The sequence below is a fragment of the Pan troglodytes genome, chromosome 11, assembly GCF_028858775.2.
Source record: "Pan troglodytes isolate AG18354 chromosome 11, NHGRI_mPanTro3-v2.0_pri, whole genome shotgun sequence".
Taxonomy (NCBI): domain Eukaryota; kingdom Metazoa; phylum Chordata; class Mammalia; order Primates; family Hominidae; genus Pan; species Pan troglodytes.
Window position 1 is genome coordinate 37,722,744 of NC_072409.2, and position 1,153,433 is coordinate 38,876,176.

General features: G+C 39.7%; 12 protein-coding genes, 2 long non-coding RNA genes and 4 pseudogenes across 60 annotated transcripts; 9 read left to right on the forward strand and 9 right to left on the reverse strand.

Moving 5' to 3' along the window:
- Window positions 1-108,720: 108,720 nt before the first annotated feature.
- CAVIN4 (caveolae associated protein 4) lies at window positions 108,721-121,491 on the reverse strand. Its single transcript, XM_520155.7, has 3 exons — window positions 121,415-121,491; window positions 119,819-120,275; window positions 108,721-112,618 (listed from the first exon to the last, which is right to left on the reverse strand). The coding sequence occupies exons 2-3, from the start codon at window positions 120,224-120,226 to the stop codon at window positions 111,932-111,934; spliced, it is 1,095 nt and encodes a 364-aa protein (XP_520155.1). The 5' UTR covers window positions 120,227-120,275; window positions 121,415-121,491; the 3' UTR covers window positions 108,721-111,931.
- Window positions 120,734-227,951, reverse strand: TMEFF1 (transmembrane protein with EGF like and two follistatin like domains 1). The gene is made up of 10 exons (XM_001134837.5): window positions 227,353-227,951; window positions 202,265-202,374; window positions 191,990-192,119; window positions 187,788-187,814; window positions 184,362-184,458; window positions 150,429-150,577; window positions 148,162-148,227; window positions 136,806-136,929; window positions 125,688-125,846; window positions 120,734-121,854 (listed from the first exon to the last, which is right to left on the reverse strand). Exons 1-10 carry the CDS (start codon window positions 227,552-227,554, stop codon window positions 121,770-121,772), a joined length of 1,149 nt encoding a protein of 382 aa, XP_001134837.1. The 5' UTR covers window positions 227,555-227,951; the 3' UTR covers window positions 120,734-121,769.
- On the forward strand, window positions 227,661-230,053 carry LOC134807645 (uncharacterized). Of its 2 annotated transcripts, none has more exons than XR_010148617.1 (3): window positions 227,661-227,747; window positions 228,592-228,722; window positions 229,931-230,053. It is a non-coding gene; the product is annotated as an uncharacterized LOC134807645 (long non-coding RNA). The 2 variants fall into 2 exon arrangements; XR_010148616.1 differs by lacking the exon at window positions 227,661-227,747 and adding an exon at window positions 227,959-228,296.
- Window positions 230,054-251,451: 21,398 nt separating this feature from the next.
- Window positions 251,452-276,036, reverse strand: MSANTD3 (Myb/SANT DNA binding domain containing 3). 5 transcript variants are annotated; one of them, XM_063787626.1, is made up of 5 exons: window positions 275,791-275,934; window positions 273,523-273,679; window positions 260,831-261,281; window positions 257,953-258,021; window positions 252,499-252,627 (listed from the first exon to the last, which is right to left on the reverse strand). In XM_063787626.1, the coding sequence occupies exons 3-4, from the start codon at window positions 261,246-261,248 to the stop codon at window positions 257,960-257,962; spliced, it is 480 nt and encodes a 159-aa protein (XP_063643696.1). In that variant the 5' UTR covers window positions 261,249-261,281; window positions 273,523-273,679; window positions 275,791-275,934; the 3' UTR covers window positions 252,499-252,627; window positions 257,953-257,959. The 5 variants fall into 5 exon arrangements, with proteins under 5 accessions (XP_063643695.1, XP_054514888.1, XP_003312252.1 ...); XM_063787625.1 differs by lacking the exon at window positions 273,523-273,679 and having other exon boundaries at window positions 251,452-252,627; window positions 275,791-276,036; XM_054658913.2 differs by lacking the exon at window positions 257,953-258,021 and having other exon boundaries at window positions 251,452-252,627; window positions 275,791-275,924.
- Window positions 276,037-306,914: 30,878 nt separating this feature from the next.
- LOC134807728 (major facilitator superfamily domain-containing 14C-like) lies at window positions 306,915-439,403 on the reverse strand. 12 transcript variants are annotated; one of them, XR_010148892.1, is made up of 6 exons: window positions 334,976-335,484; window positions 330,774-330,958; window positions 312,704-312,990; window positions 311,823-311,950; window positions 310,251-310,348; window positions 306,915-308,563 (listed from the first exon to the last, which is right to left on the reverse strand). XR_010148892.1 is itself a non-coding variant. In XM_063788451.1 (6 exons), the coding sequence occupies exons 1-6, from the start codon at window positions 438,896-438,898 to the stop codon at window positions 359,527-359,529; spliced, it is 558 nt and encodes a 185-aa protein (XP_063644521.1). In that variant the 5' UTR covers window positions 438,899-439,403; the 3' UTR covers window positions 359,455-359,526. The 12 variants fall into 12 exon arrangements, 6 of the variants coding, with proteins under 6 accessions (XP_063644526.1, XP_063644525.1, XP_063644522.1 ...); XR_010148887.1 differs by lacking the exons at window positions 306,915-308,563; window positions 310,251-310,348; window positions 311,823-311,950; ... (1 more) ...; window positions 330,774-330,958; window positions 334,976-335,484 and adding exons at window positions 344,077-344,204; window positions 353,274-353,423; window positions 361,133-361,260; ... (1 more) ...; window positions 384,421-384,516; window positions 438,358-438,587; XM_063788451.1 differs by lacking the exons at window positions 306,915-308,563; window positions 310,251-310,348; window positions 311,823-311,950; ... (1 more) ...; window positions 330,774-330,958; window positions 334,976-335,484 and adding exons at window positions 359,455-359,671; window positions 361,133-361,260; window positions 370,395-370,457; ... (1 more) ...; window positions 438,358-438,456; window positions 438,872-439,403.
- Window positions 322,173-322,565, forward strand: LOC743312 (prothymosin alpha-like). Its single transcript, XM_054658912.2, has one exon. It carries the CDS (start codon window positions 322,192-322,194, stop codon window positions 322,522-322,524), a length of 333 nt encoding a protein of 110 aa, XP_054514887.1. The 5' UTR covers window positions 322,173-322,191; the 3' UTR covers window positions 322,525-322,565.
- On the forward strand, window positions 331,039-335,332 carry LOC129136004 (proline-rich nuclear receptor coactivator 2-like; annotated as a pseudogene).
- LOC112204398 (NUT family member 2G-like) lies at window positions 339,116-350,072 on the forward strand. Its single transcript, XM_024345798.3, has 7 exons — window positions 339,116-339,336; window positions 342,003-342,699; window positions 345,617-345,745; window positions 346,714-346,853; window positions 347,353-348,008; window positions 348,487-348,603; window positions 348,966-350,072. Exons 1-7 carry the CDS (start codon window positions 339,321-339,323, stop codon window positions 349,749-349,751), a joined length of 2,541 nt encoding a protein of 846 aa, XP_024201566.3. The 5' UTR covers window positions 339,116-339,320; the 3' UTR covers window positions 349,752-350,072.
- On the forward strand, window positions 364,239-367,023 carry LOC100612189 (threonylcarbamoyl-AMP synthase-like; annotated as a pseudogene).
- Window positions 439,404-439,458: 55 nt separating the features above from the next.
- On the forward strand, window positions 439,459-490,376 carry TEX10 (testis expressed 10). 4 transcript variants are annotated; one of them, XM_054657780.2, is made up of 15 exons: window positions 439,476-439,681; window positions 443,088-443,273; window positions 445,045-445,757; window positions 446,140-446,383; window positions 452,100-452,212; window positions 462,304-462,542; window positions 463,198-463,333; window positions 464,511-464,686; window positions 466,002-466,179; window positions 470,702-470,790; window positions 472,081-472,214; window positions 482,089-482,169; window positions 483,787-483,968; window positions 488,628-488,838; window positions 490,158-490,376. In XM_054657780.2, the coding sequence occupies exons 2-15, from the start codon at window positions 443,094-443,096 to the stop codon at window positions 490,269-490,271; spliced, it is 2,790 nt and encodes a 929-aa protein (XP_054513755.1). In that variant the 5' UTR covers window positions 439,476-439,681; window positions 443,088-443,093; the 3' UTR covers window positions 490,272-490,376.
- Window positions 490,377-491,449: 1,073 nt separating this feature from the next.
- On the reverse strand, window positions 491,450-692,937 carry INVS (inversin). Of its 23 annotated transcripts, none has more exons than XM_063788443.1 (19): window positions 692,757-692,892; window positions 687,787-687,916; window positions 665,855-666,021; window positions 576,924-577,011; window positions 569,404-569,549; window positions 566,153-566,326; window positions 562,564-562,731; window positions 552,150-552,330; window positions 549,712-549,821; window positions 545,604-545,775; window positions 539,985-540,140; window positions 539,285-539,514; window positions 527,503-527,609; window positions 519,328-519,540; window positions 507,793-508,076; window positions 499,360-500,077; window positions 495,263-495,492; window positions 494,398-494,472; window positions 491,627-491,882 (listed from the first exon to the last, which is right to left on the reverse strand). In XM_063788443.1, the coding sequence occupies exons 6-19, from the start codon at window positions 566,309-566,311 to the stop codon at window positions 491,776-491,778; spliced, it is 2,910 nt and encodes a 969-aa protein (XP_063644513.1). In that variant the 5' UTR covers window positions 566,312-566,326; window positions 569,404-569,549; window positions 576,924-577,011; window positions 665,855-666,021; window positions 687,787-687,916; window positions 692,757-692,892; the 3' UTR covers window positions 491,627-491,775. The 23 variants fall into 23 exon arrangements, 22 of the variants coding, with proteins under 22 accessions (XP_063644513.1, XP_063644512.1, XP_063644515.1 ...); XM_063788442.1 differs by lacking the exon at window positions 569,404-569,549 and adding an exon at window positions 577,372-577,576; XM_063788445.1 differs by lacking the exon at window positions 569,404-569,549 and adding an exon at window positions 575,605-575,696 and having other exon boundaries at window positions 692,757-692,871.
- NANOGP5 (Nanog homeobox pseudogene 5) lies at window positions 616,170-617,346 on the reverse strand (annotated as a pseudogene).
- LOC464617 (small ribosomal subunit protein uS5-like) lies at window positions 674,757-675,675 on the forward strand (annotated as a pseudogene).
- A 36-nt stretch (window positions 692,938-692,973) lies between the features above and the next one.
- Window positions 692,974-810,956, forward strand: ERP44 (endoplasmic reticulum protein 44). The gene is made up of 12 exons (XM_003312200.4): window positions 692,974-693,389; window positions 732,357-732,429; window positions 734,673-734,712; window positions 741,009-741,124; window positions 771,279-771,463; window positions 772,774-772,889; window positions 775,195-775,252; window positions 777,069-777,185; window positions 785,829-785,940; window positions 786,870-787,011; window positions 808,329-808,431; window positions 810,379-810,956. Exons 1-12 carry the CDS (start codon window positions 693,333-693,335, stop codon window positions 810,478-810,480), a joined length of 1,221 nt encoding a protein of 406 aa, XP_003312248.1. The 5' UTR covers window positions 692,974-693,332; the 3' UTR covers window positions 810,481-810,956.
- Window positions 810,957-818,636: 7,680 nt separating this feature from the next.
- Window positions 818,637-886,551, reverse strand: STX17 (syntaxin 17). 3 transcript variants are annotated; one of them, XM_054658910.2, is made up of 9 exons: window positions 886,485-886,537; window positions 882,005-882,126; window positions 877,800-877,984; window positions 864,344-864,409; window positions 841,882-842,107; window positions 833,129-833,244; window positions 833,006-833,056; window positions 825,423-825,509; window positions 818,637-824,728 (listed from the first exon to the last, which is right to left on the reverse strand). In XM_054658910.2, exons 3-9 carry the CDS (start codon window positions 877,920-877,922, stop codon window positions 824,489-824,491), a joined length of 909 nt encoding a protein of 302 aa, XP_054514885.1. In that variant the 5' UTR covers window positions 877,923-877,984; window positions 882,005-882,126; window positions 886,485-886,537; the 3' UTR covers window positions 818,637-824,488. The 3 variants fall into 3 exon arrangements, with proteins under 3 accessions (XP_054514885.1, XP_528364.2, XP_009455271.1); XM_528364.8 differs by lacking the exon at window positions 882,005-882,126 and having other exon boundaries at window positions 886,485-886,551; XM_009456996.5 differs by lacking the exons at window positions 882,005-882,126; window positions 886,485-886,537 and adding an exon at window positions 886,121-886,475.
- LOC104007963 (uncharacterized) lies at window positions 884,867-945,490 on the forward strand. Its single transcript, XM_063787336.1, has 5 exons — window positions 884,867-884,920; window positions 885,953-886,637; window positions 898,179-898,304; window positions 911,207-911,338; window positions 943,806-945,490. The coding sequence occupies exons 1-4, from the start codon at window positions 884,867-884,869 to the stop codon at window positions 911,266-911,268; spliced, it is 927 nt and encodes a 308-aa protein (XP_063643406.1). The 3' UTR covers window positions 911,269-911,338; window positions 943,806-945,490.
- On the reverse strand, window positions 928,747-972,000 carry NR4A3 (nuclear receptor subfamily 4 group A member 3). Of its 4 annotated transcripts, none has more exons than XM_003951483.6 (8): window positions 971,399-972,000; window positions 967,983-968,156; window positions 964,795-965,747; window positions 960,969-961,098; window positions 960,333-960,505; window positions 948,951-949,150; window positions 946,181-946,359; window positions 928,747-932,030 (listed from the first exon to the last, which is right to left on the reverse strand). In XM_003951483.6, exons 3-8 carry the CDS (start codon window positions 965,743-965,745, stop codon window positions 931,783-931,785), a joined length of 1,881 nt encoding a protein of 626 aa, XP_003951532.1. In that variant the 5' UTR covers window positions 965,746-965,747; window positions 967,983-968,156; window positions 971,399-972,000; the 3' UTR covers window positions 928,747-931,782. The 4 variants fall into 4 exon arrangements, with proteins under 4 accessions (XP_003951532.1, XP_063644520.1, XP_063644519.1 ...); XM_063788450.1 differs by lacking the exon at window positions 971,399-972,000 and adding an exon at window positions 969,765-969,972; XM_063788449.1 differs by lacking the exon at window positions 971,399-972,000 and adding an exon at window positions 969,151-969,383.
- A 136,273-nt stretch (window positions 972,001-1,108,273) lies between these two features.
- LOC107976740 (uncharacterized) lies at window positions 1,108,274-1,127,970 on the reverse strand. The gene is made up of 3 exons (XR_001720930.2): window positions 1,127,883-1,127,970; window positions 1,126,546-1,126,662; window positions 1,108,274-1,108,516 (listed from the first exon to the last, which is right to left on the reverse strand). It is a non-coding gene; the product is annotated as an uncharacterized LOC107976740 (long non-coding RNA).
- Window positions 1,127,971-1,153,433: the final 25,463 nt, after the last annotated feature.

A 1,153,433-nucleotide genomic window follows, 5' to 3' on the forward strand; every position in this document is an offset into this window, starting at 1 on the left:
ACAACATAACAACAAGACAGAGGGATGATAAGTGTCCGGGAAGGAGGGAGGTCTCCCATCTATTATGAGATGCTTTAATGTGGAGGAAAGGGAGAGTCACCTTGATAAATAATAGATATCCCTAAATCTCAGCCTCTCCACTCCAAGCCTGTGCCATCTACTGACCAATCAAGATACATAATACCCTGCACACCACACTCCCTTTTCTCCTTATTTCTGCTATCTACTTCCCACTCCTGCTGATGGCATGATGTATGTAAGACTCTCCTCTGTCTACAACAGTGAATCCTTTGGCAAAGAAGCCAACATAGCTATTTGTATAGTTGTCTCTTGAGGTAAATAGAAACTGGGAATTGAGAGCAGCTTCTTTCAGAAAAGCCAAGAGCAGATCCACGTAGTCTCCACACCTTCGTTTGGACCGTGACCCCTGAAGCAGACCAATGAGCCCAGGGTGTCCACGTGTGAGAGCAAAGCCTTTCCTCTCTCCCAACAGGGATGCTTTAGGTACCCAGCCAGTACAGGAGCGATCCACCAAGCCAGAGAAAATGTTCAGCCTCCGTCTCGGTCACATAGGAGGATAACACTGACATTTCAGTGTATACTTTTGTCTGGTTGAACAAACCGCTTTCTTCTAGAAAATAAGGCTAGGTAAGATGTTTGTATTTATTTATGTATTTATTTTTGAGACGGATGTAGCTCTGTCGCCCAGGCTGAAGTGCAGTGGCGTGATCTCAGCTCACTGCAAGCTCCGTCTCCCGGGTTCACACCATTCTCCTGCCTCCGCCTCCCGAGTAGCTGGGACTACTGGCGCCCGCCACCACGCCCGGAGAATTGTTTTTGTATTTTTAGTAGAGACGGGGTTTCACCGTGTTAGCCAGGATGGTCTCAATCTCCTGACCTCGTGATCCGCCCGCCTCGACCTCCCAAAGTGCTGGGATTATAGGCGTGAGCCACCGCGCCCGGCAAGATATTTTTATTTTTAGAAATCCTTAAGGGATAAAATCCATCCAGGCAGCCTAGAGAGGGTAATCCATAAATCAGACATCAGAGCTAAGATTTCATTGCACAGTAACTGTGAGTGGGGAGAGAAGCTTGGCAAGGATTCACTTGCCCCCTACATGGTCTCAGACTAGAATATCACTGGAGCTGAGACCGGCTTCTAGGCAGACCTAATGAAGGTTGCCTTCTGCCTCCGCAGACAAGAAGTCCAACAGGAAGTAATATACATGTTTCTATAGCACCTTCCTGATCTGCAGTTTTTAAAATAAAGCGAGGGCTCTTTTTTACTAATTGTATACCATTGTATAAATGTTGGTCTTTATTATTATGTGGAATAAATGCAATAAAATTGAGAAGGAAAATGTGCCAAAGGTTTATTGCATGCTATGAAGAAGATTGAACCTGGATTCAGAAGGCCTGGGCTCTCCCGCTGCTGTATACAACCAAGTCCTCAGCTGACTCGCATGGGCTCTCAGTTTCTCTGTAAACCAGGGTGATTGGAGGGGTGGCAAATTGGCAGCTCCTGGGCTGAACGTTCAATGCTTCTCAAAAAGTTGAATTTAATCACCTTTAAATGGGACACCTGCTCTCCAGATGGCCAGGGTCCTGTCACCTTTTTGTCTCATATCCGGTTTTCCTTCACACATTTACGATACCAGCCTAGCCCTGAAAGCGTCTGAGCTTGAACTTAGAGAATCTCGAGGATCTTTCCCAGTCTTTAAAAAAAAAAAATTCACGATGTTTTGACACAGGATATCAACCACTAATGCTCCCTCTTTCCCTCACTACTTGGATGTCTCAGCTTGAGCTGCATTTTGAAAATGAAGAAAGAGATAAAGACAGCCTAGCAGGAGGAAGGAAAGGCATTTGTTAAGATATGACACTGGGCAGCGCCACCCCACATTCCAGAACTTCAAGCAGTTGGGCCTGACTAGAGAGAAGGGTGTAGGAAGTGAGGTAAGGGGAATAGAAAAACTGAGGCAAATACTGAAAGGAATTGTGATTTAACTGGAAGTCCTGAACTTTGTCCTGAAAGCTGGAGAGAGATGGGAGAGCAGGGAGGGCATTGAGGGCTTTTAATCTGTTAAATTTCTGTTTTAAGACCATCATTTTGAAGGCTGCTTGGAGGATAGGCAAATATCTTCCCCACCAGCAAAAAGTACTTTCCCCAGCTGTAAAATGATGGGCATAGATCAAAGGTTCACAGTACCGTTGCGTATAAGAATTGCATGAGAAGCTTGTAACAGTGCTGATAACCTAGCCTTACACCAAGAGATTTTTATTTAATTGGGTGGGGAGTGTGGGGGGCGGAAGGGGTGGGTAAGGGTACTTATTAAAGTGTGAGACCCTTAAGGACACTTCTTGCTCTGAAATTCTATCAACTATGTCAAGGGAGGTCCCCATCATTCAAATTGAAGAATGACGAGGAGCCATTTCCTTTGCATCTTCAAACCCCAAAATCTGAAGCAAGGTTTAGAAAGATGTCCCAACAGTTTACATCACTCTTCTTTAAATTAGCTGTTTTTCTTGGTCATATCCAATTACTCCCTGAAAAAAAAAAAAGAATTATTTCATAGTATGATTTCAGACTTCTATTTTAGAATTTCACACTGTCAAATCATTTTGATGTGAAAAAATACCAGCACCTCCCAAATAAATGGAAAACAATTATAAAATAAGCAAAACCTATTCACAACCAATAAAAGATTGTTTGAAATCAGTAAATGAGCATATATATCAATCCTTAGTCTGTGTAACATTTTCCAGAATGAGTCATTCCAGGCTTGTGGGCGAATAGGCTCCCTGCTCATTTTCTGCTTCTATCTTCTCCTAGTCAGAACCTGAGAGTGTTTACTTGCTTGCTTTTTTTTTTTAAGTTAATATTTATGGGGTAATTCGCATAGGCCAGGCATTGGGCCAAGAGCTTTACAAACAAGTATCTATCACCACTGTATTAATAAGGAAACTGAAGGGAGGACAAATAACTCAAGGACACAGAGCTAGTAAGAAGCAGTGCTGGAATTTGAATCTGCAATCATGTGCCCTAAGTCCATGGGCTTCATTCACCATGACCCCACACTGTTTCACCCCTCCTCCACAGCTCTCTAATTTTACCTTGTCTCCTACCCTGACCTGCGGAGCCAGATTCCACTCTGAGTTCACTGAAGGTATATGCAGAGGTAGATTAAGGCTACACACACCCCTGAGACCATTTGGTCCCCGCTGTTGGGTGTAAGTTTGCTGTCGATAGGGCGCCCTCTGCTGTTTAAACAATGTAGAGGTGTGTTAAATATAGAGGGCCATGAAGATTTACTTCTTAGGAGGAAACCAATTTTTTTTAGATACTTTTTTTCTTGTATCTTCATAACAACTCTGAAAAATAGGACTTATATTAATTTCACAAATAAGCATCTTCAGATCAGGGAGCTAGATTTAAATCCACATCTATTTGACCTTAAAGTCCAGGTCTTTTTTTTTTTTTTAATTATTATACTTTAAGTTCTGGGGTACACGTGCAGAACGTCCAGGTTTGTTACATAGGTATACATGTGCCATGGTGGTTTGCTGCACCCATCAACCCATCATCTACATTAGGTATTTCTCTTAATGCTATCCCTCCCCTAGCCCCCTATCCCCGACAGGCCCTGGTGTGTGATGTTCCCTTCCCTGTGTCCATGTGTTTTCATTGCTCAGCTCCCACCTATGAGTGAGAACATGTGGTGTTTGGTTTTCTGTTCCTGTGTTAGTTTGCTGAGAATGACAGAGGAAACCAATTCTTGAGATAAATGCATCCCTTATAAACAAACAACTGTACCTCCCCATCATAAAGAAAGCACTCCTGCTCCACAGATCAATCCAAAAAGGGCTTCAATCCAAAAAAGCCAGAGACATCAGTCTCATCTTTCAAGATTGATTATATCCATATTCAAGCCATGGAGTCATTATAGTGGTCCTGAAATTAGTCTCTGCCCCTCCTGTTAGATGCTACGTTCCTGTGTTTGCACTGTTCACCCTGAACTGACGCTTTAACCTTTATAACCATTGAAAGTGTGATTATGAGAAGAGGGAATGCCTCCCACCTTAGGCATCATAATAATTCTGAGCTTGCTGCTAAGAGTGCACAGTGCTGGATGCTTTTTTTCTTTACCCAGAAATTATAAAACATTTAGGGACTCCTGGGGCACGTTAATCATAAAATATTCAGCAACATCTGTGGCATATTATTTACTGACATGCTAGACCCAGAAAATATGGTGCCTGTATCGCATCACGTGAACGGTTACGCTGAGACTGGAGGTGTTATTTTATGGTCCTTTGCTTCCAGGCTACCTCTCTCTCTCACGTGGTCTTTCTCCCCAGCACCTTACAGGCATGGGGCTACCAGTACAAGCTTAAGAATAGGTTTGTGCTCAGAGTCTCCTGGAGCAAAGTAATTTCTAACAAAGGCAGTCTAGTCATGCTGGGATGGGGTTATATCCATCTCCTTAGGAACTGCACAGGTGAGTCACAGCGGCAAGGGAAGAACAGGCAAGGTCACAGCTGAGGTGGGAATTGTCTGCAGGATTGTGAGACCAACTCCTCCCTCACTGGATCCTGTGCATGCAATCAACACACATGCATGCACACACAGACACTCACACACACAGAAGCTTCCAGCTGCTTTGCCCAGAAACTGACAGAATTCCTAGAAAGGATAGCAGACCAAAAATCAAGACACATGACTTATGTTAGGCAGTCAATAATCAACACCTTCTCTGTGCCAGGCTGTGTGCCAAGCTCAGCCACCATATGATTCTAGTGCCCTGTGATCCTCTGTGTTCTTATATGGAGTGGACTTCAGGGTGGAGGAGACAAGAAAGTCACTTGGAGAGCTGCTGGGAACTACACACCCTCCTGGCACTGAATTCTGGCAAACAACTGCCCTCTGCAGCCCAGGCTCATCCCACTCCCAATTCCATGCTTATTTTGAAAAAGTCCCTCACTGGATATGGCTCCTCCCCTTCAAGAACCATGAGCTTAGATCCTTTATAAGTAAAGTGGCCACATATCTGGTTTGTCCAGAACAGTCCCAATTTATGCCTGATATCCTGGCTATTTTATTAATAACACTCACTTTCACTCTCTAAAGTGCGTCAGGTTGGGATATAAATTATATAGTCATCCAATATAAGAATCCTTCCAGATATAGTGTGACTTTAACACACCCTCACAAAGATGCCAGGGCATCAGAATCTTCCCTCTTCCTCCAAAGAAATTGTCCCAACTATTTTGAGAATCCCAATTGGGATGTCTTATAAATGTCTCAACCTTCACGTGGCAGCTTCCATTCTTCCTCTACTCCTGCTCTGTTTCCCCCAGAGTCTCCAGGAAAACCTGCAGGAATGAAGACCCCTTGCCACAGCCTCTGCCTCTCCCACCACTGAGGGTTTCACCCATGGAGGCCTCCACTGAGGCCTGGCATAACAGCACCTTCACTGCCCCCAGTTCCGCATATTGAAGGGGGAGAGTCCCACGTACCTCCTGTGCCACATTCAGGCAGGAGGCTGAGGAAGCAAAGCTCACTCAGGCCCCCAGTGACCCCAGGGGTCTTCCTTGCATAACATCTAGTCTCACTGCTCATTTCTCATTTTACAGAGACCACAAAATCATGAACCTTTCAGCCAGACCTAAATTGCTGGTGTGCTTTTGTTTTTGCTTTTTACATTGAGCCAATGTTTTAGAATTAGATTTTACATGAAATCAATGATGTGCTGAAGAACCACTCGCAAGAGCTAAGGGTTACATTTTCAAGAATTTTGTGAGTGGCTGTTATACATAGCTGCCATTAAAACTTAAGTTATATAAACGTACATCTAAATAAATTCTATTAAAACAAAGGCAACAATTAGGTTGTGGTGATGATTGTGCAAGTTGGTAAACATACTAAAATTTTTAGAATGCAAAGGGTGAATTTTGTGGTATACAAATTATATCTCAATAAAGCTGGGTTTGATTGTTCATTTGTTTGTTTGTTTGAGACAGGTTTTCACTCTGTCACCCAGGCTGGAGTGCAGTGGCACAATCATAGCTCACTGCAACCTCGACCTCTCAGGCTCAAGCGATCCTCCCACCTCAGCCTCCAGAGTAGCTGGGACTACAGGTGCTGGGATGACAGGCATGAGCCACCACACCCAGCCTAAAGCTATTAAAAAATAAAATTTTGTAAAGGTAATAAATATTCAAAATTTATCACTTGCTAATTATTTTATTACAATTTACTGTGGCCTATGTTCTTGTAGTAATTTATACCTATTGTATCTGTAGAGTGAAAATGCTATCTAATGGAATGCCATTGCACATCTCTTATAATTCCACATAACATCCTTTGGTGGCTTGAACTAAGCCATGTGATGAGGGTATTGACACCACAGAAATAGGCAAACATTACAAATAAGGTATTGGTTCATTGTTTGTTGATTGTCTAGACTTAAGAAAGTAAGGGAGAAAATGCTAATAATGCAGATTAAACTTAAAACTGTGTTATGCCTGTAGTCTTTACATTGTGAATAGCATAAAAAATAGACAAAATATTCTTCCAGTATCTGAAAACTATTATCTAGTTCAGAAAAGAAGTAACTCATCTCCCTGATAAACAAGTATAGTTATAATATTAATGTTGGTTGATACTTTCATGAACCATAACAAAACAACAAAACTGAAACGACGAAGATATGTTAGAACTTCACTAATAATCAAGCTTTTATTCATAGTCTGGTTATGTGACCCTGTTGTTGGTGGTAGAATTATAAAACCTGATAATGGATTTAGTAAGAAATAGCAAGTCACACAGTATTTTAAATTTTATGAGTATTTTCAAATTGTATGCTACAATGCATTCTTTATATCAGTAAAATTTATAATACATATTGCATATATGCACACACACACATACACACACATTTTGTTATTGAACACTTCCCAGCACACCATTGTCTAAAGTCCTCATTTAAAAGCTTCTCTTGAAAAACTGAATCTGATATTATTGCCTATCTGCCCACCTAGTAGCTGAAGCTGAGGATCACCTTGTCTTCCACCTCATTAAATAGATAAGATGCCTTATCCCCCTTTAGACAGGCATGCAGTCTCTAGTTCATGCACAGTGCCCACCACTGCCTACTGTTTTGCACTCTGCTTCTCATGTTTTTATTATCTTCCTGACTCTTGTAGGTTTCTGAGTTTAAACCCCTTCTCATAGGCTCTCTCCTTGACATTCAGACACAAGTCTTTAAAATGCTGATCAGAGCATTGAAAACTGAAACAGACACAATACCGACCTCCTGTGGTAGACTGACTCATGGTCCCACAGATGTCCACATCCTAAACCCCAGAATCTATTACCTTACATGGTTCAAAGGATTTTGCAACTGTGATTAAGCTAAGGACCTTAAAATGGAGAGATTACCCTAGATTATCCAGGTGGGTTTGGTGTAATCACAAGGGTCCTCCTCAGAGGGAAGTGAGAGGATCAGAGTCAGAAGAGGGAGGTGGAGAGACAGAAGCAGTGGCTGGAGTGATGTGCTTTGAAGACGGAGAAGGCACCATGATCCAAGGAACGCAGTTGGCTCCCAGAAATAGAGGAGCGCAAAGAAACGCTCTCCTCTTGAGCCTCCAGAAGGAAGGTGGCCTTCCTGATCCTTTGATTTTTAGCCCTCTGACTAAAAATTTCAGACTTCTGACTTCCAGAATTGTAAGATAATAAATGTGTGTTGTTTTGAGCCATGAAGTCTGTGGTAATTTGTTATAGCAGCCATAGGAAATTACTGTACTTTCCATTCCCTAACGCATATTCTTCCTAACACATATTCTTCCCTAACACATATTCTCCCTCTGCCCAAACTCTCTTCTCTCTTTCTAACCAGTCATGTCTCCACCTAATGTTTTGTAACCAGGCTCTTCAGACCAAGAGCAGCGTTTTTGCTTAAAATATTGACTTCAATTCTGTGATGGGGGATCAAGCAAGAACAGGCAGGGAATCCACATTTTGCAATGGGCTCCCGTCCCTCCATCTTATTGTTACCTCTAGTACTGCTCAGCATTCTCTTTGTTCCCCCTCAGAGTGAAAGGGGTAGTGGTGTAACCACAGCAGCCTGTGGTTAAATAAACCCAGACTTCCTTCCAACCTGTCAGTACCTCAACCTGCCTCTGACTATCCCACTTCTGACTCTTTTTGCCCCCCGCCCCTGCCATTTTCATTCTCTGCCTCCCCTCCTACTTTGACTTTCTAGGCCAACTGATCTTTTGGCTCTGGATCTTCTGGCTTTGTTTTTTCTAAACTCCATCTAGCATGCTCCTTCCTGCTGTGATGTTTCCACAAACTGGTAACTCACAAATAAAACTTTCCTTGGTCCAAGCCTGGAACACCTCCCCATTTCAAGGAAACTAACCTTAATCCCTAGCACCTTCTCAGCTCAGCTAGAAAGAATTCAAGATCATGAAAATTAAGTGTTCTTGGAATATATCCTCTTTATTCACGGAAGTATTTGAGAATTCAAATTCATATCATATTCTCCTGTAATAATATTTTAAATCACAGTGGACCACCTCAGTCCATTAAACACATCACTTACATCCCTCGCCTGTAATATACATAAGCTATAGAATTCCCCTGCCTTCAGAGTCACAGAGTAAAGAGGAAGAGATTGTTGAGCTCCAGGTCAAATGTGAGCAAAATTCTGAAGTGAGTTTGTAGCAGGACAAGCCGCAGACAAAACCCCCCCGACACCGAGTTAAAGAAGGAAGCAGTTTATTAGGCCAGGAGCATCGGCAAGACTCCTGTCTCAAGAGCCGAGCTCCCTGAGTGAGCAATTCCTGTCCCTTAAAAGGGCTCACAACTCTAAGGGGGTCTGCTTGAGAGGGTTGTGATCGATTGAGCAAGCAGGGGGTATGTGACTGGAGGCTGCAGGCACCGGTAATTAGATCGGAACAGAACAGGACATGGATTTTCACAGTGCTTTTCTATACAATGTCTGTAATCTATAGATAACATAACCGATTAGGTCAGAGGTCGATCTTTAACTACCAGGCCCAGGGTGTGGGGCCGGGCTGTCTGCTTGTGGATTTCATTTCTGCCTTTTAGTTTTTACTTCTTCTTTCTTTGGAGGCAGAAATTGGGCATAAGACAATATGAGGGGTGGTCTCCTCCCTTAAGTTAAGTTGTATGGTTTCTCTTAGTCTCCTTTCTCTATCTGCCTTCATACTTAACTAAATCAAAAACTCCCTATCACCCCAAATACCAGTTGAACTGTAGACTGCACTGACCAATTTGGTAGCCACCATTCACACGTGGCACTTGAAATGTAGCTACAATTGAGATGTCAGTGTAAAATACCAGATTTCGAAGACTTAATACAAAAAAGAACATAAAATATCTCATTAGTACTTTGAACATTAATTAGATGTTTAAATGATAATATTCTAGATATATTGAGTTAAAGTATATTACTCAAATTAACTTCACCTGTTTTTATTTTTTTATTGTGACTGCTTGAAAATTTAAACTGGTATCTGTGGCTCACATTGTATTTCCTTCCTTCCTTCCTTCCTTCCTTCCTTCTTTCCTTCCCTCCTTCCTTTCTTTTTTTTTTTTTTTTTTTTTTTTTTGAGACAGAGTCTCACTCTGTTGCCCAGGATGGAGTGCAGTGGCATGATCTTGGCTCACTGCAACCTCCACCTCCCGGATTCAAGTGATTCTCCTGCCTCAGCCCCCCAAGTAGCTGGGACTACAGGCGCATGCCACCGTACCTGGCTAATTTTTGTATTTTTAGTAGAGACAGGGTTTCGCCATGTTAGCCAGGCTGGTCTGGAACTCCTGATCTCATATGATCCACTCACCTCGGCCTCCCAGAGTGCTGGGATTACAAGCCTAAGCCTGTAATCTACTGGAGAATATTGCTCTATACCCTTCTATTCAACCTGAGCATCACCTGGGAGCTGTTAAATGCAGAATTTCAGGTCCTATCCCAGGCCTACCAAACTAAATTCTGCAATTTGACAAGATCCCCAAGTGACGCATACGTACATTAAAATTTGAAAAGCACAGTTCTGGGATCAGGAAACTTTTTCTTTCAAGGGACAGAGAATACACATTTTAGGCCTTGAAGGTCATATGGTCTAGGTCACAACTACTGAACCCTGTCATTGTAATATATACAAATGAATGGGTGTGATCATGTTCCCGTTAAACTTCATTTACAAAAATAGGCCCCATACTTTTCCCATCCCTGGGCTAGACCAGTGGTTTCTTGAACTTTAGCATTCGCTACCATCACCTGGGGAGCTTATTTAAAACACTGCTTGCTGGACCCCACCTTCAGAGCTTCTGTCCGACTCAGTAGGTTTGGGGAAGGATCTGGGAGTCTACATTTGGGCAAGTCTCCAGATGACACTTATCCCTCTGGACCCGGGGCACGCTTTGAGAACTATTACTCTAGCATAATAGTTTTTTACTCTGGCTGTACCCTAGAATCATCTAGCAGTCCTTTTAAAAACAGTGATGCCTAGATCTCACCCCAAACCAATCAAGTCAATCTCTAACGGTGGTCCTCAGTGGCACTGGCATGTTGTAAAAACTCCCCCAGGTGACTTTAGTGTGCAGCCAGGCACCTGCCCATTACAAAATTACCAACTACTCCCTAAATGAGCGGTGAAGGTGCTAGGAAAACAGAAACATTAATCAATAAGTTACAGTTATCTGCGAAAGACCTATTGCGACTTAACACACCAAAGACATAAGTATTTTACAAAGAGATTTCTTCTTACTGTTCCCAAATTGATGGAATGGACAGTATGACTAAGCACAGTTTTTAAACTTTCAGATTGCTTGGGGATATACTTTTAAGTGAGCAGAGAGAAACATGGGCTATCATGATTTTCTTACCTACACTAGTTCTGTTTTTGATTTCACAAATAATCAACAACAGCAAATACTATGGTCTAGTTCTGACCTTGCTGATAAACTAGCTGTGTGACCTTGGATAAGTCACTTAGGCCTGTGCTTCCTTGACTATAAAATGAGGGGGCTGACTCTGTCCCTTCCAGCTCTAAGTGTCTTTGCTTTATGATACATATTTTGTGAATCATGAATTTTCAAAAAACATTGTGAGTTTTTTTTCTCTTTTGCAGAAGCAGTGGGAACTGTGTCAATAGGATCAAGGCAAGAGCAAAGGTAATTGCTTATGTAGCGATATCCTGTATGTGAATTTTGTTTATGTGGCATCTCACCACTGTGCAGCTTGCCAGCTTTATGGACCACTCTGTGAAATCAGAATCATGGCCAAGGCCAACATCAGGTACGTAAGACATCAGCTACTGTGCCAAGGTCTCAGCTACCTTGGAGAGTGACATTGCAGGGTGGGGAGGAGGGAGTAAATAATCTTTTTTTTGGGGGGGAGATGGAGTCTTGCTCTGTTGCCCAGGCTAGAGTACAGTGGCACAATCTTGGCTCACTGCCACCCTCATGCCCCTAGTTCAAGCAATTCCCCTGCCCCAGACTCCCAAGTAGCTGGGATTACAGGCACAGGCCACCAGGCCTGGCTAATTCTTTTCATATCTTTAGTAGAGACAGGGTTTCACCATGTTGGCCAGACTGGTCTCAAACTCCTGACCTCAGGCAATCCACCCACCTCGGCCCCCCAAAGTTCTGGGATTACAAGCATGACCCACCGCGCCCGGCCAATAATCTTAAGCATGTACATATATATAAAACAGACTCTTGGGAAAGAGGTTTTATCTATGGACTAAAGAAAAATAGACCCAAGAGAAGTCAACAGAGATGCCCTAGCAGGAAATGGCAACTGCTACGTATACTTGAGAAGGGAATAGGGCCACCAAGAGAACCAGAGGAAAATAGCTTAAAGGGAAAAAGGGTAAGTAGACATAATTGGCTTCCTGTATCTATATTTTAGGCCTGACTTGAAAATAGTCCAAACGTCCTTTGAAAAAACAGTAAATTTACAGTAATAAGATCAGTTCTGATTCTTTGAGAACCCCTAAAGCACAAAGGGGCCTCTATTACCTCTATTACTAGACAGACAGACTGGACTCTAGGAGTTATAATTTCTACATAAGGTTTTAAGGAAGGCAGTTTTTTCTTTTTTTTTTTTTCAGATGGAGTCTCGCTCTGTTGCCCAGGCTGGAGTGCAGTGACATGATCTCGGCTAACTGCAAGCTCCAGCCTCCCGGGTTCACGCCATTCTCCTGCCTCAGCCTCCCGGGTAGCTGGGAGTACAGGTGCCCGCTAATTTCCACGTTCCACACCCAGCTAATTTTTTGTATTTTTAGTAGAGACGGGGTTTCACCGTGTTAGCCAGGATGGTCTCGATCTCCTGACCTCGTGATCCATCCATCTCAGCCTCCCAAAGTGCTGGGATTACACTGCACCCGGCCTAAGGAAGGCAGTTTTTTCAACTTCACTAATATTCTTTCTACTGAATAGTATTTTTCTTATACTGCCATGGGAATAGGTATCCAGTTTTTTTATTTTTTTACTACTCTAAATAATCTCAATTTAACAATAAATTAATAAAATTGATTTTGTGAAAAGCAAGTTGAATGATTGGCAGCAGTCTACAAATTCTATCTTTTATCAGTAATGGATGTCAATCAGTGTAGGGTGAGCCAACCTCCTTCTCTCCTTGAGGTCCTGCCCAGATTCATAAAATAGAAGCTTCCACCAACACATCCACCCTCCTGAGAAACTTCCATTAGCAATTCTACCCTCTTGGTCTTCTGGAAGAGAAGAGGAACCACTTATCTGATTGTTGAGATTGGGGCCAAAAATGTACAGCTCATACATAATCTCTGGCTGAGTCTAGAGAACCAATATGAAATTCTAAAAACTGAAGAGTTATAGAATTGGGCTGAATATTACAAAGCATTCCTGTTACTCAGCAGGAAGGAAATTTGAAAAGGATATAAATGTGACAATTATTGAAGAAAACAGTAGCAGTCCATGTTTATACTCCAATAAAGTGTATATTTGTATTTGCATTTCTTTTTCATCTGAAATGCGATAATCTGTTACACATTAGTCTCCAACTTGCTTTTTTCCCTTAATAATGTGTCATTGGAATCCCCCCAGGTCAATATATGTAAATCTGATTCACTCTTTTTAATATTGGTGCAACAATTTGTACTGAGGAATAGATGAATTATTCTAATTCATCTATTCCCCTATCAATGTTCATTCGCGTTGTTTTCAGTTTTTTTTCTTCTTGCCACTATAAAACAACAAATAGGCATTGTTTCTCATCCATCCTTACATACTTGTGTTTTTTCTCATAACATAGATTCCCAAATTACAAGGTCAAACGACGTGACATATTTTAAACCTTGTCAGATGTTGCCAGATGCTTTCCCAAAAGGTTGTAGCAATTCACATTTCAACCAGCAGTGTATTAACTACCCATTTTCCCTTTTCACTAATAGTGTTTCTAAAGATTCCCATTTTTACCATACTAATGGCTTAATTTTTATTTCCCTGAGTACTACTGAAATAAAGCATCTTTTTATGAGTTTACTGGCTACTTGCATTCTTCTTTTTGTGACTTTTTGGTGTATACACTTTGCCCATTTTTTTCTATTAGGTTATCTGCCTTATTCATATCCATTTATTAGAAGTCGTCATTTATTAGAGTTGTTAAATTTTGCCTTTCATAGGTGTTGAAATATTGTTTTCTTTTTGTCTTCGATCTCTTGCTTTTGTTTATGTTATATTTAACCTTACATATTTTTAAGCTTTTTGAAGTTTAATATATCTATCTCTTATTGCAGCACAGATTCTTATCTTGCTTAGGAAGTTTTCCCCACCCAAGGTTGTGAAAATATGCTCCTAAATTTTATTATTTTATCTTTCTACATTGAAATCTTTATCAGAAACATTTTTATTGAGGTAAAATTCACAGACACAGAAATGCATAGCTCTTAAGGGTAAAATTCAATGAGCTTGGACAAATGTGTACAACCACATAACCAAAACCTGTTGAGCTAGAAGACAATTCTATCACTCCAGAGAACTTTCATATGCCCTCTTGTAGTCAATCTGCAGCCGTCATTGGCAACTACTGCTCTGATTTCTATCACATACATTAGTTTTCCCTGTTATTGAACTTCATATTAATGAAATCACACAGTGGGAACTCTTTTGTGTCTCACTTCTTTCAATCAATATATGTTTTTGAGGGTTTTTTCCCATATTATTGCCAACCTGTATTCCATTGTATCGATATACAAGGGTTTGCTTACTCAGTCTCCTGTTGATGGCCATTTGTGTTGTTTCCAGTTTGGGGCTCTTACGAAGAAAACTTCCATGAACATTCATATACACATCTTTGTGTGAACAGACTGGATATATGTTTTCATGTCTCCCTGGGGAAATACCTAGGAGTGGATTTGCAAAGTCTTAGGGTAGGCAAACGTTTAGAAAGTGCCAAAACTTTTTCCAAAATGCCTGCACCATTTGTTATGTCTGCAAGCAAAATATGAGAGCTTCCTGCTGCCTCACATCCTCACCAACATTGGGTGCTGTCTTTTAAATTTCAGCCATTTTAGTAAATTTGAAGTGGCTTCTTACTGTGACTTAAATTTATAGTTATTTAATACTGTAATTAATCATGTTTTGCCCCTTTTCATGTCCTTAGTGCCACTTAAATGGGGTTGTCTTTTATTGTTGAGTTGTAGGAGTTCTTTATATGTAAATACATGTTCTTTATATTTATTTCATATATATGTATTGTGATATATGATATATTCCTTCCATCTCTGGCTTGTCTTTTCATTTTGTTAACAATGTCTTTTTATGAGAAGATATTTAAGTTTCAGTAAAGCCGAATTTGTATATTTTTTTCATTTATGGTTAGTGCTTTTCATAAGAAATCTTTGTGTATACCAAGTTTACTAACATACTGTTTCCTTCTAGACACTTTATAATTTTACCTTTTAAACGTAGGTCAATCATTTATCTTCAATTAAGTTTTGTTTATAGAGTTAGGTAAGTGTTAAAATTCATTTTTTTTTCCCATGTTTATTCAGTTATTCCAGCACCAGTTGCTGGAAAAAAAAAAATCCTTTCCCCATTGAATACACGTGGTGCTTTTTTCAAAACTCAATTAATTGTGGCCGAGTGTAGTGGCTCACACCTGTAATCCCAACTCTTTGTGGGGCCGAGGCAGGGGGATTTCTTGAGTCCAGGAGTTCAAGACCAGCCTGGGCAATATAGTGAGACGCCATCTCTAAAAATTTTTTTAATCAAGTGATGGTATATGTGGGTCTACATCTAGATGTCCTATGCTGCTCCATTCATTAATCTATTTATCTACTTGTTCTTATGCCAATACTACAGCTTAATTATCATGGCTTTATAGTACATCTGTAAATCAGAATTTTTTTTCATTATTCTAGGTCCTTTGCCTTAAATGTGAATTTCAGAATCAACAGGCCAATTTCTAGCCCCCTCAAAAAAAGGGCTCTGAAATTTTTATTGGGATTATATTCACTCTATAAATAAATTCTGGAAAAATTGACATTTAATAATATTGAGTCTTCCAATATACGAAATGGGTGTATTTCTTCATTTATTTAGGTCCTCTTTAATTTTTCTCAGCAATGCTTTATAATTTTCAGTACATAGGTTTTACACAACTTTTGTTAAATTTATTTTTATTTATATCATATTTTAGGCTATTACAAATAGAATTGCTTATAAAACTTACTTGCATCTAGTATAAAATGCAATTTTGTATATTGATCTTTTACTCTGTTACCTTGCTAAGTTCAATTATCAGCTTTAATAGTTGCTTTGTGGATTTCTATATGCCTAGTCATGTTGTCTGCAAATGAAGATTATTTTACTTCTCTTTTTTTTGTCTTTTTTGCCTTTTATTTCTTTTACTTGACCTTCTGCACCGGCTAGGGGCTAGGATTTCAGGAAAATGTAGAATAAAACTAAAAAGGGTGAAAGTTATTAGGTATAAACATATTTCAGAATGTTAGATATTGCTGATTAACCAACATTTTATCTTTTCTTTTTTTTTTTTTTTTTTTTTTTTGAGATGGAGTATCGCTCTGTCGCCCAGGCTGGAGTGCAATGGCACGGTCTCGGCTCACTGCAACCTCTGCCTCCTGGGTTCAAGCAATTCTCCTGCCTCAGCCTCCCAAGTAGCTGGGACTTCAGTCACGTGCCACCACACATGGCTAATTTTTGTATTTTTAGTAGGGACGAAGTTTCACTATGTTGGCCAGGCTGGTCTTGAACTCCTGACCTCATCATCCACCCACCTCAGCTTCCCAAAGTGCTGGGATTACAGGCATGAGCCACCACCCCTAGCCATTTTATCTTTTCTAATGTCCCTCTTTATCTCTGTACCTAGTAACGGAGCTACAAAGTATGTGAAACAGATAGAAACAAAGGGTGAAATAGTTAAATGCTCAATGTGATAAAGACCATCTATTTAAAAAATACAGTTAACTAAATGATGAAATAATATTTGAAAAAAGGTAAGGTCTTCCAGTTACATTCATCATGTCTGAATGTACAAATTGTGAAAAGTGTTTTTCAATGTGATTTTAGTTGACAGATTCTAGATTTATTTTCACAGACCTGTAATTCACAAATGAAGAAATTAAAATTGTGAATAACCTACTTTAAAAAGTTAAACCTGTCAGTAATCAAAGAAATGTAGATTAAAATGGTAATAAGAAAATTCCAAATTCTAGTTAAGGTGCTTCTTCTGCAGGCTTCAGTAGATCCCTATACTTCCTCTAGTATAGAGATAACCACTGTAAATTGAAATTGTCTGTATATTGTCTTGTCTCCTTCTAGAGGAAATCTTTGTGAGGGCAGGGTTAGTTCAATAAGAACACAAAGATAAAAAATAATTAGAATGCCTAGAATTGTCAAAGACAAAAGGAATTAGGCACTCTTATATACACTGCTGGTGGAGGCATAAATTGATAACGCCTTTCTCCAGAGCAATTTGGCACAGTATCAAGCTCCTTAAAATATGCATAAACTTTGACCTGGCAATTTAATTTCAAGGAATTTATTCTAAGGAAATAACTCATGTGCCCAAAGATTTCTACATAAAAATAAGTATAAGATATAGGTAATCTGAGTGTCCAAAACTGGGAAATAAGTAAAATAAATTATGATATTTAAAATGGAATAGTATAATAGAATTTTATGCAGCTATTAAAATTTGGTTCATAAATGCTTTACCATTCTTTACAGATATGTTTGTAATACAGTAAGTGAAAAAGAAGTATAAAATACCAAATATCATTTGAATACATTTTTTCAAAAAAAAACATAGCTATAGCTGGGGGTAGTGGCACACACCTGTAGTCCCAGCTATTCAGGAGGCTGAGGTGAGAGGATCACTTGAGCCCAGAAGTTCAAGAACAACCTGAGCAACAAGCAACATAATGAGACCTTGTCTTTAACTTAAAAAAAAAAAAAAGTAGCTCAGATGAAGTACAAAAAATCACAGAGATCCATCAAAATGCTCTATTCTTAAGAGCAGTTTGCCTTATACCCATTCATTCTTTTATCCTCTATAAAACTGGGGATTGGGATTATAGGTAATGTTATTTTACTTATCTATATTTCCTTTTTTCTCTACTATTAGTGAATATTGCTTTTGGCACTAGGGGAAAAAAAACACAATTTTATAAGAAAAAATGGGGGCCTTCAAACCCAGTATGTATTTCGGTCATATGTTTCCACCCAATCAGCTTCAAAACAGCTGTCTTTCAGTTAATTGCTACTTCTCTTCCTCGCCCTCTTTTCCCTGGTACAGATATCATGTGGATTCATGGGAGGTTTACAATTACTCATCCTCTCCTTAGCACATCTATTCTTTTGATCACAGCTCTGGAAGGTGTGTGTCATGTGGGTAACAACAGAGAAGTGAAGAAGTAGCTCATCAATGTCACCACAGAGTCAAATAGAAAATAAAAGACTAAGCTGAGAACAAGGATCATTTGTGGCAGGTATATCCAGGATTTCAGCTTTCATGTAGAGAAGAAATCAAGGGAAAATTGTAATTTCATTTATTGTCCATGTGTGAGAATAAAGAGAACTTGTCTCCTTCCCAATTCCCAACTCCCTCTCACCCCGTAAAATTTGTGCCATTATTTTATATGTTTGCTTTGCTTATGCAGATAATAAAAGGTACATGTTTCTTGCTCTGTTTTCCTCATTATATAAAATTATATAACGTCATTAATGTAATTTTAGCCCTAACAACTGACCACATTTGACCATTGCCTGGAACCACAAGCTTCTTTTAAACCTTGAGCTAAAAAGCACAATTTATTAGAATCTGATAGTCTCTTCTAAAGTTAGTTATTCTGTTGGGAAAGGGATTGTTTGTGCCAAGCTCCCATTCATTCTTTTGTCCTCTGCAGGACTGTAGGACATTGAAACTAGAAAAGGTCTTAGATAATAATAGCTATCACTTAAAGTGCTCGTTAAATAACAGGCACTATCCTAACAGCCATGCATACACATTAATACATTTAATTCTTACAACTCTAAGGTAGGTTTTACTACTCATTACAAAGATCAAGGAACTGAGGTACAGACAAGCTAGGTTAAATTGTTTAATGTGACACAAGAAGTATCCCAGGATTGGAACAGAGGTTATATGCCACTGAAGTCCCCTCAGTTTCCATGCTCTACTGCCTTGCTGTCATCATCTGTATATCTGGTCCTCTTAGAGAACACCAACTATAATTCCCATTGTAGAAAAATCAGAAAGCAGACTGCAAAAGTAATACATCATTCATGCATATGTCTTTTTATTTATGGTGTTTATTTATGATTTTTATTCTTTATGTGCAAAATCGTCCTCCATTTTCTTATGGCTTTTGCCTGTTGTGCCATCCTTAGATTTTCACACTTTCAGATGATATAAATGTAGGTAAGTATAGATATAAATTTAGATATAGACACCTACATCTAGGCCAGTTCTTCTATATTTATTTACTTGTTCTATACCCAATTTACTTCAGGTCTTTTTAAACATTTATATCTGCATTCAGGTGGAATTTATTTTAGGTAAAACTTTTTCCTAAACAGTTTCCTCTGCTGTCTAGCATGACTAACGATATATTTCTTTCTTCCTTCCCACTTATTTTAAGTGTGATCTTTATCACATGGATCTATTGAGGACTCTGCCTTCAATTTCATTAATACGTCCATCATTAGTCCGTTAACACACATTTTTCCATATTCTGATTTGTAACACATTGTAATATGTTACCGGACAAAACCCCTCTAAATTACTGTTCTTTTAGAAAGTGTTTCATTTGATATAATTTCTCTTTCAAAAATGTGGTGTGCCTTCCTATTCATCTTAGTACTGGGAGTCCTAGCCAGAGCAATCAGGTACGAGGAAGAAATAAAAGGCACCCAAATAGAAAGAGAGGAAGTCAAACTACCTCTGTTTACAGACTATGTGATTTATACCTAGACAACCCCATAGTCTCTGCCCAAAACTACTTCATCTGATAAACACCTTCAGCAAAGTTTCAGAATACAATATCAATGTACAAAAATCAGTAGCATTTTTATACACCAACATGCAAGCTGAGTGCCAATCATGAATGCAATCCCATTTGCAATAGCCACAAAAAGAGTAAAATATCTAGGAATACAACTAACCAGGAAGGTGAAAGATCTCTACAACAAGAATTAAAAACATTGCTCAAAGAAATCAGAGATGACACAAACAACTGGAAAAACTCATGGATAGGAAAAATCAATTTACTATACTCCAAGGCTGCAGTAACCAAAACAGCATGAGGCTGGTACAAAGACGGACATATAAACCAATGGAACAGAACAGAGAGCCAAGAAATGATGCTGCACACATACCACCATCTGATTTTCAACAAAGTCAGTGAAAACAAGCAACAGAGAAAGGATTCCCTATTCAATAAATAGTGCTGGGATAACTGGCTAGCCATATGCAGAAGACTGAAACTGCACTCTTTTACACTATATACAAAACTCAACTTGATGGATTAAAGACTAAAATGTAAAACCTAAAACTATAAAAACTCCAAAAGATAACCTAGGAAACACCATTCTGGACATAGGCCCTGGCAAAGATTTTATGACGAAGACACCAAAAGCAACTGCAACAAAAACAAAATTGACAAATGAGACTTAAACTAAAGAGTTTCTGCACGGCAAAAGAAATTGTCAACAGAATAAACAGACAACCTACAGAAATATTTGTGAACTATGCATCTGACAAAGGTCTAACATCCAGAATTTCTAAGAAACTTAAACAAATTTACAAGCAAAAAATAACCCCATTAAAAAGTAAGCAAAGGACATGAACAGACAGTTTACAAAAGAAGATATACATGTGGCCAACGATCATATGAAAAAATGCTCAGCATCACTAATCATTACAAAAATGCAAATCAAAATCACAATGAAATACTATCTCACACCATCAGAATGGCTGTTCTTTTTTAAAAGTCAAAAATAATAGATGCTGGTGAGGTTGCAGAGAAAAGGGAACACTTAAGCACTGCTGATGAGAATGTAAATTATTTCAGCCATTGTTGAAAGCAGTGTGGAGATTTCTCAAAGAACTTAAAACAGAATTATGATTTGACCCAGCAATCCCATTATTGGGTATATACCCAAAGGAACATAAATTGTTGTACCATTAAGACACATGCACCCGCACATTCATCGCAACACAACTCACAATAGCAAAGACATGGAATCAACCTAAATGCCCATCAATAGTAGACTGTGCCAGGCACAGTGGCTCATGCCTATAACCCCAGCACTTTGGGAGGCCAAGGCAGCAGGATCACTTGAGCCCAGGAGTTTGAGACCAGCATAGACAACTTGCCCAGTTTATGAATTCTGGCCAATTTCTGCCTGAATCACACTTACCAACCTACAGTTGAAGTGTAGGTTTCCATCCTGGCTTCTAGCAGTCAGCTCTACAATTCTGAGGAGAAGAGTTCTTTCCCCTATGTCTGGGTCTCTGACATACTGAACCAAACCAATGAATTAAAAATCACATCCCCCATCACACACTACAACAAACATCTATCATCCCGTCTCCTCCCCTAACCATAATGCTTTACCTATTGGATACTACAATAGTGGCGCTGGTGGAGAACAGCTACCATGTCTGGAACACTGCTACATTCTGAATCTTGGCATCACCCCAAAATTCATGCTGGAATCTAATAACGTATAGTATTAAGAAGTGGGACTTTCGGGAAAGCGATTTAGTCATGAGGGCAGTGCCCTTATAAAAGAGGTTAAAGGGAGCTGCATTGTCCCTTCCACCACGTGAGGACAGCAAAGGCACCATTTTTAAAGCAGAGCAAACCTTGACCAGACAGTGAGGCTACTGGTAACTCGATCTTGGACTTCCCAGCCTCCAAAACAATAAGAAATTTCTGTTGTTTAATAAATGACCCAGTCTGTGGTATTTTGTTACAGCAGCCCAAATAGACTGAGACAAACACCTACTATAGGCCAACTTTATGTAGGACACTTTCTACTTCGAATCCATATAATAACTCTGTAAGAGAGACAATATTATATACATATTAGAGATGAAGAAACTGAAGCTCAGAAAGAATAAGTCACTTTCCCAAAGTTTCTCATTTATTAAGCAGAAGAAGTAAGATTCTAACCTAGATCCATCTGTTCATTTGTTCCTCTGTAATGGGCAACATGCCTCCTGCCAGCACCCACCTCCTTCTTCCAACTCTGTTGTTTTCCAGTAACCTTTAGTATAAACAATTATAATAAGATAGGGGAGTAGATACTTTTGTCATCTTAAAAAATCATTGTGCAGAAGAAATATGAGACCCAGGGTCCCTAAGATGGCACATATGGCAAGGAAGAGGAATCAGAGTATGCTGTGTTTTTGTTTTTGTTTTTCAAATACCTATTTCATATGGTAAAGCATGGGTGTGCCAGAAAAGGAAATGAGGAGGTGTTTCTAAATCCCCCTTCTGTCAGTTAGCTTTCTTTCTTTTATCTTCTTAGGTGGTATAATACTTTTAAGATTTTCTTTTGCGCCTCCGTACACATATTCATGCAAACTTGGGGAAGGCTATGTCAGAGGTTGCTAACCTAATACAACTTTAAACATTGCAACATTCTATAATTAGGCCCAATGAAAGCCAGTGACATATATAATGCACACTGACTTTATCATCCTTCCTCTACACCACACATGAACCTATTCCACACAGATTATGGAAACTCTAACCTGGGAATTCACAGATGTCAAATGGGAAAAGTTGGCTGCAATCACTCGGCCACAATTTTTAAAATACCCCTTGCATTCATTTGAGGTTAATTAAGAGGATGAGTTTTGTCATAAGGCCAAATGCCTCCTCTAACTAGAAGAAATAATCATTCAGAGCATGTCATTAAAGGCGACAGCAAAGACTTAATGTCACTCCATTCTTTTTATATTTGCTGGTTGTAATTGTCTTTATGTGGGCTTTTTATAATGCTTGGATCAAATAATTTATAGAAAAATAAAATAACTAGTATCCATGTTCAGCATCCCTGTTCAGGTGTAAATGTGTTCCAAAGATATTTTTCCTAGAAAAAAATACTAACTCTATAAAAGAATGCTAAAATAGCAGAATATAATCTGCGTTGTAAATTAGCAGTTTATACTAGTAAATGATGAAAATTATTCACTAAAGAGCTAGATACAATTGAAAAAAATACATTTTACTTCTTCCAAGTGTAACCTGGGAAAGAAGATGCTCTTAAAAATGTTTGACTTGGTTCTTCAATAACTGAAGCACACTGTTTAGTTCTAGGGGTCATAAAATCTGTCATTATTGCTGCTGGTATTAGGAATCTTGCATTTGCAACTACAAGTTACTAAAAATATTGAAGGAAATAGTACAGGGTTACAACAGATGCTCAGAGCTGAAATCCTATGCCCAGAAACTGCTGTTGCTTTTGAAATCACCCTTGTCGCTGAGTCAGTTGTTCACGTGCATGTCTGCCAAGGCGCAATGATCATTTTGAGCCAAATTTGGCAGGTGTTGTCTTCATATTCCACAGTGAGGAGAGAATCTCTCTAAAAATATCTTTCTTCCTTATTCACACAGGCACCATATTATTCTGAGAAGGAATGCATCACTACCAACAATAGGGTGTGTATGTATTTTTGTTTATTTCTTGTACCATTCCCTTTTCCAAAAAAAAAAGATTTGTGTTTACACCATATTTTTGGACGGAGCACCTAAATGCATCTGATATGTGAATCACAGTATTCAACAGATGTTGAAGGAATTAATGATTCAGCAAGGCAACTCAGGCTCTCTTTCCCAGGAATTATATTGCAAAATTCTCAATGCCTGAAGCAATTGGCTTATTTTCAAGTACCAGTATGTTTTTTGTATAATTCCTATTTATTTTCATAATGCTCATCCTTATCTAGATATTTGATGGTAGTTTATGGAAGCACAACTTTGCCAACACAGCTCTGTCCTGCTCACAAAGACCTTCGCCTGTACATATCTCCCTAGGATCCTTCTCACTAACTTTGCTCAAACCTTGCCCTCCGCCTCAGTTGACCTCCTTATCATTTTGCAACAATCCACATCATTTAAGTCCCAGCTCGAAATGTGTCTCTTGTGAGAATCTTTCCCCAGGACCTGCCGCCCCTTTCCATCTGTTTTCACCCCTCAGCACATATACACTAGGTCTGTGCTAGACACCCTAGTATTTCTAATCTCCTTTCTTTATAGTTGTTTTCAAACTGCTTATGGTGCACATATATTTTATAGCTCCTTAATTATGAATGCCTTCAGGAAAGCACCTGTTCTATGTTTTGGACACACTCCCACTTCCCCATAGGGTCAATTTTCCTATGTTGTGTATAGTAAAAACTCAGTGAAGGCATCACCATTCAGAGAACACACTTCACAATTTTTCAGCCAAAGCTCAAAGCAGTTTTTTCTTCTTAGCCATCTTTGGGCAATTTATACAAGCCTCTGAGTCTCTATCTTTTATATCTGGCACTTCATTATTACACATTTTTCACTTTGGCAATATATGCCAAATGCTGATCTTCTATAAGGATGTCCTAACAGGACCTAGCAAGTAAGCAAGTAATTTTATGTCAAAGTGTGTGTGTGTGTGTGTGTGTGTGTTTTCTTTCTATGCCCAGAGCTTCTTTCCACTTGTCCAAAAATAGACTCTTCAAGGAAAAGATGTAGCTTCATAAAATCATCTTTACTCTAGGAGCAAAATAGGCCTCCTTTGATCTTTATTATTATACAGGGTAGAAAATCAACCTCTGTCCTGCTCCAAGTTCTCAAACGATAATATTAAAAGAACTTGGTAAGAGCTTTGTAAGGTAAAGTGCTCAGATTTTTTTTCTAATGTCTGAGAAGCCACAAGAGTGTTGTAAGTAGAGAGGGGCTTTCTGAAAGATCACCCGGGCTGCAGGGGGGAGAACAGATGGTGGGAGAAGATGAGGATTTCAGAAGGAGGCCATAGAGTAGTCCACATGAGGATGGCTTGGACAATCATGCCTTAAAATATAATAGCTTTATATGTTTTTTAAAAAATAGAATATATGCTCAATGCAAAAAGTTTAAATAATACAGGAAACATTCACTCCTGCTTCCTGGCAAAGCACTACTTGGGTGGGAATCTCCAAGCTTCGGTGGCATCATGGGCCTTCTTACACTTCTGTGTGTACTGATCCTTTTGGCTAGAATTGCCTTCCAGATTCATCAAAACTCCCTTCTCTCCCTGGTAAATTCATACACATCCTACAATTAGTCCAAGTTCCTTCAAAGCTGTCCCTGTATGTCTTCCCCTTGCCCTCTATCTTTCCCTAACCAGACAGAACCACTGCCTCCTCCACCTCCTATAGATCTTCACTCACGCCTCTGAAAGCACTCCTCCTATAATTTGCTGTCTATGAGTCTCTCTCTTCCACTGAATTGTAAGTTCTAGGACGGTAGGGGCCAAATTTTCTTTATCTTTACATCATGAGCATAAATGCCAGGGCACAGTTTGCAGCCTACCCTCACAGCAGGAGAAGATATAGCATCTCTGTTATTATAAGGAGAGGTAGCATAATATGGTAGTTTAACTCTGGAGCCAGATTTCCTGGGCTCCAGCCTGGCTCTGCCTTTACCAGTTGTGACTTTGGACAAGTTAAGTAACCTCTCCATGCTTCAGGTTTCTCATCTGTAAAATGGAGGTAATAATAGTACCCATCTCATTGTGTGATATTATGACAATTTAATAAGGTAGGATTTTTAAAGATCTTGGGAGAGTACCTGGCACTAAATAAATGTTTTAAAATATTTAAAAAGTAACTATGATTCAGACTACATCTACATCACACCATTCAAAGGAGAAGAACAGACAGCTCACATTGAAACTCTTGAGTCTGCTTTTTCCTTCCAATAGTTTTTACCAGGTATTTGTCCAGTTGGTGCATATGGACAGCTAATATAGTTCCCTGTGCTAAAAACAAATTTGGTAAGTGGAATTGATTTTAAAGACCACTGAGTTTAAGCTTCTCATTTAATGGGTAAGAAAACCAAGATGAAGTGGTTTTCTGAGGGTACAGGGATCATTCATGACAGTGTTTCTCTTGCCAACCCAGTGTTCTTTCTACACATTCTCAGGCAATACCAGAAAGCGTGAGCATTGTTAAAATTATTTGGAAGAAAAAGTCAGCAAAACTTGTGCGAGCACAGGGCCGAGACTGATTAAGCAGCTGCTCTTATGCAAAACAGACCTCATTATTTTTTAACCAAAGTTGGATTCCACTCCTTCTTGTGAACTATTGTGCCCTTCTCCTTGGATAAAAATTACCATGAGTTTTAGAAAACGCCTCAAATTGCCTAATGAGTGGCGGGAAGAATTACAGAATGTAAAATTGCCTTTGTGTCATCTGGGGAGAATTTCTTCAATGCTGTGCTTCCAATGGGAAAGGACAGATGATTGTTCATATTACAACAAACATGGGGATGCCATGGAACAGAATGCAAAATATGCATGCCTTTGTTTTGCATTAAAAGAGACACTGCAAAGAAATTTCTCACTTTTGAGGAGGATGCTTCAGGCAATACCTCTGCCCTCTGGAGATTAAGTTCACACCTCCTCCCCTAAATGTACTTCAATAGCACATTTTAAGATTCAGTGAAACAGTATAACAAGTTATTTACTGGGGATATGCACAAAATGCCGGAAAATATGTAAGTACTTAAGTCTGCCTGAAGACCTATGGGAGGCTTCCCAGGTGTTGGTGCCTCCCTAAATAACTGTAATTAGGCCATTATACTTTAAACACACAGAATTACTAACATTTTTTACTTATTCTAGTTAAAGCCACATTTTACCCAGAATTTATTTCTTTAACTAACATTTTTATAGCACCTGCTATTCAACAGGCAGTGTTCTCAACAAGCACCTCTTTAAGCACTACTCACATGTATTCTTTACTTTAAATTGGCTGCTGGCATTATAAATAACTGCTTTCAAGCAAGGAAATTATTTCTGATGCAAATATTTTGTTCTGGTTATATCCAAAATCTGCTCCTCCATACCATTACCAAATTCTACGGCTATCAGATCAACATACTTAGGCAATAAAGATGTGTCAAAAGGAAGAATGCAAGCTCATGCACTCAACAAATATGTACTGAAAATCCACTGTGTCCTAGAGCTTTTGCTACACATTGGGGTTACAAAGGCAAATAAAACACTGTTCTTCACCTCCAGGAGGGGACAGTTGTAGTGGATGACAGTTGCTTCATCAACCCTGTTTTCCCTCCTTTTCTTCTGTTAACATAACCTCTATGGGGCTGTAAGTCATGTGGCCTCAACTTTACCCCCAAAGTGCTCTTCTGTCTATACACAGTGATTGGTTTCAGAGATGAGCATGTGACCCAAGTAAGGTGAATCAGAGATCTGATTTAGGGAACTGAAATACACACAGGGCAAGAAGCTTTATGTCCTTTTTACAATCCCAGGCACTGAAGACCATCCATGCATGTAAACTTGGCGCAGCTGGTAACCACTTTGTGAGGAGAGAGCCTGCCTGCCAAGGAAGGAAAACAGGAAATGGGAAAGGCTGTACTAATTTACATTATCACCAACAGTGTGTAAGTGTTCCCTTTTCCCCACATTCTCACCAATGTTTGTTGTCTTTTGTCTTTTTTTATAATATCCATTCTAACTAGAATGAGGTGATTTCTCTTGGATTTGATTTGCATTTCCCTAATGATTAGTAATGTTGAGCATTTTTTAATATGCCTGTTGGCCATTTGTATGTCTTCTCTTAAGAAATGTATATTAAGGTCTTTTGCTTATTTTTTTCATTTTTCATTTTTAATTTTGTGGGTACATTGTAGGTATGATACAGGAGCAAAAAAGAAATTAGTTAGGCAGTTAGTAAGCAAAAAAGAAATTATTTAGGCAGTTAGTAAGGGTAAGAGAGTCCTCAGGAAGGCTTCCCTTGTAACAAAAAAGCAGCCCCAAATCATTTCTTTTCTGACAAAGAGCAGCCTGTAAAATCGAGCTGCAGACATAAATAAGCAAGCTGGAAGCTTGCATAGGTAAATGCTGGCAGCTGTGCCAATAGGAAAAGGCTACCTGGGGGGCATGCATGTTCAACATGGAGGTTTCCTCTTCCCTTTTCTTTGTGGCCACGTGTGCAGTAAAAAGGCTGCGCTGGCCATGTAGAAACCTTCTGCATAATAAAAGATTAGGGTGGGGTGGACAGCTTCTTCCTGAACTATGCAAACAGCACACCTGGTCTAACCAATCTCTTGGGACCTATGTAACTCAGACACCGCCCCGTCAAGCTCGTCTATAAAACCCCGTGCATTTCACCACAGAAATGGAAGATCGACTTGGGAGCCACTCTCTCTCTGCAAGAGAGCTAGTCTCTTTTCTCTTTCTTTCTCCTATTAAATCTCTGATCTTTAACTCACTTCTTGTGTGTCCCCGTCCTCAATTTCCCTGGCATAAGATGATGAACCTCGGGTATTTACCCCAGACAATGATGCCACTTCAGGTATATATGTTTATGGGGTACATGGGATATTTTGATACAGGCATGTGTAATAATGTGTAATAATCACATCAGGGTAAGTTAGGTATAAATCACCTCAACCATTTATCCTTTGTATTATAAACCATCCAATTATACTCTTTTAGTAATCTTTAAATGTACAATTAAATTATTATTAACTATAGTCACCCTATTGGGCTATCAAATACTAGATCTTATGGATTTTTTCCATTTTTTGTACCCATTAACCATCCCACATCCCGCCTACCTCCCCACACACACACTCTACATTTCCTAACCTCTGGTAACTACAATTCTACTCCATGAGTTCCAGTGTTTTCATTTTTGGCTCCCACAGATAAGTGAGAACATGTGAAGTTTGTCTTTCTGTGCCTGGCTTATTTCACTTAACATAATATCCTCCAGTTGCATCCATGTTGTTGCCAATCACAGGATCTCATTCTTTTTTATGAATAGTACTTCATTGTGTATGTGTACCACATTGTCTTTATCCAGTCATCTGTTGATGGGCACTTGGGTGGTTTCCAAATCTTGGCTATTGTGAATAGTGCTGCAATAAACATGAGAGTGCAGATATCTCTCCAAAATACTAATTTCCTTTCTTTTGAGGTATATAGCTAGCAGTGGGATTGCTGGATTACCTGATAGCTCAATTTTTAGTTTTTTGAGGAACCTCAAAACTGTTCTCCATAGTAATTGTACTAATTTACATTACCACCAACAGTGTAAGAGGGTTCCCTTTTTTCCACATCCTTGCCAGCATTTATTGCCTGTCTTTAGGATAAATGTCATTTTAACTGGGGTGAGAAGATATCTCATGGTAATTTTGATTTGCATCTCTCTATTGATCAATGATGTTGATCATCTTTTCATATAACTGTTTGCCATTTGTATGTGCCCATTTTTTAATTGAATTATGGGTTCTTTGTTTTTTTCTTTTTTAGGGGTTGTGGTGGGGTTTTTTTTGCTATTGAGCTGTTTGAGCTCCTTATACTATTTATTAACCCCTTATCAGGTGTATAGTTTGTAAGTATTTTCTCCAATTTTGTAGATTGTCTCTTTATTTGTTGTTTCCTTTGCTGTGCAGCAGCTTTTTAGTTTGATGTAATCCCATTTGTCTATTTTTGCTTTGGTTGCCTGTGCTGTTGAGGTCTTATCCAAAAACTCATTGCCTAGTCCAATGTGAGGAGGCATTTTCCTAATGTTTTCTAACAGTAGTTTTATAGTTTGGGGTCTTACATTTAAGTCTTTGATTCATTTTGAGTTGATTTTTGTATATGGTGAAAGGGAGGGGTCCAGTGTTATTCTTCTGCAGGTGGATATCCAATTTTCCCAGTGCCATTTATTGAAGAGACTAGGTGTTCTTGACACTGTGACAGGATCCTTGGGGTGTTGCTTCACCAGCTGGAAACCTTTGTGGCTGGTGACACCTTTGCTCGAGTTTTGCTCAGGCCCACTAGGCTTGTTCCACCCACTCGGCCTGGCAGGTGCACCTGGCTCATGCTACCAGCCCGGATCCCACACCTGCCAAGGGTGACCCAGGCACAGAGTGGTAAGGGGTGCATGAGTGAGTGAGCACAGGGTCCAGCCACTGTGCACAGCCAGGCATGCCAGCTGTGGTGGGGCAGGCAGCTCCAGGCACCAGCATGGATGCCAGCTCCCTGTGAGGCTGCGGCTGGACCAGGCGTATGGCAAGCAGCTTCCACAGCTGGCACCAGGGAATGCAGTGGCACCTGGATGCTTAGAGATACCACGAATTGTGGAGTCCCAAAGTGGGTGTCATGGCTCTGGCTTGGGGAGCTCCTAGGTCTGAGATCCCCGAAGTGCCACAGCTCTTCTCTCCTTCTCTCCTCTCCTTCTCATCACCCACAATGTACTGAGCAAGGGGCATGTTTCAGCCGTGTTTGTATTATAGTTCTTTCAACCCCACCATTCAGGGGTCCCCAAGTTCTTATCCTGTGTCAAGGAAGAATGAGGTATGTGGACAAGTGGAGAGCGAGCAAGGTGAAGAGGTGCTTTATTGAGCAACAGAACAGTTCAGAGGAGACCCTCAGTGTGTAGCTCCTCTCCGCGGGCAGGTCATCCCATCATGTGCTCAGCTCTCAGAGAGAGAAGACCCACAGTGGGTAGCTCCTCTCCTCACACAGGTCATCCCTACATCTGCTCAGCTCTCAGCAGAGAGGAGAACCACAGTGGGAAGCTCCTCTCCTCACACAGGTCATCTCTACATCTGCTCAGCTCTCAGCAGAGAGAAGACGCACAGTGGGTAGCTCCTCTCCTCACACAGGTCATCCCTACATCTGCTCAGCTCTCAGCAGAGAGGAGAACCACAGTGGGTAGCTCCTCTCCTCACACAGGTCATCTCTACATCTGCTCAGCTCTCAGCAGAGAGAAGACGCACAGTGGGTAGCTCCTCCCCTCACACAGGTCATCTCTACATCTGCTCAGCTCTCAGCAGAGAGAAGACGCACAGTGGGTAGCTCCTCTCCTCACACAGGTCATCCCTACATCTGCTCAGCTCTCAGCAGAGAGGAGAACCACAGTGGGTAGCTCCTCTCCTCACACAGGTCATCCCTACATCTGCTCAGCTCTCAGCAGAGAGAAGACCCACAGTGGGTAGCTCCTCTCCTCGGGGAGGTCGACCTCACGTCTGCTCAGCTCTCAGCAGAGAGAAGACCCACGGTGGGTAGCTCCTCTCCTCAGGGAGGTCGACCTCACGTCTGCTCAGCTCTCAGCAGAGCAGAGACCCACAGTGGGTAGCTCCTCCCTGCAGACAGGTCATCCCAATATCTTCCCAAATCTGGCTGAATCTAGGGTTTTGGGGGGCTTCAGAGGGGAGGAAGTACATGCTGATTGGTCCAGAGGAAGCCATGGGTGGGCCCAGAAAAAGCACCACAAGTTCTCACTCTTGTCCATGGAACTGGCAGCCTGGCCCCCAGGCTTCAAGCCAACCCAGGCCTGAAGATAGGGCTGCACTGGGGACCCACCTCTTTCTACTCAGGAGCCTGTCTGCCTCCTGCCACCATCAACCTGCCATCCATGAAACCCAGGCTGTTCATGCTGAGGGGTGCCTGCAGGCCCATGCCAAGCTGCCCTCCTTGGCCTCCCCTTGGCCTCCCTCCTGTGCTCTTTGGCCCCACTTTGGCCTCCCTCCTGTGCTCTTTGGCACCCAAAGTCTGGAGGGAGCCAAGGCAACAGGGCATTGGTGTGTCAGCACTTCCCCGAGCACACGCACACTTGGCTGGGTGGCAACAGTACCCAGGCTTGGCCTCAACATTGCTCCGAAATCAGAGTGGGCACCAAGAGCAAGGGCTCCTGGCAGCAGGAGCAAGTATTTCCAACCTGCAGGAACAAGAAGGATTCCTGAGCCCCCAAGAGTGCAGGAATGCCTACTTAGACAGGGGTGGGGCTTCTGCCTGTTCTCAGCTCCTATTGGATCCACACAGCACACAGCCCCAGTCACATCTCCCCTGCCGCAGCTGGCATCTTTGCAGCAGCTGCTCCAGACTGGCCACTGCTGCCATCAATACCTTTGTCAAAAATTGGTTGTCTGTAAATGTGTGGATTTATTTCTGGGCTCTGTATACCATTCAATTGGTCTATGTGTCTGTTTTTATGCCAGTACCATGTTGTTTGTGTTACTATAGCTTTGTATTAGATTTTTAAGTCAGGTAGTGTGATGCCTCCAGCTTTGTTTTTGTTGTTGTTGTTGTTGTTTGCCAGAAATTGCTTTTATTTCACTATTTATGGCCTTCTGTGTTCTTTATGAATTTTAGTATTTTTTTTCAATTTCTTTAGAGAATGTCATCGGTATTTTGATAGGGATTGCATTGAATCTATAGACTGCTTTGGGTAGTATGGACATTTTAACAATATTAATTCTCCCAATCCATGAATACGAAATATCTTTTCATTTATTTGTGTCCTCTTTCATTTCTTTCATCAATGATTTATAGTTCCAGTGTAGAGATTTTTCACTCCCTTGGCTAAATATTTATTCCTAAGTATCTTTTTCGTAGCTATTGCAAATGAAATTGTTTTCTGGATTTTCTTTTCAGATAGTTCACTATTAGTGTATAGAAATGCTACTGATTTTTGTACATTGATTTTGTATTCTCCAACTTTACTGAATTTATTAGTTCTAACAGTTTTTTGGTGGAAACTTTAGGGTTTTCTAGATATAAGATTGTGTCTTCTGCAAACAGGGACAATTTGACTTTCTTCTTTCCAATTTCAATGTCTGTTATTTCTTTGTCTTGTTTAATTGCTCTTGCTGGGACTTTCGGTACCATGTGTTTTTACCAGGAAGGGATGTTGAACTTTGTTAAATGCTTTTTCTGCATCTATTAAAATGATCATATGGCCTTTGTCCTTGTTTCTGTTATTGTGATGTATCACATTTATTGATTTGAATGTAAATTGGTATGACCATTATAGAAAACAGTAAGGAGATTCCTCAAAAAATCAAAAATGGAACTATCATATGATTCAGGAATCCCACTACTGAGTGAATATCCGAAGGATATAAAATCAGTATGTTGAAGAGATATCTGCACTCTCATGTTTATTGCAGCACTATACACAATAGCCAAGACATAGAATCAACCTAACAGTCCAACAACAGATTAATGAATGAAGAAAGTATGATATATATACATGATGGAATACTATTCACTCATAAAAAAGAATGCAATCCTGTCATTTGTGACAACATGGATGAACTTGGAGGTCATGACATTAAGTGAAATAAGCCAGGCACAGAAAGACATATATTACATGTTCTCACTCATATGCAGAATCTAAAAAAGTTGATCTCATAGAAGTAGTGAATAGAAGAGTGGTTACCAGAGACTGGGGATGGTGGGGGAAGGTGGGAATAGGGAGAAGATAGTTAATAGGTACAAAATTACAATTAGAAAGGAAGAATACATCCTGGTATCCTATTGCATGGTAAGGTGACTAGAGTCAACAATAAAGTATTGTATATCTCAAAATAGCTAGAAGAATTATGTTACAACCACAAAGAAATGATAAATATTTGAGGTAATGAATATACTAATTGCTCTTAATCATTACACAATATATACACATATTGAAACATCATACCCATAAATCTATAAAATTAGTATGTCAATTAAAAATAAAAAGAAATGGAAAGGGGAGATAGTAATTTGATGGCATCGTCTGAATCCCTGGGTTTATTCTTGAAGATAGCTCCTCTCTGCCTTTTACTAAACCAATTCTCCTTCTGGCTTAGGCCAGTTTGAGTTGTTTCCTGTTGTTAATAGAGCCATTGGTTTCCACAGTGATATTTTCTAAAAATATGATAGTTCTACAATCAGAAAACATGAGTAGTAATTCAAAGGGCAGCCCATAAGTCACTACGTAAAAATTGCCATTTCAACTCAATTCATTGAAAGCTTGATGCTCCTGATGGTGGACTAATGGTGTCAGACAGAGTGGAAGCAATAGTTATTAGTTACATCCATCCCTATCTTGAGCTTCGAGTTCCTAATCTCCCTCCATTGACCACACCCTGCCTTGCTCTCATTAGAGTTTCACTGGAAGGTCTGGAGTCCTGTCTCTGGGCCTCCTTCCAGTGACTGGGGGCTTCAGACCCACAGACAGAATGACAAGTCTGCTTGCTTGGGTGGACTTGGGGCTTATCCCCAAAACCTTTCTGGACTCATTTCCTCAACTCCACCCCATGCTGAGCCCTCCAGCTCCCTCAGCCCAGCCTCCTAGTGCTAACCAAGTGTTACAGATTACTAAAGTCCCTGGATCCCACTGCTACTCCCCGCTCTGAGTTTGCCCCTCAAAGCCAGGGACAGATACCAGGCCCTGTCTCATTCTAGTGCCAAACTAATTCCTGAAAATAGTACATTTTATCCCCCCTCCGCTCCACAAACCCACCCCCCCAAAAAAAACAAGTGAATCAAAATTAAAACAATGTTAACTATAAAATAAATATTATAAGAACTCTTAAAATTTCAAAATAAGAGGCTTAATTCTCCCTATTAAAAATAGGAAAAGATCAGTTAAATAGGAGGAATCAATTTAAGAAATTTATTGTGCAACATGGTAACTATAGTTAATAATATATTTTATGCTTGAAAAATGCTAAGAGAATGAATTAAAGTGTTCTCACCAAAAAATAATAATAACTTTGTGAGGTAATAATACATATGTTAACTAGCAAGATTTAGTCATTACACAATGTATATATACTTTAATACAACAAGCTGTACATGGTGTGAATGCATACGATTTTACCTGTCAATTTTTTTATTTAAAATAAATAAGGAGGGCCAGGTGCAGTGGCTCATGCCTATAATCCCAGCATTTTGGGAGGCCAAGGCGGGTGGATCACAAGGTCAGGAGTTCGAGACCAGCCTGGCCAACATGGCGAAACCCTGTCTCTATTAAAAAATACAAAAAATTAGCCAGGCGTGGTCCCACGTGCCTGTAATCCCAGCCACTCGGGAGGCTAAGGCAGGAGAATAGCTTGAACCTGGAAGGTGGAGGTTGCAGGGAGCCAAGATCGCACCACTACACTCCAGCCTGGGCAACAAGAGCAAAACTCCATCTCAAAAAAAAATAATAAATAAATAAATAAATAAGGAAAGAGATTTCCCTCCTCTCCTTTTTCTTACAGCATTTTCTTTAGAAACCTTAAAATTGTAAGCATATTCTCCTCTCTTTGAAATGTATATAAACCTTTGCCAAAATTAGATAGGTCTTTTGTCGGCTTTATGACCCAGAAAGTCTTCCTCAAAGCCTTGGGAACCATTTCTCTGAAATGCAAACATCAAGGGAGATAGTGCCCCTATCTCCCAGTTTCTGTGGAAGGGTAGGAGCCTAACTTAGGTAGGCACAATCCTCCAAGTTGCAAAACTACCTCCTGTCATAAAGATATGAGAGGTTTGTTTTTCCTCTGGATAAAGCCAATTAGCTAACACAGATGGTCACCTCAATTACCAGGTAAAGTTAGAACAAAGGATGTGTGACAAATAGTGCTGTCAAGTCTTCTTACCTGAGGACTAGTTATTATTTATCTTGAGAACACATCTGGAATAGGTTGTATCTGCTTGGCTATAGAAAGGGGTGTGATTTCTTTCCATCTTTGCAATCTCTTGAGGGATTGCCTGTGATGCACATCACATTTGGGTTTAATGCTTTTTCAGTAATAAAACTGTTGTCTTTCTCTTCTTTTGTGGAAAAGATTTCTTGAGCTGGAAAATTTTGTTTTTAATTATATTTGCCGAACAGTGTTTGGGCATAAAGAAATCCCACAAAATTCTGGGTCTAAATAAGAATACATGGACCCAGGGAGGGGAACATCATATACCAGGGCCTGTTGGGGGATGGGGGGCAAGGGAAGGAAGAGCATTAGGACAAATACCTAATGCATGCAGGGCTTAAAACCTAGATGATGGGTTGATAGGTGCAGCAAACCACCATGGCACATGTATACCTATGTAACAAACCTGCATGTTTTGCACATATATCCCAGAACTTAAAGTATAATAATAAAAAAAAAATCTGGGTCTACACATCATGACCATTGAGATGCTTTCCTCCAATTTTTAGATACTATCCTTCCCTTAAGAAAATTTTTTGCTCCAGTTTTGCAAGTGCCATAAACACACGCTTAGTCTGCCTATTGAATAACCGAGCCCCGATTCTTCCCCATTACCTTGTAAGAAAGCTCACCTGGCCTCTGGTAAAATATGATAAGGCACTAACAACTAAGCTAGTTGCAGATATGAATCACCCATGGGTTCACCTTCAAAAACTCACACATGCAGTCTAGTCAAAAGAAAAACAAAACCAGCATGGCCTCTTTTGGGGAGATGATTCCTGCTTTCCTGCCTTTTTCCTTTTGACAAATGTGGTGTGTTGCTAGGAGCCATTTTCATAAATGTTTCATTCTCCCTCCTCCAGGCACAGTATTGCCAGAGCATGAATTATGACCAGCTTGGCCAACGAGTGTCTTTCCAGGAGCACATCCTTTCTAATTTGCTGTCACGGTAGTGCCTCCAGTGGCACAGACTGGGTAGAAAGAGCTCAGTGTCAGAAAATACCAGCAGCTTCTGCATCTGCTGATCAATCCATTGCTTGAGAGCTTACCAGGCAATTTATTTATAATCTTTTCTCAAAGTCAAGATGAACACAGTTTTCTTTCCTTCCTGCTTGGTAGAAAACATAAGGAAATCCTGCTGCAACTGACTTCTCCCACTTACAGTTCCCTTTTCAAGCTCTATTTCCCTTATGCCACATTCAAAGAAAAATTATTGTTCATCCTTTTTGAAAATGGCATACAACTTCCCTGGCTGCTGAATGATAATATTCATAATTGTTGCCTATCAGGAGAATTCATTTGTGGGTATTTCCTATTGCAGCTGTAACCACAGCACTGGAGGGGACAAGCGAGGGAAAAGAACATGATGCAGCCCCAAACGCATGCCCTCTGACAGCCTCATTCATCTCACCGAGGATCCCTCTCCCTTACACCTTCCTACTTTGTACCATAAAACTGTCCACAGAAAACACTTAAATTATTGAAAAGTCTTCACAAAATATTGCCATAGTACTTAGAAAAGTAGAAATTACTGATGTGGAAAAATTGATCCATCTTTTAAAGGAAACCCTCATTATGAGGTGAAGCAAAATGCATTAACCCTGAGAGTACTGCACTTTGGAGTATTCTGCTCTCCTCTGATATGGTTGGGCTGTGTCTCCACCAAATTCTCATCTTGAATTGTAGCTCCCATAATTCCCACATGTTGTGGGAGGGACCTGGTGGGAGATAATTTAATCATAGGGGTGGGTCTTTCCCATGCTACTCTCATGACAGTGAATAAGTCTCATGAGATCTGATGGTTTTATAAAGGGGAGTTTCCCTACACAAGTTCTCTTCTCTTGTCTGCCACCATGTAAGACGTGCCTTTCACATTCCGCCATGATTGTGAGGCCTCCCCAGCCACATGGAACTGTAAGTCTATTAAACCTCTTTTGTAAAGTACCCAGTCTTGGGTATGCCTGTATCAGCAGCGTGAAAATGGACTAATACATCCTCCTTGGGACCCTAGCTCAGCTCAGGCATGGTTCCTTTACCCACCCAGCCACTCAGCTCAAAACCTTTCTCTTCCTAACTTCCCTCCATCCCATCACCAAAACTGTCACATTTTACCTCCTAAATATGTATTAAATGTGGCCTCTCATCCCTAACCCCACTGTCAATGCCTTGATTCAAATAACTGTTCTTTCTTTACAACAGTTCTCTCATCGTTTTCAAAGCAGGGTTCCCAGATCAGTAATGTGGGCATCCCCTGAGAACATTTTAGAAAAGCAAATTCTCAGGCCCCACCCCAAACCTACTAGATTGGAAATTCTGGAGTAGCCCCAGCAATCTGTATTTTAAAGCTCTCTGGGAGGTTCTGTATGTAGTAGTTGGAGGACTTCTACTTTATTACAATAGCCCTCTAATGAATCTCCCTGCTTACTGTCTTGCCTCGTTCCCCTTGCATCTTTGCTGAATGAGATTCCTAAATTCAAATATTGCTTATGTCAATTCTCCAGCCTAAAATCCTTTAGTGCTTCCCTCTAGATAAGATACTGACTTCCTCTAACAGTATGTAATGCCTTCCCTAATCAATAACTTTCCTCCCCTTCTGGTGTTGTCTCACCCCCTCCAAGTACCCTGTGATTCACCTATACCAGACAGCCCTCCTGAATGTGCTTCTCAAAGTACATGCTGTCACCTTAGCTGTGGAAGACATGGAGAGGACAGAGAAGGTTTCACAGAGGCAGAGTTCTTTGTCTGAGTCCAAAAATAAGGATATGGAAGCCAAGCCAGATAGGTCCTGATGGGTACAGAGGTCACTGAGGCTCTACTGTGCCCATAGGCACATGTTGTAAGGCTCAGTGACATCTAAGTTCTAGAACTTAGCATCTAGTAGAGGCCTATGTCAGCAGATACTCCACTGTGTGGGGCAGGAGGCCTGGCATCAATGGCTCAATTCAGTCTACGGCTTTCATCCACAACATTTGTCAGTGATCCCCATGTGACAGTAAGAAATAAAGATAAAAAATATATTTTGGTAGACCTATTGAGTGACTAGGAACTACTATGAACCAAAATATGCAGTTATTTTTCAGGTGATTTATTAAGTAGTAATCAAGGCTGAGAAATGGGAAATAACATTAATAGTTTGTCAACAGGAGACAGTGCTGGTTACATGACCTTGGGTAAATGAATAACCTCTCTGTGCCTCAGTTTTCTCATTTGTAAAATGGGGTTTGTAATAGTACTTACCTTGTGGAAGTGCGGTGACTAGGAAATGAGATTTTGAAAGAAGGGTACTTAGCAAAGCTTGACACATAGTAAGCACTCAACAAATGTAATCACTATAATTACCAACATTGTAATCCCTCATATTCTAAGAGCCTGTCAATGCCACACAGTATGCATTTGGGGAGAAGGCAACAAATGGGACAGAACACGTCCTGGAAATCATAAAAGCATAACAAGATTCAGGCTGCTCATAGTAAGTCTTTGCATTTGTCCCACTTTTATTCATTCCAAATAGGTCTGCTGGAGGTCCTCATTGATGACATTACCCAAGTCCAAAAGAATTTGTTTCAGGAATTTGAGAAGATGACAGGAAAGAACTTTCTCCAAGCTTTGTACAACTTACCCAAGAATCTCAGCTATAGAGATGGAGACAGAGATGAGAATATTATCTGGTAAGATTCAGCTCAAAAAATAAAACTTCATGTATAAAGTTATCTTGATTGCTTGGTTTCCTTTTGACCAACAAAAATATCACTGAGTTTTGATAATTTCCACACCTCGTAGGTTGAGTTGTAACTACCTGACAAAACTGGAGGAACTACAAGAGAAAAAGATGCTATTCTCATTTCTACAGTCTGTCTTTAAGTTCTTCTAATGCTTGACACAGGTGCCTAGGTGTTGATAAGCTGGTTACAGCACAATCAAAATCAAAGAAAATTATTCCTATGCTTTTCTGACAGTTTATCTTCAGAACAAATCCTAGTGGCAGTTAGTCACAGTGAGAATTTAAGTTTTCTCCCAAGCTTTCTAAGTTTACACCATTCACTTTAGAATGTATGTTTCATTTTGGAATCTATGATTTTTGTGACTGAGAGACCCTAGGTAGTGGAAACTGAACAGACACCACTAATACATATAAGTGGGGCTATTAACAAGAGAACTCATGATTGTTTTTAGTGAGAATTACAGGAGCTATTACTATAATGAAAGGAGTGACCTGGACGTAACTCTACCCTTGTCATCTCAGTAACTGCTTAGGGGTCTTTTGTAATTTGCAAATGTTTATCATGAATTTCCATCTGGCCCAATTGGGTCAAATAACACATTTGGCATCTCAGTAGAATTTACATTGCCATAAACAAAAAAATTACTTGGTTATAGCTGAAGGGGTCTGGTTTTGAATGAAGGGGTTTCTTTTTTTTTTTTCTTTTTCTGAGATGGAGTCTTGCTCTGTTGCCCATGCTGGAGTGCAGTGGCGCAATTTCGGCTCACTGCAAGCTCCGCCTCCTGGGTTCACACCATTCTCCTGTCTCAGCCTCCCAAGTAGCTGGGACTGCAGGCACCTGCCACCATGCCTAGCTAATTTTTTTGTATTTTTAGTAGAGATGGGGTTTCACCGTGTTAGCCAGGGTGGTCTCGATCTCCTGACCTCATGATCCACCCGCCTCGGCCTCCCAAAGTGCTGGGATTACAGATGTGAGCCACTGCAGCAAGCCTGAATGAAGGGGTTTCTAACACACTTGCACAACTTCTCTGCCTCCATGGTAATAACATTTAAGAATGCCAAATCTGTTCTCGATGCCATGTTAAATACTTTTATCGATTCTCTCTTTTAGTCTTTTTAAATAAATTTTATTGTGTATCTTTGAGGTTTACAACATGATGTTACAGGATATATATAGATAGTAAAATGGTTACTGCATTCATCTGTTTTCATGCTGCTGATAAAGACATACCCAAGACTGAGAAGAAAATGAGATTTAATTGGACTTACAGTTCCACATGGCTAGGGAGACCTCAGAATCATGGCAGGAGGCAAATGGGACTTCTTACATGTGGGCAGCAAGAGAAAAATGAGAAAGAAGCAAAAGCAGAAACCCCTGATAAACTCATCAGATCTCGTGAGACTTATTCACTATCATCACAATAGCATGGGAAAGACTGGCCCCCATGATTCAATTACCTCCCCCATGGGTCCTTTCCACAACACGTGGGAATTCTGGGAGATACAATTCAAGTTGAGATTTGGGTGGGGGCACAGCCAAACCATATTATTCCACCCCTGGCCCCTCTAAATCTCACGTCCTCACATTTCAAAACCAATCGTGCCTTCCCAACAGTCTTCCAAAGTCTTAACTCATTTCAGCACTAACTCAAAAGTCTAGAGTCCAAAGTCTCATCTGAGACAAGGCAAGTCCCTTCCACCTATGAACCTACAAAATCAAAAGCAAGCTAGTTACTTCCTTGATACAATGAAAATTGGATAAATACAGCCTTTCCAAATGGGAGGAAACTGGCCAAAATAAAGGGGTTACAGGGCCCATGCAAGTCTAAAACCCAGCAGGGCAGTCAAATTTTAAAGCTCCAAAATGATCTCCTTTGACTCCAGGTCTCACATCTAGGTGACACTCATGCAAGAGGTGGATTCTCATAGTCTTGTTCAGGTCTGCCCCTGTGACTTTGCAGGGTACAGCCTCCCTCTCAGCTGCTTTCATGGGCTGGTATTGAGGGTCTGTGGCTTTTCCAGGCACCTGGTGCAAGCTGTTGGTAGATCTATCATTCTAGGGTCTGGAGTATGGTGGTCCTCCTCTCACGGCTCCACTAGGCAGTGCCCCAGTAGGGACTCTGTGTAAGGGCTCCAACCCCACATTTTGCTTCTGCACTGCCCTAGCAGAGGTTCTCCATGAGGGCCCTGCCCCTGCAGCAAACTTCTGCCTGGGCATCCAGGCATTTCCATATATCTTCTGAAATCTAGGTGGAGATTCCCAAACCTCAATTCTTGACTTCTGTGTACCCACAGGCTCAAAACCACATGGAAGCTGCCAATGTTTGGGGCTTCCACCCTCTGAAGCCACAGCCCAAGCTCTACATTGGCCCCTTTCAGCCACAGCTGGAGTGGCTGGGATGCAGGGCACCAAGTCCCTAGGCTGTACACAGCATGGAGAACCTGGGCACAGCCCACAGAACCACTTTTTCCTCCTGGGCCTCTGGGCCTGTGATGGGATGGGCTGCTGTAGAGTTCTCTGACATGGCCTGGAGACATTTTCCCACATGGTCCTTGGGAATTAACATTAGGCTTCTTGCTACTTATGCAAATTTCTGCAGCTAGCTTGAATTTCTCCTCAAAAAATGGGTTTTTCTTTTCTACTGCATCATCAGGCTACAAATGTTCTGAACTTTTATGCTTTGTTTCTCTTTTAAAATTGAATGCTTTTAACAGCACCCAAGTCACCTTTTGAATGCTTTACTGCTTAGAAATTTCTTCTACCAGATACCCTAAATCATCTGTCTCAAGTTCAAGTTTCCACAAATCTCTAGGGGAGGGGCAAAACACCACCAGTCTCTCTACTAAAACATAACAAGAGTCACCTTTGCTCCAGTTCCCAACAAGTTCCTCATTCACATCTGAGACCACCTCAGCCTGGATCTTATTTTTCATATTACTATCAGCATTTTTGTCAAAGCCACTCAACAAGTCTCTAGGAGGTTCCAAACATTTCCACATTTTCTTGTCTTCTTCTGAGCCCTCCAAACTGTTCCAGCCCCTGCATGTTACCCATTTCCAAAGTTGCATCCATATTTTCAGGTGTCTTTTCAGCAATGCCCCACTCTACTGATACCAATTTACTTTATTAGTCCATTTTCATGCTGCTGATAAAGACATACCTGAAACTGGGAACAAAAAAAGATTTAATTGGATTTACAGTTCCACATGGCTGGGGAGGCCTCCCAATCATGGTGGGAGGAAAAAGGCAGTTCTTGCATGGGGGCAGCAAGAGAAAAAAGGAAGAAGAAAGTGCAGAAACCCCTGAAAAACCCATCAGATCTCATAAGACTTATTCACTATCACCACAATAGCATGGGAAAGGTCAGCTCCCATGATTCAATTACCTCCCCCTAGGTCCTTCCCACAGCATGTGGGAATTCTGGAAGATACAATTCAAATTGAGATTTGGGTGGGGACACAGCCAAACCATATCAGTTACTATAGTGAAATCAATTAACGTATCTATTGGCAAGCCTAAAAGGAGGCTATATTAACATTATAGACAAGGAAAGTGATGTTTAGAGAGTTTTAACCTACCCAAGGTCCAACAGCTGGTCAGTGTGGGGCAACAACAGTCAGAACAGGCAGTCTGCCTCATGGAGCCCATGCTTAATCACAGGGCTTTGCCGCTGCCATATTATCTCTGAAAGCCTGGGTTTCTGAGAAGTTCCTTGAATATCACTGTTAGCTGATCATCTGTCTCCCATTTTTTTAGTTGCTAATAAAAAGTCAGAATCAAACTGAGGGAAAAGTCCAGTTAGCACATGGAGGATGGCTCAGCTCAGGTTAGTCAGAGACAGACCTATACCCCTGCTCCTTTCCTTAACTGCCATGTGAGCATAGTCAGCAATCTTACCTCTGAGAGCCCCAGTTTCCTTATCTAGAAAACAGTACAATAATATCTGCTTAGGGTCATTGTCAGGAAAAAAATCAGATTAATTAATGTATGTTGTCTTGTCAGTAGACTGATGGTGCTGTGTTTGATGAAAAGACACCAGCCTTAAATAGTAAGGATAAGAATGTTCATAAAAAATGTTCTGGTGTTGTGCCTGCACACCCACACTGGAAAGCCATGTAAAATATGCAACTGTGAGTTGTGGCCAAAGTTTGAAAATCACTGCTCTAATCCTTTCTCCCTCCCAACCCTTATATCTGAGATCTTTGGGGTCCCTTTCCACAATTTGCTGTTCCTCTCACAATGAGAAATAGAATCACCTTTTCCTCAGTATTTGAACTTCCTAGCACAGCCATTAGTTTAGGGTATAGAGTGAATGTTTGTGTCCCTCCAAAAACTCATAGGTTGAACTCCTAACCCTCAATGTGATGGTATTAGGAGGTGGGGCCTTCAGGAAGTAATGAGGTCATGAGGGCAGAATTAGGATTAGTGCCCATATAAAAGGAACCCCAGAAAGCTCTCTTGCCCATTCTGTTGTGTCAGGATACAGAAAGAACATGAGTGTCTAAAAACCAGAAAGTAAGCCCTCACCCAACACCGAATCTAGGACTTCCCAGCCTCCAGGAACACAAGAAATAAATTTCTATTGTTTGTAAGCCACCCAGTCTAAGATAGTTTGTTATAGCAGTACGAACTAAGACAAGAATATATTCATCACAATAAAGGTCTTCATTATGGGCCCTTTCTGGTTTGAGAAAAAGAAGCAGTAATTTTTTAACTTCAAAGTGTCCTAAACGAAGTGGCAGAAATTTAAAGTCAGATTCTCAAATGCTGCCCACAGGCATCTCTGAACATAGAAGAAATCCCAACACAGTTAGCAAACCATGTGGTTTGCTCACAACTCTGAGTATCCAAAAAAATTTCCTAAATGAGTGTGGCTGATGATTGGGACCAATTTCCTGGTCTTGTGTCTTTGTTTGCCTTCCCTGGTGTATATTCCATTCTCCTAAACCCTTTTCACTTATTCCTGTACTTCCTCAAATCCTTCTATTCTTCCTTCTAGCCAAATAACGAATTGGGATGCAAAATGCTAATTTATCATTATTCATTGTGTATTTTAATGACAATTACACAAAACCAACATCCTTCAGTCAATTTGAATTAGCCCAACTCTTCGGTAATTGAGTGGTCGTCAAAACAGTAGTTTTGGTAACAATTGTTTCCACTCTCTGTCTGCCATTAATCCGTCATCAGTGGCATTAAGCTGGCGTTGAATTTCCCAAGTTCAAGTAGTGCATCTACATGTAGTGACTTATGGGGCTGTCCTTTGATTTGCTAATCATGCAGACTGACAGTAGAACTGCCATACATTCAGAAAGCCTCCTCATGGAAGCAAATGGATCTATTAACAACCTGAAACACTGATGCAGTCATTCAGAGCCAATAGTGCCATTATGTACACAAAACAAGGTGAATGGTACAGCATATGAAGCCAAGCAGAAACGCTTCCAATACATGGTGAAAAAGATACCTGATTTACTGCAAATGCAAGGGACAATTGTCATTCTATGATATATAGTTATTTTTCTTCACTCATGTTAGCTGAGGTTTTTTTTTTTTTACTTTTACCATAATAATTATTATGGACAGATTCATTTGGGGTAAGAAATGGTCTTTCAGAAAACCACTGGGGGATTGCAGCAGAGCCCAATGTATGGGAGCAGATGTGCATTATGAAGCAATATGCAGCATAATGAGAAAAGCATTCTTCCCTATCCTATTAATTGTTGGCACCACCTAATAATCAAGAACTGCTGACCCCTCCCACCCTCCAACTCACAGATATTTGTGTATTGTAATGCATGATGGCCCAAACACAAGGTCAACTCTCTGTAATGTTAAGAGCCAGCATTTCAGTAACGCTAATCTAAACTCTACCTGTTCTCTCTGCATTGCCTATAACACAGTTTGTCAATAATACATAAGTACCTTCTAATTGTGAATGGTTGGGTAAATGACATAATGCAATTGACTACTGTGCAGAAATTTTAACTGATAATTATGAAGCTGAATTTAAAATACGGAAAATGCTACAGATATGAGGTTAAATAATAAAAGCAGAATGCAAAAGTGTCAGAATACTAAGATTACAGTTATATAAAAATGCACTTGGATATAGAGAAGAGAAGAAAAAGGCAAGCTGCTGTATTGATGAGGATGACAAGCAATTTCTTTTGTCTTTTGAAAATATCCTTTAATGTTCCTAGGTTATTCTTATAATAAAAGTTATTTTTAAGATTAAGCCCACCTCTTATGAAAAAGTTAGTTACCCCTTACCATAAAATCCACACAATAAAACCTGCATGTGATAAATGCTGAAACATTTTTTTTTTCAGATTCAAAAATAGTGCTGGAATCTGCCAAGGAATTGGCTCACATTATTCAATGTCAGGCACATTTACACTCATATGTATTAGTAATCCCTTTGGTTGACTTTTCCTTGTAGTTGTCATGGCAACCGTTTCCACTGCCATTAGTACCTCTAGGGCCCAGCCTTGTTCACATATTTTTAGGCTGTTTCTCTTCTAACATAGCAATTAATACTTATGGCATATCTGTATCTGAAGCCCTGGTGGCGGTGATCCATTGTTTCCCTTGGAACTGCTGAGTGTTTGGTTTGCTTCCTTTCTGCTTTGCAGGTACTTCTGTTTCTTTTTGGCGGTTCTTTTCATTAAATATTACAAGCCTCTTTACAGTTTCTAATTATCAGGTTGGTGCAAAAGTAATTGTGGTTTTTGCCATTGAAAGTAATGGCAAGCCGGGTGTGGTGGCTCCTGCCTGTAATCCAAGCACTTTGGGAGGCGGAGGCGGGCGGATCACCTGAGGTCAGGAGTTCGAGACCAGACTGGCCAGCATGGTGAAACCCCATCTCTACTAAAAATATAAAAAATTAGCTGGGCGTGGTGGCGCATGCCTGTAGTCCTAGATACTCAAGAGGCTGAGCATGAGAATCGCTTGAACCTGGGAGGCGGAGGTTGCAATGAGCCAAGATCATGTCACTGCACTCCAGCCTGGGCGACAGAGCAAGACTCTGTCTCCAAAAAAAAAAAAAAGAAAAGAAAAGAAAAGAAAGAAAGTAATGGTAATGGCAAAAACTGCAATTACTTTTGCACCAACCTAATACATACTATTTGCATTATTGAAAGTTTTTTTTACACATACTTTATGTTTCCCTATCAAATGACCTTCTCTCCATTATCAATAAAATAGCACATTTCCATAAAGCTAACTTTAGATCACTACCACAGAAGAGAAGCAAAATACTTTAGGAAAAAAGCAAAACTTTGGAGTGGTTCTAGACTAATAATCACATGATTATATAGTCTGAATTGGCATACCTCCATTCACAAGAAGTTCACAAAAGCAGAAGATATCCCCTTGCATTTTCTGACAAATGGAGTCATCTAATAGTCCTTTCTAATGAAGATATTGCCACTAATGGCTGCCTTTTTTCACTTGTCAAATTAATTTTTTAATAGTAATTAGTGCCCAGTACGGTGAGGTTGCTGTGAGATGGGCTTATTCTTACACTGCTGAATAGAGAATCAGTGTCCATCAACCTTTAGTTAAGCAATGATTCCTATAAAAGCTTTATCAATGTTTACTCCCTTCGGCTCTGCAATTCTTGCAGGAATCTTTTCTAAGGAAAAAGTCTAAAATGTAGAAAAAATTATGTATATTATTGACTGTCAAGTAATTTATAATTTTTAAAAATGAGAGCCATCTAAACATCTAACAACAGAAAAAAATACACGATACACCCACGAGGTAAAATAATATGTAAATAACACATCTATAATGGCATAGCAAGTACAAATGATATAATGATAATAATTGTAAAATGTTAATTTAAAGAAACAGATGTGGTTATTATGTGATTATAACTGTGCAAAAAGAATAAATTAAACCATAAGCCCCAAAAGAACAGGAACTGTGTTTGTCTTATCTACCTTGTAAGAGAGAAAAAAATAATTTTCTCCTCTACCCTTTCTGGGTTATTAGTTAGAATGGACTCATGTAACAAAAACAGGTTAACAAGAGGGGGTAAAAACAGTTTATTAACATGTATATTTCATATATACATGGGAAATACCCAGGAGATGGGTAATTCTCCAAGAAGTGGCTTTGAATTCCAGCTCATAGGGTATATTTAACAGAAAACAGTAAATTTTTAGAAAAGTGCCAAGACAAAGTAAAAGAACTTAGAGTCTCTAGGGGTGGTAAATTTGGGGAAGGCAAATAAATGGCAGATAAAGGCTAGTTAGTAAAGTTTGTTCTATAGATTCCTCTGACCATCTCCAGGATATTAAACATCAAAAGTTGTTTTCAGTGACTAAACTTTGTCCTTCCTGGTAGAGAGGGGAAGACAATTTTGTCTTTATAAGTCTATGTACTGCTTCTAGGAAAATAGGGAGAAAGCAGAGAGTTTTTCTCATACCTGCTTATCCTCTATTGCCTTCAGCTCAAAATAATCCTTGTGCCAGTGTGGCACATTTTGGGACGGCATATACTGATCTCTTATAACCTTGTATCTATATAATCTACCAAAATATCCGTACATTTTTGTTGTATCAAATGAAATGAATGGATGGACAGATAAATATGTGTAGCAAAAAGAATGTAAGGTAATACATCAAATTTTTTAAATAGTTATTTTCAGAGATGATAATTTTGATGTTTTCTAAATTGTTCTTTACTTATGTTTCCATCTTACTAACTTTTAAAGACTTTTTGGAGGAATTAAATTAATCCTAAGCTTCTTACTCTCCTGTGGAGACAATACATATCTACACCCTCTATAGAACTCTTCAAATAATCGGGGTCAGTTCCAGTGATCAAACAGGTTTCATATGGCATGCATTCTTAATCCCAATTCCATACAGGGCTTTATCTACTTCATTCTGTAGAACCAAATGCTTTTAAAGTACATGGAAAAGCAACATAAACTCTAGAATTCTGTATACATATAAGAATTCTGTACAATATAATTAAGTTTATTATTTTATAAATTGTCTTCCCAATATATGAATCAGATCACTTCCACCTTCAAAAATCTTCCTGCCTAATGAATAAAATTCAACTCCTCAGTCTCATCCAAGGCCTTCCAAAACCTTGTTCCAAAGATTATCTCCAATTTCCTGTCCCATCATCGTATTACCCAAAGCCTCATCAGATTACTTTCCATTTACTCTGTATACCATGCAATGCCTTGCCTTCCTACCCATGCTCACACTGTACCCTTTGCTTGAAAGGCTGTTTTTCCCTTCCCTCTTGACAAAATCCTTCAACACCAGCTCAAATACCACCTTCTCAAGGCCATGAATATATGGTCAGTGATGAAAATCAGTCTGTAGAATGCTTAAAATTAAAGCCCTTTTCCATTTCCAAATACTTAGGAATTTAATGTCTGCTATCAAATCAATCAAAAATGAAAGTGTCTCCTATTCATTAGCCTTCTAATTAGAATCTACCGTGAGCAAGTCTTATTAATGATAGACAGCCTTTTTACCTGGCAGAGATTCACTCAACTCCATTGTGACAGAGGTGTGTGCACATGCTCGCATGCATGCATGTGTAACATGGGGGTTTAGGTTCAGAGTGAATGTAGCCATCACTCTGCTGCAGCATGTGTGCATGTGTAGGGGATGAGGAAGAGCATTTCATACTAACTAAAATTTTCTGGGATTGTGGAACCATTCCCTAACTTTTTTTTAAGAGCTCCAAAATTGAAGGTTGTAGTAAGAGAGAAGAGAGTAGTAATTTTCTAGTCTGATAGATGGGCCAAGAATAGCATGCAAAGGAAAAAAATTAATTTCAAAGGATATTAGTTTCCTTCTTTTAAAGCATACTTGGAAAATCCACAAAAAGATGACATTTTTAAATGTTTCCCTTTTATAATGGCTGCCTGATACTAGTCTTTACCCTGCCAATGAGCACACGAGGGAGATAAAACCACCAACCCAGAAAAACACCAACTGTCAGAAGAGACTGACACATGGCAACCCCAGTTAATTCAGACACAGAAACGCCTTCACTGAAGCACCATGCTCTTGTCTCTCCTTCTTCCTGTGGGTGACACCTCAATGCTTCCAAACCATTTTCTCTTGCCATGCAATTGTCTTTCTGCAGTGTTTTAGAATATCTAGAATATTTTCATTATTATATGTGTTCATATTTTCATACCCATCAATAAAAGCCATAACACCCCCTCTCCATTTGTACAAAAATTCACTCCAACCAATTATTTTCCAATAAAAGCAGTGTGCACATTTCCTCATTTTGTATTTCCCTAATTCCCTCAATAAGCTGTAAGAGAATTATACCTATAGTTCATCTCCCAATGCCTTTTCTCACTGATTCATTGGAGGACTGCTAGTTCATGCTATTTCCAGGCTCCAGGTAATTGATTGATGCTTATTAGTTTTACTCCATCTCTCTGGAAGATTGAACAAAAAGAAATGTGGTTAAATCACATCCGATTCTGGATATTAGCCCTTTGTCAAATGGGTAGATTGTAAAAATTTTCTCCCATTGTGTATGTTGCCTGTTCACTCTGATGGTAGTTTCTTTTGCTGTGCAGAAGCTCTTTAGTTTAATTAGATCCCATATGTCTATTTCGGCTTTTGTTGCCATTGCTTTTGGTGTTTTGGACATGAAGTCCTTGCCCATGCCTATGCCCTGAATGGTATTGCCTAGGTTTTCTTCTAGGGTTTTTATGGTTTTTGGTCTAACATTTAAGTCTTTAATCCATCTTGAATTGATTTTTGTATAAGGTGTAAGGAAGGGATCCAGTTTCAGCTTTCTACTTATGGCTAGCCAGTTTTTCCAGCACCATTTATTAAATACGGAATCCTTTCCCCATTGCTTGTTTTTGTCAGGTTTGTCAAAGATCAGATGGTTGTAGATGCGTGGTATTATTTCCAAGGGCTCTGTTCTGTTCCATTGGTGTATATCTCTGTTTTGGTACAAGTACCATGCTGTTTTGGTTACTGTAGCCTTGTAGTATAGTTTGAAGTCAGGTAGAGTGATGCCTCCAGCTTTGTTCTTTTGGCTTAGGATTGTCTTGGCGATGTAGGCTCTTTTTTGGTTCCATAAGAACTTTAAAGTAGTTTTTTCCAATTCTGTGAAGAAAGTCATTGGTAGCTTGATGGGGATGGCATTGAATCTATAAATTACCGTGGGCAGTATGGCCATTTTCACAATATTGATTCTTCCTATCCATGAGCATGGAATGTTCTTCCTTTTTTTGTGTCCTCCTTTATTTCGCTGAGCAGTGGTTTGTAGTTCTACTTGAGGAGGTCCCTCACGTCCCTTGTAAGTTGGATTCCTAGGTATTTTATTCTCTTTGAAGCAATTGTGAATGGGAGTTCACTCATGATTTGACTCTCTGTTTGTCTGTTATTGGTGTATAGGAATGCTTGTGATTTTTGCACATTGATTTTGTCTCCTGAGACTTTGCTGAAGTTGCTTATCAGCTTCAGGAGATTTTGGGCTGAGACAATGGGGTTTTCTAAATATACAATCATGTCATCTGCAAACAGGGATAATTTGACTTCCTCTTTTCCTAATTGAATATCCTTTATTTCTTTCTCTTGGCTGATTGCCCTGGCCAGAACTTCCAACACTATGTCGAATAGGAGTGGTGAGAGAGGGCATCCCTGTCTTGTGCCAGTTTTCAAAGGGAATGCTTCCAGTTTTTGCCCATTCAGTATGATATTGGCTGTGGGTTTGTCATAAATAGCTCTTATTACTTTGAGATATGTCCCATCAATACCTAGTTTATTGAGAGTTTTTAGCATGAAGTGCTGTTGAATTTTGTCAAAGGCCTTTTCTGCATCTATTGAGATAATCATGTGGTTTTTGTCTTTGGTTCTGTTTATATGATGGATTATGTTTATTGATTTGTGTATGTTGAACCAGCCTTGCATCCCAGGGATGAATCCTACTTGATCATGATGCATAAGCTTTTTGACGTGCTGCTGGATTTGGTTTGCCAGTATTTTATTGAGGATTTTTGCATCGATGTTCTTCAGGGATATTGGTCTAAAATTCTCTTTTTTTGTTGTTGTGTCTCTGACAGACTTTGGTATCAGGATGATGTTGGCCTCATAAAATGAATTAGGGAGGATTCCCTCTTTTTCTATTGATTGGAATAGTTTCAGAAGGCATGGTATCAGCTCCTCTTTGTACCTCGGGTATAATTCGGCTGTGAATCCATCTGGTCCTGGACTTTTTTTGGTTGGTAGGCTAATAATTATTGCCTCAATTTCAGAACCTGTTATTGGTCTATTCAGGGATTCAACTTCTTCCTGGTTTAGTCTTGGGAGGGTGTATGTGTCCAGGAATTTATCCATTTCTTCTAGATTTTCTAGTTTATTTGCATAGAGGTGTTTACAGTATTCTCTGATGGTAATTTGTATTTCTGTGGGATCGGTGGTGATATCCCCTTTATCATTTTTTATTGCCTCTATTTGATTCTTCTCTCTTTTCTTCTTTATTAGTCTTGCTAGCGGTCTATCAATTTTGTTGCTCTTTTCAAAAAACCAGCTCCTGGATTCACTGCTTTTTTGAAGGGTTTTTTGTGTCTCTATCTCCTTCAGTTCTGCTCTGATCTTAGTTATTTCTTGCCTTCTGCTAGCTTTTGAATGTGTTTGCTCTTGCTTCTCTAGTTCTTTTAATTGTGATGTTAGGGTGTCAATTTTAGATCTCTCCTGCTTTCTCTTGTGGGCATTTAGTGCTATACATTTCCCTCTACACATGATTTGCAAGAAAAAAATCAAACAACCCTATTAAAAAGTGGGTGAAGGATATGAACAGACACTTCTCAAAAGAAGACATTTATGCAGCCAAAAGACATACGAAAAAATGCTCATCATCACTGGCCATCAGAGAAATGCAAATTAAAGCCACAATGAGATACCATCTCACACCAGTTAGAATGGCGATCATTAAAAAGTCAGGAAACAACAGGTGCTGGAGAGGATGTGGAGAAATAGGAACACTTTTACACTGTTGGTGGAACTGTAAACTAGTTCAACCATTGGGGAAGACAGTGTGGCAATTCCTCAAGGATCTAGAACTAGAAACACCATTTGACCCAGCCATCCCATTACTGGGCATATACCCACAGGATTATATATCATGCTGCTATAAAGACACATGCACACGTATGTTTATTGCAGCACTATTCACAATAGCAAAGACTTGGAACCAACCCAAATGTCCACCAATGATAGACTGGATTAAGAAAACGTGGCACATATATACCATGGAATACTATGCAGCCATAAAAAAGGATGAGTTCATGTCCTTTGTAGGGACATGGATGAAGCTGGAAACCATCATTCTCAGCAAACTATCGCAAGGGCAGAAAACCAAACACCACATGTTCTCACTCATAGGTGGGAATTCAACAATGAGAACACATGGACACAGGGTGGGGAACATCACACACTGGGGCCTGTGAGGGGTGGGGGGAGAGGGGAGGGATAGCATTAGGAGATATACCTAATGTAAATGACGAGTTAATGGGTGCAGCACACCAACATGGCACATGTATACATATGTAACAAACCTGCATGTTGTGCACATGTACCCTAGAACTTAAAGTAAAATTTAAAAAAATAAAATCACAACTTAGAGGAAATTCTGAGACAGAGAAAAAGCTTCTTGAGTGTATAAATCAAATATTACTATGGTTTCTATAAAGGTTATAGAACACCAGTCATCATAGTTCTTTACAAAAGAGTTAACTCTATTTTTAAAGCCCCAACTTCGTTGGGAGAAGTGATCTTGAATGAAAGACCTCTTGATCCTTTCCCTTCACAATAATATTATGGTTGACAATATTAAAGCAGCAGAACTGGCTAACTGCTTGCCCAATATCCATTCTTCCTTCATCCTACCTAACAAGTTCTTCCCATGCTACTAGAGATGGCCATGAAACCTGGCCAATAAGATGTAAGTGAGGCGACTGGGAGGAGCTTCTGAGAATGCTTTTCAAAAAAGCAGCAGACACAGCTGGCATGCTCCTTTTACCCTCTGCCGTTTGCTCTTTGTCTTTGCCCATTATTCTGACTGAAAGGAAAACTCAAAGCCTAGAAATACAGCCACTGTCTTGTGACTGTAAGGAAGCCACACACTAAACAGCAAAGGAGGAAGACAGAAGGCACCTTGAGTCAGTGCTCCAGCCATGAATGGCCTCTTCTAGACTTATTGTTACAGGAGAAAATTAAACCCTTTCCTTGTTTAAACTACTTTAATAGGGGTTTTCATTATTTACAGCCAAACTCAAAGCTAACTGACACAGTTACATTCTGCCCTCCCTCCCATTACAACAGATGTGGTGTCCCAACTCCTACCGAATGCCAGTTATTCCACTTGGAATCTGGATTTCCTTCTCCTTACCTTCCCAAGAAATTCCCTTCTCTCTCCTACATCTTCAGTTTCTCCCTCTCTACTTCACCATTACCATTAGCACAAGCATGCTTTAGTGACTACTGTCTTGAAAGAAAGAAACCAATACAGAGAGAGGGAGAGGGGAAGTGAGGGAAGGAGAAAGGAAAGGAGAAAGGGAGGGACAGAGGGAGTGAGGAAGGAAGGTAGAAAGGAAGGAAGGAAGGGAGGGAGGGAGGGAGGGAGGGAGGGAGGGAGGAAGGGAGGAAGGAAGGGAGGGAGGGAGGGAGGGATGTCTTGATCCTATATCTCCTTCTAGCTACCACTTCATTTCTTGAAGTTTTCCTGAAGTTGCTATTCCACCTCCTCAATTCCCATTCTCACCTTGAGCCACTTCTCAGCCTCCATTTAGACCACTCAAATGAGACCACTTGTGCCAAGTCACTCAAGATCTCCTTATGGCCAAATCCAAGCTCTTTTGTCAGCTTTTGCTTGACCGTCCAGCAGCACTGGCCATCAGCAGCAGATCACTCCCTGGTTCTTAAAACTGGCTACCTTTGGCTTCTGTGGCACCATGTACTCCTGGTTTTCCTCCTCTCTCACTGGCCCCTCCTTCTCCTTTGCTGGATGCTTCTCTGTTCAGCCTTCTAGGAACTCTCCAGGAATCAGTCTTGGGTCTTGTCATAGACAAAATAATGGCCCCTAGAGTTGTTCACCTCCTGATCCCCAGAATATGTAAATATTTTACTTTACATGGCAAAAGGGACTTTGTGGGTATAATTAAGGAGATGGGGAAATAACCCTGGATTATCCAGGTGGACCCAATGAAATCACAATCATCTTTATGATTGTGAGGGAAACAGGAGAGTCAGAGTCACAAAAAAGATGTGACAATGGAAACAGAGGTGAGAATGATGTACTTTAAATATGGAGGAAGGGGCCACAAGCCAATGAATGCAGGTAGCCTCAAAAAGTGAGAAGAAGGATACTGCCTTAGTGTGTCCAGATGAAGCCCAGCCCTGCCAACATCTTGATTTCGGCCCAGTAAAACACATTTGGGACTTCTGACATCCAGAGCTATAAAATAATACATTTGTGTTGTCTTAAGCTACTAAATTTGTTACAGCAGCATTAGGACACTACTACAGGTCCAAATTTCTTCTTTTTTTTCTTTTTTTTCTTTTTTTGAGACAGAGTCTCACTCTGTTGCCCAAGATGGAGTGCAGTGGTGTGATCTCAGCTCACTGCAACCTCCACCTCCCAGGCTCAAGCGATTCTTCTGCCTCAGCCTCCCGAGTAGCTGGGAATAAAGGCATGCACCACCATGCCCGGCTAATTTTTGTGTTTTTAGTGGAGACAGGGTTTCACCATGTTGGCCAGGCTGGTCTCAAACTCCTGACCTCATGTGATCCGCCCACCTCAGCCTCCCAAAGTGCTGGGATTACAGGTGTAAGCCACCACTCCCAGCCTCCAATTCCTTCTTTATCTATACATTCTTCCTAAGGGAACTCACGATGTTCTATAGCTTTTTTAAAAAACTGTATTCTAAGATGACCAAATTGATCTCAGTAATTCTGACCTGTCCCCCAGGATTCCAGATTCATATATCCAAATTACTACTTATGAGCCAAAAAAAAAGTAGCAACCCCTTTACAAAATGCAGATTTACCTGAATCTATTTTTGTTTGAATGTGTTGCCTTTTGAGTTCATCTACATCTTCCTGTACTCCTTATGTGTGATAAGGCAGCATCTGATGAAAATGAGGGTCCAGAGCAGGCCACCATCCACTTCATTCATTCATTCTTTCATCCAAACATGGTTATTGACCTAACCTAGAATGTACCAGTTCCCATCCCAGTCCCAAAAATGGATAAGGCATGTTCCATCTTATGTGTTGAATAAATATCCTAAACTCCACACAGCCAAATGGGAACGCCTGATTTCACCACCTCATCCCACACACCAGCACCTCCTCACAAAAAAAAAAAAAAAAAAAAACACTTTGCTTCTTCCCCAGCCTTCTCTATCTCTGGAAACTGCACCATCAGCCAACCAGGTGCTCCTATCAAAAACCTAAGAACTTACTTGCATTCATTCCTTTTTTCCTCAGTCCACACATCCAGCCTATGCGCAAATCCTTTCAATTCTACCTTCAGAACACATCCCAAGTGCATTTGCATTTCTCCATCTCCATTGCTTCCTCTGCAGTCCAAGCTACCACCATTTCTCACATGGAATATTGCAACTAACTTTAAGAATCTATTTCCCACACAGCAGCTAGAAGTACATTTTTTAAAATGCAAATTAGGCCATGTCATGCCCCTACTTAAAACCCATCAATGGCTTCCCATTGCACTTAGAATGAAAGTCAACCTCCTTATGCCAGCTTTCAGAGACTTTCCTGCATCCTCCCAACTCTCTATCCTTGTCTTGTACCTGGCTTGCCTTGCACCAGCTACACTGGCCTTTTGAACATGTCAGTCTCTATTTTGCATCAGGACATTTCCACTAACTTTCCTCTCCACCTAAATTGCTCTTCCCCTGATTTTCTTTCTCAACCTTTAGGTCTCATTTCAAATGTCACCATCTCAGGGAGGCTTTCTTGACCACTCTATATAAAATAGCTATCCAATTATTCCCCAAACTATCTCCCTTAATTCATTGTATAATATATATTCTTATTTGATATTTTTCCTAGTAGTTTATTCTGCTTCCCCCCAGAAGAATGTAAAAGTCATGACAGCAGGGGTCTTGTCTTCTTTACTGCTATATGCCCAGGTTTTTTTTAAATTTCCTGGCGCATAGTAGGTAGTCAACAAGTATTTGCTGTATGAGCAAAATTTTTGCCCAGGACCTGTCATTACAGTTAGGAGCCACCTTCAACTAGTCATTGTTACCAGATGTCTTCACTGTCACTACATGTAACAAGTACCACTATATTTTATTTCCCTGCTTGCTTTTTCTGTCACCTCTACTGGATGTGAAATTCTTGAAAACAGAGATTATAATACTAGTGCAGGGAGTGACTGGTACATTTCAGGTGGTCAGTCACCATAGTTGAATGAATAAATGAATGAATCAATCAGTTAATGACTCCATGAGTCAATGAATAAATGATGAATGAGTAAAAGGGAACAGTCTCTTGCTTTGTCACTGTATCCTCACTGTATCCTCAGATGCTACCTCACTACACATGAGGGACACATAAAGATACAAACTAAGTTAACTGGTAGCAAATTCAGACAAAAACAGGCTTTGTTAAGTCTTCATTCTGTAAGGGGGCTGCTTATATGACTCTACTTTTCCACTCTGGCCAGTCCAATAGTCAGGGCAGGGCCACCTGTAGTAGATATCAATGTAGAATAACACCCTAAGGATTTTCTGCTTAGGAACACTATAAAGAGTATAAAAGGATTTGTGGGGAATTCTTAAAACTTCATTTTGTAATGAGAATAAGATACAGTTCACTAAATATACTAATATACTAAAAGTCATAAAATTTTAGAATGGATTCTGATAATAGTCTCCTTTCACTATGGAACTAATAATAAAATAATTGCATTAGCATATGTATAGCTAACATTATGGAGAATTTACTAGGTTCCAAAACTTTGCTAAGAGCTTCACATGAGGTGTGTTATATCATTATTCTCATTTTATAGATAACATAACTGAGTTTTAAAAAGACAAGTTCACATAGGTGTTACTTGGCGGATCCAGGATATAAACCTGTTGATCTGACTCTTGAGCCCACAAGCTTAACAAGTGCACTCACCTGAATTAACCAGCAGGGCCAGGGACTGGCCAGACTTTTTCAAGTGGTTCTCTCTGGACCCTCTCCTGAATGGTTTAGTATATGTGGTACCCATCCCAGCTGGCCTGTTCCCTGCTGGGATGTCTAGATGTCTTATGTTTATTCCAGGGCTCTTATTATGAGGACTTGAGTCTCTCCTTATTCAAAGAGCTGATTTTGTCATATCCTAAATCCCTACACATCTGGCTTTGCTTCCCTCTAATGGGTCCTGGGTAATGCTGCTTGACGTAGAGTTCCCTGGCTCTCCATGCTGGGCTCTCTTGGCCCCAGTTTATCCGCTACTCTGTAGCTGAGCTCTGGCAGCAGGATAAGCTTATTTCAAAGACCCTGTGATATGAAGAGTGCATATCCACTTTCAATGGAAAGTTAAAATGACTCCCTCATTGGAGAGAAATATAGAGGGAAAAGCATTTCCTTTGAAACACCCTCTATTAATCCAACATAAAATGTTTAATTACTTCACACCCAATTTTGTGTAAGTTATTCTAGAATACTATAATAGGATACGGGTCTTTTTAATCACATTTGGTAGATTCTTAATTGAAACCCTACGGTAAACTAAATCATCAGGTACTTTCGTTTCTTAATCATTTCAACCCTGTAGCTCAGAACAAGAGCATAGTCATACTTTTTCCCTCAGATAATACTCCCCTGGAACAGACAGTAATACATTTTTTTGCTTTGGCATTTGGCCATTTACCACAATGGAGGTGAGGATGACAGTAATAAAAGACTGAAATGTGCAGTTCTGCTAGCTTTTTTTCCTACGAAAAATTAAAAAGCACATGTCCTCTATGTCATGTGCCTTTGCTTTGGGTTCACACAACTACTGGGATATTCAAAAGAACCACAGAGAATTATTGCTGAACTGGAAAGGGAAATTCACCTAGATAAGTCATAGCTATCAGTCATATTTTTAAACAGATATAAGCATATTTTTAAATGACAAATAAAATGGCATATGAATAAGGAATACGCTGAAAAGCTAGAAAAACACATCTACATTCAAACCACTACAACCTCCTGCCTCAATAAATGCAGAAGGTAAACTTCTAAAGAGAGGCCATGTCACTTTAAGAAAATTGAGGCCCTAGGCATACTAGAAACACAGCCAATCACAATTATCCAAAATAATTCATGTCTATGTTTCCTAGTGCACAAGACATTCCTTATACCCAAAAAGAAATATTAGGGCTTGGTGGTGTGGCAGCTTCTCACAGCTGTCAGAAACCCATTCCTTATCAGTCCAGGAGGAGTGTAATTAAAGACAATAGCCAGAGCAGCTGTATTGGAGAAACAAGTCATTTGTCTTCCCCCGCCCCCACCCCTTCTGTTCACATAGTTAATCTGAACATAGCATCAGCTCCATCGGCAAGGCTTCTTCAAAAGGCAGAATAATAGAAAACATCTATCTGTCTCCCATTGTGGATTATGAAGGTTAAAGAAATACTTTGTCTTATCTTGCTATTACATTATATAAAATGCAAATAATTTAGGTCTAGAAGTTCAAACACTCCTGAGAATAAGGCAGGTTTTGAAGCACGAAAAAAAAATAATCTTTAGGAACAGAGAGAATCTAGGGAAAAATGGCTTATGCTCAGTGGTGTTCTAGAAAATGTTTAACAACAGGCTCTCCAGAGGTAAAGTCCTGATTTGTAACATTTTTCCAATTTCTGTGGCATAAATACTCCCACCGTGGCTGATTGCAAGCTACACATGTGGCATCACTGAACACAGAGAATCTTAACAGCAGATTAGGTGAGAAGAGATGCACAGTAAGATGCCATTATAGAGTATTTCCACTACACAGAAACAAGAGATGGAAATAATCTCAAGGACATAGTAGTGGAATGTGGTAAAAACAACCAGGAAGTAGTGAATTTTGAATATTTGTTACTTTTGTTTGTAATATAATTTATTGAAATGTTATGTAATTCAATTTTTAATAATGGCTATGTTCAATTACCACCTTGCAGAATTCCTGAAAACAATCATATCTCACAAGCCCGTGCAAACTGGCTGCAGCCCACCACTCTCTATACTCTGGCTGCCCTGTTACTAGAATAAATAGCCCTCTTGTTATAACAGGTGAAAAAAATGCATAACAACAATATTCATTTTTATCAACAGTGGAACTCAATTACTTCTTTAACAATTTTCCCAAAACCTATATTTGCAGAATGATCTCCCTGAAGCTAGAAAGAGAGTAATTTAGGAATATCTTTATGCATTGTTACTAAAACAATGAAAACACAGGCTTTTTACATAATTGGTTGTGTTGCAAACGTACTGTATTTTGCAATCCTTTCTTCTTCATGTGCATGCAACTAGATGCCAATAGGAAATTTTGTCTGAAGCACTGAGATAATAAATTTCAAGTGAGGCACAAGGCTACACCACAAACTGGCAAAACGGGTGATTTTAAAAAACAGTTTTACATCTGGGAAGACGGAGTTGACATATTTTTTCCTATCTCTCCCACTAAGCACAACTAAAAACCCTGGAAATTATATCTAAAACAACCAAAAGATTCTGGAGAGAAGACAGGCCAGCTAGGGAATAACATGGGCGAGTCCGCTTCTTTCCTTTTTGCTGCATACATCCCAGACTAGCAGCTGGAGGAGTTGGCAACCCAGAAACACCAACGAGTGCAGACTAAAAAGGCCCCCAACAGCCTACATTTCTATCCAAAGGACCTTATGATGATGCAACTGTTCTGTATCTTGACTGGATTGATGTCCATTTCCTAGCTGTGAGATTGCACTATAGTTTTGTGAGAGGTTACCACTGGAGGGAAACTGGGTAAAGGGTAGAAGGGATGTATCTCTACTATTTCTTACAAATGCATGTGAATCTACAACCAACTCCAGATAAAAAGTTTAATTTAAAAACAACTGTGGGCGGGGGTCACTTCCAAGATGGCTGAATAGGAACAGCTCCAGTCTATAGTTCCCAGAGAGATCGAAACAGAACAGGTGATTTCTGTATTTCCAACTGAGGAAAATGGTTCATCTCATTAGGACCAGTTGGACAGTGGGTGCAGCCCATGGAGGGCAAGCCGAAGCAGGGTGGGGTGTCGCCTTACCTGGGAAGTGCAAGGGGTCAGGGAATTTCCCTTTCCTAGCCAAGGGAAGCCATGAGTGACTGTACCTGGAGAAACAGTACACTCCTGCCCAAACACCACACTTTTCCCACAGTCTTCGCAACCAGCAGACCACAGGATTCCCTCCCATGCCTGGTTCAGCAGGTCCCACACCCACGGAGCCTTGCTCGCTGCTAGCGCAGCAGTCTGAGATTGACCTGGGATGCTGGAGTTTGGCAGGGGGAGGGGCATCCGCCATTGCTGAGGCTTGACTAGGCGGCTCTATGCTCACAGTGTAAACAAAGCAGCAGGGAAGCTCAAACTGGGTGGAGCCCGCCACAGCTCAGCAAGGCCTACTGCCTTTCTAGATTCCCCCTCTAGGGGCAGGGCATATCTGAACAAAAGGTAGCAGAGAGCTTCTGCAGACTTAAACGTCCCTGCCTGACAGCTCTGAAGAGAGCAGTGGTCTTCCCAGCACGGTGTTCGAGCTCCGATAACGGACAGACTGCCTCCTCAAGTGGTTCCCTGACCCCCGTGTAGCCTGACTGGGAGACACCTCCCAGTAGGGGCCAACAGACATCTCGTACAGGTGGGTACCCCTCTGGAACAAAGCTTCCAGAGGAAGGATCAGGCAGCAATATTTGCTCTTCTGCAGCCTCCTCTGGTGATACCCAGGAAAACAGAGTCTGGAGTGGACCTCCAGCAAACTCCAACAGACCTGCAGCTGAGGGGCCTGTCTGTTAGAAGGAAGACTAACAAACAGAAAGGAATAGTATCAACATCAACAAAAAGGACATCCACACCAAAACCCCATCCATAGGTCACCAACATCAAAGACCAAAGGTAGACAAAACCACAAAGATGGGGAGAAACTAGAGTAGAAAGGCTGAAAATTCCAAAAACCAGAACACCTCTTCTCCTCCAAACAAACACAGCTCCTTGTCAGCAAGGGAACAAAACTGGATGAGGAATGAGTTTGACAAGTTGACAGAAGTAGGCTTCAGAAGGTCAGTAATAACAAACTTCTCCAAACTAAAGGAGTGTGTTCTAACCCATCACATGGAAGCTAAAAACCTTGAAAAAAGGTTAGATGAATGGCTAACTAGAATAACCCATGTAGAGAAAAGCTTAAACGACCTTATGGAGCTAAAAACCGTAGTACGAGAACTTTGTGAAGCATATACAAGCTTCAATAGCTGATTCGATCAAGCGGAAGAAAGGATGTCAGTGATTGAAGATCAAATTAATGAAATAAAGTGAAAAGGCAAGATTAGAGAAAAAAGAGTGAAAATAAATGAACAAAGCCTCCAGGAAATATGGGACTATGTGAAAAGACCAAATCTACATTTGATTGGTGTACCTGAAAGTGATGAGGAGAATGGAACCAAGTTAGAAAATACTTTTCAGGATATTATCCAGGAGAACTTCCCCAACCTAGCAAGGCAGGCCAACATTCAAATTCAGGAAACACAGAGAACACCACAAAGATACTCCTCAAGAAGAGCAACCCCAAGACACATAATTGTCAGATTCACCAAGGTTGAAATGAAGGAAAAAATGTTAAGGACAGCCAGAGAGAAAGGTTCGGCTACCCACAAAGGGAAGCCCATCAGACTAATAACAGATCTCTTGGCAGAAACCCTACAAGCCAGAAGACAGTGGGGGCCAACAGGCACATATACACCATGGAATACTATGCAGCCATAAAAACTGATGAGTTCATGTCCTTTGTAGGGACATGGATGAAATTGGAAATCATCATTCTCAGTAAACAATCTCAAGGACAAAAAACCAAACACCACATGTTCTCACTCATAGGTGGCAATTGAACAATGAGAACACATGGACACAGGAAGGGGAATATCACACTCTGGGGACTGTTGTGGGGTGGGGGGAGAGGGGAGGGATAGCATTAGGAGATATACCTAATGCTAAATGACGAGTTAATGGGTGCAGCACACCAGCATGTCACATGTATACATATGTAACTAACCTGCACATTGTGCACATGTACCCTAAAACTTAAAGTATAATACTAATAAAATAAAAAAAAACAGTCAATGTTCTTAAGGAAAAGAATTTTCAATGCAGAATTTCATATCCAGTCACACTAAGCTTCATAAGTGAAGGAGGAATAAAATCCTTTACAGACAAGCAAATGCTGAGAGATTTTGTCACCACCAGGCCTGCCTTACAAGAGCTCCTGAAGGAAGCACTAAACATGGAAAGGAACAACCAGTACCAGCCACTGCAAAAACATGCAAATTGTAAAGACCATCGACACTATGAAGAACCTGCATCAATTAATGGGCAAAATAACCAGCTAGCATCATAATGACAGGATCAAATTCACACATAACAATATTAACCTTAAATGTAAATGGGTTAAATGCCCCAATTAAAAGACCCAGACTGGCAAATTAGACAGAGTCAAGACCCATGGGTGTGCTGTATTTAGGAGACCCATCTCACATGCGAAGACACACATAGGCTCAAAATAAAGGGATGGAGGAAGACCTACCAAAAATGAAAAGCAAAAAAAAGCAGGGGTTGCAATCCTGGTCTCTGATAAAACAGACTTTAAACCAACAAAGATCAAAAGAGACAAAGAAGGGCATTACATAATGGTAAAGGGATCAGTGCAACAAGAAGAGCTAACTATTCTAAATATACATGCACCCAATACAGGAGCACCCAGATTCATAAAGCAAGTTCTTAGAGACCTACAAAGAGACTTAGACTCCCACACAATAATAATGGGAGACTTTAACACCCCACTGTCAGTATTAGATCAACAAGACAGAAAATTAACAAGGATATCCAAGACTTGAACTCAGCTCTGGACCAAGCCGACCTAATAGACATCTGTAGAACTCTCCACCCCAAATTAACAGAATATACATTCTTCTCAGCACCACATCGCACTTATTCCAAAACTGACCACATAATTGGAAGTAAAACACTCCTCAGCAAATGTAAAAGAACAGAAATCACAACAAACTGTCTCTCAGACCACAGGGCAATAAAATTAGAACTCAGGATTAAGAAACTCACTCAAAACCGCACAACTATATGGAAACTGAACAACCTGCTCCTGAATGACTACTGGGTAAATCACAAAATGAAGGCAGAAATAAAGATGTCTTTGAAACCAATGAGAACAAAGACAGCCTATCAGAATCTCTGGGACACATTTAAAGCAGTATGTAGAGGGAAATTTATAGCACTTAATGCCCACAAGAGAAAGCAGGAAAGATCTAAAATCGACACCCTAACGTCACAGTTAAAAGAACTAGCAAAGCAAGAGCAAACAAATTCAAAAGCTAGCAGAAGACAAGAAATGACTAAGATCAGAGGAGAACTGAAGGAGACAGAAACACAAAAACCCTTCAAAAAAATCAATGAATCCAGGAGCTGGTTTTTTGAAAAGATGAACAAAATTGATAGACCGCTAGCAAGACTAATAAAGAAGAAAAGAGAAGAATCAAATAGATGCAATAAAAAATGATAAAGGGGATATCACCACCGATCCCACAGAAATACAAACTACCATCAGAGAATGCTATAAACACTGCTATGCAAATAAACTAGAAAATCTAGAAGAAATGGATAAATTCCTAGACACATACACCCTCCCAAGACTAAACCAGGAAGAAGTTGAATCTCTGAGTAGACCAATAACAGATTCTGAAATTGAGACACTAATTAATAGCCTACCAACCAAAAAAAAAGGTCCAGGACCAGACAGATTCACAGCCAAATTCTACCAGAGGTACAAAGAGGAGCTGGTACCATTCCTTCTGAAACTATTCCAATCAATAGAAAAAGAGGGAATCCTCCCTAACTCATTTTATGAGGACAGCATCAGCCTGATACCAAAGCCTGGCAGAGACACAACAAAAAAAGAGAATTTGAAGCCAATAGTTCAAGACCAGCCTGGCAAACATGGTGAAACCCCATCTGTACTAAAAATACAAAATTAGCCAGGCATGGTGGCATGCACCTGTAACCACTGGTATTAGGGAGGCCGAGACAGAATTGCTTGGACCCAGGAGGTGGAGGTTGCAGTGCCACCTGAGACAAGATCGCATCACTGCACTCCAGCCTGGGCAACAGAGTGAGACAAAGAAAGAAGGGAAGGGGAGGAGGAAGGGAAAGGGGAAGAGAAGGCAAGGGAAGGGAAGGCAAGGGAAGGGAAGGGAGGAAGGAGAGTAAGAGAGAAAGAGAAAAAGAGAGAGAGAGACAATTGTGCATGTTTCCTACTCCCTCAGCTACATCAGGATATGAAAGGGTTAGAAGTCACAGATTAGGAGATTTGGGAGAAAGCTGTTGGAATATAACAAGAGGCCTAACTCCTCTCCCAAGATGGTAAACTAGAGGATGTCTTCCCCATCCCCACAAATCAAAATAGACAGGCTTTAAGAAGACCACTTGGAAAGCTTGCTATTTGGCCTTTAGAGATGGGGACACATAGACTAACTTACACCTGAAAAATCTAGAATAAAAACAAGGTATTACCATACTATAGTAATTTTCTACTACCCCTTGTATTTGAGTACAAAATTTAAAAGTATGTTAAGATGCTTTAAAAAAAAAAGTGGTGTAGAAAATTGTACTTTATTGTATCAGTGACAAGATCTTATATGCAGAAAGCATTCAAAAATATTTCCAGAAGCTAAACACAGCGGCTCACACCTGTAGTCCCAGTACTTTGGGAAGCCAAAGTAGAAGGATCACTTGAGGCCAGGAGTTTGAGACCAGCCTGGGCAACAAAGCAAGACTCCATCTCTACAAAATAAAAAATAAAAAAATTAGCCAGGCATAGTGGTATGTGACTATAGTCCCAGCTACTCAGAAGGATGAGGCAGGAGGATTGCTCGAGACCAGGAGTTGTAGGCTGCAGCGAGCTATGATCATGCCACTGCACTCCAGCCTGGGTGACGCAGTGAGACTCCATCTCTTTTAAAAAAAATTATATATTTTTTTTGAAAGAACAAACCACTCTGGATCTTTCTAAAACCTCTTATTTGAAAGTTAACTGTCTAAAAAAGGCATCTCCATCATTTACTCATTTAACAAATATTAATTAATATGCCAATGGACCTATCGTAGTCTTCACCTATAAGGAACCTTAGAGTTCTATCTACCTGTATTGGTTACATCAAACAGTCAACATCTAAGTCATAATAATAATAGCTAACACTTATTAAGCAACCATTGGGTGCCAAAAATTTGACATACATTACTTCACTTAATCCTTCAACAATCCTATAAGGGAGATGCTGTTATTATCCACATTTTATAGACGAGAAAAGCTGAGGCTTGTAGAGAGATTAATAACCTTTCTGAGGCCACTCTGCTGGTAAACTGTAGAGCCAGAATTAAAAATTATCTCATCTGATTCCAGAACTCACTCTTATCCTTATCATAGTCACACACAAATTTCAAAGCACACAGGCTCAGGCATGTAGCAAAGGTAACAACATAAAGCCAATAAGGACAGGAACCAGACTGAGATCCAGAGTTCCTTATTCACTTGGACATAAAATAAGGGCTGGGGGTAAGGAACCTGCTGCGGAAACTGGCCTCAAGGAAGACACATCCAAGGTCTGGACTGAAGCAAGTTTTTATTCCAAGGTTCACAAAATAGGGAGTCTCAGGCTGCTTCTTCCCATGGCCCCATCTGAACAGGCTCAGGAGCTGGAACAGTCCTGAGCTTTAGGAGTTCAGATGTAGGGAGCTGAGGGAGACAGAGTGAAACTCTGTCTCTGAACAACAACAACAACAAAAAAAAAAATGAAAACAAAAGACAAGTTCAGAGGAAGACATGCTGTGTTGAAAGCATAAGAAGCTAAGGTGAAAGGGTTGAGGGTATGAGCTTCTGAATGGTACTTTTAAGTTGTTAAGTAAATAGATGATCAGTGCCAAAAAAAAAAAATCAAGGACATTTCTGAACACTTGTTAGCAAATGCAACTTCTTGTAAATAAAAGGTCTTTGCAAAAATGCAGACTAAATGGGATGTTGTAAAATTCTTATATCTAAATAGAATATGTTATACAACCTTGAAAATCCCATTTTAACTGTTCTTGCAACAGTTTGCCATCTATAAAAGTTCTACCCAGAACAATTAAGAGAAAAAAACTGTACACATTCTTTAATAATGCTCTTGAGTATTATGGAAAAAATATGATGTAATTATCAAACTATCAGATTATTGCCTGAGGCTGATTAATCTCAGAACACCAGACAAGACGTTAAGGAAGCCATGGCCAAGTGTCAATTGTTGTGAAAGTTATTCAGGGTCATTGTGTTTCATGGCTTCCACCTGACCCCTCCCCTCAGCAAGACAAGGAGATGAAGCAAGACAGAGGGAGGAAATAGCCCTACTGATAGCAGAGGAATGACATTGCCTTTATATATAAAGAAAACATATTATTAGGTCATGACTGACATTAAATAGGCAATTTACTCAAATGACAGTACCATTTCGTTCTCTGTAATTTGATGTAGTTGTTTTTTAAATAGCACCCTGAACAGATATATGTTTCCTATTTACACTGAAAAACACAGCAAGTTCTCTTTCCACCAGTATGGCTCTTCTGAAGGATGAGGAATGAGAAGGTGAAGTCATTGGGAAACCACCCAGACCCCCGGCCTTAACAGCACTCTGCTTCCATCTGCCCTCTTTGCCTCTGTGAGCCCATTTTGCCCGACGTCAGAGCTTTTACTGCTTTCCTTTCTATTTTAGAGTTACTATCACCTGGACTGTTTCTCCTGGAACCTTTCCCTGTCTCCCTGGTCCTCACCCTTCCCTTCAATGTGATATCTCAAAGTATGCACAAGGTGCATTTTTTTAGGGTGTTGCTGTTCATCACTATGAGAAAACAGGAGTTCACCAAAGTAACAAATACATATAAACTACAAACTGGTAAGACTCCCTTGGCTGGGCGCGGTCATTCACGCCTATAATCCTAGCACTCTGGGAGGCCAAGGCGGGTGGATCACAAGGTCAGGTGTTTGAGACCAGCCTAACCAACACAGTGAAACCCCCGTCTCTACTAAAAATACAAAAATTGGGCATGGTAGTGCACGCCTGTAGTATCAGCTACTAAGGAGGCTGAGGCAGGAGAATCGCTTGAACCCAGGAGGCGGAGGTTGCAGTGAGCCAAGATCGTGCCACTGCACTCCAGCCTGGACGACAGAGCAAGACTCTCTCTCAAAAAAAAAAAAAAAAAAAAAAAACTCCATGCGGTCCCCTAGTAATTGTACTTTTGGTAGAGCACAGTTCTTGGTATAGAGAAGACTCAATATATGTTTGCAGAAAGAAAAAAAATGCACTACCATTTAGTAGATTATTGTACACATGTATCTCTAAAAAGTAAGACTCAAACTATCTTAAAAAAAGAGAGGGAAAAGGTGGGGAGGAGGCTCTTTGCATATTTATATGAAATGATCTGCAAGATACATTATGAGAAAACTAAATGTAGAACAGATAGAGTTTGTGTACAGAAGGGAGAAATATATACCTAAATGTATTTACTTGTAAATATTTAAAATACTCCTAGAAAGATATGCTAGAAGCAGTCAATACAGATTGTCTCCGTGGAAGAGAATTGGGCGGCTGGGGGATCCATGGCAAAAGGATTTCTCCCTATAGTTCCTTTTATATCTTTTGAAGTTTTATTCTTTTCTCTCTCAGCCCCTTTACCTGTGAATGTATTCACTACTCAATAGATTAAAATGACAGATTTTAACGTAAGGAATCTAAAGAGAAAACGAGTGGCTAGGGTTCTAGGACCTCTAGTGAAGTTTCCAGAGCTGGAGCTCCATATAAGTTCTTTACCAGAGCCTTTCATGAAAATAAAATTCACCGCATAACTTAGAGTCGCCACATTTTCAAAGGAGTGGATATGTGACCTAGATTAATCCCTGTGTTTTTTCATAATACTGATATTTTAAATGTAACAAGAATTATTAGCAATGTTTTCAGAGAAGACTCTCTTCTAGTTTACTAAGGCCTGAAACTCTTTATTTCCAAGAACAGACACATTTTTTTTTCCTATTTTCACCTACTTAATATTACCTAGCTACCAAAAATCTTGGGATTCTTCCATTTTTAAGGGCAATATTCAATTAAAATTTGGCTTCCCCTTTTATTGTCAAGAATTTGATTAAGATACCTGTAAGTATAGTGATGTTAATGTGAATCTAATAATTTGTCTTTTCTAAAAGTTTATCAGAGATATCATCAAAGGATTCCAAGTCATCAGTCTAGTATCATTCAGGATCAAAACCAACACCATTAATGACACAAAGGCATTGTTCTGGGGAGAAAACTACATCTGAAGATTGATAAATGGATTTCAAACAAAGAAGAGCAGAAAATAATCCATACAAACTGAAATAAAGCTTTTAAAGGCAGGCAAAACCAAATGTAATATTCTGAAGCAAAATGCACCTTATGTCTTTTGTAATTTGAAAGAGAAACATCTGTAGAAAGATGCCATATACATTTAGTGATGTTAATATCTTAACCATTTATCTGACATTTTAACTATATACCTTTAGGATAGAACCAAAATCTATAAACCCCAATCTTTTTAATTCTAGGTAAAGAATGATAAGATACTTGACCAGAATTATAAACATGGTATTAGAAAAAAAATACAGGAAGGCTATTTTTTCTCAAAGTACATCATTAAAATTCAATGCTATGAACACACACTTAACATGCACACTGTTATATCTGTATATAAAATAAAGGCACAGACCAGAAAATAAAAAAGGTAAGTTTACATAAGGAGATTATAGGTGATGCTTTGGTTTATATATTAATATCTTTTTTATTATTATAATAATATTTTAAAACAATTACAAATCAATGCTGCTACTAGCATCCTAATTTACATACAGATGTTAATGTCCTATATATTTTCATTTTAATAAACATTTCAGCATAATTCATGCACTTTTCAGAAAACATATCTCATAAGGGAGTAAAAATGAAAACAAAAGCTTCCATGGTACTACAAAAATTCTAAATTCCTTGAGCCGTCTGTTTATGCGTATTTCTACGACTAGCAAAAAAAATGGAGTTCTGCTTCTAGCAATGGATGATGCATACTTTTAGAATAACCCTCCTGTGGAGAACAACTATAAGCTGTTTTAAAATATATACTTGAAATATATGTTGGCCTCAAACAACTACAAAGACAGTGAGAAGTTGTGGGGCCAAGGACTAGGAGATAAGGGAAACCAGGAGAGGTAATTCCAGAATTTACAGCACGTTTCCCCTCAAGGCAAATTGCCAATTCTGAAAATGAAAATAACAAATGGGAGACAAGAAAGTGAGCACAATTTTCTTCATTTTCACAGGACTCAGAGAACATTTGAGTTCAAGGCTTCCCAAAGAGAAGGGTCTCCAGCAAATACCCTACACTTTCAGTAAGGTTCTTAAAGGTTGCCCCCAAAGAATAAGGGTGAACTAGAAACAAACTAACCTACCCAAGGACTGAAGCCCAGATTTGAGTCCTCTCAATTCTGAAAGAATTAAGCTGACCTGTCTAGACAAGCTCTAGAAAGAGCTAAAGGAAATCTTCCCTGGAGAAAGAAAACAATACCCAGAACCTCAATTTTTCTCTAAAATTCTTTATAAAAATATCTGGCACTCAATCAGAAAAAGGTTGGGGGGAAGAGCAGGTAAAAAGATAAGATTTATGTAAAAATCAAGAAAAAACACAATAGAAACAAACTCACAAGAGATTTAAATATTGAAATATCAAAGACAGACAAACTATTATTATGTTCAATCAATTAAATGAGAGGATAGAGAATTTCAGCAGAGAACTGGAAAGCAGAAAATAAATGAAAATTCTAGAAAGTCTAGAAGTGAAAAATAAACATTGTAAATTGACAGTACAATAGATAGATTTAACAGATTGCATACAACTAAAGGAATAATTACTGAAGTAGAACATCGGAAGAAAATATACAGGCTGAAGCATGGAAAATCAAAATAATGAAAAAATACAGCAAAGAACATAAAAAACACAGGAGATATGATGAAATGGTCTAAGAAGAAGAGGGGAGAGTAAAGCAGAAGCAAAATTTGAAGACATAATGGCAAAAATTTTCCCAAAAAAATGATAAAACCACCAAGTGCTACAAACTCTAAGATGAATAAATATAAAGAAAATGGTACTGAGCACATCATGGTCAAACTGCTGAAAAACAAAGACAAAAGGAAAACCTTAAAATCAGCCAGAAGAAAAGCAATACATTACATGTAAAACCATAAAACCATCGGCCGGGCGCGGGGGCTCACGCCTGTAATCCCAGCACTCTCGGAGGCTGAGGCAGGCGGATCACGAGGTCAGGAGATCGAGACCATCCTGGCTAACACAGTGAAACCCCGTCTCGACTAAAAATACAAAAAATTAGCTGAGCATAGTGGCAGATGCCTGTAGTCCCAGCTACTCGGGGGCTCAGGCAGGAGAATGGCATGAACCCGGGAGGCGGAGCTTGCAGTGAGCTGAGATTGGGCCACAGTACTCCAGCCTGGGCAACAGAGCGAGACTCTGTCTCCAGAAATAAATAAATAAATAAATAAATAAATAAATAAATAAATAAAACCGTCAACTGATTTCCCAAAAGTGGTGGAGGAAGGCAGGGGAGGCAGGGAGGAGAAGACGATAAAATAGTGTCTTCAATTTGCTAAAAGAAAATAATTCTGAATACAGAATTCTATAACCACCAAAAATCCATTTGAAATTTAAGGTAAAATACACTTAATGCAAAAACTACAAAAATTTGTAATCAGCACAGATACACTAGTGGACATATAAAAAGGGAAAGGAAAATAATCCCAGAAAGCAGCTTTGAGATACAGGACAGAATACAGAATGATGGGAAGGGTAAAGTACGTCAGTATATCAGGTGAATGTTAACTACAAAATAATAGTAATAATGTCACATGGAGTTTAAAACATGTCATTATATGGAATCAACCTAAATGCCCATCAACTGTTGCCTGGATATAAAAAATGTGGTACATATACACACATGGAATACTATGCAGCCATAAAAAAGAATAAGGTCATGTCCTTTCCAGTAACATAGATGGAGCTGGAGGCCATTTATTCTAAGTGAACTAACACAGGAAGTGAAAACCAATTACTACATGTACTCACATATCAAATACATATGGACACAAAAAAGGGAAGAATAGACACTGAGGCCTGCTTCTGGGTACAGGGTAGGAAGAGGGAGAGGATTGAAAAACTACCTATCAGGTACTATGATTATTACCTGGATGATGAAATAATCTGTACACCAACCCCCTATGATATACAACTTACCTACATAACAGACCTGTAGATGTACCCCTGAACTTAAAATAAAAATTAAAAAATAAAATATATCATTAAAATCCTTGACATTAATAATATATGAGGCAGGCAGGGGCTGCTCTACCATCTCTGCTTTATCCAAAACTAAAAAAAGAAACAATACATAAAATACTTGTATAAATCAAAAAAGAATGTTAATATATCAAGTTTAATCCCTAAAAGAGTGGTAAAAGAAGAGAGGAAATGGAATAAAAACTGATTAACCAAAAAGAAGGCAAGAAAGGGAGAAAAAAGAGGATAGACTAGTATGACAAGTATGTATTAAAATGGTAGGTTTAAACTCAAATATATAAATAATACATTGAATGTAAATAAATGTATAATTAAAAGAAAACATTGTCAGACTGGATTAAAAATAAATAACTCAATTATGTAAAAGATACACCATAAGTAAATGATGTTGAGAGTGAAAGGATAGAAAAACTGCATATGCCAGGCAAACACTAACCAAAAGAAAGCTGGTGAATCCTCAGTAATATAAGGCAAAGCAGACTTTAAGGCAAGAAGCATTACTGAAAAAAAGAGGGACATTTAATGTGATAAAAAATTTAAAGGGAAAACATAATAATATCTAAATTTGTTTGAATCTAAGAATGTTACCTAAAAATATATGAAGCAAAGACTCTGGCAGAAATAAAAGAAATACAGAAATCCATACCATGATTGGTGATTTTAACACATCCTTTTCAGTAATTGACAGAAAATGCAAATAAAACATCAGTAAGGCTACAGATTTGAACAAGAATAACAAACTACCTAATGGACAGATATAGAACAGTGTGCCCAACTAGTGTCAAATATACTTCTTTTCAAATACCACCGAACATTTACTAAATTGTGCAAAATCTGAGCCAAAAATCAAGTTTCAGCAAGTTTCCAAAGATTTAAATAATACAGATTATGTCTTAATTAACCACATAAAATTAAGCTAATAACACCAAAAAGGCACAGTAGCTCATGCCTATAATCCCAACATTTTTGGAGGCCAAGGCAGGAGGATCACTTGAGCCCAGGAGTCTGAAAGCAGCCTGGGAAGCATGAAGAAACCTTGTCACTACAAAAAATTTAAAAAATTAGCCAGGCATAGTGACACGTGTCTGTGGTCCCAGCTACTTGGGAGGCTGAGGCAGGAGGATCGCTTGAGCCCGGGAGGTGGAGGCTGCAGTGAGCTGTGTTTGTGCCACTGCACTCCAGCCTGGGCAACAGAGTGAGCCCCTGTCTCAAAAATAAAAATAAAATAAAATAAAAAGATAACTTTAAAATCCTCATATGTGTAGAAATTAATCAATACCCTTCTAGATAGCCCATGGGTCAAAGACGATGATGAAACTAAGAGATATCTGAAGTGGCAATAATTTTTTTTTAAAAAACTACATATCCATATTTGCAGAAGAAGAACTAAAGCCACATTTAGAAGGACATTTATGGCCTTAAATGTATATATTAGAAAAATTAGGAAGGCTAAAAATTAGTGATCTCTGCACCCTAATCTTAAGAAGTTGGAAAGAGAAAAGGATGTCAAATTAATCCCAAAGTAGAAGCATGGAAATATTAAAGATAACATTAGAAATTAAATAAAAAATCATATGAGAAGATGAACAAAGCAAAAAGTTGGTTCTCTGAAAGCCCTAGTAATAAAATTAACAGGCCGGGCGCGGTGGCTCAAGCCTGTAATCCCAGCACTTTGGGAGGATGAGGTGGGTGGATCACCAGGTCAGGAGTTGAAGACCAACCTGGCCAAGATGATGAAACCCGGTCTCTACTAAAAATACAAAAAAATTAGCTGGCCGTGGTGGCAGGCACTTGTAATCCCAGCCACTTGGGAGGCTGAGGCAGAGAATTGCTTGAACCCAGGAGGCAGAGGTTGCAGTGACCCAAGATCGCACCACTGCACTCCAGCCGGGGCAACAGAGCAAGACTCCATCTCAACAAATAAATAAATAATAAATAAATAAATTAAATTAAATTAACAAATACCTATAAAGACCAAGAAAAAAGAAAAAACAGGGAAAAAAAAGAACATCAACTATGGCTCCTAGAAACATTCAAATATAATGAGGATATTATTAACAACTTTATGCCAATAAATTTGAAATGATAAATGAAATGGACTAATTCCTGGAAAAACATAACTTAGGAAAAGTATGGGCAGGACAGAAAATCTGAATAGTCTTATATCTAATAGATATTAAAGGTAGCCTAATTTTTAATAGCAATATGTTATAAACATTTCCTTATGTCATTAAATGTAGTTCTTCAGTGATAAAGGACATTTATAGTAGTAAGATTGAGGTTTCATTTAAGTTTTGCTCATTCTTAACTATGTGACATCTGATAAATTACATAACCTTTTTATGCCACAATTTTTAAAATACTGACCTCATAAATGAGATAGCACATCATATACTTAGTATATTGCCTTGTATGTAGTAAATGTTTGATAAGGATAGCTATGAGTACGTTTAATGACTTCATGGTAGCCTATTTTCTCCTCTTATAAATGCTACAAGAAAATCCTTATTTATACACCTTTACACATATCCTTATTTCTTCAGGATAAAATCCCAGTAATAAAACTGATGCCTCAAAAGAGATTCATAATACATAGGGCCCAATTTTGCTTCAGAAAAGCTGAATCAGCTTATACTTCCACAAACAGAATGAAAATGCTCATTTTCCTACACCCATACCCAACTAGATATTATCTTTTTTTGACAATTTATTGGGACAATGTGGCAGATTCATATTTTATTTATTTTTTCACTCATTTATTATTTAGTAAGTATGGCATTTATTAGATCTACTGGTATCTGTAGCAGTCCTTTCATAAATTGCCTTTTTATATCTTTTACCAGAAGAGATGAAAGTAAATCTGGTGCAAATCACAAGGCCCAGTGGTCAAGGAGTCCCAAAGCAAATCCCATCTGAAGATTTTTTAGCCAGTCTTCCCTTTCTGGGGACCCAAAAATTGTTTGCACATGGGCCTTCTTCTCCCATCCATTTTTCTCCTAAGATACTTTTAACTTTGAATGTTGATTTATAAGAGCTCTTTATAGGGCCTCAAGCAACCCTCCTGCCTGGCCTCCCAAAGTGCTGGGCTCTTCATAGGGCTGTTGGTTGTTTTAAATCCACTTATGCTGGTGTTCATTTACTTTCATTCTTATTTAATAATAAAAATATGAAGTCCAGATGAGATTGGGCATGCTTGCAAACTATACATCTGATGAAGGACTAATATCCAGAATCTACAACAAACTCAAATAAATCAGCAAGAAAAAGCAAACAATCCCATCAAAAAGTGGGCTAAGGACATGAATCAACAATTCTCAAAAGAAGATACATAAATGGCCAACAAACATATGAAAAAATGCTTAACATCACTAATGATCAGGGAAATGCAAATCAAGACCACAATGTGATAACACCTTACTCCTGCAAGAATGGCCATAATCAAAAAATCAAAATTAACAGATGTTGGTATGGATGTGGTGAAAAGGGAACACTTTTATATTGTTGGTGAGAATGTAAACTGGTACAGCCACTATGGGAAACAATGCAGAGATTCCTTAAAGAACTAGAAGTAGATCTTCCATTTGATCCAGCAATCTCACTCCTAGGTATCTACCCAGAGGAAAGGAAGTCATTATACAAAAAAAGATACTTGCACATACATGTTTATAACAGCACAGTTTTGCAATTGCAAAAATATGCAACCAGCCCAAATGTCCATCAATCAATGAGTGAATTTTTTGTTAATGTGGGGTATGTGTATATACATATATATACACACACACACACACACACACATGCATATATATACACATATATATATACACACACACATATACATACACACATACACACACATAATGGAATACTACTCAGCCATAAAAAGCAATGAAATAATGGCATTTGCAGCAGTCTGGATGGAACTGGAGACCACTATTTTAAGTGAAGTAACTCAGGAATGGAAAACCAAACACGCTTTCACTCATAAGTGGAAGCTAAGCTATGAGGATGCAAGGGTGTAAGAATAATATAATGGGCTCTGGGGACTCAGGGTAAAGGGTTGGGGGGTGAGGAATAAAAGACTACACATTGGGTACAGTGTAGCTGCTCAGGTGATGGGTACACCAAAATCTCATAAATCACCACTAATAAAGAACTTATTCCTATAACCAAACACCACCTGTTCCCCAAAAATCTATTAAAATAAAAATAAAGTATGAAGGCCTTGGATTTATCTGTGGTTGCAGTTTTGATCACATGCTATAAGTTCTTTATTTATTTGTCTGTTTTTGTAGAGATGGGGGTCTTGCTATGTTATGCAGGCTGGTCTTGAACCCCTGGCCTCAAGCAACCCTCGTCCCTGGCTTCCCAAAGTGCTGGGGTTACAGGTATGAGCCACTGTGCCCAGCTGTTTAAGGGTTTTTGTAGGGCGTTTTCTCATTATCATTATTTTCTAAATTTTTGCATCTGCAATATTTTTTCATCATATCTGAATTTAGCACATAAATATGTGTATATAAGAAAAAAATCAGGACAACACAATTACTAACTCATCTATAGGGTTTTGATTATTATAGAATATTAAGCAAAGCACATAAAGACCATACTAAAAGGATATTTTGGACTAGAGTAGGGTTTTTGTCTGTTTGTTTTTTCAATTCAAAAGTTGAAGAAAACATATGGGAACAGGGAGAGTATGTAAGTTCTAAAGGGCAAAAATTATACATATTTACTTTTAAAAGTTATATGCAGTTGAAATTATACTGTATGTATTATCAAATAATGTTCATTTTTATTTTATCAAATATTTCAACATACCAGATGTAATCTATAATGCTTAGGCTTAGAAAATGAGACAATTCCAATGCCAGGCCATGGACAGGCACCAGCTGCAGCTGGGTCTTTACTGATCTCAAGTGAAAAACACGGCATCACAACAAACTTCCCTGGGGTCTGTTTTATTGGGATTAGAAATTACTTCTCCTATTAACAATGTATGTAGCATTGTTTATATTGTAGCGTTGACATTTTAGAAATTGTTGACATTTCCAAAAGAGCCATCTGATATGAGATTTTGAAATTATTTGAACTGAGGATAACCCGTGGCTTCTTGTCAAATTAAGCTCTTGTTGAATGCCTAGAGAGCAAGGATGAAGTGGAAGCCCAGAACAGGCCTGTAGGAATGCAAAATTGAATGAGTTGATGCTGAGGCACTGACAGAGCCAAGATCTTCACTAAAACTTTTACATTGCACCTTTTCAGAAGAAAGCTACATGTAAAATCTGTGCCATGTAAGAGAAAAATTGTAATTACAAAATTAATAGTTAATACCCTCTCACATGAGTAGGTATATAATGATGTCAGAGGGATCCAATTGTGCCTCATCCAATGAGGTACAGTAAAAAGGGCTACAAGAGTTAGAAAAAGCAAAGTAACAAAACACAGGCAAAATATGCTAGTGCAAGAGGGATATTGATTTTAGCTTCCTTTTTGGCACAAGTGACCCTGTCCCCTTTAAAGCATAACTATAAGAACCTGAGGCGCTGGGTTTTTTTAGACGCCACAGGCGTAGAGGATTCCTTGATCTCAGTATTTCCCAAACTGACTTAACAATGGCCTGAGAAACACTTTTTGGAATATATTTTGTAAAAGAGTATTGACCTGTATACAATATATTGCCAAGTAGCGGAACACTATGTATAAGATATTAACAATTAGGTCATTATGTATTTTATATAGACCTTATATATAAAATATAAATATATGTAAAATATATTTATATAGTATATATTTTATCATTATATATACATATACAGTCAATCCTCATTATTCATGGATTCCATATTGGTGAAATTACCTATTTGCTACAGTTTACTTGTAACCCCAAAATAACACTCAAGGCACTTTCCCAATCATTCTTGGACATATGCAGAGCAGCAAAACATCTGAGACCCCCATACTCATGTTCAGAGCTGAGGTCAAAGGTCAAACGAGGCAATATTCCGCCTTCTTGTTTCAGCTCTCATATTGTAAACCCATGTCCTGTCCTTTTCACATTTTATTTAGTGCCACATTTTTCTGCATTTTGTTGGTGATGTCACTGTTTAAAATGGCCCAAGCATAACACTGAGGTGCTATCTAGTGCTCTGAAGGAGAAGGCTATGATTTGCCTTACAGAGAAAATGTGTGTTAGATAAGCTTCCATCAGGCCTGAGCTATGGTGCTATTGGCCATGAGTTCAATGTTAATAAATCAAAATACATTAAACAGCGTCTTTATACAGGACACACATAAAACAAGGTTTTATATTGACTAATTGACAAAAATGTTGTGACCAGAAGTTCACAGGAGCCTAACCTTGTATTTCTTCTAGTAGCAATGGCTCAGTATTCACTAATTCCATGTTTGTAGCAACTTTATAAACTATTACCACTGTGAATAATAAGAATGGATGATATACACAAATGAGTCAAAAAAACTTTAGGAACTTTAATTTCTTAAGCTGGAGAAATTAGCCTGAATAAGAGCCACCTCTGGAAGACATTCATTTTTTCAATCAATAAATATGTATTGAGTTCTTACTCTGTGCTGGGTATAACAGTCTAACCCAAGCTTGTCCTACCCACAGCCCATGGGCTGCATGTGGCCCAGGACGGCTTTGAATGTGGTCCAACACAAATTCATAAACTGCCTTAAAACATTATGAGATTTTTGCTGGATTGCTGGCAAGATGGACAAATAGAAACAACTCTGGTCTGCAGCTCCCTGTGAGATCAACACAGAAGGCAGGTGATTTCTGCATTTCCAACTGAGGTACTCAGTTCTTCTCATTGGGAATGGTTGGACAGTGGGTATAGCCCAAAGAAGGCAACCCAAACCAGGGTGGGGTATTGCCTCACACAGGAAGTGCTAGGGGTTGGGAAACTCCCTCTTCTAGCCAAGGGAAGCCATTAGGGGCTGTACCGTGCACTTTGGCCCAGATACTGTGCTTTTCCCATGGTCTTTGCAACCCACAGACCAGGAGATTCCCTCCGGTGCCTAGACCACCAGGGGCCTGGGTTTCAAGCACAAAACTGGGCAGCCGTTTGGGCAGACACCAAGATAGCTGCAGGAGTTTTTTTTCATACCCCAGTGGCACCTGGAACACCAGTGAGACAGAGCCGTTCACTCCCCTGGAAAGGGGGCTGAAGCCAGGGAGCCAAGTGGTCTGACTCAGTGGGTCCCACTCCCACAGAGCCCGGCAAGCCAAGTTCCACTGGCTTGAAATTCTCGCTGCCAGCACAGTGGTCTGAGCTCAACCTGGAATGCTTGAGCTTGGTGGGGGGAGGGACATCCGCCACTGCCCAGGCTTGAGTAGGGTTTTACCCTCACGGTGTAAAGAAAGCCACTAGGAAGTTCAAACTGGGCGGAGCCCACTGCAGCTCAGCAAGGCAGCTGCAGCCAGACTGCCTCTCTAGACTCCCTCCTCTCTGGGAAAGGCATCTCTGAAAAAAAAGGCACCAGCTCAGTCAGGGACTTATAGATAAAACCCCCATCTCCCTGGGACAGAGCACCTGGGGGAAGGGGCAGCTTTGGGCCCAGCTTCAGCAGACTTAAACGTCCCAGCCTGATGGCTCTGAAGAGAGCAGCAGATCTCCCAGCACAGCTTTTGAACTCTAATAAGGGATAATCTGCCCTCTCAAGTGGGTCCCTGACCCCTGTGTATCCTGACTGGAAGATACCTCCCAGTAGGGGCCGACAGACACCTCATACAGGAGAGCTCTGGCTGGCATCTGCAGGTGTCCCTCTGGGATGAAGCTTCCAGAGGAAGGAACAGGCAGCAATCTTTGCTGTTCTGCAGCCTCTGCCGGTGATACCCAGGCAAATAGGGTCTGGAGTGGACCTCCAGTAAACTCCAGCAGACCTACAGCAGAGGGGCCTGTTAGAAGGAAAACTAACAAACAGAAAGGAGTAGTAGCAACATCAACAAAAAGGATGTCCACTCAGAGATCACTTCTGAAGGTCACCGACTTCAAAGACCAAAGGTAGATAAATCCACAAAGATGGGGAAAAACCAGTGCAAAAAGACTGAAAAATCCGAAAATTAGAACGCCTCTTCTCCTCCAAAGGAACACAACTCCTCGCCAGCAAGAGAACAAAACTGGACAGAGAATGAGTTTGAAAATTGACAGTAGGCTTCAGAAGGTGGGTAATAACAAACTCCTCCAAGCTAAAGGAGCATGTTCTAACCCAATGCAAGGAAGCTAAAAACCTTGAAAAAAGGTTAGACAAATTGCTAACTGCCATTTTAGAGAAGAACATAAATGACCTGATGGAGCTGAAAAACACAGCACGAGAACTTCATGAAGCATACACAGGTATCAATAGCTGAATCGATCAAGCAGAAGAAAGGATATCAGAGACTGAAGATCAACTCAATGAAATAAAGTGAGAAGACAAGATTAGAGAAAAAAAGAGTGAAAATAAATTAACAAAGCCTCCAAGAAATGTGGGACTATGTGAAAAACCCAAATCTACATTTGATTGGTGTACCTACAAGTGACACAGGGAACAGAACCAAGCTGGAAAACACTCTTCAGGATATTATCCAGGAGAACTTCACCAACCTAGCAAGACAGACCAACATTCAAATTCAGGAAATACGGATAACACCACAAAGATACTCCTCAAGAAGAGCAACCCCAAGACACATAATAGTCATATTCACCAAGGTTGAAATGCAGGAAAAAATGTTAAAGGCAGCCAGAGAAAGGTCAGGCTACCCGCAAAGGGAAGCCCATCAGACTAACAGCAGATCTCTTGGCAGAAACCCTACAAGCCAGAAAAGAGCGGGGGACAATAGTCAACATTCTTAAAAAAAAATAATTTTCAACCCAGAATTTTATATCCAGCCAAACTAAGCTTCATAAGCAAAGGAGAAATAAAATCCTTTACAGACAAGGAAATGCTGAGAGATTTTGTCACCACCAGCCACCAGACCTGCTTTACAAGAGCTCCTAAAGGAAGTACTAAACATGGAAAGGAACATCTGGTACCAGCCACTGCAAAAACATGCCAAAGTGTAAAGATCATTGATGCTATGAAGAAACTGTCTCAACTAATGAGCAAAATAACCAGCTAGCATCATAATGGCAGGATCAAATTCACACATAACAATATTAACCTTAAATGTAAACGGTCTAAATGCCCCAATTAAAATGCCCCCAGACTGGAAAATTGGACAAAGCGTCAAGACCCATTGGTGTGCTGTATTCAGGAGACCCATCTCATGTGCAAAGACACACATAGGGTCAAAATAAAGGGATGGAGGAATATTTACCAAGCAAATGGAAAGCAAAAGAAAAGCAGGGGTTGCAATCCTAGTCTCTGATAAAATGGACTTTAAACCAACAAAGATAAAAAGAGACAAAGAAGGGCATTACATAATGGTAAAACGATCAATGCAACAAGAAGAGCTAACTATCCTAAATATATATGCACCCAATACAAGAGCACCCAGATTCATAAAGCGAGTTCTTAGAGACACACAAAGAGACTTAGACAACCATACAATAATAGTGTGAGACTTTAACACCCCACTGTCAATATTAGATCAATGAGAAAGAAAATTAACAAGAATATCCAGGACTTGAACTCAGCTCTGGACCAAGCAGACCTAATAGACATCTACAGAACTCTCCACCCCAACATTCCATGCTCATGGATAGGAAGAATTTATACTGTGAAAATGGCCATATTGCCCAAAGTAATTTATATATTCAATGCTATCCCCATCAAGTTACCATTGACTTTCTTCACAGAATTGGGAAGAAACTGCTTTAAATTCCACATGGAACCAAAAAAGAGCCCACATAGCCAAGACAATCCTAAGCCAAAAGAACAAAGCTGGAGGCATCACGCAACCTGACTTCAAACTATACTACAAAGCTACAGTAACCAAAACAGCATGGTACTGCTACCAAAACAAATCTATAGACCAATGGAACAGAACAGAGGCCTCAGAAATAATGCCACACATCTACAACCATCTGATCTTTGACAAAGCTGACAAAAACAAGCAATAGGGAAAAGATTCCCTATTTAATAGAAAACTGGCTAGCCATATGCAGAAAGCTGAAACTGGATCCCTTCCTTACACCTTATAAAAAAATTAACTCAAGATGGATTAAAGACTTAAATGTAAGATCTAAAACCATAAAAACCCTAGAAGAAAACCTAGGCAATACAATTCAGGACATAGGCATGGGCAAAGACTTCATGACTAAAACACCAAAAGCAATGGTGACAAAAGCCAAAATTGATAAATGGGATCTAATTAAACTAAAGAGCTTCTGCACAGCAAAAGAAACTATCATCAGAGTGAACAAGCAACCTACACAATGGGAGAAAATTTTTGCAATCCATCCATCTGACAAAGGACTAACATTCAGAATCTACAAAGAACTTAAAAAAATTTACAAGAAAAAAACAAACAACTCCATCAAAAAGTGGGTAAAGGATATGGACAGATACTTCCCAAAAGAAGACATTTATGCAGCCAACAAACATATGAAAAAAAGTTCATCATCACTGGTCATTAGAGAAATGCAAATCAAAACCACAATGAGATACCATCTCATGCCAGTTAGAAAGGTGATCATTAAAAAGTCAGGAAACAACAGATGCTGGAGAGGATGTGGAGAAATAGGAACACTTTTACACTGTTGGTGGGACTGTAAATTAGTTCAACCATTGTAGAAGACAGTGTGATGATTCCTCAAGGATCTAGAACTAGAAATACCATTTGACCCAGCGATCCCATTACTGGGTATATACTCAAAGGATTATAAATCATTCTACTATAAAGACACATGCACATGTATGTTTATTGCAGCACTGTTCCCAATAGCAAAGACTTGAAACCAACCCAAATGCCCGTCAATGATAGACTGGATAAAGAAAATGTGGCACATATACACCATAGAATACTATGCAGCCATAAAAATCGATGAGTTCATGTCCTTTGCAGAGACATGGATGATGCTGGAAACCATCATTCTCAGCAAACAAACACAAGAACAGAAAAACAAACACCACATGTTCTCACTCATAAGTGGGAGTTGAACAGTGAGAACACATTGACACAGGGAGAACATCACACACGGGGGCCTGTCACAGGGCTGGGGGTCTAGGGGAGGGATAGCATTAGGAGAAATACCTAATGTACATGATGGGTTGATGGGTGCAGCAAACCACCATGGCACGTGTATACCAATGTAGCAAACCTGCATGTTCTGCACATGTACCCCAGAACTTAAAGTCTAATTTAAAAAAGTTAAAAAAAAAAACATTATGAGTTTTTTTTGCAATTTTTTTTAGCTCATCAGCTATTGTTAGTGTTCACGTATTTTATTGTGGCCCAAGACAATTCTTCTTCCTCCAATGTGGCCTGGGGAAGCCAAAAGATTGGATACCTCTACTTCACCATTTTAGCAAATATATACACTGTCCTGACTTTCTGAAAGATTGTGGTCTAGCCAGCAGGGCCACCATTTCCATATATTATATAATGCAACACCTGAGTGGAGAGCACAGACTTAACCAAATAATCCCATTGGTGAATTAATTATTGCAAGCTTGATAAATGCTTGGAAAGAGAAGAACATGGTTCTCTAAGAAGTCACCCTGCTTAGATGGAAGGTGGGAGGTGGGCTGGATAATCCAATGAGAAGATTGAGTGAAAGGAGCATGACATTCCGTAGAAACTGAGAGAAGACCATCAGGCCCAAAGCAAAAGGAAAGAAAAATAATCCAAACTAAAGCTGGAGAGACAGCAGGGGGTAAACCTTATAATCCAAGCTTTATAAGCCAAGCTAAGAAATTTTGGTTTTATTCCAAGTACAATGAGAAACCACTAATAAGTGTTGATTAGATTATTTACCTTATACAATCACTGTAGCTACGGCATTACTGGAAGGCAGAGGAGGTGGTCAGAATCAACGTGGGGAGAACAGCTAAACTATCACAACCTCCCTCAAGTGTCTCTTAAGTAAAAATATAGCCTAACAAATACATAAACATAAATGTACAGAGCAGAGCTGACCTTACACAGAGGGAAGAATGATGAGAAAAATCAGCATGGCCATAATCAAGAGTTTTATAGCCCTTGTTCTAAAAATTATAAACCATGGGAATACTGTGATGACTTCTTTTTATAAATATATATCTGAATTTACTTTCAAATGCATACTTAACCTTCTTTACTGTGGTTTCCCTTGCTTTCAAAAGTTATATTTGAGTCTCCCTTCAAATGTCATTATTCCCCCATTTTCACAAAATCTGCTTTATGAAAGCAAACCACTTTTTGAATGTATAAGTATTCTTATGAATACAATGATTTCCCTCATCTGTGAATCCCAAAGCAATTTCTGGAAAGGATAGAGGTGGCAGGGAATTTTTAGTTATAACCATGAATTAAAGGTAATCTATATAACTCACGATTTAAGACATCTAGCTTTTGCTGTGGATGCTCCCCTTTTTTCCTGTATCAGACATATTAATAAATGGTAAAAGTTGTATTTCAGAGGAGGAAGTGAGAAAAGACAGGGAAAGGAGCATTGAACAGGAGAAGAAGGAAAAAGAGAAGAACACTCCTTTCCACGTGACCTTGTTTGGATCCTGATTTGGCCTTGTTTGGATCCTGAATTGTAAACAGACCTTCTTAAGACAAGCAGGGAAATTTGAATATGGACTGGTGGAATTGTACGATCTTGAGACATTTTGTTGGGTGTTATAATGCCATGGTAGTATGTAAAAATATATTTAAGGCCAAGTATGGTGGCTCACACCTGTAATCCCAGCACTTTGGGAGGTCAAGGAAAGAGGATCACTTGAAGCCAGGAGTTCAAGACCAGCTTGGGAAACACAGCAAAAAAAAAAAATAATTAGCTGGGTGTGGTTGTGTGCCTGTAGTTCTAGCTACTTGGGAGGCTGAGGCAGGAGGATCACTTGAGCCCAGGAGGTCAAGACTGCAGAGAACCATGATCATGCCACTGTACTCCAGCCTGCATGATAGAGTGAGACCCTGTCTCTATGAAAACAAGAGAAAAAAAATTATTTAAAAGTTTTAAATAGAGATGCAGATTCAAGCATCATGTGTAAACTAACATGATATCTAGGATTTGCTTCCTAATACTCCAGAAAAGGGATAAGATAAATAAAAGGTGATTGGCAAAACGCTGGTAATTATTGAGGATGAGTAGTAGGACATAGTGATTCATTATACAGTCATATGTCACTTAACAACTGGGATGCATTCTAAGAAATTCATTGTTGGGTGATTTTGTGGTCATGTGAATATCATAAAGTGAACTTAACACAAATCTAGATGTATAGCCTACTGTACACCTAGGCTATATGGTATAGTCTATTGCTCCTAGGCTACAAACCTGTACAGCATATTACTGTACAGAATACTGTGGCAATTATAACATGATGGTATTTGTATATCTAAAAATATCTAAATAGAAAAGTACAGTAAGAATACAGAATTAGGCCAGGTGCAGTGGTTCATGCCTGTAATCCTAGCACTTTGGGAGGCCAAGGTGGTCAGATGACCTGAGCTCAGGTTCAAGACCAGCCTGGGCAACATGGTGAAACCCCATCTCTACTAAAATACAAAAAAAATTAACTGGGCATGGTGGCATGCGCCTGTAGTCCCAGCTACTCAGGAAGCTGAGGTAGGAGAATTGTTTGAACCCAGGAAGCAGATGTTGCAGTGAGTCAAGATTACGCCATTGCACTCCAGCCTGAGTGACAGAGCGAGACTCTGTCTCCATAAAAAAAAAAAAAAAAAAGGAATACAGAATTATACTCTTATACGACCACCGTTAAATATACAGTTCATCATTGACCAAAACATCATTATGCAATTATGCAATACATGGCTGTACTTGTTCTTTAGTTTTATACGTGCTTAAAAACTGAGGCAAAAGGAGGCAGAAGCCAAATTGCAGTGGGCTGAAGAGTGACAGGAAAAATACTTTTATGTTTTGCTATCTCAACTTCTTCAATGCATCTTTATGAAATGCTAAGCTTTGTTGTGACTGGGATTTGGGAAATTAAGACAGTGAATTGTGTTCATGGTTGGGAGGGTGATCTGGTTTTGCTGTGTCCCCACCCAAATCTCATCTTGAATATAGCTCTCATAATTCCCAGGGTTGTAGGAGGAACTTGGTGGGAGATAATTGAATCATGAGGGTGGTTTCCCCCATACCGTTCTTGCAGGAGTGAATAAGTCTCACAAGATCTGATGTTTTTATAAGGAGTTTCCCCTTACATTTGGCTCTTTCTCTCTCTTGCCTGCCGCCATGTAAGACATGCCTTTCACCTTCTGTCATGACTGCGAGGCCTCCCCAGCCATGTGGAACTGTGAGTCCACTAAACCTCTTTTTCTTTATAAATTACCTAATCTCAGGTATGTCTTTATCAGCAGTGTGAAAACAGACTAATACAGAGAAGATATTGGTGCAGCCTCATTTTTAGGGAGACAGTGGTCTAGGAACCCCAGGAGGTGGCCAATAGCACAGGACACAGCAGTTGCTGGTAGAACATTGAGCACCAGCCAGGAGTCCTGCCATGCTGAAGGTGGAGACAAAGGTGATAAGATGGATTTGTGGAAGTTGTTACAATTCCTTTAAAGTCCCAGATATGACTGGGGAGGTGAACGTGATCAATGATGCACTTACAGTGTTCAGCAAACTGAGTGCACAGACTCAAAAAGCAGGCTTGAAAGGGGAAGGCATGCCCTGGGGCTGGACAAACCAGGAGCCAAGAAATTAGATATACACAAACAGATAAAAGCTAACACGTACAAAGCACTCATCTTGAGTCATGCGCTGTTCTAAACTCTTCACATATATTCATTTATTCCTCTGTGAGTAGATACTATTCTATTTGACAAGTACAGAAACTGAGGAACAAAGAGATTCTGTAGCTTGCCTACTTTGGCAAATTCTAACCCAAGTATTCTGACTTCAAACTCCTGCTTTTGACCTGTATTCTATACTATTCTTTACCCCAAACACACACACACCCTTAGGAATAACAACCAGATAGACACTCAGTAATATGTTTGTGGGTGAATATTTTTTTCTTTATGTTTGTCCATTTTTTAGGTTTTATGAGTTAAACATATTATTTACATCTTTATTTTTAAATCCATAAATATATGTTTTAAATGAGGCCTTTCCTTGTTATAAATTCTCAAAATATTAATGTGAGATTTTGCCTCAATTAAATGAAAGTAAAAGTCCTTTCTGGAAGCATTTTTGATTTATGCTCTTGAAAGGATGTTCCCTAAGAATAGGAAAGTACTATGAGATAGAAAATGTGACTATGAACATGGAAGAGCCCCAGGAAAATGCTCCTGTGTGGTCAGAGACCTCTTGACACTACAACAGAGAGATGGGATTAACACAGTGGGGTGAATTGCAAAAATGGCCAAAAATGTTTCCACCCTAGTATATATGCTCCCTTGCAATGGGACTTTGCAGGAAGGGAAGGACCTCAGAAAGGGAAATAAAAGCCATCCAAAATACTTGCTACATCTCTGTTTTACTTTGAACCAGCACTGATCCAGGTAGATAACCATATATTAGAAGGGCAGATTTGCTGTGGGAAATAAAAGATTAAGAAACGTCACACAGAGAGCTGCAAAGCTCCTAGTGGGACCACTAAGGATCAATGTCCGCTCATTTCCTCTCTTTCCAATAAGACTTTCTTAGGTTTCAAATGTCAGGGAAGTCAATTTCATCTTCATACTATTTTCCCATTGTTCATATTGCCATGGAGAACTGAGCATGACCACTGGATAAAGATAACATTTTTATTTCTTTAGTGTCATTCCCTGTGAGGATGTTTCTGAACTATGCAAATTTTAAATGTTACATGTTTAACAATATGTGGGGAAGCATATAGGGTTTTTTTAAGTTATAAATAAACTATGGAAAGTGTATGCAGTACTGTTGAAACAGAATAGCCCTTATGAATTACATTATTCAGAGTCCCTCTATCCTCCATCACTCCTATGGTCACACCATAGTCATCTCCTGAAGCAACAGTCACTGAGTTAGACCATAGCTTCCTAATCTTCTGACCTCATCAGAACTTCCAGTCCATTGGCCCATCCACTTTTTCCCAGCCATCAGCCCATCCTGGCTTCCTGCTCACCCTGTGCAATTCACATGCCAAGAGCTATCATTTCCATATTTCTTTCAATTTCTCACATTTCCCTGGCTAAACTCTAGTGCTGGATATGTCCAATCACCCACCTGCCCCATGCACATACCTGAGCTTCTGATCATATTTGAGAAAAATCCCCAAAGGCTTCTCTAGTCAGCTTGCTCTGCACTACCACTACTGTGATGGCTAATTTTACGTGTCAACTATACCTCGAAAGCTGGTAAAGCATTATTTCTGGGTGTGTCTGTGAAGGTGTTTCCAGAGGAGACTGGCATATGCATCTGTGAACTGAGTGGGGTTAGATCCACCCTCAATGTGAGTAGGCACCATCCAATCGACTGAGGGCCCAGATAGAACAAAAAGACAGAGGAAAGGCAGATTCACTTTTTCTCCGGGACATTCTTTTTCTCCTGCCTTTGGACATCAGAACTCCAGGTCCTCTGGCCTTGGGCCTCCAGGACCTGCACCAGCATTCCTCCTACCACCAACACCACCACCACCACATTCTCAGGCCTTCAGCTTCATACCAAGTCATACTACCATTGGCTTCCTTGGTTCTGAGGCTTTCAGACTTGGACTGAGCCATGCTACCTTTCCATTCCTGGGTTCCAGCTTGCAGGCAGCCTACTGTGGGACTTTCCAGCCTCCATAATCATGTGAGCCAATTCCCCTAATAAATCTCCTATCAGATATCTATATATCTATACAGCCAGCCTCAGTATGCACCAGTTATGAATCTGTGGATTCAACCAAATGCAGACCAAAAATATAGTATTCAGATTGAAAATATAGTATTTGCAGGATGCAGAACCCATGGATAGAGAGGGTTGACTTTTTGTATCTATAGGTTCAGCAAGGCCAAGTGCGGGACTTGAGCATCCATGGATTTCAGTAGCCATGGAGGTGGGGAGTCCTGAAACTAATTCCCTGCAGATATCAAAGGATAACTGTATATTTATACTGATATAGATATGAATATATAAATATATATCCTATGGGTTCTGACTCTCTGAAGAACCCTGACGATACAACTACTTAAACCTTAAACGTTTTTCTACTTTCTTCAAACATCTAATCTCCCCTTTAACCTCCTCACTCCCAGCAGATAATCTCACCTCTTACTTACCACAGAGAAAAAACACTATCGAATGAAAACTCCATCAACTTTCCTTTCCTCCTTCCCTCCTGTTATGATTAGGAGTACTCTTCTGTCTAAAAACTATCCCTCTCACCTACGTTCTGGATCCCATTCCCCCATCATCTCAGGGTCTTCTAGCTAGTAAATAACAGCTCACCCTCACTCCAACCTCACTTCCCATCTCTCTCTGTTCTACTGACTCCTTCAGGTCAGCATTTGAGCAGATCCAAGGCTTTCTTTAAAGTGATAGTTAATTGCATGTGTCAACTTGACTGAGCTAAGGGATGCCCAGATAGCTGGTTAAATATTACTTCTGGATGTTTCTGTGAGGGTGTTTTCGAAGAGACTGGCATTTGAACTGGTAAAGAAGATCACTCTCCCTAATTTTGGTGGCATTAGAGAGCATGAAGAGAATAAAAAGGCAGGTGAATTTGCTCCCTCACTGCTTGAGCTGAGACATCCATTTTCTCCAGTCCTCAGACATCGGCGCTCCTGATTCTAATGTCTTCAGACATCAGCACCTGATTCTCAGGCCTTAGAACTCAGACCAAGACTTGTACCATCAGCCCCCTGGTTATCAGACCTTCAAACTCATACTGGGCTTTATATCATTGGCTCACCTGGTTCTCAGGGCTTTGGGCTTGGACTGGAACTTACACCGGCAGCTTTCTTGGGCCTCCAGCTTGCCAGTGACAGATACTGGGATTTCTCAGCCTTCATAATCACAAGAGCCAAAACCTCATAATAAATCTTTTTCTCTGTATCTATATATCTAGGAGAACCCTAATATATCTTTCATCATATATATATATATATATATATATATATGTAACATCCAATCAAGTAGAACATACATGTAACATCCAATCAAACAAGCATCCAAATCAAGTAACCCACCCCCATCCTCTGATCCTTAATAAAAACCAATGGAATATATACATAATCTCCATTCATGCCCCATCTACCCTCTCCTCTTTTCCATCCTTCACAGTTAAACATCTCCAGAGAGTTACATACCTTAACAATCTATTCATCACCATCCACTCTTTCCAATCTGGATTCTACTCTTACCAGTTCCCTATAACAGCTGTAACTAAGATCAACAATGATCACCATGTCAAAATCCAGTTAGAATGGAAAACTAGAAAAATATCCTGAAGGAGATTAAATTGATCACCTTGTCATGATTGTCCATCTTCCCTTAGAAAAAACTGTAAATATAGAAATTATAGAAACTGTCACCTTATCACAAAAACTCTATCCAAAAATAGCTTGCAGTCACATTTATGGAGTAACAACAAAAATTTAGCAAAGCTAAGTACTAAAAGTAGATCTTAAGAAAATTTTGTAATACATACAGCTTGCCAAGGAAAACCACAGAGTTGTACTTGTTTTAATATTTTTCTTTAATAACTTTCACATGGTAAAAATGCCTGCTTGTTCAATAACTAAAACAAAAGGTATACAAAGAAAACAATCATCCAAATCAAGTAGCCTGCCCCCATCCTCTGATCCTTAATAAAAACCAGTGGAATATTCTTCCACATCTTCCTCCCAGTCACAAAAACATACACAAGCATGTAAATACATACATAGGGGTTTGGCTTGTTTGCTGGTTAGCTATTTGGTCAGTGCGGTTGGGTGGTTGGTTGCTTGGTTTTCTTCAGTATACTTTATTTTCTAGAATAGTTTTAGGTACACAGAGAAACTGAGCAGAAAGTACGCAGAGTGCTCTCATATGCTCTCTTCCTCCCACCCCAACATCACTTCCCCCACTATCAGCGTCCAGCACCAGAGCGGCCCATTTGTTATCATCAATGAACCTACATGGACACATCATTATCACCCAATGTCCATAGTTTATATTAGGGCTCACTCTTGGTATTATACATTCTATGGGTTTTGACATACATAATATCATATCCACAGTTATAGTATGGTACAGAATCATTTCTTGACCCTAAAAATCCTCTGTGCTCTGCTTCTTCATCCCCCCTGCCTCCTAAATGCTGGCAATCACTGATCTTTTTACTTTCTCTATAGTTTTCCTTTCCAAAATGTCCTACAGTTGGAATTATACGGTATGTAGCCTTTTCAGATTGACTTCTTTAATAAGCCTTTAAGATTCTTCCATGTCTTTTCATAGTTTGGTAACTTACTTCCTTGTACGATTAGGAGGACTCTACTGTCTAAAAACAATGGAATAATATTCCATTGTCTGGATGTATCACAGTTTGTCAGTTCACCTAGGAAGGACATCTTGATTACTTCCAAGTTTTGACAAATATGGATAAGGATGAGAGCTATATACAACCATCTGCTGGTTTTGTGTGAACCTAGGTTTTCAACTCATTTGGAAATACCAAGGAATGCAACTGCTGTCAGGTATGATAACAGTATCCCAGCTGTCTTCCAAAGTGGCTGTACCATTTTGCATTTCCACCAGCTATGAATGAGAGTTCCTGTTGCCCCATGTAAGTTTGTTTTTATAGAAATAAAATAATTCTACACACATTACTCTACATCTTCCTTTTTTTTTTTTTAACATAAATCATGGATATCCCATAAACCACTGATAAAGACTACATTCTTTTGTCTTAATAATTTTGTGCATATATATTTTACATATATGTATGCTTTTATACATCTGTATGATTTTATATATATATAAGATAGCATACATATTTTCAAATTCTAGCTCCTTCATTTTACTGTGAGCAAGTTAAAATCTCAATGTCTTCATTTTCTCATCTCTACAATAAAGATAATTTGGTGAAGGTTTATTGAGTTAAGATATATAATATGTTTATAATTATACCAGATATACTAAACACTAATGTTATTATTGTAGGAAAAAGGTTATTAAAGACATTGAAATGAGCCAAAGAAATTACTAAGTGTCTGTCTAGCACACCCTTCCAGGTTATATTAACCTTTCATCATCTTTGAGCTATTTTACAACTCTGTAAGTTGTAGAAAATAGAAAACAATGTAAATTATTTCTGTTCATAAAAATGTAAATTAATTTTCTCTAGAACATCATTGATTTTTCCCTCATAGATAGATCTGTTTTACATCTATTTGTAAATTCATTCCAGTATTCTTTATTTTCCTATATAATGTGTGGTTCTTTTAATTTCCCTTTGAACCAACTGTAACATTTTAACTGCCTCCTTCATTAATTAATAAGTTAAATAAACTCTTTATACATGTTCATTTTATATCTGTATGAAAGTCATGATTTTATATATTTTAATTGCCCTTCAACATTATTATTATAGTGGGTTTTTTTTCAAGGAATGGTTGTGAATCAAAATGTTACACCCACTTTTTTATATGTACAAAAGCAAAGATACTCTCATAAAGGCAAGTGTGCAGAAAATGTGTGAAATATATAACACAAATACCTTCATTGTTTAAAGTGCTTGAAGAAATCAGCATGCTGAAGCATAAATCAACATTAAGAACCCTGCAACAACCAAGAACTGGAGTTAAACACTAAAATCCCATAAATATGTATCATGTAAATAATTACAGCTATACGTTACAAATAAAAGGAAAAAAGGTTCTGAAATAACATATAATATTTTAAAAATACATTTAACTACAATATATGTCTCTAAAACCCTTCCATGCCCAATCCTTTGGTAGATAGGAAATCTGATTGCATAATTACTTTGGACTATAAGAAAGAGATTCCCCCACATGCCTGAAAAACTTTCTACAAAAAAGGCACCATTAAGGGGAGGATAGACAGCCTGCCTGCTTTTTTCTCACAAATATTCATGAGCACAGAATTCTCCTTCTGGCAGCTTCTTTCTGCAGACCTTGCCGGGGAACAGACCCTCTTGTTGAACCATAGCAATCATCTGCCTAAACTAAGGGGACCTAACAGGGTCCAGCTAATCTCTTATCTGTGTATGCTCAAAGATAATTGGCTTGATTCTGATTTGCCTGTTTTTATAAGAACACTAAGAAATGGTAAGGAATATCCATTACCTCCTCAAAATGTTTGGCAGGAAGAGGTTCTGAATAAAGTGGATTTAAAGTGGATTATGTAAAATTTGCAAAATGAATTAACCTGATTCCGACTCAGCAATGTCTGAGTACTTACAAATTCATAAATAAGCACACCATCCACGCCAAGAATACTTTTTGAATGAAAGGTAAATAGCTATAGAAGTACAGGGCCTTTGATCAGTATCTTGACAAATGAAGTACTGTAGTCCCCCCCTTATCTGCAAGGGATGCATTCCAAGATCCCCTGTGGATGCCAGAAATCGTGAATAGTACTGAACCCTATATATACTATCTTTTTTCCTATACATACAATAGAGTTTAATTCACAAATTATGCACTGTAAGAGATTAAAAACAATAATATAGTAGAACAATTATAACAATATACTGTAATAGACCAGGCACGGTGGCTCATGCCTGTAATCCAGCATTTTGGGAGGCCAAGATTACTTGAGGATGGATTACTTGAGGCAAGGAGTTCGAGACCAGCATGGCCAACATGGCAAAACCCCATCTGTACTAAAAATACAAAAATTAGCCAGCCGTGATGGTGCACACCTGTAATTCTAGCAACTCAGAGGCTGAGGCACAAGAAATCGCTTGAACCCAGGAGGTGGAGGTTGCGGTAAGCCGAGATTGTGCCACTACACTCCAGCTTGGGTAACAAAGCAAGATTCTGTCTCAAAATAAATATATATATGTGTGTGTGTGTGTGTACATACTGTAATAAAAGTTATGTGGATATGGCCTCTCTCTAAATATCTTATTGTACTATACTCACCCTTCTTGTGTTGATGTGAAATGATAAAATGCCTACATGATGAAATGAAGTAAGGAAGCAGGACAGCGTGAGATTTCATCATGCTACTAGCACAGTGCTCAACTTAAAACTTATGAATTGTTTATTTCTGGAATTTTCCATTTAATATTTTTGTACTGTGGTTGACCACAGGTAACTGAAACTGCAGAAGGCAAAACTACAGATAAGGTGGGAATACTGTAATTAGTATAACAGTGACTTACTGGTCCCGCTGTGGGAAAGTATGCTAAGAAACTATAAGGAATTCACATCATATAGGCCCATTTTTTCCCACTTAAAAGAGAAAAAGATATAGCACACTTGAATATTTAATTCCTGAAATGAATTTATAAATATAATTCTGATTTATATTTCCATTTCTAAGAAACCTTAAGAATCTATATCATTCTACCCAGAACGTTTGCTTCCCAGAAGGAAATCAAGTCTTTCCCCAAAAGGGTCAAATCACTATTTTTCATGAAAAGTCAGTTAAATGCTAACCAGATATTAAGGCTTCTAAAAAGTTTATATCCATCTAGACCAGAAGTTCCCAAACTTTGTCTTTATAGGGTCAGATATTATTTTTGGCTTTGCAGAACATATGGTCTCTGTCGTAATGTTAGAGGCATTTGAACCAGAGCAACTCCATCTTGAATAGGGGCTGGGTAAAATGAGGCTGGGACTCGCTGGGCTGCATTCCCAGGAACTTAGGTATTCCTAGCCTCCAGAAGCTTATGGTTAAGGGAACAAATTGGTAACATCTACTAAACAGACCTAGACTCAGGAATGTCCTGATATCCCAATATCTTGAGAACAGAAGCATTCGTAATTTTGCTTTAAAGATAATAATATCAATTGCTGCAAAATATAGTAATTAAGAAAATTAATCCTTTATCACAAACTGTATTAGTCCATCTTCACATTGCTGATAAAGACATGCCTCAGACTGAGCAATTTATAAAAGAAAGAGGTTTAATGGACTTACAGTTCCACATGGCTGGGGAGGCCTCACAATCGTGGCGGAAGGCAAGGAGGAAAAGTCACATCTTATGTGGATGGTAGCAAGCAAAAACAGAGCTTGTGCAGAGAAACTCCCATTTTCAAAACCATCAGATTTTGTGAGACCCATTCACTATCACAAGAACAGCATGGGAAAGATCTGCCCCATGATTCAATTACCTCACCAGATCCCTCCCACAACATTTGGGAATTCAAGGTGAGATTTGGGTGGGGACACAGAAAAACCATATCACAAACCCTTGTAGTAGAATGCCTCTCCCCATAATATAAACAAGAAGTGTACCTAGTTGGGTGCATCCCTCCTCTTGCTTTCGGGAATGCCCTGCTCTGCCTATGGAGTAGCCATTCTTTATTCCTTTACTTTTTTAATGAACTTGCTTTCACTTTACTCTATGGACCCGACTGGAATTCTTTCCTGCACGAGATCCAAGAATCCTCTCTTGGGGCCTGGATTGGGACCCCTTTCTGGTAACAATAACTATTCATAGTTGTGCAAAAGACTTAAGATATGCCAACAAATGGGCATGGCTGTGTGCCGATTAAACTTCATTCACAAAAGCAGGTAGAGAGAGAAATTTAGCCCTAGGGCCATTGTTTGCTGACCTCTTTCTCTAGGCCTTTCTTTTAGAACTCACAGTTCAAAAACTGTGTGTGACACAAAGTGTCACAAAGTGACAAAACAAAGTGTGAGACAAAGAGCAGTGAATATTATATTCCCTATGTGTCCCTATTTTCAGAGCACAGGGTTCTTGTGCTTTCCCTAAAACTGTTTCCTAAATCATGCAGTAGCCTCTCAAGCAAGCAGAAGAGAAGCTGTCTTGCTTGACAGTATTCCATACAGTTCCTCTGGGTCAGTGAAGAAGTGAAGATGCAGAGGATGTTTTCAGAGAAGTCTTCTGTATTAAGTGACTCAATCACACTCACTTCAAAGAGATCTCCCGACTCAAAGGCATTTTAACCTGAAGTGCCACTTCTTTCTCAAAGGATATCAAGTACCAGAGTAGCTTAGCCTGCCATCTTGTGGCAAATTGGAATATGGACAGGAAAATCACTGGACCAAGACTGGAACAAGCTGGAATACCTGCTTTGTAACAGGCTCTTTGTAACATATGCTAGACACAGGGGCTCTACAGGGAGGCAAGAAAGCAATAGTCCCTTGCCCTCAGGGAGCTTACAACTGTAGAAGAAAAGATAGATATTAATCCGAAAAATTACATGAACTTATATAAAATTACAGCTGTGAAAAATGGTCTGAAGGAGCTGTCCATCATGCTTGGAAAGTGGATAAAGTGGATTCAGCCTAGGCAGGAAAGGTGGAGAAGACATCCCTGAGAATAAGACGATTCAACTGAGGTCTGAGATGAGTAGGGATTTGCCAGGTGAACAAGTGAGAGAAGATGATTCCAGAGAGAGAAGCAGTAACTGTAAAAACCATGTGGTGGAGAAAAGCTAGGGGGCACTCTGGTATGAGATAAGGCCAGGAGGTAAAGAGGGGCCAGATGGTGCAGGGCCTCAGAAGGCATGAAAGGAGGTGTTTTTTATTTATCCCATAATCAGAGTGAACCTATAAAACAGTTTATGCAAGGCAGAGTGACAGAATCAGGTTTACATTTCAAAAAAGATCACACCCTGTATCAGTCAGGGTCCAATCAGGAAACAGAAACTATGCAGCAATTTGAACGGGAAAAATTTAACATCAAAGATTATTAGCTTTTTAACAGGAAATTGGAGTCACAAGGGATGGTCTGTGGGAAATAAAGAAAACTGGAGACGAGAGAGAGAAAGAATTACAAGCATAGCCGATACAAGGAACTGCCACTAACCAAGGAGGAGCCTCCTACTGAGATCGGGAGCTTGTTGGAGACGCCATGGCCGTGGCTTACTGGACAACACAGAAGTCTCAGTGGTGGAACTTACTGAAAAATGCACCCTCTAGGGTACCAGGGAAAGCCATTCAAAAGGAGGTAACTCTCCAGAGACACTCCATAATGAAACTGCCCAAGAGCATGCCACAGGAAGCTTCTGGCCACTGGGTGCTGCTGGCCATGATGCACTACAGGAGCTGGGCTTAGGAGCCTGGCACCTGTGAAGCTGCCCACAGGAGGTGGGCCCTGGGAAATCTATGCACACTGCAGGAGGCTGCAGAGAGCCAGAGAGCCATACAGCCCAACTAGGAGAGAAAACTCCTTCCTCCTCCAGTGTCTCTCCAGTGCCCTCTGCTGACAAAGCTTAGCAACATGCCAGGTGGCAAAGGAAACATATTTAAAGGACCCAGCCAGAGAAGGCAATGCAGAGTGGATTTGAAACTGAGGGGCCATAAATTGATAACCAGTAAACATTGGCCTCTTATATGGAGAGCTTTCTAGAAGAAGAGTAAAAGTGGATGCAAATAAACCACTTAGGAGGTGCTTAAGTAGCCCAGGAGAGGGAAGAAAAGGAGATAATAACCTATAGGTTCTGGAGCAAATACATGAGCAAGTTCCCAATGGATTATGGGAAGGACACCAAATAGCATGGCTTATGTCCCTGTGCTCACTGACCTTGCAGAAGAGCTGCCTCGAAAAGTATGGCTAAGAGACCAAGGAGAGTCAGCTGTCATACACGGGTCGTAAGACAAGAGATTGGCAGCACCAGCTGTGTGGAGTCCATTCTTTGTATACAAAAGGCAAAGGAGTAGTGTTGCTCCCAAGAGACAGACTTGCCAGGCTTAACAAGAACATCAGTTCCAACAAAAGCCACACCCAATCCATGCAAACAAACACTGTCAAAGCCAGGCCCACAAGGGCAGGCCTTTGGATCTAAAAAATTACTAGACAACAGCGAGCATGGCTTGTGACAAGGCCTTTTGGCTGACAGCCAGCAATCCTGGCCTTTTGGGGCTTCATACAGGCCTTCGAACTACCTGCTATCTCAAGAAAATGGGTGGAGGGGAGTCCAGATGAGGAGATGAAATGTCACAGCACGTCTCTGAGTCATCTCTCACGTCTCCCAAACATTAAATCGCCAAGTGGCAGAACCTGAGTTCCTACTGAGAAGCCAGGGTTAACATAAATTTATCAACAACTATAACTTACTAAACACAAAAATAAGCGTTTAGAATGGCTTCCTCTAGGCAGTGGAACCGTGGCTGGAGACAGAAGTAGGGCAAATGACTATTGACGATTGCTTTTTAAATAAACCCTTTGGCATGGTTTAATTTTTTTTAAGACTTCACTGAAGGTGGAGAGTTTACAATTGGATAGAGAAAGTTGTTATATGATTTTGATATTGGACTGGAATTTTCATAACTCAAATAAGATTACTTTGGGTCTAAAAGTAACTAGAAGAATTTTTATTATCTGAGAGTGACCAAAGAAGTTGTAAGAATATGCCCAAGATGGTCAGTGGGAAAAGAACAGTTTCCCTCTCCTGATACTCCTCTGAATTCAGCTCTCTCAATATAATGGCCCACATAGGAAGTGTGCTGAGAAAGAATCGCTTAGAATTGAGTTCTGCTGGTTGGTGGAACCAGGATTTCGACAAATCTGAATGTAGGGGTAGTCGTGGTTTCTAAGAGTTGAGTAAGCTCTTTTGTTCCCTGAAAGTGTTGCTTGCTTGTAGGTTGGTTTGCATAATGCTGCAGTACCAAACTAAAATTCTTCTCATTTGGAAGTGTGAATCCATATCTCAAAATCAGTAGTGAAACAGACCATCCTGGTGGATTTGCAAAGCAGGACTTGGCTAAAACCTTGAATTCATTATCTGTCCATAAAGAAGATATGAGGTCAAAGAATAGAGATGGGAAGAGAGGTCAAGTGAGGATCCTTTGGAGAGATCTGCTGAACCCCCAACCAAAGGAGGTGGTGTGAGGGGCCTGCTTCTAACCTCAAGCTTACCAAAGAGGGCCTCTGAGGGACCACTCAGGGAGCTTGCAGTCCAAGGGATGCAGTGCACTGCTGTTTGATTCCCATCCAAGAAATCTGGAGGCACAATGGTGCCTTTCAGGTGTGGCAAATTCTCAAGGCTGATTTTTTTTTTGAAAGGGCTTGTGGAGCCCTTTCAAAGTTTCCTCAAGCAATGCCTACCCTCCAGCGGACTCCTGACGACAACCCCCTCAACTTACGCATCTGACAGTGAGGCCCCAATCCCCTTCTGCTGAGCTCTCACCTTCGAGAGGAATTGTCTTAAGGAGAATTTTTTCCCAAGTAGCCAACTCCCTACCACTGACCCGCTTGGCCCAGGAAAAACTCAGTCATCATTGCCCTCTTGTCATCATATGGACAATTTGTTCCTAAGTCTAATTCAACCAACGAGACAGAAACTGCAAAGCTTAAACAGCTCAGTCGCCAGCCATAAATAAAACAGTGCCAGGAGAGAATAATTTTTCAACTATAAGGAGACCAAGACAAGGGAATAATTTACATTTCTGGTTTGTGTGAGTGGAGCTGCAAAAATAGCCCATCATATGTACATCACTATATTTTAACAAATTTCCTATTGGTAGACGGCTAGACTGCGACAGGAATTAACAGGAATTCCTACAAAACAAACCGGACTCAAGCCAGGCGCTGAACCTGGATGCTGACGGAGACGGGAAGAGAACACCCGCCCCGCAGACCTCGGCGCCTGCGCCGGCTCTGCACCGGCTCTCCGCGGCGCGCATGCGTTACGCCATTAGCGCTTTTCATATGGCTCCTCCCCGGCCCCGGCGCGCTTACTGCGGGAAATGCAAAATTCCCTCCTCCTGCCTGCGGAGCCAGTTTCAAGAGAGCGAGCGGTGGGTTCTGGAACCACCCTGTCCTGCCGGAAGCGTACGCTCCCCCGCCTACCTGGGGACTGGGCGGGGCTCCAGGGAGAGAGACCAGGCCTCCGCAGCAACACCAGCTCCGGCCAGGTGCGTGGTATTCGAGAGTAGATTTGTTGTGAGGGTTAAAGTACTTAAAGTTCTTTGCCTTAAAGAGCATAATAAATTGTGGCTGTTGTTACCTGCTTCCGTCACTTCTGGCGCCTGAGATTTGGTTCTTCCTCTCCAGGATTAATTTTGTTTGCTCAGTCATCTTCCACCTGCTCAAGAATTTTAACCAGTTGCCACACCTGCGGCCTTCGCTTTATCCCTTCTTGGCTGGGCCTTCTCCTTCAGCCCATCTCCCTCATCATTTACAAATACCCTCCTGTTTTCTGTGCTCTGTCCCTACCTACCTCTCCTGTCCCCATCTCATGAGCGTTATCAAAGGTTATCACATTTGTCCCTTCTCCTCCCACCCCATCTACCCAACTCACTGGAATCTGGCTGCTTCTACCCACTCCACTCAAACTGTTCTCAGCAAGGTCCTCAGCGACCTTGTCATGCACCCCAATGAACACTTTTCCATGCTGCTCTCTCTGCAGCTCCTGACACATCTATCTGAAACTGCTGCAAATCCCTCTGTCATCCACAATGCTCACACTCCCGGTTTTCCAAACTCTCTGATCACTATATTTGCCAGAAGTGTGTCTTCCTTCCCCTGCCCATTTCTGTTGGCTCCCACACACATGCTTCCTGATTTGTTGTTTTTTTTCACACTCCACACTTTTATGGGGTGAAGATCTCCTTAATGCCATTGTTTTTGCCTTGCTGATGACTCCCAAATCTGTACCTCTAGTCTAGATCTTTCCTCTGAGCTTCAAACTCCTGGCTATCCCACAGGCACCTCAGACTTAGCACCCCCAAAACGTATCTTTTCCAGCAAACCTGCTTCAACTTCTGTACACTTTCTTCTTTGTCCCTCTTCTCACTGGATAACATCATGTGCTGTCTCAAGCCAGAAATCCAGGAGCCACCTTAGACTCCTCCCTCTCCATCATGCCCAGCTGTGGGCTGGCTTCCCTAGGAAACAGACTCAGAGATATTGTAGGTGGCTTATTGAGTGATGCTCTCATGAACAGCACCTGTGAGGGCTGAAGGATGAAGGACAGAGACAGGAGTTGAACACTTAGTGAGGTTTAAAGCGGGGCCTCAGCCAATGCTATGGCAAGCTCTGGACCCAGAAAGGTCCTTCAGAGCTGTTCCACGCTGAAGCCAGAAGCCACACACATATCCCTCAGTCAACCCGTCACTCAATGTGGGCTGCTCTCAGGAGGGGGCATGACCTTGGGTGAGGTGGCTCTCTCTGCTGAGGGCAATTCCTGGAGACAGACTTGGGCGACAGCCATCAGCCGTCAAAACTCCCAGCATCTGGAGGGATGAGTGCCAAGTCTTAGAGGGAATCTGATTGTCACCATAGAACCCACTACATCCCTCATACTCGGTCACCAAGTGTTTTACCTATTTCTACATTTTAACTTTCAAATAAAATCCCTCCCTTTTCAGACTACTCTATCTGAGGCACCATGGCAGGGACAGAGCAATGGGCTGAGCAGACACGGTGCCAGTGCTCAAGAGGCTTACAATCTAGCTGAGTGAATAACCACCTAAATATATATTTTTAAACTACAATAAGTGTTCTTATTGTGTAACAGGGGAGGCTTTCCCTGTCAGGGAGTGACGTAGAGGCAGGGAAAGCTTTCCTGAAGAAGTATCATTTTCAATGGAATCCGAAAGATGAATAGAAGTTAACTAGGTGTATTCTTAGTTGGTTGGGAGGGGAGTGGGAAGAGTGTGGACAGGCAAATGGAATTGCCTATGCAAAGGTCCTGAGACAGGTGGGATAAGGCATTGGAGGACCTGAGAGGCCAGTCTCTGGAATGCAGAAACTGAGGAGGAAGAATAAGAGATGAGGATGAAGTTAGGCACGCAGGAGCCAGATCCTGCAGAGCTCATATTTGAGCCTTTTTTTCCTAAAAGTTATGAAAGCCACCGGATGATTGTGATCTCTGTGTAGTAAAAATGCTATGTCTTAGTTAAGCAGAATATGCAACTGCCCACAATCAAAGTTGATAAAATGGATTATATACATCTACAAAATGGTTTCAAGCTAAATTCTGTTAATGTTAAATGCTAGGGGCAAAAAAAAAAAAAATGTAATGCAGATACCATTATTACAATAGCCTCCTTCTCTATCTCTAGAGGCTACTTGTAGTCCCTCTAAACAATAACACCTATTTTTGACGGCTTACTAAATGCTAAGTTTGCTAAGTGCTTTCCATAAAATATCTGGCTTAATATAACACCTTTAGGTGGGTACTATTTAGAAACTGGGTTCAGATAATATAATTTGCCCAAGTTCTCACAGTCAGTAAATGGCAGACACAAAGCCAATTTTCCAGTTATAAAGCTAAAGCTCTTGATTGCTACATTGAAATACCCCACCTAAGCTTTTGGAAACACTCAACTTCACAACTTTCAGTATCTCCATGCTGCCTTGAACTTCATTCCACCATGCCCTTCGCAGTAGACTCCCTTTGTAAATCAATGCCAACCTGACGCAAGCACAGGTTTGGAATACACACACCCTTAAACACCATACAACAAACCACAGCTACCTTTTGAGGGCCACCACTAGAACCAGGACACTTTCTCCTGGCTCATCCCACCTGATACTTTTTCTCCTCCTTACCAACCCATGATTTTGATGCTCTAATCTCTGGCAGCTGAACCCAGTTCTAATTAATACATGCTAATATATGCTAGATAAATGTAAATTTACCTGAATAAGAGCCAAAGAAAAACAGAGGCAAATCCACTATAGTATTCTACTAATCATCCAGTTTGTCATTTTCTATGTTAAACCTCCCCCTCTATTCTTAATCAACAGTGGATAGGTTCCAAACTGCCTGTGCATAAACAATTATGACAATATCCACTAGATGTCAGCCTTGAGCTGCAGTGAGGCTTGGGGAGCGGACATAGAATGGAAAACTCTTGGGAGTTTGGGTGATTTCCTTTGCAGTGTAAACTAAGGCAGGAACTGTAGTTAGCTTTTTGTATGAACACAATGGCTGGGTTTTTTCAATGAGTATAAATACAATAAATTGGATCATGTCGTTCTTATTAACACGTTCCCATGGGTCCCCTTCTTATTCAGAGTAAAACCCAAAGTCCTTAGAACAGCCTGTGACACCCCACTGCTCCCACACTTCCCACCTCACCCATTTCAACCACACTGTCTCCTGAACACAACTGAAACTTTTCCTAGAAACACCTGAATGATTGACTATCAGATTCAAAACATTCTGGTCACCTTACCAGAGGCCTTCCCAGACACCCTTTCTAAAATAGTGGCAGCCTGCACCACCCCCACTCATAATGCCCTGCCCCCTTACCTGACTTCTTCTTCACAGCACTTATCACCACCTAACATAACTATATTTGCTAGTTACTAGTCTTTCTCTGGAATCTCTGAAAGCAAGGGCTCTGTTCACTACTTTACTCCCAGAAGAGTGCCAGGCTTACATGAGGTGCTCAAAAAAATACTCATCAAATAAATGATCCTAATTCAAAGATATTCAGAGAAGAGGCCATAGTTCAAAGAGGCATTCATTTGTTTTCATTCAGTAGATACTTATTAAATACCTATTATCTTATTAATGAGAAACACAGTAAGTCCTTTGCACTTACAGAATCTCAGAGAGAATGCACACACAATTTTAAAAGGCTTTACAAAGAGAGAGATATTTGGGCCAGGTGTGGTGGTTCATGACTGTAATCCCAGCACTTTGGGAGGCCAAGGAGGGAGGATTGCTTGAGCTCAGGAATGTGAGACCAGCCTGGGCAACATAGTGGACCTCATCTCTATTAAAAATAAAGAAAAAAAAATAGCCAGGCATGGTGGGCATGTGCTTGTGGTCCCAGTGGTCCCAGCTACTTGGGAGGCTGAGGTGGGAGGATCACTTGAGCCTAGGAGATGGAAGCTGTAGTGAGCTATGATTGCACCATTGCAATCCAGCCTGGGCAACAGAGCAAGCCCCGCCTCAAAAAAAAAAAAAAAAAAAAAAAAAAAAAAAAGCCGGGCACGGTAGCTCATGCCTGTAATCCCAGCACTTTGGAAGGCCAAGGAGGGCGGATTACGAGGTCAGGAGATCGAGACCATCCTGGCTAACACGGTGAAACCCTGTCTCTACTAAAAATACAAAAAAATTAGCTGGGCATGGTGGCGGGCACCTGTAGTCCCAGCTACTCGGGAGGCTGAGGCAGGAGAATGGCATGACCCCGGGAGGCGGAGCTTGCAGTGAGCCAAGATTGCGCCACTGCACTCCAGCCTGGGCGACAGAGTGAGACTCTCAGAAAAATAAAAAATAAACAAATAAATAAATAAATAATAAAAATAAGGGAAGAGAGGTGAATACAACAATATGGCTGCCCACTATGAAAAACTGTGAAACAACAGAAACACGATGCATGCAGCATTTCTCTCTAGGCACTTCATTTACTACTCTGCCTCCAAATACAAGATTGTTCATTCAATTATTAGAACTTCCAGATGGAAATGTTTCTGGAATAGAAGCCTTTCTTTGTGATTAACCCGATTCCCTTCTCCTGCATTTAAACCCATTTTCTTTTGCATTTTATATTGCTTTGTCCTCAATGACAACAAAGGCCACAGGTTACCCTTCTCCAGATTCCTCCTCGTGCACAATTTACAGTGTTCTTGCCTTTGACCTTTAATTCACAGTTGAGAATTTTTTTTTTTTTTTTGCCAAAACTCATAATTCAGTTTCATGATTTCCATATACATTTTCCCCATTCCTATACCTCAAGCCCCTGGAAAAATCTAATAATCGTCATCCTTTCTACACAAAATTTTGAGACAAAGTCAGGAAAAATAATCCACCATATGCACATGACTTGGTCTCATCAAGCCACAGGAGTAAATCACAGGCTTCCTTGGACCCGGCCCAGTGCAGGCTTCTCCAGCTCCTCTACCTTGAGAGGGGCTGGCATTCTGGAGAACAAAGAGGGTGGAAGGGTGCTTTAGCAGATTATCGCTGGAAAAGATGATTTAAAAAAAAATAGGCAACTAGCAAATCTTAAGTGATTTTACCCTCCAATAAAGGTTTGTCTGAAATGCTGATGATTTCCTTTTATGTAAGATGTATGAGTTTCAAGCAGAGAATATGTTGGTGCATTTTCCTAATAAATCTACAACTTACGATTTATTGAGATATGTTCTCTCCTGTTAAAGAATACATAGTCCTATTTCTTGGCAGCTGACAGCATATGAATGTTTCCCTCTGAAATCTTCTCTATTGCTTTCAACTAGAAAGGAACACATCCCATGCATAATTCTGTTAATTTATTTCTTCTCCTTATGGAAACTGTCCAAACAAATGTGGCCACTTGAAAGGTGCTAATACAATTAAAGTGATACACTCATTTCAATGATTTTATTTTACCCTAAAACAACATATTTACATAACCAGGGTTTGTTAAGAATTTAAAGCCTGTTCAGATAAAAAGCCTAGTTAGACCCTAGTAAGTTATGAATATTGGCCCATGACATTATTAGGAGACCTTGGCTGCCTTATAATACTAAGCAAACTTCAGCCAGGAGTAACACCTCAATGGATTCACAGTAACAAACTGAGCCAAACTCTTCAGACTGGGGTGCTCATTGTAGTTCTAAATTTCAGCTTAGAACAATATGTAATGTTCCTCTTAAAGTGATTCTGTCAGGGGCTGGAAACCAGAATGAGGATAGAGACTGTTTGCCCTTTCAAAGTTAATGACAGTCACAGACTGATCGGCAGAATATAATTTTTGAAATAAGAGCCCAAGAACAATTGTTCAGAAGAATATTTTAGAAGTTTGACAAATAAAAGATCTTTATCCACTCCTTTGCAACTGCATGAAAACTCACAATTGCATTTACCTATACTTCAACAAATGTGTTATCCAGCCTTCATCTCTGGGCTGGGATCTGTAATATCCAACTTGCCTACCTTCCACTTGGTCCTCACTTAGTCCCCGCTGAAGATACACATACCTCAATTCAGTGTGTCCACAACAGGCCTCAGAAGCACTACAGGCTGAGTATCCTGTAACTGAATGCTTGGGAACAAGTATTTGGGAGAAATGTTTCAGGTATTTTTTTGGATTTTAAAATCTGGCATTATACAGGTTGAGCATTTCCTTAAAGTGTCTTGTCCGCACTCAAGAAGTTTTGGATTTAGGAGCATTTCAGTTTTCGGATTTTTGGATTAGGGATGCTCAACATGGAGAAGCTAGGTTCGGTGGGCTCTGTTTAACTCTGCATAGTAGGCCTGAGAAGTGTAAACGAGGCTGTGGCTTCAAACTGGACCCCATGTTCTGACCCAGAGGCCCTGGCCTCTCAACCTCCCCTCTCCTTGCTACCTGCTCACTTGAGTTGGAGGTGACCACAGAGAGAAGGCACTCCATCCCCACTGCTCTCCCTGGCTGAGGATGTAAGCCAGCCTGCAGGCTTCACTGCTAGCTGAGAAAATGGACTCTGCTCCTGCTCTGTAAACCTTGCTTACCTGCCACCACATCAGAGCATGCAGGTCCCAGGGAGGGCCTAAGCCACATTCGCCAGCTGAATTTACTAAATGCCCTACTTTGGGGGGATTTATTGAACACATGCTCAGGCTGTAATAAAGGTGTTCTCCATTTTCCTGACAATCCTTGTATGAACTCTCCATAAGCCAGAAACTTGGAGGGGAAGAATGGGTTGCATCAAACCCACCTTGAACCCCTGATACATTTTTGATGCCATGACTCATATCTAATATGACAGACATGGAGGGATTAAATTTGAAAACAAGTACCCGCAATGAGATCAAGGCTCTTGCTGCCACCATGGCAGCTGACTGGAGAAGCTACATGAACCTGGGCAATTCGCCCTGACCTATGCAGCTGGTCACAGCAACTGTTATTGTGATGTCAGATGGAATAAAGCACAGCTTTGTCTGGAATCCTCAGGTGCCCAACAAAAAATGAGATTAGAAAATGATAATGTATTCTAAGAATCAGAAGTGCCTTTCTTTGGACCACACAAACAGAAACAAACAGAAATCTGGCCTTGAGCAAAGACACAGATGGGAAAGCAGCTTTCACAATAGCCTTAGATCTGCAAGGCAGTTCTGCTTCCCAAGGACTTTCGCATCTTGGTGGAGATGGCAAGGCACCTGCTACAGCCAGAAAAGGGTCCCTTCAAAGGAGGCTTCTTCAAGCATAGGTAGGAGCCACAATGGCTGGAATGGGCAGACCTCTAGTGGGGGAGCTTCTGGAGTATGGGCATAGTTCCCCTTTGTTCCTCAGCCACACTGAGGGATGAGTAACGAAGGCTGTCAGAGGAGAGACAGAAGCATCAGGAGAGCGCTGTCTTAGAACAGTCTTATATTTCCTGTCCCAGTAACTGGCACCACTTGCGACTTACCCAACTCAGAAACCTGGCAGTCATTTGTTCTCCTCTTGACAACCCGCAGTCAAGCTGACCCCTCCATAGCTCAGTTACTGCTTTACGTCAGGTACTCCTCTTACCTGGAAAAATTCAAGGCCCCTACCAACTGGTCCGTCTGCCTCTGGTCTGTTAATGGGACATCCTTTAAAATCTCTCAATGGCTCTCTATGGCCTTTGACATAAATCTCAGAACACCCTCATACAATCTCTCTAGCTGCATCTTGCCTTGAATTCTATTCTTGACTCAAATGGCCTTCAAATGCCAAGTTAAGCAACACTTTCTCTAATTTTCCCTGACAGCATTTCCCCAGATTGTGAGATATTTTTCCTCTATGTTCCCCTATCATCCTTTCTGAAATCTGAACATGATGTGTCTATCTCCTCCACCAAGAGAAAAGTTCCTTAAGCATAGGGACCACATCTTTCATCTCTGGATTCATAATACAGATGGCTAGCATATGGGAAGCTCTCCAAGTGCTGGTGACCCAGAGATGAGTAAAATGCAGTCCCTGACCTTAAGAAGCACAGTCTAGTCTAGAAGACGGTTACACAAATAAACTGCAATACAGTGCAAGTGCTAGGGCAGATGCATAACCAAAATACTCTATAAACAGCTTCCATCTCCGCAGTTCCATCATCTGATACATAGCATTAGTCACACTGCTGAATTTTTGCTTGTCTCCCAGAACTGTGAGCCTGAGATATGAGATAGGAAAGGGTGGGGAAGAAGAAACTTCCATTCATCTTTGAATCCTCAGTGCCTCACACAGAATCTGTGTGTGTGTATATAATATACATATATATATATATGGAGTAATTAGTCCTGCCCTTCCTAGGGGATGAAGGGACCAGGGAAAGCTAAAATTAGGGAATTGACATTCTCAGTGAACTTGAAGGGCATCTCTCAGAATGAAAGGGAAAAGTGGTTCCAAGACATACAGCATGGGCAAAGGCATCAAGTGGCAGAGCATTTGGGGAGGGCCTTTTGACAAAAGTGGTTGATTTTAGGAAGATGCCCAAAGTAAATTCGAACTGTGAGGATATTCTGCCACTCCAGTCTACCCTCTTAGGGATCCTTGGATGTCCTAAGAGATGCACAGTGAAGTGGTTATCCTAGATCTCCTAGCCACTGCTTATGAAATACAGTGACGGATTCTGACCTGGGAAGGACAACTACAAATCCTGAGACAACATAATTCAGAGGTGGCCACAAGAACAACACACAAAATTTAGCATGAAGCTTTTTCATTTTTTATTCACTACAGACCAGGGACTACCATGCCCCAAATTCAAACAGAATTGAGGATGAGACCATAATGGTCATTCCGCCGATTTGGGAATCATGATCTATAATTTTCTTAGCAGGGTTCAATAAAAGAAGCTATAGTAAACATGTCTCAGAAGAAAAATGAGCCCAATGATTTCATGTAATGGAACTGCACAGTTAACAATGGTTCTGTGGAATATTTTACATAACATGACTCATGCTTTTTGGCTGATAGAATCACAATGAACTGCAGGTCTTGGTCTAAACCAAACCCTTTAATGTGCATAGAAGGCAAAGAATGAAATCAAAATGTTTTGTATTTTTATCTCGATTTGTATTTTTAATTTATGGAGGCTTCGGGGAATTCACACACACACACACACACACACACGCACACACCACAAGTACACTTTCAGCAAGCTGAATGTACTTTTCTTTTTTGAGAAGGAGTCTTGCTCTGTTGCCCAGGCTGAAGTGCAGTGGCGTGACCTCGGCTCGCTGCGACCTCCACCTCTCGGGTTCAAGTGATTCTCCTGCCTCAGCCTCCCAAGTAGCTGGGATTACAGATGCACATCACCACGCCCAGCTAATTTTTGTATTTTTAGTAGAGACAGGGTTTCACCATGTTGGCCAGGCTGGTTTTGAACTTAAGTGATCCGCCCGACTTGGCCTCCCATAGTGCTGGGATTACAGGCATGCACTACCACACCCGGCCTTGAATTTTCATGTACTTTGTTGTTTGCCCTGCTTCTCTAATCTGTAAGCTACAATCAGGCTATCACCCACTCAGAGGAAAGACCTGGATCATCGCGTGCTGGAGACAGACTTGCACCCCACTACTCTATCCTGTCTACTCTGCAGAAGAGCCTGAGTGGCTCCATGCCCTCTGGTGTCTATAGATGCTACACTGTTCTGTCTTAGAGCAAGGAATCTTGCCAATGGTTTTATTTGAATACACTGTTTAAAATCTGGTATGTATAATTTCTAAAATACACATGAATAGGTAAAATAATTTGTCCCTGTTATCTGAAACTTTAAAAATAGGAACACTGACTAGAATATTCCTTATGTCAAATGGGACGTGTGACTTTGCAGCCCATTATTTTTATACCAAGAAAATTAAGTTAAAGGAATAATAAATTATGAATGGTAGCATTTGGAATGTCCCAAATATGGGAAGAAATGTAGAGAAACAGAGCAACATGGAGGGAAAATCCTAGTACCAAGAAAGCAGTACAAGTTTACAATAAACCTCCAGGGACATGAAACTGTTTAGTGTTTTGGGGTTGCACAAAGTCTACCATGATGAAGAGCTGACCAGGTTATAACTCCTTCCTCATCAAAATTCAAATACAGCTATATGTGAAATGTTCCATAAAATGTCAAGTCTGGTCATATATGAATCAGTAAGCAAACTGACTTTACAAAAATTCCATGACAGTAATGTTTGCAGAAAAATATTTCAGGCCAACTGATATTTATTCTGCATAGGGCTAGAAAAAAGAAAAAGCTTGTAACTTCTTTACATTCACTGTTTGCATTATTAGTAAAAATATTTATAGGACACTAACATCAAATGTAATAACGTTTTCTTAAATTCAAATTTATTATGGTTCTTAAGAAAATATGTGATTAGGCACCCAAGATCTTTCCAAAATGTCATAAAAACATTTTAAAATTATTCATTCGAAAGTGTTATCCAATGTTGTATACACTTTAGTTTTCAATATAAAAAGGTAACAATATAAACGATATATGATTTTATGTATTCATGCAGGGTGAAGAGGAAATGATGCTGAATCAGACTCCCAAACCCAAACATCTGAGTAACTGAGTCAAATATTTTAAAGCCGATTTATGTATGCCTGTGTGTATATGTGTACACTTATTATTTTAACTACCATATGATTATCCAAAAACTGATCTGAAAGTGAGAAAAAAAGTGGGATAGCTGATCGTTGTCCCAACTCTTCAAATTCAACAATTTCTTCATTTCTTCTATATTACAACACCATGCTACATTAAACATCCTTCAAGTACAGAATCAGTACTACCATTTCTTTCTTTTCTTTTTTTCTTTTTTTTTGAGACAGAGTATTGCTCTGTCACCCAGGCTTGAGTGCAGTGGCACAATCTCAGCTCACTGCAACCTCCGCCTCCTGGGTTCAAGCAATTCTCCTGTCTCAGCCTCCTGAGTAGCTGGGACAGGTGCATGCCACCACGCCCAGCTAATTTTTGTATTTTCAGTAGAGTCAGGGTTTCGCCATGTTGGTCAGGCTGGTTGTGAACTTCTGACCTCAGGTGATTCACCCACTTCGGCCTCGCAAAGTGCTGGGATTACTCCCCATGAGCCACCACACCCGGCCCATTTCTTTCTTTCTTTAGCAACAATAGACATTGTTCTACTTCCTGGATTCCACGATCTAAAGCTAAAAGATAAGGGGAATCTGGCTTCCTCCCAAAGCAGCTATGATGAACTCCTATCAACACTGTTTTGGACAGCTGGACCCTGAAGGGTACACTCAGGAAAACAGGAATATTTGTGGTCATTTCCAAACCCAATGCATCAGGGCCGACTTTAGAAACATAGTCACAATTTTATGCCTCATACTGCCTAAACAAATGTAGTGCTATAGTCCACCAAAGATCTTAATCAAAAGGAAATTAGACAGGGTCTGGCCGGGGAACATTTTGAGACCCAACTAAAACCCAAGATTTAGTTAGTCTGATGAAAAAGTGGTCACCCAAACATTTACTTATTTTTCACTCTTGATTCTGTGAAAAGGCTTCTGAAGACCAGCTTTAGTTTCTCTCCAACCTAGGACCTTATTGATTGGTGCTGAGGGCTTTTTCAGAAGGTGTAACTCTTTCAATTCTGTTTTGGAGGAACTGGTGAGGCTTGTTTTCTCTGGGTGTGCTTCTTGTTCCCCCAGAATGTGTACCATTTCCTTTGATCATCACAACAGTCCTCTGAGGCGGGCAGCAGAGGCCAACCCTCTCCATTTTTACTGATGAGAATAAGCAGATGACTTGCCCAGGGTTTTCTTATAAGTAAAGCTATGATACTAGAGCCAAATGCTCAAGTCCAAAACTTCAATTTTTTAATGTGAAAGCATCAAAAAAGGGGTGTGACTGCTAATTTACTAACACATCTGTTGATCTGAACATCTGGACGATATAACCCACACGAGTTATTCCCCTTTGAGGCTGGCCACAATATTAATCCTAACCAATATTTAGAGTTCTCTTGCAAATGATGGCCGCAAAGTTGCCCTTACCAAACACGTAACTGGCCCAACCTAGGAAACTATTTTTCTGGTGGACAAGAGAAAGGAACTAAAAAATCCACAGCTGCCGTGAGAAAGAGTGACAATAATATTTATATTATCTTCAAGATTTTAAATATAAGAAAAAAACATACATTTATGTTTTCCTACATGGCACAGAAATGTAGATGACTACACTATTCAAACTAAAACTGCATGATTAGGAGATTCATATTTAGGATATACTTAATTCCTCTTTACGATGAGTGCTTTAAATCTAACAAAAGAGATTCATCATCCTCTACTTTCACCTGAGATTTAAAAGTAACTTTTAAAGGCTCGGGGGTGGGGATTTCCCTTCCTTCATGGGGAGGATACACCGACCTGGCTGCCTCGTGTTCTGGTTCACTGAGCTCATCAGAGTAGAGCTCACTGATGGGGCCCAGAGACTCGCTCCTGGCAATGATGTCCACGCCCATCTCCCTGGCACATTCCTCACCTTCAGCCACTGTTCGGTCCTTACCTTTCCTGAGGCTGCGCATCTTAAAAGCTTCCTTTGAGGGAGCTGCATTAGAAATAGATTTTTTAAACCTCTCCCCTGACTGTCTCAGCCTCTCCCCTGACTGTCTCAGCCTCTCTCCTGACTGCCTTAGCCTCTCTCTCCTCTCCGGGGTCACTATTCTAGTTCTAATTCTGTTCACTTTCTTGTCAAGATTCTGCCGTGTCTTCTGCATGTTTTCTTTGGAAAATGCCTTCTTGATATTATCAATGCGCTCCTTGCCTGACTTCCTAAGCCTGGCAGATCTGCTTTCTTCAATATAATATTCTTCATCCGAAGACAGATCTACTGGGGGATCAAAGACATCATCATCATCCTCTTCTTGGTTCTCAGTTAGGTTTCTGTCTTTAACAACAGACAGGGATGTCGGACACCGAAACTTCTCCTGAAGGAGAGAAAAAACAAAGCATATTAGTGCTTCCTTTGCACTATAGAGCAGCTCTTTTACCTTCCGGCCATGCCTTGTAAATCTCCATGGGCTGTTTATCCTCTGCCCGCTCCTTAAATGTTACCATTTCTTAGGGTTTCTCTTACCTTGGCCCTTTCCTCTTCTTCATCTCCCAGGCTTACCCTGGGCAACCTTAACCACTCCATTTTTCAGATCCAATTGTAAGTAAACTCACATGTATTTTATCTTCACTTTCCTTCTCTCCTAAGATGAAGACACATGCGTGAATGATGGGCAGACTGCTCCACAGTTTGAGGTTACACAGTCATCTTGAACTTAGCAAGTCTCAAAATCAAGGCCCATCCACCATCCTCTCCATTTCTACTTCTTTCCCTGTACCTCTCAGCACTAACACCTATCCAGGTGCCACATAAGATAGAAACTCCTGAATCATAATCCAAAATATTTCCTCTCCTTCTCATTCCATATCCAACCAGCCACCAAGCTTTGTTGATAATACTGCCTAACAACTTGTCTGTTCCCTCCTCCTTCTTCATTCCCTCTACCAATGTCTTGATTCTGGCCCTTGTCGTCTCACTCCTGAACTTGCGCAATGCCTCCTCACTGATCCTTCTACCTCCAGAACATCAACTAAGTATTTTCTGAGAATATTACTAAAGCATAGCTTTGATCACATCTTTTCTCTGCTTTAAACTTTGGAGAGCTCACCAATACTCAACGAAGAGTTCAAATTCTTCAGTATGATTAGAAGGCTCCTCAGCTTTAGCTAAACCTACTTTCCCACTCTTCCAGCCCAGAAACATACAATCACTCTCAATTCCTCAAGCACAAGATGTTTTCATCCCTCTACGCCTACGTATATGTGATTTCTGGTATCTTCTTCTTTTCATAAAGACGGGGTCTCACTATATTACTCAGGCTGGACTCGAACTCCAAGACTCAAGGAATCCCCCTGCTTCAGTCTCCCAAGTAGCTGGGACTACAGGCACATGCTACCATACCCAGAAGTTTCTGACGTCTTAGGTCCCCTTTCACCTCTTTTTGGCTTTGTAAATGAAATCTTTCTTCAATAATCAATTCAAGTGTCCCCAACTTCCTCAAGTGGCTAACTCTATCTCAAATTTACACATACATACCTCTGTTTATAACATTTAGCACAGTTTGAATTGAAGCTTTACTCAAAAATATGTGTCTCCCAGAGGTCTTCTCCAGATTCCTTGAAAGCAGAGATCATGTGTCTTATTTATGTTTTATGCCCAGCATCTATCAGTGTCTTGCACATAGTAGGCATACTCAATAAATGATTATTGGATCAAACAGGTGTATACCTTCCTTCAACAAAGTTATTAAGCAACACCACAAACCAGTAAATTTTCTGGTTCTAGAAACTGTGAAGCTTCTTTGAAGACAAAAGAGTGAAAGAGCTTATATTCTCGGAGAGGGACAAACAATTAAAATCTATATAGCATGTTAGATGGCAAGATATACACTAAGGTGAGAACTAAAGCAGGGAAGGGGAATATGCAGCGACAAAGAAGGTGCTGTTTGAACTACAGTGGTCAGAAAGGCCTCATTCATTCGGTGACATCTAAGCCTAGACCTGAAGGCTGCATATAGATCTGGGAAGAACAGAGAAACAGTGGGGAGGGCTGTGTGGTGACAGCAGAGTGATGAAAGGGCAAGAAGGGGAGGCAAGAGGGTAAGAGAGATAGCAGGTGGTCCAGGTCATGCAATGCTCTGTATCCAATGGTGAGGTCTGAGCATAAGAGGAAGCCTTCTAAAAGCCTTGCAGGAAGCCGGGTGCAGTGGCTCACACCTGTAATCCCAACACTCTGGAAGGCCGAGGCAGGGGGATCACCTGAGGTCAGAGGTTCGAGACCAGCCTGGCCAACATGGCAAAATAGTCTCTACTAAAAATACAAAAATTAGCCAGGTGTGGTGGGACATGCCTGTAATCCCATCTACTCGGGAGGCTGAGGCAAGAGAATCACTTGAACCCGGGAGGTGGAGGTTGCAGTGAGCTGAGACTGTGCCACTGCCCTTCAGCCTGGGCAACAGAGCAAGACTCTGTCTAAAAAAATGAATGAATGAATGAATGAATGAATAAATGGCTTGCAGGAGAGTAGTGCCAGGATTTGACCCACATTATAAAAGCATCACTCTGTTGAAAACAGGGTGTAGGGGCAAGAAAAGAAGCAGGGAGAACAGGTGGAGAACACTGAGGCAAGGGAGCACTGGGTAAGGGTGCTGACAGGGTGGGGGTGAGAAGCAGTCTGATTCGGAGCTGCTTTGAAGGTAGGAGCCAACAAGATTTGACGCTAGATTTGGATGTGGAGTGCCAGAGTGTCAAGAACGATCCTCAAGTACAGGGCCTGAGCAGATGAAAGATAGATCTGCCATTAATTGAGATGGGGGAGACAGCAGGAGGAAGAGACTGGAGGGGAAGGATGGGATCTGAACACGCTGTCTTGGAGACACCCACTAGCCATGCAGGCAGAGGCACTGAGCAGGCAGCTGAGTAGATGAGTCTGGAATTCAGAAGAGAGGGCTGGGCTAGACACCCAAATTTAGGAGTCATTGATGTAAAGATGGAATTAAAGTCATGAGACCAGATGAAAGAGATCACCAAGAAACTGAGTGAATGGGTCTATGCTCTGTTTTACTCAGAACTCCTTGGCACCAAGGTGTGTTTCAGAATTCAGAATATTTCAGACTTTGGAAATAATATGATTTATTACATAACATTCCCAGCAAGATCTTGGAAGAAACATTTCTGTGGCAAAAAAAAAATATGAATATTCACACTAAGTTGGGATAAAAGCTAGAAATAGCCTCCTACTATTTTAGGTCAGGTTTTTCCACTGAATAATTTCAGGTCAAGTTAGGTCTTGCTGTCAAATATGTTATTAAAAAATATTTTAAAGAATTTTTGAATATGGGTGTTACAGAGCATGGATTTTGGACTGGTAGAAGGAAGAAATGAGAAAAGAAAAAAAAAGGACAGATATCAGCCAGTGAGGCAGGGGGAACTCCCAAAGAGAGGAGTAACCCCAGAAATCAAGAGGAAAGAAGTTTCAAGGAGAAAGGGAGGGGCTGGGTGCGGTGGCTCATGCCTATAATCCCAACATTTTGGGAGACTGAGGTAGGAGGATCACTTGAGGCCAAGACCAGCCCAGGCAACAAAGTGAGACCTCCACGAAAATTTTAAAGTGTAGCCAGGCAAGGTGATGCGCACCTGTAGTCCCTACTACTTGGAAGGCTGAAGAAGGAAGATGGCTTGCCCCCAGCAGTTGGAGGCTGCAGTGAGCTATGATTGCACCGTAGAACTCTAGCCTGGGCAACAGACCAAGACCCTGTCTCTTTAAAAGAGAGAGAGAGAGAGAGAGAGAGAAAGAGGTCCAATCGTGTCAAATGTGTCAAAAGAATAAGGATGAGAATTGGATTTGGGACATGACACACACTGGAAACCTTGAGAGCCAGCCCAACCACAGCAGCTAGAGGAACCCAACTGAATAGGGAGCATTTCTCAAACTAAATAGACAAAAGTTGAAAAATCATGAGATTTTTAACTGAACAACGAGTTAAAATTTCTAAAAGAAACTGTGCCCCCACGTGAGATCCAGATTAAATCTATTCAATCAAAAAATATATAAATATATACAAAACACATTTATGCATATTCCAAAACCTATCAGCCTGATAGTCAAGAAGATATCCCTGGAACCTTATTTCTTTGGATACTTATTTAAAATTAAATTCTTTGGCTATAGGATTAGAGAGTCTAGGAGCTAAAAAAGGCAGGGGTGGGCGTCTCATAGCTCTCTGATGAATCAGTTTGAAGCAGTGAAATTATTCCTCTCCTTTCCTGACACCTGCTGCAGGGAGTAGCTTCAGCAACACAATGTGGGTTGGCATGGCCTGAGAAGGTATAATTAGAAAACGAAAGAGCCAAAAGTTAATTACTGTTAGGTAGGGGAAAAAACACAATCTTGCTGTGAAGAAATCAGATATAGCTTAGCCCAGGAATCACATACCCTCCTTTAAGTACACAACAAATAATATAAAATCAGGCTTTAAAGTAAAACAAAACAGGAGTAGAGTCAGAAAAAAGTACTTGTTAACGTAGACCTATTAGTTGCAACTCCAATGAGACAGCGATATCATGAGCTAATGGTGAATAGACTGTTATAATAACTGAAGATTGTAGATGTTGAATTATAGTTGACTTCCAAATATAATTGTATCTTTTAATATAAAACTCCAGGTAAAAAGACCATTTTTGTAACAGAATGAATACTGTGCTTCAGAGTACTGTGGGCTGGATTGAACATCAAACTAATATAGCTATGGGATGTGAGGGCGATTGGCTGCAACATCTGTTAACCCACTGATTGCCAGGGTTGATTCAGCTGATCTGGCTGGGCTAAGTGGGTGTCCCCTTCCTCCCTCACCGCTCCATGTGCGTCCCTCTTGAAGCCGCACGCTTGGTCGAAGAGGATGACCATCCACGATAGAGGAGGACCAGTCTTTGGTCAAGGGTATACAAGCAGCTGCACTCCTCTGCTAGAACTTCCAAACAAGCTCTCAAAGTAATATAGCTAGGGAAATTTTGAATATACAAAAGTCTGAGGCTTATTAGTGAAGATATAGTATGTTCGAAGAGAAATAATAAATGTATAAGAAATAGCAGGTAATTTTTACTATGGCTGAATTGCTTGGTTTCAAGTTAATTTTAGTAGAAGGGGCAATCTCAATATAACCATTTATATACCTTAACTATGATGATGAATTATAACTAATTTTAACTGCTAAGAATAACCATGTGACCATGTATACAGCGTTCTAACATCTAATGCATCTTTGAATCAGAGTTCTATGTCCATTATTCTTTTCTCTACGAGCTGTCCCATTATAAATGATAGCAATTACTTTTTGACGAACTGCTGCTACTCTGAACAACTTAATTATGCAGAATCTTCATGGCATTATTTCTTACAAAGAAGAGATGTGCCCTAAACTAGCACCCCTCAGTTGCTTTAAATAACTACAAGGGATCAAAGAAAGGAACAATTAGCAGTAAGTTACAGGGACTAAACAGATGAATACAGAAACATCTTAAAGTTTAAAGAAGAGTTATGTCAATCAACAGAGTCAATGGAAACTTTTCAGAAACTTCTTTGCTCTTGCTTTTGTAAATCTTAATTGGCACTTAGTCCACTGCTTTGCACAAAAGTTCTGAGCAGTTGTGAATGCCAAATATGTTTCCTGGCCATGCGCCCATGCCAGTGGAGGGTAAGATATACCCACAATTCTGAACATCTTCAGAAGGCAAATCAAAGAATGGATACTACATTTCCCACTACATATACTAACACTGGAACTGGCCTCTGAAAATCAGGTGACTGATTTTTTTTCAATTTTTCAATTTTTTTTCTTAAGACAGGGTCTCACTATCACCCAGGCTGGAGTGCAGTGGCACAATCATGGCTCACTGTAGCCTCAACCTCCCCACAGGTGACCCTCCCACCTCAGCCTCCTGAGTAGCAGGGAACACAGGCACGCGACGACACACCTAGTTAACTTTTCTATTTTTGTAGAGACAGGGTTTTGCCACATTGCCCAGGCTTTTTTTTTTTTTTCCAAATTTTTAAGCCTATAGAAGGACTTCCAGGGACATGAAAGGAAAGGGAAATGATAAAAAACTTCAAATAGCATAGTCTGCCCTATCTACCTTTGAAATAAGCAACTCTTCACTCTCCTATTACTTTTCCTAAATAACCTACAGGCTCTTAAAAACAGACCTAAAATACCACTCTACCATCCCAGTGTAACCTTATCAGTCAACAGAGGGCTATGGAGAATTGCCTAATGTGTAAAGAATGCCACGGGGAGTTATGGGCCACATCCCTAGTGTTTTACAAATTATCCTCTACATAATCCAACTGTGTTCCTATTTCATTTAGTTTATATTCTTCTAGTTTTTTTCCTATGTACATAAGTATTCATTTTTAAAATACAGGTGTCATTTTAAAAAATAACACTTTATATGCATCAGTGAACATTCCTACACACATTCCTGATTTTATGCATAGAACAAATTCTTTGACATAAATTTTGGGGCCAAAAAGTTTGTGAATTTTTAAATTTCTTAATACATACTACCAAATCTGCCTTTCAAAAATGTTTTATCAATTAATATTTCTACCAACAGAATGTGAAAGTGTTTTTTCCCAATCCTTAAATTAACCTCTGGGTATAGGTTTTAATAACTGCCAACATTTAAATAGGTGAAAGTAGAATTTTATTCTTATTTGTGTTTTGTAAACTGCCTGATAATGACAGTTTCCCACTTTTCTACTGTGAAGGAATGTTCAATTTTTTTCCTTTTAACTGTAAGAGTTTTAAAAATATACCATAGATATTATGCATTTGCCATAAATATGTTCCTATTTCCAAAAATATGAGTGCCAAGCGCAGAATAATATGGGAACTTAGCTCAATACACAATGCCACACACAAAATATTATATTAAATCACTTAAGTAAAAAGACTTTGTAATCAAACATAGGAAACTACTTATGTGACTCATATATTTGTATTACTATAATAATAAGAAAAATAATTGCCTCATTGTTCATTGGAAAATCACTATCATTGTGATCTATATGTAAAAATTCCAGTACACAAATCACATTCTGAAAAGTTTATATCTACTGTTTAGGCCTTTCCAGGCTCTCCATATAAGCAGAAAAAAACACTGCTACTGGTTGTCAGTTTCTTCTTTTAGAGAACAAAGAAGTGTTTTAAACTAGAGGCTTCTGAGTCTTCTTCTAGTTCTAACATTTTCAAAGTCTATGAGAGGGCACCATGCTAATAAGGCTAATATGCTGAAAGGGCCTTACCAATATTAAGTTTCAAAGGCAAGAAATAGCCTAAGCTATGAGCCACAGTTCATATTACATGAAATGGTTGAGAAGCTCAAAATACCGAAATGATAGATAGTACTTTGGTTAACAGAGAAATGGTTTTATCCTGAGATTGCTGCTAATACAGAACTCCATTGTATTAATATATACAATAGTTAAGATGTGACACTGGAAACCTCTGATATGACTTTTGGCAATTAAAAGATGCAAGAGATTAGAACAAGCAAGCTGAACACAAGTGCAAGCTTACCTGGAATATTACCACGCGGAATTTGTTTTTCTTCATTATTTCCTCTTGCTTGACTTCAACTTTTTTAACATGAATTTGTTGCTTCTCCACCCGGGCTTTCACATCTTTAATGTGAGCACTAACTTTTCGGGTTTTCTCAAACAACTTGTTAATGATATGCCCTGTATTGCTATGCGACTGTGAAAGCTTCAACAGGTCAATCTGGACGGATTTTATGGCATTTTCCATTTCCCTGTGTCTGTCTTCTATTCTCTTCTGGCTTGCCTGCACACTGTCCACGATGGAGGCTACTTTGTCCAGCACAGTCACAATGGTAAGAGCAGCGTCTTGGTCTTCATCTTCTGTAACACTCGACAGGCGATTCTGGTGGATTTTATCAGCATTTGAAGCAGACCCATTATGTTCCATTTTATTTATTTCTCAGCGTAAGATGTCCTAACCACAATCAATTCTGGCACTTGGAGAAAAAAGTCAGCTTGATAACAGGCAACAGGGTTGTTTAAAGAGTTGGAAACCCCACCCCTGGAGAATGGTCAAGTATTTATAACTACAAATACCCATATGTGACTGTTCTGCAATCTGAACCCTTGCAAAGCACCGGGGACTGTTCCAAACATGTTTGCTGACTGACTAAGGGACTCAAATAAGACTGTGTGGGTAGAAGAGGAAAGCTTTTTTAAAAAGTTCACTGAAGCCACCATGTAACTAATATTAAACCTAGAAGCCAAATGATCAAAAAAGCAAACTCCAAATGTTGGGTAAAGCTTTTGCCTTTAGATAATTTCAATCAGTATTTGTAACAGTAAAGGGGAATTCTGAACCGAAATCTGCTTTTTCTACTAATTTCACATATTAAATATACTGAAACACCAATATCAAAAAATTTAGTAAATAAACACACCAAAACAGAGGCCATATAGTGAAAACATTATATTATAACATGCTTTTCCAAACAAAATATTAAAATTAATAATTTTTAACATATTCTTTAAATTCTACATGCATAGTTTCGAATATCTAAACTACATGTTAAACAGCTGAATACATTCTACTCACACTTCAGATCTTTAAACACCAACAATCTATGAATATTAATCTATTACTACAGGACAAATTTGGATATAGGTCTTGGATAAATTTTAAGCTCACTTTAAGAGCACCAATCATTAACAATCATTTTTGTATTTTATTCACAAACACTGATACGATTTGTTTATTTATGTTAAAACAAATATTTTCTTTAAAAATGAATGTGTATTAAAGTAGTTTAACTGGTAGAGTAGGCTTTATTCCAATCTGTTTGTTAAACAGCCTATTTTCACAATATCTATATCTACTTTTCATTGATCTGTTCCATCATTACTAACATACTTGTTCAAATTATTAGAACTATTTTTTCAAAGGGAGGAATAATCAATTTCCCCAGTCCATATATCTTATAAATATTTTACACCTAATACACACAGCTTTACAGTTCATGCGATAGGCAGTGTCTAAAAAATCAGTTACTAAATCTCAAAAACATTTAAATATCTATTTAAACACAGTGTCTTCTAGATTTTTTTTGTAAGAAAAGTAATCTGTAAACATCTTTACCTTTAGTTCATGCTTGGTCATTTTCTGTGGTCATTGTGGAAGAAGTGGATATGACTTTATAACCATTTGTGAAGTAGTCCATCTTTGCAAAAATATTACATTCCATGGGTAAAGAACAAGTCTTAGAATTACCATGTGGTACAAATTTGTGAAAGCAATTTCTGTATTTAAAAACATAAAACAAAGACTACTAAACAGTCCAAAACTGTTGTAGCTGAATATTCTAAATACGAGCCAACAGTACTACACTAAAAATGTCCAAAAATAAGGCCTCTGAAATAAATATTTCCATTCTTTAAAAAAAGACACAATAAATGTACATCACATGGTCAGTGTACATATAAAAGTCATCAGTTTAAACCATTCTGGATGATGTATCTGAAGTAAAATGACCTAGGTTTTGCTTCTGTCGACGTCCTCTATTGTTTTTGGGGCATTTTCTGTTGCATTAAAAAAAGAAAGAGAGAAAAATATTGTTTTGATAATTTTGTTCAGGATATTTCAAATGTTTCCAAAGTAATACACATTTTGCACATAAAGCCACATTGCAAGCAATTACATGAAAGGGAAATGAGATGGTATCTGTTGCAAGACAAGATGAAGATGAACACAATTCAGACTGCTACCTCCTCTACAAACCTGGAAGTTGAGAGGATTAGATATGTAATATAGGTACTGGCACAAGCAAAACTCATTACCAGTGTCTATGCTACTATGTATGCATCCCTGACAGATATCCCACCCTTCCTCCAGCCTAGAAACTCCCTAGTCACAGTGACTGATAACATGAAACCCCTGACAGGAGAAAGGACTCTGGCCTATGTACTTTCCCTGTGCATTATGAGAAGACAGCTCTAAAATGACAAGAAGAGCTTAGATGAAGGGAAAAATCAGGAAGAAGTGTGCTTATTAACCTCAGCTATGAATACATAGGAATGTCTACTGATTTTAGATAATGACTCAAAAGAAGCTGTCCACACCCTCCTGGGGCAAACCACAGAAGCCCATAAGGAACTGCCACACTGAGGATGAGGGACATTCTTTAACTCTGCTCTCATTTTATCACATTTCTCAACAGCAGTACAAATCTCACTGTGTTGGAACTGCTCTTGTGCCTGCACACTAGATTGCAAACACAAGATGCTGTGCTATGCAATGTGGAATAAGGGGGCTGAGATGAATTCTGGGCTCTGCTAATAACTAACTGTGCAACCTCAATTCTCCTATATGTAAAAAATAAATTAGGAGTTGGACTAGCTTCCAAAATCTCTGCCAGCAAGAAATTTACAACCTAATGCAAAGAAAGTCTTGTAACAATGAGTACTCCTCATTTCGTTCGATTTCAAAGAGTACAGCTTTGCCTTGACTTAAAAGTGTTGACAATACTTCCATTTTGTATATGGTTTTACCTCACTAATCCTCATTTTAAAAGTATGAGGTAGACAGAGTTGGAATCATCTCCACTTCATAAATGAGAAAACTAGCTGACAGATCAAGCAACCCTCTTTTACTGTCACTAACTCACCATGACCTTGGAAAAGTTCCAATTTCCTAGTGCCGTGGTTTTTAAATCTATAAAATCAGGGCATTTAGTTAAGGTGATGTTCAAGGTTCCTGACAATCTGTCATTCTATGAGTCTGAAAATATGAAAGGCGATTCCAAGAAGAAAAGAAGAAAAATTGACTCATGCAGTCTTGATAAACAGGTCAGTGGGAACATCCTTTTAAAGAAGATTCCTCCCATGTGACAGCCGCCACGGTATATGTCAACAGCTGTCTCATAATGGACTGTGTGGGAGAGATACTTAAAAACTCAATGGAAATAAATCCAAGTACATAAATGTTCTAAATCCAAGATAGCAAGACATTCTAGGGGAGGAAATACCATAATAAAAAGACAGGCCTCCAGGAGAAATCTGTGATAAATTCGGTGAGATGACTCTTCAATCGTAGAGACAGTGGGCAGTAAAGACACTGTGACATAGTTAGAAATATACTGTGATGTCTAAGTGGCTGTGAGGGCAACAAGGAGGGATCTGGAGTATAAACTACAGGGTACCTACTTCAAAACTGCCTGCCAGGTAATTTTAATTGAGTAGTTGAGCATTATAGCACTGGAAGAGTTGGGTAAAAGACTGTTGTAAGGGGGCTTTCCTAGCTCTAGGACCTTAGACCGAGGTACTTCTTATCTCAGGGCTTCAGTTTCCCAACTTCTCTAAATGAAGGGGTTGAACTCAGAATTGTTTCTCATTGACTCTGACATCCTTTGATCCTCTTAAAAATGGCACTATCTGGCTGGGCACAATCCCAGCACTTTGCGAGACCGAGGCAGGTGGATCACTTGAGCCTAGGAGTTGAAGACCAGCCACGGCAACATGGCCAAACCCAGTCTCTACAAAAAAAAAATACAAAAATTAGCAAGGCATGGTGGCGCATGCCTGTAGTCTCAGCTACTCGGGAGGTTGAGATAAGCCCAGGAGGTGGAGGTTGCAATGATCCAAGATCATGCCACTGCACTCCAGCCTGAATGACAGAGTGAGACCCTATCTCAAGTAAAGGCACTATCTCCAGGCCTCAAACATCTTCCTTACTTTACCTTAATTTTCCTTCTGCCTTCCAAATCATTCATTACCTCACTCCTATTTAACTCTAATAATGACTTAAATGGTCTTCCCCCTACCTCATATGTTCACTACTCCAGTGAATTTTTCAGATGACTCATTAATACTCTGAAAAATATGGTTTATACCAAGTCCTTCCCCTGCTCAAAAACCCTAAACTGCTACAAAATCAAGTTTGAACCCTGCTCCCATGCAATGGTCATACTGGGCAAATATGTTTCCCAAGATGACTCAACATGGAATCTTTCAGTGTAAAGAATGAATGGGAATCAAACTGAATCCAAATCCAGACAATTCCACTTACTAGTCGGATGACCACAGGCAAATTACTTAACCTCTGAGTCTATATTAAATGGCTACAGCCAGTCATGCTGTTAAATGTGTTTTCCCTATCTTCTCTTTCTGTTATCATTATTTGTTACATGATTATGTCCCTACTTTGATCTACCGTCCAATTTTATATTCAGTAGTCTTGCCTAAGGGCAGATCATCTGTTCTGTGAAATAAAGCTCACTGACTTTCATGCCTAGGTGTTATGAAAAATATCTGTTACTTGGAGAACCTTTTTTTTTTTTATCATTTCTAGATTTATCATTTCAGCTCCAGATGGCTGAGACTACTGAAGGTCTGGCTTCTATCCAGACCTTGGATAGAAGGGCCACAAATCCATTATGGCCTGCCAATATCTGTATTTGATATGCTTCAACCCTCTGCCCAGAATAATGCAGGGAAGTGGAGAAATGATGCTTATGAGACTTCTGAACTGAAGCTTAAAGAAAGAGGTAAGCAGGAAGAAAAGCATTAGACTGGGAAGCACAAAGACAACACGAACTTGCTGGATTTACTCTGACTTTTCTCAGTCCCAGTTCAGTCTGACTTATGTATTTCTACTCAGTTTAGAAAAGACCCATTTTATGCCACTGCACTCCAAATAAGTCACTTAATTTATAACAAATAATTTTATTTATAATACAGAATTTTAAAGCTTATTACTTATCGCTGCAATCCTGAAAATGAAGTAATGCTAACACCATGATATCACAATAAAACTATCTTCAGCCTCTGATTTCTTCCTTTCTTACTATACTAACTGTGAGTAAAGTACATTCTTAGGGCATAGAACCCCTTGCAGTTGTGCAGGGCTTAAAAATCTTCTGCATGGATCTTCTATGCATGTGCAGATCATTCTAGAAATTCTGAGCCAGTCAGGGTGGTTCACGCCTATAGTCTCAGCTACTCTGGAGGACCACTTGAGCCCAGGAATTCGAGACTGCAGTGAGCTCTAATTGCTGCTGCACTCCTGCCTGGGCAACAGAGTGAGGCCCTGTCTCTTAAAAAAAAAAAAAGATTGCTACTAACATTATTTTCCCAGAATACAGTGTTCAAAGACTGTATACAGTTCTCAGATCCCTAAATTCCTTTATCTCATTGACTATTCTCACTCCCTCTCTGCTTGTCGCCCAGATATACCTGTAAGACTGGGAATTAGTCCCTGCCCGTATCCTAAAGAAGAAGGATAGGGAGAGACCACTGAAAACCTCAGGGAACTGATCATAAGATTTTTCCTAATAGACTGGTGGCCTCAAAGCATCTATAAATAAACAGTTGCCTGCCTCTAATTTAAAGTTGATATTTCTTACATCATTACCTACCTTGTTATGCACATTACAATTGCTACTATGATGGCAATCTGTACAGCTCCAATAATTGCTGCAATAAGAACATGAGTGAGCTTTTGCCTACTTGGCACTACATAGAGAATACTAAAGTCTGTCTTTTCACAGTGCTGTCCAGTGTAGCCAGATTCACATCTGAAAAGGAAAAATATATATATTCCTATGAAAATTACAAATTTTGATACTCCCAAGCTTTTACATTAAAAAATACAAAATAGTAATAAAATTTAAACAGGAATAGGATATCATGCACTTTCCTACCATCTGGGGGAAAAATGTCATTTGTATATTTCCCTACTGTCTTTTTGATATGCCTACATGGTGCTTCTTTCACCTAAGTTATATCACATTAATTTTAAAGTTGCTGAATATTGTTAATGTATATCTTTTTTGTTATTGTTGCTTTTGCTTTTGGTGTCATATCTAAGAAATTATTGCCTAATCTAAAGCCACAAAGATTTACTCCTTTTTTTCACTTTTTAAATTAAATTTGCTTAAAAATTGACAAATAAAATTACGTGTATTTATCATGTACAACAGGGATCCCCCCCAACTCCCGGGCCATGGACAGATATTGGTCCATGGCCTGTTAGGAACCAGGCCACACAGCAGGAGGTGAGTGGTGGGCAAGTAAGCAAAGCTTCTTTGTATTTACAGCTACTCCCCATCACTCACATTACCACCGAAGCTCCGCCTCCTGTCAGATCAGCACTGGCATTAGATTCTCATAGGAGCGCAAACCCTAATGTGAACTGCGCACACAAGGGATCTAGGCTGAGTGCTCCTTATGTGAATCTAATGCCTAAGGATCTGTCACCGTCCCCCATCACCCCCAGATGGGACTGTCTAATTGCAGGAAAAACAAGCTCAGAGCTCCCACCGATTCTACATTATGGTGAGTTGTATAATTATTTCATTAAGTATTACCATGTAATAATAATAGAAATAAAGTGCACAATAAATGTAATGCACCTGAATCATCCCCAAACCATCACCCCCACCCCCAATCCCCAGTCCATGGAAAAACTGTCTTGTACGAAACTAGTCCCTGGCAACAAAAAGATTGGGGACCGCTGATGCACAACATATTTGGAAATGTATAGACATTGTGGAATGGCTAAATCAAGCTAATTAACATATGCATTACCTCATATAGTTATCATGTCTGTGGTGAGAACACTTAAAATCTACTCTCTTAGCATTTTTTTCAAAATAGATACATATAATTTCAAAACAGAAATATAATACTCCATCCAGTGACTATAATATAGCTAGCATATCTATTCCCAGTTCTAAGACATGTCAGTTATTTTCAATTTTTCACAATTATAAATTAGATGTGGTAAACATCTTGGTGAATATGCGCTTTTCTATATTTAGTGTTATTCCTTAGGGCTAAGTACCTGAAAATTAGACTATTGAAAAAATAGGTATAAACATTTACCGTCCTCTGAACATAGCACCAAATTATATTCAAGACACTTTGCAGTGTATAAAATATAAACAAGTAAGATGCAAGGGGAAGATGAAAATAAGTTATTAATGACAGAAACAATGTCAAGCAGTCAAGGAGGTAAGCTGTAGGTGCTAATCTTAGAAATTATCTGAATTCCAATTAAAAGTAGATAAAAAGACAACTGCATCAGCTGATGATAATTTGACAGGGAGAAATATTTAAGACACTTAACAGACAATTTACATTTTTAAGCTGACAGCAGTGAAATGTATAAATTAGCCAGCCTTCAGTGAGAACTGATTAATAAAACATTTGAAGTATAAAAATAGTATTTATGAATGTCCCACAACTCATTAAGAAAAGAATTTGAGGCAGCTTATCACAAAGCACACTAAAACAACAAAAAAGAAATGTGGGAGGAGGGAAACAGGGAAATCCAAGGGTGCTGCAAGTCTACCAATCCAGTCCCTGAGGTTCCTAGACACTTCCCGGTACATTTCACATTGGGCTCTACGCTTCCCAGCAAACAAAAAAAACGAGCAGTGGGCAGGTATGTGGATCATGGAAGAGAATGGAGAGCCTAGAAATAAACCCATACATCTATGGTCAATTGGTTTTGACAAGGGTGCTAAGATAACTCAATGGGGAAAGAACTGTCTCTTCAACAAATGGTGCTAACTGGATATCCACACGCGAAAGGATGAAGATAGACCTCTTCCTCGTGTCATACACAAAAATTGCCTCAAAATGGATCGCAGATCTAAATGTAAGAGCTAAAACTATAAAACTCTGAAGAAAAAAACATAAGATACAGTTATTATGGAAAACCGTATGGAAGTTCCTCAAAAAATTAAAAATAAAACTACCATATGATCCAGCAATCTCATTACTGGGTATATAACTAAAGGAAATAAAATCAGCATATTGAAAAAATATCTGCACTACTACGTTTATTGCAGCATTATTCACAATAGCTAAGATATGGATTTAATCTAAGTGTCCATTAACAAATAAATGGATAAAATAATGAGGTATATATACAAAATGGAATACTATTCAGCCATAAAAAAGAAGGAAATCCTATCGTTTGCATGGATGATCCCCCAGAACATTATATTAAGTGAAATAAGCCAAGCATAGAAAGATAAATACTGAGTGATCCCACTCATATGTGGAACCTAAAAAAGTTGATCTCATAGAAATAGAGAGTAGAATAGTGGTTACCAGGGACTGGTGTGGTAGGAGGTGGTTTGAGGACATGTTGGTCAGGGGATACTAAATTTCAGTTAGATGGGAGGAATAAGTTCAAGAAATGTAGTGTACAACATGGTGACTATAGTTAACAATGCAGTGTATTCTTGGAAAATGCTGAGGATTTTAAGTGTTCTCACCACAAAAGTGGTAACAATGTGAGGTAACGCATATGTTAATCAGCTTGATCGGACATTTCACAATGTATATATATTTCCAAACATGATGTACATAATATGTATACATAATTTTGTCAATTTTTAAATAAATTTAATTTTTAGAAGAGAATAAAACATAGGAGTAAATCTTTGTGACCTTAGATTAGGCAACAGTTTCTTAGATATGACACCAAAAAGCAAAAGCAACAACAACAAAAAAGATAAATAGCACTAAATCAAAATTAAAATCTTTTGTACTTAAGGACATTATCAAGAAAGTGAAAAGACAATCCACAAAATGGAAAAAAAAAGTAAGTTCCATATATCTGATAAGGGACTTATATCTAGAATATATAAATAACTAATACAACTCAATAATAGCCAAAAAATAAAATAAAAGAGCAAAGGATGTGTACTGACATTTCTCCAGAGAAGATATACAAATAGCCAATAAGCACATGAAAAGATGCTCAACATCATTAGCCATCATGGAAATAAAAATCAAAGCCACTGTATATGCCAGTTTTTACAGTTACTACGATAGCCTAAATCAAAAAGTCAGATAATTACAAGTGTTGTCAAAGGTACTGTAGGGTGTGTAAAATGGTGCAGCCACTTTGGAAAACGGTCTGGCAGTTCCTCAAAATGTTAAACACTGGGTTACCATTTGGCCCAGCAATTCTACCACTAAGCTTTACCCAAGTGAGATTAAAACACGTTCACACAAAAACTTGCAAATGATCATTCAGAGCAGCATTTTTCATAATAACCATAAAGTGGAAAGAACCTAAATTTTCATCGACTGATGATGAGTAGATTAAAAACATGTGGTGTTATCCATACAATGGAATAGTATTCAGCCACAAAAAGGAATGAAGTACTGATATGTGTTATGACATGGATGAACCTGGAAAATATTACGCTAAGTGAAAAAAGCTAGACACAGGAGACCCCATACTATATAGTTCAATTTACATGACCTATCCAGAATAGGTAAGTCTACAGAGATAGAAAATAAATTAGCGGATGCCTAGAGCTAGAGAGCATGAGGGGATTTGGGAGTAAAAGCTAAAGGGTATGAGGTGTCCTCTTGAGGAGATGAAAATGTACTAAAATTGATTGTGGTGATGGTTGCACAACTCTGTGCATATATTAAACACCAATGGAGAAGGAAGGAAGGAAGGAAGAGAGGGAGGGAAGGAAGGAGGGAGGGAGGACAGTTGACACAAAATACAATCTCCATAAAATAAAATCAAACAAGTCATTCAAAAGAAGCACAGTTATTACTGTTATGAAACTTAAGGGAACTTAATCTCACTGGTCCTCATTTAAAGAGGGCACCTTCTAACATAAAGAACATTATCCTCAACAACACAGCTGCAGTAAATTCAATGATATAATGAAGTCTCATGGGATTTTTTAAATAATGTCCTTCATGGTAGGCTAATGGCCAATAGTCAAAGCTCAGTAAAATAAAAACAGTTCCATAAGGAGCTGTAACAATGTCCTAGATATGCAGCTCTCTAATGGTTTGGCTTAAGCCAAAGATTAAAATCAGAGTATCAAAAAGAACCAATAGGCCATATAGCATCCCTGCAGTTCTCCCTGGATATCATTTTCTCCAACTGACTTTTGGTTATACTATCTGATATGGTTTGGCTGTGCCCTACCCCAATCCCATCTTGAATAGTAACTCCCACAACTCCCATGTGTCGTGGGAGGAACCCAGTGGGAGGTGATTGAATTATGGGGGCAGGTCTTTCCTGCACTGTTCTTGTGACAGTAAATGAGTCTCACGAGATCTGATGGTTTTAAAAACTGGAGTTTTGCTGCACAGGCCCTCTCTTTACTGGCTGCCATCCAGATAAGATGTGACTTGCTCCTCTTTGCCTTCCCCCATGATTGTGAGGCCTCCCCAGCCACGTGGAACTGTAAGTCCAATTAAACCCTTTATTTTGTAAATTGCCCAGTCTTGGGTATGTCTTTATTAGCAGTGAAAACAGACTAATACACTCTCCTAATACCTAGAGTACTAACTTCTAGGTTATTACTTCTTCTGTTACTGATTAAAGGCAGATCCAGGGATTCAGTCCTCCACTTTCTATTTTCATCCCAAAACACCTTCCACAGGCAATCCCATTCACTCCCACTGTCTCACGTGTGAATTCATTCACACATCCATTTACCACAATTATTGAGCACCTACTGTGGTGAGCATTTGGGATGTATCAGTGAACAGAACAGATAAAGATCCCTGGCCTGCTTACCAGCTACCGGGAGAAGAGTGTCAATAAACAAAGTAAGTGAATTAAATGGTTATGTTAGAAGGTGATATGCACTACAGGGGATGTGGGGTGTGAGGTGTTAAGGGAAACTGCGAACACCAGGTATGAGCCAGGAAAGTTGCAGGATGGGAGGGTTGCAATTTTAAATAAGGCAATCCGGGTAGGTTAAGAAGGTAACACGTGAGTAAAGACTTGAAGGAGGTGAGGAACCTGCCATGCAAACAATTGGAGGACGGCATACCAGGCAAAGGAAGAGCCAGTGCAAGTCCCCTAAAGTGGGAGCATCCACGCATGCATGGCATGCCCAAGAACAGCAAGTGTGGCTGCAGAAGAGGGGGTGAGGGAGAGGAGAGCCAGACAGAGAGGTGAAGAGACAAAACTGTGTAGGGCCTTCTGCACTTAGTGAGATGAAGGAACCACTGGAAGGATTTTAGCAGAGGAATGATATGAACTGACTTTTATTTTAAAAGGTTCACTCTGCACTTTGGGAGGCCAAGGCGGGTGGATCACCTGAGGTCAGGAGTTCGAGACCAGCCTGTGCAACATGATGAAACTGTCTACAAAAAAATGCAAAAATCAGCCTGGCCAATGTGCTGAAACCCTCTCTCTACTAAAAATACAAAAAATAGCCGGGTGTGGTGGTGCACGCCTGTAATCCCAGCTATTCAGAAGGCTGAGGCATGAGAATCATTTGAACCCAGGAGGTGGAGGCTGCAGTGACCTGAAATCACACCACTGCACTCCAGCCTGGGCAACAGAGTGAGACCTTGTCTCAAAAAAAAGAAAAAAGAAAAAAGGGGGGGGCCCTCACTGTCTGCTGTTTTGATTATGGACTGTAGAATACAATCATGGAAGCTACTGCAAAAATCCCAGGAAAACATTGGCCTGCACTAGGAATAGCACTGGCAATGGTGAGAAGTAACCAAATTCTGGAGATATTCTGAAACAGAATTCCCAGCTGATTGGATACGAAAGAGAAGTCAGAGATACATCAGAGGGTGTTTTGTCTGAGCAACTGAAAAGATGGAGTTGGAATCAACTGAGATGAAGAAGGTGTCAGGTAAAGCAGGTTTAGGGAGGGAGAGCAGATCAGGAGATCAGCTTTGGTCCTGTTGAGATTGAGGTGTCAGACATCCATGTGGAAATGTAAAGGAGGCATATGGATCTACGAGTTTCAAATTCAGTAGAGAAGTCTGGGATTTATGTAAATTAGGAGTTATTAGCATATGTCATGGGAAGCCCTGAGACTGGACAGAATCTGTAAGGGAAGAGGACTGGGACTGAACCCAGGTACACTACTACATTGAGAGGTCAAGGAGCCAAGTGGGAAGCAGCCAAGAAAACTGGAACATCCAGCGAAGTAGGAAAAAAACAAGAGACAGTATAATTCTTGACACCAAGTGAAGAATGCATATCACACAGGAGGGGGTGAACAACTGTGTCAAATGCACTGATCATTCAAAAGTAATTTGAGACTAAGTACTGACCACTGAATTTAGAAATGAGAACAGTCTCAGTGGAGTGTTAGGGACAAAAGTTTGTTGGGGTGAGTTCAAGAGAAATGGGAAGTGAGGAACTGGAGATAGACTTTAGACAACTCTTTTGAGTTCTATGAAGGAAAGGAAACAAACAGGACAGTAACTGGTGGGAATGAGAATGAGGAGTTTTTTTCCAAGATGGAATAAATAAAAGTTTATCAATATATATGAGATATATTGATATCAAGTTCTATGATACAGAGAAACAGGGAGAGGCTTGCTGGTAGGTGATAGTGAAAGTGTGCAAGTTCTCATATTGCTTCCATTTTCTCAGTGAACTTGGAAAGAAGATCAACAGGCAAGAGTGAGGATGAGAGAGGAGGTACTGCTAATCTGAGGAGAGAGGAGAAGGTACAAAGAAATCGTACAGGAGAGGAGGAGAATGTATAAACTGCAGGTGTAGAATGACTGCCAGGGCAGCATAAAGAGCCCACCTTGAGACCGATCGGTATGTCAGTGAGACGAGTTAACCGGTGGTGTGCTTTTCACCGACAGCCATGATCAACTGCATGTATAGGTATGCAGTGGGTGGAGAGCTGGGAGGAACCAGGACTACAGTTTTGGCAAGTGAGTATGAAGAAGCAATAGAGGAATGTGGGATTCAAATGCAAAGGGAACTACAATGACTGGCCACGGAATTTACACTAACGAGGGGAAGAGAATATCCAGGGAGGGACACTGAAAAGGTGATAGGATCAATAAATGGGAGGGCTAGTGGGATAGAAGAATTGCTAGGTAGAAAGTAAAATGGATATTCTAGAGAGGGAATGATTCTCAAATGTATGTCTTCAATCACATCTCTCTCATCAGTTCCAAAACTAAAATATATCCAGCAGCCCACTAGACATCTGTAAGCAGATATCCCACAGGCATCTTAGACCAAGCACGTCAAACTGAATATATCATTTCCCCTCAAACCTTCTCCCTCTTCCCAATGCATTTCCCACTCAATCCTGTGTTAGCCAGAAAGCCAGGAGACTCTCCTGACTCTTAATCCCACTAACCTCCACCAATCCCCAGGTTCTCGTGCTCATATCCAACCTAACAGGTCGGTCACCAACATCTGTGAGTTCAACCACCTAATGATCTCTCTGCAATCCATTTATTTTCTCAGCCTCACAACTCCTTTATACTTAATTCAGGCCCTTACTTCTTACTAAGTCTCCTAAATTTTCTAATCTACTTTCCACAATGTCACCAGAGTGGCTTTCAGATTTGATCTCATCGTTGCTACTTAAAATCCTCTAATCGTGTCTCACTGCCTTTAAAATAAAAGCCAAGCTCCTGGGATGGCCCAAATGTTCCTGTGAGACCTGACCTTTCCTCCAACAATGTCCCCCACCCATCTTCAGGCTGATGTGCCTTTTCTGAAGTCCCAAATCGCCTCATGTATAGCTGTGTATGATAGCATTTTCCATATTATAATTACTTATTTGTCGGTCTCTTCCACCAGGTTGTATGCTTTTTAAAGGCAAGATCCCTGGATCTCTGTCATAGTTGAATTTCACACCCCAATATCAGGGAGAATTTGGCATTAATAAGTCAATCGACCAATCAATCAATCAAAAAACAAATCAGGCCAGGTGCGGTGGCTCACACCTGTAATCCCAGCACTTTGGGAGGCTGAGGCAGGTGGATCACCTGAGGTCAGGAGTTCGAGACTAGCCTGGCCAACATGGCAAAACCCTGTCTCTACTAAAAATAGAAAAATTAGCCAGGCATGGTGGCACACGCCTGTAATCCCAGCTACTTGGGAGGCTGAGGCAGGAGAATCGCTTGAACCTGGGAGGTGGAGGTTGCAGTGAGCCGAGATTGCGCCATTGCACTCCAGTCTGGGTGACAGATCAAGACTCCATCTCAAAACAAAAACAAAAACAAAAACAAAACGAAAAATCAATGGTACCATAATACTAGAAGATTTTAACCTAACAATAGGACTGTGGCTAAAGGCTGTTTATCCTTGCCTGTTTACTGCTATGCAAACACACCTACCTACTAGCAGAAGTGCACATGATATCATGGCCTGATTCCTATAGACACTGCACAGACTCAGACAAAAGAAAAACATCAACTGCTTTTAAGGAGTTATAATTGTGCAGAAAAGGGATTCTTTAGCATTTAAGATATTCCTCTTAAAAATTTATCATCATCACATGTCGTTCAAAAAATATTTCCTGAGTACCTACTGGGCTAGGTCCTATACTAGGCACAGGGAAAATAGTGGTTAACAAAACAAAGAGCCCCTGACTAACGGGCTTAGAGTCTAATAATATCAACTGCTATTCACTAAGTACATACTACATACCAGGTATCAGGCTAAGCACTTTACATATATTATCTCACTTAATTTTAACAACATGAGATAGGTACTATTACTATTCTACTTTAAGAAAGATGAAAATGAGGCTTAGATATTTTACGTAACTTCCAAAGAACACACAGCCAATAATTGGCCAGGTCAGTGTATCCAATTTCAAAGCCTTTAACCTGTACACCATTCAATCCTCTTACTTTCAGATAGTAAAATACTAGAAAATGACCTTGTATCACATCATTATCAGAATATGATCCTCTCTCTCATCCTTCATTTAAGTATCTTGAAAGACGCACCATCCTAAGAGGACAAGATCCAAACTTCTATCAAGCTATCCATGCCACTGCAGGACAAACATGAAGAGCCCACTATAAGATTTAGTTTAAAAACTGGCCTGGGCCAGGAGCAGTGGCTCACACCTGTAATCCTAGCACTTTGGGAGTCTGAGGCACGCAGATTTAATGAGCTAAGGAGTTCAAGACCAGCCTGGGCAACACAGCAAAACCCTGTCTCTACTAAAAATGCAAAAAATTAGGCTGGGCATGGTGGCTCACACCTGCAATCCCAGCACTTTGGGAGGCCAAGGCGGGCGGATCATGAGGTCAAGAGATCAAGACCATCCTGGCCAACATAGTGAAACCCCGTCTCTACTAAAAATACAAAAATTAGCTGGGCATGGTGGCGTATGCCTGTAGTGCTAGCTACTCAGGAGGCTGAGGCAAAAGAATCACTTGAACCCAGGAGGCGGAGGTTGCAGTGAGCCGAGATCGCACCACTGCACTCCAGCCTGGTGACAGAGCGAGACTCCATCTCAAAAAAAAAAAAAATTAGCCAAGCATGGTGGCACATGCCTGCAGTCCCAGCTACTCAGGAGGCTGAGGCAGGAGAATCGCTTGAACCTGGGAAGCCGAGGTTGCAGTGAGCCAAGATCGCACCACTGCACTCCAGTCTGGGCGACAGAGCAAGACTCTATCTCAAAAAAAAAAAAAACAAACCTGGCCTGTTACCATTCGTACAGCTAGATTTTTTAAATGTTCACAAAAAAAAGAAGAGAAGGCTAGCTCCTTCAAAGACAAGGAGAACTTTCAATCAGGAAAAAGCAAATGTCTTAAAGAACTATTCAACCATTAACAGTTTACAGTGTTTTGTTTTGTTTCTTGTTTTTTTAAGCAGGAGAAAGGCAGGTGAAAAAAATCAGGAGCAGGGAGCTAAAGAAGTAGAAGGACCCAAGAGACTGGATTTCCAATTCTTTCCTCTTATTTTTTTGGAAAGAAAGATTCACTGGCTTCTAGGTGGACCGAACAAAAGAAAAGTATAGTATTTCTCCACGTTTCGATGTTTTGACTAAGAAAGGAATAAAAGGATCTGGTCAAACTCCAGGAGGCAAGGGTGAGCAAAATGATAGCAATGTCCCCTTGTCTATAGAAACATCACCTGGCTAACTAGACCAACATCAAGCAGATGATGAGCTTCTAGCAGCAGCAGCAAAAAGGTGTATCTGCAGACAGGCAAGAGCAGCAAAAAACACTAAGATCATTAGGTAGGGTATCGCAAAGTCTGAGACTTAGTTTTTTCCCAGCTCTATTTCTAACTTGCTGTTGACCTTGAACAAGTTACATAACCTCTCTGGAATCAGGGATTTGAGGATTTACGCCCTTTCCATTTTCATCTCTCAATTCACACCTGGTTCTTCGTCCCCATCCCCTTATTTTTAGAAATCTATTTTAGCACATATTTTATTTGAGTTACATGTTCTCTGTTCTTAATACAGTCTTTAGTCCCTCAGCCACCTTGTGACAGATTGCCTAAAAACCAAAATAGTGTTGGAATGTGGCACATTTATTTTTTATATTAAAAATGTATAGTATTATATTTAAAATGTTAAGCCCTAAAAAAAAAATCGATTTTTGCTTTCTGCATATTACTTGCCAGTTTTTTTTTCCAAATGATGCTGCTGATTTGTTTTTTACTTGTCTACTGCAAATAAACACTACTTTCTGGTAATATTTAGTCTACATTTCATTCCCTTCTATAGAGCAACAACCATTGATGAAAAAAAATGCTCACCACTGATCTGGAAGCACTGACTTACCTACAAGAAGCCTTCTGAGTAGAATAGATGAATTCACATTTTCCATGGATGCAGTAACCATTGAGGTTTTCAGGGCAAGGCATGTGGTTTCCAATATAAACATCTTCTCTTTGATCACTAGCATCTTAAAAGAACATAAACCAGATCGTTCAACAATGAAACGCAAGCTGAAAAATAAGGACTTTTCAAATGTTCTGAAACAGCAAATGAATTCACCCACTGTCAACCACCTACTGGCAATTTGAAAAGAAAATTTATCAGATAAGGGGTTAGATAAGATCCAGGGTCTCTTCTAATTCCTATTATGCCATAAACACAGCAGGTAAACTGGTTAGATTCAAAGCTTTTAAAAATATTTGCAGAATGTGACCGCTAGGAGTTACTGTTGTTTAAAAACAATCTGGCAAAGAAAACTAAACACCTTTGCTAAAGAAACAAATGCTCTAAAAGAAAGTTCACCTCTGTGACAGACAGATGGTGTACATAGAATTGGCTTTTGGGGAATGAACTTAATCATTTATTTCAGGGCTATGAAATTGAGGCCAAAGAACACTGAATGACAGAGAGCAAATTAAGGGACTCTGAAATTTTAGGGTTAAAGGTTTATTTTTGGAATGAAAATTATCAAGCACATTGATTTTTTTCCCAAGTGAAAATAGCTTTGCTGCTCTTTTCATATAGTTTTTCTTAGTATATGGTCATTATTTTAAAAATTCAAGTAATACAGAGGTTAAAAAAGAAATTCAAAATAACCTGAGATTTCACTCTCCAAAAATAAAACACTGTCAACATGTTGACGAACATCTGCTCAGACTTAAGTATAATGATTTGAACTGAACTGAAGTGAAGAAAATGAAGAGAGTCAGGAAGGAGAGATGGAACGGGTCAGGAAAGATGAAAACATAGGAACTTGGTCTTCAAAATCAGATTCATTCACTCATTCATTCTCTGTATATACATCACACACTCACATATGCACACACACATACACAAATAAATTTGGGAATGGATTTTTGTACTTTTTTTGGTATATGCACCAATACATTAATCCTAAGCTCAAAGGACCCAGAATTCCGCAATATTTACAGGCCTGTCCATGTGCAGGAAAAATCCCCAGGCTTCCTGCCATTTCTATCTTACACAGTTCTAGCTAACAGATTCTGTGCACTACAGCCATACCTGCAGCATACTACCCTCTTAAACCTGAGACTTCATAACTATAAATTCAGAATAATAGGACCTATACTTCATGCAGTTTTGAGAGGACTAAAGGAGATAACAAATGCATGTACAATACCACCAAAACAACCAGCTATTTATATAGCACATCATGTAACATCACAGGGCCTATCTCCCCAAAATACAAATAAAAGGTATTAATAAAATTTTTTAATGTTAATGGAAACAAATTAAAAAGGAATGAAATAGTGAGTTATATGTATGTGTACAGAGAAGATCAAGAGGAAGATCAAGGGAGAAGTGAGAATAGAGGTGCCAAGTGTAAAAAAACCCTGAGAACCAAAAATGCGGATTTTCTGAGGATCAAAATTTACATATAGACAGAAAAAAACCTTAATGATTATTAAGGTCAGTGACAGTGGAACTAAAGCAGAGAGAAATCAGACCAAAATGATATTATTTTTCCTCAAAGTGTATATATTTACATTGTGCTAATTTAATTTATGCCTAGAAAGAGAACAGACCTAAAAGTCAGGGAACCTAACATATAAATTCTCAATTTAAAAAATGTCTTTACTGCTTTGTCACCTCATTCAAATCACTTCTTCTCTCTGAGGGAACTGAATGAGACCAGCACTACCCAACATAGGTATAGTACAAGACACATATGTAATTTTATATTTTCTAGTAGCCCAGATTTTAAAAAGTAAATAGAAACAAGTAAATTAATTTTAATCATATATTTTAATCCAATATAGCCAATAAATATCATTTTCACATACTACCAATATTAAAAATTGAGATTTTTTACTTTTTAAAATAAGTCTCCAAATTCTGATATTTTACACCCACAAAAGATCTAAATTCTGACTAGCCACATTTCAAGTGCTCAATAGCCACACGAGCCTAGTAGCTATCATAATGGAAACTGCAAAACAGATCACTAATTTATCATCTACTGATCACCTTGTATATGCTGGGTACTCTGTTAGGTGCTGGGAATACAAAAATGAAAACATATTCTGTCATCAAAGGGCTTATAAGGTCTCCTCCAGCTCCCATACTATAATTCTGCCATGGCAAAAGAAATCAAGCTCTCTTTTGGGCTGCTATGATCCTGAGCACTTACTCCTCTATTATAACACTCACAATACCGCCTGTTTTATTGCTATTTGGGTTTTTTAAGTCAGCCTCTACCATAAGACTGTGAGCTCCTTAATAATCTAGCTGCTTGTGTTATTCGTTTCTGTATAACTCCTAACATTTAGAATGTAGTACATATAATGGCTAAGCACACAGCTCTAGAGTCAGACTGCCTAGGTTTGAATCCTGGTTACAACACTCTCTAGCTGTGTGACCCAAAGGCAGTTACTTAACTATTTCTGGCCCTCAGTTTCTTAATCTGAGAAATGAAGATGACAGTGATGTCTACTTCTTGTAGGGTTGTTTTGAGGCCTAAATGAGATAATATATTTAGTGTATTAAGTATGTAAGTGTGTACAGAACTTAGAAAAATGCCTGGCAAACAATAAGTACTTAATAAATAAGTATCACCAAGTATTGTTCCGTGCTCAACAAATGTTTGTTAAATGAATAAATTCTAATTTTCTCCTGGTAAAGGGAGAAAAAACAGTTATAAATTGTATCTTTGTTGTTTTCCATTGACAAAATTATTATCCAATAAAGGTTTCCATCTTGAATTCCTTAGTGAACTGGGCTGTCTGCAGTAGTCCTATCCTGTGTTTCCTAACAGAGGTCAAAATTTAATTATCACATCTTTTATTTATTAATACTTGTGATCCAAGCAGAAGACTTTCCTGAAGTAATTTAGCTTTGATGAGAAATAGTTTATCAGAAGCCAAATAACTGAGATCAAATATACTTTTCTTGCTACAGTTTCAAACTAAAAATGCCACTCTACATTCCCAATCAGGCCATAAGTGAATTGAGGAAAGTGGTCATCTCCCATAGCATTTCTCAGAACATGGTCATGAAAGGGTATAACAATGGGACTATAGAGAATAACATTATGCACCAACATATGATAATAAAGTCCTATAAGGATAAAGTCCTAGTAATAGGACGGTGCAGGTCTGTAGAGGCTGTGGTAATGTACTAATCTACCATAAGAAGTTCTTTAAACAGCAAGGAATTTCAAGAATAATGCAGAGCTGAAAGCTATAAGAGAACTCAGCTAGGTGAAAGCAGTCAGAGGAAGTTAACCAAATTAAAAACAAGGTTTTGAGAAATTAATAGGAAAAGTATGGCACCAATAAACATATACTGAATGAATTAATGAAAGAATGTGGTATCAAGCTGTAGGCAAAGTGAGGCTATATAAAACATGAACATGTCTAATAAGGCTTTGAATCCTGTGCCAACGTCCGAATTCACAGAGTCTAATATTCCGCTCAATGCCAACTTTATTCATCCCATTAAACGTACATACTATTTCTGGACATAGCTACATGCTCAGCTAAGCTACAGAGGATATTAAAAAAAAAAAAAAAGCATGCATGGTCCTTGCCCTCAAGAAGCTCATAGTCAATTTAGAAAATCAGCATATACACATGAAAAGCTGAATAACACAAGGGGAAGGGGTCCCATGTGGCAGTTTACAATTAAACGGCAAAAGATGGTTTTATAACACTAGGTGCTATGGAAGTTCAAATTGAAAGGAGAATTCACTGTAGGCTAAAGGATTTATTGATAGGGTAGGACTTAAGTTACGACTCAGAGCATAAATAGATTTAGACAGAGGAATGGTGGAAGGCAAAGGGAAGGTATAATACACATGGCATTCTCAAGAATAAACAGTAGCAACCTAGGTAGAGTGATACATTCAGACTGGGGAAGGGTATATGTCAAAGTTGGAAAAGTAGGCTAAAACTAGATTATGGAAAAATTTGAATTCTAGGTGAGACATGTTTTCTTCATCGTATGGACAAGGAAGACACTAAAGGCCTTTTGAAGAGCAGCACAGGGAAAGCCGGGTTTTACATGAAAATTAGTTGAGAGTAGTTGCCTAGAGCTGGTGGTTAAGCGAATGGGGAGTGACTGACTAATAATGGGTGTGGAGGTTCTTTTAGGGGTGCAGAAAATGTTCTAAAATTAGATTATGATTAACACTTTTACAACTCTGTAAACATACTAAAAACCACTGAACTGCACACTTGAAACAGATGAACTTAATGGCATGTAAATGGAATCTCAATAAAGATATTAAAATAATTAATTGGATACCAGCATACAAGATAATGGGGCAGGGGAACTAGGAAGACCATATATATATATCAGGTGACCAATTAAAAGGTTAGTACATAATCCATTAACTGGGAATGGGGTGCACACCTGTAAGCCGAGCTACTCAGGAGGCTGAGGCACAAGAATCGCTTGAACCCAGGAGGTGGAAGGTTGCAGTGAGCTGAGATCGCACCACTGCACTCCAGCCTAGGTGACAGAGCGAGACTGTGTCTCAAAAAAATAAAGAAGGTTAGTACATAATCCAAACTTGTGGCAACAAGAAGCTAAGCTAAATCTCAGCAATAGGAGTAGATACTAGACACACAGAAAAAATAAAAATGGTTTGAAGATGTTTTGGAAAGTGAATGAGCTCAGAAACTCAGATCTGGAAGGGTCCTTGGAGGCCATCTGGTTTGATAAAGGAATCTCTTTAGTTTTATAACTCTCAGAGCCTACGTCTACTTGAACACTTCCAGAACTCATAATACAGTTTATTCTAATACCATCAGATTTTCTTTATGTTGAATGAAACCTCGCTTCAACTTGGTGTAGACTTCCCCACATCTGTTTACCCTCTCCCCTCTATTAACGAATCTTTTATTTTTAAGCTCAGATTTCCCCAGTCCCACCCCTATTCAAACAATTTACAACTATCTTGAAGAGTGGTACCCAGCACTAACCCCGCACATTTAAGAGTTTAGTAGAACCAAACTGTCCTCTTTATTGAAGATGCTTGTAATACAGAATTATGTAAAAATGACTCCAAATGTGAGCTTAATGATGGGGGTTCCGAAGAGAAAATGTAGTAAGCTGAGATCAAGTTTAGATCTCCAGTCATTCAAAAAGTATTTTTTAAGCATCTATTACGTTCCAGGCACTATGGTAGTTCCAGAAGTTTGAAGCAATGACAAAACAAACAAGTAAGTACAAGGACCCACCAGGCAACTGAATATGTGAAACCAGTGCTTGAAAAAAGATCCAGGCTCGAGAACAAGTGTTAAGGTTCACCAAAGTAATAGCTCAGAGGGGATTAAATATCTGAAGGTAATTAAGAAAGCAAGGAAGCAGAAAAGAATTCTAGAATCATGGTACAAAGGGAAGGAGCAGCACTTAGGGTCAGAAAGGCTGAATTCCAGTCGCTGTTCTGCCATTCTATATGGGCAAAACTCCTGCAGCTTCAGTTTCTTCATCTGCAAAATGAGGGTAAACTTGGTTGTTATGAGGACTAAATAACATAAATATGTGAAAGCACCTGGCACATAGTAGGGCACTCAATTAATAACTATTAAATGAAAGAATATCCTACTGATGTCACTTATGAACCATAATATTAAATAACAAGACAGATAACTAACTCACCAATGGTGAGACTGTTGAGCACAGCCAGGTTACTGAACATGAAACTAGGAAACAAAAGTATTAAAAATAACCATAATAACACTGATAATGAACTCAGTAACATAGTGTTTAATATTCATAGTGATCTTAGGTAGTAGATATTACTGTCCCTAATTACAGATGTGATCAGTGAGGTTCACAGAAATCAACACGCACAGCTATTAGATATAGACCAAGTCTGACTCCAGAGAGCAAGCTCTTAACCATTACAGTATTATTTCTCCAAGCTATCCTAGGAGATGTGTAGGAAACAGATAAAAAGCAGAATGGCCAAGCACCTGCTCTCCAGGCCAAGTAAATTAGCCAACTTCAAAAAGGAAAGATAAAAAGCCTCAAAAGATGTAACATAACATGGTTTCAGAAACAACAGCAGAGATGTCACCTGCACACAGTAAGAACTGCGCACAGAATGATCCTGCCTAAACAAGCCCTTAGCCAAGTGGTGACAGGCTCCAAGAACAACAACTGCAACTGCTAGTCTCTGAACAATGTGTGTGTGTGTGTGTGTGTGTGTGTGTGTGTGTGTGTGTGTGTGTGTGTACAATATAAAAAGTATACTTGGTCACCAAATGGCTCCTTTCACCCACAGAGGCATTCAGAAACAAATCCACCACCAGCTGCAGTGTTTTCAAATACAAAGGATAGTTGTGGTTCTAAGGGATGATGTTATGAAAAAACCCAGTACCAGATGGCTTATCTGCAAAGGCTTGTTCCACTGGCTATCTGTCCTGGTCCAACAGTGTACAACCAAAATAAAGCATGAGGAGTTGCTATTAGCAATGGAGACATGTACCTGGAAGGTAAACCACTGAGGCCACAACTATATCAACACTGCATCAGTAACCCTAGGGCTCATTATTTCTATAAATCTCTACAGTTAAAAAATTCAAAATATTCTGTCTTGCTTCCCCTATACTACCCTGCATCCCCCCAGCCTTCACCACTAACATATCCCTCCACACATCCTTCCCTAACCACCATCTGCTTGGACTCCATTAAGGAATTATCTTCCACTATATAAACTCCTACCCACACTCCAATGCCTCCCACTCTCCCAATTCTAAACCTCACTGTCCTCCACACCAGCCCTGATTCCTCCTTTCCTAGCCTGCCCACTGTGCCCAGAGAAACACCTTTTCTAACATGAATAGGTTCATCTACCTCAACTACTCCCTTAGAAAATACTCCTTTCATCTTCCTGATGTACCAAGACCACATTACTTCCTAGATTCCCTTCCTTCCCTTTTCCCCTGATGTGCTCGCCACTGTCACTTCCAGCCCAGCATTCCACTCTCAGCTCCCCAGCACCTTCCTCTCTTAGGAGCCTGCTAATCATCCTCTGTATGACTCTCCACCAAGCTCCATGACATTCTCTGATTTCCTTCATTGATCTTAGCGCTTGGCTCACAGTCTTTCCTTTTGATGAGGCATATTTGTCAAAATCGTTTTTAAAAGGACATATCAAAAGAGCTGGACTGAAATATCTAAACAGTCACCAGTAATGGAAATGATATCAATATCTCGCTATCTCAGGTATCCCTGGCCAGCTGCAGGAGGAGAGACTAATGAGGCTCAAGGATGAGACCAAAGATGGGGTGGGGGTTGGGACAAGGTGGAGCTCAGGAACAAAGTGAGAATGTCTTCATAATAATAAAAAGGGTGGTATAGTTAGATTATAGGCTGTATGAGCATAACTTTGAATCAAAATGGTCACATTAACATGTCATATACCACAGAGAAACTTCCTGTGCAGGTGGAAATGGTATCAATTATAAGATGTAGTATATGTGAAGTATATTCATTGGTCAAGATTTGTGCATTTCAGTGCTATAAATTACACCTTTAAAAACCATAAAATGAGAATAATGATAATCACACGGGTGGAAGTATACAGACAAAGAATGACAATGCTGACAGCTGCTGAAGGTGGGTACTGGGTATATGAGGTTTATTATACTATTCTGTTTACATATCATAGATACATGTTTTCTAAATGTCACATACCCATCTCCCATACAACTCATCCTCAATCATATCCTTTATGACTTCAACATCTACAACAGAGCTTCTAACACCCCAATTTCAATATTTACCACAGGTTTTCCAACAGCCCAAGAAAAGCTCTAATTCAGCAGCTATTCTAGACATACAAATGCTCCATTTCACAAGCACTCTTCTCTAAGAGCTAAGTTTTAAAAGACATTTCTTACTGAGCACTATCTTCCAATCTTTCCAGCTTCTTGCTGGTGCTGTGCTCCTGCTTTTCATTTTGTAGCCTCCATCCCCAGATCACTGCCTTACCTACCCAATCTTGGCTGTGTGTTGCAGACGTGGATATTTACTAAGGGCCTCCTATAAATGCTGTGAGAACAGAAAAAATAAATAAATAAAAGTAAATGAGGTAAAAATAAACACAATAAAAATAGAGTTACCTTTTAACCTCTATTTCCTATGAGAACACTTTTACAATTTGGGTTTCGTCTTTCATCCTTCATGGAAGAAACTTGGTCCAAGATTGTCAATGATCCCCTTGCCTTCAAATTCAAGCATAGTTTAGTCCTTGTCTTCTCATACCTTTCTGTAGTTTTTTAAGCTATTGGCCATCCTTTCCCTTGTAGCTTCTGTGTACTCTTCTTGATTTTCTTCCTCTCAGTCCTCTTTCTGCTTCATCCCAAGTTGGGCCTTCTCTCCCTTCTAAATAATAGTGCATCCAACAGAACTTTCTTCAACTCTGAAAATGTTCTATATCTGTGCTGTCCCATATGGTAGTCACTGGTCATATCTGGCTATTGAACATCTGAAATAGGGCTAGAATGCTTTTTTTTTTTTTTTTCCAAAACAGTGTCTTGCTTTGTCGCCCAGGCTTAAGTGTAGTGGTGCGATCTCAGTTGACTGCAGCCTCAACCTCCTGGGCTCTAGCCATTCTCCCACGTCAGCCTCCCAAGCAGCTGCGACCACATCGCGTACCACCACCACGGGTTAATTTTGTTTAGAGACAAGGTCTCACCATGTTGTCCAAGCTGATTTCATTTTAATTTAAATTTAAATAGCTACATGTGGCCAGTAGCTATTATAACAGACAATACTCTCTCTCATTCATTCTTGTGGCTTCAGTTATCACCTCTATATCCAAAGACTGACTTACAAATTTATACTGAACAAAGTGACCTGGATGAGTTCCACAAGCACCTCAAACTCTAAAATACAATCAATCATCTCCACCATCAACTCCTCCCTTACTTTATTCCAAACACCTTTACCTACCTAATATCCTTAGTTCTGTGAACAGAATTCATCATCTAAGTCATCTGAGCTTGAAGACTTAAGTCATTTTTAACTCTCTATCTCTCATATCTAAGATGTCTATTCCTTTTGACTTTACCTGATATCCCTGCCTCCATTCCAATGTATACAATATGCACAATATTCCTGCCAGGTATCATTCTTTCAAATGGTTAACTTTGTAGCCTTGCTTTTTTCAAATATATTAATGATTCCCCACTGCCCACAAATAAGTCTAAATTCCCTAGAGTAGCATAGCATTCAACACTCTACACAATCTGGCCCCAAGCTGTCTTTCTAGTCTTGCCTTCTACTTCTACCTCTTAAGCCTCCTATTCTCCAGCCCAAAGGATTCCTTACCTTTCTCCAACACATCCTGTCATAACACTGTGTGCATATCTATGCTCGTGCTCTCCTATCCTCCTTAGATATCCTTCTGACTCCTGTTCGTCCTTCATGGTTCACTCAAGTTCCACTTCTTCCATGACATTTCACAGATTCCCACTGTTCCCCACCAAAAATTAATCTCGACTTTTCTGAATTCCCATTGCACTTTTAAACTGTACTACACTTATAGCAATAATCAATTTCTACTTTGTTAGAAGTTGGTTATCTGCGTTTACTACATCACAAGAACTTTAAAGATGCATATATTTTAGATATCTTTCTAACTACAAACAGTAAAATGACCAGTATAAATTAGGTACATAATAAATTATATCTACTAACTATGATAATTTCATTTAAATTAGAGATCAATTCTTATGTGTAAAACATTTTCAGTATCTCAAAAGTGGCCTAGGCTCTAAATTATCCATTATCAATGGCACACAAGTGCTTCAGAACACACAATTCCCCAAACTGCCCTAAGTATGAGCTTCCAAATACTGAAAAATGGCCTTCCTATTCTAGTCAAGTACTATCAATATAGTGAATAAAACTGAAGCTGACCTATTTTGTCTCCTACGAGAATACAGGAAATTTTCTATTTTAAATACAGCATTTTGTTTCAACATAGGAGACATATTTCAGCAGCTCATGGGTTATAACTAACTCAGGTTTCATATGATTCAAGTAAGAGAAGTAACAAATTACTCAATGATAACAGCTACCATTTGTTGAACACTTACAAGTATATCCGATACTGTTCAAAGCACTTAACATATATTATCTCATTTAGTTTTTATGAAACTCTATGAAACAGGTACTATTATCACTCCCATTTTACATATTGTTTAGAAATTAGGTATAAAAGATAGATCACATATCTTTTAATGGTGCAACCAAACAAATGGATAGATGATGCACTTGTAATTCAGCAATTATATAGAGGTCCTGGCCTAGAAGGCCAAAGATATAGACCTGTTTCAGTTAACCAGATACAACCTCATTGATCCTCAATCTTCCCATTGGTCCTTACCTATCAAAGAGCAGTTATAAGAATCAAACAAAATAATGGATGTGAAAACAAGCAAAAAGAGCAGTGGCCTTGAAGTCAAGGGACCTGGAATCCAGCCTCTGCTCCAACCTTTACTACATGAGACCTTGTGTAAATAAAACCTACTGCTTCTTTGAGCCACATCCACTCTTTAGACAAGCACAGAGTACCTACTTATGTACCAGATATTCGGCTAGGGTTAGGGATACAGAGTGAACATGACAGACAGGTTCTCCTCTCCTCACAGAACTCATAGCCTAGAGGAGGTTACAGATGAATAAAAAGGCAGTTATAATAGAGTGGGCTAAGTGTTCAGAGAGGGGAGTATACAGGAAAGGCATCTAATATAGACTTCAGAGTCAAGGGATATTTCCCAAAATAAAATGACTTCCAAGCTAAGATTAAAAGGATAAGAAGGAATTAATCAGGAAAGGAAATAAAGAGTTTCAGGCAAAGGAACAAGGTTCAAAGACCTGGGCATCGGGCAAGTGTTAACAGGAGATTCTAGAGGAGTAAAGAGGATTTTTATAAAACATATTGAGAGATCTTTCTGTATAACTTCTTACAAGTGCATGTACATCTAAAATTATCTCAATACAGACTTTAATCAAAGAAAGCACATATGAGAGTACCTTATAAAATGAGATGAACTTCAGCTGTTTCTGTTACTATTAATACTAATAATTAACTGTGTTAGGTATATTACTATAGAGAGCAAAGTTAGAGGTGTTGTTATAATGGAAACAGAACTAATAAGGACAGCTAGTGACCGTATTTCCATAGCTGGCCAAAATTTGGAGATGCATGATTCAGTACCTTTCACATCTGGTCGATATTGTAGTCCATCATCTTTCTTTCCCAACAAACTAGTGTCATCTGTATCTGTAAGAGAAGACGGTTTTCAAATTAAAATATATACAATGGTTAAGTCATATCATGATACTCCCAATAATTCCAAATTATTCCAAGTTCTTCTTAACCTCTGCCCCCTTATCCTGCTCATGTTGTCTACCATTCTCTAAATCAATTATGTCATTTCTGTCTTAGGCCTCTAGGCATCCTAGGTATAAGTGCTCTTTGCATGATGAATAGCCAATTTCATCTATACTTCAGCTCCAATGTCGCCTCCTTTAAAAACTCTTTCCTATGCAAACTAAAACAACACCTACTCTGAGAAGAAAGGGTTAACCCTTTCTTTCTCTAAAAGACAACTGCCTCAAGATTTACCTTCTCCTACCACTGTTACCCTGGAAATATCAGATTAAGATAAATGGGGAATCTCCGCTGTGTTATGAAACACTTACTATAAAAAATGACCCCTGATTTGAGAACTGCACCTGGACTGGGAAGACTATAAATGAGCCATAACCACGTGTTTAGAAGCACAAGCTTCCCAGTACTAGTGGAGGAGGCAAACAAAAGACATAGTTAGGTTTGTGAATGAAAAATTACAGAGGGGACTAAGACAAAACTTAAGGCCCAATCACTCTAAAGGATGCATTTCAATTAAACTCTCAAACTTGACTGATATGGTTTGGTTCTGTGTCCCTGCCCAAATGCCGTGTCTAATTGTAATCCCCAACGTTGGAAAAGGGGCCTTGTGGAAGGTGACTGGATCATGGGGGGCAGATTTCCCTCTCGCTGTTCTCATAATAGTGAGTGAGTTCTCACAAGACCTAGTTGTTTACAAAAGTGCATGACACCTCCCTTTGTTCTCTCTTCCTCCTTTTCCGGCCATGTAAGATGTGCCTGCTTCCTCTTTGCCATCCACCATGATTGTGTTTCCTGAGGCCCTCAGCCATGCTTCCTGTATAGCCTGTGGAACTGTAAGCCAATTATACCTCTTTTCTTTATAAATTACCCAGTCTCAGGTAATTCTTTCTAGCAACGTGAGGATGAACTAATACACTGACCAGGTGCTCTGAACTTGAAATTCCAAAGAGTAGAGTATCATTCAAATATGCATCTTTTCCTCAGAGAACATAGTCCTTCTCTAAGCTAGTCTTCCCACTCAAGCTCTAAATGCCACCCCACTGGGGTGGGGGGACCATACTTCTTCAAGATCAAGGCTAAGTGGGACATCTACCCAGAAGGGGTCCCTGTCAGTAAATGGTGTCCTCTATCATGCCCACACTCAACTCCTACCTAAAAATTGTCTGATGAGCTTCCTGGCTATTCTTTGGTAGTTTAGACCAGAGGTACTGCAATCAATTGTGTAGTGTGTCACAAATAATTTGTTACCAATACAATGTACCAAATTTTGGCTTACAACCTTTTCCCTTTAGCTCAGATAAAAACATAATATCCCTTTAATAAGTCTAAAAAGGGAGGAAGAAGGGAACCAGTAAGCAAGAAAGATGTACAATCCTAGTCCATGAGAGTGTGCCTGGCCCACATATGTGACTGAGGAAATAATCCATCTTCCCAACTCATCTGAATATTACTGGGGAAAGAAAATTGGGAACTCTGGCTTTAGAGACTGAATATTTCTAGTAGGGGTGGAAAACAAAAACTCTTTCTTATATGGTATCATGGTTTCTAAGCTATAACAAAAAGCAAGAAGGGTGAAAAGAATTTTAAGCTAAAGGCAATAATTTTTCCTTACATTCTCTAACTTCACACCAAAATCTGTATCATACATAATATGTACAGGGAAAATGATACAGATAATGGAAAAACAAAGTAAACTATTATGCTCTATAAAAAGAGGTTTAACAAATATATGGCAATAACATAGTTTTACTGAAATTAAAATAAGTTATCTAACTCTTAAATAGCTATAATCATTCCAAATTTGAGATGATATTAGAACTATAAATAATAATTATAATTCCATGTTAGGATCAGCTAGCAACCAAGAACCAACTAAATAAAAAACCAAGAAGCATGGTTTATGTCTTGAGAAGATGAAAATAATGAAAAAAAACTAAATTAGTAATAAAAAATCTGAAATATAAAGTAATAAAAAAAAAAACTTCGAGGTTTTCTCATTTTACAAATTTGAAACACTACCAAATGTACAAATAAGATTACATTTATACAATAATAAAGATGGGTCTCTGAATAAATAAAATGGATTTTACCTGTGCAATGACCAAGATGCCTTATATCAATTTGTTCTTGCTTTATACAAGATGCTTCTCGAACAAAACAGGGATTGTTATAGGAACTCCCATCAGAAGCACACACAGGATTAAAACTGTATCCACTGCAATCTATATTACATACACAGCTGTTGGAAAAGACAAAAATTACCTATATTTTACAACAAAAATATTTCACAATGCTGCAACAGCAAAAAAGACCAATTCTTTCTTCTGCTTTCTGTAACAGAAGTCAATATATTGTTTTAAGTCACTGATGAAAGCTTAAGCAAAGTAAATACCTAAAAAAATTTTAGGTGAGGATTTAGAGATAATTTCATCAAGATATTATGAATCCAGTGGTTTCTCTGGAATTTTCATATCTAGATAAAGTAATCAGGAGATGTCAAATATCAATGACATTAATTAAATAGCAAAATGGCACAGTGTAAAGGACACAGAATTATGAGTCAATAGTCACAAATCTAAATTCTACCCCTAGTTATTACCAGATTTGTATCCAAATTCTTCCTCTAAGTCTTAGTTTACTGATCAGTAAAATGGAGGTAATAATAATGGCCAGGCATGATGGCTCATGACTGTAATCCCAACACTTCGGGAGGCCAAGGTAGGAGAATCACTTGAGCCCAGGAGTTTGAGACCAGCCTAGGAAACAAAGCAAGACCCCATCTCTACAAAAAATAAAAAACTTAGCCAGGCACAGTGGTGTGTACCTGTGGTCTCCACTACTTGGAAGGCTGAGGCAGGAGAATCACTTAAGCCCAGGAGGTTGAGGCCACAGAGAGCCATAATTGCAGCACTGTACTCCAGCCTGGGGGACAGAGTGAGACCCTGTCTTAAATAAATAAATAACCTACCTTGCCAAATAACTGGGAAGGTTAAAAAATATAGGGCGGCTCGGGTGGCTGCGCTGGGAGGCGGCGATGAGAGGCTCGCACGCCTCCAGCCCGGCCCCGGCCCCCCGCGACGGAGAGCCGAGCAGCCCCGGCTCTGGGCTACGGACTATGGGCGAGTAGCTCTGACCACCCGGCGAAGCATGCCGCCTGCCTTGGCCTCCCAAGGTGCCGAGATTGCAGCCTCTGCCGGGCCGCCACCCCATCTGGGAAGTGAGGAGCGTCTCTGCCTGGCCGCCCATCGTCTGGGACGTGAGGAGCCCCTCTGCCTGCCTACCCAGTCTGGAAAGTGAGGAGCGTCTCTGCCCGGCCGCCATCCCATCTGGGAGGTGGGGAGCGCCTCTTCCCGGCCGCCATCCCATCTGGGAAGTGAGGAGCGTCTCTGCCCAGCCGCCCATCGTCTGAGATGTGGGGAGCGCCTCTGCCCCGCCGCCCCATCTGGGAAGTGAGGAGCGCCTCTACCCGGCCGCGACCCCGTCTGGGAGGTGAGGAGCGTCTCTGCCCAGCCGCCCCGTCTGAGAAGTGAGGAGACCCTCCGCCTGGCAACCGCCCCATATGAGAAGTGAGGAGCCCCTCCGCCCAGCAGCCACCCCGTCTGGGAAGTGAGGAGCGTCTCTGCCCGGCAGCCACCCCATCCAGGAGGGAGGTGGGGGTCAGCCCCCACCAGGCCAGCCGCCCCGTCCGGGAGGGAGGTGGGGGGTCAGCCCCCCGCCCGGCCAGCCGCCCCGTCCAGGAGGGAGGTGGGGGGGTCAGCCCCCCACCCGGCCAGCCGCCCCGTCCGGGAGGGAGGTGGGGGGGTCAGCCCCCCGCCTGGCCAGCCACCCCGTCTGGGAGGGAGGTGGGGGGGGTCAGCCCCCTGCCTGGCCAGCTGCCCCGTCTGGGAGGTGAGGGGCGCCTCTGCCTGGCCGCCCCTACTGGGAAGTGAGGAGCCCCTCTGCCCAGCCAGCCGCCCCGTCCGGGAAGGAGGTGGGGGGGTTCAGCCCCCCGCCCGGCCAGCCACCCCGTCCGGGAGGGAGGTGGGGGGGTCAGCCCCCTGCCAGGCCAGCCGCCCCGACCGGGAGGGAGGTGGGGGGGTCAGCCCCCCGCCCGGCCAGCCGCCCCGTCCGGGAGGTGAGGGGCGCCTCTGCCCGGCCGCCCCTACTGGGAAGTGAGGAGCCCCTCTGCCCGGCCAGCCCCCCCGTCCGGGAAGGAGGTGGGGGGGTCAGCCCCCCGCCCCGCCAGCCGCCCCATCCAGGAGGGAGGTGGGGGGGTCAGCCCCCCGCCCGGCCGGCCGCCCCATCCGGGAGGTGAGGGGCGCCTCTGCCCGGCCGCCCCTACTGGGAAGTGAGGAGCCCCTCTGCCCGGCCAGCCGCCCCGTCTGGGAGGGAGGTGGGGGCGTCAGCCCCCCGCCAGGCCAACCGCCCCGACCGGGAGGGAGGTGTGGGGGTCAGCCCCCTGCCCGGCCGGCCGCCCCGTCCGGGAGGTGAGGGGCGCCTCTGCCTGGCCGCCCCTACTGGGAAGTGAGGAGCCCCTCTGCCCGGCCAGCCGCCCCGTCCGGGAGGGAGGTGGGGGGGTCAGCCCCCCTGCCCGGCCAGCCGCCCCGTCCGGGAGGTGAGGGGCGCCTCTGCCCGGCCGTCCCTACTGGGAAGTGAGGAGCCCCTCTGCCCGGCCAGCCGCCTGGTCCGGGAAGGAGGTGGGGGGGTCAGCCCCCCGCCAGGCCAGCCGCCCCATCCGGGAGGGAGGTGGGGGGGTCAGCCCCCCGCCCGGCCAGCCGCCCCGTCCGGGAGGTGAGGGGCGCCTCTGCCTGGCCGCCCCTACTGGGAAGTGAGGAGCCCCTCTGCCCGGCCAGCCGCCCCGTCCGGGAGGGAGGTGGGGGGGTCAGCTCCCCTGCCCGGCCAGCCGCCCCGTCCGGGAGGTGAGGGGCGCCTCTGCCCGGCCGTCCCTACTGGGAAGTGAGGAGCCCCTCTGCCCGGCCAGCCACCCGGTCCGGGAAGGAGGTGGGGGGGTCAGCCCCCCGCCAGGCCAGCCGCCCCATCCGGGAGGGAGGTGGAGGGGTCAGCCCCCCGCCCGGCCAGCCGCCCGGTCCGGGAGGTGAGGGGCGCCTCTGCCCGGCCGCCCCTACTGGGAAGTGAGGAGCCCCTCTGCCTGGCCAGCCGCCCCGTCTGGGAGGGAGGTGGGGGGTCAGCCCCCCGCCCGGCCAGCCGCCCGGTCCGGGAGATGAGGGGCGCCTCTGCCCGGCCGCCCCTACTGGGAAGTGAGGAGCCCCTCTGCCCGGCCACCGCCCCATCTGGGAGGTGTACCCGGCAGCTCATTGGGAATGGGCCATGATGACAATGGCGGTTTTGTGGAATAGAAGCGGGGGAAAGGCGGGGAAGGGATTGAGAGATCGGATGGTTGCCATGTCTGTGTAGAGGGAGGTAGACACGGGAGACTTTTCATTTTGTTCTGTACTAGGAAAAATTCTTCTGCCTTGTGATCCTGTTGATCGGTGACCTTACCCCCAACTCTGTGCTCTCTGAAACATGTGCTGTGTCCACTCAGGGTTAAATGGATTAAGGGTGGTGCAAGATGTGCTTTGTTATACAGATGCTTGAAGGCAGCATGCTCGTTAAGAGTCATCACCACTCCCTAATCTCAAATACCCAGGGACACAAACACTACGGAAGGCCGCAGGGTCCTCTGCATAGGAAAACCAGAGACCTTTGTTCACTTGTTTATCTGCTGACCCTCCCTCCACTATTGTCCTATGACCCTGCCAAATCCCTCTCTGTGAGAAACACCCAAGAATGATCAATAAAAATAAATAAATTTAAAAATATATATATATAATAGACATGAAATATGTAAAATGGAAACCCTCAAAAGTGTTTTCTAGCTACATGTCTACCTGTGTAATTGAGTATCCACTGAACACTGAGTGTTGTACTACAGAGAAGGCAAAAGAAGTCCAAAGCAAGATTACTCCCCTCAAGAATAGTAAAATCTAGTTAGGAATAGAGAAACAAAAATAAAAATACAGAGACTCTCCTGTTTATAGCAACACAGAGGACTAGGAACCTTTACTAACCTTCCTGATAAAAACAACAAAAAACACTGGACAAACATTTTAAAACATTCTCTTAAATACATTCACAAGTTGGTAAGAAAGTCAGGAATATTTAGGACAGAAGTTATAAGTACACAGGCACAGAGAAAGGTCAATTGAGCTCTCTAAAGCTGATTTTCACTTTGAAGGCATTTGCCAAACTGGGTAAATTCAATTACCAATTTTTTGGCTTTGCAGGCCTGATGTGGTTTGGCTGTGTCCTTACCCAAATCTCATCTTGAATAGTAACTCCCACAATTCCCGTGTGTCGTGGGAGGAACCTGGTGGGGGGGGCGATTGAATTATGGGGGAAGGTCTTTCCTGTGCTGTTCTCGTGATAGTAAATGAGTGTCATGAGATCTGATGGTTTTTAAAATGGGAGTTTCTCTGCACAAGCACTCTTTTTGCCTGCTGCCATCCACGTAAGATGTGACTTGCTCCTCCTTGCCTTCCACCATGATTGTGAGGCCTCCCCAGCCACGTGGGTCTGGGGAACTGTGAGTCCAGTTAAACCTCTTTCTTTTGCCCAGTCTCGGGTATATCTTTATCAGCAGTGTGAAAACAGATTAATACAATAAACTGGTACCAGTATAGTGGGGTGCTGCCAAAAAGATACTTGAAAATGTGGAAGTGACTTTGGAATTGGGTAACAGGCACGAGTTGGAACAGTTTGGAGGGCTCAGAAGAAGACAGGAAAATGTGGGAAAGTTTGGAACTTCCTAGAGACTGGTTGAATGGCTTTGACCAAAATGCTGATAGTGGCACAAACAATAAAATCCAGGCTGAGGTGATCACAGATGGAAATGAGGAACCTGTTGGGAACTGGAGCAAAGTGACTCTTGTTATGTTTTAGCAAAGAGATTGGTGGCATTTTGCCCCTGCCCTAGAGATCTGTAGAACTTTGAACTTGAGAGAGATGATTTAGGGTACCCAGTGAAAGAAATATCTAAGCAGCAAAGCATTCAAGAGGTGACTTGGGTGCTATTAAAGGCATTCAGTTTTATAAGGGAAGCAAAGCACAAAAGTTCAGAAAATTTGTAGCCTGACAATGTGATAGAAAAGAAAATCCCATTTTTCGAGAAGAAATTCAAGCTAGCTGCAGAAATTTGCATAAGTTACAAGCAGTCAAATGTTAATCCCCAAAACAATGGGGAAAATGTCTCCAGGGCATGTCAGAGGTCTTCATGGCAGCCCCTCCCATTGTAGGAGGAAAACATGGTTTCCTGGATAGGGCCCAGGATCCCCGTGCTCTGTGCAGCCTAGGGACTTGGTGCCCTGCATCTCAGCTGCTCCAGCCATGGCTGAAAGGGACCAATGTAGAGCTTGGGCTGTGGCTTCAGAGGGTACAAGCCCCAAGCCTTGGCAGCTTCCACATGGTATTAAGCCTGCAGGTACAGAGAAGTCAAGAAATGGGGTTTGGGAACCTCCACCTAGATTTCAGAGGATGTATGGAAATGCCTGGATGCCCAGGCAGAAGTTTGCTGCAGGGGTGGGGCCCTCATGGAGAACCTCTGCTAGGGCAACATGGAAGGGAAATGTGGCGTCAGAGCCGCCACACAGAGTCTCTACTGAGGCGTCGCCTAGTGAAGCTGTGAGGAGAGGGCCACCTCCAGACCCCAGAATGACAGATCTACTGACAGCTCGCACTGTGCATCTGGAAAAGCCACAGACACTCAATGCCAGCCCATGAAAGCAGCCAAGACGGAGGCTGTACCCTGCAGAGCCACCTGTACCCTGCAGAGCCACAAAGGTGGAGCTGCCCAAGACCATGGGAACCCACCTTTTGCATCGGCATGACCCAGATACAAGATGTGGAGTCAAAGGAGATCATTTTAGAGCTTTAAGATTTGACTGCCCTGCATGGGGCCTATAGGCCCTTTGTTTTGGCCAATTTCTGCCACTTGGAATGGCTGTACTTACCCAATGCCTGTACTCCCTTTGTATCCAGGAAGTAACTAACTTGTTTTTGATTTTACAGGCTTATAGGCAGAAAGGACTTGCCTTGTCTCAGATGAGATGTTGGACTGTGGACTTTTGAGTTAATGCTGAAATGAGTTAAGACTTTGGGTGACTGGTGAGAAGGCATGATTGGTTTTGAAATGTGAGAACATGAGATTTGGGAGGGGCAAGCAGGGGAATGATATGGTTTGGCTGTGTCCCCACCCAAATCTCATCTTAAACTGTAACTCCCACAATTCCCACGTCGTGGGAGGAACCCGGTAAGAGGTGACTGAATTATGGGGGTGGGTCTTTCTTGTGCTGCTCTCATGATAGTGAATGAGTCTCACAAGATCTGATGGTTTCAAAAATAGGAGTTCCTCTGCACAAGCTCTCTCTTTGCCTGCCGCCATCCATGTAAGATGTGACTTGGTCCTCTTTGCCTTCTGCCATGATTGTGAGGCCTCCCCAGCCACATGGAACTGTGAATCCAATTAAACCCTTTCTTTTGCAAATTGCCCAGTGTCTAGTATGTCTTTATCAGTAGTGTGAAAACAGACCAACACAAGGCCTCTGGGAACAGGAGACAAATAACACTGATCCACCTAAGGTGGCCTCTGGGAACATGAGACAAAGAACACTGACCCACCTAAGGTAGGGAGTCTGGAGACCCTAAAAAAAGTTATATATATATATATCTCAGCATGAAGGTAAACTGGAAATGAGCTGTCGTATTCCAAAGGGACTATTTAAAAAATTTAAAAGGTTGCACTGACCCATAACTTTGAAAAACAAAAAGAAAACCAGCTCCCCTGAGAATTCAAAGCCACAAGCCAGCCCTCACACAGATAATTACAACTTAAAATACTACTTGGTTGTTTTGAAAAATCTCAAACCCAGAATTAATTTTAAGGGGTCAAGGACTAGAAGAGGCTCTAGGCCAAGCTTGTCCAACCCACAGCGCAAGATGGCTTTGAATGCAGCCCAACACAAATTAATAAACTTTCTTAAAACATTATGAGATTTGTGTGTGTGTGTGTGTGTGTGTGTGTGTGTGTGTGTGTGTGTTTACTTCATCAGCTATGTTAGTGTTAGTTTATTTTATATGCAGCCCAAGACAATTATTCTTCTTCCAATGTGGCCCAGGGAAGTCAAATGATTGGACACACCCCTGCTGCAGGCAAATGACAGAAGCAGATGCAATCTTCTCTGGAGAAACTCAATTTCATCCTAGACCTAAATGATTTTCCACAGATACAATTCTGAGAAAAATATGCAGCTCAGCCCACAGAGACACATTCAGTCACATACCCACAACAAAGAAATAAAACACCATGAGGAGAACAAATCGATTTTTAAAAGAACCAAACAGAACTTCCAGAAATAAACAATATATTACTAGATATAAGAAATGCAATGGGCAGATTTAACAGCTGATTAGAGAAGCTAAAGGAGAATTAGTGAATTAGAAGACAGGTCAGAGGAAATTAACCAGACCACAGTAGAGAGTCTAAGACATGGTGCATATTTAAAAAAGAGACACGGGCTGGGTGCGGTGGCTCACCCTTATAATCCCAGCACTTTGGGAGGCCAAGGTGGGCGAATCACCTGAGGTCAGGAGTTTGTGACCAGCCTGACCAACATGGAGACACCCTGTCTCTACTAAAAATACAAAAATTAGCCAGGCATGGTGGCACATGCCTGTAATCCCAGCTACTCGGGAGGCTGAGGCAGGAGAATCACTTGAAGCCAGGAGGCGGAGGTTGCGCTGAGCCAAGATCACACCACTGCACTCCAGCCTAGGCAACAAGAGTGAAATGCTGTCTCAAAAAAAAAAAAAAAAAAAAAAAAAAGAGAGAGAGAGAGATGGAAGAGTCAGAAGATCTAACAAAAATCTCATTAGCATTCCAGGAGTTAAGAAAATGAGGCAGGAAAATATTCTCAGCAACTTCTCTTCAAACTTTCTAAAACTAAAAAAGATACTCATCTAAATATCCAAGAAGCCCAATGAATCCCAAACAGGATTACTAAAAACGGATCCACATACTGAAATATCATAGTGGAATTTTATAATGAGAAAAAGAATATTTTAAAAGCAGCCAGAAAGAAGAGAAAGATTACCTTCAGCGAAGTAAGAATAAGAGGGAAACTGACTTTTCAAAAGCAATACTGAAGCCAAATTGTTTATAGCTAAAAGCAAAATAGTACCTGCTATGTGCTAAGGTAGAACATAATTCTATTTAAGACAAATCTTTTGAGAATAAGGGTAAAATAAAAGTAACTTGGAAGGAGTAAAAAGTTACAAAATTTGTCACCTGCTGACTGTCAGTAAAGGAAATTCTAAAGGCAATAGAAAAATGATCCTTTAAGGAAAGTCTTGAGATGCAAATACGAATGAAGAACAAAGGTCTAAATACATGGGTAATATAAGAACAACAGTGCTCTGTGTGGTTAAATTTTTTTAAGCTGGAAATTAAAATACATGATGATAACAATAGCACACAAGTTTGGAGGAATTGAAATTCAAGTGTTTAAGGAGAACAGTGACATTAAGGAAATTTAGATTGTGATAAGCTGAATACGCATGTTAAAATTGCTGAGGTTACCATTACAAGAAGGAAAATCCATAACTTCAAAACTACTAGAGAAAAAAAAATCCAAAAAAGGCAAGAAAGGAAAAAGAAAAAGGAAAAGCAAGACAAAAGTATAAAATAAAAAAATATATATCAGTATTCACAATATATTTAAGTTGACCACATTTTCCAATTAAATAACAAAGGTAGTTGGCTGGATAAAAATACAAAAGCCAGCTATATGTTGCTTGTAAGATACATGTTAAAATGATGACACCAAAAGTTCAAAATAATAGGAGAGTGAAAGAGATACATCACCCTGGGTATAGAAGAAACCTCGTATGGTTATATTTAATATCAGATATAAAAGATTTTAGGTCAAAAAGGATTATAGGAATTAAAGAAAATCCCTTCATAATAATAAAAATATTTTTTTCAGCAGGATAATATAATTCTAAACATTTTAAGATAGTCTCAAAATCTATAAAGTGAAAACTGATATAACCACAATAAGAAATTGCCAAATCCGGCCAGGCGTGGTGGCTCACACCTGTAATCAATCTCAGCACTCTGGGAGGCTGAGGCAGGCAGATCACGAGGTGAGGAGTTTGAGACCCACCTGGCCAACGTAGTGAAACCCATCTCTACTAAAAACACAAAAAATTAGTTGGGTGTAGTGGCAGGCACCTGTAATCCCAGCTACTTGGGAAGCTGAGGCAGGAGAATCACTCGAACTTGGGAGGCAGAAGTTGCGGTGAGCCAAGATAGCGCCACTGCACTCCAGCCTGGGCAACAGTGTAAGACTCCATCTCAAAAAAGAAAAAGAAAGAAAGAAAGAAAGAAAAAAAAACGAAATTGCCAAATCCACCATGATAGGTTTTAACACACCTCTCTCAGCAACTCATATACCAAGCAGAAAAAATATCAGCAAAACTGAAATCTTAACAGGTAAGGTGACTTGATGCTGGGATTTGCTTTAAATACTTCCCAAAAAAAGGTAAGGATGGAAGAAAAGATGTAACAGAATTAGACTTTTGAAGATGAATAAATGGGTAGGGGTCCATCATTTTTCTCCTTTTCTGTTTGATGATTTCCTTAATTCATAATGAATTGAAGACCTAAATGTGAAAGTCAAAAACTATAAAGATTTAGGAGATCAAACATAAGACTGAGGAATTTGAAATAAACAATGCCCCATAAAGAGAATAAGAAGACAAGTTACAAACAAAAAGATAAACATAGCCCACATAATCAACAAATAAGTAGTATCCAGAATACATAAATACAAATCAATTTTTTAAATAATATATGTGATCAATGGGAAAGGGGAGCAAAATAATAAATAGAAATAAAAGAGGAAACATATAAGAACAACATATGCGAAAAGATATTCAACCTCATTAAGAATCAGAAAACTTAAAATTAAAATCACAATGAGATACCATCCACACTCACGAAATTGGCAAAAGTCGAAAACAAGGACAAAACCCAAGTACTGGCAAGGATGATGAGCTAAGGGAATTCTCATCCTCTGCTGGTAGTGAGAGGTGACAACGTGCTAGCAGCCCTTGCTCGCTCTCAGCACCTCCTTGGCCTCGACATCCGCTCTGGCCCTGCTTGAGGAGCCCTTCAGTCTGCCACTGCACTGTGGGGGCCCCTCTCTGGGGCTGGCCAAGGCCGGAGCCGGCTCCCTCTGCTAGCGGGGAGGTGGGGAGGGGGAGGCACGGGTGGGCACTTGGCAAGGCCGGCTGGTGCCTGCTGGGCTTCATCAGGGAACAAGCTCCCTCTGGGCTGCCGGAGTGCCCAGGCTAGGTGCCGCAAGGTCCCGAGGCAAGTGCCATTGAGAGGTGAAGCCGGCTGGGCTTCTAGGTCGGGTGGGGACTTGGAGAACTTTTCTGTCTAGCTAAAGGATTGTAAACACACCAATCAACACTCTGTGTCTAGCTAGAGGTTTGTAAACGCACCAATCAGTGCTCTGTGTCTAGCTAATCTGGTGGGGACTTGGAGAACTTTTGTGTCTAGCTAAAGATTGAGTGGGGACTTGGAGAACTTTTATGTCCAGCTAAAGGATTGTAAATGTGCCAATCAGCGCTCTGTGTCTAGCTAATGGGGTAGGGGACTTGGAGAACTTTTCTGTCTAGCTAAAGGTTTGTAAACGCACCAATCAGCACTCTGTGTCTAGCTAGAGGTTTGTAAATGCACCAATCAGCACTCTGTCTAGCTAAAGGTTTGTAAACACACCCATCAGCGCTCTGTGTGTAGCTAACTGGGTAGGAGACTTGGAGAACTTTTCTGTCTAGCTAAAGGTTTGCAAATGCAGCAATCAGCACTCTGTCAAAACGGACCAATCAGTGCTATGTAAAATGGACCAATCAGCCCCCTGTAAAACGGACCAATCAGCTTTCTGTAAAATGGACCAATCTGCAGGATGTGGGTGGGGTCAGATAAGGGAATAAAAGCAGGCTGCCCAAGCCAGCAGTGGCAACCCGCTCAGGTACCCTTCCACGCTGTGGAAGCTTTGTTCTTTCGCTCTTCGCAATAAATCTTGCTGCTGCTCACTCTTTGGGTCCGCGCCACCTTTATGAGCTGTAACACTCACCGCGAAGGTCTGCAGCTTCACTCCTGAAGCCAGCAAGACCACAAACCCACCAGAAGGAACGAACAACTCCAGACGCGCTGCCTTTAAGAGCTGTAACACTCATCGCAAAGGTCTGCAGCTTCACTCCTGAAGACAGCAAGACTACGAACCCACCAGAAGGAAGAAACTCCAGACACAGCTGAACATCTGAAGGAACAAACTCCGGACATACCATCTTTAAGAACCGTAACACTCATCGCGAGGGTCCGCAGCTTCATTCCTGAAGTTGGCGAGACCAAAAACCCACCAATTCCGGACACAGTAGGAAAGCTTACTGGGACAGCAACTTTGGGAAACAGGCATTCTGACGAAAAACTAGACTTGCACACGCCCAACAACTTCACAACAAGGCAAGGCCCTTGAAAATCTCCTACACACAGGCCAGGCTCAAAGGTTCATGCCTGTAATCCCAGCACTTTGGGAGGATGAGGCAGGCAGATCACTTGAGATCAGAAGTTCAAGACCAGCCTGGCCAACATGGCGAAACCCTGTCTCTACTAAAATACAAAAATTAGCCGGGCATGGTGGTAGGCACCTGTAATCCCAGTTACTCAGGAGGCTGTGAAGCATGAAAATCACCTAAACCTGGGAGGTGGAGGTTGCGATGAGCTGAGATTGAGCCAGTGCACTCCAGCCTGGGCGACAGAGCAAAACTCTGTCTAAAAAAAAAAAAAAAAAAAAGAATATCTCCTACTCGTGTATACCAGAAAATGTGAAAGAATATTCACAGCAGTATTATTCATGAAAACAAAAGACTGGAATAATCCAAACGTTGAAAGTAAAATGGACTGTAAAAGAATGTGGTACAGGCAAACAATCAAATTCAACAAGCAGTAAAACTGAATTAACTACAGCTATGTGCATCAACATAAATGAATCTCAAAAACATAATGCTGTGCACGAGAAAATCAAGAAGAATGCATATAGCATGATTCCATTTATACAAAATACAAAAGCAATCAAAAGCCAGATTATAGATCATTAAGGGACCTATCATATGTGATAAACTATAAAGAAAGGAAGGGAATAATTTCTGCAAAATGCAGTATAGCATGTGGGTGAGAGAAAGATGCAATTAGAGAGAGACATGGGAGGCCCTGAAGTACAGTCTGCCTTCCATATCCTCAGGGCCGACTGCAGGGCTTTGAGCATCCTGAGATTTTGGTATTTGAGGGGAGTATCAGAACGAATTCCCCCCAAATACTGACAGACGACTGTACTGCTAAAATTCTGTTTCTGGCCGGGCGCAGAGGCTCACGCCTGTAATCCCAACACTTTGGGAGGCCGAGGCGGGTGGATCACAAGGTCAAGAGATGGAGACCATCCTGGCCAACATGGTGAAACCCCATCTCTACTAAAACTACAAAAACAAAATTAGCCGGGCGTGGTGGCAGGCACCTGTAGTCCCAGCTACTCGGGAGGCTGAGACAGGAGAATCACTTGAACCCAGGAGGCGGAGGTTGCAGTGAACTGATACTGCGCCACTGCACTCCAGCCTGGCAACATGAGAGTCTGTCTCAAAAAAAAAAAATTCTGTTTCTTGCCTTGGGAGGTAGATTCACAAAAGCTCATTTCATTTTTGCGCATTCAATCAAATGTGTATATTTTAGTTTTCATACACTTTTGAATATATTTTATAATTTAAAAATTAAGGAAACAGAAGAAAATTTTAGTTCATAAGAATATTCACTAAAGTCAAAAAATATATATTGTACCAAAAATTTAATTTCTGGAAAACAAGAGGTGAAAGAACCAAAGAAAATAAAGTTAGCCAATCACAGAAGGTGAGTTCAGGTAAAAGTTGTGGATAAGGGAGGGGCGCAGACAAATGCAGAGAACAACAATCTACTGTGCGTGGGTGAAAAAATGTGCACAAACATTTAGTCATAATATCTCTGTATCTAAACAAATATTGAAAGAATGCCATGCTGAAAAGGACTTTAGAAAGCCATCTATTCTGATCTTCCACTCAGTGCAGGGCTCCTCTCAGCAGTATTTGTGACCTTATTGTTACATTGCCCCTGCCAGAGCATCTGTAGCAATAGACAGCTTACTATCTCACCAAGGCAGTACATCTCATGGGTGAGTGGTTATTACCTGGGCTGAGCCCCAAACATGCATCCTAATTAATTTCCACCCATTGACTAACTCTGGCCTCTGAATCTACATGTAATAAGCCCAAAATATCATTTAAAGATTCAAAGATAATCATTATATTGAATATAAGTTTTCACCTGAAGTTAATTCAATGATTCATTTGTTATATCATCCTCATCACCCTCCAAATTCAGTATCTCATAATATGAGGCCAAGAACAAAACAAGGACTACAGTACAGAGAAGCTATTACCTTAACTGTTCTGGACACTATGCTTACATAAACACAGGCAGGATTGCATTAACTTTTCTGATAACCACATCAAACTTTAGACACATACTCAACTTCTTAAATATACTCAACTCTGTAGGTATGGCCTGCAAAACATGTCACCACTATTGTCTGAAACCCAGGGTTAGGACTTCACATTTATCTCTATCAAATTTTAGATTATCTATCTCAGCATGCTGAAATCTTTTAGACTCTATCATGTAACATCTCTTCAGACTGACATATTCATAATGTTGACAAGTCATCAATAAATGCACTGACTAGAACAAAATAAACATAGCCATGTGTCATATTCTAAGAAACCTACCTTAATGTTTCTAGAAAAATGAATCCATTACTGAACACCTTTTAAGGAAAGTTGTTAACCAGCTAGAATTGCAACTATCATCTGACCTGACTTCCTATGTCATGTATACCAAGCCAGATTGATGATTATCTTGCTTAGATTCATATACATTACAGTTAAGGCTCAGCCCTGGTACCACAATCTTATCACACTACCAAAAAAGAAAAAGAGGTTAGATTTAGCATGCTCTTACTAACAATCTCAGCATGTGCTCAGAAATAAAGTTAATAATCAACAGAAGACTTAAAAGAAATGTAATCCTAAAAGGTCAGAGGCTCAAAGATCATGGCTTGCCCATTACCAAAATTAGTGACAATGCTTTTTATATTAAACAAATGTACAAAAACTTTTCCCATTAGTTAAACAAAACTTGAGGTATTAAATTAATTGTGAACCTCCCTGCTCAATTTTCCAAGGAAAGGCCATATTTCTCTTCATTTTTTTTTTGTTCCCAGTTCCTCTTCCTCAAGGCTCAGCATAAAGGAGAAAAAATCATGCAATAACCACTTTCATTTAAAAAATTTTTTGAGCCCTACAATATGAGGCAAGGTCTGCATAAAAACTTCCAAGATATTATCCCTAGAAATGGGCTTTCAAAGATTTAACCTATTTTTTTCTACTAAAGAACAGTATTTCAGATTCTCTCAATAGGGTCTTGATATACACATACCATTAGTTTTACTTTTGAAATAAATGACACGCTTCTAGCACTAATAAACATAGCCTGATCTATATACACACTGCTACATTTGAGAGAGCCCATGCTCGTTTCCACAGAAGATATTGTTTTTTAATATATCAAAATAAAAGAAGGTTGTTAAAATACCCTCCAAATTCCAAATTACTATATTAAATATCAAATCTAAATATATATTTGTCTTTAAAGGAGTAATATAATAAAAACAACATTTGAGAATGATTATTCTCATGGCTACAGGTAAGCTGCAGTGAAATAATGTGAAAAAGAGTAGCAGAATAGAGGGGGTCAAATCAGGCAAAGGAGAAGAGAAAATTAATTTCAAAGAGCAATCTGGTAAAGTTAACAGATTTTCTTCTTTGTGGTTGTTAGTTTAGTTTAGTTTTGTTTTTTGAGATACGGTCTCACTCTGTCGTTCAGGCTGGAGTGCAGTGGCACAATCTCAGCTCACTGCAACCTCCGCCTCCCAGGTCCAAGCCTGCCTCAGCCTCCCAAGTAGCTAAGATTACAGGCACATGCCATCATGCCTGGCTAATTTTTGTATTTTTGGTAGAGGCAGGGTTTCGCCATGTTGGCCAGGCTGGTCTCCAACTCCTGACCCCAAGTGATTCCCCCACCTCGGCCTCCCAAAGTGCTGGGATTACAGGTGTGAGCCACCACATTCAGCCCCGTTAGATTTTCTGGTACATTCCTATTAGTAAAGGAAAATGAGAGAAAGGTAATAAAAGGGATGATCCAAAAAAGGGAAGGGCTTCTTTCCTTTCAATATGCCCCCAAGGAATGGGAAACATTTTTAAATGATATGAATTAAGTAATTAAGGAAAGGGATAAAACAAAGCCTTCACTAAGCATAACAGATGTCTTGATTCATGGAGAACACAGGTGGAAAACACAAAGGTGAAGAAAATGAAGAAGTAATGAAAAATAAAAGGAATTAAGAAACAACAAGGGGGAAAAAACTACAGCTCAACCTGGAATAAAGGCACTATTTGCTGTCATTTTACCATATATTAAAAATATATATATAGATGGATGGTTTAAAGTAGGGATCAATCCTGGCAATTACAGAAGTGGGTCAGTCCAGACCAATGTCTGTTTTTGCACACCCAGAAGCTAAAAATGGTTTTCACATTTCTAAAAGGTTAGGTATGGTGAAGACCACATGTGGCCTGCTAAGCCTGATATATTTACCATCTAGCCCTTTACAAAAAAATTTTGCCCACCCTGACCTAAAGGATAAAAGTGGGCAAAACTGGGATGGCAGTTAAATAGAAATGGTGGTTAATGGAAGAAAATGACAGCAACATAGCAAAATACCATACCAGTCCAATAAGAAACAAGTAATCACTTGTTTAACAAGTGGCATTGTTTATAGTGGGTATTGCAGCCCAACCAGGAAATGCCTTGATCAAATGTATGAAAAAGACAGTGCTCCTTAGTGGGATGGTACCACTGCATCTAAGACTAACAACAGTGAAAACAATCACTACTGTTTTCAATGGCATACAAAGAAAGAAGATTAAATTACCATTTCAAGTAAAGTCCAGCTCAGTGAAACAATGAGCGAAGGAGGAAAATATTAGACTCCAGAGGCCACGGATACTACTGATTATAGTGATTACAGCTGTTTGCAGACTGCCAAGCGTAGCAGAGGTCAGGATGCCCAAAGCACAGAAGCGTGCACTCAAATGAATAGAAATCACTCTTTAATAAATATGCTGAATTTGAAACATTTAACTACATTTACTCTGCACCTACTGTGTGGGTATAGTCACATTTGCCTCATCTAACCCTGACAATTCTAAATTATTAATACAGAAACTGAATATGAAGGAAATCTAAAAGCCCCCGATCAAAAAACCAGTGAGGGGCTGAGACCAGTGTTTTCTCTATTCATTACAGCTGTTATACCAAATAAATATCTAAGCATGGAAAGTACCACATGAAAAGGCATTTTTCATGTTTATCATAAAATTTTTCATGAAACTCTACTACATCCACTTCTAACACTCCCACTTTTCTTTCTAACACACTAGGGACACTCCTGCCTCAGGCTTTCCCTCTTCCCGAAACACTTCCCCACACAGCCTCCTGGTTCCATCCCTCACCTCAAAGTTTTTTCTCAAAAGAATAGATAAAGGCCGGGAGTGGTGGCTCACGCCTGTAATCCCAGCACTTTAGGAGGTCGAGGTGGGTGGATCATGAGGTCAGGAGATCAAGACCATCCTGGCCAGCATGGTGAAACCTCATCTCTACTAAAAATACAAACATTAGCTGGGCATGGTGGTGCACGCCTGTAATCCCAGCTACTCGGGAGGCTGAGGCAGGAGAATCGCTTCAACCCAGGAGGCGGAGGTTGCAGTGAAACAAGATCGCACCACTGCACTCCAGCCTGGCGACTGAGCGAGACTCTGTCTCAAAAAATAAATAAATAAAATAAAAAGATAAAAAATAAAACTAAGCATCCATTTAAAAAGTTAGAAAATGAACAACAGAAAAAAAAGCCAATAAAAACAAAAAGAAGGAAAATATATAACAACAGAAATTTAAAAGTTACAACAGAGGTTAGTAAAACCAAAAGTTAGTTCTTTGAAAAGACTTTCAAATTGATAACGCAAGCTTTTCTGCAGGCTTTTTCCTGACAGAGAAAAAGATAAAAAGCAATATCAGTAATGAAACAGACTAAAACTTCAACAGGGATTATGATTTAAAAGATAATAAAAGATTATTGTAAACAACATTATGCCAGCAAGTTTGAAACTCTAGGTGAAATGAGCAACTTTTTAAAAATTCTATCAAGTTCTAACAAAAAAGGAAATAGAACCTTAAGGGTACACTAATCATTAAAGAAACTAAATCAGGTGTTCTTTAAAAGTCCCTTAAAGATAGCATCGGATCCAGGCATTTTTATTATTATACTTTAAGTTCTAGGGTACATGTGCACATTGTGCAGGTTAGTTGCATATGTATACATGTGCCATGCTGGTGCGCTGCACCCACTAAATCGTCATCTAGCATTAGGTATATCTCCCAATGCTATCCCTCCCCACTCCCCCCACCCCACAACAGTCCCCAGAGTGTGATATTCCCCTTCCTGTGTCCATGTGATCTCATTGTTCAATTCCCACCTATGAGTGAGAATATGCAGTGTTTTGTTTTTTGTTCTTGCGGTAGTTTACTGACAATGATGATTTCCAATTTCATCGATGTCCCTACAAAGGACATGAACTCATCATTTTTTATGGTTGCATAGTATTCCATGGTGTATATATGCCACATTTTCTTAATCCAGTCTATCACTGTTGGACATTTGGGTTGGTTCCAAGTCTTTGCAATTGTGAATAATGCCACAATAAACATACGTGTGCATGTGTCTTTATAGCAGCATGATTTATAGTCCTTTGGGTATATACCCAGTAATGGGATAGCTGGGTCAAATGGTATTTCCAGTTCTAGATCCCTGAGGAATCGCCACACTGACTTCCACAATGGTTGAACTAGTTTACAGTCCCACCAACAGTGTAAAAGTGTTCCTATTTCTCCACATCCTCTCCAGCACCTGTTGTTTCCTGACTTTTTAATGATTGCCATTCTAACTGGTGTGAGATGGTATCTCATTGTGGTTTTGATTTGCATTTCTCTGATGGCCAGTGATGATGAGCATTTTTTCATGTGTTTTTTGGCTGCATAAATGTCTTCTTTTGAGAAGTGTCTGTTCATGTCCTTTGCCCACTTTTTGATGGGGTTGTTTTTTTCTTGTAAATTTGTTTGAGTTCATTGTAGATTCTGGATATTAGCCCTTTGTCAGATGAGTAGGTTGTGAAAATTTTCTCCCATTTTGTAGGTTGCCTGTTCACTGTGATAGTAGTTTCTTTTGCTGTGCAGAAGCTCTTTAGTTTAATTAGATCCCATTTGTCAATTTTGGCTTTTGTTGCCATTGCTTTTGGTGTTTTAGACATGAAGTCCTTGCCCATGCCTATGTCCTGAATGGTAATGCCTAGGTTTTCTTCTAGGGTTTTTATGGTTTTAGGTCTAATGTTTAAGTCTTTAATCCATCTTGAATTGATTTTTGTAAAAGGTGTAAGGAAGGGATCCAGTTTCAGCTTTCTACATATGGCTAGCCAGTTTTCCCAGCACCATTTATTAAATAGGGAATCCTTTCCCGATTGCTTGTTTTTCTCAGGTTTGTCAAAGATCAGATAGTTGTAGATATGCGGCATTATTTCTGAGGGCTCTGTTCTGTTCCATTGATCTATCTCTCTGTTTTGGTACCAGTACCATGCTGTTTTGGTTACTGTAGCCTTGTAGTATAGTTTGAAGTCAGGTAGTGTGATGCCTCCAGCTTTGTTCTTTTGGCTTAGGATTGACTTGGCAATGCGGGCTCTTTTTTGGTTCCATATGAATTTTAAAGTAGTTTTTTCCAGTTCTGTGAAGAAAGGCATTGGTAGCTTGATGGGGATGGCATTGAATCTGTACATTACCTTGGGCAGTATGGCCATTTTCACGATATTGATTCTTCCTACCCATGAGCATGGAATGTTCTTCCATTTGTTTGTATCCTCTTTTATTTTATTGAGCAGTGGTTTGTAGTTCTCCTTGAAGAGGTCGTTCACATCCCTTGTAAGTTGGATTCCTAGGTATTTTATTCTCTTTGAAGCAATTGTGAATGGGAGTGCACTCATGATTTGGCTCTCTGTTTGTCTGTTGTTGGTGTATAAGAATGCTTGTGATTTTTGTACATTGATTTTGTATCCTGAGACTTTGCTGAAGTTGTTTATCAGCTTAAGGAGATTTTGGGCTGAGACAATGGGGTTTTCTAGATATACAATCATGTCGTCTGCAAACAGGGACAATTTGACTTCCTCTTTTCCTAATTGAATACCCTTTATTTTCTTCTCCTGCCTAATTGCCCTGGCCAGAACTTCCAATACTATGTTGAATAGGAGTGGTGAGAGAGGGCATCCCTGTCTTGTGCCCGTTTTCAAAGGGAATGCTTCCAGTTTTTGCCCATTCAGTATGATATTGGCTGTGGGTTTGTCATAGATAGCTCTTATTATTTTGAAATATGTCCCATCAATAACTAATTTATTGAGAGTTTTTAGCATGAAGGGTTGTTGAATTTTGTCAAAGGCTTTTTCTGCATCTATTGAGATAATCATGTGGTTTTTGTCTTTGGCTCTGTTTATATGCTGGATTACATTTATTGATTTGCATATATTGAACCAGCCTTGCATCCCAGGGATGAAGCCCACTTGATCATGGTGGATAAGCTTTTTGATGTGCTGCTGGATTCGTTTTGCCAGTATTTTATTGAGGATTTTTGCATCAATGTTCATCAAGGATATTGGTCTAAAATTCTCTTTTTTTGTTGTGTCTCTGCCAGGCTTTGGTATCAGAATCATGCTGGCCTCATAAAAAGAGTTAGGGAGGGTTCCCTCTTTTTCTATTGATTGGAATAGTTTCAGAAGGAATGGTACCAGTTCATCCTTGTACCTCTGGTAGAATTCGGCTGTGAATCCATCTGGTCCTGGACTCTTTTTGCTTGGTAAGCTATTGATTATTGCCACAATTTCAGATCCTGTTATTGGTCTATTCAGAGATTCAACTTCTTCCTGATTTAGTCTTGGGAGGGTGTATGTGTCAAGGAATTTATCCATTTCTTCTAGATTTTCTAGTTTATTTGCGTAGAGGTGTTTGTAGTATTCTCTGATAGTAGTTTATATTTCTGTGGGATCGGTGGTGATATCCCCTTTATCATTTTTTATTGCGTCTATTTGATTCTTCTCTCTTTTTTTCTTTGTTAGTCTTGCTAGCGGTCTATCAATTTTGTTGATCCTTTCAAAAAACCAGCTCCTGGATTCATTAATTTTTTGAAGGGTTTTTTGTGTCTCTATTTCCTTCAGTTCTGCTCTGATCTTAGTTATTTCTTGCCTTCTGCTAGCTTTTGAATGTGTTTGCTCTTGCTTTTCTAGTTCTTTTAATTGTGATGTTAGGGTGTCAATTTTGGATCTTTCCTGCTTTCTCTTGTGGGCATTTAGTGCTATAAATTTCCCTCTACACACTGCTTTGAATGCGTCCCAGAGATTCTGGTATGTTGTGTCTTTGTTCTCATTGGTTTCAAAGAACATCTTTATTTCTGCCTTCATTTCGTTATGTACCCAGTAGTCATTCAGGAGCATGTTGTTCAGTTTCCATGTAGTTGAGCGGTTTTGAGTGAGATTCTTAATCCTGAGTTCTAGTTTGATTGCACTGTGGTCTGAGAGATAGTTTGTTATAATTTCTGTTCTTTTACATTTGCTGAGGAGAGCTTTACTTCCAAGTATGTGGTCAATTTTGGAATAGGTGTGGTGTGGGGCTGAAAAAAATGTATATTCTGTTGATTTGGGGTGGAGAGTTCTGTAGATGTCTATTAGGTCCGCTTGGTGCAGAGCTGAGTTCAATTCCTGGGTATCCTTGTTGACTTTCTGTCTCGTTGATCTGTCTACTATTGACAGTGGGGTGTTAAAGTCTCCCATTATTAATGTGTGGGAGTCTAAGTCTCTCTGTAGGTCACTCAGGACTTGCTTTATGAATCTGGGTGCTCCTGTATTGGGTGCATATATATTTAGGATAGTTAGCTCTTCTTGTTGAATTGATCCCTTTACCATTATGTAATGGCCTTCTTTGTCTCTTTTGATCTTTGTTGGTTTAAAGTCTGTTTTATCAGAGACTAGGATTGCAACCCCTGCCTTTTTTTGTTTTCCATTTGCTTGGTAGATCTTCCTCCATCCTTTTATTTTGAGCCTATGTGTGTCTCTGCACGTGAGATGGGTTTCCTGAATACAGCACACTGATGAGTCTTGACTCTTTATCCAATTTGCCAGTCTGTGTCTTTTAATTGGAGCATTTAGTCCATTTACATTTAAAGTTAATATTGTTATGTGTGAATTTGATCCTGTCATTATGATGTTAGCTGGTTATTTTGCTCGTTAGTTGATGCAGTTTCCTCCTAGTCTTGATGGTCTTTACATTTTGGCATGATTTTGCAGCGGCTGGTACCGGTTGTTCCTTTCCATGTTTAGTGCTTCCTTCAGGAGCTCTTTTAGGGCAGGCCTGGTGGTGACAAAATCTCTCAGCATTTGCTTGTCTGTAAAGGATTTTATTTCTCCTTCACTTATGAAGCTTAGTTTGGCTGGATATGAAATTCTGGGTTGAAAATTCTTTTCTTTAAGAATGTTGAATATTGGCCCCCACTCTCTTCTGGCTTGTAGGGTTTCTGCCGAGAGATCCGCTGTTAGTCTGATGGGCTTCCCTTTGTGGGTAACCCGACCTTTCTCTCTGGCTGCCCTTAACATTTTTTCCTTCATTTCAACTTTGGTGAATCTGACAATTATGTGTCTTGGAGTTGCTCTTCTCGAGGAGTATCTTTGTGGCATTCTCTGTATTTCCTGAATCTGAACCTTGGCCTGCCTTGCTAGATTGGGGAAGTTCTCCTGGATAATATCCTGCAGAGTGTTTTCCAACTTGGTTCCATTCTCCCCATCACTTTCAGGTACACCAATCAGACGTAGATTTGGTCTTTTCACATAGTCCCATATTTCTTGCAGGCTTTGCTCATTTATTTTTATTCTTTTTTCTCTAAACTTCCCTTCTCGCTTCATTTCATTCATTTCATCTTCCATCACTGATACCCTTTCTTCCAGTTGATCGCATCGGCTCCTGAGGCTTCTGCATTCTTCACGTAGTTCTCGAGCCTTGGTTTTCAGCTCCATCAGCTCCTTTAAGCACTTCTCTGTATTGGTTATTCTAGTTATACATTCTTCTAAATTGTTTTCAAAGTTTTCAACTTCTTTGCCTTTGGTTTGAATGTCCTCCCGTAGCTCAGAGTAATTTGATCGTCTGAAGCCTTCTTCTCTCAGCTCGTCAAAGTCATTCTCCATCCAGCTTTGTTCCGTTGCTGGTGAGGAACTGCGTTCCTTTGGAGGAGGAGAGGCACTCTGCTTTTTAGAGTTTCCAGTTTTTCTGTTCTGTTTTTTCCCCATCTTTGTGGTTTTATCTACTTTTGGTCTTTGATGATGGTGATGTACAGATGGGTTTTTGGTGTGGATGTCCTTTCTGTTTGTTAGTTTTCCTTCTAACAGACAGGACCCTCAGCTGCAGGTCTGTTGGAATACCCTGCCGTGTGAGGTGTCAGTGTGCCCCTGCTGGGGGGTACCTCCCAGTTAGGCTGCTCGGGGGTCAGGTGTCAGGGAGCCACTTGAGGAGGCAGTCTGCCCGTTCTCAGATCTCCAGCTGTGTGCTGGGAGAACCACTGCTCTCTTCAAAGCTGTCAGACGGGGACATTTAAGTCTGCAGAGGTTACTGCTGTCTTTTTGTTTGTCTGTGCCCTGCCCCCAGAGGTGGAGCCTACAGAGGCAGGCAGGCCTCCTTGAGCTGTGGTGGGCTCCACCCAGTTCGAGCTTCCAGGCTGCTTTGTTTACCTAAGCAAGCCTAGGCAATGGCGGGCGCCCCTCCCCCAGCCTCGCTGCCGCCTTGCAGTTTGATCTCAGACTGCTGTGCTAGCCATCAGCGAGACTATATGGGTGTAGGACCCTCCGAGCCAGGTGCAGGATATAATCTCGTGGTGTGCCGTTTTTTAAGCCCGTCGGAAAAGCGCAGTATTCGGGTGGGAGTGACCCGATTTTCCAGGTGCCGTCTGTCACCCCTTTCTTTGACTCGGAAAGGGAAATCCCTGACCCCTTGCGCTTCCCGAGTGAGGCAATGCCTCACCCTGCTTCGGCTCGCGCACGGTGCGCGCACCCACTGACCTGTGCCCACTGTCTGGCACTCCCTAGTGAGATGAACCCGGTACCTCAGATGGAAATGCAGAAATCACCGTCTTCTGTGTGGCTCACGCTGGGAGCTGTAGACCGGAGCTGTTCCTATTCGGCCATCTTGGCTCCTCCCCTCCGGATCCAGGCATTTTTTAAAAAGACAATTCATGAACACATCCATTCCAATCTTTCAAAGTAGGTAATTTTTTTTTTTTTTTTTAAGACAGAGTTTCACTCTGTCGCCCAGGCTGGAGTGCAGTGGCGTGATTTTGGCTCACTGCAACCTCCGCCTCTCGGGTTTGAGAGATTCTTGTGTCTCAGCCTCCAGAGTAGCTGGAATTACAGTTATGTGCCACCACGCCCGGCTAATTTTTTTTTCCCTTTTTTTTTTTTTTTTTTTTTTTTGTATTTTTAGCAGAGACAGGGTTTCACCGTGTTGCCCAGGCTGGTCTTGAACTCCTGATCTCAGGTGATCTGCCCACCTCGGTCTCCCAAAGCATTGACAGGCATCTGCACCATGCCTGGCCAAAAGTAGATAATTTCACTCTTACACAAAGTCATCCAGAGACTAGAAAAAAACACTCCCTAACTCATTTTAAAAGGCCACATAACATTAAAAACTAAACAAAAGAACAATTATAACTCATTGACTACAAATGAATAAAAGAAAAATCCATGAGTCCTGAATGATTGATAGAAAAGAAAATCTCACTCTTTCAATAGATAGAATACCAACTAATAACGTATAGGTACCAAAACAGACTGCAATCATAAAATAAAAGTAAAGTGCTCTAAAAATGAGTACTCTGAAAACAAAAATGAGCTCCTGGAAATTAAAAATTGCAGCAGAAATGAAAAACTCATAAAGTTGAAGAAATTTCTCAAAAAGTACAGCAAAAAAAATTTAAAACAGAAAACAGGGGAAAAAAAGATAAAATGAGACTAGTCCAGGATGTCAACATTCACGTAACAGGAGTACCAAAAATAGAAAAAAGAGGAAGGGAAATCATCAAATAACTAAAGAAAATTTTTCAAAATGGAAGTCAGTAAGTATCTAGGAAAGGGCATAACATTGTGAGATATCACTACACTGGAGACCAAAAGAAGACTCTACATGCTTCAAGAGAGAAAAAAAATCATATACAAAAGATCAAGAATTAGAATGGCTTTAGACTTCAACAGCAACACTGGAAGCTAGAAGACAACAAAGCAACACTTTCTTAATTCTCAGGGAAATTTGTCTCACAGCTCGAATTATGCACTTGCAAAGTTCTAAATAAAATATTAGGTGTGGAATAAAAATACCTAAACACTTCAAACAAGGTCTCAAAAGTTTTTAAAATCTTACGCCTTTTCATAAGAAGCTGCTAAAAGAAGTAATAAAAGAGGAGAGTAAAACCAAGAAGTTAGAAGCAAAAATAGAAGAAATACAGTACCCTATATAGGAGGGAGAGACAAAGGAATTTCTAGGAAGATCCTAGTGGTATAATAATAAGTATTCATGGTCTTTGTTCCCAGTTCCTGGTATAGAGTTCCCTTGACATATCTTGAGTGATAGGAGAGTTCTTATATTCTAGTGAGATGACTCATCGGGTGAGGGGGCAGGGAGTTAATGTCACCAGAAAAACCAACCACAGTGATTAGAGGGTTAGAACTTCTGCCTCCCAGCCCCACCCCAATTCTTCTACCTCTGGGAAGGGGAGAGGGGTTGGATGTTAAGTTCAATCACCAATGACCAATGAGTTAACCAGTCACGATTACATAATAAAACTTCAGTTTAAAAACTCAGAATAAGGGGGGTTCGGGAGCTTCCGGTGAGGGAGCACATCTCGGTGGTGCACTTGACTCCATGGGGACAGACGCTCCTGCACTCAGGACCCTTCTGGACCTTGCTTTATGTACTTCTTCATCTGGCTGATCATTTGTATCCTTTACAAATAATAAGTATAGTGCTTTCCTGAGTTCTGTGTTTTAGCAAATTAGCTAGGGCATGGAAACTCCAAAATTTATGGTCATGTGGGCAGAAGTGGGGGTAGCCTGGGGACCTCATTTGCAGCTGGTTATAAAGTGGGGGCAGTCTTATGGGACTGAGTCCTTAACCGTGGGTCTGCGCTAACTCCAAGTAGTTACTGTCAGAATTTAATTGAATTGTTGGACATCTAGGTAGTGTCAGAGAGTTGGAAAATCGATTGTTGTTGGAAAAGACACCACACTGAAGGGAGATCCTGGGATGACAGCTATATACAAGGTGTAGAGGGCAATCAGTCCACAATGAAATAGTTTAACTCTATAGACAGCTGTGTGGATGGCCATCATTACTAAGATGCCTAGTGCTACCGTACCCAACTTTCAGTCAGAAGATAGACTGCCCAGGTAAGCCTGGCCCAGATTCTTGTCTGCAGTTGGCTTGTCTTGACCATAAGATAATGAAGTTCCTCATCACACACCGGGGCCTGCCAGGGGTGGGGGTCTGGGGGAGGGATAGCATTAGGAGAAATACCTAATGTAAATGACAAGTTGATGGGTGCAGCAAACCATCATGGCACATGCACTATGTAACAAATCTGCACGTTGTGCACATGTGCCCCAGAACTTAAAGTATAATAAAAAAAAATAAATGAAGATAATGAAGTTCCTGCTCTCCCCTCCATGTCCTGCTGCAAGAACAACTCAACCCACTCAGTTAATTGACATACTCCTGACAGCTGAAGATGAGCTATGGGGAGATTATAAGTAAACAACACAGAGCAGAGCAGTCCATTCTGATCACATTTCTACCAGTGATCCATACATTAGAATCCTATCAGATGCCTCAACTATAGTGAGCCGACGTTCTCCATGACCCTGTGACTCCAATACTCATGGCTTTGTCCACTGACTTCCCCAAAAGGGAACCTTGTAAACTCTCTGAGGAGCTGAAAACCAGACCCTGCCACAGAGGCTGTTCAAAGTGTCTTCCGTAAGCCTTCCTCTCTAAGTGGGCACTATTGCCCTTTCCTTCCATGGCTAGGTTAACACAAGGTACTGGAAATAATAGCAGTATTCTATTTTGTACCCTAGGTGTTAGGTACATAGGTAGTTTTTAATAGGTATTCCTTAAATTGCACATGTATGTTTAAACACTTTTGTATACAGTATACATTTTACAATAAAGATTTTAAATAAGGTACAGAACTATGGGTATAGTGTGATGCCATTAGTGTTTTTTTTTTTTAAATAAAAGAATATATGTACATATTTGCTTGCACATACATAAAATACCCCAGGAGATTAAACAAGAAACAGATCACAGTGACTGTCTCTAGTGAAGACAACTGAGTGACTGGGAACAGGGGTGGAAGTGAGACCTTTCACTCTAGAGCCTTTTTAAGCTTTTGAATTGGCAGCACTAAATTTCAAAGGCATGAATGCATATATACATACATAAATGAATGCATAAATTCAATACCTTCTATGATTTAGCACTATAATTTTGGCAAATCACAACTCCAAGTCTTTAAAACAGGGATAATACCTCAAAACACTGCTGACAGGATCAAATAAGATTTTGTAAAAAGCCCTTTGAAATCTATCAAATACTGTGCACATCTGAATGGTATTATTACTGAAAAACATCCACACTTTCGCTTCCTTTTTTCTTAACCCTATATAGAAAGTACCATTTCTTCTCAATATAGTAAGTTTATTTAGCAGTTAGGAAAACATTGGCTTAAACTAATTCATGTCAAGTTACTGAGATTTAACAAACACCTAATAAAGCCTGCAACAAATTCAACGCTAGTCTTTTTCACACATATTAAATCCTCACAACCACCCTGTAAGCAGCTCTAAGTGAATAATAAAGGCCTAGTGTTGATTGCCACTAATTCAACAAAGGCCTATAAAAGGATCCATCCTAAGATACCCAACCTTATAGGCAGTTTACCCAAGACAAAAATCAGCAAGACAAAGTCCCTGCCCTCAGGAAGCTCACAGTCTACTTAGTGCTATGCAGAGGTTGCTTTTTCAAGACCAAGGAGGAACACAGAATATGGTCACATAGGAACTGTGGGAGAACGCAAGGTAGGCTTATAAGAAGAGGTGGTGAATCTGACCTAAGTCACACGGCATCTAAGGCTAGAAGGAGGAATAGGAGTTAAAACAAGCTGATAAACAGGAATGGGACTCCAGGCACAGGGAATAACAGGGGCAAAGTGGGTAAGAAAGTGTTCAATAATAACAGTGCATTCAGAAAATTGCAAGAGATTATGGGGAGACGGAGTTTTGCATTTTAAAGGCAAAACTCTCTTACTGGCAACTGTCAAAGGACTTTAAGAAGGTATTTCTGGGCTGGGCGTGGTAGCCCACGCCTGTAATCCCAGCACTTTGGGAAGCTGAGGCGGGCGAATCACGAAGTCAGGAGATCAAGACCATCCTGGTTAACACGGTGAAACCCCGTCTCTACTAAAAAAAAAATACAAAAAATTAGCTGGTGTGGTGGCGGGCGCCTGTGGTCCCAGCTATTCGAGAGGCTGAGGCAGGAGAATGGCGTGAACCCCAGAGGCGGAGCTTGCAGTGAGCCGAGATCATGCCACTGCACTCCAGCCTGGGCGACAGAGCAAGACTTGGTCTCAAAAAGATATTTCTGGAAGGCCAGGTGCAGTGGCTCAGGCCTGTAATCCCAGCACTTTGGGAGGCCGAGGCAGGTGGATCATGAGATCAGGAGTTCAAGACCAGCCTGGCCAAGATGGTGAAACCCCATCTCCACTAAAAATACAAAAATTAGCCAGGCGTGGTGGCAGGTACCTGTAATCCCAGCTCCTTGGGAGGCTGAGGCAGAGAACTGCTTGAACCCGGGAGGCGGAAGTTGCAGTGAGCCAAGATTGTGCCACTCCACTCCGGCCTGGGCGACAGAGTGAGACTCCGTCTCAAAAAAAAAAAAGAAGATATTTCTGGATAAAGGAACCTGTCATTACTAACATCCAGATTATACTTCGGATAAAATAATGCTTAATAATGTTTGTGTTTTAAAAAACAACACAAAATTATTTTTCCATTATAATCTAAGGGGCTACAGTAGCGACTTACTAAACCTAAAAATAGTTTTAAAATATCCAGAATAAGGCAGTGCTAAATGACAAAAATTACTGCCATCTCTGATTAGGAGGAAATAAAAACAGAAGGATAGAAAAGGTACTTCTTCAGTTCTTGTTTTAAAAAGTACATGAAGCTTCCAGAAAGGAGGATATATTGCAGGACACAAATGTGTAGCATTACTCTGTTTACACAAGAGAAAAGATATCACTGCACCTTCTGAGGGAGAGACTCGTCATATTGTAGTACTGACCAGAAATCTGCATCAAAACAGAAAATGGTACCACAAATGACTAAGATGTCCAGCAGGTGAATTAAACTGGTTATCCATGTTGTCTGCCACACCCTGCACCTGTATGATTCTCTGAGCAACTCTGAGATATTTATATCACTCGGGGGGATAAATGGAAACAGCATCTCTAAAAAGGAGACTGACATAAAAAAGGCAGAAGAGCAGGGGCTATTTCCATAAAGTGCATTGCAGACAAAGTTCAAAAGGAATAACTGGAGGATTTTTATAACTCACCTGTATTGGCATTAGGCCTGATGATTCTACAGACTCCTCACACCATTCCTGGGCAGGGATTTAGGTCGGGTATATAAAAGGTACTGAAGTGAAGGAGTCCTATGATTATGTGTCCCCACTATCCAGAGAAGCAGCTGATGGCTATCTTACAGCAATAACTTCGGCCTTGGACAGATTAGAAATACTGTTTAGAAAGTGAGGGGGTGTGGTACTAAGAATATGTGGTTTAAGAAATACAAGTTGCTGTAAAGGAAGGCTGTTTTCAAGTTTTAAGACCCAGTAGGAAGTCTATGCACTGTTTCACAGTGGTCACAGTGAAATACTGAAACCCACTTATGTGGGGAGTCATATTTCTTGGAGCCTCAACCACCTACACCTCTAGGTATAAATTTGAAAGGTAAGCATTAACGAACATAACTGTCACAAACCCAAGCAAAGCCCACGATGCCATCAAAGAAATGCAGTGAGTTTCAGGAAGGAAGGGTGAGGGGGAAGCCTCTTAGAAGCAAAAATAATTTAAATTATAAATGAATTAAAATAGCCATTGAGCAGACAAGACAGATAAAATACATACAATGAATAAAGTTCACGCACTTCACTCAGAAGAACCTATACACTCTTATTTTACATTTAGAACTTATTCTTACTTTAGATACAGTTTCTGCGAGTGTTTGTTTCCTATTCCAGGGAAGCAGAGAAGCAAATTAAAAATTGAGGGCATCTACAGTCAAACTCATTGCTGAGGCACACTGACAGCACCTAGAAGCAGCAGCTAACAGCCTTACAAGAGAGAAGAAAACATTTTTAAAAAACAGATATAGAACCCAAAACGCAAAGCTAAATGAAGCCTTAAGTGCAGCAGTGAAACAACCACACATCATGGGCCTCTACATGTGCGTGCACAACACAATAGACTGATTCCTTGTCATGAGACCTATGTTCTGGTTCTCCATTCAGCCTTTCTGAACTCACCTTCACCTATAAAAATCAGGATAATACTTCCTTGCTCTACTACCAAACAGAACTGCTCAGAATAGCTTAAAAATATATTATGTGTAAAAAATGCTCTGAAAACTGTAATATACTACATATGTAATTGTAAGAGTATGTTAAACATGTTCTGTATATTCTGTTTAAGAAGGCAAAGAAGTATGTAATGTATTTAAATCAATTTCTATTTAAATGGCTAAATTTAAAAAAAGCACTTCTCTTAATAGCAGAAAATTAACTTACACGGTATCACTTATCCCCTCACCAAAATGCCAGATTTTTTTAACAACCATTAGCAAGAGAAAGAATTTTTAAAAGCAAGAGAAAGATTTTAGCTGCTCTTTGCAAATCAGATAGGTTGGATAACATTTCTTCTGACAGGAAAGACATTTCAAATTGAGAAAAGACAAAGTACGTTTGATTTTCTGGGTTGTTTGTTCATTTGTTTTTGGAGACAGGGTCTTGCTGTGTCACCCAGGCTGGAGCACAGTGGCGCAATCATGGCTCACTGCAGCCTAGATCTCCCAGGCTCAAGCAATCCTCCTGCCTTGGCCTTCTAAAGATTCTGAGATTACAGGTGTAAGCCACCACAGCTGGCCTACAATAAAATTTTAAATGAATACTTACACCTAAAAAAATACATGCAGTAAACATCTATTATAGTTTACTATAGAGCAATACTTTTCAAACTGTAGGTCATAATCACTAGTGGATTATGAAGTCAATTTAGTGGTTCACTGCCAGTATTTTATAAGAAAGTAGGATAGAAAATATTAGAGTACATTGCATTTAATAAAGGTAAGTACTATTCCACAGAATTTTGTTTGACTTAATATTTATTAGTACCATGTGTATATAAACAGGAGTGCTGGATAACAATGCAAATGTATTTTTTACATGAAGTGTAGTCAAAAAAGACTGAAAGTCACTGGTAAGAAATTCAATAAATAGGCATTTGATTTCTAGATGCCAGCTAAGAACTAACAGAATTTAAAAGCAGCTAGTACTCAGAGTGACCAAGACTTAATACACAAGTAAAGAAATCACAGCTGGGACCAGGCTGATGAAGAGGGCAGTGTTTTTGTTAAAAAAAAAAAAAAAAAAAAAAAAAAAAAGTCACTGGGCAGCAGTCCTCAAAGTAGGAAAAAGAAGATAACATTCCTTCCGGGAATTTTTTCTTTAAAGGAAAATTAGAAAGAGGCAGATGGTAAGAAAAGCACTGTACTATTAATTAGAAGAATATACCCACATCAAACCCTCTGACTTTAGTCCTCGATGATTTCATCTTTGAAGTGAGATGATCAGACTAGAAGATAAATTTTTATTTATTTATTTATTTATTTATTTATTTATTTATTTATTCTTTTGAGATGGAGTCTCACTCCATCGCCAGGCTGGAGTACAGTGGCACAATCTTGGCTCACTGAAACCTCTGCCTACCAGGTTCAAGCAATTCTCCTGCCTCAGCCTCCTGAGTAGCTGGGACTACACGTGCATGCCACCACGCCCAGCTAATTTTTGTATTTTTATTAGAGACGGGTTTTCATCATGTTGGTCAGGATGGTCTTGATCTCTTGACCTCATGCTCTGCCCGCCAAAGTGCTGAGATTGAGATTACAGGCATGAGCCACTGCGCCCTGCCTGAAGATAAATATTAAGATCCTACCTTAATACTCTGATTCCAATGCAGTTCATAATAATTAAGTCATAACAGAACTACTTGAATTAAACTGAGCTTTTGTTCTTAATAACTAAAAGTTTATCTTTTAATAAGAAAATTATGTAACATCTTAATAAATAATAGGTTTTTATATAAAAATCAAGACTTAATGGCTAATGTCATATTTCTGCAGCTTTCCATTTTCCAGACCTAAACGGCCCAGCTGGATAGGTAAAAATTACCTTTAGATACATCACTATTCACCTGGTTAGCAACCATGAAAAACACATGGAAGGTGCCTTGAGGGAGTTACATAACCACCATATAACTTTCTTGGTACCATGGCCCATTTAAAAGTTAAAAAAAATTAACCATGAGATACATTTACACTGTTAAAACAACTACAATCAGTAACAAGTGCTTTACAGACTAAAAGATTAGATATTACCAACATTTCCTTTTGTCTCTTTCCATAGAAGGATCAAACACTTTAGCTTAATCACTTTTTTCTAGATAAAGATACCAACTGCTTCCTTCGTATTTTCCTCTTGTTGCATCAATTTCCTTGCCTGACGTTGGCTGCTTGTCACTGTCTATGTGCTCCTTAGCCTGCTGGTAAGAGCCTGTATGCTCCTTACTATTGGTAAGCCCTTCCATGGTCTATGTCCACTTCCTTATGCTTAGAGCTGGTATCTGCAACAATAGTGGTGGCAAGCTCTCAGATAAATAGACACACAAAAAATTAATTTAGTAAACACAACAGAGTTGCTCTGATTGGGAATAGGCTACATATTACACTATGAGGAGGTGTTTACATAAAGATATGTATTTTATCATGTAGATGTCTAGAACTCCCAGCCTCAAGCAATCCTCCCACCTAAGCCTCCCAAAGCACTAGGATTACAGACATGAGCCATTGCACCCAGCCTATTATGCAGATGTCACATCTGGAGCCACTTCTGAGACTAGATGGAATATGTTTCAATTCTAAGCAAAAGACCTCCATCTTTTTAAATTTAGGCATGAAAAATGATAATAGAAAAATGTATAAAATAGGGATGAATAGAAGCACTGCGAAAGGAATAAAAACAGACCAATTGATCAAGCCAGTCAATCACTGACAGCTATTTTGACTCTGAACACTAATACAGAAGAGTACTAAGGAAAAATACTGACACATATACCTATATTAAGGTGTTTCATCATGCCATATCATTAGTACAAAATAAAAGGAAGAAACAGCATAATATCTATTATCAGTTCTCTCTGTAAGTCCATATTGCTCATCATTTCTCTATTGTTCTATAGGCCAGTATCTGCTTTGGAAAACATGTTCTTCCAAATCAAACCACTCTGAATGAAATGAATGGACATGGGTCAATCTATGTGACCAATATGCAGAAACAGTAAATTCAGGTTTTGTTGAGTTCATTTATTATTGAACTTACTTGTCTTTTGCCAGTTCTCACCCACTTTGAAATATGCACCAAATAAATTAATACAATTTTACCAAGTGCCATCCAAATAGCTGATTTTGTACATAATACTGAAAATTGAGTGTTCTTAATTTGCAAAACTAACTTTGGACATTAATGCTAATTAGATCATATTATTACTGTTCAGTGAAAGGCTCGAATATGCAGTTACGGGCTGAATAAATACGGAACTGGAAAATACACACCAAAAATATGTACAAGTAAGGAAGAAAGCACAAATATCTTATAGAAATAAATGTTTTAAAATAGATACTAAGTGGAAACTGAGGAAGTGAAGAAGATCCATTTATGCTCCCAGGTCCTAAAGTCAACATTAAAGCTTTTAGAATCAAATATGCAAAAAGCCAGCACCACAGGAAAATGAAAGAAGAATGATATTGGAAATAAATAAGACTACTGATGAAAGGAAAAATCAAACATGACTGTTGATAAATGTCTGCAGCCTTACTGTTCTAAAAAAGAACACCATTTCTTACAGGGAATGAATGGGAAATGGGACAGACAGTGCTGTCAGCTACAAAACCTACCTTAATGAAGGCTGAACATGAGTGAGAAAAGCACTTGGTATAAAATACATAAAACTATCGGGAGGAAGAAAAGCATAGATAAAACCAGAAAACTATAAATGGATTATCATTCTAAAATTATAACACTTAAACTGATTTAAATAGCCATAGTATTATATCAATTTAAAAGTCAATAGACTAGCATTAAACAAAAAAAAAAATTTGAAAACACACAAAAGATACAGAACCAGGTAAATGATACCTTTCCACAATATAATCATACTGATGATTAATCTCTAAATAACTTTGTCCCTTCCCCTCAACCAACTCACCCAACATTTTCTGCATCTTCATCACACTCAGCTTTATATTTGCAGGGTCCACACTTGGAGTGTTTTCTGTGAACTTCTGCCCCTGACCCTTCCTCTTCTGTTTAAAAAGAAAAATCAAATTTACAACCAAAAGTTGGGATCCTTTCCAGATATGCTTCATGTTTTCAGCAGTCATTATCCTGTTTCTGAGGAAAATGTACCTGAGCTCTTGAAAACAGTCACTTCCAAAATCTACCAATGCTTGAAGTTCAAAAATGTTGCCAGTACTGAGTACAACATATTTTGTGAGGAAAAGAAGTTTTGGTGCTGAAAAATGATCCCTTAAACTATGTAGGCAGAACAACACAGTAGGTTTGATAATGAATTGCTTCTTTAAAAAAAATTACCATATAACACTGAATAAGGGAGAAAGAAAAGAGACAGGAGCAATACATTTAAGTACTGTGATTACCCTCCTGTTGCAATCAGCCTGTGCAAAGCTGGTCAGCAGATAAGCGCCTGACCACAAAAGAATGTAACTCTCACCTTTTCCTCACATCAGTTTCATACTTGTCTTTCTAACTACATAAAAACTAATTTCAGAGTTAAAAAAAAATACTTATCTCCAAATTTTAAAATGGAAAAGGGTCTCTTTATAAAGGACTTTTCTTCTTTTTCTACTTGGTCACTTAGCACAGCCAAAAATATGCAGATACAAAAGTATGCAGGTCTCTTATGATCCAACGCAAAAGAAAAAAAAAAAAAAAAAACACTAAATACCTCCAGCCCCAAACTCAGCTCACATCCCACACTGAAAGGGCCTTACACTTTGTGAGTCTCAACTAGAGTGGATCATATCCTGATAATCTCAAACTGGCCAGGGAGATCAGTTCTGAAATCAACTTAAGGATTTCAGTTCATTCAAGGGATTTCCCTCGAATTTGGTTTGAAAAAGAGTACTATTCAGGGAGTGTCTTTTTGTTTGTTTGTTTGTTTGTTTTTCAGACGGAGTCTCAGGCTGGAATGCAGTGGCGCAATCTCAGCCTGGATGAATCTCAGCCTGGAGAATCACTTGAACCTCTGCCTCCTGGGTTCAAGTGATTCTCCTGCCTCAGCCTCCTGAGTAGCCGGGATTACAGGTGCACACCACCATGCCCAGCTAATTTTTGTATTTTTAGTAGAGACGGGGTTTCACTATGTTGGCCAGGCTGGTCTTGAACTCCTGACCTTGTGATCCGCCCACCTCAGTCTCCCAAAACGCTGGGATTACAGGCGTGAGCCACCACACCCGGCCTCAGGGGGTGTCTTATAATAAAGATAGTGTTAAAAAAGGTACACAAATCTGCCATGCCTGTTTGGTAATGCTTCCGAACTTCTAATTTTTGGTGTCTGCCTGTCCTTAAATAGAAATATTCCCCTAAACTCTCATGAATACTCCCAAACAGATACCAGGGATTATCATCCTAAGTAATTCTGAGGCCCCAAAACATCATAATATTCAGAAATACTACAGTTACCATGAGCTCACTAAGGTCTGTATATTAACTGGGGCAAACCACTTAGCCCTTCTAACTCATGCTCTCAAAAAAAAATTGTTTAAAAATGGTCAACCTACATCCTCAGGGGCAAGATATCCAGCATTTTTTGTTTTGTTTTGTTTGAGACAGGGTGCAATGGCGTGATCACCACTCGCTGCAGCCTCAACCTCCTGGGCTCAAGCAATCCTCCCGCTTTAGCCTCCAAAGTAGCTGAGACTACATACCACCACACCTGGCTTTTTAAAATTTTTTTATTTTTTTATTTTTTGAGAAGGGGTCTCGCTCTGTCCCCCAGGCTGGAGTGCAGTGGTGCAATCTCAGCTCACTGCAACCTCTGTCTCCTGGGTTCAAGCAATTCTCCTACCACAGCCTCCTGAGTAGCTGGGATTACAGGCGCCCACCACCACGCCTGGCTAATTTTTGCATTTTTAGTAGAGACGGGGTTTCACCACATTTGGCCAGGCTGGTCTCAAACTCCTGACCTCAGGTGATCCGCCCACCTCGGCCTCCCAAAGTGCTGGGATTACAGGCATGAGCCACTGTGCCCGGCCTTTTTTTTTTTTTTTTTTAGGGGGGTAGAGACAGGGTCTCACTATGTTGCCCAGGCTGGTTTCAAACTCCTGGGCTCAAGTGATCCTCCCATCTCAGCTTCCCAAAGTTCTGGGATTTTAGGCATGAGCCACTGTGACCAGCCCAATATTGTATTATATAAGCAAATCTTGAGATCAACTCTCACTTCTTTAATATAGGAACAATGACAATGACAGTTTCCTAACTGAATACCTGACCACAGGGGCTAGACTACATGATCGCCTAAAATCTGTTCCAGCTCTAAGATCTGGAATTTATTATCTGATCCTTCATACCTGATTATAAAGCTTCTGCTTGAACATGTCCATCTACTTCAAATTCTATTGTTTGAAAGCTTTAATCACTTTTTTTTTTTTTTTAGCTGAAACTATCATCCTTGAATTTCTCCTCAGGACAGTTCTCCTATTCTCCAGGAGACCTTCAAAGTCCCTTCCAACTCTGAAATTTTAAGATTCTATGAAATGTAGACATATGGAGTGAGGTTTCAGGCAGTTTTGAAAGGATCATAACTGCAGTTTCCATTTGCATTAAGTGTGAATTGTACTGAAGTGGGTGTTCTTTGGTGTACCCCATAATATCTCAAACATTATTTGGTATACAGTACATACTCATTAAGAATTATAGCCTCATTAGACTATGATACAGATTAGTCAATCTCAATTCTGATCATTTAAACTCCATTATATGCTATTACCAAATATTAATCTTTTAAACAACAGAAATAATTCATATATTTGTAAAATAAAATCAAAAACATAGATAGGAAATTGTTAAAGGTTTAAATTAAACTCTAAATTCCACGAGAGTTGTTGGGCAAGTCTTCCTTTTTCTAAGCACAACTCCCTCTGGAGTTTTTAACCCTGTACCATGAAAATTCCTGATGAGCAAAAACTTGAAAGCAAGGTATGGGAAAGAGTTACAAATACTCTGGTCCAAGCTAAAATCACTTGTGGGGATGATGCAACCTCAATTTAACAGAAACATCTTCCCCTTAGTATGACAATAAACTTCCAGAGAAAAATGCAAGAAACAAGAATGCCTAGAGCTGAGAGGGAGAGTTGGGTTAGGAGTGATGGCTAAGGAGTGCATGGTTTCTTTTTGAGGTAATTAAAATGTTCTAAGAGTGACTGTGGTGATGAATATATAACTCTGAATATACTAATGAATATATAACCGAATTTACTAAAAGTCACTGAATTGTACACTTCAAGTGGCAAATTATATGGTATGTGAATTATATCTCAAAGCTGATTTTTTAAAAAGAGAAAGAAAGAAAGAAAGAAAAGCAAATATCCTTTAAGAGGTACTTGAAACTTACCTCCTTCTCCAGATCCAGATCCATTATCTGAGAAGAAAAACAAAGAATGAATATGAACATTTTTCCCGGAAATTTCATCTTATCAAATAATAAAATTTCCTATCAAAAATAAAACTGTGATATCCATTCTCAAAGAGTCCTTTTCTCATATTTTTGATATCTTATTTATTCTTACATACTTATTTCATGCTGCTCTTAAAATATAAATTGCTTAGATACATAATCATCTATATTTCATACATCTTTGTATCCCATTAAGGACATACCCAGATGCTTTGCACAGAGTAAAGACAATAAATACTGTAAAGTAAAAGGCTAAATATAAATAATTAATTTTAATCCACTCATTTAAAAGATAAGAGAAAATTTTAGTTTTTGTTAAAGCTTGAGAGAAATAATGAATAAGCTGCTTTTATTAGAAAGGCAGGAAAAGAGCTTTGGGTCTTACTACAAAAAAAAAAATCTTCTTAAGGAAATCTGCGGATAAAGACCAAAAGCCAAAAGGTAAGAAAAGCCCCAAGGTTTAGGAAGCAAGGAACCAAAGGCTTGAGGTTTTCATGTTACTAATAAAATTAACTTCCTCTAGGAAATCCAATCCGAAGGACTTACCTGACTTGTCGCTAGTGAAATTAAAAAGAGCCTTCATCAAAGTTACCAGAAAGAAGCCAGTCTCAAGTACAATTAATGTAAAATATTTATTCTATAATCCTAAAGGAACCAACATATTAGCACAGAACATGTTGAAAAGAGGGTAATGATGTAAAATCATCAGCACAGAGTCATTTTAAAAAGCAGAGAGAGCAAGTGAGGAATTTGATGCTTTATCTAGCACTTGCCAGGGGAGAGGATACCCTGGATCCTAAAGAACCCATGCTAGCTCTCCAAATTGTCCTCTAGAGCAGAAAACAACACTCAGAACAATATTGTTCCCTTCCCTTCAAGCTCCTTCGGACAATAATCAAATTCCCAGATACCGCAGAAACAGGAGGAATTAGAAAAATATATATTGTATGCAGTACCCATTGTAAAATCTTCATGGGATTTTATGGAAAGTCTTAAATTATGTTCAATTTTGATTAATCAACCACAAAATGACATTTTCTCTGAGTAAATAAGGAGGAAATGAAAGAGTGATGGAACAGAAAAAAAGAGAGCGAGGGAGGAAACTCAAAATTGTTTTTATGACCAAACTCTTCTTAGGAAAACACCCCTTTATTACTTCGATTCCACATACAATGATTGGTTACATATTATGTGCCAGGCACCATGGTAAATGCGAGGAATAAAATGATAAATAAGACATATTCCCAGTACACGAGATACTACTCCCAATCTTTTTTTCAAACCATGTCTAATTTTAATAAATATAAAAATCTCATACCTTCATCATTTAGAATCCTTAAATAAATTAAATACTGTGGCTACTCTGATAACAAGGTAGAATTCTCCCTGTATGTTATGTTTTGTAAATGGTACGCATTTCCCCAACCTACACGATTCCATCCCACCCTGAGATTATGATACATATCCCTAGGTAAGACAGTACCTCCCCACTGAGAAAGCACTGATTTGGCTGGAGGTACTTATGTCAGATGAATGAAATACAATATGGTATATGTATAGAAATACACCCAAGGTATAAACAAACTCTGCCAGGAGATGTCACAGAAGGAAGATTTCACAGAGGAGAAAAGGCTTAAGACCAACCTTAAGCATAAGAAAAAGAGTTTTCAAATAAGGAAAAGAGAATAGTATTTCTAGTTCAAGGAATAGGATCCACAAAAGACCAAATAACATAAAACACTGCCCACTCAGAAAATAAAATCAATATAGCAGCTTATAACTTCACTCATTCAATCCTTATTTAACAACCCCAGGAGATAATATCCACTTAACAAGTTAAGGAATTGGGGCTCAGAGAGGCTTAGTGATTTGTCCAAGGTCACACAGTAAATAAGGGTTGGAGTTAGGTTAAGGCGAGGTCTTGTAACCCTAGCACAGTGCTCCCAATCTACCACTTTGCTGCCTAATGTTTAACATTAGGTGTTAACACTTGCTGTCTTAAACATATGATCCTCATAAGTGAAGCATAATTTGAAACTGGAAAGAACCTCCATATTCCTCTTTAATTTCTAGATCATTTTGTGAAACACAATGTACTTAAAGAAGTATATAAGAACCATACCAAATCATAGTCTACTAGACTAAAAACATAATAATTTCTCCAAGCATGTGATTATTTTAGTGTGTATAGAAAGAATTTGGCCTTACTACAGGAGAGGTCTGGTCTTTTCCCTCTGCTTCCGGAAGGTAACCTACGTCATACCTGATAGGAGGATATTTGTAAGGGAGGGTGCTGACCACACTGGAACTTAGTGTTGGGGGTTGGGCCACGTCTAAGTCTTAGGGTGGGGGCTGGTTACACGAGAAAGACCAATCATGAAGAGTAGAGTAGGGGCTACAGGTCACAGTATTAGTGGACCCAGAGTCTTCAATTAACCACACAACCAACTCATCAAATTATACTTACATAATGAGCCCCAATAAAAACTATGAATATCAGGGTACAATGGCTCACACCTGTAATCCCAGCACTTTGGGAGGCCAAGGCAGGCAAATTGCTTGAGCTCACAAGTTCAAGACCAGCCTGGGCAACATGGCAAAACCCTGTCCCTACAAAAAATACAAAAAAAAAATGAGCCTGGCATGTTGGCATGTGTCTGTAGTCCCAGCTACTCAGGAGACGGAGGTGGGAGGATCCCTTGAGCCTGGGAGGTCAAGGCTGCAGTGAGTCATGATCGTGCCACTGCACTCCAGCCTGAGGAACAGAGTGAGGTGCAGTCTCATAAAGAAAAAACTATGAATACTGATGCTCAGGCAAGCTTTCCTGGCTGGCAATACTCCATGTGCACTGCCACATACTGTAACTAGGAGGAGTTAACTCTGTCCATGCCTCCACTGGGAAAGAAAAATCAGCAACTCCATGTTTGGAACCTTCCCAGAATCTTCTGGGCATCTCTTTCTTTGGTTGATTTTAACATGTAACTTCTCCCTTCATAACCATGCATATAACAGCTGTCAGTGAGTCTGTTAGCCCTTCTAACAAATTACTGAGCCTAGGGTTAGCTGGGGAACCTCTTGATCTCAGCTGGTGTCAGAAGTGAGAACAGCCTTGGAGACTGTCCCCTTTGACTTTGTAGTTGACCCTAAAATTGTCACATTTAGTAAAATGGAGAATTTCTGAACACTGTAATATATAGGGAAAGAAAGGAAGTGGAAATCCCGTAAGAATGGCCTTCACCTTTACCACTAACCTCGATATAATAATTCAAGTTACCTCACCGGCATCTCTATCCCCAAACATTAATACAAACACAAGAAAATAACATTAATAGTTCCCCAAATCAACCACTACCAATTCTGGAAGGAAAAAAAAGATGAAGTAAATACAAACAGCATGGGATGAACAGGTGGCAGAGAAAAAACTTGGAAAGCAACAATCTGTGATACTGCTAATGACTTTCTACAGAAATTCCTCACCTTTTTTTTTTTTTTTTTTTTCTGAGATGGAGTCTTGCTCTGTCGCCCAGGCTGGAGCACAGTGGTGCGATCTTGGCTCACTGCAAGCTCCACCTCCTGGGTTCACGCCATTCTCCTGCCTCAGCCTCCCGAGTAGCTGGGACTGCAGGTGCCCGCCACCACACCCGGCTAATTTTTTGTATTTTTTAGTAGAGACGGGGTTTCACTGTGTTAGCCAGGATGGTCTCAATCTCCTGACCTCGTGATCTGCCCGCCTCGGCCTCCCAAAGTGCTGGGATTATAGGCGTGAGCCACCGCACCCGACCTTCCTCACCTGTTTTTAAAAAATCATCAAGACAGATCCCCTATCATTCCCCACCTCAAAGCTCATTCTGTCTAATGTTCAAATCATAAGGCAAAGGACATGAAAAGAAAGTAAGTCCCTATAAAAAGAGTGTTAAGCCTTAACAATGTAGTAAGGAGTAACATAAGTCTATACAAGACCACCTGGGGTTAAAAAGCAACAACCTGAAATGAGGGCAAAAAAGATGTCCCCTACTCCCCGCAACAACCACCACCAATCCACGCAGCAGTTGTGGAAATATACCTCTGACTCAAAACCCCCTTTTAGAAATGATTCCACCATATTTTCCAAAATTTATTCAGAAGAATATCATACATACCAGAGTAGCATGGTCCTCTTGCTACTACTGTTATCTCTTTCTGGTGCTTACAAGCAGCCCTTCTGAGAAAGCATTCATTTTGATAAGTGTCCCCATTTGATCCACAGACAGGAATATAATTTGTATGGCACTGCAAAAGCAACAAAAATAAATTCTCAGAACTAGGCATGAATATTAATAGTTTATTTCACATTCATGAATGCAATACCATAGCATTATGACATACTTCGCTACTGAATAGTCTGGGTTTTTTTTTTTTTTTGGCTTAAAAAGAATTATGCTACTTCTTCATACCTTTTCTCACATTCATAAGGAAAATAACTACCAACTATCCATAAAAATGAGAATGAAAATCTCTATCTACTTCATTTGCTTGCTATGAAAAACCACCGAGGTAATAAGAGGAAATTATTGACAATGTAAAGAGTGCTACTTATGTAATAGCATTTTATTATTATCAAAATTCATTTATTCATTCAAACCTAATCATAAAAATAGAAAAAAATCATTATTCAAAACATCTAGTAGGCAAAGTCCCAAGGTAAATGGTACAGAAGACACAAAGAAATATAGGATGATCTCTGTTCTTGGAAACCTTACAATCTTGTCAGAGAGTCATACGAGTAGGAAAAAAAACCAATACTGCAAAGCTAGATCATGTACCAAATCAGTAAGCATGTGATGCCTAATACCTATTATTGTAAGCTGAAGTATTCAAGAAAAGCATCCTCAGAGAAAGTGGAATATGAACTGAGCCCTGAAAGATGAGTAGAAATAAGACAGGTGAAGAAGAAAAAAGGTAATACAGGTTTGAGAAATGACACTGGACCTGTATGTAGGAAAACTTGAAAACATCTACATGTCAGAAATATCATAAATGACTAAAGTTTTAAAATCTGGGGAAAATGTTATAACAATATGATACAAGTTATTATTACTTAAAAAATAGATCATACAAATTAATAAAAACGGGACTAAAGACAGACATGAAGTGTTTACAGAAAAATTACAAATGGCCAGTTAATGCATAAAATATTATTGATCTTCACTAGCAATCAGAGTTGTCCACTAAGATGAGATGCTATTTCCAACTTATAAAATTGGCTATTAAAAAATTCAATTAGGTGGACATCCCACTACACCAGTTTTGGTCATCTAAATTGGTTCTACTTTGGGGTAACATAATTAAAGAATATGTTTCAAGAATCCTAAAAAAAGGAATACAGCTTTTGATCCAGAATTACACATTTAGAAATCAATGTGACAGAAACTTGTAGACAAACATTTATTACAGCCATTTCCAACAGAAATTTATAATATCAATAACCTAAAAATCTTAATATCTAACAAGACAATGTTTAATTGAAGTATAACTGTTCAAGAAATTAATATTGCAGTCATTAAGAATTACCTTTTGAACTTAAACAATCCAACAAGTAAAAGGCAAATAATTCCATTAAAAATAGGGTAAAGGACATGAACAGACACTTCTCAAAAGAAGACATACAAGTGACCAATAAACATGAAAAAATGCTCAACATCACTAATCACCAGAGAAATGCAAATCAAAACCACAAGAAAACACCATCTCACAAGAGTCAAAATGGCTATTATTAAAAAGTCAAAATAACAGATGCTGGTGGGACTGCAAAGAAAAGGGAATGCTACACAGGTGGGAATGTAAATTAGCTCAGCCACTGTGGAAAGCAGTTTGGAGATTTCTCAAAGAACTTAAAACAGAACTACCATTCAACTCAGCAATCTCATTACTGGGTATGTACCCAAAGGAAAATCAATCATTCTACCAAAAAGACACATGCACCCATATGTTCATCACAGCACTATTCACAATAACAAAGACATGGAATCAATCTAGGTGCCCAACAATGGTGAATTTGATAAAGAACATGTGGTATATACACACCAAGGAATACTACACAACCATAAAAAAGAATGAAATAATGTCCTCTGCAGCAACATGGATGCAGCTGGAGGCCAATATCCTAACTGAGGAACAGAAAACCAAATACCCCATGCTCTCATTAGTGTTAGGTAAACATTGGATACACATGGACATAAAGATGGGAACAATAGACACTGGACACTACTACAGTGGGGAGAGAGGGAGAAAGGCAAGCACTGAAAAACTACCTATTAGGTACTATGCTCACTACCTGGGTGGCAGGATCAGCAATAAACCCATCTACCTACACATGTAGCCCTTGAAACTAAAATAAAAGCTGAAGTTTAAAAATAGTAATTGTAAAAAAGAATTACCTTTAAAAAAATATATTGTGTGACAAGAAAAGCTAACAAAGTTAGGCAAAAAGCACATATATAATTTCTGGAAATTCTGTACTTTTTTTTTTTTTTTTTTTTTTGAGATGGAGTCTCGCTCTGTCGCCTAGGCTGGAGAGCAGTGGCATGGTCTCGGCTCACTGGAAGCTCCACCTCCTGGGTTCATGCCATTCTCCTGCCTCAGCCTCCCGAGTAGCTGGGACTACAGGCGCCCGCCACCACGCCCGGCTAATCTTTTTTGTATTTTTAGTAGAGACGGGGTTTCACTGTGTTAGCCAGGATGGTCTTGATCTCCTGACCCTGTGATCCGCCCGCCTCGGCCTCCCAAAGTGCTGGGATTACAGGCGTAAGCCACTGCACCTGGCCTGAATTCTGTACTATTTTTAAACGTATTATGTATTCCACAAAGCTAACTGTAAATGTTTTAAATAATATGATAATATAAAATAAAATATAGCAAGAAAATAAAGTATATTTATAGCCCATTTAGAAAAAAATGAATACATGTAAAATAAGTCCTGGAATAAAATGTCAACAAATTTTTCACATTACCTGTCTTCATGGTTTCCTAGTTCCCTATTTAAGATTTTCCATATTTCTCTATTTTTCTTCAATGAGCAAGACTTACTTTTATCATTTATCTACTTTTAAAAAGTGATCAGATTTACTTTATGAAGCATACATCTGGCATGCTACCACAGGTCAAGCACTGGTAAAAACAACTTCTAGTAAAATATTTTATAACCTAGCCAACTTTGCTATACATTCAGTATCAGCAGAATCTTACACCAACTTTTCTTAAAATTATATTTTTATTTTAGGAAGCCTCCCTATTATATGTATTCCTCCAGTTTTTCATGGATCACATTCCTTTCTTCTCTTTCCCTAAAATTTACACAATACCTAGTATGATGACTACATAAGTCAATGTTACTTTGTAATTATACAATACTCAATTAGCCAAGGAAACTACTATGAGCTCCAAGATATCAAGTGCTAAATCTATGAACTTTCCAATCCCACTTCATTCCTCAACAAATGCTTACTTTCTAACGTAGTGTTGTGTTCACAAAGGTGCCAATATCGCCCCCTAGGGGTGGCTGTCCCTGTGGAGGCATTTTTGGTTGTCACATTGACAGACGGACATTACTGTCATTTACCAGATAGATTCCAAGGATGCCTGAAGTACTGCAAAGGAAAGGACAGTTCCATACAACAAAAGCAAGTACCACACAACTTCTGAATGTCTCTCTGGCTATTCATGTAGGAATTTTGACAAGACTTTCCTTAATACTACAAATCAGTCTGATCTGTTATAACTTATCCTAATATTGGTTTTTATTCTAGCATCTACTAGACATCTACATTTTTGTTTCATGTACTCCTGGTATGAAATTGCTTTTAGTTGTTTTTTTTGTTTTTGTTTTTGTTTTTGAGACAGGGTCTAGCTCTGTCGCCAGGTTGGAGTGCAGTGGTGCAATCTAGGCTCACTGCTATCTCCACCTCCCGGGTTCATGCAATTCTCCTGCCTCAGCCTCCCAAGTAGCTGGGATTACAGGCACACACCACCATGCCCAGCCAATTTTGTATTTTTAGTAGAGACGGGGTTTCACCATGTTGGCCAGGATGGTCTTGAACTCCTGACCTCGTGATCCGCCCACCTCGGCCTCCCAAAGTGCTGGGATTACAGGCATGAGCCACCGCGCCCGACCTGCTTTTAATTTTTTTAATCCAAACATTTATCATAAGCAGACATAAACATCTGATGACTGTATTTTCTTCTATGGTAATCATACCTAAGCATTTACATTCTGAAATATTTATTTTATTATAAATTACTTTTATTTCTCCTTTACATTGCAATCATGCATTAAATTCACTTCTTTAATCATGTGTTTATGTAGGTTAATTTATCCGTGAATTTCTTCTAAGGATAGTAAAGAAACTGAATATTAAAATGAAGCATTAATTCTGATAGGGCTGAGAATCTTCACATTTATTCAACAGTTTTTATCCAGTAAGCATTAGTCTACAACTTTAAGTGTCCTAACTTAAATATCATAAACCATGTGAAGCACATGGTTGAATGCTTAGAGCTAAGGCTATAAAGCCAAAAATGTTTGAATTCAAATCCTGGGCCCACCAACCATGTGACTATGGGCTAGCACCATCACCATGTTCAATGGTGTACAATGGTGATTATAATACTACCTACCTAACAAAGTTGTTATGAAGATTAAATAAGATAATCTACCTTTGGCATTTCTATCTGACCATGGTACATTCTCAATAAACATTAGCTATTTTGCTATTGCTAGTATCATTTCTCAGTCTTAAGTGTTTGCCAACAGTCACTAATAAGTGGAAGAGCCACAATTCCTCCCATATGATGTATTTTAACCACTACACACTCAAGTTAAGTCAGTGGTGTATTGCCATCTGTCACTTGGTGATACTGAGCAGAGGACTTAATGTCTCTGAAATTCACCCTCAAGCATATACCTAGGAGTGAGTGTGAGATGGGAGAAGTAGACCTGCTGTTGGTCATTCTCAGTTTCCATGGGTCTCTCCTGGAAGCCTCTAATTACGCTAATGGACAAATTATGGGATTTGGACAATTTTAACAACATGCGATTTCTGACTTATGCACTGATGTTGGATTCTAAGTCTAACCTAAAGTCTGCTCCTCTATATTGCCACCCTTGTTGGGAGGAAGAACTCTCCCCTGTACCTTTTCTTTAGCTAGAAGAATGTGATGATGTTGCCAGCTATTTTAAGTAGTTTAGAAAGATGATGCAGTGTACGACTCTGGAACTGCATCCATTCAAGCATTTATTGTGTACCTACTGTGTGTCAGGAACTATGCTGAATACAGCAAGTAGAAAATAATAACAAGGTTGTGATGATTAATTTTATGTGTCAACTTGACTGGGCCCCATGGTGCCCAGATTAAACATCATTTCTGGGTTTATCTGTGAAGGAATTTCTAGATGAGATTAATATTTGCATCAGTGGATCAAGTAAAGCAGACTGCCCTCCCCAGTGTGAGTGGGCACTATTCAATCCACTGAAGAACTGAACAGAATTCTTCTCTCCTTCTGCTTGACCACTTAAGCTAGGACATCAATCTTCTCCTGGTGCCCAGGCCTTCAGTCTCAGATAGGGACTTGTACCACTGGCTTTCCTGGGCTAGTATACAGATGACGGACTGTAGGACTTCTCAGCCTCCATAATCAAATGAGCTAATTCCTTATTGCTCGCTCGCTCTCACATTCGTGTGTGTGTGTGTGTGTGTGTTTCTGTTTCTCTGGAGAACTGTGACTAATAAAGGGTCTAATAAGAGGGCATGGCACCTAGCGAGAGCAGACATTGATAAATACAGGAAGAAAGACACATAGTTCAGAGAACGCCAGAACAAAGACGAAGAAAGAAAACACGAAAAAAAGTCATAGACTGTACTCTATACAAAGTTTTCAGGGAAAGATGCAGTATTAATCATTTTTCTATATACCAAATTAACAAAAGTGGCTTTGTTTATATGTGTGGCAAGATAATAGCTCTTATTAGCAGACTGAAAAAAAAAACAATTTGAATTTTTATTTAAAATCCTATTATCTGTTAAAATGTATTTAAATAATGTCCCAGAAAGCTTCTATTTAGCACTAAAAGCATGCTGAATCATAAGCAAGTTTTTAAAATGAATTGAAAGATACTGCTAAAGCATCCAGCAGAGAAGGGTTTAATGGGCATGTCAGGTCATTATTTTTAAGCTGGCAATAACCTAAGTCTACCCTGAACAGATTTATAATCTTATAAAGGAAGGCAGAATGGTCAAAGGAAGGTTCACTCGGTAGCAAGATCAAACTATACTGTAAGCCCTGAGGCAGTTTGCTCCTACAAGGCAAGGAACCAGTCTTTAAACATCTTTACATCCTCAGCATCTAGTCTCATACCCAGCACAAGTAAGCACTGGATAAATGTCTAATGGTGTCAACTCCCAACATATTTGCCTTCCCTGCTTTGCCACACGGTAAAAATGCAAGGAATTCAGACAGATCATGGAAGGATTTTCTAGCTCTTCAAGTATATTTTTTAAAATGTCAAAAAGGCTATTTCTTTATAATCTTAGAGTTTCAGGGAAATACTTTTCTCAAAAAATGAAGAAAAGCAGGGCTGGGCATAGCAGCTCATACCCGTAATCCCAGCACTTTGGGACGCCAAGGTGGGAAGACTGCTTGAGCCCAGGAGTTCAAGACCAGTCTGGGCAACCTAGAGGTCTTGGCTCTACAAAAAAAAAAATTTTTAATCAGCCAGGTGTGGTGATGCACACCTGCTGTCCCAGCTACTCAGGAGGCTGGGGTGGGAAGATCATTTGAGTCCAGGAGGTCAAGGCTACAGTGAGCTATGATTGTGTCACTGCACTCCCACCTAGGCAACAGAGTGAGACCCCGTCTCAAACAAAAAAAAAGACAGATAAATATAAGGTGAAAATCTGAAATTTCTTTGTGTCTAAAATATAAACAAAATGAAAATGAAACTAAGATATACAATTATTTTTGTCAATTAAAAATACATAGTGTTAGAAAAACAAAAAAATGAAATTAGGATAACTTCTTTAAAATATAGAGTTCTTTGGAATCTATTGTTCCTGGAGAGGAACAATCTCCAAGATAAATACTATTAAATGATTTAATATTTAAAAGGGGAATTAAACAAATTTATATACACACAAAATACTTCTAGAAGGAAATGCAAGAAGTAACAGATGTTGCCTCTGAGAAGAGTTGACAGTCTGGAGTGGAAGCTTTTTTTGCTACATATCTTCTTACATTGTTCAAGTTGTTTACTATGGGCATACATTACTCTTTTTAAAAATAAATCAAAGTAGCCAGGCGCGGCAGCTCATGCCTGTAATCCCAGCACTTTGGGAGGCCAAGGCAGGCAGTTCACGAGGTCAAGAGTTCGAGACCATCCTGGCCAACATGGTGAAACCCCGTCTCTACTAAAAACACAAAAATTAGCTGGGTGTGGTGGCGTGCACCTGTAGTCCCAGCTACTAGGGAAGCTGAGGCAGGAGAATCGTTTGAACCCGGGAGGCGGAGTTTGCAGTGAGCCACGATCGCACCACTGCACTCCAGCCTGGCAACAGAGCGAGGCTCCATCTCAAAAAATAATAATAAATAAATAAAAATAAATAAATAAATCAAAGCAGCAGGTTCTCTTGAGAGTTTATGAGTTAATGAATATCAAATGCTCAGCATAGTAAGCAATATATATATATTCCAATATTGTATTGTACAGAGTATATATATATATGCATACACATATGCCTTTATAAATCAACATGAGGGAAAAAGAAAATACCCCAGAAACTAGACACAGAATATGAAATATTAACTCACAAAAAAAAATGGTAACAAATACACGGCACATTTTCAATTTCTCTAGTAATCAAATGCAAATAAAAATTGTTTTGCCTTTCAGATTTGTAAATTTAAAAGGACCAACAAAATCCACTACCAAAAGGTTGAGGGGAAACAGGACATCTGATATGAGGTTACTGGTGATAATGTTAATCTGCACATGAGCATCCACTGGCCCAACAATTCCACCTCAAGGAATTTAACCTAAGGAAACACAGCAGCTGAAGAGGAGAACAGCCCCGGTCTTCCCCACACAGGGTGACTAAATCTTCAACAACAAAACCCACCACCTTTCTTTTAACGAACCAGATAACAGACTTGAGGACAATCACAGCCACTAAAAAGTGAGAGGGAAATCTCGGAAAGGAGAGAGTTCGAGGGGAGTCCCAGTTTCCGAGGGGAGTCCCAGTTTCCGCGTATAAACTCAGAGCACGTTTCTGGCAGACCCCTAAACCACACATGGGGCAGACTCCAAGTAGCCCCAGTGAGGCTAAAAGAAATGAATTGATACTTGTGTTGCTGCCCACCACAAGTAAGGCAGAATCTGCAGTTTGAATTCAGCCAACTGTTTCAAAAATAACAATAATCTTCAAAGGAACATAACAAAACTCACACACTCTAAAACATATGATTCACAATGTATAGGATAAATTCAAAGTTACTCTAATGTGAAGAAACAGGAAAATATGGTCCACTCTCACATGAGAAAACAATCAACAGAGGCAATATCTGAGGATGTCCTAGATATGGACATTAGCAGACATATTTTAAAGCGGCAATAACATCTACTCTCAAGGAAAATATGCTTACAGTGAATGAAAAGAGGAAATCCCAGCAGATAAACAGAAACTGTAAATTCTAAACATAAAAAATCTACAATTAAAAACTCACTGGATGGGAAGAATGGAGATGACAGAAGAAAGGATTAGTGAACCTGAAGACAGATCAATAAAAATTATCTAATGTAAAGAATAGGAAAAAATTTGGGAAAAAAAATGAACAGAGTATCAGGGACCTTGAGACAGTATCAAAAGGTCTAACACATCATGGAAGTCCCAGATTACAAGAAATAATAAACAGAAAAAAAATTTTAAGAAATAATGACAAAATATTTCTTAAACTGAGTAACAAATAGATTTCAGAAGTTCTGCCAACCCCAAGCATGATATAAGTTCAAGGAAAACCACACCACAGTACTTAATAGTCAAAAACAGTAAGGAAAAAATCTTGAAAGCAGTCAGAGAAAAATGACACATTAGGTTCAGGGGGAAAACAGTTCAAATTATCACCGACTTCTCATTTCATTCTGGGTAAAGTCACCTTCCATGCTATGCAGAGCTCTATGGAAAGGTGCTCTTGGCAAAGAAATGATGTCTCCAGCCAACAGGCAGCAGGGATCTGAAGCCAGCCAAAAGCTACCTAAGAAAGCCTGGCAGAAGGTGGCTGATATGAAAATGCCCAAGAGAAACCCTCCTATCATTCTATGTCATTGAATGTAAAGCCCCTTTCAACCATGAAGAAACTGGCTGGACAACAGTATACCTACATACCCTTCCTCCTTTACCTAAACTCTCCACTTCTTTCAATTAAAATAAACCACCTGATGGTTTACAGTTTTCAAAGATGCTTCATATGCAAGCTTTCTTTCCAATTTTGATTCTCATTTACAGTATCATAAGTAAGGGTAGGAAACGTGCCTTCACTTTTCAGATAGAATACTGATGCCAAGAAAATTACCTGAGCTCATACAGAAATTTGCCTGAGGTCACAGGGTTACCAGAAATACTAACTTTCCTATGCTTTCGTTCCTGATTTCTGTACCCTTTCTTCCCCTCAAAACCCAAATGGTGGGTAGGTTTAGAATAAAATTGTGAGTGGAAAAAAAATTCTAGTTCCTTTTTCGCCTCATATCAAATCAACCATCAGAGACCATCTTGTAAGAAACATTCTGAAGTCTGATTACCATTTAACCACAGAAAATAAAAAGAGAGAATTAAATATAACATATTTCCCTTGTTTTACTTTTTTAGACAACAGAATCACAACTAAAAGAGCATCTGAAAAGCAAAAATATTTACACTCTTAGTTTGAGGTTCCACTTGCTATTCGAGCTCTAACCTTGACTTACCCCGAGTCTCCAAGTCAGTCAAGTTCTGTGGCCTGAAGAGATGAGACAGCAACAAATAAGAATGGAAGAGAAAGAGACAGACTAGAAAGAGAAGAAAAGGAAAAAGATGCCAACATTTAAAATAAGAGACTCTAGTTCAACCTGTACCTCTTTCCTTTCAGTGACAATTATACCTTACATTTAAATAGATATTTGACATTTTTTCAAAGAATTGTCACATCTATTATTGTCAATCTGTTCTCTCAATTCCATGCAAGCAGCATGGAAGGCACAAATAACAGGGCATCATCTGACAAAAAAGAACTGAGGGGCTGTGACCCCAATTTCTTTATGGGGTTCAAGGTGTTTTAGGTTTTTTAATTTGAAGAATTTAGAATTATAAAATACAAAGAATATAAAACTCCAAAATAGGCTGGGTTTCCTCACCTGAAATTGGCATGCACATTTCAAACCATCTCCATCTTCTTTACAGACTCCTCCATATTTACATGATGACTCATCACAAACTCTTACGTCAGACTCCCTCACATTTAATTCTGCAAAAGAAAAAAATTGTTTGACATATATATTTGGCTTTTTATTACGTGTGTGTGCGTGTGCGTGTGTGTGTGTGTGTGTATGAAAAAGTCCTTAAAATGTATTGAGCCCCCCCATTCAGAAGTGTAATAAGACATAACTATACAAAAAGAAATTCTGTAAGACACAAAATGCTCAGTATTCCCCAAACAGAATCCTGCATAGTAATGAGCCTAAAAGTAACTCAAAATAGAACTCAAAATTTCAGGACTTAACATAATTTCCAAAGGTAAATCTGTGGAATTTTTCTATTTTGCCTTCTAAGGCCTTAAGGTAGCAATCTTACTATTTCTTATTTAACATTTTAGGTTATTTTTCTAGTAAGTTACTTTTAAGGCTAATGAGAATTAACAGTAATATTAATTAAATGAGATAAAAATTATCTTAATTATTTTGGTATGCAGAATAAATTTTGGGTGATCATTATTCATTCTAGACAAACTATTTTAACTACAAAAGAACAGTGAATCTGAATTTCATACAATAAATAATATGGAGCATTTGTGTACACAGAATTAAAGAGATTCAAAATCTTACTAGACTTAAAACTTTAAATGGACTGAATTAAGTTGACTCTACCAAAGCAAGCAGAGCCAATCAACAATACCAGAATTCTGTGGTCATATTGCTCCTGCTCCAACATTAAGCACCAAATTAAGCTTCAAGGTTAGTGCTTGAAGCTGCCAATCAGTGAAAGTGGGTGAAAATCACTACAATGCAATTTTCATACACTTTGTATGGGGAATGAGAGCTTACAAAAACAAATGCACTTAGGCAAACAATAAACAAATGACTGTTTAAAAAAAAAAAAAAAAAAAAAACCATCCCAGTGTAGTGGTGAATACATGAGTCTGGGAGCAGAGAGAGTCCTAGATTAACTCCTGATTCTGCTGCTCAAAAGCTAAGACTCTCTGGGAAAAGAGCAAGGACTCCTGTATCTCTAGATCATGATGAGGTCCCGGCAAAGAGATCTAAGGGAGCATTTCTCCAGTTATCCCCATTCCTGGTTGTTTTCTATTTCTAGATTTCAAAGCAGGACTCAGTAAACTAAGTCAAGAGAATTCTATGTCCGGTGACAACTGTCCTAGTGACATTTCATTACCTCTCTCTACCCCATTTGTTCCCACTGCTCTGCAGTGGTGTCTTGGGTCTCCTACTCCCAGCTCACCCTCCGAGGAGCTGGCAATCAAGTACCTGAATCCCTAAGGAGTTGACAGTCAACAGTACTTACTTGAGTAGTCACTGTCAACTAAGTACTGCACAAGGGCAAGATCACATCTAGGTGGGTTACAAAAAAATTACCTTTCTTAAATGATTTCTGGGTTACAAAAAATTATTTTCCTTAAATGATCTCAGGTGCACAGAACTGGATTAAAGCTCAAGCACTCACCAAAAAAAAAAAAAAAAAAAAAAAAAAGACATGAGTGGAAACTTAAAGCAAGAGAAAGCTAACACAAGCATTTTGTTATTCTTACTGTTTCGCAAACTATTCCAGGTAGAGAAGGCCATCTTTTCATTCCTCATCACCCTGGCTGTGGAAGCTTTATGTCCTTAGTTCTCCTTACCTCCCCATTTTTGCTGTCTCTTCCCTTTCCCCCTTGACCATTTGCTTTAGCTCTTGAGGCTCAACCCTAGGTATAGGGATTTTCCCCCTGTCTACCCACACTTCTGCTAGGAACTTGGACAAGGTCTGGTTCCAATTACTATCAAATACACATCTTCAGACAAAAGGAATAATAAAGAACTGCCCTGTAAAAGAGGGTAAGAATGTACAATATCTGCTCAACTAAGAGCTTAATCAAGTTTAGGGGCTACAGAAATAAGAACTGCACAATTTGACTAATGAAATACAGTGCATTTGTCTTTTCTCCTTTCTCTGTAGGCTTAAAGTTCACACTGGGTTTTATTACAATCAGACATAAAAAACAAGAATAAGTAAAGTTTTTATTTTGTCTGCGAGGCAAGATAATGCTCTGAGTTATGATTTGCTACTTTGAGACTCTTGAATTGTAATGTTTTACCTGTTGTACTTTACAGGTACAGTGGATTGCAAGCTAGAACCTAAACCATCCCTGCCACCAGGAGTCACATTTGGTAACCCCAAGGAATGTTTGTATGAGGGACTACAGAATACTTTAGGGGAATAATCATCCCTGCTAATGTGAGGCAGAAAAGCTTGGTCCCACTGGCTGGGCCTGGTGGCTCACGCCTGTAATCCCAGCACTTTGGGAGGCTGAGCCAGGTGGATCACCTGAGGTCAGGAGTTCAAGACCAGCTTGGCCAACATAATGAAACCTCATTTCTACTAAAAATACAAAAATTAGCTGGGCATGGCGGTACATGCCTGTAATCCCAGCTACTTGGGAGGCTGAGGTGGGAGGATCGCTTGAACCCAGGAGGAGGAGGCTGCAGTGAGGAGATCGTGCCACTGCACTCCAGCCTGAGTGAAAGAGCAAGACTCTGTCTCAAAAAAAAGAACTTGGCATAAACACAGCCTTGAACAAGAGAAGTGATCCCGAGCATAGTCCCTTCTAAAGACTTGGTTTGCTCCTCCAGCCCAGCCCCAAGAAGTCGTAACCGAGACAGAGGAGCTACAACAAAGAAACTAAAGAATGATTTTCACTAAAAACGAAGTGACAAGCTCTGCTTTGATGCTCACACAAGACATAATACATGGGGAGAAAGGAGCTGGGACACATCAACAGTCCCTGAATATCAGCAATGTATCTAGCAGGACAGCATAAGACCAAGGAGATGGTAGTGTCGGGCAAAGAGGTAGACCTCTGATATCTGACAGGAGGTACCAACGTGCAACTGCAGAGGCAGCAAACAGCACAGGAAGAAAAAGACAGGTGTCATGTAGCAGTGGAATGCATTAGTGGGCACACATCAAACACAATTTGGTGACTCCCGGAATAAATCTTGGAGGGAGGCATTTATGAGGGTGCTAGAGGTCCTATATCATTAATAGGTAAGGGTAAAAGTCATGAAATTCTGATTACTCTGGTTATTAGTCATATTTTATTTTATGCATATCTTGCTATCAAATCCATGCTAGTTTCATGTGTGTTCATGCATAAATGTGATTAGTTTATCATCAGAAAGCCATTACTAAGCACCTACTAGGTACTTAAAACTATGCTAAGAATTTTGGACACACAGGAAAAAAATGTAACGGGATGATCTTGCTAATATATGCAACAATTAGTGATGAATTCAATACAGCCTATAATTAAGGGGCTAAATGCGTCATACAGTCTATGACTGCTGTAGGAGTTCAAGAGACAGGGGACAAAACTGGATTTGAGGCATAGGGTGCAGTGTCAGAAAAAACAAGACTTGTATTGACCTTGAAAAATACATAAGGCTTTTTTATCATAATAAAGCTAATACAGGATCATTATAAAGAATTTGGAAAAGATGTTTTAAATATAGAATGTTCTAATTGCCCACAACATATGAGTAATAGTAAAGGACAGAAAAGAAAAGAGAATGTTTTTATCTAGGAAAACAATGTAAGTTAAAGTAGAGAGAAAGTAATTTCATAGTACACACAAACAATATTAATATCAGTGGTTCCAAAACCATGTTCCTCAGGAACACTGGTGTCCTGGACTAGGGTGTGCCTTCATTAAAATCAAATATGAAATTTTCTCATTTGCAAACGAAAAAAAAATCAACAAAAAAACTTCTCATTTTTAAGGGGTTTTTTTCATTTATGTTTCTTAAACCTTCAATATCTGAGATTATTTCAGATTTGTTGCTGGCTATCAACTAACATCAGATGATTTCAGATATTTTGCTGGCTAGCAGCAAAAGTATGTTCAACAAATAGGTAAGGAATACTAATACAAATATTCCAACAATGTTTCATGAGAACACAGGTCAGGTCATGAATGTCACAAGCTCATGAATGGACATTTCAAATTGTTTTGTAGTTGCAGCAGTCACTGCTAATTGCCTACCTTGGATCTATTCTCCCCTTCTTACTTAGTAAGAGAACTCCAATTTTGTTCAGGGAAACAAAGTACCCAACTAAATAACCTACACATTTCTTGGCCTCCCTCGCTCTGTGTTCATATGTAGGCACTGTCCCTTCCTCCTTCATTCTTCCTCTGTTTTTTTCCTTGACTGGAGAGCAAACCTGTTGCCTAAAGTTGCAGCAGCCAAAAGATGACAGAGCAGAAAGACCAGGAGCAAGACAGTAAGATGGAGGAATCATGAAATCACCATACCGCCTGTGGATTTCCTCTTTCCAGACTTACCATTATAGAAAATAATGTATATAAATGAATACATTTTTTAAAAAGCCCTTATCATATAAGCCACCACTGGTCACACCACTGATACATGCAAACGTAATTCCAATAGAATGATTGTGTGTAAATTTAATAAGATAAATATTTCTAAGCAATGGTCTTAAAAAATTTTGTGCTACATCAGAGACCACATGATAAAACTTATCAAGAGAATCATGACTTGCTGGTGCTCTGACACCTTTTTTTTTTTTTTTTTTTTTTTTTTTGAGACAAGGTCTCACTCTGTTTCCCAGGCTGGAGTGCAGTGGTGTGAACACGGCTCACTGCAACCTCTGCCTCCTGGGCTCAAGCGATTATCCCACCTCAGCTTCCCAAATAGCTGGGCCTCAGCCTTCTGAGTAGCTGGGGGAACACAGGTGTGGACCACCATGCCCAGCTAATTTTTGTATTTTTTGTAGAGACGGGGTTCACCATGTTGCCCAGGCTGATCTTGAATTCTTGGGCTCAAGCCATCTGCCCACCTCAGCCTCCCAAAGTGCTAGGATTACAGGCATGAGCCACCACACCCAGCTGATTTCTAACAAATTTGAGAACAGAATCACTGCCTTAGCTTAAACCCAATACAGAAGGAATCTATTTTGGGATCATCTTCTGAATGTTCTTTGTTTTCAAGTATTCTGTACAGTACCAGGCATCAAGAGGACATTCTACTACCTGTCAATGATTATGATGATTACCCACCTGCCTTCCTGAAACCAAAATGGAAATTCAGTAAAATGGATGAGCCATTACTAAGGCCCTCAAAAATGAATTCTCCAAATAGAAATGTTTTACACAAAGAAGTACTCACAAGAGTTGCTCAGAACAAAATATTTTGCTCTTGTTGCAAATCTGCCCCACAATTCTCAAAATGTAAAACTTGTCTCGAGAATTTCATTAACATTTCAAAGCTCAGAAACAATACACACTAGTGGGAGAAACTCTGCTTTCTATGAACCTGAGCTGCCCAAATTCCCAACTTCTGGCAGCAACAACTAGGTTCAGGCTCTGATTCAAAATGAGATCCAGCAGCCTTCCAGAATGATACGACTTTTCTACCACCCTTCCGTTAAAAAAAAAAGGTAGTTTTGGGGATCTTATGAGTTAGCTAACACTCACGGAGAGCCAAAAGGAAATAAACTTCATTAGATGTTACAACAGAATTCAGGGTTTCTCAGTCTGGGCACTATTGACATTTGGAACCAGATAATTCTTTGTTGTAGGGAATATCCTGTACACTGGAGGTTGTTTAGCAACAGTCCTGGCCTCTGCCCACTAGATGCCAGTAGGACCACACCAGCTCTGACAACCAAAATTGTCTCCAGACATAAGCAACCACATCCTGTGGAGGGGAGAGGGGGGAAGGGGGCAAAACTGTCCCCAGTTGAAAACTACAGTAAAGGGAAAGCAAACACTTTACATCTAATTCTCTGACACAATCACTACAAGGAAAATTAGTCAAATAATCGGCAATCTCAAAAGATCTCAACATACTGCCACAGCTATTCTCCATTTCAATAGAGGGACCTAAATATATTGATTCCAAGTTTATGTTAAATCCCCCACCTTTAATAGTACCTTAACCTCCAGCAGGCCTCACTTCCTCCTTCTTCCTATAGCAACTCTTCTTCTTCAAGGTCAAAGCAACCTCAGATCCAGTGGCTTTTTTCTTAAGTCCTCCAATCCTTTTCTTGACCCTTCTAGAGCAGGTGACACTTCTGGCCTCCCCTTGTAACCAAACAGTCTTCATTATCCCCGCAATTTTCTGACCTCTTTTCATTTACCCACTCCTTTTTCCTTCTCCTACTGCCCAGTCCGTGTCAATAACACTCTTAGAACTTATCTCCAACTTAATCAACTCTCCAGATTAACCAAAGTGTGGCATTCTCTATAAAACCTACAGAGCAATGCCTATGGCACAATGAATTCTCAAGGCTACTAGGCCCTCTCTAGAACATCCATGAGCACTTTAGCTCCAACCAAGGTAGCTGTTCTTGTGCTTCAAGAGTCAGTTACCCAGCCTATGTAGTTGTTACTACAATTATGTGATTTCAACATTTCATATGAGTGAAAATAAATTACTTCTATGAAAACTAAATTCAAAGACTTGAATAAGGTGAGCTACTTTTTAAAAAAAACCTACAGTTGCATTTAGAATTCTGCATCCACAAGTCTTTAGCTTCGTTTTTAAAGGGATTAAAACTGGAATTTGTTATCAATGCATTATACAAGTGGTTTGTTCAAGAAAGAGGAGGCCAGGTGCGGTGGCTCACGTCTGCAATCCCAGCACTTTGGGAGGCCAAGGCGGGCAGATCATGAGGTCAAGAGTTCAAGACCAGCCTGGCCAACGTGATGAAACCCTGTCTCTACTAAAAATACAAAAATTAGCTGGGCGTGGTGGCACGAGCCTGTAATCCCAGCTACTTGGGAGGCTGAGGCAGGAGAATTGCTTGAACTGCGACCCAGGAGGCAGAGGTAGCAGTGAGTAAGATCGTGCCACTGCACTCCAGCCTGGGCTACAGAGCGAGACTCTGTCTCAAAAAAAAAAAAGAAACTATTCTCAAAGAAAAATTATGGGCCCTCTTTCAAAATATTTAATAAATATGTATATGTTAAAATAAAATGTTACATGCACTTATGAACCATTTTTGTGACTCCCTACTTTAAATAACTTTCTCAATTAACCAAATAACTACCAGATTCTTATGGGACCAAGACAAAAGGATCCCTACTGTATAGTAAATGTTCTGCCTTCAACCATCCCATGTGTCATCTCATTTTGTTCATTCTCTGGCAGTATTCACATTCACACCCACCACTTCGAGTCTTCAAACCTGGTTTTCCCAACCATATTAAAGCCATGTCATCTGTTTTTGCTAGTGCTATTTCCAGTCTTCAGAGCATTGCTGGGGAAAGTCCTATAAATTAATGTTCCCTAAGGCCTTATTAACATGTGGAAAACTTTAATTCATCTCTACTGGATTCTGTATTGACTCCCCACAGAGTATGTTCAAACTTTTCACCTTGTCCTTTAAAAAAATTTGTCATGAGTTTATACTGACTGTCTAGATGTTAGTAGTATTTGGAGAAATCTGCCCTTTTTCAGAAAAGCAAACCAATCCAATCTGACAGGACCCTGCTGGATGGTTTCACTCCCAGAACAAGGCCAGTTCGTTCTTGAACATGTACCCAACTGCCTACAAAACAATTCCACGATCTCTATACTGAAAATAGCAGAAACATTTAAAATATTTAAACATTTGAAATATTGCACACCAGGAAATGGTGTGGTACAACTATGGAATATTATAAAGCTATTTAAAGATGTATATTATATAATATGGAAATAAGCTTATGAATGTTAAAGTGAAAATGCAGACCACAAAACTATATACACAGACTATGATTTTATATGAAAAACCTGCCAGGCACTGTGATGCAGGCCTGTAGTCCCAGCTACTTTGGAGGCTGAAGCAGAAAGACCAGGAGTTGAAGATCAGCTGGGACAATATAGTGAAACCCATTTCAAACACACACATACACACATACACACATACACACACACCATACATATAAGATAATCCAGCCAGGAATAAACAAAACCGGTAACAGTAACCTGTTACAGCAGTTGAACAATGAGTGATTTCTCCCCTTTTCAAGTTTCTATATTGGTTATTATTTAATGGGGAAAAAAAAAAACCTCAATCTGATTTCAAAGACAACCCCAGAGACAGTTTGCTATATCACAGATGAAGCATAAGTTTAGATATCAGGAAGGGCCAAGTTCACGTGGTAGTTCTCCTTTTAGAATAATACTTTCCCTTGATATTGTAATGATTAGATAATGTATTCAAAAGCAATCGCACCTAGAACAAGTAGTTATACAACAAATATTCACTTTTTTTCTTTTCCCAGATATGACTTCAACTCCCAACCAATCTGAGGGGCACCTCTAATGACACAAATCACTGAAAACACATTTCAGGGTATAAAATCAAGCAATAGATTTAGCAAATGTTGACTTCAAGTCCCAGGAAATCAGAAGAATTAGAAATTAAATCCTCTTCAACTTGTTTACTAATCATATTAGTTATCTTCTAGTATAAAGATATGAGGAGGAAAAAGAAACTTTACCTAATATTTTATGATACAAAACCAAAAGCAGTTTACATTAATATTAAAAAGCATCAACTGGAGAGATGGCTAAAACTTCTCTAAGCTATACTTAACGAAAGAAATTTCACATATGCCACACAATTGTCTGACTCCAATATTTTTCATTCCATTTTGCATACTACTGCCAACTACCCTTTGTTAAACCACATTGCTCCTGTCAATCCTCCACCCCCACTCCTGCAATCTTCCCCCGCTGCCTACTTTAATTCTAAATGCCTGTATCAGGACTCTCCAGGCAAGGTGACAGGGAGAACAACTACTGCAAGATCAGATGGAAGAAAAGGCCTGGGTACAGAGTTGAGTGTTTAAGTCTCCCAGGGTCTTTCCAGGCCTCGCCAATCCTAGCCAAAGATCTCAGAGCTGTGACACTCTCTTCCTCACGGATGTTTCTGATCTCTGGGGTTCTGACACTAGCTTGGCAAACCATAAACTGAATCTGTTATGGTGCGGTTATTAAAATTAATGATGAAAAATCTCTACATTTCCTGACATGACACATTTAAAGTCAGGCTTTTTAAAATGTATGTAACACAAACTTTTTTTAATGCCTATTTTAAAAATCTGGAAGGTATACCCACCAAAATAGGAACCACAGTTATCTCTCGGTAGAATTTAAGCCTTCTTCATTATTCTGTATTTTTCTGAATTGAGTTTTACAACAAACTTGTATTACTTTTAAAATCAAATAAAACAATTATATGCTACAGTATATAAGAACCTTGAAAATTATGTAGGCAGGGTGCAGTGCCTCACGCCTGTAATCTTGGGAGGCCAAGGCAGGAGGATTGCTTGAGCCCAGGAGTTTGAGATCAGTCTGGGCAACATGGTGAAACCCCCATGCAAAAATTTGCCAGGTGTGGTGGCACATGCCTGTAGTCTCAGCTACTGGGGGACTGACATAGGAGAATCACGAGCCGGAGGTCAAGGCTGCAGTGAGCCATGATTGCACCACCACACTCCAGCCTGGGAACAGAGATCTTATCTCCAAAAAAAAGAAAAAGGAAAAGAAAATATTATGTTAAAAGAAATAACTCAGGCACAAAAGGCTACACATTGTATTATTCCATTTATATGAAATATCCAAAATAAATAAATCCACAGAGAAAGTCTCTATGTGGTTACCAGGGGATGGGGGTGAGTAGTAGTGGGACTGACTGTTAACAGGTAGAAACTTTCTGGGGTGATAGAAATGTTCTATAATTAGATGGTAGATAGTGATGATCACTGCACAATATAGTAAATGTACGAAAACCACTGAATTGTATACTTTAACATGCTGAATTTTACATTATGAAAATTATCTCAAAAAAATAGAAATAATTTTTAAATCATATAAATCATGCTGCTTAAACTTTGGAAAAATTGAAATAAAAAATTAAAAACAGGCATTATAATATGTTTTTTAAGAGGGACACCCTGGCATCAGACCACCTTGTCCAGCATCCCAGCCCTACCACTTATCACAGCTGTGTGAGCTTAGTAATTTACCACCTGTGCCTCCATTTCTTCAACTACAAAATGGGGACAATAACAGCACCTATCTCAAAATTCTGATGGAGGACTAAAGATATGGAAAGCACTTAGAGCAAAATAATAATACACATAATAAGTAATCTATTAAGTGTAAGCTACTATTGTTTTTTATTAGCACCAGTTCTGGAGAAGGTATAGAAAAATGAGCACTCAAACCAACTGTGGAAGTACATAGTGGCACAACCTCTCATGTGTCCATATGCATTGCCATTTTAATTGTCTTTATCCTTTTACCCAACATTTCCAGGAAACTGTAACAGATATAAAAGAAAAACATACAAAAACTATGTCCAAGATTGTTAACGTCAGCACTTTCTGTAAAACCAAAGTAGAAAACAATCTAAATGTCTATCTTTTGGGAATTAAATTATTGACATAATACTACACAGACTTTGGTAGAAACACATGTAGTGATATGAAAAGACAACTAAGACCTATTGTGAAAAAAAAACACATTGTAAAACTATACATACAGTTATAATCCCATTATTTTGAAACATATACCTGTTTACATATATAAGATTTTGCAGGTATACTCAATACATTTCCTTCATTAAACTATTTTTTAAATCAATAATTAATCTAAACACAAGAACAATGTCCTCTGGTTCTATTTCTAACCACTATCCCTTAGTGTCTGCAACACTAAGTAGAATAGGAGGTAGCCAGAACCCAGAGAAATCACCCACAAAGACGAAAATCTACACAGCAACTTGCATACTGGCACTGAAAAACCTGGTATTAATGATTTTAAAAGATAATTTTTTAAAGACTTCACAAAATTCTGGTGCATTAGAAAGAGTTCCAGACTTGGGGTTCCAATTATTTGATTAAGTAAAAGTAACTATATGATCTTGACCAAGTGCTAAATCTGAGAATCCCAGTTTCCTAGAATTAAAAAAAAAAAGGAGCATAATAATCCCTTATAGGATTCCAATGGTTATAAGAGATCCTTATAAAAGAACACTGCAAACTATGAAGAAAACTGACTGTTACTCTGGCTGAAACCACCAAAAACAAACTTAAAAAGACACTACCATAACCAGAAACCCTGACAAATTTTGTTGTAAAACATTGAATAATTTTTTTTAAACTAGGTCTAAATAAATGGGAATTAGGATGTGCTTATGGTATAACTTGAAGTAAACAATGGTAAACACAAGTGTACCACCTAGAAAACACCTCAAACCACTTTAGAGAGAGAAGGAGGCTGGGCACAGTGGCTTAAGCCTGCAATCCCAGCACTTTGGGAAACCAAGGCAGGCAGATCACCTGAGGCCAGGGATTTGAGACCAGCCTAGCAAACATGGTGAAACCCCATCTGTACTAAAAATACAAAAGAAAATTAGCCAGGTATGGTGGTGGGCAGCTGTAATTCCAGCTACTCAGGTGGCTGAGGCACAAGAATTGCTTGAACCCAGGAGGTATAGGTTGCAGTGAGCCAAGATAGTGATACTGTACTCCAACCTGGGTGACAGAGTGAGACCCTGTCTCAAAAAATACTAATAAATAAAAATTAAAAATTTTTTTAAAAAGAAAACAAAGAGAAAGAAGAAAAAAAGCTATAGAAAATGAATACAGGACACTAAAAGATTGAGCTGACTTGTGAACAATAAAGAATCTAAATATATCAACTGGGCTATAAACAACAGAATTGATACAGCAACATCAGCAGTTTAGTTTCACGTGCAAAACAATATTAAATGAAAGCTGACAAGGCAAAAATAAACTGAACTTAAAAATTCCTAGCCAGGCACAGTGGTTCATGCCTGTACTTTGAGAGGCTGAGGCGGGAGTATCACTTGAGCCCAGGAGTTCGAGACCAGCCTGGGCAACATAGAGAGACTCCGTAACTACAAAAGATAATTTTTAAAAATTAGCTGGATATGGTGGCACACGCCTGTGGTCTCAGCTACTCAGGAGGCTGAGGTAGGAGGATCAATTGAGCCTGGAAGGTCAAGGCTGCAGTAAGCCATCATGCCACTGCACGCCAGCTTCGACAACAGAGAGAGACATTGTCTCAAAAAATAAAAATAAAACATCCCCAAAGGAGATCTGACCTCTGAACAACAGTGGCTCCAGCATAAACAGAAAATGCAAAGCAAAACAACATGAATATTTTTTTAAAAGTTCAGGCCGGGTGCTGTGGCTCACGCCTGTAATCCCAGCACTTTGGGAGCCCGAGGCGGACCAATTATCTGAGGTCAGGGGTTCAAGACCAGCCTGGCCAATATGGTGAAACCCCATCTTTACTAAAAATACAAAATTAGCTGGGCATGTTGGCACGCGCCGGTAATCCCAGCTACTCAGGAGGCTGAGGCAGGAGAATTACTTGAACCTGGGATGCAGAGGTTGTAGTAAGCCGAGATCATGTCATTGCACTCCAGCCTGGGCAAAAAGAGCAAAACTCAAGTTCAAAAATTTTCTGATGAAAAATGAAATAATTTAGCATAAACACTGAGATTAAAGAAGAGAATGGCAATTATCCCAGATTTCCTCTTCATATTTTTCCATATTCCTCAAATTTTCTACACAGATTATATACTGCTTTTATAACAAAGAAAAAAAGGTGTGGGTTTTTTCCCTTTTTTAATCCATGGAAAAGACAGACTCGGAATATTTGCAAAAAAAAAAAAAAAGAGAGAGAGAGAAATTGAGCTGTGGTTGAAAATATAATAACCTGCCAAAGTTTTTAAAGGTACAAGAATATGTTAAGAACTTTAGAACCTTAAATGACTTCTGAAAAAATGACAAGGCTGCTGAGCCATGGAAAATACATGATACTTTTTTAAAAATTAATGAATTTGAATAGTAGCAAAGGAATTACAATAAATTAAGTTACCTAATAAACTAAAAGCATATACGGAGAGAATTTTCAGATTTAAGTATAGAATTTCCAAGTACATGAGAAGTATGCCAAGCCCCTAAATGCTCAAGAAGCTAATAATAGAATTATACGAATAAAGAAAATAGTTAAGACAATGTTTCTAACAATGTTAAAAATGAAGGGGGATAAATAGGTTGAAGTTATCTCCCAATCCAGCTTAAAAGAAATTGAGAATTTAAATTCCATTAAAGAAACCACATATATAGGGAAAATGAAGGATAACAAATAGGAACTTAAATGAAGATGGTTGGTTATAACAAAGAAGACAATAACAAAGGTTGGTGAGGATGTGGAAAATGGAATGTTCACACATAGCTGATGAAAATGTGAAATGCTGCAACCATTTACAATAGTTTGGCAAATCCTCAAATGTTAAACATAGAGTTTTACATAGACAGCAGTTTGGCAAATCTTCAAAATGTTAAACATGGAGTGACCACGTGACCCAGGAATTCCACTCCTAGGTGGAATACATACACCCAAGAAATATGAAACCATGTATTTACACAAAAACTTGTACATGAATATCCAAGGTGGCATTATTCATAATAGTCAAAAAGTGAAAACAAAAAAATGTCTATCAATAGATGAATGGATACTGAATGGATAAACAAAATGTGGTATTATCGAGACAATGAAATATTATTCAGTCAAAAAAAAGGAATGAAATTCTGATACATCCTACAACATGGATTAACCTTAAAAACATCATGCTAAGTGAAAGAAGCCAATTATAAAAGGTCATATTGTATGATTCCATTTATATGAAATGTCCAGAATAGACAAATCTACAGCAAAAGATAGTAAATCATGGCCAGGGTTGGTGGCTCATGCCTGTAATCCCAACATTTTAGGAGGCCGAGGCAGGCAGATCACTTGAGGTCAGGAGTTTGAGACCAGCCTGGCCAACACAGTGAAACTCCGTCTCTACTAAAAATACAAAATTAGCCAGGCGCAGTGACAGGCACCTGAATCTCATGCTGAGGTATGAGAATCTCTTGAACCGGGGAGGCGGAGGTTGCAGGGCGCCAAGATCACACCACTGTCCTCTAGCCTGGAGGATAGAGACTGTTTCAAAAAAAAAAAAAGTACGTCAGTGGTTGCCTAGGGCTGGATGAGGAGAGGTGGGGATTGGGGAGTGACTGCTAAAGAATGTAAAGTTCCTTGGCCAGGCACGGCGGCTCACGCCTGTAATCCCAACACTTTGGGAGGCCGAGGCAGGCGGATCACCTGAGGTCAGGAGTTCAAGACCAGCCTGGACAACATAGTAAAACCCCGCCTCTACTAAAAATAAAAAAATTAGGCGGGCATGGTGGCGGGCGCTTGTAATCCCAGCTATTCAAGAGCCTGAGGCAGGGAGAATTGCTTGAACCCAGGAGGCAGAGGTTGCGGTGAGCCAAGATCGCACCATTGCACTCCAGCCTGGGCAACAGAGAGAGACTCCATCTCAAAAAAAAAAAAAAATGTAAAGTTCCTTTTGGAGGAGATGAAAATGTTCCACAACCTTGTGACTATAGTCGAAAACACTGGATTGTGCAATTTAGAAAAAAGATGATGATGGAGGGTAGCACAGATATCAATTACTTAATTTAATGTAAATGAGTTGAATGCCACTGAAAGCAGAATGATCTATAACTTTATTTGAAGACAAATCCCAACACCTAAAAACTAAAATATAAACACAAATCCAGAAAAGGTTGGGTCCTATGATAACTTCAAGACATACTTGAAATCTACTCTATACAAAGGTAAAAAGTACAACAAATTATGATACAAAATAATGTTCAATGTATATGTCCTACATACAATAACAAAAATATAAGAAAAACTGAAAAACTGTGAAAAATAAACCTATCATTATAAGTGGAAGTTTTACTATTTAATTAAGAGGAGATGACAAAACAAAAAATTTAAAGTATGGAACTAAAACATAAACTAACCTTCTCCCTTTGATAGGGGCCAACTTGACAGAGCCAAGTTCAGGGAAAAAAAAAAAAAAAAGACAGACAGACAGACGATAGAGAGAGAAAGAGTAGATATACAAAGAGAGACTTAAAGCAAATGTGGTAAAATCTTAATTGGGGAATCTGGGTATACTATTACAACATTTTTCTAAGTTTGAAATTACATGAAAATAAAGTAAACTTAAGTAAAAATAATAGTTAATATAACATGGAGACTGAGAAGTCAAGGAAATAACTCTTCTGGATAGAAGAATCTTTCACAAAATTTGTTTTCATACAAAGATACACCTTGTTTGTTTGTTTGTTTTTTGAGATGTTGTTTCTCTCTTGTTGCCCAGGCTGGAGTGCAACGGTGCGATCTCGGCTCACTGCAACCTCCACCTCCCAGGTTCAAGCGATTCTCCTGCCTCAGCCTCCTGAGTAGCTGGGATTACAGGCATGTGCCACCATGCCCGGCTAATTTTTGTATTTTTAATAGAGACGAGTTTTCGTCATGTTGGCCAGGCTGGTCTCCAACTCCTGACCTCAGGTGATCCACCCGCCTCGGGCTCCCAAAGTGCTGGGATCACAGGCATGAGCCACCACGCCTGGACGCACCCAGTTTTAATATGAAAACCCAGAGATTCCATATGACACATTCTTAGACCATAACGCAAAATCATGAAAAAACCCATCTGTGACATATATAAATTCATGTGTTTCACAACAATGAGAGAAATTTTATCATAAATGACAATGGAGTTAAAGAAACATAATGATCTATATCCACCTAAAGAATTTACAAAGAGACAAAAGGGAAAGTTTAAGGGATAAAATTAAGAAAAAAAAATAGACATAAAAACATCAGAGAGTGATTCAAGGACAATGGTATAATCAGAGATAGCAGGGTAGGTTTCAAATACAAAGGAGGAAGTGGATTCAAGGAAAGAGTTAAAAAGAAGAAAAATACAGTGGAAGTTACAAGGAGTACAGGCAGGAGAGGAGTTCAGACCAAAACACCTAGGTACTGGAGAAATAAGGTCTCCCATCCAAACATGTAATTGTGAATAACAGGAATGAGGGAATGTACACCAATTTGACTCTCCTCCAAACAGGCTCTCCATCTCAAATTAAGTGTATCACAACTCACCCCACCATCTATAGCAGAAGATCCAGAAGTTTAGGCAGAAAAAGATCAATAAAAGAGGCTGGCTGGTTGAGGACTCAGCAAAGTAAAGAGCTCATGCCTCACTAGACAGCACTGACTGATTTTTGCAATGTGGAAATAAAAGCCCAATGCTGACAGTACCTCCAAGTTTAGAAGAGAATGCAGGCCAGAGTGGTGGCTCACGCCTGTAATCCCAGCACTTTGGGAGGCCGAGGCGGGCAGATTACTTGAGGTCAGGAGTTTAAGACCAGCCTGGCCAATATGGTGAAAACCCGTCTCTACTAAAAATTCAAAAATTAGCCAGGCGTGGTGGCGTGCACCTGTAATCCCAGCTACTCTGGAGGTTGAGGCAGGAGAATCGCTTGAACCTGGGAGGCGGAGGTTGCAGTGAGCAAAGATCAAGCCGCTGCACTCCAGCCTGGGCAACAGAGCAAGATACTGTCTCCAAAAAAAAAAAAAAAAGAAAGAAAGAAAGAAAGAAAAGAAAAGAAGAAGAAGAAGAGTCGGCAGAAAAATAGATTGCCAAGTGAAACCTCCAGATTTTTAATGGCTAACAACCAATGTAACTTTTTTAAAAAACTGTGCAGGCTAGGCTGGGCGCAGTGGCTCACGCCTGTAATTCCAGCACTTTGGGAGGCCGAGGCAGGCAGATCACAAGGAGACCGAGACCATCCTAGCCAACATGGTGAAACCCCGTCTTTACTAAAAATACAAAAATTAGCTGGGCGTAGTGGTATGCGCCTGCAGTACCAGCAACTCAGGAGGCTAAGGCAGGAGAATCGCTTGAACCTGGGAGGCGGAGGTTGCAGTGAGCTGAGATCATGCCACTGCACTCCAGCCTGGTGACAGAGCTAGATTCCGTCTCAAAAAACAACAACAATTAAAAAAAAAAAAAAAAAACCTGTGCAGGCTAAACAAGTCCTCTCAATTCTTCCCATTTCTACCGTTACCTTTCATCGTACCGCCAGGCTCTTCCCTTCTCCATTCCATCTTCACCAATTTCAGACTTTGTTTTCTAAAACCATAATGTCACTCAAACCCTTTAAAAGCTTCTTGATGTCTTTGAACCAAATGCCAAAACTTCAGACGGGCCTTGAGGACCTTAATGTGGTGGCATAATCTCCTGCCTTAATCCCCGCAATTTAGTATTTCGAAAAGACTCCCTTCTCTTTTCCACCTTTGTGCCTTTCCTAAAGCTATTCCTTCAGCCTAGAATACCCTTCCTAAGAGGTATTCTATGTTCATTCATCTATGTTCAGCTTCTATGTTCATTCAGCCATTAATCTATTCCACAAATAAATATGTAATGGGAACCTAACTTCGTACCAGACACCAATCTGGGCACTGTCAATACAGTGGTAAACAAAACAGATAAAAATCTCTGCCTTCATAGAGCTACATACAGAGACAGAAAACAAGTAAAACGTATAGTATGTCACACAGGAAAAGGTGTCCTAGAGCAAGAAAAAGCACGAAGGAAGATTAGGATGTGAGAGAGACACCGTGGATGGAAGGTTGAGAAGGCTGTAATTTAAGGCACCACTGAAGGTGACATTAGAGCAAACAACTGTAGGAACTGGGACAAGACGATTCCAAGCCAAAGGAACATCAACAGCAAAGGCCTCAGGCAAAAGTGCGTCTGTTGTTTCCAGGTGATATTCTACTCTCCCCATACAGCCCAGCTTGAGTGCCACTTACTCCAGGAAACCAGTTTTGATTCCCACAAATCAGAATTATACATTCCCATGACACCACATCTGTATCTTCCTCAGGGCACCTTGTACAGTGGAAATCCTCTTTTCAAACATATACAAGAGTGATCATTGATCTATTAACCAAAAAAGTCAGTTAAGGCAGAAACCATTTAAAATGATATCTATTTTAGCCATTTTAGTCTTAAATACGTAATTATACATTCATTTCCCAATGTAGCACCAAGACCTTTTTTTTGAGTGTAAGTCTGCCAAACACAGTTCCCCACTTCCTTAGATAAATCACACCCATAATCCATTAGATCTACAATGTCCATTTTCCTTTCCTCTAAGTAGAACAGGGGCTTAAAAATACTTGCAGTGTTTTCTGGGAAATCCTTCCAAAAGTTTACAGGGTTTCTCCACTCTGTTTCAGTTGTCTTGACCATAATTTAATTCGTTCAGAGGCAATTCTTTCAGCTTCTTGTCTTTATCAAGTCTTTTCAAAGCATTTCATAAAAACAACTTTTTGTATTCATATTTCATCGATTTGAGTAATATTTATTAAATTATACTCATAATTACCACTGGTATAAATAAGTTTGAAAACAAATACAACTGACTCTTGCTTAGTAAGCAGAAAAATCAAATGACAAACAAGAGCCAACTTAGCATTTGAGCATCTCTGTGCTTGCTGTGGGAACTGATTAGTACGATTTACTAAGGGAATGATTACTCCAAGATGTCAAAATCAAGCCCAGCAAAGGATCTGAATAGACATTTCTCCAAAGAAGATATACAGATAGCCAATACATTCATTAAAAGATGCTTAATATCAATAGCCATTAGGAAAATACAAATAAAAACGACATTGATACATAACTTCACACCCACTAGGATGGCCAAAATCAAACAGACAGACAATAACAAGTGTTGGAGAAGATGCTGGAGAAATTAGGATCTTCAAACATTGCTGGTAGAAATGTAAAATGGTGCAGCCACTTTGGAAAACCGTTTGGTAATTCCTCAAAATGTGAAACACAGAGTTACCATATGACCAAGCAATTCCACTCCTAGATACATACACAACAGAACTGAAAACATGTGTCCACAAAAAAGTTGTCCATGAATGTTACAGCAGCATTATTCATAACAGCCAAAAAGTGAAAACAACTCAAATATCCATCAGTAGAGAAATGGATATGCAAAATGTGGTTTATCCATACAATGGAATATTATTTGGCCATAAAAAGGAATGAAGTTCTGATACACACTACAACATGGATGCACATTGAAAACATTATGCTAAGGGAAAGAAGCCAGACACAAAAGAACACATCTCATATGATCCCATTTGCATGCATATCTAGAATAGGCAAATCCATAGAGAGTAGATTAGTAGTAACCAGGGACTGGGGAGGCAAGGAATGTGGAATGACTATTAATAGCTATGAGGTTTCTTTTGGGGGTGATGAAAATTTTCTGGAATTAGAGAGTGGTGACAGTTGTACAATTTTGTGAATATATATAAATCCACTTAACTGTACCCCTTTTAAAAAATCCTATCTTGTTCGTGCTCAATAAATGCTTATTGATGGGGACTGCTGTGGGGAAGCAAGCCCAGATGTGGTAAACAGAAACTTCCACTGTATATATCTGTAAGAGGCTAACCACCTCTATAAGATTATAAGGCCCTTGAAAGCAGGGAAGCCTTCTCATATATTTCCCTTAACATCCAGTATATTAGATTACACTACGCAGTATTCAATCAAGGTTTGCTAAATTAATTATTATCCATCCACATTTTACACAACAGGGATCTAGAAGATAAAAGCCCTGCCCGAGATTCCCCATTAATTAGAAAAACTCACTTTTATTCCCGAGAATCCTGAATTGCCACAAATAAGGCACTTCTCATAATCTGACATTTATATCGTCCATTAATACCATTCCTACCACCATATAATAATCCAGAGGACCCACTTCTAGTTAAAACCCATTTCAAATTCTCTACCTTATATCTATCACGAAATGCCACTTACTGGTCTCTCAGTATGTTCTTCTACCTCTTTAACCATATTCCCTAAGGTAGAAATGCCCCACATGGTTAGTCTCATTTGTTCTTCTCAAATATCCCAGAGCCAAAAAGGACCATCATCATCTTCATTTCACAAATGAAAAACAAAGTCAGTCAGTCTAAGGTTACCTGGTCTCCTAAATTCAAGTTTATCTTTCTTCACATATGTCATGTATTTCCAAGCTTTTTTTCTCTTTGGATAACTGGGAACTTTCTGTTAAGTTAGCTTTAAAAAAAAATAAGCATAAATAAAAAAGATATAAAATCGAAGTTTTTCTTTTAATCTCAATAAGTCTAAAGTCCAGAATAAGTGGAGAACTGGGGCAAGAGGACAACAAAAGAAGTCTTGTTCCAGCCTGGGCATCATGGCGAAGCCCTGTCTCTACTAAAAACACAAAAAATTAGCCGAGTGTGGTGGCACGCACCTGTAGTCCGAACTACTCAGGAGGCTGAGTATCACCTGAGCCCAAGAAGTTGAGGCTGCAGTAAGCTGAGATTGCGTCACTACACGCCAGCCTGGGCGACAGGAATGAGACCCTGCCTCAAACAAACAAACAAACAAACAAAAAAGTCTTGTTGAGAACAAGAAGAGATAAACCAAAGGCCCATTGCTTAGGGAAGATGCAATATCAAGAGACAACAGGGCCAATTCCCTATGCTTCATCTTCATCAAGAAGCATGATCTTCAAGCTAGGGAGGTCAGAAATCTGATAAAAGGAAACCAGCTTCTAAGGTAAGTGGCATGGGTAGGGGACAGTAACAGAATACAGAGCTAGTTCAAAAGAATATGCTTTCTGATCCAAATAACTCACACTCCATGATGCTGAAAAAACTTTTACATCTGCCTTAAAAACTACCACAAATTATCTAAGCTACCTTGACAAGGTGCCAGAAGACCAGAAATTAAATAAATAGAAATAAACACATGCTCAAATTTCAAAAAAGGAGAAATGCAGGCCGGGCGCAGTGGTTCATGCCTGTAATCCTAGCACTTTGGAAGGCCGAGGTAGGCGGATTGCCTGAGCTCAGGAGTTCGAGACCAGAATGGGCAACACAGTGAAACCCCATATCTACTAAAATACAAACAATTAGCCGGGCGTGGTGGTGTGCGCCTGTAGTCCCAGCTACTCGGGAGGCTTGAGGCAGGAGAACTGCTTGAACCTGGAAGGCAGAGGTTACAGTGAGCTGAGATCATGCCACTGTACTCCAGCTTGGGCGACAGAGCAAGACTCCATCTCAAAAAAAAAAAAAAAAAAAAAAGGCGGAATGCAGATCCAGAAAAACATCTGTGGGTAAACCTGCTATGTAACTGCTGAAAAATTCTAAAATGGATAAATAAGTTTTCGAATACAGTAAAATGAGAAAGCCACCATCAGCTCTTTATTAAGGCAGGCTATACAACATGTGCTTTTTATTTAACAGGATTACTAAAATGGAAAAAGGGAGGATGACAGGATGATATATATACAGAACAATCTAACAAGACAATCTGAAAGAATCTTTTAAATAATAGGCTGGTGAACAAAATGCGAAAATGTTGAACAGCAGAAGCTCGAAAATCTGTTAAATTCAACTAACAGGATGCATAGCTAGTTGAACATCTGGTTGACTAACGTAACAACATCAACCAAGTTGGTAGAAAGTCTCCAGTAATATGTCGCAGGGTTCCATCCTTTTTCACAATCTAGACAACTTCTATTAATTTAATGAAGCCATAGAACTACTCTTCACATTTGCAAGTGAAAAAAACCTGTGAGTGACCCAACACGCACAGCCTGACCGAATCAGCTCCAGAAAGCTCACAGTAGGCTGAAATGATGGTCCAAAACCAAAAATGAATATCTACAGGGAATCGAGGGCTGTATTTAGTTTTAAAACTGAAATAGGCCGGGCGCGGTGGCTCACGCCTGTAATCCCAGCACTTTGGGAGGCCGAGGCTGGCAGATCACGAGGTCAGGAGATCGAGACCATCCTGGCTAACACGATGAAACCCCGTCTCTACTAAAAATACAAAAAATTAGCCGGGCATGGTGGCGGGTGCCTGTAGTCCCAGCTACTGGGGAGGCTGAGGCAGGAGAATGGCGCGAACCCGGGAGGCGGAGCTTGCTGTGAGCAGAGATCGCACCACTGCACTCCAGCCTGGGTGACAGAGCGAGACTCCGTCTCAAAAAAAAAAAAAAAAAAAAAAAAAAAAAACGAAATAGGCCAGGCACATTGGCTCACACCTGTAATCTCAACACTTTGGGAGGCCGAGGCGGGCGGATCACCTGAGGTCAGGAGTTCAAGATCAGCCTGGCCAACATTGTGAAACCCCATCCCTACTAAAAATACAAATTAGCCCGGCATGGTGGTGGGCACCTGTAGTCCCAGCTACTCCGGAGGCTGAGGCAGGAGAATCACCTGAACCCAGGAGCCAGAGGCTGCAGTCAGCCAGGATTGCGCCACTGCACTCTAGCCTGGGTGACAAAGTGAGACTCCATCTCAAAAAAAAAAAACATGACAGAGTAAACTTCAGTTTGTGGGGGGATACCTAGATAATAAAAGCTATTAAACAAACTGTGCACAATTTCGAGCTGCATTAACAGATGTGCGTGTCCAGACTGTATTACTATGGTTCTCAAACTTACCAACTAAAAAAAATTTTTTTCCATATGAATCGTTCCCAAATCTTCATCCTAAAAAGTTACAATAAGAATCTACAAGTATCATTTAGTTAAAACTCTAGCTTTAGACCCAGTTATTCAAGTATATCTTACTGCTAGAAAACATTTTATTTGATCAGCTTAATTTATTGACATTTATATCAGTGATGAATACGCTTGAAAGAAGACTCAGATATTACTAAATCCAAGTCTCTTTTTTAAAAGGAATGGAAACTAAGAGAAATTAAGTAACTTGCCACAAATTACACAGCTGCTTAACAAGGACCATGACCCCTAGATCAGTCCCCTTTTTCCCACACTGCGTGTCACCCACCCCTCCTCTTCAATGCATAGTACCCCAGGGTGACTAACTGAGCCCCAGGCTTCACACGCACACACACCACACAAAAACACAGGTTCACTTCTCGGGCCCTGGGACTTTCCTGCCCATACCCGAGGTCACTCCAAGCCCCTACATTCCATCTTAGAACCCAAAGCACACACACACACACACACACACACACACACACACAGTCGCTCTGCATCACCAACCCACATCCTCAAGGGTATCCATCCCTCTATTTCTTTTATTTCCTTTCTTAAAACTTGAACTATGCAAGTTAGAAAGTACACACAAAAACATCCCATCAAGACACACTATATTTTGCTAAGAACGAATTAGCTTAGCAAGAACAAATACCCGCGACACATTAGCTGGAAAAATATTGACATGGTGCGATCACTTACAAGTTTGATAATTAATATTTGTTACATAAAAAGGCACTCTAATATACAACTGGTTTTTATTCTTAAAGTATGATTATGATTATGTAGTAAAGCATTACCCCATATCCCGTTCAACATCAGAAAAATAACAGAAAAGTTTTTTCACGGATGGAAATGCTTTTAATGGACATGCCATTGTTTACTGTGCTCAAAACTGCCATTCCCCTCATAAAACATTACCATATGAAAATTATTAAAAGATTTAAGGCCTTCAAACCTAAATAGCGGGCCAAAGGCTTGCTTCATTTAGGGTAGCATAAGCATCTGCGCTGAGACTCTCTTGCTCCTTCCTCACTCTTCCAGAAATAATGCCCCTTCAAGAGCCCAAAAGTATAAAGGTTGTCCGGCAGATTCCCAGTGGCCTTATGTTCCTCCCTCCTCCCCCTACTCCGCCTTGGTTTAAAGAAGACAAGAGAAGGCTCCAGAATTGATAAAAGGGCAAGTTAGCAAGGATGTGGCTTATGATCACTAGCATCTGCTAGGCCAGCTCCAAGAAGACCCTCCACTCAAAAAATGAGACCGGAATGCCTGTCTTTGCCCCAGGGCCATAATCCTTGTGCGCCTCTGGGACCCCTTTAGAAATGAAGAGGAACTTTACTGCTGGGACCCTCCTCCCCAGTGTTATCCACTAAAGCCTCAGCAAGCTCTTTGTTCCCAACAGCTGTGGGGGGGCAAGCGGCCTTGGAGAGAGGGGAGAGGTCACTCCCTTGCTCCCCGCTGCTGCCAGTATCCAGGCCCTCCCGCAAAACACACACACACACAGGCACGACATCTTCCCTGGGACCCAATTCTCTCTTTCCACACTTTAATAACCCAGGGTTACACCTTGCTACACAAGGGCATTCCCTGAGACCTGATTTCCTCTTTCTACATCCAAACCCTACACAGGATGATGACTCCCAAGCCTCCTCCCCTTTGAAAAGACATAAATGGGGTTCGCTATAGGGCACCCATCCTTCCTCTTCAATGCATACCCCAGGGTGACTAACTGAGCCCCAGGCTTCACACACAACACACAAAAACACAGGGTCACTTCCTGGGCCCTGGGACTTTCCCCGCTCATATCCACAGACCCGAGGTCACTCTAAGCCCCCCTATCCCATCTCAGAACCCAAAGCACACACACGCGCGCGCGCGCGCGCACACACACACACACAGTCACTCTGCATCGCCAAACCGCGTCCTCAAGACAACCCGTTCCCTTTATCCACACGACCCCCACCCCCGAGACCCCAGTGCCTTAAGGAAGAATCTCCCCAGCACATCAGCACATGGTCACTCCCCTGCCCTCACCCCGCCCAGCCCCCTCGCCGTCTCCCACCCACCGCACTCTGCACACACACACACAGATCCCTGCCTGGGGCCGCCCTCCCTCCCCTCAGCCTTCACAACACAAACACGCGCTCCCGCGAGCACACCCACGACCACACCGGGAGCCCCTGCCGGCCGCTCAGCCGCGCCGGCCCCGGCCCCGGCCCCACCGCCTCCCCACACGCCGGGCCGCCCTCGCCCAGCCACTCGACACACTCGGACGCACCCACGGCCACTCCCATCCCCAGCGCCGGTCCCAAAGCCACACCGCACGCTCGCGCCCTGCCCTCCGCCCTCGCTCACCCTCGGGCCCACCCCTGGGACCCCCACGACGGGGTCTTTCCCAGCCCGGCCGACCGCAGGGACCACGAGGGAGGCGGCAACGGAGGGGTGGGAAGACCTAGGGCCGGCTCCGACCGGTCCTACCTGAGCAGTTGATGCTCTTGCCTTTGCCGCCGGGACAGTCCCCGCCGCTGCCGCTGCCGCCGCCACCACCCGGGGGCTGGTTGGACGCGCGGCTCCCGGGCAGAGAGAAGGCGAAGAGCAGAAGCACCGACGTGTAGCAGCAGAAGGCGAGCGGAGGCGCGGCAGGCAGCCGGAGCGGCGCCTCAGCGGCCGCGGCGCCCATGACTGGTGCCCCTGGACGGCGGGAAGCGCAGGGAGCCGCAGGCCGGGGGCATCCAGCCGCGCGCCCAGAGCCCCGCCGCTGCCTCGGTGCCTCCTAGCAGCCGCGCCGCTGAGCCGGGGAGCAGCCCGTCAGCATCCCCGCCCCACCCGCAGCGCCCGCCAGGCCCGGGCCCGCGGCGCTCGGGACGGAGTCGGTGGGTCCGGGCGCGTGCGAGGGTCGCGGGCGCGCAAGGGTGCGCGCGAGGGTGCGAGCCGGCGTGGGGGACACCGCGGCGAGGGGAGCGGGCGGGCGCGCGCGCGGCGGGCGGGGGTCGCGGGCCGGAGGCAGGCCCAGCCTCTTGCTCGCCTCCTCGCCTTCCCTTTGTGTCCGTGGCCGTTGCCACCGCGTCACAAAGACCCCGGCCCGCCCGGTGAGGGGCGCGTGACGGAGCCGCCGGCGGGAGGGGTGGCTGCGACCCCGCCCCGCGCACACCCCCAGCTCCCGCGCCCACAGCTCCGCCCCCGGCCGCGGCCGGCGCCGCCTCCAGGGGAGCTATTGTTCCTGCGACAGGGCAGGGGCGCGGGGGCCGGGGTTGGGGCCACCCCTCGGGGGTAGGCTGCACCGTAACAGACTTGTTTGCCGCCCTTTGTGAGCTGTTTTTGAAGCGTTTCCTTCGCCCAGCAGCAGGGCTGGGAATGAGGGCAGGTGGTCTGTCATATATCTATAATAGTTTTTAGGTGGAAGAAACTGAGTCACGGAAGAGGTAAAGGTGACTTGTCCAAGGTTGCATACCAAGAAATGGGCAGGACCAGGATGGGAGCCCAAGTTCTGACTCTAGCCATGCAGTTCTCAGAGATGTTGGGTGAATGGTTAGATTTCTAGGTTCCTCATCCCCACCTCATTCCCGTAGACTCACATACAACTGAGTGAAAATAGTTTTACAAAAGTCTGTGTTGCCCTCTCCCCCTAACAAAAGCTGAGATTCAGAGAGGATTTTCTAATATACAAGGCCTGGTGAAAGCTCTTTATGTGCATTCTCTTCAATTATTTTTTTACAGGCCTCGGAGGGAGTTTTCATTCTTATCTCCATTCTACAGATGAGGAAGTAGGGACCCAGAGAGGCAAGGTGATCTGACTCCCAGTCCAGTGCTCTTCCTACCACATCCTGCTAGGTGATACCTAGACATAGGTACTAAGATCATGGACTGAATTGTGTGAAAGTCCTCTGCCTTTTTCATTCTATTATATTGCATCCCACCCCAGAAGGAATTTTAAGTCTCATTGAAAAACTGATCAATTTGATTCATAAAATTAAGAAATGTGTGAAAAGCCACCACAAGCAAAGCCATATTAGGAAAAATGTCTTCAGTGCAAATATGAGACAATATACTTAATATAAAGTTATATGTCAAGAAGAAAAAGTTGACATAATAGAAAAATAGGAAGCTTGACTCTTATTCACAAAAAGTACAGACAATAAATACATGAAAACAGATTTGAACCCACTAGTAATAAAAGATTAAAACCACAAAACTCTGGCCAGGGGCAGTGGCTCACACCTGTAATCCCAGCACTTTTAGAGGCCGAGGTGGGCGGATCACCTGAGGGCAGGAGTTCGAAACCAACCTGGCTAACATGGTGAAACCCCGTTTCTACTAAAAATAGAAAAAATTAGCCGGGCATGGTGGCGCGCACCTGTAACGCCTATAATCCCAGCTACTCAGGAGGCTGAGGCAGGAGAATCGCTTGAACCCGGGAGGTAGAGGTTGCAGTGAGCAGAGATTGCACTATTTCACTCCAGCTTGGGCAACAAGAGCAAAACTCCATCACACACACACACGCACACACAATTATTTTCCCTTTGGATGATTAACAAGAGTTAAAAGAATTGGCAGACTGAGCACTACTAATTTATACATTTTAGGAGGGCAATTTGACTATGTATCAAAAAACCTTTAAAATATGTTTACTCTTTAATCTAGTAATTCCATTTATTGGAATTTATCTAAAGGATAACTGGATAAGCACACAAAAATGTATACATTAGGATGTTCATCACAGCCTTTATAACTTAAATGTCCATCAGTGGGGACGAAAGTACGGTACCTCTTAGTACAATGGAGTATTATGCAGCTTTAACAATGATGATAATTAGGTTAGCGTTTACTGACGTGGAAAAATTAGGATACTGATGAGTAATAGGAAAACCCTATTTTTCTAGAATATATATAATGTGTACACACCCATAGGAGAAAAAAGTGAAGAACACTATACAGCAATATATTAACAGTGGTTATGTCTGAAAGACCAGCTTATGAGTAATAATTACCTATAATTACCTGTTCTTTATATTTTTCTCTGTGATCTGAATTTTTATCTTTTTTTTTTTTCTAACAGGGTCTCACTTCATCACCCAGGCATGATCACAAGACTCTGTCTCAAAGAAAAAAAAAAAACGATTTTAAATTGTACTTTCATCATACTTTTTATACAAATAAATTCACATTTTTTAACATTTTATTAAGACTCGCCTGACACGTCTAAACTGTTAGTGGCATGCCAAATGTTACAACTAAAACTGAACTTCTGGCTTTTCTGAATATTGTGGGATCTCAGGTTCCTAACTGCTAAGCCACAGCTAAGGCTTTTTCCCAGAACTTCAGCAGCTTCTCTGCTAAGCTTGACCTCTTCCATGCTTCATTCCTGACCTGTGTCTTGGCTCTCCAAGCCCCAGTATTCTGCCTTGAATTTTCATTTCACTGCTCACCATAGCCCAGGCAGAAATACTAAGAGAAGTCAACCATTAAATAAAAAGCAAAAAATCGGCGGGAGTGGGTGGTTCACATTTGTAATCTCAGCACTTTCTGAGGCCGAGGCAGGAGGATTGCTTGAAGCCAGGAGTTCGAGACCAGACTGAACAACATAGTGAGACCTTGTCTCTACAAAAAAAAAAAAAAAAATTTAATTAGCCAGTGTGGTGGTGTGCACCTGTAGTCTTAGATATTCAGGAGGCTGAGGTGAGAGGATCACTTGCACCCAGGAGTTCAAGGTTACAAGTGAGCTATGATCATGCCACTGTACCACCTGGGCACTGGGCAACAGAGCAAGTAAAAAAAAAATCCTGGGGCCATAAGTCACAAATTAATTTACATCTGCATCTTTCCCCAAATCAGCTAAAACAAATTCAATACAGATTTCTTGAAAAGAACTCTGCTTCAGAAACAGAATTTGTCTGACTTTGATCATATAATCTCAGAGAGGGAAAAGGTTGTTAGAGGTGAATTAATGTAACACCCATGACATGCCTTAATACTGGTGACCCCAAAATATCAGATAGCAAAAGGCTGTGGGACTCACTACCTAAATACCACCCAGTGAATTTTAACAGAATGTAGATTTCTGAACAGTACTCCAAACATTCTAGGTGATGCCCAAGTATCTCTTATTTATTTTAAAGTTGTCTAGATAATTCAGATGCACTGTCAAGTATGGAAAACCCTGACCCTGATCAGTCAGCTATTGCTCCCTAACAAACCACCATAAAATCTCAGCAGCATGCCACAAGGAGCATTCATTTCTCATAGGTTTAGAGGTTGACTGGGGGTTGGCTGGTTGATCTAGGCTAGGCTTGGGTGGATGGCTTTGCTTCAAGATACAGGTTCAGCTGGGTTTGGCTCCTATGTGCTGGTTGAGCTCTGGTTCACTATTCCAGTATTCATTCTGGGGATGGGACCCAGGAAGAACTCTTGTCACGGAGATGGCAGTGGTACAAGGGGGCACACCCAACTGTGCTAGCACTTTTTACACACTGCTTGTATATGTCTGCTAAAATCTCACTGGCTAAGATCAGTCCTATAGCCGAGCTCAAAGACAAGGGATAGGGAAGTTTATTCTCCTTATGGAGGTAAGTGAGAGGGAGTAAATAGGAAGTGAATATTTTAAAACAAAAATCTATCAGAGATCTTATATTGAACATCATTAGTTATGCTCTACCAGAATGTTTTCAGTTCCAAGTAACAGAAAACCCCAATCCAAGTTAAGGTAAACAAAAAGGGATTTATTGGCTCAGGTTTTTAAAAAAAAATGCCAGAGGTAGTGCCCTCTCTTATGAGTTGATTTCTGTTCTCAATTAAGCTTCACTCATGGAAAACATTGCATTCCTTCAAGAAACCCTTATGAGCATTTGCTGCACACCAGAGTAGCCTCTGTGGGCAAGAGATCCTGCCCTCACTGTGTGGGAGAGAAGGAGACACTTGAAAATTAACAACTACAACTCAGTGTGATAAATACTAAATATAAATGGAGTGAGGGTGGGGTAGATGTAAATGGCAAATCCCATCCCATACTCCCAGCCCTGCCAATATCCTGGCTTTCCTAGACCTCCTGCTGGAGGGTCCAGCTGCATAATGAAGTCCTGATAAACAGTAATGAGACACTTTGGGACTGACAAATTGGCCCCAGTAGGAGAGAGTCACAGTGCTTGACCCAGAAACAGGGGAAAGCAATGATTTATGGTGCAGCACTGGCAAAGCCTGGGGTTAATCTCTGATCCAATTTGTGAAACTGGACCCCAATTTCTAGATAGGGGGGTCTTTGTAAAATTGATGTTATTTATTCATTCAACAAATTTGTGCTGAAGGTCTACTCCTAGTGCCTGGGAATATACAATGGTAAGTACAGCAGACCTGGTCCCTGTCCTTAGGAAGTTTACAGTCAAATATTAATCAAACAGTTATACAAATAAAATTAAAATTGCAATATTGTTAACAAATGCTATGAAAGAGAAGGTCAGAGAGGTTTCCCTAAAGGAGTGATGCTTGTGCTAAGATCAGAAGGAGGAGTAGAAGTTAACCAGGTGAAGAGGGAGTGCTCCAGGCAGAGGGAACACTCCTCTGAGAGTAAGAGCATCTGAATGCCAGCCAGTTTAGTAAGAACCTAAAAAAACAAGGTCGGCTGGGCACGGTGGCTCACGCCTGTAATCCCAGCACTTTGGGAGGCCGAGGTGGGCGGATCACTTCAGGTCAGGAGTTCGAGACCAGCCTGGCCAACGTGGTGAAACCCCATCTCTACTAAAATTACAAAAAATTAGCCAGGCATGGTGGCAGGCGCCTGTAATCCCAGCTACTCGGGAGGCTGAGGCAGGAGAATCGCTTGTACCCGAGAGGCAGAGGTTGCAGTGAGCCAAGACCGCACCACTGCACTCCAGCCTGGGCAACAAGAGCGAAACTCCGTCTCCAAAAAAAAAAAAAAAAAAAAAGGCCAACTTATTTAGGACTTCATTTATTGATTCAACAAATATTTACTGAGCACCCACTATGATCTAGGCACTGTCCTAGATACAGAGAAACAGCAGTGAACAAAACAAAGTCTCCGATTCTCACAGAGCTTATGGTCTAATAGGGGAGACCTGATGATAATAATAATAATAATGTCAGTGGGAGAGAATAATTTTTGGGTTGAGCCATGATAATAATACACCAAGGACCTGCTATGGCCCAGGTATGCCTATGTCCCAGGCACTTCGCATTTGTTGTCATTAATCTTCCCGCCCACCTTTTTGGTAAGTATTATTTCCATTTTATAGATGAAAAAACAAAGCATCAGGTCAAGTACCCAAGGCCACAAGGTGAAGAAGTTGGAGTCACCAGGTTCATTCTGACTGTAAAGCCTCACCACATCACTAGCAGGAGAAGATGGAGAAGCATCATCATCTGACACATGATGAAGCAAAAAATTGGCATTATCAAGACTGCAGGCACCAGAATCTTCACAAGCCATCCTGACCATCTTGCAAGAGTGTCAGGAGATTTCACTGGGTTTCTTGTGATTATATTCAGAGATTCTTGTGATGACATTGGTGGGGACTTCAGTTGGAATCACTGTTATTCTTATCCACTTCCCCTGAATGGTCCTCAGTTACATAGACAAGGTAGAAGCCAAGAAGGCAAGGGTTACAGAATAAAAGTGCTATGGGAATGCAGAAAGATATCCTAACTCTGCCTGAAGGAGAACAGGCTTCATCACTATAATTGTCACTTCTCACCCAAACAGTCCCTGTGAGTGGGTAGAGAAACTGAGGAGGCATCTCTGGGTTTTTACTGCAGGTCTTCTTGTCATTCAGTTGTTCAGCATTGCTCTGAATACAGAAGTAAGATTTTTCTTGATCTTTCAGCAAATGGAAATTTTCAGCCGCAATCCAAAAATTTCTCCAAGGGTTTTAGTTCATAAAGGAGTGTGCCAAAGAAATAGCTTCTCTGAGAAAGACAATCACATGTAAATGGAAGTAGGAGGTATAGCATAGTAATTAAGAGTGTAGGCTCTGGAACCAAACCATCTGGGTTTGCATCTTAGCTCTACTGTTTGTTAGCAATATGACCTTGGCCAAATTATTTAACTTCTTGGGGCCTCAGTTTGATAATCTGTAACACAGAGATAAAATTTTTATCTGCTTCATAAGGTTGTTGTAAGAATAAAATGGGTTCATAGATGTGAAGTGCTTAGAACCATGCTTATTACATCATAAGTACTCAGTAAATCATTAACTAGAAGTAGGAGTCACATAGTAACCACGTGATAAATGTTAGTTATTGTTAGTGGCAGTTGTCATTAACTGTACTTATATACCAGACTAAGAGCTCCACATGTATTATCTAATACAACCAAAAACCTAGTCTTTTTGTGTTTTTTTGTTTTTTGTTTTTTATTTTTTTAGAGACAGGGTCACACTCTGTCACTCGGGCTAGAGTGCAGTGATGCGATCATAGCTCACTGTAACCTTGAACCCTGGGCTCAAGCAATCCTCCACCCTCAGCCTCTTGAATAGCTATGACTATAGGTGTGCACCATCATGCCTGGCTGATTTTTTTATTTTTTTTAAGAGATGAGGGTCTCACTATGTTGCCCAGGCTGGTTTTGAACACTTCGCCTCAAGTGATCCTCCCATCTCAGCCTTCCAGAGTGCTAGGATTACAGGTGTAAGCCACTATGCCTGGCCTGAGAAGGTACTACTATTATCTTAATTGTATAGATGAGAAAGCTGGGGTTTGGTGAGGTTAGGTAATTTGCCCAAGGTTACTCAGTTAATGGGCAACAAGGCTGGGGCCAGGTCTGTCTAGCTCCAAAGCCTACACTTTGAATCCAAAGCCTATACTTTGAGTCAAAACCCAGAAGGTTAAAGTCAACAGTGAAAAGAGCTCATCTGGGCTGGCTGGGTACTAGAGAGGCCTGCAGGACAGCAGCCTGGTAATTGGCAGAGGTAACTAAGCTGCTGGGAGGAAAATTTCTGACAAAAAGCCAGGTGGGTCAAAAGGAAGGACAAGATGTTTCAGCCAAGAGCCTGGGAACTTGAGAATGGCATCCACTGAGCCAAGAATCATGAAAGAGAGATAAAGCAAGGAGCTAGGTACCTGGAGGAATTACAGTGAGTCAAATGGAACTAAATAATTACATTTTACCACTGTGTGTGTTTAAGTATGTCAGCTTTCCTCTGTATGTATACATATGTATTGACCATATGTCATTTGCCTGTGTGTACATATGTAATGACTGTATCAGCTTGCCTCTGTACATATGCATAAGTGCCAAGCATATGTCATTTTACTCTGTGTACATATGTAAGGAGTGAGTATATATCAGGTTGCCTCTGTGAGTGTGTGTATGCATGCATATTGGAGTATGACAGCTGGGCCCTGTGTTTGTACATGCACATTTACATGTGTGTATCCATGCATCCATTACTGTATTTATCAACTCATCTGTATATGTACATGTGAACTTGAATCAACAGACTTTTAATTATTCTCCCTTCATCCCAGTTAAAAATTATTCCCTAAAGTCTAATGGCCTGGGGGTTCAGCATAAGGGTCAATATTATTGGATTCAGTCCTTAGTCTAGTTTCCTAATTGAGGGAGATGTAAAAGTAAAACAGCAAGACTGCATTCTGAAGCTATTTCTCTCAGCACAGAACAATAGTAATAATACATAAGGCAGCTTTGGTAGTGGTGACTTCAACAACGATGAGAACAGGGGTCAGGGCAGGACATGAATCTTGGTAACAATACCCCCATTCACCCAGCATTCATCCAACAATATTTAGAGATTGCCCATTATCTCCTAAGCAACCATGTTAGGCAGTGAGGATGCAAAGGTGAACAAGATAAACACCATCCCTGTCCTATAGTCTAACAGAGAAGTCAAACTTCAAATGTAAAGCCTTTTGCGAATGATTGTGAATGTATCAGACTCCTACCACAGCAGGCAATGGGGGTATCAAGGAAAGCTTCCCAGAAGTAGTGATATTTAAGCTGAGGCGGGAAGACTGATGAGTTAGAAAGGGGTAGAGAGGGAACAGTATTCTATGAAAAAAAATCAACGTGTAAAAATGGAATAAAGGGTATGGCAAGTTCAAGAAATAGAGAAAAGGCAACCGTGGATGAAGTCTGGAGAGTGAATGACAGAGAATGAAGTTGGGGACTTTAGGAAGCAAGGGGCAGATCATGTGGACTTTTTAAGCTAGAATAAAGGGTAGGGTGCGGTGGCTCATGCCTGTAATCCCAGCACTTCGGGAGGCCAAGGCGGGCAGATCACAAGAGATTGAGACCATTCTGGCTAACACAGTGAAACCCTGTCTCTACTAAAAATACAAAAAAATTAGCCGGGCGTGGTGGCATGCACCTGTAATCCCAGCTACTCGGGAGGCTGAGGCAGGAGAATCACTTGACCCGGGATGTGGAGGTTGCAGTGAGCCAAGATCGCATCACTGCACTCCAGCCTGGGCAACAGAGCAAAACTCTGTCTCAAAAAAATAAATTAATTAATTTAATAAAATAAGCTAGAATAAGGATTCAGACTTGATTTCAAAATTATAAGCAGGGAATAACCTGCTCAGATTTGTGTTTGTAAAAGGTCACTTGGTTAAATGGGTGAACTGTAAGTTATGTTAATTACATCTTATCAAAGCTGTTACAAATCATTTGGGTTGCAGTGTGCATAATGGATTGGAAAGGCAAAATATATGCAGGGAAACCATGAGGGGGCTATCACCATGGTCCACGTGAGTGAGGATGGTGGCTCGGACTAGGGAAGATGGAGACAAGTAAATTAATTGAATTTAGGAAGTAAAATCAGCAGAACTTGGTAACTGACTAGATGTGGGAGATGAGGAAGAAAAAATGTCAAGCAAGGGTTAATTCCAAATTCAGTGGCATTTACTAAAATGGAAACTCTGGACAAAAAGCAGGTTTGGAGAGAAAATGATGAGTTTAGTTAGTTTTAGGCACACTGAATTTGAAGGGCCAGTGAGGCATCTGGATGGAGGTGTCCAGTAGCAGTTGAATTTATAAGCCTGGTGCTCAGAAGAGAGATTTATACTTGACATATAAAGGTGGAAGGCATCAGAAGGTAAATTAATTGAAGTCATGAAAGTGAGTGTGATGATTTAATGAGATTTTATAAAATGAAAGAAGAGGACTAGGCTGAAGCTGAGGAACACTGATAGAAGTAACTAACTGTGACAGAACTGTCAGGAAATTCAGAAGGAACCCAGGAAAGAGCACTGTCATAGTAACCAAGAAGCAAAAGTGTTTCAAAAAGCAGGACATGGTCAACTGGTCAAATGCTGCTGATAGGTAAAGCAAAATGAGTCCAATGGATACAGTCACTTATAAGTCATCAGTGATCTTAGTAAAGCCATTTGGTAAAGTGGTAGGAGCAGAATCCAGAAAAGAGTTTATTGAAACTTAGTAATAAGTAGGAAGTAGAGGCCAGGCGCAGTGGCTCACACCTGTAATCCCAGCACTTTGGGAAGCCAAGGCAGATGAATCACTTGAGGTCAGGAGTTCGAGACTAGCCTGGCCAACATGGTGAAACCTCATCTCTACTAAAAATACAAAAATTAGCTGGGCATGGTGGCGGGCACCTGTAATCCCAGCTATTTGGGAGGCTGAGGCAGGAGAATCGCTTGAACCCAGGAGGTAGAAGTTGCAGTGAGCCGGGATCATACCACTGCACTCCAGGCTGGGCAACAAGAGGGAAACTCCGTCTCAAAAAAAAAAAGAAATAGGAAGTAGAGACAGAATGTTTAGACAGCTCAGCTGTTAAGGGAAGAAGAGAAAGCTAAAGGTGACTGTGGGTAAAGAAAGTACTTTTTAAGATAAGACTATAAAATATTTAAATGATTATGATAAAAATCCATTAAGGGGGCAAGAGGAGACTTGAACATAACAACACAGGAGAAAGGATAATCAGTTGCATAAGACTTTTTCTTTGAGACAGAGTCTCGCCCTGTCACCCAGGCTGGAGTGCAATGGCACGATCTTGGCTCACTGCAATCTCTGCCTCCCAGGTTCAAATGATTATTTTGCCTCAGCCTCCAGAGTAGCTGGGATTACAGGCGTCCGCCACCACGCCCAGCTAACTTTTGTATCTTTAGTAGAAAGGGGGTTTCACCATGTTGGCCAGGCTGGTTTCGAATTCCTGACCTCATGATCCACCCGCCTCAGCCTCCCAAAGTGCTAGGATTACAGGCGTGAGCCCTGCCTGAGATTCTTGAGAAAATAGGAAGGAGTGGCATTCAGAGCACAGATAGAAGAAATGGCTATTAAAAGAAGACACTTTCTTCTTTGTAACAAGAAGGAAGGTAGAAAGAATGGGGGCTGTTGCAGGTGGTTTGTAGTTAGGATTTTGAGTTATTGAGGAAATTCCCGGATCACAGCTTCTATGTTCTCCCAGCAGAGCTTAGGAGAGATGGATAGCACCAGAGGCAGACACCAGAGAGGCAACCTAGAGCCGTGATGCTTAGGAGGAGGAAGGAAGTTTTCTCTCTGGTGGGTGTTTCTTGGCACAGGGAAAAACTATCCCCTCTCCTCCCCACCCCAGCAAAGGAGTTCTAAGGGAGACAATCTCTTAAGAAACATGTGGCGAAGTGGAGCCTTTGCTTTCTGAGTAGCCAGCATGACTTGAGGTAACCTAAATTCAGATTTTCTCAAACCCAACATACCTTCTTTCCATATGAATGCTGACAAATGGTCAAGACTGAGTTAATCACCACTTTGCAATCTTCAACAAGATAATGGAATCAGATAAGGATCATCAATGTATGCCAAAACCGTTGGGTGAAAGGTTACAAGGAGACAATATTCATGGTCTTAAAGCATCACCCTACAGACAACTTATTAGCTATGAGTGAAAGTAACTTTGGCCAGGAGCAGTGGCTCACGCCTGTAATCCCAGCACTTTGGGAGGCCGAGGCAGGCAGATTACTTGAGGTCAGGAGTTTGAGATCAGCCTGGCTGACATGGTGAAACCCTGTCTCTACTAAAAATACAAAAATTAGCCGGGCATGGTGGCGCAGGCCTGTAATCCCAGCTACTCGGGAGGCTGAGGCAGGAGAATCGCTTGAACCCAGGAGGCAGAGGTTGCAGTGAGCCGAGATCGCGCCACTGCACTCCAGCCTGGGCGACAAAGTGGGACTCCGTCTCAAAACAACAACAACAACAGCAAAGAACAGGGGGTGTTTCAAATCCATAACCTTGTGTTTGAAATGAATGAAATATAATTCAAACAGGTTATTTAAAAAAAAAAAAGAAAAAGAAAGAAAGTAACTTTATAATGGAGAGATCTGACTGCTACCGCCTCCACCAGGTGATCAAATTTAGGGACAATTTGCCATTATGTGCCTCCTAAAATGATGCAATCAGAGGTTCGTGACATTTATCTGCATGATACCCTTGCTGACAAGGTTGAACCTGAATCTAATCACGAGGAAGTACCCAAATAAATTCAGAATGTGAGGGTACTTTACAAGTCCTGGACTTGAAAATAAATTTAATGTCACGAAAAACAAAAGATAAGGAGAGAGGTTCGTTCTAGATTATTTAGACTAAAGAGACAAAACAACCAAATGCAGTAAACCTTAATCGGATCCGAAAAAATAAACAGCAATAAAAGATATTAAGATAACTGCAGAAATTTGAGTATAGACTATTAGACGATACTGAATTAATGTTAATTGTCTTAGGTGTGATGATGGGATGATGGGATTATTCTCTTCTAAGAGAATTTTCTTATTTTTGGTAGATACATGCTGAAATATTTAGGGATGAAGTGTCATGATGTCTGTAACTTCCTTTCAAATGGTTAAAAGAGAGGAAAACGAACTATTAACAATTGATAAATGTAGGTAAAGGGTTTTAAAAATATTTAAAAAAAAAAACCTCAGTGCAAACTATTTCTTAATTACTTCACCAAACTTTTCTTCGCCATGACCTTGGATAACTTTGTGCTTATAAGCATAAACTGTGCTGCTTGATGTGCTAAATTAGATTGAAATCTTTAAAAGCATCATAGCAAGAAAATTGCTCTGCAAAGCTTTTTAGACATAAAAGAACTTCTAATTTGTGTGGGAGTATAAGTAAAGATATGGTAAAGTGGTAGAGCAAGCCACAAAATAATAAGAATGCTTTCCTGGGAGTCAGAAACCCTTTGAGTCTAGCACTTAAGACTAGAGATGTCATTCTCCTCATTTGCAGAGCAGGGCTAATGGTATCAGCTTCATCAGCCTGCTGTACAGGTACAGGAAAAACAGGATGTGAAAAGGATTTATAAACTGGAAATGGGTATGCAAGTGAAGGGGTTTATAATTATGATGACATGTTGATGTCCTATTAGCAGTGGTTCTCAAACATCATATACGTAACAAGCAAATGGGCAGCTTGTTACAAGTGTACATTCCAATCCCACCTCAGAGATCCCGATTCAGTAGGTCCAGGATGGGGCCCGGAATTTGCTCTGTGAAAGCACCCCAGATTCTCTGGTGCAAGTGATCTGAAAGCCACATTTAGACAACTGCCTTGGAGGAGGTTAGAGTGATCTAAATTCTTGCTATACATCAGTTAGTCCATGGCCAGCAATATCACCATCACCTGGGAGCTTGTTAGGAATGCAAAATTCACCCCATCACAGATTTACTAAATCAAAATCTGCATTTTAATGAGATATCCAGGTGATTCATATGCATACTAACATTGCAGAAACACTAATCTAAATGGCAAACCTGATTGATGATCTCTTTTTTGCCTTGGTCACTGGTTCTCAGCTTGCTATCAGACAGAATTGGGGTTGCCATCTTAAGCTGGTTGCTGACACTTAAAACCTCACTTAGCTCTTCTCTCTGCTTTTTTTGCTTCAGGCTCCTCAGTCTCCTGGCAGATCTTTGATGAACATAACCACCCAATCAGCGTGCTGAATTTCTCCCATGTCATAAACAGACCAATCAAAGCCTACTGACTTGGAATCTAAATCTAGTTAAGCTATTTACTAGCTATGTGATTTCCTTTTCTTTCTTGTGGTGAAACATAACACAAAATTTACCATTTTAACCACTTTTAAGTGTACAATTCAGTGGCATTAAGTACATTCACATTATTGTGCAACCATCACCACTATCCATTTCCAGAACTTTTGGTATATAATTTTGAACAAGTCACTTTAACCTCTCCAGGCTTCACTTCCTCCTCTATAAAATATGAATATTATTACTTACATCTGCAGACTATTTATGGAATTAAATGAAATAATACATAAATATGCCTAAAGCCCACCAGAAGGTGTTCAATAAATGCTGACTTCCTTCCATTTGAAGTAGTTTTTCACATAGCCCTTGTTTTACAATAGAAATCATCTACCATAATCAATTGATTAGAATTTTTAAAGGACATACAAAAATCTACATATTCTGGGCACATGATTGCCTTAGAATGGGGAAATTTATAAAATAGAAGTGGTCTATAATCTATAGAACTGGGCAGTTTGAAATAAACAGCAGTCAATTACATTTTGTTGGGAAAATTACATTTGCAGCAGCAACAACCTTTTTGTTCCCATTGTAGAGAAATTCTTCTATTACCTATATTTAGATTGCATTTATAAACAGCTTAAGTATAATACAATAATCAATAACATTCATGAATGGTGCTTTCAACCTTGGGGGCTGATCCACCTGCATGTAGTATTTGAATTCCATTTATGTACACATTATCTGTTAAGGAGAAGGTAAAATTGATAACTTGGGTTACATGCAGTAAATTGAAAAAGTTAGTTTAATTTCAGAATTAGACTAATTAGAACATGAATTTAGAGATCCTCTTCTCCAACACCCTTATCTCACAAACAAAGAAATTAGTATCCAGAGAGACCCAGTAACTTGCCCACAACACTGGAACCAGAGCCCAGATTCTAGGATTATGCCCTGTTGTTCACTTGACCTTGAAGAACGGCTAACATTTCAGCAGCATAGGTGATGGGAAGGGATTGCAGAGAAGCTAAGAGAACTCCAGGTAGAGGGATCAACAGAAGAAATTTCACAGAGTCTGGCTCTGAAACTGAGAGACTAATGATTGTGTTCAAGGAGTGTCAGAGTAAGGAGGCTGGAAGGCAACTGAAGATGAGGCTTTGTGATGGGAGAAGAGATAGTCTTAGACTCTTGTAACACAAAAGATCAGAATAGAGGGTTAGAGGTTTTGGGGGTTTGTTTTTGTGGAATTTTGTGGGGTTTGAGTTTACAATTTTCAAGGCTCTTCCAAATTTGTATTCTCATGAGATCATAGCAATCATGAGAAAGTAGGTATTTTGCTGATGATGGTCTTTACTCAGGAGGTCACATCTTTGCAAAGCTAAGATTTGAAGTCAGATGCTGAATACAAAGGCTGTGTATTATAATTCTTTTTTATTAATATTTTTAAATTTTTTTTTTGAAGACAGAATCTCACAATGTTACCCAGACTGGCCTCGAACTATTGGGCTCAAGTGATCCTCCCACCTTCGCCTTCCTAAGTGCTGGGATTACAGGGATGAGCCACCGCACCCAGGTGTATTGTCATTCTTTTCTTTTTTTTTTTTTTTTTTGAGATGGAGTCTTGCTCTGTCGCACAGGCTGGAGTGCAGTGGCACGATCTAGGATCACTGAAACCTCTGCCTCCCAGGTTCAAGACATTCTCCTACCTCAGCCTCCTGAGGTAGGAGTACACCACCACACCCAGCTAATTTTTGTATTTTTAGTAGAGACAGGGTTTCGCCATGTTGGCCAGGCTCGTCTCAAGCTCCTGACCTCAAGTGATCAACCTGCCTTGGCTTCCCAAAGTGCTGGGATTACAGGCGTGAGCCACCACCCCTGGTCTGTATTGTCATTCTTAAAAGCATGAACTCTGAAGCCAGACCACTTAGGTTCAAATCTCTCCATCCCCATGTAGAAGCCATATGACCTTGAAAAAAATAATAATGGCTAAAATATATAATGTTTATTATATACCAGGCAGTATTCTGAATACATATGTCACTCACTTAATCCAACACCCCTATGAAGGGTATTCTATTATTATCACCATTTTAAAGCCTCCCCCACTAAATGAAAAACAAATTTAGAGGAAGGAAAGCAGTAATGAAGAAGTGTCTTAGTAGAAAATGAGGAATGAGGACGCATTTGTTCCCTGGGTTCCCCATTCCTTGATTTATAATATAATCTCAACTCCTTGGTATCCCCCTAGTTTTCTTCCCACTTGTGATTCTGTGGTAGATTAGATTATTGTTCCTCCTCTCCTCACCTTCTTAGGAGGAGTCTACTTCCCTCCTACTGACTTAGAGCTTCATGCTTTGGCCAAGGAGATGTTAGCAGATATAACACTGAATCATAAAATATTCTTCTACAGTTGCGCTTGCCCTTTTGTACTTCTGTCCTGAGAAGAGGTTCCCCCGGATAGCTCCTGCCCCTTCAGCCTGGAAATAAAGGTGACCACATGAGACATTTGCCCCAGCCATACCCCAGATTTCTCAATGCCTGAGTGACTGGGGCAACTGGCTCCAGTCCCACAGAATGTTGAAGACCAACCAGCCCCTTCCAAGAAACTCTTTGGAGACTCATAGTTAAGAATCTAAATCTATATGCACAGCACCAGCCTCTGAATTTCCTTTTTGGTTATGCTGGAAGCTGAACCAGATGATGGGACAGAAAAAGAACTAGAGCCTTACCTTCCACTGCTACTTAGAGTATTTTCCCCATAGCAAGTAGTCTTTAGATTTAAAAAAAACAAATTTTTTTTTTTTTGAGACAGTGTCTCACTCTTGTTACCCAGGCTGGAGTGCAATGGTGTGATCTATGCTCACTGCAACCTCCGCTCACTGCAACCTCCGCCTCCCGGGTTCAAGTGATTCTCCTTCCTCAGGCTCCTGAGTAGCTGGGATTACAGGCATGCGCCACCATACTTGGCTAATTTTTGTATTTTTAGTAGAGACAGGGTTTCACTATGTTGGCCAGGCTGGTCTCGAACTCCTGACCTCGTGATCCACGCGCCTCAGCCTCCCAAAGTGCTGGGATTACATCCACCCGCCTCAGCCTCCCAAAGTGCTGGGATTACAGGTGTGAGCCACTGCACCCAGCCAGAAAAAAAAAAATCTCTTAACAGGATTTTGAATTTTCCCCCCAAAAAACCCATAGAAAAGAAAACAGAGCCCTCTCCCCTCTCCCCTCTTTCCACGCTCTCCCTCTGATGCCGAGCCAAAGCTGGACGGTACTGCTGCCATCTCAGCTCACTGCAACCTCCCTGCCTGATTCTCCTGCCTCAGCCTGCCGAGTGCCTGCGATTGCAGGCGCGCGCCGCCACGCCTGACTGGTTTTCGTATTTTTTTGGTGGAGACGGGGTTTCGATGTGTCGGCCGGGCTGGTCTCCAGCTCCTAACCGCGAGTGATCTGCCAGCCTCGGCCTCCCGAGGTGCCGGGATTGCAGATGGAGTCTCGTTAACTCAGTGCTCAATGGCGCCCAGGCTGGAGTGCAGTGGCGTGAACTCGGCTCGCTACAACCACCTCCCAGCCGCCTGCCTTGGCCTCCCTAAGTGCCGAGATTGCAGCCTCTGCCTGGCAGCCACCCCGTCTGGGAAGTGAGGAGCGTTTCCGCCTGACCGCCCATCGTCTGGGATGTGAGGAGCCCCTCTGCCTGGCTGCCCAGTCTGGAAAGTGAGGAGCGTCTCTGCCCGGCCGCCATCCCATCTAGGAAGTGAGGAGTGCCTCTTCCCGGCCGCCATCACATCTGGGAAGTGAGGAGCGTCTCTGCCCGGCCGCCCATCGTCTGAGATGTGGGGAGCACCTCTGCCCTGCCGCCCCGTCCGGGATGTGAGGAGCGTCTCTGCCCGGCCGCCCCATCTGAGAAGTGAGGAGACCCTCTGCCTGGCAACCGCCCCGTCTGAGAAGTGAGGAGCCCCTCTGCCCGGCAGCCACCCCGTCTGAGAAGTGAGGAGCGTCCTCCCTCCTCGTCCGGGAGGGAGGTGGGGGGGTCAGCCCCCCGCCTGGCCAGCCACCCTGTCCGGGAGGTGAGGGGCGCCTCTGCCCGGCCGCCCCTACTGGGAAGTAAGGAGCCCCTCTGCCCGGCCAGCCGCCCCGTCCGGGAGGGAGGTGGGGGGGTCAGCCCCCCGCCCGGCCAGCCGCCCCGTCCGGGAGGGAGGTGGGGGGGGTCAGCCCCCGGCCTGGCCAGCCGCCCCGTCCTGGAGGGAGGTGGGGGTATCAGCCCCCCGCCCGGCCAGCTGCCCTGTCCGGGAGGTGAGGGGCGCCTCTGCCCGGCCGCCCCTACTGGGAAGTGAGGAGCCCCTCTGCCCGGCCAGCCGCCCTGTCCGGGAGGGAGGTGGGGGGGTCAGCCCCCGCCCGGCCAGCCGCCCCGTCCGGGAGGGAGGTGGGGGGGTCAGCCCCCCGCCCGGCCAGCCGCCCCGTCCGGGAGGGAGGTGGGGGGGGTCAGCCCCCCGCCTGGCCAGCCGCCCCGTCCTGGAGGGAGGTGGGGGTATCAGCCCCCCGCCCGGCCAGCTGCCCTGTCCGGGAGGTGAGGGGCGCCTCTGCCCGGCCGCCCCTACTGGGAAGTGAGGAGCCCCTCTGCCCGGCCAGCCGCCCTGTCCGGGAGGGAGGTGGGGGGGGTCAGCCCCCCGCCCGGCCAGCCGCCCCGTCCGGGAGGTGAGGGGCGCTTCTGCCCGGCCGCCCCTACTGGGAAGTGAGGAGCTCCTCTGCCCGGCCACCACCCCATCTGGGAGGTGTACTCAACAGCTCATTGAGAACGGGCCATGAAGACAATGGCGGTTTTGTGGAATAGAAAGGGGGGAAAGGTGGGGAAAAGACTGAGAAATCGGATGGTTGCCGTGTCTGCGTAGAAAGAGGTAGACATGGGAGACTTTTCATTTTGTTCTGTACTAAGAAAAATTCTTCTGCCTTGGGATCCTGTTGATCTGTGACCTTACCCCCAACCCTGTGCTCTCTGAAACATGTGCTGTGTCCACTCAGGGTTGAATGGATTAAGGGCGGTGCAAGATGTGCTTTGTTAAACAGATGCTTGAAGGCAGCATGTTCATTAAGAGTCATCACCACTCCCTAATTTCAAGTACCCAGGGACACAAACACTGCGGAAGGCCGCAGGGTCCTCTGCCTAGGAAAACCAGAGAACTTTGTTCACTTGTTTATCTGCTGACCTTCCCTCCACTATTGTCCTGTGACCCTGCCAAATCCCCCTCAGCGAGAAACACCCAAGAATGATCAATAAAAAATAAAAATAAATAAATAAAAATAAAAAATAAATAAATAAAAAGAAAACAGACCAGAGCCAACTTAAATCTCTTAGCAGTCACCAGGAGCTAAGAAAGAGAACCCATATTCCATTTCCCTATCTCATGGACTGACTGTCAGCCCTTTAGTGAGCATGCATGGTTAGTCTTTTCCCCCAAAACTGGCTGTGCTGTAAGGGCATTTTAGAAGTGGAACTGCAGATCCTCTCATTTGGAAGTAACAAGATCACATTCTGTCCATTCCAATCAGTACTTACAGTGAGAGAACTTTCATATACAATCTGGACATCTGGATAATGCAGAAACCAAGTTTTCCACCTAATGATGATAAACTTCACTGTTAGATTAATAATCAGCTTGCAAACCCAACAGTTATATTGGGTAATAGAGGTTCAATAGATGTGTTCTTTTAAATCTTCCATAAATCACTTCTATAAATTGAATCTCATACTAAATGCACCAAAAGCCTATTTAAAGAAATGCCATGTTGAAATTTTTCATAAAGAAAATAATCTGAAAGTAGAGCCTGAGATGAAGTTAAAAAAGAAAGAAAGGAAACAATCACACTCTTGTATTTGTAATGGAAGTTTTGTACACTGGGTGTTCCTAAACCATGGTACACCTGGGCTACTTCCCCTACAGGGCAGCCTCTCTACAGGAGGGCACCCACATCCCAAACACAACAATTCAATGCTTTATATCATTCTTTATTTTAAAAGTGCTTTACCAACATATACTAATCTTCACAACATTCAAGGGAGGTAGATAAGTATTACACCACTTTCACAGATGGAGAAACTGAGGCAGAGATTAGTAAGTTGTATTGAGGGGCATAATATACGGCACAATTAGGAAAAGAATTTGTTGCAGTCATGGATCACTGAAGACCTTTCTCATGATTTCTGAGTCCCATCAACACAAAAAGCAGCAGATGCAGCATGGAAGCAGGTCATCACTAGTTTGGCTAGTCTAAGGTTAAACATTACCTTGTTGATACCAGATGTTGAATATGCTGTCCTTTGGCAAGCATCCCCCTCACACGCATTCTTACATGCTTCCACCTCTAAACGGGAGAGGGGAAGCTGTTGTGAGTGCAGCAGGAGGGGGTGGAGAAACAGCGCTGGGAAGGAAGATGACAGAAGAGAAAACATGAACTGATATAAAAGCGAGGGCAAGGACAAACAAGAGGACCCCCTGGGAACCAGTCCAACAGAAAGGAAAGCCACAGCAGAAAAGAAGTATCATTTGAAAAGCTCAGACATCCAGAAATGCTACTCAAAGTGTAATTCTTAGCAATGACATTCAAAGCCACTCCTCCTGGCTTTGCCAAATATAATCATCAGGTCCTTCTGACATTCCCAGGAGGCAGAATCATTCCTTTCCCTGGTCCAGTCCCAGTGCTGATGTAATTGACCTGACACTGCAGAGACTGTTGACAACTCAAATGTACCCTCCCACCATGCCACCTCTCTTCCTCTGCACATGTAGTCTCTTCAAAACAAAGCAAAACAATGCATTTAATATTCTCCCTGCAAAAATCCTAAGACATTTCTGGAGATTTTGATGCATAATAATGTAGGATTCCATGCATGAATTTTTATAAAAGGGGCACGATGTGTATTAACAGCCCCTCTCAGCGAATGCTTGTTTATACAACATGGAACATTTTTTAAAATTGTGGATACCAACTGTCTAGAGAAAAATTGGAGCGCAAGGGAAAGAAATAACTTCTCTTGATCTTTCTAGTGGGAAGCAAATATAAGAGATGGTGACTGACATCCCACCAGCTGCAATGGAGGTACTGATGGCAGACGAAGCACCAAATGAGTAGGTGAACAAGGACCCAGCAGGGAGGGTCTAAGTCAGATGAACAGGTGGAAGCAGCAGCCCAGAGAGCTGGAGAGGCAGAAGTCAGGGAAAAGACATAGTAGCCAAAGAGGAAATGCATGGAGGTGTTGGTGTTTGAGGTCTAGGCCTTCCTAGGACAGGTTGGAGCCCGAAATACATCCTTTCTTCCTTTATTTCAATCAGCAGCATCATTCTTTCAGACATGTAGCTTTAAAATCTTATCCCTTCTCTCCAACAAACAAGGTCAACTGCCAAGCCTTACCGATTCCACTTTGGCAATGCCCTTCACACTGATCTCCCTCGTGGGTTTGTTTGTTTGTTTGTTTGTTTGGAGACGGAGTTTCACTCTTGTTACCCAGGCTGGAGTGCAATGGTGTGATCCTGGCTCACTACAACCTCCACCTCCTGGGTTCAAGCGATTCTCTTGCCTCAGCCTCCCAAGTAGCTAGGATTACAGGCGCCTGCCACCACGTCTGGCTATCTTTTTGTATTTTTAGTATAGACAGGGTTTCACCATGTTGGCCAGGCTGGTCGCGAACTCCTGACCTCAGGTGATCCACCCGCCTTGGCCTCCCAATGTGCTGGGATTACAGGCGTGAGCCACCGTACCCGGCTGTCTCTCTTGTTTTTACTGCAACCTCTTCTGGGTCCTGCTATCATCTCATCCTAACCAGGGACAAACCCTCCTACGTATCCCCTACTCCAGTCTTCTCTCCACTCAGTTCTTTCTTCTACTCTTCTTCCTGGAGTACAGTTCTGATCACATTACTGCCCAAACTCAGAAATTCCCCATGCTGTCACTCCCTCTCAATTATGTGTCTCATTATCTTGAATCTTCAACAGGACCTTGCATCTAGTGAAGTTCCTCTGGTTTCCCAATCTCCACCTGCCAAAATGCCGACTCTGAAGACTTAGCTCCAGTGCCATCTCGTCCATGAAGACTTCCTTCATGCTTCTTAGCTCTCTGCTGAGGTACAAGTGCACTTTGAAGACATGCACTGATCAAGCGCATGATAGCTGTGTACAACCCTTATACTCCCTACTGGGCTGTGTCCGTAATTTGCCAAGGTGGGAGATGATGAACTGTGTCTTAATATTTACCTGTCTATCCCCTACACCACCTACCAAGAAATGGTTATTGCATTTCTACCTCGGGTAAGAAACTGCTCAAAAGTGAAACGAATTGTGATATACTTGCTCACAAATGGAGACACTGAAACAAGTACCCTGTAATGTGATCTGACTCTCAGGATAAAACCAATCCATGATAGAGCTCAAGGAATGGGACAAGGGCAGGCAGTTTGGACTACATATTTTGGAGTCAAGAAATCTGGGATTGAGGTTCTGCTTTGCCATTCGCTAGCTATCTGCTTGACACCAGGTGGTTCTTCTTTGAGCATCATTTCCTTCTTTCTGCATGGCCTCATGGGATTAAGAATAAAATGAGACACAGTTGTGAATGCTACATCAGTGATTCTCAATCCCAATTATGCATCATAATCCCCTGTAAAGCTTCTGAAAAATATACAGGACAAGGCCCCAGCCCAGGTAAATTGAATCAGAATCCTGTGGAAGTGGGACGCAGTGGGACTAATCATTTATAAAATGCTGTTTCTAATGCATAGCCAAGGTTGGAAGCTACTGTTATAAACTCATAAGTACCATTAACAGTAGAGCAAGGTGCTTTAGGCTGCTGGTTTAATTATCCTTTATATGTAAAGTTAGGAATCAGTTCAATGCTTTTATAGTTCCATTAAAATACACTACTGTGTGCAAGCATTTTTTGTATTCTTCTGCATTGTTGCATGGTTAAGTTCTGAAAGAATAATATCTAGCACCACTGTATGTAAAGATGTACCTAAGCCAAATTTTTGAGAAATAAAAACTTCATAGAGTCCTCTGAAACCTTGCTATTCAGAAGTGTGGTGACCAGACAAACAGAACTGGCATAAACCAGGAACTTGTAAGAAATGTAGAATCTCAGACCCCACTCCGTACTCTCTATATTAACGAGGTTCTTAGATGTGTCAATAGGTGAAGCAAAGGCAATCTTTGCTCAGTTCACATGTATGTTTAGGGTCTGCCATTCCCTGTCCTAATTCTAAAAGGGTAGGAGGGCATGAATCATCAGATTCTCTCTTCCACAAACCACTGAAGATTGGGACTTTATCCTGATGCTTCTTTCTCTAAAAGGGTCCATTTGGTAAAAACTAAATTAAGAACATAAATCCTTACAAAAGGATCTTTTCTTTCAAAGAAGACTAGTCTTCACAGGCTTTCTTCAAATAACCAGTTCCTCTAAGACACTGAAAATATAATTCAGTGTTTAAAATAAATTCATACCTGTTTTGTGTGCTGTGCATAAATAGCAAGTATATGTGTACCTTACCAAACTTATGGTCCCCAGCCCCCAAATTCCAAAATTATGCAGGAGGGAAGGTTAGCCATTGCAGTAAACAATTTCTCCCTATTGACCCATGCTTTCCAGCTGATTATGATGTGGGCAGTACTCATCCAAGGCTATACAGACCAGCCGGGCACGGTGGCTCATGCCTGTAATCCAGCACTTTGGGAGGCCGAGGCGGGTGGATCACGAGGTCAGGAGATTGTGACCATCCTGGCTAACACGGTGAAACCCTGTCTCTCCTAAAAAATAGAAAAAATTAGCCAGGCATGGTGGTGGGCACCTGTAGTCCCAGCTACTCGGGAGGCTGAGGCAGGAGAATGGCGTGAACCTGGGAGGTGGAGCTTGCAGTGAGCCAAGATGGTGCCACTGTACTCCAGCCTAGGCGAAAGAGTGATACTCTGTCTCAAAAAAAAAAAAAAAAAAAAAAAAGACTATACAGACCACACCATAGCCAAGAAGTTGTAACAGACTTGGAACGTCATCTAGCCCAACTCCCTTGTTCTGTGGACAGGAAACACCACACCAAGGGTTAAAAGGAGTTACCCACATTCATACGGCAACTTGACGGAGAGTTGAGCTTAGAATTCAGGCCCTGACTCCAAGGCCTATACCACTTATGTGGACTCTGCCACATATACTCCTCCTTCCCCACCACATGGCCTTGAACTCTCACTGTCAGAAACTGCTGATCTGCCTTGGCACTTAAGTGTCACTTTGCTGCTTCCAGCTACTGCTGTCCCCAACACCCGGGGCTGTTTTTAACAAGAGGCTACAGGAGAAGCTATACTGCAGCTCAGTCAAAATATCCATTTATCAATCCATATTTCCGAATATGTTGGTAATGGATCCTCAAAAGGCCCAATGCTAATTATGTAATGCCAGCTACAAAGCATTACTACTGGCTAGCACCATGAGCATGGCGAGGGAAGGGCCTTTCCTTTGGTAGCTAAAGACTAAAAGCAAGGGCAACCATCAACTCAGTAGTACAAAGCTGGGAGGAAACTAGAGAGAGAAGAGAAAAACTGGAGCACAGCTGGGAAGGCAGCACCTTTAAAAAACATACACAGTGTGACTATAAAATTGCAAGTCTTTTTTTTTTTTAATAAAACCAACATAACAGAATGTAGAAATCTAAACGAACATTTCTCCCTCAAAGTAGTTACATCCTTAGCTCCAACAAAACTACTATTGTTGGAGACTTATTTAGAACTCCTGTTTGAGGAAAGGCCTTAAAAGGTGGTTTATGAGCCACATTAGAAAATACCCTTCTAAACTTTGGGCTGTTTAAAAACAGAAAATCCATACTCAGAGGATGACACCGAGAAAATTAAAAAGGTGCTGCAGCTCTCACGGAGGTTCCCTAAAGACCTCTAGCAAGTTCTGAGCAACAGCATCACCATTGGAGAAACGTGTAGCCTCCCAGGACAGCCACTTTCCATGGGACGGCATTCATTTGGATAGAAAAGTTCTGCTGTCTGTTTAAAAAGAAAAAAGAAAAAAAAAAATCAGCCACACTCCTTTATAGTCACACTTGCATTTGATTAAAAAAAAAACAACAACAACAACACTCACACGTGGTTCTTGTATGAATTCTAATTAAGAGACATTATATTCAGAATTATAGCACTCATAGTGATAATTTTCAGAAGACTATAACAGCTTCTTTGCCACTTAAGGGGTACAGAGGGTGCAGCTGTTTACCTGAATGAATTCTTAAATAAGTGACTACTACCACTCTAATTTTCCTAGTTGTAGCTCTGTTACAGGTTACTGACCACCAAGTCCATGTTCCAGACATTCTTTGCCAACACAGATTAATTACAAGAGAGCCACCCCCAAAGTCTTAGGGCGAATTGGGAAAGGGCCGGTTAAATGAGGAAACAGGCCATTCCTTGGTAAAAGTTTGTAGTTTTCTTTCCCAATACATCTTCTTTTTATTGAGAACTTCCATTTTTATCCTGTGTTCCTCCTCTGCCATCTCACACTCTCGCTCTATCTGCTGGATTTTGGCCACATGCACCTCATTCATTTGTATCAGTTGCAGTTGTAAGATGGACATTTGTTGATGGTGTTCTTCCTCATGCATCTTTTTTAAAGCACCTTCCTGAGAGGTTTTGCTCCTGTAGTTTTTATTGGCTGTTATTCTGACAGCTGAACACGAGGGTTCAGGTTGAGAGGTCCCCTCACATACTGGAAAATGTATGAACTCTTTCTCATCATCGCACAGTTCTCTATTTGAAACAGCAAATGATTCTGAAAAACAGTAGCAGAAAACATATGTTCAAAGATTTTACAGGCAGAGAAAAAAAAAACCAATCCTATTTCAAATGACAGGGTCCTTCATTACAGGATGTATCTAAAATCATGTCTGCTTTGGCCTTCATGTCTACAGGGACCCTAGCCACACCTGACTTTTTAAAAACCCACAAATCAAAAGCAATTTTTTCTTAAGAAATAATGATAAGGGGTTTTGTTAGGTTATTTCTAGAACTTCAAAGTATGGGATCCGTGGTCAGAAACCATTTTTATCAAGAATCAGAGACCTTTTTATGCTGATATTCTAAACTGAAATATGCCCAACTCTGATGAGCGTAGGACCACAATGCAAGGCCAGTGTGGATCTTCAAATTAAGTTCTCTATCAGTCTGATCATGCTTTGCCAACTTCTCATTCAGCTATGAACATGTATATGTAATCTTTGCAAGAGTGCTATTGCTGTTTCCGGGTCACAGGTGTTAGCCCTTACCCTGGAGAGCCATCTTGTAAATGCTGTTCCTTGAAAGATAAGTCTACATTCCCTGGCTTAACTCCCTCACATACGTTTTCTCTTTACTCTCCAGCACTGCCATTTGGGGAGTTTTCAATGTCCCTCTTATTTAACCTGTCCCTGGTACTTGACTATCCTTGAAATTTCTTTCCTCCATTAGCTTCTGAACCATGACTCTCCTAATTTCTAAGCTGCCTTCCCCTCTGATTGCTCCTTCTCAAGTCTTCTTGATTTACAGAGACTCTTGCTCTACTCACCTGTTACCTTTTCATATTCTCCTGGGGGTTCCCATCTGTGGCTCTGTTCTTAATCTGCCCTAAGTAAACTCATAACCTGATTCCGACCTTCCTTTCTTTCTTGTCTGACTCTTCCAAATGCCCTGTTCACCCTTCAGTCCTACCACAAGCTACTCACATCCTTTATAAGGTCATGCTTTTTTTCATAATTCTGTTTCACTGTTCCCTCTGCTTAAAGTTAGGCTATCTGTCCCTCCACTTACTGTAGTCTCGCTTTTTTAACCTCCCCCCAACTCCTACTCATTCAAAACCAATGCCGCTTGCTCTGTGAAACCTCAGGTCTCTCCTTTATATGTGTACTCTTCTGTTACAGCACTTAACACACACTAGTATTGTTTTGGCACCATGACATTCTCTTTTTTTAATCCTTGGGCACTAATTCCTTTGTTTGGTACACAATGGATGCCTAGTAAATGTTTATTGGCTGAACCCTTGAATATAAAGGAAAGAGTATATGGATGCAAAAGGATACCACGTTTGGTAGGTGCTATGTTCGCCCTGCTTTTTTTATTAGAGCAGTAACGTCAGTGTCAATTAGGGAGTTGCAATAAGGAAACCACTAACTCCACTAACCCATGGAGTCTTGTAGCTGTGACTCTAAGGCTTTCTTGAGAAGCTTTACATTTCCAATAACGAACATCTTCTCCTTGGAGAAAAACAATGCCAATTTATTAACATAGTTGATTACATTATTACGTCCACTCCATTATTCTGGAAGATGAGATGCTGGGAATGTTCATGGGTACTGGGGGAAACCTAACTCATAATACCCTGTTAATAAAAGGAAAATGGCTACTGTTTAATTATTCCACTCCAAGAGGTAAAGTAACAACCATAACTAGTCCCTAATTATGATTAAAGAAAAGGTAAAAATCTTACTTCTGGAAGAGAAGTTTAAAAAAAAAGAAAAAGTACTTCGGTGCCATCCAGAAATAATGAAAATGTCTCTTGGAAATCTTTCCTGGAGACAGCTCTGGCCTCAAAGACAGCTCTTCCTTCATGCTCCCACTGCCTCCTGGGCCTACCTCTGGCAGAACACTTGTTAAAACTGGCAGTTTACCTCCCTTTCAAGTCTCTAAGTACCCTGAAGACAGAGATTGCTTCTACTCATCCTCATGGAGAACCCAGCACAGGGCCTGGTATAGTGCTGGGCATGTAAGAAATGTGTATGGGGTGAATTACGTGCAGTGGGTCACATCCCTCCCAACACGCCCAACCATGGAGAAGGAACAGTGCTCTGTGTGGGTAACCAAGGCACAGGACAAAGGAATGGGAGAGGGTTAACACTGAGAACAGGGCCCTCAGGTGTGAGTTTCAACTGCAAAGAGCATTACCTCACCTGTTTCCTTTCTAGTTTTGGATCTGAAAATGTCTTCTTTGAAGACTGGACACATTAGACATTTTGTGGTACTTCTAGTCTCTTTTCTCTTTGATTTCATTCCAGGGGATAGTTCTGGATACTCCTCTGAGTCCTTAAAGTTCATCCCCTCACAATGCTGCTGTCTCGCCCAATTTCTTTAATTTCTTCTTCTTCTTTTTTTTTTTTTTTTTTTTTGAGATGGGGTCTCATTCTGTCACCCAGGCTGGAGGGCAGTGGCGTGATCTCAGCTCACTGCCATCTCTGGCTCCCAGACTCAAGTGACCCTCCCACTTCAGCCTCCAACTAGCTGGGACTACAGGCATACACCACCAAGCCTGGTTAATTTTTTGTATTTTTGGTAGAGACAGGGTTTCACCATGTTGCCCAGGCTGGTCTCAAACTCCTGAGTTCAAGCAATCAGCCCACCTTGGCCTCCCAGAATACTGAGATTACAGGCGTGAGCCACTGCGCCGGCCTCTTCCAATTTCTAAAGGCTCACTTTCATCTCAACAATTCCAGGCTTTAGAGACCTGATGATGATATGGTGATGACGATGATGATGATAGCACCTACTGTTTTTTGAGCAGCTAACCAGGTCCTAGGCTAGTGCTTTATAGCATTACCTCATCTAATCCTTACCCTATGAGGGAGGTATTATTATAGAAAACCAAATACAATATCCAAGGTCACATGACTAGTTGAAAGAACCAGGATTCTAATCTAAGTCTGTATGACTCCAAAATCCAAACTCAACCACTACAATAATCAGCCTCCCACTCTTCCACTTGCTCAGCTGATCACTTGCATATCTTAAAATGTAGCCTCCAAATTGTATCCACTAAAAAACCATCTCTTATTAAGAATATGGGCGTGTATCCTGCATTTTGATCTCTAAATTTCTAGAGCTGTGAACATAAAAATACAGTATGTTTGCGTCCGGGAGCAGAAAAATGACTCTTCTTTAAAACTACTCTTTTTAGTTTAAGTGTGTGCTAACATCCAAATTTTAAAGGAAAAAAAAGCCAGGCCTCTTAAGAAGACTCTGGCAGAAAACAGGGCTTTAAACTAGAGAGGCTCAATGGTATAGTTAATTAACTTTCACACACATATTAGCTCCAATGAATAGCAACTACTGTTCAGATGGGAAGAATCTTGTCTTAATTGGAAAAAGACTAGCCTAGGAATGGCACTGTGCTGCAAATACACACCATGTAATCTCTCTCAGAGGTAAAAACAAAGCCACCTGAAGGAGAAAACAACTCAATCTTATGCAAAAAGGGTAGGAAATCCCAACAGCTTTCCTGGGACCAGGAAAGCCAAGGGGCTTTTCTTTCACTTGGACAACTGGAGTAAGTTTAATATCAGCAGGAAAAGCCTACTATGACAGCAAAAGGAGGGGAAGGAAACTGTAAACAGGCCAAACCCCAGATACAGGAAATAGGGCTGACTGGGAAAGGGGATAAATAAGATGTGTGGATGCATGCTATGGAGTATATATAACACATTAAAAGAAAGAAACTAGACTTACACACTGCAGTGGGAATTGATCTTTTTTTTTTTTTTTTTAGACGAAGTCTGGCTCTGTCACCCAGTCTGGAGTGCAGTGGTGCAATATTGGCTCACTGCAATCTCTGCCTCCGGGGTTCAAGCAATTCTCCCGTCTCAGCCTCCCAAGTAGCTGGGATTACAGGTGTGCGCCACCAGGCCCAGCTAATTTTTGTAGTTTTAGTAAAGATAGGAGTTTTGCCATGTTGGCCAGGATGGTCTTGAACTCCTGACCTCAGGTGATCGGTCTGCCTTGGCCTCCCAAAGTGCTAGGATTACAGGTGTGAACCACTGTGCCCGGCCTAGGAATTGATCTTAAAAACAGTATTCTAAGTGAAAAAAGAGAGAAAATGGTATCCCTAGCACAAATTTAAATCTACATAAATTTAAAATAGATGCACACAAAACACATGTAAAAGGATATGCAAGCACGTTAGAATGATTCAGATGCAGGAGAAGAGAATGAAAGAATGGAATAAAAATAGAACAAACACGTAACTAACAAAAGAAAGGCTTTTCACAGACCAGTGAGGCTGGGGTGCCATGACTGGAAAGTGTAACTCAGCCCTCTGGTACCAGAGATCTCACCCCCAAAGATTAGCATTGAACAGTAATAATAATGGCATTTATTAAGAAATGTTCACAGTTATCAAGTATCACTTTAGAGCACAGAATGTGAAATTAAATATAAATTATCCTAAGACATCTAGGTGCTACACCAAAGCTTAGTTTTCTTAAATGTATTTGACCTTTGGTCATCCTAGCCTCCCAGCCACTCCTAGCGAATTTTATTGGCTCCCTTAGTTGGTTCTGTACACAGTTGCCCTCAAAATAATGGAAGATAAGTGTCAAAGCCAAATTATCACACATCATAAAATCTGCAGGGTGTAAATTGTTTTAATATATTTAAGGAGGAAATACTGGGGTTTTTTGGCAAATATTAATATATTCCTAAGTGTTATACTTAAATTTTAAGACTAGTGTGTTCGAATGCAGATGGACATTTTCAGAAAGTTGTTGACAAAGCTAAGTATATCCAAGGGACAGTGATCAAGATGACACAGTTGAAACTATCTCATACCAAAAAGTAGTTGCAGGGAGGCCTCTAGTGGAATACTATTAGAGTCCATCCTGTTTAACAGTTTTATCATAAATTCCAATAAATTTCTGAGTACCTAATTCTGTAACAGGTACCCTGTAAGGTGTTGGAACAGTATTGTCCAACAGAAATACAATATAAGCTATTTATATAATTTTAAATATCCTCAGAGCAACATTAGAAAAATTAAAAAAGGTGAAATTTTATTTTGGTAATATATTTTTTAATCCGACATATCTAAAATATTATTGTTTCAACATGTAACAATATAAAAATTATTTAATGAGTTTTTTTACATTTTTAGGTACTAAGTCTTCAAAATGTGGTGTGCACAATTATAGCACATCCTAATGTGGTCTACCCACATTTCAAGTGCTTATGAGCCTCATGTGGCTTGTGACAACTGTATTAGACAGCGCAGTGTTAGAAATAGAAAGATCACACACACACATTCCTTATGTCAAATACACAAGATGTAATGAGGGCCATAACTCTATAGCAGATTTTCCACCTTTTTCCTACCAAGTCCCAGAAAGGATGATTGACAATTCCAGGCTTCTTTTTCTTTCTTGAAAGAAAACTGAAATGCAAAATGAGTGAAATGAACTCAAAGTTGTTTTACTTATAGAAAGAGTACCAGTACCCTACCTACTAGTATTAACAGATTACCTTTGGACACACTTCCCAAATGACAAAGCACCAAGGTTCTCCACCACCCTCCAGATGGGACCTGGACACAGGAGCAAGGAGCATTTGGCTATGCTTTAATAATCACCAGCAAAAAGGGAAGTCCCCAGTGTCATCTATGTACAAACATCCAATTTAAAATAAATCAATTTATACTTGAGTCACTATTAAATGTTACTATAAGGAAAACACTGAGAATGTACCTTTATTCCCTTCTTGCTGAAAATTTATAAATTATGTTTATGAGTAAATGAATTACATCATTTCTTCCAAAGAGAAAGAGAAAAAAATCTGTGGGATGAACTTCCCTAGATCCCACCCCAGAATTTGAAAATGGGGAAACAAGACTGTCCAGGCCCCCTAAGAATAACCCTATGTATTCAATACACAATAATCTAGATCACAGGTTTGCAAAATGAACAGAAGGCAGCTCACACCAGCATGGTCCTCAGCAATATCTCCCAGGGAACATAAGCAATGTAAAGAGCAGCCCTGCTGATCCATTCCTTCCCTCCCCCAGCACACTCCTCCACAACCTCACAGAAGCTGAATGGCTCTGAAGCCAGCAAGATGGAGAGGAACAGAGTAACTGGCTAAAGCTATAAACATCTCCAAAACAAGGACACCATTAATTAGCAGTGGGGGCCCATGCACTACAGAAGCAGCAATGAGGAGTGATAAGAGAGAGAGCTGACAGAGCCCCCATAAACTGTCTGCTAGGAGGTACCCTGGCTTGGGAACTCAGGGATCAAAACTCAGACACAACGTTCCCACACTGGAAATCGATGCATGAGGTTCCCACACTGGAAATCGATGCATGAGGTTCATAACATAAACCACTATGGTTACGCAACTGGCTTCCTGGACTTAACCTTGGTCAAATGATCAGTAAGCAAACTTTTGATCATAATTTGCTTCTCCAGGATCGTCTGCCTACAGGACAGAAAAAAAGGTGCTAATCAAAAACATGTATTTGATTCACTTGGCAATTATCTTTTCCACTCTACACAGATAACATTCCTGGCTTTAGACTGCTTCTTGTTACTTTTAATTAACAGGAGCCAGTCCCTCAGAGCTCAGTCTACTCTGGAGGCACTGACAATTGAATTTCCCATTCTGCAAGCTGAGAACCAGATTTTCCTGGGGAAGCGCTTGCTGGGTCCTTGAAGCACCTTATGAACAACCCTCTGTCCCCCACGAGGAAACATCCTCTGCTTCAATGTCTGTCTTCTGCAAACTGCAATTAATTTTTATATAAACTGGCCACTTCCTGTCTGAAAAGAAGCAGGAATTTCTGGAAATTTATCTATGTGCATTTCCACCCTCCCCTTGCCTAGAGACATTTCAATAGCCCCTAAATTCCAACCTTTTGAAGCTATGACACACTATCATTGCATCCTTCATTATATGACAGTGTTTTTTTCCCTAAGAATTATGTATGACATATTTTTCTCTTTTTAATGGAAGTATATTAAACTTAAAGTTAATTTCTTTTGGAGCTTTTCAAGATCCCTGGGGTGCCACAAACCAAAACTGTGGATCACAATAGTATAATGGCAAAAAATGCTGGTTTTTAATCTGGGTGAATGCTAAAACAGGCGTTTATCATATTATTCTTTGCACTTTTTTTAAAGTTTGAAATAGTTCTTTTTTTTTTTTTTGAGACGGAGTTTTGCTCTTGTTGCCTAGGCTGGCGTGCAGTGGTGCTATCTTGGCTCACCACAACCTCTGCCTCCCGAGTTCAAGCGATTCTCCTGCCTCAGCCTCCCAAGTAGCTGGGATTACAGGCATGCACCACCACACCCGGCTAATTTTGTATTTTTAGTAGAGACGGGGTTTCTCCATGTTGGTCAGGCTGGTCTCAAACTCCCAACCTCGGGTGATCCGCCCGCCTCAGCCTCCCAAAGTGCTAGGATTACAGGCATGAGCCACAGAACCCAGCCGGTTGACTCTTTTAATATGGCCTTTTGAGTGACCTACTGCAATGCTTTGCAAATAGTAAGGACCTCCAAAAATATTTTTTGAAAAAAGTGAAATTGAGTGGATGAATACAAATCTTCATACAATTCTCTTTAACATATTTGAGACAGGCTGACAGGCAACTGCAGCACCTCACTAATAAGAACTCCATTAATCCAGTCCCTTATTTTTCTTTATGTTTAAGTAATAATAAAGTCTCCAAGAGAGCTAGCACAATGATGTAAACAAGTACTTTTGTTTTTATATATTACTTTTTTTTTTTTTTTTTTTGAGACAGGGTCTCACTCCGTCACCCAGGCTGGAGTGCAGTGGCGCAATAACAGCTCACTGCAGCTTCCACCTCCTGGGCTCAAGTTATCCTCCAGCCTCAGCCTCCCAAGTAGCTGGAACTACAGGTGCATGCTACCATGCCCAGCTAATTTTTTCTATTTTTTGTAGAAACAGGGGTCTCACTTTGTTGCCCAGGGTGGTCTCAAATTCCTGAGCTCAAGCCATCCTCCCGCCTCAGCCTCCCAAAGTGCTGGGATTACAGGCATGAGCCACCACGCCCACTTCTATGAGACTTTGAATGTCCTATATAATCCTGAGATCTTGAATTAGGAAAATTGGATTTGATACAAAAGTTTCATTTTTAGAAGTTCCCTCAAAGTGGAGGGTTTTAAAATTAAAATGTCAAACAGATACCCAGTGAGAGCGTGCACACTGGCATCAGGAACGGATACCTTGGGCTGAGGCGTCGGGGTGGTATTCGGGCTCCTCCTCCGGGGGGCTCTGCAGGAAGTAGAGCTGCTCCGGCAGCATGCTGGCGATCTTCTCCTTCCCTAGGACGTGGGTACTCAGGAGAGGGCTGACGCTCCTTTTCACTTTCTCTCTCCTTTCATGGGCCATAATTTTTTTGGTCCGAGCCTTGATGTTCTCCCAGCACTTCTTCAGCTGTTTGAAATCCCGCAGGGACACGCTGGGCTGAGAGTTGTATTCGTGGGCCAGCGCCTGCCAGGTACGCTGCTTAAGGGCAATAGTTCGCGCATCACTTTTCTTACATTCCAGCACATATTTATACTTTTCTACTAAAGCCAGCAGGATGCTCTTTTCCAATTCTGAGAAGTATTTGGCAGGCTTTATAATTTCGTTGTTTTGCATTTTCCACTGTATTTCTCCTGGCCGCTAGCTATCCTGTAAAAGGAAGTTTGAAGCAATGATTACCAACTCCAGCAAAAACAATGCCTATAAATCACTGAAGCTTAATTCCTGACTTGATTCCCTTGTCTGAAATACAGTACTTTCTTTTCCATTAATGTTGAATTATGATATTCAGGACTCTGGAGAATATTTAGAAATGTACTAGGAATGGGGTTTTATTTCAAAGTGGATTGTTGTGGCTATACTGTGACTATCTGGTATATAACAGCAAAAAAAGAAAAGTTGAACTTTTTTTTTTTAAAACGGAGTCTCGCTCTTGTCACCCAGGCTGGAGTGCAGTGGCACGACCTGAGCTCACTGCAACCTCCACCTCCCGGGTTCAGGCAATTCTCCTGCCTCAGCCTCCTGAGTAGCTGGGATTACAGGTGCCTGTCACCACGCCCGGCTAATTTTTTTTTTGTAGTTTTGGTAGAGACAGGGTTTCACCATGTTGGCCAGGCTGGTCTCGAACTACTGACCTCAAGTGATCTGCCTGCCTCGGCCTCCCAAAGTGCTGGGATTACAGGCGTGAGCCACCGCGCCCAGCCTAGACTCTGATTTGTTAATTGATTTTTCTTTAATATTAGGGAACTGATTATTCCCCCAAATCATGTTAGCCAGTTTTAGAACTAAACAGCTTTCCAAAACTTTTGTCACAGCTGAGGACAAAAGAAGCCACCGTGTACTCAAATATAAAATATGACGTGGGAGGCTGAGGCAGGCGGACCACGAGGTCAGGAGTTCCAGACCAGCCTGACCAGCATGGTGAAACCCCATCTCTACTAAAAATACAAAAATTAGCTGGGCGTGGTGGCGTGCGCCTGTAATCCCAGCTAGTCAGGAGGCTGAGGCAGGAGAACCACTTGAACCCGGGAGGTGGAGGTTGCAGTGAGCCAAGATCGTGCCACTGCAATCCAGCCTGGGTGACAGAGTGAGACTCCATCTCAAAAAAAAAAAAAAAAAAAAAAGATGTACAGCCGGGCACAGTGGCTCACACCTGTAATCCCAGCACTTTGGGAGGCTGAGGTAGGTAAATTGCTTGAGCCCAGGAGTTCGAGACTAGCATGGGCAACAAGGCAAAACCGTGTCTCTAAAAAAAAAAAAAAAAAAAAAAAAAAAAAAAAAAGGGAAGAAAAAGAAGAAAAAAAAAATTAGCCAGGTGTGGTGGCATGCACCTGTAATCCCAGCTACTTGGGAGGCTGAGGTAGGAGGACTGCTTGAGCCCAGGAGGTCGAGGCTACAGTGAGCCATGTTTGCACCACCGCACTCCAGCCTGGATGACAAAGGAGACACTGTCTCAAAAAAAAAAAAAAAAAAATTTGACGTTTTCATCACTCTGTGGCATGTACCTGGAGCAATGGCAACCTCAGTTTTTTCATCCTTAAAATGAGGGGTTGGAGTCTGTGATCCTTCAGGTATGAGGGCTGCTTTTTAAAATCCTAAGTAAACAATGTATGTAATTTCAGATGTGAAAGGGCCTAGGCACTTAAGAGACTGAGTCCAGTGTCCCTCTTTACATTCCTCAAGTCTCTTTCCAGCTGAGAGAAGAAAGGGTCAGAAAGGTGAAGTGGATTGCACAAGATCACAAAGATAGTGACATGGAAAGTCCAGAGCTTGGACTGCCCTAGGAGTCTGGTATTCTTAGAATCATTCCACAGCTGTTTCTCGGCCTCTTGCCTTGGGTCACTCCAAATGATTCAACCATGATTCCCATAAGTCACTTTGTCATCCTCTACAGTGCCGGGTCAGCATGTTTCACACAACAGGTGCTTAGTGAATGTCTTCTTCCAGTGAAGTGTATGAAACCTATGTGTGTTTTAGGACTGCACGCTATTCCCATATCTTTCAATCACAGAAAGCTTCCTATAAAATTAACCTCTCAAATATGTTACGGCAAAAATGTAGCTAAGCAACACTGACTGCGGCAATAAAGTAAGCATTATCGTTCCCCTTGTTGGGAAGGGCCTACGTATTCCCAGTCCTTCTTACATTCTCCAAGCCTCTGATTTCTCAGAGTAACAGGCATGCATCAAGATACTGATGAGGCAGTCCATTTAAAACTGACCAATCATGTCAAAAAATTAGGAACTGGGCAGGCGTAATGGCTCACACCTGTAATCCCAGGACTTTGGGAGGCTGAGGCGGGCGGATCACGAGGTCAGGAGATGGAGACCATCCTGGCTAACACAGTGAAACCCCGTCTCTACTAAAATTACAAAAAAAAAAAAAATTAGCTGGGAGTGGTGGCAGACGCCTGTAGTCCCAGCTATTCGGGAGGCTGAGGCAGGAGAATTGCTTGACCCCGGGGGGCGGAGCTTGCAGTGAGCCGAGATCGCGCCACTGCACTCCAGCCTGGATGACAGAGCAAGACTCTGTCTCGAAAAAAAAATTAAAAAAAAAAAATTAGGAACCAACTTGAAAAGAGCCCCACAAGCCAAAAATGGAATAATTTGAAATCAAAGGTCATATGTACACAAGGATTCATTATTTTCTCAACCTTTGTTATGTTTTAAAATTCCATAATAAAAAATTAGGCAGGGGAGGCTGTGACTTTTAAGTTTACAGTACACTAATTTTGAATCACACTATTTCAAGCCGGCTACTCACGCACTATGCCTGGGAAGGGGTTTCTGTAGTTGTGAATGGCTGAAATCTGTTTGACTGAGGCTGGAGAGGACTGGGCCAGATCAGACACCCTTCAAATTGACGCCAAGGAGTGTGCTCTTTACATGAGGGTGACAGAACCTGATCACGGTCTCTCACTACGCACTGCCTCATCCTAAAAGTTGTTATTAATAGAATGAAGTACGAGGGTAATCCATGTCTCCAAATACCAGGTACCCTGCTCTACATTCATACTGGACACATCAGGTATCAGACACTGGGAGGTTCGGACACATGTCAAAGGTGGTTTGGCCCTCAGATCCTGAGCAAAGCTAAATGAGCGGACATTTATCTTTGGGGATGTGTCCCTATAATGCTAAATTCCCATGCTTCTGTTTTGATCATGTTGCTCTAATATCCATACAATGATACCCAATCCAGGCTCCTTCTTCCTCAAAGGTCCCAAATTAATTTTTTACCTTCACCCATACTTTTATTCCCTATGAATCAATGTTCCCCAAACTGAAATTTATTAACATACACCCTGTACAATATCTCTCTTCTGTATTATCTCTATCTGCCAAGATGTCTATGTCCAGCTTAACTTTCTGTAGTTTTTGTTAGGAAATCAATAGGTACACTGCCTGTTCTTAAATTACACAGCTTACACAGCAGATTCTGATCCAATTCCCTAACCTCAATGTCTCTGCTCCAGATATCAATATGCCAACTTTCCCCACTTCTAAGAATTGCTGCTGTAAGGATTAAGAACTCTGATTCACAAATGAAAAAAGGATTACTCCCCATTTTGTTGTTATATGTAATGCTATTTTACATATACATTATATGTGTGTGTACACACACACACACACACACATTCTAAATAAATCTCTTTTTTCTATTTTAGTTCTTCAAGATAAATTCCTAGGACTTCTCCACCAAAAGATAAAAACACTTAAGACTTATGTTATATCCCCAACTTGTCCTTGTAAAATGTTGCACCAATTACATTTCTATTAACAGCACATGAGCATGTCCATTTCCCTATTTTGTTTTTTTATTCTGTGCCAACTGTGGAAGTAAAAAATGTCACTTCATTGATTAATGATATATGAATTTCAGCTCTGAGGTAAGTAAGCCACACTCTGAACAAAGGTCCTGTGATCCTTGGTGGGACTGAAATTACATGGAATTAATTCCAAGCAATGTAATTCTTCCTCAAGATGTGTGCAGTACCTCTAGCTGCCACTAGGTGGTGGTGGACTTGTGGGGAGTCTAAATTTCACAAAGGTTCTTGCCCTACATGTGGCCAGTTGAGTCTCAGAGTAATAATAATGATAGCAATAATATAATAGCAGATAACTTGTATTGAGCCCTTACTGTAGGCGTAACAAATGTTTAATATGCACAATATCATTTAACCCTCCCAAAAATAGCCTCTGAGAGCACAGTTTGTTATACTTCAATGTTTTCTGTTAAAAATACATATACATATGCATGTATATATATATTTACATATATAAAGTACCAGAAGAAATTATACAACTGCTCTTAAAAGCAAATGCGCAGAATTACCAACACCTGGGGACCATTAATAGCCTATTAACTAAACTGTTATTTAATCACTAGCTAAGTAAATCCAAAGTTACCAATTTACTTTGCTTAATTTTGTAGAACAGCAGGCCTCACTGGGCCTTGCGGTTGCATTCTGCCTGGCTATAAAGGGATTCTGATACAAGGCAATGTACCCCAAAGGTTCCTTATGGATTTTCAACAGCCTTGTGAAATAGGCTGTTTATCTCCCTTAACCAATTACCATTCCCATTTCCCAGATAAGAAAACTGTGGCTCAGTAACTTACTCTGGTCACAAAATAGTAAGTGGTCTGACTTACTCCAATGCTCATGCTCCTCTCTGCTCTGCTTAGCTCTCTTGTTTCAGACCTAGTGATAGCCTCTATTCCCCTCCTCAAAGTATGGGCATTAACACTCTAATCATCAGCCGGAAAAGGGCCCAGGGTAGGGCAATTTAGGTGGAGTGTGTCTCCATCTGTTGGCTCTTCCCCCACTCATTTCCCTCCCTCCATCACCTCCTCTCGATTTCAAACTTAGGGCCCATAATCCTCCCACGTGTACCTTCCTCAATCTAACCAGAGCTCTGAAATAATTTCTGCCCTTGATCCAGTAAGACTGTATGTTTGGGCCAGGCATGGTGGTTCACACCTGTAATCCCAGCACTTTGGGAGGCCGAGGCAGGTGGATCACCTGAGGTCAGGAGTTCAAGACCAGCCTGGCCAATAAGGTGAAACCTCATCTCTACTAAAAATAAAAAAATTAGCCAGGCGTGGTAGCAGGTGCCTGTAATCCCAGCTACTCAGGAGGCTGAGGCAGGAGAATCACTTGAACCTGGGAGGCGGAGGTTGCAGTGAGCCAAAGTCGAGCCACTGCACTCCAGCCTGGGCAACAGAGTGAGACTCTGTCTCAAAAAGACTGTATGTTTGAAAGGTAACTGTGGAGATCTTTTGGAGCTTTAACATGGTCCATGCCTCCGGGGAATGCTGGCATTCCGCTTGAGCACAAAAACAAATACTTCCCAAAGAGGTCTCTCCAGCAAAGCTTATTAATGCTTATTAATAGAAACTTTGAGGCTAGAAAGGATACTCTTGTTTAAAACTATTCATCAATTGTCCATAATTGTTTATAAATGACAACATAAAAAGCGTTCCCTGCCGCATCAACTTTTATTAGGGATAGACTGGACTTCCCTGTCCCCAATTCTGCTCAGGAGCCATTATCTCTTGTGTCTGCTGTTCTGCTAGACAGTATATGATCCATTCTTATGCATGGTTGTAGGGCAACAAGCAGCCCAGTGACCCTCACAAAGTAGGCGCTCAGTAAACATTTCATAAATGCAGATATTTTGATATAGGCATAAAACAGCCCACCATGCACACAGCATCATACATGACAAAACAGTACACTAAAGGCTGCATTAGCTGGGTATGGTGGTGTGCCTGTAGTCCCAGCTCCTTGGGAGGCTGAGGCAGGGTGATCACTTGGGCCAAGGAGTTAGAGGCTACAGTGAGCTATGATTGTGCCTGTGAACAGTCACCCCACTTCAGCCTGGACAACACAGTGAGACCCCATCTCTTAATGAAAAAAAGCTGCATTAAAGTAGAAATGGTCAAATAAAATAGCAAAATCCAAATGCAATGGAAGTTCCCCTTGGGCTAGGCAAAGACCCATAGATAGGCCTAAATAAAAAGGCACAATTCCAACACCCATAGAAGAAGAAGAAGGAAACAATTAGCACAATTTCCAAAACACTAACATTGACTAAACCACCAGAATACTGTAATGCATACATTTACTATCCAACTTAAAACAAAAATTCATCTGTTTATGGACTAAATGTCTGTGTCCTCCCAAGATCCATATGTTGAAGCCCTAATTCCCTAGTGGTTGTATTTGGGGACTGGGCATCTGAGGAAGCAATTAAGGTTAAATAAGGACATAAGTATGGGGCCCTGGTCCAGTGGGGTTAGTGCCTTGATAAGTAGAGACACCAGGAAGCTGGCGTGCCCTGCTACCCTCAATGGCTTACAAAGAGGAGGTCATGTAAGAACACAGCAAGATGGCACACAGCAAGATGGCCACCACCTACAAGCCAACAGAAGAGATCTCAGGATGAAATCTAACTTGCCAACACCTTGATCTTGGCCTTCTCAGCCTCTAGAACTGCAAGAATCCAATTTCTGTTGTTTCAACCACACAATCTGTGGTATTTTATTATGGTAGCCTGAGAAGACTAATATACCATCTAGTGATTTTTAAGTCCACCAAGGGTGAAACTAAGTCCTAAAGTTTGAGCAAAGACAGAGAAACTTGTCAAGATTTCACATCTCTTGCTCTTTGTGGAAAGGGGAGTTCTTTGAAGTTAATACTCAGAATGGGTACCATGACTGAAGAGCTATGGCACTGGAAAATCAGACTTCAGGACATTAATAGACTGCTGATCTTAAAGTGAGGTGAAATGAACCAAGACACTGGATGCAGAAAAGCCGGGCTCAAATCCTGACTTTACCCCTCACCCAACCGTGTGACTTTGGGCAAGTCAATCAACCTCTAATGCTTCATCTGTGAAATGGAGTTACTCCCCCGCTATCCCGGCCCTGCCTCATTCCCTCTGCGCAAAAGTCCTGCAACGTGAATAAAGAAACACAGACTACAGCTTCAATCAATTTTAGTTCTTTCTACTCTTCCCACCCATATTAAACTGCTTCCAAAAGTAAAATAGTACTGTGTGTGTGCGTGTGTGTGTGTGTGTGTGTGTATATATAACAAGTTATTGGCTCTTTATTTCATACACACACAATTCAACAAATATGTAATGAACTCCTGCCAAAGGCTCAGCACTGTTCTAGAGTATGTGGGAGATACAAGGACAGGCTGAACCCTCCAGCCTAGAAAGAGCGCTGACATGCACAAACTGACAACTAAAATGAGAGGCACGCTGAAACAGACACCAGAAGAGAGGACAAAGCACCTTGAGCATGAAGAAGAGGGAAGAGGTTCACTTGCATTCTTCATGAACAAGAGGACATTTGAGCTAGATCTTTAAGAATGTATAGGATATGAATGGAGAGAGTTGAAGAAGATCATCAGATAAATAATTGATAAGAGAAGGCCTGGACTCTGAGTGGGGACAGTGTTATTGGAAAGGAGGAAGTATACACCAAAGACTGTTTCTTTCTTTTTTGAGAGACAGAGTCTAGCTCTGTCGCCCAGGCTGGAGTAGAGTGGCGTGATCTCGGCTCACTGCAACCTCCGCCTCCTGGGTTCAAACAATTCTCCTGCTTCAGCTTCCCAAGTAGCTAGGATTACAGGCACCCATCACCACACTCAGCTGATTTTTGTACTTTTAGAAAAGATGGGGTTTCACTCTATGTTGGCCAGGCTGATCTCAAACTCCTGACCTCAGGTGATCAGCCTGCCTCAGCCTCCCAGTGTTGGGATTAGGATTACAGGTGTGAGCCACCACACCCAGCCAAAGACTGTCTCAAAGGAAGAAATGAGCAGGATGTATATGTGTCCACAGTAGGGTAGGGGATCAACAGAAAGCAGAGGCAGGTAGGATATATGAGGATTAACCAAACACCTACTTTGTGCAGGCATCAGAGAGAATGGTATTCCTTAAGATCAAGGAGATCACAGACCTATGAGGACATCAGAGTCCCATGAAGACATAATGCACATGTATTGTGGGATAGGCTGGTGACGAGACAGTGTGATAAGCACAGTGACAGAGATGAGCCTAGGGACATACTCCAAAACTGGGGGGATCTAGAACAGGAACCTTAATTCCTCCTTGAATAGACTGAAATTACATTAGCTTGAGAACAAAGCAGGGCCACAACTCGGGAGGTAAAGACTTAACATATTCAGAAGTGGTGGGTGAACTGAAGGACACGTGGCAGCCCTCCCTACAAGCAAGGCCTGGAAAGTAATGGGCAATCCGTTTGCTCTAAAGAAAGGCTGTCTCCTACCCTAGTATCTTGCCTGTCTCCTGACTCAACATCTCAAAAATAACCTTTGTTTTAAACTACAAAGGACCTTGGCCAGGTGTGGTGATCACCATCTGTAATCCCAGAACTTTGGGAGGCTAAGGCAGGAGGATTGCTTGAGCCCAGGGGTTCAAGACCAGCCTAGGCAACAATGGGAGAACTCCATTGCTATAAAAATTAAAATTAAAAGTACTAGCCAGGCAAGGTGGCATGTGCCTATAGCCCCAGCTACTAGGGCGGCTAAGACAGGAGGATCCCTTGAGCCCAGGAGATTGAGGTTGCAGTGAGATATGATCATGCCACTGCATGCCAGCCAGGGTGACAGAGCAAGACCCTGTCTCCAAGAAAAAAAAGGTAGTATAATATAGAGGTTAAGGACATGGGCTTGGACCCATGGCCTCAAATCCCAACCCTACCACTGCTTCTGAGAGTGGAGCTTTAGAAAAAGAAAAAATATAAATAAATTTAAAGAAGGACCTCAATCTAATCCTCTTACTTTACAGTTGAGGAAACTGAGGCTCAGAGCAAAACAGGGCTTCCCATGTCCCTAGTAACAGAGAAGAGTCTGAAATCAAGGCTTCATCATTTGCTTTCCAACCCCTCTCCCACTTCAGAACCCCCTCACCATCAAGATGCCCTTTTTGCTAGGTACTCTCAAGCCTCCCCGACTGTACCATTTGAAAACTCCAGGGCACTGCTCTCAACTCTGTCATTCATTTTGTGACATTTGTCTTGGCACGTCTTCTTTACTTGCTGTCAATTCCTCGTCTCTAAATTATAAAGCTCAAGGGGGTATTCTCTAAAGTCCTATCCAGTACTGGTCATCCATGTTGGCACTGCCATTAAAATGGTTTTTCTGCAATCTAATTTCCACAGTTCACTGCCAAAGACACATAGTTGGTATTTTCTGATTATTTATGAGACTGGTGGAGCTACTGGCCAATGAAAGAGAGCATTACAGCAGAATGAAGTGATCTCAGCACTTTAGATGACCTTGTTATTTTGCTTAAGGCCTTTAAACAGGTTTAACTGTGCAAGTTAAGCAGTTCCAGGTGAAATGGCAAAAGCAGGTGATCTGATCTGTTCACTACGGCTCCTTGAAGAGTGCCTGGTGTACATCAAGCACTCAATAAATATTTGTGGAATTAGCTGCCATAACCAACCTGCTTTCCATTTGCATTTTTTAACTGATTATTGCTAGATGTTTTATTATTTTAAATTTCTCCTCTTACAAAGGATTTATCATAAAACAATCGTTTCCTTCTTGCGAATATCATTACAGTTCAAAGAAGGTAGAAATGGCAATGTTTTAAGAGCCTCACAACCACTATGATGCCTTCAGGATTTCATTTTATCCAGAGGTGAGAGTAATTGGACAGTACTCTTACCTGCCTGCACATGTACATACCTGTGTGCCCAGGATGGCCACTCACCCAAGCTCTCTCTGCCTCTCTACCTTCTTTCTTTCCTTTTCGAGAGCTTTCCAGTCAAGCCTAGCACCGAACTTGCTTTCTCTAATGCATTCCCTCTCTACCACTTTTCCACCCACTCCAGGCAGCCATGTAACTTGGAAGTGTTTATTTTCATCATCTGCGCCTGAGTGTGACTGTGTGCATGCAGAACCAGCCTTGTGTTGAAAGCCAGGGCTCCCCCACTTTCCCATCCTCACAGTCCCCTCTATAAACCAGATGAGAGTTCTTAAAGTCCTAACCCCGTCCTTCCCCTTCCCCACACTCCATCTTAAACCATCCCCACCCACGACTTCCCTGAAATGCCTTTGGAATCATTATTAAGGTATCTTCCACAGAAAGCAGTGTTGAAAAACAGAAGGTCCCCTTCTGTAGGTGTTCCCACTCCAGCCTCCTTCTCGTCTACTGAATACACTCTCCTCCACTCCCACCACTTCAGCTACAACCATCGGCTCTCAAATCTTCTCTAGGACAAGGGTACCAAGTATTTACCTCTTGCAGCACTCAGAATTACTCTGCACTGAGATCTATCCATATCCTGAAGGCTCTCCCTATCTGACGGTGAGCTCCGAGGCATGGAACTACATTTTATTTGTATCTTCAGCACATAGTAGATTCACAGTAAGTGTTTGTTTTAAAAAAAAGTTGGGAGTGGGGACGCAGGCACAGTGGCTCACACCTGTAATCCCAGCACTTTGGAAGGCAGTGGGGGGAGTACTGCTTGATGCCAGAAGTTTGAGACCAGCCTGGGCAACACAGTGATACTCCATCTCTAAAAATAAAAATTAAAAAATTAGCCAGGCATGAGCATCTGTAATCCCAGCTACTTGGGAGGCTGAAGTGGGAGGACCACCTGAGCCCAGGAATCTGAGGTTGCAGTGAACAATGATTGCACCACTACACTCCAACCTAGGTGAAAGAGTAAAACGCTGTCTCCTTAAAAAAAAAAAAAAAAAAAAAAAAAAAAAAAAAAAGGCCAGGCATGGTGGCTCACGCCTGTAATCCCAGCACTTTGGGAGGCCGAGGTGGGAGGAGCACCTGAGGTCGGGAGTTCGAGACCAGCCTGACCAACATGGAAAAGCCCCGTCTCTACTAAAAATACAAAATTAGCCAGGTATCATGGTGCATGCCTGTAATCCCAGCTATTCAGGAGGCTGAGGCAGGAGAATTGCTTGAACCCGGGAGGTGGAAGTTGCGGTGAGCCGAGATTGCGCCGTTGCACTCCAGCCTGGGCAACAAGAGCAAAACTCCGTCTCAAAAACAAAAAGAAAGAAGAAAAAAAGAAAAAGAATAAAGTGGCAGTGATGGAAGAACCTCTCTTCCAAGCCTCAACCTCTCTCCTTAGCATCAAACACATTTCCAATTATCTATCAGCCACCTCTGTGCCCCACCATGGGTACCTCAGAAAACTCCAATTCTCCATAGCCAAAAACAAACTAATTATTCCCCATACACCAAAATCTCCTGATTTCTGATGATGTCAGCCACATCAACTTGGCTTCCCAAAGCAGAAATGTAATCTTCAATCACATGCAACTAATTAACAAGACCTATGGTACATTTTACCCAAACATCTGTTCCCTCCTCTCCCATTCTCACTGCCCATGTCTGTGGACAGAGCTAATCTCTAAAATGGTCTCCCAAACTTCCATACCCTCTTCCACACAACTACAGGGATCTTCCTAAAACACAGTGATCAAGCCACAGGCCTCCTTGTAAACCTCAGACGTCTCTCCCACTGCCTAAACGATAAAAGTCCCAACTCTTCACATGGCATTCATGGCCTTTCCGGATCTGGTCCTGATTATAGCACCCCCACCAGCCCCTCATTCTCTCCATGTATTTTCAACCTAACCAGACCAAACTCAACATGCGGCTTCCTTTGGCTGGAATCCTTTACCCCAAGGCCACCAAGGGCCCATTTTCAATCTCTTTGTTTTTTTTTTTTGACACAGAGTCTCACTCCCAAAGTGCCGGCATTACAAGCGTGAGCCACCGCGCCCGGCCCATTTTCAATCTTCAAAGCCCAACTCTCATGCAATTTTTGTTAAGCCTTCCTCAATTAATACCCAGTCTGTTATGTTTATTTTCTTTATAACGGCTTCCTTCTAAAATGGGTTTGAAGCAGCTTACAAATTACACACACACTGCAACTAGATTTTTTTTTTTTTTTTTTTTTTTGAGAGAGAGAGGAGAGACTAGCAGGGCAAAGATAAGACAAAGGTAAAAGAGATCAAAGTTAGGTGGTAAAGGAGCATTCAAAACCTGTGTCATAGCTGGGCACGGTGGCTCACGCCTATAATCCCAATACCTTGGGAGGCCAAGGTGGGCAGATCACCTGAGGTCAGGAGTTTGAGACCAGCCTGGCCAACATGGTGAAACCCCACCTCTACTAAAACTACAAAAATTAGCTGGGCGTGGTGGTGGGTGCCTGTAATCTCAGCTACTTGGGAGGCTGAGACAAGAGAATCGCTTGAACCCAAGAGGTGGAGACTGCAGTGAGCCGAGATCATGCCACTGCACTCCAGCCTGGGCAACAGAGCGAGACTGTCCCCCCCCAAAAAAAAACAAAAACCTGTGTCATAAGGTCTCATACTCACCTTGTTAGATATAGATTGGCCCTGAGTTCCCACTGGCTCAGAATGAGTTACTCTTCTATGAGCTCACTGACAGTTGTACATGACTGTACTGTAGCACTTCCCATATTTTTTGCAATTTGCTCTTTGCGTCCATCTCCCACACTGGACTGGGAAATTCCTAGGGGAATACATAATTTCTGACTCATCGCTGTATCCCCAGGATGTAACATATGACTCAGCACACGACTGGTGCTCAGCAGACATTTGTTGAATGAATGTTATCACGGACAGGGAATACGGTACTAGTGCTTGTTGAACTGCACGCCAGATATGTGAAAAAACATTATTTTATCCTCACAAAAAATGTACAAAGCTAAGAAATGGCAGAGCTAGGATTCAAACCCCAAACTGTCTATCTCTCCAAAGCAATTGCTCTTCCAACTATGCATGATGTTCCCTACCTTCACCATCGCTACGTACCCACCTACTCTCTGCTTCAATGCCTGGTTAAAAACAAAATAAACCACCCTTCTCCCAGACGTCTTTCCTACTCACTCAGAACAGGAGTGCCTGAGTCCAGCCCTTGATCTTCCACAATACGTTAACAAATCATCGCCAACTGGGAGAGGAAAGGGTGCCCCCTTGGTAGCTGAGAACTGAACAGCCTGTTGGGTATTCTGCAGATGGTGGGGTGAAGTCCTCAGCTCCTTCTTCTCCTGCCTTTCCCCACAGGTGCAGTGCCTGGGCCCTTCCTGCCTCTCTTCCTTCTTCAGGATCCAAAGCCTTTTTAGTTCTCCCCATTCTAAACCCAAAATAATCTCCTCAGGCCCATTACTTCTCTAACCCAGTGAATGGTGTTGAAAATGCACTCTTCCATTATATCAGTGAGACCTTTGTATTTTAAGCATCTCATCAACCATTAGGGCTGGCAAGCATCCCCATGCCCTGAAACACAAGAATTTTGTGAGAAGGGATAATGGCATTTTAGGAGGCCCAATCACCTGACCCTCCATCAATCTGAATATTTTTGGCGGCCTGGGAGTAAAAAGAGACAACCTATAACATCCCTCCCCACCCCCTGCCCCAGCAGCCTTTGTCCCCTAGCCCGGGTCTCTACGGGAGGGATGAAATCTGGCCCAGCAATGCTGCAGGGGAGGGATGGTGAACCCTGGTGCCTTCCTCTACATCTTCCTCCAGGACTTCAGAATCCTTCTTCTCCCCCTTGTCCAACCCATGTCTCTCTCTGGCCCCGGACTCCCACAGCCATCCTCAATCCTAACTCAGAAACTATGTTTTTTAATTAGTATTCAGCAATTTCCTTGGAATACAATCATCTGCTCTGACATGCTGAAAGGCACACTCTCTGGCCCTGATATTATCCTACCTCCAGTTTTAAATGTATGACAAATATATCCCTGCATCCTATAACTACTCTCCTCGATACTGCAGGAACGTCTGTAATGTTAAATGTTATCACGCCTAAGAAATACCCAACCTCCTGAATCGGAATAGGGAGACTAAATTCTTCACTGTTTCGTACTCCTAAATAAAGATTATTCATGCAATTTACAGTAACTACCTCACAGCGCCAGGGTGATGATTCAATGATAATTCATGCCAACTGTTTAGTACCTAGGGCCTGGTACATACAGAGTGCTCAAAATTTAGCTGTTATCATTTACATACATTATCTTTCACAATAGTACCTGAGGGTAGATATTATACCACGCCCCCCCGACCCCCGCCTCTAATTTACAGAAACAGTAGCCCCGGCTCGGAGTAAAGGAGCTTTCCCAAGGTCAGTCGAGCAAGGATGTGATGCTCGGCCTTCATCCTGCAAGTGAGGGATCCCTCCCGTTACACTCTGGACGGGCGGGGCACTGGAGGTCTTAAAGGAGACAAGTATGGAAAAGCGCCGAGCACAGTGATCAGCACACAGTGGTGACGCCGGGATGGGAAGACCGCGGTACTGCAGGTCACCTGGATTCCCCCTGAGCAGCTCCCCGAGCCCTGGAGTCCAAAGCCCACCCCGCTCCCAGCCATGGGCGCGCCACTGAGTACCCCGGAGGCCCGCGCCCCGGGGCTTTGTAGGCAGCAGGCCGGCCCTACTCACCGAGTCCCATCGCGGCGCGCAGAGGCGGCCGCCCGGCGCCCAGCCTGCAAGGCCGGGGTCGCGGCGGCTCGGCCCGAAACCCTCCATGCCGGCCCCCGGCCCCCTCTACGCCCGGCCCGCGCCCCCTACCCCCGCCCCCGCCCGGCTACGGCCCGCCCGGAAGGGGAGCCTCCTACCTGCAGCGGCGGCGCGGCAGCCGCGGCGACCGGGGGAGGGGCCGGCGAGGCGCGAGCGCGGGCGGCCTGGGCTCCTCTCGCAAGCAGGGCGGCCGGGAGGGCCGCGGGCTCCCGAGCGCCGGGCGGCGGCGGCGGCGCGCCCCCGGCCGGCCAGGCCCCGCCGCGCGCGCCGCGGCCACAAAGCCCGGACGCCGCCGCCCCCTCGCGGACCGCCCGCCGCCTGCCGGTCCGTCGGCGCCGCCGAGGAGGGCGGGAGCGCGGCCCCGCGCCAGTCCCCACTTCCCCGAGCTGCGGCCGCCGGCCTCCAGGGGACTGGGGCGGGGCGCGGGGTGCCCCCCCGCCCACCTGCCCGTCCGCACCGACCCCGCTCCTGACATCCTCGGGCTGACGTCCTCGTGCTGATTTAGTTGCCTTTTTTCCCCACCTTTGCAGAGGAGCTCCTGAAGCGGCCCGAAAAACTGTTTTATTTCTATGAACAACAAAAGAATACATTTGTCACACGGGATTTGGCGGCCATGAACACGAGTTAGTTCAGTCCAGGTCCCCCGACTGAAATAGGCCCTTTTCTTTTAGGACTCCTTGATACTTGGGACAGCGAATCCCCCTATGCTGAGTTTATCAGAACTTCTGTTAATTTGCGGAACGTGCCTCCCCCAGGACAGCGACTGTGCTCACTGGAGCCCAGGACCTGTCTCGGACACTGTGCTGACTCATTTGGAATTAATGCGTGTGTAAATGCATGCACAACAGCTCAAACTGTCGGGACAAGCCACCCTTTGCTCCTCCTGCAAACAGAGTGGCTGGATGTTTCTTTTGCCCTGGATCCATTGGGAAGACTCCAACCCCAGAGAAAGGCAGAGAAGGCTTTTTAACTTTTTTTTTTTTTTTGAGGTGAAATTCGCATAACATAAACCACTTAAAAGCGAACGATTTGGTGGCATTTATTACATTCATAATGTTGAGCAACCACTTCTATCTAGTTCTGAAACATTCATACTCCATTAAGCAGTAATTCCCCAGTCCCTCCTTCCTCCAGACCCTGGCAACGACTCAGCTATTTTCTATCTCTGTGAGTTTACTTTTTTCTGGGTATTTCATATAAATGCAACCATACAATATGCGGCCTTTTGTGTCGTTTCTTTGACTTAGCCTGTATTTAAGATTCATCCATGTTGAGGCGTGGATCAGTACTTCGTTCCTTTTTATGGCTGATTAATATCCCATTGTATGTGTATATTATAATTTGTTTATTCATTCATCCCTTGATAGATATTTGGGTTATTTCCACCTTTTGGCTATTGTGAATAGTGCTGCTCTGAACATGCCTGTACACATATTTGAGTACCTGTTCCCAGTTCTTTTGGATACATACCTAGGAGTGGACTTTCTGGGTCATAGGGTAATTCTATGTTTAACTTTTCCAGGAACTGCCAAAAAGTTTTCCACAGTAGCTGAATGAATCATTTTACATTCCCATCACCAATGTTTGAGGGTTCCAAGTTTCCACAACCTTGTCAACACTTGCAATTTTCCGTTTTTGTGTTTTAATTCCTTGAACATTTTTGAGACTATTGCTTGCCCTCCCAACTCCCACTATCCATAGCCCTAAAATAAAAACTGATCTAGGTTTTCACTATGTACAAAGAATCACGCAACCCTTTCTTTCTTCCCTCAAAAAACAATCCAGGGCAGAAGCACCAATAAAAATAAAGACCCTAAACTAAGAGCTATACTGGTCCTCATTCTTTTTCTTTTCTTTTTTTTTTGAGACAGAGTCTGCTGGAGTGCAATGGTGCAATCTTGGCTCACTGCAACCTCCGCCTCCCGGGTTCAAGCAATTCTCCTGCCTCAGCCTCCCAAGTAGCTGGGACTATAGGCATGTGCCACCACTCCTGGATAATTTTTGTAATTTTAGTAGAGACAGGATTTCGCCATGTTGGCCAGGCTGGTCTCGAACTCCTGACCTCAAGTGATCTGCCCACCTCAGTCTCCCAAAGTGCTGGGATTACAGGCATCTCATTCATTATTTTAACAATAATTTGTCTGATGTCCAGGAGGCCTTGAAATTGTCCAGAGAGCCTGGAAACTAAAATTATGCCAGGGGAGTTGCTACAATGTGCTAGCAAACAAACTATGATACCACACCGAAAGCCAAGGCTGTACATCATTTACACTTGTTTTCCACTTAGTGCCATATTATAAGTCCATGAAGATTCCCTTCTTAAATGCAGATACGGTCAAGGGAAAACTATTGGGGTGTGACATTAGAAGGTCAATTCAGATTGGAAATTTGATTGATAAAGTGATACAGTGTGGAAAAAGCACTAGATAAACGTGAACTAAGTTAAGCTCCTGAATCTCAGTTTTCTCATTTCATTTTTTTCTTTTTTTTTTTTTTTTTTGAGACGGAGTCTCGCTTTGTCACCCAGGCTGGAGTGCAGTGGTGGCGCAATCTCGGCTCACTGCAAGCTCCACCTCCCAGGTTCACGCCATTCTCCTGCCTCAGCCTCCCGAGTAGCTGGGACTACAGGCGCCTGCCACCACGCCTGGCTAATTTTTTTTGTATTTTTAGTAGAGACGGGGTTTCACCATGTTAGCCAGTATGGTCTCGATCTCCTGACCTCGTGATCCGCCCGCCTCTGCCTCCCAAAGTGCTGGGATTACAGGCATGAGCCACCATGCCCGGCCAGTTTTCTCATTTCTAAGATGGGAATATGATGCCTACCTGGCTGGGTAGGTAAAAGCTTCTAGTCTTAACTTCAGCAAATGATCAGTGTTATTTTATTGATTTAAATAATGAAGATTGTGGCTCATGCCTGTAATCCCAGCATTTTGGGAGGCTGGAGCACGTGGATCGCTTGAGCCCAGGAGTTCAAGACCAGCCTGAGCAACGTGGCAAAACCCCATCTCTACCAAAAATACAAAAATTAGCCAGTCTCATAACCTGGTCTCAAAATAAATAAACAGATAAAATTTTAAAAATAAAAAAATTAATGCTGTAATAAATAAATAACGGTGATTGACATGAGCCACATGTAGGTGTGCTGCTAAGGAGACGTGGGAAACTCATATTTAGTCATGTGTCTCTCCTCAAATAAAGAGAGCAGACTATCTTACAAACTAATGGGGCAGGGTAACTACTCAGGCCTGCAATATGGTGACTGCCTTCCCAGCTCTCTCCTTGATCCCTGACTTAGTTCTGCATGCTACCTTGGACAACTGACTTCTTTTTCTTTTTTTTTTTTTTTTACTTTGGATCACTTACATCAAATTAAATAGGTTTCTTGAAAACACAGAGAAAACACTCAATAAATGTGAGCTATTTTATCAATAATAAAGCTATTACAGTTTCTTTGTAGAAAGTGTTAACAGAAGGGCAGCGTCTACACAGAGTCTAGGAAAAGAAAACCATAAAGAACTCATCCATGTGACTTGTCCCTTTTTCAAATGCTGGAGGGTCCCTTCAGGAGATCCATTCCTGTGATGGAGATGAGTGATGCATTGCGCTCCACAGGTTGCTGAGAATAGCTATACATATTGTATCTTTTTTGCTAGGATCCAGGCTCACCAAGCAGTCTTGATATAGTAGTTGATTTCAACGACATCTTTTTTTTTTTTTTCCTTTTTTATTCCTTTTAGAGACAGGGTCTTGCTCTGTCACCCAGGCCAGAGTGCAGGTTATGATCATAGCTCACTGCAGCCTCAAATTCCTGGGCTCAAGCGATCCTCCCACCTCAGCCTCCCTAGTAGCTGACACTACAGGAGCATACCACCATGCCCAACTCATTTTTTAAATTTTTATTTTTGTAGAAAGGGGGTTTTTCTTTGTTGTCCAGGCTGGTCTTGAACTCCTAAGCTTCAAGCAATCCTCCTACCTCAGGCTTTCAAAGTGCTGAAATTACAGGCATGAGCCACTGCACCCAGCCTGGTTTCAACAAAATTTTCTTTTCTTTTCTTTCTTTTTTTTTTTTTCTCAAGACGGATCTTGCTCTGTCGCCCAGGCTGGAGTGCAGTGGTGCCATCTCGGCTCACTGCAAGCTCCTCCTCCCGGGTTCACGCCAATTTCCTGCCTCAGCCTCCCAAGTAGCTGGGACTACAGGCACCCGCCACCACGCCTGGCTAATTTTTTGTATTTTTAGTAGAGCTGGGGTTTCACCGTGTTAGCCAGGATGGTCTCAATCTTCTGACCTTGTGATCCACCTGCCTCGGCCTCCCAAAGTGCTGGGATTACAGGTGTGAGCCACCGCGCCCGGCGAACTGGATAATCTTTGATCTGTGCTGACTCCACCAAGGTACAGTTATCCTGTTAGGTAATCTCTGACTGCCAATCTGCCTCTTTGCAGATTTCTCGTAAATGCAACATCAAACAACAGCCAAGCAGAAGGATAGCTTTTAGGAAGCTTCAAGAAATAGCAGTGATGCCCTATATGATCTTACCAATGCACACATAAAGTTGATTTTCTATCTCAACATCCCCTTCCATAAAATGGAAACTGTTCTTCAGATTGCCAGATATATTCAAATATCTTTTATAATAAATGGGTATTGAGAGAAATAGAAATACCTCAACCTGAAGAATCCAGCTGTCCAGGGAGCAAATGAGGGGAGGAGCTTGGAGCGCTGAATAAGAGGCTACAGGTAGAACTGTTGAGAAGCCCAAAAGCCAGAGTTGAAAAGCAACCTAGAAAAGTGGCGGGTCAGGAAGTCGTGGGGGACAGAGTCAGAATGAAAACCAGGCTGCATGAAAATTCCAGGACTCGTGCATTTCAAATGTCTACACCCCATCTTTTCCTGAGGCCCACTTTGTTGATTTTAAAATGGCTAGACTTGCAAGGTACTGGCCACTGGACTTGCTGGTGCCACAACAATTTGATGTTGAGGTGGTTTTGGTGAACATATTCCAAGCCCATAATACATGGATTTTGAAATTTTTGTTTGTTTTTCTTTTTTCTTTCTTTCTTTTTTTTTTTTTTTTTTTTTTTTTTTTTTTTTTGAGATAGAGTCTTGCTCTGTCACCAGGCTAGAGTGCAGTGGTGTGATCTTGGCTCACTGCAACCTCCACCTCCCGCGTTCAAGAGATTCTCCTGCCTCAGCCTCCCAAGTAGCTGGGATTACAGGCACGTGCCACCATGCCCAGCAAATTTTTGTATTTGTAGTAGAGATGGGGTTTCACCATCTTAGCCAGGCTGGTCTCAAACTCCTAACCTTGTGATCCACCTGCCTCAGCCTCCCAAAGTGCTGGGATTACAGACGTGAGCCACTGCGCTCGGCCTCTGAAGCTTTTACTACTTGTTTTTGGAGTACCTGATTACTCTAAATAATTGATACCTAGGTGTATAGTTACTTATTGCTATACGGCAAATTACTCTAATATTTAGAGGCTTAAATCAACCAACATTTATTATCTCACAGTCTCTGAAGATCAGGAAGTAGCTTAACTAAACAGTTCTGCCTTGAGGTCTCTCCTAAGGTAGTCAGCAATATGTCACCTGGGGGAAGAGTCATTTGAAGTCTTGCCTGGGGTTGGAGAATAGACTTCCAAGGTGGCTCATACACACACACAGTTGTCAAGTTAGTGCTGGTTTTTGGTAAGAGGGCTCAGTTGCTCTCCATCTATGTCTGCTGCTGAATTAGAAACTTGAGTGAAAAGATGAGGGTAGTAGCGACTAATGTTGAAACAGCTGTTAGGGATTGAAAGCAAACTCTTTGTTTTTCAGATGTCAATCCTCTTTGTGAGCTTCCCCATACACTGTTTGAATAACCTCACAAAAGGGTGACTGTCTTTCCCCATAGCAAAGTATTCATAGACATATTTTAAAACCTCCACACCAGACGCAGCAGCTTTGTACTACGTCAGGTTAGCTAAGCTAACTTGGTACTGTTTCCCAGAATTCTGTTCCTTGTATAGTTCTGGCTTAGCCATGGACCTAAGAGACATTCTGGGTTAGATTTGGAAGGTGGAGATTTGGAAGCTGGAGACATGTCTTTTACACTCTGAAGGTCTTCCTGGGCAATAGGCGGTGGGACATCATGTCATGATCACGGGCTAACCTTATGCCATGGGGCAGCACTGGGTCCTGCAGCTCCTTTAGCTTCCCTGAGTTCTGACCCACAATGAAAGCATGAGCATCAAGGTTAGAGTTGGTGAGAGACAGAGGCAGGGTCTAGTGTTCGTTGTGGGCCACAGTTTGTCCTCACAGGTTTTAGTTTGTCCTTGACCTTGTCCATATTCAGTTTCCTTCCCGTCTGTCAATCTGGCTGACCTACAGCGACTTCAGGCTCAGCATTAGACTCAGAGGCAACAGCAGCCTGCACAGACTGCCACCACTGCTGCTGCAAACCTATGTTACTTTCTATAAAGCTGCTTGAAATTGTTCTTTATTTCTAGAGCCGGTCTGCCACTAAGAGGCTGTGAAACCTTGAGGAAGAGGATTGATGTCTGAAAAACAAAGAGTTTGGTTTTGATCCCTAACAGCTGTTTCAACATCAGTTGCTACTACCCTCATCTTTTCACTCAAATTTCTAATTCAGCCATTGTACTTCTCAGTGTCTTTTCTAGAAAAAGACTTGCCTGTGATTACCAACAGCCATGTTCATGGCAGCTTTGATTATGGACAATATAGAAGGCAGGAGGTAGGGAGAGAGAAAAGAGGGAGGGAGGGAAAGAGAGAAAGAAAGCAAGAAAGAGAGAGAGAGAAACATTGAAAAGAACTTAAAAGTTCATCAATAGGGAAATGCATCAATAAACTATGGTATTTCATAGGACTGATAAAGCATTGTATTGATGTGCATTTTTGTTTGATGATTTTTGGTTTGGTTTGGTTTTGGCAAGCCATTTTGACTCCACAGTTTTAAAACTGGTAAACATTTTAGACCTGGGCACATTCCCACACAAGGAAATTTTGGACTTTTATTTATTTATTTATTAGAGACAGGGTATCACTCTGTCACCCAGGCTGGAGTACAGTGGCACATAGCATGATCATAGCTCACTGAAGCCTCAAACTCTTAGGCTCAAGCCTCTCGAGTAGCTGGGACTGCAGAAGAGTACTGCTGAGCTCAGCTAATTAAAAAAAATTTTTTTTTAGAGATGGGGTCTTGCTATGTTGCCCAGGCTCATATCAAACTCTTGGCCTCAAGCAATCCTCCTACCTTGGCCTCCCAATCTTCCTGCCTTGGCCTCTCAAAGTGTTGGTATTACTGGCATAAGCCACCATGCCCAACAAACGAAGGACATTATAATTTAACCTATTGTTCTTAACTCTACCACAAAATGAGCAGTTAGTATGTATAGACAAAGCTAAAAAAGCAAGACACCAATGGAAGATGACAAGATGATGTTACTCTTCTGTAGCATCTGAAAGGATTTGCTTACAGTGTTTTCATAAGTTAAGAATTAAATATAAACTGTCAGTATTGTGTCCAATTTATAATAAATATTTCTGTAGAAAGAATTAATACAAAATAAAATTGACAATGGCTAAAACTGCACATGGTAAACGTGCAATTTGATAAGTTGATTCTAAAATTTATCTCCAAGAGAAAATGTTCAAGAATAGTGAAGACATTTTGCAAAAGATTCAAGATGGCACTCATTCTATCAGATAGTATCCTACAAACTTATAGAAATTAAATCTGCCTGTCTCTAAACAGGATTAGACAATTAAACTCAAAGAATAAAATAGAACCCTGAAAAGACTCTTGGACATGTAGAAATATCATACATTTAGACCGTAGAGGAAAAGATTGATTAGTCCACAAATGGAGTTGAGATAATTAATTACCTGTTTACAGAGAAATAACATTCCTACTCCGCATCACATAAAAAGAAAGATTCCAGATGCATTTTAAAGCTACATGTAAAAAACATTAGCTAGGTATTAAAATAAAATAGAGCACTTCTTTGTGTTATCAGAAAAGGAAATACAAAAAGCAGATCCTTGAATAATGTGTCTTTCAACATCGTTTTCTTCTAATTTTGATGAGAAAAAAATTGGTTTTCTATGTTGTTTTGCTTAAAGTTGCAGTTTACAAGAGCCTATTGACAATGTTAAGTGAGGACTTACTGTACTTTCTTATGTAAAATACGACAAGCAAAGTCATACAGAACAAGATTCATAAATATAACTATGTAAAAAATCATTTCTATACACATAGTGCCCAGATATTGATTTCTAATAGCATTCTCCAATAAAAGGGACCAGGATTCTTTGAAAAAATGGCTGATTCGAGAACTAGGGTAGGAAATATACAAGATAAGCATTGTGCATTTTTTAAAGTTAGAAAGTAAGGAAGAGCTGGCCGGACACGGTGGCTCATGCCTGTAATCCCAGCACTTTGGGAGGCCAAGGCGGGCGGATCACCTAAGGTCAGGAGTTTGAGACCAGCCTGGCCAACATGGTGAAACCCCATCTCTACTAAAAATACAAAAATTAGCCGGGCGTGGTGGCAGGCGCCTGTAATCCCAGCTACTTGGGAGGCTGAGGCAGGAGAATTGCTTGAACCCGGGAGGCAGAGGTTGCAGTGAGCGGAGATCACACCACTGCACTCCAGCCTGGGGGACAAGAGAGAGACTTCGTCTCAAAAAAACAAACAAAAAAAGAAAGGAAGGAAGAGCTAAAATATGTACACAATTTTGGAGATGTGTTGAAGGGACACAGGAATTAATTGAAGGTGATCCCAATGGCCAAAACTAGAACAATTTGAGCAACAAAAGAAGGTAGCATTGAATTTTTTTTTTTTTTTTTTTTTGAGACGGAGTTTCACTCTGGTTGCCCAGGCTGGAATGCAGTGATGCGATTTCGGCTCACTGCCACCTCCGCCTCCCGGGTTCAAGCAATTGTCCTGCCTCAGCCTCCCAAGTAGCTGGTATTAAAGGTGCCTGCCACCACGCCCAGCTAATTTTTTTATTTTTAGCGGAGACGGAGTTTCACTGTGTTGGTCAGGCTAGTCTGCAACTCCTGACCTCATGATCCACCTGCCTCAGCCTCCCAAAGTGCTGGGATTACAAGCATGAGACACCATGCCTGGCTGAAGTAGCACTGAATCCTTAATGTAACTCAAAGTATACAATAAATAACCATGAGCCCATACTGTACAAACAAATGATTGAATAAACACATTAATTAAATTAATAGGGAAGAGTAGGCAACTCTTCTATGCAGAAGAATTCCAAATAATATGTGAAGATACTCCATCCTTAAGGTGGTGGAGCATAAATTCCCACCCCTTAAGTATGGATTGTGCAGTGACTGCCTTTCAAAGGGTACAGTATAGAAAAGGGGGAAAAAAGAAGAGTAACTTTACCATGGAGAAACCTGACAAACGCTATTTCAGCCAGATGAACAAGGTTAATATCACTAGTGACAAGTCATGTTAACAATCTGTACCCTTGAAATGGTATGATCAGAGTTACCTCTTCAGGTTTCCGCCCCCAAACCCAAACTCCAGTCCAATGATTAGAAAAACACCAAACAAATCCCAACTGAGGAACGTTCTACAAAATACCTAATTAGTACTCCTGAAAACATCAAGGCTATCAAAAACAATAAAAGTCTGAGAAATTTTCACAACCAAGAGGGGTATAGAAGACATGATGATTACATTTAATGTGCTATTTCGAATGGGACTGTCCAACAGAAAAAGGACATTAGGCAAAAATGAAGAAAATCTGAATAAAATATGGGCTTTAGTTAATAATAATGTATCAATATTTGTTCATTGATTGTGACAAAGATACCATTCTAATGTAAGATATTAACAATAGAGAAACTAGGTGTGGGATATATAGGAGTACTCTGTTCTATCTTCACAGTTTTTCTGTAAATCTAAAACTACACAAAAATAAAAAGTTGATTTTTAAAAATTGGCTTCTATGTTATAGACACCCTTAACAACACTAAAAGACAAAATCAAAACAATGATGTACTATTTTCAGATACCAGATTGACCAAAATGTAAAACTGGTTGGAAAAAATGGGTTCTTTCATGGAAGTGTAAATCGATAGGAGCTTTTTAAAGGGCAGTTGCTCTCAGAATGTTAAAATGTGTATTCCTAGGTATCTAGAGAACGACTACTTTCACATATGGAAAAAAGGGCATGCACAAGGGTTTCCTAAAGCGTCATTAAACCTAACTTCTATCAAAAAGGAAATGATTAAATAAGCTATGGAATAGTCATATTTAGAACACCGTATTTCGGCCGGGCGCAGTGGCTCACGCCTGTAATCCCAGCATTTTGGGAGGCAGAGGCGGGCGGATCACGAGGTCAGGAGATCGAGACCATCCTGGCTAACACGGTGAAACCCTGTCTCTACTAAAAATACAAAAAATTAGCCGGGCGTAGTGGCGGGCGCCTGTAGTCCCAGCCACTCAGGAGGCTGAGAGAGGAGAATGGCGTGAACTCGGGAGGCGGAGCTGGCAGTGAGCCGAGATCGCGCCACTGCACTCCAGCCTGGGCCACAGAGCGAGACTCGGTCTCAAAAAAAAAAAAAAAAGAACACTGTATTTCATTAACTCGAGGATGTGACCCGCTATAGCCTTCGTTATTTCACACATCATTAAGAAAGAAAAATGATCCTAATTAAGCTATGACACAAAGCTTTCTCGCCATTTATAATTTTTATTTTATACTTATTGAAAAAGCTAATTAAGGCTTAAGACATCTTTAGTTCCATATTATCCTTATGCATAAATTAAAAGGATTCATGAAATAAATTGATTACCATATAGCTAAATCCTCTTCTCAGAGTCTGAACCTTCTGTAAAATGTTTAGACTCAGAATCATCAATATGCCAGGCTGCTAACCTCCATTCTGCAAGTTTTGATGCATACCCAGCAGGCAATGACAACCACATCACTATTGCTGCCTAGCTAGCTGACAGCAACTGTAAGATGCATACCAATCTGAGAGATCATAAAATGTGAATAAAAAAGTGTGTCTTAGAAACAAGAGTATTTTGCAGCAGCTAAAGGAACTGAGGAATTCTAATTCATATTGCTAAGAAAAAATAGCAAGTTGCAAAAAATAATATGCAGTATAAGCACATTTATGGAAAAAAGCAAAATAAACCTCTATGTTTGTGGGACATTCCCTGAAAATTTGGCTACTCAAATTTTCTTCCTTCTTCTTCTTCTTCTTTTTTTTTTTTTTTTTTTGATACAAAGCCTCTCTCTGTCTCCCAGGTTGGAGTGCAGTGGCGCGATGTCGGCTCACTGCAACCTCCGCCTCCCGGGTTCAAGCGATTCTCCTGCCTCAGCCGCCGGAGCAGCTGGGACCACAAGCTCGCACCACCATGCCCGGCTAATTTTTTTGTATTTTTAATGGAGATGGGGTTTCACTATATTGGCTAAGCTGGTCTCAAACTCCTGACCTCAGGTGATCCGCCCACTTTGGCCTCCCAAAGTGCTGGGATTACAGGCATGAGCCACCACATCCGGCCTCAAATTTTCTGTACTTGAAAATTCTATACTTTAGATACTTGAAATTACCTTTCAAGTATCTATAGAATGGCATGATAAGGGGGACCTCACAGCTCCCCTTTATTGTGCCATTCTATACTTTAGACACTTGAAAAGTAACTTTCCCAGACTCCTGTTGAGAGGTCACTTGATAAAATTCCTGTCAATGAGTAGCAGGCGGGCATTCCCTTAGGCTCCTTTTCTTGAATGAAAATATAAAACTTCACAAGAAGATGACTTTTGGCTTTTCTTATCTAGTACATGCACACAATTCCTCGAGAAGCAGCAATCATCTTATGACCACAAGGACAAAAGTCACACGCTGGGAGTGGTAAACTGAAAGATAGAAGGACCCTAAGCGCCTGAGGGCATTGTTGAGCTGAGCTGCCATGCACTCCCGCTGTGCGCTGCCTGCTCCTGGGCTTCTTTCCTCTCCTTTTCTTTATGTGGTAAAATATACATAAAATTTACCATTTTAACCATTTTTTGGTTTTGTTTTGGTTTTGAGGCAGAGTCTTGCTCTGTCGCCCAGGCTGGAGTGCAGTGGCGCGATCTCGGCTGACTGCAACCTCTGCCTTCGGCGTTCAAGCGATTCTCTTGCCTCAGCCTCCTGAGTAGCTGGGATTACAGGTGCGCGCCACCACGCCCAGCTAATTTTTGTATTTTTAGTAGAGACGGGGTTCCACCACGTTGGTCAGGCTGGTTTCGAACTCCTGACCTCGTGATCCACCCGCCTCGGCCTCCCAAAGTGCTGGGATTACAGGCGTGAGCCACCGCGCCCGGCCCATTTTAACCATTTTTAAGTGTACAGTTCAGTGGCATTAAGTGCATTCACATGGCTGTGCAACCATTTTCACCATCCATCCAGACGTTTTCATCATCCTCAACTCTGCACCTGTTAAACACTAACTCCTCATTTCTGCCCTACCTTCAGCCTCAGGTAACCATTATTCTATTCATCTGTCTTTGTGTATAATATTTGACTATTCCAGATACTTCATGTAACTGGTATCATACAACATGTGTTCTTTTGTGTATGTTTTTTTTCACTTAGCATAGTGTCTTCAAGGTTTGTCCATGTTGTAACTTGCATCAGAATTTCACTCTTTTTAAAGGCTGAATAAGGTTCTGTATATACCACATTTTGTTTATCATTTATACGGGGACATTTGATTTGTTTCCCCCGGGCTTTTGTTTGTTTGTTTTGTTTTTTCAGGGTTTTACTCTGTTGCCCAGGCTGGAGGGCAGTGGCGCGATCACGGCTCGCTGCAGCCTCAACCTCCCAGGCTCAAGCGATCCTCCAACCTCATGATAATGGTTATAATAGCACTTGCCATTTACTGGGCTTTTTCTGCGTACCAGGCACTGCGCTAAGCCCTTGATACATACGACGTCATTTAATCTTCACAAAATCCCTGTGATGCACACAACTACAATCAACTACATTTGATACAGGTAGCGATTGAAACTTGGACAGATAACTTGCCCAAGGCCACACACAGTCACACCAGACACTGGAATCTGGATCTGTCTCACTGCAAAGCAGCAATTCTTGACCACTAAAGTAATTGGAAAAAAAAAAAAAAAAGCAAAATCAATAGACTCGATGTGAGCAGTAAAAGACGCATCGTGTGTAAACTAAGGTCAGTCTCTGACGGGTTCTCTTTGAGTACCCCCGGGACACCCACTAAACGGCCCCAAGAGCACTAACCCCACAGAACCCTAGAGGTTTTCCTGCTCCTATCCCATCCACGTTTTCCTCGTCACTGCAGTCTAAGCTTCGCGAGCTCCTCCCCTTCTTCGCCACTGGCTCCTCCTACGCAAGCGCACTGTGACCCGGAACTTGACTACCGTTCCGCGTGTCTCCCAGAGCTGCGGCGCTGGAGCTGAGGGAGCGCGCAGAGCGGGGCGGTTGGGCGGGGCCTCTGTGTAAGCTGCGGGGCTTCGCGGGCTTTGGGTTGGGGAATGAATGGCGTGGACCGTACTTGTCAAATGGAAGGAGTCGCAAAAATTTCGATTGCACAAGTGTTTCATCCATCCCTCCATTTACTCCAGAAGTCTGTACAGTGTCAATGACTGCTGTGTGCTGGCACCCACCTGGCACAACGACTGTGCTCCCTGCGTACCCGCACTTGATAGATACAGCAGTTCGTGAAGGAAATGGGGACTAGGGGATGTGAAAGATGTTCCTGGAACCTCCCTCCTTGCTCACAGCCCCCATTTCCCTATCCCCTCACCCCACCACCAAAATTCATATAGGAGATGTCGGTATCTAGCAGGAATGGCACCAGGTTGTCTCTAGGGTTACCATTCCATGCTCCTCTGTTATCCAGAGGACCCGTACTTACCCCATGCGCATTCATCTGAGGGTCATGTAATGGCCTTTTTTAGTGTCAATGTCCTCCTAAGACTGTATGATCTAGGATGGTAGAGACAAGGTCTTGCTCACAGTTGAGTCCCCTCACAGTTGAATACCCAGATCCTAACGCAGAGTTTGGCCCAGGTAAGATTCAGATTTACCTCAATATAAGAAACACAAATGAGCAGCTACTCTGTACAGTGGGCTATGTGATACATAGCATACAAAAATAGGCTAAGTCCGCTTTCTAGGAGCTCACAGTCTAGGAGGGTTGGAACGCTTTTCATAAGATAAGGTGAGGAAAGGGGGCACTCAACAAAGGAGCAAATAGCTAGGGATGGGGACTGTCGAAGGCAGACCATTGATCCTTACGCTGGTCCCCAGGGACAGAGAAAGAGAAAAGGGAGTTGGGGAGGGAGGGGAAGAAAAGAAGAAAAGTAGTAATTTTGTTTTGCTTGCTTATTTGTATATTTGTGCCAAACTATTTTTTTTCTATTATGTTTTCTCAAAAGTTGAATATTTTCTCACATCTGCAGCAACCTGGGCCATTATTGCATAAATTCCTCTTTCCTCAATGTCTGCTTCATGTCAGTCCTCTATCCTCTCTCTCCCAGTTCTTCCTCCTGACACCTACCACTCCTCTGATTGCTTAACAAGTGTTAAATTGTAGAAATGGTTTCTGTTCTCATTGTTCAGCTTCACAACCACTTTATTTCTAGAACATATGGTCTTTAACTCATTAAGAAATAGCCGAACTGACCGGGTGCGGTGGCTCACGCCTGTAATTCTGGCACTTTGGGAGGCCGAGTCGGGCGGATCACGAGGTCAGGAGATCGAGACCATCCTAGCTAACACGGTGAAACCCTGTTTCACAGGCTAAAATACAAAAAATTAGCCGGGCGTGGTGGCGGGCGCCTGTAGTCCCAGCTACTCGGGAGGCTGAGACAGGAGAATGGCGTGAACCTGGGAGGCAGAATTTGCAGTGAGCCGAGATCACGCCACTGCACTCCAGCCTGGGTGACAGAGCAAGACTCTGTCTGAAAAAAAAAAAAGAAAAAAAGAAAAAAAAAGAAATAGCCAACTGTCTATCTATATACACTATTTTATAATTTCCCAATTCCAAAAAGCTTTTCATTTATCCAGTTTTTTGTTTTTGCTTTTTTTTTTTTTTTTTTTTTTTTTGAGACAGAGTCTTGCTCTGTTGCCCAGTGCAGTGGCATGATCTCAGCTCACTGCAACCTCCACCTCCCGGGTTCAAGCGATTCTCCTGCCTCAGCCTCCTGAGTAGCTGGGATTACAGGCACGTGCCACCACACCCAGCTGATTTTTGTATTTTTAGTAGAAATGGGGTTTCACCATGTTGGCCAAGCTGGTCTCAAACTCCTGACCTTAGATGATCCACCTGCCTTGGTCTCCCAAAGTGCTGGGATTACAGGCATGAGCCACCGTGTCCGGCTCCATCCATCCAGTTTTATAAGCAAGCATAGTAATCTGGTAGATTTATTTGACACTATCCCCACCCTTACATTCTCATATCCAATATATTATCAAGTTTTGTCAATGTTATGTCCCGCACATTTCTCAAACCTGTCTGTGTCACACCATCTCTACCAGCACCTTAATCCAAACTTTTACCTGGATTAATACTATACTCACCTCAATTTCATTTTTGTTTGTCTGCCAATCCATTCTCCCCAGAGCAGAATAATAATATTCTTAATATGCAAATCTAATCTGCCATTTGATCCTAACACCTGTCAATGATTTACTTTCATTTCAAGGTTAAAGACCAAAATCCTTAGTGGGACCTACAATATTGCCCTGCCAAAATCTTCACTCTATTTTACTTTGTTCTATCCACTTTGTCTTTCTGTCTTACCCACTGGCCTTCTTTCAGTTCCTTAAAAACACCCTTCTACCACAGGGACTTTGCACATACTATTCCCCCTACTTCATGTATTATTTTCCTTGTTCTTCATATTCTTAGCAACTACACATCCTCTAGGTCTCAGATTTAACATCACTTCTTAAGAGAAACTATCTCTGACTCCCAGATCAAGTCATTACAAAGATGAATTCTGCCAAGTAAGCGTGATCAAAGTAAAAGTGTGTGTTCAGAACTCCATTTGCTCCTCCTGGTGCACTCTTCACGTTTCTCTGCCATGCCTTGTGGCTAAGCAGGCTGATTTGTGTGGACTACACCAACATCTCCCTGGCCTCCCTGGCCCTCAGAGCAAATGAGGGTGTCAAGGTGTTTATCCCCTGCACCTCCAAGCTGGGTCGCTGCAGGCTGGCTACTCCCTCAACCAAGTGCCAGCTACAGCTTTTGTCAGGCAGCTGTCTCCATGGAGGTTTCTTTGTCTCCAAGTTCTAGGAACTGCTGCCTCCTCTCGCTCCTCCAAGCTAAGGGGTACCATCAACAGTGCTATCACATACTACATTACTACTTCTGGTTCCCCTAATCCCTGCCCACTCCTTTGTAAATAGTTCTTGTATTTAACACTTTTCAAATTACCCTCTTGCTGTTTGCCATCTGTTTCCTCTGGGGACCCTGACTGCGACATTGCCCTGGGGAATTTTTGGTGTAACTAAAGTTTACATCATTGGTGTCAAAACTTTTATTTATGGCCAACCAAAAGGATTATCTAGTCCTTTATATTTATAAAATGGAATACTATATGGTTACTGAAAAAGCATGTTTTTGAAAATAGAAACAGGATAGAAATATGTTGAATTTGGTCTCAATTTTATTTTAAAAAATCTTAACTAATATTTGTCTCTATTCAACAGATATGCTTCAAAATGTTAATAGTTGCTTTCAGAGTGACAGGATTACTTTTTCGTGTATGATTTTCTCTATTTTCCTGGTTTTCTGCAATAATATTACATTTTTATGATAATAATAAAGATATATAATATATATACATACACGTTATTTTAAGACATTTTTAATTGATCCAATTATTCAAGTTATAACATCCATTAATTAATTAAAGTATAAATTAAACAAGACAATGAAAGTATATTGCCTAGGACACTACTTGCACAAGGTGGACACTCAATGTTTCGATAACAATTTATCATGACAAATAAATGTTTTCCAAACTTCTCAGCTTTATTAAACAAAATACAGAGAACACAAATTAGACTTTTCTGGATGACTTGGGAATATTAATTATTATATTGTACTTTAATAGGATGCTCTGAGCTCATTTAATTCAATTCTTTCATTTAACATACCAAAAAAAATCTGTAAAATAGAATCATCCCCAGAGAGGTTAAGTGACTTCCCTGAGGTCATATACAGCTAATTAGTGCTCTCAGCTCATTTTTTTCTCTCTAAAGACTTCCTCCAAGATCTGCTTCCTTTCCTCCAGAGAAATACTTCTTTTCCTATATTTGTCACTACGTGCAACTTATTTAATTCTATTGCAAACTTTTTTTTGAGTAATTAACCCTATTTCTAACTCTGTAATACTACATTATGTATTTTTTCTTTCTCTCTCCTTGTCTCAGTTCTATTTTGATTCTGGAAATAGATGTTATCAAGTGAAATGAATACTAATAATAGATAACAGTGAAAGAAAATAAAATAGATTCAGAATAAACTTAGATTTAAGAATGAGTTGCTGCAACTATCTGAGGCTGGTGACGCAGTTGGTAAAAAGAATTTACCAAGGCAGGCTGGGCATCATGGCTCACTCCCGTAATCCCAGCACTTTGGGAGGCCGAGGTGGGCAGATCAGTTGAGCTCAGGAGTTTGAAACCAGCCTGGCCAACATGGTGAAACCCCATCTCTACTAAAAATACAAAAATTAGCTGGGTGTGGTGGCACATGCTGGAATTATACCAGCTATTTGGGAAGCTGAGGAGGGAGGATCGCTTGAACCAGGGAGGCAGTGGTTGTAGTGAGCCAAGATCATGCCAGTGTACTCTAGCCTGGGTGACACAGTGAGACCCAATCTAAAAAAAAAAAAATGCATTGCAAGAAGGCAATGGGCAGATCAGCAAGAGAGGAGCTGACTGCAAAGAGACAGAGGCTTGCTTGGGTTTTATAGGATGATGCTTGTGCTGGAGAGGGATATGTGCAGTACTGATAATGGCTAGGTTGCAGTGAACTAACTTGCATTTTTCTATCAGCTGAGGGACTGGTGATAGCTGGGTGCAGGAAGATTGTGAGCTATTTGCGCAGGGGGGCTATGTGTCCTGGACCATGAAGAAAGGGAGACTCACAGCTTATCTGCTTTTTCTTTTTGCTTTCCCCTGCTCCCACCAGCCTGACTCCCTTTCTCTAATTAGGACTCCACATGAATGCCATCAACTTTTAGAGCCAATTAACATGCCTTGTACTCCCCTTCAGAAATCACACAAATGCCTACCATCACCTTTCTCCACCTCTGTATACTAACAGTACTTTGGTGAGGTGTAATTTATGTATTAAAAATGAATACATTTAAGTGTAAAGCTTGATGAATTTTGACAAATATATACACTTGTGCAACCATCATCCAGATCAAGGTAAAGAAATTTCCTTAACTTCGGGAAATTCCAGTATGTCTCCTTCCTGTCATCTTCCCCCCAGACCCCACGAGACACACCACTATTCTGATTTCTATCACCATAGCTTGGTTTTGTCTGTTCTTGACCTTCTTATAAGGAATCATGCAATGAGTACTCTTTCATTCCGTGTATGAGCTGTTCATTTCTTTATATTGCCATATAGTATTCTACTGTGTGAATACACCTCAATTTATTTATCTGTTCTTCTGTCAATAGACACTTGGGTTATTTCCAGTGTGGGCTATTATGAATAAAGCTATTATAAACATTCCTGCACAAGTCTTTTTTGGACATACAGTAAACTTTCTTAAAACAGGAGGGTTTTTTTGCTTTTTTGTTTTTTTAGCTCATCAGCTATTGTTATTGTATTTTATATATGGCCCAAGACAATTCTTCTTCTTCCAATGTGGCCCAGGGAAACCAAAAGATGGGACACCCCTGGATATGCCTAGGAGTAGAATTCCTCCATCATGAGGTAAGTCATGTTTCACTTTTTAAGAAACTACCAAACAGTGGCTGGGCGCGGTAGCTCACGCCTGTAATCCCAGCACTTTGGGAGGCCGAGGCAGGCGGATCATGAGGTCAGGAGATAGAGACCGTCCTGGCTAACACAGTGAAACCCGTCTCTACTAAAAATACAAAAAATTAGCTGGGCGTGGTGGCGGGTGCCTGCAGTCCCAGCTACTCTGGAGGCTGTGGCAGGAGAATGGCATGAACCCGGGAGGCAGAGCTGGCAATGAGCAGAGACCGTGCCACTGCACTCCAGCCTGGGCGACAGAGCGAGACTCAGTCTCAAAAAAAAAAAAAAAAAAAGAAACCACCAAACGGTTTTCCAAAATGGTTGTTTTATTTTACACTCTTTCCCATTACCCCACATCCTCACCAATACTTAGAATTACCAGTCTTCTAAATTTTAGCAATTTTGATGAATATGTGTTAGTCTCTCATTATGATTTTAATTTGTTGAGCAACTTTTCATACATTTAGCAGATATCTATTTTGTGTGTGAAATATCTGTTCATTTTGCCCATTTAAACACTTGGGTTGTTTGTCTTTTTATTATTGATTTGTAAGAGTTCTTTAGATATTCTGTTTACCTGTTCTTCATCTTTTCCAGTCTGTAGGTTGCTGTTTCACTTCTTTAAAGTGTCATTTAATAAACGAAATTTTTAAATTTTTATGAAGTCCAATTTATTGACTGTTTTTTTTTTTTGTCCAGTTAGTGAATTGTGTTATAGGAAACAGTTATCTGCCCCAGCATGGTGGCTCACGCCTGTAATTCCAGCACTTTGGGAGGCTGAGGCGAGTAGATCACTTGAAGCCAGGTGTTCAAGACCAGCCTGGGCAACATGGTGAAACCCTGTCTCTATCAAAAATACAAAAATTAGCTGGGCATGGTGGTGGATGCCTGTAGTCCCAGCTACTTGGGAGGCTGAGGTGGGAGGATTGCTTGAGCCCAGGAAGTGGAGGTCTTGGTGAGCTGTGTTCACACCACTGCACTCCAGCCTGGGTAACAGAGCATGACCCCAACAATCCCCCAAAAAAGAGTAGTCCAGAGACTTTTGCAAAGAATGAATGGATGGGGTTTGCTTTATCAGATATTAAAATATTGTATAAAGAGGCCAGGTGCAGTGGCTCATGCCTGTAATCCCAGTACTTTGGGACGCTGAGGCAGGTGGATCACTTAAGGTCAGGAGCTCGAGACCAACCTGCCCAACATGGTGAAACCCCATCTCTACTAAAAAAATAAGAAAATTAGCCAGGTATGGTGGCAGGTGCTTGTAATCCCAGCTACTCCAGAGGCTGAGGCAGGAGAATTGCTTGAACCTGGGAGGCAGAGGTTGCAGTGAGCCGAGATCATGCCACTGCCCTCCAGCCTGGGCGACAGAGTGAAACTCCATCTCAAAAAAACAAAAAAAATACGTATATATAAGGATAAGTAATTTTAAATGTATGTTACTCCAGAGAAATGGAAATTTTTAGCAAAGAAACAGAATAGAGTTCAAATATAAACAGATACTTCTAAGCACATGGGCAAGGATGTACAAGCCCATAAATGATATTGAAACAACTATTTATTCATTGGGAAAAGAAATCAAATACTTACCTTACATTAAGGCAAAAATAAATTCCAGATGGAGCTTAACATTAAGAAATCATACCAGTATTAAAAGCAGAAATGAAAATTGTTTATAATCTTAATGAATATCTTATGCAAATGCAAAATAATGGGAAATTAACTGTAAGAATTGTCTTCTGCCTGAGATAATAGGCAAAAATACATGAGAAGCAATTTAAAACAAATGAGATAACATTTTTCAGGATCAGATTAGGAAAAATTTATTAATAAAAAACATGCTTTGTGTCACTTAATGGATACCCTGATACATTATTAGTGCACATTTATATTGATATAATCTTTTTGAAGGACAGTAGTTAGATTTTAAATGTGCAATCCTTTCAATTTAGAAATTCCACACCTATATACATATATATATTCTAGAGACACAGATGTACACAAAGAGGCATGTATGAGGGAGTTCACTAGAACATTAATTTTGATAAATGGTGTTTAAAAGTCATAAAGTAGGCCAGGCATGGTTGCTCACTCCTGTAATCTCAGCACTTTGAGAGACCAAGGTGGGAGGATTGCTTGAACCCAGGAGTTCCAGACCAGCCTGGGCAATATGGTAAGGCTCCATCTCTATTTTTTTTTAAAAAAAGTAATAAACACACTGTATAATACTGTATTTCATTGACTCTAATGTGACATCAATTGTAAGACCCACCATTATTTTGTATACCAATAAGAAAAAAAAATGCTGCCAATTGAACTGTGGCACAATACTTTATTATGTAGAATATATATTTATATTTAATGAAAGAGATCTTTGAGACTTATTTAACCTAGATTTATAAGTCACATATCACTTTCTTTTGCACTCACAAAATGTAAAATATAAAGGAAATAAATGAGTTAAGGTATTTTTAAAACAACTTCACAGGCAAGGTGCAGTGGCTTACACCTGTAATCCCAGCACTTTGGGAGGCTGAGGCCAGTGGATTGCCTGAACTCAGGAGTTTGAGACCAACCTGCGCAACATGGTGAAACCCTGTCTCTACAAAAAATACAAAAAATTAGCCGGGCATGGGCACACACCTGTGGTCCCAGCTACTCAGGAGGCTGAGGTGGGAGGATCACCTGAGCCCAGGAGGCAGAGGTTGCAGTGAGCCAAGATCTCGCCACTGCACCCCAGACCAGGCAACAGAGCAAGATCCTATCTCAAAAACAAAAAACAAAAAACTTCACATTAGGTCAGCAAGTCTGACTCTTCTGAATCCCTTTTGAGTCAGAGTCATCAATGATGTGCTTTTTCCCCATGAAGTTGTCCCGTGTGCCATCCAAAGTATTGGTGATACAGCATTTGTTTAAAAAATGTTCCTCTTTTTCAGTTTCTGTTGGATTTTCTAGCAAACTGACACCCATTCTCAGGTTTTGATGCACATATAAAGTCTGTGATAAGAGATTGTATTAATTCATTCTCACATTACTGTAGAGAAATACCAAAATACCTGAAAATGGGTAATTTATGAAGAAAAGAGGTTTAATTGACTCATGATTCCTCAGGCTGTACTGGAAGCATGGCGGCATCTGCCTCAGGAAACTTACAATCATGGCACAAGGCAAAGAGGGAGCCAGCATTTTACATGGCTGGAGCAGGAGGAAGAAGAAGAGGGTGGAGGTGCTACACACTGTTAAACGACCAAATCTCACGATAACTCACACACTCACTATCACCAGAATAGCATCGAGGGGTGGTGCTAAACCATTCATGAGAAACTGCATCCATGATCCAATCACCTCCTACCAGGCCCCACATCCAACACTGGGGATTACAACTGAACGTGAGATTTGAGATTTGGGTGGGGACATAGATCCAAACCATATCAGAGGTTTTCACGTTAAGATATGAAAAATTGTATGTTAAAAATTGATGAAATATATGTGTTATACAGAAATATCTCTTCTAGTACATATTAAATGAAAATAGCAATTTGCATAGAATACGTACAATATGATTCCAGTTGTGAAAGAAAAAACTAAAGAGTTTCAGTGGCAGACACTCTAGGTTGACCCCCCAGAGCAATTTATAATCCTCTCTTCTTTTTAACTTCTAATAGCTTTATTGAGATGTAATTTGGGTACCATGCAGTTCATCCATTTTAACTGTATAATTCAATGATTTTTAGTACATGTATTCTATTGTGCAACCGTCACCATAATCCAGTTTAAAAGCACTTCCATCCCCATAGGTGGTTAGAGAAAGTGCCAGGAAGTGATCAGGGTTCTGGCTAAGACTGCAGAATAGCCTTGGGCTTGTGGAATGGCTGGGAACAGTTTCTGTGTTGAAGGAATGGCATAAAGCTTCAATTCCATACAGATTTACCTTCATTTTATCATTCAGGAAATCTGCATTATTGTTTAAAATGTGCAGGCTCCCACCAAGCAATTCCCTTTGGCCCTACATTTAAAAGTATAGTAGGGACAGCATTACAATGCACTGCAGTGAGTACAACAACAGAGGAAAATGCTGGTAGGGATCAGGGTGGGGATGGGAGGTGGGGAAGGGGATTATAGAATGAGGTGGTGTAGGTGACGGTCCAAAAATGCACTTACCAGGGAAATGGCACTCAGGGCAGACTCTAAGTCATGCATGTCCTTTGAGCCTACAAATTTTTATGTGATCTCCTGCACTGTGTTCCACCCCATTCTGTACTAAACCCATCAGCTCTTAAAATGTATTGTTAACTGCCAGTTTGGTTGTTGGTAATCTCCATTAGACTGCAAGCTCACTGAGGGCACAGACTGAATCTTGCCCGTAATTAAATCCCTAGCTCCAACACAATTCCTGGCACAGAGTAGGGCCCATCTCCATAAAAATAGGATGAATCACTCTACCCTTTGTGCTAAGGATTGCATAATGTCTACTGTATAAAGATGAATGAGACCTCAGTCCTAGCTTCTTGGATCTTTCTCCCTAGTGGGAGTAGAAGGCAGATTCCCCAAAATAAAGTAAGTTGAGAAAAGGAGCACTAAACAGAGGGGCAGATAACCAGGGATGGGCCTGCAAAAGATAAAACTGTTAATCCCCCTACTAGGCCCTAGGAGTATCACTGCTGTCCCAAAGTAATTATGCTCAGGATATACAGGAAATGTAAGAAAGTGGTAGCCTCTGCCTTAGGATGCCCATAATCTAAGAAAAACAAAACTGTGGTATGGAAGGTATGGTTGCTAAAGCCTAATCAGCTAAAGGCTATGGTCAGATTATTCATTCACTTCAGTGAGGGAGAGGACCCCAGAGGAACCTGGAACTTCACTCAACAAGAGGGAGAAGGCAGCATCTTTTGTAAGGTTGTAGTTACATGGAAAATCCTGAGGAGGTCTAAGGGAAGGGGGGGTCAGTTTGGGATTGGCTGCTGTTTCTGAGACAATATTAGGAGAAAGGGGATAAACTAGGGATTGGGGCCAGGTGTGATCGCTCATTCCTGTAATCCCAACACTCTGGTAGGCTGAGGCAGGAGGATAGCTTGAGTCAGGATTTCAAGGCTGCAGGGAGCCAGGATTATGCCACTGCACACCAGTCTGGGTAACAAAGCAAAACACTGTTTAAAAAAAAAATCCTAGGAATTGACTGCTTCTGTTGGTGAGATATCCTGGCCAGTCACAGAGAGAACACTGCAAAATCACCAAACATGGAGAGGTAGGACCAAACAATGGAAAACAGCAACAGCAACAAGAAACTTCCCAAAAAATGAGCCTGCAAACCAAAAACCAAAGTACAAATCCACTCCTGAGAAAATGGATGATAGAGCAAACTAAAATATTTAATATTCTCAAAGGAATGAAGAAAAAAATCAATAAAAGAAAACAAAATATCCCATGTGTGGTGGCTCACACCTGTAATCCCAGCATTTTGGGAGGCTGAAGCAGGAGGATCACTTGAGCCCAGGAGTTTGAGACCAGCCTGGACAACATGGTGAGACCTTGTCTCTATGAAAAATACAAAAATTAGCTGGGCATTGGGTGCTTGCCTGTAGTCCCAGCTACTTGGGAGGCTGAGGTGAGAGAATTGCTTGTACCTAGGAGGTCAAGGTTGTAGAAAGCCATGTTAATGCCACTGCACTCCAGCCTGGAACAGAGAGAGACACCATCTCAAAAAAAAAAAAAAGAGAGAGAGAGAGAAAATGAAATAAACAAAACTACTGGAACTGAAAACTACAGTGAAATAAAATCTCAAAAAAATGATAAATACTGATGAATTCATTGACAGCAACCACAAAAAAAAGATTCTTTAAAAAATATTAAAAAAGCAGTTAAGAAACACAGAGAGTAATTTGAGACATTTCAAAATATATTTAATAGTGAATAACGTGTACATTATGTGAATTATACCTCAATAAAGCTGTTTTTAAAATATCTATTATCTATCTATCTATCTATCTACCTATCTATCTCTCATCTGTCTGTGAGTTCCAGAAGAGAATAAAGGGAATGATGGAAAAGTGATACTGAAGAAACAGCAGCTGATCATTTTGAAAACTGAATAAAGTCCAGGTTCTCTGAAAGAAAGCTCTAGATACAGTCTAGTGAATCTGCAAAATAAATGAGAAACTATTAAAAACTATAACACAGAAGGAGAGAATTCATGGATTGGAAGTCCTTCTTTATCTATCCCCTTAATCTCATGTCCTGCTCCACAAATCACTAGTAAAAGTTTGGTGTGTGGGTGCACATATATAACTATATATTTATGCAAATATATTATGCAATTGCTATGCATGTGTTTTTGCTTTGTTTGAATTGATAAAAGGATCATACAATATAACTTCTGTGCAATGTTCTCTTTTCATACAGCAATAAACCATGGGGATCTTTAGGACTCTGTAAGAATCTGTTTTTTTATTGTAACATTTTCCTTTTTTTAAAATGCTATTTAAAAATAATATTTAATTTTTTTCAATGTCAGAGAAAAATAAAGAGAAACTCATAATCTCATTGTCCAGATACCACTTGTTGATATTTTTTAAATAATAAAAGAAATAAACATTCATAGCTAGGAAACTTTTTTACAGTTTAGAAAAACATAAAAATTTTAAAGATAACGTGATTTTTTTCAGACCTCTGCTTATTTACTTATTATTCCAGGCCTGTTTATACATTTATTAACATATGTTATTTATATGGATTTTTCTTTTGTTTTAAAAAGTTTTTTAAAGTTTTAAAACAAAAGGAATCATTATAACATTGTTTCTCATGTTGACTTTTACCTTAGTAATATAGCTTGGAGATCTTTCCATATTAGCCCATTTAAAACCATAGTGTTCTTTGCTTTTTAATGGATCCATAATATTTCATAACATGCAATACCCCATATGTAACTACAACCATTTACTATATAGGAGATACATTGTGTATAACCACAACCATTGATATCCTCTGTGGTTCCTTTAATATTTCTCTAAAAGCAAATTTTAACTTGTTTCCAGTGTTTTGCTCTATAAGCAGTACTCACACTAAACATCCTTGATCATATACCTCTGAACCTCTGTGAAGTTTTCTGTTGGACAGATTTCTAGATTTGGAATTTCTGAGTAAAGGCACATGGGCACTTCAAATTTTGATTACCACTTCCCCCTGCAATTTCCAATCCAGTTTCCCTCTCAAAAACCTGCACCAGTTTACCCTTCTAACAGTGTATCTGAGTGCTTTTTTTCTCTATCTTTCATCAATACTGGGTGTTAGCAATTTTTAAAATGTTTGCAGCAAGGTGCGGTGGCTCATGCCTGTAATTCCAGCACTATGGGAGGCCGAGGTGGGTGGCTCTCTTGAGCTCAGGACTTCGAGACCAGCCTGGGCAACATGGCAAAAACCTATCTCTACAAAAAATACAAAAATTATCTGCACATGCCTGTAGTCCCAGCTACTTGGGAGACTGAGGTGGGAGGATAACTTGAGCCTGGGAGGTGGAGGCTGCAGTGAGCTGAGATTGCACCACTGCACTCCAGCCTAGGGGACAGAGTCAGACTCTGTCTCAAAAAAAAAAAAAAAAAAAAAAAGTTTTCCTGCATCATGGATAACTAAAAGTGATATTTTATTATTTTAAATTACATTTTTCTACTTAGTGGCAAGAAGGATATTTCATAAATTTGAATCTGAATTTTTCTTCAAGCCCAATTTTTTGGAGGTTAGTTTTTGAATGCATGATGTGTGTGTGTGTGTCTGTGTGTGTTTAATAGTCTAATACTTGTCTTTTATCTATCATTATATATATTTTTTATCATACCAAAGCTTGAAATTTTTATAAAATCTAATGGTTAATGGATTTGGGGTTTAGTAATTTGCTTGTAAAGCCCCCAAAATATCATTTTATATTTTCTTTCTACAGTTTTTTTTTAACATTTGGATGTTAGGTTGGAATATAGATAAAATTTTTATATCCAAACCCATAGCTAATCATCTCAACACCATCTATTGCATCATATTTTCCTTCACTGACTTGAAATGTCACATTCATCATGCACTACATATACATATATTTGTATATCTATGCATGCCATATGTGGAGATCTCAGGTTTCCTCCTGCAAGGAGAGTAATTACCAACGGCTCCACTTCTTGCACTCTGAAATCCATCATTGTTTTCACTCTAAGGCCTTACTTCTCATGGGCTGCCCCCACTCAGTGATTGAGCACTGAAGAGACAGAAAGCAAGACTTTCCTGGAAGACAAAGAATTCCTCTGACAGGTGACTTTTGCTGAAAACTTGGATGCTATGCTATGTAGACTGGACCTTATTCTCCAGTCAGTGGAGACCCATTAAAGAGCAGACTGACAGCAAATTGAGACCCACTTCCACTGTCAGCGTGCATAACAGATGTCTATAGTACAATTTTCATGATCATAACCATCAGCAAACACTTGTTAGGAACCTGCTATGCATATAAGACTCAGATCCAAGTTTCAGAATATTTACATTCTTTTCCAGGATGATAGGAAATGTTGGAGATAAATGTGATGTAAATGGAAGATTAGAAGCATAGAAAGTAAATGTCACTGGTGGGGTTGGTGGCTCACGCCTGTAATCCCAGCACTTTGGGAGGCTGAGGTGGGTGGATCACCTGAGGTCAGGAGTTCGAGACCAGCTTGGCCAACATGGTGAAACCCCATCTCTACTAAAAATACAAACATTAGCTGGGTTAGTGCACGGCTGTAATCCCAGCTACTAGGGAAGCTGAGACAGAAGAATTGCTTGAACCCAGGGGGTGGAGGTTTCAGTGAGCTGAGATCGCGCCATTGCACTCCAGCCTGAGCGACACAGCGAGACTCAGTCGGAAAAAAAAAAAAAAAAAAAAGAAAGAAAGAAAAAGAAAATAAATGTCACCAACTTCAAAGAGAAAGAAAACACTATTTGCTGGAGTAGCAGAGGAAGGCTTTCTTGAAGAACTAAAGTTTGAACATGAACCTGAAGGATAGGTAGCTCTTAGATGTGGCACAGAAGGTGAGAGGTATTCTAGGCAAAGGGGTTAGCAAAGAGGAACATCATATTATGACACTAAAGAAAGGATTAGTAAGAAATGAGTTCATTGAATAGGTGAATTAAAACCAAATAATATTATTTTTTAGACAGCTGGGACTCATAAAGTTTTTTTGTAGAAAACGCTGACTTCTACAAAACAGTGTTTATTTTTTGTTTATTTATTTATTTATTTATTTTTATTTATTTATTTTGTTGAGACAGAGTCTCACTTTGTCGCCCAGGCTGGAGTGCAGTGGCGCCATCTCGGCTCACTGCAAGCTCCGCCTCCCAGGTTCACGCCATTCTCCAGCCTCAGCCTCCCAAGTAGCTGGGACTACAGGTGCCCGCCACCATGTCTGGCTAATTTTTTTGTATTTTTAGTAGAAACGGGGTTTCACTGTGTTAGCCAAGACGGTCTCGATCTCCTGACCTCGTGATATATACATATATATATATTCAGCCTTTGATATCTGCGGGTTCTGCATCCTCAGAGTCAATCAACCTCAGATTAAAAATATTTAAAAATAAATAAATAAAAACAATACAACAATAAAAAAGTAAATTTTAAAACAATACAGTATACAACTATTTACATAGCTTTATCTTCTATGAGGTATTATAAATAACTTAGAGATGATTTAAAGTACACAGGATGATGCTAGTAGATTATATGCAAATATTTTGTATGAGGGATTTAAGCATCTAAGGATTTTGGTATCTGCAAGGCCTGAAACCAATTCCCAAGGATATCAAGGAACAATAATATAATATAATTTGTATTTACCCTTATGTGAGCAGAAGTGATGTGCACCTCCTCCGGCAGATCTTGCCCATAAAAATGTCCCTCTAGTGATTCTTCATATTATTTGTCCTTCCAACATCTTGATACAGAGGAGCTCAAAGGCCATATTTTATGTGGCTTTTCTGGTTGATTGTTGCTAGTGTATAGAATAATTACTACTTCAAATAGGTTATATGTGTACATGGACAAAATTTCAAACAATATTAAAGGACACTGTAGTCAGCACTATTCATGCCCGTCCAGATCCTCTTTACCAGGCCAGTACACACATTCCTAGGTGCTAAATGTTGTCCTCTAATGATATAGGAGTTAAGAAGAAATTATTTAGGCACATAGTGAGGGTAAGGAAGTCCTCCGTAAGGTTTTCTTTTTAATGAAAAGCAGCCCCAAAGTCATTTTCTTTTCTAACAAACAGCAGTCTGTAAAATTGAGCAGCAGACATAGACAAGCAAGCTGGAAGCTTGCATGGGTGAATGCTGGCAGTTGTGCCCATAGAAAAAGGCTACCTGGGACTAGGCATGTTCAAAATGGTGGCTCCATGTTCCCTTCTCTTTGCCAGCCACGTGTACAGTAAGGAGCAGACAACATGGTGTCCGGCCAAATGGAAGGCCCATTTGCATAATAAGATGAGGGTGGAGTGGCCAGCCTTCCCCAAGCACTGTGTAAATGTCACACCTGGTCTAACCAATCTGTGGGCCCTATGTAAATCAGACACCACCTCCTCAAGCCTGTCTATAAAATCTGGTGCACCCTGCCATGGGCCAGAATTCCCATTGGGGGATCCCTCTCTCTCGCAAAAGAGAGAGCTGTTCTCCTTTCTCTTTCCTTTGCCAATTAAACCTCCACTCCTAAAGTCACTCCTTGTGTGTCCATGTCCTTAATCTTGGTGTGAGATGACAAATCTCAGGTATTTACTCCAGACAATGACACCGCTTCACTAAAGACATAAAGCTACACCCTCCTTTAGAGATTTGCTCTGGCCAAACTTACCCCTCACCCCAAGAGGGCACTCACTGCCAGTGATTCACCCAACGTAGGGGTAGAAAGGCCAGCTAGTTTGTCTCAAGTAGAAACCAACTCTTTGTGGCAATTTGTGCTCCTGCTTTTACAGTATGACCAGGTTGAAGTAACACTCTGAGACAATATCCTTGCTTAGCAACTTCTACTTTATTCAGTTTTCCTTACTCCCTGTCTCCTGAAAGCATTTCCTCAATAAACCACATGCATGCTATTTCCTGTCTCAGGCGGTACTTCTACAGAATTTGACCTAAACCTTTACATTGTGAAATGGGATTGTCAGTAAGGGAAGTAAAAGTAACTCTTCCCAACTTGCAATGTCTCCCTAAGAGACATTACAAAAAGAAAGGGAAAAGACTGACACCTTCATATATGCTATACGAAACTGCACATTTTAGTGTACTGCTAGACATAGTGTGCAGACTTCCTCTTGCATGCCAACTGTTGACTATTATATGTTGTGCTGAGAAGGATTCTGAGACCCAGCCTGGGCTCAGTGAGCAAGAGTGCTGATGGAGACGGGATACTTGCTTCAGGCAGGAGATAGAGGTGTGCAGGAGGAGGTGTAGTGAAGGATAATTTCAGCATAATTTTGCTGTTGAAACAAACCTTTCTATTTTCTTAACATTTCAGGCATATTTTTGGTGCCAAACACAAGGTGGTAAATTCCTCAGTAACTCAATTTCAAAACAACTGTGGATGTGACATTTCCAAGGCACTACACTGTAGTGGTTAAGAACAGAATTCCATCCCAGGCCACAGGCTCAAAGTTAAATGGCCTGGGTTGGAATTCTGGCTCCTCCATTTACAAACTATATGACCTTGAACAAGTTACTTAATCTCAATTTCTAGGTCCATAAAACTACAATAGTAGTATAAAGGTTCACTATAGAATTTTTATAAGAATGAAATAAGTTGATTCATGTAAAGGTAGAACAGTGCTTGGTACATGTTAATTATTTGATGACTGTAAGCTTTTATCATTTTCATTTAATGATTTCACAATAGTAGAGTCTTGGCCAATGAGTGATTATTCCTTACTTAAAAAGTTTATTTATCATCACATAACTGGTTATTCATGTTAATTTAAGAAAAAGTCCTTTGTACTGTAGAATTATAAGTTTTAGGTGATGAAATACAACTACTTAAACTTTTAAGTGAATATTTAATAAGGCTGGTGATTGACCTGATTATCCGTGATTCATCAGGTTACGGTTTGGGGGACTTAATTCCTTCTGGCAATTACAAATGCTAATCACCTTAGGGAAGACAGTAAAAGAGGAAATCAAACTGAGAGATTTAAAATTAGAGGTTGAAACTCTTGGAAATATTGATTAGAAGAAATAACTTTTTTTTTTTTTTAGTATTTATTGATCATTCTTGGGTGTTTCTCGGCAAGGGGGATGTGGCAGGGTCATAGGATAATAGTGGAGAGAAGGTCAGCAGATAAACACGTGAACAAAGGTCTCTGGTTTTCCTAGGCAGAGGTCCCTGCGGCCTTCTGCAGTGTTTGTGTCCCTGGGTACTTGAGATTAGGGAGTGGTGATGACTCTTAAGGAGCATGCTGCCTTCAAGCATCTGTTTAACAAAGCACATCTTGCACCACCCTTAATCCATTTAACCCTGAGTTGACACAGCACATGTTTCAGAGAGCACGGGGTTGGGGGTAAGGTTATAGATTAACAGCATCCCAAGGCAGAAGAATTTTTCTTAGTACAGAACAAAATGGAGTCTCCTATGTCTACTTCTTTCTACACAGACACAGTAACAATCTGATCTCTCTTTCTTTTCCCCACATTTCCCCCTTTATTTTTCAACAAAACCACCATCGTCATCATGGCCCGTTCTCGATGGTCGCTGTCTCTTCGGAGCTGTTGGGTACACCTCCCAGATGGGGCGGCCAGGCAGAGGCACTCCTCACTTCCCAGATGGGGCAGCCGGGCAGAGGTGCTCCTCACATCCCAGACAATGGGCGGCCGGGCAGAGACGCTCCTCACCTCCCAGACGAAGGGCGGCTGGGCAGAGGTGCTCCTCACTTCCCAGACGGGGCAGCTGGGCAGAGGTGTTCCTCACATCCCAGATGATGAGCAGCCGGGCAGAGATGCTCCTCACCTCCCAGACGGGGCGGCCGGGCAGAGGCGCTCCCCACCTCCCAGATGGGGAGGCCAGGCAGAGGCGCTCCTCACATCCCAGATGGGGCGGCCGGGCAGAGGCACTCCCCACTTCCCAGATGCGGTGGCGGCCGGGCAGAGGCGCTCCTCACTTCCCAGATGGGGCAGCCGGGCAGAGGCATTCCTCACTTCCCAGATGGCGTGGCAGCCGGGAAGAGGCGCTCCTCACATCCCAGACGGGGCGGCCGGGCAGAGGTGCTCCTCACTTCCCAGACGATGGGCGGGTGGGCAGGGGCGCTCCTCACTTCCCATACTGGGCAGCCGGGCAGAGGCGCTCCTCACCTCCCATACAGGGTGGCCGGGCAGAGATGCTCCTCACCTCCCAGACGGGGTGGCCGGGCAGAGGCGCTCCTCACTTCCCAGATGGGGCGGCCGGGCAAAGGTGCTCCTCACATCCTAGATGATGGGCGGCCAGGCAGAGACGCTGCTCACTTCCTAGACGGGGTGGCGGGTGGGCAGAGGCTGTAATCTTAGCACTTTGGGAGGCCAAGGCAGGCGGCTGGGAGGTGGAGGTTGTAGCAAGCCGAGATCACGCCACTGCACTCCAGCCTGGGCAACATTGAGCATTGAGTGAGCGAGACTCCGTCTGCAATCCCAGCACCTCGGGAGGCCGAGGTGGGCAGATCACCTGAGGCCAGGAGCTGGAGATCAGCCCGGTCAACACGGTGAAACCCCGTCTCCACCAAAAATACAAAAACCAGTCAGGAGTGGCGGCGCATGCCTGGAATGTCAGGCCGAGGCAGGAGAATCACCAGAACCTGAGGCAGGGAGGTTGCAGCGAGCTGAGATCATGGCAGTACAGTCCAGGCTTGGCAAGAGAGGGAGACTGGAGGGAGAGGGAGGGGGAGGGGGATGGGGAGGGGGAGGGAGAGATAACTTTTTAATGGAAGTTCTTTTTCACCTTTGAAAGTCATTTCCAATGTTGATTTACTTATTTCACTATTTTTGATGCCAGTTGAACAACATCTACTCATCAAAAAGTATTTTTTAAATGCTTTCATATCTGGTATTGGTATGATTGCTTTGTGAATAGCAAAAGCATGTAATTTAAGGATAGATATACACTATTTTGTGGACATGTTTGCACAGTGTGCAAGCTACTTGAAATAATGGTAACAAAGTTAGGTTAACGGGGTTTCTACATGAAAAATTAAATTTTATGGTTCCCAAGAGAAACCAGAAAGAATTTGGACTGCTGCTGTCTTAGACATGTGCTAATGTGGCTGTTATTAGTCTGAGGTAGAAGATACTGAGGTACTGGATGAATGGTTTGCATTTAGCAGTGATTGTTTTCAAGCTATGTTTAAAATTTCATTATGGGCCAGGCGCGGTGGCTCACGTCTGTAATCCCAGCACTTTGGGAGGCCAAGGCGGGTGGATCACAAGGTCAGGAGATCGAGACCATCCTGGCTAACACAGTGAAACCCCGTCTCTACTAAAAATACAAAAAAATTAGCCGGGTGTGGTGGCGGGCGCCTGTAGTCCCAGCTACTCGGGAGGCTGAGGCAGGAGAATGGCGTGAACCCGGGAGGTGGAGCTTGCAGTGAGCCGAGATGGTGCCACTGCACTCCAGTCTTGGCGACAGAGCAAGACTCCGTCTCAAAAAAAAAAAAAATCCATTATGGTGAATATTTAATTGTAACAAAAAATAGGCTACATTTGCATTAGCCTACCCTAGATGATACCTAATTGGCACACAAATTCCATAGGAAGGCAATATTCCTACTCATTAACTTTCTTTATTTCTTTTTTTCTTTGAGACAGAGTCTCACTTTGTCGCCCAGGCTGGAGTGCAGTGGCGCGATCTAAGCTCACTGCAGCCTCTGCCTCCCAGGCTCAAGCAATCCTCCCACCTTAGCTTCCCCAGTAGCTGGGACTACAGGTGCGCACCAAGACGCCTGGCTAATTTTTGTAGTTTTTTTTCTTTTTTTTGGTTAGAGATGGGGTTTTGCCATGTTGGCCAGACTGGTCTCAAACTCCTGACCTCAGGTGATTTGTCCATCTTGGCCTCCCAATGCGCTGGGATTACAGACATGAGCCACCACGCCTGGCCTCCTACTCATTAACTTTCTACAAGAATCCTGTGATGAAATAATTACACAAATTTCAAGTAAGAGTTTATAGAACCATACACATAAAAGGTAACCATGTGAGATGATGAATATGTTAATTTGCTTGATTGTAGTATTCATTTCACTATGTATGTATGTTTCAAAATTACATGATACACCTTAAATATATACAACTTAAAAAAGTTAATAGATAAATATATTGTGCTAGGGGTCAGTGTGGGTTCAGAAAAACAGTCACAGAAAAATCTAGTTGTATAACGTATTTTAAAAATATTTTGGGGGCAGGGCGTGGTGACTCATGCCTGTAATACCAGCACTTTGGGAGGCCAAGGTGGGGGATCACTTGAGCCCAGGAGTTTTGACACCAGCCTTGGCAACATAGCAAAACCCTATCTGTACACATAAAAAATAAAAAACTTACCCAGGCACGGTGGCACGTACCTATAGTCCCAGCTACTCAGGAGGCTGAGGTAAGAGGATTGCTTGAGCCCAGGAGGTATAAGTTGCAGTGAGCTATGATCATGCCACTGTACTCCAGCCTGGGCAATAGAGTGAGATTCTGTTTCAATATGCATTTCTGCTATAATCATTATTATTTTCACATGTACCATAATTGACTTTAAAAGGAATATAAGTACATTCTACCTTAACGAAAGATAGTCTAAATGGTCTCATATATTGGTTGTGTTAGTTATAACAATATCTGTAAAGTTGTAAGTAGCTAAATATCATAAAATTGATGAGCAAATTTAATTTCACTTAATAAACATATAATAAATAGATATATTTTCCTATACCAAACAAGGAAACAAGCATTATAATAGAAAGGTTAAGCATTATGTAACAAACAACCCTTGATATTAAAGTAGACTCTCACACAGTTTGGCACAAAGTAAGCTCTTGGCAAATGTCAATTTCCTTCCTCTTCTCTCCTCTATATTAATATATTGACTTTCTCTTATTAAATGTGATATATTTTTGGTTTCTCTAAAGAAACAAAATTTCAGAAGCATTGATCACACATATGATTACCACCCAGTCTCCCAACTCTCCTGGATGATGTAGGCTGAAGGGAACACAATTTAACGCCTAGGAAGGATGGGAAAGTGAACTATGGTGTAATAGGTACAGGCAATTGTCTCAACCAAGCCTCAGACAAATTGCAGGCAGATCAGGGATTTAAACCTTTCTTCATAATGTAATCTTACTATTTCAAACTACAGATGCTCCTTGACTTATGATGGAGTTACATCCCAATAAACTAATTGTAAATTGAAAACATCATAAGTTGAAAATATGTTTAATATACCTAACATACCAAACATTATAGCTTAACCTAGCCTACGTTAAACGTGCTCAGAAAACTTTCAGCACAGTATTCAATAAATTGCATAAGATTGCCAAAGTCAAATAAAATAGAGAGACTAATTTTAAAATGTTTTATTTGGGACACAAGAATTGCAATTCAGGGCATAAATACCGGCATGGTGGTTTTGGGTATGTATGAAGAACAAAGGGAAGGTTGGAGGTTTTAAAAAAGGAGAAATGTTATGTATTACTTTGAAAGAAAATTCATAGGCACTAATAAAGTTTTGAGGAGCTGACAGGTTCTGATTGGTGAGTGACAGCAGTGGGTAAAAGAAGTCTAGAGTCAAGTAGGTTGTTTCCTACTGGAGGTTTACTGGAGGTAAACCATTCAGGCTTTAGCATTTGAAAGTGTGAGGCTAGACACCACCTGTTCATGCAGATTCAGGAAAACATTAGCAGTTCAACCACCAGGTCTCTTGGGAAGCTGAGTTCAGGCATATCCCCTTCCACCTGGCGGACAGGGAACCAACTGTTCATAGGCAGGCAACACAAAAAGTGTTCTCAGGTCATTTATTGGACAATCCTGCTTGTTCTCCAAAGTCCACTCCTTCACTTACAGAAAGTTCTGCATGTTTTTTTCCATCAGAGGAAATAACCTATTCATGTCTGAAATAGGAAGAGAGAGATGCTCATTTGCCTTCCTACCTCCCACCCACTTCCTGGGTTGGATATGGTCATGTCAAGTTAATTGGCATCTGTTCTCCTTCACAAGGATGAGCCACACTGTTGGTCAGTCACATTCTGCCTAGTTGAAGCCATGAGAGTGAAAGTGTCTAGATAAAAAAAGGAGAATGCATTTAAGGACAGGACCTTGAGGAGCCCCTATGTTTAGAAGGGCATGGAATAAGAATAAGCTGATGGAAAAAAACAACAACACAGAAAGAATGGAAGGTATTAGAGCCAGCATGTAAAAAGCTACAGGGTGGGTGGGGTGATCAACAGTGTCGTATGCTATAGAGAGGAGACAACTATAAAGACCAAGAAAAGGCCAGATTGGATTTGCTGGTTTTAGGCCTCTAATAAATTTGGAAAGAGAAGTTTTAGTTAACCGGTGGGAATAAAGTCTCCTTGCAGAAAATCTTGTAGTAAGCTACAGAAGTGTCAAGATTTTAAGAAATTTGAAGGTAAAGTAGTCATGTTGAGTGTATTTTATAAATTTGTTCATATCTTTTCTTCTCCTACCCCCACCAATCCCATCACAGGTTTTCATCATCTTTCTTTTTTTTGAGACGGAGTCTCACTCTGTCACCCAGGCTGGAATGCAATGGCGTGATCTTGGCTCACTGCAACCTCCACCTCCTGGGTTCAAGTGATTCTCCTGCCTCAGCCTCCCAAGTAGTGGGACTACAGGCACACACAACCATGCCCAACTAATCTTTTATATTTTTAGTAGAGACGGGTTTCATCATATTGGTCAGGCTGGTCTCGAACTCCTGACCTCAGGTGATCCACCCACCTCAGCCTTCCAAAGTGCTGGGATTACAGGCGTGAGCCACTGTGCCTGGCCAGTATTCATCATCTCTTACCTGGTTTATTAAAATAGTCCTGTTTCTAGTGTCACTCTCTGACTCCCACCCCATGTTAATAACGGTGGCTATGTTGATAGAAAAAATAAACCTCCAAAAGTCAGCATCTTAAAGAACAATAAATTCATTTCTCATCTCATCCAGAGTAAGTTTCTAGGTCAGCAGGTGGCTTTTCTCCATGTAATGATTCACAGATCCAAACTCCTTCCATCTTAGGCCTTTGTCATTTGCAAGGGCATTCGTCTCATTTGCATGATTGAGGCAGGGTCACCATTGCCAAAATTCAGCTGGTGGAAAGGGAAAACAGGAAAAGGGTCAGCCTGGTCTTAAGGTGCTGGTGTGGAAGTGGTGTGCATCACTTCCATCACTTCCATCTTACATTCCGTTGGCTAGAACATGCTCACATGGCCACACCCAACTTAAGAGGACGCTGGGAAATGTCAGCTAGCTATATGCTCAGGAAGGAAAGGAGGCTGCATTTGGATAGACATCTCTCAGTCTCTGCCATCCTCTCTGGGCCTTATTCATCCTCCACACTGCTGAAAAACTAGCTACCTGATCATGTCATTTCCCTGTTAAAAAAAGAACAAAATTCAGTGGTTTCTATAACTGAACAACAAACAATTATTGAGCATCTACTGTGTGCTGAACACTGTAGATACAATGGAAACAAAAAGAAAGATTCTGCATTTGTCCACTTGAAGCTTATAGAGGAGCTGGAATTCTGGGAATCATATGTAATTCCTCATTGTCTCTCACCCCTATACCCAAGCCATCATAAAGACCTGTGAATTTTCCTTTCATTCACAGTACTACTCTGGACCGGGCACGGTGGCTCACGCCTGTAATCCCAGCAATTTGGGAAGCAGAGGCGGGTGGATCACCTGAGGTTAGGAGTTCGAGACCAGCCTGGCCAACATGGAAAAACCCCATCTCTACTAAAAATTAAAAATCAGCTGCATGTGGTGGCACGCACCTGTAATCCCAGCTACTCAGGAGGCTGAGGTAGCAGCATCACTTGAACCCGGGAGGCAGAGGTTGCTGTGAGCTAAGATCACACCACTGCACTCCAGCCGGGAGACAGAGCGAGACTTCATCTCAAAAAAAAAAAAAAAAAAAAAAAAAAAAGTACTACTCTGTACCCCTCCTCCCTGTTCCCCCCAAGTGTGGCCACCCTAGATATTTCTTTAAAATCCTAAATTGCATAGCTTTTACATAACCAGAAGTTTAGAAGATGTTATCAAATAACCCATGAATGTGCAGTGTGTGGGGGGAAATGGAGCATTTAAACTAGTTTGTTGGTATTATCTATTTTTATATTTATTCTCATTCAGCTCCTGCTTGAAGCTGTGTGGGAAACCTTTTCTGTAAATGCTATCTGATCCCTTTTCTTTCATGTAGTGGCTAAGTTCATTATCTGTGCTTGGTGGTCCATGAGATTTCCCTCTTTATCCTCAAAACAAACTCCCTGTAGCTTCAGTTGCTTGAATGGCTTTCTACTCCTAGTCACCAATATATCCCTCAGTAAAACAGTAATTTTATTTTTGAAAAGCATATTTAACATCTAATGTGGGCATCGTATAGTATTACATATTTTGGGGTGCCCATAGCATCCTTCGTGGAAAATGCTTTGGCAGTGGCTGGTGCCTGGTTTGGAAAAGAGCAAGATATCTGTATTATTTCCCTATTGCTGGTGTAACAAGATATCACAAACATAGTGGCTTAAAGCAATACCCATTTATTCTCTCACAGTTGTGTAGGTCACAAGTCTGAAACTATGTTAAAAAGTTTGCTTAAGTACATAATAATAATAAATTCCAATTAACATGATTTGTTCTAGTTATGAGATTGATTTGCAAACTCAGTCTGCAGTAAGGAAGACAAGATAGCATTGTAAGTGAAAAGACCCCAAACCCAGCAATATCACTTACTAGTTGTGTGGCCTTGATTAAGTTACTTAACCTCTCTTAGCCATGTATCATATATTGCTGTATAATAATAATGCCTAAATCATAGAATCATTATAAGAATATATGAAAGTACATGTAGCAAAGTATATGTAAAAACTGTTGGCATAAACTAAATGATCAATAAACACTAAATAAGTAAATTTAAACATAAATGAGATGGGCCGGGCGCGGTGGCTCATGCCTGTAATCCCAGCACTTTGGGAGGCCGAGGCGGGTGGATCACCTGAGGTCAGGAGTTTGAGACCAGCCTGGCCAACACAGTGAAACCCCATCTCTATTATAAATACAAAAAAGTAGCCGGGTGTGGTGATGCATGCCTGTAGTCCCAGCTACTCGGGAGGCTGAGGCAGGAGAATCACTTGAACCCAGGAGGCAGAGGTAGCCATGAGCCGAGATCACGCCACTGCACTCCAGCCCAGGCAACAGTGTGAGATTCTGTCTCAAAAAAAAAAAAAATTAATTTTGCCTATTTGTTAAATTCACATAAATGGAAAAATAAAGTATGTATTCTTTAGTATGTGGCTTCTTTTGATCAAAATCATGTCTGTGATATTTTTCCACATTGTTGTGTGTTTCAGTTGTTCATTCTTTTATATTGCTGAGTAGTATTCCATTGTGTGAACATACCACGATTGGTTGATTAGTTTTCCTGTTGATGAACATTTGGGTTGTTTCTGGTTATGAACAAAGATGCTATGAACACTTCTGAACAGAACTTGTAAATTTAATTTTTTATTTATCTTGGGTAAATGCCTAGTAGTGGATTGCTGGATCATATGGTAAGTGTAAGCTGAACTTGATTAGAAACTGAAGAACAGCTTTCAAAAGTGTACATACCATTTTATAGTCATAACTATAAAACGTAAGCAAAATATAAGACTATCAGAGTTCCTGTTACTCTTCCTCCTCGCTACAATTTGGTGTCATATTACATGACAGAGGCTGTGCCTAATAATTCTCTCTCTTTTTCTCTCCCATGTCATCCTCACCAGGACTCAATAAAATAGGCATTAGTGTCACCCAAATTTTATAGATGAGAAAATGAAAGTACAGAAATAAGAAATAATTTGCCCAAGATCACACAACTTTCAAATTGTGATGCAGGGAATTTTATCTGGTAGCCTTCCTCCAGTACTGCTTTTGTTACAGGAAAGGGGTACCAATCCAGACCCCACCAGAGGGTTCTTGGATTTCATGCAAGAAAGAATTCATGGCAAGTCCATACAGTAAAGTGAAAGCAAGTTTATTACAAAAGTAAAGGAATAAAAGAATGGTTACTGCAGAGACAGAGCAGCCCCGAGAGCTGCTGATTGCCGATTTTAATAGTTTTTCTTGATGATATGTGAAACAAGGGGTCAGTTATTCATGCCTCCCCTGTTTAGACCATATAGGGTAACTTCCTGACATTGCCATGGCATTTATAAACTGTCATGGCGCTGGTGGGAGTATAGCAGTGAGGACGACCAGAGGTCACTCTCATCACCATCTTGGTTTTGGTGGGTTTGGGCTAGCTTCTTTACTGCAACTGTTTTATCAGCAAGGTCTTTATGACCTGTATTTTGTGCTGACCTCCCATCTCATCCTGTGACTTAGAATGCCTTAACTGTCTGGGAATAGAGCCCAGTAGGTTTTAGCCTCATTTTACCCTGCTGCTAATTAAGATGGAGTTGCTCTGGTTCAAACACCTCTGAGACACTTTCATTCATTACACATTACCTCTTCAGGTAGAGCTTTTACTTACAGAGATAGTTATAATATATATTGTAACTATAGTATATATATATTACATAATCTAGTTACTTCACCCTACTGAACAAATGAAAATAATTGCCCTAAATAGATAATTTTATTAATTTGGCACTTGTGCCCTTTGCTCTTCCTAAATTTCCTGGTTATTTTTCAGAGCTTTGGATGCTTAGGTGTATATTTCCAACCTGGGTCATGGATGATTCCAAAGGAGAAAGGATAATTGAAGAACAGCTCTTGCACAGGGTACGGTAACAGTACTCTTAGGTCTTCTCTCAACTTCAAACAACTGGTTTACTGCTTGCCTTAGTCCATTTTCTATTACTTATAACAAAATACCTGAAAGCGGGTAATCTATAAGAAATGAAATGTATTTCTTACTGGTCTGGAGCCTTGGAAGTCGAAGCAGGAAGGGAAACATCTGGTGAAAGCCTTCTTGCTGGGAGACTCTCTGAAGAGTCCTGAGGCAAAGCAAGGTATTATATGGGGAGGGCGCTGAGTGTGTTAACATGCTAGCCCAGGTCTCTCTTCTTCTTCTTATAAAGCCTATTAATCTATTAACTCATTAATCTGTAACCACCCAATGGGTTCATTTTGCCCACTGCCCAGAAAGAGCTGACTTATCAAGACACGGGAATTGCAATAGAGAAAAAGTTTAATTGACATAAAACTGGCTGAATGGGGACCAGAGTTTATTATCACTCCAATCAGCCTCCCCCAAAATTCAGAGGCTAGGGTTTTTCAAGAATAGTTTGGTGGGCCAGGGAATGGGTACTGCTGACTGGTTGAGGATGCAATCACTGGGTTGTGGAAAATGGTCCTTGTGTATGTGGAATCTTCTTCTGGGTGAGGCCACAGGACCATTGCTGGGTCTGGGTGGAGCCATTGACCAGAAATGCAAAAACCTGAAAAGATACCTCCAAAGGGCAGTCTTAGGTTCTACAATAGTGATGTTATCTGCAGGAGTAATTGGGGAAGTTGCAAACCTTGTGACCTCCTGAATAATGGCTGTTAATTTTTTACATCTACAACTTAGCAGAATTCAGGCTCCTCTCATCCTCCTAACCTGGTGGTCTTTCATTAGTTTCACAAAGGCAGTTTGGTTTTGGGGAATAGTTATTATCACTGAAACTATAAACTGTCTCCCAAAGTTAGCTTGGCCCAAGCCCAGGAATAATTGAGGGCAGTTTGGAAGCTAAAGAGAAGATGGGGATTGGTTAGATCAGATCTCTTTTACTATCATAATTTTCTCACTGTTATAATTTTTGCAAAGGCAGTTTCAAATTCATTTATCTATGAATGAATTCATCCATTCATGAGGGTAGAGCCTTCATGATCCAGTCACCTCTTAAAGGGCCCACCTCTCAATAATGCCACATTGGGGATTAAGTTTCGACATGAGTTTTGGAGGGGACATTCAAACCATAGCACTGCTAAAAAGAAAATAGCTACTATATAAAGGAAGTATCTGTGAACTATTTACTACAGAAAAGTTAGCTTACTTATTCTGTAACTATTAGCCCTTGTAATCATATTTCATACAAAAGAGTAAGGGGTATAGAAAGAGAAAAAAAAAGTTTGAATTTTTTTTTCTGGCTTCAGATCACAACTGATATAAATGTGCATGTACTTGTGAGTGTGTGAATGTGTGTATAAGTATGTTTATGTGTATATATATATGGTAGATATATACTAAATTATATACTATATAATTTACTATATACTATATAGTAATATATATACTAAATTATATACTATATAATTTACTATATACTATATTTTTACTAAACTGGTTTTTTTTTTTTGAGATGGAGTTTTTTGCTCTCGTTGCCCAGGCTAGAGTGCAGTGGCACAATCTTGGCTCACCACAACCTCCGCCTCCCGGGTTCAAGCAATTCTCCTGCCTCAGCCTCCCAAGTGGCTGGGATTACAGGCATGTGCCACCACACCTGGCTAATTTTGTTATTTTTAGTAGAGATGGGGTTTCTCCTGTTGGTCAGGCTGGTCTCAAACTCCCCACCTCAGGTGATCTGCCCACCCCAGCTTCCCAAAGTCCTGGGATTATAGGCGTGAGCCACTGCGCCCAGCCTATATTTACTAAACTTGAAAATATATAATATATGCTATATATTATATACTATCTATAGCATAGATATATTTATATACTAAATATATAAATATATCTATGCTATAGATAGTATATAATATATAGTACATATATATTTCATATATAAATATATTTATACTATATACATAATATATATATTTTACTATATATATTTATTATGTCATTAAATTATTAAATGTTATTGAAAAGTGGGCGTTTCATAAATGTACATTGAGGAAAGAATAAATAAGTTTATCCAGGTGACTCTAAGCAAATCCAGAATGTCTCTGCATTTCTCTTCTTGGACTTAAGTTACTTAGAAGAAAAATTCTAGAGGACTGAACTAAATAAAAACGGAAAGAAACTAGAATATGTGACCCCAAAACATGCCTCTTTGACACCAATATTTTTGAGCTAAAGGCAATTAAGCAAACAGAGGAAGAGCTCTTTCTATCCTCCCAGCTTTTCTACCTAAAAACAGGATATACATTCTCCTTCACTGGAAATAACTCATATCAGCTTAGAGATAGCACCAAAGGAATCTTCAAACAAACTTAATAATGACCCATTACCTACCATTCATTTCCCCATATATTTACCTCCCCATAGTTTCCTGCCTTTGGAAGCCTAAACCTGATTTCCTTTGTCTTGTCACTTCTCTTGAATTTTTTTTTTTTATTAAAACATATATATGCCAGAATTCTAAACCACTGCTTTGAGTCACCTTCTGATTATGTTTCCCCTGCGTGATGTACACTGCAGGTGTTAATAAACTTGCTTGTTTTCTCTTGATAATCTGTCCAATTGCAAACTTATGATGTTGAGGATAAATTATATTTCCTCCTTGACATGATCATCTCTAATCTCTGGATGAAGAACTTGCTTAAGGCTCTAGATGTGACACCTCTGGGGTCAGTGCCAATGACTTAGGGAAGATTTGCCCTATATCCTGAGTCTTACAGGCCTTGGCAGCGAAGACTTAGATGCATAGATGAGTATTTTCTCTAGACCAAGGGCATGATTGCTATATTTTCCAAATCCAAATTTAGGACTTATAACCTGAAAAGGAACTTCAGGTTACAAGTTATATTGTAAATAATTCTAAATAATTGCAATTCTTTTTTTTTTTTTTTGAGACGGAGTCTCATTCTGTCGCCCAGGCTGGAGTGCAGTGGCGCAATCTCGGCTCGCTGCAAGCTCTGCCTTCTGGGTTCATGCTATTCTCCTGCCTCAGCCTCCCGAGTAGCTGGGACTACAGGCACCCGCCACCATGCCTGGCTAATTTTTTGTATTTTTAGTAGAGACAGGGTTTCACTGTGTTAGCCAGGATGGTCTCGCTCTCCTGACCTTGTGATCCGCCCACCTTGGCCTCCCAAAGTGTTGGGATTACAGGCTATTTGTTTATTCATTACAAGGCATAAAAAATATGGCCCAGGCGGATCACCTGAGGTCACGAGTTCAAGACCAGCTTGGCCAACATGGTGAAACCTCGTCTCTACTAAAAATACAAAAAAATAAGCCAGGCATGATAGCGAGTGCCTGTAATCCTAGCTACTCGGGAGGTTGAGGTGGGAGAATCGCTTGAACTCGGGAGGCGGAGGTTGCAGTGAGCCGAGATCGCGTCACTGCACTCCAGCCTGGGTGACAGAGCGAGACTCTGTCTCAAAAAAAAATGTATATCTATATCTATATGCCCCAGGAAATGTCCTTAGTCTCTTGTGAGTCTACTTGTATTAAAAAAATTATATTATGGAAAATTCCACACACAAAAATAGAGAATGAACCCCCACATTCCTATCCTCCAGCTTTGACAATTATTAGCTTGTGGACAAACGTGTTTTATCTCTACTCCACTGTTAAGGACTGAATGTTTGTGTCTCCCCCAGATTCACATGTGGAAGCTCTAACCCCCAATGTGACAGTATTAGGAGGTAGGATTACAGCACTTGAGTGCCCAGGCACTCAATAAATTTTTGACAAAGGAATGAAGATATAACTTTCTTCACCCATTGCAGCCTAAAATGCAAGAGAAGCTCTGGGATATTAAAATGAGAAACAGTCTTGGAAAAAAATTAATTTGAGCACACAGAATATTTTCCAGTGTGCACTACAAAAAACATGTAGTCAAAAATATCCATAGAAGTGTTGCTTAGAATGGGGCAAAAGCCCAAGGGAAAACCCACCCTCACAGGGTTAATGAGAATTACAAGCCAGGCTTTAGGCTTGTATTGTAGTCAGGCATCAACCAGCATGCACTGGTGTGCTCTGACTCATTTCCCTGCAGCTGCTAACTAATCGAGGGTCATGCAGCACACTGACCACCTGCTCCCCCATTGCTCCCATAGATAGAATCTGACACTGGACCTTTTTACCCAAGAATTGCTTAAGGTGTTTTTCAGATCCTGAATTCCAGCAGAATGGCTGATGCCAACCGTCTGAAAACCCCTACCAAGAAAACGACTCAGCATCTCCTGGTCCCATCACTTCACTCCCCACTTCTCAACCAGTCAGCAATCCCCATACTTTAGCCCATCACCTGTCCAGACCCCTTAAAATCCCCATCCCCAAACCTCTCAGGGAGGCAGATTTGAAGTTTCCTCTCGTCTTGTCTTCTCGTTCGGCTGCCCTACAGTTATTCAACTCTTTCTCTGCTGCAATCTCCACTGTTCTGGTGCATTGGTTTGTTACCATGCAACAGGCAATCGAACCTGGTGGTCCTATAGCCACATTAAAGTGAAACTGAGAAATAAATAAATAAATGTGAAACAGAGAGGTGTGACTTAGAAATTGTACACATTGGGTGTCACAACTTCCCTATACTTTGTGTTTTCATACTGACCTTGTTCACACTAATAAAGTGCCAACCTTGACTGACTGATTGTGATTCTGATGATGAGGAGGAAGAGGAGGAGAATAGGGATATGGTAAGAAGATTTTAAACCATTCTCTTTTCTCATCTTCCAAGTATTTACAAGTGGCTCAATTTTTCCAAGTATTCCTTTCTTTCTACAGAACTTCCATTAAAATAAAAAACAATTCTAAATCAAGCCTTCTGGACAAGAATTAATGGTTCTCCCTAATATATCCCAAATCGGTGTGTCACCTGGGCAAGTCACCTCTCTCCCAGATTCTTATTTGTCCTACACGTAACTGGGGTTTTGCAACAGATGTTACTCTTCCTTCTCCTTTCCAGGTCTGTTAGAAACTTTATTAGGAAAGCCTGAAAGTAAAATCTGTACTGTTTACATCCAGATAAATGTTTATACTGACTAAATAATTTCCTCAAATCTGGTCACCTTTCTATGGGAAAATTCCTCATCTTAACAGTGTTTCATGCATAAAGTCATTTGGCCTCTTAACTGCATTGTTGGATATTTTTAAGACCAAAAGCTTGCTAAACCCAAAACAGCGAAAGCATTCAGTTGAAAATAAAGTGAAAAGCCACATATGTCTTAGAGGGAGAAAACAGTGCTAATGATTTTAGGCCTTAATAGTTTCAAGATCCCGACTGGCTGCTCTGAAAAGCCATCTTTGCATTGTTCCTTGTCCAGCTCCTTGCTCGCCGCGGCTGCCTCCGCCGCAGACTCTGGCAGCTTTATCGCCGGAGTCCGTGAACTCTCGTTTTCTTTTTAATCCCCTGCATCAGATCACCGGCGTGCCCCACCATGTCAGATGCAGCTGTAGACACCAGCTCTGAAATCATTGCCAAGGACTTAAAGGAGAAGAAGGAAGTTGTGAAAGCGGCGGAAAATGGAAGAGACGCCCCTGCTAACGGGAATGCTAATGAGGAAAATGGGGAGCAGGAGGCTGACAATGAGGTAGATGAAGAAGGGGAAGAAAGTGGGGAGGAAGAGGAGGAGGAAAAAGAAGGTGATGGTGAGGAAGAGGATGGAGACGAAGACGAGGAAGCTGAGTCTGCTACAGGCAAGCGGGCAGCTGAAGATGATGAGGATGATGATGTCGATACCAAGAAGCAGAAGACCGACAAGGATGACTAGACAGCAAAAAAGGAAAAGTTAAACTAAAAAAAAAAGGCCGCCATGACCCGTTCACCCTCCATTTCCTGTCTCAGAATCTAAACGTAGTCACCTTCCAGTATTGAGGCCCGCCCCCCCACCATGGGCAGTGCCACCCACAGATGACACACACTCTCCACCACCCACCCTAAACCGTAAGAATTTGCAACAGGGGAGGAAAAAAGAACCAAAACTTCCAAGACCCTGCTTTTTTTCTTTTTTTCTTTTTTCTTTTTTTTGAGGCAGAGTCTTGCTCTGTAACCCAGGCTGGAGTGCAGTGGTGCGATCTCGGCTCACTGCAAGTTCCTCCTCCCGGGTTCATGCCATTCTCCTGCCTCAGCCTCCCGAGTAGCTGGGACTACAGGCGCCCGCCACGACACCCGGCTGATTTTTTGTATTTTTAGCAGAGATGGGGTTTCACAGTGTTAGCCAGGATGGTCTCGATCTCCTGACCTCGTGACCCACCCACCTCGGCCTCCCAAAGTGCTGGGATTACAGGCGTGAGCCATCGCGCCCGGCCTGCTTTTTTTCTTAAAAGTACTTTAAAAAAAGAAATTTGCTTGTATTTTTAATTTACATTTTATATTTTTGTACATATTGTTAGGGTCAGCCACCTTTAATGATCTCGGATGACCAAACCAGCCTTCGGACCGTTCTCCGTCCTACTTCTGACTTTACTTGTGGTGTGACCATGTTCATTATAATCTCAAAGGAGAAAAAAAAAAAACTTGTAAAAAAAGAGCCAGGCGCGGTGGCTCACGCCTGTAATCCCAGCACTTTGGGAGGCTGAGGCGGGCGGATCACGAGGTCAGGAGATGGAGACCATCCTGGCTAACACGGTGAAACCCCATCTATACTAAAAACACAAAAACTTAGCTGGGCGCGGTGGCGGGCGCCTGTAGTCCCAGCTACTCGGGAGGCTGAGGCAGGAGAATGGCGTGAACCAGGGAGGCGGAGCTTGCAGTGAGCCGAGATCGCGCCACTGCACTCCGGCCTGGGCAACAGAGCAAGACTCTGTCTCAAAAAAAAAAAAAAAGATTGTTTTTCTGTTGTCGTTTTTGCTTTTCTTACAAGTTTTTGTTTTTGTTTTTGTTTTGTTTTGTTTTTGAGAGTTAAGTCTCGCTCTTTCTCCCAGGCGGGAGTGCAGTGGCGCGCTCTCGGCTCACTGCAAGCTCTGCCTCCCGGGTTCAAGCCATTATCCTGCCTCAGCCTCCCCAGTAGCTGGGACTACAGGCGCCCGCCACTACACCCGGTTAATTTTTTGTATTTTTAGTAGAGACGGGGTTTCACCGTGTTAGCGAGGATGGTCTCGATCTCCTGACCTCGTGATCCGCCCACCTCAGCCTCCCAAAGTGCTGGGATTACAGGTGTGACCCACCACGCCCAGCCCTGAAAAACAATCTTATTCCCACCATTGCAGTAACTTTTTTGTGTATGTACTTAGCTGTACTATAAGTAGTTGGTTTATATGATTTGGTTAAAAAGGCCGGCTGGCATGGCGGCTCACGCCTGTAATCCCAGCACTTTGAGAGGCCGAGGCGGGCAGATCATCTGAGGTTGGGAGTTCAAGACCAGCCTGACCAACATGGAGAAACCCTATCACTACTAAAAATACAAAAAATCAGCCGGGCGTGGTGGCTCATGCCTGTAATCCCAGCTACTGGAGAGGCTGAGGCAGGAGAATCGCTTGAACCCGGGAGTCGGAGGTTGTGGTGAGCCAGGATCCGCCATCGCACTGCAGCTTGGGCAAGAGTGAAACTCCGTCTCGAAAAAAAAAAAAAAAAAAAAACTAACTAAAAAACAGGCCAGGCGCAGCGGCTCACACCTGTAATCTCAGGCCTCTTTTTTTTCTGGGAGGCTGAGACGGGCAGATCATGAGGTCGGGAGTTCGAGACCAGCCTGGCCAACATGGCGAAACCCCATCTCTACTAAAAATACAAAAAATTGGCTGGGTGTAGTGGCGGGCGCCTGTAATCCCAGCTACTCGGGAGGCGGACATTGCAGTGAGCCGAGATCGTGCCACTGCACTCCAGCCCGGGCGACAGAGTGAGTTTCCATCTCAAAAACAAAAAGGCCAGAGATAAAAGGCTTCTTTTTTTTCCTTTTTTTTTTTGAGACGGAGTCTCGCTCTGTTGCCCAGGCTGGAGTGCAGTGGCACGATCTTGGCTCACTGCAACCTCCACTTCCCGGGTTCAAGAGATTCTCCTGCCTCAGCCTCCGGAGTAGCTGGAATTACAGGCGTATGCCATCACGCCCGGCTAATTTTTGTATTTTTAGTAGAGACAGGGTTTCACCATGTTGGCCAGGCTGGTCTCAAACTCCTGACCTCATGATCTGCCCACCTCAGCCTCCCAATGTGCTGGGGTTACAGGCGTGAGCCACTGCGCCCGGCCTTTTTTTCCCCTTTTTTTGTTTATAAAGTTGCTGGGGGTTTTTTTGGCCTGTTTGATATATGCGTGAAACAATGTTGTCCAACAATAAACAGGAATTTTATTTTGCTGAGTTGTTCTTTAAAAAATAGTTGCAATATACCAGAGAGAAAAGTAATAAACAAGTAGGCTTTCAAAAATATCAAGGTTATTGGTATTTAAAATCAAACTATGGCTAGGCACGGTGGCTCACACCTGTAATCCCAGCTCTCTTGGGAGGCTGAGGAGGGAGGATCACTTCAGGCCAGAAGTTCGAGACCAGCCTGGCCAACATGGTGAAACCCCGTCTCTACTAAAAATACAAAAATTAGCCAGGTGTGGTGGTGCACATCTGTAATCCCAGCTACTTGGGAGGCTGAGGCAGGAGAACCACTTGAACCTGGGAGGCGGAGGTTGCAGTGAGCCGAGATCACACCACTGCACTACAGTCTGGGTGACAGAGTGAGACTCCATTTCAAAAAATTTTAAAAATAAAATCAAACCATTAGAGTAGTTCAGACCTTCCCCTAACACTTGCAGGGCCCAGACTAAGAATGCAAAAGAAGGCCCAAATATCCTATATCCAGGTATTTAAGTTGCAAATCGAATTAAACTGTCAGAGAAAACATGCTCTATCTTCCTAGCTTGACAAATGCGCCCTTCTAAAACATTAAACTTTTTTTTTTGGCGGGGGGTTGGAGGGGACAGAGACTTGCTCTGATGATGCCCAAGCTGGAGTGCAGTGGCATGATCTTGGCTCACTGCAACCTCCACCCCCCCAATTCAAGCAATTCTCCTGCCTCAGCCTCCCAAGTAGCAGGATTACAGGCATGGGCCACCACACCTAGCTAATTTTTGTAATTTTTTAGTAGAGACAGGGTTTCACCATTTTGACCAGACTGGTGTCAGACTCGCAACCTCAGGTGATCTGCCCACCTCAGCTTCCCAAAGTGCGGGGATTACAGAACATTAAACTTTTAAAATTGGTTTAAAGCTCTATTTCTCCTAAGGTAAAAAAATGGAGCTAGTGCGATGGTGTGCACCTATAAACTCAGCTACCCAAGAGGCTGAGGCAGAAGGATTGCTTGGCTCAAGAGTTTGAGACCAGCCTGGGCAACACAGCGAGACCTTGTCTCAAAAAAAAAAAAAAAAAAGGCAAAATGTCAAGATAATTGAGTGTGATTATGGTTGAATGTGTCTGGATGCTCTGATGATAAGCTGGTGATTAGGGGATGAGTAATAAAATAAAATACATATTGCATGATTATTATTTTTTTGGGCCTTCACTTATGTTATTTTATTTTCCAAGATGGAGTCTCACGCTGTCACCCAGGCTGGAGTGCAGTGGCGCGATCTCGGCTCACTGCAACCTCCGCCTCCTGGGTTCAGGCAATTCTCCTGCCTCAGTCTCCTGAGTATCTGGGATTACAGGCATGCACCACCATGCCAGGCTAATTTTTGTATTTTTAGTAGAGACGGGGTTTCACCATGTTGGCCAGGCTGGTGTCCAACTCCTGACCTCATGATCTGCCCGCCTTGGCCTCCCAAGGTGCTGGGATTACAGGCGTGAGCCACCGCGCCCGGCCCACTTATGTTATTATAATTGAAATCGGCACATAATTTATGCTCTACTGACGGTATAGATGCTTGTTACATCTAGTCCTACATACATACAAATGTAAGAATAGCATGCATCATTGAGTGTTAGAAAATGTTTCTCAGGTGCTATACGCAACTGTGGTGAATACCAAAGTGATTTAAGTACCTCAGGAATCAGAATTGGAATGTGAAAAGAACATGAATGCTCAGCATACCAATATTTCAATTAGGCAAGAGCTAATTGCTTTCATGCTAACCACATGTAAGGATTTGGCAGGCAATTATGTTTTTTTCTTTCTTAAGTGCTTCCTCCTCTGGAATCCTTCCTCTAATTGGAACAGTATCTGCTTTGACATCAGTGGCATACAACCCACAAACTCTCATGACCTTTGTACGCAGGCGCCTTGTGTGTTGGGAGCATAGGTCAAGAGATATCCCTTGGTGAGCAGTGTTGCACATAAGCGTTGGTGTTTAGGGCTTTAGGTCATGCTGTGCCAGCACAGGGCATGGGGTCCTGAGAGACGAAAGCACCATTTGCCGGTAACAAAGCAACATAGGTATTGGGGTGCATAAAATGTGTTGGGGTGCCAGGGTTCACAGCAGGGTCCCTCTTGCCTGGGTCTAAAGGAGATATTGCTGCACTTCATAAACAAAACATTTGTACTAATTATGCCAAGAAAATTCTTTGTTCAACCTGATTCTACCCCTTTTAGGTATCCAATATAATAAATTACAACTCCATAGTATTAAATTAATGTCTTCTTAAAGTAGAATCATAAGAACAGTAGAGAAATATAGTAATAAGGGAAACAATAAATTGGGGTCCTGTTCACTAGCAAATCGTGCCTGTTCTTTGTTGAAAATGTGAAAATTAAGGTAAATAGCATTATTTTCTAAAGCATGTACACAGGGTAGAGCTGTTGTAATTGTGTTTTTGTTTTTTTGCATTTCAAAAACTCTCCTAGGCCGGGCGCGGTGGCTCATACCTGTAATCCCAGCACTCTGGGAGGCCAAGGCGGGCAGATCACCTGAGGTCAAGAGTTCGAGACCAGCCTGGCCAACATGGTGAAACCCCGTCTCTACTAAAAATCACCCATTTTCCCTAGTTCATTCAACAGTGGGATTCCTGTGGACTTATGTTTTCTAGTTTTGTGGGGGAAAATCAGAACTACTTTCCCAGAGGAAGTGAAAGTTAAGCTGAGACTTAAGGAGGTGGCATTCAGCCAGGTGAAGGGCAGTAATCCAGGTAAAGTATCGAACCATATATCCCCCCAATTCTCAGTAGTGCTCAGGGGACATTCCCATTAGTGATGATTCATGTGGCAGTGAGCAGGAGAAGCAGCTGACTACCACGTAGGACAACTGCTGTTTTACTCCTAGCTATCTCTCTTGCCCAAGCAGTAGTATACAAGTGGGCATGTCATATATTAAAAAATATATATTCAATATATGCAAATATGTATCATATATTATTTATATTATATATATCTATAGGTATCCATCTATCTATCTAGGAAACAACATAAGAAATGTAAGAGCTGGTCCCTTGCATTGGAGAAGTTTATACAGCAGTGAAGGATATAAACAGGAGAATCAGACTTAGGGAAAGTGAATAAGGAAAAAACATCACGAAATGCCAGGTGAGTGAGTGACCTGCATCATACTTGCACTTAAAGCTTCGTCTCTTCACTCCCTGAACAACCAGTGAAACAGAAAGCAAGGATAGGGGAACTGGCTAACAGCTGGTTTTAATGTCTTGTCCCAAGAACTCCTTTCTGGCCTGGCACAATGGCTCACACCTGTAATTCCAGCACTTTGGAGGCTAAGGCGGGCGGATCACTTGAGGCCAGGAGTTTGAGACCAGTCTGGCCAACATGGTGAACCCTGTCTCCACAAAAAATACAAAAATTAGCCAGGCATGATGGCGCACACCTGTAGTCCCAACTACTCAGGAGGCTAAGGCATAAGAATCGCTTGAACCTGGAAGGCGGATTTGCAGTGAGCTGAGATTGTGCCACTGTACTCCAGCCTGGATGACAGAGTAAGAGTCTGTCTCTGGGAAAAAAAAAAGAAGTTCTTTCTGATATCCGGAACCCCTTCCGTCAAAAAGAAAAACACCACCAAAAGAAACCAGTCACCCCATTACAGTGTGCAGGTAAAGAGCACTGAGTTAGACTTCTTCCTCCAAGGGCTGGTCCCAAGCTGCAACCTGGACACTCCTATAGCTAGATGCCTGTGGTGTGCAGCGGCTCCCCAGCCCGAGGCCTTTGCGGAGGCTGGGCTCATCCCACTCACCTAGACCTGGTGAAGGGGGAAGGGAGGAGGACCAAAGGTGTGGGGCAAGGGAGGGTGAGGAGAAAGAAGGAAGACAGAGACTACAGCACTCCATGGTCAATGGCATAAAAGAGGGCCGGCTACCTGTTGTCAGGGCCACTATCACAACCTCCTGCTACTCCCATGCATGGGAGGGGCAGGGCTGGGCCTGGGTGCTACCTGGGAGGGGCATCCATCCATAATCTGGATCCAGGCCCCACCTGTGCCCCTTCCCTTCTGGAACTCCCACCCTCACCTGCTTCTCTCTGCTGGGTTCAGTCTTTCCGTCGGGGAAACCTGTGGCACTGTTTGTCTAGGTAAAATCAGGGCCCCGGCTTTATTCTGGGAAGCTCTGAATAATAATTACTAGGGAGAAGAGGGAGGAAGCAACGCGGTAAGTCAAGAAAGGACTGGGCGCTGATGAGGTCCCCGCCACTGTGTTGTCACTGAGCTGTTGTGGTGCTGCTGTCAGCGCACCCGGGCCCACCCAAACCTTTCCATTTCTTACCTACATTTGGTCTCATTCATTCGCATCTAGAAATGTATTCAAATGAAAAACAATCCAGGATATATGCATATGTTAATTTTCAGGGATGTTTAGCAAGGCTATTTGTGGTAGAAAAATTGGAAGCTACATAAATAACTAACAATAGGCGACTGATTCTAAATCATGGAAATTCGTTTAGTAAAATTTTTTTTTTTTTTTTTTTGAGACAGAGTCTAGCTCTGTGACCTGGGCTGGAGTGCAGTGGTGCAATCTCGGCTCACTGCAACCTCTGCCTCCCGGGTTCAAGTGATTCTCCTACCTTAGCCTCCCAAGTAGCTGGGATTACAGGCGCCCACCACCACGCCCAGCTATTTTTTGTATTTTTAGTAGAGACGGAGTTTCACTGTGTTGGCCAGGCTGGTCTCAAACTCCTGACCTCATGATCCACCCGCCTCAGCCTCCCAAAGTGCTGGGATCACAAGCATGAGCCACCGTGCCCAACCAGAATTTTTTTTTTAGACAGGGTCTCACTCTTTGCCCAGAATGCAGCACAGTGGCATGATCATGACTCACTACAGTCTCCAATTCCTGGAATCAACCAATCCTCCTGCCTCAGCTTCCTGAGTAGCTGGGATTACAGATTCATACTACCACCCTTGGCTAATTTGTGTGTGTGTGTGTGTGTGTGTGTGTGTGTGTGTGTGTGTGTGTGGAGATGGGGGTCTGTGTTGCCCAGGCTGGTCTTGAACTCCTGGGCTGAAGCCACCCTTGCGCCTCGGTCTCCTGAAGTGCTGGGATTGTAGGTATGGGCCACCACACCCAGCCTTTTGGTAGAATTTATTGCGCACATTTAAAGTCATTTTATGGGAGAATATTTATGATTGACAGAAAATGCTCACTATAGGCCAGGTGCAGTGGCTCATGCTTATAATCCCAGCACTTTGGGAGGCCGAGGCAGGTGGATCACTTGAGTCAGGAGTTCAACGCCAGCCTGGCCAACATGGTGAAAGCCTGTCTGTACTAAAGATACAAAAATTAGCTGGGCGAGGTGGCCTGTGCCTGTAGTCCCAGCTACTTGGGAAGCTTGGGAAGCTGAGGGGGGAGAATTACTTCAACTCCGGAGGCGGAGGTTGCAGTCAGCTGGGATCATACCACTGCACTCCAGCTGGGCAACAGAGGGAGGCTCCATCTCAAAAAAAAAAAAAAGCCCACTATATATTGAGTAAGGAGAAAGCAGTTTACAAAACAGGTTTTGGCAGGCTTCAGAGAAAACAGGGAGACATAATATGGATGGGCAGAGACAGGAAAGTGGTATCTCTAGGTAGCTGGCTGCTAGGAATAAATTTTATGCCGTGTTATTTTTGCAAAGATAAGAGACAAAAGGATATGTTTTAAATTGCGGGGGTGGTCAGCAGTTCACTCACCGGTGCTTGTGGGCTTTGTTCCCTCCCTGGAAAGGGACGGAGAATTCCACATCCAGAGGGAGCCCTGCCGTCCATGGTTCTGAGCTTGAAGTCACTAGGACTTCTTTCAAACTTGTGTGCCGAGGAGACTCCGATGTTGGCCTCAGTTCCCAGGCTGAACTCAGCAGCTCAGCCCATGAAAACTTCTGTATTGAGACAAAGGAAAGGATCTGTCAGAAAGCAACACCTATTGTCCTGAACTTGACATTAAGAAAGAGGACAAGTGATAAAGAAACTGAAGACAAGTGGTAGAGAGAGGTGTAACATTCCAGCCCCTCAACCTAGAAATGTTAGTAGAATCAACAACAGCTTAATAGACCAAGAGTCAGAATCCCCCAATGAAGATTCTTCATAAGAAAAAAGAAAGAAGACAGGGATATAACTCATCAGCAGCTGCAGGGCAGGCCATGCAAGACGGGGGAAAGAACAAAAATTTTCCAAAAAATCAAAATTGGAACTCTGAACTTTTCAGGTCCCAGCTTACTTTTTAAATCTCAAGCTAATCAGAACTTTGCCAGGGCCAAATGTAGTGAACCTCCATCACCAAGTGTTCTTCCCAAACCACCAAGCTGTTTCCTTTAATTCTTCCGATAAGGCAATAATGACATTTTAACTTAAAACCTTACTTAAAGTACAGGTACAAAATAAGATAAAGTACTAATGTTTACATTTAGCTATGTTTACAGATAGTTGTCAACTGGTCTAAAACAAATACACCAAGGGATTAATGTATTAGTGTAGAACTGTTAATTAGTATAAAAAATAAAATTGACTTCATCTCATTTGTTTTATGTGTTGGGTGCACTGTGATGTAATGATAGCATCAGTGCAACTTGAAGTAACTAAATTAATAATTGTGCTAACTATTAAGGGTTCTCAAATGAGTTGTTGTTTTTTTTTTTTTTTTTTTTGAGACAGAGTCTTGCTCTGTCACCCAGGCAGAAGTGCGGTGGTGCAATCTTGGCTCACTGCAACCTCTGCCTCCTGGGTTCAGGCGATTCTCCTGCCTCAGCCTCCTGAGTCGCTGGGATTAAAGGCGTGCACCACTACGCCCAGCTAATTTTTATATTTTTTGTAGAGACGGGGTTTCACCATGTTGGCCAGACTGGTCTCAAACTCCTGACCTCAAGTGATCCGCCTGCCTTGGCCTCCCAGAGTGCTGACATCACAGGCATGCGCCACTACACCCAGCCTCAAATGAGTAACTTTTAAGTGAAACCATTCAAGTTTAGATTTGGGGACTAGCAAGGGCATCAACTTTTTCTATTGAATGTTGGGGGAAAAAGTAATATAAGATTATTATTCATGGATAATAGATTGCTGAAAGGAATCAGATTGTAAACATCTAGCTAAGACACAGGATTAAGAAGTAGGTAAACTTCTGAAAGTTCAGTATACTAGAAGCACTCAAACCAGTAATATGCCAACAACCTGATGCACTGCCAAAAGAAAATGTGAAGTTTTCCTAATAGTTGCATTTTAGTAAATTGTACAGTGGTGAAACTGGAAAGGGCACTTGGGGTTTATTAGAACGAGGCAGAGTATACCCCAATGTCCCTTTCTCTAAATGCAGTGGATAGGTGTCTGCCAACAAATACACCAAAACCTTTTTTTTTTTTTTTTGAGATGGAGTCTCCCTCTGTCCTCCAGGCTGGAGTGCAGGGGCATGATCTCTGCTCTCTGCAAGCTCTGCCTCCCGGGTTCATGCCATTCTCCTGCCTCAGCCTCCCGAGTAGCTGGGACTACAGGCGCCCACCACCATGCCCAGCTAATTTTTTGTATTTTTAGTAGAGACGGGGTTTCACCACGTTAGCCAGGATGGTTTCGATCTCCTGACCTCATGATCCACCTGCCTCGGCCTCCCAAAATGCTGGGATTACAGGCGTGAGCCACCGCGCCCAGCCCAAAACCATTAAAAAAAAATAAAACATCATTTAACGGTCACTTAATAGCTTTCAAAATACATTTTTATGGCTGGGCACGGTGGCTCACGCCTGTAATCCCAGCACTTTGGGAGGCCGAGGCAGGCGGATCATGAGGTCAAGAGATCGAGACCATCCTGGATAACACGGTGAAACCTCGTCTCTACTAAAAAAATCCAAAAAAATAGCCGGGCCTGGTGGCAGGTGCCAGTAGTCCCAGCTACTCAGGAGGCTGAAGCAGGAGAATGGCGTGAACCCAGGAGGCGGAGTTTGCAGTGAGCCGAGATCGCGCCACTGCACTCCAGCCTGGGCGACAGAGCAAGACTCCGTCTCAAAAAAAAAAAAAAAAAAAAAATTATAACTTGGGGGAAGTGTAAACCACACTAACCACATGACAAAAGACATTATGAAGAAACACATCTTACTGCTCACCGGTAGCACAGGTCATTGTTCCTTAGGAACCGGTCCGCCATATTCTCCACTCGCACAAACCAGCTGGGCACTGCTTTGTAAACGAGGGGAGTGTCTCTCACATCGCCAAGTACTAACCAATAACCGTATCACATACCTCTAATACATATAAATTCAATTCTCTCACTCTCCTGTATAAACACAGAACCCCATCTCTCTATCAGAGACACATATACTACATTCCCAGAATATATAACCCTAATAACCACTTACTGAAAAATACAAGCACAAAGCTCCACAAAACATTCATCCAAACTGCCATGCCCTTGAACACACACACACACTCAATACTCATGGAGTTCCCTACATGCCCTAAATATACCTGCGATTAACTAACACGCCACAAATATGCAAACATGCCACCTCATATCCCCAAATACACATCCAGTCCCACAATACCTGCACATATGTAATCACACCTCTAAATGCTCACACAGAAATAACTCCTCCATTTTCCAAGACACGGAATCATACAAAGTCCACGTCACAACTGCACACATTCATTCTACCAGTCCCCCAGTAGTCATGGATCTGCCCTCACACATTGAAATGGCCATACACAACCCCTGAAAATCGTGAAAAGAAACACACACAATGATGCAACATATCCTAAGCACACAAATGGTCTTCCTACATTCCCCAAATATGTAAACCACAGTGTACATCCACAAAAATAGACACAAGCACTTTCTCTATTATTGCCCACATGCACAACAAGATAATTCTTCCAGATCTGCCAAACATTAGACAAATACAAATCCCTAACATTCATTTCAGAAAACTTATGGAAAATACATCTTCACAACCCAAATCACAAATATCGAACCCCAATTCTTCTTATATACACATATTACACCTCATATCCTCCAAATATAAACACTCACACCTACACACTCTCACAAAAGCAGTTATGAATAGTTATGAATGACCTTCTTTACTTTTCTTTTTTCTTTTTTTTTTTTTTTTGAGATGGAGTCTCGCTCCTACCTTGAAGTGCAGTGGCATGATCTCCTCTCACTGCAGCCTCCGCCTCCCGGGTTCAAGCAATTCTCCTGCCTCAGCCTCCCGAGTAGCTGGGACTACAAGTGCATGCCACCATGCCTGGCTAATTTTTGTATTTTTAGTACAGATGGCGTTTCGCCAAGTTGGCCAGGCTGGTCTTGAACTCCTGACCTGAAGTGATCCGCCCACCTCAGCCTCCCAAAGTGCTGGGATTACAGGCATGAGCCACCATGCCCAGCCCAATTATGACCTTCTTTAATCTGCAATCTCCACACAGACACCACCAACCCACACAGGTGAATACATATTAGATTCTCATCAATTAAATACGCAACAAATTCCAAACTAAGCATTCATATAAACACATTTTCACATACACACAGCCACCCCCACAAATCTCACACCCCCCAAAATGCAAAACAAATCTTTCTCACATTCTCAAGTACACACACTGACCAACTGCCCAAGACGCACACGTGTGTGCAGTAAATTTTAGATATAATACATGTGTAGTCTACAATTTACAAATAATAATATACACTACTTTTTATTTAAATTCCGCATAAGTAAGCGATTCTCATAGAAGCTTTTCTTGACTTTGGCCACACTCTTGCTTCCACAACCAACTTGTGGAACAAGTTGTGAACAGACTATGAGTAAAGGCCTGTTCTTCCACTTTGCAGCTGCTCGTATCATTGACAAACGAGCGTATTAGAGCATGCATGCTGGCTGATCATTCTGATTAAGGCAACAAGCTTCACAACTCACTCAATGAGGTCATCCGTGAGAACTTCACTGATTTTACGAGGACAGGAGCTACTTCTTTGCTGAAATGCATCACGGTTTCAACTGCTGAGGTTTTCCTCAACCTTTTGCATTGTTTGGAATGTGAGCAGCACGGCCGAGACAAACTTTGGGGTTCCCACTGCATTGTTAAACCTCCCCCTTCACTTCAAGGCCAGGCGAGCAAGGGAAAGGAGCACGGCCTGGGCGTCCCGCAGGGCCCCGCTAAGGACCGCTCCCGCCTTGAGCGCAGCCACAGGCCCTCTCTGGCCACAAGGATGGGGTCGCCCCGCAGACACTGGTGACCAGCGGAAGCATGACCAGGAGGCGATTACCTTCTAATCACAAATAACTTTATTTTTAGGTAACACCACGGAGGACGCCATGAGAGCTAAGGCCGTTGGGTAACCGCCCTTTCCGCTCGCGCTGCGTCGTCTCCCTGCCCCGAACCACCGGCAACCGATGCTGGGAGCGGTTGAGGGCGGCGGCTGCGCGCTGGAACCCCGCCCGCCTCGAGGCTTCTGCGCAGGCGCGCGGGGCAGGCCTGGAGCCCGCCCTGGGAGGGCCCCGCAGGAGATGGGGAAATGGAGGGACGCTGGACCTGGGCGCTTCCTGGGGCCAGGTGACGCCTTCTCCTTGGAGCCTCCAAGACCGTCCCTCCTAGAAACGAGAGAGTCTGACCGGGCGCGGTGGCTCACGCCTGTAATCCCAGCACTTTTGGAGGCCGAGGCGGGTAGATCACCTGAGGTCGGGGGTTCGAGACCAGCCTGGCCAATATGGTGCAATCCCGTCTCTACCAAAAATACAAAAATTAGCCAGGCGTGGTGGCGTGCACTTGTAGTCCCAGTTACTTGGGAGGCTGAGGCAGAATTGCTTGAACCCAGGAGGCGGAGGCTGCAGTGAGAGGAGATCACACCACTGCACTTCAAGGTGGGAGCAAGACTCCATCTCAAAAAAAAAAAAAAAAAACTAGTACAGAAGCAACTCACTGACTTGAGTTTGTAGTAGCTTCAGAACAAACTTTCATCATCAGATCCTTTCTGCTCATTTGCAGGATTCCTACCGTCTGTCTCCACGTGATGACACTGAAGAGCCTTCACGTCTATGACGGCCTAGGGCCTCAAGTGCAGAGACTGAGAGCTCTGCCAGACACAGCATGGAGCCGCCATTCCTCTACTGTTCAGTGATTGGGTGGAAGAGCATCTGTCCTCTGAACAGGGGATCCAAGCCCTGAGATGATGTTTCTCAGCAGTCAGTGTGGCCCAGGACTTTCTGTGGGCATGCTCAGAGAGCAGGGGCCAGAGGACTTTTAGCCACCACCTTCTATGGCCAGTCTTCACAAATTACCTTTGGCTAATTTGATTGTCTCTCCTCCTGGGGTCTAGGACTTCAAACACATACAGAAGTGATTGCAGAATTGAAACAAGACACTTCCACAATATACTTTTTGTATCAGTGGCTCAGAAAAAGACTCATTCAAATCCTGTATCAAAGCCATGTGTGAGCATCTTGAAAAAGCATTGACTGACTAACTTGACAAGGGAGGAAGCAAACAAGAATTCTGCCCTTCTTCAGTGCCTGCGTGTGATATTTTGCCTCAACATCCCTCTTATATGAAGTTACTGATTGAAAATCATTTAAGTTTTTGCCCCGTGATAAAAGATCGAGTCCTCAGAAAGATCTCCAAAGCATTTACTGTTTGTTTGGTTTGGTTTTGGTAAGTTTACCATGATTTTGCTTGAATTGCTCTCCGTTGATCTTCTCAGCTAAGATCGAGGTAGAGTTGCACAGCAGAAGAGGGCTGCATGTAAGGAGGCAGCTCTGTCTCGGAGGACAAAAGGCCTGGGAGCATCCAGACAGGCAGTCACTGTGTGGAGGTCACTCCCCTCCCAGTGGCCACTGTGGAGGCATTTCATAGAAATGCTCGCTGGACCATTCAGTTTTAGAGTTGGGACAAAACCGAGAACTCATGAGGATATTGGACAGGAGTTAGGAAATGACTTTTTCACACAACCCAGGCGAGGAGGGGAGAACCCTGGGCTTGAGACTTGCAATCCACTGCCTGCCCCTGCAGTGTGGCCCCTGTTACGTTTTCTGCAACTCTGCCTTCTTGAGTCCAAATGTCTTCGAAAGGGGCAAATGCTTCTTAAGTGCCAACAGGGTGTGTTTCAGTGAATGTTCACAGTGTGCACTGGTCCGGCTGAAGGCCTCTTCCCTTCCCCAACACCCACCCATCAGTGCAAAAGACTGCTGCCCAGCAGGGAGTGACATCTGTGTCTCAGATTTTCTTGCTGTGCTCTGAGTACTCACTCCTCATCTCCTTTGACCAGTTTCCTAACACTCCCCTTGTTCACAACACAGAACATGAGTGCTCTTTCCTGTCATTTTGACGCTGATAAACAGCAATTCTCTGTGTGAAAATGAGACTGAAGATTTTTTTAAAGACAGGCTACAATAATTCCCATGCTGAGAACCACATGTGATGACACTTGTGATGAAGATGAGGACAGCAATGAGCTGAGAGACTCCAGCCAGGATTCACACATGCGAGGGGATGCATGAGAATGGGGATGGGACATTGGTGGTTAGCATCCTTGCTTGTCTCAGAATGGATGTGGGTTGTGGATTTCTAACTCCTGGAGAAACCAGAGTTCTAGGAATTGTAAGCCACTTTATGTTAGGAAAGAAAAAGACGGTGTTCTGCTCTCCTGTCCCTTAAAACTGTGCGTACTGCCACTAAACCTGGAAGCTGAGAACGGTATAATGGCTACTCCTGACTTCCTTTCATCAAATCAGCCTGCTATTGTTTTCTGCAATGGTTGTGGTGCAGAATCTTTTTGTGGTGCAGCCAAGATTCACACTTGAGTCTCCTTACTGCAAGTTCGCACTCTCACAGTGGAGAGTTAACAATAATTGCCTAATATATTACACTTTTTTGGGAAGAGTTACCAGATAAAGTGCAAGATCCCAGTGAAATGTGAATAGCACAGATAAAGGACAGTTTTTTTTTGTAAAAGTGTACTCTAAATGTCATATGGATCATAATTATAGTAAAAACTAATTCACTGTTTATCTTCAATTCAAATTCCACTTGGTATTCTTTATTCATACTTGCTAAATCTGGCCACTATGTTCTTTCATGTATTTTTAATTTTAAAAAACAGTCCAACATCTCATTCTAGCAATTTACCTACAGAAATAAAGAGAGGAACCACATTACTGGGACAAATACAGTCACTGCAAATATCAGAAGAATTCTAGAACATATTAATATATTAATTTTTACCCCCAAAAAACTGAAAATATTTTTAGACAGCAAAAATAGCTTCATTATGCTTTTGATTGCATAATATATCTCTGGAAAGATGAAAAAGAATCAGATAACACCTATTTCCTCCAGGAAAGACAATGTGGTGGCCAGAGAAAAGAGGTGGGAGGAAGGCTGGTCATTGCCTATTCCACTGTGCACAATTTGAATTTGGAACCATGCAAAAGTATTGCTTAGTTAAGTTAAAATCATGTAAAAGATACAAAATAAACATTTAACACCAGCACAATATGCTGGGAAACAAAATGAAAGGATTTCTGGTCTCGGTGCTGTAGGTCACATAGCCACTCTTTCCTGGACCGAGTCTTCCTAAGAAAGGGGACGGGAAGTAAGGCTGGCCTACTGGTGTGGACAGATTCCAGCAACATACATGACCTGGGGGCACAAAGACTGCTTCCTAAACAATGATGAGCACACAGCCACCTAATAGCCTGGATCAGCTGAGGCCATTCTGATTTCAAACACTCAGTCCCCTTGCCTTCCTAAGAACCCCTGTGTTTCTCAGACTGAAAACGTGTTCTGAATTTTGTTAAGTAAGTGTGGCCCCTGTTGAAATTCATCAAGAGTGGGAAAGAGCCAAAGTGGGAAGAAGCATGGGTTGATTGGCACAAAAGTAGGTCTGTTGATAAAGAATGGAAGTAAAGGGGACATCAGGTAGAAGCTTTTGCTGTGAGTCAGAAGGACAATTTAAAAGTTGCCTAAAGAGGCGCACACTGTCTGTGTTGCTGCCGTCCAGTTGGAAGGGAACCTCAGGTTCTTGCCTACTGGCCAGAGCCCTTCACAGAATGTCCCCCACCCCCGCCAAGCCCGGCTGCCCACTGCCCCTCCCCCTCTGCAGAATGTCTGGGGTCCTGTGTTCCAAACCTGTTTATATGCAAATTATCCCTGCTCCACTTGGACTCAGGAGGATCTGCTGAGTCAGGTCACTCTCTGGGTCCTGCCCTTGACTTTTTTCATTGCGGAAGCTGCCAGACAGTGGTGGTCAGTGCCCAGCCTGAGGGGATGGCTTCAAATGGAGGTGAGCCTGTAGGGATGGGGCATTATCCGAGTCTGCCTTGCCTCAACTCCTTGGGAATTCAAATTTGAACTGTCCCTGGGGACAGCTTATAGAGCTGATATTGAGGGAGGGAGCACTGGATGTCCCCAAGGACATCACACCTGGGGATGGCCATGGCACCCTGAGTCTGTGGTTAGGGAGGAGGGCTCCATAGAGGCGGACCAAGATGCCTGGGGGAATACACCGTGTAGTGGAAAGGATGGAGAGGATGAGTTGATCCTTTCTAGAGGGGAACAGGTCACGTCATTGTGTTTATAGGGAGTGGTGGGATCGTGTTGTGCTGGTGGCCCAGGGAGAATGATGGGCAAGCCTGAGCCCTGTGCCATGTCTTCAGGCACCTGGAAGGTGCCCTTCCATAGCGTTTAGAGGGATTTGGACTGGAGTTTTCTAGTTCTTAGAGAGGAGTGGGGAGAAGTGGTCTCAGCCAGAAAACTGTTGGGTGGGTTGGCTGTGACAGAGCATGTAGTGACAGCCTCTGGGTGGGCAAGGCTGGGGGCCACTGTAACTGCCACAGCCCAGAGCCTCTCAGCTTCCTCCCCAGAGATGGCTTCTCCGTCAGTTCAGGTAGCTGTTGGCTTTGATTTAACAGGGGTGGGGGCAGAATGGGGAAGTTCAGGCAACACAGGGCCTGGGTTTCCTGAGTTGTTCTGAATTGTTTGCCCTTTGGTGGAAGCTCAGGTCTTCAGACCCACTTCCTCTCGTCAGCTAGCTCATGGCCCGTCCTCTGTACTTTGTGTTACTGTGGAGGTGAAGAATTTGCTCCTGTTCCATTTATACTACCTCATGAATGGGCGACAGGTGTGGATTCTTGCTGGTTCTCAGTGGAAGGGTCTGAAAAGGCTGGTTTCCTTTTCAGTAGAGGAAGGAGAGTAGCACACAAATAGGAAGACAGTCCTATTATTATTATTATTCAAATGAGGATGTGTGTCCTGACTGATGAGGTGCATGTGCTGTATCCCTTATTCCCCTTGACTAGAGACTGCATGAGGTCCTAGTGAACAGGGATGAGTTCCAGACAACTTTGCCTCACCTGGCCTGTGGCCCAAGGACCCCTGGTTCTTCGTTGGTCCCTACGTTCAGTTACTGGGAGCTCAAAGGAGAAGGACCAGAGATGGGCTCCCTGTCCCACTATTTAGTGTAACATGACTAGCAGCTGTGAAAATCCCTGGCCGGGCGCGGTGGCTCACGCCTGTAATCCCAGCACTTTGGGAGACCAAGACATGTGGATCACGAGGTCAGGAGTTCAAGACCAGCCTGACCAATATGGTGAAACCCCGTCTCTACTAAAAATACAAAAATTAGCTGGGCATGGTGGCGGGCGCCTGTAATCCCAGCTACTCAGGAGGCTGAGGCAGAAGTGCTTGAACCTGGGAGGCAGAGGTTGCAGTGAGCTGAGATCGCACCACTGCACTCCAGCCTGGGTGACAGAGCGAGACTCCGTCTCAAAAAAAAAAAAAAGAAAAAAAAGAAAATCCCTAGACACCTCCCCTGATAGCCCTGCTGCTCACCATTTGCTGGCTGTGTTCTAGTCATGTGCAGCTGTTGCTGGCTACACAATGACAATATCTCAGGGGACTCCACCACTGCTTCTCAGATCTGCTCCCTGGGAACTGAGCTTCCTGAGTGGCAGCTGGGACCACTGAGCACTGAGGAATGGGTGGCCTGAATCTGACCCCTATTTAACACTTGTGTGGGTGGTGCCAGGACAATCACTTGCATGCTGGGCATGATGTGTTATGGGTTATCTTCAGGGTTCCTAGGGCGCTGGCTTGGGCAAGTTTCCATCCAGTGCTTTTTTTTTTTTTTTTTTTTTTTTTTGAGACGGAGTCTCGCTCTGTCACCCGGGCTGGAATGAAGTGGCACGATCTCGGCTCACTGCAGCCTCTGCCTCCTCGGTTCAAGCAATTCTCCTGTCTCAGCCTCCTGAGTAGCTGGGATTACAGGCACGCACCATCAGCTAATTTTTGTATTTTAGTAGAGACGGGGTTTCACCACGTTGGCCAGACTGGTCTTCAACTCCTGACCTCAGGTGATCCACCCGCCTGGGCCTCCCAAAGTGCTGGGATGACAGGCATGAACCAGCACGCCCGGCCTATCCAGTGGTTTTCTTTTGTTGTGTTGAGCTAGGAAAGAAAGGGGTTTACAAGAGCTTCAGGGAAAGGAAGACTGAAGAGGAGATGGGGCCATAATATTCGGAAACTTCTGGTTTCCTGTCGGCCTTCTGAATGCCGAGCACTGCCCTGGGGTAGGCCCCTCACCTGCTGCTGAGCACACTGAGAGCCACCAAGCCACCGAGAGACTCATCCCTGACCCATGGCTTGGGAGATGCCTGTGAGGCTGGTGCAGTCTGCCAGGGACACCCGAGGGAGACCCTCAGAGACAGCAAAGGCTTGGCTGTTTCTTCTTGGCAGACAAGGGTCAGGGAGTCTTGGTGACTGGCGCCAGGCTCTCTAGTGGAGCGACTCTGCCGTGGAGGAACAGAGCATCTGATGCACACTCAGGGACACTTGCAACCTGCAGAGTTTCCCTGTCACATGCCCTCAGCTGTTGGGACTCCCCTGATTCCCCAGTGACTAGTGTGGACCTGGAGACCCCAGCTCATTCACCTCTTTCCTTTGTCTCCACAGCATACCCAGTGCTGGGACCCGGCGTGACCGTGAACCCTGGCACCTCCCTGTCTGTGTTCACGGCTCTGCCCTTTGCCACACCCGCTCCCAGCCCAGCACACAGGCCGCCCTTCGTGACTGCAGTGGTTCCTCCAGCCGGCCCTCTGGTGCCCTCTGCCTTCCCCAGCACCCATCTAGTGGCAGGACAGGATGGCCGCGGCCCAAGTGGGGCCGGGGCTTCCAACGTCTTTGTCCAGATGAGGACAGAAGTGGGGCCTGTGAAGCCCCCTCAGGCACAGACCTTGATTCTAACTCAGGCCCCCCTCGTCTGGCAGGCTCCAGGCACCCTCTGTGGAGGTGTCATGTGTCCACCTCCCCTACTCCTGGCAGCTGCTCCTGGGGTGCCCATTACATCTGCCCAGGTGGTTGGGGGCACCCAGGCCTGTGAGGGAGGCTGGTCCCATGGACTTCCTCTTCCACCACCACCACCGGCTGCCCAGGTGGCCCCCATCGTGTCCCCAGGGAACGCTGGGCCATGGCCACAAGGGGCTCATGGAGAGGGCAGCCTGGCTCCCTCCCAGGCCAAGGCCCCGCCGGACGACTCCTGTAAACCCAAGAGTGTCTATGAGAACTTCCGACTCTGGCAGCACTACAAGCCCCTGGCCCGGAGGCACCTTCCCCAGAGTCCTGACACTGAAGCGCTTTCCTGCTTCCTCATGTGAGTGTCCTCGGGGCGCCAGAGCTTGTCCTGCAGCTCACTCATAAAGAGGCTGCTGGATGGACAGGAGGTCACACTGTTCAGGGGAGCTTGCAGGGTGCTTGTGAGGGTGATGGGTTGTGCTATGGGAAGGTACATTTTCAGCAACATTAATCTGGCTGCGGCTCAGGACAGACTGTCAGGGGCCTCATGTCAACTGCCTGTCACTGTCCCGTGAGTCCAGCCAATCCTTAATTTTTTTTTTTTTTTATTTTTTTGAGATGGACTTTCACTCTTGTTGCCCAGGCTGGAGTGCAATGGCGTGATCTCAGCTCATCACAACCTCTGCCTCCCGGGTTCAAGTGATTCTGCTGCCTCAGCTTCCTGAGTAGTTGGGATTACAGGCATGTGCCACCATGCCAGGCTAATTTTGTATTCGTAGAGATAGGGTTTCTCCATGTTGGTCAGGCTGGTCTTGAACTCCCGACCTCAGGTGATCTGCCCGCCTCAGCCTCTCAAAGTGCTGAGATTACAGGCATGAGCCATCATGCCCTGCCCCAATACTTACTTTCTTTTCTTTTCTTTTCTTTTTTTTTTTTTTTTTGAGATGGAATCTCACTCTGTCGCCCAGGGTGGAGAGCAGTGGCGCAATCTCGGCTCACTGCAAGCTCTACCTCCCAGGTTCACATCATTCTCCTGCCTCAGGCTCCCGAGTAGCTGGGACTACAGGTGCCCGCCACCATGCCCGGCTAATTTTTTTGTATTTTTAGTAGAGACGGGGTTTCACCATGTTAGCCAGGATGCTCTCAATCTCCTGCCCTGGTGATTCTCCCGCCTCGGCCTCCCAAAGTGCTGCGATTGCAGGCATGAGCCACTGTGCCCGGCTTTTACTTTCAATAATTTTCACAACCATGTTTACAGAAGACCCAGGTCAGAGAGGGTTCTTGGTGTGACGTGAGCCACGGTTTGGGTTTAGGTCTTTTTTGTTTGTTTGTTTGAGATGGAGTCTCGCACTGTCACCCAGGCTGGAGTGCAATGGTGCGATCTTGGCTCACCGCAACCTCTGCCTCCTGGGTTCAAGCGATTCTCCTGCCTCAGCCTCCCAAGTACCTGGGATTACAGGCGCCCGCCACCATGCCCGGCTAATTTTTTTGTATTTTTTAGTAGAGACGGGGTTTCACTATGTTAAGCAGGCTGGTCTTGAACTCCTGGCCTTGTGATCCACCCGCCTCAGCCTCCCAAAGTGCTGGGATTGCAGACGTGAGCCACCGCACCCACCCTGGGTTTAGGTCTTTGAGTGTACACCCCAGTGCCTTCCCTCGAACTGAGTGTCAATGGCCAGGGGCACATCACATGGGGCTGGGGGGAGGAGCTGCAGGGCCCAGCAGAAACCTGGCACACACCCATACTCTTCTGCCGCGGTCCAGTTAGCACAGCGGTGGTGGAGCCTGCACAGGGGGATGGTCTTGGGACCCGCACTAGGGTCGATGCTGGGCAGGTATTTGCATCTTCACCGTCAATCCCCCCTAGAAAAAAGGACAATGGTGCTTCATTCAGAGGATGGCAAAGAGATGACTTGAGCTCACATATGACATACGTAGCACAGTGCCTGGCACATACTATGACACATTACATGACAGCAATTATGATTACTGTCCCCATTACTACCATTATCAGGACTAGGCCATCTAGGAGAGTGCTCCCCAAAGCCACGGGCTCCAGTGATAGCTCTGAGTGCACCACGAGCCCAGCAGCCCAGAGCCGTGGACTGTGGTGACTGTGAGGCAGCAACATCAGCATCTGGGAGAGTTTGTGGTTTCATTCCCAGTCCCTGCCTCTCTCCACCCCGCGGCACCTCTGTGACCCTGTGTTTCCCGCTGATGAGCAAACAGGAGCTTGAGCATATCCACCGTGCAACACACTGGCCGTTCCCCTAGGGGAGTCCCCTGCCTGGGGTGTAGGTGAAGGCGGCCCCATCTTCCTCCCCAACAGTCTCGCTGCCCCCACACCCTGGAACTGGTTGCATCCCCCCTTGGAGTGGAGTCCCGGTGCACTGGGGACCCTGATTCTTGGAGTGTAGCCGCCCCGGGCTCACAGGCCTTTGCCTTGGCTCCTGTGGGAATGTGGGAAGCTGTGCCTGGCTGCTTGCAGTGGCTTGGACACCGCTCTGCTTTGGTTCTGGACGTGTGCTCCTGCTCCTCAAGCTCCAGGACCCTGAGGCTGTGTCCCCAGGGGCTGCCTTGCTCCAGAGTCCCCAGGAAGCTGGTTAAATGCTCAGTCCTGTGGCCCAGGAACCTGCACTTTAACCCTCGCTCCCAGGTCATTCTGTGTGCATGGTGTCTCAGTCAGCTCAGGCTCTGCCGTAACGAATCCCATAGACTGGGTGCTTTATCAAGACACATTCATGTCTCCCAGTTCCAGAGGCCAGAAGTCCCAGATCAAGGTGACAGCGGATTGGGTGTCTGGTCAGGGCCCTCTTCCTGGCTGGAGAGAGCTGCCTCTGGCTGTGTGCTCTTGTGGCTGAGAGCAAGGGCCCTGGTGTCTCCTCCTGCCCTTATCAGAGCTCGGATTCCATGACTGGGACCCACGCTCATGACCTGCTCTAACCCTGATTGCCTCCAAATACTGACACACTGGCACTGAGGGCTTCAGCACAGGAATGTTGGGGACACACATGTTCCACCCATAGCACTGAGTTCACTTGTCAACATCATAACACCGAGGACTTGAGGGGCAGTCGGAGAGGCCACTCAGTGGCTTCTGTTGATGTTGGATCTTGGGGGTGTGTCCTGGAGGCTGAGGAGCCCACATGGGGGAGAACAGGACAGGGACAGATGGCAGGACAGGTGTGGGGAGGACAGGAGCCAGGTGTTGGGACCAGGTGGGCTCGGGATGGAGGGTGGGCTTACAGACTGGGACTGACTGCACTGGTTTACAGCCCAGTTCTCCGATCCCTGGCCCGGCGGAAGCCCACCATGACGCTGGAGGAGGGACTGTGGCGGGCCATGCGGGAATGGCAGCACACGAGCAACTTTGACCGGAAGATCTTCTACGAGATGGCGGAAAAGTGAGTCTGGGGTCCTGGGGGCAGGGCCCGTGTGGCGGGGTGAGAGTGAATGACAGAGGCCCGGTGGCCGTGGTGGCTTCTCAGCGTGGAGCATGAGGAGGGTGTGGACAAACACAGGATGCCCTGGGCCCCTGGCTCCCTCAGGAAGCTGCTCCTGCCACCTAGAGTGCTCTGGGGTCTCTGTCCTGCCCTCTTGGGAAGCACCCCCTGCCTGGCCTGGGGCCAACCGCTGCCTTGACACTGAGGGTCATGGCGGGAGCAGCCAGCATCGCAGCCCAAAGGGGGTCTCCTCCAGCTGTGGGGATGGGGAGAAGGGGCGCTAGTGACTAAAGACAGAGTGGGGGGCAGGCTCCTCACAGCAGTGGCCAGAAGTCGGTTTTCTCCCATCCCAGCCTGGCCAGGGAGTTGGGTCAGGGGAGACCTGTACCTGGGACACCATGAGACCCCTCTCTGGCCTGACTGCCTTTGCTCCTGGGCAGAACCGTCCATGAAGACAGACAGACAGCAGCCTCAGGGGAAACGGGCCCTGTCCTCTGGGCTCAGCTTTTGCTTCCTCCTGACCAGGGGTCTCCCGGGCCTCGTGTCCCTGGGTTATCCTTCAGGGGCCCACAGTCCCAGCCTCAGGACTCCTGCATCTGGGCATCATCCCTGACGCCTTCTGCCATCAACCCCACCCCCGGCCAGCTGATACCTGGAGGAGGGGTTCCCGGGACCCTCCTGGACCTTGTGGTCCTGACTTGAGTCAGGAAGCCCCATTGATGCCATGGGCTCTGCAGGGGCCGGGTGAGGGAGGGTGAGCCCAGAACTCTGGGAGCAGCTCCCTCCTGGGACTGGGGGATGGGTCCCAGTGAGGGCCTGGACAGCCCGCCGGAGGCACTCCCTCCCATCCCTGCCCTCGGCTGCTGCCTGGTCCTGGGGGGAGGGGGCCTGGACCCTCTCAGCACAGCCTGGGCCTCCTTCACCCCCAGGTTCCTGGAGTTTGAGGCTGAGGAGGAGATGCAGATTCAGAAATCGCAGTGGATGAAGGGGCCCCAGGGCCTGCCTCCTCCAGCCCCGCCGAGGCTTGAACCTCGAGGACCCCCTGCCCCTGAGGTGGTCAAGCAGCCAGGTACAGCTTCCCACATTCCCACAGGAGCCATGGCAAAGGCCAAAGGGGCCAAGGGAGGCCACTGTCCCCACACCCCATGCTTCCCTTCAAGAGGGGGATTTGCTCCCTCCAACAGGACAGCTTCCGGGAGTGTATGTTGGGTATTGACCAGGTCAATACCTATTTCATGGGTGGCCTGTGATCACGAAGCAGGGTATTGACTCGGTCAAGTTTCCTACTTACTCTCTCCCCTTGCCTGTCCAAAACTCCACATATGCTCTGCCCAGGAAGCAGGGATGAGCGGGGAGAGTACACGGCATATCGGTGGCTCCAAACTTCCTCCCAAGCGATGCTGTCTCAGATGTGCCCCTCCTGCGGCGTCTCCTCCGGGGCGCTGTGGTTCAGGTGGTCCTGACCCAGCTGGGACCCACTTCACATCCCCAAGCCCTGCCCTCCCCTGTGTGGTGCAGGCAGGAGGAGCGGCCCTCACCACACCCATCCTCCTCCCTCTCTGCCTCAGTGTACCTTCCCAGCAAGGATGGCCCCAAGGCCCCGACTGCCTGCCTGCCACCACCCAGGCCCCAGAGGCCAGCGGAGACCAAGGCCCACCTGACACCACCCAGGCCCCAGAGGCCAGCGGAGACCAAGGCCCACCTGCCACCACCCAGGCCCCAGAGGCCAGCAGAGACCAAGGCCCACCTGCCACCACCCAGGCCCCAGAGGCCAGCGGAGACCAAGGCCCACCTGCCACCACCCAGGCCCCAGAGGCCAGCGGAGACCAAGGCCCACCTGCCACCACCCAGGCCCCAGAGGCCAGCGGAGACCAAGGCCCACCTGCCACCACCCAGGCCCCAGAGGCCAGCGGAGACCAAGGCCCACCTGCCACCACCCAGGCCCCAGAGGCCAGCGGAGACCAAGGCCCACCTGCCACCACCCAGGCCCCAGAGGCCAGCAGAGACCAAGGTCCCTGAGGAGATCCCCCCTGAAGTGGTGCAGGAGTATGTGGACATCATGGAGGAGCTGCTGGGGTCTCACCCTGGGGACACAGGGGAGCCTGAGGGACAACGGGAAAAGGGCAAAGTGGAGCAGCCGCAGGAAGAGGACGGGATGACCTCAGACCCGGGCCTCCTGAGCTACATTGACAAGCTGTGTTCCCAGGAAGACTTTGTCACCAAGGTGGGCTTGCCTGGAGTGCTGTGGTCTGTAGGATTCCAGGGGGTGGCATTTCCAGGTCCTTGGAATTAAGCTCTGTTCCTTAGCTACTCAGTAGTATGTGTATTTCCATGGATTTGAGTGTCTGTGTATGTGACTGTGTGTGTCTGTGTGTTGCTGTGTGTTTGTGTCTGTGATTTGTTACTGTGTCTTTGTGTGTCTGTGTGGGTGTGAGTGTGGAGTGTGTATGTTACCTGTGTCTGTCTTTTCCTGTGTTGTACATGGGTCTGTGTGTCTGTGTGTGGTTTGTGTGTCTCTGTCTGTATGTGTGTATGCTACGAGGTCTGTGGTCTGTGCGTGTAGCTGGTGGTCGCCATGATATGAAACAGCCCCAGGAGGGTGGGAATGGGGCCCTCCCCACTTTCTGCATCTCCTCCGGGTGTCCTTGGCTCCAGGTTACTCCCTCCCCAGGAAGTTCACACCTTCTTCCTTCTGTTTCCAGGTGGAGGCCGTCATTCACCCCCGATTCCTGGAAGAATTGCTTTCCCCAGATCCACAGATGGATTTCTTGGCCCTAAGCCAGGAGCTGGAGCAGGAGGAAGGACTCACCCTTGACCAGGTAGAGCAGCGGAGGGAGGGGAACCCAGGTACTCCAGGGGCAGGAGGGACCCGGCACACAAGGCCCACCCAATTGTCTAAGCCCACCCTGCTGGGGATGCTCAGCTTCTTGGGGAGCCACTCCGGGGTGGGAAGATGCAGGTTCAGAGGGAGTAGGATGGAGAGGAGCCAGGGAGGGGAGTCAGGATGCAAGCTGCAGTGAGGCCCAACGGGATGCCCGGCAGATCCACACCCTCTCTCTTTGACACGAAGCCCAGCTGCCTCAGGCTTCCCTGCCTCCCACCCAAGTGCCCTGGTCTCCACCATTCTGGGCCCTGCTCACACCTGGGGCAGCGCCAGTAAGTGCCCCCTTTCCTTCCGCAGCTAGTGGAGAAGCGCCTCCTGTCCTCGAAGGAGAAACGGTGTGGGAGGGCAGCCCCTCGACATGGCATGGCCCGGTTGGACTCAAGTCCTTCTAAGTTTGCAGCTGGCCAAGGAGCAGCGAGAGAGGTCCCTGACCCCCAACAAAGGGTCAGCGTGGAAACCTCCCCACCCCAGACGGCTGCCCAGGACCCTCAGGGACAGGGCAGAGTGTGCACTGGCATGGCCAGGTCCGAAGACCCTGCTGTGCTTTTGGGATGTCAGGATTCCCCCAGGCTGAAGGCTGTCTGGCCAACCTCTCCTCCCCAGGACCACAGACCCACCTTCCCCAGCCTGGGGACCAAGGACGCCTTGGGTGTCCCTGGAGAGTCTCCTGTCAAGGAGTCACACGGGCTGGCTAAGGGGTCAAGTGAGGAGACGGAACTCCCTGGCATGGTCTATGTCGTGGGTTCCCACCACAGGCTGAGGCCCTGGAGGCTGTCCCAGAGCCCTGTCCCTTCCTCGGGCCTTCTCAGCCCAGGAGGGCGAGGACCCCAGGGAGCTCTTCAGTCTCCATCTGCTCAGAAAAGAGGCCTCAGCCCAGCACCCTCTCCCGCCAGTAAGTCCAAGAAGCGACCTCTCTTTGGAAGCCCATCCCCTGCTGAAAAGACACCGCACCCAGGGCCTGGGCTCAGGGTCTCTGGGGAGCAATCCCTGGCTTGGGGGCTGGGTGGCCCCTCACAGTCTCAAAAGAGAAAGGGTGACCCCTTGGCCTCCAGGAGGAAGAAGAAGCGGCATTGTAGCCAGTAGGGGCCACCACGGGGCAGACTCTCTGATGCCAGTCCCCAAAAGTGGGGCTCTGAAGTCTCGGACCCTCATGGCACCCGGTGCCCCAAAGCAAAGGCTGCTTCTCCTCCAGTGCTGATCTTGCTGGGCCTTAGCTTTGGAGGGTAGGGGAAGGAGGGGAGGGAGGGGAGGGAGAAGGTGGCTGAACGGGGAGGGCAGGAAGGGGGGAGGGTAGGGGAGGGAGAGGGTGGCTGAATGGGGAGGGCGAGAAGGGAGGGCCTGGGGGGTGGGAAGCAGTGCCTTGGGGGCCTTCTGTGTAAATGTGAATAAATGTAGTTGTTTTGGAAAATGCTCTCAGGGCTGCTGCCTCTGCCCTTGGCGCTGTGCTGCTCTGTGGAGGGTGTCTGTGAGGCCTCAGGGCTGAGGAACTGGGAGAGGCCAGGCACTGGGAACCCACAGGGGCTGGCCCCACTCTTTCCTCCTGGTATAGGGGGCCCCTTCAGATGCTCCGGGGACTGACAGATGCTGAGGAAGCCCTGATCCCTCCCACCACCCACTCACAAGGCCCCGCCTGCTTTAGGGAGGCTTCTCGGGGCCTCCCATCATTATCAGTATCCCTGGAAAATCCTGGGTTGGAGAGAGCTGGCTGGCTTTTGTTCTGCTCGGTGGGAGCTGAGGAGAAGGCAGCTGCCTGCAACATGGACATGGGGAGAGGCGGCCGCTCCTGCTTAACCCTCATCAGGAAGAGCACGGGCACTGGGCTGAGGGGAGACGTTGAGGTGACCGTCCACATGGGTGTGTTTGGGATATGACGAGGGGCGCAGAGCAGGGGAAGTCCCTCTGCCTGTTTCTAGGCAGGAGAGAGTCTTGTCCAACTGGTTGAAGCAGATGCTCCTTGCTGTGGCCACAAGGAATGGCTTCAGGGGCCCTCAGGGTCTTGCATGGAGCCCCCCCACAGCTATGATTCCCTTCCCATATGATGACTGAACTCGTGTGGAATTGATGTAGACACAGATTTACATTGGCATCTAAAACAGTTCCCTCCCAACACACCATCACCAACGGGAACAAGCATGACCAGCCTGCCAGGCGCAAGGTGGGTGTGTCTGCTGGTCCCAGGGCCAGGGGAAGCTGGGGCCCAGGCCGAGAGGGGCCGAGGCTCAGTCGCCCTTCTGCCAGGCACAGACCCCAAGGGCAGAGCAGGGGCTGCCTGGGATGCGGCACTGGCTGTCTGGGAAGTGCCCTGAGAGTCGGGGGCCAGGTGTTCACTGAAGGGAGACTTCTGGAGTCTATGAGTGAGATGAGGACTGCATCAGGAGAGGGACTGAGGCTGGGGAGGATACTCTGCTTTTTCCCAGGTTGTCCTGTCCTCCCCATCTCTGCTGAACTCCCCTCACCCCATGTGGCCGACCTCTGCCCCCTTACCCCTAACCCACCTCTCAGAATCTCAGATCCCAGCATGGACAGGACCCAGCACCTGCCCTGGTTCCCTCCTGGCCAACACCTTCTTCTCCACAGTCTGAGTTCTGATTCCTCCTCAGGGCCCTTGTTGGCTCAGGACCACTGTGACTGCCAGAGCACTGGTCCCAGCACTGCCTGCATGCAGAGCTGTGGTCATGGTGCTGGGAGTTGGCCCAGCAGCAGAAGCTGATGGGGCAAAGCTCTCTGGTATATGGCGGCCTGGTCCCTCTGCCAAGTGACAAAGGGAGCCATGTTTGGGTTCTCTCTGGTCCCATCTGCCCACAGAACACAGCAGTCAGCCAGACAGATGCCTCTCTGCCCCATCCCTTCTGCTCCATGTGGGCAGTGTCGGAGGCCTGCCACCCGCTTTCGCCTTTGGGAAGGAGAGTTTATCTCGGCAGGGCTTCCCCAGCTGAGGGCACAACAGGCCCTTGGGGAAAATGTGGGGAGTGAAGAGTCACTGGTGGGTGATGTGGGCAGCTCCCGTGACTCCTCTACATTCAGGGCCATCCTCAGGAGACAAGGTAACACCTCCCCTTTGCAGGGTTTAGGAATGTTAAGTGAGCCATGTTTGAAGGGAATGTGGTCCATACTCTGGCGTGTGTGTGGGTGCTCAGCCAACTTCCTCACCTAAGTGTGAAAGTGATACCTTGGTTTAGTGACACCTCGGGGCTTCTGCTGGTTTACCCCACTAGCTGTTTCCTGCCCCACTGTCCCTGTCCTTGTTTTGGCTGAGCCATTTCCAAGAGGCAGAACCTATGCTTCCTTCACCTCTGTGTCCTGCCTGAGCCCTACAGCCTGCCCCTAAATAGGCACAGTGGGGCTGACTGGGGGGCTCTGATGGACTTAACATGTGTCCCCCCTGCCCAGTTCCTGTGGTGAAGCCCTAACTCCTAACATGATGGTATTTGGAGATGGGGCCTTTGGGAGTTACTCAGGGTTAGAAGAGAACATGAGGATGGGGCCCTTATGATGGGATTAGGGCCATGGTAAGAAGCAGAGATCCCAGCACTCTCTCTCTCTCCCTGACATGAGGACACAGTGAGAAGGCAGCCATTTGCAAGCCAGGAAGAGAGCCCTCACCAGAACCTCACCTTGCTGTGACCCTAACGTCGGACTTCCAGCCTCCAGACTGACAAATACATTTTGCTTCTTAATACGCACCGCCCCTCGACCCACCAAGTCTAGGACACTTTGTCCTAGCAGCCCTATGTGACTAGGACAAGGTCCATCATCTCAGGAACTTCCTTCCTGACTGGTATCTGGAAACTGTATCAGAGCCATGGGAAAGAATGAAGAAAGGCTCGGCTCTTTACGACTCTCAGCACACCTCCATGCCAAGTGCAGTGTATCACACGTGAACCAGGACTGCTGTGGGACACAGTGCAAGGGAATCTGTAAACACCCATGACATCGTCATATTCACACTTGGGGAAGCCAAGCAGCTTGCTCACAGCAGGTGCTGGGGGTATGCTGAGGCTCTCGGTGGGTTTGGCCTCCCTGCTCACGCAGCCAGGTCACTCTCTGGGAGCCAGTGCAGTTGGGGCGGCCCCGGGCAGGTTTGCCTCCAGAAACCACTCCCTTCACCACTGGACGACAGATCCCTGAAGAAGCCATGGCCTCCTGAGAAACTCCATCTGACAATGTGAGCAAGGCCGGCCCCCGTTAGTAAACAGGCAGTGCTTTCTGACAGCTACCAGGATGGACTTGCTCCAGGTGGCTGCCCTTTTGTAGCTGCACTTTGATTCTAACTTCAGCATCCCATGATGTCCTTCAGGTCTTGGTGCCCTGGGCAATGTTAGTGAGAGTCACCTGGTTTGGGGGATCTGGGCCAGGCTGCCCCCTCCTGGCCAATCGGCTGATACCCGGCCAGGGCTGCCAGAGTCATTGTCACTGAGTCCCTGACCATTACTGGGTGCAGACTCTCAACAGTGGCCCCCACCCTGGCACATTCCCTGTGAGGGAGCTGATACGCTGGGTTTTACTGAATTCTGAGTTATGATGTCATTGAGCATGCTTTGTCTGCACACTTGTGCCCTTTGAGCTCATTTTAGGCAAATGTATCCGGACTAAGGTTGTATTTACCGATGGTTCATTTTCCGTCCTCATCTCAGTCCTCGGAAGGATGAATTCCACCTCTCATGCCATGGTCCTTCCTCAGAATTTCCTTTGTCTTAGTTCATTCCAAAGATCACGTTGTAGGGACGTTTATCATGTATACGGTATTTGCATAAACTGTATGAGCGATTAAAAGATATTCTCTGACATTAAACACAAACAACATAGAAATCTCACGGGTGATGATAGGATCACAAGATTCCTAATCAATGTAAGTGGATGGTTACTCAAGGTAAATCCCTTCAACCCCTTGCCCTTCATTAGAATAGACAGAAACTGACTGTATACAGGCTTTACTCCTTTATAGTGTGCCAAAATAAAACCCCAAAGCACAAATCACACGAACCAAGTCATGCCACTGGGACCATCGTGTGTCATCTGAGCTAGCTGGGCCATGCCAACTCCTACTCCATCTTCTGCTTTTCCCTGCATTCCTCACGAATGGGAGCTTCTGTGTGAGCATTCATAAGACATCCTGCATTCACGTCCACTGATGTGTTTTCTTTTTTAAAAAACTATGCACATTTTATTAGGAATGTTTCAACCACATAGAAAACATATAATAGAAACCAATATAGACACCACATAGACGTGGGCCATGTTAACATTCTACCGTTTGCTCATTTTTTAAATAAAACCTTTATGAAGACATTCACATAGCATGCTTTCACTCATTGAAATTGTACAATTTGGGTTTTTCATAGAATTTGCAACCATCACCACATTAAATATATTTATAGAATTTGCAACCATCACTGCATTAAGTCTACTTATAGAATTTGCAAGCATCATCACTATAAACTTTAGAACATTTTTATCACCTCAAAAAGAAAACCCCTAGGCTGGGTGCAGTGGCTCATGCCTGTAATCCCAACACTTTGGGAGGCCGAGGTGAGTGAATAACTTGAGGTGCAGAGTTCGAGACCAGCCTGGCCAACATGGTGAAACCCCGCCTCTACTAAAAATACAAAAATCAGCTGGGCATGGTGGCACACATGTGATCCCAGCTACATGAGAGGCTGAAGCAGGAGAATCGCTTGAACCGGAGAGGCAGAGGTTGCAGTGAGCCGAGATTGTGCCGCTGCACTCCAGCCTGGGTGACAGAGTGAGACTCCATCTCAAAAAATGAAGAAGAAAAAAAAACCCTTGTCCTTTAGCTATCACCCCCCCGCCCCCCACCGATCTACATCCTAGGCCTACATAACCACGAACTGACTTTCTATATAGCTTTACATGCTCTGGACTTGCATATGAATGGAATCATACAATATATGTCTTTCACACCTGTCTTATTTTACTTTAAATATTTCCAAGGTTCATCCATGTTTTTAGCATCTATCATTACATCAAACCTTTTTATTGCTGAATAATATTCCATTGGTGGATATCCTGAAACTTATTCATTCATCAGGTGATGAACATTTGGGTTGTTTTCACTTTTTGGCTAATGTGAATTATATATATATGTAATATATATATAATTACATATATATTATATATAATTATATATATTATATATAATATATTATATATGTTATATATATTATATATAATATATTATATATGTTATATATTACATATATTATATATAAAATATATAAAATAAAGAAAAAGAAAAAATATATATTATATATAAAATAAAAAGAAAATATATATTTTATTTATATAGATATATTTTTAAATCCTTTACAGGATATAATTTGCAGAAATAGTCTCCCATTCCATGGGTTGTCCTTTCTTTTTTTCTTTTTGAGACAGAGTCTTGCTCTGTTGCCCAGGCTGGAGTGCAGTGGTGCGATCTCGGCTCACTGCAAGCCCCACCTCCCGGGTTCACGCCATTCTCCTGCCTCAGCCTCTCGAGTAGCTGGGACTACAGGCGCCTGCCACCACACCTGGCTAATTTTTTTTTTGTATTTTTAGTAGGGACAGGGTTTCACCATGTTAGCCAGGATGGTCTTGATCTCCTGACCTCGTGATCCACCTGTCTCAGCCTCCCAAAGTGCTGAGATTACAGGCGTGAGCCACTGTGCCCAGCCTCTTTTTTTTTTTGAGACAGAGTTTCACTCCTTTGCCCAGGCTGGAGTGCAGTGGCATGATCTCGGCTTACTGCAACCTCTGCCTTTGGTTTCAAGGATTCTCCTGCCTCAGCCTCCCCAGTAGCTGGGATTACAGGCATGTGTCACCACGCCCGGCTAATTTTTGTATTTTTAATAGAGACAGGGTTTTGCCATGTTGGCCAGGCTGGTCTCGAACTCCTGAAATCGTGATCCGCCTGCCTCGGCCTCCCAAAGTTCTGGGATTACAGGCCTGAGCCACCACACCTGGCCATCATCTACTTTCTTGACAGTATTCTTTGAAGCACAAAACTTTTTTACTTTGGATGACGTCCAATTTATCTATGTGTTCTTTTGTTACTTGTGCTTTTGGTGTCATATTTAAGAAATCATGAACTAGTGTTAGGTCATGAAGATTTATTCCTATGCTGCTGCTTTTTAAAAAAATCATTTAAAACATTTTAAAGTATACAGTTTAGTAATGTTAAGTATGTTTACATCATTGTGAATATACTTAACACGTTAAGTATATTCTTACTTCTTAATCTTTAGAAATTTTTCATCTTCCAAAACTAAAGTTCTGTACATATTAAACACTAATCCCACCACCACCACTCCCACTCCCAGCTCTTGGCAACCACTACTGTGATTTTGACTACTTTAAATACTTCATATGAAAAAAAAAAATCTGTCTTTTTGTGATTGGCTTATTTCACTTAGCATAATGTTCTTGAGGTTCACCCATGTTCTATCTAGCATGTGACATGGTTTCCTTCTTTCTGAAGGCTGCTTAGTCTTTATATATATTTACACAAATACACATATATACACCATATTTTATCCTTTCATCCACCAAAGTCATTTGGATTGCTTTTATCTCTTGGCTATTGTGAATAATGCTGCAATAAACATGGGTGTGCAAATATCTTTTTGAGCTCCTGCCTTTAATTCTTTAGGTTATATACTGAGAAGTAAGATTGTTGAATAGTATGGTAATTCTATTTTTCATTTTTAAACAACCTTCATACTATTTTTCATCACTGGGCACAGAGTCTCAAGAGTGGCCACCACCCTAGCACACCCCCTGTGAGGGACCTGATGAGCTGTTTTACTGAATTCTGAGTTATGATGTCATCAAGGATACTTTGTGCACACAACTGTGCCCTTTGAACTTATGTTAGGCAAATGTATTGAGACTGAGGCTGTCCTAATGCTGGTTCATTTCTCATCTTCATCCCAGTCCTCTGAAGGACCAATTCCATCTCTCCTGCCATAGTCCTTCCTTCTAATGTTCTTTGAAATGTATTACTTCATTCCAAAGATCACGACTAGGGACTTGTATTGGATGGATCTGTAGAAGTGTATTTGGGATTAAAAGACATTCTGTGACAGCAAATACAACAGACAAATGCCCAAGATGAATACAGGATCAGTAAGTTCCTAAAACCAATCCTAAAGGGATTGCTCATGGTAAATTTATCGTCTCTTCCAATCTGTTCATGTGAACATGTTCAAATACAGATTCGCTCATTAATGCACAGAAGGAGTCTTGAACGAGTTATGTTACAAGCCAGCTTATACCATGGGATCCTGCATGGGTCATTAGAACCAGCTAGGTGATACCAGGGCATTCTCCATCCTTCTATCCCACTGCCCTTTAATGAACACTAATGCTGGCTTTGTTGGATCCCTGTGTGCTGGCCTAGAAAGTAATGAGCACTGAGGACTCAGAAAATTCCCACTATTTCTGTCTCTGTGAGCTTCTCCAGTGGCCTGAGGGCCATATTTTCAGGGTATTTTTTACTTGCCACTCTACAAGTGCAAAAGACTGACAACCACTACATAAAGTTAATATTTGAAAAGTTTGCTCCAATGATACTTGAACAACCTATACAATGTAACTAAACAAGTGTAATTGAATTTTAATCTAATGTGTCTATAGTATAAGCTTTAATTACATAAAAATGGGAAGGAAAGGAAAGTTCTCAAACATTTGGAAATTGAAGTGCATTCTTCTAAATAGCTCATGAGTTATAATCTTGGGGGAAATTAAAAATAATAAAGACCTAAATATAAATAAAACATATAAAACGTGGTAAGATACAGATAAAGCATTGTGAAGAGGGAAATAATCAGCGTTAGAAGCATATATTAGAAAAGAAGAAAAGTCTCACATCAATAATTTAAGCATTCACCTAAAGAAACCAGAAAAAGAGCAAAATAAAATCAGAGCACGCAGAGGACAGGAAATAATAGGTAAAAGACGAAATCAATAAAAGTGAAAAGAGAAAATCAATACAATTTAATTTTTTTTTTTTTTTTGAGATGGAGTCTCACCATGCCTAGGCTGGAGTGCAATGGTGTGATCTTGGCTCACTGCAACCTCCGCTTCCTGGGTTCAAGCCATTCTCCTGCCACAGGTAGCTGGGACTACAGGTGCACGCCACCACACCCGGCTAATTTTTGGATTTTTAGAAGAGATGAGGTTTCACCATGTTGGCCAGGCTGGTCTCAAACTTCTGACCTCAAGCGATCCGCCTGCTTTGGCCTCCCAGAGTGCTGGGATTACAGGCTTGAGCTACCGCACCTGGCTTAAAATTGTTTTTTAATACAATCAGTAAAATTCATAATCTTCTGATGCTAAAATAATAGAGTAGATTCAAGTTAAGAACGCCAGCAATGTGCAGTGGCTCACGCCTGTAATCCCAGCATTTTGGGAGGCCGAGGCGGGTGGATCACGAGGTCAGGAGATCGAAACCATCCTGGCTGACATGGTGAAACCCCGTTTCTACTAGAAATACAAAAAAATTAGCCGGACGTGGTAGTGGGCTCCTATAGTCCCAGCTACTCGGGAGGCTGAGGCAGGAGAATGGCATGAACCCAGGAGGCTGAGCTTGCAGTGAGCAGAGATCGCGCCACTGCACTCCAGCCTGGGCAACAGAGTGCGACTCCGTCTCAAAAAAAAAAAAAAACAAAAAACAAAAAAATGATGCCAGCAATGAAAGAGGAGATATAACCACAGATCCCGTAGTCATTTAAGAGATAATAAAATAACATACTAACAACTATATGCACACTCATATTAAAAAATATTAAAAACTAACATGGGCCTGGCACGGTGGCTCACGCCTGTAATCCCAGCACTTTGGGAGGCCGAGGTGGGTGGATCACTTGAGGTCGGGAGTTCGAGACCAGCCTGACCAACATGGAGAAACCGTCCCTACTAAAAATACAACATTAGCTGGGTGTGGTGGTGCATGCCTGTAATCCCAACTAATCGGGAGACTGAGGCAGGAGAATCGCTTGAACCCGGGAGGCGGAGGTTGCAGTGAGCTGAGATTGCGCCATTGCACTCCAGCCAGACTATGACTATAGTCCTAGCTACTTGGGAGGCTGAGGTGGGAAAATGGCTACAGCCCAGGAGGTAGAGGCTGCAGTGAGCCATGATTGTTCCACTGCTCTCCAGCCTTGGTAACAGAGCAAGACCCTACCCTGTCAAAAAAAAAAAAAAAAAAAGTTATTTACATATCTTAAAATTATCTTCCTAAAACCTTTGTTCTTTTTTTTTTTTTTTTTTTTTTGAAACAAACACTCTCTCTGTCACCCAGGCTGTAATGCAGTGGTGTGATCTCAGCTCACTGCAACCTCCGCCTCCTGGGGTCAAGCAATTCTCCTGCCTCAGCCTCCTGAGTAGCTGGGATTACAGGCATGTGCCACTACGTCTGGCTAATTTTTGTATTTTTAGTAGTGACAGAGTTTCACCGTGTTAGCCAGAATGGTCTCGATCTCCTGACCTTGTGATCCGCCGTCTTGGCCTCCCAAAGTGCTGGGATTACAGGTGTGAGCCACCGCGACCGGCCTTCTTCATTCTTTTCACGGTTATATTTGACTCCATCATGTGTTATTCAGTCCATTTCCTATGCTTGAATGTCCAAGCAACTTCCAATATTTTGCAACTATAAATAATGCTGACAAGTAATCATGTGCACCTGTAATTCGTATCACTGGAGGTGACTCTTTTTTCCTTCTTGAGATGGAGTTTCGCTGTTGTTGCCCAGGCTGGAGTGCAATGGCATGATCTCGGCTCACCGCAGCCTCCGCCTCCTGGGTTCAGGACCTCAGCATCCCGAGTAGCTGGGATTACAGGCATGTGACACCACGCCCGGCTAATTTTGTATTTTTAGTAGAGATGGGGTTTCTCCATGTTCGTCAGGCTGGTCTTGAACTGCCGACCTCGCGTTGGCCTCCCAAAGTGCTGGGATTACAGGCATGAGCCACAGCTCCCGGCCCAGTTTCCCTTTGTTGCCCAGGCTGGAATGTAGTGGCATGATCTCAGCTCACTGCAACCTCTGCCTCCCAGGTTCAAGCAATTCTCGTACCTCAGCCTCCTGAGTAGCTGGGAATACAGGCAACCGCCACCACACCTGGCTCATTTTTTGTATTTTAGTAGAGACAGGGTTTCACTATGTTGCCCAGGCTGGTCTCGAACTCCTGAGCTCAGGCAATCCGCCCATCTGGGCCTGCCAAAGTGCTAGGATTACAGACGTGGGCCACTGCATGCGGCCTGGAGGTGACTCTTAAGGGATAAATTCTTATTTATCCCTGCGCTTGCTTGCTGTGTCAACAGGTATGTGTATATATAATTTAATTAAATACTGCCAACTTCCCTCTATAGGACTTAAAACATTTTGCATTCCCACCAACAATGTATGAAAATGCCTGTTTCTCCACAGTCTTATCCGTAGAGAGTACGGTTAAGCTTTTAAGTTTTTGACAATCTGATGGGTGAGAAATGGTATCTCAGTGTAGTTGTAATTTACGTTTCTCTTACCATGAGTGAAGTTGAACGAACATCTTTTCATATGTTTATACATCTTTTGGTAAAGAGTCTGTGCATGACTTTTGCCCACTTTTCTATAGGATTTCTAATCTTTTCCCATCAATTTTTAAAACATTTACAAAGTAAGGATTAACCCCCTTTTTTTCTTTTTTTTTGGAGATGGAGTTTCACTCTTGTTGCCCAGGCTGGAGTGCAATGGCGCGACCTGAGCTCACTGCAACCTCTGCCTCCCTGGTTCAAGCAATTCTCCTGCCTTGGACTCCCGAGTAGCTGGGATTACAGATGTGGACCACCACACCTGGCTGATTTTCGTATTTTTTGTAGAGATAGGGTTTCACCATGTTTGTCAGGCAAGTCTCAAATTCCTGACCTCAGGTGATCCGCCCTCCTCAGCCTCCCAAAGTGCTGGGATTACAGGCGTGAGCCACCATGCCCGGCCTCAGGATTAACCCTTTATCAGTGAAGTATGGTGATTTACATGTTGATAAAGATTTTTTATAGTCATTTGTCTTTTGATGTTACGGTACACTTTGTCCATGTAAACGTTTTTTGGTATTTGTAGACATTATTTATTAATCCTTTACTGGCTCTGGATTTAGAATTAGAAAGCCTCTCCCTATACCAGGTTAAAGATTATTTCATCCAAGTTTTCTTCTAGCATGTTTCTAGTATCTAGCATGTTTCTTCTAGCAATGTGAAAAAATAAAATTTCTTCACCTAAGTAACTTATCTCAGACTTAATTCTAGAATGTCTTCACTACCCTATAAAATGGATATAATGACAACTGTCCAAACTGGTTTTCAGTATTACCAGAGAGATCAAATGAAAACACAAGCACAACTGCTTTGTAATAGTTAAGAAGTGCTCTGCAAACATAATTTACATGTGACTCAAAACAAGCAGTCAGGAGGTGAAGGGCCAAGTCACTCACCATGGGCTGATCCTCATCAGTGGGATTGGGAAGCAGGTAAAGAATACAGTGCCGAGGAGAAAGGGCTTCCTCCCCCACACATCAGACAGGGCACCAATGAGTGGGGCACTCAAAAAAGAGAGCAGGCCCTGGAGAGGAAACCAAAGCAAAGGTTAGTTTTATAATCTGATCCCTCAATTACCTGTAATTCATATTTTCTAAATGCATTAACTCTAATTCATTGTACTGCCCCCAAAACAGAATAATACTTTGAAACATTAAATACAAACTACAACTAAAAAAATAAAATTAGGCCTGGCTTGGTGGCTTATGCCTGTAATCCCAGCACTTTGGAAGGCCGAGGCGGGTGGATCACTTGAGGTCAGGAGTTCAAGACCAGTCTGGCCAACATGGTGAAACCTCGTCTCTACTAAAAATACAAAATTACAAAAAATTAGCCGGGTGTGGTGGCAGACGCCTGTAATCCCAGCTACTCAGGAGGCTGAGGCAGGAGAATCACTTGAACCCGAGAGGCAGAGGCTGCAGTGAACCAAGATCACGCCTTTGTACTCTAGGCTGGGCAACAAGAGCAAAACTGTTGTCTAATTAAAATAAAATCTAAAATAAAATTATAACCAAAAATGTAAATGTTCTATCAGAAAGGGAAGGAAGAAGTAAAAAAGCTTGTTTTCCAGAAGAAATTAGAAAAGAGCGATGACATGATATATATATATACCCACATTTGACCCTTAAGATGAACACACACCAAGCATACGGGAAGAAGCTAGAAATTTGAATCACTTTAATAAATATATATGGCATATCAATTCTGCACAAAACTGCATTAACTGGTACAATGACACCCAAATGAATGTACACCATATACTATCCCCAGGGCCTCACAGGGATAAAGAAGAGGAGTGTACATATGCTTAATGATCAAAAGAAAACTAGATTCTTTGTCAACTTTGTCAATCAAAGTAAAGTTCTCTCTGCCTGATGAGTTTAGGAAGAAGGAGATAATCCAACCTGAACAACAACTACAGTTGAAACTAAGGGGAAGAGAGCCTGACATAGATAACACCACACAGAAGCAAAGGAAGTCAAGGAACTCACATTCACTGCTTGCCCACTATTTGCCAGTCACTCTGTTGGCTGGCCACCTTCATTTCAATGCTACAGATAAGCAGCAGGGTGGGGAGAGCAGGGATGGACAAGAGTAGAAAAATGCTGATGAATAATGAAATAGGTGATGAGTACACAGGTATTCATCACACTATTCTTTTGTGTATCTGAATTTTCATGATACATCTTAAAAATTCCTCAGCACATCACATAAATAGGACACTCCAAAACCCGGCTCCTGACACACATCCTCTGCTGTGGCTGCATGCGATACTTCCAGTTTTCTGGACATACAATGTTCCTGCGTGCCAACAGGCCTTTGCATGCACATCCATCCCACACTTGGAGCCTGGAAACTGCTAGTGATTCTTCCCAACCCTGGGAGAGAAGCACCTCCTCCTCTATCTAGTCTCTTAGCTCTTCTATTATAATTTCAGCACTCCATTAAATCACTTGTTATTTGTCTACCTTCTCTACTGGATTCAAAATTGAGATTAAGGTCAGAAGGATGACATTTCTTCTTATCTCTGTACCCGTGGTGCCTATCACAGGTCCTGGTAAACACTGGTTTTCAAATACGTTTGGTGAATTGAATAGAACTTTTCAGAGAAAATCAACTTACAGAAGTCTCCAAGTTCACATAATTGGAAAGAAAAAGGAACAGATTCCAATCCCCTATCAGCCACCAACTGATTAACCCAGGACAGCAGACATAGGTAAACTGATAAGAGGAGGGACTCAAAGTGAAGCAGCTTCGTTGTCTGGGGAAATACCTGCAGTTCATCATCTTGCACCAAGAAGATTAAGGACATGGGCACACATGGGTGGGTGAAGGAGGGGAAAGTTTAATAGGCAAATGAAAGAAGAGAGCTTCCTCGTACAAAAGAAGGATTATTATTAATACTTTATATAAAAGAAGCTGTGGGTAAGTTTAGCTTCAGGCATAGCTAGACGGACACAGGGAAGGAGTTGTTCATATGGTGTCATCTGGGTTCTCTCACCAATTCTTAGTAAGGTGTCTCAATGTAGTAAGCAGGACAGTTTTTGCAATCCTAGGCTTACTACAAGTTAAGTAACCCCAGTAGACTGAGAAAATCACAATACCTCTAGCAGAAAATTCCTCTGGAGAAATATCACTGACCTAGTTTGGATCATTTGCCCATTGTCCATGCAACTAGTTTAAATCTCTACACAGCCAACCCTCTGTATATGGAGGCTCCATATCTGTAGATTCATCCAATCATGGATGAAAAATATTTGGAAGAAAACAATTAAAAATAAGAACACAACAATAAAAAATACAAATTAAAAAATACAGTTTAACAACTATTTACACAGTATTAGGTATTATAAGTCATCTAGAGATGAATTAAGAGTATAAGAAGACTGAGAATGAGTGGCCTAACAGGTAGAAAGAAAACTATGCTAGGTCAAGTGAAGAAAGCAAGTAAAGAAAGCCTTTTAAGAATGAAAAAGGGGCCAGGCATGGTGGCTCACGCCTGTAATCCCAGCACACTGGGAGGTTGAGGCTGGCGGATCACCTGAGGTCAGAAGTTCAAGACCAGCCTGGCCATGGTGAAACCCCGTCTCTACTAAAAATACAAAATTAGCCGGGCATGGTGGTGCGCACCTCTAATCCCAGCTACTCGGGAGGCTAAGGCAGGAGAATCGCTTGAACCCAGGAGGCGGAGGTTGCAGTGAGCCGAGATCGTGCCATTGCTCTCCAGCCTGGGCAACAAGAGCAAAACTCCATCTCAAAAAAAAAAAAAAAAAGGAAAAAGGTTCGGAATAATTCTGGTGGAAAAGTGAGTGTGGAAGTCTACTTGCAATGAATGTAAGATAGCATGGCAAAGAAAGAAATGGGGTAGCAGCCTGAGGAGAAAAGGAAAAGAGGTTTTGTTTTTAGATTGGAGAACTAGAATGCTTGTATGCTGGTAGGAATAATTTAGAGTGAAAATTTAAAATACTGGGGAAAAAAGGCATAACTGCTGAATTCTTGAGAATGGATGAGATATGTGAAGAAGCTGGCTTTAGCAAGGAACAAGGACAGTTCATCCTTAGAAACAGCAGAGGAAGTAGAGTATATGAGAACAGATACATGTAGGTGGATAGTAGATGTGGTGATGGGAGACTGAAATTTCTCTTTGCATTGCTTCTATTTATTTAGTGACACAGTTAAGGTCATTAGATGGTGGAAAAGGTATTGCCTACAGACAGAGTAGCTGGAGGATTAAATTTTCAAGCGCTGGGGTTTAGCCAACCAAGTGTGACAGAGTAAAAAGAGGGCACGCTTTATATGCAAAGCAGTAATTATAATGATTGACCACAGAATTTAAGCCAAGAAAGATGAAAGTGAGGATACAGGGGTAGGGGTGACAGTGAAAGGCAGGTAGGATGGGTTTTCAGTGCTGATATACTGAGCTGTAGTAAAAAATAGAGTAAGCTAGAATGGTAAGGAGGTAGTGGTTGAATACTAGGATATATAGAGAAACAATATGTATAATGGTTAGAGTTTGGATGCTGGAAGCAATACTTTTTGGGATAAAATTCTGGTTTGAGCAATTGCAGCTGTGAAACAATGGGCAAATTATCTTTCTCTCTCAATTTACTTACCTATGAAAGGGAATAATGAGTACCTATCCCTTAGAAAGTTTGCCATTATTAATACTGTGTAATGGTTAGAGTTATTATAAGTGAATGGCTAACAGGGTGGAGTGAAATAGATCAAGGAACTGAAAGACCACTATTATTGGAAGGATAATCTGTGTGGATATTGAAACCACCAAGAAATAAGACAGGTCTTTGCCGGACACAGTGGCTCATGCCTGTAATCCCAGCACTTTGGGAGGCCGAGGCGGGAGGATCACGAGGTCAAGAGTTTGAGACCAGCCTGGCCAACATGGTGAAACCCCGTCTCTACTAAAAATACAAAAATTAGCCAGGTGTGGTGGTGTGTGCCTGTAATCTCAGCTACTTGGGAGTCTGAGGCAGGAGAATCACTTGAACCCGGACAGAGGGGAGTTGCAGCAAGCTGAGATCGCACCACTGCACCCCAGCCTAGGCGACAGGGTGGGACTCCGTCTCAAAAAAAAAAAAAGACAAGTCTTGAATATTGCTAAAATTTCCTATTCAGCCACTGGTAGGATTATATTGTTGCACATTAGTGGTAAACACAAATTACCTAAATTTGGTCATAATAGTTGTTAAAAACAAAATTTTTAAAGTATTGATTTTAAAACTATTTAAGTTTAATGTAGAATATTTTTTGCTAAATTTAAAATTTTACCCTAATTGTTATTTCACAATTTTTTCTTTTATATTTGTAGAATATACTTCAACAACAGCAACAAAAGGTTTCTCAACAATCTAGAATTGTTCAGAGTGAGACTGAAAAGTTGTATTAGCAGTTCATAAAGGTCTGTTGTATGTGGCAACACAATACATTGTTATAAAGCATAATGTATTTATGGAAGTAGAAGGTAGTTCTTTCCAAGTTTATGAGAAAAAACATTTCAGATTTTTAACTACTTTCCATTTTGAATTCATTGTTTCTTTCCAAGTTTATGAGAAAAAACATTTCAGATTTTTAACTACTTTCCATTCTGAATTCGTTGTTTCTGATGTAAGTAATAAATGTATTTTTACTTTAGGATTCTAATGGTTTTGTGAGGATTATTCCAAACAAAAGAGTGGCAAATTGGGAATTTTATTTAGAAATGTACTTATGCATAAACTCTGTATGCTACTAATACTTTAGTCATAGTTCTCTGTTTTAACTGGAAACAGAAAGTCTGTAAATCATGTCCAGGTTGTGTTTCACTTGTTTATGTATCCAGTGTTTGTTAAATAATAAAAAGTACCCAAATGGGAGGATGTCTCTGGCACACCCAGCTAATTTTGCATTTTTAGTAAAGACAGGGTTTCTCGATGTTGGTCAGGCTGGTCTCAAACTCCCAACCTCAGGTGATCCGCCCACCTCGGCCTCCCAAAGTGCTGGGATTACAGGCATGAGCCACCGTGCCCGACTTACCCTGACTTTTTTTTTACGCAATGTGTCCTTCTGAACACTGTAGACCAAGCCCCAGAAGCTGCACCTGTGGGAAAGGCTGTATTTGTTATCTGTAGTCAGTCCAGGGGGATCCGAGGGCCACAGTGGCTGCCAGTGTGGGACAGAGCGAGGGGGCAAGCCCAGAGTGTTCAGCCATGGCTGAGCTGCACACCAGCACCATGGTAGCCATCCCACCAATATGCCACATGGCCTGGCCTGCCCAGCAAGCTGCTCAGTGGCCCTGCGCATTGTGTACCGTCTCAAGGGCTGCAGGAAGGCCAAGTTACTGGCTGTATGAGAGTAGTACCCCAGGAGCTCCTGAAAGACCTAGTGCCAGGACCAGTGTCCCTGGTGATGGAACGTTCAGAGGAGCTCAACAACGACCTAAACCCCTTTACTCCTCTTACAAGGTATCCGGATTCCAGATTATGCCTTTATGCAAGACTTGGCCAAGATGTATGAGCATCCTCTTGCTCTCACTAGTGCTGACCTCAGCTCCCAGGACAGTTCTCTGAATGCCATGGAGTTATAAGACCTCTGGCCTCAGTTGTCCTTGGTCAATGATGGGGGACAAACTAGGGATAGCCAGATCCCTGAGTGTTACCTTGGCTCAACTGTGGTTGACTCATCTGTGCATAGAAAGTTTGGCATCATTCATCCAGGCTGTGTCCTGGAAAGTACTACAGCCTTCCTTCAACAGAGGTATGGGTTGCACCCCTCATGTGCATCCTACTTGTGAAACTCAGGAAGCAGGAAGGCCCATGGCCTGGTGCTGGACACTCTGTGTCCGTCCACTGATAATTGCCAAGCCCTCATTTGCAGAAGCCACTGGAGCTCCTGCAGTAGTCTGACTTTTTTTTCTTTTTTCTGAGACGGAGTTTCGTTCTTGTTGCCCAGGCTGGAGTGCAATGGCACGATCTCGGCTCACTGCAACCTCCGTCTCCCAGGTTCAAGCAATTCTCCTGCCTCAGCCTCCCAAGTAGCTGGGGTTACAGGCATGCACCACCACAACCGGCTAATTTTGCATTTTTAGTAGAGACAGGGTTTCTCCATGTTGGTCAGGCTGGTCTCAAACTCCCAACCTCAGGTGATCAGCCCACCTTGGCCTCCCAAAGTGCTGGGATTACAGGCGTGAGCCACCGTGTCTGACCTAGCCTGACTTTTTTTTATGCAATGTGTCTTTCTGAACACTGTAGACCAATTCCCAGAAGCTGCACCTGTGGGAAAGGCTATATTTAATATTTGTGGTCTCATATATCAGCCAAAAGCTGAATGGAGAGATTAACAACATTCCTAGGTGGCATTATTCTAATAAGTTTATTTTTTTAATTGAAAAGTAATTTAAATAGCAGATTTAGAATCTAATGAGAGCCTCCTCTCTGCTGGGTGGTAGCATTCAAAATGGTTCAGACCAGCTACAAGTGCCAATGCTGTTTAAAAAGTCTCAGGTGACCAAAGGCATGGGTTGGCCTCCTGAAGCTGGAACCAGGTGGAGCCACGGGCCAAACACTCTCTCCTCTGAACCAGTGGAGCTAGTGGTGTCAAATACTGTAATTGCTGGTGGGGAGAGCAGTCATTTTGATCTAACGCTGGGACGTCGGCTCAGTTGGTGGGGGTGGTCCAAATTAAAGAATATTGAGAAATAAATCTCCACTATCCTTTTCAGCCAGGGACTTTTTTCTTATTTATTCATAAATTAAGTTGTAGTTATACCTGTAACACTTTTATCTAAGTCCAGTGTTCTCAGTAGCCTTTGGTCTATTTATGTGTACTAAGTGTTCAACATAATTACTGCTGGGCATTTGAACTTGGCTTTTCTTTAGTAAAAAGACATACAGCTATAAAAAAAAAGTACCCAAATGATAAAAAATAAATAAAATGCCGTTTTACATATAAATATCCTCAAATTATTTTTGAAAACAGGCAAATAATAAATATTATTTATTAATATTTAACATTATTTATTATATGAATGTTTTTTAAGAGCTATGAAAATAACGAACTACAATGGCTAAATTCAGCACATTACTAGGGCATAATTTTTTTTTTTTTTTTGAGACGGAGTCTCGCTCTGTCGCCCAGGCTGGAGTGCAGTGGCGCAATCTCAGCTCACTGCAACCTCCATCTCCCAGGTTCAAGTGATTCTCTTTCCTCAGCCTCCCCAGTAGCTGGGACTACAGGGGCCCGCCACCACGCACAGCTAATTTTTTGTATTTTTGGTAGAGATGGGGTTTCACCATGTTAAGCCAGGATGGTCTCCATCTCCTGATCTCATGATCCGCCTGCCTTGGCCTCCCAAAGTGCTGGGATTACAGGCGTGAGCCACCGCGTGCAGCCTTGGGAATAATTTTAAGTATGTTGTTCAGTACAACGTATAATTATGCATAGATTGACATTATCTAAACTGGAAAGCACAAATTAGACCCTATACTCATATGCTTTACTATAAGAGACTAAAAAATACTATTATACTTTAAACCCCTATTTAACTCTTTTCCTATTTAGAAAAAACAAGTGCAGCTCACTGCCAGCATTCATATGATTTTACATACACACACTCTTTGAGGCTGAAGCAAATATGATTGATTTTTCAATGTGAAAATAAAATATAAAAAGTGTTCTTGGAGTTATTTCTAAACAGAACTAACATCAGAATCACCTGAATCATCAGAATTGTCTATTTCAAAAAAGTGGATTCATCAAATGAATCTTCAGCCGGTAACTGTTCGAGAACAATGTTAACATCACAGGTAGAAGTGCTGCGTTTTCTAGGATTTGACATTTTCAGTGATAGAGTGTTACTATAGTTTGTAACTGGAAACACCACTACTAAAAACAGAATACAGGCCAGGTGCAGTGGCTCATGCCTGTGATTGCAAGACTGTGGGAGGCCAAGGCGGGCAGATCACTTGAGGTCAGCAGTTCGAGACCAGCCTGGCCAACATGGTGAAACCCCATCTCTACTAAAATTACAAAAATTAGCTGAGCGTAGTGGTGGGCACCTGAAATCCCAGCTACTCAGAAAACTAAGGCAGGAGAATCGCTCGAACCCGGGAGGTGGAGGTTGCAGTAGGCTGAGATTGCACCATTGCACTCCAGCCTGGGCAACAGAGCGAGACTCCATCTCAAAAAAAAAAAAATTATTTAAAAGAATGAGGAACAGTCAGGCGCGGTGGTTCACGCCTGTTATCCCAGCACTTTGGGAGGCCAAGGCAGGCAGATCACGAGGTCAAGAGATCGAGACCATCCTGACCAACATGGTGAAATCCTGTCTCTACTAAAAATAGAAAAATCAACTGGGCGTGGTGGTGCATGCCTGTAGTCCCAGCTACTCGGGAGGCTGAGGCAGGAGAATTGCTTGAACCCGGGAGGCGGATGCTGCAGTGAGCCGAGATTTCACCACACTGCACTCCAGCCTGGTGAAAGAGCGAGACTCCATCTCAAAAAAAATAAAAAAAATAAAAAATGAGGAAAAAGAATGCTATCAATAGAATGATGTCTTTTGTTTCCAAAGTCTATATACTAAAGCAATGCAAAAATAATAATAAAAGCAACATGTTTTGTGGCAAAGTTATCTTGGAGTAAATGCAGCACCGCTGGTGAGTATTCTCGGTGCAAACAGGAAAACGGTTTAAAGCCGTTTTTATATATATCATATTAAAATCGACATAATGAATTAAGACTAATTAAATCAAGTGGCTGAGTTATTACAAAGCCATGGCCAGTGTTACCAGCTTGGCTTCCTTCTTCCTCAGATATACTTCTTTTTAGTATACCTAAAAAGAAGATGGTAGCAATTGCCCACTTCATTCTGTTGATAGGCAGAGAAGTTAAAAGTTACATAATAATTAAGCCCTTTTGTGTACACAATAATAAAAATGAAGTTAGGCCTATAGAGTATTCACACTGCTATTTGCCAGTAAACCATTCTATGCCTTGTGTATTTGTGTTGTATTTTAAAGTGACTTTTAATAACCCAGCTAAAAATTTAGATTTCAGTCTCCAGAACAAATAGTATTTGTTTCCCAAAGTCCCACTAAAACTTCCAGAGTTAAACTACCAAGGATTCCTGACTGGTTCATTACAAACCACATAAAAATTCTTTCTTACCTTTACACCTTGAATGAGACCATTCATGAGGAATGTGTGTTGAGAAAATGTTTCATGTAGAACCTACAAAAAGCAAACAAACATCAAGACAAATTCAAATTTAAGTTAAAGGAAAAATTTTCTGCCTCTCTTAATGGCATGCTACATAAATGAGCCCTGCAATCAAAAATTATAAAATATCAATAAAATCAAAACAAATAAATAAACAAACTGTGGTACATCCAGACTATCACTAAAAAGAAATGAGCTACCAAGCCACTAAAAAACATGGAGGAACCTCAAATGCACACAGTTAAGTGAAACAAACCAATCTGAAAAGGCTACATATTGTATTGTATAATTCCAAGTATATGACATTCTGGAAAAGGTAAAACTATGGAAACGATAAGAAGATCAGTGGTGGCCAGAGACTGTGAAGGAGGGAGGGATGAATAGGCAGAGCACAGGGGATTTTTAGGGCAATGAAAATGCTTTGTATGATACTATGATGGTGGATACATGCATTATATATTTATCAAAACTCAGCATATACAATACCAAGAGTGAAACCTAAACTACAGAATTTGGGTGATAACAGTATGTCAATGTAAGTTCATCAAATAAAACAAATGTACCCCTTTAGAAAGGAATGTCCATAGTAAAAAAATAAAAAGTGGGGGGTATGCATATGTAGGGGAAGGGATACAGGGGAAATCTCTGTACCTTCCTCTCAATTTTGCTGTGAACCTTAAATGACTCTTTAAAAAATTAAGTCTTTAAAAAACGGAAATTAAAATCTACTCACAAATTATTTCCAACCTTTCCTCTAACAACATTATTTTTAAGGTTTAGAAAAAGTTTGTCATCTCAGCTACTGACTTTTGAACTCTACTTGCCTGTACTGAAGAAAAAGAAAAGCAAATGAAGGACACCAAATATTTCAAGTGAAATACCAAAGTTATAAGAAAAAATCTTCCAAAAATAATAAATGTAAGTCACAGAGATACAGAAATTTTCTTTAAAGAATATAAAAACTAGAACTGTTGAATAACTTGATTTGTCACATGCATCACAAAAACATGGTAAAATGCAAAACAAAAACATATTTTTAAAAAATGCTTATCGGATCATGTCAACTTTTTTTTTTTTTTGGAGATGGAGTCTCACTCTGTCGCCCAGGCTGGAGTGCAGTGGTGCAATCTCAGCTCACCGCAACCCCCGCCTCTCAGGTTCAAGCGATTCTCCTGCCTCATCCTCCCGAGTAGCTGGGACTACAGGAACCTGCCACCACGCCCAGCTAATTTTTGTATTTTTGGTAGAGGTGGAGTTTCACCATATTGGTCAGGCTGGTCTTGAACTCCTGACCTTGTGATCCATCCACCTTGGCCTCCCAAAGTGTTGGGATTACAGGCGTGAGCCACCGCTCCCAGCCTGATCATGTCCATTATTAACCCATTGTCTCTCAGTCCCACATTCTCCCTTCTATACTCTATCAGATCAGAGATAAGAGACTATCGACATTCCTCTGACTCCCTTTCCCCACAGGCTTCCTCTTAGTTTCTTTCAGTGGGAAATACAGGGTGGAGTGAGTGCTGGTCAACACTGCACCAACACCTCCAGGGTTCTCTCATGCTGTCAAAGGAGCAGCAGTGCTGATCCTTCCCTGCCCCCACCTCAAACCTCACCCTCTCGACTTCAGACCACTGCTAGAATTCTACATGGAAAATGATGCAAACCTGCATTCCCTTTGTACAGGTGATGCAGTTTAGGAATAAGAGATCATCATTTTAATTTGGCAAAACCGTATCTATGGATGAATGACAAAATACATACTTAATGAGTTGCACACTAAATAGATCTCATGTAATTTCTGACCATATGGGCCCATTTCTGAGCAATCAAGCTACCATGCAGGCAATTCCTCTAAAAATGTTCAATCCATGCTTTTAAAAACTTTTCTACTGTTTTCTACCCACCCTCCCCCAAAAAAGGAAACAGTGAAATCTTACTAAAGAAAAAAGTAAAACAAGTCAATAATCATTTTAAAAGGCTAACCTTCATAAAATAAAGCAGTTGTAAATAAAACAGATATATTCTACTCAGGCTTATGATAAAGTTTAAAAACCAAAATAAAGTATGTAAATAATTTAGCTACAAAAGGCAACAAATGTTATCAGAATAAAGTAAACCTAATAATAAAAGGTGTATTAAATAGAGAAGATCAAAGCTTTCATTTTTAACATCTCTGTATGAAAAAAAACTCAAGCTTAGCCAGGCACAGTGGCATACACCTGTAATCCTAGCTACTGAGGAAGCTGAAGTGAGAAGATTGCCTTGAGCCCGGAAGATCAAGTCTGCAGTGAGCTATGATTGCACCACTGCACTCTAGCCTGGGCAACAGAGCAAGACCTTGTATCTATCTATCTATCTATCTATCTATCTAAATAAATAAATAAAAATAACTCAAGGAAAATAACCCCTTTAAGTATTCTTGAGAAGGACTACAGTAAACATAAAATAAAATGGCGTTTTCCTGAAAAAAATAGGAAACATTTTACAAGAAAAAAAATGACACTTGCTTATCACTTTTAAAACAATAACTATAAAGTTTTAAGAAATGAACTGTCTTCCAGTACAACAAAGCTTAGAAATATCTACATGTAATAAACATACACAGAGCTGTGTTTCTCCACTTCCACAGATATAACAGAAAAAACATGAAATTAAATTTACAGCATTCCTAGAAAGCCAAGAATCATAAGGCGCTTCTGGATGATACAGAACAGATGAGAAAAGACTGACAACAAAAAAAGGGCTGAAGAAAAGTAGCACTTGAAGGTGAAATAGAAGACCTTGAAGAAGTTCATTTTCCAGAACCCAGAAAGAAACCTCCCAAATCAGAGGAGTAGGAAAAAATAGCCATAAATGAAAGGGTACTAAAAGGTCACAAAGTAAGCTCCCTGGTGTCTTCCTCTCAAAGCTGCTGACCTACAGATATGGCACCAGGATAACAATCACAAGCATAGTTCTCTGAAAACTGTGGGACTTCTAAGTGGGATACTTGCAGGATTGAATGGAATGAGATTCAAAAAGGATGGTGCCCCAGATCTCTTATGGCTGCCAAAAGTGCACAAAGTCCTATGACCACATAATCCTATAGAGTACTTCAGTACTCTAGAATATCCACACTTTCACAGAGCAAGAGTGCCTATAACCAGTCCCTGCATTAAATTTTAGGGAATAAGGCTTTCCACCTGGGCTGAAGAACTACACTCTAGTAACCACAGGTATCTAGACTACAGGTGGAAAACTGGCTACAGCCTGACTGTAAACTTGAAACAGCCTTTGCAAAATTATGACTGAGACAGTGAAAGATCTAACTTAACTGACTCCATCTTACTTCTAACCTCCAAGCTGTCCTTGTTCATTCCTGGGCATAGCATGAACTTTGGGAGAAACTTAGTTTATAGTTTTTTAAAACAAAGACAATAATAGCCCTTTCCCAAAGCAGACCTCCTTCTTGCCTGGAGACTAGACTGCCTTTGTAGGACCAACATCAGCCACAAGATTAGAAATTATGGTTTACGAATCAGGTAGCTAGAGGCTACAGGATTCTGACCCTCCCCAGACTGCTCCTAATATCACTGCTTGAGATATTTTGCAGACCCTGCACTTAATGGATCAGCTGGCACCACCCAGATCGATAAACTGGCTCATCTGATCTTGTGGCCCCAACTCAAGAACTGACTCAACTCAAGAAGACAGCTTCAACACCCCATGATTTCATCCATGACCAATTCTGTAGTGTGGCTCATTTTCCTCAAGATTGCCTTAGTCTAAGCTTTTTTTATGTCTCCATATATTTTATAATCAGCTCTTCAATAGCCACAAAATAACTTGCGAAGAATTTTGATTATGATTGCATTGACCACAGAATAATTGGGAAAGAACAGACATACTGTCTTTTTGTTGTTGTTTGATTCAAAGTCTCACTCTGTCACCAGGCTCAGGTGCAGTGGCACGATCTCGGCTCACCACAACCTCCACCTCCCGGGTTCAAGCGATTCTCCTGCCTCAGCCTCCCGAGTAGCTGGGATTACAGGAGTGCGTCACCATGCCTGGTTAATTTAGTAGAGATGGGGTTTCGCCGAGGTTGATCTTGAACAAAATAGGGAAACAGATGTCATTAGACAAATACCACAGTAAAAACTGTTGCAGACAAGCATTTATGGATGCTAAAATTAGTAGGACAACAGAAAAGGAACAAGATATCTGGACAGTCTCAAAGTATTTCTCCACAACATACTCACTTGAGACCAGGAGTTCAAGACCAGCCTCGCTGAAACCCCATATTTATTATTAAAAAAAAAAAAAAGCCAGTTGTGGTGGCACACGCCTGTAGTCCCAGCTACTCAGGAGGTCGGGGCAGGAGAATCACTTGAAACCAGGAGGCAGAGGTTGCAGTGAGCTGAGATCTAGCCACTGCACCCCAGCCTGGGCAACAGAGTGAGACTCTCAATCAAAGAATAAAAAAAAAAAAAAAAGCAGAAAACAATATGTCCATTCTTCCACAATCAATCTATAGTCAATGCAATCATAATCAAAATTCTTAGCAGATTATTTTGTGGGTATTGAAGAGCTGATTATAAAATATATATATACAGACATAAAAAAGGCTTAGACCAAGGCAATCTTGAGGAAAATGAACCACACTAAGGAATTTATACAAGATATTATGGCTGGGCACAGTGGCTCACACCTGCAATCCCAGCACTTTGGGAAACTGAGGCAGGCAGATAACCTGAGGTCAGGAGTTCGAGACCAGCCTGGCCAACATGGTGAAACCCAGTATCTACTAAAAATACAAAAATTAGCCAGGCATGGTGGTGCATGCCTGTTATTCCAGCTACTCAGGAGGCTAAAGGAGGAGAATCACTTGAACCCAGAAGGCGGAGGTTGCAGTGAGCTGAGATCGCACCACTGCACTCCAGCCTGGGTGATAGAGTGAGACTCCATTGCTCCCCCCCGGCCAAAAAAAACATATTACTATAGAAGTTAACACAGGATGGTGTTGGCACACGGAAATATAGCTCAACAGAATACTAAAAAATTTAGAAACAAACCCATATATGGACGGTTGTCTCATTTATGACAAAGGTGACACAGTACAGTGGGGAAAGAAGAATTTTTTCAATAAATGATGCTGGTTCAACTATATATTCTTCTGCAACCAAAGTGAATACTGACCCCCTACCAAACACAGTGATCTTTTTGGATGATAGGACTACATGAGAACAATAAACCAATTAAGGTTTGTGGTAGAAAAAGTTGTCTTAAACAGGATTTTTTAAAAACACTAACCATAAGCAAAAATAAATTCAACTACATAAAAACTTAAATTCAATTAAAATTAGTGTCATCCAAAGGCATTAAGAGAACAGAAAGGTCCTGACATTGAAGAATTCAGGTGAAGATGCCGCCATTCTTGAACTCTGAAAGCCAAACTAGAATCTTCAGAGCAGCCTCAGTCTTAAAATTCAAGCTTCTTTTTCCTACTTTTTATTTCAGTGATATTTAGGACACTCTATATTTCATAAAAGTTATGATCTAACTGCCTCTATAAGCCCAAGTATAAAAATCCTTACCACCTAGCAAGAGACCCACAGAACTAGTCAGTAGTAAGACTGAGGTCACATATTGGAAAAAATATACTAGACCAGGGTTATACGCAGGGACCATCCAGCAATAGAGATGTTGCTGGCAAGTAACCATAGTGGTGGGTGACCACTAGCGAAAAGGGCTGAAGAGACCTCAGAAGGTTATCCGGGTTATCTGGGTAGACCTGTGTCTTTTTCCATGCCCGAGGGTCACGACGTCACTATGCAGGGCACACGTGGCTTGGTTTAAAAAGGTCACCTTAATCTTAGCAAATGTAATAAATCATTTTTTAGATCCTGAAATTTATAATAAAAATACTTTACCTACCCTGAAAAAAAAAAAAAGAGAGAGAACAGAAAGGCAATCCCAGGCTGGGCATTCTGGCTCACATCTGTAATCCCAGCACTTTGGGAAGTCAAGGCAGGCAGATCACTTGAGGTCAGGAGTTCAAGATCAGCCTGCCCAACATGGTGAAACCCCATCTCTACTAAAAATACAAAAATTAGCCAGGCTTGGTGGCACGTGCCTGATTCCAAACTACTTGGGAGGCTGAGGCAGGGGAACTGCTTGAACCCGGGAGGCAGAGGTTGCAGTGAACCCATATTGCACCACTGCACACTCCAGCCTAGGCAACAAGAGCAAGACTCCATCTCGGAAAAAAAAAAAAAAAAAAAGGAAGAAAGACAATCCAAGAATAGGGAAAAGATATCAATAATAAGTATATGTGTGTGTATAGAGACAAACGTACACATGAAAAAAATTGTACCTAGAATATATAAAGAACTCCTACAAATAAGAAAAAGGAACACAACCCAATTTTTTAAAAACTGATGAAACACATGAACTGACACTTAACAAAAAGATATTCACATGGCCAATAAATATATGTTATACGTAAAGGGGGTTAACTTCATTGGTCGTTAGGAATATGCAAATTAAGACCATAATGTACCTACCAGAATTCAAATTGCTGGTGAAGACATGGAGTCTGCCTGGCTGAAGAGTAAATTGTTCACCCACTCTGGAAAACTTTTAGCACTACATAGTGATGCTGAACACAACCATGCAATTTTACTCCCAGATATATACTCCAAGAAACACGTATACATGTTCACCAAAAGATATATACAAGAAATATTACAACAGCAATATTTGTAATAGGCAAAAACCGGAAACCCAAATGTCCAACACCAGAATGGATTTGTGTCAATAGACTCCAGGACCATCTCTAAGTTCAGCAATTTGCTAAGAGGATTCCAGGACTCTGAAACTGTTATACTTACAGTTTATTACAGCAAAAGGACACAAAGCAAAATCAGCAAAGGCAAAAGGGACATCAGGCAAAGTCTGGAGGAAGCCAGGTGCATGCTTCTAAGAGTCCTCTCCCAGTGGAGTCACACATAAAGCATTTAATCCCTCCAGCAATAAACTGTAACAATGGCCAGGCACAGTGGCTCAAGCACTTTGGGAGTCCGAAGCGGGTGAATCACTTGAGGCCAGGAGTTTGAGACCAGTCTGGCCAACATGGCGAAACCCCATCTCTACTAAAAATACAAAAACTAGCCGGGACTCGGGAGGCTGAGGCAGGAGAATCACTTGAACCCAGGAGGCGGAGCTGCTGTGAGCTGAGATAGCGCAACTGCACTCCAGCCTGGGCAACAGAGCCAGGCTCTGTCTCGGAGGAAAAGAAAAGAAAAAGAGAAACTATAACAACATTATGTGAAGTGTTGTCTGCTATGGAAGCTCACAAAAGCCTAGGAGTCCAGGGTTTTTCTTGGCGGGTGATCTTCAAGGCACACAATGAATGACCAGCTACCAAAGCTCTCCAGTTCACGAGAAGGAAAGGTGTTCACCATAAATAATGCTGTTTGCACAAACTGGAACAGTCAAGTTCAAAGATTCAATCACACAAAACGCAAAATATTCCAAGAGCTCAATTCTGGCCTGTCAAGGAACAGTCACAGAAAATGGTCCTCTTGGGAACATGAAAGACTTGAGCAACTTGGGCCTGCTGAATTAATCCTTTCCTGCCCAAGATAACAGAAAATCATATGTGGTTATGTAAGAACACACTATACAACAATGAAATGTTGCTACATACAACATGGATTACTCTCATAAACGTACTAAGCCAAAAAAGCCAGACAACAAAGAGTATACATTGTATGATTCCACTTATATAATATTAAACACACAAACACAAAGGCCAAACTGTCATATTAGAAATGTGACAAGGACAGAAATTACTTAGGATTGTTTCTGGGAGTGTGGTATAGTACTGGATATATAAGTGTACTTACTGCATAAAAATTCATCAAGCTGTGTATTTATAATTTGTACATCTTTCTGTACACATTATACTTCCATTAAAAGCTTACACAAAAAGGTATCTGGTTCCTATTTTATTTTAGCCATGAGGAAACTTTAGGAAAATATATCATTCTATAGAATCATATTTTCCTCAGATCAAACTCCTAACACAGCTCAAAATCCTATAATTTTATATTGCGAGGGTAGGAGAACAGCTTTCCTATTTTCTGGTTTTTAGGACAATCAGGGAAATACAGAAATTGAAAAGTGCATAAAGTATTGAGATATCAGCTAATCCACTGGTTTTTCTAACTATATTACTCAGAAACATTATAGGAACCCTCTAATGGTTTGATTTGAATTTCTTTCATTTATTTATTTTTTAATTTTAACTTTAATTTTTTTGAGACAGAGTCTCACTCTGCTGCCCAGGCTGGAGTACAATGGCATGATCTCGGCTCACCACAATCACTGCCTCCTGGGTTCAAGCGATTCTCCTTTCTCAGCCTCCCAAGTAGCTGGGACTACAGGCGCATGCCACCATGCCTGGCTACTTTTTATATCTTTAGTAGAGATGGGGATTCACTATGTTGGCCAGGCTAATCTCGAACTCCTGACCTCGTGATCTGCCCACCTCAGCCTCCCAAAGTGCTGAGATTACAGGCGTGAGCCACCATGCCTGGCCTTGAATTAAAAAAAAAAAAAAAAAAAGTATTATAAACCCAATATCTACAAGAAAAAAAAATTGTCAGACTTCTCACATTTGACATGACAGTATAAAAAGATTAACAAATTATCTTTCAGTACAGCTGTATAAACCTATTTCAGTGCTCTGGAATTCAACCAAAGGCATAAAACAAACTGGGAGCATTTATTTATTAAGTTACTGAACTTCAGGCAGAAATGGTGGTTTTCAGTTTTGAGCTGCTACCAGACTCCTGCCCCTCCCCCAACCCCAGCTCTGTGGGTATTAGTTTAAGCAGGGCATGCTGCTGCCTGAGAGGACTCATTGGATTTGGAGTGTTGTCAAGTTAACGGGGCAAACACGGAAGACTAGTGGCAGACTGGTGGATTAGGCCAGGGATATAACAGGTAGTTGTAGGAGGTGAGACAGCCACAAGAGGCTTGAAAAGCTCTCCCCAAATTGGTTGACTCTAGACGATACACACACATATAAGAGACTGGAACACACTCAAGCCACTCATACATCCTTGGCCATCAGAAGCTGCACATACAGATATTTCAAGAGAATCTGGCAGAGAGCAAAAGCCAGGGAAGAATTGAAAATGGCCTGAAGTAAGAATGCACTTCCAGCTCACATACAGATCCATTAGTAGAGAGCTGAAAGTTTACTGGCTCGAGGTGTTTAACTATAATCTCTTACCAATCTGACTGATCCCTAAATAATGGAGACAGAGAACCCAAGGAAGCCAAGCTTAAAAATAAAAATAAAAATAAAAATAAAAACTGAAAAGAGACATCAGCAGCTGCATACTGTAGAGACTTCACAGATTTAGTCCAAGCAAGTTACTAAACAAGCAAAACAAAAACAACCTTCAAGGTGAGAAAAAAATCAAAATCCATGGCCAAGTGTAGTGGCACATGCCTGTAATCCCAATGCTTTGGGAAGCTGAGGTGAGAAGACTGTCTGAGGCGAGGAGGAGTTCAAGACCAGCCTGGACAACATAGCAAGACCCCATCCCTAAAATAAAAACAAAAGGCTGGGTGCAGTGGCTCACGCCAGTAATCCCAGCACTTTGGGAGGCTGAGGCGGGCGGATCACGAGGTCAGGAGATCGAGACCATCCTGGCTAACACGGTGAAACCCTGTCTCTACTAAAAATACAAAAAAAAAAAAAAAAAAAAAAAGAGCCAGGCATGGTGGCAGGTGCCTATAATCCCAGCTACTCGGGAGGCTGAGGCAGGAGAATCGCTCGAATCTAGGAGGCGGAAGTTGCAGCGAGCCAAGATCGCACCACTGCACTCCAGCCTGGGCAACAGAGAGAGACTGTCTCAAAAAAAAAAAAAGAAAAAGAAAAAAGAGTTAAAGCTTTAGCCAAGCGTGGTGGTGCACAACTGTAGTCTTAGCTACTCAGGAGGCTGAAGCAGGACAATTGCTTGAGCCCAGAAGTTTGAGGTTGCAGTGAGCTATTATTGTGCCACTATATTTCAGCCTAGGCAACAGGGCAAGACCCTGTCTCTTAAAAAAAAAAATCCAAAATTGCAAAACTATATTATCTAAATATACAGGTTTTAACAAAAAATGATTGCAATATGCAAAGAAACAAGAACATATAACTCACTCAGGTAAAAAAGGGAGTCAACAGGAGGAGTCTCTGAGTGTTCCCAGATGTTGAATATTGCAGATGAAAACTTCAAAGCAGATACTATAAATATGTTCAAAGAACTAAACGAACCCATGTTTAAAGAATTAGAAGAGACCAGGTGTGGTGGCTCACACCTGTAATCCCAGCACTTTTGGAGACTGAGGCAAGAGGACTGCCTGAGCCCAGGAGTTTGAGACCAGCCTAGACAACATAGTGAGACCCCACTCGTAAAAAAAAAAAAAAAAAAAAAAGAATTAAAGGAAAGTATGGGCCAGGTGTGGTGGCTTACGCCTATAATCTCAGCACTTTGGGAGGCCAGCCGAGGCAGGCAGATCACTTGAGGTCAGGAGTTCGAGACCAGCCTGGCCAATATGGTGAAACCCTGTCTCTACTAAAAATACAAAAATTAGTCGGACGTGGTGGCACACACCTATAGTCCCAGCTACTCGGGAGGCTGAGAATCGCCTGAAACCAGGAGGTGGAGGTTGCAGTGAGCCGAGATCATGCCACTGCACTCCAGCCTGAGTGACAGAGAAAGACTGCGTCTCCAAAAAAAAAAAAAAGTATGTGAATCACTCAGTGAATACGAAATTTCAAATAGAATATAAAAATTATAAAAAAGAAATGTGGAAATGCTGCAGTTAAAAATTTGGTAATCAAAATCAACAATCCACTAAAGTGACAACACAGACAATTTAAGATGAACAAAGAAAGAAACAGTAACCTTGAAGACAAATAAATAGAAATTATTCAAACAAAAGCATAGAAAACAATTGGCAAAAAAATAAAAATAAAAATAAATAAACAGCTCCTCAGAGATGTATGAGACATTATCAAGTGTAAAACACTTACCTATGACCAGGCACGGTGGCTCATGCCTGTAATCCCAGCACTCTGGGAGGCTGAGGCGGGCGGATCAGGAGGTCAGGAGTTCGAGACCAGCCTGGCCAACATGGTGAAACCCCCCCGTCTCTACTAAAAATACAAAAATTAGCCGGGCGTGGTGGCACACGCCTGTAATTCCAGCTACTCGGGAGACTGAGGCAGGAGAATTGCTTGAACCCAGGAGGCGGAGGATGCAGGGAGCTGAGATCACGCCACTGAACTCTAGCCTGGGTGACAGAGCAAGACTCTGTCGGGGGGCTGGGGTGGGAACTTACCTATAAGGAGAGTCTCAAAAGGAGTAAAGGGACAGTAAAAATATTTGAAGAAATAATGGTCAAAAACTTCCCAAACGTGATGAAAAGCATTAATATACAGAAACAAGAAGCTCAACAAACCCCAAGTAAAATAAACAAAAAAGACATTCACACCTACACACATTATAGCATAGTCAAACTATCACAGAGTTGGGTTCGTTTGTTTGTTTGTTTGTTTGTTTTTGAGAAAGAGTTTTGCACTCGTTGCCCAGGCTGGAGTGCAATGACACGATCTTGGCTCACTGCAACCTCCATCCCCCAGGTTCAAGCAATTCTCCTGCCTCAGCCTTCCGAGTAGCTGGGATTACAGGCGTGCACCACCACGCCCAGTTAATTTTGTATTTTTAGTACAGATGGGGTTTCACCATGTTGGTCAGGGTGGTCTCGAACTCCCATCCTCAAGCGATCCACCTGCCTCAGCCTCCCAAAGTGCTGGGATTACAGGCGTGAGCCTCCGCGCCCAGCCTAAAGTTTCACTTTTAAAAGATGAAATGAGTTTTAGAGATGGATGGTGGTGACAGATACCCAACATAATGAAATGTATCTAATACTACTGAACTGTATACTTCAAAACAGTGAAAATGGTAAGTTTATTATGTGTATTTTACCATAATTTTTTTAAATGGGAAAAAAAGTGATTTGGTTTATCTATATTCATATTAAAAATGTGTCCTGAACAAACACATGTATTTGTTCAAAGAATATATTTATTAAGCACCGACTATATCCCAGGCAGCACTATGCAAACAGTGAGGAAAATTAGAATCTCATGAAACTCAAAATGGGACTAATTATCCTCATTAACTAATAACTAATAACCTACTATAGGTTTCCTACTATGAAGGAAAAACTAGTGCAATAAGAAAAAAAGGATTAAGGATGCAGGCAATTTTTAAGTCCTGTGTTCCACCCAAGTTATAATTTTAATGAATAAAACTGTATTTTTTTTTTTTTTGAGATGGAGTTTTGCTTTGGTTGTCCAGGCTGGAATGCAATGGCACGATCTCAGCTCACTGCAACCTCCACCTTCTGGGTTCAAGCAATTCTCCTGCCTCAGAATCCTGAGTAGCTGGGATTACAGGCATGCGCCACCATGCCCAGCTAATTTTGTATTTTTAGTAGAGACAGGGTTTCTCCATGTTGGTCAGGCTGGTCTCGAACTCCCGACCTCAGGTGATCCACCAGCCTTGGCCTCCAAAAGTGCTGGGATTACAGGCGTGAGCCACTGCACCAGGCCTCAAACTGTATTTTAACTGTGCCAGAAGAATTAAAAACTTTAAAAGGTTCACAGCAATGTCTTATGTAAGGCTAACGGGCTAACAGCCACCCTCTAAAGTTCTCTGCTGTCTAAACCTTATTTAAGAACAAAGATTATCCGTACCCAGAGGGATTCTTTAGTAAGGCAAAATGATGATTAGGAAGAGTTAAGCTCCAATTTTTTTTTTTTAATTTTTGTTTTTTAAGAGATGGGGTCTTGCTATGTTGCCCAGGCTAGACTTGAACTCCTGAGCTCAAGCAATCCTCCTGCCTCAGCTTACTGAATAGCTGGGCCTAAAGGCATATGCTACTGTACCCGGCCCATCAATAATTTTTAAAGAATAATTAAGACAACTGAAACTTAACTCCAGTTTAAAATATTTTATTAAAATTAAGTGTTAAATAGTTGTAAGCCACCTAATATCTGCCCCCGCCATCTTTTCTTTGGCATCTCTCTTCCTTCTAACCACATCATAGATGAAACGTACAAGTTCTTGCTAAGATATTCAATACCACCTCTGAAGAAATGGCTATAGATAAGCTACGAAAAACTGAAATTTAGACATTCCTACAATTATTACTCATTGTTACAAAGTACTCACCAATCTGCTATTTACTATGTTCTTAAGTCAAAGACCATTAACATCCTCCTAAAGAAGTTACAGACTTCAACAATGCTCTGCAATTTCCTGTAGGACAGGACCCTATGAGTCCATGGCCTGTTATGAACCCAGCCACACAGAGCAGCAGGCGAGCGAGCATTACCACCTGAGTTCTGCCTCCTGTCAGATCAGCAGCGGCATTAGATTCTCATAGGGGTGCAAACCCTACTCTGAACTGCGCATGTGAGGGGTCTAAGTTGCGCTCATTATGAGAATCTAACTAATAATGCCTGATGGTCTGAGGTGGAACAGTTTCATCCTGAAACCATCCCCCAACCAACCCAATTCTGTGGAAACATTGTCTTCCACGAAACCAGTCCCTAGTGCTAAAAAAGTTTGGGAGTTGCTGCTGTAGAGTATCTTAAAGATCTTCCTAAACATATACAGTTCATTTGTATAACAGCACCCCCAAGTTTACTTCAATAGGAGTGCAGTGCTACCCAGGAATATTTAAAGAGGTGTTTTGTGTTACATGTGGTTCAGAAACCACAATGGAAAAAAAACAATGAAACAAGCTGTTTTAAATCACTATCAAGAGCTACTCCCAAACACGTATCTAGACATACACAGTGATATATGCCTAAGAACTTATCTCTTTCTCTTACAAAACACAAACCCAGTTCAGCAATACTTACAGTCAACACTGGAGTTGTCAACAGGCCCCACGCAAAGAATTCAAGGAAGATGACAATAGCAGCATGGTACACACTTGGTCGGCCAAAGCCTTGTAGCTAAAAAAGAAAGTTATTATGAAAATTAGCAAAGAAATATAAGAAATCTATTATCTTAAAATGGTATAGAAAAAAATGTATAAAAATGTGTAAAAAAATGTAGGGCCTACCTCTGTCATTTAAAATAAAACTTCATTCTGTGTTATCCTTGATGCCTTCACTTTCCCTAATAAGGGAAGATGCTAAGATTATAGACTTTCGGTTGGGCGCGGTGGCTCAAGCTTGTAATCTCAGCACTTTGGGAGGCCAAGGCGGGCAGATCACAAGGTCAGGAGTTCAAGACCAGCATGGTTAACATAGTGAAACCCCACCTCTACTAAAAAATACAAAAATTAGCCAGGCATGGTGGCGGGCTACTTGGTCCCAGCTACTCGGGAGGCTTGAACCCCGGTGCCGGAGCTTGCAGTGAGCTGAAATCCCGCCACTGCACTCCAACCTGGGTGACATAGCAAGACTCTATCTTGAAAGAAAAAAAGATTATAGACTTTTGATCTATCCCATCGACGCAAATCACTGGAGCTTTAGTAGAAAATCAACTGGATCTTCAAGAAACTAAGTTTCCAAGATCTGACTGCTCTGTCCCTTACGAATTACGTGTTCCTTAGCAACTTAACTTCTCTAGGGCTGAAGTTTCTTTACCTACATAATAAGAGAGATGGGTATGGGTATCACATGCTCAAAGGCCTGAGGGGCAGCTCGGATGACTTTAAATCAGTATGGAATATCTTGAGATATCCCAATTCTAGAGATGTTTAGAAGCAGAGGATGAAAAGTGTGCAATAATGTCTTTGCACGCTCTTATTTATCATCTCTCCCACAGATTACTGCAATGACCTGTTAACCCTGCCTTGACTCGTTTTCCCTGTCCCCTCCAAACTTGTGGTGACATTACACTCAGAGTGAACTTTTTAAAAATACAAATCTTATTCCATCACTCCTGTGGAAAACTGCGAAAACAAGGAACTGCAAAAACAAAGAGCTACAAATTGCTCTCATTCCTGTACACACACATTTTCACAATATGACTTTGCTGCCAATTCCATCAAAAGGTTCAATCTGTTTCTCCATGTCTCTAGATCAAAGCTGGTTTGACAACTTCCTCTAACCAACAGTCAGGTGAAGACAAAACATGGATTTCTGAACCTAGATTGCCAAAGATCAAGACTACCACAAGGAGAAATATCTTCCTGCCACAGGCATATGAGAGGATAAGAAACTCTCCCTATCAAGGCCTCACAGACAAACCAGTTAACAGCCATCACCAACTGTCAGACATAGGAGCAAGGCCATCTTAGACGACCCAATTACAATCAGGCCTGCAGGTGACTGCAGAAGCATGAGACACACCGAGAGAAATCAGTGAAGAACTCTCGCTGAGTTCCACTCAAACCCCTAACCCAAAGAATAGTAATAAATTGTTGTTGTTTTAAGCCATTAAGTATAAGGGTTGTTTCTTAATTAGCTTTTTTTTTTTTTTTGAGATGAAGTCTCGCTTTGCTGCCCAGGCTGGAGTGCAGTGGCGTGATCTCAGCTTACTGCAAAGTGCTGGGATTACAGGTATGAGCCCCCATACCCGGCCCACATTCTTTTTAATAGCTAACTACTCAGTATCTCATTGTATGAATGTGCCATAATTTTAACCAATCGAATATTGATAGGAGTACATGGAATTTTCACTTATTTAAAACTGCTGCAATTAACTTTTTAAATTTTGGAATATTAAACCTACAGAAAAGTTGCAAAAACCAAGAGTTCCTGTATATCCTTCACCCAGCTTCCCCAAATGTTAAAATCTTCTATAACCATGGTATAATTATCTAAACCAGGAAATTAGCATTGCTACAAAACTTTAATCTACATATCTTATTTGAATTTTGCCATTTTTCCCATTTTCTTTTTCTGGTTCAGAATCTAATCAAAGATTTAACACTGCATTTAGTTCTCACATTTCTTTAGGCTCTTCCAATCTAAGTCAGTTCCCAAGACTTTTATTTTTTTACTTTCATGATCTTGATACTTTCAGGGAATACTAGTATACTCTTCACCAATAATTTTATAGAGTGTCCCTCAATTTGAATTAATCTAATATTCTCTCATGATTAGATTGAGGTTATACATTTTATTTTATAAAAATATGTCACATCTCATAAAATTCACCATTTTCAAGTGCACACAAGTCAGCAGTTTTTGGAATATTCACAAGATTATACAACCATCACCACTATCTAACTCCAGAACATGTTTATCACCCCCTAAAAGAAGCCCTACACCTATTAGGAGACATTCTTCATTTCCTTCTCCCCCTACTTCCCCTCAGAACCACTAATCTACTTTCTGTCTCTATGGATTTGCCTATTCTGGGATCATACATAAATAGAATCCGTAAATGGAATCACACAACATGCAGCCTTTTGTGTCTAGCTTCTTCCAATCAGCATATTTTCAAGGTTCATCCATGTTGTAGCATGTGTCAGTATTTCATTCAATTTTATAGCTAAATGATATTCCACTGCATCAATATACTGCATTTTGTTTATCCATTCATCAGTTCATAGACACTTGGGTTGTTTCCATCTTTGGCTATTATGAATAATGCTGCTATAAACATTGATGTACAAGTTTTTGTATGAACATGTTTCCAGTTCCCTTGGCTATACACATAAGGGTGAAAATGGTGGGACTATTAATATCCTTTTATTAGCATTCTAGGATAAATTTCTAGAAGTGAAGTTGCAGGGCCAAAGAATATACACATTCTAATTTAGAATCCAATTATAATTTTAAAGTTTCACTAATTAGGAGTCAAAAAAATACTTCATCTTATGTCACCTAATCAACTATCTCTAACATATAAAAAGCTTCTAAAAATGTTAAGAAAAAGACTAACAGCCCAATAAAAAGATTGGCAAGAAATATGAACCAGTTCACTGAAATCAAATGTCCCTTAGTAGCCTCACTTGTATTAAGAAACATGCAAAATTAAGCTAAATTCAAACACAAGTTCTCAGTATCAGACATTAAAAATTCAAAAATTCAAACGTTTGTAAACTATTGATGAAGCAACTGAAAAGAAACACAAACTGCAAATAGGAATGAAAAATGGTACACCACTATGCAAGAAAATTCAGCAACATCTAGACAAATTACATATTTACCCTTTGAAGCAACAATTCTACTTTATCCCTAAACTATGAGGTGCCATATGCACAAAGCTAAAACACTGTAACAGCAAAAATTAACTCTGGGCCAGGGGAAGTGGCTCACACCTATAATCACAGCACTTTGGGAGGCTGAGGCAGGCGGATCACTTGAGGTCAGGAGTTCATGACAAGCCTGGCCATCATGGTGAAACCCCATCTCTACTAAAAATACAAAAATTAGCAAGGCTTGGTGGCAGGTGCCTGTAATCCCAGCTACTAGGGAGGCTGAGGTAGGAGAATGGCTTGAACCTGGGAGGAGGAGGTTGCAGTGAGCCAAGATCACGCCATTGCACTCCAGCCTGGGCAACAAGCACGAAACTCTGTCTCAAAAAAAAAAACATCGGCTAACGAATGAAGAAAGGAATAATTAACTTAGAATCCTGCCACTTCACAGCCTTACTGAAATAGTGAATCTAGGCCATGACCATTAATGGCCACTGAAATCACTGGGTAAAAGCTGACAAGGTACAAGGGAATAATCAAACTGATAACACCTGAAACCTGATCAATCATAACATCACAGACAGAGATCATTTGCCACATGATGTAATACAACAAAAAAATACCACCACTTAAGAAGTATTCTTTGAAAAAACAAAGTGAAACAAAAAACCTGGATTCAATGCAGTCAAGACATAAACCAGTATACAGAAAACGCAGGTAAAACAAGATTGGCCTTGTTGCAGTAGGGTGATGAATATGGGGAGGTATTCCTAATAATATGTAAAGGTAACCACAAAAAAAGCTTTAAACAGATTGCTAAAAAGAAAAGAACTTACAGTCTCATTAACAATTTAAAAAAAGAACAACTTACAGTCTCCTTAACAATTCTGGAGGATACCTGTCCTGCCATATCCTAAGACTGCATAATAATTTTTTAATTTTTTTCCAGGTGTGGTGGCTCATGCCTGTAATCCCAGCACTTTGGGAGGCCGAGGCAGGCATTTCAGGACCAGCCTGGCCAACATGGCAAAACCCCATCTCTACTAAAAATACAAAAATTAGCCAGGCGTGACGGCAAGTGCCTGTAATCCTAGCTGCTCAGGAGGCTGAGGCAGGAGAACCCAGGAGGCGGAGGCTGCAGTGAGCCAAGATCACACCACTGCACTCCAGCCTGGGGGGACAGAGTGAGACTCCATCTCAAATAATAATAATTTTAAAATTTTTGCTAATTTGATTTTTTTAATGGTTATCTAATTTTATTTTGTATTTCCCTTACTCCCAATGAAGCTGAGCTTCTTTCCTATGATTAGGAATTTGCATTTCTTTTTCTGTGAACTGCCTATTCATCTTCTGTCAATTTTTTATTGGTGACTTTAATCTTTCATATTGATTTATAGGACCCCTTTAGAATCAATATTAAAAACATTTATACAATGCAACATCAAATTATCATTCTCAGCCAGGAGTGGTGGTGTGCACCTGTAGTCCCAGCTATTTGGAAGGATCACCTGAGCCTAGGAGTTCAAGTCCAGCCTGGGCAACACAGAAAGAACCCCATCTCTTAGGGGGGAAAAAAAATAGGCCCAGTGCAGTAGCTCATGCCAGTAATCCTGGCACTCTGTGAGGCTCAGGCAGCAGGTGGGAGATTTACTTGAGGTTAGGAGTTCAAGACCAGTATAGACAACACAGTGAGACTCGATCTCTCCAAAAAATTTAAAAATTAACCAGGCATGGTGACATGTGTCTGTAGTACCACCTCCTCAGGAGACTGAGGCAGGAAGATCGCTGGAGCGCAGGAGTTTAAGGCTACAATGAGCTATGACTGCACCACTGCACTCTAGCCTGGGCCACAAAGTGAGACTCCAGTCTCGTTTAGGAAAAAAAAAAAGCCATCGTCCTCACCTACCGGCATCAATACTCTCTAAAAATAAAAGGCACAAATACACAAATCAACAATAGCTGGAGACTTCAATACCCATTTTCAGTAACTGATAGAACAATTAGAAGATCAGCAAGAAATAGAAGACTTCAGTAACACTGTACACTAACTAAACCTAACAGACATTTATTGAACACTCTTCCCAACAAGATATAAATCCTCAGGTGCACATGAGAAGACTGTAAAACAAGTTTGAATAAATTTAAAAGGAGTTAATTTATACAAACTATGTTCTTGACCACACAGAATGAAATTAGACATCATTAACTTAAGAAAATTTGGAAAATTCATGAATATTAAAATATTTAAACATACTCCTAAATAACAGATAAAAGAAATCACAAGGAAAGTTACAAAACTTTCATTTGAACAAAAATGAAAATGTAACACACCAGTTGAATGCAGCTTAAAGCAGCACTTAACAGGAAGTGTACAGCTGTAGATGTGTGGTTATAAAAGATCTCAAATCAATAATTTAACTTTCCACCGTAAGAAACTAGAAGAGAGCAAACTAAACTCAAAGCAAGGAAAGAAAGATCAGAGCAGATACAAACGTGATACAGAATAGAAAAGCAATACAGAAAAATCGACAAAATCAGGCCGGGTGCAGTGTGAGCCTAGCACTTTGGGGGGTCAAGGCGGGCAGAACACTTGAACCCAGGAGTTAAGACTAGCTTGGGCAACATGGTGAAACCCTGTCTCTACTAAAAATACAAAAAAGAAAAAGTTTACCCAAGCATGGTGACACATACACCTATAGTCCCAGCTATTTGGGAGGCTGCAGTGGGAGAATTGCCTGAGTCCAGGAAGTTGAGGGTGCAATAAGCCATCATCATACCACTGTACTCCAGTCTGGGAGAAGGGAGTGAAACCTTGCCTTAAAAAAAAAAAAAAAAAAAAAAAAAAAAAAAAAAAAAAAAAAAAGAAGGCCGGGCGCAGTGGCCTGTAATCCCAGCACTTTGGGAGGCTGAGGCAGGTGGATCACGAGGTCACGAGGTCGAGACCATCCTGGCTAACAGGGTAAAACCCCATCTCTACTAAAAATTAAAAATAAAAAAAATTAGCCAGGCGTGGTGGCAGATGCCTGTAGTCCCAGCTACTTGGGAGGCTGAGGCAGGAGAATCGCTTGAACCCAGGAGGCAGGGGAGCTTGCAGTGAGCAGAGATCTTGCCACTGCAATCCAGCCTGGGTGACAGAGCGAGACTCCGTCTCAAAAAAAAAAAAAAAAAAAAACAGAAAAAGGAAAGGGAAGAGAAAATCAACAAAACCAAAATTGATTTAATGAAAATATCAAACTAATGGACAAACCAAGAAAACAGAAGACCTGAATTACTAATACCAGAAATGAAACAGAAGATAATAATGGTCAACCTTACAGAAACAGGATTATAAGGGAGTCTCATAGACAATTAGCCAACAAACTGGATAAATGAAACAAAATGGACAAACTCCTAGAAACACATAACCTACTAAAAATGAATCATGAAGAAACAGAAAATATAAATAGACCTATAACTAGTAAGGAAACTGAATCAGTAATCAAAAACCTCCCAGAATTCCAGCAGAGTTAAAGAATTAAACCTCTTCCCAAGACATGAAGAGGAGAGAGCACTTTCTAACTCACTCTCTGAAGCCAGCATTACAGTAGTTGCCCCCTTATCCAAGGGGGATACATTCCAAGATCCCTAGTGGATGCCTCGAAAAGTACCAAACCCTATACAGCTGTTCCTCGACTTACAAAGGGGTTACGTCTCAATAAACCGACTGTAAGTTGAAAATATACTAACTTGAAAGTCGCTTTAGACTTATGATATATTCAACCTACGATGGGCTTATCCAGACAACCCAATCATAAGTAGAGGTGCATACTCAATGCATATTGCTTTTGCATGAAGGTAAAGTTGAAAAATCGTAAGTCCAACCATCAAATTTGGGACCATCTGTATATACTGTTTTTTCCTACACACACCTATGATTGAGTTTAATTTTTAATTAGGCACAGTCCTCTTGTGCTTTTGGTCATTATTAAATAAAATAAGGGCTACTTGAACACAAGCACTGTGATACTGCAGTCCATCCGATAACTGATGGCTGACTGACTGACAGATGGGCAGCATATAGAGTGTAAATGCTGGACGAAGGAATGGAGCAAGATGGCAAAATATTTCATCACACTACTCAGAATGTGACGTGTAACTTAAAACTTACGAATTTTTATTTCTGGAATTTTCCATTTAGGATTATCAAACCTCAGCCCACTTCGGGTAACTGAAACCATGGAAAGCAAAACCACAGAGAGCAAAATCACAGATCAGGGAGTACTGCCATACTCTAAAAAAGCCAGACAAAGACACTACAAGAAAACTATAGAGCCAGGCACAGTGGCTCATGCCTGTAATCCCAGCACTTTGGGAGTCCAAGGCGGGTGGATCACAAGGTCAAGAGTTCGACACCAGCCTGGCCAACATAGTGAAACCACGCCTCTTCCAAGAATACAAAAATTAGCTGGGCATGGTAGTGCGTGCCTGTAATCTCAGCTACTCAGGTGACGGAGGCCAGAAAATTGCTTGAATCTGGGAGGCGGAGGTTGCAGTGAGCTGAGATCATGCCACTGCACTCTAGCCTGGGTGACAGAGCAAGACTCCATCTCAAAAAAAAAAAAAGAAAAGAAAACTACAGACCAATTTTCCTTATGCACATTGATGCAAAAATCCTTAACAAAATATTAGCAAACCAAATTCAACAGTTTATTAAGCAGTTTATTATGGTTATACACCATAACCAAGGACTTATTCTAAGAATGTAATAACAGTTCACCTATGAAAACCAATCAATGTAATACAACACATTAAAATAAAGAGGAAAAACCCACATAATCATCTTAATTGATGCAGTAAAAGCATCTGACAAAATTCAACACACTTTCATAATAAAAACACTTAGAAAGCTAAGAAAAGAATAAAATTATCTCAAATAATAAAGGCCAAACATGAAAAACCCATACTTCACATCATATTCAATGGGGAAAGGCTGGAAAAAGGCTGGAAACTTTTCCTCTAAGATCAGAAACAAGACAAAGATGCACACTTTCCCCACTTCTATTCAGTATAATACAATACTGGAAATTCTAGCCAGAGTAATACAGCAAGAAAAAGAAAGAAAAGGCATCCAAACTGGAAATGAAGAAGTAAAATTATCTCTGTTTGCTGATGACAAGATCTCATAAGACCCTAAAAATTCCACACACAAAAAACCTGTTACAACTAATAAATGAATTTAACAAAGTTACAAGATACAAAATCAACATTAAAAATCAGCTGCATTTCTATACACTAAAGATTAACAATGTTAAAATGAAACTTAAAAAATTCAAATTGGGCTGAGTGCAGTGGCTCACACCTGTAATCCTAATGTTTTGGGAGGCCAAGGCAGGAAGACAGCATGAGCTCAGGAATTTGAGGCCCTCCCAGGCGACATAGTGAGACTTTGTCTCTACTAATAATCAAAAAACGGCTGGGCACAGTGGCTCACTCCTGTAATCCCAGCATTTTGGGAAGCCGAGGCAGGCAGATCATGTGAGGTTGGGAGTTTGAGGTCAGCCTGACCAACATGGTGAAAACCTGTCTCTACTAACAATACAAAATTAGCTGGGTGTGGTGGTGCCTGCCTGTAATCCCAGCTACATGGGAGTCTGAGGCAGAAGAATCGCTTGAACCTGGGAGGCGGGGGTTGTGGTGAGCCGAGATTGTGCCACTGCACTCCAGCCTGCAACGACAGTGAAACTGTGTTTCAAAAAATAATAATAATCAAAAAACTTAGCCAGACGTGCTGGCGCACACCTGTGGTCCCATCTACTCAGGAGGCTGAGGTGGGAGGATCACTTGAAACTGGGAGTTCAAGTTTGCAGTGAGCTATGATCACCCCACTACACTCCAGCCTGGGCAAGAGTGACACCCAGCCTCAAAAAATAAAAAATAAATAAAAATAAAAATTCAAGTTGCAATAGCATCATAAAGAATAAGATACTTAGGAATAAATTTAACCAAGAAGGTGAATGACCTCTATGCTTAAAACTGTAAGACACTGCTGAAAGAAATTAAAGAAGGTATAAATAAACATAAAGACATCCCATGTTCATGGATTTAAAGACTTAATATAGTTAAGGTATCACTGTTACCAAAAGTGATCTGCAGATTCAATGCCAGTCCTATCAAAATCCCAATGATGCTTTTTGCAAGAAGAGAAAACTCCATCCTAAAATGTATATAGAATCTTAAGGGACCCCCAATAGCCAAAACAATCTTGAAAAACAAAAAAAATTATCTCACAATTTCTGAATTCAGAACTTACAATAAACATATGGCAATCAAAACAGTGTGGTTCTGGCATAAAAACAGTCATGTAGACCAACAGAATAAAAAGCCCAAGTGGGCATGGTGGTGTGTGCCTGTATTTCTACCCACTGAGGAAGCTTAGACAGGAGAATCACTTGAGCCCAGGAGTTCAAGTCCAGTCTGGGCAACATGGCAAAGCCCAGTCTTTTTTTTTTTTTTTTTGAGACGGAGTCTCACTCTGTCGCCCAGGCTGGAGTGCAGTGGCGTGATTTCCGCTCACTGCAAGCGTGGTCCACCTCCCGGGTTCATGCCATTCTCCTGCCTCAGCCTCCCGAGTATCTGGAACTACAGGCGCCCGCCACCATGCCCGGCTAATTTTTTGTATTTTTAGTAGAGACGGGGTTTCACCATGTTAGCCAGGATAGTCTCGATCTCCTGACCTCGTGATCTGCCCACCTCAGCCTTCCAAAGTGCTGGGATTACAGGCATGAGCCACTGCGCCCGGCCTAGTCTTTTAAAAAAATAAATTAAAAGCCTGGAAATAAAAAGCCCAGAAGTAAATACATATATGTCACAAATGATAATGCAACAAGGGTACCAAGGCCATTTAATAAGAAAGGAAGGACAGTCTTTCAGCAAATGGTGATGGAAAAACTGGATATCCACATTAAAAAGAATGAAGTTGGATCGCTACCCTAAACCATATATAAAAGTTAATTCAAAATGGACCAAAAATCTAAACATAAAAGCAAAACCTATGAAACCCTTAGAAGAAAACATGGAGGAAAGCTTCCTGGTATTGGATTTGACAATGACTTCTTGGATATGGCACCAAAAGAACAGCCAACAAAAGAAAAAATACATAAAAATCAAACTTCATCAAAATGAAAAACCTTCATATATCAAAGGATACTATCAAGACAGTGAAAAGGCAATCTACAGAATGGCACAAAATACATGCAAATCACATATCTGATAAGAGATTAATACCTAGAATATATAATAAACTTTTTCAACTCACAGACAAAATAACAACTCAATTAAAAACAGGCAAGGAAACTGAATAGACCTCTCTAAAAGAGATACACAAATGGCCAAGAAGCACATGAAAAGATACACATAGGCCGGGCGCGGTGGCTCATGTATGTATGTAACCCCAGCACTTTGGAAGGCTGAGGCAGACAGATCACTTGAGATCAGGAATTTGAAACCACCCTGGCCAACATGGTGAAACCCTGTCTCTAGTAAAAATACAAAAAAATACAAAAATTAGCCAGGCATGGTGGCGCATGCCGGTGTTCCTAGCTACTCTGGGGGCTGAAGCAGGAGAACTTAGGCAGGATTGCACCACTGCACTCCTGCCTAAGAGACAGACCAAAAATCTGTCCCCCAAAAAAACAAAAAAGAGAAAGAAAAAAGAAAAGATACACATCACTTATCATTAGGGAAATGCAAATCAAAACCATGAGGTATCACCACATACTCATTAGGATGGCTACTGTCTTAATCTGTTTGGTGCTGCTGTAACAGGATACTTGAGACTGGGTAGTTTATAAATAACAGACATTTATTTTCTCACAGTTTTGGAGGCAGGGAAGTCCAAAACAAGGTATTAGCATCTGGGGTGGACAGTCTTACAGCATCCTCACAAAGCAGAAGGTGGAAGGGCAAAAGCGGGTGAGCCCTCTCCCACAAGCCCTTTTTAATAGCAGCATTAATCCATTGATAATGGTGTAGCCCTCATGACATAAACCCTTCCCAAAAGGCGCCACCTCCCAATTACTCCTGCACTGGGAATTAAGTTCCCAACACATGAATTTTGGGAGACACATTCAGACTACAGTAGCTGTGATTTTTTTCTTAAATAAGAAAATAAGTGCTGGCAAGGACATGAAGAAATTAGAAGCCCCGCACACTGTTGGTAGGAATGTAAAATGGTGCAGCCCCTATGGAAAACGGTTTGGCAGGTACTCAAAAAATTAAAAATAGAATTACTCCATGACCCAGCAATTCCACTTTTGGCTATCTATTCAAAAGAAACAACAGCAGGGACTTGAACAGATTTTTATATACCCAAATTCACAGAATTCTCTCACAACAGCCAAACCGTAGAAGCAACCCAAGTGTTCAACTTATGAATGTTTAAACAAAATATGGTACATGTATACAATGGAATATCATTCAACCTTAAAAAAAAAAAAGGAAACTGACTGTCACAACATGGATGAACATTAAGGACGTTGTAGTAAGTGAAATAAGCCAGTCACGGCTGGTAACGGTGGCTCATGCCTGTAATCCCAGCACTTTGGGAGGCCGAGGTGGGTGGATCACCTTAAGTCAGGAGTTTGAGACCAGCGTGGCTAACATGGTGCAAACCCGTCTCTACTAAAATACAAAAAAATTAGCCAGGCGTGGTGGCGGGCGCCTGTAATCCCAGCTACTTGGGAGGCTGAGGCAAGAGAATCACTTGAACCTGGCAGGCGGAGGTTGCAGTGAGCCGAGATCGCGCCACTGCACTCCAGCCTGGGCAACAAGAGTGAAATGGAAATGGAAAGGAAAAGAAAGGAGCCAGTCACAAAAAATCAAATATGGCATAATTTCACTTATATGAGGTACCCACAGTAATTAAATTCATAGACAGTAAGTAGAATAGTGACTACCAGGGGCTAGGGAGTTATTGCTTAATGGGCACAGAGTTCAGTTTGGGATGATGAAAAAATTCTAGAGACAGACAGTGGTAATGAGTACACAACAATGTGAATGTACTTAATGCTACTGAACTGAAACTTTAAAAACTATGTTATGCATATAAACTAAAATAAAAATAAGTAACTCAAACTACATCATGCATTAAAAATAAAATGCAAAACTATTAGCTTCTAGAGGATTATTAGGAGAAAATATAAGTGAACTTGGTCACATGGTTTCAAGATGAGTCTGTAGGTACAAGACTAAAGTCATGCCACATGCAAGAAAAAGTTGATATATTGGACTTCACTAAAATCAAAAACCTCTGCTCTGCAAAAGACACTGGTAAGTGAATGAAAAGATAAGCCACAGATTGGAAGAAAGTATCTGCAACAATCTTATCTGATAAAGAACTTAAGAACATAGAAAGCGCCCTTACAAGTCACTAATACAACAACCCAATTAAAAAATGGGCAAATGATCTGAGAAAAGGGAGAGATGGAGAGTGACAGTTAATGGATAGATATAGGGACTCTTTTTGGGGAGATGAAAATGTTCTAGAATTAGATAGTGATAGTTCTACAACACCGTGAATATATATTAAAAAACCAAACTGTATACTTTTAAAATGATGAACTGTATGGTACGTGAATGTATCTCAATTTTTAAAATGCAATAGAGAGAAAAGAGAGCAGAGATTCTTTTTCTGCCTCTGGAATACTTTAACTGTATGTGAAGCCTAGAACTGTCAGAGGCGTGTGAACCAGAGCGACTCCATCTTGAATAGGAGCTGGGTAAATGAGACTGAAACCTACTGGGCTGTATTCCCAGACAGTTAAGGAATTCTAACTCAAAGGATGAAGATAGGGAGGACAAGATACAGGTCATAAAGACCTTGCTGATAAAGCAGGTTACAGTAAAGAAGCTGGCTAAAACCCACCAAAAACAAGACAGAAATGAGAGTGATCTCTGGTCATCGTCACTGCTATACTCCCACCAGTGCCATGACAGTTTACAAATGTCATGGCAACGACAGGAAGTTACCCTATAGGTCTAAAAAGGGGAGGCATGAATAATCCACCCCTTGTTTAGCATATAATCAAGAAATAGCCATAAAAATGGGCACCAGCAGCCCTCAGGGCTGCTCTGTCTATGGAGTAGCCATTCTTTTGTTCCTCTACTTTCCTAATAAACTTGCTTTCACTTTAGGGACTTGCCCTGAATTCTTTCTTGTTCGAGGTCTATCCAGGAATCCTCTCTTGGAGTCTGGATTGGGACCCCTTTCCTGTAACTGAACTATGGCAGCCATCTTGAGACCATGAGAGCCAGACAAATCAACACACTGAAGATGGAAAGAACCTGGTCCTTGACGCAAAATCAAGGACCAATCCTGGAACTGTCTTTCCATCAGATTTCTTGTTAAATGAGGTAATAAATCCCGATCGTCAACAAGAAAAAGGGGGAGGGGTGACAGGACCGCAACAGTCTCCTCAAAGATGATATACAGATGGCAAATATGCCTATAAAAAGATGTTCATTGCCGGGCGCAGTGGCTCACGCCTGTAATCCCAGGACTTTGGGAGGCCCAGGTCTTGATCACCTGAGGTCAGGAGTTCAAGACCAGCCTGGCCAACACGGTGAAACCCCATCTCTACTAAAAATACAAAAAAATTTGCTGGTTGTGGTGGCGGACGCCTGTAATCCCAGCTACTTGGGAGGCTGAGGCAGGAGAAAATGCTTGAAATCGGAAGGCGGAGGTTGCAGTGAGCCAAGATCACGCCACTGCACTCCACCCTGGGTGACAGAGTGAGACTCTGTTTCAAAAACAACAACAAAAAAATTAGCCTGTGTTTGAGGGTCCTCTTTTCTATTGCAGTTGACCCCACATGAAAGAGCAAAACTCCGTCTCAAAAAAAAAAAAAAAAAAAAAAAAAAGGAAAAGAAAAGATGTTCATTATGTGTCACTGTCATTTTAAAATGCAAATTAAAACAACAAGATTGTTAGAAGGATGGATCTGAAATGCATATTGCTAAATGAAAGAAGCAAGTCTGAAAGGCTACAAACTGTAAGATACCATTTAAAGGGCATTCTGGAAAAAGCAAAACTATAGATAGTACCAGATCAGTGGTAGCTGGAGTTGGAGGGTAGGGTTAAATGGATGAAGCAGAGGACACTTTCAGGTAGTAAAATTGTTCTGTATGATATTTTAATGATAGGTAAACAGCACCACGCATTTTTCAAAACCAGCAGAACTTCAGAGAACAAGAGTGAGCCTCAGTACATGTTAACTTTTAGAAAACATTTCAGAGGTGGAGAATCCCAGGATGGAATGCAGAATGTAGCAAAAGAATCTAATTGCAGTACAAACACATGAAACAACCTCACTAAAGGGGGTATGGGGAAAGGCAGTGATCCAAGTAACTCTGGGAAATAGTGGAGTCTTTTTTTTTTTTTTTTCATTTGGAAGCTGGAATTTTATCATAAGCAACAAATATTATCAGTTTTTTTTTTCCCCTTAAGACTGGAGGCAAAAAAAGTTGCGCATAAATGAAACTGGCTCAATTTCCCCATAGAAATTATGTGTACAGGTCTTTGAATAAACATAGAAAGTGACCCTTCCAGTTTTAAAACCTAAAACTTATATTTGTCTCCAATGAGTTCTTTCCTCAGGCAACGCACTGAAACTCACCAAATCACCATTTGACAATGAGACCCCAGACACCTCTTTCCCCTCATAGGTTAGGACTGCTTCCTTATCCTTTTCCTAATTGCTGTTTTCCTCACACATAGTTACATTCCTTTTTTCGGTACATAAACTCCCCAGTTTTAGTTGGTCGAGGAGGCAGATTCAAAACTGATCTCCCATTCTCTTCAGTAGGCAACACCTAAATAAAAAGGCAAAATTTTTCTCTGGCCGGGCGCAGTGGCTCTGGGTGTAATCCCAGAACTTTGGGAGGCCTAGACGGGCGGATCACTTGAGGTCATGAGTTTGAGACCAGCCTGGCCAACATGGGGAAACCCCCCATCTCTACTAAAAATACAAAATTAGCCAGGCGTGGTGGCACACGCCTGTAATCCCAGCTACTCGGGAGGCTGAGGCAGGAGAATCGCATGAACCCAGGAGGCAGAGGTTGTAGTGAGCCGAGATCGCACCATTGCACTCCAGCCTGGGCAACAAAAGCGAAACTCCATCTCAAAAAAAAAAAAAAAGGCTTTTTCCCTGGCAATACTCAACTCAGTGATTGGCTTTCTGTGTGGCGAGAAACAGGACCTAGATTGACCACCTGGCATTTCTGTAACTTAAACACTGTTATGCTATAGTTGAAAGTTGTACCCCATGGAAATAAAGATTAACAATTCTGGAACCATGTATGCTGTGATTGACCAATTAAATAAACTGGATGGCAGATGGTGGGAGCCAGGTTTCTCACTGCTGGAGTGGAAGGTTACAAATAAACAAGAGAAGGAAGCAAGAATGATCCATGTAATCATGGATTAGAGTTGGGCACATCATTATGAACTCATTTTTAACTTCATATAGATACAGATGGTCACAAATGGAAATACTTACAAATGTGTGTATTATATACACCTGTTTCCTCACTCTATCAGCTGAAAGAGCCTGAAAGAAACTACACCCTAGAAACTCAACAGCAATAAGCAATAAGCATATCTAGTGTGACACATCTTGGTTTCAAATGCCATTCTCAAATAAAAGAAACCAGGGCTCCTTGGAGAAACAGCTAATTCTGGGACTAGAGTGGGAAATATGTAAGAGGAGCGTGGAGTATCTTGTAATCCCAGAATATAAGCATGGCAGGCCAGGTCTCACTAACTCAGGCCCCCAAAACAACTGTTTCTGTACAGACTGAGTAGTTAAGTTAAATGTTAAAAGCTGAAAGAGCCGGCCAGGCACAATGGCTCACATCTGTAATCCTAGCCACTCTGGGAGGCCAAGGTGGGTGGATCACTTGAAGTCAGGAGTTCGAAACCAGCCTGGCCAAAATGGTGAAACCCCATCTCTACTAAAAATACAAAAATATTAGCTGGGTGTGGTGGCAGGTGCCTGTAATCCCAGCTACTTTGGAGGCTGAGGCAGGAAAATCGCTTGAACGCAGGAGGCGGAGGTTGCAGTGAGCCAAGACTGCCCCACTGCACTCCAGCCTCAGTGACAGAGCAGAGCAAGACTCCATCTCGGAGGGCGCGACGGAGGGGAGGGGAAGAGCCAGTACCCTTATGCAAAGGCTGGAATTTAACAAAAGCCCACCAAGAGTTTTGCCTAGGCCTTTCCTGGGCCTTAAAGCATGACAAAATAATGAAGGAATTCTTAAGGCCCATTTAGGATTAAACAAGTTTTACTGTGGGTCTAAAGAAACTTCCCAGGCCTCCACAAACAAGTTTATTGGGGTGTGAAGGAACTCCCAAACCTCCGTGATTTAGCAGGAGACAAGATAACGGTAATCACTCCAGCACCTAGACCCATTTAGATTAAGTAAATTTACTGAGGCTCCAGAGGAAGGTCTTCAAGACTCAGACCTTAGTTATGGACCAAAAGAAGTTAATCATTAAGATGAATGCACACTTACAGGTAGACATATAACTTAGAAGGTATATAAGCTACGGAAACTTTGTAATATTGAGTTGGCCTGGTGATAATTTCCAGGTATTCTCCCTGTAACCCATTGCAGAAATAAAAACTTTCTTCCTCCCCAGTTCATCTGCATCTCATTATTGGGCCTTAAGAAGTAGCAGCCCAACTCTCAGTTTGGTCCGGGAACATAAGTGTTTTAAAAAAAAACAAAGATAGAGTTATATATGTCAAAGCACTCCCAATGGCCAAAGCTAGAACAATTTGAACAAGAAAATAAAGCAATATTGGATTTGGGGATAATCCAAAGTACAAAATAAATATCTATGAGTTCATACTGATAAAATGATTAAATAGAAAAGAACAAGCAAATCTCCCATGCAGAGGAATTCCAAATAATTTATGCAGACACTCTGCCCCCAAGTAGGTGGAATATAACTACTCATTCTGAAAGTGTGGGCTGCACATAGTGACTTCCTTCCAAAGTGTACAGTATAGAAACGGGTAAAAGAGCAACTTTACAGTGGAGAAATCTGATAAACAGTATCTCAGCCAGGTGATCAAGGTTAACATCAACAGTGGCACATACTGTTGATATGATATAATGAAAATGGTACTTCATCTCTATGGGCTTCTTCCCAAACACCTGTAATTCCACTCTAATCATGAGAAAAACATCAAGATTAATCTCAATTGAGAGACATTCTACAAAACACCTGATGAGTCCTCCTCAAGACTGTCCATGACATCAGAAACAAGGAGCGCCTAGGAAACTGTCACAGTCCACAGGAGCCCAAGAAGACACAACAACTAAATGTAATGTAGTAGCATGAGATACTGGAACAGAAAAAGAGCATTCAGTAAAATACAAGAAATCTCAGTAAAGTATGTATGGACTTTAGGGGTTTTTTCTTTGGCAGTGGATTTTTTTTTTCTTTTTTTTTCCAAACACTCTCCCAAGTAGCTGGGACTACAGGCACACACCACCACGCCTGGTAATTTTTGCTTGTTTGAAGAGCGATGCCCAAGCTGGTCTTGAACTCCTGGTCTCAAGTGATCCTCTGGCCTCACCGCCTCACCGTCCCAAAGTAGTGGGATTACAGGTGTGAGCCACCATGCCTGGCTGCTTTTAGCTGATAATAGTGCATGGACATTGGCTCATTAATTTTGACAAATGTACCATGCCAATGTAAAATGTTAATAATAAGGGAATATGGGTATGGAGTATAGGAAAACTCTATGCTATCTGCAATTTTTCTGTGGATATAAAACTATTCTATAAAAAAGTTTTATTTTAAAAAATAAATGGACAAGAATATAAAAACATCCTGAAGGAGAAAAAGAAAGGGACAGAGGAAAAATTAGTACTATTAAATGTTAGAGGCCGGGCACGGTGGCTCACGCCTATAATCCCAGCACTTTGAGAGGCCGAGGCAGGTGGATCACCTGAGGTCAGGAGTTGAAAACCAGCCTGACCAACATGGAGAAACCCCATCTCTACTAAAAATACAAAATTAGCTGGGCGTGGTGGCGCATGCCTGTAATCCTGGCTACTTGGGAGTCTGAGGCAGGAGAACTGCTTGAACCCAGGAGGCAGAGGTTGTGGTAAGACGAGTTCCTGCCAGTGCACTCCAGCCTGGGCAAGAAGAGCGAAACTCCGTCTCAAAAAAGAAAAAAAATACATTAGAGCAGGGGTTAGCTAACTACAGCCCACAGTCCAAATCTAGTCCACTGCTTATTTTTTATAAAGTTTCACTGATATTTAGCAATGCTCATTCATTTACATATTGTCTGTCTATGGCTGCTTTTGTGCTATACTGGCATAGCTGAGTAACATATGGCCAAAAAAACCCTATAACATTTATTACCAGGTCCTTTACAAAAAAAGTTTGCCAACCCCACCCCACTTTGTTTTCATTTTACTTTAATTTTTTGGAGACAGAGTCTCCCCATCTGTTGCCCAGGCTGGAGTGCAATGGTGCAATCTCACCTCACTGCAACCTCCGCCTCCCAGGTTCAAGACATTTTCATGCCTCAGCCTTCCCAGTAGCTGAAACTACAGGTGCGTGCCACCACAGCTGGCTAATTTTTGTATTTTAGTAGAGATGGGGTTTCAGTATTTTGCCTAGGCTGGTCTCAAACTCCTGAGCTCAGGCAATCCGTCTGCCTCGGCCTCCCAAAATGCTAGGATTACAGGTGTGAGCCACTGCGCCTGGCGCCAACTCCACTTTGAATAAATAGAACCCAATGCAGAGTTCACAAATACCAATTATATGGGTATATCACAAATATACCCATATAATTTATTATCTGAGCAGCTGCTGATATCCCATGACTTGCCTGAGCAGAGGCAGGTACTTCACTGCCATATCCCTATAGCTTCTTTTCCATTTAGCACACATCCTCCTCCTATAATACACAACTCTTTCAAAGACAGGCTCTAGTAATATTTCTCTAAACGTATCCTGAACTCAGAGATAACAGACATTTGTTGTGGCAGAAAAGGCTGGCTTCCTACACTGCCCACTCCTCAGCTACTCAGGAGGCTGAGGAGGATCGCTTGCTAACATCTTCTCAGTTTTGTTCATGTTCCATTAACTGCATGCTTAAGCTGACCACGGTCACCATCTTGAGACTGCAGGCCAGAGAGCTCACTAGGTCCTGGAGATGAATCTAATTCAACCATAATAATTCCATGATTTAAGACAGGAATGAGCTACATGGCCCAACTGTGGTCAATGAGATATAAGGGAAGACATGTGGGAGGGCTTGTGAACGGTTTTTCACTCTCTAAGGGACGCATAACAAAACAGTTTACTTCCAATTTGGGGGCATTGCTGTGTAATGATATGCTACAGTTGCTCAGTCATCTTGAGACCACAAGGGGTCAATCCTGAAGATCAAAAGCCAGCACACTGGGAAGAGCAAATAAGAATATAATGAGTCCAGGTCCTCAGCAATATCATTAAGCTGCTGTGCTAAGCACTCTATTCCTGGAGTTCTTATGTGCAATAATAAATCCCTTTATTATCAAATACATCATGTATAGGCATTTTGCACAATGCTAACTTATTTAAAATGAAATATTCAAGTTTTATTTTTATGAGCAAGTTAAGAAATCAAGAATATAACTGTCTAAACTGTTGACTCTACTGTACTTCTAAACAACAAAAAAAATTATTCTAAAATATATTCAAATTGAAAACTAGTGCTCCCTAATTTGAACATACTGCCACAAGGCCAAGCATGGTGGTTCATCCCCGTAATCCCAGCACTTTGGGAGGCTGAGGCGGGTGGATTACTTGAGGTCAGGAATTCAAGACCAGCCTGGCCAACATGGTGAAACCCCCTCTCTACTAAAAATATAAAAATTAGCCAGGTGTGGTGGTGCACGCCTGTAGTCCCAGCTACTCGGGAGGCTGAGGCAGCAGAATCACCTGAACCCGGGAGGTGGAAGTTGCAGTGAGCCAAGATCACGCCACTGCACTCCAGCCTAGGCGACAGAGCAAGGCACCGTCTCAAAAAAAAAACAAAAAAAGTACTGCCACAAGACTCATAGTCATTTCTGTATTAGTAGTGAAGACATATATAAAAAAGTATGTTTCACTGTAAGCTGCCAATATCTTCATAATTCACATATTTGCTATTTTTTGCCTATATCACTTATAGCTATCTGGTTAGTAAAATGTTCCATCTAAAAAATTACTTATCTGGGCCAGGCACAGTGGCTCACACCTGTAATCCCAGCACTTTGGGAGGCAAAGGAGCTCAGGACTTCAAGACCAGCCTTGGAAATGTAGTAAAACCCCATCTCTACTAAAAATACAAAAATTAGCTGGGCCTGGTGGCACATGCCTGTGGTCCCAGCTATTCAGGAGGCTGAGGTGAGAGGAACACTTGAGCCTGGGAGGTGGAGACTTCAGTGAGCCGAAATCCTGCCACCACATGCTAACCTGGGTGACAGAGTGAGACTTCATCTTGAAAAAAAAAAATTCTTTATCTGAAAGTTTTTACATAAACATAAGGATGTAGAAGATGAACCATTTTAAAAACCAAACAAATGACTATATACTTGAAGACTTTGCAATTTCTCCCCTTACCAATAATATTGGAATACAAGCAGAAAAAAGAATTTTACTGGTTATCTCTCCAGATAAAATAACTTTTCTATAAAAATTATAAAAATTTTCTCAGCACTGTATTAAATGGTTGAATAAATGGCATGCCTATCTCATTGGACAGACCAAGCAGCATTCATTAAATATTTACAAAATAACTGCTTTTCACAACTTTTCAAACAATTTATTAACCATCACCCAAATTAATGCAAACTAAGAGGCCAAGAACTGTTTTTGTAAATATTCTTATCTCTACCAAGATTTTTTTTTATTTTTTTGTGGGTACATAGTAGGTGTATATGTCCAACATTCTTTAAGAGTGAAAATACTCAACTCCAAACGATTCATTCACTCAACAAACATTTGTTAACCTTGACTATACCAGCTAGGTGTTGGGGACAATGGTGAGAAACAGGATACGGTCCTTGCTCTCATTTCACGGAATGTAAAATTATAAATGGAAATATATGCTCTGAAGGAAAAGGACAGAGGTTATTGAGTATATTACAAAGACCCCTGAGCAATATCTGGGCAAAAAGTATAATTATCCTATAACAGCAGCAACAATAGCAGCAACAGATATTATGCGGGGCCCTAATCAAAGCACATTATATATACATACCTTCATTTTATCCTCACTACAACCTTTGAGATAGCAACTATTATTATCCCGATTTCATAGATGACAAACTCAGATGCAGAGAATTTAAGCAATTAAATTGTCTTTGAAAATTAATCAATTGGTGTTTAGCTTATCCATCTGTCTGTTATGATTTTAACTGGCAAATCCAGTCTCCCCAAAGTCTAATTATATATGGATATTAGAGGCTCTTTTCATCTCAGGCTCTTTTGGTGGCAAGGAACAGAGACTCATCCAAACTTGCCACAGGAGAAGGCTGTTTATTGAATCTTAGGTGTTGAAAGATAGGAACCCAAATTGAGAAGGACTTCAAGGAACTTAAAAGCCACTGAGGGCCTCGTGCAGTGGCTCATGCCTGTAATCCTCACATTTTGGGAGGCGGAGGCAGGTGGATCTCTTGAGCCCAGGAGTTTGAGACCAGACTGGGCAATGTAACAAAATCCTGTCTTTACAAAAAATACAAAAATTAGCCAGGTGTGGTGGGAGGCTGAGGTGGGAGAATCATCTGAGCTCAGGGAGGTAGTGACTGCATTGAGCTGTGATTGTGCCACAGTACTTCAGCCTGGGCCACAGAAAGAGGCCCTTTTTCAAAAAGAAAAAAAAGCCACTGGGAACCGATTTTCCTCTGTCTCTCATTTGAAATTAGTGTGTCTTTCTATGTCTCTGCCTCTCCAACTTTCTTTTTCTCTCAGTATTTTCTTTTTTTTAGACGGAGTCTGGCTCTTTTGCCCAGGCTGGAGTGCAGTGGCGCGGTCTTGGCTCACTGCAACCGCCGCCTCCTGGGTTCCAGCCATTCTCCTGCCTCAGCCTCCCAAGTAGCTGGGACTATAGGCAAGTGCCACCATACCCGGATAATTGTTGTATTTTTAGTAGAGACGGGATTTCTCCACGTTGATCAGGCTGGTCTCAAACTCCTGACCTCAGGTGATCCACCTGCCTTGGCCTCCCAAAGTGCTGGGATTACAGGCGTGAGCCACCACACCCAGCTGTCTCTCAGTCTTTTTGTATGGTTACACCACTCTCCCTCTGTTTACTGATGCTGTGCTTGGTCATCATAGACACCACAGCCCAAGGTCAACAAGGAAACCTCCTCCTTGTCTCTTGGTTCATATTTACCCAGACAAAACCTATGGGCTCAATCCATTGTTTCAAGCCAGGACACAAGACGGCAATCTATGAATTGACTAGTTTCGGATTAGAAGTCCACTTCCGATCCAATCAGCTGTTATGAGATGGAGGCGCAGTATCACCCGGTACAAAAATAGCCACCTGGCACAAGCAAGGGCTGTAAGTGAGCGTATTCACCAGAAGTTGGCATGGGTAGGTAGCTACACTGAAATCATTCTATTAATATGACCATATTTTCTGAGCCAAAAATTAGGATAAGTAGTATAAAATGTATTTGGGATCCACTCTCTGATGGTAGAGGCAGTCTGGATGATGCAGTTCAGGTGCTAAAATATTGCAACTTCTCAAGTATTTTGATAGCTAATGAGAATAATGAAACAAGATCTTTGAAATTGAGACTTTCCTGGAAAATTTGTCACTATAAAATAGTAGGTGACCTGCCAGGTGCAGTGGCTTATGCCTGTAATCCCAGCACTTTGGGAGGCCAAGGTGGGTGGATCATTTGAGGTCAGGAGTTCAAGACCAGAGTGGCAAACATGGTGAAACCTTGTCTCTACTAAAAATGCAAAAATTAGCCGGGCATGGTACTGCGTGTCTGTAGTCCCAGATACTCAGGAGGCTGAGGCAGGAGAATTGCTTGAACCCAGGAGGCAGAGGTTGCAGTGAGTCAAGATCACGTCACTGCACTCCAGCTGGGCTACAGAGCAAGACTGCGTCTCAAAAAAAAAAAAAAAAAAAAAGTAAGTGATCTTATAAAGTAGAGTACCTACATCACAGAATTGTTGAGAGGATTAAATGAATTTATATATGTAAATCAATTTGATGGTTTCTATATAAATATTAACTATTATCATCACATATTGAAGAACTGGATAATCTGTTTGTTTGTTTGTTTGTTTGTTTGTTTGTTTGTTTGTTTTGAGACGGAGTCTTGCTCTGTCGCCCAGGCTGGAGTGCAGTGGTGCCATCTCGGCTCACTGCAAGCTCCTCCTCCTGGGTTCACGCCATTCTCCTGCCTCAGCCTCCCAAGTAGCTGGGACTACAGGCACCCGCCACCACGCCCGGCTAATTTTTTGTATTTTTAGTAGAGCTGGGGTTTCACCGTGTTAGCCAGGATGGTCTCAATCTTCTGACCTTGTGATCCACCTGCCTCGGCCTCCCAAAGTGCTGGGATTACAGGTGTGAGCCACCACGCCCGTCGAACTGGATAATCTTTGATCTGTGCTGACTCCACCAAGGTACAGTTATCCTGTTAGGTAATCTCTGACTGCCAATCTGCCTCTTTGCAGATTTCTCGTAAATGCAACATCAAACAACAGCCAAGCAGAAGGATAGCTTTTAGGAAGCTTCAAGAAATAGCAGTGATGCCCTTTATGATCTTACCAATGCACACATAAAGTTGATTTTCTATCTCAACATCCCCTTCCATAAAATGGAAACTGTTCTTCAGATTGCCAGATATATTCAAATATCTTTTATAATAAATGGGTATTGAGAGAAATAGAAATACCTCAACCTGCAGAATCCAGCTGTCCAGGGAGCAAATGAGGGGAGGAGCTTGGAGCGCTGAATAAGAGGCTACAGGTAGAACTGTTGAGAAGCCCAAAAGCCAGAGTTGAAAAGCAACCTAGAAAAGTGGCGGGTCAGGAAGTCGTGGGGGACAGAGTCAGAATGAAATCCAGGCTGCATGAAAATTCCAGGACTCGTGCATTTCAAATGTCTACACCCCATCTTTTCCTGAGGCCCACTTTGTTGATTTTAAAATGGCTAGACTTGCAAGGTACTGGCCACTGGACTTGCTGGTGCCACAACAATTTGATGTTGAGGTGGTTTTGGTGAACATATTCCAAGCCCACAATACATGGATTTTGAAATTTTTGTTTGTTTTTCTTTTTTCTTTCTTTCTTTCTTTTTTTTTTTTTTTTTTTTTGAGATAGAGTCTTGCTCTGTCACCAGGCTAGAGTGCAGTGGTGTGATCTTGGCTCACTGCAACCTCCACCTCCCGTGTTCAAGAGATTCTCCTGCCTCAGCCTCCCAAGTAGCTGGGATTACAGGCACGTGCCACCATGCCCAGCAAATTTTTGTATTTGTAGTAGAGATGGGGTTTCACCATCTTAGCCAGGCTTGTCTCAAACTCCTAACCTTGTGATCCACCTGCCTCAGCCTCCCAAAGTGCTGGGATTACAGACGTGAGCCACTGCGCTCGGCCTCTGAAGCTTTTACTACTTGTTTTTGGAGTACTTGATTACTCTAAATAATTGATACCTAGGTGTATAGTTACTTATTGCTATACGGCAAATTACTCTAATATTTAGAGGCTTAAATCAACCAACATTTATTATCTCACAGTCTCTGAAGATCAGGAAGTAGCTTAACTAAACAGTTCTGCCTTGAGGTCTCTTCTAAGGTAGTCAGCAATATGTCACCTGGGGGAAGAGTCATTTGAAGTCTTGCCTGGGGTTGGAGAATAGACTTCCAAGGTGGCTCATACACACACACAGTTGTCAAGTTAGTGCTGGTTTTTGGTAAGAGGGCTCAGTTGCTCTCCATCTATGTCTGTTGCTGAATTAGAAACTTGAGTGAAAAGATGAGGGTAGTAGCGACTAATGTTGAAACAGCTGTTAGGGATTGAAAGCAAACTCTTTGTTTTTCAGATGTCAATCCTCTTTGTGAGCTTCCCCATACACTGTTTGAATAACCTCACAAAAGGGTGACTGTCTTTCCCCATAGCAAAGTATTCATAGACATATTTTAAAACCTCCACACCAGACGCTGCAGCTTTGTACTACGTCAGGTTAGCTAAGCTAATTTGGTACTGTTTCCCAGAATTCTGTTCCTTGTATAGTTCTGGCTTAGCCATGGACCTAAGAGACATACTGGGTTAGATTTGGAAGGTGGAGATTTGGAAGCTGGAGACATGTCTTTTACACTCTGAAGGTCTTCCTGGGCAATAGGCGGTGGGACATCATGTCATGATCACTGGCTAACCTTATGCCATGGGGCAGCACTGGGTCCTGCAGCTCCTTTAGCTTCCCTGAGTTCTGACCCACAATGAAAGCATGAGCATCAAGGTTAGAGTTGGTGAGAGACAGAGGCAGGGTCTAGTGTTCGTTGTGGGCCACAGTTTGTCCTCACAGGTTTTAGTTTGTCCTTGACCTTGTCCATATTCAGTTTCCTTCCCGTCTGTCAATCTGGCTGACCTACAGCGACTTGGTGGTCCATGAGATTTCCCTCTTTATCCTCAAAACAAACTCCCTGTAGCTTCAGTTGCTTGAATGGCTTTCTACTCCTAGTCACCAATATATCCCTCAGTAAAACAGTAATTTTATTTTTGAAAAGCATATTTAACATCTAATGTGGGCATTGTATAGTATTACATATTTTGGGGTGCCCATAGCATCCTTCGTGGAAAATGCTTTGGCAGTGGCTGGTGCCTGGTTTGGAAAAGAGCAAGATATCTGTATTATTTCCCTATTGCTGGTGTAACAAGATATCACAAACATAGTGGCTTAAAGCAATACCCATTTATTCTCTCACAGTTGTGTAGAGAATATGAAACTATGTTAAAAAGTTTGCTTAAGTACATAATAATAATAAACTCCAATTAACATGATTTGTTCTAGTTATGAGATTGATTTGCAAACTCAGTCTGCAGTAAGGAAGACAAGATAGCATTGTAAGTGAAAAGACCCCAAACCCAGCAATATCACTTACTAGTTGTGTGGCCTTGATTAAGTTACTTAACCTCTCTTAGCCATGTATCATATATTGCTGTATAATAATAATGCCTAAATCATAGAATCATTATAAGAATATATGAAAGTACATGTAGCAAAGTATACGTAAAAACGGTTGGCATAAACTAAATGATCAATAAACACTAAATAAGTAAATTTAAACATAAATGAGATGGGCCGGGCGCGGTGGCTCATGCCTGTAATCCCAGCACTTTGGGAGGCCGAGGCGGGTGGATCACCTGAGGTCAGGAGTTTGAGACCAGCCTGGCCAACACAGTGAAACCCCATCTCTATTATAAATACAAAAAAGTAGCCGGGCGTGGTGATGCATGCCTGTAGTCCCAGCTACTCGGGAGGCTGAGGCAGGAGAATCACTTGAACCCGGGAGGCAGAGGTAGCCATGAGCCGAGATCACGCCACTGCACTCCAGCCCAGGCAACAGTGTGAGATTCTGTCTCAAAAAAAAAAAAAAATTAATTTTGCCTATTTGTTAAATTCACATAAATGGAAAAATAAAGTATGTATTCTTTAGTATGTGGCTTCTTTTGATCAAAATCATGTCTGTGATATTTTTCCACATTGTTGTGTGTTTCAGTTGTTCATTCTTTTATATTGCTGAGTAGTATTCCATTGTGTGAACATACCACGATTGGTTGATTAGTTTTCCTGTTGATGAACATTTGGGTTGTTTCTGGTTATGAACAAAGATGCTATGAACACTTCTGAACAGAACTTGTAAATTTAATTTTTTATTTATCTTGGGTAAATGCCTAGTAGTGGATTGCTGGATCATATGGTAAGTGTAAGCTGAACTTGATTAGAAACTGAAGAACAGCTTTCAAAAGTGTACATACCATTTTATAGTCATAACTATAAAACGTAAGCAAAATATAAGACTATCAGAGTTCCTGTTACTCTTCCTCCTCGCTACAATTTGGTGTCATATTACATGACAGAGGCTGTGCCTAATAATTCTCTCTCTTTTTCTCTCCCATGTCATCCTCACCAGGACTCAATAAAATAGGCATTAGTGTCACCCAAATTTTATAGATGAGAAAATGAAAGTACAGAAATAAGAAATAATTTGCCCAAGATCACACAACTTTCAAATTGTGATGCAGGGAATTTTATCTGGTAGCCTTCCTCCAGTACTGCTTTTGTTACAGGAAAGGGGTACCAATCCAGACCCCACCAGAGGGTTCTTGGATTTCATGCAAGAAAGAATTCATGGCAAGTCCATACAGTAAAGTGAAAGCAAGTTTATTACGAAAGTAAAGGAATAAAAGAATGGTTACTGCAGAGACAGAGCAGCCCCGAGAGCTGCTGATTGCCGATTTTAATAGTTTTTCTTGATGATATGTGAAACAAGGGGCCAGTTATTCATGCCTCCACTGTTTAGCCCATATAGGGTAACTTCCTGACATTGCCATGGCATTTGTAAGCTGTCATGGCGCTGGTGGGAGTATAGCAGTGAGGACGACCAGAGGTCACTCTCGTCACCATCTTGGTTTTGGTGGGTTTGGGCTAGCTTCTTTACTGCAACTGTTTTATCAGCAAGGTCTTTATGACCTGTATTTTGTGCTGACCTCCCATCTCATCCTGTGACTTAGAATGCCTTAACTGTCTGGGAATAGATTCCAGTAGGTTTTAGCCTCATTTTACCCTGCTGCTAATTAAGATGGAGTTGCTCTGGTTCAAACACCTCTGAGACACTTTCATTCATTACACATTACCTCTTCAGGTAGAGCTTTTACTTACAGAGATAGTTATAATATATATTGTAACTATAGTATATATATATTACATAATCTAGTTACTTCACCCTACTGTACAAATGAAAATAATTGCCCTAAATAGATAATTTTATTAATTTGGCACTTGTGCCCTTTGCTCTTCCTAAATTTCCTGGTTATTTTTCAGAGCTTTGGATGCTTAGGTGTATATTTCCAACCTGGGTCATGGATGATTCCAAAGGAGAAAGGATAATTGAAGAACAGCTCTTGCACAGGGTACGGTAACAGTACTCTTAGGTCTTCTCTCAACTTCAAACATCTGGTTTACTGCTTGCCTTAGTCCATTTTCTATTACTTATAACAAAATACCTGAAAGCGGGTAATCTATAAGAAATGAAATGTATTTCTTACTGGTCTGGAGCCTTGGAAGTCGAAGCAGGAAGGGAAACATCTGGTGAAAGCCTTCTTGCTGGGAGACTCTCTGAAGAGTCCTGAGGCAAAGCAAGGTATTATATGGGGAGGGGGCTGAGTGTGTTAACATGCTAGCCCAGGTCTCTCTTCTTCTTCTTATAAAGCCTATTAATCTATTAACTCATTAATCTGTAACCACCCAATGGGTTCATTTTGCCCACTGCCCAGAAAGAGCTGACTTATCAAGACACGGGAATTGCAATAGAGAAAAAGTTTAATTGACATAAAACTGGCTGAATGGGGACCAGAGTTTATTATCACTCCAATCAGCCTCCCCCAAAATTCAGAGGCTAGGGTTTTTCAAGAATAGTTTGGTGGGCCAGGGAATGGGTACTGCTGACTGGTTGAGGATGCAATCACTGGGTTGTGGAAAATGGTCCTTGTGTATGTGGAATCTTCTTCTGGGTGAGGCCACAGGACCATTGCTGGGTCTGGGTGGAGCCATTGACCAGAAATGCAAAAACCTGAAAAGATATCTCCAAAGGGCAGTCTTAGGTTCTACAATAGTGATGTTATCTGCAGGAGTAATTGGGGAAGTTGCAAATCTTGTGACCTCCTGAATAATGGCTGTTAATTGTTTACATCTACAACTTAGCAGAATTCAGGCTCCTCTCATCCTCCTAACCTGGTGGTCTTTCATTAGTTTCACAAAGGCAGTTTGGTTTTGGGGAATAGTTATTATCACTGAAACTATAAACTGTCTCCCAAAGTTAGCTTGGCCCAAGCCCAGGAATAATTGAGGGCAGTTTGGAAGCTAAAGAGAAGATGGGGGTTGGTTAGATCAGATCTCTTTTACTATCATAATTTTCTCACTGTTATAATTTTTGCAAAGGCAGTTTCAAATTCATTTATCTATGAATGAATTCATCCATTCATGAGGGTAGAGCCTTCATGATCCAGTCACCTCTTAAAGGGCCCACCTCTCAATAATGCCACATTGGGGATTAAGTTTCGACATGAGTTTTGGAGGGGACATTCAAACCATAGCACTGCTAAAAAGAAAATAGCTACTATATAAAGGAAGTATCTGTGAACTATTTACTACAGAAAAGTTAGCTTACTTATTCTGTAACTATTAGCCCTTGTAATCATATTTCATACAAAAGAGTAAGGGGTATAGAAAGAGAAAAAAAAAGTTTGAATTTTTTTTTCTGGCTTCAGATCACAACTGATATAAATGTGCATGTACTTGTGAGTGTGTGAATGTGTGTATAAGTATGTTTATGTGTGTATATATGGTAGATATATACTAAATTATATACTATATAATTTACTATATACTATATAGTAATATATATACAAAATTATATACTATATAATTTACTATATACTATATAGTAATATATATACTAAATTATATACTATATAATTTACTATATACTATATTTTTACTAAACTGGTTTTTTTTTTTTTGAGATGGAGTTTTTTGCTCTCGTTGCCCAGGCTAGAGTGCAGTGGCGCAATCTTGGCTCACCACAACCTCCGCCTCCCGGGTTCAAGCAATTCTCCTGCCTCAGCCTCCCAAGTGGCTGGGATTACAGGCATGTGCCACCACACCTGGCTAATTTTGTTATTTTTAGTAGAGACGGGGTTTCTCCTGTTGGTCAGGCTGGTCTCAAACTCCCCACCTCAGGTGATCTGCCCACCCCAGCTTCCCAAAGTCCTGGGATTATAGGCGTGAGCCACTGCGCCCAGCCTATATTTACTAAACTTAAAAATATATAATATATGCTATATATTATATACTATATATAGCATAGATATATTTATATACTAAATATATAAATATATATTTATATATATTTATATACTAAATATATAAATATATCTATGCTATATATAGTATATAATATATAGTACATATATATTTCATATATAAATATATTTATACTATATACATAATATATATTTTACTATATATATTTATTATGTCATTAAATTATTAAATGTTATTGAAAAGTGGGCGTTTCATAAATGTACATTGAGGAAAGAATAAATAAGTTTATCCAGGTGACTCTAAGCAAATCCAGAATGTCTCTGCATTTCTCTTCTTGGACTTAAGTTACTTAGAAGAAAAATTCTAGAGGACTGAACTAAATAAAAACGGAAAGAAACTAGAATATGTGACCCCAAAACATGCCTCTTTGACACCAATATTTTTGAGCTAAAGGCAATTAAGCAAACAGAGGAAGAGCTCTTTCTATCCTCCCAGCTTTTCTACCTAAAAACAGGATATACATTCTCCTTCACTGGAAATAACTCATATCAGCTTAGAGATAGCACCAAAGGAATCTTCAAACAAACTTAATAATGACCCATTACCTACCATTCATTTCCCCATATATTTACCTCCCCATAGTTTCCTGCCTTTGGAAGCCTAAACCTGATTTCCTTTGTCTTGTCACTTCTCTTGAATTTTTTTTTTTTTATTAAAACATATATATGCCAGAATTCTAAACTACTGCTTTGAGTCACCATCTGATTATGTTTCCCCTGCGTGATGTACACTGCAGGTGTTAATAAACTTGCTTGTTTTCTCTTGATAATCTGTCCAATTGCAAACTTATGATGTTGAGGATAAATTATATTTCCTCCTTGACATGATCATCTCTAATCTCTGGATGAAGAACTTGCTTAAGGCTCTAGATGTGACACCTCTGGGGTCAGTGCCAATGACTTAGGGAAGATTTGCCTATATCCTGAGTCTTACAGGCCTTGGCAGCGAAGACTTAGATGCATAGATGAGTATTTTCTCTAGACCAAGGGCATGATTGCTATATTTTCCAAATCCAAATTTAGGACTTATAACCTGAAAAGGAACTTCAGGTTACAAGTTATATTGTAAATAATTCTAAATAATTGCAATTCTTTTTTTTTTTTTGAGACGGAGTCTCATTCTGTCGCCCAGGCTGGAGTGCAGTGGCGCAATCTCGGCTCACTGCAAGCTCTGCCTTCTGGGTTCATGCTATTCTCCTGCCTCAGCCTCCCGAGTAGCTGGGACTACAGGCACCCGCCACCATGCCTGGCTAATTTTTTGTATTTTTAGTAGAGACAGGGTTTCACTGTGTTAGCCAGGATGGTCTCGCTCTCCTGACCTTGTGATCTGCCCACCTTGGCCTCCCAAAGTGTTGGGATTACAGGCTATTTGTTTATTCATTACAAGGCATAAAAAATATGGCCCAGGCGGATCACCTGAGGTCACGAGTTCAAGACCAGCTTGGCCAACATGGTGAAACCTCGTCTCTACTAAAAATACAAAAAAATAAGCCAGGCATGATAGCGAGTGCCTGTAATCCTAGCTACTCGGGGGGCTGAGGTGGGAGAATCACTTGAACTCGGGAGGCGGAGGTTGCAGTGAGCCGAGATCGCGTCACTGCACTCCAGCCTGGGTGACAGAGCGAGACTCTGTCTCAAAAAAAAAATGTATATCTATATCTATATGCCCCAGGAAATGTCCTTAGTCTCTTGTGAGTCTACTTGTATTAAAAAAATTATATTATGGAAAATTCCACACACAAAAATAGAGAATGAACCCCCACATTCCTATCCTCCAGCTTTGACAATTATTAGCTTGTGGACAAACGTGTTTTATCTCTTCTCCACTGTTAAGGACTGAATGTTTGTGTCTCCCCCAGATTCACATGTGGAAGCTCTAACCCCCAATGTGACAGTATTAGGAGGTGGGGCCTTTGGGATGTGACTGGGTTTAGCTGAGGTCTTGATGGTGAGGCCTTCATGATGAGATCAATGTCCTTTTAAGAAGAGGAGGAGACTAGAGTTCTCTCTCTCTCTCTCTCTGTCTCTCTCTCTCTCTCTGTCTCTCTCTCTCTCTCTCTGTGTGTGTGTGTGTGTGTGTGTGTGTGTGTGTGTGTGTGTGCACGCGCCATGTGAGGATACAGCAAGGAGCCTGTCCGTAAACTGGAAGAGGGCCCTCACAACACACGAAATCTTCTGGCACCTTGATCTTTCACTTCCCATTCTCCAGAGCTGTGAGAAACTAAATGTTTGTTGTTTGAGTCACCCAGTCTATGGAACTTTGTTATAGCAGCCTGAAATGACTAAAAACCCCTCCCAGTCCCCTTCCGCTCAGGGATATTTGAAGCACATTTCAAACCATCACTTCATATTATTATTTCATCCACAAATATTTCAGTATGTAAGTCTAAAAGATAGGAACTCTTCTTTAAAAAATGATTACCTTTATCATTATCCATGATTTCTTAATATTATCAAATCTCCAGTGTTCATATTTCCCAGGTTTACATATAGACAAAGACTCTCTTTTTGACTAAAACTTCAGTCAGTCTCCTGAGTCTTTTCTGACTAGGCCTAAACTTGGGCTTCCCTCTCTGTCTGTGTAGAAGCCAGTTGGAGCAAGAATCCTACAGTCAGTTCAGTGAAAATTCCTCAACCTTGGTATGTGACCACTCTTGATATATTACCACCCTGGTCTGCCTTCAGCAATAATCCTGTAAAGTCTGTTTAGCCAGAAACTTCTTATCCTTGCTGTTTCTTCTTAGTAATTTTCCATCCACTGACCCCACCCTGATCTTTGGTTATAAATCCCCACTTGTCCTTGCTGCAGTCAGAGTCAAGTGTAATCTCTCTCCTCCAATGCAAGACCTTGCTGCAGTGGACCCTATACCTATCACCATGGTCACCCCTGAATAAAGTCTGCCTTAACATCTTTAATAAGTGTCATGGGCTGGGCACGGTGGCTCACGCCTGTAATCCCAGCACTTTGGGAGGCCAAGGCGGGCAGATCATGACATCAGGAGATCAAGACCATCCTGGCTAACAGGGTGAAACCCTGTCTCTACTAAAAATACAAAAATTTGGTTGGGGGTGATGGCACATGCTTGTATTCCTAGCTACTTGGGAGGCTGAGGCAGGAGAATTGCTTGAACCCTGGAGACGGAGCTTGTAGTGAGCTGAGTTTGCGCCACTGCACTCCAGCCTGGGTGACAAAGCGAGACTCTGTCTCAAAAAAAAAAAAAAAGTGTCATGAGTAATTTTTTCTGTATAAATATATATATTTACAGTTTCTTTATTTGAATCAGGATTCTTAGAAAGTCCATACATTATATTAATAATTCACTGATATATCACTTGAGAGTCTCTTCATCTGTTGCTTCCTACTCAATCTCTTTTTATTCCTTCAAAATGACTTTTTAACAGAAATCAGGTTGTCTTGTTGAGTTTCCTACATCCAGATTTTACTGACTGCTTTGCTACAGTGTAGTTTAATATGCTCCCCTGCCCTTAATTTCCATAAATTGGTAGTTAGATCTCGGCTTGATTAGATTCAGTTTTGATTTTTATTTTTTGGTGGGGGGGGCAAGACTTTTTAAAAAGTATTTTGTGTTCATAATGTGTTCATATTTAAAATTATTTTGTGTTCATAATGTCTGCTTGACTCTTTGTGATTTAAAAAGCTATTGATGGTCATTGCCCAGATCCATTTGGTTTACTAAGGGTTGCAAAGTGGTGATGTTTTAATTCTATCATTCCCTCTTCATGTATTAGCTGGAATATTTCTACAAAAAGCAAATTGCCCTTATTAACTTTTTCCACTGAAGATTTCCCCATATCTTTAACTATACTTTTAAAATACTGTTTTTAAAAGTTGTAGGCCAGGCGCAGTGGCTCACACTTGTAATTGCATGCCTTTGGAAGGCCCAGGTGGGAGGATTGCTTGAGTCCAGAAGTTCAAGACCAGGCTGGGCAACAGAGTGAGACCTGTCTCTACAAAAAATAAAAAATAAAATTAGTGGAGTGTGGTGGCATGTACCTGTAAAGTACCAACTACTTGGGAGGCTGAAGTAGGAGGATCACTTGAGCCTGAGAGGTCAAGGCTGCAGTGAGCCATGATCATACCACTGTACTCCAGCCTGGAGTACAGAGTGAGATGGTCTCAAAAAAAAAGTTGTAGTGTTTTCTTTCTTAAGTATGTACCATATTTTATATACCCATACCCTAACTGCTAGAGATATATAATGTTTCTGATTTTTCACTCTGTAAACATTGATGGGATCAACATTTTTATATATTTCTTATATATAAATCTTTATTTAGATATCTGGTTATTCAATTAGAATAGAATCCTAGCAGTGGAAGTCCAAAGGATAAACAGTTTTGTAGCTTCTTACTAAATATTAAAATGTTTCTTCCTGAAAAGTGCCAGTTGACTCCCTCTACCAATGAGAGTTCCTGTTTCCCTAAATCCTTACCATTCTCACATGTTTAATGTGTTTGTGTTCCATGTTTTATGTGAACTGTAAATGGTAACAAGTGAATTAGGAATGTATCTACTATACAGTGAGAAAATTTAAGGTTTGATATTTTATTTTATAGAATACAGAGAAATAACACAAAGCAATTGCTCACATATGAGAAAATAAAAATTAATCTGTAGAATTTCAAAGCCATAAAGAACTATTGAGCTACTTGGTAGGTCTCATGTTTATTCATCTATTGTTCTCAGGAACTAATGGTTATTATAGTGTGTGTGTATGTGTGTGTGACTTATTTTTCTAAAAATTTTGAAGTAATGTTTTTAAAATGTAAATTTCAGACTATAACTGTAATATGCTAATAGCAAAATACTGCTCTGAGGAAAAGCATTTTAGAAATAATGCTCCAGGCTCGCAATTGTCATTTTGTAATTTAAAAGTTTTCTTTAGTTGAGTATAATAAGGAAGGTTATTGTATTAGTTCATTTTCACACTGCTATAAAGATACTACTTGACACTAATTTATAAACAATTTATAAACAAATTTATAAACAAAGGAGGTTCCATTGACTCACAGTTCCACGTGGCTGGGGAGGACTCAGGAAACTTACAATCACTGTGGAAGGGGAAGCAGGCACCTTCTTCACAAGGTGGCAGGAGGGAATGTGAGTGTGCGAAGGAGGAACTGTCAAACACTTATTAAATCATCAGATCTCATGAGAACTTAGTCACTATCATGAAAACAGCAAGGGGGAAAACACCCCGCGATGATCCAATCACTTCTCTCCCTCGACACATGGGGATTACAATTCAAGATGAGATTTGGGTGGGGACACAGAGCTAAACCATATCAGTTTTCCTATTTCTTTGCTGGAAAATTTAGGAGTTTTGAGATCTGGATCAGAATCTTACTTTACAGATTAATACATATGTAGGTCTCTGTGCCTTACTTTCCTCAGGACTGAAATTCAGCTGGGAGGCCCTAGGACAGCTATTTCGGTAGCTTAAAGCTGGCCTCAGTGCTTATTGTTGCTGGGCCACACTAGCTGTTAAATCTTTTGAGTATCATCCTTCTGATATGAATATCATCCTTCTGATATGAATATCAACCTGTAGTTTGCAGCTTCTTACTTTTGTTGTGGGTTCAAGGATGCCTATCTAAATCCTAATAAAGTCTGTGTAGGATCTGGAAGGTAGCAATTTAACCTCTGATGATTACATGACTTTTACAAAAAGAGCTGTAAAAGGATGTGCTTCCTTACTTAAGCGGTCTATTTGCTTTTTAGCTTTTCAGAAGAGATAACTGGGAAGTTTACTACTTAAGATGAGTCTTCTACAGAGTTTTGTAATGGGACTTATGGGTTTACTATTGTCTCAAGTTCTGGGAAATGACAAAATATGCATTTAAATATCAATTCTTGAGCTGGGTGCAGTGGCTCATGCCTGTAATCCCAGCACTTTGGAAAGCCGAGGCGGGTGGATCACCTAAGGTCAGGAGTTCAAGACCAGCCTGGCCAACATGATGAAACCCCATCTCTACTAAAAATACAAAATTACTTGGGTGTGGTGGCACATGCCTGTAGTCTCAGCTATTCAGGAGGCTGAGACATGAGAATTGCTTGAACCTAGGAGGCAGAGGCTGCACTTAGCCGAGATTGAGCCACTGCACTCCAGCCTGTGCGAGACAGAGTGAGACTCCATCTCAAAAATAAATAAATAAATAAAATAAAAATAAAAATAAATTCTCGTTGTAAAAAACTGGTGAAATCCAAATAAGATCTGTACCTGAATTAATAGTATTGTACCAACTGCAATTTTCTGGTTTTGACAATATACTATTGATAGAGGCAAGAGGCAGACAAATGCCTAGGCAGATAAAAAAGGGTCTCTGGAGAATCTCTGACCTGCTGCACAAATGTTTACACCAGATATTTTTGTGCAGATAAGGGAACCTGCACAGGGTCTTGTCAGGGCATGCCTGCAATGGACTGGAGGATTGGGGTGGAGCCACCAGGAGTTCACACCTTACGCAGGGGAGCAGACTGTCCTCTTCAACTTATGTGTGGCAGCCTGGTATTCAATCTATGAGGTTGGAGCCTGCTGGCACGACCTTCTCTTTTTGCTGACAGCTTTCTTTTCACTTAAAAAATTCCGCCCTCCTCACCCTTCAATGTGTCTGCATGCCTAATTTTTCCTGGTCATGAGACAAGAAACCTGATTTAGCTGAACTAAGGAGCAAAAAATCCTGCTCACTATGGTTTTGTAACATATTAGGAAAAGCTGGATGAAGAGTACAAGGGAACTTGCTGTACTATTTTTGCAAATTCTTGTGACTCAAACTGTTTAATAATATAATATTTAAAAAACAACAACCAATGCTTGACATGAAGGTGTTAAATATTATTTTCTTTTACATTTCGTTAACCAGACATTTATTTATTTACTTATTTATTTATTTATTTTTTTTGAGACAGAGTCTCACTCTGTTGCCCAGGCTGGAGTGCAGTGGTGTAATCTCAGCTCACTGCAACCTCTATCTCCCGGGTTCAAGCAATCCTCATGCCTCAGCCTCCCGAGTAGCTGGGATTACAGGCAGGCACCACCACACCTGGCTAATTTTTGTATTTTTAGTAGAGACAGTGTTTCACCATGTTGGCCAGGCTGGTCTCAAAATCCTGACCTCAAGTGATCCACCCACCTTGGCCTCCCAAAGTTCTGGGATTACAGGCATGAGCCACCGTGCCCAGCCTGTTAACCAGACTTTTAATCATCTCTTTATGGTATTTACATGTTCCTCTTTCTTTCCTTCTGATCCTTCCAGGTCACTAATAACTTTCTGACCTGTTATTTTTCACATTTTTCTCTATGTTTATATAATAGCCTACAAATAAATAAATACATATATGGATGTTTACATTTTCATTTATTTCATAATAATGTGACTAAATTGTAAATACTTTCCTGCAGATTGTTTTTCTTACTTGAAAATACATTGTGAAAAATCTCTTCAATTTACTTGGTATGAATGGAATTCTGTCCTTTTAATGGCTTCGTTGTAGTCAATGAATCACACAGCTTATTCAACCATTCCCCTACTAATTGGTGTTTATTTCCTTCACAATGTTTTGCTATTCAAATATTTTTATACTAAATATTTTAGAAATGTATATTTTGGACTGATGCTTTTATATCTGTTGGATAAATTCTCAGGGATTTATCTGTGGGATTACTAGATTGAAATAATATGATTTAAACATTTTTAAAGGTATTTTCAGACTTCTTTCCTAAATGGCTTCACTATTTCACATTTTCAGCAGTGAAATAGAGCATACTTTTTCCTGCATCCCTACCACTAGTAGGTGTTATATCTAATCCATGCTTTGTGTGTTCATAGAAGTTATATTTCACTAACATATTAATTTATGTTTCCCTAACAAACAGTGAGATCCAGCAGGCTTGCAATGTTTATTATCCTTTGGATTTTTTGTAAATTGTTATTCATAACTTTTGTCCTTTTTCTACTAGATTGTTTTAGCCATTTTCTTGATAATTTGCAAGAGCTCCTAATATATTACACATATTAATTATGTATCTTTCATATGTATTGCTAGTATTTCCTCTATTTTTTGCCTTTTGTCTATGTTTATGATATCTTTTGCTATACCACCTTTAATTTTTTAATGTTGTGAAATATGTCTATATTTTTCTTTACCGTCTTCTTAGTTTCCTTTTTTTAGAGTCTTTCCAACTCCCAAATTACACATGCATTATGTAATTTTTCTGATGCTTTTGTTATTTTATTTAGTTGTTTTATATTCATATAGAGCTAATGTACTGATTATTAAGCTATCATCATTCAGCTTCAAATCCACCCTTCCGTATTCTGCTTTGTGATGTGGGTCTGGGACTCTGCAAACCACATTTCTGCTTTGCCAGCTGGTTCCCTGCTAAGCCCTGCCAGTGGGAGGCAGGAGACGGAGACTGGGTGGATAAAGGAAGAATACAGGGCTTGATCTTTTTTGTCTTTTCTTTGTTCCTGTCAGCATCACTTGAGCAAAGAATCTTCACACAGTAGTAACTTGGTTCTAGGGTGGCAGTGGGTTTCAGTTTGTGGTTTTTCCAATTCTTGCAGAAACATCCTCATTGCACTCCCTTAGAAATGCCAGCCAATGGGCACCCCACCTGTCCATGCTTTCAGCGATCTGACTTCCAGTTCAATGAGCCCCATCTCCAACCTTCTAAGTTTTGTTTTTTTTTTTCTGAGATGGAATTTTGCTCTGTCGCCCAGGCTGGAGTGCAGTGGCGCAATCTTGGCTCACTGCAAGCTCCACCTCCTGGGTTCACACCATTCTTCTGCCTCAGCCTCCCGAGTAGCTGGGACTACAGGTACCCACCACCGCACCCGGCTAATTTTTTGTATTTTTAGTAGAGATAGGGTACCAACCTTCTAAATTTTAATAATCCCCACTCCTTCCCTTTGTTCTCCCAGTCCTATGGGTAGTAGCTGCTTTCTACATTTTCCCTGTGATATCTCAGTGTCCTCTTTCTGCCTTTTTATTCCCTGAGTTCCTAGTTAACAATTCTTTATATTAAATCCTCTCTGTTAAAATAGCTGGTATGGTTTCTGCTTCCTGCCTGGGCCTTGAGTGTTACTGTTCAATTTGTCAGTCTTTTCCTTTAGGATTTTTGCATGTTGCGACATGCTTTTGATGTTGGGAATTTCACAGATGGCAGTTTTTTTTCTCTTTAAATGGCTAATTAATTGTCCCAACAGCATTTATTGTCTACTTCATCTTTCCCTACTGATTTTAAAATATGTTTTGATATATAGAACTTCAAAATTTTTGTATAGTCGAACTTATCAATTCATCCTTTATGATTTTTTTTTGTTTTGGTGTTACTGATAAAAAGGATAAGTTCAGTCCCATTTCTCTGTGTCATGTCCTTTCTTACCTTCCACCATGAAATGACCTTTGCTACATGTTGGCACCATGCTCTTGGACTTCCCAGCCTCAAGAACTGTGAGCCAAGTAAACTTCTGTTCATTACAAATTACCCAGTGTATGATAGTCTGTTATAGCAGCAGACAGTGAACTAAGACACACTGGAGTTCAGACAATAATCATGCCTGTTTTCTTTCCGTGTTCTTGTACTACATTATACTGCCTCACTTAGCATAGTAGTTTTCAACATTTTAAAAATTGAGATTCACTGTAAGAATATATTTTGTGGCCAGGCGCAGTGGCTCATGCCTGTAATCCCAGCACTTTGGGAGGCCAAGGCGGGCAGATCACCTGAGGTCAGGAGTTCGAGACCAGCCTGGTCAACATGGTGAAACCCTGTCTCTACTAAAAATACAAAAATTAACTGGGTGTGGTGGCACGTGCCTGTAATCCCAGATACTTGGGAGGCTGAGGCAGGAGAATTGCTTGAACCCGGGAGGCCAAGGTTGCAGTGAGCCGAGATTGCACCGTTGCACTCCAGCCTGGGCAATAGAGCAAGACTCCGTCACACACAAAAAAGGAATATGTTCTGCTCTGTCAATGAGTATACATATATGTTTCTATAAAATTGAAACAAAAATTTCACAAAATAATATTTGTGGCAGAGATTTTTACTACTTACAACTTCCAAGAAACCTCCTTAAATGGAGGTTTCAATTTTCCTTTTCCTTTCCTTTCTTTTACTTGCTGACTGAAATGTGGGCATGATGGCTTGAGCTAGAATTGCCATTTTGAAGCATGAGATGACCTTGAGAATGGAACAAGAAAGAAGCAGTCTGAGTGAGGACTTCCTGGAATGGAGCCACTTGATGCTTAGTCTGCCTACATTTGAAGTTTAACATGAAAAATCAATTCGTTGTTTTGTGTTTTACTGTTACTCCCAGCCAAGTTAATGCTTACAAATACATTTTCTGTAGCGTTTATGCCAATTTACACTTCTGCCAATAATGTATGAGCACTATTTCTCCACAGCTTCACTACAGGTATGTTGTCAAACTTTTGGATTTTGATAATCTTGAAAGTAAGAAAAAATATCTTTTAATTTGCATTTCTCTTATTATGAGTCAGGTTAAACAGCTTTTAGTATGTGGAAGGGTCATTCATTATATTTCTTTTTCTGTTGTTTGAAGTAACTTTAGATGGATTAAATTTAACAGAGTTTAATCGGCAAATAATAATTTGTGAATTGGGGAGCCCCTTGAACCAGAATAGGTTAAGAGAGACTCCAATGCTGCCACATGGCCTGAAAGGATTTATGGACAGAAAAAGGAAAGCAACGTACAGAAATAGAAATGAGGTACAAAAACAGCCGGATTGGTTACAGCTTGGCATTTGACTTATTTGAATACTAAACAGTTGGCTATTTATGAGTGGATAAAATATGGCTTCTGTGATTGGCTGAGACTTGGCTACTTGTTACAAAAGTCGGTTTCAGTCTGTTTACATGTCCAGTTAGGTTACGGTTCAATATGTACAGAAAAACCTTTAGGCTGAACTTAGAAGGAAGCAGTTTCCGACTAAATTTAATTTAACAATTGCCACCTCTTGGTCAACCTCTTCACCTCTTAGTCAACTTCTCAATTTTGAGAGGTTGACCAAATTTTTAGGCATTGATGTCACTCTGTCCCCATTGTGATGTTCTTATTTGGTCTCAAATCCCTCTGAGAGACAGTAGAACAGTGGGCTTTGTAAGATGAGAACATGGACTTCAGCTTCAGGTTACTTTTTTTTTTTTTTTGAGACAGAGTCTCATTCTGTCACCCAGGCTGGAGTGCAGTAGCACGATCTTGGCTCAATGCAACCTCCACCTCCTGGATTCAAGCAATTCTCCTGCCTCAGCCTCCTGAGTAGCTGGGATTACAGGCACCCACCACTATGCCCAGCTAATTTTCATAGTCTTAGTAGAGACAGGGTTTTGCCATATTGGCCAGACTGGTCTTGAACTCCTGACCTCAGGTGATCCACCTGCCTTAGTCTCCCAAAGTGCTGGGATTATAGGAGTGAGACACTGCACATGGCCACTTTTTTTTTTAATAAGGGTTATAGCAGAGGGGACCTCCTCGTGCTGGAATCTCTTGTTTTCAGGAGAAAACAAAACCTACTCTATGTTAGGATCTATTTGTTTCCTTAAAGTTTTAGTTTAATTCTGTTGTATTTAGTATGAGTGACTTCATTTTGGCTTGGCCTGATCTGTTGGCGCCTAGTGTATGAGCTCAGTCCTAAACAATGGCCTCCCATAATTTTGTTAAAATATTTCCCCCTTGTGGTCAGGTTCTCACTTAGGTAAGACCAAAATTTAGGGCCACTCTCAGTTACCATCATTTTGGGTTTCTGGCTTCAGCATGTCATTCACACGTTATGGCAACTTCACGATCATACTTTTTTTTGAGTTTTTGTCATCCTAGTCAGAGAGGGGCTGATATGGTTTGGCTGTGTCCCCGCTCAACTCTCACCTTGAATTGTATTAATCCCCATGTGTCAAGGGTGGGGCCAGGTGGAGATAACTGAATCATGGGGGCAGTTTCTCCCATATTGTTCTTGTGGTAGTGAATAAGTCTCATGAGAGCTGATGGTTTTATAACTGGGAGATCCCCTGTACAAGCTCTCTTGCCTGCTTGTAAGATGAGAATTTGCTCCTCATTAGCCTTCTGCCATGCTTTTGAGATCTCCCCAGCCATATGAAACTGCGAGTCAATTAAAACTCTTTCATTTATAAATTACCCAATCTCATGTATTTCTTCATAGCAGTGTGAGAACGAACTAATACAGGGTCCATTTGACATTCTATGCATGGCTGTAAGAGAATTTAAAGAAGTCTGTTGTGCAACCATGGACTTTGTAATAGAATTTGCTATAAGGTCTATTATGAGGAATAAATGTTTAATTACTGAATCATTTACTCCAAATCATGTAAAAAGAGACCTAGCAAATGATGTCCATCCAAAAGAGTGAAGGCCTCCTGCCAATGTTCTCTTTAACCTATGATACAAGCTAAGAGGAGTGGACCAATATTTTGTTTTTTGATTCATTATGAAGCAACAAATGTATATTAAAATTTTTCACACATGTTGGTCCTTTATCTTTTATCAATGCATAATGTTGTCCATGTATAAGTTTATAAGGTTGCTTAAAAAATCCTCTACAAATAAAAGTACACTCCAGAAATGCACATAAGAGACTCATTTTCTGGTTTTATTGTGGGTTTTTCTTTTGAGACAGGGTTTTGCTCTGTTGCCCAGGCTGGAGTGCAGTGGTGTGATTATAGCACACTGCAGCCTCAAACTCCTGAGCTCAAGTGATCATCTTGCTTCAGCCTGCTAAGTAGCTGGGACTATTGGTGCATGCCACCAAGTCTAGCAAATTATTTTTATATATTTGGAGTAGGGGGTCAACCCATAATTTGACCACAAACAGTGTCTCACTGTGTTGCCCAGTCTGGTCTTGAACTCCTGGCCTCAAGCAATCTTCCTGCCTTGGCCTCCTAAGGCACTGGGATTACTGACATGAGCCACTGACCCCAGCCTAGTTTTATTGTTCATAGAGGTGTGAGCAAGGAAAAAACTGACAGGTAAGAGCTTCATGATAGTAGAGAAGACTTGATCATTAATCTGTCATCTTGCAAAAGTTGTCCACATCTAGGATGTCGTCTGTTTCTGAGGAGAAACTTTGCTGGTTAGTGTAGGAGTTCAGTCAGGGTGGTGGGAGAAATTGTAAAATAGACACAAACCTTCTTGGAAGGCTGGAAGGTTTTGCAAAAGCCTCAGGATAGTGTTATGGCTGAAAGCAGCCTAATCCTCTTACCTTGAGTTAATAGCTGAGAGGAGGTACAAAGGAATGTAAAGGAGTTTATCTAAAGAGCTTGTTTACTCATGTGGTGCTGACCTTTGATCATTTGTAGGACTGCTCTCTCCTGGGAGAGTGACCATCTTAATTATCCACAAGTGTGTTAACTCAAAGCCTTTGTCATTAAACTGTACTAAATAAACGTGAACTTCGAGAATTATCAAGGCCGACACTGTGGACTCAGGCAGCAGAGCCCCTTAGCTGTGCTGACGGGCAAAATATCTGTGTCAGTGTACGTCTTTTATCTGTCACTGGGTCAGGGTCTGTGGGTTGGACCTGGAAGGTTAGCTTTGCCTTAAGATGTCTAATGGGCGTATAGTTCCCAGAGTGGGAAGGGGCCTTTCTGAGTTGTGAGATTACAAACCCAAGTTTCAAGGTTCCAAAGTTTTGCTGCAGTGTGAGTGGCAAGGGCAGTCTTTCTCTGATCATTTCCAAAAGACCTAATCTCTGGGTTTTAGATCCATGAAGGGTTAGATTGCCCTCAGTCCGTGGACCACAAAAAGCTTTCTTTATCTAGTGAAAATACACTTGGGCATTGTGTTAGGTTGTTCTTGTGTTGCTATAAAGGAAAGGAATACCTGAAACTGGGTAATTTATAAAGAAAAGAGATTTAATTGACTCATGGTTCCTGCAGGGTGAGCAGGAAGTGTGGTGCCACCATCAGCTTCTGGTGAGGGCCTCAGGAATCTTACAGTCATGGTGACAGGCAAAGGCAGAGCAGACACATCACATGGCAAGAGTGGGGGCAAGCAGGGGTGTTGTCACACACTTTTAAACAATCAGATATTGCATGAACTCACTTATCACCAAAGGGCTGGTGCAGAACCATTCATGAGAGATCCACCTCTATGATTCAAACACCTTCTACCAGGCCCATCTCTAACTGGGAATTACATTTTAACATGAGATTTGGAGGAGAAACATATCCAAACCATATTAGGCATAATGCATTTGCATTAATCCATTTGCATTACTATAACAGAATACCTGAGACTAGGTAATTTTTAAAGAAAGGTAGTTTAATTGGCTCTTGGTTCTACAGGCTGTACAAACATGATGCCAACATCTACTTGGCTTCTGGTGAGGACCTCGGGAAACTTATAGTTGTGGAAGGCAAAGTGGGAAGCCAGGGTATTACACGGCAACAGAGGGAGTAAGGGAGAACAAGGTGAGAGGGAGGTCCCAGACTTTCAAACAATCAGATTGCATGTGAACTAACTGAGCAAGAACTCACTTATCACCAAGGAGATTGTGCTAAACCATTCATGAGGGATCCGCCCCCATGATCCAATCACCTTTCACCAGGCCCCACCTCTAACATTGGGAATCATATTTCGATATGAGATTTGGAGGGTACAAATATCCAAACACATGCGCATTAAAACCTTGTAGCATTTAGTTATGTCAGAATTTAGAAACAAGATATTTGAAGTTTTATTATTAGAAGCATAGGCCAGTGACTATTGTGTAAGAGGTCAACTTATGTTTTCACTGGAAGTAGATCTGATTGCCATTAAACTCTAATATCTTTGACCAAGGCAATCTAGTCAACTCAGTTAGCTTTGTCTAATGTTACTGTATCTGTAACACCTTATTTAACTATCTTACAACTTGTCCAGTGAAACAAGTATCTTTTTTGCTGGAGATTTCTTCAGGAACAACCCAGGAGGGAAACAAATTTTTAAAATAACCTTTTATCTATTGTTATAACATCAGCGCCCTTGCACGGGAAATCTTTTATAAAAATAACTAGAAAAGATGCCTTGAAAATGAAAAGTGAGTGAAATTCCTCTATAACTGTTTAAATGGCCCATCAGGTAGAAAACATGTACCTGAGATTCTGATTGTCTTTCCAGGATTATGAATTTAAGAAACCAAACATTGGTCATAAACAATTTTAGCAATTTAGAATAGTCACCATGCCAATGTGTATTCTTTTCTTTCTTTCTTTTTTTTTTTTTTTGAGACAGAGTCCCACTATGTTGCCCAGGCTGGAGTGCAGTGGCACGATCTTCGCTTACTGCAACCTCACCTCCCAGGTTCAAGCAATTCTCCTGCCTCAGCCTCCTGAGTAGCTGGGATTGCAGGTGTGTGCCACCACACCCAGCTAATTTTTGTATTTTTAGTAGAGACGAGGTTTCACCATGTTGGTCAGGCTGGTCTTGAACTCCTGACCTCGTGATCCGCCTGCATCAGCCTCCCAAAGTGTTGGGATTACAGGCGTGAGCCACCGGGCCGGGCTGTCAATATATATTCTATTTGCATATTTGCATCATCTTATTTCTTCCTTAAGAGTCATGGAATGCACAGCTTTTAATAATGAAAGCTTTAAATACTCAGGAATAACTAGGCAGCCATCTAGGTTCTGAGTCTATGCTTAACATTGGATTTACATCTTCTTAAATTCTATTTTTGCTTTTCTAGTTCAGGTGCCTACCATTGTTTATTAGATGGGTTATCATATGTAATGTGATGTGGATCATGGAGTTCATTCAAATTGCATATCTAAACAATTTCAGTGCCAGCTTCTTTAGCATGAAAATCTGGCAAAGTATTTTTTTGGTATTCAACTAATTTTTGTCCTGGTTGGGTTATCAGTTTTATAAACCAGTCTGTCTCTTTCTTAAGAGTTTTAGGAAATTCTTACCCAGTCCAAATGATATGGTTCTAAAGTCATCAGAAACCTGTATTTAAGCAAGTTTTGTCAGGGTCCTTTTTATCTTTTCCATGAACTTCTTTGAAGACACAATACACTAGAATTTTACTTGCTTTTGAAAAGTTTTTAGAAACTGTTTCAGAATTAAGTAATCAACTGTGGAAATGACTTCAAATGGTTGTAAAGACACAACTGACAAGGAAATTTGGTTATTTCTGTGGCCTACAATAATTTAACATAATAACTATAATTATGACTGATAACATATCAAGACATATCAGAATGTTAGGAATCTCATATAATTTTGGAACATATATTAATAACATATCTATTAAAATATAATTTGAAGAAGGTTAAACTTTATTCTTCATTTCACAATACTTTTCATATAATTTAACATATCAAACCATTTATCTCTCTTTTGGATGTTGTAAGAGCCCTCTGTAGTATCTCAAAGTTAGTTGCAGGTCAAAAAGACTGAATTTTGAATTCAAAATTTGATTTTGAGAAACATCAAATAGGTCAAAGGTTTAAAACAATCCAAATAGGATCATAGGTTACTGTAAAATAACAGTCATTCATTTAGCCAAAATGATAAAAGGTTTTTTTTATTTTATTATTTTTATTTTTTGGGGGACGGAGTCTCGCTGTCGCCCAGGCTGGAGTGCAGTGGAGCAATCTCAGCTCACTGCAAGCTCTGCCTCCTGGGTTCACGCCATTCTCCTGCCTCAGCCTCCCGAGTAGCTGGGACTACAGGTGCCCGCCACCATGCCCGGCCAATTTTTTTGTATTTTTAGTACAGACAGGGTTTCACCATATTAGCCAGGATGGTCTCAATCTCCTGACCTCGAGAACCACCCACCTTGGCCTCCCAACGTGCTGGGATCACAGGCATGAGCCACTGCACCTGGCCAATAAAAGGTTTTAAAAAGCAAAAACTTTATTCTTTGAGAGGGTACTGAGTTTTCCAAACAATTTACAGATCTAAGAAACAGCATAAGACAGAATCTTTCTCTCTTTTTCTCTTCTTGTCTTTTTTTGTCATTTACTCATAAGGTGAACAAAAATTTTTACTATCTATTAATACTACATGAAAATTTTTGTTTAAAAGAGAAAGCCATATTTTACTTTTGTATTTGTGTATTATAAATACTAAAGTTAATTTTACTAAAACCTTATAAACCAAATTATCTAATCTCAGTCATCTTTTGACTACACAAGATTTTTATAAACCTTTTATAACATATTGCAATGAATTGTTTTCACTTTTTATATTTAGCTTTATCATATCTTTTAAATTTTTTTTAATTTGAAATAATCTTTAAGTAACTATTAAGTGAGATGAAATTATCTTTTTCTCAATAAACATACATTTTTATGTCTCTTATTTCAATAGCTTTAGGGGTACAAGTGGTTTTGGGGTACATGGATGAATTGTACAGTGGTGAAGTCTGGGCTTTTGTAGTACCCATCATCCAAGGCCATTTTCATGTTTTTACAAAGTTTTTCACTAAAAGCCCATCTATCTTTTCCTTTATTATTATTATTATTTTTTTGAGACAAAGTCTTGCTGTGTCACCCAGGCTGGAGGGTAGTGGCATGATCATGGTTCACTGTAACCTTAACCTTCTAGGCTCAAGCGATCCTCCCACCTCAGCCTCTGGAATAGCTGGGACTACAGGCACATGCCACCACACCTGGCTAATTTTTGAATTTTTTGTAGAGACAGGGTTTTGCCATGTTGCTCAGGCTGGTCTTGAATTTCTGGGCTCAAGCAATCCTCCCACTTCAGCCTCCCAAAGTGCTGGGATTACAGGCATGAGCCACCACGCCCAGCCCTTGCTTTTCCTTATACACTCTGTATATAGAATTAGTATACTCTTAGTAACCTTAATTTCTTTTATTTTTTCCTTCCAACTTTTCTCATTTCAGAGGGTACACGTTCAGGTTTGTTACATGGGTAAATTGCATGTCGCTGGGGTTTGGTGTAGAAATCATTTTGTCACCCAGGTAGTGAGCATGATGCCCAGTAGGTAGTTTTCCAATCTCCCACCCTCCACCCTCTAGTAAACCCCAGTGTCTATTGTTCCCCTTTTTGTATCCACGTGTACTCAATGTTTATCTCCCACTTATAAGTGAGTACGTGCAGGATTCAGTTTTCTGTTCCTGCATTAATTTGCTTATGATAATGGTCTCCAGCTGCATCCATGTTGCTGTAAAGGATATGATTTCATTCTTTTTACTGGCTGCATAGTATTTCTTCATGTATATATACCACATTTTCTTTATTCAATCCACTGTCGATGGGCATCTAGATTGATTCCATGCCTTTGCTATTGTGAATAGTACTGTGATGAACATATGTGTGTATGTATCATTTTGGTAGAATGATTCATTTCCCTTCGGGTATATACCCAGTGATGGGATTGCTAGGTTGAATGGTAGTTCTGTTTTAAGTTCTTTGAGATATCTGCAAACTGCTTTCCGTAGTGGCTGAACTAATTTACATTCCCACCCGTAATTTATAAGCACTCTCTTTTTTCCACAACCTCACCAGCATCTGTTATTTTTTTTACTTTGTAGTAGCCATTCTGACTGATGTGAGATGTGATCTCATTGCAGTTTTGATTTGCATTTCTCTAATGATTATTGATGTTGGCCATGTGTATGTCTTCTGTTGAGAAGTGCTTATCTTAGTAACCCTAACTTCTAGTGAAAACTTAGGAAGTTTGAGCTGTTTTATATCAGTGTTTATAGATGAAAACATTTTATAATTTTTAGAAAGATTTGTTTTCTCACATTTTTGTTTACCAGTTATAAATATATTTAGCTTTTAAATACCATAAGATGTCAAAGTACATAAATTTAAATTTATGTTTAATAATTACTGTTCAATATTTTAAGTGACTTAGAAGTGACTCAGCCATTTTATGATTATCTATTACTTTACTTAACAAGGATTTTAAGATTTTTAATTACTCAAACTATGACACAGGTATCTTCGCTAACGTCTTTCCTCGGTCTTAAGTAGGCATGTGGTACTTAGAAGGGCTATGAAAGGCAGGGCCCATCTGGTTCCTGAACTTACATACCAGGGGTAGGCTCAGGATAGAAGATAACTGTGAAGACAATGCCTGGAGGATCCAACCCCTTCTAACATAGCCAGGGGGCAAAACTGGAACAGGTAGGAAGTGGTTATAATGGGCTTGACTGCCTTATAACTGATGGTCAAGTTGCTAAGAACATGTCCCCAACCCTTACCACAGCTACCTGTCCCAACAAAAGAATCCAGAGATTCAAAAGCAAAACCAAAAGCTTACAGACAAACCAATAAGTATCAAAAATTAAAGAAGCCACGTTATGACCTTAAAACATGTAGTAGACACATTATAAACCTGTCTGATGAATATATCCAGGAAAAAAATGTCTGAATTATATTTAACTGACAATTCTGAAGTCATTATTATTTTATTTTACCAACTATTTTAAAACTAGCTTCATTTCCCAAATATTATCACATACATGTAACACATATTGAGTTATAGAAATATAGACACATAGACACAGCAGGTCTTAGAGCTTTCATCAGGAATTCTCATTTGCCAGCTTTCAAAAATAAAGCAAAATTTAGACAGATTAAATTTAACAAAGTTAAACAAAAAACAATTCACAGCTCCCCAAATCAAAACAGGTTGAGAGAGACTGGCACTGCTGCATGGTCCAAACAATTTTATAGAAAAAAAGGTGACATACAAAAAACAAAAATAAAATACAAAAACAGCTGGGATTACAGTGTGAGCCACCGTGCCTGGCCCCTTTCTGAATTCTTTTATTGTTTATAGTAAGTTTTCAGTTGATTTTTTTTTTTGATATACAATTATATCTGCAAATGGAGATAATTTAACTTCCTCATTTCTAATCCTTTTGTCTTAGACTGATTTTGTGGTGTAATGGTCTTTGCACTCCTGGCCTTGCTGGTCTTTTCCTTCCTGTCTTTTTTCTAAGCCTGAACTGGTAGCCTCCCTGGCCATTCTCTGTGTTATTCAATATACTTTCAATAAATTCCTTTTCACTTAATGTCAGAACTGGTTTTCTGTTACTTTATCTAAGAAGCCCAACTAAATGTTGATTTTGCACATATAGTGCAAATAATGCCCAATGATGCATTATCAGTAGTGATACCTGTTGCCATTTATTGAGGGGCTATTGAGACTGTGTGCCAAGTCATTTGTATATATAATGCCAATCAATTCCTAGACAATGTGACCCTGGTTATAGTATCACGTTTGAACTCATCATTTCAGCTTCTTCAAAGAGACTGCTTTTTGTGTTAGTAGTAGCTCTAAAATGTAAGGTAAGAGCCAGTTTAATATGTATATGCTTTTGTTTGCTTTGAAATTATAAAGTCAATTTTTATTAGGTTAACAACGTTTCAGGTTTTTTTTTAAAGCAGTGATACTTTATTCCCAAAGCAAATGCTGGAAGCCCAGTATGAAACACATTTTAAAGGAAAGCTGCAAAGGTTGGGTAGATTACGTAGAAGGAAGTTACTTAACCTAGAGTATCGTGATGTGTCTGAGCATAGACAAAAAGGACAAAGAGTTTGGATGATGAAATACAGACATTTCTGGACACAGATCTTGGTGGCTCTTATGGGTTGAATTGTGTCTCCAAAAAGATATATTGAAGTTCTACCCCCTAGTACCTCAGGTGACTTTATTTGGAAATAAGGTCTTTAGAGAAGTGATCAAGTTAAAATGAGGTAATTAGGGCAGCCCCTATGACTGGGGTTCTTATAAAAGGAGTAAATTTGAACACAGACAGATATACACAAGGGAAGACAATGTGAAGACACAGAAGGACTGTCTACAAGGAATGTCTAAAGCTACCAGAAGCTAGGAGAGACATGTGGAACAGAATCTTCCTCAGAATCCTCAGAAGGAACCAATCCTGCTGATACCTTGATTTCAGATTCCATGGTCTCCAGAACTGAGATCCAGAAATTTCTGTTATTTAAGCTACCCAGTTTGTGGTACTTTGTTATGGCTGCGGAAACTAAACACAGCACCTATGTCGCCAACTGGACAGAGTTTTGGAATTGGAGTGTCCTACACGTTCCAGAATGTATGTTCGTTGTAAATAATGTTTTTCTGGCATGGGTGAAGGACCTTGATTAATTACATGCTTGTTATTTATCAAAGATCTCTTCAAGCTCGGGAAGTGATCAATCCTTACAATTGTTGAGTTCATCACTTAAGAGTTGGAAAAAGCCTATCTTCAAGTACAAACTTTTTATGTCCTAAACCAGAGACAGTAAACTGGCAACTGGCAATAAGTATTTTGTTTGGCCTACACAGTGTTTCGAAAATAGGGGGGAAAATGTACTTGCCAATATTTAAAGAGCAGATTTCTTATAAACATTTCTGGATGTTATGGTTTAAATGTCCCCTCCAAAACTCATTTTGAAATTTAATTGCCACTCTAACAGTATTGAGAAGCCGGACCTTTAAGAGGTGATTAGGTTATGAGGGCTCTGCCCTCATGAATAGATAATTGTTATTGTGGGAGTGGGTTAGTTATCCTGGGTGTGAGCTCTTGACAAATAGGATGAATTCAACCTGATTTGTTCTCTCTGTCTCTAGAGCTCACTTCTGCCTTCTACCCTTCTGTCATGGTATGGATGACCCTCACCAGATGCTGATGCCACACTCTAGGACTTCTCAGCTGCAGAAGCATTAGCCAAATAGTCTTCTGTTCATTGTAAACTACCCAGTCTGTGGTATTCTGTTATAGCAGCAGAAAATGGACTTAAACACTGGATTTCCGGTGTGCTTGAAAAATGAGAAGATTTGCATTTCCTCATGACAACAGTTGACTGTTGCTGAAGATCTGCTGCTTCCTTTAGTCAGGCCAGGAGTACTTCTGTCAGCTACATAGCCACCAGACCCACTTAATGGGCTGAGTCTATAAACCCTGTCCTGCAGTGAAGTAGGGAAACAATAAGAGCTAGCGTTTGCTCAGCACCACTATGTAGCAGGTGTTTCCTAGACATTTATTCAACAAATATTTATTGAGGGCCTACTAGGTGCCAGACACTGCTCTAGCTACTTGGAATATACCAGGGAATAAAACAAACGACCCATGTAAAACTTACATATTAGTGGTGGATGAAGGACAGAATCAAATAATCATTATGATAAATAAGTAAATTACATGGTATATTAGAAGGCGATATGTTCTTTTTTATTTTATTTTATTTTATTATTATTATACTTTAAGTTTTAGGGTACATGTGCACAATGTGCAGGTTAGTTACATATGTATACATGTGCCATGCTGGTGTGCTGCACCCATTAACTCGTCATTTAGCATTAGGTATATCTCCTAAAGCTATCCCTCCCCCCTCCCCCCACCCCACAACAGTCCCCAGAGTGTGATGTTCCCAGAAGGTGATATGTTCTAAAAGGAAATTGCAAGTCCTGGGAGAAGGTAATTTGTTATTTTAAATGAGGTGGTCAGGGTAGGGCTCCCTGAGAAGATATTTGAGTGGACTCAGGGGAGGAGAGGGAGTTAGCCACATGGACTTATTGGGGAAGAGTGTTTCAGGCAGACAGAAAAGCTAAAGGAAAGGTCCAAAAGCAGGAGTGTGTCACTGGTGTTTGAGGAAGGCAAAGAAGCAAGTGTGACTGGAGCAGAGTAAAAAAGGGGAGAGTGGAAGGAGGAGTGCTCAGATGGTAAGAGACTGTGTCAGAATATGGAAGAGCTTGAGAACTGATATGGTTTGGATATTTGTCCCTGCTCAAATCTCATGTTGAGTTGTAATCCTCAATGCTGGAGGTGGGGCCTGGTGGGACATGCTTGGGTCGTGGGGGTGGATCCCTCATGGCTTGGTGCTTGTTTAGTGATAGTGAGTTCTCATCAGATTTGGCTGTTTAAAAATGTGTGGCACCTCTCTCTCTGTCTCTTTTCTTTTGCTCTCTCTCTTGCTCCTGCTTTCAACACGTGACATGCCTGTTCCCCCTTCACCTACTATGATTGAAAGCTCCCTGAGACTTCACCAAAAGCAAGCAGATGCCAAAATAATGCTTCCTGTAAAGCCAGCAAAACCATGAGCCAATTAAACCTCTTTTCTTTATAAATTACCCAGTCTCAGGTATTTCTTTATAAATTACCCAGTCTCAGGTATTTCTTTATAGCCATGCAAGAACAGCCTAAGGGAAGGCCCTAGAAAGGACTCTGGCTTTTACTCGAAGTGAAATAGGGAGCCATTAAAGGGTTTTGAGCCAAAGAGTGATCTGATCTAACCTAGATCTTAAAATAATCACACAGCTGCTCTGCTGATACCAGACTGTAGGGGGAAGAGGGACAATAAGGGAAGCAGGAAGATGTGTTTGCAGGCTTTTTGCAGTGATCAAGAAGCGGCTTGGACCAGAATGGTAGCAGGGGAGGTGTGTTAACTGGTGAAAGTTAGGATGTCTTTAAAGGTAGAGTCAATCTCCAGATGGATTAGATGTGAGGTGTGAAACAAAGAGGCCAAACCAAAAACCCAAAGGTTTCTGCTTGAGTAACTGCAAGGATAGACTTACTATTTGAGATGAATAAGCTGTAGGAAGAGTAGATTTCAAGGGGAAAATCATCAGTAGCTCTGTTTTGGACAAGTTGACCTTGAGATGTATACTGGATATCTGAAGGAAACATTGAAAAAACTGTTGGATACAAGTTTGGAGTTCCAGGGACATGTCTGGTTGGCAATAAATCTTTCCTCTTCTGATCTAGTCTCATAGCTTTAAATAGAATATAATGCCACATAATGCCAATGACTCCCAAATATTTATGGTTATGGTCGATTCCAGGCAGATTGTGGTGATGTAGCCATATTGCCAGCAAAGGGAGGTCAGGGTTTCTAGCGCTGCCTCTTTATCTCCGATTATGGAACAGGCATGGTTTTAGTTCCAGTGCTTGGGTCTCCCTGGATTTAGACATCATTCCTTTGAATTCCCACCCAATATAATGAGGGTCAATATCTTCGCCAGCTTTACTAAGTCTTAATTATCTGGTGAGGTGTAGACACAAATTTGAATCAAGGTCTGAAGCCCTTACCTGGGGCTCTTTCTTCCATGCCATCATGCCAGTCTTTGTGAAGACATTTTTCAAAGGCTCATTCTTCTTACCTCTTTTCTAGGAATTTTAGTTTATTTCTTTACTTAACTTCAGAAATTAATTTCTCACTTCATTTTAGTAGCAGGAATGTTAGTGCTGAGAAACTGAGATGTTAGGGAGAATCCTTGACCAAGACTTCCAGGCTCTAGATACTAGGTGTGTCTTGCTCTAATTAAGGAAATCTTATCTGCTCCATCTTAGCCCAGTTTAACGTCCCCAGGAATTCCATCTTCTGCAGTCCTAAACTTTTCCCTTTTTCAATTCAGTGCAACTTATACTCTTCTCTGAAAGTGGCTCCAGGTCTGAAGAACTGTGGTCTGGGAGGAATAGAAAAGCATGCTCAGCTATAACCAGGCCCACATCCCCTAAGTTGCCTGCCCACCAAGTTACGGGCCGGACTTATGCGCCACGCTTTGTCCGGGGACCTCGCGCTGTCCTCCCTCCGGTTCCCACAGAGCAGGGGGCTTCCGGCGGGGTACCCTCCTCTGTGGGCGGGGCCTACCGCTCCCGCTCCCGCCTCCCCGGTTGCGCGCGGCTGCGGGCTGCGATCACGTGAGCACAGCAGGGAGGGGGAGGGGCCCTGATTTCCGGGCGGCGGAAGGAGACGCGGCCGCGTGAGGACGAGGCTATTTGAAAACACGCTCCGGGAGCTAGAGCCTGAGGCCGGCGGCGCACGCTGTTGCCCCGTGGGCTTCTGCTCCCTCGCTTGTCTCCTCGGGCTCCTCGCCCCGGCCGCGGCCGGGTCCTCAGGTAAGCGGCCGTCGCCAGTCGGGCCGGGTCCTCCCGGGGCGCGGGACAGAGCGTGGTGGGGCCGTCGCCCCCCGATCCGCGGCCCAAGCGGGCAGGGTCGGCCGTGCACGATGTGCGTCCCCCGGGTCTGGGCCGCGGCGTCCCTCCGAGCTGGGCCTGGGTGTGCGGCCGGCACTGCGGGGGCGGGACCCCCTAGGGCGTTTGCGGAGCTTCAGGTGACTGGGCGGGTTCGCCCGGTTTCGGGTCCGAGAGAGTTTTAGGCCGGAGTGTGTGAATCGGGCCCCACTTCCCCGACTCTGGTCCTGGCCGGCGTCCCTTGGAGTAGGAGGAACGATGGTTTCCTAAAACCCACGGTGTGTTCGCCTCTGGGATGGATGCAGGACCGAATACGGAGTGGGGATGAGCTGGCGTCCCCTGTTCCGTCTTCTGGTCGCCCAGGCGGGAGAGTTAAGCGAGCGGAAGGGGACTACCAGTTTTCTGGGGTCGCCCCTGCCTGGGCCATTTGCTTTTTGGGAAGTCTGTCGCCTCTGGTTGGCCCCTCAGTGGAGTTTGGAGGAACTCATGAGTTTAAGGGTTTGGGGAGGAAATTATCAAAGGCCGAGTGCAGTACGATCGTTCTCTCTGATTTTTTTTGGAAAAGAAGGTGGAAATGAGGAAGGGTAAGAAGGTGGCAGGCAAACTATTTATAGTTGGAATTTAGTTCGATTGAAATCCTAAAAACGCTAGGATCTGCCTTTTGTTGGAATTAGCAGAAAAGACCTACAGTAGGAATGTGTGACATTCAGCTTTGAAACTATTGGGGATCGCAAACCTAAGGACTAGTGATGTGAGCTCCTCCTCTGAGACTGGCGTTCCTACCTTTTGCTAAAAAACGGCTACTGTAAAAGTGGCTTAGTGGGACTTTTTGATTTGCTGTGTTATGAAAATCTTTGTTATAAGTTAAAGTCAATTACTAGTAGAACTTTGAGAGTTCTTCGCATAAAAATGCTTTGTATCCCGTAATAATATTACTAGGTTTGAAAAGTCAAGGAAGGTCAATCAGCCTTCTTAATTTTCCTAACAGAGAAAGCAGTAATGTGACTAATACAAAGCGATAGATAATATGGCATAAAGTTGACAGTAGACTGTTGAAGATCTATCAGGTGGTTAATGGCTAAATAGAACCCACAGGAGTGGAGGAGGAAGGGAGTTAATTTTTCTGAATGTCCTGTACCATTTACTTTCGTGTCTGGTACCAGCTAGTAATAAAATTGTAGGAAAAGCTCACAAAGTGTGCTTGCTTAATTAATGAAAACCATTTTTGTATTAAAAGAGGCCAGGTGAGTATCATGGCCTTCTTTTTAGGCCTTATTCCCTCCCACCCACCCACCGACCCCCAGCTTTTTTTTTTTTTTTTTTTTTTTTTTTTTTTTAAAGACTAAGGTAACTAGAGGTGTGGGTGAGATGAAAATTTGGTAATAGGGACAAATGAAATAAGCCAAACTGTTTTGCCACGAAGACTTCCAGTCTTCAGGTTAATTCTGGTATGTTAAAGGTGGTTTTGCAGAGCTCAGTTCTGTGAATGAATCCCTTTTCAACTTCTTGATAAAGGCGTGACTTCCAAACTTTTCTGAGGTACATTGTTAAAATGGGTTTAGTTCCACCTACCTTGCATGGTTCTGTGCAGATTGTATACTGAGGTACACAATGCATCTAGTACCGGGCTTGGTATGTCCTGATCCTGAGACTTGAGGGACACGCACATGTTTATGCTTTGAGCATACTTATTTAACTATGTACCAGGCACAGTTCTGAGTGTTTTACAATTGTGTATGATTATCCCTATTTTGTAGATAGAAATTGGGACAGTGTACAGCTGGAAGGTGTCAGAGTTTGGATAAAAGCCTAATCAATCTGGTTGTAGAATTGGTTCTTAACCTGTGGGAAATCCTACCTCATGGCGATCTAATATAACCCTGTAATTAAGTAAATTTGGATATATTGTCATAGCTGATTGGCTTCTGAATTTCTTGAACTTGAGCTGTTCAGTATTGCACTGGCCATTTTATTACCATTGTAATAAAGGAAACTTTCGTTTTACCCATTTTTTTATACCCTCATGTGTAGCATTGTCACTTTTTATGGCCAGGCACAGGATAATTATGATAAACCAGGAGATTAGCAGAAGTTTTATATATTCCAGAGGTACTTACCCTATTCAAGTGGTGTACAGTATTGTTCTCGGGTGTGGAAAAGGCTTCAAGAAGAATTTAGCTGGTTCCAGGTAGAAGAGGCTATTGTTTTAGATAGAGATTAGCTTGTGGGAAGATAAAGCTGGAGAGGATGGATGGGGCCACATTAGGAAAGACCTCATGTGTCCTGCTAAGGAGGTTTTACTGTGTACGAGGAATAGAACAGCTGAGAACTCTTGAGTCTTGGTCATGAGATCTGTGTTCAGAGAGAGCTCTTTCGTAAAGGGCCAGTGGACTAGAGAGTAGACACTAGATAGTAGGCAGGAGTACCAGTGGGGAAGGTATTGAATGGTAGAAATAAAGGACTTCTTGAAAGTAGTGGCCTGGAAATGGGTAAGAGACACAGATCAAAGATTTCATGTGTAAGTACAAGGTTTGGAATGTGGTATAGAGGGGGAGGAAGTACAAGATGGCATGGTGTTATGCCTGAGTTATTTATTATAATAGTGGCTTAGCTGGTCTTTGTTCCTTATCCCCCTATTACATTATATTTCTTTTTATGCTGCTTTTTATCCTTTTTGGGGACCAAGGGGGAATACTGTTTTCTGTTTAGTCTGAGGTTTATTCACTTTTGCTGTGCTGGGTTTATCCCCTACACCTGATCTTTACCTTGTTTTCCTTGCTCTTGAAAGGCCTATTATTCTCCTTGCTGTGTATTTGAATATTACCCATTTTTCAAATGCTCAGCTTAGGTTCATATATCTTTTTCTAACGGTTATAGGCTGCATTAAAGAATAACATTGGTTTTCCAACTTTGTTTGGTATTGCTAGAGAAGTTCCTCCGAGGCTCTTACGAAGGCCAGGAGCACACCAGCAGATACAAGTTATATCTCTAGGAAGTCTGTGCTGCTCTCCTACACTCGAACAAAGGAAAACAAAAAAAAACACATTTCAGAAGGTTTCCCTTTAGCATATAGCTTGACAAAAGGTTCTGTGACCCAAAAAACTTTGCAAAACCGTGGCAAGACTGTTGCCTTGTTACAGTATTTTATCACTAAACTGAGTTTTTAATAGTTCTTAACAGCATTTTTTAATATTTTGATCTTTCAGCATAATCAGATTCTTGATTACGATTGAAATAAATGTTACAGTAGTATGTGTTGGAAAGTGCCTTTTTTCATCATTTATTCTTGTCTCTATCCATTGCTTTTAATTAATTCTTTTCATTATAGTAGTCGAGAATGACTAAAAAAAGAAAACGCCAAGATGATTTTCAAAAAGTAAAATTGAAAGTTGGTAAAAAGAAGCCCAAGTTACAAAATGCTACTCCTACAAACTTTAAAACAAAGACTATACATCTGCCTGAGCAACTCAAAGAGGATGGAACACTTCCAACAAACAATAGAAAACTTAACATAAAGGTAAATCATAAATCATGTTTTGACAAAATAAGATTTTCTTTGGAATCATGTAGAATGTTATATTTTTGTGAAAATTTGTCTAAACTCTTAGAGTAAATAGTTTGCCTAGGGTCGTAGGGTTTATTGATGTTTGGAGTTTATCTTTTACCCAAAGATCTCTCATGCAGCTGTGTCTTTCCGCTTCCTCCAGAAACGTTTGCTAAACTAAATGCACGGTTGTTTCTCCCTGGTATATTTATTTGATGATTTAATTTTTTTTTTTTTTTTTTGAGACAGGTCTCACTCTTACACCATGTTGAGCACAATGGGGTGCTATCATGGCTCACTGCAGCCAGGACCTTCTGGGCTCAAGTGATCCTCCTACTTCAGCCTCCCAAGTAGCTGGGGCTGCAGGCGAGCGTCACCATGCCTGGCTAATTTATTTTTTTGTAGAGGCAAGGTTGCAATATGTTGCCCAGGCTGGTCTCAAACTCTTGGATGCAAGCAATCCTCCAGCCAAGGCCTCCTGAGGTGCTGGGATTGTAGGCGTGAACCACGGCACCTGGCTGTATCTGGAAATAATTCTTACATGTTTTTGATGTGTCAAATTTTTGATGAACAGTTTTCTAGCTGTTTTTTAGCGAATTAAGATACAATCCTGTCATTCATTTTTGAACCCATACAGCACATAGTTTATTATAGGTTTGTAGTAAATACTTGAAGTCAATTGAAGTTTGAGAAGTGTTGCTTAAGAATCTAACAGCTTTATGGAGATATAATTTACACATAATTAAAATCTCTCATTTAAAGAATACAATTCATTGGTTTTGGTATATTTACAGAGTTATGCTACTATCACCTTAATCTAATTTTAGAACGTTTTTATCACTCCAAGAAGAAAACTTGTACCCATTAGGAATCACTTCTCATTTCTTCCAGCCCTAGGCAATCACTAATCTACCTCTGATATCTATAGATTTGCTTATTCTAGAAAGTGCATATAAATGAAATCATATAATACATGGCCTTTTGTTACTGGCCTTTTACTTAGCACAGTGTTTTGGAGGTTCCTCCAGGTTGTATGTAGCTTGTAGCGTATATCAGAACAGTGGTACATTCCTTTGTATTGTCGAATTGTATTTCATTGCATGATTAGGTCACATTTTGTTGATCACTCAGCAGTTGATGAACATTTAGTTTGTTTCTGGTTTTTGGCTCTTATGAATAATGCTGTTATGAATATTTGTGTGTAGGTCTTTGTGAGGATATACATTTTTCGAGTTTTGCTTTTTAAGCTCTGAAGTTTAAATAATACTAAAGAGTTATTTAAAGTTTTTTTTTCCCAAAGGTTACATAAATTATTCCACAGATAAAATTGTCAAGTAGTATACTCTGAATAAAACACAAACACCCTGTGAAAGCCCATTTGAAACAGGCAGAAAGGGCCTGTCAAGAGTATATATATACACCTTCCATGATGTTTGGTACCTAGTAGGTTTTCAATAAATGATGGTGTGATTGCTGTCACTTTATATCATAGAGCGCCTAAGCCTGCATGTAGGTTAATGTAAAGAGAGAAAATTCCAACTGAAAATTATGCAATGTTTTTATTCAGCTGAAAGTATTTTTCTGTTTCTGATCCTAACAAAAGCTAAATAACATTTAAAAAGTACTTATTGAAGCAGTTTCCCCAAGGAGTGTCAGTTTACTAGTGTAGTGTTAGTTAGCATGTTTATGTGAAATTGATACATGTATATAAGTATACATCTAAAATTTGTATTTTTATTTATAGGATTTGCTGTCACAGATGCATCACTACAATGCTGGGGTTAAACAAAGTGCTCTTCTTGGACTTAAAGACCTTTTGTCTCAATACCCATTTATAATTGATGCACACCTTTCAAACATATTAAGTGAAGTGACTGCTGTGTTTACAGATAAAGATGCTAATGTACGATTAGCAGCAGTTCAACTTCTTCAATTCCTGGCCCCCAAAATACGAGCTGAACAAATTTCTCCATTTTTTCCTTTGGTAAGTGCCCATCTCTCTAGTGCCATGACTCACATTACTGAAGGAATTCAGGAGGACTCTTTAAAAGTTTTGGACATTCTGCTGGAACAGTACCCAGCTCTAATTACTGGCCGTAGCAGCATATTGCTTAAGAATTTTGTAGAACTTATTTCTCATCAGCAGCTGTCCAAAGGACTGATAAATAGAGACAGATCCCAGTCCTGGATACTTTCTGTAAATCCTAATCGGAGACTCACTTCTCAGCAATGGAGGCTGAAAGTCTTAGTGAGACTCAGTAAATTCCTTCAGGCCTTGGCAGATGGATCCAGTAGGTTGAGAGAAAGTGAAGGACTTCAGGAACAGAAAGAAAATCCCCATGCCACTAGCAACTCCATTTTTATCAACTGGAAGGAACATGCCAACGACCAGCAACACATCCAGGTTTATGAAAATGGGGGTTCCCAGCCAAATGTCAGTTCACAGTTCAGGCTACGGTAAGAAGGATTTCAGTTATGTCCACACAGTTTTCCTGTATTGAATTATAACTGCTAACCATTGATGACTGTTGGTGGGAAGACATGCAGTTGTCTTTCATAATTTTCATATAGTTACTCATGATTTGATTTTATTTACTGATGGGAAGAGTTATTTGTATGTTAATTTATTAATTTATAGCAAAGCCTTTGAGAAATAAAACTTGATAATATCTTTTGGCTTTGTCATCTTAGAATTTCATTTTTCTTACTAGTTTTGATTGATGTAATTATCAGTTCATGGTGCTTCATTTTACTAGTACTTTATATTTAAGATTTAAATTAGCAAGGGATAATAAACATTTTTTAATCACTTAATTTTTTTCTTTCTCACCCTTATTAGGTATCTGGTTGGAGGACTGAGTGGTGTGGATGAAGGCCTGTCATCTACTGAAAACCTGAAAGGATTTATTGAGATAATAATTCCATTGCTAATTGAATGCTGGGTTGAAGCTGTACCTCCACAACTAGCTACTCCTGTTGGGAATGGTATAGAACGAGAACCTCTACAGGTTATGCAGCAAGTTCTTAATATTATTTCCCTTCTGTGGAAACTCTCTAAACAACAGGATGAAACCCATAAATTGGTGAGAACTAATGGTTCTTTATTTTCTTAGTATTTATAGCCTTTTATCATAAATGGCAAGATTCGAAATCAGCTCATTACTACTAATTGGTTATATATTTTTCTGAAGAGTACCCTGGGTTTAACTGTAAACTTGTTTGTTTTGCACAAAACTACAAATTAGTTTTCTGAAGTTATTATCTGTGAATATATATATATATTTAAGTGAAATGCGTAACTCATGCTTGGTTCCATTAGTTTTTTACTAGCTATAATTCATAGTAGTGTTACAGTGTATTGTTTATGGCAGATTGATTGTGTAGGAACATTCTAGTTTCTGAAGGTCTCTTACAAGGTTTAAAAAGTTGCTTATTAAGTAGTCTCTTTCAGTTTATTCCACGTTGCCAGGTTTAGTAGAAAGGGACAAAACTGAAGATCTCATGATCAGACTTGAATTGTTTTAAGTGTTGTGCTATAGTGAATGTAGTGCATAGTGTATGCTACACTTTCCCTTTGCAACCAAGGAGGAACAAACTGCAAGATTAAGTTGGTGCTAAATCAATACAGTAACACACTTGAAAAGGGTAGCTACAGAAGCAAGACTTCAAAGCTAGAAGCATCTGGTTTTCAGAAGAATTGCTGTAAGGACTTTTGATAAGGCAGGTGTGAATCCTTCAAGTTTATATAAAACTGAGAAGGTAGTTTTCTTGTTTTTGTTTTATTTTTATTTCAAGTTGAAGTTTAGAATGAGTCAGTATGCTGCATAAGACGGGATAAATTAAGTAGTATTTGATAGTCTTGAAAAGCATTATAGAGTTGTAGTAAGGTGTATATTTTAAGAGCGTGTTCTATTGCTGTTAACCCATCATCTGTAGGAATGTTTTGTCAATTGCTTTTTCAAATAAGATGGCATTTTATTGATTACGGTTTTGAGACTTTGTTTTACGATTCATTGCATACATTGGCAAAAAATTAATAATAGGGCTATAATGTAAGATTTTGAGAAAGCAAAGCTTGTTTCTCATATGGCAGTTAATTTGTGATGTAGGCTAGAGACAGTAAGAATGTATATAGCTCCTTTAAAAAAAGTATATAGTACTTACAGTCTTGATCTATGATCATCTGAAAGGTTCAGATAGAAAATAAAAGTAATGCTAAAGTCCTTAAGATGTCCTATAAAAAAGAAAAAGTAATATTCAACATGGACTTTGAGTGCTAGTTTTTTCTTTTCTTTTTGTTTTTGAGACATAGTTTCGCTCTTGTCGCCTAGGCTGGAGTACAGTGGCACAATCTTGGCTCACTGAGACCTCCACCTCCTGGGTTCAAGCAATTCTCCTGCCTCAGCCTCTTGAGTAGCTAGGCTTACAGGTGCCCGCCACCATGCGTGGCTAATTTTTTGTATTTTTAGTAGAGATGGGGTTTTACCATGTTGGGCAGGCTGGTTTTGAACTCCTGACCTCAGGTGATCCACCCGCCTCGGCCTCCCAAAGTGTTGGGTTACAGGCGCGAGCCACCACGCCTGGCCTAGTTTTTTCATTTTTAGAGAGCCAAGAAGTAAAAATTCCAAGCTTCTTTGGTGTTTGATTACATATAAGCACTAGTAAACTTTTGTTACTGCTTTGTTAGTAGCATTTGTATTTAGATAGACTAGTAGGACCAAAATTCAAAATCTGAAAATTTATTAATTACGCTAGTTTTGGGTCATCTTATCTGGATAATACTAACAAAGGATCTAAATACTGCTTTAATTTTATGGATATTTAAAATAGTATGCTTTAGAACTATTTTGTGCTATTATAACATGACTAGGCTTATTAGCAGCTCATTAACATATAATGGTAAGTTTAAAAGACTGCGTAGACTGTTGAAGATCAGAATACAAATTGAGATACTGTATAAAGCTGAAATAAATAAATTCAGATAGGAATAATATTTAAAAACATCCACTGGTAGAATGCTCTAATTCACCTTGGCAGATTTGTAATAACTTGATAAGAATCATTATTTATTTATTTATTTTTTAAAAAGGAACCATTATCTTAGAGACAGAGTATAAAAATGTACATCATTGGTACAATCTATACAAAATGATAGATTGTTAGTAGCATTCTATACAAAATGACATTAAAATGCACATTCTGGTCTTGAACTTCTGGCCTTAAATATCTTTGCACCTTGGCCTCCCAAAGTGTTGAGATTACAGGCATGAGCCTCTTTGCCTGGCCACAGTCTAATCTTTAGGAGGAACCAAATAGCATTGCTTGGCATTGATGTCAGATCACACACCACAAGCTGAATTGTAACTCTTTTTCTCTCAGAAACTGTATAGATTTTTCTATTGGTAAATTGGTGTCTCGGTTAGATATAGTCTTAGGACTACTGACTGTTTGCTTTTACATGTTGGTGCTGCAGCTTAATGCATTTAGTTTGCTAGTATTTACAAAAAGTCAAGAAATTTCACTTGTATTCAAGTAGTTTTTTGTTTTTTTTTTAACTTTTTAGTAATTTGAAGCTTTGATCCTTACTTTGAAAAGAAGTCTCAGGGTACATTAAGTCTTATATGCAGTGGCTGAATAGTCAGATTCTGTAATAATCAACTGAAGTTGTTTATTTCTGAAATACTGTGTGTATCTTTTTTTTTTCTGTTCATATAAACAGCCATTTATTCCAGCACTATTTGTTGAAAAGATTGTTGTTTTACATTTGATTACCTTGGCACTATTTTTCTTTTCTTTCTTTCTTTTTTTTTTTTTGCATTCCCTTACCTATCTTTTTTATTTTAAAGTCAGACCTTCAGAAGGAATACAATAAGCACTTGCCTACCCCCATCTAGTTGCAGCAATTTCTAACATTTTGTGCACATGTTGAACTACTACTGTACGTATTCTTAATAGTTAGCTAGCTATATCCTTGATATAGCTAGTTTTTATTTATTTATTTTTTATTTTTTTTGGAGACAGAGTCTCACTCAGTCGCCCAGGCTGGAGTGCAGTGGCGCGATCTTGGCTCACTGCAAGCTCCACTTCCCGAGTTCACGCCATTCTCCTGCCTCAGCCTCCCAAGTATCTGGGACTACAGGCGCCTGCCACTATGCCCGGCTAATTTTTTTTGTATTTTTAGTAGAGACGGAGTTTCACCGTGTCAGCCAGGATGGTCTCGATCTCCTGACCTCGTGATCCACCCGTCTCAGCCTCCCAAAGTGCTGGGATTACAGGCATGAGCTAACGCGCCCGGCCGATATAGCTAGTTTTTAAAATGAAATTACAGTTTAACATTAGCTTTTTGATTTACTGTGGTTTTTAGGGTTCTGTATTAGTAGTGTCAGGGTCAGTATTATGTTAAAAAAATTGTGTCTTAGCTTTGCATTTAATGCTTGACTTGCTTGCTACTTTTTCTCTACGTATGTGTCTCATTGCTTTTATCCTTTTGCTGTGAGGGTTAGAGTTTGTAACCAAACACTAATGCAGTCATACTTTATAAGGCATTTATTCAAAGCTTTATTGGGCATCAATAAATAATGGCTACTTAAATTAATTAAAATTTAAAATTCAATTCCTCAGTAACCCTAGCCACATTTCAAGTGCTCAACAGCTACATGTGGGTAGTGGTTACTATATTGGACAGTGCAGATAGATATAGAACAGTTTGATCATTACAGAAAGGTCTTTTGAATAGTACTATTCTAGACTCTGGGGCTACAGAGATAAACATGGTTGATAAGGTGCTTGCCCTCATGGTATGTACCTTCTGGTGGGATCTATAGACAGTAAACAAATATATAATGTCAGTACTAGGAAGAAAGATGAAAGTAAAATGAGGTATAAAGAGCATGGGCAGGAACAGTGAGGGGGAGCTATTTTAGATAGGTTGTCAAATGCTCTCTGAGAATAAGATATCTGAATGTCATTGAAGTGAAGGAGCAAGTCTTGTCAACATCTGTGGGAAGAACATTCAGGCATAGGAAACAGCAAGTACAATGGCTTTGAGGTGAGAACAGGCTTCGCATATTTGAAGAATGGCAGGAAGGCCTGTGCAAATGAGGTACTGGGAGAATGGTAGAAGATGGGGGCGAAGAAGAGTGATAGTGGCCAGATCATGTATGTGGGACTCTGTGGTCCCTGGTAAGGAGTTTGGATTTTAACCTGAGTGTGGTGAAAAGACCACTGGAGGGTTTTGAGCAGAGGAGTGGCATGATCTGCATTATATTTATTTAACTTTAATATGCTGAATTTATAAAAATAGAACACTAGTGAACTCCCAGGTGCTCACAGTCTAACTCTAGCAACCATCATCTCTTGGATGACCAGTCCTGTCCTACATGTATATACATTTCGTTTCCTTTCCCCCTTCCTGTATCATTTTGAAACACGATTTATGTTTTAAAAGATCACCCTGGCTGCTGTGTGGGGAATTGACTTTTGGAGGATAAGAGGAGAAACAGGCAGACTGGTTAGGAGGCTATTGCAGTAATCCAAATAAAAGATGATGGTGGCCGGGTATCTAGTGGTTGAAATGATGAGAACTAGCTGGATCTAGGTAAAGCCAGCCAGACTGTTGGTATGTATAATGAAGGAAAGAGGAGTCAAGGATGATGCCAGTGTTACATCGCCCAAATGAGAAAGAAAGTCATTTGGCAGGGAGAATTTGGTTTTATTCATGTTAAGTTTTAAGATGCTTGTCAGAAGTTGAAGAGGAAGTGTCAAGTATGTATTTGTATATAAAATCTGGAGCTCAGGCAGAAATGATTCAAGTATTATTACTGGGCAGATCCAAACGTTTAGAAGTCAGGAAGAAGAGAACCCAGTAAAGATACTGAGGAGGAACAATAATTGAGCTGTAAGGCCGGGTGCAGTGGCTCATGCCCGTAATCCCAGCACTTTGGGAGGCCAAGGTAGGTGGATCACTTGAGGTCAGCAGTTGAAGACCAGCCGGGTCAACATGGTGACACCCAGCTCTACTAAAAATACAAAAATTAGCCGAGCGTGGTAGTGGGCACCTGTAATCCCAGCTACTCAGGAGATTGAGGCATGAGAATCGCTTGAATCTGGGAGGCAGAGGTTGCAGTGAGCTGAGATAGTGCCACTGTACTCCGACCTGGGCGACAGAGCGAGACTTCATCTCAAAAAAAAAAAAACCAAATTGAGCTGTAGGGTGACCAGCTGTTTTAGCACCTCAAGTCCCACATCTAGGAAACTTCTCAGTCTCTGACAAAATGGGATGGTTGGTTACCTTGGATAAGAGGAAATAAAGAATATTCTAATTTGGAATTAGAAAGACAGTGTTTCCATAGGAGGGAAATGATAAATTCACCAATACTACTGAAGCATTTTAAGTAAATGCATTGCTTTGTGAAATTGTTAAATAATGGAATTGCTGGAGAATAGAGTTATGGTGTAGACAGAACATCAGGGAGAAAGACTTTCTTGTATATTTCATAAACATTGCATTAGTAGTCCAAATTCAGAATTTTCTTAAGTCTCAGATACTTTCACTTTTTCTCTCTTAAGCAGCAGACAGAATGCAAGTAAATAGTTATTAAGCACCAAAAGGATCTATAGATGAAAAGTGGGTGCTTTAACAGTTAATTCTGATTTTTAAATTTATTTACATATTATATTACTGGTAGAAAGTGAATTATGATGGGACATTTATTTGACAAGTTGTCATTTCTCTTCAAGTTTTATTGCTTATTTTACATTTTTTCTTGTAGATTTTTCTAATCTTTGCTATTTCAATAGGAGTCATGGCTTCGAAAGAACTACCTTATTGATTTTAAACACCATTTTATGAGTCGTTTTCCATATGTCTTAAAAGAAATAACCAAGCACAAAAGGAAAGAGCCAAATAAAAGGTATTATGATTCTTTTTCACTATATAACCTTGAAAAGCTGTTTAACCTGAAATTATCAGGAAGTAATTAACCTTAATATGGAACTTTCTACACTGCTGTGTATTTATGTCTAGATTTTGTGAAAATAAAAGTAGTAATATGGCTGATTTTTGGACAAGTGAGTTTGAACCTTGGGATTAACATTTTATTTTTATTTTCTAGTCTGTAAAATGGTTTTTTTGTGCTAGATGAATGTATCAGCTTGTGTAAATACGAATTTAATAAAAATTGCCAAGGTGTATGGTTTATTTGGGTGAGGCACTGTGTGATTATTGAACCTCTTAAGCAAGAGAATATCTTGATGATCATCTAGTTCCACTCTCATTTATACATGAGGAACCTGGTATTGAAACTAATATCAGTATCCCGAAGGAAGGAGGGTAATTGGAGAAAAATCAGAAATAAAAGGTAATTGATTAGAAGGTGAAAGTTAAAAAAAAAAATAAGCCTAGAAATTATTTAAAATGTCTACCTCAAGTAAGAGCAGATAAATGTGAGAACAAGTTATGTAATAAAATTTGACAAGCAGGTACAAGCTAAAATACTAATACTGTAGTTCCCGTAAATGAGCATACACTTGCAAGGGATCTTAAAATCTGTCAAAGGCTCTTTTATCAAAGGGAATACATTAGCTAGAGAATCATTGAGGTTTTTTGAGCAGGGTTCAGAGAATATGCTTGGAAGCAATACAGCTATTTCAGGCATAAGAGTTTTTCATTCATGCACTAAATATTTGTTTTGGTTGCTTACTGTGAACAGGGTAGAACAAAGTATTGTGATAGAGAGGATCAGATTTTTTAAGCCTTGTACCTTGCCCTCCTAAGCAGTTTTATAAATATATATAAATATAAATATATAAATATATAAAAATGTATATTATATATAATATATAAATATATAAATATGTGTGTGTGTATATATATATATATATATATATATTTTTTTTTTTTTTTTTTTTTTGAGATGGAGTCTCACTCTTGTTTCCCAGGCTGTGGCACCATCTCAGCTTACTGCAACCTCTGCCTCCTGGGTTCAAGTGATCCTGCTGCCTCAGCCTCCCAAGTAGCTGGGATTACAAGTGTTCACCACCATGCCTGATTAATTTTTGTATTTTTAGTAGAGACAGGGTTTCACCATATTGGCCAGGCTGGTCTTGAACTCCTGACCTCAAGTGATCTGCCCACCTCAGCCTCCCAAAGTGCTGTAATTATAGGCATGAGCCACTGTACCCAGCCTTAAGCAATTATATTCTGAATCATAAAAGAATGTGTCAGGGTCCAGTCATGAAACAGAAACTGCGACAGTGATTTTTTTTTGAGACAGAGTCTCACTCTGTTGCCCAGGCTGGAGTGCAATGGCGTAATCTTGGCTCACTGCAACCTCCATCTCCCAGGTTCAAGCGATTCTCCTGCTTCAGCCTCCTGAGTAGCTGGGATTATAGGCATGCACCACCACGCCTGGCTAATTTTTGTATTTTTAGTAGAGATGGGGTTTCTTTCACCATATTAGCCAGGATGGTCTCAAACTCCTTACCTCGTGACCCACTACCTTGGCCTCCCAAAGTGCTGAGATTACAGGTGTGAGCTACCGTGCCTGGCCGACAGTGATTTTTTTAACAAGAGATTTTAATGTAAATAATTGTTAACTAGGTATACAAAGGAAGTTAGGTATTATGGAGGTACCAACTGCAAGAAGCAGATACTACTTGTAGAACTGGGAGAACAAAGAAGGGAAGAAGCTTGGAGGAAGGGAGCCAAAACTCTAACCTCTCAGAAGGGTATGCTCCTCAGGCAGGTACTGATACCTTGAGCTGAGAGCAAGAACCCCATAGGGCTGGGGCCCAGTACTCTGAAAAGCAGGTGCTGGCTGGCTGGTGCTGACGTTTCTTAGAGGCATGATGATTCTGGTTCTGTGTCAGAAAAACTACAAACTGGAGTCTGCTATGGCTACTATAATGAACTGCAAATGACCTGAAGAAGAGCTGCTGATCAACACTGGCAGCAATAGGAAACAAAAACAAAACTAGCAAGCAAACAGAAGAGTGTCCCGTCTTCCTCTTACAGCTTTCTAGGCCCTTTGTACCACCCCTTTATTGGCAGAGTCTAATAAGCCATCTACAAAGGAAAAAATGTGGGTCGCAGAGTCCCAACCCCAGGGTCACAAAGCAGAGTATAGAGGGCGACTTTGAAGCTGAGAAACAGTAGCTCTGTAACTAACATTTACATGTGTAAATTTACATATGTAACACAAAGCAGTATAAAAGTATCATTAGAACTATACAACTAAGTGCTATAAGAATTCATAGGAAGAGACAGATAACTGCTTATTAGGATAAACAGACAAAGCTAAATTGAAGAGTAATATTTGAACTGGGTATGAACGTGGATATGGTTTCAGGAGGCAGAAATGCAAGGGATGAGACTATTGTAACTAGAGGAGATAGCATACAAGAAAGCTACAGGATTAGGAAATGGATGGAGAGCGTGGATCTGGGTCCAGTCTGATTTCTGCTCTTCACTGGCCTTGATGTGGAAGCCGTTTCTTGACTCAGGAGTTCATCTTTCAGATCCTTTTGGCATTGAAGACTTTTGGTTCAGTCAGAACTGTTTTAGGGAGCTTCTGGAGTTGAGGGGACAGAATCAAAGAGACACTTCATTGAGCAAGATGTTAGACTTTTTCCCCCATACAATTTTCTTATTAGAGTTTTTCTTCTGGGATTCATAGGTAAGCTTCAGAAAATCCATGAACTCTCGAAGTATTGATGGAGAATTATATGTATGTGTATTTTTTCGAATAAGGCATTCCATGTATAATTTTCATCAAAATGTGATTAAATTGTGGTTTAGATGTTTAGGATTTAGTAGACTTCAGTGTAAATAAATTATTGAAAAATGTATCAGCATATCATCATTCAAGAAATTTATTGGACTCTTATGTGCAAGGCACTTATTGTACTAGTTGCTGAGCATTTCATGGTAAAGGAAATAGGTAGAGTACCAGCTCTCATGGAGTACGGTCTAATGAAAAAGACATTTATTTCACTTGATTCTTTAATCAGTGACTGATTGTGATAGATATAGTGAAGGAAGAGCTTAGGTTAATACAGGAGTATGTAACAAGGAGTTGGTCCTGATCTTTCATGAGGGGAGGACCATCTTAGAGAAGGCTGCCCTGATGGAAGTGACAGCGTGCTGAGATATAAATGGGAAAAAAGAAAAGGAATTAACTTTATGAGGAGGTTGAGATGATGAAATTGAGGGATTTTTAGCAAAGATGGATTGCCAGTGTGACCTACTTTTCAAAAGATTCCCCCCTCATGATTGATTTTTGGGGAGCCTACAGGCTACTCTTAAGTAAATGCATTAAATACTTAGCAAATAGCCTGTGAACAGCAGCACAAATCACAGTTAGGGAAGTCAACAGTGGTCTAGGCCAATGGTCCCCAACCATTTTGCTATGAGGGACTAGTTTCATGGAAAACAATGTTTCCATGGACCTGAGGTGGGAGGTTTGGTTTTTGGGATGATTCAAGTGCATTACATTTATTGTGCGCTTTATTTCTATTATTACATTGTAATACGTAATGAAACAGTTTTACAGTTTACCATAATGTAGAATCAGTGGGAGCCCTGAGCTTGTTTTCCTGCAACTAGACAGTCTTATCTGGGGGTGATGGGAGACAGTGACAGATCTTCAGGTGTTAGATTCTCACAAGGAGCATGCAACGTAGATCCCTCGCATGCACAGTTCACAATAGGGTTCATGCTCCTATGAAAATTGAATGCCACTACTGATATGACAGGAGGCAGAGCTCAGGCAGTAATGTGAGCAATGGGGAGCAGCTGTAAATACAGAACAATCTTCATTTGCCTGCCGCTCACCTCCTGCTGTGTGGCCTGGTTCCTAACTGGCCGCGGACTGGTGCCAGTCTATGGCCAGGGGTTGGGGACCCCTAATCTAGGCCAATGTTGTTTGCACTTCTTATTCAGATACCCCCAGTGTATTTTTATTTTTTGTTTATTTATTTATTCATTTTTTTGAGGTGGAGTTTCATTCTTGTTGCCCAGGCTGGAGTGCAGTGGCACTATCTTGGCTCACTGCAACCTCCACCTCCTGAGTTCAAGCAATTCTTCTGCCTCAGCCTCCCAAGTAGCTGGGATTATAGGCATGCGCCACTATGCCCGGCTAATTTTTTGTATCTAGTAGAGACGGGGTTTCACCATGTTGGTCAGGCTGGTCTCGAACTCCTGACCTCGGGCGAGCCACTGTGCCCAGCCTGTATTTTTAACCTGATACCTACATTTTAAAATCTCAGGTTGAAATACAGAGTTAAAAATGATATAATTTATTTTTATTGGGGTAAAATATATATAACATTAACCATTTAAACCACTTTTTAAGTGTACAGTTCAGTGGCATTAAGTACTTTCACAATATTGTGTGATCATCACCATCTATCTCAAAAAAAAAGAGGACATGCTTTGCATTTTTCATTGTTTTGACATTTGCACTAATGATACGAAAGCAATGGTGGGTAAAACTGTTAGTATCTTAGGCTGAATTAAGGCAGTGGCACCAAACTATACTAGTAGACATGTATTCTTTACCACCATACACTCACAGTTTAAAAAAAAACAAGCCAGTTTCACTTAAGAAGGTCCTGAATAAGCAGTAAACATAAGTAATTGTATTAAGTCATGACCCTTGTCCGGGTGTGGTGGCTCACACCTGTAATCCCAGCACTTTTGGGAGGCTGAGGCAGCGGACCATGAGGTCAGGAGACCTAGACCATCCTGGCTAACACGGTGAAACCCATCTCTACCAAAAATACAAAAAATTAGCTGGGCATGGTGGCGGGTGCCTGTAGTCCCAGATACTCAGGAGGCTGAGGCAGGAAAATTGCTTGATCCCTGAAGATGAAGGTTGCAGTGAGCCGAGATCACACCACTGCCCTCCAGCCTGGGCGACAGAGCGAGACTTCTCCAAAAAGAAAAAAAAAGTCTTGACCCTTGAGAACGCATATTTTTAATATTCTGTGTGATGAATGGGAAGTGTACATAAAACATTTCTGCTGCATATCAAAGAACTATGATTGTCTCAAGGAAATAGCCCTGTGGGAATTTCTTACTTGTATTTTCCTGGAATGGACTAGATTTTAACTTGAAAAAAAATGACTGACAAACTGTGGTTATTCAGATTTGGGTGTTTGGCACATGTTTTCACAAAAATGAACAAAGTGACTGGCCAGGCGCGGTGACTCACGCCTGTAATCCCAGCACTTTGGGAGGCAAAGGTGGGCAGATCACCTGGGGTCAAGGGTTCGAGACTGGCCTGGCCAACATGGCGAAACCCTGTCTTTACTAAAAATACAAAAATCAGCCAAGTGTGGTCGCGCACAACTGTAACCCCTGATACTTGGGAGCCTGAGGTGGGAGAATCACTTGAAGCCCAGAGGTGGAGGTTGCAGTGAGCCAAGATAGTGCCACTGTACTCTGGCCTGGGTGACAGAGTGAGACTCTGTCTCAGGAAAAAAAAAAAAAAAAAAGAACAAAATGAGCCTATCAGTTCCAGGAAAACAAATGGCATTTGTTGCCAATGATAAAATTTGAGCTTTCAAGCAAAAATTGATACTTCAGTAAACTTCTGTCTACCACTGTGAATTCTGTCCTTAGATTTACTACCTTTTTGCTCTTCATGTTTTTCATGTATCTCAGTCCTCCCTGGGATCATTTAGAGTCTTCTTTAGTTCGTTTTTTTCTCCCCCCATAAAAATGTATTTCTCTCGCATTTCTGAAGAATGTTTTAGCAGGGTTAATATTATAGATTCGGCAGTTATTTTCTTTGAGCACACTGACAATAATATTTTACTGTGTCCTGGTTTCTATTGTTAAGAAGTCAGCTATGAGTCTTAACTGTTGATACTTTAAGAGTTATCTGTGTTTTTTTTTTCCCCCTAAAGTTTTTCTTCTTGTCTTTCATTTTCTGCAGTTTCACAATGATGTATCCAGGTGTGGTTTTCTTTTCTGTTTATTCTGCTTGGGATTTAGTGGATATCTGAGATCTTGAATCTTGAATGAAATGTCTTTTCATCGCTTCTGAAAAACGTATTATCTTTTAAACATTTGCCAATTTCTCTTCTTCCCTTTCAAGACCAATTTAATGCATGTTACATCTACTTACTGAATCCTCCACCTATTTTTTAATCTTTTATCTCTTCCAGTTTTTAATTCTTTAGTTGTATTCAGTTGTAGTCAAACATAAGTCCATTGAATTTTCATTTTTTATTTTTCAATTCTAGAATTCTTTCCAGTTGTTCTATCACCGTTCATTGGAAAGACTGTACTTTATCCATTAAATTTCCTTTGCTCATTTGTCAAAGTTCAGTTGACTATTTTCATGGGTCCGTTTTGGGACTGTGTTCCATTAATTTATGTATGTTTATTGTTTCACCAATACCATCTTATCTTGCTTATTGTAGCTTTATTGGGAGTCTTGAAAATGGGGAGTGTGAGTCTTCCAGCTTTGTTTTGCTTTAGTGTATTTTTTTGTTGTGTTTTTTTTTTTTTTTTTTTTTTTTTTATGATGGGGTCTTCTTATGTTGTCCAGGCTGATTTTGAACTGGGCTCAAGGGATCCTCCCGCCTTACCCTCCCAAAGTGTTGGGATTACAGGCATGAGCCACCATGCCCAGCTTGTTTTGCTTTAGTCTTATGTTTGGTATTCTGGGTCTTTGACCTTTCCATATAGACTTCAGAATCATTTTGTCAACAATTACAAAATAGCTTGCTAGAAATTTGATTTGGATTGTGTTGAATCTATCTATAGATTAGTTTAGGAAGAATTATTCCTTAAACTGCTAGAATGATGCAGAACTAGGATTCAGGTTTATCTTGACTTATTTTTACTTTCCTGGGAGAGAAACCTTTAAGGGCCAAGCTTAAGGTAGGGATGTTGTCCGGGCACAGTGGCTCACACCTGTAATCCCAGCCCTTTTGGAGGCCGAGGCGGGTGGATCACTTGAGGTCAGGAGTTACAGACCAGCCTGGACAACATGGTGAAGCCCCATCTCTACTAAAAATACAAAATTAGCTGGGTGTGGTGGCATGTTCCTGTAATCCCAGCTACCCGGGAGGCCGAGGTGGGAGGATCGTGCCACTGCACTCCAGCCTGGGTGACAGAGCAACACTCTGTCTCAAAAACAAAAAACAAAAAAACAAAAAACAGGTAGGAATGTCTTGGTAGGCCCTAGGCTTTGACTTTTGACTTTCTTTTCTTGTGGGGCCACTAAAAGGTTGCCTTAGTTTTGCAGCTTTTTTCTTTGGAACTGGCAGTAGCCCTCAGGACTAAACCTTGAGTGCTGGAATCTTGCACTTCTAGTTATTTTCAGCAATTTTTTTTTTTTTTTTTTGAGATGGAGTTTCGCTTTGTCACCCAGGCCGGAGTGCAGTGGCATGATCTCGGCTCACTGCAAGCTCCACCTCCCGGGTTCACGCTATTCTCCTGGCTCAGCCTCCTGAGTAGCTGGGACTACAGGTGCCTGCCACTGCGCCCGGCTAATTTTTTATATTTTTAGTAGAGGTGGGGTTTCACCGTGTTAGCCATGATGGTCTCGATCTCCTGACCTCGTGATCCGCCCACCTCGGCCTCCCAGAGTGTTGGGATTACAGGCGTGAGCCACTGCGCCCGGCCTGTTTTCAGCAATATTATAATTACCTATACTACCTTTACTGGAAGTTAAAGTTTCATCAGAGATCTGCCTTCCTCCTAGAATTGTTGGTTGGTATATTTAGTCTTTGAAATTTCTGTATATGTTATTGGAGGAGCAGAAGGAACTCTCCCAAGTTTGCAGATGTCCATTGAGACTTTCCGGATTGTAATAGATTATGCTGCCTGAGATAAACTTAGGGTAAATTTTCCAAAGTTCTACCTGTGGGGAAGAAATGTTGCAAGTCTATCCCAGTGTTTACTGTCTCTTTTCTTAATGATAGGATTCTTAATTTTCATCTGAATGTATCACTACACAAAATAAAAAACAGATTTCCCAGCTTTCTTTGCAGCTAGGAGCAGTCATATGGGTAATTTCTATTAAATAGCTCAGACTTCTTCCAGTGTCAGACTTGTACATTGAATTATCTGTTGGCCATCTCCGTCTGGATTTGATTATGATACTTTAGGCTCAACATATCCAACGTAGAATTAATTTCTAGATCTCTCTGCCCCTTTTTCTTCATCATCTCTGAATTTAGTCACTACTGTTAGAACCCTTAATGATTACTCCTCCTGTCTCCACCATCTTCAGACTCACATATTTGTATATATTTAAGCATATTTCAAATCTGGCTAATTTTTCTTCTTTGTAAATGCTCTCCTTCTCCCAGTTCATACCAGTATTGACCCTGGTTCTTGGACTTGCCATCTCTTGTCTGGAGTGCTGCTTCTTTGTTTATAGGCTGTAACTCATTGTCCCTTTCGTATCCACACAATCATGTCTCTGAAAGAAGCTTGCAACCATGTTATTCCCTTGCTTACACAATTAATTTTGATGTCTTTAGCCTCTGGCTCTTTGTAACCTGGTTTCATTTTACCTTTCCAGGCTCATTTGTCGTTCCGGGTCTTACATTTGATACTTGATAATGCCAGATTTCTTTTATTTCCCTTCTCATGTATTTGTGGTTCCTCACTACTGTGCCCTTGCTCAAGACTAACTAGGATTAATCTTTTCCTTTAAAATTGATTGGCTTGAGGTATTTATGGCTTTAGTCAAATTTACATGTTTCTTTTCTGTTTTTTAGTGATAGGGTCTCTCTTTGTTGCCCAGGTTGGAGTGCAGTTGTGTGATCATAGCTCACTGTAACCTCAAACTCCTGGGCTTAAGTGATGCTCCTGCCTTGGCCTCCTGAGTAGCTAGGACTACAGGCACTTGCCAGCAGGCCTGGCTTATTTTATTTTTATTTATTTATTTTTTTGAGATGGAGTTTCACTCCTGTTGCCCAGGTTGGAGTGCAATGGCGCAATCTTGGCTCACTGCAAACTCCGCCTCTTGGGTTCAAGTGATTCTCCTGCCTCAGCCTCCCAAGTAGCTGGGATTACAGGCATGTGCCACCACACCCGGCTAATTTTTTTTTTGTATTTAGTAGAGACAGAGTTTAACCATGTTGGTCAGGGTGGTCTTGAACTCCTGACCTCAGGTGATCCACCTGCCTCGGCTTCTCAAAGTGCTGGGATTATGGGCGTGAGCTCCCATGCCTGGCCTTAATTTTACTTTCATTTTTTGTAGAGATGGGGTCTCGCTGTGTTTTCCAGGCTAGTCTCCAACTCTTGGCCTCAAGCAGTCTTCCCAGTTCATCCTCCCAAAACACTGGGATTACAGGCATGGGCCACCACACCCAGCCAGCTTTTATGTTTTTCTAAACATGAAAGAAAGAAGCTCTGCTGTTGAATATACCACAGTCTGAAATGAGTATGTTCTAAGTTGCAAATTTTGTTTTTATTAAAATATTTTATTTTAGATTTTTTGAAATTGTGTTTTGTTTGGCTAGAGTGAATAAACTGATATTAATATGTGAATTATAAAATTGTTTCAAATCAGTGCTTACCGGGGTATGTCTCCTTATTTCACATGTGAGAAAGTTATGGCCAGGAAAGACTAGTGATTCTTTTAAGTCAGATGATTAGTTAAAAGCAGAGCCAAGATCTACTGTGATTTCCATCCAAATATAAGTATCTGCCTTAAATCAGGTGTGTCAGGGTTTTTAAGTCTTATTTTTCAAGTTCCCAGGCAATATTATAAGGGCATTTACATTTTGTGTGAATAGCACCTTGAGTAATGAATTGAGCTGTATACACTCTGTACCTTCTTAACAACTCTGATTCCATAATGAAATGGTTTATTTATAGAACTGTGGCCTAAGTCTTGCCTATGCACCTATCTTCTTGGCCATCTATTAATTCTAGAAGGGAATTTTTTAAAACTCCATTGATTATTTTAAGTATTCTAATGAAGCAGGCATGGTAGACGTAATGCTTTATAGATGTGTGTGTCTTTGTTTCTAGCATCAAGCATTGCACAGTTCTCTCCAATAACATAGATCATCTCTTACTGAATTTAACACTGTCTGATATCATGGTCTCCCTGGCAAATGCGTCAACTTTGCAGAAGGATTGCAGTTGGATAGAAATGATAAGGAAATTTGTAACAGAGACCCTTGAAGATGGCTCTAGGCTAAATAGTAAGCAACTGAACAGATTGCTGGGAGTATCCTGGAGGTTAATGCAAATACAGCCAAACAGAGGTAGGTGATGCTACTTTGCCCTTATTTAAGAGTGGAGCTCTTACATGTGCTATCTTAAGGTCTAGCTTTGAAATGATGGCTTGTAAACATTCCATGTAGTCAGGCTAATTGTATTCAAGCCATAAAAGGTAGCTACTGTCTACTTGAACACTGAAATTGTTTATGGCTCAGAATATCTCTAAGTGGGTAGGTCCATTCTGAAGCAGATTGATAAAGATTTCTACCCTCTTCTGATCTAGTTTGGCTAGAACTTGAGAACTTTTTCCCTTGATTGATATGGCATGAATCTTCCCTGTCTCTTTACCTTTTTTCTAACTTGAGGTTAAGTTATATTAAGTCAGTTTTAGAGTGACTTACTAATTCTTTGATTTTAAAACAAAATTTTCCTATTTGGTTCCCATCTAAATCGCCTTTCTAATATTCTGGTTTTTGTCATTCCTAGGTTTGTTGTTAAGAAAATTTATACTGTAACTACTGATTGGTTTGACTTTTTTATTAGGCCATTGCTATAGGACTTCAATGGTAGTTGTCAATTTGTGGCTAAAATTGGCTTTGCCATAGGAAGAAAGTAAAGTACTTCGGTGCATTCAGAGGAATTTGGGGGCTGTTAAACATTTTTTGATTCATATGCAAGTTGTTTTCTTTCTGTTTGTAGAGGACACAGAGACTCTTATTAAGGCAGTTTATACATTATATCAGCAGAGGGGCCTTATCCTTCCAGTTCGGACTTTGTTATTGAAGTTTTTCAGTAAAATCTATCAGACAGAAGAACTGAGATCTTGTAGATTCAGGTAAAATCTTGTTATTTTTCCTTTCTTTTTTCTCTTGCTGAGTTTTTCTGTAGTCTAAGTATTTAAATAATTTTAGAGAGATTAAATCTTTGGAGAAGTTCATTCTTTTTAATCCTACTTGTTTGCATTTAAGAAATGGTATAAAATTTTAAAAGATGCATACGTAATAGTGCCAGTAAACTTTATACCCATATCTGAACAGATAAAAGACTGCTTAGGCATGCATTTCTCCCTGTCCACTTATAGCTAAGGGACAGTTGGAACAACCTCAGCCCTTTCTCTTCCCCTCCCATAAAAATTACGGAGGTTGAATCTCTAGCCATTAGTGACATATTGAGGCATATGGGATAAGAGTGAGGGCAATAGAAGATGAGAAAGTTTCTGGCTTAGTTTAGTGCAATCAGAGAGAGACAACAAAAGAGTGGACTAAGGAATTTTTCAATAAGGTGAGTTTGAGGTTTATTTGGCATAGTCAGAAATGTTTGAGAGGAAGATACAGATTTGGGATACCTCAACATATATAGGTAGTTGTTGTAACGTATTCTGGTATTTACTTTAAGCCAAGTTACTTTACATAATCTCAGTAATCTTCATACTGCTACTGTGAGGTGGATACTGTTAGCTTCCATTTTACAGAAGGAAGCAGAAAATAAATAAATTGGTGAGTATTATGTAGCTAATGTATAGCAGAGCTGAGACTTAAGTTCAGGTCTATCTTGACAGCAAAGTCCATGATAGAATCACCAACCTTTCAGGAGACCTAGTGAAAATGTTCACTGTTATTCAAGACATTTACACTCCAGCAAGTATTCTAAAGAAATAAAAATAGTACAAGTTTGAAGCTATTTTGTATGGGAGCAACTTATGGTGAATGTGTACATTTGTTAATATAGTATAATAACACCGATTAGGATAAATAGTTAAGTGTCTTTATCCTTCAAAATAAAAATACAATTTAGATACTGCCCCAGTTAACATTAATTTAGTGGGTAAAGCCTTGGAAAATGATGCTGGCATCTTGTAGGTTCTCAAATGTTTAAATGAATAAATGTGGTATTATTGATACATAATTAGTCACTTTGTGATATATTTAAGTTAAAAAAAAATTTTTTTTTTGTTTAAATTTATTTCCCTTGTCTTTGAGTATTACATTTTATTCTTCTTTGGCCTTTCTAAGATATCGTAGTAAAGTGTTATCCCGTTGGCTGGCTGGCTTACCGTTGCAACTTGCTCATCTTGGCTCCCGAAATCCTGAGCTCTCTACACAGCTTATCGATATCATTCATACCGCTGCAGCACGAGCAAATAAAGAATTACTAAAAAGTTTACAAGCTACTGCCCTCCGAATTTATGGTAAGAGTTCATTTGTTTAATGGTGTGGGTAGTCATTGATCCACCCTGATATACAAAAGAAGTTTTTAAGGGGAGCTCTGTAGTTTTGCCTTTCCCTTAGTCTGAATTAGTAATACCATGGTTAAATTGCCAAAACAAAACATCAGACAGTAAATTCATTTTCAATATTTATTAGAATATAGAAGGTTAATGATTGTTGATGCTTATTGCATTCTTAAATTGTCTTTCAAACCACTTGCTATTCATAAATTCAAAACTAATCTGATACTTAAAAATTCCTTTGAAGCTCTGATGGCAAGACATATCTTTATTACTTATTTAATCATAGTGAATATCTCGTATGACTTTCATATATTCTTTGTTCATCTAGGACTGACTTAACTAATATTTTAAGCAAAATTATTAAAACATAACTGGGATGTATGTATGCATATAATTATTTATTGAAATATAATTCACATACTATAAAATTCACCATTTTACAACGTACAGTTCAATGAATTTTTAAAAATATATTCCTAAGGTTGTGCAACTATCACCACTGTCTAATTCTAAAACATTTTTATCACCCCAGAAAGAAACTTGTACTGATTGGAAGTTCATCCTTATTCCTTTCTTCCCCCAGCCCCTGGAAATCACTCATCTACTTTCTGTCTATATGGATTTGCCTATCATGGATATTTTGGAATTACATAACATAGGGCCTTTTGTGTCTGGCTTGTTTCACTTAGCATAATATTTTCAAGATTTGTCTGTGTTGTAACAAGTATCAATACTTTATTCCTTTTTATTGTTGAGTAGTATTTTGTTGTATGGATATGTCACTGGTATTTATCCATTTGTCTGGTGATGAACATTTGAGTGGTTTCCACCTTTTGTGGGTTGTAGTTTTAAATATGTATTTTTCAATATTGGTCATATATCTGTAGGTATATATATATATATACACACAGCAAAGAAAGTCTTTTGCTTTAAGTCAGGTTGATGTAATTGTCACTGTTTAGCAAAATTGCTTGTTTACTTTACATTCAATCTCTTTTCCTTATTACCCCCCTGAAAGTTTTTATTTCTAACAAGACACTTGTATATTAAATCTTTAAATTATGTTTGGTGTTTTATTTTATGCAGTAGCTTAACAAGCCATACATATGTGTTTTATGATATTAATATAATTATGCTTTTATGTAATTGATATTCATAAAATTCAGCATAAAATGTTAGCCCATAATTCAATGGAAGTCATTGATCTGCTTTATTAATCTCTGGTTTGCATGTCTTTTATAGTTGTTTTTAATATGTCTATCCACCTCACTAGATCCACAAGAAGGTGCTGTGGTGGTTCTCCCTGCAGACTCTCAGCAGCGTTTGGTTCAGCTTGTATATTTCCTACCCAGTCTGCCTGCTGATTTGCTTTCTCGGTTAAGTCGTTGCTGTATTATGGGAAGACTCAGTTCAAGTTTGGCTGCCATGCTTATCGGGATACTGCACATGAGGTAGCATGCTCAAGTGAGCTGTATTTTAAGTGTATAATCTTTTTCCCCTTTTACTGGTAATTTGTGAATTATGGAAGCCTTTTGAAGTCGCATACACTACTTTCATTTACTCTTAATGCAACAATTAAAACTGTATCACTAGGTAGAGTACACAAGAGTAAGACTGTTTCAAGTTACTTGTTTAATGACTTTTGTAGATAGCTTGGAATAAGGGTTGAAATAGAATTATCAAAAGTGTGTGTAGTAAGGGATTTATTGGTAGGTGATGGTGTCGTACTTCAAACCTTTGTTGTTATGGAATTGCAGTATAGACCTTTTCTTCAGAGAGCTCAGAATTTAATGTAGCTGGTGAATTAAACAAGCTTGTGTACTGAGACCAGGAATCACTTGTAATCTCTCACTTTTTTTTTTCCTGGTGGTATAATAAACATAACATAAAATTTACCATTTTAACCTTTCTTGAAAAGTTTTGCCAGGCGTAGTGGCTCATGCCTGTAATCCCAGCATTTTGGGAGGCCGAGGTGGGCAGATCACGAGGTCAGGAGTTCAAGACCAGCCTGGCCAGCATGGTGAAACCCCATCTCTGCTATAAATACAAAAATTAGCTGGGCATGATGGTGCATGCCTATAGTCCCAGCTACTCAGGAGGCTGAGGCAGGAGAATTGCTTGAACCCGGGAGGTGGAGGTTGCAGTGAGTCAAGATGGCACCACTGCACTCCAGTCTGGGCGACAGAGTGAGACTCTGTCTCAAAAAAAAGAAAGTTTTAATATTTCAAGAGACAAGTTCTCACTCTGTTGCCCAGATTAGAGTGCAAGTGGCATGATCATAGCTCACTGCAGCTTTGAACTCTTGGGCTCAGGAGATCCTCCCTCCTTGGCCTCCGAAGTAGCTAGCACTACATGCCATTTTCCATAGCGGCTGTGCCATTTTACTCTGAAACTCTGAAAGGTTTTATGTTGCTCATGTTGGAAGTATCCTCATGTATATATCTTCAGTCATAGTATTTTAGTATTCAGCAGTATTACTGGTTGTGGGTAGGGTCTGATGTGGTTTTAGGCAGAAATAGAAATCTAGGCTGTAGTTGAAAACTTTTCTTGTATAGATCCCCTATCTCAGGTAGGTAAGAGTAGCTTACTCTTAATAGACTTTCTTCATACCAGTATAGGACAGATATTTGACTCTGGTCACTGGAAGTGTGCTTCATAACTGACAATAAACTTGCCTTTTACCAAAACAGAGAAAAACATATAAATAAAATATTGTTTGTATTTAAAAATTTTAGGTTTATTTCTTCCTTGTATATGCACATTAGAGGGGCCTGGACATATTTTTTAAGAATTTTAAATATTGATTAGTTTCCCATGTTTTTTTCTTTTTAGATATTAAAAAACTGCACTTTGTTTTGTGTAAGCAAAATGCTAGGCCTTTTAAAAGTTAAATTTTTAAAAAATTTTTTCCGTAACTTAAGAGCTTGTTTTTTATTTGACTTCCAGTAGAGGGCACTCTGTTCCTCAGATATAACTTACATTCAGTTCCGTTAAATCACCCCTTGAATGTTTCTTGAAATTGATTCTCCTTGGAAGATGCATTTAATGTCTTCATCAACATCTGTTCACTTATGTTTAATAACTTTTGTCAAGGATTTTTTAAAAATCTTGCGGTTTTTTTGCTTTTTTTGTGGCGATGAGTGGCGAGAATTGGGAAAATATATTAATTTTACAAATACTGATAACACAGACTCATATTTAAATGATTGTCATTGTAGTTAAAAGTCTACCAAATTAAATTTTGCTTTTTAGTATTTGTACAGAGTCCATTAGTAGACTTCTCTCTATGTAGGTATATTATTCCCATCTAAAGTAGTCCCTTTTTAAAAAGAATACAAAATTAGGACTTTTCAGCCTTCTTGAGCCCATAGCACCATCATTTTATCACTTTTCATAGGGTCATAATAAGACTAGCCGGGCGCAGTGGCTCATACCTGTAAATCCCAGCACTATGAGAGGCTGAGGCAGGCAGATCACTTGAGGTCAGGAGTTTGAGACCAGCCTGGCCAACGTGGTGAAACCCCATCTCTATTAAAAATACAAAAATTAGCTGGGCATGGCGGCTCATGCATGTAACCCCAGCTACTCAGGAGGCTGAGGCAGGAGAATTCCTTGAACCCAGGAGGCGGAGGTTGTAGTGAGCTGAGATCGTGCCGCTGCACTCTACCCTGGGTGACAGAAGGAGACTCCATCTTTTAAAAAAAAGACTGACGGTTAGTTCATTCAGACATATGTTGGGTTACTTCATATCTTTAGTTTTTTATTCAAAATAGCTCCTCTTCTTGACCATGACTATAAAATAGTCAACTTTTAAATTATTTCCCACTTATACTCTTACAATGTTGCTTCTCAGTCCTATGCATCCTGTACACTGTTGCGAGATTGATTTTTCTGCAATACTCCTTTACTCATTTCTGATTTTTATCTTATCACACTAATTGGTCTGTGAGATCAAGTTTAGCTCAATTTTTGTAGTTCTGATACCTTGCTGTCTCTATTAAAGCATTTGTCTAATGGCAGGACATGTACCACCTAAGCAAGGATTCCATGTGTTAAAAACCCATCAGCTAGAAATCATTCATGTTTATTTTCTCTCGGCTTTTAAAAAATGTGTTTAGAATTGCTCTCTCTACCTTTTTACCAACCAGTTATAGTTTTTTTACAATCTGATGTTTTCCTCATACCATTCTACTTGTGGTGTTTCATAATAATATCCAGTGGCCTTTTCTCAGTTCTTACCCCTCTACCCCAGTTTATTTATAGCCAGATTGGGGGAACAGAAAGCATAAATACAGAAAGATGCTCCGTGGTGTTAGATAAAATCTCTGAGGAAGGAGAAATTGGCTTGCACCAAGAAGTTTGGCTTGGGTTTTAAATAGGGTGAACATATGACCTGGTCTGCCAGGAACAGTTCCATTTTACTCCTTTTGGCCCAGCATAATCAGCGCCAGCACCCCCTTTTACTCACAGAAGTGTTCAGGCTTGGAAAGTATATATGGTTTTCATAGTTTTAAAGACAGTATGATATATTGCTTGTCATTTATCACTTTTCACAGGGTCAGAATTTTAAATAGGCTGTTAAATAAATTTGCTGCCCCTTTTGGCCACTGGATGGCACAATTGCTTCCTGTTTTCATTGAGGTCAAGAAGATAATAGTTTGTTTTTCAACCACTATTTTGTACTTCTTTGTGTTGAGCATCTGTGCTTTTTATAACCCCCTTAGCATGTGCTATTGTCCCCATAGACCTTTGCTTATCACCTGGGAATGACACTCAAGAAGAGTGTTTTCATTATTTTATGCCTGTCCCCTCCTTAAGAATATTAATAAGGCTGGGTGCAGTGGCTCACACCTGTAATCCCAGAACTCTGGGAGACCGAGGCGGGTGGATCACCTGAGGTCAAGGGTTTGAGACCAGCCTGGTCAACATGGTGAAACCCCATCTCTACTAAAAATACAAAAATTAGCTGGGTGTGTTGGTGCACGTCTATAATCCCAGCTACTCAGGAGGCTGAAGCAGGAGAATCGTTTGAACCCAGGAGGTGGAGGTTGCAGTGAGCTGAGATCATGCCATTGCACTCCAGCCTGGGCAACAAGAGAAACTCCATCGCCCCCCAAAATATATATATAAATAAATATAAATGCAATTATTATAACAGTAAAAAAATTACTAAGTACTTATAGGTGAATTAGAAGTTCCTAATTTTGTTTGATATTTATTCAGTTGTCTGTGATAAAAATTTTTAGTATCAGTTTGTCTGATTATTCTCAGCCTTTTTGCAATACCCATGATTGACATCTGTTTTCTTCCTAGCCTTACCTTGAAGGGAATTTTTAAAGGAGACACTAGAAACTGATCTCATAGGAGGAACCAAATAATCCTCATTTAATGGGAAGCTGCTTTACATTTAGCTATTCCTTTTGAGTCCTCTGCCAATACCTTAGCTGCACTATTGTGAAATAGACCTAGTTACAACTTTACTAAGAATAAGAACACATAGTTGCCTTATAGTGGCTTTAAAGATAAGTTTTCTTTGCCTAATTAAGATACTTTTGCTTAGTTATGTAGGAAGCTGAAGCTTGTTTAAACATAACTCATTTGCTGAGGGTAAGACTATAAAAATCAAATAGTAAATACATAGCAGCTGAACCTACTACTGAAAAGCAAAACTTCATCTTGGCTCCTTAGAGTCTGATTTTCAGATGGGATGGAAATTTTCTGTTGTACTATATATGTTGATCAAGTATGCTTTTTAATGAAAGTTTGTATTAATATGTTTGAATTTCAAACTTTCATACTAGGGTACTTGAGCCCTTGGATATGAAATTAATACAAGGCATACTATGGGTTTTATTTTAAGCTACTAAATCAAACTTGTTTTCAGTAAAGAACAATGGTTATATACTGTGCTACCTTTGACAAGTCTGTCAAGTTGGTCACTTCTGGTAATAGTTCTCCCTTTGTTTTTTATAGATCATCATTTTCTGGGTGGAAGTATTCAGCTAAAGACTGGTTGATGAGTGATGTAGACTATTTCAGCTTCTTATTTTCCACACTTACAGGTAACCACATTCACTTGCCAGATTAAAAAAGAAAAAACCTAATATGAATCACAGTTCTCCTTCTAAGATTTGCCATTTTATCAGTTTGGTTCAGTTTTGAAGATGATAAATATTCTATCTTGGAGTGATTTTTGTGATTAGTAACTGGAAATCGAAAGAATATTTCTAACCTACATACACTGTTAGGCTTCTGAGGCAGGAGGATGGATGATTTGTCTTTGAATCTCTTATAGTATGAGTATCAAAACCCTGAGCATTATTTGAATGTCACGTTATTGTATTTTTAAGTTTGATGTACTACTACTATTATTTTAAATGTATTATTTGAATATTTTCATTTTATACTTGGATAATGATAGGATTCTTTGAAATTTTCTGAAGACTTGAAATTAGGAGAGTTAATATAGTGTCAGGATCCAAAAAGAACTTGACAGATCCAATACTATGCTGAATCTAGCAAGATAAATACTTCAGAAGATAAATGTAAGCTCCTATATGTTTACTGTATATTTATGAATGTATACATTTGAGGTGGGAGAGGCTGTGTGTTTTAATAGTAGTTGTCAGAAAGTTTTTAGTGATTTTAGAAAGCTCATTGGAAGTCAGTACTATGACATGGCTATCAAACTAGATGATGCCTCTTTAGGTCGTGCTTACAGAAGTATAGTGATTTGAACATCAAGGTAGATAGGGTTGGGCCACATCAGTGGTATTCTGATCATTTTGAGAACTATCTTTCAGGAGTGACTTTGGCAGCTTGTTTGTGTAGGTTAGGCCAAGTGTAAATAGAGGTGGTAAGGGGAACTAGAAATTGTTGAATGAACTATACATGTATTGTCAAAGTAAAAACACCTAGGGGAATGGAGTAGTTTTGAAACATTTGAAGGTCTATTATCTAAGAACCTAAAGCATTTGATATATATGTAGGAGTATATTACTGCTTTTACTTGCTCATTTGCTTTTTTAAACCTACCATTAATTGGAAAGATTATGCCTTTCACTCTAAGTAAAATTGTCAAAACCCTAGTAGAAGTGGTAAAACCTGTTTCTTGCTATATTATAGATTGGGTCTGATCACATCTTTTATATAATTATATGAATTTAACTGTCTTCATTGCTAGCATTTTATTTTTTAAAATATAGCATGAAATGCAGAAGCTCAGAGAAAACAAGGTAGCTTAAAGAATGTTCACTTGAAGGCATATGTCATCTCTGTTTTTTAAGAAAGTCACTGTTTTTTTTTTTTTTTTTTTTTTTTTTTAAATTGGCTTTCTTTGTTACCTGAATTAGGGTTTTCGAAAGAGGAGTTGACTTGGCTTCAGAGCCTTCGAGGAGTTCCTCATGTCATCCAGACACAGCTTTCCCCTGTGCTTCTCTACCTTACAGATTTGGATCAATTTTTACACCACTGGGATGTAACAGAGGTAATAGTTCATTTAAAAAGAAACTAATAATTATTAAAATTCAGTTCATCAACCAGCAATAGTTACTATATATGAGTTGCCTTGTGTGAGATCTTTTCAAAGATACTTGTTTAAAGTGCTTATAATCTTGGATGGGAGAAGTACGTTTGAAAAGGGAAACATTCTTTATAAATTATGCCACTAGAACAGAACAAATCAGCAATTTGAATGATAGATCCATCTTTTTAAAAGAGGAAAGCATTATGAAAGAGTAAGAATTTGAGGTTTTGAAGGATAAGACTTAAGTAAGAGTTGGTATCCTTGAAGGTGACTTTTTAAATGGTAGATTATTCACCAGTTCCTTTGGTTTTAAGAATTACTATGTAACTTATTAAAATTAAATTTAAAACCCAAATTCTTTAAGTTTTGAAGTTTGGTTTACAAGTCTTATTTTTTATTTTATTTTATTTTATTTTTTTGAGACAGAGTTTTGCTCTTGTTGCCCAGGTTAGAGTGCAATGGTGCAATCTCTGCTCGCTGCAACCTCCACCTCCCAGGTTTAAGTGATTCTCCTGCCTCAGCCTCCCAAGTAGCTGGGATTACAGGCAGGCGCCACTGCACCTGGCTAATTTTTTGTATTTTTAGTAGAGACGGGGTTTCACTATGTTGGCCAGGCTGGTCTCGAACTCCTGACCTTAGGTGATCCACCAGCCTCAGCCTCCCAAAGTGCTGGGATTACAGGCGTGAGCCACCACACCCAGCCTACAAGTCTTATTTTTTAAGTGAATTTAAACATTTAAAAGAGGACTTTGATTTAATTTTATTCCTTTTACAAACCTAATTTTTTTATTTTCTTAAATAACCATAATAGTATTTGTCCAATACTTCAGTTTTCTGACAAACCTTCACAAATAATTGAAGTAAATCTTAGAGATATTTAATAAATTAAAGATATAAATATGGGAAATCTTATGTTTTAGTACTACTTAATGAAACTTGAAATTAAAACCACAAGTCTAAATTAATTAACTACTGACTTTAAAAAGTTTTTTGTTACTGTTTTGGGGTTTGGTTTGGTGTTTTTTGTTTTTTTGAGATGGAGTCTCGCTTTTGTCGCCCAGGCTGGAGTGCATTGGTGCTGTCTCGGCTCACTGCAACCTCCGTCTCCCGGGTTTAAGCGATTCTCCTGCCTTAGCCTCCTGAGTAGCTGGGATTACAGGCGCCCGCCACTACTCCTGGCTAATTTTTTTGTATTTTTAGTAGAGATGGTTTTGCCATGTTGGTCAGGCTGGTCTTGAATTCCTAACCTCAGGTGATCCTCCCATCTTGGCTTCCCAAAGTGCTGAGATTACAGGTGTGAGCCACTGCTCCCAGCCTGGTGTCTTCTTTTTAAGAGATCTTGCTATTTTGCCCAGGCTGGCCTTGAATTCCTGGGCTCAAGTGATCCTCCTGCCTCAGCCTTCTGAGTAGCTGGGGCTGTAGGCATATGGCATCATGCCCAGCTGCTGACATGTTTTAAATTGGAATTATAAGGCTGATCTTTTGCCCTAATAGGCAAAATTGTCTTAAATGTTACAAATACTTATACTAAATACACAAACGGTATCACAAACATTAATACTAAAGATTTGTTTCATTTCTAAGTTTTTAAGTTTATTTTTATTCTTTTGTGTGTGCATGTAAATTTAGGGGTACAAATGCAGTTTTGTTACATGCATAAGACTATACAATGGTGAATCAGGTATCTGAGAGTATCACCCAACAACGTACACTGTACCCATTAAGTAATCTCCTATCATTCACCCCACTCCCACCCATTCACCTTTTTGAGTCTCTATTGTCTGTCATTTCACACTCTATGTCCATGAGTAGACATTATTTTTAGCTCCCACTTACAAGCAAGAATATGCGCCATTTGTCTGTGTCTGACTTGTTTCACTTAAGATAATGGCCTTCCGTTATATCCATATTGCTGCAGAAGGCATGATTTTATTCTTTTCTATGGCTAAATAGTATTTCATTGTGTGTAAATATCACATTTTCTTTATCCACGCATACGTTGGTGAACATTTAGGTCAATTCCATATATTTGCTATTGTGAATTGTGAATAGTCCTGCAATAAACATAGGTATCTTTTTGATGTAATTATTTCTTTTCCTTTGGGTACATACTTGGTAGTGGGAGTGCTGGATCGAGCGGTAGTTCTATTTTCAGTTATTTGAGAAATCTTTATACTGATTTCCACAGAGGTTGTACTAATTGACATTCTCACCAACAGTGTGTAAGTTCTGCATCCTCACCAATATCTGTTTTTTTTTTTGTCTTCTTAATAGCCATTCTGACTGGTATGAGATGATATCTTTTTGTGGTTTTAATTTGTATTTCTCTGATGATTAATGTGTTGAACATTTTTTCATGTGTGCCTTTTTGGCCAATTTGTCATCTTGAAAAATACCCATTCATATCCTTTTGTCTACTTTTTAACGGGGTTATTTGATTTTTTGTTGTTGCTTGAGTTCCTTGTATTGTAAATTTTTGGTATTAGTCTCCTGTTGGATGCATGGTTTGCCTATATTTTCTCCCATTCTGCAGGTTTTCTGTTTGCTTAGGTAGTTATTTTTCTGTGTAGAAATTTTTTAGTGTAATGAAGTCCTATTTGTCTATTGTTGTTTTTGTTGCTTGTGCTTTTGGGCTCTTAGTCATGAATTATTTGTCTAGATCAATGTCCAGAAGAGTTTTCTGTAGATTCTTAGTATTTTTATAGTTTCATGTCCTACATTTAAGTGTTTAATCCATCTCGAGTTGATTTTTGTATATTGTAAGAGAGATCCAGTTTCATTTTTCTGCATGACATTCCAATTTTCTCAGCACCATTTATTGTAAAAGTTGTCCTATCTCCAGTGTAGTTCTTGTTGACTTTGTCAAAGCTGAGTTGGTTATAAATATGTGCTGTTATTTTTGGTTCTCTATTCTGTTCCCTTGATCCATGCATCTGTTTTTATAGCAGTACCATGTTGTTGTGTTTACTACAGCCTTGTAGGTAATGTAAAGTATCACAGGGAATGTGATACTTCCAGCTTGCTCTTTTTGCTTAGTATTGCTTTGGCTATTCAGACTCTTGTTTTGGTTCCATATTATTTTTAGGATGGTTTTTTTCTAATTTTGTGAAAAATGATATTGGTATTTTGACAGCCGTTTCATTTAATCTGAAGATTAATTTGGTTAGTGTTGTCATTTTAACGATGTCAGTCTTTCTATCTGAACATTGAATGTTTTTCCATTTGTTTGTGTCGTCTACATTTTCTTTCATCAGTGTTTTCTAGTTCTCTTTGTAGAGCTCTTTTACCTCCTTGGTTAAATATATTCCTAGGTTTTTTTTTTTTAGCTATTATAAGTGGGATTGCCTTCTTGATTTTGTTTTCAACTAGTTATTGGTATATAGAAATGTACTGATTTTTGTATGTTGATCTTACATCTTGAATTCATTTCTAGATATAAGATCATACCATCTAGTTGGATATGGTGGCATGCACCTGTAGTACTAGCTACTTGGAAGGTTGGGGCAGTAGGATAGCTGGAACCCAGGAGTTTGAGGATGCAGTGAAATATGACTGTGCCACTGCACTCCAGTTGGGGCAACAGAGCGAGACTCCATCTCTTAAAAAATAATCATATCAGCAAACAGGGATAATTCAGCTTCCTCTTTTCCAATTTGGATGTCTTTTGTTTTTTTTCTCTTGCCTGATTGCTCTGGCTAGGACGTCCCGTACTATGTTGAATAGGATGATGAAAGTGGGCATCCTTGTCTTGTTCCATTTCTTACAAGAAATCTTTCCAACTTTTCTTCATTCAGTGTGATGTTGGCTGTGGGTTTGTCCTATATGGATGGCCTTTATTATTTTGAGGCATGTTTCTTCTATGCCTAGTTTGTTGAGGGTTTTTATCATGAAGGGATGCTGAATTTTATCAAATGCATTTTTTGTGTCTTTTGAAATGATCATATGGTTTTTGTCCTTAATTCTGTTTATGTGATGTATTACATTTATTGATTTGTGTATACTGAACCATTCTTGCACCCCTGAGATAGAAACCTGCATCATGGTATATTATCTTTGATGTGCTTTTAGAGTTGATTTGCAAGTATCTTCTGGAGGAATTTTGTGTCTGTGTTCATAAGGGAATAAAAGAATGAACAAAGCCTTCAGGACATTTGGGACTTATGTAAAGTGACTAAGCTTATGAATTATTGGTATTCCCAAGGGGAAGAAAGATTTAAAGTTTAGAAAACCTAGCCAACAAAGTAATTGATGAAAACTTTCCAAGCCTACCAGGAGATTTAGACATCCAGATACAGAAGGCCTAGCAGTCCTCGGGAGAATACATTGCAGAAAGGACTTCATCGTGACATATTATAATCAGACTGTCTAAAGTCAAAATGAAAGAGAGAATTCTAAAATCAGCAAGAGAATAGTGTCTAGTCATTTATAAAGAAAATCCCGTCAGACTAACAGCAGACTTTTTTAGCAGAAACCTTACAGGCCAAAAGAGAATGGGATGGCATAATCAAAGTGCTGAAAGGAAAAAACAAAAAAACCCTGAAAGCCAAAAAGTACTTTATTGGCTGAAAGTTGGGATTAGAGAGGTGGTAAAAGATACTCATACAAACAAACCACAAGTGAGCAGGAGTAGCTATACTTTTACAGGTAAAACAGACTTCAAATCAAAAACAGGCTTAAAAAATACAGAGAAAATCATTATGTAATGATGAACGGATCAATTCAGCAAGAGGATATAACAATTCTAAATATATATGCACCCAACACCACTAAGTATATATGCACCCAACACCAGAGCATCCAGATTCCAAAGTATTACTAGACCTAAAGGAAGAAATACATAGCAATACAATAATAGTGGGGTGCTTTAACACCCCAGTCTCAGCATTACATCATTGAGAAAGAAAATACAAAGAAACATCAGACTTAAGTTGAACTTTAGACTAAGTGGACCTTACAGACATTTATAGAACATTCTACTCAACAAACTGCAGAATATACATTCTTCTCATCATCACATAGAACTACCTATCTCCCAGATAGACCATATGGTAGGTCACAACAGGTCCCAACAAATTTTAAAAAATCAAAATCATACCAAGTATATCTCCTCAGACCACAGTGGAATAAAATAAGAAATCAGTACTAAGAGGAACTTTACAAATGATGCAGATACATCGTTTTGCATTAATGTATTGCAAAATTAAACAACATACACCTGAACGATGACGTGCTCTTGAGCAATCATTGAGTCACTGAAGAAATTAAAATAGAAATTCAAAACATTTTAGAAACAATTGAAAATGGAAACAAATCATGCTAAAACCCATGAGATACAGGAAAAGCAGTGCTGAGAGGGAACTTCATAGCATTAAATGTCTACATCAAAAAAGGAGAAAGATTACTAATCAGCAACCTAACGTTGCACTTCAGGGAACTAGAAAAGTAAGAACAAACCAAGCCCAAAATTAGCAGAAGACAAGAAATAACAAAGATTAGAGCAGAACTAAATGAAATAGAGATCAAAAAACAATACAAAGGGTCAACAAAATGCAAAGTTGGTTCTTCAAAATGATAAGATTGATAGCCAGTAGCTAGACTAAGGAAGAATAGTGAAGATCCAAATAGACAAAAAAAGAAATGAAAAGGAGACATAACAACTGATACCACAGAGACTGTTACAAACAACTATACACCTACAAACTGGAAAACCTAGAGGAAATGGATAAATTCCTGGAAACATGCAACTCCCCAAGGTTGAACCAGGATGAAACAGAAAATCTGAACAGACCAATAATGAGTAGTGTGGTTAAATTGGTAATAAAAAAATCTCCAGGCCAGGCGCAGTGGCTCATGCCTGCAATCCCAGCATTTTGGGAGGCTGAGGTGGGAGGATCACGAAGTCAGGAGTTCAAGACCAGCCTGAGCAATATAGTGAAACCCTGTCTCTACTAAATATACAAAAGTTACCCAGGTGTGGTGGCATGCATCTGTAGTCCCCCCTACCCGGGAGGCTTAGGCAGGAGAATTGCTTGAAGCCAGGAGGTGGAGGTTGCAGTGAGCCTAGACAGTGCCACTGCACTCCAGCGTGGGTGACAGAGCGAGACTCTGTCTCAAAAAAAAAAAAAGAAAAATCTCCAAAGAACGAAAAGCCCAGAACCAGATGGATTCACAGCTGAATTCTGCCAAATGTACAAAGAAGAGCTAATACTCATTCTCCTGAAGTTGTTTCCAAAAATCAAGGAGGGAAGAGGGAATTCTCCTTAATTCATTCTGTGACACCAGTATCACGTGATACCAAAACCATACAGGGACACGCTGAGAAAAGAAGGCTACGTACCTATGTGTGTGTCTCTTTTTTTTTTTTTTTTTGGAAACACAGTTTCACTCTGTCGCCCAAGCCGGAGTGCAGTGGCACAGTCTCAGGTCACTGCCAACCTCTGCCTCCTGGGTTCAAGCGATTCTCTTGCCTCAGCCTCTTGAGTAGCTGGGATTACAGGTATGCATCACCACACCTGCTTTTGTATTTTTAGTAGAGACGGGGTTTCACCATGTAGGCCAGGCTGGTCTTGAACTCCTGACCTCAAGTGATCTGCCTGCCTTGGCCTCCCAAAGTGCTGGAATTACAGGCGTGACCCACTGTGCCCGACCCTATTCTTTATTTCTTAAATTTCTTTCTTTTTTTTTTTTTTTTTTTTTTGACCAAGTTTCACTCTTGTTGCCCAGGCTGGCGTGCAATGACACGATCTCTGCTCACTGCAACCTCTGCCTCCCGGTTTCAAGCGATTCTCCTGCCTTAGCCTCCCGAGTAGCTGGGATTACAGGCGCTTGCCACCATGCCCGGCTAATTTTTGTATATTTAGTAGAGACAGGGTTTCACCATGTTGACCAGGCTGGTCTTGAACTTCTGACCTCAGGTGATCCACCTGCCTTGGTCTCCCAAAGTGCTGGGGTTACAGGCATGAGCCACCATGCCCGGCCACTATTTCTTAATGTTGAAAGGTGCTTGTCCAGTGAGAATGCAAAATTATGTCATCCTAAGTAATTTTGATTTCATTTTTTCATGAAGTAATATTCTCTCCTGGCTAATTTTATTTTTTGTTAGCCAGTTTTGACAGTGTTGTCAACAGGGTAGTCTCTAGGTTCAAGTTACAACCTAATCTTTTGTTGCTGTTGTTGGTATACCAATGAATTTATTTACTTGATAAATTCATTTTATTTTGAATTACCTTCATGTTCTTCCTATCTCTAGGGACTATATCTTTTATAGATATTTAACTTATTTCTCTCATGGCTTTGTTTGACTCTGGTCACAATGCTAGGGTCATGCCAATGACATCCTCTTTTTATTACCCATAGTGCCTGGTACTGTGTTTACTTATGGGTCTTGAAATCTTACGTTTATTTTAGGTTTTCAGCTTGCTTTTATCTCTCAGGGTCTGTATGGTGACTTGTAAATTCTCAGGGAAAGCTCAGCTTCTATACGGTTATGGTAGCACCTGTAACTTTCTTGGTATGATACTTGGGGAGAGTTCAGGTAGTCTCCTATTTGTGAAAGAGGAGATTATATTAGAGTAGTTATGGCAGACCAGTTTTCTGCAAAAAACAGTGAAGAATGGTATTTAGAAACCAACATGTGGAATTTAGGTGTGCTTATTGCTGTTGGGTGTTGCTTCTCCCATATCTTCTTATTGGACATAAAGTAGTCATTCAACATCACAGAGTTTATTCTAGTTATATCCTGTTTCTTTTTTGTACCTGCTTTCTCTGATAGAAACCTGGCTCCAGTTATACTTAATATATTTACTTGATCAGCTTCTCTGTCTATAATTAGTCTTCCTTTGCTGCCACCCCTCTCATCTCACTCCACTTGGGCTCTGGTTCTTTCGGGCTGTCTACTCTGGGCCATCTCAGCACTCCCACCAAATCCAGTGCCAAAGTTTACCTAGTTTGGCTCCAGCCATTGGCTTTAGAACTGAATTGTTTAGGGCAGCAAGGGGAGGCAGAAGGGAAGTGATGAAGTGGTCATTATTGAATGTGCACTTTTCAAATGTGGTTTGGATTAATAAAAATATTCACCATGTTTGTTTTGGAGTTAGGAAGATGGCCTTGGAAATGAGTTTTTTCTCATTGTTACTTAATGGTATAAAAGAAGTTACCAAGTAAAATATCTGGGTAATATCTACAAGATATTTTACAGAGAAATAATGTATAGATCTGTTGATTCCCCCCCCCACACACACTCTCAAATCTGTAAATAACAAGTATAAAAAGTCTTGATTTTTCAGGGCTAGATGACAGCTCTCTTGAACTTAACTGACTGATCTCTTCCTAGAGTGATATTCATCCTTCTACCATTCTTTTTTTTTCATGTGATGTTTTTACATATTTCATTTTTGGTAGTATACTGTATCAGATTCTGGAGTTTGTGCTGTGACTGATATCTGTGAAGGACTTAGTACTGTTCTTGACTCTTCTTGTTTTTCTGAGAACTTAGGAAATTAAAAATACTAGGGGTTTTACTTCTAACTCTCTACTTTTTGTGCAGATTTCTTTTTTACCTTTAGAGAAGGCAGTGTTATGATTAAATTGAACAGGATATTTGTATTTTCTGGGTCATAAATATTTTTCTGTGATACATTTCTCTATCAGGTGGGCAAAAAAAAGCTTTTGTTAGCCCTTTGTTCATATCACTCAGATCTTTCTGTCATAGCACTCAATAGAAATACAGTATGCCCTCACTTAATATCCTCAGTAGGTTCTTTAGGAAACAGAAATGACATACACGGCAGGTCCTTGAATAACACTTATTTTTTGGAGACAGTGTCTCACTCTGTCATCCAGGCTACAGTGCAGTGTCACCATTATGGCTTACTGCAGTGCAGCCTCAACCTCCTGGGCTCAGGCGATCCTCCTGTCCCAACCTCCTGAGTAGCTGGTACCACAAGCATGTGCTACCACATCTGGCCAACTTTTTTTTTTTTTCTAGATGAGGTACCACTATGTTGCTCAGGCTGGTTTCAAACTCCTGGGCTTGAGCAGTCCTCCCACCTTGGCCTCCCAAAGTACTAGAATTACAGTCATGAGCCACCAGGCCTGGCTGAAAAACGTTTCTTAATAATGTTGATTGGGGGGAAAAAATGATTGCATTATACATTGTTTTGCTTAAAGTCATAGTTTCCGAGAACCTGCTGAAGTTGTTAAGTAGAGGACTTACTGTGTGGTCTCCATGTTGGTAGATTGTAAGCCACTTGAGGGGTATGAGAAAGAAGAGAAGGTTTCTCATTCTTTTATTCCTGTGCATGGCATCTAATAGGGGCTAGCTCAATATTCAACATATGATTAGTAGATGAATTATTTGGAAAATTAGGCCATATATAAGGTCTATTTGTTTGATCTTTGACATTTGCATCTTCAAAGTAATTTGTTATGTGTTTCCTATTAATATGTAGAGCAAGTAAGTATTAAAAGAATCTATTGCTGGGCACAGTGGCTCACACCTGTGATCTTAGCACTTTGGGAGTCTTGAGGTAGGTGGGTTGCTTGAATCCAGGAGTTTAAGACAAGCCTGGGCAAAATGGTGGAACCCCATCTCTACTAAGAATACAAAAATTAGCCAGGCGTGGTGGTGTGCACCTGTAGTCCCAGCTACTGGGGAGGCTGAGGCCAGAGGATTGCTTGAGCCAGGTCACGGGGGTTGCGGTGAGCTGAGACTGCATCACTGCACTCCAGCCTGGGCGACAGAGTGAAACTCTGTCTCAAAAAAAAGAATCTGTTGAACTTGTTTCTGACCTAAAATGTTCTGATTTTGGTTAGTGGTTTTCTCCTTTTCTGACAGGCAGTTTTTCACAGTTTATTGGTTATTCCTGCCCGAAGTCAGAACTTTGACATCCTGCAAAGTGCCATCAGTAAGCATTTGGTAAGTATCCTTAAACTTTTTCTCTTAAGAACGAACACAGGATGCATTGGTTAGAATAGAGTTTTCCACAGCCCCAGAAAGAGCATGTCTGGAATTCTAAGATTAATGATATCATAGTCTCTTGCAGCATGATGCATTGGCAAGAACTGAGGAATCTTGGTATTTTTCCTGGCTGTTATTAATTTACTTCTGAGTGACCTTGGGAAAAGTCTCTTCTTAGGACCTCACTTTTCTAAATCAGTGAAATAAGGGACCTGAAAATTAAACTTCACATCCTTTCCAACTTCTGTAATTCACGTGTGCTTGGCCTCATTGTATTGAGAATTCAACATCTAGACTGAAGTCTGGGTTCCACCTAGAAGGTTTGGGGTCCAAAGTAGGCACATCATCTAACCCGGCACAAGGTGTGGTCACTGGCAGCTGTAGACTCCACCCTGAGACTGACCTGTTATTTGATATTGGATGTCTCATTTCCATTGGTATTAAATTCACTTTAGATATACCTCTGTAGTTGCTTTTAACTTTCTCCAGTGTTTATACTCTTATCTTTGGCTTTTTATTGTAATGTGTTATAGTACAAAGCAGGGCTCCCAAATTATATCTTTGAGAAACACACTTGTTTGGATAAAATATAGGCACATCCAGACTCCTTTTTCTCTTAAAATGTTACTTCCCTTGAGTTGGAAGAGAGTACTGCTTTGAATTCCTAGTACTTTCTCCCTGCTGTCAAACTTCCAGTCCTTATCCCTGTGCCATCAACAATGCCCACTTTTTTTTCCCTACCTCCACTCCAGAGAATTAGACTCTCCGTTGACTACATTCATTATTCTAGTAAAAGATCAATATGCCAGTCAGTCTTGGCCACTATTTTCACACAGCTTGTGGAGGAGGTTAAGACATCAGAGTTTGCAGACTTTGTAAAATCATTACCCAACAGTAGTCTCCAGGAGATTGAAACCATGTGTGCATACAGTTACAAGTTAGACTCTACCTTAATGACAATGCATACAGTACATTCTAGATGAATTAGCAAACTCTAATGACCCTTCCTGGGTTTCCTGGCAGTGAAACAGTCAAATGTTAACTATAGTAATATCTTTTACTGACTCCGGTAGAGGTATGTTTATTCATGTCTGAATGACTAAATCAAAGTGCAGAGGAAGGCTAATTTTGAAATGAACTATTTATACATTTAATTACCTGGCATATGAGTGGTGCCACATGCAAGTTTTCCAGCCTGAATAATTTAAAAATTTTTAAGTATGATTGTTGGTATTCAGATTTTCTTTGAGTGCATGAAATAATCCCTTTAAATAGTTATTTCTAACCAGCAATAGACATTTTATAGAACATTTAGAAGATTCTGTCATGAAGGGGAGGCAGTGGATTGGGTTAATAGCACTTCTTGCGTTTGCATGTTTTCAAAGTCATTTAATTTAGGGATTAAATTCTCAAAGGAAAACAGGACCTTAAGGTGTGGCAGGTGGCATATGTTAGGTATATATTGGTTTTCAGTAGAAATGACGTAAAGTTAATCGTGAATTAACAGGTTTTGGTTTTATGTGGAGGAGCGGGTCTGTTATGAAGAGGTGATTAATCTCGTTTTTCTCTGCTTAGGTTGGGTTGACTGTAATTCCTGACAGCACGGCTGGCTGTGTTTTTGGTGTTATCTGTAAGCTCCTGGATCATACTTGTGTAGTTAGTGAGACTCTACTGCCATTTCTGGCTTCTTGTTGCTACAGTCTTCTTTATTTTCTGCTCACTATAGAGAAAGGGGAAGCAGAACATCTAAGAAAGAGGTAATTATTTTTTATTCTTCAACCTTAATTTTCCTCCTGTTCCTCCTCCCCCAACCAAATAATAAAATAGACAGTTAAAGATAATTAGGTTATACAAATACTTAAATTCTGTTTCAGAGACTTTGTGTCAGCCTAGCTAGCTTTTTCTTTGTTCCTTCATGAATCCCCTTTGTGTTGTAGTGAAAATTTTTAGTTTTTTGTTCTTTCCCCTTTAAGTTACAAATTTGAAAACTTAGATGGCATTATAAAATTTCTTGAGAGGTTTCTTTTATTAACATTGCTATAAGTCTAGCAAGAAAAATAATTCTACCCTTAGGAGGATGGGCTATTAGTACCAACCTTTGTATTTTGTTTTGAGCTTCATTAGAGCTAGCCAGAGTGGGAATTTTAAAATCTTGGATTTAAGGAAATTCTTCTAAGATGCTAGTGCTTTTAATTAGTACTTTTGCTCGTATATAAAATATTCAGGCTAGAGCTTTTAGCATAGTTGGGAAGATTTTGCTTTAATTTTAAAAAGTATTTTATGCTTGTGTTCTTATTTGTGTGCCCATTAAAAGTTCATTGTAGAAGGTTTTAAAACCTGCTAACAGGTTGGCAAATATTCTGTCACCTGCTGTTAATGTTTTGATATGTGCCTTTTTGGTCTTTTTTGAACTTTTAAATGACATGAAAATACATATACTGAATGTATAAAAAAAAATTACGTAGTTTAAAAGGTAATTATAAACTGAACCTCCATTTAACCAACCCCAGGTTCGGATATAGAATATCATCAGCACATATACTGTTAATGTACCCTGCACAGTTAAATGTCTTCTACGTACCCCTCTGCCCCAGATCACTTGGTGTTGATCAACTTCATTACCTTAAAAAAAAAATGGTTTTATGTGCATTTGTGAACAGTATCAGGTTTGTTTTGCATATTTGTGGATTTTTTTGTAATGGGAATTATACTGCATGTATTTTTTGTGATTTGATTCTCTCAGCATTGCTTTTGAGATTGATTGAAGTTGACTCATTCAGCTGTATTTCATTCGTTTTTATTTCTCCATACTAGGGTTCAGCAAAGTTCTTTCTATAAAGGGTTAGTTAGTAAATATTTTAGGTTTTGCAGACCATTAGGTCTCTGTCATGGCTACTCAACACTACCACGGTAGTGTGAAAGCATCAATAGATAATATGTAAATAAATGAGTATAATTGTGTTCCAGTAAAACTATTTACAAATACTTACCATGGGCTGGATTTGGCCTGTGGCCATAGTTTGCTCAGTCTGCTCTATAGTATTCTGTTACATGCATGTACCATAACTTAGCCATTTTATTGTCAGCATTCAAATTTTTTCCAGTAAGAGTATGTGCATAGAAAAAAATTGTGTATTTCACTTTAAATATACTATAAAATTTATGCATAACATAAATTCGACGATAGTTTTCTTATACATCATCAAACATTAGGTCTGACAGGTCAAGAAAAGGCTTTATAAGTAGCAAGGAACTTCTCAGGGTTCTAGAGATTTTATAAGATCCCCACTTAATGAAATGTGTGTGTATTGCTATTTGTTATTTCCTGTCACTTGAAGTATGGCCCCTAAAACAACTTCATGCAAAGTTTCAAAGATCTATTGTAGTTTCTTATAGAGAAACATCCTTTGACTTCATGTGGCTGGAATGAACAAAATTAAGTGTGTGTAATACTTGTTTGCCTGTTTAAAATGCCCAGTTGTAGGGGTATTCTATACTGGGTACTGGAAAGGTTAACATTACTAGGATATTAGGCACAGTTGGCAGCCGAAGTCTTAGGTACCTAAAATTCCCATTTGGGCTATTTCTTCCCCACTGGAGAAGGTGTTTATAAGATTACAAAATGATGAAAGTGCTAGTCAAATTACTGGGGAGCCTTTGATTTCACAAGTGCTGGCCAGAAAGTTAGGTTTGACCGAGTTGAGTTGTTTAGTACTGTCTGCTGTGCCTCGAAGATACTGTTCTATTGTCTCCTTGCCTCAGTGTTAACTAATGAAAAAATCTGCTGTTAGTCTGAGCCCTCTTAGTTTGTAGGTAGTGATCTTACAGGTAGTAATCTATATTTTTACTGTTTTCTCTTTATCTTCAGTGTGTTGCAGATCAGGATGTGTCCTAGTGTAGATTTGTTATTTATCCTGCCCGAGACATAGTGTGCTTCTGTAATGTGAAGATTCAGTTTTTTTTCTTCAAGTCTGGAAAGTTGTTATTAATTTTTAACCATCTTCCCCCATTGTTTCTATTTTCTTCTAAAAACTCCTTTTAAACATAGGGAGCTTTTTATTCTGTCTTCATCTCTTAAAAATCTTTCAATTTGCTAATTCTTTTACTTAATCCTCCTACTGAGATTTTATTTCATCAACTTTTGTTTTCTTTTGGATTTGTTTCTATTTTGGATTTTTATTTGGTATTTTGTCATTTTCGCGTGTTCTTGGTTTATTGGTGTTTCTTTAAAGTTCTTGTTAGTTCCATTAGCTCCTTTTTCCTGCGGTGTTGGCATTCTCCCTTATTTTAGGGAGCAAGTTGAACAGACTTGTATATTTTGGGCTGCATACCTTTTCCCTAAGTGTGTCTTTTGTGGGAGTTCTGTGGAGGTTTATAGAGACTTCCCTGTAGGATAGTTTGACATTGGCATTTTCCTGGCTTCCCATTCTGTGCAAGGAGCATAGTTCAAACTCCCTGCCTTCCATACCTGGGTTCTGAAGCCTCAGCTTCCAGTACTGTTGACTGTTGAAAATCCTAGCCCTAAAATCCCACATACAGTTTTTATGACTGTTGGATATCTTTATATGAATTTCATTATAGTTTCTTTCACCTAGAGGTTTTACCCATCTGGCCTTGAGCTTGGCGGTCTTTTTTTTTAAAGGTCTGTGGTTATTTGAAATCCACTCAAATTAAGAAAAGTAGAAAATGAAAATATTTGATTATTACAGGAGTAACTTGTAAAACCCAAGGGCTAGGAATTAGAAATTTAGCAAGAGACAAAGCAGCTTACTCTACGTTTCTTCTAGTTTGTGTAGTCTATATCTCTGTGCCTTTGCATTAGCTATGTCTGCAGTCTGGCTTTCTCTTTTCTCCTTGCACGTGACTGTCCCAGCTGGGCTCTGCATAAGAGTATCTATTTGGCCTAGAATGGATTCACTATTCACCATAGATGGAATTACCATATGTGCAGTCAGGGAAATTGGTTATATAGTGAAGGGGCTGCTCCCTCTAGACCTGGAGGTAGTCAGGTTCTCTTAGAAAGATTTAGGAACTAGGAGGATTATACACTCCTGGTAAAGAAGCTGCAAAAAGGTCAGAGCCTTTCATAGTCAGTGGACTCTAGGTCCATGTGAATATTGCACCATCTAATTAACGCTTGGAGAATGTGGTTAGGCTAGCTGCAAGGTCACCTGTCTCTACCATAAACATTTTGTTCCATAAAGATACCGAGAGAATGATGTTCTTGATTTGGCTCTTAGCCTAAATGTTAGTGAAAAACACCATGTTTATTGAAATGTGGATAGTTTCTCTTGTTCTTAAGTTTAATTAGGGCCCACTTGTCATTTTTTTGTTTGTTTTTGCAATTGCTTTTGAGGACTTAGTAATGAATTCTTAATCTATCTTGAGTTAATTTTTTTTTTTGAGACGGAGTCTCATTCTTTTGCCAGGCTGGAGTGCAGTGGTGTGATCTCGGCTCACTGCAACCTCCACCTCCCGGATTCAAGCAATTCTCCTGCCTCAGCCTCCCGAGTAGCTGGGACTGCAGGCGCGTGCCACCATGCCTGGCTAATTTTGTATCTGTAGTAGAGATGGGGTTTCTCCATGTTGGCCAGGATGGTCTTGATTTCTTGACTTCGTGATCCACCTGCCTCAGCCTCCCAAAGTGCTGGGATTACAGGCGTGAGCCACCGCGCCTGGCCGAGTTAATTTTTTGTATGTGATGAAAGATAGGGATCCATTTTTATTCTTCTACAGAAGGATAGCCAATTGTCCCAGCACCATTTATTGAATAGGGAATCCTTGCCCTGTTGCTTGTTTTTGTCACCTTAGTTGAAGATGAGATAGTTGTAGGTATGTGGCTTTATTTCTGGGTTCTCTTTTCTGTTCCATTGGTTTATCTGTCTGTTGTTTTCTATCATTACCATGCTGTTTTGGCTACTGTAGCCTTGTAGTGTACTGTGAAGTCAGGTTGTTTTTGCTTAGGATTGCTTTGGCCATTCTGGCTTTTTTGGTTCCATGTGAATTTTAGAATATTTTTTTCAATTGTGTGAAGAATGATGTTGGTAGTTTGATAGGAATACAGTTGAATCTGTAGGTTGCTTTGAGCAGTGTGGCCATTTTAACGATACTGATTATTCCAATTCATGAGCATGGAATGTTTTTCCATTTATCTGTGTCATCTGTGATTTCTCTCAGCAGTGTTCTGTAGTTTTTCTTGTAGAGATCTTTCACCTCCTTGGTTAGATGTATTCCTAGGTATTTCGTGTGTGTGTGTGGCTATTGTAAATGAGATTGCGTTCTTGATTTGGCTCTCAGTTTAAATGTTATTGGAAAACATGTTTCTTAAAAGGACATTTCACTTTGGGGGAATATAGAAGGGGGGCTTTTCCTGTGGGCATTTGCTCACTGACTCATTTCTGTCTCTGTTATTGTAGGGACAAGCTGTGGGGGGTCTGTGTCTCCATCCTGGCTCTCTTGCCTCGAGTCCTCAGGTTGATGCTGCAGAGCCTGAGGGTGAACAGAGTTGGGCCTGAGGAGCTGCCTGTTGTGGGCCAGCTGCTTCGACTGCTGCTTCAGCATGCACCCCTCAGGACTCATATGTTGACCAATGCGATCTTGGTGCAGCAGATCATCAAGAATATCACGGTAAGAAGCATGGTACCGGAGGCTTTGCAATATTAGCATAAGAATGCATTTATGACGGGGGCATGGGGGAGAGTGTGTTTTGAGGGAGGAAAGGGATCCCATACATTGAGTCCAGGAATTAATCCCAATATGGTAGTTTCTCAGGGTCTCCCGTGCTGTCCAGCACCTGACTGTGACTTAATGGGGGGGGGGGGGTGTCTGTGATTCCAGAATTAGTAATAAAAGTCTTAAAATAATCAAACTCAATGAAGGTGACAAAGCTTAGTTTAGTTTGAAAAGGTAAGGGCATCAGAGTCATTCCTACCTAGACTGTGATACAGACTCTATTAATGAACTGTGACAGCTTGGCAAGTTTTTTTCTTTCTTTCTTACCTATCCAAGCTTGTTTTCCTACCTGTAAAAATGGGAATAATGCCAACTTTATTGTGTTTTGGTGATCATTAAAGGAGATAACCCAAGTAAAGTTTGTAGTATACCTGACATTTGTTAAGTGCTCCATAAATGTTGTCATTAAGGAAATTATTTAGCAGGAATAAACTTCAGGCCAATTTCTAGTCACTTAGTTCACTCTAAAGTAAGAAAATCAGAAGTTGCAGACTTCAGCTTTGTCTAATGGTTGGCTCTCTGCCTTCAGCTGTGTCTGGCTGGGACAGCTCTGTTGTTTAGGATTCCTTTGGTGATTTTAGTTTGGGCGGGGGTTAAAAAAGTGTCTTGTATAGTTTGATTTGCAGATTATCCCTTGAGATTCGTAGTGATACTTTGAAGTAATAGTGCTTTTACATGCATATAACACAGGTGCTCATTAGTATTTTTTCAGTAGCCTTTGTAGGGGTAATGGAAGTGGCAGTGGAATAATTCAGAAATAGTGAAGGGAAGAAAATCAAGAGCTTGGATTATTCCCAGACTGGAGAATCAGCCCGTCTTTGTAAAGAAGAGATTGACAGAAATTGTTGGTTGGCCCTGTAGAGTTATTCTCAGTTGGCATTGGGGTAAAGATCATGAGACACTAGAATGGCAAGAGGGAGAGGCAAGGGTGAAGGGATGGTTGGTGGTGAAATTTCATTAGTCTCTAGCATGTGCAGGAGGGAACAGACTCAACAAGAAACCATTAGCATTTGAGGATATAACTAGGAATTTTCACTGCCTGTGGTAATGCCCAATTAATAGTTCCCTGTTTCCTGGAAGACTTCCTATGGTAATTTACAGATGGGGATACAGTTGCCAAAGCTCTGGGAAATTGTGTTTGGGTGTGAAAAATACTGTCAGGTAGCATAGTGATTTGGGTGCAGTTCTCAGATTACTCTTGTTTTTCTCTCCAGACATTGAAGAGTGGAAGTGTTCAGGAACAGTGGCTCACAGACTTACATTACTGCTTCAACGTGTATATCACTGGGCATCCCCAAGGGCCCAGCGCACTGGCTACAGTGTATTGAAGAGGCCATGGTACCTCCTGTTTGAAGTTGTTTATTCACATCTATCTTATTTGAAGAAAGACTGATGTACTAGATCTTTGTCATTAAAGCTGAACTTTTAAAGAAGTTTACGAACCTTCTTTGCACTGATATAGGAAAATAATGTTTGGGCGTTCCTATTGATGTGTAGGCTGGCTTCCTGGACTAGCACACGATACATGGTCACAGGCGGTTGTGCATTGTGCATTTCATAGGAGCTAAATATTTACAAAATAGAGAGTGATACTGTGGTACCTTCTGTTATATACCAAGAAACTGGCTAAATCTTTGTAATCCCATCCAGGCAGACCTCCTTCTTTGTGTTTTTGTGATCACAAAAACAATGAATATAATAATTAGTAAACTAAAAACCAAGGTAATTAAGTGAACACTTCATTGCCTATCTATCTCTTACCGTTAGCACAGAAGTGGCACTGATCTGAAGAAAATGAAAGCAACCCCCAAAATACCTGTGAGTAAAATATATCACTGTTTATGCCTACTGTCAATATTCTCACAGCAGCTTTCCCCTTAAACAATGTGAAAGAGCCCATCATCACTGGATTTTATTTAAACCAGGTGTTCTTAGAATGCTAGGATGTGTGCCGTTTCATTCTTCCCTGCCAACAGGAATGGCATTTTAAGAAGATTGCTCACTTCTGCAAGTTGGTCAGAAAATACAAGTAGAACGTTGACGCCTGAGTTAGCACCTTGCTGCATGAACAGTCTGGTCTGTAAACCCTACCTGACAGAATCCCTGATACTGTAATACGGCTGTTGGTATTCAGCACTGAGAAAGCCATTCAGAGAAGACGTGGCGGCAACTTGTGGCCTTGAGAGGCTAACGTAGGAACTGTAAAATGTAAGGAATCACCAGAATGTATCTATGGTCTTTTGGACAATTTCTAAATGAAAACAGTGGGCCATGATTCTGATCTAAAATTTAAACCTGATTAATTTTGAAGTAATAGTGGGACGTGATGTGTGTATGTGTGTGTGTGTGTGTGTGTGTGTGTGTGAGATAAGTTTGTTGCATTAGATTCCAGGAAAGTAGTGAGAGGAAGGCTGCTATGGGACAGGCTTCCTATCTCATTTAGGTTCATGTCTTGAAACAAGAAGCCAGTACCAGCTAGCTGGCAGAAATCCCAACCCAGCAGCCGTAGTTTTCCTTAGATTTTGCTGTTAATTATGAATTCTCATTTCCAACTGTACAGACTGAGGTGAAAGCAGACACTCGGGCACTTTGCACAGACATAGTCTATGCAGGTCCTTTCAGTGCAGGCTGTGTTGATTGACAAAACAATGCTGTGTAAGAGCAGAAAGGAAACATTCTGACATTTTCTTTCAGTTAACACATTTTTAGGTGAATCAGCCTTCAGGTACGGATATTAAAGTTTTCCCAAGGTGTAAAAGATTATCAGCAGAAAATCTGAACTCTGCACTAGCTATGCCAGCTCCCCCGAACACAGTCTTCCTCCATAGGCAGTCAAGGTTTTGTTTTGTTTTTTGGCTGAGTAGCTGATTGCAGGTTATAAGAAAAGTTCTTTGATCTTCCACTGTTCTCAAGGAGATGTATACACTGTAGGTTGCTCACTGTTAAAAACAAATACCAGATAGATATTAAGGTTATTAATTTTAAGGCTGAAGGGAATAGTTCATTGGTGTTGAGGAAGAAGGATTTCGGTTTAGGCTATCCCTGGGATGATGGGCCAGTTTACTGTAGAGGCAGGATGACTTAATATAATAGCTTTATATTTCCTGCAGTCTCAAGATATGGGACATCTCTTCAAGGGAGACTTGATTAAGAGAGAGCAGGCACTTGGGGAGCTGGTACCAGAACCTCGGTCTTCAGTCTGCCTGAAATAACAAATAGATTCTCTCTCTGTGTCTCTCACATAACACATTACATAAACAGGTAACACATCTTTTAACTCTCCTATTACACTTTGAATAGTTGTTCTAGAAAATAAATAGGTTTGTTAGAAAATATTCAGATCCTCATGAATGATAAGCTGATGGGAATATCAAAATGGATTTTTGAGGCCTTTTTATGACTTTGAATTAACAAATGTATAGGATGCCACAGTCAGAAAACATTAGTGATATACTTTGACAAATGATACTGAGGCCCCATATGAGAAACCTTGCTGAAGACATTGCTATATTTTGCTTCTAACTTTTTATGGAGCATATAAGCAAATACATTAAAGGTTTAGTAGTTTTTAAAAGTAACAAACATATGTCTCAATTTTTCTCTTGGTTTTATAACTTCCACAAAATTATTTTAATGTGAACTATTGTTTTTGGCTGTCTTCACTGTATCTTGAATGGAGTTATCATCTGTGTACCCCTCTGCAGGTGAGCAAGAATAAATGGATTTGTACAGGGGGTACCAATACTAATAATCACAGTTATTCCATTCACTGGAATGGAACTTTAAAGGGAGTTCTTTTCTTTTATTGTTAAAGAGATAGGCCCAGGTGTGTGTTTGTGTGTGTCAATAAAAGGCTCTGCTGAGATTCTTGGTGGGTGGTTTGCAAGGCTGTGTGTGTGTGTGTGTGTGTGTGTGTGAATAAAAGGCTCTGCTGAGATTCTTGGTGGGTGGTTTGCAAGGCTGGGTGTAGAAGACTGACATGAGCAGGGATTGATTTGCTGCCTCCCAAATACATGTGGAGAAACAGCCCAAAGAGGCTGGCATTTTGCTATATCCACCTTTCTGCTTCTTCCTTTTTAAGTGGTAAAGGCACTACTAAAACCTCGGGGGTGGGGGGTTCTCCAAGTTGGAGGGTGAGAGCAATAATATTCATTAACTGGTTAATGCTTAATGTGGGTGGGCTTGAGCATAACAAAACTGTGTGTTCTCCTAAATTTGGGGTTAGGAAAAGATCATTTTATCCTTGTCTGATTTTAAACCAGTCAAAAATATGTGTAGGACAAGTAAGTTGCTTGTTCATATGAAGTCCTAAGAAATCATTAAGTATTGATTTGAATTTATTTACTCTGTCCCTTCTGAGTCTCTTAACTAAAAAACTTATATGCTGCTAAACACCATTTTAAAAGATTTCTGGTAGTCTTGGATTTGTTTTTCTCTTAAGACTGAAAAATGATCCAGTTATCTAATTTATGCTAGTATTTGATTGTCTAAATGCCACTTCTCTGGTAGTGATATCTGACAATTCTGTTTTTGAAATGATTCTTTAATTTGCTCAGGTATAATGAAAGGGGTTTTTTTGTTTGTTTGTTTTTAAACAGACTGTAGGCCTTGATTGCTTTGAAAGTTTCTAACTACCCCATCCACCACTCCCTGATCAGCCTGTCTGTATTACATGAGTTGTCCAACACTTATTAAAGATTTGGCAGTAATTACTCTGTCCCCCACCTCCAGGTTTTTGCCCCCCATCAAAAAACTAAATGAATATTAAAGTTCATGCTGACAGTCATTGTTCACCTTCCCAGCTGCACTCTGTTCCTCCAGGATGACTGTGTGGATCGAGGAGGCAGGGGGGAGCGTGTTGCCATAGCCACCTATGAGAAACACTGGACCTGGCATTAGCTGCTGACAGCAATGAACTTATCACCCATATTTAATGCTGGTGTGAATGAGGGGGCCCTAAGTAAAACACTCTTGTCTTGGCGGCTGAAAAGAAAGTTCCCTGAGCTTCTCCTGTATGAGGGAAAGCACGCACAGCTGAGCCTGGGCTGTACATGCTCTCAGTGTTCTCTTCATGGTGTTCTTCCCATCTTGGAGAAGGAAATAGGGGATCATAATGTGACACCAAAATGGAACAAGGATTCCCAAGGTATTCCTTTGAAGAGTGACAGTATTTTCATTTATTTCCTTTGTGTGAAAAAATGTGTAAAAGTGATCAATAATAGCTACCATTTATTTCTGTTGGAGTTAATGTTAACAATAATAGCTTTTAGTTGTGAAAATAATTTGCCTCTTAGGGAGACAGATGTTGGCTACAGTAATAATCCCATGAAATCAAATGACCATTGGAAAACCCTGGCCATCTCTGTTCTAATGTCTTCTGTCTTTGGGGATGAAACAAAGGAAAATGCTTCCCCATGTTCTTCCCCACCATCTGCTTTGCAGTGGCTGCCTTACCTGAGTTGAGACGCAGCACAGAAGAGGCTTTTACAGATCTTGTAGGATGATGTATTTTCCCTTCGTGAGAACAACCTGAAATGAACCAACAACTGTTACTTTTCTTTGGCCAGGGATACGTTTGGCCTGACCAACTTCTGAATTCCTTATTGTGGTAAAGGCTTGAGCTTGCAGGTGTGTGTCAAGATAAGTTAGGTATGGTGTGGAAACATGTAGGCCCAGGGTAAAGTCCTGAGATTTTGCTAAATGAATGTTAAAGTTCATGCTGTAGGAGATCTTTCTAAAGGTGCCCTTGCTTATCTTTTTTTTCTCTTGAGCCAGCAAGGCTTCTTGAACTCTACTGGGTCTATTTGGATGGGCTCTTTGCAGAGCTGAAAATGTTTCAATTTACAGCAGTTAATCTGCTGAACAAATATTTACTATAGTGCATGGGTGTTGAGCATTCTCATAGTGGGCAACCCTATAACATCTTAGCATAGGAAAAGTCAAAGTGATACAGGCAGAGTCTAGCTAAGTCTTGAATGCTCCAAATGGGTAATGCAAGGAGGAGACTCAAGCAGGGGTCTGGAGAGGTTTAAACAGTAAAGCTTGAGGGCACTCTGGGCTGAGATGCTAGAATGCCTCACGAAACCAAACAATTCTGACGCAGTATCGCTGGGAGGCAGGAATGAAATGGTGCTTGAGAAATATTAGGTTGGTGCAAAATTAATTGCAGTTTTGACCATTTTTAATAATACAATTAATTTTGCACCAACCTAATTTATCTGAATGGAAGTTTACCCAATGTAATTAAATTCTACTTCAGATTCTGATGTGGCACTGTGGGGGTACTTGTGAACTACAAAGTAGGCAGAAGGACAGTTACCATAGATTTGCTTAAGCACTGAGTGCTTGGTGGACTTTGTGCCTGAGGTGCCCTTGGATGGACTCTTGGGGGCCTTGCTTACTGCAGTGGTTTGGGGGAATTTTAGTTCCAGTTCCTTCCTCCAAACCTGGAGGAGCAATGCTGTAGACTCTTGCCTCCATCTGTCCACATCTCCAGCTCCAAGCTGCTTCATATGCCGAAGGTGGGACAGGTGCTTCCTGAGCTGGTAGCTGGTTGGGTCAGAGGAGAGGAGAGGCTTTAAGATCACAGTACTGAGAAAACTAAATTTCTTTAAGGTTTCTAGAAGCTATAGTAGTATTTGCTGAATTCCTGGTAGGTTCATTCAAGCTCCCATTCCTAATTTTGGCGGCAGCATGTTGAATGTGGAATTCTTTTTCCATTATCAAACACCTCCTGAACTAGGATTCAATCATGATTCCTTGCCTTCAAGGAGCTCACAGACTAGTGGAACAGGCTGCTGTGTAAAGAGGTACGTGTGGCATGAGAGTACTGTGCAAGAGCAAGGAGCTGGTTGTGCAAACAGATGCAGGACTGACTGATGATTTGGTAAGGTTTCACAAGGTTAATATTTGTGCTGGATTTTAAAAGATGAATAGGAGCTTACCAGGCAGAGAAGGGCATTCTACGTAGCAGAACTGGCATCAGCAGAGATAGAGGCATTTGTGCCAGAAAGTCAGTAACACAATGTGGAAGCACTGTGTATTTGGTGACGAAAGGGGGCTTTAGAGTGGTAAAGGTATGAGCTGCATCTTACTAAAATAAGTCTGTTGGAGGTGGGTTTGGAGTGGGTGAGGAATGGGGATGATGGCTATATTTACATCTAGGATTTATTTGATGTTTTCAGTCCCACATGCACTCCCAAACTTACTGAGCACAACTACTATTTTGAGGCCTCCAAAGGAAAGCTGCAGCAATGTTTATTATCTGTATCTGTCATTATTCCTAGTGAGCCTATAGGTAGCTGCAGAGAGCAACAGGCTTCATGTCTGATTTTACAGTGATCCCATTTGGGCTGCACCAAATGGGAAGTAATCTTTTTCCTAAGTCTGCTAAAAGCTCCTTGCAGCGCTTGGTGCAGCCCCTCCCTCCTTCCCCAAAGGCTGATTTCAGTCAGCCTACACTACTCTTCCTTCTTTCCTGGAGGGCAACACCATGGCATCCCTCTACTAGAATACGTACCACATTTCCAAAAAGCCAAGTCTAGAGAAAAGTATGGCACTACCGCGCTATAATTCAGTTTCTCCTGTTTGAAATGCTGTCTTCCATACCTTCTGCTCTTGTGGGCACAGAACTTGGGGGGAAGCCCAGGTAGTGGCTGAAGCTGTTAATGGTGTCAGCCCTCAGTGGGCCCAGCAGCACCTTTCCTGCTCAGCTTGTCCAGGATCCTGTTTCAATCTTTAAAATAGTCATCTTACTTGGTTATTAAACTGACAATTTTAAGATCAAGTTTCATTTTCTCAGGACCCAAGGTTCATTTTGCCCACTTCTTCCCTGCCTGTTTTCCAGCTCCTTTTCTCCATCCTCCACCTGTCCCCTATAACCACAGCCTGCACTGAACACTTACGTGTCCAGCCCTGACCCCTGCCCCAGCCCTCACTGCTTAGGTTTGCTATCAGATACACTTGCAGGACAGCGCTTCAGGCTCCTGTATTTACAATAGAAAATGTAGTTAAAATATAATAGAATCAATAAAAGTGTGTTTACTGTCACCAGACTTGGCTTTCTGCAATGTGCAACAATCCCAGAAGTCCTTTGGGCCTCAGAATTGCACAATGGCACATCCAGAGGGGGCCTGTGTAGTTACCTACACAGCTGGGCATGTTAGACCATAAGCCCACTGTTCTTGGGGGAATGACTGAAGGCTCATTTGCTACTCTGGTCACTTACTGACAGGACCTGTCAGCTTCTGACTCTTCAAAGGAGTCAGACAGTTGGAGAAGGAGACATTTCAGGTAGGGAGCAGCTGTGGGGTCTGGCGTGGTAAACCTTGCTGGCTTGTTTAGATCCTAGATTTCAGCCAGAATACTTAAAAAGTTCATCTGGATGGTAGCCAGTGCATGTCCCACAGAGTGCAATGGCCATTTCCACCTGTGGCTTTCGAGGCCGACTGTCTTGGCTCAAAGCCAGCCCTGGCACTTGCTCTGTAATGTTGGTGAGTTGATGAACCTCTCTGTGCTTCAGTTTCCTCATCTGTGTAACGGGGATAAGAACAATACCTACCTTGCAGGGTTATCGGTGACGATTACATGCACAGGTAAAACTAGTTTGAACAGTGGCACAAGTGTCCAATAAATACTACTAGTATGTTAACAATTGGTAGTAGTAACATCACCCTTCTCCTGGTTACCCTGATGTATGTGACACCAACCAGGCAGCCTTCTCCAGCCTATTTTCAGGCAAAGTGCATGGGGCCCACCTCCACCTCCCTTAGCTTGACCACAGCAAAAACTAACTTCACTAATAATGTAAGGGAAAGGCCCTTGGATTTGAGTCAGCCAGAGGTTCAATTGCTGGATCTGCACCAAAAGGACAAGTCAATTTTTCCTCTCGTCTGAAAAATGGGGATACTGCTCCCTGTCATGATGGCTTCCTGGTGTGGTTGGGAGTTCACGTGGGGTCAGGCATGAGAGGACTTTGTTAATGGCCAAGAGCTGAAACAGACATAGGGAGAACACATTGCAAAGCCTGTGCAAGCACAAACCAGATCACCTGGCTCTGGGTTAGGCAGTCTCTGGTATGATACGAATGGAGGCCTCTCCCTGGACCTCCTGGGAATCTATCTAGTTTTCTCCCTGCCAATGTTAAGGAGAGAACGTCTTCCTTTTTCTCCTGACGGGAACCTCGATATCTCATAGCACCTGTGCCGCATTATTTCCTTGCCTTGTCTCCCTCCCCAACCGTCTTCCTCTCCCCAGTGATGGCGGCGACATAACTTCCACCTATTTCTTTTCTTGAGACAGGGTCTCACTCTGTCGCCCAGGCTGGAGTTCTGTGGCATGGTGATGGCTCACTGTGGCCTTGACCTCCTGGGCTCAAGCGATCCTCCTGCCTCAGCCTCACAAATAGCTAGGACTACAGGCATGTGCCACCATGCGTAGGTAATTGTTGTACTTTTTGTAGAGACGGAGTTTGGCCATGTTTCCTGGGGTGGTCTCGTCTCATAACCCTGGGTTCAAGTGATCCTCCCTCCTCGGCCTCCCAAAGTGCTGGGGTTACAGGTATAAGCCACTCTGCCCGGCCAACTCCCACCTATTGGTGATGGGTCCAGCTTCTCTCTGGACATTCATCACTGTAAGGCCTAATTTAGATTTAGGCTGTAGTGAGGCTTTCAGGATGAAAGAGATTATGAGACGTGAACATTTGTAGCAATAAGACCCCTCAAGTCCTCCCATAATCATCCCCTAGCGGCATTTGTCTCTACTATATTGGGAGTCTGTTTCAGGCTTTTAGGACAGCCTTCACCCCCACTCCCAGTGCCTACTATGTATTTTGAGCTTGGTAGATGCTCAGACAGGTTTACATAATACAGTTTAGTCACTCAATCTATTATATCCAGACCCTGGTTTAGGTGTTTGGAGTATGACTAGTTCCTGGGTAGTAAAGACATAAGAATAAAAATAAAGTATCTCCTATGTGTAGTAATTTAGAATTAATGAAGCGTGCATTATCTCATTCCAGCAACCTGTCATATTAACAGGACATGTGCAACAATTATTAAATCCTGTTTTACAGATGACGAAGCAGAGGGTCGGGGGGCCATGTGATTTGCCCAAAGTCACATAACCTGTTAGAGCTTACCTGAACCTCACATTTCATGGTTACAAACCCAGGGCTTTTTCCTTTACCCCATGCTGTCCTGAGCACTTTCCCATCTTTCTAGGCAAAAACATCTTCCAAATGGTTTATACAATGTAAATTACTAGGATCTGGTGTGAATTTCATGGGTAGGCTCTATAAAATTGGCCTTACCATGCCACCACATGGAACTCACTGGGAAAACATCAAAGAGCACAGATGTCATGTTGAGAATATCAGTAACAAAGAACCACAGATGCAGCAGCACCCCATTTTCCTACCTTCGCCAGGCGCGCTGGATGACTGCTGCTGCCTTGTTCTTTTTGCGAAACAGCTCTTTCCTCCTTCGTTCTCTCTGAATTATCTGCAGTCGGAGCTCTACGGGGAGAAGGTCAATATTCACACTCTGCCCAGAGAGGGGACCAGGTGCTGGATCAGTCTCCTTAGATACCTGAAAGTCCTTGGACAGGGTAGATGTCTCCAGCCTCCTAGCTCCTGACCTCAACTCCTCTGTGCTCTGTGGCAAATCTGAATAGAGCCCTCCTGTGAGCTTGGCTTGTGTCACTTTGTTTCTTGGTGTACGATGGTGGGGAGGATTCTGCCCAGCATGGACCGCCTCCCCCCGGGCACTGCCAGGGCGGCTAGAACCAGCCGGGGAGCACCTTCCTCCTTTGAGCTCTTGAGTGCGCCTTTTCTGGGGGGCACATTTGGCCTTGGGTTCTGTGTCATGCCGCCTGCTGGGCTTCCAGTGGCTATCGTGCGGTGGAAGGCTTGCAGCTGCCCGCCTGGAGTCCTCTCCTTTCTCATCAGGCCCAGCCACCCTGATACAGGAGGGCTGCTTCACGAAGCCTTTCCCCTTTGCACACTGCTCATTGCCAGCTGTCTCACCTCTGGACTTCTCAACAGAGCGAACTCCTGGATGCCTGCTTCCATCACTGCCTTCATTGGGTCTGAAGTGGACACAAGCAGATTGGCCTTTAGAATGTTCTCTGGCTGTTTCTTGGGGAAACAAAGAAAAAATATTGTCCAAAACTTGCAGAGTAGGATAATTTTCCTAATATGTTCACATAAAATATTCAGACTTAGCCTATATCATCACCATAATAGTGGCAGTTACAGAATAGGAAAAAAACGGTTTAACTTCTATTTCCAGCAATATGGTAGGTTAGATAACCTGAAGCCCTTCTCGCCTTAACGAAAATATAGTGGATATCCTTTGGAAAGCACTGTCATGCCTTTAAGAAAATAAAGGAACTCTGGAGGCCAAAAACAAAGAGAAAATTGAAAATCAAAGCAATTAAGTATGTGAGCTGATCCAGTGACTGTCTAGGCAGGTAATGGTGGTGGAGTGGGCAACAGATGGTCTTATTAAATATCTGGCTGTGCTTTAACATCTACATAAGAACAGAAAATGAGGCCTTGCAGGAAGAAAGTTAACTGGAACCAAGACTCTACATGAAGCCAGCACTCTTGAAGGGATATACCTTTTGGAAATAATCCAGATTTTAAAATCTGCTCTCCAGCACTTAGAGATGAAGTTTGTTTCAGCCCAGGTTCTGGATGGGGTAAGGAGTCTCCCATAAGAATTTAAAACCAAAGTCGTCTTCCTTACATGGGCTTGGTATTCATTTATTCTCAATCCATAGGAGACATTACTATAAAAACTGGTCTTAGGATGGAGATATCCCAGGATGCCTCACAGAAGCAAACACAATATTGCTTTAGTGTGACATGCCCTCAACTCAGGCTGCACAACGGAGTCCTCTGAAAATGACTTCACAATCCAAAATCACAAAATGCATGAGGAAACAATGTACCATAAGCAACAGTTAACACAATAGCAAGATCAGAGCTCTCAAAACGTTAGCACACACACGTTGATTAAACACACAAAAGAAGTTTAAAATACGAGAAAAGGATAGATTTGAAAAACAAATACAACATCTAAACTGAAAAATATGCCAGGCACGCTGGCTCATGCCTGTAATCCCAGCACTTTGGGAGGCCGAGGCGGGAATCATGAGGTCAGGAGTTTGAGACCAGCCTGACCACCATGGTGAAACCTCGTCTCTACTAAAAATACGAAAATTAGCTGGGCATGGTGGCGCACGCCTGTAGTCCCAGCTACTTGGGAGGCTGAGGCAGGAGAATCGCTTGAACTCGGGAGGCAGAGGTTGCAGTGAGCTGAGACTGCACCACTGCACTCCAGCCTGGGTGACAGCGAGACTCCGTCTGAAAAAAAAAAAAATTCTTAATAAAACAGGCACATAGATTATCCAGATAATGTGTTTTCAGAAACAGACTTTAAAATAACTGTTCTGGCTGGGTGCAGTGGGCCCAGCACCTTGGGAGGCTGAGGCAAGAGGATTGCTTGAGCCAAGTCTGAGACAAGCCTGGACAACATAGTGAGACCCCATTTCTAAAAATAAAACAAAAAAACAATTATCCAGACATGGTAGTGCACGCCTGTAGTCCCAGCTACTCAGAAGGCTGAGGTGAAAGGTCGCTTGAGGCTGGGAGGTTGAGGGTGCAGTGAGCTGTTTGTGCCACTGCACTCCAGCCTGAGCAACAGAGTGAGACTATGTCTCAATAATGTAAAATAAAATACTCTTAAGTGCAAAAGAGCTATCTAAACTATACTACTCTTCATGTAAGAAAGAAAGGGATGGGCTGGGTGTGATGGCTCACGCCTGTAATCCCAGCACTTTGGGAGGCCGAGGTGGGCAGATCACCTGAGGTTGGGAGTTCGAGACCAGCCTGACCGATGTGGAGAAACCCTGTCTCTATTAAAAATACAAAAAAATTAGCTGGGCATGGTGGTGCATGCCTGTAATCCCAGCTACTCCGGAGGCTGAGGCAGGAGAATCACTTGAACCTGGGAGGCAGAGGTTGCGGTGAGCCAAGATTGCGCCACTGCACTCCAGCCTAGGCGACAAGAGCGAAACTGTCTCAAAGAAAGAAAGAAAGGGATATAAGAAAATATACCTATATCTGCTCATTTGTGCAAAAGAAATGTAGAAAACATAAAGCAAAAACTAAAGAAATTGATTACCTGCAGGAGTTGAGTGGGAAAGAGGTGGAAAGAAAAGAGAAATGGGAGCTGGATAGTAGAGATGAAGAGGGAGTGAGAGACGCTTCTCTGGCTCCACCTTTTTGTATAGCTCTGACTCTTAGAGCTGTTACAATGTTTCACATATATGCAACCACCACCCCACCGGGCCAAAAAAAAAACTAAAACTACAAGATACCACTACACACCTATTAGAATGGCAAAAATCCAAAACAGTGACCAAATGCTGGTGGGGATGTGGAGCAATAAGAACTTTCATTCATTGCTGGTAGGAATGCAAAATGGTACATCCACTTTGGAAGACAGTTTGGCAGTTTCTTACAAAACTAAACATATTCTTACATAAGATCCAGCAATCACACTCCTTTATATTTACTCAAATAAGTTGAAAACTTATGTCCATACAAGCTGCACAGGGATGTTATAGTAGCTTTATTCATAACGGCCAAAACATGGAAGCAACCAAGATGTTTCTTCAGTAGGTGAATGGATAAACTGGGTGACATGCAGTTTCTGCCTTCTCTCAAGAGTACTGCTCTGAGAACAATATATGTAAGGAAGATAGTCTAACCTACTGGAGAACAAAAGGCCATATAAAGGAGAATAGAGACAGCCAACAGCCACCACCAATTGCCAGATATATGAAGGCGGCCATCTTGGCCACATCTTGTGCAAATTCTATCAACCTCATGAATGAGCCCAGGTGATCGAGAAGAGGAACTGCCCAGGTAGCCCATGGGACTGTGAGAAATAATAAACTTCTGTTGTTTTAAGCCACTTAGTTTTGGGAGTGTTTTATGATGCCACAAGAGATAACCAACACAGATATTTATATCTATAAAAGAGAGGTACTGTCTTAAAATACAAAACCCAGGGTATTGACTTTGGACTGGTTGGTGAGCAGAAGCTGGGAAGGCAATGAAGAGACTGCTGGTGAAGGCTCGAAGAGCAGAAAAGAAATTGCTGTTGGAATCTAGAGAGAAGTGAACCTTGTTATTCAGTGGCAGAATTAACTGGCAAAATTGTCACTTGCAGTAACATAGAAGATAGAAAATATACCTAATGGAGCTGTAGATACAGTTCAGGAAGTTTCCAGGTGGAATGTAGAACAAAATGTCAACTGCTTTTTAAGCTACATATGACAAAGTATGGGGAGAAAACAAATAAAATGAAGGAAAAACTGCTCCGTTTGTAAGCAAAATTTAGAGATAATGTAAAGATCCCGGGATGTGCTGGGTTAGAAAATAAAACTATTTTAACATTTTTATTCTTTCCAACCAGCAAAAGAGTCTCATAGGCCTCAGCATAAAGATCAAATCAGGGCGGACACAATGACTAACACTTATAAAATCCCAGCCCTTTGGGAGGCCAAGGCAGGTGGTTTGCTCGAGTCCAGGAGTTTGAGACCAGCCTGGGCAACATGATGAAATCTCATCTCTACAAAAAAGAAATGCAAAAAATTAGCCAGGCATGGTAGCGCACACCTATGGTCCTAGCTACCCGGGAGGCTGAGATGGGGGGATCACTTGAACCTGGGAGGCAGAGGTTGCAGTGAGCTGTGCTTGAACCACTGCACTCCAGCCTGGGTGACAGGGTGAGACCCTGTCTTAAAAAAAAAAAAAAGTATGGTTGTACAACCCTTTATTAAGACTCAAAAATATTTAAGGTGGTACATAATAGGCCCTCTCAGCTCGACAAAAAAATTTCTAAGAATCTCAAGGGCATTTTCCCACAGAAATCTAAGCCACTCAAATTAGAGCAAAGCTTGTTTGAAAAATAATGGATGTGGCTTTTGAAATATGAAATGAATCCAATCAGATTCGCAGGAAACCCATGAAGTTTTTGAGATAATCGCATTATTGAGAGTACCACAAGCTTGAACTGGTGACATAGTTCAAATCAAAAAGAAGCCTCTGGGGCCCCAGTATCCTATAGTCAGGAGATAGGCTGAGAAAGCTACTCAGCTGCAAACATGGGCATTTCTTAGGAAAAGGAAGGACTTCTCAGAGAGCAGAGCCAAGAATTCAGGTAGCAGAGCCAAGAGACATGGAGAACAATGGAATAGGAAGCCACCAGGAGTAATATGAGACCCTAATCAAGGAATATTTACCTCAGAGTAGGGGCCCTGGTAAAATGTGACCAGCTGGTTTTCAGAATTGCTACGGACTAATGGCTGCTATACGCCTCCTATTCCACCCTCTTTTGTCTACTGTGGTTATTCTGTTCCTGTCTTACCACTGTTTGTTGGGTGTGGGGGCTGTTGATAATGTATCTTTTTGGCTGATTGGTCTCTGAATCAGAAAGAGTCCCAGCTGGTGAACCTGAACCACATCTAGTTCATGTCTTAAAATCCTAGACTTCAAGTGTGATGAGATAATCAGGATGAGATTTTGGGGTACTGAGATAGGGATGTATTAGTCCGTTCCTACACTGCTATAAAGAACTACCTGAGACTGGGTAATTTATAAAGAAAAGAGGTTTAATCGACTCACAGTTCCACAGGCCTAACAGGAAGCACAACTGGGAGGCCTCAGGAAACCTACAATCGTGGTGGAAGGCAAAAGGGAAGCAAGCACCTTCTTCACATGGTAGCAGGAGAGAGCATGAGCGAGCGGGGAAGTGCCACACACATTTAAACCATGAGATCTTGTAAGAACTCACTATCATGATCCAATTACCTCCCACCAAGTCCCTCCCCGAACACTGGGAATTTGGGTGGGGACACAGAGCCAATCCATATCAAGGGGTAAGAATATCTTGCATGTGGGAGGACTGTGAATAATCTGTGACCAAATAGGAACTATGACAGATTGTTTAATAGCCAAAAATTCCTCCCATCTTAGTATGCACAAAGGTGGAATCTATTTCTCGACATCATTTGGTCTGGGATGGTCTCGTAACTTGCTTTGATCAATATAATGTGTGCAAATTCTAGAGCCTATTTCTCAAGAGGTCTTGTGGCTTTTATCTTCGCTTTCTGAAAATGCTGTCCTGAGACCACAATGTAAGGAAGCCAGTCTAGTCTACTGGAGGATGAAAACCACATAAACCAGAGTCAAGGAATCCCATCTGATAGCCAGCATCAATTGCTAGACATTTAAGTGACTATATCTTAGACATGGAATTCCACTGACTCTCCACCTGAATGCAGACACATGAGTGAGACCAGATGAAGCCCGTAAACAAACTTCCCAACCAAAATAGAATCATAAAAATTAAATTGTCATTGTTCAAAGTCACTTTGTTTTTGTGTGGTTTGTTATACAGCAGTAGATAATGGAAGCAACCCTAGTCTTACAGATCTTGCAGTTTGGTGGAAAAAATGACAAGTAAACCAGTAATAACAGTAAAAAGTGATGATCTTTATAAGAGGGAAGTATAGGAGAAGTATGGAAGCAATAGCAGGAAACTATAGCCTCCTTTAGTGGGGAGATATTGGTTGAACAGAAGAAGAAACATTATCCCTGATAACTAAAAAATAAGGTAGAGGGAGTGGCATCTGCAAAGGCCCCAAGCTAAGAAAGAACTCAAGGAAGTTCAACATGGCTGTCACATTATGGGAGCTTAATTAAAGCTGGTTGGATGAATAAATGAATGAATATGTACCAAAGCATCATGAGTATATAATCCTTAAGGATTACACTGTAAAGTGGATTATGGAATTATATTCCAGAAATGTTTATATTCATTTTAGATATATATATTTTTTGAGACAGAGTCTCACTGTCACCCAGGCTGGAGTGCAGTGACGCAATCTCGGTTCACTGCAACTTCCGCCTCTCAAGTTCAAGCAATTCTTGTGATTCAGCCTCCTGAGTTGCATGCACCACGATGCCTGGCTAATTTGTATATTTTTAGTAGAGATGGAGTTTCGCCAAGTTGGCCAGGCTGGTCTTGAACTCCTGGCCTCAAGTAATCCACCTGCCCCAGCCTCCCAAAGTGTTGGGATTACAGGTGTGAGTCACTGCACCCGGCCTGTAGTCATTTTATGTATACTTTTCTGTAGTTGTTCTTGGCTAGATTAATGAGTGGCTCAATAATAATAGTTACTGAAAACCTGTGATGAGTTATGGGCTATAACAAGTACACTACATGAATTATTTCTATCCATAGCTACCTTGTGGTGTAGAAAGTATACCCTCACTTTATAGCTAAGGAAGTTAAGGTTCAAAGAAACAGATTGAACTGTCCAAGCCCTGAATTCAGTAATCATGAAGTTCCAGAGCCCCTTTCTGAGAAAGTCCATAAGGTCAGGGCTATTTTCATAATAATACGAAGACATTATTTGCCTTTTTCACTGTGTTGGCATTTGCACTTAGATTTTGGGAAAGCTCCTACCATTCTCTAACTTATAAGAGTAGCTCTGTGTGTTTAAATTGCTTCGTGCAAACAATAGGGTTGGTGCTGCACACCTTTCCTTCTGGGAGTCTGGAATTTTGGCATATGCTAGGCAGAGGGTATCTATGTGACTGACTCCAGATAAAAATCCTGGAGTCCTAGGTTCATGTGAGCTTTCTTTGTCAACAAAAGGTTGTCTGACTGGTTGTTACAATTTATTGCAGAAGGAATTAAACGTGTTGTGTGTGACTCCACTGGGAGAGAGCCGTTGGAAGCTCGTGCCTAATTTCCTCTGGACATTGCTCCATACACCTTTTCTCTTTGCTCATTTTGCTTTGTGTCCCTTTGTTATAATAAATCCTAACTGGGAGTACAACTATATGCTCAGTCAACCTAGTAAATCCTCCAACCTCACCAAACCTGGTGGTAGTCTTGGGGATGGGGATCATGGGGATCCCTGACACACAAGTAAACTCTAAATAGGATAAACTGCAAAAAGCCATGCCAAGACACATCATATTAAACTTCTGAAAGCTAATGATAAATTTTAAGATCTTGAAAGCAGCCAGAGAGAAATGACATATTACCTAGGACTGTTACTGAGAAACACCAATTTGAATGACAGTGGATTTCTCATCTGAAACCATGGAAGCCAAAAGGAAATGGCACAATATTTTTCAAGTGCTAAAAGAAAAGAACTGCCAACCCTGAATTCTATATCTGGCTTAATGATTCTTCAGGAATCAAATAAAAACATTCTCAGACAAAGGAAAACTGAAAGAATTTGTTGCTAGCAGACATACCCTTAAAGATTGGCCATAGAAAGCTCTTCATACAGAAAGGAAATGATACAAGAATCTTAGAGCATCAGGAAGGAAGAAGAAACAACAGAAGAGCAGAAATACAGGCGGGCGCATAAAATGTTATTTCCTTTGTGAGTTTTATAAATTGTATTTCATGATTGAAACAAAATTTATAACACCATCCGATACCTAAGCAATGAAACGTAAAAGTGGACAAGGTGAATGGAAGTGAGGTTTTCACACTTCACTCTAAAAAAGAAAAGAAAACAAAAAACCATAAATCAATCAAGATAGAATTTTAAAAAATGCTGAAGTAACCTATAGGAAGGGAAAAAAAAGAAAAAGAACTGAGAACCAGAGGAAACAAGTAGAACACAAATCATAAAGTGGCGGTCCTAGGTGCTAATATAACAATTATCTTAAGTGTAATTGGTCTAAATACACCAATCAAAAAAGCCCACAGTCCATGGGCCGGCAGAAGATGACAAAGGCAATACACCTACCATTTGGCCTTCTGGAGTTTGTTCCCTGCAAATCTGAGGAAACATGCTGCTCCTTCTGGAGGGCTCCGCCTAGAGACCCTCCTGGAGATCCTCTGCTGTCTCTTGGCTCAGGGCCTTGGGCCACGTTGCCAGCAGGAGGCTGCTTGCTGGGGGCCCGGCTCTGCCTGCTGGGCACATCCTGGGTGCTGGGCAGACAGGGAAGGGCCTGGGGTCTGCAGGAATCTGGGCTCTGCCTTCCTTTTTGCTGTTCTGCCTCTTTTCGTTTGTTTTCTTCCTCTCGCTTTCTGGAAGCAAAGCCAAAGAAGAAGATGAAAAAATTTAAAGAGTATCACCTCCTCAAGTCTCTGTGTGAGTTTAAATTTTAAGAGGAGCTACTACATCACAGGAGATATTTGGAAATTTGCATTTTCCAAGAGCAGTCTTTTCTCCAGATAAAATAAAAACCATCTCTTTTACACCAGGCCTTATAGCCCAAAAGATGATGGAGCAGAAAAGTTTATAGATCAGTCTTTGTGCTGCTGAGACACATGACAGATAACCAGGCAACTTTTCTGTGTGAAACATAACACACTCCCAACGGTGTATATGCCCCAAGCTTATGTGTGATCCCTGGAGCTACCTGTAACTCCACCAATTTTTCTCCTGTTTCAGAAAGCACACCAGAATGCTACCGAGAATGACAGTCAAAGGGATAACCTTGAATCTGCTCTATTCATTTAAAATAGCCCATCAAACCTTAATGATCATATAAAAAGTCACTTGCAAAGTACCTTGCCAGAGATTAAAACACACCTGTGAGTTGCAAATGCTGCCGTTGACAGCTCTAGCTAATGAGTCAGATCCACTCATTTTACAGATGAGACCCAGAAGGTAGGGTGATTTTCAAAAAGTCACACATAAGTAGCTGGTGGCAAAGCTGGAACCCTTGGGTAGCAAGAGAACAGAGAAGGGCTGGGGAGCAGGGGCCCGTCTAAAGATGAGTAGCTGGGCGAGGCAGGTGGGTCTGAGGTGGCTCAGAAAGGTAGCCCAGGCCCCTAACTCAAGGCAAAGGGGCCGAGTTAGGGGCAGGATTTGTTTGACCATTGCTGTTAACTTGTAGGGATTCCCAAGGGAAAGACAGGAGGAAAAACACTTAATTTCTGAGTCTCTCTCTGCTGGGCACTGAAGATACAGAAATGACAACCACAGATTTCAGGTCCTCTCCTGAGGAATCTTCTACCCAGAAGGGGACAGCCAGGAAAACAAAGACCTAATATATGATAGAAGAAATGTTATATTTTGTATTTATTTATCTTTTTAAAGACACGGTCTTTTACCTAGGCTAGAGTGCACTGTGCAGTGGTACCTTCTTAGCTCACCGCAGCCTTGAACTCCCAGGCTCAAGCGATCCTCCCACCTCAGCCTCCCGAGTAGCATGCCCCACCACACCTGGATAATTTTTAAATTTTTTGTCGAGATGGGGAGGGGGGGTCTCACTTTGTTGCCCAGGCTGGTTTTGAACTACTGGCCTCAAGCTATCCCCCAGCTTTAGCCTCCCAAAGGGTTGGGATTACAGGCGTGAGCCACCGCGCCCGGCTGAAAAGGACTTTAGTTCTGTGCTCCTCACACTTTATTGGGCTGAATCACCTGGTGTCTTGGTAATTATGGATTCCGACTTAGGCTAGGGAGAACTCAAGATTCTGCATTTCTAGCAAGCACCCAGGTGATCCAGGTGTTGCTGGCCCTCTGGCCACACCTTGAGTAGCCAGGCTTAAGAGCACAGGAAAGTCTAATATGGACTGTTCACTATACCACTAGATGGAATGAAACATACAATATGAAATGTGATTCTCCACAATGACACCAATTTTTTGTAAGGCCCACCTTGCTCACACATGAGCATGCCTTCTTTATAGGCAACCTGACAAATTGCAGAGCTAAGGATCAGACACAGAAGCATGAGACAAGGCAGAGACCCTAAGCCTCCAAGCAGTCATAGAATCCAGACTGCTATGGACTATGGCATTTGAAGCAAAGCTTATTTAGATCTCAAGCGACAGGAAAGCCCCAGCTGACATACATCTGGGTTACATTTTGATTTACAACCTTGTCAACTTGTTAAATTCCCCTTCTGAAACTCTTTCTTCCTGTATGGAGTAGCCCCTGATCTGGGGTCCAAGCTTGCTTATATAATAGTTTTCTACTGAGTCCCATTACCGAGAACATGGCCAGATGGGTCGTGCTAACTCCTGTACAGCTCTAATGTTTTTATTTGACTCTGGTTTTGTGACATCTTTGCCACCTGCTAATGACTGTGGTCTACAGGCCAGCTGGACAGCCTGTCATCTCGGAGCCTGAGATTCATACGGATGCGAGCAGGTGCCATTTCAGTGTGATCTCTCTGGGACAAGGCTGCTTTTCAGAAGAAGGTGGAAGCATCTGGGTGGCTGAAGTGCTGCTAATAGATTTAATAGCCTTGCTCCAGGAAGGCAGAGGAAGTGCTGAGCTTTTTATCAGCACTGATGAGCAGGGCTGTTTTAAGAGAATGATATTGGCTCTTTAGACAGACACATGTGGGTGGCTGTCTGGGTTGGCACCTATATGGATCTCACTGCCATTAAGGGGGACTCTGAGGTGATAAATTAGACTTTGTTATTTGAGCAGTCTCCTCTTTCTTTTTAGGAAACCAAACAGCTCTCTTGTTCAATTCCAAGAAGCCTCTCTGTAGCCAGCCCCGGGGCAAACCTTATCACTGCAAAACTTTCTGGGCCTTCAACAAAGGCAGCCACATGAGGAACAGGGGATCCAGCCTTTTAAAGTGATCAAGACATCCAGAAAGCAAGAGGGCTTTGGCTTCTGGAGATTGCTTTGGAGGGGGGATACCAGGGGGGTGATTTTTCATTTTGGTAGAACTAAGTAAGCAGAATTAGGAGACAGAATGCAATCATCTGAATGAATAATTAGCCCCTGGTCTTACAAATATAATTAATGTTTTTTAAATTGATGCATTTTGCATTAAAAAAATCTTCTAGGTGGCACATGGCCCACAATTGTGAAGTTCTTCAGACCAGTGGTTCTTTGATGTAATAGCAGTGATCACTGAGAAAAAACGGAGTGGGATTAAAACTGGAAATTATGCATAACTTGTATCCTATTTTATCTATATTGCTGCCTTAAAACTAAAGCAGCAGCAGCAATAACAACAACACACACAATTCAGCTTCTGAGAGTTGAACGTGACCCCACATGTATGTGTCTCCCTGGGGAAAAGGTCCAGAACCATTGCTCATAGTGTAAGAGTTTGAAGAAACCAGTTTATTGAGGGTGACACCCTCATTTGGTAGATAAGAAAACAGGCAGAGAGGTAAGTGACTTACCCAAGGCTGCATGGTAAACTACAGACAGAGCCAAGATAGAACGCAGCTGCTTTATCTCCTGGTAAAATTCATCCCCATGACAGAATTGTTTTTAAAAATTTCACCTAATCTTCTTCCATTATTTAAAAAATTAATTGGGTCATACAAAGAAGCTGGGGATGCCACTTCAAACTAACCATTAGCAGCATTTAAAAATGAGCTTTCTTTTTTATTTTTATTTTTAGAAACAGGGTCTCACTCTGTCACCTAGGCTGGAATGCAGTGGTGCAATCATAGCTCATTGTAACCTTGAACTTTTAGGCTAATTTTTAAAAAAAATTTTTGTAGAGACAAGGTCTCCCTATGTTGCCCAGGCTTGTCTTCAACTCCTGGCCTCAAGTGATCCTCCCACCTCAGCCTCTCAAAGGGCTGGGATTACAGGTGTGAGCCACCACACTCAGCCATAACTAGCTTTCGACGTAGTGTTTAGTCCTTAGCTCTTAGATTCAATAATTGTCCTGAAATTTAAATGTTTTTTTCTTAAGTTATGATGAAATGTCAAAGATCTTTAATCATTAAGGTGTGCTATGTTATAAAGATCTATTTTACTTGTAAAGTTTAGAAAAAAAATCAGAAAAAGATTATTCTAGTTGATATGAAAAATTAAAAAAAGTTCTATGACACAGCAAGCAACATTTCTGCAGGAAAATTATTAACATGGCAGAATATTAGTGGATAAACTAGTCCCACCTTTCACTCTCTTTTTTTTTTCCTACTATGTGAAGAGAAATTGGCTAGATGACAGCTTCTAATGGGCTTCCAATTTAGTCTGGTTTGTACTGTCTCTTTTAGAGCAATTTTGCAGCTCTTCAGAGGCTTACAGGATAAGAAAGTGAGAAAGTCAACTGGGGATCAAATCTTTGACAACATCTGTTTCAGGTCCTGTGCTCCACAGGGTGAAGAGGAGTTTCCAGACTATCAGCTGATGGGACTGGGGCTGTCTACCCAGGGAAGAAAAGATTTACAAGACACAACGCTGCTTCACATTGCTGGAGGGCTATTGTGGGGCAGAGATATTCCCCCAAAGCCCCCTAAAACCAAATCTAAGACCCACAGATAGAAATTTTTACAAATCACTAGCCTGGATGAAAATTTAGCAAGAAAAGGGCTAAAAAGAAGGTGAGTGATCAGAAATTTTAACAAATTTTAACAAAAGCTGATCAAGGGCAGTAACTTAAATGACTTGAACGTATGATGGTTTCAGCATCTCAGGAGTGGATGTATTTGTTTGCACAATATGGCAAACCCTCAACTCTGGCCCTGCACAGTTGGAGTTATGGAAGTTGATATTTTTTCTACCCCACTATGTGCCTTCTAAATACTGCAACCCACAAGAGAGTTCTATTTGCCCACTTTTGACACGAAGAAATTAATTCTACCAGACACTGCAGAAACAGGCAGGCTCTTTCCCATCCCATGAATATTCAGGTTTCCATTGCCATGAATACAAGACCTAGTGAGGTCTGAGAGATGTGATTAAAATGCTTCCACAGAAAAGAGAAGTCTAGTTAGTGTGTCCTGTCGTACTGATTTAACCCAGCTTTGCCTAAATGCTGCCATTCTAGTTAATTGTCCTGGTGTAGGCTAGGGACCAATCAATATTTGTAACTTTCTCAAGGATTTAGGAGAATATTGGTGTGCTCTGTTCTGTTAGTTTTGAGGGTAATAGGAAGAGTGTTATTGAATTATATTATAGAATTGATAATGGTGGCTTGGCACCACTCTCTTAACAACGAATGGGATCAACAGTGGCATAATTGAATGACACAGATGGTTATTCAATCAGATGGTTGCTAGCATCTGGGGACAGCCTCTAGTATGGGCTTGGCTGGTAGAAGGATTCCCTTGAACCAAGTAATGGTAGGTAGCTTGGCCTTGAGACTTAGATTCATGTGCCATCTCTCGTCCTTACTAGCTGTGTGACTTCAGGCAGGCTAACCTTTGTGTGCCCATCTCCACATTTATGAAATGAGATTAAGGACAGCTGTCATGTCTACTTTTTAATATTTATCTATATTTGTAATATCTAAAATCCACATTATTCAATCCGGCTTCCATTTCTTACGGGTATGTTTTTGGTTCCTAGAGACAAATTAACATCAACTATTTGGCTAAACTTCCTTATATCTTCTAAGCAAGAAACAGGGTATTTACCTGCATTTGTTCTTCCCAATATTCTCTAAATCTGGCAGGGATAAGACTTGTAAACAGTTTGAGTCTAAGAAGTTTACAGAATCATGGTTTCATGTTCAAGTACGGACAGCGGTGAGCCCCTTTGCTCTTTCTTTTTAAAATCAGAACACAGACTGTTATAATCTGTCAAATGATAATTTTCTCATGACCAATATTCAGGGAGTTGGAAAACAAAATGAATATGTAAGTGTCAAAGAGCATTGTGAGGATGAGTGGTATATAATGTGTTTGCTGCCTTGAGCAAGGCAAACAAGTTAAAGTTCTACACTTACAGAGAGTCACGTATAAGAACTGAAAGAGACCTAAGAGAGTATTTGGTCTAACCCTTCCGTTTGACAGATGGGGAAACTAAGGCCTACAGTGATCAATGGCTTATGTAAGGTTTTAGACCCTTTGTAGGGGAATTTACTGAACATTTATTTATTGAATGCTTACTATATACCAAACATTCTAAGGTACTAGAGATGTGGAGGTACATAACACACAGTCCCTGTTCTCAAGAAACTGACAATCGAGTCGGGGAATCAGATCCATACACTCCTGCCAACAGTGAGTTCTAGATGTGATGAGTGCTAAAGGAGAAGTAACTATATAGGGCTATGGGAGGATGTGGGAGACACTCACTAATTAAACAGGGGGAGAAAAAGGCTGCATATGAAGAATGAGAGAGGAATAAACTGAGAGGTTATTTCAGGCAGAGGGAGAAGTATGCATGAGCAGAGACTCAGAAGAGATCTCAGAGACCAGCTCCTCACATAAATTTTTTTTTTTTTTTTTTTTTTTCTGAGACAGGGTCTCTCTCTCTGTCTTCCAGGCTGGAGTGCAATAGTGTGATGTAGCTCACTGCAGCCTTAACCTCCCTGGCTCAAGTGATCTTCCCACCTCCCTAGTAGCTGGGACTACAGGTTTAAGCCACTACACACTGGCTAGTTTTAAAATTTTTTTGTAGAGACGGGGTCTCACTATGTCTTGAACTGCTGGGCTGGTCTCAAAACTCCTGGGCTCAAGCGATCCTCTTGCCTTGGCCTCCTAAAGTGCCGTGATTATAGGCATCTTCACATAATTTTAAAAATTCCTTATATACGATCATGGAGAGATGATAATTCCACTTCTGTTGGATCATTTCCAGTGAGAGAAAAATATTACCTCAGGAGACAAAAAAGATTTAGCTCTAACCTTTTCAGTTGGTGTTGCATGGTGTCTAGGGGTTTGTCAGATTTTTATCTCTTCATTGTCACTGAATAACAGGCATAGAAATAGTTGATCTTTAACTCCCTCTCAAGGGAATAAGAAAATGTCGTGTGTCTTAGGACCTTTGACTTACAGAATGTTAGAGCTGGGAGGGACGTCAGAGATCATTTAGTCCAGTGGTTTTTGTCTTTTTGTGTGTGACTCATGGACCCCCTTTGGAGAATGTGATAAAAAAAAATCTATAGATCCTCTCCCACGAAATGCATATGTGCTCCTGACACACAAAATGCTGTGTACAATTTCAGGTACCCATGGATCCCTGAAGCCCATCTTGAATTAAGAAAACCTCTTTCCATTTTACTGATGAAAATCTGAGGCTCAGAGAAGTGGAATGGCATGAAATAGAACTATGGTAGTAATTCCCCATGGGCCAGATGACTTTGTGAGCAGATGAGTCAGACACATGGGCCAACCATTAACAATCTGGTGATGTTCACGGGAGCATTGACTAATTACCAAGTGAAAAGGAGATGAGCAGTAGCAATGGAAGTGTTATGAGCAGTTTTTTAAAAATCTGAAAGTTGGTTTATGAAAAAGGATTTAGATTTTTCTCTTTGGCTTCCAGGGGTAGCTTCAAGACCAAAGGGTAGAAAAGAACTTTTGCTAGACAGAGCCCTCCACTAATGGAATATGCTATCTTGAGAGGTACAGGACTTCTTGCACTTGACTTTTTGGGGACACAGAACAACCTCTCGTAGAAGGGACTTAAGCATCACAAGAGTTTGAACTGGGTGACCAAAACTGGACGTGACGATGAAACTCTTAGAAACATAATCACATATACTAGCCAGGAAGGAGCTCAGGTCTCCCAGTAAGTGAAGTGAAGAAAGTTCAGGATGGCTGAGACATCAGGTGGGAGGGTGGTGGTAGTGGAGAGAAATGAGACTTAGAAATGTAAGTGGAAGTGAAAGAAATGTTGAAGGATCTTACAGAGCACCATGGCTGGTATTTAAGAATGAGGGGGCTGGGCGTGGTGGCTCATGCTTGTAATCCCAGCTCTTTGCGAGGCTGAGGTGGGTGGGTTGAGGTCAGGAGTTTGACACCAGCCTAGCCAACATGGTGAAACCCCATCTCTACTAAAAATACAAAAATTAGCTGGTCGTGGTGGCACACACCTGTAATCTCAGCTACTTGGGAGGCTAAGGCAGGAGAATGGCTTGAACCCAGGAGGTGGAGGTTGCAGTGAGCTGAGATCGAGCCACTGCACTCCAGCCTGGATGACAGAAAGACTCTGTCTCAAAAAAAAAAAAAAAAAAAAAAGAAGAAGAAGAACGAGGGTTTGTATAGAGTGGTGGTGGCACAGAAGAATGAAAGCAAAAGGCTGTCAAAGGGGGAATGCATACAATCAATGGTAGCAGCACTAGCAAGCACATAAAAAGGCCAGAAGAGAGACAGACTGTGGTGATGGGCTGCTTCCATTTGCATGTCGGTGTGTTGCAGAGTCTGAAGTTATAGTGAAAACAGGACATGCAAATGGAAACGTCCAATGATCTAAAGTGTTGGCAAGTGACAAAAGCATAGCAGAAATGCCCAGTAGGCAACTGAAAATATGAGATTAGAGTTCCAGGAGGTCAGGATGTGAGACAGATTAGGGGGCTATCTACAGAGATGAATTAATTTAAAATTTAAGAGTAGATACATTTTCAATGGAAACAAGTATAGCATGAGCAGAAGTCTAAAAAGTTTGCCTTCAAGGCTGACTGCAGTGTGGAGATGGAATAATTTAAAAGATGTGAGAAGGGAGAATCAGAGAGTTACAGGAGATCTGAGATTTGAGTGAAATAAGAACCTGGCAAAAAGGGAGCTTCAGGGAAGAAGGGTGATCAACATAAATATGGTTTTATTTTAGTGTACACTCAACCGTGTGCTTTGGCAGGTAAATTATAGTAATGTTCATTTTGGCAACAACATAGGCAGTGCAGTGTGAATTATAAAGTGCTTTTAAATTGATTATAGATATTCCTTAAATAGCATTTTCTAACATTACCTGTCTTAGTAAATATCGCTATAACTTTTTCTCTCCCGGTTTCTCTTTCAGTAAATTAGAAATCACTTTACTTAAGTTTAATAAGTGCCTTTCACATCCTTATTTTGAGGAAGATGATTTCTGCCATCCTAACATAATAAACTGGGAAAGGTACACCGAGGTGACATGCTGTGCCTGGGCCAGCTTAGTCAATGAGGCAGCAGCAGCAAGGACTAAGTTTAGCATCCTGATGTTTGTTTCTTCAAGCAAGAATTAAACGCAAAATTAAACACTGACTCAGATTTTAAGAAATAACTTTTGAGAAATAGAACAAATGAAATCAGTTTCTCCACCACTTAAGTATATCTCTTAGAGATCTACAGCCTCCCTTTAGGGGACATACAAAGTCAGTTGTGTTGCCTTTGTTGAGTCCCACCTTATATTCAAGTAGGTATGACTACAAATTTTGAAAATAGATTGTCACACAATAAACTGGAGTTTATGGAAACATCAGTAGAAGGAAATACAACATTCCATCCCTTTACAGAGATCATTTACTTGCAACTCAGGATAATTTGTCATGTGTATTATCTACTTATGCTTGCCACTCACATGCAGAGAACTTTTATAAGAAGGCTGGAAAAAGAGGGGTGTAGAGGCTTTTAGGTTGATACTGGATTCTTTGGCAAAAGTGAAAGGAAGAGGGCATCATTAAGAGAAGAGTACAACATAGTATTTCCTCGGATGCCATCTACTTCAGTAGCTTTAGAGTCACAGAAAATGGCATGTTTCTCTATTTACTGAAGGCTGACATGATGATTAGCATTCCAGTACATAGTGGTATTTAACTTCTCATTAAAATGACTTATCTTGCCTCTTATTATTACTTTTAATGATTATTTAGTACACTTATGCTTCCCCCTTGTGGGTAAGATGTAGGATTTAAGAGTTAGAAGAACTCAAGATTTAGAAACATTCGAGATACAGCCAGGAAGTTATCTTTCAAGAATCTGCCCAGGCTGGGCACAGTGGCTCATGCCTGTAGTCCCAGCATTTTGGGACGCCAAGGTGGGCAGATCACTTGAGGTCAGGAGTTCGAGACCAGCCTGGCCAACATGGCAAAACCTCATCTCTACTAAAAGTACAAAAATTAGCTGGGTGTGGTGGCACAAGCCTGTAATCTCAGCTACTTGGGAGGCTGAGTCATAAGAATCGCTTGAACCCGGGAGGTGGAGGCTGCAGTGAGTGGCGATCACGCCACTGTACTCCAGCCTGAGTGACAGCGAGAGACTGTCTCAAAAAAAAGAATCTGCCTGTCCACATCTTTATCATCAGAGTTTTTGGTATCTGTATTTGCTAATGTGATGCACTGCTGCTATTTGAAATACTTCTACCCAACATATCTATCGAAGAAAAGGCAAACCTAAGTATGATCTAAAATCAATCTTTTTTTTTTTCTTTTTTTAGACAGAGTCTGACTCTATTGCCCAGGCTGGAGTGCAGTGGTGCCATCTGGGCTCACTGCAACCTCTGCTTCCCAGGTTCAGACAATTCTCCTGCCTCAGCCTCCCGAGTAGCTGGCATTACAGGCGCTAACCACCACGCCCAGCTAATTTTTGTATTTTTAGTAGAGATGGTGTTTCACCATTTTGGCCAGTCTGGTCTTGAACTCCTGACCTCAAGTGATCCACCTGCCTTGGCCTCCCAAAGTGCTGGGATTACAGGTGTGAGCCACCGCACCCAGCTTTAAAATCAATCATTTATGTTAAATAATCAGAATGTGCAATAGGCACAGACAGCTATTTTGTATCATCGTCCAAAAAAAATGCGAAGTCCTTGAGGCAGGGGGGATTTTGTTTTTTTAGTTGCCATTTTCTCTCTGGGCTCTAGCCAAGCATTTTGTCTGTATAGTAAGAATTCAATCAATATTTCTTGAGTAAATTACTTTATTTAGTACAGATGTGTTAAGAAATGGGTGAAGGAAAGCTGGGTGCGGTGGCTTATGCCTGTAATCCCAGCACTTTGGGAGGATGAGGTGGGTGGATCATTTGAGGTCAGGAGTTCAAGACCAGCCTGGCCAACATGGTGAAACCCCATCTCTACTAAAAATACAAAAATTACCCGGGTGTGGTGGCGCGCGCCTGTAGTCCCAGCTACTTGGGAGGCCAAGGCAGGAGAATTGCTTGAACCTGGGAGGTGGAGGTTGCGGTGAGCCGAGGTTGTGCCACTGCATTCCAGCCTGGGCGGCAAGTGAGACTCCATCTCAAAAAAAAAAAAAAGAACTGGGTGGAAAAAAAAACCAAGTTGTTTGCTTTAATCAAATTAAAACCAGACTTAGACTGGTCTAGTGAAAGTAGGCTAGATATTGGCATGTTTCTTTTGGAAAGAGAGGAAGGGTAAGAGGAGCAGTTATTTCTTTACAGCTTATTCTAGGAAGCAATCCCATCCCCAACTCCCTCCCATGGGTGGGAGTGGTTTGTCCCTGGGCTGAAACATTGGGACTAGTCTAGAGGAATCACTACCCAGCAGAGGTTAGGCCTCTGTCCTTCACTGCAGCCTCGGTTCCAGAAGACGGAGTGCTGAGAAGAGGGAAGATGACCGGTTGCAGGGACCAACAGTAATTCAGATTCTCATCTGTTTCCCTCTCCTGGCCACCCCAGCACCCCCCACACCCCCACTTCCACCCTGATTCTGGGTGGCGAAAACGCAATCTGCATAGCTCATACTTACTTGGCAGCAGCATCTTTTCTCAACTGTTCATGCTTCATGAGGAGATTTTTCCTGTCTCGGAAGGCTTTTCTGACCTTGTACCCTTTGTAGACAGCTTGGATTTTGAAGGCGGCGATGTCTTGTATGGCTGCGATGGACAGGGCACCGTGCTCCAACATGAACTGGATCACTTCATGGCGCTCACCAAGCAAAGCATAATCAAGGGGTGTGTATCTGAAGTGGGAGGAAGATTTCTTTTTTTTTTAATTTTAGAATGTAATTTAAGGCACAGTTAAACTGAAAATATTATTATGCAGCAGAAGGAAACTTCATTCTAAGATGTGGAATATTCCCCAGGCAAAGCCACCTTCTCTATAACAGGGCTATTCTTTTTTTCTCCGAGGGGCACAAAACAAGGTTGACTATGACTGTGGGTCAGGTGCTTTGTGCTGCTAACCATGTCAGTTCCTGAGTTTTACTCCCTGGCAAACAAATAGGGGCCTATTGGAAAGACATGATCACTTCTCTTCTTTCCCATGTGCCAAATAATTCCCTGCCCCTATCTAAAAAGGTAGTGAAAATATTGTGAGATTTGTAAATTTGAGCCCATGATTACTGACAGTTAATGCTTATGAAGTAAAAAACAGAACTCCAAAAGGAGAAATTCAGTATATGATAAGAATGGCCCTTTAAATTTCTGCAGAAAAGATGGATTACTAAATAAATAGTGATGGGACAACCAGGTAGCCATCTGGGGAAAAAAAAGAGATTCTTATAACCACATTTTATACCAAAATAAATTCTGGATAGAGCAAAGATCTAAATATTTTTAAAAAACCATGAAAGTACCAGAAGAAACCAGGAAGATTAAAAAATGATGTTGGAAGTCTTTTCTAAAAAAAGGATACAAAATTCAGAAACCATAAAAGGGCTGGGCGCAGAGGCTCACGCCTGTAATCCCAGCACTTTGGGAGGCCGAGGTGGGCAGATCACTTGAGGTTAGGAGTTCGAGACAGCCTAGCCAACAAGGTGAAACCCTGTTTCTACTAAAAATACAAAAATTAGCCAGGCATGGTGGCACATACCTGTAGTCCCAGCTACTCAGAAGGCTAAGGCAGGAGAATTGCTTGAACCCAGGAGGTGGAGGCAGCAGTGAGCTGAGATCATGCCACTGCACTCCAGCCTGGGCGACAGAGTGAGACACCGTCTCCAAAAAAAAAAAAAAAATTTCGGAAACCATAAAAGAAGATTGACAAATCTGACTACATAAAAATAACAAAATTTTACAGAGTAAAAAAGACATCAAAGACAAAGATAACAGTTCCCAGAAGAGTACTAATAGCTCTTAACACATAAAAATGTTGAACCTCACTCATTTAAGAGAAATATGAATTAGACTAACATGAGAGAGTACCTTTCAATGATGATCAGATTTGCAAAAATCAGAAAAGTTAGTAACACACTGCACTAGCAAGGATAGAGAGAGTCAGGCTCTTTCATATACTACTTTAACTTCTAGGGAGGATGATTTGGCAATATTTATCAAAATTATTCATGTATATATGCCATTTGACATAGCCGTTTCACTCTTGGGAATTTATCTTATAGATCTGCTCTCATGTGAAATGCTTTATGTACAAGGCTACTCATAGAAGTACAGCTAGTCATAGCAAAAGAATAGAAACAACCTCAATGTCTATCAACAGAGGACTGCTTAAACAATGCACAGGCCATCCATATAATGAAGATATCTGTATATGCAGTCATTACTGCTGTATATGAATAAATAAGAAACAATCTCCAGGATGTCAAATGAAGACAAAGAAAAAAGCAAGAAACAGGAGTTATTATGGCATGTTCCATTTGTATAAAAAATATATCCCTGTATGTTTATCTATGAAAAATGTATTTTCAGAAGTTTTCCAAGAAACTGCTAACAGTGATGCCTCTGGGGGAGGAAAACTAGCTGTCTCAGAGGCAGGGGTAGGAGGAACATTGAGTCTTCAGTGAACATCCTTTTAAATTTTGTACAGTGTATATACAACACTGTTTTGATAAATACATTATTTAGAAATGATGAATATTATTGTCATATTGTTGTATATTTGAATCTCAAATGGCAACTTTCTAGGTGTGCTGTTTTCGGCACATTCTTTTTTTTTTTTTTTTTTTTGAGATAGGGTCTCACTCTGTTGCCCAGGCTGGAGTGTAGTGGCGCAAACACAGCTTACTGCAGCCTCGACCCCTCCTGGGCTCAAGTAGTCCTCCTGCCTCAGCCCCCCAAGTAGCTGGGACCACGGGCATGTACCACCAAGGCTGGCTAATTTTTTTTTTTTTTTTTTTTTTGAGATGGAGTTTTGCTCTTATTGCCCAGGCTGGAGTGCAATGACGCGATCTCAGCTCACTGCAATCTCCGCCTCCCAGGTTCAAGCAATTCTCCCATCTCAGCCTCCCGAGTAGCTGGGATTACAGGCACACGCCATCACACCCGGCTAATTTTTTTTGTATTTTTAGTAGAGACGGGGTTTCATCATATTGGTCAGGCTGGTCTCGAACTCCTGACCTCAGGTGATCCGACCACCTTGGCCTCCCAAAGTGCTGGGATTACAGGCATGAGCCATTGCACCCGGCCAGTTTTTGTATTTTTTGTAGAGATGGGATTTCGCCATGTTCTCCAGGCTGGTCTCGAACTCCTGAGCTCAAGCAATCCTTCTGCCTTGGCCTACCAAAGTGTTGGAATTATAGGTGTGAGCCACTGCACCCAGCCTATTCTTTTAAAAAAAATTTCTTCTTAAATTTTGGAAACATAAAAAATTGGGTAAATATACAGAGGAAAATAGCTATCATCCATATTCCCACCCTGAGAATTAACCACTGTTCATATCTGGGAGATACAATTTCCTTTTTTAAACAAAAATTACTACTTTGTCAAAATGATATAGATTTTATGAACTCAAAACACTGCAAAAAAAAAAAAAAAAGAAGTAAAAAAAATCCCCCAAATTCTACCATCCAACAATGGTAACGATGACTATCACTTTTTAAACAACTTACTTTACATCTCTAAGCCTCAGTTTTCCTCATCTGTTAAACAATGTAATACGTTGCAGACTTGGCATGAGGAGAAAATGGAAAAATAAGTGTAAAGAGGAGAGCAATGTTCCTGGTCCAAAGGAAACAGTTAATAAATGTCAGCTCTGATTGTTATTATTACAGGACATTCACTGCTGTATGGCTTGCAATACCACAGCTGCTTATCAAAAATATTATCTCCATAGGACCCAAACTAGTATCTATGACCATCCCATGACCACCACTGATGCTGATTCCTCTCAGGATGACTCTGACCAGCCCAAACCCATAAAAGTTCTTAGGAAAAAACATCAGATGATTTATGAGGCAGAAAAAAGGATGATTATATGGATGCATGACTAGACATAGAAAATCATCTGATTATAGAAAAAAAATTATTTATCTTCAAAACTTACCTAACAGTCACAGTTAAGACATAAAAGGAAGAGGTTTTTCACTTTAGGAGTATTTTGATCACTTTAGTAAGGAAACTGAGTTTGAGAAGAAACCCCAAACACTGAAATTAAGGAACCTCTATTTTAGGACAGCTTCATTTGCCACTTACTGTTCAGGGACCAGAAGGCTGTAAGTAGAGAGGCATCTACATAAACTTTAAAACATTATTTATAAGTGGATAACATTTTTTAAATTCAGGAGAATTAAAAAAAATGTTGCTACAAGTTCTAAAATGCCTTTCTTGACTGTACTTTCTCTAATGGAAAAAATTATCATAGAGTCATTAAACCATGCAATAGTAGAGCTAAGTTGAATTTTAGAGGTCATTTAGTTCAATACCTTCATTTTATAAATGGATGAACAGCTCCAGAGAGGTTAAGCAACTTACCAAAGGTTATGTAAATTGTTTCTGTAGAATGCAGACTAGAACTAAGATAACATGTCTCCCAGTTCAGTAACCTTCCACAACACATATATCAATTACTTAGTATGTTTCCTATAGAATAAAACTGTTTCTTAAATCAATGTGCAAACAACATACGTATTTGGTAAGTTTGATCATTTTTTTCTATAATTATTAATAGGTAGTATCCTTCACATAATATATAAGCAGGATTAACAAAATTTAGTTTATAAAATGTAGGGCCCAAATTATTCCTTTACCTACAAATATTACAAAAGGAAATAACATGTAGCTTAATATACCCTAAAGAATGCTGATCTGGGAGTCAGGGGACCTGTGTGACCCTGGGCATTCTCTTAACTTCTCTGGGCTTTTGTTTCCTCATTTGTAAAGAGAAGAACTAGACTTGTTAGGCTGCTTTTGGATTGAAAATTATATCTTAAATATTTTTATGTAAAAAAATATATTTTTATTATGAAAAATTTTAAGCATAAAAAAGGTAGAGAGAATAACATAATAAACACTTATACACTCAATACCTAAATTTAACAATTTTTTGCTACATTTGCTTCATCTAGACCCTTCCTTTTTATTTTTGCTAGAGTATTTTATAGCTAATCTCGGAACTCCTATCATTTTGTCAGAGGTATTGGAACCAGAGGACTCCATCTTGAGTGAGGGCTATGAAAATGAGGCTGAGGCTTGCTGGGCTGCATTCCCAGAAAGGTATTCCTAGCCTCTAGATGTTTACCGTTAAGGGAACAGACTGATGTTTACTAAACATACCCAGACTTGAGAGAGTCCTAATATCCCGATATCTGGAGAACAAAGGCATTCCTAATTTTGCTTTGAAGATAATAATATTGATTCTTGAAAAATGTAGTAATTAAGAAAATGAATCCTTTATCACAAACCCTTGTAGCACAGCACATCTCCCCATAATCTTTTTTTTAATCCTGTATATAAACAAGTATTGTACTTAGGGTGGATACGTTCCTCTCTTACTTTCGGGAACGCCCTACTCTGTCTATGGAGTAGCTGTACTTTCACCACTTTACTTTCTTAATAAACTTGCTTTTGCTTTGCACTGCGGACTCACCCTGAATTGTTTCTTGCGAGAGAGCCAAGAACCCTCTCTTGGGGTCGGGATCGGGACCACTTTCCTGTAACATCTTCATCTCTATGTGTTTAAGTATTCATCGGTAAATAATATGGGCATACCCACAATGTCATTATACTAACAAAATTAACAGGAATTCCTTAGTAAAATCTAAGGACCACTTCATAATCAAATTTACCCAATTTTCTCAAAAAATATATTTTTGTAATTGGTTTATTCAAATTAGGATTCTCAATTTTTTATTCAGAGACACAATCCAAATATCTAGCATCATTTTAAGATTGAAGTCTATACCCAGTATTTAAAACAAGTGTGATCATAAAACACATTGTGATTATTACTACTGAATCTTTTTTCATCCCAAATTCAATTTAGAAAAATTCAAATGCTGTGAATATTCCCATCAGTGTTGGGGTGAGTGTGTCAGATAGTTATTGACTGAAAGTCAGCAGAAGTTGGCAAAAATTATGTCTATACGTTGTTCATCAACTGACTAGTGTCAATGTATGAGAAGTAAAAATTAGCACTACACTGATGGTAACCAACCAAGAAACAATGTGGATATAAACAACAGACAAGATACAATTGGACCTGCCATGTGGGAATGGTCTGATGGGATGAGTAGAATGCCTAAACTGGAATGTCAATAAACGTAAAAGGCAGTGCCAAGTTCTGACATTTGTACATCAAGGTACATTGCTGATGAAACATTAACAAAGACTGAGTTATTGCCACTGTCTCTTTTTATCTATAGTTTGGCAAGTAAAGTTAGGAGGATTTTTCCTTTGGTCTTTTGGTCTGTAATTAACATATGTTTATTCTGGGAGGCAGTAAACACCTTAATTCATGCAGTTACTTAGGTCTCATATTCAAGGTTTAGCATATAAATGGAAATTGAGTTAAAAAATTTCATTGTTTCCTTAAAAATATAGCAGTCAGGCGGTAAATGCTGTTACACAGAATAAATTTTTATAGAAACAAAACAAGTCATCACTAAGTCTAAGAATTCTTAAAGTTTTTTTTTTTTTTTTTTTTTTTTTTTAGAGTTTCAAAGGGAGACATCTTCAGCTCTCCCTCTAATGAGGGAAGTTTCTGAAAGAAGTGGTAAAAGGGTTGGTTCTAGAAAACAGGAACATGTTTCCTCTGAGATGGACCTAGAGAAGTCCTTTCTCAATAAAGTTTCCCACCAACTAATAGAAAGAATGGGTGGTGGCTAAGAGGATGGGAATGGTATTATAGCAGGAGCCATTTTAGTTAGAGCATCCATGAAACATGAAAACTAACACAAAGACCTAGGTCAGAGGGACTGTCAGAGGCATGTGAACTCCATCTTAAAGAGGATCTCGTAAAATGAGGCTGAAAGCTGTTGGGCTGCATTCCCAGAAGGTTAAGGCATTCTAAGGCATAGGATGAAATAGGAGGTCAGCACAAAATACAGGTCATAAAGACCTTGCTGATAAAACAGGTTGCAGTAAAGAAGCTGGCCAAAACCCACCAAAACCAAGATGGAGACGAGAGTGACCTCTGGTTGTCCTCACTGCTACACTCCCACCAGCGCTGTGACATTTTACAAATGCCATAGCAAAGTTGGGAAGTTACCCTATAAGGTCTGAAAAGGGGAGGCATGGATAATCCACCCCTTGGTTAGCATATCATCAAAAAATAACCATAAGAAAACGGGTAACCAGCAGCCCTCAAGGCTGCTTTGTCTCTGGAGTAGCCATTCTTTTATTCCTTTCCTTTCTTAATAAACTTGCTTTCACTTTGCACTGCAAACTTGCCCTGAATTCTTTCTTGTGCAAGATCCAAGAACCCTCTGATGGGGTCTGGATCGGGACCCCTTTCCTGTAACAGGACCTCAGGTATGGAAGTGTGATCACAAACTCAGTTGTTACCTACAAATTATAAGAATCTTCCTAGATCTAACACCACCAAGAATCGCTATTCCTTAGACTTCACATTCTGTTTGTTCCTTTTTTTTTTTTTTTTTTTTTAGGCAGAGTCTTACTCTGTTGCAGAGGCTGGAGTGCAGTGGCATGATCTCGGGCTCACTGCAACCTCCGCCTCCTGGGTTCAAGCAATTCTCCTGCTTCAGCCTCCTGAGTAGTTGGGATTACAGGCATGTACCACCATGCCCGGCTAATTTTTTTATATTTTTAGTAGAGATGGGGTTTCACCATGTTGGCCAGGCTGGTTTCGAACTCCTGACCTCAGGTGATCTGCTCGCCTTGGCCTCCCAAAGTGTTGGGATTACAGGCGTGAGCCACCGCACCTGGCCTGTTTGGTCCTTTTTATTGGGCCTGGATTCTTGGTCAATAACCCTAATATAATTCTCCAGACCTTACATTATTCATGCAATCTGCATTTAGATTAAACCCTGAACTTTCATCTTAGCTTCTCCTTATGTTTTCATGCTACATGGTGGCATCTCTTTGTCTACTGACTGATAATATCCTCTTCATCAAGAGAAATCTCTGGAATATATAACACATTCCGCTGGCCTAAATGTACTCCTGGGCCCAGTCAATCAGGATTTCACTGACGTTATGTTAGCCAGAAGTCAGAAGCAGGACTAAAATTTTCTCATCTGCAAAATACGTGCTTGCCCTAGGCAATAGATGAAATTCTGAAGAGCTATAAGATCCCATGATTCTAAATCAACATTGCATGAAAGTTTTGCTCTTCTATTCTGGCTCAGTATTTCTTAGTGTAATGTTTTATTATGAGTATAGTTATTATTTCTGAACAATATCTAACCTTGAGATTTAAAAAATCTGGTAGAAAGGATGTATGATAAAGAGCACTTTTTTAAAAAAAAAGTCAACAACTTGGCTGGGCATGGTAGCTCACGCCTATAATCCCAGCACTTTGGGAGGCCGAGGTGGGTGGATCACAAGGTGAGGAGTTCGAGACCAGCCTGGCTAACATGGTGAAACCCCATCTCTACTAAAAATACAAAAAAAATTGGCCAGGCGTGATCGTGCATGCCTGTAATCCCAGGTACTTAGGAGGCTGAAGGAGAAGAATTGCTTGAACCCAGGAGGCGAAGGTTGCAGTGAGCCAAGATCGTGCCACTGCAACCCAACCTGAGTGACAGGGCGAGAAGCCATCTCAAAAAAAAAAAAAAAAGTCAACAACAACTTACCTCTCTTCATTGTTTTCCATCTGATTAGGGAAAGCAGCAAAGTCTAGCAGTAATTTAATGGCATCAAGGTATCCATTGTTGCAGGACCAATGCAAAGCTGTTCTTCCCTATAAGCATAAACAAAAATCAAGTACATCTGGAGTAAGTATTTTTGGATATGTGGTTATTTATGCTAATTCAAAATTAATATAAGCAATCATTTTTCCAAATTGCTTATTTACAAAAAGGGAAAATATTAAATATACAGTGGAGAAAGCAAATGATATTTGATCCAAGAGCTCATAATTAACACTATTTTTTTTTTTTTTTTTTGAAACGGAGTTTTGCTCTCGTCGCTCAGGCTGGAGTGCAATGGTGAGATCTCAGCTCACTGCAACCTCCACCTCCCAGGTGCAAGCAATTCTCCTGCCTCAGCCTCCCAAGTAGCTGGGATTACAGGTGCCCGCTGCCATGCCCAGCTAATTTTTGTATTTTTAGTAGAGACGGGGTTTTGTCATGTTAACCAGGCTGGTCTCAAACTCCTGACCTCAGGTGATCCACCTGCCTCAGCCTCCCAAAGTGCTGGGATTACAGGCGTGAGCCAACACGCCTGGCCAATTAAGGCTGTGATAAGGGGCATCATATATCTCCAGAGGTAATACCCTTAGAAGGATTCATATTACTTATGTAATATTCCAACCAAAAATGTGAAACCTGAATCTAATTATTAGGGAACATAAGACTAACACAAATTGAGTCAAATTCTATAAAATAAATGGCTTGTATTCTTTAAAAAGTTCAATGTCATGAAAGATAAAGAAGAGATGAAGCATTGCTAGACATAAAGAGGGACACTTCATAGTGTTAAAGGAGTCAAAAAGGAAGATATCACAATGCTAAACTTGTGTGCATCTAATAACAAAGCTTCCAAATATACAAGGGAAAAATCGACAAAATTAAAAAGGAAGATAGTCAAGTCCATAGTCATAGTGGGATTTTAACTTATCTTTTAAAAACAACTGATAGAGCAGACAAAAGAGCAGTAAAGATATATAAGACCTAAACAACAGACTTTGAAAAATGGGCCCTAAGTGATATATATATAAATAAAGAACACTGCATCCAACAAGGACAGAGTTAGTGCTCTTTTCACATGTACATAGAACATTTCCCAAAATCAATCATATGCTGGGCCATAAAGTTCCAAAAAAAATAATGCACTCCCTCACAAAGATGTCCATATCCTAGTGCCTGGTACCTGTGAATATGTTATGTTACATGAGAAGGAAGAATTAAGGTTGTAGATGGAATTAAGATTGCTAATCAGCTGAACTTGAGATGGGAAGATTATCCTGGATTATCTGGGTAGGCCTGATCTAATCACAAGGGTCCTTATAAGGGAAACAGGGAGTCAGGAGGGTGAGTGTAAGAATTATACAGATAAGTGATACAGAGAAAGGCTCAACCAGCCAATGTGGCTTTGAAGATGGAGGAATGGGGTCATCAGCCAAGGAATGTGGGCAGCCTTGAGAAACTAAAAAATTAAAAAAATGGATCCTCTCCTAGATCCACCAAAAGAAAAGCAGTCCTGGTGACACCTTGATTTTTAACCCAGTAAGGCCCAGTTTGAATTTCTGACATCTAGAATGGTAAGATAATAAATCTGTGTTGTTCTAAGCCACTAAACCTGTGGTAATTTGTTACAGCAGCAATAAATAACTAATATAATCAATTTAAAAAATGAGAAAACACTCAACTGACTGAAAATTAAACAGTACACTTCTAAATAATCTATGTGTCAGAGAATAAACCAAAATAGAAATTAGGAAATAGAAATTAGAAGTTAGAAAATAAAAAAGACAGGAGCAAGACCAATGAAATAGTAAACAAACTCAAAATACAGGCCAGTTGCGGTGGCTCATGCCTGTAATCCTAGCACTTTCGGAGGCTGAGGCAGGTAGATCGCTTGAGCTCAGGAGTTCAAGAACAGCCGTGGGCAACATGGTGAAACCCCTTCTCTACTAAAAATACAAAAAATTTAGCCAGGTGTGGTGGTGTGCACCTGTAGTCCCAGTTACTCAAGAGGCTGAGGTGGGATGATCACCCGAGCCTGGGAAGGTTGAGGTTACAATGAGCCATGATCATGCCACTGCACTCCAGCCTGGGTGGCAGAGTGAGATACTGTCTTAAGAAACAAACAAACAAACAAGCAAACAAAAAAACCCAAAATCTCAAAATATAGAAAATCCACAAAGACAGAAATAAGTCCTTTGAGGAGATGAATATCAAGTTTTTTTTTGTTTTTGTTTTGTTTTTTTAGTGCTCCAGGTAAGGAATAAAGAAAATTTTTAAAAAAGAAAGAGAAAACACACATTACCAACATATGAAATAAACAAGAGGAACTCACTACAGGTCCTACAGGCATAACAAAGATAAGGGAATATGTGTGTGACAAAATTTATGCAAATACATTTGACATTTTGAATAAAATGAATAAATTCCTTAAAAAGTACAACTTACCAAGCTGAAAGAAAAATAATTAGAAAATCTGAATAATTAATGGAATTGAATTGGTTATTTAAAACTTTTACACAAAGAAAACCCCAACACCAGATAACTTCAAGAGGAAATTCTTCCAAACATTTAAGGAAGAAGTAATACCAATTTTATTCTCCAAGAGAATAAAAACAAGGGACTATTTTTTAACTTTTTTTTTTTGACAAGGTTAGCCTTACCTTGCTACCAAAACCTTGCAACTATAATACAAGAAAGGAAAATTATAGGCCAATCTCTCTCATAAACATAGATGCAAAAATCTTAAAGTATTAGCAGGTAAAATACATCAGTATATAAAAGTACATAATATATGTGGGGCTTACTCCAGAAATGCAAGGGTTGTTTAACATCTAAAAAAAAAATCAGTCAATGTAATTTGCCATATTAACAGAAAAGAGGAAAAAAAAATCTTGTTGATAAATGCATAAATAGTATTTGACAAAAACCCAACTATGATTTAAAAAACTCCTGGCAAGTGGGAATATAAGGAAATCTATAGCAACATCTTACTCAATGGTAAAATGTTGAAAGCTTGCCATCTGAGAAACCAGAATTAATTAAGGATGCCAATTATCACCAATTCTATTCAAGATTGTATTGAAGGTTCTAATTCAATATGGCACAGCAAAGAAATGAAAAGTATAAAGATTGGAAATGAAGAAATAAAAATGTTATTATTCACAGATAGCATGCATGATTGCTTACGTAGACAATCCAAAGCAATACACATAGCAGCTAATAGAACTGGAAAGATGCTTAATATTCTACTTATGTAAAAAACTGGCAACTTGGTAAAACATTAAAAGTACTACAAATTATAAAAGATGCATTCCTCCCAGGCGCGGTGGCTCATGCCTGTAATCCCAGCACTTTGGGAGGCTAAGGCAGGCGGATCACAAGATCAGGAGATCGAGACCATCCTGGCTAACATGTTGAATCCCGTCTCTACTAAAAATACAAAATTAGCTAGAAATGGTGGCAGGTACCTGTAGTCCCAGCTACTTGGAAGGCTAAACAAGAAGAATGGCGTGAACCCGGGAGGTGGAGCTTGCAGTGAGCTGAGACTGGGCCAGTGCACTCCAGCCTGGGTGACAGAGTGAGACTCTGTCTCAAAAAAAAAAAAAAAAAAAAAAAGATGCATTCCTAGTATCATAAAGACATGGACCATATTTTACATACTTTTCTTTATGTTACTTTTACATAAGTAACAATCTTGATAAATACTTGTTCAATGAGTTCATAGGGACTTGAGTTAATAGGGACAGCTAATTTTCTGACTTGGGAAACATAATTAACATGCAAATATTTTTAAAGAGTTAAAATAATTTAATTAGCAAAAAAGTTAATACTGGCTAAACTGAGAGAAATTAATACTATGCAACTGGGGAAAGTAAAGATTAACCTGAATCTTTTAGAAATCAGTTTGGCAGTATATATGCGAGCCTAATCATATTAATAAACGATTGGTTGCTTTGATTTGATAATCTCACTTAGGGGGAATTATTCTAATGCGATAATCCCAAAGGAAAAAAGTTAAATGCACAAAGATAATTACTGAAACATTACCTATAATAGTGAAAAAGTGACCAGCAATAGGAAGTTACTTATTTAACCTATATTTGGGTTAAGAGCATAGTTTGGATATTAAATCTCCCCCCAAGCTTCCCCCACTGTTGTTATCTTAGGCTAACTACTTAAACTACATGAGCTTCAATTTCCTCATCTGTAAAATGAGAATAATAATAGTAACTACTTTATAAGATTATTGTAAGGATTGAATAAGCTATTAAACATAAAGTTCTTGGAACCTTGGAATTTTAAGCATTCATGATAATTAAAAAGATTATATATCACATGAGAAAACGGTGACAATTTTAAGTAAACAAAATGTGGTTAGAAAATCATGTAATAGGCAGGCACGGTGGCTCACACCTGTAATCCCAGCACTTTGGGAGGCCAAGGTGGGTGGATCACGAGGTTAGGAGTTCGAGACCGGACTGACCAACATGGTGAAATCCTGTGTCTACTAAAAACATTATAAAAATTAGCCAGATGTGGTGGTGCATGCCTGTAATCCCAGCTACTCGGGAGGCTGAGGCAGAAGAATCGCTTGAAACTGGGAGGTGGAGGTTGCAGTAAGCTGAGGTTGTGCCACTGCACTCCAGCCTGGGTGAAAGAATGAGACTCTTGTCTCAAAAAAAAAAAAAAAAAAAAAAGAAAAGAAAATGTAATAGGTCGGACATGGTGGCTCACATCTGTAATCCTAGCACTTTGGGAGGCTGAGGTAGGCAGATCACAAGGTCAGGAATTTGAGACCAGCCTGGCCAACATGGTGAAACCCCATCTCTACTAAAAATACAACAATTAGCTGGGCATGGTGGTGTGCGCCTGTAATCCCAGCTACTCAGGAGGCTGAGGCAGAAGAATCACTTGCACCCAGGAGGCAGAAGTTGCAATGGGCGGAGATGGTGCCACTGCACTCCAGCCTGGGTGACGAAGCGAGACTCCATCTCAACAAACAAAAAAAGAAAAGAAAAGAAAATCATGTAATAGGGTCAGGTGTGGTGGCTCATGCCTGTAATCCCAGCATTTAGGGAGGCCGAGGCGGGCAGATCACCTGAGATCAGGAGTTCGAGACCAGCCTGGCCAATGTGACGAAACCCCGTCTCTACTAAAAATACAAAAATTAGCCAGGCATGGTGGTGGATGCCTGAGAGGCCAAGTACCCTCTCAGCTACTCAGGAGGCTGAGGCAAGAGAATCGCTTGAACCCGGGAGGTGGAGGTTGCAGTGAGCCAAGATTGCGCCACTGCAATGGGAGGAAAAAAAAAAAAAAAAGGCCCCAGTTCCAAGATGGCCGAACAGGAACAGCTCCAGTCTACAGCTCTCAGCATGAGTGACGAAGAAGACGGGTGATTTCTGCATTTCCAACTGAGGTACCGGGTTCATCTCACTGGGGCTTGTTGGACAGTGGGTGTGGCCCATGGAGTGTGAGCCAAAGAAGGGTGGGGCATCACCTCACCCAGAAAGCGCAAGGGGTCGGGGAATTCCCTTTTTCTAGCCGAGGGAAGCCGTGACAGATGGTACCTGGAAAATTGGGACACTCCCACCCTAATACTGCGCTTTTTCCAATGGTCTTAGCAAACGGCACACCAGGAGATTATATCCCACACCTGGCTCAGAGGGTCCCACGCCCACGGACACTCACTCACTGCTAGCACAGCAGTCTGAGATCGAACTGCAAGGCAGCAGCGAGGCTGGGGGAGGGGCGTCCGCCATTGCTGAGGCTTGAGTAGGTAAACAAAGCGGCTGGCCAGGAAGCTCGAACTGGGTGGAGCCCACCACAGCTCAAGGAGGCCCACCTGCCTTTGTAGACTCCACCTCTGGGGGCAGGACATAGCTGAACAAAAGGCAGCAGAAACTTCTGCAGACTTAAACGACCCTGTCTGACAGCTTTGAAGAGAGTAGTGGTTCTCCCAGCATGGAGTTTGAGATCTGAGAACGGACAGACTACCTCCTCAAGTGGGTCCCTGACCCCCAATAGCCTAACGGGGAGACACCTCCCAGTAGGGGCCGACTGACACCTCATACAGCCGGTTGCCCCTCTGAGACGAAGCTTCCAGAGGAAGGATCAGGCGGCAACATTTGCCTTTCTGCAATATTTGCTGTTCTGCAGCCTCCGCTGGTGATACCCAGGCAAACATGGTCTGGAGTGGACCTCCAGCAAACTCCAACAGACCTGCAGCTAAGGGTCCTGAGTGTTAGGAGGAAAACTAACAAACAGAAAGGACATCCACACCAAAACCCCATCTGTATGTCACCATCATCAAAGACCAAAGACAGATAAAGCCACAAAGACGGGGAGAAACCAGAGTAGAAAAGCTGAAAATTCTAAAAATCAGAGTGCCTCTTCTCCTTCAAAGGAACACAGCTCCTCGCTAGCAACACAACAAAGCTGGATGGAGAATGACTTTGACAAGTCAACAGAAGTAGGCTTCAGACAATCGGTAATTACAAACTTCTCCGAGCTAAAGGAGCACGTTCGAACCCATTGCAAAGAAGATAAAAACCTTGGAAAAAGATTAGACGAATGGCTAACTAGAATAAAAAGCATAGAGACGACCTTAAATGACCTGATGGAGCTGAAAACCATGGCACAAGAACTACATGAGGCATGCACAAGCTTCAGTAGCCAATTCTATCAAGTGGAAGAAAGGGTATCAGTGATTGAAGATCAAATGAAGGAAATGAAGTGAGAAGTTTAGAGAAAAAAGAGTAAAAAGAAATGAACAAAGCCTCCAAGAAATATGGGTCTATGTGAAAAGACCAAATCTACATCTGATTGGTGTACCTGAAAGTGACGGGAAGAATGGAACCAAGTTGGAAAACACTGTTCAGGATATTATCCAGGAGAACTTCCCCAACCTTGAAAGGCAGGCCAACATTCAAATTCAGGAAATACAGAGAATGCCACAAAGATACTCCTCGAGAAGAGAAACTCCAAGACACATAATTGTCAGATTCACCAAAGTTGAAATGAAGGAAAAAATGTTAAGGGCAGCCAGAGAGATAGGTCGGGTTACCCACAAAGCGAAGCCCATCAGACTAACAGCGGATCTCTTGGCAGAAACTCTACAAGCCAGAAGAGAGTGGGGGCCGATATTCAACATTCTTAAAGAAAAGAATTGTCAACCCAGAACTTCATATCCGGCCAAACTAAGCTTCATAAGTGAAGGAGAAATAAAATCCTTTACAGACAAGCAAATGCTGAGAGATTTTGTTAGCACCAGGCCTGCCTGACAAGAGTTCCTGAAGGAAGCAGTAAACATGGAAAGGAACAACTGGTACTAGCCACTACAAAAGCATGCCAAATTGTAAAGACCATCAATGCTAAGAAGAAACTGCATCAACTAAAGAGCAAAATAACCAGGTAACATCATAATGACAGGATCAAATTCACACATAACAATATTAACCTTAAATGTAAATGGGCTAAATGCTCCAATTAAAAGACACAGACTGGCAAATTGGATACAGTCAAGACCCATCAGTGTGCTGTATTCAGGAAACCCATCTCATGTGCAGAGACACACATAGGCTCAAAATAAAGGGATGGAGGAAGATCTGCCAAGCAAATGGAAAACAAAAAAAGGCAGGGGTTGCAATCCTAGTCTCTGATAAAACAGACTTTAAACCAACAAAGATCAAAAGAGACAAAGAAGGCCATTATATAATGGTAAAGGGATCAATTCAACAAGAAGAGCTAACTATCCTAAATATATATGCACCCAATACAGGAGCACCCAGATTCATAAAGCAAGTTCTTAGAGACCTATAAAGAGATTTAGACTCCCACACAATAATCATGGGAGGCTTTAACACCCCACTGTCAACATTAGACAGATCAACGAGACTGAAAGTTAACAAGGACATCCAGGACTTGAACTCAGCTCTGCACCAAGCGGACCTAATAGACATCTACAGAACTCTCCACCCCAAATCAACAGAATATACATTCTTCTCAGTACCACATTGCACTTATTCCAAAATTGACAACATAGTAAAGCACTCCTCAGCAAATGTAAAAGAACAGAAATTACAACAAACTGTCTCTCAGACCACAGTGTAATCAAATTAGAACTCAGGATTAAGAAACTCACTCAAAACCGCACAACTACATGGAAACTGAACAACCTGCTCCTGAATGACTACTGAGTACATAACAAAATGAAGGCAGAAATAAAGATGTTCTTTGAAACCAATGAGAACAAAGACACAACACACCAGAATCTCTGGGACACATTTAAAACACTGTGTAAAGGGAAATTTATAGCACTAAATGCCCACAAGAGAAAGCAGGAAAGATCTAAAATTGACACCCTAGCATCACAATTAAAAGAACTAGAGAAGCAAGAGCAACCACATTCAAAAGCTAGCAGAAGGCAAGAAATAACTAAGATCAGAGCAGAAATGAAGGAGATAGAGACACAAAAACCCCTTCAAAAAATCAATGAATCCAGGAGCTGGTTTTTTTAAAAGATCAACAAAACTGATAGACCACTAGCAAGACTAATAAAGAAGAAAAGAGAGAAGAATCAAATAGATGCAATAAAAAATGATAAAGGGAATATCACCACCAATCCCACAAAAACACAAACTACCATCAGAGAATACTATAAACACTTCTATGCAAATAAACTAGAAAATCTAGAAGAAATGGAAAAATTCCTGGACACACATACCCTCCCAAGACTAAACCAGGAAGAAGTTGAATCCCTGAATAGACCAATAACAGGCTCCGAAATTGAGACAACAATTAATAGCATACCAACCAAAAAATGTCCAGGACCAGATGGATTCACAGCCAAATTCTCCCAGAGGTACAAAGAGGAGCTGGTACCATTCCTTCTGAAACTATTCCAATCAATAGAAACAGAGGGAATCCTCCCTAAATCATTTTATGAGGCCAGCATCATCCTGATACCAAAGCCTGGCAGAGACACAACAAAAAAAGAGAATTTTAGACCAATATCCCTGATGAACATTGATGCAAAAATTTTCAATAAAACACTGGCAAACCAAATCCAGCAGCACATCAAAAAGCTTATCCACCATGATCAAGTGGGCTTCATCCCTGGGATGCAAGGCTGGTTCAACATACACAAATCAATAAATGTAATCCATCATATAGACAGAATCAAAGACAAAAACCACATGATTATCTCAACAGATGCAGAAAAGGCCTTTGACAAAATCCAACAGCCCTTCCTGCTAAAAACTCTCAATAAACTAGGTATTGATGGGACGTATCTCAAAATAATAAGAGCTATTTATGACAAACCCACAGCCAATATCATACTGAATGGGCAAAAACTGGAAGCATTCCCTTTGAAAACTGGCACAAGACAGGGATGCCCTCTCTCACCACTCCTATTCAACACAGTGTTGGAAGTTCTGGCCAGGGCAATCAGGCAGAAGAAAGAAATAAAGGTATTCAATTAGGAAAAGAGGAAGTCAAATTGTCCGTTTGCGGATGACATGATTGTATATTTAGAAAACCCCATTGTCTCAGCCGAAAATCTCCTTAAGCTGATAGGCAACTTCAGCAAAGTCTCAGGATACAAAATCAATGTACAAAAATCACAAGCATTCCTATATGCCAACAGACAAACAGAGAGTCAAATCATGAGTGAACTCCCATTCGCAATGTCTTCAAAGAGAATAAAATACCTAGGAATCCAGCTTACAAGGGATGTGAAGGACCTCTTCAAGGAGAACTACAAACCACTGCTCAATGAAATAAAAGAGGACACAAACAAATGGAAGAACATTCCATGCTCATGGATAGGAAGAATCAATATCGTGAAAATGGCCATATTGCCCAACATAATTTATAGATTCAATGCCATCCCCATCAAGCTACCAATGACTTTCTTCACAGAATTGGAAAAAACTACTTTAAAGTTCACATGGAACCAAAAAAGAGCCCGCATTGCCAAGACAATCCTAAGCCAAAAGAACAAAGCTGGAAGCATCACACTACCTGACTTCAAACTGTACTACAAGGCTACAGTAACCAAAACAGCATGGTACTGGCACCTAAACAGAGATATACACCAATGGAACAGAACAGAGCCCTCAGAAATAATACCACACATCTACAATCATCTGATTTTTGACAAACCTGACAAAAACAAGCAATGGGGAAAGGATTCCCTATTTAATAAACAGTGCTGGGAAAACTGGCTAGCCACATGTAGAAAGCTGAAACTGGATCCCTTCCTTATACCTTGTATAAAAATTAATTCAAGATGGATTAAAGACTTAAATATTAGACCTAAAACCATAAAAACCCTAGAAGAAAACCTAGGCAATACCATTCAGGACATAGGCATGGGCAAGGACTTCATGATTAAAACACCAAAAGCAATGGCAACAAAAGCCAAAATTGACAAATGGGATCTAATTAAACTAAAGAGCTTCTGCACAGCAAAAGAAACTACCATCAGAGTGAACAGGCAACCTTCAAACTGGAGAAAATTTTTACAATCTACCCATCTGACAAAGGGCTAATATCCAGAATCCACAAAGAACTTAAACAAATTTACAAGAAAAAAATCAAACAACCCCATCAAAAAGTGGGCGAAGGACATGAACAGACACTTCTCAAAAGAAGACATTTATACAGCCAACAGACACATGAAAAAATGCTCATTATCACTGGCCATCAGAGAAATGCAAATCAAAACCACAATGAGATACCATCTCATACCAGTTAGAATGGCGATCATTAAAAAGTCAGGAAACAACAGGTGCTGGAGAGGATGTGGAGAAATAGGAACACTTTTACACTGTTGGTGGGACTGTAAACTAGTTCAACCATTGTGGAAGACAGTGTGGTGGCTCCTAAAGGATCTAGAACTAGAAATACCATTTGACCCAGCCATCCCATTACTGGGCATATACCCAAAGGATTATAAATCATGCTGCTATAAAGACACATGCACACGTATGTTTATTGCGGCACTATTCACAATAGCAAAGACTTGGAACCAACCCAAATGTACATCAATGATAGACTGGATTAAGAAAATACAGCATATATACACCATGGAATACTATGCAGCCACAAAAAAAAGATGAGTTCATGTCCTTTGTAGGGACATGGATGAAGCTGGAAACCATCATTCTCAGCAAACTATCGCAAGGACAGAAAACCAAATACCGCATGTTCTCACTCATAGGTGGGAACTGAACAATGAGAACACTTGGACATAGGGTGGGGAACATCACACACCAGGGGCTGGTGTGGGATGGGGGAAGCAGGGAGGGATAGCATTAGGAGATATTCCTAATATAAATGATGAGTTAATGGGTGCAGCACACCAACATGGCACATATATACATATGTAACAAACTTGCACGTTGTGCACATGTACCCTAGAACTTAAAGTATAATTAAAAAAAAAGAAAATCATATATTTATTTTTATAGATGCATACATGTGTATGCCATGTAATCTTTTATAAAAGTTATAAAATTATTCCCAGCCTATATTATAACTATGTTAAATTATATATATAGAAAAAGACTGGAAGAGAACATGGACAAATAATAGTCATGATTAACAGATGGATTTGTGGGTGATCTCTTCATCTTGTAAACTGTTGTTTTACTTATGTTTACAACAAAGAAGAAATACTCTAAATTCTTTGGAGCAAACAATATAGAAAAGACAGAATTTCTACCTCTTTGTCTTGAATGTTAGGGTCTGCATTATTTTCCATGAGAACTGCCATGCAGTTGATATAGCCTCCATATGCTGCACACTGCAAAGGGGTTCTTCCTGCATAATCCTGGACATTTGGATTGATCTTATTTTCTATTAATATCTGGCAAACATCAGCATTTCCTCCCAGTGCTGCCCAATGTAGAAGAGAATGTCCATCTTGGTCAACTAGATCTACCCTTGCTCCACCTGGAAAGGCACAAATATAATGAGAATGTCTAATATAAACAGCTTTTATTAAAATGAGTAGAAGTAGAAAAAACACAATTGTTCCTTAAATGCATTTATTAAAATGAATAGAAGAAAAACAATAACAATTGTTCCTTTAATGCTTTATTCTTATGGAAATGCTTCTACATACATTGTCTACATCAGATTTTTACAATAAGCTTGTAAATTGGACTGGCTAGGAATCAGTCCCCCTTTATATAAAATAAAAGTGAAGATCAGGCAGGTGAAATTACTTTTCCTGTATCAAGCAACTCCCAACAAGTGGAGCTAGGAGTAGAACTTGAGGTTCCTCATGCCATGTTGTGTGATCATCCCTTCATCCTTGTACTTGTGCAGCTTTCTGCTAAGGAAAGTTTTATCTTAAACAGAGTATGCAAGAATTCCTACCTGTTAAGAGAGACTTATTAGGAGTACTCTTATTAGCCCACCTTTAATGAGTGTCTGAATCACATCTTTGTGTCCCATCTCACAGGCTCGGAAAAGTGGAGTATGTTTCATAACATCAGTAGCATCTACTTGAGCATTATTTTCCAGTAATAACTTCACGGTGCTGACATGGCCAGAAAGAGCAGCAGCATGCAAAGCTAAAAGGGAACCAAAAGAAAGTGATGAACTAGTCAATAACAACTTCACCTTTTAAATTATTATATGTCTTTTCCTCTCTTGATTTCCCCATCATTTTGAATAAATGCAATCTCCATTTTAAGGATTCACTAATTTATTTTTTGCTTTTTTAGATTCTGCCTTCCTTCCTATTCACATGTATTACTCACACTTTCTCCTTTCCTTCTACCTTTCTCTTCTTGCTATTTTCTTCCTTTCCATCCTGTTGGTCTGAAATGGTATCCTCTTCTCAGCTACTAGTTTTCTCTTTTCAGCTATTAGTTTTCTCTTTTTCTCTTTAAGAGAGCAAGAAAACAATAACAAAGAGGAATGATTTAAATGATGTACACAATTCTGCCCAACAACCCACTCAATAAGCATATGCCCCTAAGGGGTCATGTGACTGGAGACATCAATCTACTGTTCCTTCCATTGGTTACATGCACTGTTCCTTCAGTTGGCTGAAGTACCCCAGTGGTACTGAAAGCACGCACATCTTGCTGCATTGAGTGCATTTTTAATACAATATCAGCTACAAGCCAGCTACTTCCCCAGGGCTCAATTTAAGAAACAGCGAGGTGGCACATGTCTATAGTCCCAGCTACCTGGGAGGCTGAGGCAGGAGGACTGCTTGAACCCAATAGGTCTAGACCAGTCTGGAGAAAATAGAAAGACCTCATCTCAAAAAAAGAAAAGAAAAGAAACAGGAATTTGCTTCACTGGAGAAAAACTGAGATGGAATATGGCCTCCTCTCTTGTGCTGTCCAGAGGTTTTAAAGAGTAATTTTGATTAAATGTGTTTCATGTACACTGACTCCTCTCTATGTTACTCCACTGTAATGCTTGGCTTATGCCATCCCTCTATAGGTTTGAATTAGCCACAATAACACTTTAGAGGCCTGGGCCAGTTCTAAGTATTATGGCTCTATAAGGCCTAGAACAGTGTCTCTTTCATAAAGGGTGATCCACAGAGCAAACCTGGATGCAGATTTTTGGGCTGGGTAGTATTATAATGCTGGGTGTTTAGCAAAGAATACAATAGATAAGGTTACATTCTAGGAAGGGAAGCAAAACAAAACAAAAACAAAACAAAACAAAACAAAAACAAAACAATTCCCCATCAATAAAGTTATTATATAGTGATAATTGGTATAATTAAAGTAATAAAAACTATTTTGATATGTAGAATCACTGAGGGACTACTTTTGATTGGTGGTTATGAGCTGACATTTAAGTTGAGACCCGAACCATGAAAAAGAGCGTATTTTGAGCAAAGGGAAGAGTTAGTACAGGACAGGAACGACTGTGTATGTTTAAGGAAGGAAGGGTAGTTGCAGCACAGTAAGTGATAGTGGAGTAAGTCAGAAACGTAGAAAAGGCCAGATCACAAATGGTCCTATCAGTCAGTGATGGAAGACATTTGAAGGGCTTTATATAGTGGAGTGATATTATCTGATTTATGCTTTAAACAGATCACTCTAGCTCTTCTGAGGAGAAAGTATTTGTAGTAGATTAGAATATAAGCAGGGAGACCAGTAAAGATTTTCGCAGTAGACTGAGTGAAAAATGATGGTGGTCTGATTAGGGTGGTGGCAATGGAGATGAAGAGAAACAGAATGATTTAGAACACATTTTGGAGGTGGAGTCAACAGGACTTGCTACGGGATTTGACATAGAATCTTTGTCCATATAGCCTGGGAATCTGAATTTAAACAAACACCTCTAGTAATTCTTATGCCATTCTTGAATTTGGGAACCACTGACCTAAATGACTGAATGTTAGTTTGACCTAGACAAGATTCAGACAGGCGTGAGTAACTTCAAATATCTGAAGTGCTATAACATGAAAGACAGCACAGGGTAGAACATTCACATTTACAGATGAAAGGATATGACTCTAGAATTTTTTTCAAAACAATCAGAAGTAGAGGAAATGAATCGTGGTTAAATAAAACAAGATTAGCCATGTATTGATAATTGTTGAAGCTGGGTGAGAGCTATATTGAGTTCACTGGACAACTGTCTACTTTTGAATGTGTTTGAAGATTTCCATAATATAAAGTTATATTTTAAAAAAATTAAGTTTCTATATAAACTTACAGCACTTTTCAAAGAGGGAGTAACAATAGCTAAATTCAAGGTTATTTTTATTTTGTTTTTTGAGATGGAGTCTCACTCTGTCATCCAGGCTGGAGTGCAGTGGTTCAATCTCAGGTCACTGCAACCTCCACCTCCCAGGTTCAAACTATTCTTCTGCCTCAGCCTCCCAAATAGCTGGGATTATAGGCGTGTACCACCACACCCAGCTCATTTTTATAATGTTAGCAGAGATGGGGTTTCACCACGTTGACCAGACTGGTCTCAAACTCCTGACCTCAGGTGATCCACCTGCCACGGCCTCCCAAAGTGCTGGGATTACAGGCGTGAGCTACCACGCTCGGCCTAAGGTTATTTTTAAATAAAGTAAATTCAGGCCAGGCGCGGTGGCTCATGCCTGTAATCCCAGCACTTTGGGAGGCCGAGGTGGGTGGATCATTTGAGGTCAGATGTTCAAGACCAGCCTGGCCAACATGGTGAAACCCCGCCTCTACAAAAAATACAAAACTTAGCCAGCATAGTGGTGGGCACCTGTAGTCCCAGCTACTAGGGAGGCTGAGACAGAAGAATCACTTGAACCCGGGAGGTGGAGGTTGCAGTGAGCTGAGATCATGTCACTGCACTCCAGCCTGGGCAAGAGAGTGAGACTCTGTCTCAAATAAATAAATAAATAAAAATAAATTCAAATAGTCATAAATGGGGAATTTCCTTTAATATGATCATTAATTTTATCTTTTACTTAATTGAAATTTTATTTTTTTAAAAAATTTGACATTGATATTATCTATAGAGTATATTTCATACTTGATGCCACACCACAGAATTGTAGCATTTCAGAATTAGAAGTCACCTTAAAACTAAATCTAGCCCAGGGTTTTCCAAACCATGTTCTTCAGAACAACAGCTTTCTATAGAGGTACCTGAAATACTTAGCTGAGGGAATAGACAGTCGAGTGGGTAATGCTCCACTTCTGATTTAGTCAGAACCACTCAACCCTTACTTGCTTTATATGTTAGGTGTTTTATAAATTTTCATTTGGGGGAAAAGGGTTCTTATGCTCTTCAAATGTGAAATCACTGAAATATCACAGATATTATATGATGCTTTCATCTGCCTTATGATATTCTCAGCACTTTGGGAAGCTGAGGTGGGAGGATCGCTTGAGCCCAGGAGTTTGAGACCAGCCTGGGCAACATAGTGAGATCCCATCTTATTATTACTATTATTATTATTTTTTAACTTTTTTTTTCTAAAAAAAGAAAATGAGACAAAAGCAAGAGCAGGACGCAAACAGAAAGATGTAATCCCTTGTCCATCTTCCAGCCTTCCAGTCTCCCTCCAATGCTCTCTATTGGTGGACTCTAAAAGAGCACCTGTGGCAAAGGGGAAATGTGATTTACAGAGCCCCAGGCCCAGCATTGCAAAAAAGGACAAAAGGATCAACACAAAGCTGAGAGACAATAGCTTAATCACTGGTAAAACCATAATGCCATTATCACGCCTAAAAAATACTAATAGAAATTCTATAATGTTCAATAATATTGACATTTTCCTGATGGCTTTAACATTTTTTATAGTTTATTTATTTAAGTCAGGATCTAAATAATGTCCATACATTGCTATTGGTAAGACCTCTTTTTAATGGGAAGGAAAAAAAAAACCCTGTAGAGGGATGACGGAGAGGAACTCACTTTCACAGAAAAGAAAGGTCAGGAAGGCATCTCTGACATAATAAAATCCCCATTGAAGAAAGAAACCAGCAAATTAATGAATCTGAGAAGAATTTATGTCTGAACTTCAACCATGGTGCATATGAGATACTTTTGGTCAAAGAGTGCAAGTATCCTTGCCCATGCCTTATTCAAATACCTGAAAAAGTTAAACTAAAATCAAAGCTAGTGATAAAGTGGAAGAATATATAATGGAAATCTGACAAAAAATTAAATGTTCAGATCATTTATAAAGTCAATATCCTATGTGTCCGCACTATGCCCCTTAAGAAATTTAAGATCTGCTGGCCGGGCACGGTGGCTCACACCTGTAACCCCAGTACTTTGGGAGGCCGAGGCAGGTGGATTGCTTGAGCTCAGAAGTTCGAGACCAGCCTGGGCAACATGGTGAAACCCCGTCTCTACTAAAATACAAAAAGAAAAAAAAATTAGCTAGGCGTGGTGGCGTCCACCTGTAGTCCCAGCTACTTGGGAGGCTGAGGCAGGAGACTTGCTTGAACCTAGGAGGCAGAGGTTGCAGTGAGCCAAGATCATGCCACTGCACTCCAGCCTGGGTGACAGAGTGAGACTCCGTCTCAAAAAGAAGAAAAAGAAATTTAAGATCTGCTGTAAGGCTTTCATAGAGAAATACTTTTGAAAGTTAAAGTCTTTATTGTAAAATTGAATTGTCTTCTTAAAATATTTTTTTTGAGGCTGTGGTTGTCTCGGTATAGGGAGGGAGATTTGAAGTAAAGCAACTCCCCTCCCTTCTCTCTCCCTACTGTTGCATCAGTAGTTTTGGTGGCCAAGAAAAATCTTATTCAGGATAACAGTAGATGCAAATGGCTCTAGCATGTTTCTACAAATAAAAAAAATAACATGGAGAAGCCCATCACTGATTTTTTATTCTATTCAGTGTTATTGTGGTGGTATGTGATTTCTCCTTCTGTTTCTGAGTTGTAAGTACGATACAGTACACAAGGAAGAGACCTCCAAGTTGACACTGAGGCAGAAAAACTTTGCCTTTCATTAACCAACACATAGGTAAAGGCCTCTTCTATTAGAGAAAGAAATTAAAAGAAGTATCTAGTAAGAGTTTTTCAAGCAAGGTTGATTTGAAGCTTTGAAGCATCTAGAGCCATGGGAGGTTATCTCTAAAAACGGGAGATTCAGGATGTGGTAATGCTATTCAAAACTGAGAAAAGAGCACAGTAAAGGAGACTGGTGAGAATACACTTAGATGTGTGCATTCCTTAAATAAAATTCTAAATTTTTGAAAATATAATTAATGACTACTAAATATGGATAGTTTTAAAGTATAGGTTGTTTTTTTTTTTTTTACAAAAAGATAAATGATCAGAAGAGTCCCCATAATCATGTCTAAGGAGCAACCAGGGTTTTAAACCAAATGCAACCATTCATTTGGTAGAAACATGCTAATCTTTGCCATAATACTTGGAAGAAATAAAACCTTTGGAGTGACATCCTGGCAAACCCAAACTTAAAACTGAAGACCAAAGTCAAACAATATTAGATTAGGAACAATGATTTCAAGTTGCTATTTTACAAATTTTATAGCAACATCTACACTTTGGAACCTAAATGAAAGCAAATTGAATGTGTCCACCAGTTCTCACCTGTACCTCCATATTTGTCAGCCATGTTAATATCTATGTCCGATTTTAAGCTCAGCATAGTTCTAAGGACATCATCACTGCCTTTGCCAGCTGCCCACATAAAGGATGTTCTTCCTTCCAGGTCTGAATCATCTTTCACTGAAGGATGTTTTAAAAACACTTTAACCGTTTCCTGTAAGAAAACTTGATTTAAAAAATGGAGACAAAACAGTAGTATTTTCTGTGGTAATAAAGTCATATAATAATATGTGAATTCCATTAAGAAGCAAAGCATTTTCCCCTTGCTTTTGAATCAAATTAAATTATCTTTTTATTAATGACAGAACTACAATTTCCATCGAAGATAACAATCCTCTGTCCTTACAAATTAGTTGTAGTGTCCGTAACACTTCATAAACATAACCTAACTCTCCCATTCAACATCCTCAAAATGGAAAATAATCATCTTCAATCAAGCTTGGAAACTTTATAGGTCATCGTTTGAGTGAGAGTTAGAAAACTCAGAAGTATTCAGTGTTTTATTTATTAATGACCAAAATTTAAATCTTTCTTTCTGCTTTGTTCTCTTTTCTTCTCCATCCTTTTTCTTTCTTTCTTTCTTTCCTTCTTTTCTTTTTTCTTTTTTTTTTTTTTGAGAGGGAGTCTTACTCTGTTGCCCAGGTTGGAGTGCAGTGGTGCAATCTCGGCTCACTGCAACCTCTGCCTCCCAGGTTCAAGTGATTCTCCTGCCTCAGCCTCCCAAGTAGCTGAGTGTCACCACACCCGGCTAATTTTTGTATTATTAGTAGAGATGGGGTTTTACCATGTTGGCAAAGCTGGTCTTGAACTCCTGACCTCAAGTGATCCATCCATCTTGGCCTCCCAAAGTGCTGGAATTACAGGCATGAGCCACTGTACCTGGCCCATAAAATACATGTTTTCTTGGACATTTTACATGAGATCCATCTATTCAGGCATGCCTCCAGAGAAGGTTCTGCATTCTCTCACTGTGTTTTTTGTTTGTTTGCTTTTGCCTTAAATCCAGAACAAACTGGAACTATGTGATTAGTTACTAAACATTTTTGAAATGGTTAATGCATTTATTGAATACTGATTGATGGTTACTGAGAAATGCAGTGCTGAATTCATTAAAACAAATATTTATTCAGCAATTCCTTTATTACTGAATTGTCCTTCTTCTATGGAATCATACAAAAATTAGGACTGGGCCGGGTGCAGTGGCTCACGCCTGTAATCCCAGCACTTTGGGAGGCTGAGGTGGGTGGATCACAAGGTCAGGAGATTGACAGCATCCTGGCCAACATGGTGAAACCCCGTCTCTACTAAAATATAAAAAAAATTAGCCAGGTATGGTGGCACATGCCTGTAGTCCCAGCTACTCGGGAGGTTGAGGCAGGGGAATTGATTGAACCCGGGAGACGGAGGTTGCAGTGAGCCGAGATTGCATCATTGCACTCCAGCCTGGGCAACAGAGTGAGACTCCATCTCAAACAAAAACAAAAACAAAACAAAAACAAAAACAAAAAATTAGGACCCTTGACAATTCTATTAGTGCCTGACAATTTTAATGGGGGTTAATATTCCAGCATTTTAAATTGCCTCTTTATTCTGAACTCAGACTCACATAAACTTTAGAAAGATCATAGAAACTTTTGATTGAATGGAGGTAAAAGAGTTTCAGACAAAAAGTGCTGGAGGCTGTGATCTGATCAAAAATGTATAAAATGTTGACTCTCAGTATTTTATAGAAAGAAGAATTCAAGGGCTCATCTAATCCAGTTCCTTATTTTACAGATGAAGAAATGTAGGTTCCAAGGTCATATAAATATTGGTGGCAGATAAAGGAAGAATCCAGGGTTAAATCACAGCACTCCTTCCACAGCATCACACACTGCTTTCTACTTTTAAGACTATTTGTTGAGTTACTGAGGTAAAAGTTTGTGATTTTTTGCTTTGTTTTCTTTTACTAATTTGCAAACATTTCTTTGCTGAGTATGTTTTTACTTAATGATGAATGTTTACAGGGCTCTGTGTGTGTAGGGGAATGTGTCTGCATTTTTCAAGGAACGAGTTGTAATTTCTTGTCAGTTAATAGAGGACAAGGAGATCAAGGGACTTGAAACTGAGCTTATATAATTTGTATAATTATTAAAAATCAACTCTGGAATTGACAGATTATCCAACAAAATATTTCTTTGAATACAATTATTATATTATTATATTATTGAGTCATTATAAAGAATAATGTTCTACCATTCTTTCTTGTTTCCATTAGCACACCTATTTAATTATTGGTGTCTGTATATATATATTAAATTTGGAGTCTAAATTTTGGGTTCAAGACCATGAGCAAGTCATTTAATCTCATGGAACCTTGTTTTGTTTTGTTTTGTTTTCTGTAAACAGGGGATAACATGACTTATCTAATAGCCTTGTGTTGATTTATGGGTTAAGCTGTGATTTCCATAGATTGACTAGACTGGGTCCGGTTAATTTCCTATCTATTTGTAATAAGAAAAAGCTTCTCCTAAAATACTGCTTTGTTAGGTGATAATAGATAATGATTTGTCAAAACTCTAGGTGGTAAATTGAATAAGTTATTAGGAATACAAGAAGCAAGGATTATAGGAATAGTTGTTCTGGATACCAGAGTAGGAAGTGTGTGAAGATAAGATATTTTAGAGATCTGAGTATTTAATAGAGCATTTGGAGAGGTCACAAAGATGAAATTATACTATGCTTGATGATAGTATTATTTATTTATTTATTTATTTTTGAGATGAAGTCTTGCTCTGTCGCCCAGGCTGGAGTGCAGTGGCGCTATCCTGGCTCATTGCAACCTCCGCCTCCTAGGTTCAAGTGATTCTTCTGCCTCAGCTTCCCAAGTAGCTGAGACTACAGGTGCCAGCCACCTCGCCCGGCTAATTTTTGTATTTTTAGTAGAAACGGGGTTTCCACCATGTTGGCCAGGCTGTTCTCGAACTCCAGACCTTAGGTGATCTGCCCATCTCTGCCTCCCAAAGTGCTGGGATTACAGGTGTGAGCTACTGTGTCCGGCCTGATAGTATTATTATAATTTGATGAAACGAAGGGTTTCACTATGCATACCCATGTAGAAGGCAGCAAAATCTGTTTTAACATGTGCATCCTTGGATGAATCTGGTTCTTGATGGCCATTATACTCAGGAAGCTGAAGTAGCCTAGACACTATCATGTTGCGGGGTGGACTGGGGACATAATGGATGAGAAAGTGGAGGGGAAGAACTATGAATACTATTCAGTATTTTTGGAAATAATTCGTTTTTGCATTCTCAGACGTATAATATACATAATTATCAACACTAGTAGTAATGAGAGCACATTCTATTTCTTGAGTACCTGCTCTATGCTAAGGTATACAGCAGGCACTTGTCATAAATTTTCTCTAATCTTTACAACAATCCTGGAAGAAAAGGTATAATTATCCTCATCTTACATATGAAGAAACTAAGATTAAGAAACTTGTGTAAGGTAATACAGTTTAGCAAACTGCACAGACGATTCTAGCCGAGATTGTTCTAGTTCCAAAGCCTTGCCACACTGCTTTAAGGACAATTACACGTGGCTGAACACTAAGATGTTCTTAGTGCTATAAAAGTAATATAAAGATGAAGTATTCTTACAGTAAAGTAAAATGTTATGCTTAACATTAAAATAAAATCTGTATAAAACTTCAGATGTGACTAACAACTTAAAAAAACCTCAGACTATCACTTGCATCACAGAGTGAACAGCATGAACCATTGTTAAAAGATAATTGCTACATAAAAACAGACAAATGAGTCTAAGTAAATCTGGGCAAAGCTGAATAAGATCAGGGATTGTATCAATGTCAATTTCCTGTTTATGATATTGTATTGGATGTTATCATTAGAGTGAATTAGGTGTAGGAGTGCAAAAAGCTTATTGGAAAAATAAATAAATAAATAAATAAATAAAAACAGAGTGAACTAGGTGAAGGGTACATGCAATCTTGTTGTATTATTTCCTACAACTACATATGAATCTACAATTATATAAAAATAACAATTTTCACTAAGAAAAAAGAGCATTGTCTTGTTTTACTTACAGCAAAGTTACTCTGAGCAGCATAGTGCAAAGGTGTGGCTCCTTGGCTGTCAGATGGGATAGTTCCAGACTTATTTCTTTCTAAAAGAAGATGGACAATCTGTGCATGGCCTGAGAAAAGACACAAAAAGGTAATTATCACTTATAAAGCATGTTAATTAATTTATAATCTATTTAAATGAAAAAGATAAGAAAAATCACTAACATAATACAGCATTCACAACGGTTTCTGAACAGCAGCCCCCAATGCAGCCTCTTCTAACTTCTCACTAACATATTAATATGAGGTAGAACAGAATGAAAACTTACTAAAAACTTAATGCTTCCATCAGGTAGGAATGAATTAAGTATAATTGCCAGGCTGAGAAAAAACTATATTAGGTATCACCTCATTGCATTCCCTGGCTTCACTTTATAAAGCTGCCTAAAGCAAAGGAGGGGAAGGTGTTTTAGAGCCAAGCCCTCTTAGCCTTCACTGCTCCTACTCTCAAGGTTCCATTGCCCAACCAAACAGAACTGCATAACTGTTCTCTTCTATTCAGGTGGACAAACTATAACACAACCTCTTCTATCTCTGAGGCTTCCCATCCCTATATTCTCCTTTCCACAATCTTTTATTATATTTATATTTTATAACATCTAGGCAGTGATTTCAAATCTCAGAAAACAAGTGGGCAGGCATGATAAGGCAGCGATGAAGACAATGTAGTGCATTCTGGAGGATGTGATCTCCACAAGTGAAGAGCTGTAGAAAATATTAAAAAATGAATAAACCTGGTAGTAGCATACATAGGAAACCTGAAATTTCATACACTCTATTGCTTTCAGATATTGGAGAATGAAGAAGATGCCCCATTAGCAGAGCAAGGATATACTGCATAAAAGCCAAGCAGAGGAAAGTAATTTGAGTGGAAATTGTGTTCATCTATCTGCTCTCCAGAGGTGGTCTAAGATGGAGTTCTCCATAACACAAATGTGGGATTAAAGACAATCTTTGCCACATAGTTACTCTGAACACATATCATTTTGTATGAGAAATAAAGGGAAAAATTCAGTAAGGACTACAAAAAAACATACTATAGGAAAGTGAAAAAGAAACACTGTCAGGAAGATAAGCAGCATACCTCTGAAAATGATCTACAGAAGGATCCAGAGGAAAATTTCAGGAAACTGGTATCCTCGACTTAGTGCAAAAAGAGTGGCTTCTATGAAACAGAAACAGAGTATTCTAAGAAGAAAACAGAGTGAAATGAAAAAGTAATGGAAGGAAGTTAAAAGGAAATGAAATGAGATAAAAAGAAATATAGGTAAGACAAGGAAATAAAAATATAACCCAAAATACAATCTATATAGGAGGCAGAAAGAAAGCAAAACTTATAGAACAAAAAGTCAATTTAGTTACATGGAGACAAATTTGCCAAGTAAGCCCAGAATCCAGAAGAAAAATAAAAAGGGATGTAAGATGAAATCTGAATAATAATTCTAAATCTGGCGATAAAAGTGAGTGCACATATAAACATCATTTTAAAAAAAGATAATGTGTAATTTAAAAACTAAGATCAAGATTATAATAATTAGGGGGAAATCTCAGATTACATTAACAAGTACTAAAAGAGTGATGAGTATCTGTGCTAAATTTTTTGTCTTAAATAGGTGGGAATCAATAGATGCATTTTTGCTCTTGACTCTGATTCAGGCTTTAAAAAGTTTTTGATAAATTTAAAAGTAGCCACTCCTAAACCCTCCTAAAACATTAGGCAATTCAAAATCAAATAACAACATCAAATCTAATCCATATACCGAAGAGCAGAAAGCAAAGGAAACAGGAAACAAAACAAAACAAAACGTTAAACTGAAAACACTAAGAATAGAAAGATAGCAGGAAAAAAAAAGACCTGATTATTTATCTTATAACAATGACTATTAATGGGTAAAACTCCTTCATTGAAAGAGAAAGACTCTCAGATTGACTCCACACACAAAAAACCCCAACATACACATAAAACATACACATATATACACTCTCTCATCTATAAAAGTGATCTTCAAAAAGGTTAAGTAAAAGGCATTTCAGGAAAATATAAAGAAAAAAACTCAAATATCATAGTATTAGCACAAACATAAAATTAAAGCCCTCCTCCCCAAAAATATAGGCGCTGAATGTGAAAAGAGGTTTATGTTACATTCACATGTTGTCACTAAATGTGAGTTACTTTTATAACAAAAATTTAAAGTGAAGATATGATGTTGAAATTAAAACTAATATTTAACATAAAATAAATTTATATTACTATAATTTAGTTTATAAAACAATGCAACATATCAGTTAGAAATCAAAATAATTAACTAGGAGTTGGGAGTAAACAGTGGAAGGGAAGGCACAGAAATATTCCTATACTTATGCAGTTCCTTCTACTGTTGATCCTTTGAGTCACGTACCTAATAAAGCTGCCCAGTGCAGTGGGGTTCGAAATAAGTTATCATAAGACGTTATATTGCAGCTTTCATATGAGGTCAAGACATCAACCACGGTCACATTCCCATCAGCAACTGCAAAGTGAAGAGGAGTTCGACCCTCGTAGTCTTGCCAGTTCAGTAAAGACTCTGTTGGAGCAGCATCCTGATTTGAAGGAACCAGAGACTTCAGACATACATGGAATCCTCAATAAATTACATTTGGTGTAAGTATTTTTTTCTTTATTTCTTTTTTAGAGACAGGGTCTTGTTCTGTCACCCAGGTTGGAGTACAGTGGCATGATCACAGCTCACTGCAGCCTCAAACTCCTGGGCTCAAGCAATCCTGCCTCAGCTTCCCAAGTAGCTGGGACTACAGGCACACCCCACCACACCTGGCTAATTTTTGCGTTTTTTGTAGAGATGGGGTTTTGCCATGTTTCTCAGGCTGGTCTTGAATTCCTAGGCTCAAGCAATTCTCCTACCTCAGCCTCCCAAAATGCTGGGATTATGGTGTGAGTCACTGTGCCCAGCCTGGCACAGGAATTAACTGAGGAATTTTCGAAATAAGACCTCTACATTATCTCTCAGCACAAGTGATAAATCATGGAAAAGGTACAAAGTCTAAATCTTTAAAAAATTATTTTCATATTTAATTATAAAAAGTACAGAAAATAATATAACCATTACATACTGATTATCTAGATTAAAAAGGTGTCAACATTTTGCCAGATATGCTTTTGTTTCTGTTATCATTCAACTAAAGATGTATGTTTTTATACTTTTGTATATATGTATGTATCCATAAACAATATATAAATTTTGTATGTGTGTTTTCAAATGTTTACATTATGGCAACGGACATGTATCCTTTGGCAATTCTTTCTCTCAACACTATACCTTGGATATCTATGTTGGTAATAGTTCAATTATTGAGGTGGTTGAATAAACCACAATATAGTTATCTATTTTCCTACTGAGGAACATTTAGGCTATTCCCATTTTTTTTCACTATTACAGACAATGCTGCAATTAATGTTTCATTTACATATCCCTTGTAGCACATGTGTGAGATTTTTCCATAGGCTAGACAGCTAGAAGGGGAACTGCTGGGGTGAAGGATATCTTCAAACAGGTATTATCACATCACTCTCCAAATGGTCTTACCAATTAACACTCTCATGACAATATGTAAAAGTTTTTATTTCCCTACATGCTGGCAGAAATTAATCATTTGGTATTATCAAGCTTACTGCATTTTTCCCTTATGGTTATGAAAGACATTTCACTGCTATTTTAACTTGTAGTTCATTTATGAATGGGGTTGAGATTTTTTAATCATGTGTTTATTAGTGAGTTCACAATGTTAATTAATTTTTCTACTGGATCTTTATAGCAAGCATTATCAAAATTACCAGGCAGATTTGAAAAAGAACCAAATAGAACTTTTAGAAGTGAAAAATGTAATCACAAAGATTAACAGTTCAATGGATAGGGTAAACAACAGGTTGGACTTATTTGAAGAAAAACTTAGTAAACTGGAAGACAGATCTGATGTCATTACCTAGGACGCAACAGAAAGAGACAAGGAGATGAGAATATAAAAGAGAAGTTAAAAGACATGGAGGATTAGATAAAAAGCCTTAAAAGATATATAACTGGAGACCCTAAAGGCAAGAGTAAAGGGAATGAAGGAGAGGTGATATTTAAAGATAACAGCTATATATGTTTGGCAGAACTGAGATGCAATAATCAGAATGTATACCAAACAGGATTTTTTAAAAAGGCCACACCTAGACACACTGTAGTAAAACTGTAGAATGCCAAACAAAGAGCAAAATGTAAAAGCAGCCTGAGAGAAAAGATACATCATGTATAAAGGAATGACAGACCAATAACAGACTCCTTAAGAGCAATAATAAAAGGCAGAAAGTAGCAAAATAATATGCTGAAAGAGCTGAGAAAAATAGATTCCTAGGACTGTGTACACAGGATAATCATTTTTTTTTCAAGAGGCATACATTCTTAACAATTAAAAAGGAGAGTTGGCTGGGGGTGGTGGCTCATGCCTGTAATCCCAGCACTTTGGGAGGCTGACGTAGGTGGATCACTTGAGGCCAAGAGTTCAAAACCAGTCTGGCCAACATGGTGAAACCCCGTCTCTACTAAAAATATAAAAATTAGCTGTGCGTGGTGGCATGTGCCTGTAGTCCCAGCTACTCAGGAGGATGAAGCAGGAGAATCACTTGAACCCAGGATGCAGAGGTTGCAGTGAGCTGAGATCACATCACTGCACTCCAGCCTGGGAGACAGCCCAAGGCTCTGTCCCAAAAAAACTAAAAACAAACAAACAAAAAACCAGAGAGAGTTGACCACCGAAAGATCTATACTAAAGGGAGTCAAGAGGACAACTCAGCAAGATGGCCAAATAGGAACAGCTCTGGTCTGCAGCTCCCAGTGAGACCAATGCAGAAGGTGAGTGATTTCTGCATTTCCAACTGAGGTGCCCAGTTCATCTCATTGGGACTGGTTAGACAGTGGGTGCAGCCCACAGACGGTGAGCAGAAGCAGGGTAGGGCATCGCCTCACCTGGGAAACACAAAGGATCAGGGAACTCCCTCCCCTAGTCAGGGGAAGCCGTGATGCACAGTGCCAGCAGGGACGGTATCTGGCCCAGATACTACACTTTTTTCACGGTTTTTAGAACCTTCAGACTAGGAGATTCCCTAGGGTGCCTACAGCACCAGGGCCCTAGGTTTCAAGCACAAAACTGGGTGGCCGTTTGGGCAGACACTGAGCTAGCTTCAGGAGTTCTTTTTTGTACCCCAGTGGCACCTGGAACCCCAGGGAAACAAAACCGTTCACTCCACTGGAAAGGGGGCTGAAGCCAGGGAGCCAAGTGGTTTTGCTCAGTGGGTCCCACCTCCCTGGAGCCCAGAAAGCTAAGATCCACTAGCTTGAAATTCTCGCTGCCAGCATAGCAGTCTGAAGTCAACCTGGGATGCCTGGGCGTGGTGGGGGGAGGGGTGTCACCATTACTGAGGCTTGAGTAGGCGGTTTTCCCCTCACAGTGTAAACAAAGCCTCCAAGAAGTTTGAACTGAGCGGAGCCCACCACAGCGCAGCAAAGCCGCTATAGCCAGACTGCCTTTCTAGATTCTTCCTCTCTGGGCAGGGCATCTCTGAAAGAAAGGCAGCAGTTCCTGTCAGGGGCTTATAGATAAAACTCCCATCTCCCTAGGACAGAGCACCTGGGGAAGGAGTGGCTGTGGGCACAGCTTCAGCAGACTTAAATATTCCTGCCTGCCAGCTCTGAAGAAAGCAGCAGATCTCCCAACAGAGTGCTTGAGCTCTGCTAAGGGAAAGACTGCCTCCCCAAGTGGGTCCCTGACTCCTGTGCCTCCTCACTGGGAGACACCTCCCAGCAGGGGTCGGCAGACACCTCATACAGGAGAGCCCCGGCTGGAATCTAGCAGGTGCCCATCTGGGACAAAGCATCCAGAGGAAAGAATAGGCAGCAATCTTTACTGTTCCGTAGCCTCTGCTGGTGATACCCACACAAACAGGGTCTGAAGTGGACTTCCAGCAAACTCCAGCAGACCCCTAGAAGAGAGGCCTGACTGTTAGAAGGAAAACTAACAAACAGAAAGCAATAATATCAACATCAACAAAAAGGACACCCACACAAAAATCCCATCCAAAGGTCATCAGCATCAAAGATCAAAGGTAGATAAATCCATGAAGATGAGGGAAAACCTGTGCAAAAATGCTGAAAATTCCAAAAACCAGAATGCCTCTTCTCCTCCAAAAGATCATAAGTCCTTGCCAGCAAAGGAACAAAAATGGACAGAGAATGAGTTTGATGAATTGACAGAAGAAGACTTCAGAAGGTGGGTAATAAAATCCTCCAAGCTAAAGGAGCATGTTCTAACCCAATGCAAGGAAGCTAAGAACCTTGATAAAAGATTACAGGAACTGCTAACTAGAATAACCAGTTTATAGAAGAACATAAATGACCTGATGGAGCTAAAAAACACAGCACAAGAACTTCGTGAAGCATACACAAGTATCAACAGCCGGATCGATCAAGTGGAGGAAAGGATATCAGAGACTGAAGATCAACTTAATGAAATAAAGCATGAAGGCAAGGTTAGAGAAAAAATAATGAAAAGGAATGAACAAAGCCTCCAAGAAATATGGGACTATTTCCCAAACCTATGCTGGTGTACCTGAAAGTGATGAGGAGAATGGAACCAAGTTGGAAAACACACTTCAGGATATTATCCAGGAGAACTTCCCTAATCTAGCAAGACAGGCCAATATTCAAATTCAGGAAATACAGAGAACACCATTAAGATGCTCCTCAAGAAGAGCAACCCCAAGACACATAATCATCAGATTCACCAAGGTTCAAATGAAGAAAAAAATGTTAAGGGGCACCAGACAGAAAGATCAGGTTACCCTTAAAGGGAAACCCATCAGACTAACAGCAGATCTCTCTGCAGAAACCCTACAAGCCAGAAGAGAGTGGGGGCCAATATTCAACATTCTTAAAGAAAAGAATTTTCAACTCAGAATTTCATATCCAGCCAAACTAAGCTTCATAAGTGAAGGAGAAATAAAATCCTTTACAGATAAGCAAATGCTGAGGGATTTTTGTCACCACCAGGCCTGCCTTACAAGAGTTCCTGCAGGAACCACTAAATATGGGAAGGAAAAACTGGTACCAGCCACTGCAAAGAGATACCAATATATAAAGACCAACCATACTATGAAGAAACTATCAACTAATGTATAAAATAACCAGCTAGCATCATGATAACAGGATCAAATTCACACATAACAATATTAACCATAAATGTAAATGGGCTAAATGCCCCAATTAAAAGACAAAGGCTGGCAAATTGGATAAAGAGTCAAGACCCACCAGCATGCTGAATTCAAGAGACCCATCTCATGTGCAAAGACACACACAGGCTCAAAATAAACGGATGGAGGAAGATTTACCAAGCAAATGGAAAGAAAAAAAAAAAAGCAGGGGTTGCAATCCTAGTCTCTGATAAAACAGACTTTAAACCAACAAAGATCAAAAAAGACAAAGAAGGGAATTCCTTAAAGTTAAAGGGATCAATGTAACAAGAAGAGCGAACTATCCTAAATATATATGCACCCAATACAGGAGCACCCAGATTCATAAAGCAAGTTCTTTGAGACCTACAAAGAGACTTACACTCCCACACAATAATAGTGGGATACTTTAACACCCCACTGTCAATATTAGATGGATCAACGCAACAGAAAATTAAGAAGGATATTCAGGACTTGAACTCAGCTATGGATCAAGTGGACCTAATAAACATCTACAGAACTCTCCACCCCAAATCAACAGAATATATATTCTTCTCAGTACCACATAGAACTTATTCTAAAATTGACCACGTAATTGGAAGTAAAACCTCCTCAGCAAATGTAAAAGAATGGAAATCATAACAGACAGTCTCTTAGACCACAGTGCAATCAAATTAGAACTCAGGATTAAGAAACTCACTCAAAACCGCACAACTACATGGAAACTGAACAACCTGCTCCTGAATGACTACTGAGCAAATAATGAAATGAAAGCAGAAATAAATAAGTTCTTTGAAACCAATGAGAACAAAGACACAACGTACCAGAATCTGTGGGACACAGCTAAAGCAGTGGTTAGAGGGAAATTTACAGCACTAAATGCCCACAGGACAAAGTAGGAAAGATCTAAAATTGACACCCTAACATCACAATTAAAACAAGTAGAGAATCAAGAGCAAACAAATTAAAAACCTAACAGAAAGCAAGAGATAACTAAGATCAGAGCAGTACTGAAGGAGACAGAAACACGAGAAATCCTTCAAAAAAATCAGTGAATCCAGGAGCTGGTTTTTTGAAAAGACTAACAAAATAGACCACTAGCCAGACTAATAAAGAAGAAAACAGAGAATTAAATAGACACAATAAAAAATGATATAGGGGATATCACCACTGACCCCACAGAAATACAAACTACCATCAGAGAATACTATAAACACTTCCATGCAAATAAACTGGAAAATCTACAAGAAATGGATAGATTCCTGGACACATACACCCTCCCAGGACTAAACCAGGAAGAAGTCGAATCCCTGAATAGACCAATAACAAGTTCTGAAATTGAGGCAGTAATTAATAGCCTACCAACCAATAAAAGTCCAGGACCAGATGGATTCACAGCCGAATTCTACCAGAGGTACAAAGAGGAGCTGGTACCATTCCTTCTGAAACTATTCCAAACAATAGAAAAAGAGGGAATCCTCCCTAACTCATTTTATGAGGCCAGCATCATCCTGACACCAAAACCTAGCAGAGACACAAGAAAAATAGAAAATTGTAGGCCAACATCCCTGATGAACATCAATGCGAAAATCCTCAATAAAATACTGGTAAACCGAAACCAGCAGCACATCAAAAAGCTTATCTACCACGATCAAGTCAGCTTCATCCCTGGGATGCAAGGCTGATTCAACATATGCAAATCAATAAATGTAATCCATCACATAAACAGAACCAATGACAAAAACCACATGATTATCTCAATAGATGCAGAAAAGGCCTTCGATAACATTCAACACCGCTTCATGCTAAAACCACTCAATAAATTAGGTATTGATGGAACATATCTAAAAATAATAAGAGCAATTTATGGCAAACCCACAGCCAATATCATAATGAATTGGCAAAAGCTGGAAGCATTCCCTTTTAAAACTGGCACAAGACAAGGATACCCTCTCTCACCACTCCTATTCAACATAGTATTGGAAGTCTGGCCAGGGCAATCAGGTAAGAGAAAGAAATAAAAGGTATTCAAACAGGAAGAGAGGAAGTCAAATTGTCTCTGTTTGCAGATGACATGATTGTGTATTTAGATAACCCCATCGTCTCAGCCCAGAAACTCCTTAGGCTGATAAGCAGCTTCAGCAAAGTCTCAGGATACAAAATCAATGTGCAAAACTCCCAAGCATTCCTATACACCAAAAACAGAAAAACAAAGAGCAAATCATGAGTGAACTCCCATTCACAATTGCTACAAAGAGAAATAAAATACCTAGGAATACAACTTACAAGGGATGTGAAGGACTTCTTCACATTGTAGTTCCCTGAAGGAGAACTATAAACCACTGTTCAAGGACATAAGAGAGGACACAAACAAATGGAAAAACATTCCACACTCATGGACAGGGAGAATCAATATCATGAAAATGGCCATACTGCCCAAAGTAATATATAAATTCAATGCTATTTCCATCAAGCTACCATTGACTTTCTTCACATAATTAGAAAAAAACTACTTTAAATTTCCTATGGAACAAAAAAAGAGCCTGTATAGCCAAGACAATCCTAAGCAAAAAGAAGAAAGCTGGAGGTATCAAGCTACCTGACTTCAAACTATAATACAAGGCTACAGTAAACAAAACAGCATGGTACTTGTACCAAAACAGATATATAGACCAATGGAACAGAACAGAGGCCTCAGAAATAATGCCACACATCTACAACCATCTGATCTATGACAAAGCTGACAAAAACAAGCAATGGGGAAAGGATTCCCTATTTCCTAAATGTTTGGAAAACTGGCTGGCCATATGCAGAAAGCTGAAACTGGACCCCTTCCTTACATCTTATACAAAAAATTAACTCAAGATGGATTAAAGACTTAAACGTAAGACCTAAAATCATAAAAATGCTAGAAGAAAACCTAGGTGATACCATTCAGGACATAGGCATGGGCAAAGACTTCATGACTAAAACACCAAAAGCAATGGCAACAAAAGCCAAAATGGACAAATGGGATCTAATGAAACTAAAGAGCTTTGGCACAGCAAAAGAAACTATCATCAGCGTGAACAGGCAACCTACAGAATGGGAGAAAATATTTTGCAATCTATCCATCTGACAAAGGGCTAATATCCAGAATCTACAAGGAACTTAAACAAATTTAAAAGAAAAAAAAAACTCATTAAAAAGTGGGCAAAGGATACGAACAGACACTTCTCAAAAGAAGACATTTATGTGGCCAAAAAACATATGAAAAAAAGCTCATCATCACTGGTCATTAGAGAAATGAAAATCAAAACCACAATGAGATACCACCATCTTATGCCAGTTAGAATGGCGATCATTAAAAAGTCAGGAAACAACAGATGCTGGAGAAGATGTGGAGAAATAGTAATGCTTTTACACTGTTGGTGGAGTGTAAATTAGTACAACCATTGTGGAAGACAGTGTGGTGATTCTCAAGGATCTAGGACCAGAAATACCATTTGACCCAGGAATCCTATTACTGGGTATATATCCAGAGGATTATAAATCATTCTACTATAAAGACACAAGCACACATATGTTTATTGCAGTATTATTTACAATAGCAAAGTCATGGAACCAACCCAAATGCCCATCAATGATAGACTGGATAAAGAAAATGTGGCACATATACACCATGGAATACTATGCAGCCATAAAAAGAATGAGTTCATGTTCTTTGCAGGGAGATGGATGAAGCTGGAAACCATCATTCTCCAAAAATTAACACAAGAACAGAAAACCAAACACCACATGTTCTCATAAGTGGGAGTTGAACAATGAGAACACATGGACACAGGGAGGGGAACATCACACAGTGGGGCCTGTTGGGGGGTGGGGGGCAAGGGGAGGGATAGCATTAGGAGAAATACCTAATGTAGATGACAGGTTGATGGGTGCAGCAAACCACCATGGCACATGTATACCTATGTAACAAACCTGAACGTTTTGCACCTGTATCCCAGAACTTATAGTATAATAATAAAAAAAAATCTAAGAACTATATTTCAGGATGTAAAATAATAACTTTAGAAGGAAAATTTGAGATACAAAAAAAATGCAGAGCTAAGCATTGCATATACAAAATAATACTTTTAGTATCAGAGGTTGTAAAAAACGATTAAAAATAATACTTTAAAGTCTAATTTGTGTGTTAAAAAGAAATATGACTAACTATTGGACTATCATAGCATGTAAATTAGAAGCTGGGACAGAGGGATTAGAAAACCTCAAAGAATCTACTGATAAATATTCGAAACAAATAAGGAGTTTAGCGAATTAGTTAGATATGTAATCAATGATCAAAAATATCAACTGCATTCCTATACGCCTATAACAACCAGTTAAATATATATCCTAGATATGTTCAAAAATATCAATGTAGCACTGTTTGTAAATAACAAAAAACTGGAAACAAAGTATCTGTCAATAACAGAATGAATACTGTGTGGCTTATTCATAAGATGGAATCCTATATAGCAGTAAGAATTAATATATCATGGCTACATGCAGCAACATAGATAAAATCACCAGTGGTCGGACATGTTGGCTCACGCCTGTAATCCCAGCACTTTGGGAGGCTGAGGCAGGTAGATCACGAGGTCAAGAGGTCGAGACCATCCTTGCCAACATGGTGAAACCCGGTCTCTACTAAAAATACGGAAATTAGCCAGGCACGGTGGCGCACGCCTGCAGTCCCAGCTACCTGGGACGCTGAGGCAGGAGAATTGCTTAAACCTGGGAGGTGGAGGCTGCAGTAAGCCGAGATCATGCCACTGTACTACAGTCTGGGTGACAGAGCAAGACTCTGTCTCAAAAAAAAAATAAAATAAAATAAACAGCATAAGGTTGAGCGAGAAAGAATAGGGCACTGCAAAAAAACAAAACAAAACAAAAACAAAAACATGCAATATAATTCCTTGTATATCAAATTCAAAACCTTTAAAAACTGAGCAATATATTGTTTAAGGATACAAATAAATGTGGTAATGGAAATCAGGGGAATGATAACACAAGATTGAAGACAGTTGTTGCCTCTGTGAAAGGAGAGAATAGAATGAGACTGAGAGGTACTCCACTCAGAGGACTTCAAAGGTAATGGTAATATACTTTTTCTTAAACTTGATATTGAGTATATGAGTATTTGTTGTTTCATTATTATTATTTATACTTTACATGTATTTTACTGATACTTATATCTATTCACTGTTTAATAAAAACAAGTATGAAACAAAGTAAGGAAATAAATATAAATTCAGGATTCAGGGAAGTAGTTGCTGGGGTACAGGAATGAGCACGGCATAGGGGGAATGAATGCGTTTAAAAACTGGGACATAGGAAACCTCTATGTGGTCTTAAATAGTGGTACTGAAATGTTCTACTTCTTGGGGGATGAGTCCATATGTCTGTTGTATTCTTTTGCTTAATAATTTGCTTGTATGTCAAATATACACTTTTGTATATATTAAATAATTCATAATAAAAAAAATTTCAAGGCCATTCAGGTCTAGCAGTACCATTCAACTCACCAGAATGCATCTCACTGTGTGAACAGCACTTGGATCTTTATGGTTGGCTGCCCAGTGAAGCGGGATCTTGCCTTCAACATCAGGAATCCCAATGTTAGAATCATGCTTGATGAGCAGCTTCACATGCTCAGGGTTATTGTAGTAGGCACTCCAATGCAGAGCTGTTTGCTGCAAAATCGAGAGGTTCTCGAAATAACAACAGTAACAACTAACTTTCCCCAATCTTTTATTGTGGGACAGGCACTGTTATAAGAGTTTTATACAGTAGTTGCCCTGTATCTTTGTTTGCACTTTTCATGATTTCAGGTCTCTGTGTTCAACCGAAGTCTAAAAATATTAAATAGAACATTCCAGAAATAAACAATTCATAAGTTTTAAATTGTGTGCCATTCTAAATAACATGTTGAAATAGTGCTTCATCCCACCCCATCCTACCTGGGACACAAATCCTTCCTTTGTTCAGCATATCCCCACTGTAGACATTCCCTGCCAGTTAGTCACCTAGCAGCCAACTCAGTTATCCCATTCATTGTCACAATATTAGATTCACAGTGCTTGTGTTCAAGTCATCCTTCTTTTACTTAATGGCCCCAAAGCTCAAAATTATTGATACTGGTGATTCAGATATGCCAAAGAGCAGCTATGAAGTGTTTCCTTTAAGTGAAAAGGTGAAAGCTCTCAACTTAATAAGAAAAAATTGTTTGTTGAGTTTGCTAAGCTCTACCGTAAGAACAATTCTATCTGTGAAACTGTAAAGAAGGAAGAAGAAACTCATGCTGGTTTTGCTGTTGCATACCAAACTGCAAAAATTATGGCCATAGTGCCTGATAAGTGCTTAGTTAAGACGGAAAAAGTACTAAATTTGTGGGTAGAAGATATGAACAGAAATGTGTTCCTATTGACGGGAATTGGGTTTGACACTATCCGCAGTTTCAAGTGTCCATTGGAGGTGTTGGAATATATTTCCTTTGAACAAGGGAGACTATTGTCTATTTAATTGCATGCAGTCATCTTACTATCTCTGGGAGACAAGCATGTTTTTAAATTTGCATGTGATTGATGAGGAAACAGCACACGGAACCTAAGTAATCTGCTCTGGGACACAAAGGAAGTAAGTGGCTGAACTGAGATTTTAACCCAGGCAGTCTGACTCCAGAATCTGACCTCTTAGGCATGACAGTTATTTAGTTCATCCGGTACTGATAACACTGAGAAAGAGAAAGCGGCCCAGTCATTTATAAATAATCATCAACAAAGTAAGTGATGATCTTGATAATGCACATCTGGTTATCACCAAGGACCTTAAGAACTCGATAGGATGTTTCGAATTTTAATATCTATAAAAAAATCCATGCATAGGAAATTCATGCATCTGGAACCCATTCCATGTATCAGTAGACAAATTTTAATTTAACTATAATTTTAGAGGATAAATTATTAGACCCAGTTATTGATGAAAAGATACATTTTGAAAATACAGCAGCACTTGCTTTAGTCAACCTAAATAACAGAGTCTCTCTAAAAGAAAATAATGTTTGGCTGGGCGCAGTGGCTCATGCCTGTAATCCCGGCACTTTGGGAGATCGAGGCGGGTGGATCACTTGAGGTCAGGAGTTCGAGACCAGCCTGGTCAACATGGTGAAACCCCATCTCTACTAAAAATACAAAAATTAGTTGGGCCTGGTGGCGCATGCCTGTAATCCCAGCTACTTGGGAGGCTGAAGCATGAGAATCGCTTGAACCTGGGAGGTGGAGGTTTCAGTGAGCCAAGATCACACCACTGCACGCCAGCCTGGGCGATAGAGTGAGACTCTGTCTCAAAAAAAAAAAAAAAAGAAAGAAAGAAAATAATGTTTATTTGGTATCTGGTAGTAGGGCATTGCTAATGTGTACTCAAGTAAAGGAAGACAAAAGTTTTTAAAAGAAAAATGAGCAGGATTACGTAATTGTTTTCAAATGATGATCCTTGGCTACAAAGATCGATAACAAAGATAATGCCAGTGCAAGGTTGGACAGGCAGTTGCTGGGCAAATGTCTTTGAAGAAGTAATTTTTGTGTAAGGTTATGATGGCCTTTGTGCGAGGCTGTGGTTTTTGCACAGTCTGTGATTTTTTTTTTTTATTATCAGGCTTACAAGCACAAGAATCCTCTCTTCATGGCCTTCCCTGGCTCTGTCAGGTTTTGTTGTTGTTGTTTTAAACAGAAACAACTCCATTTTGATTTTGACAATGTTCACACTTTATTTCAGATAAAAGTTGAAAATGATCATCTTGAACTTGTTGAAGTTGCTTTAAAATCTCTTCTGCTGTTCTCGTCAACATAATTCTATAAGACTGGCTTCCCTATTAGGATAATTATTAAGAAAAAATGTAAGAACTCTTTAAATATGTATTAGCCCTCGTGAGTAGCATTGTCAGCAATCCAATCTACAATTAGATAATTTAATGAGCAGGAACCAAGCTCATCTGTCACATTAAAAACTTTAGAAACTGACATACATGGTATTCCTTCAAGGTGTACCTATAGGCATTTAATATGAACACTCACTATTTAACTTATTACTTTTGCTTACTAACAACTGCAGATTTTTAAAAAGCCACAAGTATAATAGCACTTACTAATTACCTATAACCACATCTTCAATAAACAACACGTAATTCCTTTCTTTTCCTATGTTATACTTGTTCTGATTCTATTTACTGAAATGTAATACTATGCTGAACCTAACAGTAATCCTATTACCCTTTTTCCATACATACAAAAATTGAGGCACAGAGGAGTTAAGCAATTTGCTCAAGGACACAGAACAAGTTAAGTAGTGGATTCTGGGTTGAAACCCAGGAAGGCTGATACCAAAGCGTAGGCCACTAAACCACTAAGCATTTAGGACATTGCCATAGGCATTTGGCCATCATGAGTCTAACCACCTATAGTAACTATTATGACTCCCTGTCAAATATTGGGTTTTGGAGTTAAGACAGGACTGACTTTTTTTTTTTTTTTTTTTTTTTTTTGAGACAGTCTCACTCTGTCACCCAGGCTGGAGTTCAGTGGCACTATCTGGGCTCACTGAAACCTCTGCCTCCCAGTTTCAAGCGATTCTCATGCCTCAGCTTCCTGAGTAGCTGGGATTACAAGCGCATGCCAACATGCCCGGCTAATTTTTGTAGTTTTAGTAGAGATGAGGTTTCACTATGTTGGCCAGGCCAGTCTTGAACCCCTGACCTCAGCTGATCCACTTGCCTCGGCCTCCCAAAGTGCTGGGATTACAGGCATGAGCCAATGCGCACGGCCGACAGGACTAGATTTGAATTCTAGTTCTGCCACTTGCATCTTGGGCAAACTTTTAATCTTCCTGAGCTTCAGTTTTTCCATCTGTAAAAAGATGATACTACCTAACACACATGGTTGCTGAGAGGATAAAATGACAGAATTTAAGTGAAATACTTCCCTGAGATGTATGGAGATTTGGAATTGTTCTACCATGTATATATGTGGTAATTCAGGCCTTCTTCCTTGAAATTTCACATCATAAAAGGAAGCATTTGCTTTCTGGTCTTATTAGTCTTTGATTTTGAGTATCCATTACCTTGTTTTTATCCTGTGTATCCACTTCTCCTGGTGCCATAAACTTCAGCAGAAGTGCCAAACACTTAGGGCTCCTGTGCCGGGTGGTCAAGTGCAAAGGAGTCATCTCTTCCAGATCCTTTTGCATCCAGTTTGCTCTGCGTGTAAGTAAGAGTTTCATGAAACGATAATTTCCCTAAATAAAAAACAAGAGATGATAAGAAAAAAATGTACTATGGGGTCAAAATTTTTTTTAATTTTAAAATGTTTTAAGTATGTTAATTATTCTCCTAGAGTAATAACATTCAGAGAAATTAATAAGGAAAAATGCTTGTAATTCCACTATACTGAGATATCAATTGTTTTATTTTTTCATGTTTCCTTCCAAGAACTTTCTACATGAATATAATTTACATAGTGGCTGGCCAATATTTTATTGCAAATAAAAGCAACATGTTTTATTTAACCAGTCTATTATTGTTAGATATCTAGAATGTTTCTAATATTTTCTTTTGTAGAAAATGCTTCACTGTACATCTTTTTTCACATTTTTTTTCTTAATTTTTTCACAAGAATAAATTATCAGGAACCAAATTGTTGGGTCAAAGACGTTTGCACATTTTACAGTGTTTGGTGTATTTTCCAAATTGCTATCTAACAGCAGCAATGTGTAGGTGTATTAGTTTCAGCACATTTTGACCAACATAGTACCTATTATTTATACTCAAAGTGTAATAATGCGAAATAAGCAGAGATGTTAAATCCCAATTTACAGGTGAGGAAACTGAGATTCAAAGTAGTTAAATGTCTTGTTCAGGACCTCTGGTTAATAAGGTATGGATGATTAGTTTTCTTAAAGAAAGCTATTTATGGGTACAACTAAGGTAGAGGCAGCTTATTCAAAGTTTGGATCCCAGGGCCGGGCGTGGTGGCTCACATCTGCAACCCCAGCACTTTGGGAGGCTGAGGCGGGTGGATCACGAGGTCAGGAGATTGAGACCATCCTGGCCAACAGGGTGAAACCCCATCTCTACGAAAAATTAGCCGGGCGTGGTGGTGGGCGCCTGTAGTCCCAGTTACTCGGGAGGCTGAGGCAGCAGAATGGCGTGAACCTGGGAGGCGGAGCTTGCAGTGAGCCGAGATCGTGCCACTGCACTCCAGGCTGGGCGACAGAGTGAGACTCCGTCTCAAAAAAAAAAAAACAAAAAAACCAAGTTTGGATCCCAGACTCAAACGGTCACCTAAATGCCAACTCAGAAGTCATGGTAGGCCCACCCACTTGCAGGCGGTACTCTCCAAGTCAGTTAAATCCTCCAGTCTGGTAGAATCAACCCACCTCAAGAAAGAAGCAGGCCGGGTGCGGTGGCTCATGCCTGTAATCCCAGCACTTTGGGAGGCTGAGGTGGGGGGATCACGAGGTCAGGAGTTCTAGACCAGCCTGGCCAACATGGTGAAACCCCGTCTCTACTAAAAATACAAAAATTAGCCAGATGTGGTGGCAGGCGCCTGTAATCCCAGCTACTCGGGAGGCTGAGGCAGAGACTTGCTTGAACCCGGGAGGCAGAGGTTGCAGTGAGCAGAGATCGCACCACTGCACTCTAACCTGGGTGACAGAGCCGGACTCCACTTCAAAAAAAAAAGAGAAAGAAGCTTAGTTACAAGGGCCACAGCAAGAGTGTTAATGAGCCAGGCCAACCATTACATAGTAAGTCTGTGTAACATGGGAGCTTTGAACGAAATAAGACTCTAAAAATTGTTCTTCCGGGCTCTTTTCTCAGATCTATTTCCTCATTTTTACTTCCAGTTGGAGGTTTCTATGTGCTTGGTACCTCAGATATTTCAAGGTCAGTGTGACCAAACAGTATTGCCTGATCAGGTTCTCAGCCTACTTCGTGCCTATTTATCTCTCCCTATTCAGAGGATAATGGCAGGCAGGATTATTTGTCCATTTGTCATCCTTAACCTTGTTAGAAGTGGGCCCTTTTAGCATGATAATGCATTGATGTTCTCCTATGAGGGACTATCAATATTAGTAAGGAATACATTTTTTAATCAAGCAGACCACCTACTGTGAAGAATGTGCAGCTCTACAGCAAGCTTGTCCAAACCGCGGCACCCGGCTTGCACGTGGCCCAGGATGGCTTTGAATGTGGCCCAACAAAATTCTTAAACTTTCTTAAAACATTATGAGATTTTTTTGCCTGTTTTTTTTTTGTTTTGTTTTTTTTGCTCATCAGTTATTGTTAGTGCTATTTTATGTATGGCCGAAGACAATTCTTCTTCTTCCAGTGTGGCCCAGGGAAGCCAAAAGATTGGACATCCCTGCTGTAAGGCAAGGTTACTAGAGTGACAGTGAGGTGCAGAAGGACGAATGAGAACTAACTGCTTGCCCACAGGGGCAGAGATAGGATTGACTCAGTCCACCACAGGGGCAGAGATAAGAGAAGATAAGAAAGACCATGGCTAGGAAAGAGGATCTGTAGACTGTCTATATTAGATGGGAAGACTTGGAATAGGTGGAAAAGCCAACGGACTCTGCTGGATATTTCCTCTCAGAGAGGTTTCGCTTGAGGACCCTAAATAGAACTTACTTGTTATTCTTTATTCTAGTACCTATTCATTTCTTTCATAGTACTTTTCTCAGTTTGCAATTACATATATATTTGTTTGTTTCTCTTCAGTGTGAGCTCCCTCACAAACTGTAAGCTCCATGAAAGCAGAGACCATGTTTTATTGATCCCTGTGCTCAGCATAGTTCCTGGCACAGAATAGGTGCCTAATAAATATTACTTGAAGAAATGAGTAAATAAGAAGAAATGAAATATCTTCTAGAGGTTTTTGTTTTCATTTAAAAATTCTTATTTACAAGCCTGGGAGTGGTGGCTCATGCCTGTAATTCTAGCACTTTGGGTGGCCGAGACGGGCAGATCACTTGAGGTCAGGAGTTCGAGACCAGGCTGGCCAATATAGTGAAACTCTGTGTCTACTAAAAATACAAAAAAAATCAGCCGGGCGTGGCGGTGCAAGCCTGTGGTTCCAGCTACTCGGGAGGGTGAGGCATGAAAATCCTTGAACCCAGGAAGCGGAGGCTCCAGTAAGCTGAGATTGCACCACTGCACTCCAGCCTGGGTGACACAGTGAGACTCTGTCTCAAAAAAAAATTAAAAATAAATAAATAAATAAATGATAAAAATTCTTATTTACAGTTGCTATATTAGATCATAACAGTTAAGAATCTTAATTCTCAAATACCTGGTATTTGGTTATTCTTACTTTTTAATGTTTCATTTTTCTGAGCTTCATTAATAGTGTACATCATTTATCTGGACTTGTCATTTCATTTGATGTCAGTTCTTGAGAAGGAAGATGCTAAAATTTCCTCAAGAGGGCACCCTGCTCTAAATTTCTTGCCATCTTTTCTTTGGGAAAAAAAAAAAAAAAAAAAGTTTGCCCAGGAAAAACAAATCTGTATGACACTTCATACCGAAAAATAAAGTTTGACCTTTCTGAACATAACACTTCAAATATTACAGAATAATTCATCATGACCTTTAAAGATATTCAATCAGACAGTCATTTTGATTGGAAATTAGAGGAAAAGGGAAGGAGAAGAAGGAAACTAGTATATGTTGGTGGGGGTAACTACTGAGCTATAGACACAGTGCTTGGCATATTTACACTTTACATTATTCTGAGGACTCTACCCTCACAAGACACAGTGCAACTCAGTAATGATATCTACTCATTCATTCATTCAACAAATATTCATTGAGCCTTGTTATGAAGCAGGTAACAGTACAATGCTCGTACTTTGTTTTACGTATTACAAAGCTCTTTGACATAATTTCATCTTTGTTTCTCACAGAAGTATCATCAAACATTTTCACAGATTAAATAAATTATCCTCCTGTGCCTCTATTTTCTCATATATAAAACAGGGGTAATAATGGTACCTGAAGTTATTATGCATATGAAATGAGAAAAATGATATTTATAAAAGTTCTTAGAACAGTGAACAAAGCAAATGCTCAGTAGATGTTTGCTATTATTATAAATAGTTTTCCAGTGTGTAGTATTCAACAAAACATGGATGGTCAGGTAGAACCAAGAATGGCCCAAGATAAAGGGCATGCAGACAGAAAGATCTGATTGTAATATACACAGTTCAGCTAGTGATTAAGAACCAAGATTAGGAAAAGGTAAAAGTAAAAATAGTTAGAATGTTATAAATAGAGTAGTCCCCCTTTATCTCCTGGGGATACATTCCAAGATCCCCAGTGAATATCTGAAACTGCAGATAGCACCAAACCCTCTATATATACTATTTTTTTCATATACACACATATCTATGGTAAAGTTTAATTTATAAATTAGGCACAGTAAAAGATTAACAATAACTAATAATAAAATAGAACAATTATAATAATATAGTGTATGAAAAGTTATGTGAATGTGGTCTCTCTCTCTCAAAATACCTTAGTATTTTTAGATCATGGTTGACCATAGTAAATGAAATCACAGAAAGCAAAACCGTGGATAATGGGGAATTACAGTAGTGGTTTGTCTGATTTTTTTTTTTCACTGAGAAAGATGTCTATATTCTGCCTACAGATAATGATGATATAGGACCAACAAAGGCATAGATAATAGGAATTTAGCAGGTACCTTGGGGAGGAGTCAGCTATTTGATAAGGCCAGCATCTCCTATTTCAAATGACAGAGACCCATCAGATATTATCTATGAAGGCTGGACTAGAAACAATATAATTTACTTGGACCAAGGCCAACCTGTTTGTTCTCCTAAACAAGCAACTGGCTGGGCACAGTGGCTCACACCTGTAATCCTAGCACTTTGGGAGGCCGGAGTGGGAGGATCACTTCAGCCCAGGAGGTCAAAACTGCAGTAAGCCATGATTGTGCCCCTGCACCCCGGCCTGGGTATCAGAGAAGACCCTGTCTCAAAAAAAAAAAAAAAAAATTGTCCATTGTATGCAAATTCAATCTTTGGGAATGAGCAGAAGGGACAGAGAACTTTAAGTGCTAAAATCAGGAGAATATTTCTAGTATCAATGGAACAGAGGAAGATACTAGTTTGAGGCAGTAAGCTAATTTGACAACCCTCTGAAGGTTGTGTGACCCTTCGGACCCATGTTATAGGCTACTTTGCTTCCTGTAAAACCTTCTCATTACAGAAAGTCTAAATACTTCCTCGGTATTTCTTGAACTGAGGAGTTCTTATGTTTTTGAGAATATTCTTACAATGCAAATACTTTTTGGAGGATTTGGAAGTTAATCTTTTTTTTTTTTTTTGGGGGACAGTCTTGCTCTGTTGCCCAGCTAGAGTGTAGTAGCACAATCTCAGCTCACTGCAACCTCTGCCTTCAGGGTTCAAGCAATTCTCCTGCCCTAGCTTCCTGAATAGCTGAGATTACAGGTGCCTGCCACCAAGCCTGGTAAATCAGGTTTCGCCATGTTGGCCAGGCTGGTCTCAAACTCCTGACCTCAGGTGATCCGCCTGCCTCAGCCTCCCAAAGTGCTGGGATTACAGGCGTGAGCCACTGTGCCTGGCCTGGAAGTTAATCATTTAGTATAACCTGTTAGAGCTATACAGAAACTGATCCTGTTTGGAGGACGGTTTGTTTTAGGGTCTGCTTTTATAATTTTGGAGTGGGTAGGAAATAGTATAAGAGCGAAGGAGATAATAGATCAAAAGAGGATATATACTTAAGAAAACTCTGATGGTAGGTAAGCAGAAGTAAGGGAGCTGAAGTTACAGGAAGGTCTTGATTTAGTCATTTAAAAGGACATTACTCTGCTATGATCGGGTCCATCATGCTTCTGAAATGTGAAAACATTTCCCAATATCTCTGAAACAGTGAATAAATTTTTTTTCGTTTTTCATTAGGTGGTCATAATTTTCCCCTAAATCTTCCTGTAATTAACACCAAGAGCTTCTTTCATCTGTCACATAAAGATTATGACACTTAGATTTTCTCCAAATGTATGAAAAGGGTGAAAGAGAATTAAAAGTTCTCTGACCCAGAGAACAGCACTTGAAATGAATCTGGGAAACAAATTAGGTCAAAATGTGATTTTTAACTTTATATTTGTGTCTGTCCAGTTCTCTTAAGATGAACTCCTTTTTTTTAAAAAAAAGCATATAGCTATTTAATGGTAATAACAATGATATGGAGATTTTGAGAAAAATACTTTGATATTTTGCTTTGGATTTTTCATTTTTTAAGTAATAAAACCTAACAGATAAAGTTAATACTTCCTTTGTGTCCCCAATTCCATTACCTTCTCTCCCTCTTTGGAGACTACTATCCTGAATTGGGTGTTTATCATTCCAATGAATGTTTTTATGCTTCTATTTCATACAAACATATATATATATATCCATAAACGACATAGTATTGTTTTACATGTTTTCAATCTTTGTACAAATGGTCTTGCATGAATCGTGTCATTTTTTACTCAAAGCAGTATTTTTCAGATTTATTCAAGTTGCCTGGGTTCATACATTTTCACTGGAATAAGTACGCTGTCATATGAAAATAATATATTTATTCTTCTCTAGAGGGATATTTAGCATGTTTCTCATTTTTCAAGATTACCCAATATTGTAATGAATATTCTCATACATATCTCCTGGTAAGTACATAAGAATTTCTGAAACTTCTGGTTTGAGATTGCTCTCTAAAATAGCTACTCCAAGTTAACATTCATAACAGTAATGTATGAGTTCCTGTTTCTCCACATCCTCACCACACTGGGTTTTGTCAGACTTGCTAATTTTTGCCAATCTGACGGTTACAGTTTTTTGTTTTGTTTTTTAATAGAAGGGGTCTTGCTATAGCTTGCCCAGGCTGGACTCAACTCCTGGGCTCAAGTGATCCTACCACCTCAGCCTCTCAAGTAGTTGGGGCTACAGGCGTGTACCACTGTGCCTGGCCTACAGCTGTGTTTTAATGTGCATTTCCCGAATTGAGGTGGAACGTTTTTATATGTTTGTTGGATATTTGTTTCTTTTGTAAATAGCCTTCTTGTGTTGTAACTCATTTCTGAACTTGGCTATTTGTTTTTTTTTCTTACTGATCTATAGGAGTTCTTTATGTATTCTGGATACTAATTCTTGGTTGGTTTTGCAAATATCTTCTCTGTGTGGCTTATTTTTTTGCTTTATTTATGCTCTCCCACTAGGAATGAATTCGTAATCTGAATAATATTGTTTGCTTTGTTAGCATTAGATTTCTTCAAATATTTTGAAATTTCTGTCTGCAGGTTCATTTTTGCTTTTCATTTGTTTGCTTTGTTTTCGTTTTTTCTCCTTGTTGACCCATAGAGCGTCTTCCACCCAGCTCCTAGTCCATTATAACAATCTGCTCCTACACAGATCTCCTGGAGCCCTGTCTTCAGTGATATTAGGGATGTCACAATTATTAACAGTGAGCTAGTGAGTAGCTTCCTGACCTGAGGCTTGGATGGTATCCTGCTTCTGCCATTTCTCTAGATAAACAGCTTCCTATAAAGCTGTAGCCTCATAGTGAGGCAAAGAATATTCCAAAATTCTAAGAATTTTCTTGCCTTTTGCACAAATATGACCACCTTTCAATCAGTGAAAAGGAAGGAGGCATCTTCCTGAACCCTATTCTGAAATCATATTTTACAGGATTGCTGTTTGTTCCCAGTAAGTGCCTTTATGATTAACTTATAGATAATTGGCAGCTGATCCTCAAAATATTCTGGATCCTACCTTTACATTTTTTTCCCAAAATGGCTACCATATTTTCTATATCTGTCTCCCTGGGGCCTTTGCTATTTGCTTCCTCTTCAGCTGAGACAATTACTTTAACAGACTTCAACGCCCAAGACTTGACTAAAACTGCCTACAGCGGCCCTTCTCCCCACTGGAGTACTGAAGAGGCCAGATGTTTTCCCAAAACCAATACTTTGGGACCTACATGTTTTCCAATTAATCTCTTTGCATTCTTGTTCTGTGTCCCCAGTGCTTATATTTTCTGTCACTGTACTTGGAGAGAAAAACAATTGCTCACTATATATATATAAATGTTCACTATATCTTTTTTGTTCATTTACAAATTGGTATATAATTTTGGCCTAGAAAGATAACTATATTTATAATAGCACACACAAATGTAAAGTAGGTACTCTGTCATAGTTCATTTTAAATCCTAAATATATTATATACCCAAAATACATTACTTAAAATTGAAATGGAAAAATAGAAACATGATTTATTAATTATAATGATAGCTATATAATTATGTATTTATAAACTCTCAAGGCATTTACTGTATTAATTTGTAAAAAGAATTACTATCCCTAGGAAGTATATAGGTCGCAAATATCAGTAATTTCATTATATCAAACTTTTCTGTAGTGGTTGCAGACACAAATGAGTTTTGGAAATACCACAATAGTGTTGGGAGAGGCAATCTGCCCTGGGCCTTGAATGTCCCTGAATGTACTTACTGGGTATGCCAAGAATGCAAAAGCTTGACTCCACTTTACTGGGACCATTTTCCAGAGTGGGGTTTGCAGTGAGCAATCTTGAGTGACGAGGTAATGTCACCCACCAGGGCAAAGAACAAGCAGGCTTGCTTACTACTCTATTTACTAAAAGCTGGAGATTCCCAAAATCTAGCACTCTTCAGATGTCATGCAAACCCACTGTGTGCTGGGCCCACCTGAGTCCTCTATATTGCCCCCATAATCCTTGGAGGGGAGGGAAACTGATGCAAACAAATAAGTACTCCTAGCTCCTAGCTATGCCATTAGTAATGACGCTTTTCGTCTCTGATGGGAGTCTTGTGTCTTCTGCCAGCATCTGCAGCTAACTTATTACCTTGTAAATAGGGTTAATTAAATGCCAGAACTGACAAGACAGTAAAAGATGATAGGATACTGACAGAGACACAGTTTTCCTTTCTTTCTTCCTTTTATTTTTTTGAGACAGAGTCTCACTCTGTCACCCAGGCTGGAGTGCAGTGGCGCGATCTTGGCTTACTGCAACCTCTGCCTCCCGGGTTCAAGCAATTCTTGTGCCTCAGCCTCCCAAGTAGCTGGGATTATAGGTGTGTGCCCCCATGCCTGGCTAATTTTTATATTTTTGGTAGAGACGGGGTTTCACCATGTTGGCCAGGCTGGTCACAAACTCCTGACCTCAAGTGATCTACTCATCTCGGCCTCTCAAAGTTCTGGGATTACAGGCATGAGCCACTGCACCCAGCTGGAGAGACATAGTTTTCTTGAAGAGTAAGGACAAGAACCCTAGAGGCCCATTCTCAGGTATCCTCAGGTTCAAGGGTGAGAAGACCCCCTAAGATCATGCCCAGGTGGTGGGCAAGGTTAAGGGGCGAGTGACCCCAATATTCTCTCTGTTAATGAGTCTGAATGGTGAGAAATGGGATTAAAGCAAGCCACCCAAATAGTGCCTTTGTTTTTGCTCACCTTCCTCTGGGCAGGCAAAAGAAGGAATGGTACATGACCACGGGGGCAGCAAGCTGAAAGACCATGTGGTTGAGGCTGCTGGGCCAAGAAATCTCCAAAACAGAAATAAATGGAGAGAACAATGAAGATTTTGCTATTTGACATGGATCTTTAGGTGGATTGAAAACATTAGAAGTTCATTTGGTTGAGACATGAGTGAGCAGGTGCTCAAAAGTGAATGTGAATGCAAAACCTTGCCTAATAGGACAGAGTCAACTGTTCTATGTATCTGATTCCTGCTTTAGCCTGATTTATTTGACATTGAGGACAAAGCACTGGGTATACAGGTGGCCACTGTCTGAAGCAAAGCTGCTGGCTTAATGGTCCCTTAAATGCCTTGGCCTGGTTTGCTGATGCTTTGGCTAAGTTAAAACCCGATGGTGTCCAGTAGGGGGCAGTAGCTGTCCAACCTCAATGACAGCTCCAGGAGACTGAGTGGTAATGACCAGTTAGCCCAATGGGCTGAAATGAAAAGCCATCACCCTTACCTTAGGCAATACTCCCAAAGACTAGCCGTATTTTTACTGATTCTTGGTCTGCTAACAGTACTGTAGTCACCTGGTCTGCCACTTGGAAGACTACAGTTGGTAAATTAAAGATATTCCTGTTTGGGGCCACAAACTACAAACAAATTGTGGCTGCCAATCAGACACTTTGGGTCACTCACATAGATACCCACAGTAACAGTAAGGGCCTGCTCTCTGATAAGACCGACTGAAATCAAGTCGCTGAACAAGTCTGTATTGCCTGGTCACTGGGATTTGCCACTAGGATCCATCACTGCACTAGATAAGGCAATGAACCCACCACAATAGACTGGGTACAAAGTAAAAGGTATGTTTTTCATGCAGAAGATACCACTGCATACCAGACTTATGTATCTTGCCCAGTTGGCCTCCTTTTCTTGTGGTGAAGGAGTCCACATTACATGGAGGATTGCCCTTGCCCCTTCCCAGCAGGGACCTCTGTCACCTCCTCTTGGGCTCACCTCGTGCCTTTCCACCATAGACATTTTTCAGGTTATGGTGTTGCTGCTCCACCATATGGAGTTGCTGCTCCAATCTGATTAGCCTATTCAAGCTATAGCACTGAGGACCATGTTTTGGGGTTCCTAGACCTTCTATAGTCTGACCATGATATGCCTAACAATGAGCCAATAGTTAGGTACTTAATGGACAGTCCACGCTTCCTACCATCCTCAGGTATCTGGAATTGTTGAGAGCTTGGAATGGCCTTCTTGAAAATCAACTCAAAAATGTTTCTGGCTCCACCTCTCTTACCTCCTCCTGGTCCACACTCCTGTATGAAGCAGTTTGCTTACTAACTGTGGCCACCTTCAGAAAGGGTTCATTTCATCCTTGTAGCCTCCTGGGAAATAATCAGGACAAAAGGAGTGGGGGATTATATACATCTGTTTTGAAAATTTGGGATTCTGCCTGGCCCAACCCTGGTTATCTTGCTTCTTTCTTTTTCCCAAAAGCAATCTCAGGATGGTTTGTTTCATATATCCCTCGGGTGGCAGCCAGCCAAAAGGGGGCTTAGAGATTCAAGCTTAATTTGGGTTTACCCACCTGGATTCATTTTGTTCAACTGATAAGGTCCCAGATCATAAATATCCATAATGACCATCTGATTGAGTGCCCTGCTCACTGAGTCATTCTATAGTGGTCCATATAGGCCAAAATGGAAGACATAATAGGTTTCTAAATTTGTCCCATATGTACTTACCCTTCTATAAGCTACAGGCACAAGTAGGGGATGACTGGAGAAAAGGCGAAGTTATATCTACTGGAATGGGACACATTAACTATGTGGCCAAAGAAGGAAAGCAACAACTTCAGCCCCTAGGAAGGGAACACATGAGACCTCAGGAAGTACAGGGATGGGGAGGACAATTAATACTTTCTTTGTCCTCTGGATCCGCAAGTTCATCCTGGCAAAACAAATATATAGTTAGCTACCTGAATCAAACAGCAGCTGAGGCCAGCCATCTGACCTGCGTCTGTTTTATCTCTGACCATGTGCTTGCTATGAGACAGAAAAATTCACATGGGCATTGGTGGTTCTTAATTCTTTTGCTGTGCTTGATACCATCAATGACAGCTCCTGAATGTGGACCCCGTTGTATACATGGAAGCAGAGGGACTGGCACAACCTTATTTTAATCTGATGTACACAAATCCATATGCTTCTTCTGACATGTGAGCAGCTTTGGATTATGCCATGCATGGCAACTGAAGTAACAACTACTTAGTGATACTGCCCATGTGGCTTAGACAAATCAATGTAATGGTTGATCCAAGTTTAATGACAAATCCTGAAATAAAGTGACTCTTTATTTCAGCCTCTTTAGGCTACATGTTTGTATGTAGGAAAGAGTAGGCCATGGTGTATTCCACCTTTGAGTTTGGGGGTTGCTTTTTGGCCCCTGTAATCTAGCGCCTCCTGTAACTATCTGCAATGAGGCCAAAGATTAGCATGTCAGTCTAAACTCCCTTGCATGGGTCAAAATAGATAACAGACCAGACTTAGATTACATCCTAGCTGTATAAAGTAAGATCTACTTTCTCCTCTGGGGCTTATTTACAGTTGATTTAGTCCAAGATACTGAGGGACATAGTTGATACCAATATTACAGGATGTTTTTATCCTGCTACTTGGAGTCTTGTTAAGTAAGTGCTGTATGAGACAAATTAAAGCGATGGTCCTAGTCTCTCTTGGTAAGATTAATAAAAGTAGCTGATGTAGTGGCATACTCATGTCAAGACAATGCTGGGCTGAGGGATGGGTTGTTGGAAGAGTCAATCTACCATGGGCCTGAAGCATTCCTAAACGTTCTTACTGGGTATGCCAAGAATGCAAAGTCTTGGCCACTCTTTACTTAGGTAATTTTTCAGGGTTGTGTTTGCAACAAGCAACTGGAGAGATGAGGTAATGTCTTCCTCTGGGCTTACTAAGTGCTTACTATAAAAGTGGTAGATTCCTGAAGTTCGGTGTTCCTCAGTTGTGATGAAAACCCACTGTGTGCAGCCTCTGCAACTTCCACATGTTCTCTGGGGGCAAGGGAAGCATAGAGGTGGTGCTCATTCTTTTTGCTGTGTTGTGAGTAGTAAACTACTTTGTCTCTGACTCCGGAGTCTCGTATCTATTGTTAGCATCCATGAAACAGTAACAGACTAACTTCTTAGCTTATATTTAGGGTAAAATCTCATCTCAAACTCCGCAAATAATTCAATATCATTGTAATATGAAATGCATTGTAACGGCCAGGAATGGTGGCTCATGCCTGTATCCCAGCACTTTGGGAGGCCAAGATGGGCAGATCACTCGAGCCCAGGAGTTAGAAACCAGCCTGAGCCACATAGTGAGACCCTTTCTCTAATTAAAAAAAAAGAAAAAAGAAAAGAAATGCACTGTAAGAGGAAGTGAAAAGTAAGATCAGAGAGGTGAGCAGGGGTTATAAAATGGATAGTCTAATATGTTATGATAAGGAGCCTAAAGTTGATCATATTGGTAAAAAGGAGTGCTACAGACTGAATATATGTCCCCCCAACCCCCAAACCCCCCCAATTCATGTGTTGAAATTCTAACACCAATGTCTTGGTATTAGGATATGGGACATTTGGAAGATGATTACATCACGAGGGTGGAGCTCATAAATGGGATTAGTACCCCTAAAAAGAGACCTCAGAGAGCTCTTTCACTCCCTTCTGTCATGTGAGGATACAGCAAGAAGACAGCCATCTATGAACCAGGAAGCAGGCCCTCACCAGACACAGAATCTGCTGGTGCCTTGATCTTGGACTCTCTAGTCTCCAGAACTGTGAGAAATAAATGTCTGTTGTTCCAGCCATCCAGTCTAAAGTATTTTTGTTATAGAAGGCCAAGCAAACTAAGACAGGAAAAAGGGAAGATTTAGGAAGGAAATGACATGACTGGATTTGCGTTTTTAGAAAAGACACTGGAGGTTATGTGAAGCACTGATTTGAGGGGAACAAATCTTTAGGCAAGCAGAGCAGTAAGGGGGTTATTACAGCAACCCACAATAGAAATGTTGAGAGCTAAATGGAAATAAGGGAAGAGATCAGTGAAATACATAAGAAGATTCCTGAATGGCTACCAGATAGAGGGTGTTACCAACAACTGAAGAGATGGGAGAAAAAAATAGCGTTAGGGATAAAAATTTTTGAGCTCTGTTTTTTTTTTCTAAAGTGGAGTTTGAGGCACCTGAAGTGAATCTATGCAGAGAGGTCTAGCAAAAAGAAAAGGTTGTTGGGGAGGGGCAGATACATATAGACCTGAAGATTAGAAGAGATGGCTAGATTCAAGATATAGATTTATGAGGCATCTATATTAATAGTTGTCTCAACTGTTTTCTCAGAAGACATTAATTTTCTGACATAAATCAAAGAATATAAATTGGAAATATGAATCTCTACACCCTTCTTGAAATATAAACATAATATAAATATCCACATAAATGGCTCAGTACAATGCAATCATGAGTTAGCTACCAGTGCCATATAAAATGTAGAGCAGAAATGGATTCGAAAGGAGAATGCCTTCTTGTATGCTTAGATAATTTTCTTATTTCAGTTGATTTAGATGTCTGTTTGTACTCTGGTTGCTTAGTCTTTAAAGTGATTTTATAGGGAAGCAAACAGTTACAGCAATCAACTCATGAAAGACATAAATTCACTGAGCTACAGAAATAAAATGAAATCTGCATTGCTTTTTCCACTGACCGACATTCTTCCTCTTTACTTAAACTTCTGATTGTCAAGGCTTAATTCTGTGTTTTGTTGCTAAAATTTCTAAGTACTTAACAAATATGATGAGAACCACATCACTAACCTGCCATCTTAAGCAAATCTTTAAAAATATATTTTTTAGTTATTTGACAATTCTGTAAGCAAAGGCTAAGAATGTGCTCCAAAGACAGAATAGGAGCTTTATTTGCTATTTTCCAAGTTTAAGATGTTCATCCATCTGGCAGAGCAGCTAGACAATACATCAGCCAAGAACATCTCTCTGGCTTGAAATAGTTCTGGCTCTCTAAGAGGATTTGACTGAGGGAAAGGCAACATCTTTAGTTGCTCTAAGGCTGAACTCTTCTAATATTTCCCCCCAATGCCTTCTCCAAGCCTTGGCTCCATCCACTAACTTGGTTTCCATAGGAATAGACAGAGCTATCAAGTGGCACGGAGTCAAACAGCACAAATGAGAGAAGGAGAAAATGTTACTGTCAAAAAAAGGCTTTTCTCTATGAGAGGAAATTATGGAAAGGTATTCTTGACTCTGAGGCTTCCTTATCCAATGCCAGATTTTTCATGTGCTCTTCCTAATATAGCCTATTTTATTTAGATTATTATGAAAATTAATGCCTTCATTGGAGAGCCTTTTATATATAGGAAACTAACCAAAAATAAATATTGAAAAAAGTTATAAAATGCTGGGATGCTTATTTCCACAAGGATAATTCTGTTGTGCTTGTGAGGTACTCTGATTTATTTAGAGTGGTGCTTTAAATTGGTACAACCTTTTAGGATGATTATAAAGTATATTTGGTTTCTCACAGTTGGTATTTTATTTAAGGACAACATTTTTTTTTTTGTCTTAAACTCTAGCAAAAGAAGTTCTCAAACTCTAGCATGCATCAAGATCGTCTGGAGGGCTTGAAAACACATAGGCCCTCCCGCAGAGTTTGTCATTCACTGGTGTAGGGGCCAAGAATCTGCATTTTGTAGCAAGTTTCTGGGAAGTGCTGCTGCTGCTGGTCTAGAATCCTAAACTTTGAGAACCACTGTTGAAACAAAGAACCTAATCTAGGAGTTCTCAATCCTTAGGAGCTTAAAAAAAAAGTCTGTTCCCATCCTAGATCAACAAAATCAGAATTTCTGGGACTTTGGAATTAATATTTCTTAAATTTTCGGTAGGTGATTCAAAAATGCAACCGGGATTGAGAAGCACTGACCTAATTAAACCATTCATTCAACATTCAATGGTTATTTTTGATGTAATTACTCTGTATCAGACTCCATGCTAAGAGTTGGGGAAGCTTTATACAGATGTACGCTTGTATGCAATGCAAAATTATAAGCAAGGAAGGGTAAATGCATAAAAAGGATACAAAAACAGAACACAAAGACAGGATAGATGATGTACTTAAAAGTCATTCCTTGTGACTTCCCCAAGATGTCCTTGTGAAGAGGGGAAGGGGTTAGAACAGAATGACTTCATGAAAGAGATGGCAGTTGAACAGGATCTTAACTTAGGATTACTAACACTTTGACACTCCTCAATGTCTCCATCTTGTTCCTGCTCCCAATTTCTTTGATATGGAGGGCAATAAGTATTTTCTGAATTTTATGTAAAGTGCTATATAAAGACAGCTTCAAATCTTACTCCCACCCCTTCCAATCAATTTGTCCCCATAAGCTCCTCCTATATGCATATTCTGAAGCCAACATTAGTAAGTTGTGTATATCATGTCTCTTGGATCCACTTATTACATGCTCCAATAACCCCCACACTATCCCTCCCTTTGACCGTAATAGAAAGTGAAACCATATGCAATGCTATTCACTGCTGTCATACAATGAGATCAGTTCTATGATAGAGGTAAGGACACACGGTAATAAGAACTCTGTAGAGGGGCACCTAACCCAGCCTTGAGGGGTCAGTAGAAGCTTATTGGAGAAAACAGTGCCTGAGCTGCATGTTGAAAGTATATGCAATTAAGCCAGCTTAAAGTAGGAAGGAAGCTGAATGTGCGACGGCATTGTGTGTGGAGGATGAAAAAGAGGTGACTAGAATGAAAGCTTTAAAAACACAGTATGTCTGAGGATAGAGTAGAACTGGAGACACAGGACACTGAAGCTCAAAAGATAAGCAAGAACTCGATGACGAAAAGTGCAGGGTCAAGGAGTTTGGGCTTTTCCTTTCAGTCTTCTAAAGTAGTACTAAAGGATTTTTTTTTTTTTTTTTTTTGAGATGGAGTCTCGTTCTGTTGCCCAGGCTGGAGTGCAGTGGCGTGATCTCGGCTCACTGCAAGCTCTGCCTTCCAGGTTCATGCCATTCTTCTGCCTCAGCCTCCTGAGTAGCTGGGACTACAGGCGCCCACGACCACGCCCGGCTAATTTTTTGTATTTTTAGTAGAGACAGGGTTTCACTGTGTTAGCCAGGATGGTCTCGATCTCCTGATCTTGTGATCCTCCCGCCTTGGCCTCCCAAAGTGCTGGGATTACAGGCATGAGCCACTGCACCCGGCCAGTACTGAAGGATTTAAGTAAGGGAGGGACATGAGAGAGGTCTCAGCCAGAACACTCCCACACCCAAAGGCAAATCACTGAATTTTTCCTAGCCTCTGTTTCCTCCCACATGAAAAATAAGGAGGGTGGATTATGATCTAAAGCCCACCCAGCTTAATGTCCTTTGACTCTATGATTCTAATTCTAAAAGGCAGAAGACCCGCTCCCTATAGCTACTTCAAAACTAAATGTTTTTTATTCTAACTGACTCAACAATGACTTAATTTCTAATAATTTTTATTTTCCTTAACCACAGGGTAACAGTTTTTACATCCATTTCCTTTTTCCCAATACTGCACAAGTAATTCATTTTCCTAGCATATTGATGTTCGCTTTAGGGGATACAAAAATGCTACTCCATGGGGAGGCAGTATGGTGTAATAAAATGAGAATGGATTTTGGAACCAGTCAGATCTGGGCACTTCATTGGCTATATTATTAATAACTGTGAGCAAGTTACTTCTCAAAGCCTCAGATTTCCCACTGGTAAAAAAGAAAAAAAAGTGACCAGTGCACAGCGAGTACTCAACAAATATTGGTTTCTTTCTCAGATACCATCATTGCTCTCCTCTCATCATAAAAGTAGTATCTGTAAACAAAACAGCTTTCATTTGCTCCTAATGTTCTCATTGTTTGATGTCCATGATAATCTGTGTAGCCTGTTCTTCTTACTGACCCTGACCAGCCTTCTCAGTGACACTGCAAGCAAAGTTATTAAAACATCATATTTTAATATTAAACTCAGAAGCTAAATGCAACAAATTTTGTTTAACTCCTGGTTCCTTTGAAGCACCCCAAGTCTTGTAGGCTCCATCTTTAGTTTTCCAACAATGTACCTTAGTTTTATTGATCCTAGCATGCAGTTTAGAAAAATCAATTCACCTACTCTGCGAAGATGTGTGCCTTTGGGGGAACTGTTTCAAACAACTGATTGAATCCATCTGTTGCCTTCTCTACTTCAGTTCCACACTATGTATGGGATTTCTTAGACGGTGGGAAAAGACAAATATACAGACAAATGTGTAAGTAAATTCGATTATACTAAAAAACCTTTAATGAACCTCATTCAGACCATGCATTAAAGGGTTTAATCAAATGCTGACCATAACTAGTAATCTGACTTAGTAACTATTATCGATTTTCAAAATGGTAGCCTAAATCCTCACAGTGGTGAGTGCTTGAATTCAAAATTGTATCTTCTAGTTTCAAATTTAGGCATCTTTAAAAAATTATATCAAAACATACCTCCATCTGCAAGTCAATCCCTGAACTCTATACTGCTCCTCATCTGTCTGCCACCATTTTAGACCTTTTTATTTGAAACTAAGAGAAGCAACCGAGTTGAGAAAGCATAATGCTACAGCTTGGTGGCTGAACTGAGGAATAAACATTTGCAGATTAAAGACTATTTTAGTTGTGTCAATCTGTAATTTATGCCAGGGTAGATGTCCTGTTTATTATAGCTATGTTTTAACTCTAATCTAACTATTCTTCCAAGTGCAAGCACACTACAATTCTGAAATCAATATTTTAGTATCTCCCTCAAGCCCTTTGTGGACCAAATGGAAATAAACAAACATAAATTTTAGAAACACATTCAAAAATTAGAAATTTTATGCTTTACATATATTGAAAATTTTGAAAAACTATTAAAAATTGGGAAAACAAAGTAAGAAAAAAGGTTACCAACAATTTTATTACCCTAAGCCTAACACAAGCTCTGCTAGCATTTCTGTGAAAACTCTTCTAATCCTTTTTAGTTTTTTTGTTTAAAAAGAGAGAGGATTTGCATAGTTTTCATCAAAGTATACATCTAACTGTATATCTTAAATAAGCAGTGGTTTTAAAAATAACTTGTGCAGCTGTGCACAGTGGGTCACACCTATAATCCCAGCACTTTGGGAGAATGAGGCAGGTGAATCACCTGAGGTCAGGAGTTTGAGATTAGCCTGGCCAACACGACGAAACCCCATCTCTACTAAAAAAACAAAAATTAGCAGGCATGGTGGTGCACGCCTGTATTCCCAGCTACTTGGGAGGCTGAGTCATGAGAATCGCTTGAATCCAGGAGGCAGCAGTTGCAGTGAGCCAAGATAGTGCCACTGCATTCCAGCCTGGGTGACAGAGTGAGACTCTGCCTGAAAAATAAATAAATAAACAAAAAATTAAAAATGAATGAATAAATAACTTTCATGTGGCAGCCATCATCATAACAACCAACTCAGGTGTGAGTGGTCAAACGATGCTAACAATAGAGTGGGTTGGAGGGGTTCCAGGATATTTATATAGTTTCAAATTAGCTCCCACAAGATACTTATTATTTATAGTTACAATGGAAAAAATAGTGACGTCACAGCAGAGGAACCTGGCAGGAGCTGCTTTATTCAAGTGAATAGTCCAAAATTAACACCATTACTGGGACAAATTGATGACACATGCTTCCTGATATGAGGCACTGAGAGGAATACAACATCACTCCTGTGGTATTCTTACCAAAAGTGCATAATCTGAATCTAATTATAAGGAAATATCAGACAAATTAAAAAGGAAGGCTACTGTACAATTTAACTGGCCTGTATACTTACAACATGTGAATATCATGAAGTACACACATACATACACAAAAGACTGAAAAACTGTTGCAGATTAATGAAGACTAAAAAGACATAAATGATTGAATGGAGTGCCTGATCCTGGATTTTTTTTTTTTTAAATAGATGACATTGTTGGGACAATGGGCAAAATCTAAGTAAGATTTTTGGATGAGATAATATTATTTATGTTAACTGCCTGATTGTGGTAATTGAGCTGTGGCTATGTAAGAGAATGTCCTTGTTTTTAGAAACTATGCACTGAAATTTAGGGGCAAAGGAGTATCACACCTGCAACTTACTCCAAATGATTCAGAAGGCAATATCTACACATTCCCATATATCAAGGCAAAGTAGAGAGAAGGATAAGGCACACGTGTCAAAATGTGCACATTTGAGGAATTTGAGAGTATATGAAAATTATTTGTACTGTTCTTGAAAATTTTCTGTAAATTTGAGATTATATCAAAACAAAGTTAGAAAAAAAGAAAAAAACTTAAAATTTTTGTTATAAAAGTAATAACATGTCCATTAAAGGAATTTCAAAAATAAAGTATAAAGAAGAAAACAGTGATCAGCCTGCACCTCTTAAACCTGAGGTAATCGCAGTTTACATTTTTACATACTCTTTTCCTCTTGTCTACAAGGAGTTGTTTCTTATCCTCAGATTATATTTAAATTTCAAAATGCTCCCTACTCATGCCTTACTTAATATTCACAGTATTCTTGTTGTGAAAACCAGAAGTATTCTCACTACTTAGATGAGGAAATAGACATTCAAAAAGATTAAACTATGGGTTTACTTTTAAAAGATTATCTGTTTATATCCTATAATAGAAAAAAAGTCACTAAATAGCTGGTTGAGCATGATTCACAAACTGTCTAAGATCTAGTTTCCTGTAAAATGAGAAGTTAGTAGTAGATGATTTCTAGGATTCCTTCTAACATTAAAATGCTACAATTCTAACATGTTCTATCATCACAATTTTCTTTTGTATAGAGAATTTGTAGTGCCTAGCACAGTGCCTCATTTATAGTAGGCACTACATAAACATTTTTTGAATAAATAAATGCCTTACAAATTGTAAAATGGATAGTTATAGAGATTATCAAGATTGAATACTATATGTGAGTGGTTTGTAAAGTATAATTTATAATTATAATTAATTATAATTATTATTGATGATTTGGAATAGAAAATATAAAACAAATTGCTCATTATTCTAGAGATTAAAGTTAAGACAATAGCTAAAATATGTCACCTTTTTGTAGGAATCTAAGACATTTACTATGAAGTTTATTTCTATATTACTCTTGTTTCAAGTATAATTCACCTTCTTCTCATCAATAACCAATTTGACTGTTTACAGACAGATGGAGAGACGAATGACAAATTAGTACTCCCCAGGTTTGTGGCATGGACATAAAAAGTGAATGTATTTTTCAAATACATTTTATAGCCATAGCCTTGCAAGTAGAAGACATCTTATCTAGTTTACTATTGATCCAAATGACAAGGCTGAGCATCAGATTAAGGATATGTCAGAAACCTGAGAAAGGCTACCAACAGATGCAGCAGGATGGCAGCTTCTTTCAAAATGATCTATTAAGGCTACTGTGTTTACAAAGGCAGTTGAGAAAACAGCACAATATACTAGGTCACCAGCAGAGTGGCCATAAAAACTTCTGATACTAATGTGAACCCCCCATACACCAATCATGATACATGTTTATTTTCAGCAATAAAAACTATGCACAGACTTTTGCAGATAAACAAAAGATACGTGACTTTTTTTTCACCCCACATCCGTTTCCTATTGTCACAGTGTCTTCAACGAAAGGAAGCATTCCTAAGAGATGACATCTGTTGTGAGATAATGGGAGATACTATATAATTTAAGCTGACTGTCAACCGGAAAGGTCAAGCGCAATTCAAGAATTTCATTTTAAGATATTTTCTTTGGTGATATTAAAATATGACATAGCTAAGTAGGTAATGACCAAAAAATATCATGCCAAAATGGAGTCCTTAAAAACAGAAATTCTGAGGTATTTCTTATATATATAGTACAATATTTTATATAAAAAAGAAACATTATTTTTGGTATAACATGCTAAGCATACTTAAAAAAAGTAGCAAAACAACAACAACAACAAAAGAAACCTGTTCAGAGGTGGGAAAATCTTTTTTTTTGTGATCACCTTGGGATTAGCACATCTTTATGGAAGATCCATTACTTTCTAGACTAGAATGAATTGAAGAATTTTGTGAGAATCATGGGAGTAGAAAAAGCTTCAGAAAATTCCCCTTTCAGATGCCTTTGCACATACTTGAACTGTTTTTTCAAAACCCAGAGTGCTCTGAACAATATCAAGAGACCAATATTTGACACTGTTAAAAACTAAAGAGATAGATAACTGTGGTCTAAGTCGATTTAAAACATCAGCCAACTATTCAACTTCTTTAGTTTGCCTTTTAAACCAGCATATGATGCTTTTTTAATAGCAATTATAAAATGTTTTTATCATCAGCTTAAATAGCAGTGAATAGAAGTGAACTGCATTATCCTTATTAAATGCTATAGGTCTAACTTGTCAGGACAGCTGGGTTTTAGTCCTGGCTCTAACTAGTTATCTAAACATAAATATATCATTCAATTTACCAAACAATTATTTAGTGCCTTCTTTGTGTAAGGCATTGTTTTTAATTGTGATGAATAAAACAACTTTCTGGGCCTCAGTTTCCTCAACTGTGAAATGAGGAAATTCATTTAAGTTATAAACTAGTATTTTATTTACCAAAGTGTTTTACAGATCACTGTTTCCTTAAATGCTGTTAGTTTATGCTGGAAAAAAAAAGCATTGGGATCAAATGATTATGAGAAATTTTGGACTTAAAAAATTAATGGGTTTCTTCACTGTGCAACTTCTCAGAGCTTCTAGAATGCTTATACATGCTAAATTTTCAAGGAGAAACATGCAGTAGTTCCTACACTTATCTGACCATGGGACCCATTTTTTTACACAACATTACATGTGAATATTACTTTAAGAAAGAAGATTTGGGGCTGGGCGTGCCCAGCACTTTGGGAGGCTGAGGCGGGCGGATCACCTGAGGTCAGGAGTTCGAGACCAATCTGGCCAACATGGTAAAAACCTGTCTCTACTAAAAATACAAAAATTAGCCACGCATGGTGGTGCATGCCTGTAATCCCAGCTACTTGGAAGGCTGAGGCAGGAGAATCGCTTGAACTGGGGAGGCAGAGTTTACAGTGAGCCTAGATCATGCCACTGCACTCCAGCCTAGATGATAGAGTGAGACTCTGTTTCAAAAAAAAAAAAAAGGAAGCTTTGGGAAATGCTGCAGTAAATGTTTTTCAAGGTTCATTTTAGCTTTTATAATTTGTATTTCTTTTTATAAGAAACACAGAGCTGTTAAATACCTAGCCTGGATAAAATAAACTTGAGAAAAAAATGTTCACAAAGCCGAAGAAAAAGTTACCCGAGACTACAGTTATTAACAACAAGAAGTCGAGCTACTGAGTAATAGGCAATATAAAAGATTGAGAATGAGTAACAGTAAATGGGGCAGGAAAACAAAATTACAGGGTATGTTTGAAGCAAGCATTTAAAAAAAAATCAAGAGTTCTTTCAAGCTACTTTATCAAAAGTAACTGGTATGTGCTTTACAATGGCTCACCAAATACTATAGATGCTAAACATCAAATGTATGTTGGACTTTATGTTTTGTACCTTAGGAGATATAATTTGCTGAGAGCTATGGTGAAATATCTATGTTATTGCCTCCAACATGCCTTGCACTCATCCTCTACAAGCCCATCACATTACTTTCATGCCTACCACTAACTCAAATTCCCTATCACATCCTTAACTCTTTTCTGCCAATGGATAAGAGATATTGCTCTGGTTAGAATCAGGTGGCAGTAAACAGGGCTGTAAAGCTCAAAGCTTCCAAGTGCAGTCATGCACATCTGGGGAGGATTTCTGATAGCCCACAATAAATCTAGTTAGTCTAAGGAGACTAAATTTATGAATGAGACTGCTTAGTAATAGAGCCAAGTTCAAGAATGAGCCTGCTGACCTAATAGTGGAATATTCAGTGGAAAGAACAAAACTTTGGAGGTGCAGCAACTTCTTTAATTCTGAAGGCCCCCAAAATAAGTAAGCAATGTCTATGAATGCTACTGTGTGACATGGAAGGTTAAAGCGATAGACAAGTGATATGTGGAAAGAAAGGAGAGGGAAGAGAGAAAGAAAAAAAGGAAGTGGAAAAGAAAAAGAGATGAAAACATTTAGGATTTGATAGGAAATAAAGAAATTTGTATAACAGGAAACTCTATCATTCTCTTCTGTAATCAGTTTCCTCAATGTTTCTAAAAAATGCCATGGCCATTTCTGCCTTTTAATCTTTGCTCACTCTATTCCCTCTGCCTGAAGTTCTCTCTGGGTTCTCATTCTATGTCAAAAGTTGACCATATCTTTAAGACCCACCTGAAATTTCAATTCCTCCATGTATTAGGCAGGTTCAATACAGGAAACAGAAGCCATTTAGGTATTTTAGGCAGGAAAGATTTTAATACAGGGAATTATGTACTTATAAAGTAAGTGGAAGGACTCTAGCTAGGCTTAAGGAATGACTCCCTGAATGATGTAAAGTCACCATTGTGACTACGGTATTAAGTTCAGTGCACATCTGCAGATGCATCAGGAAGTCAAAATAAAAAAAAAACTATTGTAATAACTGCTTTTCAACACCCAGTCAGAAGAATAATGGAAACTGAAATGTTCTATAAAAGCACCCCCTAATGACTGTACCCGCCTCTGAATATGAGAAGCACTATGGCCAGACTTGCTTGTATGGGACACTCAGCATACTAACACTGGCTTGTAAGATTATGCCCTCTTTAAGTATATGCGCCCATTCTCCTTATCTTGGGTGTAAGGCCCTTGCAGCTAGAACCATAGTGCATGTCTCTAGTCTCTTACTCTTCTGATTAAACCTAACTCAATTCCTTTGGATAGCTGTTTAAAGTATACATAAATTGTTAATTATAAACAGGTAATGCCTGCTTTTGCCGACTATACCTTTCCAGTTTAGTGTAAAGGAGTGCTAGCCCAACACTTCCAAGGTAATTCTGGCTTCCAGTCTTATATCTTGTTGTGGGATGAAATATTTAAAACCTTTTGTGGAAATTTATGTCTATAATTAGCAAGTGGTTGAGATTCTTTTATCTTTGCAGATGGAAAGGAGAATGATAACTGGGGTTGGGGAGCAGATGGACACATTTCTGATATCTCTGAAATCATTCTCAAAACTTGACCTAAGTGGTTTGCTTTCTCCTTGTACTTGTTTGGAAGCAATTGTCCATCATGTTTCTGCATATCTGGTAATTTGGACTATCTTTTCAAAGACGTCTGCATAACTAGTTGCTTTGGAAGCTAGAAATGGTACCTCCCTTCAGGTTAGAGGACAGATTTGTTTGCTAACCAGGATAATAAAGATAATGTTTCATTTGGTGGCAAAGGATAGGCAGGTTTGCTCACAGCCTTGATGTAAGATTGGAGGTTTTTAAAGTTCAAGTTTCCTCAGGTGTGACACTGACCCTCTGCCTTTGCAGCATCTACGTGGACCTGCCTCCATACCACCCTTATGGGACTTGGGGGCAAGGAGAACCAATGCAGACATGAAGCTCATGCTACCTGCTGTGCCATAAGCAATAAACTGTCTAAATCAATTTGGACTTATGGTCTTTTTAACAGCTGAATCTATGTGGCAAGCCAGCCTAGCAGCTGCAGTAGCTTGACTGCTTGACAGTATTGTCTTTTAGGAAAGTGCTCATTGACTATTTGTTACATGAGTAAATGAGTGAATGAAATCTGGCCGCAGTGTGAAGAATGGTTTAAAGAGGGGAAAGACTTGAATCAGGAAGATTGGTAGGCTACTTCAGCTGGTTAGACATTAGATGTGGTAAATAAGATTAAAATGATGGAATAAAAGAGATGGGTAAAAGAGCCAAAAAGGGGAAGCCCCATATATGCATATAGACTCCCTTAAAATCCTTGGCTGATCCCTGAATTGACAATGTATGGGAGACTCCAAGATGTCTGCAGAAACCCACAAAAGGAAAGTTGAAAAGCTGATCAGAGATTTCAGCTACTACCCAAGGCATAGGGGTAGAATTTGGAGTTTGAGTTCCACTTAGTTAGAGGTCTTAGTACATATTTCAGACTTCCCATTGAAATCTCAGAAGGGCCATGCCTTAAAAGTATAGACTATGTACCAGGACTGTGGACCTGGTCTAATAGATTCAACTAGACTAAGGGAAAAACCGAGACACTCAACAAGTTCAGTGTAATTAGTCAGCTTTAACTTTTACAAAACAAAAAGTCAACATTCTTTAGAGGAAGATAACAGAATCAAGAGTCCCTACAAGGTATCATCCACAATTCTGAGTATACTATAAAAAATTACTCCATATGCAAACAAACAGAAAAACAGGACTCAATTTCAAGAGAAAAAAACAAAATAAAGATATCTTAAGATAACCCAGATGTTGGAATTAGCACACAAGGAATTTACAATAGCTTTATAAATATGGTCAAAGACTTAACAGAAAAAGATGGTCATAATTACCAAACAAATGAGGGAATCTCAGCAGAGAAAAATTACATAAAAAGAAACAATTGGAAGTTCCAGAATTGGAAAGTACTATATCTGAAATGTAAAAATCATAGCATGGACTTAATAGTAGACTAAAAAATAGAAGAACAAGCCAATAAATTTCAGTTTAGATCAACAGAAATAATTAAATTTGAAGACAAGGAAAAAATGTTTCAAAAATCAATAGAACCTCAATGACCTGTAGGACAATATAGAGAAGTCTAATGTTATGTGTAATTGGTGTCCCAGAAGAAGAGAGAATGGAACAGATAACAGTATTTGAGAAATGATTTAAATTTGGTAAAAATATCAACTTTTATATCCAAGAATCTCGGTGAATCCAAAGCATGGTTAATATAAAGAAAACTACCTCTATGCACATGACAGGGAAACTATTGAAAACCAAAGCTAAAAAAGAAAACACTGAAAGAAGTCAGAAAAACAACCACCACCATTATACACATAGGAACAACAGGGATGATGGTGTACTTCTCATCGGAACCGATGGCTACCAGAAAACAATAAAATGATATAGTTAAGTTTTCTGAGGCATAGTATAATATTCCAATGCGGTAAGTGAAAGATGCATACTGTAAACCCTAAAGCAACCTCTTAAAAATAATACATAGGTATAGGTAAAGAGCCAATTGAAGAACTAAAATGAAAAATTAAAAATTTGATTAATGCAAAAGAGAAAAAGAAAACAGATTGAAAGGAGCAATAACAGATGGCTCAAAATAAAAATAATAAGATGAAAAACTTAAAATCAACCATATCAAGAATTCATTAAATGTAAATGGACTAATGTTTCAATTAAAATGCAGATATTGTCAGACTAGATAAAAAAGAAAGTCTATAAGAGATGTTTATGTTGTCTACAAGAGATACACTTTAAATATAAAGACACAGATAGGTTGAAAGCAATAATAGAAAAACATTTGCCTGAAATGAGTGATAAGAAAGTTGGAGTGGCTACATTAGTAGCAGATAAAGTAAACAATAAGACATTTACATAGTTTCAAAGTACTGTCCCTCAAAATATTTATTGATTATAAAGATAAAAAGCCTACAAGTACCTTAATTAAGTGAGCAAGTGAATGTAATTAGTGATGAAAAACACCAAAATTTTGTGACACATAATAGGATTCAATAGGAAGAACACAGCATTACTCCTATGATGTCTCTGCCAATGTGGACAACACAAATCTAATCATGAGAAGATACCTAACAAACCCAAATTGAGGGACATTATATAAAATATGTAGCCAGGGCCAGGCATGGTGGCTCACGCCTGTAATCCCAGCACTTTGGGAGGCTGAGGCAGGCGGATCATGAGTTCAGGAGATTGAGACCATCCTGGCCAACATGGTGAAACCCTGTCTCTATTAAAAATACAAAAATTAGCTAGGCGTGGTGGTGCATGCCCGTAGTCCCAGCTACTCGGGAGGCTGAGGCAGAAGAATTGCTTGAACCCCAGAGATGGAGGTTGCGGTGAGCCAAGATCATGCCACTGCACTCCAGCCTGGCGACAGAGCAAGAGTCTGTCTCCAAAAAAAAAATGCCAGGCGACGGTGGCTCACATCTTCATGTCTGTAATCCCAGTACTTTGGGAGGCTGAGGAGGGCGGATCACCTGAAGTCAGGAGTTCGAGACCAGCCTGACCAACATGGAGAAACCCCGTCTCTACTAAAAATACAAAATTAGCGGGACCTGGTGGTGGTGCATGCCTGTAATCCCAGCTACTTTGGAGGCAGGAGAATCGCTTGAACTCAGGAGACAGAGGTTGCGGTGAGCCAAGATCGCACCGTTGCACTCCAGCCTGCACAAGAAGAGTGAAACTGTCTCCAAAAAAAAAAAAAAATTCTAGCCCTCAATCTTCAAATGTGTCAACACCATTAAAGTTGAGGAAAGATTAAGAAACTTTTCTAGATTGAAGGACACTAAATAGGTTTGACAAAGGCAATGTGTGATTCTGAACTTAATACCTAAGGATATTATTGGGATAATAATAGGGTCTGAGGATAATATTGTATAAATTTTAATTATCTGATTTTGACAGTGATATAGATATAGACATAGATTTTTGTCCACGGTTTCTGGCTCTTGACTCCCACAGACCTAGTTACAGTCTTTTGTTAAAATGTTGGGTGCTTTAGGCCTCAGAAACAGGCCTCAGAAAACAATCTCTCTCTCTGACCTTCTGCTTTCCTTTCACCTGATCCTTTTTCTCCCCAAGGCAGGCCCTTAGAAACTAAAAATATACTCTACTCTTCCTCTGCCTCTGGCCATAAAGAAATTCTCTGACCTACCTTGTCTGACTGTAGGTTACAAGACCTCTGTTTCAAATCAAAAGAGCTTTGCCCCATACCCTGGAGGAAGGAATGCTGCAGAGAGGCCAAGATGAATCTGAACAGACAGGCCTTAATGGGTTTTCCCCTTAATCTATTACAATTAGATCACACCTTTTTGGCCCAATCACATTTCTACATGGTTGCTAATCATGCCTATCCAATGAAGTCTCCATAAAAGGCCCAAAAGGATGGGGTACAGGATAGCTGAATATGTGGAGGCTTATAGGAAGGTGAACAAGAAATTCATCCATATGCTGGGAGGGTGGTGCACCCCACTCCACAGAGACAGAAGCTCCTGTGCTTGGGACCCTTCTATACCTTGCATTATGCAGCTTATCTTTTCTTTTTTCTATTTTATTTATTTATTTTGATAGTCGGGGTTTTGCAATGTTGCCCAGGCTGGTCTTGAACTCCTGGGATCAAAGGATCCTCTCGCCTCAACCTCCCAAAGTGCTGGGATTGTAGGCATGAGCTATGGTACCCAGACCATGTATCTCTTCAACCAGCTGTTTATTTGTATCTTTTAATATATCCTTTGTAATAAACTAGTAAACATGTTTCCCTGAGTTATGTGAGCCACTCTAGCAAAGTAATTGAAACTAGACAGGGAGTTGTAGGAACCCCAACTTGAAGCCGGTTTGGTCAGAAGTTCAGGGGGCCTTGACTTGTAACTGGTGTCTGAAGCATGAGGCAGTCTGGACACTGAGACTTCAATCTGTGGGATCTGATACCATCTCTGGGTAGATAGTGTTAGAATTGAATTAGGGGATATCCAGCTGGGTGTCTGCTACAGAACTGACTGCTTGCTTGCTGGTGGAGAGGTCTCCATATATTTGGTCACTGAAGTCTTCTGTGTTGATTTTGTGTTGAGTGAGAGAGCAGAAAAAAACCCAAACATGTGGAGTGTGTTTTCTCCCCTCAGAATTTCAAACTTGAAGAAAATGCAACATAGCAAAACTTGTGAGTTGCAGCTAAAGCAGTAGTTAGGAAAATTTGACAGGCTTAAATAATTATATGTATTTAAGAAAACTATGTATACAATTAGGTAATTATAAATAATATATTTATATATTATATATAATATTTTATAATAATTTTATCATAATAATGATTATATAAAATCATTGACCTAAGATTCCAGCATAAGAAGCTAGAAAAAGATTGAGATAGAACAGCGACCCCTTTCAGGGACCTGCTGGGGCCCCCTCAGCATGGAAATAAAGGAACCATTTTGAGTCCCTTCAAGGGAAAGTCCAGGCACCCAGCTAGCCTTGAAAAGTAAATGAGCAACCTGATAAGCAAGAAGGTAGTAAAAACAGTTTCCGAAGCAAGCCACAGTCACAAGGTATTCTGATGTCCCATGGAAACTAAAAGATAACATCTTAACATATGTTCTTGAGTTGTTTATCAGAAACTCCCACCAGACAAAAAATGCCAACAGCTATCACACAGGCCTCAGATAAAGGAGAATTGAGGACTGAATTCTGACCATCACTTTTTGTTCTAAATTTCTTCCTGAGGGGCCTTGGAGAAATCATTGAAAAAGACAGCATACTAAAATGGAGGTAAGAAGAAATAAAATCTGAAAAGTCTAAATCTATAAAAGAAAGTAGGTTTGTTGCCAAAACACCTTCCTACCAAATCGAAAAGAAAAAACTCCAGCAAGACTAGATGGTTTCACTGGTAAATTCTACAAAAAAGTTAAGAAATAAATAATTCCAATCTTACCAGTCTTACTCAACTTTATAAATAATAGAAGAAGATAAGACAGTTTCCCAGCTTATTTTATGAAGTCTGCAAATCCTGATAGGAAAACCTGACAAAGACATTATAAGAAGAAAAAAAAACAACTAAACTATAGACCAATATTCCTTTTAACACTGTTGCAAAAATCCTTAATGTATTAGCAAATTAAATTGAGCAATACATAAAAAGTAGGACTTAATCCCAGAAGTGCAAGGTTGGTTTCACATTTTAAAATCAATTGATGTGGCCAGGTGTGGTGGCTCACGCCTGTAATCCCAGCACTTTGGGAGGCCAAGGAGGGCAGATCACTTGAGGTTAGGAGTTCGAGACTAGCCTGGCCAACATGGTGGAATGCTGTATCTACTAAAAATACAAAAATTAGCCAGGTGTGGTGGCGCGCAGCTGTAGTCCCAACTACTCAGGAGGCTGAGGCAGGAGAATTGCTTGAACCTGGAAGGTGGAGGTTGCAGTGAGCTGAGATCACATCACTGCACTCCAGCTTGAGCAACAAAGCGAGACTCCCGTCTCAAAAAAAAAAAATCAATTGATGTGTTGCGTGTGGTGGGGTGTGTGCCTGTAGTCCCAGCTACTCGGGAGGCTGAGGTGGGAGGATTGCTTGAGCCTAGGAGTTCAAGTGTAGCCTGGGCAACACAGTGAGACTCCATCTCTATATATTTTTTTAAACAATTGATATAATGAGCAAAATAAATAAAGAACAACAACTATATGATAATTCCAATAGATGTAGAAAAGGCATTTGACAATATTCAACACCAACTCTTGGTTTAAATTCTCAGCGAACTAGAATCAAAAGAAAGTTTCCTCAATCAGTGTATCATTTATCAGTTTTTTGCCTCTCAGCTCCAAATCAGCTTCTTTACCCTGTTTTGTGAGACTAGACCCTGTGAAAATTTCTCCTTTGCAGTTGCCACAATATTTGACTTTATCTGTAGCTGGTGCAGCAGGGACACTGCAAATAATAGCAGAGGAAGGGGCTCTTCACACTGGTTCCAATGTGCTCTTTTTGCTCCTATGATGCAGATGTCGGAGGTCTATAGGAGACTCAGTGGGTCTCACACTCCAGTAAGTTTCACCACTACCCCAGTGGGCAACTTTCTGCTCATCAGCCCCAGCTCTCTAGCTCTGGCCCTTGGCATTCCAGTGAACTTCACCAACCAGGGGCACAGCCACACTCATTCCTACCAGGCCTGAATCGCAGCTTCTAAGTTTGCTCCTCCCTTGGATACTCTCCCTAAGCCTCAGAGGTAGTAGCTTCCCCCTACATTTGTTATTCCTGTATTCTTTAGCTCAAGGACATCTTTTAAAAATTGAAGTTAATTTCATGTTTAGTGGTGAAATACTACATGCTTTCTTCCTAAGATCAGAAATAAGGCAAGGATGTCTACTCTAATCACTTCTATTTAAATTTGTAATGGAGGTGTTAGCCAGTTAAATAAGGCTGAAAAAAAGAAAAGAAGGAAGAAAGGAAAGAAGGGAGGAAAGAAGGGCATAAAGATTTGAAAAAAAAAAACCCCTCATTTTAATTTATATATAAGACGATTGTTTATGTAGGAGCCTAAAAAATCTATGAAACGACTAATAGAATGAATGAAGAACTTTAGCAAGTTTGCAGAAACAAGATCAATGCAAAAAGATCAAAGACCTACAAATGACAAGCACACGAAAAGATCTCAGCATCATTTGTCATTAGAGAAATGCAAATTAATACCACTACAAACCTAAATGGAATAAATGGCTTTATTTAGAATGGCTCAAATGAAAAAGACTGACTATACAAAGTATCCTCATAAGAAAGTGAGGGTATGGAGGAAATAGAACTTTCATTCACTATCAGTGGGAAAGTAAAATAGTACAAGCACTTTGGAAAACTGTTCACCATTTTCTTAAAAGTTAAACGTACACCTGCTATATGACCCAGCCATTACATTTATAATGATTTGCCCAAGAGAAATGAAAGCATATGCTTACAGATGAATGTTCTTACCATCTTCATTAGTAATAGCCCAAAACAGAAAACAACCCAAATGTTCACCAACAGGCAAATGGTTAAACAATCTGTAGTGTATCCAAGGCTAGGTGCTGTGGCTTACGCCTGTAAACTTGAAACTTTTACCTTGTTCATGCCTGCAATCCCAGCACTTTAGGAGGCTGAGTCAGGAGGATCACTTGAGACCAGGAGCTTGAGAACAATTTGTAATATATCCATACAATAGAATAATACTGAACAATGATAATATATAAATCATTGGTATATGCAATAATAACATGAATGAATTTCAAAATAATTATACTGAGTGAAAGAAGCTAGGCAAAAAGAATAGTTTTATATGATTTCACTTACATAAAATTCTTGAAAATGCAAATCAATCTGTTTTGACAGAAAACAGATCACTGGTTGCTTGGGGAGGGAGGGTGGAGGCAGAGAGTGGTTTGAAGAAAGGATAACAAATGGTCATGAGGAAACTTTTGAAGATGTGTAAATATGGTACAACTTATCAAATTACACATCTGAGATATATGTAATTTGTTACATATCAATTACATTCAAGAAAATACTAAATACGCAGAAGGAATAGTGGGGATGGTGGCACAACGCTGTGAATGTGCTTAATGCCACTGAATAGTATACTCAAAAATGGTTAAAATGGCAAATTTCATGTTATGTATATTTTTGCAAAATTTTTATAAAGAATCTGTGCAAAAGAGATTTAAAAAATCAATCAAAATATATTGCTGACTGGGCGCAATGACTGATGCATGTAATCCCAGCACTTTGGGCAGCCAAGGTGGGAGAACTGTTCATGGCCAGCAGTATAAGACCAGCCTGGGCAACATAGCGACACCCCATCTCTAAAAAAAAATTTAAAAAATTAGCTGGGTATGGTGGCACATGCCTGTAGTCCCAGCTACTCGGGAGGCTGAGGTGGGAGGAATGCTTAACTCAGGAGTTCAAGGCTGCAGTGAGCTATGCTTCTACCACTGCACTTCAGTGTGGGTGACAGAGTAAAATCCTGTATCAGAAAAAAAAAAAAAAAAGACATTGGTATCATAGGTAATCTAATCTGAAATCTTATTTAAAAACTTTGGTTAGTGTCTTATTGTAGTAGCATCTAAAAATAATACAGAAAAATATGGGTAAAGGACTTGAGCACACAACTTCACAAAAGAAAATATATAAACTATTATTAAGCATATGAAAAGTACTCAACTTCATCAGTCATTAGGTAAATGCAAATTAAAACAAAAATGAGAAACACACTAGAAATGCTCAAAGTAAAAGGACTGACAAAACGAAATATTGCCCAAGATATATGGCATCTGAAACTCTCACATACTGTGTTGTTGGTCAGAGTGTAAAGTGGTAGCAACATTTTGGAAAACCATTAGGCAGTATCTACTAAAGCAAAAAATATGCAGGCACTATTAAAGATCATTGCACTTTTAGATATTTATTTGATGAGTACAAATGTCCACAAAAAGACTTGTACAAGAATGTTAATTTTTTCAGTTTATTCATAAGATTCTCTCATAATAGCTAAAGACTGTAACCAACCCAAATGTCCATCATCACATGAATGTATAAACAAATTATGATATATTTGTGCAATAGAATATAATTCAGCAGCAGAGAAAGAATAAGCTATGATATGTGCAACAATATGGATAAATCTCAAAAATATAGAGTGAAAGATCCTAGACACAGAAGAATATATACTGCATTATTCCATTTACACACACACACACACACACACACACACACACTCTTTTTTCCCCAAGATGGTGGACTGAAAGCATTGTTAGCATGCCTCCCCTACTTGGAAAGACAAAAGAGTGTGTAGAGAGTCATACTGTGAACTTTTGTTCAAGAAGCAACATAGGAACTTGACAGGAAAACTGACAGAAATCACAGACCCTCTGAAAGAAATGGTGGGCTGCGGTCTACCCTGTGAGCCAGATGGAAAACTTAAGACAGCAAACCTGCTCACACACCAAGCACCTTGCTACTACAAACAGCATCTGAGAAAGCCATCAGACAAAGATTCTCTATAACCAAGGAACTCAGAGTCTTCACACCGGAAATCATCAAGAGCCAAATTGGGCTATAATAAACTGTAAACATTAAAGTTACATCCTTAAGGGGGAATAAAAAAATTAAAAAACACAGTTGAATGAAAAATAAATTCAAAAATACTAGAAGAAATAGTCTACCCAAGTGAGAAGGAACCAGAAAAATAATTCTGACAATATGACAAAACAGGGTTCTACAGTACCCACAAAAGATCACACTAACTCTCCAGCAATGGATCCAAACCAAGATGAAATCTTTGAAATACCAGATAAAGAACCCAAAAGGTTGATTGTTAAGCTACTCAAGGAGATGCAAGAGAAAGGTGAAAACCAACATAGTGAAGTTAAAAAAATAATTCAGGATATGAGTGATAAATTTTCTAGAGATGGATATTTTAAAGAAAAACCAATCAGAACTTTTGAAAATGAAAGACACATTTAGAGAATTAAAAAATGCACAGGAAAGTTTTAACAATAGACTAGAACTAGTAGAAGAAAAATTTCAGAGCTTGGAGACAAAGCTTTTGAATTAACCCAATCAGACAAGAGTAAAGAAAATACAATTAAAAGAAATGAATAAAGTCTCCAAAACATATGGGATTATGTAAAATTGCCAAACCAAAGAATCACTAGTGTTCCTGAGGGAGAAGACAAACAAAAAATTTGGAAAACTTATCTGAGGGAATAATTAAGGAGAACTTCCCTGACCTTGCTAGAGATTTAGATAATCAAACACGAGAAACTGAAAGAACTCCTGGGAGATTCATTACAAAAAGGATATCACCAGCTGGACCCAGTAGCTAATGCCTGTAATACCACTTCGGGAGGCCGAGGTGGGAGGACTACTTGAGACCAGGAGTTTGAGACCAGCTTGGGCAACATAGAGAGAACCCATCTCTATAAAAAATTAAAAAATTAGCCTGATGTGGTGGCATATGCCTATAGTCCCAGCTACTCAGGAGGCTAAGGTGGGAGGATTGCTTGAGCCCAGGAGGTCAAGGCTGCAGTGAGCCATGATCATGCCACTGCATTCCAGCCTGGGTAACAGAGTGAGACTCTGTCTCAGAAGAAAAAAAAAAAGAAAACAAAAAGGACATCACCAAGGCATATAATTATCAGGGTATCTAAAATCAACATGAAGGAAAGAATTCTAAGAACAGTAAGACAAAAGCATCAGGTAACCTATAAAGGAAAACTTATTAGACCAACAACAGCCTTCTCAGCAGAAACTTTACAAGCCAGAAAGGATTAGGGTCCTATCTTTAGCCTCCTTCAACAGAATAATTGTCAGCCAAGAATTTTGTATCCAGCAAAACTAAGTTTCATAAATGAAGGAGAAAAAAAGTTTTTTTTCGGATGAGCAAATACTGAGAGAATTTGTCACTACTAGACCAGCTCTACAAGAAATACTAAAAGGAGCTCTAAATCTTGAAACAAAAGGTCAATATGCACCAGAATAGAACATCTTGAAAGCATAAAACTCAGAGCCTATAAAACAATAACACATGAAGAAAACAAAGTAGGTTAACAGTCAACAATGATGACTGAAATAGTACTTCACATCTCAATATTAACGTTAAATGTAAATGGTCTATATCCTCCACTGACAGAATGGTTGAAAAATTACAAACCAAATATTTGCTGTATTCAAGAGACTCACTTAACATGTAGAGATTCTTACAGACTCAAGGTAAAGGGTGGAAACAGATATTCCAAGCAAATGGAAACCAAAAGCAGGCAAGAGTAGCTATTCTGATGTTAACAAAACAGACTTTAAAGCAACAATGGTTAAAAGAAAAAAAGACAAAGAAAGTCATTATATAGTGATAAAAGGATCAATCCAACAAGAAGATATTACAATCCTAAATATATATGCACCTAACTCTGGAGCTCCCAGAGTTGGACAGAAACACAATAATAGTGGGGGACTTCAACACTCCACTGACAGCACTAGACAGATCATCCAGGCAGAAAGTCAACAAAGAAACACAGGACTTAAACTGCACTCTACAACAAATGGACCTAACCAATACAGAAAATTCTACCCCAGAACTATAGAATATACATACTTTGCTGGGCACAGTGGCTCACGCCTGTAATCCTAGCACTTTGGGAGGGTGAGGCAGGCAGATTGCTTGAAACCAGGAGTTCAAGACCAACCTGGCCGACATGGCAAGACCCGCGTCTATTAAAAAAAAACAACAAATAAATAAATAAAAGAAAAAAGAATACACATACTTCTTATCAGCACATGGAACATTCTCCAAGATAGAACACATGATAGGCAACAAAGTAAGTCTCACTAAATTTTTAAAATTCAAAATCATATCAAAGATAATCAAGTATCAATAAGGTAAACAAGTATCTTTTCAGACCATAGTGGAGAAAAACTAGAAATCAACTCCAAAAGGACCTCTCAGAATTATACAAGTAATGAAAATTAAACAATTTTCTCCTGAATTATTTTTGAGTTAACAATGAAATCAAGATGGAAATTTAAAAATTCTTTGAAATGAATAATAGTGACACAGTTATTAAAACCTCCGAGATACAGCAAAAGCAGTAGTAAGAGGAAAGTTTTTAGCACTAAATGCCTAAATCAAAAAGTCTGAAAGATCACAAATTGACAACCTATTGTCACACTTCAAGGAAGTAAAGAAACAAGAACAAACAAAAACCCAAACTAGCAAAAGAAAAGAAATAACAAAGATCAGAGCAGAATCAAATGAAATTGAAACAAACAAACATAAACAATATAAAAGAACCAATGAAACAAAAACCTGTGTTTTTGACAAGGTAAACAAGATTGATAGACCATTAGCTATATTAACCAAAAAAAAAAAAAAAGAAGATGCAAATGAGTTCCATTAGAAATGAACATGGAGACACTACAGCGATATCTGTAACACAGAAATACAAAAAGACATCACAGATATACAAAAGATCATTTGAGACTACTGTGAACACCTCTATGCACACAAAGTAGGAAATCTAGAGGAAATGGATAAATTCCTGGAAATACACAGCCCCCCATCTTCAATTAGGAAGAAACAGAAATCCTGAACAAACCAATAACAAGCAGTGAGATTGACTCAGTAATTTTAAAAATTGCCAACAACAACAACAAAAAACGCCCAAGGTCAGATGGATTCACAGCCGAATTCTACCAGATATTCAAAGAAAAATTGGTATCAATATTACTGAAACTATTCCAAAAGATTGAGAAAGAGGTAATCCTCCCTAACTCATTCTACGAAGCCAGTATCACCCTGATACCAAGACCAGGAAAGGATCTAACGGACAAAAAAAAAAAAAAAAGAAAAACTACAGACCAATAGCCCTGATGAACACGGATGCAAAAACCCTCAGCAAAATACCAGCAAACTGAATCCAACAGCATATCAAAAAGATAATTCACCCTGGGTTTCATCCAGGGCTGCAGGGATGCTTTAACATTTGCAAGTCAATAAGTACGATTCATCACATAAATGGAATTAAAAATAAAAACCATACAATCATCTCAATAGACACAGAAAAAGCATTCAATAAAATCTAGCATTTCTTTATAAAAAAACCCTCAACACATTATTATTTTGAGGTATGTTCTGTCTAAGTATAGAAGGAAGCCACATATGACAAACCCACAACCAATACCTTAATGAATGGGGAAAATTAGAAAGCATTCCCTGGAAGAACCGGAACAAGACAAGGATGCCCACTTTCATCATTTCTATTCAGCATAGTACTGGAAGTCCTAACCAGAGCAATCAGCACGAGAAAGAAAGAAAGGACATCCAAATTGGAAATGAGAAGGTCAAACTATCTCTCTTTGCCAATGATATGATTGTACACCTACAAAACCCTAAAGACTCCTCCAAAAGAATCCTAGATTTGATAAATGAATCCAATTAAGTCTCAGGTTACAAAATCAATGTACACAAATTAGTAGCACTGCTATACACCAACAGTGACCATGCAGAGCATCAAATCATGAACTAAATCCCTTTTGAAATAGCTGCAAAACACCACCACCACCAAAACAAAACAAAAAACTGGGAATATACTTAACCAGAAAGATGAAAGATCTCTACAAGATGAACTATAAAACACTGCTGAAAGAAATCATAGATGAGGCTGGATGCAGTGGCTCACGCCTATAATCCCAGCACTTTGGGAGGCTGTGCATCACCTGAGCTCAGGAGTTTGAGACCAGCCTGGCCAACATGGTGAAACCTCATCCGTACTAAAAATACAAAAATTAGCTGGGTGTGGTGGCACACATCTGTAATCCCAGCTACTCAGGAGGCTGAGGCAGGAGAATCGCTTGAACCTGGGAGGCGGAGGTTGTGGTGAGCTGAGATCACGCCACTGCCCTCCAGCCTGGGTGACAGAGTGAGACTTTGTCTCAAAAAAAAAAAAAAAAAAAAAAAAGAAATCATAGATGACACAAACAAATGGAAACACATCCCATGCTCATTGACTGGAAGCATCAGTATTGTAAAAATGACCATACTGCCCAAAGCAATCTACAGATTCAATGTAATTCTGATAAAAATACCAACATCATTTTTCACAGAATAAGTAACAATCCTAAAATTCATATAGAACCAAAAAAGAGTCTGGACAGCCAAAGCAATCCTCAGCAAAAAGAACAAATCTGGAGGCATCACAATTACCTGCCTTCAAATTATATTACAAGGCTATAGTAATTAAAACAACATGGTACTGGTATAAAAATAGATGTATAGACCAATGGAACAGAATAGAGAACCCAGAAATAAAGTCAAATACTTACAACTGATCTTTGACAAAGCATACAAAAACATAAATTGGGGAAAAAACACCCTATTCAATAAAAGATGCTGGGAAAACTGGATATGCACATGTAGAAAAAAGAAACTGGATCCCTATCTCTCACCATATACAAAAATCAACTCAAGATGGATGAATGACTGAAATCTAAGACCTGAAACCATAAAAATTCTTGAAGAAAACCTAGGGAAAACTCTTCCAGACAATAGTCTAGGCAAAAATTTATGACTAAGACCCCCCAAAGCAAATTTAACAAAAACAAAAATAAATGAGACCTAATAAAAATAAAAAGCTTCTGCTCAGTGAAAAAAATAATTTTCAGAGTAAACAGACAACCCACAAAATGGAAGAACATATTTCTAAGCTATGCATCTGACAAAGAATTAATAACCAGAATCCACAAGAAACTCAAATCAGCAAGGAAAAAACCCAAATAATCCCATTAAAAAGTAAGCAAATGACATGAATAGACATCTCAAAAAAGATATACAAATGGCCAACATCTGGAAAAAATGCTAAACATCACTAATCATCAGAAAATGCAAATTAAAACCACAATGAGATAATATCACCATAGCCCAGCCAGAACAGCCATTATTAAACAGTCAAAAAACAAGAGATGTTGGCATGAATGGGGTGAAAGGGGAACACTTTATATGCTGCTGGCAGGAATGTAAATTAGTACAACCTGGCTGGGCTCGGTTGGTCATTCATGCCTGTAATCCCAGCACTTTGGGAGGCCGAGGTGGGTGGATCATGAGGTCAGGAGTTCAAAATCAGCCTGGCCAAGATGGTGAAACCCCGTCTCTACTAAAAATACAAAAAAATTTAGCCAGGCGTGGTGGTGGGTGCCTGTAATCCCAGCTACTGAGGGGGCTGAGGCAGAGAATTGTTTAAAACCCGGGAGGTGAAGGATGCAGTGAGCTGAGATTGTGCTACTGCACTCCAGCCTGGGTGACGGAGTGAAACTCCATCTCAAAGAAAAAAAAAATTAGTACAACCTGTATGGAAAACAACGTGAAGATTTCTCAAGGAACTAAAAGTAGATCTACCATTTGACCCATTTGAACCAGCAATTCTACTACTGGGTATTTACCCAGAGGAAAGTAAGTCATTAAAAAGACATCTGCATGCATATGTATATTGCAGCACAATTCACAGTTGCAAAGATATGGAATCAACCTAAGTGCCCGTCAACTGATGAGCAGATGAAGAAAATGTGGAACATATATATAATGGCATACTACTCAGCCATAAAAAGGAAGAAATAATGTCCTTGTAGCAACTTGGATGGAGGAGGCCATTATTCTAAGTGAAGCAACTCAGGAATGGAACATCAAATACTGTATGTTCTCACTTATAAGTGGAAGCTAAGCTATGGTTATGCAAAGGCATACAGAGTGATATAATGTACTTTGGGGACTCAGAAAGGGGAAGGGTGAGAGTGGGCAGAGGAATAAAAAGCTACATATTGGGTACAACATACACTATTCAGGTGATGGGTGCACAAAAATCTTAGACTTCACCACTACACAATTCATCCATGTAACCAAAAACTACTTGCACTATAAAAGCTACTAAAATGAATATATATATATATATATTTCTATGCATATACAAAATGAAGTGTTTCTCTTGTAGACAGCAAAAAAAATTCTATTTATAAAAACTTCAAGAACAGGTAAAACTAATCTTTTGCGTTAAAAATCATAATGGTGTTAACCATGGAGGTGGTGACTGGTTGAAAGTGGGGAAAAAAGGAACTTTCTGGTGTTGCCTAAATGTTTTATGTCCTGACTGTGGTGGTGGTGATGTGAGTAGGTACATTTATTACACATATCTAATTGTATATTTTTCTGTACATTCTTGTATGCACATTTTAACTCAATAATAATAATTATTAAAAAATATTATTGGAACAAATATAAAGATGACAGTATAAAGTTTACATTTTTGCAATCTAAGTTCATTTTAAAAAGTAAATCTATTATCAACATTATTTCATAAAAAAGTGTAAGCCCTCAAAAAGGAAATAAAGGACTGTCCTTCCTGAAAGGACAGCTGGTAGCTTTTCACCAACATCTATTTACATCTTTCGTGCCTGAGGAAAATCATTAATAACTGACAATCAATAAATCTATGGCATGCATTACACAGAATTGCCCAGGTAAGAAATAGCTTTATAGCAAAGGATCACAAATTAATTGTAACTTGAGTATCTACTCCTATCATTTTCCATTTGTGGCAAATATTCAAAATCACTGTTTTTTCCTGCATGCAATGTCTTTAAGAATTATGGCATCTCCCTTCCAATGACCTCTTAAATAGGCCTCTTATTGAATCTCTGCTTGGGATGCTCTGAAAGATCTCTTTGAGTGCTCCCCTTACTTTCCCCCACATGCATTTTTTTGTATACCATGTAGCCTATATACGAAGTCATATTATTCTAAATATGTCTTTCCAATGTAGCAAAAGGCCACCAAACTATTTTCAAGAACTGTAGTAACAGGAAGTCAGACTTATTACATACAGACTATAGGTGCACAGACATGCACAAACCTATATGTTAAATACTACACAAACCTATATATGTTAAATACTACAATGATCTTTTCTTCATTTTTTTACAAAATGGTGAGGACTTTGTCATCAACAAGAAGCAAGTGGTCTATGGATTCACAGGAACTAATGCTTTTCAGTGAGGTAAAACAGTGCTCTGGTGATCTGCATGGTTTTCCAGCAACATATACTCTCTGTTACATGCAACATATACTTCTCTCTTATACAACTACATCCAATAACTTTCATTTAGCACTGCTAGAAACATTCCCAACACTGGCATTTTAAACATATTAGAATCAGGTGAGGAGCTTTTAAAAAGCATTACTGTCTGGTTTCTACCTCAGACCAATTGAATTAGAATCTTGGGAAGTGAAACTCAAGCAATTTTTAAGAATTCCTTTAAAATTTTTTCTCTTGAATTAAAAAAAGCGATACTTCATTGCATTATTATTTTAGTATTTCCTCCAAGTATTATAGTTCATATCCATAACTTTACAAAGTCTATTTAGAGTTAATGTTGTATCACTTTATACAAAATGCAAGACCCTTGCAATTGTATAGTTGCATTATCCCCACCCCATACTTTATGCTGTAGATATCATATATATGTATTATACCTATATTTACTATAAATTCCATAATAGTTTTATAATTTTTGCTTTAAATAGCAATATTAATTTTAAAGAAATTAAGAAAAAATAATTGTTTATCTTTAGCTACCTATTTATCTTTTCTGGTGCTTTTTTTTTTTTTTTTTTCCCTGAAACAGAGTTTCACTCTGTTGCCCAGGCTGGAGTGCAGTGGCGCAATCTCGGCTCACTGCAACCTCTGCCTCCTGGACTCAAGCAATTCTCATGCCTCAGCCTCCCGAGTAGCTGGGACTACAGGCGCATCACCACACCCAGCTAATGTTTTGTATTTTAGTAGAGACGAGGTTTCACCATGTTGCCCAGGGCAGTCTTGAAATGCTGAGCTCAGGTGATCTGCCCTCCTCAGCCTCCCAAAGTGCTGGGATTACAGGCGCAAGCCACTGTGCCCGACCATTATTTCTTTTAATATAGGTTTGTTTGGGATAAATTATCTTAGTTTTGTTTGTCCTTATTTCAGTTTTATTCTGGAAAGATAGTTTTACCAGATACAGAATTCTAGATTGACAGTTTTTCCTTTCAGCATTTTAAAGCGATTATTTTACTGTCTGCATGTGCCTATTGATACTGAAGAGTATGTTGTCACCTGTATTCATGCTTTACTATATTGGATCATGTCTTTTCTTTTTTTAATTATACTTTAAGTTTTGAGATACATGTGCAGAACGTGCAGGTTGGTTACATAGGTATACACGTGCCATGGTTTGTTGCACCCATCAACCTGTCATCTACGTTAGGTATTTCTCCTAATGCTATGCCTCCTCTTACCCCTCATCCCCTGGCAGGCCCCAGTATGTGATGTTCCCCTCCCTGTATCCATGTGTTCTCATTGTTCAACTCCAATTTATGAGTGAGAACATGAGGTGTTTGGTTTTCTGTTCCTGTGTTAGTTTGCTGAGAATGATGGTTTCCAGTTTAATCCATGTCCCTGGAAAGGACATGAACTCATCCTTTTTATGGCTGCATAGTATTCCATGGTGTATATGTGCAACATTTTCTTTATCCAGTCTATCACTGATGGGCATTTGGGTTGGTTCCAAGTCTTATTGTGAATAGTGCTGCAATAAACATATGTGTGCATGTGTCTTTATCGTAGAATGATTTATAATCCTTTGGGCATATATCCAGTAATGGGATTACTGGGTTAAATAGTATTTCTGGTTCTAGATCCTTGAGGAATCGCCACACTGTCTTCACAAAGGTTGAACTAATTTACACTCCACCAACAGTGTAAAAGCATTCCTATTTCTCCACATCCTCTCCAGCACCTGTTGTTTCCTGACTTTTTAATGATCGCCATTCTAACTGGCATGAGATGGTGGTATCTCATTGTGGTTTTAATTTGCATTTCTCTAATGACTAGTGATGATGAGCTTTTTTTCATGTGTTTGTTGGCCGCAATAATGTCGTCTTTTGAAGACAGTGTCTGTTTTTTGAGACGCGTCTGTTTATATACTTTGCCCACTTTTTGATGGGGTTGTTTTTTTCTTGTAAGTTTAAGTTCTTTGTACATTCTGGATATTAGCCCTTTGTCAGATGGATAGATTGCAAACATTTTCTCCCATTCTATAGGTTGCCTGTTCACTCTGCTGATAGTGTCTTTTGCTGTGCCAAAGCTCTTTAGTTTAATTAGATCCCACTTGTCAATTTTGGCTTTTGTTGCCATTGCTTTTGGTGTTTTAGTCATGAAATCTTTGCCCATGCCTCTGTCCTGAATGGTATTGTCTAGGTTTTCTTCTAGCATTTTTATGGTTTTAGGTCTTACGTTTAAGTCTTTAATCCATCTTGAGTTAATTTTTGTATAAGGTGTAAGGAAGGGGTCCAGTTTCAGTTTTCTGCATATGGCTAGCCATTTTCCCAACACCATTTATTAAATAGGGAATCCTTTCCCCATTGCTTGTTTTTGTCAGGTTTGTCAAAGATTAGATGGTTGTAGATGTGTTGGGTTATTTCTGAGGCCTCTATTCTGTTCCATTGGTCTATATCTCTGTTTTGGTACCAGAATCATGCTGTTTTGGTTACTGTAGCCTTGTAGTATAGTTCGAAGTCAGGTAGCATGATGTCTCCAGCTTTGTTCTTTTTGCTTAGGATTGTCTTGGCTATATGGGCTCTTTTTTGGTTCCATACGAAATTTAAAGTAGTTTTTTCTAATTCTGTGAAGAAAGTCAATGGTAGCTTGATGGGGATAGCACTGAATCTATAAATTGCTTTGGGCAGTATGGCCATTTTCATCATATTGATTCTTCCTATCTATGAGTATGGAATGTTTTTCTATTTGTTTGTGTCATCTCTTATTTCTTTGAGCAATGTTTTATAGCTCTCCTTGAAGAGGTCTTTCACATCACTTGATAGTTGTATTCCTAGGTATTTTATTCTCTTTGTAGCAATTGTGAATAGGAGTTCACTCATGATTTAGCTGTTTGTCTATTATTGGTGTATAGGAATGCTTGGGAGTTTTGCACATTGATTTTGTATCCCGGGACTTTGCTGAAGTTGCTTATCAGCTTAAGGAGATTTTGGGTTGAGATGATGGGATTTTCTAAATATACAATCATGTCATCTGCAAACAGAAACAATTTGGCTTCCTCTCTTCCTATTTGAATACCCTTTATTTCTTTCTTTTGCCTGATTGCCCTGGCCAGAACTTCCAATACAGGAGTGGTGAGAGAGGGCATCCTTGTCATGTGCCAGTTTTCAAAGGGAATGCTTCCAGTTTTTGCCCATTCAGTATGACATTGGCTGTGGGTTTGTCATAAGTAGGTCTTATTATTTTGAGATACATTCCATCAATACCTAGTTTTTTGAGAGTTTTTAGCATGAAGGGGTGTTGAATTTTATTGAAGGCCTTTTCTGCATCTATTGAGATAATCATGTGGTTTTGTCATTGGTTCTGTTTATGTGATGGATTATGTTTATTGATTTGTGTATGTTGAACCAGCCTTGCATCCCAGGGGTGAAGCTGACTTGATCATGGTGGATAAGCTTTTTGATGTGCTGCTGGATTCAGTTAGCCAGTATTTTATTGAGGATTTTCACATCAATATTCATCAGGGATATTGGCCTGAAATTTTCTTTTTTTGTTGTGTCTCTGCCAGGTTTTGGTGTCAGGATGATGCTGGCCTCATAAAATGAGGTAGGGAGGAGTCCCTCTTTTTCTATTGATTGGAATGGTTTCAGAAGGAATGGTACCAGCTCCTTTCTGTACCTCTGGTAGAATTCAACTGTGAATCTGTCTGGTCCTGGGTTTTTGGAGGTTGCTAGGCTATTAATTACTGCCTCAATTTCAGAACTTGTTACTGGTCTATTCAGGGATTCGACTTCTTCCTGGTTTAGTCTTAGGAGGGTGTATGTGTCCAGGAATTTACCAATTTCTTCTAGATTTTCTAGTTTATTTGTGTAGAGGTGTTTCTGGTATTCTCTGATGGTAGTCTGTATTTCTGTGGGATCAGTGGTTATATCCCCTTTATCATTTTTTATTGTGTCTATTTTATTCTTTTCTCTTTTCTTCTTTATTAGTCTGGGTGGTGGTCTACCTGTTGTTAATCTTTTAAAAAAAACCAGCTCCTGGATTCTTGATTTTTTGAAGGGTTTTTCGTGTCTCTATCTCCTTTAGTTCTGCTCTGATCTTAGTTATTTCTTGTCTTCTGAATTTGTTTGCTCTTGCTTCTCTAGTTCTTTTAATTGTGATGTTAGGATGTCGATTTTAGATCTTTCCCACTTTCTCCTGTGGGCATTTAGTGCTATAAATTTCCCTCTAAACACTGCTTTAGCTGTGTCCCAGAGATTCTAGTACGTTGTGTCTTTGCTCTTATTGGTTTCAAGGAACTTATTTATTTCTACCTTAATTTCATTATTTACCCAGTAGTCATTCAGGAGCAGGTTGTTCAGTTTCCATGTAGTTGTGTGGTTCTGAGTGAGTTTCTTAATCCTGAGTTCCAATTTGATTACACTGTGGTCTGAGAGACTGTTACGATTTCCATTCTTTTGCATTTGCTGAGGAGTGTTTTACTTCCAATTATGTGGTCAATTTTAGAATAAGTGCAATGTGGTACTGAGAAGAATGTATATTCTGTTGATATGGGGTGGAGAGTTCTGTAGATGTTTATTAGGTCTCCTTGGTCCAGAGCTGAGTTCAAGTCCTGAATATTCTTGTTATTTTCTGTTGCATTGATCTTTCTAATATTGACAGTGGGGTGTTAAAGTCTCCTATTATTATTGTGTGGGAGCCTAAGTCTCTTTGTAGGTCTCTGAGAACTTGCTTTATGAATCTGGGTGGTTCTGTATTGGGTGCATATATATTTAGGATATTTAGCTCTTCTTGTTGCATTGATTCCTTTACCATTATGTAATGCCCTTGTTTGTCTTTTTTGATCTTTGTTGGTTTAAAGCCTGTTTTATCAGAGACTAGGATTGCAACCCCTGCTTTTTTTTTTTTTTTTTTTTGCTTTCCATTTGCTTGGTAAATATTCCTCCATCCCTTTATTTTCAGCCTGTGTGTGTCTTTGCACGTGAGATGGGTCTCCTGAATTACAGCACACCAATGGGTCTTGACTCTTTATCCAATTTGCCAGTCTGTGTCTTTTAATTGGGGCATTTAGACCATTTACATTTAAGGTTAATATTGTTATCTGTGAATTTGATCCTGTCATTGTGATGCTACCTGGTTATTTTGCCTATTCGTTGATGCAGTTTCTTCACAGTGTCGATGGTCTTTACAATTTGGTATGTTTTTGCAGTGGCTGCAACCAGTTTTTCCTTTCCATAGTTAGTGGCTCCTTCAGGAACTCTTGTAAGCCACACCTGGTGGTGACAAAATCTCTCTGCATTTGCTTCTCTGTAAAGGATTTTATTTCTCCTTCGCTTATGAAGCTTAGTTTGGCTGGATATGAAATTCTGTGTTGAAAATTCTTTTCTTTAAGAATGTTGAATATTGACCCTCACTCTCTTCTGGCTTGTAGGGTTTCTGTAGAGAGATCCACCGTTAGTCTGATGGGCTTCCCTTTGTGGGTAACCTGACCTTTCTCTCTGGCTGCCCTTAACATTTTTCCCTTCATTTCACTCTTGGTGAATCTGACGATTATGTTTCTTGGAGTTCCTCTTCTTGAGGAGTATCCTAGTGGTGTTCTCAGTATTTCCTGAATTTGAATGTTGGTCTCTTGCTAGGTGGGGAAAGTTCTCCCGGATAATATCCTGAAGAGTGTTTTCCAACTTGGTTCCATTCTCCCCGTCACTTTCAGGTACACCAATCAAACATAGATTTGGTCTTTTCACATAGTCCTATATTTCTTGGAGTCTTTGTGCATTCCTTTTCATTCTTTTTTTCTCTAATCTTGTCTTCACACTTTATTTCATTAAGTTGATCTTCAGTCTCTGATATTCTTTCTTCGATTTGATTGATTCAGCTATTGATACTTGTGTGTGCTTCACAAAGTTCTCCTGCTGTGTTTTTTAGCTCCATCAGGTTATTTATGTTCTTCTCTAAACTGGTTATTCTAGTTAGCAATTCCTCTAACCTTTTTTCAAGGTTCTTAGCTTTCTTGCATTGGGTTAGAACATGCTCCTTTACAGAAAAAGCTCAGAGGAGTTTATTATTGCCCACCTTCTGAAGCCTACTTCTGTCAATTCATCAAACTCATTCTCTGTCCAGTTTTGTTCCCTTGCTGGTGAGGAGTTGTGATCCTTTGCAGAAGAAGAGGTATTCTGGTTTTTGGAATTTTCAGGCTTTTTGCATTGGTTTTTCCTCATCTTCATGGATTTATCTACCTTTGGTCTTCTATGTTGGTGACCTTTGGATGGGGTTTCAGTGTGCACATCCTTTTTGTTGAAGTTGATGTTATTCTTTTATTTTTGTTAGTTTTCCTTCTAATAGTCAGGCCCCTATTCTACAGGTTTGCTGGAGTTTGATGAAAGTCCACTCCAGACCCTGTTTGCCTAGGTATCTGCAGCAAAGACTGCAGAACAGCAAAGATTGCTGCCTGTTCCTTCCTCTGGAAGCTTCGTTCCAGAGGGGCACCTGCCAGATGCAAGCCAGAGCTGTCCTGTATGAGGTGTCTGTCGGCCCCTGCTGGGAGGTGTCTCCCTGTCAGGAGGCACCGGAATCAGGGACCCACTTGAAGAGGCAGTCTTTCCCTTAGCAGAGCTCGAGCGCTGTGTTGGGAGATCTGCTGCTCTCTTCAGAGCCAGCAGGCAGGAACATTTAAGTCTGCTGAAGATGCATCCACAGCTGCCCCTTCCCTCAGGTGCTCTGTCCCAGGCAGATGGGAGTTTTATCTATAAGCCCCTGACTGGGGCTTCTGCCTTTCTTTCAGAGATGCCCTGCCCAGAGAGGAGGAATCTAGAGAGGCAGTCTGGCTGCAGTAGCTTTGCTGAATTGTGGTGAGCTCCACCCAGTTTGAACTTCCTGGTGGCTTTGTTTACACTGTGAGGGGAAAACTGCCTACTGAAGCCTCAGTAATGGGGGACGCCCCTCCCCCCACCAAGCTAGAGTGTCCCAGGTCGACTTCAGACTGCTGTGCTGGCAGCGAGAATTTCGAGTCAGTGGATCTTAGCTTGCTGGGCTCCGTGGGAGTTGGATCTGCTGAGCTAGACCACTTGGCTCCCTGTCTTCAGCCCCCTTTCCAGGGGAGAGAATGGTGCTCTCTCGCTGACATTCCCAGGCACCACTGGGGTATGAAGAAAAACTCCCACAGGTAGCTTGGTGTCTGCCCAAATGGCCGCCTGGTTTTTTGCTTGAAACCCGGGGCCCTGGTGGTGTAGGCACCCAAGGGAATCTCCTGATCTGTGGGTTGCAAAGATTGTGGGAAAAGCGTAGTATCTGGACCGGAATGCACCGTTGCTCATGGCACAGTGCCTCACGGTTTCCCTTGGTTAGGGCACCATCATGTCTTTTTCTTTGGCTGCTTTTTTTTTTTTAAAGGTGATATGGTTGTTTTATTCATTTGTACTTAAACCAGGCAAACTAGTACTGATGTCATTGTGATGTAGCAAATACAAGACCGCTGTCTATAAATATTAGCATAACCAACCAATTAGGGGCTATAGTAAAACACAGAGCCAAAGGGGCTGATGAAATCAATGAAGTATGTTACAGCTTAATCCTTCACCTTAATAATTGGGTTTTTAACAGTAAGTAAGGCCAGGCACGGTGGCTCATGGTGTAATCCTAGCACTTTGGGAGGCTGAGGCGGGCGGATAACAAGGTCAGGAGTTCAAGACCAGTCTGGCCAACATAGTGAAACCCAGTGTCTATTAAAAATACAACAAAATAGCTGGGTGTGGTGGTATGTGCCTGTAAATCCTAGCTACTTGGGAGGCTGAGGCAGGAGAATCGCATCAACCCAGAAGGTGGAGGCTGCAGTGAGCTGAGATCGCGCCACTGCACTCTAGCCCAGGCAGCAGTGCGAGACTCCGTCTCTAAATAAATAAATAAAAATAAAAATAAGCAAAGCCTCCCAGTCTCAGAAAATGGGACTATACCTTCACCACATCAATTTGTACTTTTACTTCCTATTCTTGAGGCTAGGTTCTAAATCCTAAAGATATTCAAACTAGTATTATATCTACTTATCTATAGCCAGAGACAGCTTCTATCATGTTGTCCTTAGCAGCCAAGGTTATTAAAACCTTTTTTCTCCAGAAAGATCCCATAGGAAAAAAAGAAAACTCTCTGATTTGGCTCCAATCATACCCCACCCTCCACAAAATCGACTTGATAGGCATAAAGGAAACAAAGATATGAAGGCAGAACATGCAGCTTCCAAACAAGTAAAATCCTATGAGGGAGGCAGGAGGGGAGAGGAAGGATTCAGCCAGTGCCCAGACTGAAATTGAGTAATATCAATTTCACTCATCTTTACATATCTTCAGGCTGCATGTTCTTGGAATAGTTTAGGAATAAATCTATGGTTTGTGGAGTACTAAAATACCTAGTGGTCTGCCGTATTCCATTGTAGCTTTCTTCAGCAGTTTCCAAGGCAGCCTCCAAGTCACTGAGAGAAGAATTTTGCTGGAACCGCATGCAGGACTTGCAGAGATTCCTCTCCACAGCTATATAGAAGGGATTGTTCCAGGCCTGATTGTTCCAGGATTGGGTGCACCAGGTCTGAGTGTTCAGGAATGGCTGTTCTAGGACTGGATGTTCCAGGTCTGGTTGCCCCAGGCTGAACTGCTACAGGTCTGGTTGCTCCGCATTGAAAGGTTCCCAGACATGTTCGCCAAGCATCCTTGGAGGCAGGAAGAATAGAGGCTGGGGTAGGTAGGTGCTCAGGCCTTTGGAGTCACACCATTGCTATTCTTTGGGCAGCTGTTTTTCTGCCACCTCTTATATTTTATTCTCTGGTCCTGGAACCAAGTCTTAACCTGTTTGTAGCTAAGATTCAGGATGCTGTAAAGTTCTTGCATCTGCTGGAGGCTGAGGTATTTCTGTCTCTGAAATCTATCACTGAGTTCACACAGCTGGGTGGAAGAGAACACAGTTCTGGTCATCTGTTTCTTGACCAGGACTTTGTCTTCCTTTTTTGCGGTGCTCTTCTCTGCAGAAGTGAGTTGTCTGCCTTTGGGACTCGTGAAAGAATTAGAGCTGTCCAGACTCTGTGTGAGGCATCTCAGCAGAAGATATATGCAAGGATGGATAGTTTGTTTTGGGCCCACAAATCACAGACATTGGCAAAGAGTCTTTACAGTTGGATGCTTCAGAGCAAGGCAGGTTTTGGGGACAAGCTGGATGCACACTCATGTTATTATTGAAAAAGGGGAGGAAAAAATTTAAGAGCTGGACTGTAAAAAAGGCTAAGGCTTTAAGACTGTTTTTCTGGAAGATGTCAGAGGAATATGAGCTCCAGAAGTGAAAGTATGAAGAAGTTGGGATGAAGTGAGTTCTCCCACAGTAACAGAAGGCAACCAGCTCAGTTCAGCCCTTTGGCTACTTTTAAGAGTTTCTCTTCATCTTTGGTTTTCAGTAATTTGATTATGGTATTTTCAGGTGAGATTTTCTTTTTTTCGGAGACAGCATCTCACTCTGTCGCCCAGGCTGGAGTGCAGTGGCATGATTCTGGCTCACTGCAACCTCCTCCTCCTGGGTTCAAGCGATTCTCCTGCCTCAGCCTCCCGAGTAGCTGGGATTACAGGCACGCACCACCATGCCCAGCTAATTTTGTATTTTTAGTAGAGACGGGGTTTCACCATGTTAGCCAGGCTGATCTCCAACTCCTGACCTCAGGTGGTCTGCCTGCCTCAGCCTCCCAAAGTGCAGGATTACAGGCATGAGCTACCATGCCTGGCCAAGATTTTCTTTGTATTTATCTTATTGGAGTTCATTACGTTTCTTGAATATTTAAATGTATGTCTTTCACCAAGTTTGGGCAATTTTTGGCCATCATTTTCTTAATTATTTTTCTGCCCCATTCTCTCTCTCCTATCTTTGTAATTACAAACAGTTTGGTCTTTCAATATTGTCCTACAAATCACTGAGACTCACTTTTTTCTTAGTATATTCGCTTCTTTTTTTTTTTTAAAGATTGGTTAATTTCTATTGATCTATCTTTAAGTTCACTGACTCTTCATCTCCAATCTGCTGATAAGCCCTTCTAGTGAATCTTTAGATATTGTAGTTTTCAGTTCTAGAATTTCCATTAGTTCTTTTTATAGAGTTTCTATTTTTCTGCAAGACATCCTATCTGTTTATTCATTACGAACATATTTTTCTTTGCATCCTTAAGCAGAGTTAAAAGACCTGCTTTAAATTCCTTGTCTGCTCATTAAAATCTGGAACAACAAAGATAGTTGTTCTCCATTGTTAGTTTTTCTCATGAGTATGGAACACAGTTTACTGTTTGTCCTCATGTCTAGCAATATTTGAGAATATCTTAGACACTGAAAATGATGTGTTGTAAAGATTCTGGATTCTGTTATGTTATGCTGAAGACTATTCATTTTTTGTTTTAGCAGGCAGATACCTTGGCTGAACCCAAACTCTAAATTATGTTTTTCCTGCATAGGCAGGCAGTAGCTAAATCGCTGATGAGTTATTTTAGCCTTAGCTTGGCTGCCTGAATTTTTCCCCATCTATGTTTAGGTTAGGGGTTAGTCAGAGATTTTGGCAGTTTATATGTAGAGGTTAGGCCTTCCCTTATATGAATTTCTCTGTTCTGGAAAATCTCTTCTGTTTTTCATTTTTCTTCTTTTTTGAGATGAAGTCTCACTCTGTCACCCAGGCTGGAGTGCAAGGGCACGATCTTAGCTCACCGCAACCTCTGCCTCCCAGGTTCAAGCAATTCTCCTGTCTCAGCCTCCTGAGTAGCTGGGATTATAGGCATGCACCACCATGCCTGGCTAATTTTTTGTATTTTTAGTAGAGACGGGGTTTCACCATGTTGGCCAGGCTAGTCTCGAACTCCCTACCTCAAGTGATCCACCTGCCTTGGCCTCCCAAAGTGCTGGGATTACAGGTGTGAGCCACTGCACCCAGCCTGAAACATCTCTTCTGACTTACAGCCATTGCCCCAAATGCTGTCCTTTGATTCTTCAAAAAGTAAGAATGCAGATTTCTACTCAGTTTTCATCCTCTTTGAAGAACTGAGTAGGCCCTGTTATAAAAGTGGAAACTCACCCAGTGCTATCCTTCTTACGGTCTTCCAAGGGCTGATTACAATGCAATTTCTGCCTACTTGGTCACTCTTCAATTCCTCCAGATAGTTGTTTTTATATTTTGTTCAGAGTTTATAAATGTTATCTACTGGAGGGCTGATCCAATAGGAGCTACTACATCATTTTCAAAAGCCATTGCTACTTTAAAAGGCTTTCTAGATGGTTGAGTACTGCTGTATCAATCTTGATGATGTGAGAAGTACTTAGGCCATTTCAATCATCTTCATCCTTCTAACTAAGTTATTCTAAGACAATGGTAGCCCTGCACTGACCACTAAGAAAGCACACACCTTGAGCCATCCATCCAACTATTATAACCTGGGACTTGGTATCTAGTGATTTCAAATCTAGTGATTATCACTGGGCTTTCATATTTTCCCCCATGCAGCCAATTCACTCTATTGAACTAATAATCTGACTCACTGGGTGGAATAGCCACTCAATCTTAAGCTCTATTCTTGCTGGTGATTGGAACCCTCCTACTCTTGGACAGAATTTCAAGTTGACCACTGCCTACCTGTAGTGGACTCACAAGTATTATCTGACTCTCTATCTACTTGTTTTTAAATCTTGTGCTAACAATAGCTGCCCTTGATTACAGGTAAACTATAATCTTTGTGCAGCTCAATGTCCCCTCCTGCTGAACCTCTGTAACCAGCTTCTCTTAGAGCTTTCCTTGTCCAAGTAGATGAGACCAGTACCAAGCTTCTGTCCTTTCTTGCTGAGTTAAATGCTATATCTCATTAATAGATTCCAAAGTTGGAAAAATAAAAGATTTCAGAGAAGTAGTAGTATTTTTAAACATCTTTGCAAAACTGAAAAATAGAAAACAAAATGATCCAAGGATGTTAGATATTAAACTGTATCCAGAACGAATTCTGACTCCACAAGAATTCATTGTTTCATTCCTTGAAGGTATTTATTTAGCACCTATTTTGTGCAAGGCATTGTAGGAAGATATAAAGATAAATTTGATAGGATTCTGTATTCTAGAAGCTCATAGAATAACAGGGGTAAATTTGTTCATGAATAATTATGGGATAATAAGGGCTAAGATTCATAAGTAAGGGTCCAATGTTATTCTTAGAACTGTTACCTAAGTGTTTTGGTTGACATTTCTTAATTTTAACTTCAATCTGCTTGAATACATTTTTTTTTTTACATGCTCAAGGGCCTTATCATTTTGTGATCTAAGTCAGGACTCTTTAGACTATGTGTCCCTTAACATAATCAAAGGTTTTACAGAGTCCTTTCAAATCTATTAATTTATTTAACTCCTGTAAGAACCTAAGTATTGCCACAAATTTAAAAAATAGGAAACAGAAGTCCAGAGTATTTAAACTTAAAACTTGCCTAAAATCACCCTGTTAGAAAGAAGCAGAGCCTAAGTCATGAATCTAGGTCTTCTGATTTATATCAGTCCAATGCTTTTGCCAATGTTATACTTGATATACATCAGAGAAAAGAAAGAGATGCATGGAGAAAATCATAAAGAAGGTAAAATGTACCAATTTTGTCAAGAGGTATGAGGAAGTAGGAAAGGTATATGAATTTGGTGATCAGAAGGGCAGTGGTGAGTTAGTTGCAAATCCCTTTCATTTAGTCCAATTTAATCAATATTCAAGTTTTAAATCTAACTCTTCAGTAAATATTCAAATTTATTTATTGTCCTCCATGTAGGACAGACACTTCATGGTCTGATCCCACTTTACTTATCCAATATCATCTCTCCATGTTTTCTACCTCATAGTCAATAATACATACATATTGAGCTATAGTCATATGTTGCTTAACAATGGGAATATGTTCTGCAAAATGTATCATTAGGTGATTTTGTCATAGTGTGAACATCATAGTATACACAAACCTAGATGTTATAACTTATTACACACCTAGGCTATATGGTATAGCCCGTTGCTCCTAGACTACAAACCTGTACAGTATATTACTATATTGAATACTCTAGGTAAATATAACACAATGGTAAGTATTCATGTGTCTAAACATATCTAAACATAGAAAAAGTACAGTAAAAATATTCTATGAAAGATAAAAAATAGGCTGGGTGTGACGGCTCATGGGACCACCATTGTGTATGTGGTCTGAAGTTAAACAAAATGTCATTATGTGGCATGTGACTGTACATATTCTTTCCCTCCTTGAGAATACTCCAAGGGAATGGAGGGAATACTCCTTGGGAATGGGCTTCCTATCTCTTTTCTCCTCTCCACTTAGCATAGTTGCTATCTATTGAAGGAAGCCATTCTTCACCACAACACCCCAGGATGGCTTAGATGCCCCTCTTACATTTTCCTATGATATACCTAGGCTTACTCCTTTCCTAGCATTTAACACAGGAATACTATATTTTCATTACCCATTTAGCTTGTCTGTTGTCCCCATTAAACTATGAACTTCTCTGAGGGCAGGATAGTCCCTGTCATGGTTGTATTTCCATAACTTAGCACAGTGGCTTTTGCACAAATATTTGTTGAGTGAATAATAAGGATTATAAGGAGTTACAAAGCAACAAAATATTCTCATCTAACCTCAAGAGCAACAATTTTGTTTATAGGTCATAGAAAGTAGGTTCTGATCAAAACCCCAAACACAAACCTATTTAAACCTATTTAAACTTTGAACTTCTTTTGCAAGGATATCAAATCTGATCTTACCATTTCCTTTTTTATTTTATTTTTTTTTGAGACAGAATCTTGCTCTGTCACCCAAGCTGGAGGGCAGTGGTGTGATTACAGCTTGCTGCAGCCTCAACCTCCTAGGCTCAAGCAATCCTCCCTCTCAGCCTCCCAAGTAGCTGGGACCACAGCTGTGAACCAACATGACTGCTAATTTAAATTTTTTTTTTTTTTTGTACAGACAGGGTCTCACTATGTTGCTGAGGCTGGTCTCAAACTCCTGGGCTCAACTGATCCTCTGGCCTTGGTCTCCCAGAGTGCTGGGATTATAGATGTGAGCCATTGTGTTTGGCTGACCTTACCATTTCCTATGAGTAATTCTGCTTAAGTGTAAATGTACTCACAACTATACTTCCACAGATAGAGCTCTAGAAGAACTGCATGAAATCTGAGAAATTTCTGTAATCACAAATAAATGTTTGAAATTTTAAATATTTCTAGTTTAGATCAAGCAAAGCAAGTTCTTTAGATAACCATAATTCTAAATTCTTAGTCAGTAGTATTGAGAATTTTGCTGACCTTCACTGTGGATTACACAAGTGAGTAAAATCATAGAATTTTCAAACCAGCACTGATCAGGAAGAACTTAATGAAACATTTGTAATGGTAATAAATAGTATGGACCTCAGGGTTTGAAGGGCCCAATGAGATAACCAGGTTCATCCATCTAGTGTCTTTTGTACACACATTTAGTTCTTCTGGAGTATTTTTTGAAGTTATTTCAAATTGGTTAGCTGGGCTTTGAATGACTATAGAAAAGGGACCATGGGTTTATAGAAATGGACTAAGTATATAATCCATAAGTTAGAAATGCCTATTCACATACTCTTGGCATTACTGTCAACTCACCTTTATTCAGGGCTTTCATAAAGATATACTGTATAGAGGATGCTTACAAATGCTCTTAGTACCTACCACATTGTAAAAACATTTTTTAAAATTATACGTGCTTTTGGACAACAGCAATGCACTGAATTTAATTTGTACATAGAGAATGGACTCATAAAGAAGTTTATACTTTTTTTATAAAATTGTGTTTAACATTTATCATTATTAAATTTGCTCAATTTCTATGAAATTTAGTGGAATTTAAAGTCATTTACTTGGCCTTGCAGAGGTAGTATTAAGAGCTCCATAGATTAGAGAACGAGCTAACTGATTTTTCTCAAATACCTTCTCCATTCATACTCCAAATGATGGCATTATACCATAAATGTAAAGGAGTACAGCGTAAGTATGTAGGGATATACAAAAACATTTTGGGACTGAGTTGGACATGATACCATTGATATCACTTAAATGCAATCCTGTCACTTGCTAAGGAAGAAAAAATTAGGCATTCCTTTGAAGAAGTAATTTAGCCAATGCATAATTCTTCATTTTTTGGATTAGTTAAGGTTGGAATAAATGAAAGATTTTGTTTTATAGGAAACCACATTTCTAAATGACCAGGGGAGAAAAATAACTGTCACATATCCATACTTCATTATTAACTAATCTATCAGTTTAATGTCTCACTTATTTTTTCTATTAATAGTATTAAAAATGCTTATCACTTGTTAATTCTGACAATGAGATGACAACTTATGCAATTTCTCTCATAAAGTTTCATTTTTCACCTCCATTCAAGTGGTTTATCTTCTGGCATCAGCAAAGACAAAAGAACCAACCTGGATTTGTATAGCGTTATATGTGAATGTGTGTGTATATTACACATCCAACCTTAAAAATGTCATTTAAAGTTCCATAGATTTATTATCTAAAGGGATATTTAATTAAGTTTAAAAGGAAGCATATGTTAGCTGAATCAACTTCAGGAGCTATTCCTTTGTATAAAGGGCTTTCACATGCCTTTCTCCTCAGTTCTGAAAGCACAAGGTTCCTTATTCCCTTCACCATGAATAAGGCCGATATTTGACAGCTTCACAAGGCTGACAGGGTTACCCAACAGCCCACCCTCCCTATTCTCAATCCAATTAGACCTCTAATCCTCCAGATGAAAGGCCCAACTGCTCACGTTCCTCATGACAACGACAGCTATTGATTATTTGTCACTGCAGCTAACACCTTCCCTGTCGAGGCTGCTCTGACAGAAGCAAACCTACCAAATTAGACAGCACTTTATCTGCCCTGGAGGCCAAATGGCACAACAAGTAAAGGCTAATAAATGGTATAAAAATGAACAAATCATAACATTATGACAGGCTGATTGTTGCCAGCAGCCTCCCAGCTCAAGCTTGATGTTCTGTTAGTCTGGCTCCTTCTCTTTCCCCTCTGCTCTAGCTCCAACTTTGACTGAATTAAAGGCCAGAACAATTAAGGCATTTGACCAGCAAAGATAAGCCAATTGAAGTATCACCAAGGGATAAAAATGTCAATAACTGACTGCCATTTGTCAATACAAACATTCTGGAGATGCAAATGCTCCGGCCTCTGCTCTCCACTAGGCTGCACTGACTCACTTTCCAGCAAGAGTCAGCTCAAATGGACAGTCTGTGGCTATTTAACCAGAAGAAAAAAAAATAAAGAAAAGAGAAAGAAATATCTAGTCCCAAGAGAGGAAATATTCTATGAAGTACAAGCAGGAGTCGCTGGGGTGGGGAGGAAGGATTGTATGAGAAAAAGAAAGATAGCAAAACAGGATTATTCTTCCTTTAAAAATATTCTAATATTAGACAACTGGAATCTCATAGTATGTTTTTTGCCCACAATATATGCATCATGTAAGAAATCGTGGATCACCTGGGAGAATTATTAAAGCTATAACTTTAGAAGTACACTCATTCATTCAACAAATATTTTTTGAGCACCAACTACTAGTTCTAGGCAATGGGGATAAATTAGTGAATAAACAGACCAAAAATAAAACCCCAACTTCAGGGAGTTTATATTATAGTGGGGCAAAAGACAATAAGCAAGATAAATAAATAAAATATATAGTATTTTAGATAGTGTTAAGTGCTAAGAAAAGACATAAAGCAGAGTAGGGAGAATACAATGTGTGAGGTGAGGCGGGTATTAGATAGGATTGCCAGAAAAGGGTTCACTGAGACAGTGACTTGAATAAGAAACTAATGAAAGCAAGGGAGTTCAACACAGAGATTTCTACTGGAACAGCATTCCTAGGAGAGGGAAGAACAAATGCAAAAACCTGTGGTGAGAGCTTGACTCACCTACTAGAGGAACAGCACTGAGGTCAGAGTGGTGTATGTGGAGGAAATATGTGGAAGATTAGAAATAAGGTCATACAAACAACAGAATTCAGAACATGAAATAAAAGGCTTGATAGATCACAGGAAATACTTAGTCTTTTACTCTGAGATGGAAAATCTTTTTTTTTTTGAGATAGAGTCTCCCTCTGCCACCCAGGCTGGAGTGCAGTGATCTTGGCTCCTGCAAACTCCAACTCCCAGGTTCAAGTGATTCTTGTACCCCAGCCTCTGGTGTAGCTGGGACTACAGGCACACACCACTGTATCTGGGTAAATTTTGTATTTTTAGTAGAGATGGGGTTTCGCCATGTTGGCCAGGCTGGTCTTGAACTCCTAACCTCAAGTGATCTGCCTGCCTTGGTTTCCCAAAGTGCTGGTGTAAGCCACTGCGCTCAACTGGAAAATCCTTTAAAGGGTCTGGAGCAGACGACTGACATGCTTTGACTTAAGTTTTAAAGGATCATTCTGGTTGATATGTTGGGCATAGACTGCAGGGGGCAAGAGCAGAAACCAGGAGACCAGTTAGGACACTATTATAATTATCCAAGCAAGGTTACTACAATAATCTAACCCAACATGATGGTGGCTAGGACCAAAGTGGTGGTAAAGGGAATGTTGAGAAAAGTGGTTGCATTCTGGATAAATCTAGGTTTGTAGATAAATCAACAAATCAAATTTGTTAATAGACACCAGTATCATACAGGTGAACAGGACTTTGTATAAAAATATTAATAGGTGCTCAGTGTGTGTTAGTTGAATTGAATTCTCTACATGGCAGTTCTGCTAAAAATGCTACGCCTTGCAGCAAGGGATCTGTGGCTTTTTTTTTTTTCTTAGACAAGGTCTCATTCTCTTGCCCAGGCTAGAGTACAGTGGTGGGAGCACGGCTCCCAGCAGCCCTGACCTCCCAGGCTCAAGTGGTCCTTCCACCTCAGCTTCTTGAGTAGCTGGGACTACAGGCATGTACCACCATGCCTAGCTAGTTTTTGTTTTGTTTTGTTGTTGTTTGTAGAGATGGGGTCTTGCTATGTTGCCAGGGCTGGTCTTGAACTCCTGGGCTCAACCCCTCATCCTGCCTAGGCTTCCCAAAGGAGCTCTGGCTAAACACAAATTTTCTAAAGATGACTTTAAGCACAGACTTTAGAGTCAAACAGATACATATTTGAACCCTGGTTCTGCCATTTAATGACAAATTACTCAAGCTCTTGCGTCTCAGGTTTTTCATCTAGACAATGTGATATTCTATCATTCTTGACTGGGTGAGCAAAAGGAGTAGAGATGTAAGAAGAGGTTAAGTTTAAAACCTTTTAGCCCAGAATTAGAATAGGAAGTGATGAAATATTTTTATTGCTTAAAAAAATCCGCAAGCTCTGTCCACTATAAAAGCCTAGAAACAATCACCAACCTGGTAGCAGTGAGCACCCTAGATCCTAGATTGTGTTCTCCAAATACTTTTTCCTACTAAAAGTAAAGCTATTGGAGAAATAGCTGATTCCAGGTCTAAAACAAAAAATATAGAAATGAATCTGGAATATTTGGACATAGCAGATAGCAAGTAAGCTATCAAATACTAGGCTCATGTCAAATGAATCAAGAAGTCTACTTGACAGGCCTCCCACAGGCCAAAAATAGAGTAATTTGAATACTAATTAAGGATAATAACTTCAATGGATTGATATAGTAAATATGTTAAAATGATACTAAAAAATTCTAGGCCTTGTTCATAATGATATTAAAAATGAAAAAAATTAATGGATTATCCTAGGAGGATGCCAGGAAACCAATTCATTATTTTGAAAATTGGTAAATAAAGAGGGAGAATCAAGCATTCATCCTTCCTTTCCTATATGAACTGTACCATTGAGTAATCTAATAGTAGATACGGGGAAGTTTCTCTTTAATGAATTATTCCAGCTAATAACTGTAGGATAGATGGTAGAATTAAAGTATCAGCATTTTGCAACTCCTAATGAACAATGGGCTCTAGGCACTGAGCACCACTAATTGTTAACATCATAAAAACAGACACAGTGAAACATTATGTCCCTCCTAAGAATGAATGTACCATAATAATAAAACAGTTTGCCAAAAATTGAACTGTAATTCTAACAAAAAAAATGATAAATGCTTGAGGTGATAAATACCCCACTTACCCTGATATGACTATGACACATTGTATGCCTGTATCAAAACATTACAAGTACCCCATAAATACATATACCTACTAAATACCCATAAAAATGAGAAATTTAAAAAAGAAAAAAAATTGAACAATAATCAGATCAAGTCTTTAGATCCAACAGCTAATTTACAGGAAATACATAGGACTGAGGAATAGGTTTATCACACCTGAAGGGAGAATCATCTTACTGAGGCAATCAGTCTAGACTAAGACATCAAGTTAGGGCAGGGGTTAAGCCACAATAGCCAAAAAGTTGTAAAAAAAGAAAAAGAAAAAGCCAAAAGAAACAAAGAGAGATGGAGGGTGAAACTATAGATTAAAAAAGACTTGACATATCAGCCAATCACAATATATAGCTCTTATTTGGAATCCAATTCAAACATGTGTAAATAAACAAAAACATTTATGACATTTATGAGACAATGGTAATTGGAACATCAATTGGCCATTTTATGATACTATGATATTAAGTGATTCTTGTTACATTTTTTGAAAAGTACTATCATGATTATATTTTAAAAGGTCATTTCCTCTTAGAAATACATATTGATATAATGATATCACTGCAATATCTGAGATTTGCTTTAACATGGGAAGGGGAGAAGTTAATGAAGGAATACAGGAAATAAGATTAGCATGACCTGGTAATTACTGAAGCTGAGTGATGATACATGGAGGGTCATTTTACTATTCTATTTTTGAATATGTTTGAAGTTCTCCTTAAGAAAACATTTTAAAAAATGAGGCTTAAAAAAAAACTTAGTGTCAAAGTCATTGACTCTTCCTTTCACATCTATAATTTGCAGAAAATTCAAGATATATTTAATATTGGCTACAACACGGTGACTAGAGTTAATAACAATGTATTATGTGCTTGAAAATTGCTAAGAGAGTAGGTTTTAAGTGTTGACACCATGTATAAATATGAGGTAGTTATATATAATTAACATATGTACTACCTCATAATTAATTTAGTCAATCCAGAATGTATACACATTTCAAAACATCATGTTGTACACATAAATATATACAATTTTTGTCAATTAAAATAAACAAATTAGAAAAAAATAAAATTGGACTTCTAACCACCTCTGCCACTACCATTCTGGTCCAAGCCAACATCAACTCTCAGCTTCCTAATTAGTCTCTCTTCTGCTTTCATCCTTTGACAGTCTATCCTCAACACAGCAGTTAGAATGAACCTTTCAAAATATAAGCTAGATCATATTTTCTGTGCTCAAACACTTCAATAACCATACCCTCTTGTGCAGCATAAAAGTAGAATCATTAAATAGCATACAGGCCTTCTGTGATCTCTGAACTCATGCTTACTTGACTAGAGCCACAGTGGCCTCCTTGCTAACTGTTTCTTGTAAATACAAAGCACGTGCCCATTTCTGGACCTTGCACTTGGCATATTCTCTCCCAGAAAGGTTTGTTCCTTCATAATCTTTAAGTATTTGCTTAAATATTACTTTCTTAAGTGAGGTCTACCCTGATCACCCTATTTATATTTGCAAATCCCTACACTCCCTATCACCCTCACCTGTCTTATTTTTTTTCCATAGCATGTATCCCCATCTGATATAATATATACTTTAAAAATGTATTCGCTTGTTTATTGGTTTGTTTCCCACCAACAAAATGTAAGATCCTTGAAGTCAGGGATTTTTGTTTTGTTTTGTTCACTGCTATATCCCACATATATAGAGCAGTATCTTATGATTAGTAGATGCTCAATAAATATCTTGTTATTAAATGAATTCTTTCAATTTTCAGATCATTGCTTTTTAAATTCTGAATTCAGAGACTAGATGATTGCTTTTTATCACTACACTTCTCAATTAAGTTTGTGGGGTAACAACATGTGAGGTGGTGCCCGTGTTTGTTATTGGAACAGCTAAGTGATTTGACTGTTTCCTCATTTGGGAGCATTTGGGAGGAAATATGCACATTTGCTTAAAAAAAAAAAATAGAAAGAACATCAAGTTAGGGTAAAAGTTAGGGTCACCCCAGTGGCAAGAAAGAGTCTGTAGAGCTGGTTTTCTTGTAGCCTAGAGCTAAAGGGCAATGCCACTAGATGGAATTCCATGAAGGTGACCTACAGCCTATGGCCATTGCTTTTGAAAGTAGTTAGGTTCACAAGGCTCTGTAAGTGTCCAAAAGACATTGTGGCTGACACCATGGATTGCCTGGCTAATATATATGCCCATCCTCTTCTAGGCTTCTAGGCCAACAGAACCCTGATATTGGTTGGTCTCCTTTTAAGTAGATATGTCCTTCAGAGAAGGCTGGGTCCTTGCCAAACTCAGAAGGTGACTTTTTTTTTTTTTGAGATGGAGTCTTGCTCTGTCACCCAGGCTGGAGTGCAGTGGCATGATCTCGGCTCACTGCAACCTCCGTCTCCCAGGTTCAAACAATTCTCTGCCTCAGCCTCCTGAGTAGCTGGGATTACTGGCGCCCGCCAAGGTGACTTTGAATGACATAGCAATCAGGAAGTTTTCATTTTCCTTGCCAAGGGATAGGATTAGGCCTGGGAATCAAAGGAATGGAAAGAGCATCTGCCACAGGGCTTCTGAGAAGATTTTCCATGTTCAAAAGATAAACAAGATACGGGTATTTGATTTTTCTGCTTCTAGATATTGTGGTCTATATGCAATGCCCGAAATTTAGGCAGCCACCTTGAAATTAACTCCAAGGAAAGCTAGCTTAAGAGTATAAGCCAACATCCTGATTACAGCAGAGAATAAAGATTTAAAAACCCAGGTCCTTGCTAATATCATTGAGCCACTGAGTTAATCAACCCTGGATATTACCTCTTGTTATGTAAGACTGCTTGATGTGTAAAATAATAGATGTGCTTGTCATCTAAGCCACTTTTATGTTATTCGTATTAACAGAAAATGTGTATTAATGATACAAATTTCCATGATGGACCCAAATGACTATAGAGCCACCCAAGCAAATATGAAATATTTCAGGAAAGGAAATCAGTTAGAGCATAGACTGCATTTCTGAACTCTAGTTGATTGTGCTACCAGCCCGTTACTTATTATTATACCATTTAGTCTATTATTTCCGGCTCCTTTTTGTGGCCTACATGGTGCTTCATGTCAGTTCCCAGCCTCTTCTTCCAGGCTCTATCTTCTGTGTGAGATGCTCCTTGCAGGAAGTCTAACTGTTTATTACTCTGGAGGTTTTAGTTTGAAGTTTTTTTAGTTGACAAACAATGAATGGGATTGATAATTATCTTCTGGGGTCCTTGTGACCTTCCAATTTTCCCAGTTGAAGTTCTCTATCTGTAGGGTATGCTCTCCTTCCTTCAGTTTTGGGGCTTACCTTGACTCTAATCAAGGCAAGATTTAAGTCTAACTCATTAGTGAGATTAGCAAGAGTTAAATCAACCTAAGCGAAGCCTGACCAGATAATGTAATTCAGTTTTCTGTCTTGCTCCTGCAATCCAATCCTAACCTTGTGCCCCAAGGTCTAGAAAATTGATGTTTATCCACCCACCCATCCACCCACCCATCCATCCATCCATCCATCCATCCATCCATCCATCCATCCATCCAGCTGGCCAGCCACTCAACAGCATTATGGTCTTAGTCACTGGGGCTCCAATTATGTTCTTTGTAAACTAACTTCAAAACCTTCCTAACACCCAAATTTCCTCAATTTCCTACCTTTCGTGAGTTCTCCTAAGGAATGAATTATAAGGCCCACTTCTGGCAGACTGACAAAATTAAAGTAGATCATATTCAAATTCTTTTGGAGCACAACACTCAATTTATGAGTTTTTTTTGTTTTTTTGTTTTTTTTTTTTTTGAGATGGAAGTCTTGCTCTGTCGTCCAGGCTGGGCTGGAGTGCAGTGGTGCGATCTCGTCTCCTGAGTTTAAGCGATTATCTTGCCTCAGTCTCCCGAATAGCTGGGATTACAGGTGCCCACCACCACACCCAGCTAATTTTTGTATTTTTGGTACAGATAGAGTTTCACCATGTTGGCCAGACTGGTCTGAAACTCCTTATTGCAGGTGATCCGCCCAACTCGGCCTCCCAAAGTGCTGGGATTACAGGCGTGCTGGGATTACACCATGCCCAGCCAATTTATGAAATTTTTGTCATAAGAAGACAACTGCCTAGACTAAATGGTAGTAAAGGGAATGGGAAGAAAACAATAAATGTGGGATGATTGACAAACAAGATCAACAGAGCTTTTTTTTTTTTTTTTTTTTTGAGACAGAGTCTCACTCTGTCACCCAGGCTGGAGTGTAGTGGTGTGATCTCAGCTCACTGCAACCTCCGCCTCCCGGGTTCAAGTGATTCTCCTGCCTCAGCCTCCTGAGTAGCTGGGATTACAGGTGCCCACCACCATGCCCGGCTAATTTTGATCAGCCTTTGATGTGTCTTGGGACTGAGGAAGACAGAAGGAGTCAAAGATTAGGGTAATATTTTGAGCCCAAATTACTGAGGAATAATACTTTTCTTCGTAACAATGGGGAAATTAACAAAGGAAGCTATGTTTTAGGTTACAGTGGGATATTTAAATGTAAATTATGGAGGGAGATAACTGAACTAAATTTAGGAAAGAGAACACAACTATAAATTCAGACTTGCAAGTCAGCCTTATGGAAGTGAAGTAGAACAACTGAGTTATGAGGAGAATGTATAAATGCAGGAAGGGACTCTATTGACTAATAAATGTGTTTCATAATCTGCACATAAATGATGAGACTAAAAAGGTAATCTGCTATGCTGTTTGGGAAGACAGTCAATTAGACATCCAGGATTTCTTGTTATTATATATCACTCTGTATTCAAAATATAGATGCATTCCATTTGAACCCTGAGGGCTACCTCATAGGGTTGTATGAGGTGTACAAATGGTGCAATGCATAACCTCTGTAGTTATCTAGCAGTCCTGTCTCAGCAGCTGACTGTGCTAAATGGTGAGCTCTTTAAAACCAATGAAGAATGTCTTCCTCACCACAAGAATCCTCCACGCATAGAGAGTGGAACAGAATATGCCCTCAGAATATGCTTGCTGAATGAGCTCCCAGAAGGGCATTGTTTCAAGGTTCTCTTCATAGTCTTCATTTGGAAGTAGAAAGGCTTCATAAGATACATCAGAGCAAAGCCTGATGCTGCTCTGTTCATAATTTTACAGCAATCATTTGTACTTCCAGAGGCTACCCTGGTTAGAAATCATGAAGTGGGTTCCTCCCACAATACTGAGGACACATAGTTTGGGGAGATGGTCCAGGGCAGCATTTTCATTACGGTCAAGTGTGATGACAACTTCCTAGAACATCCATTCTGACAACAGCAGAATCATCAGAGTCGATTCATTAGAAGGGGATTTTGATGAATAAACCTTTAGCTACACTTTCTGAGAAGTCTCCAGAGTTATGAAGCAAAAAAATTAATTCCAACTACTCAAGCAGAGACACCCGGTAATTTCATAGTTATTAGTATAACTCAGATATAACATTTTAATAGGAGGCATCCTCCGTGATGAAGATATTTTAAATTAGTAGAAGAGAGGTGCTACAAACACCAGAGAAAACTGCCTTCTATTATAGTTTAGTCTGTATTTTTTATGTATTTGTGTTAGTGTGTTCTAGCAAATAGGAGGTAATTGGTTATGGAATTCCTATCTATAATAAAGCAATGTTCCAGGAATAGCTTTGTGTCTACCTGGTGTTATTAGTCCAAAGATTAAAAATGCTGGATATAATTTTCTCTGAAAAAAGTTAAAAACCTATTAACATAAAAAGATGTAGCTAGTAGAGCCACTCAGAGCCATTGACTATCTGTATGTCATTTACTTGGTTATCTCTGCAGAATATACTATTTATCTCCAAGCCTTTGAAAATTAATTCTGATTTTTCAATATCTAGTTCAAATTCTCTCTCCTTCATGAAACCTTCCCTAAAACTTCTCATTGAATATTCCCTTCCTCTATCTTTCCATACCATTTTGTTTGTATTCTTCTCTAGCACATATGCATTCTACCTTATACTTGAATTCTTTGTAGATTGTCTTAGTCCATTTGTATTTTTATAAAGGAATACCTGAGGCTGGGCAATTTATTTAAAAAACAGGTTTATTTGGCTTATGGTTCTGCAGGCTCTACTAAATGCATGGTGCCAGTATCTGCTTCTAATAAGGACCTCAGGAAGCTTCTAATCATGGGGGATGGTGAAGGAGCAGCAGCTATGTCACATGGTAGACAGCAGGCAAGAGAGAGAGAGGGAGAGAGAGAATGGGGAAGGATGCCAGGCTCTTCTAAACAACCAGCTATCACATGAACTAATAGAGCGAGAATTCACTCATTACCTCTGGCACCAAGCCATTCATGAGAGATCTGCCCCCATGACCCAAACACCTCCCATTAGGCCCCTCTTCCAATCACTGGGGATCAAATTTCAACGCGAGATTTGGAGGGGACAAATATTCAAACTATAGCATAAATACAGCTCATCTACTCCATCAGAGTTAACTTTGCTCACCTTTGTATTCCCCATAGTATTTAGTCCAGAGCATGGACTAGATGATAATTATAATAGTTAATATTCACTGGGCACTATTTTGGTGCCAGGAACTGAGCTAAGTAAGAAGTTTGTGGGCACCAGTTCATTTCATTCTCATAGGAATGTGGTAATATAGGTATCATTATTATTCTCATTTTCAGATGAGGAAACTCAGAATTAAAGAGATAAATGTCACAGAGCTAATAAATAAATGAGCAGGGACTAGAATCAATATAGGTCCAACTCCAAGAACAATTCTCTACTCTTTATTCAATATACTTAGAGAACTGAAGTGTAATAAAAACTCTGCTGTCATTGAAAGTTATAAATGAAAATATAAAGATTTTTTTCTGGAGTGCTAAAGCTTTTTGCATTACCAATCAAATCAATATTTTAAGAATGGAATGCAATATTTATGCTACAGAAAAGAGATAATAGAATTCCCCTGATCAGCTAAAATATATCCTATGAGGTCTTCACTAAACATGAGAATATAAACAAGATAGATCTACTAAGAGGAAAGAAAAACTATCATTCTTTACAAATAGGAAACTTCCCAAATAAAAGCAATACAGATGGCAGAATAATAAAAACTGGAATGAAAAATTGGATATGCTATGCCCTTATTGAGTGACAAATGTTCTGTGATATACACCACATTAAGAAATACTAAGAGATATGAAAATAAATTTAACAAATGGGTGGTGAGAACAAGTAAGCTTCTTCTGCATTAGAAACATTTAAAAGGAGACCATAAAAGTGTCAGAAAAGGTAGCATTTTGTTGTAGGAGATAATGAAAAATGATTTGGGAAATGAAGGAAAACAGGATTTAGTCTCCTCTTTGAAGCCAAAGATCTGAAACTCAGTTAAATTTCAAAGAAAATAAAACATGTAAGGAAGTGCAGGAATTGCAAGGAATTGTCACCATTGAAGGGTGGCAGAAAAGTCTGGCTCAAAATAAAATTTAGAATTTTTAAAAAGTCTGTTTTTGAACTTTTTTCAGACTAAAATAATGCATGCCTCTTGTGAAAATGTTTTCCTATAATTTAAACCATGAGTTTTCTCATAATACCACTATAAGACATTTCTGCTATTTCTTGGCCGGGCACGGTGGCTCACGCTGTAATCCCAGCACTTTGGGAGGCCAAGGCGGGCGGATCACGAGGCCAGGAGATCGAGACCATCCTGGCTAACACGGTGAAACCCCATCTCTACTAAAAATACAAAAAAAATTAGCCAGGCGTGGTGGCAGGCGCCTGTAGTCCCAGCTACTTGGGAGGCTGAGGCAGGAGAATGGCGTGAACCCAGGAGGCGGAGCTTGCAGTGAGCCGAGATTGCGCCACTGCACTCCAGCCTGGGCAACAGTGTGAGACTCTGCCTCAAAAAAAAAAAGAAAGAAAAAAAAGAAATTTCTATATTTCTTTAAATTTTTGCAATCTATATGATACATATGTATAACTGTGGTTATTTTAAAAATTATTTATTTATAAAAACAGGTTTCTACTATACATATTCTTCTGCAGCTAGCTTTTTTTTCAGTTAACAGTATACCCTGGAGATCTTTCCATGATAGTACATATAGATTAATTTTTTAAAGTGGCTAAAAAGTATTCCACTGTATGAAAAATAGATTATATTTAACAATGAATAATTTACCTGTATTTTGCCATTATAAACAATGATGAATGAATATCCCTATATATATATGTGTGTGTGTATATATATATGTATATATACATATATATATGTATATATACATATATATTAGTTTGAGTGGTTTATAAGGTCCATTTCTAGTCACAGAATCTAGAGTCAAGGAACATGTAAACTTTTACTGCTTTTTTCTTCCTTTTTATCTGGTTTAAAAATCTTAATACTATCTGAAGCACAAAAGAGCATATATTAGAAGAAAAAGAGGCAACAAGGAAACATACATATATGAAACATATGAAGGGTAAACCAGAAATCAATATAGTTGATTGTCCTCAAAAGACAGGGAAAATGAGACAGACAGGACATGGAAGTGACTGAAACTTGTAAACCTATCTTTTCATGTAGTTTCAACTTTTGAAAAAGTTAAATCAATAAGGATGGGAAGGAGGGGAAGTTAAACTGAAACACATAAAAACAACTGTATTTTAAATACACTAGCACCTTGGGAGGCTGAGGCAGGCAGATCACTTGAGGTCAGGAGTTAGAGACCACTTTGGGCAACATGGCAAAACCCCATCTCTACCAAAAATACAAAAAAAATAGCCAGGTGCAGTGACTCATGCTTTTAAACCCAGCTACTTGGGAGGCTTAGGCTGGAGAATTGCTTGAACCCAGGAGACAGAGGTAGCAGTGAGCCGAGACCGCACCACTGCACTCCAGACTGAGAGACAGAGTGAGACCCTGTCTCAAAAAAAAAAAAAAAAAAAAAGTATTCCTAACTCATGGAGTTTTAACATGTTTGTTTCCATTGAAGCAACTGTATTTTTGCTACTCAAATTGTCCATCTTTGGAAGCTCCTTTAACACGGCTTCTGTGGCCCCTTGACATGACTCCAGTAGGCTTTGTTAGATACCTTGCCATCCAGCATGACCAGATGAGCCAGGCTCATTTCATATATTACTTGTCCCAGTTTCTAAGCAGCCACTTCTCTAAGGAGTTCTGTTTCCTTTTAGTGGTATTGAGAGACACAATCTGGGTGATGGAGGTGATCCTTCATGGGGTTACTCATTACTTCTAGGCTTTTTCAGTAGCTAGTGCTATGAAATTCAGAAATATAAATTTTTAGCAGACACATATATCAATAGTTTATATTTGTATACTTCTTATTGAAAATCTTGGTTACTAATGAAATTGACATATTCACTTGCTTCATCTTACCTTTATATAGTGATCCACTTATTTGTGTTGTGTCAAGATAACAGTAACAGTATTATTACTAACAGTATGTTTACTGAACACATTTTAGGATTTCTTTGTAGCTGTCTTTGTCCTTAGGATGTTTCCTACCAGGACTGCAGAGTCAAATTTAGTATGTTTTAAAGTCACTTGGGCTGGGCCCAGTGGCTGACGCCTATAATCCCAGCACTTTGGGAGGCCAAGGTGGGTGGATCACTTGAGGTCAGGAGTTTGAGACCAGCCTGGCCAACATGGTAAAACCCCATCTCTACTAAAAATACAAAAAATTAGCTGGGCATGGTGGTGCGTGCCTGTAATCCCAGCTACTAGGGAGGTGCAGGCAGGAGAATCACTTGATCCTGGAAGGTGGAGGTTGCAGTGAGCCAAGATTGTACCACTACACTCCACCCTGGGTGACAGAGCGAGACTCCATCTCAAAATACAAAAAATAAAAATAATAAATAATAAATTCACTTGAATAATTCTCTCTGCAGTTAAGCTACCAACTTAATACACAGGTGTCTTTGTTTTATTTGGCTATCAATCTTTAAGGACTGCTCATTTTCTTTTTTTTTTTTTTTGAGATGGAGTCTCACTCTGTTGCCCAGGCTGGAGTGCAATGGCACTATCTCGGCTCTCTGCAACCTCTGCCTCCCGGGTTCAAGCGATTCTTGTGCCTCAGCCTCCCGAGTAGCTAGGATTACTGTGCCACCAGGCCTGGCTGCTAATTTTTATATTTTTAGTAGAGATGGGGTTTCACCATGTTGGCCAGGCTGGTCTTGAACTCCTGACCTCAAGTGATCCGCCCACCTTGACCTCCCAAAGTGCTGGGATTACAGGCGTGAGCCACTGCATCCAGCCTGTAGACACTTAAACTTTATAATTATGGAAATAATTTATGAAGTTCCAAAATCAAAACTATAGAACAAGATATACTCAGATAAGACTAGCTTCGATCCCTGTGTCCTCTACATTATCTCCTTCTCCCTTTAGGTAAGAGTCTTCATTCATTTTTCATTTACTCTTCTATCTTTTAAAAATATAAGAAAATATTTTTCTCCTCTTTCCTGGAAAAAAGGTTACACATGCTCTTTAGCACCTTACTTTTTTCTCTTAACAATAAACCTGGAGGTCAATTCATAGTTATATATAAAATAGAGAATATCATACACAATATTCTGCGCTTGCTTTTTTCATTCCAGATCATTTTATAATGTTATATAAAAACATTTCTCATTACTTCTTACAGATGCATAGCATTCCATTGTGTGAATATACTCTTCTTTATGTAGCCAGCTCTCTAAAAGTACATTTGCAGGCAGGGCACGGTGGACACACCTGTAATCCCAGCACTTTGGGAGGCTGAAGAGGGCAGATGGCTTGAGCCCAAGCTTGAGACTAGTGTGGGCAACTTGGTGAAAACCCATCTCTACAAAAAAAAAAAAAAAAAAAAAAAAAATTGTCGGTTGTGGTGGCACACACCTATAATCCCAGCTACTCAGGAGCCTGAGGTGGGATGATTCACTAAGCCCAAAAATGTCGAGATTGCAGTGAGCCATGATTGTGCCACTGCACTCCAGTCTGGGTAACAGAGTGAGATCCTGTCTCAAAAACAAAAACAACAAAAAAAGTGCATTTGCTTTCAAGCTTTCTCTACTACAAATAATGCTGCAATTAAATAACCTTGTGTATACATTTCTTATTTTTACCACATATGTATAGAATAGATTCCCAGAAGTGAGAGATCAAAGGTAAATGCATATTCTGGTTAATTTTGCTGGATATTGTTATGTTTCCCTCCATAAGTGTTGTACCAATGCTATGGTTTGAATGTCCCTCCAAAATTCATGTTGAAATTTAATCATCGTTATGACAGTATCGAGGTGGGATCCCTAACAGGTGATTAGGCCATTGGGGCTCTGCCCTTATGAATGGATTACTGCTGTTTTCATGGGAGTAGGTTCCTGATAAAAGTGAGTTTGGTCCCCTTTTTCCCTCACTTGTTCTTGCCCTCTTTTGTCCTTCTGCTTTCCACTGTGGAATGACACAGCTTGAAGTCCCTCAGCAGATGCCGATAACTTGATATTGGACTTCCCAGTCTCCAGAATTGGGAGAAATAAATTTCCTTCCTTATAAATTACCCAGTCTGTGGTATTCTGTTATTGCAACACAAAACAGGCTAAGGAAACCATTTCCATTTCCTTCAGGGATATGTGAATGCTCATTTCCCTACAGTTTTGCCATCAGAACATGTTGTCAAACTTTTGGAGTTTTGCCAATCTGAGACATGAAGCATGTTATCTCTTTGTGATTTTAATTTGTATTTCTTTTATGATGAACAATATTGAGCATATTTTCATATATTGAAGGGCCATTTCCTTTTCTGTGAACTATCTAGATATACTCTTGCTCATTTTTACAGGATCATTGGTCTTTTTCTTCTCCACCTTATATATGAGGAGTATTAAACCTTTGATAATGATATAATTTGCAAATATTGTTTCCAATTTGTCTTTTTTTTTTAACTTTGCTTGCCACATTTTCTGGAAGGAAAAAGTCTTTCTTATCACTATGTAGCCATATTTATTAGTCTTTTTCCTATCACTTCTATATTTTGACTTGCAGATAGAAAGTTTTCCTTACACCGAGATTCTTCACTGCAAACCTTCTTGGTATGTTTAACATTTTACAATATGTGTAAGCATTACAATCCAATTAAATAACAATTTAAAGCATGCACCTGTGTGCACCTGTACACACACACACACACACACACACAATTAGTTAACAATCTGTACAACACTGAAATAACCAAAGTTACATACATGAAGTTTACAGTCATTACTTCAAAGTACAGTCTAATATTTCAGCCCAAATTCCTTAAAAGAAAATGGCTTGAAAAGAGATGACTGACAAAGTGACAGGAAAGACTTGAATAAAAGGACCCAAACCATATCTTCTGAAATCTGTAATTGTTTAAGATAAACTATGAGTATACGTCTAATAAATTGCCTGAAAATGAGTAGTTATATTGGTGAAATGTTAATTTTACTATTATAAAATCTGAAAGACCACATATTTAGACAAAGGTTGAATTTAAAATACTTTGAGATATAGTGTAATGCCTGATACATATTAAATACTAAAAATTTATCTGTTGAACAAATGAATGAATGAATAAATGAATGACATACCCATCAGAATTGGAACGGTGAGCAAGTGGATTCTGATAGATTATACAAAATTTTTCAAGAGGCTGAGTTAATACTGATGACATAATTTAGATGAGTATAATAAATGAATAAAACAACTTTTTAAATTAGTGAAGTTTATTTTAGTACTAGTGTTTCAATGATCAAGGTTTTCTATAAGCAGGATCTATTTTAATATCAAAGATTAGGATGAGAATCTTGGTGACTCATAAGTGGGAGAGATGACAACTATACTGAATGGCCGACTCAAGAATCAAGAGGACCTGGGTAGGTTACATGATGAACCCAATTCAATTCAGCAAGCATTGATTGAGTGTCGTTAAGTACTACTAGATATTGGAAATAAAAAAGATGACTAAGACACTCTTACATATTAAGATGTTCATCATCTGTGGAGAAATAAAATATGTAAACAAATAAATATATTTCAGTGTAAAAGGTGGTATAACAGTGGTTGAGTACACAAGGTACTGGAGGAACAAAGGATACAATGGTCAATTTTACCTAAGTATGTCTGGGAAAGTTCAAAATATGGATACAATAAGATGCTGCCTTTGGGTCCAACAACCACGGCCATATTAATATAGGATGTAGTTTAGGCAGTTGTAAGTATAAAGCAGATTTAGAGTTTTTATTTGAAAAATCTTAAATATGAATCAGCTGTATTTTGTTGCTAAAATGTCAACAGTTATAGTCATGTAACACTCTGAGCTCATCAGACTGGCATTGTATTCTGTTGTAGGTATCACATTTTCAAGGGAATTTAGACAAATATGTGCATATCTGGTGAAAATGATCAGGATGAGAAGGAAACTTGAAAGCATATTATATGAGGAATGGGTGAAGGAATAGATAGTACTAAAACTGGAGGAAAATGTCTTCACTTGGCCAGAATGATTCTTTTATAAATACATAAGTCAGACCATGTCACGCCTTTCCTCAAACCCTCCTCATCTCATTCAGAGTGAAAACATATTCTTGACAATGGCCTATAAGGCCCTACAGGATCAGGCCAACATTCTTTCTCTTTCTTCATCTCTTAGCGCTTTCCTTTTGCTCATTCATTATAAGGTATATACATATTTATTATTATTTTTTTAGACAGGGTCTCACTCTGTTGTCCAGGCTGGAATGCAGTGGTGTGATTATGGCTTACTGCAGCCTCAACCTCCTGGACTCAAGTGATACTCCCATCTCAGCCTCCTGAGTGGCTAGGACCACAGGCATGCACCACCATGCCTGGCGAATTTTTAAAAATTTTTTTGTAGAGATGGAGTCTCCCTATGTTGACCAGGCTGGTCTCAAACTCTTGGGCTCAAGTGACCCTCCCGCCTTGGTCTCCCAAAGTGCTGGGATTAAAGGCATGAAGACTAATTTATACTAATTTTCTTGTTATTTTGCAAAAATTCTAGGCATGCTCCCATCTGAAGGCCTTTGTTCTGACTGTTTCTTCTGCCTGGAATGAATGCTCTTCCCTCAGGTGTTCACATGGCTAAAGTTCTCACCTCCTTTAAGTCTTGCTTCACATGTCACCATCTCACTGAATACTATTTTGATTGCTTAATTTAAAATTACAACCTGTCCTCCCCAGCCATCCCCTCCCTGGTTCTCTTAATCCCCCTCACTTTGGCATTTTAGTTATCATCTGTTGTCACATTTGTAAATGATCATTTGCACCTTGTGAAAGCTTAACAGCTAAAGGAGGTACAAAGAGACCTCTTTTATTGGTCCTATGATTGGTCATAGGAAAAATGTCGTGCCCAAGTGTTGACAATATTCACACTATAGAAATAATAATCATCCTGATTCCCTCTCATCCTTTTATGAGTCATAAACTATGGGTAGGAGAAAAAACAAGAAGAGGAAATTACATAAACAAATAATGGCCCTATGACATAAGGTAATTAGAAAATTAATGCTCAAATTTTCTTTAGAATTGATGTTATATACAAAATTAATTTTTAAACGGTTAAATGAAAGTAAATGGATTTGAAGTCCCTTTTTACCAGCCATAAAAATATTTGCTGGCCCTGTGCCCAGAGTTTAAAAGAAACCAGCATGAGTCTAATGAAAAACAAGCTGTAGGTTTCATGGAAATTCAATATATACTCTTTCTTTTCCTTTTAGTTTTTGATTGGTTTCCATGGGAATCTAGGCTTGTGAGATCTCTGATCTATTCATGGAAAGCAGATGCTTGTATTTTCATGACTTGGTAAAAATGGGAGTCAGAGAAGAGATGAAGATGATTAGAAAATGAAGATGATTGTAGGAAACATAATCATATTTAAAACAAAATTCCACAGCCATGTAGATTTTAAAACAAAATCTTCAAGGCTGCTCTACTATGTTTGAGAGGTATAATAAAGAAAAAACAGTGTATTTAAAGAAAGAAGCTTTGGGTTCAAATCCTGAATCTGACCTATGAGAAAGAAACCCTTCAGTACTTCTTTGGAGGTTTGACAGGAAAACTGGATCTGGGAATTACTCATGGCCAGAAGAACAAGAAGTCTGAGAAAGTAAGCTTTAGGAAAGTATGTAAATTTTCTCCCAGTGCAGCAGTATCAGGAACACTAAGATGAGAATCAGAAAATCAGGATAATTTGTCACTCTGCAAGTGACAAGGTGACCTTGAAGAACTTTTTCAAATTATAGTTCAGTTTATGTATACAGAAAACACATAATATACAACTATTCCAACTGCTATGAAGCTACTATGAAGCTAAATGAAGTTTTTTTTCATACTAGAAACATGATAGAAAAATTCAAAGTGGCGATTTCAATCAAGATGTGTTGACATGTTATTCCTAGTGACTATACATTTTACCCATGTAAATAGAAGTACATAAACTATAATCAAAGTGTTAAAGGACAGACAGGTTTTTATTTCAACTCGTTTTGATTGGAATACTAATTTGAAAGTAACTAATAAGATCCTAAATATTTGAAAGCACCTTCTAAACTGGAAAATGAGAGGATAGGTTTAGAGATAGTTTCTACATATGGAAGAACACAAACAATGCTGGTTTAAAAACTCCAGAAGTTGGAATAAAATGAAGCAAGACTCTTTAGGACTTTCTCACTGCTTGGAGAAAGTAGCCTAGCTAGCATTGAAGTCAACTGCAAGAGCTGCCTAACATCACCATCTCAATCCAGAGGTTTCTTAAGATTCTAGGACATAAGAGTTTCAAATACTAAGATTTCCCTACATTTCTAAGTAATGTGGGCATCACAAATGTCTTTTGGTGCCTTCTTTTGGAAGCATACCAACAGTCAAAAACTCATAAACTATCACTACTTGCTTACTCTTCAGATACCCATTCGGTACATAGCTTGTGGTAGAATGGGCACTTATTAAATTGTTTTAAAATGGACTAATGAGTGGATACAGCCACAGAGATGCCTAGTAGTATCCACTGAAAATGTTTAACTAACTAAAGCAAAAGGTATGAGTAATGGCACAAAACCCATTTTTTTTTTTTCGCTACAATGAACATGTCTTACCTATATAACAAAAAGAGTTGAAGAAAAACAATGACAATATTTGATACATGGCAGTCTGTTACCTTCAGACAAGATTATGGGAGTTCTACTGTCACTTTAACAATATTAGTTCATTTACATAACACAGTCAAATCCCAGATCTAAAGTTGTTTTCATACATATGTTGCACCATGTAAGTCACTAAGATAAAAAATGACTTTTCTTGACATGGATGGAATGTGCATGTGTTGGTTTTATAGAAAGACTGAAGTAGAGGTCGAGCATATATAAAGAATGGATGTGATTTACAATATATATTCTTCATTTAAAATGTTTTTGTAGCTTTAAATAACAGCTTTAATTAAAATCTTTTCATTTTAATGTGTTAAACATAAAATCTAATTCTTCTACTGCCTCTTCTCCTGTGCTAATATTTTACTTATGCTTCAGCTGTTTAAATGTTGCTGCACAGTTTAATTACTTTTCTTTGCACTAGAGTAATTTGTCTGGTGCTTGTTGCCTATGGCATTATATCCTTTGTAAACTTGAAGTTACCTTATGTCTATCTCTTTCCCTTGGAATTTTCTGCCATTTCCCAGTCTTGCTCAAACATGTCTATTTCTATTAACCTTTTTGCTGCCATCATTTTTAAAATAATTTACTTTTACCTTAAAATTTTTGCATAAAATGCATCCAGATGGTTCAAAAAATAATATAAAGAGGTACATAATAAAAGCTTTCTCCTACTTCTGCTCTGGTCTGCATCATTCCTTCCTCTACCCTCACTCTGGATAAATTATTTTATTAGTTTCTTATATGTCTTTAGAAAGTTTCTATATTCTTAACCTTTTTGGTTTTTTGTTTATTTCTGTTTTTTTTAGAGACACGGTCTCACTCTGTTGTCCAGGCTAGAGGGTAGTGGCACAATCATAGCTCACTACAGCCTCAAACTCCTGGACTCAAGTTGATTCTCCAGACTTAACCTCCTGAGAAGCTGGGATTACAGGTGCACGTTGCCATGGCCGGCTAAATTTTTTTTTTTTTTTTTTTTTTTGTAGAGACAGGGTCTTGCTTTGTTGCCCAGACTGGTCTCAAACTTCTGGCTTCAAGCAATCCCCCTGTTTTGGCCTCCCAAATTACTGGGATTACAGGTGTAAGCCATGACACCTGGCCTTGTTTATTTTTTTAATTTTCTTAGCAATTTATAGTCTTAATTTTACATACTCTTATTTTTAACCCATCTCTTATTCACTTAATAATACATCTTGAAGGTATTTTCATTTTAATAGACACCATCGTCATTCTTTTCACAGTTCCCTAGTTTTCCATTGTATAAATGTACCATATTTTTTAAACCAGATTCCTTTTGATGGGCATTTGGGTTGCTTCCAACCTTGTTTTTGTAAATATTGCTGCCATAAAAAACCTTCTATATATATCATTTTTCACTTGTGCAGGCTTATTTTTAGGATAAATTACCAGAAATGGAATTGCCTGGTCAAAGGGTATATGCATTTGCAATTTAGATAACTATCCCAGGAGCAGAGTATGAAAAAACTTATTTATCCACAGCCTCACCAACACAATGAGGCAATAGGTGAGAAAAAATATTTTAGCATAGTTTTAATTTGCATGACTTTTATACGTATATTTGAACATATTTTCATATGCTTGAGGGTCATTTGAATTTCTTTTAATGTAAACTGACCGCTGATTTTTCTCTAGGTTGCTTATCAATTCCAAGGAGCAATTCATATTTGCCCTCTGTTGTAAGTGAAGATGTATTTCCCAGGTTGTCTTTGACTTTATGTTTGTGGTTCAAGAAAGTCATTTTACAGAAGACTGAGTATGTAGAGGGCCTATAGAGGTCTACAGAAGACTAAGCATATAAAACTAAGCATATAGTTGTGTTTTGCCCAATGTTATACAGTTTGTGGCAGAGTTAAGTCTATAATTGAATTAACATGTGATTAGACAGAAGAGGTAAAGGGGAAAGAAGAGAATGATAACAATTCAACACATTAATTTAATAAATCCATTCAACCAACATATATTTAGCACCTACTACATGCCATGCAGTTTTTAAACTCCAGTGACTAAAAGAATACAGTACCATAAATTGATGAAGGACAATCAAATGAAGGAATTGAAAACAGGTACTCAAACAAGTATATGTACACCTACGTTGACGGAAGCACTATTCACAATAGTGGAAACAGCACTTGGATGAAGGAATAAATAAATTGCGGTATATACACACAACAGAAAATATTATTCATCCATAAGTTAGCTATATATTGTCAACTAGAAGCTTATTCTAATATACTACCTCTGTTATTTTCTCTTTCCTTTCTAAATCACTTAATTTCACCTAACAAACTGTCTTTTAAACTCTAGACTCATTTTAAAAATTTAATAATTAAATATAGTGTCACTGGTTTTATAAAAGAAAATATTATTCAACCATAAAAATGAATGAAGTACTGATACATGCGACAGCTTGGATGAACCTCAAAAACATTATCCTAAGTGAAAAAAAGCCAGACACAAAGTGTCAGGCCTCTGAGCCCAAGCTAAGCCATCATATCTCCTGTGACTTGCACGTACACATCCAGATGGCCGGTTCCTGCCTTAACTGATGACATTCCACCACAAAAGAAATGAAAATGGCCTATTCTTGCCTTAACTGATGACATTATCTTGTGAAATTCCCTCTCCTGGCTCATTCTGGCTCAAAAGCTCCCCTACTGAGCACCTTGTGACCCCCACTCCTGCCCGCCAGAGAACAACCTCCCTTTGACTGTAATTTTCCTTTACCTACCCAAATCTTACAAAACGGCCCCACCCCATCTTCCTTCACTGACTCTCTTTTCAGACTCAGCCCGCCTGCACCCAGGTGAAATAAACAGCCTTGCTGCTCACACAAAGCCTGCTTGTTGGTCTCTTTACACAGATACGCATGAAATTTGGTGCCGTGACTCGGATCGGGGGACCTCCCTTGGGAGATCAATCCCCTGTCCTCCTGCTCTTTGCTCCGTGAAAAAGATCCACCTATGACCTCGGGTCCTCAGACCCACCAGCCCAAGGAACATCTCACCAATTTTAAATCAGGTAAGCCGCCTCTTCTTAATCTCTTCTCCAACCTCTCTCACTATCCCTCAACCACTTTCTCCTTTCAATCTTGGTACCACCCTTCAATCTCTCCCTTCTCTTGAGTTCAGTTCCTTTCCTTTTCTGGTAGAGACAGGAGACGCGTTTTATCCGTGGACCCAAAACTCCGGCGCTGGTCACGGACTAGGGAAGACAGTCTTCCCTTGGTGTTTAATCACGTGGGGATGCCTGCCTGATTACTCACCCACGTTTCAGAGGTGTCTGACCACACGGGGACGCCTGCCTTGGTCCTTCACCCTTAGCAGCAAGTACTGCTTTTCTGGGGGGCAAGAACCTCCCAACTCCTTCTCTCTGTGTCTCTACCCCTTCTCTGCTTTTTCAGGGGGGCAAGAACCCCCCAACCCCTTCTCCTTCACCCTTAGTGGCAAGTACCACTTTTCTAGGGGGCAAGAACCCCCTGATCCCTTATTTCCATGCCCCAACCTCTTATCTCTGTGCCCCGATCCCTTAATTCCATGCCCTGACCTCTTATCTTTGCACCCCAATCCCTTATTTCTGTGCCCTGACCTCTTATCTCTGTGCCCCAAACCCTTATTTCCATGCCCTGACTTCTTATCTCTGCACCCCATCCCTTATTTCCACGCCCCAACCTCTTATCTCTGCACCCTGATCCCTTATTTCTGTGCCCTGACCTCTTATCTCTGCATCCCAACCCCTTATATCTCCATGCCCCAACCCCTTTCCTGCTTTTCTGGAAGGTAAGAACCCCCAAACCCCTTCCCTCCATGTCTCTACTCTGTTCTCTGGGCTTGCTTCCTTCACTATGGGCAACCTTCCACCCTCCATTCCTCCTTCTTCTCCCTTAGCCTGTGTTCTCAATAACTTAAAACCTCTTCAACTCACACCTGACCTAAAACCTAAACAACTTATTTTCTTCTACAATGCCGCTTGACCCCAATACAAACTCGACAGTGGTTCCAAATAGCCAGAAAACGGCACTTTCGATTTTTCCATCCTACAAGATCTAGATAATTCTTGGTGTAAAATAGGCAAATGGTCTGAGGTGCCTGACGTCCAGGCATTCTTCTACACGTTGTTCCCTCCCTAGTCTCTGTTCCCAATGTGATTCCTCCCCAATCCTCCTTCTTTCCCTCCTGGCTGTCCCCTCAGTCCCAACCCCAAGCGTCGCTGAGTCTTTCCAGTCTTCCTTTTCTGCAGACCCATCTGACCTTTCCCCTCCTCCCCAGGCTGCTTGTCGCCAGGCCGAGCTAAGTCCCAATTCTTCCTCAGCCTCAGCTCCTCCACCCTGTAATCCTTCTATCACCTCCCCTCCTCACACCCAGTCCGGCTTACAGTTTCGTTCCGCGACTAGCCCTCCCCTACCTGCCCAGCAATTTCCTCTTAGAAAAGTGGCTGGAGCTAAAGGCATAGTCAAGGTTAATGCTCCTTTTTCTTTATCCGACCTCTCCCAAATCAGTTAGCCTTTAGGCTCTTTTTCATCAAATATGAAAAACCCAGCCCAGTTCATGGCTCGTTTGGCAGCAACCCTGAGACGCTTTACAGCCCTAGACCCTAAAAGGTCAAAAGGCCATCTTATTCTCAATATACATTTGATTACCCAGTCAGCTCCTGACTTTAAATAAAGCTCCAAAAATTAAATTCCGGCCCTGAAACCCCACAACAGGACTTAATTAACCTCGCCTTCAAGGTGTACAATAATAGAAAAAAGTTGCAATTCCTTGCCTCCACTGTGAGACATATCCCAGCCACATCACCAGCACACAAGAACTTCCAAACACCTGAACCGCAGCAGCCAGGAGTTCCTCCAGAACCTCCTCCCCGAGAAGCTTGCTACACGTGCCGGACATCTGGCCACCGGGACAAGGAATGCCCGCAGCCCAGGATTCCTCCTAAGCCGTGTCCCATCTGTGTAGGACCCCACTGAAAATCAGACTGTTCAACTCACCTGGCAGCCACTCCCAGAGCCCCTGGAACTCTGGCCCAAGGCTCTCTGACTGACTCCTTCCCAGATCTTCTCGGCTTAGCGGCTGAAGACTGACACTGCCCGATCGCCTCGGAAGCCCCCTAAACCATCACGGACGCCGAGCTTCAGGTAACTCTCACAGTGGAAGGTAAGTCCGTCCCCTTCTTAATCAATATGGAAGCTACCCACTCCACATTACCTTCTTTTCAAGGGCCTGTTTCCCTTGCCTCCATAACTGTTGCAGGTACTGACGGCCAGGCTTCTAAACCTCTTAAAACTCCCCAACTCTGGTGCCAACTTAGACAATACTCTTTTAAGCACTCCTTTTTAGTTATCCCCACCTGCCCAGTTCCCTTATTAGGCCGAGACACTTTAACTAAATTATCTGCTTCCCTGACTATTCCTGGGCTACAGCCACACCTCATCGCTGCCTTTTCCCCCAGTTCAAAGCCTCCTTCACATCCTCCCCTTGTATCTCCCCATCTTAACCCACAAGTATAAGACACCCCTACTCCCTCCTTAGTGACCGATCCTGCACCCCTTACCATCCCATTAAAACCTAATCACCCTTACCCTGCTCAATGTCAATATCCCATCCCACAGCACGCTTCAAAAGGATTAAAGCCTGCTGTTACTCGCCTGCTACAGCATGGCCTTTTAAAGCCTATAAACTCCCCTTACAATTCCCCCATTTTACCTGTCCTAAAACCAGACAAGGCTTACAGGTTAGTTCAGGATCTGCGCCTTATCAACCAAATTGTTTTGCCTATCTACCCCGCGGTGCCAAACCCATATACTCTCCTATCCTCAATACCTCCCTCCACAACCCATTATTCTGTTCTAGATCTCAAACATGCTTTCTTTGCTATTCCTTTGCACCCTTCATCCCAGCCTCTCTTCGCTTTCACTTGTACTGACCCTGACACCCATCAGGCTCAGCAAATTACTTAGGCTGTACTGCTGCAAGGCTTCACAGACAGCCCCCATTACTTCAGTCAAGCCCAAATTTCTTCCTCATCTGTTACCTATCTCAGCATAATTCTCATAAAAACACACGTGCTCTCCCTGATGATCGTCTCCGGCTAATCTCCCAAACCCCAATCCCTTCTACAAAACAACAACTCCTTTCCTTCCTAGGCATGGTTAGTAAGGTCAGAATTCTTACACAAGAGCTGGGACCACGTCCTATAGCCTTTCTGTCCAAACAACTGGACCTTACTGTTTTAACCCAACCCTCACGTCTGCATGCAGCGGCTGCCGCTGCCTTAATACTTTTAAAGGCCCTAAAAATCACAAAGTATGCTCAACTGACTCTCTACAGTTCTCATAACTTCCAAAATCTATTTTCTTCCTCATACCTGATGCATATACTTTCTGCTCCCTGGCTCCTTCAGCTATATTCACTCTTTGTTGAGTCTCCCACAATTACCATTGTTCCTGGCACGGACTTCAACCCGGCCTCCCACATTATTCTGGATACCACACCTGACCCTCATGACTGTATCTCTCTGATCCACCTGACATTCACCCCATTTCCCCGTATTTCCTTCTTTCCTGTTCCTCACCCTAATCACATTTGGTTTATTGATGGCAGTTCCACCAGGCCTAATTGCCACTCCCCAGCAAAGGCAGGCTATGCTATAGTATCTTCCACATCTATCATTGAGGCTACCGCTCTGCCCCCCTCCACTACCTCTCAGCAAGCCGAACTAGTTGCCTTAACCCAAGCCCTCACTCTTGCAAAAGGACTATGCGTCAATATTTATATTGACTCTAAATATGCCTTTCATATCGTGCACCACCATGCAAGAAGTTTCCTCACTAAACAAGGGTCCTCTATCATTAATCCCTCTTTAATAAAAACGCTTCTCAACGCCGCTTAACTTCCAAAGGAAGCTAGAGTCATTCACTGCAAGGGGCATCAAAAGGCATCAGATCCCATTGCTCTAGGCGACACTTACACTGATTAGGTGGCTAGACAAGCAGCTAGCATTCCAACTTCTGTCCCTCACAGCCAGTTTTTCTCCTTCACGTCAGTCACTCCCACCTACTCCCCCACTGAGACTTCCACCTATCAATCTCTTCCCACAGAAGGCAAATGGTTCTTAGATCAAGGAAAATATCTTCTTCCAGCCTCACAGGCCCATTCTATTCTGTCGTCATTTCATAACCTCTTCCATGTAGGTTACAAGCCGCTAGCCCGTCTCTTAGAACCTCTCATTTCCTTTCCATCCTGGAAATCTATCCTCAAAGAAATCACTTCTCAGTGTTCCATTTGCTATTCTACTACCCCTCAGGGATTGTTCAGGCCTCCTCCCTTTCCTACATATCAAGCTCGGAGATTTGCCCCTGCCCAGGACTGGCAAATTGACTTTAGTCACGTGCCCCGAGTCAGAAAACTAAAATACCTCTTAGTCTAGGTAGACGCTTTCACTGGATGGGTAGAGGCCTTTCCTACAGGGTCTGAGAAGGCCACCGCAGTCATTTTTTCCCTTCTGTTAGACATAATTCCTCGGTTTGGCCTTCCCACCTCTATACATTCTGATAGCAGACCGGCCTTTATTAGTCAAATCAGCCAAGCATTTTTTCAGGCTCTTGGTATTCAGTGAAACCTTTATTTCCCTTACGGTCCTCAGTCTTCAGGAAAGGTAGAATGGACTAACGGTCTTTTAAAAACACACCTCACCAAGCTCAGCCACCAACTTAAAAAGGACTAGACAATACTTTTACCACTTTCCCTTCTCAGAATTCAGGCCTGTCCTCAGAATGCTACAAGGTACAGCTCATTTAAGCTCCTGTATAGATGCTCCTTTTTATTAGGCCCCAGTATCATTCCAAGACCAACTTGGACTGTGCCCCAAAAAACTTGTCATCCCTACTATCTTCTGTCTAATCATACTCCTATTCACTGTTCTCAACTACTCACACATGTCCTGCTCTTGTTTACACTGCTGGTTTACACTGTTTCTCCAAGCCATCACAGCTGATATCTCCTGGTGCTATCCCCAAACTACCACTCTTAACTCTTGAAGTAAATAAATAATCTTTGCTGGCAGGACTATGCTGAACCTCCTTAGGCACTCTCTAATTAAATGTCCTAGGTCCTCCCAATTCTTAGTCCTTTAATACCTGTTTTTCTCCTTCTCTTATTCCATTTAGTTTTTCAATTCATACAAAACCGTATCTAGGCCATCACCAATAATTCTAAATGACAAACGTTTCTCCTAACAGTCCCACAATATCACCCCTTACCACAAAATCTTCCTTCAGCTTAATCTCTCCCATTCTAGGTTCCCACGCCGCCCCTAATTCCGCTTGAAGCAGCCCTAAGAAACATCGCCCATTATCTCTCCGTACCATCCCCCAAAATTTTCGCCGTCCCAACACTTCACCACTATTTTGTTTTATTTTTCTTATTAATATAAGAAGACAGGAATGTCAGGCCTCTGAGCCCAAGCTAAGCCATCATATCTCCTGTGACTTGCACGTACACATCCAGATGGCCGGTTCCGGCCTTAACTGATGACATTCCACCACAAAAGAAATGAAAATGGCCTATTCTTGCCTTAACTGATGACATTATCTTGTGAAATTCCTTCTCCTGGCTCATCCTGGCTCAAAAGCTCCCCTACTGAGCACCTTGTGACCCCCACTCCTGCCCGCCAGAGAACAACCCCCCTTTGACTGTAATTTTCCTTTACCTACCCAAATCTTATAAAACGGCTCCACCCCATCTTCCTTCACTGACTCTCTTTTCAGACTCAGCCCGCCTGCACCCAGGTGAAATAAATAGCCTTGTTGCTCACACAAAGCCTGTTTGGTGGTCTCTTTACACAGACGTGCATGAAACAAAGTTCATATATGATTCCTTTTTACATGAAATATCTATAAATCCATAGAAACAGAATGCATACTGGTGGTTGCCAGGGGCTAGGGAGAGAGGGCAATGGAGACAAACTGTTTAATGGATAAGTGGTTTTACTTTAGAGTGATGGAAATGCTTTGGAACTAGATAGAGGTAGTGGTTGCACAACATAACGAATGTACAAAATTTCTCTGAATTGCTCACTTTAAAATGGTTATTTTGTCTGGGTGCGGTGGCTCATGCCTGTAATCCTAACATTTTGGTGGGCCAAGGCGGGCTGATAGCTTGAGCTCAGGAGTTTGAGACCAGCCCGGGCAATAAGGCGAAACCCCTGTCTCTATAAAAAATACAAAAATTAGCTGGGCGTAGTGGTACGTGCCTATAGTCCCAGCTACTTGGGGGCTGAGGCAGGAGGATCACTTGAACCCAGGAGGTTGAAGCTGCAGTGAGCCCTGATCACACCACTGCACTCCAGCCTGGGTGACAAAGTGAGACTCTATCTCCCCCCACAAAAAAAGGGTTAATTTTATGCTATGTGTATTTCACCTCAATAAATTGTTTTTAAAAATCAGATGACGGGACTGATTACAGGTAAAAAGGTAAGGTCTTGTTTCAGATATGCTGAAATTGAGATTTTGGGAAGATATCCAGGTAGAGATTTCTAGAAGATAGCTGGAAATATAAGTCTGGAATAAGGGGAGAGGCTAGGGCTAGAGACAAATATTTGAGGGAAAATAGCCGAAACTTATAGAAGTAGATGAGACCTCTGAAAGGTAGAATATATAGAAAGACTTTTATCTTGGGGCAGAAATGGGAGTTAAAGGAAAGGAGTTAATAAAGAAAACAATGAACTATCAAAGGAGTAGCACAAAAATAAGTTACTGCAGTATCAAAGTCCAGAGAAAATTCTGAAATGAACAAGTGGTCAATATATCAACGAATCAGAGAAACACAGAAGTACGAGAACTGAGAAAAGAGTAAGCCTAGGTAAATTAGGTCACATTGTGCATCATGAAAACAACAACAACAAATAAGTCATTTCTGTACCCTATAATATAAAACAAAGAAGCGCAAAATATGTTTGTAAAAGAAATCTCTCCCTACATGCTTTCATCTGTTTTGATTAAATAATGTTTCGACAAGGAAAACCATCAATAAGGCCGGGCGCGGTGGCTCACACCTGTAATCCCAGCACTTTGGGAGGCTGAGGCAGGTGGATTGCTTGAGGTCAGGAGTTCAAGACCAGCCTGACCAACATGGTGAAACCCCATCTCTACTGAAAATACAAAAATTATCCAGGCATGGTGGCAGGCCCCTGTGATCCCTGTTACTTCGGAGACTGAGGCAGGAGAATCGCTTGAACCCAGGAGGCAGACGTTGCAGTGAGCCGAGATCGCGCTGCTGCACTCCAGCCTGGGTGACAGAGCGAGACTCTCTCTTGAAAGGAAAAAAAAAAAAAAAAAGGAAACCATCAATAAAAATAATTTAAAAACAAAAGTCGAAATCAATAAAATTTCAAGGTTAAAGACTCTTTATCAAAAGTGCCTATATGCAACTCTTTTGATTTAAATAAGACAGATTTGTTTGAGCAAATGACAGAGCCGGAAAGGGTAGAAGCTGGGTACAGAAACATTAATGGTTGAAGTATATGATAATGTTTCTTCAACTCAAATCTAATGTTTCCAATTAAAGAATAAAAAGATGTTGCTCTGAGGGTTAACTGTATAAGGATATATATATATATATAATTTTTTTTGAGACGGAATTTCGCTCTTGTCGCCCTAGCTGGAGTGCAATGGCACGATCTCGGCTCACTGCAACTTCTACCCACTGGGTTCAAGCGATTCTCCTGCCTCAGCCTCCCGAGTAGCTGGGATTACAGGCACGTGCCACCACGCCCAGCTAATTTTTGTATTTTTAGTAGAGATGGGGTTTCACCACATTGGCCAGGCTGGTCTCGAACTCCTCACCTCAGGTGATCCACCTGCCTCAGCCTCCCAAAGTATTGGGATTACAGACATGAGCCACCATGACTGGCTGAGGAGTTACATATATTTTAAAAAGAAAGTTAAAGTCACTAGATGGCTATACCTACTTGCTGTTATTCTCAATTAAAGTTACTTATAAATAAAGCACTTTATACACATATATTATTACGTTGACTCTCAGTCTTTTAAAGTTTAACTCTTTTTAAAGTTAAAAAACAGCAAAAAAATCCTACAAAAAATTCAGTAGAACCTTAATGTTTAAATTTAGTATTTGTTGGTTCATTGAAAAAATATGAGAATTGAATTCAGCTACAATTTTAAATGAAATGCCATTTTCTTAATCACATCAATTAATCACATGAACTTCTAAATACAATTGGAAAAAGTACCTATATTTGCAAAAGAGATTATTTATATGGTTTTCAGATGTTTCATACTCATATATATTTGTAAACACTATGTATAACTTTGCTGCCTTTCAGGGTCTTTGGCATACACATCAATCAGTATTTCAATGTATTTTCATACTTACAATCTTATGATGTAAGTATGTTAGAAATATTATCTCCATTTTACAGAGGCTTAGAGAGTTAAACTACCTGCTCAAGGTCACAATCTAGTGAGTACCAAATGTCTTTGAATTATGACTCGAATATAGATCTTATAAATTCTGATACCAGATACCATTTCTTTTTCATTATGCTATATTCACTCTGCAGAGCACCAGAAAATAACAAGGTCCTTGTTATGCAGTGAAAAAACAAGTTATCATTAAACACTAGCTTTCTCACTTCCTCTGTTCCTGAAGCCCAAGTTTAGGAGTTTAATGGAACCAAGGGTGTTAGGGTCTGGGGAGGTGTGAGAGGAGCAGCAGTGGTCCCCTATATTCCTAAGGTTTCCTTTCCTATCCAGTCTCCCCTGCTTTAGGGACAAAACATCTCCCTCTAATCAAAAGAAAACCTAGAGCTCCTTGTTTTCCCATGTGTAAAATAAGAATAATTTCCAAGGCCCTTCCAGTTTTCATATTTTATAATTGATTGTCAAGAATATTCAGATACATTCTAAGTTCATAGCATACTCATTCATTGAACAAACTTTCCTACTGTGTATCTAAACTTTCCAACTGTCTGTCCTTTTTTTTTGAGAAGGAGTCTCCCTCTGCTGACCAGGCTGGAGTACAGTGGCGCGATCACGGCTCACTGCAACCACTGCTTCCTGAGTTCAAGTGATTCTCCTGCCTCAGCCTCCCGCACAGCTGGGATTACAGGCGCGTGTCACTACACCTGGCTAATTTTTGTATTTTTATTAGAGATGGGGTTTCACCATGTTGGCCAGGCTGGTCTTGAACTTCTGACTTCAGGTGATCTGCCCACCTCAGCCTCCCAAAGCACTGGGATTACATGCGTGAGCTACTGTGCCCAGACCCGACTGTCCTTTCTGTTCCCATCTCCCCAGCGACTTTGATCCATCAATAATCCATTCTTTCTCCTAAATTTTTGATGTCTCCTTTTCCTTAACATTTAAACGTGTTCAAATATCTCTCATCTATTAGATTACAAGAGACTTAAAAGACTTATCAACCAAATACAATGTATAGACCTTGTTTAGGTCCTGATTTCAATAAATCAACTGTAAAAAAATGTTTGAGATATAATCAGGAAAATTTGAACACTGATTAGGTATTTAATAATATTACAGAATTATCACTAATTTCTTTTTGGTACAGTGATATTGTGGGGATATATGAATTATATATATACTGAATATATACTGAAATATTTATGGATGAAATAATAGAATATATAATAAAACAGTTTGAAGTCTACAGAAACAAGTTTATGAATTAATATTTATTGAAAGTGGGTGACGGTTATACTGGGAGAGATTATTATTTATTAAAAATTTTCCCACCACAATTTCTTCTGTCCATACTTTTCCTGATCAATAACGCCATTAATCAATCACTCATACTGTCTCCATATCCTCATTTCCTGTTTACTCAACAGTGATATATATCTAGCTTGTGTGTCCACTAAATACCATTGCTCTTGCTAAGGTCACTTTCTAAACTGAAAAATCCAGTGGAAGCCTTTTAATTCTTATCATATTTATATCCATCCATTTATTGAGTCATTTAGTGGAAAAGGAACTATTCAAATCTTAGCATCATAGTAAAAAAGATGAAACAAATGGATCCTCTTCTGCTTGAAACCTGTCCCTCTGGCTCCATAACACCACTCTGATCTAGTTCTTCTCCTATCTTGTACTGTCTCCTTTGTAAGTTTATTTTCTGTAAATAAACCTTAAATATTGGTGTTTTCTATTTCTAGTCCTCTTCCCATCTATAAACCATACCTGAGCCCTTCAACTACTTCTATAGTTTCTATATGTATACTAATAACTCCAGCCAAGACCTCACTTTGGAGATACAAACTATCACAATTCATACTAGTCATTACCACCGAAGCCTAAAATTCCATTTTTCACAACTGAACTCGATAACTTCCTCTCAAAATTGTACCTGGACTAGTATATCCTACCTCTATGAGTCATGTCATCAAGAGCTAGGAATACCAGTCAAAAGAGTCCCCAGTAAAACAGGATAGGTATCTAGAGGTTATGGAGCCAATAGCATTGAAAATGCAGCAAAGACAAATGGTATAAGCAGAATAGAGTAGTGATTCTCAAAGTATGTTGCCTACATCATCACCATTACCTGGGAGCTTGTTAGATAAGCAAATTCTCTGGCCCCACACCAGCCTTGCTGAATTAAAAACACTGGTGGTGGGGCCCAGACGTCTATGTTTTAACAAGTTCTCCAAGTGATTCTGCTGCATGTTCATCTGAGAACCCCTGGATAAGAGCATAGACACAGGGCTTTCATATAGCTCCTGAGGCTAAGGATGGGGGAAATTTGACCTGAGTGCTTAACAGTCTAGGTCAGGAACCATTCTTGGTTCTGTCCTCCCTTACCTTCCCTACAAATAATGTCTACCAAGTTCTGAACATTTTATCATTTTTAAAATAATACTTTAAAAATTGAGAATATAACATATACAGTAAAGTGCATAAATCTTAAGCATACAGACTGGTACCTTTTAATGTAACCAACACACACACCGATCCAGAACATTTTCAGCACCCCTGAAAGCTTATTCATATTCTTCTCAGTCTATTACCCATCTTTTAGGTAACCACAAATCTGATTTGACTCACCATAGATTAGTTTTTCTTGTTCCTGAGGTTGATATGAACAGCAAATAAATTTTTTATAAGTGTCTGACTTGTTCCACTCAACATAATGTCTATGAAATTCACTTATGTGGTTGAACGTGTCAGCAGTTCATTCATGCAGTGTTCCATTGTAGGAATACATCACAATTTAGCTACTCATTCACCTGTTGGTACCTATTTGGGTTGTCTGCACTATTAAGAATATTTCCTTTTATAAAGAAGTTACACAAATGACCAAAAAACATGAAAAAATGCTCAACATCACTAATGATCAGGGAAATGCAAATCAAAACCACAATGCAATACCACCTTACTCCTGTAAGAATGGCCATAATCAAAGAATAAAAAAACAGTAGATGTTGGCATGGATGGGGCGTTCAGGGAACACTTCTACACTGCTGGTGGGAATGTAAACTAGTTCAGCCGCTATGGAAAACTGTGGAGATTCCTTAAGGAACTAAAAGTAGAACTACAATTTGATCCGGCAATCCCATTACTCGGTATCTACCCAGAGGAAAAGAAGTCATTATACGAAAAAGATACTTGCTCACACATGTTTATAGCAGCACAATTCACAATAGCAAAATTGTGGAACCAACCCAAATGCCCATCAATCAACGAGTGGATAAAGAAACTCTGGTGTATAGATATACACAATGGAATACTACTCAGCCTTAAAAAGGAATGAATTAACAGCATTTGCAATGACCTGGATGAGATTAGAGACTATTATTCTAAGTAAAGTAACTCAGGAATGGAAAACCAAACATCATATGTTCTCACTGATATGTGGGAGCTAAGCTATGAGGATGCAAAGGCCTAAGAATGATACAGTGGACTTTGGGGACTTGGGGGGAAGAGTGGAATGGGGGCAAGGGATAAAAGACGACAAATATGGTGCGGCATATACTGCTCGGGTGATGGGTGTACCAGGTTCTCACAAATCTCCACTAGAGAACTTACTCATGTAACCAAATACCACTTTTACCCCCAATAACTTACGGAAAAATAGAAGTTAAAAAAAGGAATGTTTGCTTTTCTAAATAAAACTATCATGTAATTCTCATACATGTCTTCTAGTAGAAAGAGGCACTTATTTTTCTTAGGTATTACCGGGGCTGGGAGCATGAATTGAGATGAGGGATGTGTGTATATGTGTGTGTGTGTGTGTGTGTGTGTGTGTGTGTGTGTAGCTTTGGCAGATATAGTCAGATAGTTTGCGAGAGTGAATGTACCAATATACATTCTCAACAAAAATGTTGGGGAGCTCCAGTTGCTCCATATCTTCACCATCAATCAATATTGATTGCCAGACTTTTTTACTTTATACATTCCACTGGTCATGTAGTAGTATCTCATTGGAGTTTTAATTTGCTTCTAATTAGTAATGATGTTGTGTACCATCTCATGTGTCTTTTAGGCATCTGGATATAATCTTTTATGAAATAGGGCTACATGTTTCAACATGAAGAAGTTTCAAATACATAATATTAAGTTGAAAAAGCAAGTTGGTAAATGTCACACAGTATAATACCATTAATTTAAAGATGCAAAATAATATGGTTTACCCATAATAGTGTATGTGCACATGTACACACACACACACACACATACACACACACACACACATACATAAAGTAAAGGTAGAAACATATGCATGGGAATTGAAACCAACAAAATCAAGACAGACTGAGGAGACAGGGAAAGAAGGGTTTTGGAAGATAAATGGAAGACCTCAAGTGAATCTATAGTTTTGTTTAAAAATTCTGAAGCGAAAATAAGAAATACTGAGTTTGATCTCTTCGAGGTATTAGGTACCTAATGTTTTCTCAGTTCTCCATTGTTTTTTGTTTGTTTTTGTTTTTTTGAGATAGAGTCTCACTCTGTTGCCCAGGCTGGAGTGCAGTGGTGCAATATCCGCTCACTGCAACTTCCGCCTCCCAGGTTCAAGCGATTCTCCTGCCTCAGCCTCCTGAGTAGCTGGGATTACAGGCACGCACCATCACGCCCAGCTAAGTTTTGTATTTTTAGTAGAGATGGGGTTTCACCATGTTGGCCAGGCTGGTCTCAAATTCCTGACCTCAGGTGATCTTCCTGCCTCATCCTCCCAAATTGCTGAGATTACAGGCGTGAGCCATGGCACCAGGCCCTGTTCTTTCTTATCTCTATGCTTAAGATAATTAAAAAAAAAAAAAATTCCAGGCATATGCAAAGGCAAAGAGAATGTGAGTACAGTAATTTTTAAAGAGAAGAGATGTAAAAGGAGTAGAGTTCAGTTTCCTCATCCAAGGACAAATTGGACAAGAAGATCCCAAAGAGCCTTTCTATCTCTGACATCTACTGATCTCTAAACAGTAATTTGATGTTTGCACCTACATTGTAGTGTGACTAATAGCAATAATATTGATAATGTAGTCCTTGAGAATAAATTTCTCCAACAAACAGAATGCTTTATATCTAAGGACTCATCATCCCTACATAGAAGATAGGATGTATTATTCCATTTTATAGATGAAGAAACTGAGGCATACAAGAGTGTTGTTTATTGAGAAATTAAGCTCACAGAAAATCTTAAAAAATCCTGATTGCAAAATTGTAAGGGCAGGGAGTGGATAGTGAAAAGGAATAAATATAATTATTCATTTAAATTTCAACAGTCTTGAAGGCCATGCCCTTCATATTAAATCTATTTGATATTCACATTTACTGATTCATTCATTCATTCATGTATTCCTTAAATAAATTACTGTCTTTATTAAGTGGCAGAAGCTATGCTAGGACTGTAACTATGAAATCAAATAAGACATGGTCACTGCCTTCAAATAGCTTTACTGGGCGTGAGACCTAGATAAACAAAATCTCCAATAAACTGTGGTGATGAGTTATGGTAGAGCTATATATGTACTGAGGGGGAATACAGAGCTGAAGGGGACTGGGGCGTGGATTGTTTGTTGTGTTTGTGTGTGCATCTGCAAAATAAGAAAACCTAATAGTGTTACCTGGTATAAGTGTTCCTGAAAAGTTTCAGAGGTATTCTTTCTCCTTTTTGTAAATCAGTAACATGGAAACAGCGTATCTTGAAAACTGAAAATAAACATTCAATTTTCATAAATGAACTGAGAATTGTTTATGAATTTAAAAAAAGGACAATGCGGCCGCAACCAGAAGGTTCTTTAATTTTTGTGTTTACCGTGATATAATTTGTCAAAGTGGGTAGTCTTAAGCTTCTTGAAGCCAAATAAATAACCTCCTGGAAGATTAAACATGCATAACTATTAACATATAGTAATATTTCTAAAGCTTTTTTATCCTTATTAACAAATGTATCAGTAGAAGTCAGAGAAATAGTAGCCTCCCTGGAGCAAAACATTTCTAACAATTAGATATCTTTTGTGAGAAGCCCAGAAAAGGTATGACCAATTGCTTTCTTGGATTAAACTGATGGTTCTAAATGAAAAACAAATTAGGTGCAGATGTTCAGTATATTGAGATTAATTTTATTCTCATGGGTACCATTTCTTCAGTTTCTTGGACTAACAGTAATTTGTTTCCAGAGAAGTGAACATGTGCCAAAATAACTAAGCCAAGCAGCACAGTTCAATAAGTTTTTCCACAAACGTATATATTTTTAAAGTAGATAAATGTTTCCAATAAACAAAAGGTCTCGTATTTGTATTAGTAATGACTTTCTATAAAAGTAAAATAAAATTCATTCAACCAAGACATGTCAGAACCTACTAGATTCAGAGAGATTCAAAAACAAACAAAAAGAGCTACTTGCCTGGAGCTCCAGCCTAGTAGAAAAGAGACAAGTAAGCAATAATTACAATATAAGGTAATGGGGCTCTAATAGAGATGTGAACAAAATGCTTTGGGAATATGAGCTTTTCCCACTAATGAACCCAAGAAAAGATAACATAATACAGTTCACTATCACACACACACAAAAACTAGAAACATAATAAATAATGTATGAGAATGTTTGGTCTTCTCATGTCAATAATAACAATGACTATTATGGCTATAGATATTTTATAAAACACTTATGTATTACAAGGTAGATCAATCAGCTTTAATTATCATTTAATATCTTCATCCATGATCTTTGTAAGCAACTTAAGAGCAGGAATCATGTTGTTCACCTTTGTGTTCCACGGCCTAACATGATGCCTGTTACATAATAGTTTTAACACATGTTGAATGAATGAAGGTATACACATATACATGAGTGTTCATGATTACATAAATAGCACACTTCTGCATTCATGGATACCAGAATTAAGTGGGACAGACAATACTTGGAAAGGATATTTGATATCCAATATATCAGAAGGTTCACTAAACAAAGGGAAATGAAGTTTAATAGGGATGGGTACTGAGAGCATCCATCTATAAGTTAACATACGTAATTCATTTTTTTCATATTCTCTCTAGTTGTATAATCATGATTACATAGTAGATATTCAACAAACGCTTGTTGAATGAACACTTCTACCTCCATAATGTATCTCTTAAACCCAATTCCTCTCTATTGGCCTGAACTATAATAGCAATCTATGTATCTCCACTCTTTCTCTTCCAAAGTAGCTTTAGTTGCCATATTAGTCCCCCTAAAATACACTGATCATGTAACTTTTATTTTCAAATTTCCCAAAGGCTCCCTAGTATTCAGGATCCCTCATTTAAAAAAACAGAAATGCATAGGGAGTTCATAGTACAAAAGCCTGGAACTGACACAGAGCAGATACTAAATGGCCAAAAATTAATGAACTAGGTTGTGTTGGGAAAATTAGTTATCCATATGCTTTAAAATGAGAATGGATCCCCATACAAAAATCAATGTGTTACATATTAAGAGATTTAAACATAAAAGAAAATATAGGATAATTTAATCTCTACTCAGCTGTCTAGTCTCCCAGCTGTTGTTTAATACTAGGTTTCTTAGAGCACCACCCTATACAAGCACAGTTTAGGAATCTGTTAAAAACTTGTGAGGAATTTGTATCCAGATTCTTGCATTCTTTCTCTGCAATTCCCTCCTCTCCAGGATTTTGACCTTCAAGTTCCAGCCACTATTATCTCCAAACTCTGCCTCAGTTTCTTCAGCCTGGTAAGGCTGCTGCTTCCTGTTAGGGTTGTATTCTTTTGCATTCCAATTTGGAAAATGTCATAAAGGAAAAGGCCAGGATGAATGTGGTACTCACTTTACGTGTTTCTCTTCTTTGAATGATTGTAGTCTCTTAGATCCTGCCTGTGCTGATTGTTCTCAATGCCTTCAAACAATGTATATAGTATTTTATTCAGTTTTTACAGATTTTTTTGACAGGCAAATTAGTTTAAAATAAGCCATTATGGCCAGAATTGATGCCTAGTTATGAAAGTGTCTTGTTGGTTTCTCATTTTTCTGATTCCTTGTTTTTTTTAAAAATTTTTTTATGTATTTACATTTTTTTTTGAGGCAGGGTCTCACTCCAGTCCCCCAGGCTGAAATACAGTGGTATGATCTCTCCTCACTGCAGACTTCCCGGGCTCAAGCGACCCTTCCACCTCAGCCTCCCAAGTAGCTGGGAGTACACGTGCTCACGACCATGCCCAACTAATTTGTGTGTGTGTATGTGTGTGTGTTTTTAGTAGAGACAAGGTTTCGTCATGTTGCCCAGGCTGGTCTCAAACTCCTGGCCTCAAGTGATCCACCCACCTTGGCCTCCCAAAGTCCTAAGATTACAGGTGTGAGCCACTGCACCCTGCCAGATTCCTTCTTTTAATTATAATATTAAATAAAATATATATTTTTTGAGACAGGGTCTCACTTTGTTGTTCAGGCTGGTCTCAAACTCCAGGGCTCAAGCAATCCTTCCGCCTCAGCCTCCCAAGGAGCTAGGACTACAGGTGTGGGCCACTACACCCAGCTAATTTTTTTTGTTTTAAATAAATAGAGTCTCTCTATGTTGCCCTGGCTGGTCTCAAACTCCTGGCCTCAAGAGAGCCTCTTGCCTGGCCTTTCTAAAGTGCTAAAATTACAGGTGTGAGCCACTGTGCTTGGCTGATTTCTTCTTTCATATCTTTAAGCATTCCATCAGTGGTTATTTTATATTGTTTCTCTAATGATGCCAATCCCTGATGTTTTTCATAGACTAAATCTGTTTGTTGTTTCTGCTGACTCTCATTCATAGTAGATTGTTCCCTTATGAGTTTGGTGATCTTTCATTGTCAGTTCACGTTTGGTTTATTTAATATGGGAAAATCTTGGAAGTTTAAGGTGAAGATGTTTTCTCTAAAGAGAATTTGTGCTTGTGTCTCTTTGGGGGCAAGGAGTATTACAGCCCTGGGACATATTATCTCCAACTATTATTTGAAAATTATTTGTAGATCATTTACTATCTTATTCCTGACTGGTGTATACTATCTTTCATTTCTGAATGCTGGTGCTTTGTATAAAGCACAAACGAACTAACACAGTACCCAGATTTAATTGGACACAGGAGAATACTAAAGAATTATTACTATCCTTTTCTGGGAATTCGGATCCATTACTGCTTTTGGCAAGCATGTAAAAACAAACAGCAACACGGAGTAAGGAAGGAAATGCATAATTATCAGATACTTGAAAGAACATGAAATCTGTTATGAAACCAACTATGTAAATACCAGCATATAAATCATAGTTCTATCTATTCTTCGATACTATGAAAAACTTATAATTAAAAAATCAAAGTAGAAACAAAAAACAAAAGAAAACAATGCATGGTATCTGATGAAAAGATTACAGCTAACATGTCTGGTTGTACATTCCCCTTCTTTCAACCATCTTTGTCATATAATACTTCTACAGGATGTTATACTGTTGGATCATCAACTGGAATCCTCACTTGCTCCACATAATCTACTTGATGTTAAGCTAGGTTCCTTCACTCTACATTTTTGAAGCTGAGTTTTACACCTAAATCAATCATAATGAAAAATCTAAAGGGTATCAAAGTCTTAATTTTGCGGCTTTTCCCAATCTGAACTATTTGCTTTTTTGTGATAACAAGTTAAATGGAGTTACCTTTCTCGAGTGAATAATTTCATTAGCTGACAAGCCTAAGTGAAAGGTTATAAATACCCGAGAAGTAGTTAAAACTGAGATTGAAAATGAGGGAGATTTTTTAAAAAATTACTATAATAAAAACCAAATTCAAGAGAAGTAACTTTGAAAATAACCTGACAGACCTAACTGAGAAGCGCATATAACTAGCATATTCAGTAGTATAACTTAATGTCAGCCTTTTTTTATGCATTCAACTAATGAAAGGTATTTTTCTAACCCCTTAATTAATTAGCTATATCTGGTTCACATTTTTAAATAGAAAATAACTCTAATAGTTCCCGCTGGATCTAACTCATTTTAATTGCTTTTTATTCAAAAAATACAGAAATCTAAAATAACAAAAAGAAAAATACCAGGCACTGGAAATCTATTTTATGGACCAAAATTTTATAGAAGAAAAATAGTTTTTAGGTGAATAAGTCTTTAACTAAATGTAGAAGCTTCCTATTTTATCTGTTTGATGGGTTTAATCTTAAAAATCTGAGCTCTTAATAATACATTTAAAAATGTGAAATCATTAATATTGGCAACATAGTTTTAGATTTTAAAAAGTTGAAAATACATTCAGAAAATAAATTTATTTTATGCTTCTTAATGCCACATATTTCAAGCGACATTTCAACCTTTTAAATTAAATTTAATTAATTCATTAATTTAGAGACAGGGTCTTGCCCTGTCACTCAGGATGGAGTACAGTGATGTGAACTCAGTTCACTACAGCCTCAACCTCCCAGGCTCAAGTGATCCTCCCGCCTGAGCCCCACAAGTAGCTGGGACTGCAAGTGTGCGCCACCATGCCCAGCTAATTTTTTAATTTTTTGTAGAGATGGGGTCTCACTATGTTGCCCAGGCTGGGATTTCAACTTTTTATAGTAAAAGTAATACTCATTAAGGAAAAAATTTTAAACAGTGAAAAGTAAAAAAATTCCATATATATTCCCCAAATTTAAACCCAACCACTATTAATATCTTTGAGTATTTCTTTTTGGTCTTTATTTTTTCCCTATACATAGATTGGTAACATTGTTTCATCACATTGTATATATAAATTTGATCACTTTTTTCCCAATAAACTTTAAATCACAGAATAAATTCTACTGTTTGAGGAACCTGAAATGCAGCCGCTGATAGTTATCTGTGCTTTTACTCTCTGCAGCTTAAAGACAGCTTTTAGAGAAAATATATAAAACCTATGAGTCATGCATTTGAGACTTCTTTATTATCTGTCCATTGCATAGTTCCACTAATCAACTAGCAGACATCACACAAAACATTTACTCTTCAAGGAAATTTTACTTCTCACCTTCTGGGCTGCAAGATGGAGGGCTGTTCTCTGGCTATGGTCAGTTTTATTCACATCTGCTCCTGCCTTCAGAAGAGCATCTGCACAATCCAATCTGTCAGCCAACACGCAATACATAAGTGGTGTTCTCCCAAATTGATCTTCTTTGTCTTTAAGAGCAGAGTTTCCTATAAGGATAAGAAACAGATAGTGATATTTGATAATTGTTATTACTAATATAAGTAGGAACTATATTCGCTGTTTATTATCAAACATTGTGCTAAATGCATTAAGTATATCATCTTATTTTTACTTGTCCTAAGAAGTAGATATTACCATTGTCATATTATAGGAAACTGAGGCTCAAAGAAGTTAAGTAACCAGTCTATGTTCACACTGAAAGTAGGTGGGGCTAGAATTTAAACTGATGACTCAATCATATTATGCTGAACTAACATTTTGAGATACAGAGCTACTTATGTTCCTCCCTCACTCACTCTTGTCTTTTGAAACAAATATTTAATTAATGCCAATTGTACACTAGGCATTGTGGTATGTTTTATGAGTGATACAAAAATGAATTACAGGCTGGGTGCGGTGGCTCATGCCTGTAATCCCAGCACTCTGGGAGGCCAAGGTGAGCAGATCACCTGAGGTCAGAAGTTCAAGACTGGCCTGACCAACATGGTGAAACCCAGTCTCTGCTAAAAATACAAAAATTAGCCAGGCGTGGTGGCGGGCGCCTGTAATCCCAGCTACTTGGGAGGTTGAGGCAGGAGAATTGCTTAAACCCAGGAGGCGGAGGTTGTAGTGAACCAAGATTGTGCCATTGCACTCCAGCCTGGACAACGAGAGTAAAACTCCATCTCAAAAAAAAAAAAAAAAAAAAAAAAATCACAGTTGATTTCCCTTTCTAGACAAGATGACAAGATAGAGCAAGTACATAGCATCCTCATCCTCCTGCTAATTACAACTAAAATCCCCAGGGCAAAAGGCAAAATAAATGACAGGCAGAGAAGGGAAGGCATCTTGGACTAGGAACTTTGGAACTTGAGAGACAACCTGGTGGTAAGTTCCCTGAAGCGTTTTCTGTTTGCTTGTTTGCTTTTGCCTCCCATTATGGGCTACAGTAGCCTATAATCCAGAAACACCAAGGTGCACAGATGCCAAAGTTCTCAAGAGAAGTCTACTCTCTCTAGTAAAAAGACTGGGAGGCAGGTAACTCTGCCGAGTGAACCATTTGACTATGCTCTACTCAAAACACATACAATAAAAGAAACTAATCTTTTCCCCACTGGACACTATAGAGACCGTTGGGAGGAGCCCTGTCAAACTATCAATGCCCCGAATTAAGCAAAGGATAGCAATGAGGTGGTATTTTACCCCTTTCCAATTAGAGAGTAGGAGATAGGAATATGGAGAGGACAAAGTTGGAGGAAGTAATTCTTTAAATTGGTACAAAAAGTCAGGACACTTTTGAGCAGCCCGTGTGTGAAACTGGTCAGAATCAAGATAGCAAAAGCTCTGAGAATTGAACTATAGTTAGATCATTGCCTTGGTTCTAAATGGGCCTGAGCAGCCCAGAGGTGGGGCAAACCAGAAGAGCCCTGCAAGATCTCTGAAAACTAACTTGAAATTTGAACCACAAAATTGAAAGAGAATGTTCATTCTAAACCTTGACAGATTGTCCGTTTACTAAAGTAAGATATTTACATAGGATCCAGAGTCTCATAATACAGAAAATGTCAAAGATATAATCCAAAATTATGAAACAACTCAAAAGTTTGGAAAATATTAATTTAAACAAGAAAAGATAATCAACAGGCACTGACACTGTGATGACACAGATATATTAGAATTATATGACAAGAATTTTAAAACAACTCTCATAAAAATGCTCCAACAATCAACTATGAACACTCATGAAACAAATAGAACATCAGGAATGAAAAAAGAGAAGCAGAATGTAAATATGTGAGAAACATAATAGACTGTTTTTAACCTCTTTAGTTTTTTTTTTTTTTTTTAATGAGGGTCTCACTGTGTTGCCCAGGCTGGTCTTGAACTCCTGGGCTAAAGCAATCCTCCCTGCCTCAGCCTCCTGAGTAGCTGGGGCTACAGTGCATGCCTGGCTTATCCTCCTTAATTTTTAGAGTTATGTTTCGATGATTGAAAGCAAAGATAACCTTGCTGTATGATGTGGTTCTCAGTTTATGTAGAGGTGATTTTTAAGATAACTATATCAAAAAGAAGGGTAAAGGGACCTAATTAGTGATAAGGCTTCTATGTTGTACTCAAAGTGGAAAATACAGACTGTGATAAAATAAGTATACATATTCTAATACCTAGAACAATCATACACACACACACACACACACACACACACACACTCAGAAACAAATAAAAAACCTCCAATGAAAACAAACTATACAAAGAGATTTATTTAAAAACACAACATAGACCCAGCAGGGTGGCTCACGCCTATAATCCCAACATTTTGGGAGGCTGAGGTGGGCGGATCACTTGAGGCCTAGAGTTCAAGACCAGCCTGGCCAACATGGCAAAAACCCGTCTCTACTAAAAATACAAAAATTAGCCGGGTGTGGTGGTGGCACATGCCTGTAATACCAGCTACTTGGGAGGCTGAGGCATGAGAATCACTTAAACCCAGGAGGTGGAGGTTGCAGTGAGCTGAGATTGCACCACTGCACTCCAGCCTGGGTAACAGAACAAAAACCACAATATAAGATACCACTTCACATACACTAGGATGATTATAATAAAAAATATACATAATAACAAGTATTAATGAGAATATGGAGAAATCAAAATCCTCATATACTACTGGTGGGAATCTAAAATGGTAGAGTCACTTTGGAAAATATTCTGGAAGTTCCTCAAAACATTAAGTAACCATTTGACCCAGCAATTTCAATCCCAAGTATGTACCCAAGAGAAACGAAGACATATGTCCACACAAAAACTGGTACACAAATATCCATTGCAGTATTATTCATGAGAGCCAAAAGGTGGAAATAATGCAAGTATCCATAAGCTATTCATCAACTGACGAATGGTTAAACAAAATGTTGTATAGCTCTACAGTGGAATATTACTCAGCAAAAGGAATGAAGGTCTAGTATATGCTCAACATGGATGAACCTTGAAAACATTATGCTAAGCAAAAGAAGCCAGTCAAAAAATACCACATATTATATAATTATATTTATGCGAAATATCTGGCACTGGCATATCTATAGAGACAGAAAGTAGATGAGTAGTTGCCTAGGACTAGGGGTTGGGCACAAATTTGAAGAGTAACAGCCAAAGGGTGAAGGGTTTCTCTGTGGGATAATGAAAGTGTTCTAATATCATTTGTGGTGACGTTTGTCCAACACTGAATATACAAAATCACTCAATTGTATACTTTAAATTTTGAATTGTATGGTATGTGAATTATATCTTAATAAAGCATTACAAAAAGCTCTACCATATATAAATTAAAATGGAATACTAAAAATATTGAAGAAATGGAAAGGAGGACAGGAATGAAAAATAGAAGGAACATGCAGTGTTCTACACAATAAATTGGAAATCTTAAGTCTTAACATTCATAATTACATTAAATGTAAATGATGTAAATACATCAATAAAAAGGCTGAGATATAAAAGAAGACTCGATTAGGCCGGGCGCGGTGGCTCATGCCTGTAATCCCAGCACTTTTGGAGGCCAAGGCGGGCGAATCATGAGGTCAGGAGATCGAGACCATCCTGGCTAACATGGTGAAACCCCGTCTCTACTAAAAAACAGAAAAAATTAGCTGGGTGTGGTGGCAGGTGCCTGTAGTCCCAGCCACCTTGGAGGCTGAGGCAGGAGAATGGCGTGAACCCGGGAGACGGAGCTTGCAGTAAGCCGAAATCGTGCCACTGCACTCCAGCCTGGGCAACAGAGCGAGACTCTGTCTCAAAAAAAAAAAAAAAAAAAAAAAAAAGAAACTCACTTAAAATACAATAATGTAGGAGGTTAAAAGTAAAAGAATTAGCAAAACTATAATAAATACTAATGAAATGAAAGCTGGAGTTAAGTATATTAATATCTAATAAGGTAAACTTTAGAGAAAAGACAATTACCAGAAACAAATAGACATATTATATAACAATAAAAGGGTCAATTCACCAAGAATACATAAAATTCCTAAATGTATACATACTAAATCACAGAGCTTCAAGATACAGGCAGCAAAAACTGATAGAATAGAAAAAAACACTTGAAAACACAATTATAATTGGTAACTTCAACACTCTTCTCTCAATAATTGCTGGAACCACTAAAATGAAAATCAGCAAGGACACAGAAGAACTGAACACAAAAATAAAGCAACAGGATCCAACTGGTATTTATTTAACACTTCATCTAATGACAGCCAGAAATTCAATCTTTCAAAACACCCATGGGACCTTGACCAAAATATACAATATACTGGGTCATGAATGAATACTAACAGATTTAAAGAAGTGAAGTCATACAAAGTGTATTATCAGATGACAGTGTAATTAAACTAGAAATCAATAACAGAATAATAACAAGAAATAACAAAATATTTAAGATAATCCATGGGTTAAAGAGAAAATCTCAAGGGAAATTAAAAAGCATAATTAAATGAATAAAAACATATTGTTGTAAGGTTCTTGCACCACACATGAGGGAAGCTTAGAAGGAAATATATAGTAATGAATGCTTTTAATTAGAATAGAAGAATAGTTTCAAATCAATTATCTATGCTTCTACCTTAGAACACTAAAACAGAAGAGCAAATTTAACCCAAAACAAGCAGAAGGAAGTACATAAGAAAAATAAGAACAGAGAGCAATTACATTAAAATCAGAAAAAAATAGAGAAAATCAATGAAGCTAAAAGTTGTTTCTTGGAAAATTAAATTAATAAATCTCTAATCAGATTGATCATTAAAAACAGAGCAGACACAAATCCCCAGTATCAAGAATGACATCACTACAAAGCCTGCAGATATTAAAAGGCAAATAAGAGAATGTCATATGCTATAAACTCACAATTTAAGTGAAATGGATAAATTCCTTGGAAGATATACTCCTTCAAAGTCCACTTAAGATATAGATACTCTCAACAGTACTTGTGGTAGGATAATTCTAAGATGGCATCGAAGACTTCCAGCCCCTGGTATACATGCCCCGTATGATCCCCTCCTCTTGAGTGTGGGCAGGACTATGATGTCACTCCCATGATTAGATTTTGTTATGTGGCAAATATGAAGGGATTTTGCAAATGTAATTAAGTCTCTTAATCATTTAACTTCAAGTTAATCAAGAGAGATTAGTTTGGGTTGCTTTCACCTAATCAGGTGAGTCTTTCAAAAGAGTGTCTAGAGGTCCGAGGTAGAAATTGTAGAGATTTGAAGCAGCAGAGACACTTTCCTGCTGGCCTTGGAGAAGCAAACTGCAATGAATTTTAAAATTGTTCAAAAAAAACTGTAGTCAACTCGTTCATCACTATTTGTTGGAGTTTAGGTTTTCAGGCTCTTTCTGGGCTACATAGTTCTTTCCAGGGTACCTTGTAGCAATTTGAGAGTTCAGCAACACATTCTGCTGGGACTAAAGATCCAGAAGGAGCTTAGAGCTATGACTAGACCATTGATTGACTCATCACATATGTGCACCTTGACCCCAAAGTCTTCACAAATGCTCACCAAAGAAAGATTCCCAGGATGATTCAGAGGCCTCTCATAACTTCTGCTCCAAAACGTTAATAAAGAACCTTGATAACTTGATTCTCCACCCAGGTACCAAATTCCCTTCCCCTCCACCAGAAGGTTCACCCCAACAACAAGATAGAAAAGCAAAGACCTTCCAGGACATCAGAGATGGTTTGCCTTACAGGAGGAGAGGAAAAAGGACATCGTTATTTGTGGAAAGAAGGATGGTAAAACTGAGATACCTGTTACTCAACAGATTTTTCTCAGCTTAAACGAAAGCTAACAAATATTGGGCCTAAGAGGGTTCAGAATGAATCAAGAATTGAACCATTCAAATGTGGCTGCAGTTTCTACATGTATCATAGATGGGATCCTTCTGAGAATGCTAGAATAGGAAATTATGACAATGAGGTGATTTAGTCATAAACTTTATTCTTGTACTTTTCTTTCTTGCTGGCAAATTTATGCAGCAGTCTATGCTAGGATAGACTGTATACCAATAATAACCTAACATGAGTGATGTCTTTTTCTTCTTGTATCTTTTCCTTCTTACCTTGATAGCAGTAATTAATAAGGAATCTGTGTAAGTTTGAATGTATTTGAATAACTCGAATATACTTCAGCTCTACTTTTTAATTTGAACCCAAAGCAGCACCAATAAGTCTGAATTATTCTCATGTGCTGGTATTACAGGCATAAGCCACCACACAGGGCTCCCATATGTTTTAGAACCTAAGTCAGTGAGATGAATCCCAACATCTGGAATTTGAAGCACGGTAACTTGTGGGGAAAGAATGAAAAGAAAACATTGAGAAGTTTGATTAGAGCATAACTAATTAGATTTTCTGGTTTTTAAAAATTTGAATTATATTAAAAGGAAATTCCAACATGCTATTTTTCCAATTTTCAGTAACAAATAAATGTGCATATAGAGAAACAATAAGGTTGACATATTAAGTACCTTTAAAAAAGTGAATTCTGGACCAGGTGCAGCGGCTCACGCCTGTAATCCCAACACTTTGGGAGGCCGAGGTGGGCAGATCACCAGATCAGGAGATTGAGACATCCTGGCTAACATGGTGAAACCCCATCGCTGCTAAAAAATACAAAAAAATCAGCCAGGTGTGGTGGCGGGCGCCTGTAGTCCCAGCTACTCGGGAGCCTGAGGCAGGAGAATGGCATGAACCCGGGAGGCAGAGCTTGCAGTGAAGCTGAGATTGCACCACTGCACTCGAGCCTGGGTGACAGAGTGAGACTCTGTCTCAAAAAAAAGAATTCTGCCAATGTGCAGTGGGGAGAGAATCCTAAATCTCAGATGAGACCTTAGCCCTGGCTGACGCCTTGACTGCAGTCTTGTGACACCACGAGCAAAAGCCTCAGCTTGAGCAGTGTCTAGATTCCTGACATACAGAAACTGTGAAGTAATAAATGTTTGTTGTTTGTAAGCTAAGTTTGTGTTAATTTGTTACACAGCAATAAAAACCTAATATAGTACTTTATTAAAAAATTAAATTCATAATTAATCCCCACTATAAGGTACTACTAAGAATAATTTGTTAAAAACTTCCCAGAGCAATCTTTGTAGAAATGAATGTGCAGTTTTAAAATTGTTATGGAAAGGCAAAAGAAGTAGAAGAATAAAAAGTTTTTGAAAAAAAGAACAAAGTTGAAGAACTCACATTGTATGATATCAAGGCATATTGTAAACCCACAGTAATGAAGAGAATGTGGTAGTGGCAAAGAAATAGACTTATAGACCAATAGAACAGATTTGAGAGTATGTAAATAGACACACACAGACATGATTAACTGACTCTGACAAAGATGCAAAGGCAAACCAATAGATAATCTTTTAAATAAATGGTGCTGGAAAGACCAGGCATGGTGGCTCATGCCTGTAATCCGAGCACTTTGGGAAGCCAAGGTGGGTGGATCACCTGAGGTCAGGAGTTCGAGACCAGCCTGGTCAACATGGTGAAACCCCATCTCTACTAAAAGTACAGAAATTAGCCAGGTGTGGTGGTGGGCACCTGTAATTCTAGCTACTCAGGAGACTGAGGCAGGAGAATCGCTTGAACCTGGGAGGCAGAGGTTGCAGTGAGCCGAGATCATGCCACCGCACTCCAGCCTGGGCAACAGGAGTGAATAATAATAATAATAATAATAATAATAATAATAAATGGTGCTGGAAAAATTTGGCATTCATATACAAAAACAAAAACATATACAAAAACAAAAATAAACCCAAAGCTTTCAACCTATATTTTGTATGTTAGTCAGTTCAAGCTGCTATAACAAAGTACCATAGACTGGGAGGCTTATAAAAAACAAAAATTGGGGCTGGGTGTGGTGGCTCATGCCTGTAATCCCAGCACTTTGAGAGGCTGAGGCGGGCGGATCACTTAAGGCCAGGAGTTCGAGACCAGTCTGGCCAACATGGTGAAACCCCGTTTCTACTAAAAATACAAAAATTAGCAAGGTGTGGTGGCGGGCGTCTGTAATCCCAGCTACTCAGGAGGTTGAGGCAAGAGAATCGCTTGAACCCGGGAGGTGGAGGTTGCAGTGAGCTGAGATATTGCCACTGCACTCCAGCCTGGGCAACAAAGTGAGACTCTGTCTCAACAACAACAACAACAACAAAAATTGGCTAGGAATGGTGACTCCTGCCTGTAATCCCAGCACTTTGGGAGGTTGAGGCAGGAGGATCACGTGAGGCCAGGGGTTCAAGACCAGCATGGCCAACATAGCAAGACCCCATATCTAAAAAAAAAAAAAGAAAAAAAAAAGAAAAAATCTGTCTTGGTGGTATGCACCTGTGCCTAGCAGTTCTGGAGGCTAGAAGTCTGAGATCAGGATGCCAGCATGATCAGGTTCTGGTGAGGCCTCTCTTCTGAGTTGCAGACTGCTGACTTCTGATATCCTCACATGAAAAAGAGGGCTTGAGAGCTTTCTGGGGTTCCTTTTATAAGGGTGTTAATTCCATTCACGAGGGCTAAACCCTCATGACTTAAATTATCTCCCAAAGACCCCGCCTCCTAATATCATCACATTGAGGGTTAGGGTTTCAAACATATGAATTTTGGAGGAATACAAATATTCAGTCCATAATAGCACCATATATAAAAATTACCTCAAAACGTATCATAAACTTAAATCTAAAACCTATAACTGCTTCTTCTCCGAGAAAACACCAAATGGCTGATAACGCCGGTGCAGCGGGAGGTGGGCGGGGGGGGGCGGGGGGCGAGGGGCCGGAGGCCCTGGTGGCCCTGGGATGGGGAACCGCGGTGGCTTCCGCGGAGGTTTCCGCAGTGGCATCCGGGGCCGGGGTCGCGGCCGTGGACGGGGCCCGGGCTGAGGCCGTGGAGCTCGAGAAGGCAAGGCCGAGGATAAGGAGTGCATGCCCGTCACCAAGCTGGGCCGCTTGGTCAAGGACATGAAGATCAAGTCCCTGGAGGAAATCTATCTCTTCTCCCTGCCCATTAATGAATCTGAGATCATTGACTTTTTCCTGGGGGCCTCTCTCAAGGACGAGATTTTGAAGGTTACGCCGGTGCAGAAGCAGACCCGTGCTGGCCAGAGCACCAGGTTCAAAGCGTTTGTTGCTATCGGGGACTACAACGGCCACGTCGGTCTGGGTGTTAAGTGCTCCAAGGAAGTGGCCACCACCATCCGTAAGGCCATCATCCTGGCCAAGCTCTCCATTGTCCCCGTGCACAGAGGCTACTGGGGGAACAAGATCGGCAAACCCCACACCGTCCCTTGCAAGGTGACAGGCCGCTGCGGCTCTGTGCTGTTGCGCCTCATCCCTGCACCCAGGGGCACTGGCATCGTCTCGGCGCCTGTGCCCAAGAAGCTGCTCATGATGGCTGGTATTGATGACTGCTACACCTCAGCCCGGGGCTGCAATGCCACCCTGGGCAACTTCGCCAAGGCCACCTTTGATGCCATCTCTAAGACCTACAGCTACCTGACCCCCGACCTCTGGAAGGAGATTGTATTTACCAAGTCTCCCTGTCAGGAATTCACTGACCAACTCGTCAAGACCCACACCAGAGTCTCCGTGCAGCGGACCCAGGCTCCAGCTGTGGCTACAACATAGGGTTTTATACAAGAAAAATAAAGTGAATAAAGCCTGTTAAAAAATAAATAAATAAATAAAACCTATAACTATATAAAACTTTTAGAAGCAATTGAAGGTGAAAATCTTCCTGATTTTGTGTTAGGCAGAGATTTCTTAGATATGATACAGAAGAATAATCCATAAAAATTAATAAATTAGATTTCATCCAAATAAAGAAATTGTGTTTGAAAACACAATTAAGAAAAATTTTTAAAAAGCCACAAATTAGGAGGAAATATTTGCAAAACACATATTTGATAAGGCCTTTTATTCCAGAATAAATAAAAACTTTTACAATAGAATAATAAGATGGATAATGAAACTTAGGCTGGGTGCAGTGCTCACACCTGTAATTCCAGCACCTTGGGAGGCAGAGGCGGGTAGATTGCTTGAGTCTAGGAGTTTGAGACCAGCCTAGGCAACATGGCAAAACCCCATCTCTACTAAAAATATAAAAATTAGCCAGGTGCAGTGGCTGGACTCATGTCTGTAATCCCAGCTACTTAGGAGGCTGAGGCATGAGAATCACTTAAACCCGGGAGGTGGAGGTTGCAGGGAGCCAAGATTGCACCACTGCACTCCAGCTTAGGTGACAGAGTATGACCCTGTCTCAAAAAAAAAAAAAAAAAAAAAGAAAGAAAAGAAATTAAAAGCCAACAGACACATGAAAAAATGCTCATCACCACTGGCCATCAGAGAAATGCAAATCAAAACCACAATGAGATATCATCTCACACCAGTTAGAATGGCGATCATTAAAAAGTCAGGAAACAACAGGTGCTGGAGAGGATGTGGAGAAATAGGAACACTTTTACACTGTTGGTAGGACTGTAAACTAGTTCAACCATTGTGGAAGACAGTGAGGCGATTCCTCAGGGATCTAGAACTAGAAATACCATTTGACCCAGCCATCCCATTACTGGGTATATACCCAAAGGAGTATAAATCATGCTGCTATAAAGACACATGCACATGTATGTTTACTGTGGCACTACTCACAATAGCAAAGACTTGGAACCAACCCAAATGTCCAATAATGACAGACTGGATTAAGAAAATGTGGCACATATACACCATGGAATACTATGCAGCCATAAAAAATGATGAGTTCATGTCCTTTGTAGGGACATGGATGAAGCTGGAAACCATCATTCTCAGCAAAGACAAAAAACCAAATACTGCATGTTCTCACTCATAGGTGGGAACTGAACAATGAGAACACTTGGACACAGGAAGGGGAACATCACACACTGGGGCCTGTTGTGGGGTGGGGGGACGGGGGAGGGATAGCATTAGGAGATATACCTAATGTAAATGACGAGTTAATGGGTGCAGCAAACCAACACGGCACATGTATACATATGTAACAAACCTGCACATTGTGCACATGTACCCTAGAACTTAAAGTATAATAAAAAATATATATATATAATAAAAATAAAATAAAAAAAGAGAAATTAAACGGTGGCCAAAAGGTTTTAATAGACATTTCACTAAATAAGCATATGAAAAGACTCTCAACATCATTAACACACAGGGAAATGTAAACTTAACCTATAATGCGATACCACTGCACATCTATTAGAATGGCTAAAATGAAAACAATCAAAAGCAAACTTCACAATACCAAATGCTGTTAAGGATGTAGAACCTAGTCGTAGAACTATTAACAGAATTCTCAGCCATTGTTGGTAGAAATGCAAAATGGTATAGCTACTATTAAAACTGTAGCCTAATAATTATGGCCTAATAATTTCTCACTTAAGTGTTTACTCAGGAGAAATAAAAGCATGAAAGTTTAAGTTAATATAAAAACTTGTATGTGAATATTTACGGCAGCATTATTCATAATTGCTAAACACTGGAAACATCCCAATTGTCCTTAAACTGGAAAATGAGAAAATAATCTGCAGTACATCCATAAAATGGAATATAGCTCACTAATAAAAAGGAATGAACTACTGATCCACTCAACAACATGGAAAATTCTCAAATGCCTTATGTCAAGTGAAAGAAATCCACTTCACCAGGCACAGTGGCTCACGCCCATAATCCCAGCACTTTGGGAGGCTGATGGGGGGAAGATCCCTTGAAGCCTGGAGTTTGAGACCAGCCTGGGCAACATGGCGAAACCCCATCTCTACAAAACACACACACACACTTAGCTGGGCATGGTGGAACATGCCTGTAGTCCCAGCTACTCAGGAGGCTGAGGTGGGAGGATCACTTGAGCCTCGGAGGTTGAGGCTGCAGTGAGTCATGATTGTACCACTGCACTTCAGCCTGGGAGACAAAGTGAGACTCTGTCTCAAAAAAAAAAAAAAAAGAAAGAAATCTGCCTCAAAGGGTATATATATCATGTGACACATTGGCATAGGATTGTGGAAAAGTTAAAACTATAGAGACAGAAAACAGACCAGTGGTTACCAGGGACTGGAATATGTGGAATGTGGGGAGAAACTGGCTATAAAAGGACACAGTTCTAACATTTTGGGGCATGATAGAATTGTTCTATATCTTGATGGTCATGGTGATGACATGATTATATATTTGTCAAAATTAAATAACTGTATACGAACAAGGGTGAAATTTACTGTATTATATACCTCAATAAATTTTAGTTAAAAACAATAACTACAAAAGAGGCCATGGCTACAGCTATGTACTGTAAGTGAAAAAAATGTTGCCACTTTTGTTACAGATAATCATCAAGTATTCATCTCTTACTAGCTGAGGGTAATTACATCTGGGTTGAACAAGAGGGAAGCCAGTTACTTCTAAGGTATCTTGGCCTGAACTGTGCTAATGGAGGAAGTGAGTAGACAAAATGAAAGTGTTTTCTTTGGAAAATAGAATGCTAGAAATGTCAATGGGTACAGTTAGATATAAGGAATAAGTTTTGGTGTTCTATTGCACAGTAGGGTGACCATAGTTAACAATACTGTATTGCATATTTCAAAATAGCTAGAATTTTGAATGCTCTCACCACAGAGAAATGATAAATGTTTGAGTTAATGCATATGCTAAATATCATCATTTGATCATTACACAATGTATACATGTATTATAACATCACACTCCACCCCCATAAACACATACAATTAGTATGTATCAATTAAAACTAAAACAAACAAACAAACAAACAAACAAAAAAGACACCAGATAAATGCCTGGGTTGTTTTGGGCATGAAACTAAGCTACTGTTTTAGTTTGCAGTACTTCAACATATATTTTAATCTTGGATACGCTGGAACCCAGAAAGACTTCCTAGCTTTTCAGCAATTTACTTCACTGGTAAAAAGCAAGAAAGGTCATTGCTCTGGAAATTTGAAAGAGCCTTACAGATGTATTCAGGTTGTGTGTAACTCCTAGAGGAGGCAGATATTCTTTTTCAGAACTTTTTTGAAGATGGAGGCAAATTTTGCATTGGATTCAACACATATACTAACAGAAGCCCTTATGCACAAGACTCTGTGTAGTACAACAGTATATTCTTTGTACTAGAGCCTTCAATATCTAATCTAGAAGATTCCAAAGATTCTATCACTGTATTTATAGATAAAGATTTATTTAAACTGAAACTCATTAACAGAACTAAAATGTAGTACAAGAGCATGTTCCTTTTATCAGTTTGAGTCCTTCTGGAGTCAGTGATACTTATAGAGAATATGCCATAATGAGACTAGTCTCTAGTTGTCTTTCATGATTAAAGGGCAGTCTCTACTGGCATCTTGTTAGGTTAAGCAAAGATAGTAGTAGCTAGTATTAGCAAGATAACAGTAATTCATTTACACTTTCTGCCTAGAGAGACATTCCTCCTTAGAAGCTTTAGTAAAGGAGAGGATTAGGAACTATGGTCACAAGAGTAAGTGCTGAGAAACAGAGGCCATCTCACATTCTGGGATAATCCTAACTCGAGCTTATCCAACCTGTGGCCTGTGGGCCACATGTAGCCCAGGAAGGCTTTTAATGCTGCCCAACACAAATTTATAATTTTTCTTAAAACATTATGAGATTTTTTTTTTGCGATTTTTTTTTTTTTTTAGCTCATCAGCTATTGTTAGTGTTAGTGTATTTTATGTGTAGCCCAAGACAATTCTTCTTCCAATACCCAGGAAAGCCAAAAGCTTGAACACCCCTGTCCTAATTGATTAGGCTCCTCAGGGTCAAAGCAGAGTCAGCATCATGGGGTTAATAGGCAACTCACCTTCAAGGACACAGAACTTTAGGTCAATCCTGTCCTCTTCCTAAGTCTTATATAAGATACAGGGAAACTTCAAGCCTTCTCTTTGTTCCCTGACATACATTGTTTCTTTGTAACCGATATATATATTTCCCAGAAGAGAAGATGTTATTGGATTATGTCACCACAATCCAATATTTTGTGCCTATAAGGCAAAATTTGTCTATTTGAGGAAATTGAAAGTATATATCCCCTGGCTGGGCGTGGTGGCTCATGCCTGTAATCCCAGCACTTTGGGAGGCTGAGGCGGGTGGATCACCTGAGGTCAGGAGTTCGAGACCAGTCTGGCCAACATGGCAAAACCCTGTCTCTACTAAAAATACAAAAATTAGCTGAGCATGGTGGCATGTACCTGTAGTCCCAGGTACTCGGGAGGCTGAAGCAGGAGAATCACTTGAACCCGGAAGGCAGAGATTGCACCACTGCACTCCAGCCTGGGTGACAGAGTGAGACTCTGTCTCAAAAAAAGAAAGAAAGAAAGAAAGTATATATCCCCTAAATGATTAGAAAAAGCAGCATTCAACCTCACTTAGGTCCTGTCTTGAGTAGCTCTAGGAGGACAGTGGCTTCATGGCTAGTTTCTGAATAATGAGGGTACCATTAGGTTCTGGGCTTCCTGGCCAGTAACTGAGCGAGGTCTGTGCCTTTATCTATCCACCCTACTCTCTTCCTTAGTTTCCTCACTTATAACATTCAGCTAATACTTGTCCAATCTACACCGTAACTTGTTTGATGATCCAATAAAACAATGTATTGTTTGGAAATATTTGGTAATTGTAACATGTTGTACAAACGTAGAGCTTATGATGTAAACTAATATTCACTGGATGGCAGTGCATTTAAATTTGCATTCCTGTCAGGAACAGTTAATATAGAAAGCAGCTGGCTACTGTGCTGTGTTGTGCTAATTATTCTGGCAACTGTGGAGATGGCCTCTAATCCATGACCAATTGGTGCTTGCTCAACTGTGGCTGGCATTCTGCCTGTGCTCTGTCTCAACACAGTCCAGAAAGCTGAGCTGGAAGCATGACTGGAAAGCCACTGCTCTACCGCATTCAGTTATTTTAAGGCTTGTGGAAGCATAAGAGTACGTATGGTTAATGGGCTGGTATGTGCAGAAACCAGAGCGCCAACTCTAGCAGTTAGAGGAAATGACTCTCACTTGCAGTTATAGTTGTGCTAGTCCGCACAATAGCTACAGCAACACAATGCCCAATACAAGTAACAAGAGTAGTCTCTATTTGTATCTTATTTGCTTGTTCTAAAATGTTATATTTGCATGGCATCCAAGATGTATTTATTTCATCTGATTTCACCCACTTCTTACTTTACATATTTTATACTGTTACAATCTTGGGAAGGCATTTTGCTGTCATTAAAAAATCTCTGCTTATTGTTATAGAGTGACAACATGGGAACAATGGAAAGAACATAGGATTCATCATCAGATAATTTGGTTTGAGGCTCAACTTTGCCAGTTATTAACTGTGCAACTAAATTTCTCAACTTCTGAGTCTCAGTGTCCTAACATGCAAAATGAGAATAATAGTAACATGAGACATACTGTATTTTGAGAGGACTTGAGATTTTATAAAATATTTCTATAACTTATCATTTGTGCAGGTATGTTAAAATATCATTTTCACTCACTGCTATTTCAAAATTATCATAGCTGTAAGACTTGCCCCTACACCTTGCTATTTAATACATTCATAAAAAATTATGGCAGAATATTGTTATGTCTCAACTTAAAAATATTTGATATTTCAATATAACTGGTTTCCTTTGTAATCCTCTATATTGCATTTCAGCTCTTAAAAATATACATATTTTTTTTTCTGAGGAGTCCAGAAGCTTACCAGATTGCCAGAAGGGCCCATAGCACAAAAATGTTAAGAAAAATCCCATCTAGATAATCATTCATTTCATCATGCAAGGTTCACACCTAATCGGTTCTTTCTTTCTTATCTTTCTCATTCCTATTTATTTATACATATGAAAGTGCACGTGTGTACAAAAATATCTACCCATACATTGAGGTCCCATACTTTAGCAGTTAAAAGAATGGACTCTGGAATCAGACTTCTTGGCTTTAATCTCAGTTCTGATACTTCTTAGACAAGTTACTTAACCTCTCTGCATCTCAATTTCCTTATTTAAAAATGAGGGTAATACTAATACCCCAAACTCTTCATATTATTTCACTGTTAAATTAAGTTAATGAGTTGCCAAACAATACAGTGGCTGGCACATAAAACATAACTTTATAAATGTTAGCTAATTTTATTACTATTGTTAGTATGGATGCATAAACATTTAAGTATATTTATAAACACATTTGCATGTAGGCAAGCATTTTAAAAACATTTAATGACTCTAGCTTTTAAGGTAGGGATTGAGGTAAGGGAAGAAGTAACCTGAAATAGTACCTCTACTCTGTCATTTATGAGGCTCACTTCCGTATCTAAATACTGTGTCAGAAGATGTTAAAAACAAGTAGAGGAGGCTGGGCGCAGTGGCTCAGGCTTGTAATCCCAGCACTTCGGGAGGCCGAGGTGGGCGGATCACTTGAGGTCGGGAGTTCGAGACCAGCCTGACCAACATGGAGAAATCCCGTCTCTACTAAAAATACAACAAATTAGCCGGGCATGGTGGCACATGCCTGTAATCCCAGTTACTTGGGAGGCTGAGGCAGGAGAATCACTTGAACCAGGGAGGCAGAGGTTGTGGTGAGCCGAGATCGCGCCATTGCACTCCAGCCTGGGCAACAAGAGTGAAACTCCATCTCAAAAATAAATAAATAAATAAACAAGTAGAGGAAATGATTTAGAGAGATTATGCTGCTCAGAACATGGACAGTGAAACAAAAGTTGTAGTAGAATCAGAATGGTGCTTCCTGGTCACGATACCACTGCAAACGACCTCAAATATTATTGGCAGTAATGACAACATTGATCATTACACACCATGCATATTTACAAATTATTTTGTTTAGTTTTCACAAAAAACCCACAATATTAATCTTTGTTGCATTTAGTGCTCTTTCATATTGAGACATCTGAAGCTATGAAAAACTTGATTATTTTAGTCTAAGCTGATATAACAATAACAGTAATAGGATATTAACTTATTGTCTACTATGTGTCAAGTACCACGCTAGATATTTTACTGTCATTATTTCATTTAACTCTCACACAAGTGAAATATTATAATCTATAGTTTACGGATGAGGAAACTGAGGCTTAAAAATTAAATGGCTTAGCCAAGATATTACTACTAATAAATAACAGTTAGAACTTAAAACTCAGGTTTATCTGACTCTAAAATCTATACTTTTTTCTACCAATACTACACTGTATAGTATTAAAATGAATCTACTAAATTCTGTTCTCAATTACATTTCTAGTATTCATTCAAATTATTTGAGTTTGGTGTTAAGAGAAAAAGCTAAATATCTATAAATGAGAACCATAGCATATTAAGATTTTACTATGTATGTTTATATTTTAAGGCTCAGAAGTAAGCCCTAATACATCTGAATCTAGAAGCAGTAAGTTATGGTAAAACATTAATCCACTGTATTAGGTTAAACACTAAGAATTGCTACCGAAATGATGTTTCATTCAGAGAAGGCCTCTCCAGTCCTCCTCCAGGACAATGGGCAGCACAGAAAGTGTTCGATTTAATTCGTTGTGTATGTAGAAAGAGACACTCATCTGTTTCCATGGAGTCAAACACATCACTGACATACTTCTCCATGGAAACAAAGAGGGGAAAACAGAAAATGCTAAAGTGAATGAATTCACTGAGCAGTTGGTGAACAAGGATTCAAGAAAAAAAATTCATCTGTAGTACTATGTCACTAGTTTAGAAAAGAGAAATAGCATATATTTAGAGATCATCAAATACGTGATACATAAAAAGATGTTTAAAATACATTGAAATTACCATCTGGCATTCATATGCATAGAAAAAAAATTACATTGAAATTTAAGATGAAACAGTTATTATTTTTGTACAAATATACAAATGCTGGAAAATACTCTAGAGCAAAGATACACAGAAAACATAATGGCACAATTCTTAAAAGATGAGGAGTGGCACCCTCAGTCAGTAATTAATAAGAAGTTCCTCAGACAAGATGATAGAAAACAGAAAAACAATTTATAAATAAGTTTATTAGCTACATACTGGCTTCACATCATGATTGCTTTTTGGTTTTTAAGGATTTTCTCTTTGGGGATTTTCAAGGTTTCAAGTTTTAATAACAACACATTAATTAATCTGTATGACTGAGCCATAAAAATATAAGTGTTTTTAATTTACAACATACTGCACTTTTTTCTTTGAAGGTTATATTTTTAATTAAAGCATTAATGAATTCATTTTACTTGGTACTTTTTCTTGATACGTCCTGACTTAAAATTTTTTTTTCTCATGGAATTTAGTCCCAATCTGCTCCTCAATTCAATTTAATTCAACTCAATTCATTTTTAGTCCTGGCCCTCAAGATGATTATAGACTACTTGGGAGAAAAGATACTTAAAGAATGATTAAAATATTTATTCATTCCTTCAACAAATATATTTCTTTTGTGCCTACTATGTGCCAAGTACTGTGCTGGATTTTGTGGATTTAGTGATGAATTAAACAGACCCAGACTACTTTCATGAAGGCCACTAGCTTATGGAGGAGAGAGATGTTAAAATATTCATACACATAAATATACAGTGATAATCTGAAACAAGTTCTATGAAGAAAAACTACAGAGGGCCAAGAGGGAATACAATGAACAGATTTCATTGAGACTGGATGGTTAGCAGGCCTCTTTGAAGAAGTGACCTTAAAATTGAAATCTCAAGGATGACTAAGAGTTATTCAGACAGAGAATAGGGAGAACAGCGTTTCAGGCAAAAGCCCTGAGATGAAAAAGGGCTTGGCAGGTGTGAGACACTGAAAGAAGGCAAGTTTTACCACATGAGGTAAAACGTGAGGATGGACAGGTAAAGAGATACAAGTAACCTGTCAAATTTTATTCCAAGTATAATGGGAATAATGAAAGAATTTTGAGCAGGAAAATGACAAAAATGTAATATACATACATTTTTTAGTTCAAGTGAACATGGAACATTTAGCAAAAAGTCAAAAATGGCAAAATTAACTAAAGTGTTTAAGGATGTATATGTAGGTGGTAAAACCACAATGTAATGATTATTATAAAAGTCAAGATAGCCTATTCCTCTAGTGGGGAGAGAAGGATGCATTAGGGGCTTCTGGGGTTACTGACAATGTGCTGTTCCTTAACCTAGGTGGTTTAAGTGGATGTTTGCTTTATGTTTATTTGTTAAATTGTACATATAAGTTGTATGCACTTCTCTATATGTATGCTTCAAAATAAGAAAGTATATTTTGTTTTAATAAAAGAGTGAATTAAGGTAAATAAGTGTGGACAATGGGTACAGCTGGCCCAAGAATCTTGGTTTTGGTGACAGACAGCAATATTTGCCCCCCATTCATTCTTTCATTCTTCTTTTCAGAAATTGAGCACCGTGAGTTTTAGCTGGGCATGATACCATCCAGGGCAAGACTTTTTTTTTCACCTTCTTTTGTTCTAGGTATGGCTTTGTGGTCTAAGTCTAGTCTACCTCCTTACTGACAAATTGCTTTCCCTGTGCTCTCTCTTCCTCCTTCCTGCTGACTGGGCTATGACTATAATGAACGTATCTGCCTTTGACCCAGAAATAGAAGCATCATGTTGAGAATGGAAGAACCAAGGCCTGGCAGCATACCTAAATGGTTTTGTGAAATGGAGATATCTATCTAACCTAGACTGCCCACATAACTGTGTACTATTACACAGCTGGGTTCAACTGCTTAGTAGTTGCCAGGAAGATAGGTTTGGTCCATCTAGAGTTGGGATTGCAATATTATGAGAATGAAATATACTTCCATCTTATTCAAGTCATGGTTGTAGCAGTTTAGCCTGTGCGCTAATGCAGTCGTGAGGGAAAGTTGAAAATGGCAATACCTAAAGGGAGATGAAGAAACAGAGATGGGATTTTTAAATAATGGAAACAATGAAGCATGTTTAAGTGTTGATGGAAAGAATTTAGCATAGAAGAAAGGTTGAAGATATAGTAATCAGAGGGGGAAAAAAAGAAGCAATATCCCTGAGAAGACAGGAGGGGATGGAACACAGAGCATGTGTGGAAGAACTGGCCTTTAACAGAAAGATGGATCTTTGCTCTGTTTTAGCAGGAAGATGAAGAGAGAAGATGGGTACAGATCGAGGTAGATTTGTAGATACCATACTGAAAGATGAGGGAGTTCCTACTTAATGTCTTCATTTCCTCTAGTAAGCCTACTGCATTAAAGAGAATGAAAGGAGGGGGAACTGGCAGTCACAGGATTCAGTAGAGTGAGAGGTATGAAACATTCATTACAGAAAAAATGTGGTATGATGAGTAGTAAGTACTGAGTGCCTATTTGAAGTGGGTAATCATGAATTTGGGGTGCTATCAATCTTTCAGCTGGATTCAACTGCTTAGCAAGATAGGTTTGGTACATCCAGAGTTGAGAATGCAACAGTCAAGTGCAACAGAAGGCAAAAAAAAAAAAAAAAAAAAAAAAAAAAAGGGAATTTTTCCAAGAGAAGGATTTTAATAACAGACATAGAATCAAGGCTGAGTAGTGAGGAAGGAAAAGACAGAAGGAAAACTGATGGTCAAAACTAGAGAAGCTAGTGGATTGGAGGTCTCAGTGAGCATGGAAAATTATTGTTTGTCATCAGTAAGTGCGGTGAAAGTAAGAGTTTTAGTTGAATGGTAGAATGTTTGAGTGATTTGGAGGTGGTGGAAAATGTCAAGTTCCAGTGAATGTAGATAGCTGAGGTAAAGTAAGGATAAGCAGAGGAAGAGAAATCTTCACAGAGTGTGAGATAAAATAGTTTTGTCTTTAAAGATAAGTAGGAGTTTGTTTAGCACAGAAGAAGGTTAACAGAGTAGCAGATAGAAAAAAGGTGGGGAAACAGAACATATGGAGAAAGTGAGACAAAATTCATGGCTTATTGGGAAATAGAAGTAACCTCTAGCTTAGCCAGAGGTTACGGTACACCAGTAGAAGTTCCTGGAGAAACTGCAAATGTAGGGTAAAAACAAAGTCTGAAGGAACAGGTATGAAAGTTCAAGTAATTTGGACTTTATTTTGTAGCCCAAGTTGTCAATCATGATGTCATCAGACACTGGTGTGAATAAAGACTACAAATAATATATTTTTATTTTATTCTCTTTGGGATTTGCAACTTGTGAATATCTGTATTTGTGATAGAAAGATGGATCTTTGCTCTGCTTTAGCAGGAAGCTAAGGTTCTAGAAAATTCTTAGCTATTCTTTGTTCTCTTTATTCTCTCCTCTAGAACTCCTACGTTGGACCTCTCTATATATCACTTATATATGCAAATCACAGGGGGAACATTGAATCAATTTTAAATCATTAAAAATTAAATCATTTGTAAACTTTAATACTTTGGGTATATATTAAATGTTAAAAGATTATCCACTGTTTCATTCGAGATCTGTTAACATAAAGATGAATTCATTCCCTTAGTACCTTAGAATATCTATCTAGATTTAGTGTTAAATACATAGAAATTTCTCAAGTACTTTTCACCTAATCCTAACCCATATTTTTAAGTTTTAGGACTTAATTCCTTTCTTGTTCATGTGTTGGAAGAAAATATAAATAATAACATATTTCCATTAAAATGTATGAGTACATTGCAAATTAAAACTAATGTTAACAAACTTCCTCAGGACAAACAGTTGCTTTTAAAGTTTCTGTACTTAAGGGGACTGCTTACCTACGATGAGCCTCTGTAGAGCACCCTTATCTCCATTAACGGCAGCAGCATGGACTTGTGATGCTAATGATGAACCAGCAAACAGCAGGTTCTCTGACTTGTTCATAGTCTTCTTAGCAACCAGAGCAACCTGAAACAATGATTCAGACAATGAGCGCATGCAGCAAACATTTCTGAAACCTGTCTCATCAGTTCCAAGTGGGTATTTTATAAATATGGCTTACTAGAAATACTTGACTAGGATTAGAAAAATCTATAGTCCTGGCTGGGTGCAGTGGTACATATCTGTAATACTAGCAGTTTGGAAGGCCAACGCAGGAGGATTGCTTGAGGCCAGAAGTTTGAGAGCAGCCTGGGCAAGATAGTGAGGCTGTCTATCTTAGTGAGACCTGTCTCAAAAGAAAAAAAGCTACAGTCCTAGTCCTGGAATTGGCATTAGGTGGCAAATTAGGTGACCTTTGTACAAGTTGCTCATCTGCTCATCTGTAAAATGAGAGGGTAGGTGCTTCTAGGACTCTTCTTAGGGACTATCTGAGGAAAAAACAAAGACAATATTTAACATTAGGCACAGGGCTCAGGGTTACAGTGACACAAGCAATATGATGCCACATAATCTATGTTAATACAAGTAATATGATGCCACATAATATTAAACATTAGAATTGATATTGCTAATAAAAGTGAGCCCGATCCACAAAAAGAGTATAACATAAACTCAATTGTGAAGTCAGAATTAGCTGGATTTAAGCACTAAATAAACTTAAAAAAATTAATTAGGGCTGGGCATGGTGACTCATGCCTGTAATCCCAGCACTTTGTGAGGCCAAGACAGGAGAATTTCTTGAGCCCAGGAGTTTGAGACCAGCCTGGGCAATATAGTGAGAGCTCATTTCTACAAATCCCATCCCCTCCCCTCCCTTCCCCTCGTCTCCCCTCCCCTCCCCTCGCCTCTCCTTTCCTCCCCTCCTCTCCCCCTGCTTTCCTCCCTTCTTGTCTTTTCGAGACAGGGTCTTGCTCTGTCACCCAGGCTAGAGTGCAGTGGTGCGATGTCAGCTCATTGCAGCCTCTGCCTCCAGGGCTCAAGCAAGTCTCCTGCCTCAGCCTCCTCAGTAGCTGGGATTATAGGCACCTGCCACCACGCCCGGCTAAGTTTTGTATTTTTTAGTAGCGATGGGGTTTCACCATGTTGGCCAGGCTGGTCTCAAACTCCTGATCTCAAGTGATCTGCCCACCTTGGCATCCCAAAGTGCTGGGATTACAGGCATAAGCCACCATGCCCTGCCTACCAAAAGTTTTTAAAAATTAGCTGAGCATGGTGGCATGCACTGTAATCCTAGCTACTCGGGAGGCTGAGGTGGGAGTTTCACTTGAACCTGAGAAACAGAGTTTGCAGTGAGCTGAGATCACACCATTGCACGCCAGACTGGGCAACAGGTTGAGACCCTGACTCAGAAAAAAATAAAAAAATTAGTTAAGGCCGGGTGTGATGGCTCACGCCTGTAATCCCAGCACTTTGGGAGGGCAAGGCGGGCAGATCACCTGAGGTCAGGAGTTCGAGACCAGCGTGGCCAACATGGCGAAACTGTGTCTCTACTAAAAATACAAAAATTAGCTGGGCGTGGTGGTGCGTGGCCATAATCCCAACTATTCAGGAGGCTGAGGCAGGAGAATTGCTTGAACCTGGGAGGTGGAGGTTGCAGTGAGCTGAGATCGCACCACTGCACTCCAGCCTGGGCAACAGAGCAAGACTCCATCTGAAAAAAAAAAATTAGTTAAAAAACTATTTTTAAAGAGACGGGATCTTGCTACGTTACCTAGGCTGGAGGGCAGTGGCTATTCATAGGCGCAATCCCACTACGATCAGCATAGGAGTTTTGACCTGGACCAGTTCATTCCTTCTTAGGCAGCCTGGTGGTCTTCCACTCCTGGGAGATCACCATATTGATGCCAAACTTAAAGTGGACACCCGAATGGCATAGCACACTACAGCCTGAAACTCCTGAGTTAAGCGATCCTCCCTCCTCAGCCACCTGAATAGCTGGGACTTCAGGCATGTGCCATCACACCTGGCTAAATACTAAATTAAAAGGTATCTAGTTCTTGCCCTCATTCCCACAAAAAGTGAAATTTTTATTTGTTCTCTCCTCGGTCCACCAGGAAAATATACCTAGATAGAGGTCTTAACCATAAGATCTTACTTGGAACATCGTATCACTAAAACGAACCATATTTCAATAAGGACAATTTTGTTCTGACCGGTAGTCTCATGGAGCTTGTAAGAACCTTTTAAAAACATATGACAGGAGTTTGAGAGACCAGCCTGACCAATATGGTGAAACCCTGTCCCTACTAAAAACACAAAAATTAGCTGGGCTGTGGTGGCACACACCTGTAATCCTAGCTACTCAGGAGGCTGAGGTGGGAGAATTGCTTGAATTTGGGAGGTGGATGGAGGTTGCAGTGAGCCAAGATCATGCCACTGCACTCCAGCCTGGGCAACAGAGGGAGACCCTGTCTCAAAAAAAAAATAAAATAAAAAATAAGTATCAGCCGCATAGGAAGATAGTGAGATCCCTATCACAAGAGTGTTTAAGAAAGCAGAGGCTGGAGAAATGCAGCAAGAATTCAAACACCTGATGGGAAGGAAAGATGAATAGTTGCATCAGTGATCTTAAACATCCTTCCTAAACCCTTAAGCTGCTTTATCAAAGTTCCAAGGCTGAATGCCTACAAGGACCAGAGAGGTAACAACTGTTAGAAACGTAGGGAGTCACAGAATCACGGTAAACTCAAGCATATGTACTTATCTAAAGGGAGCAGCTGTTAATCAGCTCCAGTTAATTGCTGCCATGAGGGTAGGCAAGTCCTTTTCTGATTTCACCAAAAAGCAGGTCACGCCAATCGCTGTTACTCCTGGGGATCTGAGAGTTTTCTAAGATAAATTTATAACGGATGAGCTGGTATTTGTCTTGTCATCGACAAGGATTATTGGTTCAAATTCTGCCCTTGAGAGAACATATTAATACTTTCTTAATTATGGTAAAGCACAGCTCCTTACGTCTTTATTTTGCTGACAATTTGAGTTAAGGACTGGCAGAAAATATGGAGGAAGAGGGTGTTGTGAGACACTTCAGTCATGTCTGAGTCTAACAGTCATGTCAGAAGAACTACTGTCATATCCAGGATTATATTAAGGTTATTTGAGAGAAGCTACAAAATAGAGGTGGAGGTGAAAACATGGGAGGGGAGTAACTGCACTTGGGTTCTAGGCCCAGTTGTATTTATAATCAGCAGTGTGTCCTCAGGCTACGTCAGCTTTCTAGGTTTCTGTAAAATGCAAAAAATAATAAGGGTAGACCATGTTCACATTCGTTCATTCAACAAGCTGAGTGACAACTATGTGCTAGGCACTGTTCTAAACTCTAAGACCTGTCATTTTTCATTCTAAGTGATCAGAGTTTTAGGCACATCAGAACCACAAAAAAAGTTCTTTATACCCTTTGAAAAATACACTAAAAATGTGATCTCTGTTTTATATATATGTGTGTGTGTGTATATATTATACATATATAATATATATTATATATACACATATATTATATATTATATATAATATATATATTATATGTATATATAATATATATATTATATACACTATATAATATATAATATATATTATATACACTATATAATATATAATATATATTATATACACTATATAATATATAATATATATTATATACACATATATAATATATATTATATATATTATATATACATATAATATATATAATATATATTATATATATATACTTTTTACTTCATAATTGTTAGCACTTAGCACAGTAACAGGTATATAGCCAGTACTCAGTAGATGTTTGTTGGATGAAAGGTCACAGGCTGAGTGCTAAGTCCAAAAAGTGAGCAGGATCAAAGTTTAATTTCTTGAATAATGAATTCATACTTACAAGTCTCTGCTCTTTTAAAATTTCCCATTTCAACTATCTTTGGGCTCTGTCAGGGGCGTGGACAAGAGATAGGAGCACTAGTCTAGGAGTTAGGCAGCCTTGGTAAGAGTATTGGCTCTGCCACTGTCTAATTTTGTCACCCTGAGAAAGCCATTATGCAGGGCTCTTTTTTTTCCTTAAGAAAAAATGTATTTTTTGCCCCTTTAAGAAAATAAATCATTTTTTATAGAAAAAAGTCAAAACCACTTTGATAAAGTGCTATAAAATGCAAAGGTGCCTAATTATACAACAAGCCCGTGTAATACAACAAGCCCGTGTAATAAATGCTCTAATAATTATAACCGTACAAAACTAGAGGTACTGCAGTCACACTCATAGGAAGAGTAATTCTGATTAGGACTAAAGGGTTGGTTGTTCGGGAAGTTCTCAGAGATGGTGACATTTAAGATAGCATTCCAGAGAGAGAACGGGTAAGGCCATTCCAGGCAGCAGGAAAGCTGAAGCAAAGGCGGGAGCAGGGGGAACCACAAAAGCACAGTGTGCCTCCTGGGTACTAAGCAGAGATCGCGTGGGCTCCTGGACCTCGCTGAGTGTTTGCAGAAGAAGCCGCAGAGCTACCTGGGGCCAAGTTAGGATCCTCGACTGCTTTGCTAGGGAATTTCGTAATTATACTGGAGGAGCGATCCACGCCTTAGCAGCAATCACTCACACAGTTTTCCAGTTTACGACGTGCTATCCCATCCCGTACCACATCTACTCCTTACAGGAGCCCTCAGAGACAATCAGGGATAAGTCATTGACTCATTCAACTGAGGCCCCGAGTGGTGGCTCTGACTTTATAATGCAGGAATTAGAGCAGAAAGAAGAGGCAGCGGGCGAGGAGGCCAATGATGGAGGCTCAGGCCACAGCCTAGGCCAGGAAGGCCGTGAGTCTGCAGCAGGGTCCAAGGCGGTGCGGACCGAATGATCCGAGCCTCCCCAGCCAGGCCCCCTCCTACTCACCCTCGCCTCCTCCAGGACTGACGTCCCGGGGGCGGCTCCAGGAGGCGCAACCCGGACCGGGCCGCCCCTCCTGCCGGGCCGGTACACTATACCCAGCCAGGTCAGACCCCACGGCGCTGAAGCTAGCCGAGCCCCTCAAAAGGCCGCCCGAGGCTTTCGGCCGCACAGCCTTCTGGGAATTGTAGTTCCCATCCTCTGAAGCACCGCGTACACCCGCCCTCCGCCCTTCTATCCCACAGGACCCCGCGCGTAGAGGACTCAGTGGACCGGGGCCGAGAGCCCAATGGGAAAGGAAGTTCTAGATGACGGACGACGTGCGGGGTGAGGCTAGTGCAGGACTACATTTCCCGAAGTGCACCGAGGTGGGCAGGACCCGGAAGTGAGGGTGTGAGAGGCCTCTCTGGAAGTTGTCCCGGGTGTTCGCCGCTGGAGCCCGGGTCGAGAGGACGAGGTGCCGCTGCCTGGAGAATCCTCCGCTGCCGTCGGCTCCCGGAGCCCAGCCCTTTCCTAACCCAACCCAACCTAGCCCAGTCCCAGCCGCCAGCGCCTGTCCCTGCCACGGACCCCAGCGTTACCATGCATCCTGCCGTCTTCCTATCCTTACCCGACCTCAGATGCTCCCTTCTGCTCCTGGTGAGTGAGGGAATGACAGACCCATCGACAGACGCACGAACGGCCTCCGGCCCTCGCCCAGGGGGAACACTGCTACTCCTGCCCCTGCTTTTCCGTTTTTTCCTCCAGTGTTTTGGAGTGTACCCTCCCCCGCTGCCTTCATTCTCGCCTGTCGGCTTCCAGGCGCGGAGTCCCCGAGGCCTGAGAAACCAGGGTCGGGGGAGAATGGGAGAATTAGCCCTGAGGGACTGATACGTAGTCACGGCGTAGGAGCTTCCCCTTCTCCCCGAAGTCCGGGGGTTTCAGTTTCGAGGGCCAGTGGACCTGGTGGTAGCTTGAATCGGAAAAGACCAAGCATAGACCTAGCGTTCCTTCCCACCCTCTCCATTTGGGAAGAGTGTGAGGTCGACAGGTGCTGGGGTTGTGTGAATCTCACTGTGTCAAGATCCCTGAAGCGGTGCCCGGGTTGGCAGATCCCTCTGTTGTGGCTTGATGCGATTGGTTGGGAACCCGGAACTGGAGACTGGTTTGGATTCCACTGGGAGAATAGAGTTTGAAGGGTGGAAGGTGTGGTTACCTGACAATCTCAGCTCAAGGCCTCCCTCAAATCTTATTGCAACGTATTTCCCCATGGAAGCAGATTTCTTCTTCATTGCGCCTTATTTGAATATGCATTCATTCCTAACTGCCTAACCTGCTCAGCATCATCCCATCTTAAAAGAATCTTTCCCTAGTCCCTCTTGCTCCAGAGTACGTCTTGAGTGTGCAGACTAATTGATCCAGGCTTCAGGTCAAATTGAGACAAAAGCGAAGGACTAAACACGTATGGCAAAATGGCTTATATTTAATTGGGCTGTTAATTATAATGTAATATTTGAAAGTACCTTAATTGTAGTAGATTTTTAGAAATTCAGATTTAAACATTAAGAACTACTTTCTTTACAATTTAAGAAACGATTTAGTGACGCATATGAAGTCACACAGCTAGTTACAGGCAGAGCTGGGATTAGAAACAAGTCTCTTGACTTCCAGTGCTTATTCCGCCATATCCCATTAAATGTTTAATATTTGTGTTTGAAATAGTTCTTTCTTTTCTTTTGTCACTTGGACCTTTTCGGAAAAAGCACTGTAAAAAACTAAATGGCATGTCAAAGTACTTTTGAGAACAAAAAGTTGTGTATAAACATTGTAATATTAAATGATAGAGTGTCTTATTGCCACTTCTTATAAGTATACAATAGTGAATGACTTCTGTATCGAGGAAAATATTCTGTATAGTGTTGTTTCTTGGTGATTTCATTATACACTGTGATACATTTTTCCTTCTAGAAGTGTTAGAATAATACCATTATTAGAGACCACTCTCTCCTTAAGAAGACTGGATACTAATCTTATCCACAAAATGGCTTGAGTTATGAATTGTGTGCACTTTTAGGAAATCAAAAAAAAAGGACAAAAATCTTAAGACATTGGAAAGAAAAGTTGAGACACTGAACAGGCAAACTATATCAGATGCACTTTCCTCAAATGGTATGGTTTGGTTGTAAAGCTAAGTTATGAAGAAGAAATAATTTATTTTGGAATAACTCATGTTTTTTATAGAAAAACCTAATCTTGTTAAATATGAGTTTTTTCCCAAATAGAATCTAGATTTAACTAAAATCTAAGCATTTTGTATAATTAACTTTCTAAGCAAATGTAAAGGCATAAAAATCTGGAAAATATGTTAGAGAATACCTGTAGATATGAAAAGGCTGAAAAATAAAGCCCCAGAAAAGGTTTAAACTAGAATTACAAGTCAAACTAGATTTAATTGGAATACAGTGTTTACCTAGTTTTAATACTCATATGCTAGTTAGCAAATATTTATAAAACATCTATCCTGTCTAATCGCAACTTTGAGTTGCTTACTTAACTGGTAATTCTCTCCTACCGATGGAACCTACTTACTCAGTATTCTCGCTGTCTAATAATTTGTCCTCTTTGTTCCCCGGTGTACTTTTTTCCTACTCCTCCAACTTTCTCTCTCAGACCTCAAGTTTATTCCTTCTTACATACAGATAAAGAAAAGCCAAGTTCCCATTTAGCTGAGGTCATCATTTTTTCCTTAAATGGCCTCCTCTAAAAAGCTGTATATTCTCTTACTATGATAATTTTCTTCAGGCACTTTGTACCTCAACCCTAAAGAACTAGACCTGTTCAAATTTAGTGGTGTTCATATAAGATAACAGTTGAAACATAATCCCAAACTTCTGGAGGCAAGTAGCTATCTTTTCCCTGATCTCAAAGCATTTTGGAATATATCACTCTGCCACAAAGCCTTTCTGGATGGGTAACTAAACACAAAAGCTCAATGTGATAACTTTTTTTCCTGAGCTTTTATATGTATATATATCTTTTATATATATATTTATTTGCGTCTATATAGATTTTTATTTACATATATTTAGATAGATTTAATTAGCCCTTTTCTGCTTATCTTCCTATCTAAGGTGGGTTTATTCAGGGTTTTCCGCTGGGAAAATGATCAGTAAGGGGGCTAGAAATCTTGCCTGTTTTTCCTGCATTGGTTGTGTACAAGTTTTGAAAAGGTGAGATAAGAGAAATAAGACTAAATTGGAAAGAAGTTGTCTCATGCACCCTAAGTAACCTCTTCTGTAGTTCAGATTTGTAGCACTGCAGTCCATTTGTTTTATTGAAGATGTGTTCTCATTAATCTCTTGATAAGTATGTTTATAGATCATAATTGTTACTAGTCGTAATTGTCCCGCACGTGAACACTTAAGGGTTTTGCCATTGTTGTTCTCGGTTTGTTCAATATGTATAGGTAGCCAAGAAAAGTTTGCTTAGTTTAGGTAGCTATGTAAATTTGAGAGCTAAGTAAACATTTATTTAATTGTTACAAGTACCTTAAAAATAAGCACAGTAGAATTCAGAGATGTCAGTTTTATCCTTTAATGTTAATAATATATGCAGATTCCAGTCTTCAGGAAGAGTACTTTTGGAGGCATGCAGTTTGATTAATACCTAGGTGAGGTTTTATTTATTTTGTTGATTTAACTTACCCTAGATCAATAGTTTACAAAGCCTGGCTGCTCATTAGAATCATCTGTGGCAGTTTTAATAAAATGATATCGGGGCCCAATACCAGGTCAGTTATATCTGTGAGCCCCAGAAATTAGTTTTAAAAAAAAATTTCCCAGGTGACATACTAAAGTATGTCCCTCTAAAAGGTAAGAATTAAACAAAACCACAATACCATTATCACATCTGGAAAAATTGACAGAAATTCCTTCATATCATCAAATATCTGGTCAGTGTTTGGGTTTTCCTGATTGTTTCCCTTTTTTAAAAAAAAAATAAACAGCATTGTTCAAAGCAAGGGCTATATAAAGTCCATCTATTCCAATTGGTTCATATGTCACTTATAAAACTTTTTAAATCCCTAGGTTCTCTCTCCATCTCATCATTTTTCTTATAATTTGTTTAGGAAACTGATCCTCTGTCCTGTAGCATTTGCCACATTCTGGATATTGCTGATTGCATCCTTGTGGGGTTTTATGTTTCTCTGTTCCTTGTGTTTCCTGTACATTTGTAATTCAATTTATGTGGTCCTAACCACCAGCTGCATATATATTGTTAGGTTCATTTGTTTCATTTATCTTTCAATTTTTAGTTTTTAAAAATTTACCTTTTATTTTATAATTATATAAAATCTCTTCCAAAACTAAATCTATAAAGCTAACTATATTTGGATAAGTCTAATTTGTTTGTCTCTTTTACTGTCTTATCTCCCTCTTAATAAAATAGCACTTTCTTTTTTTTTTTTTTTTCTTGAGGCAGAGTCTAGGTCTGTCACCCAGGCTAGAGTGCAGAGGAGTGATCACAGCTCACTGCAGCCTCAACCTCTGAGGCTGAAGCAATCCTTTCACCTCAGCCTCCTGAGTAGCTGGGACTCTGGGACTACAGGTGTGTGCTACCACACCTGGCTAATTTTTTTTAGTTTTTGTAGAGACAAGGGTCTCACTATATTACCCAGGCTGGTCTTGAACTCCTGGCTCAACTGATCTGCCTGCCTTCCAAAGTGTTAGGATTATAGGAATGAGCCACTGTGCCAGACCTAGGAAAATTTTTTTTTAATTTTTTTTTTTGAGTTGGAGTCTCACTGTGTTGCCCAGGCTGCAGTGCAGTGGCACCATCTTGACTCATTGCAACCTCTGTCTCCTGGGTTCAAGTGATTCTCCTGCCTCAGCCTCCCCATTAGCTGGGATTACAGGCGCTTGCCACTGTGCCTGGCTAATTTTTATATTTTTAGTAGAGATGGGGTTTCACCATGTTGGCCAGGCTGGTCTCAAACTCCTGACCTGAGGTGATCTGCCCGCCTTGGCCGTCCAAAGTGCTGGGATTACAGGCATGAGCCACCACGCCCGGCCTGGAATACTTTTTTAAAAACTTTTTCAATTTTATGTTCCTTTCTTCCTTTTTTTTTTTTAAAGGTACAAGCTATTTGTATTTATTTTGGCATATATTTGTTTCTCCCTCCACTTGGATTAAATTGTAGCTTATTAGTCACACTTTTCCCCCACCTTTTTTTTAACTTAAAATTTTATTCTAGAGATGCGGATAGAAATTTTGCCTATTTCTTTTTAACTGCTTATGCTTCACTGGATAGATACCAGTTCACTGTTGTTACCATTCTTTTGCTGTTACAGATAGCTCTGCAAACAATAGCTTGTGCTTATGTAATTTTGATAGTGTATCTTTGAGATAGATTTCTGTACTTGCAGTTGCTAGGGCAAAAGGTAAATGTATATGTAGCTTTGTAGGTATTGCTGTATATTTGAAATTACTCTCCGTATAGGGGTTGTGCCATTTTATGACCTCACCAACAATGTAATAGTTTCCCTGTAGCCTTGATTAAAAAGGTATAATGTCAAATTATTGGGTATTTGTCAGTCTGATGGGTGAGAAATGGTATCTCAATGTATTTTAATTTGCCTGTCTTTAATATGAGTGTGATCAAGCTTCTTAGGTGTAAAAGTCATTTCCATTTCTTTTTGTGTGAACTGTCTTCCTGTCTAGCCTGGTTTTCTGTAGAATTGTTGGTCTTCTATTTCTAGACTATATAGACACAGACACACACAGAGTTCTTTCCCCCCCCGCCCCCTCCCAGACAGGGTCTTGCTGTGTAGCCCAGGCTGGAGTGCAGTGGCCTGATCTTGGCTCACTGTAGCCTCAACCTCCCAGGTCACGTGATGCTCCCACCTTAGCCTCCCAAGTAGCTGGGACTACAGGCACAAGCCACCACACCCAGCTAATTTTTGTATTTTTAGTAGAGATAGGCTTTTGCCATGTTGCCCAGGCTAGTCTCGAACTCCTGGGCTCAAGCGATCCACCCGCTTTGGCCTCCCAAAGTTCTGGTATTATAGGCCTGAGCCACTGTGCCCAGCCCACACAGAGTTCTTAACCCTTTATATCCTTAGTTGATTCTGTGATGATGCTCACAGGGTTGAGAAGCACTGGAATATACAGCCATATGTGAATTCAGTCATATGTCTGATAGGTTAAAATTTGTAAAAACCCTTGGAGATGTTTAATTGCTTACAGTTATTGAAAACTTTTTCTAAACTGTATACTGTGATTTTTAATAGCATTATAGAAGCTCAACCTTTAAATGCACTGTAGCTTACTTCATTATTTGTTAAGACATTTTGGTTACTGGTTATTTCAAGTTTTTCACAGTTATAAAAAATGTACAAAAGGTATGCATACAATGATGTTCTCTGCAAATGTTCAGATACATTCTCAGGTTACTTTTCTAGAATTATATTTTTTGAGTTATATGGTGTGTCTTATATTTAGAATTTCTGATATGTTGTACTAAATTGCCCTACTGAAAATTTGTACCAATGTGTATTCCTAACAGTGTGTGACTATGCCCACTTCCTCACACTCTCATCAATAGTGGGTGTTTTTGTAATCTGTGCCAATTTACTAGACCAAAAATGGTATCACAATTTAAATTTACATTTCTTTGATTAAAACCAAAGTTGAATTTTTTTCATATTTATTGATAATTTTTTTGTGTGTGTGCATGTTTGTATTATGGGTTCTTGTTATGTGTCTTCTTTTCAGAAAATGGCTTACTCTTCTTCCAGTAATTCAGAATGAATGTACTCACAAGATAGAGTTTATGAACAGCGGAAGGTATTATTCTTTTGCCTCTTCATTAGTCTCCATTCAAAAGGCAGTGTAATGCAAAAGTAGATGTCATGGCATCTATGTAAGTTCCAACTCTTCCATTTACTTAACCATCATAACCTTGGTTAAATTACTTGTTTTTCTTGTCTATAACGTAAGCACATGGATTTGATGATTCAGTGATTCTTTGTGTAGTCTATCTTATTTTCAAGATAGACTACAAAAGGGTATTCCTTTAGCTCCTACTGATTATAGACTTATTATTTGATTGGGTAGTTCCTTTAAAAATCTGCTAGCTTGTCAGCATGTTGCACATGTGTATGGGGCATGCTTAGCATGCTTTTGTCACAGCTTATCTGGTATTGACTCTTGCTGTACTCTATTTCTTCTAACCAAGAAGATTAAAAACAGTTTGAGTTTTTGCAACATTTATTGATTTTTAGCCTAACTTTGATTCCATAGAGAGGAACTCATCTATGGCCCAGGCTGCAGAAACTTAATCTGTATCTTTGTTATTATTTTTCTTTTCTGCCTATCATTTGAAAGTCTGTTTGCAATCTACTATGGAGGAGAAAAAGATCATTGAGATGAATATCATGCCTTCAAGAAATTAGTAATTCAGATGAGGAGAGAAGATATATATATAAATAATTAGACTACCAAAAGGAAAGTAATGGATGCCAAAGGTGTTTGTAGAAGTGGGTTATAGATCCTGCTACTCAGAAGTGTGGTTGTGAGCCCAGGCATCAGCATCATATGAGACCTTTTAGATCACCTCACCTCAGACCTACTGAATCAGAACCTGCACTTTAAGAACTTATACCCAGATGATTCATATGCACATAAAAGTTCGAGAAATACTGCCATGGATGTTTGGAAGAAACAAATTATTTCTCAGTGGAGGAATCAGAGTAGTCTTGGAAAAAGATGAATTTGAATATTGCCTTGAATAGTTAAATGGATCAACTTATTTTCAGTCCTGAATGGAATGAAGAAAAAGGGCTGTGCCTCTCAATAACATAGTAAATCTTTTCTATCAATTGAATACTTGTTTTTTATTGTTTTATTTTTAAGAAATCTTGTTGTCTGGTTGGCTGACGTGGCCAAATGTCAGAATTGGCCCTAAAGAAGCTGGCAAACCCTTTGGCCAACTTCATTAAAACAGTTTGTTATCAACTTAGCAAAAAATAAAAATCATGATCTTTAGTGGATTCTAACTAGCCTTCAGATTAGTCCATTCAAGAGGGGAGAGGAATAAAATGCCACTTTGGAGAAGTCCCTTCTGTAATGCTGTGGGTCTTGGTTCTGTCCTTGCAAAGACTGAAATCGAATTCTAACTGCTTTGGGAATCCTTGGTGATATTGTGGTCACCACATTCATCTCTGCAATTCCTACAAACCTGAGATTTCATCATTATGTAGAACTTTGAGCATTATATTGGACTCTAATTTTAAGTCACCTGAATTTGTAGACACGAACATTGCTAATATAGTAGAGAAAAGCAACAAAAAAGCAGAAGAAACCCATCTCAGAAAAACATTGTAGTAGTATTTGAGCTAAAGAAAACCATAGGCTGAATAGTAGAATACCAGTACTTTTTCCATTTCTTCCTTATTATAGTCTAGTAGTGGGACCTTTGGTGAATGGATTTAAGAGATTTTAGAAAAAGGTTGGTAGGTCGTGTTTGACATCCTTCTGGGAAAAATAAATTTTTAAAAATAAAAAAGAGGTCATTAGGAATATAGATTATGAATGCATCTACAAAATAAAATGTTAGAGTTAAAATTTCTTGTCCTATAGACAGTACGCACTCATATTTACAAGCCTGCTCTTTAGCTGTTTTGTTGTATATATATATATTTTTTTGAAACAGAGTCTCACTCCATTGCCCAGGCTGGAATGCAATGGCGTGATCTCGGCTCACTGCAGCCTCCACCTCCTGGGTTCTAGTGATTCTCCTGCCTCAGCCTCCCAGGTAGCTGGGATTACAGGTGCCTGCCACCATGCCCGGCTAATTTTTGTGTTTTTAGTAGAGACGGGGTTTCACCATGTTGGCCAGACTGGTCTCAAACTCCTGACCTCAGGTGATCCACCTACCTCAGCCTCCCAAAGTGTTAGGATTACAGCTGTGAGCCACTGTGCCAGGCCTGTTTTGTTGTATTTGAAGTTTTAAATAATGTAGGGGGAAATGCCAGCTTTTAAAAATTACCAACACATCATTGAAGTCTATCTCTTTGCTTATAGAACAGCTGCAAGTGTAAGATAATGTATTGTCATTTGGCGTTACCTTGAGAGAAGAAACCTGCACATCTTCAGTTCCTTTGACTTATTACTGGAGTTCTGGCCCAAGTACAGTAAAATGTCAGCTAGCCAGTGATAAGCTTACACTTCTGTAATGATTTTACCTCTGAAAGGGCTGAGAATAAAGAATAGCTACTTTTTTTTTCTTTTTTTGCTAGTCAAAATAATTTCTTAGAAAACAGCTACTCAAATGGACTCATTCCTCAAACTTTCTAAATAGCAGGAATTTTTACTGTAGGAGTGGATATTATTTCCTCACAGGAAGTCTTGTAGTGTGCTAACAACAAAAGTATTACGATGTTGTAAAATACTTAGTTCTTTGTTAGTTTAACCTTTGAATGAAATGAACAGTTTCAGAGACCCTAATTTTGCTTTAGAGTTACAGTAGTCCCCTCTTATCCACAGGAGGTAATGTTCCAAGATGCTCAGTGTCTGCCTGAAATTGTGGATTATACCGAACCCTATATATACTATGTTTTTTCTTATACATATATACCTATGATAAAGTTTCCTTTATAAATTAGGCACAGTAAGAGATCAACAATAGTAACTAATAATAAAATATACTGTTCACAGTTTCTTTATAGAAGATTTATTCTTAATCTAGATCTTAGCCACCTCAGCATGTGATTTATTTTCTTTCCATTTAAAGTCAAGAGCTTTCATCTTTTCACTTAAGGAAGCGCTTTATGGCTTCTCTTTGGCATATCTTTTTTTTTTTTTTTTTTGAGGTGGAGTCTCACTCTGTCACCCAGGCTGGAGTGCGGTGGCGTGATATTGGTTCACTGCAACCTCTGCCTCCTGGGTTCAAGCGATTCTTCTAACTCAGCCTCCTGAGTAGCTGGGATTACAGGCACTCACCACTACACCCAGCTAATTTTTGTATTTTTAGTAGATTTGGGGTTTTGCCATGCTGGGTTGGCTGGTCTCGAACTCCTGACCTAAGGTGATCCGCCTGCCTTGGCCCTCCAAAGTGCTGGGATTACAGGCATGAGCCACCACGCCTGGCCTCTCTTTGGCATATCTTAATTGCCAGCATCACTACTCTTGTGCTTTGGAGCCATTATTAAGTAAAGTATGGGTTTCTTGAACACAAGTATTGTGATTCCAATACCACTACAGTTGATAAGGGGCGGGTTATGTCTGCAGTGGGAATATGCTGGACAAAAGGATGATTCACATCCCACCTAATTTGAAGCAAGATGGTATGAGACTTCGTCACACTACTTAGAACTGCATGCAATTTAAAACTTATAAAGTGTTTATTTCTGGAATTTTCCATTTAATGTTTTCAGATCATGGTTGGATAAAGGGGACTAATATAAAGACTGTGCTACATTTTTAAAGCATGTATCTTATTTGTTTCAGAAATCATCCAGTTTGTTTATTTGTACCTGTACTCTGGTTTTAAGATATCTTCTGGAATATTCGAAGTATTTCTTTCCCTTAATGATTGCTTGAATGTATATAGACTAAAGAGAAAACTTTTAGAAGAATGTTTAGTTTAGGGATCAGGTATTTGGGCCCAAATCTTGGATCTGCTACTCACCACCCTTCTTTCTTCTTAACATCTCTATTTTACTATTAACTTCTGAGGAATAATACTGGTATTATGTCTGACTCCTAAGTGGTGGTGTTATTCCATGCTACTATTATGATTTTATGAAACAAAAAGTGGTGAAAGCTATCCCCTTTTCTCATTCTTAGATCTCAGTTTGTTGTACAATGCCTTATTATAGAGTAAATGCTTAATAACAATTTAAGTACTGTGGAAAAAGAAAAGGTAGGGCTTACGTGAGAAGGATCAGGATTGTATTAGGGGAGTTGTAGTTTGTAAGCATCACTGGACAGGTGAGCCTTGAAGCAAGTGAGGGAGTTAGTCATTTGGATTTCCTGGAAGAAGAGCCTTCCAGGCAGAGCCATTAGTCAGTGCAAAGCCCCTAATGTGGGAGTGTCCCAGGCATATTCAAGAAATAGCAAGGAGAGCAGCGTGATTGTCATATAGTGAATAAGATACAGCATATTAGAAGATGAAGTCATTTAGCTAAAACATATTTTGCAAAAGTGTACTTGCCCTTACTATGTATGTTGTTTACTGATAATTGTTTTTCTTTTTCTATTCTGTGCTTTATTTTATTTTTTTAAAATTGCTGATCTGACTCAGTAGGGAAGAACTTCCTAACTGGATGGCTGATATTATTGATCTCTTCAGCCTTGCCCCATTTGCCTCTGTTGGGAGTAGCCTTTGTTGTTTCGATTCTCTCTCTGTTACAGGAGGGGTCCCAACTTGCAGTGTGAAAAATACTGTTGTAGTAACTTAAAATGTTAAACCAAAAGATTTCCTGACGTGTTTTTTGATTCCCGAAAGTGATAACACTTTCATGGTACAGAAAAGCATAATGAAGAAAAAAATGCGTACACTAACCACTGATAACATTTTAGTGTATTTCCTTTCGGTTTTATTCTGTGCATATGCGTATGGATTTTTAATAGTAATGTGTATATTTTGAACAATATAAGATTGGGCTCTTTTTGTTTAATCCTGATGTAGGGTGGTAGACTTCTGGTTCATAGAAATATAGAAAGAAAAGATACCACATGCGTAGATGTATTCTACCACTTGGAAATAACTCCTAGCTTGACCATGTAACTTCAAAAAGTTATTTAACCTTTCTGAGTTTCCATTTTCTCACATATCAGATAGCGATAAAGACCTCTCCTGCTTAGTTCTGGGGCAGCTAATGAGACTGAATGTGTCTGTAGTGCATTATAAGAAACTAAACTCTCCTGGTTTTTGCCACATAATAGGTGTTCAATAAATGTTAAGATGAGGGACTGAGTGAATGAATGAATGACTAAATAGATACCCTTTTTTTGAAACTTTCAAGTTGTCTGTCCAATGGTATTAAAATTGTGTGCACTGATGTAATGAGTTCACTTGACCAGCTTCCGGCCCCTGTGGTCTGTGGTCTTCTTATCCTAATAATTACATTGTCATTATGCCAACAAAAACAGCTTAAAAATGTGACTGTTAAGTGAATAAGTTATCAGCTTAGCTCTGTTTTATAACTGTATTTTAATTAGTGTTATACATAAATTTGTTATATTATTTTGAAAAAAGCTTATGGAGGGAGTTGTGTTTTGTCGTATAGTCCATTGGTTTTAGAATTAAAGGAGATTAGGGTTTGAATTCTGTTCTGCCATTAATTTGGACACGTCACTTAGCTTATTTGAATCTTATTCATTTAATAAATATTCTCCCTTTTACTGTATGCCAGAGACTGCAAAGTTTTTTTTTATTTATAAAATAGGGATAATGTAATTCCTACTTCACGTTCAGAGTTGCTATGATGATTTAAAGAGATAATATACATGTTTGTAAACTGTTGATAGAAGATACTGTTAGATTAAAATATTTGTGGATGCTTCAAACATGTGTTTGTTGTGTGGATTCTTTCCCCAGAAGGCTAGGTGTGCAATGTATTTCCCTTTCAGGGAGAGTTGATCAATTATGGAAGTAGTTCTATGGTCTGGATTTCTGGGGTAACTGAGAGTACTAGAAGGTAGAGTGACTTTGAAGCTGGAAAGACCTGCTTCATTCCTAGCTCCCTCTCTTTTTAGCTGTTGTGATAGTAGGCAAATTTCTTTATCTTTTTGAGTATCAGTTTTTCTAAAAGTGGGAATAATAATTCTGCAAGATTGTGAGATTGAGATATAATGTATGTAAAGGACATTGTATGATGTCTGGCATGTAGGAGATACTTGTTTGTAAAGTAATAGTAGAGAAGGAAATGTTGTTAAGTGAATGGAGTCGTTGTGAAATGGAGAAAGCACCTTAGAAAAGGATAGTGCTTGTGCTGACCATCCTTCTGTGATTGTTATCTTTTGACTCTCTGAAATGAGTAAATGGGTGAGGCTTTTAATTTTAAAAGTCAAGTCTAGATATTAGTGGTTTCTTAAAGTATTTGTTAACTTGTCTCTTTCCTTTGGTAAGTTATGACATAGCCTTATCAAAATAGTGACAACTATAATTATGATTGATAGAAATAAAAATCTAACTTGATATGCATTTCAGCTTTTAATACAAAAGCAAATAAATTCCTGTAAGTGGTATAAATGAAAGTGAGGAAACATGCGTTATGCCCTGCTGTTTGAAAGGTATCATTTGCACTACATAGAAAAACATCGTTTCTATTACCTTGAACATTCAAAATCATTCAAAAAAGATTATCTCTGACTGTTGTAATTGACTAGGTATATGGAAAATGATGACAAATCTTTAGAAAAATATAATCTTTCTCTAGTTGAATTTAGTAAGGAAAGAGTAGATTATACTGCAGATTTCTCATTACTGAAAATATGAAAAAATAAAAATTCTGTTTAAGTGTGGAAGATTTTTTGTTTTGTTTTTGAGACAGAGTTTCGCTCTTGTTGCCCAGGCTAGAGTGCAATGGCATGATCTTGGCTCACTGCAACTTCTGCCTCCCAGGTTCAAGCAGTTCTCCTACCTCAGCCTCCCAAGTAGCTGAGATTACAGGCATGTGCCACCATGTCCAGCTAATTTTGTATTTTTAGTAGAGACGAGGTTTCACCATGTTGGCCAGGCTGGTCTCGAACTCCTGATCTCAGGTGATCCACCTGCCTCGGCCTCCCAAAGTGCTGGGATTACAGGCGTGAGCCACTGCACCCAGCCAGTGTGGAAGATTTCAAATTGGTAGTTATGCAGTTTCATTTGCTCCTGTAACCTTAACTTACGTACACCATAGTTATCATAGTTCTGTGGTCTGGAATATTGCTTCCATGGGGGTATAGTTTTTTTACACAAAAGCATATGTAGTATTTACTACTTTTAGTAAGTTTTGGCCCTTAAGCTAAATCTGTTTATAGACTTGATGAAATTGGGGATTTAACAAATCTATTTAAGTTTAGATACTGTAATGAAGGTATTTGGTGAGAACCTGTTGGCAGATAAGATTGATTATGATGGATATTTTAATTTGAGATAAAGAAAACTTCATTATATGGTCTTGCTTTTCTGATCTCATTAATAGTTACACATATACCTACCATTGGAAAGATGGAGAGTTGGTTAAAAGAGGAGGGTAAATTGTATTTTCCATTCTACAATGATAAGTAAAATTATAAAGACTTCCTTGATACACACTAGTTATTGTCTTGAATAAAAAAGTGTTTTAAAATATATAATAACCGAGCCCTCAGTAAATTTTAATAGCTTTTAATTCTGAGAAGTATCCAATATCCTGTAGCAAAATAATCAGAGAGTTCTGTTTTTCTTCTTCATTTGTACCATGAGGCAAGATAAACCACCTGGCTAGTATGACTGAAGTAGTTAATTGTGGTAAGGCTGTTGTGTTTGTTGCCTTAGCTTTTTGTGGTTGATGCCTTTCTTAGCTTACTTTATTTGGGGAATACCCCTTTCTACAGTAGTATCTAGTGTCTCTGGATTATCTTTAGCTCTTACTTCTAATGCAAAACGGATTGTGGTATTTAAGGAAATAAGCAGGGAGCTTTATCCATAGTTCCGTATGATACGATTTTCGGAGAGTCTGTCACTTATTTTTGAATATTACTTTGAAGTATTAGTTAATAAATATTCTGGAATATTGTAAAAATAGGATAAAAGATGTTTTCTTGGTATCTTTAAATGCACTTTTATTCAGGTTGTTTAAATGGTTTTTAGTTTAAAGAAGCAACAAGGGTGTCTTCAGGGCACAATTTCTTTTAAGAGAAATATGAACTCTTGTATTATTATCAGTTTATTAACCCATTGTCAGGTAATGAAGTAATTCATATCAGTCAGATATTTTAGGTAATTAAAACCAATACCATTAAAGCAAAACAAGTTTGGTTGGAAATCGTTTAAAAGTATACACAGTCATCCTCTTTATGTTTAGGTTCTGAAATGGTGTTTGTTAATGCCCTTGTGCATAAGTCCAGAGTGGCACATTGTACAAGGGATGGCTAATTTTATCTGTTGGTGACAGGCAGAGTCAATGTGGTTTTGCTTGATTTGCATCTGTGAAAACTTTTAAGTTTGTAGTTAGAAAGATTATAAATAGAAGAGCCTGTTGTCTGACATACTGGAGGCTATCATACATGATTTAACTTTTTAAGTGACTGTGATGTATTCCCTAGGTTGGAGTAGCTTCCTGATTACAAATTATAATATCCTTTGGTAAGTCTTCTGTAAGACTCTGAGAGCATTTCCTACTGTTAACTACCTCATTCTTCCCTGTTAGGCTATTTTCTCTGGTTCTTTTATGCTCCAGTAGTTCCATCTGTCTGTCCGTCTGTCTTTCCCTCTGTATCTGACTGTTTTCTCTTGCTTTTTCACGGGGTGGAAAAGGGAAAAATATCTACATTTAAGGGACAGAAGACCGTAAGGAGATAAATGTGGATACTCTCTAATGTACTATCTTAGAGCTTTTCTCCCGTCCTATTGCATCTTGATATCCAATCATTTTAATTCATATCCACTATTCAATTTCACTTTTGCATCTCTATAGATCGGAGTAGCTAGGAGCCTGTTAGTGCTTTTATTAGTGCCTTGGGCAGTTTTACTTTCTTGATGCATTAGTCCTGGGTGTAAAAGGTAGTCAAACACGATTTCCAAATTTCCCATGCTAATTGGTAGAAGGTGTCTCATCTTCTGACAGCTATTTTCCCATTGACTGGAGCAAGGCATGTACTAGTGAAATTGAAGTAGATCTGTGACTGCACAGAAATTCTTTTCTCTCAAATAGTCTTCCCTTTCAGTTCTCAGTCACCTAGGTTTGAAGTCTTACACTTTTTGACTCATTGTACTTTCAACCCTTCTCATGGCTTTTTATTTTTTGCTGTAGCTGTTATCAACCCCCCTATCTGGCTTTCAGTGGTCTATTTTATATACACCTTGCTTTTTTCCTTTAATAATGTATTTTGGAGGTCTTTCCATTAGTACATAGAGAATGTCCTTATTTTTATTTTCATAGTGGCATAGAATTCCATTGTATTGATGCATTGTAATTTATCCACTATCTAGTTGATGAATATTCAGGTTGTTTCCAATCTTTTGCTATTACAAATAATATTACAGTGAATAGCATTATATGTTCATCATCTTTGTTCACCTTTTTTTTAATTGGGATGTTGTCTTTTCCTTACCCATTTCCAGAGCTTTTTATAATTTAGGGAAATTCTTTTTATGTTTTCTCAGTTTCTTTTCTCTTTCTTTTGTTTATTCATTCTTTCTATTATTTGTTATATGGTTTTTTTGTGTAATAAGTGTGCTTGTGTTTGTGGTTTCATCAATCTTTTATGGCTTTGGGTTATGATTCATAATTAGAAATTCCTTCTCCATTCCAAGATTTGAAAGTAATTCTCATGTATTTTCTTTGGCTACTTTTGTGGTTTCATTGGAAATATGTAAATCTTTATATTTATTTGAAATATATTCTCATGAGGATTTAGAGCATGCTTTTTAATATACAGTTAACCCCTTGAACAATATAGGTTTGAACTGCATGGATCTACTTATACGTGGATTTTTTTTTTTTTTTTTTCCTACAGTAGGCCCTCCATATCTGGCAAGTTTCATGTCCACAGCCAAATGCAGATCTAAAATACTGTATTCATAGAATGCGAAGCCTGAGGATGTGGAGGACCAATTTTTTGTACCTATGGGTTCCACAGGGCTAATTGTGGGTCCTGAGCATGCATGGATTTTGGTGGAGTGTCCTGGTACCAATCTCCTGTAGGTACCCAGGGACGACTGTATATGTTTTTTCAGGTGGCTGCCTGTTGTTCCAAACCAGTTTATTGAAGTGCCTGTCTTTTCTCTCTGACTTGAGGTGTATAGCATGTCTTTATTTGGGGTTATTAGTGGACTTTATCTTCAATTCCTTTTTTCTGCATATATATATATATATATATTATTTTTTATATTTCACTCTAAGTTCTGGGATACATGTGCTGAATGTGCAGGTTTGTTACATAGGTATACATGTGCCATGGTGGTTTTCTGCTTATATTTTAGAATGGGCTTTTTTGGTTTAAAAAAACATTTTGGTATTTTATTCATTACATTGCATGTATATTTTAACTGAGGGAGGCTTGACTGCTCTATGATGTTTCCTGTTCATGAAGGTGGTGTATATTTCTACAAGCTCAAGTGTCCTTTTATGTCCTTTGGGATAATTTAAAAGTTTTTTTGCTTTTTTACATTTTTTTGTTTATTCCTAGATATTTGGTTCCTTTTTTGTTGCATTACAAATAGGCTTTTTTCCTCTTCTATTATATACTCTAGTTGTTTTGTGTGTGTGTATGTTATTAATTTTGTATATTAATCTTATACTCTGATACACAGTCTCTAACTGTGGTGTTATTTTAGTTAATTTGTTTTTGGTTGTCATGTATGCAGTTATGTGATTTGCAGTGAGTGGCAATTTTATCTCCTCCTTTCTCATTTTTATACCTACAACGTTTTTCCTAATTGCTTTGTCTTGTACTTCCAAAAATGTTAAATGAATGTTAAATAATGGTGTTCTTAATGACATTCCTGTCTTGTTCTAAATTTAGTAATAATGCCTTTAGTATTTCCCCAATAGACGTGATTATGGCTTTGGGCTGAGACAGATGTATATTTTTTCTGTTAAGTGACTAGCATTTTAAATCAGGAATGCTGTTGGACTTTGTCAAATACCTTTTTAGCATCTATTGAGATGATTATATCAGATTTAACATTAATAAATCTCACTTAGGTCATTTTTATTAATATTTATGGGTTTTTTTACTTGATCTGTCATTGAAATGAGAGAAGTAAATTAAAATTTATGTTACAGATTCATTTCTCTTTCTACTTGTATCTCCCATAATTTCTGCTTTACAGATGTTGCCGCTGTAAAGCTATATGCTAAATAGCTATATGCTGCTATTTCGCATATAGATGTTTACAACTATTACACTGTCATTGTAAATTGTGCTGTTAGCTTTTGAAAGAGCCCTTTTCTTTTTGTCTTATTAAATGCTTTTTGGCCCCATTCCACTTTGTTTAGTAACTAAAGATGGGTATCCCCCAGCTTTTCCATTATTTGCATTTGCTAGTATTATTTTATTTATTTTTTAATTTCCAACCTGTTGGAATTACTATCTTTTATAGGTATATCTCTTGTTTTCAGAATAGAGTTGGGTTTTACTCTGTGACCTACTATGAAAACTTTTAATAGATCAGTTAAACCTTTTATAATTACTGATATAAATTCTTTTATAATTACTGATATAGATGTATTTAGTCTTGATTTTCATATTTTTTTTCAGTTTTTCTAAATATATTTTACTATGCAATCTAGGTTTTTTGTTTATTTTGAAAAGTAGTTCTTTTCATATATAGGAAGCTTTTTTTCTTATATTGGTAATCACTATAATTAAATCTTATATTCCTCAATGTGTGTCATTCTACATACTGGCAGGATATTCATCTTTATTAAGATGCTGTATTATGTTAGTTTCCTATACCCACGTTTGCAAGGCAGCTCATTGGAGGATCAACTCCATAGCTCTTTACAGTCTTGCCCCAACCTAACCTTCCATCTTTATCTTCCAATGAGGCACTACATGAACTTCCATAGCCAGGATTCACTACTCTCTTCATCCATAGAAACTACTCATTGATCCAACCCATGCAGTGCTCCCTGCCTTTTTTTGGCCCTGTCTGTAAATTTTCTCTGTAATGCTTTCTATTAGCCTTACAGTATATGCATCATACATATTATGTACTTTTTATACTAGATCATTAAAATCTCCCTAAGTGAATTGTAGGCCCTTGCAGGACAGAATGTATCTTGAATTTCCTTCAGGCCTTAGCTGGTGCAGTGCTTTCATCTTCATAGGTTCTCATCTGAGGACTGCCATGAGCTTGTGGAAGAGTAGGTAGATATGTTCTTGATGAGCTGTATATGATAGAATTTTCATCAATTTGTAGAAGAGAAAGGTGAGCAGATGTTCAGTCCTAAAGGTGAGCAGATGTTCAGTCCTGTAAGGAAAACCTTCTAGCGGCATTACTTTACAATGGATTGGGTTTTCCTGTAAGCTCTCTGTCATAGCAAGCGTTCAATTGTAGGGTAAATGGCCATTCTGCCAGGGATGCTGTTAAGGAGAAAGAGAATTGAAAGGGAAAGAGTATTCTAAAAGTAGGTAAACTAGGGCTCGCTTCATCTTTGTAATTCTGAATACCTATGATTTTGACCTAAATAAAGCAGAAACCATAGAGGATTTATTTATTTAATATGGGGATCGATGAATTGACAAGGATAATATGATAGGAAATTAAACAATAATACACTTACTTTATATATAACTGAATAATCTTTGAAGTTTATGATTCTGTTTTTTTTTTTGTTTTGTTTTTTTTGAAGACAGCACTCACTCTGTCACCCAGGCTAGAGTGCAGTGCTGCAGTCATAGTACCATGTAACCTAGAACTCCTGGGCTCCAATGATTTTCCTGCCTCAGCCTCCCAAGAAGCTAGGACTACAGGCATACACCACTATGCCCAGTTAATTTTTTATGTTTACAGTGAGAGAGGGGTCTTGCCATGCTGACTAGGCTGGTCTCTAACTCCTGGCCTCAAGATCCTCCTGCCTCTGCAGTGCTGGGATTATAGGCATGAGCCACTGCGCCTGGCCTGATTCTATTTTCCAGTGCTCTTTTTACATCTCATGATATAAACAAAATTAAAAATTATAATATATATTTTTATGGCTTTCATGTTTGATCATTTCTTAGACTACTGAAAGAGTCGTGTTAAGAAGAGGGTCAGCCAGGCGTGGTGGCAGTGAACAATATGTTTGTATTAGGGTTCTCTAGAAAAGCAGAACTAATAGGGTGTGTGTGTGTGTGTGTGTGTGTGTGTGTGTGTAAAGGGGAGTTTATTAAGGAGCATTAACTCACACAATCACAAGGTTCCACAATAGGCTGTCTGCAAGCTGAGGAGCAAGGAGAGCCAGTCTGAGTGCCAAAGCTGAAGTACTTGGAGTCTGATGTTTGAGGACAGGAAGCATCCAGCACTGGAGAAGGATGTAGGCTGGGAAGCTAAACCAGTCTAGCTTTTTCACATTTTTCTGCCTGCTTTATGTCCTGGCCATGCTGGCAGCTGATTAAATAGTGCCCACCCAGATTAAGGGTGGGTCTGCCTTTCCCAGCCCACTGACTCAGATGTTAATCTCCTTTGGCAACACCATCACAGACATACCCAAGATTAATACTTTGCATCCTTCAAGCCAATCAAGTTGACACTCAGTGTTAACCATCACAAGTCCACCCCTTATCAACTTGAACCCATATATATCTCCTGAGATCATACATAATCTTTAAATAAAGACAATGATAAAGTCATAATTATGCCTAACATAATACAACTATCCTTTGCACAACCGGAAAGGCACCAATCCCCAACCCAAATACTACTACATAAAGTTAACATACTTAAATGCTGATATGAAGTCAATAAATCTCATGTCACATGATAAAGGAAATAAAATGAAGATATTTTTCTTTACTTTTTTTTTTCTTTTTTTGTTTTTTGAGATGAAGTCTTGCTCGTCGCCCAGGCTGGAGTGCAATGGCATGATCTTGGCTCACTGCAGCCTCCGCTTCCTGGGTTCAAAGGATTCTCCTGCCTCAGCCTCCCAAGTAGCTGGGATCACAGGCGCCTGCTACCACGCCCAGCTAATTTTTGTATTTTTAGTAGAGACAGGGTTTCCCTATGTTGGCCAGGCTGGTCTCAAACTCCCAACCTCAGGCAATCCACCTGCCACTGCCTCCCAAAGTGCTGGGATTACAGGCATGAGCTGCTGCACCCGGACTTTTTTTTTTTTTTTTGATGGAGTCTTGCTCTCTCACCCAGGCTGGAGTGCAGAGGTGCAATCTCAGTTCACTGCAACCTCCACCTCCCAGGTTTGAGTCATTCTCCTGCCTCACCCTCCTGAGTAGCTGGGATTACAGTTGCCCACCACCACGCCCGGCTAATTTTTGTATTTTTGGTAGAGAGAGGGTTTCACCACGTTGGCCAGGCTGGTCTTGAACTCCTGACTTCAGATGATCTGCCCACCTCAGCCTCCCACTGGAATTACAGGCATGAGCCACCGCACCTGGCCTGAAGATATTTTCTTAGTACAAGTGTATACATGCACAAACGTTTTTAACAAAAGGAGGAAATACTCATGACAATTACAGTCCTCATTTCTGCAGCTGGCCACATGGTCGTAACTGGTATTGATGACTGCCTTGTTCTACCCATGCTGTATTTCCTTTGCCTTCAGCAAGCACCTCAGCAGGTCGTGGTTTTTTTTCCTGGTGGTTGTGTTTTTTTTCCCGGTGGAGTGACCCAAACCTTCATTCCTGAAGTGTCTGGGCCATTTGTAGTTCTGCCTGGATTGGGCTGTTGTGGTTAATCACAAGGCATAGTAATACTAAGAGACACCCTAACAGATCTCCTGTATTCCATGTATACTCTTCCTTACCTCTGTTATGGAGTAGTAGACTGATTGCATCTTCATAGTCTGGGTCAGTCACCCCAGCCAACACTGTACCTCCCTTCTTAGCCTGTTGGCTTAAAGGTAGGAGGAGTCCAAAGTGTCCAGCTGGCAACCTGAACTTCCAGTTTAATGGAATTGTTGTTGTGTCATTCCTCCCTCTGGAACTAAGACATCTAGGCCAGCAGAACGTAATGTTGTGGGAACACAAAGCAAAAATTTTGCTAGTGGATCACTAGGGGTGATGGTGAGTGGTGCCACTTCCACCCCTTGATTACTGGATCCATGAATCCTGGCTATGGGAGAAATAGTACCATATATTGGATGTTGATTCAGAGCATACATGGCCTTCTGGAGAACTTTGCCCAAGCCCTGCAAAGTATTGTCACCTAGTTGGCGTTGTAATTGTGACTTCAAAAGGCGATTCCATCGTTCTGTCAATCCAGCTGCTTCAGGATGATGGAGAACATGGTAACACCAATGAATTTCATGAACATGAGTCCACTGCCACACTTCTTTAGTTGTAAAGTGAGCGTCTTTGTCAGAGGCAATGCTGTGTGGAATACCCTGACAGTGGATAAGGCATGCCTGGAGTCCACGGATGGTAGTCTTGGCAGAAGCATTGTGTGCAGGTTAGGCAAACCCATATCTGGAGTAAGTGTCTATTCCAGTGAGGACAAACCTCTGCCCTTTCCATGATAGAAGAGGTACAGTATAATCAACCTGCCACCAGGTAGCTGGCTGATCACCCTGAGGAAGGGTGCCTTATTGAGGGCTCAGTGTTGGTCTCTGCTGCTGGCAAACTGGGCACTCAGCAGTGGCCAAAGCCAGGTCAGCCTTGGTGAGTGGAAGTCCATGTTGCTGAGCCCATGGGTAACCTCCATCCCTGCCACCATGGCCACTTTGTTCATGGGGCCCATTGGGCGATGACAGGGGTGGCTGGGGAAAGAGGCTTAGTGGTGTCTACAGAATGGATCATCCTATCCACTTGGTTATTAAAATCCTCCTCTGCCGAAGTCACCCGTTGGTGAGCACTCACATGGGATACAAATATCTTCACAATTTTTGACCACTCAGAGTTCATCCGCATACCTCTTCCCCCAATTTTTTTGTCACCAATTTTCCAAGTCACTGACCATCCCCATTGGCTACAGCCCATGAATCAGTATATAATCACATATCTAGCCATTTCTCCTTCCATGCAAAGTGCACAGCCAGGTACACTGCTTGAAGTTTTGCCCACTGGGAAGATTTCCCTTCTCCGCTGTCCTTTACGGATATCCTAGAAAAGGGCTGTGGTGCTGCAGCTGTCCACTTTTGGGTGGTGCCTGCATATCATGCAGAAGCATCTGTGAACCAGGCCCTAGTCTTCTCTTCCTCTGTCAACTGATCATAGGGAACTCCCCATGAGGCCATTGGTGCAGGTTGGGGAAGAGAAGGCAGGGTGGCAGGAGTGGAGACCATGGGCATTTGAGCCACTTCCTCATGTAACTTATTTGTGCCTTCAGGACCTGCTTGAGCCCGATCGTGTATGTATCACTTCCATTTGCTGATGGAATGCTGCTGTGCATGACCCACTTTATGGCTAGATGGGTCAGAAAGCACCCAGTTCATGATAGGCAGTTCTGGTCTCATGGTGACTTGAAGACCTATAGTCAAACATTCAGTTTCCACCAAAGCTCACTAACAGGCCAAGAGCTGTCTCTCAAAAGGAGAGTAGTTATCTGCAGAAGATGGCAGGGCCTTTCTCCAAAATCCTAGAGGCCTCCACTGTGATTCACCTATAGGGGCCTGACAAAGGCTGCAGACAGCATCCCTATCTGCCACTGAGACCTCAAGCACCATTGGATCTGCTGGGTTATATGGCCCAAGTGGCAGAACAGCTTGCACAGCAGCCTGGACCTGTTGCAGAGCCGTCTTCTGTTCTTGACTCCACTCAAAACTGGCAACCTTTTGAGTCACTCGATAAATGGGCTGGAGTAATACACCCAAAAGAGGAATATGTTGGCCTCCAAAATCCAAATAGGCCCACTAGGTGTTGTGCCTGTTTCTTGGTTGTAGGAGGGGCCAAATGCAGCAACTTATCCTTTACCTTAGAAGGAATATCTCAACAGGCCCCACACCACTGGAACCCTAGAAATTTTACTGAGTTAGAACGTCCCTAAATTTAAGTCAGATTTATTTCTCATCCTCTGGCATGCAAATGTCTCACCAAGAAGTCCCGTGTGTCTGCTACTTCTTGCTCTCTGGATCCAGTTAACATAATGTCATCAATGTGATGGACCAGTGTGATATCTTGTGGAAGTGAAAAGCAATCAGGGTCTCTCCGAATAAGATTATGACACAGAGCTGGAGAGTTGATATCCCCCCAAGGTAGGACAGTAAAGGTATATTGCTGGCCTTGCCAGCTGAAGGCAAATAGCTTCTGGTGGGCCTTATGGAAAGGAATGGAGAAAAAAGCATTTGTCAAATCAGTGGCTGCATACCGGGTACCGGGAGATGTGTTAATTTGTTCAAGTAATGAAACCACATCTGGTACAGCTGCTGCAGTTGGAGTTACCACTTGGTTAAGCTTACGATAATCCTCTGTCATTCTCCAAGATCCATCTGTCTTCTGCACAGGCCAGATAGGAGAGTAGAATGGGGATGTGCTGGGAATCACCACCCCTGCGTCTTTCAAGTCCTTGATGGTGACACTAATCTCTGCAGTCCCTCCAAGGATGCGATATTGTTTTTGACTTACCATTTTTCTAGGTAGAGGCAGCTCTAATGGCTTCCATTTGGCTTTTCCCACCATCATCGCCCTTACCCTACCAGTCAGGGAGCCAATGTGGGGGTTCTGCCAGCTGCTAAGTGTGTCTCTGCCAATTAGGCATTCTGGCACCTGGAAAATGACCACAGGATGAGTCCGGGGACCCACTGGACCCTCTGTAAGTCAGACCTGAGCTAAAAGTCCATTAACTACCTGACCTCCATAAGCCCCTACTTTAACTGGAGGACCACGATGACATTTTGGGTCCCCTGGAATCAACATCAGCTCAGATCCAGTGTCCAGTAGTCCCCAAAATGTCTGATTATTTCCCTTTCTCCAATGCACAGTTACCCTGGTAAAAGGCCAGAGGTCTCCTTGGGGAAGGATGGGACAAAGATTCACTGCATAAATTGTTGGTAGTGTAGTGGGGTCCTTCCTCAAGGGGACTCAGCCTCCCCTTCATTCAAGGGGTTCTGGGTCTATAAACTGGCTCAAGTCTGGAAATTGATCGAGGGGCCATGATTCTCGGTTTATAATTCAAATTAGTCTTTTGTCCATTCGACCTACAAGTTTTTTCCTTATATAAATTAAGTAGGAATGCAGTAGGCTTCCTATCAATTTCACTCCTAGGAACACCGTGATTAATTAGCCAATGCTAGAGCTCTACATGAGTCAGAATATTCTGAATAGTGTTATTCAGTGTGATAACCCAGCAGTCTTGAACGTTTTTGGCACCAGGCAGTGGTTTTGTGGAAGACTGATGGGGGTGGAGAGGATAGTTTCAGGATGAAACTGCGGACTAGTACTGGTCTGTAGCCTTGGGTTTGGGGACTCCTGTGATAACCCACTTTGGACATTTGGCTCTAGTGAAATTTACCTTTTCAGAAAGATTAATCCCCAAAAGTCTTAGCTTTGTAATGATGGAGTGTGTTGAAAAGCATGGATCATGGCTTTTTAAGGGATTTCCAAAGGAGATTTTCTCTCCGAAATATTTTGAACAGTATTGTTTGAATAAGTGTATAATAGTCTTTAGAGCAGTATTTTTGGAACTGCAAACTGGGATACATTAATTGGTTGTATTGGGCTTACATTCAACATTAATTAAAAGGATAGGAATAGAAAATACTACTGTGCATTGAATGTAGTAAGGATAGGTAGTTTTGAGAAACTTTTATTTGTGTTTCTGTTTCCTGGACTGCAGTGTAAAGTGTATTTCTTGCTGTGGATCATGGTCATAAAAAGTTTGAAAAGCCTCTGCTGTTAGATGATAACACACATTTGGATATTCACTTCTTAGAGGTTAGTATATGTAGTCTCACCTATGTAGAATGTAATTGAAAATTTCTGTTGCTGTGTATTTGTCAAAAATGTGAGAATGATTTCTTGTGAAACAGTTTTTAGTCCAGTAATGATTTTAATGTTTATCTTCAATGGAAGACAAATTCCACTGAAAGAAGGTGTCTCCACATCTCTGCTGAATCTTAGAACATCAGAATCAAAAGCAGCCTTAGATTATTAGTTCAGCTTATTTATGGACAAATAGAACTCTGAGGTCAGGAGGTAGAGAAATGCATGCCTAAGGTTACACTGTGAGTGGTAGAGCTGGTACCAAAACCTAGGTCTCTTGACTCCCAACTCATAGACTGCAGAAGGTCAATTGTAGTTTAATCATAATCTCAACTAATTCTATGTAACAGTTATAAAAACAAGCTTTTATGGGAGTTCATATTCAGAAGAAAACAATGACCAATTGTTTAGTTTTTTTTAAAAAAAACTTGATCATGCATTACTTTTAAAATTCTCTTTGGCTATAGAAAGTGAAATTCTTAATTTGAATTATGTAAGCTTATACTCTCTTTGAAACCGTACTTGGGAAGTTTTGAGTTTGTTACAGGGTACTTATTTTTAAATCATCTGCCTCTTGACTGAAATGAACTGTTACCAGATCCAAATCACCACTTAAAATTGCTTGAAATGTTTGTCAACTGCTTCATTAAAGCCCAAAGGGAGCATATATTCAGTGGGCAATTTTGAAGAGTCAGCATGAAGTTCAAACATTAGGAAATTAAGGACATCCTATACCTCATTATTTTAATTAATACATGTTATAAAAATCTAAAATTCAGAAGGATTCAAGGTTTGAAGGTTGTGGATGACTCAGGGACTTGGAAGATTGCCCTTCTTACCTCTAAGGTTGATTGACTGCCTCAAAACTCCAGAAGATAGAGAGTTAGAGAACTTTTTGTAATCCCAGCACTTCGAGAGGCAGAGGTGGGCAGATCACCTGAGGTCAGGAGTTTGAGACCAGCCTGGCCAACATGGTGAAACCTCGTCTCTACTAAAAACAAAAAATTAGCCAGATGTGGTGGCACACACTTGTAATCCCAGCTACTCAGGAGGCTGAGGCAGGAGAATCGCTTGAACCGGGGAGGCGAAGGTTGCAGTGAGCCAAGATCGCTCCATTGCACTCCAGCTTGGACAACAAGAGCAAAACTCTATCTCAAAAGAAGAAAAGGGAGAGTTAGAGAACTTTTTTGTTTTTTAGTTCTGTTTTTTAGAAAAATGAGTTCTCTTCCTTTGTCCCTGCTTGTTGGTCTTTTCTCTCTACCTCCCAAATGGTTTTGAGGATTAAAGTAAACAGTATATTCCTAATTGTGCCAATGCTTACTTCTTCTTTCTGTACCTCCATCTCACAGCAAGTACAAAAGTGAGGACAGACATGAGCAAAGGAGATAGATTCCTAAATTCAGATTTCCTTTTAACACACCAAGGTCATTCTCTGATTAGCTTTTTGGTAAAAGTGCTTAGAAAGCTGAACTACTACGTGGTAGTAATGAAGATCAACCTTAGTGACCCTTAATATATAAGAAAGCTTTGAGACTGTCACTGGGGGTATTTTAGACTAAATGAAAGATAAATCTGTTTGCTTTACAAAGCTAATTCAAACAGTATGTGGCAGATGGGACAGCATTAAAGATTCTTCTAATGATCATTAATTAGGATAGGCACCTCAAGAAGTATATGGCCTCTCAAGGACTACTTCTCATTGATATTTAGAATTAATTTGGTTAGAAGTAACAATGTAATTTTTAAAACACAGTGGTTTATTTTTTTTCTGGAGACAGAGTTTCACTCTTGTTGCCCAGGCTAGAGTGCAATGGCGTGATCTCAGCTCACAGCAACTTCCACCTCCCGGGTTAAAGTGATTCTCCTGCTTCAGCATCCCAAGTAGCTGGGATTACAGGCATCCGCAACCATGCCCGGCTAATTTTTTATATTTTTAGTAGAGACAGGGTTTCACCATGTTGGCCAGGTTGCTCTCAAACTCCTGACCTCATGTGATTCCCCTGCCTCAGCCTCCCAAAGTGCTGGGATTACAGGCGTGAGCTACTGTGCCTGGCCAAAAAATACAGATCTTTAAAGTCAGTAGTGGATTAATACTTTGGATATATATAGTAATGGAATCATTAGGGGATTTGGTAATAAAAACATTTTTACCCAAGAATACGTACAGTACTCTACTTAAGAATAAGAAACTAGGAAGTCTGAGAGTGATTCTGGAACTAAGTGACTGTGGAAAATAAGTAAGCCAAGGTTTCACTGAAGACAGTTTTTCCTTAAAGGCCATTTACTCACCCAAAAACAGTCAGGGCCACATGTTTAGTAATGAAATAAAGGCATTCTTTGACACATAGGAGATATTTTCCTCATACTTTGGAGTGTAGAAATGTGTGTGCCAATAGCAACAGCTAGTAAAAGGGCTAAAGAATGTTATATGTTAGCTGGATGTGGTGGCACATGCCTGTAGTCCCAGCTACTTGGGAGGCTGAGGTGGGAGGATTGCTAGAGCCCAGGAGGGTGGAGGTCGCAGTGAGCCGAGATCATGCCACTGCACTCCAGCCTAGGTGACAGAACAAGACCTTGTCTCAAAAAAAAAAAAAAAAAAAAAAAACATATAATTTAGGAGATACTACAATCTGTTGAGTATAAACTTTGAAAAATTGTGTAAAAGTCAAGTGAAAACATTGGTATTTCCAAAGTTTAGTATACCAATACTATAGCTCACCTGCTATAGTATATTGCCTGAGTTTCTGAGTTTCTGTCCCTGTCTCACTTCTCTGTTCCTCCTTTATCTCCCAAATACTTGACTCCTTGTGCTTAACTCCTTGTCTCAGAGTCTACTTCTGGGGGGAGGCCAAATGAAGATAGGCTATCATTGTTTTCTGTAAAATTTCCTGTCATCCGATATGGCAGCTTGCATCCTCATGGTGTCATTTTACAAGATGTTCCTCTATAGCCAATGTTTCTTATACACCAGTTTCTTGGGCTTGATTAAATTGAGATCATGTTCAAATTGGTTGTTGTTAAGAATATTTACAAGTGGTGCTTTCTGTTTCGTATTGCATCCCATCAAGAAGCAGAATACTTGGTTGTCCCACTTTTAGTGATGTTAAAAGATTGTTCAGTAACAGTGTGGATACATTCATTCTGCACTAAAATTAATTCAAAGCTTCATGAAAACCCAGGCAAAAACAGAGTACTGACATACAAGTAATCTCATGGTTTAATGCCCAGCAGTTATCTTCTTTAGAGAATATATAATGACTTTGCAGGAACTATGGATGACTTTTAAATTAAAATATTTGAATGAGAGAACCTTCTTTCTCTCTTTTATTTTTAATGTGAAAATGAAGTTTGTAAGATTAATGTAACCATGTACAAATTATGTTTTTCACAGTGTCTAGCATGTTGACACTGTGATGACTCAGTGAAACATTTGTGGAAGGAGTGAGTGAACAAAAGATGTATGTACCAACATGTATGTAGATTCTCTTAAGGTAACTTTCTCTCATCAAGTTTCCTGGGTAAGAATTACAGTGCAGCACAAAGTAGAATGGTCACAATTCTCATCTTGACTTTTCTTCCAATTCCCATGCTTTGTTAGTACTGCCATTGCTAGAAGTTTGAGTTTTAGAAGAGCAAAATGTGGTGATTTTAAGAGAATAATTTTTTTCCGCACATTGAGAAGTTCACCCCCAGCTCTGAAAAACTTTTTATAACAAAAATATACTCTTTGAAGGTCAGAGAAAAATACATTGTCTGTTCTAGGTAAATTAGTTAATCTCATTTTTAAATACGCTGAAGAACGAAACACAGATAACATTAGTTTTTAATGGAAATTCATGCATGATCAAATAACTAAAATTCAAGAAAAAGTATGAATTGCAACAAATTTTGTTTCTTTTTATTTGTCCATGATTGTTTTTACTGGCAGAATTAGAGATTAAGGATTTGTATTATCTATATTTGAACTTTTTGGGGGTATGGAATTTGTTTTCTCAAACATTTCTGCACCATATTTTGACTTATTTAACGAAGAAATCTTATAATTCTTTTTTTTTTATTTGAACTGGGTAATTCATACTATTAGAAATAAATATATCTATTTTGAGATGGAGTCTCACTCTGTCACCCAGGCTGGAGTGCACTGGCTCAATCTCAGCTCACTGCAACCTCCATTTCCTGGGTTCAAGTGATTTTCCTGCCTCAGCTTTCCAAGTAGGGAGAGACAGCCTTAGTAAATATCTTTGTACCTATATAATTATTAATGTCTGAAAGTAGTTTTGTAGAGTATTCTAAGAAATGGATTTGCACAGTAAGTAGAGCAGGCGCTTACAAATATATATACAGTACATATAAATGCTTCGTTTCTTTTTTCTTTTTTTTGGTTGGTTGTTTGGTTTTTTTTTTTTTTTTTTTTTAATTGATCATTCTTGGGTGTTTCTCGCAGAGGGGGATTTGGCAGGGTCATAGGACAATAATGGAGGGAGGGTCAGCAGATAAACAAGTGAACAAAGGTCTCTGGTTTTCCTAGGCAGAGGACCCTGCGGCCTTCTGCAGTGTTTGTGTCCCTGGGTACATGAGATTAGGGAGTGGTGATGACTCTTAAGGAGCATGCTGCCTTCAAGCATCTGTTTAACAAAGCACATCTTCCACCGCCCTTAATCCATTTAACCCTGAGTGGACACAGCACATGTTTCAGAGAGCACAGGGTTGGGGGTAAGGTCACAGATCCACAGGATCCCACCGCAGAAGAATTTTTCTTAGTACAGAACAAAATGAAAAGACTCCCATGTCTACTTCTTTCTACACAGACACGGCAACCATCCGATTTCTCAATCTTTTCCCCACCTTTCCCCCCTTTCTATTCCACAAAACCGCCATTGTCATCATGGCCCGTTCTCAATGAGCTGTTGGGTACACCTCCCAGGAGGGGTGGTGGCTGGGCAGAGGGGCTCCTCACTTCCCAGTAGGGGCGGCCGGGCAGAGGCGCCCCTCACCTCCTGGATGGGGCGGCTGGCCGGGCCGGGGGCTGACCCCCCACCTCCCTCCCGGACGGGGCGGCTGGCCGGGCGGGGGGCTGACCCCCCCACCTCCCTCCCGGACGGGGCGGCTGGCCGGGCGGGGGGCTGACCCCCCCACCTCCCTCCCGGACGGGGCGGCTGGCCGGGCAGAGGGGCTCCTCACTTCCCAGTAGGGGTGGCCGGGCAGAGGCGCCCCTCACCTCCCAGACGGGGCGGCTGGCCGGGCGGGGGGTTGACTCCCCCACCTCCCTCCTGGATGGGGTGGCTGGCCGGGCGGGGGGCTGACCCCCCCACCTCCCTCCCGGACGGGGCAGCTGGCCGGGCGGGGGGCTGACCCCCCCACCTCCCTCCCGGATGGGGCGGCTGGCCGGGCGGGGCGCTGACCCCCCCACCTCCCTCCCGGACAGGGCGGCTGGCCGGGCAGAGGGGCTCCTCACTTCCCAGTAGGGGTGGCCGGGCAGAGGCGCCCCTCACCTCCTGTACGGGGCGGCTGGCCGGGTGCGGGGCTGACCCCCCCCACCTCCCTCCCGGACAGGGCGGCTGGCCGGGCGGGGGGCTGACTCCCCCACCTCCCTCCCGGACGGGGCGGCTGGCCGGGCGGGGGGCTGACCCCCCCACCTCCCTCCCGGACGGGGCGGCTGGCCTGGCAGGGGCTGACCCCCACCTCCCTCCCGGACGGGGTGGCTGCCAGGCGGAGACGCTCCTCACTTCCCAGACGGAGTGGTTGCCGGGCGGAGGGGCTCCTCAATTCTCAGGCGGGGTGGCTGCCGGGCGGAGGGGCTCCTCACTTCTCAGACAGGGTGGTTGCCGGGCAGAGAGTCTCCTCACTTCTCAGACGGGGCGGCTGGGCAGAGACGCTCCTCACCTCCCAGACGGGGCGGCGGGGCAGAGACGCTCCCCACATCTCAGACGATGGGCGGCCGGGCAGAGACGCTCCTCACTTCCCAGATGGGATGGCGGCCGGGAAGAGGCGCTCCTCACTTCCTAGATGGGATGGCGGCCAGGCAGAGATGCTCCTCACTTTCCAGACTGGGCAGCCAGGCAGAGGGGCTCCTCAACTCCCAGACGATGGGCGGCCAGGCAGAGACGCTCCTCACTTCCCAGACAGGGTGGCGGCCGGGCAGAGGCTGCAATCTCAGCACTTTGGGAGGCCAAGGCAGGTGGCTGGGAGGTGGAGGTTGTGGCGAGCCGAGATCACGCCACTGCACTCCAGCCTGGGCACCATTGAGCACTGAGTGAACCAGACTCTGTCTGCAATCCCGGCACCTCGGGAGGCCGAGGCTGGCGGATCACTCGCGGTTAGGAGCTGGAGACCAGCCCGGCCAACACAGCGAAACCCCGTCTCCACCAAAAAAATACGAAAACCAGTCAGGCGCGGCGGCGCGCGCCTGCAATCGCAGGCACTTGGCAGGCTGAGGCAGGAGAATCAGGCAGGGAGGTTGCAGTGAGCCGAGATGGCAGCAGTACAGTCCAGCTTCGGCTCGGCATCAGAGGGAGACCGTGGAAAGAGAGGGAGAGGGAGACCGTGGGGAGAGGGAGAGGGAGCCATGGAAAGAGAGGGAGAGGGAGAGGGAGCCATGGAAAGAGAGGGAGAGGGAGACCGTGGGGAGAGGGAGAGGGAGAGGGAGAGGGAGAGGGGTTGTTTGGTTTTTTTAGAGACAGGCTCTCACTCTGTCCAGAAATCTTATTATTCTTCTAGTGTTTCTTTATAAATGCAGATTGGTTCTCACATGACCAAGATGGGTTGCACTGATGCTATAGGAAGGTTGTACTACTGAACAATTTAAGGGTTAAAGTGGCTTCCCAGTGTTATTTTATACTTAGTCCTATTTTTCCCCTCTCTTTGAACTTCTAGTTCATTATAGTGCTTCTGGGAATGTGAATAGTGTGAGATGTGCCTTGATTGATACCCAACTTCAAGGCCCTTATAGTTCCTGTCAGCCTCAGCTTCCTTTCTCCAGGGACATTTCAACATCTCCTGCTCCTTGAAGCCAACTGGAAACCTTTATACTTCTCTTATCTGCCAGCTTAATGCGAAACTGAAAGCAAGAGTGGACTGATTGGAGTCAGGGAAGTGGTCCCCAGGGAGGAGAAGCAGCCTAGGTCTCAGGGCATTGGGACTTCAGATGGTAGGCTGACTTGTCAATCTAGATTAGAAATGGAAGATAACTGTTGCCTGGTACATTGCTTGTTTTTTGCTATAGGAGAGACATAGTTTGTAAAGAAAGGGCTCTGAGAATCTCCCAACAGAAAGGCAAGTCAATGAAAGATTTAGCAAAAATACACTAAGCTATTACAGCAGAATGCCTAGCAGATGTACTGCCAACTGAGAACAGTAATGCCACAGGGAAAGAAACATCCCTTATTGAAGCTTCTATTTTATGACAGTGATTTCATTCAGAAATATCTGTTTAAGCTATTTTTTTTGAGCAGAAGACAGTATACTTTAAAAAATTAACATCTATGTACATCTCTGATAGGTTACAGATTCATTCTACATTTTTCTAAAAGCACAGCAATTTGCATGTCAATGCATTGTCACAGATGAGTCTTACTTGTACTTGTGTTCATATTTGAGGATCAAAAACATTGTACAGAGTTTAAAATGAATTTACACACTTGCTCCTAGAGTAAAAAAAATTGCTTTCCAAAACAGTATTCCTGAACTTTAGTGTGCATAGGAATCAACTGGGCATCTTACTGAAGTGGAGCTTCTCATTCAGTGGGTCTGGAGTGGGACCTAGTATTCTCTATTTCTCACAAGCTCCTAGGTGATACCAGTGTGGCAGTTTCAGAGACCACACTTTAAATATCAAGGTTTTAAGATATTGAGCTTTAAATAAACAAACTCACAAGAAATACTTCTTGTTTTCTAAACTCATTTACTAAGATATTCTAAGAAAACACTTGACGCCTAGCTAATGCGTCTATGAATTAGAAATCTTATTAACAGGAGTAATGTTTGATAACCTCTTTTACCTGATGTTTTATTAGCCTCTAGTCCTGAAAGTCTCAAATCATTTATTTTCATGACTGAATTAAAAACCTTAAATTATAGCACTGTACAAGAAGTGTTGAATTTTTATCCACTAATGTAATATAACTCTTCTTCTGTTTTGTGGTAATTTATGGATGATTTGCTTTATTCCACCACGCAGCTTTATTAGGGTATAATTGACAAAAATTGTGTATATTTATGATGTACAATGAGATATTTTGATATATGTATACATTGTTAAATGATTACATGAAGCTAATTACCATATCTGTCACCTCACATACTTTTTTTTTTTGTTGTGAGAATATTATAGACTCTCTTAGGAATTTTCAAGTATATAGTACAGTCACGCATGGCATGATGACGGGGATATGTTCTGAGAAATGTGTCATCAGGCAATTTTGTCATTGTGCAAACGTCATAGAATATACTTACACAAACCTAGATGGTATAGCCTACTACACATCTGGGCTATATGGAATAGCCTATTACTCTTAGGCTACTTGTATAGTATGTTAATGTACTGAATATTGTAGGTAATTGTAATACAATGGTATTTGTGTATCTAAACGTAGAAAAGACACAGTAAAAATATAGTATAAAAGATAAAAAGTTATACACATGTATAGGGCACTTAACATGAATGAAACTTGCAGGACTGGAAGTTGCTCTGGGTGAGTCAGTGAGTGATGAGTGAATGAGAAGGCCTAGGTTATTACTGTACCTTACTGTAGCCTTTATAAACACAGTAAACGTATGCAATACTAAACGTATTTTAAAATATCTTTTTTCTTTAATACTAAATTAACTAGCTTACTGTAACTTTTTAACTGTATAAACGTTTGACTCTTTTGTTATAATATGGAGGTTAAAATACCAACACGTTACATAGCTGTACAAAAACATCTTTCTTTATAACCTCATTCTGTTTGCTTTTTTAATTAAAATATTTTTTTCTTTTTAGCTTTTTTGTTGAAAACCAAGACAAAAATACACACATTAGCCTAGACCTACACAGGGTCAGGATTATCAAGACATCAAGAGGCTCCAGGAATTTTTCAGCTTCATTATAATCTTATGGGACCACTGTCATATATGTAGCCTCTCATTAACCAAAACATTTTTATGCAGTGTGACTGTATGTGCTGAAGTGTCTGGAAATCGTACCAAAGAACAGCTGGGGGGAACCAACTGTTAAGTAGTGATGTAGAGGGGTTTCTGCAATAGGTGGGAAGATCCTTTGTGAGATTCCTTCTAAGTCTGTGGATCATCACCAAGTGGTGTGCTTTTTGCTATTATATAATTAAAACCAAATTATAGTAGACTTTATTTTTATTTGATAACCTCAGTTTCCTCAAACATGTTAAAATGTTTGTTCGCAATTTCAATTTCTGGACCTTTTCCTCCTACTTCTCATATCCAATATCGTCTCTCTAAATTCTTAGTGTGTTAACATCATCTACCTATTCATCCATCTAATCATTCATTTAGTACATATTTGAATGTTTCTTGTGTACAAACAGGGTACAGTGATCTGTGGGATACAAAATTGAATAAGGTGGTCTCTACTTTCAAGGTACTCCCCGTCTGTTGGAGGAAGTAAGACACCAGCGCAAATAACTAATTTAAGGATAGAATTAATTTGTTTCTTAAAGACAGAATAATATGTTAACACCCTATAGAAAGTGCTCTTGGTGTTCAGAGCAGGGAGAGATATAAATTTTTAATAACCATCTAATGGAAGAAAACATTCTTTCCTTGCTGAAGAAGCTCCTGCTATTGAAAGCTAGCCTTTCACTTTTATGTCTTTTAAATGAATTTGGGTATGGTATTTGCCATTTTACTGGTATGCCTTTTTATATGAGATCCCATCACTAGGCTGAAATGTTGTAATAGTTGGTACAGTAAATGCATGGAGGAGTTATCTAATGAATTATGAGAGATGATTAAAGATGCCACTCTGCTCTGCTTTCTTGGCAAGAAAATGAGCTAATAAACTGGAGAGAATGACCAAGTTGTAAAATACTTCCTAAGTTCATATCTGTATATTTGTATATGTTGTCTAAATATTTCATCATTAGAGACTATATTCTTCATGACTATTAAGATCTATGAAAATTTCCATATAAGTTTTTATTTTGTTTTTAACGTAAATTTAAAAGTTTTATTCAAGTCTAAATTGAAAACAAAAATTAATGATCCCTATCAAAAGCTTTATGGTCTGGAGTCATACTTTATTTTACTTAAGCACTATAGCATTTGACACATGAAGATGTTTTCCCGGGAGAATCTTGTTGCTGCCCAGGGCTGACAGGAAAAAAAACAATTTGTCCGACTAGTGGAGCTTACTAACAGTTCAAATAAACAACTCGTCTTTCCCTTCATACTGCATATTAATAGAAATGTTAATGATAAGCTAACAGGAAACTGCCTCCTTTACACCCTACAGGGAGCAGAGATTACTGGGTCAGAGAGTTTTCTTGCTTTGGGCCCTCTTAACAAACACAACTGTTAGCAAAATACCAATCTTATCACTTGCATATTTATTAGCACAGTATTTTTAAAGTAATAGTTATCTATTTAATACAGCCAAATTGATCATTGCCTCATTTTTGCCATTACTTAGCATGTAAATATTTTTGCCATGTAAGTATTTCAAGGTAAAATCAATTTCCCTCTCTCTCTTTTTTTTTTTTTTTTTTTTTGACAGAGACAGGGTCCTGTTCTGTCATCCAGGCTGGAGTGCAGTGGCACAATCATAGCTCACTGCAAACTCGAACTTCTGGGTTCAAGTGATCCAGTGGCCTCAGCCTCCCCAGTAGCTAGGACTACAGGCATGTGCCACCATGCCTGGCTAATTTTTTAAGTTTTTTGTAGAGACAGGGTCTTGCTATGTTGCCTAGGCTGGTCTTAAACTTCTGGCCTCAAGGGGTCCTCCTGCCTTGGCCTCCCAAAGTGCTGGGATTAATAGGCATGAGTCACTGTGCCCAGCTAGTAAAAAGCTATTAACTTTAGATTTTAAACATATATTCTCTCTACATATTTTGATAGATGATAATTAACTCTTCAAAAATATTTCAGAATAACCAAAAGAGTGGATTTGGAGTGTTCCCAACACAAAGAAATGATAGATGTTTGAGTGATGGCTATCCCACTTACCCAGATTTGAGGTAGCACACACCATGCCGTATGCATTTGTGCCCTCAGTACCTAGTAGACACTGTAAATATTATTGAATTATTTAATGACTTGACTTCAATAATGCCAACTTCATTGTTCTATGATAATATTTTTCTGCCTTCTTAAGTTTTTCTTTAGCACACAGGTGTAAAATCTTGCTATTACCAATATTATTGGGTTCCACAGTTATCTAGAACTGGTCAGATACTTATGAAGCCAGGATCTGTTATTAAGACATTGATAATGTAGAGTAGAAAAGATTTCTTACCCATCTCTAGGTTCATATCTGAGACTCCTGTAATAAAAGGTAGATTAACAAGAGAAAAGCATACAAATTTATTTAATATAAGTTTTACATGACATGGGAGCCTTCAGAAATTACAACCCAAAGAAGTGGGAAAAACTTTATTTTTATTCATAGGTTGATGTACAGACATACGACTGGACAAAGGGGGTATGATCTAATAGTAATAAACTGGGGAAACTGTTAGTTTAGATTCTTCTTGGTATCTCTGTGTCCGCAGAGATTGGGATATTCCTTTTCTCAGGGTCTAGAGGATACGTCTCTTAGCGAGGTCTTAAGACCTACTTTAGAGTAATGTCAGAGAATTATTTTATGACCTGTTTTAGGGAAGAAGGGCAGGAGAAGGTCAGGGAGACCTTTTTGCTTCTGCTATTTCCTCAAATGCCAATGTGCCATATTTTGGAGTAATGTGTTCTAAACCCCATCAATAGTAACTAATGACTAATGAGGGAAGTCTGATCTTTCTAGTTAATGTTTGAGGCACTGAAAATAATGAAATTAGTTTTATAAGTCAAATATTTGGAGATTTGCAATTATTTAGCCTACTTTTAGGAGAGTATAATTTATTGGTTGCTAACAGACATGATAGTTATTGGCTACACCGTTAATGGTAATTTAAAAATAAGACTTAGTGTTATCCTTAGGCCTTTCCTAAGAACAGAATAAATATATATATATTTATATATATTTCTAGAAATATATATATTTATATATATTTCTATAAATATATATATATTTCTAGAAATATATATATTTATATATATTTCTATAAATATATATATATTTCTAGAAATATATATATTTCTATAAATATATACGTTTCTATAAATGTATACGTTTCTATAAATGTATACGTTTCTATAAATATATACGTTTCTATAAATATATACGTTTCTAGAAATATATATGTTTCTAGAAATATATACGTTTCTAGAAATATATACGTTTCTAGAAATATATACGTTTCTAGAAATATATACATTTCTATAAATATATACGTTTCTATAAATATATACATTTCTATAAATATATATTTATATATATTTTATAAATATTTATATATATATATTTATTTATATATTTTGAGACGGAGTCTTGCTCTGTTGCCCAGGCTGGAGTGCAGTGGTGCAATCTCAGCTCACTGCAACCTCCACCTCCTGGGTTCAAGTGATTCTCCTGCCTCAGCCTCCCGAGCAGCTGGGACTACGGGCACCCGCCACCATGCCCAGCTAATTTTTGTATTTTTAGTAGAGACAGGGTTTCACCATGTTGGCCAGGATGGTCTCGATCTTTTGACCTCATTGTGATCTGCCCGCCTTGGCCTCTCAAAGTGCTGGGATTACAGGCATGAGCCACCATGCCCAGCCCAGAAATATTTTTAAAAATTAGTTGGGCTTATGTATATACTAGCATCATTGTATCTCTTTATAGCATTTAGATTGAATTGTTGGTGAATTATAAAAGTTTTGAGTCTGTCATAAGTGCTGAAGTATTCAGGAAATGGATGGGCAAAGGAATAGTCTTCAGCACTTTGATCAGAGCCTGACATTAGTTGTCATTCAGTAAAAAGCAATGATTTAGTAAGTGAATTTCCATACACAAACTCTATTTCAAACAAAAAACTCTTTAGGCAGCAAACACCAAGTCATTAAAGTTGGAAACTAAAAATAAAATACACTAAATTTTACTTTTTAAAATAAGTAAACATTTGCTAGTTTAGTTTAAAATTTTATATTTTCTTTGTTTTGTAGATGGGAGGCTAAGATTTTCTTTGATAAACTTGAACTTTGGATTTCAGGTTCATTAAAGTGCAAAAACATTCTTATTTTCTTTTTAATAGCCTCTCATGTAACACATTGTTGTCACCAATAAGTGAAAATTATACCAGAAGGGCTTTTGGTTTACAACTTGCAAAAGTCTTTCTTGCATTCTTCATTATTTTCTTCTGTCTTAGAAACATGGCAGGATAGAATCAGCAGACTTAGCTTTGGTTTTTATGTTTATACTTTAAACACTGATAATCTCACAAATTTTTTCTTGTGGTGCTATAAAGTTCTTGAAAGTGTTAATTTGAAAAGATATGTATATTCCCAGTTTTCCTAATTCCTTAGAAGCTATTTTGTATATTTGCAAGTATAGAAAGTTTTATTTGACCAATTTCTAGGTTTGAGAAGCTAATATTTCTCCTATTTCATTTATCTAGTAAAAGATTAGACTAGATAATAAAGATTCAATTCAATTGATGTATAATTTTCTAAGGAACAAGTGGAATCACACATTTATTTTTAGACTTTTCGCTTTTACGTATTTGTCTTTTGTGGACACATTTATTAATTTCTCATTTTTTAAATTTTCAGGTAACTTGGGTTTTTACTCCTGTAACAACTGAAATAACAAGTCTTGATACAGAGAATATAGATGAAATTTTAAGTAAGTACCTCAATATTTTTAAAGTGTACTCTTTCTTCTCTATAGAGAGTTAGTTTATATATACAAAAAAAAAAAAAACCAATAAAATCTCAGTTAGCTAGCACAGATGAAGAGCTGGCATTCTGATTAATTCCATGACTTTCTGAATTATCAAAGCACTTTTGGTTACTTTTAGTCTTTTTTATTTATTTAACTTGATATAGATACCATTCTTAACAATTCACGAAATGTTTTGATAAGCCTACTTAGAGACCAATAGTTCTCACTGTGCAGAACTAAATGTTAATGACCTTAGGACACAGCCTAGACTTTTTTTTCTTTTTTCCCTTTAATTAGATCACCTATTCTGATCTCTTTTATTGTTATTGGTCCAGTTAAGCTCAGTACTTTTTTTATTTTTTATTTTAGAGAAAGGGTCTTGCTTTGTCACCCAGACTGGAGTGCAGTGGCATGATAATATTATAGCTCACTTCAGCCTTGACCACCTCCTGGGCTCAAGCAATCCTCTTTCCTCAACCTTCCAAGTTAGCTAGGACTACAGGTGTGCTCCACTGCACGTAGCTAATTTTAAATTTTTCTTGTAGAGACATGGTCTTGCTATGTTGCCCAGGCTGGTCTTGAATTCCTGACCTCAAGCAGTCCTCTCATCTTGGCCTCCCAAAGTGCTGGGTTTACAGGCATGAACCACCACATTTGGCCTAATAAGTTTTTTACTGAATGGTTTGTTTGCTGACAATGTGGTTGTGGATATAATTAACTTGAGAGAAACCATTTCTTGTTTTTTAAAAATAGTAAAGGAAAGGTGAAGATGTGGTTGATAGAAAATCGTAACTTAGGAGCTTTAAGAAAATGTACAGTGTGCATAAATGATTTCTTTTTTTAATCCTCCATCTGACACATATAATAGAGGCAAAAGGAGTTACAACATTCATTGAGTGTAATATATTATGTTCCTGGAACTTTAAATGCTAAAAGTCTATTCCTGTCTTATGGAGTCTCTTTAGAGGAGTGGTTCCATAAACTTTAGCATGTATCAGAACCACCTGGAACACTTATTAATATCTATACTGCTAGGAAACTGCTAGACCCCTACCTAAAGATTTGCATTTCTTAAGGATTTACATTTCTGTGAGTTCCCAGGTGATGTTGGTGTTTCTGGTCCAGGAACCACAGTTTGTGAACCACTGCTTTAGAGCGAATAAGCAAGTATATAAAAAGTAACTTGAAGGTAAAAAGGGAAGAAAGGAATTGAAACTCACATGTCATTCTCACTTCTGTCATCTTTCAAATTCTAGAATATCTTTGTGTTTTATTTTCATGAGTGCTTGAGGACTTTACGTTTCTCTGAATTAGGGATAGGCAAAAAGCACTACATCTTTCTCATGTCTTTACATCTTGATATGCAAATGATGCTGTTATTTTTGTAGGGGGGAATAACTTAAATGGATAGGAATTAAAAAACTGGCGTCTTGTGCAACACTATTAGTTGTAGATTACTTGTTGCAACTAGGTGGTATATGTGAGGTTTAAAAATAACTTAGTTATACAGGTCTTTTCTGTGATGTGGGATTTTATTTGCAGAACTAATTCTCAGTTATTCATGAATATGGAAGATCAAAAAATAAAATACAGATCATTCCACTTTACTTTTTATGATAGTAGCTTACTTGCCTTATCTGGACTTTATTTCACATTTGCTTTAAATTCATTTAAGATGCAACGAAGGAAGCCCGGTGTGATGGCTCATGCCTGTAATCCCAGCACTTTGGAAGGTTAAGGTGGGAAGTTGCTTGAGGCCAGGAGTTCGAGACCAGCCTGGGCAATATAACCAGATCCTGTCTCTACAAAAAAATACAAAAATTAGCCAGGTGTGGTGGTGTTTGCCTGTAGTCCTAGCTACTTGGGAGGGTGAAGTGGGAGGATCACGTCAACCCAGGAGTTTGAGGCTGCACTGGGTTTTGATCATGTCACTGCACTCTAGCCTGGGCAACAGAGTGAGACCCAGTCTCCATAAAATAAAAGATACAGTGAACTTATAAAGATAAAGCATACAGAGAAAAGAGACAAAGTTTCCCATAAATTATATAAGCTGTCCATGACTCTAGGTTTCTGAGTGAGAGATAATAGTTACTGTGTTTTTTTAAGTGGACCCTTATATTGGACAAAGATCATAATGAAACTGTACCTTTAATTATGTCAAAATTATTACAAATATCTTATTTGGTTTTGTCTTTCAATTTCAGACAATGCTGATGTTGCTTTAGTAAATTTTTATGCTGACTGGTAAGTAATCTTATTGTTTGGGTTTGGGTTTGTTTTTACTTGCTAAAGGTTAATTTTTCTTTGCTAGAAAGGGGAAGGGAAGGCTTTTTCTATTTCAAGACAGTATTCCGTACATAAAGTCAATTAAGTTTCATCCACAAGGGAAGTAGTTTAATTTGGTAAGGATTTCTGTTTTAAGAAAGAAATAGAGCTGATTCTGTTATCTTATATCTTAAAACAAGTAACATATAACTCAAATATGACTCTCTCCACCCCCGACTCAAAGGGAACACATATTGCAATTCCGTATTTGTCCTGACTGTGGAAGAAGGGTAGTGTTTATAAGTCATGATTTGGCTATGTCAAGTTTAGAAGGAAAAATAATGTTGACGTTTTTAAATTTATAGAATCTGCTGCCTCTGTCTTTTGTGTTTATACAGTACCCTATGTACCACTTTCTTTTTCTTACTAAATGTTTTGTCTTTTCTTGTTTGTGCCCTAGCAAACAAACTTTGAGGGCAGAGATAATGGCATACTCAGTATTCCCAGCATCTAGAACAACATGGTATATAGTAGATGTTACAGAATATGGCATGGAGATAGGAAGAAGGGAGATTCAGCTGGAAAGATTCTGAAACACAAGGGAGATTTAGCTGGAAAGATTCAGCATAGTCTTTATCCCTAGACACTCTGTATCTTATCTGACCCTTTAAGGCTTACCACCTACTAGCTGTCACTACCGTACTCCAGGCCACAGTCCTGTCATTTACTTAAAATTCATGCTACAGTCTCCTCATTTCTTTTCTGTGCCTCTAGTCTTACGTATCTCCATTCTGTTCTCTACAATGTAAGCCAGAGTTATCTTTCTTACAGTGTAAATAAGATTAGTTTATACCCCTTCTTAAAGCCCTTAAAATGTTTACATTACCTTTGGGTTAAAGTTTAAATCCTTTACTTTGACCCAGAAGGCCCCTTATGAACTGGTCTCTTATTCCCTCTGTAGCTGCTATGTCTGGCCTCTCTCCACTTCCACATTCTGCTCCAATTATACTAAACTTCTTTCAATTCCTATAAAATTCTGTATTTCATCACTGGACTGTGAGGCATGATATTTCCCCTGCCTGGATGGATCATTCTTCTGTCGCCCACTTCTTTACTTAGTTAAGTTCTAATCTTTCAAGTCTTAGATTAGATGCCATTTTCTTCAGGTTATCTTCCTGGATCAATACACCTACCCCTACTCTTGACTCTGATTAGGAGCCCTTCTGTTATTTCCGGTAACACCCATACTTACCCAATCATAACACTTGTAGGCTATAATCCTAGTTGGTGACTCTCTGCTACATTGTTTGCTCTGTGAGAATACATACCATAGTTTTATTTTCAACTTTAATCCCCAAGCACTTTGCTTAAAATGTGGCTGATAAGTACATAATGTCTACTGAATGAATGTATATATGGTATGATTATTTAAAGAACTTTAGTAAAAAGTTGAAGATACACAGAGAAAATGCTGTTTATAAAATATGTCTCAAAGGTAGCATTTTTCAAAGTAAATTAGGGTTGTCAAGATGTATTAATAGCCAAAAAATTTGGTAGAAGATTATGTAGTCCAATCTGCACAGCAAAAGAAACTACCATCAGAGTGAACAGGCAACCTACAACATGGGAGAAAATTTTCGCAACCTACTCATCTGACAAAGGGCTAATATCCAGAATCTACAATGAACTCAAACAAATTTACAAGAAAAAAACAAACAACCCCATCAAAAAGTGGGCGAAGGACATGAACAGACACTTCTCAAAAGAAGACATTTATGCAGCCAAAAAACACATGAAAAAATGCTCATCATCACTGGCCATCAGAGAAATGCAAATCAAAACCACTATGAGATATCATCTCACACCAGTTAGAATGGCAATCATTAAAAAGTCAGGAAACCACAGGTGCTGGAGAGGATGTGGAGAAATAGGAACACTTTTACACTGTTGGTGGGACTGTAAACTAGTTCAACCATTGTGGAAGTCAGTGTGGCGATTCCTCAGGGATCTAGAACTAGAAATACCATTTGACCCAGCCATCCCATTACTGGGTATATACCCAAATGACTATAAATCATGCTGCTATAAAGACACATGCACACGTATGTTTATTGCGGCATTATTCACAATAGCAAAGACTTGGAACCAACCCAAATGTCCAACAATGATAGACTGGATTAAGAAAATGTGGCACATATACACCATGGAATACTATGCAGCCATAAAAAATGATGAGTTCATGTCCTTTGTAGGGACATGGATGAAATTGGAAATCATCATTCTCAGTAAACTATCGCAAGAACGAGAAACCAAACACCGCATATTCTCACTCATAGGTGGGAATTGAACAGTGAGATCACATGGACACATGAAGGGGAATATCACACTCTGGGGACTGTGGTGGGGTGGGGGCAGGGGGGAGGGATAGCATTGGGAGATATACCTAAGGCTAGATGACGAGTTAGTGGGTGCAGCGCACCAGCATGGCACATGTATACATATGTAACTAACCTGCACAATGTGCACATGTACCCTAAAACTTAAAGTATAATAAAAAAAAAAAAGAAAAAATAAAAATAAAAATAAAATAAAATAAGAAAACTGAGATCCAGGGGATTGAAGTACTTTCCCAAGGTTACCCAACTAGATGATGTCTGAAGAAAAACTAGAACGACTTTCTCCTGACTGAGAGATTTTGTGTGTTGCAAGAAAGAGTAATAGAATGTGCTGCTGATCTTTTGAAAAAACTGAATTGGAAACATGGACTGAGTTATTTGGGAAAACATTACCTAAAGAATACCTTAAGTTGTTGATGAATTAATACTCTTTTATATGGCTGAAAAAGCTTGGGTAATTGGCTGTAAGACATAGACTTAATACTATGTGGCCTCAAAGTCTAGACTCTGAGTTCATTCTGGAAGTTATGGATGTGGCACAGTTTAATAATTCTGTAATAGAGGTGCTTAAAAATACTGCAGCTCCTTGAGTAATACTGTAGTAGGTGGTTAATAATGCTGTTTTGTGCCAGACTATTTTTTTAAAATTACCTAATATTTATGGGAACATAGTAGGTATATATATTTATGGGGCACATGAGATATTTTGATAGAGGTGTACACAGTAGGATAATCACATGGCTGGGCACAGTGGCTCACGCCTGTAATCCCAGCACTTTGGAAGGCCGAGGCGGGCAGGTCACCTGAGGTCAGGAGTTCCAGACTAGCCTGACGAACATGGTGAAACCCCGTCTTTACTAAAAATACAAAAAATTAGCCGGACGTGGCGGGCACCTGTAATCCCAGCTACTTGGGAGGCTGAGGCAGGAGAATTGCTTGAAGCCAGCAGGCGGAGGTTGCGGTGAGCTGAGATCACACTGTTGCACTCCAGCCTGAGTGACAGAGCGAGACTCCGTCTCAAACAAAAACAAAAACAAACAAAAAAACACACATCAGGGTAAATGGAGTATTCATCAATTCAAGGATTCATCATTTTTGTTACAAACATTCCAGTTTTACTCTTTTAGTTATTTAAAAATGTACAATACATTTCTGTTTAGTCATCCTACTAGATCTTACTCATTCTAACTATATTTTTGTACTTATTAACCATCCCCATCCAGACTCTTTACATAGGTTTTTTTTTAATGCTCAGAACTACTCTGTAGGTAGGTATTATAATTTCCTTTTAGGTTGAGGAATTGAGGCTCAGAAAGGTCATATGGCTAGTAAGTGGTGGAACTGGGATTTAAATTCAGGTATGCCTAACTGCAAAGCTTATTTTTTTCTCTAACTAGATCATATTAGTAAGTGCCCTCAAAATATCTCTGCAAAGACTTATCTATTTGGTAGGTTTGTTAAGGATTGATTTAAGCACTAGATTGAAGATTAGGTTTAGATGACCCTTAGGCCCTTTTAATAGATCCATTGCTTTTGTGATGTTCCTTTTATAAATGTAACATTCCCATGTGTATGGATACACATGTATGAAGGTACAGTAATTATGGAATTGAACTTTTATTTCATTTTCCCTTTTCATCTTTTGGTACAGGTTGAGTATCCCTTATCTGAAATACTTGAGACCAGAAGTGTTTCAGTTTTTGGATTTTTTCAGATTTGGTAATGTTTGCCTTATACTTACTGGTTCAACATCCCTAACCCCAAAAATACGAAATCCAAAATGCTTCAATGTGCATTTCCTTTGAGCATCTTGTCAGTGCTCAAACAGTTTTAGATTTTGAAGCATTTTGAATTTTTAGATTAGGGGCATTCAACCTGTATTAAGACAGGTCCTATTTTAAACATGAACCATGCTTAAATACTTAATGAGTGGCAAACTGGACAATCTAGAGAAAAGAAGCCCTTGATGTGTTTTTTTACGTCGCCCTTAAGCCATAAAGAGGCTTGCCCGCTCTTTCTTCACTAGGTCAGATCTAAATTTTTCAAGAAACCATTAATCAGCCCCTACTCCTTGCCTCCCTTGCCCTCCAGCTACCTTATTTTCAGCAAACTGTAAGAACCCACAAACCTGCGGTCCTAGCCGCTCCAGTTCCTCCATTCTATCAATTTATTCATTTAATACATATATTGAATGTTTATTAGAATACATAGTCAAATAAGACACGGTCCATGATGTCCACAGACCCCATCCTCTTATCCCTGATGGGAGAGATTTAAGAATGCTAAAAGAGGAAAGAGCCACTTGAAAGCAAGAGATTGAAGATACAGATGTGTCTCCTTGATATATTCTAGGACATCTCCTTAGGAAGTCAGGTGAGTGGGCTAGAAGAGATATATATATATACAAGAAGAAATAGGGAGGAAGTATAATGTTTGCATCCTTTCACAGGCTTTCCAATATTTTTATTGTATTAAAGCTAATATGTATGAACTAATTACATGTGGATTAAACTGTTCACTGACATCATTTAAGTAAATTTGGTGGAAAAGGGCTCTGGAAGCAACAGTAGCAATTGTAGTTTGTTTACATATTCTTAATACTTCTTCCATAAGAGAATGGCCATTCTAACCCAGCTGGTTGCTAATTCTGATTCTTCCCCTTCTTATTGGGTCCCTTTAATTACCTAGAACATAGTCATCCATGACATGATGTTTAGGTCAATGACAGAAGTCCCATATATAATACCGTATTTTTACTGTAACTTTTCTGTGTTTAGATACCTGCTATTGTGTTACAGTTGCCTACAGTATTTAGTATATTAACATGTGGTACAGGTTTGTAGCCTAGGAGCAGTAGGAGGCTGTATACCCTATAGTGTAGGTGCATGCTAGGCTATACCGTCTAGGTTTGTGTAAGTATACTTTATGATGTTCACGTAATGAAGAAATCGCCTAATGGTGTATTTCTGAGTGTATCCCTGTCGTTAAACACCACATGACTGTATTTGTGAAATGTTTGGCTTGATTAAGGGACAGTTAGAAGTAACAAGTTTGTAGAATATTGTGGGGGTTTGTGCCTTGTGTTTAAAGTAAAAGAAAAAAGAAAATATAGACAGGAAGTCTTGGTTAGGAATTTAAGATATTTGCTTCTGGACTTACTGTATTTAGTATGTTTACAGATATAAAAGCCCATTTTATCAAGGGGTAAATTTTGAGGGGAAATAGTTAATTATATACCATATATTCTTTTAATATAACTTATTTATTTAGTGTGTTAACTTGCCTGTGAGATTTGATAGAACTAGCCAGGTGGAGAGGTCTAATATTTGCAATACAGTTAAAATATTTTACACAATAGTCTAAAATTTTATTATTTTGAGGTGGGAGGATTGCTTGAGCCCTGGAGGTGGAGGGTGCAGTGAGCTCAGATTGTGCCCCTGCCCTCCAACTTGGGCAACAGAATAAGACCCTGTCTCAAAAAAAATTAAAAATAAATAAAATAGAGAAAGCTAATTTTTCATAAATGTTCAAGCCTCAGTAGTTACAAATCCTAATAGTACTTTGTAGAGGGCTTATTTCAGACTTGTTTTATGACCTCTGCAAGAGATCCTTAGCTGTGTGCTCCATAATACTGGCAATTGTCTTAAGATGAATAAAACCAAAATCTATTATACATTCTTAGAATTGGTATACAGTCTTTGAACTTAAAATTGTCTTCATCTCCATTGAATGACGTCAGGGTCCATGATTAAATTAAGTGTGTGATTATCTCGCATAGTCGTTTATTATGCCTATATCAAATGTCAGTGGGCAATAACGGAAATAAGATTTTATTACTTCTGCTTTTCATTTCTAATTGGCATCCTTCTCTGTGTATAGGTGTCGTTTCAGTCAGATGTTGCATCCAATTTTTGAGGAAGCTTCCGATGTCATTAAGGAAGAATTTCCAAATGAAAATCAAGTAGTGTTTGCCAGAGTTGATTGTGATCAGCACTGTAAGTACCTCAATAGGAAGTCTAGAAGAAACTGTCCCATCCCAAACACAGGCACACATACACATTTTTTCTTTTCTTTTCTTTTCTTTTTTTTTTCCTTTTCTTTTTTTTTTAAATGCTCTGCTTTTAAGTGGAGAACAAACCGAAAAGGTTCTAGTGACCTTAGTTAAATTGTTACTATTTAATTTTTATGTACTTAGAACACTACTTTCCATTTTGCTTGTGTGAAGGTTTTTTTGTTGTTATTTTAAAAATTACAGTAGGTCAAGCGTAGGGAACAAAACTAGCAGTGTTTTCTACCAAAGCAAATACCAAAATCAGTAAATAAGATTGAAATGTAGTATTAGAAGAAAAAATGGATTTCTGTTAGTTTTAGAATCATGTGAAAATACCATTTATAGTCATTTCAAATAAGATAGTCTCAGATTTTTGTGTGTTTCTGTTTTTGAAAAGATTCTGTTTTGAAAAGATTCTGGTTTAGACTATTTTTGAGTCTAATTAGCTGTAGCAACTGATTATAATTATTAAGAGTGTTAAGAAACTTAGCTTAGGCTCTTAAAATCCAACCTCTTGCATTTTGCTTGTCCTGGTGGAGCATTCTCTATAAAATCCTCATGGTTTTTCGTATACATGACGGATTTGTCTAACTTGAACTAGTGATCTTGCTAGTGGTGTTTCCTCCTGTGTGTTCCCATTATACTTGAACTTTCCTCTCTCATCGTGCTAAACTCATTGTATTTGGTAGTTCTGGTTCATTGTGTCTTAGTTGTCTTATCAGCTGCATTGTCTGTTCATCAAGGCAGGAATTTTTTTTTCTTTCTTTTTTTAATGCTCACTTTTAAGAGGAGACCAAACCACTTATTAATCTCTGTGTCTCAAGCATCTGACAGTTTCTGGGAGACAGAGACTGCTCACGAAAAGCTATTGCATTGAGTTATTTGTAAGTTGGTGTGAATACAGAACTGTCTCCCATTCTTCAAGTTTTCTATTTTTTTATACTTAACCTACTGATTAAAATTAGTATGTGTGTACACACACCTAACTTTTCATTTTACTGATGAGGAAATGGATATGAAGTGGCTTAATCAATGTTACATAGCTCAGTGTCTGGTAAAGCCCGAATTTGAATCCTGATTTTCTGACCAAATGCCTTCATTTGCTCTTTTCTTTTCAAACATTTTGGGGAGTTATTGGTATAGCTTTGCACTAGGCAGCAAGGCATTTTCCAATAGTAAATCATTTCACAGTCTTCTGAGCCCCACCCCATATTTCTGTCTGCTGAAATTCATAACTAGATAGGGTGAAGGGAGCAATAAAAGGTTGTCAGTACAGACATGGGCTACATTTTCACACTGCTTTCCAGATCTTTTCTCCGACCTTTCGCTGACAGAGAACATGTTTTTGGTGTGGGTTCTCATTTCAAATCTTTCTATTCTTTATGTATTTAATTAGATGTTACAGTGCAGATAAGACTTCCTACTTTTACTGAATTTGAACCATAAAATTGGAAATTATGCTCTAAAGCTTACATTCATTGGGAAGAAAATTTAATACTTATATCCTTGAACCATAAATATCATTTATTCCATCTTTTAAACAGATAACTTTTGAAGAAAATCTGACATCATTGCTAGTAAGCTTTCTTTTTATGGGAGCAAATAGCACAGTTCAGATGCTTTTCAATCCACCAGCAAGTTATCTGAGGTATTATGCATATTTTGAGGTATTATGCATCTCTCTGAATATTTTTTCTCTTCTATGTAATTCTTTTAAAGAAATGATTGTTATGAAACCCTTATTGATTAATGTATTTACATTTTCCACAGTCTCTTTAGAGATTGTAAGACAAACTGTAGTTTTGTTAACCTCTTATGTGCCAATTAGATTGTAGAGGTTTTGGACTGGAAGAACCTTAAGAATTCTGTGTTCTAAAGAGAAATGCCTTTTAGGCAGATTATTCTGTGGTCGAATTTTTTTTTTTCCTAACCATTTAAACAACTTTAATTTATATACTGATATACGTATCAGTGCTTTGAAAAATAGATTGTTCAATCCTAAAGCAGTTTTTAAAAGAGATTTATTGAGGTATAATTGACATATGTTACACAAATTTAAATTTTATAATTTTATAGGTTTTGATACATGTGTGTATCCATGAAACCATCACCACAATCAAGATATTGAGCATAGCTGTCATCCTCCAAAATTTTCCTTGTACCCCTCTGTGGTCCCTGTCTGTCCCTTCTATACCTCATCTTCATCATCCTTAAGGACCATCTACTTTCCGTCACTGGAGATTAGTTTGCATTTTCTAGAATTTTATATAAGTGAATCATACAGTATGAGGTTTTTTTTGTCTGGGTTTTTTTTTTTTTCTGGACTTACTATGTTTATTTTGAGATTGTTTCATGTTGCATATATTATTTCTTATTATTTAGTGGCATTCTATTGTGTGGCTATATACCACAATTTGTTTATCTGTTCACTTCCTGACAGACATTTGGGTTGTTTCGACTTGCTGGCTATTACAAGTAAAGCTGTTATGAACATTCAGATATAAATCTTTATACAAATAAGGATTACAAATAAAGCTGTTATAAACATTCAGATATAAATCTTTATACATATGTTTTCATTTTCCCTGAGCAAATACCTAGATGTGAAATGCTAGGTCATATGGTAGGTCCATGTTTAACTTTTTAAGAAACTGCCAAACTATTTTCCAAAGTATTTGTTCTATTTTATATATCCACTAATAGTACATGAGAGTTCCAGTTGTTCCATATTCTTGTCAAAACTTGGAGTGGATAGTCTATTTAATTTTACATATTCCAATATGTGTGAAGTGGTGTCTCCTTGTGGTTTAATTTGCATTTTTCTAATAATTAATGATGTTGAGAATATTCTTACATGTTTATATACATTCATGTATCTGTGATGATGTGTCTGTTCAAATATTACACATTTTTTATTGGATTGTTTATTTTCTTATTGAAATTTGTTTATTTATTTGTTTGTGACAGGGTCTCACTGTCTCGCCCAGGCTGTAGTGCAGTGGCACAATCTTGGCTCACTGCAGTCTCGGACCTTCCAGGCCCCAGTGACCTTTCCACCACAGCCCCCCAAGTAGCATGTGCCACCACACCCAGCTAATTTAAAAAAATATTTTTAGAGACAGGTCTCCTTATGTTGCCCAGGCTGGTCTCAAACTCCTGGGCTAAAGTGATTGTTCCGCTTCGGCTTCTGAAAGTGCTGGGATTACAAGCATGAGCCACTGTGCCCTGCCCTCTGAGTTTTGAGAGTTCTTTATATATTGTGAATACAAGTCTTTTTTCACATATGTAATTTGCAAATATTTTCGCCCATTCTACCCTTGTATTTTTTTTTAAAAATTGTAACATATACATAAAATTACTATCTTACCATTTTAAATTGTACAATTTAATACTGTTAAATGTATTCACATTGTTGTGCAACCAGTCTCCAGTTCTTCATCTTGCAAAACTGAAGCTCTACACCCGTTAAACAACAGCTTCCCATTGCCCATTCTCCCCAGCCCCTGGCAACCACTTTTCTACCTTCTTTTTCTACAAATGCGATTACTCTGGGTACTCCACATAAGTGGAATCATACAGTATCTGTCTTTTTGTGACTGGCATATTTCACTTAGCATAATGTCCGCAAGGCTCATTCGTGTTGTAGCATGCGTCAGAATTTCCCTACTTTTTAAGGCTGAATAATATTTCGTGGTATGTATATACCACGATTTGTTTATCATCCATCAAGAACACGGGTTGATTCTGCCCCTTGGCTATTGTGAATAATGGTGCTATGAACATGAGTGTACTAATATCTCTTTGAGACCTTTAAAGAAAGTTCCCAGTTTTTTAAAAATATATATCCAGCAGTGGAATTGCTAGATCATATGGTAGTTTTTAATTTTTTGAAGAAACATCATACCATCTTTCATAGCAGCTGTATCATTTTACATTTTCATTAGGAGTACCTAAGGGTTGCAGTTTCTCCACACCCTCACCTGCACTCTTATTTTCTCTTTGTTGTTGTTTTTATTTTTTTTTAATTTTATTATTATTATACTTTAAGTTTTAGGGTACATGTGCACAACGTGCAGGTTTGTTAACATATGTATACATGTGCCATGTTGGTGTGCTGCACCCATTAACTCGTCATTTAGCATTAGGTATATCTCCTAATGCTATCCCTCCCCCCTCCACCCAGCCAACTCCTGGGCTCAAGGGATCCTCCCACTCAGTCTCCTGAGTAGCTGGGACTACGGTGTGTGTGACTCTGTGGGCTCTATTTTCTGTTTTTGTTCGTTTGTTTGTTTATAGCAGCCATACTAATGGGTGTGAGATGGTATCTCATTGTGGTGTTGGTTTGCATTTCCCTAATAATTAGTGATGTTCAGTATTTTTTCACATGCTTATTGGTCATTTGTATATCTTCTTTGGAGAAATATTTATTCAACTCCTCTGCCCATTTTAAAATCAGGTTATTTGGGTTTTTGTTGTTGATGTTGAGTTGTAGGAGTTCTTTGTATATTCTAGATATTCACCCCTCATATATATGATTTGCAAATAAATTCTCCTGTTCTGTAGGTTGCCTTTTCACTCTGTTAATTGTGTCCTTTGAGTCATAGAAATTTTTGATAGTAGTGTGGTCTATCTTATGTATTTTTACATTGGTTGACTGTGCTTTAGATGTTATATCCAAGATATAATTGCAATCTAATGTCATGAAGCTTTACTCTCCTATGTTTTCTTCTAAGAGTTTTAGAGTGTTTAGAGAGTTTACGAGTGTTAGGTCTTATATTCAGGTCTTTCATTTATTTTGAGTTAATTTTTGTGTATGGAACAAGGTAAGGGCCCAACTTTATTATTTTGCATGTGTACTTCTAGGTTTTCCAGCATCATTTATTGAAGAGACTGTTCTTTCCCCATTGAATGGCCTTGGCATCCTCATCAAAAATCATTTTACTATATATTTGAGGGGTTATTTCTGGACTCTGTACCATGGTCTGTATGTCTGTTTTATGCCAGTTCCACACTTTTTGATTACTGTAGTCTTGCAGTATGTTTTGAAATCAGGAAGTATGAGACCTCCAACTTGAGTGTCTTTTGAAGAGAAGATGTTCTTAATGTTGGTGCAGTCTTACTGTCAGTTTTTAAAATGGATTATAGTTTTGATGTTGTATCTAAGAAGTCTTTGCCTCACACAGGATCACAAAGATTTTCTGCTATGTTTTCTTTTATAAATGTGGTAGTATGAAGGTTTATACTTATGTCTGTGATCCATTTGGAATTAATTTTTACATGTGGCATAGTGTATGAATTGGAGTTCAATTGTTTGCATATGGTTCTGGCATTATTTGTTGAAAAGACTATCCTTTCTTCACTGTCATTGCATCTTTGCTGAAATAAACTGACACTGTATGTGTGGGTCTATTTCTGTTCTGTCTCTTCTATACTGTTGATCTGTTTGTGCTTATACCAGTACTTCGTAGATTACTATAGCTTATAAAGAGTTTTGAAGTCTGGTCAGGTAAAGCTTTCAACTTTGTACTTTTTTTTCAGAGTTGTTTGGCAGTTCTGGTTGATTTAGATTTCCATTTAACTTTTAGAATCAGCTTGCTAATTTTTAATGACAACATAAAAGGCGACTGGGATTTTAACTGGGGTTACTTTGAATCCTCAGGGCAATTTGTGGGAAATTGTTATTTTAATGATACTGATTCTTCAAATCCATGAAGATTGTATATCTCTCCATTTATTTAGGCATTTTCAGTTTCTTCCAGCAATGCTTTGTGGTTTTTCAGCCTACATGTCTTGGATAGCTTTATCAGATTTATTCCTAAGTATTTCTTATTTTTTTGATGCTATTGTAAATGATACTTTAAGAATAAACTTTATTTCTGGAATAATTGTAGATCATATGTAGATTATAGTTGCAAAAATAATACAGAGAATTCCCTTATATTCCTTATCTATTTTGCCCTAACATCAACATCTTATATTACTATGGCACATTTGGATTTTATTTGGATTTTATCCCTCTTCCACTTAATATCTTTTTGTTGTTGTTGTTGTTCTAGAGTATCACTTTTAGGCATAATGTCTTCCTGGTTACCTTTGATCTATTTGTTTCTCAGTCTTCATTTTTTACAACCTTGACAGTTTTGAGTAATATTCTTTAAGAATTTTGTAGAATGTCCTTCATTTTGGGCTTGCCTGGTATTTTTTTTTTCTCATGTTTTGGTCATCTTTTGTGATATCTCTCAGTAAGTATTTCTTATTTTGGGGTGCTGTTATAAATGGCATTGATTGTTAAATTTTAATTTTTAGTTTTTTTGTTGCTAGTTTATAGAAATAAGATTGATTTTTTATATTGACCCTATATACTAAAACTTATTAGCTCCAATAAGTTTTATAAATACAGTCCATAGATTTTCTACTTAGACAATTAGGTTTTTTTTGCAAATTAAAAGCTTTAATTCTTGTGGTCTGTATTTCCTTACAGTATTCTTTCCAACCAAGTGTACCTACTTGTTGCTTTAGGATTAGTTTTTGTTAGGCAGAAGATCTGTAAGAAGCTTCTTAGCAAGGACAGAAGGTGGCCTCAGAATCAAGATATCATCATGCCCACGTATGTCTTGTTTGTATCAATCACCTGTCTGGTATTATGTTAGCCTACTCTGTCCTGCCCTTGAGTACTTTAGTCTGTCTGCCTTGCTTCCAACTCACTGCTTCACTGAGACCTTTTATCCAAAGTCACAGTATTATTTCTTGGAAAAGTTCCTGTAAAAAGTTTCTAGTCAAATTGCCTGGGAAAAAACCCTACTACTTATTGAGTGCTTACTTGATTTTAGACATGTTCTTTCGGATATTTTAGTTATCTTTACCACGACACATTACACCTCTAGTTAAGTAGTATTATTCATTTAACAACAAAAAAATGTATGCCTACCTTATGTAATGCTATGTAGAAGGTTCTATAGCTACAGCAATGAACCAAACACACCCAGAAAGGCAAGAGAGTACAATACACAATCGCAAATTGTGATATCTATTCTGACGGGAAGGTATTGAATGCTACAAAATGATGAGTCTGACTTAGTCTGCAGGGATAGGGAAGACGTTTTCGAGGAAATGATTAAAAAAAGTGAAGGAAGAGTAGGAATTTTCAAGTGAAGTAGTGGAAGAAGAGTGTTTTAGATGGAAGTAGCTGTAGATGTGAAGTTTCTGAGGTAGGAGAGAGCACTGACCTTTCAGAGAGTTGGACTGTGTTACCATTTTACTGATGAAGAGGCTGAAAGATACAGAGAGGCTAAGTTATTTCCCAAGGTTGCATAGTAAATGGAGGGAGCCAGACTGGAACCCAGGACGATACAGCTTTTATCAGTTAACTATGCTATTTGAAAGTCAAAATAAAGTAATTTAAATTGAATTCCCCATAGAAATGGAGAATTCGCCCATTTCTGAATAAAAACAACTTAAAATGTCCTATTACAGATTATAAAATAGTCTGTTTAAATACTCTATAATGGGTCATTATATAAATAAAAATGCAATTGCAATTTTTTGGTAAGTTTGAAATTTTACAAATTTTTAGAAACTTGGTATTTTAAAAGTCCTGAACCTGTAGTTTGTCATTGATTAAGGAAAAAGCTAGAAGCGCCTTACTTCCTTGGAGTTTTTGAAAAAGTATGTGTAAGAAGCTAGAAATCTGCAGTATACAGAGTATTGTGATATTGTTAATTGTAATTTGCTTATTTTCACTGTAATAAATGACCTTCAACACAATTATTGAATTTTTAAAAACTTTCTTTGAATAGGCTTTTGCCAGCATTTTGAGGAATGCTTAGAGTTGAGCTACTTGATGGCTTCTAGAAACTGACCCACAGTTCTCTGTGTGGTTGTCCTGAGTTTTTCATTTTCATTCATTTAAGAATTTCGTTTAATATGTTCATACTGTTCTGTCCATTAAAAAAAAAGAATTTCATTTAATATTCTAGCCTGTGGAAACAACTAGTAGTAGCAGCAGCAGCAGTGATGTTAATAATGACAATAATAATGATAAAATGGCTCTGTGAGAGTAGAGACCTTATGTTTTTACCCTTCTATTCCTAGCACTGGAATGGTATCTAGCACATAGTAGGTGTTCAGTTGTAATTGTTGAACAGATGGATAGATAAATGAATAGTAAACAGTACCAGCACTTATGAACTGTTTTGTAGGCACTACAGTTATCATTATTTTCCAAAAATGAAATAAATACTGCCATAGTTTATACCCAGTCTAACTCATCATTGGTTGTAAGGCAAAATTTTATGTACAAAAGAAAAAATGAACTACAACACAAAGCTTTCTTATCAGTTATATTTTTAATTCATATGTGATAAACATTTATGAGATACAGAGTAATATTTGAATACATGTATATAATGTTTAATGGTTACATCAGGACAATCCTCTCTTCTGGTACTCAAAAATATACAATAAATTATTATTAACTACAGTCACCCTACAGTGCTGTAGAACAACACTAGAACTTATTTCTCCTGTCTAGAGGTAATTTATTTTTATCTAACTTTTGTAGATACATAGTAGGGTGTATATTTTTATGGATTACAAGAATTTTTTTTTTTCTGTTTGAGACAGAGTCTTGCTCTGTCTCCCAGGCTGGAGTACAGTGGCGCGTTCTCAGCTCACTGCAACCTCTGCCTCCAGTGGTCAAGCGATTCTTGTGCCTCAGCCACTTGAGTAGCTGGGATTACAGGTGTGCGCCACCACGGCCAGCTAATTTTTGTAGATTTAGTAGAGACAGGGTCTCACCATGTTGGCCAGGCTGGTCTCGAACTCCTGACCTCAAGTGATCCACCCGCCTCAGCCTCCCAAAGTTCTGGGACTACAGGCGTGAGCCACTGTGCCAGGCCAAAAGATATTTTGAAGTCCGTAGTAGTCACATCAGGGTATCCATGACTTCAAGCATTTATCCTTTGTCTTTAAAACGATTGAGATCGAATCATACGGTTTAAGTTATTTTTAAAAGTACAATTAAATTAGTTTTTACTATAGTCACCCTGTTGTGCTAGCAAATACTATGTCTTATTTATCCTTTTTTTTTTTTTTTTTTTTTTTTTTGAGACGGAGTCTCGCTCTGTTGCCCAGGCTGGAGTGCAGTGGCGCTATCTCGGCTCACTGCAAGCTCCACCTCCTAGGTTCAGGCCATTCTCCTGCCTCAGCCTCCTGAGTAGCTGGGACTACAGGTGCCCGCCACCATGCCTGGCTAATTTTTTGTATTTTTAGTAGAGACTGGGTTTCACCATGTTAGCCAGGATGGTCTCGATTTCCTGACCTCATGATTCGCCCGCTTCGGCCTCCCAAAGTGCTGGGATTACAGGCATGAGCCACTGCGCCCGGCCTATTGATTCTTTCAAACTACTTTTTTGTACCCATTCACCATCCCTCCCTGACCCTCGACTACCCTTTCCACCCTCTGGTAACCATCCTTCTATGCTCTATCTCCATGAGTTCAGTTGTTTTAAGTTTTAGCTCCCACAGTTAAGTGAGAACATGCAATGTTTTCCTGTGCCTGGCTTATTTCACTTAACCTAGTAACCTCCAGTTCCATCCATGTTGTTGCAAGTGACAGGATCTCATTCTTTTTTTTATGGATTAGTAATACTCCATTATGTGTATGTACCACATTTTCTCTATCCATTTGTTTGTCAATGGACACTTAGGTTGCTTCCAAATCTAGCCTGTTCTGAATAGTGCTGCAATGAACATGGGAGTGCAAATGTCTCTTGCATATACTGATTTCCTTTCCTTTGGGTGTATACCTAGCATTGGGATCATTGGATCATATGGTCGTTCTATTTTTACTTTTTTTGAGTCACCTCCAAACTGTTCTCCATAGCGATTGTACTAATATACATTCCTACCAACAGTGCAAGAGGGTTCTCTTTTCACCTTATACTCGTCAGCATTTGATTGCCTGTCTTTTGAATGAAAGCTATATTAACTGGGGTGAGATAGTATCTCATTGTAGTTTTGATTTGCATTTCTTTGACGATCAGTGATGTTGTGCACGTTTTTATATACCTGTTTCCCATTTGTATGTTTTCATTTGAGAAATGTCTATTCAAATATTTTGCTCATTATTTAATCAGATTATTACATTTTTGAGTATAGAGTTGTTTGAGTTCCCTATATATTTTCATTATTAATCCCTTGTCAGATGGATAGTTGGCAAATATTTCCTCCAGTTATGTGGGTTGTCTTTTCACTTTGTTGATTGTTTCCTTTGCTGTGCAAAAGCTTTTTAACTTGATGTGATCCTATTTGTCCATTTATTTACTTTGGTTGCCTGTGCCTATCGGAGATTGCTCAAGAAGTCTTTGCCCACTCCAGTGTCCTGGAGAGTTTCCCCAATGTTTTCTTGTAGTAGTTTCATAGTTTGAAGTCTGAGATTTAAGTCGTTAATCCATTTTGATTTGATTTTTTGTGTATGGCAAGAGATAGGGGTCTAGTTTCATTCTTCTGCATATGGATATCCAGTTCTTCCAGTACCATTTATTGAAGAGACTGTCCTTTCCCCAGTGTGTGTTCTTGGAACCTTTGTCAAAAATGTGTTCACTGTAGATATATGGATTTATTTCTGGATTTTCTGTTGCACTGATATATCTGTCTGTTTTTTATTTGTTTATTGTTGTTGTTGTTGTTGTTTTGAGTCGGAATCTTGCTCTGTCGCGGGGCTGGAGTGCAGTGGCGCAATCTCGGCTCACTGCAACCTCCCCCTCCCAGGTTCAAGTGATTCTTCTGCCTCAGCCTCCCAAGTAACTGGGACTACAGGCACGTGCCACCATACCCAACTAATTAGTGTATTTTTGGTAGAGATGGGGTTTCACCATGTTGGCCAGGATGGTCTCGATCTCTTGTTCTCGTGATCCGCCAGCCTCAGCCTCCCAAAGTGTTGAGATTACAGGTGTGAGCCACTGCGCCTGGCCTGTGTCTGTTCTTTATGCCAGTATCATGCTGTTTTGGTTATAGGTTGGTGCAAAAGTAATTGCAATTTTTGCCCTTTTTTTTTTATGGCAAAAAACCGCAATTACTTTTGTGCCAACCTAATACTATACCTCTGTAGTATAATTTGAAGTCAGGTGATGGGATTCCTCCAGTTTTGTTCTTTTTGCTTAAGAAAACTTTGGCTATTCTGCGTCTTTTGTGGTTCCATATAAACTTTAGGATTGTTTTTCTATTTCTGTGAAGAATGTCATTGGTATTTTGATAGGGATTGCATTGAATAGGTAGATTGCTTTTGGTAGTAATAACATTTTCACAATATTGATTCTTCCAATCCATAAACATAGAATTTCTTTCCTTTTTTTGTCCCTTTCAGTTTCTTCCATTGATGTTTTATAATTATCATTGTAGAGATCTTTCATTTCTTTGGTTAATTCCTAGGTATTTTATTTTATTTGTAGCTATTGTAAATGGGATTACATTTTTATTTCTTTTTTAGATTGTTCACTGTTAGCATATAAAAATGCTACTGATTTTTGTAAGTTGATTTTGTATCTTGCAACTTTATTGAATTTATCAGTTCTTATAGTTTTTTAGTGGTCTTTAGGTTTTTCAAAATATAAGATCATATTATTTACAAACAAGGATATTTTGACTTTTTCCTTTCTAATTTGGATTCCCTTTATATCTTTCTCTCATCTGACTGCTCTAGCTACGACTTCCAGTACTATGTTGAATAATAGTGACAGTGGGCATCCTTGTATTCCAAATCTTAGAGGAAAGGCTTTCAGTTTTTCCCCATTCAGTATGATACTAGCTGTGGGTCTATTGTACATGGTCTTCATTAAGTTGAGATATGTTCCTTCTCTGCATAGTTTCTTGGGGGTGTTTATCATGAAGGAATGTTGAATTTTATCAAATGCTTTTTCAGCATCAATTGAAATAATCATACGTTTTTTATCCTTCATTTTCTTGATATAATGTATCACATTGATTGATCTGCATATGTTGAACCATCATCCTTACATCCCAGAGATAAATCTCACTTGGTCATGATTAATGATCTTTCTAATGTACTGTTGAATTTGGTTTGCTGGTATTTTGTGGAGGATTTTTGCATCAATATTTATTGGCCTGTAGTTTTCCTTGTGTGGATGTGCCTTTATCTGATTTTAGTGTCAGGATAATACTGTTCTCATAGAATAAGTCTGGAAGTATTCCCTCCTCCTTTGTTTTTTGGAATAGTTTGAGTAGGATTGGTATCAGTTCTTCCTTAAATGTTTGGGAGGATTCAGCAATGAAACCATCAGGTCCTGGGCTTTTTTTTTGCCAGAAGCTTTCTTATTATGGCTTCGATCTCATTATTTGTTATTGGTCGGTTCAGGTTTTGGATTTCTTCATGGCTCAATCTTGGTAGGTTGTATGTGTCTAGGAATGTGTCAGTTTCTTCTAGATTTTCCAATTTATTGGCAAATAGTTGCACACAGTAGCTGCTAATGATCCTTAGAATTTCTGTGGTATCAGTTGTGATGTCTCCTTTTTCATTTCTGATGTTATTTATTTAGGTCTTCGGTCTTTTTTTCATAGTCTGGCTAAAGGTTTGTCAATTTTGTAAAACTTACCAAAAAACCAACTTTTTGTTACCTGTGCTTTTGTATTGTCTTTTTCAATTCAATTTCATTTATTTCTGCCCTGATCTTTATTATTTCTTTTCTTCTACTAATTTTGGGTTTGGTTTGATCTTGCTTTTCTAATTCTTTAAGAGGTATCATTAGGTTATTTATTGGAAGTTTTTTCTTATTTTTTGATGTAGCCATAAACTTCTCTCTTAGTTCTACTTTTGCTGAATCCCATAGGTTTTGGTATGTTGTATTTCCATTATTATTTGTTTCAATAAAATTTTCAATTTCCTTCTTAATTTCTTCATTGACCACTGGTCATTCAGGAGCATATTAATTTCCATGTAATTGTATAATTTCTAAGATTTCTCTTGTTATCCATTTCTAGTTTTATTCCATTGTCATCAGAGGAGATGCTTGAGATAATTTCAGTTTTTTTGAACGTTTTAAGACTTGTTTTGTAACCTAACATGTGGTCTGTCCTTGAGAATGAGCTTTGTGATGAGGAAAAGAATGTGTATTCAGCAGCCATTGGATGAAATGTTCTGTAAATATCTGTTAGGTCCATTTGGTTTATAGTGCAGGTTAACTGTGATGTTTCCTTGTTGATTTTCTGCCTGGAAGATCTGTCCAAGACTGAAAGTAGGGTATTTAAGTCTCCAGCTATTATTGTGTTGGGGTCTCTCTTTAGCTATAATAGTACTTGCTTTATATATCTGGATGTTCCAGTGTTGGGTGCATATATATTTACATTGTATTACATGCATTACATATGTATATGCATTGTATTTACGTTTGTTATATCCTCTTGCTGAATTGACCCGTTTGTCATTATATGTGACCTTCTTTGTCTCTTCTTATAGTTTTTGTCTTGAAATCTATTTTGTCTGATATAAGTATAGTGATCTTGCTCTTTTTTGGTTTCCATTGGCATGGAATATCTTTTTCCATTTCTTTATTTTCAGTCTATGTATGTCTTTAGAGGTAGAGTGTGTTTTTTGTAAGCAACAGATCTTTGGGTCTTGTTTTTTTTAAAATCCATTACACCAGTCTGTGTCTTTTGATTGAAGAGTCTAGTTCATTTATATTCAGTGTTATTATTGATAAGTAAAGGCATACACCTTCCATTTTGTTATTTCTTTTCTCATTGTTTTGTGGTCTTCTCTTCCTTCTTTCCTTCCTTGCTGTCTTCCTTTTAGTGAAGGTGATTTTCTCTGGTGATATGATTTCATTTCTTTTTATTTTTTATTTATCAGTTGTATGTTTGATTTGAGGTTACCATGTGGCTTCCAGATACTATCTTATAACTCATTATTTTAAGCTGATAACACTGCATAAACAAACAAATGAACAAGCAAAAAGAGAACTAATAAAAACTGTACACTTTAACTTCATCTCCCTGCTTTTTAACTTTTTGTTGTTTCTGTTTATATCTCTATGTACTTTTTGTCTTGAAAAGTTGTTGTGGTTATTATTTTTTGATTGGTCCCTAATTTAGTCTTTTTACTTAAAAGTAGTTGACACACCGCAATTAGTGTTATAATATTTTCTGTTTGTCTGTGTACTTTCTATTTTCTGTGACTTTAGTACATTCAGATGATTTCTTATTATTAACGTCTTTTTCTTTCTCATTAATATACTCACGTTAACGTTTCTTGTAGGACACATCCGATGTTGATGAAATCCCTCAGGTTTTGTTTGTGTGGGAAAGTCTTTATTTCTCTTTCATATTTGAAGGATGTTTTTGCCACTATTCTGGGATAAAAGTCTTTTTCCTTCAGCAGTTTGAATATATCATGCTACCCTCTTCTGGCACGTAAGGTTTCCACTGAAAAGTCTGCTGCCAGACCTATTGGAGCTCCATTTTATGTTATTTCTTTCTTTTCTCTTGCTGCTGGTTATTCAGGCCAAAGGGCTCTTCAGTAAGCAGGTGATGAATCCTGTCGAGTGGGTCCTTCTTTTCAAAGCAGCAGGTTCCCTTCCAGCCCAGGATGTATCTAGAAATGTCATCCAGGAGCTAGGGCCTGGAAAGGGTGCTTCACGACTGTCTGGTGCCCTGTCTTGCTGTGACTGAGCTGGTATCCCAGATGTGAGACAAAGTCCTCTCCACTCTTCCCTCTCCTCTCCTTGAGCAGAAGGAAGGGGTCTCTTTTGGAGTGGTGAGCTATGCAGTCTGGGGTTAATGGAGGGGTGATGCCAGCAGCCCCTTAAGTCACCCTGGCTGGTGTCTCAGTAGGTCATATATCCGCCCGCCATGTCCATTGGCTCTGAGTCCAGTTCAGCCCTAAGACTTGCCGAGAAGTTGCAATTCTTGTGGCCTACACTGCCTTTCAAGTTTATTTAGGGGCCCAGAGCACTGTGGCACAAGGTGGTAATGTTTGCCAGAACTCAAGTTCTGACTGCTGAGATGGGTGATTTTCCTCTGGCTTGGGCTAGTTTAAATACTCCCTCCATGTGTGGGCGTCAGCTGAGTTCTGTTCAATTTTGCTTTCTGCTATAACAGGGAAGCCCTGAGTTCAAGGCAATGTCTCACAATTGCTGTGCTCTCCTTCTCCCAATCACTGTTTATTATACTGTGCAGCTGCTGCCAGGGGATGAGTGAGGGGTGGTGTTGGTGATTCAAGACAGTTTTTTCTACCTTCTCACTGCCTCTTTCAGTGAAACGAAGTTAAAACTAGGTAGTGTGAGTGTTCACCTGATTTTTGGTTCTTATGAAGGTGCTTGTTTTGTGTAGATAGTTGTTAAATTGGTGTCTTTGCAGGAGGGACAATTGGTGGAGCTTTCTGTTTCACCATCTTGCTCCGCCTCTCTCTAGAGGTAATTTTTTTTAATCTGTTAAGCAATCTCTCCCTATCCTCCCCTCCCCTCTACCCCTCCCACCCTCTAATAACCACAGTTCTACTCTCTACTTATATGAGCTCAACTCTCTTAGCTCCGACATATGAATGAGAACATGCAGTATTTATTTTTCTGTGCCTGGCTTATTTCACTTAACATAATGTCCTCTAGTTCCATTTATGTTGCCATGAATGACAGGATTTCATCCTTTTTTGTTCATTTTCAACTTTTATTTTAGAATCGGGGGTAATGGGGGTATATGTGCAGGATTATTACAGAGGCATATTGCGGTGTTTTGAGATTTGGGGTATAACTGCACCTGTCAACCTGCTGTGAGCAGAGTACCCAATAGGTAGCTTTTTAGTCCTTGCCCCACTTGCTTTTGCCTCTCTCTAGTAGTCCACAGTGTCTATTGTTCACATCTTTATGTCCATGTATACCTAATGTTTTGCTCCCATTTAAAAGTGAGAACATGCAGTATTTTGTTTTCTGTTTCTGTGTTAGTTCACTTAGGATAATGGCCTCCAGCTGCATCCAGGTTGCTGCAAAGGACATGATTTCATTCTTATATATGTGGCTGCATAGTGTACCATGGCATATATGTACCACATTTTCTTTTTCAGTCTGCCATTGATGGGCACCTGCAGAGGACATGATTTTGTTGATTTTTATGGCTGCATAGTAATCAGTTGTGTATATGTACCACATTTTCTTTATCCAGTCCACTGTTGATGGATACCTAGGTTGGTTCTGTGGTTTTGCTATTGTGAATAGTGCTGCGAGGAACATATGCATGCATGTGTCCTTTTGGTAGGACAATTTATTTTCCTTTGGGTATATCCCCAGTAATGGGATTGCTGGGTTGAATGGCAGTTCAACTCTTAGTTCTTTGTGAAATCTCCACACTGCTCTCCACAGTTGGAGTAGTTTACTTTCCCATCAACAGTTGTTTAAGTGCCTCATTTTCTCTTCAGCCTTGCCATCATCTGTTCTTTTTTGACTTTTTAACAAAAGCTATTCTGACTGGCATGGGGTGGTATCTCATTGTGGTTTTGATTTGCATTTCTTTGATGATTAGTGATAATAAGCATTTTTTCATACGTTTGTTGGCTGCTTGTATGTCGTCTTTTGAAAAGTGTTCACATCCTTTGTCCACTTTTTGTTTTTTTATTTACTTTTTGTTTTTATTTTTATTCTTATTTTTTTAAGACAGAGTTTCGGTCTTGTTGCCCAGGCTGGAGTGCAATGGCACAATCTTGGCTCACTGCAGCCTCTGCCTACCGGGTTCAAGCGATTCTCCTGCCTCAGCCTCCTAAATAGCTGGGATTACAGGCACATGCCACCATGCCCGGCTAATTTTGTATTTTTAGTAGAGATGGCGTTTCACCATGTTGCCTAGGCTGGTCTTGAACACCTGACCTCAGGTGATCCATCCACCTTGGCCTCCCAAAGTGCTGGATTACAGGCCTTTGCCTACTTTTTAATGGGGTTATTCGTGTTTTGTTTATTGATTTAATAAGTTTCTTATAGATTCTAGATATTAGACCTTTGTTGAGTGCATCATTTGCAAATATTTTCTTCCATACTGGTAGGTTGTTTGTTTGCTTCCTTGGTAGTTTTTCTTGCAGTTCAGAGGCTCTTTAGTTTAATTAGGTCCCACTTACCAGTTTTTGTTTTTGTTACAGTTGCTTTTGGTGTCTTAGCCATAAATTTTTTGCCAAGGCCAATGTTGAGAAAGGTATTTCCTAGGTTTTCTTATAGGATTTTTATAGTCTGATGTCGTATGTTTAAGTCTTTAATCTGTCTTGACTTAAGTTTTGTATATGATGATATGTAGAGGTCCAGTTTCATTCTTTTGCATATGGATAGCCAGTTATTCCAATACCATTTATTGAATAGAGAGTCTTCTTCCATTGCTTATTTTTGTTGATTTTGTAGAAGATCAGGTGGTTGTAAGTGTGTGGCTTTATTTCTGAGTTCTCTATTCTGTTCCTTTATTCTATGTGTCTGTTTTTGTACTAGTATCATACTGTTCTGGTTATCATAGCCTTGTAGTATAGTTTGAAGTCCAGTAATATGATGCCTCTGGCTTTGTTCTTTCTGCCTAGGTTTGCTTTGGCTATTGAGGCTCTTTTTTGGTTCTGTATGAATTTACAATAGTTTTTTCTAATTCTGTGGAAATGAATTGATATCATTAAAATGGCCATACTGCCCAAAACAATTTACAGATTAATACTATTCCTGTCTTTCTCTTTTTGACTGGCTGGGTTGTATTCCTTTTTCTTTTTCTTTGTTTTTTGTTTTTTTTAATTAAGTGAAAGCAAATTAATTAGGAAAGCAAGGGAATAAAAGAAATGGCTGCTGCATAGGCAGAGCAGCCGCAAGGGCTGCTGGCTGGCTATTTTTATGGTTACTTCTTTATTATATGCTAAACAAAGGGTGGATTATTTGAGTTTTCTAGGAAAGTGGTGGGCAATTCCTGGAACTTCCTGCCCTTTTTAGATCATGTAAGGTAACTTCCTGACATTGCCGTGTCATTTGTAAACTGTCATGGTGCTGCTGGGAGTGTTTTGTTTTTTAGCATGATAATGCATTATATTAATAATTATCATAATGAGCACTGAGGATGACCAGAGTTCACTTTCATTGTCATCTTGGTTTTGTTGGGTTTTGGCCAGCTTCTTTACTGCAAACTGCAAGGTTTTTGTGATCTGTATCTTGTGCCAACCTCCTATCTCATCCTATGACTTAGAATGCCTAACCTCCTGAGAATGCAGCTCAGTAAGCCTCAGCGTTATTTTACCCAACCCCTATTCAACATGGAGTCACTCTGGTTTGAACGCCTCTGACAGAGTTGACCTGGTTGAGTGGCCTCTGGCATATTTTCCCTCTCTCTTTTACAAGGGAACCCTTAATCCTAAGGATTGTAGAGGGACAAAGATCCATATTCTGTAACTTGAGCCTGAATAGGGGCAATGATATTCCTGCCTACCTATTAGAGTCTCTTGTATTCAGGGTAGAGAGGAGCTGAGTCAGAAAGCATTGGTATGTCGAGGGCCATTCATAACTCTGAGTTCTAATAAAAGTTGATATCCATCCCTCTTGCTTCTGAGTACCAGCCAGAGATGACTGGTTGATTCACAGGAATAAGCAGAGTCAGTCTCAATCGCAGAAAAAAACTCAAAAACAACTGATGAGACAGGTGTACCATAGTTCTCTCTCCAGTCCTCATTTTTACTAAAGATAAATCATGGTAAGACTGCTTTGCTTTATTATACTTGGCCTGGTTATTTGTATAAAGTGCAGCAAGAATAATTATTTTTCACACAGGCTTTCTTAATTGGCTTGAATGGGATTTTCTTTCATAGAAGGAATCTCAGGTTAGACTTTTTTAAAAAGTTGAGCCCAGCCATGGGTTTGTATCCTCAAATACCTGTGAGTTTAGTAAATTCCTTTCCTCTTGAGGTCCCAAGATAACTTGGGGCTCCTTGGCCTATCAGAAAGTGACATTCTTTACTTACCATAGGTCAGAAACCATGTACAGGGACTGTGTAGACAAGGTGTAAGGCCAGTTTTCCCAAGGGGCTTTTATTGGCTCTACAAGTCAACGGTGATTCCTTAAAGGAAAGCACACCATTCTAGTCAAAGCCTTGGTAAAATAACAAATTTTTCCAATTGTGTCATGATGCAAAAGAAAACATTCTTATTGCACTTATGCAAATAATTGTATTGCCATAAGTTAAGAATACTTACAAATGGTTTCCAAATTCTGGAGAAATCAGGTAGAAACAAATATGCTCCAAATTTTGTTCACAGGAGTATACTTTACTTAATTATTAAAAGCTGTTAATAGCTCAAAAGAAGAGTTTCCTTGATTCTTAAAAACTAAACAAAGGATCAGCAACATTTTAAGCAAAAAGTCAAAAAAGATTATTTTTGTCCTCTATTAGTTAGGTCCATGTGGTTAATACCTGTCTTGCTTAATAGTCACGAACATTTCAGCTCTCCATGAGTCCTGAATGCTTTTTCCTCTAAAGTCAGAATCTCCAAAGATCAGAAACCTGCATTCAAGAATACCTGTTAGAGTTCTAGAGTTGATTATAAAACCACCTTCTGAAGAGGATCAATACAAGACAACATTGTCTGTGGATGACAAAAAGTCTTAGGACAGCCACTGTTAAAACCACAATTGACAAGTTAATTTGCTTACTTCTGTGCCATACAACAATTTTACATATCAATTATAATTATTAATAACATAGACTAAGTCAGTTCAGAGTAATAGGAGTTTCTTATAATTTTAGAACACATACCAGTAACATATTTATACAAATACGGCCCAAAGAAAGCCAAATACCATCTCATATTTGGCAATGCTTCTTATATGATTTTCATACCAAATAAGCCAAATATGTCATTTTTTGACTTTAGGGGACCTAATATCTAAAAGATTAATTAGGTCAGAAAAGACATAATTTATAACTTGATTTAAGCACTTATTAGTTTTAAGCCAATAGATGCTTTTTTTACACCACACACAACATATATAAATACACAGAAGATCTAGTAGTTGTAAGATTTTTTACTTCCCAGTTTTTTAATTGGATTACTGGCTTCAGGGTGGAGCCCTGGAGGAACAGGGCCAGGAAAGCGTGCAGTTTCTACAGCCTAATAAGCGGGCATAGCTGGAATGCAAAATAGATCCCCCAAATTAAGGGTCCCATTTTTATACCAGATCCTAGATCCCAAAAAAAAGAGGGAGCCAGCCCATCTCCCATGGGAGTCTTATCTCTCAGTGGGGTGTGAGGACATTTTCATACCTTCTAGGGGGCCAAGAGCATGCTTCTCTAATCCAAAAGTGCAGAGTCAAGTATTAAACTATAACTGCCATTAAGCATGCCCAAAAATACATTTCTTACCTAGTTCTGTCATAATTCAAAGTAGTTTCTGATACCTTCCAAAGTCAAAAACGTCAGATAACATAATGCAAAACAGAACAGAGCCTTAGATTTTGAGAGGAATCTTAGCTATTTCTAATTTCTAGGGTTTCATGAGGAAAACAGAGGTTTTTCCCAAAACAGGGTCTGTCGTGCCTCCTCTGTTTTTCCCAGGGAATCCCAGACTGTTAGAGCTTGAATATCTGCTTTTAATTAAGCTAACTTTTAACCATAGCACTCTTAAAAAAAAACCAGTTCTTTTAAATTTCTTATTATCTGACTTTAGCCAGGCCAAATGACCAGTATTTCTGGGTTTTGAACTTTACCAAAGGTAACCTCCAAGGTGCTCAGAGAAAGGAAAATTCAAGATGGTTCGTGGAGAGGTAGGGAGTCAACAAATGATAAAGGTCTTACAGATATCAAACCAGAAAGGACTTATTCCCTAAGCCAGGAATTGAACCCTCAACCTGTGCCACCATTGTGAAAAGACAAAGCCTTAGCTACTAAGCTACAGCATTGGACAGTTTCTATTGCTCTTCCCTGAAGGAGGCTAGAGCAGTCAGTTTTGAGCTTGCAAAGGCTTTTAATGGCTTAAGATAATTTTTTGAGCAAACTGTGACATGGACCCCAAAACTCCTGTTCCCTGGATGGCAGAGACCAACAGAAAGTACTGACCCATTCTTACAAGGTCAAGCTCCCAAAGACATAGAACAAAATGAGAAGGAAACTTCAGCATTTTTTTTTCAGGTACTTGCAGCAAAGTCTGTAATTAACCAGTTTTCCAGGCTGGCTTGAACCTGGGCTTATGGGATCCTAAGCCCGTGCTCTGTCCATAAAGGTATTCTTCTTTATGACAGAGCAATGTAGAAAGACAAAGTTGCAGCACAAAGTACACCAGATTCGCTACAATAGCCACTCTGCTTAGTATGCAATATGGAATTGGCAAGGTTCAAACTTGCCCTCAGATGGGCCCTGTCATCTTTAATCCAACCTCTGCCGTCATGTGGTCTCAGGGCACAGAGGATAGGAAAGGGAGAAAAGCATTCATTGCCTGCAGCAAGGTGGGGAAGGCAAGGTGCTCAGGGAGGCCAGAGAAAGACCTACTTATTGCAGTGACAATCAAAAGTTCAGGCGGTCACTTGTCAGTTGCAAAGGGGTTTTCCAACAGTCTCACCAGCTTTCAAGTTTCCCCTTTTGGGGAGAAAAAAGGCTCTCCATGTCCAGTGATCCTGTACATGCCTAATCCTGTCACCCACAGCTGTCAGCGAAGAGTACAAGGCAGATTAATCCAAAGAGAATAGTGGTTAACACACCATAATGCCAAATCCATTCATAGCTGAGAGGAACTTTACTGAGGGGGGCCTCTAACTCCCTAAATTTTAGGAAGTATTCTAACCATCCTAAGCTGGGCCTTGAACCCAAGTTCCACCAGATGTCCTTGCCTTTTATTAAGAGGGGCCTTTAACCCACTCTTTTTTAGGAGACACTCTAACTCCCCTCAGTTGGGCCTCTAACCCAATCCCATCCTTTACCTGGATACCCCACTACTTACCCAGAGTTGGCCATTTGGTGCTGCAGTCTGTTTCCTTTTGGGTTGGGGGTTTCCTCAATATCGTCCCTCCATGGTTCACCAGGAGGATATTACCAGAAAGGAGTCCTGATCCAGACCCCTAGAGAAGATTCTTGGATCTCAAGAAAGAATTTGATGTGAATCCATAGAGTAAAGTGAAAGCAAGTTTATTAGGAAAGTAAGGGAATAAAAGAATGGCTACTCCATAGGCAGAGCAGCCCTGAGTTGTATTTTATTGTGTATATGTACCACATTTTCTTTTTTCTTTATTTTTGAGACTGAGTCTCGCTCTGTTGCCAGGCTGGAGTGCAGTGGCACGATCTTGGCTTACTGCAACCTCTGCCTTCTGGGTTCAAGTGATTCTCCCACCTCAGCCTCCTGAGTAGCTGGAACTACAGGTGCGCACCACCACGCCCGGCTAATTTTTGTATTTTTAGTAGAGGCGGGGTTTTGCCATGTTGGCCAGGATGGTCTCAATCTCTTGACCTCATGATCTGCCCGCCTCGGTCTCCCAAAGTGCTGGGATTACAGGCATGAGCCACCGCACCCGGCCCCACATTTTCTTTATCCATTCATCTGTTGATGGCCACTTAGGTTGATTTCATATTTTGACTATTGTAAATAGTGCTGCAGTAAACACGGTGGCGCAGATATGTCCTTGCTATACTGATTTCCTTTTCTTTGGATAAATACACAGTAATGGAATTGCTAGATCATGTGGTAGTTCTATTTTTAGGTTTTGAGGAACCTCCATTTTGTCTTCCATAGTGGCTGTGCTACGTTACTGTCTCATCAACAACATGTGAATGTTTCCCTTTCTCCAAATCCTCTACAGTATTAATTATTTTCACATTTTTGTTAATAGCCATTCTAACTGGGGTGAAATGATATCTCATTGTGGTTTCGATTTGTATGTAACCACATGATTAGTGAAACTGACAATTTTTTTTCACATGCTTTTTGGCCATTTGTATGTCTTTTGAGAAATGTTTGTTGAGATGCCATGTCCTTTTTAAAATAGGATTTTGTTGTCGTTGTTGTTGCTTGTATATTCTGGATGTTAATCCCTTATCAGATGATTAGTTTACAGATATTTCCACTAATTCTCAGTTTGCCTCTTCACTCTGTTGAGTGTTTCCCTTGCCCTACAGAAGCTTTTTAGTTTGATAAAATCCCATTTGTCTATTTTTGCTTTTTTTTTGCCTGTGCATTTAAAGCAGTATCCATAAAAATCTTTGCGCAGACCAATGTGCTAAAGCATTTCCCCTATGTTTTCTTCTACTGGTTTTATAGTTTCGGGTCTTAGATTTATGTCTTTAATCCATTTTGAGTTGATTTTTGTTTATGGTGAGAGATAGGGGCACTTAGAATTTTTTTATACCTATTGTGAAAACTATTTTAGACTCAGAAATAGATTTTAAAAATTCTGTCATTATTGTCTGTGCCTTAAAAGGAAAATAAATTTGTTCAAGTTATTCTGAAACTAGAGTCTGACTCTTGTGCATCATTTCTCAACTGAGTCGAGTTTTTTGTTTTTGTTTTTGTTTTTTTACACAGTATTGGCCTCCATGCCATTAAGAGTATTGGTAATGCTCTACTCTCTCTAGGAATTTCTTCCAAGCTGCTAAAACCCATTCTGCAAGTATTGATGCTATCACTTTACTATTTGACTAACCTCAGAGTTTATTTTTTCTGAATTGAAATATATCTCTGCTAGTTAAGCAACTTTTCTTCAAAGTTACCAAAATATAAGCCAAAATGTTAATAGTGGTTTTCTCCAGTGGTGGTTGGAAGTGGTTCTTGTTTTCTTCTTTATAACTGCTTTCCAAAATTTTGAAACACACATAGACACACGTGTACACATGCATGTACATATGCACACAATTAAAACATGGCCTTGCTTCAACTTGCTTCACATCTTATCTTCTGCAGTCTTATTTGGGGAATTCAGGAGCGTAATTCATTATTCTCCTTGGTGGTCATGCTTGCTGCCTTGAATCTAGAAAGTCCCATCAGTCAGCCCCTGGTGGGACCAGGTTCTCTGCTGACCTCCAGTGGCCTTAGGCTGTATGGCACTAAGCAAGAGGCGTTCATATGCCTGCTGGTCAGTGCAGAACAGACCCACACTTGTGTTTTTAGGAAAGTACTTTGTAATTGTCCTTGATTAGGTAGCACATGCACCCATATACCTGAGTTACTCTTACCTGTCTTCCAGTGCAACTCGAACCTTACTTATTGGAAATTGAGAAGCTTTTTATAGGAACTATATATAAATATCATAATAAGAACAAGAAAATATGAAGTGAAGACTTTATGTGCATAGAACAGAATTTGGATGAGCAGTTAAGCCTGAGTTCTGAGTGAACTTCTAGGCTTTGCTTATTAGTTCTCTGTTGAGGTATTTTGTTTTGTTTTTTGGGGATGTTTGTCTTTTTGGTGTTTTTTTGTTTGTTTTGAGGGGTGCAGTTTGGGAATGAGAAGAAGTACATAGGCAGCAGTGGTCCTTCTCCTGGAACCAGAAGAACAATAAGACTTTCCTGTTGAAATGATCTGCCTCTTTGTATTTTCTGCCATGGATAACCATTGCAGGGAGAGACGTTGCTGAAATGAGTATGAGGCAATTTCCCCATTTGGAACCCTGCTGGGTATTAGTGAGGCAGGCAGGCAGGACCCATCAAGGAAAAGTAAGTGACCATTGGAGCAAAAATACATGCTAATTTTCCAATCAGTGAGCTGTTAACCTTCTGGGATTTATAATTCCTCTGACATCCATTTTAACATTTGATCTATCCAGTTAATTTAAAAAACCCATTTATTATACCCCTTAAGTCATTTTTTGTTATATTGTCAAAGTGTCACATTCTAATTATCTTAAAATCACTTTTGGCCAAAGCTTGTAAAATAAAAAAAAAGCATTATGTCTGAGATTACTAATCAATGTAATTTTAAGGTTTTTGCTTCTTAATAATTAAACGCCACTGCATTATGCAGCATACCTGCTGCCAGGATGTTGTTTGAGAATGAAGCAAATGAATATCTAATCCCATAATAGTTTTCAAATATTTTAAATCTTTTTCTCTCTGTAACCAGAATTTTAAAGCAACCTAAAGATTGTAATGTTTGTTAATAGACTCTTGTGATTTTTGCCACAACTATTACAGTAGCTTCCTTACTAGTCTCCCTGGTTCTCTACTACTTCCAGGTGAATTTTTTGAAAGCCCAGCTCTACAGCTCAGTGGCTGCTTATCACAACACTGGATAAAATTCAAACTCCATCAGCTTAGTGCTTAAGACCCTCTAGAGTCCGTCTCTAACCTTATTTATTCTACTCCTGGTTTATGCATACTTGCTGTTAGCACACTACTTTCTCATTGCGCCCCCTAATTCATCAAGTTTAGAAAGTTGAAAGCATTATATTGTCTCCTATAGTGCATCTTGCTGTCCATTTTCATACTGATACTTAGGACACAGATGGAAAATATATGTTTTCTATTAGACTAGTTTCTTTGCTTCTGAGTCCATCTCATATCCTCTCTGCCAGATCCTTTGGGTATTAAAAAGTCTTAGGGTATTAAAAAAGATTACTTGGCTTCTTGTTGACAAAGTAGGCACCAGCTAGGCTAGTTTACCTTTATTAACATTGAATATTGGACCTAAATGAAACCTACTAGGAATATTTTACTTTCACAGGGTTTCATATTATTGAATTTTAGTTTAAAACATTTTTATTATTATTGATTTTTTGCCAGTATGAAAGACAAAATGTTATCTGGGAGTTTTAATTTGTAACTTTCTGATTACAACTGAACATATGTAATAGTTTATTGGTAATCTGTGTTTCTTTCATAAACTGATAGCTTTAACTCACTTATCTTTTTGGTAGTCTTTTTTTAGTTCATTCTTTTTATATTCTGAATATTAATCAGTTGTCTCTAGTACATGTCACAAGTACCTTTCTTCCTGTCTGTCTTAAAAATTCATGTTTTTCTTTTAATGTCTAGATGCTTCCTAATCTTTGTGGCTTCAAAATCTGGCAAATGTCTTGGCTGCATGTGGTCTTGATACAGGGTTGCAGGTCCTTTCCAAAGTAGACGTTGTCTCCTAAGTACCAGGAGGCCATAGGAGATTTTTCATCTTTGTGACCCAACTCCCCAGGTTTGTATATCACCCCAGCACTCAGCAGATGTCCTCTGGAGACATTTCTCTTGCCTATGCAGGTATAATTCTCAGCCCTAAATCTGCAACTGCAGACTTAATTTCCAAAACAAATTACACAGGAAACCTATAATAAAGAAAATGGCTAGTGATCTTTGCTTACCTTAGGAATGGTTCTTCCCTTCCTGGAATGTCAGTTCCTTTAGTCTTCATTGTTTTCATGATTTCTGGTATCTTAAAAATATGATACAAAGTTTTTTCTAGTTGTTGCAGTAGGACCAACACATTTTTGCTACCCACTACACCCTGCTTGAAAATGGAAATCCATTTGTAGATTCCCTTTTGGATTTTCTGTGAACTCAATAAAAACATCTGCAAGTAATGACATTTCTTCCTTTACAGTCTTTTATTATTATTATTATTTTGACCAAGAACTCCAAATCAGTATTATATAGAAGTGATAGCAGGCATCTTTTTTCTTTTTTGATCTCAGCATGAAAGCTGTTAGTATATCACCATTTCAGTTGTTTGTTATATCAGCTTTTAGTATATCACCAGTCAGTTGTTTATTTAAATATCCTTTTTTTCAATTAAGGAAGTTCTCTTCCTAGTTTGCTAAGAGTGTTTAAGCATGAATGAATATAGATTTTTATCAAATGTTTTTCTGCTTTTGAGAGATAACAAAATTTGTCTCTTTCATTCTGTCAGTGTCGTGATGTACATTAATTGGTTTTCAAATATTTATCTAAACTGAAGTGCTAGACTAAATCCAGCTTTATTGTGATGTATTATCCTTTGTATGTAGTGCTAAGTTTGTTAATATTTCTATTCAAGTTTTGCATCTATATTCTTGAGTAAGATTAACAAATACTTTTTTTTTCTCATAATTTTCTTGTCAGGATTCCCGTGAAGATTACGTTGACCTCAAAAACTAGTTGGGAAGTGTTCCCTGTTTTTGTATTCTCTGGAATAGTTTGTGTAAAATTGCCATTATTGGCTCCTTAAATGTTTGGTAGAATTTACTGGTGAAGATGTGTGGGAATGGAGTTTTCTTTGTGGAAAGGCTTTGAATTAGATTTGGGTTCTTTAATAATTGTAGGATTATTTTTTGAGATGGGGTCTTGCTATGTTTCCCAGTCTAGTCTTGAACTCCTGGGCTTGAGCAAACCTCCTGCCTCAATCTTACCATAGCCGGGGCTATGGGCATGTGTCACTGTACCTGGCAATAATTTTAGGACCATTTATATCTTCTGTTTCTTCTAGTGTCAGTTTTGATTAGTTATATTTTCATGGGAATTATGTGAATCATCAAACTTATTGGAATTAACTTACTGATAATAGCTATCAGTGGAAGGAGCTTAGAAGTATATTTTTTGAAAGAGAACAACATGAGGTCATACCAGTACTTCCAATTCAAATTATAGGGTTTTTACTTAATTACTCAGGTTTATATATGTTTTCCTTATGCTGAAAATCTTGATTCTTAATGGCATTAGCATGATTACTCATGTGCTTTATCTGTAATATATGTGTATGTATTTAATTTCAAAATAACAATGACAGTATTAAATTGTTTTAAAATTTCATTTTGTTTTAATGTTAAACATTTCCATGGTTCCAAAGTCAAAACTATAAAACCAAAGTATAGTCAGGGCATTCATCCCTGACCTCTCCATTTTCTCCCATTGGTGTTTTTTTTTTGTGGGTAGAGGAGAGACAACTATATAAGCAAACATATATAGACATGTAAATATGTGTGCATGCATGTATATACATATGTATTTATATTTCTTCCCCAAGTTTCTTCTCCCTATTTCTTACACAAAATATTTGACCTGTACACACTCTTCTGCATCTGGCTTTTTTTTTTTTTTTTAACTTGTCTTGAAGATTGCTCCTTAGCAGCAAACAGAGATCTTTTTTATTTCTTTATATTACAGCCTAGTACTTCATTATATGGGTACCATACTTTATTCAGCCAGTCTCCTATTGATGGACATTTGGAGAAATAGTAACTTTGTTGTTGTTGTTGTTGTTGTTGTTGTTGTTGTTGTTGTTGTTGAGTCAGGGTTTCACTCTGTCACCCAGTCTGGAGTGCACTGGCACGATCTTGGTTCATTGCAGCCTCCTCCTCCCAGGTTCAAGAGATTCTCGTGCCTCAGCCACCAGATAGCTGGGATTACAGGCATGTGCCACCATGCCTGGTTAATTTTTGTATTTTTAGTAGAGACAAGGTCTTGCCATGTTGGCCAGGCTGGTCTCAAACTCCTGACCTCAAGTGATCCACCCGCCTCAGCCTCCCAAACTGCTGGGATTACAGGCATGAGCCCCTGGGCCTGGCCAAAATAGTAACTTTTAAAAAGGCATTTTCCATTCTCAAGACTGCAACACTGTAGTGTAGGCCATTAGAACTATTTGATCTAATTTTTTAAAACTTTTTATTTATACATCATGCAAAAATTCATTTTATGGCTAGGCACAGTGGTTCACAACTGTAATCCCAGCTTTGGGAGGCTGAGGCGGGAGGATTGCTTGAGCTCAGGAGTTCAAGACTGACCTGGGCAACATAGTGAGACCTCATCTCTACAAAAAATAATTAAAAATTAAAAAAATTTAAGATTAGCCAGGCATGGTGGCACACACCTGTTGTCCCAGCTACTCTGGAGGCTGAAGTGGGAGAATTGCTTACGTCTAGGAAGTTAAGGCCGCGGTGAGCTGTGATCGTGCCACTGTACTTCAGCCTGGTTGACAGAGCAAGACCCTGTCTTCAAAAAAAAAAAGAAATCAAAGTTTCTTTTTTTTTTTATGATTTCTCAGGTTATTTATCATTGTAAGTAAGATAAGCTCAAGTCTTTGTGGCTTTTGCTTTATTACAGGTGTCTCTATTTTATTTAAAAGCCTTCTACTTGTTTATGGTACCACTCTCTCATTTCTCAATTTGTAGTACCAATTTAATCTCATTAAATCCTTGCTCAGGTAATAGGACCCATCATCTTTATAGCACCCCAAAGACATAGTCTCTCCTTGTAATTTATCAGGTTGAAAACGGACATATAGTTGATATGTATCTATTATGCATCTGCTTCAAGGAAGTACCGGCTCCTAAAGCAGACAGATTATTGTCTATGTTAATTATGTATAAATTAAAATGTCTTCAGATTTCTGTGATTTGATGAATAAAGCATTCTTCTCAATCTTAGTATGACCAGTTGTTCCCGTTGTTTATTCATATTTGTCTTCTGTTTAAAGAATTTTAGTAATCATGATTTCTACTTTATAAATCCACATGGAATTTGCCAAAGTGCTATATAATCTTAGTTACTTCGTTTGCCAAAGTGTTATATAATCTTTTCCTCCAGCCCCTCTTCTGAGAGCTCATATTCCATTTTAACCTCTAATATATTTTTAGTATTTTTGATTGCCTATGCTAGAGAGAATAAAGTACAACCTCGACTAAACAAAATATTGTAAGTACTTTTGCCTCTTCCTGGACCATGCAAAGACTTTAGAATATTTAACATAACTTACCTCCTGCTTACCTCCCCTCCCCAGCTTATATGCTGCTGTCAGGTATTTTAATGTCTGTCGAACCCCATAAGGCATTATTGCTGTTTTTTATAGTCATTATTCATGTGCCATGCTTACTGTGGCGTCTGTTGTATTATTTAATTTGATACTTAAGACAATCTTATGTGGTAGAAATGATTATCCTTATATAATAGATGAGAACTAAGGCATGGAGAGTTTATGCAGTTTACCAGTTCACATGGCCAGTAAGTCGCAAATTAGGATTTAAACCCAGTCCAGAACCTGGTCTCTTAAATAATGTAAACTCAAGTCCTGATTATTATTATTTTTTTTTCTCTCACTGAAAAACAATGACTTGAACCAAAAAGTTCTCACTAAGCAATTGTAAGATTTTTGACCATTAGGCAAACAGGCTTGCCCTGACTACATATGAGGGTAAATAATTTTTTTTCATTCTTTTAGCTGACATAGCCCAGAGATACAGGATAAGCAAATACCCAACCCTCAAATTGTTTCGTAATGGGATGATGATGAAGAGAGAATACAGGGGTCAGCGATCAGTGAAAGCATTGGCAGATTACATCAGGCAACAAAAAAGTGACCCCATTCAAGAAATTCGGGACTTAGCAGAAATCACCACTCTTGATGTAAGTTGTAACTTTTGCTAGATTAAACAAACATTCCCTGATTAATGTAAACAAATTCTAATGCAAACAAAAAATCTGGACATTCTCCTATAGTCTATTGCAGTGGATTTGACATACGTATACTTAATGAGTTGAATTTTTTTGAATTAATCTCAAGGCAAATGCTTATGTTATACTGAACTTCTGGATAAAAGATATAGCATGCAGTAAAGCTGTACTAATTTGAATTAATTGAGCACAAAGGAAAGCCTCAATTATAAAGAAATGGAAGTTAAAAGTCAAGTATATGCAGCCAGAGCTTCTGTATTTTTCTTGTGGAGAGCTTCAGGGTGTCTGCTCTAATTACTCTTGTATGAGCTCTTTTTATGAGTTTTAATGTCCTCTTAAATAGCCTCTTCTTAATAATAAGTTTAGCACACCCCTTTCTTTGTACACTAGGTAGTGTTTTAAAGATAACAAACAACAAAAGCAAAAACAATTGAGTTTGGGCTTTATCACAATCACCAATCATCACTGTCAGGTTTGAGATTTGATTTTACCCTACTTGCAAGCTAAGCTAACCAATTACCATTTCATGGATTCTTTTAGAAGACACAAGACTGCTGGGTCAGAGACAAAGGACTTTATTGCTCACATCACAGCAAGTAGTGTGAGCATGTTTGCATTTGTTTCCTTGCCCTCCAAATCCTATGGAGGCAATACAGAGGGCTCCCCAGATGGATACCTGCACATGCACTGGGTTATGTCACAGGAAAGGGACACTGGGCTTGGGGAACTCACTATTTCAGAGCAAGCAGTAACCCTGCTATTTGTCCTGGCTAGAGGCATTACCTCGTATTTCAGTGTTGCTCGCTACAAGCACAACTCTGAGAAATGGCCTGGATAAAGGATAGTCAGGGTCTTGCATTTTTTGGTGTACCCAGTAAGATGGGTAGGAGTGTGAGAGAGCCATGGAGGAGTCTCTCCAACAGTCACAAGTTATGATTGATACATTGTTTTAACACATTTTAGAATTAGTCCCCTTACTTAGGAAAAGATTGTCACTGATCAAATAGTTATCTATTTCTTAAGAATTTTGAATGCTGGAAGGAAATGTTTATGATTATATTTATTATAGTTAAGATTGTTTTCAACCCAATGTAATCTTTAATAGTTTTGGACTAGGTGTTAAAAACTAAATATGCATTTATAGTCATACTTCATTTGAACAATAACTGGACTTGTTTAGGTACTAAGATAACGGGTAAATGAAATAACATGTTTATAAAACTATGTATGTTTGCAAAATAATTGCATACTTTATTTTACAGCGCAGCAAAAGAAATATCATTGGATATTTTGAGCAAAAGGACTCGGACAACTATAGAGTTTTTGAACGAGTAGCGAATATTTTGCATGATGACTGTGCCTTTCTTTCTGCATTTGGGTAAGTATCTTATTTAAAAGTGTGTTAGTGGGTTAGTTGGCTGCCATGTTAAATTGCTGTTGTATTTGGTCATTTCCTGAAGATGATCTCTTCAAAAATGATCTCAATCCTTTTAAAATCACTAAACAGTCTTTATACCTGTCTCTGAATTCTTTTTAAGGTTTTAAAAGTCTGTTTTTCTTTCTGTAGTATTATCTATTTCAGAATGTGGGCAAGAGGGAAAAAATGGACAAGTTAACAATTAACTAATTCATGCTTTTATTCAACTCATTTACTAACTCTTACCCTATGTCAGACAAAATGCTAATCTGTGGGGTAACCACAGTGAAACAACACACTGTCTTTCTTGTTAAGAAGCATGAGTTTTATCGTCTTCATTCATCTCCATCTCTCCACCACCTTTTTTTATAGATCTTCCCTGTCTCAGGGGAACAATTCTTTCTAAGGCTAACCTCTTCACTGGTGTCCTTGTAACTGGTGTCCTTTCAAACTCCTCTGGGGCTTTGATCCATCAGTTGTTCCTGCTTGTGTTTTCAACCTGACCCTTTTCAAGAACTGCTTTCCTTTTCTGAAAACACGCTTCTTTCTTTCCTGACCTGCCTCTTCTCTTAAGCTATAATTTCACCTTTCTTTTTCTTTTTATTTTTTTCAAAGGATTAGTTTATGCCTGGCTACCTTGATTTTCTTAAATTCTAACCAGTAAAAAACTTAACCTTTTGGAAGCTAACTTTCACCTCCATTGCTCTAATGAAACTTGTCTCTACACAGTCACAAAATAACTTCTTAATTACCAAATCGAGTGGCCTTTTAAACATCTTACTCCTCTTCAATTCCTCTGAAGGGTGTGATGTTCAACTACCTTTTTCTTTTTTTGCTGTGTCAACACTTACATTGAATCCCCCTGGTTTGCTCCCTACCTGTCTGAATTCTGTGACTTTATCTCCCTTTTTTTTTTCTTTTTCTCAAGATGGAATCATTTTTGTGGTTCTGTTCTTGACCCTCTCTCCTCATTGGAGGTTATCTCAACCATCCTTTGACTTCCATGCAGTATTATTTCTCTTTTCATTGGCTCATGACTATTAGGCTTAACTGTAGTAGCTATCTTGAATGGAGCCTGGATGTCTGGCACAATATATCCTCTCCATTTTTTGACCTTTATTGTTTGTCCTTGCTTTAATGCTTTTGTGAGATTTTGTTTGTATGTTTTGTTGTGCGCATTATCAGTTTTTTTGTTTTTTAAGTGATTGAGGTCGCACCATGTTGCCCAGGATGGTCTTGAACTCCTGGCCTCAAGTGATCCTCCCACGTCTGCCTCCAAAAGTGCCGGGATTATAGGCATGAGCCACTGTGCCCAACCCATATTCATTAAATGCTGCAAGCACAGTTCTGCAGCAGAGCCTGAATCTGGAAGTGCTTCTCCCAGATGTCATCTCATCAGGAAGTCCTTGCCTGATAACTTTATATAAAGTAGCACTACCATTATTTAATTTGTCATTCTTTACTTATTCCACTTATTTTCTTCATAGCATTTTTTTGTAACCACCAAAGATAAATATGTCTACTTGTTAGTCTGTCTCTACTCACCAAAATGTAAACTCCATGAGAGAGAGAGTTTTGATAGTTTTGTTCACTCCCGTTTATCCAATGCCAAGACCATAGCTGGTACAAAGGAAGCACATAGTAAATAGTTATTGAATTAATTAATTAATGGAACACATTTTTTTCTGTTCCCACTGTTATCAATCTAGGTTAGCACCCCTTGCCTCTATCTCCTGGACTACTCTAGTTAGAAACTAGAGATAAATCAGTGTTCAATTAATCTAAAAATTGATTACAAAAATAATTTGTTGTAGTACTCTACAAATGTTTATTAAGCAACTTCTATGTGCCAGATACTGTACTAGGTTCAGGAAACAACAATGGACAAATAAACAAAAAATTACTTATTTATGGAACTATATTTTAGTGATGTGGGTTATTTCGTTTTTGTTTTTTTTTAATTAGTCCATTTGACCAAACCAATGACCTTGATCCCTAGTTGCCAGAAAACAGTCTGGGGTCAAAAACAACCTTTTAGTGCTAAAACTCCCAATCTAAACTTACACAAAACACAAAAACAACTAACTAAAATTTTCCTTTAAAAAGTCTGCCTCATATTAAACGTTTTCTTTAAATGTATGCTTTTCTTGGTATTGCATAGTCTTATAATAGGGAAGATGATAGATAAGTATGTATTTCAAGTCTGTAATTCCTACATTGCAAAATTCTGTCATTCAGGTTTATTACTATTTCTCCCTTCCCATAGGGATGTTTCAAAACCGGAAAGATATAGTGGCGACAACATAATCTACAAACCACCAGGGGTAAGTTGCTATTTCTTAATGTTGTATGATAAGATATAATTTAAATACATGCATAAGATGTAGTTTTATATGTGTTAATGTTCATAGACTAATAGAACTTTAGAATTGAAAGGAAGTTTGAAGCATCATCTTGTGCTGATCTAAACCCTTCAAAATGAAGATGGGACCACAGAAGCCTAAAGTCACACAGGCATTAGAGTAGCAGAGCTGGCATTAGAGTAGCAGAGCTGGCATTAGAGTAGCAGAGCTGGCATTAGGGATCTCCTGACTCTCAGGCCTTTTCTATCTCTCTGGCATTCAGTCTGGGAGCCAGATTTTTAAAATGCTCCAGTTGTCTGTGATTGTCACTTCTACCCGTATTGTACTAGCCAAACTCCCAAATCTTCTGGGGTATAAATTTACTTGGTACCTGCCAAATAATAAGGAGCAGCTAGGTTGTTTTTAACCTGTGGGGTAAGAAGTTTTAAGTAGCTGCTTAGGCCCTACCAGGTGATGGTAGCCATAACTAAGAGACAAAAATCATAGCACGTGTTATCCCAAATTCACCAAGCGTCTGCCATTGCAATTTTTTTTACATACAAAAAAAATGGAAATTTATGGATATTTTTTCAATTTATAGTTTTCATTTTAATGTTGTTTACAGTGTTTTGACACTGAGATTTTTAATTTTTATGCAGTCAGATAAATGAATTTCTTGCTTTTAGAAAGTTCATATTCTATTTTGAATTCACATAGGTGTTTGCTTATATTTTTTGCAAGTGCATTTCTTTGAGTAGCTTACTTAGTATCATCATCTCTAGATTATCAGAATCCAGTACCTATCTCTCAGTGGTAGTGTGGTTGTTCAGAGCATGGGCTCTGGTGGTATCAGACTGGGTTTGAATGTCAAATGTGCCACCTTCTTAGTATGTTACTCTGGGAAAGTTTCTTCGCTTCCCTGCGCTTCAGTTTCTTAATTAGTAAAAACGGGATGATAAAAACAGTACTTGCTTTATTGGGATGTTGGGAAGATTAAATGAATCAACACATATAAAATGTTCACAACCATGCCTAGACCCAGTAAGTTTACTGATTAATATTAGCTATTATTTTTATCATCATTTTAGACACTTCATAGATAATTGATTTTGAGTTAATGTAGAAACAGATATGTAGGTAATAAAAGAAATAGTCGTGCCTTACATCCATATAGCATCTTGTATGTTTCAAGCCTTTTTCACTATCCATATTTTCTTCTAAAAGAAGAATTTCTAAAATTTTCAGCTCTTAGGAATAGCTAAATTAATTCATTTGGAGAATTCTTTTCACAATGCCTTCCTGCCTTTGGTGAAGATACTGATAAAGAGTTAATTGACCTAAATCCAAGAAAAAGCAATAGGCTTGGGTGTCACAGGTTAGATTATTAGCTCCCTGGTAATCACAGAATTATTTGCTTTTTGCCACCCATGGCCCTCTTTCTTGGAAGTTCCATGATCTATGTTTCTTTTGTATTACCAGTAGATTTTCTGGGTTCATGGATGGATATAAGAATGTACTTTTTAGCCTGGGCAACATAACAAGACCCCATCTCTGCATAAAATAAAATAATTAGCTTGGCGTGGTGGCATGTACCTGTAGTCCCAGCTACTCTGGAGGCTGAGGTAAGAGAATTGCTTGAGCCCAGGAGGTCAAGGCTGCAGTGAGCCGTGATCATGTCACTGTACTCCAGCCTGGGTGACAGAGTGAGACCTTGCTTTAAAAAATATAAAGAAAAAAAATAAGAATATACTTTTGCCAGCACAGGTTAGATTTAATTTTTTTTTCTGTTTTGTAATAGCATTCTGCTCCGGATATGGTGTACTTGGGAGCTATGACAAATTTTGATGTGACTTACAATTGGATTCAAGATAAATGTGTTCCTCTTGTCCGAGAAATAACATTTGAAAATGGAGAGGTATGGGCTTTCTACTGTGCATTGTTACTTTAAATTCAAATGTCTGAAACCACAAGCTTCCTCCACCAGTCTTACTATGTTAACAGAGTTATCAGTTGTAAGAATCATATAGTGAACATAACTATATCATAGCTGTTTCTGTAATATACACCAGTGATTCTTCACCTTTGCTATCCCAGAACCCCTCTGTTACATTTCCAGTAATAGTAGTAGTTCACTACAGCCTTGAAAATGAGTTTGAAAATGCCTTTCAGGTGATTCTGATACCCATCTGTTGGTTGAGGATCCCTGTTTAGGTGGATGTCCTTTAGAACAAGGGTCCCCATCCCCTGGGCCGCAGACCTGTATCAGTCCATGGCCTGCTAGGAAGAGGGCTGCCCAGCGAGAGAGCATTACGGCCTGAGCTCTGCCTCCTGTCAGATCAGTGGCAGCATTAGATTGTCATACGAATGGGAACCCTGTTGTGAACTGTGCATGTGAGGGATCTAGGGTGCATTCTCCTTATGAGAATCTAACTAATGCCTGATGATCTGAGGTGGAACAGTTTCATCCCGAAATCATATCCCCCACCCTGATCAGTGGAAAAATTGTCTTCCATGAAACCAGTCCCTGGTGCCAAAAAGGTTGGGGACTGCTGCTTTAGGAGCAATGCTTTGCAGATTTTAGTTACAATTATTTCTATACAATGAATAATCCTTTGCCACTAGAAGATTTTTCTGTTTTTTGTAAAGCAGTTAATGTTGTCTTTTCCATTATAAATAATGAAAGCAGGTAGCAGTGATAGGTAACCGACCTCAGTCATCCCATGCATCTGAAATCAAGCCCATCGAAATTCTTACAACTCCCACCAAAATAAAACTTAAAAACCTAAGAGGCTGGAGGAACAAGTACAAAGAGTTATGTCTGTAAGGACCTCTCTCCTTTCTTTACTTTATGTAAGACATATCTTTCATTCCAGGTCTTTTGTTTTTAAAACCAATGGCCTAAGAATGCAAGTTTTTAAAAACTTTGTATTAGGTACAGTTTTTAAAAACTTTGTGTATGCATATACACTTCAAAGAATTGTAAGTGTATAAATCACAGTTTGAATATCTGGTCCCCCAAAATTATCACAGAGTAAACACACCCATATAATCACTACTTAGAGTGGTATGGACCAAATATTTGTGTGTCCTAATATTCATATGTTGAAATCCTAATCCCCAATGTGATAGTATTAGGGAATGAATCGTCCATTCATGAGATGGAGTCCTCATGAATGGGATTAGTGACCTCATAAAAGAGACCTCAGAGAGTTATGTAGCTCTCTTTCTGCCATGTGAGGATACAATGAGAAGTAGGCAGTCTGCAGCCTAGAAGACAGCTCTCACTAGAACTGACCATGCTGGCACCCTGATTTGGGATTTCCAGCCTCCAGAATGATGAGAAATGAATTTCTGTTAATTTGTAAGCCACCCAGTTTATGGTACTTTAATATAGCAGCCCAAACTAAGAGAGAGGGTGGACAATTTTTTTCAACAAAGGGTCAGATAGTAAGTATGTTAGCCTTTGCAGTTCATATAATCTCTGTGGCAGCTACTCAGCTTTGCAGTTGTAGCACAAAAGTAACCTTAGACAATACGTAAACAAATGAGCGTGGCTGTGTTTCAATAAAGCTCTTTCTGGACAAATAATTTTCACATGCTGTGAAATATTAAATTTTTTTCCCAATTATTTAAAAATGTAAAGACCAGGGCCTTGTGCCATGGTTCATGCCTGTAATCCCAGCACTTTGGGAGGCCAAGGTGGGTGGGTCACCTGAGGTCGGGAGTTCGAGACCAGCCTGGCTAACTAACATGGTGAAACCCCCGTCTCTACTAAAAATGCAAAATTAGCCAGGCGTGGTGGCAGGCGCCTGTAATCCCAGCTACTCGGGAGGCTGAGGCAGGAGAATCACTTGAATCCAGGAGGCAGAGGTTGCAGTGAGCCAGGATCCACCACTGCACTCCAGCCTGGGCGACAGAGTGAGACCCCGTCCCTCCAAAAAAGAAAAAAAAAAACCAAAAAACAACTAAAGACCAATTTTAGCTTGTGGACCTAACAGAATCAGGCAGCAAGTCAGATTTGACCCATGGCTATAATTTGCCAATCCCTGAGCTAAGTCCAGAAATAAAGTATTTCCAAACCCCTTGTCTTCCTTCTCAGTTATTACCCCCATTTACCATCTTCATAATCACCATACTTATTTTCAATAGGACTATAGGAAGCTTTTCCTGTTTTTGAACCTAAAATGGAATCATGTCTTTTGTGTCTGGCTTCTTTCACTCAACTTTATATTTATGGAGTTCATTCATATTGCATGAAGCTGTAGTTCATTCATTTTCATGCTGAATATAATTCCCTATATAAATATAACACAATATATCCATTCTACTATTGGTGGACATTTAGACTGCTTCCAGATTTTGACTACCGTGAATAATGCTGCTATGAACATTCTTATCTATGTCTTTGGTGAATATATGCACAGATTTCTACGGATATATATACCTATGAATAGAATTGCTGAGTCATAGGGCATATATACATTCAATTTTAGTGGATACCAGTTTTTCCAAAGTGTTTTAGCAGTTTACATTCCTACCAGTAGTATATCAAAGTTCACACTGCTCCACGTCCTTACCCACATTTGATACCAGCTATTTACATTTTTAATCTATTTTGGTGTATGTGTAGTAGAGTCTCATTGTGGTTTTAATTTATATTTCCCTGATGATCAGTGGGATTGAGCACTATCAGTTGCCTTTTCCGGAAAGACAGATGGTCGTAGAAGAAAAGCAGCTTCAAATGCCATGCTTAATGTTCTGGGTTTCCTTCTATTCCAGTCTTGGCCCATAATTCTTTGTTTTTTTTTTCACTCTTGGATGCTTTCAAAAAGTGTTTTATTATTATTATTATTATTACTCTGGTTTTTCTAATTTTCCCAGTAGTAAGATTAGTCCAGATTACATCCATTATTACTCCAGAATGCAATTTTTAGCACTATAGCTTAACCTAATTGTAATACAACAAAACCTGGAGTTCTTAAGAAAGAGTATAATTTCAGATTTGATGTCTTCTGTTACTAAGGTGTATGTATATTGTTAAGTGCTTTCAGATTTGGAGATAATATATGTGAATTCTCCAAGATTCCCTGAATCTTTCCAGAGGCTTCCAGCTCTTAGATCTTACTATCTCTTTCTCCCTTTCTTGGGGAAGAGAGAGCAACACTTAACTTTTGGGACTGACCATTGTGAGCAAACCAGAATGCTCTTTGCCCCCTCTTTGTCTTGAGAATGCATTCTTGGGGTATTTTTGATCTGCGTCCATTGCCATTTCCAACACTTAGACTGGGATATATAAGGCAAAAAGAAAACCCAAGGAACTGAGTACCATTTCTTGGATCCTTAAGTCCTTAGCCAGTCTGCTTTCTTTTATTTGCTTCTCAGGGCCTTATGTTTGTTTATATAATGTCCAGGATTTTTAGCTGAACTTCCTGGGAGAAATAGAGACAAGTGTCTACTTCATCTTTCTGGAAGCAGAAGTCTATGCCAACAGCATTTAAAAACTCTTTAAAAGACTTTTTCTTACCTGATTTAAACGTTGCCTTTGCATTTTAGTACATAAAAATAAGTTAGTATTTTTATGTCAGCATGGTACATTTTTGGTGTACCTTTTCCACCATAAAATAATATTTAATTCTTATTAAGCTTGTAGCAATTTCAAATCAAATGTATGAATGTTTGTATGAGATTCTCTGGGTGTGTCTGCTTGGACAGATCATTGCAAACCTAAATCATCTTACATTGGCTCTTTGCTGAGTGTTTCATAGAAAGAGGATTAGTGCTGCCAGGATCCAGTTTAACATGTCAGAATACCCCACTGGGACATCCTACTTGTTTATAATAGCTATTTCTCAAATCAAGGTTCTAAAAATGGCTTCTCATGAAATGTGATTAATATATTTTTAAGCCTGCAAGCTTAAATATCATAAACTTATCAGGCTCTATTGCACTAGATATGCAATAGATATTGCAATAGATATGCAAATTCATTGCATATCTTAATGCAATGCCATATTTTAAAATATTTTGGAATTTTGAATTATAGAAGACTTTTGAGTGAAAATTCTAACACAAGCCTTTTCTTGGAAAGTCTCTTTTTTTTGGTTTGAAGAAGTTGCTTTACCAAATTTTCTAGTTTCTTTTGTTCCTGAGATTCTTTGGTTCTACTTCCTTTTCCCCAGTTTTTTAGAATTTCGGGGAGTATTTCTAATTTGAAAATCTGAAATGCTCCAAAATCCAAAATTTTTTGAGCACCTACATGACACTCTTGGAACATTTCAGAGTTTTAGATTAGGGATGCTGAAGCGGTAAGAATAATGCAAATATTTCAAAATCCAAAACACTTCTGATCCCAAGCATTTTGAATAAGAGATACTCAACCTTTATTTCTATATGACAGCTTGGCATTTTAAGTCCATTCTTAGTGACCAGAGTATTTTTTTATTCAGTAATGTTCTGTTGCTTTTTTCAGTGTTATTTTTGAACCTGCTTCTCAAAGTAGTATTTCCCTGGATTCTGAGTAATTCATATTGTTAAGATGCATCTTGAGTCATTGTAGTTGTTTTGTATGTAGTTTTTTGAGATGGTTTGAATAAATATGCTCAGATTGGGTGTCTTTCTATCTTTAATTATGTGTCATTACCCCCCATGACACACTGGATGCTCAGGTACAGGAGTTCAAATGTTTGGACCAAATAGTGGCTTTCAAACCATTTTTCATTGTAAGGCAAAGTAAGACATTTTCACTAGTATATACATAATTCTCATTTTTCATTGAATAATACCCTTCTATGTGCAGTGCACTCAATTTTATATTCTCTTGTTTTCTTTTTAATACTGGATATATAGATTGGACATAGCACGCATAATCTTGTCTTGCCTCCATCTCTTTCCTATCATTAATAACTTTTTAAGGTAGATAAGACATTTCACAGAATTCAAAATACTGCTCCTACAATTTGAGTGTTTGGCCACAAGGTGTCAGTGGTGTGTCATAGTTTTATAGTACCAGAAGCCTAGAAGAGATTGGGATTTAAGCTCCCTCTGCTTTTTAATGCACATTCATACTTATTTTTTTTTAACTTAGAATTTATTAATAGAATAGTTAAGTACAAGCAATTGTAAAGCAGACTGTTTGAAGTCCTTTATATCAAACTTTAAGGAAGTAAACATTTAAAAAATATTTCTTTATATTTGAATTGTTAGTCTTTTCCATTTTGATCTTAAACTTGGTTTTGAAAGAGAGGGTGGATTAGACTTTTTCTGCTAACAGTTTATATAAAAATGAATCTCCTGGCTTTCTTTTTTTTGCTTTTCTCTTTTTTTTTTTTTTTTTTTTTGAGATGGAGTTTCGCTCTTGTCGCTCAGGCTGGAGTGCAATGGTGCGATCTCGGCTCACTGTAACCTCCGCCCCCCAGGTTCAAGGGATTCTCCTGCCTCAGCCTCCTGAGTAGCTGGGATTACAGGCGCCCACCACCACGCCCAACTAGTATTTGTAATTTTAGTAGAGACAGGGTTTCACCATGTTGGTCAGTCTGGTCTCGAACTCTGACCTCAGGTGACCCACCCGCCTCAGACTCCCAAAGTGCTGGGATTACAGGTGTGAGCCACCGTGCCCAGCCTGTCCCTGGTTTTCTTACTTCTGTAGGCCTCAGGTATGTTTAGTTGGATTACTTAACAATTTTTAAAAAATTTGCATTCACTCATTTAGTCCTCAGAGGCCCAGGAAAATTTAAGAATTTGTCATGACTATTTGCCTGCTGTGGTAGTTCTTGCAGGGGTAGTTTTTAAAACCAGATTTAAAGGTATAGACCTGGAAAATCTTAAACAGTGAAACGGCATCTCCCTTCCCCGTGGTTGTTGGCACATCTAATAATTCTTGAGATTTATTATGTTGTAAGCAACCATTTAACCATTTAACCAACCATTAAATCATTTAATCTGTGGGGAAAGATCTGTTTCCTGTAAATCTGGTTGTCTTGATATTCTTCTCCTTAATCTTTTAACATTTGTTTGGTAAAGAATATGCTTGTATGGACATAGTAAACTTGGAAGCCTAAGCAGCATGAATTACCACCTATTTAGCAACATTTGTTTATTTATTGATATATGTTGATTGTGAGGAAAAGAGAAATGAAATAAGATTGTCTTCAAGGGGTTTTCAGTTTAATATTTCATATGTACAGATAACGTAACACAAAGTCATGCCCCGTGCCACATGAGGGGCACTGATAAAATGCTCTTGGAGTTTAGAAAAAAGAATTTTCCGTTGATAAAATGCTCTTGGAGTTTAGAAAAAAGAATTTTCCTTTGACAGGGATGGAGTGGAATGAGAGATGACTTTAGAGAAGCGGCATTACGTCCTGAAAAGAAAAGTGCTAAGAGAGAAGCAGAAGTACTAAAGAAAATGGGAAAATAGGAGAAGGAGGTTAGAGAGGAGGGGACTAAGCATTAGTTTTGAGTATTTAAGGTACTTGTTTAGAATTTGAAATGGAGATATTAAGCAGGCAGATGGAAACCTAGGCTTGGATTTTGTACTGGAGCTGGGCTTGTAGACACAGATAAGCGATCAGTTAGAAGTAGTGATCAAAACTGTTGAACTACATGAACTTGTCAGGCTAGAGCAGAGAAGTCCAAAGACAGTCATTGAGACCAGCATCAGTTAATGGATGGGGGAAGAAAAAATGTGAGTCCAAGAGATAAAAGATGAGGAAGAAAAAAATCAGCTTACTAAAAGATTAATGTGATGCCAGGGGGTGGGGAGAGGGGAGATGGGAATCACTACTAATGGGTATGTGGTTTCTTTTTGAAGTGATAAAAAATATTCTGGGGCTGGGCGCAGTGGCTCATGCCTGTAATCCCAGCACTTTGGGAGGCCGAGGGGGATGGATCATGAGGTCAGGAGATTGAGACCATCCTGGCCAACATGGTGAAACCCCATCTCCACTAAATATACAAAAAAATTAGCTGGGAATGGTGATGTGCACCTGTTGTCCCAGCTACTCAGGAGGCTGAGACAGGAGAATCGTTTGAACACGGGAGGCAGAGGTTCCAGTGAGCCAAGATTGCACTAGTGCACTCCAGCTTGGGCTACAGAGTGAGACTCCGTCTCAAAAAAAAAAAAAAAAAAAAAAGCTCTGGAATTAGTGGTGATGTTTGCACAACCTTGTGAATATAATTAAAACCACAAAATTGTACACTTAAAAATGATGGGCTGGGTGTGTTGCCTCATACCTGTAATTCCAGCACTTTGGGAGGCTGAGGCAGGCAGATTGCTTGAGCCCAGGAGTTTGGGACCAACCTGAGCAACATGGCGAAATCCCATCTCTACAAAAAATAACAAAAATGAGCTGGGCATGGTCGTGCATGTTTGTAGTCCTCACTATTTGGGAGGCTGAGGTGAGAGGATCACCTGAGCCTGGGGAGGTCAAGGCTGTACTCCAGCCTGGGCGACACAGTGAGACCCTGTCTCCAAAAAAACAATGGTGAAATTTATGGTATGCTAATTGTATCTCAGTTTTTTAAAAAAATAAATGTAACAAGAGGCTTAATAATTGATCTTATATACAAGTGAAACAGGCTTAAATATGGAGATGAGAGCCAGAAGAAAACTTTTAATCCTGTAAAATAGGTCCCAGTTTGTTTTTTAAAAAATAAACGACATTTGTACTTTCTGGTGAGGTAGTTCCTAGATTTATGGAGAGATCCTCAAAAGGATAGTTGATGAAAATAATTTTGTTATGAGACCCTTTCTGGACTTTTTCTGATGAGTCAGAACTTAGCATTTGTTGGGGAGAATAAATGATTAAATCTGTCTACGTATCACATTTTATTTAATCATGTCTACCCATTGTATTATTCTCCAATTACAACAATAAAAATTTTAATAGCACTTTATAATTTTCAAGGTGCTTTTCTGTGTGTATAAAGAGGTATATAAAAATATATAGGGGTAGGTATTTATTAATAATGTTAATTGTATATTGGTTGAGAATTAGTTAAATAATGGAGGTTTTGTTTTTTACCCTGGATAAAACACTTCAGCTTTGGGTAAGTTTTATATGTAAGTGTAATGGTTTTTGCAACCTTAGAATATAAAAAAATACAAAAAATTTTGCAAATCAGATTTATTTATTGCTGATATACTGTTTTTCACTGTTACTTATGAAGACTGAAAATACTAATCATGTTTACCCCACTCTAAAATTAACACCTTGGTAAAGAACCAGCATAGTTCACCTCTATATGTCATGAATTCAACAGCCTAACCCTGAAGCCTCATATCCCATACTGGCTAACAGACAGTGGGGGCAGATCAGTTTCTGCAGCAAAGCAGGGCATGTGGGTCCTCTGACTGTCTGGGTACTTGAGGTGGGGAGGGGAGTGAATTCAGTCTTCTGTTCAGGCTAATGTTTATTCACACCACTGGGCCTTTTTTTTTCCCCCGGGATATTGCAACTATTGCATTACATGGGTTGGGTTCAAAATTGTTCCTACCTAGAAAATAGCTACAACTGAATGGAGAAGCCTGATAATTCTCATTGAATGCTTCTCTCTACAGGAATTGACAGAAGAAGGACTGCCTTTTCTCATACTCTTTCACATGAAAGAAGATACAGAAAGTTTAGAAATATTCCAGAATGAAGTAGCTCGGCAATTAATAAGTGAAAAAGGTAGACAGATTAAGGTGTTTATTTTCATCATTTCTTTCTCTCTTTTTTTTTTTTTCCCTTTCATCATCTCCCCTCCCATTACTGTCAAATCACATAAACATATTTGGGTTAAAAACTTATTTTAACACATTCAAATGTGATGGTAAGGAGGCATTAGTAGAGAGATAATATGAGGTAGTGTTTTTTTGTTTGTTTGTTTTCTAACCATTACTATTTTGGAGAGAAAAATCAAAGTGCATGAAAAGCAGGGTCATGAATGAGCACTAGTTCTGGGCACTTTTCTTCATTGCTTGTGTGACCCCTTTTCCAATGGACATTCCCAGAGATGTTGCTGAGAGAGCTTACACAGTCTGATTAACATTTATTAAAATGAAAGAAAGTTGAGTAGTTGTCTGTGGATTTCTCCAAAGCATTTAATGGAATTTGAGGTGTCACCAGCTTTTCCTCTGTAGTTAGGGAAGAAAGTCAAACAAAATAAACTGAAGGTACTCTATAGAGCTGCCCATTTTAGTCACATACTATCTTGCAGGTTGAATTCGACTAAAAATCAACCAGTATGATTGGAATAGGCTGGAATGAAAATGGTCCCATGAGAATGGCTCATATATCAACTTGAACTTCCTGCCTAGAACCTGATAATCTGCAAAGTAAATGATTGCCCATTTAAGGAAAGTAAAAAATTCATTATAGCCTTCAAATTTGCGCTAAGTCAATATGATTTCTAAAGAAGTTATACTCTGTGCCCTAAGAACTAAAAGCCTACCTATTTTAAGTGTTAGATATTTAGGTTTTAGTTTTTCTGATCTATATTACTCTTAAGAATGTTGGGTGCTTTTTTTTTAGTATGTCACTTTTTGTGAGCTTGCAATCTTACAAAAATATTTTCAAGAAAATTTGAATTTACCTCTCAAAATTCTTTTTTCTTAAAGGTACAATAAACTTTTTACATGCCGATTGTGACAAATTTAGACATCCTCTTCTGCACATACAGAAAACTCCAGCAGATTGTCCTGTAATCGCTATTGACAGCTTTAGGCATATGTATGTGTTTGGAGACTTCAAAGATGTATTGTGAGTATTCATTTTGTTTTTTAAAAATTACTGATATGTTTTTCAAAAATGAACTGAAAATAGTTGTTTGAATATTTTAAATAATCCTATGTTGGAACAGTAAGACTTTGTTAACTGGATGGGAGAGGTTTGGGTGACTGCTGCTTTTTTTCACTATAGAGTGTGGTATAATTATGAACATTATGATATGGCCTTGTAGAAATACCAACATTAAGTGATTAGAATTGATAATGAATGCTTGGATGATTAGTGATTAATGCTTGGGAATCAATCTCTCAAAGAAAATTTTTGTCTTGTGAGAAATTAGCTCTTCATTGAGTTTGGTCTTTACCAAGCACATTGAGAAAAATAGCTTATAACCTTAGGCCAGGGTAAAGGAAATTGGTAATATTGCTGTTCATTCGTGACTGCACATAGCAAGAACATTAGTAGTATTTATGAATCTTGCTATTACTAGGCGTTTCTAATGGCATATAGCTATGAACTGTTCCAAGAATAGGTAAGCTTTCTGACTCAATTCTCAGATATTTATAGTATTAATATATGTACAAGCCTTGTAGCTACTACAGATACTGAATTTTTATCAGCTTTGTGAGGTGTTAAATACAGTGGTTAAAAATGTAGATGTTTCTTATATGAAAAGTTTAAGCAATACAGGTATTCAAATTAGACATTTTATTTTGAAAATTCATTTAAATGCCATTTTTATCTCAAAAGATTAAATTACACAGAGGATGATTTGTAGTCCTATGGCAGAATGAATTACCCCACTGAGTTCTAAATATTTCAGTGGAGATGTGGTTGTTTGGTAGAAGATTCCCAATCCTAAAATTACCTAGGAAGCCTAGATTTGAGTCCAGCCTTGGGAAAGTCACTTACCTCCTCTGTTCTTGTTTCTTCGTATATAAAAAATGGTTAATGATACCACCTACCTAATGGGATTGTTATAAAAACTAATGAGAAATAATGATTATGTTATAAACCATAAAGTAGTGAGAAATCTTAGTTGTTCTTACTTTATCTATGCTCAGAAAGATACCATTCAAGCTATCAATTCATTAAATATTTTGCTATCTCTTCTGTATGACAGACATTGTGCTAAGAACCAAGGGTTTTTACTGAGACTGGGTCCCTGCCCTCAAATAATTCATAACCAAGTAGAGGAAAGGGACAACCAGGTTAACAGGCAATTGTGTTTTATTAAGGGATAAGTGCTCTGACAGAGATCAACAGAGTAGTACCTGATCCAGGATTTCTGGCGATATTGATGCCCAAGGTAGGTATAAAGTTTTGTAGAAGTTTATCCCGACGTGAGAAGGAGATGGGGCTTAGAGAAAGGTGACATTGGCAAGAACAAGTTCAAGGGCTGTTGGTGAATATAAATGGAAAGGTGAATGCTGAGGGATGAGGTCAAGAGAACTAACACATGAAAGTCCTTACATGCTGTGTTAAGGAATTTTGACTTTATCCTGAAAACCATGAAGAGCCAATGAAAGGTTTTAATCAGGGAGTGACATAATCAGATTGTTTTTTAAAGATTACTCTGGCTGCAATTTGGAAAATAGATTAGAGGGGGTCAAAATAAAATCTAGGAGACTGTTCAGTAATCTAGTCAAGAGTTGATTATGAAAGTTAATCTCAATGGACATCAGCAAGATGACAGAAAAGGACTTTCCATGTTCGTCTCCACACAGAAACATCAAGTTGAACATACATCCATGCAGAAAAATACCTTCACAAGAGCTAAGGAAACCAGGTCAGAGATAATAGTACCTGAGAGTAGTAAAGAAATGATGCATTGAAGAGGCTAAAAAGGACAGTTTTATGCTACTTGCACCACCCCTCCCCCAACCCCAGGCAGCACAGTATGGAGAGAGATACCCTTCATGTGGGGAAAGGAGAAGGAAGTTAGCACTGAACTTTTCCTCAGACCCTAACACTTGGCTTGTCCTGGTAAAACCCAGTGCCAGAAAGGCTTCTGTGGCCCCAGACTCCAGGCTGGTACCCATGGACTGAGCATTTAGTCCCACCCTGGTGCCAGGCGAGATCTCCAAGCCCCAGGCTGGATTCCAAAGCTGCAGGCCCGAGGCCTGCCCAGCAGACTCAGTCTCTGGACCTATTCCAGCACCAGGCCAAACCCAGTGGCTTCAGGCTCCAGACCAGCTGCCCATAGCCCTGATCATGAGGCTAGCACTCACAGACCCAGGGTTCAGGCTTATCCTAGTAGACTCCAGTGATGGACCAGCCTCCATGGACCCAAGTTCTAGGACTACACTTGTGGATCCAGGTTTCAGACTGGCCCCTAAAGCCCCAGGACCCAGGCTAGACTTTGCAGACCTGACCCCCAGGCCAGCACCTGCACACTCAGCCACCAGGCCAACACAAGTGGACCCAGGCTCTAGCCAGACTCCTAAGCCCTAGGCTTTCAGCCAGCCTCAGTGGCTTCAGATACCAGGCCAGCAACCATGATCCTACACTCCAGACAAGCTGCCATAGATCGTGATTCCACACCTGCCCCAGCACTAGGTCAGCTGCAGGTTCCAAGGACCCAAGATCTAGGTTTGCTCCAGTAGACAGAGAGTCCAAGTTCACCCTAGTAGGCCCTGGTTCTAGGCCAGTCTCCATGGACGGAAGCTCCAGGACTACCTCTGCAGACCCAGGCTCCAGGCCAGCCCCTGTGGACTCTTGACCCAGGCCCACTCCCACAGACTCAGCCTATCCCAGTGGACCCAGGCACCAGGCTCATCCCAGTGCCTGGCTGGCCCCTGCAGACTCAGGCTCAAGGCCTACCCCAGTGCCAGGTCAGCTCTAGTGGACCCAGGCTTCAGACCCACCCTCTTAGATGCAGGCCCATTCCACAGAACCAGACAACAGGTCCACTCCTGTGGACCCAAGTTTCAGGCTTAACTCCATGGACCCAGGCACCAAGCTCACCCACCTGCTGACCCAGGCACCAGGCCAGCCAGTGTGAAGACTCTTAAGAGCAAGCCAACCTATGGACCATACCAGGCAGCTGGACTAGAATCCCTGAATTGACTGACTAGTGAAGGGCTTTCCCAGACAAAGCCAGTCAAAGACTAGAGTAAGTCTCTACATCTTCAAATGCCCAGACATCAATGTAAGGCAACAAGAAATGAAAAACCAAGGAGACATAAACATAACATCACCAAAAGAGCACAATAATCTCCCAGAAGCTGACCCAAAGAAATGGAGATGTATGAACTGCCTGACAAAGAATTCAAAATAATTGTTTTAAAAAGTAACATCCATGAACTTCAAGAAAATACTGAGAAACAATTCAATGAAATCAGGAAAGCAAGTTACCAAAATGAGAAGTTTACCAGAGAGATTGAAATTATATATTTCTTAAAAATTAAACAAATTCTAGAGCTGAAAAACACAATGAATGAAAAGAAAATGTAATAGCATCACCAACAGAATTGAACAATTAGAAGAAAGAATTTAAACCTGAATATACAGGTTATTTTAAAACATACAGAAGAAAAAAAGAATGAAGAAAGTTTATGGAATTAATGGGACAGCACCAAAAGAGTAAATATTCACGTTATAGGAGTAAATGAAGGAGAAAGGAGAAATAAAGAGGTAGAAAGCTTATTTAAAATAAAAAAAGCTTTGCAAATCTGAGGAAAGTTATAAGTATCTAGGTACAGGAAAGTCAAAGAACTCCAATCAGATTTAGTCCAAAGACTACACCAACACGTAAACTGTTGAAAATCAGGGACACAGGGAAGATTGTGAAAGCAGCAAGAGAAGATTCTGAAAGCAGCAAGAGAAGAGCAAATAACATATAAAGGGGAGTTCCAGTACAGCTAGCAGCAGTTTTCTCATCAGAATCCTTATAGACCAGGAGAGAGTGGGATGATATGTTCAAAGTCTTTAAGGAAGAAAACTGCCAACCAGCAATAGTATATTAATACCTGGCAAAGCTGTCCTTCAGAAATGAGAGCTAAAGACTTTCCCAGATGAACAAAAGCTGAGGGAGTTCATTACCATCAGACCTGTCTTAAAAAGAATGCTAAAAGGGAGTTCTTCAGGCTGAAAGAAAAGGACAGTAAGTACTAACATGAAAACATGAAAGTATAAAACTCACTGGTGAAAGTAAGTATACAGTCAAATTCAGAATAATTCTGTAATGGTGGTATATAAATCACTTATAGCTTTGGTATGAAGGATAAAAGACAGAACTATTAAAATAATAATAGCTACAATAATTTTAGGGATACACAATATAAAAAGATGTAAATTATGACACCAGAAATTTAAAATGTGAGGAGGGTAGAGTAAAAGTGTAGTTTTTTTTTTTTTATGTGAATAAAGTTTTTATCAGCTTAAAATAGCCTGTTATGAGCATAGGACATAGTGAAGAAATGTACAAAATAAAATAAAAATTTTAAAAACCCTATTATAATTATATTTTATGTAAATCTCATGGTAACCACAAAGCAAAAAACTTTAGTAAATACACGAAAGATAAAAATTAAGGAATAAAGCCTACCACTAGAGAAAATCACCTAATCACAAAGGAAGACAAGAAGAGAGGAAGAAAGCAACAAAGGATCTACAAAACAACCAGTGAACAATTAACAAAATGGCAGTAGTCTTTACCCATCAATAATTATTTTGAATGTAAATGTCTTAAATTCTCCAGTCAAAAGACAGAGACTGGCTGAATGGATAAAAAGCCAATACCCAACTATAAACTGCCTACAAGAGATTCGCTTCACCTATAAGGGACACAGGTAGACTAAAAGTGAAGGGAGGTAAACAGATATTCGGGACATATGGAAACCAAAAGAGGGCAGGGTAGCTATAATTATATAACATTTAAGTCAAAAACTGTAAAGCAAGGTCATTATGTAAATATAAAGAGATCAATTCAGCAAGAGGATATAATAATTACAAATATATCTGCATGCAACATTGGAACACCAAAATATATAAAGAAAATATTAATAGATCTGAAAGGAGACTATAATACAGTAATAGTAGGGGACTTCAATACGCTACTTTTTCAGCAAGGGCCACATCATCCAGACAGAAAAATAGGGAAATTTTGGACTTAAATAGTTTTAGCTCAAAGGGACCTAACAGACTTATATAGAACATTCTATTCAACTGAAGCAAGATACACATTCTTCTCAAGTGCCCATGGAACATTCTTCAGGATAGATCATATGTTAGGCCACAAACAAGTCTTACCAAATTTAAGAAGATTAAAATTGTATCAAATATCTTTTCTGACCACAATGGTATGAAGCTAGAAATCAATAACTGGGAGTAAATTGGAAAATTCACAAATACCTAGAAATCAAACATGTTACTGAACAACCAATGGAGCAAAGAAGAATTTAAAAGGGAAATTTTAAATTATCTTTTAAAAAATGGAAATGGAAATACAACATACCAAACAAAACTTATGGGAAGCAGCAAAAATAGTTTTAGGAAGGAAGTTTTATAGCAAGAAACAACTACATCAGAAAACAAGAAAGATCTCAACCTAACATTACATCTCAAGGAACTAGAAAAAGAACAAACTAAGCCCAAATTTAGTAGAAGGAAGAAAATAATAAAGATCAGAAGAAATAAATGAAATTGAGATTAGAAAAACAATAGAAAAGAGCAACAAAACTATAGCTGGTTTTTTAAAAAGATAAAATTTTAAAACTTTTAGCTAGAATTAAAGAGAGAAGTCTCAAAAAATAAGAAATGAAAGAGGAGACATTACAACTGATACCACAGAAATACAAAAGAATAAGAGGCTACTATGAATAATTATGTCAACAAATTAATAACGTAGAAGAAAATACTAGGCACATACAATCTACCAAGGTGGAATCATGAAACAGAAAATCTAAACAGACCAATAGCAACCAATAACAAATAAGAGATTGAATCAGTAATGAAAAGTCTACCATCAAAGAAAAGCCCAGGACCTGATGACCATTCTTTCTAGAACTACCAAAAAATTGAAGAAGGGAGAAAGTTTTTTTTTTTTTTTTTTGATACAGGATCTTGCTTTATCACTCAGGCTGGCGTGCAGTGGAGCAATCATAACTCACTGCAGCCTCAAATTCCTGGGCTCAAGTAATCCCACCTCAAGCCTCCCGAGTAGGTGGGACTACAGGCATGTGCCACCATGCCCACCTAATTTTTTTTTTACTTTTTATAGAGATGGATTCTTGCTGTTTTCCAGGCTGGTTTCAAGCTCCTGGCCTGGCCTGAAGTGATCCTCCCACTTACGGCCTTCCAAAGCACTGGGATTAGAGACATGAGCCACTGCACCGGCCTGGGAGAACACTCTTAAACACATTTAAAGTCAGACTAGGACACTACAAGAAAAGAAAATTACAGGGTAATATCCTTGATGAACATAGATGCAAAAGTCCTCAACAAAATCCTAACAAACTAGAGACCCTGGTTATGGTCGATTGATTTTTGACAAAGGTGCAAAAAAGGTGCACTTTTCCCAGCACCAAAAAGAGAGAGAAAAGAGAGTCTCTTCAATAAATGGTGCTGGAAAAAGCGGGGGGAAACTGGATATCTACATGCAGAAGAATGAAATTAGACCCTCATCTCGCCCCGTATACAAATATCATCTCAAAATAGATTAAAGACATTAACATAAGATCTGAAATTTTAAGAGTACTGAAGAAAACAGGGAAAGCTTCATGACATTAGTGTGGGCCACAAATTTTTGGATATGACCCCAAAAGCACAGGCAATAAAAGCAAAAATAGAAAAATTGGATTACGTCAAACTAAAAAGTTTCTGCACAGTGAAGGAAATCTACAAAGTGAAAAAAACAACCTACAGAATGGAAAAAAGGATTTGCAAACCATACATCTGATGAGGGGTTAATACTTAAAATATATAAAGAATCCAAACAAATCAATAGTAAGAAAACAACCTGATTGAAAATGGGTAAGGCATCTGAATAAACATTTCTCAAAATAAGACACACAAGCGGCCAATAGGTGTATGAAAAAGTGCTCAACATCACTAATCATCAAAGATATTAGAATGGTGTCTTTGACAACCCATGGAGTGGGAGAAAATCTTCACAATCTATACGTCTGACAAAGGACTAACATCCAGAATCAACAATGAACTTAAATCAGTAAGAAAAAAACAAATAATCTCATCAAAAAGTGGGCTAAGGACATGAATAGACAATTCTCAAAAGATACACAAATGGCCAACAAACATATGAAAAAATGATCAACATCGAGAGGACGGCCCTGAGCGGAGGGGGAGGGGCGGGGGACGGGGTGGGGGGGCGGAGCCCTGGCCTCCCAGTGCGGTACACTGTGCCTCAGGTGCGCTGTGTCCACGCCCCGCCGCTGTGGGAACGGCCGTGCGCTCCCCGCAGGCGGTCATCCGCCTCCTGCCCCGGGCCTCACCAAGGAGCAGCTGCACCTGCTGCCCACGCACGACTACTTCCAGTTCTTTGCCGCCGACCTGAGATCCAGAATATAAAAACTTTTTAGAAACCTACTGTGTGGAGGAAGAGAAGACCAGTGCCAACCCTGAGACTGCTGGGGGAGATGGAGGCGAAGACAAGAGAGCTCATTGCTAGAAGAACTACACCTATTTTGGAATATATTAAAAATAGAAAATTAGAAAAGCAGAGAATTCGAGAAGAGAAGCGAGAAGAACGGAGGAGGAGAGAGAAAAGAAACGTTTGCGGGAAGAGGAAAAAAGAAAAGAGATGCAAAAAAAATGAGATAAACCGAAGAAAATTGCAGAGAAGTAAGGATTAAGGTCACACAGCAGCAGTGACAAAGAGCACAGGGATGTGGAGAGATCTCAAGAAAAAGAATCTGAAGCACAAAGACAGCATGTGGATGACCGCAGGAGGCACAGAGCTCACCACGAGCCTCACTGGCTTTCCAGAAGGCGTGAAGATTAGCAGAGATGGGGGAGCCGGGACAGCGGGGCTCCGAGGGAGGCCGTGGAGAGACCAGGAAGAGCGCAGAGGTGTGTTGACGGTCCGGCACCCAGAAAGGAGCGACTGGCAAACGAGGACCGGCCGGCCTTGCAGCTGTATGATCCGGGAGCTCGCGTGTGGTGGAAGCGGGAGGAACTGCAAGGCAGAAGGTTCAGGGACAGATCCTGAGAACAGGGAAGAGGCAGAATGAGTCACTGCGTGCACCAGGCCTCCGTGGACGAGCGAGGGTATCCCAGAAATGTGTAAATGACCCCGAGGGTGACATAGAAACACACAGAAACCATTCTAAAGAAACTAGTGATCATGTCTTAAATTAAGCAGAATTCTCACGAATTTTAACCATTCCTGTTATACACTAGTATTTGTTGTTTAGCCAAAACAGAAAATGACTTCCATTGGACAGTAGAAAAATGTGTGTAAAATAGGGAAGAAAGTTAGTATTGGATCAGTGCAAGTCCTGAAGCACTTTCAGTGCTGTGAGAACGACACCCACTTTGGGTTTCATTCTTTTGTAAGCAGAGGAGCTGTCAGTCGCTTGTGCTTCTCGGTGGCCTCTGAGCTGTGGTGTCGAGTAAAGAGCAGTTCTTGTTTGTTACAACCTTTGTGAGTCAGCCATGCCTGCAAAGTGTGCTGTGTTTTAGTCCTGGTAGGAATATATATCAACAGTTCACACTGTATAAAACCCAATAGCTTCAACTATTGCCCTTTCAACAGTTTTGCCACTGACCGGATGAAAATGGTTTCACAGTCTTTGGATGGATGCATTTGTGGTTTGTAACCATTACGGTTTAAACCATGGTTTAAGGATTTGCCCAAATAACAGAAATTTTGTTCGGGAAGGGATAAATTTGGTAAAGCATATAGAGCCTGCCTTTGCGTTTTAGACATAACTTAAAATAGCTTTCTGAAACTGCATTCTACAGTTTCTTCCTTTCAGTGAAATTGTTAAATGTTAATGTATTTTTGGCACTGCGATTGTAACCATTTATTAAATAAAAATTTTGTTAAAAAAATGCTAAACATCACTAATGATCAGGGAAATGCAAATAAAAACTACAATGCAATATCACCTTATTTCTGCAAGAATGGCCATAATAAAAAATTTTTAAAAAGTAGATGTTGGCGTGGATGTGGTGATCAGGCAACACTGCTGGTGGGAATGTAAACTAGTACAGCCGCTGTGGAAAACAGTGTGGAGATTCCTTTAAGAACTGAAAGTAGAACTACCATTTGATACAGCAATCCCGCTACTGGGTATCTACCCAGAGGAAAGGAAGTCATTATATGAAAAAGATACTTCGCACGCATGTTTATAGCAGCACAATTCACAATTGCAAGATCATGGAACCAACCCAAATGCCCATCAGTCAACAAGTCGATAAAGAAACTGTGGTGTGTGTATATGTGCATATATGTATATATATATATATATATATATACACACACACACACACACATATACATACGTGTGTATGTGTACATATACATATATGTGTGTGTGTGTGTGTGTGTATATATATATATATACATGATGGAATACTGCTCAGCCATAAAAAGGAATGAACAGCAATTTACAGTGATCTGGATGAGACTGGAGACTATTATTCTAAGTGAAGCAACTCAGGAATGGAAAACCAAACATTGTATGTTCTTACTGATATGTGGGAGCTAAGCTATGAGGACACAAAGGCTTAAGAATAAAACAATGGACTTTGGGGACTTGTGAGGAAGGGTGGGAGGTGGGTGAGGGATAAAAGACTACAAATAGGGTGTAGTGTATACTGCTCTGGTGATGGGTGCACCAAAATCTCACAAGTCACCACTAAAGAACTTACTAATGTAACCAAATACCACCTGTACCCCAATAACCAATGGGGAAAAAAAAAAGAATAATGGTGTCTTTGTTTTGTCTTGCTATAAAGGAATACCTGAGGCTGGGTAATTTATAAAGAAAAGAGGTTTATTTAGCTTATGGTTCTACAGGCTGTACAAGAAGCATGACACCTGCATCTGTGTAGCTTCTGGTGAGGGCTTTTATGCTGCCTTAAAACGTGGCAGAGAAACTAAAAGTGGAAGTGGGCACATGCAAAGAGGGACCAAAGCTGAGGGGCGTCCTGGCTTTGTAACAACTCACTCTCACAGGATCTAATTCAATCCCAGCAAAACTAATCCTATCTCACTAGAGCTAGAACTCAACTACCATGAGGGTGGCACCAAGCCATTCATGAGGGATCTGCCTCCGTGACCCAAATACCTCTGATTAGGCACCACCTACCAGCACCTCCATGTTGGGGATAAAATTTCAAAATGAGGTTTGGTGGAGACCAACCATATGCAAACCATAGAAGATGACTATTATAAAAGAGACAAAAGTGGTGGTGAGGATGTGTGAAAAAAGGGAACCCTTGCACACTGTTGGTGGAAATGTAGATTAGTCATTATGGAAAACAGTATGGAGTTTACTCAAAAAAAAAAAAAAAAAAATAGAACTACCCTATGATCCAGCAATCCCACTACTGGGTATCTATCCAAAAGATAGGAAATCAATCTGTTGAAGAAATATCTGCACTCCTATGTTCATTGCAGCATTATTCACAATAGGCAAGATACGGAATCAATCTAAGTGTCTGTCTACAGATGAATGGATAAAGAAAATGTGCTATATATACACAATGGGATACTATTTAGCCTTTAAAAAAATGAGATCCTGTCATTTGTAACAACATGAATGAACCAGGAGTGAACAGTATGTTAAGTGGAATAAGAAGCCAAGCACAGAAAGACAAATACTGCATGATCTCACTCATATGCAGAATATTAAAAGTTGAACTCATAGAGGTGGAGAGTAGAATGGTTGTTACCAGAGGCTGGGGGTTATGGGGATTGGGGAGATTTTTAAAAAAGGAAACTTCAGTCTTTCAAAGGGCATCTATAAAGGACCTACAGCTAATGTCATATCTAATGATAAAGGACCAAATGCTTTTCCTGTACGATAGAGAACTAGGCAAAGATGTTCAATCTCACCACTTCTTTTAGTATTTTACTGGAAATCCTGGCAAGTACAATAGAACAAGAAAATAAATGAAAGGCATTCAGACCTGAAAGGAATAAATAAAACTAACTTTCTTTGTATATAACATGATTATCTGTATAGAAATTACCAACAAATTATTAAAAAGCTCCTAGAACTACTAAGTGATTTGAGCAGTATACAGGTTAACTTTTTAAAACATCACTTTTATTTCTATACAAAGACAATGAACAATTGGAAACCAGGATTTTTTTTTTAAGTTCCATTTATAGTAGCTCCAAAAGGAGGGGGGAAAAAAAACTACCTAGGTATAAATCAAACAAAACATGTGCAGAATCTGTATGTTGAAAGTTACAAAATGCTGCTGAAGGAAATCCAAGACAACCAAAATAAACGAGGAAGCATACTGTGTTGATGGATTACAACACTCGATACAGTCAAATTGACCTATAAATTTAATGTGATCCCAGTCAAAATCTCAGCTAGATTCATTGTAGATATAGACAACCAGATTCTAAAATTTATATGGAAAGGTTAAACCAGAATAGCTAAAACTGTTTTGAAAAAGAAACAAAGTTGGAGGACTCACATTACCTAGTTTTAAGACACAATATAAATCTAAGGTAATTAATACAGTGTAGTATAGGTGAAAGAGTAGGTACATAGAGCCATGGAAGAGAGAGAGTCTAGAAATAGACATACAAGTATGGTAATAGATTTTTTTTTTATTGTACTTTTTTAAGTTCTAGGGTACATGTGCACAACGTGCAGGTTTGTTACTTATGTATATGTATGCCATGTTGGTTTGCTGCACCCATTAACTCGTCATTTACGTTAGGTATTTCTCCTAATGCTATCCCTCCCCTCTCCCCTCACCCCACACCAGGCCCCGGTGTGTGATGTTCCCTGCCCCATGTCCAAGTGTTGTCATTGTTCATTTCCCACCTGTGAGTGAGAACATGCAGTGTTTGGTTTTCTGTTCTTGGGATAGTTTGCTCAGAATGATGGTTTCCAGCTTCATCCATATCCCTACAAAGGACATGAACTCATCCTTTTTTGTGGCTGCATAGTATTCCATGGTGTATGTGAGCCACACTTTCTTAATCCAGTGTATCACTGATGGACATTTTGTTTGGTTCCAAGTCTTTGCTATTGTGAATAGTGCCGCAATTAACATATGTGTGCATGTGTCTTTATAATAGCATGATTTATAATGCTTTGGGTATATACCCAGTAATGGGATGGCTGGGTCAAATGGTATTTCTAGTTCTAGATCCTGGAGGAATTGCCACACTGTCTTCCACAATGGTTGAACTAGTTTACACTCCCACCAACAGTGTAAAAGCGTTCCTATTTCTCCACATCCTCTCCAGCACCTGTTGTTTCCTGACTTAATGATTGCCATTCTAACTGGTGTGAGATGGCATCTCATTGTGGTTTTGATTTGCATTTCTCTGATGGCCAGTGATGATGAGCATTTTTTCATGTGCCTGTTGGCTGCATAAATACCTTCTTTTGAGACCTGTCTGTTCATATCCTTTCCCCACTTTTTGATGGGGTTTTTTGTTGTAAATTTGTTTAAGTTCTTTGTAGATTCTGGTTATTACCCCTTTGTCAGATGGGTAGATTGGAAAAATTTTCTCCCATTCTTAAGGTTGCCTGTTCACTCTGATGGTAGTTTCTTTTGCTGTGCAGAAGCTCTTTAGTTAATTAGATCCCATTTGTCAATTTTGGCTTTTGTTGCCATTGCTTTTGGTGTTTGAGCCATAAAGTCCTTGCCCATGCCTATGTCCTGAATGGTATTGCCTAGGTTTTCTTCTAGGGTTTTTATGGTTTTAGATCTAACATTTAAGTCTTTAATCCATCTTGAATTAATTTTTGTATATGGTGTAAGGAAGGGATCCAGTTTCAGCTTTCTATATATGGCTAGCCAGTTTTCCCAGCACCATTTATTAAATAGCGAATCCTTTCCCCATTTCTTGTGTTTGTCAGGTTTGTCAAAGATCAGATGGTTGTAGATGTATGGTGTTATTTCTGAGGCCTCTGTTCTGTTCCATTGGTCTATCTCTCTGTACCATGGTACCAGGACCATGCTGTTTTGGTTCCTGTAGCCTTGTAGTATAGTTTGAAGTCAGGTAGCATGATGCCTCCAGCTTTCTTCCTTTTGCTTAGGATTGAATTGGCAATGGGGCTCTTTTTTGGTTCCATATGAATTTTAAAGTAATTTTTCCAATTCTGTGAAGAAAGTCACTGGTAACTTGATGGGGATGGCATTGAATCTATAAATTACCTTGGGCAGTATGGCCATTTTTATGATATTGATTCTTCCTATCCATGAGCATGGAATGTTCTTCCATTTGTTTGCGTCCTCTTTTAATTCATTGAGCAGTGGTTTGTAGTTCTCCTTGAAGAGGTCCTTCACATCCCTTGTAAGTTGGATTCCTAGGTATTTTATTCTCTTTGTAGCAGTTGTGAATGGGAGTTCACTCATGATTTGGCTGTCTGTCTGTTACTGGTGTATAAGAATGCTTGTGATTTTTGCACATTGATTTTGTATCCCAAGACTTTGCTGAAGTTGCTTATCAGCTTAAGGAGATTTTGGACTGAGACGATGGGGTTTTCTAAATATATAATCATGTCATCTGTAAACAGGGACAGTTTGACTTCCTCTTTTCCTAATTGAATACCCTTTATTTCTTTCTCCTGCCTGATTGCCGTGGCCAGAACTTCCAACACTATGTTGAATAGGAGTGGTGAGAGAGGGCATCCCTGTCTTGTGCCAGTTTTCAAAGGGAATGCTTCCAGTTTTTGCCCATTCAATATGATATTGGCTGTGGGTTTGTCATAAATAGCTCTCATTATTTAGAGATACGTTCCATCAATACCTAGTTTATTGAGAGTTTGTAGCATGAAGGGCTGTTGAATTTTGTCAAAGGCCTTTTCTGCATCTATTGAGATAATCATGTGGTTTTTGTCTTTGGTTCTGTTTATGTGATGGATTACGTTTATTGATTTGCGTATGTTGAACCAGCCTTGCATCCCAGGGATGAAGCCCACTTGATCTTGGTGGATAAGCTTTTTAATGTGCTGCTGGATTTGGTTTACCAGTGTTTTATTGAGGATTTTTGCATCCATGTTCATCAGGGTTACTGGTCTAAATTCTCTTTTTTTGTTGTGTCTCTGCCAGGCTTTGGTATCCGGATGATGCTGGCCTCATAAAATGAGTTAGGGAGGATTCCCTCTTTTTCTATTGATTGGAATAGTTTCAGAAGGAATGGTACCAGCTCCTCTTTGTACCTCTGGTAGAATTCGGCTGTGAATCCGTCTGGTCCTGGACTTTTTTTGGTTGGTAGCCTGTTAATTATTGCCTCAATTTCAGAGCCTGTTATTGGTCTATTCAGGGATTCAACGTCTTCCTGGTTTAGCCTTGGGAGGGTGTATGCATCCAGGAATTTATCCATTTCTTCTAGGTTTTCTAGTTTATTAGCGTAGAGGTGTTTATAGTATTCTCTGATGGTAATTTGTATTTCTGTGGGATCGGTGGTGATATCCCCTTTATCATTTTTTATTGCATCTATTTGATTCTTCTCTCTTTTCTTCTTTATTAGTCTTGCTAGCGGTCTATCAATTTTGTTGATCTTTTCAAAAAACCAGCTCCTGGATTCATTGATTTTTTGAAGGGGTTTTTGTGTCTCTATCTCCTTCATTTCTGCTCTGATCTTAGTTATTTCTTGCCTTCTGCTAGCTTTTGAATTAGTTTGCTCTTGCTTCTCTAGTTATTTTAATTGTGATGGTAGGGTATCAATTTTAGATCTTTCCTGCTTTCTCTTATGGGCATTTAGTGCTATAAATTTCCCTCTACGGACTGCTTTAAATGTTTCCCAGAGACCCTGGTACACTGTCTTTGTTCTCATTGGTTTCAAAGAACATCTTTATTTCTGCCTTCATTTTGTGATTTACCCAGTAGTCATTCAGGAGCAGGTTGTTAAGTTTCCATTTAGTTGTGTGGTTTTGAGTGAATTTCTTAATCCTGAGTTCTAATTTAATTGCACTGTGGTCTGAGAGACAGTTTGCTGTGATTTCTGTTCTTTTATATTTGCTGAGGAGTGCTTTACTTCCAACTATGTGGTCAGTTTTGGAATAAGTGTGATGTGGTGCTGAGAAGAATGTATATTCTGTTGATTTGGGGTGGAGAGTTCTGTAGATGTCTATTAGGTCAGCTTGGTGTGGAGCTGAGTTCAAGTGCTGGATATCCATGTTAACCTTGTATCTCATTGATCTGTCTAATATTGACAGTGGGGTGTTAAAGCCTCCCATTATTATTGTGTGGGAGTCTAAGTCTCTTTGTAGGTCTCTAAGGACTTGCTTTATGAATCTGGGTGCTCCCGTATTGGGTGCATATGTATTTAGGATAGTTAGCTCTTCTTGTTGATTTGATCCCTTTACCATTATGTAATGGCCTTCTTTGTCTCTTTTGATCTTTGTTGGTTTAAAGTCTGTTTTATAAGAGATTAGGATTGCAACCCCTGCTTTTTTTTTGCTTTCCATTTTCTTGGTAGATCTTCCTCCATCCCTTTATTTTGAGCCTATGTGTGTCTCTGCACGTGAGATGGGTCTCCTGAATACAGCACACTGATGAGTCTTGACTCTTTATCCAATTTGCCAGTCTGTGTCTTTTAATTGGGGCATTTAGCCCATTTACGTTTAAGGTTAATATTGTTAGGTGTGAATTTGATCCTGTCATTATGAGGTTAGCTGGTTATTTTGCTCATTAGTTGATGCAGTTTCTTCCTAGCATCAATGGTCTTTACACTTTGGCATGTTTTTGCAGTGGCTGGTACTGGTTGTTCCTTTCCATGTTTAGTACTTCCTTCAGGAGCTCTTGTAAGGCAGGCCTGGTGGTGACAAAATCTCTCAGCATTTGCTTGTCTGTAAAGGATTTTATTTCTCCTTCACTTATGAAGCTTAGTTTGGCTGGATATGAAATTCGGTGTTGAAAATTCTTTTCTTTGAGAATGTTGAATATTGGCCCCTACTCTCTTCTGGCTTGCAGAGTTTCTGCCGAGATATCCGCTGTTAGTCTGATGGGCTTCCCTTTGTGGGTAACCCGACCTTTCTCTCTGGCTGCCCTTAACATTTTTTCCTTCAACTTTGGTGAATCTGACAATTATGTGTCTTGGGGTTGCTCTTGTCGAGGAGTATCTTTGTGGTGTTCTCTGTATTTCCTGAATTTGAATGTTGGCCTGCCTTGCTAGGTTTGGGAAGTTCTCCTGGATAATATCCTGAAGAGTGTTTTCCAGCCTGGTTCCATTCTCCCCATCACTTTCAGGTACACCAGTCATATGTAGATTTGGTCTTTTCACGTAGTCCCATATTTCTTGGAGGCTTTGTCTCTTTTTACTCTTTTTTTCTCTAACCTTCTCACTTTATTTCATTCATTTGATCTTCAATCACTGATACCCTTTCTTCCACTGGATTGAATCGGCTACTGTAGCTTGTGCATGTGTCACATAGTTCTCGTGCCATGGTTTTCAGCTCCATCAGGTCATTTAAAGTCTTCTCTACACTGTTTATTCTAGTTAGCCATTCATCTTTTTTCAAGGTTTTTGGCTTCCTTGTGATGGGTTCGAACATCCTCCTTTAACTTGGAGAAGTTTTTTATTACCGACCTTCTGAAGCCTACTTCTGTCAACTTTCCTGCTTTGTTCCATTGCTGGCGAGGAGCTGTGATCCTTTGGAGGAGAAGAGGTGCTTTGGTTTTCAGAATTTTCAGCTTTTCTGCTCTGGTTTCTCCCCATCTTTGTGGTTTTATCTACCTTTGGCCTTTGATGATGGTGACCTACAGATGGGGTTTTTGTGTGAATGTCCTTTTTGTTGATGTTGGTGCTATTCCTTTCTGTTTGTTAGTTTTCCTACTAACAGTCAGGTCCTTCACCTGCAAGTCTGTTGGAGTTTGCTGGAGGTCCACTCCAGACCCTGTTTGCCTGGGTATCACAACAGCAAATATTGCAGAAGGGCAATTATTGCTGCCTAATCCTTTCTCTGGAAGCTTCATCTCAGAGGGGCACCCAGCTGTATGAGGTGTTAGTCGGCTCCTACTGGGAGATGTCTCCCAGTTAGGCTACACAGGGGTCAGGGACCCACTTGAGGAGGCAGTCTGCCTGTTCGCAGAGCTCAAACATGCTGGGAGAACCACTGCTCTCTTCAGAGCTGTCAGACAGGGACGTTTAAGTCTGCAGAAGTTTCTGCTGCCTTTTGTTCAGCTATGCCCTGCCCCCAGAGGTGGAGTCTACAGAGGCCAGCAGGCCTTGTTGAGCTGCGGTGGGCTCCACCCAGTTCGAGATTCCTGGCCGCTTTGTTTACCTAGTCAAGCCTCAGCAATGGCAGGCACCCCTCCTCCAGCCAGGCTGCCACCTCGCAGTTCCATCTCGGACTGCTGCGCTAGCTAGCAGTGAGCAAGGCTCTGTGGGCGTGGGAGCCGCTGAGCCAGGTGTGGGATATAATCTCCTGGTGTGCCGTTTGCTAAGATCATTGGAAAAGCGCAGTATTTGGGTGGGAATGTCCTGTTTTTTCCGGTACAGTCTGTCATGGCTTCCCTTGGCTAGGAAAGGTAAATCCCCCAATCCCTTGCGCTTCCTGGGTGAGGCAATGCCCCACCCTGCTTCAGCTCGCCCTCCATGGGCTGCATCCACTGTCCAACCAGTCCCAGTGAGATGAACCAGGTACCTCAGTTTGAAATGCAGAAATCACCCGTCTTCTGCGTTGATCACACTGGGAGCTGCAGATTGGAGCTGTTCCTATTTGGCCATCTTGGAAGGGTAATCCCAGTAATAGATTTTTTTAAAGGTGCTAAGGCAATTCAGTGGAGAAAGAATAGTCTTTTCAACAGATGGTGCTAGACTAACTGAATGTCCTCATACCAAAAAAGAATTTCCTTCTATGAAAAATTAACTTAGAATTTATCATGTACCTATATGTAAGATAAAACTAGAAAACTCTTAGAAACGAACATAGGAGAAACTCTTTATGACCTGGGGTTTCACAGAGAGTTCTTAGAGTATCAAAAGCACTATCCATAAAAGGAAATCATTTATAAATTGGTCTTCATCAAATTAAAAACTTTTGTTCCATGAAAGATACTGATAGAATGTAAAGAAGATATAGGGATGGCAGATAAACACATGTGAAAGGTGCTCAACATCATTAGTATATATTTTTTAGAATGCCTAAATTAAAATACTGATAATACAAGGTATTCATGAGGATGTGGAACAACTGGAAATTTCATACATTGCTGGTGGATTACAACATGATACAGCCACTCTAGAAAACAGTTTGGCAATTTCTTCAAAAGTAAGACATATACCTACCATATAACCTGGCATTTGTTCTAGACAAAGTTCACAAAAACTTGTGCACAAATGTTTGTAGCAGTATTGTTCATAATCACCAAAATCTGGAAAGAACTTGAATGTCCTTGAATGGATAAACTAATTGTGTATCTACTCAATGGGAAATACTATTCAGCAATGGGTACAGGAACAGATCTTTTTATACATACAAAAATGGCTGAATCCCAAATGCAATATGCCAAGTGAAAAAAAAAAAGCCATTCTTATAATTACATGTTGTATGATTTTCTAGAAATGACATCATAGAAGGTCAACAGTTGCCAGGGATTATGGGAAATGGAAGAGTCTGACTTAAAAAGGGTGTTGGAATTGTTCTGTACCTGATTTAAGGAGCTGGTAGCAAAATGCTATGCACATGTTAAAACTCATAAAACTTAAGCCTAAAAAAGTGAATTCTGCTGTATGTAAATTTTAAGAAATAAAAATACGTATTACCTTGTATTCATTTGTCAAAGTTTGTTCATACACTTAACATTTGTGCATTTCACTATGTCAAAATTTTGTGTCACCTAAAAATAAAGAATTGTAAATAAACAAAAAAGTAACTGGAGGATGGGAAACACTTAGGTGTTCTAATTAGAACAATTTTGCCCTAAAGCGTGATATACATAATTTTATTTATTATGGCAAGGGCCCATTTATTTTCCTGTTTAGGAGATTACCACGTAGTCTGTTTTCTTGACAATTTAGTGTTGATTCACTGAATGTTACTTCTTAATAATGATGGATAGTTTCTGGCCACAAGCTAGATAAGAGCTCTTTTATAATCTATTTTTCTACTGCATCAGTTCAGATTCATCCTGTCTCTCGTCTTTTCCTTTTGCACACATTCTTTCATCTGTTGACAGTGGAAAAAAATCAGCTTGGAAAAATGTGTTTTGAGTGTTTTCATGAATTTCTCACATTTAAGATTTAATCATAAATTATTTCTTGACTAGCAGAAGCAGTTCACACTGTATTAGTTGTGATAATCTTTGGACCTCATAAAACAAACTAGCAGAGGCTTTATCTTAAACATTATAGACCCCATTTGCAATGCTATGGATTGAATGGATATATTTTAGCACTTGCTGTGGGTGACAGTAGATGATGTCAGATTAAATTTAAATTGATCTCCTCTCAATGTTTATCTCTGGTGCATGTGCAATTACTTCAGCACCAGAGAACCTTTCAGAGGCATTCTGTCAATACAGCTACCTGACAGTCATTTGTATTTGTAAACTGTGCATTTGGCACCTGCTGGTCTCTGTTGCATTGGAGCTAGTGGGGAGCCAAAATGGGTATACAATGAAGTTATTGGTTGGTACATCTCAGTGGGAGTTATTGAAGGGAAGAAACAGCACTTCCGGGACCTCAAGAGAGGATAAGAAGAAAAAGAAACTGGTAATATTAACTACAAGCCAGCTATTGTTTGCTACCAAAAAAATAATGATTTTAAAAGTCAATCAATTCTACCCAAGGAATTAAAGTGTATATGGACCTGCATTTTAATTCTTGTAACAGAATGAAAAAGTGTTTCTATTTAAAATATATAATTAATTTTTTAAAGCACCAAGATCTCAGAAGGCAGACAATTCGTATGAGCAGAGATATAAATTCAGACAAGCAATGAAAAAAATGCTTAATTTGTGAAGAAATGTAAATTAAAATGCAGGTATCTTTTACTTATCAAATTAGCAAAACCAATTTTAATTAAAAAAAGACATGCTTGGCAAGACTTTAAAGAACAAACAGGTAGACAGATAGTAAAAACCAACTGATGTTTTATAGGTATAATTTGCTCACACTTGGTCAAAAGCTCTTATTTGTTAACCCAGTAATCCTACTTTATTGTATATAACTCAAGGAAATATTACAAAGAAGAAAGCCTGGTACATAAATTTGCTTAGCTCAGTATGGTGGTGTCTGCTACAGTGCATTGTTTCTGTGCTGCAGATTTGCTCATACATGATTGGTAATTAAGAGAATAGTGTCCATAGAAAGTGAAGTTGTGTCAGTTTATATATCATTATCCTCAGAATATCCTGAAGCCGTCAGAATAAGCTTTTTCGTAAAGAGAATGCCGCAGGGGTATATGAAGACCTCCAAAACAAAACAACTGAAAATCCTGGGGAAGTCCCCTTGTTAGTGTAAATAAAAGCTAGTTTAATGATCTTGAGAAGTGCTTTGCTTTTCACAATATTAAGCTATCCAGTGAAGTTGCATGTGTGGTTTGAAGACGTTATGAAGACATTTGCCTCTATGTTTAGGAAAAAAAACATGAAAATGCTATGCCCTGGTTCAGGTTAATTTGATGAAATTGGTTTTACTGTCTAGTGAAGGCCCTTAAGGACCCAAACCTCAAAAGTAGGCTCACAAGCTTTACGTTAAGGCTGCAGAGGATCACCTGGTTGACACTAGGTTTAAATGGTGGTGGACATTGGATGGTGCTAATATTTTTGTTATAGGTTCGTAGTAGTGCTTTGGTAGTATGCAGCACAAAGCTGCATAGTTTTCAGTGGTTAGCCCCTAACTATTTTTCCCTTGAGCCCTGTTATTTTTAGTGTGATGTTGCAGAACAAAGTTTTTTTTTAGTTACATATATGTAATTTAGGAAAATATATAAAGTGCCCATTAATAAAAAATGGTTAATTTGGGGTACAGCATCTTGATAGACTATAATGTGCCTTAATGATAAGCATGGAAAATTTTCCATGAAACAAGTACAGGAATTAGAATACAAAACTGAGTATCTGGATACTATGCTTACAACTGTGTAAAAATGTTTCACACATACCTGGCCTGCAATAGTTGTGGTAGGATGGTGGGACTATAGGTTAGCAAAAGTTTTTTTAATACTGTGAAGTTGGTAAAATAGAGATAAGTCCATTTTAACAGTTTACATTTTATTTGACTCTGGTTTTAGAATTCCTGGGAAACTCAAGCAATTCGTATTTGACTTACATTCTGGAAAACTGCACAGAGAATTCCATCATGGACCTGACCCAACTGATACAGCCCCAGGAGAGGTAGGACTCCTGTTTATTTTTCAATGGGAACTCTTTTTTTCCCTTTTTCAGTTAGCCTCAAAGAGGGTCTGAAGTTCTTGCATCAGCTTGAGCTTCAGCTTCTGAATATTTGTGTAGAGAAATTCTGAGTAGAAATTACCCTTTTAAATTAATTTTTAAAGCTTTAGGTCTTCAGAAAAGTTGAAAGAATATTATAACGTAGTTTCTTGATCGTATAAAAGTGTTCTGATGTGACCTCTGTGGAATATGGCTATAACAGTTAAATATAGTTGGCTTCAAATGGGAATAGGAAATAGGAATCTAAAGCAGATAAATCAGTGAAGAAATCAGTGGATTCCAGTAACTATCCAAGCCTTCCTCTGTGGCTGGAAGATTGACCACACTATAAAGAAAGTAATGATTTGTTATTCTTGCTAAATCATTCTAAGAGCCTTCACAAATACACTATTCATAATGCTCAAAACCTTACAGTTTAATGCAGCTTTCCCATTTGTGATTTAGAATACTTGACAACTGTTTTATCAAAATTTTATGTTCTTTTATGTTTTTTTTTACCTGAGAATTTTACTGTTTCCACCTTGTAACTTCTGTTACAAGTAATTTCTATGTTCCTACTCTACTAAACAGCCCTAAGTTTGCATTTTGATAGATTATGATTTCTATCATGCCTATTACCATGATACCGAGAGGGAAGATATGTACCAAAACCCTCTATTTCATATGCTCAGAACTTAAATCCATTATTTTGCCTATAAAACCTCTATTTATAAGAGGAAAATAAAAACTGAGTTTTTCTTTACCTTATTTAAGAGTGAGATTAGGTTCAGAGGCAAGAATTCCCTATAGGAATCCAACAACATGCTTTTTCCTTTAAAAATTAGGTCAGATTTTTGATAATTAACAACTATAGGAGGCAAACTTGTTGGCTATAACCCAAAGGTGATTATTTTCCTCAGAAAAGAAGGCCTGCATAGTATTTTATCAGATTAGGAAAAGATGTCATTTACCGTTATTGTATTATCCTGATTTGTTTCAATTTCCTCATTAGACAGTGAACTTATATTTGTTCATCTTTGTGTACTAACAGAGGGCACCAAATAAATGTTTGTTTTATAGTAATATAATTAATTTCAGCTTAATCCAAACATATATCTCACTGAAAAAATTAAAAATGTATTGGGAAAGAGGAACATGATTAAGTCAAATGATAAGTTTGTAGACACATTGCTTCCTGTTAGAATTAATGTGCCATTACATATAGTATGTAATATATGCACTGTGTGCCTGTGTCAACTACAGGGGATATTAAAATGAGGAGAACAATCAGGCCTGCTCTTGAGGTCACAATTTGGAAATAGAGGATAGACTGCACTGCCTTTTCTTTAAAATTCTTGGAAATAGCTCGTTTCACTGTGTATTTTTGTCTGCTCTTGGTACACAAGTAAAATACTACAGAAATTAATTTCTTTCAGCATTGAAGTGTTTGCTTTCCTCTTTATTTCAACTAAGTTGTAATAATTTCTGGTATCCTGGTAATTGATAACTAAGATAATATCTACAGAGTGGATGCCGTTAATTCTCTTAGCAGTCACGTGCAGAAGGGAAGGGTTTGGGCCAACCTAGGGTTGTGCTGTCTCTGTCGACTAGTCTAGGAAAGCACCCAGGTGTCAGGTATTTTGGTCCCTTCCACCACACCTCAGCAAATGTAAAACAAGCCCACAGTTAATGGCCCTGTGGCAACCCTGCCCTGGAGAATCTCAATAAGAGCATTTGAAATGAGGAAAGCAAGATTTCACATTTAAATATCTTGCTTTGGCACACAGTTGCTTTTATTGATTAATAAGCAAATAATTATAGGGGAACTACTATTCATTGAATACACTTATTAAAATATTATAGCACCATAAACTATATTGGTATAAAAATGTTTTATTCTTTCTTTTGTAGCAAGCCCAAGATGTAGCAAGCAGTCCACCTGAGAGCTCCTTCCAGAAACTAGCACCCAGTGAATATAGGTATACTCTATTGAGGGATCGAGATGAGCTTTAAAAACTTGAAAAACAGTTTGTAAGCCTTTCAACAGCAGCATCAACCTACGTGGTGGAAATAGTAAACCTATATTTTCATAATTCTATGTGTATTTTTATTTTGAATAAACAGAAAGAAATTTTGGGTTTTTAATTTTTTTCTCCCCGACTCAAAATGCATTGTCATTTAATATAGTAGCCTCTTAAAAAAAAAAAAAACCTGCTAGGATTTAAAAATAAAAATCAGAGGCCTATCTCCACTTTAAATCTGTCCTGTAAAAGTTTTATAAATCAAGTGAAAGGTGATATTGCCAGAAACTTACCATTAACTTGCACTACTAGGGTAGGGAGGACTTAGGGATGTTTCCTGTGTCGTATGTGCTTTTCTTTCTTTCATATGATCAATTCTGTTGGTATTTTCAGTATCTCATTTCTCAAAGCTAAAGAGATATACATTCTGGATACTTGGGAGGGGAATAAATTAAAATTTTCACACTGTGTACTGTGTTTTACTGATTGGTTGGATATTGCTTATGAAAATTCCATAGTGGTATTTTTTTGGATTCTTAATGTGTAACTTAAACATACTTTGAAGTGGAGGAGAGTCATAAGACAGAACATTTGGCAGGAATTGTCCTTATGAACCAAGAAAAAGAAAATGAAAAGTATTATTAAGCTTCTGTGTTTGTCTAAAAATGTGGCATATGGATGGCATTTAAAACTTTGAATGAATTATACCTAAATCTGGGACAGGGAGGTGACAGTGGAACAGGTTACCAATCAGAACTAGATGACTTTTAAGGCTCCTCCTATTATGAGACTTCAGTTTCCAAAGAGAAGAACCAGCAGAGAAATTGTATTTCCGTAATTTTAAGCTCCTTCTGTCTTGTAGAGTCTTGTTATAGTTGTATAAATCAAAAACACAGAATAAGGAACATATTTAACTTTTTTTCATTATAAAATGGTTAGAGGACCCTACCCGCTCTAGATTCCCTGATTTCCCAGGCCTGCAGCATACAGTAAGATGGGTCCCTGTGCCAGGCCTCAATACTGCCAGGGAATAAAACCAGAGGGAGAGGACCCTCGGTGTCATATCAGGAAGCCCAATGCCAGAGGACAGACAGGTTCAAAACTGACTTTTCCTCTGGGCCTGGGTTGGTGCTATAGGCCAAGGGTCATTTTATACTTGGGTATAAATCAATCCCAGTTTGGGAAAAGATTATTTTTAAGCTTAAAAGGCTGACATGTGCCATTATATGTAGTATGTAATATATGTAACATCTTCCAATTCTTTTAAAATAAAATTAATATTTATAATGGATATTTAATTATTGTTATTTTTAAAAACCAGCTTATAATTCCTCGTTATGCATGATTTATCCAAAGTTTCCATAGTTTTATTCAAAATAATAAATGTTAATAAGGTGACAAGGGGTATATTTAATGTATTGTATCAAATTGTGAATAAGAAAGTAGGATGGAGCTTTCTAGAGGTTGGGCCTTAGTTCTGTTATCCTCATTGCTTTTAACCAATAAGTTAAATGAAGTTAGAGTTATGGTCTTCAGGTTAGATGATGGACCAGATCTGTGAGGGTCAGCATGGAAATTCACATTCAACAAGGTAGCACACAGGACCAAAAGCAGCACATGCAATCAACTGGAATAATATAGTAATCCTGTAACTGGGTTTGAAAAAATAATCAACAAAAGATACAATTCAAGGGTTAGGTTGCAGAGAGCTGGCTTGAGAGTAGTTATTATGAAAAAGGCCTCAAGGAGTACGTGTTCAGTATGCTCTAAGATGATAAAGTGGCTGTTAAAAAGGGAGTTGATTTGAGGAAGTATTACTTAGCATTCATGCATATTGGGCTTAGGCTCTAGCCCTGCCACTATCATTGTCTTCTCTGGACTGTGAAGTCACTGAGGACAAGGAAACTAAATTTAATGTCTATATCACTAGTGCCTAGAATTTCTGGACACTTAGTAGTCACCATCAGGCATTTATTTAATGAATGAGAAGCGAAGTGACCTTGGTTACTTTTTTACCCTGAGGGGCTCAGCACTCATTAGGACTTGGTGCCTAATTTTATAAAAAGTCACTAAGCTCAAGTGCTTGGATGAAAGGACAGCTTGGATAAAAAGGTTTTTAAAACATGGATGTTAAGGCTGTTTTGCTTGGAGAAGACTTGGGACTGGGACAGTCTTTAGATATTATTTGAAGGGCTGGCACTGTCTATCTGGATCCCAGGGCTTGAACTAGGATTTGAGGAAGTCACAGGGAAGCAGATTTCAGTCTGACATTTATTCAGTGCAAGTTTTTTGGTGCTGTAGTATATGATGAAAGATGTAAAGCTGAATAAAGCATTATTTCTGCCCTAGAGTTGTTCACAGTCTAGTCAGGCAGATGGATATGTAAACAATGACTGTAACGTGTTATAGATGTAAAGACAAAAGAAAATAAAGGTTAAAGAGGGCATAAAGGAGCACTCAATTGCAGAGATTTGAGGACATTATTTTTATTTTGAGCTTTTAAAAGATGAATAGGTGTTCTCAGGAGGTAGGGATCTGGCTGAGAGGGAATAATCTGAGCAAAGGTATGAAACAGCCTAATGCATTAGAGAAAAAAGTTCTTTGAGTAAGGCATTTGGGGTTGGGGAAGCTAGAAGAAGAAATGGGAGCTGGTCACACAGGGCCTTGTGTGCCAGACTAAGGGGTTTGTAGTATATATTGTAGGCAGAAGAGATCCATCAACAGATTGCAAGCAAGGAAGTATGTTCACTTTAAAGTTTGAGAAAGAATAGTGTGGAAGCACGTCTCAAATTTAGACTTGTTCCCCTCTGAACCGTGAATCAGACCATTTCAGGTAGAAGTCTTCCCTGGTTTATCTGATCTACTTGGGGCCTCAGGCTTCTCAGCTGGGAAGAGAGGATGCAAGACCAGACTGAAGAACACGGTTGAGTCCCCAGAACCAAAAGGAGGCCTTTCTGCTTCTTAGCCAGCTACCTCTTCCAGTTTTTCAAATTGTGAGGGGGACCATAAAAGGATGAAAACTTTTAGATGACATTCTACAAATTATTTTTTTCTTTAAATTAAAAGAACCTAGCCAATAAGATAGAGAATGGACATCTAAGGCATCTCAGAGCTCTCTGATGAAGCCAGGTTGTCAAAGATCATTTGCAAAAGAAGGGAAAACTGGCATGACAAAAGCTACAGAGAGGAGAGTGAAATATAGAAGTGTTTGAAATGTTCAAGCTCACAATAAGCTTAAATTTATAGAAAATGCTAAGGTTGTCAAGAAGGCTTTTTTTTTTTCTTTTTTAAACCTGAGGGCAAAAAGGAATGGATAAAGTAGTGTAATGGATTGACAATCAGGAAGAACAGAATAACTCAGTTTTTTTTCTCCTACAAGGAGATATGGCTGGACCAAAATAAAATGACATGAAATTGCAAAAATGAAAAGTAAAAAAAAAAAAAAATTATTGTCACCTTAAATGATTTCAAGGTTGTTTGTTAGACCCACACTTCTGTATCCTAGAGAGCTGCTGGAGGTTGCAAATGCTTTCTATTAACAACTGTTGGGAATTTTTGAGAAACCATGGAGAATGTAAGGTGACAGAAGACTGGAAATGAGCAAACGTATTGCAGTTTTCAAATCATTAGCTAATAGCTTTAGCTATTTTTCTAAAATAAAACCTCATGAACCAAACAAATGTTAGTACTCTGTATTTGGGGGAAAGATTTAAATAGCTGTAAAGAACAAAACAGTTATCTGTTTTTAAACCCATTATTTGAAGACCCTGAAGACAGTAAGTTGTTTCAGGACTCAAGTTTTATGCTGATAATAACTTTATGTTCATTAAACCAGGTTGGATAGGACCTCTGCTTAGCAACTGTTTTTTAGCTGTGTTTGAATTTTTGTATGTATTTCCAAGTAATAAAATTATATTTATAAAATATTTCTATATTTGAGACTTTTTACTAATTCACTTTGTTATAAATAACATCATATTGTAAACCCTTTACTCAGAATCTAGATGACCACAGTTGCTAGATTTTTCAGATTTAAAGTTATTTCCCAGGTAATTTAATTGTACCGAATCAGAATGGGAAGCTATATGAATCCATGTGATCACTCAAACCCAGCCTTTCATTGAAGCAAGCATCCAAGTTCCCTCTTGAAGAACACACTGGGGAAAGGCTGGCCTGCCCTTAAACAATAGGTTTTGGAGTCACCAGAAGAGGAACAGTGCAGCTTACAAATTGCTTCTCTAAAAGACCCCTTCCCCCAACCCTGCTTAGTAAATTCCTCCTATTCATCCTTAGTGCCTAATAACACTTGTCACTCCCTGTGATCCCACAGTCCTTTATGGATTTTAGAGTACCCAGTCTAATTCAGAGTTAGAAGTACACGTATCTCTCTTCCTTATCACTGTGTGAATGCCTTGAAAGCACGAACTCCTCTATCTTTGTAATCCCAGCACTTGGTGACACTGAAAGTACTCAGGAAATCTCTGATGGAAAAAAAAAAAGGCCAAATTAAATAATAAGTATGTGAGCAAATGAATAAAGAACAAGAAAGCATCGCCATAAGTGGAATGAGCTCTACTGGTTAATCTGCAAATCTCAATTATCTGATGATTCTGTCCATCACAAATCGTGTTTAGGTGAATCTAGTCACCTTTAATCCTGTATCCGAATCCGGCTTTGGGGTCCTAAGAGTTTTTTTGTCTAGAATAGATTAAAATCTTACAGTGCGCACCAACCCAGAGATACATAACTATCAGAATGACATCTGAATACCCTCTTGGGTAATGCAGAGTCCTGCAGAGGTGCTGGAAAATTTCTGAACTCCACATTTGCTGTGAGGTAAACCTGACCCCTAGCTTGGCCTCACGGAGCAACAGACTTGAGTTGACAAAATATCCCTGTTGTGGTTTTCAAAACACCATTCATCTGCCATTCAGCAAGCATTATCTACTGTTTCCAGGCTACAGATCTAACAGTAAGGAGACTGTACCTACCATCAAGGAGCTGAAAGTTGAGTGAAGGAGCAAAATAGATGTGTAAATAATGGAATGTTGTAGGTGCTAGGATGTGAGTTAGTCGCAGAGAACATGGAGGTGTGTACAGCCTTGGGAATTGGGAGTCTTCCTAGAGGAAGTGCTTTCTTGCTCAGAATAGAAAGAGCTATACTTTCCTAAGCACATCAGGCTCTTCTCCAGGAGAATTGTTATTAATAAAGACTGTCATTATTCTATTATCTTACTGTAATAAAAGTATTGTTAGGTATTGCTGACCTGTTTTTTTCTCACAGTTCTAGTCCTCTCAGGTAATAACAACATGTCCCATGTGTTTTACTTATTGCCATGGCTACCAGGGAAGAAACCACATGCCTACTGTCCTGGTGCCCTGTATAAACTTGCCTACATAGGATTAGATCAATATTAGAATCCTGATGCCTTGTTTTCTTGCCCTACCTACTGCCTAGGAAGGGGAATAGAACATGGCATTCCTGGCTATGCACACAGCAAGGATTATAGAACAGGTCATCAATTCTGAGTGATCAATTCTGACTTCAGAATGAGCACGGCTTTCTGATTTAAAACACTAAGTGTCCATTTCAGAAATTTTCCAGGATTCAAAGGTAAATTTCCTGGTCTGTGGCTTCTGGAATCCAGCTTTTACCCCTTAAATTTAGCCTTTTGCCCAAGCTCAGTGTTCTGGAACATTTTCTATTGTCTTGTTTTTCACAATTACTGGTAGTAATTTAACTTGCATGTATACGTTCCCACTAACGTTGGGATTTTATTTTTTTATCTGAGCCTAGAAATGATCAATTCTTTTAAAATATAGATGCTCTTTTTTTTGATAATTTTCATTGCCCTTATTACTAAGGTGACCATGTAATTGTATGATCAATTCTTTTAAAATATAGATGCTCTTTTTTTTGATAATGCCACACTTATTTTCATTGCCCTTATTACTAAGGTGACCATGTAATTGTATTCATCCAAATCAGGACATTGAGATGAAAAGGGAGCATTAGTAATTTCACCAGGACAACAGATGTAAATCAGGACTGTCCCAGACAAACTGGGATGTATGATTACCCTGCTCCTAACCAGATCTTACATATTTTCATGTTTGGATATCATTCTTAATAAAGATGAAAAAGATGCACTTTCTACCAGGCATCTGTCATCTTTGAACCGTCTTAATAAAGCCTTTTGAAAAAATCATTTTAAGGATTCTTAGTGTATTTCTCAAGTCTCCACTCATTTTAGGTGTCTCCCTAACACTATTCTTGTAGGTACATGATACCTTTTTTAAATTAATATGCATTTCCTTTAAACTTTGGGAAAAAATAGTAACAATTCTAACAGTAACAGCAACTAACATTTGCACAGTTAGTAGAAGCCAGGCACTATTCTAGGCACTGAATATGAATTTAGTCTTTTAATCCTCATAACCACCCTGTGAGATAGATAGCAAGGTGTCAAGGTAGGAAGAAGAGTTAAGGACGTCCTGAATTGTTGACCCCCAGTGTACCCTGATAAGTGGCAGCAACCTGTTATGAACATTAAAGCCTATAGAGGAAAGAAAGGGAACTATGGAGAACTATTAATGCCACTTCTTTTCATTCCTATAAGCTAATTGAGTGTCTGTTTGTTGGAATAAGTATATGAACCTTAGCATTAGAGACCCGGGTTCAAATCCTGTCAAATGCTTACCTCTTCAGCCCCACCCTTGCCCAATGTCAATACCTGCTTGCTTGACATGGCCATTAAATTCCTGCTGCTGCATCCTGTTTCAATACTAGTCTGTCAGACTATCAATACTTCTTGGATTCCTGCTATTCTGACCTAGTAATCCTAAGGTAGGACAGAAGATAAGTCAGTCCAAATTTTCCCACAGCATTTCCTCAGTGATTCAGGTCCTATATCCTCTCTCTTCCAAGTCATGACTTTTAATTGGAAAAAGAGATAGAAATATCTTCACCTGCAAATTCTGAAAATTTAAATTCATGATTTCCAAGTCCTGGAGTTGTTGTCTGGATTTCTTGTTGCATCATTCATTCCTGTTAATACACAAAAGTGGGTACTAAGTAAGGATTTGATATGTCTTAGAAAGCTATTTCATATTTCAATGCATGTCCCCAAAAGAGAGCAGAACTCACATGCTATTACCTAATCACTCGTCATCTAACAATCACTAACAGGAATGTAGTTTCTTTTTTCCTTCTCATCACTATTTTATTGCAAGAAGTACTCAAAGAAGATGATGTGATCCCTGTCCTGAAAGCAGATTACAGTCTAGTTGAGGAGATCACACCACCACCAGTGAAAGAATTTTACCCCTCTGAAGTTCGAGAACGTTGCAGAATTAACCATAAGTGAAAACTGGAGCCATGAATTGCAGTGGTTAAGAAATGTTCATGTAGAGATGGAAAACGATTGTGAAGCACTTGGACACTAATAAGTAAATTTCATGACTGTTTTCTCAGTGGGTTTTCAATAAATATGGAATGACTATTAGAACAGGAACAAAGAGGGCATTCAGTGTTAGGCAGATGATCTCTTAAGCAGAGAGGGAAGAAAGCACAACCTGTGGGAAAGGAAGGCAAATATGCCAAATATACCAAGAACTCCACCAAATGTGAGGTTTAATATTAACTTCCCTGGCAAGAAGGCAAAATGAGGAACTCAGAGGAGTAATAGTCTTATCTGACACAAAGCAATACATCAATTCCTATAAACAAAGAAGTATTAAATTTTAAATAGATCACATCCTAGTCTGTATTTCCATCCAACCATCTTCATCACTCAGGTGCGTTTGGTTTCTTAGTTTTCTGTGAGCCCACCATGTTGTGTTTTGAGCCCTTTGTCCATAACTCCATCTTCAATCAGGCATATTCTTCTTTAGGTACGGCTCAAACACCACATGTTCCACAAAGCCTGCCCCTTCTTTTCCAAGCAGAATTTGGTCCCTCCACTCTGTGTGCCCTCGTATTACTTTGTTCATTCCTCTCTTAGGGCAGTTACCAGGTTTTACTGTGATTTACTTGCTTTAGGTATCTGAATTCATTAGCCTGAATGGTTTACAGGGGTAGATTCTATAGGTCTAGTATTTTTCTATGTATGGCCCCAGCACTCAACACACCACAGGCCTTCAGTTAAATGTTGGTTAAATAAGTAAATTTATTGCATGTTTCCTTATTCAAGCACCACTCAGCAACGTAATAAATGACAAATGAATTCAGTAAGCTTTACAGAATTTGCAGAAATTCTTGCCATTGGGCCTTTTCTCGTGCTGACCCTTGCCAACACCAAGTGTTTAACAATAAAATGGAAAACATCTTTAGGGGGTTTAGTTAACGAAACCCAAGTAAACATCTTTTTAGTGATTAACCTTAATGTAAGAAAATCTCAACTACTCGTGAAGTGTACAGAAAACATGTACCATTGAATGTCTTTCTCAAATATTAAGTTTTTCACAGGAGCTGGACAATGGTCCATTCAAGGCTGGAGGATTTATGCTCCTGAAGAATACTTGTGCTGTGGCTATCAAATGCACAGGTGACAACACTGACATTGTTTTGAAGGTTAAGAAATTGAATGCAATTTCTTCTGGTGGAAAAAAATATTTTCTTCAGCATACAAGTTTTAGGCTTGTCCAAGAGCTTAAATAACCCCCAGCTGACTATTATAAAGTAATATAGAAATTATTTTAGACCAGAAAAATGTAAACATGGTTTATTACCAGTTTGAACCTTCACCATAGAAAAACCTTAAAATCACTCTTGTGGATTTTTAGTGGCATTGTCAGATGGTGAGTAGTGAGTTTCAAGAGATAAAGCTGGGGCCAGAACGTAGAAGGCTGTGAATGCCAATCTAAGGGATTCGAACTTTATTTGGTATTCAGTGGGAACCACTGAAAATCTTTCAGCACAAAAATGAAAGATGGACATGGTTGTTAATTCTTGTGGCAGTGATATGAGGAACTGAGCCACTTAAAGTTGGGGGAAGATCAAGTGCGGGGTGTGAGGTAATAGTCTTTTTACTAGAGTGATGGCCATGGATATATTTAGAAATGGATGCAACTAACATTTAAGGGAGAATTGACAGGACAAGGCTTGATATAAGGAATGGAGTCAAGTTGGTGACCACTAAGGTTGAAAGATTCATGGCTGGGATGGGAGAAGACAGCTGCCCCTGATTTAAAAAATCTTGCTACAAGAGACAAAGCCAAACTAGGACTCTGATCTCAGGATTCCCCGTCCAATTACCTTTCCATTGTAGCTACTGCCTGATTTGGAATGTTGAAGCTAGTCTGAAAGACCATGAGCCTTAGCAGGTAACTTGATATGGCATAACACTCAGTTAAATTACCTTCAGGATTTTTTTTCTAGACCCTGGTTATAATCCTAGCTCTTGTGCTAACTAGTTTTGTGATCTAGAGCAAATTATTTGCCTTTGACACTTTTTATGGGTTTTTCAATTTAATATTGCACAGATGTATTTCTTATCTCCCATTTCTATTTGAGAGTAGCAATGTGGATACATACCATGTGGATCCTTTACATTGATGGTTTATAATACCTAAGAAGTTTCTTTGTAAAAGGGCATCAAATTAATGAATGTAAATTGTGAGAACCACCTGTTAAAAACAATAAAGTATTAATTTAAAAACAAAAAATACCCCTGAACTTTTAATATTAATTTAGGCTAGAAGAGAAACTCCCCTGCCTTTTATTAGGCCTCTGATTACTTAAGAACATCATCTAACATTCGTTAAGTACCTGTGAACCACAGCCACGTTCTACTTAATAACAAAAAAAACCACCTCATTTCCGAGGAGAACTTCCCCCCAGGCTTTTCCTCATCCTTCCTTGTAAGATTTCATATGGCAGCAACGAAGGACAAAGGGGACCCTGAGAAACACCTTTCATATTTAAGGTTAACACTAAGCATGGTTTGGTTTCTGCACTCTAATGGAAGACAAACATTCTATATTATCTAGCTATATTACAGGTTTCCTCAACTTCTTGTGATTGATGTTACCAGTATTTGATTCTTACTCCTGTACAAAAATCTTAGAGCACTTAAGGGAGGGCAGGAAGGCAGGCAGCCCACAGAAGGAGGTTTCTGGACTCATGCAATTCTCCCTGTACAGCACTCAGTTTCAGTATAACCTCAAAATCCTCCAGGAACTCTGGTCAGTTCTACACAGCACCATCATACCCCCTTTTCTGGGATGATCTGCAAAATGTCTTTGGAGGCAATTCTGAAAGAACAGTTTCAAAATTGGTCTAAGTAATATTAATACTAGCATCACTACAGTAAGTACATGATTTCCCAAGGGTATCATTTTAAAGGATAATCATTTGATCTATGAATTATGATAAATTTGTTTTAAAAAGCATTAAAGTTTATTTTTAAATTACACAAAAAGCACTGTTTAAACAATGGTTATAACCAGTGAACATTAAGAAGTCTTGCAGGCAGGTGGATGGGATTGAAATACTCTTTCTTGATTTTATAGTTTAAGGGCCAAATTGAGCACTGTTTATGTCTGCATCAGCTACCATTAAAAACTCTGAGGCTGCTGGACACTCAGTAAGGAATCAGAAGTTTTTTAAAAAGATGCAAATGAATGGAATGTGTCATTTCAAAGCCTGTTTGGTAAAGCAGAATGGATAACCCCCCTTTTTTTATATATTTTTTTGAGAGAGGGTCTTGTTCTGTCACCAAGGCTGCTCCTGAGTTCAAGTGATCCTCCCACTTCAGCTTCCCATGTAGCTGGGACCACAGGTGTGTACTATGCCACACCCAGCTAATTCTTAATTTTTTTCATACAGACAGAGTCTCACTATGTTGCCCAGGCTGATCTCAAACTCCTGGGCTCAAGTGATCCTCTGGCCTCTGCCTCCCAAAGTGCTGGGATTGCAGGCATGAGCCCCTGCCCCCGACCCCCATCTCAATTTTGTATAGAGGCTGTATAGTCTGAGAGACATAAAAGTTTTTGTAGCTCAACAGACCTAGTTAACATTCCTGGCTTCACCCCTTTGTAGTTGAGTAAACCTCCGCAAATTATTTTCTCTGAGGCTCAGTTTCCTTACTTGTAAAATGCCTGGTGAAGTGCCTGGCAAACAGAAGGTATTCAAGAAATACCAGTTCCTCTGTGAGGGTGTTTTTTTCAAGCTAAGGGTTGTAACCCATTGGTAGATATCAATTTAGTGCGTTGCAACTGGCATATTTTAAAAACTGAAACAATAAAAAGCATCAGAATGGTAAGTATTGTTCATTAAGCATATTCTAAGGTTTGATATAAATGCGTTTTTTACTGTGGGTTACAGCCAAAAGGTTTGAAAATCTCTGCTCTACAGAGAAATTCTCAGATTATGTTAAAAAAAAAAAAAAAGTCCTTAGGATTGCTGCCTTTATCCAAATGAGGGCCCACAAATTTTAAGACATTAATCAAAGTGTTCCCACTTTCTAACTTGTTGCAGTAAAAATAAGACATGAATTGGAGAAAATATTTAATCTGATATGATAAAACATTAAATTCAATTTTAAGATTGGTTTCTGTGTCACACTGACTATGCTTATAAACACTTTATCATTTATAGTTGCTCAAACTCTTCTAGCAATTTCTATGAAAAAGTTGGCTATTAGGTTCCATTATAGGGAAATGAGATACTTTTTAAAAGGACTGTAACTTGCCTGTGTGTGAAGACTGCTAGAGTAATATTCCAATCCTGATGAGCAGTAAAAGTCAAGGGCTTATATGAGTACATACAGTGGTATTCCACACTGGCTCAGTAAAAATGAGAGATATCAATACAAAGTGTGAGCTTCAAATACAGGCCTCCTTCAGGTCTTTATGTAAACCAGACTTACCTTATAATGAATCCCTAGTGCTGCCACTAAGTTGGTGGGCTGAAAGGACAGCCAATTTGGGATGGAAGAGTGGGGTAATATGCAGTGATGAAGAAGGGTAGAATACTGGGAGTTTCAGAATTAAATGACACAGCAGAATCTTGATGTAACTGTATCTTAGATTTATAATTTCAGCTGACTATGCTGGATGGGTGATGTCAGAATTACCCCTGGAACTGAGGTTTAGGAATCTTGCTTTAGTAAGTGCCTGGGTGAGTTCTGATCCTCATTCAGGTTTGACCACCTTGTGTTAAAGGGACAGAGCAAGGTCCAGAAACTAGAGAAGAGGTGTAATTCAAAAGTAATTATCCCAGCCTCACAGGTGTCCAATATCACAGGTGTCCAATACTGGATCAGAATCTGACACTTATTCAAAGTATTTCCTTCTTGGTATTATTAATATGTTAATGATATAAAGCAGCAGAGAGCAATACTTGATACTTTCTAGTTATTTAATGATACTAAGAAATGGTGCTGTTTCACTGGATTTCATTGATGAGATTTAAGACGTATGAAAGAGAAAGTCTCTTTAGACAGGGACATGAAAGGTAGCCATCAATAAAAGTTACTAAAAGTAAACTCAGAAAGAAAGAAGTGATAAACCATCCAATCCCCTAATGAACCTTAGCTCCTGGCAGAGAGCTCACACCTTCTGGGGTGCAGGTGCCCATCCCTGTGCTCAGAAAAAAGCGTAAGTAAGGCAAAAAGTGATTCCTCCTATTTTAAATGAGTTGGGGTACAGAGGGGAGCTGCCTGTAGTCTTGAATTCTTTTTTTCCAATATTAAAGCCTTTCTGCAGTTTGAGATAGACATGCGGTTGGGCTGGACCATGCTTGCTGTGAATGTCAGGTGTTGAGATTAGCACCACACCCTTCCCCGAGTCTGAGTCTTGCATGGGTCTTTGTCCATCATTGTCTAGAATGTGAGAAAGGTAAGCATGGGAACGCCATTTTGGGGAAGAAACACCAGCTATAGAAAGCAAAGGGATGCAGAGGAGATAAAAAGTCTGGGGAAAAGGATGTGAGGTAGCAAGCGAGTTCTCAGCTCCCCCCAGAGACCAGCTGAAGAGAAGACTGGGTCAGATACCCCCTATCTGGCAGATATATCACCCCTCAAAACCGGAACCAGGAAATGTTCTTGGTGGTTTTTTTCTCCTTGCTCACTTTAGCCCAAACTCTAACAATGTTGAAAATATCTGGAAATTTCTTTTTTTCTTTTCTTTTTACCTAGAGGTTATAGGAAGGGATGAACAGAGATGACAGACAAGACAAAAAAGGTTATGAGAGAATTCCTCATTATACATGGGTAGAATTCACCCCAGAAACCAAAGAACTTTTCATAATTACAAGGGAGGGACGGCACAGGGCACAAGATCTTTGAGGTGTTAGGAGACAGGCTGACAGACCAAGCTTGGTGACTGGCTTAATAAGTCTCCTACCACTTGAAATTCTGTGTTATTTATTTAAAGAGAGGCAGAGGAAGAGTTCAGAAGCCAGAAGATTTTTGGAAGAGAAGTTGAGCCTCTTGCATTTTCTTACATCATTAATTTCCTTCACCAGAAGATATAGTTGGACCAAATTGCAATAGGGTTCGCCAATGGACTCCATTATGTAGTCCACCTGTGCTCCTCACTAGGCCCTGATTTCGCTATCTGGTAACAAAGGCTTCTGAACTCTTATTCTTTTCCTCGCTAACAAACCTCAATAATCTACACTTAGCATTAAGGTCTCCAATTCAGGGTTATGGAAGAAACTAGTCTTCCATAACCCAACGTTTCTACACATCTCAAGTCCTTATCAGAGTTATAGGTTCAGTTTTCACATTTCCAGGGAGAAAATCTGCTCCTTGGCAGTCTTCAAACTTTACCTGACATACATTATATACCCTCAGCCCAGGGCCTCAATCTCTTAACATCTCCATGAACACCCCAGCAAACAACAAAATATATCCATTTATCACACTTCAATCCCATTTGAACATCAGTAGCCACTATCTTGATATACTTGTGTTCCAAAACGTGACGGAGTGTCCAACAGCAGCAAAGGTTCTCAGGATAGACATGTTGGCACCAATAATACTGAAGTTTGGTTTTTAACTGCATTTCTTGTCAGTTTGGCTGGGAAGATCTGGACAGCTGGAAGTGAGCTTCTCCATCATTTTCTGTTTCTTTCTTTGTATCAATTTTCCACCTGTGAAGCCCAACACCCCACCACCAAGTGCAGCTGCAATTCCTGCCACTTTGAAGCCTGCAAGGAGGCCAATAGGACCCCCTACCATTCCTCCGATGAGTGCACCTGCCACAGGCAGAGCTGCCAGCTTGTATTTTGCAGCCTGTAAAAGAAAAAAAAATTCAATTTAGAAACTGAGTTGAGAATATCTGCCTGTGGTGATGTGCGTTTTCCTCTCATTACTCCTGGCAATGCCTCTTTAACTCTTGGTACATAATTAACCTTAGAGACTGTACTTGTAGGGGGGAAAAGAAAGTATTCCACAGGTACTGCAATTGCTCCAGATCTCAGAACTTAGAGAGCTGAGCTACAAAGAGTGGACTGCTACAAATTGATTTTACTTGCAAAACAATCAATTCACTAACTATCTAGCTGGCTTATTTAAACTGTTTCGGCAGCCACAGATTTCCCCCAAAGCTTTTATGTTGCACAGAGATTATTCAGTGCTGTGTGCCTGGGGTTAAAAGCAACATCCTATGGAAAATAGATGGTCCCACTCCATGTGTGCTGTCACATACTTACACTTTTACCCTCTGCAAATATTTCCTGGTAACACCAAATGCCTTACAGCAGAACTACAGTTTATTCTCTCTTTGAAGAAATTCCTCTCCTGATAGAATGAATCTTAGAGTAGAAAATTACAACATTGATTTCTTGCACTACCTATGTGTCATTTCTTCCTTATTTCCTTAATTGCTGGTTCCCTCAACATTGAAGAGAGCAGATCAATTGGGTTAATACTAGAGATTCCTGGGAGCCAGAGTACCATTGATTTGTCAGCAGGAGCAGAATCTTACCTTCCCTAAGTTTTTGGTTCCCTCTTCAACATTCACAGCAGCACTGTTGACATGGTCTGCAATGCTGTCAATCTTCTCCTGCTGAGACTAGATGCAAAGGAATTATGAGTGAGCGGTCCTGCTGGGGAGCAGCAGGGAGCCAACACACACTATTTTAATTCCTGTAATCAGGGCCCTGGGTACTGCAGCCTTGCCGTCTTAATAGTGGTTCATTAATAGCATCTGATAAGCCATGTCGAAAGGACAAATTAACTTTCATAAAAAAAAGGGGGGGTCTTAATTATTAGGTAATAAAAGGGTGGCAACTTTACAGCAAAAAGCATCTCACGCTAAAATTCACTCAAACATACAAACATATTATTCTCCAAATGAATCTACTTTCCAGAAAAAAAAAATCCAAATAAGCATTTACATGTCATGTTGGGTTTGATGGAAAGAAACACACAACAAAATCAAACCCCAAAATACCTCCCTAACTTACCTTCTTTGAGGATTCAGTTTAAATCAGGCACATTTACCTTAGGAGTAAAATGCCCTTGGTCCAATAAATACAAATTGTTATGTTTCAGGAACAAGACTACAATACGGTTTGATCTATTATGAGATCTTTCCATTTGTAATATGCAGTAGGGAACAGTGAGTGAAATCGCTGTTCTATGCTTTACACCTGTATATCTTAATACATTTTAAAATCATGACAGTTTAAAATGTTTCAGATCAAATATATTAATAAAGCATTCTACATAAAATGGCAACACCTGTGCTGGCACAACAGCAACTGTGACTCATGGAATCTCTGGGTAGAAGGAATGTTGAGGTCATCAGGTCAATCTCCTCTCTGATGTGCAAAGCCCTACTATAACATTCCTGACAAGTGGTTACTGAACCTCTGCTCAGATACCTCCAGTGACACGAACTCATTACTTGCTGTAGGAACACATTCCCATTTTTAATTCAACTTTAGTTAGATAGAATTTACATATAATAAGTACTGCTTTTAATGGTATAGTATGATGAAATTTAGCAAATGTATAAACCAACTATCACAAATGTATAAACAACAAATGTATAAGCCAACATATAATCAACCATCACAGTTTACAGACTATTTTGGTTTTGTTTTTCAATGTGCAGAAAAAAGAGAATCTCTCTTTGATCCTAGATAGATGCCACCTGCAATGAGGGTGAAATAATTCAACTTTAATCCTGAAGTGTTTGATTGCCCTTATATAATTGGCCTAATCATTTATATTGAGGCAGATACATATAACACTTTTCTAATTCCAACCATTATTTCATTTGAAAACATGAAGCCCAAACCACACAGCTACTTTTTTCCCATGTTTGTTTCCTCTTAGCATTACTGATATTACTTCCCTTCTCATACACAAAATATGTCTATCTTCGCCATTGTGGTATCCCTTCATTCCAATATTCTCCACCACTATCTTGACATCTCTAACACAATGCCTAAGAAAGTCCCTTATCAGTTTTCCTTTGAATGTCTCTGTGAGAGACAACTTTAACAATGGTTCTCAGTCTTCCACCTGGAGGCTTCTTAAAACACAGATTGCTAGGCCTAATCCCCGGAGTTTCTGATCCAGTAGGCCTGGGATGAAGCCTGAGCTAGTAAGCTCCCAGGTGATGCTGATGCTGCCAGTCCACAATTCTCACACTTTAAGAATCACTATTATATGTGCTCAGATCAAGGGCACCACCTTTAGTCAGATAATCTGTGTTCAAATCTCAGCAAATGCCACTATGTGCTCTTAGACAAATTACTCAAGCTCTCTAGGTGTTGGTATTCTCATTTATCAAGTAAGAATAATGATACTTATACCTTCATAGAGTTGAAGTGGGGATAAAATGTGTTTGCAAAGTGTGAGGGGGGAAAAATAGAAAAATTTATCCTAATTTCCCCAAGGAAGTGTTAACTCTCATCTTTCTATCAAAAAATATATTTAACTTTTTCTTTCGGTGCTTGAAAATTCTAGGACACTAAAACTTCAGGTATCTTTTAGCATTCATTCAATCATTCAATTTTTATTTTCCTCAATAGCAAAACTTATTTAAGTCAGCTTTCTTTTTCTGACCCATAGAAGAAAAAGTTCCAGCACTAATAATATACAACTTGTCTAGATTTCTGACACCCTATCATTGTTTCTATTTAGGACACCCCCAACACTTTCCACTCTTGCCTGAAACAGTCTATGCTAGCAGATAAATCACAGGCTTAAAACTCTATCATCAGCCGTCATATGTTGATGAGTTGAAAGGAAGAGGAAAAATAGTCAGTGTCTCCCTTCCTTCAGCCCCAAAATAATTCCAGCAAGAGGGAGGAGCCTGCCAGGATTATTGCCATTTCTATACCCCAAGTGTAATCGTAAAGCCTCAGGGAAATACTTTCTAATGTTCCTTCCTTTAAAAAGGGTTGGATATTGTACTTCTATGACTTTTTAAAAATTAAAGCAAAATTTTAAAATAATTTAAATATTTTTTCATAAAAATCATTTGGAATAACTGAAGAAGCAACCACAGGCAAAAAACCAATCCTGAGATCAGTAATTATTTGAACTACAAAGTTCCCCATCATTGCAATCACCAGCATTTGATGAGGCCCATCCCACCCTGGGGAGTAGCCCACATCTATAAGTATTTATTCATGCCATCAGAAAGCATGCTAAGATATGGGGCTGGGGTGTAAGAATAAGGCAGAGGGCAGACAGCCCCTATCCTGGGATCAATAATCACCCCTCGATTGTGCACGTCTGCCTTTCTCTTGTCCGTATTTTGCTTGGTTTGCAACTTCAAACTTTGCCCATATCTTCAAATTCTGCTTCTTGAGTAAGGAGGACTCACTGACCCCCACAAAGGTTACAGTTAGGCAGCAAACTATTGTCACAGAGTTGTCAATTACCATCAGCAGAATGCCAAACCAGACTCCATACAGAGCTGAATTGGGTCACTACCTGTCCACTATGTCCTTGGCTCTTTTTGTGGGACCAAAAGATACATATACAACCCTGCCCCAGCCTGTGAAATCAAGCTCTAAACATTAATGGTGGTGCAGGAGCCTCCTAACCTCTATCTATCAATCTCCCCTGAGGTTTTGCTTCTGATTTGCTCATGTTTATTTTCATCTGCTTAGGCCTCCCACATTTGACAATCTTCAAATTCCATACCTGCCATTTTATAGTTTGGCACCCCATATATGTTCTCAGCATTCCTTTAACAATGAGCTAAACCATATTTAAGTGTTTAGCTCATTACACTGCAGTGTTTCTCAAGCTAGAGTAATATACTGACCTCCTTTTACAGAAAAAGAAAATTCTCAAATGACTCTAAGAACATGTCTACAGATTTCATTTTAAAGAACATTGAATTAAGTCCCCCTATTGGCCTGAACATAACAAATCTTGACGAACAGCTATAGGAGTACCTAAGTTTCTGTATAAACTGTGATTTATTATATTTGTCAAGCAGAATGCAATTTGGGAATATAAATTCAAAATCAATGAATTGTTCTGTTCTTGAATGCCTGTTGGGGACACTTGTAGGCCTAGCATCCTCTATGTCAAGCAATAATAATACATTCAAAAATTAACCCCCAAATCCATTTATATCATTAACAGTGGTCTTCCATAGAGAGTTCTGATAGTAGTTGTAAAGTTTAAGGTTCTTGGAAAGCTATGAGTTTATTTAAGAGGGTAATACCAAAACTCCAGGTACTTCCATTTATTCCTCTCTAAATTCCAGCCAGCCTTCAAGGCCAAGTTCTAATCTTAGATCTTGACCAATCCTGTTCACATTGAGCTATTCTGGTTCTAAACTCCTATGATATATTCTATATACTCCTTAATCATATGCAATCATATACACAAAAAGGCCCAGAAACAAACTTATAAATACTATGATATATAGGCAAAATAAGTGATTATATTGGCCTCGAGTAAGCAATAAGCAGAGTAGATAAGTAGGATGTTGCTAACAGAGGATTCAGCAGTTGGAAAGGGACTGAAGGAATTCCAGTACTAAAATGCCTAAGGATAATAGTGGTGGAAAAAGTAGAATTTTTGCAAGGAGCCAAACAAGGAATGAAAATAAAGGAAGGACAAAAGTGGGAATGCAGTTGGGGTCAGTGGAAGGGAAGAGAATGGGAAGTACTTAATAATACACATTACCTCATTTAGTCCTCCCATCAGTGTTATAAAGCTCACTGTTGTCAAATAACATCCTGAAGGTCACATAGGTAATAAATGAAGGAATCTGATCTAATCCATTGCAACCAGTTTTTATGTTTCCAGAGTAAAACTGGATTACAAAAACGACAGGGAATAAGGCAAAAGGCAGAAGTCAAAACAGACTAGCAGCAAGGGTGAGTTGTTACTGAACTACTGGCCCAGGGTTCTTTAAATTCTCCTTGACTAGAAATAGGGCTAGTTACAAAGTTATAGGAAGAGAAGAGGGCACTTGAACAACAAAGGCCGAAGAAAAATGGAGCAGGGTACCTAGTAGATATTAATTTATTAACATTTATTGTACTATACCTTGATCTGTCAATGGCTTTGTAAGTTCTTTTTATAGTGGTAAAATAAATATAACATAAATTTACCATTTTAACCATTTTGAAGTGTACAATTTAGTGGCAATAAGTAACTTCACAATATTGTGCAACCACTACTACTATCTTGTAAGTTTTTTTAAATGCTTTTTTCTATTCCTCATTAAGCTTAGCACAGTGCTACGCAGATAGAAAGTGTTCCTTAAATACATGGTTAATTTGTCTAGACGCTATCATGTCCATGTGATGATAATGAGAGGATGTGGTCACTCTGGTTATGTTCCCAGGTCATTCTGTGCCTAAATAGAGCTTCTGTGAATCCTTGGCCATGTGGTCATGAGAACTTAGTCACCCTGGGAATAATAATCAGGGGTTCTCCTTTCAGCTTTTGCTTATTAGCATTCTGTCTCATGTACTTAAACAGATTATTACAAACAGGACATTTGTATAGAGCTGTGGCTACAGCCAGAGTTTTCCTACACAAATCTCCCTTAGATTAGAGGTTATGAGCTGCTTACATAATATAATCAAACATGTAACTATCTTATGGTCACAAACCTTTAATATTTCCTTTATGTGCCTATCCCAGTAGAAAAGAAATGTGTTTGTATTGAGTAAGAACTTTGTACATGTGTAGTTTGTTTTTTAAAATCAGCTTTATTGAGGTATAATTTACATACATTAAAACACATTTTATGTGTACAGACCAATGACTTTTGGCAAGTGTATATATTTGTGTAACCATACATGTATAGGTTTTACAAACTGCACTGGATTCAGAGATTATTAGTTTACAATAGTTGAATAAATGTTGATTCTGAAACAACAGATATTTTGGGATTCTTGTTCTATTATTTCCTTCTGTTTGCGAGTATATTAATATTGTACAGATACCTAATCCAGAAACTTCAAATATTTTGCTTCTTCTAACTTAGAGGCATCCAGAAGCAATTCAAACAATTTACTGCATTCAATTTTAGGTAACACATTTCAAGAAAATATTCAGAATATGGAACATAAGCATAGTAAGAAGCCAGTATTGAGAAGCCTAGAAATTATATTGTAGAAGGAATGCAAAAGAAGCAAGGGTTCTGAAGAGAAGAAAATATGGTGGGGTGGGATAGAGTGAGGAAAGATGATGGTTTCAAAACCTTGAAAGACTTTCATATGGAAAGAAGGCAAAATTTGTTCAGTATGTAGCTTTAGAGGCCAAAAATGCCAAAAAGAAGTTATTATAGGGCAGACACTTTTAACTCTAACCCTTCTAAGAGTTAGACCCTCCAAATGCAATAGTTTAAGTATCAATATCCTTGTGCTGTAATTGTTCCAAAAGAGGCTAAAAGACCATTTATTTTAGAAATTGGGGCAAGAGTAGAGGGATTAGATTAGTTGGCCTCTTGGGTCCTTTCTCATTCCAATTCTGATTGTGTGATCTAGGAACTTCTCATTTAAAATTAGATCTCAGGGAAACCATAACTCAAAGATAACCCCAAAATCATGGTTAGATCAGAAACAAAGAACTAAACCTAGACAGAACTGCAAGCAGAAACAGGTATGCCTGTGTGGACACACATACATAAATACACATACACACGTATTCATACATCCTACCTTCCCATAACTCCTGAGAAAGACAAAAAGAACAATTTAGAAAAATGGTGGAAAATCTATCTTTCCCACCAAATTGACTTTGTGCTTCCTAATCTATGTTAACAGTATCACTGACACCCAATTATGCAGAATAAAGACAATGTTCCTTATCTTTGACTCCATCTTCCTCCAATTTCTGCTAAGTCCCCCAGAAATATCTCTCAGCTGTCCTTTACCTTTACACTGGTATTGCCATTGCTCCAGGTGAACTCTTGCAATTGATTCCTAACCAGTCTTCCTTTCCATGACCTCCTCCTCTCTTAGGCCATTATTCACAAAGCCAACAGTGATCTTTCTGAAGCACAGACTGAATTGCATGACTCTAACCTGCTCAAGAATCAGTATTAGGCTTTCTAATGCCCACAAAGTAAAGTTCAAATTCTTCAGCATGGCATTCAAAGCCATCACAATCTGGCCCTCACCCTCCTTGCTTGCCCATGGTACCTTATGCTTTGGTTATACTGCAGTACTTGTCAATCTGGAACAGGCCATACACTTCTCTACTCCATGTCTTTGTTCAGCTTCTCAAATATACTCCATAACTTCCCCCTGTGGATATTTACTCATTTTTCAAGGCTCATACAAATACTGTCTACCTGTGTGAAGCTATCCTAAATGCTTCTACCTTATGACTCCTGCCTCCTTCCTTTGGAATTAAATGCTTTTCCTTGGAGCTGATAATACCTCTCTTCATTCTTGCTTTTGCATTTAGCCATCACGCTTGAAAGCTCAGTTTCTGGGGTCCAGGCCTATCTCCACTCACTGTAGAATGCTCAAAGGCGGCAGGGCGTGCTGGCTCATGCCTGTAATCCCAGAACTTTGGGAGGCTGAGGCGGGTGGATCATGAGGTCAGGAGTTTGAGACCAGCCTGACCAACATGGTGAAACCCCGTCTTCACTAAAAATACAAAAACTAGCTGGGCATGGTGGCACGTGCCTGTAATCCCAGCTACTCAGGAGGCTGAGGCAGGCAAATTGCTTGAATCTGGGAGGCGGAGGTTGCAGTGAGCCAAGACTGTGCCACTGCATTCCAGCCTGGGCGACAGAGTGAGACTCCGTCTCAAAAAAAAAAAAAAACCCACAAAAACCAAGAGTCTTCAAAGGCAGACAATGGGCTTCATTTATTTCTATATCCAACCTGACCACACTCTCAATGTTAAGCATCTAACACAGTGCTTGTATATAACAAGTGCTTAATAAAAGTTTCTTGAATTAATCTGGAATTTGAGAACAGTTAAACTTCTATCTATGGCTTAATACCAGTCTTAAAAATTGTAAGTTCTATTAAAATTCTAATTAAAAGCCTAGTGATTATAAAAGCTTCTCATTCTAATAATCCAACAATTCTGCATCCAAAACAGTTATATACTTACATTCACTAGGAGAGAGAAGTCAGTGACCAGTTGGCTAAGTTCAATCAAGTCCTTTAAAAGAAAGGGAGAGGAAGTTACTTTTATGCCTCACAACTACCAAAAAGAAAATATTTTTTAACATACCGCTTCTAAGGTTTCCCACGATTCTGCAGCATTTTGATCTTGAGGAATTTCAGGTAAGGCATATATCTGAGTCAAACTCTGAGAACTAGCTTCAGCTTCAGTAGTATGAAATGCTCCTGGATGAACATAATAACCCCATGTTTAGAGTTTATTTGCTTTGTTAGAAAAGAGATAGCATAAATTGATTTCATAAAACAAATGCCACGTTAAATGGTGTCTAATTAAATTTAGGCTAAAAGGAAATTGATTATTCTACAAAAATAGAATTGTTTGGCTGGGTGCAGTGGCTCACACCTATAATCTCAGCACTTTGGCAGGCTGAGGCGGGAGGACTGCCTGGGCCCAGGAGTTCAAGACCCATCTGGGCAACAGAGTGAGACCTCGTCTCTACAAAGAAATTAAAAAGTTAGCCAGGTGTAGTGGCACACACCTGTAGTCCCAGCTACTTGGGAGGCTGAGGTGGGGGGATCACTTCAGCCTGGGAGGTCGAGGTTGCAGTGAGCAGTGATCACGCCGCTGCACTCCAGCCTAGGTGACAGAGCAAGATCCTGTCTCAAAAAAAAAAAAAAAAAAAGATTTATCCATAGGGTAGCTTGTTCCCCAGATTAGTTAACACATTTTTTTTTCTAAAAATTTTTTTTTGTTTTTAATTGACACACAGTCTTGCTATGTTGCCCAGGCTGGTCTTGAACTCCCGGCCTCAACTGATCCTCCTGTCTCAGCTTCCCAAAATGCTAGAATTACAGGCGTAAGCCATGACACCAAGCTTACACACATATTTTTTTAATCTACACAGTCATCTAAAAAATGGCTACAAATACTATCTATCCAATCTGAATAACTAGGGCTAAATGTGGAAGAAGCACCAAAAGAAAACTATTCTACTTGGCCAATGTTCCAAGGAGACGTACCTATATAAATAGGTTTAATATTTTTCATCCTTAAACTTCTATTTGGCTATTTCAATGTAAATACCAGATACAGAAGGTGTTGAAAGCAGGGAAGTAATATATTTTTATTAATGATAATCAGTCACTATTGGTAATAATAAGATTGTCACCAAACATTACCATATGTGTCTTTTTTGTCACTACTCTTCTCCTCAGAGTCAATCTTCTGGCCCATGCCTCCATTGCTTCTACTTCTTTTGAGTTTTAAAAAGTTGTCAACCCAGTAGGACTTTCCTCATTAAACACCGCTATGATGATGAATTAATTCATACTTTAAAATCTACCTTCAAGTCTTTATTTCCTCATATTGGTTTTACCAATCATTCATTCATTGAGTTGACATTTATTAAATGCCCACTACCTACTGATCAGTGTGCTGAGGTGCTGCAGACACAATGGCAAACCATAAAAACAGTTCGGAAGAGGCAACATAGTGTAGTGGTTAGGAGCCTGGGCCTAGTCAGAAAGACTTGGGTTAGAATTCTGATTTGGCTATTTATAAACTGTTTGCCTTGGGTATTTCATCTCTTTGGCTGGTTTTTCTCATTTGTAAAATAAGGTGATATTTACTTTGCACAGTACCTGGGTTATATATAAAGTACAAGTGCTCAATAAATTAGTTACTGCTGCTGCTATTATTAACAGATCTTACCATAAAATGCGTGATACAGACATATTAATAGTCAAGTTTAGTCAGTATAGTCTAATAAGAACTGTAATACTGGTAAGTATAGAGTGCTACATGGGCACAGATAAGAGGTATTTAACCTAGACTTGTGGAAGGGAGAGTGGTCAGAGAAGGCTCTGAAGCTGAAGCCTGAGGATGAACAGAAATTACTACACAGGTGAACTGGTGCAGGGGTGGAAGGAGAAGCAAAGAGTATTCAGGTCAGAGAGAACAGTATGTGCATACGCTTAGGGACTGAAAAATGTTCAGTATAGCTGACTGTGGTGAGGAGAAAAGCAAAGTCTAAGGCTGGAAATCTACTTTGAGATTATTCATGGCATTTGTAAACTATGTTAAACAGTTTTGCTTTTCACAAAAGATCAATATGTTACTATTAAAAATAGTTGGAGACTACTGGGAAAGTGCCATAATCAGATTTTAGATTTACAGAGAAAACTATAGCCACCGTGTAAGAAACACATTAAGGATGCAGTTGGAAGGTGACAAAATTAGAGAGTAAAAAAACCACCTGAGCTCAGGAGTTCGAGACCAGCCTGGGCAACACAGCGAAACCCCATCTCTACTAAAACACAAAAAATTAGCCGGCATGGTGGCACGCACCTGTAATCCCAGCTACTCAGGAGGCTGAAGCAGGAGAATTACTAGAACCTGGGAGGCAGAGGTTGCAGTGAGCCAAGATCACTCCACTGACTCCAGCCTGGGCAACAGAGCGAGACTCTGTCTCAAAAAAAAAAAAAACAATAACACAAAAACAAAAACAAAAAAACAGTCTGAAGGCTTTCCAATATATCCAGTGTAACATGACGGTGATCTGCTGTAGGATAGTTACAGTAGAAATGGAAACAAAAGATCTGAAGTTCTACTATCTCCCCTTCACTTCAAGCTCAAAACACCTACCACTTACATTTTCTGAGCACCCACTGAGTATTGTGTTAGGGTGCCAGAGATAAAAAGTAATCAACACAGAGTACATTCTCTCAAGGAATTTGTATTTTAGAAGAGCCAGACATACAAAAAGAAATTATAAAACAATAGGAAACTGCATTGGTATCTATCTAGAATCAGAAATACATACATAAGTATTTTATGAGACTTCCGAGCTGTGGGTGGCATCTGATCCAGTTTGATATGGCATGCAACTCAAGGGAAGCCTTTCTAGAAAACTTGAGGTTACTAGGCAAAGAAGAGAGGAATACATATTCTAGGTAGAAAAACCAGTATGGACAAAGGCCCTCAAGGAATAAACAATATAGCTATGTAAATCAGCGGTTTGATGGTACAAAGCAAGAAGTAAAAGACAAGTTACAAGTATAAGCCTACAGATGGTCAGGAGGGGCCTTGCAGACCAGTTAAAGACTTTGGACTTTATCTGGCACACCAAAGAGAGCTGTTGAAGGGTTATAAGCAGAGAAATGCCATGATGACATGTGGCATCTGATCTACTCCTAAAAGTAAGCAATTATAACTCTAAGTTCATGTTCTCTCAATGCCCCTTTCAGCCAAACCTATAACTGAAATAGTATTTTATAAAACTGCATTACTATTTTACCTTTAAAGCCTATGAATGCTTTACCTCTCTAGGAAAAATGTTTCAATTGTTTAGGAAGGCCATAGTCAATGGACTAAAAAGTAATTTGTAGGTTTATCAGGACTGAGAATGTTTTTAATCTTATCTGAATATATTTATTTAACTTAAAGGAAGAGCAAAGGCAGGCGATACAGAGTAAGTTTTACATTAAAACAGTATGGCAAATAGCCAATATTTTAAAAGCTCTAAATGATTTTTACAAATGCTTAAAATAGTTACTCTATGCTTTACATTATTGCCATAAAGACACTCTCATTTTCACATCAACCAAGATAAATGAATTACTCTATGACCTTTCTTCTACTTAATATTTCCAGGTATTTACACTTCTTTAACATTATTATGAATAATTATAACTTCATTATTATTAACAGATCAAATATAAAGGATAACTTTATAACCATCACCACTCAAAATATTTTTTAAAGCCCTAATTTATGTACTATTAAAGAGGATTCAAATGAAGTTTGCGAGGGTATGCAATGAAATTAGGACAGATTATTATATATTAATACTTAATCTAAAAAAAATAATGTGTGGGAAATGTTTGACATTTTAAACAAACATAAAACATTTCCCTCAGTAAAGAATAAAAATGTTTAAGTCATTTACGTCTCACTTGAAACCAAACTACGTATGCATCTTAGTTCAAACAGAGTCTTAGAACAAAGAGGTCTGTGCTCTTCCATAAAAAACCCTGATGTAAACTTAAAACTCTAAACCTCGCTAATCAATTCAAGTCATGACTATCAATTAAAGCAAATCTTTTCATTTCTACAACTTCCATAATTCATTTATTCCAGCTTGCATTTAAAATCACTACCTCAGTGATGATCCTTTGAACTTTTACGAACTGCTATGGACATGATAAGGCAAAACGCTGAGATAGATTATAGTTTCAGGAAAGAAAGCTGAAGAACTTTAGAGCTGCCTACAGAAGTAAAAAATTGCAACTGTTTCATGTAACATAATCATCTCAGGTACTCCCACCCACACACAAACCAGAAGCATAAAGGGCAAGTAGAACATAGGACCTATCACTCACCACTGTTTTTTAAACCCCAGGATTGGTTTTAAAACCTTATTGTTGGTTTAGTTGAAGTGAGAAATAAACGAAATAACATAAGACTTTTCCCTTTTATATATATCCAAGTATTCTCTCCCTCTTTCTCCATACTTTATGAACAGCAATGATTTTACCAAGAATTATAGTATATAAAAAATTTCCACTAACCTTCACCACATAAGAAAAAGTTTTATTATAAATCTAAATTAATTCAAAAGCATTGCTGAAATGTTTTCCAGTTCTGATAGTTTAAAAATAGTGAAATTAATTTACTGATCATCTACATAAGCCTATCTATCAAAATAAAATTACTTCTAAGCATGGCTTAACTTAGCTGCAAATGAAGACTTAAAAAAAAATTAAAACCAATAGAAAATACATCTTCTGAATCATATAATACAAACCACCTACATGTTTCATAAAACTGTTCAGTACATGTATATACCTGTGATAAAAATCTAAATTTCATCAAATTCAATACGCTGGTCTGAAGTTCCCAGCAGTTTTAAGATTATATTCTTTTCTTTTGTGAATATTTGTTTAAAATGTAATAAGATTCTGTTCCTTTTGTGTTACTGAAGTGTGTGTCCTGAGAGTAAAGAAAGACAAAAATGGAGAGAAGCACTGATTCACTCTGTATGACTTGAATCACCTTTCTAAATACAAATCAGATTTGGAGGCTCCTCACTTCACTTGGTGGAAAGCAATATGCTAAAAATGAAACCAGACACACAAGTGAGACAGAAGGGAGTTTCTCAGATCAAGAAGATTGGCAGAGAAGATTTGCTTTAGGAACTCTCGGAATCTGGACAAAAGAAACAGCAAAATCATCACAGCTTCTCCCTAAACTTAATAAGCTTCTTTCATTCTCCAGAGAATATAAAACATCCTATTCTACTTGTTATTTCTATCTGTAAATGAAAAACTATTTTTGTATTTTTGATCTTACTCATGGAAATGTGGCAACATTGCTTCTGAATCTCTGCTGATGTTTCCAACCAATTTATTTAGAATCAGATTGAATTTGTAAAGTAAAAAGTATTTTAAGGCACTTAACTTCTATGCAATAAAACAGATTTTCCATATAGGCTCTTGCTACTATAATAAGTATCTAAAGCAAAAATAAGGAAAAACTGGAGAGCATAGAATAAAAACATGTAGAATGACAAAAACAGTCTACACCTAGAAGAAGACCAAATATGGAGCAAACTCAATTCCTACCCCACTATTAAAGTCTTACGTAAATTAGTTACTTGCTTTCCTTTCATTATTCATTTCCTTTTCCATTCTCTTATTTATTAATAATATTTCTGGACTTGAGGCAATATAGCAGAAACTCTCACACTTGGCGAAATACTCAGGCACTTGGTGAGACAGTAGTTTTCTAATTGCTTTATGTTGGCAGTGGATTAATAGTGAAAGCACACTATGACAAGCAGACTATTGAATTTGAAATTCTATACACTATTTTAGGTATAACCTAGGTATTGATTTTATTAATAGAATGACTGTCTCAACCAAATCAATACTAGTTATAGAGATTTAATTTTTTAGTTTTCTCCTAGTAATTAGGTCTTTAATAGCCCATTTGGTGAATTGAGAAGTTTGAGAAACAAGAGAATTGGGAAGTCAATTTCACCTGCTATTTCTTCTCCCTCAATCTCTGGCTTTGCTCCAATTTTTTCATTTCCTTTATGCACATACTTCTTCAAAATCTGCCGAACTTTTTTTTTATATACCAATCAGCTTCCTATGGAGAAAGTTAATCGCCAGCAAACTGGGTAAACTGCTTTTTTCTATTAATAATAATCACCCAATTTCTGTGATGACATATAAGCCCAAAGTTGTTGATCCCCAACAGTTCTACTGGTAGTAACATAAATAATGCAATAATAAAATGCAAATTAAAGCAAGTATTAGGATATTAAAATACTGTGAGAAAACTCTCAGATAGAACTCCAAATTTTTGTTTGATAGGGGAATTGCTAGAGATAGGCAATTCAAAGCTAAGTAGCAAAGAGATTGATGTTAGTTACTCTTTCCAGAAAATCCAGGTTATCTTCACAGTTATTATTACCATCACAACTATCACAATGTCTGGGTACATAAGATGAACCCTTAATCACATGGAACTATAAAACCCAGTTACTCCACATGTGCACATAAAGCATCAGTTTGCACTAAGTGATAAAAACAGCCTTCAACCTCACCAATATGGCAGCAATAACTATAGATGAACAGAATAATGAAACGGTAATTACAAACTATCAAAAAGCATTCTTCCCAAATACTTTTCAACCAAGGATTGAGTGCTAGCATCTCCTTCTCTCAAAAACATTTACAGTACTGGTTATCCACAGAGTGAGGTGATTACAGCGCATGTGAAATTACAAAATTGTCTCTAAAAAGATATTTATGTATTTATGTTTATAAAACATTTAGGTCCATTATGTGCCAAGCATTGTGCTAGGTACTAAGGCTACAACAAAAGCAAGATTACCCAGAAACTCTGACTAGTGGCCTAAATGTTTCTTCCAAAAGCTTTTTTTAATCTCTCTATAAATTACTGGATCATTAGCACTGAAAATATAAAATTAAAAATAATCTGGCTTTGGAGATAGTGATGCAGGAGTGCCCTGAGTAAATAAAAAAAGAAAAAATGGGCAGATGTAACATTTCTTTTTTTAATTTTTATTCTTATTTTTATTTTATTGTTATTATATTTTAAGTTTTAGGGTACATGTGCACAATGTGCAGGTTAGTTACATATGTATACACGTGCCATGCTGGTGTGCTGCACCCATTAACTCGTCATTTAGCATTAGGTATATCTCCTAATGCTATCCCTCCCCCCTCCCCCCACCCCACAACAGTCCCAAGTGTGATGTTCCCCTTCCTGTGTCCATGTGTTCTCATTGTTCAATTCCCACCTAAGAGTGAGAACATGCGGTGTTTGGTTTTTTGTCCTTGCGATAGTTTACTGAGAATGATGATTTCCAATTTCATCCATGTCCCTACAAAGGACATGAACTCATCATTTTTTATGGCTGCATAGTATTCCATGGTGTTTATGTGCCACATTTTCTTAATCCAGTCGATCATTGTTGGACATTTGGGTTGGTTCCAAGTCTTTGCTATTGTGAATAGTGCCACAACAAACATACGTGTGCATGTGTCTTTATAGCAGCATGATTTATAGTCCTTTGGGTATATACCCAGTAATGGGATGGCTGGGTCAAATGATATTTCTAGTTCTAGATCCTTGAGGAATTGCCACACTGACTTCCACAATGGTTGAACTAGTTTACAGTCCCACCAACAGTGTAAAAGTGTTCCTATTTCTCCACAACCTCTCCAGCACCTGTTGTTTCCTGACTTTTTAATGATTGCCATTCTAACTGGTGTGAGATGGTATCTCATTGTGGTTTTGATTTGCATTTCTCTGATGGCCAGTGATGGTGAGCATTTTTTCATGTGTTTTTTGGCTGCATAAATGTCTTCTTTTGAGAAGTGTCTGTTCATGCTCTTCGCCCACTTTTTGTAACATCTCTAAGATTCTATTCTAATTTGTAACTTACTTATACTCCACCTTTTCCGTAAGGATTAAAGGTAGCTTAGAATAATTTATAAAATATAACGAGATGAGACAAGTTACTAACAAAAGAGAAACACTAAAACAAAAAAAGAAAACAAGGGCAGTAGTTATAAAACAAAGCTAGGATAGGTTTAAAAATCTGACTTTTGGTGGCTAAAAATTTTGGCTCTAAGCTTTCTAGTAAACAATTTAAGTAGGAAAACCTTATCAGTTATTCCATTGAATACCCAAAAGATTAAAAAAAAAAAAAGACGAACTACTTTGAAGTACTACTATGTATTAAGCCAAGAATATTTTCAGAATTAAAGACATTATTATAATGTGATCAGCAATTATCAATTACATCCTTAGAAGAGATGTAATGACAAATTTCACAGGGCTGTTTCTTAGAGTATCACTTCACAGAAGATGATGGCTTAACTCCCATTGTAGATTACTTAATGTTGTCAGTTATTCAGAGAACTTGGCTGAAAGATAGATCTAACATCCCCTCAGAAAATCAGAATGCTTAAGAAAAAAAAGCATGCCTGAAGAGGTCACCCCTGCACCTGGAAAGGAGTAAAGAGTACTTTGCAGACAAGAATGACATTATCCTTAGGAAATATATTTAAATTTCTCTTCAATAAATAGACAAACGGGAACTTTCCCTGAAGTCCCACTCCATAAGCATAGCCTCAAATTTTTTATTCTGCAAAATATCCAGGGTACACATTTCCAGGAACACTGATCAGGGTCCAAGGATTCAGCATATTGGGATAGTGAATGGTCTTTGAAGACCTATAGATAATTCAGTATCTACTCAAGGAGGTGATCTTTAATTAACTGCACTACTGTGACTGAGAATAAGACTTAGTACAATACATTACCACCAACAGTCATAGATCTGGTCAAAGGAGGCTGTAGCAAAGTTTCTTCATCATTAAATTGCTTCTTAAGTTCTTCTACAGATTCCAAATGGAGTTGGAGAAATTCTGCTGTTGCTGCTGATGCTTCTTCTTTAACAGGATCTATCATTCTTTTCAGAAGTACTAGGTCATCCTTTCGGACTTTCAAACAAAGTTTCTCAATTTCTCGGATATTGGATCGGAGTTGCTATAAAAGAAAAAAATCATTAATGCCACCATTTCTTAGTATAAAATATCTTTCTTTTCAGAAGTAATGTTATAATAGTTGTGGATGGAAATTATAACAAATATCTCCACAATAGAAGGTGTAGCATAATACTTTTACATTTTCCATGTCTCTGGCTGGCCAAATGCAGCATCTTTGGAACCCACATGCTCATACTTTGAATTTATTTAGCATTTTTCCTTCATTAAATGTGGTTATACAAAGATAAATGCTCTTCACAATAAATCAAACACTACAGAAGCATATGAAATAAAAATGATATTCTCACTTCACCTATCCAACCCCCTCTTAACCCAATACTCCCACACATTTCTCACGGCTCATGCACACATTTAACATATATAAGGCTTCTCCCTTTTTATTAAAAAAATGGATTACATTATACACAGTAATCTATAATTTGCCATTCCATACTCAACAATATTATCCCTCCTGCTCAATGGTTACACTATATTCCACGGTGTAAGTGTAGAATAATTTACTCAGTCACTCCTTCGGTGATCAACATTCATGTTGTTCCTAATTTTTAGTTATTACAAACTATGAAACAAATATCCCTGCATATAAGTCCTAATTTACTATATTAGTATATATTAACATTATAGTATACACTAATATTAATATATTATTTTGTGTAGGAAAGACTCCCAGAAACAGGAATATTCAAATGATAATGTGCATTTTTATTTCAGAAGCTATTGTTGTTTTTTTCCCAAAAAGCAGTAACACTTCACACTAGCATCAAGGTATGACTGCCTATTTCTTCACATGCTGCCAGTCCTGCATGTCATCTCACTGTTGCTTTACTCTGCACTTCCCTATGAATGAAGTTGTTAGATTTTTATCAAATGATTTTCCTTCTTTTTGAGAAATACCTACTGGCTTAGTCATAAATTTACCTCTAATATGTTGCTATAATGAATTATGTACAGATTTTGTAGTGTAGAGTCATCTTTATATTCCTGGGATAAAGCCTTTCTAGCCAATATATATAATTTTTAAATACAATGCTGAATTCATTTGCTAGTATTTTATTTGAAACTTTAGCACATAGGTGTGTGTGTGTGTGTGTGTATACATGTGTGCATGTACACAATTTTTGTATTTATACTATCTTTACTAGGTTTAAATTTGCTTTAACAGGTTTAAGGTTGTGCTAGCTTCATAAAATATACTGGGGAGCTTTCCCTCTTTCTCAATGGTCTATACTTTGAAAACAAAGAAACAATCCCTTTAAGATTAAATAGAACAAATTTGCAAAAATAATCAAAGTAAGAAAAGTTATATGTCTATTCATATATTTTAAACTATTTTCCCCTAAAGTGTTTTCACAATATTAATGCAAATCCTATACAGTAGACAGACCAGTAAGTAAGAATTAATTTTTCAAGTGCATACTCTGAGTGAGGTGTTGCATTATTACAGTCCAAATTATTACATATGGAAAAAGCAAACAAAAAAAAACCTGTTTAGGATTTACTTAAGTTATCTAGTGGCAAAACTGGGGTTAAAACCCAGGTATTCCGATAGGGCCAGCAATCTTTCCACTAAACTATAATAATAATGTCTATCTATATAGTATCTTAATATAATACAATCTAAAGTTTCCATTTTACTGTAGTAAAATTAAAGTCAATTCTAGAAAAAAAAAATAGTTTAGTTACAACCTAAAGCATCTTGTAAGATTTTTCTGGGTGAAAAAATTGTGCCTCTATCTTACCATGACTCTATACTTCCTGTAACCTTATCTTCGGTCTCTTACCATTCTAATATGAGCCGAAAAACCTAAGGATAATTAAACTGTAGATTCAAAATATGTGGAATGTAGGTATTAATATGTTAAAATTATATAACCTTCAAGGGGGCATAAGTGAGCATCTAATACAACCTCACAATTTTACAATAAGGAAACTGGAGTCTAGACAAACACAATGGCAGAATTTGGACTACAGCCCAGGCCTCAAGTCCCAGAACAATACTGTTTCCAACACACCACCATTTCCTGGCTATGTGACTCCTTTCTGGACCATAATTATAAAGCTTGGTTATATAGTTACCAGTCTACAGAAATATTTTAGGTAATATTATCTTGGAGAAGCATTAAAAATTTTCTACAGCCAAACTTAATGAGCATTTGTTTGTGACATCTTCCTCACTTATGTAATTTGTACATATGTCTGTCCCCAGTCAAATTACAGTATCCAGCTAAGAACTCTATTACTATGAGTAATGTGGAAAATTTTGAGGGAGAGAAAGAAAAAACCCACTGAAGTATAAAATCTGATACTATAATAACAGCAACAATGATAACAAAAACATAAATAGTGGCTAAATTTTAATCAACACTTAAAGTTATCGATTGTGCTGACTTTACGTCTTTTATCTTCCCCTCACAATATATCTTTGAAATGGATATTACTATTATTCTCATTTTATAGAAGAGAAAATTAAAGCAAGAAGTTAAAAAAGTAGCCCAAGATTACACTGCTAGTAAACAGTATAGGCAAGAATCAAATCCAGACCACAGATCTTGTGTTCTAACTACTTTATTACATAGCAAACACCATCCAACACAAACATAATGCAAATCACACACACAAGCCACATATGTAATTTAAAATTTTTTAAATTACATTTAAAAAGTAAAAACAAGGGAAATTAATTTTAATAATATTTTTATTTAACCTAAGATAGCTAAAATACTATTTTAATATGCAATTATAAAACTTAAAATCTTTTAAATTGTTTTATTTGTAGTAAGTCTTAGAAATCTGGTATATATTTTACATTCACAGCACATCTCAGTTCAAACTGGCTATATTTTAAGTGCTCAACAGTCACATGTAGTTAGGAGCTACTACATTGGATAGGGCAACTAGGGAATCTCTCTAAAATCAAATAGAGGGAACAGGATGGTAAAACCATATATGAAGAACATAAAGTCAGGTGTTTCTGCTTCTGAAAACAGCAGGCCAGGTGATTCAGACTAACCTTCCCACTAATGGCTACTTCAAAAGTTGAACAAAAATCAAATCACAAAACAAACCAATAGGAAAAAAAAAAAACTTGAAAAGTACCATAAAGCAAACAAGATAGTAAGTAACTATAGGACAAGAATTGGGCAAAGATGGAAATCTAGAGAGGTGAGTCCTGAACTCAGGGCCACATTTGCTTTGGGAGTATTTGCATACCAGAATATAAACTCACAAAGCTTGGATTAAAATTTCAATGCCAAGCCCTGCTAAGTATAAGGACTCTGGTACTTTTGGCTGGGATCGTCAGAGCTCCACCCTAGGAACACAGGTAATCCTAAAATAAAGCAGCCCTTGCGTGAACTACAGACTGGCCTCCAGTCTCGAGTAGCTCATAAAAAAACTTAAGCTCTAAAATTGTATAAAGATAATCTTGGAAAGTTAGTGCCCCCAGCGGCTTAGAAGAGCAAATGAAAATATCTGGAGGAAGATAACATCATCCCTAGCTTCAAATAATTTCTATAAATAATGTTTCAAATACAATGTCCACCAATCAATCAAAGATTACCAAGCACATGAGGACATATGCAGCATGAGGAAGAAACAGCAAAAACAACAGGCAACAGAAACATCCAAAAGGACATGTAATGAGGGAATAAGCAAATGTAGTCTATAAAACTATAGTTATTTTGTTCAAAGGCATAAAAATAAAGCTTGAAAATTTAGCAGACAATTGGAAACTATAAAAAGCAACATATAGGTTTTTTAATGAATATTCTATAATTTTAAAATAATGTCCAAAAGAATTTAATAATTGAGTTTAGCTTCATATTAGGCCCAGTTCAAGAAAGATATAAACTGGAAAACAGATCTGAAGAAACTATGTAAAAAAGAAACAAGGAAAAGTAAAAAATACAGAAGAAAAGTTAAGAAATACCGAAGATATAGTTAGAAAAGGGTACAATATACATTTACTTAGAATTCCAGAAGAAGACGGAAAATGAATTTGAATAGATAATGACTGAGAATTTTCAAAACATTGAAGAAAAACATCCATCCACAATTCAAGGTCAACAAATCCTGAGAAGAATAAATAAAAGGAAAAATACACCTAGCCAGAAGAGAGAAAAAGTAGGAGAAAAGATGTCTAAAAGCAGCTAGAGACAAGAGTTTCTTGCAAAGAAACAGTAAGATTATAATATGACTTCTCAACAGCAATAACGAAAGCCTAAAGACAATGGAACAATATATTCAAAGTATAGAAAGCAAATTACTATCAACCTAAAGTTCTATATGCTGCAAAAATATCTTTCAAGACCACAGGTAAAATAAAAATATTTTTAGACAAACAAAAGCTGAGAGAATTTGCCTTCAGTCAATAACACACAGTAAGAGAAATATTAAATGGTGATCTTCAAAAATAACAATTAATCCCAGATAAAAAGTTGGAAATGCAAAAAGAAATGAACAGAAATGAAAATAAGGTAAAAAGTGGGTAAATCTAGATGACCGGTAACTCTACTAAAACAATAATACTAATGTCTGTGGTGTTTAGAAATATTTATATAAAAGTAGCATTTAAGTTGCAGGGCATACATGGAACTAAAATAGTCTAAGGAACTGATACTATCTGTACTTCTAAGTTAAAGATGTATGTTGTAATTTCTAGTAAAAGTATATACATTTATTCCTTGGTATCCATGGAGGATTGGTTCCAGGAATCCCTGCAAATACCCAAAATCCATAGATGTTCAAAGCCTTATATAAAATGGTGTAGTATTTGTGTAAAACCTATGAATATCCTCCCGTATACTTTATCGCTAGATTACTTATAATACCTAATATAATATAAATACTATATAGTTATTATACTGTACTTTTATAGAGAACAGTGACAAGCAAAAGAGTCAGTACAGATGCAACTATCCATTCTTTCCGTTTTTGTTTTTGTTTTTGAGATGGAGTCTTGCTCTATCGCCCAGGCTGGAGTGCAGTGGCACGATTTTGGCTCACTGCAACCTCCGCCTCCCAGGTTTAAGCGATTTCGCCTGCCTCAGCCTCCTTAGTAGCTGGGATTACAGGCGCCAGCCACCACGCCCACCTAATTTTTTTGTATTTTAGTAGAGATGGGGTTTCACTATGTTAGCCAGGTTGGTCTCGAACTCCTGACCTCAGGTGATCCACCCACCTCAGCCTCCCAAAGTGCTGGGATTACAGGCGTAAGCCACCGCGCCCGGCCGCAACTATCCGTTTAAAAAAAAAAATTTTTGTTCCACAGTTGGTGAAATCCTTGGAGAAGGCTCAAATGTAGTTCCTAAACTAGAAAGGAAAAAATTAGATAAATTAAAAAAAACAAGATCAATACAAAAGAAAGTAAATATGGAGATTTTAAAAATATGTGTAAGAAATAGAAAGCACACAATAAGGTGAAAGATTTAAATCTAAATATATCGATAATTACATTAAATAAAAATGAAACAAATATTCCAGTTACAGGATAAAGATTTATAGACTGAATTTTAAAAAACTTAAGCGATTGTATCTAAAACATAAAGAAAGAATGGTTCAATATAAGAAGATGAAAAAGATAAACCACTTTAACCCTAACACCGCCTCTCCAAAGAAAACCTGCTGCGGCAATATTAGAAAAAACAGACTTTAAAGCCAAAACATTACTAAAAATAAAGAGAATCACTTTATAATACCTGTACCAGGAATACATAATAATACCTAAGTTAAGTATACCTAATAACATACCCACAATACATATAATGCAAAACTGGACAAGAACTATAAAGAAAAATTGAAACAAACCCACAATCATAAGGGAAAGCTTTAACACCTTTAAGTAATTAACAGAACAAATGGACAAAATGATGTTAAGTTAATATAGAGGATTTGAACAATAAGTTTAACACAAACTAGATATAAATTATATAGAACATTATACCCAACAAGGTGAGAATACACATGTAAAAAGAACACACAAATACACATGGAGAACAATTATAAAAACTGATTATATACTAAGTCTTAAAGGAAGTTTTGACAAATTTCGAAAATATTGACACTGATATCATACAGACCATATACTCTGATCATAATAAAATTAAACTTGAAATCATTAATAAAATATATCTATAAACATTTCATGACCAATAATGAAGAAAGACATATTTCTAAATAACCCACAAGTCAAAGAAGAAATCACAGTAGAAATTAAAAATGCTGGCTGGGCGCAGTGGCTCATGCCTGTAATCCTAACACTTTGGGAGGCTGAGGAGGGTGGATCATCTGAGGTCAGGAGTTTGAGACCAGCCTGACAAATATGGCGAAACCCCATCTCTACTGAAAATACAAAAAATTAGCCGGGTGTGGTGGTGGGCACCTGTAATCCCAGCTACTCGGGAGGCTGAGGCAGGAGAATCTTTTGAACCCAAGAGGCGGAGGTTGCAGTGAGCCAAGATTGCACCATTGCACTCCAGCCTGGGCAACAAGAGTGAAACTCCATCTTAAAAAAAAGAAAAAAATGCTTTGACCTGAATGAAAAGAAAAATAATGCATATTTAAACCTACAGGCAGCTAAAGCAATACAAATTTATAGCTGTAACTGCATATATATATATTAGAAAAGAAAAAAGGTTGAAAATTAGTAGACTGAAAATCCATTGCAAGAAACTAGAAAATAGTAAAAACAATTGCAAAAAAAGTAGAAAGGAGAAAATAATAAAAATGTAAAAATAAATTTGATGAAACAGAAAAACAAACATAATACAATAGATTAACAAAGCCAAAACTGGATTTTTGGGAAGACTAATAAAATTGATAAACTTCATTGAGAAATAATTTTAAAAAATAGAGAAGGCATAAATAACCAAAATCAGAAATGAAAAACGGCATTACTACTGATCTTGCAGAATTAAAAAATAAAATATTCTGAAAAAATGTATGCCAATAAATTAGAAAACTTAGATGAAATAAATTATTAGAAGACTATAACTTATCAAACTGACAAATAGAAACCAAAATAGTCATATAATTATTAAAGAAATTAAATGTATATTTTGAAGTCTCTCTTCCTCGCCACACAAAACCAAAACCAACTAAACAAACAAACAAAGAAAAAGCCCAGCCTGATAGTTTTACTGGCCAATTCTACCAAATATTTAAAGGAAATTACACAAATTCTTCAAAGGCACAGAAAAAGACCATCCTCTAACTCTTTATGGTAGCACAACCTTGAAACGAAACTTAAGAAGATTAAGAATAAAGAAAAATTCAGACTAGTCTCACGCACTATAAACAAGATTTTAAAATCCTAAAGAAACATCAGCAATTTAAATCTAGCTTCATATAAAAGATAAAACAATAAAATATGGTCATGAATTGGAGGATTCAATATGGCAAAGATGTCACTTTTATTCAAATATAGAGATTCAGCTGGGTGCAGTGGCTCACGCCTGTAATCTCAGCACTTTGGGAGGCCAAGGTGGGCAGATCACTTGAGGTCAGGAGTTCGAGACCAGCCTGGCCAACATGGTGAAACCCCATCTCTACTAAGAAGTACAAAAATTAGCTGGGCATGGTGGCGCACACCTGTAGTCCCAGCTACTCGGGAGGCTGAGGCAGGAGAATCGCTTGAACCCAGGAGGCAGAGGTTGCAGTGAGCCAAGATTGCGCCACTGCACTCCAGCCTGGGTGACAGAGTGAGACTCCAACTCAAAAAAACAAAAACAAAAACAAAAATCAGCCAGGCGAGGTGGTATGCGCCTGTAGTCCCAGCTACTTGGGAGGCTGAGGCAGGACAATCACTTGAATCCAGGAGGCGGAGCTTGCAGTGAGCAGAGATTGTGCCACTGCACTCCAGCCTGGGTGACAGAGCGAGACTGCATCTCAAAACAAAGAAACAAACAAACGAACAAACAAAAACAAATACAGGAATTCAATAAATTAAATAAATTTGCAAAAGGTTGATACTTTGTTTTGTTTTGGTGAAACTTAATAAGCTGATTCTAAAATGTATATGAAAATGCACAGGGCTGAGACTATCCAAATCACTTGTGAAGAAGGAAGTAGGAGAACTTCCTCTATTAGATATCAAAACTCATTACAAAGCCATAGTAATTAAGAGAGTATGGCATTAGTGCAAGAATAGACAAATACACAGTGAAACAGCCCAGAAACAACCCAAACATAAATGCACTTGACTTACGACAAAAGTAGCACTACAGAGCAATGCTGGGGAAAAAAAATGAAGTTTTCAAATCATGCCTAGTAATTTGGGTATCCTTATGAAAAAAAAATAAAGCTGGATATACCACTTCACGCCACATACAATAATCAACCAGATGGACTGTAGACTTAAATGTGAAAGGCAAAACAATAAAACTTTTAAATAGAAGAATATCTTTGTAACCCTGGGTAGGAAAGATTTCTTAAACATGGCACAACTCTCGAGCCCAGGAGTTTGAGACAGCAGTGAGCTATGATTGTGTCACTGCACTCCAGCCTGGGTGACAAAAGGAGACCCCGTCTCTAAAAAATAAAAATAAAAGTAAACACGGCACAAAATCACTAACTATAAGATTGATAACCTTTAAATTAAATGAGCTTCTAGTCATCAAGAAACACCACTAAGACAGTGAAAAAGTAAACCACTGAGTGGCAGAAGATAACTGCAACACATATAACTGATAAAGGGGTTATAGGCAAAACATATGAAGAAGTCTTACAAATCAATATAAAAAAATATAAACAACCCATAGAAACTTAGGCAAGAACTCTAAATGGGCATGTCTCATAAACACATGAAAAATTAATCTCATGAATAATCAGGTAAATGTAAATTAAAACCACAATTAACTTACCCACCAGAACAGCTAAAATTGAAGTCTGACAATACTAAATATTGGTATTGGTAAGGATGTGGTGCCCACAGGATTGTATTCACTGCTGGAAGGAATGTAAAATTAACATTACTGTTTTGGAAAATAGCTTGGCATTACTTACTAAAGTTGAAAGTAAGTATGCTCAAGGAACCAATTCCTGTCCTAGGAATATACTCAACAGAAATATGGGCACATGTGTAAAAATATACAAGAATGTTAATAGCATTTATAATATAAACTGAACTCAAATGTCCATCCACAGAATGGAAACACTATGGTATGTTCATTAAATAGAATATATACAGCAATGAAAATGGATGAACTATTGTTATAGGCAAAAACACAGGTAAATGACAAGCCAGACACAAAAGATATCTTGTTTAATTCAATTTATATAATGTTCAAAAATAGGCTAAATTAAACTACAGTCTTAAGGACACACTTTGGCAGTAAAATTATACAGAAAAGGTACAAAGTATTTACCATATAAATCAAGATAGTGATTCTTTTTGCAGGGGAAAAGGTGGTTGTAATTGGGAAGAGGCTATGGGCTTCTAGGATACCAGCAACTATTTCTTGATCTGAGTAGTGATACATGAGTGTTCACAGTATAATAATTTATTTAGGTGTATATTTATATTTTAGGCATCTTTTAGAATACGTAAAGTATATTTCACAATAAAAAGCTTAAATACTTTCAGAAAATACTACTACATTGACTTGTATGGTCAATTAACCTTAGGACAGAAACGAGGTTGAAGCATTTGGGTAGGGGTAAAACTGAGCAGGAATTTTATTGTGGAAGTATACTGGATAAGGATATTACTTAACATTCAACTGAACTGTAAAGTTTCTAAGAACAGGGATTGTGTCTAATTTCTTTGTCATATATCCTCAAGGCCACATTTGGTCCCTGGCATATGGTATGATTCAATCAATATGGTAAAAGAATGAATGCTTTCTTGATACTTTCCAAAAAGTGGCAAAGTAGTGGTCCAACAACATGGATCTCCAACTATCAAGAAACTAACTAAAATTTTTCCCTAGAAAAATGTAAGTCACTAGCATATGAAACATTCCATCTTTCATTAAGTGGAAGAAATAATGAAAAGAACTACTCCTTTGGAATTAATTCTGACATACAAGCATAAAATAGTGAAGTGGAAGTGAGACACATGAGAGAGAAACCATGATGCCATCTTGCAGTTCAGTTCACAAGAGTTAGAAGGAACACTAGGATTAGAGATTCTTTAGGAAAGATAATTTGATCAAGTTTAAAGAAAAAAGCTGTATGATGCCATAGCAGAAATCACACTGTAATAAAGTTTTTTGCAAAAGAGATAAAAGTTTCTAAAAAGTAAAATTCTAGGCCGGGTGCGGTGGCTCACGCCTGTAATCCCGGCACTTTGGGAGGCTGAGTCAGGCGGACTGCCTGAGGTCAGGAGTTTGAGACCAGTCTGGACAACATGAAGAAACCCCGTCTCTACTAAAAATACAAGAAAATTAGCTGGGCATGGTGGTGTGCGCCTGTAATCCCAGCTACTTGGGAGGCTGAGGCAGGGGAATTGCTTGAAGCCAGAGGGTGGAGGTTGCAGTGAGCTGAGATCTGAGATCACACCACTGCACTCCAGCCTGGGTGACAGAGTGGGACTCCATCTCAAAAAAAAAAAAAAAAAGTAAAATTCTACACTATACAAACAAGTTAATCTGACACTATAAAAACAATTAACCTCACACCTGTACTCCCAGCACCTTGGAAGGCTGAGGCGGGCAGATCACTTGAAGGTCAGGAGTTCGAGACCAGCCTGGCCAACGTGGTAAAACCCCATCTTTATTAAAAATACAAAAATTATCCAGGCATGGTGGTGGGCACCTGTAATCCCAGCTACTTGGGAGGCTGAGGCAGGAGACTCACTTGAACCCGGGAGGTGGTGGTTGCAGTGAGCCGAGATCGTGCCACTGAACTCCAGCCTGGGCGACAAGAGCGAGACTGCCTCTCAAAAAATAAAAAACTAAAATAAGTTAATCTGATAAGAAAGAAAAGAAAGTGGCATCTAAAGAATCCAATATGGTTGTTGTGTAAGGTGTGCTATGATAAGTTCAGAATTTTAAGAGACTTGTAAAACAAAGAGAATCTTGTAAGTAAAGTTAGAGCCCAGAATGAGCGGAGGCTGATGAAAAAATGTTAAGAACAATAAAAAGGACTTAAAAAATACATGTAGAGTAAGAACAAGAAAGAAAGTTCAGGCCCACTGCTTGGGGCAGATGGTGCAGTGTTGGCAGATGATGCAGAGAGAGCAGAACTATGTAACTCCTATTTTGCTTTTGATTCTCTGTTAAGGGGAAATATTCAAAATGAAAGGGGTGGAAGAAACATGCTCAAAGGAAATCTGAAACATATCTTACATTAAGGATCTAGGTAGGCTTCAAGAAGGAGGGGAGACTTGTGCTGTCTCTGAAAAATAATACTGGGAAAATAGAACACACTAAATAGGAAGAACAGATTGGGAAAAAACCGAGGTAAGGTAGAAGCCTTCTAAATACTGTATTTCATCAATTTTAAAACACAGTATCTTGTCCACATTTTAACATCTCTAAAATTGGAAAGTATCTTAAAATAAATGGTAAAAAGCATTGTGCATAGTTAACTGGCAGTACTTTTTTCTTTCTTAGAGGTATACAAAATAATAGTGTGTCTTACAACTGACGATGTTTTAGATTTAATTTCTTCCCTGAGATTCTGTAGAACCTATGCCAATCAGAGTAGAGGTCAAGGATCCTAAATCCTGATTAATCAGCTCATAAGAACTTTAAGGCAAAATTTAACTCACAATAAACTAAAACAATTTATATCCTAATAGCATTCATTTTGGAATCTACTCTTGTATCTTCTTTTCCATTCTCTATCTGGTTTTGCTTCTCCTTAATCGTTTCTTCTTTTCTCCTAACCAGTCTACTATATTTGCTTCTCCACTCTCCTCCTCATTCCCTCTCTTTTCTATTGTTTCTCCCTTTTAAATCATCCCCCTTTCTAAAAGTTAAAAAGTAGATAGCTCAAGTGTTCTATGTTTTTCCTAGTAAAATCATGAAAGTCACATCTCACACCTACAAATTCCATGGCTGATTTTATTTTTGTGCATCTGTGTACTTACGGAACTGGGATAGCTTCTCCAAAGCAGTATCTTTCCAAATGTGGTCTGAGATCTACTGAATCAGAATCTCTAATGTGGATCCCAGAAATCTGTGACCTCAACAAGTTCTACATCATCACTATTATGAAGAAAAAGCTAGGCCGATAGCTTCCTTCCTTCTTCCCTCCCTCCCTCTTATCAGGTCCTTCCCTCCCTCCCTCCTTCCTTCCTTCCTTCCTTCCAGACAAGGTCTCACACTGTCACCCAGGCTGGAGTGCAGTGGTATGATCATGGCTCACTGCAATCTCAATATCCCAGGCTCAAGAAATACTCCCACCTCAGCCTCCCAAGCAGCTGGACTACAGGGCACACACCACCATGCCTGGCTAATTTTTTGGTATTTTTTGTAGAGACAGAGTTTCACCATGTTGCCCAAGCTGGTATTGAACTCATGAGCTCAGGCAATCCATCCACCTCGGCCTCCCAAAATGTTAGAATTATAGGCGTGAGCCACTGTGCCTGGCCTTTATCAGATTTCTATAAAAGCCAAGTTAGTGTTCTTCAGTGAATTATTATAGTAGTAACAATTTCCAACTCTCATTTAGTTTCAAATTTTGATCACAAAATGTTTCTTAATCCTAATGTTTTCTTATCGTAGAAAAGAAAATTGTTAAGTATACTATATTTGCAGTTTCAAAACAATAATAGATGACTTCTGGTTCTGTCCAAGGTGAGCACTGTTCACTTAACAGAGCCCTGGAGAGGAGAGTGCAGCACAGGGAGAGAGAGCCCTGGAAATATGCAGAGTGATCAGTGATACATCGGTATTTAGAGGTCACTAAATACCAGAATTCAGCAAAGAACTGATCAGAACATGTATGTGAGGAAATTACCCAAAGCTGGCAAGGAAACCACCTGAAAAAGTTAGAGAGAACAGTACCCAGCACTCACTCAACACTGGAGACACTGCCTGTTGCCACCAGCCAAAATGGGAAAACTCTTAATTCACAGGGCATTGAGTAGTGCACTCAAAAAGGTTTTGCCCCCGTGATGAGAAATAATTAGCCACAGACTGAGCAGTGCTATAGTTAAGCCTAATGAATCATAAGAGTAAGACCCTAAAGGATCAGTTTCCAAGCAACTTAACTACATTCCAGAACAAAGCTCATTGTTTTATATAAACATAAGATTTATAAAACATAAAAATATCCAGCACCTACCAAAGTAAAAGAGACCCAATCGAATATCACTAGACACAAAGAAACAAGAAAACATCACCCACAATGAATAAAATAATCACTGAACTGAAATTGACCTAGAATTGCCATAGATATAAGCATTAGTAGAAAAAGATATTAAAATAGCTATTACAATTGTATTTCATGTGTTCAAAAAGTTAATTAGAGACACAGAAGATATAAAAAAGACTCAAATCAAAATTCTGGAGGGGAAAACTACAATATGTGAGTGAGATAAAGAATACATTGAATAGATTAATGGCAGACTAGACACTGCTGCTAAGACTAATAAACATAAAGGCATGGCAATAGACACTATCCAAAATAAAACACACAGATAAAACAATCAAAAAGAATTAAAAGAGCATCAGTGAGCTATCACATAACTTTAAGCAACCTAACATATGTGTAATTGGAGCCCTTGAAGGAGAAGAGAAGGGAGGGGACAGAAAAATATATGAATAATGGCCAAAAAATGCCCATATTTGATGCAAACGGTAAGTCCAGAGGTCCAAGAAGCTCAATAAATTCAAAGCACAAGACAGGAAGAAAATGCCACCAAAGCCCATCATAATCAAAGTGCCCAAAACCAGAGATTAAAGGAAAATCATAAAAGAAGCGAGAGAAATGAGACACATTACATACAAAGGAACAACGATAAGAATTAAGCAGATTTCTCATCAGAAACAATGCAAGTGAGAAGACAGCTGAACATCTTTAAAGTACTGAAAGCAAAAAGTCAATGTATATACAGCAAAATTTCTTTTAAAAACAATGGCGAAATAAAAACTTTTCAGATATACAAAAACTCAAAGTATTCGTCACAGCAGAATCACACTCCCAGAAATGTTAAAGGAAATCTTTCCAGCAAAAGAAAAACCACACCAGATGGAAATATGGATCTACATAAAGGCATTAAGCACACTAAAAATGGAAATGACACCAGTACATATATAAGATTTTTTTCTTTAATATCTAAATCACTTAAAAAATAAATGCCTATTTAAATATTATGAAGTATATGATGTATAAAAGTTAAATATATGAGAACAACAGCATATAGGCTGGTAGAGGAGAAATATAGGTGTATTGTTAAGTTTCTTAAACATATGTGAAATAGAATAATACCACTTGCAAATAAACTGTGATAAGATGTACACTAAAGACCCTAAAGGAACCACTAAAATAACAGAGGTATTAGCTAGCAAGGCAAGGAGATAAAATGGAATAAAAAATTCATGAAAGAAGGAAAAAAGCCATAAGCAGTTATAACATTTAGGTATAAAATCAAAGAGAACAAAAGAGAGAAGTTGTTTTTAATTTATTAAAATTCAAAATTCAAAAGAAAACAGAAACATCATTAATCATTAAGCAAATGAAGGTTAAACTCATGAGATACCATTACAGACTTAATTAGAAGGGTTAAAATTTAAAAGGCTGACTATATCAACTGTTTGCAAGGACAATGGAGGAACTGGTGGGAATATAAAACGATACAATCATTTTGGAAAACAACTTGGCAGTTTCCTAAAAAACAACTACTATATGTTCCAGCCATTCCACTCCTAACTATTTACCCACAATAAATGAAATCCTTTGTCCACACAAATACCTGTACCCAAATGTTCATAGCAGCTTTATTAGTAATAGCCAAACAGTGGTATAGTGGTATAGCCATACAATAGAATACTATTCAATAATAAAAAGGAATTAAACACTGACAGACATTACAACATAAATGAATTTCAAAGTATTTATGCACAGTGGAAGAAGCTCAGAGCCTTCCAAAAGCTGCCTACTAACTCTGAGTTACCATATCCTGTAAGGCTCTCCATGATCTGACCCTCTGATCTCTTTGACTTCATCTCCTGTACTCTCCTTGCTCACACTAGCCACACTGACCGCCTTACTGTTCCTTACTATTTCTCGACTATGCCACATCCTCTCACCTCAGAGTCGTCCCTCTGCCTGAAAAATTCTATTCCCCATGGTTTATGCCTTCACTTCCTTTAGATCTCTGCTCAAATGTCATCAGAAGCCTTCCACAAACACCATTTATTTAAAAGAACACTCAACACCTTCTGTGATTCTTTGTTGCCTTTAACCTGCTTTACTTTTCTTCATGGCACTTATAATCATCTAACATATTACATATTTGTTTACTTTAAAAAAATCTCTCTCTGCTCTCTCCACTTGCCACCGCCACAGATGTATGCCCAGTGTCTAGAAGAGTATCTAGAACACAGCAAATGTTCAAATGCTTCTGCTTTTCTAATAATCAGGTCAGAAAAGCGGGTATTGTACCAAATTCTGAAAATTTTCAGAAACATCCAGCAGTTAATCAAGGGGTCTATAATCACTGACATAAGTTTTTAAAAAAGAACATATATCAACTCAACAAGCTTTGCAGTGTACAAATAGTAAACTGTAAACTATAGCTACACTTGTTTTTTTTTTTTTTTTTTTTTGAGATGGAGTGTCGCTCTGTCACCCAGGCTGGAGTGCAGTGGTGTGATCTCGGCTCACTGCAAGCTCCTCCTCCTGGGTTCACGCCATTCTCCTGCCTCAGCCTCCCGAGTAGCTGGGACTACAGGTGCCCACCACCACACCCGGCTAATTTTTTGTATTTTTAGTAGAGACGGGGTTTCACTGTGTTAGCCAGGATGGTCTTGATCTCCTGACCTCGTGATCTGCCCGCTTCAGCTTTCCAAAGTGCTGGGATTACAGGTGGGAGCCACCGCGCCCAGCCTACACTTTTAATAAATTAAAAACAACTTCTCTCTTTTGTTCTCTTTGGTTTTATAACTAAATGTTATAAGTACTTATGGCTTTTTTCCTTCTTTCAGAAATGTCCAAAAACTTCTGTCTAAAGATTTAAAAAAATTCAAATATATACTTACCTATACTGATGATAATTGTAAAAAGTAATTATTTTAAGTTAATTGAAAATTCTGAAAAATGGCTAATTATGTATTTAATGATTAAGAGTGGCTATGCATATATTTGCCTTTTTAAAATATTGATTTAAGGATTCTTAATGTGTTTTTACAACATGTAATTTTGAGAACAAATTGTGTACAGTAGAAAACATTTGGTATCATAATAATTAATCTGATTTCTTTACAAACACAGAGCAGAAGTCCACTGGTAAACATTTAAATAACTTAGAGTAAACACATTCTAGACAGCATATAATTTATTGCTAAGGGCTCCAGAGTCATAGCTATTTAATTAAAATAAATCTGGACTATACTTTCATTACCTAACTACTATACTTAAGGCACTGATACTAATATAATGACTTCTCACTTATTTCAACATCAAAAGTCACCAAAAAGAATATATATAGCTTAACAAGTATTAACTAAGCCACAAAAAGAGTAAAAATCAATAGAGAAAAAGGTCTCCGTCCATTTATTTAACAGATATCTAATGAGCATCTTACACAGGTATTAAGTGTAGCACTCGAATCCCTATCCACCTGAATTATTATTCAAAATGTTTCCAGATTAAAATAAAAACACTAGAATACAACACTGGAATGGGTTCTCATTAAAGATTCTTATGAAGTGCCAACTAAGAGCACTGACACTATGCCAGATAAACTGGTTTCCTACTACTTCTTAGACAAACACTAAATCTCTTCAGCTTTCTGGTATCTGAAAAATGAGGATAATACCCCCTTATCCAGCATCCAGATAGCAGGTACTATATCATTTATTGGTCTCTATAATGCAATTGTCAATTAATCATATTCTGACTTACATTAACTTTTACTAAGGTTTTAAACTATTGTTTAAATACTTAGTTTAACTTTTTGTGAATTCCTGTCTATGTAAGTTCCTTCAAGGTAGAAACTGTGATGTAATTTTCAGAATCCTCTATTATCAATTAGTATTGTTACTAAATATTAAGTATTTGGGAAGAAGAGCTGAGGAAGACGAAGCTTTGTAAAATATTCCTTTTATACTTTTGTATGGTAAGTGACAAAAATGGGGAAAATAATGCAATTACAATGTGTTTTAAATTAAACTAGCAAGTCAACAAATAAGCAACTTTACTTCTGCCCAGATTCAAGAGAAGGGAAATTAGACTCCACCTATTGGTGGGGGAGTAGCAAGGTCATAATGTAGAAGGCCATGTGGGATGGGGGATATTTTTGTGGGTATCTTTAGAAAGTACAATGTACCACAACCTGTAGGCGAAAAACTATAAAGATTCCCAAATATTAAAGAAGATAAATACAAATGCAAGAACATCCCATATTCACAGGTAGGAAAACTAGATATTGTAAAGATGTCAATTTTCTCTACCAATGCAACTCCCAACTTCCCAAGAAGACTGTGTATGGACTTTGAAAAGCTGATTCTGAATTTCATATGGAGGACTAAAGAGCCAAGTATAGCCAAAACACTCCTGAAAAGGAAGGATACTGTGGAAGTATTGTACAATCAGATATCAAGCTTTATCTTAAAACTGTCATAATTAAGATAGTGTGTGGAATTTGGTGCAGAAATAGACTGACAAATGGAATAGAATATAAAGATCAGAGACATATGGAGTTACATGCATCTTTGGAATTACAATGTGCTTCAGAAGTAGCACCACAGAAATCAGGTAATAGTGACACACAAGTGATTTTCAAGATGGAATAAAATAAAATTTTATGATGTCTACCTCATACCACCAATTCCAGATGGATTAAAGACTTGAATGTTAAAAGCAAAATATTTAAAACACTCAGTTAAATATATAAAGAAATATCTTCTTGAATCCTCCAAGAGAGGATTTCTTGAACAAGCTGCCAAAGTAGGAACCATAAAAGATTGATAATTTAAACTACATTTAAATTAAGAACTTATTTTTATCAAGATACCATAATGAATGTGACAATATAGCTCTTACTATGTAAATCTAATGATGATAAATCTAGAAAATCTGTGATAATTGTTGATGAGGTTATTTGTCCCAAAATAACTTTTACACTAACTAGCAAAGTAGAAATCTATACACAAAATTCAGAGCAGATATGAGTAAAACTCATGAAATACCTACATCTAACAATAGCTTCAATCTTACTATTCTAATGGCACCCATAAATCTTTCATGCCAGATGGAGGTCAATACGGTAAATATATACGCAAATTTAAAAAATCAGTAAACAAATACTTTGACCATAGCCAATGTCTCAACCAAATCATGTGATTTTTAAATGATAGATTAAACAGTGAAGATGGTAAGAAATCTAAGTCATAATAATCTCATTAAATCATTAACATGCTGAGTACCATTCAATAGACACCAAATCTTGCTGGGCACCAGGTGCTGCAGAATATACAAATAGTGGAGACATAGTCTCTGCTCGTTAGGCCTATCATCTAATCAGCAAGCAGTAAATACGGCTATAGAGAGATAAGTCAAATTTCCATCTAAATCTCAAATCAATCTGTTTTCCTTCATCTCCATTATCTCTAAGCTACTAACATCTTTTTCTTGGACCTCTGTAACCCTTCCTAATGATCTCTTGAATTCATTTCATTCTATCACAATTTAATCACTATACTGCAGCTATAATAACCTTTCTGAATTCAAGAGGACCACAGATGTATTCTTTGGAGCAACTGACTCTAGATTCAGAAACACCAGGTACAGGGCTAAAAAGCCTGTACTGAATAAAGCCCAAAAGTCTTTATCTAATCTGCCTCTATAACTTTGTAAGATAAGCACCTACCTGCCGTAGGGGGAAAGTGAGAATTCTTCTTTAGAAAACTAAATAAGAACAACCTCCAAATACTGATATTTGGAGGTATCTCTAAGGAAAATGCCAGCTTGCCCAAGCATCCTTAAGTGAAGTCCACCAGAAGACAAGCAATCTACTTTTTAATATTTCAGAAAAACAAACAAAAAAACCTATTACACCCATAGACAAAATGCTATCAAGAAAGGAAAAGAGAACAAGAAAAAGCTCTTGTAAACTAAATATCATAATAGCAGAAAAAAAGAATTCAAAGGAAAAAGGTAAAGAGAAACCTGAGGAAATCTTTCAGAAAATAGAGCGAAAATCAGACAAGCAACCCAAGAGTTCCAACATCCAATAGAACAGGGACTGCCAAATTTTTTCTACAAAGAACCAGAGAGTAAATAGCTCAAGCTTTGTAGGCCATACAGTCTCTGTTGCAACTACTTAACTCTGCTGTAACCGTGTGAAAGCAGCCAAAGAAATGTGTAAGCAAATGGGATAGACAGAGGCCAGACATGGCCTCTGAATCAGTTTGCTGACCTTTAGAATTAAAGAAGAAAAAAAAAAAGAGCAAAATGAGAAAACACAGAAGAATAAATGACCAAAGAAAAATCTAAGAAAATTACCCAGAACTAAAGAATATGAATTTTTAGAAAGAAACAGTCCAACACAATGATATCATCATCAAATTTCAGAATACCAGGGATGAACTAATCACAAAAGCTCCCAAAGAGGGAAAAAACAAAAAAACAAAACCAGGTCCTGTACAAAGACTGGAAAATCAGCTGGGCGCAGTAGCTCACGCCTGTAATCCCAGCACTTTGGAAGGCTGAGGTGGGCAGATCACAAGGTCAAGAGATTGAGACCATTCTGGCCAACATGGTGAAACCCCGTTTCTACTAAAAATACAAAAATTAGCTGGGCGTGGTGGCATGCATCTGTAGTCCCAGCTACTCAGGAGGCTGAGGGAGGAGAATCGCTTGAAACCGCGAGGTGGAGATTGCAGTGAGCCAAGATTGCATCACTCGCTGCACTCCAGCCAGGGCGAAAGAGCAAGACTCCATCTCAAAAAACGAAAAACAAAACAAAACAAAACAAAACAAAACAAAAGACTGGGAAATTATATGATACTAGCTTTTTAAAGTATAACACAAAGAAGATAGAAAGCCTTCAATATTGAAAGAGAATTCCAACTAGAATTCTATATCTAGTGAAACTAGCAATCACATGTCAGGAGAGAATAAAGGTATTTTTTAGAAATACAATTACTTATATTTATCTCCAAGGTACCCTTAATTAGAGGGCTACTGCAAGATTACTCCAATAAAACAACAGAATAAAGCAAAAATGAGGAAGGCATAATACCTAGGAAAATAGAGATGTAAACACAGAAAAGCAGCTAAGGAAAGTCCCAGAACAGGAGCTGCCCAACAAGCCTAGCAAGTTCACATAGGAAGTAGGGGAAGAAGAGTTCAGAAGAACATCTTTAAAATAAAGAATGGAAAAGCCGGGCGCAGTGGCTCACGCCTGTAATCCCAGCACTTTGGGAGGCTGAGGCGGATGGACCACGAGGTCAGGAGATCGAGATCATCCTGGCTAACATTGTGAAACCCCGTCTCTACTAAAAATACAAAAAATTAGCTGGGCGTGGTGGTGGGCGCCTGTAGTCCCAGCTACTCGGGAGGCTGAGGCAGGAGAATGGCGTGAACCCAGGAGGAGGAGCTTGCCGTGAGCCGAGATTGAGCCACTGCACTCCAGCCTGGGCGACAGAGGGTGACTCTGTCTCAAAAAAATGAAATAAAATAAAATAAAATAAATAAAGAATGGAACTGACATATTTGAGCATGTAAGAAATATTACTGGCCAGGTGCGATGACTCATGCCTGTAATCCCAGCACTATGGGAGGCCAAGGCAGGCGGATCACAAGGTCAAAAGTTTGACACCAGTCTGGCCAATATGGTGAAACCCTATCTCAACTAAAAATACAAAAATTAGTCAGGCATGGTGGTGGGTGCCTGTAGTCCCAGCTACTTGGGAGGCTGAGGCAGGAGAATTGCTTGAACCCGGGAGGTGGAGGTTGCAGTGAGCCGAGATTGCAACACTGCACTCCAGCCTGGGCAACAGAGTGAGACTCTGTCGCAAAAAAAGAAAAAAGAAAGAAAAGAAAAGAAAAAGAAATATTACTGACAGCATGTGACAGAGACATGGAGCATTTAGAGAAAATTAACCACAAGATACACAGAAAGCCAGGCAACTAAAAAATGAGGTAATTATTAACTTTTTAAAAAGTAAAAGTTAGTACTGTATTTCACTATTTGACTCAGCAGAAAACAATATCTCCATAATCAATATAATGAGTTTATATTATATTAATTTAACCAAAAATTGTAATATATGTAATTATATGGGGGAAGGGAAGTAGGAGAGCAAGGTAGGAACCTAGAGCTCCACCTACCATAAGAAAAAAAAAACTAAACCTGATTAATCAAGAAATATCAGTCTACACGTTATTTAGTAATAGAGGTAAATTTCAGGGAGAAAGGCCAAAAGGATTAACAATGGTTTCTTCCAAGTAGGAGGACTTGTAGGTGGAGAATATAGGATATTATAAGCCCTCTATTTGTATTTGGCTTTTAAAACCATGTAAATATATTATTTTTAAAAATTATGTTAAAATAATTAAAATGTATTTTTAAAAAGCAAATAACTAGCAAAGAATATTTGCAGTACTAATTGTAGACAGAAGATCAGTATCTTTCAAATTATAAGGAGCTCTCACAAAAGACATCAACATAATATAAGATATACAAATATATTAACAGGCAATTAACAAAAAAAAAAAATTACTGCCCAGGCAATGTGAAAAAAAGTTCACCCTTCAAAGTATTTAAAAATCCAGGTTAGAACAACGAAGTGGCACAATTTTAACCTATCAATTAGCAAAAATTTAAGAAGTGGGTAATACCAATGTTAAAGGATTTTACAAAATGTATTGCTTGTGAGAGTATAAGGCTGTGTATCATTTCTGGAGGAAAATTTGGTAACAAAATAAAACTTTAAAAATATGTATGGCATGTGATTCGGCAATTTCTGCTAAAAATGTATCCTCAAGTAAATAGTAACAAATGTGTATAAAAGGGTTCAGCTGCAAAGGTAATATTTTAGCAAAATTGTCTTAAGACTGTCTTTTTCATACTGATTTAGCAGAAAAAATATAATAGCCTTACCTGAACTGTACGTCCTGCATTGATATGCTCTTCATGCAACTTGTCCCAGATTCTGCACCTTTGATACTATATAAAAGAAAGAAGGGAGGTATTAAATTTTTCATCACTAAAGGGTTATTTCCCATTACCACAAAAATCCCCACTCACCCACCCAAACTTAAACATGCTATCTAGAGAAGAGAGTGATTTAGTAGTGGTAATTAACTTTCCAATCACATACAAGTAGGAAATTATTAAGAATGCTGCATACAAAATTACAGAAATTATAAAATAAACCAAAAAAACCCCACTAAGCAGGTTATTTTATTTTACTGAAAAAGAGAATGTATTTTGTCTACGTTGCAAACTCTCTGGAGATGGAAAATATAAAGAATTAGAATGTAAAATAATATAAAAAATGAAAAGAACAGTGTTCATAAGATATTCTTATTGTATATGAAGAATTGTACGTTTGTCAATGATAGTGTTAAGTATTGAAAACTAAAATCTGAATTTAAAAAAAATAACACTGAAACCACAGACTAGCGAGTAAATAAAAAATGAGACTGCACTTTTAATATATATGTTTTAATTTTTACCAAGGCAACTGTTAGCTTTCAGAGTATCATCCAAAAAGAATTACGAACAGAATCATGGGAATTTTTTCATTTGATAGGAACCATAGGAATATGTGATAATATTATAGCAGAATATTTATATAGAATATAAACATCAACACCAAATATCATATATTATTTTTATTGGAAATTAAAAAATCAAATAATTAAAATGTTAGCAGATGTGAATAGTTACATTAAACACATTTTTGATACTTTACACATCCCCAAAACATCAACCTAGAAATAATTTGAAAGGATAGAAATATAAAAATTCCCTCATATATGCATAGAAAACATAGATTATAAGAGTAGAGCATTAAAAAAATTTCTAGGGCATTTTTATATTCCTTATTCTGCACATTCTTAAAATTTGGTAAAGAATGATGTAGCAAAAACTTCTTTTGATACTCCTAAAATTTTTACATAATCTAAGAACTAAACAACAACTATTAAGCTTAAAACAATTAGACCGGCCAGGCGCGGTGGCTCATGCCCGTAATCCCAGCACTTTGGGAGGCTGGGGCAGGTGGATCACCTGAGGTCAGAAGTTTGAGACCAGCCTGGCCAACATGGTGAAACCCCATCTCTACTAAAAGTACAAAAAAATTATCTGGGCGTGATGGCAGGTGCCTGTAATCCCAGCTACTTGTGAGGCAGAGGCAGGAGATCACTTGAACCTAGGAGGTGGAGGTTGCAGTGAGCCAAGATCGTGCCACACTGCACTCCAGCCTGGGCAACAGAGTGAGACTCCTTCTCAAAAAATAAATAAAGAAAGAAAAATATTTTTAAAAATTAGACCATATTGAAAATGTATTTACCAAACATAAATTTAAAACCATTACCAAACCACTTTCATTTATAAGAAAAATTTAATTGATGCCATCAGATCCAGTGTGAAAGCTCTTTTAGGCAGTGTTATAACAATAATAAAAGTTTGAGAAAGGAAGCCAGAGATTCATGTTTGAAAATAAACCACTTTTAAATTAACTGCCCACTACTAACCTGTTGTGATATTTTAAGAAAAATTAACACTAAGGAAACAGAGTTGAGAATTTGTAGATGCCAAGGCTATCAGAATTCATGGATCAGAGAATACCAGAGAGGAGAAGGCTGCATGGTGAAGGGCTAGTTGCACTGAGAGGAGAGGAATACACTGAGAGAGAACTCCAGAGATCTGCAGGGTTTTCCTTTTGAGTCTTCAACAAAGGACTCCTCCACACATGCATGTGAGGGAACAACCCGTGGTCAGAAAAAGAACAGGTAGAATAATTCCTGAAGATCACCCAAGGCTAGAAATGGTACATGTGACCACAAGTCAGAGTGGAAAACCTTGGAATACACTGAGTATCAGGTAGAATACTCCAAAGTATTGCTCTCTGTAGGAAAAAATTAGCCCTGAACTAAAGGCTGTTCTGGTCCTAAGCAAGAAAGGTTAAAAGAAAGACTCAAGGCTGGGCACAGTGGCTCATGCCTGTAATCCCAGCACTTTGGGAGGCTGAAGCAGGCGGATCACAAGGTCAGGAGATCAAGACCATCCTGGCTAATACGGTGAAACCCCGTCTCTACTAAAAATACAAAAAAATTAGCCGGGTGCGGTGGCGGGTGCCTGTAGTCCCAGCTACTCAGGAGGCTGAGGCAGGAGAATGGCGTGAACCTGGGAGGCAGAGCTTGCAGTGAGCCCAGATTGTGTCACTGCACTCCAGCCTGGGCAACAGAGCGAGACTCTGTCAAAAAAAAAAGAAAGACTCAAAAGGATCAAACTGTTCCCAACGAAACTGTGTTTCAGAATAAAGCTAAAAAATATTTAAACAAATTTAAAAATATTCAGTACCCAATAAAGTAAATTTCACAATGTCTGGTATCCAAAAGATAATTGCCATGCATGCAAAAAAGCAGAATAACATGATCTGCAATGAGAAAAACCAATCAACAGAAACAGACCCAGATATGATAGGGATAATGGAATTAATAAGTGAGGATATTAAAAACAGTTATTATGATATGTTCCATGTATTTAAGAAGGTAGAAGAAAATATAAGCACATTAGAAGAAAAGCCATATAAGATATTTTAAAATATTAAATTAATAGAATTTAAAAAAAGAGTACCTGAAATTAAAAAATGCACTAGATGGGATTAATAGCAGATAAGACAATGCAGAAGATTAGTAAACCTAAGGACACAGCAATAGAAACTATCCAAAATGAAACACACAGAGAAAAATAAGTTGAAAATAAATTAACCAAGATCAATAGTCATGGGCCAAATGAAAACAACATAAAATACATGTAACTGGACTCCATGAGAGAAAAATAATTTGAAAAACTTAACGGCCAAAGATTTTCTACATTTGAGAAAAACGAGAAAACCATAGATCCAAGAAGCTCAAAGGACAAGAAAAATGAAGAAAGCTATACTAATGCACATTACAGTAAAATTACTTAAAATAAATAAAGAAAAACATCTTAAAAACGGGAAGAAAAAAGACACATGAAATACGAAGAAACAAAGGTAAGAATGACAGAAGACTTCTTGTGAGAAACAATCCAAGCCAGAAGACAGTGGGACAACATCTTGGAAGTATTTGAAAATGACAGAAAATGCAACCTAGAATTCTATCCCCAGAGAAAGTTTTTTTTTAAATAAGGCAAAATAAAGATATTTTTAAACATTAAAAAGCTGATAGAATCCATCACCAGCAGAAAGGTGTGCTAGAAGGAATGTTTAAAAAGTACTTCAAGTTGATAGAAAGGGGATACCTGACAGAAACCGGATTCTACACAAATGAATGAAGAGCATTGAAAATGGCACATACGGATATATATGTAAATATAAATATTTTTCCTTATTTTTACAATCTCTTTGAAAAATAACACAATTTAAAGCAAAAATAACAAAAACAAATGGGGCTGATAATGTATGCAGAAGTAAAATGTATAGCAACCACAGTAAAAAGACCCTAAGAGAGGACCTAGAAGTATACTGTTAGAAGGTTCTTATATGTGAAGTGAAATATATAACATTACTTGAAAATAGACTGTGATGTTAAAGATGTATACTCTGAACCATAAAGCAACCACTAAAAAAAAATAAAAATAAAAAACCAAGAGCTATAGTAAGCCAGCAAAAGGAAAAAAATTGAATCATAAAAAATATTTGATTAATCCAAAAGAAAGAGGGAAAAGAGAACAGATGGACAAATAGACAAAAATAGCAAGACGGTAGATTTAAAGATAATCATTTGACAAAACTGAACAATTATTCGTTATAAAAACTCTCAGCAAACTAAAAAATAGAAGTTAACTTCCTCAACCTGACAGCAGCAATCTACAAAAACCCTACATTTAACACCATACTTAAGTGGTGAAAGACCATTCTCTAATATTGGGAAGAAGGTAAGGATGTCTGATCTCACCATTCTTACTCAACTTCATACTGGAGGCCCTAGCCAGGGCAATAAGGTTAAAAAAGGAAGGAAGGATGAAAGAAGGGAGAGAGGGTGGGTGGGGCAAAGACTAGAAAAAAATAAAATTGTCTTCACAGATTACATGATTGTCTACATAGAAAATATCAAAGAATCTACAGAAAGCTACATAATATTAAAAGGTGGCCCAATGATTGCAGGCCATAAACTGAGAATTACTTGTATCATGAAGATAAATAATATCTACCCCATAGGGTAGGTAAGAGTAACTCACCTCACTATGCTTACCAAATATCAAAAATACAAAACCAACAACACAAAGAATATATCTCAGGAATGTTCTGAATCTAATGCATTAGAAACTATTAACTGGTGGTGTCTGTGATATTATGAGTATATAAATATTACATATATATAATATATATACATTGGTCTTTGTCCACAGTTCCTTGATCATAACTCCCATGGCCCATGTGGGACACATGACAGACACATGTCTTTTGTTACAATGCTGGGGCACTTTCAGTGTCCAAAGTAGACCTCAGGAAACAGAATCTCTCTCTGACCTCCTGCCCTCCGAACCTGCCAATGGCAGGACTCTAAACTGATTGTGGGTCATAAGACACTCATTCCCGAGGGGGTCCTGCCCCATACCCTGGAGGAAGAAACGTTACATGGAGAGGCCAATAAGAATCTGAACAGACAGGCCTTGCTGGGTTTCTCCACTCAGTCTGTTAGTATTAGATCATACCCTTTTTGTCCAATCACATTTTGACATGGTTGTCCATGCTTCCATCATGCCTATCCAATGAAGTCTCCATAAGAGGTACAAGAGGACAGAATTTAGAGAGCTTCCAGAGAGATGATCACATGGAGGTTCCTGAAGGGTGGTGTCTCCAGGGAGGACATGGAAGCTCTGCACCCATTCCCTCATACCTCACCTTATGCATCTCTTCAGCTGTATCCCTTGTAATATCCTTTATAAAGAACTGGTAAATTGTCTCCCTGAGTTCTGTGAGCCATCCCAGCAAATTAATCGAACCCAAAAAGGGATCGTGGGAACTCCAACTTGAAGCTGGTTGTTTAGAAGTTCCAAGGGCCTGGACTTGTGACTGGTGGGAGGGAAGGGTGTGGTCTTGTGGGACTTGGCTCTCAAACTGTGGTTTCTGAGGCTATCTCTAGGTAGATAGCACCAGAATTGAATTCAACTGGAAGACACCTAAGCTAGGGTCTGTTGAACTGATTGCTTGCTTGAAATATGGGGAGAAACTCACACACATTTGGTCACAGAAGTCTTCTGTGTTGGTGACTGTTGTTGTTGAGTGAGAGTATAAGAGAAAACATGTTGTGTGTTGATTTTTCCATTCACAGTGCCTATGCTGAATGCCTGGGTAACCTAACTTACTTGTTATATTCTCCACTTCCAAGTATCAACCTTGCATGCAGGTTTTTTTCATATAATATCTTAATCTTCACAATAATCTTATGAGGAAGATTATAATTTTACTATTACAACTGTCTAATATCATAGACATTTGCAGCTTTCCCATGAATTATTAAAATGTGAATGTTCAAATACTACACTCACTACCTGGTGAAATCATTTGTACATCAAACCCCAGCAACACACAATTTACCCATGTGATATTCCTGCCCATATACTCCCTGAACCTAAAATAAAAGTTGGAAGAAAAAAAAGAGAGGAAAGGAAAGAGAGAAAAAAAATAGAAGATGAAGGAGGAGGAAAAGGAGGACATAGAAAAGGGAATAAAAAAGTGTTGTAAAAAAAAAAATTGGTTCTACAGGTTTTGAGAGGTTTATTTGTCAATGTAACTTGAAAAGTTCCACCAGGGGACAGGAACAATTTTCTTCATCTTTTTAAAATTCAGATGAGTTTATTCGTCAGTGTTTATACTGCTTCCACTGCCCAGACCTTGGGAAGAACAACTTTTGGCTTGTGTGACAGACACCACACCATGGCCCTCCAGGTTTGGAGATGGAGCACTCAGTCTAATTTTAGCAGTAAGATTAGACTAGTGAATGATAGTCCCACTTCTTCCTTCTTCAAAAGCATGGATGGGGAAGACCTTCCTTAAGCTGAGTGATTCCATCTTGCCCACCCCTTGCTGCCCCTGGAACGGGGCTCTGCAAGTTGCTGTCTCCACAGGGCTTAGGTCCTGATAAGAGGCCAACTGTGAGACAGTGGCATTTAGGACTACACATGTGGGACACATGACAGACACAGAGGATGACTTGACAGAGATATCTTCAGCTTCCTCCCTGTCTTCTTGATGTTCTCGTTCAGCAAGAATATACCCTTCTAGGTTGTTATAGTTTGACAGTAGATAAGGACAATTTTAGTTAGTTCAATCAATATCTATTGAGCACGTACTATGTGACAGGCATTGGAAATACAGATAGGCGTTGGGGAAAATGTCAAAGTCCTTGCCTCCTTCAGTGTACAGTCAGGAAGGCAGTAAACATCCTTCATTTGCAAAATATTTTGTACCCCTCCACTCTCACCAAATATGGTCACATCTTCCAATACACAGACTGACTCCTGTCCCCTTTGGGTAAATAAAAAAAGGAAATCTTTGATGACCAGGAGAAAAATAATCTGAAAGGCAAAACAAAACAACAAACATGTTAATGTTAAATCTATGAACCTTAAGGTCTGTGGCCCAGTACTGTGTAAGGGTGGTGTGTTTATATCTGACTGGGGATGGTATCATCAGGACGTGCTGAGTAGGAAGTAACTGAGCTATGCAATAAACAGTGTCTGAAAGGTGACAAATGATAGGGTGGATATTGTCAATGGATGTAAAAGAGAAAGCAAAACTATTCAACTCCATATTTTTTCCACCTTCCTTCTTTACTGAGGAAAATGATCTTCAAAATACAAAAATCTAAAATAAAATGATTAAGAGGAAAACAAAAACAAAGGAAGATTAAGAACAAACCTAGATACTTCAGATGAGTTCAAGTCAACAGGCCCAGGGAAATTACACTCGAGAGAACCAAAAGACCTTGCAAATGTGATCACAGAAATATCTCTGCTTATCTATGAAGAACTGCAAAGAATTGGTAAGGTTCCTAAAGACTTGCAAATATTGACCCAATTTTCACAAAAGAAAGTATATTTAAAACACTGCAGGCTGTAAATCTTAATGTGAATCTTGGGGAAAATTCCACACTAGATAATTAGTGAGATGGTTTGGGAGAGCGTGTGGAAATGGTGACAGTATACCAGTGTGCTCTGGCCCTTTCCTGTCCAACATTTTCATCAATGACTTCAAAACAAAGAATGCATAATTATCAAATTTGCACATAACATAAATTAGAAGGATTAACATAGATGAAAGGTCACAATTCCATATAATAACAAATATAACAATGATAACTGTAAAGTCCAGCATTTAAATTAAAAAGAGCAATTGCACCAGTATAAGAAATAGGTGTGATCTGATTCAGTACACGTAATTCATATAAAAAAAAGTCTTATGGAATTCATTTAATTGATTACAAAGTCAATTTAAAAAGCTGTCAGTATAGAGTGGCTTCTAAAATGATGTAATCTTAGGCTCTATACATGTATATTCATTCATTCAACACACTTTTTTTCAGAAGCACACTACATTTCAAGCATGTTAGAAGTTTAACACATTTACTAACATAGGGATCTCAAGCAAGTAATTTACTCTAAATCTTTCTCCACCTAAAAAGCGAAGGCAATAATAACTAACCTATAATGATGCTATAAGGATTAAATGCTACGATATATAAAAACACCTAACACAGCACTCAGCAAATGAAAACTACTACCTCCACTGTTATTATTTTCTCACCTGTCAAGAAAACTAGAAGAGATTCCTATTTCAAGTGGAGGATGAACTAGATGAACTTATTTCTTATTACAACAAATTACAAGAAAAATAAGGAATAATTCAGATTCCTACTGTTTACATGATTTTATAACTAAATTAGGATACACTATTAAAAGTTATCAATCCAAATGTTTGAGGAGGAGAAAAATTTTAAAATGATTTAGTGATATGTGTGAAAAAAATTACAAGTAACTCCTTACAAATTTAGTTAAGTTGAGATCCCTGACAAGCATTGCTAAACAGCACTACTTTTACAAAATATCATTTTGGTACTGTCTCTTTGCATGGTGGCACTAGAGAGGTAGGTTGAAGTAGTGCCATAATTTAGCCAATTACTATGCTTTGGGTTGCAAGCAACAGAAAACCCAAAATTAAAAATGGCTTTAATAATAAGTATTTATTATCTCACATACAAAGCAATCTAGAAGTAGAATAATTCTACATTAGTTTAATTCAGAAGCTTACAAGGTCATTAAGTGTCCAAGTTCTATGTTGCTGCTTTACTACTTTCAATGAGGAGCTTTTGTCCTCAGATTTGTCCCCTAATAGCTGCAAGAGGATTGGTTACAGTTCTAGATACAACAGGAAGACACACAAGACCAAGAAGAAGAAGGGGACTGTTTCCTTCCACGCATATCTGTATATCTTCATAACAGTAGGAAAATCTTTCCAGTTTCCACACCCCAAACAGGTTTTCCCTCAGGTATAACTGGCCAGAACTACAGGATATGTCTATTGTTCACTGGTAACCAAACACTGACAAGATTGGAATTACCACATTTATCAGACCATTATCATTCACCACCTGTGCTGAGGCTTGCCTATCTTGAAACACAAAGGAAGGAAACTGAATGGGGTTCTGTCAGAAAAAAGGAACGAGGTTGGGAAAGGTGATTAAAAGATCAAAGCAGATATTCACACACTAAAAAGAGAAATGAAAAATACTTTCATTGTAATCACAGATTAACAATAAATAAGACTGATTATGTCTGATTTTATACTATATAGTTCAGATTTCATGTTGCTTGAATAGCCCATGCCATCCATTTTCATAGTAATTATATGCTGCCTCTTATCATTTTTTGACTATTTCCTATCTTATTTCCTTAACTGGACTGCAAACTTCTTGAGAATTAAAAATCTATCTTTTACATATTCTTCAATGCTAACAACAATCTAAGAAATAGCAAACATCAATAAATATTTACGAAAAGCTAACATTTATTTCCTATAATAATCTCCCTTCTCATTAAACCTGGCAGATTCAACACAAACATTCATCTCTAATCTTTTCCAAAATCCCACTAAATGACAACAAAGAACTTTAGAAAGTATAAATTCACAAGAATGAGAATAGAATAGAAGACATCAACTGACAAAAAAATTTAACATTTTGCAACATTTTGGAAGCTAGAAAGAGTATGGATATGTTGTAACTGACTCAGCAAACCAAAGAAAGCTAAAATGTAAGCCTGCAAAAGGGGTACATGGTAGGGAAGAGTGGCAATGAGAAGCAAGCCACAGCCAAGCATGGTTGTTCATGTCTGTAATCCTAGCACTTTGAGAGGCCAATGCAGGAGGATCACTTGAGGCCAGCGCTTTGAGATGGGATGGGCCTGGGCAGCATGGTGAGACCTCGTCTCTAAAAAAACGACTAAGCAACTGAAGGTACCAGCTACCAGGTAACCAGATGGAAGTGTATGGTGGGGCAAAAAGCAAAAGGATTGGTTGAAAGTTTATGTAATGAACGGGTAGTCCACCAGATCCCCTCTATACTTGCCCGAGTAACTGCCCTTTTCCATCACTGCACAAGACAATACTATAGAAGACAGCCTCTGGAGAGGCTAGAGAAGCTAAGGACCCTGGACACCAAGCACAGCTAAGGGCAGGGATCAGTTACCACACCACAACCAGGAAGATTAAGCCTGGACAATAAATATCTGAGTGGTGGTGAGCCTGCTCACCTCTTCACCTACTTTCCTTCCCCTGGCTTAAAAGGCTGGTCACAAAATTCATACTATATCCACCCCTCCAACCTCCTCACCCAACCCCTGCCACAACTATCACCTTTGAAAAAATAAACACACCCCAACAGGTAGGAGATGGAGGACTGCTCTTTCTTAAAACTGAACAGCTAACAAGACCTAGAGTTACTGACATCTAGTGGTTCTCCAATTAAAATAGATTCTCAGCTATTCACCCCTCCAGACAGCAAAGCCCCCACCCTAACCTGCTACCCACATGCATACACACAAACACATTTACACACATACCTTCCAATCAGCACTCTTAAATATCAACAGCCAGCCAAGAAAAGCCTGTAATACTATATGCTGAAACAGAAGAAAGAGAGAGAGAGAAGAAAGAAAAAAGGGACTTGGAAAAACAGGACAAAGAAGCAGAAGAAAACTTATATTAAAAAAAAAAACTATAGAAAGATGTTATGATACAGCATCCACGAAATGAAAACAGAATTCTCTTTAAAAGAAAAGGAGAGGCCAGACATGGTTGTTCACATCCGTAATCCTAGCACTTTGAGAGGCCAACGCAGGAGGATCACTTGAGGCCAGGGCTTTGAGATGAGATAGGCCTGGGCAACATAGTGAGACCCCATCTCTACAAAAAATATTTAAAAATTAGCTGAACATGGTAGAGGACACCTGAAGTCTTAGCTATTCAGGAAGCTGAGACAGGAGGATTGCTTTAACTTAGGAGTTTAACATTACAGTGAGCTATGATTGCACCACTGCACTCCAGCCTGGGCAACAGAGTGAGACTCTGTCTCTATTTTAAAAAGAGAGAGAGACAACAAATGCACTGAGAGAAAAAAGAACATAGAAAAGATATGATTCTGGTTATTCCATCCAAGCTGGAATGTGGATGTGATGGCTGGTGCTGGAGTAGCCATTTTACACACAAGGTAGAACCAAGTTGAGGATGGGAGAGCAAGATAAAAACAGCCTGGGTCTTTGATGATTGCCAAGCAGCCACTGTACCCCGGACTACCTCTGTTACTATGAGATTAAAAACAAAAGCAAAACAAAACAAAAACCTCTATCTTATTTAACATATGATTTTTGAGTTTTCTGCCTCTTGTACCTTATCCATATAACTAATACAGTATGTGCTACACCGTAAGTTTTTCCCCAAATCCCTACAATACGAAACAAAGAAAATTATGTTCCAGGCTTACTATCTTGTCATTCCTACTAACAATGCTTAAGTCTATCTTACATTAGCCAAGAAAGCTGAATGCTAACACTTCAAATTTCAGGATTACATTCTAATCAAGTTTATCATGTATAATAAAATGAAGGACCTATGGAATACAGCTCCAGGTGTCCACAGCACACTACGCTCATTGTTTTCAGATGTTGCAGAATCACTCCGCTAAGGCTTACCTTCAATTTCCCTTCAGTCTGACTTTCTTCTTTTAAATTCATATTGGATGACTGATGTCCAGCATAATAAATATTTTATCTTTCTACACCTTTCCCCTAAGAATAATATGCCTTTTTGAAAGTGAGGCACTGTCAGACACCTGGAGTCCAAACTTAGTTCTTAACTCTTTTGTCCAGAGTGAGCCCTGCAGCTTTTAAATGTTTTTACATTTCCATAACATATCTATTAAAATAAGCTATTCAATCCTATATAGATTTTAAAAAGTCACTTTTATAATTAAGCTAGACATCCTAAGACAGTGGAATGATCAAGGATATGGAATAAAACCTAGATCAGTATAAAATTAACTGTTTGGCTTAAGGTGATATCACCTACATTATAATTATTCTGATACTGTCTAAAAATTCCACAGTAAATAAAAATTTCATAAAATGCTAAAGAAAAAAATGTCTGGCAGAGATGGATGGATGTAACTCTGGAATAATCTTGTGACCTCTGGCACAACTAATAAAATCAGTAATATAACCATTCTATCCCCACCCACCTGGTTTTTCCATTGATGACTGATTGGGTGGTACATGTAGCAAGGATCTGAGGGTACTGACAGCAGGCATTTTTGTATAGAATAAACATAAGAAAAAGGAAATCTAAGACAGACATGCCAAACCTCAAAGGAAAAGTAGGACAACAAAGGAAAGAAATGGCCTTAATTTGCTTCCATTCATGTTAAAAAGAACCCATTTACTAAACAACTCCTTATCCATCCTTAAAAGTCACAGTATTACTTATTGCTTGTCAGTAAAGAAGAAATTCAAGGATGACAAAATACTAATCCTAAATTCTAGAAAGACTTCAAATATTAGCATTAAACTTTTCATTTTAATATTCTCAGAACTGATTTTCTCCACTTTTAAAAGGACTTGAATTCTAGAAAGACAGATGGTATCTATGGAAGAAAAAGGTACACTTTTCTGACTTCTATATGCTACCGATTTGAGTAATGAATAATGTTTATATTGAAAGGCTTAATGACCATATCCTCCACTCCCAACCTTCAAAAGAATGAATGAATGAATGAATGAATGAATGAATGAATAAATAAATAAATAAATAAATGAATAAATGGAGGTTCTGCAGCTTAAGACTTATGCTGGGAAAAGTCTTTTTGAAACAAAAAATATCACTGGCCTGTCCCACAGCAAATAAGACAACATAATCTGCCAAATTAATGCTCAGTACTGAGTAAACTTGATGTTTCCAAAAATGCCACAACCACTTCACCAGAGCATGGCAGGTTCTATGCAACCTCTATCATAGTCCCTGAGACTAATTCATCTTCTCTCTACCTATTTCCTCAACTGACTTAGGCAGTACTTCTCAATTGTGAGCTTTCCTCAAAGGGAAGCTGTGAAGCAAGGAAATTCCCTCATATCTCACAATGATTTACTTCTTTAATGTATGTATACCTAAAGAGGATACGAGTTACTGAAAGACACACACTCAAAGTTCAAAAACTTGCCATGGGGTGAATGAAATTAAGGCAGGTACATTAGCCAAAGTTCTCTGCCTTTACATTATAGTGCACCATCAATCAATTTGTATCTTAATTATTAACTGCCTAAAACCTCAATATGTACAATTAAAAAGGTATAGACTTGGCCAGGCGCCACGGCTCACACCTGTAATCCCAACACTTTGGAAGGCAAAACAGGAGGACAGCTTGAGGCCAGGAGTTCAAGACCAGCCTGGGCAACAAAGCAAGAACTTGTTTCTCCAAAAAAATAAAAATAAGTTAGCCACGGATAGTGGTGTGTAGATAGCTTGAGCCCAGAAGTTTGAGGTTGCAGTAGGCTATGATCATGCCACTGCACTCCAGCCTGGGCAACAGAGCGAGACCTTGTCTCTCAAACAAACAAACAAAAAAGCATAGACTCTATTCCTATATCCCTTCCCAGAAAAAGGAATATATGAGAGGTATATATGCAGAACAGAAAAACCAGCTAAAAAATGCATAATGTTGCTAAATCAATAGGAGCTAGGTGTTTCAGCAATGCCTCTTATCTAATACTCTAAATTTAGCTGAAATGAACAACCAATATAAATCAAACTATGTAACTATTTCTTGTGGTAGTAAATGAAACAGCTCACCTTCTCAATATTTATCTGGTGCTTTCTTAACCTTTCCAGGTCTGTTGGGATTACTATCTTAATGAATTTCTGGATAGCTGGTTCAAGACGGCGTAATTTCACTTTTTCTTCATCTTCAGACATCCTAAAAAAATGGTGTATGACCTCCCTGGTAACAGCTGTCTTCTCCACTCATATAGAAAAACCTAAAAGAAAAATATTTCTTTAAGAATGTTTTCAAATCCGTTTCCACTATTTTTAAAAGCCAACGATTAGTTTTACAATTTATTCTAAATCAATAAATAGAAATAAATATTTCTAATGCTGACCTTGAGTGACTTGTTTTTTCTTTATGAAACCACTGATTTTTAAATCTTTTTCTCTTTACAAAAATTATATTTTAGAATGTTCAGACAATATAAATAAATGAAGAATAAAATAAAGTCAGCAGTCATCTCCTCACCTTTTACAAAGAGTACAAAATGTACTCTTTACATTTTGGCATACGTCTCTCCAGGTCTTTTTCTATGTAAGTAGGTATGTATGTATATAAATACTTTTAAAAAAGCTAGGAGTATACTGTCCAAGTTTTCATTTTCTGATCTATCTTGGACATTGAATAACCTTTTTAAAAAAGGTATCAAATGGCTTAACACTGATGCTTGTATCAAACTTCATGTCTAATGTCATCATAATGTAACTTTGTAATTACACAACTTCAAATATATTATAACATAATATGCAACTTTTCTCATTGATGTGCTTTAAATTGCCTCTTCCATTTTCAATAAAGTGATTAGTATTGCCTACAACTGATTCAAAAAACCAGTGACAGAGCTGGAATAAGAACCCAGATTTTCTGAAATTACATTGAAATACTTTTTCCACTTCACCAGTAGTTTCCTACTAGTGTTCCAGAAAGTCCAAGGGTATGCATTTGGGGCCAGAGTACAAGGGTAGGGGCTAGAGGTGAGTAGGTTCCAGGACTCCACCCCCTACTTCAGTTGTAGAAACTTTACTTACAACTATTTTATGAATTGGAGCTTATCAGAGCTTATCTAAATAATGGGCTTCACAGCTTAACCAAGCTTGAAAGCCACCATTGTACACCATGCTTTCATGCCATTTCATTAGCCACAACCTCACCCATGTTTAAAAAATTTTAAGTTGAGTATGTTAATACTGCTGAGTTATGCTGTCTTAGTCCAGGGTCTATAAAGATAGGAATTCACATACAGACTTTGTGGAGCCACTGAATCTTTATGAAAAATTGTGAATGAAGGGGCCGGGTACAGTGGCTCATGTCTGTAATACCAGCACTTTGGGAGGCCAAGGCGGGAGGACCACTTGAACCCAGGAGTTCATGGCCAGCCTGGGCAACATGCCAAAATCCCATCTCTACAAAAAAAAAAAGAAAAAAAAAGTGAATGTAGTTTATTTTGGAGAACAGAGTCCATTGTTTCAAGGGATTCTCAGAGATCTATCATCCCCAAAACATTAAATATTTATCCCCTTTCTTTCACAGTTGAAAATCTTGATGTGTTGGTTATATAGACTGCCTCCAATACCTACCCATTAGTAACTTGGTTTTTATGTTTGATACAAGCTCAAAAGTCAAAAAGGAAAATCTCCAGGTACAAAAACAAAGAGGGTAAAACAGGTGCAACATTGAATGGAAACTGGGGACATATGGAGAAATTCATTACCAAAAGAGACCATCCACAGACCCAACAAAACAGGAAAATTCATACCTAATGGACTAAAGATAATAAAATAATTTTAAAAAGAAACCAAAGTAAGTATATTTTTAAATATCCAAAAACATTCTATTCCAAAAAGGAATAGAATCTTTTAAAAAAATAGATATTATGAAACAGTAAGAGGCCAGCCTGAATATAAACCAAGTAAAACTTCTAGAAATGAAAATCTCAAAAGATGTGTTAAACAGTAAATTATATAGATAAGAAACAATTATTGATTGGAAGAAATCACTCAGAACACAGAGGAAAAAAAGATGAAAAGTATAAAAAAGAAGATAAAAGACATAAAGGATAAAATGAGAAGCTTAATAACAAGTAGGAGTCCCAGAAAGAAAGAACAAAGAAACAGTAAGAAGGAATTATTCAAAGAGAATATACTGATAATTAAAATGTAAGACCTCAAACTGAAAAAGCACATCAGCCTCAAGTAGCATACATTAAAAAGAAACCAAATTTGCCTAAATACATGGAAGGGAAATTGCAAAACATTAAAGAACAAGAATCATTAAAAAAAATGAGAGATAAAAGACCAATAAAGCAATAATATATTGCTTTTAAAAGCAAGATATTAAAAGACAGAAATACCTTCAAAGTGCTGAGAGAGTTGGTATATTCCCAGGTAAATTATCATTTAGAATGAAAGCAAAATAATCATTTTCAGACATACAAGGACTAAGAGAGTTTATTACCAAGCCCCTCATTAAAAGTACTTAAAGGAATATTTCAACAATAAAGAAAATAAACCCAAAGGAATGGAATAGCAAGGAGCAATGAATAGAATAAACTGTTAACGGATAGAATAAATGGGTGGATGAAAGACAAAGAAAATAAAACATTTATTTTGAATAGTGTGATGAAGTATAATAAAAATGTTTCCATGTAAATAATTTTCTATAACTACGTAGATGCTTCACAATTTTACAAATTGGCTATTGTTGGCTATTTAGGTTGTTTCTAATTTTCCACTATTATAAACTACAGTGTAATTACCCTGCTTACACATAAATCCATACTGCTGCCTATAATTATTTCTTTAAAACAATCAACAAAGACACAACCTGTATAAAGGGAGAAAATATTTGCCAACTAGTCATCCAACAAGGGACTAATATCTAGAATGTATGAGAAACTCAAACAACTCAACAACAAAGAAACAAATAGTTCCATTAAAAAGTGGGCAAAGAATCTGAATAGACATTTCTCAAAAGAAGACATACAAATGACCAAAAGGTATTTTTTTAAATGCTCAACATCATTAATCATCAGGGAAATGCAAATCAAAACCACAATGAGATACCATCTCACCCCAGTTACAATGGCTATCACCAAACGGATAAAAAATAACAAATGCTGGTGAGGATGTAGCAAAAGAGGCCTCTTTTTTTTTTTTTTCTTTTTAGATAGATTTTCGCTCTTGTCACCCAGGCTGGAGTGCAGTGGCACGATCTCAGCTTACTGCAACCTCTGCCTCCCGGGTTCAAGCAGTTCTCCTGCCTCAGCCTCCTGAGTAGCTGGGATTACAGGCACATGCCACCACGCCCAGCTAATTTTTTTGTTTTTAGTAGAGACGGGATTTTGCCATGTTGGCCAAGCTGGTCTCGAACTCCTGACCTCAGGTGATCCACCTGCCTCGGCCTCTCAAAGTGCTGGGATTACAGGCGTGAGCCACAACGCCTGGCGAGAAAGAGGACTCTTATACACTGTTGGTGGGAATGTAAATTAGTACAGCCATTATGAAAAACAGTATGGGCTGGGTACGGTGGCTCATAGCTGTAATTCCAGCACTTTGGAAGGCTGAAGCAGGAGGATCACTTGAGGCCAAGAGTTTGAGGGCAGCCTGGGCAACATAGCAAGATCCTTCTTCTCTGAAAAATTTAAAAATTAGCTGGGTGTGGTGGTGGTTGCCTGTAGTCCCAGTGACGCCGAGGTGGGAAGATCCCTTGAGCCCTAAAGTGTGAGCCTGCAAGAAACAGTGTTTTTACTACTATACTACAGCCTAGGCAACACAGTGAGATCCTGTCTCAAAAAAAAAAAAAAAAAAAGAAAGAAAGAAAAACTGTACAGAGGCTTCTCAAAAAATTAAAAATAAAACTACCATATGATCCAGCAATCCCACTACTGGGTATTTATCCAAAGGAAAAAAAATCAGTATTATCAAAGAGATACCTACAGCCCCATGTTTATTGCAGCAGCATTCACAATAGCCAAGATATGGAATCAACCTAAGTGTCTGTCAATGGATGACTGGATAAAGAAAATGTGGTGTATATACACAATGAAATACCGTTCAGCCATTAAAAAAAAGAATGGGTCGGGCGCGATGGCTCATGCCTATAATCCCAGCACTTTGGGAGGTGGAGGCGGGCCGATCGTGAGGTCAGGAGATCAAGACCATCCTGGCTAACACAGTGAAACCCCGTCTCTACTAAAAAATACAAAAAATTAGCCAGGCGTGGTGGCATGCACCTGTATTCCCAGCTGCTCCGGAGGCTGAGGCAGGAGAATCGCTTGAACCCAGGAGGCGGAGGTTGCGGTGAACCCAGATCTCACCACTGCACTCCAGCTTGGGCAACAGAGCAAGACTCCGTCTAGGGAGAAAAAAAAAAAAAAAAGAATGAAATCCTGTCATTTACAACAACATGGATGGAACATCTAGCCTGTACTCCCAGCTACTCAGGAAGCCGAGGTAGGAGGATCACTTGAGCCCAGAAATTAGAAGCCAGCCTGGGCAATATAATGAGACCTCCATTTCTAAATAAAAAGGGGGGAAAAAGTTGATCTCCTGGAGGTAGAGAGTAGAGTGATGGGAAGGGGCAGGAGGGATGAAGAGAAGTTGATTAATGGGTACAAACATACAGTTAGATAGAAGGAATACATTATTCATGTTTAATAACACAGTGAGGTAGCTATAGTTAACAATAATTTATTGCATATTTCAAAATAGCTAGAAGAGAAGATCTGAAGTGCTCCTAACACAAAGAAATAATAAATGTTTGACGTGATATATATCCCAAATACCCTGATTTGATCATTACACATTGTATGTATGTATCAAAATATCACATGTATCCTATAAATATGTAAAATTATTGTGTATTAATTGAAAAAAGTAACATAAAAATAAAAAATAAATATCTAGAAATAGAATTATTAGGTAGACAGATTTTTCAAGGTTTTTAAAACATATATATAGCCATATCCCACAAAAGGTTATGCCTTTTATGTTCCTACCAGAAACATAACACAATGTCCATTTATCCATATTCCAAGCAATATACTCAGTATTATCATTCTTAGACATGTCATTGGTGAAAAAAATGATGTCTCATTATTGCTTTACTTTGCATTCCTTAAATTACTAACAGGGTGGATTTATCAGCCATTTGCATTTCTTTTTTTTTCTTCTTCTTTTTTTTGTTTTGAGACGGAGTCTCACTCTTTTGCCCAGGCTGGAGTGAAGTGGTGCGATCTCAGCTCACTGCAACCTCCGCCCCCTAGGTTCAAGTGACTCTCCTGCCTCAGCCTCCCAAGTAGCTGGGATTACAGGCACGTGCCACCACGCCCAGCTAATTTTTGTATTTTTAGTAGAGACGGGGTTTCACCATGTTGGCCAGGCTGGTCTTGAACTCCCGACCTCAGGTGATCCACCTGCCTCGGCCTCCCAAAGTGCTAGGATTACAAGCGTGAGGCACCATGCCCAGCTGCATTTCTTCTTTTTTTAATTTTTAATTTTTGTGGGTATATATTAGTAGTAGGTATATATTTATGGGATATTTGAGTTATTTTGATACAGGCATACAATGTGTAATAATCACATTAGGGTAAATGAGGTATCCATCACCTCAAGCATTTATTCTTTGTGTTACAAACAATCCAGTTATACTCTTTTAGTTATTTTTAAATATACAATTGAATTATTATAGTCACCCTGTTCGGTTATCAAGTACTATATTTTATTCATCCTCTATCACTATTTTTTTGTACTCATTGCATTTCTTCTTTCATGAATTGCTTGTTCATGTCATATGCATCTGTTTTTACTACAGGGGATGTCTTTCTCTTATTAACTCATAAAAGGCTATTACATGTTAAATGTATCAATTATTTGTCTAACATTAACATTTCCCAATCTATCACACTGCCTCTTTTCTTTTCTTCTATACCACAAAGAGATTATCTTTATATCTACCATCATTCCTATCAAAATGTTTTTTGAACACACCTGTTGTTCAATAGATGCTGCCTAAACTAAAATATTTCTTCACACGTCCCTTCTATACAATTGCTAATCCTATCACTCTAGTCAAATAGCACAATATGCATAGCCATGATAATGGAGCTTCAATTAGTCTACCTTTAGACTCTTTCCCTCCAAAATGGAATATAAACTATAAAAACATAAACTGTATTATAAACGAATAGCATAACCACACTGAAAGAAGTGAGGAAGAAAAATTATCTAAGCCACTTTAGAAAACAATATTTTAACTGAATACTATAAGCCTAGAGACAAAAAGAACTACACTGTACTCTATTTAGTAAATGTGTTTCTCACAGGAACATAGGTCAGAAATCCTGAAATTACTTTATGTGTATACTAGGACTGAAGAAATAAGAAAATATTTTGTAGAATGCCAAGAGTCAGATTTCTCACTGTCAGATAAAGAAGTTAAAAATAAGGGACAAAACTAGAATGAACCCTGTGGTGTTAGACTAGAAGCAAAGCTACTGGGATGAACTTTTGTTTTTAAAAAGTATATGGATAGACAAATACAGAAATAAATATAGATCTTTGGGTATGCATGGGTATGCATATGTATAGACTGGTGTCTTCTGTGGGGCCCTGGTAGCAATGTTACCCCAGTAGCAATGAGCATCCCTAGAGCACAGATCTTTGTGTTTAAATACTATTCTCCAAAAAAAGAAACTACGGGTCGTTGGAGAAGTGGCTGACTATCAGGGCTGAGGCACAGAAAACACAAGATGAGCCTGGGGCATCCTATGGTACCAGAAAATTAGGAAGTTCCAAAAAAGAAAAAAAAGGATGGAAGCATGCTGAAAAGCTACAGAAAGCAACCTGAAAGAAAACTCCCAGTGATCAAAGCTGGAACAATTTCAAACATAAAATAACACAAGTGTAGGATAACAACCAATAGAAAAACATCTGAGTCCACATGGATACAAATAAATAACGGAATACAAATAAACAAATGGGAAATGGGCAGCTCATCCTTACAGAATAATTTCAATTAATAAAGAAATGAGGAAAGTAGAAAATCATCATTAGAACACCATAGTCATAATAATTGCTGAAGGCAAGATCCACCAATGGATGTGAAATTTAGCAAGGGAAAGTCTGAGGAGAAACAGGACATGCGTACGGTTTAAAAGCTCCCCCCAAGATGTCAATTATAAGGAGAAAAATAAGACCTTTACATTGGAGAATCCCAGCAGACACTCTCTACCAAGTGATCAAGATTAACCTCACGAGCAATAAGTCATATATATCAGCTATGCTCATATGATGAACTGAGAAGGGCACACACACTTTTGTGTTCTTAACAAAAATGTATAACCTTAATCTAATCATGAGAGAACATTGGACAAACCCCATTTCAGGGGCACTCTACAAAATAACTGACCAGCATTCTTCAAAAGTGTAAAGATCAGAAAGAGTATAAAGGCAGAAAAAGACTATCAGTGTAAAGACAGGAAAAGACTGAGGAACTGTCACAGACTGGAGGAGACCAAGGACCCAAGACAACTAACTGCAATGTCGGGTCTTAGAGTGGATCCTAGAATAGAAAAAGGACATTAATACAGAAAAAAAAAATCACAAGTTAGTAATTCAGTTAATAGTATTACACTAATATTAACTTCTTGCTTTTGATAATTGCGCTATGGTATGTAAAAAATTATTAATGGAGGCAACAGGGAACTCTATTACTTTTGAAACTTTTCTGTAATTGTAAAATTATTTCAAAATAAAAAAGTTTTTTAGTATAAGAGGATGTTTCACGTAAGACAGGTAAAAACATTTAGAAGTTAAAGAACTGCAATCGTATTCACTGCATTAATACTTGGAGAGAGGGGTGCCAGGACTGTGCCAGGTGCTTTACAAACTTTATCATGTAGTGCTTACAACTAATATGAGATGGGTACCATAATACTCATGTTTCCCAGTAAGTTACTTAGAAGGTTATTAATAAGTGAAAGACCCCATTTCTCAGGAAACCCAGCCCCCAAAAGTGACGAACACCTTCCATCGGCCCAGAGCTCCCACTTTTCGGGATGCTAGTGGCGCCCGATTTCTTCGGGCCCGCCGCTTAATGTTTCTGACTTATGGAAGAGATACCGAATTTGGAGAGAAAAGTCAACGTAATGTCTCCTCTCTGAACCTCGGTTAGCTAAAAGGAGGGAGCCAAGGTGTGGCACCTTCTGCGAACCACCTCTGGGTTTGGCGAGCAGGGGCTTCCGGCCTCTCGCTCCCAGTCCTCCGAGCCTCACTACCATCGAGCGTCGCGTCATTCCTCGCAGTGTTACCCACAGCACACCTGGGCCACACACACCAAACGCCCCTACCAGCGAACGGATGCGCGGGTCTGTCCCGGGACCCAGACGCCAGCGACCCTGGCGACCCGGGGCCTACAGCGCGCCAGAGACAGGACGCGCGCCGGAAACTTTTCCACCCCGCGACCCCGGGAGGCCGTCCTGCTCGCATCGTCTGCGGCCTCCCTATACCAGCTTCTAATAAAGCTTCCAAAAACGAAACCAAGCGAGGCTCCGCCACTTCTGAAAAACAGGAGGAGCCACCATGGCGCTCGCGCTTCGGATCCAATGCCCTACTTGCCGCCCAGCGCCTCTTGCGCGCGCCACACGGGCGCCAGGCCCACCAAGCCTGTGAGCGCCCGACGCCCCCAAAGGCGGCCTCCAGAGAGCCCCTTACCTCCCGCCGGGGCGCTCGAGGCCGATCGGTGGGCACGGCGCAGGCGCAGGAGCGACGGGGCGGGGCGTCACGAGGGGTGGGCAGGGTTGGGCCCCGCCCCCGCCCCCGCCCCCGCCCTGCGAGGCCCCCAGGCCGGGCGCGGGGGGCGCACAGGTGAGTGCAAATGCGGACGCTGCTGAGAACAGCGAAAGCCTTTTTCAAAAGTGATCTTGATTTACGTTATGGGGTTGTGACTCGAGCCAAGAGGAGAGAGACGCACAAACGCTCTTTAGGTCTGCTTGTTGTGTTTAAGACAATTCATGCTTGTATGGCCGACTGCATTTCGCAGTTTTCCTGTCCGTTTTCCTCTGTTCTTCCTAGAATTTTATTTGCGGGTTGGGCATGTATTCTTAGCTCTGTTTTGAAACTGAAGCTCAGAAAGGTGGTGCCTCCCCATCCCGTCCCCAAAAGCCCTGTGAAGTGGACAGGGCAGGAGTGCCATCTTAATTGCAACAGGTGTAAAAATTAAAGCTCAGCAAATTATGGTTTCCTCCAAAAACTGGTGGAGGGCTTAAGGCAAAGGTCTTTATCCCGATTTTATAGATTATGACTCTGGGGTTTAACAAAGAGTTTTAAGTGACTCACTCCAGTTCAGCCAGCTTATGACAGAGCTGGAACTCCAACTGGGTGTCCTAATTTCCTTCCCAAGTTATTCCAGTTAGACCAGCTGCAACCACATGAACAAGCAGGTGGCCGGCTTTGAAGCCTTGTCCAAGTCACAGGTCCTCCTCTCTTCATGGCCTAACTTCCAGATCCAGCCCTTTTAAAAAGATGTCTGTGAATATTCAGATGACGTGCTTAGAATGTATTCACTAATGGTATTGTCTCAGAAGTGATCAGGATGTTCAAACCACAGTTAAGGAAACTGAGTTCTTAGGGTCTTCCAGTAGAGTAGGAGGTAAACAGGGAAGATTAGGGGCCTGTAGATCCTTTAAAAAGCCTTGAAAGACAATTTCTAAAACAAATCACCAAATCTACCAAGCAATTTGGATTTTCTTTGGGGACATAATGTATGCTGATATTTGTTTTACAATGAGCTCCAGAATGTATTTATCAAATTTTGATTCTAAGGAGAAAAATTGAAGTATTAGGCAATACTGTGAGAAAATGTTTTTTATGCAAGGATCAGTGAAACAAGATCTTTTGAAATAAAAGATCATTTGTGTTAAGTTCTGAAAAAGCTTCCTCAGGTACAAAATCAGGAGGTGTGGTACTCAAAAATTCTAAATTTGAACCTGGACTTCTAGGCTGTTATATGTATGTTTGCTGTAAGTTAGGTGTGTCAAAGTAGTAGGACAAACTTTTTTTTTTTTTTTTAGAGAGAGAGTCTTGCTCTTTTGCCCAGGCTGGAGTGCAGTGGCATGATCTCAGCTTACTGCAACCTCCACCTCCCAGATTCAAGCGATTCTCCTGTGTCAGCCTCCTGAGTAGCTGGGACTACAGGCGTGTGCCAACACGCCCGGCTAATTTTTTGTATTTTTAATAGAGACGGAGTTTCACCATGTTAGCCAGGATGGTCTTGATCTCCTGACCTCGTGAGCCGCCCGCCTCGGCCTCCCAAAGTACTGGGATTACAGGTGTGAGCCACCACGCCCGACCAAAACTTTTTAATCTAACTGTTGGTTAGCTTGATTTATAATCTTTAAATATTCAAACATATGGTGTGTGGACCTCTTTTGTGTACTCTGGGTCATCAAGTTGTTAGGGGCAGGCCTGCTACTACTGGCCGACATTTTCCTGAAGTCCTAACTGAACCCAGCAAGTCCAAACAAAACATTAAGTGTATATGTTGGAAAGAAAATTAAAGAAAAATTCTTAGGGTATTATGATTGATTGCTTTCTTGGAAAATCCATGGAATAAACTGAAACTAATTCAATAAGATGGCTATAAAATACCTCTCCTAAACAACAATCATCAATTTTAAAATGTAATGGGAAGAAGACTGGGCGTGATGGCTCATGCCTATAATCTCAGCACTTTGGGAGGCCAATGAGGGAGGATTGCTTGAGGCTAGAAATTCAAGACCAACCTGGGCAAAATAGTGAGACCCCATTTCTAAAAAAAACAAAAAAAACGTAGCTGGGTATGGTGGCATGTACCTGTAATCCCAGCTACTCAGGAGGCTGAAACAGGAGGATCAGTTGAGCCCAGGAGTTTGAGGCTGGAATGAACTATGATCCCACCAGCCTGCACTCCAGCCTGCAGAAAACACTGACACCCTGTCTCAAAAAAAAAAAAAATTGAAATGTACCGGGAGAAAGATTACATTCAAAAATGACAAAAATCAAGTTTGTGTTTATAAGGAATTACAAGACCTATTTGAAGAATTGAGAATAATAGCTAGATGAGGGATAGGGGTAGGAGGAAGGATCACAAAGGGGCATAAGGAAACTTTGGGAGTGATAGAAATGTTCATTATCTTGATTGTGGTAATAGCTGCATGGACGTATATATATATCAAAACTTACCAAATTGTACACTGTAAATATGTTTATGTATAAGTGCTTATTGTATGTCAATTATACCTAAATAAAGCCATGTAAAAAGGGAGGGGGGAAGAAGTAGCTTTTTATTTGATTGCATGTGATGTGTAAAGCACTTGGTTAGGCGCTTTACATGCAATATGTTATTTAATACTGATGAGAACCCATGAAGTAGGTATTACAATCACCCGCTTCATACAAACTAGGAAATTGAGGCTTAGAGAGTAACTTGACCAAGGTCCAAGTCTCATATACTACATAACAGGAGTAAGACTCAAATCTTACGTAACAGTATTTATACTTTAACCTGACTTCCATATTTCCATAAAAGATACAAGTAAAGACTTGACTATATGGAAAAGTAATACAGTCAATATTGTAAAGTTGTCCATTTCCACCAAACTAACTTAAAAATTTATCAAAATCCCATTATGATTTCTTTCTCTTTCTTTTTCTTTCTTTCTTGTTTTTCTTTCTTTTCTTTCTTTTTTCCTTCCTTCCTTCCCTTTCTTTTCCTTTCCTTTCTTATTTCCTTCCTTCCTTCCCTTTTTTCCTTTCCTTTCTTATTTCCTTCCTTCCTTTTCCTTTCCTTTCTTATTTCCTTCCCTCCCTTCCTTCCTTCCTTCCTTCGTGTTTTGTTTTGAGATAGAGTCTTGCTTTGTCACCCAGACTAGAGTGCAATGGGGGTGATCATGGTTCACTGCAGCCTTGACCTCCTCCCGCCTCAGCTTCCCAAGAAGCTGGAACCACAGGTGTATGCCACTATGCTGGGCTAATTTTATTTTTCTAGAAATTGGGACTCCCTGTGTTGCCCAGTCTAGTCTCCAATTCCTGAGCTCAAGTGATCCTCCTACCTCAGCCTCCCAAAGTGCTAGGATTACAAGTGTGTGCCACCACACCAGGCCCCCTTTATGATTTCTATAATAAAACATTTTTAAAAATCCAAATTGATTTTGCAACTATTACTCTTTCTTCTTAGAATGCCATTTTTTGCCTGCTTTCCCCCATCTCTTTCCCCCCACCCCAGAGTAAAGAAATTACTCTTTATTCTGCTGGACTTAAAAGTCATCTCACCTAGGAAGCTTCTCCCACTGATATGGTTTGGCTCTGTGTCCCCACCCAAATCTCATCTTGAATTGTACTTCCATAATTCCTACATGTTGTGGGAAGGACCTGATGGGATATAATTTGAATCATGGGAGATAATTTGAATCATGGGGGCGATTTCCCCCATACTGTTCTCATGGTAGTAAATAAGTCTCAAGAGATCTGATGGTTTTATCAGGGGTTTCCACACTCTTGCATCTTCCTCATTTTCTCTTGCTGCTGCCATGTAAGAAGTGCCTTTCACCTCCCGCCATGACTCTGAGGCCTCCCCAGCCATGTGGAACTGTAAGTCCAAATACAGTTCTTCTGTATTTCTTCCCAGTCTTGGGTATGTCTTTATCAGCAGCATGAAAATGGACTAATACAGTAAATTGGTATCAGTAGAGTGGGGCGTTGCTGAAAAGGTACCCAAAAATGTGGAAGCAACTTTGGAACTGGGTATCAGGCAGAGGTTGGAACAGTTTGGAGGGCTCGGAAGAAGACAGGAAAGTGTGGGAAAGTTTGGAGCCTCCTAGAGACTTGTTGAATGGCTTTGACAAAAATGCTGATCGTGATACTAACAATAAGGTCCAGGCTGAGGTGGTCTCAGATAGAGATGAGGAACTTGTTGGGAACTGGAGCAAAAGTGACTCTCGTTATATTTTAGCAGAGACTGCCAGCATTTTGCCCCTGCCCTGGAGATTTGTGGAGCTTTGAACTTGAGAGAGATGATTTAGGGTATCTGGTGGAAGAAATTTCTAAACAGCAAAGTATTCAAGAGGTGTCTTGGGTGCTGTTAAAGGTATTCAGTTTTATCAGGGAAGCAGAGCATAATAGTTTGGAAAATTTGTAGCCTGACAATGTGACAGAAAAGAAAATCCCATTTTCAGAGTAGAAAGTCAAGCTGTCTGCAGAAATTTGCATAAGTAATGAGGAGCCAAATGTTAATCGCCAAGACAATGGGGAAAATGTTTCCAGGGCATGTCAGAGGTCTTCACAGCAGCTCTTCCCATCACAGGCCCGGAGGCCTTGGAGGAAAATATGGTTTCATGGGCTGGGCCAATGAAACCGTGCTGTGTACAGCCTAGGAACTTGGTGCCCTGTGTCTCAGCTGCTCCAGCTGTGGCTGAAAGGGGCCAATGTGGAGCTTGGGCTGTGGTTTCAGAGGGCACAAGCCCCAAGCCTTGGCAGCTTCCACGTGGTTTTGAGCCTGCAAGTGCACAGAAGTAAAGAATTGGGGTTTGGGAACCTCCGCCTAGATTTCAGAGGATGTATGGAAATGCCTGGATGCCCAGGCAAAAGTTTGCTGCAGGGGTGGGGTCCTCATGGAGAACCTCTGCTAAGGCCATACAGAAAGGAAATGTGGGGTCAGAGCCCCCACACAGAGACGCTACTGGGGCACTACCTAGTGGAGCTGTGGGAAGAGGGCCACTGTCCTCTAGTCCTCTAGACCCCAGAATGGTAGATTCACTGATACCTTGCACTGTGCACCTGGAAAAGCCACAGACACTCAACACCAGCCCGTGAAAGCAGCCAGGAGGGGTGGTATACCCTGCAAAGCCACAGGGATGGAGCTGCCCAAGACAATGGAACCTACCTTTGCCTCAGCATGACCTGGATATGAGATGTGGAGTCAAAGGATATCATTTTGGAGCTGTAGAATTTGACTGCCCGCTGGATTTCTGTTACAGGGCACGTGCTCTGTAACCCCTTTGTTTTGGCCAATTTCTCCCATTTGTAACAGCTGCATTTACCTAATACCTGTACCCCATTGTATCTAGAAAGTAACTAGCTTGCTTTTGATTTCACAGATTCATAGGCAGAAGAGACTTGCCTTGTCTCAGATGAGACTTTGAACTGTGGACTTTTGGGTTAATGCTAAAATGAGTTAAGACTTTGGGGGATTGTTGGGAAGGCATAATTGCTTTTGAAATGTGAGGACATGAGATTCGGAGGGTCCAAGGGCTGAATGATATGGTTTGGCTCTGTGTCCCCACCCAAATATCATCTTGAATTATACTCCCGTAATTCCCACGTGTTGTGGGAGGGACCTGCTGGGAGATAATTTGAATCATGGGGGCAGTTTCCTCCATACTGTTCTCGTAGTAGTGAATAAGTCTCATGAGATCTGATGGTTTTATCAGGGGTTTCCGCTTTTGCATCTTCCGTATTTTCTCTTGTCACCACCATGTAAGAAGTGCCTTTCACCTCCTGCCATAATTCTGAGGCCTCCCTAGCCATGTGGAACTGTAAGTTCAATTAAATCTTTTTTCCTTCCCAGTCTCGGGCATGTCTTTATCAGCAGCGTGAAAACAGACTAATACTCTCACCCTCTCAAGTCCAGGTTTAATGTCCCCTTATAAGCTACTACAGCAATCTATGCTTATCCCTATAAAGGTCCTTATCATAATTAGTCGAATTCTTCATCTTCTTATCTGTGACTCTACTAGATTCTAAGTTTCTTGAGGAAAGATATACATTATTATTTACTTAGAACCTAGTACGGTTCCTGGAACATCCTAGGAAAACAATGTATTTTACATGAATTAATAAATAAATTTCCTAGTATCATAAAGCAAGTATATGAAGAATCTGAAATAAAATCCAAATTTGGCACAATGGTATAGACCTAATAGGTTATCTTCCTGGCCCATTACTTTTCTGAGAACTGCAAAGAAAAGCCCAGGAACTGCTCCTCCCCTCCAGATCTGAATGCTAACAGTTATGAGTCTCTGTTGTACCAGCATGAACCCCTTCCTACCCTTGACCAGAGGGAATTGGTCCAGGAGCAGACACCTGAGTGGGCTTTTCTTTGCTGGAAGCCTTTTTATTATAGCTTCAATCTCATTACTTATGATAGGTGTGTTCAGGTTTTTGACTTCTTCATGGTTCAATCTTGGCAGGTTGTATGTGTCTAGAAATTTGTCCATTTCTTCTAGATTTTCTAATTTATTGGCATATACTTGCTCATAGTAGTCTCTAATGATCTTTTGAATTTCTGCAGTTTAGATTATAATGTCTCCTTTTTCATCTCTGATTTTATTTCTTTGGGTCTTCTCTCTTTTTTCTTAGTCTAGCTAAAAGTTGATTGACTTTATTTATCTTTTCAAAAACCACCTTATCATTTTATTGATCTTTTGTATTGTTTTGTTCATTTTTATTCATTTATTTCTGCTCTGATTTTTATTATTTATTTTCTTCTACTAATTTGAGGTTTGGTTTGCTCTTGTTTTCTAGTTCTTTAAGATGCATTGTTGGATTGTTTGAAGTTTTTCTCCTTTTTTATTAGGTGGTTATTGCTATAAACTTTCCTCTTAGTACTGCCTCTGCTGTATCTCATGGCTTTTGGTGTGTCATGTTTCCATTTTCATTTGTTTTAGGAAATTTTAAATTTCCTTCTTAATTTTTTTATTGACCTGCTGGTCATTCAAGAGCCTATTATTTAATTTCTATGTGTTTGTATAGTTTCCAAAGTTCCTCTTGTTTTTGATTTCTAGTTTTATTCCATTATGGTGAGAGAAGGCACTTGATATTATTCTGATTTTTTTTGAGTGTTCTAAGACTTGTTTTGTGACCTAATATATGACCTATCCTTGAGAATGATTCATATAATAAAGAGAAGAATGTGTATTCTACAGGCGTTAGATGAAATGTTCTGTAAATATCTATTAAGTCCATTTGGTCTATAGTACAGATTAAATCCAGTGTTTCCTTGTTGATTTTCTGTCTGGGTGATGTGTCCAATGCTGAAAATAGGGTGTTGAAGTCTCCAGCTATCATTGTATTGGGGTCTATCTCTGACCTTAGTTTTAATAATATTTGCTTTGTATACCTGGGTGCTCTCCTGTGTTAGGTGCATATATGTTTAGAATTACTAAATTCTCTTGCTGAATTGACCCCTTTATCATTATATAATGACCTTCTTTGTCTCTTTTTATAGACTTTGTCTGAAATCTTTTGTCTAATAAAAATATAGCTGCTCCTGCTTGTAATCCCAGCACTTTGGGAGGCTGAAATGGGCAGATAACTTGAGGTCAGTAGTTCAAGACCAGCCTGGCCAACATGGTGAAACCCCATCTCTACTGAAAATACAAAAATTCACCAGACGTGGTGGCCTTTGCCTGTAATCCCAGCTATTCAGGAGGCTGAGGTGGGAGAATTGCTTGAACCCAGTAGGGCAGAGGTTGCAGTGAGCTGAGATCATGCCACTGCACTCCAGCCTGGGCAACAGAGCGAGACTCCATCTCAAAAAAAAAAAAAAAAAAAAAAAAGCGTATATGGCTGCTCCTGCTCCTTTTTTGTTTGTTTCAATTGGCATGGAATATTTTTTTCCATCTCTTTATTTTCAATCCATGTGTCTTTATAGGTAAAGTGTTTTTCCTGTAGACAACAGATCTTTGTGTCTTTTTAAATTAGTTCAACTACTCTGTGTCTTTTTGATTGGTGAGTTTAGTCCATTTATATGAAATGTTACTATCGATAAGTAAGGACTTACTTCTGCCATTTTATAATTTGTTTTCTTGTTGTTTTGTGGTCTTCCCTCCCTGCCTGCCTGCTTTCTTTCCTCCCTCCCTCCCGCCCTTCCTTCCTTTTGTGAAGAGTATTTTCTCTGGTGGTATGTTCCAATTTCTTGCTTTTTACTTTTTGTGTATCTGCTGTAGGTTTTTAAATTTGAGGTTCTCATGAGGCATGGAAATAACAGCTTATAACCCATTATTTTAAGCTGATAACAACTAAACACTGGTTGTAAAAACAAACAAATAAGCAAAGAGAAGAGTAATAAAAACTCTACACTTCAACTTCACTTTACACTTTAACTGCTTGCTTTTTAACTTTTTGGTGGTCTTATTTATATCTTACACTGTCCGTGTCTTGAAAAGTTGTTGTAATTATTATTTTTGATAGGTTCATATTTTAGTATTTCTGCTCAAGACATGAGTAATTTCCATACCACAATTACAGTGTTACGATATTCTGTGTTTGGCTGGGCACAGTAGCTCATGCCTATAACCCCAGCACTTTGGGAGGGCAAGACAGTTTTGGCCATGTTGCCCAGGCAGTCTGAACACCTTGAGCCCATGTGTTTGAGACTAGCCTGGGCAACATGGCAAGACCCTGTCTCTTCAAAAATTTTAAAAAAAAATAAGCCAGGCACTGTGGCATGAGCCTGTGGTCCCAGCTACTTGGAAGGCTGAGGTGGGAGGATCACCTGAGCCCAGGAGTTGAGGATGCAGTGAGCTGTGTTATTAATAGCACCACTGCACTGCAGGCTGGGTGGGCAACAAAGCTAGACCCTGTCTTAAGAAAAAACTTCCGTTTTTGCCTGTTCGCTTATTATTACCAGTGAGTTTTGTACCTTCAGATCACTTCTTATTGCTTAACATCCTTTTCTTTCAGATTGAAGGACTCCCTTTAGCATTTCTTGTAGGACAAGTTCGGTGTTGATGAAATCCCTCAGTTTTTCTTTCTCTGGGAAAGTCTCTATTTATTCTTCATGGTTGAAGGATATTTTTTACCGGATATACTATTCTAGGATAAACGTGTTTTCTTCATCACTTTAAATATGTCATGCCACTCTGTCACACCATATGTACTGCCATGTCAAACCTGTAAGGTTTCCACTGAGAAGTCTGCTGCCAGACATATTGGAGCTCCTTTGTATGTTATTCGGTTCTTTTCTTTGGCTGCTTTTAAGGTTCTTCCTTTCCTTCACCTTTGCGAGTTTGATTATTAAATGCTTTGAAGTAATGTTCTTTGGGTTAAATCTGCTTGGTGTTCTATAATCTTCTTGTGCTTAAATACCTATATCTTTCTCTAGGTTTGGAATGTTCTCTGTTATTATCCCTTTTAATACATTTTCTACCCCAATCTCTCTCTACCTTCTCTTTAAAGCCAGTAACTCTTAGATTTGCCCTTTTGAGGCTATTTTCTAGATCCTGTAGGCATGCCTTATTCTTTTTTATTCTTTTTCATTTTGTCTCCTGTGACTGTGTATTTTCAGGTAGCCTATCTTCAGGCTCACTCATTCTTTCTTCTGCTTGATCAGTTCTGTTGTTGAGATACTCTGATTCCTTCTTCAGTATGCCAGTTGAATTTTTTAGCTTCAGAATTTCTGCTTGGTTTTTAAAAATTATTTGAATCTCTGTTAAATTTATCTGATATGATTCTAAATTCCTTCTCTGTGTTATCTTGAATTTTGTTGTACTTCCTCAAAAGAGCTATTTTGAATTCTCTGTCTGAATGTTCATGTAATTCTGTCACTCCAGAATTGGTCACTGGTGCCTTATTTATGTTGTTTAGTGAGGTCATGTTTTCCTTGATGGTCTTGATGCTTGTGGATATTCAGCAATGTCTGGGCATTGAAGAGTTAGGTGTAGTCTTTGCACCTGGGCTTGTTTGTACCTATCCTTCTTGGGAAGGATTTCCAGGTATTCAGAGGGAATTGAGTGTTGTGATATAAGTCTCTGTTCACTGCAAGCATATCTGCATTAGGGGCCACCCTAAGCCCAGTAGTGCTGTGACTCTTGCAGACTCGTAGATGTACTGCCTTGGTGGTCTTGGGTAAGATCTGAGAGAATTCCCTGGATTACCAGACAGAGACTCTTGTTCACTTTTCTTACTTATCCCAAATAAATGGAGTCTCTCCATGATGAGCTTCCTGGATCTGGGGGAGGAGTGACACAAGCACTCCCGTAACCACCACCACTGGGACTGTGCTGGGTCATACCTGTGGCCAGCATAGCACTAGGTCTCGCCCAAGGCCTGCAGCAGCCACTCTGGCTACTGCCAGTGTTCACTCAAGGCTCAAGGGCTCTTCAGTCAGCAGGTGGCAAATCCAGCTAGCCTTCTGTCCTTCCCTTCAGGACTATAGGCTCCCCTCAGCCCAGGGCAGGTCCAAAAATGCTATCTGGGAGCCAGGGCCTGGAGCTGGGAACCTTAGGCAGCTCCTTAGTGCTCTATTTTACTGTGGCTGAGCTAGCACCTAGGCCACAAGACAAAGTCCTTTCCACTCTTACCTCTCCTTTCCTCAAGAAGAAGGAGTTTCTCCCCATGGCCACCACCACCCCAGGCCTATGGCAAGTACTGCTTGGTTTACCCACGTCCCAAGGGCTCTTCAGTCAGCTTGCAGTGAATGCTGCCAGGCCTGGGTCTCTCTTTAGGGCAGTGTGCTCCCCTCTGGCCCAGGGTTAGTTGAGGAATACCATCCAGGAGCAAAGTCCTGGAATCAGAGACCCCAGGAGCGCACTTGGTGCTTTACCCTACTGTGGCCAAGCTAGCTGCAAGGCTTACTCTTCCCTCTCCTTTCGTTAAACCGAAGGAGTCTCTCTCCATAGCCACTACAGCTGGGAATGTGCTGGGTCACACCTGAAGCTAGCACAGCACTCAGTCTCATCCAAGTCCTGTGACAAGTACTGCCTTGCTGCCGCTGGTGTTTATTCAAGGCCCAAGTGCTCTTTAGTCAGCAAGAGATGAATCCTGCCATAACTGTGTCCTTCTCTTTAAGGCAGAGGGTCCCCTTCTGGCTCACAGTGTCTAGAAATGTTGTTCAGGAACTAGGACTGGTTTGGGGGCTTCAGTACTCTTCCTGGTACCCTGTTCTACTGTGGCCGAGATGGTATACAAGTTGCAAGACAGAGTCTTCTTTACTCTTCCCTCTCTCTCCTCAAGTGGAAGGAAGGAATCTCTTTTGGAGCTGCAAGCTGTTCTGCCCAGGGTTAAGGGAGGTTTGACATAAGCACTCCCTTGGCCACCCCAGCTGGGGTCTCACTAGGTCACGTTCCCCCCAGGTCCACTGGCTCTGAGTCCAGCACAGTACCAGGACTTCCCCAGGAAATGCAGTCCTTGTTGCTTAGACTGCCTTTCAAGTTTATTTAGGGTCCTAGAGCACTTTAGCCCATGGTCATGTGGCTTGCTGGAACTCAGGTTCTGACTATTGGGATGGATGATCCCCCTCTGGCTAGGGCTGGTCTAAATGCTCCCTCTGTGAGCACCAGCTAAATTCTTTCTTGTGTTGCTTTCCACTATGACAGGCAGCACTGAGTTCCAATGCAAAGTCTCACAATCACTGTGCTCTTCCTCCCCCAGGCATACAGATTCTCTCTCCTCACCACGAGGCTGCTGCTGGAGGATGGAGGAGGGGTGGTGTCAGCAATTCAAGACTGTCTTTCCTACCCTCTTCAGTGCCCTTCCTTGATAAGCTGTTTAAACCAGGTACTGTGATCACTCACCTGATTTTTGGTTCTTACAAAGGGGCTTTCTTGTGTGGATAGTTTTTCAGTTTGCTCTTCCTGGAGGGGAGATGTTCATGGAAGGTGTCTGGCTCCACCTCCCTCCAATCTATCCCTCATTTTTCTTTGTTTTAACTAGCTCAAATGAACTTCTACTTTCAATCTAGATAATTCTAACTATTGTAGACACAAAATCCCATGTTTCTACTATCTTATGATATCAATTTAAACATATTTATATAATGAATCCACTGACTTTAGTACTTAAACCTCACCACTGTCTGCTTTATTGTCCTCTGCCACCACACACACCATCACCAAACAGTTCATATATATAGTAAGGTTAAAGAGGCTTTATAGCAAACCCAAATTAGTAAACACTTTCCCATTCACTACAGAGGAATTTGATAATCATTTTATATATGGAGTGGCTTAAATGCCCAGACATCTGCTTATAAATTTCTTTCCCTTTTTCCCTCTTCCCCTTTTTTGTTCTTTAGATTAGCTAGTTTAGTTATTCTCACAACTTAGTGTGCCCAAGAATTATTGCATAAAATAGTATTTATAAAGTCATGCTTAACAAACCTTTTGGACAATTTAAAGAATTTTCAAGGGTAATTTTGACTATGTAATTTTTGCTTTGTTCACTGACTTTAATTCCTCTTATTCACATCCCTTACCATCCTAACTCCTCCTCAAACATGGAACTTTACACTATGCTTACAATGAGAACACAGTAAACAAACAGCATTAAAATTATATCAAATGTTATTTTTACCTTAGCAGTTTGCAAGGCACTTTGGATTTTGTAATACCTTAGTTATTATTATTATGAATGTCAATAATATCACATGGTAGATGAACAAACACGCAAGTTAATAGAAATTCCACATGAGCCCAACCTTATTTTCTAACTTTATTTCCAGTTACTTTCCATCACACATCTTTAGTTCTAACCAAATTGAAATTCTCAGTGTTTTTTAATCCCAATGCTTTCCCCAATCCTATCCTGTGCCTGCCACCTGGGATATTCTCTACCAATTGCTCTTCCCTCTAAGTATGTCCAAATCATACTCATCTTTCTATGTTCATACCAACTATGGCCTCTCCTAATATTTCTAGTATTTCTAGATTTAATGCCTCCTTCCTCCAAACGACCACCTTATAATATGGACTTTCTGGTTTTTTTGACCCATCAGTCTACATTTTAGTACAGTAATTTGGTATGTGTCCTGTTGTCCCTCCAGTGCTTTAAACCTTTCAGCTCTCTGTTTAAAGTAATAACAGTAACAATATATTGGGTGATGATAGCTTATGGATAAGTCAAATGAATGGCATAAATGCTTTAAGGGATGGGAGGGAGGAATTGGGAATAAGGTAACTGCACTACCTCTAGAGTGGCATTTTGTTACTTGAAAGTGGACTTAGATCGGTTGTGAATGTATATTGAAAACTCTAGGGCAACTACCTAAAAAATTCAAAAAGAGGTGTAATTGATATGCAAAAGAAGATAGAAAAGAAGGGGGAGCAAAAATAAACAAAGAACAAGTGCAATGAGTAGAAAACATTAGGAACATGTAGATGTTAAACCAAATACATCAATAGCCACTTTAAGTGTGAATTGTCCAAATATATCAATTTTTTGTGAGTGTGATTGTCAGACAATAAAAAACAAGACCCATATGTTGTCTACAAGAAACTGACTCTATAAAGACACAAGTAGGTTAAAAGTAATGGAATGGTGGAAGAGATACCATGGTGTATTCATTAGCTAGGGCTTCCATAACAAAGTTCTAGAAATTGGTGGCTTAAACAAGGGAAATTTATGTTCTCACAATCTGGAGGTTAGAAGTCTGAGATCAAGGAGTTGGCAGAATTATTTTTTTCCGAGGATCATGAGGGAAGGATCTGTTCTTAGCCTCTCTCCTTGGCTTGTAGATGGCCATCTTCTCCCTCTTGAGAAGAATATAGAGTTCCCTCTGTTCGTATCTGTGTCCAAATTTCCTCTTCATATAAGGACACTAACCATAGTGGATTAGGGCCCATTCTTATGACCTTATTTTAATTTTATACCTCTTTAAAGACCCTGTATCCAAATATACAAGTCACATTCTGAGGTATTGGGAGTTAGAACTTCAACAATAAAAATCTGGGGGAGGGGACACAATTCAACCCATAATATATGCTAACACTATTCAAAAGAAAGCTGGAGTAGCTCTATTAATTGCAGTCAATGCAGACTTCAGAACAAGGAAAATTATCAGGGATGAGGAAGAGCACTTACCTAATGATAAATGGTTCAATTCTCCAAGAGGACAAAACAATCCTTAATGTGTACACACCTAACAACAGAGCATCAAAATATATGAGGCAAAAACCAATACAAATGCACGGAGTAATAGACAAGGTGCCTTACAAATAGAATTCGGGAGCAACGGTGCAAAAATTAATTTCCTTAAACATGTTATTTCTTCCAGGGGCAACAGGATTGTTAAAGAACCAAGGAAGTATAACAATAGGGCAAAATTATTCCTGAGATAACAAATATTTCAAGATTCCTGTCGGAGAAGCTGTTGGAGCTCTCTTTTACAGGATTATAGAATCTATCCTCAGTCCTTTGACAACTGACACTCTCACCAGTAAACCTTTTAATCCCCCAAGTAGTGGAATACATTTAAGGAACTGGAAATCGTCAAAATTCACAAAGAGCACCACCCTCTCTCCTCTTATCCCAGGAAGCCCCAAATTCTATTGTCATATCCCTTAAGGGATTTTTTCCCCTTTTGTAGGCTTCAGTTGTTTTTAGGAGCTTTTTGAGTAATATTTATACTTCTAGCCAAAGATACATTAACTTTAATATTTCCTTGGCAGATTAGTACTAAAGAGAGAAATGTTGCTTGTTTCACGGAAATACATTGATAGGTTCAGCAACTGTCATTTTGCTTATATAAGTGAACACTTCAGAAGAGAAGTGTTTTGAACCTGAGCAAATGGTTTTAAATATGGAAAAAAATTTCCCGAATCCCAGTACCTAAACATTAAAGGACATAATTGATATCTTTAAATCTTTCCAACATCTGGTAAGTGCTTTCTCATTCACTCATTCAGTCTGCACCACCAGCATGTCAGCCACTGTGCTGAGTCCTGGTGATTGAAAGTTTAAAAAGATCCTGTTTCTGTCTTCCAGGGGTTGACAGTCTGGGAGGGAACACAGACATGTTACTAAATACAGTATAATTAATAACTGTTAGATTAGCTGTCCCTATAAAAATGCTATAGAAAGACACACAGAGCTGGCAACTTAAGAGTTTAGTCAGTACATAGGCATTATCACAGAAGGAAGAAATAGCATTCTCAACGGAGAGAACATATGTAAAAAGCACAGGAAAAAAATGCAACAGTGGTGTGTCCAGCTCCCTCAGAGTAGTGGGAGTAACAAGAGAAGACTCTTAAACTCAACTTGATTTAGGATGAATAATTTAAGTGGCTTGTCTGTGCAGCTTTCTGCTTCATAGTTAAAACCTACAAGTGCTAAAGCATAAAATCAGAGAAGGCTGCCCAAAAACAGGATGAGTAACTACCTCAGAGGTATTTATCAAAGTTCATATTGATCATGTTTCTATTTGTTTCAGATCTTATCATGGCACGATTTGGTTTTTATCTTTATTGTGTTCTCTCCATCTAAGACACATACTGTATAGACTCACAAACTCATAACACCTACAGATTACTTGTGGGGGCTTCTGAGGCCTTCCACCAATTTTTTTTTTGAATTTCAAAAACATTTTAAGAGACAGGGTCTTGCTATATTGCCCAGGCTCGAGTGCAGTGGCTATTCACAGGTGCAATCGTAGTACAAATGTGCCTGGCTTCACATTTAAATTTAAATCTCCAGCCTCGCCAGGTGCAGTGGCTCACGTCTGTAACCCAAGCACTTTGGAAAGCTGAGGCAGGAGGATCGCTTGAGTCCAGGAGTTTGAGACCAGCCTGGGCAACATGAGACCCCATCTCTACAGAAAATTTTAAAAGTAATAATTAAAAAATAAAAACCTCCAGCCTCATAGGCTACTATTTTCTGAACCAGGTTCCTATAGTTCCTCAATATCCCATCCACTTTCTTGCCTCTATGCCTTTGCTCAAGCTATACCGCTTTGGAATGCCTTCTGCCTCTTTTCCATTGATCAGAACTTTATCCGTCCTTGAAGACCTACCTCAAATGTATTTTCTTCTCCAAAATCTTCCCTCATTTCCCCAACCTGTGCTCCCATAATACCTTGATTTAATTTTGCTCTGTGTTATAGTAATTCACATACCCGTCTTTCCAGCTAGAGCAGAAACTTTTTGAGGGCAGGGACTTTGTCATAATTATTTTGTGTTCCCAGCACCTGGTACATGACTGGGAATGTGGCACTTGATAAATATTTGTTTTAAATGACCTGTTCGTCTCATTGCCTTTGTGTTCTCATTAGTGTCCTCTCCAGTTTCATAACTGAGTTTCTCCAGCTGAGCAAACCTTCTGAAGCTCAATTGATGACTGAGGCTGAGATTAGAGGAAGAATAAAAAACTACCTGAGGCATAGGGTCACCACCCTGACAGCACAGCGAATCACTTAGAAACCTTTTAAAAGATGTAGTTGCTCCCAGCACTTTGGGAGGCCGAGGCGGGTGGATCACGAGGTCAGAAATTCGAGAACAGCCTGGCCAACATAGTGAAATCCCATCTCTACTAAAAATACAAAAAATTAGCCGGGCGTGCTGGGGGGCACCTGTAATCCCAGCTACTCCAGAGGCTTGGGCAGGAGAATCACTTGAACCTGGGAGGTGGAGGTTACAGTGAGCCAAGATCGCGCCATTGCACTCCAGCCCAGCAACAGTGTGAGACTCCGTCTCAAAAAGAAAAAAAAAAAAAAGATGTAGTTGCCTGGGCCCCACCTTCAGAGATCTTGACTTACTTGTCCTGGAGTGGAAACCAGGTGTCAATATATTTTCTGTAAACAATTCTAAAGTATAGTCAGTTTTGGGAACTACAGATCTGAAGGGTGGATGGGAAATTATTGCTGGGCCCCATATATAAGTTAGAATAATTTCTAATTTGCTTTTCTCAAAAGGTAATGCTTTTCACAGAAAAACATAGCTAAAAGAATGGAGACCACACAGTCTGGATGAAGTTGACCTTTTTTCCAGAGAAATCTTTGCCATCAGGAGCCTGAGTTACACTATGGGGGGAATCACACAATTGGCATGATACTCACCTTTGAGTTCCTGCTTAGCATGTCTAGAGAATCCCAGTGCTCCCCGTCATATATATCTTTAAAATCTTATTCAAGGAAAAGCCATAAAGTGAACTGAAATCAAAATGCCAAGCACCAAATCATGAAATGAGTAATGAAAGCTTGAAAGTTTCCAGTTCCCTTGAGGGTCTCGACATGGATGTCCCCTGTGACATGCAGTCAGTGGAATGGGAGAACAGGGCCAGATACCGTGAGGAGGACCCCATGTTACATAACTCCAAGGCCATGTGCACAGTATGGGCCATGTGAAGAGTGCCCCCTGGAGTTGTGTAGTGCTGCATCTTAGCACAGGGACTTTCCAGTCCTCACACCCAAAAGATTTCTGGTGGTGGCCTCCAGTTTGGTTTTGTTCTCCAGCCTTCTTCTGGCTTGGAGCTGTCACTCAGAACCAAGGTGAAGGATGAAGAGTCTCCTCATCAAAATCTCTCTGCTGGGGTCTTTTCCTACCTGAGGATGTCTTCACCAGAAATTCCCCTAACTGGCAGCTCTTGTCAACACATTCTGGATCCCCCTGATGGACTCCAGCTAGACTTGATTCTTAAATCAGTCACTGTAGCAGAGTTTCAGAAAGGATTTAAGTTCCTTTTTGTCACCACTACTCCTGGTTCTCTTTCCCCATTGATCAAAGTGGCCATAGAGCAGGAGAATACATACTTTATTTTCAGATTAGGGCCGTTTCAGGGTTTGTGTGTGTGTGTGTGCGTGTGCATGTGTGTGTGCATGTGCGTGTGCGAAATTTAACAGTCTAAGGGCAAAGAAGTAAAATAAAGCAGTATTATCTATTTTAAAATTACCCCAGAACCTTCCAGAGAGTAGGAACCTTAAAAATGTTAGTTTCTATTGTTCTTGGCAGATGATAAAATGAATGCAGTGATGGTGGTGAAATCTACTGAGTAGCTTTCACTTTTTATATTTTTAGAGAGAGCGGAGAAAGCAGCAGGGTCCTCACAGTAAGGGGAGGATTAATTTTTTCCAAATGAAGTTGTAAAAATAAAAAAAATAGGAATTTTGGTTGAGAAACCATTTTTTATAAACTGTAAAGGACTATGTAAAATGAATGGAGTTATTTTGATAAGAGATGCCAAACTGAATGCCACAAGGGTTTGAAGAAGAGAAAGAGACCACAACCTGTTGTGGAAATCAGGAGGAAATGTTATCTCCCATTTAATAAGGATGTGATCTTGTACAAGATGTGATTTCTGCGTTGTGGAGCTGGGACCATGATCCCTGCCCTGACTACAAAGCAAGGCTGATTATGAGAATAGAATTGGATTTTTTGTGTCTGCACTTGTGTCTGCACTTTGTGTCTGCACAATACAAATGCAAAGTGATGTTATTGTAGCTGTTATTGGTGATGAAGATATTATTATTGATTTTGAAAAATTGGCCAGCATTTAACAGAGCTGGCAGGGGAAGGCCTTACAGGTAGACAAAAGAGGACTGGAGAGGTTTCTGCCAATTTTCTTGGGTGATTGAGAGTCCCTGTATAAAAGAGTTGTTTCTGAGCATCTGTTGACACCTACATTGTCACTGGACCTGTGGCAATGCTAGTAATACGATATTGAATAAGAAATGCTATCTGCCTTCAGGGAGCTCACCTTGACTTGGTTTTAAGGATGGCTTCAAATATCAGATCAAGAAATGTATAGTTAATGTATAGGCAGTGGAGAGCCACTGAAGGTTTTAGAGCAGAGGAATGACATACTTTAGGCCCTCCTAACAAAATACAGTACTTAATTCAGCTTTCAACCAGCTTACCACCAGGAAGTATTTTTGGCTAGCAGGTGATTGAGCTCCGCAAGCCCCAGGCTTCAAGAACCTGGAGTGTTGTACCCCTCTAAATAGCACTTTTTAAAAAACTTGTGAATAATGGAACTGATTGTTTCCTTCTTTGCAATGACTGTTAGAAAGCCTAAGCTAAATTTAACCAAGTACATAGGACTTCAAAGCATGAATGTGAATCCCTGCTTCAGCTCTGGCTAATTTTTCCCACATTCACTTTATTTTTAATCCTTCCCTTGCTTTTATAAAATGTTGTTGAATTATATGTAGTTTTGTAAATCAGGAAAAAGATTAATTATAAATAGATAAATATCATTTCTTATTTTTTCTTATTTAATTAACTTTTGGTGAAGATTATTTGAAATGTCCACAGGAGACATTTGCATGGATGAGGTCTATTGGAAAAGTAATGTTACAGATGTTACTTTCTAACATTACTGCTCATCTCCTAACTTAAAATTCTGTTAAAGTCATGTATAATATAACACTTGAATATGATGTGAACCTATCAGCAACAATATTTTTGCATTTAAAGTTTGAATTCTGCTTTCAAAAGAATTTAACAAAAGATACCAACTTAAAACTACCTAAATATTTGTTCTCCTGTGTTTTTAAAATTCTGTTTAAGTTTAAATAAAGGAGCTATGATTTATAGCCTATCAGACGTTAGAAGATAAAATCTGCTATCCTGATTTTAAAAATCATACATATAAAAATTCATTTGAAATGAAATGAAATCTGTTCTGTAACTAAAAGTTACTTATAATGCTTGGATTACATTGCTAGATCAGAAGAAAGGAAGGTATAGAAAAGTCTGTATGTATTTCTGTGTTCAATCTGCCTTATCATTTGAAACTTACATTTTTAAACATTTGAAAGCAAGATAATATTTAAGAATTTGAAAAGTATTAAGGACATTTTTCTCTATTAAAAATTTCTCTTTAGAGATTGCTTTTAGGGCCAATTTACAAGACCCACAACTAATTTTTTTTTTTTTTTTTTTGGTTTATACGTATACCCTAATCTTTGCATTCCTCTTTCCCTCTACCCCGTCCTTCAATTGACTAGGTGATCAAAGTTTATCTCTTTTTGTTTCTGATAGAACCGACTGTTTCTGGAAAAGGTAAACATCTATTCTCCAAAGGGCAGTGACTTTCTACCTGTGAAAATAAAAAGTAAACTTCAGAAGAAAATTCTGAAAGAGGAATTTAGAGATGTTCCAAATAAAGGCAATATAGTTTCACTGGAACTGAAATGTTGCCTTCCAATTCTACTACAGAAGGCAGAGTGGCACATGTGGCACCTGGTCAGGATGGACTCACTAAAGGATTTAACCCAGACTTCTGATCAACAAATATTGCTGCTACATTAACTGATTCGCAACAAAGAAAGAAAATATCATCCAGTTGATTTTATTATTTAAATATGGGCTCAAATCTTAAATCTGACAAACTAATAAATAAATATGTCTGAAAAGTAAATTGTAAATGGTGAACTGGTATGGCTGAGGCATTTGTACTGAACTCATGCTGCTTCCTGGAGATCACTGCATTCTTTTCTGTGCTCAGTAATCTACTTAAACTATGTCAGAGATTCGCCCGAGACTTACTTTCCTGTCCTTTCTGGCTCATATTATTTCTTTATTTAGAAAATCAGAACATTTGTTTGTTTTTAGGGTTCAAGCACCTCTTCTCATCTCTATAATGTCTCCAAATGTCTCAGAGGATCCCTAACACTATCTGTGTTTCTTGCACATTATGGTATAATTTATCTGTGTCTAGAGATCTGAAGTCAGGCAAAGTAGTTAAGGGCACTCTTTCTTCTTCCTCATATATCTTGAGACACAGTTCTCTGCTCTTGTGGTTTGTCTGACCCTTTTGAGTTCCTGTTATGCTTCCATTTGCACCAGAAGACAATGGAAATCAAGTGAAATTAAATATAAAATGTCAGAACTAGAAACGCTATTAGATCAAGTTTAGATAAAGAAATGAGAGGGATTTAATCTGCTTTGTTCCTTACTAAGACATGTACATGGGGCTGTATCCAAGATAAAGCTATGAAACACTTGAAACACTAACTCCCCTTGTACTGAGTCTATGCTTATGTGCAACAGACTTTTGATAGTAATTTGCCTTTCTGTGTAGATCCACCTATAGATAAAAAAAATATACTTACCAGAAGATCCAAGACCCAGTTATAAGTTAATAGATGAACTTCTAATTTATACATCAGAGCTTGTTAGTGGATGTCTATCTGGGGGTCGGAGAGAGGGAGAGATTGATCCACTGTCATTATGCTGCTAAATCAGGTTCCTGAGATATAGCCCTTGGAACATGGAGATCACACCAGGGTACTGCCCCTTCAAAGCCTCTTTGGGCACCTAGCAACCCTTCTCCATGGTGTACTTTGACTCCATCTTGTTGCTAGTTGTCCACAAATGCCTGTTCTGTGAGATGGTCCACCTCTTGGTTTGTAAGGCCAGACAGACATAAGCACAGCTACTTCTCAAGAGGCTGTTACTGACCACAATAGGTCTTTTCTGTTTTGTTTTGTTTTGTTTTGTTTTGAGACAGAGTCTCACTCTGTTGCCCAGGTTGGAGTGCAGTGGTACGATCTTGGCTCACTGCAATCTCTGCCTTCTGGGTTCAAGCAGTTCTCCTGCCTCAGCCTCTGAGTAGCTGGGATTACAGGCGCCCACCACCATGGCCAGCTAATTTTTTTTTTTTTTTTTTTTTTTTTTTAGTACAGATGGGGTTTCACCATGTTGGTCAGGCTGGTCTTGAACTCCTGACCTCAAGTGATCCAACTGCCTCAGCCTCCCAAAGTGCTGAGATTACAGGTATGAGCCACCGCGCTCGGTTGGTCTTTTCTTCCTAAAGGCAAAACCCAGAATCTTTCCACCTGTTAACACCTGTAAATCTTCTGAAATACTCCTTGGAACAAAGACTGCTGTTTCTTCTTTAAACGTATGACATGAAAATCCATTTTTACAACCATGCAGTGAAATATGCAGCTATGTGGAAAGCTTCAAGGATGAAGAATGATTACAATAGACTTCATTCAAAACTTTTTAGGGATTCTTCAAATAATGATATCTAATTGGAGAGTCTGATACATGTTCCAAGGCTGAATCCTGGGCCTTTATAGCAACCAGAAAAAAAAAAAAAAAGGATTGAAAATGCCTAAAAGCTCTAACACCCACTTTAAAAAATGCTTTGAAATTATAATTATTGAAAAAATACTATTTGGAACTATATCATGATTAAGAAAGCATCAGAAAATAAAGTAGCTTGGCAATTTTGAGTTACTCTCCAACTAAAAAAATCTGTTTAATGGACTTTGAAATGATTTTGTATTTGTGTTTAAAAAATATGCATCTCTATCCAGGTTGACAGCTTAAGTACCAGGCTCTAGCCAAACAAAATCTGAAGTGACTAAGGCATTGCTTCTTAAATAAGAGCAAATTGGAACTGCCATTTCAAATCACTACCATGTCTTCTGGCAAGACTAGATTAGCACTCACACTCACATCTGATGAGGGAGTCACCTCAAGATTGCAAACAGCCAATTTGGATTACCCAGCAAGGGCATGTTAAACCCAGCAAAGGGTTGCCAGGCCTCTGTTCTTTGGCCAGCCTATATAGAATGGAGAATTTTGTAGAAGTGATGTGTTCAACACTTGGATACGTTTAAGAAGACAGCTTGAGTCTAGTTTCTTTGGTCCCTAGGCCAGCTCAAAATAACCAGGCACATGCCCTTGCTGACCTCTAAAGGCAGGTCACTCTTAAAGTAAGAGTCTTACTGGCTCTTGCTTGACATCTCTTCTTTGTTTCATTCTGCTACCTGACTTTGGTTCTGCTTCTGGCCCTTTGGAATTGGTGTTTGAACTTGGTCTCTGTTCTTTAGGCCCTGGATTTTCGTAACAGATTCCAATTGGGTTTATCCTGCTGGCTGTCTATGAGCTAGGCTACCCTACTTCTTGCCCTTCTGAGGCTAACTTCCAGCATAGTCCACTTGGCTGACTGGTTCTTCTCTGTGTCTGCAAGAGTATATGTGAGTGTTTGGTGGAGAGGGGAATAGGATGTATGCTCAATTTGAATAATCACTCACTAAAATGAGAGAGAGAGAGAGAGATCGAGATCTAAACATGGGGAGTAGAAAGTAATACAATTGCTTCTCCTTATTGACTATCCTTAGGTTTGAGGTAAATTCTTAATTAGGTATTTAGTTCCCTCCCAAGTATTTTATCACAGGCCTCAGATTCTGCTGCCACCTGGTGCTAAAATGTTCTAGGTAGTGATGACTAAATAGTTTGACAAACTCCAAGAAGTATCACCTAGATTCAGAGATAACATACTAATTAGGAGGCTGGATATTTAACATAGTAAGTAAAAGATATAACATAAAAAAAAACAAGAATAGCTTAGTGTAATACATAATGAATATGTTATACTTATAAACAGATATATAAGATGTAATAATAGTAGATTACTATATAGTTCTGAGCTATCACTATCTCTTAGAAGTATGGTCCATGTCAGTGCCAGGTGCAGTGGCTCAGGCCTATAAGATCCCAGCCCTTTGGGAGGCCGAGGCAGGCGGATCACCTGAGGTCAGGAGTTCAAGACCAGCCTGGCCAACATGGCAAAACCCCGTCTCTAAAAAAAAAATATATATATATATGTATATATATATATGTGTGTGTGTGTATATATATGTATGTATGTATATATATACACACTGTACACACACACACAAAATAAATTAGCTGGGCATGGTGGCGCACGCCTGTAGTCCCAGCTACTTGGGAGGCTGAGGTAACAGAAACGCTTGAACCCAGGAGGTGGAGGTTGCAGTGAGCTGAGATCGTGCCACTGTACTCCAGCCTGGGCAACAGAGTGAGACTCTGTTTCAAAAAAAGAAAAAAAAAAAAAAAGAAAAAGAAAGAAATAAAAGAAGTATGGTCTATGTCTAATCCCCATTTGAGCTGTCACTTCCAAATATGACAGAATGCTTAGTGTTAATACACATTAACAGCTAATAATTTCACTTAATGGCCTCCCTAACTGAAAAAAGTTTTCTGCCAGCTTCTAAATTAAGATTGGTTAATTTTGCCCAAGGTTTATTTATATTTCACAGAAATTAATTTTTTCTTTTGTGGAGTTTATTGATCTGCCATTTCTCCCCAGTCTTCATTTTGCCACCATTTTTCTCTATTGCTCCTCCAAGCAGGGTCTGTTTCCATTGCTTCTGGTTTTTCCAAAATTGTTTTGTTTCTATTCTTTAACTCTCTGTCCTGTGAGATTTTCATATTCCCGGTGATTACATATCATCCACCCAATCTTTCCCAGTGTAACTTTTACAGAAAGGCTGTCCTACTGGACTCCCAAATACAGCAATACCTTACTCATTTGGCTTTTGAGTCCCAACTGTTGAGGGACATAAGAAGAATTTTTCCAAGGTTCAGGCAAAAGAGAAATTCAGTAGGACCATTCATCTAAGACAGATAGTATTTTCCAGAGATGATCAAAAGAATAATTCCCACTCCACATGCTTTTTTTTTTTTTTTTTTTTTTTTTTTACACAATATGACTTCTGTTCTGTTTTCATAGAGAAGTGGAATCTAAACTCTCTTCCCTAGAATCTGGGTGGTTTTATGACTTTGGAAGAAGTGATGCTGTGTGACTTCACTTAGATGTGACTTAGGTTAGATGATAAAAAGTGATAAAGTTTCACCACCACCAAGCTGTGAGGAAAACCAAAGTAGCTCATACAGAGACACCACATGGAGAGGCCACTGTATTTTTTCCAGCTGACAGCTCAACTGAAGTCCCAGCCACAGCCAGCATCAACTGCAAAGACACCTCCAGATGACTGCAACCCCAGCCATCAAGTCATTCCCAGCCTTCAAGCCTTCCCAGCTGAGGCCCAGACATCAGAGAAGGTAAACAAGCCACCCCTGCTGTGCTCTGTTCACATTCCTGATCCACAGAAACCATGAGGACAATAAGATTTTTGTTTTATGCCACTAAGTTTTTAGAGTGGTTTGTTACATAGCAAGAACAATAGAAATGGTATCATATTTAGTATGTTCCTCACAAATTGTGAGCAAGTATCCCAAGATGGGTGCAGAGCCCAACTTCCTTCTAGTTCATATGTAAGTTTCTTGTCATCCTGAGGCATTTTTTGAATAAAAAAATTAATTCAAGATGGATTAAAGACTTAAATGTTAGACCTAAAACCATAAAAACCCTAGAAGAAAACCTAGGCAATACCATTCAGGACATAGGCACGGGCAAGGACTTCATGTCTGAAACACCAAAAGCAATGGCAACAAAAGCCAAAATAGACAAATGGGATCTAATTAAACTAAAGAGCTTCTGCACACCAAAAGAAACTATCATTAGAGTGAACAGGCCACCTACAGAATGGGAGAAAATTTTTGCAATCTACTTATCTGACAAAGGGCTAATATCCAGAATCTACAAAGAACTCAAACAAATTTACAAGAAAAAAACGAACAACCCCATCAAAAAGTGGGTGAAGGATATAAACAGACACTTCTCAAAAGAAGACATTTATGCAGGCAACAGGCACATGAAAAAATGCTCATCATCACTGGCCATCAGAGAAATGCAAATCAAAACCACAATGAGATACCATCTCACACCAGTTAGAATGGCGATCATTAAAAAGTCAGGAAACAACAGGTGCTGGAGAGGTTGTGGAGAAATAGGAACACTTTTACACTGTTGGTGGGAGTGTAAACTAGTTCAACCATTGTGGAAGACAGTGTGGTGATTCCTCAAGGATCTAGAACTAGAAATACCATTTGACCCAGCCATCCCATTACTGGGTATATAGCCAAGGGATTATAAATCATGCTGCTATAAAGACACATGCACATGTATGTTTATTGTGGCACTATTCACAATAGCAAAGACTTGGAACCAACCCAAATGTCCATCAATGATAGACTGATTAAGAAAATGTGGCACATATACACCATGGAATACTATGCAGCCATAAAAAAGGATGAGTTCATGTCCTTTGTAGGGACATGGATGAAGCTGGAAACCATCATTCTCAGCAAACTTTCACAAGCACAAAAAACCAAACACCGCATGTTCTCACTCATAGGTGGGAATTGAACAATGAGAACACTTGGGCACAGGAAGGGGAACATCACACACTGGGGCCTGTCTTGAGGTTGGGGGAAGGGGGGAGGGGTAGCATTAGGAGATATACCTAATGTAAATGACGAGTTAATGGGTGCAGCACACCAAGATGGCACATGTATACATATGTAACAAACCTGCATGTTGTGCACATGTACCCTAGAACTTAAAGTATATATAAAAAAAAAAAGGCAAAAGTGAAGCCATTGTCATTACTGTCTTAAGGTTGCTGTAGTCAGATGTGGTGACGGACAGATTCAGAGGAGCCCAGTGGGTCCATCTTGTTCCTCTCCCATTTGCATTTAAACATGTCTTTTCCATCTTTAAAAATCTCTCCTTTAACCTCATACCTCCTTCCATACTACCTTCTTTTCTTTCATGCTAACTGTGTCCGTTTTCATTTTTCTACTCTATCTTCTGCTATGGGTCTCTGCCACCTCCTTACCCCTAAAACTGTTCTCACTGTTCTTCCCACATACTCATTATTTCTGGATATCTATTACTATCATATGCTGATGGCTCTCAAGACTATATCTACTGGCAGGGCACAGTGTCTCACACATGTTACCTCAGCACTTTGGGAGACCAAGCCGGTCGGATGGCTTGAACTCAGGAGTTTGAGACCAGCCTGGGCGACACAACGAAACCTCGTCTTTACTAAAAATTCAAAAATTAGCCAGGTAGTGGTGACATGCGCCTGTGGTCCCAGCTACTTAGAAGGCTGAGGCAGGAGGATTGCTTGAGCCCAGGAGTTTGAGACTGCAGTGAGCTGTGATTGTGCCACTGCACTCCAGCCTGTGCAACAGAGTGAGGCCCTGTCTTAAAAAAAAGAGAGAGAGAAAGAGAGAGAGAAAGAGAATATATCTACCCAGATGTCTCCTCTGAGTTTCATACTTTCATATCTAATGATCTCTACCTCTACCTGGGTGGCAGACAAGTGCTTAAACTCAGAATGTTCATAATTAAACTCATCATATTTCCAGTCAAAACTGTACCTTCTTCATATCTCAGCAAATAGCACCATCATCCACTCAGGTTTCCAAACCAGAAATCAGGTTCGAAAATTCCCATGTGTCTCCCTCCCACTGTCACTTTCCTAGTTGAGGTTTCCTTTATCTCTGGCCTGGAAGAATGCAGTAGTCATTCTTCCTGAAGTGAAGATCCCATTGTATAATACAATGAGAAGCTACCATACAAACATTATGGTTTATCTTTAGTACAGACCCATATTATTACATGGGTTATTGCCTACTCTGAGAATGTGGGCAACAAATCCATTTTATGGGAATAGTTGCAACCAATAATGGTCTAAGAGGAACAAAAGGAAAACACATTTGCACAACAGTGGATATTTTCAGTGTGTTAGACCTGGTGGCAATGCTGTCCACTTCACAAATATTTATAATTTCCTACCATGCACTAGGAACTGTGCCTGCAGGAGAAGCTTCCAAGGCATTGATTCACTGTGTACTTTTTTTCTGGGCCCAGCACTATGTGACATGCAGAGGATCCAAAAATGAAAAATTCATGGTCTCTATTCCTAAGGGACACTCAACTTTCTTCAGTCACTACCCATGTTGAATGATGTCCCAGATGGTCCCACCTAATGCTGAGGTCCTTCTATAGACAGTGTGGCAGTGAAGTTCCTTTTGTGGACTTTTATTTTTAGAGAGTAAATTAAATGCAGAGGGAGAAAAAGTTTCCCATTTCAAAGTCAATCTAGAGACACGTGGAGACTGTTGTCTAGATGCAAGGATTCTTTTCCAGTGACACACAGGAACCACCTCCTTGAGACCTGAATTAAATTGCGAGCAATTTCAGTAATGAATTCAGCCTTGGGCTCAGCCCATTCCCAGAACCTCTGGCTTAATTATGAGAAGAAAACCTATTTATTCTGGGACATCACCACTTTGGGAAAAATTCCTGGAAGCCATCAGAAAAGCAAAGGGAAGATCTTTCTCAGAGTCTCTTCTCTGAATTTCTGAGAAAGAAGCGTTTCATGTTTGGCCTGTCAAGTTGCTTTTAGTTTCAGCCCATGGATTTGCCCCTTATTTAATTATCTCTGAACTTAGGTGTCTCTGTCCATCCAAAGGCCTAGGTCACCTGTGGGAGACTAAGTCAACCTTTCTTGGGCCTTCCTCAGATACCATCTTCCTCTGAGCACATTCTTCATATTATAAGTTACAAAATACAGTAAGAAAAATACTAATATGTATACAGTACTTTACATTTTACTAAACTCTTTTCAGGTGTTTTAGTTCACTTAATTCTAATAGCAACCAAGAAAGGTGCAGATATAAGGAATCTGAGCCTCAGAGAAAAGTAACCTGTCCATTTCATCGTGCTACTGAGAATGAAAAAAAGAAAGTAACCTATTCATGATCACACAGCTATTGCATGAGAGACCTCACTAAGAACCAAGATATTGTAACTCCTATCTTCTTTCCACCTTTTCTCCCTATATCTGTCCAGGGGCCAAAGTAATTTCTATATCTGATCTACTTCAAAATTATTATGAAAACTGAGTAAACTATGTGATACTGGGAGTCAAGGAATACTGATGTCTGTCCTGGGACTAGCTTGGTTGTGGGGACCCATTGAGGCCCCTATAAGCCAGGGTCCCAAGGGGACCTATGAAGAGCAAGGAAAGGCAAGGAAAGCTCCCCTGAGGCGGTGGTTCGCAAACTTGGCCACACATTGAAAAAATCCCAGGAGCTTTAAGCCTTGGTTTCAGCCCCAGAGATTCTGATTCAGTTCAAAAGTCTTGGGGGAAGCCTTTCCATTTAGACGTTTTAAAATCTCCCCAGGTGATACTATAATACTATGCAGCCAAGACTCACTAACATTGCCTGAGGGCACCCACAGTTTCTTTGTAGGGCTTGGGGACTCATTCTTTCTCTTTTCTATATGCTTATTACACTAGTTATATTTAGTCATTGAATAAAATCTAGAAAATACTGATTAATTTTTGGAGGGTAATCATAATTATTCCACAGAGAAATAAATTTTGTTAACAATTGACTGTATATCTTTCCAGGATTTGTCTACATACATACACATAAATAAATAATCCTATGCTTTTTATTTAATCAAAAATGATAGTTTGAAATCAGGTAGTGTGATGCCTCCAGCTTTGTTCTTTTGGCTTAGGATTGCCTTGGCGATGCGGGCTCTTTTTTGGTTCCATATGAACTTTAAAGTAGTTTTTTCCAATTCTGTGAAGAAAGTCATTGGTAGCTTGATGGGGATGGCATTGAATGTGTAAATTACCTTGGGCAGTATGGCCATTTTCACGATATTGATTCTTCCTACCCATGAGCATGGAATGTTCTTCCATTTGTTTGTATCCTCTTTTATTTCCTTGAGCAGTGGTTTGTAGTTCTCCTTGAAGAGGTCCTTCACATCCCTTGTAAGTTGGATTCCTAGGTATTTTATTCTCTTTGAAGCAATTGTGAATGGGAGTTCACTCATGATTTGGCTCTCTGTTTGTCTGTTGTTGGTGTATAAGAATGCTTGTGATTTTTGTACACTGATTTTGTATCCTGAGACTTTGCTGAAGTTGCTTATCAGCTTAAGGAGATTTTGGGCTGAGACAATGGGGTTTTCTAGATATACAATCATGTCGTCTGCAAACAGGGACAATTTGACTTCCTCTTTTCCTAATTGAATACCCTTTATTTCCTTCTCCTGCCTAATTGCCCTGGCCAGAACTTCCAACACTATGTTGAATAGGAGTGGTGAGAGAGGGCATCCCTGTCTTGTGCCAGTTTTCAAAGGGAATGCTTCCAGTTTTTGCCCATTCAGTATGATATTGGCTGTGGGTTTGTCATAGATAGCTCTTATTATTTTGAAATACGTCCCATCAATGCCTAATTTATTGAGAGTTTTTAGCATGAAGGGTTGTTGAATTTTGTCAAAGGCTTTTTCTGCATCTATTGAGATAATCATGTGGTTTCTGTCTTTGGCTCTGTTTATATGCTGGATTACATTTATTGATTTGCGTATATTGAACCAGCCTTGCATCCCAGGGATGAAGCCCACTTGATCATGGTGGATAAGCTTTTTGATGTGCTGCTGGATTCGTTTTGCCAGTATTTTATTGAGGATTTTTGCATCAATGTTCTATACTACAAGGCTACAGTAACCAAAACAGCATGGTACTGGTACCAAAACAGAGATATAGATCAATGGAACAGAACAGAGCCCTCAGAAATAACACCGCATATCTACAACTATCTGATCTTTGACAAACCTGAGAAAAACAAGCAATGGGGAAAGGATTCCCTATTTAATAAATGGTGCTGGGAAAACTGGCTAGCCATATGTAGAAAGCTGAAACTGGATCCCTTCCTTACCCCTTATACAAAAATCAATTCAAGTTGGATTAAAGATTTAAACGTTAGACCTAAAACCATAAAAACCCTAGAAGAAAACCTAGGCATTACCATTCAGGACATAGGCATGGGCAAGGACTTCATGTCTAAAACACCAAAAGCAATGGCAACAAAAGCCAAAATTGACAAATGGGATCTAATTAAACTAAAGAGCTTCTGCACAGCAAAAGAAACTACCATCAGAGTGAACAGGCAACCTACAAAATGGGAGAAAATTTTCGCAACCTACTCATCTGACAAAGGGCTAATATCCAGAATCTACAATGAACTCAAACAAATTTACAAGAAAAAAACGAACAACCCCATCAAAAAGTGGGCAAAAGACATGAACAGACACTTCTCAAAAGAAGACATTTATGCAGCCAAAAAACACATGAAAAAATGCTCATCATCACTGGCCATCAGAGAAATGCAAATCAAAACCACAATGAGATACCATCTCACACCAGTCAGAATGGCAATCATTAAAAAGTCAGGAAACAACAGGTGCTGGAGAGGATGTGGAGAAATAGGAACACTTTTACACTGTTGGTGGGACTGTAAACTAGTTCAACCATTGTGGAAGTCAGTGTGGCGATTCCTCAGGGATCTAGAACTAGAAATACCATTTGACCCAGCCATCCCATTACTGGGTATATACCCAAATGACTATAAATCATGCTGCTATAAAGACACATGCACACGTATGTTTATTGTGGCATTATTCACAATAGCAAAGACTTGGAACCAACCCAAATGTCCAACAATAATAGACTGGATTAAGAAAATGTGGCACATATACACCATGGAATACTATGCAGCCATAAAAAATGAAGAGTTCGTGTCCTTTGTAGGGACATGGATGAAATTGGAAATCATCATTCTCAGTAAACTATCGCAAGAACAAAAAACCAAACACCTCATATTCTCACTCATAGGTGGGAATTGAACAATGAGATCACATGGACACAGGAAGGGGAATATCACACTCTGGGGACTGTGGTGGTGGGGTCGGGGGAGGGATAGCATTGGGAGATATACCTAATGCTAGATGACGAGTTAGTGGGTGCAGCACACCAGCATGGCACATGTATACATATGTAACTAACCTGCACAATGTGCACATGTACCCTAAAACTTAAAGTATAATTAAAAAAAAAAGATATACATACTGCTGTATAATATGCCTTTTATCTTTGACTTTTTTTTCCCATATCAACAAATTCTAATTAAGGCTATTTTCAAAGACTTCATAGTATTCCATTGTGTGACTGTACCTCACTGAACCTCTAATAACAAAGAGGAGTTTTCTTTTTATCCCCGTATCTGTTTCCCTTCCAAGGAGATGCTTGAAATCCTAGAATCTAGTAGGGAGGATCAGATTTTGTCAATCCTCTTGGCTTCTGCGCCATTTCAAATTTATCTGGAAGATTTACAGTTAATCAAACAATATACTAATTTGGGAAAATTGGTTTTTGGAGGAAAGTTTGGAAACTACTATTAATACCCAAGCCCTAATAATCTTAGAGAATGAAAGAAACTGAGGGTTCTACAGCTCTCAAAATTCCAACTTGTCTTCAGTTGTTTGAGGTCCTTTCTCAAAATTGTTTAAGTCTAGTCAGTTACCTGGGTAAGTTCATTAAGGGAGTCTATGACATAATGCTAAAGATAATAACAACAATTAGCACTTGCTTAGCACTTTAAAGTGAATGATTCTAACATAAAACCAATATGAACTAACTACCGTTCATTAAGTATCCTTCTAGAGAATCAATGTGCCAGGCACTGAACTAGGCACTTAACATAGTCTTCTATTTGATATCTGTCATAAAGTCTATACACGGTGGTATTATTATTTCAGTTTTACAGATAGGACAGCTGAGGCTCAGTGAATTGCCTGAGCTCACTTATTAAAACTAGACTGTAAACATGTATTGTGTCATGGTTTTACACAGCATTATATCTCAGAATCTGGTTCAGTGCTTTGCACTGTGCCTAGGAGAAGGTAGGGACTCAATACATAATTGATGGATGAAGGAATAATTAAATCACTAGCTGTTTCTTTAATTCATATTGCCTCTGGGTGATGCAGAGATGCTCTACCCATAGAAGACTTGCTTCCTATTTCCATCCTCCAGCAATAATTCATATAGTAATGATTTGGTGGCTGATATGGTTTGACTCTGTGTCCCCATGCAAATCTCATCTTGAATTGTAATCCCCACATGTTGGGGGAGGAGCCTGGTAAGAGGTGATTGAATCATGGGGTGAACTTCCCCCTTGCTGTTCTCATAATAGTGAGTGAGTTCTTATGAGAGCTAGTTGTTTGAAGGTGTGTGGCATTTCCCCCTTCTCGCTCTCTCTCCTGCTCCGCCATGGTAAAGATGTGCTTGCTTCCCCTTTGCCTTCTGCCATGATTGTAAGTTTCCTGAGGCTTAACCATGCTTCCTGTGAAGCCTGCAGAACTGTAAGTCAATTAAACCTCTTTTCTTCATAAATTACCCAGTCTCAGATGATTCTTTATAGCAGTGTGAAAACAGACTAATACAGTGGTTTATGGAAATGTGCCTTCAGTCTTTACATTCTCTAGGGTAATGGTTCTCCAAATGTGGTCCCCTTCCCAACAAATTCATGGACTCCACTTCAGGCAACCAAATCAGAATCTCTGGTCACGAATATCAAGAAACTGTTTTAATAAGCTTTTCACATGTGATCCGAGCACTTTGGGAGACCGAGGTGGGCTGATCACAAGGTCAAGAGATCAAGACCATCCTGGCCAACATGGTGAAACCCCATCTCTACTAAAAATACAAAAATTAGCTGGGAGTGGGTGGTGCACGCCTGTAGTCCCAGCTACTTGGGAGGCTGAGGCAGGAGAATTGCTTGAACCCAGGAGGCAGAGGTTGCAGTGAGCTGAGATCGCAGCACTGCACCCCAGCCTGGCAATGGAGTGAGACTCCGTCTCAAAATAATTATAATAATAACAAGCTTTTCAGATGATTCCAATGAACATTAAAGATGAACATTGAAGTTTGAGGACTTAATAAATAAATGGCCTTTCTGTCCTGAGACTCATAGTAGTAGTTTAGCCTGGATGATTGGATGGAAGAGCCATTTACAGAGACTGGGGAAACAAATGGAAGAGCAAGTTTGGAAGGAGGTCATGAATTTGGGTCTAGTGTGTTTAATTTGAAGTACTTTTGGGATATCCAGGTGAAGGTATCTGGAGGCATCTGGAGCCTTGAGGTCTGGAGCTCAGAAGACAGGACTGAGTCGGAGATACAGATTTGGGAGTGGTAATTGGAGCCATGACTAAGACTGCTCAGGAGAATGGGAAGCATTAGTTTACCCTAGATAATAGCATTATTTTAAGAGAGTTGGGGAGGGGTCCTGAGAGAATGAAGAATCTGAGGACAGTCATTCTTCCTTGTGAGTGACTTGCATTGGAATGTTTGTCTCATCTTCTCCTCTGGATTATAAGCTCCTTAAAGGCAGGGACTGTGTAAACTTTAATAAGTCCTTCAAACAAAAGTACATTGCTGCACAGGCTGTGAATAATCAGTGAATTCCTTCCAGGATTCTGCTTTGCAGAAATCCAATGTGATCAGAGCCACCAGCAAGATGTTTTCCCAAAAATCACTTCTATCATTTCCCAATGGACAGTATGGCAGATTAAAAATAAGTGAATAAATAAAGGGTATCATGTGTAATCCACTGATATCTATGCTAATCACATTAATCAGAGTGAATTAATTATACCTGAAAACAGATGCAAAGTTAAATTCCTCAGAAAATCAATTCATTAAACTCATATTGGAATGCACAGTCAACAACCCCCATGTTTAGAAACTATCAGCATGATTTGTGGCAACTTCTGATTTACTAACGAAACTGCTTAAAACATTTTTAAAGGCAATTACAATTACTGTCTGGCATTTGATGGAAAGAAATCTTGTCAGCATTGTCCCTTGTGTGTCAACTGTCACAATTTTCTAAAAATTTTGAGGGGAAAAATAGGCAGACTCTACTATTTGCTAGCCTCGATTAGGGTTAATTCAATGTGTGTCTGCAAATAATAGTGTTTAATGTAATCTCTCTAATTACAGATAAAATGCATTTTCAGTCATGCTCATCACTGACAGTATTTTGGGATAAGTTAAACTGACAGCTGCTTTCCGAAGGAAAGGAAAAAAACAAACCTTCCTTGGGGTTGTGTTGATTTTCTCTCTCTCTCTCCGCCCCACCCCCCTTTCTTTTACATTAAAGTTGAGAAAAAGATGAAACTTGACACTTTGGCTCTGGATACCAGTTTTGGAAATTATGACATCATCTGTTTCTTGGGAATTTGACATGTTTTCCAGCTCCTACTCCCATCAACGAATATCTAACTTGAATTCACTCAGCAAGCATTTTCTAAGGGTTTCCAGTGAACCAAATATTGTGCTAGGCAGTAAGGGAATCAAGAAGGAATGAGTCTACCAAACCTGCCCCCTGCAATTGGCCCCATGAATCAAGTCAAGCTTCCTCCTATACCAGACTTGATAGTCATAGAGCCCTTTTATTCTCAGTCCCTCCAGAGTGAAACTATTCAAGTCACAATATTTTCTGAAGGACCACAGCTGACTGGATCAGGGACTACCCAAGGACAGCTACTCCTCAGATTGTCCAGGCATCTGTAATGTGGCCTCGCATGACAAATTGAGCCAGATCAGTCAGATTTTCTTTCTCAGGAATAGAAATGGGAAAATACTAGATGAGGTGGTTAGGGGTGAAGGTGAAATTAGAAAGCAGTAAGAGAAAAACTACACAATAGAAAGAATTAAGACCTTGAGAGGGCAGGCATCATTGGGTCTATGAGACTATGAGGAAGCCGAAACACAGGGCCTAGTTTAAGGTTGAATGAATCAAAGGATGAATAAATAAACAAATAATTGTGACCTAAGATGTCTTTGGCTTTTTTTGGTAGCCTAAAAACATGAGTGATTCACACTGAGTCACTATCCTTGATACTCCTGACTATTTTTTCACCTATGCTGTAGATGAACCATGTTTCTTGCATACTGTGTGTCTCAGTTGGGATACAATTCAGCTTTGAGTAATGGAAAAACTCAAAATAACAGTGGTTTAACAAGGAGTTTATTTTTTTTCTCATGAAAAGCCTACTTACGTGCAATCCAGCTCAGATAGGGTTGCTCTGCTCCATAAAATCCTCAAGGCTGATTCCTTCCAACTTCCTTTGCTACAGTTCTTAGGAGGTACCCTTATCTCCATAGTCTAAAGTGGCATCCACGTTCCAGATAAAAGGATGGAGAGATGGATGAAGAAGAAGGGGTAGAAGTCACCAGCCATCACTTAAGATAGTTTTCTAGAACCTGGGAAAGTCTTATTCATGATGTTTGGGTGGAAATTTTGGAAAAGATCTGAATTCTACTTCCAGAGCAACACCAGAAGCAGAGATGACACCAGTGGTACAGAAAAAAAAAATTGTTAATATCAAACAGAATTGGAAGCCTGAAGCCAGAGCTAATATAAAAGTTGGCAGAATTTACAGATATCTTGAGGAGGACTTTCAACCTCCCTCTCTGTGGAATAAAGTGTTTAAAACAATCCCTTCTGGATCCTAAGGAAAAGAGGCCCCAGCAACTTATGGGTTACAATATAAATGAGACATATTCCAAGACCAACCCTGCATCTAAGCCATCCTAAAATGTCACCTATCATGATACCACCGTTGACTCTCTCCAAGTTGAAATTTTCATATGTAGAGCCACTCTCTGGAGCCAGATAGTAGTGATGTTGTCACTAGAAGGCTACTGTCCAATGCCTTCTGGAAGACAGAGAGGCATATAAAACATAGTGCCCAGATTTCTAGCCCTCAAGATGGTAGAAATTACACCATTTCAGAAGTGGGGGAGCTGGAAAAGAAAGGAAAGGAAAGCTAGTTCTGAAAAGTAAGAGGTTGTTTTGAGTATATTGACTTTGTTCTGCAAAAAGTGAGATATAAAGCACAGTAAGATGCCATTTTATAACCACTGGATTCACAATAATAAAAAATTCTGGGCCAGGCATGGTGGCTTATGCCTGTAATCCCAGCACTTTGGGAGGCTGAGGCAGGTGGATCACCTGAGGTCGAGAGTTCAAGACCAGCCTGACCAACATGGTGAACCATCTCTACTAAAAATACAAAATTAGCTGGGCATAGTGTTGCATGCCTATAATCCCAGCTACTTGGGAGGCTGAGGCAGGAGAATCGCTTGAACCCGGGAGGTGGAAGTTGTGGTGAGCCGAGATCGTGGCATTGCGCTCCAGCCTAGGCAACAATTGTGAAACTCCGTCTCAAAAAAAAAAAAAAAAAAAATTCTGATGAATCCAACTCTTGAGGAAGATGTAGAACAGTAGGAATTCTTATTGTTGGTGAGAGTGTAAATTGGTGCAATGCTTTTGAAGAAAATTAATATATCTAGTAAAGGAAACAACATGTATGCCACATATCCTACCAACTCTACTTCTTGGTTGGCCTACAGCTGTGGGTCTCAAACTTTGGTATGCATCATAATTACCTGGAGGGCTTCTAAAATGCAGATTGCTGGGCCCTCCCTCAGAGTTTCTGATTCAGTAACTTTGGAGTGGGGCCTGAGAATCTGCATTTAGTAAGGTCCCAGGTGATGCTGATACTGCTGATCCTAGGACTACACTTTGAAAACCCCCAGCCTAGGGAAATTATTTCCTGTGTTTATTAGGAGATGTATACAAAAATTTCATAACATCATAGCTAGTAATAGCAAGAACCTGGAAACAACTTAAATATCCCTTGACAGGAAAACGAATAGAGAAATTATACTGTATTAAGAGAGGTATACAGAGGAGAGAAAATTAATGAATTAGAGCATACAACATCATAGATAAAACAAGTTGCAAAAGAATATATGCTTTATGATACTAAATACAAAACTCAAAGACATGTAAATTTAAACAAGAAATTGTTTAGGAATATATACATATATAATGATAAACCAAAATTCAGAATGGTGGAGGGAAGAGGGAAATGGGATTGGGGAGGCACAGGGATTCCGATAGTTCTTGAGTTGGGTAGTAAGCTCAAATATGTTTGTTCTATTATTCTTTCACATGTATAAAATATGTAACAATTATTTTGTGCTTTAAAATCAGTTTCATAGAGTGTGGTGGCTCACGCTTGTAATCTCAACACTTTTGGAGGCCAAGACAGGTGAATCACTTGAGCCCAGGAGTTTGAGACCAACCTGGGCAACATGGTGAAACCCCTTCTCTAAAAAAAAAAAAAAAAAATACAAAAATGAGGTGGGCGTGGTTGCTCGTGCCTGTAGTCCTAGCTACCTGAGAGGTTGAGATGTGAGGATTACTTGAGCTCAGAAGGTCAAGGCTGCAATGAGCCATGATTGCACCATTGCTCTCCAGCCTGGGTGACAGAGTGAGACCCTGTCTCAAAAATATAAAATAAAATCAATTTCACTTTTGTATGTATGAAATATTTCACTTTTTTCTTTTTAATCAGTTATATATTTTCAACTTCATATTCTTTTAGTTTCCCATAGAATCTTCACAATGTGGAAAGCAAAAATAAAAATATAAAGATGTATCTTTTTTTTTTAAATAAGGAAAAATCCCCTGAATATGTATATATGGACGAGGAAGCATGTAAGCAGCTATGTTAGGGTAGTGTGTGTGTGCGTGTGTGTGTGTGTGTATGTGTATTTATACTTAAAATACCTTCATGTGGTTCTGAGCAATTGATTAAAAACTGGAGAAAATCAGCAAAGGATGAAAGGGCTGGGGGGAAGAAACTACGGTTTTAGGAACAAAAAGTAGAAAGTGTATTTGTGGACATGTAAATTCAAAGGGCAAGATGGAGACCAGGCTGCCAGGAAGGGAATGGCTCTGAGATGAGCAAGAATTGCCTGCTTCTCTGCATTTGTTCCAGCATCTTTTCTCAGGGATAAAAAAGGCAGATCTGGGGGGTGATGGCTTTGTGGGGTTTATGAAAGTAACCAGAAGGAGACAGAGAGGTGGTTGTAGAGTCCAAAGGAGAACAACTTGGAAGATGTGGACTACAGAGCCTGAGTGGAAGTTTTAAATCACCTGGAAATTGGGAGGTTGGCTGGAAGCAGAAAAGAGTCATGAGGGGTTGAATGTTTGAAGCCCACTCTGAGGATAGGGAATGTTTGTGTTTAGAGATGAAAGGACTAGAAAGGGATTCCAAAAGTGGAGCAGGGCCTCGTTATTACAAGGCTCAGTGGGACTGAGGCTGGTGACGGACAAGCTTTGAGTAATGTGGGGACAATGATGGGGACTGTTGAGTCAAGAAGTCTGAAGAATTCACAAGACGGGTGATACGTCTGGCAGACAGGAATGATGAAGCTGAGTCAGAGTTTTGGATGGTAGCTGCGTTGCTTGGGTAGAGTTCTCACCATTGCTGATGAGCAAGGAACTGAGATTAGAGGACCCCTGTGTTCTGGGAAGGAATGGGGGTCTAATCACAGCTCCATGAATGCAGCTGGGGGCAGTAGAGCCATATTGACCTGTGTTCAAATCCACTTACTAGCTGTGAGGTCCTGCTGCTAAATACTTAACCTCTTCTGGCCTCTTTCCCCATTTTCAGACAGATGATATCACCTCCTTCCTAGAAGTAGTAACCATTTAATGAGAGCATAGATGAAAGGGTTTACTAGAATATCTGGCACACACCATAGATTATTAATAAATGTTAGTGAGACAAAGCAGGGGTCCTTCTTAGGGGCCTAATAGGCCCCCCAAGCATGGAAATAAAGGAAAAATCTTGAATCTCTTCAAAGGAAATTCCAGGCACCCAGCTATCCCTGAGAAATAAATAAGCAATCCCATAAGCAAAAAAAAGAAAAAAAGGAATAGCATAAACAGTAATCTCAAGCAAGTTATAGTCACAAGGTGTTTTAGTTCCTTCTAGAAACTAAAAGATAACACCGTAACATATGTTCTTGAGTTGTTTATTAGAAACCAAGACTCCCACTGATGAAAAAATGCTGGCCATTGTCAGGGAGACCTTAGATAAAGGGGACCTGAAGATTGAACACTGACCACCATTCTTTGTTCTAAATTTCTTCCTGCGGGACCTGGATAAGAGTCATACCCACAGGCCAAACATTAACCTTACTTTCTGCTGAACCCAAGTTTTTAGACAAAACCTTCTTTCCTTAACCAATTGCAAATCAAAGAATTTCTGAATCCACCCAATGACCTGTAAGCTCCCACTTCAAGATAGCTCATCTTTTCAGGCCAAACCAATGTATAACCTCCATGTTGGACTCACGATTTTGCCTGTAACTTCTGCTTTCCTGAAATGTACCCCTGCCTTCAAAAACCTTTGCTTGGAAGCTATCAGGGAATCAGGGTCTTAAGTGTTAATTGCCCGATCCCCTTGCTTGGCACCCTGCAATAAATGCCTCACTTTCTATCACTGCAAATCCCAGTGTCAGTGTTTGGCTTTTTCTGTGCACTGAGTGAGCAGATCAGAGTTTTGTTTAGTAACATTAGGTCTGTCTTCTCTTCCCCTCAAATCAAGTACCCTTAGAGGCCCAGCATGGGGATGGCCAGCATCACAGGAGCTAATCAGAGAAGGGGCTGATGATCCCTGAGCTCACTGATGGAGCCATGAAATGAGTCAGACAGAGACAGAAAAACTAAAACAGGAAGGACAGTGCACTTGCAACAAAAACCAAACAAAACAAGCATTGCCCATGTCAGTGTCACAGTGCAACTCAGAGACAACCCTGAGGAAGACTTTGCTGAAGCATTTCGTGAAGAATTTTGTACATGGTGAGGGATGGTAAATAATAGAAGGTGCAAAAACCTCTTTGAAACTGATGGGATTTTCAACGGGTTGGGCAAAGGATGGGCCTTCTTAGAGAAGAGCATTCAGAAAAGATGATGAACTACTTAAGCCTCTTAGATTTTAGTCCTTTCAGTTTTCAGCCTAGCCCTGGAACAATGGTTTATAAACAGCCTTGTTCATGGAGCAACCTCAGATGCCTCCTGAGGTAAAGAAATGGGAAGGCTCTGAAATCAGTCCCTAAGGCAAAAAAACCCCACATAAAATCAAGATTATTCTTGAAAAGCACTTGAATCACGCTTAAGCTCAAAAGTCAACAATTACTCAAAATAATGGAAAGCAGGATTTGAAAAGATATTTGCACATCCATGTTCACAGCAATATTATTCATAATAGTCAAGAGGTGGAAGCAACCCAAATGCCCATTGATGGATTAATGGGTAAACAAAATGTGGTATGTAAATACCATGGAATATTATTTAGCCTTAAAAAGGAAGGAAATTCTGGCACATAATACAACATGGATGGACCTGAGGACATTATGCTAAGTGAAATAAGCCAGTTACAAAAATACAAATACTGTATGGCTTTACTTACATGAGTAGTCAAATGTATAGAGACAGAAGGTAGGATGGTGGTTGCCAGGGGCTGCAGAAGGGGAAATGGGGAGTTGTTTAATGGGTATAGAGTTTCAGTTTTACAAGATGAAAAAGAGTTCTCAAAATTGCTTGCTCAACAATGTACTTAACACTCCTGAACTGTACACTTAAAAACAGTTAGGATGGTAGATTTTATGTGTATTTTACCACAATTTAAAGTCAGAAATTAGTTGCTTGTGTTTATCTTTGCATTTAACCTGTAAGAATTCAACCATAGGCAAGTGCCCCTTTATTTACCTTTGTTCTTCCTGGTCCCCTCCCCATTCAAACCACACCTTTGTCCTTATTGTCCCTCAAGGAGGGGCTTAACCCTGTCCTCTTATTTATTTTTTATTGTAGCCAAGCACTTACTTTTGTTTTTTATTGATAAGAGCACCTATATTTGAATTTATGTCAGATGGCACTCCACTATAGCTGTCATTCTTTTCTTACTAATCATAGTTTGTGGTTGAGTAATGAAGGTCCTGTTGAGAAGCAGGAGGAAGTGTTTGGCTCCTAAACCAAACACTTGCATAAAGTATTGTCTGTGACATCTAAGTACTGTGTCTGCACAGTACACAGATAATATATTTATAATTTAATGCTGAACAATATTCCGCTGTATTTATATACCACATTTTGTTTATCCATTCATCTGTACTTAGATGTCACAGACAATACTTTATGCATGAACTGATGCAGTCATGAGAACTCCCACATTTTTGAGCTGTCAACACCCAAAAAGCATATTTGCACTAACTCAGAACACATGATGTTTTGGGTAGAGTTGAATAAAAGTTGCATTTGTATTACCCACAAAGAAGGGGTTTCTAAGTAATGTAGTAGTGATGGCTTAAACAAAAAGGCAGAGAGCACTCATCCATCTTTGAGAACTGTAACTTTGATTCTTGGAAATGTTGGTTCACAAACCGTATCATATTGTCTTGATATAGAAATGAATCTTTCTTACCTCTAAAGAATACTTTTAGCCAACAAATTTTAGCTCTATTTACATTATATACAGTTGAAAGAAAAATAGGAGTTTCACACACTGTGCATGTTTGTATCTCCTCAAAGCACTCGGCAGTGGTTTGCCCCTAGGAAGCAGTCAATAAATGGTTATTGAATTTAGAATGTCCTTCTTTCCAATCAGTAAGGTTTAATATATATCCAATTCAGAAATCCTATTAATTTTTCAGCATTACTAAGCCTTTAAAAAATCAATTTTGGGGATGTGCTTAAGAGTTCACAGCAAATACTATTACATAATAATTAAGAGAAAACTGTTAAATGAAGCAGGCTTATTCAATACACCAGTAGCCATTGATAAAATGTAATTTAATCATTTAAATTTACATTGTTAATGTACAAGAGCATTTCTTTCAAACCACAGGTTAACACACACTAAAGAGCAATGCTGTTAGAGGAGCAGAGAAACTTTGGAAAACTCTGCTGTCTGAAATAAAAGCAAGGCACTCTCCATTAACAGCTGGTGGCTTCCTGATTTCCGCCCACAGAAGGCATGTTCACACTGAGAGAGCTCTCCCGCCAAGGGGAGGAATCACCTGCTTTAATACATGTTGTTCTCTTCTGTGCTAGTGTGGTCATCCACTCTGTATAAACTTATGTGCAACATTAAGACAAAAAAAAAAGGGAGTTGAGTTGATAGATGACTTGGGAGGCTCTCATAGTTGTAATAACTATGGAAGACAGAAGAACATGCTATCATCTTTATTTTTAGCACTCATATCTGGACCTATTACTAAAAAAGCTTCTTCATTCCTTCCAACCACTAGATTATAATGGCTAAAAAGTCTTTTCCTTAAATCTGATGGGTGTAAAAATAAAAAGTAACAGCATTTCTCTAGGGCTCTGTTTTTGTTTTGTTTTGTTCTTCCTTTATAGACACGACAAAAACAAGGATTAACTTTCCAAATACTCATGGTGCACAAGAAGGTTATGTATGCACAGTATTTCTAATTTATTCAAATTCAATTTGAATTTGGTCTGAAGCTATCTTGTATGAAATGTTAGCTTTCCTGATATTTAATAATATTTATTATGTTTGCATATAAGCTCAAAAAATTAATGCAAAAGTATACTTTACTCATGGTTATCTTCAGGTAAATATTAGTGGTTATGTTTAAAAGCCTGATTTTATATAGATGAAGTTGAGAAAAAAAAAGAGTATGGAAAGGTAAATTAGGTCTTAGTCTTGATTCTGTTACTAGCTGTTTGACCTTGAGTAACTCTTTACCCTTCAATGGGCCCCAGTTTGCTCCTCTATGAATTTTAAGGGGTTGGACTAGTTGACAGACCAGGCCCCTTCCAAGTCTAACATTTCAAAATCCTAACATTCCAGGTTCTATCATCTTGATATATAAAAATAACAATCTTTCATAAAAGCACACATAAACATAACACATAATCAAATATTAGAATGACTCTTGGAAAAAAACATATGATTTCCTATCTGGGTTATACTTTGCAGCAATTAGGCAATTCATTTGGCATTTGTTTGATTGTATAATTTAATGACAATATAAACAGCATAGTTTTGTTATTTTCCTTTAAAAAGACTAAAGCAAAAATGATTTAAAGCTAACAAAAACTACTGTGACATCAGTTTGACATTCAAAGTTTGTTTCTTAGCAAAATGGCCAAAGATATTTTGACTTGATACAGAGTATATAATATAAAGACTTTTAGACCTAAAAATCTTCAAACATTATTCAAATTTAGCAAAACATAAGCAAAATTTTAATATCAAAGTGCTAAACAGTACTGCCTTAAAAGTCACTGCAAATGAACCATAAAATAACGGCATGGGAAGTGACATTTATTGTACAAATGGTTAATAAAAAGACACATTATAAATATATATATGTAACCTGCTATATTTATATATATATATATTTGCTTATTTAATTTCTAATTGGTGTATCCAAGTCACTGTGAACACCCCATTTAATTACTCTGTAACTCAGCTTCCAGGAGCTGGTGGTCTTGCAATAAATACAGGCAAAGCTATTACAATATAACGTGCATACAAATGTTTATACAAATAAGGACACTATGCAACAAATTATCTCATAGTAATATGGCATTAACAGTAGAAACATACAAAAGGGAGTACGAACACGGAATGTTGAAACGCAGCCCACTAATCCTTCCTAGTACTCACACTCATACTATTTTTTAAATCTTTTCTAGTATTCACATTCATACTATTTTTTAAAAAGAAGATTTGCTTGCTCTCCAAAATTGTCTCCTTAACCAATAACAAAAATTAAATTATATCTATAAAAATCCTTATTGTCCCTGGTGCTTACCCTGTATGACCCAGTTCCTGCTGATTTGCATGTTCTTATCTAGGGATCAAATACTCAACTGACTTATGGAGCTTCTGAATGAATATACCAGTCAGTTACTATAACTGAAGCAAGTTTAGGGAACTCTGGTGGGGTTGATAGAACACAACCAAAACAGTTACATGTAATCCAGTTTATAATCTGATCCGCTTTCAGGATAGCTGGACAGTCAGGGCAGGGATCTGGTTCCATCAAGAATGGCCTAAAAGTCTTGGATGGGCCATACCTCAGAAGGGATCGACAGGGAAGGTGAACACAGCCTCTGCTAGGGATATTAACGTGTCATTTGCTAACATGACTGCCTCCTTTTTATTTCCATATAGAATAAAGGAGAGTTAATAAACAAGACTTAGTAAGACAGCACTTTAAAAAATTGCACTTGTTTATGGAAGCAAACAGCCATTATTGTTTTGCCATGTCTGATCTGTAGGTAATCCTCCATCTTTCACCATTTGTTAAAATAAAGGAAGAAGGAAATTAAAAGGAAGTTTCTGCCTTGTTTGCACCACATATGTACCTTTGATACAGGAAGCATATTTTCAAGGGACCAATCTTTAAGACACATCCTACCCTGGCGAACAACCCTTGGCTGTTCTTGTTTTTAAATACAAAGCAACTATAATTGGATTCCCCAGAAAGAGTTTTAAAACAGTTATATTATCCTTTTTTTTTCCTGCTGGGATAGCATTGTCCAAAAGTGCTTTGTTAGCAATTTCTTAGAAAACCCTCATGAACTATAACCCCCTCCCACCCCATCCCCCAATGCCTAAATATAAAACACAACCCCAACACAATACTCTGCAAGTTTTCTGGCTTTAGGTTGTAAGGAAAAGAGCCAGAAAAAAAAGAAAGTCTTTGCTTTCTACAGGAGCTGCTTTTCCTCTTAAGGAAGGACAGGAAATGATAGGTTTCCAAACCTATCCCTTTGCTGCGTAGCAAGCAGGTGCTAGGAGAGGAGGCAGCTCACTGCTCCACTGCTCCTGATTAGAAAGGTAGGGTGTCCAGGAAAAGCTTGTCAATGATGGAAGGTGGAGACACCAAGTCTTCCAGCTTCAGGTAGAAGATGCGCTGGAGGCCCAGGGTGCAGATCTTCCTCAGTTCTACCAGGGCACCCCGGACCTTGGACTCGGTGGGCTCCAGAGCCTGTCCCTTACTCTGGTGGTCTTTTAAACTGCTTGTGATCTTGTTGCATAGCTCTTCGACTCTCTTTGGTTCTTTTAACCCATGTCTTTCTGCAGAGGGATAGAGAAGGGCAAGAAGTTTAGGAGGCAAATACATCTTAAGACACTTTGAATCCCTAATTGAGGTCTGTGTCTCATTCTGCCAATTTGGATAGCTTCTTTGCAATCAAAGTGCCCTCCCTGTTAGAGATAGCTCATGGCCTTTGGTATGAAGCAACACCAAGGTTTGAATCCCAGTCCCAACACTTACTTGCTGTGTGCCCTAGAGTAAGTCTCTTTACTTCTGAGCACCCATTTCCTTATGAGATGAAGAAAATGATCATACCCAATTCAGGGTTTCTGGGATGGCCAGCTTAGGTAAGTAACACAAGGGAAGCACAGTTCCTGGCACACAGCCACATGGAATGAATGGCAGGGTGGTTATTATTTTGCATACATTATCCTACTAAACTCTCACAAAGCCTTGTCAGTAGGCAACTATTTTTCAGAGTGACACAGAAACACATCCAGGAAAATGAATTAATGTTTCTATCTTGACAGACTCATTTAAGGGAGGTGGGGAGGCTGTAACTTCCATTTGCTAATGCAAGGGCTGCTCGAAAATACCCAACACAGCAAAGTGCATTCCTGTGTTTTCATGCTAACCAGCACTGAGAAGAATTCAGCTTTTCTTTTCCTTGTTTTGTTCCCCCCCCACTTGAAACCCCTGTTGACCTACACCTGGCACTCTGTACAAAATACACCTGTCCTCCTGCTGTGGAGATGGAAAAGCCAAAGAGAAGGGGAGGAAGCCCAGAAGGATGTGGTGCAGGCATGTTATAATGTATTAAGACACAAATACCAGTATCTTATATTTTACAAAACAATATATAAAATGATCTCCATGTTAAATACTATGATCTATTTTATGTATAAGGTTAAATGAATTTCCCAAAGTCACTCAGCTGCTAAAAGCTAGGATTAGAACCCAGTTTTCTGAGGCAAATACTGGTCTCTTGTTCCAAAGCAATGAGAAGGGAGCCTGACATCCACAACAAATCACTATGCTTTTCCTCAACATTTAGACTTCAGAGCCTCATTTCTCTCTCTCTCTCTTTTTTTTTTATTTTTTTGAGACAGAGTCTTACTCTGTTGCCTAGGCTGGGGTGCAGTGGTGCGATCTTGGCTCACTGATCCCCCACTTCCTCCACCCCAATTCAAGCGATTCTCCTGCCTCACCCTCCCGAGTAGCTGAGACTACAGGTGTGCACCACCATGCCCAGCTAATTTTTTGTATTTTCAGTAGAGATGGGGTTTCACCATATTGGCCAGGATGGTCTCGAACTCCTGACCTCAAGTAATCCTCCCATCTTGGCCTCCCAAAGTGTTGGGATTACAGGCATGAGCCACTGTGCCTGGCCTCAGAGCCTCATTTCTAAGGGAAGAGCTTGGCCTCTGTTATCTCGAAGTTTTCTTCTCTCAGTACATTTACATGTAAAATCATAATTCTTGAGAGATGGAAGACATCCTTCTAATGGGAAATCAAGCAATAGTTTCTAATTTTTACGAAATTAATTTTTCTTTTTTTTTTTGAGTCATGGTCTTGCTCTCTTGCCTGGGCTGCAGTGCAGTGGTGCAGTCAAGGTTCACTGTAGCCTGGAACTCCTGGGCTTAAGTGATCCTCCTGCCTCAGCCTCCCAAGTAGCTAGGTCTATAGGCATGCACCACCATACCTGGTTGATTTTTAAATTATTTTTTGTAGAGGCAGGGCCTTACTATGTTGCCCAGGCTGGTCTTGAACTCTTGGGCTCAAGTGATCCTCCTGCCTCAGTTTCCCAAAGCACTGAAATTACAGGCATGAGCTACCGTGCCTGGCTCTAAATTAATTTTTTAAGTTGGGGGCATTTTTGTTAGAAAAGTGATTTCCTTGAAGCAAAAGCCAATAAGAAAAATGAAGAACTATCCAGACACTTTTTTCTTGTCCCAAATAAGAGGCCTGGGAACCAGAAAATTTGCATTATCCTCAGTTTGGCTAGTTGTGTATGATTTGGGGAAGTTCCTCCCACTTTGGGGCCCTGTAAAAGGAGACGGTTGAACTTCATTATCTGTAAGGTCCCAAAGCTCTGATGTGTCCTCCTTCCTTCCTTCCCTCCCTCCCTCCCTCCCTTCCTTCCTTCCCTCCCTCCCTCCCTCCCTTCCTTCCTTCCTTCCTTCCTTCCTTCCTTCCTTGACAGAGTCTCACTCTGTCACTCAGGCTGTGCAGTGGTGAAATCTCAGCTCACTGCAACATTCCCGGTTTCAAAAGATCCTCCTGCCTCAGCATCCCAAGTTGCTGGGATTACAAGTGTGTGCCACCACACCTGGCTAATTTTTGTATTTTTAGTAGAGACAGGGTTTCACTATATCAGCCAGGCTGGCCTCAAGTGAGCCACCCACCTTGGCCTCCCAAAGTGCTGGGATTACAGGCATGCACCACTGCACCTGGCCTGATATGTTATAATGATATTAAAATACAACCATGAAGATTGCCAGCGGGATCTCCATGGACTGTAAGTTGCAGGCATCTTGTCTCAATGCAATATGCTATAAAGAGATGGGCACTGGCCCTGGAGTTAGACAGATCTAGGTTCTAGTTCTGGTTGTGTCATTTACTAGCTGCGTGACCTAATTTCTCTAAGGCTCAATGTCTTCACAGGAAAATCGGAATTATTGAGTGGCAGATACACAGCCCTTGCTGTTATTATTCCTGTGTGTCTTCAATGTTATGTAATAAATTAAAAGAAAAAGTACAATGATAATAAAACCCAACTCCATGGATTGTTGTGGCTCAATTAAGATAATGTTATGGAAAAGTGGTCTGTCAGCTGTAGAGTGCTATACACATGGAATAATCAGAACCAAAGACAATGCTTGCCAGTGGGCAAGTGGCTGGTAACTACAAGGTCTAACAAAAAGCAATTCGTGGCCTAATTTCCAAGCTTTGCAGTGCATCATTTTGCTTTCCCTGAGAAACTATTAGCTAATCAGCCCAGGTGCAGACCTGTCTCCTACGGCTTATCATTACTAAATACACAGGCTCCATGTTTCAGTCTCAGAAGAGACTGTTGTGAATTTTAAGAGAATGAATTTTAAGAGAATCCTGCATGCAGTGGTGTTCTGCCTAAAGTTTTATTTTCTCCCCAAAACAAAAGAACAGGCTGTAAATTTGGCAGTAAATTTCAAGAGCTATAAATCGTTCATAGCCTCTGACCAAGTAATCCCACTCTTGGGAATTTATCCAAAGGAAACATTTAACAGAAGAATAAAACTGTATACATGGAGACATTTGGTTCAGCATTATCTATTACCAAGACAAAACAAAACAAAAGCAAACAAACAAAAAACTGGAAAAAGGCAAAGGGCTGAAGAATAGGGGAACTGTTAAGTAAATAATGGTATATGGAAGGGAAGAATCTGAAGACATCAAACAGAACAAATATGAAGGCCATGAAGCAAAATTAAAAAAAAAAATGTTTACAACATTAAATAAAGAGTAGAATATTAAATACTAAAGCTGTGATTCCATCTATGCAAAAATTATTTCTTCATATAGCGAAGGGTGAAAGAAAATATAAACGTGAAAATACCTATGGGGTTTTGGGATAAATTTTCCTTCCTTTTAAAATGTTCAGGTTGTGCTCTTTGTATAATAATGTTAAAATAGAACGAGATGGATTTCGTCCTTTGTGAAGCCCTTGAGTGCTATAACATGATCAAACATCACCTTGCTGATACTAAATTGAATTAATAATGAAAAATATTCAATTATATTCATAACCTAGGGAGAGACGCCTTTCTCAGAATAAATACCAGTCCATTGATTTAAGCTTTCCCTTCCTTTCAGTGTCTCATGTCTTACATAACATTCAAGATCTCATATTCATCATCAGGATACAGGAACTGAGTAATATGTTGGCTGGATTTGGGGAGGGAGCTGATTGTGGAACCTTGTAACCAGACTTTCTCATGGCCAAACTCACAGAAGGTGCTGCAGAGTTTTCCCTGCTCTCCAACCAGTTGCGACTGCTCAATAACTATGGCAACCATTATTTATTCAGTGAATTCAAGTGGAGATCGATACCTCCTGCCAGCTGGATCAACTCTAGGCCGGGAATTCCTTGAGGAATTCAGAGACACTCCTGTTAGAAGCCAAAGGCACCTCAACCCTCTTTGTTGTTTTGAACAGCCACTGGATTTGTAGCTTCTTTACTTTTTCAAAAGGGCTGAGATAATATTCAGTCTCCATGCAAACTACTGCCAGCAGCCAGGAAGATTTTCAAATCACTAGGGAGTCACTAAGTGTTTGGGTCCTTCCCTAGTAATTTGAAATCCCTTAAAACCTAATCACTGACATTTTAGTTAAAGGGATCTCCTTTCTTCTTGTAGCTTGGTAAACATGGCTACGGAGCTAATATACAGAGTTCATAAATTCGGGGGGAAATCAGGCATTTGGACTATCCCCCTTCCTAGAGAATTATACACAGCAGATTTTAGTTTAAGGTCTTTGTCCACCATTAAACAAAACAAGCTTCTTAATATTTCTTGCATTTTGATCTATATAATTTTCATAGAATGCTTTAGTATTTTAACTCTGGCATTACATATTCAAAACTTTGATATATAACATACAGAAATGGTTAAGTAATAGACTTATGTGTCATAATCATTGTATATATAGATTGGAAAGGGTTTGAGTTATTTAGTTCAAATTCCTATCTGAGACAAGAATCTCTACTACAAGCTACCATAAAGAGAGTGTCAGGTAGTGGCTGGACTGGGAGTTAACTATATTACGCCATAATAGCACATATATATTTAATAGCACTTTATACAACACTCTTTTACTTAGATTATTTTATCTCACTCTCACAACAATCCTGTGAATTAGGCAGGACAAAGATTATCTTTAAGTAATAGGTATGGAAGGTAAGGCTCAATTAAGTGACTTGCCCATAGTCAAAATTAGCATGGGGCTATTTTCTTTCACTCTAAGTCCAGAGATATTTATCTTATAACAAGATGCCTTCCATCTCTGGACATCTCTAATTGTTAGAAAGTTTCTCCTCGTCCTGAGATGAACTAGCTTTTCTATAACTCTCTCCTATTTTCTGTGCACCAAATTAACTAACTACTTCTTTCAACAAATATTTATTGAACACCTATTCTGTGGCAAGCAATGTTATAACCACTGGGGTTAGAGATGCGACAGATAGATCACACTCCTAATCTTTGTGTGGTATGAACATCTAAAGACACCGTTGGATTTCTGTGCATTTTGGCTATCCAGGCATAGACATCTCTGCTTAGAGCAAGAGGGAGGGGTTGCGAGGTAGGTGGAACCAGGGAAGAAGGAGTCAGGGGGAGAGAGTGATGGAGTGAAATAATAGAGCTATATTTAGGTCTGTGCTCATGTTTTCCCATCCTCATCTGGTTAAGATCTACTCATTCGTTGGATCTCAGATCAAATATTTCTTGAAGGAAGCTTCCCTTTTTACCCCTATTCTAGATCATGTTCTCCTCTGGCATTCTAATCTATCCCTTTGCAGGACACAACAGTTTGAAATCAGATAGTTATGTGATTTTTTCTCCTCCCATTAACTGTAAGCACCATGGGGGCATGAACTGTATTTGCTCAACATTGTATCTCCAGCACCAAGCCTAGTACATAGGAGACACCCAATAAATATCTGTTAAATGGATACATAGAGGATCAAGAATCTGTGAGAAATGATTATATAAGCACTAAAAGTGTAAGCTGCTAAGAATAAATATACAGGTCGGGAGTTATTAAGAAGCTAACAACGGTAAAGAACTTTACAGACTCTAAAACCTACCACATCAAAGCTTTGGAATTAGATTTCCTGGCTGTAGACCTGAACTCTACCACTTATTTATTTATTTATTTATTTATTTACTTATTTATTTATTTGTGAGACAGAGTCTTGCTCTGTCGCCAGGTTGGAGTTCAGTGATGCAATCTCGGCTCACTGCAACCTTCGCCTCCTGGGTTCAAGTGATTCTCCTGTTTGGCCTCCCAAGGCCCAGCTAATTTTTGTATTTTTAGTAGAGAAGGGGTTTCACCATGTTGGCCAGGATGGTGTCCATCTCTTGACCTTGTGATCTGCCCGCCTTGGCCTCCCAAAGTGCTAGGATTACAGGTGTGAGCCACCACCCCTGGCCTCGACCACTTATTAACTGGGTGACTTTGGGTCTGTTTCCACATTTGTAAAATGGTGCTAATAATGGTAGCTGCCTTATGGGTTGTTATGAGAAGTAAACGAGTTAATACATGTCAAGTATTTGGAACCATGCCTAGCATATAGTGAGCACTTAGTGAATATTTGCAAGTATCCTCTCTATCTAAAACTCAAGCCATTACCTTCCCCTTCAAATCAGCCACTTCTCTAAGCTTGTCTATTAATGATATTACAGCCTTTCACATCACTCTTATAATCATCTCTAACAATTTCTTCCCCCCGAGCCATCATATTTAATCCATTGCAAGAACTTCCGTTATTATCTCTGTGATGTTCCTTGCATTTATATCTCCCTCTGAATACCCATGGCCTCTGGACGAGGATCTTCAATATCTTTGCTATCTAGATTATTTTAATAGCTCTTGACTGATCTCCATGCTTCCTGTATCTGCTGTAATCTATTTCAGGTACTTCCAAGTTTATTTATTAAGCAACATTAAACAAAATAACACATGTAAAGCCCTTGGCACAGTGCCTGGCACTGAGTATTTTTAAATGGTAGCTATTAATTTCATGGATTCCTAATTACCAATAGGTTCCCTTATTCCTAGATACTTAAGGTGTGGTCCCCAGACCAGCAGCATCAGCATCACTGGGGAACTTGCTGGAAATGCAGAATCCGTTTAGGCAGGCCCTGCCCCAGACCTACCTAACCAGAATCTGCAATGCAACAAGATGCCCAGTGATGTGAATGCTGCAGAAGCTCTGCTCTAGTCAATCCTAGTCCCCATAAGATGCTTGACTGAGTCCACACCTAGTGTTCATCTAGTCTCTGTAACCCTCATTCCCCAAAGCAGGAACTCACTCCTCAAGGCAGCTTATTCCAATTTCAAATGGTTCTTTCTATGTGAAAGTTTTTATTACATTGAGCTAAAATTTGCCATCCTATATATCAGGGGTCCCCAATTGGTATTGGTCCATGGCCTGTTAGGAACTGGGCCACACAACAGGAGGTGAGCGGCAGGCAAGCAAGTGAAGCTTCATCTGTATTTACAGCCACTCCCCGTTATTTGCATTACCACCTGAGCTCCGCCTCCTGTCAGATGAGTGGCGGCATTAGATTCTCATAGGAGTGTGAACCCTATTGTGAACTGTGCGTGTGAGGGATCTAGGTTGCACATTCCTTATGAGAATCTAATGCGTGGTGATCTGTCACTGTCTCCCATCACCCCCAGATGGGACTATCTAGTTGCAGGAAAATGAGCTCAGGGTTCCCACCGATTTTACATTATGGTGAGTTATACAATTATTTAATTTTATATTACAATGTAATAATAATAGAAATAAAGTGCGCAATAAATGTAATACGCTTGAATCATCCCGAAACCATTCCTCCGACCCCAGTCCAAGCAAAAATTGTCTTCCATGAAACCAGTCTCTGGTGCCAAAAATGCTGGGGACCGCTGCTATATGTAGTTCCCAGTTCTGCCTCTTGGGCTTATATGAGAAATGTCAAATTCTCTTCCTCATGGCAGGGAGTAGGGGATAAAGAAAGGGATGATAGTAACCATCAGGAGCCCCACCAAGGGGAAAAGTAACTCCCCTTTCTGAGCAGGTGTTAGGGCAAAGGCTAACTTGGTGACAACAATGCTGTTCCAGCCAAAGGGGAAGGAAAGGTGGGCCCCTGGAGAGAGAGGTATGTGTAGCTCAAACACAAACAAACAGGACTCCCCACTCGGAGCTCTACCCCTTTCTCTGGGAATTCACCTTATTGCTATCACTCATGTCATACACAACATCCTTTACTGATGGGCAGTCCCAGAGACATTGAGCCCACGCTGGTCAGGAAGCCACGAGTCAAGTCGGCAGTCTGTGTTGAGGCTGATTTAAATGGTACTTTTCAGTCTGACCGTCTTTGATTTGGTAGAGTATGTGTCTGTCTCTCTCTCCAGTGAGACCACAGACTCTTTGAGGGTAAGGGAATGTGTGTCTGGTGCACAGTTGATGCTCAATAAATATTTACTGAATTAATCTGAATCGAAATAAGGCAATCTTCAAGAATTCATACTTTTATCATAACAGTGGTAGGCTAAAAATTATTAATTCAGATTTTTCTAATTTGGGAGACTTTCTGATACTCACAATTGGCCCATTCATTCAATGAATATTTGTCATATGCCAGATACTTGTAAATGCTAAAGTAATTTTAAAGATAAATAAGACTCTCCCTGTCCTTAAGAACCCCACAGTCTAGCTGGTAAAGAAAGACACAAAGAAATTCCCTAACACAATGTGTATATTCAGTTGCAGGGATGCATGAACACTTTTATGGATTCTTAGCAAGACAGCTGGCTCTTCATGGAAGTGTGTAAAACAAATAATATAATAACAGTGAAGGTTTGTCTAATTTTTTTTCTGCATAGTACATATTAGTTCATTCAATTTTTATAAGAAACCTGAAAGTAGACATCTTTAACCCTGTGAGAAGGAAGGAAATTGAGATTCAGAGAGGGTAAGGAACTTGTCCAAGATTGCAAAGACAGCACATTTCAGGGTGAAGACCTGAACTCAGATCTCCGGTCTCTAAACCCTCTGGCCTCTCCCCTCTCCCACCATTTTTGTTTTTAACTATTTTGCCCCGCTAAGTTTTACATTTAGTTTTCCTTGCGATGTAGCTGATGGCTTTATCTGATGCAAAAGCAGGGGTAACCAGGTAACCATTTACAGTGAGCAGTGGAGCTCTGGAAAGACAGATGGTGGAGGGTGTGGCGTGGTCAGCCACCTGTCTAGTCCTGCTGTGTCACTGTTTCACTACTTTCTGCCATGGTTCTGCCCTCCTTCCTCCTTCTCAGTCTTAGAGGTCGTGTTTCAATAAGACCAGGAAAAAGACTACAGTCAGACGAGAAAGGAGTCATTTTCTCACCTGAGAGATGACCTGAGTAGGGAAAAGAAAGCCATGGGGAACAACAAAATGGCATTTGAGCACTTGAGATTCCCTCTGCCATCTGGTTCAAAACTATCTTTCCAATCTTATTTCCCCTATTTCTGTACAGGAAAAGCGTTTTGCTCTGAGGTTAGGTCATCACATCAAGCCAGAAGGTAAATATCACATAGAATTAGTTTTATCCCTGAAAATCATTTAACTTTCCCAAAAGCACAAGACATCATCTCACCACTCATCACCAGAGGCAGAGAAACCATGACCTACAGTGGATTCATGCTCACTCCAGGACATACAGTCATCGAATGCAATAGCCTGCACTCTTAATTTTTCTCCTCTTTCTACTTGTATCATATGTGTGATTTTAATATATGCACAATGCAACTCCACTGTAATTGTTTTAACCCTAAACTGTACTGAGGCATTCAACTGCCATGCCCTTGCTGTTCTCTTTCCTTCATCTGGAATGTTCTTTATGTCTTCTCATGTCTAGATGCTACCTCTTTGGGAAGTCATTCATGACCAACACTTCTACCTTCCTTCACCTCAAAAAAGTTAGCAGTAATCTGGACTTACTCTACACTGCATCTGTCCCTTTTCAGGGCCTGAGCACTAATCACTATACATCAAGTTTATATATCATAATCTATGACTTCCTAGTAGACTGCCCACTTCTTGGCAACAGAATGCGTGCCTGGCTCATCTTTGCATCCCAAGAGACTGGTACAATGCTTGGTACATAGTGGGCCCTCGATGCTTATTTAATGAGTGGATATTTATAAAATGGTAATGCCACACTAACTTTCTGTTTGGTGAGGGGGCTTCTTATTTATGAAACATTATTAACTGCAACCAGATATCAACTCATTGGTATCCCACCAGATTCAAAGCACTTGCCTTACTTCAGAGATGCAGCACTGGCAAAGGGCAATGGTTAGGGTAGATAAACAGGGAACCTGAAAAACGTTTGAAAGCCAACCACTGTGGGGAACCCCCTGTTTACTGCAGGAAAGGAGAGTGATCTGAATGAAACCATTTCCTGCCCCACTTCACCGCCTAGTTTTTCATGAGGGGGTACAGAGAGGAGGAGGACAAAGAAAAAAAGAATGAGAAAAAAAAAAGCCATGTTTGTGCAAACCACCAATACTATCCAGATTCTTAATACTTTTCCTGGAAGCAAGCCTAGTTAAACTTCTAAGATGCCATTTCCTTTTCATGAGCTCTCTGTGGTTTAAGAAAAGACAGTTTTGGGATGAATTTTGTAATGTAAATAGCCCAGCTGATACTCCACAATCACCATTTATGATCAACGAAGCTTATTCAGAAGTCAAGATCCATGGCAGCTCATATTCAAATGAAAATTAATATTCACAGCAATGCACACTGTTTCCCAGGCATTGCCTTTTCTGCCATTTCCTGATATTTTCACACTTATCAAACCCACTTTCAACCAGTAAGTCACAAAGAGACTGTTTGTTGTAAGGTCCAGAAATGAGAGAAGAGGGCTTATTTTTGTTGTAGGCTAAAACCACAGCAGGAATGAGGGCAGGAACAGGAGCTACCTGGTCGGGGAGGCCCAAAGACACCACTGTAGAGCACTTGGTCTATTGTAAGTGCTTGTTAAGTGCAGCTTAATTACTTTAATATCACTATCCTCCTTTGAGCCTCTCTCTTAAGCATCCAAGGAGACTGTCACCAAACATACTGCCTTCTAAAGCCACCACCTGTTTCCTCATGCCACTGAGTTTGATGCTTCCAAGGGGTAGGGGAAGGCATATGCCTAACTTGAGGGAATCTGTCACTATCACTCCAAGGGGGACCATAGGTGAATTCAGAGTTGCCTATCCTGAATCCAGTTTGGTTACATCACCAACTAAATTTTCTGTAATCCTCACTGCTGCCCTATGACATAGACATTGTTATCCCCATTTTACAAATGGGGAAACTGAATTTCAGAGAACTGAAATGTGTTCCCCAATAGCGCCTACTTATTAAACATAGGACTGAAGATTAAAATCTAGGCGTGCTCGATTCCAAAGTCCATGCTATTTCTGCCATGCCAAACTGCCTGCTCCCCCAGCCAATCTCCACATAAATGGGCAGCGGGCTGAGCAGCTGTAACTGCAGGGAATAGAACAAATGGGATGCAGAAAGAGGACCAGCACCACCCTTCTACTAATTTCTACTTTGTATTCTCTGCACTGAACTGCCCAGTCTCTCCAGGTTGGGTCTTCCTGGCACCCACACGTCCTGGCCTCTTAGATATCTGTCAATTTCCATTTAAAGAGTGAAACAAAGATGTGGCCTTCAGGGATGGACCCTCCTCTTGAATCATGGCTCTCACACCTGGACTGGCCTTTTTCCTCTTAGATTCTTTCTCACTCTAATCTGTGCCCAAAACGCACTGACAGGGTAAATCTTTCTAAAACGCAAACCTGACCATCAAGCTCCTTTGGACAAAACCTGTGGATCCTCGTTGTGCTCAAGATAAACTCTGCTCCCCTCACCTAGGCGTGGAAGGTTCTTTATGTCCCGCCCCACCCTGACCTATCAGACCAGTCACATCTCCTGTCACTCTAATTTTCAGCTGTTTCCTTTCTGAAACTTAGCCATATTTTCAATGGCTTTTGGCAAATGTTTATGCCTGGATTCTCACTTTTTCCATTTTAGCCTGGAGACATTCTCTGCACTTACAAAGGACCAGCTCCTGTGATCTCTTCTGAGAAGACCACCCCCACCTGCTGTCTCTGAGCACTTTGAACTCACTCCCTGGTCTCCATGGTGGCGCTCAACACCTTGCATCACATGTGGTACTTTGCATGTCTATGTCCTCTAGGGATGTGTGTTATCATCTCTGAAAACCCAATGACATGCAGCACGGTGCCTAGGTCAGTGAATATTTGTTGATTGACTAGACTCAACACTCGTTGCCATGGAGATGAAGCAATGTACTGCTTTTACTTGTAGGAATCCAAAGCTGGATCTAGTTTTTTGTTTTTGTCTTTTTAAAATGAACTAAACTCCATACTTTCTAGTTTTGAATGTTTAACTGACGTAGGAATTGCTGAATGGTTTTGAAATTGAACTAAAGAGCTTTAGTTCAAAGGCAGCCTTGAACCAGTTTCCTTCCAGTCCTGATGAAGTAATATGCTTGTGCCTTAAATCTGTTTATTTTCTTCAGATGCTCCAGTATGCCATTTGAAAGCCTTCCAAATGGAATCCATACTCTTTGAGACTGCCTTGGTTTTTGTTTCGTTAATGGCTCTCTTGGAAGTCTAGCAGCCCCATTAAAAAAAAAAAGTGAGTTTCTCATCCTGGACCAAAGACCAGGAGGAAGTCAGTTTCCATTTGGAATACTGAAGGAACAGCTACTGTCTGAATCCTCATTGCAGCCATACCATTTGCTTGTCTTTGCCTGCATGTCAACCATCAAATGATGAACCAGCTTAGCCTCTTAAGGCACAGACACATCTAACCTTAGCTAATAGGAGATATCCCAAGAAATGCAAGTAAACAATGCTTGGGCAAACCAATGCACATTTCCAGTGAAACAGAAAGAAGGGGCCATCTGTACCAGAGGATGCATTTGATGCTCTGGAAACTCACCACCTGCCTGAGAAACATGTTTTCTATAGCCAAGAGCATATTATTCTGATCTTGAACTCTCAGTTCAACAGCCAAGCCTGTGCTTGTGTCTGACCAAAAGGTCAAGGATGAGCCCCTCATTTGGCCACTTCTGGAGCCCCCACCCTCTGTCACCACCTCCCCAGACCCCAGTCTGACCAGAAAGAATGAGGTCTAACAGGAAACTCTCCCCCGGGGCAAAGGGAGCTGGGGCAAGGGCCTCCATGGCCACAGGGAGATGATATTCTTTCCTTTGCCCAACACGCACCTTTCTCCATCCCACCCCACCTTGGGATCCTTTATCTCCCAAAAGATAGAAAGAGAGAGATCTATAGAGGGAGACAGGCATAAATCAAATATCTTTTATGTTTGTGGTTAAAAAACTGCTGAGTTGGCTGGGTGTGGTGGCTCACGCCAGGAATCCCAGCACTTGGGGTGCCAAGGCGGGTAGATCAATTGAGGTCAGGAGTTCGAGACCAGCCTGGCCAGCATGATGAAATCCCATCTCTACTAAAGATACAAAAATTAGCCGGGCATGGTGGCAGGTACCTGTAATCCCAGCTACTCAGGAGGGTGAGATAGGAGAATTGCTTGGACCCAGGAGGCAGAGGTTGCAGTAAACCTAGATCACATCATTGCACTCCAGCCTGGGCGACAGAGTGAGACTCCATCTCAAAAATAATGATAATAAAATTTTAAAAATAAAAATAAAAAACTGCTGAGTTGAACCATTTTTGCTTTTTCTCAGTCCTTTGCCAATCGAAGTTATTAAATCAAGTTGTATTTGATATGTCTATAGTGTTTTGGTTTTACTTTAGGTCGCTAGCCAAGAACTGGGGACAGGGGAAACCTCATCACCTCTGCTCCACAGGAATGGGCTGGGTTAGATAATCTCCCTAGGAAAGGCTTTGTAACAAGAACACTGAACCAGTCTGGGCAACAGGGTGAAACAGGGCTACAAAACAGGACAAACGTGTGGTGGCATGTGCCTATAGTCCTAGCTACTCAGGAGGCTGAAGTGGGAGGATCACTTGAGTCCAGATGGTCGAGGCTACACTAGGCCATGATCACACCACTGCTCTCTAGCCTGTGTGACAGAGCAAGACCCTGTCTCAAAACAAACAAACCCTGAAGCAGCTAGTCCCACTGTCCACAGATCTCTAGTAGGAAGTTAGATTTTCATATATTGCGCTTACTGACAATGATAATTCAATAGACTATGGATCCTCTTTACTAGAAGTTTATGACAACAAATTATAGATGCATGTTTCTTTGCTTAAACTAGGTTAAACTTAACAGATTTCAGAAGAATGGTAGTCATTTTCCCACTTTTCTGGTGTGCGTAGTGGTCAAGGCCAGATTCCACCATAACAAAGGGAAGGAGAGAAATGAGGATGCGGTTTTGGCAAGGTGGTGCTTACCTGTGATCATGCTCAGTGCTGACAGGCAGGCTAAGGCTTGGATATCAAGGTTCAGGCTCTGCAAATTTAAGGAAAAGTCTTTAATAGAGTCGAGCCACTCCCCAAATCCACGAAGGCACTGAAGTCGATGCAGGACAAGTCCATTGCAGAACACAAACTTATCTTCAGCAGTGTTTGACCTGGGAGGTGAGAGGAAGACAAACATTAAACAGGTCTGTCCAATCTGTCCAACATGATAACATTATGACACACAGGCACCCAGACAGCCATGGGGCAGCATTGGGACCCCAGTGTGGTGCTATGAAGCATGCCAGATACCCACAATGAATAAGACTATGTTCTCTGGGATAAACAACTAGCACCACTTGTCTATGCTAATGTCTTTGGTGAACATCAGCCCAGGGGAAGATATGGGCTGTGGCACCTGCTGTCTTATTACTAGAATCAATTACTGGCTTTCCTTGGGACAGGAAATGGGGGAGCAGGCACTCATGGGTTCCAGAGATGAAGCCCAGTGCATCCCTCTCTCAGCAATGAACATGAGACTGTTCCCTCCAGGGCTCCTGAGACAGGGCTTGTCCTTGATTTTCTTAAATGTTAAAAACTGCCAAGGCCTGAGGCTAGACACTACAATTCCATTGTGCAGACTTTAAAAATACCAAGTCCCTGGCCAGGTGCGATGCCTCACGCCTGCAAGCCCAGCACTTTGGGAGGCCAAGGCGGGTGGATCATCTGAGGTCAGGAGTTTGAGACCAGCTTGGGCAACATAGTGAAACCCAATCTCTACTAAAAATACAAAAATTAGCCAGGCTAGGTGGTGTGCACCTGTAGTCCCAGCTACTCAGGAGCTTGAGGCAGGAGGATCACTTGAACCTGGGAGGCGGAGGTTGCAGTGAGCCAAGATCGTGCCACTGCACTCCAGCCTGGGTGACAGAGTGGGACTCTGTCTCAAAACAAAACAAAACAAAAATCAAGTCCCTGTAAGTGCCAGAAGTCTATCACAAATTAAAGGGTGGCCTAACATAAAACAAGTCCTTATTTTGTATTACCTTCTCTGCTTTTAACATTGGGGCTGCAGAGGGCTATTTCTAAATCTGTCCTGATAGTTTATATTATGTCCATCATCATCTCATTCTTCTTTCATGATAGGTGCCCTGGAACTTCCAGGTGGACATGATGACTTGGGGTGTGGCTTTGGGTGCTCCTTAAATCTCTCTGGACTTCTTTTTCCTTATTTATAAAACAAAAATTCTAATTGCTACCTCCTAAGATTGTTGAGGGAATTAAATAAAAGAAAGGATTTGAAAGCCCATGCATGGTGCCCAGTACACAGGATGGTTCGACAAATATTGGGTATAACAAGTAAGGGGCTGAATTATATGTGGTTCTTCCTTTAATCTTAGATTTCCTTTAACTTTCAAATCTTTTGCCACGTATGTATCTATCTTGGCCTGTTGTATTCACAAGTCAAATATCTCTTTGTGCTTCTTGGATGAACAGCTTCATTCATTCCTTCACTCAGCCAAGTGTCTACTGAGCATGAAGTATGTATTATTCCTGGAGCCAGGCACTGGGAGAAAACATGGTGAATAGGACATATATGGCACCTGCCTGCATGGAGCTTACAGTCTACTTAATCCTTTGTTGCATGCCTAATAGATGACAGTCACATTGCTGGCTCAGCTCTGGTGTACACTAGATTGGCTACAAATTAAGCTATTACTGGCACTCTAGTTGTAACTCCACCCCATCTCTCCTACTGATCCCTCCACAGAAGGCATACACAGGACAGAATGATTTAGTCTCAGAGTATAAAACATGGACCCTGATGACATCAGAATCATTAAAGCATATGTTAAAAATGCAGATTTCTGGACTTCTTCCACAGTCTACCAAACCAAAATAGATGGCAATGAGGCCTGGCAATCTGCACTTTAAAAATTAAACAGGAGTTTCTGGTAGTGATATGAAATTGGGGAGGTGATGGCAGGAAAGAGAAAGAGGGGAAAGATGGATTTTTCTGATAATATTTGGTAAAAAGTTGGTATCATCTCCTAAAAATATATAACTGAAAGGAAGCAAGGAAGATGGAGTTAAACAGGCTATTTGTGAATAAAAACAATAATAAAATAAACTTTAAAAAATCTACATGTGGAACTTACTAGAAGAGCTTAGATCCAAGGTTCTATGTTTTTGAAAAATCACTTTTCCTTTTTGTGTTTGGCGTCACTGAGTATGATAGGATGGACTAAATCTTTCTATCTAAGAGTGTTCTCTTGGAATAAAACTGGGGGTTGAGAAGGTGTGGGAACTCTTTAGGGCCCCATCAGGTGTGCTAGAATAGTAACTTGTTAAACAGAAACCCACGAGGTAAATACAATGTTCCAAAGCAAACACTTGCTGCCAGGAAATAGCTTATGCACTATGAGAATCTTTCGAGAATCATAGAATGTTGGAGCTGCAAGGGACCTCAAGAGATCATCAAATCCAACCTCTTCCTTTTAAGGAGGATGGAATTGAACTTCCCGTCAGGCAAGTGACCTGCTCAGGGTGTGACAGCAAGTCCACATTAGAACTGGGACTAGAACCCACGGGTCCTGGTGGCAAGCCTAGTGCTCCCTCCGTGACTCGCTGCTCAGTCTTTTTAGTGCCTGATCATATTTCACATTTGCTTCTTGAGAAAACGTTTCACCAATGATTCAGTTACAAACACAGAAGGTTTCAGGCTTCTTCAAAGGACGTAGACTGAAGATAAAATAGTAGTAATTACCTGATGGAAAGTCTGAGGACAAACAGCTCCAAAAAGGCTGATTCAATAAGTAATGTCTGATCTTCTTTGGGGAGATCAGTAAATCCCGGAATCTTTTCTGCCCAGCTTCTGGATACATCAATGGAGGCTGTCAGGAGGTTGTAGAATTGTTGCACATGCTCAGCATCTGTGCCTGCAGCAGCCTGGTCAGTGGGACAGTACTAGAATGCAAACCAGAGAGAGCAGCATTATCCTGCTTCAGTGGGGATGATGGCATCACTTGCAAACAGGCCCTTCCAAGACCATCAATGCCTAAATTCTTACTTTTAGGTGTTACAGTTTATAAAACCCCTTCACATTCACAGTCTCATGTGATTCTCACAATGGCCCTGTGATACAAATACAGCAAATTTTATCGTTATCACTTAATAGACAAGGAAATTTGCTTAAGCCGAATTGGCAAAGTGGTTTTCACCCTTGACTGTGCAGTGCAATCACCTGGGGAGCTTGAAGAAACAACTCTTGTCTGGGTCCTGCGCCTAGAGATTCTCATTTAATTGGTCTGGGGTGGAGCCCAGGGGTCAAGAATTTTAAAAGCTCCCCAGGTGACTCCAAAGTGGAGTAGCCCAATTGAGAACTACTGCCCCAGGAGTTTGTGTCCAAGTAGATCTCAAGGGTCTACTCATTTCACTATAGCACAGCTGTCTCCCCATGAGATGCTAAATTAACCCAGTGGTTCTCAAAGTGTGGTCTCCAGACTGGCAGCATCAGCAACACCCAGGAATGTGTTAGAAGTGATAATTTCGGCCTGGGCGGTGGCTCATGCCTGTAATTCCACCACTTTGGGAGGCTGGGAGGAGGGTGGTGGTGAATCACCTGAGGTCAGGAGTTCGAGACCAGCCTGGCCAACATGGTGAAACCCCATCTCCACTAAAAATATAAAAATTAGCTGGGTGTGGTGGCATGTGCCTGTAATCCCAGCTACTCGGGAGGCTGAGGCACGAGAATCGCTTGAACCTGGAAGGTGGAGGTTGCAGTGAGCCAAGATCGTGCCACTGCACTCCAGCATGGGTGCCAGAGTGGCACTCTGTCTCAAAAAAAAAAATGACAATCTCAGGCCCTACCACAGACCTACTGAATTAGAAACTCTGGGGGTAGACACAGCAAACATAAAAAAAAATTTTTTTTGTAGAAATGGGGGCGTGGGTTGGGGGTGGGTATCACTATGTTGCTCAGGTTGGTCTTGATTTCCTAGACTCAAGCAATTCTTCTGTCTCAGCCTCCCGAAGTACTGGGATTACAGGCATAAGACACCGTGCCTGGCCCACCAAACTGTCTTATCAAGATCTCCAGGTGATTCTCATACACAATGAAGTTTGAGAATCGCAGAAATAATCAACAAGAGAAAGAATGATTTTTGCTGGCTGTTGATGGATTTCTGTGAGATAAAACAAACCAGGAAGTGGTGGAAAGAGAGGTCTCTTTGGCAGAACCCAGGCAGCTGTGTGCCATCAGACTCAGGACTTGTGGCTATTTAAGTTAATAAAAACTAAATGAAATTAAAAATTCAGTTCCTCAGTCATGTTAGCCATATTTCAAGTGTTCAATGGCCAAATGTGGGATAGAACATTTCCATCACTGAGGGGAGGTCTATTGGACAGCATGGATCTAGAGAGTCCGAAGAGCAGAACGATATAAGTAGGAATAAAGTTTTCACCCAGCTTTCAGAAATTCTGGTGGAACCAGAGTTTTTCTTGAATCACCGGAGGAAAGACTTTTCTGCTGCAAGCAGGAAGACTGACACAGCAAGATACTAATCAAGGGACAGCCAACAACACAGAGATTTAAGAGATACACAGAAACACGTAAATAGGCACATCATTTCCTTCACATTAACATGGCTGTGCATCATTTTGCATTCCTTTTCTGAACTGATCCTCATGGGTAGGGATTTTAATCTTTATTTTACAGGTGAGAAAACTGAGGCTCAGAGAAGCTAAGAGATTTTCTCAAGTTACACAACCAATAGTGGTACAGCCAGGACTTATGCTGACCCTGTGATTTCAAGTTTTACCCCTCCTAGCTATTAAGTATGTCTGATGTTACTAGCTGGTGGGATCTTTTTTTTTTTTTGAGATGGTGTCTTGCTCTGTCGCCCAGGCTGGGGTGCAGTGGCACGATCTTGGCTCACTGAAACCTCCACCTCCTGGGTTCAAGCGATTCCGTGCCTCAGCCTCCCGAGTAGCTGGAACTACAGGTGTGTGCTACCATGCCTGGCTAACTTTTGTATTTTTAGTAGAGACAGGGTTTCACCATGTTGGCCAAGCTGGTCTCAAACTCCTGACCTCAAGTGATCCACCTGCCTTGGCCTCCTGAAGTGCTGGGATTACAGGCGTGAGCCACCGCGTCTGGCCTATGAAATCTTTAAAAAGCATTTTGCTTTACTCTCACTGGAGCTCTCCAGGTATGTATTCATTGGTCCTATGTTTCTGTCAACAGTACAGTGACTGGCACATAATTATACCTCAATAAATAACTGTTGAATATTTTTTCAATGAAAGAATAGTCAGAAGAGTGCTTAGGTTTGCTGTAATATCCTAACCTGGTTGGAGAAGAAACAGCTAATAAGCAACTAGGTGCTTACTGTGGAGCTACCTGGGTGAGAGGAAATGAGACGCTTATTTAATTGGGTCTTTTTTTCTTTGTGTTTTCCCAAGAAGCAGTATTAAATAACTAAAAAAAAAAAAAAAAAAAAAAAATCAGAGAGTCCAGCTACTTTAATCTCAATTTTGTTCTGGCCCCTAATATGGGAAATAATGTAGGATCATTTTGCTTTTATGAACCTCAGCTTTCTACTCTGTAAAATGGGGATACCTTCCTCAAAAAAAATTTTTTTTTGAGACAGGGTCTCGCTCTGTTCCTCAGGCTGGAGTGCAGTGGTGTGATCAGGGCTCACTACAGCCTCGACTTCCCCAGCTGAGGCGATCCTCCCACGTCAGCCTCTTGAGTAGCTGGGACCACAGGCAGGAACCACCACGCCCATCTAATTTTTTCTATTTTTTGTAGAGGCAGTGTCTCTATATTGCCTAGGCTGGTCTTGAACTCCTATATTGCCTAGGCAGGTCTTGAACTCCCATATTGCCTACACTGGTCTTGAACTCCTGGGCTTAAACGATCCGCCTGGCTGGACCTCCCTACAATCTCTGCTGGGATTACCATGTGTACCATCCCTGGCCTTCCTCAAAATTTTGTTGTGATGATTAAATGTGATAACATATGTAAAGGGCCTGATATATAGTACATGATTAACAAATGACAGTGATGATACTGATAACAGTTATGATGTCTGAAATAATCACCATCCCTCAGCTTCCATATTTATGAAATGGAATGGGTTGAAGTAGAAAGTTTTTGACTTTCAGCCCTGATGTTCTAAGATCCTATAACATCTGGTCCAGTTCAGAGCCCTGGCTTCTCTGTTCCCAACAATCCTACACAATGCCTGGGATTCTATGAAGTCCTGAATATTCTGTGTTGTAATAGACCATGGGAGCAAAGTCCAGGAGAAGGAAGCATGGTGGCACGATCCTATGTCATAGACACTTGCCACTACCTCCTCCTTTTTTTTTTTTTTTTTTTTTGGAGACGGAGTCTTGCTCTGTTGCCAGGCTGGAGTACAGTGGCATGATTTTGGCTCACTGCAACCTCTGCCTCCCGGGTTCAAGCGAGTCTCCTGCCTCAGCCTCCCGAGTAGCTGGGACTACAGGCGCACACCAACACGCCCAGCTAATTTTTGTATTTTTAGTAGAGACAGGGTTTTACCATGTTGGACAGGATGGTCTCTAACTCCTGACCTTGTGATCCACCTGCCTTGGCCTCCCAAAGTGCTGGAATTACAGGCGTCAGCCACCGCGCCCCACCAGCACACAGACTCTTAACTGGAAGAGAGTGGGGAAAAGGGAATTAACTTTCCTCTTTTTTATTTTCTCCTTATTTATGAATTTATTTAATAATTCCACAGGCTCTCCAAGAGCAGAATGAAATTCAGGGCAGATCCTCCCTTTCAAAAGCTGAGGGAGCTACTTGTGAAACTCCCAAATGAGTGGGAGTAAAGGAAAGTGTGTTGGACCAAGCAGCAGGTCATGGGGTCCTCATCCAGGCTCTGCGCTGACTTGCTGTGCAGTTCTAGACAAGGCATTTAACCTCTCTGAGTCAGTTTCAGCCTCTGGAACAGGAATAAAGTGGACTACCTGATCCCTAAGATTACTTCTGGCTCTTGCATTAAATGATTCTAAATATTGCTAAATCACACCAGGTATGATGTTATTGCCTGGAACTTGACACTGATTCAGCATTATTTTGTTTTAAAATAGTGGGAGAGAGAAAAAGACTAAAGAATGAATAGTTTCCCCTGAGAATGGATCTGACAGCTACCTCCTGCACTGACTCCCCTGAATCCATGGCTCACAACTCAACAATCTCTCTGCTTCCAATATTTGTTCAGAATCCATCAAAGTGTGTAGCTTTCACCCAGGGTCCTCTGCAGGCTTCTGCTCCTGCTGGGCTCACATTTCATGCCTTCTGCACACAGGGAAGTGAAGTCCCTGCCCACCCTGTGTGTGTACTTTTCTCCAATGGAGCCCAGCAAGAAGGAAAGCCAGCCGGCCCAGCCTGCCAGGCTCCAGCCAGATCCTCTGGGCTTCACCTGCAGTGGTTTTGGTCCAAGTCTCAGAATTTTGGAGCCAAAGTGAATTCAGCCTGAGCCACCAGTAACTTGGGGGTGACTGGAGGGTCAGCATCCAATGCTGGAGGAAAAGAAAAATCTCCTCTATTGGACATAAGATGTAAAGGAACGGAACAAAACGTTTTAGATTTTTTCTCTGCCTGGGCTACCAGTTTAGGAAAACCTCACCCAATGAATACTGGTCCTAGAGTTGGAAGGACTGGACTCCCAGCTCTGTGTCTCTGCTGCCCTACATTGATTGCTCTGTCTCTGGGCTAAGTAGGTTTGGGGTTTGACAAAGAAAATCTAGAAATATTTGCTTACTGATCATGCCAATCGAACATAGGTCAAATGCAAAAAGATTTTTTTAAATGAACTTTTTTCCTGTTTATACTAATTTTTTTCCACCCTATAGGGGTTATTGATCTGTCAGAACTCTGGCTTTCTCACTAGTCAAAGACACAGTATTACATTTACTGACAGCCAATGCCTAAGGAAGGTTTCTCTAAAGCACCTAGAATGGGAATCTAGAGCTGCAAACAACAGCAATGGATATTATGTAAACTAAAATGGGTCTGTATGTTTCATATGGCAGTAACACAGCTATACAAGTCAGACTTCAGCAATAGCCCAGGCCCCAAATGAGATATTTGTGTGGAAATTAAGTGAGACCCATGGAAAACACCACCCCTCAAAAATTAGTGATGTGAGGCTTTAATAGCAGAGTGGAATCTAATATTTACTCTATCTCACTTTCAGCCCTGGCTAAATATGTAGACTATGCTAAGGACACGTTTTTCTCCCCTTAAAATGTTACTTTTCTCAACTATAGCTCTAAAAATTTTAGATGTGATCATTGTATAAGTCAAACTATGTATACATATTCTTAGGTTCTTACACTTTAAAAAGTGACATTTTAAAAATTGGCAATGAATATATTTTCCCCCCAATTTTTTCTTTTCTGATCTAACTCTATGCCCCCACTCCAAAAAGCAAAAAGCAAAAAATTCCTCTCCTCCCACCAATGACATCACTGCAATTGTATATTTGTTTACTCTTTTTCTCCTTTACTGGTACGTAAGGTTCATGTGGATAAGGGCTTTGTCTTGTTCAGCAACGTGTCCATTGCCCTGGAACAGTGCCTACTACCTAGCAGCCATTCAGTAAGTATTTGTTAAATGAATTGATTGCTTTCAGGAAAATTTATATCTCTATTGCTCATCCCTTCTCAACCCCAGGAAAAGCTGGAAAATTCAAGGTAAAATTGAGTTGTTATTATAAACTATATCGATGGTTCTCAAACCTTAGTGTGCCAAAGAATCATCCAATGGCACTTTTTAAAGTACAGATTTTTGCCTGCCTCTCCTTCTTCCCAGTTCTGATTCAGTATGTCTGAGTGGGTATGGCCTGGGAATCTGCATTTTAAAGCAAACACCCCACCTCTTTCTCGTAGGAGCGCTCTGGGCACCATGTTTTAGGAAATGCTGACCTGTACTCATAGTGGAACTATAGCAGTTATTAATATTATGGTCAGAGTATCAGGGAATGAGAAGCCTGGAGGAGATAATGGGAATGAATTTAGCTTAATCTCTTTACCATTTGGATCAGGAAACTGGCCCACAGAGGGGCAGGAACTGGCGTGAAATCATCTGGTGAATTGGTAACAATTTGAGAGGGTCTTCTGAGATGCTTCATGAAACCACTCTTTTTGCAGCTTCATTCTGTTTACCTTGTAGATCTAACGTGTCTTAAGCCACATTGTTTCATAGGCTATCTTGTGAACACATTTAAATGCCATTTGCTGGTGCCTGGTTTTATTTGAGCAGCACCTCTCGTATTTGCAAGTCTGTTACTCCGTTAAGTGGCACTGATTACCAGAAAACATCCTAGTATGCTGAAAAATACTTGAAATGATCAACTAATGAGGACACTAAGTATGTTTTCTCATTAGTAATTATGCAGGCTCTGAAGTTAATCCCAGTATCTATACATACTTGTATTGCTAAATTAAAAGCAACTGTGGTGCAGAGAACAGAAACATTTTGAGGAGAGACAAATCAAACGTGACATGTTTTGACTGCACTGATGTACAATGATCTGAGCTCACTTCTGAGGGAGAGAAGTTTGGCCCAAAGGAGAACTGAAGGTCCCAGAGCCAGGAATGCTTCACAGAACTCAGGAGCTCTTTCTGGCCTCTAAAACATTCATTTCCTCTGTGACTTGGAACAAAACCCCTCCGCCTCCCATTCCCACAAATGGAGAAAACTGCTCACTTACTACCTTAAAGGAACACATGCTAGTACATGAAGATTAAAACATACTGGGCTGGCAACACATTTCCTCCTTTCTCTATTGACCTGACTCACTGGGGGAAGCTAGCATCTTTAATAAATTGTAGGGCTCAAATCAACTCTCAAACTTGACAGGGCAAATTCTTATTTATAATGTAATAAATTATGGATACACACTGAAACACTGCTAAGGAGTGGGATCGGGCAGCTATAAATGAAGTAGAGACTTTCATTTTTCATTTTATCCACTTGTAAATGGTTGCCTTTAAAAAAAACCCCAATGGATATATATTACTATTATTGTAATTTAAAAATATTTAATAAAGTTTATATGTTCAAAAATATAATAAATTGTCATTAAATAGAAGTGACAGTATGATGAAATAGAAACCTATTGAGTGATGAGATCTGGATTTTGTCCTCTACTCTGTCACCGACATTAGGCAAGCCAGTTAATCCCTTTAAACCTTAATTTACTCTTCTGAAAATATGGGACTTGGATTAGATGATCCCAAGGTCTCTCCAGTTTTATGAATTTGTATATGTAAAACTTTAAGAAGGAAGGTATTATGAAAATCGAATTTCAGTGAATGACATTATTAAGGAAATTACTCAAACCATAAATAATACCACACAGAGCTGGAGTCTTAAGTGAAATTATGTAAGAATATATGTGATGGTCAGCAAAGGAAACAATTTAAAAAGTGAAATACTACAGAATGGGAGAAAATTTTGCAAACTATCCATCCGACAAGGGATTAATAACCAGAATATATAAGGAATTCAACTCAATAGCAGAAAAAAAATCTATTTAAAAATAGATTAAAAACCTAAATAGACATTTTTCAAAACAAGACAGAAATAGCCAACAGGTATGTTTAAAAATGCTCAACATCACAAATCAACAGGAAGATGCAAATCCAAACCACAAGGACATATCATCTCACCCCAGAATGATTATTATTAAAAAGACAAAAAATAAATGCTGGTGAGAATGTAGAGAAAGGGGAGCGCTCATATACTGCTGATGGGAATGTAAATTAGTATAGCCATTATGGAAAACAGTATGGGGGTTCCCCAAAAAGCTAAAACTAAAACTACCTTAATTACTCCCTGTGTTGATGAACTCACACTTCCACAGCAGCTAGTATGGCCAACACTTGTTATCAGACAAGTGAGCGGGAAGAGGCCCCCCTCCTCTCTCTAGATCTGTCTTTGGGAGAATAGTTCTTTTTGCCATAGGGCAAAAGAGTGACCCAATTTCACCAAATCTTTTCCCTTCTTGCCTACATATTTCTGTTTCCCCCAATCATCCATTACAAGTTCCCAGAAACAGTAAATCCCAGCTTAGAACTGGATCTACGAAGAACAGTCTGACAGGACAGAGTCCATGCAACCATCATCAACTTGGGTCTGCCCATACTCCTACTACTGCAGCTGAAGGTAATGTGGCATTCCTCCCTTCTACCACACACGTTCTTTGTTGGTTCATTTTGAGTGTATATGGAATAAACTCCCCAGATCTTCTTAACATGAACCACTTTGCCAAGGCTCTCCCATTTGTTTAAATTCTAAATGCTGAGCTTCAGATTTATTTTTGTTAACTTTCTTTGTGATGGTTTCAGCCCTTCCTGTTCCAACCTGTCGAGATCACTCTGAATGTTGATACTGACATCCATCATATTAGCGATCCCTCCCAGCTTTCTGTCATTTGCAAATGTGATCAGCATGCTCTTATGCTTTCATCCAAGTTTTTGATGAAAACTCACTGTATTTTTAAAAAGTCTTTTAATTTAGTTGATTTGGGTCCAATTTTTGATAATTGTGTAATGCTATCTAAAAGCAGGGGAATCCAAGTTATGAGGTTCAACCTGATTCCAAAATAATGCAATTAAAATAAATATGCTTTGCAAAATTGAGCCAGGCCCCAAAGGTAGTACCAATGTGACCCAGGCTCTGGCATGGTCAATCTGCTATTTTGGACAAAGCTAACAATTAAATTGGATAAATGTTTGTTGATGAGGATGATGACTCTAGACTAACAGACTGAATGGTGCAGAGGCAAGCAAACACACTAGATTGATTTTTCAGTGTGGGGACAGTTCCCAGCTGGGACAACTCAAAGTGCTGGGAAAGGTTTGCCATTGAATGACTAATTAGGCCATGTAGACTGATAATTGGATAATTTGGGGCCAAAAAATTACTTTTGAGGCCTAAATTATCTGTACTGACCATCTATTGTGCTTTCAAATGCCCTGGAGCAATGTCAGATTGTGTGCTATAGCCTTAGCCTAGGCAGTGCTAAGAAGCTTCACTAATTCAGATGAACTGCCTTTGGAGAGGCCAGGGTGCTTCTGGGAGGAGAACTCTTCATTCCTGAATACTTTTCTAGCACCCACTCTCACTGGAACCAGAGAGGCAGTGAAGCTTGGTATTTAGGAGCCCAGATTTTAGGTTCAATACACTTGGCTCTTAATATACTTGGCTCCTAATTCTGTCTCTGCTGCATATTAGCTCAGTGACCTTGGGCAAGTCAGCCCTTTAGCCTCTCCCAGTTTAAATTTCCTTATCTGTGAAATAGAGATCATAATACTTATCTTTAGAGTGTTCTGCATGATACCTAATGTGTAGTGTTCATGCTCATTAGGACATTGAACAAATGGCAGAGTAAGAAAGTTTGGCCAAGGAAATAACATACAGGGCACTGTGCTAAAGCTTTGACAAGTATAATTGTTAATTAATCTTCACGAACAACCCCAGGAAGTAGATATTACTATTACCCCACAACACAGAGGAGAAAACTGAGGCATCAAAGGGTGTAATCAGTTGCTCAAGGTCACTTAGCTAGTAAAGGACAGTGTTGGGATTTTCATCTAGGCCCGCATGATTCCAAAGAAGCCTAAACTGTTAACTTAGTCTTATTATTCTGCTTTATTCTCTTACACTATTATTTGAGACTTGATTGTAGTCAAGAGCCACTACTTATAATCAGAATAAGGGTCCTCAACCTTTGATGCTAAGGATCTACCATGCTTCTCATATGACGTTTTGTTATCAGGTGCAGAGAGGAGGCTTCGCAGCCTATAATGAGGGTGGGGAAGAGGGAAAGAGGATCACAGCAGGTACACTAATCATTTCTATCAACACTGCAACCTAAGGAGAAGGGCACATAGCAGGGACACACTCACACTGTTTGCCAGCCATTCAGCCAGAAGCTTGAAACACTGATTAGACCTGGGGAGGGCAGTTTGGTAGTAGCCACCAAGACAGATCAACTGACTGGGGGCCTCTGGACTGGTATTTCTTTATCTGAGTGCAAGCTGTGTTTCTAAGGTTTTTTGTTTTTGTTTTTGTTTTCCTTCAAGTAGGAGGGATAATGATTCCTACAATTCATGGTGGTTTAAAGGATTAAATGAGATAATGTACCACAATGTCTAGCATATAGAAACTGCTCAATAATTGTGATATTTTTTTCCTTCTCTTCCCTCTTCATTGAGACCCTGTTTTGCTAGAAGTTTAGTTTTCTAAGTCCTTTAAAGAAATTGCCTTACAGAGCTGTTTATTCATTTGCTCAGAAAATCATTTCTCATGGTTCTTCTCTGTGTTATCTAAATTTTGAGGAATTTGCAGGGTTCAGACTGATGGGATTTTACTATATCCCATATGAAATAAAAATGTTGGTATGTTTTGGTTGACTTAACTATAACAACACCAATCGTCATTTATGGTCTTAAAAACATTTTCACAACCATCATTCTTGTGTGACTGGTGTTCAGAACACCCCTCTGAGGTTAAATATTGTAGTCATTTCCACTGTAGGCAGGAGAGAGCCAAAAGCAGGAACCAGGTGACACAGGCAGGAAGTAGCAGAGGTGGCGTTCCATCCCAGTTCTCCTGACAACTGATGTCACAGCCAGAGCTCGCTTCTCTCCACCAATGGTCTAATCCCTCTGAATAAGCAGCAGGTCAATCAATGCTGATGCAATTGGATAAACTGCTTAGTAATAACTTGAGGCTCACCCAGATGGTTTGAACACAATATGAAAAAAAACAGTAGTCACTTTGTCTAGATCACGAGATAAATCTACAAATTGTAGTTTGTCTGTGCAGATTTTCATTGGCACAACCACCAGGAATCCTGCAACAATGTGTATGACAGGTGCAGCACTGTCAGGGTCACTTGTTAAGGCATTTAGAGATTCAATAAGGCAAAAATTATTTGCTGCAATGGATGCACTGAATTGCTAAATGAAGCGAGAAATATAGAAAAAGTATGAAAACTGTCTAACATGGTGCCAGACACAAAATCATTCAATCAACTCTTATTACTAGTAGCCATAAATAGAGACCCTGATCATTCATTTGAAAGCAGGAAATCGTAAAACTTACTCTGGAATAATCAAGATCTCTGGGTGTTGAGTCTGTTAAAGCTCGGACAAGGGCATTCATCATGCAGATTGGAGGAGAAGGTGGAGAGGGCTGAGAAGGTTCCTGTTGTAATGGGCTCTTTGGTTTGGAAGGCAGACGACCTCTCCTCCCTTTCAGACTATCTGTACGGACAACTGATGCCAAAAGAGACAAAGAAAACAATCTTCAAAGATTATGGAATGAATGACCATAAATCGCAAAAAGGAATAAAAACACATTACAGTTGAGCAATCATTAATGAGACCAACCATTTAAAAGTGGTAATAAGTTTGGAATAATATTCACACAATGATTTCATGAGAGTTGAAACAAGCAGCATAAAAGCCACCGATATTTACATTTGGTAATGAATTAGCCCTAAAAGTCTCCTTCTTAAATAGAACAAAGATGTATGTATACAAGTCCTCTGTTAATTTTGAGAAATTAGAATAAATAGTCCTCAGTTATTTTAAAATGTAGATATATATGATAAAAATAAAATGTTGAAAGGAAAAAGGAACTAGAAAAATTCACCATCCCAATGTAAATATTAACTTTTTTTCACTGATTTCTGATAATATGTATAAGCAAACTGGGTAAAAAGCATTATATCCATACCTTCTTTTACCATTCCAACACTGAGACACTTCTGAAATCGACAGTACTGACATCGGTTTCGACGTCTCTTGTCTACTGGGCAGTTTTTATTTGCCAGGCAAACATATTTTGCATTTTTCTGCACTGTTCTCTGAGAAAATATAATACAAGATAGTCAACTGATAGTTTCTGGAAAGAGGTAGGACCTGACAAGATGTATTTTAATTACAATGTGAAAAGCGACAGTGCAATTCGTATAATTCGATAAATTTAATTTCCTAAAACGCTAGCCTGCAGGAAAAACAATTTTATTAGTGTTAGCTGCTGACAATGGAAATCATCTCGGATTGTTCTAAAGCAAGTCTCAGGAGACACCCAACTCTGAATGATAAAATCATATCTGAAATTACCAGGTCAACATATCATACCTTGGAGAATTAGATTATCTCCACTTTTAATATCCCTTTGGGAACAATTTTCTACTTGTTCCACTCCCCTGATTATTGCTGACCTTATTAAAATAAAATCAAAATTATCTGGGATGTACTTTGTTTGCTATCACTATTGTAAGTCAAATATCACAGTAACTGGCTTTGTTACCCAACAGAGATGAAATCATAAAAAGCAAAATCAGGATTTTTCTAATTAAAACATATAGGAAATAATGTTTTAATGCAAAAAAATTAACTTAATCAGCCTGTATAGCTTATTTTATCTTTAAAGACCATATATGATAAACAGTCCATTCCTGATTTTTCAAAGCAAAATCTTAAAAGTAGTTATTACGAATCATTATTATATCCAAGGAAGAAAACAAAAAACCCCAAGGGACAAACGAAAAATGAGACAAAGAAAGATATATGACAGCCATATATTTTCAGTGAAAATTCCTATTAATAGGTCATTTCATAAATGTCTATTGACATAGACACAGTAACCATATTGTAAAAAAAGTCATAAAACTTAAGGTTGGATAGAAAAATGATGTTGTATTTTTCAGAATCCATATAATTTGGAAATGACACATGGAGAAAGAAACATATTTCATCCTCCAAATTTAAACAAATGCTTACTTTTTAAATTGAAAACATTTGTGCAAATGAACGTATTTTTACCACTTAGGGTGAAACTGTTCAGAAATTACCTGGATCTATACAACTCCAAATAGAGCAGAAAGTTGAAATTTATTTGGGAAGCCTGGGCTGCATTAAAAAAAAAAAAGAAAATAAATCCAGGTAACTTGGGCTTTCTGATCTATTTTGTGTTCAAACATCTAGATTTGCTTTTTAACATTTACTTCCAGTCATTCTCAACCCCCGTGTTTCAGTTTTACCCTGTTACCTTTTAATTTCATTTTAGGGGATAGTTTCTAGATTGCTTATATAAAACTTAATATAACAAAGCCAACCTATCTCAAGTCAAAGACATGTTTCCCCCGCCATAGTAGGTGATTTTAGTTTAAAATGCAAAATTCTGAAACACAGGCATACTTCTGAGGTTCCAGCATTTAAATTCTTAGCAGTCTGTAAGGGTAGGAAACGTGTGTTTCCTGAATAAAGCTTTCATTGAACATGCAGTAATTTCTAACACTCTATTTCTTGCCATCATCCTCAAGGCTTTATGCCAATTTGAGTGCTGATGGCATTTTGCTTCAGGTATACATTTTCCCAATAACCTGAAGCCTTCCCTACATTTGTGTTTAAGGACAGGGAGAGATCATTATGGTTCAATCACCGAATTCCTATCATTAACTGCACTTCATGTCACATTTTTAAAGAACTCAATTTAATGGTAGAAAGCCACTGGGTAAAACCTGCTCCGGTTCCCTTAATTAACAGTTCTGTGGGGTGATTCTCCCCCATCTTGCCCCCACCCTTTCAAGTATAGATTTGTTTTCGAGGGATTGCTGCAGAAAAGAGAAGCTGTTGGGGAACACTTAATTGACATTTCTAGACTCAGAATGTATTACCACTCTGGTATTTTGGTCAACTCTCCATTATTTAGAGATAATTATATTTGTAGATTATTCATAATTCTTGTTTTTTTCTTTCCCCCTTTCTGCTGCCAGTTTCACTGTCCTTCAGCATTTTCCACTGAAATCCTGTAAAAATCAAATCTGCTAAAGGAATGCAGTTACTTGAAAGTAGCTCTGATAAAGCTTGAGTAGTTAAAACAAAAAATGGCCAAACTCAGTGGCTAAAAAATAAATAAAATGACCAAGATTCTGCATTTAAAACATCATAATCCCAAATATCTGTAGGGCACTTAACGTATTGCAGTCTTTCCCCAAACATTTTCTCATTTCTCTGCAGAATTCAGGTAGTGATATTTACAATCTGAAGATCAAAAATAATTGTTGCTTGTTGCTATGTATATCCCTCCACAAATGTGCATTTTTACAAAACTTTATAGCTTTTGTTTAATAATGAACTATTTGTACAGCTCTTTAAAGATTATAAAGCACTTTCATATATATTTTTATCTCATTGAATACACAGCTCTTCTCTGAGTTTTATTCATTGATAGGGAAACAGGCTTAGAATGAAGTGTCATGCACAACATGATACAATTGGAAGGTGGAAGATCAAGGTCTTCTATTTGAGTCTTTTCTCACCAATTCTGGTGTACTCCCAGATATATCCTATTGGCCTCCCAAATCCAAGTTACCCAGTCAGCATCCTGCTTTCTCTTCCTTTCTACCCTGTCCAGCACTAGAGGATAAGGAATAATTTGTGTGGGTTTGTAAATGACTGAAATAATGGCCAGTGGGGTGAGGAGTGAGAAGGATGGCACAGAAGTAAGTGTCTGATAAAGTCTGGGAGTCAACAGCAAAAGGTAGCACAGCAAAAGAGCAAGGTCTTTTCCCTAAGTGGCAGAAATAACACTGAACTCAGGAGTCAGGACAAATCAGCTGGAAACATCCCATGGGCAGTTAAATCACTGCTTACAGCCTGCATAAGGCTTCACCGCTCCAGGCCTCAGCTTCCTCGTGGGTAAAATATGGGGGAGGCTGATGGCCCTCCCACTGTAAAATTTCTCCGTTAGGCCTATGAGGGAATCAATTATGTCTACACCTGGCACCGCATGTGATACAGAGGTAGGGAAAGGTTCCTAGAGGACACAAGACCCCAAGTTCTATCTTCTATGGAAAGAGGCAGCTCTTTCCATAGAAGAAGACAGTTGTCCCTGTCTCCTAGAGCTGCAGAGCTGTGAAAAGGGAGTGGACTTTGGGGTCACGCAAACGTGGGTTGGCATCCTGCCTCCATCTCCCTTCTCTGAAGGTGTGTCCTGAGGCAGCTGATTAACCTCTTCAAACCTCAACATCCTCATCTACAAAACAAAGAAAATTAAAACACTGTTTTAAAACACTGTTACTAAAAATAGCTAGTGAGTGGCCAGAATTCAATCTTAGATGTGTCTGACTCTAGAGCCCCAGCTCTTACTGTAAGGATTAAATGAGACACAAATGTCCAGGGCTTGGTACGCACACACTATCCCCTCAGACACCCTGGATGGACAGACAAAGCAATGAGGTTTTTGCATTTTCGAAGTCACAGGTCCTTTTAAGACTCTGCTGAAAGCTCTCCAGAAAAATGTTCATAGGGTAGTGTCAGGCCAGGAGGTTCACGGACCCCCGGAGTCCGTCTGGGGTGGCCTGCTGCACATGGACCTCAGTAGAAAGCCCCTGAGAAAATGGATGTGAAGGTGCTAGGAAGGGCTGTAGGAAAGCATGATGTGCCGATTACAGCTCTCAAACCGGGAAGAACAAGGATGCTCCTACACTCACTTAGAAGCTCCCTTCAGTGAGGGGGCTGGGTGCGGAGGGGAGGGGGCGGCGTGCGCTCACCTTGAAAAAGCCCTTGCAGCCCTCGCAGGTTCGCACGCCGTAGTGCTGGCAGGCGGCGTTGTCCCCGCACACGGCACACGTGCCCTCGCCAGACGACGAGCTCCTGTTGGGCGGCGACGGCAGGCTGGGACTCTCGCCCAGCAGGCTGGACGCGGTAGGGGAGGGCGTGAGACCGAGAGGCGGGAAAGCCAGCGGGGCCGCCCTCTTGGCCAGCGGCAGCCCGTACGGGTGGCCCTCAAGCGCGGCGGCCTGGCTGCCCGCGGCGGCTGCGGCTCCCAGCGGCAGGCTGAGCGCGGCAGCGGCCGTCGGGTCGTAGCCGAGGTGGTGGCCGCCGGCCGGGCTGGGCGCGGGGGGATGCGGCGGCGAGGGCTTGAAGTGGAAGAGCGGGAAGCGCGCGCCGGCCACCGTGGGGACCGCCTTCATCGGCGGGTCCAGCAGCGGGCCGGGCGCGATGCAGCCGGGCGCCGAGGGCAGTGCCTCGTCCCATAACGCCCCCGCCTGCGGGGGGAAGGCCGGCGTGGTGGGGGTGGACGGTGGGGACTGCTTGAAGTACATGGAGGTGCTGGGCAGCACCTCGTCCTCCGGGCTGGAGGCTGGAGGAATGGATGGCTGCTGATGCTGCTGCTGGTGATGATGGTGGTGGTGGTGGTGGTGGTGGTGATGGTGATGGTAGCTGGGCGCCCGCCCCTCCTCCACTTTGATCAAGGGCCGCTGCATTTGGTACACGCAAGAGGGCTTGAGTTCGTAGTTGCTCGAGTAGCCCTCCACGAAGGTACTGATGCTGGGCAGGGACGTGGTGGCTGTAGCCGTGATCTCAGTGCTGCCAAGGTCCATGGTCAGCTTGGTGTAGTCGGGGTTCATGATCTCCGTGGTGTATTCCGAGCTGTATGTCTGCGCCGCATAACTGGAACCTGGAGGCGAAGGGCTATATTGGGCTTGGACGCAGGGCATATCTGCAGGGACAGAGAAAAGGGTCTCTCAGAAGCAAGTTAACACTTGTTTTCTAGCCAACAGGCAGCATTGGGTTCACTGTTCTCTAATCTGGGAAACAGAGAGGAAGTGTCATCCTCTCCTCCTTCTGGTAGCATAGACACAAAGCCCCACACTTATTTTCTTCATCCCTAGTAAGGAAGCTGAATTCCTGACAAAGGGGTGCCAAAACCTGGCCTCCTGTGGACTCCTGTACCTATCTTTCCTCCCTTGCCCTGTCCTCCACTAGATTTGGGAAACTTGAAGTCTTTCCTCATAAGCTCAGAGATGTTTTTAAAAAGAGGCTTTGAATCCTATAAACTAATTGGAGTGGGCTCCTTAGCTATAACCTAGGGGGACAAAGAGAAAGCCAGTGGTTTATTTGGGAGGAAAGAGGCCATTGGTCCCCCAAGGCATACACATTGATTTGTAAACCTGAGTTAGGCAAGAAAAACTACCCTGTGAGAGATTTAGTGGCCAAGGGAGAGAGCTGACATTCTAACATTTTATGAGTGCCAATTGAGGCTGCCCACACACGTTGTGGTTGCTTTCTCCCACCTCCTCCCCACTCCTCCAATAGGGCTAGCAGCCTGCACAAACTGGACCCCTGTTGATAACTTCAGTCAGCTAGGTGGGGACATAGGCCCAGGGAATTGACTCGGGGGAGTTTGTACCATCTGCAAAGAAAAAGATCAGCAGCTGCAACAAAACACCCACCCATATATATATATATATATATATATATATATATATATATATATATATACATACACACACACACACACACACACACATATATATCCCAATTCTAACTAATAAAACATATCAGTGACTGTTTTGTGATAACAGTTTATAACTATCATAATAGGCAAGTTAGTATAGGTATTTCCTTATGACACTAGAATTAGTACCCATGAAAAAAAGCAGTTTCTCAATAGTCTTGATTTCTCTGCCAGTTTGACTATGTTGCCCCCAAAGTGGCTGGTATCCAGGGTGCTTACTATTGTTCAGAGAGGCTGAACTGAGTGAGAAGGCTCTGAGAATTATTGGATGTAGTGGATGATTTATCTAATTATTTTTCTTTCTTTATGGCTAAATATAAATGGTAAAAAAACGGCGGTTTCTGGTGGTTGGTTTTTCTGAGCCAAAGGAAAACCAGGTGCTTAACGCCTCTTTGGAGTCTATGGTGTAAAAGGTGTGACTAATAGAGAAGTGAATACTTCACATTTCCTTTGACATCTTTCTCTTACCCACATTTCCAAATCTGATTGAGTCATGCATGTATGGGATGAAATCTTGACTTGAAAAAAGGTGATGAGGGCCTGTTGGAAGAAGCAGTGATGAGGAGAGGCCAGTTCAAGCCTTTCTTTAACAAGCAGGGCCTTAAAAATACACTCACTAGTTTGAAGTCCAGTTACTTATCTTGCTGTCCAGTTGTTGGGATGAAATGAAAGGCTAATCATTTAAAAGAAAGAACACTGCCTGATCTTTGATCTATTCTCCTTCTCCCTTCAGCACCTCTAGGATTTCTCCATTACTCTTTTCTGTCATTCTTTCCGGCCAATCCCTTTTTACTGCTCTTATTTGTGTCTTTCTGAGGTTTCTAGCTAGAAGATGAACTTGCTGGGATTGTATTCTATTTATCTGCATTATCTATGGTGCCCACACAGGCTTGGCACCTAGTATTCCTTTAACAAATTTGTAAAGAGGTGGTACAAACCAAACGTGCAATCTGTTCTTTTGCCAAACTCAAATTTACTCTTTGGTTTTCAGCTCAAATGCTTTTCTCCTTCCCTCTGAGCTTCAATCATCCAAACTTCTGCACCCAAATGATTTGGGTTTTATATAAATGAAAATGCTCAGTATTGCTCTAAGTGATTCCATAACTCTTACATGTGCACACTGGCTATAAAAGAAGAGCAAAAATGAAATTAAAAATGTATAAAATACCCTAATCTATTGGTGTATTTGTATTTCTCTTAGGAAAATTAATTTTGAGCAATGCAAGCTTAATTTAATTTGGCTGCTCCACTCAGTAGCAACAGGGTGTGGTATACAGAGGAGCTTCCTGTGAGGAAGCCACCTGTGTTGTGAAATTCGCGGCCAGCAGTCACTGTCCTGGCACTGGGCAGGTCGACCACGCTGCCCGCCGAGTGTGTGGTTCCCCCACCCACTTCCCTCAGCCAGGGAGGAGAAAAGGGTCTTGCCTTCGGACCTACCTGGAGGGTATCTTGCGCGCTGAATGGTGGGGCTGGGGGTCTCTCCAGCGGAGGCTGAGAGTGTAGGAGGAGCGGACGTCCGGCGAGGCGAAGCGCCGGCAGTGCTGCCCGGCACCGCTAAGGGTCCAGGCTCAGGGCCCGGGCTTGCCGGGCTGCCCTCTTCCGCAGTGGGCTCTACAGGCACGGTGAAAGAGGACATAGGTCACAGTGAGACCAGGATGGGTCACTACGGCCCGGGCTGGGCGCATTGGGGACTGGGGGAATTGGTTGGCAACCTCTAGAAATGTTACATTAATTACAAAGAATTATCGTAAAATTAAGGGTGATTAATGGTACAGGAGTCCCCCTGGGCAAGAAGCATCACACGGCCTCGGGGAAGCCGAGGAAAGGTTGTTGGAACCCACTGCGCCTACCACCGTTTTGTGGCACCAAAACCGAGGCTAAAAAAAAAAACGCGCAGCCTGTTATTGCCCAGAAATTGATCTCTCTGCCCCCACAACTGATTCCGAGCTTACGAAGTCAGGAAAACCAAAGAAAGCAGAACACTTGAGGAACGAGCTCCGCCCGAATACGGGGGGTCAGTTCACCAGCGGAAAAAAGCCATTTTCCAGCTCCGCCCGCCCCCAACCCTCAAATACAAATTTTACACGTTGCATAGGAAATGCACAAGGTCCGGAACGAATGCATGAATGCCCCGAGGAATTAAGAAAGTCTGCGCTTTTCATTCTAAATGCTAATGGAGCTTCGCTTCTATTAGCCGCGAGTTTCGAGGGCCAGGGGTCAAGCAAACAAAAGGGCACAGCGATGAGAAGGCTGGCGCTGGAAGCAAGAGGACGAAGCGGACGGCGTTAGCGGCTGATGGGACGAGCGGAGGCAGGTCCCCTGCACCCAGAGGGCGGTGTCTTCGAGGGTGGGCGGCTTGGAGGCTCCTGGCCACCCAGCGGCCTAGCGGGTCACATTCCTGAGGGCGCCGAGCGCAGCTCCGGGACCAGCGTCTCAGCGCACAGCCTCAGCGAAACTTTGTAGCTGAAAGCGCAGCTCAGCAGGCCTCAGGGAAGGAACTGGGTGCCCAAACTCCGGCCTATAGCGCCCCCTTTGCCCGGGGTGGGCGCAGCTCGAAGAGTGGGAACATGGACCGAAAAACCCCAAATTAAACCAAACCAAAAACCTCCGAGGTGCGCGGGGCCACGAGGGTCATCTCCTGGCGCCCCTGAGCCCGGGGCTTGCCTGCAGGAAGAGAGAAAGGGACTTGGGGCTCCCAGGTCCAGGAAACCCTCGACGACCAGGAAATGGGGGATTCCCTTGCCACCCCCAGCCCCAGCTGGAGCTGCTCGGACGGAAAGCTTGCGCTCGATGTAGCGCGGGTAGAAGCGGATCTTCCCACGGCTGTAGCACGTGCTTCCCGTCTCCCCGCATCTTCAATGGGGGTCTCCAGCAATCCCCCACCCGCCCCTTCAGTGGGTGCCCGCATTCCCGTCCCGCATTCCCTGAGGGCCTTTCAAGCGGAGTCGTTCTCTGAGAGGAGGCCTCAGAACTCGGGTGGGCGGGGACCGCCTCTCCCCAACGAAGGAGTTCCCCTCGAGCGCCCAGCGTTCGCGGGAGGGACCCACACAGCCTTTCCTCCAGCCCAGCCCAGCGCCCCGCCGCTCTCTCCACCCCACAAACGGCCGGTTACCTAGGCAAAGCCTCAGTGCCTGGAAACACGTTCCGCCGCTCCGGCTTGCGGCCGCCGGGGCCGGGAGCACAGAGCCTTGGGGTTGTAAATTAGGAAGAAATAACTACCTCTGTCAAAGCCCCTTTCTTTCTCGTGGGCAGACGAAAGGAACACCCCCGTGTTCCCCTCCCGGTGGTGAAGTGTGTGGAGGAAACCGTGAAACGCACCATTGTGACCGGGGCTCCTCTGCGGAGTTTCCAACCCTGGGGAGCGGGGGCGGAGGTTGGGCGGGGGCAAGAGGAGCGAGGGAGAGACTGACAGAAAGGGAAAGACTGAGATTCTCAGAAAGACCGAGGGAGACTAGACAAACCGCGGGGAAGAATTTCTGTGAGCGCACGGTCCCAGGGAACGGGGTGGATGGGTGCCGGGGGGTGGGGGGCGGAGCGGACGTGGAGGTTGCTGTGGCCTAAGGAGGCTTTGGTACTAACTCTGCGAGCATCTTGTTCAGCGAAAATAACTCGAATAAAGTAACTTCATTCATTGTGCCCATTAGCCACGTTAGGCAGCTTTTTCTTTCCCTAACTTGATTCTATAAAATATTTCCCGGTCGTGGGAAAAGGAGATCCGGCACTGGACTCGCGATGGAATGACGGCTCCCTGTTCTTCTCTCCCAGCACCACAAGGCCCTGGGATCACAGCCCGACATTTCTGATTACTAACTCCTCGCAGCTCTTCCCTCTGGAGAATCCGGACGCATAAATAAATAAAAGGCAATCTCCAAGAACGTTTTTGGAAATCAAGGGACAAATGCGTTCTTCCTCACCACTGCCCCGAGGCTTCCAACAGGTTGGAGAGGTGCCTTTGGAAGTCAGTCTCCGCAGGCTGCGCTCGCATGACCGCTCTGGTCTCACCACCGAGAACTTTCATTTCTACTAAGAGTAAAACACTCGGAGCAACTTCTCCAAAAGCGCGAGTTCTGTCAGTGAAAAAGCATGCCTTTCCCACACCGAGCCAACGTCCAGAAGAGAGGGACACCGTCCCCACACGTGTCAGTGTGCGGGAGTCGCCAATTACACCCGATTTACCTCCTAAGGGAAAAGTGTAAACCGGCATGTCAGCGACGCCAGGCAGACGTGCCTAGTGGAACCCCAGGCTCATTTCAATACAATAAGCCACATTCCTACAATTACGCCCTCTTTCCTGAGGTCCTCCGAGTGCGTCTGCAAACTCTGGCCGTCGCTGCCTAGGCCCTTCCCTCCTAAGCTTCCTTCCAGAGAACCAGCTCGGTGCCACCATTAGCAACATTTACTTGGACCCACCAGAGCTCCTATTTTCAATCCTACTTAAAAGGCAGGAAAATTACTGCCGTTCATCACCGGAGCTGCAACTCCCTGCCGCTGCCGCTGCCGCCGCCGCCGCCGCCGAGAGCATCATTACCATGACAACTAGAGCCGAAATACCCTGAATTACATCGCTGGAGCCGCTATAGCACAAATCCCGGTCCTCCCCTTTGTTAGAGGCTTTTCGCCTCTTCGAGTGGGGGGAGGAATCCCACGAGCTCCAGAGATCCCCGCGGGCCCACTACAGGGGAAAAGTTTCAGATCAGAACCTACGGGCCGCTGGGCTAGCAAAGCCGGAGCCGGGCGGCAAGGTCAGGGGAGGGAACCCCACACTCAAAGTTGTCAATTTCAGGAGCGACGCTTCCCAGCAAGCCAACTTTTTTAGCAAGTCCCCTTATTAACTGGGCGAATCTCATACGTACTTGAGTGCTGTGGCGGTTCCGTCTTTAGAGCGAGTTTCTAGAGAGCTGTCCCGAAATCTGCACTGGGGGGGAGTCACAGCTGCTGTCCCGGAAGGGCTGCGGTGTACAAGCCCAGCGGCTCCCGGAGGCGGTGAGCGGCTGGTGGGGGATGCTGCGATCCCGACTCATGGGAGAGCACAGCCGAGAGGTTCCGCGGGCGTCCTGGCTTGGGCTGTGACCAGGGGGGAGGATGCCGCCGCTGTTCCCACCTCCACGGCCACTGCCGGCACCGTCAGCGTTGCAAAGTGAGCCCGGGAGGGGCGTCCAGCTGCGGTGCCGCGCTGCACCGGCAAGGGCTCAGGGCACGAGGGGTGTGAGCGCGCGGGAGAGCGAAGTGTGTGTGCGGAGCCTGTGTGCGCGCTTGTGTCTGTGTGTGCGAGTGAGGGAGCGGGTGTGAGCGCGTCTGTGTATGGGGAGCGGAGGAGGAGCAGGAGCTGGAGGGGTGGGGGGCGGGAGGCAGGAGACTCCGCTCTCCCGGCTGCGCGTTCGCTCGCTCTCTCGGCACGTCATTTATGCCACAGGAGCCCTAGCGGCCTCTCCATAGAGTGCCTGGAATGCGAGACGTCAATGTGACGCCATGGGACGCTACGTCACCCTCCTCCTCCCTCCCCTGGCCTAGCCGGTTCCGCGTGTGCGAGGGAGGGTGTGTGTGTTCGTGTGCGCGCGCGCGCGCGCTTTCCTCGGCCAGTCGCACGGCCGCACAATGGAAACTCCGCCGCACGGCCGGCCCCGGCCTGGGGGCTTCTCGGACTCACGGTGCCATCCCTTTTGCAGCGGAACCGCTCGCCAGGGCGTGCGTCTGCGGGAGGGTGCAGCGGCCTGCCCACGGGTCAGGCGGGACCGCCCAGCTGTCAGGCTCGGGTGGAGTAGAGTTGGAGGAGTGCTGCTGGCGCGCCTCCGAGGCTGCCCCGAGGCACGGAGCCAGGGGGAGGGGGGTAAGGGAGAGGACAGCTCTTCCAAAAGGGAAGGCTCCGCCAGCCAGCTTCTGACCAGCTCCAGTGACCTGGCAGCCGGTGCAGAAGGCGTCTGGCACCAGCCCGAAGACGCCCTGAGGTGCAGCTGCACTTTCCTCTTGCAGAGGTTCTAAAGCTGTTTACGTTGCTCCGGTCCTCTGCGCCCAGGCTAATCCCCCCTCCCCGCATCATTTACTGGGTGCGTGTTTCACACAGGGATGCAGATGGTTCCGGGGATAAGGTTTGATTTCTTTACACGTACGGCGTGGGTTTCTTAACTGGACACGTTATAACCCAGCGAAGTGCACATCCATCATGCACACGCGCGCTGCAGCAGAAACTACTCTGTGTGTAAAACAAACACACACGTGTTGAACAGCTGAGCGGGTCTGACTATTGCAAATCATTCCTCCTCCCCAGCACCGGGTCAGAAATGGAACTCTCAACTAGCACTTTCACTTTTTGATGGTTGTAGATGCCCTCCGCCCACATCTCCCAAATTAAACATTTCGAAATCAATCAACAGGATTTATTAGTCAGTCCCTCGCTAGGGGATTTGCTTTGGTCTCCTGGGACACATTTGTCATGAAATGGTGTGCCGAAAGCCTGGGTGACTGTATGAAGGAGAGCAATTTCTTCCTGGAAATGATAAATTTAAGTGTAAATTTCTTGATGAAAACAAAATTTATCAGAGTTAAAGACCCCTAGTCCCAAAGGTTGCTGCTGAGTGAACGCAGTCTCTTTCAGAAATGAATTTTTGGACAGGAGAAAATATTTGAGTGAAACAATGCAGATAGAGTGGTCCCCATGTGGTCCGCTTGAATCACAAATACCGTTTTATATGTTTGACCTGTCCCAATTTGTGTGTGTGTGGCGGGGGCGGGGGGCGCTGCGCCGAGGGGAGATACAAGATTCCTTTGTAGACAGCACACATTTCAGAATCGAAGAAGGTTCGAGCTAGGACCAGAAACTTGAAAACAAACTACATATAGGTAAATATGGCATGTATATCTTTCTTCGCCTCCACTTCCAATTCAGACACGGTGGTGCGGAGAGGATCGTGGGAGGATGCCCCGAAAGTTGACCCAGCCGAGAGCAACCGAGTCTCTGCACTGCGGCGGGTTCCAATCCAGCCTCGGAAGGAAGGAGGGCGCTGCTACATTGTATCCATTCAAAGGCTTGAAGGTGGGGAGCAGGACCTGGAGCCGCGCGGCGCTGACGCACGCGAGGCGCGTGATTGACGCAGGCGATGTTACTAAATTCGGCGGTTGGCCGGGACCCGCCGCCGGCGCGCGCCGCAGATAGCGGAGTAGGTTCCCCTCGGTCACCCCCGCCCCTTCTCCATTCAACGCCGCGCGGGGCGGGGCAGGGCGCGCGGGGCGGGGCGGGGCGGGGCGGGGAGCGCGCGGCCGCGCCAGGATCCGGCCGAACCAAATATAGTCGGGCCTGGCTATTTTTAGACGGGTCTCGGGCGCGAGCCCGCCGCGTGAGGGGGCGCCCTGACCCCGCCGGGAGTGCGGAGGGGGCGGGGGCGGAGTCGCCATCTTGGACTCGGTTCGACCAGGTCTGGTGACCGGCGACGCGGGGCCGGGCTCGGCGCCGGGGGTCGGGGTGAGTGGGCGCGAGCCGTGGGAGAGAGGGGGGGCGCTGGCGGCTCTCTTCGTCCGGCGCGGGCTGTGAGAAGTGAGCAGGGCGAGGCGCGGGCGACAGCTGGGCGCGAGGCCCGTGCATGTGTGTGCGCACGGAGGTGGGGAGACGGTGATCCCCGCCCGCCCTGCGGAAGGCCCGGCGGTCCTACCACCCGGCAGCTCGGCCAGCCCCGAGTCGCGTGGGGGTGGAGCTGCCCGCGGCCACCACTTCCTGAGTGCCGGGGATACCCTTCCCGGACGTCACGGAGGAGCCGAGGCGGCGGTGGCGGCCCGGGGCTCATCCTGCACTTGCATCACGGGTGCAGCAGCAGCTGCTCTGCTCCTTTGTGGCTTTTTCCCCCGTTGAGTAACTGCTTTGTTAACTGAAAATACCATGACGGGCCAGTGTGATCACCAGCTCCAGATCTCAAAGAAAGTGAAGCTGTCAGGCAAGAAGAGGGAGACTCCCCCAGCCGGCTGCGATGGTATCTGGTGGGTGGATGTGTAGAGAAGCACTTGACAGTTTCCACGTATTACTTCTTGCCTAACTCTTCACCCCCAAGAAGATTTAAAAATACTTTTATTTCCATGCTGTAAAAATTTCATTTGTGTTCTGCACCTCCCTCACCCCCCTAATCCTCCTTCAATTAAAACTCTCATGTAGAACTGGAATCACTGTAAGCAGGAACCCTAAAATTAGGTACAGTTTTTAGGAAACATGACATCTTTCAATGAATTTATTCAATAAACTACATTTTCTAAATGTTAATATGTATGAAAGGTCCTTGCCCACTCAGGGTTGTTATAAAGCTGCTAAATTGTTCATATGAGTTGGGCTCCAGTGACCGTTTCAAACCAGTATCCTTGTTTACCTAAATTTAAAACAAAACAAAACAAAAAAACTCTTCTCCCTGGCTGAGAACCTCCAAGCAAAGTTTCCTCTCTTTGAGTGGGTGTGTCTTCTGGACCTCTATCTTGGTTACTTCTGTGCATCCTCCTCCCTTCTCCCCTCCACCTTCCTTTACATCCTTTTCTGTTTTTTACAGCCTTACTCCTTTACATCCGTTCCTTCCTTTACATCCTTACTCCTTTACATCCTTTTCTTCCTATCAAGTGGCCAATATCTGTTCCTGCACTGCTCTGTTAGACTGAGGGCTGTTGTCTGACCTCCCTGAGCCAATCAACTGTTCGTGGCTCAGTGCTTCTCGGGGTAGGAAGGGGGACTGACTGCTGGAGAGGTCACTGAGTGGCAGCCTTTTGAAACTCAAATGGAAATTCATGGAAGCAGAGACAACAGCTCTCTCGTAGACGGAGACACCATCCTCTGCTTAATCCTATGTCCCTAAACGTATGCTGTTCTTTAGGTGACCCAAACAGAATTCGTTTTTCTCGAGTCTTTTTTTTTTTTTTTAGAATTAGTATCTACTGCTCTATACCTTTTCAAAAGTCGGATTTATTAGAAACCAGGCATAATATTCTGTAAGGCACATGTAATGTGACTATTTCAGTAATCTCAATTTCCTTTTTAAGATTTTATTAACTTTTTTATCTCTTCTTTTAGGAAATCAAATAAGACTACCTTAATCTGTGAAACGTTGAAAACTTTCTTGGCTCAGTCCTTTTTCTATAACAGAAGAGAGACATTTATATGTCACTAGTTTACATACACGAAGTTAAGTTTCTGCTTTCATGATGCTTATAGCAGCCAGCCTGTTAAAGAAGTATCTAAATTAACCATTACGGATTCACTGGATAGTTACCTTTCATTTTGTTTTGGATTTGTAGGCCTAATCTGCCTGCAAGAAAGAACTATTTCTCTTAGAAAATAAAATATGAAATTTGGGGGAAACTTATGTGTGATATAAAGCAATTGTTTTAAATTGCTTTAAATGCTCTTCTGATGAAGTAATGACGTATAATCTTATTGCTTTTACTAATATATAGAGATGATGATTTCTTATTAATGCAAATATTGGGTGAGGAATGGTGAAATAAAAATTCTAAGCCAGAAGTTGTTACCTAGGGTGAAAACAGGAAAGAAAAGTAAAAAATTTTAAGTTCAAGTTTTGTGGAATCAATGTAGAAGTTCTATACTATATTTAAGGTACATATATAAAATTTAGTAACTTCAGCTGACATTGATTTATACACGAGATGTACCTGGCTCAGTAACCTGCAATCATTATAGTAAGTTTCTATCTGACCTACATGCTTGCCATTCGTTATCAATTCCATCATTGCCAGATTAGTCTTCCTAAAATTTAGATTTTGTTATATAACTTCTGGCCTCAAAAGTCTTCAGCAGCTGGATATTTTCTCCAAAATCAAACCTAGAGCCTCTTTTATTTCCACAGAATTTTCCTGTCCTAGTCAAACTGGTGTTCTCACTGTTCTTCAAACTTCCTTTCAACCTCCCACATTTGTTGATAGTTTTCCTTTTTATGGCATCCCCTCCTTCCTCTTCTTCTCCACTAATTGAAATTTACTCTTCCTCTAAAACTAGCCCAAGAAGTGAACTCAGATGTACTTTACAAAGTCTTTCACAGAGTCTTTCACAAAGTTCTTATTTTTCTGCCTTCTTTTTGTGCTCTTGTGTCCATGGTCTATTCCCTTGTCAAACTGTAAGCTTCAAAAGCATACCCCACACATCTTTGAAATCCCTGTGGCACCTAAGAATGTTCGATATGGACAGTAAATGTCCATAAAATATTGCCTCCTTTAATTTGGATATGAATAGAGAGAATAGCCATATTATAAGTAACAAATTATATGGATTAGTGTTTGTTTTTTTTTTTTGAGATGGAGTCTTGCTCTGTCACCCAGGTGGAAGTACAGTGGGACGATCTTTGCTCCCTGCATCCTCCACCTCCCGGGTTCAAGTGATTCTCCTGCCTCAGCCTCTGGAGTAGCTGGGATTACAGGTGCCTGCCACCGCACCTGGCTAATTTTTGCATTTTTAGTAGAGATGGGGTTTTCACCATGTTGGCCAGGCTGGTCTCCAACTCCTGACCTCAAGTGATCTGCCCGCCTCTGCCTCCCAAAGTGCTGGGATTACAGGCATGTGCCACCATGCCTGGCTGGAATAGGGTATTTTTGGCACGAGTGGGCATGTATAAGTTTATTTATTGGTTGCTTTCTTTACTTCAACCTGATACTCCAGATAGAACATACTTTATCAAGGTGCCTGCCACAAGCCCAGACAGCTGCGTGGTGATAACAAGAAAATGGCAGTTTGTCTTTATCTATTGTATCTGCGTAGGAAGATTTGCTATGATTTTTTTTTCCTGATAGACTTTTGGTTTGACTCTAATTCTAACCTCTTTCCCCTCTATTTGTACTTTCTCTTATGCTGCTTTCTCTCACTTGTGAACTAGATGCTGTAGGCTAGGAAATGTTAATATCAACTTCTTTTAGAAAAAAGTTTTTAAGGTTTGGAAAATTGAGAACCATGACATTTTTGTATAACCAATTAAATATGAAAATTCTTGAATCTCATCTTTTCCAAAATATATTGAAATAGGTTTGCATGCTACTATATGCAGAAGTAAAATGAGCAAAACAATTTTGGATTACGATTTTTTAGAATTTTTAGATAGAAGCTCAATATGATTGAATATTAATATCAATGACTGAATATTAAAGTTTACTTTAACAAGGAGAAAGTAACATAGTAGATCAGGAAAGACTTTCTAATTGTAGAAAATTTTAGAAAAAGTAGAAACCTGAGATGGAAAGATTACTTAATAGTATAAGTGCCAATAATACTTTAAAATCTCATTAAATAATGTCTTTTCATCCATTAGAAATAATAAGAGTCAGGACAGGCTTGCAGTCTGGTTAAAAAGATAGTTTATTTCTTAGTCATGTTTTCCTCAATCATTGGTAAACTCTGGAAGACCTCAGTAATCTGGGGGAGAAAAGTTATTACTCATGTGTGATAAACCAATTCAGGATATTATTTATGCCTATGAAACAAGATCTGCCTTTTAACTAGAGTTGATGGATGAAGTAAATACCTCTTTCCAAATATAACTGCATAACCCTTTCCCATCATTTCCACTCTGAAAAAAACCAAAAAGATTGCCTCACATACAAGTTCAGTTCCTTCAGCATATTCTCCAACAGTGAGATGCTATATATCACAAAAAGCACTAGACTGCTTCTCAGAGGCCTGGGTCTGGCTTTGCTGCCATGAAGGTGCCCAGCCTTGGGTAAGTTCATCTTTTTGGGGGGCCTAAATATTATTTGTAAAATGATAGTGTTGGGCTCACTTTATGATCTTTAAGGAAATTTCAAGTTCTAAAGTTGAATGCTTTTTTAGACACATTAAATATTGTGAATCATGAGTCAGCTGTGCCCTAGTCTCCTAAAGTGATTGCTATGGCCAGGAGACTTACAAACTGTCTTGTATACAATACATGTGCTTTTAGTAGTAATGTTATATTAAACTGCTTTGGCCTGCATGGTAATGAACTATAGCCACTGAGTGGGATCTTGGTGGCCTGAGAGAGTTAATGCTGCCAGCATCACAGCCTTCTGTCCATGAAGTAGAAACGAGCAGAAACCTGGATAGTCCAAAAGTCATTTTATATTTAGCTTTGGAATTTGTTTTTGTGCCTTCATTTGAATATGGATGAGTCACAAATTGACTTCATACAAATTAGCAAACTTTCATTGGAATGGATTCTGTTGTTTGCTCCTCTTCAGTTCCTTTCTGATCCTCACTGCATGCAAAGCACAAACCATTTCTTAAGTGTAGCAGTGGAGGCAGAACTGTCCTTTTTCTGCTTCTTCCTAGAAAAGGCTTGATGATGGTGGGGTTGCAAGTCTACATCTCCCTTCGGAGTGTAAATAAATAGTGAAATAGTGAGAAGGCAGATCACAAGGAAAGTACCAAGTAGGTGTTAAGTTGAAAAAAAAAATGGCAAAACAACCAGGATGAATACAGTAGGCTGTATTTGCAAACTTGTTAGGTTTGTGGATGGATAGACCTTTATAGATAAATAAGAGCTCACTTTGTAGGCATTGGGAAGTATCTGAATTTTAACAGATTACAGGTTGAGGTATCATTTTAGTTAGGTTTAGATAGTGAAAACATGGTTTATCCATTTTTTAAATGCCTATTCTACATATTTAGGTATCTGGTTTCCTCTTTAGATCATGCAATTAGTAACTGATTCTGATTTTTTTACCATAATACATTTTCCAGTATTTATTCTGCATGTTTATAGTTCACTACTGGAAAAATTCTTTCCTGACATCTGTTCTGAATTAGTTCCCTTTTCCAGTTATGTTTTCCTGTTTTATCAATTGTGGTGAGGAGAATAGAAAGCCATATTTTAAAGATTTCTGCTACTTAAGTTTAGTAAAATTGAAATAAACTATGTAACTTTTTCTAAATTCTGGAAATTTGCATGTTAAATTACCGGTTTCATTTTTTAAAACAATAGCATAAACCGGACAAAATTTGAGATCCAGTTACCGTAGTCTTTCATAGTTGTCAAATCGACTTTTCCATAGTTAAAAAATTTTTTTGAGAACAGCTTCTGTTGTCTCAATGTCTTTTAAAATGTCTTTTTGTTTCAGTTATCTTGGATCTATGTATTTGGGATGAATCTTCTTTGGGATGAACTTATTGAGTACTTAGCAGTTCTTGGCATGCTAAGAGTAGGTATTAAGAGGAAGAGTGGTGCTCCGTAAACATTTGATGATTGAATGAAAGCAGTTTGCAGGAAGCTTTATCCAAAATATTCTATTTTCTTTATCTTAACCAGCCTCACGACCTTAGAACTTTTCTGGGATAGTTTCACTCATTAGGCATAAGAGAGGAACAGAGAAGGCATAAGAGAGGAGCGTACATCACTGTGCTGCTGCACCTGCACTACCCTCTTCCACCATTGCACCGAGTCTACAGACACTTCTGGTTGCCCAGATTGAGGGAGGTACCCCTGAGTTATAGCACTCTGGGACATCTGCATTTGAACTGAGAACCGATTCAGGTGTCCTGAGGAATTGTTATGCCTTACTTTTTGACCCCAGGTACCCCCAGGAATTAATCTCTGGCTTATCTCTCTATTTTGATATGCCACTTTTGCTGTGATAGTTTCACAAGATTGTGTTCTTTTCTCTTTTCTTCACTGTCTCTGCCTGGGCGGCATATATAACCTATTCATCAGTGAGTTCCTCAACTCTAATTGATTTCCAACTGTAATCTTCACTTTGCTTTCCAGTTCTAGATGTTACTATTCAAGGCCTCCGAGTGCATAGTTACTTGTCTAATATCTATCACCCATAGACTGAGAGGCTTACATGTAGGGTGTTAACTAGGAACTCAACTTATATCTACTTAACATATTTAAACATGTTAAGATTTAATTTTTGAAAAGATAATACATTTACATGATTCAAATGACAAAGCATTTAGAAATGAGAAGTTTACTTTCCACTCCGGTCCCCTACTAAATGACCCTCCTTCCAGAGTTGTTGTTGTTGTTCTTTTTTTTTTTTTTTTTGAGACAGAGTCTCTCTCTGTTGCTCAGGCTGGAGTGCAGTGGTGCGATCTTAGCTTACTGCAACCTCTGCCTCCTGGGTTCAAGAGATTCTCCCGCCTCAGCCTCCCAAGTAGCTGGGAGCTGGGACTACAGGTGCAAGCCACCAGATTCAGCTAATTTTTGTGTTTTTAGTAGAGACGGGGTTTTACCATGTTGGCCAGGGTGGTCTGAAACTCCTGACTTCTAGCAGTCTGCCTGCCTCAGTCTCCCAAAGTGCCGAGATCCTTCCAGAGTTTTTTAATGCATTTCCAAGACACTACAAATATAAATTCTGTTTCCCTTTCCTTTTTTATACACATGGAAGCTTACACGTATTGTTCTGCCTTTTTCACTTAATAGTGTATCTTGGAGTTCTGTCCATAACAGTGGAAAAATATCTGAGATATATCTGAGATATATTTCATTTATAATGTATCTTGGAGATCTCTTCATGTCATTGTGTGAATATATCATTATTTAGCCAGCCCCATATTGATGGACATTTAGGAAGTTTTCAATCTTTTTGCTGTTTCAAGTAATGCTACAATAAATACTTTTGTTATATAGATTATACTTGTGCAAATATATTTGTAGGATAAATTCCTAGCAGTTGAGGGATACAAATTACAAGTAATGCTACAATAAATACTTTTGTTATATAGATTATTTTATACTTGTGCAAATACATTTGTAGGGTAAATTCCTAGAAATTGAATTACTGGGCCAAAGGGTATATATATCATAGTAGTTTGATAGGTACTACCAAATTACTCTCCATAGAGGTTGTACAGTTTACACTCCACTAAAAATATAGGCAAGTGCCTGATTACTCATATTCTTGCCAACAATGTGTTATTTAACCTTAGGTTTTTTTCCAGTCTGGTCGGTGAAAATGTTATCTTAGTGTAACTTTAATTTCTTTCTCTCATGAGTAAGTTAGAACATCTTTTTCATATGCTTAAGAGCCATTTATATTTCCTTTTGGTGAAGTGTGTCTTATATCCTTTGCCTATTTTGGGAGGTGGGGGTGGTTTAAAAATCACTTTGTAGTTGCTGTTTATAATATGGAGATTTGCCCTTTGTTATATGAGTTGCAGCGTATTTCCCCGTAGTTTGTCATTTGTCTTTCAACTTTGCTTATGATGTTTTTGCTATGTAGATTTTTTTAAAAATGTACTTGAATTTGTCAGTCTTTTATGACTTCTAGATTTAGTCATAGTTAGAAAAATCTATACTACTCCAAGGTTATGAAAGAATTCCCTCACGTTGGCTTTTACTACTTTCATGGTTTCTATTTTGCATTTAAATTTTTGATCCATTTTTCCTGGTGTATGATATGAGAGGTAGGTCCAACTTTATTTTTTTCCAAATGGCTACGCAGTTGTCTCAACACCATTTGTGAATAGTCTACCTCTACGCTGTTTTGCTTCTTACTCAAAACAAGACTGATTCATCTCCTTTTTTTTTTCACACCTACTCTGCTGTGACTGAATATGAATACAATTCTCTGCTTTCCTTCCTGTAGAACACCTTCTTCAGTGGCAGAGATGTCTTTCTCCCTGCTGCCTCCCTGCTTTCCTCAGCAACACCGCACGCAGCCTGGCAGCCAGTTAATGTTGGAATGAATACGGGGTACTCAGAAGCTCTCCAGGATTTTTCATTGAGCAATAACTGGTTAAAAAGAAATCCTAACTGTAATCAGGTTCCTTAGAAGACTGTTCAAACTGGAGATGTCTTCGGGCTCTCTCTAGTCATGGTGATCAGTTATTCCAGAAGGTAAAGGTGTACTACCTGGGTCCTTTACTCTAGAGGCAGTCCAATTTGGGTTGCTTCCCTCCATGCAAATTACTCTCATCTGCTACCTCTGCTTTGTCTGACAGCATGGGATATTACCTTCTGTAATTTGAGATGGGAACCATAAAATGCCAACAAGGTGGTGTTGATTCCCCATGATGCAATGGCCAGCTCAAGAACCTCATTTACTTGGAAAGTGAGGCTGTGGATAAATGATTTTGGAAACATTCCTTCTCAGTTTGAACCCCAAGCAGATGTTGTTTCATCTGTGGAACCTAGGGAAAACCCTAGCTTTGTTCTTCTAGGTGAGAGTGTCCAAGCAGGCAGATGAAACTGAATTTATTTGATACCTTTCCTTACTAGCATTCTCTAAGCTATGTGGGCTAGTTTTATAGCTACCTGATAAAAGACTTCCTTCCACTTTGAACCATTGCCCTAGGCCATATTTCCTTTCTAAACTTGTCCAGGCCATCTTGCCTGTTCTTTATTATTGAGGCTTACCTTTTGATCCTGTTTCTTATCTCTGCCTTCAGACTTGCCCCCTGATGCTGGTAGTACCCTCTTTGTCCAGTACCAATTTGACTTAAAAGTTATTTTGGCCAAAAGCAATGTGGTCAAGTACAATTTAGCTGAAAGCAAGTTGGTTAACTGATTTGTTGTAATCAGCTATTAATTGAAACAATGATTTCGTCAAAACAATGAGTTGGTCAAAATGAATATCCTGTTAATAGTTTTTGAGTAGTGGTAATTTCAGTGTAAAATGATTAGATACTTTTGGTCCATTTTCTAGGGACTTTTCCAGTATTTTTCTTTTACAGTTCAAGTTGACTTTCAGCTATGGCAGCATTTGATTGCTTGTGATTTCAAAAAGTTAAAGCAACCTAGCTACCCAGTAATAGGAGAATAGTTGGACAAGAGTAATCTTAACTAAAAGACAATAAGAGGTTAATTGGAACAAACAAAACACCCAGTGATAAGATAAAAACATGTTTCCTGTATTATTTTTCTTTTCCCCTCATAAAAAAGGCTGTGCATATGCAGTACAGAACATTCAGAAAAATGTAGATAAAGACTAGAAGGAAAAAAGAAAAAAGCTATAAATTAATTCACCCAGGAATAACCACTATTGTCCTTCCCTATCCTTGTAAGTGCATTTTATACACATAAACTCTACCTATAGTTTGTAATTTGCCATAATTTATTTAAGCATTCTCCAGTTATTGGTTAGTCACTTTTGTTCAGAATCAGATTTTGGTTCCTTTGTGCAACTGTGGGCCAGGCTACCTTTAGCTGGGAATAGATTGCCTTTCTCTTTTCCCTTCTGTCCCTCAATCCTGCCTAGGCCTGCATCCAGCCTGGGCTCTCAAGGCCCCCCTGCCTGCTTTAAGTGAGACACTTTGTAAATGAAACCATTCTGCCAAGCCTTTCTATGGTTACTAAAGAGGCCTGGTTCCAGAATTCCTGTGGAACTCTCTGGTTATATATAAAAATTTTTTTGGAGTTCATGCTTGATATATGTTATATGTATATGTATGCAAATTAGATAGGGAGAGTGAAGAGATGGGAGGGATTATATTGGGTCTCCATTAAAATAAGAATAAAGAGGCATTGCAGCAGAGAACTCCATTATCAGTGGAGGGAAATTAGGAGATTTTCTCTAAAACAGGGTTGGCAAATATGTGCTATGTGTTGTGCCTGAACCTGAGTCATGATAGACTCACTAATCAGTCATGGCACTATTTCTCACTAGATCCAGACTCAGCTTTAAGTCTTTCTCAAGGTTGGGTTCTAGGTGGCTGTATCCACTGTAGTTGCTGTGAGAGACAAATGAGTTACTACTCTTGCTTCTAAGATGTTACATTAAAGTTATTGTTTTTTTTTTTTTTTTTTTTTTTTACAGTGGATTGACCAAGAAAGTTTTTGTTTGTTTGTTTTTCTTTGAGACAAAGTCTTGATCTGTTGTTCAGGCTGGAGAGCAGTGGCAAGACCATGGCTCATTGCATCCTTGACCTCCCGGCTCAAGCGATCCTACCGGCTTCAGGTAGCTGGGACTACAGGTATATGCCACCACACCGGGCTAATTTTTTTTAATTGTAGAGACAGGGGTTTCCCTATGTTATCCAGGCTGGTCTCAAACTCCTGGGCTCAAGGGATCCTCCTACCTTGGCCTCCCAAAGTGCTGGGGTTATAGGTGTGAGCCACCATGCCTGGCCTGACTGGGAAAGTTTTAATAAAATGTTTTCTATCTGATAAATAAGTTCATGTTGAAAAATATGGGATGTGAGCAAAGAGTAATTATCTGGATCTCAGGCAAAGCACATGCCTTGTAGTTAAGATCATGGAAGCAGCATAATCACATTATAGATTTGTTATGGAATGAAAACAATGTCATAATAATACTCATCAGTATAAATTGCCCATGGTATGGTCATGGTGATTGACTCCCCAGTATTCATCGCACCGCAGGTGATTTGTCTAAGCAGTCATGGTTAATCCCATTTCCCTTGCCAGTGAAGAGTTAGGAATGGCCTGTAACCTATTCTGGCCAATGAGAGATGAAGGAAAAGTCTACAGACGGCTTGAGTGCTTCTGGGAAAGGATTTATTGATTCTAAACAGAGAGAAAAGAAAGAGATGATGCCTCGTCTCCCTGTGATTTTATGTTTGAGTATAGTGGCTAGAACTGCTCTATCCATCTTGGGACCATGAGGGAAACTAGCTTTGGGGGGTGCAGCTGATCTAGATGATGACAGAACAGATGGAAGAAACCTGAGCCCTTGATGACCTTCCTGAATTGCTGATTGTATTGTACTTGGTCTGCCTTACCTCTGAACTTCCAGTTCTGTGAGATAATACAGTTCCTCATTGTGTAAGTAGGCATGATCTGCGAATTTGTCATTTGCAGCCAGAAACATCCTGATGTGATACCTACTTTGTCCCAAGCAGATTCACGTCAGGTGGATTTGATATTATTTGGATAGGTTTCTTTTTGCTGGGGCTCTTCCCTCCCCATGTCTTCTGCCTTCATAAAGTGGATGCAGATTCTAACTGGCCAGGTCTTGTCTCTATCTTTTCTAAGGGGCTCTGCCTTAGACCAGGGATCTTCATAGGAAGCAGCAAGGAATCAAACAGCACTCATTATCTCTTCCAGAGTCTTTTGGGTTGTTTGAATATCTGGTGGTGTGACTGCTACCATTTGTTGTTCATTCCTTCTTTTTCTGATTCTGATTCTGATTTCTTGCTTAGATCTTGGTCCTCACTTTTGTATATTTTGTGTCTCATGCCTGACCTCAAGATTGTTTGATAGATTTATTTTCTTCTCTTCTGCAACTCTTTCACCTTATCTCCTTCATCCACTCCTTCCTCATCTTGTGACTTGATTTTGTGGCCAGTGGAGACTATTCTAAGCAGATGGGTATATGTTATTTGCCAGGAGCAATAGTGAGTTACATGAGTAATCATACATCTATTTGCTCTAGACTGGTAGAGTAAAAAGTAAGAGTAGTTCACCCCTTGGTCTTCTCATCTAGTACCTTTCACTCATGGCATAGAATAATAGAACTGGAAATGGTCTAGGAGTCAGAGCATTTGAGTCTTCATTATGGCCTAGCCATTTGCTACCTGAAATTTTGGGCAAGTCTCTTAAGTATATTTTTTTCCTTAAAGTTTGTTGCTATTGTCTAATTTTTAAAATAGTATTATAGTGATTCAAATGAAATAATGAACCTGGCAAATGAGAAGGTTTTTTTAAAAAAACACTCGAACTTGGTTGGATTTTCTGTTTATTTTCAGTGAACTAATGTCAAAGTCTCTAAATTGTGTAGTTTGTTAGTCTCTTTGTAGAAAGGCAACGGAGTAAGATGTGGGGCATAATAGTACAAGTAATTAGGGATTGAAATTTATATTTTAGTGTTAACTAGGCCTGAAAAAAAGAAAAAAGGCCACACGATATTAAAAATAAAGGTCAGGATGTTGATCTTGAGGCTTATTTCTAGTTCAACCAGAAATTCTGGTCAGCCGAATTAGGGGGAAAGAGAAACCAATAAAAGAAACACCCCCCTCTAGTGGCGAGGGGCCAGATTCTGCACTTGGTTGCTAAGATGGATGAGGGGAATGGATGACTTCTTAGGATATTTTTTGTTTCTTAAGAATTCTGAGGTTGTAGAGTTAGACTACTTAAGGGAGATCTTAGTTCAGGCTTTATTTGTCAGGAAACTTAACACATTTCTCAGGATAACTAGTATCTTGTCAGTCTCATGTGAAATTGGTTAAAAAATGTAGAGGCTACTGTTGTTGGAAGAGGTTCACAGTTTACTTTTATATAGGCCACATGGAGATCATGAAAATTAGGAGACATTTGTTGCTAAACTTCTTATTGGGTCTGAGATGATATAGTAGGTGCCTTTATAATCCCATTCACAGGGGGATAAATATTTAAAGTTGTGGGTTATGCCATAGAGTAGTATTAATCTATGTTTGTACAAAATAGTGGCTGTGGATTTCCTAAGTTTTGATTTGAAATTTTTACTGGTGATCCTGAGAACCAAATGTTTAACTTGCATCTTGGGAATGATTTAATTGCTACCTATGGAAAGGCAGTGAAGTTAAGTATATTAAAATAACATCACCCATACTTTAGTGACTCAGGAGGAGCACCTAATGCTTTTTTTTTTTTTTTTTTTTTGAGGCAAGGCCTCACTCTATTGCCCAGGTTGGAGTGCCATGGTGCAGTTTCGGTTCACCGCAGCCTTGACCTCCTGGGCTCAAGCAGTCCTCCCACTTCAGCCTCCTGAGTAGCTGGGACTACAGGTGTGCACCACCACACCAGGCTAATTTTATTCATTTTTTGTAGAGATGAGGTCTCCCTGTGTTGCCCAGGCTGGTGGTGAACTGGGCTCAAGGGATCCTCCTACCTTGGCCTCTCAAAGTGTTGGGATTACAGGCATTAGCCACTGCACCTGGTGCACCTAATGCATTCTTGAAGGATGTTTCATCTTAAGGATATAAATCGTTAATGATAATGATTGTAAGTGATTGTTACATTTGCAAATCTCAAAGTCCATTGAAGTTTTTACTGTTTCAACTTCTGTTTGGGAAAGATTATTTTACATTTGTTTAAAGATTTCTGAAGAGGCAAAATTTCAGAGAATAATATTTTTATAATACTCTGTTAGATCTAAGTTAAGACTGGAATGCCATTCAAATTCAATGGTTAAAAGGCATAAGAAAATAAATTCTTATATCAGACTGCATTATCAATATGCCATTTCCTTATTTTTAATGTCAAACTTCCTTGCCCTGAAGGAAAAAAATTGAAGCTTGCAGTTGACCAGCCATTCCATAACTTGGAGTATGTTTGGTGGCCTTTCTTATGAAATAGTAATGGAAAAATTCCATAGAAAATATAAACTCATGTGTGGATGAAGTGAGATTATAGAGTTACGAAACTAATTTTTGTGCATAACTTGTGGAGCTAATAGCCTTAATTTATTATTGTACTTCATAAATATACTTTATTTCAGGAAAGAAGAACTAGGTCTGGCAGTAGATCAGAATCTACCTGTTGGGGAAAACCAGAAATAGGAAGAAGAGTTATTAATGGTTCATTCTTGGCTGAGAAGAATTCAGTATGGAATAATTAAGGTTAGTTTAGAGAAATAATATATGATTATGTTAAGGAGTTCACAAATATTATTGAAGGTAAACTGGTTAAAACTGATTTGTTAATGTAAATGGGGCCAATAAACCAATTAGATGATCTCGCTACTAAATTGATGTGATAATAGAGGATATCTGGAGGGAAGTAAAATAGATGATAAGGTTAGTGGTAATGAGACTTCATTAAATCCTAGTACTAAAGAGATACTGTGTACATTAGTGACAGCTTAATTCTATAAATAAAAGTTGATGTTAAGAATTGATATGAGGCCTGTGGTGACTCACACTTGTAATCCCAGAGACTTGGGAGTCTGAGGTGGGAGGATTGCTTGAGGCCAAGAGTTCCAGACCAGCCTGGGCAACATAGTGAGACCCCCATCTCATTCACTCATAAATAAATACATAAATAGCAAGCCCAATGTGGTGGTGAGTGCCTGTATTCCCAGCTACTTAGAAGGCTGAGCCAGGAGGATCGCTGGAGCCCAGGAGTTTGAGGCTGCAGTGAGATATGATTGCCCCACTGTACTCTAGCCTGGGGGACAGAGCAAGACCCCATCTCTAAAATAATAATAACTGATACAATGTTGGCACTGCTGAAATTAGGCAGGTATTATTTGTGTAAAGAGTTGTAACAAAAGGACTTGATTAAAGAGCCCAGGCTCCAAACTCATTTGAAATTCCAGGTAAAGTATAAGAATAATAATTCGTATTTGTATGGGACTTTATAATACTCTGAATGTTTTCATATACAAGATCTCCTTTGATTCTTATAAGAACTCAGGGTAATAGTAGTACAGGTTTGGAGGTTCTGAGAGGCTAACAGACTTACTGAAGCAAATAGGGACTAAATGACAGGAGTGGGACTTGAACCCAGGGCTCCCTACCAAAATGCTTTTGCTCACTGTGTTGCTTTTTTGTGGTTGCTGTAACAAATTACTACAAACTAGGTCGCTTAAAGCAATAGAAATTTATTCTTTAACTCTTTTGGAGGCCAGAAGTCCAAAATCAAGGTGTTGGCTGAGCCACATTCCCTCTGGAGGCTCTTTGGGGGAGAAATCTGTTCCTTGCCTCTTCCAGTTTCTGTTGTGTATGGGGCATTCCTTGACTTGTGGCTGCCTCACTCCAGTCTCTGCCTCTGTGGTCATTATAGCCTTCTTTTCTGTTCTGTGTCTTCTCTTCTGTGTGTCTCAAATCTCTCTCTCTGCCTTTTTCTTCTAAGGACTGACTTTAAGAGAATCTACTTGTCACTGGATTTAGGGTACACCTGGATAATCCAAGATGATCTCACCTGAAAATTTTTAATTACATCTGCAAAGACCTTTTCTTCAAATAAAGTAATATTCACAGGGTCTGGGGATTGGGATATGGACGTGTCTTTTCAGGAGCCACCATTTAACCCACTAAATTCATTATATGCTGTTTAATGCTGTATCTTCCTTTTGGATTGAAGAGATATGCTTCTGTTTGAAGATGGGCAAGTGGGCTAGGGAATTTTTGGCTAGTAGGTAGAAAGGAACTTTAAAAATATTTCTGGTTGGTGCTGTTTAGTAAGTGCTTGTTAAACTTTCAGAGGTCAAATATCTTGAACACAAATTGCAGAAGGAGTAAATCAGTATAAAGTGAAAAATATGATATTTTCTCCAAAAGGCAGTCACTGACTGCTTTGGCAGAAAGAATTGAGGTGATTACTCAAGAGTTCCACCAAATTGTTGTGCTAGCTTTTACATTTGCAAACTATAAAAACGGGACTAAATTAAGTAGCAGCTCACTTTTTTTATTAACAGTATTACAAGTTGACTTTTTCATTTCTTGTGTAATTGAGATAAAAGGGGGGTGTGTGTATGAGAGAGACACAAAGATTTTGTTAATGGTTTTAGTATGATTCATTTCTTATGTCATATGGGCATTCTAATTTGAGTCATATTAATTAAGGTGATCTATGTATGTAAACTCTTTGAGGGAGGGACTTGGCATGCCTTGTATACAGCTAGATCCCCAGTGTAGTTCCGGACACGTGGTAGATGTGCTCAAACAACATTAGCTGTATGAATGAAAGAACGTCTTATGATACCCAAATCTGGCAGCCACAAGTCTCATTACAATTTACTTTATGGAGGGTCCCCATTGGTAATAAGGTCTATTAATTGTAGAATTGTCCCTGCTGACTTTAAGAGACTTCACTGTGTGTCCTTTTATGCTGACAGAGCCTACAACTTTTTTCATCTCCAATAATCTTCAGCTCCAGGCCAAAAAAAAGTTGTTCTTGCCCTGCTCACATTAATTGAAATAAGTCAATGAGATTCCTTCTGCCCACCACTTCACATCTCACTAGCATGGGACTCAGCTACCATTAGAGATGTTAGAGTGGGGCTGTTGTGCAGTTCTTCAGACTATTAGTGCTGTATGCTATGTTCTGAGGAGGGTTCGGGCTTTTATCTTCTCAAAAATGTGTAAAATTTTGACTCACTCATACAGCTTTAGATGTTAACAGATAGAAGTATACTGACTGTGTGTGCTAGGCTCTTCCATGTATTATATCAGATGTTGCTTCCAGCCAACCTGAGAAGCTAAGTACTAACATTGTCCCTATTTTACAGAAGCATAAAGAAGTTAAGCAACCCAACCTAAGTTCACACCAAAATTTGAACCCAGGTAGCCTTACTTCATTCAGTGCCCGTGTTCTTAACCATGTCCAATGACAGCCTCAAGCTCATTTGTTTATAAGTAACTCATTCTTACTTTCTAAAAGCTTTTCTGTTTTCTTTATTTTGAAGCTCAGTAATTAGAAATCTGACTAGGATATATATATAGGTATATGCCCTTTTTCATTTATCCTGTCTGGTACTCAATGGGCCCTTTTGATTTCATAATTCTAGTCTCCTCCTGAGGGAAGTTTTCTTGTATTATGTTTTGATTATTACTTTTCCCATTATGGTCCTTGTTCTCTCTCTGAATGCCTTTTATTTCCAGTTAGACCTCCTGGACCTGCTGGTTAGTTATCTCATCTTTTTATTCAAGAATTCCATTTCTTTTTTTTTTTTTTTTTTGCTCCAGATAATGTGATACACATTCACCTGCTTTTCCAGATAACAGATTTGTTCTTTGGAGGGTCTCCTGTACTTTTTACTTCCTCAATTGAAATTTAAAATTTATAAATCATGTTTAAAGAATTACCCAATCTATTATTTTGTTTCAGTTATTCCCTTGCATTCGACAGCATATACAAAATAAAATATACAAGTAAACATGGTTTATTTTAGAAATGTGAGACTATTTCAACATTAGGAAATATTAATGTAAGATATCACTCTAATAGATCAAAGGAAAAAAACAGAATCATTTTCACAAATACTGCAAAGGTATTTGATAAATCACTACTCATTCTTGATAAAAACCAAAGAAACAAAAAACAGCTCTTGTTAATCCAGGAAATGAAGGCTATTTTCTTAACAGTACAGCCAATATCATAGTTAACTTTGAAAGTTAATTTTGAAATACTTGAGCAACATTCCCTAAGAGTATCTTCAGAACTGTAGATCTGATGTTTATATAAAAAAGGGTATCTTGGTGTATTAGTTAGGGTAAAGCGAGATGTTACAACAAATACCAACATTTCAGTGGCTTAATAAAATATAAATTTATTTTTCCCTCATGTAATAGTCCACTGCGGATGTTTCTGGTTGGCAGACAGTTGTTTTCTTCTGTATGGTAACTCAGGGACTTAGGCTCCTTCCATTATAGGGATCCACCATTCCCTAGGGCCTTGAATTCTTCTGTTTCCAGTGGACAGAATTGCAGAGATAGGGTGGAGAATGCATACTTTCTTCTCAGTTACCTTGGCCTGGATACGACACACATCAGTTCTGTTCACATTCCCACATTCCATTGGCCGGAACTAGATGCGTTACCTCACCTGTCTGCAAGATGTGTGTTCCAGGGGAGGGAAATGGAAAACATTATCTGGCTGGGGAACCACAGGTGTGGAAACAGTCTCATTTGTAGTTGGAAGGAGTAGAAATTAGGAATGCCTTAATGGAGGACACTGTGTGATATCTGTCAAATTTTAAAACATACATGTTCTTTGACCTCAAAATTCCACTTCCAGCAATTTTTCCTACAGATATACCCACAAATATATACATGTTTACACTTGGAGGATATACCTAATAATATTGTAATAGTAAAAGATTGGAAGCATTCTGAATGTCCATCAAAGGGGACTGAGTTGGAAACATTCTGAATGTCCATCAAAGGGGACTGAGTAAATTATTGTTTATCCATACATTGAAACACTGCAGCCACTGAGAGGCAGTGATATATGTACTGACTGGGGAGAGAAATGCAAGGTACAGAACCGTGTGTTCACAGCTACCATTTACTTAAAAAGAGAAATATATACATGTATGCTCATATATTCATAGAATATTTGTGGAGGGATCACAAGAAACTGGAAGGATCACAAAAAATGTAACAGTGGCTGCTTCTGGTTAAAATTATAAGGTCATGGGTCATGGGATGAGAGAGTCAGGCTTTTACTGTGTCCTCTTTTATACCTTTTGATGTGCACCTATTTAAATATAAAAGTCAGTTGTAGAAGTATAATAAATAACATGGAAAGATGGCTGTAATATATTATTGCCTAAAAACCAGCTTACTGAAAATTATGTACAATATGTTCTCACTTTTATAAATAAATAAAGAAATGGGATATACAGAAATGCAGTGGTTTGTGTTCTTTTTTTTTTTTTGCTTATTTGTATTTTTGGATTTTCTATAGGAAACATGTATTACCTTTATAATTAAAACAATTATAAAATGAAGAAACACAAAACTTTTCTTAGGAGTCCTTTTTGGCTTTGCCATGAAACTTCCTCCATTTCTCTTATTAAGATTAATGGATGACTTATTTTTCCTTCCATGCTGCGTTTTAAACATACTCACCACACTCTAAATTGCATTATCGTGTACACATTTGGCTCATCTACTTTGTGCATTCTTAGTGGACCTGGATCATACCAAATTCCTCCAGGTATCCCTCTCTGTGCCGAAAATAGTGTCTTTCCTGTAACAGGTGTGCAGTAAATACTGAATTGGCACTTTAACCAGGGAGCACAATGAGTTCCAACTTACTATTTTTTTAATCTTTTTTTTTTCCCCCCTTTTTCTGGAGAACAGGGCCTCACTATGTTGCTCAGGCAGGTCTTGAACTCCTGGGCTCAAGCTATCCTCGTGCCTCTGCCTCCGTAAGTGCTGGCATTACAGGTGTGAGCTACCGTGCCTGGCACAAGGAGTGAAGTAGTTGTGTACTTTTTGCCCTTGTGTTATGTAGCCTGTATTCAGTACTATACCCCAAATATCACTGACTTGTTAGCAATGCCATTGGCTTATTAGGTGCAGTTCGAAGTCCCATGGGCCAAAGGTTTCCTTTCTAAAATGATACTGGTTGCCTCCAGGGATCTGTCTCTGCATCCTTAGTTAGCATGGGTCTGTTATATATGTAGTCAGAAATGAAAAATTTAAAAAGAATAATCAACCTGCTGATGACATGGTCTCTGCTCTTATACAGGTGAATACACTCCTATCTGCTTGGTGTCATAATTTAGAATAGTTTCCTCCTATTTTTCTTTCTGTACTATTTTCCTTTCTCTATTTCTATCCTTTTGCTGTGACCCCTCCTTGTACACACATGGTTGTATTTTTGCTATAGTTTATCAGGGGTCAGTTATGAATAAATGAGAAGAAATACAAATAAAAGAATTGGGAGCTGAACAAATTATTTGCAGCAGTAAGATTTTTAATTGGAAATTGCCTGAGAATAGATTCTCTGCACTTCCATTTTATTGGTACTATGTCCTTATCATTCATGTTTCTTCCCTGTGCTGTAGTCACAGGGGTCTGGTTATGCCCCAGGAGTTTTTTCCATGGACTTTTTTATTTGGAGGTCCTTTTTTATTGGAGGTCCTCTGCATGTATCCAATGATCCAAATTCTGTGATGGTAATTTTTTTTTTTTTTTTTTTTTTGAGATGGAGTCTTGCTCTGTTGCCCAAGCTGGAGTGCAGTGGCATGATCTCAGCCCACTGCAACCTCTGCCTCCTGAGTTCAAGCAATTCTCCTGCCTGAGCCTCCCAAGTAGCTGGGATTACAGGCACCTGCCACCACCCCGGCTCATTTTTGTGATTTTAGTAGAGATGGGGTTTCACCATATTGGGCCAGGCTGGTCTCGAACTCTTGACCTCGTGATCTGCCCACGTCGGCCTCCCAAAGTGCTGGGATTACAGGCATGAGCCACCACACCCAGACTGTCATCGTAAATTTTATGTGTCAACTTGCCTGGGCCACAGGATGCCCAGATACCTGGTTAAACATTATTCCTATGTGTGTCTGTGAGGGTGTTTCCAGAAGAGGTTTGAATCGGTAGATGGAGTAAAGCACATTGCTGTCCCCAATGTGGATGGGCATTAGCCAATCGGTTGAGGGCCTGAATAGAACAAAAAGATGCAGAAAAGAAGAATTCTCCGTTTCTGCCTGACTGCTTGAGTGTTCTCCTGCCCATGGGTCTTCTCCTGCCCTTGGATTGGGACATATACCTTCTGCCCTTCAGTTCTGAGGCTTTTGAAGTGGAACTAGAACTTACGCTATCAGTTCTGGTTCTTATGCCTTTGGACTCAGACAAATTACACCATCACCACCTTTCCTGGGTCTCCAGCTTGCAGACGGCAGATCATGGGACTCCTTAACTTCCATAGTCATGTAAGCCAGTTCCTCACCATCAATCTATATCTTTGTCTATCTCGATCTCTCTCTTATTGTTTCTGTTTCTCTAGAAAACAACTATCTTACTATAAGGAACCAATTCAGATACCACCTTTGTCAAGTCATCATAGACATTCAATTTTTTTCTCTTCTCATTCTTCCATTAAATTATACTTGCCGGGCGTGTTGGCCCATGCCTGTAATCCCAGCACTTTGAGAGGCCGAGGCAAGAGGATAGCTTGAGGCTAGGAGTTTAAAACCAGCCTGGGCAACAAAGTGAGACCCTGTCTCTACAAAAAGAAAAGTTAGTAAATTAGCCAGTTATGTTGGTGGTGTGCCTGTAGTCCCAGCTATTCAGGAGGCTGAGGTGGGAGGATCGCTTGAGCCCAGGAGTTTGAGGCTGCAGTGAGCCATGATTGCACCACTGCACTCCAGTCTAGGCAACAGCAAGACACTGCCTCTACAAAAAAACAAAACAAAACCGTATACTCTATTAGAGCACTAATTACAGTTTGTTCATCTGTTCTACACATTCATTGAGTGTCTACTGTACCTATGTTGTTCTGGGAGCTAGGATGAGACCACTAGGACAGTCTGCCCTTGAGCAACTCACAGAGTAATGGGGGAGGCAGATAAGCAGTTTCAGTATAATGTAATAAGTGCAATATGTGTGCAGAGGATTCTTTGGGAACACGGAGAAGGAACAGCTAATCTAGAAGGAGGTGAGGAATTCCAGAAAGAGTTGAGTTGAATACTGAAGGTGGGGAAATGGAGGTAGGGAAGGGAGTTTTTCAGATTGATGGAACAGCACATAGGACATGGAGATATGAAATATATGGCATGTCTGAAGAATGGTTAAGTCTCAAGCTGGACCATGAACAAGGAAGTGGCAGGAGATGCAGCCAGAGAGTAAGAAAACTTGCAATTGTGTTGGGCCATTTTTTTTTCTTTTTTTAAATTATTATTATACTTTAAGTTTTAGGGTACATGTGCACAATGTGCAGGTTAGTTACATATATATACATGTGCCATGCTGGTGTGCTGCACCCATTAACTCGTCATTTAGCATTAGGTATATCTCCTAATGTTATCCCTCCCCCCTCCCCCTTGTTGGGCCATTTGTGCCAACCTAGGGATGTAAGCTTTCTGAAAGCAATGTAGAACTGTTAGCATTTTGTGAAGTGGAGCAATGTAATCAAGCCTTGAATTCTATGAGCTTCTTGAGGGCAGGAATCAAGTCTTATCACTATATCACCTTAGCACCTAATAAAGTTGAATTGGATTTTCTGGGTACTCCTCCAATATTTAAAAGAATTCATTTATATGAAATAACAGTAATCATGTTGCACACTTTTTTCACTCCATCAAATCTATAAGCATTATCTTAAACATAATTAAACAATTCTATGAGGTAGGTATTGTGGCTTAGAAGGTTTAAATGAGGGGACTGTGGTGTAGTAGTTAAGTCTGCTTAGATTTGAATTTCACTTTCCCCATTTCCTAGTTTTGGATCTGAAAGTTAGATATGTGCCTCAATTCCCTCATCCATAAAATGATAATGATAGTAATGATACCTACCTCAAAGGGAGTTGAGAGGACTGACAATAACATGTTAATGCATGAAAAGTGCTTGACCCCATCCTTGCTACATGATTACATGCTCAGTCAATGTAATTCTTGGTAATTATTAAGACACATGAACAATTTGTGGTGAAGTCCAGGGTGAACAAGGCAATCTGATTTCAGAATTCACGCTCTAATTACTATACTATGCTATAACTGCCTCTGCAGTTACAGTGAGATGATCACAGATTGATCAGTTCTGAAGCAGTGAAACAAAATGAAGAATTTCAGTCAACATGGGAAATACTATTTGGAGTAGGGAGTTCTTAAGGGCTCTTCAGATTATCACCACTTAAAGAACTCTTTCCTTGCTACCCTGCTGCACACGGGGAATTATGTGAGAAATATATCTCTGTAATTTACACAAAGGTCATTAATTCCAGCCAGGTTCGTAAGGCACATGACCGATGCACCTGGAGAATATCTGAAAAAGCTCCCCCTTTGGAAGTCAGTCTGCTAGTGCTGACATCTGGCATACTGTGTCAAGTCTTGTTGCTCTGTTCCCCTTCTTTATACTCCCCAGATTTTTCCAACTTTAGGACCCAAGTGGGAGTCTTATGTTGGAGGATGTTGTGCAAACCACATGCGTAAAGAAAATAATTTACATTTTTCCTTTCTTAGCTTCTGGAACATCAGTGATTCCATCCTCCCACTTCTATTGGGCAGAAATTGAGGTATTCTCCTTATGCTCCCTCATCTTCTCCAAAACCTACCACACACACACACACACACACACACACACACACACACACACTCCCTGCCATTCATGTCAGCAGAGATCCAGCATAGCTACTTGTTTTTTTTTTCCCTGATTCAAGGGTCTAAGAACATGCAGTCTTTGGTAATAAAGGAACTCACTAACAATTCAGGTTTTCTCCTCCATTCCCAACTTTTCCATTCACAACTGCCTTTAAGCTTTCTTTTCTCTGTTTCTTTGCTTACCATTTAATCTTTTTATCCCTCACACAATGCCTGGTACATAGTGGACATTCAGTAAATAGTTTTGAAAGGATAAAAGACAAGATGCATTGTATATTTAATATCTTAATATTCAGTTACAGAAAAATGTCCAAAAATATTACCTTTCTTTAAATGTCTTATGACAGCAGATTGTTCTTAGCAAGCAGGCTTCACCTTCACCTTCATTGCTGCATTAGAGCTCCCACAACCTCTATGTTTGTTTGATTGTCCTGGTGAAGCTCTGAGTAGTAAAGAAACTGAAGGGAGGCCTCACAAATACTGAAAGAGATGTCTGGTTTGGAGGCAGGTCTGTCTCATGGTATGTTATTCCTCCAGATTCGTTTCCAATTTTCATGACTTCACAATGGAAAAGTTTCCACAGATTTAAGGCCATAATGGAAATTAATAAATTGTAGAAGACATACTGCTGAAAAGAGATGCGGAGAAAATCTGAGGGAAATAGAAGATGTCCAGAAAACCTAAGTTAATTGCTTGATTTACTTTCTAGGCTTAAAGTCTCCTTGGAAATCATTGGCTTCTACAGACTTCCAACTAGGAGGGCAACAGACCTAATTCTTTAATTCTCCAGTTTATTTTTAGTTTTTTTTTTAAAGATGGGTCCTCACTATGTTTCCCAGGTTGTCCTTGAAGTACTGGGCTCAGGTAGTCCTTCTGCCTCAGCCTTTCGAGTAGCTCTTATTTTCCAATTTTTGAACCCTTTGCTTACATCATCAGTTGTGTTTGAAACTGTAGTAGTCTTCTTCCCTTATTTTCCTCTTATCCCAACCTGCCCATACACCTTTTCTCCCACCAACTCAAATTTTAGAATTTTTAATTATCTCAGATTGGTTGACAGCACTTGTTGATCAGGGTGCTAAAACCTAAAAAATTATAGCTGTAGGTATCCATGGTCCATGGTCCAGAATAAGTAACCTTTATATCTAAAGAGCTCAAATTTATGTAGACAGTGATGCAGAGACAACACTCTCCCTGCTGGTTTCCTAGGAAAGCCTTTAGAAATGTGAAAGAGATTTAAACTTTAGGACCTTATCTTTGCCTGAAAGTTCAGACTCATGTTTAGTCTGAGCCATGATGACGCACTAGTGGACTTTCTAGACATGTTCAAAGCAGTGAACCTGGTCCTTCAGAACTTTGGCCCTGGGTCTTGTACAATGTGCTGCAATATGCAGCAGAAACAGTCAACGTGGGAAAGATGAACATTTGCTCCTGAGCTCAGGCAAATCTGTATGTGTGTGTGTGTGTGTGTGTGTGTTTGTGTGTCTACAACCTGGAGGTAGTCTCCAAGACTTCCAGTGAAAGTGATAATGGAGCTTGAATTTGGGATGCTTCACACACAAATCTTGCTCTGTCTCTAAACTTCCTTAAGAAATTAGAAAAAGAAGACCAAACCGAACCCAAAATAAGTAAAGATAAGGACAGAAAGCAGCCAAATAGAGACAATAGAGAAAATTTAAAAAGTCTAAAGTTTGTTCTTTGGAAAGTACAATAAACTTGATGAACCCCCAACAAAACTGATAAGGAAAGAGAAAACAGAAATGACCAAAATTGGGAATGAAAGTTATATGACTATAGATCATACTAACATTAAAAGAATAATAAGAGAGGCTGGGCACAGTGGCTCATGCACTTTGGAGGTGGAGGTGGGTGGATCACTTGAGGTCAGGAGTTCAAAACCAGCCTGACCAACATGGTGAAACCCCATCTCTACTAAAAATACAAAATTAGCTGGGCCTGGTAGTGCACGCCTGTAATCCCAGCTACTCAGGAGGCTGAGGCAGGAGAATCATTTGAACCTGGGAGGCAGAGGTTGCAGTGAGCTGAGATTGCACCACTGTACAGCCTGGGCAACAAGTGAAACTCCATCTCAATTAAAAAAAAAATAATAAGGGAATATTATGAAAATTTTATACTAAAAAATTCAATAAATTAGACATGTTCTCAAATTAAGCTAATGCAAGATGGAATAGAAAAAATGAATAGCCTTATATCTATTTAAAAATTTGAATTTGTGGCAAAAAAACTTTACCCCCATGAAGAAAACTCCAGGTCCATATGGTTTCTTTGGTGAATATCACAAACAAGTAATAATATTAAAGTTAGGTAAATTCAGAAAATTGAGGAGCCCATTTTATGAGGCAGACATTATCCAGATACCAAAATCTGAGAAAAATATTTCAAGCAAAGAAAATTCATCAATATTCCTTATGATCATAGACACAAAAATCCTTAATGAAATATTATGTTGAATACAGCAATATATAAAAATGTTAGTACATCATGACCAAGTGGGGTTTATCCCAGGAGTACAAGATTGTTTAATCCAAAAATCAATTAATGTATTTCATGTATTAACATAATAAAGGAGGAAAATGATATAGTCCTCTTAATAAATTCAGAAAAGTTCAGAAATAGTTCAAATATTCCTGATTCAGCAAATAAAGAATACAAAGAGGCCAGGTGCAATGGCTTATGCCTATCATCCTAGTGTATTAGTCTGCTTTCACACTGCTATAAAGGAATACCTGAGATTGGGTAATTTATAAAGGAAGGAGATTTAATTGACTCAGTTCCGCATGGCTGGGGAGGCCTCAGGAAACTTACAATCATGGTGGAAGGGGAAGCAGGCACGTCTTACATGGTGGCAGGTGAGAAGAGTGAGCAAGAGAAGAACTACCAAACACTTATAAAACCATCAGATCTCATGAGAACTCACTCACTATCATGAGAACAGCATGGGGGGGAAACATCCTCAAGCTCCAACCACCTCCCACCAGGTCTCTCCCTCAACACCTGGGGATTGCAATTCAATATGAGATTTGGGTGGGGACACAAAGCCTAACCATATTATCTAGTACTTTGTGAGGCTAAAGGCAGGAAGATCACTTGAGGCCAGGAGTTAGAGACCAGTTTAGGCAACATAGCAATATCCTGTCCCTACAAACAAACAAAAGTTTTCCAGGTATGGTGGTGTGCGTGCCTGTAGTCTTAGCTACTTGGGAAGCTGAGTCAGGTGGACTGCTTGTAAGCATGGGTGACAGAGTGAGATCCTGTCTTCAGGCAGAAAAAAAAAATGAAATTATTTAACCTGAAAAAAAATCTACAAAACCTATAGTGGCATCATATTGAACACTGAAATATTAAAAGCCTTCCCCCGTGACTGAGAGCAAAGCATGGATATCCTTTCTTCCTACTTCTATTCTATATTGTACTGGAGGTCGTACCTGTTCTAATGAGGCAAGAAAAAGAAATATTAGCAAAAACCACAATTACTTTGCGCTAATCTAATAAAAGCTACAAAGCTTGGAAAGAAAGTACAACCACCTCTTTCTCACAGACATGATTTTTTTACATAGAAAATCTTCAGGAATCTACAAAACAACTACTAGAACTAATAAATGAATTTAGAAAGGCTGCAGGATACAAGGTCAATATAAAAAGTGTATTTTTATAAATCAGCAGCAAGCAATTGGAAAATGGAATGAATAACACAATTCTATACGACAACACCAAAACCCACAAAATACTTAGAGATAAATTATAGACCCAAACGTGAAATTAAAACTATAAAGCTAGAAGAAAATGCAAGAGGATATCTTCACAAATTTGTGTTAGGCAAAGATTTCTTAGGGCATAAATAGCACTAAACAGAAAGGAAAAAAGTGATGAGTTGGAATTACAAACTTCTGCGCATCAAAAGTTACCATAACAAAAATGGAAAAGGAAAAGATAGTGGGAGAAAATATTTGCAATACATATATTGGAGACAAAGGATTTTTGTCCAGAATAAATAAAGACTCCTACAAATCAGTAATAGTAACAACTTAATAGAAAATGAGCAAAGTACTTGAACATGTAGCTCATCAAGAAGGTGTACAAATAGTCAATACGCTATTTGTGAAATTGCTCAATATCATTAGTCTTTGGGAAAATGCCAATTAAAATAATGAGATACCATTTTACACCCACTAGAAAGGCTAAAATTGGAGAAGCTTCTGATGAGGGTATAAAATTGTACCTCACTTTGGAAAATATTTTTTCAGTTTCTCTTAAAATTAATCATATACCTATGCTGTGGCCCAGAAATTCTACTTCTAGGTATTTGTCCAAAAGAAATGAAGATGTATACCCACAAAAAGACATGTATAAGAATGTTCACTGCAACTTTATTCATACTAGCCTCAAACTGAAAGGAAGTGTCTGTAAGCAGGAAGATAAATTGTGATATAATTCATATAAAAGACTACTACTCAGGAAGAAAAAAGTATGTAATACTGATATATGCAACAACAAGAGCAAATCATGAAAACATATTGAGTGAAAGAAGCCAGACATAAAAGAGTACATATTGAATAATTCTATTTATATAAACTTCTAGAACAGGCAAAATTTATGTTGATAGAAGTAAGAACAGTGGTTGCCTATGGTAGTATGTGGTAACTTTGGAGTGGTGGATATTTTTGATCTCTTGATCAGAATAGTGGTTGCATGGGTATATACATTTATCAGAACTTGAATTGTATACTCGAGATTGGGCATTTCATAATATGTATATTTTACCTCTATAAAAACAAAACTAACAGCTTTATATATGCCATTATAGCAATGATCTAAGAAGGTTAAAAATAAAATTTGGGCAAAAATTGTAGTAAAGAACAAACAGATGGGTAGCAATATTATTATCAGACATAGTAGATTTCAAGGCAAAAGCATTACATGAAACATTAAATGAAACGATAATGCATTTTGTGTTGATAAAGATATACTTCATAAGAAATGTTTATATCTGAAATATATAAACAAATTTATATCTGAAATATATAAACAAAACTATTATAAATACAGGAGGGATTTGCAATGACCACAGTAACTGCAAGAAATTTCTGACACAACTCTCTCAGTAATTGACAGAATGAGGATATAAAGAAAATAAGGATATAAAGAAATGAGGATATATAAAAATCAGTGATAAATATTAAACTCTATAACCTACAAAGAGACAATATACATTCTTTCCCAGTGTCCACTTTAAACATTTACAAAATATGATTATATGGTAGTCCAGATAGAAAACTGTAATTTCCAAAAGCAGAAAATATAGAGGCCACAGTTTCTGACTACGTTATAAAAATTTGAAATTGATGGTTAATGGTTAACAAACAAGAGCAAAAAAACCCATAAATTCTTGAATATTTTAACAGACACTCTCTTAAATCACTTTTTGGGGCCAAGAGAAAATGTACACATTAATGACATGAAAATTACTACTAAAAATGTAGAGTATGTTCATTGAGGTAGAGAGTAGAATGGTGATTACCAGAGACTGAGGGGTAGGGGAGATAAAGAGAAATTGGTTAAGGGGTACAAAAATATAGTTAGATAGGAGGAATAAGTTCTGGTGTTTGATTGCACAATAGGATTACTATAGTTAACAATAACTTGTATATTTCAAAATAGCTAGAAGAGAAGACTTGTAATGTTCCCAACACAAAAGATAAATATTTGCAATGATAGATATTCCAATTACCCTGATTTGATCGCCACACATGGTATATTGGTATAAAAATATCACAGGTACTCCCAAAATATGTACAACTATTATTTATCAATAGAAATACAATTCTAAAAAAGCCTATTAAAAAAAAACCTTATAAGTATGGCCAAAGTAGTATTCAGAGCAGATTTGTAGCCTTAAACATATTTTGATATTAAAGATGAGAAATGAGAAGAATGAATAAAGAAATTAGGGTCAATGTGGTATATATACACCATGGAATACTATGCAGCCATAAAAAGGAATGAGATCATGTCCTTTGCAGAGACATGGATAGCACTGGAAGCTGTTGTCCTCAGCAAACTAAAGCAGGAACAGAAAACCAAACACCGGATGTTCTCACTTATAAGCGGGAGCACATGTACACATGGTGGGAAACAACACACACTGGGGCCTATTAGGGGTGGGGTCAGGGGAGAGAAAGCATCAGGAAGAATAGCTAATGGATGCTGGGCTTAATACCTAGGTGATGGGTTGATCTGTGCAGCAAAATACCACAGTACACCTGTGTAACAAACCTGCATATCCTGCACATGTACCCTGGAACTTGAAGAAAAAAAAAGAAGAAATAGAACAGTGAATATAATTGAGAATGTAGGATGTGAAAACTAACAAAATTAAATGCATAAGTTACAGAATTGGTAAACGCAGAGAATGGAATAGTAAGTCCATTTTGTATGTTGAGATAAATAAGGCAAATCAAAGAAGAAAAACAGACACAAAAATAAGACTGGAAATAGGCATGAAACCACAGATACAAGGGAGATAAGAAATTGCATATGAACATAACACTCATCTTTAACTAATGGATCTGAAAGTCATGATAAATGGATGATTTTCCTTATCAGTTTTGTTAGGGGTTGATCAAGTTTATTATACTTTTCAAAGAACAAACTTGGCTTTGTTAATTTTCTCCATTGTCTCTATTTGGCTGCTTTCTGCCCTTATCTTTACTTATTTTTGGTTCAGTTTGGTCTTCTTTTTCTAATTTCTTAAGAAAGTTTAGAGACAGAGCAAGATTTGTGTGTGAAGCATCCCAAATTCAAGCTTCGGTATCACTTTCACTGGAAGTCTTGGAGACTACCTCCAGGTTGTAGACACACACACACACACACACACACATACACAATCAAATTTCTAAAAGTAATTAAGATCTGCATACACCAGCAATTATACAAGAAATTGTAAAGATTGTTGAAGATCTATTCTATCCAGAAAATGTTAGACTGATGATTTTTGTGGATAATTCCTAAAAATGTTCAAGGAGCAGATATCTCTTTTATTAAGTAGATATTTTGAATATTAGAAATATGCAGAAATTTTCTCAATTCAGTTTTTTTGAAGCAGGCATAATTCTGATATCCAAATCTGACCAAACTAGCATGCCCATACAAACACACATATGCAACTATATCAATCTCACTTATGAAAATAGATGTAAATATTCCATAGAAATATAAAAATTGATTTCTATACAATATTAAATATATTATATCATAACTGTACAATGTAGGGTTTAATTCAGGATTTTTGGATAAACACGAAATTTATTAATGTAATTACCTACATTTAATGAGCTAAAAGAGGAACAAACATGATGCCCGAAAGGCATTTAGTAAAATATATTTTATGTTAATTAATTCAAACTGCCAGTAAGGTAGGACCAAAAGTAGATTTTCTTAACATACTATTTATAAGAAACTCAGAATAAACATCTTACTTAATGATGAAACCTTAGGAGCATTCCATTAGAGGTGCCAAATATCACTGAAAATATTTAATGCTATTATGGCGGTTCCTAGCTATTATTTTAAACTAAGAATAAGTATAAATATTGGAAAGAAGGGATGCAATTATTATAACCTAGAAAATATTTAGAATATATAAGGTTATCAAATGAAGAGGTTTTAGGGCTAATATGAATTTTTGGTAGGCTATCTGGTTATGTATGTATGTGCACACATATACATACATATGTACATATGCATATACACATGTATGTATATACGTGTGTGTGTGTGTGTGTATAGTAGCATTCTTAGAAAACAAAAACCAGCTAGAGAATGTAATGGAAAAAATATCCCTTTCACAATCACAATTAAAAATACAGAAACCTGGGAATTAACTTAGCAGAAAATGTGCTGAACTATATGAAAAAAGCAACAATACTTCCTAAGGGATAAGAGAAGACTTCAATAAGTGGAGAGACAGACCATATTTCTGGATGAAAAGACTCAAAATTATGAAAGTGTAAATTTTCTCTAAATTCCTCTACAAATTAAATTGTAACCAAATTAATTGTAACCAATGACAGATGTTGAAAATTTGGCAACATGATTCTAAAGTTTAGATGGAGTTGCAAACATTCAAAAAAGTAAAATATATCTAATGAAAATATTTTAAAAAGTGATGAAGGGAGACTTGTCCTATAAGTTATTAAAATGTTACAAAGCTGTAGTAATTTGTTCTACTTAGAACTGGTTTAGAAGTAGACAGGTAGATCACAGCAATAGAATTAAAAGTCTAGAAAGAGTCACAAGTGTATATAACATTAACATACAACAAGTTATGTTATAAATTCATTTTAAATCAGCAGGAAAAATGCTGCATTATAAAAACTTGAGTGAGCACTAGTTAACAGTTATCTTAGAAAAAGCATTGTATGGCCAACAGATATACATGAAAAAATGCTCAGATCAGAGAAATGCAAATTAAAACTACAATGAGCTATTACATTACACTTGCTAAAATGGCTGTTATAAAAAAGATGAAAGATAAGTGTTGGCAAAGATGTGGAGAAAAGGGAACCCCTGGGTGCTGTTGCAAGAAATGTAAATTAGTATCACCATTATGGAAAATGTTATGGAGGTTCCTCAAAAAACTAAAAATAGAATTACTATGTGATCCAGCAGTCCTTTTCTGGGTATATATCCAAAGGAACTGAAATCAGTATGCTGAAGAGATGTCTGCACTCCCCTGTTATTGCAGCATTATTCACAATAGCCAAGATATGAAAGCAAGCTATGTGTCCATCATCAGATGAGTGGATAAAGAAAATATGGTATTGTACATATGCAATGGAATACTGTTCAGCCTTAAAAAAGAAAATTCTGTCATTTGTGGTAACATGGATGAACCTGGAGGACATTATGCTAAGTGAAATGAGCCAGGTACAGAAAGGCAAACACTGTATTATCTCACATGTGGAATCTAAAAAAGTTGAACTCATAGGAGTAGAATGCTGGTTACCAAGGGCCTGGGAGACAGTGGATGGGGAAAGGGGAGATGTTGATAAAAGGGTACCAAGTTTTAGTTAGGAGGAATGAGCTTTAGTGATCTATAGCACAGAATAGTGACTATAATAATTAATAATGCCATGTGTATTTCAAAATTGCTAAAAGAGTAGATTTTAAATGTTTTCACCACACAAATGGTAAATATATGAGGTGATGGATTTATTAATTACCTTTATTTAATCCTGCCACAATGTATACATATATAGAAACATCACATTGAACCCCATATATACAATTATCATTTGTCGATTAAGAATAAAATTAAAAAATTTTAAATCATGGGAATGCAATCAGATTCAAGCAATGATACAAAATGTACTTCATAAATTAATAAAGAAAAATTGATTTTGGATGGAAAAAAAAGAGGAGAAGCATTTTGGAGCTTTCCTTATCCAACTGTATTTCACAATGTCAAATACCTCTAACTCCCAGTATCTTTCCTGTTCTTTGCAGCTGCTTCCAATTCTATTACTTTTGTCCAAAATTTATATCAAATTCTTTCTTGCACTCAGCATTATTGTCTTCCTCGTCAACTTTCCGTTTCCTGTGTCTGTTTTCTAGCTGCTAATACTTTCCCTCTAGTGTAAGACCTCACAGAGTCTCTTTGGCTTCATGTCAAAAAGACTACCTAAAACATTTCTTTTTACATTCTTTATTACTGAATTGGACAAAACAATCCCTTTTGAGGGATATTTGGGGTGAACTGGGTGAATGGAGTCAATTCTGATCAGACAACTGCAGGATTTCCTTCAAGGGTGGAAAATAAAGAAGAGGCTTTGAATACTCAAGATGTTGACATTTTTGTTATTCTCAGAGTTAAATTGTGGGTCACTCATGAACTGGAATCCAGTTATTAAAAATGAAATGGAGACAGTGATTTTCAGACTACCTGGTACCATTATGATGGCTCAGAGGCTGCCAGAGGAGGGCAAAGAACAGGAAGAGCAGGACTTCCTAAATATGTTCTCACTGGAACAATATCTGTATGTTGGGGGCTCACATAAAATTTTGTTTCAGGAAAGATTTCTGCTGCTAGAAAGTTTGAAGATCACTTCTTATAAAACAATTAAATGATGGTGTTAAATAGAAAAGAGCTGATTTAAAAAGCAATATGATTTATAAAATTAAAAAAATGTAACTACAAAAATCACTTAGTAGTTATATCTGAACGGTGGGAAGTGAATGATTTTATTCACTCCTTTTGCTTATCTCTATTTAAAACATATTGATAACATATCGATGTTACTTGCTTTTGTTTTATACCTTTGGGGTATAATTTAGATACAGTAAAACACACAAATTGTAAGTGTACAACCTGATGACTTTTCACACATGTATAAGACCAAGTGACCACCACCCAGATACAAATAGAATATTTTTATCACCCCGGAAAGTTTCCTTAAGCCCCACTCTCCGCATCCTGCCAGAGTTAACCACTACTTTGATTAGTTTTGCCTGTTCTTAAATGGAATCACACAGTATGTACACTTTGAGTCTTATGTTTTTTGCTCAACATAGTATTTCTAAGAGCCATCAATATTATTGTGTATATTCGTAAGTTTTTTTTTTTAAATGCTGGGTAATATTCTATTTTATAACTACACCACAGATTGTTTATACATTCTTCTATTGAATATTTGGGTTATTTAAAATTTTTCCTATTAAGAATAAAGTGGCTATGAACAATCTTGTATTTATTTATTGTGACCATATCATTTATTTCTCTGAGGACATATACCTGGGAGTAGGATTACAGGATACGTGCATCTTTAACTTCTCAAGATTTTGCTAAATTTCTCTTCAGAGTGGATGCATGCATTTACATTTCAATTAGCAGTACTTGAGAGTTTCCCATTCTCTTTTTCCTTTATCGTTTGAAGTAAACAAACCAGGCTGACTTTCCCCTATGGGAAGACCAAAACTAAGCCTAAGGGAATGTGGCAAAACTAACTCTTATCTGTTCCAGTATCCAATCCAAGAGAAGCACACAGAGAGCAAAAAAGGGTCTTGGGTCAGCAATGGTTCTAGGTGTCAATGCATGTCTGGGTTGCCAGCCTGGGAGGAGTGTGGGAGACAAAGTGAGAGGTGTGGAAAACCAGTCTCAGCACAAGGCTACAGACATTAGACAAGAGGTCAGCTTCCCCTGGCTGACAGGTTAGGTTTTCAGGGTTGGATTCTAGTTCCTTCAGGGAACTGGAGGATCTTGGGTAGCAGGGGTAGATCCATGAACCAGCCTAGATAATTCCATATTTACACGAGCAGCAGGGGTGCTGCTACTGCTTTGCCTTTCTGGAAACACAGGGTAATAAGCTTTTAATGTGCAACTAAACCTGGGATGACTTGAACTTATGAGTAGATCTAACAGAAAGATATGGCAGAGTGGATATAGACAGAGACGGGCAATACTCCAATGCCAAGTGCTCAATTGAGCCTAATCCTGGGGCACAATATGTATGTCAATTTTTTAGGTAGGAAGCTGTCTAAGTGCATGGGAGAAGCTATGTCTGTAAATGTGTGAAAGAAGTAGGTGTTTTTTGCCAAGATAAGTGGAACAGTCTGAACTAAGCAGTGTTGGTGGGTCCTAATAATGACAGTGACAATGAGGGCAAATTTCTTACTCACCTTTGGTCTGTTTCATGGTCACAGACTGAATGCTTAGACTTTCCTGGAAGATTCAGAAATTCGTAACTGATGATCCAGATGACAGAGTTGAGCTGATTCTGATTCTACTTCCACAATACGTCTTGAATTCTTTTGCTTCTTTTCAATTGTATTGCCATCACTTGAGTTGAAGCCAACATGATATATATTCTTTGGTATATTTCAATAGTCTCTTTACCAGTGTCCTAACAATTTCTGTGCCACTCAAATTCATTGCACATGGCATTGTGCATCTCATAGTGTTATTCCATTTTTTAGCTATCTTCAAATGCACGCTCTTGAAATCTCAACAAAAATCATGTTAAAATTTCAGGAGTATATATTTGAAGATAGATAATATGGATACTGTAACTGCCCAACAGGTTAATCTTGCCCACTGCCTTGACAGAGCTGATTTATCAAGATGGGAAAACTGCAATGGAGAAAGAGTAACTTAGGCAGAGCTGGCTCTGCAGGAGACTGGAGTTTTATTATTACTCAAATCAGTCTCTCTGAGAGCATTTGGGGATTAGAGTTTTTAAGGAGAACTTGGCGGCTAGGTGCTTGGGAAGTGGGTAGTGCTGATTGGTCAGGTTGGAGATGGAATCATAGGGGGTCGAAGTGACTCCTTCTTGCTGTCCTCCGTTCCTGGATGGGATTGCAGAACTGGTTGAGCCAGATTACTATTCTGGATGGTGTCAGCTGGTGCACTGAGTGCAGGGTCTGCAAAATATCTCAAGCACTGATCTTAGGTTTTACAATAGTGATGTTATTTCCAGGAGCAATTTGGAGAGGTTCAGACTTGCAGTTGGAGGCTGCATGACTCCTAAACCATAACTTCTAATCTTGTAGCTAATTTGTTAGTTCTACAAAGGCAGGCTGGTCCCCAGGCAAGAAGGTTTTCTGGGGGAGGGGAAAGGGCTACTATCAATTTTCCCAAGGTTAGTTCGGCCTCTGCCCAGGAATGAACAAGGACAGCTTAAAGGTTAGAAGGAAGATGAAGTTGGTTAGATCTGATCTCTTCCATTGTCATAATTTCCTCAGTTATAATTTTTGCAAAGGCGGTTTCAATACTAAGAAATGTGCCAACTTGGAGATTAGAAGACTCAGGTTCTAATTCTAGAACAACCACTAGCTAGCTTATGACTAAGTGATTAGTGATCTCTCCACTCCCCAGATTTCAGTTTTCTCATCTGTAAATAAAAGGATTCAACCAAACTAGAAAGTCTTTACGGGCGATTGTAGGTCTAACATTTTCTGATATTTTGTGGGGCTGATTGAGAGGATTTTTCTTGAGTTCATGCCTGTGATGGAGAGAAATGTACTCCTGAGATGGTAATTCAATCTGCTCTCTCTAAAGAGAGAGTTTAAAGAGTTCCCGTACACTGAGGAAAACCATATCAAAATGTTTAAAAAGCATTTCCTCATTTGAGCAGGTGTGCCATGAGGACTGAGCTCCCAGCAGGGCAGGGGAAGTGTCTGTGGTGGTGGTTTCACAATTCTGGTGTAGGTTCTTGTCAAGTTCTCTGTGCTTTACTGTATACTTGACTACTTGACCTTAAGGTTGTGTCACTCCTTAAAAGCCACCCAATGTAGACCTCTTGGTAGGAGGTGAATCCACAAGTTGTATGGAGTGCTGCTACCATCTTTGTAGGATTCTGACTGAGTGGTGGATATCGGAATATACATTTGTCCAGTTATATTTTTAAAAATGTTAAGTCTTATGGCATAGAGTTATACACACATGTTGTGCAAATGTCAGTTTCCTAATTTTGATATTGTACTTTAGTTATGTAGGATACAACCACTGGTGAACTGGGCAAAGGGCATGGGGGACCTTTCTGATCTATCTCTGTAACTTCCCTTAAATCTTTGTTTAGAAGTTTAAACCATTTGACCCAGCAATCCCATTACTGGGGATATACCCAAAGGATTATAAATCATTCCACTATAAAGACACATGCACATGTATGTTTATTGCAGCACTATTCACAATAGGAAAGACTTGGAACCGACCCAAATGCTCATCAGTGATAGACTGGATAAAGAAAATGTGGCACATATATACCATGGAGTACTATGCAGCTATGAAAAAGGATGAGTTCATGTCCTTTGCAGCGACATGGGTGAAGCTGGAAACCATCATTCTCGGCAAACTAACACAGGAACAGAAAACCAAACACCGCATGTTCTCACTCATAACTAGGAGTTGAACAATGAGAACACATGGACACAGGGAAGGAAACATCACACACCGAGACCTGTCGGGGAGTGGGGGAGGGCAGGGGAGGGATAGCATCAGGAGAAATACCTAATGTAGATGACAGGTTGATGGGTGCAGCAAACCACCATGGCACGTGTATACCTATGTAACAAACCTGTAGGTTCTGCACATGTATCCCAGAACTTAAAGTATAATAATAAAAAACAAGGAAGTCTTTCACGGTGGTTACTAGGACTCTCTAGGGCTGATTCCATAACATGTTTCACAGCTGTCTGAGTTGGGATTTTTATTTTTTACTTTTTTTTCCTAAAGCAAAATGTAGATGATCTGACAATGCAATTGATTTTTATAATTTTGCCTATGAAGGCTGTTCCTAAGGAATTTCCTGTTGAAGTCTCAACACACATGCTCAGTGGCCTGTGTGTTCATGTTGTGTTTGATCAGGACCAAGACCAGCCTCAGCAATAGCACTGTGTGTACTGGTCTTTCTGGGTCCTTGAATTTTACACTGTGTCCCAACTTTCTTTTCCTTATTCTAGTGTCTTCTGCCCTACCTGTTTCTAGGAAGTTCAGGCAGATAGAAGACCATGGGGTGGCCTGGCCGGTGGCCCTCCCAGACCTTTGAGGAGAGTAGATGGGACAAGATGGGCCCCAGTGATCATTTGGGGATTCAGTCAGTCCAGAATCCATTCTTCCCTAGATCAGGGATGGGGGTGTGTAGGGATGAGGAGAGTGTGCAGAAGGGAAGAGGAAACATTGAGAAGTGACACTTGTCTAGACAGAATTAAGGCTCCCCCAAAATATTCACTCCCTCATCTCCAGAGCCTGTAAATATATTAGTTTACATGGCAACAGGAATTAAGGTTGCTAATCAGCTGACCTTAAACTAAGGAGATTATCATGGGTTATTCTGGGGGGCCTAGTTTAATCACAAGAGGCCTTAAAAGCAGAAGAGGGAGGAGAAGAAGACAGTCAAAGAGATGTGATAATAAAGCAGGGTTGGAGAGATGTTATGTTGCTGATTTTGAAGATGGAGAAAAAGAATGTGGGTTGCCTCTAGAAGATGGACAAGGCAAGTCAGTGACTCTCTCCAAAGCTTCCAGAAGGGAATGCAGCCCTACCGACACGTTGATTTTAGTACAGTGAGACCCATGTTGGGTTTCTGAGCTACAGAACTCTAAAATAATAGATTTGTGTTGTTTTAAGCTACTGGATTTGTAGTAATTTGTTACAGTACAATAGAATAGAAATAAAACAAAAAGTGAATATAATACTGCAGTACATAAGGTTTCAGAGTAAGTATTGATTGAGGGAGCTGGGGCTCAGGAATCAAGAGAATGGGATGCTGGGGCTGGGTGGAGTGAAATTCTAGGCAGGGGTAGCAGTTAGGAAGGAGAAGAAACCCAAGCTTTAAGGGGAAGGGTCTTAAACACTACCATCGCTACCATCAAAATAATGAACATTTCCATTCCTCTGAGTTTCCTGGTGCCCTTTGTAATCCATTTCTCCCTTCACTTCTTTCCCCAGACACTGATATACTTTCTATCGCAATAGAGCAGTTTGCATTTTCTAGAATTTTATAGAAATTGAATCATACAACTAAAAGTAGAACTACCATTTGATCCAGCAATCCCACTACTGGGTATCTACCCAGAGGAAAAAAAGTCATTATTTGAAAAAGATACTTGCACGTGCATGTTTATAGCAGCACAATTCACAATTGCAAAATCGTGGAAGCAAGCCAAATACCCATCAATCGATGAGTGGATAAAGAAACTGTGATATATATATATATGTGATGGAATACTATGCAGCCACAAAAGGAATGAATTAACAGCATTTGCAGTGATGCAGTGACCTGGATGAGATTGGAGACTATTATTATCCTAAGAGATGTAACTCAGGAATGAAAAACCAAACATTGTATGTTCTCACTGATATGTGGGGACTAAACTATGAGATACAAAGGCATAAGAATGATACAATGGACTTTGGGGACTTGGGGGGAAGAGTGGGAGGGGACGAGGGATAAAAGACTACAAATATGGTGCAGTGTATACTGCTTGGGTGATGGGTGCACCAAAATCTCACAAATCACCACTAAAGAACTTACTCATGTAACCAAATACCACCTGCACCCCAATAACTTATGGAAAAATAAAATAAAAGAACTGAATCATACAGCATGTACTATTTTTTAAAATCTGAGACTTTGATTTACCATAATGATTTTGAGATAAGTCCTTATAGTTGTATATATCAATAGGTCTTTCCTTTTTTTAATGTTGATAGTACTTTATTGAAACTAATTAAACAAAACTATTGTTTTTGGTTGATTTTGCATAAAAGACACCTATTCATTGATTTATTTTACAAATATTAATTGAGTGCCAACCATATGCCAGGTACTTTTTTAAAGTCTATTTTTTCAGAACAGTTTTAGGTTCACATCAAAATTAAGAGAAGGCAGTGCTGTGCCAGCAAGGATTGTGCTAGGAATCGGAAAAAGAGATGTTCATTCAGCTCAAGCAATCAGAGGCAGCTTTGATAATTTGAGGTATATGAGTAGTAGCACAGAGGTGAGACTTGGATGGGAAAAGTGTCTGTGGAAACAGTGGGTTTGTATTACACTAGGCAACAGAGAAAGGGGGTGAGGAGAGTGCAAGGCTAGGAATTTAAAAGTCTAGATTTTAGGTAATCTTGCTATCTGATTACTTGATGCAGGTAAATCTTTAAAATTCCTGGGCCTTAGTTTTCCCATATGTAAAGTGAGGGGCTCAGAGTATCAGGATTGCTTTTCAGCATGAAATAAAAATTACAGGATTTGGTGAAGGCCCTTAGTGAGTTCTTTAGGAATAATATGACCATGGTCATGGCATTTCAGTTCGCTATGTCACTAAGCCACCTTAAGCACAGCTCGATCTATTATGCGTGATGACAGTGGAATACGGCTTCCCCCTAGGCAGAATGACATCACTCTACTTATGAGTATTCACTGCACTGCTTAAATGTAGAATAATGACCATGGCAGATGCCAGCCTCCCAGTGACCGAAATTATTTTATATTTACAGAGTTGTATGTATATGATGCTTTTCATGGGGCAAGTTCAAAGTCTTCACAAACTGCCATCTCTCATTCCTTTTGGGGTAACCAGGTAGTAACTATTTTGCAGTCGCCAAATACAGAAACACAGGGCTATGGATCCTCAAATCTTTCAATTCTTAAACATTAAGTATTCTAGAATCCCAAAATACTAAATTCAGTAAAAATGTCTCTGCATTCTGTTTGATTTTGTACACTTTTCAGTTTCTCACAAACCTTTTACTGACAGAGCATCGTAGCATCTGCCAGTGATAGGGCAACCAGAGGGTTTGGCAGCTTGTGGGTGGGAGTTTCAGGGTTTGGGGACTTGGCGGCAGTTAGATTGGGCTGTGGGTGTGGGAGGATGAAACTGTGTATTGATGATGGTCTTTGCTTTTCCTAAATCACAATTGCATCATATGAGATAGCTGAATTTATGTTGAGCTTTACAAAAGCCTCCTGGGAAAAGGGCAAAACTGGTTTTAGTGCGTAAGAAATTTATTTATGGCAATTATGGTATCAAACTAAGACTGGAGACTGTTGGGAATCTGGACTGTTTTCTGGTGGAGGAAAAAAAATCCATTTTACTTTTATAAGTAGGAAACATAATTGAATCACTGTAGTTACAGTAATTTTTGAAAGTTCTTATTGTCCTTTTCTTAGGGTAGTAGGTAGGATATTCTTGTTATACTAATTCGTAATTCAAATAAGAATGAATTTTGGAAAGAAATATGAGAAAAAAAAGAATAAGGATGAACAGAAAGAAAATGGCCAGCTCCATGGGAGGTGGTTTGAAGCTGTCAAGCATCCTTGGCCAGTTTTCTCATGACTCATCTGCACAGCAGAGTGATGGTTCTCCTGGAAACACCGGGTCACAGCTTTCTGTAGTTATTAAGATGACTCACAAGGAAGGGGGTTGTAGGTCCCATTTCAGGTTTATCTGCTGTGCATAAATATGACTTATTTCTTTGATTTGATTTCAGACAGAATATCATAGAAGGGAAATTGTATTAACTAATTTATTTTTCAAACAAGAAGACGAGAAAACTAGAGTGCACCCCAGCCATGCTTGCACACGGTCCTCTAAATTGGGTTACTTTTGGTAAGGTTCTGAAATGAGTCCTTTCAGTAGAGTGTATTAGAATGTAACCTATTTAATGACAACTTAGTTGGGATATATTAAGAACTTAATTTTTTCTCCATCACTTCTTTCTACTAAACTCTGTAGACTCTCCTTTTCCCGGCATCTTAAGTAGGTACTCAAACATTCTGATCATTAAATGTTTTAACTTTTAATTGAGATATAAATGACTTACAATAAACTGCACATATTTAAAGGATACAATTTGATAGGTTTTGAATAGGTCTACACCTGTGAAACCATCACTACTACCAAAATAATGAACATTTCCATTTCTCCGAGTTTCCTGGTGCCCTTTTATAATCCATTTCTCCCTTCACCCCTTCCCCCAGACACTGATACGCTTTCTATTACAATAGAGCAGTTTGCATTTTCTAGAATTTTATAGGAATGGAATCATACAGCGTGAACTATTTTTTAAAATCTGAGAGAGACTTTGATTTGCCATAATGATTTTGAGGTCAGTCCTTATAGTTGTATATATCAACAGTTAATTCCTTTTTTAAATGTCGATAATACTTTATTGACACTAAACAAAAGTATTGTTTTGGGTTAAATTTTCCGTAAAAGACATCAATTCATTGATTTATTATATAAATATTAATTGAGTGCTGACCACGTGCCAGGCACATTTTAAAATACTTTATTTTTTTATTTTTTATTTTTATTTTTGAGACTGAGTCTTGCTCTATCACCCAGGCTGGAGTACAGTGGCACAATCTCAGCTCACTGCAACACCAACACCCGCCTCCAGGTTCAAGCGATTCTCGTGCCTCAGCCTCCTGAGTAGCTGGGAGTATAGGCGCCCACCACCATGCCCGGCTAATTTTTGTGTCTTTAGTAGAGATGGGGTTTCACCATGTTGGCTAGGCTGGTCTCAAACTCCTGACCTCAAGTAATCCATCTGCCCCGGCCTCCCAAAGTGCTGGGATTACAGGTGTAAGCCACCACGCCCAGCCAAGACTTTATTTTTGTAGAGTAGTTTTAGGATCACATTAAAACTGAGAGGTAGATACAGTAATTTCCCATATGCCTCCTGCCCTGACACTTGTATAGCTTCCTCCTTATCAACATTTCCCACCGAAGTGGTACATTTGTTACAATCAATGAACCTACATTGACACATCATCAACCAAAGTCCATAGTTTACATTAATGTTTACTCTTGGTGTACATTCTATGGGTTTGGACGAATATAAAACGACATTTATCTACCAGTATAGTATCATATAGAGTATTTTCACAGCCCCAAACATCCTGTGTACTCTACCTGTTCATCCCTCCCTCCTCTGTAACTCCTAGCAACCACTGACATTCCAGTCATTTTTGATGAGCAAAGTTCCATCCAATACAGTTGAAAACTCCAAACTCATATCCAATTTAAAATTCTTCCCTTAACCTATTGCTTGCGGGACCCAAAGAGTGGATTGGAGCGGGTATGGAGAAAGAGAGGGGGTGAGAGACAGAGAGACTGCATCTAAGATATCTCTCCTCCCCTTCTGTCTGTACACATAGGTTGTCCAGGATTGAGGCAGGTAGGGGGTGCTTAGAGGAGATAACAAACTCTTAGACACTTGGCCACCTGCCAGTTGTGGGAAAGTGCCCTGGGTCTTACTCCGGTTACTCTGGTTCTCTCTGCTTCTGGTGGACTTGCTGATATAATGGTCTTCTTGTGATGATTTCTTGTTCAGGTCAACCTGATCTCCTCTGTCAATGAGGGCTTTCTTAGCAGGGGAGGTGGGGGGCAGCACTGCAGTGGTCCCTACCTTCAGTCCCCTCTTTGGTAGGATGCCACCTTGTTTGTCCTGTCTGGGTACTCCTTTTTGTCCCTCCTCTGCTCTGTAGTCCTTGTCATAGTCTGATGGAAACCACTGAGATTTTCTTCCATACCTTCTGTTGTGAAGCCAGGGTGGAGATGCCACACACTCTTTTCTTCCCAGGAATACTATGCTATACCTTTTCTTTGATGTGCTGCTGCAGGACTACTCCAATAAGCCTCTTGCCTTCACGAATCTGCAGCGAAAATGGGCACAAGTCTCTGTGTTCAAGTGTACGCCTCCATCTTCAGGCCAAGGTCTCCCTAGAACTCTCTCACTGGGCTTCACTCTGCTCTACTCACTGGGTAGTGAGATGCTGGTGGGCTCCCTGTCTCGTAGCCACCCCCAGATCTGCAGGGTATTCTCCTGGAGCAGGGCATTCCCATTCCCCTGAACACACGTGGCTTTATGGGAGAGGAGAAAGATTTCCTTACTGCCATCACTATACTCTACCCAAGGCTGGGGACTCTCACCACTCTCCTCTGCCTCCCCAGGCTTCTTACATGGACTGTGAGGGTAGGGTTAATGGCTGTCAGTGATAGAGTTGGTTTTACCTACTAGTAATTTCTGGGGGAATACGACTTTCCCTTTAGATATGGAGACCCAGTGCCTGTAGACCTCATCTATAACTCCTGTGCCAGTTCTGGAGGCATAGGAAAAGCTTCACTCAACATCTGGGCATACTACTATCTGGTTTCATAGTTGACTATGCTCTCCCACCAGTCAGTAGCCTTTCAGTATTATGGGATAATATGGCATTTTTTGTTTGTTTTTGTTTTAATCTGTTAGTTACTATTTCTAGAAAAGCCATAGAAAATAACAGAGTTTATAAAAAATAATATAAGACTGTTTATTTCAGTACAGACTTGTTTTCCAGGAAATACTTGATTTCCCTACAGCTAGATGCTGTAAATACAGTAGGGCTTTATATGTACATTGTTTGCTATAATAGAGATTTATTCTGTGACTTAAATTGTGGCCTTCATCTGTGTTCTATGTAGTAAAAGCCCCTGGTTCCCAGGGATGCTGTAGGGAGCACTTTGAAGTCAAATGGATTTGGGTTGCAATCAGCAGCTGTGTGAGACTGGGCGAGTCTCTTATTGTAGCCGTCATAGATAAAATAAAAATATTTGTACCTACTCATCTCAGAGGCTTATAAAAACTCAATTGAATAATGTATGTAAAGCATTTAACATGATGCCTGGATCATAGAAAGTATACAATAGAGTTAGCTACTTTTATTATCGCTATGGTATGGATAATGCCATACTACAATTTGAATAGGAACATGTCAGGTTGGGCAGAGGAGGCCAAGACTGGGCATTCTATTAGATAGAAGGAGCATATATCATGTAAGCAGGAAAAGGAGTCAAGTTCAGAACAGCCAACAGAGGTTAGGACTCCATCAAAATGACTGGGAGATACTACATCAGGTATTAAGGTCAAAGAGCATGGAAAACTGACAATTAGGTATAGCATGGATAAGGCTTGATGGTTATGGATTTGAAAGGCAAGGTCCAGAACATACATCTGAGGGAAGGAGACCTAGGATTGTAGATGGAAACAAAACAGGACCTCTGACATCAGCACTGCTTAGAGTGTGACAGAAGGTAGTTAATTCCCTATGGCATTTCTCCTTTTGCCGGAGGAGATCCTTAAATATTTTCCCCTTATGATCAGCATGTCTCATTTCCTCTGTTTGTTTCTTTTCTACTAATTCTAATAGTGGTGAAGTAGAATTGAATATTCTTTTTAAAAATTATTGCTAATTGGGTAGGCAAAAAATAATCATTCAAATTTTTATTTTTTGATAAGTGGGATTTAACATTTTTCAATATGTTTGTTAGCTGTTTGCCTTTTTCGCTTTGTGAATTACCTACTGCTGTCACTTATAATTTATTTGTTGAAATTTTAGGGTTTTTCTTACTAATCTGTGCATTCTATGGATATATCAACTCCTTTTCAGTCATATTTGCTGTATATTTTCCCATTTATATTTGCCTTTTATTTCTTGATTTTGCACTTTTAGGGAATATGGAACTTTAACAGTTTTATGGGGTTAAATGTATTAATCTTCAAAAACTTCAAAAACTCTTCCAAGACTTTTAAGATTAGTTTCATAACCTTTTCCCATGGCACATTTTTTACGTATAATTCTTTATATATTCCTATAGGCATTATCAAGTTTGATTTCTACATGTAACTATTATCCATCTGAAATCTATGAGCTACAGATATACTGCACATTTATAACAGCATTGTTTATTGTGTATTACTTCTTTTCTGCACTAATTTGTGATCTTTATCATATATTAAACTCATGTATAATAAGCACTGTTTATGTGTAACTTCTGTTGTTGATTAGCAATGGGATTTTTTTTTTTTTGCCTCATAGTGTGGAGATGTGAACAGACAGCTGCTGGGTTGTATATTTACCTAAGGCAGCTCTTTGAGTGTCATGGTTATCCCACGTTAGCATAAACTCAGTTTTCAGAATGTAATTATCATGTGGTGCTACAGCTCATTCAACATTATTTATAAATATTAGTCTTTCCACATATGGCCAAAGCTCAACACCACGGGTGTTGACAAGAAATAATGCATATCATGTTCAGTTTCATTAGCAGGGAGAAGTGAATTAAAAAGGAAAATCTGTTTCTATAGCATTTGTAGAGCCAGTAGTTGTGATTATGTCATTATCTGTTCTTAATGAGTAATGTCCTTCTACACTACCCTCCCAACAGGCTGGTGGCTGCTAATTCAGATAATTTAATTTTCCAAGTGAGGAAAGTTGCTCTTGCATCAAGCTTATAATACAATGCTTGCTGGTGGATATAATTCTTCCATTATAAGCTCCATCCATCATGCCAAGGCAAGTGGCCAGAACTATGAGATTGGACATGGCAAAGACTGGTAATAATTTCACTAATAGATTTTATTTCTTCACTTTAACAATGATATGTCTATCTACATATAGGACTATATTTAGATGGTATGTATTTTCAATTTTAAGCAATTTCAGACCTGTTTGAGAAGAAACACTTTAGTTGGCATCATTCTCTAGATATTATTTATCACTGACCTTGTACATTTGAGCACGCTAGTCTGTGGGCAAAGGTCCTGCTTGCCTAGTGATACTCAAGCAGAGTTTTCCAACTATTAGATCATGCCAGGGATTCAGGCTTATAGAGGTGTGCTCTAAGACTATCATGGCTTTCTTGAGATTTGACCATCCTATCCCATTTCTGCCTCCATTTGGATTCTTGGTCTTTCACATGTAAGGGATCCAAAGAAACAGCATTATATTTATTGCTACTGAGTTGATTTTTTCTTAAATTTCTCTGAGCAAAGTGGTACTGAATTTTCTACAAGCTCCTTACCTTCTTGGTGTGACGTGCACTAATTTTTCCAGACTTGACCAATTCACCAAACCATTGTGGCTCCTCTTTCATTCCACAGAAGCAGGAACACCAAACGGGTTAGGAAATCTGGCTGAGACTTGATCCATGGGCTCTGTGGATAAATGATATTTATTGGAGTCAGTGCCTGCAGATTTGATGAGTTATGGTAACAGCAACAGAGTGCTTCTGTGCAAAACAGGCAAAATAAAATTTAGGAATCAGACAGAATTGGTAGCTGAAGGGATAGAGCTGTTTAAACCTGCGGGATTTAAGGAAAACTAGTATATATTTTTGGAGGTTTGGCATTTTCTAGAATTCATAGGGAAGAGAGGTTTTTATACCCTTATCTATATATCAGAGGTTTTTTCAGTGGGTTTAGAACAGAATGGAGGAAATAGATAGAACCTGTTTCAAAGCCTAGTAACATGGGGCTTGTAGGCTGAGCAGTAGCATCCAAGCAACCCAGGAAGAATGGTACTCACCCCTTGGAGATGTAACTGTGACTGGGCTCCTAGGCCATGGTAACAAAGTGATCAGAATAGAGGGTAAGTGAGTAAGAAGAGGGATGGACACAGCTGAAGCATCACTTGGTAAATTCAAATCTTGCAATTACAGTTGCTTCTGCTAAGGAAGAGTTCTGTTTTGTTTTATTTTGTTCCTTTGGTCTAAGATAAGTGCTTACCTGCACTTTATTCCATTGGAGAAGTGATCACATGAGGCTGAGCACATCGGGTCTTAATCATGTCAAGTCTCAAGGGAAAAGCAGTAGGGATGGGAACCCAGGATTAGATACTGAGGAATAGAGGGTTGAAGTAGTAAGACATTTCAGTGTTTAGATTAGAGAGGAACAGCCAGATACTGGAATCAAGCAAGGTTATGCCTAATAGGTATAGGGTACTAGCAATAAGCAGCCAGGATTTTGGGAAATGGTGGTTCTGTTTGATTTTCATTTTTTTAGAATAAAAGAGTAGTATGTATCAAATAACATATAACCCCAAAGATTCTTCTACTAGATAATTTTAAATGAAATTTGGTCCCTAGAAAGTTTAAGTATTAATAATAAAGCTAAAAACTGGACGGGCACAGTGGCTCATGCCTGTAATCCCAAGGCCAAGGCGGGCAGATTGCTTGAGGTTGGGAGTTCGAGACCAGCCTGGCCAACATGGTGAAACCCGTCTCTACTAAATATACAAAAATTAGCTGGGCATGATGGCACATGCCTGTAATCTCAGCTGCTTGGAGGCTGAGGCAGAAGAATTGCTTGAACCCAGGAGGCAGAGGTTGCAGTGAGCCAAGATCATGCCACTGCACTCCAGACTGGGAGCCTGGGTGACAGAGCGAGACTCCATCTCAGAAAAAAAACAAACAAATAAACAAACAAACACACACACAACCCAAAAAACCTAAATACATTATCACTGCATATTTATGAATATTCCTGACAAACTTTACTCAAATTATACATATGTATGAATTATATACTTAATATATGTGTAAGTATATATATAAAGATTCTCTCTATATATATAAGGAGAGGGAGAAAGAGAGAGTGACAGAGAATGGACTTCTGCTACTCTGGAAATAAGGAGTTTGTGTGTGTGTGTGTGTGTGTGTGTGTATATATTTATATACATATATATATATAAAAAACAAAATTAGCTTGATTCCTTTCCTGATTGTGTGCTTTTATTTTTGGCCTGCTATTTTCAATAAGTGACTCAGAATCGGAAGTGAAAAATCATTTTACAGTTTGACTAGAGTTTTTTTTTTTCTGTTAGGATAGTTGTAATCCTTACATAATATGAGTACAATCTCTGAATGTTTATTAAATGTCTGGTGCTAGGTTTTTGGGTAAAACAGCAATACCAGCCCCCTAACTTCCATGTCTCTCTAATTATATGTAAACTTGTTTAAGATCATCAAGTATAATGATTCATCACTTCAAGGTGCTCTGCTAAAGGCTACATTGTTACAAGACTATTGTTCTCTACTGAATATATTTATTTTGAGCTTTGCTTTTTTTATTTTTAAAATAAGCTCCAGATCTCTATCTGTACTTATTATGTAAGAAATAATAAACACTTGAATGTATTTATCTACTTTTACAAAGTTACTTATAAAAATAGAAAGCTCTTGCATTTTTAGAAATATCTGCTTAGATTTATTGCTGTCATTATCAGCAGCATCATCATCATCGTCATCATCACCATTCCTTAGGATTGGTTAGTACTAGTTGCTAACCACTGAGTTCAGGGATTATTGTAAATTCCTGTAGCATTTATAAATAGTATATATTAAATAACAGACCCTTTGCCCTTAGAAAAAAGAGAGAAAAATGAAGAATGGTCAAAATTATAGGCAGTTCCTAAATTTCAAATGAATTGGTTGCTAAAATTTAGTTTGTAAGGTAGTTTGTTTGAACTTGGAGCCCCTTTTATTGATTGATTGGTAAACACTATTATATATGGTGTATATCTACCTAGTTTTTCTATCAAAAGCCTGCTCAAGAGCTGAAACTGTGTTTAACTCTGTAGTAACAGTATTTAAATCAGAGTCTATTGGTAAAAAGTGTATCAAGGTTCAACATGGAGACTTCCACTAGAGTTAGTGGAGAGCGATCTTTCTCTTTCTGCCATCCGCACCTGTACACCCAAGGAAGACAAGAAGACATTTATACCCACTGTTGTGGGTTGAATTGTGCACCCTCTCCCAAATATATGTTGAAATCCTAACCCTAGATACCTCTAAATGTGACCTTATTTGGAAATAGGGTCTTTGACATGCAATCAATTTAAAATGAGGTCATATTTGATTCATTAAGGTGGGCCCTAGTTTAGTGACTGGTGTCCTTATAAGAAGAGAGAAATAGAGACAAGAAGAATGCGATGTGACAACAGAGGCAGAGATGGGGTGATGCGTCTACAAGCCAAAGAATGCCAAGGATGGCCGGCAACAACCAGACGCTAGGAAGAGGCAAGGAAGGACCCTCCCCTAGAGCCTTCACAAAGGGCATCGTCCTGCCGATACCTTGATTTTAAGCTTCTAGTCTCTAGAACTGTGAGATAATAAATTTCTATTTCTCATGTGTCTGTTTGCTCTATGATTACTCCAGGAATGGATTTACTACTAAAACAAAACTTGGCAGGCATAAGTTTGATGTGGTTTAGTTTGCCATCTTATAACACAGTTGTGGTGGTAATATTTAAACTACTTTATTACTAGTGTTTTATTTGTTTGTTCGTTTGTTTTGAGACAGAGCCTTGCTCTGTCGCCCAGACTGGAGTGAGGTGGTGCAGTCTTGGCTCACTGCAACTGCTGCCTATTGGGTTCAAGCAATTCTCATGGTTCAGCCTTCCGAGTAGCTGGGATTACAGCCATGCATCACCATGCCCAGCTATGTTTTGCATTTTTAGTAGAGATGGAGTTTCGTCATGTTGGCCAGGCTGGTCTCAAACTCCCGGGCTCAAGCGATCTGCCTGCCTTGAAAATGCTGGGATTACAGGTGTGAGCCACCACACCTGACCAGCTAGTGTTTTTACTATAAATCCTTTAGTTCAATATGAATTTTAAGATATGTGATGACACACAGTGAGTCCTACAATTTATTGAGTTACTATGACAAGACATGAATATGTAAAAAATACTAAAGCTTGTATACAATAGAAACCTGTACATTAAAACAGGTTTTAATGGACCTGGACACCAGTCACTAAACTAGAGCCCACCTTAATCAAATATGACCTCATTTTAAATTGATTGCATGTCAAAGACCCTATTTCCAAATAAGGTCACATTTAGAGGTATCTAGAGTTAGGATTTCAACATGTATTTGGGAGAGGGTGCACAATTCAACCCACAACAGTGGGTATAAATGTCTTCTTGTTTTCCTTGAGTGTACAGGTGAGGATGGCAGAAAGAGAAAGATCGCTCTCCACTAACTCTAGAAATCCTTACTTTAAGTAGAGAACATATATCAAATATAGAATAGCCATAGTTAAGTTTTAAAAAGAAGATCCCTCTGTTTACTATTCTTCTATTTTTTTTTCCAATTGAAACCTGGCTAAACTCCAAATTTCCAGAGTAGTAGGAGTCCATTATGTTTCTAGGATTCTCCTTCTCTCCAAGATGGTCCAAGAATCCAGCTGCCTTAATGAAGCCAAAGAGGCCAGTTATCTTTCCAAACACCTCACAGAGAAAGAGAGAGAAAGAATTAGAAAATTTGATCAGGCTTTCATTGGTTTCAATGCCATTGATTCTATTGTCCACATGTTACTGGCAATAATGGGTCCTTAGGGTTTGATGCATCCTTTTTTACTCCACTGATGCACTTTCTGATCAATAACCTATTGCAGTGGTTGTGTGTCTCACACCAGGACCACAGTTCTTTAGTTCATCCTCATATAGGCTAAGAGGATGGGCTTTGAAGTCTGATAACCCTGAGTCCCAGATCTGCCACTTGATAGCTTAAGCTCACTAAGCCTCTGTTTTCAGGACCGTAAATGGGTATACTATTGTATTTTCCTCATAAACTAGTTGTAGGAATTAAATAAGAAAATGCACATAAAATACTTAGGAAAAGCCTAAAGTGATGATTTAGGAGTGGAAGCTTTTATATGTATGTTTATGAAGAGATGTAATGGCGTGGGGAAAAGCCTATGATATATATAATACAATTTTAAGGGCAAAGAGAGGAATAAAATTGTATATTAGTGTGATTTTTAGTGTGACAAAGAGTGGTGCTCACAAATGTCGCATTTTATCTCCTTGAGATTTTCTAACCTCCTCCCCATTACAGTTGCCTGTAATTATGTAACTAGTTCTAGACAATGGACTGTGGTGAAAGTGATGTGTGTCATTTCTGGGCTAAGCATAGAAGAGCCACTGTGAGACTCTTAAGCTGTTGCCTTATCTCTCAAAGTGACTTCTTTAGGTCAAATGTTCCAGATGGAGCTACGAGATGGTGGAGTTTCCATCAACCTATAGCCCAGGCTGGAGCGCAGTGGTGCGATCTAGGCTCACTGCAACCTCCGCCTCCTGGGTTCAAGAGATTCTCTTGCCTCAGCCTCTCAAGTAGCTGGGACTACAGGCGTGTGCCACCGTGCCTGGCTAATTTTCGTATTTTTAGTAGGGAAAGAGTTTCACCATGTTGGCCAGGCTGGTCTCGAACTCCTGACCTCAGGTGATCCGCCCGCCTTGGCCTCCCAAAGTGCTCGGATTACAGGTGTGAGCCACTGTGCCCTGGCAACAGCCTATTTTTATAACAAAGTTTTATTGAAATACATCACACTCTTTCATTTCAGTATTGTCTATGGTATTTTAGTACTACAATAGCATATTTAAAGAGCTGCAATGGAGACCACAAGGCCTACGAAGCCTAAAATATTTACTATCTGGCCTTTTTCAGAAGAACTTTTCCAACCCCTGTTGTAGATTGTAAACTCTGAGCAAGGTTTGATCAAAACCGGCCCTTTTCAGAAGAATTTTTTCCCACAATTATACTATCCAACAATAACCACTATTACAATTTTGGTAATAATAAATTCACCCCCAAATCCCAGTAGGATTAAACAAAAGTTTTTTTTCTCTCTCATGCCACCTGTCCGTCATGAGTTAGCAGGGGGACTTGGTACATCAAGGACCCAGGGCAATGGAAACTCCGCCATCTCTTAGCTGCATCTGGAACATGTGACCTAAAGAAATCAATTTGAGACAAGTAAGAGGAGAGTGGGCCACTTGTCTAGTATAGTGGTTAGGGTTCTCCAGAAAATAGAACTAACAGGATTTATTTATTTATTTATTTATTTACTTACTATTTATAGGACTTGACTCATGCAATTATGGAGGTTGACGAGTCCCAAGATCTGCAGTCAGCAAGCTGGGGACCCAGGAGAGCCGATGGTAGACAGTTCCAGTCCAAGTCTGAAGGCTTGAGAAGCAGGAGTGCCCATGGTGTAGGTTTCAGTCCAAGCTCGAGTCCGAAGGCAGGAGACCAGTGCCCCGGCTTGAAGGCACTCAGACAGAGAGAGAGAGAGAGAATTCTCCTTTACTTGGCCGTTTGTTTTATTCAGGCCTTCAATGGATTGGATGAGGCCCATCCACATTAGGAAGGACAATTTGCTTTACTCAGTCTACCAATTTAAATGCTCATCTCTTCCAGAAACACCCTCTCCCATACACCCAGAAATAACATTTAACCAGGTATCTGGGCACCCCACGGCCCAGTTGAGTTGACACATAAACTTAACTGTCAAACCTAGAGTGTAAAATTTAAAGGGAAACGGAAAAACTCAGTAATCAAGGTTAAATAACATTTTAATGCAATATTTAAAAAATCAATGCAAAGATGTACGATAAACAAAATGTTGACATTTTAAATAAAGATAGAATCAGTAATAGTACCTTGCCAAGCCATATTGGAGCCTAAGGCAATACTAATTTTGTCTTTACTTAGAATTTTGATATTTTGTTCATCATGTAGGGCACAAAAGTGCCCTAAGTTCCCTAACCCAATGATTAACATATAGTGGGCCTGTTAAAGTTTTAAAAAATCGATTATGAATTGGTTAGCCCATGATACTGCAAAAGAGGAATGGAAAATCTGTTAGTGGGAACAGTTTGACCTAGTTGTTCTGGTAGAAGGTAGAACTTTGTAATCCTAAATTTATGTACTAACTCTATTCAGCAGTTTGTCTCTTCACCGACAAATATTGGCTATGGGTTCTGCCTTAGTCCTAGACCCATGGGCGCCATCCTAATTTATATGACTGTTTTAAGGTGATATTTTGGGATTTATTATACTTCAAGCATAATTTTGAATATAATTTTTCGAAATTTAGATTTTCTGTAAAGGCTTGCTTGTACAATCTAAATACTTGCCATATTACTTTTTAGCCAACTATTTCTGGCATCCTCTCCCATTTCTTAGTTGATGTATTCGTCAAATAGAATAATCTCATCCTCCTCTTCCAGGTTCTTCTTGTAATATCTCCATTATGACTGGAAGATGGAATGTTCATTCCAAAAGTCAGATTTGTTGGGATTCTAAATCACATTTTTCAGAGTTCAAAGTTTCATGTTATACAAGAACTTGAACTTTTCTCCGTATAATATTTGGATGTAGCTGCTCCCAAGGACTGAACATAATGTTGTTTACTTCTTGGCACGGAGACCCATGTTGGTCAGTACAGAGACCTGGATGAGAATAAGGAACATTCACCTTTCTCTTCCAAATACCCATTATTTGGTAGAGAGAGAGAGATTTTGGTAAAGGCTGGCGAAGGAAGCATTATGTGAATGGATGCTAAAGTAGCATAATAGTCATTAGACAAAACATTTTAAAGGGGGTATAATAAATGTAGAAATAGAAAACACAATTATACATTTAGTTTACCATTGAAAATAAAAATAAATGTACCCAAATGGTAGTTACTCAAAGGCAAAAATAAAAGTGTTCATGAAGTTCCAATAAACTTACACATAGTTTAGTCTGAGATATACTTACAAGGTCAGCTGGTTTTTTGTTAGATGCCTTCATTGCAGACTTCTATTACCCAGAGGTAAAATTTACAGTTATTCTTCATGTAGGGAAATAGAGGAAGAGCAAGAAATGTTCTCCTTCCTCACCTCAGTTCTTTGATGTGGATGGAGTGGGGGTGAGGTCGTAGGAGAGAAAGAGGGAAAACCCAAAAATGAGGTTTGGGGAAAGAAAGAAGTGGAAAATATTAAGGGAAAAATGTGGAGTGGTGAGGAGGAAAAGGACAGAAAGAGACTATGAGGAAGGAACAAGAGACAGGAGTCTGGCTCTAAAAGCTCCATTTTGTGTACTACTTGGTGAAGGAGACAAAAACAGCACCTTTGGGTAGTGGAGACTCACCTGATTTATTATTTACTATACAGGTGCCCTCCACGTTGTGGGGAATAATTTGGGTCTGGGGCCACTATGAGGATTTTTTTCTGCAGGTACTAATATTCTGAGGTGTGATAGAACTTCTCTTTTCCTGGGACAGGAATAAAGTGAACTAAGAAGAAATAAACATTTATCAAGTACAAATGGCAAGATCTATGACAAAGTTTCCTGGGAATTAAGGTCTCTAAATCTTCATTTATTCCCACTATGCTAGTTTTCCTGTTATTTTTCCAATTTTTTATTTTGGTGAGGACTGCCTATAGCATGTTCTCTAGTAGGCGAAAAAATGAAAGAGTTTTTCTGAAGAAAAATTCACTACTTTCTTAAACTTTACCTTGAATAGCTGGTATGTTAACTTGCCTCTATTTTTATAAATTTTTAAGAGGAAACTTGATGGTTTTCTGCATAGGTAATTTTTAAATATTACTTAGCTGAGCCATGTGGAGAGATTATTTCTACTGTTGATAATAATTGTTTTATCTCTGGAAAGCATAAAAAATAGAGTATTTATTTGTAAATGTCACAGCACATGCTTGGTTTACAGAGGATTCTTTGTAAAAATTCACAAAATTATCAATTTAAGGTCTTTGTAGCATATATATATATGTATTTATATATATTCCTCTGTAATTATGAGAATTGTGGGCACTTAAACTAACTTGTATATCTGCTATATTTCACATCTGAATGGTACTGCTGGTTTTTATTTTTAATTTGATTTGTATCTTTATCAAACCAACATAAATGCATAGTTTAAAAAGTCAAAACAAACAAGACTTATGATGAATACAGCAGTGTCCTGTGGCATATTTTCCCACACCTGATTCCTGTTCACTGTTCCACTTTATTAAGTTTTTCACCTCCTTATTTCTAAACAACAGACTTATATTAACTTTAAAACTCCTTCATTTTATGCACCAATGACTTTCCGCTATGGATAGTGGGGCTTTAGTTTTCTTACACTATCTATTCCTCCTTCCTGCCCTTCTTATTCTACTGTCAGGTCACAGTTTTGGTTAAATTGACATTTAGAAGTACTTTTTAAAAATTCTTTTAAATATTTGTACTCTGAGAATTTATTTTAAGAGAATAATCAGAGGTGTGCATAAAATATTTACATACAGGGATGGTCATTACAGTATTTCAGTAATAATGAAAAAGAAGACAAAATCTGAAGTCTAGCATTAGGAGTTTTTTGTTAAAAATCTGTCTTCACCTATTCATGTAATAGATTACGACGCAACCATTAAAAACAACGTTTTTTTTAAGACTGTTAATGACATAGGCAAAGGTTCATGATACTCAGAATTAACAGTATACCTAGTTTGATGCAAATTTTATTTAAAAAAAGAAAAAGAATAAAAAATATATATAATATGAGACTATGGAATGCTGTGTACCAAAATGTTAAAAGTGATTTTCTCTAGATGATCAAATTGGAAAGAAATCTTGTTTTCCTGTTTAATTTTTTCTGTATTTTCCAAAATGAATCATGTTGGTAAATTGCTTTCTAAAAGTGTTCTACTATTTTGCAATATCATCAGCCATACTGTATTCTCAATACTACTTGATATGGTGCTATTATTTTCAAGGTTCTTGATATTAGATGTGGTCATCTTCTTTTTATTTATATTCGGACATTTTTGTGGAATTTTGACATGAGTTAAATGCATTTACCTTTAGCTATATTTTATAGGAAGAAATAAAACTCTCGTAATGTACATTAATCATTCTAAATTTATTTTTGCTAATTTAATTGGCAATATCCCACATTATTTTTAGTTTTGTTTCTTTGTGCTCAATTAATTTTTTATAGCTTTCTTTTCTTGTTGTACATTGACTGTTCTCTGAATTACTTCTATATCCACTCACATCCTTTGGCTAGTACATTTTGAGATGATAAGACAGGGGTAGAGATTATTCAAAGCAGAGAGAACCGTGTGAGCAAAGGCATGGGATAATGAATTGTGGAATGGGTTTGGGAGATAGCAATTCCACTTTGAAAGGAGTGTGGTGTGCATGTAGGAGAATAGGTAGGCAGGAAAATGTAATGCCGTGGAGGTGTTGAACATTGCTTGCTCTTCCCCACCTCCTTCTCAAAGAATCTCTTCTGCTCAGGGCCCTGCTTCCAATGAGTCTATTCTCTAAACCTGTTATCCTGCCCATTCCCCATGTGATTGGATCACAGCTGATTGGAATAGAGCGGGCTTCTGATCCAAGTACCCATCATCCATAGGCTGTTCTGTGACATTTCTATGGTCTAGCATGAAAAGACGGGCCATTTGGAATTGGTAAATTAAGAGACTGAACCAATTAGTGGGGGCAGAAACTACAAGGAAGTGTTGAGAGTTATCAAGGTTTAAAAGGTATTGGGAGTGACCACATTGTGCTGTGTTAGCCGAAACTATCAGAGAATGGAAACTGCATAAACAGAGGAAGCAGAGTAATAGAAGGGAAACTGAAAGGAGAAGCAGCAACACGGATAGAAAGAGAGAGTGGTTGAGTTTTAGAGCTTTCTTGTTTTCTGACAGTTATCAATTGAACAATGAGTGTGCTTTAAAACATTTTCTTACCTGGGTGTGGTGGTGCATGCCTGTAGTTCCAGCTACTGGGTAGGCTGAGGCAGGAGGATCACTTGAGTACAAGAGTCCAAGACTAGCCTGGGCAACATGGCAAGACTATGTCTCTTAAAAAAGAAAATTCCAGGCATGGTGTGGTTCATGCCTGTAATCCCAGCACTTTGGGAGTCTGAGGCAGGTAGATCACCTGAGGTCAGGAGTTCAAGACCAGCCTGGCCAACATGGCGAAACCCCATCTCCACCACAAAACTTAGCCAGGTGTGGTGGTGCGTGCCTGTAGTCCCAGCTACTCAGGAGGCTGAGGCAAGAGAATCGCTTAATCCAGGAGGCAGAGGTTGCTGTGAGCCAAAATTGTGCTGCTGTACTCCAGCCTGGGCATCAGAGCAAGACTCCATCTCAAAAAAAAAAAAATTTTCTTTTGAGGTAACTTGAGTAGATCTCTAGTCCTTCCAAGCATGTAGGCATTTTGGGGGCCATATTATGAAGAACTTTGGATGCTAAGGAAAGACATTTGTAATTGCTAGGCAAGGGATAAATATTAAGAATTTTTGAGGTGTGGAGTAATATATGAGAAGTATATTACATGAAGATTAATCTGGTAGTAGTATGTAGGAGAGACGGAGGAACTGATTCTGGAAGCTATTACAAGAAAATATGTGGGAGATAATTAAAGCTTTGAGGATATGATAGAAGGAAGGTAAATGAGTGGATAGATGTAAAACATATAACAAAGGCAGGATCAACAACATACGATAATTTATTAGATACAAGGGACTGGGAAAAGAACAAGTCAAAGTTGAAGCTCAGATTTTAAATTCTGGGGATTAGAAGTTGGTAAGAGAAATAGGAAAGTCCTATTAAGAGAAATAGGAAAGTCAGGAGGACCAGACCGCTGTTAATTTCATGTTGGTTGAGTTTCATGTGCTGGTAGGGAAGTACTGTTTTGTTCCGCTTAAATAATGTTTATTGAGTTCCTGAACCTTGTTTTAGGCTCTGGATGGCGGAGGTGAGAGGTTGAAGTACAAAAATGAGTAAAATAAGGTTTGTGCCTTTGAGGAAACTCTAGTGTTATGGGTGAAGTTATCTTTCAGGTAGAGATGTACGCGTGGAGCTTGGGAGAGAACTTTTGGACAGGAGATTCAGGTGTCAACAGAGTCCCAAAGAAGTGGGTTATGAATGGATAGACAGAGGGGATGCAGAGAGGAGGACTAAGGCTAAAACCATAGTGAAGAGCTTGTGTCACAGGGCAGGAGAGTCAAGAATAATCAGAGGAGGCATGGCCAGGACATTCACAGGAGAAGCAGGATAGTACAGGGTCAAAAGAAAAACCATAGGAATGGAGGGTTTCAGGAGGCATAAGGCCATCAATAGTTTTAAATGCCATAGGAAGCTTGAGAGAATGAAGTTTGTTTGGTGTGTAGGAGGTCATTTGTGATCCTAGAGGGAATTTGTGAGTAAGGGCAAGTGAAGAAATGTAGAAAGCAAAGGTAGACCACTCTTCTAATAGTTTGGGTTTTGAAGGGATGATAAGAGGAGGAAACTTGTGGGAGGGGGCAGAGTCCAGAGAAGGTTTGGTTTGTTTGTTTATTTTTAAAGACTTCATCTACATGAGGAGGCAGAAGAAGAGATCACTGGTCTGGAGGAATCAAAGATTCAAGAAAAAGAATGGAAGGAGCAAGGAAGTAAGGATTTGGGAGGGTTCATGATCAAGAGTAAAGGTGAAGGACATGACCTTGCCAGAAGGAGAGACATTCATTTCATCCTGGAGCCAAAGATTGAAAGGCAAAATACAATATACAGTGTGAAGGAATTCAGAGGGGAAGAGAAAGGAAGTACAAAGAAAAACACTTCAAATGGCTCCAGTTTTCTCAGAAAAGTAGCTAACTAGAAGTGGAGTCTTGTGATTGGGGATTTTAGGAACCTAGAGGAAGAGAAAGTTTTGAAAGGCCACTGAAGAGAATGGAAAAGGGAATTAATAAGGTAAATGAGAGGATTTTTGAGTGGTAATCAAGAGACAAATAGGGATGAAAAGTTGAGAGAAGAATCAAGAAAATGAAAATGATTTCAAATGCTAGCAGTACTCATAGAATTTTACAGAATTCCTCCCTCCCCCACCTACACGATTTTACAAATGAAGAATTTAATTCCAGAGTGGGTAAGCAACTTACTGTGAGTTTGTTGGAGTTCTAACTTCTGCCCTCCTTCTTTCTGAATGAAAAGAGATGTGACAATTTATTATAAAGTTAATTTAAGGAATTGATTCAAATTTGAAATCTGACTAAACCTGGAAAATATGAAATTGACCCAATCAAAAGATCAGAGCCTATATATATTAAACAAATGTGATAGTTGGTCAGTGAGTCAGAAGAAATGATTCAGGAATATTCTCTTCAGTGTGTGTTCTGGGTTAGAATATTTTGTCAAATGTTTACATAATTATGATTTTGCACATAAATATTTAAATGTCTGGTTGATACAAAATAACTGTCAATTCACTTACTGTCTAAAGAAAACTCAGTTGTCACAGTGCCATTCTATAATAAGAGTCCAGTTTCCAGGGTAAAAGTTACAGTTGTGGAAGATAATCTGGAAAATTATTACATATTCAGAAGTAATCAATCATTTCTGGTAATGGAATGAGAATATTATTTAAACTGTTTTCAAAAGTATTCAGTTTATTCCCAGATCTCAAGACTGTTCCTTAAATTTCTATAAATCATCTTACAGATGAGGCTTTGACTTTCTGAGGACTCATTTTTTCAGCAGAGGTCCAAGAAAGGCTGAATTTCCTCATAGGTGGTAGGAGTGAAATAATATTCTTATTTCCTTGTGGACAAGATCAAATAATAACTTCATATTGAATCTCAAGAGTGACCATTAGGGAACAAATGATATAATCATAACTCTTCTGTGTCATTTCCATGTGCAATTTTAGTAGTTACAATGAATAGACACTTCTCAAAAGAAGACATATATGTGGCCAACAAGCATATGAAAAAATGCTCAACATCACTAATAATTAGAGAAACGCAAATCAAAACCACAATGAGATACCATCTCACACCAGTCAGAATGGCTATTATTAAAATGTCAAAAAATAACAGATGTTGGTGAGGTTGCAGAGAAAAGGGAACACTTACTGCTGGTGGGAATGTAAATTAGTTCAGCCATTGTGGAAAGCAGTTTGGAGTTTTTTCAAAGAACTTGAAACAGAACTACCATTTGATCCAGCAATCCCGCTACTGGATATACAACCAAAGGAATCATGCACTCATATGTTCATCACAACACTATTCACAATAGCAAAGACATGGAATCAACCTAGATGCCCATCAACAGTGGGCTGGATAAAGAAAACGTGGTACATATACACCATGGAATACTATGCAGCCATAAAAATGAATGAAATCATGTCCTTTGCAGCAACAGGGATGCAGCTGGAGGCCATTATCCTAAACAAATTAATGCAGGAACAGAAAACCAAATACAGCATGTTCTCACTTATAAGTGGGAGCTAAACACGGAGTACACATGGACACAAAGAGGGGAACAAAAGACACTGGGGCTTACTTGAAAGTGGAGGGTGGGAGAAGGATGAGGATAAAAAAAACTACCTATCAGGTACTATGCTTACTACCTAGGTGATGAAATCATTTGTACACCAAACCCCAGTGACACACAATTTACCCATGTAACAAACTGCACATGTACCTGTTGAACCTAAACTAAAAGTTGGAAGAAAAAAAGTTTTAGTAGTCATAGAATAGACAATGGCCACAGTATTAGGGGGAATATTATTATTACCCTTGCATATTGCCAAGCACATTGTAATTGTTGGTATTCTTTATCCCACTGTGACAGCAGATGGGAATGCCATCAGTGATATCCATAGGCTTAGGCTTCAGCATGAGGTGGGGGTCAGTGATTGTCCTGGCCTCTTGCCCTGGAGGTAAAATGGAAGAACTCAGGTTTTTTTGGGGCTGAATTCCAAGGAAGCCTCAGGAGAGTTCTTCACACTGAACTGGTACTGAAATCTTTAACACTTTTCTGAATTGGTAGACTTTGTCCTCAGGGTGGAGACAATACTAGTGGTATACCCATCTCTATTGGTGTGTGTATGTGGGCACACATATGTGTGTGTAAGTATAAATGTATGTATATCCCCTGCTGCTGGCAGTCCAGACTTAGAATTCCACAGGGGACAGTGGGTCTCCCACTCTTACTATCTTTTAAGTCCCAGTTTAAGAATGGGTGTTCTGCTTTTCAGAGGTATTCCTAGCCAAGGATTCTAGCTTCCATGATGAAGTATTGGGCAGCTCTGTGGATGAAGCCTTGTTTTAGCAGGCCAGGCTCTCTATCTGACTCAAAAGCTCAGACATTGTTCATGGGTGTCCTTATTTGTGAGGCCACATTCTGAAGAGAAGGTCCTCCTTAACCTGTATCTAAAGAGTTAGTCAAGAATGCTTGTGTCTACTTTTCACTGGATGTTCAAGCTACTTTAACTTCCCCCTAAGTATGCCCCAGATATGTTTTAAGTCACTTCACATTTCTGCCACCAACATTTGCTTGTTCCTGGCTATGTGCCATTCCATTTGCCTCCTCTCCAACAGGAATTCTGAACAACTCTACCGCAAACAGGTGAGAATTCTCATGTGGGAGTTTGAAAGACTTGGCCTCCACTTTCTGTGCCCATCACTGGGATGGGATGTGATAGAGCTTGAGCCTGGCTTTTCTTTTCTTTTCTTTTTTCTCTTTTCTTTTCTTATGGAGTTTCGCTCTTGTTGCCTGGGCTGGAGTGCAATGGTGTGATCTCGACTCACCACAACCTCCATCTCCTGGGTTCAAGAGATTCTCCTGCCTCAGCCTCCCATGTAGCTGGGATTACAGGCATGTGTCGACGTGCCCGGCTAATTTTGTATCTTTTAGTAGAGACGGGGTTTCTTCATGTTGGTCAGTCTGGTCTCGAACTCCCGACCTCAGGTGATTTGCCCTCCTTGGCCTCCCAAAGTGCTGGGATTACAGGCATGAGCCACCGCACCTGGCCAAGCCTGGCGTTTCTGCTGCCACAGAACCAAGGCTGTTCTCTCTTTTCAACTCAAGACTGAAGTCCTTTTCAAGTATGACAACACTTATGGTGGAAGATTTATCATCTCCTGCGGGGCTATCTTGGTTCTCTTTTGTAATAAAAAGAATGGTGGAGTGGTGTTCACCATTTCTGGCAAGACAACTGTTACTTCAGCATGCTCATCATATACAACACTTACTGGCTCTCAGTAGAACAGGCAATATATAATATAAAGTGAATAACACAGATATTGGAGCCAGGAGGATCAGGCTCTGATTTCTGACTCTACTACTTTCTAACTATGTGACCTTGTAGAAGTTGCTATAAGTCTTGTTTATCTACCACAGGGCTGTTGTGAGAATTAAATTAACTAATACGTGCACAGTTCTCAGCATAGGGTTTGGCACATTATAGGTACTCAATAAATGGTAGCACTTATCATCATTATCACTATTTTCTTGAACATGGGGAGTAAGTCTTTATGAAATTTGACAGCCAGGACAGTTTTATCATTGTTCCTAGAAAGGTGGCATGTAGATGCCATCCTTGCAGGTGTATTTTGATGAGTCCTAATACATGGTAAGACCATTTGGCATATAAACTCCATGGCCATCTTCTGATATCCAGTGAATTACATCTTGGATGAATGCTGAATCATTACGGTCTTCTTGGGTAACATGATCTACTTATCTGACTTACTGTCACATAGATCCCTGCTTTGGATGGGCTTTATAAGCCTCCTGCAGTATATCTAGACCAACTCTGAAAAATGTTTGTTTGAGAACACAAGGGGGAGGACTCATTTTTCCCTTCAGAGATTTGCCATATCAGAGAAGTATATCATGCTAGTAAAAGGTGGTTAGCTTCATGTCCATGCCCATGTTTCAACAATATAATTCCTCCTATCATTCAAGTCATTGTTAGTGGGCTACAGAAAATTTTGAGATCCACCTTTCTTACTGGGTCGTAAGAAACTCATTCCCCAACTTGCTGCTTTCTCATGGCATTTCATCCCATGGCAACTGTTGTTTGCAGCCCTGTTACTTACCTTTAACTTAGTGCATCTCTCACATCATGGTTGCCTTTCATGACCTGGGCAAATGGCCTGTAGGCCATTCAGAATGGCCTTCAGGACACTCTGTAGCTATCTAGGCATCAGTACAAAAAGTTCTGTGGTTAGCACTTGGCCTTCAGGGAGAATGCGTGTGAAAGATGCCGTCTGTGTCTTCGCATATCCACTACCCACTTGAGCTGAAAGTAGAGGGTTTTCACTCAAGATCCTTTGAGGGAGTTGTGTTGTTGAATGTAATTACCCCCTTCCAAGTGAATTAACCACATCTTCTCTGTGTGTACTGCATTGTATTTTTCATGTAACAAATTATCCCTTTATGTCCTATGCTAATTTTTCAGTTGAAGTGCATTTTTTATATCTTTAATTTTTATAAATAGGTACCTTATTGAGAAACAGGCTAAAGAAAAAATAAATTGAACATAATCAGGCTTCTGTCCTAAGGCCTCTTCTTTTTTATTTCTTATGCTCCCCTAGATTGTCTCATGAAAATTCATAGCTTCAATTACCACCTTTCTGCTTGTAGTTCCAAATCTTTTTCTCTAACTCAGTTCTTTCTCTCAAATGATAGACACACAATTCCAACTGCCTCCTGGGCCCATGACTCACCTGGATGTATCCCAGGGAACATACTATGTCCTAAATTGAGCTAATTGCTGTCCCCTTATAAACTTTCTCCTTCCCTGTTCTTGATCTTGGATAGTGGCACCAACATAGTCTAGTTCCCAGACTAGAAGCCGGGAACTTCTAGTCTCTTCATCTCCCTTATTTCCAAGATTCAAATGCTATCATTTATTCTGACAAAATACTTTATAATCTCTCAATTTAGGCCTTTCATCATTTAACTCATAAATTAATATAATACTCACCTATAATTACTCTCCTGAACTTCTGGCTTAGAACTCTTCCATTTGTTTTCTCATGACTCAAAATCAAAATTCAACATCTGACATGATTTTTATAAAATGTGAAAACTGGCAAATATTATTTTTTCCTCTCTCTCACCTGCTCTCAGCTTAAACATCTTTAGAGGCTCCTCATCATTTTTAGAATGAAGAATTAATTTGTTAACATGACTTATAAAACCTTTTGTGATTTGACCTCTGCTGATTTTTCTTACTGCATCTCTCACCACTCTGTCCCATTTGTCCTCTCTATTCTTATTATAGTGAGCTAATTGGCATTTCCCGGCTTGTTCAGGCCAATGTTTTTGCACATGGTCTTTAGTTATCTACAATTTCTTTACCCACCTTGTTCCTTTAATGAACTCACGAAGCTTTTCTTGACCTCCTTCCTAAAGGAAGAGGTATGTTTTTCTTTCTTTCTGTTTCCATGGACCCTGCATCACTTATTTGACAAGCATCTACTGAGGATGTACCACACAGTAGAAATACCGCGTTAAAAAATCAAATATTAAACCATTATTGGATTCAGCACATAAATATATTTATTTTGGTTAAAAAATTAACCTAGTCACTTAGAGTGGGGTTATTGTTTTAGCCAACTGTCAGCCTAATTATAATTTCTGTTTGGTTCAACTATTTCTGCATTTTTTTCTCCAAATCATTTAGGATACATCGGTGTTGTTGAAAAACAAATTCAATCCACCTCAAAGGTGGTTATCTTTGTTTTAAGCAAATAATGTGTCTTAAAGTTGTGACTGGCTTCCTTTGTTTTTGTTTGTTTACTTATAATTATGTCAGAAAGTGGAAGGTTGGGCTTGTTGGGCTACATAAAATCTTATGTGGTATTTTGGCATATTAGTTGAGGAGAAACGGCAGAAAAATGGACTGGAGATGGCTGAATGAAGGGGGGTTAGGATTTTCCCTGTGTTACACTGAGTATTTTTGTTAGGTGTGGGGAGTGAGGAGATAGGACATTTTAGGACTATTATTACATGTTTATTAAAATATCTTATCTAAAGAAGGCGACAGAGAGAGTTCTGTCTCCACAGAAATAGGCTTTTGCTCTTATCCTCCCACATTAAGCTTTTCCCTCAATCCTTCTCTATCTTTGTAGCTTCATTCTCCTTCATCTGCCTGAATCATTTTGGGGCTCTGGTTATACTATCTGTAGCGAATCTCCATTATGTTGTCTGCTTCATGGGTTTCACTCTTCTTCCACTCCTTCTGGGAAATGCTCCTTCTAGCACTCCTGTCAGTTGGTTTGAATGTGAGCTGCCATGTTTCCACAGACATTACACCTGGTTCCAGTTGATGGCTAAAAGGTAGTCAGAACTCATCATTTGGATTTTTGAACTAGGAACCAGTGAAAGAATGATCTGTTCTTCTTTGGAGGTAATGGTAGCTCTAGGCAGCCATTTTCTTCATCATCTGCTTGCACCTAATTTAAAAGAATAAAATAAACTTGCAGAGAAAAGCAATGATGAGACAGGGAAGTTCTGGCGCAATCCAGGTTTCTGGTTGTGAAGTTGCTTATATTCAAGTCTCTGTCTTGAGGTCCAGTTGTAGCCTTGCCCTTCTTATAGCACTCAAACTAATACATTTCCCTTTTTGACTAATCTAATTCCATCTGGGTTTCTGTTATCTTGCAACTTAAAGAATCCCAACCATTCTACTTTACTCATCTCTTCTTCTGTATAACCTCTTCTGTGCATATTATTAATATTATTTTATTCATGTCCTTATAATATTAAGGGTTTGCATTGACAACACTTTTGCTGAGCTATATACCAAGTCTCCAAAGTGAGCAATATCATTAGGAAGTCAGGTGGAACAAGCGAGGTGGTTTACAAATACCTGGAAGATTAGTCAGGAGAACTAATTCACATATAAGGTCAGTCAAGACTTGTTCTTTAGAAGATGAGATCAGGATCTTGTCTGTAAAAAAAATGGAAAGATATGGAATTTTAACTCTGAACTTCAGAGATCCTAGAAAACACAATAGATCATCAGAATATTATAATCACAGATGTAGGATGGGAGGAAGTGATATATCTATCTATACATGTAGAAATATATAGATATATATTCTTATAGAAATGTCTACATAGACCAGGGAGTTTAACATTTGCCTAGGAGTTCAATATCTATATATACCCACTGTATATGCAGGTTCATCACAAGGAGGAGGCTTAAATATATTTGTCTTAAAAAAGAGTTCAGTGAAAAATTGGGTATGAATTTCTTTAATGAGAAATTAAAATTTTTATTAATATAGGTACTAATATAAAGACAAAATGTGACCTGGGGCAGCCCAGTTCATGTATTTTGCATTATGGACTTGAAAGCATTCTTTCACTTAGATCTTATAAAAGATATTATGATAATAAAAAGGAAAAACACCTAAAATATGAGTAAAAGATTTGAACAGACATTTCACAAAGGAAGATATATGAATGGCCAATAATAAGGACATGAAAATGTGCTCAACCTCATCAGTCATCACAGGAATGCAAGTTAAAACCACATGGGCTAACATTTAATATCCGATAGAATGGGTAAAATTTTAAAGTCTGGTATTACCTAATGTTGGATAGGATGTGGAGCAACCAGCACACTTAGTCATTGTTGGTGCATGTGTAAAATGGTTTAGCCACTCTGGAAAATGGTCAGAAAGTTCTTACATAGTTAGGCATACGACTTATTTATGATCCAGAAATTCCACTCCTACGTATTTACCCAAGATAAATGAAAAATATGTCCACAGAAAAAACACTTGTGCAAAATGTTCATGACAGCTTTATTCATAATAAATAAATACTGGAAACAGCCCAGATGTCCATCTATCAGAGCACGAATAAAACAAGTATGGGATCTTCAAATAACAAATACTACCTAGCAACAAAAATAACAAATCACTCAAACATGCAACAACATGAAAAAAAAACCACAAAAACAAACCCCAAACTCAAAAGCTATAGTGGGTGAAAAAAGTGTACAAAAGAGTAAACATTTTATGATTCTACTTATATGAAGTTCTAGAACAAGCAAAGCTAATCTATGGTGAAAATAATCAGAACGGTGGTTGTCTGTGGTAGTGTGGGCTGGGATCAGCTGGGAAGGAACACAAAGGAACTTTCTGGGATGATAGTAATGTTCTATAACTTGATAGAGGTTGGGTCATACAGATATGCATTTGTCAGACTCATCAACTATTGCATTTCATATTTTTGCTTTTCACTGAATGTATATTTTGCCTTAAAAAGGAACTATAAACAAATGTTAAACTCTAGTTAATGATATGCATGTCAAGGCATTTGGAGAGAAATATTCTGGTATTGCAAGTTACTTTGAAATGCGTTAGAAAATAAGATGGATTGATGGATGGATAGAAGGACAAATAGATGGACAGATACATGATAAAAGCAAATATGGCAAAATGTTAAATGCAAAAATCCACGTGGTTGGTGTATGGATGTTCACTATAGAGTTCTTTCAACTTTTCCTCTATGTTTGAAAATTTTCATAATAAAATATTTAAAAAATAGCAAAATGGAAAAAAGGACATTAAGTATAATGAGAACTGATTATATATTACTGAATGCATTTCATTAAACAACCAGCTTAAACATAACTATATTACCACCACATGATAAATTACAAATAATATGTAGGTACACCTCATTTAGGGCTGCCTCAAACAGTGCTGATTTGATATAGTGATGATTATCTCAGAAATGTTTTTATGTCAAAAATACATATGCATGAACATACATTACAGTGCTGAGGACAATGGTAATATAGAGACTTTGCACGGTCCATCAGTAAGTGCAACAGATTGAGATCCATCAAATGCTTAGGCAGCCAGAGGTGGCGAATGGGACTTGCCACCCATTTCTCTGGTTTGATCCATATAAGGGCTGATAAAGGTGTGCACGTGGGAGTGCTGGAGGAGCCACAGATGTACTAGGCTGGATGTGTAAAATGCTAATTTTCTGTAGTGGGTGATCTGATCAAGGAAATAAATGAAAAAATAAAGCCATCAGTCCATTAAGGCTTGTTGGAAATCCTCTCAAAAGAGAGGCAGTGGAGAGTATGGTTCTGCAGGCAGACTGTCTGGTTCCAGTCTGGGCACTGTTGTGTGTCCTTCGGCAAGTTAAGTAACCTCTTTGCCTCACTTTCCTCATCCATAAAATGAGTATGATCATAGTATCTACTTCATAGGGTTATTGTGAGAATAAAATAATTTAGTACATATAAAGCCCGTAGCACAACTCCTGATACTTAGTAAGAACTCAGTACATGTACCGTCATCATCTTTTTTTTTTTTTTTTTTTTTTTGAGACAGGGTCTCACGCTATTGCTCAGCCTGGAGTGCAGTGGCACAATCACAGCCCACTTCAGTCTTGACTCGTTGGGCTCAAACAATCGTCCTGCCTCAGCCTCCCAAGTAGCTGGGATTACAGGCATGCACCACCATGCACGGCTAATTAGCTAATTTAATTAATTAATTAATTTTTTTTTTTTGTAGAGACAAAGACTTACTAGCTTGAAATCCTGAGCTCAAGCGATCCTCCTACCTTGGCTTCCCAAGGTGCTGGGCTTACAGGCCATGGCGCCTGGCTCCATCCTCATCACTGTTATGAAGGGCATCTGATGCATCAATTATTGCAGCCTGGGAGGAAGTAATTGACAACATCTTAGTTGTGTGATAAGAAATTATGTCCATAGGCATGTCATAACTTCAGGGCCTCTGAAGGGAATGAAACTATAATCGCCAATTTACAATGTAGGAAATCCCCTTCCTGGGACTCCCGTGGTAATCTCCCTCTACAGTGCTGATTCGGTGATCCTACCTTTTCCAGTAATGCATGCCTCCCGCTACACGGAGTAAGCCTGGAGGTGTAGCTTCCCATACTAGATTTTTGGAAACTTCCTTAGCTGGGAGGCCAATCCTAATCTAGTTCTAGATCCTTTTCTTAGATCATGATTTTGTAATAAATACATATCTTTCTGTTGTGATCCCCTAGCATCAGCATTCACTTTCTTTTTTTGAGACGGAGTCTTGCTCTGTCGCCCAGGCTGGAGTGCAGTGGTGCGATCTCGGCTCACTGCAAGCTCTGCCTCTCAGGTTAACGACATTCTCCTGCCTCAGCCTCCCATGTAGCTGGGACTACAGGCGCCCACCACCATGCCTGGCTAATTTTTGTATTTTTTTTTAGAGACGGGGTTTCACCGTGTTAGCCAGGATGGTCTTAATCTCCTGACCTCGTGATCCGCCCGCCTCGGCCTCCCAAAGTGCTGGGATTACAGGCGTGAGCCACCGCGCCCGGCCTTGCATTCACATTCTATGTCTGGGGAATCTTGGGTGCATCTTGGGGAGAAGCAGGACCCACCTCATTACAGAGCAAAAAAATCAGGCATTTGTTCTCCCTCACAGCTTAAGTTTGGGTTTGCTAACGTCAGCCATAGATTCTCCTGCCCAAGAATTTGAATCCTCTGGGAGTTAACCTAAAGAAGCAGGGACGGTTCAGACTTTCTTAAGGTGATGGTGGTAGCTGTGGCATCCAGCATCCACAGGTGGTTGTGTCAGCAGTTTTAGCAGGGTTCCCCAAGTCGCAATTGGTGGCAGTGTCAGGGGTGTCACCCAAAGTTCAGTGGTGACAGCTCAGCACCTAACCATGCATTCCTGGCATGTGGCCTTTGCAGGGGTTCTGGTTACCGGTATTTTCCTGCTTATATTTTCAGCCTGGTTCTTCAGCCTGTGTGTTGATTCTGTGAATTATCCAGTAGCTTTCAATGAATTCATTTTTCTCAGTAATTAGCCAGAGTTCATCACCATTGTTTGTCACGTGCAACCCTCCTTAATGCACTGGTTTTCTGTGATCCACTGATCCTGTTCTATACCTACTAGTACTACACTGTCCATTCCTTTATGTCACAGGAAATGTGTTGATTGTAGAAAAGTCTAACCTTTGTCTGTTGCAGTCCTTGAAATTCAATTTTTAAAATACAGGCTCCATGTATCCAGCCATAAGCAACTGTGTTTCTTGTCAGAAGTTTACTGTGTTGTACAGTATGCATTGTATTTATTCAATTCATGTCTATTGAACGTTTGAACATTTACCTTGTGCTAGGGAATGGCTAGGCTTTGGGGACACAAAGTTGAATAAAACATGGTCCCTTTTGCACATATTTAGAATTATAGTTGTTTAATTTGTTATATCATGGTAAGATGCAGGCAAACCAGTTTAGCCTCACTCAAGGGATGGTGGGGAAGCAAAAAGTCCAATTAATGGGTAGGAGTGAGGGTGGGGAAGGCAGTGTAACATGTTGTGTAAAATCTTTACCTGGAAGTTTGGTTAGCATTAAGTCATATTCAGGCTTTTAGTTGCTTTGTGAAATAGGACAAATTACTTAACCTATCTACAACCTCAGTGTCTTTATCTGTAAAGGGGTGATAATAATACCTACATCCTCACATTATTTTGAAGTTTAAATGAGATAATGAATATAAAGTGATTAGCACAATGCTTGGTCCATGATTAAGTGCTTAGTAAAATGGCAGCCATCTTCACATACTGAGATATGCTGCCTAAAGGGATTGTGTAACTTCTAGCTTAAGTACAGCTCTCAAGCACATAAACTGTGTCTTGAGTTCCATAATCTCCTTGGCTATTTTAGGCCTTCCTTTTTTTTTTTTTTTTTTTCCGTTTCTAGTCAGGTTCTATTATATTATTCTTAACATCAGTAGTCAGAAATGTATGTTTTCTTCCAGCATGGATCAACTACAGTTTTAAATAGAAGTGGGCAATATTTCTGCCTGTTTTTCAATATTCTACTTGAATCTGCTTAGTAGCATTTTAATTGATTTTTTTTTGGCTGTAGTATGTTGAGGCAGTGTCCTCCAAGAAATATCCATGTCCTTTCCCTGCATTGACACAGTGTCTTAATATGAACTTGAGGATATTTTTTTCCCTCAATTGCATAAATATGTGCTTTACACACATTAAAACCTCTTTGCCTCTTTCCTGCTTACTCATGGGCATTTACCATTACTTAATATAGAAGGCCTGACTTGTATGTTTCAAAAGAAACTCATGATGCATGAATCTCCCCTGTTGTAATTTTTTTCCCCATGAAGACCAAGAGAAATGGTTAATTTACCCAATTTGCTATCAGATCTCCCTGAGCATACCTCTTGTAGATCCTTATCATTTAATTGTTATTCAGATTATTCGGCCCACTTTGTTTTTAAAAAATATGTTATAAAAAGTGATTTATTGCTTTTGGGGTCCATTTCAAAGTATTTCTCAAATGACATTTGGTCTAGTTTTCAATTTATGACTAACCTGCTATGTTTTGTGGACCTCATTGTTTTCCTTATACGGGCTAATTTTCTATTATTAAAAACTGATTTTTTTTTTAATCCTGTAATTGTTGTTTTGGACATCAAACAGGTGAAGTTTTTGTTTATTCTTGGAAGAGTTTTTACTTAAAAAATTTTTTTCTGAAGTACTCCCTTCTCAATCTTATATATAACTTCATTTTTCGTTGCGTGATTTCTGATGGGTTGTTTGAAAACAGTCTCCAGGTTTCTATCTCATTTTCCCTTTTCATTCACTTCTCTTCCCACCCCAACACCTGCATTTGCTTATGTTGAAATCAGCAGAAATGACACCAAGTAAGAGATAGTAGACTGAAGTTCTAGTGCCAGGATGGCTACAAAGTCACTGCATGGCTTTGGTTAGCTCATTCTGTTACAGGAAAGGGGTCCCGATCCAGACCCCCAGAGAGGGTTCTTGGATCTCACTCAAGAAAGAATTCAGGGCGAGTCCATAGAGTAAAGTGAAAGCAAGTTTATTAGGAAAGTAAAAGAATAAAAGAATGGCTACTCCATAGAGAGAACAGCCCCAAGTGCTGCTGGTTGCCCATTTTTATGGTTGTTTCTTGATGATACGCTAAACAAGGGGTGGATTATTCATGCCTCCCCTTTTTAGATCATATAGGGTAACTTTCTGACATTGCTGTGGCATTTGTAAACTGTCATGGCGCTGGTGAGAGTGTAACAGTGGGGACGACCAGTATTCATACGTGTACCTGTGTGTACATATGTGGCCATATTGGTTTTGGTGTCTTTTGGCCGGCTTCTTTACTGCAACCTGTTTCAACAGTAAGGTCTTTATGACCTGTGTCTTGTGCTGACCTCCTATCTCATCCTGTGACTTAGAATGCCTTAACCATCTGAGAATGCAGCCCAGTAGGTCTCAGCCTTATTTTACCCTGCTCCTATTCAAGATGGAGTTGTGCCGGTTTACACACCTCTGACAATTCAACTGCTTTGGCTTCCAGTTTTTGCATCTGTGAAATTAGGGGAGTTTATTTATTTATTCAGCAAGAATTTATTAGGCACAGATTATATGCTAGAGACTGTGCCAGCTGCTAGAAAATCTACAGTGAACAAAACAGTGAAGGTGCTTCCCCTCATGAGACGTATATTCTAGTATTGTTAAATTATATAAACTCCAAGTATACAAGGCTGCATGTATACTTCTATGTAATTCCAATTCTCTTTGGAACAGAATAGAAAACAAACAAACAAGAAAACCCTGTAATATATCTAAAGTTTGGTTTTGGCTTTTTGGGTATTCCTTTGACTTAAAATAAAGATCTTATAGTTTGTCCTAAAGGGAATTCCATGGAAACCAGTGTGAGATGCTCTACCTAGAAAGGATTCAGGTTGAAAGCTGCATCCTCTATCCCCCTCTTAAAGTGAATCTTAAAATGCTTTTGGAAATATACTCCAGAACTCTGCTTTTTTTGAAGCACATTTAAAAAAGAAAAGAATTACTGGAATAATCTGACCTTTATTTAGATGTGGGAGTCAGCATCAGTGAAAGAGGAAATGAAAGCTTTTTTGGTTGCTGCCAATAAGACAATATTTATTGAGTTATAAGATTGTTTTCAGTTATAGAATATAAAGCTCTTTACTGGGATCAGTAGTAATTCATAGATGATGAAGAGCAAAAAGTATACATTTTATTATTTGGTGGATAATATAATATGTAAACATAGGCCTTGGAGAAATAATGCTGCTGTTACACATCTAAACACATTTGCCAGAAAGTTATTAATGTTACAGAAATTATCACAATAGGAGTCCTCAAAAAGATATTTAAGCCAAGTCTTCTTCTCTCCCTGTATTTTCCATTTAATATAAAGTGGGCTATTTGTGGGGATGGTATATGCCAGGTAGTAAGAAAAGGCTGGACTTATATCAAGGTAATTTTGGAACTATTATCAGAATGGAGCCATCTAAAAGGAATGTTTATAACAGATAATGGTTGTCAGGAAAAATAAAATAGAATGAAATATGTAAATAAAGTGACAGAAAATAACTGATGAGCTAGTAGAAAACTCAGAAAACATTTTGCATGGAAATCAACCCATAACAGGGTTTTGCTTGATTTTATGGGAAACATTTAGATAGTAAATGTTAATTTTTATTGTTTCTCAAATTCGTTCTTATCAAGGATAATTCTTTCTTCAACTCTCAATTACACTTATAATTTTTTTCTGTTCATGATTCATACTACATTTTCTTAATATCATGGCTCTAATTTTACTTTTCTTTCTAGAATAATTTTCTAGAATTTTCTAAAAATTCAGGAACAATAACCACTGTTACTGAGAGGAAGTAGGATCTAGTATTCCAAAATTTTTCATACATCTACATATGTGTACATATGTAAAAGTAGCTATAAAAATATAAAGTAATGCCAAAAGAAAAATGGGGGTAAGAGCTATTAATATTTCAGAGGTGGGAAAGATTACTTCTAAATTGGAGGAAAAGGTAAAATTTTGTGCATAAGACTTGTACTGGTCTTAAAAGATAGTAAAATTAGGGCATTCAGAGATGAAGCAGACACTTCCTAAGTGGGGGGAACAGTAGTGCTATATAGGAGAAAGTATATTGTCTTGAAGTTAACTGAACTTTGGTTCAATTTTCTCTAATTCTTAGTTTCATCTGCGAAAATGGGAGCGGTAACATCAAAACCTTGCTGCAGGCTTGGTGTAAGATGAAAATGGTATACTCAAGTGGAATTGCTTGGCAAAATTCCTGGCAAAAAAGTGGGGTAGGGGGCTTTGACTAAGACCTCCTCTTCCTTTTTCATGTAAATATGAAGATCAGCCTCACGCCCCCTCCTCTACCCTGCCCCCACAAGGAGTTTGCTGGAGACTTAATCCTGGTTCCAGCATTTACTGCCTAAAGGACCTTAGACAACTTATTTAACCTCCCCCAGTTTCAGTTTTCTCATCTTTAAAATGGAGGCTGGGCAGGTGGCTCACGCCTGTAATCCCAGTACTTTGGGAGACTGAGCGAGGCAGGAAGATCGCTTGAGCCAGGAATTCAAGAACAGTTTGGCAACATGATGAAACCCCATCTCTACAAAAAATATAAAAATTAGCCAGGCGTGGTGGCACATGCCTGTAGTCCCAGCTACTTGAGAGGCTGAGGCGGGAGGATTGCTTGAGCTTAGGAAGTCAAGGCTGCAGTAAGCTGGGATCGTGACACTGCACTCCAGCCTGGGCAAGAAGGCAAGACCCTGTCTCCTAAAAAATAAAATAAAAATAAAATGAAGATAATAATGGTACTAATTTCACAAGGTTGATGTGAGGAGTAAATGAGTTCACATGAGGTGCTTATAAAATATGTGGCACAAAGTATGTACTTTTTAACTATTATGATTTTTTTTTCCCATAGGCACTGAGGAGCCAGTGGAGGGTTTTGAGATGGGTGTGAGGGGTGGGGTGGGTGGTGGGATGGGGCTGGGGGTTGCAGAGAGTAGCTTAATCTTTTCTTTAGAGGAATTGATCTGTTGGTGGTTTATAAATGGGAATTGTACAAATAGGAATTGGGTGGTGAAGGATTGAGGAGAGAATAAAAGTGGGGCAGACTAGTTAGGGGATTAATAAACACTTCTGTTCAGAGACATAAGGAGCCTGATGAATAATTGTGGCAGCAGGGACGGAGAGGGCTTAGACTAGAGATGTGCTTTTCAACCTTCAATGTGCCCATAAATCACCTAAGAATCTTGTGAAAATGCAGATTCAGGTTCAGTAGGTCTGGGTAGGGCCTGAGATGCTGACTTTATAAGAAGATGCAGGTGGTACCAATGATACTGGACCACACACCACACTGACAAGGGTTTTGAGGGTAGGATTGATAGGATTTGACAATTGCTTGGTCATGAGGGGAGAAGACAGAGGGCTCGTAGGTTTCCAATAGAAGGAGCTAAATTGAGAAGGAAAATAGTGAACTCAGGTTGACCTGCTAAGCTTGATTTCCTGAAACTGGAGTTGCAGGAGATAGAACAGTATAATGACAAAAAGATAGATTTATTGTCAGAAGACCTGGATTAAATCCTGGCTCTAACAATTATTAGAAAGATGACTCTGGACTCTTGCTGTTCTTCTTCCTTTCTAAAGGAGAGACCACAACGACTATTTAAAAGGACTGTTTATATGTATAGATTAATGGAAATACATTGTGAAAACCTCTCACATGTTGGCCAGCACATAGGTGGCACTTCCTGAGTGAATAAAAATCACATCTATAGACTTTATAGAATTTATAGATGAATCCAGCTCTTGGCAAAGCTGATCTGGGCTTTAACATATACGTTTTTCCTACCACATGCATACTGATACTTCAAATTGTACGATAATTTGACAGCCTTCTGAACTTTATGTTTTCTAAGTATTCATTAGCTGACATAATTTCAGGGGACTTGAATGCCTGGATTGGCAGCGGTTCCACCAGAGCTACATCCATCAGAAACCTGCAATTGTCAGATTCTTCCTTTTAAGGCACTTTTCCAGGAATAACTGTCTGAATCAAAGAGGAAAATATCTGGTCAAACTCATTTATAATCATAGTCCAATAATGGTAAATGGCAGGCTGTGGGATAAATCTGTGGCCTTTCACTTACATTTCTAACCAGAGGCAGCATTATTGATGATTGAAGAATTAGTTCTTTGGAGCTTATCTACATCTTTAAGTTGGACATTTTAGACTGGTTGAAAGTAAATATTTTCCCCTTAAACTTAATCTGAACTTTCAAAGTGGCCCTTATGTCTGTCCCTATACATTACTCAATCAGTGAGATTTTAGAGATAAGGTTAAAGTGAAATGAACAAATATATTTATGACATACAAAGAGCGTATTAAGCCTACTAATAAGATAAGGGTCAAAAAAGAGGAACGTATAGCACATATTTTACTTTGGAAGGCTTGCTAATAACTATTTGTAGTATTAACAAATTGTGGTTACACTATTATGTCATGGGAATATTCAAGAACTACCTCTTTTATTTCTTGTTCATAAAAGAGATCAGAAATCAAAAAATAAAAATAAGTTAAAAAAATTACAGGCCATATTATTAAGCTATTACCTCAAATATAATTGTGCTCAAGTCATCTAAAGTCTCATTAAGTTGTAATTGTTTAAAAACATCATATCCTTTCCAAAAATTAAATTACATCAAAAGATCCTGGTATGTTTTGGGCTCCACTGCAGGGACACTAACAGTGCAGATTTGGGGACTTATCTTCCTTGTCCCCAAATCTGTATCAGTTCAGTACATGGAAATTCAGAAACACATGTATGGGTTGATTACTAAACAAATTATCTCAATTTCTACTTTACCTCTCTGTATTTTGTTGTTTCCAGTAGTCTCCATAGCTGGAACCCAACATTTTCATCAACTTCCCCCCAAAAAATCCAATCTTTCAATACTGACAAGAGCTCCAGAAGAAAATCTCTCTTGCCAGAATTATTTTAATCTTGCTTGAGTGGTTGGCTGAAGTCCTTGCCAACCTATTTACCTTAGTTAATGCCACAGGTATATTTCTCTCAAGATGAATTCTAAGTGTGGTTGACTGCAGATTCAAAAAGGGAAACCCTCCATCTCCTGAAATTATAGAACCATTAAGGCTCTTAGATACCCTGCTCAAAATAATACCAAATTTCTTCTTAAATTGAAAGGCGAAGTCTCAATCTAATAGTTTGCTTGCAAATGGAACTCGCTAGCTTTACGTGTAAACAATTCCCTGCTGACAATTGCTATTAAAATGTTTGTTGAATGAGTGGATTCTCTTACCTATCTTATCTCCCCCAAAGAATAGCTGAGACCTTTGTGCACTGTTATCTAGATACATTATGTTTTTTCCATGCATCTCTTCCTGTATTCAGTAACTCCAACCATCATCTATCCAATAATCTGAGAGAGAAACCTGGGAGTTATCTCACAATCCTCCCTGCCCTTCCCATAGCCAGGCAATTCCCAACATCTTCTGACTTTTACATCCTAAATATGTATTGACTTTGTTCTCTCCCTTGATCTCTTCTTGTGCTATTTTAGCTTAGGCCCTCACATTTCTCTCTGGGCTTTGTAACAGTATCCCAAGGGCTTTTTCTGCCTCCAATCATGGCCTCCTCTGATGTACCCTTCAGAGTACCTTCAGAGTGAAAATGTATCTTTAAAACCCAAATTTTATCATGTAATTTCCTTTCCGTGGCTCTTCATCATCCACAGTAAAAAAAGTCCAAGCTTCTTGGTATAAAATCCAAGGCCTCCCATGATCTGGCTTTTACAAGCCTCCCAGGTTCATCAGGTTAGCTCCTATCTGCTGCTCATTGTTTCATGTTGCAAAGGGGTGCCTCAACCTTGGCGCTATTGCCCTTTTGGGTCCGATAATTCTCTGTTGTGTGGACTGTCCTGTGCATTGTAGGATGTTTAGCAGCATCCTTGGCCTCTGCCCACTAGATACCAATGGTATTCTCTTCTTCCAGTTACGTCAACCAAAAGGACAAAACCTCCAAACAAAAAAACTTCTGATACTTCAAAATGGCAATTGTTTTTTGTTTGTCATAACTGGATGAAGGGAATACCATTAGTATCTAGTGAGCAGAGGCCAAGGATGCTGCTAAACATCTTAGAGTGCACAGGACAGTCCATACAACAAAGAATTATCGGACCCAAAATGGCAATACCCTTATACACATAAGGATATAACCCACTCTTCAATTTTTTTAAAAAAATTACCCAATTAATACATGAATCCATGCTTGTAAAAATCCAAATATAGAACATTATAATAACATCACTTTTAATAAGAATTGAAAGTGAAAGCTTTCAAGAGTCAAAGCATTATGATTAAAAAGATTTTTTTTGATACATACTACTCCAACATTATCACCATCAGACATCCTCTTCCTTTGTGGCCATGGCCCCTTGGGTTTCCAGGGTTGTGTATAGAGGATTGAGGTTAGGTTGGTTGGCTCATCGAAACATCCGAGCCTATTGACTTCATGAGGCTTGCCAGGATTATTGGTACAGGTGATTTACGTTTCAGGCCTACCTAGCTCAAAAAATTTTCAACAAAGTTTATATAGGCCATTTGCTTCTTCCATGTTACTGTCCCTTCTCCAATCCTTACAGTTCTTTTCCCTTCCCTCCCTGTAAAAATCCACAACCCATACAAATCAGACGTATTATCAAGAAAGAGAGATCTCTGACATTTTGTGATGTACGATGGTTACCAAACATTAGTCTCTAGATGAATCCCAGAGATTCTGCTTCACAAGGTCAAGGATGGGTCCTGGGATCTGTGTTTTTACCAGCTCCCCTCCAGATGAGTCCGCTGTGCAGTCTAGTGTGGAAGCCAGTGACTAAAGAAGTCCAAACTAAAATGGAAAATGATGCATCCAGGTACCCAACATTTTGACAGCTGAGCATGCCACTTCGCAATCATATGGATTCGGTGTCTAGTATCCACACTTTGTAAATTCCAAGTTATACAAATCTTTTATAGCAGATGGAGGAAAAGATGTCTCTATATGCTTATGTCCTAAATACTAAGCAGGTCTTCAAAACAAACCAGGTAAAGTGGAAATACCTGCAAAAACTCTTTTTTAAGATAACAGAAACATGCCTGATGGTGGGGAAATTGACTATTTTCATAAAGGTTTCAGTTAGGGGAACAAAGGGTAAGAGAAATCCTTTCCACACAAATTTAAATCTAGGGACCCTGTCCCTTAAAGAGGGAATTTAAAAATAACCCTTTTTTTCTAGTTATGTTGATTATTATTCTTTATAAACCTTCCTCACCAGTTTGGATTGCATGGAAGGTCACTAAGGACGATGGGGTAAAGCATTCCTAGTAGTAGAAACAAAGATGATGGAGTAGACTATAAAAATGCTTTAAAAACTCTAATTGAGACAAACCTGAATACAAAATTGTATCTGTGCTATGATTGCAACTATAAAAATTCTGTCTGCATATGGACAGGGACTGAAAGGGAGCATGAAAAAATGTAAACAGTTTGGTTTGTAGGATGGCAGAATTTTGGGTGGATTTTCATTTATTTTATTTTGAATTTTGCTAATGTTTTTATAATGTTTTGTAATAAACAATACTATAAAAGGAGCAGCTGAACCTGCTGACTAATCATTGTTAGAGTAGCTTAGCCTCAACTGTATCAGAGCTAAAATTGCTGCTTTTGGCAAACGCTCTCCAACATTTAAGTTGATAATATCAGATAACCTTAACCAAGAAGTCACCTCATTCTGGTCCATAGGAGTATTTTTTTCACCCTAGCTAACTCATTCTGACAGGCATACCAGGTATTACTTCAACTGGGGTCATAATCAGGGTGGATTTTTTTTTTTTTTTGAGACAGGTTCTCGTTTTGTTGCTCAGCTGGAGTACATTGATCATGGCTCACTGCAGCCCCGACCTCCTGGGCTTGAGTGCTCCTCCTGCCTCAGCCTCCCATGTAGCTGGGACTACAGGCATGTACCACCATGCCTGGCTAAATTTTTAATTTTTTTTGTAGAGATCCGTCTCACCATGTTGCCCAGGCTGATTGAGGGTGTTTTGTTTTGTTGTTTTTATTTTAAAAAATAATTGAAAAAGTTGACTGTATACCTTCCCTAAGAAAGGTCTCAGACCAAATCATCTTCTGTAATATAATAAAAAATTCAGGATCCTCAAAAGAGCGTTTGTCTAAGTATGTGAGTGGATTCAAATTCCATTTTGGAGGAAATACTGTATCACCTGCAGGAACCCCTGCAGCTTATCTGTGTGCAGAAATAGAATGGCAAGAATACAAGTCAAGTTCTTAAAAAATTGACAACAGAATGTCAGCTTCACTTCCTGCACATCTGGTGTTTAAAGCATATGGATAATCAACAGCATAGACTATTGGCACTTCAGGCACTTGTCAGCGAATTCAATCCTGAAGTGACTCGTAACCATGTGCTTGACAAAGGCTCACCTAAGACATATAATATCGGAGAGAGACAATTTAATGGACAAGCCATCTTTCCATATCTCTTCTCTAATCTCTTTTCAAGAAATTTGTTATTGTATCAGGAAGCAACATATCTGGACTGGATTACCTCTGTTCCTGATAAAAATGCTCTCACTGAGTTAGAAATTTAGTATTATGCTTTGAGCCTTTATCAGAATCAATACAGGAATTTTCCACTGGAACGATGATTTTGCATTTTTTTGCAAATAGTGTTGCTGAGGAAGTTGTGCCTTACATTACCTAAAATCTATTATGAAAAATTACATGATAAATTTCTTCTGGATTTAGTACATTAGCTTTTCTTTGCTTGTAACATAGACATACTGTGTGGTTTTCTTTGTGCCTTAGCTACTGGGAAACTTGTGCTTAACTCTCCCTGATACTCTTCTCTGGCAGTTTCTTACATATCAGAGAAATTGACATGCTCAGAAAGAGTTGGGCACAGGGAGAAAGATGCCATTTGGTGCCCATTCATTTGCTTTGCTTGTTATGGCTATGTAGGTACAATGCTTCCAACTTTAATGATCTCATCAAAAATTTTTTCTCCAAGAATTTGTTGTTCCTAAAGTGCTAGATTTTCATAAAGGAAAAAAATGCATTTCATTTTCTATAAATATCGAAATTAATTACTCATCGTTATAACTATTCATTAAAATTCAAAATTAGATAAGAATGTTCTTCATAGACTTTTTTTAAGCCTTGAAGAGATCCGTTTTATTATAGCATCGACAGCTCCACTATTTAAGGAAATCATGACATAAGGTTCCTAATTGAATTAAGCCAATCCCTTTGCCCAAATCCTAAGAAGAAATTAGTGAAAGATGGTAGGTAAAACTATGGTGGTTTGTTAGGTGGAAAGAAAAGTGTGAGCAACTGATAGAATTGTTTTTGTAGATCTCACCTCTACAAACATATTGAGAACAGATTCGTTCACTAGTTGGGAACATATTTGTTCATTCACTCATTTATTCTCTCAGTCATCCAATATGTGAGTCTAATCAATCTTCCAAGGACCACTTTGGGTGTGAAGCATACATCAGTAAACAGAACAGACAGAACTCTCTGCCCTTACAGAATTTATGTCTAGTAGGGGAGACAGTCAATAATAAATAAATAAATAATACATGGTGTGACAGTTGGTGTTCAGTGCTATGGAGAAAAGTCAGGTAGGTAAGGGGGAGAGAAGGTGCACTGGGTGTGGGGGTGGAATTTGCTATTTTAAACAGTGTGATCAGGTGGCATCTGAGCAGAGATCGGAAGGAGGGAGCTATGTGAGTCTCTCCGGGAAGAGTTTCCATGCGGAGGGAACAGTTTGTGCAGAAACCCCAAAGCAGGTGTGTGCTTGGTGTGTTTGAGGAAAGTGAGGAGACAGGTGTGGCAGGAAGAGAGTATGAGAGCAGAGTAGTGGGAGGCCATGGAGGTAGCCAGATCACATAGGCCTTTTTAAAGGGCTTTCTAAACGAGATGGGGAATAATTAGAGAGTTGGAGCAGAGGAGTAATATTATCTGACTTACATTTTAAAAGCATCATTCTGGCTGCTTCGTGGAGAGTAGAGTGTGGTAGGAGAATGGAGGAAGAGTGGAAGCAGGAAACCTAGGCAGGAGGCTACTTTAATAATCCAGACAAAAGGTGATGGCCATCTGGGCATGGGTGGTAGTGGCAAAGGTGGGAAGAAGTGGTAAGATTCTGGATATAATTTGAAGGTAGAGCCAGTAGGATACCTGATTGTTAGGACAGGAGATATGAAAGAAAGTTTTTGGTCTGAGCAAGAGCTTCAAAGAAAGCAAAAGGTGGAGTTACCATTTACTAGATGAGGAGGGCTGTGAGAGGAAGATCAAGAGCTTGGTTTTGAACAGATTAAGTTGGAGATGTCTAAGTGGTGTTATCTAGCAGGTAGTTTGATAATATAGACATCAGTTGAAAATTAATGTTACATTTTTAATACTAATATTATTATAAATAAATTACTTTTTAATGTATAGATAATATATTAATAGTAATATAGTTAGATATGAACAATATTTGTAGTACTATATTGTAAAAGGGTCACTGACAAATTAAATGTATTTTAAAGAGGATGACTGAGATAGCAAGGGCAGGAAACTATATTGGACAAAGAATCATTGAAGGAACTGGAGATGTTTAGCATGAAGAAGAGAAATCCTATGGTAGGTGTATCTGTTTTTATGCTGAAAAGGCTAGTGAATTTCACCTGTACTTCTCTGGGATTAAAAGAAGTTACAGGAAGCCAGGTTTCAGGTCAATGTAAGAGATCTAGAAATGCGCATGTATGTGTATAAAAAATATATATAGTGTGCACACACATATATGTTTACAAACAGAATTTTCATTTTCCCCTATAGCAGGGAAGATTCTCTTCTAAAATAGTGGATTTCTTATTGCTGAAAGTATTCGACTAGAGAGTTACTGAGAATATTGTAGAGAGAATTGGATGGAAGTTAGACTTGAAGGCCTCTAAGTTTCATTCTTTTTGTTTCTGTGTATTTTTCTTTGGGACTGAAGCATTCCATGTACCAGTACATCATCAGGAATATTCTTTCTTGTATTGTATTTTAAGATTTCGCGGTCTATGACTTCCTCCTAAATTAGACTGTAAACCCCTTGAGGACTGGAACATGTTTTATCCTCTTTGTAATCCCTGAAGCACTTGGCACAAACTTTTGTGTAACAAGTACTCAGAAAAACACTTTGCTGGTTGAATAATTTTGTTTCCAAGGCATCCCTCCTTCTCTAAAGCATAAACACTACTGGAATGAGAAACTCGTACCCAGCTTAACACTTTAGTGTGGCTGAAATAGCAGAACCAGTTTAATCCTTGGAATTCTGAGGGTCTGGATTTTGGGGAGGTTGTTAAATGAGGAGGAGAAGAAAATTTACCGACATCACACCTTTGCCAATGGCTGATGCTGCTTCTGTATAATGTCTACCTGACAAGTATAAAGTCTACTTGTCAAATATTGTGGTACTGGAGTATTAATAATATATTTTAGAGTGCTAAATGTCTGAATGATACATTAGTGGCTTCAAAGAATCAGACAACATCCAAGATAGTTACTTTTTCTGCTTTCAGAGGGTACTTCCAATAGTGAGAGAATCTCATTAATTCATGTCTATAGACTTCACAGAAAATTGTTCAATGAGTTCCTTGTCACAGAAAGTGTTAAGTTAAAACATTAATAATCAGACTCCATACATCCACCCTCCTGCCCATCCATCCATGCATCCATGGATCCATGCATCCATCCATCCAACAAACATTTATTGAACACATACTATGGACTAAACACTGAGAATTTCAATGAAGGACTATGATCTTGAGAAGTTCAGTTGAATATCTAACATAGAACACTGTGCTAAATTCTTTACAGTGGCAAAACAAAGTTCCATGAGATCAGAGACGAAAGAGCAGCTAATTTCTTGGGAAAGCTGGGAAGGCTTTCTGAGGCAAGTGCCATTTGAACTGTTAAAGCTTTTTTTTTGTGATCCTCACCCTTGACCCAGCTGGGCAGTTTATTTTCCTTCACTGTTTTCCCATACCACTTGCTACCTGATTCTAATTACAGTAGTACTCTATTTATTATAATTATCAATGCACTGTCTGCCCTCTCTGCTTTGACATAGACTCTTCCAGGGCAGAGGTTGTGTTTTATGCGTCTCAGTCCCTGCATGGTATCCAACACCGGTTAAAAGGTGTCGGTTACAGACTCAAAATAAATGAATCTTGAAGAATAAGTTTAAATTTTCCAGGCCCTGAAGGAAGGAAAAAGGCATTTAAGACAGAGGCGTAAGCATGAGAAATTATGGAGGCATCTAAGGGTGTAGTGTCTTAGGAAAATAGTGAGTAGGCTTGGAAGACTGGCAAGGGGGGAACATTCAGGGGAGGGATGGGCGGTGACTTGGGAGGAAGCAGAACATTTTAATGGGTCCACTGATGCAGCCATATGAATGACTTAGTCCAAATGTAAAAGCACTTGAAAAACTACCAAACAATATGTGCTGCAGCTGTTCCCTGACCCCGAGTCCATCCTCAGGACCTGGGCCTCACTCCACCCTTCACCCTGTCTCTGAGTCTTACTCCACCTTCAGCTTCACTCATCCCGTTTGAGGTCATGTTTGCTGTCTTTGGAAGGGTCACAAAGCAAATGTGAATTTTGGTTGTAGGTCTAACTACATTCTACTTATATCTTTCTTATTCCATGGGTATGGTGATACCTTTGTTCCTTATCGAAAGAAAATCATTTTATTTCCTTTCTAAATTATTCTATGGAAAATTGAGCACTTTTTTTTTCAATCACTCACTCTTCCTAGTGATTGGTTTCATCACCATTCACTTAGTTTCTGGGCAGAAATCTGGACTTTATCCTAATATTTTCTTCTCCCACAGAGCTGGCTTCTAATTGCTACTAAGTCTTCCTGTGCTACTACCCAAATGAATCCTATATATATATTATAATATATTATATTTTATTATATATATATACATATATAAAATACAATGATGCACAAGGAAGGCATTGAGATTTATATTCCCCAGCCCTCAAACACCTGTAGGAGTTTTGGTACTTCCAGCACAATTCTAATCTTTCTCTCTTTTGGTAAATAATGCTTACACCCTTCCTGCCTCTATTCTCCACCAATTCTCCCCACTCTCCTCCTGCTACTCTGAACTTGGAAATAAATTTGTACATGCAATAATATACATACATATAATTTTAAAGTGTACAGTTTGGTAGCATTAAGTACATTCCCATTGTTTTGCAACCATCACCACCATCCATCTTTAGAACTTTTTTCATCATCCCAAACAGAAACTCTGAACCCATTAAATAATAAACCCCTATTTTACCCTCTCCTAGCCCCTGGCAACCACCATTCAACTTTCTGCCTCTATGAATTTGACTGCCATAGGTACCTCATGTAAGTGGAATCATACAGTATTTGTCCTTTTATGTCTGGTTTATTTCGCTTAGCATAATATCATCAAGGTTCATCCATGCTGGAGCATGTGTCAGAATTTCCTTCTATTTTAAGACTGAATAACATTCCACTGTATGTATGTACCACATTTTGTTTATCCATTCATACATCGATGGAACTACAGTGATATTTCTGAATTATTGTCACTCTTAGAAATGTATAGTAACTTGTCCCCATGATTAGAATAAACCTAAAAGTCTTTACTATGCTTTCCAAAGCTCCTACTTACCACTACAATTTTTATTTTATCTATTCTCCTCTTACACTCTCAGGCTACCTGATCTTGCCACAATCTTTCTCACATCTGGGTCTCAGCCCCAGCTTCTTCCTTGACTTACAAGGGTAAGCCCAGCTTGCACCTCAGACTTGACTTGAGACATCACCTCCTCCAGGAAGCTGTCCCCTGTCCCTTCCAGGATGGGTTAGGTATCCCCTTTTCTGTGATTCTAGAACCCCCTGAAATTCTTTCTACCATACTTGTCACGCTTAGAACAAAGATGATATCTTATTTGCCATTTCATTCCCAGAGTCTGGCATGTTTTGGGTGCTCAATAAATTTTTGTTGAATGAATGAATGAATAATGCAGGAGGTGGACATTGAGGTGGTGGCCTGTATGAATGACTACCTCGGCTACAGCAAACATGAAGAGTGATCCTTTGCAGCTCACTGGACACTAGACTGCCTTCACTCCCATGAAAGAGCTGACTTAGGCACTTTGTGCACACGGCGGAATGGCACACAAGGAAGGCACTGAGATTTATATTCTCCAATCCTCAAACGCCTGTAGGAGTTTTGGTACTTTCAGCACAATTCTAATCTTTCTCTCTTTTGGTAAATAATGCTTATACCCTTCCTGCCTCTATTCTCCACCAGTTCTCCCCACTCTCCTCCCGCTACTCTGAACTTGGAAATAAATTCGTATGTTTAGGTCACTTAAACAAAAATGGGACTCTATTCTTTGAAGTAAGTGTTTAGTTTGTAAAAGGATCAATGGGCTATTTTAGATCAAATAACTGTGTTTTCTTTAGCCATTTAAAGTGGTCTATTTTCATTTTTTAAGCCATTGCCTTGTGAAGGGACCTAAGAATATCCCCAACTTAGTGTTAGATCCCGTAATTACATTTTCCCATTTTGAAAGCAGTTATGCCGTCCTTACAATGGAGTCAACGCAGCTAAAAATAAACTCCAGGCAGTTCATATTAACTGGGTAATAATAACAGGCAACAAGGAGGCTCGGTGTCCAAATATGATGAAAACAGGAAGTTCATTACACAAGCTGTTCTTTCCTGATAGATCTGAATTCTTAAAGCCTTAACTCAAAAATAATCCCTTCAGGTTATAAATAAAAGCAGAGAATTGTCTCTTCCATGCGGCTTAATGGAGATGATAACATTGTAGCTAAATAAATCCCCATCGTTAGGGATAGAATGTAATACCAGAACGTCTATTTTGGAGGAGGAAGGAGTAAGTCTGGAGACCCCTCTCCTCACAGACAGCCAGGGTGTATTCTCTTCTTACTCTGGGCACAAGTTGCCAGGGAGATGCTGCTTTACTAGGGTACAGTGGCAGGGAAACAGAAAGCCTTCAGGTGTAAAAAGGATTTTTATTTTTCCCTGCGGAGAAAATGGATGGACAAAACAATCCCAATTCCAAGTGTCTGCCAAATATTGTAAATTTCAATCCCGCTTTTTCAGGGTCATGAGAATGAGGCCCAAAGAAAGAGGGTAAACCCCTTTCCTTATAGAACTTTTCTCTAGTGAGTGTCACTGAATGTAGAGATTCAGATTATTGATTAAAACACGATGAGCATGATGGAAAATTTTAATTTAGGTAGCTAGAATGAACCTGAGGGGCTCCCTTCCTGAAACCAAGTCCCAGCCTTCCCGAGTGCCAATGGGTACTGTGAGGAGGGTGACCCTGACCCATCCAGCTCTTCCAAGGAAATCTCACTAGTCATTACTCTGGCTGCCAGCAGGGTCAACCTGGCCCAAACAGGCGTCCCATCTTTCTCTAGTCTCTTGTCAAAACACGGTAGGAGACCAGGGCTTGACTGTAGGATTGGGGTCATGTATACAGGATGGGGGTAAAAAAGAGGTATCATCTGCAGAGAGTGATGAGTACAACCTAGTCTGGCTTGGTAGGTACAGTTTTCTCTCCCTAGTCTGGGTCAGCCTCATCTGCAGGCTTTGCCTTGAAGAAAAGGGTATGATTAAAGAGTGCTGGCCTTTTGAATTGCCCTCCCCACGCCCCCCACCGGTTATTCCATTTGCATGTTGGGTGCATTCCCTCTTCACTACGCAAGTCTAATAATACGTTCGGGGAAGTTATTCTTGTTACTTTCAAAGTGATGGCAGATAGGGCCAGTCACAATGGTCATCAGAACGGTGGCACTGGCAAGGTCTCACATTTGAGAACGGCCTCAAGTTTAGACATTTGATGTTATTTCTGAGTGAGGCTAAACATGTAGCCACAGACATACCCTGCTCTGAAAAGAAAAGATGTTCATATGTGACTTAAATTTTTTTTTAAATTTTAATTTTGTGGGTACACAGTAGGTATATATATTTATGGGGCCTGGGGTATGGAGCCTGACACAAACCTCTCCCCCCAGTCACTGCACATGCACTAGAATGAATACTGCCTGCAGGCCTGTTTGCTAACAGATGCACAGTGCAGACTGACTTTTGATGATGCTTTGCATTAATTATTATTTTTTTTTTTTGGTAAAAAATAAGGGATTATTAAGAGTATTTGGGATAAGCTCAGGTGATGTCCTAAGCTGTGGGGTAAGGAGTGTTTTACTAGATTTTTGAGTTGTGATTTGAGCTGAGTGAAGTGTGACATTCCTTCCTGGATCAATCCCTGCCTCGCAGACCATCAGTTCTTCTGTCACAAGGCTCAATTTTGTACATTAAAAAATTATAGGGTGGACATTAGTTTCATTTCCATGGTCCACTTATAACTCATAGTGCCACAAATCCAAAATTCTTCTGTTACTTTTTGTCCATTTCAAGAACCTACCACAAAACCCTTCCTGTGAGTAAAAAGGACTTTTTATCTAATTAAATAAGTGTTGGGCTTGCTTTGATTTTAAATATTGATGATCTTTGTTACACAAGTTTTTCTTAACTTTAAATTTAATTTCTTTCATTTTCCCTAATGGTAGCAACTGTGCTTTGTATTTTGGAATTATCTGCCTGGCAACTTGACTATGAGCCATTTGAGCTAACAGTGCAATTCTCAAGCTTTCTGGATTGCAACGCTCTATTGTTTCTCGACTTCCACATATTATCCATGTTTCTCTTTCTTTCTTTTTTAAAGGTTTTCCTTAATAGATTACAGCAAAACGTTGTTAACAACTCAACTTCTGTTTTGCTTCTGTTGTCTCTGTCACAGGTAATTGTTCCCAAGCTATAAAAAAATAGAATGAATATTGTTAACAGGACTTTGAAATCAAAGATAGTTTTTAGGTGTGTGTGTTTTTGGGGTTTGTGTGTGGGAAGTCAAAAGAAAGTCTACTTAAATAATTCAACAAATATATTTAGTGCCTAATATATGCCAGACACTGTTCTAGGTTCTGGGAAAACAAGAGTGTACAAGGCAGTGCTCCTGTTTTTAGGGAACGTATATTCTCATGGTAGGATCATGAGGATGGAAGGAACAGGGTCGTGAACAGAGAGACAGATCATGAAGAAGGAGTGATAGGATGTGAGACGTGTGTGCTGCTTTTTGCTGGAGTGGTTAGAGAAGGCCTCTGTAATAAGTGACATTTGAACAGAGACTTGAAAGAAGTGAGGAAGCCTAGTGGTTCTCTGGGGGAAGAGTTTCTTGGTGGAGAACACTTGGGTACAAAGGCTTTGAGGCAGGAGTTTGCATAGCATTTTGAGGAATGTCAAGGAGACCAATTAGAGTGGCATGGCACAGAGGAAGGGGAGAGTGAAAGGAGATTAAGTTGAAAAGTTAGCTGGGGAAGAAATTGTAGGTTCTTTTAGGCCATGGCAAAGACTTTGGATTTTTTTTTCCTTAGTGAGACGGGAAGCCAATGGGGAATTTGGAACAAAGGAATCATGTGAACATTTTGACAGGATCACTCTGGGTGCTGTAAGGAAAATGCGTTAGGCTGAATTCCTTAGAGGTCGAACCTGATGGGGATGTGCATGATTTCTGGAGGGAACAGGGTAGAGGATGGGCAAGAATGTGATTTCAGGTAATGAGTAGCTTCAGCCTGATTTGTTCTGGAACATAAGTTACTCTGTAGAGTTTTTCCCACATTGAGACAAGCAAGAGGGGCTTTTTACCTTCATCCTGCTTATTGGGTAAATAGTCTGGGGAAGCAGATAGACAATGTAAATCCCAAGCACCTGCAGGTTGGGTGGGGGTGGGGGGTGGGGTGGCTTCCATTGCCCAAGGGCAATTCTCTTTGACGTATTCACAGCAGCTGGGAAAGGGGCTCATCAAACAAATTAATAAAAAGGAGTCCAGGAAACCTGAGGGTGCCAATAGCATCTCTACACAGAATAAGAGTGGAAGTAGAGATACCAATTAGGAGGCTACTGTAATAGTCCTCAAGAGAGATGAAGTTGGCTTGGACCAGAATGTAGCAGTGGAGGTGTTGAGAAGTGGTTGGATTCTGGATATATTTTGAAGGCAGAGCCCACAGGATTTTGCTAGTGGATTGCCTACAGAATGTAAGAGAAGAAGAATCAAGAACAACTCCATTGGCTTAGTTGTCTATTGAGATTAGGAAGACTGTGGGAGGAGCAGGTTTTGGAATGGGGTAAAATTAGAAGCTCTGGTTAAGACATTTTAAATTGAAAATGCCTCATAGATATCTAAATGAAGATATCAAGCAGGCAATTGAATTTAAGTGTCTGAAGTTATGAAAATATGTTTTAGTTCCTAGGTTCAGATGACCAACCACCTATGGTACTAAAAGAATGTGCATATGGGTTTGAGTAAGAAAGACCTATTAGTTCCAATAAACTTAAAAAAGGACAAAAAGTGAATATTGGACACTAAAGGTCAGTAAGCTTGATGGCAACTTCAGGCACCATTTGGGTAATTTACTACAAGTTGTAATAATTTGGAGGTAACATAGATTTCCAAGGAACAAATCAGACCATACTAAACTTATTTCCATTTTTGAAAGGTATTCTAGGCACATAGGTTGGGTAAATCCTGCATCCTTAGTATGTCCTGATTTTCACGCAGTGTTTGTTAAGTTTCTTTGTCATATCCTTCTGATAAAATGAAGAGTTAAGGGCCAAACAAAACAGTTACATAGCTTTTTAGTTGGCCAAACAAGAAGAGCAAAAAGGGGTCAACCTTTACACTATTTTTTGCTACCAATCAAGTTGTGTCACCAGGCCCTTTGTTAGTCATATATATATATGTGTGTGTGTGTATATATATATATATGTTTTGTTGTTGTTGTTGTTGTTGTTGTTGACAGCTTAAAGAGGAACAGCTAGAAAGCATATTATTACCTTGGAAGATGATGCAACCTGGAGAAAAATAGCCAATATATTGAAGTATAGAAGTTTAAAAGGAGAAGGAGGAGAAACCCAAACCAAATCTGAAATTTAATAGGGATGCATGCAAAAGAAAGCAAAACACCTCCATTTACAGACCGTGAAAGATCTCCCTTCAGCCAGGAACAGAGTCAATTTTTTTTTTTTTTTAAAAAAAAGAAGTTTATTTTTCATTAACTCAGCTGTAGCATTAAATTCAGATTGTGGACTTTGGGACCATCTGCCTGGGTCGGAACCCTGGCTCTGCCATTTACAAGTTGTATGATCTTGGGTATGTTTCTTAAAATCTGTTTCACTTTTCTTACCTGGAAAATGAAGATGATAATATTAGTTCCAACTGATATTGTTGGAATTGTAAGAATTAAATGAGTTAAGACATGTAAAGTACTTAGAGCAATGCCCGGCACATAGTAAGTGTTAGGTAGGTCATTATTATAGCAGGTTTAGCAGTATGATGTGGTTGCTAAAAAGGTAAAGCAATCTTTGGGAATAATGGTAGAAGTGAGGGGTCAGGATCAAGGGAAGCTCATGGCTCACTGTATTTTTCATCGCCAAGATTTTGTGTTCAATTCTGGGTGTCTCTAATTTAAAAAGTGTCTATACCTTGTGGGAGATTGAGTGCTGAAAGTGGTAAAGGGTATAGACTCATGCCAAGTGAAGAAAATTCAAAGGACTGGGATGGAGAATATGACTTCTCTTGGAGACAGATTCAGAAGCTGAAATAAAGCTTTCTTGAAAAATCTGAAAGCTGTCACGTGGAAGAGGAATTAGACAAAGTTCCTGTTGCTCTGGAGACAGATCCAGGAGCAAAGGGAAGGAGTAAAAGATGGAATGGGGTTGTGAAAGTGTTGTAGCTTTCTGTTATGGGCAGAAGGTGACAGAAGCCTGTTCTAGCTCTGCCTCTATGTTACTGTATGATTCAAGTCTCTTAACTCTTCAGGCCTCAGTTTCATAATCTGAAATCAGGGTTTGGATTAGATGCACTCTAAAATGAAAATTACAGTTGGTCTATCAATGGACTGTCTTCATAGACAGTGAGTTTTCTGTCATTGGATATGTCTAGGTAAAGGGCACAAGACATATTAAGACATACTAAAACGTAAGTAAAGGGCCCAAGACATATTAAGAGTAGAAATTGAATTTGATTGTATTGAATTTGGCCTAAATGATACCAAAAGTCTTTTTTAATTCTAAGATTTTAGGGAATTTTTTTGTATATTTTCGATGCTTTTTCCATCCCCCATCCTTACCCCCAGCCCTGCTCTGTTGATGATGATATACATTCTCAAATGATTACGTAAGAACTCCTGACATTCCCCATTGATTAGACTAAGGTGTGATTTCCACCCTATTCACCTTCTGTGGGGCATACAACTCACAGAGAATTGGATGACCTCCTGAGAGAACTCATGGTACTAATTCCCATGGTGCCTAACGTGGCACAAGAAACTCTAGTTCTAGCATGTTATCATTGCTCCTATTCTGTACTTCAAGTGGAAAAAGTGAAAAGTACCCAGAAGCTACTGACTCCATATTATATAGCTCCTAGGCTCATGGCTGCAAATTGAGTATGTGGTGCCTATGCAGGCCTGGAATCTGCAGACTGGGGGATGGGTGCAGCAGGAAAGAGAGGCATTAAATACAGCAACTGCAGACTGGATGGCAGCCATGAGCAGCAGAGCTGTGGTCATCTGTTGTCTGCAGCTGCCAGGATGTCATTCTTTACACAGAAAATATTTACTGATCACTTATCATGTGTAGGACACTGTGCTAGGCACTCTGAGAGACACCTAGGGGTGTGACACACCACCCCTTTCAGGCAAGGAGCTTCTAGTCTGATTGCAAGACAATTATGAACTAGCAGCAAACACTTTATATAGTTCTGGTATTAGTCAGGGTTCTCTGGAGAAACAGAACCAATAGGTCATAATTGGTTATGTTACATATATCATACACATATGAGGTTTATTATAAGGAATTTGTCTATGCAATTACGGAGGCCAAGACATCCCACAGTCTGTTGTGTGCAAACTGGAGACCCAGGTAAACCAGTGGTATAGTTCAAAGGCCTTACAGCGAGAGAGCTAAAGAGTTGTTGGTGTGGCTCCCAGTCTAAACCTGAAGGTCTGAGATCCAGGAATGCAAGGGCAGGAGAAGATACATGGTCCAGCTCCAGCAGTCAGGGAGAGAGCAAATTGAACTTTCCCCAGCTTTTTAATTCTGTTCAGGCCGTTAATGGATTGGATGTTGCCCACTCGCATTGGGGAGGCCATCTGCTTTACTCAGTTCACCAATTAAAATGCTAATATCTTCTGGAAACAACCTCACAGACACACCCCAAAATAAAGTTTAACCAGGTATCTGGGCATTCCATGGCCCAGTCAAGTTGACACATAAGATTAGCCATCACAGTGCTTCATTATTTGCAAAATGCCTGCAAGCAAATTATTCTTCTCTCAATAGGCTGTGGATTAAACCCTTGGAGTATCCTCACAACAACCTGTGAGGTACTGTTACTCACACTTTTCAGACAGGAAATGATGGTTCTGACAAGCTAAGCAACTTACTGGAGATCAACCATTTGTGCTGTCTGAAGTGCCCTTGCTGCCACTGAAGTAGACCTAGGCATGACTTCTGACTCCAATTCCAGAGCTCTTTCTACTACTCTACACTAAAATGCACAAGGAAAGTTAAAAACTAGTATATAAAGACTATAGTATATATAAAGAGAATGGCACAGGTTTGATGTGTTATAGGAATTCAGTAATGCAGATCACTGTTGCTAGGAACAGAAGGAAGGACTATGGAGACAGGTTAAAGTTTGATGGATTGAGACCAAAGGAAGGCATTCCAGAAAAAGCAAAAGTTTTATCAAACATGGGAAACGAGAAAGAACAAATTTAAGATGTTTACAGGGCTGCTACGTTTGGCTGCATCATTTGTGCCTTGCATAACTCCAGGGGTGTAACTCACATAAGCACTGATACAAATGGCATCTCAGGGGCTGTTCACGGCATGGCATCATTTAGTGAACAGCCTGTACAGTGGTCTGGGGAAAGCCCTGAATGTGTACATCAATGAAACCGAGTTGGAGAGTTTTGTAGAGAAGAGATATAGAAACCTGGAAAGATGGGCTAGGAACTGATCAAGGAAAGATAGGAAGGTTAGCGTAAAGATTTTCAACTTCAGTCTGTAGGCAATGAATGATTCTTAATCAGAAAAGGGTCACAATAAAAGCAATGTTTTGAGATGATTGATCTAGAGATGTGCAAATTAAATTTGAAAGGGGAGGGGTTGGGAACAGAAGACCAGATAGTACTTTGGTCTCCAAAGCATGAGCTTAGAAAGGGTGAGAGCAATGGTGGTGACAATGAAAAGACAAAAAAAGAGACAAATATAAAAATCTTCTTTCATTAATTCAAATGTTTAGTAAGTGCAAGGCATTGTGCTATATACTGATGATTTAATAGTGAGCCAAATAGGCATGATTCTTGCCATTTTAGAGTTCTTAGACCAGTAAGGGAGTCAGACATTCATCAGACAAATACACGTGATGATGCTGTGAAGGAAAAGTACAAGAAGATATAAGAATGTATAACAGAATTGAATTTGATCTAGTTTGTGCAGATAGAGATCAGGGATGGCTTCTTTGGGGAAAAAAAACAACAACAGATGTTTGAATTGAGAATGGGAGGGTGAATAGGAGTAAACTATGCAAAGGGAGGTAAGGAAAGGGACAACAGCATTCCAGACAGTGGAAGCAGTGTGTGCAAAGGACCTGTGGCAGGGAGCATGGATTTAAAATGTGAAAGATGACCAGGAGATTTAGCATACATCAAGAAAGGTAGAGAGTGGCTGACATGAGGCTGGAAAGAAAGGCAGGAGCCAGATAATACTGGGTTCTTTGTTTTCATTTCAGAAGCAACAAGCAGGTATTGGACATTTAAATCAGGAGCTAATATGTTCAATTTTGCATTTTGAAATGGATATTCTTGATGCTATTTGGAGAATAGAGGGGAGTTGACACTCAGGAAAGCTAGTACAAGCTTGTTACAGTAGTCCGAGAGAGATCTTGTCAGATTGGACAACAGAGATGGTGGTGAGGAGAGAACATTATGAAAGAAGACTTACCAGGACTTGATACTGATGGAATGAGATAAAGAAAAGAGAAAAGTGAATCAGCAAGTAAAGTTTTGGATTTGGGAGTCTTCCTACCCAGTGTTACTATTAACAGATATTATGGAAAATGGGAGGTGGTGCTGGTTTGATACGTAGGGTTGGGGGCATGTTGAGTTATCCAAGTGAAAATGCATCTAGTAAGCATTTGGATTGGGATTTATAAAAACAACAAAAGGATTGAAGTTGTAAAATTGAGAACTGTCAATAAAGTTGTTGGTGGTTAAAATAATGTGACGGGAGGAATCTGTAAATAGAGGGGATAGTGAGGAAACATAATAGTGGACTCAGAGCTGAATCGTGTAGAACAACTAGGTAGTACAACTGGGTAGAACAACTGATGTAGTAGATGAACTTGCCAAGAAGTTGCCACAGAAGAAAAAGGGTATTAGTCCACCATGAAAATCAGAAAATTAGCCACTAAACATAGTTTAAAAAATTAAAACTTCATATATACTTCCCTTAATTAAATAACAGTATATCTATCAGGTTATATACTACCAGAAAGGAGATTACTATGTGGACTGCAGTGTACCATAAGTGTACCAAAGTCATCATATCATGGTTGCTCTAAGAATATAATATTTGTTTAAGGATGAATACAAATTAAGCTAATGGCCAGTACTAGCCAGAAGGCTAGAGGCTTCTTATCTCTGCATACACTAGTCACAACTGGAGAAATTATACTTAGCTTGTAGCTTTTACTAGTGAGCATTGTGGTCTAGAATCAGATTCTGTAAGACCAATCCATTTGTAAATAACAAGGACCTAGTGCATCATCAAGATGCTTTTTTTTTCTAAAAAATTAATAAGTAATTTGTTTCTAGGTCTGAGAAGTCACAGTGTGTTCCTGTGACCAAGTGCACCAAACTTCCATTCTTATTCCAAATGTCTCTAAAATCCAGTAATACTTGTCTCAGCATTGAATAAGCACATTAAAAAGGAAGTTATTGACTTCCTTGGCTGGAACTTTTTCTTCCCTTTGCAGGTATGCCGAAAGACTTCAGTTCTAAGATGGTAGTGGTATGCTCAGTTTGTGCCAGCTGCTGTCAGGGATTATGAGCCAAATTGGTTCTTTTTGGATGTAAAACCAACTTGAGGTGGGCACCAATGACTTAATGCACTTGCAAAACAAGGCATTTAAGTGAAAGTCTTTGTGTTCCTCTCTTTGCAAAGTCTTTTGTGAAAGCAAAACTCAGGTGGCTTCATCCAGCCAAGATTAAATTCAAAGTTGACTGCTGTAAAGACAAAACAAAAAAGTTCAAGCCAATGAATTGGGTAACTTGTTCAGTTTATGGTTAGTTGAAAACATAAGGCAAGACTTTTTCACTGCCCCTCCACATCTGTGCACAGAGGGGGTGCATGTGAAGAATCACTCTCTGATAGCTGCCTTTTGTGGTTTCACACTTGGAGAGCTAGCTCTGAACCACAGTCCCATAGTAGGGTGGGTCTATTCTTTTTGTAATATTCCCGATTTATCCCACTGTTTTCACAGTTTCTTCTGACATGCTACTTCCCCCGGCCTCAAGGATTTGAGGTGAACATTTCAGATGGGTAGGATGACCACTCCTCCAACCTAAGCATAGAAAGTTCGTTGAAATAAAAGGAGAATTAAGCTTCATGTATGTGAAAAGTCAGTGCAGATCCAGGACTTTAGGAAAAATTTACATTTTTAGAAATTATATCTAGGGAAGTACTACCTGAAGTCTAATCCTTTAGCAACAACATTTATTAACCTTTAAAAAAATTGAAGTATAATTTATATACAGTGAAATGCTCAAATCTTCAAGCTCAATCACTTTTGATAACTGCATATTAAGACAAAATATTTTTATCAGCCCAGAATGATGTTCCCTCATGCTTCTTCCCACTCAATTTCCAAATTGATCTGCTTTCTATCACATAGGTTAGTTTAGTTTATTCTAGAATTTCTTATGACTGCAATCATACAGTATATGTTCTTATGTGTTTTGTTTCTTTCACTGGACATAATACTTTTGAGATTCATTCATGTTGTGTATATCAGTAGATCATTTCTTTCTATTGCTGAGTAATATTCTATTCTTTGAATATGCCACAGTTTTAAAAAAACACTTTTGCCTGTTGACGTACATCTGGGTTTTTTCTAGTTTTTGGCTATTATGAATAAAGCTGCTATGAACATTTTTATATAGGGCTTTATGTAAGCATAGGTTTTCGTTTCTCTTGGGAAAATATCTAGGAGTAGAATTGCCCGGCCACAGGGTAGACATATGTTTAACTCTTTAAGAAACTACTAAACAGTTTTCCAAAGTTATTGCATCATTTGATACTCCCACCAGCAATAAATGAAAATTTGGATTGCTCCACATTCTTTCCAACATTTGATGTTGTTAATCTTTTCTTAAAAAATTTCAGTCATGTATGTGTGTATGTGTGTATATGTGTGTTTTTTACTTTGCATGAAACTTATAAATAATAAAGTTGAGTATCTTTATATGTGCTTGTTGGCCATTTGTATATCTTCTTTTGTGGCTGTCCAAGTCTTCTTTAAAAAATGATTTGTCTTTTTATTATTGATTTATAGAATTTCTTTGTATGTTCTATATGCAATGTATTTGTCAGAGAGATATATATTATATATATACATAATATTCACTATATATAGATATATTTTATATATAAATTTTATATTTGTATAATACATAAATATATATTATCTATAATATATAAAATATATAAGTATATTATATATAATTTATATATAAAGTATAAATTATAAATATATAATATATATAATTTATATATAAAGTATAAATTATAAAAATATATAATGTATATATATTTTATATTTTTATATCTAAAATATTCACTATATATAGCTCTATCTACATATCTATCTATCTACTGAATTTTTTTTCTCAGTGCGTGGCCTGTGATTTATTTTCTTGATGGTGTCTTGATGAGCAAATGTTTTACAGTTTTAGGTAGTACAGTCTATTAGTGTTTTTATTTTATGGTTTATGCTTTGTATGTTCTTGAAAAATGTTTGCCCATTGCAAGGTTGCAAACATTTTCTTCCACTTTTTTTTCCTTTGTAACTGTATTATTTTATATTTACATTTAACTCTATAACCCTTCTCATATGGGTTTTTTTGGATGTGGTGTGAGGTAGGGGTCAAGGTTCTTTCTCTCTCCCTTTTTGTTTTGGATATCCAGTTATTCCAACCCAGTTGTTGAAGAGATTTTTCTTTTGTCATTGAATTGCTTTGGTGGCTTTGTCAATAGTCGCTTCACTGTATATATATATATGGTTGTATTTCTGTACTCTATTTTGTTTCTAGTCCTGTTTTGTTTTCTGTTAGTAATGATTTTGAAATAGGAATAGATTGGGATTCTTAGATATATAGAAGTTAATGAATTAGTATAGTCTCACAATAAGCATTTTTTTTTAACCACTTGAAGACTTTTTCTTGTGTTCAATGAACACAAGATCACTTATTTGATCCTTATGTGAGTACTTGAGGGGAAGTGGTTACAAGGAGCCAGAGTGCTAGCGTGTTTTGGCTTTTACTTTCTGTTTTAAGCAACATCTTCCAAGAATAAGCTGAAATCAGGCAAGAATTAGCTGGTTTGAGAGCAAAAACAGAGGGAATAGAGAGAGTCTAGAAATGCAGGGGCTGACAGGGTTGGAAAACCCAGCTATTCCTGAACTGAAATAAGCTGCTGCCTTTCTATACAAACCTATTATTTCAAATGGTTGCAGTGTAGCTGCCATGAGTTGAGAGAGGTAAAAGCTAGGTCACATTTGACCTTTTGCAATTAGTTAAATTTTTTTGCTGAATTCTTACCCACTTGTATTCCACCCAGTGTCTCTTTCTCTGGTGCTTTGGCTCAGGTGAATCAGAGGTCATGTCCTGGCTCTCCTTGGAGGGCCCATCTTTCCTTAGAATTCAGGTTACTTGTCCTATGATTGCAACTCTCTAATAGTTCAAGAAAAGCTCTGATTTGTAGTCTATCCGGCTTTATTGTTGTGAATGTTGGACAGATATATTTTTAGCTTTTTACATCCCATGTGGAAATAGAACTCCCAAGAGAGTGATTTAGAAAGATATTATTCATCTTGTAAGATAACTTCCTGTAGTATTCCTTTGAATCGCAATATCCATTACCATTCCCTTCAATCTGTTTCTTTATGGGATCTTACTCACCTGCCTCCAAACTGCTAGACTACATCTCCTGGAATGTGCAATTTGGCATGTATTTCTATTCTAAGTAACATGCACAGATCCTGGAAAAACTAAAAGACCCTGTTTGTTGATTAATTGATGAATGGAATGTATTTACCAATCTTCTCACCTGACAAATCCTTATCTGTCTTTCATGACCAAAAGCAACTGTCACTTCTTCTGAGAAAGCTCTATGAGTTCCTTTAGGAAGAGTTAGTTATTTTTTCTCTATGCCTTCATAATACTTTGTACATTCCTCCACTAGATGATTTTTATATCTTTTAGTTTAGATTGTGAATAAGATTGGAGCATGACCAATTCTTCTTATTTTGTATCTTTAGGTGCCTAGAACAACGTGTGGTACTTATAATTATGACTCAGTTTGTCAAATGGATGCATAAAAATTGATTTTCTAAATGAGCTGCTGAATATCTTTGTTGAATGATTATACACATTGGGTTTTGCATTTATGTAACTTTTATGTACATGAAGAAATGTACTTGTAAATGTATGTGTATATGTGTGTGAGTGTGTTTCATCTCCTAATGATGCAGGTAATTGCAGAATTTGCTTAGGACAAAGATATGGCACCTCTGCCATCATTTTCTCCTTGTATGCCATACTGTGAGATAAACCACCTCTGTTCTTTTTCCTGTTGATCCCAGGCATGAATTTAGAATCTGATCTTTCAATAATAATTCCACCAATGAACCAGATATTTCCCCTTCCCTAATCTAAGAGGCTCCTAACACAATAAGCGGGGGGGTCACCTTTGATTGATGCCCTTGCTGAATGGTACCTAGAGGGAAGATTCTAATAAGCTGCAGACACTTTGCAATTCCTGTCTTTCAGAACTTAATCGCATTTGCATTTTGGCTATGATCAGATGGTGGAAACACAAACTCCAAACTGTCAATCAACTTAGGCTTCTTTTCCAACTTTTCATAAATAAATTTCTTTAAAAATCTTTGAACATTCTTTTAAACACCGAAATTATGCAAGTAGTTTTTAAACAATTACTGTATTTTCTACCTATATATTACATTATAGTTGGTAACCTGTTCATTACTGAAAATCTAGCTTGGGAGGTATGCATCTAAATGTGTGTGTGTCTGTGTGTGTGTGTGTGCATATGTGTGTAAACTGAGGTATTCATGAGATTTGAGGGAGAAAAGAGGGAAAATATTTACTGAAAATATATTTTTTATATTGTCCAGTTTTTACCTTTAAATATCAGTAGAAAAAATGGAAGCATATAGATTTCTGGCATGTAATTTATCTTCAAAACAGAAATTAAACCTAACCAGTTATAAATTTGAGTTTCTTTCTGAATTAACCATGTTGGCACTACCCCAGCTACCTCCTTATGTTCACATGGTTGCTTCCAGACTCTATGTAGAATTTTATGCCTCTGTAGTATCAAATTTGTTAAATGGCATATTTTTATATCAGTAATTTTTATAGCATATTGTTATTCCAGACTTTTACATGCCTCTAATTTATTCTTAACTTCAATATAGCAGTATTGATTTTTTTCCTTCCAAGTTTGATGGTATGAACACTTCAGTTGTGATTTAAAGTCATTTCAACACCATCAATAATTTGCACTTCGTTTTCTATTCTTTTGCAAACTTAAATATTTGGGCAGGTACAACTGGAAGTAATAATACTCCTCACTACTTTTTGTATCACTTTTAAAAACATTTAGATTATTTCTTAATGTGGTTGAGATTATGTGTCTCTAATGACTTTGAATTATCCATGACACTTAAATGCAGAATAGTAAGAACAGTTTTGGTTGCAAATCAAATAGAACCTGATACAGCTTCCTTAAGTTATATTTTCTCTCTTTGTCCATTAGTAACAAAGAATAAATTGATCATAACTTTTCTCTTTTGTAGAACTACTATCAATGCCTTTTACAAAATGAGGTCATTGGATTGCACAGTTGGCCTTCGAGAAGATTTTGTGGCCTTTCTCAGCTGTCTAGGTGCTGTAGGTGCTGTGTTTCTATGGCTGCAAGGATGAAGGTAACATGGATGAGGGAGGCTGATGAGGCATGTTTTGGTTGTTATATAAAGCAAGGCTCACAAATGCAGCAATAAGGACATTGATTTTTTTCCCTTGGCTACTTTGCAGTGGAGATAAATTGCCACCAGGTGAATGGTGGTACCTTGATTATTTGGCCCATAGTCTAAATAGCTTTAATGGGAGACCTGTTTAGAGCATCAATTTTCTGTTTTAAATATATCATTTCATTATTGGCACAGAATTATGACCACATTAATGGAGATAGAAATAAAGAAGAAAAACTAAAAATCATGTCTTTATTTTCCCTTGCTTCATGCCCATTTATAACTATAATTTTTGTGTTGTTGTAATCATATTTTTTGATACATAATTTTCTTTTCTAATTTTTAAATAATATATCAAAAGCATGTTTCCATGCCACTACCTTGTATTATTCATAATGATCATTTTAACAGAATATCATGTATTTTTATGTGTCAGCAGATGTTCTTTTTAAAAAACTATGTATTAAATGTTGAATATATGTACAAAAATTTATAAAAGTTACACGAAATCACCATAAATTAACACCCATATGCCTATCATTCAATTTAAGATAAAGAACATTGCTATTATCTTTGGAGGCCTCTGTGTTCTTATTTCCCACCTCATCCTCTTCATTACCCCTACAGAGGCCATGTGATCACCCTCCTAAATCTTGTGTTTATTGTGTCTTAGTTCTCTTTATAATTTTACCATATTTGGTTATATTCCTAAAGAGCATACAGTTTAGTGGATATTTTAATCAATATTTAAATGGACTAAAAAATATGAACACATTTATCTGTAATTTGTTTTTTCACCCAGTATTAAATCCCTATGTTTTTTCTATGTCATTGTGTTATATTGTATTCATCTACATTGTTGTCAAGTATTTCATTATATGAATGCACCACAACTTATTGTCCATGATAAACATTTGGGCAAATTCCAGTTTTTCCTACTGTAAATGGTAATGTAAAGAATATTTTAATAACACAATTTCTATTACAAATGTCTAAGAGTTTCTTTATAATGCATGAGTAATTCTGTCGGGTCATTGGTGTGTATCTCTTCAAATATATGGGTAATGCCAAATTGTTTTCCAAAATGGTTGTACCAAATTATGCTTCTACTAGCAACGTGTAAGAATGCTGGTTACATCATATCTTTGCCAATGATCAGTTGATATTATCAGATACAATTTTTGCTAATCTGGTGAGTTTGAGAATCTTTCTTATTTGGTTTTAATATAAATTTTTCCAACTAGTAATGAGACAGAACATCTTTTCATATGGGGTCTCTTCTATGGCGTGCTTGTTCAAATCTTTTGCTCATAGTTCTCTTGGGTTTTCTTTTCTTATTGGTTTGTACGAGTTTTTTTTTAATATATTATGGATATCAATTTTCTGAGTTACATGGGTTCAAATATCTTCTCCCATTCTGTTTTCCACTACCTTTATAGTGCCTAATAGTAAATAGATAATTTTAATTTTGATACAGTCAAATTTATCAAACTTTTCTTTGAATAATTGTGCCCTTTGAGTCTTGTAAAGAAAAATTTCTCTCCTCAAGGTGTTAAGGATGTTCTTCTACACTGTCTTCTTTAATGTTATAGTTCTCTCTTCCATAGTTATGTTTTTAATCCACATAGAATTGATTTTGTGTACAGTGTGATGTAAAAGTACATTTTCTTTCTGTATCTCTCTCTTTTTTTAAGACAGGGTCTCATTCTGTCATGATCTATAGCTTACTGCAGCCTTGAACTCCCGGGCTGAAGCCATCCTCTCACCTCAGCCTTCTAAGTGTGGGACTATAGGCATGTGGCACCATGCCCAGCTAATTTTTCTATATTTTTTTTTGAGAGATGGGATCTTGCTCTGTTGCCCAGGTTGGTCTCGAACTCCTGGGCTCAAGGAATCCTCCTGCCTCAGCCTCCCAAAGTGCTGGGATTATAGGCGTGAGACACCATGCCTAGCCTCTGTTTTTTTTTTCTTTTAAATAAGTATATTAGTTCATTTTGCACTGCTGTAACAAAATACCACAGATTGGGTATTTTATAATAAATAGAAAATTATTGGCTCACAGTTCTGGAGGATGGGAAGTCAAAGATCTGGCAAAGACTTTCTTGCTGTGTCATCCCATGGTCAAAAGGCAAAGAGAGGGTGAGGGCGAAAGAGAGAGAGAGAGAGACAGGCAAAAGGGGGCCAAACTTGCCCTTTTATAAGGAACCCACTCCCATAATAATGCCATTAATCCATTCATGAGGGCAGAGCACTCATGGCCCAATCACCTCTTAAAGGTTCTATCTCTTAATACTGTTACAATGGCAATTAAATTGTAACATGAGTCTGGGAGGGGACAAATATTCAAACTCTAACAATAAGGATAACCAATTATCCAAGAACAATTTGTTAAATATTTATTCTTTCCCCACTGATTTGCAATGCTAGCTGTGTCATAAACCAAGTTTCCATATATGTGTGGGTCGATTTCTGGGTTCTTAACTTTAAAAAAATCTGCTGAGTTGGCCAGGCACAGTGGCTCATGCCTGTAATTCCAGCACTTTGGGAGGCTGAGGTGGGCGGATTACCTGAGGTCAGGGGTTCAAGACCAGCCTGGCCAACATGGTGAAACCCCGTCTCTACTAAAAAATACAAAAAATTAGCCAGGTGCAGTGGCACAAGCCTGTAATCCCAGCTGCTTGGGAGGCTGAGGCAGGAGAATCGCTTGAACCCGGGAGGCAGAGGTTGCAGGTGAGCTGAGATCGTCCGACTGCACTCCAGCCTGGGTGACAGAGTGAGACTTCATCTTGAAAAACAAACAACAACAACAACTGCTGAGTCCATCGGGCATGGTGGCTCATGCCTGTAATCCCAGCCCTTCAGGAGGCTGAGACAGGCAGATCACTTGAGGCCAGGAGTTCGAAACTGGCTGGCCAACATAGTGAAACCCCGTCTCTACTAAATATACAAAAATTAGCGGGGCATGGTAGCACACTCCTGTAGTCCCAGCTACTTGGGAGGCTGAAGCAGGAGAACCTGGGAGGTGGAGGTTGCAGTGAGCTGAGATCATGCCACTGCACTCCAGCCTGGGCTACAGAGTGAGACTCTGTCTCAAAAACAAACATAAACTTATCAAGTAATGTAAACTGTGGGTATAAACCCACATAAAGGCTGGCTGTCACTACCAGTTCTTTAAAGGTGGAGTCAGTTTCTTTCTGGTTAATTCTTATTGCAGGGGCATAGCCCTTTGAGATTTCAACTTTGTGGGAGGAGTTGCCCATTGATTTCTCACATTGAGGCAATCCCCAGAAAATTTTGAAAACTTAAACTCAAATTGAGCTGATTTGGCAAGTATTCTAATGGAGACAGCCAGCTGCAGTGGTGTCTTTTCTAAAGTTTGGCTTCGGTATCTTTTATATTCTTGCCATATCATTAATTTAAAATATATAACCATTTTTACCTTTCAGTTTTAGTATTTTAGTTTTAGTTGTTTTTTATCTTGACAGAGATGGTCAATTTTGGCACTTAGCCCATCATACTAATGGAGTTAAAGGTTTTAGTGAACTATTTTTCAACCTGATTTTAAATGACTGCATAATATAATAAAATACCACATGAAAAACTGACATTTATTTTTACAATTAATATTTTAACATTTTAAGGGAGTCCACTCATCAAGTTGATATAACACAAGTTACTTGACCATGTTTTCATTGTGCATTTATGTTGTTTTCAGTGTTTCTCTATTATGAAAATACTATCATGAAATTTTAAAAAGGCTTTATATATCTAAGCGACTTGTATACCATGATGAGACATTTCCGTTTTATCTTGTAAGCTATGGTGACACATCTGATTGTTTTGAGCTGGGAAGTGACGTGGTCAGATTTACATTTTAGAAAATGTAAGCCATGAATTGCAGGTGGTTAAGGTTAAAGACAAAGAGACTCATAACAAAACCTTTTTAATAGTCAAGGTAAGATTTGATGGGGGTATGAACAAGGCCAGAGGCAGAGGAGATTAAGAAGAGGGCCTATACAAAACCAAAACCAAACAAAAAGGCCCCCGAACACCACCCCTCCCAACTAGAATACATCTAACCAAGAAGGTTAAAAATAGGCAAAAGACATAAACAGACAGTTTTCAAAAGAAGACATGCAAGTAGCCAAGAAACATGAAAAAATGCTCAACATCACTAATCATCAGAGAAATGCAAATCAAAACCACAGTGCAATACCGTCTCACACCAGTTAGAGTGGCTATTATTAAAAAGTCAAAAAATAAGAACAGATGCTGGTGAGGTTGCAGAGAAAAGGGAATGCTTATATATTGTTGGAGAGATGTAAATTAGTTCAACTACTGTGGAAATCAATTTGGAGATGTCTCAAAACTGATTTTGAGAAATCTGATTTCTCAAAACTGATAACACAAAACTACCATTTGACTCAGAAATCCCATTACAGGGTATATATCCAAAACAAAATAAATCGTTCTACCAAAAAGGCACATGCATTCATATGTTCGTCATAGCACTATTCACAATAGCAAAGACATGGAATCAACCTAAGTGCCCATCAATCATGGATTAGATAAAGAAAATATAGTACATATACACCATGGAATACTATGCAGGCATAAAAAGAATGAAATAATGTTCATTGTAGCAACATGGATGCAGGTAGAGGCCATTATCCTAAACAAATTAACACAGAAACAGAAAACCAAATACTGCAAAATCTCACTTATAAGTTAGAGCTAAACAATGGGTACCCATGGACATAAAGTTGGCAAAAGTAGACATGATAGACACTGGGGACTACTAGAGCGGGGAGTATGGGAGGTAGGGGCGAGTATTGAATAACTATTGGGCACTATGCTCAGTACCTGGGTGACAGGATCAAGCATATCCCAAACCTTAGCATCATGCAATCTACCCAGGGTAACGAACTGCACATATGCACCCTGAATCTAAAATAAAAGTTGAAATTATTTAAATAATAATAATTTCACATAAAAAAGAAGGCCTAGATTGGAAGACACTTGGGTTTTAGAATTTATAGGATTTACAGAGTAATTGGATGAAAGGAGGTGGGAAGAAATAATAGGAGGACTCCAGTGTTTCTGGTTTTAGCAATTTAGTGGATGGTAATGTCCTTCAACAAAATGAAAAATGTAGAGAAGGAGCAGATTATGAGTACAAGTTTACATATATTGAGTTTGCAGTATCTTTTGAGCTATTCACTGGATATATACCTTTGGATATTTGTATGTGAGGTGGTCTGGGCTGGAGATAACATTTGGGAGTCATGAGGGAACATGTTGTAGCTTGGATAAGTCTGCCTGGGGAAACTGTGAAACAAAAAAAAGGCTCAGGCAAAGCCATGGAAAATACCAGTGTTTAAGAGATCAGAGGCAGAGCTAATACAAATAAAAATATGAAACCCATTGTTCAAAATGCAGAGGAAGAAAGCACTGTTAAAGGTGTATTGCAAAGTATTTTCCTTTCTTCCATGATCTCTCTCTTGCCATCATGGTGGTTTTGCTTGCTACTTAATATCATTCCAAATAAGGAAAAACTAAAACTTTAAATTATTAGCTGAATTTTATCATTCATCTCTATATTGTGCAATGCCAATTTTTAACAACTTTATTGACATAAATTTACATACAATAAATTCATCCATTTAAAATGCTTCATTCAGTGGTTTTTAGTATGTTCACAGAGTTGTGCAACCATCACCACAATTTAATTTTAGAACATTTTCATCATCTCAGAACAAAACACCACTGCACCCATTGGCAATCTCAATTATCCTCTTCCCCAGTCCTAGGCAACCATTAATCTACTTTCTGTCTCTGTAGTTTTGTCTATTCTGGACATGTAATGTAAATTGAATCATACAATATGTGGTCTTTGTGACTGGCTTCCTTTAGCAATGCCAAGTTTTAATGCAAATATCAGAATATTTATATTTCATGGATCATCTCTGGAGGGTGCCTTGAGCTATACAGAAGAGACAAATTCAAGCCAGACTCAGGAAGTTTGGAGGAAAACGGAAAGATCTCCTCCTATTCCCCCAACAATGGGGCTGGCCAAAGGAATGTTTGTGGGACAAGTGCAGACCCTCATAAGTGCCGGGGAGCCCTGCGTGTTTGCTTCGGCTGAAGGCTGCTACTTCTTCCCTTCTGCCATGCCCATGCCCTGGCCAACAGTGAAGTTTGAGGAAGTTAAGCTGGGCATCTCCTCTATCCATGATCTGCTGCCCTAACTTATGGCATATGGATGATCCCTAAGGATCTTTAAACCTCTGTGTCACAACATGCTCAGTACCTGCATGAGGGTGGCTAAGAGGTTTATGTGCCAACATGCAACCCCACCACATTACCAGCCACATGCGCCAGAATGCTGCCAGTGTTACGCAGGAATGAAATGTGCACTCAACTCCTTGGACACTATGCAGGCCCTTCCCAGGGGCAGAGGGTGGCAGCACTCATGAGGTGGAGGGTGAGAGGGGAAGACCAGGCAGGACCAGGGAGGAAAAGGGGGAATACACATAGGTACTGATAACTCACCTCTGGGAAATGCTAAGAGACAGGATGAACATGAGCTGAGGCTCCAAGCCCAGCACATGTTTTCATTGTCCCATTGGACTTCACTTATAAAACAGAAATTCAAAGATAAAATTAAGAATTTCGAGATAATGACTGCAAAACATTAAATCCCAAGCAAGTGCCCTTCTGAGCACTGGGTCTTGTGCCACTGCACTGGTTTCACTTCTGTGAAGCTGGTCCTGGTCAGAGAAATGGAAAACTCAGCAGCAGCAGAAAGAAAAGTATGCTGGGAGCTATGAGAAAGTGATGTCAAAGAAGCCAGCAGAGGAAACTGAAAAAGATGAGTGGTCAACATCGCTATTGCAAGAGAAACGTGTAGATAAGAAAAGGACTGAAAATTCTCATATGATAGCACTGGTGACTGCTGAGAGCAATTTCAGTGGAATAGAAGGTGTGGAAGCCAGATTATGGGGGTTGCAGAAAGAATGAGAAGTATAGAAGAGGAGACAATGAGCGTTGACTTGCTCAAGAAACTTGGGTGTAAAGGGAAGGGATGAGAGTAGAACTCTGAGCAGCAAGGGTCTGGTGCAGAATTTGATAAATGACAGCACATATGCTGGTCCATGACCTATTTTTTTGTGACTAAAGTTTTATTGGAACACAGTGAATATCTACTCATTCATGTATTGTGTCTATCGGTTTTCATACGACAATGGTAGAGTTGAGTAGTTGCAACTGAGAACATATGGCCTGCAAAGTCTGAACTATCTCCTGTCTGGCCCTCGACAGAAGGTTTTTGACCTCTAATATAGAGTGATGGTTCTTAGAGTGTGGCTCCTGGACCAGCAGCATCAGCATCACCTGGGAACTTAGAAACACAAATTCTTGAGCCACATCCAAGACCTAGTGAATCAGCAACTTTGGAATGGTAACTCCTAATCTATGTTTTATTAAGCTCTCCAGGCAATTCTGATACACCTTAAAGTTTGAGAACCACTGGGATAGAGTGCAGATGGAAAGAGGAACTTTTGATGGAGGGGAGACACTCTTCCTCTGAGCCAGAGGGAAGGAAGAAAGGATGTGTGGGGACACATTAAAAGGACACTCACAGGATTCCATTCACTCCTTATACTGTCACACTCAGATTAGCAACATTACCTGGTCCAATATTAGATGTAAGCAACCAGGACAGATTTCCAAGTGATGTGTGCCACACCACCTGGGTCTAAAGTTAAACAGGGAGGAAGATTTCAAGTTAGTATATGGTATGGAAGGAAGTTCTATTCAACAATTGTAAGGTGGTGTACTCCCAGGAGAACTGCATGTTCATCCATTCGTGCATTACGTAGGCACTTTCAGTGTTAGGTCTTCTCTAATCTAAAATTCTATGATTCCTGCCTAGAATGAACACTTCTTTCTAATCTGATTATTCTATCTAGAGTCGAAGTTTCTTCTTGGGATACATTCTGGTCTGTGGAGCTCTTTCCTTATTTCTAGGGGTCAGATCTCAGCTGCTTTGGGTTTAATTAAACCAGCTAGTCAGAGAATCCACTGACCTGCTAAGACACCCATCAAAGGGCAGGGACAAATCTGTCTCTTCTCTCTGTTCTATTCTAAGAATTCTTGTCAGTATTTAGTGAATGATTCTTGTGTTCTGAAAAGCTGTGAAAGTGTGAAAGCCAGGGTTCTAGGTCAGCAGTATATTTTCTACACTCTTCAATGATTGTTGCTTACATTTTGTGAATTCATAATTCAAGTTCAATTGTATCCTTAGCAAACCAGTTCACATCCTCCCAATCTCATACATTTGCTTTATGCTATACAGTTAGAATTGCTTTTCTTTATGAAAAAACAAACATATATTTTCAGGTATGAGGCACCTGATTTCCGGACTTGTTTTCCCTTTGCTGTGTTCCTTATGAAAAATTACCAGAGAAAGAGACAGGGGGCATTCAGAGATGAAATGAAGCTGATATACCTGGTCTATCACATTGGGACCTATGGGCTCTGAGGGGCTCATGTGAGCTCACACCTAGGGTTGGGGAAGGACTGGTGGTAAAAGAGGTAGTGGTCTAGGTCTAATTTAAAAATCATTAAAAACATTTTGTTAGGAAACCAAATAATAAGAGAAATGTGCATTCTTTGAAATAAAATTTTTGATGGTCTCTGTGTGTATTTTATAATAGTTATAATTTCTCTTTGATTAATTGTCTTTTTATGACTGTGCTTTTTTTTTACCTATTAGTTTCTCAAACAACAAAGATATGAACTGTTTCTCTTTCATATTTGCTGTACATACTTTTTCTAGTTGGTTGTTTGCTTTTTAATTTTGGCTATGATTTTATTTGTGGCATCTAAAAATATGAAGTAGTCAAATGTATTAGTGTTTTTTAAATGAGAATATGGAGAAATGTTATGTTTACCTGCAGGCCAAAGAAATTTCATGTATGGGAGAATTTTTTATGCTTCAGGAGTGCTGCAATGAGTGTACATCATTTTGGCATGGATGGATTTGCTATTTCTGGCTGGGGAGACTGGAGTAGAGAGATGAGAGAGGATCACTATTAGCTGCTATTACTTGGATGATAGTGCCTTAGGTGCCTAGCTATTGGCGGGCTTTGTCAAATTCTTCTTAAATAAGCTAGCATGGCCGTCTGTCCAAGCTTTGTTCCTGTGTGCATACTAGCAAGAAGGTGGAATGACTACTACTCACATCTGTCCATCAGACCTGCTGGGGCCTTGGCACAGTCTGTGCCCATATATGAGGAAGAATCTAGGCAGGTGAGATGTCCTTTCCTACTTGAATGACCAATGATGGGCAACTAGACTGATGTTCTGTCTATGAAACAGCAGACTTAAGCTTCTTGACCACTCACCCATAGTTGCTGGATGATTTCTTCTTTCAATTTATTCATTAACTTTTCTGTAGAGATGGGGCTCTCTCTTTGTCACCCAGCCTGGAGTGCAGGGGTGCGATCATGGCCCACTGCAGCCTCGAACTCCTGAGCTCAAGCAATCCTCCTGTCTCAGCCTCCTGAGAAGCTGGGACTACAGGCATGAGCCACCATGCCCAGCTGATGTTAGGTAATTTCTGAAATGTTTCCTAAAGTGCGAACAGACCTGGTCTAGTTTTGTGCCCCTACTTCTTTTATGGTCAACAATCTACTCTTGAGACTTTCATTGGCTTTGAAACTCTGAGACTGTGAAACTTGTCTGCTGAACATGGCTATGATGGGCTATAGGGTATTGGACAGATTTAAAGATTAGACTCTGTTCTTACAAATGTAGCTTTGAACATGGCTGAAATACCACTGGGCTAAGTGAACTCATCAAGGTACAGCTACTACCTGGGGAGTCGTATTGAATTCCAGCCTGAAGGAGTATACTTCTACTTAAAACCAGGGCCCAAGGCCTCTGAAAAAACACTGACAAAAATTTGTGGCTAAGGTTCATTTGTCCTGCAATATCTCCGGGAGTTCTGTGGTACTATTTGTAATAAGAAGTATGATGAGTACAATTCTGCTGTGGCTAACATCCCTTGAATGTGGTAAACATTCAAGACTAGAATTCACTTCGATTCATCCTTCATTTTCTGGACTTAGCTGGGAAGATCTGGGGTATAAATAAGCCCAGACCCTAGTCCCCTGCTGTGAGTTGGAGTAGGGTGGATACAATTCCATGTCTATCCAGATATCTACAGAGAGATGGATGAGAGACTGTCTTCAGATGATATCCAGACTATCTTGAAATCTGACTCAGGCTGTTTGGTTTGTAGAAATTCCAGTTTTCATGTTTTAACACCTAATAAATGGCAGTTCGTACTCTGTTTCCTACGTGGGCTCCTACATCAAGAGCAGCTCTTTAAGTGTCTATGGTTTATAATCACGTCTGACCAGAGGCTTCTTTTTCTCAGACTACACAAGCCTTTCCTTCAACTCTTCTTTATATGAAAAATTCCAAGGGGACATAATAATTTCCACCTCACTAGCCATGAATATCCCAATAGAAAAAATGGGTAAAGAATAAAACAATCACACACACAAAAAGTAAAAGTGTTTGGTAAGCATGTACGAAAGGTTTTAACTCATTGGTAAACAACTCACAATCCATGAGTCCTCTATGAGAACCATGGTGCATGTATGGCCCCCTTGAGTTTTTTGTTAGTTTGTTGTCTCCCTCAGATCAGGATCTTGGTACCTCGTATATGCTTCCCGGTAATGTCAAGTCTTCTATTGCATCAATTCAGAGATTAATTTGTGATGCATGATTACTAATGATTAATTTAGGAGGTGATTTTAAGATAGATGTGGATTTACACAAGTTTTTTGTGAGAAGAGTTTAAGAGGAACGTTGATTGTACATTTGAGTCTGTACAAGGGAAGGAAGAACTTGGGGTTTGGATCGGAGGCCTTGGATGTGACTCCACCTGCGCCATTCCCTAGCTGTGAGTCCCTGGGGAGGTTACTGAAACCCTTTTGAAATTTGTATATAAATGGTCATGAATGTGTACTTTACAAAATTGTAAAGATAATGTGTGAAAAAAGCCAGCAAAGTGCTAAGCCGAATTTTACATATTTATTTATCCTCATTTGCTTGTTTACATCTCATTAAAAAAAGAGATTGGAGAAGGCCATACATCACATGTTTGTTGTTGTGGTCAACATGATTTCTACTATTATGCCAACTCTGGGGGAAGGTCGGTTGTCATGGTGGACTGCAGAAAGAAGGCATAAGTATTTACATATAACCTGTTTCAGAGAATTGGGGCAAGGAAGACCCTCCTTGAGGAGGAAAGTTAAGTTTCTGCCAGCCTCCCAAGATGAAGAGTGAGGCTGTCAGTTATGATGGTGCAGGACAATCATCTGGATCAGGCTTATGGTTCACTAAAGCCAAACACTTCTTAGTCTGGGGTAAAATGTGTCTTTTAGTGAAGTGAGTCTCTGGGGGATACATGAAGCAGGTTGACCCACCATTAGCCTCTAGCCTTCTCAAAGTCAGGGATTTTGTCTTTCCTGTGTGTGCCGGACCACCAGTGCCTGGCCCCAGTCAATAAATACTGGTTGTATGAGTAACTCCATACATACTTCAACTAACCACTTGCGCTATGATGGCTGAAGCTGCTGTGTGTGTTGGGCTGAGCAATTATGGGACATTTCAATCCAGTGTTTAATTTCCTTCAGTTCTAGAAAATTCCCCTGCTTTATTTCCTCGATAATGTCCTCTTTTCTGTTTTCCCTGTTCTTTCATTTTGGAATTCCTATTATTAACTAAATGTTAGATCTTCTATACTGATGCTCTCACTTTTTCTTTTCATTCTATTTTCTGAATGACTTTCTCAACTTTATATTCTAGGTTTTATATTTGCTTTTTCTATTGTCATATTTTTAAATACTAATGTTTTTCATATTCTCTGAATATCTGAATATCACTTCCCCCCATAGCATCCTACTAATTGTTTAATTAATCTAATAGGTTTAACAACTTTTCTCAGAAAATATTAGTTACAGCTTTTTTGCAATGGGAAGATGTTTTAAAATTCCTTATATTGTTTCTAGTTATTTGGGCTGCTGCTTCTTTTTTTCATGTTTATATAGGTCTCTATTAAAAAAATTGGAGGTTTTGCTGAAATGCCTGGTGATCCCTGGCTATCTGATCATATTTAAAAATGAGGCACTAAAGAAGCTAATTGAAAGCTATGTATTTACAGGCAGGGCTTGACAACTGGTAGGGTAAACTTCACTGTCCACCCCAGAAAGAGCTCAGCTTTTTAGCTGGGGATTTGTAAATGCCAGTATCTTTTTGTAAAGCCTATTTTCCTAGGGTGGAATCCTTTAATCTCTTGCCCTGGTTAGGGGGATGGCAAGGGGTTGGTGCAGGTAGTAGATTTAAGTCTGCCTCTCAGAATTTTGAAAGCTGATTTGAAGAAAGGGGGTTGGAGGTTTCCCATTGTTTAGAATGCTAACTTTGATTTAATAAGATACTTCATCTTTACTCTCAGGAATCAGGATTTCTAGATGACCTCAAAATTAATATAAGCCAACAATGGGATGCAGCAAATAAAATAAAATGGGATCATATCCGTGCATGCACATTTAAACTAAAAGTAAATTGATGTAAATACTCTTCTTACTTTAAAAGATAACCATCATGAGCTATAGCAATTGGCTTATAGTATCCTACTCATGGTATTTATAACACTATTATACTTTATACTGGTCCTGCTATCTTTAGGGCAGACCCTAAAGGTGTTTATCTTTCCACTTTAGAAAGTCATTGTCAAACTGAACTAGGGTGGTGGAGACAGTGAAGCATCTAAAGCAGAGGTTGGCACACTGTGGCCTGTGGGTCAAATGCAAGCAGTTGCCTGTTTTGATAAATAAAGTTTTATTAGAACACAGCCACAGCCATCATTTACATATTCTCTACAGCTGCTTTCATGCTAGAAATGCAGGATTGAGTAGTTGTGGCAGAAACCATATGGCTTGCAAAAGCTAAAGTATTTACCGTCTGGCCCTGTAAAGAAAAAGTTTGCCAACCCCTGATCTAGAGGCCACATTCTATGTTGCATGCTTAAGCAAAGTGGAGATTTAGTTTGGGCATGAAAAGATGAAATAGCTGTATAATAGTTAATAAGAATAATGTCTAGTATTTATTGAGTATTTACATGTGCCTGGCAATTATATGCATGTATTATCATATTTAATAGCAATTAAGGATCATCTTCCTGACTAGTTTATGTGTTCTGCAATGTCAGGTTTATAGTTCCAAAATACAGAATGCAACCTAGCAAATACAGGCTTTGCGTGAATATTTGTTGAATTAAATGAGCAGTGCTATCATGTGGAAGAGAAGAAGGTGCCTTCTTGGAGGTCAAAATAAAAATTTCAGGGAAGCAGATTTCAGGTCATCAAGAAAAGCTGCTGCCGAGTCATATCAACTCCCTCTGAGGCAGTGAGAGGTCCATCCCTGAGAGGGGTTTACAAGAGCCTAGTTGCCCACACAGTTGCTCATTGCTACTATCATTTTGTGGATTCTTGCTTTGGGTAGCAGATGGAACAAAATGAAGTCCTGGCTTCTAGGATTCTATCACTCAAACTAGGACGAAGAAGACTAGAACTCAAAAACTGGAGTTGAAATAGTTCTGTTTTGGCTGTGTCATGCTGCCTCCCTTAGAATTTCCATAAAAGGAGCAAGAAGAACATCATAATGAGCATCAGGAGATTTTGAGTTATAATTCCACTTCTGCAACTAATTAACCATGTGAGCCCAGCAAGTCTTTTAATCTCTCAGGGCCCAAGTGTCCTTAAGCAAGGGGGCTAGACTAGATAATCTCTAAATTCTCTTTTAGTTCTAAAATAATTTTATCCAAGGATTAGCTGGGCCCCTCCTATTGAAAGGGCAGGGCTGACTAGTTCAGACAAGATGCTTCCCTGTTATGTGCTGCCAGAGTACTGAGGTTTTGCTATTAAAAACATTTTGCCCACCTCTTGATCCTATCCCAGTCTTAGTCCCTCAGTTCCCATCCCCTTTTAGTATCCCTATCCTGCTTTATGATACATCTTACTTGGGAAAATAGGTTAAATCAGGCTGTAGTTTTAGCCATGTTGAAGGCAAGCTCTTTCTTGTTAAGTTTTTCCTCATTTGGCTGGAGGAGAACTTGGAGTTGTTAAACTCTCTTGGAAGGCTGAGGATATTAACATTGACCTCAGAAAGGGGATTGGACCTCCTTTATTTAGGGCTCTAAACATGGAGAGCTCATATTTCTCATGGGGGAACATTTTATTCTTGGTAGAAGCAGTTTCAGCTTCCAGAATGAGCTATCTACCCATTTCTGTACGTTCTCGAACTAAAGAACTTAGACCTACATCCTTTTCAAAAATAACGGCCAAATTCAACCTTAAATGGACCCTCCTCTAGCAGTAGTTTTCCTGTTCTCCATCCAAATAGACATCAACTGTGATCTCCAGTTACCTCTAGGCTTTTATTTGAACTATTCCAAAATTTGAAGATTTCATTTGACTTAAGTGCTTAGTATTCAACGATTTTATAGTTGTCCATATTCCACACTATATTTGACCATGTCTCTCATATTAATTCTGAGTAGCCCTAAAAACTGCAGTGTCATGTTAAGAACTTCTTTTAGTCCAAGGCATGTCAATATGTGTTGCCAACTTCCAACTGATTCTCATCCAGAAGATTAGCAAGGCCGCCACATGGTGTTCTTTTTTACAAAACGTTATTGCCTGCATTATAGCTAGGACTCGATCTGGTGACATTAATCCCAAATCTGCAGAATGGTACTCTTAATTCTGCTTGGGTGGAGAGCAACTTGAGCTGTCTGCATAAGCCTTTTATTTTAGGAATACCATCCTTTGTCATCATTTCTATTAGGGATCTTAGTCAGTTGTTAGGCATTTTATTTCTCTCTTAAAAAATATTTTCTATCTTTTCACAGTTAGGTGGCCAGATTATACTTCTTTAGCAAATAATCTCTAGCATTGATTTAGTTGTTGAATATCCTCCCCAGGCATGTTTTAATTATTCATTAAGAAGCTATAGGAGTTCCAGCTAAAAATGGAGCCTGGCTAGCAGCCCCTGGTGTAGTGTTTCTCAGTTTTCTTAATAAAATGCCTATGAAGGTAAAGAAAAAAGATAGTAATTGAAATACAATAATAAAAGCAATGGCCAGCATAATTTCAACACTGGGGAAGAATCTATACTAATTATAAAAGGAAAAATTGAGACAAAACTACCCAGGTCTCTTTCTATGGCATAACAGACAACTTTACATGACATAGAAACCCTTTTAAATGAGGAGGGAGGGTATGTGGAGTCCTCTCTGTTATCTATCCATTATCAGACTCAGAGACTCAGGATTGGCTCCAATAAAAAATTGGGCAGGTGGGCTTTTACCCATGTGGATTGATTTGTTAATCTGAGAATGTTGTGATATCATTCTACATCCAGAGAAATTAAAATGCCTAGGAAACAACTTGGGTGCTAGGTCAGTTTTGGCCACCAGTGGGAAGGCTGGTGGAGGCATATTGCATTTCAGAGGAAAATTTCTTGTAGGTAAAGCTCTTATAGTTTGGGTTGACAACCAAAACACTACTACTACTACACCACTACCACCACTACCACCACCACAACAAAACAATAAACCCTGGTAACAGCATGCTTGGAATTGTAGATTCTTATGTACACTGCAAATCAGACTGTTTGTGGAGCCTGATGGAACCTCAGTGGTAGAGAGGTGCATTAGATGAAGTCATGTAGACCGGGGTCCTCAACCCCTGGGCCATGGACCGGTATCCATCTGTGACCTGTTATGAATTGGGCCACACAGCAGGAGGTGAACAGCTGGCAAGTGAGCATTACCACCTGAGCTCTGCCTCCTGCCAGATAAGTGGTAGCATTAGATTCTTTTAGGAGCACAAACCCTATTGTGAACTGCGCATGCAAGGGATCTAGGTTGCATGCTTCTTATGAGAATCTAATGCCTGATGATCTGAGGTGGAACAGTTTCATCCTGAAACCATCCTCCACCCCACCCCGCCCCATCCATGGAAAAACTGTCTTCCATAAAACTGGTCCCTGGTGCCAAAAAGTTTGGGGACCACTGATGCAGACTGCTGGGGCTTGGACCAGATGCTGTGCACATCAGATAAATAAAGTAGAGCAAAACGTACTTCAACTCTCCTGCCCTGATAAACACCGAATCAGAATAAATTTCACATTGTTCAAGTTAAATAAGAAGGGGGGAAAACCACATGAAGTCTTTGAAAAATACTTTACTACAGGGGAACAGAGTATTTAGAAGACACAGAGGGAGAGCACTTTTTCGCCGAAAGGATTTAGTGGAGGATCCATAAACTGGAGGACTTTAGGGAACCATCTGGCTTTCTCCATAGAATACAAAAAATATGAATATCAAAGAGCCAAGAGTAAATATGTGGATAATTGGCATTCCCGAAAAAATACTTAAATGGAATAAAAGCAATAATTAGATATAACAGGAAAAAATTCATGAGCAGAAGTAAGATCCAGATTGAAAAAAATCATTGTGTTCCAGACAAATCAATGAACAAAGCCACATACAATGATGTATCCTGGCAACAATTTTAATTCATAATGATAAGAAAAACTTTCATAAGCATCTAAGCAGAAGAAACAGACTACCTAAAAATATAACAGAAGTCTGACTATTCTCTGGCTTTTACTGTGAAAGCTTAAATTTAGAAGAAAATGGAGTATTGTATAGAGTTTTGAGAACCAAAGTTATAACTTACTGCTTTTATACCCAGCCTAGTCATCTATAACTTGTGAAATAACAAAAAAAAATTTAAATACACAAGGACTCAAGAGATGTATGCCCTCCTTGAAAACAATTGCTTGAAGAAATGGAGAACTTATGCTAGAAAAGGATTGGCCTTAGTCTGAAACCAATTAAAATAGGGGTAGGTCCAAATATGTGTTAGTCAAGTGTTTTTCAGTCACAAAATCCTTTATCTAGAGAAAATATTCTTTGAAAATAAAAATATAAATAGCTACAATTAAAAAAAGAACTAGTCCATCTAAAAACAAGCTACAAAACAAAGGGAACCCTAAGAAAGTTTGAAAACAGAAAACAGGAAAGAATAAAGATCTGCTATGCCAGTCTTAGCTGTCAATAATTGAGATAAATTACATATTTAAAGATCTGAATTCTCAGATTATTTTTTTAAACCCTGTGAAATTCAACTAAGTTCTATTTGTGGGAAATATACTCAAAGCAATGTGATACAAGGAAATTAAAAATAATTATTTTATTTTAATAAGGGTACAGTTCCAAATGAAAATATATTTAAGCAGAAAAATAATATTCCTTTGAGGTATGTAGTAGATAATTTATTTGAAATATAAAGAAAAATTAATCATTGACAGATTATATTAAAAATATAAAAACCAATATTTTCTAATTTCATTTCTACTCTTTTATATCTTTCCATTTTTTATATCTATTATCTCTGTTTGGATATTTTAGGCTTCCTTATTTTAAACTGTGATAATTGGATCTTTATGGAAATTTATTAGCTTTGGAAGAAAAATATTTACAGAGATCAACAGCAGAAATTATACAAATTACATTCTTGACCACTATCCACTAAAACTAGAAATTAATAATTACATGTAAACAAGATACTCTCCTAAATAATTCCTGTGGCAAACAAGAAATTATAAACATAACTTTAGACAGAAGACTGGTTAGAATAATTTTTCCAAAATTTCTAAACTCAGGCCTTTTCAGTTATAAAGATTTAGCTAAGTATTACTTGAAAAAATTTTTATATTGAGGTAGGCTATACATGCAATACAATATTCAGATATTAAGTATAATTTGATAAACTTTGGTATACACTTTGACAGGTATATACTTTGACAATGTATATGCCTGTGGTATATATTTAACTTTATAAAGAATGGATGGAGTCTTCAAAAGTTGTTGTTAAATTGCACCCTGAGTGAATGAGAATTTTAACTGCACCACATCTTTGCAAACATTTGCTATTTACTTAAAAAAAATTTAATCCTAGTAAATGTGATATGGTATCCCATCATGGTTATAACTTACAATTTTCTTGATGACTAATGATGTTGAACACCCTTCCATGTGCTTATTGGCTATTCATATGCTTTTAAATTCCAATTTTTATTTACAGGCATAAGCCAGAGACATTGTGGGTTTGGTTCTAGATCCTACAATAAAGTGAGATGCATGCATTTTTTTGGTTTTCCAATGCATATAAAAGTTGCATTTATGCTATACTGGGGTCTATTAAATGTGAAAAAGCATTATATATAAAAATGTACATACCTTAATTAAAAATACTTTATTGTTAAAAATGCTAACAATCATCTGAGCCTTCACTGAGTCATAATCTTTTTATTGATGGAGGTTCTTGCCTTGATGTTAATCGTTGCTGACTGATCAGGGTGGTGGCTGCCGAAGCCTGGGTGGCTGTGGCAATTTCTTAAAATAAGACAATGAAGTTGGCTGCATTGATTGACTCTTCCTTTTACAAGATTTCTATGTAGGATGTGGTGCTATTTGATAGTATTTTACCCACAGTAAAACTTCTTTCAAAACTGAAGTTAATCCTCTCAAAATCTGCTGCTGCTTTATCAACTAAGTTTATGTAACATTCTAAATCGTTTGTTGTCATTTCAACAGTGTTCACAGTATCTTTATTAGGAGTAGATTTAATCTCAAGAAATCACTTTGTATGTTCATCCATAAGAAGCAACTCCTTATTCATTAGTTTTATAATAAGATTGCTGCAATTCAGTCACATCTTTGGACCCACTTCTAATTCTAATTGTCTTGCTATTTCCACCACATCTGCAGTGACTTCCTCCACTGAAGTCTTGAAGCCCTCCAGGTCATCCATAAAGGTTGGAACCAACTTCTTCCACACTCTTATGCATGTTTGACCTTCTCTCATGAATGACAAATATTCTTAATGACACCTAAATTGGTGATCCTTTCCAGAAAGTTTTCAATTTATGTTGCCCTGCTTCACTAGAGGAATAACTATCTATGGCCACTATAGCCTTATGGAATGTATTTCTTAATTAATAAGACTTATAAGTCAAAATTACTGCTCGATCTATGGGCTGCAGAATGGATGTTGTGTTAGAAGGCATGAACAAAACGTTAATCATCAGAGCTCTTAAGTGACCAGGTGCACTGCCAATGAGCAGTAATATTTTGAAAGAATAATTTTTTTTTCCTAAGCAGTAGGTCTCAACAGTGGGCTTGAAATATTCAGTAAATCATGCTGTAAACATATGTATTGTCATCCAGGCTCTGTTGTTCCATTTATAGAGCACAGGCAAAGCAGATTTAGTACAATTCTTAAGGGACCTAGGACTTTCAGAATGGTAAATGAGCACTGACTACAGCTTAAAGTCAGCAGTTGCATTGGCCCCTAACAATAGAGTCAGCCTGTCCTTTGAGGCTTTGGAGCCAGGCATTGACTTCTCTTCTCTAGCTATGAAAGTCCTAGATGTCATCTGCTTCCAATAGAAGGATGTTTTGTCTACATTGAAAATCTGTTGTTTAGTGTAGCCACTTTCATCAATTAACTTGACTGAGTCTTCCAGATAACTTGCTGCAGCTTCAATATCAGCACTTGCTGCTTCACCTTGCACTTCTACATTATAGAGATGGCTTCTTTCCTTAAACCTCATGAACAAACCTCTGATAGCTTCAAACTTTCCTTCTGCCACTTCTTTCCCTTTCTCAACCTTCATAGAATTGAAGAGAGTTAGGGCCTTGCCCTGGATTAGGCTTTGGCTTACTGTTGTGGCTGGTTTAATCTTCTATCCAGACCACTAATGCTTTCTCTGTATTGGCAATAAGACTGTTTTGCTTTTCTATCATTTGAGTGTTCACTGGAATAGCACTTTTAATATACTTCAAGAACTTTTCCTTTGCTTTCACAACTTGACTAACTGTTTAGATCAAGAAGCCTACCTTTTGGCCTGTCTTGACTTTTGGCATGCTTTACTCACTAAGCTTAATGATTTATAGCTTTTTATTTAAAGTGAGAGATCTGTGACTCTTCCTTTTACTTGAACACTTAGAGACCAGTGTAGGGTTTTTATTTGGCCTAATTTATTTATTTTTTTTTATTTTTTAATTTTATTATTATTATACTTTAAGTTTTAGGGTACATGTGCACAACGTGCAGATTTGTTACATATGTATACATGTGCCATGTTGGTGTGCTGCACCCATTAACTCGTCATTTAGCATTAGATATATCTCCTAATGCTATCCCTTCCCCCGCCCCCCACCCCACAACAGTCCCCAGTGTGTGATGTTCCCCTTCCTGTGCCCATGTGTTCTCATTGTTCAATTCCCACCTATGAGTGAGAACATGCAGTGTTTGGTTTTTTGTCCTTGTGATAGTTTGCTGAGAATGATGGTTTCCAGTTTCATCCATGTCCCTACAAAGGACATGAACTTATCATTTCTTATGGCTGCATAGTATTCCATGGTGTATATGTGCCACATTTTCTTAATCCAGTCTATCATTGTTGGACATTTAGGTTGGTTCCAAGTCTTTGCTATTGTGAATAGTGCCGCTATAAACATACGTGTGCATGTGTCTTTATAGCAGCATGATTTATAATCCTTTGGGTATATACCCAGTAATGGATGGCTGGGTCAAATGCTATTTCTAGTTCTAGATCCCTGAGGAATCGCCACACTGACTTCCACAATGGTTGAACTAGTTTACAGTCCCACCAGCAGTGTAAAAGTGTTCCTATTTCTCCACATCCTCTCCAGCACCTGTTGTTTCCTGACTTTTTAATGATTGCCATTCTAACTGGTGTGAGATGGTATCTCATTGTGGTTTTGATTTGCATTTCTCTGATGGCCAGTGATGATGAACATTTTTTCATGTGTTTTTTGGCTGCATAAATGTCTTCTTTTGAGAAGTGTCTGTTCATGTCATTTGCCCACTTTTTGATGGGGTTGTTTGTTTTTTTCTTGTAAATTTGTTGGAGTTCATTGTAGATTCTGGATATTAGCCCTTTGTCAGATGAGGAGGTTGCAAAAATTTTCTCCCATTCTGTAGGTTGCCTATTCACTCTGATGATAGCTTCTTTTGCTGTGCAGAAGCTCTTTAGTTTAATTAGATCCCATTTGTCAATTTTGGCTTTTGTTGCCATTGCTTTTGGTGTTTTAGACATGAAGTCCTTGCCCATGCCTGTGTCCTGAATGGTATTGCCTAGGTTTTCTTCTAGGGTTTTTATGGTTTTAAGTCTAACATTTAAGTCCTTAATCCATCTTGAGTTAATTTTTGTATAAGGTGTAAGGAAATGATCCAGTTTCAGCTTTCTACATATGGCTAGCCAGTTTTCCCAGCACCATTTATTAAATAGGGAATCCTTTCCCCATTGCTTGTTTTTGTCAGGTTTGTCATATTTGGCCTAATTTCAATACTGCTGTTTTGGGGAACAAGAAGGGAACAAGTTGGGGAATGACTGGTTGGTGGAGCAGTGAAAGCACACACAACCTTTACTGATTAAGTTCACCGTCTTATATGGATGTGGTTCATAGTGCTCTAAAACAATTACGGTAGTAAAACCAAAAATGAATGGTCACATATCATCATAATAAATATAATAAGAATGAAAAAATTTGAAATATTGTGAGAATTCTCAAAATGTGACACAGAGACGAGCACATACTGTTGGAAAAATGGTGCCGATAGACGTGCTCCTCGTGGGGTTGCCACAAACCTTCAATTTGTAAAAAATGCAATATCTCGCAAAACATAGTAAAACAAAGTGCAATACAATAAGGTATGCCTGTATTTATTTTATTACTGATTTATAAATGTTCTTTACACATTCTGTCTGTATCTACAATACTACAATATATATGAAACATAATACATTTTGGATATATCCATACTATTACAATACATATGAAATAGAATACATTCTGAACATGTCTATAATATTATAACACATGAACAATATTTACAACACACACATATATAAATATACATAAAATATATAATATATAAAAATATATGTGTTGTAATATATAATATATAAATATTTATAAAATATAACATATTTATAATATATGTTTATAAAATATATATTTATATATGTGTGTGTTGTAAATATTTACAAGACACAATATTTGTAACACACACATATATAAATATATATATTCATATATATATGTGTGTGTGCTGTAAATATTTTCTCCCAGTCTACGGCTTACATTTTTATTTAATAGTGTCTTCTGATAAGCAGAAATTTTTGTTTTGATAAAGTTCAATTGAGTAATATTATATGGTTAGTGCTTTTTGTGTACTTTATATTTGCCTATGCCAAAGTTGCAAACATATTGTGTATTTCATCCTAGAAGATTTATTTTGCTTTTCACTTCTAGATGTATTATCTATTTCATATTAATTTTTATATTTGATGTGAGGTAGGGGTTGAAGTTCAATTTGTTTGTTGCAGTCATCTAGTTATTTTATTTTTTTTAACCACTTGTTGGAAAGGTTTTCTTTCACCCAGTTATTTACCTTGGCACCTTTGTTTAAAATCAACTGACCACACATATATACATCTATTTATGAATTATCTTTCCTGTTTAATTGATCTTTTTTCCTATTCTTATACCAACACCACAAACAGTGTTGATTACTGTAGCTTTATAGTGAGTCTTGATATTGGTTATTATAATTTTTCTGTCTTGGTTCTACCTTTTCAAGATTTTTTTTGGCTGTTCTAGGTGTATTGTAATTCCATATAAATTTTAGAATCACCTTGTTAATTTCCTGGTGAAAAAAGCCTATGGGGTTTTGATTGGAAGTGCATTAAACCTATGTATCAATTTGGAGACAACTGATATCTTAATATTGAGTCTTCTAATGCATGATCATGATTTACTTTTTCATACATTTAACAATTTCAAATTTTTTCTTAGATATATTTTTCAATATACTGTGTAGCGAGAAGTTTTACACGTATTTTGTTAACATTATATGTTTTTGATCCTATACATTTAGTGTTTTATTTTTCCCAATTGCTAGTATGTAAAAATATAATTGATTTTGCATGTTTACTATGTGTCTTGTTTTTATAAAATACAATTTCCCAATCGTGAATGTATGGAAATGCAATCAATCTCTAGTCGGGTTTTTTTTGGTAAATTCCTTAGAACTTTCTACATATACCACCATGTCATCTGCAAATAAATATACTGTGTTATATATTTATCAATGCAATTACATACTACTTTCTTTCTCCTTTTTGAATATTGCAATCAAATTTTTAGTTTCTGTCTCTTCACATTCAAAGTCTGAAACCTTTCTGCATGTCTTTTTGGAATCATCAGTTTTGTGTTACATCATCGTGACACAGTGTTTTTCATTCCTGTTCTTCTGGCCATAACTACTATTAATCTTTAGAATTGACAGTTTAATTTGAAAGTACATTTAAAGAAGTTTACTTGCTTTTTCTGCTGGGTTGAACTAATAATTTTTTTCCTTAACTGAAGTACATATAGCTGGATCACAATTAGCATCTCTAGAAAGTCAGCCAAATTGGTCACACCCCCATTCCTAGCTTTGGAAGCTCTATTATCTATGTGAGAAATCTGTCAACTTTGACCATCTTTAATTGTATTGCCTTGTACGAAATGGAAAATCATCTGCATAAACAAAAAATTTCATTTCAATGCAGCCACATGGTATGATATTTTAGGTCATTTTAAAAAATGAAATTGAAGAAATTATTTTAAAGCTAAAATTTAACCCCATGTTGGGCTATCAATGCAAATAAATCATCTGAATTGGCAACTGAATGAACACGTCTTCCATGCATAGCTACCATCACATGTATGTGGCAACTACAACTATGACTCAGCTTATATCTTTACGTGTCCACTGCCAGATTTCTCCACTGCCAAATTTCTTCGGCATTTATTGAAAGATACATTCAAATTTCAGAACAATTAAGATTTGACAATAGCACTAATAAGTTATAAACTTATAACTATAAGTTGTAGAATTGCTTAATAAATTACAGAGCTATCTTTTTAGAAACAATAAAGGCATGAACTTTTGGCAAGCATATTCAAGGAAAAGAAAAAATTAGATATACAGATTATTAAAATAATTATTGAATAATATTATGTCAAGGTTTTAAAAAATCTGCATAAAATGAATGATTCTTAAGGAAAAACTCTATTACCAAAATTACCTAAAATGAGAAAATTTAAAATATCCAGTAATCAGTAAAAAAAATTTTAAAAATTGCCAGATAACTAGCTGCCAGAAATGCCCTTGGCTAGATGGATTTATAGGCAATATTTTAACAACTTTTAATGAATGGTTAATTCCTGTGTGTTAACTATTCTATAATAAATGGTAGTTAACTTTCCAACTAATTTGACAAAGCTAATAGAGCAATTATACCAAAATCTTAGAAATACTATAACGGATACAAAGTAATTTTATATTAAAAATTAAAGAAAATTAAAGCTGCTGGAGGCAGGCAGCTATTTGTTTGTTTGTTTCTCTTAACAGAATAAGAATCATATTCCTTACAAGGTAGAATAAAGCGGAACAGAAAATGGATTGGTAGTAGAATCAGACTTAGAACTTGTAACTTTCAAAAAATATACATTTTTTCCATATTGAATGTATATGTCAAGATCATGTGTAACTAGATCTCTACTATGTATGTATGTATGCATGTATGTGTGTATGTATGTATTTATCTTAATGGTTAAGAACTACTGTATTTAAAAATATGAGTAAAAAATCCTTGAGACTTGTTCCTTTTAAAAGGGGTGAAACTTTAAAAAGCTGGAGCCATTGTGTTGAGAGCGAGCTTACAGGCCATTGACTTCATTCTGTTGCGGATTAGACTCATTCCCTTCTGTTTTTTGTTTGTTTGTTTGTTTGTTTGTTTTCTAGCACATACAGATCAGTCTTTTGCATTATTTTTAAAAAAACTTTTAGGGGCTGGATGTGGTGGCTCATGCCTGTAATCCTAGCACTTTGGGAGGCTGAGGCAGGTGGATCACCTAAGGTCAGAAGATCTTCTAAGGTCAGAAGATCGAGACCAGCCTGACCAATATGGCGAAACCCCATTTCTACTAAAAATACAAAAATTAGCCAGGCATGGTGGCATGTGCCTGTAGTCCCAGCTACTCAGGAGGCTGAGACAGGAGAATTGCTTGAACCCAGGAGGCGGAGGTTGCAGTGAGCTGAGATCGTGCCACTGCACTCCAGCCTGGGCGAGAGAGCGAGACTCCATCTCAAAACAAACAAACAAACAAAAAAACTTTTAGGTTCAGGGGTACATGTACAGGTTTGTTATATAGGTAAACCTGTGTCACAGGGGTTTGATGTACAGATTATTTCATCACCCAGGTACTCATTCTCTCACATGAGTCCAGCCTTGGCTCAACCATCTACAATGGTAAGGAATTAATTATTTTGAGTCTGTTCATGATATTTAAAGATAGTGACAATTTTGTTTATTCTTTGTCAGTGGCAATCCAGGTTTTCTTGGTCTCAAAGTGTTTATAAATTTGGAGTCCTCCTTAAGAAAAAGAATAAAAAATCATAAACAAAATTAAGTTGATAATTAAGTTAAACTTCTGGAGGATTTCATGCAATGGAAGGGTCTTGGAACTTCAGCTTCATCCGCTTCACAGAAAATTTGCCTCTGTTTTCAACTGTGTCCACCGTTTTCTGAACTTAGTCATTTTGAGGCTCTTACTTATTGTAAATCTTGCTAGGACTATAAACCCCCAAAGGGTGAGAAATCACTTGATTTAACTAATCTCCATAGTGCCTAACTGTTGTTAAAAGGAAAATCCTTTTCTTCACCAAATCTCCATTTAAGATGCTGTCTTCCCTTCATCTCATTTGCTGAAAAAGAGGAGCTCCCAACATCCCTCAAGTCCCTTTCATTTCTTGATCCAATGTGGCATCCACACTTTGGATCCAATCAGGCATCCACACTTACTGCTCCACTGAAACTACTCTTAGGAAGGTTGAGAATGGCTTTTAAATGTCAAATACTGTGGCCTCTCCTCAGTCTTGATCCTACCTGATACATTTTCAGAAATCCTTCTTTGTTGATATGCTGACAGTTTACTGTTCTCTCTGATAACTGCTCTTAGCTCATGTTAGTGTCTCCACTTTTGTCTCTGCCTTACACTGAGGTGTTCCCTAAGATTCCTTGCTCAGGCTTCTCTTCCAATTCTCCAGGCATGTTCTATCTACCCCACAGCTTTGCTCATCGTCATAGGCATGTGGCTTCCATGTCTGAATTTACAGTCCGGAACTGCTAACTACCTTCTGGATGTCTTCATACAGATTCCCTGAAAATATTACAACTTGAATATTTATTCTATTTTTTATTCATATCACACCTTATTTCTAAGGGAATCGCAGAGGATTCAAGTGACCATTTTCTTTTCTTGTTGAAATCATACTCCACTTTCAAGGCCAAGCTGAGAATTGCCTCCTCTAGGAAACCTCCTTGCAATCTAATCATCACTTGAGATCTTATGTCATTTTCATTACACTGTGGTCACAGATTTCTATGATATAAAGCTGTGTTTGTATCCCAAAAGATTTGAGAGCTACTTGAAGGGAAGGACCAACCTTTTAATTATTTTCTCTTCACCTGTCCAACTCTGAGCATAAGATCTTGCAGATAGGGGAGCACTCAGAAGTTGTTCTAATTCTGATCTCTGAATTGAACTAGAATAGAAGGGCAAGGCTTGATGCATCAAATAGTTTTAAAATATATAAAAGGGAAGTCTTTGACAGAGCAAGGGATAGACTTGTTAGTTATCTAGGTAGAAGAATATAAAAGATGAAAATACACTTAGTTCCTATAAGAAATGTAACCAAACTTAAACAAGTTTAGAGAGATGCACAATGTGTTTCCAAGGGAAAATGGGGACATGCCATACCTTTCAAGTGTAGGCCACGGTTGACAATGACCATGATTTCTCAGGATTGTCCTGGCTTACACAGGACATCTAGTCACCCACAGATTTGGCAACAGTTCAATTATTCTGTTGAGTTCAGATCACCAAGCTGGCTAATAGATGCTTTCCACTTCACTGCAGTGTCTGGAGACACAAACGCTTGTCCACACCCCAGCATGAATCCAAGCTGAGGTTCAGCACAATTAGTTATTTGTTTCCTCTAACATCTGAACCTTGTGAGATTCAGCCACCTCCTGGGAACCAGCCGTCTGCCAATGAGGCATGAATAAAACAGAGAAGGTTCCAGCTGGCATCACCTGCTGTGTTTTGCCTTATTGCTCTACACACATTTCTAGACTTCTGAAATTCAGGGGCCTCTCTCTAGAGGACGCATGCCACATGGGCTGGGTCTCTGAGACCATGATTCTGATTTTGACTTTTTTATTTTTTGAGCCTCAGCCTGACTCAGGCATTAGACAATGGATGGGAGACCACAATCCTCAGATTCTTGCCTGGCTCTGACCCCTGGCCACCCTCACATTCAAACCCTTTCCTGATCAGCCCCTTACATGTTATTAATCTTCAGATCATAAAAATATCTCGTTTAAGAGCCCATCTTTTATGAGAACCTATACTCTGCCAAGATTGCTCTCTTGTCCTGTAATATGGCCGTTTGGATTCATTTTCATTATACAGCTATAAGCTATGGTATTGTTGAGGTTTCACTGCTTGCCTTTCCTTTATGATACCTCTCTGTGAATGCATGGATGACCTTTTCTCCTCATTCCCACTGCCACTGTCATAGCCCAGCCTCTTGTCACAGTTTATTTGCTCTTTTCCTGCCTGCCAAGGTTGTAATGATTAAGTGCCTGGATTCTGAAGTCATATAACAAGCTTAAATCCTGTGCCTGCAACTTACTAGCTGTGTGGCTTTGGATAAGTCACATAGTCTCCTTGTGCCTCAGTTTTCCCATCTGGGAAACTAAGGGTAACAAACATAACCATTTCCTAAGGTCATTGCAGTTAGTATGTTGTGCTGCAACCTGTTAATATGTAACACATAAAATGCCATATTATAGGACAAGAGAGAAGTTGCTTGCTTTTACAGCAGCTGAAAAAGTGTCGGTTGTTATTATGATGTTATTATTATCCTTCACATGATCCAACACACTTTGCATAGAGCATTAGTTCAATTTTTGAATGAAAATAAGGTTATTTTATAGCCATTCTTGATGGTGGGGTAAAAAGCAGCTTCTTGTAGGTAGAATGCATTTGAGAAGAATTCAGTAAAGATGAGGTATTCTGAGTGCAGGTAATCCTCAGGGATGGCACTGGAGAAGTAGATAAGGGGTAAACTGTGGGGGACCTTTAACACATGGTGAAGAAGCTGGAGGCTATGAAGCAGGCAGGGGAAAATCCCTGAGAGTTTTGAGCCAAGAGTGAACAGTGGACACTGAGAGGTTAATCTGAAGAAGATGTCTGTCTCATTTAAAGGAGAATAGGACTTGCTTGCAAAGCCAGCCCTATGGAGTCTGCAAATCATTCATTCATTAAAAAGTTTCAATGGATATTTACTATTACATCCAGGTACTTGCTGGGTGCAATGGTGAGTAGACCTGACACACTTTATATTTTCATGAAGTTTATGGTGTAGTGGGGAAGAGGCCATTTTAAAACAAGGCATGGTAAATGCTGCAGAGGCATTGAGACTACCCCTCCTGCATCCATCCCACCCATTCCACTTCACCTCGGAGGGGTGCATGCAGTGTGAGTGGGATTGATCCCACTCTGAACTCCAGGAATGTGATCTGATAAGTGTAAGCCAGTTGTTTCTAACTCTGATGCACATTCCAATTACTTGTGGAGTTTAACAAAATTATAAAAACCAGGATGCCAGCTCTAGAGATGAATTGATCTGGGATGTGGCCTGGGAGTTGGTAGTGTACGTACAGATCACCAGGTGATGCTAATATGCAGAACCACTGTTGTAGTCCAACCAGGTAATCTTACTTCTCTTGCTAGAATGTTTTGTTCAGGAACTGTTCCAGAGATGGAGAACATAGCCCTAGGGCAGCCATAGCATATTACTGGTGTTGGCCATTGTGACTTGTTTAGAGTGGTCATCAGAGGGAACCCTAGTACTTTTGTCAGATGGTTCTCTGAAGTAGGACTTTATTTTCCCTTTAACTATCTTCTGAAGGCAACTTAAGGAGTCGAGCACAGGCAGCAGAACAGCAGAGAAATGGGGCTGGAGCCCTTAGCAAAGCATGCTTAATGCTTCCCTACCTCTTAATTTTCTAGTTACTCGAACCCAATAAAGCTGCTTCAGTGTTCAAGCCAGTTTGAGATAGGTTTACTGCTATTTGGAACTGCAGAGTGACAGTAAAAGTCTCCTAATTGACTCAAGACATAATGTTATGGTGTAAGGTGCTTAACTCAGAAAAGATCAGAGAAAGAAGGATTGGGTACTGAGGAGGAAGAGGATACTCTGTAATTAGAGGGGCAATGTGACTTATTGGAAAGGCAAAGCTTTAGAGTTGGATGTGCCTGGTTTTCAATTCTGGTTCTGCCACTTATTGGCTCTCTGACCTTGCTTCCTAAACTTTAAATTGGAGTATTATTAGAACTTGTAGGATTGTGATGAAGTTTGAGATTAATTATGAAATGAGCTCAGCTCAGTGTCTGCTAGTATGTTGTAGATACTAAAAATATGAGGACTATTGCTTTTGTAGTGGCAGCTGCTACCAGGTAAATGGAGATGACAGGTATTAGGTTCTAGGGTTAGGGACTGAAAGGCACATGATAGGATTCCATAGGCTGGGGCTCCTGAAATCTCAACAGGTTTAGATCTGATTGAATGCAGACATGATTATGAGTAGCTGGAATAGAAAGGAAGAGGCAAAAATAGAACAAAATATTGTATGCTTTTAAGGTCTCTTTCTGTTATGGAGAATTATCTGCATGGGTTGCCCTTTTTGGTGTATGTATGCTTCTAGGTAAGGAATCAATGTTTATCATATATGACAGAAACACCCTCTTTCTTTGTATACTGTTGGATAAAAAATGATAAATGTTTGCTATTCAATTCATTCTTTTATCAGTTATCAGAAGTAGTCTTGTGCCAGGTAAGTAACAATACAATTGGATCTTTACCTGTATTGCATTGTAGTTATGTCTCCCTGGAAGTGTATGCTAGTCACCTTGAATGAATTTGGGAGATACTCTGGTATCTGATGGAAATTTGAGAACCACACTTTTTTTGTTTTGACTTTTGAGTTCAGGGGTACATGTACAGGTTTGTTACATAGGTAAACGTGTGTCATGGGGGTTTGTTGGACAGATTATTTCATCACCCAGTGTTAAGCCTAGTACTCATAAGTTATTTTTTTCTGATCCTCTCCCTCTCCCTCCTCCCACTTTCCATCCCCCAATAGGCCCCAGTGTGGGTTATTCCCCTCTATGTGTCCATGTGTTCTCATCATTTAACTCCCACTTATAAGTGAGAACACGTAGTATTTGGTTTTCTGTTCCTATGTTAGTTTGCTAAGGATAATGGCCTTCAGCTCCATCCATGCCCCTGCAAAGGACATGATCTCATTCTTTTTAATGGTTGCATAGTATTCCATGGTTTATACATACCACGTTTTCTTTATTCAGTCCATCATTGATGGGCATTTAGGTTGATTCCTTGTCTTTGCTATTGTGAATAGTGCTGCAATGAACATATGCGTGCATGTGTCTTTATAATAGAATGATTTATATTCCTTTGGGTATATACCCAATAATGGGATTGCTAGGTCAAATGGTATTTCTGTCTTTAGGACTTTGAGGAATTGCCACACTGTCTTCTGCAGTGGTTGAACTAATTTACACTCCTGAGAAACACACTGTTTTATTTAAAATCAGCAACACATTTATAAACTCTTTCTTATGAATTACTTCTTCAGAAGATTATATGTTCTATTATATACTAATTATTTAATAATCTAAACTTTAGAAGACTTTTTTTTCTTTGTTCCTAGATGCTAGGCAGCACGATGTATACATTCAATGGCTCCAGCTTCTAACTTGCAGTTAAGCACTACAGTCAGCTAGAGAGATTTATCAAAGAAGAGATACCAGGAGCCTACCCCAACCTCCTGGATCAGTCTCTTCTACACATGTTACTACTATGGCTTCAACTGCAATTAAAGCAAATTTAAAGAAATATAAGTAACTAAATATAGATACGTTTTTCTTAACTAAACTTTAATTATCATCTGCCATTGCCTGATAATGTTCTGTCACTGCCTGATCTAACTTTTCTTTTTTCTTTTCTTTACTTTGCTCGAAGGATATTGTCTTATTTTTTCATAATTACATATCTCATTCTCCTTTTTGAAGTTTTTCTGAGACAGAGTCTCACTGTGTCACCTAGGTTGGAGTGCAGTGGCACCATCTTGGCTCACTGCAACCTCTGCCTCCCAGGTGCAAGTGATTCTCCCACCTCAGCCTCCTGAGTAGCTGGGACCACAGGTGCGCACCACCATGCCTAGCTAACTTTTTGTTTCTTTTCTTTTTTGGGGTGTGGGGGGTAGAGATGGGGTTTTGCCATGTTGCCCAGGCTGGTCTTGAACTCCTGAGCTCAAGAAATCCACCTGCCTTGACCTCCCAAAGTGCTGGGACTACAGGTGTGAGCCACTGCACCCAGCCATATCTCATTCTTACTATGAGAATTTTCCCCTTGGCCTTTGGTATGGCAGCCTTACTACCTCTTAGTACTCTGGTAAAAGTTTATTTTCTTTGTAATTTATTTTTCTTGGGGACTCAAAACTCTTCTTTTGTGTAGGTTTTCTTAGCTCCAAGTTGACTTTTGTGTTGAAGGAACAAGATTACCAAGACAGGCATAAACCTCATGACTGTCATTTTCCAGTCAGATAAAGGTTATAAATGGCTAACCATTTTATGTTACTTCATGTGTCTGATATGGGGGAAAAAGCATGAGCTATGTGTTCAAGACCCAGCCTTATAATTTATCTTTGTGATCTAAGGCAGCTATTTAACCTCCCTGAAATTTAACTTTTTTTCATCTGTAAGATAACACCATCACTTAGATCATAAGATTTTTTTTAACTTTTATTTTAGGTTCAGGAATACATGTGCAGGTTTGTTACAGGTAAAACTTGTCCCACGGGGGTTTGTTGTACAGATTATTTTGTCACCCAGGTGCTAAGCCTAGTACCCAACAGTTATTTTTTTTATCATTATAGGATTATTACAAATGTGAAATTAGGTATGTAAACCACCTAGTGTGGTACCCATACACAGTTAGTTCACAATAAATTTTAATTTCCTGAACTCTCTCACTTCTCTCTCTTGAGGCTTATATTTGTGGTAAAATTATTTGCACAAAATACTAATTATTCTAATTTAACCACTTGAACAGCTTGTAACATACTTTAAACCTTATTCTCAAAAGAATGATGCCTAATTTTTCTTGGGCTTAAATATAAAGTTCACTGCATTTCTTAATTGCCCCAGAATACTGAGAGAACTGACAGTTAATAATTCAAAGCTATTATCAGTGATCTTTAAATAAGACATGAAGGATAGGAGGAATTCCAGGATACTTGGAATGAGCAAATATTCCCGATTTCTAAAGAAAAAACAAAATATGCATGCCACCCTCCACAAACAGAATGGACAGCTTTATATTAATTCCTGAATTTCTAGCTTGATATTAATCCCTGGAAAAATTCTAAAAATGGCAACTATACTTATGATTTGTAAACATTTAGAAAACTAGTAATTGTCAGGAACTGGTATGGTTCTACTAGGACAAGGACATTTCTTTATTTTCCTTTTTCTTTTAAATAATTGAGCCTGGGGAACATAGTGGGACCCCATCTCTACAAAAAATAAAAAATAATTAGCCGGGTGTGGTGGTGAGTGCCTGTAGTCCCAGCTACTCAGGAGGCTGAGGCAGGAGGATTGCTTGACCCTGGGAGGTTGAGGCTGTAGCAAGCTGTGATTACACCACTGCACTCCAGCTTGGGTGACAGGGTGAGACCCTGTTTCAAAAAGAAAAAAAAAGTTAAATAAATAAATAATCATAAGTCCTGTGGATCATGTTAAAACTATAAACACAGTGTATGTATTTTGATGCAGCAAACCATCTAGCAAAATTCTCATGATATTGTTGTTGATAAAATCCTTAGGAAAATATGGCCTGGATTGTTTACCTATCTTCTATTTTTGTCTTTGTTCTAAAAAGATTTTTGATGGCTTTAACAATACATAAAGTTTAATAAGATGAAGCAAAAGAGGGAGAAAATTAGGGTAAAGGAAAAACAACGTTAAAGGAAATAAGAGGAAACTGAGTGTGTTGTTGGTTCATTAAATGTATGCCATGACATTCTGTTATTCCACACTTTGTACACTTCCTAGAGGTAATTTGCAAATGTTGCTGTGGGCTTCCTAACAGTCAAAGCAAAGAGGAAACATCATAAATACAAGTGTCTATAAGAAAGAGAAACAGCACTGAGAGCAGAGAAGCTTCTGTTGGGTCCTTGTAAAGAGGACATATGTCATGTAGTAAACCATCTGCTCAATAAATCCTTACATGAAATGCAATGGTGAGTTTTAAGGGCTGCTTCTTATGAAGTACCTTTATGTAGGCCAAAGTATTTTATTATGTAAAAAAACTTCTATGGGCAATTGTGGTTTAGGGGTCTTGGGAATGTCATCAAGATATGTAACTCTCTGATAGTTGGGAAGTGTTTTTACCATTAGGCTCTAGTTCAGCAGCCAGCTTATAAAACTTCTCCAAAGATCATTCATTAAAGGGTTTATGTCTCTACTGCTTTGCTTTATCCTTGGGTAGTCAGAATTATCATCAAAGATGAAGTCTTTGAAAACACTCCTCACATTTTTGAATAATGAAAATTTGGAAGAGACAGTAAATAATGGTTAAGTGGTCTTGATATCTGCCATATTGGGGTAAAGCTTACAAGATAAAATTTAGTCGCTATAAATATATAAAATAGGAAATTTGAGTTAAAAAGTGAATCCTTGAGTGACAGAACCAGGGACACCCTGAAAGTAAGTCACACTATTTGAGAAGGACACCAGGAGCTTCCACACCTGCAAACTCAGATGAGACAATAGTGTGGCATGGCTTCTAAGAAAGCCAAAGTTGCATGTGTAGAAGCATTGTGCTCACAGAGGCTCTACAAACTCTGCCCAGGCCAGGTCACATCTGTTAGTCTTCTGTTAAAATTTCATGCCATTTTCCAAAAGAGCTATTCATTCAAAGGAGAGTGTCTGGGATGCTGAGGAGTCTAAAGGAAAATTTGGAGAAGCTATAGATTCTTATCCTAGAAATGAGAAGATAAAACAAACATAAAATCTGCCTTAGTTGAAGAGATATTATGTGATCAGGAAAATAATTTCCTCCCTTATATGGTTGGGTCTTTGTCTCTCTGACAAAATCTCATGTCAAACTTTAATCCCCAATGTTGGAGATGTGGTCTGGTGGACAGTGATTGGATCAAGGTGGCAAACTTCCCCTTTGGTGCTGTTCTCATGATAGTGAGGGAGTAATCATGAGATCTGGTTGTTTAAAAGTGTGCAGCACCTTCCCCCATCTCTCTTCCTCTTGCTCTGGCCGTGTAAGACATGTCTCCTTCCTCTTTGCCTTCTGCCATGATTGTAAGTTTCCTCAGGCCTCCCCAGCCGTGCTTCCTTTATAGCCTGCAGAATCGTGAGCCAATTAAGCCTCTTTTATTTTTTTTAAATCAATTACCCAGTCTCAGGTAGTTCTTTATAGCAATGCAAAAAAGTACTAATACAGAAAATTGGTACTGGAAAGTGGGACATTGCTATAAAAATACTTAAAAATGTGGAAGCGACTTTGGAACTGAATAATGGACAGAGGTTGGAACAGTTTGGAGGACTCAAGAAGACAGGAAGATGAGGGAAAGTTTGAAACTTTCTAGAGACTTGTTGAATGGTTTTGACCAAAATGCTGATAGTGATATGGACAGAGATGGCCAGGCTGATGAGTTCTCAGATGGAGATGAGGAAATTACTGGGAATTAGAGCAAAGGTCATTTTTGTTATGCATTAGCAAAGAGGTTGGAGGCATTGTGCCCTGCCCTAGAGATCTGTGGAAGTTTGGACTTGAGAGAGATGATTTGGAGTATCTGGTGGAAGAAATTGCTAAGCAGCAAGGTGTTCAAGGTGTGACCTGGCTGCTTCTAACAGCATATGCTCATTTTCATGAGCAAAGAGATTATCTGAAACTGGAACTTACATTTAAAAGGAAAGCAGAGTGTAAAAATTTGGAAAATTTGCAGTCTGGCCATGTGATAGAAAACAAAAACCCATTTTCTGTGGAAAAACTCAAGCCTGCTGCAGAAATTTGCATAAATAAAGAGAAGCCAAATATTAATAGCCAAGACAATGAGGAAAATGCCTCCAAGGCATTTCAAAGACATTCATGGCCTTTCCCATCATTGGCCTGGAGGCCTAGGTGGGAAGAATGGTTTTGTGAGCCAGGTCCCCAGGGCCCCAGTGCCCTACACAACCTTGGGACACTGCTCCCTGCATCCCAGCCACTCTAGCTCCAGCCATGGCTAAAAGGGCCCCAGATACATCTCAGGTCACTGCTCCAGAGTGAGCAAACTCTAAGCCTTGGTGGCTTCCATATTGTGTTAAGCCTGCAGGTGTGCAGAGTGCAAGAGTTGAGACTTGGGAGCCTCCACCTAGGTTTCAGAAGATGTATGGTAAAGCCTGGATGTCCAAGGAGAAGCTTGCTTTGAAATTGGGGCCCTCATTGAGAACCTCTGCTAGGGTAGTGCAGAGGGGAAATGTGGGGTTGAAGTCCCCAAACAGAGTCCCCACTGGGGCACTGCCCAGTGGAGCTGTGAGAAGAAAGCCACCATCATCCAGACCCAAAAATAGTAGATTCACTGACAGCTTGCACTATGCACCTGGAAAACCCACAGACACTCAGTGCCTGGCTTTGAGAGCAGCTGTGTGGGATGGGCCCTGCAGAGCCACAGTGGAGAAGCTGCTCAAGGCCTTGGGAGCCCACCCTTCGCATCAGTGTGGCCTGGATGTGAGACAAGGAGTCAAAGGAGATTATTTTAGAGCTTTAAGATTTAATGACTGCCCTGCTGGGTTTTGGATTTGCTTGGGGCCTGGAGTCCCTTTCTTTTGGTAGATTTTTCACTTTTGGAAAGGGATTGTTTACCTAATACCTGTAGCCTCATATTATCTTGGAAGTAACTAACTTGTTTTTTGTTTTACAGGCTTATAGGTGAAAGGGACTAGGCTTGTCTCAGATGAGACATTGGACTTTAGACTTTTTAGTTAATGCTGGTGTGAGTTAAGACTTTGGTCTACTGTTGGAAAGACACGATTGTATTTGGAAATGTGAGAATAGCATGAGATTTGGGAGGGGTTGGGGTGGAATAATATGGCTTGTGTCTTTGTCCTTGCTCAAATCTCATGTCAAATTTTAATTCACACTGTTGGAGATGGGGTCTGGTTGGGGGTAATTGGATCAAGGGGGAAAATTTCCCCTTGGTGCTGTTCTCATGATAGTGAGTGAGTAATCATGAGATCTGGTTGTTTAAAAGTATGTAGTACCTTCTCCATCTCTCTCTTCCTCCTGCTCTGGCCATGTAAACTCTGCCCCCTTCCTCTTTGCTTTCTGTCATGATTGTAAGTTTCCTGAGGCCTCCCCAGCCATGCTTCCTGCACAGCCTGTGGAACCGTGGGCCAAGTAAACCTCTTTTCATTATAAATTACCCAGTCCCAGGTTGTTCCTTATAGCAATGTGAGAACAGACTAATACACTCCTGGATAAAGCTAAAAGAAAAAATTTTAACAAACTACTGATTGATTACATAGGAGTATGTAAAAGAAAAACATGATAATAATTAGAGCTATCTGAAAAATCAAAATGGTCTTTCTTTTGAATGGTGAACTTCTCATTGCTGGAAGAACTCAAAGACAGTCTGTATAGCTTCCAGCAATGTTGTAGAAGATAGTTTGATGAGGATGAGAGACTGTTCTAGGTGACCTCCAAGTTCCCTTCTCACTCAAAGATTTTATGCATCTTTACCTGAAATGGCAGAAATTTCAAGAGTTAAAAAATCCACAAGTTATTTAAAGAAAAAAAATCAATTTAGTCTCAGACTATTGTTAGTGTCTCAGAAGATCTGCCTCCAAATGACTAAGTTAAAGTAACATAAACAGAAGATGATGAATCATGCTGCTTTTCCTAATGGTCTCCAATATGCAAAGCCCAAGTTCACAGCTGCCACTCTGAGTGACTACATGGGGAGGGAGAAGTAAATTATGGTAGGTATAACACTGTAATATTCCTAGTCGGTAGCTCGTGTGTATGTGATTACCTAGTATTCCTTACCAGCTGTTGTTTTTTTTTTTTTTAACATTAGTCATACTGATTTAAAACAACCATCCTTTTTTCATTTATTTCAATAGGCACTGTTCTTTTTGGAAGAGTAAGACATTTTATTTAAAAGTGGAAGCTTTTCTTAGCTCTTGTATTAGTCCGTTCTCACACTGCTATGAAGAAATACCCGAGACTGGGTAATTTAAAAAGAAAGAGGTCTAATTAACTCACAGTTCTGCAAGGCTGGGGAGGCCTCAATAAACTTACAATTGTAGTGGCAGCAAGGAGAAGTGCTGAGCAAAAGGGAGAAAAGCCCCTTATAAAACCATCAGATCTCTTGAGAACTCACTCACTATCACAAGAACATCATGGAGGTAACCACCCCTATGATTCAATTACCTCCCTCTGGGTCTGTCCCATGACACGTGGGGATTATGGAAACTATAATTTAAGATGAGATTTGGGTGGGGACACGGCCAAACCATATCAGCTCTTAAGTGCATATGATGTGATTATACATATATATGTACTTGACAGGGTGATTGTGAATCTCAGGTGAGATAATTATTCAGGCACTATTCTCTCTTCTTATTCTTGACCCAGGTCACTGAGGTGGAAACAGGGTCATGGGAGTGGGGAAAATCAGTTACTCACTTCTCCGTGACCAGAATAAAGGAAGTCTTTAGTGGTGGGTGGACAAGATTTTGGAAAGGGTCTCTGGAGGGTGAGCAACCAGGATAGATGGTCCCCAACTACATCTCCTCATTCCTAGTGCGAGGGCACTTAGTTGGCTGGGTTTTCTTTCTTGGTACTCTTGGGGCTTGAATGAGGGAAAATTCTGAGGTATGCTGGATTGATAAAAGAAAGATGATTGGACCTAGTCTGGAATGGGGATTTGGGTCACCAAAGGTAAGGAAGTTCAGGGACTGGAAAGAACAGGAGGAGACTCAAGCTATTTAATCAGGGGTAGAGTTGGGGAGAAGACTCTGAAAGTTCAAGTCCAAGGTCTAAAGCCAGAGTAGGAACCAATGAAGTGTCTAGATATTAGAAGAAAGAAAAGAATCAGATGAAGGTTGCCCACGCAGATTCTGCTAAAAAGCCTGTGGTCTTCACAGGATAGCTTTTATTTTATCTCACTCAAGGGCAGCTCAGAGGCTTGTGACACTAGCTAAGGCCGGAGGTTCCCTAGAAGCTTGTCCTACCAATAAGCCTGCAATTCCTTGATAAATCACAGTCTACTGTTTCTCTCCAAGAAATCTCCAGGACAGATGGGCCAACTGATTAAAAGAATCTGGTTCCCTTAGGGCTAAGAAATTAATCTGGCAAATCATATTGCTAATCTCAGTGCAAATTCCTCATCTGAGAGACCTATGTAAACTTTGGTCAGTCATCTGTCTGCTCTCAATAAGTGAATTCCATTGCAAATGGCCATTGTAAGTTTGTCCCCTTCTCCTCCCTTCCTTGGCAGCTCTGTTTAGCATGCACCCAGATGGCTTCTGGGTAAGGCATGCAGAGGTAGCTAAGGATAGTTTATTGCCTCTGGTGTGTCCCTGCATGGTTTCTGCCCTCAGACATAGACTGAGCCCTTAGCATATCTTTTCTATATAGTAAAGTCTGTGTACCTTTATTATACCCTGTAAAAGTCTACATATCTTTCCTATACTTGAAAGCTATGCCATCAGCTTAATCATAATATAATTCTGATTGGATACTCTCTTAAATTATACTTATGCATTAATGCATTAATTTCTAACAATTTACAGTTGCATTTTACTATTTGTATTAGTCCAGTGAATGCTGTTCATCTTGTATACCATCATAAATGAACTGTTCGAATTCTTGAGGATTCCTTTAAAGGTGCCTTTATGTATGTGCACCTTTTTTAATAGATTGAGACTTCCTTGAGATTCTTTTTTGATTCCTTTGTCTATAAAGGGATAACACTCAAGACCTTAGGATGACCTCATGTATATATATCTTATTTATTATATACACACATATGCATATATAAAATGAATAAATGTATTTTAAATAATATATATAAAATAATAAAAAAATACAGTTGACCCTTGAGCAACAAGAGTTTTAGCTGCACTAATCCACTTCTATACGAATTTTTTTCAATAAGTGTATTGGAAAATTTTTTTGAGATTTGTGACAATTTGAAAAAAGTTACAAACAGCATAGCTTAGAAATATCAAAAAAGTTAAGAAAAATTAGGTATGGCATGATGCATAAAATATATGTAGCACTAGTTTATTTTATCATTTACTACCATAAAATACACACAAATCCATAATAAGAAGTTAAGATTTATCAAAACTTAGGCATACAGACTGTACATGTTACCATTCACAGTCCAGAGAAATGTAAACAAATGTGAAGATGCAGTGTAAAATCATAGCTGCATAAAATTCACTGTAGCACATACTGTACTACTGTAATAATTTTGTAGATGCCTCCTGTTACTACTGCAGTGAGCTCAGATGTTACGAATATCCACTTAAAGCACCTTGTGACAATAATCATCTCTGGGAGGGCAGATTCTCTCTTCAGTAAATTGTGAATTACACCAAAAAGTGATCTCTCAAGGTTCTCATGCATTTTTCACCATGTTTAGTGCAATACTGAGAACCTGAAATAACACTGTGGGACCCACACTAAGAGCCACTAGTGATGCTGGAAGTGCTTGCAGGAAGCAGAGAAAAGTCATGGATTATAACAAAAAGTGTAATAGTTTGTTATGTACTCTAGATTGAGGTCTGTAGCTGCAGTTGCTAACGATTTCAGACAGATGATTCATCTTATAAACAGATGACATAAACTTACGGTATGGATAAATACAGTGCAGTATTGCAAATGTTTTTTCTCTTCCTTATGATTTTCCTAATTGCATTTTCTCTTTTCTAGGTTACTTTATTGTCAGAATACAGCATGTAATACATGTAACAAACAAAACATGATTTAATGAACTGCTTATTGTACTAGTAAGGCTTTGGCCAACAGAAATCCACTAGTAGTTAAGTTGTTGAGGAGTCAAAAGTTATATGGGATTTTAGACTGTACGAAGATCCTCTAACCCCTTTGTTGCTTAAGGGTCAACTGTATATAAATTAAATACATATATACTGTTGCTCTTCTGAGCCTATTTTTCCATTAGACTGAAGTTTTTCCTTCTGATAACTCTCTACATAGTAATACCCAATAATAAGTGTTATATTGCTTTGATTTAAAAGTGATATACTTAGGTATGAAATTATTCCAATTTTTTCTTCAACAAAACTTGAGCATCTATAGTACATGCTGTCTAGGTAATCTGGCATATTATTTCATTTAATCTGTAAAGCAACTTTGAAAGTAGGTATTATTACTCTAACTTAATGGATAATTAAACTTACACTGAGGCTTAGGGAAAGTTAGAACCTTGTATAAGTCCACCCGGTAAGCCAAAATTTGAACCCAGGTATTTTGATTTCAGACCTAATGCTGACTTTTTGTGGACATCACTGAGTTTATCAGTAAGGAATATATGTAAATTGCTATCTCAGATTGTTATTGTGTAGAAATTGTATCTCTTTTTCCCCTAATCTTATAAATTGTGTTAAAATACACATGACTTAAAATTACCATCTTAACTATATTAAGTCTTCCAAACCATGAATATGAGATGTTTTTATTTATTTATGTCTTCTTAAATTTCTTTCACCAATGTTTTGTAGTTTTCACTGTACAAGTCTTTCCTTCCTTGCTTAAGTAATTTATAAGGATTTTATACATTTTGATGCTGTTGTAAATGGGGTTGTTTTTGTAATTTCCTTTTGAGATTGTTCATTGTTAGTATAAAAATGCAACTGATTTTTGTGTTTTCACTTTGTATCTTACCATGTTGCTGAATTTATTTACTAGTTGTAACAGATTTTTTTTTTTTTTGGTGTAGTCTTTAGGGTTTTCTGTATATAAAATCATATCCTTCCATAAACAGAGATAATTTTACTTCTTTCTTTCCAATTTCTATGCCTTTCATTTCTTTTTCTTACCTAATTGCTTTGGCTAGAACTTCTAATACCATGTTGAATGGAAATGGTAAAAGTGGGCATCTTTGTCTTAGTCCTGATCTTAAAGGAAAAGCTTTCAACCCTTCACCAGTGAGTATGATCTTAGTTATGGGCTTTTCATACATGGCCTTTATTATGTTAAGGTAATTTCTTTCTATCTTTATTTTGTCAAGTGTGTTTATCATGAAAGGGTGTTAAATTTTGTGAGATCATTTTTTTCTGCATCAGTTGAGATGATCACGTTTTCCCCCCTTCATTCTGTTATTGTAATATATTACATTGATTGGTTCTCATATGTTGAAACTTTCATGCACGTCTGTGTGAAGAGACCACCAAACAGGCTTTGTGTGAGCAACATGGCTGTTTATTTCACCTGGGTGCAGGCGGGCTGAGTCCGAAAAGAGAGTTGGCGAAGGGAGATAAGGGTGGGGCCATTTTATAGGATTTGGGTAGGTAAAGGAAAATTACAGTCACAGGGGGTTTGTTCTCTGGCGGGCAGGAGTGGGGGTCGCAAGGTGCTCAGCGGGGGTGCTTTTTGAGCCAGGATGAGCCAGGAAAAGGACTTTCACAAGGTAATGTCATCACTTAAGGCAAGGACCGGCCATTTACACTTCTTTTGTGGTGGAATGTCATCAGTTAAGGTGGGGCAGGGCATATTCACTTCTTTTGTGATTTTTCAGTTACTTCAGGCCATCTGGGCATATACGTGCAAGTCACAGGGGATGCGATGGCTTGGCTTGAGCTCAGAGGCCTGACATTCCTGCCTTCTTATATTAATAAGAAAAATAAAACAAAATAGTGTTGAATTGTTGGGGTGGCAAAAATTTTTGGGGGGTGATATGGAGAGAGAATGGGCGATGTTTCTCAGGGCTGCTTCAAGCGGGATTAGGGGTGGTGTGGGAACCTAGAGTGGGAGAGATTAAGCTGAAGAAAGATCTTGTGGTAAGGGGTGATATTGTGGGGTTGTTAGAAGAAACATTTGTCGTATAGAATGATTGGTGATGGCCTGGATATGGTTTTGTATGAATTGAAAAACTAAATGGAATAAGAGAAGGAGAAAAACAGGTATAAAACGTCTAAGAATTGGGAGGACCTAGGACATCTGATTAGAGAGTGCCTAAGGAGATTCAGCATAGTCCTGCCAGCAAAGATTATTTATTTACTTCAAGAGTTTAGAGTGGCAGTTTGGGGATAGCACCAGGAGATATCAGCTGTGATGGCTTGGAGAAACAGTGTAAACTGGCAGTGTAAACAAGAGCAGGGCATGTATGAGTAGTTGAGAATGGTGAATAGGAGTATGACTAGACAAAAGATAGTAGGGATGACAAGTTTTTTTGGGGCACAGTCTAAGTTGGTCTGGTGTCAAATAAGACTGGGGCCTAATAAAAAGGAACATCTATACAGGAGCTCAAATGGGCTGTACCTTGTAGCATTCTGAGGACAGGCCTGAATTCTGAGAAGCGAAAGTGGTAAAAGTATTGTCCAGTCCTTTTTAAGTTGGTGGCTGAGCTTGGTGAGGTGTGTTTTTAAAAGACCTTTAGTCCATTCTACTTTTCTTGAAGACGGAGGACCATAAGGGATATAAAGGTTTCACTGAATACTAAGAGCCTGAAAAACTGCTTGGCTGATTTGACTAATAAAGGCTGGTCTGTTATCAGACTGTATAGAGGTGGGAAGGCTAAACTGAGGAATTATGTCTGACAGAAGGGAAGAAATGACTGTGGTGGCCTTCTCAGACCCTGTAGGAAAGGCCTTTACTTATTCAGTGAAAGTGTCTATTTAGACTAAGAGGTATTTTAGTTTCCTGACTCAGACATGTTGAGTAAATTTAATTTGCCAGTCCTGGGTGGGGGCAAATCCTCGAGCTTGATATGTAGGGAAGGGAGGGGGCCTGAATAATCCCTGAGGAGTAGTAGAATAGTGGATGGAACATTGAGAAGTTATTTCCTTGAGGATAGATTTCCACGATGGTAAGGAAATGAGAGGTTCTGAGAGGCGGGCTAGTGGCTTGTACTATCGCTTAGCCTGCCTTTGCTGGTGTGTGGCGATTAGGCCTGGTGGAACTGCCATCAATAAATCAAGCATGATCAGGGTGAGGAACAGGAAAGAAGGAAATATGGGGAAATGGGGTGAATATCAGGTGGATCAGAGAGATACAGTCATGGGGGTCAGGTGTGGTATCAGGAATAATGTGGGAGGCCAGATTGAAGTCTGGGCCAGGAATGATGGTAATTGTGGGACTTAAAGTGTGAGTACAGCTGAAGGAGCCGGGGAGCAGAAAGTATATGCGTCAGGTATGAGGAAGAAAATAGATTTTGGAAGTTATGAGAAATGTAGAGAGTGAGTTGAGCATAGTTTGTGATTTTTAGGGCCTCTAACAGTATTAAAGCAGCGGCAGCTGCTGCACACAGACATAAGGGCTAGGCTAAAACAGTAAGGTCAAGTTGTTTGGACAGAAAGGCTACACGGTGTGGTCCTGGCTCTTGTGTAAGAATTCTGACTGCACTAACCATGCCTAGGAAGGAAAGGAGTTGTTCTTTTGTGAGGGATTGAGGTTTGGGAGATTAATCGGACACGATCAGCAGGGAGGGCACGTGTGTTTTTGTGAGAATTATTCTGAGATAGGTAACAGATGAAGATGAAATTTGGGCTTGACTGAAGTAATGGGGGCTATCTGTGAAGCCTTGTGGCAGTACAGCCCAGGTAATTTGCTGAGCCTAATGGGTGTCAGGGTCAGTCTAAGTGAAGGCAAATAGAGGCTGGGATGAAGGGTGCAAAGGAATAGTAAAGAAAGCATGTTTGAGATCCAGAACAGAATAATGGGTAGTAGAGGGAGGTATTGAGGATAGGAGAGTATATGGGTTTGGCACCACGGGGTAGATAGGCAAAACAATTTGGTTGATAAGGCGCAGATTCTGAACTAACTTGTAAGCCTTGTCTGGTTTTAGGACAGGTAAAATAGGGGAATGGTAAGGAGAGTTTATAGGTTTTAGAAGCCTATGCTGTAGCAGGCAAGTGATAACAGGCTTTAATCTTTTTAAAGCGTGCTGCAGAATGGGATATTGGTGTTGAGTGGGGTAAGGGTGATTAGGTTTGAATGGGATGGTAATGGGCATGTGATCGGTTGCCAGGGAAGGAATAGAGATGTCCCATACTTGTGGGTTAAGGTGGGGGGATATGAGAGGAAGATGTGAAGGACGCTTTGGGTTGGGGAGAAGGGCGGCAATGAGATGTGGCTGTAGTCGAGGAATAGTCAGGGAAGCAGATAATTTAGTTAAAGTGTCTCGGCCTAATAAGGGAACTGGGCAGGTGGGGATAACTAAAAAGGAGTGCTTAAAGGAGTATTGTCTAAGTTGGCACTAGAGTTGGGGAGTTTTAAGAGGTTTAGAAGCCTGGCCGTCAATACCCACAACAGTTATGGAGGCAAGGGAAACAGGCCCTTGAAAAGAAGTTAATGTGGAGTGGGTAGCCTCTGTATTGATTAAGAAGGGGACGGGCTTACCTTCCACTGTGAGAGTTACCCGAAGCTCGGCGTCCGTGATGGTTTAGGGGGCTTCCGAGGCGATCGGGCAGTGTCAGTCTTCAGCCGCTAAGCCGAGAAGATCTGGGAAGGAGTCAGAGAGCCTTGGGCCAGAGTTCCAGGGGCTCTGGGAGTGGCTGCCAGGTGAGTTGAACAGTCCGATTTTCAGTGGGGTCCCACATAGATGGGACATGGCTTAGGAGGAATCCTGGGCTGCGGGCATTCCTTGGCCCAGTGGCCAGATTTCCGGCACGTGTAGCAAGCTCCTGGGGGAGGAGGTTCTGGAGGAACGCCTGGCTGCTGCGGTTCAGGCATTTGGAAGTTCTTGTGTGCTGGAGATGTGGCTGGGGTTTGTCTCACAGTGGAGGCAAGGAATTGCAACTTTTTTCTGTTATTGTACACCTTGAAGGTGAGGTTACTTAAGTCCTGTTGTGGGGTTTGAGGGCCAGATTCCAATTTTTGGAGTTTAATGTCGGAAGCAGATTGGGTAATAAAATGTATATTGAGAATAAGACGGCCTTTTGACCTTTTAGGGTCTAGGGTTGTAAATTGTCTCAAGGTTGCTGCCAAATGAGCCATGAACTGGGCTGGATTTTTATATTTGATGAAAAAGAGCCTAAACGCTTCTGATTTGGGATAAAGAAAAAGGAGCATTAACCTTGAGTATGCCTTTAGCTCCAGCCACCTTTTTAAGAGTAAATTGCTGGGCAGGAGGGGGAGGGCTAGTCACCGAACGAAACTGTAAGCTGGACCAGGTGTGAGGAGGGGAGGTGATAAAAAGATTATAAGTCATGAACTGGGCTGGATTTTTATATTTGATGAAAAAGAGCCTAAACACTATCTGATTTGGGATAAAGAAAAAGGAGCATTAACCTTGACTATGCCTTTGGCTCCAGCCACCTTTTTAAGAGTAAATTGCTGGGCAGGTGGGGGAGGTCTAGTCACCCAACAAAACTGTAAGCTGGACCAGGTGTGAGGAGGGGAGGTGATAAAAAGATTATAGGGTGGAGGAGCAGAGGCTGAGGAAGAATTGGGACCTAGCTCGGCCTGGCGAGGAGCAGCCTGGGGAGGAAGGGAGAGGTCAGATGGGTCTGTAGGAAAGGAAGATTAGAAAGACTCAGTGACGCTTGGGGTTGGTACTGAGGGGACAGGCGGGAGGGAAAGAAGGAAGATTTGGGATGAGTTGCACTGGGCACAGAGACTAGGAAGGGACTGATGTGTAAAAGAATGCCTGGATGTCAGGCACCTCAGACCATTTGCCTATTTTACGACCAGATTATTTAGATTTTGCAGGATGGAAAAATTCAAAGTGCCATTTTCTGGCTATTTAGAACTACTGTCGAGTTTGTATTGGGGTCAAGCGGTGTTGCAGAAGAAAATAAGGCATTTAGGTTTTAGGTCAGGTGTGAGTTGAAGAGATTTTAAGTTTTTGAGAACACAGGCCAAGGGAGTAGATGGAGGAATGGAGGGTGGAAGGTTGCCCATAGTGAAGGAAGCAATCCTAGAGAAAAGAGAGAGTAGAGAAACAGAGGGAAGGAGTTCGGGGGTTCTTACCTTCCAGAAAAGTGGGAAGAGGGGTTGGGTCACAGAGATAAGAGGTCGGGGTGCGGAAATAAGGGATTGGGGCGCAGACATATAAGAGGTTGGGGCGTGGAAATAAGGGATTGGGGCACAGAGATATGAGGTCGGGGCATGGAAATAAGGGATTGGGACACAGAGATAAGAGGTCGGGGTGTGGAAATAAGGGATTGGGGCACAGAGATAAGAGGTCAGGGTGCGGAAATAAGGGATTGGGGTGCAGAGATAAGAGGTTGGAGTGCAGAAATAAGGGATTGGGGCACAGAGATAAGAGGTTGGGGCATGGAAATAAGGGATTGGGGCACAGAGATAAGAAGTTGGGACATGGAAATAAGGGATTGGGGGTTCTTGCCCCGTAGAAAAGCGGGACTTGCCACTAAGGGTGAAGGAGAAGGGGTTGGGGGTACTTGCCCCTCTCCCAGAAAAGCAGGACTTGTCGCTAAGGGTGAAGGAGAAGGGGTTGAGGGGTACTTGCCCCTCTCCCAGAAAAGCGGGACTTGCCGCTAAGGGTGAAGGAGAAGGGGTTGAGGGGTACTTGCCCCTGCCCCAGAAAAGCGGGACTTGCCACTAAGCGTGAAGGAGAAGGGGTTGAGGGGTACTTGCCCCTGCCCCAGGAAAGCAGAGAAGGGGTAGAGACAAAGAGAGAAGAGGTTGGGGTACTTGCCCCTGCCCCAGAAAAGCGGGACTTGCCGCTAAGCGTGAAGGAGAAGGGGTTGAGGGGTACTTGCCCCTGCCCCAGGAAAGCAGAGAAGGGGTAGAGACAAGGAGAGAAGAGGTTGGGGTACTTGCCCCTTCCCCAGAAAAGCGGGACTTGCCGCTAAGGGTGAAGGACCAAGGCAGGCGTCCCTGCGTGGTCTGACACCCTTGAAACGTGGGTGTATAATCAGAGAGGCATCCCTGCAATGATTAAACACCAAGGGAAGGCTGCCTTCCCAGTCCATGACCAGCGCCGGAGTTTTGGGTCCACGGATAAAACGTGTCTCCTTTGCCTCTACCAGAAAATGAAAGGAATTGAAATTAAGAGAAGGGAGAGATTGAAGAGTGGAAAGGAGAAAGTGGTTGAGGCACAGTGAGAGAGGTTGGAGAAGAGAGTAAGAAGAGGCCGCTTACCTGATTTAAAATTGGTGAGATGTTCCTTGGGCTGGTCGGTCTGAGGACCTGAGGTCATAGGTGGATCTTTCTCACGGAGCAAAGAACAGGAGTACAGGGGATTGATCTCCCAAGGGAGGTCCCCCGATCCAAGTCACGGCACGAAATTTCATGTGCATCCGTGTGAAGAGACCACCAAACAGGCTTTGTGTGAGCAACATGGCTGTTTATTTCACCTGGGTGCAGGCAGGCTGAGTCCGAAAAGAGAGTCAGCGAGGGGAGATAAGGGTGGGGCCGTTTTATAGGATTTGGGTGGGTAAAGGAAAATTACAGTCAAAGGGGGTTTGTTCTCTGGTGGGCAGGAGTGGGGGTCGCAAGGTGCTCAGCGGGGGTGCTTTTTGAGCCAGGATGAGCCAGGAAAAGGACTTTCACAAGGTAATGTCATCACTTAAGGCAAGGACCGGCCATTTACACTTCTTTTGTGGTGGAATGTCATCAGTTAAGGTGGGGCAGGGCATATTCACTTCTTTTGTGATTCTTCAGTTACTTCAGGCCATCTGGGCATATACGTGCAAGTCACAGGGGATGCGATGGCTTGGCTTGGGCTCAGAGGCCTGACAGAAACAACTTTACATTCCAGGAATAAATCCCAACTTGTCATGGTGTGTAATCTTTTTAACTGCTGCATTCAGCTTGCTATATTTCATTGAAGATTTTTTGATCAGTGTTCATGGAATTGTCTCTTACTTGATTTTTTCTGCTTAATTATATCTCTTACTTAATTTTTTCTGCTTAATTGTATAACTCAGATTTTTATGTAGTAAGTGCTAAGTAAGTTTGTGTTGAGTCTGTGGTGTCAATAGCATTGACAGCCTTGAGCTTATAGGAATCAGAAAGGTACTGTGGTGGTGAAAGAGACCAAGTTGTCTATTGACAAGACCATCTTCCACCAGATGCATATAATATCTGCACCAGAAGGAAGGGGAACCAAATTTTATGTTTAACACTGACAGCAGTGTAGGATCCAAGATGCCAAATTGGGTAAAAGGCAGAACCAAACAATCAGAATTTAGATATAAATATTCCCCATCCAGAGAGCAAGTCATTCATCCTTCTTATTGGGAGTGGAATGCCCTGAGTATATTAATAAATTGTGGCTATTTTCTGGTTCTTGCATCAATCTGTGAACCAAAAGTAAAGTTCTAGGCACCCCAATCGATTGAATAGATCCACCTCTTGGCCAAGGGGACCCCAAAGAAACCTGAAAAGCTAGTTCAGGCCATGACAGGAAGTAAGGGTCAGACATGCCTCATTATACTTTCCATCCTTTGGAGTTTAGACATAACTAGACAGTGTTAACATTAAAACAGAGATGTTAAGACTGACAAAACAGACTCTTAGTTGCAATAAGATACCAAATCCCAACCTTACTCTGGTATAGCATCATATGAAAGATAACAGGCCCTGAAGGAAATCAAAGTATTTTACCCTTAAATATGTTTATTTGACATATTCTGAAACGGCCCTGTAAAGCTGTCTCCTGTGGGAGAAATTTGCATTCTGTAGAAAATCTCCTTTCCTTACTAAGTTTTTTTTCTGGAGAGTCTGACACCTTTTAAGTTCTGATAAGAGACATTCACCATTTATACTCTCTGAAGCCTGCTACCTGGAGTCTTCGTCTACATAACAAGAGCCTGGGCTTCCACAACCCTCTTATCTAAACTCATGTCTTTATGCTGAATTCAACTCTTCAGGCAGGGCTTAACTCTTTCAATGAATTGCCAATCAGGACATCTCTGAATTCACCTATGAGCTGGAACCCCTGCACCACCCCCTCCAGTTCCCCTCCCCCACTTTGAGATGTCCTGCCTTTCTGAGCCAAACCCATGTATACCTTACATATATTGATTTATGTCTTTGCCTGTAACTTCTGTCTTGCTAAAATGTATAAAACCAAACTATAACTCAAGCAACTTGGCCACATGTTCTCAAGACCTCCTGAAGCTTTGTAACAGGCCATGGCCCTTAACCTTGGCAAAATAAACCTTTAAATTGATTGAGACATGTTTCAGATACTTTTACAAGTCTAATGAACTTCTACCCCACCTAAAATAAATGTCTGGTTGGGCACAGTGGCTTAAGCCTGTAATCCAGCACTTTAGGAGGCCGAGGTGGGCGGATCACGAGGTCAGGAGATCGATACTTTTACAAGTCTAATGAACTTCTACCCCACCTAAAATAAATTTCTGGTTGGGCGCGGTGGCTCAAGCCTGTAATCCCAGCACTTTGGGAGGCCGAGGTGAGCGGATCACGAGGTCAGGAGATCGAGACCATCCTGGCTAACCCGGTGAAATCCCGTCTCTACTAAAAAAAAATACAAAAAATTAGCCAGGTGTGGTTGTGGGCACCTGTAGTCCCAGCTACTCAGAAGGCTGAGGCAAGAGAATGGCAGGAACCTGGGAGGCGGAGCTTGCAGTGAGCCGAGATTGCGCCACTGCACTCCAGCCTGGGCAACAGAGTGAGACTCCGTCTCAAAAAAAATAAAATAAAATAAATAAATTTCTGAGAGGTAATGATTAAAATGAAAAACAATGCCATCATAATGGTATGGCAGAAAATTTGGGTGAATATTTATACAATGCTGGATGTGAGAAAGTCTTCCTAACCATGATGCCAAAAATAAAAATAGAAATCATAAAGGAAAAATTGGCTATGCTCAACTAAATAAAAATTAGCAATCTCTAGCCTACCCAAAGTGATGTTAACAAAATAAAAAGGCAAAAGGTAAAATGGGAAAAAAAATTTGCAACATATATGATAGTCAAAATGATAAAATCATTAATTTATAAAAAAATTCATAAATCAAAATGGGCAAGTTATAAAAGAAGAAATATAAAGACCAATAATCGTATGAAAAATAAAATCTAATTCTATAATTAAGAGATTCAAAGAGAAAGAAAGAGATGTGATTTTCTAACAATTACAAATGAAGAAAATAATCTAGCATTGGAGAGTGTTTGGAAAGACACTTATACCCCATTAGTAGGAATGTAAATTGGTACTAGCTTATGAAGGCCAATCCAGAAATACATATTAGAAGTCTTTTTAAAAAGTGTACCACCTTTAATCTAGTAATTATACTTAAGAAAATATATTTCAAAGAAATAATAATAATATCTGCAAAGAAGTGGTTGGAAAAATGTTCATTAAAAATATTTAAAATAGCCAAGAGATTTAGAAACGTAAATGTCTAGAAATAGGAAGTTATTTAAATAAATTATTTAATACTCATATAATGGGATATAATGTGATTATTAAATCTAACTTATAGTTGAATATTGTTGGAAGTGGCTTTTGCTGGCATTAATGGTGGTGTTCTGAAGTCACCATTACATGGCAAGGATAAAATCTGCTCTGGTTAATATTTCTTACCTTTCATTCTCCAGAATCAGACACTGTTATGGTCTTGTATCATCTTGCACATCTCAAGATCACCAAAATGCTGATGTTTACTTTCCTTTTTCTTAGAACTTTTGACTTCCACCTTTCCTGAAGTTTGCATAAAGATTTTATGCCTGTTAGTATCTGTTTGATGTTTTTTCATGCTTTCTGTTTTTACCACATGGGCTCTGACCTCTAAATATTGGCAGGCTTCCAAGTTCAGTTCTTGGACCTGTTTGTTTTTTTTTAATCTGCACTTACTATCTGAGTTATCTCTTCTAGTCTACAGCTGTCAATACCATCTATATCAAGCTTGTCCAACCCATAGCCCATGGGCTGCATGTGGCCCAGGACATCTTTGAATGTGGCCCAACACAAATTCACAGACTTTCTTAAAACATTATGAGATTTTTGGCCGGGCACAGGGGCTCATGCCTGTAATCTCAGCACTTTTGGAGGCTGGGGCAGGCGGATCACGAGGTCAAGAGATCAAGACCATCCTAGGCAACATGGCGAAACCCCGTCTCCATTAAAAATACAAAAGTTAGCTGGGTGTGGTGGCATGCGCCTGTAGTCCCGGCTACTAAGGAGGCTGAGGCAGGAGAATTGCTTGAACCTGGGAGGCGGAGGTTGTGGTGAGCCAAGATGACAAACTCCAGCCTGGGCGACAGAGCGAGACTCTGTCTAAAATAAAATAAAATAAAAAACCCAAACATTATGGATTTTTTTTGGTGATTTTTTTGCTAGCTCAATTAGCTAACATTAGTGTTAGTGTATTTTATATGTGGCCCAAGACAATTTTTCTTCTTCTAATGTGGCCCAGGGAAGCTAAAAGATTGGACTCCCCTGATCTATATGCTGATAGCTCTCAACTTTCTAACCTAAACTCCCCAAGATGCAGACTAAACAGATCCATCTATTTATTCAACAGCTCCTCTTTGATGGCTAATCAACTCTAATGTCCAAAGCTGAATTCCTAATTTCCTCCACTACAAACCTACTCTTTTCACAGTGCTCCCCTTTCAGCACATGATAACTCTGTTCTTTCAGTTTCCAGGGCCAAAAATTTTGGTGACATCCTTAACTCTTCTCTTTCTTACAACACGTATCAAAACTCTCATCATATCCTGAGGCTGCTTTTTCAAAATCTATATAGGATCTGGCTGCCTCTTACCCCCTACATGGCTCCAAGCCATCATTTCCTGGATTTTTTCCAGCCTCCTAGTTGGTCTTCATGCTTCTACTTTTGCCCTCTGTAATCTACTCTCAACAAAGGGGTCCTTCAAAAACCCAAGTCATATGATGTCACTCTCATGCTCAGTACTCACCAATAGTTTCCACCTCCCTCAGATAAAAATTCAAGACTTTCAATGATATGCAAGGTCCTATGTGATCTTGCTTCCAGCTACCTTTATGACCTCATCTTCTATTACTTTTTTCTTCACTCTGTTCCACCCACATTGGCCTCCATACTGGATCAGCATGTCACTCCATACTGTGTCCGGAACATGCCCAAGTACTTTCCTGCCTCGGGGCTACTGCCTGGAATGCTCTTCCCTTAATACACGTGAGACTCCCTCCTTCCCTACTTCAGGTCTTTGCTCTAAAGCCATCCTTTTTATTTAGGACTTTCCTGACCATGCTATTTAAAATTACAATCCCCTTTCCTCCTTCATGTCTTTACTTATCCTCCTTTGTTACTTTCATTACTGCCACAGCATCTATCACCATACAACCAACTTAGTTTTTATTGTCTGTTTCCTACAACAAGAATTAAAGCTTCATGAAGACAGATATTTTTCATCTTTTGCTTACTGCTTTATCCCAGTTGTTGAGTACGGTGCCTGGCACATGGTAGATACTCAATAAATATTTGTTTTTAAATGAATCTACAGATATTACATCTAAGGACCTACTGAGATGTTCCCCTTGGTGCTAAGATGATGAATAAACCTGAGACACTTGGAAACTTCTAAGCTCTTATGGGATGAATGATGGTTATAATATCATTAGATGCCCAGACATTACAAGGGAAGGGTAAGATGAGACCTCTGAGGCTCAGTTAGGATAACAGATGTTTCTTCACTCTCTTTTGATTATGTTCCTGTCACTTGACATGGGATATAGCTTGTTATGATGATGGAGGGAAGAGTGCTGAAACTGGGAGAGGACTGTGAAATATTATAATGGGAGATAGTTCAAATATCCCACTAGAATTAGTGGGAGGCATTCATGGAGTAATGATATTATCTCATTATCTAAATCTCCTAAGACTGTAAGTATCCTGCCAGTTTCCATTTTATTTACATAACTCAATACTTCAGGCTGTTATAGGAAGTTTCTGACTCTAGCAAGAAATATAAATTGACAGGGGAATATATTCATTATATATTGAATTTTAAAAGAAGATTATAAAATACCATAAAGATGGAGATTTTGTTTAGTTAGGAAAAGACCCATGCTTTCTATCATGTGTCTAATGATACATCTGACAAGTTAATGTAATAGAAGGGGACACACATACATACACACACACACACACGTACACACACGCTTAGGTCCTAATCATGACTATATCTGGCTGTTGGGACTGTATTTTTATTTCTTTTCTTTTTGCTTATCTAATATCTCTACCTTCTGATTTTCTATGGTGATTATACTGTGCTTGTATAATCAAAATAAAGAGTGAATATGTTTGTGGGGTTATTAGGCTGTTGAGGGCATGAGATACTCTAGGCAACGATCATGGAGTCTCAGTGTTGGAAGTGACTTTTAGGTTATAAGGCCAACCTTGTCCATGTCCTTGCCAAGTGGTTCTCTATTTGTGCACCTCTAGTGGCAGAAAGCTCACTGGCTCCTGAGGCAGCCCACTCCATACGTCTGCCTATGACTTCTACACATGAAGTTCTGCTCTTGGAAGTAATAGATTCTGGATTTTTGCAATAGCCTCCTAATTGGTCTTCCTGTTTCCATTCTTGCCCCTCTGTAATCTCTCTTCACCAAAGTTGTCTTCCAAAAAAAGATCATGAAGGTTGTAGTTTCTGATTTATATGTATGTATATACAGTTTCAGTCTACTGTAAAGGGAAGAGAAAGAAAGAAAACAGAGGATATGAATCTAGGGACTATGCTTAAGGAAAACATATAAAGGCTTTATTGGTGCTAGAAGCATCACCAGTATAAATAAAACATATTCTGCTTCTTTGAATTTTTATAGATGTAACTTTAATGTAATGAGATTAAATTATCTTCTGTGGAAGGAACATTATGGTAGGCACTGTTGGTGAAGATAGAAAGCAAAAGATAGAAGAGGAATTCAAGGTATGAATTTCTTTCTCTCATGACACACACTGTCCAGTTAGGGAGAGCCTGAAACAGATTATATAAAACATCCTGAGAGCCGACACAATGTACCATAAAATGAACCATAGACAAGGGGCACCAGATGACTGGTAAATTAAGGGAAGATGAGAGTGCACTGGTGCTGCAATTCCATTCAATAATTTTTTTTGAATATCTCTGTTCTGAAAATGACTGTGCTGATTTCTGTGGAAATATACAAAAAGAATAAAGCATTGAGCTTACCCTCAATGTCTGTGGTTCAGTGGCATTCAAGATTAGTGATAGGAGTTTTTAAAGACTTGGGCAAATGTTCTACACAGTGTTAAACTAAAAAATAGCATACAAAATTACACAGTCAGTATGATTTTAACTGTGTAAAAAGTACCCAGAAGAACATTAGGAGAAAATATGCTGAAATGTTAACAATTTTTAAAAAAGTCAATCATGTCAGGGTGGAATTATGGTGATTTTACCTCCCCCCACCTTTAAACAGTTAACTCTTGAACAACACAGGTCTGAACTGCATGGGTCCACTTACATGTGGATTTTTTTTCCACTTCTGCCACCCATGAAACAGCAAAACTGACCCCTCTTCTTCCTCCTCCTTTTCAACCTGCTTAACAAGAAGATGATGAGGATGAAGACCTTTATGAAGATCCACTTCCACTTAATGAATAGTACGTATATTCTTTTCCTTATGATTTTCTTCATAATGTGTTCTCTCTAACTTAATTATAAGAATTCAGTATATAATACACACAAAATGAAAAATATATGTTAATTAACTGTTTATGTTATCAGTAAGGCTCTGGTCAACATAGTTAACCTAGCTAAATTTTGGGGGAGGCCAAAGTTATATGTGGCTTTTTGACTGTATGGGGATGTCAGCACCCCTAACTCCCACATTGTTCAAGGGTATTTTTATGTGCTTACCCATTTTCCATCATAAAATGCATTGTCCTGTTTTATAATCATTAAAAAAATAGTTAATTCCACCAATTTTACCGATATTCTGGTCTTTCAGGATAATAGAGACTTTATCCTAAAGCTTGAGGTCAATTCTTAGCTGTTATTCTACTGACCGTCATAGCTTTTAACCACCTACTATTTCTTAACACATCCTTGACTGCCATGGATTTGCACTTTTGTTGTTCTTTCACATCTCGTATTTCTCTTTCTCCCTGTATATGTCCTAATTTTGTGTTTGTAAGGCTTCATCTTTACCCTTCCCTCTCTTGGGGACTACTCTGTACATAGGCTAGGGGATCTCAAGTGTACCATCTGTGACCTTAGCAGCAAGTCCAATCCCTGAATCATGACACACAAGTCGTGGCCTCTTTAAGGAGCATCAGGAGCCAAGGTGGTCCTCTGTAACACACGTGTGCTCTGGCCTTTCCACATCAGAGTATTTTGAAAGATAATGTAGGGCCAAGTGAAGAGATGGGACTGGTCTTAACTTCTCTGAGCCTCTGTTTCCTCATCTGTAAAATTGTATGTAGGGTTAGGATGAAACTGCAAAGAGTTAAAATATTTAAAGTGCCCAGTGTGGTACCCACATGCAACAGCTGCTCCAGGAATGTTCTTTCCCTTCCTTTTCCCCTTCCTCCATTTCTACCATCTGCCAGGATATAAGATTGACGATCTTCAGGGCATATTGTCTGTGGCTTTTATTATATACATCTATTAAAGATCCAGTTAATCTATTTTGGTTGCCATCAAAGCAAAGGATTGCCATCAAAATGTCTATTTATGCAAACAGAATGGAGTACTTTATTGATCCGCCAATTAGTAGTGTTCTACTATTTTAGTCTAGTCTTAGCTTTTGGGAGTTTCTCCTGCAGTTAGCAGAATGTCAGTGAATAAACAAATAAAATACATGTATTGTGTGGGATTAAAACAGTAGCAAAAGAGATTATTGAAATTACTCAGTCCCACTTTTATGGTTTTTCTAATGCTTGTTTTAGCTGTTTTTATCTAAACAGCTGTTTTAGCTGTTTGAGGGCAGTGAAGTCCTGGAATCTCTCTGCCTCAACAATGTACACTAGAGTATTGAAAACAATTATGATTTATCTTGCCAGAAGATACTTTTCTTTTCCCACCTTGATAACCCTTGGTGTTAAAGTGAGAGACAATATGGTATAGTGGAGAGTGTTTTAGACTCAGATTTGCATTTAGGCTTCATAAGAGTGGGAAATCATTCCTTTTTCATACAGCTAGTATGATAATTAAGTCAGTTAACACCTATGGTAGCTTTTTTTTTTAAGTACTAGCAATATAAGCCATTATTATTTCTTAGGCTAATGCAACAAATAATCCAGAAATATCTGACTCTAGTCTTTCTTGATGTAGTTAAATATTTATTTTGTTTTCCATGGTGTTTGCCCTTTAAGCAATAACAATAAAAGAAAAAGAGATAATTATCTTTAAGAAAAATTAGCATCCAAAACGCCTCAGCTACTATATCTTTTGTCACTTAGCTAGTGCATGGCTTACAGTGGATGTTCAATACATGTTGAGCATCCACTGTTGAATGAGGAATGAATGGAATAGATTTATCCCACCCTTAAGATAGAAGGATAGTCATGATGACTTTTTAGCAGAGAGAACCACAATTCGCTGACCACTCTTAAAAAGCATCTGTGAAGCCGTGATCAACTAGGGCTAGGGCTCTCCATACACTGTGTATGATATATGCTATTAGGTTTCAGATTGGCTTGTATTAGTTCTAACCAATCGGTACATTTTAATTAATGAAGTTTAACATTTGTTGAGTACTTTGTAGTTCATGAAGCACTTTCATGTCAATATGTCCTAGAACATTATGGAGTCTTACTGATCCTATATAACATAGATGAGGAAATAAAATTTAAAGAAATTAAGTAACTTGTTTAAGGTAACATAGAAAGCGAGAAGCAGAATCTTGCTGTGAACTCAGGTCATCTGGGTCCAAGCTCAGGGCACCATGACCTGAGACTCCTGCCCTGGCCGCTGCTACTGTGGTGCTTAAGCGTTTTGCCTCTGAGTTTCTGCAGTGCCTAGGATGAGATACTGGGAGGCAATTTGGTTTTGGAGGTGCGGAGGGGGAAGCTGGCTGTTCCACAATTGCTTGCTGAGCCATCTGCTCTCTCTTCCTCTTCAGAAATGATGCATTTGTTACTGTGGGCTGCTTTTGCTGAATACTTGGATTATGTCACTTTCTCTGTTTGTCACATGTGGGGCATTTGGTGACATGCAACTCAGCCTACATTGGTTTTCCTACGTAATGTGATGGGTACAGGCACATTTGCTTTCATTTCAATGTCTGAACAATTTTAATGCCATTTAGACAAGAGTCACATGTCTGTGCAACAATAGAAGACTTCTCACTTTCAACTTCCCTTTTTTGTACAGTGCTAATAGAAATTGGGGAGAAAATTACATACACACATGTGCACACACATACGACACAAACAAACCAAAGGATCCTATTGATTAAGTTGGACACTGGTCAACTGTGTCATGGAGTTTTGTACTAGTAGCAGTACTTGTGTGTGCAGGTTTATCTGTTACAATTTAGTATCCAAATCTGTTCATGTTTAGTAATAATTATTAACAATTATCCTGGAATAATTTTTAAGTGAACCAGTGGTTGCAAGGCTTATGTGTGGGTGGGAGAATTAATTTTTATCTCTGTGGGAATATTTGGTAAGATGATTAGGAAGCAACAGACTTAGGTTAGTGCTGCTGCTGATTTGCTTTATGGCCTTGGGGAAGTGATTTCACCTCTTTAGGCCCAGTTATTCTGTCTATAAAATGATGAGTACAAAAGGTCTCTGATAATTCCAGCTCTGTGGATCTATAATTAATTGACCTTGTAATATATAGGAATTAGAGAAGACATGCATGGGGTATATTTTCTGAGAATAGAGAAATGGCTTCAAACATTCTGTTTTTTTCTTTGTGAGTAGAAAGAAGAATTATAGGAGAGGTGTCAGGTTGTGCAGATATCTCTGAGCGTGGCTAGGGTATGGAGCTTATTGTTTAGATATAATGTCTATATAAGCAACATTTTGTCAAACAAAAAACTGAAAAATTCTTTTTTTTTCATTCATTTTCATTTCTGAGAATGTTGAGTGCCTTCATGGTTTATTAGGGTATTTAGAATCCCACAAAACTTGATGGGTGGTAACTTATCTCAAGTTGGATTTATTAAGTTCTTCGCTGTTCAAATATATAGTGAGTGCTTACTATGCACCAACCACTGTACTTGATGCTGGAGGTTCAAGGGTGAATTTAATTCATTATTTGACCTCAAGGGATTCCTAATCTGATGACAAAGGCAGGTCTGTAAACAGTACAAGTGCAATAACAAGAAGAATGTACAAATTATCATGGTTGGCAAGGAAGAAGGAGGAAGCAACCTGCTGGGAAAGACTGATGAAGAAAAGATAACACAAAGTAGATCTTAAATGATGGGAAGATTATTTCCAGGTGGAAGTAGTATACGAAGGACGGGCTAAGCCAAAGGAACAAGAGATAGGAAGATACAGAGGTGTGAAATGCATGTGCAATATTGGGCAGTAACAAATAGTGTAGTGTGGCTGGAGTATGCATGAGATGTAGGTTGACTAGGCTGGAGAGAGAGTTTAGAGCCCAAGTGTGAAGAACCTTGATGCCAGTCTAAAGAGTCTGAGTTTTGCTCTATTTCTGGAAAAGGACTTTAAACAGTAGAGTGGCATGAGTGGCTTTTAATGTACCAGTACTGCTTCATTACATACAAGATCTTGGCATGTTCACTGAAGAAGTCTAGGTCAAATGAATTACACCTAGAAGTTTGGTTTAGGTTCTGAATTTATTTTTTAATGGTCTCCTTTTAGGAAAACTGTCTAGGTGTTTTTGATATGCTCTTGCCAGTAAGCAGGGAGGGTCTTATTGGTGGTATCTGTCTGATGTGTCTGGACAGGAAAGGGGAATTTTGTTTTAACTAATGTAGTGGGAATAAGACAAATAAGGTGAGATAAAAAAGGTTCAAAGTCAAGGCAGATCCTGCAGGAATTTCCTAAGCCAAACAACAGGCAGAGAGATAACAGCTTAGAAGAGGGCTACTGTAAGTAGTAAGTTAAGGACTAATAATTATAGCCTCACAGTGAATAATATTTTGAATAGGATTCATCTGGAAGACCAGAAAATATGGTTCTCTCCGGCTGGTCATAGGTGAGAGAATAGGGAATCAATTCTCAGTACTTTCAAGGGTATTGGGAGGTCTTCTGATCACCTATTCATTAGATCCGTGGCAGTTGCCTATGCCTTCTGGGTTGTGATCTTTTCATAGATGGTATGTGCAATTCACCACTAGGAGGATTGGCTTCTGCCTTGAGTGAGCATAATTACTGTTATAGAAAATGTGACAGGTATATTTGTTGCTTCTGTCTACCCAGTACATCTTTCCCCTTCTAGTAAAGTTATCCCTTTTCCTTTGAGAAGTTGCCCCATATCTATTAAATAGTGAAGCTCAAAAACATTGTTTCTCTGCTTTTCTGGTCAAGGGATGAGCACAGAAATCAACATAGGCCAATCAGACTCTCTTTGGAATTCTGAATCTTGAGAGAAGTCTTCCAAGTATGGAATGCCGTTGGAGCTCAGTCAGCCCATTTGCAATGCCCTGCCAATGTGATGTTTGGAACTGTTTGGTTCTAATTCTCCCTGGTGGCCTGTGTGTTACTTGGTTCATTGAATCTATGATGCTTAACCAATTAATTACTTTTTCTTGCATGCCTAAGTGCTAGAAGTCGCTTTCTGAGCTTCTGACAAAAGAGTCTCAACTATTGCAGAAGTTGGTACCAGGAGTCCTTCAAGTCTTATACATTTTCCTTATAATTTCTCCTACTCTTTTTAAAATAACTTTTGTAAGAAAACATAATAAAGGTATAAATTCAGCAGAAATCTTAATTCAGCAATGCATTAATCAGTTTCTCTCTCTCTCTTTTTTTAAGAGCTCTTATCTCCATACTACATCAACAAAGAAATTTCCATCTTCCCTTCCTTTCCTTTCCCTTCTCTTCCTTTCCTGTCAGATAAACAGAAATTTGGGGGTTTCAAGTTTGGGTCAAGAAAGTAGTTGTGACTGAGAAGGCAGCTACAGTTGGTAGAACCTTTGGGGTTGGGATGAAGAAGGAGGTCAGCATTGAGGAGATGGTCAAGACCCATGAGGCCCTTGTAGTCCATGGGGCCTGCGGGGCACCGATCAGAGGTAATTGGGTGTAAGAAGGCCTTTTAGATTTTTGTTTGTTGCTAACTATGTATTATTTTAAAATACAGTTTCTATGTGGTGCTGGAATGCTATTGATTTTCATAGGATGGTCTTGTTTCTGACAGCCTTGCTGAGTACTATTTTTAATTCTAATAGTTTATCTATTTCATTCTGTTGTGGAAAGAGAACATACTTCATATTATTTCAATAATTTTAAGTTTATTGAGACTTTTTTTGTGGCCTTAAATATGGCCTGTCCTGGAGAATATTCCATATGGACTTGAGAAGAATGTGTATTCTGCTATTGTTGGGTGGAGTAGTCTGTTGATATCTGTTAGGTCTAGTTGTTTAATAGTATTGTTCAAGGCTTTTTTCTCCAATTTAAAAAATTTTGGCAAAATACACATAACATAAAATTTACCATCATACTCTCTTTCCTTTTTGTTCTTATGTCTAGGTGTTGTATCCATTATTGAAAGTGAAATACTTAATTCTCTAACTAATAATGTTGAATCATCTATTTCTTCCTTCAATTTTGTCAGTTATTGCTTCATGTATTTTGTTGTTAGGTACATCTCTGTTTATAGTTACTATATCTACCTGATGAATTGACCCTTTTCTCATTTAAAAACGTTTTACCATGTCTCTATTAATTATTTTGTACTTAAAGCCTTTTTTTTCTGGGATTAGAATAGTCACTTCAGCTCCATTTTGGTTACTGTTTGTATGGCATATCATTTTATATCCTTTTCCTTTTAATCTATCTGTGTCTTTGAATCTATTCTGTATTTCTGATGGAAAGCATGTAGTTGGCTTATTTTGTTAAACCATTTTATCAATCTCTGCCTTTTGATTGGACTATTTAATCCATTTACTATAAATGTAATTGCTCATAAGGTAGGAGTTACATCTGGTATTTTGTTATTTGTTTTCCATATAACTTGTCTTTTTTGTTTCTCCGTTATTCTATTACTTCCTTCTTTTGTGTTAAGTAGATATTTTCTAGTGTACTATTTTAATTCACTTGTCATTTCTTTTGCTACATACTTTTTGAGTTATTTTCTTAGTTGTTGTCTGAGGATTATAATTAACTTTTTTTATTTAAAAAATTTTGATTAATGCATGATAATCATATATATTTATGGGGCACAGTGGTATTTTGATACATGCATACAATATATAATGATCAAATCAAGGTATTTAGGATATCCATCGCCTCAACATTTATCATTTCTTTTTGTTAAGAGCATTTAAAATTTCCCCTTCTAGCTATTTTGAAATATGTAATAAATTGTTGTTAACTGTAGTCACTCTACTATACAGATATAACTTATTTTGTCTATCTAAGTATATGTTTGCACCCATTAACCAACCTCTCTTCATCCCCCACCTCTACCCTTCTCAGCCTCTGGTAACTATAATTCTACTCTCTATCTCTATGAGATCAACTTTTTTAGCTTCCACATATTAGTGTGAACATGCAATATTTGTCTTTCTGTGCCTGGCTTATTTCACTAACATAATGGCCTCCAATTCCATCCATGTTGCACAAATGACATGATTTTATTATTTTTATGACTGAATAATGTTCCATTGTGTATATATACCACATTTTCCTTATCTGTTTATTCATTGATGGACATTTAATTTTGTTCTATATCTTGGTTATTGTGATAGCACTGCAATAAACATGGAGAAGGACATTTTAATTTATAACAATCTACTTTAGATTAATATCAATTTAATTTCAATTGCATACAATAATTTTCTGTTATATAGCTTTTTTCTCTCCTCCCTCCTTTGCCCTATTATTATCATACAAATTACATCTTTATACCCTATAAGCCAATGAACAGTTTTAAAATTACTACTTTATGTGAGTTTCTTTTAAATTAGAAGAAAAGAGTTACAAATGAAATGCATTTATACTATCTTTTATATTTACCTGTGCTCTTATTTCTTCTTGTGGGTAGAGTCTAGTGTCCTATTATTTTAGTCTGAAGGACTGAATCCCTTTAGTATTTCTTGTAGGGTAATTCTGCTAGTGACAAGTTCTTTGTTTTTGTTTATCTGGGAATGTCTTAATGTCTCCTTCATTTTTGAAAGATAGTTTTGCTGCATATAGAATTATTGAGTTACAGTATTTTTTCTTGTAAATAATTAGGAGGACCTTCATAAGTATAAAATTAAACCTATGAGTCATTTAGGATAAGAATGTTAGTTCAAATGTGAATAGTTAACAGAAACAAAGTCAAAATCAATTAGAGTCTAGATAATAATTATAATTAATGGGGTAAAAGGATAATTCATTTTATTTATTTATTTATTAAAATTTATTTTAGTGAACTATGTGCAGGTTTGAACCTGTGTGCAGAGTTACATGTACAAGTTTGTAACATAGGTACACTCATTTCACAGGGGTTTGATGTACAGATTATTTAATCACCCAGGTACAATGCCTAGTACCCAATAGATATTTTTTCTGCTATTTTCCCTTCTGCCCTGCACCCTCTAGTAGGCCCCAGAGTCTGTTGTTCCCATCTTTGTATTCATGTGTTCTCATAATTTAGCTCCCACTTATAAATGAGAATATGTGGTATTTGGTTTTCTGTTCCTGCAGTAGTTTGCTAAGAATAATGGCCTCCGGCTCTATCCATGTTCCTGCAAGGGACATGTTTTTGTTCTTTTTTACAGCTGTAGTATTCCATGGTGTATATATACCACATTTTCTTTATCCAGTCTACAATCGATGGGCATTTAGGTGGATTCTATGTCTCGGCTATTGTGAATAGTGCTGTCATGAACATACATGTGCATATGTATTTGTGGTAGGATGATTTATAATTTTTTTGGGTGTATACTCAGTAATGGGGTTGCTGGGTTGAATGGTAGTTCTGTTTTTAGCTGTTTGAGAAATCACCATAGTGCTTTCAACAATGGTTGAACTAATTTTCACTTCTACCAACAATGTATAAGAGTGCCCTTTTCTCCACAATCTCAACAGCATCTGTTATTCTTTGACTTTTTAGTAATAGTCATTCTGACTGGTGTGAGATGATATCTCATTGTGGTTTTGATTTTTAGCATTTTTTCACATGCTTGTTGGCCACATTTGTGTCTCCTTTTGAAAAGTGTCTGTTCATGTACTTTGCCCACTTTTTAATGGGGTTGTTTTTTTCTTGCAAATTTGCTTAAGATCCTTATAGACGCTGGATATTAGATCTCTGTCAGGTGCATAGTTTGCAAATATTTTCTCCCATTCAGTAGGTTGTCTGTTTACTCAGTTGATAGTTTCTTTTGCGGTGCAGAAGCTCTTAAGTTTAATTATATCCCGTTTGTCAATTTTTGCTTTTCTTATGATTGCTTTTAGCATTTTTGTCATTAAATCTTTGCCCATTCCTGTGTCCAGAATGGTACTGCCTAGGTTGTCTTCCAGGGTTTTTATAGTTTTCAGTTTTACATTTAAGTCTTTAATCTATTTTGAGTTGATTTTTGTACATGGTTTATGGAAGGGATCCGATTTTAGTCTTCTGCATATGTCTAGCCAGTTATCCCAGCACCATATATTGAATGGGTAGTTCTTTCCTTATTGCTTGTTTTTGTCAGCTTTGTTGAGGATCAGAGACTGTAGGTGTATGACCTTATTTCTGGGCTCTCTATTCTGTTCCATTGGTCTATGTGTCTGTTTTTGTACCAGTACCACACTGCGTTGGTTACTATAGCCCTGGAGTATAGTTTGAAGTCAGATAACATGATGCCTTCCGCTTTGTTCTTTTTGCTTAAGATTGCCTTGGCAGTTCAATTTTGGAGCTCATTATTGGTCTGTTCAGGGATTCAATTTATTTCTGGTTCAATCTTGGGAGGGTGTATGTGTCTAGGAATTTATCCATCTCTTCTATGTTTTGTAGTTTGTGTGCATAGAGGTGTTCATAGGCGTCTCTGATGGTTATTTGTATTTCTGTGGGGTCACTGGTAATATTCCCTTTGTCATTTCTAATTGTGTTTATTATTTGTATCTTCTCTCTTCTCTAATATATTCTAGGGAGTGGTCTACCTATCTTATTATTTTTTCAAAAAACCAGCTCCTGGATTCATTGACCTTCTGAATGATTTTTTGTGTCTCAATCTCTTTCACTTCAGCTCTGATTTTGGTTATTTCTTGTCTTCTATTAGCTTTGGGGTTGGTTTGCTCTTGCTTCTCTAGTTCTTTTAGTTGTGATGTTAGGTTGTTGATTTGACATCTTTCTAACTTTTCGGTGTGAGCATTTAGTGCTATAAATTTCCCTCTTACCACTACCTTGGCTGTGTCCCAGAGAGTCTGGTATATTGTATCTTTGTTTTCATTTGTTTCAAAGAACTTCTTGATTTCTGTCTTAATTTCATTTATTTACCCCAAAGTCATTCCGGAGCCCGTTGTTTAATTTCTATGTAGTTGTATGGTTTTGAGTGATTTTTTTAGTCTTGATTTCTATTTTTATTGCACTCTGGTCTGAGAGAGTGGTATAATTTTAGTTCTTTTGCATTTGCTGAGGAGTGTTTTATGTCCCAGCGTGTGGTCAATTTTAGAGTATGTGCCATATGCAGATGAGAAAAATGTATATTCTGCTGTTTTGGGGTGGAGAGTTCTGTAAAGGTCTATCAGATCCATTTGGTCCAATGTTGAATTCAGGTCTTGAATGTCTTTGTTAATTTTCTGCCTCAATGATCTGTCTAATACTGTCAGTGGAGTGATGGTCTCCCATTATTATTGTGTGGGAGTCTAGGTCTCTTTGAAGGTCTCTAAGGACTTGCCTTATGAATCTGAATACTCCTGGGTTGGGTGCATGTATATTAAGACAGTTAAGTCTTCTCATTGAATTGAACCCTTTACCATTATGTAATATCCTTCTTTGTCTTTTTTGATCTTTGTTGGTTTAAATTCTGTTTTGTGTGAAAAAGAAGGATTGAAAACCCTCCTTTTTCTGTTTTCCATTTGCTTGGTAGATTTTTCTCTATTTGTTTTGAGCCTATGGGTGTCATTGCATGTGAGATGGTTTTCTCAAAGACAGCATACCAATGGGCCTTGGTTCCTTATCCAGCTTGTTACTATGTGCCTTTTAACTGGGGCATTTAGCCCCTTTACACTCAAGGTTAGTACTGACGTGTGGATTTGATCCTGTCATCATGATGTTAGCTAGTTATTATGCAGACTTGTTTGTGTGGTTGCTTTATAGTGTCACTAGTCTATGTACTTAAGTGTGTTTTTGTAGTGGCTGGTAACAATCTTTGCTTTCCATGTTTAGCACTTCCTTCCAAAGCTCTTGTAAGGCAGATCTCATGGTAATGAAATTCCTCAGCATTTGCTTGTCTGAAAAGGGTCTTATTTCTCCTTCATTTCTGAAGCTTAGTTTGGCCAGATATGAAATTCTGGGTTGGAATTTCTTTTCTTTAAGAATGTTGAATATTGGCTCTCAATCTCTTCTGGCTTGTAGGGTTTCTACTGAGAAGTCTGCTGTTAATCTGATGGGCTTTCCTTTGTAGATGACCTGACCTTTATCTCTAGCTGCCTTTAACATTTTTTCTTCATTTTAACCTTGGAGAATCTGATGTGTCTTGGGAATGATACTTTTGTGGAGTATCTTACTGGGGTTCTCTGGATTTCTTGAATTTGAATATTGGCCTCTCTAGCTAAGTTGGGGAAGTTCTCATGGGTGATATCCTGGAGTATGTTTTCCAGGTTGCTTATACTCTCTCCAACTCTTTCAGGACACCAATATAACCCCATATTTCTCAGAGGTTTTGTTTATTCCTTTTCATTCCTTTTTTTTTTATTCTTGCCTGACTGTCTTATTTCAGAAAGCCTGCCTTAAAGCTCTGAGATTCTTTCTTCAACTTGGTCTAGTCTGCTGTTAATACTTGCAGTTGCATTATGAAATTCTTGTAGTGTGTTTTTCAGCTATATCAAGTCAGTTATCTTCTTTTCTATACTGGCTATTTTGTGTCAGCTCCTGTGTTGTTTTATTGTGATTCTTAGCTTCCTTGGATTAGGTTTCAGCATACTCCTGCATCTCAATGATTTTCATCCCTATCCATATTTTGAATTATATTTTTGTCATTTCAGTCATCTCAGCCCAGTTCAGAGTCCTTGCTGGAGATGTAGTGCAGTCATTTTGAGGAAAGAAGACACTCTGGCTTTTTGAGTTGTCAGAGTTCTTGCCTGGTTCTTTCTCACCTTTATGGGTTGATATTCCTTCAATCTTTGAAGTTGCTGTCCTTTAGATGGAGTTTTTTTTTTTTTTTCTTGTATCCTATTTGATAACCTTGGGGTTTGATTGTGGTATAAGGTGAGTTCAATTGACTGGCTTTGTTTCTGAAAGATTTTAGGGGGCCAAGTTTGAGCTCAAGACTTCTAGACTGCATGCTCTAACTCTGGGGGACTTGTGTCAGGCACTGGCTTTATTCTGTAGCTCCTTGAGGTTAGGAACCGCTGCACTGGGGAAGCGGAGGTACTCCTAGCCTGCTGCTCACAACGCTCCCATAGGTGGTGCCAGCCAAGAGCTTTGTAGGGCATCAGAAGCAGGATTCATCCTCCTTCACATGTGCTAGCAGCAGTGCAGCCAGGCACATGCTTGTCAGCTGTGGCAGGGTGCTAGTGGGTGCCAGGGTGCCAGCCTCTACATAGGCATTTGTAACAGTGGCAGTGGCAGTCTGGCTTGAGCGGGAGAGGGACCCCACCAACGACTGTGTGTATGTTTGCACTGGTGGTGGTGATAGCTCCGGGGCAGGGTGCTGGGGGGCTCGGGACTGTATATGCCTTCTGTGCACATTCTCATGGGTGCTGGTGGCTGCTCAAGGTGGGGGCTGGTCCATTGTTTTCTTTGCCTTGTTTCATGCTGGCAGGAGTGCCAATGCCAGGGGTGCTGGTGGAGGCGGGGCTGGTGGGCTCCATGCCTGCCAACACCCAGACAACAATGGTGGTATGGGGGTGGGGCAGAAGGTGAGGTGCACTCATGCTGGCAGCAGTGGCATGGGGCAGGGTGCATGTGTACATGCTTTCTGGTGGGGCTGGTGGGGAAGGTAAGGCAAGGTCTGCCTGTGTACATAGGTGCCAGCAAAGCGATGTGGGGAGTAGCTGTGGGTGAGTGCATGCAGGTCAAGAGGCAGGAAGGAGGCTACAGTGGGAGGAGGGCATGGGTGAGCTGGCAATGTGTATGTGCAGGGCCGCTCTGCTGGAGGTCTCTGCTGGTCAGACCCAGTCTTCCAGGGCAGGAAATATGATGTGGGCCCCCAGAAGGTACCTGGAGGCTGTACTGCAAGAGACATGGCGGGGCTGGGGCCCCAGGAGAGGCCAGTAGACTGGGGGATTCACCAGTTGGATTGGCCCATCTCATTGGCAAGACTGCCCTGCAGAGTTTAGGTCCAACAGCTCGCCTAGGGCTAAAGTCTCCTATGGGAGCAAGTCAAGCCTAGGGGGATGGGTGTCCCTGGCTGTGTTCCACTACAGACAGTCCTGCACCAAACCCTCTGAGCTCTGTACAGGCTGGAGTTCTGCCTTTACCACTCCTCTAAGCAGCTCTTCTTGCCAACTCAAGTGTCTGCAATGGACAAGAGGTCCCCTCCTGCCAGGATTCCAGAGGCCCATGGTGAGAGTGGGTTGCTCCTTGCCTGTTCAACTCACCCTTTCTGCAGTTGTGGAGGGACAGGAACAAGTTCCAGGGCATGTTAACCTTATGTAGGGTTCCCAGCTTCCTCTGGCTTTAGCCTGTCATCTGTGTCCTTTCTCCATTCTCTCTCAATGCCTTCTGTCTGAAGATCTGTTAGGAGTACCTCAATCTTCCTGATGTCACAGTCCTGCAGTGGAAAATGTTCCTTCTGGCTGCATCTAGTTAGCCATCTTGGACCAGCAATCAGTTTACAGTCTTTCTTTGAGTACTTCAAATATGTCATTTCATTGCCTTCTCTTCTCCTTAATTTTTGAAGGTAAATCAATTGTTAATCTTATTGAGGATATCTTGAATGTGATATCTTCCCTCTTGCTGTTTTAAAGATGCTCTCTTTGTCTTTGACGTTTGACAGTTTGATTATGCTATGTCTTGGTGTGGATATCTTTGAGTGGATCATATTTGGAGTTTGCTGAGTTTCTTGGATGTTTAGATTGTTGTTTTTGACCTTTATTTCTCCAAATATTCTTTCTGCTTCTTTTTCTCTTTCTTTTTCTAAGACTAATTTTGTGTGTGTTGCTGTGCTTGATGGTGTTCCACATGTCTCTGAAGATTTACTTATTTTTCTTCACTCTTTTTTCTTTCATTTCCTTAGATTAGATCATCTCAATTGATGAAACTTCAAATTCACTGATTATTTGTTCTGCTAACTCAAATGTATTGTTAAGACCCTTTAATGAAATTTTCTTTGAAGTTATTTTATTTTCCAATGCCAGAATTTCTATTTTTTTATGAAATTAACTTTTTAGAGTGGTTTTAGGTTCACAGAAAAATTGAGTTGAAGACCTAGAGATTACTCATATACCCCATATGCCACATCTATTTGTTTTAAAAAATAATTCATCATATTTCTTTATTGATATTCTCTCTTTGGGGAGGCATTTTCTCATACTTTCCCTTAGTTCTTTAGACATGGCTTTAAAAAATTCTTTAAACAGATTTACAATAACCAATGTAAAGTCTTTATCTAGAAAGTTCAATCCCTGAACTTCCTCAGGATAGTTTCTATTGACTGCTCTTTTATTCTCTCTGTGTATAGGCCATACTTTCTTTGAATGTTTCATAATTTTTTGTTGAGAACTGTACATGGATTTAAAATAATTTAACTCTGGGAATCAAATCCCACTCCCAAGTTTGTTGTTGCTCTTTGTTGTCATTGTTGCTGTTTGGTTGTTTATTGGCTTTCCTAAACTAATTCTGTAAAGCCTATATTCTGTCTTGTGTGTGACTACTGAAGTCTCTGCTTAGATAGCTTAATAAGTAGCTATTATTTGGACAGTACTTAAATAGCTTGTCAGTAATTTTTCCAGCCTTTGCTGAGGGACTCTGTGTGCTGCGCATCCCTTTAACATTCAGCCAGGCAATTTACAACTCTACCTTGGCCTTTACTTCCTGCTTATACAGAACCTCACGTTCAGGTTTGGAGGTGAAAGGTCAGGTCGTTTTTAGGTCTTTCCTGGGCATTGCTCTGTACATGCCTGTAGCTTTCTGGATTTTCTAGCATTCAGTTGGAGCTTTTCAAAGCCCTTATGGACATTTCATTCCTCAGATTTTACTTTTATGTTGTTTGGTCAGCTTTTTGTTTGCCCCAACTCTTCTCAATACTACAGTCAGCTGCAATGTTAAATGATGAATACTAAATGCTTCAGGAAAAGATTCTTCTCACTTACCAAATTCTGAATCATGTCAGATAAAGATGAGTTCAGCAAATGAAGTTTACCAAGGAAAGTGCTAGACACATCAAATAACAATTCCCTGGAGTTGGGCTTTTGGGCAGCTCCAAACCTGTTGGCACCCTCCAGTGCTGTTAGGATACTGATTTTCACAGTTACCATGCTTGCCAGGCTATCGGTTTTCAAGACTACCATGGGAGAGGGAGATGTAAACAGGACAAGGGAAACACCACAAAACATACTGTTCATATTGAGGTTCAGCCAATTTTCTTTTCTTTTCTTTCTTCTTTTTGAGACAGGGTCTTGCTCTGTCTAGCAGGCTGGAGTGCAGGGGCACAATCATAGCTCACTGCAGCCTTGACCTCCCAGGCTCAAGCAGTTTTCCCAACTCAGCCTTTTGAGTAGCTGGGACCACAGGTGAGGATCACCATGCCTGGTGAACTTTTTAATTTTATGTAGAAACGGGGCCTCCCTATGTTGCCCAGGCTGGTCTTTCACTCCTCGCCTCAGGTCGTCCTCCTACCTCAGCCTCTCAAAGTGATGGGTTTAGAGGTGTGAGCCACTGCACCCAGCCCAGCTATTTTTCTTGAATAAATGATCCTTGGATTGTTGTAAGTCTTTGGTTACTCCCTGAAGTTCTAAAAAGTTTGATTTTTCACATTTTTTTCTGTTTGTTTGTTTGTTTTGTTGTTGTTGTTCTTGTTGCTTTTTCGAAGGAGCAAATTTTCAGACATCTTTGCTCAGTCATTCTTGAGATCAGTCTCTTCCAAATGCTGTAAAAAAATCCATTGATATATTCATATGATTTTTCTAATTTAATTACTTGGTATGGTGAATTACAATGACAGATTTTATTTTAATTCCTGTGGAAAAATCCATATGATCATGATGTAATTTTTAAGTGTATATTTTGAATTCAGTTAATATTCCATTTAGAATTTTGCATCTATATTTTCAGAGGTAGTGGGGCCAACAGTTTAATTTTTTGTTCTGATCTTATCCAGTCGTGAAAATTAGATTATATTAGTTTTAGAAAATGATTTAGACAGCTTTATCTCATTTTCTGTATTTTTGAAACAACCTGTATAAGTTAGAAATTATCTATTCCTTGAAATTTTGGCAAAATGCACCCATAAAACGAACTGGGCCAGGCAACATTTGAGGGACGGGGATATGTCAATTTCATAATTGTTTTGATAAGATCTAAGTTTATTCCCCACTATTTTGTCATGTCTCCTTTTTTCCCTGTTTTTATGGCTCTCTGATCATCTTGTGTGGAAATCTAATTTTTGCACCTGAACAAAAATATCACACAAAATTTTCTAACAATGGCTTCTGTCTCTTGCGAAGATTATCTACAGAAAATTGCTTCTTCTTTTAATTTTTAGAATAATAAACTTCCTCACTTCTTCTGCATTCTTTTTTATAGGGCTTGTGTTGTGTATGTTTGTGTGTGTGTTTTATTTACTCATTTTCAAATAAGAGAATTATCTATAAGAGAACTTACAAAATTGAAATGCATGGCTTCTCCCTCTTCTGTCTTCTATACCAAATCCCTTCTTAGATCTACAATTAGTAGCATTCAATTCTGAGCCCAATTCTAGTGTTTTTCCAGCATTCATATATTATGATTCTGCTCACCAGAGGTGCTATCTTCTGTTTTCTCTTTCTGGTTTTCTGGTACTCTGAACCAATGGAGTAAATGACAGACTGTATTCCTCCAAATGAATTTGCTGTACCAAGGCTTTTTCTTTTTTTTTTTCCCACCTGCCTATAATCCTTTTCTGAAGGAGAATTTCCATTCCAGCCACTTACGCAATTTTTTTTTTTTTTAATTTGAGACAGAGTCTTGCTCTGTCGCCCAGCTGGAGTGCAGTGGCACGATCTTGGCTCACTGCAACCTCTGCCTCCCGGGTTCAAGCGATTCTCCTGCCTCAGCCTCCCTAGTAGCTGGGACAACAGGCTCATGCCACCACGCCCAGCTAATTTTTGTATTTTTAGTAGAGATGGGACTTCACTGTGTTAGCCAGGATGGTCTCAATCTCCTGACCTCGTGATCCATCCACCTCGGTCTCCCAAAGTGCTGGGATTACAGGCGTGAGCCACCGCGCCCAGCCAATGTTTGTATTTTTAGTAGAGACGGGGGCCTCACCATGTTGGCCAGGTTGGTCTTGAACTCCTGACCTCAAATGTTCTGCCTGCCTCAGCTTCCCAAAGTGCTGGGATTACAGGTGTGAGCCACCGCGCTCGGCCTAATTATGCTTTTTTATTATAGTAAAACACCCTTCCCCTTTGTAACAATATTTTCCTAGAAGTGCCTTCTCTGAATGACTGTAGATAGAAGAGAAGGTTGAAAGAAAAGTCATAAAAAAGGAATATCATAGTAACAAAATGATGGCTACTCAACAATCTGGTTGGTCCTGACCTTAGTTTTCTGAGCCAGGGATAATATTGTGAATGAGAGACTAGTGTCCTTATATTTTATTTTAACTGTTGTTTGGACTTCTAAAAAATTTTATTATTGTTGTTAAGCAGAAGGAAGCCACCAGTTGTATCTCTCAATTCAGCTCCAGAGGACTTGTAGATAGTGAAAATTCCTTTTGGATTCTGGCAACCAGCTTGTCTACATGTCTGTCTTGTGAGTTGTTTTTAATTCTGGGCTTCTCTTTCTTGGTAATTTTATTGGGCTTTTGGAAGTAACTGCATCAGGGATTGCTAATTTGATTCAATTTAAAAAAGAAGTTCCACTGCAAATGAATTTAAAAATAATTTTTTCAAGTTATATAAGGAATAGTTAAGATTCACTTTTGAATTGCTTTAATTTATAGATTAACCTGTGAAGGATTTTCATCTTTATAATATTTATTCTTTCCTTTCCAGAATTTTTATTCACAGTTTAACATAAATTTTACATTCTTTTAAAACATCTCTATTTTACATTTTTGTTGTTGGTATAAATTGTTTTTATTTTAATTTCTGGTACATTTAATGATATAGAAATGGAATAGAGAAATACTATGGATTTATATAAGTATCTTATCACTGATTACTTTGTTGAACTCTTTTAATAGCTTTGATAATTTTATAGGTGATTTAAAATTTTTTTCTAGGTATACAATAATATTGCCTGAAATTGACATTTTATTTTTCCTCCCTGATATCTAAAATTATTCAAGTGTCATTGCATTTGTAAGTCTGAAATGCAGTATTAATTAGTAAACAGTGAAAACGGGCATTTAAATTTTGTTTCTGTTCTTAATGGGACACGTCTAGTATTTTCTCAATTACTTAGAATGTTAGTTCAGGATTTTAAGTAGATAACTCATTTGTGTTGAGTATTCTTCCACATTGTAAGGATTTAATAACATTTTTTTGAAGTTGAATGAAATATCTTTCTGTTTTTATATTTTCTGCTGAAAACTCTTAAATAAGTTCTGGTGTTTTCTTGGAAAACCTTTAGGTGCCTATTGAAATGTGGTTTTTATTATTTGTACTATTAATGTGATAAATTGTTTTGATAATTTTTCTGATGTTGAATATTCCTTAAATTCCTGTGACAAATTCCATTTGTTCATGGTGTGTGTTTTTTTTGTAAATATCTGAATTGCTTGCATTTTGTTTAACATTTTGGCATGTATATTAATAAATAAAATTGGCCGGTAGCTTTCAAAATAGTATGGTTATCAGGTTATTTAGATCCTAGATAATATTTTACTTATTGTTTTACCATTTTTTAAAATGTTTGAAGTGGTTTATATAATATTGACATTATTCCCTGATCATTTTAGATAACTTATCTATAAATGTATATAATCCCTCTGCTTTCTTTGATTTTCTCTCTAATTTGTTTTTCAGTTTTTATCATATTTTATAAATAGAAATTATTCATTACATGAAATTCATTCTCATACAACTGCGTAGTCACTCACTTTAGTTTCTATTTTGATTATGTATTTTTTCTCACCTTTATTTCTTTGTATTTTACCTGATTAAATTTTTGGTGTTTATCTGTTTTTAGCAACTCAGATCTTGGTTTTATTTTTTAATTATATTCCTGTTCAATTTTCTGATATCCTTATTTAATTTTATTTTTTCATTCTCTTATTTTTGTTGAGGTTGTCTTTTTTCTCATAGAAGCGAATTAACTTATGTAAAAATGTTTCCAAATTGTCTCCCATGTACCAGGCACTCTTCTACATGCTGGGGATATGAATAATGGTGACCAAAGTTCTTGTTCTTATGGGACTATATCTGTGTCTGTATCTATGTCCACACACACTCCATAAGTATACGTAATATCATATACAAATAGTATATAATAAATTATATGTATATTATTGTGGCAAGAATACTTAAAATGAGACCTACCCTCTTAAATTTTAAGTGTATAAAACAATATTATTAGCTATGGGCACAATGTTGTACAACAGATCTCTAGATATTAATACATTTGTACATGCCTCTAGAAATTATTCATCTTGTGTAACTGAAAACTTATTCCCATTTAACAGGAACTTCCCATTTGCCCCCTCCCTCAGCTCCTGGAAATCACTATTCTACTTTCTACTTCTATGAGTTTAACTAATTTAGATACTGCATGTATTAATAAGTGTCATCATGCAGTATTTGTCCTTCTATGACTGGCTTATTTCACTTAACATAATATCCTTAAGGTTCATCCATGATGTTGCTTATGGCAGGATTTTCTTCTTTTTTAAGGCTGAACCATATTCCGTTGTGTGCATATACTACATTTTCTTTATTCATTCATCTGTCAATAGGCATTTAGTTTGTTTTCCCTTCTTGACTATTGTGAATAATACTGCAATGAACATGAGAATATAAATATCTTCTCAACATCATGATTTCAATTTTTGGATAAATATTCGAAAGTAGCATTATTGGATCAAATGGCAGTTCTATTACATTTTTAATGTTTTGAGGAAACTCCACAGTGTTTTCTATAATAGCTGCACAATTTTATCCTTGCTAACACTTGTTATCTTTTGTTTTTTGACAATAGCCATCCTAATGTCTATGAAGTAATCTCTCACTGTGGTTTTGATTTGCATTTTCCAGATGATTAAGCGATGTTGAGAATGTTTTCATATGTATGTTGGCCATTTATGTCTTCTTTGGAGAAATGTCTATTCAACTCCTTTGGCCATTTTCAAATTGAGTTATTTGGTTTTCTTGCTACTGAGTTGCATGAGTTTCTTATCAGATATATGGTTTGCAAATACGTTCTTCCATTCTGTAGGTTGCTTTTTTGCTCTGTAGATTGTTTTCTTTGCAGTGCAGAAGATTTTTAGTTTGATATAATTTCACTTTTCTTTTTTCTTTTTTTTTTTTTTGAGATGGAGTCTCGCTCTGTAGTCCAGGCTGGAGTGCAGTGGCGCGATCTCTGCTCGCTGCAAGCTCTGCCTCCCGGGTTCACGCCATTCTCCTGCCTCAGCCTCCTGAGCAGCTGGGACTACAGGCTCCCGCCACTACGCCCAGCTAATTTCTTTTTGTATTTTTAGTAGAGACGGGGTTTCACTGTATTAGCCAGGATGTTCTCCATTTCCTGGCCTCGTGATCCGCCCGCCTCAGCCTCCCAAAGTGCTGGGATTACAGGCGTGAGCCACCGCGCTTGGCCAGTTTCACTTTTCTACTTTGGCTTATGTTCCCTGTGCTTTTGGTGTTATACCAAGACCAATGTGATGAAGCTTTTCCGTGTTTTTTCTAAAAGTTTTGCCATTTCAGTTCTTACATTTAAATCTTTAATCCATTTTGAGTTGATTTTTGTGGATCATGCAACATAAAGGTCCAATCTCATATTTTTCACATGTGGATATCCAGTTTTTCCAGGACCATTTGTTCAAAGACTATCTTTTCATTGTGTTTTCTTGGCTTCTTTGTCAAAGGTCAATTGGCCATAGATTCATGGAGTTATTTCTGGGCTCTTTATTGGGTTCCATTGGCCTATGTCTCTAACTTTATGTCACTGCCATACTGTTTTGCTTATGTAGCTTTGCAATATATTTTGAATCAGAAAGTGTGATGCCTCTAGCTTTGTTCTTGTTCCTCAAGATCGTTTTGGCTATCTGGAGTCCTTTGTGGTTCCAATGCCTCTCTGTCTTCCTCTCTCCCTTCTCTTTTCCCTTCTGCCATGTGATGATGTAGCATGAAGATAAGGCCCTTGTCAGATGCCAACACCTTGATATTGAACTTCCCAGACTCCAGAACTATAAGCATATGCATTTCCGTTTTTTATAAATTGCCCAGTCTCAAATACTCTGTTATAGCAGCACAAAAGAAACTAAGACGGGCTTTTTTTTTAATCCCTTAAAATATTCAGCTATTTTTGGCTGGGCGTGGTGGCTCACACCTGTAATCCCAGCACTTTGGGAGGCCAAGGTGGGTGGATCACGAGGTCAGGAGATTGAGACCATCCTGGCTAACAAGGTTGAAACCCTGTCTTTACTCTCTCTCTCTCTCTCTCTCTCTCTCTCTATATATATATATATATATACAAAAAATTAGCTGGGCATGGTGGCGGATGCCTGTAGTCCCAGCTACTTGGGAGGCTGACATGAACCCAAGAGGTGGAGCTTGCAGTAAGCCGAAATTGTGCCACTGCACTCCAGCCTGGGAGACAGAGCAAGACTTTGTCTCAAAAAAAAAAAAAAAAAAAAAAAAAAAAAAAAAAAAAAAAAATTCAGCTATTTTTTTTCTAATTTTTTATGATGAAATGCATGACGTTATGACTTTGCTTCTAAGAGTTACTTTTGCTGCATTTAACAAACACATCGAGTTTTCAAGGCCATTTTCTAAATTGTCTGCTCTTGTATTCTTAATTATAGTCCTGTCAGTTAATTGTGTTTGGGGAATTTTTAACTTTGAAAATTCTTGTTTATGTTCTTTTTATTAATATCTACTCATTTTATAGTTAGAGGATGAAACATTAATACTTTTTAATTTAGATTTTCTTTCTATGTTAGTATATGAGCAATATTGGTGGCTTTCTCTAAATGTAGCTTTGTAAGAGCACCCAAAGTTTGTATGATTTGGGGAAGTTGAGCTCTCTTCAAAAACCGTGGAGAGGAATAAGATGAAAAGCATATTTGATTCTCCTTTATCTGGCTTATTATTAAGGTCAAGGTTATTATCTTATCATTAAGATAGTTGTATGAAAAACAGAATTACCAACATGTCTCCATGGGTTACACATATAGTAAAGAAACTGGAAAATAGCTATATTACGAACTTGCATGTAAAGCTCATTTAAGAACATTTTCTTAATTCTTTATTTCTGTATCTCATATTATAGTTGACACAGCTCTTTTCAGAGATATTTTTATTAAAACTTCAAGCCTCATAAGGACCTAATGAAACAAGCAAGTAGGCATGTGGTGTTAATCTATTTTACACATGAGAAAATTAAGGCTCATGGAAGTAAATGCCTTATTCAAGTCCCCAGTTTAGTTAGTAAAATATCTGGAAGTAGAACCCAAGTCTTTTGCCTCCTAGCACTATGCTTTTAGCACAATGTCACAATACTCCAAATTAATCCTGAACTGAAACACTTCAGTGTGGAGTCTTTTCTAGTAGTTGGCTACAAATGATATATAATTTTAATAGCATATGCTTATTTCCAGAGAAAGGATTTTACCCCCACTCTATGCCAATGTTATTTTAATGTGTGACATTACATAGCAGGCTGCATACTCTTACATGAAAAAAGTTTAGGAAAAAACTGCTTGCATGTATCTATTTTTGCAGATACATTCTAATTTAAGGAATCATGATGATTGAAAACTCGTATTTCAGAACAAATTAGAATAAAAATTTCTGTTACATCTTGACTTTTACCTCCTTTGAAGCCAATATATTTCTAATGGGAAATCTAAGAAAATATAAATTTCCATCATGAATTTCATGAATGAAGTACGTC

Bases quoted from the DNA above. Each gene is read 5' to 3' on its own strand.
- LOC112204398 (XM_024345798.3), top strand. The intron at 346,854-347,352 runs GTACAGCTTCCC...TCTCTGCCTCAG, and splicing joins TGAGGTGGTCAAGCAGCCAG to TGTACCTTCCCAGCAAGGAT. The intron at 348,604-348,965 runs GTAGAGCAGCGG...TTCCTTCCGCAG, and splicing joins AAGGACTCACCCTTGACCAG to CTAGTGGAGAAGCGCCTCCT.
- TMEFF1 (XM_001134837.5), bottom strand. From the start codon at position 227,554: ATGGGCGCCGCGGCCGCTGAGGCGCCGCTCCGGCTGCCTGCCGCGCCT. The intron at 148,228-150,428 runs GTAAAATCCATT...CTTCTCTTACAG, and splicing joins GCATCTTGGTCATTGCACAG to ATACAGATGACACTAGTTTG. The intron at 125,847-136,805 runs GTAAGTCAGTGC...TTTCCTTTTCAG, and splicing joins ACTCAGAAGGCTTCTTGTAG to ATGTGAATCTGGCTACACTG.
- TEX10 (XM_054657779.1), top strand. From the start codon at position 439,792: ATGTGCGTCCCCCGGGTCTGGGCCGCGGCGTCCCTCCGAGCTGGGCCT. The intron at 472,215-482,088 runs GTAATAGTTCAT...CTTTTCTGACAG, and splicing joins ACCACTGGGATGTAACAGAG to GCAGTTTTTCACAGTTTATT. The intron at 483,969-488,627 runs GTAATTATTTTT...CTGTTATTGTAG, and splicing joins GCAGAACATCTAAGAAAGAG to GGACAAGCTGTGGGGGGTCT.
- LOC743312 (XM_054658912.2), top strand. From the start codon at position 322,192: ATGTCAGATGCAGCTGTAGACACCAGCTCTGAAATCATTGCCAAGGAC.
- NR4A3 (XM_063788448.1), bottom strand. From the start codon at position 967,044: ATGCATGACTCAATCAGATTTGGAAATGTGG. The intron at 965,748-967,013 runs GTAAGAGAAAGA...CTGTCCCTGCAG, and splicing joins AATCAGATTTGGAAATGTGG to ATATGCCCTGCGTCCAAGCC. The intron at 946,360-948,950 runs GTAATTACTACT...CTCACCTCCCAG, and splicing joins GTCCTCAGACTTTCCATCAG to GTCAAACACTGCTGAAGATA.
- INVS (XM_016961327.3), bottom strand. From the start codon at position 687,892: ATGAACAAGTCAGAGAACCTGCTGTTTGCTGGTTCATCATTAGCATCA. The intron at 527,610-539,284 runs GTAGAAATTCTG...TTATGCTTATAG, and splicing joins CTAACATTCAAGACAAAGAG to GGAAGAACAGCTTTGCATTG. The intron at 494,473-495,262 runs GTAACTGTCCTT...GGTTCATTTCAG, and splicing joins AGTGCTTAAGCAAATCTATG to GTTGTTCTCACGAAGGGAAA.
- MSANTD3 (XM_003312204.7), bottom strand. From the start codon at position 261,248: ATGCAAAACAACGAAATTATAAAGCCTGCCAAATACTTCTCAGAATTG. The intron at 252,628-260,830 runs GTATCCGTTCCT...ACTGTTTTTCAG, and splicing joins CCCCGACGCCTCAGCCCAAG to AATCATTTGCTGTTTCAAAT.
- CAVIN4 (XM_520155.7), bottom strand. From the start codon at position 120,226: ATGGAACATAATGGGTCTGCTTCAAATGCTGATAAAATCCACCAGAAT. The intron at 112,619-119,818 runs GTAAGCTTGCAC...TCTCTCCTTCAG, and splicing joins TCCGCGTGGTAATATTCCAG to GAGAAGTTTCGGTGTCCGAC.
- ERP44 (XM_003312200.4), top strand. From the start codon at position 693,333: ATGCATCCTGCCGTCTTCCTATCCTTACCCGACCTCAGATGCTCCCTT. The intron at 785,941-786,869 runs GTAGACAGATTA...TTTTTCTTAAAG, and splicing joins GCAATTAATAAGTGAAAAAG to GTACAATAAACTTTTTACAT. The intron at 787,012-808,328 runs GTGAGTATTCAT...CTCTGGTTTTAG, and splicing joins GGAGACTTCAAAGATGTATT to AATTCCTGGGAAACTCAAGC.
- LOC134807728 (XM_063788451.1), bottom strand. From the start codon at position 438,898: ATGATGGCATGGAAGAAAGAGCCCCAG. The intron at 384,517-438,357 runs GTAAGTCTATCC...TTTCTTTTTTAG, and splicing joins CAGCTTATTCATCTCAAATA to CTACAAGGCTTTGGCCGACC. The intron at 359,672-361,132 runs GTGAGTGACTTG...ACTACATTCCAG, and splicing joins CTGATGAGGATCAGCCCATG to CCTGGGCAACAAAGGGAAAC.
- STX17 (XM_528364.8), bottom strand. From the start codon at position 877,922: ATGTCTGAAGATGAAGAAAAAGTGAAATTACGCCGTCTTGAACCAGCT. The intron at 864,410-877,799 runs GTGAGCTGTTTC...TCTTTTATATAG, and splicing joins ACCAGATAAATATTGAGAAG to TATCAAAGGTGCAGAATCTG. The intron at 833,057-833,128 runs GTATGTTAAAAA...TTTCTTTTAAAG, and splicing joins CGTGGGAAACCTTAGAAGCG to GACTTGATTGAACTTAGCCA.
- LOC104007963 (XM_063787336.1), top strand. From the start codon at position 884,867: ATGGATGTGAAATTTAGCAAGGGAAAGTCTGAGGAGAAACAGGACATG. The intron at 886,638-898,178 runs GTGAGTGCAAAT...TTCCTCCCCCAG, and splicing joins CGGGCGCGGGGGGCGCACAG to GCATACAGATTCTCTCTCCT. The intron at 898,305-911,206 runs GTACTGTGATCA...TATTTTTTCCAG, and splicing joins TGATAAGCTGTTTAAACCAG to CTGACAGCTCAACTGAAGTC.